Source organism: Sus scrofa, chromosome 3 (genome assembly GCF_054392235.1).
Source record: "Sus scrofa isolate SSC_HxYL_T2T_F1_AM1 chromosome 3, Sscrofa_HxYL_maternal_Yorkshire_Landrace_v2.0, whole genome shotgun sequence".
Classification (NCBI taxonomy): domain Eukaryota; kingdom Metazoa; phylum Chordata; class Mammalia; order Artiodactyla; family Suidae; genus Sus; species Sus scrofa.
In genome coordinates, this window is record NC_139385.1 from 29,592,956 (window position 1) to 30,557,404 (window position 964,449).

The window sequence follows — 964,449 nt, forward strand, 5'->3', positions numbered from 1 at the left end:
GGGGCTTTCTAGGTATTCACGTCATCTGCAGACAGTTATCGTTTTACTTCTTTCTTTCCAGTTTGGATTCCTTTTATTTATTTTTCTTCTGTGATTGCTGTGGCTAGGACTTCCAAAACCATGTTGAATACTAATGGGGAGAGTGGACGTCCTTGCCTTTGTCCTCATCTTAGCGTGAATTCTTTCAGTTTTTCACCATTGAGAATGGTGTTCTCTGTGGGTTTGTCACATATGGCCTGTATTACGCTGGGGTAATTTCCCTCTATGCCCACTTTCTGGAGAGTTTTTATCAGAAATGGGTGTTGGATTTTGTCAAAACCTTTTTCTACTGCGAGGATCATATGGTTTTTTCTTCTTCAGTGTGTTGATGTGGTGTATCACGCTGATTTGCTGATACTGAAACATCCTTGCTTGCCTGGGATAAATCCCACTTGATCATGGTGTACAATCCTTTTAATGTGTTGCTGAATTCAGTTTGCCAGTATTTTGTTGAGGATTTTTGCGTTTATGTTCATCAGTGATATTGGCCTATCATTTTCTTTTCTTGCGGTCTCTTTGCCTAGTTTTGGTATCAGGGCAATGGTGGCCTTATCGGCTAAGTTTGGGAGTGTTCCTTCCCCTGCAATTTTTGGGAATAGTTTCAGAAGGGTAGATGAACTCTTCTTTAAATTTTTGATAGAATTCGCCTGTGAAGCCTGGACCTGTGTTTGTTGGAAGTTTTTATATCACAGTTTTAATTTCAGTGCTTGTGATTGGTCCTTTCATCTTTTCTATTTCATCTGGGTTTAGTCTTGGAAGACCGTACTTTTCTAAGAATTTGTCCCTTTCTTCTAGGATCTCCATTTTACTGGCATATAGTTACTTGTGGTAGTCTCTTATGATCCCTTTGTATTGTGATGTCCATTGTAACTTCTCCTTTTCCACTTTTATTTTATTCATTTATTTTTTTTGTCTTTTTGCCATTTCTTGGGCCACTCCTGTGGCATATGGAGGTTCCCAGGCTAGGGGTCTAAGCAGAGCCTAGCAACACGGGATCTGAGCTGCATCTGCAACCCACACCACAGCTCACAGCAACACTGGATCCTTAACCCACTGAGCAAGGCCAGGGAGTGAACCTGCAAACTCATGGTTCCTAGTCAGATTCATTAACCACCAAGCCACAACGGGAACTCACGTGTTTTTGTTATTTTATTTTTTCAGTTTTTTTCTTGTTGATTTCCAGTCATATAGTGTTTTGGCTCGAAAAATTGTTTGATATGACTACAGTTTTCTTAAATTTGCCGAGGCTTGGTTTGTGGCCCAGAATGTGATCTATCCTAGAGAATGTTCATGTGCACTTGAGAATGTATATTCAGCTGCTTTGGGATGGAATGTTCTATAAATATCTCTTAGGTCCATCTGGTCTAATGCATCATTTAAGGCCTGACATTTCCCCTGTTAATTTTCTGTCTGGATGATCTGTCCATTGTTGTAAGTGGGGTGTTAAAGTCCCACACTATTATTGTGTTATTGTAAATTTCTCCTTTTAGGGTTGTTAGCATTACACACGATTTGATCCTATGTTGGATGCATATATGTTTACAATTGTTACATCTCCTTCTTGAATTGATCCTTTGATCATTATTTAATATTCTTCTTTCTCTTTTATATTCTTTAAGGTCTATTTTGTCTGATACAATGTTACTACTCCAGCTTTCTTTTGATTTCCATTTGCATGGAATGTTTTCTTCCATCCTCTCACCTTTAATTTGTTTGCGTCCCTGGAACTGTAGTGTGTCTCTTGAAGATAGAATATATTTGGGTCTTGGTTTTGTATGCACTCAGCCAGTCTATGTCTTTTGGTTGTGGCATTTAGTCCATTTACGTTTAAGGTAATTATTGATGTGTATGTTCTTACTGCCATTTTACTGTTTTGTATTTGTTTTTGTTGGTCTTTTTTCTTTCCTTCTTTTGTTCTTTTCTCTTTTGGTTTGATAACTACCTTTAGTGTTGTATTTGGATTGCTTTTTCTTATTTGTGTATCTATTGTAGATTTTTGGTTTGCAGTTATCCTGAAGTTTTGATATAGGAGTCTATATATATATACAAGATTGTTTTAAAGTTGTTGGTCTCTTAATTGCAAGTGCATCTCCAGTATCCTGCATTCGTACCCTCCTCTTCTCACAATTTCTGGTTTTGATAGCTTATTTGTGTGTAGATGATTTCCTAACTTTATTATATGTATGCCTTTACTGATGAGCCTTGTACTTTGCAATATTTTTGTTTCTAGTTGTGGCCTTTTCTTTTCCACCTAGGGAAGTTCCTTTAGTACTTGCTGTAAAGCTGGTTTAGTGGTGCTGAATTCTCTTATCTTTTGCTTGTCTATAAAGCTTTTGATTTCTCCTTCAAATCTGAATGAGAGCCTTGCTGGGTAATCTTGATTGGAGGTTTTTTCCTTTTATCACTTTAAGTATATCATGCCACTCCCTTCCGGCCTGCAGAATTTCTACTGAAAAATCTGCCCATAACCTTATCGGGGCTCCCTTGTGTGTTGTTTCTTTTCCCTAGCTGCTTTCAGTATTTCCTCTGTCTTTAATTTTGCTCAGTTTGATTAATAAGTGTCTCAGGGCGTTCCTTCTTTGGTTTATTTTATATGTTATTCATTGCACTTCTTGGATTTGAGTGAATGATTCACATGTTAGGGAGGTTTTCAGCTATTATTTCTTCAAGTATTTTCTCTGGCCCTTTCTCTCCCTCTTTTCTTTGGCAGCCCTATAATACAGATGTTGGCACATTTAACATTGTCCCAGAGCTCTCTTAGATTGTCTTTATTTCTTTTCAATCTTTTTTTCTTTTCTGTTCCACGTCAGTGATTTCCACTGTCTGTCTTCCATCTCACTTATTTGTTCTTCTGCCTCCTGTATTCTGCTGTTGGTTGCTTATGAATTTTTTATTTGTTATTGTATTTTGCATTTCTGCTTGCTTAAGTTTTTTTTTTTTTTTTTTGTCTTTTTGCTATTTCTTGGGCTGCTCCTGCGGCATATGGAGTTTCCCAGGCTAGGGGTCTAATCGGAGCTGTAGCTGCCAGCCTATGCCAGAGCCACAGCAACGCGGGATCCGAGCCGTGTCTGTGACCTACACCACAGCTCACGGCAACGCCGGATCGTCAACCCACTGAGCAAGGGCAGGGACCGAACCTGCAACCTCATGGTTCCTAGTCAGATTCGTTAACCACTGCGCCACGACGGGAACTCCTCTGCTTGCTTAAGTTTTAAATCTTGTATTTCTCTGTTCATTGTTTCCTATAAATTATCAACGTATGCCTCTACTTTATTTCCAAGATCTTGAATCACCTTTACTATCACTAATCTAGTCTTTTTCATGGAGATTGGTAATCTCCAAATCACTTAGATGTTTTTCTAGGTTTTTTTCTTTTTCCCTTGAGTCCTAATTCTCTGCCTTTTCATTTTGTATAGATTTTTGGTGTGGTCTCCTTTTTGCAGACAAGAGGGTTGGAGCCTCTCTCTTACTGCCCTTGTGGCTATGGTTGTTACGGGGGCTTGCTGCAGGCTTCCTGATGGAAGCGACTGATGCCTGCCCACTGGTAGCTAGAGCTGACTCTAATCCCTCTGGTGAGTGTCTCTGGATGTGATTAGAGGTGCTATAGGCCTGGGGGACCTTTAGGCAGCCTGTTTGCTGATGGGTGGGGTTGTGTTCCACCATTCGTTATTGTTCTGCCTGAGGCTTCTCAGTCCTGATGTGTAGGGCCAAATCTCGCCAAAACGGCCACCTCCAGAGGAACACACGCTGATGACTAATCCAGCAATCTTTGTCTCCAATGTCCTTCCCCCACGAGGAGCCACAGTCACCTTGTTTTCCCAGGCAATCCTCCAAGAACCACCTGGATTCCTATAGAGTCTGTTTGCCCTGGGTCCCAGTGCACATGAAAGCCTGTGTGTGCCTTTCAAGGGTGGAGCCTGTGTTTCCTCCAGTCCAATGGCGCGCCTGTGCACAAGCCCTGCTGGCCTTCAACACCAAATGCTCCCATGGCTCCTCTCAATGCCAGATCCCCAGGCATTGGAACCTGACAGAACTCTCATTCCTGTGGGTGAGCCTCTGAGATATCATTACTTTCCAGTCTTTGGGCTGCCCACCTGGTGGGTATGGAGGTATGGAGTTGCTTATATAATTGTTCCCTCCTATCATCTTGATGTGGCCTCCTCTTTGTCTTCTAGAGTAGGCTATTTTTTTTAATAGTTTGCAGTCTGGTTAAAGGTTGTTCAGTGGTTGGTTGTAATTTTGTCACTTTTATGAGAAAAGGTGCACTTCAGTCCTTCTAGTGCACCATCTTAATCCTGTCCCCACCCCCTCTTTTTTTCTTTTCTAGGGCTACACTAGCAGCATATGGAAGTTTCTAGGCTAGGGGTCAAATTGGAGCTGCAGCTGCCAGCCTACACCACAGTCACAGCAACACAGGATCCAAGCTGCATCTGCAACCTACACCACAACCCATGACAATGCCAGATCCTTAACCCACTGAGCAAGACCAGGGATTAAACCCGCATGCTTATGGATACTAGTTGGATTTGTTTCTGCTGCACCACAGTGGGAGCTCCCCTCTGCCCATTTTTGAATTGGGCTATCTTGTTGAGTTTTAGGAGTTTTCTACATAATCTGGGTATTAATCGCTCATGAGATGATACGATTTGCAAGTAATTTTTCCCGTCCTGTGAGTTGCATTTTTGCTCTGTTGAGTCTTCTGATGCATAAAAATTTTTAATTTTCATCAAGTCCAATGTGTCTCTTTTGTTAACTATGCTTTTGGTGTCATACCAAGAATGACTACCAAATCCAAAGTTGTAACACGTTAGTTCTGTTTTCTTCTTAGTTGTGTTTTAGGTCTTGCATTGAGTCCTTGATCCATTTTGAGTTTTTTTTATAATGTTAGGTGATCATTCCCCATTGAATGGTTTTGGAATGCTTGTCAAAAATCATTGAACAGTGCACATGAGGGTTTATTTCAGGGCTTTCTCTTCCATAGGTCTATTTGTCTTTATGATCATTGTAGCTTTGTAATTAAGTTTTGAAATCAGCAAGTGTGAATCTTCCAGTTTTGTTCTTTTTCAAGATTGTCTGGACTATTCAGAGTCCCTTCAGATTCCATATGAATTTTAGGATGGGTTTTTCTATTTCTGCAAAGGAATTGCATTGAATCTGTAGACAATTTGGGGGTAACATTAACATTTTAGCAATATACACTCATCCAACCCATGAACATGTGTCTCCATTTGTCTTTAATTTTCTCTAGTAATGTTTTGTACTTTTCATTATACAAATCTACCTTCTTACTAGATGATGCCATCATAAATGTGATTTTTTATTTTTTTCAGATTGTTCCTTGTTAGTGTGTAGAAATGCAACTGATTTTTGTGTTCACTTTGTATCCTGTTACTGCGCTGAACTCACTTATTCTAAGATTTTTTGTGCAGTCTTTAGTTTTCTTCATATAAGAGAGCATATAATCTGCAGAGATAATTTTTCTTCCTAATTTTTTTTTCTTGCCTAATTTCTCTAGCTGGAATTTCCAGTACTGTGTTAAACAGAAATAGTTAAGGTGACCATTGTTCCCTTGTTCCTAATCTTAGAGGAAATGCCCTGATACTACCCTGCATGTCTGTTATAGTAGTTATTCCTAGTATCAAGACATGTTACAATTATTTCTTTTACAAGCCATTGACAGTCACTAATTAGGATTTTTAGTCCTAACATGCTATAGTTGGCAGGTTTTTAAAATCAATGCTTCATTAAGAATTTGGAGGCCGTGAGTTCCCATCGTGGCCCAGTGGTTAACAAATCCGAGTAGGAACCATGAGGTTGTGGGTTTCATCCCTGCCCTTGCTCAGTGGGTTAACAGTCCGGCATTGCCATGAGCTGTGGTGTAGGTCGCAGATTTGGCTCCGGTCCAGCGTTGTTGTGGCTGTGGTGTAGGCCAGTGGCTACAGCTTGGATTAGACCCCCCTGGCCTGGGAACCTCCATACAGGAAGCAGCCCTAGAAAAGGCAAAGAGAAAAAAAAAAAGAATTTTGCAGCCTATTTCATGCTGGTCTACCTTTGCGTTGTCATAAAGATTTGACATATATAATTCAATTGTGATAATCCCTGGGCCTTTCATCTCTTTTTTTCCCATACCTGTGAAGTTGCCTGACCAGGTATCGAATTTGGACCACAGTAGTGACAACACTGGATCCTTAATCCACTGAGCCACCAGAAAACTCCCCCTCCTATATTCTTTATTATTTGCCTAGATGGTTCTCTTCCGGTAACCATAATTTTGTTTCCTATCTCTGTGGGTCTATTTGTGTTTTGTATGTAAATTCATTTGTATCATTTTTTTTTTTTAAGTTTCCAAATTTTCCTAGTGATTTGAATTCAATGTTTAATCCATCTCTCTTCCTGCCCACTCCACCCTCACTCCCCATCAGTTCTGGTCTGCTCTGTCTCTGCTGGACCACAAGGGGTCTCACCTCAGTAGCATCGCTATGTGATAGCTGGACACCAGAAAAATTTTGGAAATTTTTTACTCTTTTCAGACTCAGGTATGTTAACAATTAGAACCAAGAACGTAATATACAATCAATCTGTTAAACTCGTTACCAAATGTTAGTGTTTTTTCCTTCTTGAGGGGGTGGGGGGGTAACAGACACATACACCATCATCTAAACCTTCAGAGTAGTGGCTCTATTGCCCAAAATAAACCATGGCAAGTCACTGTAGCAAAATTTCACATCTTGCCCAACCCAGCTTATTCTCTTTTTTTCATAATCCTCTAAGGGCTGCACTGTCCAGGAGTCACCATGAGCCACATGGGGCAACTGAGTACTTAAATTACAGATAGCTAGGCCCAACTGCAGAGTGTTCTAAGTATAAGATACCAGATGTTGAAAAAAAAGTAAAGTATTTTTATTACATGTTGATGTTTTAGCCATATTGGGCTAAATGATATACATTAAAATTTTTAACCAGTTTCTTTTTTACCATCTTATTGTGTCTATTAGAAAACTTTACAGTTACCTATGTGACTCCACAGTTCTACTGGGCAGTGCTGCTGGCTCCCTTCCCTGACAGACATACAAGGCTTTGACAGCAAAGACAGCATTGCTTTCTTATAACCATTTGAAGACAGCAGCACCATGATGCCAGGTGAGTGTTAGCATTTATTTTAAAAATACACAAAATATAAATTTTTTACATCAAAGTGTGATGACTTCACTTATACACTGTTCCATACTTACCTGGTTTTGTTTGCATCCTTTTGCAAACATTAAGAATAAATGGATTTGATTTTGATTTTTTTTGCTATGGTTCATGTAAACAGTTGAGACTGCTACATAAAGTAGGTTGTTTTAAAAGGTAAAATGAGAGTTCCCTTGTGGCGCAGGTTAAGGATCTGACATTGTCACTGCAGCATCTCAGGTTACTGCTGTGGTGTGGGTTTGATCCCTGGACCGGGAACTTCCACATGCCATAGACACAGCCAAAAAAAAAAATTTTTTTAAATATAAGATAAAATGGGAGTTCCCATTGTGGCTAAGTGGTAACAAATCCAACTAGGATCCATGAGATGGCGGGTTCGACCCCTGGCCTCACTCAGTAGGTTAAGGATCTGGTGTTGCTGTGAGCTATGGTGTCGGTTGCAGACGCAGCTTGGATCTGGTGTTGCTGGGGCTGTGGTGTAGGCCGGCAGTGGCAGCTCTGATTCCACCCATAGCCTGAGAACTTCCATATGCTGCAAGTGCAGCCCTCAAAAGACAAAAAAAAGGGGGGGAGGGGGCCACAGAAACCCAATGATAAAAAATTTCAATTTGGTTTGCTTAATGACATTGGCAGAAGTCTTAGCAGATAGATAATTGAAGATTTAATATTGGCTTCTAGGCATTTTAAATATTAAAAACCTTGAGGTTTTCTTCATCTTGTAAACATAACTTAGACCTTGTTGGCATTAAGGTTGAAAGATGTTGAACCATGATTTTCATCATCCTGCCCATGTTCAGTATACACTCTCTTTATTATGAGAATGAAACCAAATAATAAGCAAAATACATCAGGAATTTCAAACTGTACTGCAAAGGAGGTCCCAGCTGGTCTCCTCTGGGAGTGATCTAACTTAAGCTGACCCTACCACTGGCTGAGCACGATCCCCTCTGTCCACAGTGCAACGCCACAGGCCATGAGATGCTCAGTCCCTCTTGCGCTGTGTCTTCTGAAGCAATCGAGACTCTACTTCCACCTCTGCCGGCTCTGCCGTCCTTCCTGGGCTTGGATTCACTGGGGTAGTGGTTTGCAACCATTGTCAAGACTGTACCGTCCCTTTAAGGTACCACATGCCACCATAGCTTACACAGCAGTCCTACGAACAGAGAAACATATGAAGGGCAGGCTTTGGCAGGAGAGGGAGCTACTATATTCTGTGTAGAATATCCAACCTTGATCGTGATTAGTGGAGAGAACACAAGACATCGAGATCCACCTGACCACAACGCTGTGGTCGCCACCCTGCCTCCTCCACATGTGGGCCTCGAGCCTCCTCTCCTCAGGGGTGAACTATAAATGAATGTGCTTTCTAATCGCAACATACAAAACTGAATAAGCTGACCAGAACAAAGGTGCTTCACAAAGAGCATCAGCATCTATGTATGGCCTTGGATGCTTAAGATAATTAAGAATATTCGAGGGAGTTCCCATCATAGCACAGCGGAAACGAATCCGACTAGGAACCACGAGGTTGCAGGTTCAATCCCTGGCCCTGCTCAGTGGGTTAAGGATCCGGTTTTGCCGTGAGCAGTGGTGTAGGTTGAAGACACAGCTTGGATCCCACATTGCTGTGGCTCTGGCATAGGCCAGTGGCTACAGCCCCAATTCGATCCCTAGTCTGGGAACCTCCATGTGCCACAGGAGCGGCCCTAGAAAAAGCAAAAAAAAAAAAAAAAAAAAAAAAAGGCAAATAGCACAAGAGTTAGTATTAGTATTACTATTTTTTCTGGGAAAAAATACGAAAGTGGTCCAACACCCAAAGAAGACGTGGGGTGAGAGCACTAATCTAGGCTGTGGGTGATGAGCCCCTAGACAACATTTTTTTGCTTTTTAGGGCCACACCTGTGCCAGAGGGAAGTTTCCAGGCTAAGGGTCAAATTGGAGCTATATCCACTGGCCCATGCCCCAGCCACAGCAACACCAGATCCGAGCTGCGTCTGCGACCTACACCACAGCTCACAGCAACGCCAGATCCTTAACCCACTGAGCAAGGCCGGGGGTCAAACCCACCCTCGTGGATTCTCATCGGATTTGTTTCCACTGCATCACTGTGGGAACTCCTACACTTTTATTTTTTCACGGCGCTTATGTCTTGTTCAATTTAGCCCTTTTGCACATCCCCATACCAATGCCAATTATCTGCTGCTGAAGATCTGACTGGCTGGGGAGGTGTCCAGAAGAAGCCTGAGTTATAAACACAGTAGCAGGAAAGGCACCAGACTAGATCCCTTTCCACACACTGTCGGCCTCCACCTAAGATGGGCCCCCTCGTTCTTCAGCTCGGTCAGAGCAGAAGCGCAGAAGACTCTGTGTATTATTACAAGAGAGAGATGTACCTTGAGCACTTTATCCACCTCCTGTTTACTCAGATCTTCTCCACACTCTTGAGTTAGCCGAGACTGGATCATGTTCCGGCGTACGCGGTAATTTTTGGAAAAAATTTCAAGCAAAACCTGTCGGTGCTGTAGCAGCAAAAACATGTTATTATAGGAAGGTGTCATCTAAAAGAGCAACATCCCCAAACAAGAAATCCAAAGCTATGGACCTAATTCCATACTGTGGTCTGTGATCAGAGTCCCGGTGCAAGACTTCACTGTTTTAAAAGACAAACACATTTGGCCAGTTTGTCGGACCCCAATAAAATGAAGAAATAAAGGAATATGCCCACAAGAACAAAAATGCCAGTACGCATCAGAGGATGAGTGGTTTAGACACACTTTTTCATGGTAAAAAAAAAAAAACAGGAGTGCTATGCAAAAGGGGCAGCCATGGTCTAAGCTGTGTAAGGACAGAGACGGGGGATGAAGAGTGGATTCAAGTCCTGACACCCAAACATGACAGGATGCTGTGAAAAGCATTACGTCCCAAAGGAAAACTAAACAGGAAGAAATTGGTCAAAATCCCCCCAAAAGTACAAAAGCTGTTAAGTGAAAAAGATTTGATCTAGTATGTCCAACATAGGACCTAAGAATTTCCAAAAAATAGAAAACAGGTAAAGGAATTACACATCTGTCCCAGAACTTCCCAAGGATGACTCGATTGTCCAGCACAGGAATGACCTGGCCAGGGTACCTCTGGAGTTGCTGCACTGATGTGCTACAAGCAAAGTAAGAAAAAGCCTTACGTTTGCCTTAATGGGAGGGATGTGGAGCAAACGGAAAGAACAAGAAGCAGAGTATCACCCCATCAGCAACTCTGAGAGCTTGAATATAAACGGAAGTCTATCTTAAATTCAGGGGAAAATGATTTCCCCTCCAAAAGCCTAGCCCCAGACAAACACAAATACTTGAGGACAAAAGAAAGCCATTTTAAGACACAGAAGAATGCAGACAACTCCTCTGTCCCCTCAGAAGCTAAAATTAAGCAACAAAGACAACACAAGATTCCAGGCCAGCAGCAGACACAGAGCTGGTCCCAATGGAAAGACGGTGGGACAGACGTCCAGGAGTCAGACTCAAGCATGGCACTGCTGTTGGTATCTTTGGTTCAAAAAACCATGCAAGTGAAAACAGAAAGTAGTACAAAAAAAGAAATATAATCACTACTGATATTTATTTAGTGCCTTTTGTGTATGCATGCATTTTTTTTTTCTTTCTAAAAATGGAGGAACTCTTAAAGGTATCTTGTGGTTAAAAAATGATTGCTGGAGTTTCTGTTCTGGCTCAGCAGTAATGAACCCAACTAAATATCCATGAGGACAGGGGTTCAATCCCTGGCCTCGCTCAGTGGGTTAAGGATCCAGTGTCGCCGTTAGCTGCAGTGTGGGTCACAGATGCGGCTCAGATCTGGTGTTGCCGTGGCTGTGGAAAAAGCCAGTGGCTACAGCTCCAATTTGACCCCTAGCCTGAGAACTTCCATACGCGGTGGGTGCAGCCTTAAACGACAAAAAAAAAAAAAAAAAAAAAAAAAAAAAAGACAAAAAAAAAAAAAAATTGCCTAAGGAGTGGGAATCCGGTAAGGTAGGGCAGGAGACAGTTTCTCTTACAGTTTTCAGTCCTATTTATCTATCTATCTATTTTTGGCCGCGCCCTCGGCATGTGGACGTTCCCTGGCCAGGGATCGAACCCACACTGCAGTTGCAACCTGCACCACAGCTGCAGCAACATCAGATTCTTAACCTGCTGTACCACAAGTGAACTTCCCAATCTTACTTATTTTTAAGAATATGCACTTACTACTTTTCTTTCCTTTTAATTATTATTTCAGGAGTAGGAAACCCAGATGCCACCTATTCTGGCCAAAGGCACCCAGGCTCGTTAGAGACCTGGTCCCGTCTGCTCTCCATCTATAGCAGCGCCACAGGCCCCCAGGGCACCAGAAGTCCCTGGCCCTTTGGTCTTAGCCTGCCAGTCAGTCCCCTTCTAAGAGGCCAAAGGGGACAGAGAACTCTGTGAGGGTTTTTTGCTCACTCCCTTCTCCCAGCACTTAAGGAAAAGAAGGACAGAAAACTGGAGTCTTAGCAAGTCCATCTTAATTCAGGCAAGTTCGTGATGTAAAGAAACAACTACTGGACCTCAGGTGCTACTGGTTGAAATCAGTCTGTCCACTGGATACCTGTGACCCATCTTGCCAAGGTGTGACTGGAGGCAAAACCACCAATTTCTCAAACTTGAGATCTGATCCAGCCCCAAGAGCTGAGGAGCAATCCTTCCGATTCCCAGCACCATCAGCCACCTGAGGAATGTGGTTCGTCACGGGTTCGTAGGCCTGGCCGGGTGTCTGAATCATCTAGAAAGCTCTGTAGAAACTTAAATACCTAGGACCCTATCCTGTTCGTACTGAACTGAACTGCGTTTCTGGGGTCAGTCCTGGCAAGATCAGTATTTTTTAAAAGGTGACTTTGATGCAGGGGGTCCAAACTGGCCTTTGGGAACCACTGGCTTCGGCTCAAACGACCGGCACATCCATCATGCTTCAAAGTGCATGAGACACGGAGCCAGAGTATGTATAATTGGGAGTGACTGGAAAAATCCAAGATGCACATGACTGCACTTCAGGTCACTCCAAAGGTCTAAGCCCCAAAGAAGACTCCCTGCTCCTGGGGAAGATGGCAGCAAAGGTCAGCTCACCTGGTCACTCATGTCTCCAGACTCCCAGAGGGCGAACACCTTCTGCTCATCCGGGGAAGCAGCAGTCTGTGGGGGAAACTAACCAAGGCCCAGGAGTGAGCTGCTGGTTGTCTTAACCACGTGGATCCACACCCTGGCCTACTGGCCCTAGGGCCCTCTTGGTCTGCACTGCCCAGTTCTGGGAACAGAGTTCCAGTCCCAGCTCCTGCCACTCGCTAGCTGTGGGCTATGGAGCAGCTGCAAACCTGCCTCCTCGCCCTCCGCGCTGGGGAGCCGGGGGAGGCCAGCCACCCCCTACCCGGGTGACAAGCGTGCGACATGCCCAGCCCGAGGCCCACAACGTCCTCAGGGCAGGGAGGCATCGGTGCTCCTCTTGGCTTTAAATCCAGCGCCCCCCACCCCGGACCCTCACCCCCAGTTGGGTATCAACCCTCAGATGTGTCCGAGAAGCACTCCGACCCCGTAACTCCTTGGGACTATCCTGAGGACCCCTTTCAGTCCCTCCTACAAGGGCCACATCGGTATGGGTCAGAGGCCCACCCAGCTCCAAGCAACCCTTGCCACTCCATGCAGTAGGGTCCGAGGTGGACCAAAGAAAGGGTGGCCCAGGTTTCTGGTCCCTGGAAAAAGGGGATGGAGGAAGGGGCGCCTGGCAGAATGGGTTCCAGTCTTGGCGCCACAACACAAGGAACAACCACGATTCCTACCAAGTAAAGTCCCCGGTGGGGCTTTAAATATACAGTCTCCTTTGCTACCAGGTCTACTCACTGTCCATGGTCACAGAGCTAATGAGGAGCAGAACCAGGAGTTCAACTCGGGTCTTTGTACATACATGTGCTCTCCCTGGGCCTCGGCTCGCTCAGGTAATAAAACGAGGCTGGACAGGTCTAAGGACTCTTCTGCCTTGGGCGTGACTGGAATCCGATCCCCACATCAGGATCACTGGGAGGGCAGTTGGTGAGAGAGCAGTAGGGAGGGCCAGGGTCTCCCGCGGAAGCCAGCCCCACCGAGAAACGGCAGCAGGAACAGGCCCACTCCATGTGCCTGTCCTCTGGCCACTCCGGCTGCCCAGGATGGCCTGGCTAACCTCAGGCACCCCTCCCTTGCCAGGCTCAGGCAGCCAAAGGCGAGTCTGCAGAGAACTGGACCTATTTGCTGGATGGACAAGGGTGGCTCCGAATAGAGCAGGGCCCCCAAACCCCAGTACCTTCTGTAGAGGCCTCACCAAGGAGGCTCCCTGCCGCAAGGGCCGGATCCCCTGGGACGGCCCGGCCAGCCTGGGACCCAGGGCCTCTCGTCCTAGTTCCTGCTCCTCACGTACACAGGGATGGACTTTGCCTCAGGTCACCCCAGGCCGCAGGTGCTTCTGACCTTGGACTGCAGACGTCCGTGCTCCCTTGTTAAGAGGCAGACACAGCCCCACCTCGCCCCACTTGTTGCCAGGTCTGGACAGAGCCTGGGAGGAGAGAATGACTGGCACAGCCTCTGCGACCGCAGCCTGGCACCCTTCGCCCTCAGCTCAGGGAGACAGTCTCCAACAGTCCCTCTGCTCCTGCATTTCCTCCCCTCTAGGGCCCCTCCCAAAGCCAGGACAAGACCACAAGAGCCTGGGGTGGGGGTGGCCCAACCTGCACCTGCAAGCCTAGCACCAGAAATGCCATCAGACAGGGAGGCCCACCCACCGCGGCCCAGCTGGGGGCTCCGGTGAGAGAGTCGGTTCATCTTAGTGAAGCAGAAGGGACTTAAGACCTAGAGCCACTATGCTGAGGTTCAAATTCCAGCTCTATCACTTCCTTTAAACAAGCTCATCTGACTTCTTTGAAACTCAGTTTCTTCCTCTGCAGCTGCAAAGAAGATCAAATGATCTTGGAAGTGAAATCGCCCTGAAAAAGGACAAAGCTTGACAGGAATGAGTGAGGTGCTGGCAGGGGAGGGGGAACCAGACCCCAGGACGGGGAGCCAGTGTGGCCAAGGCCTGCTGTGTGCCGAGCAGTAGGTTCCAGCCTTCAGACTCCCGTTCAGTCCTCACCGAAGTCCTGGGACACAAACACTAACATGTGCCCACTTCAGATGAGAGTGCAGAGCCCAGAGGCTGCCTGGCCCGAGGTCACACACGGCGACCACATGGGAGCTGAGAGTCACACCAAGGCCAACAGTCTCCCAGCACCCCCAACCCCATGCACCCTGCAAAGAGCTGTTCCCCCAAAGCCGGCAGGGCTCAGGCCACTCCAGTGACCAGACTTCTCTCCACAACCGATTTCCACCAGGAAAGGTGCTGCCTGCCCGAGACCCCTCCGGGGGGCCCGGGGACCCAGGGGCCTCGTCTGCAGCCTGTCCAGCAGGCGCGGGTGCTACTTACAGGCACCAGTATCTGCTTGCAGCCGGCGGCCAGCACCGTGTCCTGCAGCATGCGGTCCGAGATGCCGCTGAACAGCGTGTGGCCAGGGGGCAGGCTGGCCAAGTGCAGGTTGAAGAGGCGCTTGAGTTCGCTCAGTGTGAGCACAAACTGTTTCTGAAAGGTGGCCTGCACGAAGGCCCTCAGTTCCCGCGCCACGGGGGAGCCGGCAGAGCCCGGGGGCGGGTGCCCGTTGAAGCTGTCCCCGCCTGCTGCCCGACCGGCAGGCAGCCCGTTGGCCAGCCTGCTGTGGAGGCCGCCACCGCCGCCGGGAGAGGTGTCCATGGGCTCCTCGTCTTCCTCCGCCTCCCGCTCCTCCTCCTCCTCCTCCCCCTCCTCACTCATGGGCTCCTCCTTGATCCGCACGCTGGGCAGGACCATGGACGCCTGCAGCTGCTCCTTCCTCCGCTGCAGCTCCTGCTCCAGCGACGTGTGGTTCTGCTGGGCCTGTCTCCTGGCGACGTGGACCCGCTGGTCCCCAGAGACCAGCCCGGCAGGCCCTGTGGGGAGAGGCGGGGCTGCTCAGGACGGTAGGGACCGTGCAGGGAAGGGCCTGAGATGAAGGCCCATCGTCCCCCTGCCCCCCAGACATTCCCAGCCCATTGGGGGATGCCCTGCTGCCCAGAGGAAGGGGACGGGAAAATGCAGGCCAGCAGGCGCAGAAGCAGGGCATCCGCCCCGCTTTCCCCTCCCCTGTACCCGGCAGGAACGCGGCTACACCACCAATGAGAAGACAGAGAACTGGGAAAATCAGATTCCCACATTCCGAGACCCAAGGCAGGGTGGGTTACAGTTCAGTTCCTGCCACCAGCATCCCCGCCAACCCAGGAAGGTGAGATGTCTCAGGGACCTCGAACCCAGACTCGGCCCTGGACTCTAGAAGCCGCAGTCCCGAGGCCAAGGCTTTGCCAGCGGGCGAGCCTTCAGCTGAGGTCCGAGGGGAAGGGAGGAGGGCGCGGAAGGAAGGGCGGCCAGCAGGGAGCCACACCTTCTCAGCCCCTCTCCGCCCGAGCCCCAGCAAGCTTCAGGGAAGCAGACCTTCTGGGACCAGTGTCGGGGTGAGGGGCCCCCCCTCCACACCTGACTGTGCATCCGGCTTCTTTGGCATGGCTTCCTTCACAAGATTATAAACTTTCTCTAATCTGAAAGGAAGAACAAACCCTCTTAGCTTCAAACCATATCCCCGTCATCAGACTCCCGACAGAAACGTCCCCCCTTAAGCCCTGGACACCCTGGTCACGGCAGATGCCACTTGCTTGGAGTTTTGACGGTCTCAGCCAGCTGGGAACCCCAAGGCGGGGATGGGGCATGGCGGTCCCTGGCCAGCCTGCCTCGGGCCACATAAGCCGGGGCTCTTCCTCCGGAGGGCTTTCACCCACCTCCTCGACCCCGTAAAGTAGACATGCGTCAGCTCGGGTCAATAGGAGGAGCTGGGGGGCTTCTGGGATCAATCAGCAAAGTCCACCCGAGTGGAGGAGGGTGCCCACAGCCCCAAATGTGCATTCACCACCCCCGGTGCAGCCAGGCTGCCCTCCCCTCTGGTGTTCCTCTGTCTGGCTGCCCTCCGTCCTGCCCAGCAAGCGCTTACTTGGCCTGGATGCCCGTCCAGAGCATGTGCTGCCGCTGGACCACATCGGGATGCTTCTTGATGAACTCGCCGTCGTAGGGCAGTATGAACTCCCAGCCTTTGTTGATCCTCACCACAGCCATGTGCTCCAGAAAATCCTTCACGTCTTCCGCGCAGAGCTGGCGGGGAGGGGGCAAAGGTGAAGCCGCCCGCCCCGGATCCTCCCGCAGTGGGGCCGGGCCTTAGGTCAAGAAGAACGTCACTTACTTTGGTCACCGCTGCCACCTCTTTCCTTACCACCCACCGGCTCTGTGTGAACTTCCACATCTGAGGGAGAAAAAGAAGCTTGTTTCCAGGAGGCAGGGATGAATGCTCCTAAGAGTGTCCCCCCAAACCCTTGTCCCTGTCCTGGGATCCTGGGATGTGGGCAGACTGGCAGCTCCTAGCCTGGGCCTGGGCATCGGGCAGAATGGGTCTGGGTCCCGGCTGTGTAGCTGGGGGCAGTCATGTCCACTCCGAGCCTTCATCCCCTCCGCTGTAAAGGACCTCTAGGGCCACCTCCTCCAGGATGGCAGCTGCAGGCATCCACCCCATCCCACAAAAGCTCCCCAAGGTGGGGAATGCCTTGCCCATAGGTCACAACAACTCAGATGTGACTGGACTTCCTCCCAGACCCCCAGATGTGACAGCCATCTGCACAAGCAGAGAAGGGCTGATAAGCAGCTAAAGCTGAGCGACACATGATGTGTGTGGTGAGTGAGCCTGGGAGTCGGCTGATTCTGCCGCACCCTGACCCCCTGAGACGAAAATAAACTGCACAGGCACCTAGACACTGAGTGCCCAGAGGAGCTGGGCCATCCAGTGAAGAAAAGAGAGAACACAGACGCTCTTGTAAATAGCTTGAGAGCCTGGCGTGACTGGGCCGCGTGAGCTCACCAAGGTCACCACGGATAGACAGCTCCAAGGAGAGAGACTGCAGCCAACCCAAAGCGCACCGCCAAGGTCAAGGGCGGCAGTGCAGGTCCTAGCAGCTCCGGGTTCAAGCCGTTGGGAGGGATTCCTCAGCTGGGACTGAAGCTCTGGATAAGGGCTGGGGGGGGCAGGAAGGGGACGACGGGGCGGAGTTGCAAAAGCCCACAGCAACAGTGCAGGAAGACGCACGTGGAAAGCAGTCACGCCTGGACTGTAGTGAACTGGGGAGCATCAGCCCCATTCAAAGTGGGTACCGTTTGGGGGTGTGGGTCCAGTGGTACCAGGCTGTCCAATTATTCGTGACAAGACGGAAATCTGATTTGAATCATGGCTGTGATTTGTAAAAATCAACAACTAAGTCAACGTTTCACCTTTTTTTTTTTTTTTTTTTTTTTGCTTTTTAGGGCCCTAATCATGGCATACAGTTCCTGGGCTAGGCGTTGAATCGGAGCTGCAGCTGCCAGCCACAGCCACAGTCACAGCCCCGCAGGATCCGAGCCCCATCTACGACCTACACCACAGCTCACGGCAACGCTGGATCCTCCACCCACTGAGCAAGGGCAGGGACCGAACCCGCAACCTCATGGTTCCAAGTCAACATCTTAAAAGAACCATTCAGGTCAAAGGTCTCCTTGGCCGGAAACCATGTAATGGCCTCCAGTTTGTAACCACCAGGCCGTTGGAACTCAAAGGTTCTTATGAAGCCGGAGGCTCCAGGATCCAAGAGGAAGGAGGAGAAAGGCACAGAGTCCAGGGCCCTCCACCCACATACCTGCCCTTTGCCCAATGCCTGGGCCAAGGGTCCTGGACACTCTGCACTGCCCATCCTCCTCCCCCAACGCCCCCACCGGGCAGGCCAGGGAGCCGGGGCACTTACAACAAAGTCTCGGCCCCTGCAGAGGACCTCGGCAGGCACGCCGCTGTGCGGGCTGGAAGAGTCTTTCGGGTACAGGATGTCACTGCCAATGAGACGGGGGGCAGGTCAGTCCCTGTCCTGAGCCCCTCTGCCTCCCACTCCCTCAGACTTCAAGTGGAAGCCCAGGCCTCTTTCCACCATGGGCTAGTGCAGGCCTGGACCCCAAGAGCTCCCTTCAGACCCTCCCCTTTCCCCTGGGAGACTGGCTCCACGGACCTCTAGGTAGGAAAGCAGCACCCTCCCCATCCAGAGACTCCAAGAGTTCGTCCTCCTACCCCTTCTCAACCCCCACTCACACACTGGCCCAGCGCCACTGCACGGTCAGAGGGAACAGGGGCTCAGAGACAGACAAGGTGAGCCCAGGACTCTGGAAGATGGTGAGTCCCACACATAAGGTGGGTGTGGCGCCAAGAGTTGCTGGCAATGAAGCAACTCAATGGCTGAAAGGGAAGGGTGGGCAGTGTGAGCTGAAGCAGGCGGGGTCACAGGCTGGCGTGGATAGGCCCCGAGCATGGCAGAGGTTGGAGCCTCAGAGAGAATGGAGACGACACTCAAGGCTCAGGGACGTTTGGGGGCAAATGAGTAGGCGCCGAGGCTGAAAAGCATCTCCACCGCATAAGCCTGACCCCAAGTCCAGGTGCAGTCCCTGTTGCCCAGGAACACACGCCCCCCACCCCAGCCATCCACACCCAGGGCGCCTGTGGCCCGACTCCTCAATCTCACTGGCAACCAATTACTACTCTTCCTTCAAGGCCGAGCTCCGTGTCCGCCTCACCCACCCGCCCTTCCTGTATAAGCTCTGTGGGACAGGGCCCTGGCCGGAGCTGACTGCCACTGCCACACGGAGAGGAAACGCCCATTAGGTAGGTAGTGAGTGAATGTGGTCCATACACTGCAAAGGTGCCTGCCCCCCGATTTCCTGAGGACAGGGACAGTGTGTGAAGGAAAGCACAGAGCAGGCTGCAGAACGAGCAGTCCAGACACATGTACTCAGCAAGTGTGAGCATCGTGCATCACTTTCTCACAGGGACACAGAGGGACAGGATGGACCACTACCCATGGGCAATGAGTTGACCCCCAGCTCTGTGGCTGCCTGGCTCCCGGACATCAGGCACATCTCTGTGCCTCCTCTGGGCCAGGGCCCTAGGGGGCCTAATGGGATGGCCCCTCCTGGCTTTCATCCACCCGAAGCATAAATACACACGGGTGGTCCCATTTAACCAGTGACATGCCATCATAAAAGTCTCCTCTAAGTGATCACTTGTGTCCCACAGAACCACAGCTGCAGGAGTGAGCGTCGTTTCCCAGGAAAGGGTGTCACCGTGTGGCAGTAACGTGAATACACTTTCCAGTTTACTTGGCCAACCAACTGTGAAATGATGGACTTTTTGTAGTGAATGACTTTTTTGGGGGGGGGGCGCACCCGTGGCATGTGGATCGAACCCTCACCACAGCAGCCACACCACCGCCAGATCTTTAACCCTCTGAGCCACCGGGGGAACTCCAAGACTAAAGTACTTTTTAAAAAATTTCTAGCAATTTACACTTTTGACAGACTGTTCACTTTACATCACACTTTCTAACAAATGAGTATTCACGTATTTTATATCATACCATTTAGAATTAATCTAACTCAAGTGTGCATATGATGTAGCCACACTGTATTTACCAAGGGCTAACCACGCACCAGGCGTCATACTGCGAATCAGGGATCAAGGCAGAGTCAAAACAAATAGTTCCTGCCCCCTAGAAACTGACCGTCCAGGGAAGAGGCAGGGAGTCTAGAGGAAGAATCACAGAAGGGAAACCCTAACCCTAGGAACAGCAAGCACAAAATCAAGACCGGCAGGACACAGACAAGGAATTCACACTTAGGCATATCATCCTGAGCCATGACAGCCCAAACAAGAGAACAATCTTAAATGCAGTCAGAGGGAAACAAAGGAACATGAATTAGACCGTGGCACACATATCAGACAGACAACGGAAACAAGGGAAGTCAAATCATCAACCCGGAATTCTATACTCGGCAAAAATCATGCTGCAAGAACAAAGGTGACATGGCCATTTCCAGATAAAGAAAAACCAAAGGAATTCTTCACCTGCAGACCCTCACTGAAGGAACTATCGCAACATTTCTTAGCAGAAGGAAATGATCACAGATAGGAATACAGACACACGGAAAGGAATGATGAGCAAAATAAAAAGGCAAATATGTGAGTAGATCTAAAAGATTACTGACTGGATAATACAATGCCGTGTGTGGAGTTTAAAACAGAGAATTGAGGAGTTCCCGTCGTGGCGCAATGGTTAACGAATCCAACTAGGAACCATGAGGTTGCGGGTTCGATCCCTGCCCTTGCTCAGTGGGTTAACGATCCGGCGTTGCCGTGAGCTGCGGTGTAGGTTGCAGATGCGGCTCGGATCCCGCGTTGCTGTGGCTCTGGCGTAGGCTGGTGGCTGCAGCTCTGATTCAACCCCTAGCCTGGGAACCTCCATATGCCGCGGGAGCGGCCCAAGAAACAGCAAAAAAAACAAAAAAATAAATTAAATAAAATAAAACAGAGAATTGAAATATACAAATACACTGGCACATGAATTGTGAGGAAGATAAATATAAAATATTCGAAGGTCGCTGAAGTGTCATGGATGAGGGTAAAAAGCGGCAACTGACATTGAACCGTGATAATCACGCGTGTATGACGACATTTGTAGGGTAATCACCAAGAGTCAAGAAAGGACAGCTTCCAAATTAGTGAGGAAAATGGAGTCACAAGAAAAGAAGGTAAGAATGAATATAAAATATAACACAGGCAGGACCAACAGAAAGCACTAAGGTAGATTTCAACCCAAAACGTCAGTACTTATATTACATTTAAATGGATTAGGTGCTTCCTTTAAGGGACTAAAATGAATTTACCTCTTTACCACCCAGTTTCCTTGGACTAACATCGCCACCTTCTGGATGCCACGCAGAACAGCCACAGAGTCGACGGAAGGGCCCAGGAGGCTCATCAAGTTGGCAAAAGGCATGACCTTCACTGAGGAGGACATGGGGGGACATCAGACAATTCAGGTGGGGCCTGGGCCTTCCCTCCCTGCCACCTTGTCTATACAGCTGCAGGTTCACAGAACAACCCCAGCATGTGGGCAGTAAGATGACACTGGTAACAGTGCCTGCTGACATCCATGCAGCTTACTCTGGGCTGGCGCCCACCTCTCACAGAACCCTGGAGAAAACCCCCACAGGGAAGACTGAAGGGTGCCCACAAGGAAAACTCTTTTCTTTTTTTAGGGCCACACCCTTGGCATATGAAGGGTTCCCAGACTAGGGGTTGAACTGGAGCTGCAGCTGCCAGCCTGCACAACAGCCGCAGCAACACAGGATCCAAGCTGCGTCTGCGACCTACACCACAGCTCACGGCAAGGCCAGATCCTTAATCCACTGAGTGAAGCCAGGGATCAAACTCGCAACCTCATGGTTCCTAGTCAGATTCGGTTCCACTGCGCCACGATGGGAACTCCTCACAAGGAAGACCCGGAAGGTTTCAAAACTCACCCATGACCAATTGGCTAGTAAGCAGCTGAGCCAGGATTTGAACCCAGGCCATCTGAGTCCAGTGTTCATGCACTTAATCACTGCCCTGTTCTCCCCCAGCCCTAGTGAGCAGGGGAGACCCCAGGTCTCCTGCAGCAAGGCCAGCGGCCTGCCCCCCGGGTCCCCTTCTCCACCCAGGCCCCAGAGCCCCTCGTGCCAGCAGCTCAGAAGAGCCCAGGGCCTGGGACTCAGCTCTCAGGTTCACGGCTCATCCACTCTAAAGGTTCTGACACTCCAAGTCCCCACTACGCAGAGGAGGGTGCCACAAAACAGTGCAAGTGAACGCGCTTCACTGTGAAAATGAACGTGGCCTGTGCTCACAGGTGAGGCTCTGTGTGGGCCTTTCAGAAGCCTCACCTCTGCTCCTACTTACAGATAACAGTCAGGAAGCTCAATGACCTGCCCAGGCTCACACAGCAGGAAGCAGCAAGGGTGGCAGTGACCCGGAGCCCATCTGAGGCAGCCTGCCACCCGCCCTAGTGGCCACACCCACGGCATATGGATATTCCCAGGCTAGGGGTCTAATCGGAGCTCCGTCCTTGTCTGGGGCTTCCAGACAAGGACAGAGCTGTAAAGCTGGGCGCCTGGTCCCGCCCTCTTGTTCTTAAGATGGCCCCTACTCCGTTTCCCCAAGAGGTGGCATGGTTGTGGTTTCCTGGAGGGCAAAGCTGCCCACCCACCGTTCTTCATCAGGATCTTGATCTGATCGGCCAGGGGCAGGGTGCGCAGCTGGGCCATGGACAGGACGTTGCTGGGGGCCACAGGTTTGTCTCTGGTGAAAACAAAGGTGAAGGGTTACAAGGCCAGAGGCGTGGGGCGGCGGTGGGGAGGAGGGGAGGCACCCAGCCCGACTCTACTCACTTCTCCTCCTCCTGGCTGGGAGGCATCAGCATCATGAGGTACTCACTGTGGGGGGAGAAGTGGGGTCAGCAGCTCCCAGGACTCTGTCCTTGCCCCACCCCAGCCCCCGACCAGGCGGTATCCAGACCCCAAATCCCACACCCACTCCTGGCCCTCTCCAGAGGACAGCCCCTCCACGTCCCTCCCCCAAGCGACAGGAGGGGCCACAGGACTTTACCACCCTGGCCAGGCCGATCCCACCTGGGCGACTTGACGAGCTCGGTGTTCTCCACGCCGCTGGAGCCCTGGCACAGCAGGTACTGGCGCTCGTGCTCAGAGCGGCTGTCCTGAAGGGGGAGGAACACTTAGTGAAGGGACCCTCAGCTAACACTCTAGGCCTCCCTCCACCAACCACAGTCCTCAGTCCTGCATCACCAGCCACCCGATGACCTGCTCTGAGGCCCCACAGGGTCATGTCTACCTCCTGTGCGCAGCATTCAAGGCCTCTGCGACGAGGCCTCAACCAACCACCTCCCTGCCTTGACGACCCCAGCACCGTGCCTCGGTGCCCTGTCTGATTCGGGAACACTGACAGCAGTGATAAAAATAGGAGTTCCCAGAGTTTTCTTGTGGAGCAGTAGGTTAAGGATCCAGCGTTGTCACTGCAACGGCTCTGGTCACCTCTGTGGCACCAGTGTGATCCCTGGCCCAAGAACTTCCACATACCATGGGTATAGCCACAAAAGAAAAAAAAAAAGAAAAAGAAAAAAAAAAGAAAGAAAAAAGAAAAAACAAACAAAAAGGAGCTCCCTGGTAGCACAGTGGGCTAAGGATCTGGCATTGTCACTGCTGTGGTGTGGGTTCAATCCCTGGCCTGGGAACTTATAAGTAGCACAAGGGTAGGCAAAAATAAAAGGGTGGCCAAAGAAAAAAATAAAAAGATAAAAATAGGAATTCCCGCTTTGGTACAACAGGATCAGTGGCATCTTGGGAGCACTGGGACGCAGGTTCAAACCCTGGTTCCAGCACAGTGGGTTTAGGATCCAGCACTGCCCCAACTGCGGCTTAGGTTGCATTTGCAGCTTGGATCTGATGCCTGGCCCGAGAACTCCATACGCCTTGTGGCAGCCAAACTTGCCCCCCCACCACACACACACACAAACCTGATGAAAATAATAGGTAACATGCACTGAGCACCTACTATGTGCCAGTCTGCTCTAAGGGCTGTATACCTAGACCAACTCATCTCAGCCCCCAAATAACTACGAGGTTAGGTATTATTATTCTTCTTCCCATTGTACAGATAAGGAAATGAAGGCTCAGAGAGATTAAGTAACTTGCCTAAGGTCACACACTAGGAAACAGCAGAGCTTCTGCAAGTCTGACCCAAAGTCTAAGGCTCTGTCAACATAAATCTGTCTGGAAGTTTCCAGAGAAATCAGGAGCTGCTCTCTCCCAGTCGTTATAGCTAATATTCAGTTGCTTCCCTGACTCAATACACAATTCCGAGGACTGGGTTCTAAGTCAAAAATAGTAAAAATCACCCTTGGCAGGTATGCAGTGAACTTGGCCATGGGACAGATGGCCAATTCTCCATGGAGCGCCCAGTGAAGCATCTAGCTTTCATTCAGGAACCATGATGCAAAAAGGTACATAACCAAACACCAGGCCCACTCTGAGCCTAGCAAGATGCTCACCCTCAGGAGAGCCCAGGTGGCCACAACCCCCACCAGTGACACAGCAGGCGCAACTCGCTCAGAGCACACACCAGGTAGAAAGGCAAGAACGGAGGACAAACTGTCCACAGACGTAACCCCTCTCCCCGTGGCATTACCAAGTGGCTACAGCTGAGTCTCAAATAAGTTAGAGTCAGTCAGGCCACAGGGGACACTGCCTGGGCACCAGCTCACCCTCAGGCCGCAGTAGTGCAGGTGCACCCAGGGCTCCTCGGCATGCTTCTTCTGCAGGAACTCATAGGATTGCACGCGCCGCTGGCGGGCCTGCTCCGACTCCGGCCGGGAGAATCGCACCTGGGAAAGGGGGGCAGGGTCACAACCTGAGGCCTGGGACACTTCCTGGGTTGCCGCCTTAGCACCCACCAGGAGGCCAGGGAACCCTCCGTCTGGAAAACTTCCCACTCCCCCCAGCTCAGTCTGGGCAGAGGTTAGACTGTCCCCCCCAGGCAGTCCGGCAGGAAGGCACAAAGAGACGGGGCCTGTTTCTGCCGGCTTCACCCCCAGAGCCCAGCTCTGCGCTGACCCTCCCAACCCTGGCTGCCTCCAGGCGGCTGAACTACCAAGCCGGCCCTGCTGCCCCCGAGGCTGAGCTCTCTCTTGCGGCCTGAGCTCACCGTGATCTGCTTCACATCTTCTTCTGCCTCGTCCTGTGAAGAGTCTCCTGCTGCAAAGGGAAAAGCCGTGTTTGCAGCCTCTGGTGGTGGCTCTCCACTCCACCCACCAGGCAGGCCTCAGACCACAGTGTCCATGAATCCTCCTGCTAGACAGAGCATTAACCACTGCTTAAGTCGGTGGTTCTAAATTAGGGGTGACTCTGCCCCACCCCCCCACCCCAGCCCAGAGATATTTGGGAATTCAGAGACATTTCTCACTGTCAAAATCATGGGAGTGGGGGCCACTCACAGCCAGTGGGTAGAGGATGCTGTAACCCACCCCTTTAATACTTTTTCCCATGAGCAGCCCATCCAGACACACGGCAGGGCTGGGGGTCTAGAGCTCACCCTCATTAGCGGCCTCCCTCTCACGGTGCTTGGCGTCAGCCTTATCCAGGTAGGAGAAGCTGGGCCGCAGCTGCAGGATGCCATGTAAAGGTGTCAGGTGGAGCTCACCTGGCAGAGGAAGAAGGGCTTGGACCTGACTCTGGGAGCTGAGGCTGACCCACCCAGCTTGGCTCAAGGGAGTTACCAAGGGCCCCAGATTCCCTTAAAGGCCTCGGCCCACTACCAAGCCACCTCCCACCTCTGCTCTAGTCCCAAGTCTTAGGCTGATGGCCATTCCCAACCTGATGAGGCCCCTTTAGGCACAGCAAGCACACAAACTGGATGGAGACATGAACCCAGACCTCTGTTCAAAGCCACTTCCTTAAGGCTTGCCTACAAGCCCTCCTCTGCCAGCACTCAAGGGCCCTCCGACCCTGGTCCCCACTCCTCTCCCCACAACTGCTTATTGCAGCCATACTGGGTGACTTGTCCACACCAAACACGCCCTGCTCTTTCCCCCAGTCAGGCCTCTGCCAGACCACCCTCTCTGCCTCCCTAACCGCCCCCACACATCCTCACCCTCCCACCTCTTCCTGTCAAAATTCTGCCCATCCTGGGAGTTCCCATCGTGGCTCAGTGGTTAAAGAATCTGACTAGGAACCATGAGGTTGCGGGTTTGATCCCTGGCCTCGCTCAGTGGGTTAAGGATCTGGCCTTGCCGTGAGCTGTGGTGTAGGTCACAGACTAGCAGCTCGGATCCCGTGTTGCTGTGGCTCTGGTGTAGGCTGGCAGCTGCAGCTCCGATGAGACCCCTAGCCTGGGAACATCCATATGCCGTAGGAGTAGCCCTAGAAAAGGCAAAAAGACCAAAAAAAAAAAAAAAAAAATTCCACCCATCCTATTAAGAAACTGGCTAGTGAGAATGGGGCTGGAGAAGAGGTCTGGCGGAGCCAGGTGGAGGAGTGTCTACACCATGGCCTTTTCTTGTGAATCAAACCTGTGCACTGGGAGCCAGTGCAAAGATAACAGATTTCAATCGAGTCAATGTAAGCTTAAAAGAGAAGAAATCAGACAGAAGCTACAGCTCTGGGGAAGCTCTCTGGGCCTCCAGAGGGAGCAGAACTATATCCTTGAGACATGGGTTCGAAATAGAAGAGTGTAGGAGTTCCCGTCATGGCTCAGTGGTTAAGGAATCCGACTAGGAACCATGAGGTTTGATCCCTGGCCTCGATCAGTTGGTTAAGGATCTGGCATTGCCATGAGCTGTGATGTAGGTCACAGATGCGGCTCAGATCTGGTGTGGCTGTGGCTGTGGTGTAGGCCGGCAGCCGTAGCTCCAATGAGACCCCTAGCCTGGAAACCTCCATATGTGGCAGGTGCAGCCCTAGAAAAAGACCAAAAAAAAAAAAAGAAGAGTGTAGTTATTTGACATTACTTTTATCCTATCCTGGTTTATTTCCTTAGTGTTTTATCTTTTTTATTTTATTTATTTATTTATTTATTTTTCTTTCTGTCCTTTTTAGAACTGCACCCGAGGCATATGGAGGTTCCCAGGCTAGGGGTCTACTGAGATCTAATTCACACACCATACAATTCACCCATTTCAAGCATACAATTCAATGTATTTTAATGCATTCGTAGAGCTGTTCGACCAGCATCGCAATCAGCTTTAGAATATTTCCACCACCCCAAAGAGAAACCCTGCACCCATCAGCAGTCATGGCCCATTCCCCTTTCCTCCCAGCTCCGAGGAACCACGAATCTACTAACGCAATGGGTTTGCCTATTCTGGACATTTCCCGCGCATGGAATCATGTGACAGGTGGTCCTTTGTGCCTGGCTTCCTTCATTTAGCTTCAATTCCAAGGCTCACCCAGGATGGAGTGTATCAGTACTTCTCTCCTTATGACAGCTAAAGAATATTCTAATCCACGGCTATGCCATGTTTGGGTACCCATGCAACAGCCCAATAGACCTCTGGAGCGCTTCCACTTTTCTCTACCATGAAAAATGCCGCTACCGACAGGTTTTTATGTGGAGATATGCATTCACCTCTCTTGAGGGGATGCTGTCGAGGAAGGGAATTGCTGAGTCCTGAGTACCTTGTAATGAAGATAACATTCTACCCCTGTCCCCAGAGTTACACTGTGTGTGTCCGTGTCCCAGGAGGACGATGACCCTGGAGCCCCATCTCATCAGGTCCGGCAGTGTCTAGCCAGAAGTCCCTAGAGGGGGCCAAATCTGTTATTTCCACCACCAGTCTGGCCTCTGTGGGTATCTAGCATACAGGGGAGGAGGGGACTGGACGCCAGGCTAGGGTGTCTCCCCCCTGTCCCAGCTCCCATCCTGCTTCCTTCCCACCCCATCAGCCCTCACGAGCCACAGCAGCCCAGACGCCCAGCGCGGGTACCTTGCCTGTAGAGCGCAGCAGCGTAACGGGAGGTGTTGCTGGTGGTCTGCGAAGAGCAGAACGTCTGCTTGTCCATCAGCTTCCTGGAAGCACAGGGAGAACAGACGTCAAGGGGCAGGAAGCTCCAGGCCCCGGCCTGGCAGGCACAACACCCTCTACCCCAGACACCTGAAATCCAGCCGCCAGAGACCAAGGCCACAGGACAGGCCACGTGGGCTACAGGGGGGAGCTGGGAATGAGGAGCCTGTACTTGCGGCCCAAGAGATAAGCACTGGGTGGGAGGGAGCTCCCTCTCCCCCATCAAGGCGCCAGCTTTCCTCTGCCTGGAAGAACTTGTCAGAGGAGTCGCCTTAGGAATGAAGACGCTGCCCACAGGGACAGGCCTGCACCAGGCCCAGCGTGCAAAGGCCATGCTTGCAAAGGCGGGACGCTGGCAGGGAGCCCAGCCATGGGGCCAGGGCCCAGACATCTCGTGAGGGCCTCGAAAGGCTCCTATTTGAAGAAAGTGACACTCAGAGGCCTCGACGCCCAGGGAACTCACGAGGAGTAGGTGCTCGTCTCGTCAGCACAGGCGCCATCCACGTTCAGCGCGATCTGCTCCCCTTTGCTGCGGCAGTAGTTGGGATTCAGCGTGTCGATGGCCATCTCGAGCTCTACCTGGAGGCCCCAAGCACCCGTGACCCGCTGTGAGGACCCCGAGACACAGCCCCCAGGGGATCCCCCGACCCCACCATGACCACCTCCTAACCCCAGCCCCTGCCCAGAAACAGGACGGACCTCATCCCTCCCCGAGGGCCCCAGGCATCTGTCCACACAAAGCCCACAAACCCAAATTCCAACAGAAGGGCCAGAGTGCTTTTCTGCGGGAGGAGGGCTCATGTAGTTTTCTTTGTCCCCCTGATTCCACGCCCCAAAATCTAAAAATCTAAATTAGGTGCCAACATTTAAAAATCAAGAGCTTTCCCCATAAAAATGCGTATTTCCAACTTCTCTTGAAATGTCAGCAGAATTGGCAATACTGGAAGAGCTTTTTTTACACGGCAACGGGGCCTAACGCTGCAGCTGCACACGGACAGGTGCAGCTGTTCTCCTGGTCCCTGTCGCCCCAGCCCTGCGAGGCAGGAGACTCCTCCTGTGGGGACCTCTTCACACGGTCCCCGCCCTGTCTGTGCGCAGGAGTCCGCCCCATCCTGTCCTCCAGGTGAGCTGAGCCCCACTCCTCCCTGGCCTCTCTGGAGCTGCTCACCCCCTTTCTGAACTCGTTCCATCGGCATCTTTCAAGGCCCTGCAAGCTGCAGGTTTTCTTCCTAACTCGCCAGTCTCCCCTCTGGGCTTCCAGCCCCCCAAAAGGCCTGTCTCTGGTTTCTTCTCCCCTCCCCCCATCTCCATCCAAAGAGGGCAGCCCCACCTTCTGCTGCTTGGGCTTGATCTTGGCTGAGAGGTGCGGAATGTCATCGTAGGTCATCGAGGCTGGACGCACAGGGTACTAGGGACGGGAAAGGAGCCATCAGCCCACCCTACCCAGCCCCAACCAGAGCTAGGGGGCACTAGCCAAGAGTCAATAGTCACCCTCCACCCCAATCAGAGCCCGCACCCCGCCCACCTGCATCCCTGCATCCCATTCTCACTGGCTCCACCTAGCCTCCTGCCAAAGAGCAATTTCCAGATGTCTCCAGGGGACAGGCCTAAGCATCAAGAACCCAAACAGGCCCCAGCACACATGGCCCAGGGGCCCTAGGAAACTATAGCCCTGCCGCGGCAGTGAACAGTAAGAGTCTGAAGTCGAACTGCTAGTTTACAGGTCATCTAGGTCGAGAAGGACAAGTGAAACGAGGCCGCAGGAAGCAAAGAAGGAAAATAAAAACAGGCAAATGCTGCTCACTGCTGAAGCCCAAGGATGCATCTGTGGACAAAGAAATGTCACCTGCCACACAGAACAACCTTCAGGCCCCGCAGTCAGGCCCCCTAAGGGGATTCAGGATGGAGAAAACAGGGTACAGGGCCTAGATGGCTAAGGTGCACAGCAAAGGAGAGATTTCAATGAGCCAGGTTTCCTATACACAGAAAAGTGCTAACCTCTTTAACTTGCGGTATCTGGTTTTTCTTTAACTAACAGTGATCTTTTAATATTCTGACTATTTGGTAGGTTGTTATTCTTTGTGGGGTTTTTTGTTTGTTTTTGGTTTTCGTCTTTTTTTTTTTTTTTTTTTTTTTTTGGTGTAAAAACGCCTACGTGTCCTGGCTCCTTCCTTACCTCGGAGCTCTCTGAGAGGCTGTCTCCCGGGCTTAAGTCCTCAGGATGTCCCCTAACACAACATAATCCTCAACTTTGAGGCTGCGCATTTCTTTCAGTCGACAGATACATGGGAATCACTATTCTCTCTCCTTTTGCTGCTGTGTGGACTCTTCCATAATAAAAAGCTGCAGTCAGAGAAAGGAGCTGGTCTGCCACTGACCTGCTCAGAGGGCCCCCTCTGGGCCCCAGCGTCATCAGAAGTGAAATTATTTTCTGTTACACCTGAGTTCTGAAATCCCTTCTTTGCTCTAAACACACCGGGGACATCCTTCCTCGCAGATGCACTTTTCTTCTTTTCCCCGCACTGTACGGATGCTACTGAGTGGATGGATAAGTCGTGGTTGGGACCCACTCTCAAAAAGCTGTGGCCATTTCCGCCCCCCCAAAAAAAAAGAAAAGAAAAGAAAAGCAGGCTGTGGCCATCACAGTGGGAACCATGACAGCTTCCAGAGGCAGCCTGGTGGAGGCATGGTGGCGGATGAAGTAAACCCTCCTTTGGGGACATTTGTTATCAGCTGCTTTCTCACCCAAGGAAATGGCTGTTTCCTAAAAGCTCACTTAAATAGCAATACAGGAGTTCCCATTATGGCTCAGTGGTTAGGGAATCCGACTAGGAACCATAAGGTTGTGGGTTCAATCCCTGGCCTCGCTCAGGGGGTTAAGGATCCGGTGTTGCCATGAGCTGTGGTGTAGGTCGCAGACGCGGCTTGGATCCCCCATTGTTGTGGCTCTGGTGTAAGCCAGCAGCTATAGCTCTGATTAGATCCCTAGCCTGGGAACCTCCATATGCCATGGGTGCGGCCCTAAAAAGACAAAAAAAAAAAAAAAAAAAAAAGCAATACAGTGACTCCTCCCTGCTTCCTGGGCTGGAACTTAGGTCCAGGAATGGCCTGGAGCACAGCTGGCCTGAACTGGGCCCTGAGCTGGGACAAATGCACCCAAGACAGCCCGGGAGGCCCCTGGTCTGCCAAGGTCTGGGGCAGCTCTGTGATGTCCTGCTAACTGGGAAGAGTGGCGGGGAAGGGTGCAGGTTCTGGAATCAGACAGTCCTAGCTCTGTTAGGACTTGCTCCTTGGGCACTCAGGCAAGCTCCTCGCCTTCCAGGACCATCAGGAGCAGGAAAAAAGAGGCAAATGGAGCTGACAGCTGGCACAGAGCCTGGCACGCTGTGAACACACATGGGTCACTGTCACCACCATCCATCCTACCCATCACTCTGCAGTCAGTCAAGGAAGCAATCGCAGAAGGAAACAACAGCTCCAGCCTCCTGGCCTACAGAGGCAGACTCCAAGGGACAGACATGGGGCTTCTGCTGCCCTATCCAGACCCCCTGTGCAAGTTACTAGCCTCCCTAGGCCTCTTTTTCCTCATACGCAACATGGGAGGGAGCAAAGAGACTTCAGAACCCTCTTGCTGGGAATTGTAAAGTGCTGCAAAACAGTCTTGACAATTCCTCAGAATATTAAACTTCGTTTCCACAGGATCCAGCAATTCCACTCCCAGGTATATACCCAAGAGAGACGAAAACATCTCCCCACACACATTTGGACTGGAATGTTCATAGCTACATGATTCGTAACAGCCAAAACACGGCAACAACCCAAATCCCCATCAGCTGATGCACGGAGAAATAAAATGTGGTACATATACCCTTACAAAGGAGAATATTCATTCATAAAAAGACATGAGGTACTGACACATGCTATAACACGGGGGAACCTCGAAAACATCACAGTAAATAAAAGGCCACGTACTACACAACTCCAATGCTATGAAATGTCCAGAATAGGCAAATCCATAGAGAGAGAAAATAGGTTAATGGTTGCCTAGGACTTGGGGTGGGGGAGATAAGAGCAGCAGCAAACACTTCCTAAAATAGATTGTGGTTCTGGTTGCACGACCCTGTGAATAGACTTAAAATCCACGGCATTGACACTTAATGTGGGAATTGCATGGGTATGAATTAGATCTCAATAAAGCAGTTATAAAATTGCAATAATAATCACCACCATGGGGTTCCTCAGGGGTGAGAAAACATGAAAAGGGCTCTGAATGGTGCCTGCAGATAGTCTAGGGTTAACACCTGAGGGTGACCTGGACGAAACTGCTGGCCCGGCCAAGAGGGGAGGGGGTGGGGATAACCACTGGGGGAGACACACAGCTGGCAGGACCCAGGCACCACTGCTGCCCTGGAGCTGCCCCCAGAAAGGCCTTCCCTGAGTCTCAGGGATGCGGAGGCCCGCGTTCTCGGTCCTAACGCGGCCAGGTGGCGTTCTGCGCAGTTCATGTGGGCTCAGCGGATCCTGGGAGGACCTCTCAGGCAGCTACTATTACCACCACCGCTTTGCAAATGAAGAAACTGAGCTGCCTGCCCAAGGACTTGCAGCCAAGCAGTGACGGAGCTGGGTCTCAGTGCTGGCAGACTGTCCCAGAGCCCCAGCTTTAGCCACCACACCCTTCTGCCTTGGTTTTCCCAACTTCACAAGGAGAGACTATCACTGACCTGCCCCTAAAAGCAAAGAGCCTGTCCCGTCACGCCCTCTAGGCCAAGAATTCTCAGCCACGCGGAGGTTCCCCACTATTCCCTGGCCACCACTTCCCGCGTCTCCACTCCCACCATCACTTGCTTTTTTCCCGCTTTACCGTCATGTCCTATGATTACCTGAAACAGATAGAGCTTCTCTGCCAGACTTTTGGCCAAGTACACGTCGATCTGGGAACAGGAGAAGAAGACTTAGTCAGGAGACAGAACCCAGAGCCCAACCTGCCCCTGGCACACACCTGCTCCTCAACTTTCAAGTAAGGGGTAGGGGCTCCTAGGGGCAGTTTTGGGGGGGAAGAAATAGCTCAGCTGATGCTAAACACAAAGAGAATCAGGAGTTCCCGTCGTGGCACAGTGGTTAACGAATCCGACTAGGAACCATGAGGTTGCGGGTTCGATCCCTGCCCTTGCTCAGTGGGTTAACGATCCGGCGTTGCCGTGAGCTGTGGTGTAGGTTGCAGACACGGCTCGGATCCCGCCTTGCTGTGGCTGTGGTATAGGCTGGCGGCTACAGCTCCGATTGGACCCCTAGCCTGGGAACCTCCATATGCCGCGGGAGTGGCCCAAGAAATAGCAACAATAACAACAACAACAAAAAAGACAAAAGACAAAAAAAAACAAAAAACACAAAGAGAATCAGGCATTCTTGCAGTGGCTCAGTGGGTTGGGAACCCGACACTATCTCTACGAGGATGCGGGCTCCATCCCTGGCCTCACTCGGTGGGTTAAGGATCGGGCACTGCCTCAAGGTGTGGCGTAGGTCATGGGTGCAGCTCCAAATCAACCCCTGGCCCGGGAACGTCCATATGCTGTAGGTGTGGCCATAAAAAGGGAAAAAAACAAAGGGAACCAAATCTCCAACCTGACGTCCAGAGCCCCCTGGCCAGTTTCACCTCAGTCCAAAAAAAATGTATTCCCTGAGGCTGCCCCGACCAGAACGCATCCTAGAGAGCCGGAGGAAAGACTTTTCTGATGAGGATGGGGCAGAAGGCCCCTGCCTGTGCGCTCCATCACCTGTCCTGGACTAGTCTGTCTTAAGGTGGTCTGATCTGGCCCTACTTTCCCTTTCTTCTCAACCCTCACTGCCCCTGCCCCACTTTGACCTCCTGCTTCCAAGCTCTTCCTATGAACCATGTTCTCTCCTATCTCCAGCCCTTAAGGAGAGAGCTCATCAGGCACTGGGGAGGCATGTGTGAAGAAAATGCTCGGAGTTCCCATCATGGCTCAGTGGCTAACAAATCCGACTAGGAACCAGGGGTTGCGGGTTTGATCCCTGGTTTCACTCAGTGGGTTGACGATCTGGTGTTGCCATGAGCTGTGGTGTAGGCTGCAGACTCAGCTCGGATCTAGCGTTGCTGTGGCTGTGGCATAGGCCAGCAGCTACAGCTCCGATTAGACCCCTAGCCTGGGCACCTCCATATGCCACAGGTGTGGCCCTAAAAAAGACACCCCCCCCAAAAAAAAAAAGAAAGAAAGAAAAGAAAAAGAAAATGCTAGGTGGGGCTAACAGCACATGCAAAGGTCTGGAGGCTCGATGATGTGTCCTCGCCTGGGCCCAACTCTAGAACCTATCACCCTACCGTCTGCAGACCCCTTCCCTGTCAGTCTCCCCCCACAGATGCTAAGCTTCCGAAGGGCAGGAACACTGCCCGGGCTCACTGCTGTCACAGCCCCCAGCACCTAGTGGATCTAGGGAACAACTGCTCAATGACTGAATCTGGGAAAGCCCAGGATCCAAGGAACAACTGCTGGATGACTGAATCTGGGAAAGCCCAGGAAGATGACAGAGTTAATAAACCCATTCATTCATTCAACAAATAGTCACTGAGGCTCAATTAAGTGCCAGCCAGTGAACCTGGCTTTATAGACACAGTGGTGAACAGAACAAAATCCCTGTCCTCATGAAGCTTATAGTCTAATGCAAGGAGACGCATGTAGGGGCTGAGAAGAGCTGTGTCCAGTGCAAGGCACGGCCAAGGTAAGGGGCTGGGGAGGTGTGCAGAAGAACATGGCACGAGGCAGGATGGTCAGGGCATCCTTTCTGACAAGGTGATGCTGGCTCGGATACCTGAAGGAAGCGAGGGGTCAGCCAGGGAGGTATGTGGGAAAGAGGGTTCCTGGCACAGGGACGTCTACAGGTCCCGGGCTGGCCTGAGGATGGATGGGAGGGACCCTTCCCTGGCAGAGGGTGGGGAAGAGCAGTTACCTCCTGTACGACTGGGTCATCCTCTTCATTGGCCATACTAGGGGGGAGCCAGCCGCGCAGTCCCTGGACTCGATCTGCAATGAGAACAAGAGGCCTGGGCCATCAGTCAGTCATTCCACCAACACACCTAGGCACCTACTCTGCAACTGAAGAGGGAGAAGCCTGAGACAATCAGAAATTGATCTTATTTCTACATTTATCATGCAGTCAAAAGAGAACAGCCCATTATATACCCCACTGGCCAAAACAAAACAAAACAAAAAATCTGAAAAACAAAAAAACAAAACCGGGGAGAAACCACCAGGTGATGGATGCAAACAGGTGGACCCAAACATCCACGTGTCAGCTACACCCATGCAAAAGAATAGATAAATGACCCGTTTTAGGGGTTTTCGGGCCACTCACAAAGAATTCACTGCCAGGCAGGAGGATGGAGCTGGCTGGACCACAGCCATGATGAAAACACTCAAGAAGTCATCAGGGGCCATGGTGAACCTTTACAGAGAGTCTGATGTGCAACAGGAAGCGCCAACTGTCTGAAGTCCTGCTTTGCAGGGTGACTCCATCTCTGATATTTGATTCTCAAGCTGACTTTTAACCCAACCCTGAGTGAGATGACCTCCTTTTCTATGATTTTGCGTGTGTGTGTGTGTCTAAAAATGACCCTCGTCATATACTCTTCTCTTCATTGTCCCCATTTTACACCGAGGCGGCTGGAACGCCGACAGTTTTATGTGTCTTACCCAAAGCCAAACAGCAAGGAAGCTGTTCACATCAGTGCCAGGCTGTCCAACTTCAGGCCACAGTTATGAGGTAGGGGAGTTCAGAGGAAAGGGAAGGGCCTTCCTGCCGGGGGCAGGGGAAGGGGCATTTGGGCTGGGCCTTGAAAGACACAAAGATTGGGACAAGCCAGGAGAGCAGGGGGAAGAGGGATTCCAGGCAACAGGCAGCACATCAAGTACCTGGAGGAGGGAAGGCAGCAAGGGGCTCCAGGGCGGAGGGCAGGCACACGGTCCCTCCGTATCAGAGGGGAAGGCGGGGACTGGATCCAGGACCCAAAGGGACACCAATATCTGCAGATGCTCCAGCCCCTCACCCTGGTGTAGCATCTGCACATAACCTAAGCACAGCCTATACTTTAAATCATCTCTCGCTTTCTTATAATATCAAGTACAATGCAAATGGTATGTAAATAGTTGCCAGGCGCAGGGCAAATTTAGTTTCTGAGGTCAGTGGAATCCTTGAATGCAGGGAACTCCCTGTTCAGAGGGCTGACCCTTCCTATTCCCAAAGGGAGAGGATGGTCACAGTTAGACAGGCCGCTGGGCACCCTCAGATCTCAGCGGTTCCCATACCTCTACTTTTTGTTAAGACCAAAAAGACTTTTACCTTATCTGCTTCATATTTGAATGCTTTAATATTTAGAAGAACATAAAATCTTTCACCACGGGATGTAATGGCATCCAAGCCCCTGCCCTGGCCCCTTATTCCAGATACACATTCCAGACTCTGAGGTTGCTCAGGCCAAAACCCTGGCATCATCCTCAATGCTTCTCCTCCTCTCATCCCACACCGGCAAACCCCGAGGGTTCTACCTTCAAAGCATCAGGAATCTGCTCTCCCAGCCACTGCCTTAGAGCAGCAGGTTCCTAACTGGTCTCTCTTTCACCTTTGCTCCCTACCGTCTCTGCTCGACCCAAAGCAGCGACCCGCTTAAAAGCCAAGTCAGACCACGTCACTCCTCTGCCTTCGAAGTCTTCCCCTCTCACTCAGAAATAAAAGCCAAAGTCTTTTTCGTCCCACGTGTGACCCTAAACAAGCCCCTCCTGCCCCCTTTCCTCTCAGACCTCATTGCCCACCCCACCTCCAGGTCTTTGTAACAGCTCTGCCCACCCCCATAACCTCAGGGCTCCCTCCTCCTGCTCCTCTTTCAGGTTTTTTGCTCAGATGCTACCTCATCGCTAAGACGTCCCGGGTCCACTCGATTCGAAATTGCAATAGCCTTCCCAGCCCGCTCCTCGCCTGTTCTGGTTTTCTCCATAGCACGTGTCACCCGCCACCCGACCCTCTAGAGCTCTGGGTGTGTATCCATCCCCGCCCCCACTGCCACGAAGCCATAAGCTACATGAAGGCAGAGATTTTCGTCTATTTGGTCCCTTGCTGCACCCCCAGTGCCTAGCACATAGCAGCTGCTCAGTATGTACGTGTCATCTGCATAAATGAGCCACAGGAATGCCATTTACTAGGGAGCCACCACAGGACTGTGAGTGGAGGGAGACGGCAGAGGGAAGCAGGCTACTCAACAGCCAGGGATTAGGAGACTGGTTGAAAAGCACAAGCCCCCAGATCAGCAGTTTTTGGCAGCCTGCTACTAGCCGGACAGCCCAAGACCCTGAGGCACCTGCCCAGGCTGCCAAGGACCATAAATGTAGGAGAAGGACCTGCCTTCTTCACAGCTGGCTCTGTGGACAACTGAAAGACTGGGGACTCCCAGGTGAGCCAAGGACCAGCCCATAGGTACGAAGAGGGTGTGGCCTAGGAGGATCCTAAGACACAGTCTTTCCTGAGAGACTGGCTTTCTCAGCTCTCTCTCTACTGGCCTCTCCTCAGTCCAGGGGGAGCTCAGGGAGGAGGGTGCGCCTCCTCCTCCTGATAAAACATCTGAATAGGTGAACACAGCGGCCATCACCTCCCTTCACCCTCTCAGCCAACATCATCCAACTCAGGGGCTTGCAAACTTTTCAGCCTAAGACCCAGGTAAGGAAATCCATTTCAGGAGTTCCCGCTGTGGTGCAGTGGGTTAAGGTTCTGACTGTTGTCTCTATGACAGCGCAGGCTGGGTCCCTGGCCTGGCACAGTGGGTTAAGGATCAAGGTGAAATTCCATATGCCACAGGTGGGGCCAAAAAAAGGAAAAAGAAAAGATCCATTTCATATAAATGACCTAGAGCACAATTACCTAACTAAAACAAAATTTCAAATAGCCATCAATTATCGCTTTTGTACCTAATGCCATGATTTTTTTTTTCTTTTCTTTTTTTCAGGGCCACATCTGCAGCATATGGAAGTTCCTGGGCTAGGGGTCAAACCAGGGCCACAGCTGCCTGGCTTAGGCCATAGCCACAGCAATGCCAGAAATCGAGCCACATCTGTGACCTATCCCACAGCTGACGACAACACGGGATCCTTAACCCACTGAGCAAGGCCAGGAATCGAACCCACACCGTCATGGATCCTACGTCGGGTTCTTAATCCGCTGAGCCACAACAGGAACTCTGAAGCGATGGTTTTTACCCTCAGTCATTAAAATTAAAAATACCGGTTACAATCCCTCTAAGTTGATTTCACATGCCACTAATAAATCTGGAACTGCAATTTAAAAAGTACTGCTCCAACTAGTCTTTCCTGCCTCCAATCCTCCCAGAAACAGCCAGAGTCGTCTTGCAGAAAAAGCAATCACATCATTTCTCTACTCAAAGCCCTTCAACTATCACATAGAATAAAATCCAAATTCCTTTCCGTGGCCTCAAGGTCTCATGTGAGGCTAAGCCCAAGTCTGCCCCAGGACCTTTGCACCTCGTCTATTTTCCTCCTTTCAAGGCTGACCTCTTTTCATTAGATACCATCACCCAGCCCCTCCAGGAGCAGAGAGGTTCTCCGACTATCCACCTTAAACAGCACCTCCGCCCCGTAACTGTTTCCAGTCACGACCACATTCAGGTTCTTATCACCATCTGGAAAAACCTAGTCTATTTGCTTCTGAGTTGTCTATCTTCTGCATTAGAATGTAAGCTCCATGACAGCCTCTCAGGGCTTCAACCACAAAAGTTGAAGCTGAGTTGATAGAGGGATTACTATCTTTTTAAAAAAATTCATGCTGATCTCCCAATATGTAGAACAGGACCTGGCATAAAATTATCACTCAATACAGTACACAAAACGCATACGTCAGGCAGCTACAGACCCTGTACCCAGTGAGTCTAGCTCAGCCCCACTGAGAGACTAGTGGCCTCATGGCTTGGGTCTCCTGGACACATGAGGATAGGGGTGTAGCCTGTCCTCCCAGGCCACCACAAGCTAAGCTTCCCTAGCAGGAGTGAGTGAACCCTTGGGCCTCCACAGGGTGACTTGTGGCCACAAGGGGACACTGTGGCTGTGGCTCCATGGTGCTGGGCACAGAAAACAGACCCCATCAGGGGTTTTGCTCGACAAATGGAAAGGGGACAAGAATGCCAGGTGAGCTAAGGAGGTGTTCAGAGCAGAGGAGCAGCCTGAAGGCCCCAGCCAGCTGCATCCATCTATGCTGTCCACCAAACTGAAAAGCAGAGGGGACTGCAAATAATCTCCAGCTCCTAGAGGGAGTGAGATAGGGTGAGGACAAGATGCTTCGGAGTTAAGGGGAAAGGCCCCTGGGCAAATAGTCTCAAGGTCCGGGTTCTTATTGGCTGTGTGCCCCTCCACACGTTCCCCCCCTCTTTGGGTCATCCCTTTCCACTTCCATTCAAGGGAAGGATAGCCTAGGGGCTAGAAGAATTACCTCTTAAAACTAGAGTCAGACCCTCCCTTCTCCAAGAACTTAAAATACATATTCCCATTTCTCTGCTCAATAGCCCTTTAAATCAAGATTTACCATCTCCAATTAAGAAAGCAGAAAACAAAGTTCAGAGTGTTAACTTACCCCAGGGTCACAGTGCTGGAGAATGGCAGAGCTAGGACACAAACCTAGGTCTAGCTGATGGCAAAAGATCCTTATTCTGGTTCTTAACTACTATGCTGCAGGCATCTTTAACAAAAAGCAGGATGGTACGGTGGGTAAGAGCATGGACTCTGAGGCAGAACTCTGTAAGTTCAAATCCCAGGTCTGCTGCTCGCTACCCTTGTCCCACCTGGAGCTGTTTGATCTTAGGACTGCTCGTTATTTTCATCCCTAAAATGGGGATAACAAAAGTACCGACCTCAGAGGACTGTGGTGAGGGTTAAATAAGGTATAAATGTAAGCCAAGGACAGGTTTGTTACAACTTGGCACATTTTCTTCCAATATAAAAGGGTAGGAGATCTAGCCAGGAATCAAAATGCTGTAAGCTGGGGCTTCTCCCGCCTTACCCTACTTAGTCCTCACCACAACCCTATGAGGTGGGGAATTCTGTTATCCCCATTTCACAGATAAAGAAATTGTGAAGCTTGCTAAGAGCTCTTTCTGCCCCCAAGCCCCAACGATTCTAAAGCTAACACAACAGAGCGACCTTGTTTATTTATTTACTGGTTTACTTGACGTGCTTACTGACACCTCTTCCGACCAAATGGTCAGGGCTGTATCAGCCGCCCGTAGTTGGTTTTCAATTAGCCCTGAGTGGTGGCTGGAATAAATGAATGAAGAAATCCGGGCCTGGCCGCGCGGAGGCTGCTCTGGTTCAGCAGCCAGGAGAGGGCCTGGGTATCCTCCCCCTGCCCATCAGGGCGGGCCGCCGGCCCCGAGCCACACTGTCCAATGGGTTTCGCCTCCCTCGCGGGTGGTCAGGCCCCCTTCTCACGCCCACCACGCAGCCATCGCTACGAGCCGCCACGCCGGCAGGTCACCGGCTGCCTTCGGACAGGTGCTCCCATAAGGAGGCCCGCCTGAGCCGGGCGGGGCAAGGCGGCTGGCCCCTGAGTCACCGCCGGCAGCCTCGGCCGCGGCCTCACCAACCACCGGGCCCAGCCGAGGTCGAAGCCCGCGGCCGGCCCAGGTCGACTGAGGCAGGTTGCCCGTCCTTCCCCCACCGAGTCCCGAGCGGCCCCCGGCCTCTGGGCACCGCGCGGCGCGGGCCTCCCGGCCTACTCCGCAGCCCAGCCCAGGCCCACCTCCTGAGTGCGGCCCGGCTCCAGCCCGGGCAGGCGCAGCCCACTCGGCACTCACCTCTCCGCGGGGCCCGCAGGCGGGCGGCTGCAACGGCCCAGGTACCCGCGGGCTGCAGAGGCGGCGGCGGCCCGGCTCTTCTCTCAGGCAGCGGCCATGTTGCCGGTGGAGAAACTCGGGCGGACACGTGGGGGGAGCAGGGCCAGCCCTCGCGCTTCCTTTTACCCACAATGCCCCGCCCCGGCGCACGCGGACCCGCCCCCCTCCGCCGCTCCATTCATGAGGGGAGCCAGCCCTTCCCGGCAGCAGGGGGCGCTGATGCTGGCGCAAAACAGCTGCAAACCGTCAAAAGATTGACCTTGGCAGCGGTGGGATTCGAACCCACGCCCCCGAAGAGACTGGAGCCTTAATCCAGCGCCTTAGACCGCTCGGCCACGCTACCCGGTTACGCAAACTGCCTTCCAGAAAACTACTTCATACGTTTATGTGCATTTGCGTGTACGTTTCTTCTTCCGCTTAAGTGCTTTACTTCATCTTAATAGAACTATTTAGAATATACCAGGTACAGAAAATAAAATATTTCCTCTAATATTTAGACCAGTCTTGTTCCGAACCGATCTTAGAATGAAAAGCAGTTTAAGAATCTGTATTCTTAGTGGGCATTAAACCCGGAGACCCTAAATTAACCCACACGGAAGACATCATGGACTTCAGCAGTAACCTGCGCCAGGGGCTCCAAAAGCCAAACCAGGGGAACTTCGAGTGGGCCGTTTTCTCTAAAAGCTCAGGTGTTTTCATTTTTAGTTACACAAGTTTTATGTGGGTTATTGCAAAATATTAAAATTTTTCAGACGAAGTACCAATGTTCTTTTACCTTTGTCCCCCATTGAAGTCCCTCCACTTAGTACACTGTGTATCCTTCTGGATCTTTTGCTGTGAATTTATATGGATATATACGGATATATTCATATGGATAGATATATCCATGGAGAGTGTTTCGTTTTTATCATTGTGGATTTTTACATGAATATAAATATTATTATACTATGATTATCTGCAGCTGACTTTTTTCACCCCACTATGTTTCTTAAATATCTATCCAGGTTGATACATATATAGATATTTAAAAATACAGAAAAAGCGCAAAGAAAAAACAATTATCCATACACCCACCACCTAACGTTGTGGCATTTCACTTTCAATTTTTTTCCTATGTATACTTTTTTCCCTACCTATATGCTTTTGTTATTAAAAGTACGAATATGTTGTCCTTTAAAAAATCCATTAAAAATATTAGACCATTACAAATAAAAATGGACTATTACAAATAAAAATAAAAGCCTCTTCCCAAATGTCATGAATTTGATGCGTATCCTTCCAGTCCACTTCTCATACTTTTCTATCCACCTGTCCACCCCTGTGTACATATACCCAGGAACAATATATACTATGATTTTTTGCTTTTCATTTATGTAAACCTTACTATATTGTACTTATATCATTCTGCCACTTGCTTTTCTACTCTAGTTATGTTTTTTCTATTTATTTTTGACAGATGTAGATCTAATTTATTCCATGCTATGAATATGGAATTTACGTTGTTTATATTAAGTTGTTAAATTCAAGTTTCTGGTAAATATCCAGTTGGCACACACCCTAATATTTGGGCAGTTCATATTCCTCCTTCTCTTCAGTTCCTCTTCAACCCTTTTTTTCCTCCCTTCATGTTAAGTATTGATATGCAAAGATTTCATTGTCCTGGGAGAGTTTGTTAAAGGAATCTTTTAAAAAATACAGAAAAAGCCATCTATCTAGACCAGAGCAGGCACAAAGAGCAGAGCAGGGATCAAAGCTAAATGAGGAATAGTCCTTGAGATCAAGGAAAACATTGATCCAGGCAGAATGTTATAGTATCAGGAGAGACTGTATTTGTTTTTCACTTGTGCGCTGGGTTTTCCAAAAGGAGGACAATTGGGGGAATCTCTGCCTGATCCCTCTTTTCCAGGAATTGCCTGACCAGCCCAGAGTCTATCCAAAGTCGGTCCCCAGGCAGCCACCTTTGTGCTCTGGTCCCTTCTTCCACACCATGTCCCAGGGGCTCAATGGTAAATATTGGACGGGGGTTGGGTCATTCAGATTCTCAATCTGAACTGAGACAAGATGAGTTCCTGATTTATTTTGACTGTGTTAAGGGTTGGAGTTAGTCTCTGAGATTGACTGGAACTAGGGAGAAAGTGGGAGTTGGGGTGGCCGTATTCTGTGAGATGGACTAGAGAAACAGAGGAAGCCAGTGTACGTAAAAAGAATGATAAAAATGAGAAGAAGAGCAGAGGATCATAGAGGAATCCTGATGGTGTTGTGAATCCCATCTCAAGATTCTTCCCAGAGCCCAGGAGATTTCATGTTCTTCAGAGACATCCCTTTATCATGGTAATGAAGTCCTCTTTTCTGCTAAAGCTAAGGCTATTGGGTCAATTGGACCAAAGACCCTCAAAAAATAAAGTTTAAATTTAAAAAAAGAACATCAATTGCATGATAATGGCTCAAATACAGCTAAAGATATTTCTGCCAGAATATTCTGGAGCAATTCAGCTCTGTGCCTACCCAAACGTACTCAACCGAATGCTTAACAGAAGCCTGTGGGGATACAGGCTGATCCTAGAAGGCAGAGCACAGGGCCTCCTTTTGCACATTTCTTGCAGACCTGGAGCCCCATTACCCAGCTGTCTTGTGACAATCAGATGTGAAACTAGTAAGCAGGAGAAGCAGAATATTGCATCAGAACTCCTGGACCCACGGGGTCCCAGCAGCTTTATGTAGGGGGAGAATCCTTGACTGTCCCTTGGCGGGTCCAATCGGCTGCCCCTTGGTGTGGCTAATGGGGCAGGTGGAGGGGACTGGGCAAGCACCACAGATCAAACACTGTCCATTTGTCCCCCATCCCCATTCTAGAGGCCTGTTAGGCCGAAGGGCGTCCGCCTCCAGCTGTGGGCAGTGCGGATGGACATGGGGGTTCAGTCCTGGATCCCCTCCACTCTTCACTCCTTTGCTCCTGCAAAAGGAAAATCATCTCAAACTTGGTCTGAGACCACACCGTACCTGCATGAATCTCCCTCTGGAAAGAACTTAACATTCCTGAAAAAAAGGCTTAACCATTTTTCTTCGGAAATTTATTGGCATTGAGATTTGTACTGGGAAACTAATTTTCCGCCCACCCAGCTGACTGCCGGTTATCGGTCAAGGAGATAGTGAATGGTAATAGGACATTTTCTCTCCCTCTCTCTCTCTCTCAACAATGATTATTTAATCATTCTCTTGTCCTGTAAAATGTCTCTACCAAAATAAAAGTCAGAAGAGTATCGTCTGGGGGAGGTGGGGGCTGAGGGAGATTTCTGGGGTGCTGCAAATGCTGCAAATGTTCTCAAATCCAACAAGCTCTGCACTTGAGATTGTGCAGTTTACTCCTTGTAGGTGGATACGGTAATAAAAAGTACATTAAAGAACATGCCCCTAACCAAGTATGGACCCTAGAACTACCCTCCCTGAGGTTTTATTTACATTTGCAAAAAGATTGTAATACATTTTTGGCATAGGCTTGCAATAAAATAATCTGAAAACTTTTCTTTAATGCTTCCCTCTAATCTTCAGGGCCCGTTTTCTCTTCCTGGGAATCTGTTGCTTTTGCCTTTCCAGAATCCTTTCCCCCGCTTTTCTGCTTCCAATTCTTATTTTCCTCGAGGAAACACTCCTCCCTGGGGGGCTTGAAGGAGCTGTCAATTAAACACTAAGGGGGCGGGCATAAGATCCAAATTAGGCCAATCAGATGCTTTATCCTGGGAACTTGAATCTGGAGACCAGACACAATGATTTCTCTCGCGAGTGGGGCTGGCAGGGGAACGGTTACCTTCTGCTAGATCCCCACACGTGCCCTGGAACCTCCCTTATTTATTTATTTTTATTTATTTATTTTAAAATATGGAATGCTTCACGAATTTGCTTGTCATTCATATGCAAGGGCCATGCTAATCTCTTACTGTGGTCATCTTGTATATGTATGTGCTGCCCAAGAGAGCACTCCCTTTCTGGGGCCTGATTGTGTTTCCCTTTTCTCTTCCAATATAGAAGCTACTTCCTTCTCAAAACGAGTGCTTCTTTGGTAATAATGTTAGCCAGGGTCAATTTCTCTTACCTGCAACCAAGGAGGGAAAAAAAAAAAAAAAAAGCTACAGGTACGTAATCATAGGCTGTTTTGAGCTAATTCCTCCACAAAGCAAAAAATGGTAACAATTGTAACTGTTCCACTGTGGAACAACTCAGAGTGCCTGCTCCTCTGGCTCCTAGAATTTCCTCTCCTATTATTCAGGTTTTTTTCCTTTTGTTCCACTTCCTGGGAGATTTCTTTAACTTCATTCTCCCAGCCGTCTATTAAGTTACTCATTTTCCTAAGGGTGTATTCAATTTACAAGAGTTGTTTGCTTTGTGAGTTCTTGGAATCACATCTTGTTCTTTTTTTCATGGATGCGGTATTTTATCTAAGAATATTGTTTTTTATTACTTCTTTTTTTTCTCCAGGCATATTCTATTTCATCCAAATGCTGTCCTCTGTTGGTTCGATCTGTTATATGAAATGCTTTCCTTGCCTATGGCTCTTTGGGTAGCAGTTCAAGCTTAAGAAGGGGGCTCTAGGAATTCCCTTGGTGGCTCAGCAGTTAAGGAAACCGGCTAGGATCCATGAGGATAAGGGTTTGATCCTTGGCCTCACTCAGGGGGTTAAGGATCCTATGTTGTGGTGAGCTGTGGGGTAGGCTGGCAGCTGTAGCTCTGATTTGACCCCCTAGCCTGGGAACCTCCATATGCCTCAGGTACAGCCCTCAAAAACAAAACGTAACAAACAAAAAAGAATGGGGTTCTTCTGGTGGCTTAATGGGTTAGGGATCCTGAGTTGTCACTACTGTGACTCTGGTTATTGCTGTACTGCGGCTTCAATCCCTGACCTGGGAACTTTTATACGCTGGGACACAGCAACACTCCCACCCCCTACCCCCCTGGCAAAAAAAAAAAAAAGGCTCTAATACATTATCTGGGAATCTCTATGAGTGTGTGGGTGGAACTTGGCTGAGGTCTTTTTTGTGAGATGCTCTGGCCAGCCTGTTTCATTAGAGAAGTACCTTAATTCTTTTATCTTAGGACTGATCAGACTCCCTAGAGATTTCTGCCTTCCACCTGGAGGGACAAGGTCAGCTACCAGTGATTGGGAGCACAGCTTGGTAAAAAAGGCTGCTGGAGACTTTACAGCCAATACAAGAACTTCCCCTAACCCTCCCTTCAGCAGTGGTCTCACTCTACTTCTTGGTATCCTAGGCATCTGCAGGGTGATGGAGGGGCAGTTGGCTGGCTACACTGGGATGGTGAGTGAGTCTAGTGGTCTGATGCTTTAATAGTCTTTTTATTGAACTTACTTTTTTTTTTTTTTTTTTTTTGGTTTTTTTAGGGGCACAACCATGGCATGTGGCAGTTCCCAGGCTAGGGGTAAAATTGGAGCTACAGCTGCCAGCCTCTGCCACAGCCACAGCAACTCAGGATCTGAGCCGTGTCTGCAATCTACATCACAGCTCACAGCGATGCCGGATCCTTAACCCAGTGAGCGAGGCCAGGGATCGAACCTGTAACTTCATGGATACTAGTCAGATTCATTTCCACTGAGCCACAATGGGAAGTCCTGAACCTACATTTTTAGCCCCATTTCACTCCTCCTTCCAGAGGTTCCTGGTGCCAATTCCTCAGGCTTTTGGGGGTTCTTCAATGATGAAAACGGAGTTGTTTCTCAGATTTCCCTACTGCTGACTGAGGATCCACCCTCCTTGGGTCTACTAATTCAATCACAATCCATCTACTTTCCAGCATCCAAAATTTTGTTGCTGTTGACACCTCTTCCTTTCCATCCTCAGTGTCTTACGCCACTAAGAAAACCTCTTTCCTGGGAGTTCCCTTGCGGTTCGGCAGGTTAAGGATCTGGTGTTGTCACTGCATTGGCTTGGGTTGTTGCTATGGCATGGATTTGATTCCTGGACCAGGAATTTCCACATGCTGCAGGTGTGGCTGGGGGTGGGGGAACGGGGGAGAAAAAAAAAATCTCTTTCCTATCAATTTAGTGGGGACTTGGGACCAAATGGACCTGTGTGTGTTCAATATACCATGTATATTTATGCTAATGTCCAAATTTCTTAAAGCTCTTAAGATTTTAAAAGAAATTCTCCTTTGAATTTCTTAAAATTAAAAAACCAGAGTTCCTGCTGTGGCCCAGTTGGTTAAGAATCCGACCATAGCACTTTGGGTCACTGCAGGAGCACAGGTTCAGTCCTCCACCCTGCGCAGTGGGTTAAGGATCCAGTATCGCTGCCACCGCAGCCTAGGTGGCAGCTGTGGCTCGAATTCAGTCCCTGGCCTGGGAACTTCCATACGCCACAGATGCGGTAAAAACAAAAAAGCACATCATCATTAGCTTGAAACCAATGATCATATCAGGAACCAAGATTTTCTTAAGCATCAGATCACAAATCATCTCGAACAGACATTCTCTTCTTTGAAACTGATGACAACTCAGATGATTGTAAAGATTATTCTTCATGTTATAGATGAGAGAAAGCAAGAAAAAAGAGAGGTGCACATCCTTTAAAGCAAACAGACAACACATGGGCCAAATCTGGAAGGTATTTTATATGAATTTATTAGAATGCTAAAAATCAAGAAACCTTGCATAAAAATATCCAATTTGTTGCAGCTTGAAAAACTGGAAAATGGAGTGACGGTGGGCTCACACTCATGGCGACAACCATTCAGAGCTGAATCTGGGCTGCCTCTCAGGTGATGCTGAGCCCTCCAACTCACCCTGCCTCCATCCAGCTACCTCACTCATTTGTTACCAGGAGACATCTGACTTGAGACCAGAAAGAAACAATTTTATTTGGAAAGGCAAAATGGAACTTAATACATACATCTGTAATGCAAGCCACTTCTCTGGGTCCCACCCCATGTCCACCTTGTCTAGGTTAAGTGGTTACCTCAGAGATTAGAAAAGAGAGTAACAGAGAGTTCCCATCGTGGCAGAGGAGATACAAATCCGAATAGGAACCATGAGCTTTCGGGTTCGATCCCTGGCCTTGCTCAATGGGTTAAGGGTCTGGCATTGCCGTGAGCTGTGGTGTAGGTTGCAGACATGGCTCGGATCTGGCGTTACTGTGGCTCTGGTGTAGGCCAGCAGCAACAGCTCCGATTAGACCCCTAGCCTGGGAACTTCCATATGCCGCGGGTGCACCCTAAAAAGACAAAAAAAAAAAAAAAAAAAAGAGTAACAGGCACGAATTCAGAGAATATGCATATTTTGTCTTTCTCCCCACACAAGCTGCACATACGTGTGTAAACATTGGTTGATGCGTAAAACACATCTAGTACTGCAGACAAATGTGCCAGGACCAAAGGAAAGGAAGTCACGAAAAGCGCAACAGCAGTCATTTACCTGGCTTGGTTCATCAAAGTTGCATTTGATGATCAATCTCCACAAGGCCTCAGGTGAGGAGGAGGGGATAAGGACATGCAGATGCACTGGAGTTAGGGAAGTTTTTCCCACTTATGTTAAAGCTTTTTTCCTCTTAAGGCTATCGCAGAACTGAAAGACATTACAGTCCAGTTGAACTTTAATTTTTATTCCCAGGGTAAGAGCAGCGCTCAAACCCTAGCTCCAGCTTCGCTTCTAACCAGCAGGGTCCTTGGAAAGAGTCCACATTTCAGAACCTTGGATTCTCTGTGATGGCTAGTACCAGTTATATCTTGACTCTGTTTATCTCCTGGCTCTTCGCCTGTTTCTTGCACTTGAAAATAATCTCCAATGTCTTTTCAGTTCGTTGGGCTGGAATGTCCTGGGGGGTTTTTGTTTTTTTCATGCCCGGCATTTGTGGGAAAAGAAGATGCCCCATCCAGTTTTAGGAGGCACAGAACTAGTTTCGAAGGTGGAATAAATTCTGCTGGCTCAATGGTCCTTAAGGAAGCATTTGCAGGCCATCCCAGCCTCCTGCAGAAGGGGAATCACCTGCCGACATTCAGGCCATGCAGCTGAGCGATTTGCAGGGGTGATGGCTCAAGCCAATCTAGACAATGAAGGAACCAGAGCTACAAAGATTGAGTGCCGTGACTGGGGCTGTTCTCCATTGTTCATGAATTTATTGAGGGCCTACTCTGTGCCAACACAGTATGTTTTCAAGCACCGGAGGCTGAAAAATTGAGGTAACACTTTCCCCCAGTGATTCACATAGTAGCTCTTAGTCAGGATAAGAGTAGCGGTTGGCACACTATAGCCCAGGGAGCTTGTTTTATCAATAAAGTTGCACTCACTGGTTTAGGCATTGCCCATGGATAGACACACTCTACAACAGCAGGGCTGAGTAGCTGCAACCGAGATTATATGGCTCGCACAGCTTAAAGTATTTACTATCGGACCCTTTACATAAAAGCTGCCAATCCATATTAGAGGAAAGCACTGACGTATAATTCAGCAATGGGACAAGTGGTCAGGGAATATAAATGACTTGCATAATCAAATCTCAGAGAGAGAGAGAGAAGGCTGATTGAACTAACAGCCACAACCAAAGCATCAATTAGATGAGGCTTGATGCCTCCGAAGATGTAAGTCACAATGAAGTTACTTTTCACTCACATTTAACATGCAAATTTTCAAAAGCATTGGTTTAAGGCACACAAACAAAAAATTTAAGGCAAGCCAACAGCTGATCTAGTGCAAATGGAAAAAGGGGGATCCGTTCCAACTTCTAAAGGAAACTGGCTGGGATGAGTCCAAATACAGCAGGGATACTGTCATTTATAGATGCTCTAAAGGATTTTTCAGGGGTAATTTTGACTCCGCTTGATTTTTCCTTAAGGGCACACCCTGAATTTTGGAACTTAATGTGTGTACAGGGCCATGACTCCATAACACTTAACCTTAACAGGCTGAAGGACTTGTTTTGATGAGCAGATGAGAATGGTTTGTAGATTATGTTCTGCCTTTTTATGTTTTAATTTTTTCCGGACACGCCCATGGCGCATGGAAATTCCTGGGCGAGCGATCAAACCTGCGCCACAGCAGCCACCCAAGCTGCGGCAGTGACAAGGCCAGATCCTTAACCCGCTGTGTCATGAGAGAATTCTTATTTTGATTTTTCAACAAAGAAGGAGAGGCTGCTTCAGCACTTGGGGTTGATCAAAGCAGTCTGTTTTCTTTGCTATTTGAAACACCAAATGAAATCATACTGATATTAAATCTGAATTCCTTTGAAAGGGAATGCTCATTAAATACAGACAGCCATAGCGTGGCCCTGGGGAAACCACTGGAATTAATGAGTGTTTACAGTTCTTGCCCTCTCATTCTCCAACAGCTTAGACAAATCTCAAGGGGCTGCTGCTGAAAGCATCCCGCTGCAAATTACAAGAAAAATCCGCTGAGCTTCAGGCAGAAAATGCCAAGGACGGGGAGTTGAGGAGTAGCTTCTGCAAAAGAACAGCAAATGCTGAGAAAACATGGAGGAATACTGTACACGGGGTGCTTCAGCCTCGTTGTGGATGCTGCCTCTGAGATGCAGAGTACACAACTGCTTGGAGGAAAAGCTGCAACTTTCTAAGCCACCGTTCTTACACATAAAGGTTTTGCGGTGCACCCACTCTCACACCGGCTGATGGAGGAGTTCGAGGTAGTAAAAGTGTGCATATAAAAAAAATCAAATCTCGGAGTTCTCATCATGGCTCAGCGGTTAAGGAACCCGACTAGGAACCATGAGGACTCTGATTGGATCCCTGGCCTCGCTCAGGGGGTCAAGGATCTGGTGTTGCCATGAGCTGTGGTGTAGGTCACAGACGCGGCTGGGATCCTGCGCTGCTGCTGTGGCTATAGTGTAGGCTGGCAGCTGTAGCTCCAATTACACTCCTAGCCTGGGAACTTCCATATGCCTCGGGAGCAGCCCTAAAAAGAAAAAATATATATATATCAAATCTGTTTTGTAAGCCCGTTGTGGAAAACATGCTTACGAACGGAATTTGGCTGTATTCCAGAAAAGCAGTTGTGTTTCGGGAAGGAAATTAACCCAAAAGAAACAGTCCGCGTGAGTGCCCTCCTCCATGGCAGAAGGAGATCTGGGTATTATACAATCTCACATCCCTCAAAATGCCTCGCATGCTTCCAAGTGCTCTGAGGAAGAAGGCTTTGTGGGAAGTCATGACAATACGCACCCTGTGGAAAGTTAATAGGCAGCGCCCCATCCCAGCTGAGGAAACACAGGCTCTGGGGATCTGTGATACCAGCCCAGCCTGAAAAGGGTGAGGAGCAAAGCCATCCACGGCACAAAAGATATATTTTCTTACATCTCATAAAAACAAAACACAGAAGAACCTCAAAAAGATATGTTGGTTCATTAGGCTGCTTTTTTTTTTTTTTATCCTACGCCCCCAAAATGCGGCCCTAGGGGACAGCTGCAGTGTCTCCGCTGGTAGTAAAGATATTTTCAAGAGTCAAAAAATAAAATACAAAAGTTGATTTACAAGGTGCTAAAAATATGTGCCCCTTCCACCCCCACCCCCTACCTCCAAACGAGCAAAGAGGTCTTTTTCCCCCCTCCTAGCCCTCTGCTTGGGACTGGCTGGCAGTGATTTTCCCAGCGTTATTCCTCCATCTGGGCCCAGGCCTCCTCAGCCTTCTCATAGTACTGGTTGGCCAGCCGGCCTTTCATGGCTTCCATTGCTGCCTCCGCTGCCTGAGTATACAAGTCACCTGAAAGAAAGCAGAGCGGGGCACAAAGAGGTGAAGCACCTGCTATTTTTGCCAGCCCAGGGTCGTCCGTCCCGCCTCCCTGGAAAAAGAATCGTCAGATTACTCCTCATTCACATCACCTGGGTGGGGCTCTGGGTGTTCATGTGATCAAACCTGGCCAATCAAAGCACTTTCTCCCTCCCCACCAGGCAGCAGGGATTGGTCCCGACCCAGGCACAGCCAATCAAAGAAAGCCATCTCAATAAGGACAGTGATTGGTTCAGGTGATTCCAACTGAGCCAATGAGAATCAGGCCGAGGACTTTTACAGGATTAACTGGGTATTTATGAAAGTAGAAGAGATAAAGTACAAGAAATCAGGATTACAAACCACCTCCTGTCAGGTCTGCATAGGTTTTGCCACCAAATGAATTTGTGTAAAACAAGCATAAACGTGGCTTTCAGAGCTTTCGGATTTAGAAATTTCGAATAAAGGATTATAGGAGTTCCTGGCGTGGTACAATGGGATCAGCGGTGTCTCTCCAAGGTCGGGTTCGATCCCAGCCTGACACACTGTGTTAAAGGATCCCACGTGGCCGCACCTGCGGCATAGGGTGAAACTGCCTCTGGGATTTGATCCCTGGCCTTGGAACGCCATACACCACAGGGCGACCAAAAACCAAACCAAACCAAACCAAAACAAACTATTGTGAATATATGAAAAGCCATTGAGTTATACGCTTTAAAATGGTTAATTTGGAGTTCCCATCTTGGCGCAGCAGAAACGAATCTGACTAGGAACCATGTGGTTTCGGGTTTCATCCCTGGCTTCGCCCAGTGGGTTAAGGATCCGGCGTTGCCGTGAGCTGTGGTGTAGGTCAGGGATGCGGTTCAGATCCAGTATGGTTGTGGCTTTGGCATAGGCTGGCAGCTGTAGCTCAGATTTGACCCCTAGCCTGAGAACCTCCATATGCTGTGGGTGCCGCCCTGAAAAGACAATCAAATAAAACGGTGATTTTTGTGTTATTAAAGTATCAGCTCAATTTAATTTTTTTTTAACTGCACCCTCAGCATGTAGATGTTCCCAGGCCAGGGATCAAACCTGAGCCACAGCAGTGATTTGAGCCTCTGTGGGGACAACGCTAGGTCCATAATGCATTGTGCCACAAGGGAACTCCTCAGCTCAATTTTTTAAATTGCAAAAAAGCCTCCAAACTTCTAATATATGACCATTGAAATAAAAATATTAATTTGCACACCAGCTCCATACCCCCTTCTTCTTTTTTTTTTTTTTTTTCTTTTTAGGGCCGCACTAGTGGCATATGGAGGTTCCCAGGCTAGGGATCGAATCGGAGCTGCAGCCGCTGGCCTATGCCATAGCAACAGTAATGGCCAGATCCGAGCTGCATCTGCGACCACCACAGCTCACTGCACCGTCAGATCCTCAGCCCACTAAGTGAGGCCAGGGATCGAACCCACATCCTCATGGATAACAGTCCGGTTCGTTAACCACTGAGCCACGAAGGGAACTCTCTCCATACCCCCTTCTAAGCCAGCATCACATGTGTATCCAGTCTGACAAAATATAGTATGAATTTTTCTCCCAACCAGTATTGAGAAGAGACTCAGCCATGCATTTTGCTGTAATTCCCAGTGAGGCAGGAATTCTGTCCCTCATTGTCCAGCCCTATCACCTCCCCAGGGGTAGGTCTGCCAGGCCCTACCTGATCTCTGTGGGTCCTTCTCCAGCCCGTAGCCGCCTGTGAACAGCATCTCTGCCTCCCTGGCCAGTAGCGTGTACCGGGGCTCATCTTGCATCCCATCATACTCGCCGCCCTCATCACAGTCTGTTGTCTCCAGGGCAGTGTTGTACCAGTGCAGAGCCTCTGGCCAGTTTGGGGACCTTGCCAGAAGATACAGAGGAAAAGAGGGAGGTTACCATGGCAACAGAGCAGAAGGGAGGAGGCCCATCAGCAGGAAGGACAAGCCAGGGATCCCAGTGGGGCCAACCACCTATGATCCATGACCCATAGTACCCAATGCCGCCACATCTAAGGGATGTCATTCACACTGCAGAGTTTGTATTTTTATTAAGACAGGAGTCAAGTAGCTTTTCCTAAGAAAACTGCTATATTGCAATGGGTTTCCAAGAGATGAAAGTAAAGCATCTTGAGGAATGGGGGCATATTTCTAGTTTTCATGAAATAACCCAATGGGAGTTCCCGTCGTGGCTCAGTGGTTAACGAATCTGACTAGGAACCATGAGGTTGCGGGTTCAACCCCTGGCCTCGCTCAGTGGGTTAAGGATCCAGCGTTGCCGTTAGCTGTGGTGTAGGTTGCAGATGTGGCTCGGATCCCGCGTTGCTGTGGCTCTGGTGTAGGCTGGCGGCTACAGCTCCGATTTGACCCTTAGCCTGGGAACCTCTATATGCCAGGGGAGCGGCCCTAGAAAAGGCACACACACACAAAAAAAAACCAATGGGCTAGTATTAGCAGTGGCTGGCCTCCCAGCCAATTTGCCCCTTGACTCGTGTAGGAGAGGAGGTGGGTGGGGGACCCTTCGCCAAGGCCTCTTTTCCTTATGGTGTACTAATTGCATATGACCGGGTGAGTAATGGTTTAGCCTACCAGGAAAGAGCAAAGAGAGACGCAGATAAGAAGGTCTGTGGGCCTCATGACATGTTCCAGGAGCAACAGCGATAATGACCTGGCTCCACCCCTAGTCTTGGCTCCTATTAACCTTCTCCCATGCCAGACTCGCTGGGTCACTCTCTCCTCCCCAAACATGCCAGCTCCTGTCTGCTCCTTGGCTTTTGTACCTGCTGCTATCTCTACTTGGAACGTTCTTTTCAACTCTTCCCACACCTGGCTCCACATCCCACCACGCTCAGCTGATAGGTTACCTCTGCAAGAACGCCATCCCCACACACAATGACCTCCATCTGTAATTCTCCTGTTTACTTATTCACTTGTTAATTATGGTTTCCCCGACTAGAATGTAAGCCCCAAGAAGGCAGGGACCTTGTCTGTTTAATTCACGGCTGCATTCCCAGTATGAGAGCACAAATCTGACTTCATATTACATCTGTTTGGTTTTTTTTTTTAACTTTAACTTTTTTATTCTATAGTTTTTTTTTTGTTTTTTTTGTTTTTGTTTTTGTTTTTGTTTTTTGTCCTTTTAGGGCTGCACCAGCAGCATATGGAGGTTCCCAGGCTAGGGGTTGAATTGTAGCTATAGCTGCCAGCCTACACCAGAGCCACAGCAATGCCAGATCTGAGCCGCGTCTGAGACCTACACCACAGCTCATGGCAACACCAGATCCTTAACCCACTGACCGAGGCCAGGGATTGAACCCGCAACCTCATGGTTCCTAGTCAGATTCGTTTCCGCTGCGCCACTACGGGAACTCCTGTATTCTATAGCTTTAAGTTAAGAATGTTACTTATAGCCTGAAATATATAAGATGACCCATTCTCAAGGCTCTGACTTTCAAGGGCATAACATTTTTCTCTTCATATAGAGAAAAAGTCACAGAACAGAGAATAACATTCGTCTTGCCAGAGGTTTACAGGAACATCATGACCTGATCTAATGAAGAGTTGCAAGAACAAAGGCTTCCAAAACCAAGGAGTCTGCAACAACCAACCACATCTCTCCCTCACCTCGCCTTTATTATTTTTTCCATACTTTTTTTTTTTAAGTGCATCTGCAGCATATGGAAGTTTCCAGGCCAGAGGTCGAACCTGCACCTCTGCAGCAACCCAAGCCGCTGCAGTCAGATTCCTAACCCCCTGCACTGCAGCAGGAACGCTTATCTTGCCTTTAAAAATGCTTTGCTGAAACCCTTTGGGGAGTTTGGGTTTGGGGGGCTCAAGCCCATCCATCTCCTTGCATGGCCCTGCAATAAACCTTTCTCTGCTCCAAACTTCAATATTTCTGTTTGTCTGGGCTCACTATGGGTCGGGCACATGAACTTGCCTTCCATAACCCCAGGGCCGGGCAAAGAGCAAGCCTTACTCCAAATATCTATGTGTGTGTATGTGGGTGGGTGGGTGGGTGTGGGTGTGTGTGTGTTGTTTTGTTTTTCCCATGAGGTGCAGTGGCTTGAGGTGAGATCTCAGTTCCCAGACCAGGGACTGACCCTGGGCCTCAGTGGTACAGTGCCGAATCCTAACCACTAGGCCACCTGGGAGCTCCCCCAACATGTTTTTTTTTTTTTTTTTTTTTTTAGGGTCACACCTGTAGCATATGTAAGTTCCCAGGCTAGGGGTCGAATTGGAGCTGCAGCTGACATCTACACCACAGCCACAGCAATGCCAGATCCTTAACCCACTGAGTGAGGCCAGGGATCGAATCTGCATCCTCATGGTTACTAGCTAGGTTTGTTGCTGCTGCAACACAATGGGAACTCCCCCCAAGTGTCTGCTGAATGAATAAATGTAAACAAGTGGCTGGCTGGCTGGGATGGTGTCAGAAGATATTATTATTATTATTATTACTGTCTTTTTAGGGCTGCACCTGCAGCATATGGAGGTTCCCAGGCTAGGGGTCTAATTGGAGCTGTAGCTGCTGACCTATGCAACCTACACCACGGCTGATGGCAATGCCAGATCCTTAACCCACTGAGTGAGGCCAGGGATCGAACCTGTGTCCTCATGGATGCTAGTCAGGTTCATTTCCTCTGAGCCACAACGGGAACTCCCAGAAGATATTATTGACTCCATTTTATTTTATAAAAAAGGAAAGTCGTGGAGTTCCTGTCGTGGCGCAGTGGTTAACGAATCCGACTAGGAACCATGAGGTTACGGGTTCGGTCCCTGCCCTTGCTCAGTGGGTTAAGGATCCGGTGTTGCCATGAGCTGCGGTGTAGGTTGCAGACTCGGCTTGGATCTGGTGTTGCTGTGGCTCTGGCGTAGGCCCATTTGACCCCTAGCCTGGGAACCTCCATATGCCACGGGAGCGGCCCAAGAAATAGCAAAAAAAAAAAAAAAAAAAAAAAAAAAAAAAGGAAAAGTCGTTTGAAAATTACTCATGACACATCAACCAACTAGGGTTTTACCAGTGGGCTGGAATCCATTAAACGAGGTGATCTCACCCCTTTCAGCTGTGACCCTCCTCGGTCTTGAAGAGCCAGACAGAACTGCCCCCAAAACATGAAATGGAAAAGAAGGGAAAGAGCCTACTCTCTCCCCCAACCCCCACCCAACTCCACACCCAGGGGTGAGTGGGTCCTTCTCGCCTGGGAATTTACAGTGACTTTTCCTTCTCCATTAGATGGTAACTTCTGAGAGGGTCAAAACTCCTTAAATGCAAGTCTGAGTCTTACCCATAGCTGACCCTCAATTAAAAAAGCTGGAGCAGCTTGAAATGAGGAAGGCGAATAAGAAAATGACTACAGAAGTTTCTGATGTGGCACAATGAGATCGGCAGCGTTTTGCGAGCACTGGGATGCAGGTTCGATCCCCAGCCCGGCACAGTGGGTTAAGGACCCGGTGTTGTAGCAGCTGTGGCTTAGGTTGAAGCTTTGGCTTGGATCTGATCCCTAGTCTAGGAACTTCATATGCCGTGGGATGGAAGAAAGAAAGAAAGAACAGAAGGAAGAAAGAAAGGAAGGAAAAAAGATAGGAGGAAAGAAATAAAATGACTACAGAAGAAACTATAAAGGAAAATGTTGACACATAAATATTAGAAACCAGCATGTCTCCAAACCCAATAAACAATGGTCATCATATGATGTGTGGGCTATTCCCTGCCCCCCACACCTATGGTAGTCATTTCTGAAAAAAAAATTTAAAAATTTAAAGCCAACTCAGAAGCCAAAGAGTTAATAGCCTTAACACATTAAAAATTCTTACAAATCAGCAATGAAAACCTCACATCTCAAATGAAAACAAAAGGTTAGCGAAGCACATGAAGAGAACACACATATAGCAGAGATTTTTTTTCTCTAAGGCCGAACCTATGGCATGTGGGAGTTCGCCGGCTAGGGGTCGAATCGGAACTGCAGCTGCCAGCCTAGGCCACAGCCACAGCAACGCCAGATGCGAGCCACATCGGGGACCTCTGCTGCAGCTTGTGGCAATGCTAGATCCTTAACCCACTGAATGAGGGCAGGGATCAAACCCACATCCTCACAGACACTATGTCTGACTCTTAACCCATTGAGCCACAGGGGAACTCAATAGCAAAGATTTTTTTTTAAGGGCCTCAGATACACATATTCAATGCCCAGCTCCAGCTCCCCCTACAAGTATGGTGTTTCCCCACTGCACTCAACGGGCACCATTCATGCTGGCACTTAGTCGGACATAATGTTTGTTTTGTTCACCCTCCCCTCGTGCCAGTATAGTTCTGAGTCCCGTAAGATGCAGGTTAGTGTGTAGTCCAAGGAGAGGAGAGGTGAGCAGACCTAAGTTTTGGCTCTGCCACTTACTGGTTACCTGACTAGAGACAAACTCGCTCAGTTTTCAGTACAAGAGCAAACACGTCCATAAAACGAGTCCCTGAATACCTGACCTGTCTGTGTTAAAGAGAGGTGCAGATTCATTCATTCGAACAACTACTGAGCCAGGTCCTGTACTAATAAGCACTGGGACTAAAGAGATGCACGCGCCTCCGTTCTAGTCCTCAGTGAAATAAAACCACAGGTATGAAGGTGTCATCCACATACATCCAAATATAGGAGGGAGTTCTCTTTGTGGCTCAGAGGTTAATGAACACAACTAGGATCCATGAGGATTCGAGTTCAATCCCTGGCCTCGCTCCATGGGTGAAGGATCCAGCATTGCCGTGAGCTGTGGTATAGGCTGCAGATGCGGCTCAGATCCCACGTTGCTGTGACTGCGGCAGAGGCTGGTAACTGTAGCTCCTAGCCTGGGAACTTCTATGTGCCACATGCTGCCCTAAAAACAACAACAAAAAAAAAAAAAAAAAAAAAAAGAGAGACAGAGAGTTCCCGTTGTGGCACAGTGGGAATGAGTCCTAGTATCCATGAGGATTCGGGTTTGATCCCTGGCCTTGCTCGGTAGGTCAGTGATCCAGCGTTGCCGTGAGCTGTGGTATATAGATTGCAGACTTGCCTCAGATCCCGTGTTGTTGGGGCTGTGGTGTAGGCCGGCGGCTATAGCTCCGATTGGACCCCTAGACTGGGAACTTCCATATGCTATGAGTGCAGCCCTAAAACACACACACACACACACACACACACACACACACACGGGAGTGTTATTGTTACATAGTAGGTATCTGACAAATGTCTGCATGGTATGTAACACAGGCAGGATGTCCGTATTCACACCTTGGGAGCTTGATACGACAGGATCACGGTTCTGATTTTCCTTTTCAACCCAGTGAGAGGGAGATGCAACCCTGACCCACAGACGGAATCACCAGGCTGCCCTAACCCTGGGGGTTTAGACAACAAATGGCCCTACCATGCTCCCTTCCAGAAAGTCACAGGCGCTTGAGGACAACACAGGGGGAGCCCAGATCCACTGGGAACCACAGGAGGTGATCGATGGGTCCCGCTAATGGCTCAATTCCCCCAACCATCCTCTGCTCCTGAACCTCTGGGACTTCCCACTGGCCGAGTCCAAGGGGTGAGATGAAGTTGCCATCAGGAGAACTGAAAAGCTGTGGGCACCTGCAGTGGCAGCCGTCGGGAGTCTCAAACCCACTCTGGGAAACCCACTCCAGGCCTGAACTCCCCTGGAGCTTGCTTCATTCCCTCTCTTCCCTCTCAGAAGTGAAAGATAGTAAAAATTTAAAAAGTAGGAAGAGGCCATTAAAATCACCTCTAATTCTTTTTTTTTTTTCTTGTCTTTTTGCATTTTCTAGGGCCGCTCCCGTGGCATATGGGGGTTCCCAGGCTAGGGGTCTCATCAGAGTTATAGCCACCGGCCTACGCCAGAGCCACCGCAATGGGGGATCGGAGCCACGTCTGCGACCTACACCACAGCTCATGGCAATGCCGGATCCTTAACCCACTGAGAAAGGCCAGGGATCGAACCCGAAATCTCGTGGTTCCTCGTCAGATCTGTTAACCACTGAGTCACAACAGGAACTCCCAATCACCCCTAATTTTAACACTTAGGTACAACCTCTGTGGACGTGACACTGCATAACCCTTCAGACTCTTTCTCAACCAAATCTTCATATAAAACAGCTAAGATGCCATTTATCTCACACTTGATGTGCCAGGAGCAATGAGGACCACGTCAGTTAGCCCTCCTGTAATCCTCACACAACCACTCTAGGATGCAGGTTCTGCAATCATTCCCATTTTACACAGGGGAGAAACTGAGGCCAAGCGGGTAAAACTACCAGCCCAAGATCACTGGGGTAGTACTTGCAGGAGCCACAGGTCCGTCCTGACCCACCTGCAGCCCAGGTTCCCACCAGCTCCATGTGAGCCGTGGCCCCCGTACCTGTCTGGGCTGAGGTTCTGGCCGGTGTCAAAAGCTCGGGCCACCAGAATCATGGACTGTCTGTCGCCAGCTTCCGCTGCCTTCAGTAAGTAATCAAATCCTTTGGTTTTATTCTCTTCTGTCTCCTGTGAATATAAACCAAAGATGAGGAGAGAAAAGGAAATGAGGCTTACGAATGGGAGGGGTGCCAGAACCTTACTCCTCCACTTTAACCCCGTTTCTTTTTTGTCTTTTTAGGGCTGCACCTGCAGCCTATGGAAGTTCTCAGGCTAGGGGTCTCATCGGAGCTGTAGCTGCCAGCCTACACCCCTGCCACAGCAATGCGGGATCCAAGCGGAGTCTGGGACCTACAGCACAGCTCATGGCATCACTGGATCATTAAACCCACTGTGCAAGGCCAGGGATCGAATCCGAGTCCTTATGAATACTAGCAGTTAACTCCATTTCTTGAACCGTTTCGAGAGCTCTGGACTGGGGCTGCTATAGAACCACCCATGGTTGAGAGAGCAGGGCTTACCCCGTTGCAAAGAGCTCCTTGGGCTCTCATCAGGCGGGAAGAAACAGAAGCTCAGCTCACTCCTGCTCGCTCTCCCCTCTCTGCTCTGATTCCTCCAGAGACCACATCATCTCTTACCTCCAACAGGGCTCCCTGCTTCCAATGCTTTTAAAATCTTTTAGCAGATTCATTGAGATAAAATTCATATACCACACAATTCACTCGAAGATGCAGCTTGGATCTGGCCTTGCTGTTGCTGTGGTGTAGGCCAGCAGCTGCAGCTACGATTCAACCCCTAGCCTGGGAACTTCCACATGCTGTGGGTGTGGCCCTAAAAAAATAATAATAATAAAGTGTACAACTCTGAGTTATTTTGTGCTGCAGGGAGTGAAGTATTTGGTGTTGTCACTGCAGTGGCTTGGGTCACTGCTGTGGTGTGGGTTTAATCCCTGGCTCGGGGACTTCCATGTGCCGTGGGTGACGCCCCAAAAAATAATTTAAAAATAAATAAAAAGGAGTCCCCGTCGTGGCTCAGTGGAAATGAATCCACCTGGGAACCATGAGGTTTCTGGTTCGATCCCTGGCCTTGCTCAGTGGGTTAAGGATCCAGCATTGCTGTGACTGTGGTGTAGGCCGGCGGCTACAGCTCCCATTTGACCCCTAGCCTGGGAACCTCCATATACCGTGAGTGCAGCCCTAAGAAAAGTAAAAAAATAAATAAATAAAAATAAATTAAGAAATAAAGTGTACAACTCAAAAGCTTTTAGTATATTTACAGATCCACAGATTGTACAACTATCACCATAGGTGATTTCAGAATATTTTCATCAAGCCAAAAAGCAATCAAAACACCATGCCCCTTAACTATTATCTCCCAATTGGTCCATCCTAACCAGCCCTAGGCAACCACTGATATTTCTATTTCTAGAGATTTTCCTACTCTGGACAATTTATATAAATAGAATCATACACCACGTGGCCTGTTGTGACTGGCTTTTCTCACTTGGCATAAGGTTTTCAAGGTTTACTCATGTCACAGTTTCTACCAGTGTTCTGTTGTTTGTTTTTTTTTTTTTTTGGTCTTTTTGCCTTTTCTAGGGCCACTCCCGTGGCATATGGGGGTTCCCAGGCTAGGGGTCTCATCAGAGTCATAGCCACCGGCCTACACCAGAGCCACAGCAATGCGGGATCTGAGCCACACCTGCGACCTACACCACAGCTCACGGCAACACCGGATCGTTAACCCACTGAGCAAGGCCAGGGATCGAACCCGCAACCTCATGGTTCCTAGTCGGATTCGTTAACCGCTGAGCCACGACGGGAACTCCAAGTGTTCCATTCTTTTTATGGCCAAATAATGTTCCATTGTCTGATCATACCCCACCCCTTGCTTTTGGCTGCACCCATAGCGTATGGAAGTTCCTGGCCGGGGATTGAATCTGAGTTGCAGCTGAGGACCTACGCCACAGCCTGCAGCAATGCTAGATCCTTAACCCACTGTGCCGGGAATTGAACCTGCACCACTGCAGAGACAACACAGATCCTTAACCTGCAGTGCCACAGCAGGAACTCCACATTTTGTTTATCTGTCCATCAGACATCAGGGGATGGACATTTGGGTTGTTTCCACATTTTGGCTATTAAAAGAACACTGCCACCATGAACATGTGCATACAAGTTTCTGTGTGGATATACCTTTTTATCTGGGGGAGCATATATTCCTAGGAGCGCACTGCTGGGTCACATAAAACTCTCTGTTTAGCCTTTTTAGGGGCTGTTTCAGGGCTGCAACACTGTACATTCCCACATGTTTCCATTCTGTTTCCCCAAGATCCATCCAGAAAGATACCTTTTGAGCCCAAGAGTCAGGTCACATGACCCTTTCAAAGCTGCTCCAGGCCCTTCTGTCTCACTCAAGACACAAATCCAAAGCCCTTCTATCAGCAGATGAGGCCATTCTCAACCTTCAGGCTTCAGAAGTGTGGCAGGGATGATCAGCTGCTTCCCATGTCCATTCTCCCCCATTATATTTTTCCTGGCACATGGCTGACCAGCTAAAAACTACATTTCCCAGCCTCCCTTGCAGCTGGACTCAGTGTTCTAATAACAAGAGGCCTTTCCAGTCACTCTGGCTCACATTCCCCATCATATTCTCCACCCCTCAGCACTTAAGAACAATGCTTGGCACAGGAAGTGCTCAATAAAGGTTAGTTATTTTTCTTTCTTTTTTTTTTTTTTTTTTTTTTTTTGCCTTTTTCCTATTTCTTGGGCCGCTCCTGCAGCATATGGAGGTTCCCAGGCTAGGGGTTGAATCCGAGCTGCAGCCACCAGCCTACACCAGAGCCACAGCAACGCGGGATCCGAGCCGCGTCTGCAACCTACACCACAGCTCACAGCAACGCCGGATCGTTAACCCACTGATCAAGGGCAGGGACCGAACCCGCAACCTCATGGTTCTTAGTCAGATTCGTCAACCACTGCTATTTTTACTTCTTTTGGAAACTCCTATTTTTACTTCTTTTGGAAATGTTTCCATTTGTCATTTGTTATCTCTATGCCATCCTTCCCCATCTGAAAAGGTTGCTGGGTTTTTTCTTTTTTTTTTCCAGTCTTTTGTCTTTTTAGGGCTGTACCCATGGCGTATGGAGGTTCCCAGGCTAGGAGTCTAATTGGAGCTGTAGCCACTGGCCTATGCCACAGCCACAGCAGCGCCAGATCCGAGCTGCATCTGTGACCTACACCACAACTCACCGAAATGCCAGATCCTTAACCCACTGAGTGAGGCCAGGGATCGAACCCACGTCCTCATGGATACTAGTTGGGTTGGTTAACCACTGAGCCACCACGGGAACTCCAAAAGGTTACTGTTTTGAATAAGAATCTAGGATGGTGCCCCCAGAGCATGTGCCGGATGAATGAAAGTCTTTAGCAAGACAACAGGGAAAGGCGCAAAGAATGGGGACTTTCAGGAACATAGGAGAGGGGCCAGCAGCTTTTCAGGGCACTTGGCCATGGTTTTCCTTGCTGCCAGAGTCTGTCCTGGAGGGAAAGGTCTTTGGGACACCTGCAGATGAGAAAGCAGAAATAGCTTCTACCTCCCTTTAGACAGGTCCTCGGGTGTGGCTGGTGTAAACAGCCTGAGCTCATAAGGAGAGTTGCCAGGGAGTCTCAGAGAGAAGGGGTCTGCCCTGGTCCTGGCCCCTCAGCACTCATCCTGGACCCTGGCCCTCCTTTATCAGGCCTCAGTCCCTTCTGAGTGTCCGCTCTGAGCCAGGCTCTGTGGCAGATGTTGAGGGAACAAGCTGAATGTGGTGGGTACCCTAGAGGTGGCTCCACAGGCTTGTGAGAACTGATGTAAAAGCAAGCCAGTGGTAAATCACAGCCATTATTAAAAATTAAATTATTGGAGTGTCCCGTCCTGGCTCAGCGAAAATGAATCTGACTAGTATCCATGAGGACTCAGGTTCAATCCTTGGCCTTACTCAGTGGGTTAAGGATCCAACACTGCCGTGAGCTGTGGTGTAGGTCACAGACGCAGCTCGGATCCTGTGTTGCTGTGGCTGTGGTGTAGGCCGGCAGCTACAGCTCCAATTCAACCCCTAGTCTGGGAACCTCCATATGCTGCAGGTGCGGCCCTAAAAAGACAAAAAAAAATTAAATTATGTAAACTCACAATTAAATGAAAGGCTGAACAAATACCCAAAGCTCACTACCTCCCAATTATTTTACTATATTTTACTGCTATCCATGCTCTTGAGGCTATTTATATCCACTGCAGGGCTTCTCAACCTTGGCACTACTGACATTTTATGTCTTTTTTTTTTTTTTTTGCCTTTTTCTAGGCATACGGAGGTTCCCAGGCTAGGGGTCCAATCGGAGCTATAGCCAGAGCCACAGCAACTTGGGATCTGAGCCGAGTCTGCGACCTACACCACAGCTCACGGTAACACCAGATCCTTAACCCACTGATCGAGGCCAGGGATCGAACCCGCAACCTCATGGTTCCTAGTCAGATTCGTTAACCACTGAGCCATGACGGGAACTCCACTACTGACATTTTAGACCAGACAATTCTGTGTTGTGGGCACTGCCCTGTGCCTTGTAGGATGTCTGGCAGCATCCCTGGCCTCTATCCACTAGAGGCTAGTCACACTCCCAGAGTTGTGACAAACAAAAAGGTCTCCAGACACTGCCAAGTGTCCCCTGGAGAAGGAGGGGGCAAAATGACTGGCTGAGAACCACTGGTCTATGGAATCTGCACAATGGAAATGCTATAATTTTTATTTTCATGTTTTGCTTTTTAGGGCCACACTGAAGCATATGGAAGTTCCTAGGCTAAGGGAACCCCACAGCCACAGCAACGCAGGATCCGAGCCATGTCGGTGACCTACACCATAGCTCAAGGCAATGGGTGATCCTTAACCCACTGAGTGAGGCCAGGGATCAAACCTGCATCCTCATGGACATTAGTCGGGTTCATTAGCGCTAAGCCAGAATGGGAACTCCTGGAAATGCTATAAAATGGTGTGCTGCTGTGAGTTTCCTCCCAACGTCATGCTCAGTGATGTCATATTAGAGCCTGGAGCATTTATACCAGAGAAGATGAAAATATTAATAATGCAGATTAATTTCATGTGCCATGTCTGTAGCTATTACACTGTGACTAGCACAAGAAACTGGAGAAACATTTTTTGGTATTTAAAACTATCATCTGGGAGTTCCTGTTGTGTGACTCAGTGGTTAAGAACCCGACTAATATCCATGAGGATGGATCCCTGGCTCCACTCAGTAGGTTAAGGATCTGGCATTGGGTGTAGGTCAAACATACAGCTTGGATCTGGAATTACTGTGGCTGTGGCAGCTACAGCTCCAATTTGACCCCTTTTACAGTGCAGCCCTAAAAAGACCAAAAAACAGAAAACAAACAGGAGTTCCCGTGGTGGCTCAGCAGTTAGTGAACCCAACTAGCATCCATGAGGACACAGGTTCAATCCCTGGCCCCCCCTCCGTGGGATCCAGCATTGCCATAAGCTGTGGTGCAGGTCACAGACGCGGCTCAGATCCAGAGCTGCTGTGACTGTGGCGCAGGCCGCCAGCGGCTACAGCTCCAATTGGGCCACTGGCCTGGGAACCTCCATATGCTGCAGGTGTGGCCCTAAAAAGACAGAAGACAAACAAACAAAACTATCGTCTGGAGTTCCTTGGTGGCTCAGTAGGTTAAGGATCTAGCATTGTCCATACTGTGTCTCAGGTCGCAGCTATGGCGCAGGTTCAATCCCTGGCTCTGGAACTTCCGCATGCTGTGGGCACAGCCAAAAATAAATAAATAAAACTATCATCTGATTCAGCAAAGAAGCAGCTCACCTCAGCAGCAAATAAATGAGGCTGCAGCTCAGACAAAGGACTTGCTTATTTCACTTTCATTTTATTCACTAAAGTAAGTGAAAGGATCAATCAATATCTATATTTAGACCTTCACGCCTCCATCAATTGCAAGGAGAAGAGGGCTAAAGATAAGGAGTTCCACAAGAGTTAGCAAAAGAATTCTATGAGGATCAGCTGACTACAGAGAATTCACAACAGGGTATTTTTTGTTGTTGTTTCTCAACCGTATGCTCCACATTCACTGCATCAGTAAATGTATAATCAACTTACATAGGAGTATACATTCCCTCCCCACCCACAAGAGCCAGTTGCTAAGCATTTGCCAGCACACCCCAGGCGAAATGACATTTATTCCGTCCAGACCTCAAGGAGCGATGGAAGAAAGAGGCACAAATCATCCACCTGTCAAAATCTCCTCCTCCAACCAAGCCTGCCCCTTACCACCTAAAACATAGGAGATCCCCCTGTGGCACAGCAGGTTAAGGATCTGATGTCACTACAGTTGTGGCAGAGGTTCGATCCCTGGTCCAGGAATTTCCAGGGTGGATGTAGCCAAAAAAAAAAAAAAAAAAAAAAAAAAAAGGCTGTAAGTTGTCCCTGACCACATGGTAAAGGATGTATCAGACCCAACCATATGAAACTGCCGAGAGTCTACCTTCATGACCTATAAAAATAGTTCATCTTAACATGCATAAGTCTAATCACTGCAGCAATTTTTGAGATATCATAAGAAGGGAACCAACCCAAGTCTCCATCCACAGGGCACAGGATGGACAAACTATGTCCTATGTATACAGTGGAATGTTCTCAGCTGTGGACAAGAATGAAGACACGGTTTCTACAGAACAGAGGGAAAAAGCAGGGTCCCAGTGGGTGCGTGTGGCATGCTAACTTTGGAGGGGGGGAAGAGGGTGAAAATAAGAAAATATATTTTGCACTGTCATAAGAACTCTGCACTGGGTTGAAGAGTCCCCCCCCCCAATAGCGTATCTCAGAACTTCAAAATGTGACCTGATCTGGAAACAGAGTCCTTACAAACAGACAGAAGTAATTATTTAAGATAAGGAACCTCCATATGCCGCAGGAGCGGCCCAAGAAATGGCAAAAAGACAAAAACAAACAAAAAAAAAAAAAGATAAGGTCATACCGGAGTAGAGTAGGCCCTAAATTCCGTAGGACCGGGAGTTCCCATTGTGGTGCAGTGGTTAATGAGTCTGCCTAGGAATCATGAGGTTGCGGGTTCGATCCCTGGACTTGCTCAGAGGGTTAAGGACCCGGCATTGCCATGAGCTGTGGTGTAGGTCGAAGACGAGGCTTGGATCTGGCGTTGCTGTGGCTGTGGCGTAGACCAGTGGCTACAGCTCGGATTCAACCCCTAGCCTGGGAACCTCCATATGCGGCGGGAGCAGCCCTAGAAAAGGCAAAAAGACAATAAATAAATAAATAAATTCCTATTTATTTATTCCTGGTGTCTTTTTTTTTTTTTTGGTCTGGAGGTTCCCAGGCTAGGTGTCTAATCAGAGCTGTAGTGGACGGCCTACACCACAGCCACAGCCATACAGGATTCAAGCCTCATCTGTGACCTACGCCACAGCTTATGGCAATGCTGTATCCTTAACACACTAAGTGACACCAGGGATTGAACCTGCAACGTCATGTTTCTTAGTTGGATTTGTTTCCACTGCACCGCAATGGATGCTCCCAGACTGGTATCTTTATAAGAAAAGAGACACTTTAACAATTCTTTTTTTCTTTTTTGGCCACCCTGTGGCATATGGCATTCCCGAGCCAGAGATCAGACCCAAGCTGCAGTTGTGACTTACACCACAGCTTCGGTAACAGCAGATCATTAACCTAATGTGCTGGGCCAAGGGATCAAACCTGTGTCCCAGAGCTCCAGAGATGCCACTGATCCTGTTGCACCACAGCAGGAACTCCAACCATTATTAATAAATAAGAACTTTAAAAAAAAAAAAAAGAGAGAGAGAGAGAGATACAAGGAGTTCCCTGGTGACCTAGCAGTTAAGGATCCAGCATTGTCACTGCTGTGGCTTGGGTCGCTGCCGTGGCACAGGCTCAATCCCAAGCCAGGGAACTTCCATATACTGTGGGTGCAGCCAAAAAAAATTAAAGATAAAAAATACACAGAGACACAGAAACACAGAGATAAGCCATGTGGAGACAGAAACAGAGGTTTGGAGTTCCCGTCGTAGCACAACGGAAATGAATCCGACTAGGAACCATGAGGTTTCGGGTTTGATCCCTGGCCTCACTCAGTGGGTTAAGGATCCAGCATTGCCAAGACCTATGGTGTAGGTCGCAGACGTGGCTTGGATCTGGTGTGGCTGTGGCTGTGGTGTAGGCCGGCAGCTGTAGTTTCGATTTGACCCCTAGCCTGGGAACCTCCACATGCCTCGGGTGCAGCCCCAAAAAGCAAAAAAAAAAAAAGATGGAAACAGAGGTTGGAGTGATGTGCCTATGAACAAAGGAGCGCCTGAGACTGCTCATGACCATGAGAAGCTAGAAAACCATGGCCCGGCCCTGCCAACACCTTGACTTTGGACTTCTGGCCTCCAGAACTGTGAGAGAATGAATTTCTGTTGTTTTAAACCACCCGGTGTGCGGTTATTAGTTATGGCAGCCCTAGGGAATGAATGCCTTCTTGGAATCACATGTGAGAAACTAAGAATAGTTATGGGGAGAATGAGAAGGGGGATTTTTTTTTTTCACTGTAAACTTTATTACTTGTTTATTTATTTATTTAGGGGCTGCACCTGCAGCATATGGAGGTTCCCAGGCTAGGGGTCGAACTGGAGCTGCTGGCCTATGCCACAGCTCATGGCAACACCAGAGCCTTAACTGCTGAGCGGGGCCAGGGATCAAACCTGCGTCCTCATGGACACTAATTGGGTTCATTACCACTGAGCCACAACAGGAACCCCTGTAAACCTTTGTATATTAATGAATTTTTACACGTGAATATTGCCTATTTTATTTTTTATTTTTTCATTTTTTTTGCTTTTTAGGGCTACATCTGCAGCATATGGAAGGTCCCAGGCTAGGGGTCAAATCGGAGCTGCAGCTGCCAGCCTACACCACAGTCACAGCCACACCAGATCCTTAACCCACTGAGTGAGGCCAGGGATCAAACCTGAGCTCTCATGGATACTAATCAGGTTTGTTACTGCTGAGCCACAATGGGAATTCCTATTTTATTTATTTATTTATTTTTTGGTTTTTTTTGTCTTTTTTTTTTAGGGCTGCACCCAGGCTAGAAGTCCCATTAGAGCTGTAGCTGCTGTCCTACGCCACAGCCACAGCAACTCGGGATCCGAGCCACGTCTGCAACCTATACCACAGCTCACGGCAATGCCAGGTCCTTAACCCACTGCGTAAGGCCAGGGATCGAACCCACAACCTCATGGTTCCTAGTTGGACTGGGTTCCACTGTGCCACGATGGGAACTCCCCTATTTTATTTTTATTTCAAAAAAAGTTTTGGCTGTGCCATAGCATGTGGAAGTTCCCAGGCCAGGAACTGAACTCTCACCACAGCAATGATCGGAGTCACAGCAGTGAAAACACTGGATCCTTAACCCACTGGGCCACAAGAGAACTCTTGCCTTACCTTTTTTTTTAATTTTTTTTTTGGCTTTCTTTAGGGCTGCACTCATAGCGTACGGAAGCTCCCAGGCTAGGGGTCAAATCGGAGCTGCAGCTTCTGGCCTACGCCACAGCCTCAGCAACGCCAGATCCAAGCCACACCGGCGACCTACACCACAGCTCATGGCAACGCCAGATCCTTAACCTACTGAGCAGGGCTGGGATTGAACCTACATTCTCATGGATACTAGTCAGGTTTGTTACCTCTGAGCCACATGGGAACTCCTTGTATTACCTATTTTAAAAGTTAAATAAATAAAGGACTTTCGGGTGCCTTCCCACTCCCTCTTCCAGCCTGAGACCCCTGACCTGCTGGGCCATGGCCAGGCCCACATGGAGGCCTGGTGCCTGTGCCCACGTCAAGCCCAGGCTCATGGAGCCACCAGACTGGTCCATGGGATGGGGGGGATGGGACAGAGCCTCCTCCAAGGAAAGGATGGCACTCCCTAGGCCTTGTCAGGTCCCGCTCTCTGTGCCCACAGACCAGGGAAGTAAAGGGAGCAGACACCTTCACGGGTTCCCATCACACCCACGTCCTGCCCAGGCCACCCTGCAGCCTCCTTCTGTACCATCTCCTCATGCCCTCGATCCAGCTACACTGATAGCACCCTGTTCCCTGAGCCCCATCCTGTCTGTCTCCTCTGGATCTGGGCCTGAGAGCTCCCTCTGCCCGGCTGCCTCCGCTCCGCCTTCAGATTTACCTTAGAAACCACTTTATTCATTCTTTCTGCAAGTGAACGCTGAACATCTACCATGTGCCAGGTCTGTTTTAGCCACTAGGGATAGAGCTGGAACTGACAATCAGGAAACCCCAGCAAAGGCCCGTCCTCGTGTGTTAAGGCCTCCTGCTTCTCCCGTCACACCATGTCACAGCTGCTGGAAACGTGACTGTCCCCTTCTACTCACTCCCCAAGGACAGAGAGCAATTCTTTTTTTTTAGGGCCATACTCGTGGCATATGGAAGTTTCCCAGGCTAGGGGTCCAATCGGAGCTTCAGCTGCTGGCCCACACTGCAGCCACAGCAACGTGGCATCCAGGCCACATCTACAACCTACACCACAGCTCATGGCCATGCCGGACCCTTAACCCACTGAGTGGGGCCAGGGATGGAACCCACATCCTCATGGATACTAGTCGGGTTCCTTACCGCTGAGCCACAGTGGGAACTCCCACCAGAGACCAATTCTACCCGTTTCAACTCACTTGGAACTGTCTGGCCCCAAACTGATGCTTGGGAAATTTCTGGGGCATAAACCCAGGGAAGGGAGGGGGAAGGATAGACTGAGTCCCTGCCCCTCTCACCTCCAGAGAGACGTCGGCCAGGATGTGGTGAGGCAGCTGTGAGTACATGAGTCCCAGGCCCACGATGGCCTCCAGCTCGCCCAGGTTGGCCGCGTGCTCCAGGTGGAAGACGGCCGACTCCCGGTCCCACTCCTCGTCCTTCTCGCAGAAGCGCCCGCCCTCGTGGTAGCGCACCATGGCCAGGTGGACCTGCCACACAGACGGCGGGTGGGCCTGGCTGCCTGGATGCCACAGGGGCACCCCTCCCTGCTCCCCACTCCCAGGCCAGCCTGTGGGGGACGAGGCAGGGGCGGGGGGGGGGAGCGATTCGTGGAGGAGGCGCGGGGTGAGGGCAGAGAGGGCATCCCCATACCTTTCCCAAAATGGACTTCCCGATTTTCTTCTCAAAGTCCAGAGCGTTGAGCCTCTGCACTTCGAGGGCCACAGCCGAAGGCCTGGGCAGGTGGAGGCGGGAGGCGTTGAAGAGGTTCCACTTCTCCACGCAGACCTGCAGGGACGGGAGGACCAGGCATTTGCAGGCCAGAGAAGCGAGGGGCTGGGGATGGATGCACCCCCCCCAGCCGGCCTGGCATGTTAGGGGGTGCAACCCATGGGGCGTCAAGTTTTCTTGGACAAGCATGGTCCCATTTCTAGTCACGCATATTCTGCCAGCTCGTGGGCACTGAGGGAATGTGGCAGCCACCGGACACAGAGGCTAGCACCGCGCACTGCAGTGGTTCAAAGAATAGTCCCCTCGGTCATCAACCGGACCTGGGTCGGGGAGGCTGGGCCCTGAGCTGCTCCTTTGCCGGCTCCCCACACAAGGCACCAGAAGAGGCTGACTTCAGACCTGGAAGCAACTTCACTATGCTTTCCCTGTGTGTCTACGGGGTGTTTCAGGGGATGAGTTTAGTAAACACACCCTGTCTCCCAGCTAAACACACCCTTGTCCAAAGTCCTCTCAGGACAGAGCCAGGAGGCCCTGTGCGTACCTGTGTGCGAGCACACATGCACGCATGTTAAACATCCTGCAATGCACAGGGCAGTCCCCACGACAAAGTGGTGCTATGGTTGAATGACCCTGCTCCATGCCACACTGCAGCCTTGACCTGATTAAAAAAAATACTGCATGGTATGGAGTTCCCATCGTGGCTCCGTGGCTAATGAATCTGACTAGGAACCACAAGGTGGCCAGTTCGATCCCTGGCCTTGCTCAGTGGGTTAAGGATCTGGCATTGCCATGAGCTGAGGTGTAGGTTGCAGACATGGCTCGGATCCCACGTTGCTGTGGCCCTGGCGAAGGCCGGTGGCTACAGCTCCAATTAGACCCCTAGTCTGGGAACCTCCATATGCCATGGTGTGGCCCTAGCGGGGGTTAAAAAAAAAGGCAAAAAGAAAAGAAAAGAAAATACCACATGGTAAAAAAATTACCAGGTGGTAAATAATCTGTGTTCTGGAAGCAGTGAGAGTCAAGTCTCCCCTGGTGATGAGGGAAGGCTCCTGGAGGAGGTGCCACTGGAGTCCAGCCTGGAAGAGCAGACAGCTTTGCGGAGATACAACCAGGGGGGAAGAAAGATTTTGCAGTGGGGAGGTTCGCCTTAGCAAAGGCCAGAGGGTGGTTCAGAGTCAGCCAGAGAAGAGTGTTCTGGAAGCTGGTCTTCCCCCACCTGCCTAATGATAATGATCCTAATGTGGCCCTAAAAAGACCCAGATGGGCAGCATTTAACATGTGAGCTGTGGCCTCCAGGAGGGGCCATCCTGTTCTTCTCCAGTACACCCCCACCGCCCCCGCCCCATTCCTCCAGCACCCCGCCCAGGGCAGGAGCTCAAAAGTATTTGCAGGGAGTTCCTGTCGTGGCGCAGTGGTTAACGAATCCGACGAGGAACCATGAGGTTGCAGGTTCGATCCCTGGCCTTGCTCAGTGGGTTAAGGATCTGGCGTTGCCGTGAGCTGTGGTGTAGGTTGCAGACACCACTCGGATCCTGCACTGCTGTGACTCTGGTGTAGGCTGGCAGCTGTAGCTCCGATTGGACCCTTAGCCTGGGAACCTCCATATGCCACAGGTGTGGCCCTAAAAATACAAAAAAAAAAAAAAAGAAAAAGAAAAAAAGTATTTGCAGAGGGGATTGGCTCCTTTGCAAAAAATCTTCCATTAGGAGATGGGGAGGTGCCTGGGCAGGCAGTAGTGATGTGACATAGAGGAGGGGGAGAAACAGAGCCTGCAAAAAGCAAGAGTGTAGCAGCCAAGGCAAGGATTGCTGGGGGCGCATTACCCGTCCGACGCTGCCCAGGCTGTCTTCATCCGACTCGTACTTCCGGTTACCATTCGAGTGGCCCTGATGGAGGCAGAGATTAGAGTGATTCAAAGAGCAGTCCTTCTTCCCTCCGAGGGAACTAGTCCAGCCCTCCCAGGGGACCCTCCTCATAGAACCAAGGGAAGCTGGCACCTTTGTCTGCCAAGCAGAGAGGATGCTGGGTAACAGGCAGGACCAACAGGCTGGGATGGCCACAGCTGTCCTCCCATTCTCACCATGGGCTCAGATGGAACAGACTCAAAGGCACAGGATCCCGGCAGACAGGTGCCAAGAAAACTGAGCCACGTCTGTCCCTTAGCCAAAGTTCCCATCCCCATCACTGCAGCAACAAAGCTGAGAACAGAGGCTCCCAGCAAGACTGGCCTTGATGCTCTTGCTTCATTTCGGTACTTGGCGAAACCTCTAAATGGCCAACACTGCCTGAGACCCCCCCGCTCCTGGGGCCCTCCCGAGGGACTGCCAGAATCCTGTGCCTTTGAGCTGGGCCCTCCCGCCGACACCAGCACCATTTTGGCCCATTACCTAGCACCCTCTCTGCTTCACAACCAGCGGTCCCAGCTTCATCCTGAGACATACCTGCCATTTTCAACCTCGGGCCTGATCCCCAAGGCTTGTCCCCTTACTAAACTCCCTGGTCCAGAGTATGCTGTTTTATCTTCTGCCCTGCATTTATCTTTATCTGAAATGATTTCTTTTTTTTTTTTCTTATTTCCCCCATTTTTTTTTCCACTGTACAGCCTGGGGACCCAGTTACACACACCTGTATACATACTTTTTCCTCCCATTATCATGTTCCATCATAAGGAACTGGACATCGTTCTCAGTGCTATGAAATGAATTCTTTATTAATTGACTCTATGCTCTTACCACCCACTCACTGCATTCCCCCCCCCCCCAGCTCTCCATCCTTGTGGACAACTGGGCCACAGGGGACTCTTCTCACTTCCTGGGGGTGCCTTACATGTTCCTGGGGATATGGATCATCCAGTTCACCCCGCTTCTCACTGGGGTATCCGCTGTCCCCACTGTTCTCAGAGTCCTGTGGAGAAAAGATGGCCAGGGGTCTCAGGGGTCCTCTGCGTTTCTGGTGGTAGTTGTACCTGGAATCGCCACCTTTTGCTTTCTCTCCTTTGTCCCAAACCCTCACTTGGCATCCTCTTCCTCCTACCCCTGCTGGCTGGGGAACAAGGGAGTGGCGGAGGACCTGGGCTCTGGAGCCAGACCGCCAAGGCTCCAGTCCGAGCTTTGTGACTTGCCGGCCATGACCTTGGACAGTTGCTTAGCCTCTCTGAGCTTCCGCTTCCTTAGCTGCGGGGATTTATGACAGCACCTACTTCAGAGGACTCTGAGGATGAAATGAGCTGTCACACTCAGAGGATGGATTGTAGTAGGCGCTCTTATTAAGAGGGACTCACCCATTTCACAGGCAGAAAAACAAAGGCTGGTTCAAAGATATGACCCATGGATACAAATGTAGCACTGGGAACAATTATTGACTACAATTAAGCCCTCTACCCAAACTGCACACATCATTTGGGCATTTTTTCTTTTTTTTAGGGCTGCACTGGCGGCATATGGAGGTTCCCAGGCTACGGGTCCAATCAGAGCTACAGATGCCAGCCTATGCCACAGCCACAGCAACATGGGATCTGAGTCATGTCTGTGATCTACACCACAGCTCACGGCAACACCGGATCCTTAACCCATTGTGCGAGGCCAGGGATCAAATCCTCAACTTCATGGTTCCTGGTCAGGTTCGTTTCTGCTGCACCACGATGGGAACTCCCCATTTGGGCATATTTTTTATTCTTCTAGATCTGAGTTCTGTGTAAAAATGAATCTAGTATAATTTATTTACTTATTTGCTTTTTTTTTTTGGCTGCACCTGCGGCATGCAGAAGCTCCCTGGCCACAGATCAAACCAGAGCCACGGCAGTGACAATCCAATCCTTAACCACTAGGCCAACAGGGAACTCCAAATCTGGTATAATTTATCTCTAATACATCGTCATTTGTCTGCCAATGTTAAGTTCTGGCCATATCTGCTTGTCACTTGCAAAACTATTTAGCTAATGCTTTTCTTTTTTTTTTCTTTTACTAAGAAATATTTCAAACACACAAATGGGAACAGAGAAGCCTAAAATGAACTCCTGTGCACCTGTTAGTGGGCTCTGTCAACTCTTGTGGGGTTTTTTGGGCCACTCCATGGCATGCAGAAGTTCTGGGGCTAGGGACTGAACCTGTGCCGCAGCAGAAACGCAAGCCACAACAGGGACAACAACGCTGGATCCTTAACCCACTGGGTCACCAGGGAACTCCTGCCACATTTTAACATTGGGCCTTACTTACTTCAGATCTTTTATTTCTAGAAGGAATTAATAAAACATTGTTGTTAAAATTTAGATTTCTTATTTATTTATTTTTTATTTTTATTACTCAGTGACTTTTATTATATTTATAGTTGTACAATGAGCATCACAACCACATTTTATATTGGACTTTGGCATTTCCATCCCCAAATTTATTATTTTATTATTTTTTATTTAAAAAATTTTTTTAATCTTTTTTACTTTTATTTTTTCCAATCCCCAAATTTAGACTTATGAGTTCCTCCCTATCCCATTCACTTCCCTTACCAGATAAAACCCCTTTCATGGAGTTGCCTCACAGCTCAGCGGGTTAAGGATCCAGTGTCATCACTGCTGTGGCTCTGGTTACAGCTGTGGCTTGGGTTCAATCCCTGGCCTGGGAACTTCTGCCTGCTGCGGGTGTGGCAACCCCCCAAAAAAAGACCCTTTCATGAATTCATACCTCTCTTTTACTATTTTTTCTTTCAATAAACCATTTTATTTTACTTAAATCAACATATTGTTATAAGAAGCTTGGTATCACTACCTTAACTGTAAAACCTGGAATAGTCTCTAGACAGATGGGAGCCATGAAACACACATAGTGGAATCCTTGGCCTGTGGTCTGGCCAGGAATCTGTTCCACCCCAAGAAGCTACATTAACCTAAAGAGGCGCCAGGCCCTGGTTTCTAGAAGCATCACAGGCTTCCTACAGTCTTCCCCCAGGCCTCTGTGTGAGCCAAATGGCTGTTTCATTTTTTTTTTTTTTTTTTTTTACCATTTCAATTTTTAAATTGAGGTATAATCTACAGGTTATAATTTTACAACCAAACTGAAGTATGCAGTGTGCTGAGTGAAAGGCTGTTTCTGAAATCGGATCACAAGCCATACCCCAAAGCTCCGGGCAACCTCCTCCTCACACCCACTCTCTGCATGACCTTGGGTCCCAAGTCGGATCCCTGGGAACCACTCTCAAGCTGAGCAACAGAGAGCCTCACTCAGACCCCAGCTCTGGGCCCTGGGCCAGGCAGCCGATCTTTCCAGACCTCAGCGTCCTCATCTCAGAAATGGGGAGCAACACTCATCTGAGAAATGCTGGAAAATCAAAAGAAAGGACAGCAGGAGGTCCTGCTGTGGCGCAGTGGGATTGGTGGCAACCCTGGAGCCCTGGGATGCAGGTTCGATTCCCAGCCCCACACAGTGGGTTAAGGATTCGATGTTGCTGCGGCGTAGGCTGCAACTGCCGCTTGGATCTGATCCCTGACCCAGGAGCCAGGGAACTCCATATGCCATGAAGTGCCCCCCCCCAGAAAAAAGATAAAAGAAAAAAGAAGCAAAGGATAGCAACACAGAGGGTGGGTTTGAGGCCAGGATGGCCTGGGTTTTCTTCTTCTTTCTGTTTTCTTTTTTGGTGGTACCCAAGATATGTAGAAATTCCCAGGCCAGGGATTGGACCCATGCCACAGCAGTAACCAGAGCCACTGCAGTGACACCACCAGATCCTTAACCCCTGAGTCACAAGAGAACTCCCGTATGGCCTAGGTTTGAACCCTGGCTCCATCACTGGGTGACCATGAGCTTGCCTTTCTGTGCCTCAGTTTCCCCAACTCTAAATCAGGGATAAAGAGAGCACTACTGGGAGTTCTCATTGTGGCTCAGCAGAAACAAATCCAACTAGGAACCATGAGGTTGCGGGTTGGATCCCTGGCCTTGCTCAGTGGGTTAAGGATCCAGCATTGCCGTGAGCTGTGGTGTAGGTCGACGACGCGGCTTGGATCCCGTGTTGCTGTGGCTCTGGCGTAGGCCGGTGGGTACAGCTCCGAGTAGACCCCTAGCCTGGGAACCTCCGTATGCCACGGGAGCGGCCCTAGAAAAAGCAAAAAGACAAAAAAAAAAAAATCCAATCAGGAATTCCCATTGTTGCCTGGTGGGTTAAGGACCTGATGTTGTCTCCCTGACGGTTCAGGTTTGCTCCATGGCCTCACTTGGTGAGTTACGGATACGGTGTTGCTGCAAGCTGTGGCATGCGTCACAGATGTGGCTCGAATCCTGTATTGCTGTGGCTATGGCATAGGCCTGCAGCTGACCTCCAATTCGACCCCTGGCCTGGGAGCTTCCATGGGCTGCAAGTGCGACCGTAAAAAGAAAAAAAAAAAAATCCAATCAATTTTTAATTTGAGGAGTTCCCATTGTGGCTTAGTGGTAATGAACCTGACTAGTGTCCATGAGTACTCGGGCTCCATCTCTGGCCCCACTCGGTGGGTTAAGGATCTGGCCTGTAGGTTGAAAATGCAGCTCAGATCTGGTGTGGCTGTGGCTGTAGCATAGGTCAGCAACTGCAGCTCCGATTCGACCCCTAGCCTAGAAAGTTCCATGTGCTGTGTGTACAGCCCTAAAAAAAAAAAGAATTTTAATTTGACACTGTAATACATGTTTATCTGAATGCAAATATATCAGCTACAGCCTCTTACCACTGAGCAACGTAGAGGCTGCAGGAAACCTGTTCTGTGTATCTAACCTTCGAGCATCATAGCTGCCTGTGCTGTAACTTACCCATCGGAGACTCAGCATAGGCCCCTCTACCCCCATGACAGGTATCCCCATGCATGGGGCCAAACCAAACCTGGGGCCGGGCCCAGCATTTATCAGAAGGTCATGCTGTTGCTGCTTCAGAGTCCCTCTGCTCTAACCACCTCTGGGAACTGGAATGGACCCAGCTCTTCCCAGAGCAAACGCTGGCCTGGGCAGGAGGCTGGGATTCTCCTGCCTGTGCCTTCCTGCCCATGCCAGAGCAGACTGGGCTGCCCAGCTCCAAATCTGAGGACTCAGCCTCCATGCCCGGGGGGACGGAGTCCACCCCACTCACCCGGTGGTTGTCCAGATGGTCAGGGTCTCGAGGTGCCACGTTATCCAGGTCGCTGAACACAGGCCAATCTGGGCAGGGAGGAAACCGAGTAAGGTCCCAGCTCTGCCACTGGAATAGGTCACAAGACCCACCCACCGCCTCCCCAACTCCCAGCCTTCTTTATTTTAAATTTATAAAGAGGAGTTCCCATTGTGGCTCAGTGGGTTAAGAATCCAATGTTGTCTCTACGAGGATGCAGGTTCGATCCCTGGCCTCGCTCAGTGAGTTACGGATCCGGCATTGCCATGAACTGTGGTGTAGTTTGCAGATGCGGGCTGGATCCCGCGTTGCTGTGGCTGTGGTGTAGGCCTGCAGCTGTCGCTCCGATTCGACCCCTAGCCTGGGAATCTCCATATGCCACAGATGTGGCCGTACAAAGCAAAAAAAAAAAAAAAAAAAAAAAAGCTGACACTAAAATCCTTTCCTGCCCCCCCACCCAAGGCCTCCTCCAGCTAAATAATGGCCACAGTGTCCTGCTGGTTCTTCAGATCAAAATCCTGGAGTCGGCCTTGCCTCCCCTCTCCCCTCTCTCCTGCAGACCCCTGCTCATACCATGAGCAAACCTGGTCACTTTTACCTTCAGAAATAACGATTCCCCCCTTTCTCCTCTGACCCATTCATACGATGTTAATTGGTTTCTGAACACTGAACAACCTTCAGATTCCTGAAAAACCCTATTTGGCTGGGACAGCCTATTCTTCTAAGATACTAGTCTTTATTTGTTAATATTTTATTTAGAATTTTTGCCTTGTATATGTATAACTGAGGTAGGGATATGGTTTCCTTTTTTGCTGTTTTGTCAAATTTTGATATAAAAGTTTTTTGCTAATTTCAGAAGACACACTGAAAAAAATGTTACCCTATTTTCTACCACAGAGGTTGTTTCTGCAGCTTCTGGATGATGGAGTCTTGAAAGTTTATTAAAAGAACTCACCCGTAAAACCATCTAAACCATCAATCTTTTTGGTTGGCGCGTCTGATTTTCTTTTTCTTTTTGGTTTTTAGGGCTGCATCCTCAGCACATGTAGATTCCCAGGCTAGGGGTCTAATCGGAGCTACAGCTGCCCGCCTGCACCACAGGCACAGCAACATGGGATCTGAGCCATGTCTGTGAGCTACACCACAGCTCACGGCAATGCCGGATCCTTAACCCACTGAGCGAAGGCAGGGATTGAAGCCGCAACCTCATGGTTCCTAGTCGGATTCGTTTCCACTGCGCCACAATGGGAACCCTGCACGTGTCTGATTTTCTACCATCAGTTTAGTGCTGTTCTACCAGGCATTCATCCCCTCCAACCATAATGACCAGGGACCAAACCATCACTCACGGAGGTGGTCCAGTTTCTGGCTGTGCGGCGTGGCTGAAGATGGCGAGGAAGGGAGAGAGTCGAAGGTCACATCACTCATGTTCTCGTCTCCAGAGTTCTCTGAGAGGCGAAGGAGCAGGGGGGGCCGGCTCCCAGACAGGGTCCTCACCCGGGGGCTCCCACACTTCTCCTCTGTCCCCCTCAAGATGGTCTTGGCTGATTGCTGGAGAATTAACAGGGACAGGCATGTCACTCAGGTGCAGAACAAGGGGCTCTTCCAGTTGCCTTTTGTTTCCCCCAAACCCAAGGCCCTGGAGTTCCCATCGTGGCTCAGTGGTTAACAATCTCGACTAGTATCCATGAGGGTATGGGTTCGATCCCTGGCCTTGCTCAAGAGGTTAAGAATCTGGCGTTGCTGTGAACGTGGTGTAGGTCACAGATGCGGCTCAGATCCCGTGTTACTGTGGCTGTGGTGTAGGCCGGGAACTGTAGCTCCGATTGGACCCTTGGCCTGGGAACCTCCATATGCGGCAAGTATGGCCCTAAAAAGACAAAAAAAAAAAAAAACCTAAGGCCCTTTCAGCCACAGTACCCATCTGTGCCTATTTAGGGACTGGCAGAAAAATCTAAAAATAATCAATGAGGAATTATTGACTATTTTTAATTATTTTAATTAATTTTTAATTATTGTTAATTTTTAGTCAATAATCCAGATTAAATAGTGATTATCTTTAATCAATAATCCAGAAGCCCTCTAAGAAGGGGCATCTGGAGCAGGAGCTCAGAGGGCCAGCACTCCCCAAAGTCCTGGCCACACTTCACAGCCCTGAGCTGGAAGATTTATGCTGTTATACATCCAGAATCCCCGGGTGGTCTTCGTCAGCATTGCCTTCTATCTGGTCCATGCAGTGGGGGTGGGGAGGGGGGCACATCCTGACACAGCAAAGGTGCCCAGAGAGCCAGGTCCAAGTCTAGTCCAGCCATGTGACAACACACCACACAAACCACTCACTATCTCTATATACCTGGTCCCCTCACTCTGATCAGAAATGGGCCCCCATCAAGCAGATCCCAGCTCCTGTATTTGTGGGGACATTCAGGAGGACTGTGCACTGGATCGGGAGGGATACAGGACACAGATGGGACCAACATTCTTCAGGGAAGCATCGTAGGGCCTGGGCCACCTGCACACAGGAAGCGCAGGTGGCTGGTCCCAGCAGCAGAAGGGCCCTGCCAGCCCGAGCAGGCTCACACTGGGTACCCACCAGCAGCTTGGTGTTCTGATTCACTGCGTCCCTCTCTCTCGGGGAGAGGTCAAAGGGAGCGAGGCCCATACTCTTGCAAATCCGGTTGCAGGCATGAGAGTGGAAGAAGAGAGCCATCCCACGGACACCTGAGGACAGAACAGGGGGTCTGGAGATTGCTCGGCTTTGGGACAGGGGCAGGATGGTGTGAGCCCCCTAAACATGGCGGGGGTAGGTGTCAAACACGCTGATTTTTTTTTTTTTTTGGTCTTTTTTTTTTTTTGTCTTTTCTAGGGCCGCCCCTATGGCATATGGAGGTTCCCAGGCTAGGGGTCGAATCGGAGCTATAGCTACCGGCCTACACCACAGCCACAGCAACGTGGGATCCGAGCTGCATCTGCGACCTGCACCACAGCTCACGGCAATGCCGGATCCTTCACCCACTGAGCGAGGCCAGGGGTGGAACCCGCAACCTCATCGTTCCTAGTTGGATTCATTAACCACTGCACCATGACGGGAACTCCTCAAACACGCTGAATTGGCAGGGCCAAAGATCCTAGGCTCCCATCTCCACCATCTGGGGAACGCCCCTATATCACCTAGGCTGGCTGTCTTGAGGGAACACAGAGCTCGAAGATTTTTTGGGGGGTGGCGTGTGGTCTCCATGGACCGACCTGCTGGCTGTCCCGGCCTACCTAGGTTGCCATCTCCAAAGTCAGTGCCCCTCTCGGTGTGGATCTGCGGGTCGGTGTAGAGGTCGCCCACACCCTGGATGTCCACCACAATCAGCTGGTGGCCGGAACGCTCAAAGGTGAAGTGGCTGAAGGCCTGTGGGGTGACAGGAAGAAAAAGGTGACCACAAGAGGCCAGGCAGTGCAGATGCTGGCAGGCACCACTCTGAGGGGTTGTGACACCCCGGCTTTGCCCACACTGGGGGCCTTCCTCGGCAGGGAGGGGCTGTACAGAGGCGAAGACAAAGGAAGAAGCCCCGTTTTAACCGCGCAGGGCCCTGAAGTCTGCCGAGATGCAGCCTCACCTGCGGCGTCAGGCGCACGTTGTCATCACGGACGAAGCCCGAGTTGGAGTTGTATTTGATGTATTTGCCCTCAATATAATGCTCCAGGTGGAAGAGGGGCCGGCCTGGTCTCTCCTTCAGCTCTATGACACACATCTGCATGATGTCCACCTGGGCAGAGGGGCACGTGGTCAGGGGGAAGGGCAGGGCCCAAGGGGTACCTTCCTCTGATGAGCGGCTGGAGCAGAGGGGTTGAGGGGAGCTAGCCCGCCTAGGCTCCACTCCTGGCTCCACGACGAACCAGAAACTGCTGAGGGTCCCCCCCCACATCCATTCCCCTTTTCCTTTGAGAATGAAAACCCCAGCTACGGCCTGAATGTATCCTCCCAAATTTCCTATGTTGAAATCTCAACCCTCCAAGATGATGGTATTAAGAGGGAGGGCCTTTGGGAGGTGATCAGGTCACACGGGAGTGAGATTCGTGCTCTAACAAAAGAGGCCCCACAGGAGTTCCCCATTGGCCTAGTGGTTAAGGACTCCTCATCGTTGCTGCTGTGGCTCAGGTTCAGTCCCTGGCCCGGGAACGTTCACATACCGTGGGAACAGCCAAAAAAAAAAAAAAAGAGAGAGAGAGACCTCCCAGAGCCCCCTCATTCCATCCACCACATGAGAACACAGCAAGAAGGTTCTGGCTGTGAACATGGAAGAGGGCCATCTCCAGAACGCGACCATGCTGGCGCCTTTATCTCGGACTTGCCGGCCTCCAGCACTAGGAGCAATACATTTCTGCTATTTATGAGTTACCCAGGACGGTCTGGGGCACTTTGTTACAGCAGCCCAAAGGGACTAAGATAATCCCCATCCCTGAGAATTAACAGGATGCACAGCCATTCCAGGAGGAATGACATTGCTTGGCTTCCCTTGCAGCTTGGTGTGGCCACATGGTGAAACCCAGCCAATAGGAAAGGAGCAGCAGTGATGCTGCAACTTCAGCCTGCCCCCTCCTTGGCTTTCCTGAGGCCACAGGTCCAGGGCAGCTCCCAGGAGATGGAAGAGCAAAAGGCAGAAGGAACCAGGCCTCTGAGTGACCTAAGGAGGTGAAGCACCATTCCACCCTGAGCCCCCAAGCAGGACTGTTAAATGAGGGAGAAGGAAAGCATTCCGAGGTAACACACAACTATGGGTCAGTCTTGTAAGCAACGTAGCCTGTGCCTTATGCTAATACTGTGAATTTGGGCAAGTTATTTCACCAATCTATGCCTCAGTTTCCTGGAATAGGGATCTCAGATTTAGTATGAGAATGCAATCTGTTGGTGCAGGAGAGTCTGTCAGTGTTTGCTGTGGTCATTATTATCCGCCAACACAATTCTAAAGTGATAGATACCAGGAGTTCCTGTCGTGGTGCAGCAGAAACAAATCCGACTAGGAACCATCAGGTTGCAGGTTCAATCCCTGGCCTTGCTCCGGGGGTTAAGGATCTGGTGTTGCCGTGAGCTGTGGTGTAGGTGGCAGATGCGGCTCGGATCTGGCATTGTTGTGGCTGTGGTATAGGTCGGCAGCTACAGCTCTAATTAGACCCCTAGCCTGGGAACCTCCATATGCTGCAGTTGTGGCCTTAGAAAGACAAAAAGACAAAAAAATAAAAAAATGTGATAGATACCAAAACCTAACAGTGGTTCTCCCTCTGCAAAGAGGAAGTACAAGGGAATTCAGACACTCCTTGCTAAATTTTGTACCAAGTGTAAGTTTCATTTTGCACTCAGAAGAAAACAAATGATAAGTCCTGAGTATGTCTGTAGGTTGGGTAGAGAAGACCTAAACTCTAACTTGTGATCTGTGACACCCGGTCACACCCATGGCACCCTGTCCCCAACGATACCACCCACAACAGGAGACAGGTCTGGATTTCCCCAGGAAATGACTATCCAGGGAACTGCAAGGCTGAGTCACCAGACAGGCAGACAACAGATGCAGAGGCCAAAGGGGCCTGGAGCTGAGAACCTCCCCAAATGGGGCCTCAGTTCTGAGAACCAACCAGAGCGGAAGGAGCAGCTGGTTCCCAGAGGGTTCCTGCCCCCACAGCTGGCTCTATCCCTACAAGGAAGCCTGCTACAGGGCCACCTGCTTAACCAGAAGGCAAGCAGGTGAGGATCAGTGTCCGGGAAACAAAGAGACAGCCCGTTCCTTCTCAACCAACCACATGCCTCTCCCTTCATCGATTCAACCACGTTATTATTTATTAAGCACCCAGGCACTGGGATATAGTGAACAAGACAAGATAATATCCCCACCCTTAGGGGAGCGATGCAACTGAAATATTAACTACAAGAATAAGACCCTCCAGACAGTGCCAATAACTCTAAAATACAGAAACCAGAACAAACAGAATGATGTGCTAGAAGACGCAGCAGTGGAAGGGCTACTTCATTTGGGACGGTCTGGCTCAGTCTCATTGAAGAAGTGACATGAGCTGAGACCCGAACCCTGAGAAAGATGGAGGTGATCCAGCGATGCGAGGGCACAGCCAGTGCAAAGGCCCTGAGGCAGAAACAAGCTTAGGGAGGAAGGGAAAGGTGGCCTGGCTGGAGTGTAGTAAATTACTAAGGAGGTTACTAGCCCCGTGGGTGGGAATGTGGCTTCTTGTATCCATGCCAGGTGCACTTAATGAAGGGCCATGTAAACAGTAGGCACTCAATAAATTCTGTTGGTTGCCTGGAAGCATGGCTCTCCCCAGGCACTCAGGAGAAGGTGCTTATAGCTAGCAGGTACACAAACAGTTGCAAGAGCTGAGCTGTGAGTTTAGGCAGAGCAGACGCCTGGGGCATTACTTCCTTAAATAGCAACAGGAAATTCCTCTTGGCCTCAGGTGACCAACACTCTGGGCGCTAAAGTGAAGGAGCCAAGGGCAGGGGCTTGGGAAGCCTGGATTGGAGCCCTGGCTCCATCCCTGCCCATTCAGGCAAGACACTTAACCTCTTTGTGGCCTGGGTTCCCCAGAGGGCAGATAAGTTATCTGTTTCCCACTGCCTCTCCTGCTTTTTGGGGGAGCCACCAATCTCAGTCCCAGTGGTCTGGATGGAAGGACTCATACTTCTGGTTCTCCTGAGCACTGATGTTTAGCCTGGACCAATCTGCATATCCCCACCCCCTGGCCATCATGATTGGCTGAGGGTCTGCCCAATCTGCATATTCTCACTCCCTGGCCATCATGATTGGCTCAGTGGCCAGCATTTGCCCTAATCAGAGCTAATGAAACCCAGCTCTGAGACTGTCACTGGAACTTGTGGGAAAACAGAGGTCATTCCATCAATGTTGCTGAGAAACAGAAAGTGAGCCTGCAGCTACTGGGGCTGACATGTCACTGTCAATCAAAGAGCTGCCTGAGGAGTTCCCGTTGTGGCGAAGCGGATACAAATCCAACCAGTATCCATGAGGATGCAAGTTCAATCCCTGGCCTCGCTCAGTGGGTCGCAGACATAGCTCGGATCTGACATTGCTGTAACTCTGAGTAGACCCCTAGCCTGGGAACCTCCATGTGCAAGGGTGCGGCCCTAGAAAAGCAAAAACAAAAAACAAAAAACAAAAAAAAAAGTTGCCTGAGACTGATGCCAACACACATAAGAACACTGAAGGTAGAACCAGGGAAAGATTTCTAACAACCTGGGTTTGGTCCTAGATCTAGCCATGTCTGTAGCCAGTCTATCACTCTGTTACAGGAGACATTAAATTCCCTTTTGGGGGGATGAAACCTGTTTGAGTGGGTCTCTGTCCTTTGCAAACAAAAGTCTTGACAAATAACTGCCATTTGTAAATGGAAGAACAACATCCCAACCTCAAACAATCTCAGAGCTCTGCTTTTAGGAATAAACAAACTTGACCTATCAAGCTCAGTAACGACGGGTTTTTGTTTTTGTTTTTGTGTCTGGCGTACCCACGGCATGTGGAAGTCCTTGGGCCGGGGACTGAACCTGTGCCACAGCAGTGACCTGAGTCACTGCGGTGACAATGCTGGATCCTTAAGCTGCTGCATCACAAGGGAACTCCAAAGGATGGTTGTTATTAGCTGCTGCTAAGGCAGTGAAAAGGGAGCCTGTGACGGGCCCTGCCGTCGCCCTCATCTCCCGACACATCCCCAACTGCGCCTGTGTGGGAGGGGAGCAGGCAGAGGGGCCACGCACCTGCTTGGGAGGCTTGTGGCGATTATACTCCTCTCCCCAGAGCTTGGCCTCCATCTGTAGACGCACATCCTCAAAGTACACGTCCCTGTCCACGGACTCGATGTAGCGCTTTGCCACGTAGTTGGAAGCCCCCTTCCAGTGCTGGGTGTGCAGGAAGTTGGAGAGCTTCTTCCTGAGGGGAGAGGCATCAGGGGGAACTCTGGGGTTCACTGGGGACCGAGCCCTGGTCCTCAGGATGGGGAGACCCTTCCTGAGTTGGCTGGCTGGAGCCGGGAACGAAATGCAGGAGGTGGGAGAGGCTTCCCCACCCCAGGGCATCCTTCAAAGAGCTGGGAAGGGGGTTTAAGGGACAGACTCCCTGTTTGCCCCAAACCCATTCCCCACAGCCCAGCCTAATGTGTGGTCCAGGGGAAACCAGGGGGAGAGGAGCTGAGGCCACAAGAAGGGAAGTCACTACCTCTGTTTCTTGATCAGAAATGAGCCTTCCCACAGAAAAGAGACTCATGGACTTGGAGAACAGACTTGTGGTTGCCAAGGGGGAGGGGGAGGGAGTGGGATGGACTGGGAATCTGGGGTTCATAGAGGCAAACTATTGCCTTTGGAATGGATAAGCCATGAGATCCTGCTGTACAGCCCTGGGAACTATGTCTAGTCACTTATGATGAAGGCTGATGGAGGATAATGTGAAAAAAAAAGGGTATATATGTGTATGTGACTGGGTCTCTTTGCTGTTCAGCAGAAAACTGACAGAACACTATAAGCCAGCTATAATGGAAAAAATAAAACTCATTAATACAAAAAAAAAAAAGCAATGTCACAATGCCCCCCTTTGCAGGAGCCCGAGGGGATGTGGGCAGGACTCCGAGAGCCAGGCTGCATCACTTACGTTCTGAAGCACTCCCTCATTGCTCCCCGGCCGAAGGGCTGAAAGATATCACACAAGAGAGTTATCAGTCCCCACCCCCCACCCAGAAGCTACCCGGAGCCAGGAGAATTTTCCCCTGGGATGGCACCCACCGACATGGATGTCCTAGACCTCACGTCCACCTGAAATCCCTGGGCCCTCCCAGCTACAACCCAGCACCAAAACCTCATAGAACTTCCAGCCGGGAGGCTGCAGGATTGATGAAATCACCCTAAATCCCCAACCCAGCTGAGCGCAGATGAATCCTGGAGACGGGGGGAGACCTTGTGGGGGTGACAGGGTGGGGGTAGAACCAGGACATGTCAAAGGATGTTTTTTGCAGCCCCGTCTATAACAGAAAAAAAATGCAAAACCACCTCCATGTCCATCAACAGTAAAATGGGTGAATTAATTAGGTTAATTCAGTTGATGAACATGTGCAAACCTCACAGGCCAAATGAAGGCAAAAGAAGCCATACTTGGGACTTCCCGTTGTGGCTCAGTGGTTAACAAAGCCGACTAGCATCCATAAGGACGTGGGTTCGATCCCTGGCCTCACCCGTTCAGTGGGTTAAGCATCCAGCGTTGCCGTGAGCTATGGTGTAGGTCACAGACGTGGCTCAGATTTGGCATTGTGTGGCTGTGGTGTAGGCCAGCAGCTGTAGCTCTGGATTCAGCCCCTAGCCTGGGAAGCCCCATGTGCCCTGGGTATGGCCCTAAATTAAAAAGAAATTAATTAATTAGCTAAATTAAATGAACATACAATACTAAAAAGAACCCCCAAAGTTACAAACATAAAATAAAGTGGAAAATAAAGTGGGTGTGGAGGAGAGAGAGGGGGCACTGACGCTGGCTTGAGAGAAATACCCACTCAGCCCTGACCCCCTGGGCTCAATGCTCTGCTCACCTGAGATGCCATCTTGATCAGGACTTCATCCTCCAGCCACTCCCCTGTGACGGCGTTGTACCTGCAGAGACCAGAACCCACCCCAGGGCGCAGTGTTTGCACCCTGGTCTTGCCACTCACTGGCTAAAGGCAAAAGACCTTTCTGGGCTCCCCGCTGCCCTCGGGATCAAGTCCACTCTCCACCCACAGGCCCAGCGGATCTCCAGGGTTGGGTCTCTGGACACTCTCCCCACCTCCCTCCCTCCCTCGAAGCACACTGGCCTCCTTCCTTTTCCTCAAAGGCAGCTGTTCCCTCTCCACCACGTCCCCCAGTGCCCACTGCTGGGTGGTGGGTGGGCTTGCTCCCTATCTGGCTCCCCAGTGGACTGTAACTCCGCAAAGGCCCTCAGGCCTGTCTTGATGACTGCAGGCCTGGTTCTAGGGATGCTTGATAAATACATGTTGGAAGAACAATTGAATAAACATCCCTATTGTAACTGGTCAACTTAATGAATGGGGTGTCCCGGGACAGGAGGTGGCAGCGCCCCTGGTCTTGTGTCCCAGGATGGGAGGTGGCAGCACCCTTGGTCTTGCCAGCATGAGGCCCAGCCCAGGTAGCTGGGCATGTTTCCTAAAGACTGTCCCTAAAGGCAGCGGTGGAGGAGGGTCCTGCCTCTGAGTCCAGCCAGCGAAGGGGCTGCTGGATACACACCCAAGGCAGAGAAGGATGGAGATGGTTCCAGAACATCTCTCCGTTCCCAGGAATCCACTTTCTCAGAGCAAATCTGCCCCTAGGCCTGGCTGAGCCTAGAACAGGTTTACCTAGTAGCCAGCTCCTCAGCACAGTAAGTCCCTAAATTCTAAAACTGCCCCCAGGGCCAAGGTGTTCTTAGCTCTAGCAGGTGCCTCCCTGGCTCACCCTCAGTAGGGACAGAACCTCCCAGCTCGTGAGAACAGCCTTCTCAGAGCCTGAAACCTCTACCAGGAAAAACAAGCAGATGCCTGGGAGGTAACCTGCCTCAGGCCCCGGGGCGGGGGATGAGGAGGCTCGCCAGAGCCACACACCTGCTGGCAAGCAGCCCATGGCAAGTACTGTGCTCAATAAACAGTAGCAATCAGGAGTTCCCGTCGTAGCTCAGTGGTTAACGAATCTGACGAGGAACCATGAGGTTGCGGGTTTGATCCCCGCCCTTGCTCAGCGGGTTAAGGATCCGGCATTGCCATGAGCTGTGGTGTGTGGTCGCAGACGCGGCTCGGATCTGGCATTGCTGTGGCCCTGGAGCAGGCCAGAGGCTACAGCTCTGATTCAACCCCTAGCCTGGGAACCTCCATATGCCGCGGGTGCAGCCCTAGAAAAGGCAAAAATAATAATAACAATCATTATTATTATTACTACATAGAGGCCAAGGTAAAGGACAGTCTTCCTTCACTTCCAAAGAGCCAGAAAGCTGAGAGGCACCCAGAAGCTGGGGGAGGGTGGGCACATGTGACAGTGGAAGGATCTTAATTGTCCTTCACAACCACAAATGCCATAAAGGCCACAGTTGCTCCAAGTTCACTGAGCAGTCACTGTGTGCTGGGTGCTTACACAGAACTCTTCAATCAACCTTCCCTCAGCCCTATGAGATCCATACACATATTGTGCCCACTTTCCAGATGGGGAAGCTGAGGTTCCGAGACATGAAATAACCTTCTTGAGAGTCATGATTCAAACCTAGGTCAGTTTCAACCAGACCTTTGCTCTTCTTTTTTTTTTTTTGCTTTTTAGGGCTGTACCCCAGGCAAATGGAGGTTCCCAGGCTAGGAGTCGAATCGGAGCTGTAGTTGCCGGCCTGCACCACAGCCACAGTGATGCAGGATCTGAGCCGCATCTGTGACCTACACCACAGCTCATGGCAACGTCGGATCCTTCACCCACTGAGCAAGGCCAGGGATCGAACCTGCGTCCTCATGGATGTTAGGTTCACTTATGCTGAGCCACGATGGGAACTCCCAGACCTTTGCTCTTAACCAGCCTGGGTACAACCCACGTGAACAGGAAATCTGTCCCAGTAAAGAATGGATTTGCAGCAGAGCTGCAGGAATGGAGGAAAAAACCTCCAACTGAGAAATCCCTGGAGCTTCTGGCCATCAATGCCTGACCTCCTCCGCCAGCAGCCAGGGCAGGTGAGGTGAGCCACTTACGTTAGGAAATAAACACAGTCTGGCCGGGTCCCTGAGCCTTGTGGAATTCCAGAACACATCGGGCCAGCCCAACCTGTGGGTCCTGCTCTTCCAGAGGCCTCCCTGGAAGTCACATGTCACCAACCAGCCACCACGCTGCTCTTCTAGGCAGGAAGGGATCAGGGCCCACACCTGGGCCCCCCACAATGCTGACTTCAGCTGCCGGCACAGACCCCAGAGCCTCTGCAATGGGGAGGGGGGTCCACACCAGGCTCTAAGCCACCTCCTTACAGGGCGGGAGGATGGACACGATGCAGAACGAGGGAGAGGCCTCCACTGTTTCTGCCTGCTTAGCATCTGCTCCTTCTTTTTCTGGTAACAATGCCCCAATTTTCCTCTGGGGAAGCTCCATTCTCAGAACCTATGGATGGGGTGAAGTGGATCCCCCAGCACTTTCTGGCTGATGGTATGTGATCTAGACCTGGCCGATTAGGGCACAGTTTCTGGAACAATCAATGACTGCTTTAGGGATGGGCATAAAACCAAAACCAGGACAATGAGATTCTTTTTTTTTTTTTTTTTTTTTTGTCTTTTGTCTTTTTAGGGCTGCATCTGCGGCCTATGGAGGTTCCCAGGCTAGGGGTCCAATCAGAGCTGTAGCCGCCAGCCTACGCCACAGCCACAGCAATGCAGGATCCGAGCCACACCGGCCACCTACACCACAGCTACACCACAGCAACGCCACATTCACATTCTGTCCTGAGCGAGGACAGGGATCGAACCCGCAACCTCATGGTTCCTAGTTGAATTTGTTTCCACTGCGCCCCGACAGAAGGGATCTCCTGCCTTTTCAAATGAGAAATCTAGACCCTCCTAGCTCCATTTTGTGAAGCTTCTTGGGCCCAAGGTGTTGAAAAACTGGTCTGCTCTCTTTCTTCTTGATGACAATTGGGGAAGTCACGTGTTGAGATGATGGAGCCACAAGCTGAAAGTAGTTTGGATGCCCAAGTTGCCTTCAAGAGTTACTGAACTCTTACCCAACTTCACATGAGCAAGAAATACACCTCTGTGGCCTTCAGCCCCCTGGGTATTTGTTACTGCATCATAGTTTAGCCTCACCTGTCAAATCCACACCTTACAGGACCCCTCTAAGGAGTAAATGAGATAATGCACAGTACCTTAGTTTGCATGAATACTCAAATACTGGCTGTTATTATTAGTATTATTTTGTTCCTTTTTTCCTTGATCCCCAAGGGGACAGAAGCCTCACTGGTTATAAGCAGAAACAGGACCCCTTGAGAACTGGGATCATTACAGCGCCTGCAGGCAAGGAGCTGACCTGTGACGCGTGGCACATTCTGTGGCAATGTCTTCCAGGTGGAACTCGGCCCAGGGGTCAGGCATGTGCTTGGCCTTCTCGATGGCATGCTTCCAGGCTTCCTGCAGAAGCAAAGGGGAGGGTTAGGTCCAGACCAGGGGCTTTTGGGACAGTGCAGGCCAGCCCTGTGATTCCCCAGGCGTCTCCAGCCTCTGGGGAGGCAGAGAACATCCGTCATCCCTTTAGGAACACAGTTCTCACAAGACCTCCTATGGGAACAGCTCATATGAGCACAGCCTTCCCTTGTGCCAGGGATTGAACCCGCATCCTCATGGATACCAGTCAGGTTCATTACCACTGAGCCACAATGGGAACTCCTTAACAATGGCATAATTGACCATAACTGTTCCTCCGGTGCACTGAGACAGGGCAGTGAAAACAAGGGTTGTTATTAGTAGATGTGCACATGTTCACATACCCATGCGCACCCCAAACACTTTGCCAAGGAGACTTGCTTCCCTGTGTTTGGGTTCTCAGAGGACCATGGCACCAGTCAAAATCAGGAGAACTTATTTTTTTGGTGGTTGGGTGAAACCCATTTGAAGATACCAAAATGCTGAAGCTTAGCATGGAGAGAGTATAGGATTCTCTTAGGATGGGATTTTAAGGCAATGTAATAGTTTCTGAATCAGACCCATGGAAGGCTTGGCACAGGAGGTCAACAGGGCAGATCTGCAAAGTGTATCCTCCTCACCATGTCCTGGGTATAGAGTGTGTGCTCTGTGAAGACTTGTAAATGAAGACTTCAAAGCTGGAAAAAGTAGTCAAGGCTGCTCTCCCTCACCGCGAGGGCAGGATGAAAGTGGAACCAGGATGCTATTGTTTTTGGCCTTTGTTTTATTTTCTCTAAAATGGGGTTATTGCTCTAATCTTGAGGATTGCATGGAATAATAACTGTGAATTTTTTTCCTTTATTAAGAGGATTACAGATATTAAAAATAATTTTTATTAATAGTTAGATATGTATTTAAATGTTTCAAGTCACTAAGAGTAAGAGTGGAATGCTTTAAAAGGAGAAGTTTTCATTCCAGAGAGATATATATTTGTTTAAAATACAAGTGAACTAGCCTGGAAACATCCATATGCTGTAGGTGTGGCCCTAAAAAGCAAAAAAATCAAGAAAACTTAAAATAAAATAAAATACAAGTGACTCATAGCTCACCCAGGTCATTTAACTGTGGTTTAAAGAGGACAGAGGTGGGAGAGTTCTTAGGGTCACCGTCCAGGCGGGTTTGCCCAGGACTGAGAGGTTTCCCAGGAGGCAGGCAACCTCATGTTTTCCAGTCCGATTCGTTTCCGCTGCGCCATGACGGGAACTCTAAGAAAGTGCTCCAGTTCTAAACTCGGTTAGTTATGAGCAGATTCCCATGAAATGTTCTAAGGTCCCAGAGATGCAGGACAGTTGCTGGTGCAGATCTGCTCTAAGCACCCTTGCCCTCCACCCACTCGATGCCTGTGGTGCCCTCCATCGCTGTGGTGCCCACAACATCCCCCAAAATTCCAAACCCTACTGAAAACAAGGCTTCTGGGGTGCTAATCAGAAAGATGACCAAGGCCTGTTCGGAAGAGAACATGTTGATTCTCAACAGGATCATGGTATGAGCCCATTTTTTGCTTTAAAAAGCTTATTTTGGAGATCCTGCTGTGGCTCAGCAGTAACGAACATGACTGGTATCCATGAGGACGCAGGTTCGATCCCTGGCCTCGCTCAGTGGGTTAAGGATCTGGCTTTGTCATGAGCTGTGGTGTAGGTCGCAGACACGGCTCTGATCCCGAATTGCTGTGGCTGTGATGTAGGCCGGCAGCTGTGGCTCTGATTCGACCTCTAGCCTGGGAACTTACATATGCTGTGAGTGCTGCCCTAAAAAGCAAAAGAAAAAAAAAAAAAAGAAAAAAGAAAAGAAAATACTTGGGAAATACAGATGACAAAGAAAATTCAAATCCACCACACGCTCTCCACCCAATGTAACCATCGTCAATGCTTTGGACTAGTTCTTCTCCAGATCCTTTATGTGCCTTTTTAAATAAAATTGGAATCACACTGAAGATATAATTTACAGCCCTTCGGGAGAGTGGGTCAATGAGACTTGGTTCTTTACTTAGCCATCTTGATTTTTTTTTTCTCCTGATTCCAAAAGTCTGCTCTGTTTATTATTATTATTATTATTGTTTTTTAGGGCTGTAGCCATGGCATATGGAAGTTCCCAGGCTAGGGGTCAAAACAGAGCTGTAGCCGCCAGCCTACACCACAGCCACAGCAATGCAGGATCCAAGCCACATCTTCGACCTACACCACAGCTCACGGCAACACCAGATCCTTAACCCACTGAGCGAGGCCAGGGATCAAACCTGCGTCCTCATGGATGCTAGTCAGACTCATTAATCGCTGAGCCACAACCGGAACTCCTGGTCTGCTTATTATCATAACACAAGCAGGAGTTCTGTGGCACAGTGTGTTAAGATCCAACACTGTCACTGCAGTGGCTTGGGTCGCTGCTGTGGCAGGTTCAGTCTCTGGCCTGGGAACTTCCACATTTTGTGGGCGTGGCCAAAAAAAAAAAAAAGTACAAGTCCTACAGAATTTTTTCTTTTTTATCTTTTTGCCTTTTCTAGGGCCTCTCCCGCGGCATATGGAGGTTCCCAGGCTAGAGGTCTAATCAGAGCCACAACACAATCAGAGCCACAAAATTTGCAGAATACCTCTGTCAGCTGTCAGCTGTGGTTTGAGAAGAAAAGGGGTTAGAAAAGGACTTCTGCTTTCTAACTCAAAATTCTGGGAGTTCCTGTTGTGGCGCAGTGGTTAACGAACCCGACTAGCATCCATGAGGATGTGGGTTCGATCCCTGGCCTTGCTCAGTGGGTTAAGGATCCGGCGTTGCCATGAACTGTGGTGTAGGCAGCAGACACGGCTTGGATCTGGCGTGGCCGGGGCTGTGGTGTAGGCTGGCAGCTACAGCTCCAATTTGATCCCTAGCCTGAGAACCTCCATCTGCCTCTGTTGCGGCCCTAAAAAGGCAAAAATAAATAAATAAATAAATAAATGTAATTCTATATACCAGCAATAAAGTTAGAAAATGCATTTTAAAAGGACAGAAAGGAAAAAAAAGAAAGGAGTGTAACAATTAAAAAAAAGACTCTGAGCTTGCCACTGATTTTTTTCCCTGTTATAAATTACCTGAAGCAGACATGTTTACAACGAAAACTGTCTCTGGATTTCTGTACTTTACAATATTATATAACTATCGTCATCATTATTATTTGGCCACAGTGTGCAGCAGCTTGATCTAGGATCTTGGTTCCCAGACCAGGGACTGAATCTGAGCAGCAGTGGTGAATGTGCCTCGTCCGAACCACTAGAACCACCAGGGACCTCCCTGCACTTCTGTATTTCAAAAAAATGCCACAGTCCCATCCTGTATTCCAGCTGCCATGAATGGCAGGGACAGCCTTCTTGTCAAGGAGCTCACAGCGTCTGTACGCGTTCTCTGCTTTCTAAATGTACCTCTTTAACTGGTGACTAATTCACTCCCTGAGCCATCAAAGACAAGGCCCCCCATTCAAAGAAGATTAATCAACAGAAGTTAGCTCCTGGCTGGATGGTGGAGCACCAACCAAAAAAAAAAAAAAAAAAAGCAGTCAAGGAAAAAAGCATTTCAAAATTAGAAAGCATGTTGTTGTTTTCTTTTCTTTCTTTTTTTTTTTTTTTTGTCTTTTTGCCATTTCTTGGGCCGCTCCCGTGGCATATGGAGGTTCCCAGGCTAGGGGTCCAATCGGAGCTGTAGCCACTGGCCTACACCAGAGCAGGATCAGAGCCGCGTCTGCAACCTACACCACAGCTCACGGCAACGCCGGATCCTTAACCCACTGAGCAAGGCCAGGGATCGAACCCGCAACCTCATGGTTCTTAGTCGGATTTGTTAACCACTGAACCACGATGGGAACTCCCTCTTTTTTTTTTTTTAGGGCTGCCGCTGCAGCATATGGAGATTCCCAGGCTACAGGTCAAATCAGAGCTATAGCTACCCGCCTATACCACAGTCACAGCAACTTGGGATCTAAGCCGCATCTTCGACCTACACCACAGGTCATAGCATCGCCAGATCCTTAACCCACTGAGCAAGGCCAGAGATTGAACCTGCGTCCTCATGGATATTAGTCAGATTCGTTTCCGCTGAGCCACAACAGGAACTCCTAGAGGGCGTGTTATTTCACAGACTCCAATTTACCTTTTTTCCCCCGAACCCAGGGAAGAATCAAGTCTTATTGGCAACAGGGGGGGTTAATACAACAGACTTAAGGAAAAAAAAAAAAAAGTGATAGAGGAGTTCCTGTTATAGCTCTGCAGGTTAAAGAGCTGATGTTGTGGAGTTCCCGTCGTGGCGCAGTGGTTAACGAATCCGACTAGGAACCATGAGGTTGCGGGTTCGGTCCCTGCCCTTGCTCAGTGGGTTAACGATCCGGCGTTGCCGTGAGCTGTGGTGTAGGTTGCAGACGCGGCTCGGATCCCGCGTTGCTGTGGCTCTGGTGTAGGCCGGAGGCTACAGCTCCGATTAGACCCCTAGCCTGGGAACCTCCATATGCTGCAGGAGCGGCCCAAGAAATAGCAAAAAAAAAAAAAAAAAAAAAAAGAGCTGACGTTGTCTCTGGGAGGATGCAGGTTTGACCCCTGGCCTCGCTCAGTGGGGTAAGGATCCAATGTTGCCGCAGGCTGTGGTGTAGGTCACAGATGTGTCTCGGATCCAGTGCTGCCATGGCCGTGGTGTATTCTGGCAGCAGCACGATTCAACCCCTGGCCCAGGTGCAGGGTTAAAAAGAAAAAAAATACATAAATAATAAAAATTAAAAAATACATGGAGTTCCCAGCATGGCTCAGGGGTTAACAAATCTGACCAGCAACCATGACGACGCAGGTTCGATCCCTGGCCGTGCTCAATGGGTTAAGGATCTGGCATTGCCATGAGCTGTGGTGTAGGTCACAGACACGGCTCGGATCCCACGCTGCTGTGGCTCTGGCACAGGCCGGCGGCTGCAGCTCTGATTCAACTCTTAGCCTGGGAACCTCCCTATGCTGTAGGTGCAGCCCTAAAAAGCAAAAAAAAAAAAAAAAAAAAAAAAATTAAAAACCAGAATATGAAAAGTCCTGTACTCAGTTCCTTCAAGTCTAGTTCCGGCCCACTGCCAACCAACTGTGGGAACCTCTATGTCCTCGTTTGCAAAAGCCAGTGAAGAATGTTTTGACGACCAGGGGTCACCTGCTTTCCTGTCCCCATCCCTGGGGTAGACAGGCTCCCACTAGAACGAGTCACTGGGCCCGCCGTGTTCATTACAGGTGAGCATCCCTGGCTGAGCTGTTTAACTGGAACTCTTTTACGCATCAGGTTAGGAAAGCCGAGGGATTCTGGAGAGCTCTCAGACTCTCAGACTCTCAGACACTGTGAGGAGAGTGGAGGCAAGTACTGCCACCTTGGAAGACCCTGCTTATGAACCTTCTTTTCTTTTCTTTTTCCTGCAGCATATGGAAGTTCCCAGGCTAGGGGTTGAATTGGAGCTGTAGCTGCCGGCCTACACCACAGCCACAGCAACTGGGGATCTGAGTAGCATCTGCGACCTACACCACAGCTCCCGGCAATGCCTGATCCTTAACCCCGCTGAGTGAGGCCAGGGATGGAACCCGCATCCTCATGGATCCTAGCTGGGTTCGTTACTGCTTCTTCTCTTCACTGACTTCTGGCCCAGTCATTCCGATGACCTACCCAGGTGTGCCCAGGTGAGCCAGCCCAAAGACGGTCGGTATATGCTGTGTAACAGGCAAGCATTGAGAATGACCTGCCCATCAAAGGGGGATGATTATGTATACCAGGCATATTCATATGCAGCTGTTAGAGGAAGATGGTGGAGTTCCCTGGTGGCCTAGCAGGCAAGGATTGTCACGGCTATGCTGTGGGTTCAAACCCTGGCCTGGGAACTTCCACATGGTGTGGGCAGGGCCAAAAAAAAAAAAAGAGGAAGGTGCTAACTAATATGGGCACTCTCTAAGACTTATTGTCTGGGGGTGGGAAAGCCAGGTGCTGAATAATGCAAACAGTATGACACCATTTACCAATGGAGGAAACCCACAAATCAATACTATGGATTTCTTTCTTTTCTTTTTTTTTTTTTAAGGGGCATATCTGCGATATATGGAGGTTCCCAGGCTAGAAGTTGAATAGGAGCTATAGCTGCTGACCTGCAGCACAGCCACAATAATGCCACAACCGAGCCGTGTCTGCAACCTCCACCATAGCTCATGGCAACGCTGGATTTCGAACCCACTGAGTGAGGCCAGGAATCAAACCCACATCTTCATGGATATTAATGGATTTGTTAACTGCTGAGCCATGACAGGAACTCCAGTACTATGGATTTCTAAGACTATGTGTCTACAGATATATGCATAAATATATATTTGTATATAAATGCATTTTAAAAGGCTAAAAATTATACAGCACAGGAAATAATAGTATTTTTCTCACAACTTTAATGCAGTGTAATCTATAAAAATACTGAATTATTATGTTGTACACCTGAAACTAATATAATATTGTGAATCAAGTATACTTCAATAAAAATTTAAAAATAAAAATAACAGGAGTTCCCGTCGTGACTCAGTGGTTGACAAATCCGACTAGGAACCATGACGTTGCAGGTTTGATCCCTGGCCTTGCTCAGTGGGTTAAGGATCCGGTGTTGCTGTGAGCTGTGGTGTAGGTTGCAGACTCAACTCGGATCTCACATTGCTGTGGCTCTGGTGTAGGCCGGCAGCTACAGCTCCGATTGGACCCCTAGCCTGGGAACCTCCATATGCCTCGGGAGCGACCCAAGAAATGGCAGAAAGACAAAAAAAATAAATAAACAAAATTAAAAAAAAAAAAAAACAGTTCCCTTGTGGGGCAGTAAGTTAAGGGATCTGGAGTGGTCACTGCTGTGGCTTGGGTAGCTGCTGTGGTATGGGTTCTATCCCTGGCCCAGGAATTTCTGCCTGTTGCTCATGCGGCCAAATAAATAAGTAAATAAATAGGAGTTCTCGTTGTGGCTCAGTGGGTTATGAATCTGACTAATATCCATGAGGATGTGGGTTCAATCCCTGGCCTCCCTCAATGGGGTTAGGGATCTGGAGTTGCCATGAGCTGTGGTGTAGGTGGTAGACATGGCTTGGATCCAGAGTCACTGTGGCTGTGGTGTAGACCGGCAGCTGCAGCTCCGACTAGACCCCTAGCCTGGGAACTTCCATATGTTGCAGGTGCATCCCTAAAAAGCAAAAATACATACATACATACATAAGGTCTGAAAAGTAATTTACACCAAACTGACACAATGGTTATCTCTGGGAACAGAAGACAGGAGGGGTAGCAAGGTGACTTCAGCTCCATCTACACTGCGTGCATTTTTTTCACTCTGAGAATGTCTTCAGGCATTGAACACGTAAGTCAAAGGTAATAAACAAAGATCACTGGGTTAGATGGCCTTACAGCCTCACCAGCTCTAACATCCTCTAGTTCTAAAGATCCTAAAACTCAATTGCAAGCACTAATTACTCTTACATAAAACAGGGGGCTCAGGGGGCTTCATAAAGAGGAAAACCTAATCCTGAAATGGGAACAGAAAAGCTTTGGTTCCTCAAAGCCTGACAGTGGGAATAAAAATAAATAAATAAAAGGTTAATAATAAAAATAAATTTTCTGGGAAATGCCAAGAGCGAGACTGCATGTGTGGGTAATGAGTTTGCAATCTCTTTGGCCCATATCATGTTATCAGCTACTGCTGCCATTTTTAATGTCACTATTCTTTTTAAAAAAATTTTAGTGGCGGGTCTTCCCTTTGCGGCTTAGCAGTTAACAAACCCGACTAAGATCCATGAGGATGTGGGTTCGATCCCTGGCCTCGCTCAGTGGGTTAAGGATCTGGAGTTGCCGTGAGCTGTGGTGGAAGTCTCAGACAGGCTCGGATCCCACATTGCTGTGGCGGCGGCATAGGCTGGCAGCTATAGCTCCAATTCAACCCTTAGCTTGGGAACTTCCATACACTGCAGGTGCAGCTCTAAAAAAAAGCAAAAATAAAATAAGATAAAATAAAATGTATTGGAGTATAGTTGATTTATAATGTTGTATTAGTTTCAAGCGTACAGCAAAGTGAATCAGTTCTATTGAGACATATACCTACTCTTTTTTCCCTTATAGGTTAATTTATAGAACACGAGTAGATCTCCCTGTGCTATAGAGTAGGTCCTTGTTAGTTATCTATTTTATGTCTGGTAGTGTGTATCTGTTAATTCCATCCTTCCAACTTATCCCTTCCCACCACAGTGTCCCCTTTGGTTATCATAAGTTTGATTTTGGAATCTGTGTGTTTCTGTTTCACAAATAAGTTATTTTGCATCATTCTTTATTATATTCCACATATAAGTGATATTATATGATATTTGTCTTCCCTGATATGATTTCCTTCATTTAGCATGCTAATCTCTAGGTCCATCCACGTTGCTACAAATGGCATTATTTCATTCTTTTTTAAGGCTGAGTAATATTCCATTTTATATAAGTATCACATCTTCTTTACCCAGTCCTCTGTTGATGGACGTTTAGGCTGCTTCCACAGCTTGGCTATTGTAAATAGTGCTGCAATGAACACTGGGGTGCACATATCTTTCTGAATTAAGGTTTTCTCTGGACATATGCCCAGGAGTGGGATTGCTGGATCATATAGTAGTTCTACATGGAGATTTTTAAGAAACTTCCCTACTATTCTCCAAAGGGGTGACACCAATCTACATTCCCACCAAACGTGTAGGAGGGTTTCCTTTTCTCCACACCCTCTCCAGCATTTATTTATTTATTTGCTTTTTAGAGCCACACCCGTGGCCCATGGAGGTTCCCAGGCTAGGGGTCGAATCAGAGCTGCAGCTGCTGGCCTACGCCACAGCCACGGCAATGTGGGATCTGAGCACTATCTGCAACCTACACCACAGCTCATGGCAATGCCAGATCCTTAACCCACTGAGCGAGGCCAGGGATCAAACCTGCATCCTCATGGATGCCAGTCAGATTGGTTAACCACTGAGCCATGATGGGAACGCCCTCTCCAGCATTTACTGTTTGTAGACTTTTTGATGACGGCCATTCTGACTGGTGAGAGGTGATACCTCATTGTAGTTTTGATTTGTATTTCTCTAATAATTAGTGATGTTGAGCACATTTTCATGTGCTTTTTCGACATCTGTCTGTCTTCTGAAAAGACAAGAGTACAAATGCAGAACACTGAGAATGCATTTAAAATTAAGAGGTCAGCAACAGAAAACAATCCTTATGTATATAGACGGCTATATCAAAATGTAATGGGAATCACAAACCAAAAAACAACAATAGATACACACATAAAAAAGAAAAAGCAAACCAAATACTATACTAAAGATAGGCATCAAGTCATAAGAGAAGAGAACAGTAGAGGAAGGGAAGAAAAAAGAGCTAAAATAACAAACCCAAAACAATTAAGAAAAGGGCAATAAGTACATACATGTCAATACTGTACAAAAAGTACATACATATCAATACATGACATACTTATACTGTGTGCATTTACACTGAATGTAAATGGATTAAATGTTCTAACCAAAAGACACAGACTGGGAGTTCTCTTGTGGTGCCGTGGGTTAAGGATCTGGCACTGTCACTGCAGCAGCCTGGGTCACTGCTGTGGTGCAGGTTTGATCCCTGACTCAGGAACCTCCACCTGCCACAGCCAAAAAAATAATAGATTTTTAAAAAGAGTTTAAAACTTTTAAAATTCAGCTGAATGGATACAAAAGCAAGACTCTTATGTATACTGTCTGCAAGAAAAGCACTTCAGACCTAGGGACTCACAGTGACTGAAAGTTAAGGGATAGAAGAAGGTATTCCATGCAAATGGAAAGCAAAAGAAAGCTGGAGTTCCCGTTGTGGCTCAGTGGTTAACGAATCTGACTAGGAACATGGGGTTGCGGGTTTGATCCCTGGCCTTGCTCAGTGGGTTAAGGATCTGGCATTGCCATGAGCTGTAGTGTAGGTCGCAGACGCGGCTTGGATCCCATGTTGCTGTGGCTCTGGCATAGGCTGGTGGCTACAGCTCTGATTAGACCCCTTGCTTGGGAACCTCCATATGCCACGGGAGTGGCCTAAAAAATGGCAAACACACACACACACACACACACACACACACTCACACAAAGAAATCAAAAGAAAGCTGAAGTATCAATACTCACATCAGACAAAATGACTTTAAAATAAAGATGGTCACAAGGTACAAAGCAGAACCCTACATAATGATCAAAGGATCAGTCTAAGAAGAAGATATAACAGGAGTCCCCCGTTGTGGCTCAGGGGTAGCAAACCTGACTAGCATCCATGAGGATGTGGGTTCAATCCCTGGCCTCATTCAGTGGGTTAAAGGACCTGGAGTTGCTGTGAGATGTGGTGTAGGCCCGCAGCTACAGCTCTGATTCTACCCTTAGCCTGGGAACTTCCATATGCCACAGATGCAGCTCTAAAAAGAAAAAATAGATAAAACACATAAATAAATACATAAAAGAAGAAGATATAACAAATGTAAATATACATGCACTCAACTTAGGATCACCGCAAATAAGGCAAATGCTAACGGCCATAACCACAACAGTGACGCAGTAACAGTAGGGGATTTTAACACCTCACCTACACACAAGGACAGACCATCCAGACAGAAAATCAATAAGAAAACACAGGCCCTAAATGACACACTAGACCCAACAAATTTAATTGATATCTGTGGAAAATTCCATCTGAAAGCAGCAAAATATTCATACTTTTCAAGTGCACACGGAACCTTCTCCAAGACAGATCACATCTTGGGCCAAATCAAGCCTCGGTAAATTTAAGAAAACTGAAATTATATCTACCGTCTTTTCCAAACACAACATTATGAGAGTAGAAATCAACTACAAGAAAAAAACAGAAGGATTTCCCTGGTGGCTCAGCAGGTCAAGGACCTGGTGGTGTCACTACTGTAGCTCTGGTTACTGCTGTTCAATCCCTGGCTGGGAAATTTCTAAATGCTATGGGCATAGCCACAAACAAACAAACAAACAAATAAAAACCCCAAAGCAGCAAACACAAACCTGTGGAGGCTACATAATATGTTACTAAACAACCAATGGATCACTGAAGAAATTAAAGAGGAAACTGAAAAATACCTAGAGACAAATGACATTGAAAATACCATGATCCGAAACCTATGAGATGAAGCAAAAGCAGTTCTAAGAGGGAAGTTTATAGCAATACAACCTTATATCAGGAAATAAGAAAGTATACCATTATTCTTTTTTTTTTTTTTTTTTGTCTTTTGTCCTTTTAGGGCCACACCTGCAGCATATGGAGGTTCCCAGGCTAGAGGTCTAATTGGAGATATTGCTGTCGGCCTACACCACAGCCACAGCAGTGCCAGATCCAAGCCGCATCTGTGATCTACACCATAGCTCATAGCAACACCAGATCCCCAACCCACTGAGTGAGGCCAGGGATCAAACCTGCAACTTCATGATTCCTAGTCAGGTTTGTTACTGCTGCACCACAGTGGGAACTCCCCACTATTCTTATTCTCAAAAGGGCCTCCAGATCTTACATGAGGAAGCATCCAGTAGCTCCCTGAAGCTTCCTTCTTCTTCCTCCTCCTTTTTTTTTTTTTTTTTGCTTTTTAGGGCCAAACCCACGGAATATGGATGTTCCCAGGGTAGAGGTCGAATTGGAGCTGCAGCTGCTGGCCTACACCACAGCCACAGCAGCAAAGCAGGATCTGAGCCGTGACTTTGGCCTACACCACAGCTCATGGCAACATCGGATCCCTGACCCACTGAGTGAAGCCAGGGATTGAACCCACATCCTCATGGGTACTAGTAAGATTCATTTCCACGGCGCCATGACGGGAACTCCCTGAAGCTTCCTTCTTGAAACAGGAACTGTTACCTTCATTAAGCGGATGTTATAAAATACGTTTTTTTCCCATCATCACATCTATGGACTTTAAGAACTACAGCCCCAAGTCAGCTCTACTTGCTCCTCCTGACTGGCCATAAAGGGTTTAAACCAAGGACAAATAAGACAAGTGGGAAGAAGGGTGGATGCACAGTCACTCTCTGGAATGGGAAGAGGCTGACAGTGCTATACAGATGCCCCTCTCTGGGTCACAGGCATTTAGAGGTTCATGCAATTTCCCTGGAAACCAGCACCAAAAACCTGAAAGCTGCCTAAGGATCCCACAAGAGGAAATAACTTGAAGAAACAGCAGCATATCCATACAATGGGCTGCCATGGGGCCATTAACAGAATGACACATTAGAGCCGTATTTACTTATGGGCAAAGCTGTGCACCATTTCTCATTTGCCGAGGAAAAACGGCTTATTAGTGAGTAGATACAGCATAATCCTGTAATGACAAAGAAAAGGCCCCAGGTTCCCGTCGTAGCTCAGTGGTTGACGAATCTGACTGGGAACCATGAGATTGCGGGTTCGATCCCTGGCCTTGCTCAGTGGGTTAAGGATTTGGCATTGCCGTGAGCTGTGGTGTAGGTTGCAGACGCGGCTCGGATCCCACCCGTTGCTGTGGCTCTGGTGTAGGCGGTGACTACAGCTCTGATTCGACCCCTAGCCTGGGAACCTCCATATGCTTCGGGAGCAGCCCTAGAAAAGGCAAAAAGAGGAAAAAAAAAAAAAAAGAAAAAAAAAAGAAAAGCCTCAGTTTATTTAGTCGTGTCTGTATTTATACTGAAACACACCCTAAGACCTTAACAGCAGTTGTATCTGCACATTCATTGTTTTCTGCAAGGAGCATGGATCACTTTTCTAAGCAATAAAACAAATATTTGCCAAAGAAACAAAGCTAAAAATCCTCAAGAACTCTGTTGAAAACAGTAGCCACAGCTGATCTCCTCTGACCAATGGGATTCGGAGCCTGGGCTAGAGAGGACAGGCTGAGAAGGATGGGAACAAGAACCCGCAAAGCATCGCATTCCCTAGGAAGACATAATGCCCTCGTCTCCTGGAGGCCCTTCCTCAGGGGCATCCTTGCTAAGACAACCTTGCTAGGGAAGGGCTGGCAGGTAGGATAGGTCCCCTTTCCACTGACAAGTACCCAAGGCTCAGAGTGAAGACGTGACTTCCCCTATAGACCTGCTGCAACCGTGAAGTGGCAGACCCAGGACTCAAACCCAGCAAATTCACTGCCAAGTATTTACCTAACAGAAAGGAAAACATGTCTATGCAAAGACTTGTGTAGCATTATTCTTTTTTTGTCTTTTTTTTTTTTTAAGGGCCGCACCCTATGGAAGTTCCCAGGCTAGGGATTGAATCAGAGCTGTCGCTAACGGCCTATGCCACAGCCACAGCATCGCAGGAGCTGAGCCTCGTCTGTGACCTACACCACAGCTCATGGCAATGCCAGGATCCTTAACCCGCTGAGCGAGGCCAGAGATCAACCCCTCGTCCTCAGGGATACTAGTCAGGTTCATTACCGCTGAGCCACGGTGGGAACCCCTGTGTCGCATTATTCATAACAGCCAAAGGGACAACAACTCAAAAGTGCCTCAACTGATGAATGGGTAAATAAAATTGGTATATTTGATAGGGCTGGAGTAGGCACAGGTAGCTGGAGAAATCCCAATAAAGGATCATCGCGAGGGAAATCTAGGGAATATTGGACATCACTCAAAGTTAATAATTGCTCAAAAAAGCCATCAGAATGAGGCAGCCTTGCTTGACTAGTGGAGGTGCGAGAACTGCCTCAGGTTGTTGGTGGGGTTTGGGATGCGGCATGCATTCGGATTCAGGAGTTTGAGGACCGCCCTTCTACTGATTTGAATACACACCTTAGCAGATTCTAAGGAGGAGCTACTACTGGAAGAAAGAGGAAGAGGCTGTCTTTTCCAACCCCTATTCCCCCTGGATCATAAACACTGTAGCCCCCCCGGATCCTGTCGCCTGCCCACCTGCGTCTCCCACAAGCATCCTATCCGAATACATCTTATCTCTGGCCTGTCACTTTGTCTCTCGCTGAATTCCTTCTGTGGGGAGGCATGAATATCCTGGACCTCTGTGAGCACAGACACCAGGTGAGTGATTTTAATTTAAGCCCATGGGTTCAAGTCCCAATCTGGCTTTAGGCTGGGCTCCAGTCCCAGCTCGGGGGTTCAAGTCCCAATCTGGGTTCTGGCTGGGTTCAGGCCATTCGTGCGGTCAGGTTCACATTCATCCTGTGAGTAAGAGTTGTCAACAAAAGGGGATGAAGCACATGATTCCACATGGCTGAGCCTTGAAAACATGCTAAGTGAAAAAAGCCAGACACAAAAGGCCACATGTTGTATAATTCTATTGACAGGAAATGTCCAGAAAAGGCAAATCTATAGAGACTGAAAGTGGATTAGTGGATGGGGACGCTAGTGGGTGATGGGTGAGACATATAGGCTTTCTTTCAGGGTAATAAAAATGAGCTTAAGTTGATTGTGATGATAAAAACACATAATTTTTTTTTTGGCCGTAGTGTGTAGCAGCTTAATGTGGGATCTCAGTTCCCAGACTAGGGATTAAACCCAGGCCAAACCCTAATCACTAGACCACCAGGGAACTCCCAGAAGATGCATAATTTTATCAATATACTAAAAGCTATTGAGGAGTTCCCAGTGAGGTATGGTGGGTTAAGAACCTGACTGTGCAGCTTGAGTTGCTGCAGAGGTGCAGATTTGATCCCTGGCCTGGTGCAGTGGGTTAAAGGATCTGGCATTGCTGCAGCTTTGGCATATGCCACATCTGTGGCTTGGATTTGACCCTGGCCCGAGAACTTCCATATGCCACAGGTGCAGTTGAAAAAGGAAAAGCAAAACAAACAAAAATAAATAAAATAAAAAGCTATTAAAATATACTTTTTTTTTCTCTTTGTTTGGCTGCACCTCTCTTTGTTTGGCTGCACCCGTGGCATATGGAAGTTCCCGGCTCAGGGATGAGTCTGAGCCAGAGCTGTGACCTACAATGCAGGATCCCCCTTTTTTTTTTTTTTTTTTGCCATCCAGTGGCATTTGGAGTTCTGGGGCCAAGGATCAGATCCAAGCCACAGCTGAGCCATACCTAAGCTGCAGTCCGCAATACCAGATCCTTAACCCGCCCACCAGACCAGGGATTGAACTGTCCCCTCCACAGAGACAAGCGGGATCATTAACCCATTGTGCTAAGCGGGAACTCAATTGTACATTTTAAACGGGCAAGTTGTATAGCAGTGAACCGCATTTCAATAAAGCCGCTAAAAAACACAAAATAAAATTAAAGAAGGGAGGAGTTCCCGTCGTGGCGCAGTGGTTAACGAATCCGACTAGGAACCATGAGGTTGAGGGTTCGGTCCCTGCCCTTGCTCAGTGGGTTGACGATCCTGCATTGCCATGAGCTGTGGTGTAGGTTGCAGACGCGGCTCGGATCCCACGTTGCTGTGGCTCTGGCGTAAGCTGGTAGTTACAGCTCCGATTGGACCCCTAGCCTGGGAACCTCCATATGCCGCAGGAGCGGCCCAAGAAATAGCAAAAAGAAAAAAAAAATTAAAGAAGGGAGACCTGGGAGTTCCTGTTGCGACACAGAGGAAAGGAATCTGACTAGTATCCATGAGGAGGCGGATTCAATTCCTGTTGCAGGTGTGGCTCAGATCCCACATTGCTGTGTGGTTGCGGTGTAGGCTGGCAGCTGTGGCTCAGATGTGACCTCTAGACTGGGAACTTTCATATACTGTGAAAGCAGCCCTAAAAAGCAAAAATAAATAAATAAATAAATAACAAATAAATACTGGTCATTAATAAAAAGAATATACATTAAAAAAAAGGGAGATCCCTGTTAATGAGTATCCAGCGTATTTCCATAAACGATGCTATGCTTCGATAAGATCAGTCCCTTCAGCCAGCTCAACTCTCTCCAGCTTCCTCCTGTTTTCCAGACACCAAGTCACTTGGCAGCTTCCCCTAGTGCCAGAAGCAATCTTTTTCCTTCATTCTGCCCAGCAGGCCCTTATTTTGCTGGAAGTCCAAAGCTTTTTGAGACCCAGGACAACGAAGTTTCCCTTTCCGATTCTGCATTCCCAGAGCAGGGGGCAGAGTGCCAAAGTGACATCACCTCTGGGCACGCAAAGACCTTCCTGTGGTCAGCGGGCAGGGGCTTCTGAAGCCCAAAGCTGCTGGGTGGAGGGTCTCCCAGGGCTGGGTGGCCAGAGATGTTTCTCTTCCAGTGAGTCATCAGACGCTGGCTTCTCTGCCTCATTCTGGGGTGCTCGCTGTCCTCTGACCAAGCTGTTAGAGCCACCCTGGGGTGTTGAAAGTAAGAGCTGAAGCACTACATAGAGCCTGCCAAGAAGGGTGTGGGAAGCAGGCATGCCCATGCATCACAGGGGCACCAATGCCAGTGCAATCTCTTTGAAGGGCAATGGGCAACGCCCAGCCAAGTTTTAAACCGACAAACGTTTGCTCCAGCCAAAACCTCTGGAGATTTACCCAGCAGGCGTTCCACGACACATGCAGAGATGCTTACAGAAGCCCTGTTTGTGGTAGCAAAAAACTGGAAACGATTTTTTTTTTTTTGTCTTTTTAGGGTCACACCCATGGCATATGGAGGTTCCCAGGCTAGGGGTCCAGTCGGAGCTACAGCTGTCAGCCTACGCCAGAGCCACAGCAATGCAGGATCCGAGCCGTGTTTGCGATCTACATGACAGCTCATGGCAGCGCCGGATCCTTAACCCACTGAGCGAGGCCAGGGATCGAACCTGCGTCCTCACGGATGCTAGTCAGATTCATTTCCACTGAGCCACGACGGGAACTCCAGGTTTCAATAATTCAACGCATCTGACTCCCCACCTTCTTCTTCTCCCACTCCTGAAACGATCTTTATACCCACCTATGAGGAAGTGGCTAAAAATTTGATCGTGCTTCCCTAGAATGCCATGACAGCCAGCCATTAGAAAAACAAAACAGCAAAATGAGAAAGACAACATTCTGCCCTCACCAAGAGCGTTAAGCGATTGCGCTCTCCTACTCCCAAGTTTACGGTCTGTCAAAACACTTGTCTTCATAGGATTGCTGTGCAGATTTAAGGAGCTGCTTTGAGTAAAACATGCAGAGCGGGCCTGCCCAACCCCCAGCTATGTAAGTTGCAGCTGATGTCAGCGTGCATATGCCAGTAAGGGCAGATGGCCACAGGAGTTCCAAACAGGTGTGTGGCGAACTCACATTTCTGCAAAAAAGAAGAGTAAGAGAGACATACATAGGTATGCTTCTATTCATAAGAAACATTTCTGGAAGGACATCCCCCAGGGAGACAGGGATCAAAGGTGGAAGGCTTCCTTTTCACTGTTTACCATTTGTACAGGTTGAATTCTTTGTACCATGTACGGGTGGCATTTGCATATTATAAAATACATGTATTTTAATGTCTGGTTGGATGTATGTATAGATTTATCACAGCACTGTCTGCACTAGAAAGAGGAAAGCAGGAGTTCCCATCATGGCGCAGAGGAAACAAATCTGACTAGGAACCATGAGGTTGTGGGTTTGATCCCTGGCCTCACTCAGGGGTTAAGGATCTGGCGTTGCCGTGATCTGTGGTGTAGGTCGAATATGCGGCTGGGATCCTGCGTTGCTGTGGCTGTGGCGTAGGCCGGCAGCTGTAGCTCCAACTGGATCCCTAGCCTCGGGAACCTCCACATGCCATGGGTGTGCCCCTAAAAGGCAAAAAAAAAAAAAAAGAGAGAGAGAGAGAGAGAAAGAAAAGCAAACAATTCAAGTATCCCTCAAGAAAAGGGCAGGCTAAATAAATCCACAAACATCATGTGATAGAATACAATTTAATTCACTGACATAAAAACAAGTGATCTTTATATGTGCTGTGATGATCCCTAAGATATTTTCAGACCAAGAAAATAATCCTTCTAAATTAAATGTCCTACTTTATTAAAAAATTGAAAATATAGGAACTAGGAACCATGAGGTTGCGGGTTCGGTCCCTGCCCTTGCTCAGTGGGTTGACGATCTGGCGTTGCCGTGAGCTGTGGTGTAGGTTGCAGACGCGGCTCGGATCCCACGTTGCTGTGGCTCTGGCGTAGGCCGGCAGCTACAGCTCTGACTCGACCCCTAGCCTGGGAACCTCCATGTGCCGAGGGAGCGGCCCAAGAAATAGCAAAAAGACAAAAAAAAAAAAAATTGAAAATATATACATGCTGCATATGCTTATACTAGAAAGCGTAGAAATGAAAGAGAAGTAGAAAAGGAGTGATCTCTTTCCAGGATAAACTCTGTTGCCATGTTGATGCACTTCCTCCGGGCTTTTGGTGTGTGTGGGGGGGGGATGGGTGTGTGTTTTCAGAGCTATAATCATCCTCTATATTCTGCTCTTTAAACTTAACTCCAGAGTGGAAGCACTTTCCCACATTATGATAAACATCTTTTGCTTGGCTGCCTGATATTCTCTCCAGAGGGCGACCCCTTGAACGATTCTGCCACCATCCCCCTGGGAACTCAGGCCAGATGCCCTGGCCGTGTAACAAACTCAGCAGTTCACAATACCCGCCTGGTACCTGGCAGGGTGGTGCCGCCTTGGAGGAATGCCAGGTGGCTATTGTGGTTAATCAAGCCAGGTTGCCATGACGACAGTAAACATGTTGCGTGCCTGTTGCGTGCCAGGGAGAGGGGGTTTGGGAAACTGAGCTGGGTCCCCCTCTGGAGTCACCCCCGGCAACAGGAACCCCACAGGGCCTGCCTTCCATCACCTAGGTCAGTGGACAATCAAGAGCTTCATCTTGTCCTATTTCGAAGCCACTCCACCAACTACCGGGAACAGGAAGTGCCATCAGACCCAGCCCCTAGGCTGACTCACAAACAGGACAGTAGAGAATGACGGATACATGGAAAGTTCTGCTACGAGCCCCAGGGAATGCAGAGGAGATAACCAGGGCAGGGCGTCTAGGGAGCCCGAAGGATCATTTTAACAGACCCAGACAGAGGATCATTTTAACAGACCCAGATGTCAGCTGAAAGAGGTTCCAGGCAGAGGCGTGAAAAGTGAAGCCTGTTCCAGGAGCCGGGAGAGGTGCAGGGTCCCTGGGGACCATGAGCTCCAGGATTTTGAACTCAGCCTTGCGGAATCAATGAGTCTTTTTTTTTTTTTTTTTTTTTTTTGTCTTTTCTAGGGCCTCACCCGTGGTATATGGAGATTCCCAGGCTAGGGGCTGAATCAGAGCTGTAGCTGCCGGACTATGCCACAGCCACAGCCACGCCAGATCCATCACCCACCAAGTGAGGCCAGGGATTGAACCCTCAACCTCATGGTTCCTAGTTGGATTCATTAACCACTGAGCCATGATGGGAACTCCATCAATGAGTCTTAAGGACCAGCAATTATTGAGGTTTGTTGGGAGAGGGGTGGTTACCTGGCTCTGTTGCTTTATTTTCTTCTTCTAAAAACAGCTTTTTTTTTTTTTTTTGGTCTTGTAGAGCCATACCTGCACCATATGTAAATTCCAGGGCCAGGAGTCAAATCAGAGCTGCAGCTGCCAGCCTACACCACAGCCACCCCAGATCCAAGCCACATCTACGATCTATGCCACTGCTTGCAGCAACACCAGATCTTCAACCCATTGAGCGAGGCCAGGGATGGAACCCGCATCCTCATGGATACTAGTCAGGTTCTTAAAAACATCTTTTTTGTGCACACAAGTAATATATACATGTAGGTTTTTTTTGTTTTGTTTTTTTTGGTTTTTTCTTTTTGCCTTTTTCTAGGGCCGCTCCCACAGCATATGGAGGTTCCCAGGCTAGGGGTCTCATTGGAGCTGTTGCTGCTGGCCTACGCCAGAGCCAGAGCAATGCCAGATCCAAGCTGAGTCTGCGACCTACACCACAGCTCACAGCAACACCGGATCCTTAACCCACTGAGCAAGGCCAGGGATCGAACCCACAACCTCATGGTTCCTAGTTGGATTTGTTAACCACTGAGCCATGACAGAAACTCCCCATACATGTAGTTTTAAAAGTTCCAAATGTTTGGAAATATATACAATGGTAGATCATTCCCCTTAAGGGCATTCATCCCACCCCACCCCACCCCCAGAGAATCACCATTAACTGCTAGATGCAAATTCCTTCCTTTTCTCATGAGAAATTTTTATACTGGTTTTAACATTATATACGTGTTTGCTTTGCAAGTGCTAATACACGTGTACCTAAGTTTTCTGATACAAGTGGGATGATACTATATTTCAACTTGCTTTTTTACTTCACAGCATATAAAAATAAAAATAGATAACGGTTTGTTTGGTTTTTTTTTGCCCTGATTATGGACCAGCACTCTCCCAAGAGCTTTTCATGGACTTTGTTTTCTCTCCACAAAAAAGATATGTGTGTATCTTGGCACTGTTTTCAAGTCAAATCACATAGAAACATCTTTGTTTTAATAAATACTGCATTCTGTTAGGACCATGGTCTATAATTAAAGAGGCCCCTCTTGATGGACCATCTGAGCTGTTTCCATCTTTTCTTTATCACAAACAATACTGCAAAGCACATCTTTGAACATATAAATGTGAACACTCACACAAATATTTCTGCACTTATTCCAAACCAAGGTTGCAGCACTCTCTCCAAGCTTTTTTTTTTTTTTTTTTTTTTTTTGCCTTTTTTTTTTTTGTCTTTTTGCCTTTTCTAGGGCCACTCCCGAGGCATATGGAGGTTTCCAGGATAAGGGTCTTATCGGAACTGTAGCCGCCAGCCTACACCAGAGCCACAGCAATGCGGGATCCAAGCCGCGTCTGCAACCTACACCACAGCTTACAGCAACGCCAGATCCTGAACCCACTGAGCAAGGCCAGGGATCGAACCTGCAACCTCATGGTTCCTAGTCGGATTCGTTTACGGGAACTCCTCTCATGCAAGCTTTGCAAAAACATGGCAGGGAACATTGTGTGTTGTCATAATAAATGGGAGGAAATGAGGCATTTAGGGAGCAAGGGTCAGACATCTGAATGTCCTACAATGTAAGGGACAGTCCCACCCAATAAAGAACTGTTCTGGAGTTCCTGCTGTGGCACAGTAGGTTAAGAATCAAACTGTAGGGGCTTGGGGCACTGAAGAGGTGTGGGTTCAATCCCCGGCCCAATGCAGTGGGTTAAAGGATCTGTAGGGGGCCACAGCTGTGGCTCGGATTCAATCCCTGACCCGGGAACTTCCATATGCCACTGGTGCAGCCATTAAAAAATGTTTTTTGGGAGTTCCTATCATGGCTCAGTGGTTAACGAACCCAACTAGTATCCATAAGGATGCAGGTTCGATCCCTGGCCTCGCTCAGAGGGTTGAGGATCCAGGGTTCCCATGAGCTGTGGTGTAGGTAGAAGATGTGGGCTCGGATCCTTCGTTGCTGTGGCCGTGGTGTAGGCCGGCAGCTGCAGCTCCAATTCGACCCCTGGCCTAGGAACCTCCATATGCCGTGGACGTGGCCCTAAAAAACAGGCCAAAAAAAAATTGGAAAAAAAAAATAAAATGAAAAAAACTGCCCATCTTAAAAAAAAAAAAAAAAAAATTGCCTCCCCTGAAACTAATATAATAGTCTATGTGAGTTACAACTCTGAGGTATAAATTTGTTTTTACTTTATTTATTTATTTATTTTGTCTTTTGTCTTTTTAGGGCCACACCTGCAGCATATGGAGATTTCCAGGCCAGAGGTCTAATCAGAGCTACAGCTGCCAGCCTACACCACAGCCATAGCAATGTCAGATCCAAGCCACATCTGTGACCTACACCACAGCTCACGGCAACGCAGGATCCTTAACCCACTGAGCAAGGCCAGGGATCGAACCCGCAACCTCATGGTTCCTAGTCGGGTTCGTTAACCACTGCGCCACGACGGGAACTCCTGATTTATGTTTTTTGTAAATGCTATCTGACCTTTAGTAGGACAGCACCCACAGAGAAGTAAGTTCAGCATTCATCCACCTTCTTACCAATTCCAAATGAAGCACCTACTGTGTGCACGGCACTAGGATGGATGAGTGATGAGCAGGCCTAAGGGTCCTGCCCTCATAAAGCTCACATCCTAAGCCAGACCGACAGACAAACCTCCCTTTGCTGGATCGCTCTATCTGTGCTTCCTTTAAAGAATTCACTGTACTGCATATTGTGGTCAGAGACTGTGTCCATCCATCTGAGACCCTCCAGCTCTTGGGCCCACTTAATGTTTGCCAAAAAAACACAAATCCAGCTCCTGGTCCTCTGAACAGACAGCTGTGGGTGGAGCCCTTCTGAGGGGGTCTGCCCCACTAGGAGGCCACCTGGATCCTCCTCGGGAAGCCGCCCCTCTTCTGTGACCGCTGCTTCCTGCCCTGTGCTGGAGGTGACTAGACCAGAGCCAAGGATGTCTGACTCAGTTTGGACCAACCAGACTTTCTCCTCCCACAGTTGGGATGGAGAGGGTCAAATGTCAAACTTGTCTTTGCACATGGCTTCATCAGTAATGAGGGGACCCTGCTCCTCCGTGAGCATCCACGGAGGAGCAGAGAAGAATAAAAAATAGGCTAAGATGGAGTTCCCATTGTGGCTCAGCAGTAATGAACCTAACTAGTATCCATGAGGTTGCGGGTTCAATCTCCGGCCTCACTCAGTGGGTTAAGGATCCAGCATTGCCGTGAGCTGCAGTGTAGGTGGTAGACGTGGCTCAGATCCAGCACTGCTGTGCCTGCGGCATAGGCTGTCAGCTGCAGCTCCAATTTGACCCCTAGCCTGGGAATTTCCAAATGCTGCAGGTGCAGCCCTAAAAAGACACATACACACACAAAAAGAACAGGCTAAGGAACATTTAATGGATGAGACAAAGGGTGATCCTGCTGCCTTTTATGTGTCTGAATCTGTCCCCCCAAGACCCAGACACTGTTTCTGTCCCTGGGGCCCCAAAAGCACTTCTAGACTGTTAGAATTACTGTCCTTTTTTTTTTTTTTTTTTTGTCTTTTTGCCATTTCTTGGGCCGCTCCTGCAGCATATGGAGGTTCCCAGGCTAGGGGTCCAATCGGAGCTGTAGCAGCCAGCCTACACCAGGGCCACAGCAACATAGGATCCGAGCCGCATCTGCGACCTACACCACAGCTCACGGCAACGCCGGATCCTGAACCCACTGAGCAAGGGCAGAGATCGAACCCACAACCTCATGGTTCCTAGTCAGATTCGTTAACCACTGCGCCATGACGGGAACTCCTTAATGTCCTTTTTTTTTCCCCTTGAGCTAGCTAGCTGGTTTCTGTTTCACAAGCCCTGACCCCTCCAGCCTCCCTCTGGCACCTCAACCTCCTCACACACGGTGCAGAAGACTGCAGAGATCAGTGTCTCTGAGAACCTTCCTGACTTAATGTGAACTGATGGGAGTGACAGGCAGCTCTCCTGTCTTCCCACGCTGCCCTCCTACGGGCTGAGTGTGAGTTTCAGAAGCTGCCTTAGGAAAGGAAAGCAGGGACAGCCACAACCTGACACTTCAGGGGCCTCCCAGCCTCAAGGGGGTACTCACAGGCCTATTTCTGGAGCTGCCTGTCCCAAGGAGACTTAAGCGAGAACTCTGGCCTGAAAGGAAAAAATACCCAACTGTCCAAGAACTAGAATTATTAATTTTCTAAAAACCGATTCATTCTGCAGCTAGAGAAGAAAGCCTTCAATTTCAAAGTGGTAACAGGCATTTTGCTCATGGTACAAATTGATACTATAAGGATTAAATTAGATAAAGATAACAGTATTGCATTTAAAATTTTTTTCAGGAGTTCCTTTTGCGGCGGCGCAGCAGAAACACATCCGACTAAGAACCATGGGGTTGTGGGTTTGATCCCTGGCCTCCCTCAGTGGGTTAAGGATCTGGCATTGCTGTGAACTGTGGTGTAGGTCGCAGACGAGGCTCGGATCTGGCATTGCTGTGGCTGTGGCGTAGGCTGGTGGCCACAGCTCCGATTAGACCCCTAGCCTGGGAACCTCCATGTGCTGCGCGGGCGCGGCCCTAAAAAAGACAGAAAATAAATAAATAAAATTTTTTTCATAACATGGCAAATCAACTATAAAAAATTTTTAAAAATAAAAAATAATTTTTTTTCATCACTACTTACTATACAAAAGTCTAGGAGGTCCCTGGTGGCCCAGTGGTTCAAGACTGGGCACTGTCACTGCTGTGGCTCAGGTTCCATCCCTGGCCCAGGACCTTCCGCATGTGGCAAGTGTGGCAAAAAAACAAAAAAACAAAAAAAACCAATAATGTTTGCCTTTCTCCCTCTCCTCTATACCAGGTGTGCCATGGAATGAACACAAATCACGAACAAAATAAGTACCCTTGTCCTCAACCCAGAAAAAGGAGTCCTATCCCTAAGCTTTTTTGACACAACTAACATGAAAAACTTCATTTTACATCCTGTCCCTGAACCCACATACACACGTGCAGGGATGAAATAAAAACACTTAACACCAGGTATGTCATGAGAGCCTCCTCATCAGTCAATTTGGTCACCACGTGTCAGTGTGCAAACATGTGTACATGTCTCCAAAATAAGATCTTTGATCATTTTTCCCTCCCTTCCTCCCTCCCGCTCCAATATTTTCTAGACTCTCCTGTTCGCGTCTTAAAAATCGGCCAAGGTTTCTACAAGCCAGTCGTGGGTCCCCAGCAGCTATTTAACAAAACACCACTCCAAAGCGGTGACACGTGTATGAAACCAACAAAATCCTCCCTTAACCATCCTACCCTCAGATCCAGAATTTACAGCTTTGATCAGAGTTTGGAAACACAAGAAAGATCTCCACCAGCGACGCCAGCACCCACCCTTTATGCCAAGGGAAGGGGGTAAGGGCGGCGGAGGCGGGGAGGGGGGCGGCGCAGGTGGTCCACTCACCTTGAAGTGGAAGGAGCTCGCCGGGGACCCGCTGGAGCCGTAGCGCTCACTTTTTGTTAGGTTGCTGTAGTAGTTATGAACCTTGGAACTGACATTCTGGTGTGTCCCGGGGTCGTCGGTGATGGGGCAGATGAAGTAACCCTCTTCCTCGTCACTGTCGGCGTCTGAATCCCCAGCCCGGGAGGTCGGGTCGCCACCCACGCCTTCCAGGCGGAAGATGAGGTCTTCGTCTGCCATGTTCCCGGGGTGCCCGTCTCACCCAAGGGCTGGGCGGCACAGCCAGAGTTACTGGGCAAATGCAGCAAGGAGGGTCCTGCAAGAGAAGCAAGAGGATGGGTGCTGGGGCACCCTCAGGGTGAAAACTACACTACCTTTGGGGGAGACATCTTGCAGGCAGCATCTAGGAACATTTTATTTTTTAACTGTTGTATATTTTTTGGCCACACCCATGGCATGCAGAATTTCCTGGGCCAGGAATCGAACCTGTGGCACAGCAGTAACCTGAGCCTCTTCCGTGACAACTCGGGATCCTTAACCTGCTGAGCCACTCAGGAACTCTTGGGAACACTTTAAATGTGCAAACTCCTCCATTCAGTAATTCCATTTTAAGAACTCAGCGCTTGGGCAGAAGATCTAAACAGACAGTTCTCCAAAGAAGATATACAGATGGCCAAAAAACACGTGACAAGATGTTCAACATCACTCATTATTAGAGATATGCAAATCAAAACCACGATGAGGTACCACCTTATACCAGCCAGAATGGCCATCATCCAAAAGTCTACAAACAATAAGTGCTGGAGAGGGTGTGGAGAAAAAGGAACCCTACGACACTGTTGGTGGGATTGTAAATTGGTGCAACCACTGTGGAAAGCAGTATGGAGATTCCTCAGAAAACTAAAGATAGAACTGCCATTTGATCCAGCAATCCCACTCCTGGGCATCTATCCAGAGAAAACCACAACTCACAAAGACACATGTACTCCAATGTTCATTGCAGCACTATTTACAATAGCCAAGACATGGAAACAACCTAAATGTCCATCGACAGAGGAGTGGATCAAGAAGATGTGGTACATATACACAATGGAATATTACTCAGCCATTAAAATGAACGAAATACCGGCATTTTTAGCAACATGGATGGACCTAGAAATTATCATGCTGAGTGAAGTCAGCCATACATTGAGACACCAACATCCAATGCTTTCACTGACATGTGGAATCTGAAAAAAGGACAAACTGAACTTCTTTGCAGAATAGATACTGACTCACAGACATTGAAAAACTTATGGTCTCCGGAGGAGACAGTTTAGGGGGTGGGGGGATGTGCTTGGGCTGTGGGATGGAAATCCTGTGAAATTGGATTGTGATGATCATTTTACAACTACAGATGTGATAAGTTCATTTGAGTAATAAAAAAATAATAAATAAAATATACATAAACGAAAAAAAAAGGAACTCAGCGCTTGAAGCAGAAAATAAATGCTTCTTAAGCCACAGGCTGATTTTTTTAAGGACATAAATTAGATCAAATCATTTCTCTGCTTACACCCTCCAGCAGCTTCTACTTCCTCCCCCCAACCCCCAACTGCTCCTCTGGCCTTGGTAGCTCTCCAGCCCCAAGCTTTCTTTCTGTTCTGTGAACACAGGGAGCCAATTCCTATCTCAGGGCCTTTGCATTTGCTGTTCCCTGTGCCTGTAACGACCCGGCCAATCTCCAACAGTGGGTCTTATCATCTGGATGCCAGCTCAAGTTACCTCTTCCAGAGAAACCTTCTCTGACACAACCCAAAAAACCCCTCTCAAACGCACAACCAGTCACTCCCTAGGGCATTGCCCTGTTTTCTTTTCTTCACAGACATTTTTCCTAACCTGAAATTATCTCATTTACTTTTTTATTGTCTGTAGCCCCAGTGCCTTAAAGAGTGCAGAGTCAGGAGTTCCCGCTGTGGCTCAGCAATAATGAACCCGACTAGTATCCATGAGGTTGCGGGTTCAATCTCTGGCCTCACTCAGTGGGTTAAGGATCCAGCATTGCCATGAGCTGCAGTGTAGATGGTAGACGTGGCTCAGATCCAGCACTGCTGTGCCTGTGGCATAGGCTGTCAGCTGCAGCTCCAATTTGACCCCTAGCCTGGGAGTTTCCATTTAAAAAAAAAAAGTGCAGAGTGGGCACTGGACACACATCCCCAGAATGGATAAGTGGCCCAAAGAGCCCTGCAGAACAATCAGTACTGGTGAAAAGAGAGACGTGCCCACACTGTCCATCAATGGAGGCTTGCTATATAAACCACAGTTCCTCTACACCATGAAATACTATGTGACTCTTACAAAGAAAAGGAGAACTCTAGCTATACAAAGATATGCAAAGATAGTTGGGAAGAGGGCAGCAAAATTGTAGGATATAAAAATCAGTAGTATTCCTATACCCTAGCAATGAAAAGTCCAAAAATGAAATTAAGAAAACAATTTCATCTATGATAACATCAAAAAAGAATTTAAAAACTTGGTTAATGAAAGAAGTGCATGATCCGTACAGTGAAAAATGAAATATATCAGAAGAAATTAAAGAAGACCTAAATAAGTGAAAAGAGACCCTGTGTTTACAGATCAGAATATTTAACATACAGGGAGTTCCTGTCTTGGCGCAGTGGAAACGAATCCAACTAGGAACCATGAGGTTGAGGGTTCAATCCATGGCACCCATCAGTGGGTTAAGGATCCAGTGTTGCCATGAGCTGTGGTGTAGGTTGCAGACTTGGCTCGGATCCGGCATTGCTGTGACTGTGGCTGTGGCCGGCAGCAACAGCTCTGATTAGAGCCCTAGCCTGGGAACCTCTATATGCCGCGGGTGTAGCCCTAAAAAGACAAAAGACAGAAAAAAAAAAAAAAGAATATTTAACATAGTTAAGATGGCAGCACTCCCCTAACATGATCTACAAATTTAACCCAATCACTATCAAAAATCCCATTGGCTTCAATGAAGAAATTAACACACTGGTCCTAAAGTTCACATGGAAATACAAGGGTCCCAGAAGAGCCAAAAGAATCCTGCAAAAGTTGCAAGAATCACACTTCCTGAGTTCAAAACTGACTACAAAGCTACAGTAACCATGACAGTTGCTAATGGCACGAGGATACAGAGATCAATGGAAATCTACTGAGAGTCCAGAAATGAAGCCTCACATTTACAGCCAATTGAGTTCTGACGGGGTGCTAACACAATTCAATGGGAAAAGAAAAATCTTTTCAGCAAACAGTGCCAGGGCAAGTGAATATACCCATGCAAAAGAATGAAGTTGAACCCCTTCCTTAGAGTGGAATATTACCCAGCCATAAGAAAGAATGAAGTAATACCAATATCCTGTCATAACCTATGATGGAGAAGAATCTGAGAAAGAATATATATACATATATACATAATTGAATCACTTTGCCGTACACCAGAAACTAACACGAATTAGTAAACCAACTGTACTTCAATTTAAAAAAAGACTTTAAAAAGGAGCATGGCTTAAATATAACAGCTGTTTTCGCTAACAGCTACCACTCTCAGAAGAAAATATAAGAGAAACTTTCTGTGATGCTGAGTTAGGCAAAGCCTTAGACAGTACACCAAAAATAGAAGCAACAATAGAATAGCGATATTGGACATCATTGAAATTAAAAATTTTGTGCTTCAAAGGACACCACCAAGAAAGTGGAGAGACAGCTCACAGAATGGGAGAACACTTTTGCAAATCATTTGTCTGATAAGAGACTCTCTAAAGGGCTCATACTACTTAACAATAAAAAGACAACTCAAATAAAAAATGAGCAGAGGATTTTTCAATTTTTTTAAATTATAGTTGATTTACAATGTTCTGTCAATTTCTGCCGTACAGCAAAGTGACCCAGTCATACGTATGTATACATTCTTGTTCACATATTACCTTCCATCAGGACCTCACTGCTTTTCCATTCTTTTTTTTTTTTTTTTTTTTTTTTTTGTCTTTTTGCCATTTCTTGGGCCACTCCCGCGGAATATGGGAGGTTCCCAGGCTAGGGGTCTAATTGGAGCTGTAGCTGACAGCCTACGCCACAGCCACAGCAACGCGGGATCCAAGCCGCATCTGCAACCTACACAACAACTCACGGCAATGCCGGATCTTTAACCCACTGGTCAAGGGCAGGGATCGAACCCGCAACCTCACGGTTCCTAGTGGGATTTGTTAACCACTGCGCCACGACGGGAACTCCCTCCATTCTAAATGTAAGAGTTGGCCCCCAACTCCCCATCCACCCCACTTCCTCCCTCTCCCCCTTGATATGCACACGGCCGGATAAGCACATGAAAAGATGCTCAACATCATTAGCCATTGGGGGAATATAAATCAAAGCCACGCCACTAGGATGGATATAATTTTAAAAATGGAAAGTGACAAGTATTGGTGAGAATGGGGAGAAACGCTCATACGCTTTTGGCGGGAACGTACAAATGGTGCCATCACTTTGGAAAACAGCCTCAACACGTTAACCTGAAAATTATCATATGATCCCACAACTATACTCCTAGGTATAGACCCAAGAGAAATGAAAACATGTCCAGGACCAAAACTACTCACATATGTTCATAGGAGTCGTATTCATAATAGCCAAAGGAGGAAACAACTCAAATACCCATTAACTGATGAATACACAAGCAAAATATGGTGTATCCATCAGAGAAATGCGACTCAGCCATAAAAAGGAACGCAGATGCTAAGGGCCAGAAGTCACCAGGGACCGTATATGGAATGATTCTATTTACATAAACCATCCAGAGAGGATAAATCTATGAGAAAGTACATGAGTGGTTGCCTAGGGTAGAATTGAAGGAAATGGGGACCAATGGCTAAAAGCTTCCTTTTGAATTGATGAAACTGTTCTAAAACGTTGCATGACTCTCTGAATATATTAAAAACCACTGCATCGTCCACTTTAAATAGGTGGATTGGTCCATTTGTGAATTAAAAAAAAAAAAAAAGAAAGAAAGACAAGAAAAGCTTACATTTAAAAAGCAAGAGTTCCCTGATGGCTCAGCGAGTTGGGGATCCAGTGTTATCACTGTTGTGACACAGGGTTGATCCCTGGCCAGGAAACTTCGACATACCATGGGCATGGCCAAAAAATAAATTAAAAAAAATTTTTTGTTTGTTATTTTAGGGCCGCACCTGTGGCACATGGAGGTTCCCAGGCTAGGAGTCGAAGCAGAGCTGTAGCTGCCCGCCTACACCACAGCCACAGAAACGCCAGATCCACAGCAACGGCAGATCGGAGCCGCATCTGTGACCCACACCACAGCACATGGCAATGCCGGATCCTTAATCCCCTGAGAGGGCTCAGGGATCGAATCTGTATCCTCATGGGTACTAGTCAGATTCATTTCTGCTGGGCCATGATGAGGACTCCCCCAAATTTTTTTTAAATGAATAAAAATGTGGAGTTTTCTCTATGGTGAAATGGGATCGGCAGAATCTCTGTAGCACCAGGACCCCAGATTTGGACCCCGGCCTAGAACAGTGGATTAAAGAATCCGGCATTGCCACAGCTGCAGCATAGGTCGCAACTGTGGCACTGATCTGATCCCTGGCCTGGGAACTCCATATGCTGCCAGGTGGCCAAAAAAGAAAAAAAAGAGAGAGAGAATAAAAATAAAAATAAAAATAGGAGTTCCCATCGTGGCGCAGCAGAAACGAATCCGACTAGGAACAGTGAGGTTGCAGGTTCCATCCCTGGCCTCACTCAGTGGGTTTAGGATCCAGCATTGCTGTGAACTGTGGTATAGGTTGAAGATGGGGCTTGGATCCCGTGTTGCTGTGGCTCTGGTGTAGGCTGGCGGCTACAGCTCTGATTAGACCCCTAGCCTGGGAACCTCCCTCCATATGCCATGGGTGTGGCCCTAAAAAAAAAGGATAAAAGACAAAAAAATAAATAAATAAAAATAAAAAGCAGGTTGCAGGAGTCCAGGGACATTATGCTGATCCTATTTGTGTTAAAAGAAAAAGTACATTTGCAGATGCATTTAAACTTCCTTGAAGGGCCCAGAAGAGAGCTACCAGCCCTAGGATGGGCAGTGGGAATGGGAGCTGAGGGCAGAGGGAAGTTTTTAACATTTTGCACCCTCCTAAACTGTTTTAACTTTTTATAACGCTGGGTTGCTTCAATATAAAATAATAAATAGACTTTGAAAAACTTCTGGTTTCCAAATGAGACAGGTTGGGGGGTGGGGGATGTGCTGGGGGTTTGGGATGGAAATGCTGTATAATTGGGTTGTGATGATCATTGTACAACTATAAATGTAATAAAATTCATCAAGTAATAAAAAAAGAAAAGAAAAAAATAAAATAATAAATCGGTGACAAAAATTTAGATTAGGTCAGTAATTCTAATTATTTTTAGCAGCCCTTACCTTTATTTTTATTTTTTTGGCTTTTTAAGCCAGCACTCATGACATATGGAGGTTCCCAGGCTAGGGGTCAAATCAGAGCTGCAGCTGCCAGACTACACCACAGCCACAGCCACAGCCACAGCCAGAGCCACAGCAATGCCAGATCCGAGCCATGTCTGTGACCTACACCACACCTCACAGCAATGCTGGATCCTTAACCCACTGAGCCAGGCCAGGGATTGAACCTGTGTCCTCATGGATGCTAGTCAGATTCGTTTCCACCGAGCCACAAGGGGAACACCCTAGACCTGAGACTTTAGCTTTCAGACAATCATCACAGCAGGAAATATATCCTAACCTGGTACACTCCTATAAAGAGTAAGTTAAAATTTCAAGAAACTGTACTTAGCATTACTTGGTATAAGACATGCTGCTATTTTCCTTCTTTCTTCCTTTTTTTTTTTTTTTTTTTTTTGTCTTTTCTAGGGCCACTCCCATGGCACATGGAGATTCCCAGGCTAGGGGTCCAGTCGGAGCTGTAGCCGCCGGCCTACGCCAGAGCCACAGCAACACAGGATCCAAGCTGTGTCTGCGCCCTACACCACAGCTCACGGCAACACCGGATCCTTAACCCACCGAGCGAGGCCAGGGATCGAACCCTCAACTTCATGGTTCCTAGTCGGATTCATTAACCACTGAGCCACGACAGGAACTCCCACGCTGCTATTTTCGATTGCTTGTTTTTCTTTCCTTTTATTCTTTATCCTTCATGCACTACCCACTGAGATTTCTCATCTCAGTCTGAAAATCACTGCTCTGGTTTTGTTTTTGCTGAGTTTGTTTCTGACCCTCCTGGCAAGACAGTCACTGCCTGCATCTGATGTCTGAGCCACCTGATCCTGCTTGTTACCAAAATCTTCCCCAAGCCCTATCCCCACTTCTCCCCGCTCTGGGCAGCTCCCAGCCCCAACGCCTACTCTGCCCTGGTCAGCCCTTGGCCAGAATCCCTGCTGACCAAGAGATGTGGTTGCCTGGAGCTGCCAGCAGGCCAACCAGGTCACTGGCCTCTGGGGACTGGGCTGGTGCCAGGGGAGGGGCCAGGACCTCGGCAGGAGTTATGGACCACCAGGAAGTGTAGCCCAGCAGTTAAGAACCCGGACTCAGGAGCCAGGGGGCCAAGGGTGAAAATTCCAGCTGTGCTGCTAGTGACCTTGACTAAATTAATTCATCTCACCAGCGCAGTCGAGTGAGCAAGGGGCCTGAGGTTCCACAACTCGTTCACAGGGGAATTATGACCAGAACCCCAGCCCTTGGCCATGTCCCACCACAGACCTGACATTTTCCTTGGCCTCCGGGAAATAAAAAAAGCTGCAGACAAGCAGCAGCTGTGACCCTGGCTGGCACAGTGCCTTGTACTCGGCAGGCACTTGATCATGTATTCCAGAACTGAGTAAGCAGGCTCTGTCTTATGGCTTTTCAGCTGTCATAAATTTGTACTTAACGCAGCTGTGGCAATGCCTGCTAACTGACCTCCAACAGCTGTTCTCTCTCTCTCTCTCTTTTTTTTTTTCTTTAGGGTCCCATCGGAAGCATATGGAAGTTCCCAGGCTAGGGGCTGAACTGGAGCCGCAGCTGCCAGCCTATGTCAAAGCCGCAGAAACCCAGATCTGAAGAGTATCTGCGACCTACACCACAACTCATGGCAATGCCAGATTCTTAACCCACTGAGCAAGACCAGGGATCGAACTCTTGGCTTCATGAATACTAGTCGGGCTCATTGCCGCTGAGCCACAACGGGAACTCCTGTTGTCTCTTCTGAATAAGAGAACCACTGCTTTTTAGCTAAGCTTGGAGCCACTCAGAATAAAGTCTACACTTCACAGATTCCTTTGCAATTAGGTGTGACAATGTGACCAAATCCTGGCCAAGTGGATATGAGCAGAAACGCTGTATGTCACTTGAGGAAGGGTTTTGAAAGGGAGGGAGCATACCTGGGCATATACCCAGACAAAAAAATGATTCAAAGGGATATATGCGCCCCTATGTTCACAGCACCACTATTTGCAACAGCCAGGACTTGGAAACAACTTGGTCCATTGACAGATGAATGGATTAAGAAGAGACGGTACATATATACAATGGAACACTACTCGGCTACAAAAAAATGAAATAATGCTGTTTGCAGCAACATGGATGCAACTAAAGATTAGCATATTAAGTGAAGGAAGTCAGCAAGAGAAAGACAAATACCACATGATATCACTTATGTGGAATCTAAAACGTGGCACAAATGCACCTATCTACAAAACAGAAATAAACTCACAAACATAGATAACAGACTTGTGGTTGCCAAGGGGGAGGGGGGAGTAAGTGGGATGCACTGGGAGCTGGGGGTCAGCAGATGCAAACTATTACATTTATTTTATTTTATTTATTTATTTATTTTTTTTTTTGTCTTTTTAGCTATTTCTTGGGCCGCTCCCGCGGCATATGGAGTTCCCAGGCTAGGGGTTGAATCCGAGATGCAGCCACCGGCCTACGCCAGAGCCACAGCAATGCGGGATCCAAGCTGCGTCTGCAACCTACACCACAGCTCACGGCAACACCGGATCCTTAACCCACTGAGCAAGGCCAGGGATCAAACCTGCAACCTCATGGTTCCTAGTCGGATTTGTTAACCACTGCGCCACGACGGGAACTCCCGCAAACTATTACGTTTAGAATGGATAGACAACAAGGTCCTTCTGTACAGCAACAGGGAACTATATCCAATCTCTTGGGATAAACCATAATGGAAAGGAATATATAAAAAAAGAATGCATATATTGCATAACTAAGCCACTTTGCTATACAGCAGAAATTGACACAACATTGCAAATCAACTAAACTTTGATTTAAAATAATAATAAACTAAAAATTTATAAATAAATAAAGGGAGTTAGTGTACCTTTCTGCTTTCTCTCCTTCCTGCTAGCTGGAATGCAGGTGTGATCGCTGGAGCTCAAGCAGCTAAATTTATCCTTGAGGAAGATGCCAGGTGCTGGAGCAGCATAAATCTTACATCATGGGGCAGCATAACTGTCCTAGACTCATAATCCTCAGACTTTGCAATCTAAACTTACTGTAATTTTCTTTTTTTCCTTCTGCTTGCTAAATCTGTCTAGTCCAATAGCCACTTTCTCGCCCATATTATAAAAAGTCACATCACATCTCTTAGGACAAGTTGCTGCCTGGGCAGGGTCAGCCTGGGACAACTGTGGTCTCAGTCCAGAGTCCTAACTTGGTAGCTGCTTCCACATCTGCCTACGAAGACCAGCCCCTTCCCTTAGGTAAGGAGCCCTCATTGCTTCATAACTCAGTCCCACGAAGCCTGTTCCAACACCAGCCACATCATCCAGCCTCCTAGGATTCCCCACCAAATCTGGGCTTTGCTCAGCCCACAAAGGAGCCTGCTCCTGTGAGCAGAGAGCCTGAGGCCGGGATCAGAACTTCAGTTCCCAAGACATCAGGATTCTCTAGTGAGTTTTCCTCTGCCCTCACTCAGGCATCCACAACTTCCCCTTCCAGTTCCTGACATATCCTGGGAAAATATTTCTTTGGAGAGGCAGCTCAGGGGAGTTCTGAGTCAAGCAGACCCCAGTTCCAGCCCCAGCTCTACCACTTACGAGCAGTGTGACTTACTTCTTGGCCTCAGGCTCCTTGCTGTCATCTGGGAAGCAGAGTTATACTCCGTTAACTTGAAAATGTTAGGACAGAGCAAGCGCTAAGACTGCAGTTATCCTCATCATTTTATTACCATCAATAAAGGGCTGGGTCCTGGGTCCCAGCCAGGCTGGTGACCTGGAAGCCTGGTAAGCAGCCAAGCCAAGCTTCTTCAGGGGTCCTCAGGGAACAGGCTATCTTAGGCTCTGGTCACTGAACCACTGCTCTCACTGGGTCTTGCTATAAAGGGTTTCTCTGGCAGCAGCCCCTGGGGGAGGAAATGATGTTTGCAAATGCTTAGGTCAAGACCTGCAGGCCAAGTCACAGGGACCCCTGGTCCTCCTTGGGGCGCCCCTTACCCCCAGAAGCTGCCTTCCTGCTGTAGAAATAAGCTGGAATCTCCCAGCCTCCACGCCTCAGAGCTAGCACCCCAGAGTCAGTATAGGTTGCACTCAGCCGCTGGTGCACAAATACCAATGTACCAAGATCTGCCCAATGTACCCAAATCTCCCACCCTTCCACTGCAAGCACAGTGGGCAGGATGACTTACCGGCCATTAGTCATGGGCTAAATATAGGATATTATCTGCTTCTGTTTGGAAACCAGCCTCTGCCTCGCTCTCAGGTCATGTGGCTGGGGTTGGGGTTGGGGTTCTCCCCAGGCAATGGGGGCAAGGGAGGGCATGTCACGTGACCCTGTTGCATCAGTCACAGCATTTGGCCACCTGGCCATGGTGACTGGCTCAGAGATGGGCACATGACTCGAGTGGAACCACTGTTGCCCAATCCCAGATAAGCCTGGGGCTTTCACTTTAACAACCGGAAGAGAGGATCAATTCTTTCCTGCAGGATGTGACTCTGAAGCAGGGGCTGAGGCCACCAGAGAACAAAGCTGGTGGTTGGTCAAGAGCAGAACCAGAGATGACGAGAAAAAGAACGGTGATGACATCATTTCAGACCCCGAATCCAAACATGCCTAAAGCCAAACTACCTGCCTAGACTTCTGAATTTTATGACACAATAAACCCTTGCCTTTTGAGGGGATCGGGGGCTGTCTTGGTTAACTTACACATAGGTTTGTTTGGCGCCTGCAATATGAAACATCCAAAATCCAGCCAGGGCAGTTCCTATCATGGCACAGAGGAAGCAAATCTGACTAGGAACCATGAGGGTGTGGGTTCAATCCCTGGTCTTGCTCAGTGGGTTAAGGATCTGGTGTTGCCATAAGCTGTGGTGAGGTCCCAGACGCAGCTCAGATTTGATGTTGCTGTGGCTGTGGCGGGCAGCTGTAGCTCTGATTGGACCCCTAGCCTGGAAACCTCCATATGCCTCGGGTGCAGCCCTAAAAAGCAAAAAACAAACCAACAAACACACACAAACAAACAAAAAATCCCAAATCCAGCTAGGACTTAGGGCCACTGTTTATTATTTCTATATAATTAAAAAAGCACTTTTATTGAAGTTCAGGATTGAAAAATGACACCACTTTCTTATAAGGGCCACTGTGTACGACCATACAGGTTTCAACTCTAGTGAAAACCTTTGCAATAGTACGTGGACAGCCCAGCTTCCCACCTCCAGGGGCCACCACTCCAATTATCTAGATATTACTCGTGGTAGATATCGCCATATCTCTAAGTAATAAGCTTGCTCTGCCTTTCTTTCTTTCTTTTTTTTTTTGCTGCGCCCTTGGCATTTGTAAATTCCCAGGCCAGGGATGGAACTCGAGCCATAGCAATGACCTGAGCCACTGCAGTGACAGTCTGATCCTTAACATGCTGCACCACAAGAGAATTCCTCTCTTTTATTTATTTTTTATTTTTTATTTATTTTTTGTCTTTTCAGGGCCGCACTCTCGGCATATGGAGGTTCCCAGGCTAGGAGCTGAATCGGAGCTATACCTGCTGGCCTACACCGCAACCATAGCAACGCTGGATCCGAGCCACATCTGCAACCTACACCACGGCTCACGGCAACTCTGGGTCCTTAACTCCCTGAGTGAGGCCAGGGATCAACCCCATGTGCTCGTGGATCCTAGTTGGGTTCGTTAATCGCTGAGCTCCGATGCGAACCCCCCTCTCTGCGGTTTCTTAATTTATCTACTTTGGTTCTTATCTGTTGATTTCCTGGTGTGATAAATGAGACTGTAGCATCACTTCCCCTCAGCACGTCCCTTCCCCACTTCTCCACGCCAGATGGTAGGTCTTCTGGTTTCTTTAGATACCATGCCAAGAACTCTCTTTCATCATTTTTATTATTATTATGGAAGTTCAGCTGATTTACACTATTGTGTTAGTTTCAGGTGTAGAGCAAAGCAATTCAGTTACATGTACATATATACATACACATGCATATGTATATTCTTTTTCAGATTCTTTTCCATTATAGGTTTATTACAAGATATTGAACATAGCTCCCTGTGCTATACAGTAGGTCCTTGTTATTTATCTATTTTATATATAGTAGTGTGTACCTGTTAAACCTATATTCCTTTTTTTTTTTTTTTTTTGTCTTTTCTAGGGCCACACCCACGGCATAGGGAGGTTCCCAAGCTAGGGGTGTAATTGGAGCTGTAGCCGCTGGTCTACGCCACAAGCCACAGCAACCCGAGATCTGGGCCATGTCTGTGACCTACACTACAACTCATGGCAACACTGGATCCTTCACCCACGGAGCGAGGCCAGGGATCGAACCCTCAACCTCATGGTTCCTCGTCGGATTCGTTAACCACTGAGCCATGACGGGAACTCCTAAACCTATATTCCTAATTTATCCCTCCCCATCCGTTGCCCTCTGTAACCCTAAGTTCTATGTCCGTCTGTTTCTATTATGTAAATAAGTTCATTTGTATCATTTTTTCCCACACATAGGTGATTTCATATAATATTTATCTTTGTCTAACTTACTTCACTTAATACAATAATCTCTAGGTTCATCCATGTAGTCTCCCTCTTATTCCACCAACCAGAAGGAGCTACAGATTTGGCATAAATGCATCTCACCTGAGAGAGAAGAAGAGCTGTGGCTTTTGTGCTGCAAATGAGTGATAAGAAAGCAGAAAAGACCTTTGTTCCTATTGATTGCAAAAATGTGCAATTCTTACTGAACTAGGATTGACAAATAACACACATGGACAGCTTCCTGTTTCCCAGGCACCACGCTAAGCCCTCAGTGTGGACTCTCTCACCTGGCAATGATAGGAGCTGCTGGGCAGAGAAGTGACTGCCCACCTCTGAAGGGGCTACCCTGGGGGGCAAAACTTAGCAAAGCCAGGCTTCCCTGGGCTGCACCTGGCTTGTTCCAAGGATCTCTTGAGCTCTAGCTTGAGTCTTCAGTTTCCTTCCAACAAGAAACAAAAACCTGTCTTTTTTTTTTTTTTTTTTTTTTTAGGGCCAGAGTTGCGGCACATGGAAATTCCCAGGCTAGGGGTGGAATTGGAGCTGCAGCTGCTGGCCTACAGCACAGCCATAGCAACGCCAGATCTGAGCCATGTCTGTGACTTACACCACAGCTCAACACCAGATCCTTAACCCATTGAGCGAGGCCAGGGATCGAACCTGCATCCTCGTGGATACTAGTCGGATTCCTTTCCACTGTGCCACAACAGGTACCCCCAAAAACCTATCTCAAAGAGATATCTGCACACCCGTTTATTCTCAAAAGCCAAGGTATGAAATAACCTAAGTGTCTGGCAGATGAAATGATAAAGAAAATGTGGTATATGTATACAATGGAATATTATTTAATATTTGTTTTGGCGGGGGGCCCGCACCCGCGGCATATGGAGGTCCTCAGGCTAGGCGTCGAATCGGAGCTGTAGCCACCAGCCTACACCACAGCCACAGCAACACAGGATCCTTAACCCACTGAGCGAGGCCAGGGATCAAACCTGCAACCTCATGGTTCCTAGTTGGATTTGTTAACCACTGAGCCACGACGGGAATGCCTCAATCTTTAAAAAGAAGGAACTCTTATCATCTGCAATAACATGGATGAACCTGGGAGACATTATGTTAAGTGAAATAAGCCAGACACAGAAGAATACTATATGATCTCACATGTGGGATCTAAAAAAGTCAAACTTTTGAAGGAAACCGAGTTCCCACTGTGGCAAAACAAGATCAGCGGTGTCTTGGGAGGGCTGGGGTGCAAGTTCGATATGCAGCTCAGCGCAGTGGGTTAAGGCTCCAGTGTTTCCGCAGCTGCGGCTTACGGGGAAACTGAAGCTCAGATCTGATCCCTGGCTGGGGACCTCACATGCCGTGGGATGGCCAAAAAAGAAAACAAACCAATGAAGAAATAAAAATAAAAAAGGCAAACTCACAGAAGAGGAGAGTAGAAGAGTGGTTGCCAGGGGTTGGGGGTGTAGGGGGGGGAAATGGGGCGATAACTGTCAGAGGGTACCAAATTTCAGTTAAGTCAGATGACCAGGTCCTGGAGATCGAATGTGAGGGGATGGATGTGATAAGCCGGTTGATACATTTCACAAAGGATACGCAGAGCAATTCCTCACACTGTCTACCTTAAATAGACGCAATTTTTACTTAATGACAATAAAGCAGGTGAAAAAGCACATGGGCAGATGTGCACCATCACTCATCATCAGAGCGATGCAAATCAAAACCACAATGAGATACCACCTCCTAACTGTCAAGATGGCTATCGTCAAAAAGTCTACAAACAACAAATGTTGGCAAGGATGGGGAGAAAAGGGAACCCCTGTACACTACTGGTGGGAATGGAAATTGGCGCTGCCACTATGGAAAACAGTGGGGAGGTTCCTTAAGAAGCTAAAAATAGAGCTATCATACGATCCGGTAATTCCACTCCTGGGTATTTACCGAAAGAAAATGAAAACATTAATTCAAAAAGACACATGTGGAGTTCCCATCGTGGCACAGTGGAAACGAATCCGACTAGGAACCATTAGGTTGCGGATTTGATCCCAGGCCTCACTCAGTGGGTTAAGGATCCGGCGTTGCCGTGAGCTGTGGTGTAGGTCGCAGACGCGGCTCGGATCCCGCGTGTCTGTGACTGTGGTGTAGGCCGGTGGCTACAGCTCTGATTAGACACCTAGCCTGGGAACCTCCATATGCAGAGGGTGTGGCCCTAAAAAGACAAAAAAAAAAAAAAAAAAAGACGTGCACCTCATGTTCAAAGCTCACAGCAGCACTATTTATAATACCCAAGATATGGAAGCATCCTGTGTTCATCAAGAGATGATTAAATACGATGTGGTAATGTAATATCTCTATGTAATATGTAATATCTGCACGTAATACTCTAATATATATGTGTACATATATACTACATATATACACACACATATATAATAGAATATTACTCAGCCATAAAAAACTAATGAAATTCTGCCATTTGAAGCAATGTGAATGGACCTAGAGAATATTACGCTTAGTGAAATAGAGCAGAGACAAATATTATGCTTAGTGAAAATGACAGAGAAAGACAAATACTATATGATATTACTTATTTGTGGAATCTAAAAATATATGAGTTCCTGCTATGGCACAGTGGGTTAAGAATCCAAATGCAGGAGTTCCCGTGGTGGCGCAGTGGTTAACGAATCTGACTAGGAACCATGAGGTTGCGGGTTTGATCCCTGCCCTTGCTCAGTGGGTTAACGATCCGGCGTTGCCATGAGCTGTGGTGTAGGTCACAGACGCGGCTCGGATCCTGCGCTGCTGTGGCTCTGGCGTAGGCCAGCGGCTGTAGCTCCGATTGGACCCCTAGCCTGGGAACCTCCATATGCCGCGGCCCAAGAAAAGGCAAAAAGACAAAAAAAAAAAAAAAAAAAATTCCAAATGCAGTGGCCTGGGTCACTGCAGAGGATCAGGTTCAATCCCCGGCCCTGTGCAGTGGGTTAAAGGATCACAGCTATGGCTTGGATTCAATCCCTGGCCTGGGAACGTCCATATGCCATGGGTACAGCCATAAAGTTAAAAACGAGAACTATATATATATTCGAATATATACAGCAAAACAGAAACAGACTCACAGATATATAGAAAACAAACTAGTAGTTACCAGTATGGAGAGGAAAGGGCAAGTTAAGAGATACAAACTACTATGCATAAAATAGACAAGCACCAGGATATATTTATAGCACAGGGAATTACAGCCATTACCTTACAAAAACTTTTTTTTTGGCCATGCCCGTGGCATGTGGAAGTGCCCAGGCCAGGGATAGAATGTGCACCACAGCAGCAACCCAAGCCACTGCAGTGACAACGCCAGATCCTTAACCTGCTGCACCACAAGGGAACTCTGTAATAACTTTTAATAGCGTATAATCTCTAAAAACACTGAAGTCCCTATCTGTACACCTGATATAATATTGTAAATCAACTGTCCTTCAAATTTTTAAAACAGCTAGTGAAAAAACAAGAAAGACCAAAGCCTAAAATAGCGGCAGAGAACCTGCGCTCTGCAGCTGCAGGGCCCGGTTTGAACCCTGACTCCCCCATGAGGAGCCAAGACCCTGTTCTAAACAACAGACTCCACGGGACAGGCTGGGACCTCCTTGAGTCTGTACCCTCTCGGCGCCTGGCATTGGGCAGGGCTCAACAAGTGCTAATCAAATACCTTTCCAGGCTGTTTCTTTTATTTATGGGGGTGGGAGTGGGGACAATTGTGCCACATCATCAGATGTTACTAAGTCAAGCATCGATCTCAGAGTCCAGGTCAGGGTCTTATAACATCTGTACCCCTAGCATGTGGTAGGTGCTCATGAATACACATTTTTTTTTTGTCTTTTTGTCTTTTTTAGGGCCACACTGGAGGCATATGGAGGTTCCCAGGCTAGGGGTCGAATTGGAGCTGTAGCCACTGGCCTACACCACAGCCACAGCAATGCCAGATCCGAGCCACGTCTGCGACCTACACCACAGCTCACAGCAATGCTGGATCCTTCACCCACTGAGCGAGGCCAGGGATCGAACCCGCATCCTCATGGTTCCTAGTCAGATTCACTTCCGCTGCGCCACGACGAGAACTCCGAATAGACACTTATTAAAATTATTTCAAGAGATAACACAGTTCATGTCAGAATGTCAGAATAAAAGGACCGATTTACAGATGTCCCCACCAAAGAACCAGTCACCTGGTCATCACTAGTCGCCACACATGACCAAGCTCTCACTTCCCTGCCCTCTGTCTGGAATGCCTCTCCCACCTGCTGCCAAACGCCTTGGTTCCCTTCCAAATCCAGCTCAAATGTGTACCCACCTCCAGAAAGACTGCCCTGGGTGGTTTTCTGTCTGTAAAACAGGAGACAGCCAACAGCACCTGCCCAGGAGCTGTTCTGAGGAGCCAGTGAGACCAGGCATGTGGTTCCTGGGAGAACTGGCCCTCAAAGGGACCAGCTGCTATGATGCCCTGGCCACACCCCGCTTCCCAACTTGTAAGTCCCTTCCCTCCTCCCAGGCCCTCCATGAGCATTTCCATTGTACTCAGAGACCCCACTGACTATGTCGTGGGCAGAATAAGGACCCCCAAAAGATGTCTAGATTCTAATTTCCAACACCCGTGAATATCAAGTTCCCTTATGTGGCAGAAGTGACTCTGCAAATGTGATGAATTTAAGGATCTTGAGAAGGGAGATTATCCTGGATTATCCAGTGAGCCCAGTGTAATCACAAGTGCCCTTTTAAAAAGAAGGCAGGAGAGGAGCTCCCGTCATGGCTCAGTGGTTAACGAATCTGACTAAGAACCATGAGGTTGCGGGTTTGATCCCTGGCCCGTTAAGGATCTGGCATTGCCATGAGCCGTGGTGTAGGTTGCAGATGCGGCTCAGATCCCGCGTGGCTGTGACTATGGTGTAGGCCGGCGGCTACAGCTGTGATTTGACCCCTAGCCTGGGAACCTCCATATGCCACAGGAGCGGCCCTAGAAAAGGCAAAAAGACAAATAAATAAACCAAAAAAATAAAAAGAAGTCAGGAGGGTCAGAGTCAGAGGAAGAGATGAGACAATGGAAGCAGGGTCATGGAGAAAGATCTGATGATGCTATGCAGCTGATCTTGAAGATGTAGGAAGGGGCCACAAGCCCAGGGTGCAGCCCTAAAAAGCAAATAAATAAGAATAAAAAAATAAAAACACCTCAGCTCCATGCACACCAGAAAGAGGAGGAGAAATGAGCTTACTCACTGATGAGAACAGCAACCCACAGCTGCACCCAGGGAAACCAGTCAACATTCCCTCTGCCAGGGCTCAATAAAAATATCATTGCATATCACCACAGTGCTTCATTTATATAAAACCGTTCAAGTGCAAAGGCTACCTCACAGCTTTAAAAATCAGGAAAACGCATGTTATAAGACAAAGCACCATGTTGTCATTGGGGCTTCGACGAACAAAGTACACAAGAGGGCTTGAATTTTCATGTTTAATCATTTGCTGGGCGCCCGCCTCATGGACCCAGGACGCTCTGTACTCCTGGCGGGTCAGACCAGAGAGACACCACGTCTCACTCCCCAGGGGAACTCTGTGTTTACACAGCCACTCCATGTGGAGAGGCCAGACCATGTGAGCATCTGGAATAAAAGGGGAGGTGTCTTGGTTCTCTCCAGCTCCCAGCCCAGAGCATAATGCCTGGCACACACTAGGTTCCCTGAAAACGCAGGCTGCATCGAAGAATGAGTAACAGGAGCAAAGCTGGCAATTGCTGCAGATATAATGGGTACTGTGGGTGTGGAGGAATAGAGGGACCATTGGGTTATATTACAAGGCATCTGGGGGTTAGCAAGACGACCACAGCTGAGATCCTGAGTGGGAAAGTCTGGGTCATGGGTAGCCCCTCTAAAAGTAGCCAAGACCAGAGCTCCCATCGTGGCACAGCAGAAACGAATTCCACGAGGAACCATGAGGTTGTGGGTTTGATCCCTGGCCTTGCTCAGTGGGTTAAGGATCTGGCCTTGCTGGGAGCTGTGGTGTAGGTCGCAGATGCGGCTTGGATCTGGGGTTGCTGTGGCTGTGGCATAGGCCAGCAGCTGTGGCTTCAACTGGACCCCTAGCCTGGGAACCTCCGTATGCCGCGTGTGCAGCCCTAAAAAGCAGACACAAAAACAAAACAAAACAAAACAAAATCAAACAACCCAGCCAAGACCAGAATCTGGCCCAACAAAGCTTTGGGGATGAACACAGATCTGGGTCAGGTCTCAGCTCTGCCACTACTAGCTGAGCGATGTCAGGCAAATTACTTAACCTCTCTGAACTCAGCTTCCTCACCTACCAACAGAGAGCAGAGTGAGCAAGGTGGAAAGGAGGTAAGAGAGGTGGTGTGTGGCCCAGAAGTGGCTGTCCACTATGGATCTGCGCTGACCTGCCCAAATCCTTTCGAGTTTAGGTGGGGCCATGCGACTACATTTGAGCCAACAGAATGGGGACAGAAGTAACACGTGCTGCCACCAGGTCCATCCCATCCCCAAAGCCCATTTTCTAGGCCGTGGTCAACCTCTCCTCCACTGCAGTCCTGCCCTGAGGCACGCAGCCCAGAGCAGATTCCCAGCAACACTTACAAAGAAAGCTCTTGCTCCGTGACTCCTCTCAGCTCCCTGGAGGACAAGGTCCCCCTCCCTTGGCTCGCACATGCCATGTCCTGTTTGGCTCACACCCTAGCCTGCTCTCCCTGCCGGTCTGCTGCCCAACTCCGCTTATCGCTCGCATCTCTGCTTAGGTGCCACCTCCTCCAGGAAGCCTCCCTAGGACCCCAGTAGGTAGGCACCATTAGCTTCATCCTACAGAGGTTAAGAGTTCTTGGGAGTTCTGATCGTGGCTCAGTGGTAATGAGCCTGACTCGTGTCCATGAGGCCGTAGGTTCGATCCCTGGCCTCGCTCAGTGGGTGAAGGATCTGGTGTTGCCATGAGCAGCGATGTGGGTTGCAGATGCGGCTCAGATCTGGTGTTGCTGTGGCTGTGGTGTAGGCTGGCAGCTGCAGCTCCGATTCGACCCCTATCCTGGGAACATCCATATGCCGCAGGTGCCGCCCTGAAAAAAAGAGTTCTTGCCCCCAAATCACAGGGGCTAGAAGGCAGGGGGAGGTGGGTTTGAAGCCAGGGCAGGTCTAGCCAGGCTTACACCAGCTGAACCACTTCTGAAAGTGTGATCCTGGGACCACTGCCAGAAGCAGCAGCCTCATCTGAGAGCTTGTCACATGCAAATTCTGGGGCCCTGCTCCAGTCCTGCTCAAGTCAAGTCTGGGGTGGGCCCAGCAAGCCCACCAGATGGTACCAACTGCACAGAAGTTGGAGAACCCCTGGCTAAGAGAAACATTCTGCACTTGCACCACCTGCCTTCTGGCCACTCCCCGCGGGGGCCTTGCCAAGTCTCAGAAGTGTCCCAGCTGGGGGACCGAACACTGCCCACCCTCTGAATTGCCAGGCATCTGAAATGCTTCTCGGAATGTTCCACAGCCCTGGGACTTTGGGGACCCAGAGACGGTCACCTTCTGCTTTACCATCAGCCTGTTAGTAACTCACTTTTTAGGGCCACACCCATGGCATATGGAGGTTACCAGGCTAGGGGTCAAATCAGAGCTGTAGCCACCATCCTACACCCCAGCCACAGCAACACAGGATCTGAGCCGTGTCTGTGACCCATACCATAGCTCACAGCAATACCAGATCCTTAACCCACTGAGCGAGGCCAGGGATTGAACCCGCGTCCTCATAGATACTATTAACTGCTGAGCCACGACAGCGACTCCCCTTCCTTTGTTTGAAGCCTTCTTGCTTGTGCCCATCAGCCTGGGCTGCAAGAGTTTAATTCAGCAACATACTAAGGCCCAAGCTGCTTTTACCTCGTATCCATCACTATTCCCACTGTATTCTAGAACATTCTCAGTTCTTGGGCCACAGAACTGATTTCCCCAACACAAAACTTTTTACTTTTTCTTATATTTATTTACTTATTTGCTTTTTAGGGTCCCACCCACAGCATATGGAGGGCCCCAGGCTAGGGGTCAAATTGGAGCTACAGCTGCCAGCCTACACCACAGCCACAGCAACCCCAGATCCGGGGCGTGTCTGCGATGCCACGTCTGCACCACAGCTCACTGCAACACCGGATCCTTAACCCACGGAGCGAGGCCAGGGATCGAACCCGCGTCCTCATGGATCCTAGTCGGGTTCGTTAACCACTGAGCCACAACAGGAACTCCCCAAAGTTTTTATTTTTCCATCAGCCCAGCCAGCCACTATTCCTTTAAATATAGGCCTGATCATCAGCTTTTTCTGTATCAGCTTAAAGAATCGGACCAAGAAAGAGTAAATCCTAGAGAATGAGCTTGAACAAATCCAAGTTTCTGCTAGTGACCTTCAGCTGTCTTCCACACTGCTCTTAGTGTCTGCCCATCCCGCCAAAGACTGGACAAGACGTCTTTGGGAGATGTGACCAGTGGAATAAAAATGGTCTAAAGTCACCCTGCCACCCTGTGGAACAGCCCAGCCTGATCACCCCGAGGGGCAGGCCGGAGCCAACAAGCCCCTCTCACCCCGGACCTTCCAAACAGCTCCAGAGCCCCATTCTCATCAGGAGACAGCCACAGACCAGCGCAGAGGGGAAAGAGGAAGCTCTGCTCCAGTCATGCAGGGGCTCAGGCTCCTTCCAGCTTGGGGCTCTGTCCTTCTCCAGGCCCTAAGTCTTCTAATCTCTGTGGGTCAATGGGAAAAGAGGGGCAGGTTTTTAGGGTCTGGGCTTGAGAGGGGCACCCACCATGTCTGCTCACATTCCATCAGCCAAAACTCAGTTCAGGCCCACCCAACTGGAAGAGAGCCTGGGAATCCATCTGGGTGACACCCCAGGAGAAGAGGACACAGGTGTTGGTGACCAAGAGCCATCTCTGTCACATAATACTTTAAAAAATGTTTTATGGAGGTCCCATTGTGGTGCAGCGGAAACCAATCTGACTAGTATTCATGAGAATGGGGGTTTGATCCCTAGTCTCGCTCAGTGGGCTGAGGATCCGGCGCTGCCCTGCGCTGTGGGGTAGGTCAGAGACAAAGCTCAGAACCCAGGTTGCTGTGGCTGAGGTGTAGGCTGGCAGCTGTAACTCCAATTCGACCCCTAGCCTGGGAACTTCCATATGCCCCGAGTACAGCTCTAAAAAGCAAAGTAAAAAGTTTTAAAATCATTTCAATGACACATCCTTAATCAGCCTTAATCAAAAAAGCACACACACACAAAAACAAAACTTCCAAGCATAGAATGTACACAAAGCATCACATGCAAACTGAGACTATTTCAAGTGATCATCAGGCCCCTACTTCCTGCCTCCCCACACCCTGCAAAAGATAAGAACTTGGGACCCCAGCCTACACCCTGTCTTTAGGAAGAACACGAGGCGTTCCCATCGCGGTGCAGCGGAAACAAATCTGACTAGGAACCATGAGGTGGTAGGTTCAATCCCCGGCCTCACTCAGTGGGTTAAGGATCCGGTGTTGCTGTGAACTGTGGTGTAGACTGCAGACGCACCTGGGATCTGGCTTTGCTGTGGCTGTGGCTTTAGGCTGGCGGCTACAGCTCCGATTAGACTCCTAGCCTGGGAACCTCCATATGCCGGCTGGTGTGGCCCTAAAAAGACAAAAAAAAAAAAAAAAAAAACAAACCAACCAAACAAACAAACAAAAAAACGCAACATCAAAGAACTTGAGAGGAAAGGGAGGCGGCAATCCCAACCATGTTACACCTGAATTCCCGTCATCAAGCAATATATTTGTTGAATACACACGTGAGCCAAAAGAATGAATGTGAGATGTTGTGGAGCCCACAGAGGGAGAAGACACCTGCACAACTCCACCCCTATACCCTTCCTCCTCCCACTGGCATCCTTTCCAGCTCAGCTCAAGCATCACTTTCTTCAGGAAGTCTTGCCCAATAACCTTCCCCCCAACACACACACACACAGCGTTTGCTCTCCGCTCTCACCTGCTCGCTCTATATTCCCACAGTTCCGGGTATCTGCCCTTGGCTCATTCTGAGCCTCAAGTTCCTCCTCCGTAAAATCAGAGGGGGTGGACAATGTCCTGGCTGATGGGCCCCAAGGCAGGCAGCTTCCAGGGTGGAGGTCCCAGAAGTCAGGCTCTCACACCGCGTCCCCACGGGGCAGACGGAGCAGCCCCCCTCCCTCTCACTAGCCGGACAACCAGGCTGGTTCCCCGCGTTCCCCCAGGCCCGCGGAGCGGATCTAGGCCGGGACTCACCCGGGAGGCTCCCGCCCCCGCGTCGCCGCCCGCATATTAATGCCCAGTCTCTTGGCGCACACGTCCCCGGAGACTGCCAACACCCGAACTCCCGCAGCCAACAATGCAGCAAGGGCGCGTCTACACTGTCCTCGGGGTTCTGGGAATTAGGGCCTCTTGTTCGGGGGCCGGGGAAGGGGACGTGGCTCTGGGCCCTGCAGGGGAAGGAAGGCAGGGCTGTCCCCACCCTCTGCGGGCCCCGAGGCGCCCCGGCTGGCGGCCCCCAAGCTGCCTCTCCCACACCATCACGTGCCGAGGAGTTTTCCTATAGTCACTGCCGTGAATCTGCACGACGGCCCCATTTTACAGAAGCAAACACTGAGCCCCGAAGAGCCTAACCCTCACCCGTCCCTTCCGCCTGGGTCCTCACTTTTAAGCCCCAGCCCGTTTGCAGCGCCCGATCCCGGCTCTCAGGGCCAACCGCCACCCCACCTACCTGCTCCGGGCGGACAGGCGAGGCAGCCGCTGCTCACGGCCGCGAGGATCCAGAGGAGCTGGCAGAAGCTCGTGGCCCGGTGCTCCAGGGTGCAGGGCGGGCGGGCCCCCCGAGAGCGCCGGGGAGCGGAGAGCCGGGCGCGCAGGCGGGCGCTCCAAGGAGGCAGCTGCGGCCGCCGGACCGATCCCGGGGCGCAAGGGGGCACGCGGGGCTGCTGGAAGGATCCCGGGTGCTGGGGGCGCGTTCCAAGGGCGCGGGCGCAGACCACTGTCTGCGGAGCTGGGGCGGCTGCAGCGCTGGGTGTGAGGGCGGCGGATCCCCACTGGAGCCGAGGTGGAGCTGGGGCTTGGGTAGGAGGAGGCAGGCAGGGGCGGGGCCACGGCCGGGCGGGCACTCGGTGCGTCGCTCACGTGGCCGCCCTCCCGAGGCAGTCACCGCTTTTGCAGCCGCCGCGTGGACCTGCCGGCGCTGCGTCCCCAGCTCCCCAGCCTGCTGAGTATACGGCTTCAGGACCCATCGGGTGGGGAGGGCCTGGCACTGACCCGCCAAGGGACAGCCAACTCCTCCCTTGCGCACCGCACCTTACCATCCTCCATAGCTGGCTGCCTCGTTCTGTATTCAAGTCCTTTCCAAAGAGTGATCGCATGTCGTCGTTGGTACTTCTCTAAGCATAACCTTAAAATATTTTTATCAAGAATGGATCGCCCCCCCATCCCACCCCGGATTTCTGCTTCGTAAAAACTTAGGCGCTTATGACTACGGCAATCATGTGTGTAATTTTTCTATTCTTTATTTTTGTCTTTTTAGGGCCCCACCCACTGGCATATGGAGGTTCCCAGGCTAGGCCTCTGAGCCGAGCTAAGGCTGCTGGCCCACGCCACAGCCACAGCATCGCTGGATCTGAGCCACGTCTGCGACCTACACCACAGCTCACGGCAATGCCAGATCCTTAACCCACTGAGCGAGGCCAGGGATCAAACCTGCCACCTCATGGTTCCTAGTTGGATTTATTTCCGGGGCGCCACGTCAGGAACACTAACTTTTAAATGTTTTCAATTTATAATGTTGTGCCAATTTCTGCTGTACAGCAAAGCAACCCAGTCACACATGTACATACATTCTGTCTCTTATATCATCTTCCATGGTGTCTATCTCAAGAGACTGGATACAATTCTCTATGCTATACAGTAGGAATGTGTATAATTGTTTAATATCATCTCTAGAGGTCCCTGACCTGCCTAGTACATTGCTGTCTGTATTCCTGTTAGCACATGGCCTGGCACATAGTAAGTGCTTAATAAATGCCTGTGATATGAATGAATAGATATGAAAAGTTATAAAGAAGAAAAGGCAATAAAACGAATGATAACTACTGTGCACACATGGATATTCTTCCAGATAAACCTTCTAGGGAAATTTTAGAAATTTCACAACTCTTAGAAATAAAAGTAACAGTGATGTTTATCGAGTGATTTATCTCATTCCTCTTCACACCAACCCTAGAGGTAGGTCTCACTAGCTTTACTCTACAGATCATAAAAATGAGGCTTTAACAAATACCGTAGGATGTCGCTTATATCTGGAATCTAATATACGGCACAAATGAAGCTTGTCACAGAAAAGAAATGCATGGACTTGGAGAACAGACTTGTGGTTACCAAGGTGGGGGAGGGAGTGGGATGGACTGGGAGCTTGGGGTTCATAGATGCAAACTACTGCATTTGGAGGGGATAAGCAATGAGATCTTGCTGTGTAGCACAGAGAACTATATCTAGTCACTTGTGATGGACATGATGGAGGATAATGTAAGAAAAAGAATATACGTGTGTGTGTATGTGACTGGGTCGCTTTGCTGTACAGTAGAAAATTGACAGAACACTGTAAACCAACTACAATGGAAAAAATAAAAATGATTTTTAAAAATGAGGCTTTAGAGATACATTTGCCCAGCAGATGTCCAAGGTGGCTCTTCTTGGTAAAGGGCATCTTTATTTCAGGGCTCCTGCTGGTTTGGGGTTAAAAAAAGAGAGAGAGAGAGAAATTTGAAGGACCCCCCCTCTTCTCCTGCAGGTAGGATGGAGGGACGGCCCCATGCGGAAGCAGCCAGGTGATTTGAGAAGGATGGGGAAAAGCTCCCAGTTGGGTGATGGCTTGTGGGGGCTGTTTAAACAGTTTGTGGTGGGATGTGAGACATAGCCCCCTCCCTACACCCCAAAGAGTTCTTTGGTCAAAGCCTGGAATGGTGTGACCAAATTCTCCCATGGAACTGGAGGGAGTGCTGAGTGTTCAGGTGAGTCCCAGGCAGACACAGAGAAACAAGTGTGGGCAGGCCAGAGACAGAGCTGCTATCTAGGTATCCATGTAGGCTATTTACATTTTCCTAACAAGAGTAGACTCTTATCTACTGCTCCTTGCTTTCCCTGAACACTAGCTTGTAAACATGTTTCTGTTGTCAAGGGCCACCTGTCATTTGTAACGCCTGCTTTGATGCACCTTTTTGGGGTTGTCATAAGAGCTGATATTTACAGGCCATTCACTTTGTGTCAGGCACAGTGGTAACCACTTTACAGACCTTCTCTCTTTTAATTCTCATCACGACCCTCTTATTTTGCCCACTTTGTACACAAGGAGGCGGGAGACAGGGTGAGTGACCCTCCCAAGGTAACAGAGTTAGTAAGTGGCAGAACCAGGATTGGACCCAGGTCCAGGTATATACGGACCCCTCCAGCGTCCTGTCCCTAAGCCTTGCCTCTTCCGTTTTTGTGGACCCTAAAAATGCAGGTCCCACTGGGAGAGTGAAGTTCTTCAGTTTACCAGCAGCCAGGGCCTCTGCAGGGACTAGGTTCAAGTTTATGAGGCTTGGAGAACGGGTGACAGAGAGGTAGCATTTCACAAGGTGATGAGGGGAATGAAAAAAAAAAAAAAAAAAGAAGAAAGAAAGAAAGAAAAAAAAGGAATGGTCCTGAGACCCATGGCTGAGTGTTTTACCCTTTGGCGTCTATGCTACAAGTTTCTGAAAACACAAGACCTGAAAGACATATATCATTCTGGTTTGAACTGTTGGCTCCTTTACTTACCTTGAGAAAACTCCTCTGGCTTTTTGGCAAGAGTCAAAATTGCACCATACACCCACAGCATGTGGAGGCGCCCAGGCTAGGGGTGGAATTGGAGCTGTAACCATGCTGGATCTGAGCCATATCTGTAACCTACACCACATCCTTCATGTACTGAGGGAGGCCCAGGATCGAACCTGCACCTTCCTGGTTCCCAGTCGGATTCCTTAACCACTGCGCCATGACAAGAATTCCTATATTCTGTCTTTTAAGGAACCTCCATGGTGGTTGTACCAATTTACATTCCCACCAACAGTGTAGTTTTCTCTACCCCGTCTCCTGCATTTACTGTTTGGGGACTTTCTGTTGATGGCCACTCTGACTGGTGCGAGGTGATACTTCTTTGTGGTTTTGACTTGCATGTCTCTAATAATTAATGATGCAGAGCATCTTTTCATGTGTTTTTTTGGCCATCCGAAAAAGCACTTTCTTTGACCAAAGCATTGTCAGAGTTTCACTGGGTAGAGAAATGAAAGGTGGTTTTATTTTCTAATTTGTGCTTTGCTTTCTTAGCTTAGAGTCTCAGCAAAAACAGATATGACTTTAGCAAAAGTTATTTTTAACGCTCAGTTAAAAAAAAAAATAAAACCCAAACAGAGCCTAGTTGCCCTGGCTCCTGTGGTGTCCCCACCCTTGCCTGGCTGGGCCTGGCTTTTTCAAGGGAACTTCCCTTCCAGCCTCACCCGTACAGGCATACATTGCTGCAGAAGCTGGGTCAGGGCTAATGCAGAAGCCTGCAGGCAAACAAGCCTGCTGGCTGGAGCAATGCACTCCTGGTCTTGCTTCTACTGGATTTTGTTCTGTTGAAGCACCTCTGGCAGGAGGGTTCTGAGCAGCTGTGGAGAGCTGCTTTTTGCCTGATCTGGCCTAGTAGGTACTGGATAAATGTTCACTTGAATTAAATTATCGGGGATGGGGGAATGGGGGTGGGGGGGAGTAGAGTTCTGTTACCAAGTCCAAGCTCATATTTCTCATCACAGGACAGGCCAAGAAATTGAGAGATGAGGTGTTGGGGCAAGAAATGGTGACTTTATTTGAAAAGCAGCAAACTGAGAAGATGGTAGAACAGTGTCCCAAAGAACCATCTTACCCAAGTTAGAATTCAGGCTTCTTTTATACTAAAAGGGGAGCAGGGGTGGGGGTGGGTAGCTGGTTGCTGCAAACTTCTTGGTGGCAGAATCCTTTGTTCTTGCAGGCCACCTAGGTTTGGTCACAGTCAGTATTTCTTTAAACCTCTAACAAGCCAAAGGTTATCCTCTGTTCTACAACTTTTTTTTTTTTTTTTTTTTTGGCACCCTTAGCATGCAAGCCAGTGATGAAACTCACGCCACAGCTGTAACAAGAACCACAACAGTGACAATTTATCCTGCTAAGCCAGGAGGGAACTCAGTTTGTTCTGCAACTTTTTAGCTCTGTGTGAGTGGAAAAGTGCTCTACCTTTTAAGGTCAGAGCCTAGAGAAGGGCTCTCCTGTAGGTTTCATGCCATAGGCAACATTTCTTTACAAAAGGTGCAGAGCCAGCATAACAAAGCACAGGCAACAGAGCACAAAGGTTAGAGCTAAAGGAATAGATTCAATATGAGGTCAGATTTGTCTTCTCTGCTACAGTTGCTGCTAGCAAATAGTCCAACTAGGGGAGAATGCTTTGAGTCATTTGAGTCATTTGCTGGGGGATTTCCGCTTCCTTCTTGTGGCCACAGGGGGTGAACTTTCAGAAGAGCAGACTACTATTAATTCTGGGTGGCAGGAAAAGAAAGTTTGCTCTGTATACACTGATGTGTTCCGTATTTGCTCTAAATTTACTGCATTTTTAAAAACACACTGACATAGTCTAAAAAAGAGCACTTAGTCTTGGGAGTCTAGAGAATGCTGGTTCTGCCCAAGGCAGTTAAAACAAGTTACTCAGGCTCTCATATCCTCAGTTTCCCCCCCTCTGTAAAAAGTAGATAATAGTGATGATTGAGGGAGCCTACACAAGGCAATGATATGTAAAAACCTTCAATGATTTTCCTCCCTGGACCTGTGATCCTTACATCGTGATAGCAGGAACTAACCCATCCCAAGGCTGCAGAACTTCCCCGAAGTAGGGCTAGAGAGTCCACAAGATGCGGATCCAGCCGGTTCCCCTCAAACCCTGGTTCCCATCGGGACCGCCAGCCAGGCCAGGAGCAAGAGGCAGCGCGGCACTGCCCCCACCTGGCCACAGGCAGTATCCCACGCTCATGAAAAATCAATGGCAAACATGAGGAATAAATATTGATATTAACATTTTGGAACTCTTTTTTGCTTTTTAAAGCTGCGTCGCGACTGTAATCATTACTGTCGATCATGAGAGTACTTTGACTCCGAAGCCTAGAAGGAAGCCAGGAGTTAACAGGCGGTAACCCGCGCAGGGGACGCCAAACTAATATCGGGCATGCGTAAACCGATGAGGGCGGGGCTCGTAGAGCGTGAGACGCCGCGTCACTAGACTAATATAGTATCGGTGGAAGCCGCTCCAAGCGGTTGGTAGCGTGGCCGAGTGGTCTAAGGCGCTGGATTTAGGCTCCAGTCATTTCGATGGCGTGGGTTCGAATCCCACCGCTGCCACACCATAAACTCTACCTTTTCCCCATCCTCCTCTTTATGTCGTATTCTTCCAGTTACTCTTCTCTTTTTCTGCCTTCTGACGCTTTTTTTTTCTTGAAATGGAATGGGGAAGGGAGAGGAAAAGGAAGAAACTGCAGCACAAGCCGTCTCACTCCCTAATCTGGTACAAAATCCACCAATCCCGCTACTTAAAAGACAAAAACAACTCCCTATTTTCATGGGAAAGCACCGAGAAACCTTGAAAAGTTCTCAACGAGCTGTCTGCGTCCTTAGTGCTTCAAGGCCCGGCAAAAATCAGGTGGGGGTTATCTGAATCAAGACCTGAATTGGGAAGGGCCCCTATCTGGCCCATGTTATGTGTCCCGCAGAAGGTTCAGGCTGTCTCCATAAATCACTGTTGATAGAAACGGTGTCAGGTGACCTTATGGCTGGTCTGGGGTATCGGGAGGCCTGCCTTGAGGTCCTAGCTTCTTTGGTTCACCTCCTACTTGGTTTTTGGTCTTGTTTATTTACTTAACAACTATTTATGAAGGGCCGACTATATGCCAGAAACCAAGATCAACCTGAGGCTATAGAGCAAGGAGGCAGACGTGTCTTGGCAGGTAGAGTTAACAGCCATTGTAATTTCTTTAATTATACCTGTGAGAAGTGTCATATGGCAGGCAGCAAGCAGCTGAATGGGGGACAAGGAACAAGTGACTTTTTGCTTGGACTGGAAATTGAGAGATTAGCTAAGTGAAGGTGGGAGAAAGGAGTTCCAGAAACTGGGGACAACATGTGGAAAGTACTGGAGGCAAAGGAGACGCTGTTGAGTCGGAGAAGCTGTGAAGCTAATTTAGGGCAGCTGGACAGAGCAGCTGGATGAATAAAGACGAGAGCGAAGTGCTAGGCAAGGAGGGCCACCAATGTCAAGTTAAGGCTTTGAACTTGGTCCTGAGGGCATGGGAAACCATCGAAAGGTTTTTAAGCTGAAGGGTGGCACTTCCCAATTTTGGTTTAAAAATTTGCCTCTGGCAGGAGAAATAGGAGATTCCATTCAAAGCCCACTGTAGTTATCTTAGGAGAAAGCTTGTACCAAGGGGTAGCTCAAGGAGACATTCGGAGGTGGACCTGACAGGAGACAATGAAGACATGTCTTCGGCCATGTAGACAGGAAGAAGAACATGCCGATAAAGTGATGACCCAGTTTGGGGCTTGAGTCCCTGGATGGCTGCTGGTGCCTCTCCTCTCCCTAAGTGGAAACACAGGATGAAGAGGGAGTTTGCGGAAACGAGGATGTCCGTTTGATGCACACTGAGTTTGAGATGTGGGACGTGGCATTGAGAAGATTGGACGTAGAGGTCTGGAGGCCAAGAGGACACTCTCTGAGCAAATGACACAAAATGGGGAGGCATTGGAGACTGAGGTCATGGGAATGGATGAACTTGCCCAGGAAGAGAATGTAGAGGGACCAAGATGGAGCCCCAAGGATGTCTTTGACCCACACCACAGCTCACGGCAACACCGGCTCCCTAACCCACTGAGCAAGGTAAGGGATTGAACCCACAACCTCCTTGTTCCTAGTCGGATTCGTTAACCACTGCACCACGATGGGAACTCCCTAAGAAGGACGTTCTTTTAGGGGGAAGGCAATGGAAAGAGAAGCCAATGAAGGAGACAGAGAAGGATTGGCCAGAGACACAAGTGGAAAACAACTGTGTTGCCACATAAGCCAAGAAGATTATGGCAAGAAGGAGGGAGTGGCCAGTTATTTTGGAGTCTAGGCAAGACAAAGACTGAAAAGAATATCCTTTTGATTTATAATTCATGTACAAAGTCACTCTTTTTTTGGCCACACCCATGGCATGCAGAAGTTTCTCGGCCAGGGAATGAACCTGAGCTACAGCAGTAACCAGAGCCACAGCAGTGACAATGCTGGGTCCTGAACCACTAGGTCACCAGGAACTCTGTTTTGTTTGGTTTGGTTTTTCCTTTACAGCTGCACCTAAGGCATATGGAAGTTCTTGGCCTAGGGGTCGAATAGGAGCTGCAGCTGCCCACCTACACCATGGGCACAGCGACGCTGGGTCTGAGCCACATCTGAGATCTACACTGCACCTCACAGCAAGGTCAGATCCTTAACCCATTGAGCAGGGCCAGGGATGGAACCCAAATCCTTGCAGACACAGTGCTGGGTTCTTGACCCACTGAGCCATAATGGGAACTCTGGGAACTTCATTTTTCAATGTATCTCTCTCTCTCTCTTTTTCTTTTTTTTTTTTTGCCTCTGCCCTTGGCATGTGAAGTATCTGGGCCAGAGATCGAACCTGTGTCCCTAGCAGTGAAAACAATGGATCTTTAACCCACTGAGCCACAGAGAAACGCCCTGATGACCTTGATTAAAGCCATTTTGGTGTGAGGTAAAAGAAATCCGTAAATGTGGACATCTCATCATGATATCTGATTTGGAGGAGGGGAAGGGTGATGGTAGCAGTATTGGGAGGGGGAGTGGGGAGTCACAAGAAATACTTTTAGGAGGAGAGAGAGTCGAGGATGTCTTGGATACCTGGCTGTGCGTCTACAAAGGGGAAGCGCTTCAACACCCATAATGGAAAGTTTATGAATTTACCTTCCTGGTCCTTCTGATTGGCTATATCACCTTGAGCTGCCCACAGTGACAGCTCTGTTTTCTGCCTTCATAATGCTTCTGCTTAGTGTCTCCAAGAAAGCTGGGACCTCCTTCTTCTTGTCCTCTCAGAACCTCCCAGAGGGCAGGTTATCTGGGCAGCCTCCGAAACCCTCACCGGGACTTGGTTTCTCTGATGGGGGAGGTGCCACCTCCTTTCCCACTGGGTACAGACACTTGAGAGGAAGGAAGATTTCTTGGCATAGCTGACCCATGCTGCCCCCATGCCCAGGGTTTAGACAGTCTACTCTCAGAGCCTGGGGGGAAGAGATGACTTAAGAGAAATCCAGAAAACAAAGGAATTGATTTTGCTTTGGGGTTTCACAAGCTGATATCTGGCAGGAGACAAAAGATGTAGAAAATTATGTGAACAGAGAAAGCCTGTTTTCCCTGCCCTGAGAACAGATTTCTCAGGACTGGTAGAGAAAGTCAGAGGAGAAGGTGAGTTTCAATGCACGTGAGTCACTGAGAAGAAAGGGCTGTCAGCCCCAAATGGCCCAAGGTTTGTGGATCTGGGACTGGGGTAGATCCCAGAGTCAAACCAAGTCCTGGCACAGCCAAGGGGCAGATGAGCAGAAATAACCGTGCATCATGTTTAGGCCACTGGGCCTTGGGCAGCTCCTCTCAAATACCCCAGCCACAGAGCAGCAACACCCCCCTCCACTCTTTGAAGTTCGACAATCCCAGTCTCCTCATTTATAAAGTGAGAATAATAAGCCCTATGCGAGGACCCTGAAAGTAAGAGCATATAGATGAAAACACTTTCAAACAGTCAAGCTTTAAATACACATAAAGATTATTGAATTTAAAAAAATTATATACCCACATTCAATTCAACACAGCAAAGAGGCATACACATTTTTTGTGCCTCACCAAGTTTCTTTTCTTTTCTTTTTCTTTTTCTTTTTTTTTTTGCTTTTTAGGGCCACACTCGTGGCATATGGAGATTCCCAGGCTAAGGGTCCAACTGCCAGCCTACACCACAGCCAGAGCAATGCAGGATCCGAGCCACGTCTGCGACCTACACCACAGCTCATGGCAACGCTGGATCCTTAACCCACTGAGCAAGGCCAGGGATCAAATCTGCATCCTCGTGGATGCTAGTCAGATTCATTAACCACTGAGCCACGACGGGAACTCCCACAAAGTTTCTTTCTTTTTTTTTTTTTCTACCAAGTTTAATTGTTCAGCATAGAACACACCTGGCCATGGCCACCTTGGCCCTAATTAACACATTTGTTCCTATCACAGGTTTCTTTAAACCTGTGAGAGTTTCCTTCTCTGTTAGGATCCACGGTTTTATCAACCAGTTCCACGTGTTCACATGATGATATACACGCCGACGTAATTACACACTAGTATTTTAGTATCCACAGTTGATACCAAGACCATAGGAAGGCACTGTTTCTGTGGCAAGCAGGGCTGGATTAAGAAATTTTATGGTTTCAACATTAAAGATTATCTGCTGGCCCCCTCATTAACAAACAGAAGCAATACTAAACCATAAAATATCACCAAGAAATTTCTAATAACTCCGTTATAACTATATTGGTACTTTTTCTTTCAAGAGATCCAATTCTTTTCTAAAAAGGCTTTTTTTTTGAGATTTAATTGATATGCAACATTAGTTTCAGGTGTACAACACAATTTTTCCTCTATGTACATATTGTAAAATGATCACAATGTCTAGTTAACTTTCATCACCGCGCAAAGCTGCAATTATGTTTCTTGTGATAAAAACTCAAGATCTACTTTCAGCAACTTTCGTATATACAGTACAGTATTATTAGCTATAATGACCAGGCTGTACATTATACCCCCATGATTTATTTACTGAAGTGGAAGTTTGTATCTTTTGACCACCCTAAAAATTCCCCCCCTTTAAAATGATTTTTATTTTTTTCCATTATAGCTGATTTACAGTGTTCTGTCAATTGCACCCAGTCACACATACATATATACTCTTTTTTCTCACATTATCTTGCTTTTTTCCCTTTTTTCTGATGTCCCTTCTAGTACCGAAGTCTGTGCTTACTAATCCCCAGACTCATATACAGGAAGCCCAAAAAGGCCAAGTTGGGCTGGGCAGAAGCCTGGTTCTCAGGTATCCTTCCATCCCCGGTTATAAACGCATAAGGAGACTGCATGAGTGAGCGAACCCAAGACATAAGCATAGCAGTGGATCAAACGCAATGCTCCCAGAATGGGTCTAATCCAAGATCCCGAGACGATCTCAGGACAAGCCCAGAGAAACTCAGGCAGATCTCAGGACAAGCCCCAAGAGCTCGGGCAGTGAAGAAGCTCGGTGTTCCTAGAAAGAGAGCAGTGAGAGAAAACTTGCAAAGTTAGCCCAGCCTGCAGAAGCCGCGGCAGCCAGGACGCAAGAACTCACCCAGGAGGTGTGGCCGGAGGGGGTGGAGCCATAAGGGAGGGGCGTGGCTAGGGCCGAAACTCAAGTAGGCGAGCGGAAGGACCCAACCAAGAGGAAGGGGCTAAGCCAGTTTCCAAAGCAGAAGCCAAGGGACGGGGGGAGGGGGCTCAGATGTATTGGTAGAGCTAGAAAGAGGGCGGAGCCAGAGTGGGGGTGAACCCGGGGTCGGGGCACACCTGGGCAGGGACGCGGAGAAGGCCTGGAAGGCAGAGGAGGCTGTGAGGCTAGGAACTTCTCCTTGGCATCTCAACCAGGCCAGAGGGAAACCAAGACACGGGCCAGGGCAGACCGAGGCTCGGAGGTTAGGAGGGAAACCCAGACGCGGGGGGCGTGACCACGGCTCCAAAGGCGGGGCATGGGCCCGTCAAAGCCCAGTGGGCGTGACAGGGGCGGGGTCAGAACGCGGGAGGCGGGGACAATACCCAGGAAGTGGAGCCGGGGCAGAGGGCTGGGCGGGGACCAGTCCAGGACTCGGGGGCGGGCTCAAATCCCGGGGGCTGAGTAGGGCTGGATCCAGGTCGCCAAGATGAGGAAGGGGCAAGGACAGGCCGGCGACGTCGATCAGACAACGGACGGCTGCAGGGCCAGGAAGTGCAGGGCCAGGGCGAGCAGGCCGAGGAGCAGCAGCAGCCCAAGCAGCAGCCGCAGGAGCGTCCTCGCCGTAGAGCTGTGGGTCCGCCCGGACGTGGACTGCACGTATCGGTCCACCGCGTCGGCGAAGCTGAACTTGTCCGGGGCGTAGCCAAGCTGGGCGCGCGCCTTGGCGATCTGGAAGGTGTGGGTCACGGTCACGCTGCGCACCTGCGGGGAGAGGCGGGACAGCCGGGGGGCGGGACTAATGGGCCTCTGAAGCAAGCTCCACCTTGCTTCCCGAGAAGGCATGAAAGCCTTGAGATTTCCCTTAGTCTTACAGCGATTTAAAAGGACCCCGGAGCTGGATCTTGCGCCTGCGATGCCCTCATCAGGGAGGACCTCTTTTCTATCACCTGCATTTTCCTTGAGGGCGCTGCCTGCAAAATGCCTTTTCTGTATCTTCCCAGCCTACTGAACTCCTCGGTATCCCCAAAGGAAAGGCTCCACTCTGTACTCCCCTCCCCCTGCCTAGCAGGATGCTGGGGCTCTGGAGGCCCTCAAAGCATTCGGCCTGCGGTGCAGCCTTCCGGTAAAATGTCTCCAGGAAACGCCCTTGGCTTTTCAGCCCATAGCCTCAGACCAGTCTGGCCAGTCAGGCCCCAGGGTGCAACCTTTTCGCCCTCGCTGAGAAGAATTCAAAGAGCGGAAATGGTTACTCCGGAGGGTTTGAGCTGCGTTTTCCGCTGCCAGATGGCCTGAAGCCCACAGGCTTCAAAGGTAGTACTTGCGCCTGGAGTGGGCTACATCCTTTCTGGGCCGTATCTCATTTACTTTTGTGAAGTGGTACAGAGAGGTTAAGTGACTTGCCCAGGGTTGCACAGAAGAGTCAGATTCGAGTCCATGCCCATCCCTGCTATGTTGGAACTGGGAAGGATACCCTCCTACCAGTTTCATCAGTTTCATTTCTTCCCTTGTTCCTCAACCAGACACTGGGAAGGAGTCACTAGCTGCTAGATTCTCCCATGGCCCTGAAACAGCCCCTGGGGTTGGATGCTTGTATGGGAGAGAGAAGGAGTGGAAAGTTCTTGTTCCTTTTGGCCTCAGTAAGTTCAGAAATGCAGAGTCCTAGGACACAGTGTTTTCAGAGCTCAGGCTTAGATGTCACCTTCTTTGGGAAGCCTCCCTAATTACCTCCGAATTAGTTTCAGTGGCATATGGAGGTTCCCAGGCTAGGATAGGAATAGGAGCTGAGCTGTAGCTGCTGGCTTACACCACAACCACAGCAACACCAGATCTGAGCAGCATCTGTGACCTACACTACAGCTCACAGCAACGCTGGATCCTTAACTCACTAAGCAAGGCCAGGCATCGAACCTGCATCCTCATGGATACTAGTCAGATTTATTTCTGCTGAGCCATGATAGGAACTCCTCCCCTTCTGTATATTCTGAAGTTCTTCATAAATTCCCCCAGTACAGCCCAGAATGATAGTGTGTTGAATTTCCAAGTTACTGGACTGTCTTCCCCTTTGGACTGTGAGATCCTTGGGGTAAGGGCTGTCTTGCCTCCATTCCTCAGCACAATGCCTGGCACAGAGTAGATACATACATACACTGAGTGAAAAAAGGCTATGAAGACAAACTGGAAGTCTGGTTGCTATGTCAGAGGCTGACCAGCAGAGGGCTCCTGAGCCACAGTGCCCAGAAACTTCGCAGCTAGTTAGGGATTCTCTGATGGTGCATTGCACAAGAAAACTCCTAAGTAACAGGAGAGGGGTGCCGACCACAATTCAGCAGCACCTTGGCAGCTCTTTCTTATGTATGATTCCTGACATTTTACAAGCTACTAGTTAAGTTCGCAATCATTTAGGTCTGGGTTCAAATCTCAGTGCTGCTACATCAGTAAATGGTCATGGTCAGGTTATTTCAACCCACATGTGTTTCATTTCCTCCTCTGTATGTGGAGGTGATAAGAGAATGGACAGTGTATAGGAGTCATGAAGATTAAATGAAATAAACACAGTGCCTGGCATTTCCTCACCACTCAATAGATGAGTGTGAAGCCAATTCCAGAATGGTGGGACCTGGGACAAGTCACTGACTTCTCTAGTGCTCAGTTTCTCACCATTCAATGAGATCATAAGCTTTTTGCCCTTCCTAACTTAGCAGAGCATCAGGGAGAAGCCAATGAGAGAAGGGATTGGAAGGGTTTTGCAAATAACACCAAACACCACTTGTTTTCCTGTCTACAATCTGCATGGAAACATCCTCTCTTTGAAACTGTATTTGCAAATGGAAAACTGTCATTATTACTTGAGAACAGTGTTTGAACACACTAGGTACTTAATATAAACTTATTTACTTACTTTTTTTTTTGTCTTTTTTCAGGGTCACACCTGCGGCATATGGAGGTTCCCAGGCTAGGGGTCCAATCAGAGCTACAGCTGCTGACCTACACCAGAACCACAGCAACGCCGGATCTGAGCCGTGTCTGCAACCTACACCACAGCCCACGGCAACGCCGGATCCTCAACCCACTAAGCATGGCCAGGGATCGAACCTGCAACCTCGTGGTTCCTAGTCGGATTTGTTTCCGCTGTGCCACGATGGGAACTCCAATATAAAATTATTTAGTGAGCAGGATCTGTGAGCCTAGACCCAACAGGTTGTGTTGTGTGTGTGTGTGGTTGGGGAGTGGTGACATTCTAAAAAGTGAGTATCACTGAACTTGCCTTTGGGAGCTTCCCATCTGGCTGGGAAGACGAGCTGCTTATGAATGAAATGACAGTGATGAGCTTATACATGGAATCTAAAATAGGACACAGATGGGAGTTCCTATGTTGGCTCAGAGGAAAACGAATCTGACTAGCATCCTTGAGGATGCAGGTCCATCTCTGGCCTCGCTCAGGGGGGTTAAGGATCTAGCACTGCCATGAGTTGTGGTGTAGGCTGCAGAGGTGGCTCAGATCCCAAGTTGCTGAGGCTGTGGTGTAGGCCAGCAGCTATAGCTCTGATTCGACCCCTAGCCTGGGAACCTCTGTATGCTGGGGTTATGACCCTAAAAAGACAAAATAATAAGAATAAACTAAAATAGGACACAGATGAACCTATTTACAAAACAGAAGAAAACAGACAAAGAGAACAGATTTGTGGTTGCCAAGAGAGAGGGGAGGAGGAATGATGCAAACTATTTCCTATAGGATGGATATACAACAAGGTTGCACTGCGTAGCACAGGGAACTATAGTCAATGTCCTGCGATCAACCATAATGGAAAAGAATACGAAAAAGAATGTATAACTAAATCGCTATGCTGTGCAGCAGAAATGAACACATTCTAAATCAACTATACTTCAATAAAATTTTTTAAAAAAGGGACTTCCCATCGTGGCTCTGTGGGTTAAGGACCCAACACAGTGTCTGTGAAAATGCAGGCTCAATCTCTGACCTCGCTCAGGGAGTTAAAGATCCAGCGTTGCCGCCAGCTGCAGCCAAGGTTGCGGATGGGCTCAGATCCGGCACAGGAAGGCAAGTGAGGGGCACCAGGGCCCAGGGGCTCCCCTCACGGCAGCCCACTAACCTCGCTCCGGTGTTGCTGTGGCTGTGGCACAGGCTGGCAGCTGCAGCTCGGTTCGACCTTTAGCGAGGTAACTTCCATATGCTGCAGGTGTGGCCATAAAAAGGAAAAAAAAGGAGTTCCCGTCGTGGCACAGTGGTTAAGGAATCCGACTAGGAACCATGAGGTGGCAGGTTCGATCCCTGGCCTTGCTTGCTCAGTGGGTTAAGGATCTGGTGTTGCTGTGACCTCTGGTGTAGGTCACAGATGCAGCTCGGATCCTGAGTTGCTGTGGCTGTGGCGTAGGCCAGGGGGTACAGATCCGATTGGACCCCTAGCCTGGGAACCTCCATATGCCGCAGGAGCGGCCCTAGAAAAGGCAAAAAAAAAAAAAAAAAAAGAAAGAAAGAGATGACAGGGATGAGGGATGGGTTTGGAGCTGTCACCCTTCAGACCCAGAGAGCACAGCCTAAAGAAAAGACAAGAAGCTGAGAGATGTTATAAAGCATCTGGTATGAGTTCGGGGGTCCCCATGGGAGGTTCTGAAACCTCAGACAAGCATCCAGTTACTGTGTCAAAAGGTGAGGGGCTGTGACCATGGGGGAGTGGAGAAGGCGCAGGAAGGTAAGCGAGGGGCACCAGGGCCCAGGGGCTCCCCTCGCGGCAGCCCACTTACCTCGCTCCGGGTGAGCAGCGGTGGGAGGCTGCAGATGGGCCTCAGGGCCAGATGCAAATACTCCATCACTGTGGCTGTGTGGGGAGAGAGGGACAGTGACCAGGAGGTCTGCACTATGCAAACTCCAGGGACACTCTCAGGGACAAATCAGTTGGGGGCATCATTTGCTTTGCCAGGGGGACTCTCCACTTTGCAAACATTTCCTGTCCTTGGATTCCTTTAAATCAGCAGTTCTCAGCACACCCTGGGGTGTCCTGTCTGGCAGCCACATGCATCACAAAGAACTTGTTCTTTATATTAAAGGGCTGACATTTTATTTTATTTTATTTTTATTTATTTATTTATTTTTTTTTTTTTGTCTTTTTGCTATTTCTTGGGCCGCTCCTGCGGCATATGGAGGTTCCCAGGCTAGGGGTCCAATCGGAGCTGTAGCCACCGGCCTACACCAGAGCCACAGCAACGCAGGATCCGAGCCGCGTCTGCAACCTACACCACAGCTCACGGCAACGCCGGATCGTTAACCCACTGAGCAAGGGCAGGGACCGAACCCGCAACCTCATGGTTCCTAGTCGGATTCGTTAACCACTGCGCCACGACGGGAACTCCGGGCTGACATTTTAAAATAAATTCAGGAGTTCCCTTTGTGGCTCAGTGAAAACGAATCTGACTAGTATCCATGAGGATGCAGGTTTGATCCCCGGCCTTGCAGGGGCCTATCCTGTCCCTGGCTGGTTAAGGATCCCGCATTGCCCTGAGCTATGGTGTAGGTTGCAGACTTGGCTTGGATCTGGCGTTGCTGTGGCCGTGGTGTAGGCCGGCAGCTGCAGCTCCCATTGGACCCCTAGCCTGGGAACTTCCACATGCTGCACGTGCAGACCTAAAAAGACAAAAATAAATAAAATAAATTCATAGTCACTTATGATGGAGCAGGATAATGTGAGAAAAAAGAACGTACATGTATGTGTAACTGGGTCCCCTTGCTGTACAGTAGAAAATTGACAGAACACTGTAAACCAGCTATAGTGGAAGAAATAAAAATTATTTAAAAAATTAAAATCAATAAAATAAATTCAGATTCACAGTGATTTCTATAATCATGTCTCTCATTCACTTCTACTTGGAGATGCTCTCTTAAGTCAGAGAGAAAAGCCGCTGGGGCCGTGGAGCTGTACACTGGATCACTTTTTTTTTTTTTTTTTGCCTTGCCTGTGGCACGTGAAAGTTCCTAGATCAGGGATTAAACCCAAGCCACAGCAGTAACAATGCTGGATCTTTAACCTGCTGAGCCACCAGGAAATTCCTGGACAACAGGTTTCTTTTTCTTTTTCTTTTTTTTTCTTTTTTTTTGGCTGCCCTATGACATCTGGAGTTCCCTGGGCTAGGGAACAGATCCAAGCCATAGCTGGACCTATGGTACATCTGTGACAATGCTGGATCCTTTAACACACTGTGCTAAGCCAGGGATCAGACCTGCGTCCCGGCGTGCAGATCCCGCTGCACCACAGTGGGAACTTCTGGACCAGTTTTTTTGTTTGTTTGTTTGTTTTTTGTATTTTTTGTATTTTTAGGGCCTCACCTGCAGCATAGAGTTCAGGGCCAGGGGATGAATTGGAGCTGCAGCTGCCCACTGACACCACAGCCACAGCAACGCAGGATCCAAGCTGCATCTGCAACCTACACTGCCGCTCACGGCAACGCCGCTGGATTGTTAACCTACTGAGCAAGGCCAGGGACTGAACCGGCATCCTTATGGATACTAGTTGGGTTCGCTTCCGCTGAGCCACAATGGCAGCTCCTGGACCACTTTTTAAAATGCTCCTGCTTCTCCCATTTCCTTGCTTCCCCGGAAGCTGAAGCAGTTGACCTGGGGTGTGGCTGTATTTTTATATTTTAAAAGCTCCCAGGTGATCCCAATGAGCAGCCCAGGTTAAGCGGCACTGAGTTATAGTTTGCTCCCTGGGAACTGAGAATTTGTAGATAATCCTCCAAAGCTGCCAGAGCCTCTGGCTGATCTTTTCTCAGCTGGGGGTCAGGGAGTGTCAATCATGGTGGCCATGCTGTGCACCGGAAGTCATCCTGCATGGGCACCCTGAGGGACAAAAGTTTGCAACCCCTGCTTCCTTCCTTGTTTGCTTTTCAGGGCTGCACCCGAGGCATATGCACGTTCCCAGGCTAGGGGTCGAATTGGAACTGCACCTGCCAGACTATACCACAGCCACAGCAACACCAGATCCGAGCTGTGTCTGCGACCTACACCACAGCTGGTGGCAATGCCAGATCCCCCACCCACTGAGCACGGCCAGGGATCGAACCCGCATCCTCACGGATACTAGCTGGATTTGTTTCAGCTCAGCCACAATGAGAACTCCCTGAACTCCTGTTTTAACTGGCAGGGATCAATGCATTTAAAATGCATGATTCAGGAGCTCCCTGGTGGTTCAGCAGGTTAAGAACCTAGCTGTGGTGCCTGCTCGATCCCTGGTCCAGGACTTTCTGAGTGCCACAGGCACGCAGATATACCTTTATCAAGAGGTTTATCCTATCCAGCTAAGGTTTCCCAGGAACACAGCTATCTGTGACTTGGGACCACCTGTCCCTTCGGGCAGACTATCACTCCATGCCTGCAGGAGTCAGCCAAGCCCAGAGTAAATTCTGCCTCTTTCTCTCTGTCTCCTCTCTGTCTTTCTCACTGTGGCTCCATAGGTTTCAGAGGTTCAGTTGCCTCATCTTTACAATCACACCCACTTTGCAAACAAACAGGATACAGATTAAACAGGGCCAGAACTAGGTCAAGGAGAGTGAGGTACCTTGGGTGCAATTTTTTTTTTTTGTCTTTCGTCCTTTTAGGTTGCATCCACAGCATATGGATGTTCCCAGACTAGGTGTCTAATTGGAGCTGTAGCTGCCGGCCTAAACCAGAGCCACAGCAATGCCAGATTTGAGCTGTGTCTGCAACCTACACCACAGCTCACGGCAACACCGTATCCCTAATCCACTGAGCGAGACCAGGGATTGAACCTGTGTCCTCATAGATGCTAGTCAGATTCGTTTCTGCTGACCCATGACAGGAACTCCTTGGGTGCAAAATTTAAGGAGGCACTTGCTCTCAGGGCTGGGCAAGACTGGGCTTGGAGCATTGACTCCTAAGAGTGAGGAGTTCCTTCAATTTTGTGTCTGCAGTGCCTCACCTCAACCAGGTCCTGGCCCTGGGCTTACAACGAGACAGTGTATGTACACCTGGCACATAGAGGGTTTTCATGCACACCCTGCTTTCCTTACCTGACAGGTAAACCCAGGAAGTAGGCACCTGGATCCAGGGCTGGCTGTGACCCAGTTTCTCAAACTGCAAGGAAACATGGTTTGAGGTGAGGACAGGTCCTTCAGGGGCTGGTGTGGAAAAGCCACAGGCTGCCTTCATCCCGAGGCCAGCGGAGGCGCCTCTTGACTCCTCCTCACCTGCCCACCCAAGGGGGCAGACCCCACACCCAGCCCCAATTTAGGCCAGTCTGTAAATGAAATCCACACCATGACCTGGAAAACTCAAGTAGGAATTGACTACATAGGGTGGGTTTTAAACTTGGGATCATTCTCAGCCTTCAGTTATTTTATTTTTTTGATAGGCAAGAAGTAGATTTATTGGAGTTCCTGTGGTGGCTTAGTGGTTAACGAATCCAACTAGGAACCATGAGGTTGCAGGTTTGATCCCTGGCCTTGCTCAGTGGGTTAAGGATCGGGGTGTTGCCATGAGCTGTGGCATAGGCCGGCAGCTACAGCTCCAATTAGACCCCTAGCCTCGGGACTTCCATAAGCCAAGGGTGCAGACCTAAAAAAAAAAAAAAAAAAAGAAGAAGCAGATTTATTAAGATAGGACACTTGTGAGAGGTGCAAGCAGCAGGTAGGCATGGAAGCTCTGCCTAGCTATTTTTTTTTTAAGCAATTTTTTTCTGTCTTTTTATTTATTTATTTTGTCTTTTCTAGGGCCGCACCCGAGGCATATGGAGGTTCCCAGGCTAGGGGTCCATTCGGAGCTAAAGCCACCAGCCACAGCAACTTGGGATCTGAGGTGTGTCTGTGACCTACACCACAGCTCACGGCAACACCAGAGCCTTAACCCACTGAGTGAGGCCAGGGATCGAACCCGCAACCTCATGGTTCCTAGTTGGATTCATTAACCACCGCACCACGATGGGAACTCCTTTTTTCTGTCTTTTTAGGGCTGAACTTTTGGCGTATGGAGGTTCCCAGGCTATGGGTTGAGTCGGAGCTACAGCTGCTGGCCTACACCACAGCCACAGCAACACCAGATCTGAGCTTCGTCTGCAGCTTACACCACAGCTCATGGCAGTGCTGGATCCTTAACCCACTGAGCAAGGCCAGGGATTGAACCCACATCCTCATGGGTACTATTCAAAAAGACATGGAGTTCTCATTGAAGCTCAGCAGATTAAGGACCCGACTTGTCTCTGAAGATGCTATAAGGTTCAATCCCTGGCCTTGTTCAGTGGGTTCAAGATATGACATTGCCACAAGCTCATGGCGTAGGTTGCAGCTGCAGCTCTAATCCAATCCCTGGTGGTTGCAGCAGTAAAAAGGAAAAAAATAAATAAAACAAGTGCTGACAAGTATGTGGAGAAACTGGAAACTTCTTCCATTGCTGATGGGAGGGTAAAATAGTGCAGCTATTTTTTTTTTTTTTTTTTTTTTGTCTTTTTGCCATTTCTTGGGCCGCTTCCATGGCATATGGAGGTTTCCAGGCTAGGGGTCTAATTGGAACTGTAGCCTCCGGCCTACACCACAGCCACAGCAACTCGGGATCCGAGCTGCGTCTGCGACCTATACCACAGTTCATGGCAATGCCGGATCCTTCACCCGCTGAGCGAGGCCAGGGATCGAACCCACAACCTCATGGTTCCTACTTGGATTCCTTAACCACTGAGCCACAACAGGAACTCTGAAAAACCCTCATTTCTATCAACTGATGAATAGGTTAACAAAATGTCGTATATCCTTTTGGGGCAATAAAAAAAAAAAAATGAAGTACTGACATGCCACATGCCACAACATGGGTGAAACTTGCAAACATCAGGCTTAATGAAAGAACCTAACACAAAGGGCTCATGTTGTATTATTCTATTTTTAGGAAATGTCTAGAACAGGCAAATCTATAGAGGCAGGACGTAGATGAGTGGTTGGGGTTGGATGGGTGAGAGGTAAATAGAAGTGACAGCTAAAGGGTATAATTTGGGGGGTTCTTTTTTGGGTGGGTGATGAAATGTTCTACTATGTGTAATGGTGATGGTTGCAAAACTTTCTTTTTTTGGCCACATCCTCCCTCGGCATGCAGAAATTCCCAGGCCAGGGATGGAACCACACCACAGCACTGACAACGTGGGGTTCTTAACCTGCTGCGCCACAAGGGAACTCCACACAGCTCTTAATATACTAAACAAATCACTGACTTAAATTTCCCCTTGTGGAGCAGGGGAAACGAATCTGACTAGGAACCATGAGGTTTCGGGTTCAAACCCTGGCCTCACTCAGTGAGTTAAGAATCCCGAGTTGCCGTGAGCTGTGGTGTAGGTTGCAGATGTGGCTTGGAGCCAGCATTGCTGTGGCTGTGGTGTAGGCCGGCGGCTACAGCTCCAATTCGACCCCTGGCCTGGGAACCTCCATAGGCCTCAGGTGCGGCCCTAGAAAGCAAAACAAAAACAAACAAATAAAAATCATTGACTTGCATGTTTTCTTTTTTTTTTGTCTTTTTTGTCTTTTTTGCTATTTCTTGGGCCGCTGCCGCAGCATATGGAGGTTCCTAGGCTAGGGGTCGAATCGGAGCTGTAGCCACTGGCCTACGCCAGAGCCACAGCAACGCGGGATCGGAGTCTGTGACCTACACCACAATTCACGGCAACACCGGATCGTTAACCCACTGAGCAAGGGCAGGGACCAAACCCGCAACCTCATCGTTCCTAGTCGGATTCGTTAACCACTGCACCACGACGGGAACTCCCAACTTGCATGTTTTCAATAGGTGAGTAGTATGGTCTATAAAACACATCTCAATAAAACTGTAAAAAATTGACATGCAAGGGCCTGAATGCTCACGATGGATGCTCCAATGTGGGGCTTCTGGTCGACCCCTTCCAGGCAGGCCTGGCCTGAGACAGGGTCTGTAGGCTGTTGGGAGAGGCGGCCAGGGCTCTCGGAGGGGCTGCAGTGAAGACATCCAAGAGCCAACACTTCTCCATGGGCTTTGTCTACGTACTACTTACTTCGTTCTGGGCCACAAGCAAAACTCCAGAGAGTAAGAAGTCACATACATTGGGACACAGGCTGGGAGGGACTATGGCAAAGTGGGGGAGCTCATGGCCCCCCAAAGGGGCAGCCATGACCCAGCTCCAGCCAGTTCCAATGTCGCCTGGTGGACAGTGTTGCCACTGCAGGTCTTTAATGGGAAATCTGGTTTTTTCTGGAAACAGGAAAGGGGTGACAGGCAGAGAAGAAATGGGGATCCCCAAATTCTCACTTGTCGGGGGCGGTGTCTGGGCACCTACCAGTGGGGCCATCCACTCGAAGAGGTTGACGCTCTCCCCGTCATTGATGTAGTACGCCTGCCCACTCTGGGGGGAGACCCGGGGAGGGGAACGGTCAGGCACACACCCACTGTCCGACCCCCACTGGCTCAGATGGCTTCCAGGAGCCGCCCCGACTCCTTCGTTCTCCTGAGCAGCCCTGGGAACAGACCTGGACAAGCCTCTTTGACCTCTAGGTCTGCCACATGGGCCCGCTGTGTGCCCTTGATGGAGTCTGGGAAATGGGAGGATAATAATGGGGCCTCCCCTTGGGCTGCTGTACAGATGGAACGTGACAGTACAATGCTTAGCCTTTGGCGACGGTCATTGCGGAATCAACAACACCGACCTCACAGGGTCATTTCCAGGAGCTAATGATGCTCTGAAAGGACCACCGCCAACCCCCACCCCCCAGCTCCCCTGGGCCCACAGTCCCGCTAGGCAGCTTGGGGAGATACACTGCGTGTGTGTGTGTGTGTGTGTGTGTGTGTGTGTGTGTGTGTGTGTGTGTCTGCGCACGCGCACATGCACCAGGGGATGGGGGGCAGGCCTGCAGCCCCTGGGGAAGGTGGGGGGACTCACGGCCACGTAGCCCTTGGCAGCGGTGAGGGCCTCAGCGGCCAGCACATGGGCCTGCGCCAGATTGCGCACGTGGACCCAGTTCATCCGCGTCCTGCGGTCCCCGAATCGGAACATGAACAGCCTCTTCTTGATGTGGCCCTGGTCGGGGGTGGGGAGAAACACAGACCAAGCAGGGGGTGGGTGGGGGGCTTTATTTTATTTATTTTGGTCTTTTTGCTACAGCTGCTGGCCTACACCACAGCTACAGCAATGAGGGATCCAAGCCGAGTCTGCGATCTACACCATGCTCATGGCAATGCCGTATCCTTAACCCACTGAGCAAGACCAGGGATCGAACCTGCAACCTCAAAGTTCCTAGTCAGATTTGCTTCTGCTGCACCACAACAGGAACTCCATTTTTTTTTTTTTTGTCTTTTCAGGGCTGCACGGGGACTTATGGAGCTTCCTAGACTAGGGGGTCCAATCAGAGCTGTAGCCGCTGGCCTACACCAGAGCTACAGCAACACGGGATCCCAGCCATGTCTGCGACCTACACCACAGCTCACGGCAATTCCGGATCCTTAACCCACTAAGTGAGGCCAAGGATTGAACCCGTGTCTTCATGGATACTAGTCAGGTTGGCTAACTGCTGAGCCATGATGGGAACTCCTGGGAGTGGCTTTAAATTCCATGTAGCTCCAGGCCAGAGGCGTCTATCCCAGCCCCATGGATGGGATCGGATGCCTTCCCCACGTTCCCCCCTTGCTTGCCGAATAGACAAGGTAGATTGATCCTGTCCTCATTCCCATTTGGCCGCTTCTCCCTCCCTAAGCCCATAGCACCAGGGCTCAGGCCCAATCCTGCAGCCACCTTCGGCTCTCCCATCCCTCAAGCTGCACACCCAGCCCATCAGCAAACCCAGAGTTTCGGCTACTAATCTGTCCACACCTTACTACCCTGACCGCTGCCCGCCGCCCGCCTCTCTCACCTGGACACCAAAACAGCCTCCTAACTTGTCTCATTTCCACCCTTAGCTCAGAGGGCTGTTCCATGCAGCCAGGGGATCCTTTCAAATCCTTTCAAGTCAGAACACGAATCCCCTGTTCAGAACTTTCTGGGGCGCCCATCCCACCAGCTGGATGGTCAAGGAGGCCCTCTGCTCCCGACGCAGTTACCCTCTGCCTTGTGTCCCACCGATCCCTTTGCTCACTTAGCTCCAGCCACTCAGCCTCTTCCATAGAACGTGCCAGCAGGTTCCCACCTTGGAGCGCTGTTTTATTTATTTTTATTTTTTACTTTTTGAGGGCCGCGCCCACGGCATATGGAAGTTCCCAGGCTAGGGGTCAAATTGGAGCTACAGCTGCCGGCCTATGCCACAGCCATAGCCAGCGCCAGATCTGAGCCATGTCTGCGACCTACACCACAACTCATGATCCTTGACCCATTGAGCGAGGCAGGGAGCTCATGGAAATGCCAGCTCCTTGACCCGCTGAGTGAGGCCAGGGATCGAACCCACGTCCTCATGGATACTAGTCGGATTCATTTCCTCTAAGCCACAACGGGAACCCCCCACCTTAGGGCTTTGGACTAGCCGTTCCTCTGCCTGCAGGGCTCTCCCTCCAACTACGTGAGTGATGCACTGGGTGCCTCTTTCCAGGTGATGCTTGAAGTCCTTGCTTGAAGAGGCTCCCCTGACTGCCTGCACCCCCTGCTACCTCTCCCCATGCCACTTTTCCTCTTCCGCCACAGTCTCTGGGGCTTTTAAACACCCCTTGCCATGTACCATGTTTATCACCTCTCTCCTCCCATGCAAATATATACCCTGCAGGGGCAGGAATCATCTATTTTGTTCACGGAATCCTCCCCAAACCTGGAACGCTTTTTCATTTCCAGGTTTGTGCCCAAGCTGTCTGCTCTACTTGGACCCCCTTCTCACTATCACCCCATTTCCTTGGTTAGTTTCTTCTCTATCCAAACAGCACAGGCATCACTTCTTCCAGGAAGCCCTCCTGGACCTTCCCCTGCCAGGCCCTCTGTGCTGTGCTCCCATCTTCCCCCTTCTTCCCTCTACACAGCCCTTAGCATCCTGAATCTATGGCTATGGTGTCTGTCTCCCCGAACAGGCTGGGAGGAATTCGAAGACAGGATCTAGAATTCCCTGTAGTTAGATCCTGGCACGCGGTCTTCCCTGGGGAGAGGGTTTCTGGATGAAGACTCTGGCGCCGGCAGGATGAGATGAGATGGCCCATCCTTAGGGAGCCTACATCTGAGCAGGGCAATAGTTTCCTCTGCCTGTTTGGGGTCACAGCTCCATGTCTCCTCGACCAGTATCCAGGCCTGGCTGGCGCAGGCTGAGAGCCCTGTCCCTGCTGGGCCTGATGGGGGCATGAGTTCTCCCAGAACTGAGGGTCCCCAACTCGGGACACTGCCCCACGACTGACATGTCCCCATTCACACACATATCAGCCAGGCTCCTCCCGTGCCTCTGGCCTGGGACTGGGTCAACATACCGCCACGCGGGGCAGGTGCCTCTGTTCTTCGGGGCCATAGATGCCTGGGGGCCTGAGCACACAGGTCCGCAGAATGCCTCCTCCTATAACACAGCAGAGGGTGGTCAGGGGCCTCGGGAGGGGAGCAGGGAGAGGGACAGAAAGGCTGTCCACCTCTCCTGTTCCTCACCCGGACAGGTCCTAGACATTTCCTCATTCCATGAATGACTCTCTCAGGCAATCAGTTAGTCATTCAACAAGCACTATTCAGAATCATCTCCCCCACTCCCACCCTGCAGCACTGGGCCCTGGGATGGATGCTGTGAAGAATCAGAGTGATGAGGAAGTGGTCCCTGCCTTCAGGATGCTCACAGGCAAGACCTAGACGCAGCTCTCTGCATGGCCCGTGAGGGTTTAACCAGCACTTGATGGACATAATCTCCTTCGACTCCCATGAGAGTCCTGCGGTGCCCATTTTACAGATGCACACAGACACACAGGCCCTCGTGCCAATAGCTATAGTTCCTTCCTTTTCCTGGTTATCAGGTAAGGACCATGATGGCTTTCAGAGAGGTCCTACTATGTGCTTGGCACTCTGGTCAACCTGGAATTTTGCCTTCAAGGCAACCCTGAGAGGTGGGAGCTGTTATTATCCCTGCTTTATGGATAAAAGAACCAAGGCTCAGAGAAGGGCTATGATTGGCCTAAGGGCACACAGCTCAGCCTAGTGGAGCTGAGATGGGACCAAAGCCCAGGCTCTTTGCTTTGATGCCTTGGGTGACAGACTACTAACAAAAAGACCCTTAGCTCTCTCAGCCTTGGTCTCCTCACCTGGAAAATGGGTGCTCTGTAACTGGCAGGAGCAGCTATACTTTCCAGAAAGCAACGGGGAAAGGAAAGGATAAGAGTCATCAGTGTGAGAGCTGGGGGTCTGTTCCCCTGACTCTCCCTGCTCTGTGCCAGAGTCCCCAGACCAAGACAGAGCTTGCTCCGGGGCTTCCCAAATTCCCTGCTGAGGGGCCCCCACAAGTGGCAGTGGGAGCATGTCTCCCCCGGGGATCTGTGGTTACAACCTGGAAGGCTGCTCCAAATATATTCCTTTTAAGCCTGAAGAAAGCCTGCCAAAGTTTTTGGAGTTCCCATTGCGGCTCAATGGGTTAAGAACTGGACATACCATCTGTGAGGATGCAGGATCCATCTCTGGCCTCACTCATCTGGTGTTGCCACAAGCTATGGCAGAGGTGGAAGATGCAGTTTGGATCCTGAGTTGCTGTGGCTGCGGTGTGGGCTGGCAGCTGCAGCTCTGATTTGACTCCTAGTCTGGGAACTTCCATATGCTGTGGGGGAAGCCCTAAAAAGAAAGGAAAAAAAGAAAAAAAACGCCTACAAAATTTTCAATTTATTCTCATAATCCATTTGTGTTTAAGATTAAAAAAAAAATTTTAGGAGTTCCCGTCATGGCTGAGTGGTTAAGGAATCCAACTAGGAACCATGAGATTTTGGGTTCGATCCCTGGCCTTGCTCAGTGGGTTAAGGATCCGGCGTTGCCGTGAGCTGTCGTGTAGGTTGCAGACGTGGCTCGGATCCCGTGTTGCTGTGGCTCCGGTGTAGGCCGGTGGCTACAGCTTCGATTCGACGCCTAGCCTGGGAACCTCCATATGCTGCGGGAGTGGCCCAAGAAATGGCAAAAAAGACAAAAAAAAAAAAAAAAAAAATTAAATAGTAGGGGGTTTTTCATTTGTTTTTTTTTGTTTTGTTTTGTTTCCTGTTATGGGTTTTGTTTTTTTCTTCCGGCCTTGCACATGGCATGTGGCAGTTCCTGGGCGGGGTATTGAACCTATGCCACAGCAGGGACCCAAGCCATTTTAGTGACAATGCTGGATCCTTAACCTGCTGTGCCAAAAGGGAAAGCCAAGATTACATTTTTAAAAAGCTACTACGTGTAAATTATTTGACTCTCAACCCCAGCTCCTTAGCGGAGGTGGCGCCTCCTAGAAGACATTCCTCTCTCCTAAGGCTCAGGTCCGCCACGTGGCAATGCTCCCAGCTTGGGCTCCCCAGAGTGTGTGTCATCCTCTGAGCCCAGAAGCTCACCTTCCTTTGGGGACCCTCTTCCCGTCTCCACCTGGTCTGGGGAGGGGGGAGCTGTCAGTCTAGATGCACCCCTCTCCCTGAGGTGGCAGCCACGGGACCCAAGCTGGGCCAAGGCCATGTTCCCATGCAGGAATGTGACTCTGAGTGTCACTGAATCTAAAATCCTAGGAGGGGGACTCACCCCGAGGAACTGATCACGGCTCCTGCCTCCCAGGTCCCTGGAGCTGCCCCGCCTCTGTCCTTTTAAACCCTGATGGTCATTTTTCTGGAATCTATGTCTAGAAGCTATCCCACATCCTTCCAGCATAAATTCCTCTTTCTCCATAAATTAGGCAAGACTGGCATCTCTGGGCTTTAGCCAAATGCCCTCTTTCCTTTATGAGGACATCCAGGGCCAAGCCTAAGGGTGAAGGTGGCTTTGGTGGCCAAGGAGGAGGCTGAGGTGGCCAAGGTGGATTTGGTGGCAGAGGCCAGGGAGGCTTCGGAGGGCGGAGAGGCTTCCAAAGAAGCAGGGAAGGAGGAGGAGACCACAAGCCACAAGCCAAGAAGATGGGGGAGTTCCTGTTGTGGCTCAGTGGTAATGAACCCGACTAGGATCCATGAGGACATGAGGTTTGATCCCTGGCCTCACTTGGTGGGTTAAGGATCCAGCATTGCTCTGAGCTGTGGTGTGGGCTGGTGGCTACTGCTCTGCTTCAACCCCTAACTTTCATTTGAAAGAAAGGACTCTGGGGTTTTTACTCTGTTACCTGATTAATGACCGAGCCTTCTGAGGACATTCCAAAACAGTATAGAGCCCTGTGGCCTACTTGGAAATCTGTATAGATAACATTTCAAGGGAGATAATCCTGTTGGTTTTGACTAAATTTTGTTTGTTTGTTTGTTTTGCTTTTTAGGGCCGCACCGTGGCATATGGAGGTTCCCAGGCTAGGGGTCTCATCAGAGCTACAGCTATCGGCCTACACCACAGCCACAGCAACGAGGGATCCAAGCTGTGTCTGCGACCTACACCACAGCTCATGGCAATGCCAGATCCTTAACCCACTGAGCAAGGCCAGGGATCAAACCCGCAACCTCATGGTTCCTAGTCTGATTTGCTTCTGCTGCGCCACCATGGGAACTTTTTGACTGAATATTTATATAAACTTTTTTTAAGAGATGAGCAATACAGCTAACCCTTATCTGTAAGTTTTGAATGTATGCTGTTTCTTCCCGTGTACAAAACCATTTTCCTACGGAAACAAACAACGAGGCCCAGTGTAGTGGGTTGAACAGTGGCACCCTGAAAACATCCATCCACATCCTAGAACCTGGGGACACTACCGTCTTTGGAAAAGGGGTTTTTGTAGATGTAATTAAGGATCTAAAAATAAGATGAAAAAGGAGTAAATAAAAATAAAAATGAGGAGTTCCCATCATGGTGCAGCATAAATGAATCTGACTAGGAACCATGAGGTTGCAGGTTTGATCCCTGGCCTTGCTCAGTGGGTTAAGGATGCAGCGTCACTGTGAGCTGTGGCGTAGGTCGCAGACCTGGCTTGGATCCTGCGTTGCTGTGGCTCTGGTGTAGGCTGGCAGCTGTAGCTCCGATTCAACCCCTAGCCTGGGAATCTCCATATGCCGAGGGTGCGGTCCTAAAAAGCAAACTAAAATAAAATAAAATATAAAAATGAGATGAGCTTGGATTATCCAGACGAGCCCTAACGTCAGGTATCCGTATAAGAGGCCCACTGGGAAGAGACACCTGGAGAAGGAAAGGCCAGGTAAAGACAGAGTCAGAGACTAGAGCGATGCAACCACACACTGAGAAAAGACCCCAAGCTTCTGGGGCCGCCAGAAGCTGGAAGAGTCGAGGCAGGTCTTTCCCTCTCCCCTTGCGCTTTTGGAGGCAGCGCAACCCTAATGCCTCTCTGATTTCAGACATCTGTCTGTGAACTGCAGGAATTGCCGGAGAAGAAATTCCTGTTGTTTTAAGCCACCAGGTTTATGGTCATTGTCCGGGTGGCCTCAGGACACGAACACACCCAGAGACAGGAGGATACAAGGTGTTCACACTGAGTTGGGGTCTGCACATCTAAGGACTCTGTTCCAGGCACCAGGGTGCTCCAGGCCAGGTTAAAGGCAGAGTCTCAAGGACCAGCTAGATAGTAGGGACTGGAAGTCACCTAGGGTGACCGGGGCTCGACTCCTGGAAAGCAGGTATCAGGTGCACTTTCCTGTAAACAGCCTGCAGCTAATTGTAAACTCTGGGTCCCCTGGGCGGGTAGGCAGGGCTGGGGGTGGGGGAGGGAGGGTTGGTCGGGCTGCAGCTGACATTGGCCAGTGGGGCACTGGGCGGCCATGTCCCAGAGGGGCTGGGCCCAGGGTATCCATGACTCTCCTGACCAGGGAAAGCTGGGGATGCTTGTATAAATAATTCTCAGCCAGAGGATTAGGTGTCTGGCTTGTAGGCTGCTGGCCCAGCCAGGGGAGGCCATGGTAGAGAAGAGAATTCAACTGCGCGGGGTCAAGCTCCTGGGAAACACAGCTGGATGTTCCCATTGGGATGAGAGGTCCAGGTATAGACAGCCCCAGGGTGAGGGGCTGGGATGGGGAGGATTCTAGAGAAAAGAATTCACGCTCAGAGAACTACTCAGAGAACTATCGAGCCAGGGCTACAGGGCAGCACAATGGGTAAACCGGAGAGCTCCGGAGTTAGACTCCCCTGGGGGGTAGGGGGTTTTCAAATTCCACCACTGCTACCTCATAGCTATGTGACCTTGAGCTAAGTCAGTTACCCTCTTAGCTTCAGTTTTCTCTCCTGTAAATTTGGGATTTTCATTGCAAGCAAGCTTCACTCTCCTAATCTACTTGGCTCTGGAGTTTAGACAGTGAGAAATCAAGTTTTCTGATTCTTTTTAGTTTCTTTTTTTTTCTTTTTAGGGCCACACCTGCAGCATATGGAAATTCTCAGGCTAGAGTTGAATCAGAGCTGCAGCTGCCAGTCTACACCACAGCCACAGCAATGCCCAGCAACGCCAGATCCAAACTGCATCTGTGACCTACAACTGCAGGTCACAGCAACGCCAGATCCCTAACCCACTGAGCAGGGCCAGGGATCTAAACAGCATCCTCGTGGATACTAGCCAGGTTTGTAACCACTGAGCCACAGTGGGAACTCCTGATTCTTTTTAGTGTTTGAATTTCAGCAAATAGTGATAATTTGGATAGCAAGGAATTTATCTGAATCTATTTGATTCCTGAGTTTGGAAAGCAATGGTAGGTAAGGTTCTCACCTCATATGGACGCTGTGAAGAGTTATTGAGAGTTTTGCATGTAAAACTAGCACATAAAATAGGTCTTGCTATGTAAAAAGCACTTAATAAACACAATTTATTCGTGTGGTTTTTTTTGGGGATTGAACCCACACCACAGCAGTGACAACTCCAGTCTTTAACCTGTTAGGCCACCAGGGAACTCTCCCCATATTTTTTTTTGTTTTGTTTTTTTTAACAATACTCATCATTATTTTATTCTCACTCCAGCTCTTCGAGGTAAATTCCAATACCCACATTTTCTTTTTTCTAAATTAAAGTATAGTTGATTTACAATGTTGTGCCAATTTCTGCTGTACAGCATAGGGACCCAGTCATAGGGGTGTGTATGTGTGTGTGTATACACATTCCTTTTCTCATATTATCTTCCATCATGTTCTATCCCAAGAGACTGGATATAGTTCCCTGAGTTGTACAGCAGGACCTCATTGCTTATTCATTCAAAATGTAATAGTTGGCATCTACTAACCCCAAACTCCCAGTCCAACCCATTTCCTTCCCCCTCCCCTTTGGCAACCACAAGCCTGCTCTCTGTGTCTGTGAGTCTGTTTCTGTTTTGTAGATGGATCCTATTTTCATGGATGAAACATCTCAGACTAGGAGAGAATAAGGACACTGACCATGATCACATAGTTAAGAGGTGGTGGGGCCTGGATTTGAACTCAGTTCAGTCTGATGCCAGTACGTGGGTGCCTAGCCACTGTGCCATGCTGCCACTGTGCCATGCTGCCACCTGTCCCTAGTCTAGGATTATTTCTTTTTTTGGGGGGGGGAGCTTTTTGCCTTTTCTAGGGCTGCACCCACAGCATGTGGAGATTCCCAGGCTAGGGGTCTAATCGGAGCTACAGCTGCCACCCTATGCCACAGCCACAGCAACGCAGGATCCCTAACCCACTGAGCGAGGCCAGAGATCGAACCTGCAACCTCATGGTTCCTCGTGGGATTCGTTAACCACCGAGTCACGACGGGAACTCCTAATTATTTCTTCTTTTTTTTTTTTTTCCAAATGAGAGTTTCACTGTTCATTTCAGGTTCTCTCTCTCTCTCTTTTTAAATGAGAGTTTCAATGTTTATTTCAGGTTCTCTCTCTCTTTTTTTTCTTGTTGTATTTTTTTCTTTTTTGCCACAGAGGCAGTATGTGGGAACTCCTGGGCCAGGGATTGAACCTACCCCTCACAGCAGCAACCAGAGCCATAGCAGTGAGAACGCAGGAGTCTCAACCGGCGAGGCCATCAGAGAACTCCTTGATTATTTCTCTCTGTCAATACAGGAAGAAGAAGCAATCCAGGCCAATTTTTCTGGGAGTTCCTGAAGGGCCCCTTACTTGCATGGCCCCTCCAAAGCGCTATATACCTCACTGCATATTCATACATCTGTACTCTTATATAGAGAGGGTCCCCCAAACTGGAGCCCCTTCTATGTGGCAGAAAAGAGAGCCAGACTTGGGCTGACCCATGCAATGTGACGGCAGAGACGGGGCCTGATGCTTTCCAGGCTGTATCCCTGGCGGGGGTGGGGGTGCTCAGAAGTAGTGGGATGAAGAATGTCCAAGGCTGAGGGGAAATGTCCTTTGGAAGGAAGCTGGGCCTTAGCAACATATCAGCTCAAAGCTAGAATCACGCACATACCTCAGGGAGGCAGCAGGGGACATGCACACTGGCTGTGAGCCAGGCGCCCCAGTACCTACCTGGGAGAGGTGTCCCATTGGCCATGAGGGTCAACTGGTCGGCGATGGCTTTGGTTCGGGAGTAGTGGTCCATGTGCTGCAGACGACAGGGAGAACAGAGCCACCAGATGGGGGTCAGGGACATTGTCAGCAATGCCTGCCCAGCCCACCTGGCCTCAGGGCTGCACCTTTGTTTCAGACCACATGGGGGTTCACTGCTGGGATCCCCACTGAGAAATAGCCACGTCCTGAACCCCACTACCCCTCCTCTCCCTTTGGGTGGGAGCCACAGGGATAGAGAAGAGAGTTCAGAGCAGCAACAACAACCAGAGGCGCTTTGATTCACCAGCCGCAACGCCTGCTCCGGGATGTGGATGCTGGATGCACGTCCGGTAGGTTGTTTACATGTCATCCTTTAATGCTCATGTGGCATTTTCATATCCATCATCTCGCTTCCAGCTCTCCACGTCCCCATTGGGTGTGTCATCACACCCAGCCAAAAAAGGAGAGGCTCCAAGTGGATTTGCTCAGGGGGGCCCCCAGTATGAAGTGGCTTTGCCGGCTCAAGGCCAGGTCTGTGTGATTTCAAAGACCCTGCTGGCAAGACCGGCCAAAAGACAAGAGGCTTGTGCCACCCGGTTTTGGGGACTCTTTCTTCCCGGGTCTCACCATGAGTGGTGAGGTTGACCTTGGCTCCGCCCCGCCCTACCCTCTGGACTGTGGGTCCCAGGTCCATGGGCCCCGCCCACCTCTCCCGGGAGCCAGGTACCTTCTCCAGTGGGACATATGGCACAGAGTCCTCATCGCCCTGTTCTATGGGCTTCCCGCCAAACACGACATTGACGGAGCTGGTGTAGATGAGCCTTGGAACCCGCCGGCGAACACAAACTGCAGCGACAGGTCACAGGGCAACACACACACACACATACACACACACACACACACACACACACACGGAGCTGATGTGAGCAGGAGGCTGGCTGAGGAGGTGCCCAGAGGGACCTCCTTGGGTGAATCCTCCTCCCAGCCTCCAGCCACACATCCTGGGTCTGCAGGGAAGGGCATCCTTCCCTTAACTTGGGCAGGGGTCAGGTCCCTGCTCCGTGGACCCCTGGGGGCCCAGCTGGCTCCCTCTTCCTTCTCAGTGTGGCTGTGGCCCCTGGACTACTTTGCCAGGGCCAGGTCTGAAGAGGTCTCACTCAGTGGGGACAGAGAGAAAACACACTCTAGAATAGGAGAGACAGACGGGATGCAGGACAAGGCAGGACATGCCCAGAGAGCCCAGATGGGGGGTCTTCTATGGTGGCGCTTCGGCAGCTTTTCTTGCTCCCAACACCTAAGCCCTCTGTGCAAACTCCGCCACACGGGGAGGCCACATTGAGCCACCCATGCAGGGGCCTGGGCAGGCCTGCAGAATGGGAAGGATGTGCTGTCCCCAGGCCCTCTGCTGGGGAGGGCAGGAGCCTCCTGCCTCTGTCCCCCTGCCCTGTCCCCCAGAGCTGGGCCCAGGGCAGGAGTGGGAGAGGGACAGCAAGCACACGGCAGGTCACACTCCCGCTGAGCGCCTACCATCAATCACTAGTTTGGTGCCTCCGACATTTATAGACTCAATCTGCTCTTTTTGCAGCTAAAAGACAAGACGGGGATGGGAGAGTTGGGGTGCTGTCTCATGCCTTGGTGCTGAGGCTGTGAGCCTGGGCTTGGGTGGGGAAGGACGGGGGCTGCAGCTCAGAGCTGGGGACCCCAAAGGGCCCCTAGGCAGTGCAAGGTAGCCCTCGGCTCCTCTCTGCTACCATCTACCTGGGCCAGCAGGGGAGGTTCCATCCCCCATCTGGCTGTCTGCTCCCTCATCAGAAAGTGAGGGCAGACCCCTTGGTGGGCCGGCAGGATTGAATAAGCCCCATGGGAGGACCTGGGAAAGGGCTTGACCCAGAAAAGAGACTCATATGTGTTGGATTGTTTCGTTGCTTGGGAAGAAGTCTCAGCTGCCTCATCTGTAAGACGGACACAGTAATACTGTCTCTACCCAAGCCAGGGGCTGGGGTGTGAAAAATAAAAACAACTAGGTTACAGGGAGAGCTGCTTCTGCATCAGAGACAGGGCAAAGCCTTTACATCTCACTTAATTCCTACAACCACATGAGGAGGTGGGCTCCATATTATTTTTTTCTTTTCTTTTTCTTTTTTTTTTTTTTTTTTGTCTCTTTGTCTTTTTAGGGCCACACCCGCAGCATATGGAGGTTTCCAGGCTAGCGGGGCCTAATTGGAGCTGTAGCTGCTGGCCTACACCACAGCCACAGCAACACAGCATCTGAGCTGCGTCTGCGACCTATACAACAGCTCACGGCAACACCGGATCCTTAACACACTGAACAAGGCCAGGGATCGAACCTGCGACCTCATGGTTCCTAGTGGGATTCGTTTCCGCTGTGCCATGATGGGAACTCCTCTTTCTCTTTTTGTGGCCACACCCTGGACATATGGAAGTTCCTGGGTTAGAGGTCAAATTGGAGTTGCAGCTGCCAGCCTACTCCACAGCCACAGCAACACCAGATCCCAGCTGCATCTACGACCTACACTGAGACTTGAGGCAACACCAGATCCTTAAGCCACTGAGCAAAGCCAAGGATTGAACCTGCATCCTCATGGATACAATGTTAGGTTCTTCTTTTTTTTTTTTTTTTTTTTTTTTTGTCTTTTTGCCTTATCTAGGGCCACTCTCGTGGCACATGGAGATTCCCAGGCTAGGGGTCTAATTTGAGCTGTAGCCACCGGCCTACGCCAGAGCCACAGCAACACGATCCGAGCCGCGTCTGCAACCTACACTACAGCTCACAGCAACGCTGGATCCTTAACCCACTGAGCAAGGCCAGGGATCGAACCCGCAACCTCGTGGTTTCTAGTCAGATTCGTTAACCACTGCGCCACGATGGCAACTCCTACAATGTTAGGTTCTTAACCCACTGAGCCACAATGGGAACTCCCCTATCGATTTCTAAACTGTATTTGTTCTTGTTGTGGCTGTTTTTGTTTAACAGGTAATATAAGCACAAGATTAAAAATAACACAAAACCGTGAAATGGGTATTCGGTGAAGAGGAAAATTTCCTTCCCCTCCTGATTCCAAGTCCCTCTTTTTCCTGCCCAGACGTAACCACTGTTACCAGTCTCTGGATTTCTAGAGATAATCTGCACAACTTAACATCAGCACATACGATGTGTGACTGTATGGCTTTTTAAAAAGAAGCAAAACAGTGCCAAACACTGTTTTTACACATTGGAAACTGTTCTGTTCTGGGCACATACTGAGTTACCTCGGGCTTTGGAATGGCTGCATAGAATTTCACTGTTGAGCTATATCACAATTTATTTAAAGAGTTCCCAACTGATGGGCATTTAGGTTATTTCCTGTCTTGTTATTCAAAACACTGCTGCAAGAGTTCCTGCCATGCTTCAGCGGTTAACAAATCTGACCAGCATCCATGAGGACACAGGTTCGATCCCTGGCCTCGCTCAGTGGGTTAAGGATCCGGCGTTGCTGTGAGCTGTGGTGTAGGTTGCAGATGTGGCTCAGATCCCGCGTTGCTGTGGCTCTGGTGTAGGCTGGCAGCCGCAGCTCTGATTGGACCCCTAGCCTGGGAAGCTCTATAGGCTGCTGGTGTGGCCCTAAAAAGCAAAAACAAAAAAAAACAAAAAAAAAAAAACACCAAAACACTGCTGCATATATCTAAGTAAGTATAATTTCTGATTCAAAGGGTATTGTATGCTTTGATAGATACTGCTCCCTGTTCTCTGGAGAGGCTGTGACATAAGTACTAGTAGTGTCCTCAGGTTATAGATGAAGGAGAGGTTAAGTTAACTTGTCCTAGTCACACAGCTAGAAAACAGCAGAACTGGCATTTGGTCTCATGGATGCAAATCGCAGGTGGGGTGTAGCCCCAATCCTTCTGGAGTAGGTGAAGAGAAATAACGAACATGTGGGCATGAGGGGGGTGGGCAGAGCCGGGACCTGAACCCCACTCTAACTCCAGGCGCTGTGTGTGAGGGGCTCACCTTCTCAGCTCCCGACATTCCGTAGGAGGCCACGTGGAAGACACAGTCCACCCCTTCAAAGGCTTGGTGCAGGGCTTCTGCATCTCGGACATCAGCCTGAAACAGGGACGGAGGAGATGGCGGACACAGAGGTAGGAGGTCTGGGTCCAAGGCAATCCGGCGAATGGCACCTGGCCAGGTCCCTGAGCCCTACTGCTTCCCCTGGGCCCAGCATCCGCAGGGCCAGGACGGGCTATGGGGCAGGATTTACTACGAGTTCCCACTGGGCAGCATCATCAGCCCCATTTACTGAGCTAAGTCACAGAGGCTGTGCTCAGCCTTTTACATGCACTGACTCCTCAACTTCACACTGGACCCTTGCGTTTTTAAATTTTTTTTATTTATACCCATGGCATATGGAGAGTCCCAGGCTAGGGGTCAAATTGGAGCTACAGATGCTGGCCTACACCACAGCCACAGCAACATGGGATCGGAACCACGTCTGCGACCTACACCACAGCTCACGGCAACACCAGATCCTTAACCCACCGAGCAAGGGCAGGGATCGAACCCACAACCTCATGGGCCCTCATCGGATTCATTTCTGCTGTGCCACGATGGGAAGTCCCACACAGGACCCTTGTGAAAGAGATACTGTTAGTTCGGTGGCTGGAGACACGAGGCTCAGAGGGGTGGTGCCCTGCGGCCAAGGCTGCTCAGCTGGGAGCTGGAGTTGGAGCTTAAACAGTTTGACATCAGAGCCTGTGCTCTTCAGTACCAGCCACTGGTTGGTTACACACTAGACAATGTCCCCTGACTTCCACCACCAGCCTGTCCTCCCCCCAAGTCCCCCCAAGAGCTTTCTCACCGCACCTGGATGAACTCGGTGCCTGGGCACAGCTCCCACTGGGGTCTGCGGAGGTCGAGCAGGATGACAGAAATGCCGCTCTTAGCTAAGCTGGAACCCAGGGTAAAGCCCAGGTAGCCTCCTCCTCCAGTCACCAGAACCTTCTGCCTGGAGGCCAGCACAGGTGTCACCTGAGTCTTCTGCTGTGGTGCTGGTGTTGGGGCTGTTATTGGCTCACTGGGTTCGTGCCCAGTCCCTGATCCCCGTCTGGGCCCAGGTAAGGGTGCAGCTCCGGAAGCAGGTACTGACCCAGCTGCTGGCCCAGGCCCCACAGCCAGACTGGGTCCTGGAGCAGGACCAGGCCCTGGCCCCAGCCCAGGCCCTGACACTGCTCCAGGCCCTGGCCCAGGTCCTGAAGCAGCACCAGGTCTTGATCCAGGTTCTAGAACCACACTAGGCCCAGGCCCAGGCCCTAGAACAGTACCAGGCCCCGGAACAGCACCAGAACCTACGCCAGGGCCTGGAATAGTACCAGGCCCAGATCCAGGACCTGACACAGAACCAGGCCCCAGCCCAGGTCTGGACACAGCAATAGGCCCTGATCCAGGTTCTAGAACCACAGCAGGCCCCAGCGCAGGTCTGGACACAGCAACAGGTCCCAGCCCAGGCCCTGACTCAGGTCTGGGGGCCAAGACCCCGCCCCGGGCCTGGCAGACAGGGCAGCTCGGCTCCCCCTGCCCTGCAGCTTTGCAGGCCTCTGGGGAGGAGCCTGCTGGAGTGGGCTTCATCTTCTACTCAGCCATGGGGGCCCAGGATCTGTCCACCTGCAGGGAAAAATAAAAGAATGGATGTTGTAGAGTTGCTCAAGTCACGTGGATGATTAGCTCCCTGGGGTCTTGGGGGACCTTCTGGTGGGAATTAGAGACCCTCTGAGTTCCCACTGTCTCTCTCCCTTTCAGAGTCTTGAGAACTTCCAAGGTGGCTGCCGCCTTCCTCAGAGAAAGTCAGAGACAAGGCGGCCAGATTTTGGGTTTCACGGCTGGATAATCCAATGCTCAAAGTCACACTGCCCGACTGAGATTTACCCCAAGCATTCCTGACCGCTATACCAGCTCCTTAAAATCGAGGTTCCCATGCAGCACCAGAGGGCGACAGAACAAATCATGCCAAGGGGAACCCCAGTTGACTGGGGGTTGGGGGGTAGTGGTGACTGCTTTCTGACAGGGAAATGGGGAGGGCTTCCTGGAGGAGGAGGCGAGAAGGAGGAACAGGAGGAAGCAGAGGAGGAGAAGAATCCACAGGGCCCTGGAAACTTGTACAAGTGCCGTACCACCTCTGCCCTGGCCTCTGCCGCCTCCGGCTCACCCAGGTCTGCCAGCAGTGCAGGTGGCCACCCAAGTCCACTGTGGGCTTCAAGACCTGGGCCTTGGGGGCCAGCCCTGAGGATCCTGTCCTCCTCACTGCAGACTTAAAGCAGGCCAGGCTGGCAGCCACTGTCACCATCCTCTCACCTGCTACCTCCTGCTCTATCTGAGGATAAGGCTGGACCATTATCATCAGTAATAGCGGCATCTGTGTACAATGGGCCTACTGTGTGTCAGGCTGAATGGATGCAGAGGTAGGTAAACTCTGCCCTGTGTGACACATAGTGACTGTGAAAAAGAACAGGTGCAACTGAGAAACTGAATGACTGAGGGATGAGCCCCCAGAGGTGTTGCTGGTGGTGGTTACGGGGACAACTAGAGGGTATCTTCTAGTCTCCACTGTCACTGCCCTGCTCACCAAAGGTCTCAGTAGGGGATTCAGTCATGCCCTGTACAAGCACTAGCACTCAGGTTTACCCGGGAGGGGAGACACCCCAGATCTCAGTCAGCACAGGGGGCAAATCTATCTCCCCCATTGGGAGGGGCGATTGCAACCCCAGGGTGGAACCATCCATCCAAGCCCAGGGGACTCTGTCCAGGGGGAAGAGTCTGTGGCACCAGAGCTGTCTTTTTTTTTCCTTGTCTTTTAGGACTGCACCCACAGCTATGGAGGTTCCCAGGCTAGGGTGCTGAATCGGAGCTGTAGCTACTGTAGCCTACAGGATCCAAGCCATGTCAGCAACCTACATCACAGCTCACAACCAACATCCTTAATCCACTGAGCGGGGCCAGGGGTCAAACGCACGTCCGCAAGGATACTAGTCAGGTTCATTAATCACTGAACCACCACAGAACTCCCTAGAGCTGTCCTATCCTCATGAGGATACTTTCTGTGTCAAAGGCTGGGACCCTGCCTCAGGTCTCATTTGCTGGGTTTGCCCTTGGGCAAGGAGGTCTTTATGACCTCACCATCTCAGTATCCACTGCTGTCAAATGGACCCACAAAACCCTGGCTGCCCGGTCCAGCTCACAGGTGGGTCCTGACCCTTGGCATGCATGCTCCAGAAGGGCCTGGATCACTGTAGTATCCGTGGACCCAGACCTGAGCTTGGCACAAAGCAGGCTGTCAGCAAACCACTCAATGAATGAAACCACTCAGAGCGGATGGGCACTTGCACCCGTCTGAGCCCAGGCGGAGCCGCAGTTAATCCCCCTGCCAGTCCTGTGCAGCGAGGCTACAGTTCCCAACATCCGGGGAGGGAGACTGAGGCTCAGAGAATATTTACGAGTTCTGATGGCGTCTCAGTGAGTGGCTAGGCCTGGATCCAGGTCTCCGGGGACCCAAAGCGTGGTTCCGTGAAAGAGCGTCAGGAACTACCCCGGGCGTGACCTCCTCTCGCGGGCGGCAGGACCGGGCCCCCCACTCCGAGAGCGAAGGGCCAGGCAGCTCGAGGACCGGTCCCCCTGCTTCCTCCCGCCCCGCGCCCCGGCTGCACTCACCCGGCCCGGCTCCAGCGGCTCTACGTGCTCCCGGAGCGACGGTCTGTCTCCGCTCGGAGCCCAGCGCAGCCCGGCCGCCGCCTCGGGGCGGGGCCGCCGCCGCCTCGGGGCTCCGGGACCGCCCCACGCCCGCCCAACGCCGTTTTCCTCGGTCCCCGTCGCCCTTCAAGCGTCGTCTCTAACGTGAGGACCTGCAGGCTCTTACAGAGGGGAGACTGAGGCCGGTCCAAGGGTGACATGGGCCGCGATGCTGATGGGGAAAGGGTCCAAGTCCTAGCCCGCATAGACGGCCTAGAACCCCAAGGAACTGTCTTTCTTTCTACACCCACCTATCCATCCATGTCCTCTCTTTAAAAAAAAAAAAAAAAAAAAAAAAAAAAAAAAAAAATAATAATAATAATAATAATAATAATGTTCTGTCAATTTCTGCTGTACAGCAAAGTGACCCAGTCTCTCTCTCTCACACACATATTCTGTTTCTCACATTATCCCCCCTCATGTTCCACTTATATCTGGAATCTACCCCTTGGCACAAACGAAGCTATCTACAGAAACAAACTCATGGACATGGAGAACAGCCCTGTGGTTGGGATCCACGTCCTCTCTCACACTGTCCTGCCTGTTCAGCCTGCCTTCTGCCTTCTTTCCTCCTGCCTTCCTTTCCTCCCACTTTCCTCCCTTTGATCTATTCACTATCCCACCTATTTTTTCATCCATCTCTTTGTCTATTTATCTATCCTTCCACCAATTTTAAACTCTTTCTTGTCCATTCATCTGTTCATCCATCATTCGGTCTTTCCACCTATCCATTCAGCCTTTCATCCATCCAATTCGCTCCATATATTTCTCTCCTCCCTTCCACTACCCAGCCATCTACCTGGCTTTCTTGCATCCTTCCACCCACTTCTGGGTTATCCGTTATTCTCCAGGGCCATCATTCCACATTTAATCAGTGATTCTGCAGTACTGTCCTTTCCCTTACATAGGGGGCATCCACATGGATCACACCATCCCTGGAAAACTCATTCGAAAGTGGCAGTAGCAGAGGGGCTGGCATGCACCCAACAGCGGGCACCACTGCTGTAGCAGAGCTATGGGAGCTGTGCTCCCAGACTCAGAGCATCAAGGGCTGGTTACTTTGGCTTAAAGAAGGCTGCTAGAGGAGTTCCCATCATGGTGCAGCGGAAACAAATCCACCTAGGAACCAAGAGGTTGTGGGCTGAATCCCTGGCCTCGTTCAGTGGATTAATGATCTGGCGTTAACGTGAGCTGTGGTGTAGGTATCAGATGCGGCTGGATCCTGTGTGGCTGTGGCATAGGCTGGCAGCTGTAGCTCTGAATGGACCCCTAGCCTGGGAACTTTATATGCTGAGGGTGCAGCCCTAAAAAGCAAAAAAAAAAGAAAAAAGATGAAGGCTATTAGAAAGACTTCACCTGTATGAATCTTCTCTGTGGGCATAGGTGGGTGTGAGAAAGAGAAAAAACTTCAGCCAGCACATGCTATGTGCCAGGTGGTAAGGCATCTTGCTTAAGTCTGTTTTAGCCCAATTTTAGAGACAGTCAAACTGGTCCAGAGAGATGAAAAGGGGCTCAAGAGCATAGCAGGTGGCCATGGGGTCAGCCCTGTTTCCAAATCTTGGCCCTGCCACTTTCTTGTTGTGTATTTGAGCAGCTACAAGGCTCAGTTTTCTCCTCTGTAATCTGGAAGTGGTGGGTACCAGTTACACTGTTGTGAGGCTGGTGGCTAACAAGGTACCATATGCAGAATGCTGAGTACGACACCTGCCCACTTGGCATGCAACCAATGATAGCTGTTATCATTAGATAAGAGATAGGGATTCAAACCCAGGTCCTGTGCTTCGCTACTTTGCAAACCATGTCTCTGGGCTGTCCTAGTCACAAAGACCAGCCTCTTCCTCTCCCACCAGCAAGGCCAGAGGATCCACGGTCCCCAGGCCCAGCTGGCTGGTGTCGTCCTGCTAGGAGAAGCCTAGTTTACAACACAACTGTTGTAAACTGAATTGTGGCCTCCCCTGACCCCCCCACAAATTCATATGTTGACCTAACCCCAGGACCTCACCACGTGGCCCAAGTTGGAAACAGTGTCGTTACAGATGTAATTAAAGATAGAGGGACCAGGGGGAGTTCCCATCATGGCTCAGTGGTTTACAAACCCGATTAGCATCCATGAGGATGCGGGTTCGATCCCTGGTCTCGCTCAGTGGGGTGAGGATCTATCATTGCCATGAGCTGTGGTGTAGGTCTCATATGCGCCTCAGATCTGGCATTCCTGTAGCTGTGGTGTAGGCCAGAGGCTACAGCTCTGATTAGACCTGGAGCCTGGAAACCTCCATATGCCGCGGGTGTGGGCCTTAAAAAGACAAAAAAAAAAAAAAAAAAAAAAATTAGTTACCAGGGATTGAACCTGTGCCACAGCAGGAACCCCAGTTGCTGCAGTGACACCACCAGATCTTTAACCCACCACACACCTGGGAACTTTCTAAATGTTTTCGTTATGTCTCTTTTCTCAAATATGTGCACTCATTTCTTTTGGAGTGGAATAGCTGGCAAAGAGAAAGCATATTAGAGTAGGGCCCTTATAGAAAGGGGAAAGGTGGACCCAGACATCATGCCAAGACTGGACATATGATGCCACAAGCCAAGGAACTGCTAGATGCCAGGAGAGGCTGTGAACAGATCCCCACCAGTGCATTCAGAGGGAGCATGGCCCTGCTGGCTCCTTGATCTCAGACTTCCAGCCTCCAGAACTGGAGACGCTTCTGTTGTTTCAGCCACTCAGTCTCTTGCACTTTGTTATGACAGCCTGAGCAAAGTAAAGCAGCGACCACAGGCCATTTTCTCTGGGTGTAGAGACAGGATGCAGAGGGCAGCTGTCCAGAACAGGGACCAGACTGAGATCCACTGTGCTAAGGGCTGTGGTTCCTCTGTCTCCCTGGGCCAGTAGCCACAGCTTGTCAGGCCTTAGTAAACTGTGTGTGTGTGTGTAACAATCTGATGAATTTTTACTCATGTAGACATCGATGTAACCACCAACCAGATCAAGACTGGTTCAAGCATGCCCAGATGCCCCCAGTGTGGCCTCCACCCACGAAGTAACCACTCTTCTCTCATTGACAGCAACAATGATAGTTTTGCCTATTCTGGAACTTCATATACATGAGCTTACACGTATATGCTCTTTTGTGTCTGATTATTGTTCATAAGATTGATACATCTTGTTGAGTATAGTTGTAGTTCATTCTTTTTTTTTTTTTTTTTTTGGTCTTTTTAGGGCCACACCTGTAGCATATGGCGGTTCCCAGGCTAGGGGTCTAATTGGAGCTGTAGCTGCTGGCCTACACCACAGCCACAGCAACGTCAGATCCAAGCCACATCTGTGACCTACATCACAGCTCACAGCAATGCCGGAAATCCTTAACCCACTGAGTGAGGCCAGAGATCGAACCTGTGTCCTCATGGCTGCTGGTTAGATTCGTTTCTGCTGAGCCATGATGGGAGCTCCTGAAGTTCATTCTTTTTAAGTTGATGCATAGTAGTCCATGGCACAAATATGTCACAATTTATTTGTCCATTCTACCAAGTAGTTTCCAGTCTCTGGCTGTTACGAATAAAGCTGCTGTAAACATTTTTTTTTTTTCCCCATGCCCCCAGCATTCAGGAGTTCCAGGGCCAGGGATTGAACCTGTGTCACAGCAAAGACCCGAGCTGCTGCAGCGACAACACCAGATCTTTAACCCACCACACAGCTGGGAACTCCCTAAATGTTCTTGTAGGTGTCTTTTGTCAAACATGTGCACTCATTTCTTTTGGAGGGGAACTGCTGGCAGAGAGAAAGTATATGTTTTACGTTAGTAAAAACTGCCAGTTTTCCAAAGTGGTTGGACCAATTTATACTGTCCCCACCCCCACCCCAGCAATGTGTGAAAGTTCCAATTTCTCCCTACTTTGATATTGTCAGTCTTTATTTTTAGCCATTCTGATGGGCGTATAGTGGTATCTCATTGTGGTTTAATTTGCATTTCACTGATTGATAGTGTTGTTGAGCCATATACACCCACATTCATATACTTATTGTTCATTTCTTTTGTCCACTTAAGTTAGGATATTTTTCTTTTTCTGATTGATTTTGGAGTTCATCATATATCTAGATATGAGTCTTTTAATAAAGTTTTTTGGAGGGAATAGTTCTCTTGTGGTGCAGCAGGTTAAGGATCTGGCATTGTCACCGTAGCAGCTTGGGTCACTGCTCTGGCGCAGGTTCCACCACTGGCCCCAGAACTTCAGTATGCCTGGAGGGCTTCCATGACACAGGTCCTGGGGCCAGGGATCAAACCCATGCCACAGCAGTGCCCCAGGCCACAGCAGTGACAATGTTGGATCCTTGACCCACTGAGGCACCAGGCAACCTGATAAAGTTTTATCTCACCAAAAATGTACACATACACACACCAATGATCACAGCAGTTTAAAAATAACTTTGATTCTACTAATGAAATACAGTTGTTCTGGTTTTAGGAATGACTCCAGGTAACGTATTACATGATGCGTTCATTTCATATGTGCACAGTGGGGTGGCTCAACAGATCCAGCTCGACTTTCACACGCTTGAGCCAGAGCCGACTTCAGTTCAGTTTGGTTGAACGGGGGGTGGGGAGGGTGAGGCTCACTTGTTCCTCTTCTTCCTCCAAGATGGGATGACGGTGCATCTGCGTTGCCCCCGTGGACCGGGGTGGTGGGGAAATACACAGCAAGAGGACCAGAGCAGAAACAATGCCGCCTGGCTGGTCTCCAGAGCTGGAGTCTCAGAACGAAGCTTATGCCCACTGTTTACTACGTGTTTGCCACATGGCAGGCTCTGGGGACCTAGAGAGGGTCAGGACACCAGCCTCATCCCTCAGGGAGCTCACGCTCAAGGAGAAGAGTAAGACGAGGGAGCAAGGAAGCATGACACAGAGTGCTGAGTGCAGATAGTATCGCCTCTATAGAGAGGGATGTGAGGTCAGGATGCTGTGGGGTTAAAGCTGGAGGCCACCACTCTTGATGGGGCACAGGTGGAGCTGATGCCATCTGCACTGTGTCTCGATGGATGAGGAGGAGTTGCCAGGCAGAGGGTGGCAGAAGGACATTCCATGCAAAGGGGCTTGGTGCAGGACTTCTTGGCGAGTGACAGTCATGTGACTGGAATGTGGGGTGTGTTGGGGATGGGGTGGGAATGTTAGGGTGGACCCAGGGAGAGAGCCTTCTCTCCCTCAGCTCCCAGGGAGCCCTGGTGTCTGGGATTGTGCTGATCTGTGAGTTACTTTCCAGGGCACCCTGTCCTCAGGGCCAACATGTGCTCAGTGGGAGGTTCTCTGTAGGACAGCGCTTCAATTTATTTTAATTTTCTTTTTAAAGACAGCAACCCAGGCTAGGGGTCAAATCAGAGCTGCAGCTGCTGGCCTATGCCACAGCCACAGCAATGCCAGCTCTGAGCTGCATCTGCAACCTACACCACAGCTCATGGCAACACCAGATCCTTCACCCACTGAGCGGGGCCAGGGATTGAACCCGCAACTTCAGGGACACTGCTATGTTGTGCTCTTAACCCACTGAGGCAAAATGGGAACTCCGGTCTTTCTTTTTTTCTTTCTTTCTTCCTTTTTTTTTTTTTTTTCTACTTTAGGGCTGCACCCTCGGCATATGGAGGTTCCCAGGCTAGGGGTCGAATCAGAGCTGCAGCCGCTGGCCTACCCCACAGCCACAGCAACACAGGATCCAAGCCACATCTGCGACCTACACCACAGCTCAGAGCAACGCCAGATCCTTAAGCCACTGAGCGAGGCCAGGGATCACACCTGCATCCTCATGGATCCTCTTTGGGCTCGTTAACCAAGGCGCCACAACGGGAACTCCACCCTGGCTTCTCTATTCAGAGGAAGCATTGTTTCTGACCCCTCCCTGCAGTCACTACTGTCCACAAAACAGAGCGTGCTGCCTGGCCCTTGACAGGCACTCAGAAGGTGAATCCATCCCCTCCCCTTACCTGAAAGCACGTCTCTAAAAAGGAGCAACCTTTGGCTCGGTGTTGTTTTTCTTCTGGAGCTGGGACCTAGTGAACGGGAAATGCAGGAAGATGGTCACCTGCCTGGGCCCGGGTGGGGGAAAAGCAGGACAGGAACTCTTGGAGCCAGGGTGCTGTGAGGCCCAGAGCCTGGGTGGGCTGGAGCCACACAGCAGGTGGGAGAGGCTGCTTGAAGGGCGTACCTGAAGGACTGGGCCTGCCAGAGGAAGCTTCTGGCCTTGGTGATCTCCTGGGCCAATCTCCTTAAATCATCTCCTTCAAATAGTGGCAATGCGGGGTCCTTGAAAAGGGGAAATGAGTGTGAAGTGAGGTCCATGAAGTGACGGGATGGGACCTGAAAAATCCAAAATCTCAGGAAAAGAATGTTAGAATGCATTCAATGTAGCCTTCCACCCAGGGCAGGAAATCCATGGGCCTCAGGTTGCATGCTTCCAGGGACAGGGAGCTCACCACCTGTCAAGGCCAGGCGTTCCGCACATGGGACCCTCTACAATAAGGTGCCCCAGAATCAGTGTAGGGAAGGGGCAGTGTATACCAAGAGGGGCTCTAGACCTCACTGATGTCAACCCCTCTCTGTGCAGTAGAACAGAAGTGGTATATATATGCCCCTTACCTCGCTGGTAGTCAGTGGAACCTATCCAGCCGCTTCTCTATTTCTTCCAGGAAAACAGAGCTTCACAGACATGCTTTTTTCTTATGTTAACTAATGAAATTCCAGAGCTTCGCTCAAAAGTAACAAGTTCTGGAGTTCCTGTCATGGCGCAGTGGTTAACGAATCCGACTAGGAACCATGAGGTTTCGGGTTCGGTCCCTGCCCTTGCTCAGTGGGTTGACAATCTGGCGTTGCTGTGAGCTGTGGTGTAGGTTGCAGATGCAGCTCGGATCCTGCGTTGCTGTGGCTCTGGCATAGGCTGGTGGCTGCAGCTCCTATTCGACCCCTAGCCTGGGAACCTCCATATGCCGCTGGAGCGGTCCAAGAAGTAGCAAAAAAAGACCAAAAAAAAAAAAAAAAGAAAAAAAGTAACAAGTTCTTACCCAGAGAACTCTATCCAGTGGTCTGTAATAATATGTGTGGGAGGGAGTTCCCTTTGTGGTTCAGTGGTTAACGAACCCAACGAGGATCCATGAGGACAAGACCTTGCTCAGTGGGTTAAGGATCTGGCATTGCTGTGGCTGTGGTGTAGGCCGGCAGCTGCAGCTGCAACTCAACCCCCAGCCTAGGAACTTCCATATGCTGCAGGTACGGCCCCAAAAAGCAAATAATAATAATAATGATAATAATAATAATAATAATAATAAAAAATGTGGGCAGAGAACTTGAAAGAGAATGCACGTGTGTATGACTGAGTCATTTTGTTGTACAGCAGAAATGATCACAACCTCGTAAATCAACTATACTTCAATAAAGCATAAAAAAAAAACAAAAAAATAGGAGCTCTCATCATGGCTCAGTGGTAACAAACCCAGCTAGTTTCCATGATGATGCATGTCTGATCCCTGGCCTCGATCAGTGGTTAAGGATTTGGCATTGCCGTGAGCTGCGGTGTAGATAACAGATGATGCTGGGATCTGGTGTTTCTGTGGCTGCGGCTGGCAGCTGCAGCTCCATTTCCTGGCCTGGGAACTTCCATATGTCATGTGTGGGGCATAAAAAAAAAAAAAAGTACAACTAGCAAGAGAATCTAAGCAAGAGATGAGGCTGTTTCCTCTCCCCAAGAGTAGTAGTGGCAGGGGTACCACTCAGCACCTGGAAACTATGCCAAGAACCTGAGTTGATAAGATCTTACTTAGAACCTTCCCGTTATTGTCAAATTTGATTTCCTGTGTAATAAGGATATGGGTGGATATGCATTATTTTCACTTGTTCTGATAATATTTGCCCCAAAGCAGTTACTTGCATAAATTATTCAAAGCAATTGACTTCAAAAATTACGCCATGTCCTGTGACAGTAAACTTTAACGTCCAAAAAAAAAAAAAAATCTGAAACTCTGGTTCAGTTACCTTACTGGGTGATTTGCTGCCCTGGAAATGTCATACCTGACAGCAGCACATTTCTAGAAGGTATGAACGTGTACATAATTTTTCCATCAGATTGTAAGATCTTACCCCACATGCTTGATGGAACCTATGACTTTATTAAATTTCTTTCTGTCTTTCTTTTTTTTTTGCTTTTTAGGGTCATATCCATGGCATATGGAAATTCCCAGGCCAGGGGTCAAATTGGAGTGACAGCTGCCAACCTATGCCGCAGCCACAGCAATGTGGGGTCTAAGCCTTGTCTGCAACCTACACCACAGTTCATGGCAAGGCTGGATCCTTAACTCATAGAGCAGGGCCAGGGATGGAACCCTCATCCTCATGGATACTAGTCAGATTTATTTCTGCTGAGCCTCGACAGGAACTCCCAGATTTATTTCTTAACAGATCATCTGGATATCTGTGCATCAGTAACATTAAGGAGAGGAGACAGAAATATGCAGGAATTAAAGCATGGAACTTAGGAGCATGGGTGTCTGGGCTCCAGCTTTACCATTTACTCTGACTTTAAGTGTATTCCTGTTCATTCATCTGTTAAATGGGTATAATAACGACTGGCAGGATTAAAAGAGGGAATTTACATAAAGCAACACATAGCATGTAGTAAGTGCTCTGTGAATGTGAACCATCTTATTATTTTTTTAATTTTTATTTTATGGCTGCACCTGTGGCATATGGAGGTTCCCAGGCTAGGGGTCGAATTGGAGCTGCGGCTGCTGGGCCTACACCATAGCCACAGCAACACTGGATCCGAGCCGCATCTGCAACCTACACCTCAGCTCACAGCAATGCCAGATCCTTAAGCCACTGAGGGAGGCCAGGGATTGAACCTGCATCCTCACAGAGACAATGTCATTGGGTCCTTAACCTGCTGAGCCAATGTCATTGGGTCCTTAAAGGGAACTCCTGATGAATGTGAAGTGTTCTAAATTACACCCCTAACCCTGCTCCTTCCCCAACCTTGAGGAGAGGCAGCCTGAACCCTCTTTAGTCAATATTTTGTCTTACAAGAGAAGCAGAGTTCTTGTCAGTCTGGAGATATTTGTCGTGTGTCAGCCTGCTGACATTTATTGAGCAGACTTCACTCAGGAGCTCCACAACCTACCCTTTGGTGAATGAAGCCCCTGGTCAGCAGGCCGTGCATTTTGAAGAGCGCGTCCTCACCCGCGGGGCAGTGATAGCGCCCCCCAGTGAGGGAGGCCAGATCTCGCAAGAAGTTAACCGCCGCCCTGTGGGGAGGAGCACAGGACTGAGGCCAGGCCCACCGCGTTCGCTGGGCACCTCCAGCCCCTGCGGGGAGTCAGGTCAGTGGGGCAAGGGGCCTCGGACCCTGGGGATCTGTGCCATTGGGGTCACTTGGCATCAACAAGCCCATTCTCCCAGCTGGTTTTGGGTGGCGGTGGCTGCTGCTGGTGAGTAAGAGGGATGCCCCGTCTTAGGGTTGAGGTAGGAGCTGGATGGGCCCCTGGGCTGAGAACAGCTGGGACTTGTTGGGCCAAGTAACCTGGGCTTTGCTTCTCTCTGACACGTCAAGGAAAAAGTTAGTTGAAGGAGCTGAGCTCTGCTGGCGTAGAGGGATGAGATTGTGAGAATGGCGGGGGAGGAGGGAGAGGCTGGAGCAATGAGATTGCAAGTGGAGTTTGTTGTCCAGCAGAGTGGTGGGGAGCTCTGAGCAGGCGAGACACGGGCTCCGCCGCCACAGGCGGGTGCTAGGTTTTTTATAGACAGAGGTTGTTGTGTGGAGCCCTGTGGTCTGAGGCCTCGGGGCTGTCTTGTCTTTGGGAACACATCTGCTGCCCGGGCCTCTTGGACAAGAAGGAATCTGCGTGCTTTGAGGCCTTGTTTCATTTTCCACCTAAGAAAGATGACCACTTGCATCACTCCTGGGGGCAAGGAGACCTCCCCAATTACACATGTGCAGTAAGATTCCTAGGGGTCAGAAAGAAAGGGGGCGCCAGGCCGTAGCAAGTCCTGACACCGTCCCAGCATCCTTTGCTCTGGAAGCCACCTTTGTCAAAAGATGCACGTGCACACTGGGGAGGGTCCTATGTCCAGTCAGGTGTGAGAATTAAAACAAGATAATTGGCTAAAGAGGAACAGAGAACCCAGAAGAACAGGCCTGTATAAGTGACATAAATCACCTCTCTGGTGTGCTCCCCACTCGGGGGCGGCGGGGGGGGGGTGCCTGCACCCGCACTCCTCTTTAGGGTGTGTATTGCTGCTTTGCTTTTTTTTTTTTTTTTTTTTTTTTTTTGTCATTTTGCCTTTTCTGGGGCTGCTCCCGTGGCATATGGAGGTTCCCAGGCTAGGGGTCTAGGGGTCTAATCGGAGCTATAGCTACTGGCCTATGACAGAGCCACAGCAACGAGGGATCCGAGCTGCATCTGCAACCTACACCGCAGCTCACAGCAACGCCAGATCCTTAATCCACTGAACGAGGCCAGGCCTGAACCCACAACCTCATGGTTCCTAGTCGGGTTCATTAATGATGGGAACTCCTTACTGCTTTGCTTCTGATTTTAATAAATAAACCACCTCTCCAGTGCTCTCCTACATGTTGTACTGTGACTGTAACAGTAAACTTTCTATCTGTTTTTACAAGTCTTTGCCTCCTAGACACATGCTTGCTTTCAGCAGGAGGCAAGAAGCAGGGCCATTCTGCTTTTGGCCTCGAGCTGGTCTCGTGGCCAGGATTCCTGGTTTTCACCCAGGCTGCCCAGGTTCAATTCCTGAGCAGAGAATTAAGATCTCATTCCAAGCCATCCCTCACTGCTGTCTCTCCGAGGTCAGGGTCACCATTTAACCTGGACCCCTCAAAGCACGTGGCCCCCCTGTTTAACTGGACAGCTATCCCATGCCAACTATGTGTCTGGCCTGGCTGGGACATGGTGCAACCTTTAAGGAGCTCATGGTTTAGACAGAGAGATTAAACATGCATGCAAGTCATCCATCACGGTTGTGCCAACGAAATTTTTTTTTTTTTTTGAAGGAGCTGAATCTCTCGTCTAACACATGTTCTATGGTGATCGTTTATAAAAGTAACTCTACGTTAAACCTTTTCCCCCTAAATATTCACAAATATGCCCCCAAGAAAGATGAAGCCAGAGAACACAGTGCATGACAGTGAGAATCGGTGCAGATCTGTTTCCATGCTGGAGGAAGTCAGGCAGGCAGGGGTGCAGGAGTCGGCGGGGGGGCTCCCCAGAACACTGCCTGCCCGGGCCCTCCCACCTGCTGACCCAGGAGGCCTCAGGCCCAGGAGGGCTCAGCATCTAACATGAGTCCCTGGATTGGCTGAGGATCGGCCTCAGACACGTGGCCGTCGGGAAGGGATGTCACTCGGCCGCCCCACCTGTCGGAGCAGCTCAGGGAGATGGCGTGTACTTTCACATCGTTTTTCTCCTTGAGTCTTTGGACTTCCCTGAGAATAAGCCTGCGGCTTGTGTCTGGCTTGCCGTCGGTCAGGAGATACAGTGCTTCCACATCAGGAAAACTGAAAGCTTTCTGAAAGAGCACACAGATTGTCGGGCTCAGGGGAGGGACCATCCAGGACAGGCAGAAACCGCCGACCTGCTGTCCCCAAGGGCAAAGTCTGGGTGCCATTGACGTGCCATTAAGACTGAGAGCCTCCCCCTCTCAGCCTGTGACAGACCAGGACGCTGCTGAGGTTTGGGAGATGAGCACGGCACACTCCCCAGCTGGTTAACCCCAAGCAAGTCACTTAACCTCTCTGGGCCTCTGTATCCTCATCTATAAAGTGAGAACAGGAGTTCCTGTGGTGGCGCAGGGGAAACGAATCTGACTAGCATCCGTGAGGACATGGGTTCCATCCCTGTCCTTGCTAGGTGGGTTGGGGATCTAGCATTGCCGTGAGCTATGGTGTAGGTGGCAGATGTGGCTCAGATCTTGAGTTGCTGTGCCTGTGGCATAGGCTGGCAGCTGTGGCTCCGATCTGACCCTGAGCCTGGGAACTTCCATATGCTTCAGGTGTGGCCCTAAAAGGCAAAATAAATACATAAATATTTAAAAATTTTTTAAAAAGTGAGAACAGCAAGAATCTCCTTCTCACTGGGTTGGTGGAAAGATGAAATGATTTAATATTTAGTAAATTCTAAAGTGCACTTTGTTGGAGTTCCCATCGTGGCTCAGTGGTTAACGAATCCGACTAGGAACCATGAGGTTGTGGGTTCGATCCCTGGCCTCGCTCAGTGGGTTAAGGATCCAGCGTTGCCACGAGCTGTGGTGTAGGTCGCAGACTTGGCTCAGATCCTGCATTGCTATGGCTGTGGTGTAGGCCAGCGGGTACAGCTCCAATTCGACCCCTAGCCTGGGAACCTCCATATGCCGTGGGTGCAGACCTAGAAAAGACAATCAATCAATCAATCAAGTGCACTTTGTACACTCTGTTGTATCTCATCTGTATAATAGCAGGATAGGGGTGATGGTATTTCTGCTTTGCTGCTGGGTCAGGCGGGGTGGGGTGGGGAACTTACCAGTAATGCCTGCAAGACGGAGGTGCTCCCCTGGGCATGCAGGTGCGTCACCCACTGCATAGCCTCGTGACAGGCTGTGTCTGTGGTTTCCACCAGAGTGTCCTGCCATGCCTGCAGGCCTTCTGCAAAGCTGAGCAGGTTAAAACTGGGGAGAGGGAAGGAGTGGGCGGAAGAGCAGAGGAGAAAGAGATTGGTTAGAACACGTCAGTCTGTACTGACCTCAGGGGAAATAACCTACGCCCCCTGAAGATCCTACCGCAAGCTCCCCACCCCGCCCCCCGAACTCTGACCACCTGGGAATGAGAAAGCACACGGTGAAGATTCTGGATGCAGACAGAATTAGATTTAAATCCTACCCCAGGAGTTCCTGTTGTGGCTGAGTGCTAACAAACCCAACTGGTATCCATGAGTATATGGGTTCGATTCCTGGCCTTGCTCAGTGGGTTAAGGTTCTGGCATTCTGGCATTGCTGCAGTGTAGGTTGCAGATGTGGCTGGGACCCCACGTTGCTGTGGCTGTGGTGTAGGCTGGCAGCTACAGCTCCAATTGGACCCCTAGCCTGGGAACTTCCATATGGTGTGGGTGCAGCCCTAAAGAGGCAAAAAAATAAAAAAATAAATTCCACCCCAGCCACTTACTGGTTTTGGGATCTTGGGCAAATTATTTAACTTCTCTATAGCCCTTGTTTCCTTTTCTGAAGAATAGGAATAAGAATAGGATTGTGGGAGTTCCCGTAGTGGCGCAGTGGTTAACAAATCCGACTAGGAACCATGAGGTTGCGGGTTCGATCCCTGCCCTTGCTCAGTGGGTTAACGATCCGGCGTTGCCGTGAGCTGTGGTGTAGGTTACAGACGCGGCTCGGATCCCGCGTTGCTGTGGCTCTGGCGTAGGCCGGTGGCTACAGCTCCGATTCAACCCCTAGCCTGGGAATCTCCATATGCCGCAGGAGCGGCCCAAGAAATAGCAACAACAACAACAACAACAAAAAGACAAAAAAAAAAAAAAAAGAATAGGATTGTGGTGAGGACTGAATGACAGTATGCATGCAAAGTGCTTGGCACAAAGAAACTTCTTTATAAATGTCTGGTTTTTTGTTTGTTTGTTTGTTTGTTTTTTTAAATGGCTGCACCCACTGCATATGGATGTTCCCAGGCCAGGGATCAACTCTGAGCTGCAGGTGCAACCTAGGCAACAGCTGTAGCAACCCACTGCAGGATCCTTTAACCCACTGCGCTGGGCAGGGGATCAAACTCTTCCCTCTGTAGCAACCCAAGCTGCTGCAGTTGGATTCTCAACCCACTGTACCACTGTGGGAACTCCAATGTCTGCTCTTTTTAATATAAAGGCAAGAATGAGTCCCAGCCTAGGACCAGTCTCCTGCTGTTTCCTCAGGGTAAACCCTTCTGGGTAGAGAAAACAAACCACCCCAAAACTCTCTTAAAAAAAAAAAAAATCACAACCAATTTGGAGTTCCCGTCATGGCTCAGTGGTTAATGAACCCGACTAGGAACCATGAAGTTGCGGGTTCAATCCCTGGCCTCACTCAGTGAGTTAAGGATCCGGCATTGACGTGAGCTGTGGTGTAGGTCACAGACCCAGCTCAGATCCCTTGTTGGCTGTGGCTGTGGTGTAGGCCAGTAGCTGTAGCTCCGATTGGATTCCTAGCCTGGGAACCTCCATATGCTGCTGGTGCAGGCCTAAAAAGACAAAAGACAAAAAAAAAAAAAAAACCTGAAATCCACAATTCAAGGCCCCCAGGTGGTTCCTTGGATCTGCTTGCAGTTGTCCCTGGACCTGATGGATTTCTAAAAACCGCTTTACTTTGACTGCAGAAGGCAATGTTCTCTCCTGCTAGCCAGAAGCCTCCAGGCCTTTTGGAACTGGGGAGGGGGACGGGGTCCTGGCCAGGGAAGCCTCAGGGACTACCCCTTGGAGCTTCCTGACTCCCACCCTCCCTCACCCCTGCCTCATACCTGTCACAGTGCTTCCGCAGCTGTTCCCAGATGAGCAGAGTGAGCTCCGTCTTCACCTGCTGCAGGTAGGGGCCCATGGATCCCGACGTGTCCAGCAGGATGCACACTTTGCTCTCCAAAATGGCACCGAACAGCCGGCGGCTCCCTGCTCGGGGTGAGGGTGGGGGCAGAGGCAGGGGAGGCATGAGGGCACCTTTCCTCACTGAAGCCATCAAATACAAGGTCTGGCAATACCCATTTGCCTGCCTGATCACTGATCAGATGTGAATTCACCAAGAGATGCCTCTGTGGGGTTGCTAGAGGGGTCTGTCCAGGGGCAGAGCTGGTCGGTGGTCTGGGCTCTGGGAGGTCAAGGTTTCCGTGGGGGCTCTGCCTGTGATGACTTGTCCTAGTGATTAAACGGCCCTGGGCTTGAGTTTCCTCATCCCTAAAGTTAAGGGATTGGCTTTGGTGGTGTCTATATTGTCTGGGGCTGGAAACAAAGTCATAGAGCATATGGAATCCTGTTGACTGGCCAATAGAAATCGAGTGAGGGAGGTCCCGTTGTGGCGCAGTGGAAATGAATCCGACTAGGAACCATGAGGTTGCGAGTTCGATCCCTGGCTTTGCTTAGTGGGTTAAGGATCCTGCATTGCTGTGCCTGTGGCGTAGGCTGGGAGCTGTACCCTAATTAGACCCCTAATCTGGGAACCTCCATGTGCCATGGGTGCGGCCCCAGAAAGACAAAAAAAAAAAAAAAAAAAAAAAAAAAAAGGAGAACAGAGGCTGCTTCTCACCAGGAGCCCCTCCCATCGCTACCTTCATGGACCAGCTCCACAGGCCCCATCAACACTAAACTGAGGCTCCTGCGGAGCAGCCCCTGTCACACCTGGGAGGCGGGTGTGGGAGACGGCCTGGCAGAGCTGACCGGACAGGCCGGCTTCTCTCGGGTGCCTGGCCCATGCGCCACCTCCCCGTCACCTGTCCTCTGCCTGACCTCTGAACCCAGCAATCATGTTGCCTCCCATGGGTGACAGTTTGTGAGTGCCTGGCCTGGGAAGGTGGGTCTGGGGTCCCTGGGTTTCCCTTCCCCTTGCGCCCTCCGCCCCCCAGGACAGCAGGCAGGCTCACCGGACAGCAGCCACTGCAGCCTCTGGATGTAGCGTCGCATCACCCTCTCCAGGCATGTGATGTACACTTCGAGTTCCCTGGGCGTGCATTGAATGTGTCTCACCATGCCCTGGACCCAGTGAGCAAAGGCAAATTTCCCCCCATCAGCTATTTCTTTTTTTTTTTTTTTTTTTTTTTGTCTTTTTGCCATTTCTTGGGCCGCTCCCGTGGCATATGGAGGTTCCCAAGCTAGGGGTCGAATCAGAGCTACAGCTGCCGGCCTATGCCACAGCCACACCACATCCACATGCCAATGCCAGATCCCAGCCGAGTCTGGGACCTACTTCACAGCTCACAGCAACGGCTGGATCCTTAACCCACCAAGCGAGGCCAGGGATCAAACATGCATCCTCATGGGCAGTAGCCAGGTTCATTATCACTGAGCCAGGACAGGAACTCCCTGTTTTTTTTTTTTTTTGGCTGTCCCCATAGCATATGAAAATTCCTGGGCCAAGGACCAAACCTTTGCCACAGCAGTGACAGCACTGGATCCGTATCTGCTGCATCGCAAGGGTATTCCTCAAAACACTTTAAGGGTATCTTCGTTTGTTTAAAAGTTTTTTTTTTTTATTGAACTACCAAATGCATGATTCTGGGAAGGTGTGGGAGGATTGGGATGATGGTTTTGTGGCAAATGTGGTCACTGTAATGATACAAACACAGTATCTAAATTTTAAATAGAAAACCCTCAAGACTTTCCCGTTGTGGCTCAGTGGTTAACGAATCCGACTAGGAACCATGAGATTGTGTGTTCAATCCCTAGCCTTGCTCAGTGAGTTAAGGATCTGGTGTTGCTGTGAGCGGTGGTGTAGGTTAGAGACACAGCTTGAATCCTGCACTGCTGTGGCTCTGGCGTAGGCCGGTGGCTACGGCTCCAATTAGACCACTCGCCTGGGAACCTCCATATGCCGTGGGAGCAGCCCTAGAAAAGACAAAAAAAAAACAAAAACCCTTAATGGTAGGATGGGAGATTTATAAATTTCAAACGAAAGGATAACCTGGAAGTTCCCGTTGTGGCTCAGCAGTTAACCTGACTAGTATCCATGAGGATGTGGGTTTGATCCCTGGCCTCACTCAGTTGGGTTAAGGATCTGGCATTGCTGTGAGCTGTGGTGTAGGCCACAGACAAGGCTTGGTTATGGTGTTGCTGTGGCTGTGGAGTAGGCTGGCAGCTGCAGCTCTGTTTGATCCCTGACTGGTAACTTCCATATGCCATGGGTATGGCCCTAAAAAGCAAAAAAAAAAAAAAAAAGAATAGAATGGATAAAAAAAAAAAAAAAAAAAAAAGGATGGGAAGGGGGAGCAGCATGATTAAACTCCCATAAAATTTTTCTGGTAGATAATTTTAAATTTCTTGGCAATTTTTAGTTTTATTTTGTCCCCTAATGGTGATAATGTCACATCAAAGGGCAAGGAGAGAAAATGGGGTCTTTTTTGAAGCATGGTTAGATTTTTGTTTTATACTAAATTTACTTGTTCCAGTGTCAAAGCAATAAAAAAAAATTACCTCAAAACTAGAAAACAGAAAAGAAAAGCCCCTCACCTCCTGTCATAACCCCTTTTCCCAGCCATCTCAACAGAACCACCATCCGCACTGAGGGACAGTGTTCTTACTGGTAAATATTCCAGCCACTGCCCTATGTTCTCAACAACTGGTTCTAATCCTCACTCCAGGAGTTCCTGTTGTGGCTCAGAGGTTAAACCCAACTAGCATCCATGAGGATGTGGGTTCAATCCCTGGCCTCACTCAGTGGGTTAGGGATGCGGCGTTGCCATGAGCTGTGGGGTAGGTTGTAGACATGGCTGGGATCCTGCAATGCTGTGGCTGTGGCATAGGCTGGCGGCTACAGCGCCAATTTGATTCCTAGCCAGGGAACCTCCATGTGCTATGGGTGTAGCCCTGGAAAAAAAAAAAAAGACAAAAAAAAAAATTTCTCACTCCAATGAGCCCCTCTAACCATCAGGTACTCTGAGGGGCTGACTTTCTCCCAACAAGATTCTGCATCTCCTATTGCCTTAGGGCAGCCCCTCTTTGGAGGATGGGGTTCTGAGAAGCAGGAACAGAAGTGGGAGGGGTACATTTATATGTAGTTTTCCCCAACACACTTGCCCATTGGTGCCTGAGAAGAGGCAGGAGCTGGGAGAGAAAATATGATCTTACAAGACAAAAAAAAAAAAAAAAAAAAAAAAAAATTAACTGGAGTTCCCGTCGTGGCACAGTGGTTAACGAATCCGACTAGGAACCATGAGGTTTCGGGTTCAGTCCCTGCCCTTGCTTAGTGGGTTAAGGATCCGGCATTGCCGTGAGCTGGGTGGGGTGTAGGCTGCAGACGCGGCTCGGATCCCACGTTGCTGTGGCTCTGGCGTAGGCCGGTGGCTACAGCTCCGATTCAACCCCTAGCCTGGGAACCTCCATATGCCTCGGGAACGTCCCAAGAAATAGCAAAAAGCCAAAAAAAAAAAAAAGGAAAAAAAAAGAAAATATGATCTTGACTTACATTGACCTCTATGCTGGGGACCACACTGCAGTGTATGGCTGAGGCCGAGGCCGAGGCCGAGGCCGACGTCTGTATTGACTTTTGATGAGTGCATCTGGGACCCAAGTATCTGGAGATCTCCATCTTCAGTCTTTTTAGACCATAATTTGCTACCCACTTTGGAATAAAGGAAAAACTGTTATCTTAGGTTATTCAGGCTTAATTGAACAATTGAGTCATTTATTAAAATTTTTTTTTTTTTTTTGCTTTTTAGGACCACCTGCGGCATATGGAAGTTCCCAGGCTAGGGGTGCAATGGGAGCTGTAGCTGCAGGCCTACGCCACAGCCATACCAACCCAGCTAGCAGCAATGCCTGATCCTTAACCCACTGAGCAAGGCGAGGGATTGAACCCACATCCTCATGGATACTAGTTGGATTCTTAACCTGCTGAGCCATAATGGCTCATGTTTTAAGATTTAAGATTCTTTAATACAAGAATCTGTCTTGCATTTGAAATGTGGGGCTCCTAGGTCCTCACTGAGCCTCCGTCACATGCAAATTCCTGCCCTAATGCTGGGGAGAGATGCATGAGAAATACAGAGAATGGGGAGCAAAATTTATTAAGCACTTACTATTCTCTAGTCTGGGGGACACTGTTGCTTCCCCAATTTCCATTTCGACCCTCTCCCACGACATCTGCATGGAAACCCTGATTGGTCTAAAGTTTAGACTCTAAACAAATTAGGATAAGTCTCATTCTCCTTGTCACAATGAAAAGTACAAGAACGGGTGGGTTTAAAGCAATCAGAGCATAGCATCCAGGAGTGGGCCAATCAGAATCAAGCTCAGACTTCTTTGACTTGTTGTGGGAAGAAAAGATATTCTATCTTCTGGATCTGAACCAGAAAAGGGGTTTTTGCAGCATGTGTCCAAAAGGATCTGATACCACTTAAGTACTTGACACAAAATATACTTCAATTAATCAGCAATCCTATTAAGGTACAATTATCTTCATTTTGTAAACAAAGACTGAATGACTTACCCGAGGTCACCCAGCTAGGAAGTGGCAGAACAAGGTTCCCATGTGGTTCTATTTAATCCTTATCCTGACTCTTTTTTTTTTTCTCTCTCTCTCTTTTTTTCTTTTGGCCATGCATGTGGCATGAGGAAGTTCCTGGGCAGGGGATCAAACCGTCGCCATAGCAGTGACCCAAGCAGCTGCAGTGACAACGCTTGGTCCTTAACCCATTGCACCACACGGGAACTACATTATTTCTGATGCTTTAAACAGTCCTTTTAAGCAGGTTTGGCCTCAATTCCAAGTATGCCCACCTTCCTAGAAATACGGTGGGTGGAAGGAATTATTGCCTGGGGGCTTTTGCTGGTGACCACAGCGTAGTACCTCTTGGCTTGAGCAGACTCTGTCCTTCCTGGGCAATGCAATAGAAGAGCTAGTCCTTCTTAGGCCTCTCCCTTGAGGGTATTTCCTGTACACAAAACCTGGGAGAAAGAGAGAAGAGTTACCTGGGGCCATTTTCTTACTCCCACAGTTTTCTTACTCCCACAGTTTTCTTACTCCCACAGTTCCCTTTCTCATGTCAGTTTCTCTGTCAATCAAGTCAGCTGTAACATTCCTCAAGTGCAATTTGCTGAGAGACAGGAGGGAGGCTGCTGGATGGATCTGGGGAGGCACCCCGGGCCCTCCCTTCTCCACACGACAGGAAGCTGGCACTGGGACCTGTGCCACTTTGCAGCCATCGGGCTGGCCTGGGAGACTCATCTCCACTCCCTTCCTGGTGGGTCTGAGGACCACGCCACTCGTGGACAGAGTGGGAGTGCTGAGCCCGGGCACCTGGGGAGATCTCTAATACCAACCCTTGCCTGCGTCAAGACTTTGCAAGCTCATTTCCCTGGGCTGGGAGACCTGAGCGATTTGAGGACAGGCCTGCTGGGGGGTGGGAGTGGGGGCGGGGCATGGCTGCCCAGGACCCGTGACAGCTGGAGTGTCTCCTTCCCTCGGGGCCCAATGACCTTCCAGGTCCCACAGGACGAGGGGGCTGTCTGGACACTTGTGTAGCCTCCAACTTACCCACGTTATTCCCCGTCTCTGTATAAAACAGCGAGAGAGATGTCTCTGTGTCCCTTGATTTGGTCTTCCTCCTCAGCTCTGCAGTTCCTTCTTTCACTGGCTGGGCGGCAGCTAAAGGACATTTGGCCTGTTGGCTGGAGCAGCCTCAAGGGTTTATGTGGTAAAGTCATGCTGCTTGGCTTAGGGACGTATCAACTTCCACTATGTTCTGTCTGCCCCCCCACTTCTTTTAGGGCTCAGCCCTAAAAAAGCATATGAAATTTCCCAGGCTAGGGGTTGAATCGAAGCTATAGCCACCTGCCTATGCCACAGCCACAGCCACCCAGGATCCGAGCCGCATCTGCCACCTACACCGTAGCCCATGGCAACACTGGATTCTTAAACCACCGAGCGAGGCCAGAGATCGAACCCCCACCCTCCTGGATACTAGTCGGATTCATTTCCGCTGGGCCACAATGGGAACTCCTGCCCCTGAAATGGGGCTTCAAGGTGGCTTTGAGGTCCTTTGGGACCACCCAGGTCCTCTGGCCTCAGCTGGAGCTGTAAAGCTAGAGCAGCGAATATTTGCCAGGCTTGGTGTGAAGTGCTCCCTGAAAGCTGTCTTGTTTTATCCTCAGAGTCTCCTAGGTTACAGATGAGATAAATGGAACTCAGAGCCAGTAAGAAGCAGAGCAGATTCCACCCAGGTCTTGCTGAGTGGAACCCTTCCAGAACTCTGCTCTGAATCACTCTGCTATGTCTTTGACATTTGAAGTAAGAGACATGGTCTTAGGTTCTATGGGCTGAGTATTTTCATAAAAGTACTGGTGCCCTGTCATGATTGGCTGGCACCAGATAATCTCCTTAGCTCCTCTGAGCCAGAATTTCTTCATCAGTAAAATGGGGGAACTAATATACTCCCTACCCTATAGGACTTTTTTTTTTTTTTTTTGGTGTTTTTTTGTCTTTTTAGGGCCACACCCTTGGCATATGGAGGTTCCCAGGCTTGGGGTTGAATCAGAGCTGTAGCCACTGGCCTACACCACAGCCACAGCAATGCCAGATCCAAGCTGTGTCTGCAACCTACACCACAGTTCACGGCAACACCCGATCCTTAGGCCACTGATCAAGGCCAGGGATCAAACCTGCGTCCTCATGGATGCTAGTCAGATTCATTTCCACTGAGCTGTGACAGGAACTCCAGGGATTTTTAAGGTTTACTTTTTTGGCTGCTTCTGAAAGGGATCGAACCCATGGCACTGCAGCAACCAGAGTCACAGCAGTAACAACGCTGGATCCTTAACCCACTGAGCCATCACGGAACTCCATATAGGACTTTATTTTTTATGACACCTGCAGCATGTGGAAGTTTCCAAGCTAGTGGTTGACTCAGAGGTGCAGCTGCCAGCCTACACCATAGCCACAGCCACAGCAATGCCAAATCCGGGCTGCGTCTGTAACCTACATTGCAGCTCGCAGCAATGCTGGATCCTTAACCCACTGGGCAAGGCCAGAGATTGAACCCCCATCCTCATGGATACTAGTCAGGTTCCTAACCCACTAAGCCACAATGAGAACTTCCCCACATAGGACTTTAAACGGGACAATCGTAGCAGAAGGGCTAGCGCATGATTGAGATTCACGACCATTCGTCACTGTAGTTTTTACTGTCATCACTAATCCACGTCTCAGCCATGCTTGTCCACCCCTCCACCCACCATGGCCATGCCTTACCTGGGAGGATGCCTGCTTTGCCACTGAGTGGACGCCATAGTAGAGTTTTCAAGGGGGGACTCTTCTCTCTGTCAGAGGCATCCTTAATGCTCTGGAAAACAGGCAGTCTTTCCCATCAGAGGCCCGTTCTCTGCCGCAGGCAGTACCCCAGTCACCCCAACCTCAACCTGCCAAGTAGGGGCCTTTGCAGGGAGTAGCCTAAGGAAGCGGACTTCTCTCATACTTGTCCCATCTCCTGTAGCAGACACGGAGAGGATGCTGGGTTTTGAGGCGAAAAAATGTGTGTGTGTGTGGTGTGGTGTGTTACAAGAGGAGGCCTGCTAGGACAACTGTGGGGATTTGCCAGAACTTTCTTCACCAGTTATCCACTCCACTCCTCTTCCTAGTGGACTGGAATTTCTGGGCCTCCAGCGTGACAAGCAACCACTCAGGGAACTTCTGCACCCTGCCAGGCGCCTCAACTTTAAGGGAGGGATTCCTCCATTCCTGGAATGTGGTGACAGTTAAAGTTACCCAGAGCCCTGGACCAGCTGAGGAGACCTCTGGGTGATCGGCTGTGAAAACGCCAGGAGCTGGCACCCTCCTCCTGTGTCAGGAGGCCCCTCTGAGGCCCTGGTGCAGCCCAAGCCTCCTCGTGCTGAACCAGCTCAGGGACCACTGAAGGTCCAGGCGGCAGACCCCGAGATTCTGGGGTTTTCCCTCAGAATTTGGGAAGACAGGAGGGGGCCACAGCTCTGGGCCAGCTCCTGAAAGCTGGTGGATCTGCAAACGAGGGCAGTGCCTGTGTGGACAGAATCTTCTGGAAGTGCAGCCCCAGGGAAGGATGGATTTCTTCATTCTGAAAATGTGCTGTGTTCACCAGGGTCTGTCCATTGGTAAAACACGGAACAGCTCTCAGGTCTGACTGCCCCTTCTGCCCACAAGCAGTGTGAGTCTGGGGTCTTCCCCCAGATGCACTTCTAGAGGCCCCTTCTGATTGCTAAGGGGTGTTTTATGCAGCACAGATGTGACAGGCTGTGAATGGGGATCGCGCCCCCGCCCCCTGGCAGGCATGGGGCCACCCTCCAGCTCCTACTAGGTCCCTGAAAACCTCGGGCAGCAGCAGCAAGAGCCCATGAGATGCTCCAATGCCCTAATTCCTTTGCCCCTGAGAGCCCCTTCAGCATGAAGCTCCTGCCTTACAACCATGGTGGGTAGCAGTGGGTACCAACCCCATGGAATCCTTGGTATCACAAAGCTGGAACAGCCAGGCAGAGCCAAAGGGGTGGGGGGCGGCCACAAGGCCCCAGAACTGAGAAGCAACCACACCCCCACCCCGTTGCTTCTCCTTGGAGATCGGGGACACTGATCACCGAGGACCCCCCGCCCCGCCCCGCACCCCCGCCGGTCTGGGGTCTGGGGGCCTGGCCCAGGCCGCTTCAAGACCCAGGAAAGACAAGGAGACAAGGTGGAAACAAAATCCTCTGTGTGTTATTCGGGAGGGGAGTCAAACCATTCTGGCCACGGAAGGCGCTGTGGCTCTGGGGGGACAGAGCTTCCTGGGTGGACTTCTTGGCTTGAGCGCCTTCGGCTTTTCTCTCAGGAGGGCAGCGCTGTCCTGTTCTTTTCCAGACTGGTTCTTCAGGGAGGACACGAGCAGGGCGCACTGCAGCGAGGGTGGGGAGGGTTAGCAGCGTCCGGCAGCCGGTCTCCACCGCAGGGGGCGCTCGCGCATGCGCGCGCGCAAACACACATATGCCCGCAGCAGGTGCGACTAGGGCCCCTGGGCTCTTCCTTCTGTCCCTAGAGGGCTGCCTAGGGCTGCCTGCGGCTGACAGCCCTGTGGATCAAGCCTATGAATAGTAAGTACCAAGGCTGGAGGACCTGGGATGCATCAGATGCTGGGCTACTTAGTGCCTGGGAGTCTCACACCCCCTTGCCAACAAGACATGCAACTACACCGGCAGGGCAAGGGTTATCTCATCCCCATTTTATGAGTGAGGAAACAAAAGCTTACAAACTCAAAGGACTTTCCCAAGGCCACACTATGACCACGGAGAGTGACTTGATCCCAGGTGGGCCTTGTTCCAAAGCCAGTGCTCTCTCCATATGTGGACTCAGCATCTCTCCATATATGGCGGTCAGCTCACCATGTGCCCAAAGCTGACTCCGGATGCTGGCAGAATAGTGGTGTAATACTTGATTCCTGTGCCTACATGTTTCACAACTGCCTGACAGCTTCTCCAATAATCATGCTCAGTCAAAGCACTAGAAGACACCACTCGAATGAAAATAATATTATGCAAAGAATGGGTTGAACCATTATTGCCCATTAACACCTTGTAAATGAGTTTTACCAGATGAAGGAAGAGGACAAACATGTACCTGATAAGCAGTTTTAAAAAGCCCCAAAGGAGTTCCTGCCGTGGCTCAGTGGTAACAAAACCAACTAGTATCCATGAGGACTCGGGTTCAATCACTGGCCTCGCCTAGTGAGTTAAGGATCCAGTGTTGCTGTGAGCTGTGGTGTAGGTCGAAGACCCAGCCTGGATCCCAAGTTGCTGTGTCTGTGGTGCAGGCCGGCAGTTGCAGCTCTGATTGGACCCCTAGCCTGGGACCCTCCATATACTGCAGGTGCGGCCCTAAAAAGACTAAAATAAAATAATTAAAAGCACCGAAGAGAGGCCCTTTCTGGGAGGAAAATTAAGGCAGGGACCTGCCAATCTGTGGCCCTGCACCCCTCCCCCCCAGAAGCTCCCAATGTAGTCAGGGAGATGGCAGTCCTGACAGTGGTGGTGATTGAAATGTGTCAGCATAGTCTCCCCATCTTTTTTTTTCTTTTTTTTGACTCTGGTCCTTTTAGGGTCACACCAGCAGCATATGGAGGTTCCCAGGCTAGGGGTCAAGTTGGAGCTGTAACTGCTGGCCTACGCCAGAGCCACAGCAACGTGGGATCTGAGCCGTATCTGCAACCTACACCACAGCTCACGGCAATGCCAGATCCTTAACCCCACTGAGTGAGGACAGGGATCGAACCCGCAACCTCATGGTTCCTAGGCAGATTCGTTAACCACTGAGCCACGACGGGAACTCCATAGTCTCCCCATCTTGGCCCTGGTCACCTCTGTGCTCTTGGTCCATCCTCACGTCTTGAATGCCCTGCACCTCTATGTCCAGCCTTCCTCTTTATCCGCCTGCCTGAAGGATACTCCCACATATTATCTCACAGGCCCCCACAAACTCACCTTTGTTCTTGGCCCACCCTCCCTGAAGCCACTCCTGTTTTCTCTTCCCCAGCAAGGAACGTGGGAGTCACTCTGGGATTCTTCTTCTTCCTCAGCCCATACATTCAATCAGCCACAAGTGTGGTTAATTTATCTTAAAGACGTGTTCTCATGTCTGTTCCCTTACTTCCATTCTTATTGCTCCTCTCTCATCTTGCCTTGAACCGCTCGCCTCCCTTCTCTGAGGAGGTGACATTTTAACGAACGTTGAATAATAAGGAGCAATCCATTGATGACCTGGGAGGGGAATGGCTGGCCAAGGAAATAGCAGGTGCAAAGGCCCTGAGTTTAGCAAGGAGCATGATGTGTTCAAGGATGTACAGGCCAGGATGAAAAGCACATGGACCTGAAACCAAGGACTTACAGGAAACTCTCCCGTTTCATTGGAAGCCTTGGGTGTCTGTGGATCAGCACAGAAAGCAGGAAGCTGATGTGGGGTGAGTTGTGTCCCCCCAAAAGACATGCTGAAATCCAAGCCCCAGGTACCCCTGAACATGACCTTACTTGGAAACAGGGCCTTTGTGGATGTAATTAAGGTGTAAGTAAATGAGATCATACTGGAAATGTGGGGCCTTCATCAGTACAACGGGTGTCTTTATAAGAGGAGAAGGGACACAGGTGCACTTGCGGGAGGAGAGCCATGTGGAGATGGAGGCGGGACCTGGAATTGTGCTGCCACAAGCTGAGGAATGCCAAGGATTGCTGGGGGCCAGGACCCCCTCCTGGACCAAACTTAGTCATAGTTCTCTGACCCTCTTTCTGACGAGGCTTCCACTTTAGCCTTCGGAGCCCAGTTTTAGCAAAGAATCCTGTTAAGCCTGTTTAGCAAGAAACTTCCTACCCTTGACATCTAACCAGGTTCCTCTTAGTAACTTTCCACCCATTGACCCTCTCACTCTGCTCATTGGCAGTAAATCCCCAGCTATCTCTGCTATGTAATCAGAGCTGAGTTCAATCTCTCTCCCCATTGCAATTGTTTTCAATAATGTCCTCCTTTGCCTTTTTTTTTTTTTTTTTTTTTTTTGCTTTTTAGGGCCACACTTGTGGCATATAGAGGTTCCCAGGCCAGGGGCCGAATCAGAGCTGTAACTGCCAAGCCTACACCACAGCCACAGCAACACCAGATCCTTAACCCACTGAGCAAGGCCAGGGATCGAACCTGCATCCTCATGGATTCTAGTGGGGTTCGTTACCACTGAGCCACAACGGGAACTCCTTCTTTGTCATTTTTGATTCTTTCTTTCTTCGGCTGCACCTGCAGCATGTGGAAGTTTCTGGACCAGGGACTGAACCCGAGCCCCAGCAGTGATAATGCCGGATCTTTAACCCACTGAGCCAGCAGGGAACTCTTTCCTTGCCATTTTTAACAAGCACCCAATGCAATTTCACCACCAGAAAGAGGGATTCTCCTGAGAACTTGCGGGGGGGGGGGCCATGGCTCTTTTGACACTTTGATTTTAGACTTCTGGAACCATGAGAAAATCCGTGTCATTTTAAGGAACCCAGTTTGTGGTACTTTATAGGGCATCCCTAGGACCCTACTGGAGAAGGCGGTGTAATCATTTGCTCCACACGTAAGGCATACCTTTTGGGAATAGCTGAGGGCCTTTTCCATCTCAGACATGATGGCATTGATGTCATCGCTCTCATAAATACCTGGAAACAAAGCACAGCATGAGCGTGGAGAAGGGGTGAAATTCCTGGCAAGCATTCATATCTGTAAACACACAGGCCGTGTGGACATAACCTGCCCAAGGGACAGGATGGGGTGCTAAGGGGCTGAGCTGACCAGCCCCCTTGCTGGTAAAGGCAGGTACAGTGAGGATACCAAGAGTGGGGCTGGCCTTGGGACCTAGCACCCTGGTACCCAGCCAAGGGCTCTCACCCACAGGAAGAGCAGGTCAGGGAAAAGGGCCTGCTCCTCCAGTGAATAAAAAGATCCACCTTGGGGTTCTTTAAAGGGGCTAATGTCTGTAGGGAATATTGGTGACTCACTTGGGAGGGCCTAGAGTGTAATGACTAAGAAGACAGACTCTGTAGGTGGGGTGCCTGGTTCAACTCCTGGTTCCACCACTTACTACCTCTGTACTTTGGGCTTGTGTCTCAGCTTCCCCATCTGTAAAATGGGAATAATAATAACCCACATCATAGGCTTATTGTAGGAATGAATCACAATGTACATAAAATGCTTAGCAACTTGGCTGGCCCATAGTAGCTATTCTATATGTATTTGCTATTATGAATAATAATCACCAGAGTTCCTGTCATGGCTCAGTGGTTAATGAACCTGACTAGCATCCATGAGGACGTGAGTTCGATCCCTGGCCTCGCTCAGTGGGTTAAGGATCCGGCGTTGCCGTGAGCTGTGGTGCAAGTCGCAGGTGTGGCTTGGATCCTCCCTTGCTGTGGTGTAGGCCGGCAGTTGTAGCTCCAACTTGACCCCTAGCCTGGGAACCTCCATATGCCATAGGTGTGGCCCCAGAAAGAAAATTTATGACACTACTGACAACAAATACTAATATTTTTTAAATGAAGTATTAAAATAATCATATAACTATTTAGGGGAGAAAAATACATTCTCCTCTACCCTCCTAGATTCTTCAGCTGAGGGAGCCTTGGAAATTAAACTGAAAAAAGACAAATTTGCAAGAGAAAAACAGAGTTCACTCTATGTGCAGTGTGCATACACAGGGGAGAAACACAGTAATGAAAAACTCAGAGGGAGTGGTTAGAACTTGGGGCTTAAGTAGAACCTCTCTCTTTTTTTTTTTTTTTTTTTTTTTTTTTTTCGGCCTCGCCTGTGGCATGTGGAAGTTCCGAGGCCAGGGATCAAATCTGCGCCACAGCAGCAACCTGAGCCACTGCAGTGACAGCCCTGGATCCTGAACCCACTGTGCCATAAGATGCTTATATAGCATCTTAACAAAGAACAAGCATTTGTAGAGAAATGACAAGACAAAGGAAAGGGGGTTGGGCTTTTAGGCGAGGTGGGAAAGTAAATACATGAGGGGAACTAATGGAAGATACATATTTTAGTTAAGGGTTGTTATGTAGATTCCTCTTGGTGCCATTAAAAGCCCAGAGTTGTCTCCAGTAATTAAGTCTAAGAACCATCCTCCTCTTCCTGGCACAGGAGAGGGAGACACTTTTACAAACAGAAATTTATGCCCTGCTTTTAGGTAAACTGGGGGTGGGGAACAAAGATGTTTTTTGGCATCTGCTGTTTTACTTTTCTTTTTTCTTTCTTTTTCTTTCTTTTTTTTTTTTTTTTTTTTTTTGCTTTTCTTATTTATTTATTTTTGGGGCTGTGCCTATGGCCTATGGAAATTCCCAGGATAGGGGCGAATCAGAGCTGCAGCTGCAGGCCTACACCACAGCCACAGCAACACCAGATCTGAGCAGCCTCTGCAGCCTAGCCAAAGCTTGTGGCAATGCAAGATCTTTAACCTGCTGAGCCAGGCCAGGGATTGAACCCACATCCTCATGGAGACAGTGTCGGGTCCTTAATCCACTGAACCAGTACGGGAACTCCCCTAAAATATTTTTAAGTAGTTTTATTTATTTACTTTAAAACAACTGTGGCAAGATATAGATAACATAAACTGTACCATTTTAACCATTTTACATGTACTGTTCAATGGCATAGCCATCACCACCATTGAGCTCCAGAATAGCACTTTTACATTTCAAATGTGATTTTTTTTTTTTTTTTTTTTTTTTGGTCTTTGGTCCTTTTAGGGCTGCACCCGCAGCATATGGAGGTTCCCAGGCTAGGGGTCTAATCGGAGCTGTAGCCACCTGCCTCCGCCAGAGCCACAGTAACGCGGGATCCGAGCCACGTCTGCGACCTACACCACAGCTCATGGCAACACCAGATCCCTAACCCACTGAGCGAGGCCAGGGACTGAACCCAAAACCTCATGGATCCTAGTTGGATTCATTTCTGCTGCACCAGGACGGGAACTCCTCAAATGTGATTTTTCACGTCACTTTTCCAGAATGGTCCATGGCATGGGGACCTATGTCGGTACTGACACAACTGTCTGGAAAGAAAAAAGTGGAAGGACCAGCCAACACACACGCACCTGTGTCTCCAAACCAGTGGAAGCGGCCACCAGCAGCCCGGGTGACTTCCCGGTAGGCGGCGGCCGTTTCGCTGCGGCTGGCATAGCAGGCGGGCGGTGTGGTGTCCATCTGTGCCTCGCCCACGTAGAAGAGACACACGTTCAGCTGGAAGTCGCAGCCCCCGAAGGCCTCCGCCACGTAGGCGCTGAGCATGCGCTGTGGGGAGAGGGGGAGGAGGGCCCCACACCTGAGGATTCAGGGAGCCGCTGGTCTCCGCTCAGTTCAGCCTCATCGCTTACTTTCTTTCTTTCTTTTTTTCTTTTCCTTTATTTTTACGGCTGCACCGGCGGCATATGGAGGTTCCCCGCCTAGGGGTCCAATCAGAGCTGCAGCCGCCAGCCTACACCCCAGCCACAGCAACACAAGATCCGAGCCGCCTCTGCGACCTACACCCCAGCTCACGGCAACACCGGAGCCTTAACCCACTGAGCAAGGCCAGGAATCGAACCTGCATCCTCATGGATACTAGTTGGGTTCTTAACCCACTGAGCCACAAAAGGAGCTCCTCTTTTATTTTGTTGTTATTGTTTTGGCTGCACCTGCGGCATTCTGAAGATCCTAGGTCAGGAATTGAACTCATACCACAGCCGTGGCAACACTGGATCCTTAACAACTAGGCCACCAGGGAACTCCCCTAATCACTTTCCTGAGGACATACCGTGTACCCTGTCTGGTATGTGGCACTAGGATGGAAAGATGAAAAAGCCTCCGTCAATTTCTCTGGCTTCACAGGGTGTGGCGGGTGAGGTGGCCTGATAGTCCACTGACACCAAGTGTGGCCTGTAGACCAGCAGCCTCGACATCCCCTGGGAGCTTTTTAGAAATGCAGATTCTCAGGGCCCAGGTTTAGACCTTTGGATCCAGGTTTAATAACACCTGCATTTTTTTTTTTTTTTTTTTTTTGCTTTTAAGGGCCATACCCTCAGCACATGAAGGTTCCTGGGCTAGGGGTCCAATCAGAACTACAGCTGCTGGCCTATACCACAGCCACAGCAACGCCAGATCTGAGCCGCATCTGGGACCTATAGCACAGCTAACGGCAATGCCAGATCCTTAACCCACTGAATGAGTCCGGGGATTGAACCTGTATCCTCATGGATACTACTCAGATTCGTTTCCACTGCGCCACAGCAGGACCTCCCAACACCTGCATTTTAACATCCCCAGGTGATTCTTCTGCACAATAAAGTCTAGACTGGAAAAATCACGCTGGAGAAACCAGTTGCCCAGCACCCACCCGGGGGAAGATGTGGGATCAGGAAGGCTAAGAGGTGTCCAGGATGTGACCGACTCACCACGTCCTGGTCGGGGATGCCCCCCGTGAAGAGATAGATGCCCTGTGATTGCTGTTTGTCTTTGTCCTTGAAGTCCACTTCCACGGCCTTGCGCAGGGCACTGAGGACATTCCTGCTTCCCTGACACCGCAGGCTCAGGACCCATCTAGGAGGCAGGGAGGGCCAAGCTGAGGGTGCCATCCAGAGGTCCCAGAGCAGGGGGTCGGGGGCAGGCCTTGAAAGGTGACCGTTTTCCAATCCATGCCTGCCTCTATCGGAGGGCAAAGATTCCAGAAAGCACTCCTTCCTGGAGGAGAGAGGGCCAGAGCAAAGAGCTGCCCTCAGACACAGGGGGCCACCTACCGCCAGGCGCTTTGTAAGTTGTCATGGCTCGCAGCAACCATCTCGGGCCTCCAACTTTCAATTGTGCTTCCGAACCTTGGAGCAAAGGAAAAAGAGGACTTGTTCTTCGGGGGAAACATGCCCCATAAATGTGCCCCAGCCTTTTGGGCTCCCCAGGATTTTAGCAGGGGGCAAACTCCCAAAATGTTAGGATGACCCTGGCCCAGGCCAGCCTTGAGACTTCCCTGCTGGTCATGCCATGTCCCCCTATATTCACCGTGTGAACAGAACGGGGACCCTCAGCTGAGCACAGACCAGGACCAGTTGTGCCAGACTTCCCTCCTGATGGGCTGAGGGTTACCCCTCATCTCCCTTCTCTCAATGAACCTCCCCATCCTCCAGGGAAGGAGGCCGTCTCCCTTTTCAGCTCCCCCAGCCCTGATTCAGCCTCATGACACAGCTTTCACTCTGTACTCTGGCTCTTCTTTTGAATACGCGTCAGCTCATTTTCCGCATGAAACAGAATCTAAATCCTTGAGAAGAGGATTTATCCAGTTTATCAAAGAAAAGGCAGCTCCTCTCTGGTTCAAGAGCAGTTCCTCCACCTGGGCTCTTGACGTCCCCACCGCCAATCTCTTCTGAGACCTTGTCCTACAGTGACCTCCTCCCACACACGTGCCCAATGTCACTTCCCTCATCCCTGTTGCCTCTCGTCTACCAGGGCCCACTCCACTCTACTAGCTACTTCTTCTTCTTCTTCTTTGTTTTTTCTTTTTAGGGCCGCACCCGTGGCATATGGAAGTGCCCAGGCTAGGGGTCCAATCGGAGTTACAACTGCCGGCCTACACCACAGCCACTGCAACGCGGGATCCGAGCCACCTCTGCAACCTACACCACAGCTCAGGCAATGCCAAATCCTTAACCCACTGAGTGAGGCCAGGGATCAAACCCAACACCTCATGGTTCCTCGTCGGATTCATTTCCACTTTGCCACAATGGGAACTCCTCCCTCATTCTTTTGAATAGTTGCATAGAATTTTAATGCCAGCATTATTTTAACCAATTTCCTTTTTTTTTTTTGTCTTTTTCTAGGGCCACACCCACGGCATATGGAGGTTCCCGGGCTAGGGGTCTAATTGGAACTGTGGCCACAGGCCTGCACCAGAACCACAGCAACGCAGGATCCGAGCCGCATCTGCGACCTCCGCCACAGCTCACGGCAACGCTGGATCCTTAACCCACTGAGCGAGGCCAGGGACCGAACCCGCAACCTCATGGTTCCTAGTCAGATTTGTTAACCACTGCGCCACGACGGGACCTCCACCATCCCTAAACTCTTGAGAAGCTCACACTCTCTGTGTTTATCTTCCACTTCCCAGCTCTGTCCTACCTGGTACATCTTCTCACCATCCCTGCATCCCCTACAGCCACACAGTGACCACAGCCTGTGGATTCTACCTCCCAGCACTGCTCATAGGCATCCCTTTCTTTCATTCTGCTGCCTTGGCTCAAGCCCACTCTACTCCACAACATACTATACTATATACAATCTCTACTGCTATGTTCCTAGGGGAATGGGACTAGTGACTCTTCTGGTTGAGCAACGTGGGACAAGGCATACGAAGCATCGCTGACCAAGGACTGGCTACCCTGCCTGCTCACATCAATCCGTGCCCTTGGCAGGGCGGTTGCACCACTTATCTGGACAGGAGATGCCGAGAGGAGACACATACCCCTTGGCCCTCCCCGCACGTTGTTCCTGCCACGGTTCTCCCACCACCAGCCCTTTATAAGCAGAGTGCCTGCTCACAGTCGATGCTGATGCCCCCTGAGCTCAGCTCGTCCATTTCAGATGCCCTAATAAATCTCTCCAGCTTTAATGGCTTGGCCTTGTACATTCCTCCCTTGGCAAACCTAACATGACTATATATACACACACACACTATACTATTCTATATATACTCTATATTATACTATATACATTCTATACTCTATTCTATGTATACGCTATGCTCATCTAACCTGTCTCCTTCTCTCTATTACACCCCTTCAGCTCATCCTTCAGCTCGTGGCCTGAGTGTTTCAAGATAGTTACCTCACTTAAAATCCTTCCAGACTTATATGTCCTATAGTATAAAACCCCCCCAGCATGGCCTGTGTAAATCCTCCATCATCTGGTGTTTTATTTTGTCACGTTCCATCTCTCCCTCTCACCCCCTATTCACACTGATGGTCCCCCAAAGTCCTGTGGTATGTCACACCTCTGGGCCTCCGCGCGTGCTGTTCCCTGTACCTGGAACGCTCTTTCTTCCCTTTTCCCCATCACTCCCATGTGCTGGGCAAACACCTACGCATTTGTCAGGATTCAGGGAAAGGGTCACTTCCTCTGCGAAGATTTCCTGACCTCATTCTACCCAGTGGAAAGGACTGACCTTGCCTTTGACCCCTCACAGTCCCATATCCCGCCTTCTAATTACTTCCTCAGAAAACATTTAATAGCACTTATATATGAACATACTGGAGTTTGCATCATGGCGCAGTGGAAACGAATTCGACTAGGAACTATGAGGTTTCGGGTTCGATTCCTGGCCTCACTCAGTGGGTTAAGGATCCGGCGTTGCTGTGAGCTGTGGTGGAGGTCGCAGATGCGGCTCGGATCCCGTGTTGCTGTGGCTGTGGTGTAGGCAACTCCGATTCGACCCCTAGCCTGGGAACCTCCATATGCCGAGGGAGCAACCCTAGAGAAGGCGAAAAGACAAAAAAATAAAAATTAAAAAAAAAACCTGCCTCCCACTACTAGGCCATAAATTCCTTGAGGACAGGTATTGTTTTAATTTCTGTATCCCTAATGCCTAGAATATAAGGATGGTGCATGGCAGGCTTTTAATAAAATTTGTTGAATGAAATGAATTGATGGATGGATGAGTGAATAAAAATATTGTCCAAAATGCTTCTCTAAGCATTTTTTCTCTAATTTATTAGGGAATGATTAGGCTCTGGTGTAGTTTAATATAAAATTAGTAACTGCTGACTGTTTAGGTTTAGAACACTCCCTATTTGATGTGCATTTGGGTAAAAAAGGTTTAAATATATAATTATATATAATTATAAATAAATTATATATAATTATAGATTAAAATTGTATGTACCTATGTATATAGAACTATAACTTAAATATATATAGTATGATATATAGGTTTTATATAATAAATTTATAGTTAAATCACATTCCAAATTAAAATTTAAAGTTTATACTTAAAATTTACATATAAAATTATATATAATTTAAATACATATGGTTATGTAGTTGTAATTAATTAATTTTCCTTTTAGGGATGCACTTGTTGCATATGGAAGTTCTCAGGCTAGAGGTCGAATCAGAACTGCAGCTGGGACCTATGCCATGGCCACAGCAATGCTGAATCCAAGCCACAGCTTGTGGCACCACAGGATCCTTAACCCACTAATCAAGGCCAGGGATCAAATCCACATCCCCATGGAATGCCCAGTTTTAATTTACATGATATATAAATTATAATGATAATAAATAATGGGAACTCCTGGTTTGAGGTTGTATACACTTACAGATAATTTTTAAATACCTAGTTTTATATAATTAAATCATATCATGTCAAAGAACTATATAAATACATATAGCTATATATAATCTATAACTCTATATAGCTACACCTACATATATTAAAATTTATACCCGGAATTCTAAATGCTTGAAACACTGTGGCCTGCTAGAACTGAGCTGGAAACCAAGCCTGGGGGCGCTTCTTTTTCTCTTTTGTGTTTATTGGCTAGGAAGCCAAATGGGGCAATGGGCTGAGTTACTTGATCTTGGCTGATGGAGCAGTGTGTTTTGGGGCCGCTTATCACCTTGGCCCCTGCGGGACTGTCCTGCCACCCTTTAATTATTCAATGCCCCAAATAAGATCCTGCAAATCAGATAAGCTGAGGGCCACCCTCGGAGGCCAGGTTGCTCATACATCCGTGGTCCAGCCGGAAGCCTCAGCCCAGGGATGGCGTCCCGGGCCCCTGCCCTCCCCACCCCAGGAGGGGGGCGCATACGCAATGATGTTGAAGCTGTCCTTGTTGGACAGTTGCTCCTCCAGCAGAAGTCGCAGGGAGTGCTGGATATGAATAATGTACATGGAACTGGTTACCGAGATATCGAGCAGCACAACCACCCTAAAAAGAAACACAAGCTTTAAGAGGAGAACCGAATCGCTCAGCTAATGTGTATTTTGTTCCATTTTACTATTTAACGTTTTTTCCAGGAGCGTTTTGCCTGCCAGATTCACAGCTGGCCAGATCTTCTCCATGGTTTGAGGTCATCACAGGTGGAATGACAACAGTAGCCTTGGGCAGGGGTGGGGTCAGGAGGGTCTGTCATGGAATAAAGCCTCAGAGCAGAGAGGGCCTCAGGGCAGGGCTGCACCCCTTGATTATCATACATTTCCTTGGTTTAAATCCCATTAAATATCATTCAATATTATTATCAGTTGGGGTGTTTTAAATCACATTCAATATCATTCAATATTATTGTCAGCTGGGGTCTGTGAAGAGCGAACTGAAGCAAGCCCAGCAAGTGAGATGGGGGAATTAGGTGTAAATGGGCCTCTGGGGAAATATTTCTTTTTATTTTCTCTCTCCGTCTTACGACCTCTAGCACCACTCAGCCTTTTCCTACTTCAAATCTTATATTCCCATCTCCTTCCCCCCATTCTCATTTGAGGACAACTATGGGTAGCAAAAGAAAATCCACTGGATATAGAGTCAGGAGACCTGGGTTCAAGTCCCCCTTCCTGTGTGGCCTCAGGCAAGTCGCAATACCTCTCTGATCCTTGGCATAAATAACTATAAACCATTTATAATAAGACTCATCATAGGGTTGCTTTGAAAATTAAATGATATAATAGATGAGTAGTTTTACTAAATATAATACTTGGTAAGTGGTAATGCATCAAATTTACTATGGAATAATGATGGTTACAATGGATACCTATCGTTTCTCCCTACTGAGCATCCATGACTTCTCACGGCAGGCTCTTGATCTTTTGAGGGGTGGTGGGGGGGGGGGTCATCTCTGTCTCTAACAATCTTTTCTTTTTTTTTCTTTTTTGGCTGCCCCACAGCATTTGGAGTTCCCAGGCCAGAGATCAGATCTGAGTTACAGTTGTGATCTTCGCCGCTGCAGCAATGCCAGATCCTTTAACCCAGTGTGCCAGCCAAGGGGTCAAACCTGTGTCCTAGTGATACAGAGACGCCGCCAATCCTCTTGTGCCCCAGCAAGAACAGTCCGTTTGAGTTGGGTGGAGCTTTAAGCTTTAAGAGTGGCCATTTGGGAATTCCCGTCGTGGCGTAGTGGTTAACGAATCCGACTAGGAACCATGAGGTTGCGGGTTCGGTCCCTGCCCTTGCTCAGTGGGTTAACGATCCGGTGTTGCCGTGAGCTGTGGTGTAGGTCGCAGACGCGGCTCGGATCCCGTGTTGCTGTGGCTCTGGTGTAGGCCGGTGGCTACAGCTCCGATTCAACCCCTAGCCTGGGAACCTCCATATGCCGCGGGAGCGGCCCAAGAAATAGCAACAACAGCAACAACAACAACAAAAGACAAAAAAGACAAAAAAAAAAAAAAAAAAAGAGTGGCCATTTGAGCCCAGGCAATCAGAATATCAAACCCTCCTGGCCTAAGTGAGCTATTGCTCGTGCATGGGCCTGCTCCCCCAGCCCCAGGAGTGCTAACCTGGCAGAAAGTAAGTTAGGAGCTTTGGATGGCTGTCTTGTCACCTGGAAGGATAAGCTGGCCTGAAAACAAAGCCAACAGAGAGGAAAAACAGAGCTGAGGGAAGGAGAGAGTCCTGACATGCATGAACCTCTGGATCAAGCCATGCCTGAAGCCACCTATCGAATCGACTCTAGAATTTTCAGTTGCCTTAACCAGACTCCCCTGATTTGTGTAAGGCAGTTTGTACTTTGTTTCTGTTGCTTTTTAACAGTAAGAATCCTGAGTCACAGAGTGATGCTACTATTGATATTCAGGGTGATGGTGGCGACTTTTTCCTCCAGGGGTTCTGCTGAGTGATTACTGATCCTTAACCTAAATGATGGTTTCTCATGCTACCAACAAGGAACTCATGAACTGGATGACTGCCGTGTCACACACAAGACCCACGAAGGACAAGAACACTACTTGGGGGAAGGTACCTTTTTTCACAGACAGTGCCCCAGATTCTTCTGCTGGCCAGGGAGAGCCACTCAATCCGTCTCTCATACATCCGCATGGCTCTGCTGAGCTGTTTCTGCAAACTCATGGGCCCCACACAGTGAGTGACTGAGCAGAGGATGGCGGATTAAGGGGTGTATGGGGAGAGGGATGGATCCCACCTGGTCTCTTTTTTTTTTTTTTTCTTTTTAAGGCTGGGCCCCACCTGCAGCACATGGAAATTCCCAGGCTAGGGGTTGAACAGGAGCTGCAGTTGCTGGCCTATGCCACAGCCACAGCCATACCAGATCCGAGCTGCCTCTGTGACCTATGCCACAGCTTGCAGCATTGCCAGATCCCTAAACCGAGCGAGGCTGGGGATCGAACTCGAGTCCTCATGGACACGTATGTTGGGTTCTTAACCAGCTAAGCCCCATCAGGAACTCCGCAACTTGGCTTCTAAAAATGGTGTTTCAAGGCAGCGGGTACAAACATTCCACTAAAGCATGGATGCATCTGCCACAAGACCAGGAAGGGAAGAGTCAAAGTATGTCATTGCCTCGAATGGGGAGGAGGTGAACTTGACCCAAAAGATTAGAGGCTTGGGTTTGAGGCATCCAGGCCCCTGCTTGGGGAGGAGGTAGAGAAAGCTCCGGAGGGGCCTGTGGGTGGAGCACAGTCTCTGTGTACAAGCAGGAGTGCAGTCAGGGGCCTGGGGTCTCCACATTGCATGCTGCCTTCCCCCCCGTCCCCTCCCTGCAGCTGCCACTGACCTGATACTCGTACAGGAAAGGCAGGTCCACGTGGATATTCTTCACTGTCCCGTCATGCCATTCAAACTGCACCATTGCCTTCTGCCCTCAGGTGTGGCCAGAAGGGGAAAGGGTGAACAGAAGCTCAGGTGGGGAAGAATTTTAAGTTTAAGTTGAGCTGGGGACTATTCACAATAGCCAAGACATGGAAACAACCTAAATGTCCATGACAGAGGATTAGATTAGGAAGATGTGGTGCATGTAAACAATGGAATACTACTCAGCCATAAAAAAGAACAAAATAATGCCATTTGCAGCAACATGGATGGAACTAGAGGCTCTCATACTGAGTGAAGTACGTCAGAAAGAGAAAGACAGATACCATATGATATCACTCATATCTGGTATCTAATATCCAGCACAAATGAACCTTTTCACAGAAAAGAAAATCATGGACTTGGAGAACAGACTTGTGGTTGCCAAGGGGCAGGGGCAGGGGGAAGGAGTTGGATGGATTGGAAGCTTGGGGTTCATAGATGCAGACTATTGCCTTTGCAATGGATAAGCAATGAGATCCTGCTGTGTAGCACTGGGAACTACATCTAGTCACTTATGATGGAGACTGATAATGTGAGAAAAAAGAATGTATACGTGTATGTGTATCTGGGTCACCATGCTGAGCAGTAGAAAATTGAGGAGTTCCCATCGTGGTGCAGCGGAAATGAATCCAACTAGGAACGATGCATGAGGTTGGGGGTTCGATCCCTGGCCTCGCTCAGTGGGTTAAGGATCCAGTGTTGCCGTGAGCTGTGGTGTAGGTCACAGATGCAGCTAAAATCTGGCATTGCTGTGGCTCTGGCGTAGGCCAGTAGCTGTAGCTCCGATTAGACCCCTAGCCTGGGAACCTCCATGTGCCGCAGGTGCGGCCCTATAAAGACAAAAGACAAAAAATAAAAAAATAAAAAAAAAAAATTGACGGAATACTGTAAACCAGCTCTCACGGAAAAAAAATAAAAATCATTATATAAAAATAAGTAAATAAGTAAATTGAGCACTAGGCTCTCCAAATCAGAGGCAATAGAGGGAAATGGGCCCGTGGCACATCTGGGGGCAGGTCAGGCCCCTTCCCCACCTACCCAGCCAGGTCCTCGCCTTGTCCAGAGCTGGCAGGCAAGGGCCTTCAGGATACGGTCCCCTGAATAAAATGTGCCTGATGGCAAGGTAGCTCCCTTCTCAGGAGGCTCTTCCGAACATCAGAGTCTTTATTACAAGATATGGTTGGAGGTTTGGTAATAGCTGAGTCGGAGACCTTAAAAGTACTAGCCATGGGTTCTTAGGTTTGGGAACCCAGATAAGCCTTGGCGGACACTCTGAAAGTCAGGTCTGTTCATTTTGTTCTTTCGTCCTCCACCAAGCTGTCATATCTGTATCTCTAACGATCACGCCATCCACTTAGTCGGCCACCCCTGGGCTGCTGGAATAGACATCCCCACACTCGTCCTTTTCTTCCCTTCTTCCATCTTTCCACGGATCTTTCTTTTTTCTTTTGTATTTTCTAGGGCCGCACCCGCAGCATATGGAGGTTCCCAGGCTAGGGGTCTAATCAGAGCTGTAGCCTCCAGCCTATGCCAGAGCCACAGCAACGTGGGATCTGTGACGAGCACCACAGCTCACGGCCATACCAGATCCTTAACCCACTGAGGCCAGGGATCGAACCTGCAACCTCATGATTCCTAGTCGGATTTATTAACCACTGAGCCACGACGGGAACTCCACGGATCCTTCTATTCACCCCTTATTCCTTCCTTCCATTTCTCCATCCTATCCGGTCATCCATCCTTCTGTCTGTTCACATATCCATCCACTCATCTATCTTTTCACCTTCATCACCATGTCAAAGCATTTCCATTGGGGCTCAGTGGTAAGAAACCCAACTAGGATCCACAGAGGACGCAGGTTTGATCCCCAGGCAGTGCAGTGGGTTAAGGATACAGCATTGCCCGTTCCCAGATCAGGGACTGAATCTGAGCCGCAGCTGCAGCAACACCAGATCCTTTAACCCACGGCACCAGGCTGAGGAGCAACCCCTCGCCTTCACAGTGACCCAAGCCACTGCAGTTGGATTCTTAATCCACTGTGCCACACTGGGAACTCCAAGAGTTTTTTCTTTTAAAGGGCTCTCTCTGGTGGGGATTGGACAGGTAACAAATAAAAAAAATTAGCATGTCATGGGAGCACAGCAGAGGTCCATACGAGGTACGATGAGGCCACAGAGAGAGTGTGTTCTGAGTGGAATGGAAGAAAACCTTCATGGATGAGGTGCGGGGCCCAGCCTGCTCCCTCTTACCCCAGTTTCCCAAGTTTCATTCTCATGTCTTGGAAAAACAAAAGTTAGGAGTTCCTGTCGTGGCTCAGCAGAAACAAATCTGATGAGCATCCATGAGGATGCAGGTTTGATCTCTGGTCTTGCTCAGTGGGTTAAGGATCCCGAATTGCTATGGCTGTGGCGTAGGCCAGCAGCTGTAGCTCCGACTGGACCCCTAGCCTGGGAACCTCCATATGCCATAGATGTGGCCCTAAAAAAAGACAAACAGTAGTTAGAGTAGATGTGATGAGAGTTCTAGAGTCCTGCTTGGAAAGCCAGCATCCCACCCCAGGCCCTCAGGCCCCTGTGCCCTGGGCTCTGCCTTATGACTTTTATTTCCTGAACATTTCAGAAAGGAAATGCCCTGAAAGACTGGGCAGGATGCTGAGTCTAGGTTACCTCGTGGATAGTGGATGATACTGTTTTCTGAAGAATAGGCACGAATTCCTCCACTGGAGAGAACGCATTGGGTGCCAGAACCTGATAAAGGCTTAGCTTCTTGGCTGTAAACATAAGCAGTGGGTTTGAGGCCCTCCTCATGCGGCCCCCGAGGATTTGTGCCTTTTGGTCAGTCACCCAAGCTCGGGATTCTGCCTTCTTTGGGGATTTACCTTTTAGGCTATTGGTCTTTAGCCACTCTGCAGAAGTCTTGTCCAAGTCTGGGAACGCAATTGTCAGGGGGTCTTCATGCTTCGGGGGTTTAGGCAGAAGACTCATGAGAGGCCTTTTTGCAATCTCTGTGGAAATCTAAATTTTTTTTTTAATTTTCATTTTAATGTAGACAAAGTTACCATCTTTTCCTTTACATTTTGCACTTTTTATAGCTTTTTCTTCCTTTTTTTTTCTTTTCTAGGGCCACACCCACGGCATCTGGAGGTTCCCAGCTAGGGGTCTAATTGGAGCTACAGCTGCCGGCCTGCACCAGAGCCACAGCAAGGCAGGAACCGAGCCATGTCTGTACTGACACCACAGCTCATGGCAATGCCGGATCCTTAACCCACTGAGTGAGGCCAGGGATTGAACCCGCAACCTCGTGTTTCCTAGTCGGATTCGTTTCCACTACGCCACGATGGGAACTCCAACCCCTTCCCCCTCTTATCATTAAAAGCAACACCATGGACTCCAAGATATCAGGTGGCCCCTCTGTGACCCAAAACATAAGGCTCCTGGGAACTAAAAAGTAACTCCTACACCAAATCACTTAGAGAACCCTGAAGCAGCCCAGACTCCCTTGCCCACTTTTACAACTGAAAACTTCAGGTTCTGAGAAGTTAAATCACATAGATCAAGTATGAGGAAAACAGGAGTTCCCGTCATGGCACAGTGGTTAACGAATCCGACTAGGAACCATGAGGTTGCGGGTTCAATCCCTGGCCTTGCTCAGTGGTTTAAGGATCCAGCGTGGCCATGAGCTGTGGTGTAGGTTGCAGATGCGGCTTGGATCCCGCATTGCTGTGCCTGTGGTGTAGGCCGGTGACTGCAGCTCCGATTGGACCCTCAGCCTGGGAACCTCCATATGCTGCAGGAGCAGCCCAAAAAATGGCAAAAAGACAAAACGAAACAAAAAACAAAACAAAAAAAAGTCTGAGGAAAACAGAGAACAGTACTTCCCAAACTGTGGACATTTGAGCAACACCTTCATAAATTTGCTATACGTGAGTGTCACTTAAAAAAACACACACAAAAACAATAATCCAATTGAAAATGGACGGGGGAGTTCCCGTCGTGGCACAGCAGAAACGAATCTGACTAGGAACCATGAGGTTGCCGGTTCAATCCCTGGCCTTGCTCAGTGGGCTAAGGATCCGGTGTTGCCATGAGCTGTGGTATAGGTCGCTGACGTGGCTTGGATCTGGCATTGCTGTGGCTGTGGTATAGGCCGGTAACTGTAGCTCAGATTGGACCCCAGCCTGGGAACCTCCATATGCAGCCCTTAAAAAAAAAAGAAAGAAAGAAAAAAGGAAAACGGGCAGAAGACCTAAATAGACATTCCTCCAAAGAAGACATACAGATGACGAGTAGGCAAATGAAAAGATGCTCAACATCGTTAATTATTAGAGAAATTCAAATCAAAACTACAATGAGATACCACCTGACACTGGTCAGAATGGCCCATCGTGAACAAGTCAACAAATAACAAATGCTGGAGAGGGTGTGGAGAAAAGGGAACCCTCCTACACTGTTGGTGGGCATGTAAATTGGTATAATCACTATGAAAAACAGTATGGAGTATCCTCAGAAAACCAAATATAGAACTACCATATGATCCAGCAATCCAACTCCTGGCCATATATCTGGACAAAACTTTCATTCAAAAGGATAATGTACCCCTATGTTCATAGCAACACTGTTCACAAGAGCCAAGACATGGAAGCAACTAAATGCCCATTGACAGATGAATGGATTAAGAAGATGTGGTACATATACACAATGGAATACTACTCAGCTGTAAAAAAGAATGAAATAATGCCATTTGCAGCAACATGAATACAACTAGAGATTATCCTTCTAAGTGAAATAAATCAGAAAGAGAAAGACAAATACCATATGTTGTAATTTCTATGTAGAACCTAAATTATGGCACACGGAATTTCCATCATGGCACAGCAGAAATGAATCCGACTAGGAACCATGAGGATGCAGGTTCGATCCCTGGCCTCACTCAGTGGGTTAAGGATCCAGCGTTGCCATGAGCTGTGCTGTAGGTCAAAGACGCAGCTCGGATCTGGCATTGCTGTGACTGTGGTGTAGGCCGGCAGCAACAGCTCTGATTAGACCCCTAGCCTGGGAACCTCCATATGCCACAGGTGAGGCCCTAAAAGAAAGACAAAAGACAAAAAAAAAAAAAAAAAAAAAACCCATGTATATACATGTATGACTGAGTCATTTTGCTGTGCAGCAGAAATTGGCACAACATTGTAAATCAACTATACTTTAATTTAAAAAAAAAAAAAAGAAAAGAAAAGAAAGAAAGAAAATCCACCAGGATCTTTCTGGCACAGCAGGAGGCCAGGGCAACTCAGAGTTGTGGGGGCATCGGGGGATGGGGTGTCGCCTTCTTCCACTTTCCAAATAGGAGGGTGGGTGGTGTGGGGTGGGGCTGGGGTGGCCTGGCAGCTGTGCCCTTGAGTGAGAGGTGAGATAGGAGAGCACAGAGAGGCCAGCTGGGTGCCCCTAGAAGATCTGAGCCTGGGATTCTGACCACCTACCTCCTGCATTGCACCTGCGGGCTCCTCGCAGGAGGGGCTCTGGTGCAGGGCTTGGACGTGGCCCTGAAGGCTCTGGGCCTTCCGGATTTCTGCCAGGAGCGCATCCACCTCCTGGCTGCTGCAGACCTGTGTGTGAGGGGGTGCAATCAGTCATTCAGAAGTCACCTGGCTACCAGCAGTGGCCAAGGCGCGAAAGGACAGGCACACCCATCAATCCCTAAGGTGGAGTGGCAGACTTTTCAAAGCAGACCTTACAAACAGGGGTCTATGTGCAGGAGAGAGCCTGGGAACATCTTGTGTTACATTTCACGGTACTGGCCTGCAGTCTTTTATGTATTTATTTAGTCTTTTTAGGGCTTGCACCATATATGGAGGTTCCCAGGCTAGGGGTCCAATCGGAGCTACACCGGCCGGCCAACACCACGGCCACAGCAACACGGGATCCTTAACCCATTGAGTGAGGCCGGGGATCAAACGTATGTCCTCAAGGATGCTAGTCAGATTTGTTTCCGCTGAGCCTGATGGGAACTCCTGGCCTGCAGTCTTTGAAACAACCGAAGTGTGTCTAACCTTAAAAATATGAAGAAACAAACAAACAAGAGAGTTCTCATGTGGCTCAGTGGCTTAAGAACCCGACATGGTGTCCATGAGGATGCGGCTTCCATCTCTGGCCTTGCTCTGTGGGTTAAGGATCTGGCATTGTCGCAAGATGCTGCTGGATCCTGCGAGGCTGTGGCTGTGGCATAGGCCGGCAGCTGCAGCTCTGATTCGACCCCTAGCCCGGGGAACGTCCATAGGCCGCAGATGTGCCCCTGAAAATAAAAAAAGGAGAATAGATTGCTCTGGGTCTCCTGCAGTAGGACAGGTCCATCTGGGAGAGACAGAGCTTTGGTGGGTGCAGAGTGAGGTGGAGCAACTGGATGGAAACTCAGGGTTCTACTGGCCCGGCTTTAAAAGCTTTCTTCAGAGAGAGCTCGCTGTGTTTGGCTGTATCTTGCTTTATTTTTCACGTTCCATTTGGTTTTGTTTCTCAAACCTGAAATCTGGGCTTCAGATGAGGGGTACAAAATGTTTATTCATTTGTAAATCAAAGGAAGCTGGCGTGAAATCTGGTGCAGATAAAGACAGCCCTAAGTTTACAAGGGCCATCCCATTCTCCTGTGTTACTGTCTGCTCCTGTTTTTTTTTTTTTTTTTTTTTTTTTTTTTTTTTTGTCTTTTTGCCTTTTCTAGGGCCGCTCCCGCAGCATATGGAAGTTCCCAGGCTAGGGGTCCAATCAGAGCTTTAGCCGCCGGCCTACGCCAGAGCCACAGCAACTCGGGATCGGAGCCGCGTCTGCAACCTACACCACCGCTCACGACAACGCTGGATCCTTAACCCACTGAGCAAGGGCAGGGATTGAACCTGCAATCTCATGGTTCCTAGTCGGATTCGTTAATCACTGAGCCACGATGGGAACTCCCTCTTTTTTGGGGGGGAGGTCTTTTGCTCCTGTTTTGTTTCAACATTTCCTTCTGGAAGGGATCTTTTTTTTTTTTTTTTTTGTCTTTTTAGCTATTTCTTGGGCCGCTCCTGCGGCATATGGAGGTTCCCAGGCTAGGGGTCAAATCAGAGCTGTAGTCACCGGCCTAGGCCAGAGCCACAGCAACGCGGGATCCGAGCCGCGTCTACAACCGACACCACAGCTCACGGCAACGCCGGATCGTTAACCCACTGAGCAAGGGCAGGGACCGAACCCGCAACCTCATGGTTCCTAGTCGGATTCGTTAACCACTGCGCCACGACAGGAACTCCTGGAAGGGATCTTCTGCACACTAAATAGTTTCCTGGGATTTTCTTTAAAGACGCCTCATTAACACTGTACAAAATGAGCAAAGCTTATCTTTTTTTTTTTTTCTAATGGGGCCATAAATAAATCTGTTTCTTCAGTTCAGCCATTGAAATACTTGGAGAAAACATTTAAAGCGACAAACTGACAGTACGTATGTATGCTATACTTTAAGCTTTTACTCTGTGTTTTGTTTTGTTTTTGCTTTTTAGGACCACACCAGAGGCATGTGGAGGTTCCCAGGATAGGAGCTGAAATGGAGCTCCAGCTGCCAGCCTCCACCACAGCCACAGCAACACCAGATCCGAGCCACGTCTGCGACCTACACCACAGCTCACGACAACGCTGGATTCCCCCAACCCTGAGAGAGGCCAGGGATCAAACCCGCAACCTTATGGTTCCTAGTCGGATTCATTAACCACTGAGCCATGACGGGAACTCCTACTCCGTGTTGTTTAACTTGTTATAGTCTCACAATGGATCCCAATATTTTACAGATGAGGGAACAAGGCTCAGAGCAATTGGAAACCTGCCCACATGCTAAAAGGGAAGGCAAACAGATGTAACAAACACTAGGTAGACCCAGCTGGCAAATGGCAGATTAAAACCTTGCTCCCAGGTTTTTCTCTAGCTCTTTCTCTTATTCCATGTTGCCTAGAAACCAGACCAAAGTTCTGTCCTTCAAGAGCTTTTAATGTGGAGAAGCCCAAAGATATGCCTAAAACCATTGTACGTATTGAAAAGTGCCAAGAGTTGGCCAGATGGCAAGTTGTATAAGTTCACACAATGTTATGTGTCAATTGCATCTCAGTAAAGCCAGAAAAACTCAGATAAATAAAAAGCTTCTACCTGCTCACCGGTATGCAATCAACTCATCATACACAATAGGAGGCTCCCTTGAGACTCACGCTGTTCCTATTCTTCCCATATATTCCTTTTAACCTGATTTTACCTGGGTATGCTGGCCGCATTGGGGGTGCAGGCAGCAAGAATACACACAGCATAGTCTGTCTGGCCCAGATTCCCTGTGCACAACCCTGGAGGCAGGTAGGGACAGGAGGAGGGGGCATTGTGTTGGCCCAGGGGCTTACCTCTGTCTCTGGGCTATAGCAGTGGTAGCAGCCCCCAAGAGCTTCTGCGAGGTTCTTCAGAACAGCCTGCAGGGGTGGTGACAGGGTCAGCCCTCCCTAGGGCAGTGCCAGTCCTCTGCAAGCTTCTTCCCTGACTGAGCCTCCCAACAGTCCAAGCTTCCCGACTAACCAACGGGAGAACGGGGTACCAGGAGGGCTGTGTCCTGGTCTGCAGCCCGGGGGCCTCAAAGACCGGCCCGGCTCACTCCGGCCAATCCGAGGGGAGCCTTGGAGAATCTTGGCTACTTACAAGGGGCACCTGATCATCGCATTTGTAGGTGATGATGTGGGTGATGAGGTCCCTTCCCACGGTGGCCTGTTGGATGTAGTCGGACAGGATTTCGGAAGGCTGATCTGGGCTGGGCAGAAGAAGAGAAGCGGGTACCCCACCATGAGACCCATGCCCGGCAAAATGGTAACTCCCAAGGAATACCCACCAAATCTCACCAACCACCTGCATCCCAGGTCACCTGTGTAAGACACAGGGCGGAGTGGACTGAGGCCTGGCCGCCCTGGGCCAGCATCTGTGAACGGACGGGCTGTGAACACAGCCCTTCTCTCCAGTGTATGTGGAGAGTCAGGCTTGACCGTCTTTCCTCGAACAATGGTTTAGTTCCCCTTTCCTACGTCCCGGTTATCTGCTTAGGAAAAGGGACCTACCAGCTTCCCATTATGGTCACCAGAGAATTCAGTCCCTTCAGAGCAAAGATTTTCTTCAGGGCTTGTAGCAGGTTGCTGCCTCCATCAGGTTGTAGCTTCTTCACCCAGAGCTTGAGTTCCTGGAGGCTGGAGGGGATCACGGTACTCTTACGAGGTGCCAGGCCCAGGACAGATACAAGCTTGTTTCAGCTTGACAGTCATTCTCTGAGATGGAGAATTCCCACCGTGGGTTAATGATCCTGTGTGCCTCTGTGGCATGGCTGGTTTGATCCCCATCCTGGGAACTTCCATATGCTGTGGGTGTGGGGGAAAAAGAAAGAAAGGAAGGAAGGAAGATCAAACATGTTTAAAAAAAGAAAGACTCAGAGAAGTGTGTCTAGGGAGAGAGGCCTCCAGGTATAGGATATTCACAGTTGAGGTTAACCAACATTGGAGTTCCCATCGTGGCGCAGTGGTTAACGAATCCGACTAGGAACCATGAGGTTGCAGGTTCGATCCTTGGCCTTGTTCAGTGGGGTAAGGATCCAGCATTGCCGTGAGCTGTGGTATAGGTTGAAGACACTGCTTGGATCCCATGTTACTATGGCTGTGGCATAGGCCAGCAGCTGTAGCTCCAATTAGACCCCTAGCCTGGGAACCTCCATATGCTGTAGGTGCGGCCCTGGAAAAGGCAAAAAGACAAAAAAAAGTAAGAAAATTAATCAACCTTAAAAAACCTCCCTTCTTTGGAGTTCCCGTCGTGGCTCAGCAGTTAACAAACCCGACTAGCATCATGAGGATGTGGGTTTGATCCCTGACCTCACTCAGTGGGTTAAGGATCTGGCATTGCTGTGAGCTGTGGTGTAGGCTCAGATCTAGCATTGCTGTGGCTCTGGCACAGGCCAGGGGCTACAGCTCCGATTGGACCCCTAGCCTGGGAATCTCCATATGCCACGGGAACAGCCCTAAAAAAACAAAACAAAACAAAACAAAAAATTCTTTGAGGCGATACCTTTATTCCCATTTTACAGATGAGGAAACTGAAGCTCAGAGTTTGGACCTGCCCAAGGTGATGCTCTAAGCAACAGGCAACACTGAGACTGAAAACCAGGTGTAACTCTAGGACTTGAGCTTCTAGCGACTCTGCTATGTGGGGGTCTGGGGCTAAGCTCCTTTCCCTCTAGCTCTCTTGGGAGGTAGACTTCAGCCTGAATGAAGCATGGAGTTAATCCCATAACCCTCAGAGGCCTCCAAGAGAAGGCAGTGAGGCTGTGTGGCTACATCCCATGTGGACTGGGGTACACACCATTCACAACAGGAAGAACGAGTCAGCACAGAGTTTTCTTGGTTAAGTGTCTCATGTGTCACTGATGAGAGAGCTCTGCTCTATCCATTTCTCTTTCAGTCTGATGCTTCAAAAAAAAACTCAGTCCTTTACCAGTAAGTCTGTCTTCATTATTATGACTGTTGTCTTATTTATTTACGGCCATGCCCAGGGCATGCAGAAGCTCCTGGACCAGGGATCAAACCCGTGCCACAGCTGTAACCAGAGCCCACAGCAGTGACAATGCTGGATCCTTAACCCCCTGAGCCACCAGGGAACTCCTGTTGTATCTCCCTTTTAAACATAGAGAACAGGGAGTTCCCGTCGTGGCGCAGTGGTTAACGAATCCGACTAGGAACCATGAGGTTGCGAGTTCGGTCCCTGCCCTTGCTCAGTGGGTTAACGATCCGGCGTTGCCGTGAGCTGTGGTGTAGGTTGCAGACGCGGCTCGGATCCCGCGTTGCTGTGGCTCTGGTGTAGGCCGGTGGCTACAGCTCCGATTCAACCCCTAGCCTGGGAACCTCCATATGCCGTGGGAGCGGACCAAGAAATGGCAAAAAAGACAAAAAATAAAAAAATAAACAAAGAGAACAAATGCCATGCCTGGTGCCTTCTCTAGCCAATAGGTTTCAGCTGGGGTTAAATGTTTTTTTGTCTGCTTTCATTCTATTTATTTATTTATTTATTTTTCTTTCTTTTTAGGGCCGCACCTACGGCATATGGAAGTTCCCAGGCTGGGGGCTGAATCAGAGCTGCATCTGCTGGCCTGCCCCACAGCCACAGCAATGCCAGATCTGAGTCACATCTGTGACCTACACCACAGCTCACGGCGACACAGGATCCTTAACCCACTGAACGAGGCCAGGGATTGAACATTCATTCTCATGGATGCTAGTCGGTGTCATTACCTCTGAACCATGACACGAACTCCCATTCTATTTTTATGATGACTTTCTAATTACGGCAAATGACACAGGTTTCTCCGTTATGGTATTGATAGTTTCCTTCAAAATAAATATAGCGTTGGTATTTAAAAAATCAATAATCGTACAGGTGGCACAAAGTAAATAGAAGCCCAGGTGGCAGGAATATGAAAAAAAAGAAAATCACAAGGGAATCCAGGAATAACTGGTACTGAGGATTTCTTGGCTAGAGGTTTCAAGGAGACCTCCACTCTGACAGATCAGATGGAAATCACAGTAAAAAAATAAAAACAAAAACAAAAAACACTCTTAGCCGTTGAGTACCCGCCCCATGCCAAGCACTTATTTTTCAGTCATCTTCACCATAACTCCGTGAGAAGAAGGTATACTTGCCTCATTCTGCTAATGAGAGAGTTAACCTGTCAAAATCCCCCGTAACTGGCAGAGCCAGGATTCAAAGCCTGAGCTATCAGACTCTGTACCTATCTACAAAGAGGAGTTCCTTTTGGGAGTTCCCTTAGTGGCTCAGTGGTTAATGAATCTGACTAGGATCCATGAGGATGCGGGTTAAGGATCTGGCCTTGCTCAGTGGGTTAAGGATCTGGTGTTGCCATGAGCTGTGGTGTAGGTTGCAGACATGGCTTGGGTCTGGCATTGCTGTGGCTGAGGTGTAGGCCGGCAACTTCAGTTCCGATTGGACTCCTAGCCTAGGAACCTGCATATGCCTCGGGTGCGGCCCTAAAAGCCAAAAAGACCAAAAAAAAAAAAAAAAAAAAAAAGTACATGTGAAGTGCCAGGCATGGCATCTAACACATGGTAGCTATTCCCTTCCTAGAAAAGAGCTGTCTGCTTACCTAAGTAGAAATTCTTACCTACTTTCCCCCTTTTTCCATAACCCTCCCAAAAAAACCCCTCCAAGTTAGAAACTCCCCAATATAAGGGACTAGTTAAATAGATTACAGTATATCTATACAGTGGAATGTGATGCAGCTATTAAAAAGAATGAGGTAGATCTCTGTGTACGGAGAGAAAATAACATTCAAGATTAGTTGCATACTATTCACAATAGCTGAGACATGGAAGCAACCTACATGTCCATCTACAGATAAATAGATGAAGAAGCTGTGGATACAGCTGTGGATACAGCTTCTTCATACACTGGAATACTACTCAGTCATTAAAAAGAATGAAATAATGCCATTTGTAGCAACAGGGATACAAGTCAAGATTCTCATACTAAGTGAAGTAAGTCAGAAAGAGAAAGACAAATACCATATGATATCCCTTCTAGGTGGAATCTAAAATATGGCACAAACGAACCTATCTACAGAACAGAAACAGCCTCACAGACACAAACAGACTTACGGTTGCCAAGGGGGAGGGGGAGTGGAAGGGGGAGGGAGTGGGATGGACAGGGAGTTTGGGGTTAGTAAATGCAAACTACTACATTTAGAAAGAATAAGCAATGAGGTCCTGCTGTGTAGCACAGGGAACTATATCCAATCTCTTGGGATAGAACATAATGAAAGATTATATGAGAAAAAGAACATATATACATATGTATGACTGGGTCACTTTGCTATACAGCAGAAATTGGTACAACACTGTAAACCAATTATACTTTAAATAAAAAATTCTTTAATTTTTGGAGTTCCCATTGTGGCTCGGTGGTTAATGAATCTGACCAGGAACCACAAGGTTTCGGGTTCAATCCCTGGCCTTGCTCAGTGGGTTAAGGATCTGGCGTTGCCCTGAGCTGTGGTGTAGGTCGCAGACGAGGCTTGGATCCTATGTGGCTGTGGCTCTGGCATAGTCCGGCGGCTGCAGCTCCAATTGGACCCCTAGTCTGGGAACCTCCACGTGCCGTGGGAACGGCCCAAGAAATGGCAAAAAGACAAAAAAAAAAAAAAAAACTTTAACTTTTTAAATAAGAAGATGAGTAGCAAAGTCAAGATGCAGAACAGTGTAATATGCTCCTGATTATGTTTAAATAAAAGATGATAAACACACTGATGCAGGTCAGAAGTAGAAGAAACTGTTATTGGGAGCTGAGAGGGGAGCTAGGGGCAGAGGGAGACTCATGTGCTATTATTTATCCTTTCATGCTGCTTGAATTTTTGAAAATGAACAATTTCATAATAATAAAACTATCTGTACTAGTTTTCTGGGTAAAAAATGATGCCTGGAGTTCCCGTCATGGCTCAGTGGTTAATGAATCCGACTAGGAACCATGAGGTTGTGGGTTCGATCCCTGCCCTTGCTCAGTGGGTTAAGGATCCGGCGTTGCCATGAGCTGTGGTGTAGGTCGCAGACTCGGCTTGGATCCCACATTGCTGTGGCTGTGGCGTAGGCCAGTGGCTGCAGCTCCGATTCGACCCCTAGCCTGGGAAACTCCATATGCTGTGGGAGCAGCCCAAGAAATGGCAAAAAGACAAAAAAATAAATTAAAAAAAAAAAGATGCCTGGTCTTTACCTTTTGTGGTGTTTGTGAGGTTGACCACTTTTCCAAAAGTTACTGGCTCCCTGTGTTTCTGCTTTTTGTGAATCATCTCTTTGTACTCACTGATCTGTTGGGCCTTGGGTTTGCACTTTATTTATTTATTGCTTTTTAGGGCTGCACCCGGGGCACATGGAGGTTCCCAGGCTAGGGGTCAAATCAAAGCTACAGCTACCAGCCTGCCCCACAGCCACAGCAACGCCAGATCCCAGCCACCTCTGCAACCTACACCACAGCTCCTGGCAACGCCGGATCCTTCACCCACTGAGCGAGGCCAGGGATCGAACCTGCAACCTCATGGTTCCTAGTTGGATTCTTTTCTGCTGCGTCACGCCGGGAACTCCCTTGGGTTTGCACTTTAATCGTGCAATAAAGACCCTGGCAGGGAGGAAAATGACCAGATAAACACCCGGGCCAAGGCTGGGCAATCACTCACGTGGAGGCGCTGACGTCCACGGGGTCGGGCCAGAGGGCGCTGGTGGTGGTGCCGAAAGACAGGATATATAGCTTCTCCTTGTGGCTCAGCTGCTCGTCAATGAGGCTCTGGTGGACAAAAGGACATCACTGGCTCTCAGGGCCACAGACCTCTCACGCCGCAGCTGGCCCTCTGGGCTCGGGTGTGAGCTGTGCTGAAACACGGTCGCTTGAGGCTCAGCTTAGTGGCCCCAAGGGGGCAATTGCTTGCTGCCCATGTGGTCTCGGGGTGCAGGAGGCACAACCCAACTCTCATCCCAGCCTGTCCCTGGCTGTACCTGGTGAGGGCGGGCCCTAGGCCAGCCAAGGCGCGTGTGTGCCCTCACCATCCCTGACTGCAGACCCACGTCCCTCCTGAAGCAGCTCCTTAGGGGACCCTTGGGCCATGGGTGTGGGTGGGATGAGCAGCCACCTCCATGTGCTCTGGGGTTGGACCCTAGGCGCTGAACTGTGGCACCCAGGGAAGAAGAGGACGCGGGTTGGGACCGTGGTTTCTGTCCAGGATGTGTGAGCTGGGGATGGAGAGATGGATGGAGCACCAGCCTGTTGGATGCTCCCTGGCTCAGCCTGGTAAACATCCAACAGTAAGAGAATCCCTCCCCCTTCTCGGCCAGCTAGAAACTTCATTGCTGCGGCCAACACAAGTATTGCTCTGGCCAATACTGGAGCAGCCCACCTAGGGCCCTGGGGACCAGTCATGAGGGGGAGCCTGAATACCAGGAACAGGGGACAGGACTGGCCCATGTTGATCCCTCTAAAAGGTCCTTGTTTTGGCTGCTGAGGTTCTCTTCAAAGCGCTACAGTTTCCCCAAAGAAGCACTTCATGGAGGCCTTTTTCCATGCTCCACTCACCACTTCACTTGCGTGAACCCCTTTTGTCCCCTGGCAACCCCTTGGGGTGTCAACTGTTATCATCTCCACTTTATTTTTTTATTTTTTATTTTTTTGTCTTTTGTCTTTTCAGGGCCACACCTGCAGCATAGGGAGGTTCCCAGGCTAGGGGTCCAATTGGAGCTACAGCTGCCAGCCTACACCACAGCCACAGCAACGCAGGATCCGGGCCGCGTCTTCCACCTATACCACATCTCATGGCAACGCTGGATCCTTAACCCACTGAGCAAGGCCAGGGATTGAACCCACAACCTCATGGTTCCTAGTTGGGTTCGTTAACCCCTGAGCCAGTACGGGAACTCCTTCCCCACTTTAAAGATAAGGTGACACCTGGAGTTCCTGTCGTGGCGCAGTGGTTAACGAATCCGACTAGGAACCATGAGGTTGCGGGTTCGATCCCTGCCCCTGCTCAGTGGGTTAATGATCCGGCGTTGCCATGAGCTGTGGTGTAGGTTGCAGATGCGGCTCGGATCCCGCGTTGCTATGGCTCTGGCGTAGGCCAGTGGCTATAGCTCCGATTTGACCCCTAGCCTGGGAACCTCCATATGCCGCAGGAGCGGCCCAAAGAAATAGCAAAAAGACAAAAAAAAAAAAAAAAAGATAAGGTGACACCATCACACAGAAGTGGCAGAGGGGCCTGGGATTTGATCCTAGGAGTCTTAGCTTCTCGGTTAGTGACCTGCCAGAGCAACCAGAATGGTTCCTCTGTCTGGAAAAGGCCAGAAGCCTGGGCTGTGCTGGAGTCAGCCCAACTGATGGCCATCTCCAGGCTGTCTTTCCAGGGACCCCGAGCTCTGAAGCAAAGTCAAGCTCAGAGGAGCTGCTATTCTGTGAATACCAGAAGCTCACACTGCGACAGAGAATGACTCTGAGGCCGGGTTTCCCAGACCTCAACATAATTTTTTTTTTTTTAACTGTACGTGCTAATTAAGTGTGAATTGCGCTTTGCAAAACACTCTCTCGCCTCCGCTGTCAACAAAGCCGGTTAGCAAGCTTACAAGGGGAGGGTGTGCTGGTGGGGGTGGTTTCAGGGACTTTGTGCCAGAGACTTACCAGGAGGTCCTTTTGGAACTCCTCTTTCTGAGGGCCACGGCTGACAGCTGACACATCCACCAGGATGCCGACTCGGGCCCCCTTGATGAGGCCAAACGCCTAAAACCAAAGAGGGAAGGGTGGAGACAACCCACACAGCTCTGTGCCTCCCCAAACCTTTCGCTGAGCTGCTCTGAGGAGCAGAAGTTCAAGGAGTCCTTGATCCCAATGAGAAGCAGCAGAAGGAAGAACCATTTTATAGAGGAAAGAGCAAATTCCAGACTCCTGGCTTTCGCTCTGGGCATGATCTGCTCCTATTTCTGGCAGTTCTATGTAAAAGTTTCCCCCCTCCGGGGAGTTCCATTGTAGTTCAGTGGTTAATGAATCTGACTAGAAACCATGAGGTTGCGGGTTTGATCCCTGACCTCGATCAGCGGGTGAAGGATCCGGTGCTGCTGTGAGCTGTGGTATAGGTGGCAGATGTGGCTTGGATCCCGCTTTGCTCTGACTGTGGTGTAGGCCGGCAGCTACAGCTCTGATTCAACCCCTAGCCTGTGAACCTCCATATGCCGAGGAAGTGGCCCTAGAAAAGGCAAAAAGACAAAAATAATAAATAAAAATAAATAAAGTTTCCCCCTCTGATTGGACCCCTAGCCTGGGAACCTCCATATGCCGGGTGCGCGGCCCTAAAGAGACAAACAAAAAAAAGTTTCCCCCTTAATATTTACTATCCACTCCTATAAAGTCATACATGTTCATTAAAGAAAATTTGGAGGAGTTCCCGTCGTGGCGCAGTGGTTAACGAATCTGACTAGGAACCATGAGGTTGCGGGTTCGGTCCCTGCCCTTGCTCAGTGGGTTAACGATCCGGCGTTGCCATGAGCTGTGGTGTAGGTTGCAGACGCGGCTCGGATCCTGCGCTGCTGTGGCTCTGGCGTAGGCTGGCAGCTACAGCTCTGATTAGACCCCTAGTCTGGGAAACTCCATATGCCGCGGGAGCGGCCCAAAGAAATAGCGAAAAGACAAAAAAAAAAAAAAAAAGAAAAAAAGAAAATTTGGAGATTGTAGAAAAGCCTCCTTTGTAAGACATAAAGTCTGACGTCTAACTGCATGATTATTATTATTTCATTATTATTATTATTACTATTATTATCATTATTACTTCATTTCTCCCAATGAAAGGCAGAGGTGTTGAGTTCTGCAGTGGTATTTCTTTGCGTTTCTAATTATGTTTCTAGCAGCTATTTCTAGCTACGTGTCAATGCTGTTTGATTCAGCGCATAACATTCATCCTGCTAATAGCTGCACGGCAAATTGGAATTTTCATTCACATGAAATTGATAGTTCTCTAGGGCAGTAGGTTTCCATTGGATGCTTTTGGCCTTTAAATTATGCTTTATTGGGTACTTAAGTTATGGTTCCTCTTCGAACCTATTCCTTGCTCCATGTTCCCCACCTGGGTACGTGGCATTGAACATTCACCACCAGGCACTCTGGCCCACACCGACCCAACCCATTGGCAAATCCTGCCGGCTCTGCCTTCAAAGCTCAATCCGAATCCATCAGTTCTCATCCTATCCCCCAACCTAGCACTTAAATCTGAGCCACCATCCCTGCCTCCTAGTCTTTGTTCCCTACAGTCAGTTTATGAAGCATCTACATCGGTCTTTTTGCAACTTAAGGACTGACTCATGTCACTTCTCTGCTTAAAACTCTCACTTTCAAATACAGTCTGAGGGAGTTCCCGTCGTGGCGCAGTGGTTAACGAATCCAACTAGGAATCATGATTCCTAGGTTGCGGGTTCGGTCCCTGCCCTTGCTCAGTGGGTTAACGATCTGGCGTTGCTGTGAGCTGTGATGTAGGTTGCAGACGCGGCTCGGATTCCGAGTTGCTGTGGCTCTGGCGTAGGCCGGCGGCTACAGCTCTGATTAGACCCCTAGCCTGGGAGCCTCCATATGCCGCAGGAGCAGCCCAAGAAATAGCAAGAAAAAAAAAAAAAAGAAATCCACTCTCCACACTGCTCTGCTAGCTCCGGGCAGCTAGCCGGCCTGCTGGCTGCTTCCGGAACAGGTCAAGCTTGTTCCTGCCCCAGGGCCTTTGCATGTGCTGTTTCCTCTTCCCTTGATCTCTGCAGGGCTCCCTCCCTCCCTTCCTTTAGGTGTTCAATGTCTCCTCCTTAACCATTCTGTTTATTTTTTTTATTTTTTAGTCTTTTTAGAGCCGCACCTGCAGTATATGGAGGTTCCCAGACTGGGGGGAGGCAAATCAGAGCTGTAGCTGCTGGCCTACACCACAGCCACAGCAATGCCAGATCCTTAACCCACTGAGCGAGGCTAGGGATCGAACCTGTGTCCTCCTGGATGCTAGTCAGGTTTCTTAGCACTGAGCCACGACAGGAATTCCCAACCATTCTATTTAAATAGCGCCCCTTCAATCTCACTCTCAGTTCCCTCACTCTGCTTTACTTTTCTTTGTAGCACCATCACCAACTGACTTTGCATATGATTTGTTGATTTATTCATTAAACAATCCTGGGAAAGGGCTTGCTCTGTAATCACCTAATCAATGTGTATTGAATTCATCACCCAGATGAAGTAGGAAGCGTCCCAAAACATTGCCAATTTTCAGGGACCAGAGGAGTTCCAATTTGAGTCCAGTCCTGTCCTTTTAACATTCAAGAAATCTGACTTTAGAACCTTTGTCATTGAACATATGCATTCCTTGAAATCTAGCCGTTGAAATTCTAGAAATGTATCCCCTAGAAATAATAGGAAAAGTACATAAGAGGGAATTGGAGCCTAGTGGTGCCAGAGGGTCCAACTTTTCAAGAGAATATTGAAAGCAGACAGAAAAGTGAGATATCAGGATTTTAAAATCTTGGCAACTCAAGGGGGAAACGTGGGGAAAAGAGAGAAATGGGGAGTTTGGGACTGACATATACAATGACTATGTATAGACTAGATAACAAGGACCTACTGTATAGCACAGGGAACCCTGCTCAATATTCTGTAATAACTTCAATGGGAAAATATCCTGAAAAATGTGTTTATGTATATATATTTCTCCTTGCTATATACCTGAAACTAGCGCAATAGTATAAATCTCAAATATAATTCAAAAAAATAAAATCTTAGCTACTAATTCAACAACATTTTTCTTTTTTTATGGCTGCATCTGTGGCATTTGGAAGTTCCAGGCTAGGGGTCAAATTGGAGCTGTAGCCACCAGCCTACACCACAGCCACAGCAACATTAGATTAGAGTGGCGTCTGTGACCTACACCACAGCTCACAGCAATACAGGATCCTTAACCCACTGAGCAAGGCTGGGGATGGAACCCTCATCCTCACAGAGACTACACTGGGTCCTTAACCCACTGAGCCACAATGGGAACTCCTCAAGAAATATTTAAAACCATGGGGGCCAAGAAAAATATGGTTGTTGGGCCAGATTTGCCTGAGTGCCTCCATTTTATAACCCTCGCTTTTACCTTCTGCTTATATGGAAACAGACACCCAGAGGAGTGAGGCCACTTGGCCACGGCCTTGCTGACAGCAGCGTCGGGAATTGGGCCCAGTGACGGACTACGCATTACCCCAGGTGTCCCAGAATCCAGAGGATTCATGAGCTGAGTTACAGGTGATTGCCTCCCTGGAATCCAGTTGGGGTCTGTCAGAAAGGGGTAGTGGACAACCTAAATGTCCACTGACAGATGAATGGATTAAGAAGATGTGGTACATATACATAGTGGAATACTACTCAGCCATAAAAAAAGAACAAAATAGGAGTTCCCATCGTGGTGCAGTGGAAACGAATCTGACTAGAAACCATGAGGTTTCAGGTTCGATCCCTGGCCTTGCTTAGTGGGTTAAGGATCTGGCATTGCCGTGAGCTGTGGTGTAGGTCACAGATGCAGCTCAGATCCCACTTTGCTGTGGTCCTGGCATAGGCCAGCGGCTAAAGCTCCAATTGGACCCCTAGCCTAAGAACCTCCATATGCCACGAGTGCAGCCCTAGAAAAGACAAAAAGAACAAAAACAAACAAACAAAAAACCAAATACAGACAGAATGCATGAAAGGGGAAAATTATGAAATCTATGTCTGTTACCTTCTTGCTGTTTTCTGTGAGCCACTGAATTCTCCGTTGGTAGAGTTCAATAGCTCTGTCAAAACACCAGAAAGACTTGTCACCCGAGGTCAGCTTCATCGCTGAGCAACAGCCATTTACATACATGGAAGAAAAACGCAGGTGGGAATATTTTTTCTTTTCATGTGTCTAAGGCATTGGGAGAAATCTCCTTACATACAAAGGGAAAACGCCTCACATTATATTATTTTGGGAGAATATAAGGGGAAAACTCTCTCTTCTAGCAAAGAGAAAACTGAAGGCATGTGCTTGCTGGGGTAGCGGATAGAGAGGTTGTGACAGGGATCCAGCATGTGGATGGTGCCCTTGGGGATGGCGATGAGCGTTACAAGTGGCTGTGGTTTGGTGGAACTAGGAGTGGCCTTTAAAGGAGGGCTGGTCTCTGGAAGAAGGTGGAAGAACATTCTTGCCCTTCCTAAATCTGTGTCTTTTCAGACAAATTTTCTAGGCAACTGGACATGGTCATAAATGCACAGATGAGGAGACTCAGCCGCAGTTTCTCAGTGGATTGATGAACACACAGCTTAGTTTTTGAAAAGTAAGTGGCCAGGGAGTTCCTGTTGTGTCTCAGCGGAAACAAACCTGATGAGCATCCATGAGGACTCAGGTTCGATCCCTGGCCTCGCTCAGTGGGTTAAGGATCCAGCGTGGCCATGTTGCTGTGGTTGTGGCATAGGCTGGCAGCCACAGCTCGGATTAGACCCCTGGGAACTTCCATATGCTGTGGGTGCAGCCCTAAAAAAGACTGAAAAAAAAAAAAAGAAAAAAGAGAAAAAAAGAAAAGTGCCCAGAGGAGTTTCTTGAGCTTCCCCTTAATTGCAAACCAGTCCAGTGGCTGTTTGGAAACTAGCCTGTCACAGGTGCTCACGTTAAGGACCCACCCACCCCCTGGCCTCGCTCAGTGGGTTAAGGATCCGGCAATGCCGTGAGCTGTGGTGTAGGTCGCAGATGCGGCTCGGATCCTGTGTTGCTATGGCTCTGGTGTAGGTCAGTGGCTACAGCTCTGATTAGACCCCTAGCCTGGGAATCTCCATATGCCGTGGAAGTGGCCCTAGAAATGGCAAAAAGATAAAAAAAAAAAAAAAAAAAAACCCTGTATAAAGAGACTCGCTTGTCTCTGAGATCCAGCTCTGCCATTGACTAGCTGTGTGACCCTGGACAGGTGTGGTAAACTCTCTGAGCCCCAGTTTCATCACCTCCAGCATGAAGGTAATAATAAGACTCTGTCCAAGTCCATTTGCCAAGAGTCAGTTTATTGAAAGCTAATTCTCTGCAAATCAATGTGCCAAATGACCAATCAACTGAATAGACCTGAACTTCCTTAAAAGGCTGGATTCACAGCTAAAACCAATCTGCCAAAAGATGGCAGAATTGTTTAGAATCTGTGGAACCTTGCAACCCAAGAATCTTGACCATAAAAGTTCCAGTTAAAATGTTTTGATACATTTGGCAAATTGGCCATCGAGCAACTGACTCTTGGTTAACCAGCTTGAGAGTAACACTCTATTTTGAGTGGTTGTGAGAATTAAATAAGATAACGTGTGCAGCTCTTTGCACAATTCTTGACACATTCATAAATGTTGGCGATTAATTCTTATTCTCCCCTTTTAAGAAACCTCAGGCAAGCAGTAATCATGGCCTATTGATTGCTGCACGGGAATGGTGCTGTTAAAATCTGCTTTGGGGAGTTCCCATTATGACACAGCAGAAATGAATCTGACTAGGAACCATGAGGTTGCGGGTTTGATCCCTGGCCTCGCTCAGTGGGTTACAGATCCAGCATTGCCATAAGCTGTGGTGTAGGTCAAAGATGTGGCTCAGACCTGGTGTGGCTGTGGCTGTGGCATAGGCCGGCATCTGCAGCTCAGATTCGACCCCTAGCCTGGGAACCTTCATATGCCGCAGGTGCATCCCTACATAAAAAAGCAAAAAAAAAAAAAAAAAAAAAAATCAGGTTTAGAAGCGGGGAAGCCTGAATATTTTTGACACAACTTTTGCAAAAATATGAACTTAACCAATTTGTCATTGAAACCAGTCACTCTTAACCATTGCACATTAGATGAGATTGTGAGGTTTTATGTGTTCATCCAAAGGGACCATGGATTTTAATTTTTTTTTTTTCTTTTTGGCTGCACCCATGGCATGTGGAAGTTCCCAGGCCAGGGCATGAACCCATGCCACAGCAGGGACCTCAGCTTCTGCAGTGACAACACCAGGTCCTTAACCTGCTGTGCCACAAGGGAACTCCAAAGGGACCATGGATTTTAAAAGGCTGAGAAAAACTGGTCGGGTTGAGAAAAGAAGAAACGGCGGCTAGAAGTGGAACGAGTCCTACCCAAATTCCCACAGAGACTGTCCTTTGAACAAAGTCATTTTCCAGCTGCTGAGACAGCCTGAAACGAAGGTGATTCTAAGAGCTCTGGGATTATGGGAAGGATAATGAGAAACAGACTTACTTAGAAAGCTTGGATTCGAACCGGTGGATGGTCTCAGTGGAGACGTACATTTTCCTCGTGACCTGGCTGCCCTCCTCCCTGAAGAAGCAAAGTCATACAAAAGGGTCTCTTGGGCTCAGGGGCCTGAGTATGTCATTGCAGGCTTGGGGATGAGGGGCATGGCTTCAGACTTACAGCACGGCTGTGCCCTGGCTTAGCAGCTCAGCCAAGGTGAGTTTCTCGGACTTTAAGCTGTGCCTTAGAAGCCAATCTTCTGAGTCCTCCCAGGCTGAGGGCTGGGTCTCCTCCTCCTGCAGTCTCTGCGGGACAAGAAGCCGGAGTCAAACAGAAAACAGTGGAAAGAGAGAATGAGGCTGAAGATGACTTGTGTTCCTGCCACATGGACCCCCCCGCCCCCAGGGGTGTCAGCCCTGATGGATGCTCCCTGAGATAGGTCTGTCCAAGGGCTCACCTGGCTGAGGGAACAGACAAATGCAGACACCTGTGCTCCAGGCCAGCTGCCCCAGAAATGCCCATTCCCAACCCCCACCTCCTCTCTGAATGTGTCTGGATGATTCACCACTCACCACGTACTTTTTTGTGAGAGACTGAATACAAGACAGCAGCCAGACCTTGTGTGACCACAGAACTCTGACCCACAACCTCTGTGGCAACCATTCCTCGAAGCCAAACTATCACCTCTGCAGCAACAGGACCAGGAGGTTAGGACTGGCAGTGACTGCCAGCTTTCCTTTTTTTTTTTTTTTTTTTGGTCTTTTTTGTCTTTTCTAGGGCTGCACCCACTGCATATGGAGGTTCCCAGGCTAGGGGTCCAATCAGAGCTGTGGCTGCTGGCCTACCCCACAACCACAGCAATGCAGGATCCGAGTCGCATCTGCAACCGACACCACAGCTCACGGCAACGCCGGATCCTTAATCCCCTGAACAAGACCAGGGATCAAACTCGCATCCACATGAATGTTAGTCAGATTTGTTTCAGCTGAGCCACAATAGGAACGTCCCCATTTTTTTTTTTTTTTTTTAATCTCTTTCCAGGTCAGGACCCACCAGAGAAAGCCAAATATGCTCCCAAACCAATTACAGGAGATGCCTGGCTTCTAGTTGGCTGGCCTTTGGCTTCTGAGGGCCAATGCCCTTCTTCAGGGCTCACCTGGAAATTTTCTGATTTTTCCCTCTAAAGTGTTCCTAGTCCCCTGCCTGCCTCTGAGTCTCTGCCAAATGCACGTGATGGTAGTGGCCTCTGCTGCCGTAGCAAGATCAGAATAAGTGCCTCTGTTCTCATTTATGTCATCTTTTTTTTCCCTTCTTCTTTTCTTGGCCGCCTGGAGGCCTATTGAGCTCCCGGGCCAGGGATCAGATCCAAGCGGTTGTTGCAACCTATGCAGCAGCTGCAACAAGGTCGGATCCTTAACTCACTGTGCCGGGCTGGGGATTGAACCTGTGTCCCAGTGCTCCAGAGATGCTGCCGATCCCCTTGCACCACAGCACAAGCCCTCCTTCGTATCTTCTTTATTTCCATATTTGCATTCTCGGTATCTTTTCAGGTACATGAATTCTGCCTTCCTCTCAGTCTGAGGGATCCTCCACAAACATTTGTTGACTGATGAATGAGGGAGTGGGTTTTCCAGAAACAGGCACAGTGGGTAAACGTTTTAGAGGAAGAATTTCTGGAGTTCCCGTTGTGGTTCAGTGGTTAACAAATCCGACTAGGAACCATGAGGTTGCGGGTTCGATCCCTGCCCTTGCTCAGTGGGTTGAGAATCCGGCGTTGCCGTGAGCTGTGGTGTAGGTTGCAGACTCGGCTCGGATTCCGTGTTGCTGTGGCTCTGGTGTAGGCTGGTGGCTATGGCTCCGATTCAACCCCTAGCCTGGGAACCTCCATGTGCCACGGGAGTGGCCCAAGAAATGGCAAAAAGACAAAAAAAAAAAAAAAAAAAAAAAAAAAAAAAAGAAAGAAAAAAAATAGAAGAATGTCCTAGCCATCACAGCAGTGCTATAGCTGTGGACAAGCCCCCTTGACTGTGCCTACTGACCCCCCTGCTGTCCCTTACAGAGTGCTAAGCTCAAGACGTGGGTGGTGGCCCTGGTGGAGAAGCTGAAGTGGTTCATGGCAAACATTCAGCACTGATGGTACACATGGGAGCTGGCCTGAGGCTCTGTTCCAATCTTGCCTTGTCAGAGCCCTGCTTTGAACGAGGCACTGTCCCTGGTGCTTGGCCCCAGTGTGAACAAGATAGAAATATTCCCTGGGAGTTCCCGTTGTGGCTCAGCGGGTAACCATCTGACTAGCATCCATGAAGATGCAGGTTCGATCCCTGGCCTCGCTCAGTGGGTTAAGGTCCAGCATTGCCATGAGCTGTGGTGTAGGTCGCAGACGCGGCTCGGATCCTGCATTGCTGTAGCTGTGGTGTAGGCCAGTGGCTACAGCTCCGATTCGACCCCTAGCCTGGGAACCTCCATATGCCACGGGTGTGGCCCTAGAAAAACATAAAAAAAAAGAATCAGGGGTTCTGCAGGAGCTTTCAGATATGGATGGCTTCCTTGTGGCTGGGGTTGGCCATGACTCAAGGTGTAGAACAGCATCTTAGGCGGAGGCCAGTTCCGTCCCATAGCGAGAGAGACCTTCCTGCAGCATCAGATGGCTGTGGAAAGAGCCTGTTTAGCCTTGACCCCATCTAGACCCAAAGTTGGCCTTGCCCATCTCCTGTGCACCTGCCTGAAGCTTGAGTGGGTACCACTTGGGCTTGTATTTGACAGGTTCTCACTGTCGAGGGTGAGGTGGTGGACAAGGGGTTGAAGCTACCTGCTACGGCTGACTGAGCTGCAGTAGACAGGATGAGATCAGGTAGAGGCTTCAGAAGGAGAAAAGGACAGAGGAAGAAAGGGAGGGAAGAAGGGAGCACAGTCCCGGGCTCCCCACTCACTAGCTTTGTGATGCGAGACAAGTAAAGTGGGTTGCTCTTTCTTCATCTGTCAGATGGGTTCGTGACCCTGAGATCTAGCACATGGCCTTGCGTGCTACTCCATCAACCATTCTTTTTTTTTTTTTTTTTTTTTTTTTTTTTTTTTTTTGTCTTTTTGCCATTTCTTAGGCCACTTTGGTGGCATATGGAGGTCGAATCGGAGCTATAGCTGCCAGCCTATGCCAGAGCCACAGCAACTTGGGATCCAAGCCGTGTCTGTGACCTACACCACAGCTCACGACAACGCCGGATCGTTAAACCACTGAGCAAGGGCAGGGATCGAACCTGCAACCTCACGGTTCCTAGTCGGATTCATTAACCACTGCACCACGAGGGCAACTCCTGCATCAACCATTCTTAACAACAACCCTCACTTCTCCTTCAGGTTTGGTCACAAATCGAAGGTAACAAAGAAAGGCAATGAAAATAAATGCCTCTCTCACATCCAGCTAGAGCGTATGGGACACCTTACGTTCAGTGCCTGAGCTCTGCTCACCCTCGGTTTCCAAAGGGAATTCACAAGTGTGGAAGAAGTGTGAAAAACACTCATCATTAGAGCAAACGCTTAAGTAGCACTTATGATGTGTCAAGCACTTTCCATCTATTCACTCACTTACGTCCACAAAAGAGGTTTCGGTTTCGGCATCAACCTCATTTTACGGACAAGGAAACTGAAGTATTGAGAATGGAGTAATTTGTCTAAAGTGACGCGGCTAGTAAGTGGTGGAGCTGGGTTTCAAACCCAAGCAATATAGCTTGAGTCATGCTTGTAACTGCAAGGCTATTGTGCCTTTGTTTGTTTGTTTGTTTACTTATACAGCCAAACGGGCAGCATAGGGGAGTTTCCGGGCCAGAAACAGAGCTGCAGCTGTGGCCTACACCACAGCCACAGCGACACTGGATCTTGAGCCACGTGCAGCAATGCCGGATCCTTAATCCACTAAGCCATGCCAGGGATCCAACCCGCATCCTCACATGGTACTTAACCTGCTGAGTCACAACGGGGAACTGTTATATGGCCTTAAAACGCCACCAAACTATGACTACATGAAGGATTGCATGAGAACCGACCGAAAAGACAAATTCGTCATTCTGTGATTTTATGCTAATCAACGTCCTGTCCTTGGAACGGCTCCGCCGGGTAGTCTTAGCCCCAACCCCACACCTAGGAAAACACTGCTCTGCGTTATATGAACACTAGATGTCGCTCTTCTCATCTTTCAAGACAACCCCCTCCCCCCCCGTTGGGATCACTGAGATTGGCAGACTTGTAATTCACCTTTCTTCCATTTTACTTGCTTTTTAAATGATCCATCATGTTTTAGGATGTGGATTTTGTATTAGTAGTTGAAGAGCTATCATTAAATGCAGTATAGATTTTGACTGTAGGACGTACTGATTGGATACTGAAGGATGTAAGATCCTTGGGTGGGAACAATCCTTTTTCCTCTTTCCCACTGGTATTCGTTTGTGAGGTAAAGGAGGTCCTAGCTGGAGCTGGTAAATGTAGGAGTGGTCCCTGTACACCTGGAGAGTCATATATTTGCTAAGAAATTAGGTGAAATAAAGACGCATAGCATCAGCTTCTGAAGTCATGGAAAGAATCCTTCTGAATCTCCAGATTCTATTGACATTTGCTCATTTCCTTTCACTTAAACTTGCTCTTGCATAAGTGCCAGTATAAAAGACAACTGTTTTCCTGATTGTTTAATTGCCAGCATCAACATGATGTTGTTTTTAATGGATGGTCATTTTATTTATTTATTTTTTTTGTATTTTGTCCTTTTAGGGCTGCACCTGTGGCGTATGGAGGTTCCCAGGCTAGGGGTTGAATTGGAGCTGTAGCTGCCGGCCTACACCACAGCCACGGCAACCCGGGATCCGAGCCGCGTCTGTGACCTACACCACAGCTCACAGCAACGCCGGATCTTTAACCCACTGAGCAAGGCCAGGGATTGAACCTGTGTCGTCATAGATAACTAGTTAGGTTTGTGGACCACTGAGCCATGACGGGAACTCCCTGATGATCATTTTAAAGGATCATCTTTGACTCTAGTATAGAATAGACGGGTGGTAATGGGCCAGGCTCACACCAACAACCCCAATGACAACAGTTTCTACGGTTGAATGAATTTTGAATTCTGGACAGTCACTATGGGAAGACAGCTCACTGACACCCTGGGAGCCTAAAACCATGGTTCTGGCTTTTTTTCTAGCAGGTGATTCTCCTGCATACCTCTCTTGCTCCAATAGCACTGCATGATACTGATTTTTGGATCTAGGTTTTAAGGAATCCTAGAAGAAAGACACATCTCAGGAAGGGGAGTTTTGGGGTTAAACGAGCCTTCAAGCTTTGATAACATGGACAGAGTTTTCACATGCCCCTGTGTATTTAATGATATAGCCAAGAAGTCTATATAATTTCTATACACAGTGTAGAGATTCTTCAGTCATTTCTAAAGGCAGGGGATTACAGGTGAATTCTTATTAATCTTTTTCAGTCCTGAGATGCTCTGTGAGGAAAGAAGCATCCAGAGTTTTACACATTCTGCCTTCCCTAAGATTGGTAAGCACTGCCACTCCGTTAAAACACTATAGTTTTTACCAGTAGGTCCTGTGTCTGGTTAACATGTGTAACCAGTAGTCCGTTGTCTGGACTTTGGCCAAGTCCACTGATATTCCTCTGGTTCAATTGCTTCTTTGGTTCTCTGTCATTATTTCTCTTCATGCTACAAAAGAAAAAGTAATTTTTTTTCTTTTTTTTTAAATTATAGTTGATTTACAATGTTGTGCCAACTTCTGTTGCACAGCAAAGTGACCCAATCATACACATATATACACTCCTTTTCTTATAATATCTTCCATCAATACCTAGCCCAAGAGACTGGATATAATTCCCTGTGCTTTACAGCAGGACCTCCTTCTTATCCATTCTAGCTTTTTTTTTTTTTTTTTTTTTTTTGGTCTTTTTGCCTTTTCTAGTGCTGCTCTCGAAGCATATGGAGGATCCCAGGCTAGGGGCCGAATCGGAGCTATAGCCACCAGCCTATGCCAGAACCACAGCAACGCAGGATCCAAGCTGTGCCTGCGACCTACCCCACAGCTCACGGCAATGCCGGATCCTTAACCCACGGAGCAAGGCCAGGGACCGAACCCACAACCTCACGGTTCCTAGTCGGATTTGTTAACCACTGCGCCACGACGGGAACTCCATCCATTTTAAATGTAATAGTTTGCAGCTACTAACCCTCAAACTCCCAGTCCATCTGGTTCCCTCCTCCTCCCCCTTAGCAACCACAGGTCTGTTCTGCATGCCAGACAAAGTAATTGGATTCCTGCTCCAGCACCAGACAGTGACTCCACGCTCTCAGAAACATTTTGTAAAATTTCTGTGCAGCAATTGGGATCAATTCCTGTGTTGAACCTGATAAGATGTTGGATTCCGGTTCATAAGACATTTTTTCCTTTTGTCCTGGTAGTTAGATAACTGAAGCTCTCGGCTATAAGGTGACAGAATGACCATTTACCCAATTTCAATTCAAAGCAAGTATTTCCCGCTCAACTCCCATGAACAAAATATTATTGTTGTTGTTTTCATTTGAAAAATCAGAGAAGATGCTTACCAGTGCTTTTCCAGAAACGTATTTTCTTGACCATGGAAGACATGACTAGTTTGTGTGGCCATTATACAAATACCCAGTGCTTATCTTCCTAGGGAGGAGAAGCACACCAGAAAAGATAAGGATACGTCTGGCATATAGACAACAGTCTTGGAAGGTATCTATATTCAGCTCAATGCTTCTTTTTTCATTTTTATTTTACTTATTTATTTTTTAAGGCTGCACCCGTGGCATATGGAGGTTCCCAGGCTAGGGGTCGAATCAGAACTGCAGCTGCCGGCCTGCACCACAGCCACAGCAATGCGGGATCCAAGCCAGTCTGTGACCTACACCACAGCCCATGGCAACGCCGGATCCCTAACCTACTGAGTGAGTCCAGGGATCAAACCTGCATCCTCATGGATACCAGTCAGGTTCATTACTGCTCAGCCATGATGGGAACTCCCGAAGTGATCTTTCAAAGACTCAGATCCAGGGTCACACCCCCTCTTCTCCCTCCTGCTTAAAAATGTTCAAGGTCTTCCCTTTATTTCAAGCATAAAGACTAAGATCCTTACCATGGCATCTGAGGCTCGCATGCTCTGGCTGCTGTCCACCTGCCTCTCCAGCGTTCCCGTCCCTTACCGCTCACTGCTTCTGCGTTCCACAGCCCTCACCTTCTGTTCCAGAAAGGCCCTACCTTTCCTTTGATCACAGGGCCTTTCACCTGCTGGCTTTGCCCTCCCCTCCCCCAACCACTCATCCTTGACCTTTCAGCTCAAATGTCACTTCCTTGGGGAAGTCCTCCCCACCATCCCACCCTATTTCAGCTGTGTTTGTGTTATGTAAACCATCGTAATGCTCCTTTCTTTCAGAGTACTTAATTTAGAATAATACATTCATTTGCTTAAATTTTTCATGTGTGTGTGTGTGTATGTGTGTGTGTGTGTGTGTTCTTTTAGGGCCGCACTCGTGGTATATGGATGTTCCCAGGCTAGGGGTCTAATTGGAGCTGTAGCTGCTGGCCTACCCCACAGCAACGCCAGATCTGAGCCTACAGCACAGCTCACGGCAACACCGGATCTTTAACCCGCTGATCGAGGTCAGGGATCGAACCCACAACCTCATGGTTCCTAGTCAGATTTGTTTCCGCTGCGCCACGATGAGAACTCCCATTTGTGTGATTTTTAAAAATTGGCATCTATCTCCCATTGGATTGTAAGTGGCATGAGCGCAGGGACTGCCAGACAGTAACTACTTTGAGGAGGGAGGTAAAGGGAGAGGAGGAAGTTGAATTTACTGATCCCGTGAGAACCGATTTCATTTTCTGCTCTTGGGTTCCGTGTGAGAGTTGTGCCTTGTAATTCCCTCCCTTTCTACTTAAGCTACCTCACTGAGGTTTCTGTTACTTGCACACAAAAAAAACATCGGTGAAAACACCAGTGAGAAACTCCAAACTGGGTTGCAGCTTGGGCACTGGCGTGTGCGTTCTTATGAAACCATTAAAGCCAATAACCTAATGATGGTTCCGCAACATGCTTTTCTCTTTCGGGGTCTTTAAACTTTTATTTAGAGGAGCGTTCTTTTCTGGGAAGGGCCAAGATAATGTGGCAATATCTCAAAGAAACAAAGGGCTTAATTCAGTCTTCTATTGCTGGGAGACTCTCATGGCAGAGATTGTTGGACTAGAAACGCCTCAGGAACACTAAATGCCCCGTGATGGTTCAGGTTTTGCTTTTCAGCAAGTGATGAACAGCTTAATGAATTCAGAGACTTATACGACTGGACTCTAGGGTGACTTGTGTGGGCCAGAGGAGGGGGGTTGGGGCCACAGAAAACTAACAAAACTACGTGATGGGCTAGAAAGAGCGCTAGACCTTTGATTTCTCCCTCTGCAGAACGGCATGGGGATAATTATCACTGCCCTGCCTACTTCCATTCCGTTGTTAAGAGGATCGCATGACATTGAGAATGTACAATAGGGGGTTCCCGTCGTGGCTCAGTGATTAACGAACCCTACTAGGATCCGTGAGGCTGCAGGTTCGATCCCTGGCCTCCGTCAGAGGGTTAAGGATCCAGCGTTGCTGTGAGCTGTGGTGTAGGTCACAGACATGGCTTGGATCCCGCGTTGCTGTGGCTGTGGCGTAGGCTGGCAGCTGCAGCTCTGATTGGACCCCTAGCCTGGGAACCTCCACGTGGGGCAGGCGTGGCCCTAAAAAGACAAAAGGTTAAAAAAAAAAAAAGAGAGAGAGAGAGAATGTACAAGAGCTTTGTAAAATACAAGGTACTATAGGAATGCAGAAGATCATTAAAAAAATCTGCTGCATCTCTAAGCATGTTGACCTATGACGCTTAAGCCATCATTCATTTGATGTACATTTATAGGGTGCCTCCTGAGTGCCAGGGAGAGCTGGGGCTGGCAAGGCAGAACGGGACAGCCCACAGCCCTTACCCTCAGTCCTTTGCTAAATGAAACCTTATCGAGAGGTCTTCTTTGATCACCTCATCCCAGCCGGTACCCTTGCCGACCTGTTTTGTTTTCTGTCTTTCTTCTTCTTCCCTTTTTTTTTTTTTTTTTGCTTTTTAGGCCTGTACCCATGGTATAGGGAGGTTCCCAGGCCAGGGGTCGAATCGGAGGTACAGCTGCCAGCCACAGCCACAGCAATGCGGGATCCTTAACCCACTGAGTGAGGCCAGGGATCGAACCTGCAACCTCGTGGTTCCTAGTCGGATTCGCTTCCCCTGTGCCACAACGGGAACTCTCCGGTTTTGTTTTCTTTGTAGCAGGTTCCCTCATCGGATGATCTAGCTTCCCCCCCGCCCCCGGCCCATTCTGCCCCACTCATCAATCACAGAAGAAAGATCTATGAGGGCAGGGACTTAGGTTCACTGCTGGAATTGTTTTGTGGACTCATTGCCCATCACATAGTAGCTGCTCCAAAAACATTTGTTGAATAAATGTACTCAGGGCAGTTCCAGATTTTAGACAAAAAGGGGCCACATTACCTTGGGAGACTGGTCACAGGAGGGGAAGAGAATGTGCAGACTTGTCCTTAGGTGATGCCCTCTTGCCAAAGGGAGAAAGGTGGTCCTGATCAGTAGATGAAAGAAAACCTTCAGCTAACTTCCTAGTGTGCTGACAGCTGGATCTAAATACCCAGAAAAAAGCCACCCCCCAGGATTTGCATTTTTTTAAATGAATTTTTTACTGTTATTTCCCCCAAGGGTTTGCATTTTTAACTGCCTAATAACCTCTACTCTTGCCCCCATCCAATTCATTGTACAATCTGCTGCCAGAATGATTTTTCTCTTTCTTTTTTCTTTTTTGGCCGCCCCTCAGCATGTGGAGTTCCCGGGCCAGGGATCAGATCCGAGCCGCAGTTGCGATCTACCCTGCAGCAGCTGCAGCAAAGCCGGATCCTTTCACCCACCGCGCCAGGCTGGGGATCAAATCTGCATCCTGGCGCTGCAGAGACGCCGTGGATCCCATTGCGCCACGGTGGGAACTCCCTGGTTCATTTTACAATCTGCTGCCAGGATGATTTTTCTGATATGCAGAGTTGTTCATATTACTGCTTGTTTAGAACTCTGCCATGGCTCCTTCGTGCCGTGGGCCAGCAAGTCAAACCTTGAGAAGGCTTTTCATTCCTTCTAGATCTACTCTTTCTTACCTCCTCATCTTTCATTCACCCCCACACCCTGGTAACCTCTACTTACACACACCTGCTAATTCATACCCTTCTTTGGTCAAGTTGGACCTACTCTGCCCCTTTTGTTTGATAGGAAAACCCAGGAAGTCGTTCCTGAACCCCCATTTGTGGCTCTGCAAATTCCACGGAGGAAATCATTTCCCCCTCTGGCTGTCTCATATACCAAGTTGTCATGGTCCTTCTCCAGAGTAGCCCCCTCACTTCCTTGTCTACGGGTGTTACCCCCACCCTCAGAGCACCTAGCACAATGCCTGGCACGTAGGGAACAGGTGCTTAAGGCCCAGGCTCCCTAAGTCTTTCTCCCTCAGTCCGGAGCTTAGCATCTGGGCTTCCTCCACCCTCTCTCCTAGCACCCTCTTCACCCTTGTGACACTCAACCTCACCTGCATTTCTCCACTTATTTCTCCATCTTTAGGAGAAGGGCCCCTGGCCATCCCAGGACTCCGCTTTTCCTGCTTCCCACTTTTAGTTTCTCCAAGCTCCTCCAGGCAACTTAACAAAGAAACTTGCCCTGCGGGAAGTGTTAGCTGGTCTCCAAGGTAACAGACTGCACCACTGCAGCTTGAGGCAGGGACAGGGAAAAATCTTCCTTACCCCTGGGGAAGAAATTATCACTCTGTTGTTAATAACAACCTCTCCCTGGGCACCCTGCTTTTCTCCACCCCCACAAAAGCCTGGGAGTAGGATTTGGGCCTCTTCTGCATTTTTAGAACCTTTAGGTCTGCAGAAAACTGTGGTTTAGACCAGTAGAGCCCTGGTGCCTGCTGCTTCCTCGGGTAGGAAATTAAGAAAGAGAGCAGAGAACTTGTGACATGCGTAAAAGGTGGTAACCTCCTCTTCCTCTGCAAATTCCCTGGGGTTCCCCCAAACACCCTCCCTGGGAGAGGTCTGGCAGTCTTCACTGCTACCAGGTCCAGCCTCGCCTGGCTAATACAGCAGTAGGCTCGGTGACCTCTTAGCATCCGAGGAAATCTTCTACTGCAGTGGTTCCCAAACCCAGGTCCTTCGGCATCATCTGGGTTATTTGCTAAGAAAACATACATACCGTCCAACCTGGGAGACAGATATAGAACTGTAGCAAAGTGTGAGAAGATGAATCTTTAACAATGGGCCTGGGTGATTATGATGTAACCAGCCTTTATGCCACAGCTGGGGACCTTTCCAACTCTGTCTTCAATGGAAATCAGGAATGATGGAGTCACGTACTCAATGTCAACCAGCGTGTAGTGGCTAAAGGATCTGCACTTCGTTTGTTTTTGTTTTTATCCAGGTCATGTCTCAAATCACAATCTTCACTTTCTGAACTTTTCTTTTCTTTTCTTTTTTTTTTTTTTTTTTTTTTTTTTTTTGTCTTTTTGCCTTTTCTAGGGCTGCTCCCGTGGCATATGGAGGTTCCCAGGCTAGGGGGTCTAATCAGAGCTGTAGTCACCGGCCTACGCCACAGCCACAGTAACACGGGATCTGAGCCGCGTCTGCAACTAACACCACAGCTCACAGCAATGTCAGATCCTTAACCCACTGAGCGAGGCCAGGGATTGAACCCACAACCTCATGGTTCCTAGTCGGATTTGTTAACCACTGCGCCACAACGGGAACTCCTGAACTTTCCATTTTATAACTTAGAACATATGCTCCCCATGGTAGTGACGCTATGGTAAAGAACCCCTTCAGAGGCTGACCCTAGTAGTGGCTCCTAGAGGTCCGATCCGAATAGTCTTGGGTTGAGAGGAGCATATGTAAATCATGGCATTTTGTCAACACCCACAAGACAGGAGAGGAGGGAGATCAGAAAAAGGGAGGGAAGTCAGAAGAGGAAGGAGTCCCAGGAGGCTGAGAGCAACCCACTGAAGGCCACTCTGAACAAAGGGTGAAGGTCCTTGCGGCCACCTTACTGGAAATCCTGGGTGGAAGAGGTCAGCTAGCTTTGAGACACTATTTTTGGAGACAGAGGGGCCCCAGACAGATATCTTACCACCCCCACAATTTCCTTTGCTCTTGGATACACGCATTTTCAACGTTTTGCAAGAAGTAAAACCCAGAGTTGAAAAGTTCATTGTTACTTCTTTTTTCTCCTTGAGCTTCCATGGCACATATGCTGGATATATCTGTGTGCCAGACGGATAAAACAGAGTATGATTTTCAGGTGTATGATCATCCAAGAAGAAAGTTCTATGTGAGTACCATCTTTCTCAGCTCTCCTCAGACTGTTTGTAGCTCATGATTGGCCCCATGTAGGAGCTGGAGGTCAATAGAAGTTTCCCTTCCTCTTACCTCAGGTTCTCGGGACCTGAGCAGGGTCAAGTTACCTATGGTCTTTATTTAGGAGCTCTAGCCTGTTCTCATTACCCCACATATATTTGCTATGGTTTGAATGTTTGTGTCCCCCCAAATTCATGTTGAAAACCTAACCCCTAAGGTATTAGGAGTTGGGGGTCTTCGGGAGGTGATTAAGTCATGGGAGTATTTTGAATAGGATTAGTGCCTTTAAAAAAGAGGGCTGACAGAGGAACACCACCACCCCCCCTCCCCCCCGCCCAGCCTCCTTCCACCTTGTGAGGATGTAAGAAATATGCAACCTGGAAGGGGGCCCTTGCCTGGCAATGCTGGTACCCTGATCTTGAACTTCCAGCTCCAGAACTGATACTCTTTTAAAAAGTGATGTTGCAGAAAACACTGTTTTACATCTTAAGTTCACAGCAAGCTCATGTAGTGGCAAAACTTGAACTGGCACGAGGCTCTTTTCAGTCTTTATTCCATTTCATGTGAATATTTAGATGTTTTGTAATTTGGAAGGCTGCCTCGTTCTCTGATGGGGTGATGTTACATAATATGGAATCATTTCACTGATTTTTTTTTGTTGTTGTTCTTTTTGCTTTTTAGGGCCAAACCCGCGGCATATAGAGGTTCCCTGGCTGGGGGTCAAATCGGAGCTGTGGCTGGCAGCCTACACCACAGCCACAGCAGCAAGGGATCTGAGCCGTGTCTGCGACCTACACCACAGCTCACGGCAACGCCGGATCCTTAACCCACTGAGCGAGGCCAAGGATCAAACCTCTGTCCTCATGGTTGCTAGTCAGATTCGTTCACCACTGAGCCACGATGGGAACTCCTCATTGATATTTTACATCTGAAAAAAATTGAATTCCAAAGCTCTTTTAGTTTTTGGATAAATATTGTAGTGATGTGCCATACTTAGTCTCTATAATCCTCATGTGTTGAAATGAGCAGATAGTGGTGACTCTGATGGTTTTATTTTCAGCATCCCAAACTCTTTTTTTAAAAAAAATTGATGTGTAATTGACATATAACAGATTAGTTTCAGCTGTACAACATAGTATGTATAATGATCATCACAATAAATCTAAGTAGCATCTGGTTAAATGTTTTTTTAAGAAGCCTCCTAAGTCTGCGGTATTTTGCTACAGCAGTCCAAACAGACTAAGACAATATTATTATGTGATGTATTTCTTTAAATTAATTTTTTTGGTCTTTTTAGGGCCACACCCACAGCATATGGAGGTTCCCAGGCTAGGGGGCCAACTGGAGCTGTAGCCACTGGCCTACGCCACAGCCACAGCAACGTGGGATCTGAGCCGCATCTTCGACCTACACCGCGGCTCACAGCAACGCCAGATCCTTAACCCACTGAGGGAGGCCAGGGATCAAACCTGCATCCTCATGGATGCTAGTCAGATTTGTTTCCACTGAGCCACAACGGGAACTCCTCGATACTAATTTGTATTTTACTTTCCTTCCTCCATTTCAAGCCGTAGCAGGTGATTTTGTTGGGTTAAGCATTGTCCAGAAGTCAACAGTTTTTTTCTGTCTTTTGTAAAAGCCTGGGCTACCTGAAGATCAAAGGGACATATCCAAGCATGGGAGCTGAGTGAGTTGTTCAATTGTCAAGAGGAAAGGGGGAATGTATAAAGATTTTTTTTCAGTTAAAAGAGACAAAAACCTAATTCAAACTGGCTTGAAGATAAAAGGGAGTTTACTTGCTCTAATACCAAAAAAAAAAAAAAAAAAATCCAGCAATAGTTCTGGCCTCAGGCATGGCTTGACCCAAAGGCTAAAATGATACTAACAGGAGTTCCCGTCGTGGCGCAGTGGTTAGCGAATCTGACTAGGAACCATGAGGTTGCGGGTTCGGTCCCTGCCCTTGCTCAGTGGGTTAATGATCCGGCGATGCCGTGAGCTGTGGTGCAGGTCCCAGACGCGGCTCGGATCCCGCGTTGCTGTGGCTCTGGCGTAGGCCGGAGGCTACAGCTCCGATTCGACCCCTAGCCTGGGAACCTCCATATGCCGAGGGAGCGGCCCAAGAAATGGCAAAAAGACAAAAAAATAAAATAAAATAAAATAAAATGATGTTAACAGAGAATCTGCCTCCGTTTCTTAGCTTCTTTTCTTCTGTGATGACTTATTCTTAGGGAAGCTCTTCTTGAGTGGTTGGCAAACCTGGGACACTAAGTTCTCCCCTCCGTGGCTTTTTGCACCTTAGGGGCAGGAGAATGACTCTTTCCCAGGATTTCCAGCAAAGTCCCAGGCTTGGCTTGGTCACAGGAAATACGCTTTCCTGAACTCATGTCTCAGAACTATGACTCTGACTGGCCAGACCTGGCTTCCGTATCTAGTCCTGGAGCCAGGGCTGAAATCAGCCCCGTGAAAAGTCGTTTTTGTTGTTACTTTGTTTTGCTTTTTCAACAAAGAAAGGGACGCGGGTACTAGGCAAACGTGACTCTGAGGAAAGCCAGAGGGGAGAGAATCGTCCCCAGATAAACAGACAAGAAATCAGATCTGAAAATCAGAGGCTCAGCGGAAGGGGGGAACTGCCTAGTGTTTGGTAGAAACACTGGTGAGATGGCAAGACCTTAGAGGAGATGGGTCCTTGGTACATCCCTGGGGAGAAAGTCCAGAGCCAGAGGGATTCCCAGCTACGCCAAGGACAGGATTGGATACAGCAGAACTCCTGTACCATTCAGTCTGGAACAGGTGATGTTTCAGCAGCAATGACTATAGACAGGTGACCAATGACTGGAGGGAGCTTTCTTTTTTTTTTGTCTTTTTGCCTTTTCCAGGGCCGCTCCCGAGGCAATATGGGGGTTCCCGGGCTAGGGGGTCTAATTGGAGCTGTAGCTGCTTGCCTACACCAGAACCACAGCAATGTGGGATCCGAGCCGCGTCTGCAACCTACACCACAGCTCACAGCAACACCGGATCCTTAACCCACTGAGCGAGGCCAGGGATCGAACCTGCAACCTCACGGTTCCTAGTCGGATTCGTTAACCACTGCGCCACGACGGGAACTCCCAGGAGGGAGCTTTCTAAAGTTTGAGCTGTGGAGCCCAAGCCTAGGGTAGCCGCAATGGCCAACAGATTTCCTACCAATGAGGGAGAAGGGATCTAGTTGATTTTTACAAGTACTACAGGGAGGTTAGGGGATAGTGACTTTGGGAAAATTTCTCTGGTGCTCCATTCTCAAAAGGGTTCTGATGAAACCAATGGGTAACATGAGAAAACACACAAATCAAGGAAGGAAGCACTATAAAATACCACTTAGCTGTGGTTGCAGAAAGCTTGACGATGAGCAGGGAGTGATAGAAGATTAAACACAATAACTTACAGAATTTTCTTTCAACAAAATATGTGATGATCACAAGTTGTTCCCAAGTCGGGACTACCTTTTATAGTTATTTGCATTCCACATCCAGAAGAAGCAAACCATAGATTTAGCCGCTTATGTCTGAGCCAAAGAATCATGCAACTGGGACAAGCTATTTTTATTTCTTTTAGACTAGCCAAACTGGTAATGTGGGGCAGCAAAAGTAGTCCTAGATTTGAAGTCAGGGAAGTAAGTTTTTGAAACCCAGATTCACCAATGGAACTGTGGGTAAATTGTTGACTCTTCTGATTTTTAGTTTTGTCGTCTCTAGAGGGCTATCTCCTGCTTCACAGGAGTATTAATTAAGAGGACACGTGGAAAAACACAACATGAATTTAATGTTGCTTCCTCTGAACTCTCACCAATGCCACTACTTCTTAATCACAGTGCTTTAAAAAAAATATGAAATGCCATAATAGAGTAGTTGATAGACTTCAGTTAGAATGTCAGGTTATTGATATTTGGGAAGTTTCTATTCTCTAAGGACTTAAGTTCACAGCAGCATTATTTGTAATAGAAAAAACTGGAAACAAATGTACCACAGGGGAACAGAAAAACATACCTATATCTATACAGTGTGTGTATATACACACATAATAGAGATATCTATCTATACTATACAGTCATTAAAAATGAAGGATATTCATCATAAATTAAGAAAGTAGTGGGAGCAGTTATGTATAATATGATCTTGTGGGAGTTCCCATCGTGGCGCAGCCAAAACAAATCCGACTAGGAATCACGAGGTTGTGGGTTTGATCCCTGGCCTCGATCAGTGGGTTGGGGATCCGGCATTGCTATGAGCTGTCGGGTAGGTCGCAGATGCGGCTCGGATCCCGCTTTGCTGTGGCTGTGGTGCCGGCTGAAAGCTACAGCTCTGATTAGGCCCCTAGCCTGGGAATGTCCATATGCCATGGGTGCAGCCCTACAAAGACAAAAAGACAAAATATGTATATATATATGATCTTGCTTTTGTTAAATCAATTGAACAGGACACAATCATATGTGTGTAAACACATCATACACACACACACACTGTAATGATGGCAAAATGTCTGAAAGAATACCTAGTAAACTGTTAACAGTGGAAATCTCTGTGAAGGTGGATTATGGGGGAGGGAGCCTTTTAATTTCCTATACTCATTAAAGAATTTGCAGACACGTGGGAGTTCCCGTCGTGGCTCAGTGGTTGATGAATCCGACTAGGAACCATGAGGTTGAGGGTTCGACCCCTGGCCTTGCTCAGTGGGTTAAGGATCCCGTGTTGCTGTGGCTGTGGAGTAGGCCGGTGGCTACAGCTCCAATTGGGCCCCTAGCCTGGGAACCTCCATATGCCCTAGAAACAACAAAAAGAAAAAAAAAAAAATTTTACAGACACATGTTCCTGTTTAAAAAAATTATTTTGTCCCAGTTTAGGGTCAAGGTAATTTCCTTCTCCACAAGAGCACGGAGGGCAAAAAAAAAAAAAAAAAAAAAAAAAAAAAAGTTACTGATGACCCTGAATGCAGAAATGAGGTCAGGTATTTGAGTGGCGTGTGACTGTGGGAGGGACTGCACCACACAAGCCACCTTATCTAGACGTGTAGAAGATGAGGTCGTAAAAAACCTTCTTAGAAATGTGGGTCATTTTTCCCCCTCGAGTGACTTACCATGGCGAGTGGAAGAGGTTTTCTTTGATGGTTCTTCAACTGCATGTGTATTTTGCCATAGAGAACAAACCAGTGTCAAAGAATGAGTTTTAATTTTTATTTAAGGAAATACTCAAATCATCTTATACAATTAAATATTTAAACACAAGGAGTGCCAGAGTCATGACACAGTATCTACTTTCTGACTTGCCCTGACACATAGTAAACAGGGATTGATTTAATAGTGACCAAACACATTGGCAATTATCTACCAGTGCCAGAAGATGACCAGTCGGGGATAACCACATCTAAAATGAAACCAAATCCTTGAGTCTACTTCTTTTCCTTTTTTCTTTTTTTCTTTAAGGGCCACACTTGTGGCATATGGAGGTTCCCAGGCTATGGGTTGAATCAGTGCTGTAGCCACTAGCCTATACCACAGCCACAGCAACGCCAGATGCAAGCCGCATCTGGGACCGATACCACAGCACATGGCAATACCAGATCCTTAACCGACTGAACAAGGCCTGCATCCTCACGGATGCTAGTCAGATTTGTTTCTGCTGAGCCACGACGGGAACTCTGAGTCTACTTCTGTTAATAGAAATAATTAAAGTCATCTTGGCAGAACCAAGTTTTGCAAAACATACCAAATGTATGGACGGCTTCAGGAAAAGGGAGAACTCACCGGCTTGAAAAAGCTTCCAGAGAGTTCTCTCAGGATCAACAGGGTGCTTGCATCATCCTAGTCCTCTGTATAAGTATCAATATTAGAGCACCGGGAGTTCACCAATAAATGGGTTTGAGTCCAGAGAAATCCTAAGGAGATTGGTGAGACCGGCATATGATACAGTCAAATACTTAATGGTAAAATAACTACTCTTACTTATAAAGGCTGATCTAAGCAAGTCTCTGCTTTCAAGAAAAGTTTCACTGAAAACAATCCTGGCAGAGAAGTGACTGGGCCTTTCAAATCTCCAGGAAATAGTTTTATTGTTCCTTTATAACCTAGCCCCAAACTGAATCATGATGACCCATGTTTCAATCACTGTCAGATCTCTATGGCCTGTAAGAAAGCCACATTCCTTGAATTCAAGAGTTTATGATCTAGTTATAGAGAAGTATTTAATAACAGCAGCAAGTAATATATGCATGCCTACTATGTGCCATGAACTTTCCATGTTTTATCTCATTTAAACCAACAATAACCCTATGGGTAGGTACTATTAGGCCAAGCCTACAGATGAGAAAACCAAGATGCACAGAGGTGAAGTGATGTATTAAGCGATTTACTGTGGAACGGAGACTTGAATCCAGGCAGTCAATTCCCCGATAGTAAGTTCCGTTACAGAGGTACAAGCACAAGGGAAACAAAGCATCAAGAAATAGGTGCATTTCAAGTGCAGAAGGGATCTGGGAAGCTGCAGGGAGGAGTCATCCAGGCACAGCTACAAGAGAGCACCGTGTAGTGAAGGAATGGAGAATAGACTGGTTTGTCAGTAAAAAGTGAATGGAATGGCAAATAAGACTGGGAGATAGCCTGAAGCTAGATCAGGAAGCGTTTTCGTTGTGCTAAAGAAGTTTGGACTTCATTCTATAGACTACGGGCATGATGGGAACTCTCATAGAGAAATGAAAAGTTTTTTTTTTTTTTATGTTAAGGTTATTTTGGCAGAAATGATTTCAATGAAATCAAGCAGATGCAGATTCGTTGAAGAAAAACCGGTTCAAGTGGCTACAGAAGTGGAGCATCTGGCCTAGGTCAACACTTGTCCCAAGGCCTATTGGTCAACTCATTTTTTTCCCTACATTAAGTGTTCTGCCAAGGCCTAGATGTGTGACTTTGGAAAAGTTAATAAGCCTTTGAGTCTTTGATTTCTTCCTTTGGAAAATGGGAACACTGGGCATGCTCTTTTAGGTTTCCTCCAGCTCTGAAATCTTATTAAGAGTCTCATGAAAAATTTCTTCTTGAAATGTAATCTTAGGTGGTCTTAGTCTTTGGAATTGGGGCTGATTTGTAGAAACTTTGCTTGAAAATATCATCATGGTGGGTTTTTTTTCCTGCTTAGATTTAAAAAAAAAAATATATATATATATATATAGCACTATGCTTTCTATCTTTAATACCATTTATAAATAACTACTTTTATTTTGTTGCTGCAAAACTGTGACCCAGAAGAGTTAGTTGACTTGGCATAAAAGGAACGCAGTCCTCTAGTCTTGTTGTATTTCCTGTGATCTTCTCATACAGTGATTAGAATAGAGTGGATGGAAGACTAAGTCTAAATAAAGTATTTTTTTTAAACTCATTATTTTTAAAGCCAGTCTGTTGCCATTTCCTGCAGTGCTACCAAAGAGGAGGAAAAAGTGCTTTCCTCTTCTTAGAAGTTCAGTATTAAGTTTACCATTACAATTTCTAGTTGATCTATTCATTACTGTTTATAGAAAAGAACCCTTCAAATGCCTCTAATATGTTATAAAATCAGGGTAAGATTTGAACGGTGTAAAGGTAGTGGAAAATTAACTCATTACTATTTGCCTGGAACTTCCGCAATTACAGTGCTAAAAGTCTCATGCCCTAGGAAACCCTTCAGTTTCAGGCAAGCCAGGATGGTTGGTCACTTTAAGATACCCTTGAGGAGTTCCCACTGTGGCACAGTGAGTTAAGAATCCGACTACAGTGCCTCAGGTTTGATCCCTGGCGCAAGGGGTTAAAGGATTCGGTGTTGTTGCAGCTGAGGCTCGGATTCAATCCCTGGCCCGGGGAACTTCCATGCAACCACACACTCATACACACAAAGATGCCCTTAAGATGAAGAAGAACCACCAAATCCCATCTTGTCTTAACCTCCCAATTCCACATGAGGCTCCTAAGAGGTCACATAAAGAAGAAACAGCCACGAAGAGTAAACACAGTATTTTATTTGATTACTAGTTATTATTAGGCTGGGGTCATTCCTTTTTTTTTTTTTTCAAATATGGATTGTTTATTTGTGATATTTTCCACTTAATATATTGGGATCATGAACACGAGTGACTGAAACACCCGAAAGTGGGCTAGCTGCAACACTCCTAGAGACTTCTTTACAGTAAAGCTGCGATGGGGCATAGTTAGGTCGAGAGACCAAAGGCCTCTATTCTGCTCCTTCAACACAAATTTTAAAATCTTACAAGCTGAGAGCCTCTGGTCTTCAATAAATAGAAACAGAAGACTGAAGCAACGATGAAAGGGCTTAGGTCGATGTGCGAGGAAAGAAGAAAAGGAAGACAACTGGCTTTGGCAGCCTTGGCTCAGTAGCTCTCTCCTAGTCCAGGGAACTATGACACAAAAGAGTGCCACATCTGCATGCTGAGCGCCTCCTCTTATTGGTAAACACAGCCTAATCCATGCTTGGCAATCTCAATGGCATCTTTTCCCTAGTGGGCAGCCAGGAGTGAGGGCAGAGGAACAGGGGGGAGAACCACCCCCAGCACAATGCTAACCACAAAACCAAACCGAGGGGCTTGGAAGTGCCACTGTGTGAGTATGTGAGACCTCTGTGAGACGTCAAATTTTGAAATATATTTTAAAATTCAAAGCTGACTTCAAAGTAATGGAAGGCTTTTTAGTTTCTTTAGTAGACAATTTATTTTGATAAACTTGCTCAATAACAAAAATACAAGTGAAGAAAATTATGTTCATTTTATACAGTTTGTATTAACAATTTTGTTTTGAAACTATTAATTGAAAAATGTTATAACCAATTAGAAAACAATTCTTCATAAAGTTTGGGGTAATATACAGGCCTCGATCACAAGCTTTAAAATCTCTTGAGGTGATGTAACTAGTAAGTCCTGTGCAGGGAAGCCAACCTACACAGGCTGCTTTTTTTCCTTCATATATTTTTATCCTTCAAATATTAGTTCTGAAAGACAGCATACTGTTTTGAATCGCAAATGTAAATTTAATATTTTAAAGAAGATCAAAGTGGGATGATAAAACAGTTACTACAGTGAGTAACTTGTGGCTAGTAGTCTTTTAATAAAGACAAAATAAATGCAACATGTTCTTCCCATGAAGCCCACGATGCAAAGTAACAGCTACAAGTATTATATCCAAAGTTAGTTTCCAATACTTTTTCAGGGTCTTTCCTCTAAATCAACAGATTGTATGTCACCAGGACAATTCATTATTTTAACTTAAGAGATTAAACAAGTGAATTCACAGAACATCAAGGAGGGATATCAAAGATTTAGGCAAAAGGGTAAAAATCAATGAAGTGTTTTGGTCATCTAGAACATGAAAAAGAAAAAGAAAAAAAAAAAAGAGCTGTCCTGCAAAAACAAAACAAATGAAACAGAAAATAGATTTATAAGAAGGAGAAGAGGCAGAAAAATTACATACACACATTAACAACATAGAACATGGATTACCTTTGGAAAGAATCATACTGAAATGTTTGCTTTTAATGAACTGAAGATTTTTCATGTTTACAGATGTTTAGGCGTGTTCAATAGGAGCTTCCCAAAATTTCAAAACTAATTAAGTCTTGTGCAAATAAAACCTATAGTCTTCAGCAGATTTTACAGTGATGTTCTTAGGTATGAGAAGAATGCACACACTCTAAAAACAATGTAACAGACAAAAGTTTGACAAATGATTGCACCATTAAACAGTGTTTTATATACAGTTTACAAGATACGGTTTCCTGCTATAAATTAATACTGTACTATATAGTACTTATTATAGTGACCTTTTTAAAAGCAACTGCTGACAGTTGTCTATCTTTTCACTTACAGGATTTATAGAATTTCATATGAGTGAGTCCACTTCGATGTTTGGTCTGGAAGAGTACAAAGATCTGACTTCACATACTACTACTTGATGGGATGATTTTAATCCTGGGTTAGAGTGCTGACTGGTAGAGGGAGTTGTCCCCTATCAGCCCTTTGCGCACTGGACCTCCAAGACAGTGATGAAATTAAAGACAAGTTAATGGTTTGTGTAATAGATACAAATAAAACCTTAAATTCTGCAATCTTATCTGCAATACCACTGTAAGTGAAAGAGGCAAACAATGGGGAAATTCTTAGCAGCTGAGAAACTTTCTCTCCCCATGCTCGATCCAGTTAAAAATTATTCTGAGAAACTATGTACAATAAAATTCATCTTTTGGAAGAGAAAAGCTCTTGGTCATATCATAAATTAATTTGAACCATACTTTGCTAACACTTTGTTTCAGTGGTATAATGGTGACAACAAAAGCTTTCCTTCAAACTGATCCATTTGACCGAGGACCAATCAAATCACAATGGGAACTGCAATCCCAAATGTCCATAGCGCACGTCCAGTGGTATTCTGAGAACTGACTAGACACCGTAATACTTAAGGAAAATTAGTCTCCCTCAGGTATTTCCCACAAGTTTCTTGGACCCTGGGGAGGAAAGGTGTGACATTCCTTCGGCACACTCAAGGAACACCACAGGGGTGGTCTGCCCCTCACCCCGACTCCTGATTGAACTGAAACACTGGGGTTTTCTTCTACAATAAAATACTGCTGAATTAACAGTAAGATATATGAATGTCCAACAAGCCAGTGTGAAACACATCGGGCTCCTCCACTTCATACCTTGAATATCTGAGGAGGCAGCCCCATCTCTGAAGCCATCATTTTATAATTTATAATCTAGCTTTTTTAAAAACAAAAACAAACAAACAAAAAAAACCAAAAACAGTGCATTCATTTCAGTCTGTGTGAAGCATGGACTACAAGGGACCCTCACTCTACAGAAAGGGACATTTGGGTTGCGGTTTCCATGAAAGACTCCATTGCCATGAAAGACCCTCCTGCCCCATGTTTCAAACAGGAGATTATCTATAGTATTCACCTGGAAAAGCAACTAAGCACTGACATGAAGGCGTGGAAAGGTGGAGAAGAGAAATACTGTATCTCAAAGCCATCCATGGGTTCAAGGCTTAGCTGCAACGCTTCTTTTAGGAAAAAACGTAAAGCTGTGGGTTTAGTACAGCCCCTTAAAGCAAATGCAAAAACGTTAGCTTTCAGCAAACGAAGGCATAGAGCACAAAAAGAAAATATTGTATTGCTCAGGTTTTTGGTAAAGGAGCTTAGTAATAGTGCTTACAGATAAAAAGAATATTAATTTTTATAGCAGAGTGAAGTTAGTGTTATAAATAGCCAAAATACTGTAAGTTGATATTACTAGTGAATTTTGTATTTCTGCAAAGTTGTGTGCTTGAACATATAAAATGCATTATTAATGTAACAGACCAAGCCAGTAGAAAAAGAGAACCTCTGTACAACAGACAACAGTTGCCAATAATTTAAATAGTGTCAGATTCCCCAAATTATAAGGTTGACATGATCTTACCTTCTACTATCATATACAAATAAATTAACCCTACAAAGAATTTTAGCTTAACTTAAAATTGCACCTAGAAAGGTATGGGATTATTTGTACCTATTACAAAAACCTGTTAAAATCAAGGGCTGCTACAAAGAATGAGGTAAACTGAAGACTCTCTCCACTATGCAGCCTTCAGATAAATGGCTTTTGTCTATTGAGTTCTAGGTTTGCACACCACAGTGTTTTGCTAGCAAAGCATTCAGAGTTCTCTTCCAGGAACTGTTTGCATGTGTGTGTATATAAATTTACACACACATACACACACACACATATATATACACACTGTATACTGCATCAGCAAAATATATATATTATATATATATTTATATAAATATAAGGAACATTTCCCCCACCCACCTACCCCCCCAACAACATGTTTCTTAGTGTTTGATTTTTTTTTTTTTCTTTTGTACACAGAGAACAGGGAATTTCAGAATTTTTACATACATTTTAGCAAACAGGTTTTGATCTGTTGGCTTCTTGGTGCAGTAATGCAATGGCAATCCATTCTGGTGCCAAAGGCTCACACCATTACAAGGAAGCTGTGAACACTAATTTCTTAGGAGGTGAGGCCAGCCCCACATGAACTTCTCTTGCATCCCTCTGGTCCACCATGATTCATAAATACTTAGACCTCTTTTTTTTTTTTTTTTCTCCCTCAAATGAATCATTAGACGTTAAAAATGGAACAACAGAGTCACAAAGGGCCACATGCTTTTCAATATAAAGCATTCTCCTTCACTAGGTTGCTATCACAGTGCAGACCTGACTGCCTGAAATATGCTCAGGAGATTTAGTCACTATTGTCTGTATTTGGTTATGGAAAAGGCTCTCCTTATTTTTTGTTTTTAAATCCAAAGTGCATAGTGAGAACAAATCAAAGCATTTTTTTTTTTTCCTTTTCAGCATCGGTTTCATCTAAGCATCTTCCTATGAGAGGACTACTCAGATGCCTTGCCTTTGTCCTCCCCACCCTCTAAAAATAAAAAAATAAAATAAAAAATAATAAAAAGTCAAGCAATTTAGACATTCATCAGCCTGGTAAACAAACTTTGCCAGCAAATAGAAGTCCTACTATTGTAAAGAAAATTGATAAGACAAAAAGTACATATGATGACCCAACTACTGTGTTGTTGGGTAATTTATAAGGTTGACCTCCGACTTCATTGATGTAAAATCCTATTGGAAATATTAGGGCAGCCATACAGAAAAGGATCACTGTAAAACAAACCAAAACACAACATTAGTAACATGGTTTGGTGATTAAGAAAACAATGAAAATTTGGCGCAAAGGAGTTTCTAAGAACGGTTGTGGATTCATGACATGGTCAAACCTGTTATGACATGGTCCACACTTATCAAGATTTCTCTATACTACACATCATGATATCCCCAACGCCTAACAATTAAATACAGTAAAAGCTGGGTTAGCATTTTATATACAGTTTCGAACATCAACCTTAAAGAAGGCCTCCAAACTTATTAAGTACTCACACATACAATTCTTTGCTTTTTTGTCTTTTGTCCTTTTAGGGCCGCACCCACAGCATGTGGAGGTTCCCAGGCTAGGGGTCTAATCGGAGCTGTAGCTGCCAGCCTATGCCAGAGTCACAGCCATGCCAGATCCAAGTCATGTCTGCGACCTACACCACAGCTCACGGCAACGCCGGATCCTTCACCCACTGAGCAAGGCCAGGGATCGAACCCGCCACGTCATGGTTCCCAGTAGGATTCACTTCCGCTGAGCCACGACGGGAACTCCTACAATTCTTGACCATTTTGAAAGTAGTGACTAAGGGCAGTCTGGCTAATATCAGACAGGGGCTAAGTTCTGGCTCAACTTCTTACTAATGGTATAATCTTAGGTTTCTGAAATCCTGAAAATGGGTAAATAGTAGAAGGATAAACAAAACAATGTCGAGTCCTTTGCACAGTGTCCGGTTGACACTAAGTGCTGAATAAATGTTGCGTAATATTATCATCCTGGTTATTATTTTGCCAATTATCTGCTCCTCTCAGTTGGTATTAGCTAGAAAGAATTGAGAAAAGGTACATACAAATATTAGTACCATTTGCCTTACTCTGATTTGATATCAGCTAGTGGAAGGAACCAGAAACTTCTGGAATGAGGAGCAAATGTCAGAGTGGTTCTCTCTCATCATGGACAATATTCCAAAAACAAAACAAGACAAAACACAAACCTCTCCCGGGTTTCTGAATACAGAGCATGTAAAGTGGGGGAAGGGTGAGGAAAGCTTTGAGTTTTGTATAAAAACATAATGAAATATATATTATTTGAAATACAGAAAACGTTTCTAGAAATACGTCAGAAAACCCAGTGTCTGGGCAGAAGTAATTATAATTACACAGTCGACTGTTTTAGGAGATAGCATGCTTTCCTGTGCTACCAAAGAAACACTCTTCGTAGGGAACACAAATTACCTACAGACAGGTTGTCTTTTCCAATAAAGTATTTTCTGCTTTTTGAAAGTTGATCAAATGTTTAGTCTTTTGAATTTCTCTGAAGGTGGAAACATTTCTTCAGTGTAATGTGAAGACAAATTACCAGAGTCATTCCCATTATTAACAATGAGAAAACTTTTCTGGGTTAAACCCATCCCCAGCAGTACTGACAGAGTCCTGGATAAACATACCAGCTGACACTGGTCCTGAAGTATTTTTGTGTTACTCAATCAACAAAATTTAATAGGAGGGTCCTGAAAAAGCCAATTAAGAATATTTTATGGATGGAGATAGCTCCAGAAATGCATTTTAAAAAGGAACATTTTGGAGTTCCCTGGGGGCCTAGTGGTTGAGGATTTGGTGTTGTTACTGCCATGGCCAGGTTCGATCCCTAGCCTGGGAACTTCTGCATGCCATAAGCATGGCCAAAACAAAGTAGCCTTTTGTTAAGCAATACACTAGTTTAAGAAACACACCATAAAGAGATTAAACAAACAAACAAACAAACAAACAAACAAAGGAATTCCCATCCTGGCTCAGTGGTAACGAACCCAACTAGAATCCATGAGGATGCAGGTTGGATCCCTGGTCTCGCTCAGTGGGTTAAGGATCCAGGGTTGCCATGAGCTGTGGTATTGGTCACAAATGCAGCTCAGTTCTGGCTCTGTGGCTGTGGTATAGGTCGGCAGCTATAGCTCTGATTGGACCCCCAGCCTGGGAACTTCCATATGCCGCAGGTGTGGCCCTAAAAGGTGAAAGAAAGAAAGGAAAGAAAGAAAGACAGAAAGACAGACAGACAGACAGAAAGAAAGAAAGAAAGAAAGAAAGAAAGAAAGAAAGAAAGAAAGACAGACACCAGCACTCTTGTTTGCTTTGTACCATTTAGGTGGATTATTTTAGATTAAACAGACACAGATCCTGTTTCATTTTGGATAAACAATCACACCAAATAATGTTACATAAGCGAATTTAGATTCTTTTGGATACCTTTTACAGAACAAGTGAAAAATTCAGGTATTAAGTATTAGATCTTTGGGCCTTTCTGTTGTACAGTTAGCAATAAATAACTTTATTAAGGCTGTCAATGCCCCCTTATCAGTGTTATCTGTCAATCTCTAATGGTTCTTATGCCTTAATCTGGTTTGGTAAGTAAAAAGAAACTACAATCTAAATAGCTATACACAATCTAATAAAAACAATGGGACAACATTATTGCCTTAAAAACAATTTGTTCTTTAATGTTGATTAATCTAATCTCAAGAAATACTAAAACAATTAAGAATTGCTTAAGAGATATGCAGATATTACAGCTGTTCATTCTGTTAATTGATGTGCCAACTTCATTCCTATCCTATTTTCTATTTTCTACTGTAAAATAAAAACCTATCCTTTATGATGGAGTAACCATTTAACAACTATATTTAAAGTAGACTTTAATATTTTACAAGTGTCAAATGTTTTCCAAATTGGTTAGAAAATGCTTAATCAATTTTTAAGGAAGCAATGAACTAATTCAATCCAATATTGGGTTTTAGTCCAAGGAATTAGATTCTCTATACTGCCTGGAGAAATTTAATGTTAGTGGATGTTTTTTTTTGTTTGTTTGTTTTTGTTTTTGTTTTTTTTTTAAGCTCATATTGAGACCTGTAAAGTTAGTTTAGATCTTAAATTATTGTTAATGCCGAAGATACCTTTTTTTTTTTTTAGGGCGGCTCCTGCAGCATATGGAGGTTCCCAGGCTAGGGGTTGAATTGGAGCTGTGGCTGCTGGCCTACACCACAGCCATAGGAAAGCAGGATCCAAGCTGTGTCTGCGACCTTCACCACAGCTCACGGCAACACCAGATCCTCAACCCACTGAGCGAGGCCAGGGATCAAACCTGAATCCTCATGGATGCTGGTCAGATTCATAACTGCTGAGCCACGGTGGGAACTATGAAAATATCTACTTGTGATATATACGGGTCTTAAATAAGTCTGCAAAGACCTAACTTCACATCCTCAATGACACAGATTTCTCGGTGGCGAGAGTCAAGGAATCAGCTGTGCTGAGAGAAGAGTAAACTAGGGTGGCAGAGGCAAGGATGAGAGTCACTCTTGCCCCCATAGGTGAGACTCATCATGGGTGGCTCTCCTTTGAGAGGCTATTTCCCCACTGTGTAAATCCACCACAAAATGTTAGCTTCGTATTCTTACCAAAACTACAGCTTAACTAGAATAAAAATACATGTGATAGAGATGAAGTGCATTTTCAAAGGCTGAATGGAAACAGCAGGGGGCGCCCAATTCCTCTCTTGGCTGCCACCCCAAGCAGACTAGTTCTGATTACAGAAGCAATGTATTTAAGGAAGCCCGGAGGAATGCAGCTTTAGGCATACTTAGATAACATCAACTCCTCCAAGATACACTGCTGAACAAAAACCACCAAGGTATAGAATAAATATATATTTAAAGAACACTCACACATATACATATATGATTCTATGTATAGAACATCTCTGGTGGGAAACCCCACAAACTGGTAGGAATGGCTGCTTCTAGAAAAGGAGTGGATGACTGGGTGACAGGGCCACAGATGTGACCTACTTTTCACTTGGTGACCCTTTCATGGGCTTTAAATTATGTATCATGCACATACTATTTTAGAGCGTTGTTATTTACTTAAAAAAAGGAAATATTATATTTGGAGGTAGCTACATATTAAACAAGTACTTAAATATTCTGCAGAAGAATGAAAAATAAGAATCATAGTTCTTCCCCTTTATTGGGTCACAAGAACCAATGGCTCATGTGAACATCTTAATGCTTTCTCTGACTCATACTACTTTGGTGAATTATATTTTAGATTTCTGGTATTCAGAGCATACCCAAATTTCAACTAAATCCAGAAACTAAATCCTTCTTCTTTGATTTTATTTTACTCCTTAAAGAGTGAATTCTATTTGGATGGTAATTGTATCTGTGAGAAAAGGGTCTTTAAATTTCTCATCAATACCCTTTAATTTAGTAGCCATGTTTCTATAACTGCCTCCAGACCCTATTATTTAGAAAAGAACTGTCTCAGGAAGTCTGACCTTAAACTAGATCATCAACGTGTTTCACATTTCTTTTTTTTTGTCTTTTTGCTACTTCTTTGGGCCGCTCCCTCGGCATATGGAGGTTCCCAGGCTAGGGATCTAATCAGAGCTGTAGCCACCGGCCTACGCCAGAGCTACAGTAACACGGGATCTGAGCCGCATCTGCAACCTACACCACAGCTCACGGCAATGCCGGATCCTTAACCCACTGAGCAAGGGCAGGGACCGAACCCGCAACCTCATGGTTCCTAGTCGGATTCATTAACCACTGCGCCACGACGGGAACTCTTGTTTCACATTTCTTAACAAGGATGGAAAAGACTTATGTCAACGGCAACGTGATCTAAATTTTAAAATTGAGGGAGTTATAGAGACAAAAATAACACCACAGTTCCAGGACTCTCTTGAAAGAGTTTCACAGAGATAGGGAGAAACAGACTCAGGAACTAATATCTCTACCCTATGATGATCTTCAAGAATGCATTAAGTTTTTAACAATAATGCATGGGATTATGCCTTAGTCCTATCATACACTCTACATTACACTGTCAAGCAGTGTTATGATATTCATTATTAGAAAACTTATGAAAACCTGAGATGATTATAACATATTGAATTAGAAATTAAATCCCATAGCATCTGGCATAGGTATTCTGTTCTTTAGAGCAGGGTTTCTCAATGGGACTCTACTGCCATCTGGGGCCATTCTGCACATTTGTAGGATGTTTAGCAGCATCCCTGCACTCTGTTCACTAGATGCCAGTAGCATTCCCCTGGTTGTGACAATCAAAATGTTTCCAGGCATTGACAAACATTGTGCCGGGGGGGTTGGGGGGGGGCGCAAAACTGCTTTAGAAAGAAGAAAAAAGAATTACAGAAGTTTTCCTTTGTGCATTTTTGTTGCTTTCAGCTTGAGAAAAGCCCTCTGTTGTGTTTTGAAATTAAACCAGTTTTGTCAAGCACCAGAGAATGTGTAATATATAAATATATCATACCCTTGGGCATAGTTTAATGAAATAAAAAATGCTGATAAACCATTATTAAATAACAAAATGGGTTGATTTTTCAATGGTCACACAATAGCAGCAGAAACTAAAAGTCAATGATATTAAAAAGCAAATCACCACCTTAATCTAATTTATATTTCTGTGTATTTTCTTCTAGATTTTATCTTTATTTTCAGAGAAGATACCAATACCTTTAGGAAGAGGAAAAGACTCAGGTTAGTGGTTAGGTCTGAGTCACAGACCTGGAACACTGATGTCGCAATGTGAGTAAAAATAAAATGCGTTAAATACAATTTCATACAAAGCCACTAAGGTTTTGGATGTCCTGGTCTCGTGATGAGAATTCTGAAGAGTTGGTGGGACCGCGTAGAGTCTATCTGACGGCCGTACGGAAGTGGTGCTTTTTGATGATTAGAGAGTCCTTATTACTGATTCTTGATTATCTTCACAAATATACCAGTGTGAGTGCCTTCTAGACAAATTTAGTAAGCACAGGTTACTTACTTCCAGTGAATGCTATCCATCGAGCATATTTTGTAGCTTCTCTTCGCCAGTGGGAAGCCACCAGCAAACCACATGTGACAGTTAATGAAATGATTCCCATGATGATAAAAAACAGTGTGGTGACCCACTCTGGGGGAAGCCGAGGTGGGATGCATGTCCGGTCTCGTCCATGGATTGTTTGACACTGTCGCACAAGGCCCACAGTGAGTGCTCCTGGGAAGATGCAAAAGTGGGAATATTTTAGTGGGTTTGGCACACCCAGGGAACTGTCCCTACAAATACCCCTTTAGTCCTTAAATCTTATTTCTCCCTGGGGGGGTCATTCAAGCGCTTAAGTCTACTGAGTGCCACTCTTCAGCATTCTGCTACAGCATAATACTTGGCTTAACAGATAAAGCGAACTGAAACACACACACACAAACCCTCACAAGTCATAGAAAGCAATTTATTCAGTCATTCATCAAATACCTTTCTGAGTACCTGCATCAGGCACTGTTCTAGGCTCCAAGGAAATCACAGTGAACAAGAGTTTCTGCTCTTGCGAGTTTACCACTCAGGCAGAAAGAACTGAAACTTCTCTACTCTCAGATCTAAGACTCAAGTATGCTATTTTATTTTGGCTGAGGCGAACCCCCCCACCCCACCCTTTTTTTGGTCTTTTTGGGGCCGCACCTGTGGCATATGGAGGTTCCCAGGCTAGGGGTCAAATTAGGGCTGTAGCCGCCGGCCTACACCACAGACACAGCAACACAGCATCTGAGCCGTGTCTGTGACCTACACCACAGCTCATGGCTACACCGGATCTTTAATCCACTGAGCGGGGCCAGGGATGGAACATGCGTCCTCACGGATGCTAGTCAGATTCGTTTCCATCGAGCTACGACAGGCACTCCAAAACACACATTTTAAATAATTGAAAAGTGTCTAAGTGTAATGTATAAATAAAAGTAAGCAAATTAAATATTAGAACCACTATATTTTATTAAACTTAAAAGGTTTAAGAATATTACAATATAAGTACTTTTCCATTAAATTCAAGAAGATGCTGGAAAAACTAGGAGGTTCACCTCATTTCATGAGTTCAACAATTTTTGCACAATGTACAAGTGTTCGTGTTGCCAAATCATTACTAGCATGCTTCAGTAGAGGCGCATAAAAGCATTAGTGCTGATTTTTAAAGCGCCCCCTCTCCCATTTCCAATTTAAATAACATGAAAGTGGTTTCTGCTAAACATCAAGAGCTACTTTTACACAAACATGTTCTCATGTCAAACCCAAGGAAACCTTCTATCAAATTTGGAGTGAATTAATTTACAGAAACCCAGATAAGGAAAATGAAAGAGTATTTCATCCTGTTCCCCACTAGAAGAACAATTAGAATGTTACTTTTGAGTAAAAGTTGCTTGTTTCCCCCTTTAAGAGCAACCGCAAATGGGAAAACAGCTGCCTAAAGTATAAGAAAACAAATTTCTGGAGCCACTGAAAACATAATAGGTTTCTCCCATCTTTTGTGGTCTTATCTTCTCATCTGAACAACAACAACTACAACAAAAAGACATTAACCTCAAAATCACAGCACTTGCCATGCACAAGCGCCTGTTTTGAGGACAGTCAATAAAATTCCCAAGGCATTTCGGGAAGCTGCCTGTGGTGGGAGAAAACAGATGCGGGCTGGAGCTGACAGATGTATAGGTGGGTAGGCGGGGCTGTCGGAGGGAGGGGGGTTTCCTGCAAAATAATCAATGTGTTTAAAGAAAACAGAAAAATCAGTTATTTTCTCAAAACTGAGGTGTCTTTTTTTTTTTTTTTTTCTAATGCTAACTCTTAACACTTTCAAAAGAGCGAAAGACACTAAACCAGTTGTACCCTTTTCTCTCAAATCATCTAACAGGCCCTTCTCGTCATCTCCACCTGGGTGCAAATAGTATCACAATTATGAGATCACCTCCAGCAGGATGGAGGCAGATGAGGGGTGACAGAGGGAAAGTGGGCAAACCTTCACAGTAATACCACCCTGACCCTCCTCCTGGCTGCTGTTTGGAGTGGAGTGACTTTATAGGCCCAAGAGAAGTCAAGCAGTTCAAAGTTTCTGACAATCACTAATTTTTTGAAGTATTGTGTAACCGTTTGAAATCAGAAACGGGGAGGGGACAGGAGTAAGTAGGTACCAGGGAGCTGCATACTTGTTCTTCAAAGGAAACACTAAAAAGTTTGCTTGAAAGGAAAACTTGGGGGAGAGGGTGTGTCTTATTAGGATAAGACATTTTATTGTAATTTTAGAAATAAAGAAGACGTTTACAGTAGTGCTCAAGAACCCCTAACAGGAAACCACTCCTGATCACTCAGCAAAAAACCTCTAACAAATTACCCTCCGTAGAGATGGGATTAAGATGGCAGAAGAGAAGGACTGGAGCTCAACTTCTCTCCTAAAAACAACAAAATTTACAACCAAATGCTGAGCAATCTTCAACCAAATGGACCGGAAACTTTCAAAAACATATCCTACTCCAGAAGACAAAGAGGAGGCCACATCAAGAGGTAGGAGGGGTGACTACGTGATATAAGCAACCCCATACCTCCCGAGTGAGAAGCCCCACAGACTGGAAAGTAACTGGTTCACAGAGACTCCCCTACAGGAGTGAGAGTTCTGAGCCACACATCAAACTCCCATGTGTGGGGATCTGGCACTGGGAGAAAGAGCCCCAGAGCATAAGGCATTGAAGGCCAGTGGGGCTTGTGTGCAGGAGCTCCATGGGACTGGGGGAGACGGAACCCCATTCTTAAAAGGCGCACACAGACTTTCACGTGCACTGGGTCCCAGGGCAAAGCAAAGTCTCCATAGGAATCTGGGTCAAACCTGACTGCAGTTCTTGGAGGACCTTCTAGGAAAACAGGGGTGAGTGTGGTTTTGGGGGAAGGACATTGGAAGCAAAGCTCTGGGGAATATTCAGCAGCCTGCCTTCCTCTGGAGGTGGCCATTTGGGGGAAATCTGGCCCCGCCCATCAGCGCTGAACCTCCCCAGGGCAAACAACAATCCCGGTGGGATCACAGCCCCGCCCATCAGTAAACAGGCTGCCTTTAGACCCGTCCCCCTCTAATCTCACCAGAGACAAAGCCCTACCCACCAGAGGGATAGGAAACAGCCCCACCTGCCAGTGGACAGGCATCAGTCCCTCCCATCAGGAAGCTAAAGCAAGCCCCCAACCAACTTGAGCCACAAGGGGGGCTGCCCCCAGAAGTAAGAGAGGCTACAACTCTATTATCTGTAAAAAGGTCACCACACCAAAAACCTATAAAAATGAAAAGATGGAGAACTATAACCCAGATGGGGGAGAAAGGAAAAACCCCAGAAAATCAGCTAAGTGATCAGGAGATTCTCAGCCTCCAGGAAAAAGACTTTAGATTGTTGATGCTGAAGATGATGCAAGACATTGGAAATAAACTGGAGGCAAAGATGGATAACTTACAGGAAACACTGACCAAAGCGATACAAGATATAAAATTTAAACAAGAAAAGATGCAAAATACAATAACTGAAAGAAAAAAAATTCATTAGAAGCAAATTACCCTCTGCAGTCACTACCCATTTGTAAACGCTAAACTTACTGTAAGAATAGGCAATGAAAGACCCGCTAGCAAAGTTATGGATTCTGATGATAGCAACAACTTTCTTCACAACTTCATTTAAAATACAAAGAAAGTTCCAGGAGTTCCCATTGTGGCTCAGTGGAAACAAATGAGACTAGTAACCATGAGGATGCAGGTTCAATCCCTGGCCTCGCTCAGTGCGTTAAAGAGCCAGCACTGCTGTGAGCTGTGGTGTAAGTCGCAGATGTGGTTTGGCGGCTACAGCTCTGATTGGACCCCTGGCATGGGAACCTGAGGGTCCCTAAAAAAAAAAAAAAGAAAGAAAGTTTCATTGGTAATTCTATATAGTTGGTGGACTGAGATTAACATTTAACAACTATTTTATTTGCTGGCAAATATTTGAAGCTGTAGGTTCAGTAAGTCATAACTAAAACATCTCTCCTTCAAAATATTTGAGTATCCTTATGTTGCTTCTTTACTATCCATTTAAGGATATGGCAGGGAGCATTAGGGGTCAAATTTAACTTCCTGTGCCTGTCGGTTGTTAATCTTTCTGAACAGGATTATTTTTTCCTCCTCTCCTGACCGGCATACCACACCAAGTGAATACAAAGAGAACAAGTAAGAAAATGAAAATTATAGACATACTTTCTACAAACCAAATGGAAATAACCTGACAGATGTTCAGCTTTAAAAGAAGAGTTATGTTCCTGTATTTACTAAGGTCTATATCACCACAAGTCAAGACCAAGAGCTATGTTCTGGAAGAAAGGAAAGCTAATGCTAACAACAGTAAGCTGTACCATATATAAAACAATCAATTCACAAACATTTTATTGAGTGTCTCTTATGCGCTCACATTTTTGTAGTGGTCTGAGACTCCAAGACTGTCACACTTTCAGTGAAAATAGACTTTTCTTAAATAAATTATGCAAGGGCTGGTGCAAACAGTGGTTGGTCACACTGTTGCTAAAATTCACTTTCTTGAGTAAGGTTCTAGGGCAATATAATTTATATCAGAATCACATATTTCAAACCACAAGTTGTCCGAGTGTAAAGATCTGCAGGGGTAACTGTGCTGCTACTATTTTTTTTTTTTTTTTTCTTTTTGTAGTCACACCTGCAGCATATGGAAGTTCCCAGGCTAGGGGTCGAATTGGAGCTACATCTGCAACTTACACCACAGTGTGCGGCAACGCTAGATCCTTAACCCACTAAGAAAACCAGGGATTGAACCTAAATCTGTACAGAGACAATGTCAAGTCCTTAACCTGCTGAGCTACAATGGGAGCTCCTGTGCTGCTACTATTGAATCTTGTAAATTCAGCTAACTGTTACTAACCAAACTTTCACCAGGTCTTTAAATTTCATCTTTTGCCTCCGAGAATTAGCTCCTGCCTGTAGATTCAAATCCATCACTCACCAGCCAAGATCTTTTATGTTCTCCAAATTCTCTGAACACATTTAGACTGAATCACACAATCGTGCACTTGATTTTAAGGTAGCTCCTTTTAACTCCAAACAGAAAATGAGCTTTTCAGGAGGGAACTGCACTGTCTACTTCATTGGAAACCCCCAGACTGGCCTGCAGCAATGGGCACAAGGCAGGGATTAATAAACATTTGGTGAATTTAAATGAATTAAAAAAAGCTCAATTTAAAAACCACAATGCATTAACTAGGTTCTCCTATAGAACTGTCTCAGTGTGATTTCTTGAAGTATACTAAACTAAGCATAAACTCAGCCATTCATTAATTTTTGTTTTATCCAACAGGTCTTTTGCTTCTGGAAGGGGCCTGTAATTCCATTCCCCAAACAGCCAATCCATCTTTACCCTGCAGCTGTTTCCTAGGTAACCAATCCAGTCAAATAAAAGAGCTGCACACAAGGAGAAAAAGGAAACCAAACTAGGAACTACAGCGTCTCACATGCCTCTTAGTATCTCACCTGTGTATCATAACACACAAAAGGAAGTCATGATGAGTCTTTCACTGCCAAGTGGGGTATCTTAACTAAAGAGGCTTTTGACACCCATCATCTACAGATCCAGACACTGTTGAAATGATTTAACACAGCCCGCCTGAGCATGTCTGCTGCCACAATAAGAATGATTACGAGGCACGTCATCACCACATGTAAAAGCTGAAAATCTCAAACACAGGGATTGCAAATCAGAAAGGCATACATACCCACCAGTCTGTCAGTGCAAATCATGTGCAGGAACTGCTCGCTCAACGGGCCACAGAGAGGATTTTCCAATATAGGGTTGAACTGGAGCAAAATGGTGAAGTTCACATATGCTATTGCCTTCTCCCATCTCCCCCTCAAATTTTCTTTCTACTCATGTTCTCTTCTCATGTACTCATGGGGCACTTCTTGTCAGCTGCAGGGCCTGTGAACTGGCTCGCCCTGTCTCTACCACTGAGGTGGATCTCTTCTTACTCGCCTTTCTCCCTGGGGATTTAAAAATGTGATCTTGGCAGATGTGTATCTGCCATACCTTAATGGTATACAGACCAAACACTTTCCCACAAATGTTTTAATGGTTGATAAAGGCTTCACATGTTGCCCTTCCCAAGAGCATTTGTAGGTCCAAGATGTGGCTTGGATCTGGCGTTGCTGTGGCTGTGGCCAGAAGCTACAGCTCTGATTCAACCCCTAGCCTGGGAACTTCCATATGCTGCGGGGGCAGCTCTAAAAAGACCAAAAAAAGTGAACTGGCCAAAAATAGTAGACAAGTAAAACAAGGACCCTTAATAAACCATACTAGGCAGTGTCTGAAAATCTGAGTCACATAACAGGTTTATCAGGCCAGTCACTAGTGTCCGCTATAGTAACAGCACATCCCTTCCTGTTACTTCTACCTGTTCTTAAACTTCCCTGGCACTTCCTGTCACTAGACCCTCTTTTCTCCCCCTCTATCATTTTTCTAATGTCTTTACTTCTTTCCTTATCTGGCCTAAAGTCCTTGATCCATGATGGTACCACCTCACTTCTATCCTTTCACCGTAGCCACCTGGCAAAACCCCTAAACCTGATGCAACGTGTTTTGTCCTTCTGGCACTTACCTCTAGGGATGTTGAATGCGGATGAAGAAAATCCTATCTCGGAGCAGAGGGGTGCCACTACACATTCCTAGGGTTCTATCTCGGGACCATCACTACTATCCGGAAACTGGATTTCCCTAGTTCAGGGCTCCCCCATGCTCTGCCGTGGCCACTCCAGGTCTGCGGCTCTATCCTTCCATAGGAGAACCAACCACGGCCTCTATCACTTCAGTAGGTGCCCGTGTCTACTACGTTTCAGAAAAGATAAAGGCCATCGGAGAGCAACTCAACGGTTCACCACCAACACTTAGGAATTGATCTGCACATAATTTAGTCTTTCATCCTACGGATCGTTATCACTTTGTTTTGGATCCCATTCTCTCTCTTGCTTTGCGAGCTTGCCCAACTTATTTTCTTTCTCTCCTGGAATGCAGGATTATTTGGATGTGCTTAAGTCCCCTCTATCATAAAACGAGCCATCCTCTGCTATCGACTCGTGTTTCTGTCTGCCCTGCCTAGCAGCCTTTGTCCCCCAACCTTGTCTAGTTTCTGTCCCTGTCTCCACTTCCCAGGGTCTAATTCCCTCTTTAATCTACTGCAGTTTGGCTTCTGCCCCAGCCACCCCACTGACACAGCTCTTGCTGGGCTCATTCATCCCACGCTGCTGACTCCAAAGGATATTTCCAAGTCCCTTTCTTAACATTTTAGCAACATCTGATATAGCTGCTTCAAATACATTTCCTTTGGTTTTGGTGACTCTATGTTCTATTTATTTTCCTCATGCCTCTTTAGTTTTTCCTTCTCTGTTTTCTTTTCTCCACAGACACTTTTTTTTTTCTGCCATGCATTAAAATTTGGTATTCTTTAGGGATCTTTGTTGAATCTGGTTTTTCTTCTTTCACCCTCTCTCTGCTGTAAGTCCAAACAGCCTACAAAAGTCTAGATGATATTACTTTTTTTGTTTTCAGATTTGATGCTCAAATTGTTGTTTAAATTATAGTTGATTTACAATGTTGTACTAATTTCTGTTGTACAGCAAAGTGACTTGGTTATATACACATTCTTTTTTTTTTTTTGGCCCCACCCAGGACAAAGTTCCTAGACTAGGGATCAAACCTGCACCTCAGCAGTGACCTGAGCCACTGCAGAGATAACTGCAGAGAAAACCTTTAACCTGGCGCATCACAGCGGGAACTTCCATACATTCTTTTTTAAAGATATTTCATTCATTCTATTATGGTTTATCCCAGGAGATTGGATACAGTTCCCTGTGCTGCATAGTAGGACCTCATTGTCCATCCTTTCTAAATGTAATAGTTTGATGCTCAAATTCTTTTTTTTTTTTTTTTTTTTTTTTTTTTTTGTCTTTTTAGGGCTGCACTCACAGCATTTGGAAGTTTCCAAGCTAAGGGTCAAATCAGAGCTGTAGCTCCCGGCCTACACCATAGCCATAGCAACGCCAAATCTAAACTGCATCCATACGACCTACACCACAGCTCATGGCAACGCTGGATCCTTAAGCTGCTGAGCGAGGCCAGGGATCAAACCTGCATCCTTATAAATACTAGTCAGGTTTGTTACTGCTCAGCCAAGACGGAAACTCCTTAAATTAATTCTTAAATATCATCTCTAACATATATACACACAGTGCAGGCCTTCAAAAATACTGTTTTCTCTGCCTAAACTACTCTTCCAAACTTCTTTTCCTGGCTACTAACTACAACTCTAAAACTCCAGTTGCAGCTTATAAGTCAGTTCTGGGAAGTCTTCCTTGACAAGTTCATACATTCCTATTCTAGGCTGATTGTTCCTCTATGCTTCCACGGCTTCTATCAAAGCACCATAACTGTCTCTTTATTGAACCTTGAGGGGGTCGTCAGAAATCCCACATTTGTAGCCAGTAGGTCAGAATTGGCTCCCCACCCTGCCTCAAACTTAGGGTAGTGTCTGAATTGGCGGGAGTCCTGTAGAGCACAGAGCCCTTAACTTGTGGGATCTGTGCTACCTCTAGGTAGTTACTGTCAGAACTGAAGTGTACTCAGCGGGAATTAGAACACATGTTTACACCAAAACTTGTACGTGAATGTTCATAGCAGCATCACTCAACAATCCAAATGTACATCAACTGATAAACAAAATTCATACAACAGAATATTATTCAGGGAGTTTCTGTCATGGCTCAGTGGTTAACGATCCCGACTAGGAACCATGAGGTTGCAGGTTTGATCCCTGGCCTTGCTCAGTGGGTGAAGGATCCAGCATTGCTGGTGAGCTGTGGTGTAGGTCGCGGACACGGCTCGGATCCTGAGTTGCTGTGGCTCTGGTGTAGGCCGGCAGCTACAGCTCCAATTCGACCCCTAGCCTGGGAACCTTCAGATGCCGCACGTGCGGCCCTAGAGAAGACAAAAAAACAAAACAAAACAAAACAAAGAATATGATTCAGAACACTTTAAAAAAGAAGTACTGGAGTTCCCGTCGTGGCGCAGTGGTTAACGAATCCGACTAGGAACCATGAGGTTGCGGGTTCGGTCCCTGCTCTTGCTCACTGGGTTAATGATCCGGCGTTGCCGTGAACTGTGGTGTAGGTTGCAGATGCGGCTCGGATCCAGCGTTGCTGTAGCTCTGGCATAGGCCGGTGGCTGCAGCTCTGATTCAACCCCTAGCCTGGGAACCTCCATATGCCGCAGGAGCGGCCCAAGAAATAGCAAAAAGGCAAAAAAAAAAAAAAAAAAAAGAAGTACTGCTACAAACTACAACGTGGATGAACCCTACGTTAAGTGAAAGAAATCAGACATGAAAGGCAACCTACTGCATTATTCCATTTATATGAAATATAAAGAATAGGTAAATCCAAAGAGGCAGAAAGATTAGTGAATGCCAGGGGATGGGGAGGAGGAATGGGGAAGTCAGGTTTTTCCCAGGCTGACGCAAACACTCTAGAACTAGATATTGGTGATGGCTGTGCAACATTGTGAATATACTAAAAAGTAACTGAATTGTGCACTTTATTTATTTGCCTTTTTTTGGGGGGGGGGGCGCTCAGAGCCGCATCTGTGACCTACTCCACAGTTAACACCAATGCCATTGTTAACCCACTGAGTGAGGCCAGGGATTGAATCTGCAGCCTCATGGTTCCTAGTTGAATTTGTTTCTGCTGCGCCATGACAGGAACTCCAGAATTATGCACTTTAAAAGGGTGGATTTTATATTTTTTTAACTAAAAAAATTTTTTTATTGTTATTTCCCTCAATACATTTTTTCCCCCACTGTACAAAATGGGAACCCAGTTATACATACATGTATACATAATTTTTTCTCCCATTGTCGTGCTGCATTGTAAGTATCTAGTCATAATTTTCAGTGCTACCCAGCAGGATCTCATTGTAAATCCATTCCATGAGCAATAGTTTGCATCTGTTGATCCCAAGCTCCCGATCCTCCCCCCCCCCGCCCCCGCCGGGGCAACCATGAGTCTATTCTCCAAGTCCATGATTTTCTTTTCTGTGGAAAGGTTCATTTGTGCTGTATATTAGATACCAGATATAAGTGATGTAATATGGTATTTGTCTTTCTCTTTCTGACTTATTTCACACAGTATGAGAGTCTCTAGATCCAGCCATGTTGCTGCAAATGGCATTATTTCGTTCTTTTTTATGGCCGAGTAGTATTCCATTGTGTATATATATATATACCACATCCTCCTAATCCAATCATCTGTCAATGGAGTTTGGGTTGTTTCCAGTTCTTGGCTACTGTGAACAGAACTGCAATGAACATGTGGGTGCATGTGTCGTTTTTAAGGAAAGTTTTGTCCAGATATATGCCCAAGGTGGGATTGCTGGATCATATGGTAGTTCTACGTATAGATTTCTAAGGTACCTCCATACTGTTCTCCATAGTGGCTGTACCAGCTTACATTCCCACCAAGAGTGCAGGAGGGTTCCCTTTTCTCCACACATGCTCTAGCACTTGTTATTTGTGGACTTACTAATGAGGGCCATTCTGACTGGTGTGAGGTGGTATCTCATGGTAGTTCTGATTTGCATTTCTTCTTCTTCTTCTTTTTTTTTTTTTTTTTTTTTTTTTTTGTCTTTTTGCTATTTCTTGGGCCGCTCCTGCGGCATATGGAGGTTCCCAGGCTAGGGGTTGAATCGGAGCTGTAGTCTCCAGCCTACGCCAGAGCCACAGCAACGCTAGATCCGAGCCGCGTCTGCAACCTACACCACAGTTCACGGCAACGCCGGATCGTTAACCCAGTGAGCAAGAGCAGGGACCGAACCCGCAACCTCATGGTTCCTAGTCGGATTCATTAACCACTGTGCCACGACGGGAACTCCTGATTTGCATTTAATAATCAGGGATGTTGAGCATTTTTTCATGGCTTGTTGGCCATCTGTATCTCTTGGAGAAATGTCTATTCAGGTCCTTCACCCATTTTTCCATTGGGTTGTTGGCTTTTTTGCTGTTGAGTTGTATAAATTGCTTGTATATTCTACAGATTAAGCCCTTGTCAGTTGCATCATTTGAAACTATTTTCTCCCATTCTGTAAGTTGTCTTTTTTTCTTTTTGGTTTCTTTTGCTGTGCAAAAGCTTATCAGTTTGATTAGGTCCCACTGGTTTATATTTTTGCCTTTATTTCTGTTGCTTTGGGAGACTGAACTGAGAAAATATTCAAAAGGTTTATGTCAGAGAATGTTTTGCCTATGTTCTCTTCCAGGAGTTTGATGGTATCTTTCTTATATTTAAATCTTTAAGCCATTTTGAGTTTATTTTCGTGCATGGTGTGAGGGTGTGTTATAGTTTCACTGATTTGCACGCAGCTGTCCAGGTTTCCCAGCAATCTTGCTGAATAAACTATCTTTTTCCCATTTTATGTTCTTGCCTCCTTTGTCAAAGATTAATGGACCATAGGTGTCAGGGTTTATTTCTGCATTCTCTATTCTGTTCCATTGGTCTATTCTGGTACCAGTACCACACTGTCTTGATGACTGTGGCTTTGCAACATTGCTTGAAGTCTGGAGGAGTTATGCCTCCTGCTTGGTTTTTGTTTTTCAGGATTGCTTTGGTGACTCTGGTTTTTTTGTGGTTCCATATACATTTTTGGATTGTTTGTTTTACTTCTGTGAAAAATGTTATGGGTAATTTGCTAGGAATTGCATTGAATCTGTAGATTGCTTTGGGTAGTGTGGCCATTTTTACAATCTTAATTTTTCCAACCAAGGAACATGGAATATCTTTCCATTTCCTTACATCTTTAATTTCCTTGATTAATGTTTTATAGTTCTTGGCATATAAGTTCTTTACCTCCTTGGTCAGGTATATTCCTAGGTATTTGATTTTTTGGGGTACAATTTTAAAGGGTATTGTATTTCTGTATTCCTTTTCTAATATTTCATTGTTAGTATACAGAAATGTGACTGATTTCTGAATGTTAATGTTATATCCTGCTACTTGGCTGAATTTGCTGATCAGTTCAACTAGTTTCTGAGTTGAGTCCTTAGGGTTTTCTATGTATAGTATCATGTCGTCTGCATACAGTGACAGTTTTATCTCTTCTCCTCCTATCTGGATGCCTTTTATTTCTTTTGTTTGTCTAATTGCTGTGGCTACGACTTCCAATACCATGCTGAACAGCAGTGGTGAGAGTGGGCTCAAAGGGTGGATTTTATTTTAGAAGAAACCCAACAGCTTAGGTTTACCAACTTAGTTTCAACAGTAAACCAAAACTCTGCTCCAATATCCCTCAATTCCCTCCCTTTTTTTTGTACTACTACCATTCAAAAAATAAACAGTAATTATAAAACTGTGTTGACTGGCTTATAATATATAAAGTTACAGCAAAAAGCTATACTGAGACTTGTGGTTGCCATGGGGGGAGGAGGGGTGGGATGGGGTGCTTGGGGTTCATAGATGCAGACTATTGCCTTTGGAATGGATTAGGAATGAGATCTTGTTGTGTAGCACCGGGAACTATGTCTGGTCACTTATGATGGAGCCTGATAATGTGAGAAAAAAGAATGTATACATGTATGTGTAACTGCGCCACCATGCTGTACTGTAGAAAACTGACAGAATACTGTAAACCAGCTATACAAAAACACAAAACAAAACAGGAACAAATGTTAAGCACATTAAAAAAAAAAAAGGCTATACCGACTTTTATATTCACCTTTACAGTTAACTTTACTGCTGCTCTATTTCTTCATGTGGATTCAAAACACTGCCTACTGCCCTTTTAGTTCAGTTTGAAGACTCCTTTCAGTATTTCTTAGAGGACAGGTCTGCTAGTGATGGATTTTCTCAGTTTCTGTTTATTTCAGAATGTCTTATTTCTTCCTTTGTTTTTGAAGGACAATTTTGCAGAATTCTTAGTTGATGGTCTGTTTCTTGCAGCATTTTGAATATATCATCTCATGGATTTCTGGTCTCATGGTTTCTGAGGAGAAGTTGGTTGCTAATGGTATTGAGGATCCCTTGTGGGTGAGGATTCACTTTCTTCCTGCTGTTCTCAAGATTCTCTTAATGTCTGTTTTTTACTGACTAGGATGTGTCTTGGTGTAGATTGCTTTGAATCTATCCTATTTGGAATTGGTTGAGATTATTCAATGTGCAGATTAAAGGTTTTCATCAAATCTGGAGAGATTCTGGCTATTCTTCAAATATTTAAAAAAATTTATTCTAATCATGTAATTTACAACATGGTGTTAATTTCTGCCATACAGCAAAGTGACTCAGTTACATACACACACACAAACACATATACTTTTTCCTATTCTTTTCCATTATGGTCTATCACAGGATATTAAATATAGTCTGGCTTAGTACGATAATCTCTAGGTCTATCCACATTGCTGCAAATGGCAAGTATTCTTCATGTCCCTTTCTCTCTTCCTCTTCTTGGATAGAGCACAGCATTCCCCCTTTATCCACAGTTTTGCTTTCTGCAGTTTGTTACCCACAGTGAACGATGGTCCAAAAATATTAAATGGAAAATTCCAGAAATGAAATCTTGTGTCATCTGGCTCTGGCCTGCCTAGGACATGAATCACCCCATTGTCCAGTGAATCCACGCTGTAAGGGATACTGTCTGTTAGGCACTTACTGGTCATCTCAGTTATCCAATGGATTGTCTCAGTATTGCACTGCTTGGCTCAAGGAAACCTTATTTTACTTAGGGGTCATTATTAAGAGCAGTAATGCTGACAGTTCAGATATGCCAAAGAGAAACTGTAAAGTGCTTCCTTTAAATGAAAGGGGAAAATTTTCAACTTAGTAAGAAAAAAATCATATGCTGAGGTTGCTAAGATCTATGATAAGAATGAATCTTCTAACCATGAAACTGTGAACACGGAAAAAGAAACTAGTGCTAATTTTGCTGTTGTACCTCAAAGTGCAAAAGTTATGGCCAATGTGTGATAAGTATTTGGTTAATATAGAAAAGGCATTAAATTCATGAGTGGAAGACATGCTAATTGACAGCAATGTGTTACACTAGAAGGCACTGAGCCTATATGAAAACTTCAGCAAAGGATCTCCTGAAACAAATGATATCAAGCAATTTACTGCAAGTAAAGGATGATCACACACCTTTAGCAACAGGATTGGATAGAAAAATAGAGATCGAGTTCCCATTGTGGCTCAGTGGAAACGAACCCAACCAGTATCCAATGAAGTTGCGGGTTTGATCCCTGGCCTCACTCCGTGGGTTAAGGATCCAGCATTGCCGTGAGCTGTGGTGTAGGTTGCAGATGTGGCTCGAATCTGGCATTGCTGTGGCTGTGGCATAGGCTGGCAGCTGTAGCTCTGACTTGACCCCTAGCCTGGGAACTTCCACATGTCTGACCTGCAGTCCTAAAAAAATATAAAAATAAAAAAATAAAGAGGGAGAGATCACATTCCATTCACATAACTTTTATTCAATATATTGTTATAATTGTTCTCTTTATTTTAGCTATTGTTTTTTAATATCTCACTATGCCTAATTTACAAATTAAACCTTTTTATAGATATGTATGTATTATAGGTTTGTATGTATTATAGGGCTGGGTACTATCTGCAGTTTCAGGCACTCACTGGGGGTCTTGGAACATATCTCTCATGGGGGGAAAGGCAGGTGTAATAATACTGCATTTCCCTTACTGAAGTGTAAGAGCTTTCAAATATTAAACAAATTAGCTATTTGTCTGTCATTTGAGCTACAGATATTTTATCCCAGATATTTTGAGAACTCCTGCTCTAGACATATTTGCTTCTAGTCAGAGAGATGATCAGAACTAAAGAGCAACATTCAATTGCATTTGGCAAGAAAGGGTTTTTTGTTTGTTTGTTTCCCTTTTTTGTCTTTTTAGGGCCACACTTGCGGCATATGGAAATTCCCAGGCTAGGGGTGGAATCAAAGCTGTAGCTGCCAGCCTACACCACAGCCACAGCAAGGCCAGATTTAAGCCATGCCTGTGACACATGCCACGGTTCATGGCAATGTTGATCCTTAACCCACTGAGTAAGGCCAGGGATTGAACCCACATCCTCATGGATACTAGTCAGGTTCAAAACCCACTGAGCCACAGTGGGACCTCCAAGAAAGATGTGTCTGAAACACCCGAACTATTTTCTTTTGGAGCTTCACTTTTTTTTTTTTTTTTGTCTTTTTAGGGCTGTACCTGCGGCATATGGAGGTTCCCAGGCTATGGTGCCGGCCTACACCACAGCCACAGCAATGCCAGATCTGAGCCATATCTGCGACCTACACCACAGCTCACAGCAACACCGGATCCTTAACCCACTGAGCAAGGCCAGGGATCGAACCCACAACCTCATGGTTCCTAGTAGGATTCATTTCTGCTGCACCACAACAGGAACTCCTGGAGCTTTGTATTTTAATCCACCAAGTAAAGTTTCTGGTGCTAGAGAAACAGCTAATCAAGTATGCTGTTTAAAGACTAAGAGGTAGAATGCTGACAGAAGCAACCAAGCAGAATCCAAATCAATTCATTTCACTTACTGTAGCTTAAGAGGGGTTTTCCTTTTAACTTCCAAAATTAAAATGTTTGAATGTACTTCCACAGAGTGCTTTCTTGCCAAGGTAAACTCTCTAGCCACAAAATAATCAATCAAGAAAACAGAAGTAAACATACCTCAACAGGCCAAATATATATAGCATTAGAAACCAATGGAAATAATGAATTATTTAGTCAACTGTTTTAGACAATTGGTTTACCATCTAGAAAGGAATTAAGATAGATTCTTACTTAATACTATTCACCAAAATGATAGATTCTTACTTAATACTATTCACCAAAATAAGATAGCAGATGAATATAAAAATTAAAATCATAACAGGAAAATATTCTTCATGATAAAAGAAACCGTAAACAATATTAGAAAATAAATTTGAAAACCAATAGGAGGCTGGGAGAAAATATTTGCAACTAACAGATTAATATCTGGAATATAAGAGTAGGTACTAGAAATCAATGAGGAAAAACAAAAAACCTCAAGTATACAAACTGAAGATGAAGTTTAAGTGGCCAATAATATGAAAAGACGTTCGACTTAATAAAAAAGAAATACAAATTAAGACAAAATACTATGTTTTACTAGGTTCTGGTCCTTAAGTTGGCAAAAACTAAGAAGATTTTTACTATCCAGCAATTGAAAAGGAATGGAAAAATGAGTACTATTTTACACATTGTTGGGATAGTATAAAGGAAACTGGCACAGCCTTTTGGGAGAGCAAAATGAGGTACTAATATCAATGTCAGTTAATGCTTATGTAGTGCTAACATGTCCCAGATACTATTCTAAGTGCTTAAGATAAACCAGCTCATTTCATCTCTTTACAACACTATGAGGTAGGTACTATTATTTCTCCAGTTTATAGATGAAAAAACCAAGACACAGAGATGTTGAGTAAAATCACACACAAAGATGCTGAACCTACAAAGTCTGGCTCTAGACTCTGTTACTATCCATATGCTATACTATACTGTAGAGGTTGCTTTGGAAAGACACTGCTCAGATCTCCTCTGAAGACACCTTGCAGTTAAACTCAAACATGCAATTAGCCTACAGCTGTTCGCACCTTTGAGATTCACCTCATTTTTCAAGATAAGCCACTTTTTTTTTTTTTTTTTTTTTTTCCCTCAGACAGCCTCTGGTCAATAACTGAGCATGAAGGAGTTCTAGGACCTAGCCATGTCTACCAACACCAGACTATTCCTCTAGAGGCAATCTTTACTTCAGAGTGCTGAGACTCTGATAGATCTGTTATCTGACCATTTTTCCTCTCCTTTAGCTTCTGTCCCCTATCTTTCACAAGTACTAACCCTCGAATACCACCTGCAGTTCTAACTCCAACTCCGTGTCATCTTCCCAGTGACATAACTGCTTTTCTAACAACATTTAAACTGCATATATTCTTCTACCCAGTGATTTCATTTTTATGTATGTAATCCAGAAAAAAACCCTGCACATACAGATAAAGAAAGAGGCACAAAGATGTTCACTATAGTATTATTTACAATAGTGAAAAAAACCTACATGCATATCAATAGATGAATGGTTAAATAAATTATGGTGCATACACACCACAGGATACTGAAAAGACATGAGAATTCTGGGTATACTGATGTGGAAGGGTTTCTAAGACATCATGAGAAAAAAGCAAACTGCAAAACAGCATGTATCTTGAGATCTAGTGATTTAAAAATATGTATTTCTGTAGGCACACATATACGTAACTGTATAGGAAAGTGAGTGCTTACTTCTGGAAAGGAAAGATGCAGTAGGAGGGTAGGAAATTTAGAGATGGGGAAGAAAGTCCTATATTTTAACTTTTCATTTTAAAATGCAGAATGCATTCATATACAGTCAATCTTCATTATTTGCAGTTTTCATACTTGCAAATATGCCCACTCAATTAAAATTTATTTGTAGTCCTCAAATCAATAGCTGTGGTACTTGTGTGGTCATCTGAAGACATAAGGCATATGCTGGGTGGCAAAAAATCTGAGTCACCAGACACACATTTCCGGCTGAAGTCATACCAGGTTTGTTTCAGCTCTCATACAGAAAACAAGTGTCCTTCTGTGGCCTTTTTATGCCATGTGTTTTACATCTTTATGCTTTTTGTTGGTGATTTTGCTGTTTAAAATGGCCCAAGTGGGGGAGTTCCCACTGTGGCGCAGCAGAACAAATCTGATTAGTATTCACGAGGATGCGGGTTTGATCCCTGGCCTTGTTCAGTGGGTCAGGGATCCGGTGTTGAGCTGTGGTGTAGGCCGGCAACTACAGCTCTGATATGACCCCTAGCCTGGGAACTTCCATATGCCACATGATGGAGGATAATGTGAGGAAAAGAATATGTGTGTGTGTGTGTGTGTAAAAGACTGGGTCACTTTGCTGTACAGCAGAAGTTGACAGAACAATGTAAATCAAGTATAATAGAAAAAATAAAAACCTAAAAATAAATAAAATGTCCCAAGTGTAATGCTGAAGTTCTGTCTAGTGTTCCTAAGTGCAGGAAGGCTGTGCTGTGCGTTTCAGAGAAAATACATGTGTTAGATAAGCTTCATTCAGAAACCAGTTACAGGGCTGTTGGCACTATATTACTATATACTATTAGTAACATGCAATGTTAACATGTAACATTAATATATGCTGTTGATTCATTGACTCCTTAAGGTGTCTTTAAACAAACACACATAAAAACTAGGTTACGCATTGATTGGCTGATGAAACGTGACCACAAGCTCACAGGAACCTAAGCCCTGGGGATAACTATTTACTAATCCATGGTTCACAGTGACTTTACAGAACATAACTATCATATGATTATCAAGTGTATTATTAAAGTTAAATTTAAAAAAGCAAGAGCTGTATTTGCCAGTCCTTTAAAAATAGAGCAATAAAGTCATCAACAGGGGTCAAGTGTCCTTTTAGCTCTCCCGTGCGCTCAAATTCCACATCCTTCAGCTGCCTCTTTTTCACATAGTGATGATACAGCTGTTTGAACTTTTCTTAACTCAAATTGTTCTTTACAAAACCTCCCAAAAGAATTAAAGAAATCAGAACAAACTATTGATACGCTGGGTTCATTCAAAAAGACTTAAGATGTTACCAAATAAATAATCTGTTGGTCAGCTTAGGCCTGAACTAATATGATAGCCAGTAGCCACATACGGCTATTGAGTACCTGAAATATGTTCCTCATAAAACAATTATTTTACAACCCTAATTAAAATCCTTTTAAATTTAAGAAATGTGAAGAGTAGACAAATTTTTTATTTTCAGGCTCCAGAAACTACTTACTTTCATAAGTTTCCAAATATTTTACTACCCACCAATACCCACAGCCAACATTAGAAAACTCCATACATTTTATTTTCAAGGATCACAGAGATCTAGTCCAAATATTGCTCTTCTTTTGCCTTTTCCACTCGGTGAAGTGGCACAAGAACACATGTTGTATTTTTCTCACATATTTAAACTTCACACAGTGAATTAACTAGAGATGCTTAGACTCTTGACTGGTATTGGAGACTAGCGAAGAGCTGATTCTTTCCTTTCACTTAGTTATGTTATTGCTATTACACATGATGTCATCAGGTAATGCAGGAATAACTCGCCAAGCTGTTTGAAAAGGTATCTTCACTTTAACCCGAGGGCCAGTGAAAGGCACAAAACCATATTGCTTAAGAGCACAGTAAGCTATCGAGCAAGTCTGCCTTGGGCTCTATCACTAACTCGCTCTGTAACTTTCCTCAGGTTACTTATTCTTTCTGTGCCTCATTTGTAAAACGCAGATAACAAATAGTACTGACCTTGTAGGGCTATAGAAGATGAACTGAGTTTAATCTTGTGAGAAACTTAGAACAATGTTTGGCACACAGAAGTACTTAATAAATCAGTAATTATTATTATCGAGAAGGTGTTTCAACAATACAAAAAAACTCCACAAAAAAACAAAAACCACCCACCCCTGGCTATCTGCCTTGGGGAACAGGTAACTAAACAATCACGTATTCCTGCAATGGATTGTATTCTATATAACTACTTTCTACAGTATTTTTAGACAACTGACATTTCAGAATTTCTCAAACCTAGGCATCTAGGCATCTCAGCCTGTTTCTGATTTATAAATGGACACCTTCTATTACCTATCTCACACAGCTGTTCAAAGTATTTATTAAGATATGTATAGGGAGTTTCCATCATGGCTCAGCAATAAAGAACCCAACTAGTATCCATGAGGATGTGGATTCAAGCCCTAGCCTTGCTCAGTGTGTTACAGATCTGGCTTTGCCATGAGCTGTGGTGTAAGTCCCAGACGTGGCTTGGATCCTGCGTTGCCATGAGCTGTGGTGTAGGCCAGAAGCTACAGCTCCAATTAGACCCCTAGTCTGGGAACTTCCACATGCTGTGAACACAGGCCTAAAAAAACAAAAAACAAACAAACAAACCAAAAAAAAGCTATGTATAGGATAAATAGCAGCAGGCCTGGGTGTTCCTTCCTGCTTAGTTCCAAGTGACTCCTACTTATCCAAATCTAGAGAAAGCTAAGCAGGCTGGTTTCCTCTTCCCCGAGCCAGGGCCCTGCATTCACTTGAGTAAATTCTGGTGCTCAGGTGAAAATAAACACCCTCCATGGAGCTGGCCTTAGAAAGAGCAATCTGTAAAATGGTGGTGAGCATCATATGAGCTGTGATCAAAATCCATAAGACCTCGAAGAGTATGGAGAAAATGAATGTAAGTATATTCTAGCAAATCAAAGGAACTATCTTTTGAGCTGAAAGTCAGGTAAATTTCAAATACTTATAAAATACCCTGTATAGGAAATCTCTGAAGTTCATTATTCCATGAAGTGGGACATGCTAAAAGCATCAAAAAAGGTATAAGTCATCTACAGATGACAGAGTCCTGATGAAAAAAAATGTATTTTTAGGACTATTACTTACTTTGAAAACTGTCAGGAAAACTGCTGACTGGGTCCACCAGTCATGCCACCTGACTTAATAGAAGCCTAATGCTGCTGAGCGTGGCTTAAGTTCCTCTTTGGCGATTCTCCTGCATCTCCCACAGCAGCTGTTTTGGACCTTTCCACACTCCTCAGATTCTCCCATGCCTGCCCAGAGCAGATAACCATCCTTCCCACTTAAAGGAAAAAATCAAGGTCATGCAAATGAAGCAAGCTCACTTGCCCTCCTCTTGACCTGAAAACCTCTCTGAAGCTCAGTGTATTATTTCAAAATTACACTGTACTATATATACCTGTTTTTTTTTTTTTTAACTTTTGAAAGCTTGATGATAATAACTTTTACACTGTAATTTTTTTTTTGTTGGCTGTGCCTGAGGCATGTAGGAGTTCCAGGACCACGGATCAAACCTGTGCCTAGGCAGTGACCTGAACCATAGCAGTGACGATGCTGGATCCTTAATCTGCTGAGCCACCAGGGAACTAGCTTTTTTTTTTTTTTTTTTTTTTTCTTTTTTCTTCCTAGGGCTGCTCCCGAAGCATTCTGAAGCTGCCGGCCTGCACCATAGCAACAGAAACGCGGGATCCGAGCTGCGCCTGCAACCTACACCACAGCTCACGGCAACACCAGATCCTTAACCCCTGAGGGAGGCCAGGGATAGAACCCACAACCTCATGGTTCCTAGTCAGATTTGTTAACCACTGAGCCACAATGGGAACTCCAGGAACTACCTTTTTTTGAGAAACTGAAGTATAGTTGACAAAATTCCCAAAGAAGATGAACTCCTCCTTTTCAAAGCTTAGCCCTTATCTAATTTCCTTCTACACTTTTTTTTTTCCCTTTTTTTTTTGGTCTTTTTGACTTTTCTAGGGCTGCTCCCGTGGCATATGGAGGTTCCCAGGTGAGGGGTCTAATTGGAGCTGTAGCTACCGGCCTACGCCACAGCCACAGCAATGCCAGATCCGAGCCACATCTGCGACCTACACCACAGCTCAGGGCAACACAGGATCCTTAACCCACTGAGCAAGGCCAGGGATTGAACCCTCAACTTCATGGTTCCTAGTCGGATTTGTTAACCACTGCGCCACGACGGGAACTCCTTTTTTTTTTTTTTGCCATCCTGAGGAACATGGAGTACCTGGGCCAGGGATCAGATCTGAGTAGCAGCTGCAGCCCAAGGCACAGCTGTGGCAACTGTCAGATCCCCCATCCACTGCGCCAGGTCAGGGATCAAACCTGAGTCTCAGCATTCCCAAAACACTGCCGATTCCAACGCACCACATCAAGAACACCCCATCCTTTTGACTTCAATTACTTCCTGGACCACTGTTAAGTTGGAGTGTGGTCTTAGTATTTAACCACACTAGAATATCTCAAATGTGTGCATGTTCATGTGTTTGAGGGGGAGTCACTTGTTTTAAAATGCTGATATCTAGTTCCCAGACCTATTGAATCAAATACCCTATAAATGGTACCAACCGCCTGCATTTTAAACAAAATCCTCATTATTCTTGTGCACACTAAAATTTGACAATTGTCTCAGACTATGGATCTTTCTTCTCTCTCTACAAGATATGCTTATATCTTTGGAGTTCCCATTGTGGCCCAGTGGTTAACAAATCCGACTAGGAACCATGAAGTTACGGGTTCGATCCCTGGCCTTGCTCAGTGGGTTGGGGATCTGGCATTGCCATGAGCTGTGGTGTAGGTCGCAGACGCGGCTCGGATCCCGCATTGCTGTGGCTGTGGTGTAGGTCGGCAGCTACAGCTCTGATTAGACCCCTAGCCTGGGAACCTCCATATGCTGCAGGAAGTGGCCCTAGAAAAGGCAAAAAGACAAAAAAAAAAAAATATATATATATATATATATATATATATATATGCTTATATCTTTATACAAAAAAACAAAACAAACTATGCTTCTTTTAAATGACTAGCTCAGACTACCACAGTGCCTCGCTTCTTTTAGCTGTTGGAGAAATGCATCTCCTTATCCATTCATTCTTCACACCCTTTGTAATATGACTTTCACTTCATTGCTCAATGCAAGCTATTCTTTCCAAGACCATTCTTGTCCTCTCAGTCTCTAAATCCAAAGATCTTTTCCAGTCCTCATGTTCTTCAGCTTTTCTGAAGCATGTAACATTGGTAGCCATGCTCTGTCTTTGCTGTCTTGAAATCACACTCCTGTTGTTCTGTTATCTCTGGGGCTGCCTCTACTGTTTAGTTGATTCTTTCCCCCTTAAATATTGTAGACCCCAAGATCTTTTATTATTATTAATATTATTATTATTATTTTACTTTTTAGGGCTGCACCTGTGGCATAAGGAAGTTCCCAAGCTAGAGGTAGAATCGGAGCTGCAGCTACTGGCCTATGTCACAGCAACACTGGATCTGAGCCACGTCTGCAACCTACACCACAGCTCACAGCAACACTGGATCCTGGACCCACTGAGCAAGGCCAGGGATCAAACTCGCATCCTCATGGATACTAATCAGATTCATGGCTCCGGAGCCACAGTGGGAACTCCCCAGGCCGTTTATTCTCTACAGAATTTTAGCCTCATCTTCTGCCTGCCTGGGTGTCCTTTTACTTCTTCCAACACACAACGCACATAAAATGTAACCTTCTGATTTCCCCTGTTTTCTTTCCTTCATTCAAGTATTTACTGCTTGGCCCTACATGTGAGGCACTGTTCTAAGTATCAGACATAAAAAGTTGTAAAAGGAGATGCAGACAGACATTTTCAACAAGGACACTGCCAACGGCTTCAATCACCCAGTTTAGGAATCCTGGAATCGTCTTGTTGCCTTCCTCATTCTCCTCCCTTCTAATATATCAAAAATCACTCTTTCTTTGGTAATTTTTATCTGTTCTTTCCATTTCCACTGATATCATCCCTATCCAGAACTTCATATCCTAATGTTGAAATTATTCTAGTAATTTCTTAACTAGTCTCTCTTCTTCTAGCTCCTCCTTCTATTTCATTCACTCATTCAACATGTATTTACTAAGTGCCTTCTATGTGGCAGACGCTCTTCTGGGTACTGGGATACAGCAGTGAGACAAACGATGTAACAATATCCCTTTCCTCGTGAGGCACATATGCCTACACTACTAAGTTAATATTCCCAAAACATCACTTTTATGGTATCTCTCTGCTCATCAACTTTTAAAGGCTATCTACTAATTATAAAACACAAGCCAAAATTCCTACCTAACTTTTCAACTTAATTTTGTAAAAATCCCTTACTCATTCTGCTTCAACTCAAAACTACTGGGTAGTGAAAAGGTTATGTCTGTGACAGTTTTCGGCTTTTTTTTTTTTCCCTGCAAGATATCCAACAGAATAAACATTCCCAACAAGTATTATAATATCCTCTTTACAAATAACAAGGAAAAAAAGTTGCCTGAGATCATTTAGCTAATAAGTGACAGAACTGGGCCTATTTATTAACATTTATTATGTGCCAAACTATGTGTTAAGGGACTTAAATTTGTTTAACTCATTTATCCCTCATTATTGAAAGAGACAGTATTAGGATTAGGAAACTGATATGATTAGGTTGATTTAATTATCAGGAAACCCGAAGCTTGGAGAAAGTTAAGTAATCTACCTAAATCACTAAATGCTCAAAATAGGATTAAAACTGAGACCTGTCTGACTTCAAAGTCTATTAGACAACTGTGCTTAACTCATTCAATGTCATGTGGAACAAACTCCGACCCTGGATCCACACAATGGTCTCCTTTGCCCACATCTCTGCTGGGTCTGCTGAACTCTCCTGGAAAAAAATAAACAGCTCTAAGACTGGGATCATTAGAATAAATTATGCCCCATAGCCCAGCTAGGCCCTCATTATGATCTAGAGATCTTTCCGTTTTTCTAGTCAACTCTCTCTCTACTCTTCGCTACAGCAGCTCTCTCAACCTTTTCCATTCTCCTTAAATGTCGTACCTATCATCCTCTTTTCCCTCTTAACAAATGACCCCTTCGTTATACCACAGAAAATTTCTAAGCCATCGGAAGTAAACTCCCTCAACTTACTACCACTGGATCTAGAAGCTGACTTTAAGATCTGCTTGATCTAAGAATCCTTTCTCCCCAATCACAAAGGAAAATATACCTTATCTCCCTGAAGTCTATTCTTCTGCTATGCTCTGTCTAGCACTCTGCCTTGTAGCATGGGGATCCTTGCTCAATCAAGAATTCCTTCTCTTTGGTGCATTATCAACCCCTTTCTTCCTACTGCCTCCTTATCATCATCAAGACAGTCCAACTCTTCTCTATCTAGAACAGACTCACCTTGGGTCCACATTCTTTTCTATTTAACTAACCTCCCTTTTCCCTCCACTGGCAAAATTCCACCTCCACTGCTATCTTATTGCACCTACTAGTCTTGTCTCAACCCACTGTGAATGAGGCTCCTACTCTACCACCTCACTAAAACTTCTCTCACCGAGGTTATTAACCATCCCTCCCCCCCCCTTTTTTTTTTTGATCTTCTTGCCTTTTCTAGTGCTGTACCCGCGGCATATGGAGGTTCCCAGGCTAGGGGTCGAATCGGAGCTGTAGCCACAGCCACAGGATCCGAGCCTCGTCTGCAACCTACACCACAGCTCACGGCAACGCCAGATCCTTAACCCACTGAGCAAGGCCAGGGATCCAACCTGCAACCTCATGGTTCCTAGTCGGATTCATTAACCACTGCGCCACGACAGGAACTCCTAACCATCTCTTTAAAGTCAATTTCATTTCACTCTGGTAACACTGCTGACCATTCCTTTCCTCCAGAAAACAATTTCTCCCCTAGGCATCCACAATATCAAATTTTCTTTTTAAGTAGGTCTAGCTCTTTGTCAGCCTCCTGAAAATGTTGGTAATTTTCAGAGCTGTATATGAGGTTCTGCTCTTTTTTTCCTCCCTCACTCCTTGCACTCTTCCTGGGAAATATCATTCTTATCCAGAGCTAGTGGACACTAGTCAGGTTCCTTACTGCTGAGCCACAACGGGAACTTCTGAACATTATTTTTTATCTTCAGTCCAAGTCTGCTTTATGAGTAATCTACCCGATAGGCATATTCTCCAGTTTGACAAGTTCTTAAAACTTAAAATATTAAAATTGGGATTAATATTAAAATGGTCCCCTAATGCTCCCACAATCACGTCCAGGTTGTTCACATTGCTTAAAAGGTCCTTCAGAAAACATGCAACTACTATATGACTCAGCACTTGCACTGCCTCAGAGAAATGAAAACTCAGGTTCTTACCAAAATATGTACATGAATGTTCATGACAACTTTATTTGTAATAGCCCCAAACTGGAATTAGCCTAGATGCACTTCAGCAGGTAAATGGTTAAGCTCTGGTGTATTTCTACCACAGAATGTCAATCAGCAATAAAAAGAAATTAACTATTGATACACACACTCAACCTGAATATCTGTTCCTGATTGTGGTGGTGGAGACATGAACATACATAGGTAATAAGACTGTGTAGAACTTACTAATACATAAATGTAAGTGAGTACAAGTAAAAGTAAGGAAATCTGAATAAGATCTGTGGAATATTACCAATATTAATATCCTAGTTGTGATATTATACTATAGTTTTGCAAAAATGTAGGAATAGAATAGCAATAGGCTAGGAATAAATAAATATTACATTATATATATATATAATTACATATAACCATTAACATGCTTAATGAAGGAAGACTGAATGCCCTCCCCCCAAGATTAGGAATAAGACAAGGATATCTGTTATTTCTGCTTCTACTCATCAATGTTCTAAAAGTTCTAGCTAAGGCAACAGGGGAAGAAAAAGAAATTCACTGAAACACTATTAGACTAAATGACGTTTAAAAGTGTAGGATATAAATCAATACATAAAAGTAAGTGTATTTCCATATACCAGGAAGGAACAATCTGCAACTTAAGAAGGTCATTAAAGCATTTACAATAAGAAGCAAAAAGAATAAAATATCCAGAAATAAATTTAACAAAATAAGTGGTAACTTCTGATTTCCGGACCAGTACTTAGGAGCTTGGAAGGTGTCATTCTCACTAACAGAACAAGAAAAGTGACAAACAATCTTAACATCAAAAACTCTTCTTAGATCCATCAGAGAACTAAGGACTCAGGTCAAATCACTACCTCCAAAACTGGAGAAACAAAGAGGCAGATACAAACAATTACAACTTACTGGAGCAGAAACCTCAAAACCTCCATGGAAACTGGTACCAAGGTAGGAAAATCTAAACTGTAACTGATGAACTCTTGGAAGCTCACTGTGATCAAGTCTGAGTTAAAACTTCCAAGAGGATCTTGTCTTAGGGAGCCTCCCGCACTTTTGTGAATGTTACCTCTGGGAGCTCTACCAGGTTCGCACAGGGTAGATAAGAAAAAAATTCCCCTTTGCTTCTGATATGGGAAAGGGGAAAGCAGCTATTCTGAAATAAACCCAGAGCATTCTGTTTTTAATGAGGCTTGACCTCAAAAGAAACTGTTTCACCAGAGCCTGACTGACTGGGGTTTTACCAGAACCTAGAGGAGATGGAGGAAGACAAACAGCGAACTCCAGCCCTCTTTAGCCTTCATGTCTCTACAGAGGGTAAGGGGAGGAGAAACACTTGTGAAGGTCACAGCCCAGGGGCACAAGCTCACCCAAAGACTCAGACCTGTAAAATGCTCTCCCTCCTACAAAACTTACCATCCCCTAAACAAGGATCCTGTGTAACAGCAGAGGAATACAACTCAAAGAACTGCATGTATCAGATCTTATTTAAGAAGTCTCCTGAGAACACCAAAAACAACACCGGAGAATAAAAAAAAAAAAAAAAAAAAAAAAAAAAAAAAAAAAAAAAAAGAAAGGAAAAGGAAAGAAAGAAAGAAAGAAAAAGAAAAAGACCAGATACTAATGGAAATTTTAGCCACCAACTCTATAACTATAGCAAAGAGTAAATACAGCTTAGCCCCTAGCCAGATAAACACAAAACGTCACACTAAAGGCCTATTTGTCTTAATTTCTTTTTACCCAGTGCATCATGTCCAGCTTTTGACAAAAAATTACAAGATACACTCACAAGATAAACACAGTCTGAAGGGGAAGATTGAGCCAGCATCAGAAGCATACTCAGATTTGGCAGAGACACTGGAACTATCAGACTGGAAATTTAAATAAGACAACTCTGATTAATATGCCAAAGGAATATCTAGAGAGTGCCAAGAAGGTCTAGAGGTTAGGATTTGGTGCTTTCACTGCTGCAGCCAGGTTCAATCCCTTGTCTGGGAAGTGGGATCCCACACCAAGCCACTGTACACCACAGCTATTAAAGGTAGATCTAATGGAAAAAGTGGACCCTATGCAGAAACACAAAGGCAATGTAAGCAGTCAGACAGAAATTCTAAGAATCAAACAAAATTCTAGAAATCAAAAACCCTATAACAGGAATTCCCTGGTGGCACGGCAAATTGAGGATCTGGTGTCACCACTGTGGTTTGGGTCACTGCTGTCGGACACGTTCGATCCCTGGCCTAGGAAATTCTGAACGCCACAGGCACGGCCAAAAAAAAGAGAGAACACACACACACACACACAGACCTCTGTAACAGAAATGAAGACTGTCTTTGATGTGCTCATCAATACACTGCACACAACTGAAAAAAGAATCAGCAAGCTTGAAGAAACATCAATAGAAACTTCTGAAACTAAAACACAAAGAGAAAAAAGCATGAAAAAGACAGAACAGAATCTCTAAGAACTGTGTGACAATTACAAAAGGTGTAACAGGGATTCTCATCATGGCTCAGCAGTAACGCACCCAACTAGTATCCATGAGGATGTGGGTTCAATCCCTGGCCTTGCTCAATGGGTTAAGAATCCAGTGTTGCCGTCAGCTGTGGGGTAGGTCACAGACGTGGCTGGAATCCCGCATTGTGGTGGCTGTGGCATAGGCCAGCAGCTGCAGTTCCAATTTGACCTGAGTCTGCAAACTTCCATATGCTGCAGGTGTGGCCCTAAAAAGCATTAAAAACAAAAACAAAAACAAAAACTGTAAGATAGTGTGGTGGGAACATGAGGAGAAGAGAAAGAGGAACAAAAGAAGTATCTTAAGCAATGACTGAGAATTTTTCAAAATTAGTGACAGCTACCAACCACAGACCTAGGAAACTCAGAACACCAAGCAGGATAAATATCAAAAAACATACATGTATATATATTATATTCAAACTTTAAAAAATAAAAGATAAAATTTTGAAAGAAGCCATAGCAAAAACCACCTTATCTGTAGAAAAGCAAGGGTAAGAATTACATCAGGTACCATGCAAGAAAAGAGTGGGGTGAAATATTGAGAGTGTTGAAAGAAAAACCCCCATCAATCTAGAATTCTCTATTGAGTAAAATTATCCTTCGAAAGTGAAGGAGAGGAGTTCCCATCATGGCTCAGTGGTTAACGAATCTGACTAGGAACCATGAAGTTGCAGGTTCGATCCCTGGCCTTGCACAGTGGGTTGGGGATTCGGTGTTGCTGTGAGCTGTGGTGTAGGTTGCAGATGCGGCTCGGATCCCGCGTTGATGTGGCTGTGGTGTAGGCTGGTGGCTACAGCTCCAATTCGACCCCGAGCCTGGGAAACTCCATATGCCACAGGAGCGGCCCTAGAAAAAGGCAAAAAAGACACATGCACAAAAAAAGTGAAGGAGAAATAAAGACTTTCTCAAACAAAATTGAAAGAATTTTAAACCAGCAGACCTGCCTTGCTAGAAATATTAAAAGGAATTCTTCAGGAAGAAGGAAAATCACATAGGTCAGAAATCTGAGTCTGAAATAAAGAAAGGAAGGGCATGAAGGAATAAATGGAGGTAAAATAAATTTTTTTTTTGTTTTTCTTACTCATGATTGCTCTAACAGAAACAGTTGGTTCAAAATAACAATAACAATGAGGTGGATAACAGTAATGTTACAAGGAGGAAATGGAAATTGAGTAACACTCTATTATAAGCTAAATACACCTCCTCTGAAGTGGTATAGCATTACTTGAACGAAGATTTAGATTAGCTGTAAATATATACTGCAAACTTAAGGTCAGCCACTAAAAACTATTTTTCAAAAAGTGCAATTCTTTTCTACTGAACACTAAAAATGTTGCTGAAATTAATGAAGTTTTAAATAGATGGTAAGGGAGTTCCAGTTGCAGCTCAGCAGGTTAAGAACCTGCATAGTGTCCACGAGGATGTGGGTTGGATCCCTAGTCTTGCTCAGTGGGTTAAGGATCCATCACTGCCACAAGCTGTGGCACAGCCCGAAGATACAGTTTGGATCCGGCATTGCCGTGGCTGTGGTGTAGGCTGGCAGCTGCAGCTCTTAGTCAACCCCTAGCTTGAGAACTTCCAGAAGCCACAAGTACAGCTGTAAAAAGAAAAATAAATAAACAGATAGGTAGTAGGTAGACAGATGGTAAGATATCCCATACCCATGGATTAGAAGGTTCCCCAAACTGACTTAGAGATTCATTGGGATCCTTCTCAAAATCCTTGCTGGCTTTTGGTTTTGTTTTGGGTGTTTTGGGTTACTGTTGCAGTAACTGACAAGACAACCATAAAATTTATGCAAATATGCAAGGGATTCAGGAGACTGCCACAAAAATCTTGAAAAAGAAGAATAAAGCTGGAAGATGCACTTCTAGCCTTCAAAATCTACTATAAAGCTACTATAATCAAAATGGTATAACAATGGCATAAGGACAGATGTACAGATCAATGGAACAGAGTTGAGAGTCCCAAAATAAACCCTCGCATTTATGGTCAGTTGATTTTTAACAAGGGTGCCAAGATTATTCAAATTGGGAAAGCATAGTCTTTTCAACAAGCAGTGATGGGATACTTGTGAAAGAATAAATGAAGACCCTTGCTTCACATCAAAACCAAAAATTAGCTCAAAATGGAAAAGAAATGTAAATGTAAGAGCTACAAGAAAACTTATGGAAGATCTTCACGATAATGGATTAGGCAATGGTTTCTTAGATATGACACCAAAAGCACAAGTAATAAAAGAAACAACAGATAAAATGGACTTCAAATTTAAAAATGTCTGTTCAGCAAAGGACACCGTAAAGAAAGTGAAAAGATAACCACGGGGATGGGAGAAAATATTTGCAAGTCATCTGTCTGACAATGACTTATCTCTTACAACTCAATAATAAAAAGACAATTCAATATAAAAATGGGCAGAGGATCAAACAGACATTATTCCAAAGAAGATAAAGAAATGGCCAAAAGCATAGGGTAGGATGCTTTACCTTTATCAGCCATCAGGAAAAGGCAAATCAAAATGACAATGAGAAACTACTTCATAGTCATTAGGATGGCTATAATCAAAAGCATAAATAACAAGTGTTGGTGAGATGTGGAGAAACTGGAATCCTCATACACTGCTGGTGGGAATGTAAAACGGTGCAGCCACTTTGGGAAACAGTCTGTCAGTTCCACATAAAGATGTAAGCCACCAATTTCACTCCCAGAAAAGCAAGAGAAGTGAAAACATATGCCCACTTAAAAATATGTACATCATGTTCATAGCACTACTCATGATAGCTACAAAAGGTAGAAACAAGCCAAATGCTCAACAATTGATGAACAAAGTGAAGTTTATTCAGGATGGAATGTTATTTGGCTATAAAAAGAAATGAAGTATTGACATGTGCTACAACATGGATAAGCCCTGAAAACCTTATGCGAAGTGAAAGAAGCCAGTCACAAAAAAACTACATAGGATTCCATTTATATCAAATCTGCAGAATATCTAAATACATAGCGATAGAAGGAAGGTTAGTAGCTTCAGGCTTGGATAGTTGGGGGTGGTGGTGACAGCTGAAGGAGAAAGGGTTTCTTTTTGAGGCGACACAAAAATGTTCTAAAACTGACTGTGGTGATTGAATACACTAAACTCTGTACACTTTAAAGGGATGCACTATGTGGCATATGAATTATTTATCTCAATAAATCTGTTTTTAAAAAAGAAGGAAGAGAGATGGAAAAATAAGCTCTTTATGATCTAGTCCCTGATTCCCCAGCATCATCTGATACCACTCCTCCCTTCAAACGACTGTTCTCAGGCACAATGAGCTTTCAGGTTCCTTTTACGTACATTTTGTTTTGTTTTGTTTTTTAAACCTCTGAGGCTTTGTTTCCTTTTACCTGGAATATTTTTACATCTTTCCCTTCTTCGGCCAATTTATTCTTTATTCCTTTTTTTAATAATGATTTTTATTTTTTCCATTATAGCTGATTTAGTGTTCCGTCAATTTTCTACTGTACAGCAAGGTGACCCACATACCTGTATACATTCTTTTTTCTCGCATTATCATGCTCCATCATAAGTGACTAGATATAGTTCTCAGTGCTATACAGTAGGATCTCATTGCTTATTATTCTTTATTCTTTAGATCTCAGGTTGGAGGTCATTCCTTCATGTAGCTAAACCATTTCAAACCTTCCCAGCCTGAATTAGAGGCACTCCAATGTGCTCCCACAGCAACATGCATTTACTACTATTTTAGCACTCTTCTTATTGAGTTCCAATTAAATGTTTGTTTGTAGCTCTCACTAAAACTGGGTCTTGTTTATTGCATCTTGCCCTGAGTAGGTAAAAAATACTTTTCAGACAATGGAATAAACTAACCATAAGTCAGGAGTTCCCATCACGGCTCAGTGGTTAACAAACTCAACTAGTAGCCATGAGGTTGCGGTTTGATCCCTGGCCTTGCTCAGTGGGTTGAGGATCCGGTGTTGCAGTGTCTGCGGTGTAGGTCGCAGATGTAGCTCGGATCCTGCGTGGCTGTGGCTGTGGCTGGCAGCTATAGCTCCAATTGGACCGCTAGCCTGGGAACTTCCGCATGCCGTGGGTGTGGCCCTGGAAAAGACCAACCCCCCCCCAAACAAACAAACAAAAACAAACAAACGAAAAACTAACTTAAGTCAGAGTAACTTTTGTGATCATTTGTCAGCTCAAGGGAATAGTTTAAAAAAAGGTCTTGAACTACTGGAAACACTTAATTGTAAAGAGAAAAGGACTGATGCACAATTTACCTAGAAATATGGATGAAACAATGTTTTGATACTCTAAGCATATTTTCAAGTGGTAAAGTAGCGACGTGCCTTAGCTGGTTAAGCTTTGTACAGACATACATATGTCTAACCTGTTTGGAAAAATATGCTTTTGATTTTCACATACTTTGACTGTATTTGAATCTTTTCCTGCAGTGATTCACGACACGTTTTGAATCCCAGAGAATCCCTATCTACATGAAAGTCTGCAAAACAAAAAAACCTAAGAAAGATCATACACCATGACCAAGTGAGATTTATCCCAGGTTCACAAGGATGGTTCGGCATATACAAATCAAATTATCACATCGACAAAAGAAAAGACATAAACCACATGATCATCTCAAGAGATGCAGAAAAGGCATTTGATAAAATTCAACACCCATTCAGGATAAAAAAAAAAAAAAAAAACTCTTACGAAAGTAGATATAGAGGGAACATAACTCAACAAAATAAAAGCTTTCTATGACAAACCCACAGCCAATATAATACTCAATGGTATTTAGCCTTCCTGCTAAAATCCAGAACAAGCCAAGGATGCCCGTTCTTACCTCTTCTATTCAACATAGTATTAGAAGTCCTAGTCACAGCAATCAGACAAGAAAAAGAAATAAAAGGTATCCAAGTTGGAAAGGAAGAGGTAAAACTGTCATTAATATGGAGATGACATGACACTATATATAGAAACCCTAAAGACTCCACACACAAATTACTAGAACTGATTAATGAATTCAGCAAGGTATCGGGACACAAGATTAACATACAGAAGTTGGTTGCATTTCTTCACAAAAACAATGAAATATCAGAAAGGGACTATAAAAAAAAAAATTCTTTTAGTTTGTTTTGTTGGCTGCAGCTGTGGCATGGAGAAGTCCCTGGGCCAGGGATTGAACTCTCACCACTGCAGTAATAACAGTGGTTAAATGGATCCTTAACCTGTAGCACCACAAGAGAACTCCAAACACAATACCTTTTAAAAATCACACCTCCAGGGAGTTCCCATTGTGGCTCAGTGGTAACGAACCCGACTAGCATTCATGAGGATGTAGGTTTGATCCCTGGCCTTGCTCAGTGGGTTAAGGATCTGGCATTGCCATGAGCTGTGGTGCAGGTCATAGATGAAGCTCAGATCCTGTGTTGCTGTGGCTGTGGTGAAAGCCAGCAGCTACAGCTCTGACTGGACCCCTAGCCTGGGAACCTCCATATGTTGTGGATGTGGCCTTAAAAAGCAAAGAAACAAAAAACAAAAACCAAAAAAAGCCTTAGGAATAAACCTGACCAAGGAGGTGAAATACTATATGCTGAGAACTATGAAACATTAATAAAGGAAACTGAAGGTGATTTAAATAAATGGAAAGATATCCCATGCTCTTGGGTTGGAAGAATTAATATTAAAATGGCCATACCGCCCAAAGCAATAATACAGATTTAGTGTGACCCCTATCAAATTACCCATGACATTTTTCACAGAACTACAATAATCCTAAAATTTATATGGAACCATCTAAAACCATATAAGAACCAGAATTGCCCAAGCGATCCTGAAGAAAAAGAACAAAGCTGTAGGCATAACCCCCCCAGACTTCAGAGAGTACTACAAAGCTACAGCAGTTTAAAAGGCGGGGGGGGGGGGCAGAAGAACCAAATAGACATTTCTCCAAAGAAGAAATAAAAATGGCCAACAGGCACATGAAAATATGCTTAACATCACTAATTATTAGAGAAATAATACAAAACTACAGTGAGGTACCACCTCACACTGGTCAGAATGACCATTATTAAAATGTCTATAAACAACAAAGGCTGGAGAGGATGTGGAGAAAAAACCCTCCTACACTGTTGGTGGGAATGTAAGGTGGTACAGCCACGCTGGAAAACAGTATGGCGGTTCCTCAGAAAACTAAAAATATAGTGGTCATATGATCCAGTGATCCCACTCCTGGGCATATACCCAGACAAAACTATCATTCAAAAAGATACATCACCCCTATGTTCACAGCACTACCACTCACAATAGTGAAGACATGGAAACAACCTAAATGTTCTTCAACAGATGAATGGATGAAGAAAATGCGCATGCACGCACACATACACAATGGAATACCACTCAGCTATATAAAGAACAAAATAACACCATTCCAAGCAACATGGATAGAACTAGAGATTATTATAATGAGTGAAGTAAATCAGAAAGGGAAAGACGAATACCATATGATAACACTTATACTTGGAATCTAAAAATCCATACAAAAGAACCTATCTACAAAACAGAAACAGATTTAAAGACTTAGGGAACAAACTCTGTGGGTGCCAAGGAGCAGGGGAGGGAGGGAGCAGGAGGTTGGGGTCAGCAGCTGTAACCTACCACATACATGAAGGGGTAATCAAAGAGATCTTGCTCCATAGCAGAGAACTATATCCAATGTTCTACAATAAACCATAGTGGAAAATTACATGTGTAACTAAATCACTTCGTTGTACAGCAGAAATTAACTCAACATTGTAAATCAACTACACTTCCATGTAAAATAAAAAATACCAAAAGCTTAAGAGTACTCAGGCTCAGAACACTCCTATCAATTCTGAAATCAGGGTGTTCTCTTATTGGGCAGCAGGTTAAGGATTTGGCATTATCACTGCAGTGGCTTGGGTTGCTGCTATGGCAAGGCTTTGATCCCTAGCCTGGAACTTCCACATGCTATGGGCGCAGTGGGAAGAAAAAAAAAAAAGAAAAAAAAATTGAATCAGGGTAAAGGTAGAATAGATTCCATCTAGAGTCTAAAACAACATGGTGGAGTTCCCGTCGTGGCGCAGTGGTTAACAAATCCGACTAGGAACCATGAGGGTGTGGGTTTGGTCCCTGCCCTTGCTCAGTGGGTTGACGATCCGGCATTGCCGTGAGCTGTGGTGTAGGTTGCAGACACGGCTGGGATCCTGCGTTGCTGTGGCTCTGGCATGGGCTGGTGGCTGCAGCTCCGATTAGACCCCTAGCCTGAGAACCTTCATATGCCGTGGGAGCGGCCCAAAGAAGTAGCAAAAAGATATAAAAAATAAAATAAAATAAATAGAAAAAAATAAAACAACATGGTGACACCCTTTGCATAGATTTCTTTCTTCCAACTTAAGAATGGACTTCATAAGCAATTTTGCTAGGCAATTTTCAGAATCTGGGGATTGGATAGAGAAACAATGGATTTATGAGGAAGGAAACTGAGAAAATGATCTTTTTAGCCTAACAGTACTATTTGTATGAAGTTGGTGAGCAATCCAGTATTTTAGAAATTTCTAGGAGAGATCCAAATAATTCTTAAAAGCCTTTAAGAATGCAACAGCATTTTCTGTCCAGAAAATTTAAGGGTCTAAAGTTCCAAGTCAACTGACTGCCAAACTGCATTTTGGGGACACAATAAAAGTGGAGGCAAAAGCTTTAAAACTGGAAGGGAGAATGAAGAATTTTCTCCAATCATAACATCTATGATAAATTACATGACTTTAAAATGTTAGATATTTTTCCCCTAGACAGACCATGAGGCTAGAAGACTATAAATGTCAACTCAATTAAGAAAGAACAACAGGCCACCCTGTTTCATGTTATGAATCACACATGGATCTGACAGTTTTGAGAAAGAGTACTTTTGAATTAGGAAATATGTGAAATGACGGGAATGTACATTAAACAATCTGTCTTTTATAGCTTTTAGAAATACGAACGCTGCAGAAAGTGTAATGGAAACAATGCTCGGTTCATATGTACTTGTTTACATACGTAGTAGTGAGCGAATGCCGGGTGTAAATGCAGAACATTAAACATTATAATTTATCACCTTCGGAAAAATAAGATTTTAGAAAAAGAAAAATTAAAGGAAATATGACTGAGTAGATTATATACAACAATTTCTTAAAGAAAAAGTTTCAGAATGTAAAAGGTTAAGTTAAAAAAGGAGATAGTCACAGATACAGAAAACAAGCTGGTGGTCACCTTATTGGAGAGGAAAGAGGGGAGGGACAAATGAGGGGCATGGGATTAAACTGCTAGGTATAAAACAGACAAGCCACAAGGATAGATATACTGTATAGCACTGGGAATCATAGCCATTATCTTGCAATAACTTTTTATGAAGCATAATCTGTAAAAATACTCAATCACTATGCCATACACCTGAAAAAAAGAGCTTCAGCTTAAAAAAAACAGCTGTTTTGGAAATAAGTTTAAAATGCCCTTCTGGAGTTCCCGTCATGGCTCAGTGGTTGATGAATCCGACTAGGGACCATGAAGTTTCGGGTTCGATCCCTGGCCTTGCTCAGTAGGTTGGGGATCCGGCGTTGCCATGAGCTGCGCTGTAGGTCACAGACGCAGCTCAGATGGGTGTTGCTGTGGCTGTGGTGTAGGCTGGCGGCTACAGCTCCGAATTGGACCCCTAGCCTGGGATCCTCCATATGCCATGGGAGTGGCCCTAGAAAAGGCAAAAAGACCAAAATAAATAAATAAATAAATAAATAAAATGTCCTTCTGATATTTATAGAGAATGAATTATGTGCGTAAGATGTTTGGATTCTCTCTTTAAAGTCCAGGGTCCAGCAGCTTATCCGTGATATTGCCAAAATAATTACATCTAACCAGTATCATAATTTCTACTATTTAAAGCGACTTAGTCACAATAAAGGAAAATTACACCTGTATGTATGTGCATGTACGTGTTTGATGCAATGATTACATTCAGAAAACTTGAGATAAGGGAAAATTCTGGTAGCTTAATTGATAATAATTCTTACTGACAGTCAACTACATATTTTATATTTGCTGCACAAAAAATATACAGTTCTGAGAAATAGACAGGCACAACCTAGGAAAAGTGAAATCAGCAATTTAGAAGTATAGAAATTTAATGACATAAAATATGATAGACTTTAAAAACAAACTACATCCAGATGATCTTCCAGAAAGTTATGATTAGCTAGCCATACTAAAATTCCTGGAGATTTTTCTCTGTAGTTTCAGTCAGGCAAGAATCTCCAAAGGAGTACAGAAATTCTCATATTGAGACAGAGGAAGTGAAGGCAAGGGCTTGGGGCAGGAAACAAATTAGAAATTCAACTTTCTTGCTACCACATGAGTAGAGTAGATATTTGGCAGCTTTATTTCTCACTTCCCAAATAGAATCTCAAGTTTTGAGGTTCAGAAAAATCTAGTTTTGTCCTAACCTCTACTTGGAATCCTTGACATTAGAATAAAGGGTGCTCATAATAAATTTTGTTTCCCTATCACTCATAAATCTGGAAAAGATGAAAAGATAAATAATAGCTGCCACCATATTCTGGACATTTACTGAATTCTAGTTACGATATCAGTAAGTGCTTTACATACGCTCATTTAATCCTCAAAACAATATAAATGAGAGAGCTGAATAATGACTAGGTGCCAGCCAGAAAAAGCTGGAGTTAGGATATGAACCAGGTCTGATTCGAGACTATGCTCAGTTTACTATTTAGGAATGTTTGGTAGAACAATTTAATTTTTCTTGCATGTTTTTTCCAGCCAGTTAAAGCCACAGGAACAAGAAGGAGGTCCCATAAACCCAGCTTCCACAATGGACATCCTCTACACACAACTGTGAACAGGAAATACTAAAACAATTTTCTCCAAGTGTTTAGAGACTCCATTAATCTAATAAAAGACTGTAACACTATATTACATTCTTAATCCTGATAAAAAGCAATTAAAAAAATTTAATCTGATTGCCAACCTTACTTCTTTTTAAACTTATACTGGATTGAAATTCTGGGCCTAGATCTTCCAGACAGTTTCTCTAGTATATTATATAAAATAACATCTTAAAGCCATGCACTTTAAAGATAATTCAGACGCAACATGCAGAAAACTGGCAGAGAAATATAAAGAAAGAAATAAAAGAAACTAAAATATAAAGAAATGTAAAATAAAAATGACTTATAATCCTGCTACCCAGAGATAAACTGCTGTTAAGATTTAATATATTTTATTTTATTCTGTTTGCTATATGTTTATGTATATATTCTTCTTTCCTTTTTTTAAAAAAAATAAGTTTGGAATCATCTTATATCATGCATGTCCTGTGTTTCTTCACTTTTTATATCATTAGCATTTCTGTATCAATAAACTCTTGGTAAACGTGAAAAAAAGATAATTTAGGAAAGATGAAAAAAATAGAACAAATTACGTTTTGATTCTGCTAATTCAAGAAGAGGTTCTAACAGCTAACTTCAGAAAAAAAAAAAAAAAAAAAAAAAGAGGTTCTTTAGAAGCTCCCCAGTGTTGCTACGGGATCAGCGGTGTCTTTGTAGCACCAAGGAGGCAGGCTTGATTCCTGGCCCGGCAGTGGGTTAAAGAATCCAGCATGGGAGTTCCCGTCGTGGCGCAGTGGTTAACGAATCCGACTGGGAACCATGAGGTTGCGGGTTCGGTCTCTGCCCTTGCTCAGTGGGTTAACGATCCCGCTTTCCGTGAGCTGTGGTGTAGGTTGCAGACGCGGCTCGGATCCCGCGTTGCTGTGGCTCTGGCGTAGGCCGGTGGCTACAGCTCCGATTCAACCCCTAGCCTGGGAACCTCCATATGCCGCGGGAGCGGCCCAAGAAATAGCAACAACAACAACAACAACAACCAAAAAGACAAAAGACAAAAAAAAAAAGAAAAAAAGAAAAAAAGAAAAAAAGAATCCAGCATTGCCACTGCTGTGGCATAGATCGCAACTGTGGCTCAAATCTGATCTCTGACCCAGGAACTCCACATGCTGAGGGATGGCCAAAAAAAAAAAAAAAAAAAAGGTTCCTTTAATGCTGTAATTTAAAAAATAAGTTTGGAGATTTATGATGCAAAGTACTTTAAGCAAGATCCAACTAAATTCTTGTACGGTTTGATTCTTCCCACCATTTTTATTCTGCAAAACTGCAAATAGTTAGCTTGTGTTTTCAAGATATTTACATATTTTCTCCCTTAATCATCCCCTTTCCAAAGGACATAGAGTTCATTTAACAACTAGTTATTATGTCTTTGTTTCACTGCTATTTTTATTTGCCTTCTTTAATGAATGAATCACTTAAATCACCATTTATAAAGCAATACTTGTTTTTACTATCTCTCATGGAAAAAAAATGCTGGTCCAACAACTGCATTCTTTATCACTTTCCCCCTACATGTCTCACTACAAAATCCCCATAAGATACCTTAAATTACAAACAGATGAATGTCTTTTAAGAATGCAGCTTTCAATTACAACTTCTAGGTTAGGAAGCTCTTGAAAATAGGGTTCTGACTAATATTACAGATCATGCCAAGAAAAGGAGGTAGGACTTCTCTGATGGCTCAGTGAGTTAAGGATCCAGCATTGTCAGTACTATGGCTCAGGTCACTGCTGTGGCTCCGGTATGGCTGTGGTGCAGGTTCTATTCCTAGCCTGGGACCTCTGCACACCCAGGATGTGGCCAAAAAAGGAAAAAAAAAAAAAAAAAGAAAAGAAAACAGAAAAAATACATATATACTAAAGAAACCAGGAACTTATCTGAAGAGCACGCTACAAAAAATACAAAAACAGTGTGGTATATAATGAGCAGAGCAACAGCTCTGTCATCTAATTAAACAATGCCAGGCAAATCATTCCTCTCTCTAAACATGCTTCTCCATCAGCAAGATGGGAATAACATTTCTTGTCAAGAGCTACAATAGGGGGTTTGCTACCTTCTAGGTTCAATATTTCTTTGTTGTTCTTTTTGTCCTTAGGCTGTATTTCATTAACAGAGCACAGTCAGAGCACTGTGTGCAAAAGGTAATTGTTTTTTTTCTTGATAGTTACATTATCAATTTGATAGACAATTAGGCTTTCATTTGTATTCAATGTAAGAATTTACTTTTTTAGGAGTTCCCATCATGGCGCAGTGGTTAACGAATCCAATAGGAACCATGAGGTTGCGGGTTCGGTCCCTGCCCTTGCTCAGTGGGTTAACGATCCGGCGTTGCCGTGAGCTGTGGTGTAGGTTGCAGACGCGGCTCGGATCCCCCGTTGCTGTGGCTCTGGCGTAGGCTGGCAGCTACAGCTCCGATTGGACCCCTAGCCTGGGAACCTCCATATGCCACAGGAGCGGCCCAATAAATAGCACAAAGACGAAAAAAAAAAAATTTACTTTTTTAACTTTTAAAATTCTTTTTTTTATTTCATTTTTTAATTTTATTTTATGGTTGCACCTGCAGCATATGGAAGTTCCCCAGCCAGGGACTGAATCCAAGCCGCAGCTGCAACCTATGCTATAGCCCACTGTGTGGGGCTAGGAATAGAACCTGTGCCTTGCCGGTGACTTGAGTGGCTGAAGATGGATTTTTTTTTTTTTTTTTTTGTCTTTTTGCTATTTCTTTGGGCCGCTCCCGCGGCATATGGAGGTTCCCAGGCTAGGGGTCCAATCGGAGCTGAGCCACTGGCCTACACCAGAGACACAGCAACGTGGGATCCGAGCCACGTCTGCAACCTACACCACAGCTCCCGGCAACGCCAGATCGTTAACCCACTGAGCAAGGGCAGGGACCGAACCCGCAACCTCATGGTTCCCAGTCGGATTCGTTAACCACTGCGCCACGACGGGAACTCCTGAAGATGGATTTTTAACTCACTGCACCACAGTGGAAACTCCAGGATTTACTTTTTTAAAATTGAGTATAGTTCATTTACAATTTTGTGTTATTTCAGTTTCAGGTATATAACAAAGTTTTGTTATACAAACATATACATTTTTTTAAGATTCTCTCCCCTTATAGGTTATTATAAAATGTTCAGTAAAGTTCCCTGTGCTATACAGTAGGTCTTGTTGGTTATCTATTTTATATATAGTAGTGTGTATATGCTAATTCCAACTCCCAATTTATCTCTCTCCTCCTCTTTCCCCTTTGATAACCGTAAGTTTGTTTTCTATGTCTGTGGTCTATTTCTGTTTTGTATATTAGCTCCTTTGTATCTTTTTTTTTTTTTTTTTTAGATTCCACACATAAGTGATATCATACACTATTTGGGGATCTGCTTTCCTGCCATCATTTCCAACTTATTTCCTTGAATATGTGAAACAAAATATTCAAAATATTCATGCTTCAAGCAAAGCCTACTCTTCCCACTTCTTTACAGTGGTACTATTCTTTATATAAGGTAACAATTTTGGCCATTTGTCCATGGAACCTGTGTTCCAAAATGGTGACAGTACATCTACAACCTAAAACCACACAGCATTTATGATCAATTTTAAGATAACTGCTTATGGCTACTGAAGAGATTATAGCAAGGAATCTTCAAAAGTTAGGCCCGTTAATTTTAGCTGACACTTCACAGTGCTATGTGCCAAGCACTTTAAGTGTTTTATATATATGTATGCTTTAATCTTCAAACGGACCTCTGAAGTATGTTGGCCAAGATTATGCTGTAAGCAAGTGAATTCTTTCTTTCTTTTTTCTTTTCGGTCTTTTTAGGGCCGCACCTGTGGCCGATGGAGGGGTCAAATCAGAGCTGTAGCCACCAGCCTACACCAGAGCCACAGCAACACAGGATCCAAGCGGCGTCTGCGACCTATACCACAGCTCACGGCAACGCTGGATCCTTAACCCACTGAGCAAGGCCAGGGATTGAACCTGCGTCCCCATGGATACTAGTCAGATTCCTTTCTGCTGAGCCATGATGGGAACTCCGACGTAGGTAGAATTTAAATCCAGACTCCAGAGTCTGTGTTATTAGCCACTTATCTACAGTCTCTCCTGCATTCCAACCAAACACATGTTCTTGCCATATGGGGACAAAATTTAAACCATTTCTGGCTTACCTAGAAAAAAATTGTGACTAAGTAAAATTACTGTAGCATAACTTTTCTGTTATTTTTTCACTGTTTTTTATATTACAGTTGATTTACAATGTCTCTTCAATTTCTATTGTATAGCAAAGCGACCCAGTCACACACAGTTCACTGTGAATTGTCCCAGTACTAATAAAAATTGAAAAGATAATCAGCAAATAGGGACTAACTCTTGATTTCTCTCATTGAATTAATGTTTACTAAACACTTTTGGGAGATGAGTCAATTTGCTCTCCTTCTTTCTCCAAATCCCACTGAAATGACCTAAGCAATATATATTTTTAAAAATTCTATAAGAGCATGGGAAAATGTCAACAACAACGCAAAATCACTAAAGAATTTCTGGAATGTATAAAAGGACAAGTTCACAGAAAGGAATTAAGTGCCTATGTAGCCTCTAATAATATAGTCGAAAGACCTCTTTCTCATTAGAGAAATGGATGGATTCTCCTTAAAAAAAAACTCAGTAAAACTCCAAGCTCAGAGATACAGCAGACCTCAACCACAGGAGAGGGCTATGGGTGTATCCAAGGGGACACAAGAAAAGTCAGTGGGAACTGCAACAATGCCCTGACCACTTAGGATGGCGGAAGACATTGGCAACCCAGACTTTTTCACCTGGGTGTGATCTGCTTAAAGGGTCAAGTTGGGGATTTGTCACAATAGGCTCCTAAAGAGGCAGGACAGAAGGCAGTAGGAGGTGATGTATAAAGAGATACAATCTTTTAGTTAACTCTAGGCTAATGCACTGGCCAGCAACTCATAGAGGCAAAAACAACAAGAAACTAAGAAATAGAAACCTCCCTGAACACTGTGAAGACTTTCACAATAACATTAATCAAATCTTAAATACAGGGTGATTCACTTAAAGCAGACATCTTACCAGCTACTGGTATGATTCCAAAATGGTTAGTGGATGATAGCTACCTACTGGATGGTTAGTAAGCAGATACTAGAAAGAGTCCTCTAAAGCTATGGGGATTAAGTCTGCATCAGCTACACTTTAATACACTAGAGCTTGGATGATCCTAACCCACTAAATCTTACTTCAAATGGGAGTCCTAAAAGTGATCTAACATGATTGTCGTCTTTTTTTTTTTTTTTTTTTTTGTAAACCTTGGCCATGGTGTGCAGCGGCCTGATGTAGGATCTCAATTCCCAGACCAGGGGTTGAACCTGGGCTGCAGTGGCGAAAGCAATGAATCCTAACCACTAGACCACCAGGGACCTCCCTAACATAACTGTCTTTATTTGTTTTAAATAAGATTCATTCTACAGTTCTTTAAGTGATTAATGATTTTAAAAATTTTAACTCCTCATGAGGTTGCGGGTTCAATCCCTGGCCTTGTTCAGTGGGTTAAGGATTTGGCGTTGCCATGAGCTGTGGTGTAGGTCGCAGACGCAGCATGGATCCCCGCATTGCTGTGGCTCTGGTGTAGGACGGTGGCTACAGCTTGGATTTGACCCCTAGCCTGGGAACCTCCATATGTCACGAGAGCGGCCCAAGAAATGGCAAAAAAGAAAAAAAAATTTTTTTTTAACTCCTAATTATTTTATCTACAGCATAACAAAGATTTCTCATTTTATGTCTCAAAATAAGCAAAGGAATAAGACTACAACAAACTACCTCATAGGCTAACTGTGATCATTAATCACCCTTACTTTCAGAAGGCTTTACACTTGGTTACTGACATCAACCAACGAGATCAGGATCATGGTTTACGTATTTACCCAGTTGCAGGAAATGCACTCTAGGGCCACTGACTACATCCATAACCTACAGAGCCAACGTGAGCTACAGTAAGAAGGTTGGCAGAATGTTAGTGGTTTAGAATCACCTGTCATCGTTACTAGAAAATCCCCCAATACACGTTAACCTCTGATATGCAGAACAGAACTTGAATATATAACATTTGAATAGGCTGCCTGGTACTTTTTTCTCTTAGTGCACTAAGGTAGAACGAAGAAGGCAGTAATCCAGGTTAAGTATCAGAGGCTTGGCGCAGTGTGTCTGTGAAAAATGATACAGGCAACCAGGTTCAACAGAGTGATATTATTCTAGTTTTAAAAAAAAAATCGGATTGCTTTTGGTGACTATATGATGGATCATCAATTGCAGTGTTATATTTTATATATCCCAGTGTGATAAGAGATCAATCTATTTAGTTGTTTAACAACAAGAACTAACTAGCATAGGCAGCTGTTCTGTGGCAGGTGTTTCAGGTATATTAACTCTGATTCTTACAGTTACCATGAAGGTAAGAGGTATCATCCTCATTTAGAGATGAGGAAACAAAAGTTCAGAAGCCAAGCAACACTTCAAAGCCACAGAGCTGGTAAATGGCAGAGCCAAAATCTGAACTGAGCTCTGGGCCTTCACCCCCACGCTCCTTTCACTCTAACTTTCCTAATAAAACAATTTTCTAGGATTTCAACATATCATATATACCCACTTTTATTTTAAACCAAGAGATGAGACGCATGAGGGTGAAGGAGGAACACAGAACTATTTTTCAGCTGGGGGAAGTAAAGAATAAACATTTAGGTGATTTTTCAAGCACAAACGAAATACCTACAGCAAAGCCTGAATTGGAAGCTAAGTTTCAATAAAGGTACTCTTCAAGTTAAAAATACTTAATTTGTACCATTTCATACCCCAACTGGCATATAAAACAGTTTTCCTCTTTGCTCCAGCCAGCCAAAGGGCCCCTCAACAAAGAGGAACCCTACGAGCCAGGACTGATGGCCCCTCCCATGGGGGTTGAATGAGGAACACGGGATCCAGCCAATTCCCTATCACCTTGCTTCCTCGGGAAGAGATCATTTATGCACCCCAAGTTCCTCATCTCCCCCACGTCCGCTCCTCACCATCACACACCACACACACTCAGGCACATTCCTGCCCTCATATACCCTTTCCTCACCTCCACTGCGTTAAACTCTATCTCACGTTATTCCACCTCAGGAAATCTTTTTTTTTTTTTTTTTTTGGTCTTTTTAGAGCTGCACCCACAGCATATGGAAGGTCCCAGGCTTAGGGGTCCAATCAGAGCTGTAGCTGCTGCTTACACCACAGCCACAGCAACTCGGGATCCAAGCCACATCTCTGCCATCTATACCACAGCTCACAGCAGCGCCAGATCCTGAACCCACTGAGCGAGGCCAGCGATTGAACCCGTGTCCTCATGGATGCTAGTCAGATTTGTTAAACACTGAGCCATGACGGGAACTCCGCCTCAGGAAATCTTTTAAACACGCATTTTCTGCAAATCCTCTTTTTCTTCCCCTGACAGGGCAATCTGTAAATAAAAAAGTGACCCAAAGTACTGTTGAAAAGTTTAAGAAGAATCTCAGTGAAGCACCCAGAAGAAGCGTCATATGCTTTAAAGTCAAATTGACAAATTAAAGGCTCAAAGAAATAAGCCACCATTCTTATTAAACTTTTAAAAAACAACTTATTAGTAATGCAATTGCATTACTTTATACTATTTTTTAGATGCATAATTAAAGGTTTTAGTTACAACATGGTCTTACAGGCTAGCCGAGGAATCTAATTTCTGTATTGACCCAGAAAATCAACCGGTCAACCTAGAAATTAACTTTCATCTAATAATATTTTTTCAAAGTTGGGAATAACTAGATGGAAGCTGAACCTTACTTTTCAAAATAAAAACCATCTGATAACCTGTCCAAAAAATTAAGAATGAATTCTATGGATATGCAACTACTGAACAATAATTTGATATATATAACAATATAACTATCACACTTGTGAACGTGAGATACGATGACTGGGAATGCCAAAGCATCCTCTCTTCTCAGCTCTCGTCCCTTTCTGCTTGGATATTCTACTCTCACTTCAAACATAACATCTAAACCAGACTCATCACTTTTGCCCACAAGTCAGCTCTCTCCCCATAGTTGCCAATTCTATTCCCTACTCCAGGTTCAAAATCTTAGTATTACTTCCTCTTTCCTGCCATGTGCAAGCTTGGAGTGAGTGCTATCTAAGGTATGGAGGTCAATAAACTTTATGCCCAGATCTTAAGGAACTTTAAAAATCTGCATTAGGAAAGAAGGCAAGTAACACAAAAACTATGATACGGATATGCTACCGATAAAAACAGGCAAAGTATTACCAAGGAGGGAACACTCATGGAAGGTAGGGGATTAATAGAGGTTTTCATGGAGTTCCTGTCGTGACTCAGCAGGAACAAATCTGACTAGTACCCATGAGGACACAGGTTCGATCCCTGGCCTCGCTCAGTAGGTTAAGGATCCGGTGTTACTGTGAGCTGTGGTGTAAGTCGAAGATGCAGCTCAGATCTGGCGTTGCTGTGGCTGTGGTGTAGGCCAGCAGTTGCAGCTCCAATTCGACCCCTAGCCTGGGACCTTCCACATGCTGCAGGTGCGGCCCTAAGAAATAAATAAATAAAGATTTTCACGAAGAGAGCTGTTGAAATACACTCGGAAGACGGGGAGGACACTGATGAGACAGGAACTGCAAAGAGTTGAGAGGGCATTTCAGGCTGAGAATAAACATAAGGAAAGATTTAAAGATGAGAATATGATTTTGTATTTAGGAAACAGAAAGTAACACAGAGGGGATGGAGCTTAGATTCACTGAAGGAAAGTAGGATCTGAGGGTGGACAGGTGAGCAAGAGCCATATTGCGAAGATCCTTGAGTGCCTTTTGTGCTACGGAAGATGAAGAGGAGTCACTGAAGGTTCCTGGTTCAAGTACATGCAGTGGTTAAGAGCCAGGACTCTGGAGCTAGAGATCCTGGATTCAAATCTCAGCTTTTCCACTTACCAGCTGTGTGACCTTGGGCAAGTTACTTGATTTCTCCATATCTTTGTGGGGCTAAGAATAGCAATTAGACAGGGATGTTGTGAGGTTTAAATCACATGTAAAGTGATACATGTTCATGCATGTAAAGTGCCTAGAAAAGTATCTATCATAAAGTACATGCTATGTAAGTATTTGCTATTATTACTATACTTATCCTTTAGAAAGATAAATTTAGCGGCGATGTGTAGAAATGGACTGAAATGGAAATTTCCCTGCCTTCCCTATATTTACTCACGCCATTCCATTTTCAAACACTGCCCGTCTCCATAATTATATAAAAACTCATCATTAAGTGCATTATGTGTTAAGCTCAAATTCCATCTCCTCCTTAACCACCTGGGCAGAAAGTCATTTGATCACATATATGACACTTATTTCAAACACAGTATAGATTCCTCATTTGCTTAAATGCAATTCCTCAGAATAGTTAGTATAGTTCCTTATAAATCACAAATACCCAATAAGCACTTGTTGTGAGACTATCTAGAATAAAGTACAGTGGTATAAAAAACACCTATGGAAAGATATAAGGACTACTCAGAATAAATTAATCACTTATTTTATTAAAATGGATGGCACTTTATAAATGAAATGGCCTGTGAAGATCTTTGCCTTAACATGAATATTTCCTATCTACTTTTGAAAAAAATCTCTATTATTACAGCTGAAAGCAGACCCAATAATGTCCCACGACTTGCTGTGAATACACCACAAATGGGGAGGCCTAGTGAAATTCTTCTCTCCAACTTTTTCACTTGACCCAACCAACTACATTGTCTTTACTCTTTAAAAATCTCTAACGATAGCAGTATATGGTCACTGGTTGAAAAGATCTATATTAAAAGTCAACAGCTGCCTGTTTGCTCAATATACACAATAGCAAGTGTCAAAATGCCAAATGTGACCTTTTATTTATAGCAAGGCTGATATAAAGAGACACACTAAAAAGTGTAGTCTTTTCCTATTTAAACAAACAAACAAAAAAATAGCCATTCAAAGAAATGTCAATTTGCTTTCAAAGCTGAATTCAATCATACACTGAAACTTCATGTAAGCAAACTTTATGTGCTGGTTAGTATATACTCATAAATACATGTAAATATCATTGACAGCAACACCCAATTCCATATGCTTTTTTATTTTTTAATTTTTTTGGTCTTTTTGCTATTTCTTGGGCCGCTCCCGCAGCATATGGAGGCTCCCAGGCTAGGGGTCGAATCGGAGCTGTAGCCACTAGCCTACGCCAGAGCCACAGCAACGTGGGATCCAAGCCGCGTCTGCAACCTACACCACAGCTCATGGCAACGCCGAATGGTTAACCCACTGAGCAAGGGCAGGGACCGAACCCGCAACCTCATGGTTCCTAGTGGGATTCGTTAACCACTGCGCCACAACGGGAACTCCCTGCTTTTTTATTTTGTCAATGCTAAAGCAATAAATCCCAAAGGACTATAGGGTTCTACTTGGCATATTTGGTAAGGATTTTCCTCTCTCTCTAATTAACAGCAAACGAGAGATTATATAGCAAAGTTTCAGAGCTATATTATTGAAAAGTGATTTGATCCACATATTTACTTTACGTACACTGATTTTCAAAGATCCTTAGACTTCCTCATGGCTTTTATCTAACCTCTCTAGTATTTCAACTATATCTTTGCTGAATATTACTCTTCATCAGTCTATAGTCAATAAAGAATAAAATAATGTAACCACTACACCCAATCTTTTGTTATCAATGGACCAGTTTTTGTAAGAATTACACTTTTTAGCAGGTATCTGCTATTTGGGCAAAGAATTCTAAAAAATACTTGGGAAAAAATGTGTAACTTCAGCGCTAGAAAATAAAACATTTTAATAACCAAAAAAACAGAATGCAATGTTTGCATAAATCGTCATAAATAAAGCTATAAATATGAAATGTATACCTATAATATGTCATTGCTGTCACTGTAAAACTTAATTTCTTGGGTTATTTAAAGGATATAAAACGAGGTTATGACATAAACCATTATCCATTCAAGTTGCATGATTAAGCTCTTATTTATAATTCAATAATAACACTTTCGTCAACAGCAATACTTTAGTACATATCTAAATTTCTCCTATAAAATTATGTAATATGGCCCACTGCTTAAGTATACGTTGTAATGGGATATGGAAAACAAAAACAAAAACTCACAGTTGCACTGCTAGAAGCTAATGACAGCTTGAAGAAATTTCATTCTATAAACAAAATCTAAATTTTCAGTTATACTCTTTGCCAGGTTTCTATTAAGAACCAACTATCTCATGCAATTCAAAGTTATTTTCAGTCTTTGAGGTGAGACTAGCTGACTCTCCATACTCTATCTTTAAGGATTTATAGCCCACTATATTCTTTTAAAAATAACTTCTGATCTAAGTGATTCTCACAATTCACTGCAAATTATTACTCTTTAACCTAGAGGAGAAGAGAAATGTGGGGTCTGAATCTGCATACCAACTGGAAGGGCTGCAAGAGGTTATCAACCAAGACTGAACGATACAATTTTTACCAATTAAAAAAGCCTCAGCTACAACTTGTCTCAGATCAATTACATGGCCAGCAAATAGTGGGACTGGGATCTGACTCTATGTTGGTTTGACTCCAAAACCTGTGTGCCCTTTCCACCATGCTGGGTTGCTTTTCACTTAGAAAGACCTGTTCAGTCTGTTCCAGAAACATAAACCCAATGCATTCCTTAGTTTTGGTACTTACATGTATGCCATCAAGTTTATTATCATCACTACAACGGACTTCACAGTCTTCCCAGAGACCCCAAACTGCGTTTCAGAAACATTCAATGCAGACACACCATGTTGCCTTAAATCTTTTTAGAACAAGGCAAGATACAAACAAAACAGAATACGTAAGGGAAATATTTTTATTGATATTTTTTTCTCTTTTGGGGGAAGCCGCACCTGCGGCATATGGAGGTTCCCAGGCTAGGGGTCTAATCAGAGCTGTTGCTGCCGGCCTACGCCTGAGCCACAGCAACTCGAGATCCGAGCCGCATCTGTGACCTACACCACAGCTCACAGCAACGCTGGATCTTTAAGCCACTGAGCGAGGCCAGGGATCGAACCCCAAACCTCATGGTTCCTAGTGGGATTCGTTTCTGCTGCACCACGACAGGAACTCCCGAAAGGGAAATATTTTTAAATTCAGATGTTTTGATCTTTCAGATAATAATAACTAACATTTGAGCATTTGCTAGGTATTAGACCATGTGCCATATTTTATTTCCTCACAACCATCCTTTGAGATGAATATATCATCCCCATTTTACAGCTGAGAAATCAAATTACATGCCCCAAAATCATAAAGCTCACAAAAAGGGAATTCAAGAATCAAATCTAGATGTCTACCTCAAATCCTACAGGACCATTTTACGACACTGCAACTCCAATACAAACTCAATATTTACCAGGAAGGGTTTAACAAGCATACTAGGCGGAACAGTGGAGGACTAATATGTGCGACTGTTACTATGCCAGCTTTGAAAAGGGCTCAGGTAGCCAAGCTATGAAGAATTTGACAAGGCCGGTCAGTCTACTACATGCAATGGCAGTCATCACTCTGTAATACCTTTTTCAAAATTTCCTTCCTTTCAGCTATTTCCATTCTCTCACGGCTTCTGTCATGTTCTTGGTCCTCAATTCCCCTTCTCCAAAACTTTTAGGCCAACTAGCTCACACTCCTCATCCTGAAGTGGCTACATCTCTGCTGATAATGGTAAAAAGAGAGGCCTTTCGGAACTAAGGTTGTAAAGGAAATAAATGCTTTGTTAAGCAAATCTAATCTCATGTTGGAAAACCTGACCTATGCTGGGAAATCCACAATATCATAAATTATTTCCAACTTCAAGTATGACCTGGGAACACTATAAAAAGACTGGTCTTTGAATTTTTATTCGAATTTCTTATTTGATATGATGAAACAAATAATACTGATAATATTACTCTTTTAAAAAACAAGGAAAAAAAATTTTGTATCACTGCATTGTACATTTTAAATGGGTGAACTTTATGGGTATGTGAATTCTATCTCAATAAAGCTGTTTTAAAAAGAAATTTACTGGAAAAAGACTCAAAAAGCCATTTAAGACATTTCATTACTACTTTTTAAAGGAGAGCACAATCTCAAGATTTTTGCCCTCTTAGGTAACCCAGTTCTGTCCTTCTCTACAAGTCATGTCCAAAATGATCAATAAAGTTTTAGATTAAGTCTGTTTAACAACTGATGTCAGAGAGCTCCTTCACGCCAAGCCAATTGTGTGATTACTGACGTCACAGTTCCAGAGAAAGGGCTTATTATTTAATAATTTTATAGTACTTCATAAACAGGTCTGGGAAGCTTGTTATTTTTAATTGAAATACAGTTGATTTACAATGTTAATTTCTGTATAGCAAAATGACTTATGTACATATATACACATACACACACACACACGAATTCTTTTTTATATTCTTTTCGCTTATGGTTTATCACAGGAAAATCATTATAGTTCCCTTTGCTGCACACGAGGACCTTGTTCGCTGGAAGCTTCTAATTTTAATGTTTTAAACCAAAGACTCCTGACTTGTAGGCCAGGATCTGCCTAAAGACCTTGAACTCTTCTGTGACGGATGTCAAACCCACAGTCCCCTATCTGAGGCTTACCAGGATTTCCTGTGGCGAGGGTAGTGGGTAACAGGATGGGAAATGAACCTCACTCCCCACTCAGGTCTTTCATTTCCCCAAGCATCTGCCTGCCAGTCTTTGTTGCTGAGGAAAAAGAAAACTCTCCCTCACAAAATGTCAGCCATCTCCTGGGTTTCAACCAGGTAAGGCTTTCTCCCCATTTCTGGTGTTTTTACTGGGGGGGGGGGTGTTCAGCTGTTAGAATATCTTAGTTTATCTCTGTCTCCCTCACTGGTAAATTTATAAATTATTTGACTGGTAATTTAGGACACAAACCTGGGCATAAGTGATCCAACATTTTGCCCTTGGGAGCAAGCTGCTTAAAGGGAGCACTCATTTCTTCTGCTCTTTCATGCAGTTAAGTCTTATAGGGCAGGTCCTGCCTGGAACTGGACAGTTAGGTCTGCTCAATTTTGAGGCCCAGTGTGAGGAAGATGCTTGTCCAAGCACAGAAGGCACCTTCTCCAATATCTTCTCTCTCAGTAATAAGTAATATTTTGGCTCCTAATTATCTTATTCTTTTTCTCAATTAGTTCAAAGTTGGGAGGCAGCTGTTATTGAGACTCCTTAAACACGCTTAACATCCAATCTAAACAATTTTCAAAAGAAGAATGAAAATATTTTCAGGAATAAATACACTATGACAGACTACAATGTGAATGTAACAACTAATTTTAGAGAGAAAAATTTTGATTAGACATAAGGAAAAAGTTTAAGTTCCTTCACGTGCTAGAAGAGATTTCTGGGGAAACATTTAGAAATCTTCATAAAGAACGTTAAGTCAATCCATCTAGGATGATTTAGGATGGTATAATCCCAAATAGTCGCTGAAATCCTTGCTGTAAAGGGGATGATGCCTCAATAAAGGGATCCAGGGAGCTCCCACTGTGGTTCAGCGGTATAGAACCCAACGGTATCCATGAAGACGCTGCATCTGAGACCTACTCCAAAGCTCACAGCAACACCTGATCTGTAACCCACTGAGCCAGGCCAGGAGTTGAACCTGCATCCTCGCATAGACAATGTCTAGTCCTTAACCTGCTAAGCCACAATAGGAACCCCAATAAGAGTTTTCTTGTAGGGAGACTCTTCAACACTGAAATTCAGATCTCATGTACAGGAGTTCCCTTTGTGCCTCAGCAATAATGAACCCGACCAGTAATCATGAGGATGGGGGTTCGATCCCTGGCCTCACTCAGTGGGTTAAGGAACTAGTGTTGCAGTGAGCTGCGGTGTAGGTCTCAGATGTGCCTTGGATCTGGTGTTGCTGCGGCCGGCAGCTGCAGCAACTAGCTTGGGAACTTCCATATGCTGCAGGTGGGGCCCTTAAAAAAAAAAACCCAAAACAGACAAATCTCATGTACAAAGCACTGACATGTGGGGGGAAATGTAGAAATGACCATTTTGCATTGGCCAAATATAAAAAGGCTAAGGAATCAAATCAAGTCACAGATGCCAAGTGCTTGCACTACATCAAATGAAAGATACTGTTTGGGGGTTGAGTTCCAATAACCAGCAGAAATTTGACACCAGCATAGCATAATTAATGTAATTTTGCCATTATATTCATTTACCATTAAAAGAATGTTAATACCACTAACAGAAACAGTAAGGGCCTTACTACCGTAACTATTCTTCATATAGTTTCCCCAAACATATGTTATCTATTTCTGTTTCATTGTATCTTTAGAAGTCTATGCATAATCCACGAGCTATTAGAACAAACTCAGGAAAAGCTATCATACATAGTTGAAAATGAAAGGAGCATACATTCTCTGTATTTGGGCCACTACTATAAAAAACAAAGAACTGCCAGTATGAAGCATGGTCCATAATCTTACAGTAATACAGTTTATTATTTAAGATTTTAGGAAGTTATTCTACTCAGTCATTTGTTTGTGGATATTTCATTGCCTTTTGTGGCAGATCAAGTTGAAGGTGAGTAGAGAGACTAGAATATGCAGATGAGAGCCTGAAAGAGGAGGGACAATGATAGAGAAGTCCAAAGCCAAGAGGGAAGACAAATTTATTTGACTTGTGCTAAGCCTGACTATATTATTCTTGATGTTTCCTTATTTCTAAGAACATCTAATAAAGAAAACAGGTCAGTTCTCACAGTAATAGGTTCTGAGCTTTGAAAACTGGGATGCTGAGACCTGTTGTAAACCAGAAGAGCAATACAATGATATCTAATGTTTATTGAGCACTTACTACGTATCAGGAGCTATTCTAAATGTTTTACATGGATTAACTCAATCATCACAATAGCCACTCAGGAACTTGCCCAAAGTCACAGAGTTGGTTAAGTGATAAAGTTTAGATTTGAAACCTTAAACTTTCCCTTACTAGTTTACTGCAGTGGTTTTCAAACGACATTCTGCAGAACCTTTCAGCTTCAGGAGTTCTACTTTCAAAATATATTTTGTCCATTTAAAAAACTGCAGTGAAAACATCACAATCAAGATTCTTATGTATAAAGCACCAAAGGGAACCAACACATTGACTTTTTGCTGCCAGGTTAAGTCTTTTTTTTTTTTTTTTTTTTTAAGGGCTGCACTGTGGCATATGGAGGTTACCAGGCTACGGGTCCAGTCGGAACTGTAGCTGCTGGCCTACACCACAGCCATACCACACAGGATCCGAGCGGCATCTGCAACATACACCACAGCTCACAGCAACACTAGATACTTAACCCACTGAGCAAGGCCAGGAATCAAACCCGCACAGGTTAAGTCACTTTTATGCAAATCTTAGCATAAAGCTAGTCCTGTCACCTCTGAGATCTTCCTGTAAACGTTTCTCTGATTTAGAAGCTGAAACTGCACTGATTTTTTTTTTTTTTTAAACTCAAGACCAGATCTGCATGATCAGGTAAAAGTGTACAGTTAGCATACAACCTCTAACACTAGGCAAAATTCAGGTGCATCTTATCACAGTGCAAAAAAGCACAAGAGTGAACAAAAATGCATACTATCTCACTCATTTTAAGTTTTGGGGGCTTAATGTCTGACATTTAACCATAAGAAATATAGGTTAGATATGATTTTGAAAAATGTCCTACTGTTCTTACTATCACACACACTCTTTTTCTGTTTTTGACCGCACCTGTGGCACATGGAAGTTCCTAGGCTAGGGAGTGAATCCGAGCTGCAGCTGCAACCTGTACCACAGCTGTGGCAACACCAGATCCTTAACCTGCTGTGCCACAGAGGGAACTCCCTTACTATCTCTTCTTATTCCTCTTTTGAGACGGCAAAGGAAACTGTTAGGGAAAAAAAAATATCACTTCTATCCCACTTCTGCCACACATCACCACTGTCACCCTCTGGACTTTGTGCCCATAATCCCTTGTCCTTCCAGTTTGCTGAATCAATCACTCCCAGTCAAGTCTTCAACTCTATTGGGTCCAGGTTCGCTATTCCATTGACCATATACCATCTACTATTCAATGACCAATAATACATCAGCTCCTTTCTTTTTCACTTTTACCCCTTACCCAGCTGAGATTTCATAAGCCATCATTACAACGTTTTGACCAACGCCCCAAACACCTTTGTTCCTCTATCATTTTGCTGCACGTATCTAGCAAATCCCAACTCTGAATAAAGCCTTCTATCGGCTTTCACCACACACTGGTGCCAAAGTAGCTGAGCCACTACCAGACAAGGTCACCAAAACAGACGGGTTATTACACTGTATGTTGACAGCCGACTTCAAAGAGGTTTCCATGCTGCTAGCTAATCCTATGTCTCTGGTTGGCATGCTTTCTCTTGCAACTATTTATTTATTTCAAACAGTTTCTACTTCTTTCAAACCCTGAGCTTCTGTCCCTCTCATCACTGAGGCAACTCAGGGCTGATGACTTTGCCAAATTTGAAGGAGCCGTATTCATCCTCTGTGTGCTTTCTTTCAAATACATATCTTCCCAAGAATGTTATGCTATTCCTTAACTCTCTCTTCCCTCTCCCAACTGTATCTTTCCCATGGGCATTTCGTCTAGTTCGTTAAGTTGGGATTCCACTTGAAACTTCCTTACAGAAAGGATCTGCTCGAACAGTGAAATCTCTTTGTCCCTAAGTATGTAAAGTCCCAGAGAAAGTTATAAAAGGAGCCCCTGCACATATAATCAGGATGAAAACAACAGGTCAAGAACTGCACATCACACTTATTAACTGCAAACCAGTAGCAACAGTGACATCACGTATTTTATGTTTTACAGTTTAAAAAAGTTGAGATAGAATTGACATATAACATATAACACTGTGTATGTTTAGGGTGTACAAAGTGTCTATTTGATACATTTATATATTGCAATATTACCACTCTAGCATCAGCTAACACCTCCATAGGGCTATATAATAGTCATATATGCCTTGCAATTAAGAGCTCTTGCTAAGACTACATCGGCAAGGAAAGGAGAATTTTTTAGAGTGTTATTTTAATAACCAGTAAATCTGACAGTATGATTTTGTGTTACTAGGTCTAGATGGGGGAGAGACGGAGGAGGAAGCAACAAATGTCCCAGCCACAGCTTTTTTTCAGGAGCTAAAAATATTGCAGGATAAATACAGACCCACAAGTAATACTTAAGAAGTTTGACAGCAGAGTGATACACATTCTTACAACAAATTATTCACGGAGGGAGCCTGACATTCCCCACCCCCATTATTCCCTTCACCTGCACCGAACAAGCAGTTAGAAAACAGGCTCGTGCCTGTATTCCCATCAGCTCTCCTGGCAGCTGTTACATTAATTAAAGGTTTGGTCTCATAGGTCTGAGTGTGAGTGAGCGAGTGATTTTGCGTGTGTGTGTGGTAGGGGTGGTGGCCCAAGCTGAGAAAAATCCTGCAAGGGCATTCACCTGGGATACCCTTCAGAAAGATGTCTACCCTTTCCGGAGGGTGCTGCTGCCGACAGAGCTCTGTGGTGTCACAGCAGGCACTGCTGCTGGGTAGCCAGCAACTCGAATGTGTTATTTAATTCTGTAACTACTATTAGGAGCTCTAAAGCGTTTTGTGATGCGCTGGAATGAAAGAGGCCCCATAAAATGAAGTTTATTATTAGGATTATTACAGCTCGCGGGCCTAAAATAAAGCAAAATTCTAACCGCACAGGCTTCAAAGGGAAAATCGGAAGCCACATGCGTCTCAAACACTGCCTGTGGGCAGGGGCTGGGTGGGGGCGCGGGTAAGGACCCCCCATCCCCCGCAACGCCCCCGGCTCTCCCCGCACCATTAACTCCGCACGGCCAGGACCTCTCAGCCGGCCGCCGCTTCCTGGGAGGTTGCAGGAGGGTGGTGTTCGGGGTCGGACCCGACACCTCCTGGCCTCCCACACCCCCCAGGCTGCCCGCCTGGTTTCTGATTCCTTCACGATCGCCTCAGTTTCCCTCCATATCGGCTTCCTCTCATCGTGACTTTTTTTTAAAAATCCAAGACTAAGCTTGTTCCTCCGCGATCCCTCAGGTCGGCGCCTATTTCCCCTCACCCCTATTCCCGGGGCCGCCAGCCCAGCCCAGGGCTCCCCGCCACTCCGCCACTTTGCACTCAGCCCGGGGCGCCGATCCCCTCCGCCCGGCGGTTCGGCTCCCGACCGGCGCGTCTCTTCTCCATCCCCTCTGCCCCCCGGCCGCCCGGCCCGGCAGTCCCGGTCGCCTCCGCCCTCCTCTCCTCAGGCCGGCCCCCGCCTCGCACCCTCCAGCTCCGTCTTCTTCTCAGCCGGGTCTCCCCTCCCCTCCCTCCGCCCTCAGCCAATCCCCCGCCCGGCCCCGCGCGCCCGCCGCTCACCCGCGGACTCCCCGGTGTTGATCCAGTCCGGGTTGGCGATGCTGGCGATGGCGAAGATATCGGCGGCCAGAAAGAGACATCCTGAGATGATGGTCAGTTTATCCATCTCCCCGCCCCGCTCCCCCCACCCCCCGAGCCCCGGGCAGGCTGCGGCCTCACGCCTCCCGCCCCATGGGCCGCCGCCGGGGCCCGGAGACCCCGCGCCGCCGCCTCGCGCCCCCTCGGCCCCCGTGCGCTGCTCGCGCCCTCCGCGCGCCCGGGACCAGCAGCCGCGGCGCGGCCCGCACAGCCGGAACCGCCGTCCGCCCCGGAACTGCTCCGCCCGCCCGCCCCTCACCCGGAAGCGAAGTCGCGGCGCTGGCGAGACCGGCTCCGGCTCCCGGCCTGTGGCGACCCCGCTCTGTACGCTCTGTCGGCTCTGTCTTGCTGCCCCGGCCCGCAGCCCCGACCCTCCCGCCTGCCCCGGACCCTGTGCCGTCGGCCTCTGCTCCGCCGCCCGTCTCGCTGCCCTGGACGCGGCCCCGACCCAGGCCCCTGCCCCGCTCCCGCCCTTTCCGTCAGGCCACGCTCTTGCTAGTGATAGTAATATTGTTGTCGTTGACAATGGCTGTGTGGTCACAAAAAGGCTTTTGAGCCTTAGCTTTTTAAAAGGCAGACAGGAATGGGGGTCAGGGGGAGCCGCCGGTCTTAACAGCAGGCGGCGGCCCTGACTCCGCCGGCCCCGGAGTGAGTCGGTGACAAACCCATGTCACCTTGGGTGATCATTGCCTCTTCCGTGACTGTCAGACCTGGGACTGCCCCATTTAGGAAGTAACTATGGACAGCGCTGTAGGTGCCGGGCGTGCTGGAGTGGAGAGAACCTGAGAGACAAGGTTCCTGCTCTCAGGAAGCCAGGAAGGAGCCTCCTGGTGGGGAAGAGAAAGAAACTAATACCCTGATCTTTAAAATAAAGGTAATGTCAGGTGTTGATCTAGAATTACATTGGGGATTCATCTGATGGGGGACTTGAGGGGCTGCAGTGCTGCGTGAGGATGGTCCGGGAAGATTTTAACACTGAGAACATCAAGTTCATAAAGACCTGATGTAAGAAGATCTAGGCAAGAGTATTCCAGACAGAGGGGAAAAAAAGTGCCAAGAACGTTAGAGAAGTGGGCAAGGAAGAGGTTGGCCTGTTCAAGGAACCGCAAAATTGGTCTCTGTGACTGGTGAGTGGTATGAGAAGACAGAGGTAGGCAGAGATCAGATACAGGACTTTGAGAGACAGGATAAAAGAGTTCGGATTTTGTTCTAAAGGCAACCGGGAGGCACTGGAGAATTTAAAGCTGGAGCGTGACAAGGTCTTATTTAATTTGTAAAGAGTGTAGATTGTAGGGGGGAGGGGCAAGAATGAAAGCAGGGATACCAGTTAAGAGGCACAGGGGTCCAGGAGAGAAATAAAGCTTTAACTAGGATGAGCATAGTGACGATTGGGGGAAATTGGCAGTCTTGGATATTTTGTAGGCAGAGGGATGGATTTGCTGATGAGTTAGGGGAAGGGTTAAAAGAAAGAGAGGACTTAGGGATGACTCCTAAATTCTTGGCCTGAGTAACTAGGTGTTGGACGATACTATTTAGGGAGGTATGGGAAGGGGCTTCGGTTGGAGAGAGAGAAAAAACCCAAGATGTTGGTGTAATTTATTAGCAATACAGATTGTCTACCACATCCAATTTTGCTATCCAGTAGAGGTTTCTTTCCTTTTCTCTCATGGCTCATAGACTAAATCACCATTAACCCTGACTTTGAATCCAGCTCTGTCTTTCCCAAATAATTCCCCATGTACCAGACAGGAAATGAGACACTCATTTTCTCCATAAATGCCACCTAGGTCATCTCTTGAAGACCTAGAAGAGTGACATCTGTCTCTATTTTTGGAACGCTTACATGTCCACAAAACTCAGCAAGTTTCAAATTCCACCGATCCAACAGCCCTGCAGAAATGCAGAGTTATCAGTGTCACCACCTAGATGGGGTAAGGAGAAATTGATGGCTAGCCTACAGACTTTCCTGTCCAAACATTGGTCTCTTGGGGTGGGGGGGGGGATTTTTTTTATTATTATTATTAAACCATTTATTTCTCCTCTGCCCCAGAAAGTGACACCATCTGATTTATACATTCCAAGGGTTCAGACATAATGCATTACTGCAGGAGGTCTTCACTGTTCGTTGTTGTTTAAGCATTGGAGTTGCCAAGTAATCGAAGAAACTCCAACTATTCAGTTCTGAATTCTCAAATAATGTTCACTACTGGGTAGCTGATGAGAATCTGGGGTGAGATGTTGGAACATTTGCCTATTCTAACTCCACCTGAGTGGGGTGATGACTCGATTCTTCTTTTTTTAAAAATTTTAAATATTACCATTCCTTTATTGGTCTTTCTTTTTTTTTTGTCTTTTTCTAGGGCTGCATCTGCGGCATATGGAGATTTCCAGGCTAGGGGTCTAATCAGAGCTGTTGCTGCCAGCCTACACCAGAGCCACGGCCAACGCAGGATCCGAACCGCATCTGCGATCTACACTGTAGCTCATGGCAACGCTAGATCCTTAACCCACGGAGTGAGGCCAGGGATGGAACCCGCAACCTCATGGTTCCTAATGGGATTGGCTTCTGATGTGCCACGGTGGGAACTCCTCTTTATTGGGTTTTAGTGGTTGTCTCTGCGGGTCTGGCAATCCAGTGACTGTGATGCGTTCTGCTCGCCCGCCTGCTGGTTGTTGTCTGACTTGATTCTTGCATTTAAAAAATACTAGCATAAATTCCTCCTTTTCCCCGGATATCACTTCCCAGGCCCTCCAGAACGAAAGGTTCTGGATCTAAGATTAAAGCATAAAAACAACAAGTACAGAGTTAAAAGAATTTCAAACTTTTTTTTTTTTTTTTTTTTACCAGATGAATAACTGCATATCACAACAGACAATAATCACCCATCCCATCCTTTACCAACCAGGATGTGGGGTGGCAGGAACCAAATATGCTACAGATTTCCCATTAATCCCTGTTTTTGGCCCTACCTGCCTCGTGTTTCAAAGTCCCAAGACTTTCAGGACAGGACAGATCAGTTCCCTTCTCTATATCTCAGTCTAGACTTGAGCAGAGGCAAACCCTAGGGGTTAGGGAGAGGTTGTGTGATGGAGCAAAAAAGGACACAGAACCATATTTCAGCCCCACCCCTGCTGCTGACTTGAATTTGGGAAAGTCATGTCACCTCTCTGGACCTCTTTCTTCCATCTGAACAACAGACTCTCAGAGTCAGGTTCCGTGATAGAACCCCTCATCCTCTCACCCCCTAAGCAAAGCAGCTAGAACTTTTCTATTCAGAGAGAGGATGAGCCATGAGGCTCCTTAAGACAGAAAGTCCTTAGGGACCCAGAAGAACATAGAAGGCCCCCAAGAAGGAGCTATTCCAGCAGCCGAAGTCATAAGTAGCCATTCTGCGGTTGTTCAAGGGCTGTGAACACAGCCTGCTTTATTGTGATGGATGGTAGGCCTTGGCCCAGCAGGGGCTGAATGCATACAGGACCTCAGGGAACACTGTGCAGGGGACTTTGCAATCACTCTTCTCTTTAAGGATGCTCTTTGGCCTGACAGGATAAAGAACACACTGCCTCCCTGGAGGTCAAGTTTACCATGCAGACTAAGAGTGTGATGGATGCAGGCTAAGAGTGTGGCGTTTCTGGGATTAGATAAGACAAAAGAGCTCAATCCAGAGGTTAATAGTTTGTGCCTTGGGCTGGATTCTCATTTTTTTTTTTTTTTGTCTTTTTTTTTTGCTATTTCTTTGGGCCGCTCCTGCGGCATATGGAGGTACCCAGGCTAGGGGTCCAATCGGAGCTGTAGCCACCGGCCTACGCCAGAGCCACAGCAACGCGGGATCCGAGCCGCGTCTGCAACCTACACCACAGCTCATGGCAACACCGGATCGTTAACCCACTGAGCAAGGGCAGGGAACGAACCCGCAACCTCATGGTTCCTAGTCGGATTCGTTAACCACTGCGCCACGACGGGAACTCCTGGATTCTCATTTAGTCGCATGGATTGGGCTGTGTCGGAGCTGACTTGGAGACGAGATTTTTGATGACTGTGCAGGAAGTTTATCAGGGAGTGTTCTTAGGTTCAACTCCTGGGGGGTAAGGAAGGAAGCAGGATTGGGCAGAGGGGGCAGTTGGGCTGTGGTGCCATCACAGGAGCCTTTGGCAGACCCATCAGGGAGGTCCGAAGCTGGGATGGCTGTTCTGAGTTGTTCTGAGTTGGGGTAAAGGGACTGAGCCTTTGTGTCCCTGCAGGGACCAGTCACTGGAGACCAGCTACCCCAGGAATGGTGCATGCCCTTGCATAGGTGGCTTTTCAGCTAAGGACAGCTGAGAGCTCCCCAGCAATTGGGGCATTAAGTCCTCCCGCCCTGAAGGGGGTCGAGGAAGGACTAGGTGCAGGCTTTGCAACAGTGCACCCATTGGGCTGCACAGACCCACTGGCTTCTTTGCAGTTTTGAGAGCCAGACCTTCAGGACCCTGGTGGGCATCTTTTTCTGTGGGAAACTTAAGGGAGTTAGTGGGACAAAGTACAGCTCTTGCTGCTGCCGTCGCTCACCTTGGGGTACAACTGACACACGCATTTCCCTCCTATCCATCCTGATTCCACTCACCCTCTGCTAGCACCTCTAGGTGCTTACATGGTACGGGGGGCCCAGAGCTCCATCCCTGAGGGGGCTGAGCTCCTGGTTGCCATTCTCAGGCTGTGGCAGCTGTCCCTGTCCATTTACTGTAAAACAGGGCACGGGAGAACTAAGAGACACCCGGGTGAATCATGCGAGTGCCCAACCATTTCATTTTACTGCCAGTGAAAACTTGAACAATTGTAGTGCTTCCCTGTGCCCAAGGCGACAGAGGCTCCTCCACTGCTGGGGGTGGGGCCCTGCTCATTATCTGGGCAGAGCGGGTCAGCCAGCTCCCCAAACCCCTTCTTAGCATCTCCCCATTCACGCTGTCCCTGGCACAAGGTGTTGCACGTTGGGTTCTCTAGGAAATCATCTTAATTGCAGCAAGTTTATTGGGGTGTACTCCTGGGACCTACATCCGTGGAGGGAGAGAAGGAAGCAGGACTTCTTAGAGGGAGAAGTTGGGTTGCAGTGCAGCCATAGGAAGACCTCAGCAGACCCCTTAGGGAGCTCTGAAGCTGGGATGGTCCTCCAGAGTTGCTCAAGTTGGGGTGAGGGAGCCAGGTTTTTTTTTTTTTTACTTTGCAATGATCAGTCACTGGAGGCTACGAGGTGTCATCTTGGGCGAGGGACTCTCTCCAGCTAGTGGCAGGGTTGGTGGCAGGGTTGGGGGAGGAGGAGGAATAGGTTCTTTAGTCCCAAAGGGGGATCTGGGCAGCACGGCACAGCATCCCTGAAACCGTTTGTATCCTTCAGTTCCACCCGTCAGTGTGATCTTGCCATTCACAATGACGAGGTTTCTGCTTGGCACAAACGACCTTATCTATAAAACAGTAACAGACTCAGAGACTTGTGGTTACCAAGGGGGTGGGGGGAGGGAGTGGGATGGACTGGGAGTTGAGGGTTGGTAGATGCAAACTATTACACTTAGAATGGATGAGCAGTGAGGTCCTACTCTACAGCACCAGGGAACTCTATCCAATCTCTTGGGATAGAGTGTGATGGAAGGTAATATGGGAAAAAGAATGTGTGTGCGTATATATGTATATGGCTGGGTTTCTATGCTGTACAGCAGAAATCAACACAGCAGTGTAAGTCAGCTATGCTTTAAGAAGAAAAAAAAAAAGCATTTTCTGCCTGGGATGGAGGAAAGGCGGATGGATCCTGTGTGCCAGGCAGTGATGGGCTCCCCTCACAGGACCTTGAATGCCGATGTTCTTTATTCCTGCAAACTCTCACCCTCCTTTCCTGATAGGAAGATGGAGGAAAAGGATGCATTGTATGATAGAATTCGTTTGGTGTCTAGACAGATGCCTTTCCAGACTTGTTGGAGGAGGACAGAGGCACTCTGTCACAAGGAGCCACCTGTAGGAGATGCCTTGTTGTGAGTAACAGGGAACAGGATGACTCTTTTCATTTCATTTCATTCTGTATCAGCCACTACAACACGAGATTTATCCAACAGGAAATCTTCCCTGCTTTATTGTCTGGGTAGAGCCCCAGAAACCGCTGAGTAAGCTGGAACCTGCCGAGTTTACCATGGAAATCTTTGCACAGTGCCTGACACCTGATAGGTGCTTGATTACTCTTTGTTGAAGGCATAAACATGAGAGGCCTAGCCTTTCAGTTTTGTCAGAGTGGGGGTGACAATAGGACCCACCTCAGTACACTGTTTTCAGTTTCTTCTAGAATTTATTTTTGATAATTTATACCTTCCTAAAATTGTTCACTTCGTCTGATTTTTTTGGCCTTCCTGTCGTGGCTCAGTAGTTAACGAACCTGACTGGTATCCATGAGGACTTAGGTTCGATCCCTGGCCTCAGTAGGTAAAGGATCTGGTGTTGCTGCGAGCTGTGGTGTAGGTCACTGATGCAGCTTGGATCTTGTGTGGCTGTGGCTGTGGTGTAGGCCGGCAGCTACAGCTCCTATTTGACCCCTAGCCTGGGAACCTCCATGTGCCTCGGGTGTGGCCCTAAAAAAAAATGACAAAAGACATCTGATTTTTTGGGGGGTGGGGGGGCATTCCATGGCACTCCGAAGTTCCCTGGGCAAGGGATCAAACCCAAGTCAGATGAAAACGCCAGATCCTTAACTGCTAGGCCATCAGGGAACTCCCTGTGTTTTTTTAAATCTAAGTTCCAAGAGGCTAGAGCCCTTGTTTATTTTGTCTGCTGTTGTATCCCCAGCATCAGCACAAACCACAGAGCAGGCTTCCAGTAAATACTTGCTGTATGAGTGAATGTGTGTGGGGGAGGAAGGATTATTTTGGAAAAAAGGAGGAAGAATTAATTCCTCTCCTAATCGTGACTCATTTTTTTCAGGCCACTCTTGGCCTTTTCTCATTCAAAACATCCATGAAAAGCGTGCCGTTCCAAAGCAGTTGGCGCAGTTGATGTAACAATATTTAAAAATACCATTATTGGAGAGCAGCAGGGGATTCTGTGCTCTTTTAAGAGCTAGCTAGGATCTTCCTCTGCCGACAACCTCACCTCTTTGAGAGACTCTCTCATGGGCTTCCTCCACCCTCTCCATTTTTCAGCAGTTTCCCAAGAATGGGTGACGAACCCCACGGTGGGCCAAGCACTGTGCGACTCCCCGCAGAAGTATTGTTTTTCTCCACCAAAGTTTTCCTGCACTGCATTTTCCAGGGTCCTCGGAGGCGGAGCGCCGCACTTCTGGACAGCGTGGTCGCAGCGCCCCCTGGGGGCCGGCCCGAGATCTCGCCGCCCGTAGTCGGGCCCGCCGCGCCCCGGCTCCGGCAAGGTTCGAAAGCAGTTGGGAGTTGGACCGGCTCCAGCTTTGGCTCCGGGAGGCCCTCCTGAGCGGCCTGCCCTCCCGGGGCTATGAAGAAGCCTGTTCAGAAAAGCGCTAAAGGTAACTCCCCCCCCCTCTGTAAAACGGGACCATCACACTCAGCCTGGCACACAGCCTCTCACCAACATTTGTTTACCAGACTGTAATTTACATACAGTAAGAGCCTCCCCTTTTCAGCGGACAGCTCTGTGAGTTTTAACAATCATATACCCGTGTTTAACCACTGCCACAAACAAGATGTAATTTCCACCACCCTCCAAATTACCTCGCGATGCCCATTCGCTGCCCACGCCTCTCGCCACCCCAGCTCCTGATCTGTTTTCTACGGTTTCGCCCCTGCCACGGAGAATGTTACAAAACCGGAATCATGTCATATGGAGTCTTTTGAGTCTGGCTTCTTTAACTTCACCCCGCTGTCTTTGGAGACTGGGCTTCATCGTAGATTATATCATAAGCACCTTTAATTTGCAAACTGAGGTTGGGACTCAGACCCTGGCTGTGATGCCAGTTCTCTGATTGCTCAGGAAAACCAGAGACTCAAGGAGAGGATAACTGGTTCCAAATCGCTCCTATAATCCTGCAAAGGCTCTGAAGATGGTACCTTCTCATTCTGGGTTACCTTGTTTTCTGGACAGAAAGCATCCGTGGTCTCCAGGAGGGGGAGGTTGGAGATAAGCAAGGACCCTTGCTTGGAGTTGAAAGGGCCATGAAGCCAGCCAGCTCCCCGCAGCTGGAGGTGTGGGGACAGGGGGAGCCCCTCCTTCACCGGTGAGGAGGACACCTGAGCCCCCAAATACCACAGGCACATAGATTTGGCAAAGGCTTGGCAAGTAGTAACTTGTCACTTCTCCTTAAGTGTGTGTGTATGAGATGCTGAAAGAGTGTGCTGAAAGTTGCCCCAGAAGCCTCCTGTGAACTGAAAATGAGTCTTTTCAGAAGCTTCCTCTTGGGAAAATAACTTGCTGTTTGAAATTACTCCTCAGGCTTTGAAACTTTGCTTGTGTGATTCAGTTCTGTAAAAAACATATTTCACCCCCTCCCTACCCATGGCCCTGGATTTTTCTCCCAAATGCTTTTTTCCCCTACTGCTTATCTCCACTGACATTGTCATGACATGCTTGGGTAAATGCAGTAACCCTTTCTTTCTTCCTCTTTCTTTCTTTCTTTCTTTCCTTCTTTCTTTCTTTTTGTGGCATATGGAGGTTCCCAGGCTAAGGGTCTAATCGGAGCTGTAGCCGCCAGCCTACACCACAGCCACAGCAACGCAGGATCCGAGCCGTGTCTGCGACCCATACCACAGCTCATGGCAATGCCAGATCCTTAACCCACTGAGCAAGGCCAGAGATCGAACCCGCATCCTCATTGATGCGAGTCAGCTTCGCTAACTGCTGAGCCACAATGGCAACTCCAGTAACCCTTTCATTTTTCATTTCCCCCTCCAGACCCCATAGTCCATACAGCCGCCAAAAGGTTTTTGTTTGAGTGCAGCTCTTAGCTTATCTTGCTGAAATGGCTTCTAAGCTTTTCCAGTGACGTAAACGTGGGAAACAGCCTGTCTGCTCCGCCTTTGCTCCTCCTGCCTGCCTCCTACTGGTCTTTATGTTCTTTCCTGTCCCAGAATCTCGATCCAGTTTGCTCCCATCCATCCTACTTTGCTTAAAGCTTTCCTATTGGTCCTTTAGACCTCAATTCAAATTTTACCTCCTCTGTGAAGCCTTGACCTGCTCTCTGACCAGGAGGCAGTGGCCCCCTGTTGGTCCCCATCAGAGCGCGCTCTCCTGTTTCCTTCCCAGCATGCATTACAGTTTGTCGTTCAGCACCTGTTCACATCACTCCTTGATATTTATCTCCTCCACTAGGCTGGAAGATTCACGAGGGCAAGAAACACTTCTGTTTCCCAACACACTGCCTGCATCAATCAATAGTTGTGAAGTGAACAGATAGTAATAACTAACATTAATTAAGTATTCAGGGAGTTCTCTTCATGGCTCAGTGGTTAACGAACCCACCTAGGAACCATAGGATGCGAGTTCGATCCCTGGCCTGGCTCAGTGGGTTGGGGATCTGGTGTTGCCATGAGCTGTGGTGTAGGTCGCAGACGAGGCTCACATCATCCCCCACTGCTGTGGCTGTGGCATAGGCCTGCAGCTGTAGCTCCGATTTGACACCTCGCCTGGGAACCTCCACATGCCTGAGGTGCAGCCCTAAAAAAAAGGCAAAAAAAAAAAAAATTAGGTATTCAAAATGTGCTGGGTACTGTGTAAAAGCTGTTTAACTATTTCCTTTAATTCTCTCTCTCTCTTTTTTTATCTTTTTAGGGCTGCACTCGTGGCATATGGAAGTTCCCAGGCTAGGGGTCTAATTGGAGCTGCAGCTGCCACTGGCCTACACCACAGCCACAGCAACGCCAGATCCATGCCGCATCTGCAACCTACACCACAGCTCATGGCAACCCCAGATCCTCAACCCACTGAGCGAGGCCAGGGATTGAACCCACAACCTCATGGTTGCTAGTCGGATTTGTTTCCGCTGCGCCACGACGGGAACCCTTCTCCTTTAATGCTCATAATAACCCTCTGAGGAGGCATTTTTATCATGCTCATTTTACTGACGAGGAAACTAAGGAAGAGAGAGGTTAAGTAACTGCCCTAAGGGCCTGGCTTTAGAACCCTGGTAAGGACTGTCATGCCGAAGTCTAGGTGAATGACTAAAACGAATTTCTCCTTTTTTAGAAAAAGGAAACAAGCCGTCTGTACATAACCTGAGCAAAACTCAGCAGACCAAACTCACCGTGGGCAGCCTGGGATTGGGCCTGATCATCATTCAGCATGGGCCCTACCTTCAGATCACCCACCTCATTAAGAAGGGGGCTGCAGCCAGGGATGGAAAACTCCAGCCAGGTAACTGGGTTTCCCCACCCTCCCAGCCCCTCAGCCTTGGCCTCCCTCCCACCTGACTTCAGGGTGATGAGGTTTCAGTGTAAGGACAATGATGACGACGTCGTTTGAAAGTTTTCACTGGGCAAGCCAGTTCCTCACGGTTGTGCCTATTTATTCATTGAATTCATACAATAACCCTCTAGGTGGGAACTATTATTATCATTGCCCTTTTACAGGTAAGGAAACAGAGGCTCAGTGAGACTGAATTCCTTGTCCAGGTTCACCCCCATGTAGTAGGTGGGATTCATACACAGGCACAGTGTCACTCCAGTATTTAAGGCTCTCTGTGGATAAAGATTTCTTCTTTTATTTTTATTCTATTTTTTTTTAATTTTTTGTATTTTTAGGGCCGTGCCCACGGCATGTGGAGTTTCCCAGCCTAGGGCGTGATTCCAGCCTACCCCATGGCCACAGCGAGGCCGGATCAGAGAGCTGTGTCTGTGACCTACCGCACAGTTCACGGCAACGCTGGATCCTTTAACCCGCTGAGCAAGGCCAGAGATCGAACCTGTGTCCTGTGGATGCACGTCAGATTCATTTCCACTGAGCTACAACGGGATCGTCAATATTTTTTCTTTATTAGGCAGTGGGTTTTTTTTGCCTGGCTGCTTGGGGTCATGTGAAGTTCCTAGACCAGGGATCAGACCTGAGCTGCAGCTGTGACCTATGCTGCAGCTTCGGCAACTCCAGATCCTTAACCCACTGTGCTGGGCCAGGGATCGAACCTGCATCCCAGTGCTGCAGAGACAGTGCTGATCCCCCTATAGGCAGTATTAACAGGTAGATGCATGATCTCGTTTCATACTCCTAACAATCCCTGTGGTAGATTCTATACTAATGCACCTTACAGATAAGGAATCAGATATTTAGACACCAAGGAGTGGGGATCTGAACCCTCTCTCTTACGCTCTTTGTCCAGACTGCCCTGCCTCTCTGTCTTTGGATGCATGAATTTTCCCTCCATATTTAAGCCGTGTTTTCCCAGTGCCTGCTCTGGGCCCAGTGCTGTGCTCAGGAGTCAGGGCCGCCCAGTGGGATGGTAAACAGCGAGAAGGGAAGACCCTTCAGTGTGAGCTGGTCTGAAGTCAGGCCCAGGCTCTGCCACATTCTAGTTCCGTGACCTTGGACAAAGTCATGTAACTTTCCTGGCCTCAGTCACCTCACCTCTGCATTGGGATGATAACACCTTTATCAGAAGTCGCTAGGATTTGGCAATTTTTATGAAAGGGAGAACAACAGTGTGATAGGAATACTGGCAATCATTTCTCTTAGGCCATTCTTACCTAGAGATCCTCTAGACATAGGATTTTTATTTTATTTTTTATTAACTGGAAATGACTGTGATACAGGAGCCCCCAGTGGATTAAACCAGTGGTTTTGCCTCTCTGGTACTTATTAGAATTACCTGGAGACCTTTTCAAACAACGATCCAAGGCCCCATCTCCCCGGAGGTTCTGATTCAATTCTTTGGATGTGGGGACAGGGCAGAGCATGGTTTAAAAACTTCTCAGGTGATTCTCACTGCAGCTAGGGTTAGGAACAGTGGTTTACAGAAATAAGTAGATAAACGATGCTATTCTGAAAGTTTACCTCACCTTAAAATCCAAAGCACTTTCTCCACATTATCATTATTTGGTGCTGGGGAGCAAACTGCCAGAGAGCTCTGGACTTTCCAGACCAAAAGAACTCCAGCCAGGCCCCACGGCCTTTTTCTGCTTTTTTGGGGTCAGGGGTCAGATGCTTGGTGATAACCAGAGGGCGAACTCGCTGGAGTGGGCAGGAGTATGCTTTCGTGCACCTGAAACAGAATCTTATGGGGGCAGGGGCTACAGCTACGGGGCTCCTGGAGGTCAGAGACAGTATTGAATTCATCTTTTAAATCCATTTATTATATCTATGCTTGATAAATGAATAGGAAATGAGTATTTGTCCCAGGCATTGTGCAGGTGTCTCCGTATTTATTAACTCATTTAATCTTTGCAGCACTTTTGGAAGGCAGATGACAAAATATAGAGGCTTAGAGAGATGAATTGTTTAATACAGAGCTATGGGTGGTTAGAGCTGAGACTTGAGCCCATGTCTGCTAAGAAAGCCCATAATGTCATGGTCTGTGCATGTGGGGCAGAAAAACAATTTTCCAGTATAGCAAGGTGAAAAGAAAGAAGAGTTTGGAGTTCCTGTTGTGGCTCAGTGGTTAATGAATCTGACTGGGAACCATGAGGTTGTGGGTTTGATCCCTGGCCTCACTCAGTGGGTTAAGGATCTGGCATTGCTGTGAGCTGTGGTATAGGTTGCAGACGTGGCTTGGATCTGGCGTTGCTGTGGCGAAGGCTGACAGCTACAGCTCCAATTTGACCCCTAGCCTGGGAACCTCCATATGCCATGGGAGCAGCCCTAGAAAAGACAAAAAAAAAAAAAAAGAAAGAAAGAAAAAGAAAGGAAGAAAAGTTTATTGAGGTAAGGGATGCTGCTAGTGCAGCGGGATGACTTCCTGATGATTAGGAGGAGCCAACCCCTGAGAGAAAGAAGAGTTGGAGATGAGAGACACTGCTCGCACCACAGAAGGACTTCCTGACCATCAGGGAGAGCCGACCTCTGGGGTGTGGTTGTGTCTGTTTTTATAGCTCAGGGAGAGGCGAGGTCTCGCGATACACCTGCTGACTGCTGATTGGTTGGGTAAAGAGGGGTCTTACGCTACACTTGCTGGTTGGTTGGGGACATATTAGGGGCAAGGTGAGGAGTGGGCTACAAGCCTTTCTAGTCAGGGGCGTGAAGGAGTAGGCCAGTTTGCTCAAGGGGAGGGAGGGCTCATTGCAGTGGGTGATAAGGGTCTGGTATGTCTTCTCTTGGCCAGAGGCTTTGTGTTCTATCTCCTTGAAGAGGCCTTTTAGTCCAACACATAATTTTCACTAGAAAAGAGATTTTAATATAGAGTAAGTCTAGGTCCCCAAAACTTTTCACCCAAGTCAGCCATCTCTCTAAGGTCTAAGTTTCAAAGATTCTGTACTGTAACTCAGTTGTTTTGACAATGATTATGAGAGTTTTCAGAGGGGATGGTCTTAGAAACCTGGTATTGAAAAAAATTGTTTGTCTTTTTAGGGCCACAGCCGCAGCATATGGAGGTTTCTAGGCTAGGGGTCGAAATGGAGTTGTAGACGCCTGTCTACACCACAGACACTCCAGATCTGAGCCATGTCTCTGACCTACAGCACAGCTCAGGGCAATGCTGGATCCTTAACCTGCTGAGCGAGGCCAGGGATCCAACCGGCAACCTCATGGTTCCTGGTTGGATTTGTTTCTGCTGCGCCACGATGGGAACTCCAGAAACCTGCTATTTTTTTGACCCTATTACCTCTAAGCTTCAGTATTTCTTGCTCATGGGCTTCAAATTTCTCTCCTTTGGTATTTCATAATGGGGCTTCCTCTTGATTTCCTAATTTAGTGTTAGTTTGTTCTGGCTACACTTTAAATTCCTTTTAGCCAGTATGCCTCTAGCAAACTCTGATATCCAGATCTTAAGAAATTAATAGCGCTTTGAAGGTAAATACAGGTACTGACCACCACCACTACTCGGCTGCATTCATTCAATGAGCACTTTCTGTCTGTTTTTTTTCTTTGTCTTTTTGCTATTTGTTAGGCCGCTCCTGCGGCATATGGAAATTCCCAGGCTAGGGGTCTAATTGGAGCCGTAGCCACCAGCCTACGCCAGAGCCACAGCAACACGAGATCCGAGCCGCGTCTGCAACCTACACCACAGCTCTCGGCAACGCCAGATCGTTAACCCACTGAGCAAGGCCAGGGACCGAACCCGCAACCTCATGGTTCCTAGTCGGATTCGTTAACCACTGTGCCACAACGGGAACTCCCAATGAGCACTTTCTGAATGCCTGCATCTTGCGAGGCACTGGGGTATGGACCAAGCACGTGTGACCTCTACCCACAGAGAGCCTCGGGAATTTAAGCCTAGTTGGGAGAGATGGGAGAAAAGTAGAATCTACTTTTTAGGAGTGGCTTGGCTGCTGCAAGGTTGAATAAACATAGGTAATCAAAATAGGTTATGTAATATGGTTCCTACAGCCCATTAAAACAGAAAAAAAAATGTGAAATGGGGTTGATATTCATAAACATCAAATGGGTGTTTCTTTCTGAAGGGCAGTGTTAACGTCTGTTGCCAGAATAATTACATGCATACAATGACATGTTTGGTTTGCAGCCAGGATGGTCAGGGAATTAAGCTGTTTTTATTTTCTGCCCTCTTGATAACAAAGTCGCCCTTTAGCAACATAATTAAGCATGATGCCAAGCCAGAGCTTTCAGCTAGAAACACTCCTTTTAACACTGGGCAAGTAAGCTCATCTGGTGAGGCGTTTAAATAACCTCCATAGGGCGAACAGCTGTTCGGGCCACATAATCTGCAGGTAGTTGGGAGGAAGCTCTTTCATTCTGAAGTTAGCCCGAGCTATTTTTTTTTTTTTTTTTAAGACCAAAGTAGGCTTTCTCCACCCTTCTAAGTGTTCATGTTCTTTAATACTGTGAACTTTAGTTTCTGATAGGATCTAGCAGTACGGAAATCTGTCTTTGGAGGCTTCCTCTGGGGTTGGCATAATCCCCACTTATAGCACAGTGGGGAGTAGTATCGGAAGAGGTATTTCATCTTGACTCCTTTCTCCTCTGAGGTTAGACTTTCGCTGCCTTGGAATGAGGATGATTGAGGGGTCCCTAGCTTCCCATGCACGGAGAGGTGAACCTATCGTTTGGGACTCGTTGGGGTCACTTTATCACTGTCAGCTGTAGACTCCGAAACTATTCTGCGAGATGTTGGAACTAGTAAAAGCCAATGCCAAATATTTTACCCAATGTCAATCAGTCCTTGAAAAGCAACATCTCTGTATTCCTTCCTCTCTTGCTGAATGCCCTTGTAGCAGTCAGGGGTCTTCACTGCAAGCCACAGAACAGTTCTGTTGAGGCACTGGATTTAGAACATGGAGTCCGATAGAATTGCCAGAAAGGCTGGAGAATCAGGTTTGGAAAATGGTGAGAGAACAAAGGGCCACGGACACCAGGTGCTCCTGTGACTTCTCTGCATCTCCTGCTCCAGGCTCAGAGACCCAGGGGATTGGCCACTAGCTGGACCTAGTTTACATGTCCATGCCTTAGCGGCTGGGTACAAGTGAATACCTGGTCTTTTAAACATCCAGGTTGGAGGTCCAGGGGCTTGCTCTTAAGATGTGGTTCTCTTCCCATCTGTTTTGGGCTCAGAATCTTCCTAATTGGCCATCTCCCTTCCCTCCATTTTCAGCCCTGTCCCACTAGTAGGGGACCTACCTGTCAGATCCCTTTGAACCAACATACTCTCTGTATACACATCTTGAACTTAATTAAACCATGCTGACTGTCTAGTGTTTCATGTAGAATAACTTGCTCAATGACCACTGTGTGAGGGCAGAACATTAAAAAGGAAGGCTTGATGTTTAATATGATGTGCTCACTGTATGGAAGGCGTTGGAAATGGCTAGGGAGGTATGAGAGAAAGTAGTCACTGGAGTTCCCGTCATGGCTCAGTGGGAATGAATCTGACTAGCATCCATGAGGACACAGGTTCGATCCCTGGCCTCGCTCAGTGGGTTAAGGATCCGGCGTTGCTGTGAGCTGTGGTGTAGGTCACAGTCAGGGCTCAGATCTGGCGTTGCTGTGGCTGCAGCGTAGGCTGGTGGCTACAGCTCCGATTGGACCCCAAGCCTGGGAATCTCCACCATATGCCGCAAGTGCAGCCCTAAGAAGACAAAAAGGCAAAAAAAAAAAAAAAAAAAGTTCATTTATTCACTTAGTGTGTTTTTTTTCTTTAATAGTATTAGCCATTCACGTTAATTAAAAAATTTTTTTTTTAATTTTTAGGGCCGCACCTGCAGCATATGGAGATTCCCAGGCTAGGGGTCGAATCAGAGCTATAGCTGCCGGCCTACACCACAGCCACAGCAACGCAGGATCCAAGCCACGTCTGGAACCTACACCACAGTTCACAACAACGCCAGATCCTTAATCTACTGAGTGAGGCCAGAGATCGAACCTTCAACCTCATGGATCCTAGTCAGATTCGTTTCCACTGCACCACGATGGGAACTCCCTTTTTTTATTTTTTAGGGCGCCATTCATGTTATTTGAAACAAACACATTTTTAGAATCCTAAAGGATGGTTCAGATTAGAAATGGTTTTTAGCCTCTGTCTCACCAAGGACTTCAGAAATGTTATAAAAACATGATACAGTATTACCATTACACTGGCTATTAAGAAACATCTTGCATGTATTCTTCATCGTGCAAAGGACCCTCATGTCACTGAGATGGTCATTTTTATTAAATAAAGGCTGAAGCCTAACTTTGACTCAAAGTAAACCAACAGTATGAACCCATAAAAACGACACTTCACGCACACACACAAAGAAACATTGCACAATAAAGCCAGAAGTGGTATGTCTCTTTTAAACCATTCTCTTAATTTTACTTTTTTTTTTTTCCTTTTTCAGGTGATGTTCTGATTACTGTTGGTCATGCCAATGTGTTAGGATATACTCTTCGAGAATTTCTAAAGCTTTTGCAAAATATCACCATAGGAACAGTGCTGCAAATCAAGGTTTATCGAGATTTCATTGACATACCCAAAGAATGGCAAGACATATACGATTTAATCCCTGAGACCAAATTCCCAATAACACGGTAAGTAGTTAAGTTTAGGAAATCTTTGTTATACTACAGAATCCCCCCGGGGCCTATGAAGCACAGGGTAATTTTAGTTTAATGTGAAAATGATCAATTGGGCCATGTTGGAATGATTATGACATTGCCACGATTTTTTTTTCTGTTTTTGCTTTTTAGGGGCGCACCTGCAGCACATGGAGGTTCCCAGGCTAGGGGTTGAATCGGAGCTACAGCTGCCGGCCTATGCCACAGCCAGAGCAACGCAGGATCCACACCACGTCTGCATATCTACACCACAGCTCATGACAACACCAGATCCTTAACCCATTGAGCGGGGCCAGGGATCGAACCCGCAACCTCATGGTTCCTAGTTGGATTTGTTTCCCCTGCGCCACGATGGGAACTCCAACATTGCCACAATTTAGTGGGTTCCTAAGTCCTTTTGGACAATACAATCTAGGACCTAATATGAGGCAGAATGAAGGCAAGAGCCTTGGACATGGGAGTTTAAAAAAAGACCAAACTATCCAATGGGAACTCTGCTTCCAAACCTAGGGAGAGCGTGACTCCCCCCTTTTCCAAAGTTAGCTCTTAAACATGTGCTGTGAATCCCATTTCCTCATTTGTCTCTGGCATAGTCAACTCTCTCTGGATCCTTCCCAAGAACATTTAAGCCTTTTTAAAACCTCTACCATGTTAGCAAACCCCACTCTCTTCTTTTCCTTCCAGCCACTGTTCCAAACCTGTTGAATTGTATTAGGAGACACCACTTCCCACCTCAGTGTAGGCCTTGCTTTTATCTCTTGGGTGAGAGTCCTTTTCCCCAGGGTCTCCTACAACCTCCATACTGCTGATTCCAATGGACTCTCTTCAGTCTTTGTTTTCCTTGACTTTTGAGCATTAGACATTTAATAAGCTCCCACCTCAACTCTTGTCAAAATATCATTTTCCCCAGGCTTTTGTGATACCACACTCTCATGATTTTCATTTCCTCTTGATATCCTTTTACCCAGTCTTGGGGAGTTCCTTAAGGTTTAATCTTTGGTATTTTTCTCTCTGTTTTGTTTGTTTTTTGCTTTTTCGGGCCGCACCCACAGCATATGGAGGTTCTCAGGCTACAGGTACAGTTGGAGCTACAGCTGCTGGCCTACACCACAGCCACAGCAATGCCAGATCTTTAACCCACTGAACGAGGCCAAGGATCGAACCCACAACCTCAGAGTTCCTAGTTAGATTCGTTTCTGCTGCGCCAGGATGGGAACTCCCCCGGTTTTTTAAATTTATCCTCATTTACAGATAAGAAAACTGAAACCAATAGAGGAGTGTATAAACTTGCCAGAGGCCACAGGGCTCAGTGGTATTGGTGTTTCTAGAGCAGCAGCATCTAACAGTAGTGGGAATATTCTGTATCTGTGTTATCCCGTGTGGTGGCCACTAGCCACAGGTGGCTGCTAAGCCCCTGAAATATGAGGACTTGTAACTAAGGAATTTTAAATTCTGTTCAGGTTTAATCAGTTTAAAATTAGCAGCCACCCGTAGCTGGTGGACCCTGTATTGGAAAGTGCAGCTCTCAAGCCTGAGCTCTTAACTATTTACTTACAGAACAATCTTCTAAGCACAGACTTTGAGATTCAGAATATTAAAAATGGCAGGTTGGGAGTTCCTGTCGTGGCTCAGCGGTAACGAACCTGACTAGTATCATGAGACATGGGTTCAATACCTGACTTCACTCAGTGGGTTAAGGATCCAGTATTGCCATGAGCTGCTGTGTGGGTCACAGATGCAGCTCAGATCTGACGTTGGGCTGTGGTATAGGCTGGCAGCTGCAGCTCTGATTCGACCCCTAGCCTGGGAACTTTCATATACTGCAGGTGTGGCCCTAAAAGGAAAAGAAAAAAAAAAAAAAAAAAAAAAGCAGATTGACTCTTCAAAAGCAAACACGGAACTTAAGTATGAGGCTAAAATCCAAATTTAGGAACAATACCAATTACATTCTGAGTCCTTTTCTTTGTTTTTTTTGTTTGTTTGTTTGTTTGTTTTGTCTTTTCTAGGGCTGTACCTGTGGCATATGGAGGTTCCCAGGCTGGGGTCTGATTGGAGCTGTAGCCGCTGGCCTACACCCCAGCTCACGGCAACAACAGACCCTTAACCCACTGAGTGAGGTCAGGGATCAAACCTGCATCCTCATGGTTCCTAGTTGGATTCGTTAACCACTGAGCCACGATGGGAACCCATGAGTCCTTTTCTTAATTAAGCAAAATGCTTATACCTAAGACATTTTAGCAACTTGTGGACGGGAAGGGACAGAGGAAGGAAGGGACAGAGGGGAAGGAAAAGGTTTATGTCACAAAGTTGGAATGACGACTTTTAGGAGCAGATACACTGTATGTACACTGGAGAGAAATATAAACTCTCGTGGGTATAAAAAACTGTTTCCAGCTAAGCCTGACCTCTCCTGGCTTGTGGCATTATTACCTAATGCCAGTTTAACAAGAACCTGGCTCTACCACCTTCATGGTTGTCTAACACAGAGTTGCAAACGATATCCTTTGCAGTTAGAAGACAAACTGTTCTAGTCGTGCGATCTTCTGAATGTCCTCGCACAGCACTAAATCAAGGGTCAAAGACAATCGTGCAGTTTGAGACTAGTGGCTCTCAGTAAAAATGACTCAGTACCAGAGATGAACTTTAGGAAAAGCTGTTCAAATCCTTAGGAGCAAATAAGACAGGCAGGCCTTGAAGGACGCTAGCGATAACACCAGTAAGTCTTGATAGGTTCAGGGGATTGGGATGGGGAGGGTAACCAATTTCCTTTTAGCAGGACAGAAAATAACAGAGGTTCATAATTTCAAAGATCTAGTTTGGGATCTGCTGGGCAACAGCACCATAACGAGGGGGAGCATTTGTTCAGGAAAATAAGGGCAGGCACAGAAGCTGCAGGCATTAGAAAAGTTTTAAGAAGCCTGTTGTTGCCAGCAGTCTCAAAAATCAAGAAAGCCAATAGCTGGGGCAAGTTACAAAAAAATCTTTACATGTCTGGGTAGAAGGGTGTTCGATAAATCCACATTTGAGAAGTAATGAATGATGCTCAGGGGAAAAGAAAAAAAGAAAACTCCAAAGATTGAGCAATGATTAGTATGTTGTAGGTCTTTTTTTCTTTTTACTGTTGCAGCTGCAGCATATGGAAGTTGCCTGGCTAGGGATCCAATTGGAGCTGCAGCTGCCAGCTTACACCACAGCCACAGCCACACGGGATCCAAGCCAGATCTGTGACTTATGCAGTAGCTTGTGGCAACAATGAATCCTTAACCCAAAGAGTGAGGCCAGGGATCGAACCTGTGTCCTCATGGACATCATGTTGGGCTCTTAACCCACTGAGCCACAACGGGAACTCTTTGAGGCCGATTTCTAGATGCCCCCTTCAAAATCAGGAATAGTCTGTTATTGCTGACCTCCTGTGACCCATGAAAACCGTTCTGTGGAGGAGATGGCCGTGTTGACCTGTCATTGTTCGTGAAATGAAATGAAGACACCTAATGCAAAGCTTTTTAAAGTAATGTGAACTAATATAGGGCAGAATTTGATCTCCATTTAGGAATGGAGACACATTTAAAGGTAATTTTAAAAAGAGAAAAATTTTGACAACACAGAAGGGTAATGCTGTGTCCTTTTATGACCGAAAGCAGGTTCTAAGACGTCTCGTTTGGTAATAATGCATCTTCAGACATTGAGAATCCATTTCATGTATTATTCCTTACATTTCAGCACCACAAAGAAAACTGAACAGGCAAAAGATGACACTTCCATGAGCAGTGGTGACGATGAAGATGGAGTTTTAGATAAAAGACTCAAGTACTTTAAGTATCCACGGACCACTGGACATTACCCTGCGAGGAGACCACTGTCTATCTCCCGAGAATGGCATGGATACAAAAAGAAGAACCAAACTATTAGTGTAGGAAAAGACATTAACTGCGACGTGATGATTCACAGAGATCACAAGAAAGAAGTGCGCGCCCCTTCTCCCTACTGGACGATGGTGAAGCAGGACAACGAGAGCTCCTCCTCCTCCGTCTCCACTACCTCCGATGCATTTTGGCTGGAAGACTATGCTCATGTCGAAGAGGGCAAAAGCCAAACTGTGCCAAACACTGGTTAGGCAGCAGCTTGCCAATCTGTGATCACGGGAACACCCATCTGGAAATCACCCAGTTTTTGTGCACTGCCATGTGCAGCTTTGCTATACTTAAAGGAATATGTGCCGACTTATCATTTCCCTTTCACGACTGTGTTGTAAAGCCTTAAAAAGACCTTGTTGGACGCGATCTCCAAAGACCTCCCTGGGGTCCCACGGGCCTCATAAACCTTATTCAGGTCATTACAACCCTTAAGACCCTCCTGTCTCAGAAGAATGGCTCATCTTTTAGAAACTGCAGCAGAGGAACCCAATATCAGAGCGTGTGAACATAGTAGAGAATTTTACTTTTTAAGGTAAGTACCGCATTTTAATGTAGATATTTAGTTTCCCTCATTTTGTAAGCTTCAAGTATCCTATTTAAAAGAAATAAGAGATTTTTTTGGCTAGTTGTTCACATTAGAACTCCTCCCCCCTTTTAGCCCTACTTTTGATAGTTAATTACTTGAAAGAGACAAGAAAGAAACAGATGAAAGAAAAAATTCTGACACAGTTAAGGTAAATCAAACGTACCCAGACCATTTAATTGTTCTTACCCAAGAGTACAGTTTTTAACTGCTTTTATCGTTTTAAATTAATACTAATACTATATAGAACACATGTACTATTATAATAATACATCATCATCATAAACTGGAAATAGTTACTCTGAGAGCCGATTAGCCTTCATTTTTTTTTTTTTTTTTTTTGTCTTTTTGCCTTTTCTAGGGCTGCACCCATGGCATATGGAGGTTCCCAGGCTAGGGGTCAAATTGGAGCTGTAGCCACCAGCCTACGCCAGAGCCACAGCAATGCAGGATCTGAGCCGCGTCTGCGACCTACACCACAGCTCACGGCAATGCCGGATCCTTAACCCACTGAGCAAGGGCAGAGATCGAACCCGAAACCTCATGGTTCCTAGTCGGATTTGTTAACCACTGTGCCATGATGGGAACTCCATTATTTTTTATTTTTTATTTTTTTTGGCCATGCCTGCAGTATGCGGAAGTTCCCAGGCCAGGGACTGAATCTATAGTGACAGAGCAGTGACTCCAGCTACTGCAGTGACACTGGATCCTTAACCCACTGCACCACAAGGGAACTCCATTTAGCCTTAATTGTAATAGTTTCTCACACTTCTGTACTTTATTATTATATTCTTGTTCTCCTCTAAAGCAACTAAAACAAAAACTTGTTGAGTAACTGGTTAGGAAAAATGTAAGAAAATTTTATTTATTTATTTATTTATTTATTTATTTGGGCTATGCCTGCAGCACATGGAAGTTCCCGGGCCATGGATCGAACCCCTGCCACAGTGGTAACCAGAGCCACACCAGTGACAGGGAACTCTAAGAAAAACATTTAAATATAATGTTTTATTGACTTTAGGTCATCTGGGAACAGTTACTTGCATTTATGCTTTACGATATTTAATCTCATTGGAAAAAAAGATAAATGTTACATTAGAGGCTTTTCACCTTCACGTATTTGCTGCTCAGGGTTGAGAAAATGTTCAGCTCTTTCCTGCAACATGTTTCAATATTACAACTCATCAACGAAAGGTGTATGACCCAAATTTCCGCTTGCTGCCATTGACTTCCGGCCAGAAACAAACTTCTTTGCAGCCTTTAAGTAAACAAACAAAGACAGAAAGTTAATAGAAATAAGCAAGTAGATAAACTTCTGTTCCTTTGACTATTTCATCATATGAAATACTCATATTTCTGAGTAAATATTTTATATTCATTATGAAAATATTTATATAAAAATATGAAAATACTCATTATTTCTGAACTGAGCAGTGTGGTGCCCTAGACATGAGGGAAAAGGAAAACCTTTCTGACACTGCAAAATGGGGCAGTGCCTCCTTGGGCAGGGCTGTCCTTTCCTGTTTCTATAGACAATGGCAAAGTCTGAGTCAATAAAAATACAGATTGTTGACTTAAAAAGCTACACTTTAATATCCTACTATTCTTTATGACACTACTTTGAGTTCAAAGGCTGGCTGTTTAGATTAAATGTAATACAACGAGGAACATTCCCCACAGTATCTCCAGCCAGCTTTTTATTTTTTTTTAACTTTTTTATTTTTTGTCTTTTGAGGGCCACACCCGCTGCATATGGAGGTTCCCAGGCTAGGGCTCAAATGGGAGCTGCAGCTGCCAGCCTATGTCACAGCCACAGCAACGCCAGGTCCGAGATGTGTCTGCGACCTACATCACCGCTCACGGCAACACCGGATCCTTAACCCACTGAGCGGAGCTAGGGATCGAACCTGTGTCCTCCATGGATGCCAGTCAGATTCATTTCTGCTGAGCCACGACAGGAACTCCCAAGGCCGGCTTTTTAAATAAGAAGATGGTGTCAGAGGCAGCTGGGCTGGCCTCTCACGATGGTACACTCTACAAGATGACGACAGCCATCTGGAAGAGCGTGTGATGATGAACTTAGGGGCCAAGTGAAATCAAGTCAGGGTTCCTATCTTAAAATAGCCTTCTTCCTTTTTCTGTCCCCAAGGGTAGACCCCTTGGTGAGAAGACAGCTGAGACGTCTATCATAGAAGGGGAGTTGGCGTTTGTTAATACAGAAGGACTGGCTTTGGGTTCACTCTGTAGTTCATTACTTGTTAGGCACAGAAGGGACTGCAAAGAAGTATAAGACATAGTCCTTGCACTCAAAGCAACTCACTTTTGTAGGAAACAATATATGTCAAAAAAAAAAACCATAGCACGGGCAGGAGTAATAAATGTCTTGGGCTGAGAAAACGAAAGACCATCTTGAGATGGTGGACTGTGAAGGACTGGCAGGGAGAGAGTTTGGAGGAGGGAAAATACCACACTTGACAATCAGGTTGAATCTTATGAAACTGCCAATATTTGATCCTTCTGGACATTTAAGAATTTAAAATGGTTTAACCTAATGGTAATTGAGAGGAATGAGGAAGAAACATCTACCCCCGAGTTGACAAGGAAGCCGTCTGTAGATCTGATGGGAATGAGCCCTTCTGCCTCTACACCAGGTAGATCGGCACCAAACACCATGAAAACAGCCTGTGTAGCCCAAGGAAGCTTATACGTTCCTTCTGAAATTGGATCATAAGGACAAGTTATTTGATGTTAAATAAATTTTCATTTGCTTACGTTTATAACATCAGCGTCAGCTACTGAATCAATCTGCTGAAGGACCGTGGATGGCTGCACGTACGAACCAGCAACTAGAGCCTGGGACCCAACTTCATCCAGGAAACCCTCAGAAGACTCCACTGACATTAGGTACCCGGCTTTCAGCTTGTTCCTGTCCAATAAAAGGCGTGTAACTAAGGCAGAACCCAGTTTTACAGAGCAAGGCAATTTAAAAGTACTCTCCCAAACCCTTAAACATGTTTGGGTAAATACAAAAATTAACAGCTTTACAGTGCCAAAAGTCTCCATTCTATTTCTTCAGTTCATGAACTATTTTAATATTGATATCATTTTAAAAGCTGTCATTATAAGATTATACTGAAAACCCAACAGATGGCCTTTTGATTTTAGACTAGAACTTAAGATCGAGTTAAAACTATTGCAGTGTGAAGTTTTTGGGGTTTTTTTTAGGGCTGTACCCATGGCACATGGAAGTTCCCAGGCCAGGGGTCAAACTGGAGCTGCAGCCACTGGCCCACACCAGACCAACAGCATCGCAGGATCCAAGCCGCATTTGCAACGTACACCACAGCTCATGGCAACACTGGATCCTTAACCCACTGAGCAAGGCCAGGGATCGAACCTGCATCCTCATGGATACTGGTCAGGTTTGTTAACCGCTGAGCCATGAAGGGAACTCCTGTAATGTGATTTTTTTAAAAATTTAATTTATTTTTTATGGCTGCACCAGCAACATGTGGAGGATGCCACAGCCACAGCATCATGAGATCCAGGCTGCATCTGTGACCTACACCACAGCTCACGGCAACACCAGATCCTTAACCCACTGAGCGGAGCCAGGGAATGAACCCACAACTTTATGGATACTAGTCGGGTTTGTTAACTGCTGAGCCACGAAGGGAAACTCCTGTAATGTGAAGTTTTGATGACTGAAGTAACTTACTGCTTCCTGATACTTTTTCGGTCATAATTTTAGGCATCTCTGTTAAAAATACCTATGTGGGCTCTTCTCACTGCCCACTTAGCAGAATGTTGTGTGCCGATAATCTAACTTCCCTACTCCCAGCCCATTTCTGTGCTGGGATTTGTCTCACTGAGGGGAGGGAGGTGGGGAAGGACAGATAGGTCCCATTAAGTCCCCGTAGCTTAAATATTGGCACCAAAGCACCGATTTGAAATAAAACACAATTCAATTTACAATTATCCCAGAAAGAAACCGGTGTGCAGTAAGGCATCTGAGTTATTTAACTCTCAAAGAAACCCATCTTCTTGGTACTCTATAGCAAGACTTCCATTTAAGCATAATTATAATCTGATGTAGCAATTTTACCATACTGCCAGCTTAACTGAAAAAAGACTTTACCTGCAATAAACTTTACGAAAAGATTATATTAGTTTGTCCCTTCAGCAATGACTGCTCACTTTCTCTTTCACTACAGGAAGACTAATAAGAACCTTACAAAAAAGCATCAACTCCATCAAAATGGCAGGAAATAAACATATCTTGACATTAATAACCAAAATTCCACTTTCTGAACATTGAGGTACTTGCCAACAACTGTGCTACAGTTATTAAGAAAATACATTTGCCCTAAGCATAGCCGGTGTCTCAATTATGTTTGTTTCGGATGCAATCATGTAGAGCTGCATCCTTATCAATCCTTGGTTTCACGTATATGGTATTTAATAAACTGTATTGTACTCATTCACAGACACAATTTTTTTTAGTGTGTTTGGCATTATAAAAGTAATGAGACTAAAGAGAACAGAAATGGCAACAGGTTGTTCCCTCCTGGGTTGTAATTCACCCTGTCGTACTTTCCTTGTGGGCATGAAGACTGCCAGTTTCAGGATTCACTTTTTGAACTGAAATGGATGGAGTCAAATTTAAATGGTCTAACTCCTGTATGAAAATGCAAGCTGATTTCCAACTCTATCCAGAGTCTGTCTCTTTTAGAGAAACTCCCAGAACTACCGAGGTGTTCTTACCACTTTCAGTGAAGACAACGGGAATTTGAAAATCACCCAGCAGGAGATGGAAATTGCAACCTTTTAATCAGCTATCTATGATCTACCAAATCAGTGAAGAGATAAAAAACAGCCGCCAATGGTTATGGCGGAATAGGCACTCTCCTACACTGATGGTATGATTTTTAAGCTAGTACAACCCTGTAACATGGTGACTCCAAAATATACCAATATCGTACAAACACACATACATATTTTAATGCAGAACCTTTCGTTACAGTATTTGTAACTCTTGGCCCAGTTGTGAATCTATACCAAGAAAAGTAACAAGAAATGAAAAAATGTTTTAAGCCCGAAGATATCATTAATTGTTTAGAATCCCCAATTGCCATCTTGTTGAAAAATGTCCAACAAGTATATTTGGACACACTCATTAAAACTGTTTATGACATAATTTTTAGTGATCTGAATAAATGGAAACATTATCATGTTAAAGAGAAGAATCACTGGTAGGGAATGAAAGATAATTTTTATCTTTCTTTGTGTTTGTAATTTTCAAATTTCTACAATAAACACAGTAATAAATATTATTTATTAATAAGTATATATGCAATATTAACTATGTTTAAAATGTATAAAAATGGTCAAGATAATAATCAAAATGTTAATAATGATATATCTAGGTGGGAGGAATCTATTTCCCTTTTCTTTTAAATACTTTTCTGTACCTTTCAATCCTTTTGTGCATTTATTACAATAGTGTTGTAACTAGAAAAAACAACTTTCAAATAATTGAAAGATGAAACACAGTTAATATTGAAACTTACTTGGCAGCTTGGACATCTGTATTAGAAAGGTTTCCTTGAGCAATTGTTTTTACTTGGTCATAGGCAGACTTGATAACCTAGGATAAATAAGTAAAAGCTGGTCATCTCTGCTCAGTGCCAGGGTCACTTGCAGCATTCAGCTGCTCCTCTACTAGGGCAAAAACCTAAGATTGAAGGTTCGTTCCAGAGACACAGTATAGAGTCCGTGTGGAATTCTTAGGTCACTATGTGCTGCTCACTCTTCCAGGGATCTATAAAGCAGCTGTTTGTACAATATCTAAGTAGCCAAGCTTCTTACAAATGTTTAGTGGTAGAGGGCAGAGGGTGGAGGCAGGGTTTACAAAAAGAAAACACAGGGACTTATAAGTGACTATGAAGAATAAACATCTCTAAAATTTCCTCAGACTCTTAATTAAAGTGTCAGGTAATCAATCCTGCCCTCTCTTACAATTCACTAAAAAGAAAGAAGTATGCCAGTCAGAATGGCCATCATTAGAAGACTACAAATAACAAATGCTGGAGAGGGTGTGGAGAAAAAGGAACCCTCCTGCAATGTTAGTGGGAATGTAAGTTGGTACAACCACTGTGGAAAACAGTACGGAGGTAACTCAGAAAACTAAATACAGAACTACCATATGGTCCAGCAATCCCACTCCTGGGCATACATCCAGACAAAATTTTCATTCAAGGAGATGCAGGCACCCCTATGTTCACTGCAGCAGTATTCATGATAGCCAAGGCATAGCAATAACCTAAATGTCCATCAATAGATGAATGAAGAAGATGTGGTACATATACACAACGGAATACTACTCAGCCATAAAAAAGAACAAAATAATGCCACTTGCAGCAACATGGATCTCATACTAAGTAAAGTAAGTCAGAAAGAGAAAGACAAATACCATATGATATCATTTATAGCTGGAATCTAATATATGGCACAAACGAACCTATCTAGAGAAAACAAACTCATGGACATGGAGAACAGACTTGCGGTTGCCAAGGGGGAGTGGGAGGGAGTAGAATGGACTGGGAGTTTGGGGTTAGTAGATGCAAATTATTGCTTTTGGAGTGGATAAGCAATGAGATCCTGCTGTATAGCACAGGGAACTATATCCAGTCACTTGTGATGGAACATGATGGAGGATAACGTAAGAAAAAAAGTATATATATGTATAGCTGGGTCACTTTGCTGTACAGCAGAAATTGAACATTTGAAATAAATTATAACTAAAAAAAAAGAAAGGAATAATTCATACACAGCCAATTTGTTTTTTTTGTTTTGTTTTGTTTTTTTTTTTTGCTTTTTAGGGCCACACCCACAGCTTATGGAGGATCCCAGGCTGGGGGGTCTAATCAGAGGTACAGCTGCCAGCCTACACCACAGCCACAGCAACGCCAGATCAGAGCTGCATCTGTGACCTACACCACAGGTCATGGCAACACCAGATCCTTAACCCACTGAGCAAGGCCAGGGATTGAACCTGCAACCTCATGGTTCCTGGTCAGATTCGTTTCCGCTGCGCCACGATGGGAACTCTCCTACACAGGCAATTTGTAAAGCTTGTCCATACCTGGAATGCTGGCATCAAGAGGAATCACCTTCCAGTGATGTGGCTGGGTACTTGGTAAATATTTGTTGAATAAATAAAAACAAACCTGGCCCGTGCTACTTATTGTTTTCCCTACTCACCTAAATTCTAGGACCCTCATTTTCCGTCCATGTGAGCTACCCATTTCCAAAGCCATACCCCAGATGTGGATATAACTTTCATCTGTCCTACCTCAGAAACCCTCACTTCCAAGACCTCTGGCCTAAGTCTTTAATCATGCTGTCCTTCTCTAGCATTTTATCAACACCTCTAGTTCCTTGATTTGTCCACTTTCAATCTATCAGGTCCCTCTGGCGTCACTTTTTTTCCATCTTAGGGCTGCACCTGCAGCATACAGAAGTTCCCCGGATGGGGTGGAACTGGAGCTGCAGCTGCCGGCTTACACCACAGCCTCAGCAACACTAGATCCGAGCCGCATCTGTGATTTATGCTGCAGCTTGTGGCAATGCCCAATCCTTAACCCAATGAGTGAGGCCAGGGATCAAACCTGCATCCTCACAGAGACTATGATGGGTCCTTAACCTGTTGAGCCATTATGGGAACCCCTGGATCACTTTTTTTATCTTGCCTAGATCCATGAATCATCCCTTCAATCATTCTTGCCAGTGTTTCCAACTTCTAGTTGTCTCCTCATACTTCTGACCTGTCTACGTTGCAGGACTACAGCTTGGGATCAACCCTCCTGCCTGCCTCCATTTCTCCCTTAGGCTAGACCGCTAACTGACTGTACTATGAATTTGTGGCCACTGATCTCAAGGAGACATTTATACTGCTGTTACGCTCCTGTGTGCCTCAGCCACTCATCTGTCCCAAGCCTCATTACTTTTTCACAACTCTCCTTCCTTCTCTTACTCTCAAAACATGACTTAGCCTCTTACGTCACCAGGGATGTAGGTCCGCATCTTCCTGACAACCTCTTCTCCCACGTCAGCCTGTGGATCCTGTTTGTACTTGATTTCCCAGATCTGATCCACCTATAATTTCCTCTCTCCTCTGCCTGCTCCAATTTTCTTTCCTTTCACCATGAATGCCTCTTCCTTCGTAATCTCTGAGGAAACTCTACCATACCTCCCTGAAGTCTCAGCTCCACCTGCCTGCACCAACTCTGCATTTCTTTCTTCTCATTCATTCCTTAATAATACAAATTTTAGATCACTTCCAACACTCTGGTAAAAATCAATTAACATCACCAATATCGTCCTAGTTTGTTAAAACTAGCAGACCTCTCTGTGGTTAAAAGGATATTAATCCAGAATAGATCAAAATGGGGTTAACCATTCTCTTCCCTGGCCTCCAAATGCAACAGTTTTTCTTTTTCTTTCCGTTTTCTTGGCCATTTTCCTCAGCTGGACCTTCAGTTTCTCCTCCTACAACCTTTCACACATAACCCTGACTTACACACACACACTTTATGTTGAGGGCTCCCAGGGTACATCTTGGCCTTGACCTCATATCCCAGAGACAACTCGATAGCCCATGTCCATACAGAACCAACATACCAAGGAGGTATTTCCTTGCTCATTCCTAGAGGCATTCGTATATATGTTCTTCATTTTTAAGTTTTCTTCACAGCAGATAACACTTGAATGATATCACACTATACAGAGCTCTGATAAATCATGGCATTCAAAATTCAAAATATATTTTCTTTTTAGGGCCCCGCCCGAGGCACATGGAAGTTCCCAGGCTAGAGGCTGAATTGGAGTTGCAGCTTCTGGCCTGTACCTCAACCAGAACCACACCAGATCTAAGCCGCGTCTGTGACTACACCACAGCTCACGGCAACACAGGATCCTTAACCCATTGAGCAAGGCTAGGGATCGAACCTGAATCCTCACAGATACTAGTCGGGTTTATTACTGCTGAGCCACAATGGGAACTCCCATATTTTTACTAAAAACATGTTAATGGGGGAAAAACAATCTTTTGAGAATTGATGAGTTCGCAACTTACATCTCCAGCAGATGCAGCCTGAGAGATAGTATAAATCCCAAAGAGTCCAGAATCTGAGTAACTGGCGTTAAAAGCAGAAACCTGAAATATAATGAAACTTTACTCATTCTACTGGGTAAAACAGGGCACCACAATTCCCTAAGGTTGTCTAGACAAAAATGTGTACCTTCACAGCATAAGCAAAGGAAATGAATTAGTATTCCACTTAACTGGCTCTGTGAGGGACTGAAGTTACACAGGTTACCTCTTTCAGAACTGTCACAGTTTTAACTTTTCTCATTCATCTCTTTCTAAAATGGATTGCTCACTTTCCTTTTTTTTCTCCTAACGCCTTGATGATTAAAGGTTAACATTAACTTGTGAACGTTATTACTATAGACTCAGTATGGCCGAGGTGGTACAGATCATGGGCTTTGGCATTGGACAAACCTTTCTTCCTTCTGCTGTTGGTGATGACTTCCTTCTTATTAATTTGCTTTTACATCTCTGGTATACTAGTCAGAGTTGGGCGGGACATTTCTGCTTAATGGCCATTATGCAGATGTTCACGGGAGCAAGAAGTTTAGCCTCTGAAAATACAGGGATTGCTGTCTGTGGTCTGAGCAGAGGGTTGAGCTCCTTACGGTGAATATGACAGCCTAGGAAAATGTTTTCCAGTGTTTATGTGGACCATTCACATAAGGATCACCAGAGTTGTTATTAGACCTACTCACGCAGATCACTACAGATGCAATGACTGGGAGCCCGCATTTTTTAAAATTTATTTTCTTGTTTGTTTTTGTTTTTTAAATTTTTAAGAAATGTTCATTTTTTCCATTATAGTTGGTTTCCGCATTTCAAACCCATGTTCGGTGATGCTCATGCACGCCGAAGTTTGAAAACCACTGCTTTGGCCAGTACAAAGCACACAAAGATACGTATTTCAATCACTTGAGGTTTAATTACAATTCTGAGGGTATCCTATTTGTTCTCCAAGTTTCTGGCCAAATTCTTAAATAGGAACTTCTACTTTTTTTTTTCTTTTCTTTTTATAGCCGTACCTATGGCACATGAAAGTGTCCGGGGGCCAGGGGCTGATTCGCAGCTGCAGGCCTACGCCACAGCCACAGTGACACTGGATCTGAGATGCATGTGTGACCTACTCTGCAGCTTGTGGCAATGCTGCATCCTTAACCCTATGAGCGAGGTCAGGGATGCGACCTGGCCTCACAGAGACAAGGTCGGGTCCTTAACTTGCTGAGGCAAGACAGGAACTCCCAAATTTCTATTATGTTATGTCACTGGATTAGATTAAACTCTAACTACTCAAAACATCCTTACCATTCAATGGTGAAGAGTAAAGCATGAAGAAAAGAAAACAGAGTAGCGACGAACCAGGAGAAAGAAAATTTGGTGGAAATCAAATTTAGGACTAATTTAAGATAATGGTTTTCAAACTGTGCTCCAGGGAACCCTAAGGCAACGTACAGAAGATCCAAGGGTTTCAATGCCAAGTGAGCCTGCTAAGCATTTTTTTTTTTTTTTTTTAAATGAGTGTTGCAACGTTTATTTGAGGTTCTCTCTTGGTTTTTTGGGTTTTTTTTTTCTTTTCTTTTTTGCCACACAGGCAAGTATGTGGGAATTCCTGGGCCAGGGATTGAGTCTACACTGCCACACAGCAGCAACCAGAGCCACAGCGGTGAGAACGCAGGAGCCTCAACCCGCTAGGCCATCAGAGAACTCCCCTAAACTTTAAAAGCAAAAACTGTGTTTGGGCACTGCAGTTGAGAAATAGTATTGGATAAAAAAAGCTCCTCTGCTAAAGAAAAGTTTGACAGTGCCACTCGAGTAGGGGGAATAAGAGGAGAAGATGACTGAATTTAATTTCCACCAAGTGTCAAATGGCCGAAGATCTATTGCAGCATAAATCTACCTGTGCCATGTACTGTTGCTGAAATTATGAACAATACTCAATCCTACAATTTAGAACATTTGCTACTTTTTAAAGAAGGTTGTGTACTTAGGGTATTACATTGGACCAACTATCATCACTCATAATATAATACCTTGCTGGTTGACATTTTATATTCTCTTGATTTGAGTATCACTATTTTGAGAGCTTTAGCACTTGGCTCACTGTCATAAGAAGGTGTCTTCTAAGGAAACATGGGCTTTCGGTTACGACTAAATGCCATTTTCCTCTTTTCACTTAATCTCAAGCTGGAGGAGTAGGTTTGTAAGCAACTTCTTGGTGTTTACCTTGTACACTTATTGGAAAACATGAAGAGCAGTGAAATTAGGAAGAAGCCACAAGAATGGAAGGGGACAGAGGAAATAAAAAAGACTCATGAGAATTTAGGAGAATGTTTAATATCTAAAACTTTATTCTAATGGGAATTGAAGTATGACTTTCTGATTATGTAAAGCATTCAATTCTTTTTATATTAGAGTAGCTAAAAAGACAGTTAAGTTTTTGGTAGACCCACTAAGGTACTAAAATTATGTCTGGTTGTCTCCTCAATTGTACAAAGATTTTCTGTGTGTTCATCCTATATTTTATTTTTTATTAAAAAAGTTTTTTTTTTTTAGTTTTTTTTTTTCTTTTTACAGCCACACCATAGCATATGGAAGTTCCCAGGCCAGGGGTTGAACCAGAGCTGCAGCTGCAGGCCTACAGCACAGCCACTGCAACACTGGATCCTTAATCCCCTGAGTGAGGCCAGGGATCAAACCTGCACCCTCAAGGACACTATGCTGAGTTCCCACAATATGGGAACTCCTCATCTTAAATTTTATTTTTTATTTTTTTGTCTTTTTTGTCTTTTAGGGCTGCACCCGTGGCACATGGAGGTTCCCAGGCTAGGCATCAAATTAGAGCTGTAGCCGACAGCTTCACGCCAGAGCCACAGCAACTCAGGATCTGAGCTGCAGCTGCAACTTACACCACAGCTCACAGCAACGCCAAATCCTTAATTCACTAAGCAAGGCCAGGGATCGAACCCACATCCTCATGGATGCTAGTTGGGTTCATTAATCACTGAGCCACGACGGGAACTCCCTCATCTTAAATTTTAAAATTGGATTAATGTTAAGCCTTTGAAAACAAAAGGAGGGACATCGGACTGTGTAAACTCACATCAAATGGCTGGTGAACTCCCTTGGCGACAGCCTGGTATAGAGAGCTGGTGGCATTGCTGCCCCTCTTAACATGTGGTCCAGCACCAAGGACATGCTGCAGAACACTAAATGCATTTGCTTCTGCACTTCCCGTGGCAGCACTTTCTGCTACAAGAGCAGCATGGACGAGACTGTCTCCATTCTGGTCTCGAATTTCACCTGGGGCCACGGAAAAAAAAAAAAAAAAGAGCAAAGACAAAAGGGCTTTTGGTTTTACTTTTCAGTATTCTCTACGACACAGTATCAACCTATTTGGATTAAGCTTTTCTCTGGCCTGATGCTGTCCTCATGCCATCCCACGCTTCCCCTTACACAAACGTGGTCAACACATAACACCCGAGCAATCTAATTCTTTCTCTCCACATTGACACCACCAGGGGAGGGGGGCATCCTGATAAATGAACCCTAATGGAACAGAATGCTTACCTCCACGGTACTTGGCCTTTGCGCCAGATAAACCAAGCCCCCCCCTCATGTTGAGAAACCGTTCGGCCACTTGCTTTAGAACAGGATGACTCACACCTATTTCAACAGAAAGAAAAACAAGCTAGAACCCTAATTTCTGAAAGACAACTGTAAAAATCTACCGTTTTAAAAATACATGATTATACAATTCAAGTATCATAGAAATAAAAAGAGCTTCCCCATTATACCACTTCTCCAGATATCCATTTACAGCTTTACTATATATTCATCTAGAACTCTTTTCTATGCAAATATTTTTTATTTTAAAAATGGTATTATTGTTTCTAACTTGTCTTTTGTAATTTACATCAAAGTGACTGTCACCAAACATTTAATGGTTATAGACTATTATGAAGATGTACCATCATTTATTTAATCAACCCCCCCTTTTTTACTTTTTAGGGCCACACCCATGGCACATGGAAGTTCCCAGGCTAGGGGTCAAATCGGAGCTGCAGCTGCCAGCCTATGCCATAGCCACAACAACTCAGGATCCGAGCTGCATCTGTGACCTACACCACAGCTCATGGCAATGCTGGATCCTTAACCCACTGAGCAAGGCCAGGGATTGAACCTGCACCCTCATGGATACTAGTTGGGTTCGTTACTGCTGAGCCAGGATGGGAACTCCTAATCAATCCCTTCTTGATGGACATTAGTATGTTTCTAATAGTTGGCTATTAAAACAATATTGCAATGTGCACTAAAGGACATTTTCAAAAGAATGAAAAGATAATCCACGAAATAGGAAAAAACATTTGCAAACCATGTGTCTGGTAAGGAGTAGTGTCCAGAATATATAAAGAACTCTTACAACTCAACAGTAAAACAAACAACCCAATTCAAAATGGGCAATAGGAGTTCCTGCTGTGTTGCAGCAGAAATGAATCTGACCAGGAACCATGAAGCTGCAAGGTTTGATCCCTCGCCTCACTCAGTGGGTTGAGGATCTGGCGTTGCTGTGAGCTGTGGTATAGGTCACAGATGCAGCTCAGATCCTATGTGGCTGTGGCCGGCAGCTCTAGCTCCAATACGACCCCTAGCCTGGAAACATCCACAGAGCGGGGAAAAAAAAACAAAAACAAAAACACCAAAATGGGCGATAGACTTGAACAGATATTTCTCCAAAGAAGATAATACAAGTGGCCAAAAAGCACGAAAAACGATGTCCCGTGTCATCAATCATTATAGGAATGCAAATCCAAACCACAATGAGACACTACTTCACACCTATCAGGATGGCCATTATCAAAGAGATCATCACTAAGAGCTGGGGAGGATGTTGAGAAATTGAACCCTTGTGCACTGTTGATGGGAATGTAACATGGTTCACCTGCTTCGGGAAACAGCCTGGCTCTTCTTCAGATGGTTAAATATCCTGGCAATTCTACTAGGTACATACCCAAGAATCAAAAACATGTTTTATTAAAAAATTTATACATGCACCCCAATGTTCGCTGCAGCACTAAAAAAAAGAGCTTATATATAAATGTTTATATTTGTAACAGCCAAAACATTTAGGAACAACTCAAAGGTCCAAGGGATGAATGGATAAACAAAATGGTGGCAATGAAATGTTATTGGGCCAGTAAAGGGAATGGAATATTGGTACCTGCTATAGCATGGCCGGACTTCGAAAGCACTACGCTAAGTGACTAAGTGAAAGAAGCCAGTTACAAAGGCTATTATTATATAATTCCTTTTATATGAAATGTCCAGAAGAGTCAGTTCTACGCAGACAGAAAGCCGGTTAGTGGTCACCAGAGGCCAGGAAGAGGTGGAATAAGGAGTAACTGCTAATGAGTATGGGGTTTCTTCCCAGGATGGTGAAAATGTTCTGGCAATAGTTACACCCTCAATAAACTAAAACCCACAAACTATACACTTTAAAAGCATGAATTTTGTGGCATATGAACTATACCTCAATTAAACTGTTACTTATAAAAACAAATGATCAATAAAGCCCAATACTACTAATAACATTCTCATGCAACTATTTTGTAAACTTGACCAAACTTGCTGGGTTTAAGAGAACAAACATTCAAAATTTTAAGGAGTTGCCTTCGTCGCTCAGTGGTTAACGAATAGGACTAGGATTCATGAGGAAGTGGGTTTGATCCGTGGCCTCACTCAGTGGGTTAAGGATCTGGTGTTGCCGTGAGCTGTGCTGTAGGTCACAGATACGGCTCAGATCCTGCATTGCTGTGGCTGTGGTGTAGGACAGCAGCCACAGCTCTGATTGGACCCCTAGCCTGGGAACCTCCACATGCCGTAGGTACGGCCCTAAAAAGACAAAAAAAAAAAAAAAAAAAAAAAAAAAGAGAGAGAGAATAAACATTCAAAATTTTAATATATTCAGACTTCTAAAAATGTTATATCAGTTTACACTCCCACTAATAATTTTTGAGAGTGCCAATTTCATCATACCTTGGTTAATACTGAGCAGCATCAATCTTTTAATTTTTGCCAGTTTCACAGACTAAAAACTACTTGGTTATGACACATTTTACAGTAACTGGCATAGACAGTTTCCCCACAAGTTGTTTCATGCCCTTTGTCTACTTTTCTATTAAAGTGTACCTAAAACAAGAACAAAAGCTCTTTGCTTAGAGAAATTTGCCCTTTGTCATAGGTTTTGCAAATACTATCCTAAATTTAAAAGCCATGTTTTAAAAGGTTAAATGAGGGAGTTCCCGTCATGGCACAGTAGTTAACGAATCCGACTAGGAACCATGAGGTTGCGGGTTCGATCCCTGCCCTTGCTCAGTGGGTTAAGGATCCAGCGTTGCCGTGAGCTGTGGTGTAGGTCGCAGACACGGCTCGGATCCCGAGTTGCTGTGGCTCTGGCGTAGGCCAGCAGCTACAGCTCCGATTCGATCCCTAGCCTGGGAACCTCCATATGCCGCGGGTACGCCCCTAGAAATGGCATAAAGACAAAAAATAAATAAAATAAAATAAAATCCTATCACATACCTACTTTCTGACATAAAAGATGAGTTTGAAAATTTTGTTCGGTCCTATGTTCACATAACTATAGCTTAAAGGACTACTTTTTTCTTTTTGACTCATATCAGTGAAACAATATTTTTATTCATAGCTCTGAGTGCAACATTTACCAGCAGAACATCTTAGAGTTTCTTTTTTTCAATTAACCACTTTCTAGAATGAGACAGGACATCATGAAGGGTAACTCTGTGATTAGAATTTACGAAAATATCCAAATGAGTATATGATACATTGAGGCTGGTAACCTATATAGTGAATGAGTTACAATGTGCTGGAAAGGTGTCCACTCTTCCACCCCACCAGTTTATAAAAGTCAGCCACCTCAGTGAATTTTCTATCACCTTTTCTGAGAGTCAAGAACACTGAAACTGTAAATGATCCAGCTATCTAGTCATCCATCTGTACATAACTGTGAAAGATGTATATATACACAGTTACATATGATCATGCGAGTTTACAGTGTTTCAGGGATAATGTTGTCTTTTCATTAAGTTATTCACATGTTTCACTATCTGGCAAGTCATACTACTTTTTTTTTTTTACTGAAGTAGAGTTGATTTGCAAGGTTGTATTAGTTTCTCATGTACAGCAAAGTGATTCAGATATACATATATTCTTTCTCATATTCTTTTTGGTTTATTACAGGACACTTGAATATAGTGCCCTGTGCAATACAATAGGATCTTGTGGTTTGTTAATTCCATATAGTTTCCATCTGCTAGTCCCAAACTTCCCACCCAACTCTCCTCTACCTTTCTTCCCTCTGGGCAACAGCAAGTATGTTCTCTATGTCTGTGAGTTAAAAAGGACTACTCTTAAAGAAACAAACTGACATGCAGGCAATCCCCAACTTACCAAGTCCAATCAAAGCCATTCTTGCACTTGTGAAATGGTTCTGTACATAGTAATGTAACTGAGGAAGTTAAAAACATTTATTAGGTTATATTTATATAAATATAGGAAGCTGTAAAAAATGTAAAATTGCTTTTCAGCAGAAAATAAATACTCAGGCTTAAAAGCTGATATAATAAACTATGAAGGACTATCCAGTGCTGAACTACACTGAAATTTTAAAGACCGCTGCTTAAAAGAACTAGAATTTGGAGCTCCCATTGTGGTTCAGTGGGTTAAGAACCCAACTAGTAACCATGAGGATATGGGTTCCATCCTTGAGCTCGCTCAGTGGGTTAAGTATCTGGCATTGCCACAAGTTAGGGCTTGGATCCTGCATTGCAGTGGCTGTGGTTAGAGGCTGGCAGCTGTAGCTATAGCTCCAATCTGACCCCTAGCCTGGGAACTTCCATATGCCACCAGTGTGGCCCTAAGAAGAGAAAAGAAAGAAAGAAAAAAAAAAAAAAAAAAAAAAAAAAAAAAAAAAAAAAAAAGAACAGAACTTAATGTCTTAATGTGATGGTTATATAACTGAATATAATAAAAACCACTGAATTGCATATTTTAAATGTGTGAAGTGTATGGTATGCGAATATATCTCAGTGAAGCTGCTAATAAAAAAAAGGAATTAAAAATTAGAGCACACGCTAGCTTGAACTTGAAAAAATGGGATCTTAATCATTAAGATCATTAATCTTAATGATTAAGAAGTATAGCAGGTTTCTTTTGCCTTTATACAGGTAGTAATAAAGCACTATTATTTATATTCTATAGTAGGGCTAATAGAGTTATATCACCATACACCTCTCGCCTATCTTTAAAGGTTTTCCTGCTATGAAGTTATGGTCTACACCGGGCTTTCCAGCCTGGATGATTATACAATTATCTGGGGGGCTTAAAAAATAAAAACAAACTCTGTCAATCTCTCCGCACCCTATCCCATTACTGGGCCCATTATACGGACTGATACAGTTAGGTTCAATGTGAAATCTTGGATCTTTATTTTTTCATTTTTTTGGCCACACATGTGGCACAGAGAAGTTCCTGGGCCAGGGACTGAACCCATGCCACAGCAATGACCTGAGCTGCTGCAGTGACAATGCCAGACCTTTAACCCAAGGAGTTTCCACGAGGGAACTCCTTGGAATCTTTATTTAAAATAAACTGCCCACCTATCTCATCAACCACCTAGCTGATCTGAGAATCAGTGAGAATTGACAGTCACCGGTTTACATCACCACTTTAGACCTAATATACAAAAGGAGGGCGAAAACACGCATTCTCAACAGGCGCACTACTGCTCCCAAGGGAATGAAAATTACTTCTTGGGGGGTAAGAAAAAAAAAAACAAACTTATTCCTTTACATATAAAGTACTAATACATGTAAAGTACATAAAGAGATCTACAGTATATCCATGGTATTAAAAATTCACTGTGGGAGTTCCCGTCGTGGCGCAGTGGTTAACGAATCTGACTAGGAACAATGAGGTTGCGGGTTCGGTCCCTGCCCTTGCTCAGTGGGTTAACGATCCGGCGTTGCCGTGAGCTGTGGTGTAGGTTGCAGACGCGGCTTGGATCCCGCGTTGCTGTGGCTCTGGCGTAGGCCGGTGGCTACAGCTCCGATTCGACCCCTAGCCAGGAAACCTCCATATGCCGCAAGAGAGGCCCTAGAAAAGGTAAAAAGACAAAAAAAAAAAAAAAAAAAAAAAAAAAAAAAAAATCACTGTGCAGTTCCCATTGTGGCTAATGGATAATGAAACTGACTAGTATCCATGAGGATGCAGATTTGATTCCTGGCTGCCCACTCAGTGGGTTGAAGGATCCGGCATTTGTGTGAGCTGTGGCGTGGGTTGCAGATGCAGCTCAGAACTGGCACTGCTGTGGCTGTGGTGTAGGACTGCAGCTGCAGCTACAATTTGAACCCTAGCCTGGGAACTTGCATATGCTGCAGGCACTAAAAAAAAAAAAATCATTATTTGGGTATGAGTGGAGGAAAAATTGGCTAAAAAGGCTCCTTGGTAGAGTTCTCTTGTGGTACAGTAGGAAAGGATCTAGCATTGTCACTGTAGTGGCTTGGGTCATTGCTGAGGGTGCAGCCAAAAAAAAAGGGTTCCTTGACTAATGTTGGTTGAGACTGTTAAACTAAACTAAGGTAACTATAAACAATCTATGAGAATTTGTGCCCTAAAATAAATGGTGTCTCCACCTTGGAAAGCCATATTTTCTTTTATTTTTTTTAAACTGATGTTTTTCTAATGAATGCTGCCTCTGCTCAAAGTATTCTAGCATCAATTTCCTTAGAATTTCCTTTAGCCTAGGGATACATTTAAAAAAATGCTAATTACTGTAGTTAACATGTTGGTATTTCTCCATGATACATACACACAACTTATTTTTTAAAAAATGGGATTCCCTTGGTATATCTTATCATAAATTACCTTTTCTTTACTTGACAATATGCTATGAAAATTTTCATTATCAGTACCTATTTTTGAATGGTTGAATAGTATTCCATTCTACATTTAATACATCATCTAACTAGTTCTCTTATGTTGGATATTTAATTTGTTTCTAATTATTTTTTAATTATACCCAATGCCACAATAGACACCCTTTTAGGTAAATGATTTGCTATGCTATGTTTTCTTTTTTTTTTTTTTTTTTGGTCTTTTTAGGGCCACACCTGAGGCATATGAAGGTTCCCAGGCTAGGGGAGTCAAATTGGAGCTACAGCTGCCAGCCTACGCCATAGCCACAGCAACGTGGGATCTGAGCCCTGTCTTTGACTTACACCACAGCACATGGCAACACCAGATCCTTAACCCACTGAGCGAGGCCAGGGATTGAACCTGTGTCCTCATGGATACTAGTCAGATTTGTTTCTGTTGAGCCATGATGGGAACTCCTGATATGTTCATTCTTTCAGCTACCTCAAACGACATACATATCTTTAATCATCTATCTTTACAAGAGTGAATCTGATTATTGAAAAACGTTAAAAACCCACTAGAGGCCAGTCTTATGAAAAAATATTGGTGATTCCAAGTTGGATGATATCACCTATAATTTTTTTTTTTTAAAGCGCCGTGCCCTATTTGTTTTTTTTTTTTTTTTTTTTTTGGTCTTTTTGCTATTTCTTTGGGCCGCTCCCGCGGCATATGGAGGTTCCCAGGCTAGGGGTCGAATTGGAGCTGTAGCCCCCAGCCTACGCCAGAGCCACAGCAACGCAGGATCCTAGCCGCGACTGCGACCTACACCACAGCTCGCGGCAACGCCAGATCGTTAACCCACTGAGCAAGGGCAGGGACCGAACCCGCAACCTCATGGTTCCTAGTCGGATTCGTTAACCACTGCGCCACGACGGGAACTCCGCCGTGCCCTATTTGGAGTTCCCAATGTGACACGCTAATTAAAGGATCCAGCATTGCCACAGTTGTGGCATAGGTTGCAGCTGTGGCTTAGATTCGGTCCCTGGCCTCGGAATGTCCATATGCCATAGGGATGACCATAAAATTTAAAAAATTAAAAAGTGCTCTATGAGGGAAGATACTAAATTGATATTTGGATAGTTTTCTTAACAAGGAGGTAAGTCAAAAGAGAAAAGGGATACAAAATTCAGTTTTCTGTCGTGGATAACCAGAAATGAGAATAAGCATCTTTTTTTTTTTTTTTGGTCTTTTTGTCTTTTTCCAGGGCTGCACCTACGGCATACGGTGGTTCCCAGGCTAGGGGTCCAATCGGAGTTGTAGCCACCAGCCTATACCACAGCCACAGCAACGCAGGATCTGAGTCCCATCTGCGACCTAACCACAGCTCATGGCAACGCCAGATCCTTAACCCACTAAGCCAGGCCAGGGATCGAACCTGCAACCTTATGGTTCCTAGTAGGATTCGTTAACCACTGGCCACGACGGGAACTCCGAAAATAAGTATCTTAATTTCTGAGTCATGTATACTTTGAAAGTGTTGATAATTCCCAGTTTCGCTCTTTCTCTCTCTTTTTTGGTTTAGTGCTGAAGATGTGGCATATAGCATATAGAAGTTCCCAGGGTGGGGGTCGAATCAGAGCTACAGCTGCCAGCCTACACCAGAGTAACGCCAGATCTGAGCTGTGTCTTCGACCTATACCACAGCTTGAGGCAACGCTGGATCCCCAACTCAGTGAGTGGGGCCAGAGATCAAAGCTACATCCTCATGGATACCAGCTGGATTTGTTTCCATTGAGCTAAAATGGGAAGTCCTCCCAGTTTTTCTCTTAATGTCTTTTGATAAAAAATTTAGGGGAAATGGGTGGTGGTAGGAGTAGGTAATTAAGACTGTATATACATATCTACACTTGCAGATTTAATGCTCAATGTTTCATGTTTTGGAAACAAAGTTCTCTCTCTGATATACATATGGCTATGACAAGTGACAAATCTGTACTGCCAGCAGAGTGAGGCAGGTGTGCTGGAGAAGGTAAATGAGCTGGTGAGCAAGCTGATGATGGCATGGGAGGTATGGAAGTGGTGTTCATTCCCATCTGGGTATTCAGAGTGGTTAAAGGAAGACTTTTCGTCACAAGATTACGGTAGTTAAACATTCATACACTGTTTAAAAGACACATGCACACAGAAAGAGTCTAGAAGAAAAATATATTTAGGTGTTAACAATGAGTGCCTCTGAGAGTTTGGGATGGAAATGCTGTAAAATTTGGTTGTGATGATTGTTGTACACCTATAAATGTAGGGAAATTCATTAATTAAAAAAAAACAAAAAAACAAAACAATGAGTGCCTTTAGGTGTGTGAGATATTTTAATATTTTATATTTTTTCCCCCTTAATTTTGCCTTTTTTTTTTTTTTTTTTTTTTGCATTTTAGGGCTGTACCCCTGGCATATGGAAATTCCCAGAATAGGGGTTGAATGGCAGCTATAGCTGCCGCCACAGCAATGCTGGATCCTTAAGCCACTGAGCCAGGGCAGGGATTGAACCCAAGTCCTCATGGATACTAGTCGGGTTCGTTACCTCTGAGCTACGACGGGAACTCCCTTTATTTTGCCTGTCTTTGTTTTCTGAATTTTCTGTGATGAATATGTCACTTTTGTAATAAAAACTTTTTTTTAGTTGAAAGATACACAAAAATTGTTCAGGTCAAATTTTAGGTAAAAAGCAAGCTGATGGAAAAATAAGCAAGAGAATTTCTTAAATTAGAAGATAAGAAGCAAAATTAGCAAACAAAACTGAAACGGCAGGTCCATGTTCAATTTAATGTGAAAACAGACACATTTTAAAATATAATGTGTTTTATCAGTACCTGATCTGGTGTCACTTTTCCAATCCTATAATCAGGACAGTACAAGGAATTAGCCAAGGCATTTCGGTAAGCTGCAGCATGCAAATTTTCAAGGACCTCTGTAAAGTAAGTAAAGAAGCAGTTAAGGAAATGTGATTTAAATAAAGACAATAAAATGTTTAGAGCCTAGAGAGCAACTAGACTATACAACTTTGGTCATCTTACAGCATTCAAGTATTCAGAGGACTTGAAATTTAGTATCATTTAACCTCTAGCAACTTTTAAAATTCTGCCAGTTGAATGTGCTGAGAAAAATAAGAGATTCTAGGATAGCAGCTTCTAAATGTCAGAAGCCACTGAAACACATCTCTAACTTCAGTCTACCTGGTGTCACCTGGAAAGTAGACAATGACCTGGATTTCAGATGCAGAAACTCAATCTAGTTAGTTCTGCCAGCACCTTGCCCTGTGACCTTAAGTCATCTAATCTGAATTTCACTTACTTCCAAGGTTCCCTCTCTAGGTAATGAGGGAGTTGTCAGGATGAGAGGAATAGGAAAGTATCAGTTTGAGGTCATATTATTAGCTTACAGGGGTCAAATGCCACTGCCAAACGGCACTCCTCATTGGTACCCTGGCACTGTCCCTACTTTCCGGGTTCAGTGCCTCTGCCTGAGCTATGTGTCTTTTATTTATCATTTGGGCAGTCCCTCTATGCCAGGTACTGTGTCAGGTGCAGGAAATACAGCTGAGTAAGACACAGTGCCTGCCCTCAAAGTGTTGAGGGGAAAAGCTATAACATAAAGTATTATGGATGTGAAGTTAGCAGTATATCAAAAATGCAGCGAGGGCACGAGGGACGGGTGGTGGGAATCTGAAAGGAGTAACAGAAGTAAAATATGGGATGAGTCTGCCAGAATGAGTAGGTGTTTCCCAGGTGAATGATCTGGGAACAGCATTTCAGGCAAAGGAAACAGAAAACAGTTTGATGCAAAGGGGAATGGCAGCTGGGAAGGGAAGAGGGTAGAGCGAGAAACAAGGGAGGGTGGCAGGGGCCAGATCACTAGCATTAACGAAGATGCTCATTTAAATGGTTGGGACTTTACCTCATTGATAATAAGACACCTTTACAGGATTTTCATGTCGGAAGGATCACTGTAGGAGTTCCTGTTGTGGCACAGCAGAAACGAATCTGACTAGGAACCATGAGGTTGTGGGTTCGATCCCTGGCCTCCCTCAGTGGGTTGAGGATCTGGCGTTGCCATGACCTGTGGTGTAGGCTCGGATCCCTCCTTGCTGTAGCTGTGGTGTAGGCTGGCAGCTGTGGCTCCAATTGGACCCATAGCCTAGGAACCTCCATATGCCATGGGTGTGCCCTAAAAAAACAACAACAACAAAAAAAATCACTGTAATAGTGATAGGTAACAGCAATGGACTGAAGAGGTATGCCTGGAGGCAGACACTGGCCAGGAGACGACAGTAACTAACTGTTCAGGCAGAAAGGATGAGGGCTGGGGCCTCAGCGCTATCAATGGGGAAGAAAGCTACTCTGAACACAGAAGTCTTTTTTTTTTTTTTTTTTTGCTTGTTTGTTTGTAGGGCCACACTTGTGGCATATGGAGGTTCCCAGGCAAGGGGTCTAAATGGAGCTGCAGCCGCTGGCCTACACCACAGCCACAGCAACACCAGATCCGAGCCACATCTGCAACCTACACCACAGCTCATGGCAATGCCGGATCCTTAACCCACTGAGCGAGGCCAGGGATCGAACCCACAACCTCATGGATGCTAGTCTAGTTCGTTAACCGATAAGCCACAACAGGAACTCCTCAAGCCATCTTTTCCACAACTTTAACATTCTATCTAATTCTTTGGTAGAGGTCTGGAGTAACAAATATCGTTCTCCTATGTGACACAGTATCACTATGAAATATCATTAGCTAACAGAAAGCAAGCACTTACTGTTTTTCAAATACCTGACAGGAGACCCATTCTTTCATTTATTTATTTATTTTTCTCCTTTTTGGGAGATCCACCCTTGACAGGCCTGCATCTGAGTGAAGTCCATCCCACCCTGAGCCCCTGCAGCTGATCACCTGCATTTATCTCAGTGGTCTATCTGCACACTTTTGCTCCTACCAGAAGATGTATGACTTCTGAGAGTCAAGAGTGCTTTTTAATAGATTTGTTTTGTCAGATGTACTTGTCAAGATCATTTAACTAAATATTATATAAACACAAATATGAATACAAAAAAGTTCTTACTTTTAAAAACTTAGTTGGTTGGAAAGACCCAATAAAAGTGAGTTGGCTAAACAGTAATAGCAATACATAACAATAAACAATAAAAGCAGCAGCAACTATAAACTGCTGCCGGATTTGGTCTAAGCAAAACAACCATTAAAAAAATACCAAGTAGGGAGTTCCCGCTGTGGCACAGCAGGTTAATGATCAGGCTTGTCTCTGTGGAGGTGCTGATTTGATCCCTGGGCCAGCATGGTGGGTTAAGGATCTGGCGTTGGATCTGGTTCGGGTTCAATTCCTGGCCTGGGAACTTCCATACAAAAAAGGTGCAGCTGAAAAAGAAAAGAAAAAAGGAAAACAACCACAAAAACACCAGGTTGGGGGAATGACACACAGGAAAAAGGCCCAGGATTCTACAATCAATTTACATACCATTAAAGGTGAAAAATAGTCAACAACACAAATGTTTAGAAACAAACAACAGTATGTTTTAAAAGTGGGCAAATTTTTGGAAAGCACATTTTCAAACCCAAGGAGAAAAAAATTTCAACTGCAGTTTTATTCCTCTACAAATTGATCTTTTTAAAAAATGCAGTTATCTTAGAAACGACGGAACATAATTTGAAAAGTGCACTTACGAGCCTGTGGATTCTGAAAAGCCACAGCTTTATCAATCCTTAGCTGAGACTGCAGGGCAGCTACCTCCCAGCGACGAAATTCTGGTGCTGCGGTGACATTGAGCAGGAACTCCATCAGGATCTCACTACAGAAGGCACAAAGATAAGAGTTACCGTCAAAAAATTTAAAACCAGCATCCACTCCTCAGAACTGCTATGCTCTCGATATTCCACTTCAGGCACCTTGTGAATAATAATACAAAACCAACACAGGAGGCCACGATGCCCCATTAAAAAAAGACTAGAATTGAGCAGCTCGGTATTTCTTTAAAAAAACAAAAAACAAAAAAAACCCTACAAGTACTTACATATCATCTCGCAGACATTCCACTGTGTAAGCCATGCTTTCCCTTGTGGAAGTCACACTAAGTCAAAAATAAATCACAGTGAATTATAGATCAATATTAGCTTTCCCTTATAGCTTTGTTAAATCAACCAACTCTTTTGGAAAAAAATTACTGTGAGGTAGAAACAAGTATAAATAATAGTATAACAAAAGTATATACACTCAACTAAAATTGTAAAATATTTTTTAAAATCTTCAAAAAGGAAATGGCAGATATTTCAACTTTTAAAAGGAAGGAAATCTTGACAAGTTACACATAGATAAACCTTGAGACCTTTTTGCTAAACGAAATAAAGGAGTCATGAAAGGACAACAAATACTGTATGATTCCACTGATAGGAGGTGCCTAGAGCAGTCAAAATCACAGACACGGAACACAGAGTGGTGGCTGCCCGGGGCTGGGGGAAAGGGAGAATGGGGGAGTCAGTGCTACAGTTTCAGCTGGGGAAGATGAAAACATTCTGGAGGGAGTTCCTGTCCTAGTGCAAATCCGACTAGTATCTGAGGATGTAGCTTTGATCCCTGGCCTTGCTCAGTGGGTCAGCGATCCGGCATTGCTGTGAGCTGTGGTGTATGCTGCAGATGCAGCTCGGATTTCCCCCTTGTGGCTGTGGTGTAGGCCCGCAGCTGGAGCTGTGATTTGACCCCTAGCCTGGGAACCTCCCTCTGCCATTGGTGCGGCCCTAAAAGGCAAAAAACAAAAACAACACATTCTGGAGATGGTGCTTAATGCCACTTATCGCCATAGGACTATACACCTGAAGGTGGGAAATGACAACACTGGATCCTTACTTTACTTAGAGAACTCTAGCGTGGTACATTTTTTTTTTTATATTTTAAAAATTGTGTAGTAGAGAATGGTTGATTTACGATGTTCTGTCAATTTCTGCTGTACAGCACAGTGGCCCAGTCATACATATAAGGGGGAGCCGGAGGGAGTGAGATGGATTGGGAGTTTGGGGTTAGTGGATGCAGAGTGGTAAATTTAATGTTATGTGTATTTTACCACAACTTAAAAAAAAAAACTTTAAAGTTGAAGATCTCTTTGCACCCTTCCCAGGCTAACTCCCTCACTTCCTCCCACACTAGAGACAAGTATAATCATAAGCACGACATGTTATTATTTTGTTAAAAACCTTATACCTTTAAAAACTGTGAAGCTGTAGTTCCCGTCGTGGCGCAGTGGTTAACGAATCCGACTAGGAACCATGAGGTTGCGGGTTCGGTCCCTGCCCTTGCTTAGTGGGTTAACGATCCGGCGTTGCCGTGAGCTGTGGTGTAGGTTGCAGACGCGGCTCGGATCCCGCGTTGCTGTGGCTCTGGCGTAGGCCGGTGGCTACAGCTCCGATTCAACCCCTAGCCTGGGAACCTCCATATGCCGCAGGAGCGGCCCAAGAAATAGCAAAAAGGCAAAAAAATAAATAAATAAATAAAAACTGTGAAGCTTATTTTCCCACAAAACATTTTGTTTTGAAGTCTGCTATGTGGATACAGATCGAGTTCTTCCTTAACTGCTGTGTAGCAGGCCCAGCATGTTACTGTATCATATTCTTTCTCTCTCTCTAAAGACAGGCATTTAAATTGCTTCCAGTCTCGATAACGATAAAGAATTCCTTTGTGCATATGGATGAAAAATTGTTAGCTTGTAAAATATGCTCATTTTCAGTATGAACAGATATTACCTGGTTCTTTTCTAAGTAGCTGTATTAATTTATACTTCCACCAGAAGCATAAAATGCTTGTCATCGCTGTTGATTACAAGTAAAGATCCTTGCTTCTGGCTTCCTCTTCTGGGAACAGCCTCTCCCTATCCATTTTCTCTTTGGTTGTTTTTTCCTCATTTGTAGTTCATTTTTGCAAATAATTCTCTCCAGGTTACATATGTTGCAAATATCTACTCCCAGATAATGTAATTTTTACTTTAAGGCCTAAGGATATTTTACATTTTTTGCAGTCAAATTTATCAGTGTTCTCCTTCTTGTGCCTTAAGAAATTGTTAACCACCCCGGTAATAGAAAAGTTCCTTTACAACTGACTACCCTCTGGTGTTTTCACTATTTCTGATTAGTCATCGTAACAAACCTTAATTTACCACCAACTGCTTCGATTCCACGGGTTATCTTGAAAGATGAAGCTCCTTTTGTAGTCTTGGAAAAGAAAGAACAATTTTTTTTAGTATTTTTTTAATGCTATGCTTGCCAAACATCACTCTACATCAAAATCTAGTGTTTGTCATTAAATTCAAAAAGAACATTACCTAAATAGGGAATCCTTTCTAGTTTAAGAATAATGAAACAAAGTTCCCCAAAAAGCACAAGTACAGATTTTTATATAAAGTATAGTTAGGTTAAAATTCCATTATCAAATACAAGCTTACTGGATTCATCATTCTATTCTGCAGGAGATCTGCATATGGGAAAGAATAATTTTCTTTCAATTTCTGGCATTTAATAATTCCTTTAAAAATTGATTTCTATTTCCTAGCACTAATATTCAGATGGACACTAATTTAATGCTTCTCTGTGGTAAAAAGTATCCTGTGGTTTTTTGGGACCTGTACTGAGTTGAATAATGTCCCTCCAAAACTCATGTTCATCCAGGACCTGCAAATGTGACCTGTTTTGGAAATAGTCTTTGCAGATGCAAATACTTGAAACAAGGTCATGGACCCTAAATCTAATATGACTGAAAAACTTAAATAAGAAGGATATTTGGACACAGAAGCCATGTGATAAGAGCAGAGATTGGAATGACGCAGGTGCAAGTGAAGGAATGCCAAGGATTGCTGGCAATCACCAGAAGCTAGAAAGAGACAAGGCAAGACTCTTTTTAGAGCTTTTAGAGGGAGCAGAGCTCTACTGACACCCTGCCTGACTCCCAGCGTCCAGACTGTGAGAAGATGAATTCCTGTTGTCTAAGCCACACTGTTTGCAGTAATTCGCTATGGCAGCTCTGGGAAACTAACATAGGGATGTTGCTTTGTTGTTCTTTTCTGTAGAACTAAGATACCACAGATTACTTTCTTTTTTGGGGCAGCACTCGAAGCATGCAGAAGTTCCCGGACCAGGGATCAAACCTGCCCCATAGCAGTGACCCTTAACCTGCTGAGCCACCAGGGAACTCTGTAGATTTCTAAACACACTGCAGTAGTAAAGATGCTTACCAAACTGGATGCAAGACGAAGCAGATGAGAGGTTCCTAAATTGTTGGAGTCCTCATATCTACTGCCTGCTTTAATGAACAAACCAATTCTTGATGCAGGAGCATAGTTTTCGAGAGATGCGATCACCAAACCATTTGGTAATCTGGTAAACTGTATTTAAAGATAAAGTAGGGATGTGATTAATGTCTTTATATTACCAAGGACAGTAAGGCACAGGTGGGCCAGTGAGCAACTCAGTGGGACTAACCTCAAGGTCCTGAGGCTGTAGAGGCACTCCTGCAGGGGCAGCGCTGGCCAAAGCTTTGGGGGCAACTTTGAGAGAATAAAATCTCTAAACACAAAAAAAGACAGGTTACCACATTTCTCAAAAGAACAGTGCATTGAATCAGAGTGGGCCCAAGCAACAGAGGGTATTCAATGGTAAAAGAACTCCACGAGGGGACTTAGCCGATTAACTTGTTATGGATTGACTCATCCACCAGTTTCCCCATGCCATTCTAAAATATTTCTTTGTGATTTGTGGAAGCTGAAGGAATACTGAGTTCTCCATGTTTACTTCTTACTATGTAAAGAATCATTACTATTTTTTTGGTCTTTTTTTAGGGCTGCACCCACGGCATATGGAGGTTCCCAGGCTAGGGGTCGAATTGGAGCTACAGCTGCCAGCCTACACCACAGCCACATCCTGAACCCACTGATCAAGATTGGGGATTGAACCTGGGTTCTCAAGGATCATAGTCAGATTCGTTTCTGCTGTGCCATGACGGGAACTCCTGTTTTTGTTTTTGTTTTTTAAAAAAACCTTTTAACTATCTTATTAAGGCTTCAAGTGGTTCTTTCTAGCTCTAATACTTTGGAATTTTTTGGAAAAGTGTGGAATAGCACATTCATACCCTTTTAGACAGATTTTACCATGACTGCTTCTCTTATCTGCCCAAAGAGTTTCATCTTTTCGGCCTATTTTCCAATACGATTTCATTCCTTAATCATTTTAGGTAACCTTTAAAAAGGATAAAGTCTATAAAAGAAATTTTGTCTAAGCCCCCAATTTTTCCCATAGAATCTTCACTCTCTTCTGCGTTACACTAATACTATACAACCAAGGGTTTTATCTTCTTTGACTAATATACCATGAGATGAACAATAGCTTCATCCATAGCAGATTCTCAATATACTATATGTACCCACTACAGTGGTATGTATAGTATTAAGGGTAAAAGGGTCCTCTTATATGTCAGATAATGGATCCAAAATGCTGAACTGCAATCAGGTTTTTTTGGCAAATGATACAAAATGCCACATTTTGATGATGTGGAAGGGTCATAAGGTGACTACTAGAGATGCTGAGAGTTAATCCTCAGTACTCCCAGGATCAAACAAACATGCTACTAGATTTTTCTAAGGACCGCCCCCCCCTCAGAGGCTGCAATGCCCCTCGGTGTTGTCCAGGGGGTGGAGGCTGTTGGTTGTGCATTCAGCATCAGTGCTGTACTAAGCTGGTTCCTAGTTTCATATAGTTAACCCTCCTAGTGATTTTACTGTTTTATTTTTAAAAAATTTTTTAATTTTAATTTTTTTTTTCTTTGCTTTTTTAGGGCTGCACTTGTGGCATATCATATGGAGGTTCCCAGGCTAGGGAATCGGAGCTATAGCTGCTGGCTTACGCTACAGCCACAGCAAGCTCAGTTCTGAGCTGTGTCTACTACCTACACCACAGCTCACGGCAACGCCAGATCCTTAAGCCACTGAGCGAGGCCAGGGATTGAACCTGTGTCCTCATGGATTCTAGACAGATTCGTTTCCACTGAGCCACAATGGGAACTCTGAGTATTTTCTTCCTACTGGAAGGTGGAGATGGATGGAATGGAGGAGGAGCTTCGGAGATCTTTGCCCAGTCTAACTGGGTTTTCCTCTAATCACTGGTTTGTCTAGGGGTGCTAGGAAGGGTAAGACAATTGTAGACTAAATTACGGCTATTTGTACAATTCATAGTTTATCTACTTAAACATTAAGTGCAGAGAAACTCCATTCCCTGGTCTTTTGCACCTCCTTCTATCAGGTTCCTAGGTTACCTTGCAAACCCAGGTAATTTTGGCATTTGGGACTGGACAATTCTTTGCCGTGGATTGCTTTAGGCACTGTAGGATGTTCAGCTGCAGAACTCCCCCACAGGTTGTTACAACCAAAAATGTCTCTAGATATTGCCAACTGTCTCCTAGGAACAAAGGTGGCTTTGCTGAGATTTTTTTAATCTGAGAACAAGACCCCCCCCCCCCATAACTACCGTTCCACACATATAACACTGACACTTAGAGGAGATTTCCCCAGACGACAGCTATGCTTCACTCCGGCTTGGCTTGAATGAGCTTAAGCTCTTGAGGGCAGGCCAAGAACCCCTCCTGGATAAACTCTTACAAGAGATCAAGAAAAGCAGGAGACCACAGTAACAACTTCCAGGCACTGCGAAAAACGCTACAAAGACATTAGCTCATTTCTTCCTTAGGATCATACTCATAAGCCCATTGGAAAAGCTGATGCTCCGTGATACGCCAAGAAGCATACGCCGAGGCTGACAGGGTAGGGACGGGGGGCCGAGGCTGACAGGTAGGTCTACGCCGGCCTCCTGCGTCCGAGGTCTGGCGGTCGCCTTCTCCAGCAAAGTGCACTAATGACCTTCAAAGGTCTCCCACGCCCAGTCGCTACACCTCGGCTCTCAAGCCCTCTCCCTCTCTTTCGGTTTTCCGGCATTGGGTCTCCGGTACTCAGACCACGAGCTGTCCTTCGGACGCCCGACCCACCCAGCCTGCAGACCACTTGGCCGGCAGGGTTCAGCTGAAGGGCAGAACAGAGCCCAAGGCACCGGGACCCCAAACCAGGCACCTCCTGTCCGTATGACCTTGCTAACAAACTGCTCTCCCAACCCTGCCCTAAGCCCGCCGACTGTGCTCACCGAGAAGGATCCGGCTCTGGTTATAAGCTTCATGGCTTAAGATTGCTCGGACCCGCGGTCACAACCGCCTTACAGGAGAGTAAGATGGTGGCGGAGGGCGAGAATGGCCCAGCTCTCCCCGCGACACTCTTTCCCACGCCTACTGAGGGGCCTCTCTACACGACCCGCCTGCGCTCTACTGCTCCCCGGAGGAGGTTGGACCAGTCCAATTCCTCCAAGACGCAGGCTAGGGAGAAACATAATTTCGTAAGGAAATATTCAGAAGGCAATTTAAATGACCACTTTTAGGTTTCTCTTCCTGGCGCGGATATCCACTCTGTAGTCCTTTTCTACGTCTAGGATAGCCCATCCAGCACCCCCGCCACTTTGGATTCTCCCGATCTGGACTGTCCAATGAAAGAGCCCCTGCCCGGGGCTTTTCCCCCCCGCGGCGACTGAGTTCCAGGACTTCCCACTGCCTGGTGGCGGGTGGCCTTGGGAGGGGGTCTCCGTGGCTGCCCTGCAGCAAAGGCTTGGACGTAGAAACCTGGTGTGATCGCCTCTCGCTTGAAGTCCTCGCTAGATCATTAGCTCCATGAGAGCAGAGGCCTTACTCAGAGAATTCGCTGTTCTTACTTCCAGATCAGGTCCGGGGAGATTGAAATTTAGGAAATCCTCACAACTAAGGTCTCTACTCTCATGGAATTTATATTCTAGACTGGGATTACGTAGAAAATAAAAACTGAGCTATAGTTTTATCTTAGATTAAAATTTTTGAATAGTAGTGGTGCGCTCGCGCGAGAGACTGGAACTGAAGGTTGCTTATTGGGAGTCGTGTGACTGGGGGGAAGCGAATTCAGTGCTTTCTTCAACGAGTAGTAACTTAGCCGTTGCCTGTGCCAGACACTATTCTAAAAAATAAGGCATGATCCCTGCCCTTCAGGGACTTAACAGTCTGGTACCCTGCCACTTTGCGTGGTTGGGAAACCAACATCAATATCATTTAGGAGTTTGTTTGAAATGCAGAATCTAGGTTCCATATAGAATCAAAATCTGCACCTTTACAAGATCCCAAGTTGATTCATATGCGCATTAAAATTTCATAAGGGCTGGTACTGTAGATGTTACAAAGCATACACAAACTTAGGTCTTCTTTGGCTTGTGGGTGAATTGCTCCGCACTTATCTAACAGGAGATACCAGGCGACTTCTAATACCCGGTGGTGAAAATGTGATACACTTACACAGTGATGCATGTGATGATTTTAAGTTGGTACATAAATGAACATTGTTCTATTTTAATAGTTGTATATTTATTTTGAATATTATGGCAAGTAGTGCTGGTAATGAGTTTCTTCTTTTATGACATCAGTGAGTCTTAGAAACAATGCTAAATGTAAAAGCATTAAGTAACTATATTCAGTGTGATGCCTATTTTCTAGAGTTCACAAACAACAAAAACTAACCAGTACAGTAGGTGAACATGTAAATGAAATAAGACTAGAAAAAGGAAAAAAGTCTTAATGATTAGTTGAAAAATAACTGGGTAACAAAACACGAACTGTTTGTTCTGAAAATGCTGAAAACTAAAACAATTTAAAAAAAAAACATAGGAGTTCCCGTTGTGGTGCAGTGGTTAACGAATCTGACTAGGAACCATGACGTTGTGGGTTCGATCCCTGCCCTTGCTCAGTGGGTTAACGATCCGGCGTTGCCGGGAGCTGTGGTGTAGGTTGCAGATGCGGCTCGGATCCCGAGTTGCTGTGGCTCTGGCGTAGGCCGGTGGCTACAGCTCCGACTCGACCTCTAGCCTGAGAACCTCCATATGCCGCGGGAGAGGCCCAAGAAATAGCAAAAAGACAAAAAAAAAAAAAAAAAAATCACAGACGACCTAAATTAATAGAGACATATCATGTACAAGGATTAGAAGACTCAACATAGTAAATACGTCAGTTATCCCCAATTTGATACACAGATTTGATGCAAACTAATCAAACCTGAACTCTAAAAGTAATATGAAAAAAGTTTTAAAAAGAATTACAGTAATATATAAAGATGTAATCTGTTCCATCAAAAACATAAGATAGAGATACAGAGAGCTGTACGAGTGGAGCTTTTGTATGCTATGGAAATTATGCTGGTTTCAAAACAGGTTATTATAATGTTAGTATGTTATATGTAATCCCTTTTGTAACAAGAAAATACTTACAGAAAAAATGCAAAAAGAAATGAGAAGAAAATCAAAACATGTCAACATAAAAGAAAAAAATCAACTAAACTCAAAGGAAGATAGTAATAGATGACCTGAGGGACCAAAAATGTGTAAGACATACAGAAAAATAAAAAATTCCAAAAGTAAGTTATTCCCATCACTAATTATTTTAAAAGTAACTGGATTAAAATTCTCAATCAAAGTTCCCATTGTGGCTCAGTGGATTAAGAATCTGACTAATACCCATGATGATGTGGGTTCAATCCTTGGCCTCGCTCAATGGGTCAAGGATCCCACATTGCTGTGAGCTGTGTTGTAGGTCGCAGACCCAGCTCGGATCTGGCATTGCTGTGGCTGTGGCATAGGCTAGCAGCTACAACTCCGATTCGACCCCTAGCCTGGGAACATCCATATGCCACAAGTGTGGGCCTAAAATAAATAAATAAATAAAATTATCAATCCAAAGGTTGGCAGAATGGGTTGAAAACTGTGATGGAACTATATACTGTCTATGAGGAACTCATTTTAGATCTCAAGAAACACATAGGTTGAAAGTGATATTCAATCTTGAAAAAGATATTCAACACAAGAAGTAACCAAAAGAGATGTGGGATGACTATAATAATATGAAACAAAATAGATTTTAAGTCAAACACTGCTGCAAGAATCAAAGAAGGATAGCATATATTGATAAAAGGTCAATTCACCAAGAAGATGTAACAGTTATAAACATACATCAGAGCTCCAATACATAAAAACCAAAGATTGATGGACTTGGAGAAATACACCTATAACTAAAAGGAGATTGAATCAGTAATAAAAATCTCCTGATAAAGAAGAGGCCTGGATCTGCTGGCTTCACTGGTGAATTCTACCAAATATTTAATGAATATCCAGCTTTCTTAAACTTTACAAAAAAAAATTTAATATCTCTTTTTTGGGGGTCTTTTCTAGGGCCGTGCCCGCAGCATATGGAGGTTCCCAGGCTAGGAGTCCAATGGGAGCTGTAGCCACTGTCCCACACCACAGCCACAGCAGTGCCAGATTTGAGCTGCATCTTCGACCTACACCACAGCTCACAGCTTAACCCACTGAGTGAGGCCAGATATTGAACCTGCAACCTCATGGTTCCTAGTCGGATTCGTTTACACTATGCCACAATGGGAACTCCAAAATTTGAATTTCTAATCCATTCTTTTTGTTTGGTTTTTCAGGTTTTTTTTTTTTTTTTTTTTTTAATTATCATTGTTTTGTTTTGTTTTGGCTGTGCCCACAGCATGTGGAAGTTCCCAGGCCAGGGACAGAACCTGTGCTACAGCAGTAACCCAAGCATTAGCAGTGTTTGTTTTGTTTTTATAAGCCTCAGCAGTATCTGGCATAGAGTATGTGCTCAATATTTCTTTTTTTCTTTTTTTTTGGCCTTTTTAGGGCTGCACCCACGGCGTATGGATGTTCCCAGGCTAGGGGTCCACTCGGAGCTGTAGCCCCCGGCCTACACCACAGCCACAGCACCACCAGATCCTTAACCCACTGAGCAAGGCCAGCAAACCTGCAACCTCATGGTTCCTCGTGGGATTGGTTTCCGCTGCGCCATGACGGGAACTCCTCAATATTTTTTGAGAGAATAAGTGAATGAATCTCTCCTGACACACACTCTTATATTATTTTTCTGCAACTTTGGTATCTTTTGTATCTAGTGCGCTTTTTCTAAGATGTAGGCAGTAGCCTCTCACCCCCTAGGCAGGAAGGATCTCTTTTTTTTTTATTTTCTTATTTCTAACATCAAGCACAATTGCTGAAGAGAAAGCACACTCAATAAAATCTTGATAGGTTGATTAGGATAAAGATTTTCATATACCTACTATTTAACTTGGCACTGAGGAGGCAATGGGGAGAGGGTAGAACTTTTTATAGATATAATGACCATTGCATGCTGGATTTCCCAGGATAGCCCTCATCTGCAGTTCTTGCCCTAACACTTAACCATGTCAGTTTGAGTGACATTAAGAGGCCTAATAACAGATTCTTGGCCAAGAACAAGGTGTTAGACACAAGCTAGTTTAGACAAATGTTGACAAAATCTTTCCAAATTCCCTTCCTCAACTTCCTCAATTCTGTTAATGGTTCCCCAACTTCATATTCATGTGGCTTTTTTTTTTTTTTTTTGCTTTTTAGGGCCACACCCACAGCCCTAGGGGTCACATTGAAGCTATGGTCACTGGCCTATGCCAGAGCCACAGCAACGCAGGATCCGAATCCTGTCTGTGATCTACACCACAGCTCACGGCAATGCCGGATCCTTAGCCCACTGAGAGAGGCCAGGGATGGAAACCACATGCTCGTGGAGGCTAGTCAGGTTCATTAACCGCTGAGCCACAATGGGAACTCCTAATACGGTCTTTAAAAATTTTTCCTAGGGAGTTCCCGTTGTGGCTCAGTGGGTTAAGAACCTGACTAGCCTCCATGAGGATACAGGTTCGATCCCTAGCCTTGTTCAGTGGGTTAAGGATCCGGTTTTGCCACAAAGCTGTGCCGTAGGTCACAGATGCAGCTTGGGTCCAGCATTGCTGTGGCTGTGATGTAGGCCGGCAGCTGCAGCTCCGATTGGAACCCTGGCCAGAGAACTCCCATATATTGCGTGTGTGGACCTGGAAAAAAAAAAATGTTTCTTATGTTACTTTTGTCATTACTGCTACTTCACCTTAATACATGCTAATAATATCCTGAAAAAATTATGCCTACAATTATGGCACCAGTTACATAATAGGCTACGCCAGATATATTCTTCCAAAATATATTTTATTCTTGCCAGTTTCATATTTTTTCCCTGGGAAAATTTTTCAAATACGTGGGGATATTTTGATACCGCAGCACCATTTTGTACATTTCTCTTAAGGGCTTTCTTTTTTTTTTTCTTTTTAGTGCCACACCTGCAGCATATGGAAGTTCCCATGATAGGGCTTGAATGAGAGCTACAGCTGCTGGCCTACCCCACAGCTCACAGAAACACCAGATCCTTGACCTACTGAGCGAGGCTAGGGATCAACCCCACGTCCTCATGGATACTAGTTGGGTTTATTTACGTTTCCGTTGTGCCGCAACAGGAAACTCGTTTTTGTTTTTTTTTCCCCTCTGTCTCTCTCTCTCTCTCTTTTTTTTTTTGAGTGAAAGGCTTAATTTTAAACTGCAGACTGTGTAAAATCCTATTCTTTCATTACCCTTCTTGGCTCTTCGACCAGGCATGTTTTACTCCCTCCACACTTTTTAATGTTCTACTGCTGACTACAAAAACAAACGACAAAACCTCAGCAAGCTTCTACCCTGACAAAGGAGTTAATCTCCATTTAAGTGTTGGGATAACAGTAATCTGACTGAGTTATGAATGGCCTAACCCCTTCCAAATTTGTGTTTCCCAAAAAAGAGATGCTTGCAATCTAAATGAATATCTAGCAAAGTAAAAACACCCCTCCAAAAAGAAAAACAAAATTACAAAAAGCCCTAAGAAACTAACCAAAAGCTTGGTTCTTCAACTTTGGTCCTATATCCTTGAGATCTCAGTTACTTTGACGTAAATCCCTGATTTTGGCTGTGCATAAGAATCACCTGTCTGATTAACATTCAAATTCTGGGCTCCCACTGCAGATCTCATGAAAGAGAAGCTCTTGGGGTGGGATTTAGATGTATTTAAAGATAACTCTCCAGGCAAGCTTGACTACTTAAGGTCCTGAAGATGTCATTCATCCTGAAGATGATGTAGCTTTTCTTTTTCTTTTTACAGCCACATCTACAGCATATGGAAGTTCCCCAGCTAGGGGTAGAATGGGAACTGCAACTGGCAGCCTCGGCCACGGCCACGCTGGACCAGAGCCACATCTGCAACCTATACCTCAGCTTGTGGCAAAGAAGGATCCTTAACCCCCTGAGTGAGGCCAAGGGTTGAATCTGTATCCTCACGAACACTATGTTGGGTTCTTAACCTGCTGAGCATACATCTGAAGATGTAGTTTAAATGGAGTTCCTTAACAGGTTTGTCCACTTGAAAATAGCATTCCCCCATTCTGAAAATATCTGTTAAATGTTTACAGCATGCCAGGCAAAATGCTAGGTCCTAGAGGAGCAAAGACAGTAAGGGCTCTCCAACCGATGTTTTATTCTCTTTGCAACGTTTATGGAGATGATGAATTCAGAAACTATTAAAAATATATGCCCTTGAAGTTCCATGGCCCTAGCTGTTAAGGATTCGGCAGTTGTCACTTTTGCGGCTCAGGTTCAATCCCTGGCCTGGGGAAGTTCTGCATGTCCCGCAAAAGTGTGTTCTTTAATATTGCTTTTCAAAAAGTGTCTAACAAATTGGAAAAAACTTAAAGGGTGACAGATTCCTTTAAGTGTTAAAAGCATTTTAAAATTCCACTTTAAACAAGTTGTTTAAAATAAAACGACAGATTTTGTAGTTACTGCATGCACAAACTGTATTTTAACACTGAGACAACACACACGATAATTTTACGTAGAAAGCAAACTATATGGGTTAAGACCCTCCATTGGTCCCACAGCCACGACCACTTAGTAACTGAGCGCTGCACTCCCTGCCCACAGCGCCTTAGCCCACCAGAGACACCTGCCCAAGGATTCCAGGCGCAGGTGTCCCTCATAATCCACCCCGCCCCACCCCGCCCCACCCCGCCCCACCCCGCCCCGCCCCGCCCCACCCCGCCCCGCCCCACCCCGCCCCACCCTGCCCCACCCTGCCCCACCCTGCCCCAAGCCGCTGGCGCCTAAGCTCCGCCTCCTCGGGCCTCGGGGCGCGTGCGCCCTCGCGTTTCCGCCCTTGGCGCGTGCGCCCTCTCCACCGCCCCCGCCTCATATTGCGGTGCAAATGCTCTACATCTTCAGCAGCGTAGCAGACCTACCCCTGCGCCTCTCCTGTTGCACTCCGGACTTCTCTGCTGTTATTCCTGTAACTACCACCTCTTGCTTCCCCACCTCTGGCCACATCCCCACAGGTGTGCCCACACCCCCCCAGTCTCCCACCGTTTGTCCACCTCCTCTGCTCCATGTCCTTACACAGGTTACTCCCGCGCCAGCTGCAGTGCCCACTTCATCCCTCTACACCGGTTGACACTACTCACCCCTCTTTGATTACTAGATGCTCTTAGTTTTTGTTTTTTATATCCTTATAATTTGAGATTAAGTTTTGTTGTTGTTTTCTTCTTTGGCTTTAATCTGTAGACTTTGGATACAGGAGGACATAGTGTTTTTTTGCCTAAAATGAATAGAGTGTTATAAACGAATAACAAGGGAGTTCCTAGTGTGGCTCAGTGGGTTAAGAACCCAGCGTTGTCGGTGAGGATGCGGGTTTGATTCCTGGCGTCGCTCTGTAGGTTAAGGATCCCGCTTTGCTGCAAGCCGGGGTAGCAGATGCTGCTGGGATCCGGGGTTGCCGTGGATGTGGGGTGGATTGGCAGCCTATTTGACCCCTAGCCTGGGAACTTCCTTAGGTTTCGGGTGTTGGTAGTAAAAAGAAAAAACAAAACAAAAACAAAAACACAGGAGGAAAAAGGCCAGGGTCATCAGTGGATGAGAGCTGTGAAAGATTGAGGTTGGAAGGCAGGTGGAAGTGTGTTGATAAATGAAAACAAGACAGATTGTCTGCCTAACAGGCAAATAAGAGGGGATACAATAGAGCTGGGCATGGATTTTCTCAGTGGAATCCTGGGAAGGCCGAGGGCTTGGAGTTGCATTGAGATTTGGAGATAATAAAAATGTAGGGAAATTTTATTTGTTTTAATTGAGGTATGGTTTGTTCGCTCTTTATTATTTTTCAGGGACACACCTGCAGCATATGGAAATTACCAGGCTGCGGGGGTCGAATTGGAGCTGCACCTGCTGGCCTTTGCCGCAGCCATAGCAACGTGGGATCTGAGCGGCACCCGAGACCTATGCCACAGCTTGTGGCAATTCGGGATTATTAACTCACCCAGCAACGCCAAGGATGGAACCTGCATCCTCATGGATACTACTTGGGTTTTTAAGCCCCTCAGCCACAACAGGAACTCTGAGGTATAATTTATTTACAGTATTATATTTGAGTTTTACAACTTATTGATTCGAAATTTTATAGATAATACTTCATTTAAAATTATTGTAAAATATCGGCTGTGTTCCCTGAGCTGTATAAAACATCCTTATAGCTTTTTTTGTTTTTTTTTTTTGTTTTTTTGCCATTTTTTGGGCCGCTCCCGCGGCATATGGAGGTTCCCAGGCTAGGGGTCGAATTGGAGCTGTAGCCACCGGCCTACGCCAGAGCCACAGCAACGCGGGATCCGAGCCGCGTCTGCAGCCTACACCACAGCTCACAGCAACGCCGGATCCTTAACCCACTGAGCAAGGCCAGGAATCGAACCCGCAACCTCATGGTTCCTAGTCGGATTCGTTAACCACTGCGCCACAACGGGAACTCCCCTTGTAGCTTATTTATTTTATACGTAGTAGTTTGTGTATCTTAATAACCACCCCTGTCTTGCCTGTTCCCCTTCCCTCTCCCAGTGGTAACTACTAGTTTGAGCTCTATATTGGTGAGTCTGTTTCTGTTTTGTTATATTCACTCATTTATTTTTTAGATTCCACATATAAGTGATAACATATTTGCCTTCCTTTGTATGACTTAAGCATAGTGCCTTCTAGGCCCATCCATGTTGTTGCAAGTAGCAAAATTTTTTTCTTTTTTATGGTTGAGCAGTATTTCATTTTATAAATTTAAATATCTATATCACATGTTTTCTACTGTTCGTCTGGGGGTGGGCACATATATTGCTTCCATTCTTGGCTGTTGTGAATAATGCTGCTATGAACATTGGTGTGCATGTATCTTTTCAAATTAGTGTTTGTGCTTTCTTTGGATATCTACCCAGGAGTGGAATTGCTGGGTCATATGGTACTTCTATTTTTAATTTTTTGAGAATATGCCCTACTGTTACAGTGGCTGTACCAATTTACCTTCTTACCAACATAAAAGATTCTCTTTAGCTACATCCTTGCCAAAATTTGTTATTTGTAGTCTTTTAGATAGTAGCCATTCTGATAGGTGTGAGGTGACATTTTACGGTGGTTTCGATTTGCATTTATTTCTCTGATGATTGAGCATCTTTTCATGTGCCTGTTAGCCATCTATATATCTTCACTGTAATGTCTATTCAAGTCTTCTGACCATTTTTAAAGTTTTTTTCTTTTTCAAGGGCTGCATGTGCAGCACATGGACATTCCATCTGAGCTGCCTCTGTGACTTGTACCATAGCTCACAGCAATGCCAGATCCTCAACCCACTGAGCAAGGCCAGGGATTGAACCCACATCCTCATGGATACTAGTTGGGTTCGTTACTGCTGAGCCACAATGGGAACTCATCTTCATTTTTTTTTTTTTTTTTTGTATTGAGTTGTATGAGTTGTTGATATATTTTGGGTATTAACTCCTTATCAGTTAGATTCCTTGCAAATATTTTCTCCCATTTAGTAGAATTTTTTAAAAATTTTGTTGGTGGTTTCCTTTGTTACGCAAAGCTTTTAAGTCTGATTTGGTCTTTTTTTTTTTTTTTCTTTTGTTCACTTTGCCTTAGGCATTCAATCCAAAAAAATATTGCTACAACATATGTCAAAGAATATGCTGCCTATATTTTCTTCTGGGAGTTTTAAACATTTCCGGTCTTAAACATTTAGATCTTTAATCCGTTCTGAGTTTCTTTTTGTATATGGTTCTAATTTAATTCTTTTTTTTTTTTTTTTTTTCCTTTGGCTGCACTTACGGTACGTGAAAGTTCCCAGGCCGGGGATTGAATCTGCACCACAGCAGTGACCTGAACCACTGAAGTGACAACTCTGGATCCTTAACTTGCTGCACCACGAGGTGAGTCCTTAATTTCATTCTTGTAGCTTTCCAGTTTTCTAGCACTGCTTATTGAAGAGGCTGTTTTTATCCCCACTATATATTTTTGGCTCCTTTGTTGTAGATTAATTGACTGTCTGTAAATCAGTTTATTTTGGGTCTATATTCTGTTCGATTGATCTACGTCTGTTATTGTGCCAGTACAGTACTGTTTTGATTATTGTACCTTGGTAGTATAGCCTGAGGTCGAGGAATGTAATACCTCCAGCTCTGTTCTTTCTCAAGATCGTTTTGACTATTTGGGGTCTTCTGTGAGTCCAATCAAATTTAAACATTATTTGTTCTTGTTCTGTGAAAAATGCCATCAGTATTTTGATAGGAATTGCATCAAATCTATAGATTTGCCTTAGGAAATGGTTATTTTAACAATATTAGTTCTTCCAATTCATGAACATGGTATATCTTTCCATCTGTTTTTGTTGTCATCAACTTTGTTCTTCAGTGACTTAGAGTTTTCTGAGTATAAGTTTTTTCCTAGATATTCTTTTTAAAATGTGATTGTACATGGGGTTATTTTCTTAATTTCTCTTTCTGATGGTTTATTGTTAGTGTATAAATATGCAGCAGATTTCCGTATTTTAATTTGATATCTGACAACTTTACTGAATTCGTTGATGAGCTCTAGTAGTTTTTTCGGAGGTATCTTTAGGACTTCTGCATATAGCATCATGTAATCTGCAAATGGTGACAGTTTTACTTCTTTCTTTCCAATGTGGTTTCCTTTTATTCTTTTTATTGTCTGATTGCTGGATAGGATTTCCTATGCTATGTTGAGTGAAAGTGGTGAGAGTGTGCATCATTGTTTTGTTCGTGATCTTGGAGGAAATGCTTTCAGCTTTTCATTGTTGAGTATGATTTTAGTTGTGGGGTTCTCTCTTTATCTTTAATTTTTGCCATTTTAATTACAGTGTTATCTTGGTGTGGTTCTTTTTTGGGTTGATCCATTTGGGATGATCTATATTTTCTGGATCTGGATTTCTATTTCCTTTCCCAAGTCAGGGAATTTTTCAGCTTTCACATCTTCAAATATGTTCTCTGCCCCTTCCTCTTTCTCTTCTCAATATGGAATCACTATGTTGGAAATGGTAGTATGCTTGCTGTTGTCCAGAGGTCTCTTAAACTGTCCTCATTTGTTTTTATTTTTCTTTATCTGTGAAGCTTCACTAATTGCACTACTCCATCTTCCAGAGTAATCTATTCCTCTGCATCATTTACTCTGCTGTTGATTCTTTCTAGTGTATTTTTCACTTCAATTATTATATTCTTCAGCTCTGTTTGATTCTTCTTTGTATCTTCTAGTTCTTTGTTAAACTTTTCATTTCGTTTATACATTGTTATCCTGAGTTCTTTGATCATCTTTACAATTATTACCTTGAACTCTTCATTGGGTGGATTGCCTGTCTCTACTTAGTTCTGGGATTTTTTTTTAATCATTATTACTCAATGAATTTATCATATCTGTGGTTGTATAATGATCATCACAATCCAATTTCACAGGATTTCCATCCCACAACCCAAGCACATCCCCCCACCCCCCAAACACTCTCCTCTGGAGACCATAAGTTTTTCAAAGTCTGTGAGTCAGTATCTGTTCTGCAAAGAAGTTCAGTCTGTCCTTTTTTCAGATTGGGATTTTATCTTGTTTCTTCATTTGAAACATGTTCCCCTTTTGCCTCATTTTGCCTAATTTGACGTTTTTATTTCCATATATCTGGTAGGTTGGTTTTGTTTCTTGACCCTGGAGAAGCAGCCTTTTATAGGATACATCCTATGTATCCCAGCAGTATACTCCCCTCTGGCCAATAGATGTACTTGTCCTGGCCAATAGATGTACCTGTCCTGGGGTGCTCCCAATGTGGGCTGTGTGGGTACTTCTCTTAGGGTGAGCTGACAGCTGTGGGCATTTTGGTAGGTGTGGCTGGCTCCTGGTACAATTGGTTGCCAGGCCCTTCCTTGTGTGGAGGCTGCTGGCCACTGAGTGGCAGGGCCGGGTCGTAAGGCAGCTGGCTGCAAAACCCCGAGAGATCCCAGAGCTAATGCTGGTTCACTGGTGGACAGAGCTGGGTTCTGGTGTGGGTGGTGGTGGGGATAGGGTTCCTGGATCTAGTGTTGGCTTGCTGGTGTTGGGGCTAGTTCCTGGGGCTGCTGGCTGAGGAGCTCAAGGTGTTCCAGAATTAGTGTTGGCCTGCTGGTGGGACCTAGGGAGCCCTGAGGCTTGTGCTGGCTTGCTAGTGTGTTAGCCGGTTCCTGGCAATGGAGGCTGCAGGGCTGCCATGGTCCCTGGGCATGTGTTGTTGGCCTGTTGGTGGGTGGAATTGGGGCCCAGAGTCTGTGACAGTAGGTCCTGGGGCTAGTATCTGCTCACTGGTTGGCAGAGCTGGCTTTTGGGGTCCTGGCTGCAGGACCCAGGGGTGCTGAGCTGGTGTTGAACTGCTGGTGAGCACGGGGACTAGTGCTGGCTCACTGGCAGATGGAATTGAGTCTCAATATCACTGGGTATAGAGCCTTGGGAGTCCTGGGCCTGGTATTATCCCAGTGGTGGATGAAGCTGTTTCCTGACACAGCTGGTTGTGGGTTCAAGGGTGTCTTGAAGCTTGTGCTGGTCCACTGGTGGGTAAGGCTGGGGCTCAGGGATTCCTGGGACTTGTAGGCTTGTCGATTCTTGTCCTCTGGTGGGTGAGGCTGGTCTGGAGGCTAGAGCCAGCTCCCTGGTGGGCAGGGCCAGGCCATAGCGTGTCTATAGGGAAGATTTAAATTGGTGTATTAACGTTGCACCAGTCAGGTAGGGTTAGCACCCAGGTAGTTTCCAGTGCAGAATTCTCAGACATAGAAAAGACCACAACATGTAAAACCACAGGATGTTTTTTTCAGAAGGGTCCCATTAGGGGAGCAAGAACTCTTTGGAGTGAAAAATGCCATTGCTTAAAATCAAGATAAGGGCTGGAAGATCAAAAAATGGATGTACTCTCTAAGACTGGAGAAAGTATGGGGAGAAAACATAAGGGACTTAAATTCCTGATGTAGGGGATCTCACACTTGAAGGATAGTAAGTATAGGAGAGAATAAGGGAAGATAGAGCGGAGCAATTATTAAATAAAGGAAGACATTTCCCCAAAGCCCAAGAAAGACTTGCGATGGAAGGAATCTGTTGGGTGACAGGATGAATGAAACAAGACTTACACCAAGACTCATGTTTATAGAATGTATGAACCCCAAGGATAAAGAGAGAGAGAAAGAAAAAAAAAAAAGCCCAAAAGACTTCTTGTAGGGAGGAGAGTTCATGTTTCAGGTGAAACCCATTTAACCTACGAAAGCATGTTGGTCAGCAGCCCTGATGGCCTGGAGACAGCAGAACAGTGTCCTCAAGGCTCTGAGAAAATACAATCTTCAAAGTAGAATTTTATACCTGGACATCCCTCCTCTCCGGGGTGAAGGAACACATTTTCAGTCAGGCAAGTTTCCCCCCTCTTGCCTAGAAAGTTAGGCCAGCAAAAGGAGGACAAAAACCAAGAAGTGGGAAGATTGAGTATAACAGAAAAAGTGTGTCACCAGCCCTGGAGGGCAGTAAAATCAAATACCAGGCTGTTACTGCATAGAAGGCTTGGAAAGCTCTCTTTTCAGATTTATGGTTATAAGGGAAGTAGAATGAAAATTGTTTCTCTTGGTATCAAGGTTTCATGCTTTTCTAAAATGAGTTTGGCAAGTTTTACAGTTTTTATATTTGCTGGAACAGTTTTTTGATAGAAATTCTTTGCAAGTGGTTAAAACGTATCAGGGCCTTTCTTGGGGGTGGGGTGGGGTGAGTTTTAATGAACATTTCCATTTAAAAAATAATCATTCATCCTTTCAGGTTTTGTGTTTTTTTTCCTTGGGGCTATTGATGATAGTTTTTTTTTTTTTGGAAGTTTTTATTTTATTTTTTAATTCTAATTCTGATCATTCCTTGACTTTTTTTTTTTTATTTCATTAAGGTTGATTTACATGGTATGTCAATTTCTGCTATACAGCAAAGTGACCCAGGTATACGTTTATATACATTGCTTTCTTTCACATTATCCTCCATCAGGTGATTAGATATAGTTCCCTGTGCTGTACTGCTGCAGGATCTTATTGCTTATCCATGCCAAATGCAGCAGTTTGCATCTACTGACCCCAAACTCCAGTCTGTCCCACCCCCTCCCCCTCCCTTGGCAACAAGTCTGTTCTCCATGCTCATGAGTTTCTTTCTTTTCTGTAGATAGGTTCATTTGTGCCATATATTAGATTCCAGATGTAAGCGATATCTGGAGGGGTACATAGAACAAAAAATGGAGATAGGGAATATTCATCAATAAGCTCACCATTCTTTTTTTTTTTTTGTCTTTTGTCTTTTGTTGTTGTTGCTATTTCTTGGGCCGCTCCCGCGGCATATGGAGGTTCCCAGGCTAGGGGTCTAATCGGAGCTGTAGCCACCGGCCTACACCAGAGCCACAGCAACGCGGGATCTGAGCCGCGTCTGCAACCTACACCACAGCTCACGGCAACGCCGGATCATTAACCCACTGAGCAAGGCCAGGGACCGAACCTGCAACCTCATGGTTCCTAGTCAGATTCGTTAACCACTGCGCCACGACGGGAACTCCAGCTCACCATTCTTAATTAACATTCTTTTGGTCTCTTTCCTTCCAGGAGTTTTTCTCAGAATTGTTATAATTTTCTGTGTGTTTGTAGTATTTTGTATTTAAAATAATAATAAATAATAGGGGAAAAATGATGTAGTACATAGATACAATGGAACTCAACCATAAAAACAATACATAGATACAATACTCAATCATAAAAACGAAATAATGCCATTTGCAGAAACATGGATGGAATGATGATATATATCTATATATCTATATATCTATATATTTGTCTTTCTCTTTCTAACTCAACTTCACTCAGTATGATAGTCTCTCTTTCCATCCATGTTGCTGCAAGTGGTATTGTTTTGTTCTTTTTTATGGCTGAGTAGTATTCCATAGTAGCCTTAACAATTGTATGCGGCAAATTAAATAAATTTGGTCCCAATCTCAGATTCATCAGGGTGGCTGTGGGGTGGCATACTCATGGGAAAATTTGCCAGAAACCAAGATGATGTGGAAACAAGAGGTGGATATTATGAGGAGATAATTCTTCATGGATCTTCTGCATTTCTCTATGACTTGGCAAGAGATGCTGTTTATAGAGGAAAAGGCCTTCGATGAGAGACAGTGTCTCCCTCTGGACCAGACGAAAGATTCGCTTAATGTTCGGTGTGATAAGAACTTGCAAAGATTGGTCTGGTTTACTTATAAAAATTTGAGGTCCAGGAGTTCCCGTCATGGCTCAGTGGTTAACGAATCCAGCTAGGAACCATGAGGTTGAGGGTTTGATCCCTGGCCTGGCTCAGTGGGTTAGGGTCCGGCATTGCCATGAGCTGTGGTGTAGGTTGCAGATGTGGCTCGGATCCTCGCATTGCTGTGGCTGTGGCGTAGGTTGGCGGCTACAGCTCCGATTTGACCCCTAACCTGGGAACCTGCATGTGCTGCGAGTGTGGCCCAAGAAATGGCAAAAAGACAAAAAAAATTTTTTAAGGTCCGGAAGCTCAGGGTTCCTCTCCTGTAACACCACCCACTGAATGAGTAGACGCTGCCTGGCTCTCTTTGTGTTGCCTTGGGAGACTTAGGGATAGGGGAACTGGTGCACCTATGATCTCTGACTATTGCTACTGCTGTAAAAAAGTCCTGTGTCTGGGGCCCAGGATTTCAGTGTCTTCTGGGAGTATTCATGGACCTGCAGTAAGCCTCCTTGGTAATTTACAAGGAGGGTAAAATCTCAGACCCTTCATGGTTTAGTTCTTGACAACAGGTCACTGACCTTGATCCCCAAAGATTACAGACTTTATTCTTTGGGGGTTCAGTTTGTGTGTACACACAGGTTGAGAAAGAGAGAAAAAAGAGAAAGCAGGGAGAAAGAGAGAAGAACGAGGAGGAGGAGGATAAGGAGAAGAGATGAATAGAGAGAAGAGGAGAGGGGGCAGAGAGGTACCTCTGTGCATCTAGTTGCAGACAGCAGTCTAAGAAGGACAACGGTGGTCACTGATTGGAACGGAATCTCATAGCAGTTTTATTTCTTGATCATTTCCCATTTTATCAATATTAGCAAAAGTCAAGAAGATTTGTTCCAGTGTTATCTGACTGATGGAATAGTCTACTAGATTGAACAGTGCCTTAGCCTCCTCCATAATATGAAACACCTTTAATAGAAAAAAAAATGACGGTGTTACTCTTGCAATATTCCCAGATGAACCTTTTGCCCACCTAATTGCTTCCCAATTCCTGCCAGGTGTATGCTTAAGGACAGAAAGACACAGGAGGGAAGAAGTTAGAAAGGAGAAGGAAAGCAAAGAGGAAGTAGTTCTCCATTCCTATGCTCTTGGTAGGTATGGAATGTTAGAATTTAGAGTCAGAAGTCTCAAACTACAGGGACCTTTGGGAAGTAACTTTAAAGGCTCTCTTCCTCTGCCAAGGTCACGCTTCCATCCCACATGTTTGAATCTCTGTGCTTCCTAGCAGTCCTCTCTGAACACATGTTAGAAAGGAAGGATTTCAACAATCACCTTTCCCCAGCAAATTCCCTTGCTGGGAATGTAGTAGCCGATGATCCCTTGATGGTCCTGGTTTAGGATGTTACCTAAGAAAGGAAAGATTTGACAGGTAAGTAACAGGCCCCATGTTTGACAGAGCCTTACAGAGTTCCCAAATCATTCCCATTTCAGTTTTTCACACCAAAAGAGAAATAATATATGCAGTTAATAAAGAAGATGGCAAAATTCCATTCTTTTTAGTATATTTGACTTTGTTAAGTATTTCAACAGATCTACTGCCATGCAAAATATGGTCTTACTGTTCATAGTTTGTAAAAACTCTAGAGGATAGGATTTACTCCCTTTTAGGCATGGAGAAAAACCTGGTAACTCACATTCTCACTTGGCCAAACTGGACTTATGTGAATTCTGATGTTCTATAGGACTCTGTTTTCTTTTCTAACAGTTTTTTTTACATTTTTTTAATAAAAATTAAAAAAAAAATTTTAAAGTTGGAGTGTAGTTGATTTACAATGTTGTGTTCGTTTCAGGTGTACAGCAAATATATATGTATATATATGCTTTTTCAGATTCTTTTCCCATATAGATTATTACAAAATATTGAGTAGAGTTCTCCTGTGCTAGACAGTGGGTCCTTGTTGGTAACCTATTTTATACATAATAGTGTGCAGATGTTACTCTCAAATTCCTAATTTATCCCTCCCTTCTACCTTTACCCTTTGGTAACTATAAGTTTGGTTTTTTCTTTTTAGGGCTGCACCTGAGCATATGGAAGGTCCCAGGCTAGGGGTTGAATCCGAGCTGCAGTTGCCAGCCTGTGCCACAGCCACACCAGATCCAAGCTGCATCTGTGACCAACGCCACAGCTTGCGGCAATGCTGGATTGTTAACCCACCTGCATCCTCATGAATACTAGCTAGGTTCTCAACCCACTAAGTCACAATGGGAACTCCCATAAGTTGTTTTCTATGTGAGTCTGTTTCTGTTTTGCAAATAAGTTTGTATCATTTTTAAGGTTCCATATGTAAGTGGTATCACATTTCTCTTTCTTAATGTGATAATCTCTAGATCCTTTATAGGACTCTGTTTCTACACATTGTTCTGAAACTATGTTCATAAAATTTGGGCACGTTTTCTTTTTCCAGTTGTGTGTGTGTTTTTTTTTGTGTGTGTAGGGTAGGATCTCTGTACTATGCTCATGACTAGGCAACCTTCATCCTAAAGGAAAGAGTAAATTCATGGCTATATAATACAAATGCGAAGGCATTTATTGCAGAAAGGAAATTGTGGTAGTGATAGTATAGCCATTCCTAACTGATAGGACACAGTTAGATTTATTATCATACAGTTGGCGATTATTGCAAATGGAATTAAGATATTTAAAATAACTGTCAATTATAGAAAGTGATTTTCTTTTGTAATGTATACATAGCCTCCATAAGTAAGCAAACATTTAAAAAACTTTAAAAATTGTGAAATGTATCCAACATATAAAAAGTATATGGGGGAGTTCCCATCGTGGCGCAGTGGTTAACGAATCCGACTAGGAACCATGAGGTTGCGGGTTCGGTCCCTGCCCTTGCTCAGTGGGTTAATGATCCGGCGTTGCCGTGAGCTGTGGTGTAGGTTGCAGATGCGGCTCGGATCCCGAGTTGCTGTGGCTCTGGCGTAGGCCGGTGGCTACAGCTCCGTTTTGACCCCTAGCCTGGGAACCTCCATATGCCGCGGGAGCGGCCCAAGAAATAGCAACAACAACAAAAGACAAAAGACAAAAAGTATATGGAAATATAGGTAGATCTTAGTGAATTACAATAAAGTTAAACATGTAACCAGCAGTCAACACTCCAGAAATTACCTGTGCCACTGACATGGCTTACTTCCTCCCCCGCTAAAGATAACTACTATCTTGTTTTTTATGGTAAGCAATTTCTTTGTTATTCTTCATAGGTTTATTACCTAAGATGTAATCCTAAATATTACAGCTTGCTTTTGCTTCTTTGTACTTCATCTGAATGCAGTCATACAGTATGTATGACTTTTATCTGGCTTCTTTTACTGTATATTTAAAAGATTCATCCATGTTATATATAACTATACCTCCTTTATTTTCATTACTTTAAAGTTTCCAGTGTATGACTATACCACTGCTGTTGGGCATATGGTGTACTTTGCAGCCTTCTAGATAGCCCCAAATGATCCCTGCCTCATCGTAGTCACAAATTGTCTCGTCTCCTCCCACAGTGAATAGGATTAACTTGTGAATTAATAGGTTATTGCAGAAATAACAGTGTGACTTCAGAGACTAGTTTATAAAAGACATTGTGGCTTCTTTTTCTCTCTAGAATCATTCGATGCAAGGGAATCCAGCCATTACATTGTGAAGACTCCCAGGCAGTCCCATAGAGAGGTCTATGTATTAAGGAATTGTCAGCAGCCATGTGAGTGAATCTGGAAGCAGATCATCGAGCCTCAGTGAGCTTTCAGATGATGGAAGCCCTAGCCAATAGCTATACTCCAATGTGATGACAGACCCTGAGCCAAAATAATCTACCTAAGCCTCTCCTAAATTTTTAACCCGTAGCAACTGTGATGTGAATATTGTTGCTGTTAAAATTTTTTTTATATTATTTTTATTTTTTCCGTTAAATCTGGTTTAGTGTATTGTCAATTTTCATCTGTACAGCAAGGTGACCCAGTCCCACATAGGTTCTTTTTTCTCACATTATCATGCTCCATCATAAGTGACTAGGTAGAGTTCCCAGTGCTACATAGCAGGATCTCATTGCTTATCCATTCCAAAGGCAATCGTTTGCCTCTGCTAACCCCAAATTCCCAGTCCACCCCACTCCCTCCCCGCTTCCCCTTGCCAACCACAAGTCTGTTTTCCATGTCCATGATTTTTTTTTCCTGTGGAAAGGTTCATTTGTACCATACATTTGATTCCAGATATGTGATATCATATGGTATTTGTCTTTCTCTTTCTGACTTCACTCAGTATGAGATTCTCTAGTTCCATCCATGTTGCTGCAAGTGGCATTATTTTGTTCTTTGTTATGGCTGAGTAGTATTCCATTGTGTATATATACCATATCTTCTTAACCTAGTCATCTCTTAATGGACATTTGGATTGTTTCCATGTCTTGGCTATTGTGAATAGTGCTGCAATGAACATGCGGGTGCATGTGTCTTTTTCAAGGAAAATTTTGTCTGGATATATGCCCAGGAGTGGCATTGTTGGGTCATATGATAGTTCTATGTATATTTTTCTAAGGTGCCTCCATACTGTTTTCCATAGTGGTCGTACCAATTTACATTCCCACCAACAGTGTAGGAAGGTTGCCTTTCTCCACACCTTCTCCGGCATTTGTTGTTTGTGGATATATTAATGATGGCCATTCCCACAGGTGTGAGGTGGTACCTCATATTAGTTTTTATTTGCATTTCTCTAATAATGAGAGATGTTGAGCATTTTTTCATGTGCTTGTTGGCCATCTGTATATCTTCTTTGGGGAAATGTCTATTCAGGTCTTCCATTTTGTAATTGGGTTGTTGGCTTTTTTGCTGTTGAGTTGTATAAGTTGTTTGTACGTTTTAGAGATTAAGCCCTTGTCAGCTGCATCGTTTGAAACTATTTTCTCCCATTCTGTAAGTTGTCTTTTTTTTTTTTTGGTTTCCTTTGCTGTGCAAAACTTGTCAGTTTGATTAGGTCCCATTGGTTTATTTTTGCTTTTATTTCTGTTGCTTTGGGGGACTGGCCTGAGAAAGCATTTGTAAGGTTAATAGCAGAGAATGTTTTGCCTATGTTCTCTTCCAGGAGTTTGATGGTGTCTTGTCTTACATTTAAGCCTTTAAGCCATTTTGATTTTATTTTTGTGCATGGTGTGAGGGTGTGTTCCAGTTTCATTGATTTACATGTGGCTGTCCAGGTTTCCCAGCAATATTTGCTGAAAAGACTGTCTTTTTCCCATTTTATATTCTCGGCTCCTTTGTCGAAGATTAATTGACTGTAGGTGTCTGCGTTTATTTCTGGGTTCTATATTCCGTTTCATTGGTCTTTATGTCTGTTTTGGTACCAGTACCACACTGTCTTGATGACTGTGGCTTTGTGATATTGTCTGAAGTCTTGGAGAGTTATGCCTCCGCTTGGTTTTTGTTCCTCAAGATTGTTTTAGCAATTCTGGGTCTTTCGTGGTTCCATATAAATTTTTGGATTGTTTATTGTACTTCTGTGAAAAATGTCCTGGGTAATTTGCTAGGGATTGCATTGAATCTGTAGATTGCTTTGGGTAGTATGGCCATGTTTACAATCTTAATTTTTCCAACCCAGGAGCATGGAATATCTTTCCATTTCTTTGAATCCTCCTTAATTTCCCTGATGAGTGTTTTATAGTTCTCAGCATATAAGTCTTTCACCTCCTTGGTCAGGTTTATTCCCAGGTATTTGATTTTTTTGGGGTGCAATTTTAAAAGGTATTGTATTTTTGTATTCTTTTTCTAGTATTTCATTGTTAGTACACAGAAATGTGACTAATTTCTGAATGTTAATATTATATCCTGCTACTTTGCTGCATTTGTTGATCAGTTCAAGTAGTTTTTCGGTTGAGTCCTTAGGGCTTTCTATGTATCATATTATGTCATCTGCATACAGTGACAATTTTACCGCTTCTCTTCCAATTTGTATACTTTTTATTTCTTTTGTTTGTCTGATTGCTGTGGCTAGGACTTCCAGTAGTCTGTTGAAAAGCAGTGGTGAGAGTGGGCATCTTGTCTTGTTCAAAATTTTATTGGGAATGCTTTCAGCTTTTCTCCAGTGAGTATTCTGTTTGCTGTGGGTTTGCTGTAAATGGCTTTGGTTATGTTAAGGTATGTCCCCTCTATACCCATTTTGGTAAGAGTTTTTATCATGAATGGATGTTGGACTTTGTCAAAGGCTTTTTCTGCATCTATTGAGATGATCATGTGGATTTTTACTTTTCTTTTGTTAATGTGATGTATGACATTGATTGATTTGCATATGTTGAACCAGCCTTATGAACCTGGGATGAATCCCCTTTCATCATGGTGTACGATCTTTTTTATTTGTTGTTGGATTCAGTTGGCTAAAATTTTGTTGAGAATTTTTGCATCTATATTGATCAAAGATGCTCACCTATGGTTTTCTTTTCTTTTTTTTTTTTTTTTTTTTTTTTGGTCTTTTTGCCATTTCTTGGACCGCTCCCGCAGCATATGGGAGGTTCCCAGGCTAGGGGTCTAATCGGAGCTGTAGCCGCCAGCCTACGCCAGAGCCACTGCAACGCGGGATCCAAGCCGTGTGTGCGACCTACACCACAGCTCATGGCAATGCCGGATCGTTAACCCACTGAGCAAGGGCAGGGATCAAACCTGCAACCTCATGGTTCATAGTCGGATTCATTAACCACTGCGCCACGACGGGAACTCCCTGGTTTTCTTTTTTGGTGGTATCTTTGTCCAGTTTTGGTATCAGGGTGATGGTGGCATCAGAGAATGTCTTTGGGAGTGTTTCTTCTTTTTCAGCCTTTTGGAAAAGTTTAAGGAGGATGGGTATAAGTTCCTCTTTGTATGTTTGGTAGAATTCGCCTGTGAAGCCATCTGGTCCTGGACTTTTATTTGTAGAGAGTGTTTTTATTACATATTCAATTTCATTTCTAGTGATGGGTCTATTCAGTTGATCTATTTCTTTGGTCTTTTTTTTCGTCCTTTTATGGCCGCACCCGCGGCATATGGAAGTTCCCAGGCTAGGGGTCTAATCAGAGCTGTTGCTGCCAGCCTATACCACAGCCACAGCAATGCCAGATTTGAGCCACATCTGTGACCTACACCACAGCTCACAGCAGTGCCGGATCCTTAACACACTGAGTGAAGCCAGGGATCGAACCTGCAACCTCATCATTCCTAGTCGGATTCATTTCTGCTGTGCCATGATGATAATTCCCTGGTTGATCTGTTTCTTTTTGATTCAGTTTTGGCAGGCTGTAAGTCTCTAGAAAGTTGTCCATTTCTTCTAGGTTGTCATTTGTTGGCATACAATTGTTCATAATATTCTTTTATGCTTTTTGTATTTCTGTAGTATCCATTGTGATTTCTCCTTTTTCATTATTTTATATTTTATTTGTTTTTTTCTCTCTTCTTGGTGAGTCTGGCCAGAGGTTTGTCAATTTTGTTTAACTTTTCAAAGAACTAGCTCTTGGTTTTATTGATTTTTTTTTCTCTTGTTTTTTGAACCTCTATTTTATTGATTTTTCTCTCTGATCCTTTTGATTTCCTTCCTTCTGCTGATTTCAGGTTTTATTTGTTCTTTTTTTTCTATTTCACTTAGGTGGTGGGTTAAGTTGTCCATTTGAGATTTTTCTTCTTTTCTGAGGAAGGCCTGTATTGCGTCTGGGGCAGTGGTGCAGATGATCTGTGAGGCTCGAACTCTGCTTTGCCCTCCTCAGTCCAGCTGCTGTACTTTTGTTGGCATCTTTGAGGTCCCTCCATTTCAGCTGATCTCCCCGTTGGGTAGGTGACCTCCCAGGACCTGGGTTCCTTTTCTTTTTCACAGCTCCCTCTCAGGAATGCTAGTCTCGTCCTGATTCCTTTTCTGTCTGTCTCTGTTTTTTTCCTTTTGTTCTACCCAGTTATGTCAAGAGTTTCTTGCACGTTTTGGAGGTTTAAGTTGTTCTGCCAGCATTCAGTAGATGTTGTTTTACATGTGGATGTGTTTTTTTTGATGCGTTTGTGGGAGAAGGTGAGTGCGATGTCTTAACTCCTCTGCTGTCGTGATCTGCTTCTGTTGTTGATATTTTTACTGGAGTATAGTTGACTTACAATGTTGTGTTTGTTTCAGGTTACAGCAGAGTGTTACACATACACATATATACGTTCTTTTTCAGAGGAGTTATGTACACACATGTATCTATTTTTCAGATCATTTTCCCATGTAGGTTATTATAGAGGTTTGAGTCGATTTCCCTGTGTCCTTCAGTAGGTCCTGATTACGTATTTGTTGTATATATAGTAGTGTGTATATGTTAATTACAACCTCCTAATTTATCCCTCCCCCCAGTGTTTCCTCTTAGATAACCGTAAGTTTCAATTTCAAAATCTTTGGAGTCTGTTTCCTGAAGAGGTTCTTTTGTATCTTTTTTTTTTTTTTTTTTTTTTTTTTTTTTTTGCTTTTTAGTGCCACACCCACGGCATGTGGAGATTCCCAGTCTAGGGGTCAAATTGGAGCTGTAGCTTCTGGCCTATGCCATAGCCATGGCACTGCAGGATCTGAGCCGCATCTGTGATCTACAACACAGCTCACAGCAATGCCAGATCCTTAACCCACTGAGTGAGCTCGGGGATTGAACCTGCAACCTCATGGTTCCTAGTTGGATTTGTTTCCACTGTGTCATGATGGGAACTCCTTTTGTATAATTTTTTTTTTTTTGGTGGTCTTTTTGCCATTTCTTGGACCACTCCTGCAGCATATGGAGGTTCCCAGGCTAGGGGTCGAATCGGAGCTTTAACCACCAGCCTACGCCAGAGCCACAGCAATGCGGGATCTGAGCTGCATCTGCAACCTACACCAGAGCTCACGGCAACGCCAGATCCTTAACCCACTGAGCAAGGGCAGGGATCGAACCCGCAACCTCATGGTTCCTAGTTGGATTTGCTAACCACTGAGCCACGATGGGAACTCCTCCTTTTGTATAATTTTTAAGTTTTATTGAATTATAGTTGGTTTACAGTGTTGTGACAATTTCTGCTGTACAATAAAGTGATTCAGCTATATATGTATACACATATCTTTTTTTTTTTCAAATTCTTATATAGGTTATTACAAAATATTGGATAGAGTTCCCTGTGCTATACAGAAGGTCCCTGTTCACCATTCATTCCATATACAATAGTGTACATAAGCCAATCCCATATCCCCAGTCTACATCCCCCAACTTGTCCCCTTTATTTACTGTAAGTTTGTTTTTGAAGTCTGTTTTGTAAATAAGTTCATTTGTATCATTTTTTTTTAGATTCCGCATATGTGATATCAATAATATTTCTCTGACTTCACTTAGTATGATAATTTCTAGTTCCATCCATGTTACATTATTTTCTTCTTCTTTACGGCTTTGTAGTATTCCATTGTATATATGTACTGCTACTTTATGCATTTATCTCTCAGTGGACATTTAGGTTGCTTCCACATCTTGGCTGTTGTAAATGGTGCTGCAGTGAAGAATGGGGCACATGTATTTTTTTGAAATATGATTATTTCTGGATATATACCCAGGAGTGAGATTGCTGGATCATATGGTAGTTCTACTTTTAGTTTTTTAAGAAATGTCCATACTGTTTTCCATAGTGGTTATACCAACGTACATTCTCACTAACCATGTGGAAGGATTCCCTTTTCTCCATAGCCTCTCCAGTGTTTATTGTTTGTAGTTTTTTTGATGACTTTTGGCATTTCTCTCATGGTTAGTGATGTTAAGCAGATTTTCATGTGACTTTTGGCTGTCTGTATGTCTTCTTTGGATAGGTGTCTATTTAGATCTTCTGCCCATTTTTGATTTTTTTTTTTTTTTGACATTGAGCTGTATGAACTGCTTGTATATTTTGGAGATTAATCCTTTGTTATTTATTTCACTTGCAAAGATTTTCTCCCATTCTCTGGATTGTCTTTTAGTTTATGGTTTCCTTTACTGTGCAAAAGCTTTTAAGTTTAATTAGGTCCTTTTTTTAAATTTGTTTTTTATTTTCATTACTCTAGGAGGTGGATCTGAGAAGATATTGCTGTGGTTTATGTCAAAGTGTGTTATGATCCTGTTTTCCTCTAAGAGTTTTATAGTATATGGTCTTAACTTTTAGGTCTTTAATCCATTTTCAGTTTATTTTTGTGTATGGTGTTACAGAGTGTTCTAATTTCATTCTTTTACATGTACCTGTCCAGTTTTCTCAGCACCACTTATTGAAGAGACTGTCTTTTCTCCTCTGTACACGCTAGCCTCCTCTGTCATAGATTAATTGTCCATAGGTGTATGGGTTTATTTCTGGGCTTTCTATCCTATTCCATTGATCTATATTTCTGTTTCTATCCCAGTACCATACTGTTTTGATTGTAGCTTTGCAGTATAGTCTAAATCCAGGGAGCTTGATTCCTCCAGCTCTTCTTTTCTTTCAGAGGATTGCTTTGGCTTTTTTATATATTGTTGGATTCAGTTTGCTAGTATTTTGTTGAGAATTTTGCCTCTGTGTCCATCTGTGATATTGGCCTGTAATTTTCTTTTTTTGTAGTGTCTTCATATGGTTTAGGTATCAGGGTATGGTGGCTCATAGAATGAACTTTGAAATGTTCCTTCCTCTGCAATTTTCTGGAAGAGTTTCAGAAGGATAGCTGTTAATTCTTGTTTGAATGTTTGATGGAATTAGCCTGTGAAGTCATCTGTTCTGGATTTTGATTTCTTGGAAAATTTTATTTTTTTATTTTTATTTTTATTTTATTTTTTTTTGTCTTTTGGCTATTTCTTGGGCTGCTCCCATGGCATATGGAGGTTCCCAGGCTAGGGGTCGAATCGGAGCTGTAGCCACCGGCCTACGCCAGAGCCACAGCAACGCGGGATCCGAGCCGCGTCTGCAACCTACACCACAGCTCACGGCAACGCTGGATGGTTAACCCACTGAGCAAGGGCAGGGACCGAACCCGCAACCTCATGGTTCCTAGTCGGATTCGTTAACCACTGCACCACGACGGGAACTCCCGATTTCTTGGAAAATTTTAAATCACAGTTTCAGTTTTAGTACTTGTGATTAATGTATTCATATTTTCTATTTCTTCCTGGTTCAGTCTTGGTTGTACCTGTGTAGGAATCTGTCCATTTCTTCTAGGTTGTCAATTTTATTTGCATATATTTGCTTGTAGTAGTCTCTTATGATCCTTTGTATTTCTGTGGTGTCAGTTTTAATTTCTTTTCTAATTTTATTGATTCAAGCCCCCTGTTTTTCTTTCTTTCATTTTAAAAATAGAATATATTTCTGTAGTAAAGAATTAAAATAGAGCTGTGAAAGTAGAAAATTATATAGAAAATATTTAAAATGTGCAGCAGTAATATAGAGTAAAGGTCATTAAGCACTAAAATTTATGCTCAACCTCTGTTTGAAAGGCTAATCAGTATTTTATGTATTAACTACACCAGAAAAAAACATATCCATTTGTAATTTTAATCATTTTAATTTGAAATCGGATTTATATACCTGGTCAGGCCCATCTGAAAATTTAAGTAAAAATTTTGGGAATATGTTTTTGAAGTTGGCTTTATTTCATAAACTAATAAACCTATTGTCCCCAAATTACAAGGTTGTTTTTACCAATTCATCCAGTTAATGTGGAGGAATATGTACTTTTTGGATGAAACCAAATGTTTTGGTAAAAATGGGACAGAAGTGTCATCTTTCATTATGTTGGTATAAAAGCTGGTAAACTCAGGTATCCCCAAAACTTGGTTTCTACCAGGTGGGTCTCAAATTCAAATGCAGATGAAGAAGTATCTAGTGAATTCTATCTACCCCTTCCCCAAACATTTATTTACAATTAAGATATAGGTATTATTTGTAGGAGGAACGTACAAAAAGAATTGGAAAACTTTTGGCTGGCGGGAAGGCAGTTATTTAGGGTCTATTGTTTGCAGTTTGCAGAATAGGATAATATTCTCTAGGAAGAGCAGTGTCCACATAGCCACATTATATTGACCAGGGATCCCACAGCCAGTGGATTTATTCAATGGCAGGCAGCCACACTTTATGGCTGCCTACAACATCACTTAGCTTCCCTTTAATCCTCAGGAAGTATCTCTTGAATTCCAAATCATCACCCTTAGAAAGCTGGCTCTTGATGAGCTATGGCTAAAGGTTTATCAATTTTTTAAATATTATTCAGTGAACTTTATTACATTTATAGTTGTACAGTGATCATCACAACCCACTTTTATAGCATTTCCATCCCAAACTCCCAGCGCATAATTTTTTTTTATCTTTTAAAAGAACCAGCTTTGGAGTTCCCGTCGTGGCGCAGTGGTTAACGAATCCGACTAGGAACCATGAGGTTGCGGGTTTGGTCCCTGCCCTTGCTCAGTGGGTTAATGATCCGGCGTTGCCGTGAGCTGTGGTGTAGGTTGCAGACGCGGCTCGGATCCCGCGTTGCTGTGGCTCTGGCGTAGGCCGGTGGCTACAGCTCCGATTTGACCCCTAGCCTGGGAAGCTCCATATGCCGCGGGAGCGGCCCAAGAAATAGCAACAACAACAACAACAACGAAAAAGACAAAAGACAAAAAAAAAAAAAAAAAAGAACCAGCTTTTAGTTTTATTGATTTTTTTTCTATTGTTTTCCTCTTTCCTATCGCATTTATTTTTGCTCTGATCTTTATGATTTCTTGCCTTCTACTAACTTTGTTTTTTGTTTGTTCTTTTTCTAGTTGCTTTAGGAGTAAGTTTAGGTTATTTATCTGGGATGTTTCTTGTTTCCTGAGGTGAGATTGTATTGCTATAAATTTCCCTTTCAGAACTGCTTTTGCTGTGTCCCATAGGTTTTGGATCATCATACCTTCATTGTCATTTTTCTGTAGGTATTTTTCATTTCCTCTTTACTTTCTTCAGCAATCCATTGGTTGTATAGTAGTATATTGTTTAGCCTCCACATGTTTGTGTTTCTTGCAGTTTTTTCCCCCAGGTTCTAGTTTCATAATGTTGTGGTCAGAAAAAATGCTTGATATAATTTCATTTTTTAAAAAAAATGTACTGAGGCTTGATTTGTGGACCAGCAAGTGATCTATCCTAGAGAAGTTTCCATGTGCACTTCAGAAAATGTGTATTGTGCTGCCTTTTTTTTTTTTTTTTTTTTTTGTCTTTTTGCTATTTCTTTGGGCTGCTCCCGCGGCATATGGAGGTTCCCAGGCTAGGGGTCTAATTGGAGCTGCAGCCACTGGCCTATGCCAGAGCCACAGCAACGCAGGATCCGAGCCGTGTCTGCAACCTACACCTCAGCTCACGGCGCCGGATCGTTAACCCACTGAGCAAGGGCAGGAACCTAACCTCTTGGTTCCTAGTTGGATTCGTTAACCACTGCGCCACGATGGGAACTCCTTGTGCTGCTTTTTGATGAAATATTCTATTAATACCAATTAAGTCTATTTGACCTAGTGTGTCATTTAAGGCCCGTGTTTACTGATTTTGTGTTTGGATAATCTGTTGATGTAAGCTAGGTGCATTTTTGTAAAGCTGTTTGATGGTGTTGAATTCTTTTAGCTTTTGCTTGTTTGCAGAGCTTCTGATTTCTCTGTTGAATCTGAATGAGGACCTTTCTGGGTAGAGTATTCTTGGTTGTAGATTTTTCCCTTTTGTCACTTTAAAGACATTGTGCCACTCCCTTCATCAGAGTGCCTGCTGAAAATCAGCTAGTAACCTCTTGAGGGTTTCCTTGTATGTTATTTGTTGCTTTTCCCTGTTGCTTTTGATTTTTTTCTTTGTATAAATTTTTGTCAGTTTGATCAATATGTGTCTCTTCATGTTCCCCCTTGCATTTATCCTGCATGGGACTCTCCTCAGTTCCTGGACTTGAATGAGGGTTTCCTTTCCCATATGAGGGAAGTTTTTGGCTATAATCTCTTTGGCTATTTTCTCAGGCCTTTTGTCTCACTCTTTCCTCTTTCTGGGTCCCCTATGATGCAAATGTTGATAGGTTTAATGTTGTCCCAGAGATATCTTAGACTGTCCTCATTTCTTTTCATTCTTTTTTATTTTTTGGTATAGAAGTGAATTCCCCACTCTGCCATCCAGCTCACTTATTCATTTTTCTGCCTCAGTTTTTCTAATGATTCCTTATAGTGTACTTTTAATTTCAGTTACTGCATTGTTCATCTTTTTTTGTTCTATAAGTCTTGTAGCTCTTTGTTAAAACATTTTTGAAACTTCTCAATCTATGCCTCCATTCTTTTTCCAAGACCTTTCATAATCCTTACTATCATCACTGTGATTTCTTTTTTAGGTTGATTGCCTGTCTCCTATTCATTTAGTTGTTTTTGTGGGTTTTTATCTTGTTCTTTCTTCCTAAACATATCTCCCTGTCATTTCACTTTGTCTTTCTATATTTGTGGTCGCCTTTCTGTAGGCTGCAGAGTTGTAACTCTTCTTGCTTCTGGTGTCTGCCCCCTGTTGGGTGAAGTTGATTGAGGGGCTTCCACAGGCTTCCTGGTGGGAGGGTATGTGGATCTGGGTCTTATCTCTCTGGTGGGCAGGGCTGTGTCAAGGGGTGTGTTTAGAAGTGGCTGTGAATTCAGTATGGCTCTAGGAAGCCTGTATGGGTGTGTGTGTGTGTGTGTATTTGGTGCACGGGCTGCTTTTATTTATTTATTTTTTGTCTTTTGTCTTTTTAGGGCCACACCTGCAGCATATGGGGGTTCCCAGGCTAGAAGATGAATTGGAGCTACAGCTGCCAGCCTACGCCACAGCCACAGCAACGTGGGATCTGAGCCGAGTCTGCAACCCACACCACAGCTCACGCCAACACCAGATCCTTAACCCACTGAATGAGGCCAGGGATCGAACCTGCAACCTCATGGTTCCTAGTCAGATTTGTTTCTGCTGCGCTACGATGGGAACTCTTTTTTTTTTTTTTTTTTTTTTTTTTTGCTTTTTAGCACCACACCTGCAGCACATAGAGGTTCCCAGGCTAGGGGTCAAATCAGAGCTGTAGCTGCCGGCCTGCACCACAGCCGCAGCAATGCGGGATCCCAAGCTGCGTCAGCAACCTACACCATAGCTCACTGCAATGCTAGATCCCTAATCCACTGAGTGAGGCCAGGGATTGAACCCGCAATGTCTTGGTTCCTAGTTGGATTTGTTTCTGCTGTGCCATGACGGGAACTCCTGGGCTGCTTTTAGGTTGGTTGTCTCCCACCTCTTTTCTCAGTGTATGCTGGCCATTATCCCCTTTATAGGGGTGTGACTGATGTTGTGGTCCAAGAGCCTACTGTGGATATTTAATGGGGGCTCCTCTTCACTCTGTGGTTGTTAAATCCCGGTAAGAGGCAGGGTCTGCTTCCTGGTTGTTGGAGTAGAAGCCACCAGATCTGTTTCTGAGCTGTGTTTCTGATCTGTGGTGTGAGATAGGCAGGATTGCAGCACTACCCCCGGGAGAAGAGCCACTGAGTATTCCTTTGCTTGAGCTGTTCACCTCCCTGCGTCTTAGCTGTGGTTTCAGCACCATCTCTGCTTGTGTGGAATCCACTGACAACTACTTCCAAGGCAGCAGGCACACAGGAACCTATTCAGGTGGGATGGCATGGGGTGGGTAATTGGGGTGTGTGTGTGTGGGCCAGCCCAGGTGGGAGCCTCCCCCAGAATCCAGAGCCAGCGGCCTGTGTGGGGAAGGAGGCTGCAATGGCAGCCCCACCCCTCAACATGCCACCTAACAATGGCACTTAGGTTCCATGGCATCCCAGGCCCAACCCCGCCCCAGTACTTCCACTTGTGGTGCTCTGCCCTCACCCTCCTCCAGGCAGTCTCACATAGCCAATAGCAGTCCTATCCTTAGGTCTGGTTTCTCCAAGCCCCATGCTCCAGCATCTGGCCCCCACCCATATGAGTGGATGCATATCTCAGGCTAGGGAGTGCAGGATGGTTGCTTGGACCATCTGTGTATGTCAAATTCTGTCCTGCCTGCCACAGACTCGCTGTGGCCCTTTCTCTGAGCCTCCAAAGCTCCTTTTCTGTCCCAGCTAATGTCCCCATTGGGGAAGGGACTTCCCTGGGTACAGCAGCCTCTCCTCTTCTTCATCTCCCTTCCAGGGGCACAAGTCCCAACCCGCTTTTGCCACTTTTCTCCCCCTTTCTTCCTACCCGGTTATGTGAAGATCCCCCTTGGCCTTTCAGGTGTTGGAGTTCTCCTGTCAGTGTTCAGTAGGTGTCCTGTGAGGACTGTTGCATTTGTAGATGTGTTTTTGATATATTCACAGGAAAAGATAAACTCCATGGCCGCCTACTCTGCCGTCTTCATCTCTCTCTATTGTTGTTTTAAGGCACTCAGGTTTTTGTGAATTTGATAGGCAGCAAGAAATAATACAGTTTCCACTTTGGGGATATTACATTTTTGTTTTGAACATTCTCTACCTACTTCCTGGTACTTAAACGAAATCACTTTCCTGGGAGTGTAATTGATGGGGCAGAGGTTTTAGGATCATGAACATGAGTAGATAGATACTGCTGAAAAGTTGCAAACATTTTATATTCCGTCTGGCCACGTATGAGAGTCCCTTTCCTCACACGTGTACCGACTCTTTGGTCAGTTAAAAAATTTATCCATTTTGATGTTTGCGTAGTGGTATCTCATTGCCAGTTTTACTTTGTATTTCCTGGACGACTGATGATTTTGAACATCCTTTTATATGTTTCCTGCTTGTTTTGGTTACTTTTCCCAATATAGAAAATTTCTCTCTCAAAAATGTTCCAATTCCTGGTCTCCTTAGCTGTGAGGAATAGCAAAACTAACTCTTTCCCCTTGGCTCTGTGCAGCATAACTGCTGATTGCACGTACACCTTGTTATCATTAGTGATTCCGGCAACTGCTTGTATTCTAGGGTTCTCAGGGAATACTGTGCCACCGAGCTTTTGTTATAAATGTTTTTTTTTTCCATGAGTTTTCATTTATATCATTCTATTCCATTTTGGTTTGAAATTTGGGAAAATTCAAAACTAGACTGCCATACCCTAATCATTTGGTTTTAATTTCAGTAATTAGTTTTTATCTCTGAGGGTTTTGCTTTTTTTTTTTCAAATCTCCTTTATTTTTAAAGAAAATTCTGAAGTATCACATAGAGCAAAGTAAACAAATCATAATTATATTGCTCAATGAATTTTCAGAAAGTGAAATTGTATTTGTGCATCATACAACTACAATTATACAGTTAGTATTCTTTTATGTTTGAGTTTTTTCTCCTTTAGTATTGTTTGGGGTATATGCTGTGTGGGTGAAGTTTGCATTCTCGTTGATGAACACTATTCCATTGTATGTGTACAGTATTCCACTTCAATAGATTTAATCATCTTCCATTCCATTTTGAATATGCCTTAATTTAGGTATCCATTCTGTTGATGGACAGTCTGACTCCCATAGATTTTGGCCTTTATGATCAGTGCATTAATATTCTTGTACTTATTTTTTAGTGAACATATGAACTCATTCCTACTGTGCATCTCAGGAGTAGAAAAAGAGTGTATATTTCACAATTCATTTTATTAGACAGTATAACCTTGATCCTAAAGTTAGATACCACAAGTTACAAGAAAGGGTTACAACATACCTTCTAAGCATAGGTGAATATATACTTATCAAATGCTAGCAAATTGAATAACAATGTATAAAAAATACATTACAACAAAGTGAGATTTATTACAAGAATACAAGATTGGCTTACATTAAAAACTCAACCAATTGGTACAAGCACTATGGAAAATAGTATGGACGTAACTCAGAAAACTAAATATAGATCCAGCAGTTACACTCTTGGGCATATATCTGGACGAAACTTTGCACCCGTATGTTCATTGCACCACTATTCACAATAGCCAAGACATGGAAAGAACCCAGATGTCCACTGATAGATGAATGGTTTAAGAAGATGTGGTACATATACACGATGGAATACTACTCGGCCATAAAAAATAAAATAATGCCATATGTAGCAACATGGATGGAACTAGAGGCTCTCATACTAAGTGAAGTTAGTCAGAAAAAGACAGATACCATATGATATCACTTATATCTGGGATCTAATATATGGCACAAATGAACCTATCTACAGAAAAACTCATGGACATGGAGAACAGACTTGTGGTTGCTAAGGGGGAGGAGAGTGGAGGGAGTGGGATGGACTGGGAGTTTGGAGTTAGTAGATGCAAACTATTCCATTTGAATGAATAAGTAATGAGATCCTGCTGTATAGCACACGGAACTATATCTAATCACTTGGGAAGGAATATGATGGAGGATAATGTGAAAAAAAGAATGCATATACATGTATACCTGGGTCTCTTTGCTGTACAATAGAAATTGACAGAACATCATAAATCAACTAACAAAAAAACCTTCAACCAATGTAATTCACCACATTAACAGAAGGCAAAGATTATGAAATCATTTTGACAGATGTATAAAATTCCAACACCCATAAATAAGATTAATAGTAAACTTGAAAAGAAAGGAATTTCCTTGATCTACTTTATACATTTTTGATAGTCTCTAATTTCTAGGTCTTTTATCTTTGTAGTAAAATATGCATGATGTTTATCATTTAAATTGTGTAAATTTTATAATGTAGTGGCATTAATTACATTCACAGTACTGTGCACTCATCATCATTATCTACACCCAAAACTTTCCCAGCATCCCCAGCATAATCTCTGTACCCATTAAATAAGAGTTCCCCTTACCCCTCCCTCCAGCCCCAGGTAACCTCTATTCTGCTTTCTGTCTATGAATTTGCTTATTCTAGGTACTTCATATAAGTGGAACTATACACTGTTTATCTATCTGTACATGGCTTATTTAACTAGGCATAATATTTTCAAAGGACATCCATTTGTAGCATTTATCAAAATTTCATTCCTTTATATGGCTGAATAGTCTTATATTGTGTGTAATATATCACATTTTGTTTATCTATTTGATTTATATATATATTTATATTTACATATATCTATATATTTTTCTACCTTTTGGCTATAGTGAATAATGCTGCTATGAACATCGGTATACAAATATCTGTTCAAACCCTTGATTTCAGTTAGATATATACCTAAAGTAGAATTATTAGATCCTAAAGTATATTTATATTCTATGTTTAAATTTTTTTTTTTTTGTCTTTTTGCCTTTTTTTGGGCCGCTCCTGCAGCATATGGAAGTTCCCAGGCTAGGGGTCGAATCAGAGCTGTAGCCACCAGCCTACGCCAGAGCCACAGCAACACGGGATCCGAGCCGCGTCTGCAACCTACTCCACAGCTCACGGCAACGCCGGATCGTTAACCCACTGAGCAAGGGCAGGGACCGAACCCGCAACCTCATGGTTCCTAGTCGGATTCGTTAACCACTGCGCCACGACGGGAACTCCCTATGTTTAAATTTTTGAGGAAATCCCAAACTGTTTTCCACAGTGGTTGTGCCATTTTTATACTTCCACCAGTATGCACAAGAATTCCATTTTTTCTTTTTTTGGTCTTTTGTCTTTTCAGGGCCACACTTGTGGCATATGGGGGTTCCCAGGCTAGGGGTCTAATTGGAGCTACAGCTGTCGGCCTACACCACAGTCACCACAATGCTGGATCCAAGCCGCATCTGTGACCTACACCACAGCTCACAGCAATGCCAGATCCCTAACCTGCTGAGCTAGGCCAGGGAGCAAACCCACAACCTCATGGTTCCGAGTCAGATTCGTTTCCGCTGTGCCATGACAGAAACTCCGGAATTCCAATTTTTTCACATTCTCAGCAACACGGGTAATTTTCTTTCTTTGATTATAGCCGTCCTAGTAGGTGTGAAATGGTGTCTGTTTTTGTTCTTTCTAGGGCCGCATGTGTGGCATATGGAAGTTCCCAGGCTAGGGGTTGAATTGGAGCTGCAGCTGCTGGCCTTTGCCACAGACAGAGCAATGCCACATCTGAGCCACATTTGCAACCTATACTGCAGCTTGTGGCAATGCAGTATCCTTAAACTACTGAGCAAGGCCAGGGATCGAACCCTCATCCTCATGGATTCTAGTCAGATTTTTAACTTGCTGAGCCACAATGGGAACTCCAGAAATGGTTATCTTATTGTGGTTTTGATTTACATTTCCATAATGACTATTGAGTGATATTGAACATCCTTCCATGCGATAATTGGTCATTTGTATATCTTTTTTTTGAGAAATGTCTATTCCAGTCCTTTGTCTGTTTTGAATTGGGTAGTTTGTTTTTTGAGTTATAGGAGATCTTTAATAATCCGGATATTAATCTTTTATCAGATATATTGTTGAAAATATTTAATCCCATTCTACAGTGTCTTTTCACTTTTTTCTTCTTTTATATTTTATAATGATTTTTATTTTTTTCCATTACAGTTGGTTTACAGTGTTCTGTCAATTTCTACTATATAGCAAAGTGACTGATCACAGGAGTTCCCATCATGGCTCTGCAAAAACAAATCTGACTAGCCTCCGTGAGGACACAGGTTCTATCCCTGGCCTCGCTCAGTGGGTTAAGGATCTGGCATTGCTGTGAGCTGTGGCGAAGGTTGAAGATGCGGCTTGGATCTGGCATGGCTATGGTGTAGGCCGGCAGCTACAGCTCCAATTCGACCCCTAGCTTGGGAACCTCCATATGCCTCAGGTGTGGCCCTAAAAAGACAAAAAAAAAAAAAAGTGACCTAGTCATGCATATATGTACTTTTTTTTTTTCTCACATTGTCCTCTGTCATGTTCCATCATAAGTGACTAGGTGTAGTTCACTGGGCTATACAGCAGGATCTCATTGCTCATCCACTCCAAATGCAATAGTTTACATCTGTCAACCCCAGACTCCTACTCCCTCCCACACCCTCCCCTTTGGCAACCACAAGTCTCTTCACAAGTCCATGAGCTTCTTTTCTGTGGAAAATTTCATTTGTACTATGTATTAGATTCCAGATATAAGTGATATCATATTTGGTTTTCTCTTTTCTGACGTACTTCACTTAGCATGAGAGCCTCTAATTCCATCCATGTTGCTGCAAATGGCGTTATTCTGTTCTTTTTATGTCTGTTCTTTTTATGTATTCCATTGTGTACATATATCACATCATCTTAATCCAGTCATCTGTCAGTGGACATTTAAGTGGCTTCCATGTCTTGGCTATTGTGAATAGTGCTGCAGTGAACACAGGGGTGCATGTATCTTTTTCAAGGAAAGTTTTATCTGGATATATGCCCAGGAGTGGGATTGCTGGGTCATGTGGTAGTTCTATGTATAGTTTTCTAAGGTACCTCCATATTCTTCTCCATAGTGGTTGTACCAGTTTACATTCCCACCAACAGTGCAGGAGGGTTCCCTTTTCTCCACACCCTCTCCAGCATTTGTTTGTTCACTTGTTAATGAAAGCCATTCTGACTACTATGAGGTGGTACCTCATAGTAGTTTTGATTTGCGTTTCTCTCAGTGATGTTGAGCATTTTTTTCATGTGCCTGTTGGCCATCTATATATCTTCTTTGGGGAAATGTCTATTCAGGCCTTTTGCCCATTTTTCAATTGGGTTATTTATTTTTTATTTTTTTATTTTTATTTTTTGCTGTTGAGTTGTATAAGTTGTTTGTATATTTTAGAGATTAAGCCCTTGTTAGTGATAGCAGTCCGTTTCTGAGTGGCATCCCTGCTTTTAGGAGCTGGGAAGAAGCTGCTATCTTGTATTCTCAGGTCCTGCTGATGCTGCAGAAGCTTTAACTTGCTAATGAGTCAGGTCATGGGTGACTGAGCCTTAGTATTCTCAGCACAGATCAGTCAAGATAGAGTTTGTATCCCATAAAGGCGCACTGCCTTGAAATAGGGCATCCTGATTTCTTGGCTGTAAGTGCCTGGAAATTAGCCTCTGCTGCAAGCAGATTAGACGGCAAGATGAGAAGTGTTGACATCCCACTTTTCCCAGGAACATAATACAGTGGTCATTTTGAAGCTGGTGGGAGAGGGAACCCTGTGTTCTTGGCTGCACCTACTTGGAGTGGAGTTTTCATTGCACCGGGTTGGGAAAGGTTGGGAAGAAACAGGTTGTATTTCAGTATCAAAGAATCCTGCTGTTCTTACGAAGTTTTAATAGGTTTTCTTGAATGAATGTTTATTCAGTTCCTGTATGTCCTTAGGATCATTCCCAGAGACTTAGTGTTGTTTTAAAAATAAATTTCACTTGTTACACTGAGCAGCGGGTCTGCAGCGACTTTACATTGCCATTCTGGAAGTGAAACTCCCACATTTATTTTATACGACATATCATTACCTTAAAATCTTGATGTTCTTTGAAGCCTGAAATTATTATTTGTGTTTCTGCTTAATTTCAATTTATCAAGGCATCTCTTTATGTGACTTTAGGCTTTTTTCTTTGATATTACAGAGTGATTTTGATCTGTGAGACTATTTAAATAGGGATACTTTTAAATTGGGATACTTTTTGGGGGGATACAAGGGGAATTATGTTACCTTCTGTAAGTGCTAATAGATACTCAGCCTGAGCCTTTTCAGTCTGAGGCTGAAAAGATTTGTTCATTAAGAAAATTTAATAGACATGTTTAGGAGTTCCCATCATGGCTCAGCAGAGATGGATCTGACTAGTATCCATGAGGACACAGGTTGTATCCCTGGCCTTGCTCAGTGGGTTCAGGGTATGGTGTTGCCATGAGCTCTGGTGTAGGTTGCAGATGCAGCTCGGATCCCATGTTGCTGTGGCTCTGGTGTAGGCCAGCAGCTATAGTTCTGATTCAACCCCTAGCCTGGGAACCTCCATATGCTCTGGGTGTGGCCCTAAAAAGACAAAAAAAAAATTTAATAGACTTTTTAAAAGCAGTTTGAGGTTTACTGCAAAATGGAGTGGAAGAAACATTTTTCACATATCCCTTTCCCGACAGCATCTCTCCCATTACCCACATCTGGATACATTTGTTACAGTTGATGAACCTACAACAGCATGTCATTATTACTTAGAGTCTGTAGCTTACAATATAGTTTACTCTTGGTGTATTTTCTATGGGTTTAGATAAATTAATAGTAATATGCATCTATCATTATAGTATCATAAACAGTAATTTCACTATCCTAAAAATCCTCTTTGCTCTGCTTGTGCATCCCTCCTGACTCCCAGAGCATGACAGCCCCTGATGTTTTTACTGTATCTAAAGTTACGCCTTATCCAGTATGTCATTATAAGTTGGAACTGTGTTGTATATAGCTTTTTCAGATTGGTTTCTTTCACTTAGTAACAAGCATTTGTTTCCTCCATGTCTTCATAGCTTGATAGCTTATTTATTTTTAGCAACAGTAATATTTCATTGTCTGGGTAAACTACAGTTTATCCATTTTGCCTATTGAAACACACCTCGGTTGCCTCCAAGTTTTATCAAGCATGAATAACACAGCTATAAACATCTATGTGCAGGTTTTTGTGTGGATGTTAATTTTCAGCTCCTTTGGATAAATACCAAGAAGCATAATTAACCAAGAAATGAAACAACCTAAATGTTCTTTGACAGATGAGTGGATAAAGAATATATGTTGTGTGTGTGTGTGTGTGTGTATATATATATATATACACACACACACACACATATATATACAACGGAATACTACTCAGTCATTAAGAATGAAAAACGCTATTCGCAGCAATATAAGTGGAGCTAGGGATTATCATAATAAATGAAGTAAGTCAGATAAAGACAAATACCATGTGATATCACTTACATGTGGAATCTAACATATGACACAAATGAGCTTATTAGCAAAAATGCAGTTTCACAGACATAGAGAACAGACTTGTGGTTGCCAAGAGTTATTGAGGGTGAGGGAGGGATGGTTTGGGAGTTTGAGATCAGCAGATGCAAAGTATTATTTATACAATGGATAAACAACAAAGTCATACTGTAAAGCGCAGGGAACTATATTCAGTATCCTATAATAAAACATAATGGGAAAGAATATGATGAAGAGTATCTGTATCTATACATTTGAATCATTTTGTTGTACAGCAGAAATTAACATTGTAAATCAACTATACTTCAGTAAAATACATTTTAAAAAAAGAATGACTGCTAGATAGTATGGTAAGAGCATGCTTGCTTTTGTAAGAAACCACAGATCTGTCTTCCAAAATGGTTGTACCATTTTGCACCCACACCAGCAATGGATGAGTATTCCTATTGTTCAAATCCTCACCAGCATTTGGTGTTATCAGGGTTCTGGATTTCAATCACTTTAATAGGTGTGCAGTGGTGTCATAGCTTTAATTTGCTGATGACATATATGGTGGAACATCTTTTCATGTTCTTATTTTCTACTTGTATTATCATTTTTTAGTGATGTGCCTGATAATGTCTTCAGATATTTTAAAATCAGGTTGCTTATTTTCTTATTGTGAGAGTTCTTTGTATGTTTTTGATAACAGTCCTTTATCAGATAAATCTTTTACAAATATTTTCTCACAGCCTATGTCTTTTCTTTTGTTTTTAATCAACTTGACAGTGTCCTTAACAGAGCAGAACATTAAATTTTTTTTTTTTTTTTGTCTTTTTAGGGCCGCACCCTCAGCATGCGGAAGTTCCCAGGTTAGGGGTTGAATCAGAGCTGCAGCCACCAGCCAATGCTACGCCAGGTGCGAGCCATGTCTGCAACCTACACCACAGCTCATGGAAATGCCAGATCCTTAACCCACGAGTTGGATTCATTATCACTGCACTGCTATGTGAACTCCATGGAGCATTTTAATTTTAATGAAGTCCAGCTTATACTTTTTTCATGGATCATGCCTTTGGTGTTGTATCTAAAAAGTCATACCCAAGGCAACCAATATTCTCTAGTATTTGGTGGGGGTTTTATAGTTTTGGGTTTTATGTTTAGGTCTGTATTCCATTTTAAATTTTTGTTGAGCATTAAGTATGTGTTTAGATCTTTTTTTTTTTTTTGCATGTGGATGTTCAGTTGTTCTAATACCATATGTTGAAAAGCCTATCTTTGCTTCATTGTATTGCTTTTATTCCTTTGTACTGTCTATTCTTTTGACAGTATCACATTGTTTTGATTATAGTAGGTTTATAATGTCTTGAAGTTGGGTATCATCAGTCCTCCAATTTTGTTCTGCTCCTTTAATAGCATGTTGTTTATTCTGACACTCTTGCCTTTCTATATAAACATTATAATAGGTTTATCAATGTCCACAAAGAAACTGGGGTTTGATTAGGATGCATTATATTAATCAAAATGGGAAGAAATGGCATTTTGACAGTACCACGTCTTAGTCCATGACCATGAAATACCTCTCCATTTATTTAGTTCTTTTTTCTTCATCAAAATTTTTAACATTTTCCTCATATACCTCTTGTATATACTTTGTTAGATTTATAACTGTATATCATTTTTGGGAGTGCTAATGTAAATGGTATTGCATTTTCAACTTCAAATTCCACTTGTTCATTGCTGGTATCTAAGAAAGTAATTGACTTTTGTATATTACCCTTGTACTGTGCAACTTTGCCTTAACCACTTATTAATTCTCAAAGTTTTTGGTATATTCTTTCAGATTTTCTAATGAGTCAATCATGTCATCCTTGAAAAAACACACTTCTTCCTTCCCAATCTATATGTCTTTTATTTCCTTTTCTTGTCTTACTGTATTAGCTAGGATTTCAAGTGTGATGTTTAAAAGCAGTGGTTAGATGGGACATCCTCACATTGTACCTGATCTTAGTATGAAAGCTTCAAGTTTCTTGTATTTAAGTGATATTAATTGTAGTTTTTGGTAGATACTCTTTTCACATTGAGGACATTCCTCTTTATCCCCAGTTCCTAAGGTGTAAAAATCATAAATGAGTGTTGCATGTTGACAAATGCTTTTTGATATAATCATGTGATTTGCCTGTTGATGTGTTGTATTACATTAATTGATCTTTTTTCTTTTTAGGGCTGCATCAACAGCATATTGAAGTTTGCATTCTAGGGGTTAAGTTAGAGCTGCAGCTGCCAGCCTATGCCACAGCCACAGCAATGCCAGATTGGAGCCACATCTGTGACCTACACCACAACTCATGGCAATGCAAAATTCTTAACCCACTGAGCGAGGCCAGTGATTGAACCCACATCCTCATGGATACTAGTCGGGTTTGTTACTGCCAGGCCACAATGGGAACTCCTACATTAATTGATCTTTGAATGTTGAACCAGCCTTGCATCTGTGGGATAAATCCCACTTCGTTGTTTGTATACAATTCTTCTCATAAACAGTTGTATTCAATTTGCTATCGTTTTTTGAGGAATTTTGCATTCATGTTCCATATGCCTTAACCACTTATTAATTCTCAAAGTTTTTGGTATATTCTTTCAGATTTTCTAATGAGTCAATCATGTCATCCTTGAAAAAACACACTTCTTCCTTCCCAATCTATATGTCTGTTTAGGAGATCCATATGTCTGTTTTTTTTTTCCCCTCAGAAAATCTTTGTTTTTTTAATTAGGGTAATGGCCGACTTCATGGAATGAATTAGGAAGTGTTTCCTTTGCTTCTATTCACTGAGAGAGATTGTGGAGGATTGGCCTAATTTCTTCCTTAAATGTTTGGTAGAATTCACCAGGGAACCCATCTGGGCTTAATGCTTTATGTTTGGGAATGTTTATGCATTTTCTTTTATAGATACAGTCCTATTCAGATTATTTCTTTTTGTGTATATTTTAGCAGATTGTATCTTTCAAGGAATTGATCCATTTCATCTAGTTTATCAAATTTGTGGACATAGTTGTTAATGGTATTAATTTACTATCCTTTTAACATCCATGAATTCTGTAGTGATACTCTCTTTCATTTCTGATATTAATAATTTCTGTCTTCTACTTCTTATATATTGTAAGGATTTATCAATATTTTCAAAGAATCATCTTTTGGTTTCACTGATTTTTCTCTACTGATTTCCTGTTTTTTGGTTTCTTTGATTTCGTCCCTATTCCCTCATTCTTTTTTTTTTTTTCTTTTTGTCTTTTTAGAGCCATGTCCATGGCATATGGAGATTCCCAGGCTAGGGGTTTAATCGGAGCTGCAGCCCCTGGCCTACGCCAGAGCCACAGCAACGCTGGATCCAAGCTGTGTCTGCGACCTACACCACAGCTCACGGCAACGCCGGATCATTAACCCACTGAGCAAGGGCAGGGACCGAACCCGCAACCTCATGGTTCCTAGTTGGATTTGGGAACCACTGTGCCATGACGGGAACTCCTCTTCTTATTAGTTTTAACTTGCTATGCTTTTTCTAGATCCCTAAGATGGAAATTTGGGTTATTTATTTGAGATCTTTCCTCTTTTCTAATATATGTATTGACTGCTATAAATTTTCCTCTAAGGGCTTTCATTGCATTCCATGAATTTTTGATAAATTGCATTCTCCTTTTTACTTCAAATTATTTTTTCATTTCTCTTCAGTTTTCTTTTCCTTGCTTTTTAGGGCTGCATCCGTGGCATATGGAATATGGATGTTCCCAGGCTATGGGGTCCAATCGGAGCTCAGTTTGCCAGCCTACACCATAGCCACAGCAACGTGGCATCTGAGCTGCGCCTGTGGCCTACACCACAGCTCATGGCAACGCCAGATCCTTAACCTCCTGAGCGAGGTCAGGGGTTGAACCCTCAACCTCATGGTTCTTTGTTAGATTAATTTCTGCCGTGCCATGACGGGACCTCCTCTTGAGTTTTCTTTTTTGACTCTTGTAGTATTTAGAAGTATGTTTATTTGTTGTTGTTGTTTTTTGTTTTTTTGTCTTTTGCCTTTTCTGGGGCTGCTCCCACAGCATATGTAGGTTTCCAGGCTGAAGGTCTAATTGGAGATGTAGCCGCCAGTCTATGCCACAGCCACAGCAATGCCAGATCTGAGCTGGGTCTGCGATCTACACCACAGCTCACAGCAACACCGGATCCTAAACCCACTGAGCAAGGCCAGGGATCAGACCCGCATCTTCATGGATACTAGGAAGATTCATTTCCACTGAGCCACAATGGGAACTCCTAATCTTTTGATAACATGTAGTCGAGTCTTGTTTTTTCATCCAGTCTGATAATATCTGTCTTTTAATTGGTGTATTAAGATTATTGGCATTCATGCTTTTTTATATAGTATCATATTCTTGTTTTTTATGCATTGCCATGTCTTTTCCCCCTCATTTTTCTGTTTTTCTTTTTTTGCCTTTTGTAGTTTAAATTCAGCATTTTATGATTCTATTTTATCTTCCTTTTAGTATATTATACTTTATCTTCCTTTTAGTGTATTATACTTCTTTATTTTAAACTTTTTAAAGTGGTTGCTCTTGAGTTCACGATATATATTTACAATAAATCCAAGTCAAATTTCACATAACGCTTTACAACTTTAGAAGGAATGCAGATATCTCGTAATTACAGAATAATCCTAATTTTTTCCTTCCGGGTACCTGTATCATTGCTGTCATTGATTTCACTTATACATAAACACATACACACATATATATTTATATATGTGCTTATATAATAGAATACATTTTTGCTATCTTTTCACCAAATGAATTTTTTTTTTTTTGCCTTTTAGCCTTTTCTTGAGCCGCTCCCATGGCATATGCAGGTTCCCAGGCTAGGGGTCTAATCGGAGCTGTAGCCACCAGCCTCATGGCAATGCTGGATCCTTAACCCACTGAACAATGCCAGGGATTGAACCCGCAACCTCATCATTCCTAGTCGGATTTGTTAACCACTGCCCCATGACAGGAACTCCATGAATTTCTTTTAATTATTTTAGTTGATTAAAATTTTTCATGTAAATACTCCCCCTGATTTTATTGAGATAAAATTGACATATTACATAAGTTGAAGTAATTTGATACATGTATGTATTGTGGCGTGATTACTACCATAATATTAATAAACATAACAATTATGTCACATAATTACTTTTTTATGTGTGATGAAAACATTTAAAATCTATTCTCTTGGTGACTTAAACATATGTAGCACAGTATTGCAACCACAGACACCATGCTGTATACATTGGATCTTCAGAATGTATTTATCTTGTACCTGAAAGTTTACACCCTTTGATCAACATCTCCCCATTTCTTCTACCCACCCCCCAACCCCAGCCCCTGGAAATAACCATTCTTAACTCTACTTCTATGAGTTCAGCTTTTATAGATTCCACATGTAACTCAGATTATGTATTGGTCTTTTTAATCTGTTTTACTTACTTACATTACTATCATAATGCCCTGAAGTTACATCTATGTTGTTGCAAGTGGCAGGATTTCATTCATTCTTTTTGTTATGTTTCATTGTGTAGAGAGGTAGAAAGAATTAGATATTACATTTTCTTTATGCAGTATATTTATGTCCTGCATCTTGGCTCTTGTGAATAATGCTGCAGTGAATATGGGGGGTGCAGCTATCTCTTTGAGACAGTGATTTCATTTCCTTCAGATATAAACCCAGAAATAAGATTGCTGGATCATATGGTAGTTCTATTTTTATTTTACTTTTTTTTTGTCTTTTTAGGGCTGCACCCTTGGCATATGGAAGTTCCCAGGCTAGGGGTCAAATTAGAGCTGTAGACAGAGGCCTACACTGCAGTCACAGCAATGCTGGATCTGAGCTGTGACTGTGACAGCTCACGGCTCATGTCAGTGCTGGATCTTTAATCCACTTAGCAAGGTCAGGGATAGAACCCACATCCTCATGGATACCAGTTGGGTTCATTACCAATGAGCCATGATGGGAACTCCCTGGTAGTTCTATTTTTCATCTTTGAGGATCTTCATATTGTTTTCCTTAGTGGATATATTCATTTACATGTTCACAAACAATAGACAAGAGTTCCCTTTTCTCCACATACTTACTAAATACTTGTTTTGTCTTTTTGGTAATATTCATTCTAACAGATGTGAGGTGATGTCTCATTGTGGCTTTAATTTTCATTTCCTTATGAATAATGTTGAAGATCTTTTTTTTTTGTCTTTTGCCATTTCTTGGGCCACTCCTGCGGCATATGGAGGTTCCCAGGCTAGGGGTCCAATCGGAGCTGTAGCCGCCAGCCTACACCACAGCCACAGCAACTCGGGATCCGAACTGCATCTGCAACCTACACCACAGCTCATGGCAATGCCGGATCCTTAACCCACTGAGCAAGGCCAGGGATCAAACCTGCAACCTCATGGTTCATAGTCGGATTCGTTAACCACTGACCCATGACAGGAACTCCTGAGCATCTTTTTATTTACCCATTGGCCATTTGTATGTCTTCTTTGGAAAAATTTAAGTTCTTTGCCCATTTTTTAACTCAGATTTTATTTTGCTATTGAGGTGTATGACTTCCTTACAACACTTTTGCTTTTGTTTTTTTTTTATGATTTTTAATGATTTTTTAATTATAGTTTATTTAGTGTTGTATATTATAATTTTATTCAGATATATAGTTTACAAATATTTTCTCTCATCCTATAGGTTGGCTTTTTATTGAGTATTTCTTTTACTGTGAAGAAGCTTTTATTGGATGTAGTTCAACTTGTTTATCTTTGCTTTTCTTGCGTGTGCTCCTTGTATGATAGCAAAAATTTTTTGCCAAAACCGATGTAAAGGAGATTTTCTCATCTTTTCTTCTTGAAGTTTTATGCCTTCAGGTCTTAGTATTTGTCATGAATCCTTTTTGAGTTAATTTTTGTGTGTGGTAAGATAGGGGTCCAATTTCATTCTTTTATATGTGAATATCCAGTTTCCGAACACCATTCATTGAAGAGACTGTCTTTTCTATAGTGTATTCTTGGCTCCTTTGTCACATATTAGTTGATTATATGTGTATGGATTTATTGTGGGCTCTTAATTTATGTTCCATAAGTTTGTGTGTCTGTATTTTTACCAATGCCATACTTTTTGATTGCTATAGCTTTGTAATGTAGTTGAAATAAGAATGTATGATGCTCCTAGCATTGTTCTTTTTCCTCCTCAGGATTTCTTTAGTTTGGGGGAATATTTTGTTGGTCAATTTGAATTCTGAGATTTTTTTCTATTTATGTGAAAAATACCATTGGAATTTTAATAAAGTTTGAATCAAATATAGATTGCTTTTGGTAGTATAAAAACTGTAATATTACTTCTTCCATATGTGAACATGGGATATTTTTCCATATATTTTTAGCTTCCTTAGTTTCTTTAATCCATATTTTATGGTTTTCCCTGTACATATCTTTAACCTCCTTGGTTAAATTTAATCCTAAGTATTTTATTGTTTTTAATACCATTGTGAATGGAGTTGTTTTCTATGTTTCTTTGTTTTACAGACAGTTCATTGTTAGATTATGCAGATTAGCTGATTTCCTATATTGATTTTTGTATGGTGTAACTTAATTATACTAGTTTATTAGTTTAAGGTTTTTTTTTTTTTTTTTGGTCTTTTTGCCTTTTCTAGGGCTGCTCCCACAGCATATGGAGGTTCCCAGGCTAGGGGTCCAGTCGGAGCTACAGCTGCCAGCCTACGCCAGAGCCACAGCAATGTGGGATCTGAGCTGCATCTGCGACCCACACCACAGCTCATGGCAATGCTGGATCCTTAACCCACTGAGCAAGGCCAGGGATCAAACTTGCAACCTCTTGGTTCTTAATCGGATTTGTTAACCACTGCACCACGATGGGAACTCCAGTTTAAGGTTTTTTTTGATGAGTCTTTTATGTTTTTTTTTTTAAATATATAAGATCATATCTACAAAGAAGATCTTATTTCCTTTCTGATTTGTAATTCTTTACTTTTTAAAAAAAATCAAATTTATTTTTTATTAGGGTATAGTTGATTTACAGTGTTAAGTCAATTTCTGCTGTATAGCAAAGTGTCCCAGTCATACATACATACATATATATACACATTCTTTTTCTCCTATTATCTTCCATTCTGTTCTTTTGCAAGAGATGGATATAGTTCCCTGTGCTATACAGTAGGAATTCATTGCTTATCCATTCTTTTTTAAATTTCTTTTTATTTTTAGGGCCACACCTGCAGCATATGAAAATTTCCAGGCTAGAGGTCACATTAGAGCTACAGCTGCCAGCCTATGTCACAGCTATAGTAACACGGTATCTGAGCTGGGTCTGGAAGCTACACTGCAGTTCATGGCAATACTGGATCCTTAACCCACTGAGCAAGGCCAAGGATCGAACCTCCATCCTCATGGTTACTAGTCAGATTTGTTAAACTCTGAGTCATGACAGGAACTCCCAGTTTTTGTTGTTGTTGTGAGTTATATGAGCTGTTAGTATGTTTTGGAGATTAGACTCTTGTTAGTGGCATTGTTTGCAAAGATTTTATCCCATTCTATGGATTGTCTTTTTGTTTTTTAATTGTTTCCTTTGCTGTCAAAACCTTTCGAGTTTAATTAGGTCCCATTGTTTTATTGTTGTTTTTATTGTCATTCTAGGATGTGGATCAAACAAGATGTTACTGTGGTTTATGTCAAAGAGCATTCCACTTATGTTTTCCTCTAGGAGTTTTATAGTATCTGGTCTTGTATTTAAGTTTTCAGTCTATTTAAACTCAAATCCATTTGAGTTTTTTTGTTTTGTTTTTTGGGTGTGTGTATGGTGTTAGAGAATGTTTTAGTTTCATTCTTTTACATGTAGCTGTCCAGTTTCCCTAGCATCACTTATTAAATAGCCTGTCTTTCTTCCACCCTGTGTTCTTGTTGTAGATGGTGCTTAGCTTTATTTCTGGGCTTTCTTCTTGTTCTGTTGATCTGTATGTCTGTTTTTTTTTTTTTTTTTTTTGGTGCTAGTACCATACTGTTTGGATAACTGTAGCTTTGTAGCATTGTCTGAAGTCAGGAAGCTTGATCCCTCCATTTCTGTTTTTCTTTTTCTATACTGCTTTGGCTATTTGGGGTCTCTTGTAAACATTTCCATACAAATTCTAAAATACTCTCTTTTAGTTCTGTGAAGAATGTCCTTGGTAATTTGATAGTGATTGCAGTGAATCTGTAGATTGCCTTAGGTGTTATAGTCATTTTGACAATATTGATTTTTTCCAGTCCAAGAGAGTGGTACATCTTTCCATCTGTTTATGTCATCTTTGATTTCTTTCATCAGCATCTTAGAGTTTTCATAGTACAGGTCTTTTGTCTCTTTGGGGAGGCTTATTTCTAGGTTTTTTTTTTTTTTAATGTGATGGTAAATGGGAGCATTTCCCTAATTTCTCTTTCCCTAATTTCATTGTTAGTATATAGAAATGCAATAGATTTCTATGTATTAGTTTTGTATCCTGCTACTTTACCAAATTCATTGGTGAGCTCTAACATTTTTCTGGTAGTGTCTTTAGGATTTTCTAGGTATAGTATCATGTTAGCTGTAAACAGTGATAATTTTACTACTTCTTTTCCAATTTGGATTACTTTTATTTCCTTTTGCTCTCTGATTGTCATAGCTAGGACTTCCAAAACTATGTTGAATAACAGTAGTGAAAGTGGACATCCTTGTCTAGTTCCTGATCTTAGCAGAAATGCTTTTGTTTTCTCACTACTGAGATGATGATAACTGTGGGTTTGTCATAGATGGCTTTTAGTATGTTGAGCTAAGTCCCTCTTTTCCCTCTTTTTGGGGAGCCTTTATCAGAAATGGGTATTGAATTTTGTCAAAAGTTTTTTATGCAACTATTGAGATGATCATATGGTGTTTATTTTTTTTTTCAGTTTGTGTGATGTATCACACTGATTGATTTGCAGATATTGAATTCTTGTATCCTGTGCATAAATCTCACTTGATCATGGTGTATGATCCTTGTAATAAATAGTTGGATTCAATTTACTAATATTTTGTTGAGGATTTTTGCATCTGTGTTCATCAATGATACTGGCTTGTAACTTTTGTGGTATCTTTGTCAGGTTTAAGTATCAGGGTGATGGTGGTCTTATAGAATGAGCTTACGAGTGTTCCTTCCACTGCAGTTTTTTGGAAGAGTTTCAGAAGAAGTGGTATTAACTCTTCTCTGAATATTTGATGAATTCACCTATGAAGATATCAGGTCCTAGACTTGTTTTCTGAAAGTTTTAAAATCGCATTTTCAATTTCAGTACTTATGATTGGTCTATTCATATTTTCTATTTCTTTCTCTTTCAGTCTTCGTAGGTTGTACATATGTAAGAATCTGTCCGTTTCGTCTAGGTTGTCCATTTGATTGGCATATAGTTGCTCATAGTGTTCTCTTATGATCCTTTCTATTTCCGTGGTATCAATGGAAATTTCTTTTTCATTTTTCATTTTAATAATTTGAACCCTCTTCTTTTTCTCTTGATGAGTCCCTCCCTCTTCCTTTTTTCTTGATGAGTCTGGCTGAAGGTTTTAGCAGTTTGGGTATTTTCAAAGAACCAACTTTTGGTTTCATTGATCTTCTCTATTGTTTTCTTTGTCTCTATGTCATTAATTTCTAATCTGATCTTTATGATTTCTTTCCTTCTACCAGTTTTGGGCTTTGTCTATTTTTCCTTCTCCTCATGTTTTAGGTGTAAAGTAGGTTGTTTATTTGAGTTCTTTCTTGTTTCCTGAGATACAGTTGTATTGCTATAGACTTCCCTCTCAGAACTGCTTTATTGTGTTTTGTTTTGTTGGATTATTATATCTTTGTTGTCATTTTTCTCTAAGTGTCTTTTGATTTTCTCTTTGATTTCCTCAGTGATTCATTGGTTGTTTAGTAGCATATTGTTAGCTTCAGGGAGTTTGTGTTTTTTGCTGGTTTTTTTTTTTTTTTCTTGTAGGTAATTTCTAGTTTAAATAGCATTGTAGTCAAAGAAATTGCTAGATATAATTTCAATTTTTAAAAATTTACCAAGGCTTGATCTGTGGCACAGGATGTGATCTATCCTGGAGAATATTCCATATGTCCTTGAGAAGAATGTATATCCTGCTGCTTTGGGGTGGAATGTTCCATAGATATCAGATAAGTCAATTTGGTCTAGGGTGTCATTTAAGGCCTGTATTTCCTTGGTGATTTTCTGTCTGAATAATCTGTCCATTGATGTAAGTAGGGGTATTAAAAGTCCCCCAGTATTATTGTGTTGCTGTCAGTTTTTCCTTTTATGGCTATTAGCCGTTGCCTTATGTGGTGCTCCTATGTTGGGTGCATATATATTTACAATTGTTAGATCTTCTTGGATTGATCCTTTGATTATTATGTAGTATCCTTCTTTGTCTCTTTTGACCTTTATTTTAAAGTCTTTTTGTCTGATATGAATATTTCTACCCCTGCTTTCGTATGATTTCTACTTCCATGTAATACCTTCTTCAATCCCCTCACTTTAAGTCTGTATGTGCCCTTAGGTCTGAAGTGGGTCTCTTGTAAACAACATATATATGAGTTTTGTTTTTTTATCCATTCGGCCAGTGTCTGTATCATCATCATCATTATTATTACTATTACTATTATTATTGTGTTTTTTAGGGCTGCACCTGTGGCATATGGAGTTTCCCAGGCTAGAGCTGCAGCTCCTGGCCTATGCCACAGCTACAGCACTATGGGATCTGAGCTGTACCTGTGACTTACACTGCAGCTTGTGGCATCACTGGACTTTTTAACCCACTAAATGAGGTCAGGTATCAAATTTACACTAGTCACATTCTTAACCCACTGCACCACAACAGGAAACCCCAAGCTGTGTCTTTTATTTGAAGTATTGAATCCCTTCATATTTAATGTAATTGTGGATAAGTATGTAATTATTTCCATTTTCTTAATTGTTTGGGATTATTATTTTGGGTCTTTTTTCTTCCCTTCCTCTTTTTATTGTCTCTTTTTATTGTCTCTTTTTTTGATTTGCTGACTATCTTTAGTGTTATGTTTGAATTGCTTTTTCTTTTTTCTCTTTCTGTCCATTACAGTTTTTGGTTTGTGGTTCCCATTAGATTTTGATATAACTAACTATACATGTATAGAATTGCTTTTGGTTCCTGGTCTCTTAATTTTAAATGCATTTTCAGTGGTCTGCATTTGTCCTCTCTTCTTCTCCTGCTTGCTAGTCTTCATATCATATTTGTCAAAGAGTGATTTTCTACTTTTATATTATCTTTGCCTTTACCAGTGAACTTTCTCATTTGTAATTTCATTCTCTGATTGCGGCCTTTTCTTTTCTGCCTAGAGGATTTCCTGTAGTAGTAGTTGTAAAGCTAGTTGGGAGGTGCTGAATTCTCATAGATTTGCTTGTCTGAAATACTTAAGACTTCTTCATCAGATCTGAATGAGAGCCTTCCTGGGTAGACTACTCTTGGTTCTAGGTTATTCCCCTTTCTAATCTTAAATATATCTTGCCAGTCCCTACTAGTTTTCAGAGTTTCTGCCGAAAAGTCAGCTGTTATCTTTGTGGCAGTTCCCTTGTATATGTTGCTTTCCTTTTGTGGCTTTTGATATTGTATTTAATTTTTGTCAGTTTGATTAGTATGTGTCTTGCTGTGTTTCTCCTTGGGTTTATCCTGAATGGGATTCTCTGTGTTTCCTCAATTTGAGTGAGTGTTTTCCTTCTTGTTATTAGGGAAGTTTTCAGCTATAATCTCTTACAGTATTTTCTCTGGCTCTCTCTCTCTCTCTTCTCCTTCTAGAACCCCTATGATGTGAATGTTGGTATGTTTAGTGTTGTCCCAGAGGTCTCTTAGACTCTCCTCAGTTCTTTTTTTTTTTTTTTTTTGTCTTTTTGCCATTTCTTGGGCCACTCCCATGGCATATGGAGGTTCCCAGGCTAGGTGTCTAATTGGAGCTGTAGCTGCCGGCCTACACCAGAGCCACAGCAATGCGGGATCCGAGCCGCGTCTGAGACCCACACCACAGCTCACGGCAATGCCAGATCGTTAACCCACTGAGCAAGGCCAGGGATCAAACCCGCAACCTCATGGTTCCTAGTCGGATTTGTTAACCACTGTTGCACGATGGGAACTCCTCTCCTCAGTTCTTTACTCTCTGTTTTCTTTATTCTTTTCTGTGGCAGTGATTTCCACCACTCTTTCACCTCACTTATTTGTTCTTCTACCTCCGTTATCCTGCTATTGATTCCTGTAGTGTATTTTTCATTGCAGGTATTGTGCTGTTCATCTTAGTTTGATTGATTTTTAAATCCTCTAGCTCTTTGTGAAACATTGCTTGTAACTTCTCTATCCGTGTCTCCATTCTTTTTTCCAATATCTTGGATCATCTTTACTATCATCACTCTGAATTGTTTTTCAGGTACATTGCCTGTCTCTTCTTCATTTAGTTGTTTTTGTCTCAGCTCGTTCTTTTGTCTGAAAGCTACTTCTCTGTTGTCTCATATTGTCTAACTTTCTATGGTTATGGTTCCCTTGACAGCAGGTATGAAGATGGCCGCATTAGGTGCCCAATCCTGGAATTCTCAGGGGTGGTAATGCAGCATTCATACCCAGAGTACATGATGGAAGCAGTGGTACCTCTCCTGGAGTTGGTGGCTGCTAGGGATGAGGTCTGTGAGGGAGGTGGCAGTGACTCACAGTTCATGGGATTGCTTTTGTAGCAGGGGGAGCAGCAGTGGCTCCTTGGACCCCTCCCATTACCAGGCAGCTCTCAGAACCATTTCCTGTGACTGGCAATAAGAGAAGCTATTCCTACATTCTCTCCCTTTGCTGAGGAGGTTCTCAGGACTGCGCTGTGTAGCTGTAGAGGCAGTGCCGTCCTGCTTGTCAAACTCCCCTTGACTGGCTGCTCTAGAGAGCTCTCTCTGTAGCTCTAGAGTGGGAGCTGTTCCCTAACTGTGGCTAAAAGGCTCTCTCTGTAGCTGCAGGATATGTGCTTCTGGTGGCTCCTCCCCCTGCTGGGACATGGGCAGGAGTGCTCTCTGTAGCTACTTGTATTAGCACACATGTTGGGGACCATCTCTGTGGCTGCTTTGATCAGCTGAGCAACCTATGCTGCTCCTGTCATCCCTTACTGGCTGCTGGCAAGAGCCAAAGAGATTGTGCTTTTCTTGTGGCCATTCTGACCACCCACCAGGCATTTTGTGGCTCCTATGCAGAACGTGTGCCAGTGGGCCTCTGGTGGCTGGCTCCCTTGGTATGGAATGTTTGCTGTTGGCTCTGGCCCCTGCAGGGCCACTGGCAGTAGCTGAGGAGCTTGTGCTATTTCCCCAGGTGGTTACTCTGCCTGCCCTACGTTCTCTGTAGCCCCAAGTGTGGGGCTGCTTCCCAGCAGTTGCTAGGCAGCAGCTGCTGCAGGATGGCTTCCAGAGCTAAAGCAGTTGGTGTCCTGTAGCCTGAGAACCCTCAGAGGGAACAAGGCTGTGGTGATGGATTCTGTACCTTCTCTCCAGAACCTAAACAATGGCATCTAAGCCTGTCTGGGTTTCTTCAGCTTACACCCATATATGTGGTTGCCCTATGTGTTGTTTAGGGCAGTCAACCCCAGTTTTTTTCATTTTTTCCCCACATAGCCAGCCCAGCTCTCTCTGAGTCTGATCTTAAAGCCAGTGTGTCTGTTCCTGATCCCTGCCTACACTAGCATCTGGTTGGGAAGTGCAGGGTAGTTGCACCGACCATTTGTGGAGGATTCTTTCTGTTTTAACTGCTTTACACTGATTGCTGTGTGCACCTCCAATACTCAAAAGTTCCTCCTCTGTCCTGCTGGTGGCACGGGGGACTTCCCAGGGTGCAGGAGATTTTCCTCTTTCCAAATCTCTCCTAGGGGTGCAGATCCCCTCCTGCATCTTTCTTCATTTTCTCTCTCTTCTTTCTTTTGTCCTACCCGGTTCCGTGAAGTTTTTCTTGCTCTATCAGAATCCTGAGGTCTGTTGAGTAACAGTGTGAGAGTGGGCATCCTCCTCTTGTTCTAGATTTTAGCAGGAAGGCTTTCAGCTTTTCTCCATTGAGTATTATATTTGTTGTAGGTTTGTCATAAATGGCTTTGATTATGTTAAGGTATGTTCCCTCTATATCCACTTTGGCAAGAGTTTTTATCATGAATGGATGTTGGACTTTGTCAAATGCTTTTTTCTACATCCATTGAGATGATCAGGTACTTTTTGAATTTTCTTTTGTTAATGTGGTGTATGATGTTGATTGATTTGCATATATTGAACCAACCGTGTGAACCTGGGATGAATCACACTTGGTCATGGCATATGATCTTTTTTTATATGTTGTTGGATTCGGTTAGCTAAAATTTTGTTAAAAATTTGTTGCGTCTATATTCATCAAAGATTCTGGCCTGTAATTTTCTTTTTCGGTGGGATCTTTGGTTTTGGTATTAGGGTGATGGTGGAGTCATAGAAAGTCTTTAGCAGTGTTGATTCTTCAACCTTTTAGAAAAGTTAAGGAGAATGGGTGTAAGTTGATCTTTGTATGTTTGGTAGAATTCGCCTGTGAAGCCATCTGGTCCTAGGCTTTTATTTGTAGGGAGTGTTTTTATTACATATTCAATTTCACTTCTAGTGATTGGTCTGTTCAGTTGATCTATTTGTGCTTGATTCAGTTTTGGTGGGCTTTAAGTCTCTAGAAAGTTGTCTATTCTATGTTGTCAAATTTGTTGGCATACAATTGTTCATAGGATTTTCCTTTTTTTTTTTTTTTTTGGTATTTCTGCAGTATCTGTTGTGATTTCTCCTTTTTCATTTATTATCTATTTTGTTTATTTGGGTTTTTTTCTTCCTCTTCTTGGTGAGTCTGGCCAGAGGCTTATCAATTTTGTTTACCTTTTGGTTTTATTGATTTTTTTTCTTTTCCTTTTTCTTTCTTTCTTTTTTTTTTTTTTTTTTTGTCTTTTTGCTATTTCTTTGGGCTGCTCCCACAGCATATGGAGGTTCCCAGGCTAGGGGTCCAATCGGAGCTGTAGCCACTGGCCTACGCCAGAGCCACAGCAACGTGGGATCCGAGCCGCGTCTGCAACCTGCACACAGCTCATGGCAACGCCGGATCGTTAACCCACTGAGCAAGGGCAGGGACCAAACCCGTAACCTCATGGTTCCTAGTCGGATTCGTTAACCACTGCGCCACGACGGGAACTCCTGATTTTTTGAATCTATTTAATTGGTTTCCTCTCTGATCTTTTTGATTTCCTTCCTCCTGCTGACTTTAGGTTTTGTTTGTTTTTCTAATTCATTTAGGTGGTGGGTTAAGTTACCCACTTGAGATTTGTCTTCTTTTTGGAGGAAGGCCTGTATTGCTATGAATTTCCCTGAGCACTGCTTTTGTGGCATCCCATAGGTTTTGAGTGATTGTGTCTCCATTAGCATTTGTCTTGAGGTATTTTTAAATTTCCTTCTTGATTTCCTCATTGACCCATTGGTTTTTTAGTAGCATGTTGTTTAGTCTCTCATTTCTTTTCCTGTGGTTGATTTTAGTTTCATGCCATTGTAGTCAGAGAAGATTCTTAAAACAATTTCTATATCTTAAATTTGTTGAGGTGAGCTTTGTGCCCCAGTATGTGATTGATCTTTGAGAATGTTCCAAGTGCACTTGAGAAAAATGTATATACTGATTTGTTTTGGATGAAATGTCCTGAAAATGTCGATTAAGTCTAATTTTTTCTACTATGTCTTAAAGGATTTCTGTTGCTTTATTGATTTTCTGTCTAGAGGATCTGTCTGTTGATGTGAGTGGGGTGTTAAACTCTCTTACTATGATTGTATTCCCATCAATTTCTCCTTTTATGTCTGTTAGTATTTGTTGTAGGTATCTGGGTGCTCCTATGTGAGAGGCATATACATTGACCATTGTAATATCCTCATCTTGAATGGATCCTTTTACCAGTAAATAGTGTCCTTCTTTGTCTTTCTTTATGGCCTTCATTTTAAAGTCTATTTTGTCTGAAATGAGTATTGCCAACTCCTGCTTTCCTGTCTTGTCCAGTGGCATGAAGTATCTTTGCCCATCCCCTCACTTTCAGTCTGTATGTGTCCTTTGCCCTAAGGTGAGTCTCTTGTAGACAGCAGATGGTAAGTTTTTGCTTTTTTATCAGTCTGTCACTCTTTGTCTTTAGATTGGAGCATTCAGTCCATTAAATTTAAAGTAATTGATAGATATGTATTTATTGCCATTTTAAACCTTGTTTTCCAGTTAATTCATTTTTCCTTTCTTCCTTTTTTTGGTCAGATGATTTCCATTTATTTCATGCTCGTGTACTTTTTAGTTTTTGTGATGTAATGTTCGGTTTTGATTTGTGGTTGCCCTGTTTTTTAAGTATGTTAACCCTTTCCTGTATCTTTTGCTTTACCCTGATAGTCATATAGGCTCAAACACATTATTTTTTTTAAAAAAAGGAGTATAGATGTTCTCACTTTCCTTCCCCACATTCTATGATTTTGAAGTCTTTTTTTAACATCTTCGTGTGTATCCTTTTGCTGTTCCTTGTGTTTATCATCGCTTTTACAGTAGTTTTTTTTTTTTTTTTCCCCCCTTGTTTTAGATCTGTATGCTGGCTTATTTAAGTGATTGCTTTCCAATTGTGGTTTCTCCATCCTATTTCTTCTTAGTTATTTTTTTTATTTAGAGAAGCCCTTTCAGTAGTATTTCTTTTAGAATGGGTTTAGTATTGCTGTAGTCTCTTAGCTTTTGTTTATTGGAGAAATTCTTTATTTCCCCTTCTCTTTTAAATGATGTTCTTGCTGGATAGAGTATTCTAGGCTGCAGATTTTTTCTTTTCACAATTTTGAATATATTTTGCCACTCCCTTGTGGCCTGTAGTGTTTCTGTAGAGAAATCAGCTGATAGCCTTATGGGTGTTCCCTTATAATTATTAACACTTTGTATTTCTCTTTCTGCCCTTAGAATCCTCTCTTTAACTTTTGCCGTTTTTATTATAATATGTCTTGGTGTGTTCAACTTTTTTGGGGTCATCTATGCCTCCTTAATATCTTAATATCAGTTTCCTTTAGATTTGGAAAGTTTTCAGACATAATTTCTTTCTTTTTTTTTTTTTTTTTTTTTTTTTTGGCTTTTTGCTATTTCTTGGGCCGCTCCCGTGGCATATGGAGGTTCCCAGGCTAAGGGTCCAATCGGAGCTGTAGCCACCGGCCTACACCACAGCCACAGCAACTCGGGATCCGAGCCGAGTCTGCAACCTACACCACAGCTCACGGCCACGCCGGATCGTTAACCCACTGAGCAAGGGCAGGGACTGAACCCGCAACCTCATGGTTCCTAGTCGGATTCGTTAACCACTGCGCCACGACGGGAACTCCCTTTTTTTTTCTTTCTTTTTTTTTTTTTTTTTTGTTACAATATATTTTCAATCCCCTTTTCTTCTCCTTCTGGAATTCCTATTATGTGTAGATTGGCCCACTTTATATTACCCTATAGATCTCTCATTTTGCTTTCGTGTTTTTTCACTTGGTTTTCTGTCTGCTGTCCTGATTGGGTGATTTCCATTACTCTACCTTCCAAGTCACTAATTCGTTTCTCTGCATTATTCATTCTGCTCACCAATTCGTTCCTCTGAATTATTCATTCATCATCTCTGCAAATGAATTTTCTAATTTTTCTATGTTCCTTATGTTTTCTAGTTCCTTTCTAAAATAAACTGTATTGCTGTTGATATCCACTCTTAATTCCTTGATATTCAGCCTTAATTCCTTCCGTATTTTCACTGTCTCCCTTTTGAAACTTGGTGTCTGTCAGACTGCAGAGGTCTGTTTCATTGTTTGCTGCTTCATGCGAATTCCGTCCCTTTAACCTCGAATGGTTCCTAAGCTTCTTCACTTTGCTTATGTTTTCTTTTTTCTCTGAGTTTAGGGAAGCCAAATGTAGTCTTGTAGGGCTACCTCTATGCAAGAGCACCCCTTTGTATTTTGTGGGGGCTATTTATTTTTGGCATGGCAGTTTGGATATTTGAGTCTCTTTCTTTGTTGCGAGCAGGCTGTTATCCCCAGGGTGCTGAGTGTTTCCAGGGAGAAGGAGGCAGTAGGTAGGGCTAGTAGTCTGTGCGCAGTTGCTGGGCTCTTAACAGCAGCAAGGACCTGCAGGAAGGTGGCGCAGGCTACTCCTAGTTGTAGTGCCCTGGGAAGTGATGATGAGCCTTAGGCAGATTTACGAGGTGCCTGAAGCATTTGGCAGTGGCAGCAGCAGGGTGTGTGAGTTCCCAGGGGAGTGAGAGCAACAACAGGTAGTGTTAGATTGCAGTGTCCTCCTCGGAGGTGATGGGAGCCACAAGTTGTGCCTGTTCACAGACCCTCAGTGGTAGGGGGCCATACCCACCTCTGGAGTCAGTGATAAATGTGGTGGTTTGCCCCCACCACCTGTATACCACGTAAGAAGCACCCCATCCCATGTAGCCGACGCAGGAGGTGCTGCACAGGCTGCTCTTAGTTGCAAGATCCTGGGAAGTGACAGTGATCAAGTGTCTGGGCCCTGCTCATAGCATTTGTCAGTGAGTTGCAGGGCAGGTGTGTTCCCAGGGGAGTGAGAGCAACAACGTGTGGTGCTCGGTTGCAGTGCCCTCTTTTTTTGCCCACCCCTGAGGTGACTGGGGCTGCAGGTGGAGCCCACTCATAGCCCTCCAATGGAGGCAGGCCATGCCTCCTTCTGGCCTCCATGGTTCCTCCCTGCTGCCTGTAGATCCCACAAGAGGCACCACATCGCATTTAGCCCCCTGCTGCCCTTAGCCCACACAAGAGGGGCCTGGCCACCCGTAGCCTGCACAAGAAGTGCCCGGTCTCCCTTAGCCCAAGCAAGTGGCTCCTTGCCACCCATAGCCTGCACTGGAGGCGTCCTGCCCTCTAAGAGCCTGAGCACACATGCATGGGGAGACGCCTATGGCGTTCCGCCCCGCCTCCTCTCGCCTTCCCCAACAACAGCGCCTTGCTTCTCCTCCAGGCCCAGACGTCCTCCCAGCTTCCCCCTGCCATGGCATTCTACCCTGCTTCCCCGCCTGGGGCATACTCCTCCTTAGCCTCTCAGGCTTTCCCCACACAGCCAGCCCTAGTCATCTCCCCAGAACTCACCTCCAGGGCCTGAGGCTCGGCAGCCAGCCCCCGCCTGGGCGTCTCAGGCAGTGGTGCAGATGGTCTGTGTGGCTCTCACTCTACATCGCCCGCCTCAGTCCAGCTGCTGTGCTTTTCTCAGTGACTCTGAGGTCCCCCCATATTGGCTGATCTCCGGGTCGGTCAGGTGACTTCCCTGGGTGTAGGTTCCTTTCCTCCTTCATGGGAATGCTCCCTCTCAGGAATGTGCGTCCCTTCCTGATTCCTTTTCTCTTTCTCTTTTTGTCTTTTGTTCTACGGAGGTATGTCAAGAGGCTTGCCCTTTTTTGAGGTTTAAGTTCTTTTCCAGCATTCAGTAGATATTTTGTGCAAGTCGTTTTACATGTAGATGTTTTTTTTTTTTTTTTTTGATGTGCTTGTGGGAGAAGACAAGCGTGACGTCCTGCTCCTCCACCGTCTTCATCTTCTCCCTACTCATTTATTTTTGGCTGCTGTCTAGTTGATTAGTTATAGCCCTTGGTATATCAGTCATAGCTGTTTTCAGTTACTGGACTGATAATTCCAACATCCTTGCCATGTCTGGTTCTGATATTGCTTTAAGCCTTCGAATTGTGCTTCTTGCCTTTTGGTGTTCTTGGTAGTTTTTTGGATACTTAGACTTCCTGGGGAAAAAGGAACTGCTGTAGACAGGCCTTTAGTAATCTGCTGGTGAGGCGTGGGAGGCTGGGAAGGGTTCTGTAGCCTGTAGGTACATCTCAGTTACTCAGTGAGCCTATACCTCTGAACTCTGAACTTTACAAGATCATCTTCTTCTTTTTTTTTTTTTTCTTCTTCCCTCTTTTGTGGAACAAGATGGCTAAGAGTTGGCTGGAATTTCTCTGAGGTCATTTAGGCTCTGACAGTGCCGTAGGCAGTTAGCCTCTAGTTAACTGGTTTCCTCTGTGGGTAGGCCTTCCAAAGGCCTTTTCCTGATATTTACTTTGGTAACCCGGTCAGTGTCCTAAAAGGTAAATGTCACAATATGTGGGAAACCCCTATGACCAGGTGCCCTAGAGTTGTTCCCTCTTGTAGTTGTCCACACAGTGTTGTCTCCAGCAATGCAATTACAATTCAGGTTTTTCTACCCTGGCACTGGTTCCCCTCGAGGTATCGGCTAGTCATTTTCTTCTCTGGTTAAGGCACAATCCTCTGTATGTACCTATCTCTCCATTATTGTCTGCATTGGCTTCTCTGTTATCTCTTTTTCACATCCTAGAAGATTTGTTGATTTTTCAGTTTTGTTAGGCTTTTTACTTCTTACTCGGACAGAGTGTCACTTCCCTACCTTATTATTACATGATGGATTGGAAACCAGAGCATCTGTTCATTTTTGAAGGTCCTTGCTTACTGTGACGATCTTAGGTTAAGCTTTTCTTATGTTGCATAAGGTCCAAAGTTTTACCTCTTTTCTCCATACTGGTATTGGAATTTGCTTCAAGACAAACCAACTTTTTCATTTTTATTATTGTCACTATCAGGTTTCAGCTTGACAATTTTTTTCTGGTCTGTTTTAGTTCTTTGAATTTTTTTTATCACTTTTTTCTCCTGAGCCTAGGCAAATAATTAAAAGCAATTTTACTTTGTTTTCCAGTAAGTATTTTTATTTTAGCACTGTTACCTTTCTGAGAGTATTTCTGCCATACTGTAGAAAGAGGAACTATTTTCCTTGTGGTCTTTTAAAAATAATCTGTGGTCTCTTAAATTCTTTTTCACTACAGAGAAGCATTCAATTAAAATAATATTGCAATTATTATGAATAATTTTAGACTGAACTGTGTATTTGTGTCCCTTCGCATCTTATATTTCTTTGTTTTCTCCTTTCTTGGATAATCTTTTGTTCCTTTCTATTCTGCTTTCTCTAACTGGGGAAGTTTTACTTGAAACAGCTAATTTGCTCAAGGATAATATGAGATAGGATTGCCAAATCAGTGACCTTCCATATGTAGTTTCATATTCAAGCTATGGTATTCACTTCTTTTTTTTTTTTAATTTTCCTTGTGACTGTACCCACGGCATATAGAAATTCCTGAACCAGGGATTGAATCCCAGCTGTAGCTGTGACCTATGCCACAGCTGCAGCAATGCCAGATCCTTAACCCACTGAACCAGACTGGGGATCAAACCTGTGCTGCCACAAGAGACGATGTTGAATTATTAACCCACTGCACCACAGTGGGAACTCCATTTTCTTGTTTTGACTTAGAAGATTTTTTTTTCTATTATAGTTGATTTACAATGCTCTGTCAGTTTCTGCTGTACAGCAAAATGACCCAGTCATTCAGACACACAGACATACACACACACAGACATACACACACAAACACATATATATGCTTTCTTTTTCTCACATGGAACTTTATTTTAAACTCCTTTAAGACAAGTTTGTCCTCAGTTTTTTGTGTCCTCTCTCATCCTCAGGTTGAGTAGGTCGTTGGAGTGGCTCACTGTATGAGTCTGTGAGGTTAATACAGTATCTTCAACACTGCATACAGTAAGTACTCCTTAAGTTTTATTATATGAATGGATAATTAAATATTCAATTGTCTAATGGACATCTTTATCTGAATATCTAGGTGTAATTAATACTGAATTATCTTTTCTACATAGCGATTCCTCCTCTTGGGTTGCCCATTCCAATATATATATATATAGCATTGGAATATATTCCAATACACACACACACACACACACACACACACACACACACATATTTCCTATCATTTGTTCCTCTCCATTCTTTTTTTGGGGGGAGCTGAAAGTGTGGCATATGGAAGTTCCCAGGCTAGGGGTCGAATCAGAGCTACAGCTGCTGGCCTGGCCCGTAGCCACAGCAACACCAGATCCAAGCCACGTTTGTGACTTACACCACAGCTTGCAGCAATGCTGGGTCCTTAACCCACTTAGTGGGGCCAGGGATTGAACCTGCATCCTCATGGATACTAGTTGGGTTTGTTTCTGCTAAGTCACAATGGGAACTCCCTCTTCCTCTCCCTTCCTTATGTCACTTCCTTAGTACAGGCCAGTGTCATTTATTGCTTTATCATTGTTATAGCCTCCATGCTTTTAATCTTGCATTCTGGTCATCTGGCCACCACACTGTTGATAAAATAATCATTCAAGTTAGAGACGATGCCAGTCAAAATTATTAAAAGACTTACCATGTCTTTGCTTAATTATTAGAATAATGTAGTGGAGTAGAAATAAATAGAAGCTGGCTGTAAATTTGTTTAGTATAGGCACAGAGGGGCACTTACTGAAGTTAGTATACAAAAGTAGAATAGTTAATTTCTATGTCACATATCTAGACTATTTCCTTGAAAGCAGAAAAGGGGGTTTGCCTTTCATAAACATTGCCTGGTCAGAAATCAGGGCAAGGGCAGAGGCTACATGTTCAAAAAGAAGGAGAAACCGTAAAAACGATCAAGGATTAAAAAAAGAGAGATTTAACCTCAGTAATTTAACCCTAGATGAATAAACCTGAACAGGTTTATCTTACTGGATGATTCCTACAGGAGACTAGTGAGAACCCCCTGCTATTTTTTTTTTTTTAAAGAGTAATGACTTTATTTATTTATTTTTTTAATTTTTTTTTTATTTTCCCACTGTACAGCAAGGGGGTCAGGTCATCCTTAGATGTATACATTGCAGTTACAGTTTTTTCCCCCACCCTTTCTTCTGTTACCCCCTGCTATTTTGAGGAAGCATTTTAGCATATTTAGGGATAAATTCACAGAAAATTATTTTCAAAAAGGAGCCTAATGCAAATGCTCAATAAACATCAGTAACCCTTGGGAAAAACTTATTGAGTACATGCAGCGAAACAACACATGTGACTTTAATACCATTTTCATAAGTCAGCCCTACCTATATTACCTGGGAAAGTTGTCGCAATGAAGTCTTTGAACTCTTTTTGTTTATCTTCATTATTGTCAATCTTAATCTTTGCTGTCAGATTATATATATTACCAAACTTGTGCTTGAGGTGCTGAGGGCTGCCTAGGCACTTGAACTTCCCTTGTACCATGATGGCCAGCCTGGTGCAAATGACCTCACATTCTTCCATGCTAGGGGCACAAAGGAATATATGGCTGAAGAAACTCGCTTTCAGAGGGCGAATTCTGTATTTTGAAACACAGCTATGATCACAAGGTAACACTCATCAGAGGAGGAGAGCTTGGTATTGCCGATGATCATTAGTAAGACAATATTTGTGAAGAGCAGGTTTTAACATTCAAAGCAGTTGATTGCTAAATTCACAATGAGAACAGTTCCCTAACTTCCTATCTTCTGTTGAGCCTGGATTCCAGAACTCCACTGAGGATGCTTGGTTTTAGATAGGAATCAGTATCTGCTCACAATTCCTCTTGCGTATTTCACATACTTAGACAAGTTCACTGACCCGTATTCCTGGCTCCAACTAATTTCCTCTTAGACTCTTGTAACTCTCAACCAAGTCTCCTAGTAGGTCATACCTGTGGGAAGTTATGATGATAGTTTTGCCAGTTTTACATATCCATGTAACTGTGTCCCAGAGCCGGTGCCTGGCTACTGGGTCCATGCCAGTAGATGGCTCGTCCAGGAAGATAACTGAGGACTTTCCCATTAGGGCAATGGCAGTATTCAGTTTACGTTTGTTTCCTCCACTTTATTTTACAAAAAGGAGAAAGAAGAAATAAGGGTATAGACATTATTAATTCATAGGATAGAATTAGTTCCTATATCCACAATGCTGATGTTACACGAATCACAAAGCGGTAGACCCAAGTCCAAGTGTTACGTATCAACTCATTGTCATTGAAATGACTTTCTTTCGATAATTAATTTTTTTTAGCAATTATTTGTGAAATATTTTTATTTTGAGATAAAGAACCATAGGGATGTAGGGATGAAAGTGCTCTTCCTTGAAATGCAAAGTTTACAACTCATGTCTGTAAAGGTTGACTTCATACAAATGTAATCTACCTTATTCCTGACATATGAACCCTGACAGGACATAAGTATATTCCATAGTTATTGCCTCTGTGTGACAGAGTTGTCAGGTTAAATTTACAGGTATTCATTGGAAACAGGAGAAACCCAGGTGGGCAGTAGGCAGCTTAATCAACACAGCAGCATAATGTCTCACCTGTATGTGTGGACCAGCTTGTCAGCATGGTCTTCGATGTGCATTGAATGCAAAAATGCTTCCACATACATGGAAATGTCTGGCTCAGGGACCCCCCACAGCCTGGCATACATGATCAGCAATTCCCGACCGGTCATGTGGTTCAGCATGGTGTCAACTTGAGGACAATAGCCAATTCTTGACCTAACCTGAATTAAGAGGGTAATTCATAAGCAATAGGCCCAAGTCAACGATTCCATTGAATATACAGTTATATGGATTAGACAGAAAACCTGAAGTTTTTAGCCCAGGCTGGCAAGAAGATATGATACCCATAGAGCTCCCAGCAAGGATTCTTTCTTTTTCTCAGTCTAAAGAATCTTTACAGCTGGAACCCCATTATAATAAAATGGTATACTAACACCCCTTACAGGAATTTTCAACACATTATCTATCGTGCACTACCATGTACCCAAGATAGTTTTTTGTTAGATGAAGTTGCCTATTCAGATACCATTGGGAAAGAGCCATTTTATTAAATCAATGAAAAACATGTATAGGATTTCACTTCCAATAATGGCAAGTAACTTCTATCAGGCCAACTCTCCCACAGATAAAAATGATAATATATTCATATGTATAGATATATAAATCCAAAAATAAACACGTTAGACTAAACTAAAGAGCTTTGGACCAGCAAAGGAAACTATCAATAAAATAAAAGGGCAACTTACCAAATGGGAGAAAATATGTGCAATTATATATCTGATAGAGTTAATATCCATCATATATGAAGAACTCATAAAACTCAACAACAAAAAGACAAACATTCTGATTTTAGAAACGGGCAGAGGGGGAGTTCTCCTTGTGGCTCAGTGGTTAATGAATCCGACTAGGAACCATGGGGTTGCGGGTTTGATCCCTGGCCTTGCTCAGTGGGTTGAGGATCCGGCGTTGCCGTGAGCTGTGGTGTAGGTTGCAGACGTGGCTCGGATCCCGCGTTGCTGTGGCTGTGGCTACAGCTCCGATTGGACCCCTAGCCTGGGAACCTCCATATGCCGCAGGAGTGGCCCAAGAAATGGCAAAAAGACAAACAACAACAACAAAAAAAACAGGCAGAGGTCTTGAATAGAAAATTTTCCAAAGAGGACATAAAAATGGCCAACAGGTACCTGAAAAGTATTCAACATCACGAATGATCAGGGAAATACACGTCAAACCACATCTCATACCTGTCAGAATGGCTGGTATAAAAAAGGTAAGAGAGAACAGATCCTGGTAAGGATATGGAGAAGAGGGAACCCTTGTGCCCTACTGGTGAAGATGTCAATTTGTGTAGCCCCTATTGGAAAACAGTATGAAGGTTCCTCAATAGATAAAAATAGAACTATCATATGATTCAGCAATTCAGTTTCTGGGTATTTATCCAAAGGAAATGAAAATACTAGCCCAAAAAGATATCTGCACACCTATGTTCATTGCAGCATTATTTACAGTAGCCAAAGGCATGGAAACAACCTAAGCATCTGTTGACAGATGAATGGATAAAGATGAATGCATAAAGAAGATGTAGTATATCAAAACACCAAAATATTGCTCAGCCATAAAATATAATCTTATTTTACTTCATTAAAGGGTAAATCTTTGACAATTTTTTCTGTCTTCTATAGGAATTGTGATTGTTTCAGTTTTGTTTTTCTGAGGTAAGGTTTTTGTTTTGTTTTGTGTGTGTGTGTGTGTGTGTGTGTGTGTGTGTGTGTGTGTGTGTGTGTGTCTTTGCCTTTTCTTGGGCTGCACCCGTGGCATATGGAGGTTCCCAGGCCAGGGTTTGAAACAGAGCTGTAGCCACCGGCCTACGCCAGAGCCACAGCAACACGGGATTGAGCCGAGTGTGGGACCTACACAACAGCTCACGGCAACGCCGGATCCTCAACCCACTGAGCGAGGCCAGGGATCGAACCTGCAACCTCATGGTTCCTAGCCGATTCATTAACCACTCAGCTATGATGGGAACTCCTGAGGTCAGTTTTAATTGTTTGCTAGAAAATGTAGCTAGAAAATTAGTTTTATTAAATATTTAAGTTTTATTTGCACAGAATTGAATCAAGTACTTTGTGTTTCTTATAATTTATTTTCAATGTATTTGTGTTCCCTCCCTCTTTTTTACTTTTTACTTTTTTTTCTTTTTAGGGCCGCACCCTTGGCTCATGGAAGTTCCCAGGCTAGGGGTCGAATTAGAGCTGCAGTTGTTAGCCCACACCACAGCCACAGCAACGCAGGATCCAAGCCACCTCTGCAGTCTACACAACAGCTCATTTAGAATGCCAGATTCTAAATGTACTGAGCAAGGCCACGGATCGAACCTGCATCCTCACGGATACTAATCAGGTTCATAACCTGCTGAGTCACAATGGAAACTCCCTTTTTTACTTTTTAAAAGTTATAGTTGACAATATTGTGCCCTTTTCTGCTGTAGAGCAAAATAACCCAGTCACATATGTATTCTTTTTCTCATATTATCTTCCATTGTGTTCTGTCAAAAAGAGATTGAATTCCCTGTGTTCTGCAGTAAGACCTGGTTGCTGATCCATTCTTTTTTTTTTTTTTTTGTCTTTTTTTTGCCATTTCTTGGGCTGCTCTTGCGGCATATGGAGGTTCCCAGGCCAGGGCTTGAAACAGAGCTGTAGCCACCGGCCTACGCCAGAGCCACAGCAACGCGGGATCCGAGCCGTGTCTGCAACCTACACCACAGCTCACGGCAACGCCGGATCGTTACCCCACTGAGCAAGGGCAGGGACCGAACCAGCAACCTCATGGTTCCTAGTCGGATTCGTTAACCACTGCGCCACGACAGGAACTCCCTGCTGATCCATTCTAAATGTGATTGCTTACATCTACAAATCCTAAACTCCCAGTCCCTCCCACTCCTTCATCCCTCACCCATGGCAACAACCAGTCTGTTCTCCATGTCTGTGAGTCTGTTTCTCTTTTGTAGATAGGTTCATTTGTGCCATATTTTAGATTCTACATATAAATGATATCACATATTTGTCTTCAATATCATATGAGAATCTCTAGTTGCATTTATGTTGCTGCAAATGGCATTATTTCATTGGTTTTTTTAAATGGCATATTAGTATTCCGTTGTGTATATGTGCCACATCTTTTTTTTATATATATACTGATTTTTATTTTTTTCCATTATAGCTGGTTTACAGTGTTCTGTCAGTTTTCTGCTGTATAGCGTGGTGACCCAGTTACACATACATGTGTACATTCTTTTTTCTCACATTATCCTGTCACATCTTAATCCATTCATCTGTTGATGGACATTTAGGTTGTTTCTGTCTTGGCTATTGTGAATAGTACTGCAGTGAACAAAAGGGTGTATGTACCTTTTTGAATTACAGTTTTGCCTGGATATGTGCCCAGGAATGGGACTGCTGGATATGATATTTCTGTATTTAATTTTCTAGGAAACTCCGTACTGTTTTCCATAGTGTTTCTACCATTTTACATTCCCCCCCAAGCAGATAAGGAGGGTTCCTTTTTCTGCACACACTCTCCAGAATTTTTTATTTGTAGGCTTATTAATGTTAGCCATTCTGACCTGTGTGAGGTGGTATCTCATTGTAGTTTTGATTTGCATTTCTCTGATAATTAGTGATGTCGAGCATCTTTTCACGCGTATACTGGCCCTCTGTATGTCTTCAATGGAGCAATGTCTATTTAGGTCTTCTGACCATTTTTTCAAGTGGTTGTTTGTTTCTCCCATTCTGTGGGTTGTCTTTCATTTTTGTTAATGGTTTCCTTTGCTGTGCAAAAGCTTGTCAGTTTGATTAGGTCTCATTGGGTTATTTTTGTTTTTATTTCTGTTGGCTTAAAACATTTGTACATTTGATGTCAGAAAATGTTTCACCTATGTTTCCTTCTACGATTTGTATGGTATCATGTCTTATGTCTAAGTCTTTAAGCCATTTTGAGTTTATTTTTGGGTATGGTGTGAAGGTGTGTTCTAGTTTCATTGATTTACAGGCAGCTGTCCAGTTTTTCCAGCACCACTTGCTGAAGAGACTTGTACCCATTTTATATCCTTGCCTCCTTTGTCGAAGAACAATTGACTGTAGGTGTCTGGGTTTATTTCTGGGTTCTACATTCTGTTCCACCAATCCATATGTCTGTTTTGGTATCAGTACCACACTATCTTTTTTTATTTTATTTTATTTTATTTTCCCACTGTACAGCAAGGGGGTCAGGTTATCCTTACATGTATACATTACAATTACAGTTTTCCCCCCACCATTTCTTCTGTTGCAACATGAGTATCTAGACATAGTTCTCAATGCTATTCAGCGGGATCTCCTTGTAAATCTATTCTAGGTTGTGTCTGATAAGCCCAAGCTCCCGATCCCTCCCACTCCCTCCCCCTCCCATCAGGCAACCACAAGTCTCTTCTCCAAGTCCATGATTTTCTCTTCTGAGGAGATGTTCATTTGTGCTGGATATTAGATTCCAGTTATAAGTGATATAATATGGTATTTGTCTTTGTCTTTCTGGCTCATTTCACTCAGTATGAGATTCTCTAGTTCCATCCATGTTGCTGCAAATGGCATTATGTCATCCTTTTTTATGGCTGAGTAGTATTCCATTGTGTATATATACCACTTCTTCCGAATCCAATCATCTGTCGATGGACATTTGGATTGTTTCCATGTCCTGGCTATTGTGAATAGTGCTGCAATGAACATGCGGGTGCATGTGTCTCTTTTAAGTAGAGTTTTGTCCGGATAGATGCCCAAGAGTGGGATTGTGGGGTCATATGGAAGTTCTATGTATAGATTTCTAAGGTATCTCCAAACTGTTCTCCATAGTGGCTGTACCAGTTTACATTCCCACCAGCAGTGCAGGAGGGTTCCCTTTTCTCCACAGCCCCTCCAGCACTTGTTATTTGTGGATTTATTAATGATAGCCATTCTGACTGGTGTGAGGTGGTATCTCATGGTAGTTTTGATTTGCATTTCTCTTATAATCAGTGATGTTGAGCATTTTTTCATGTGTTTGCTGGCCATCTGTGTATCTTCCTTGGAGAATAGTCTATTCAGGTCTTTTGCCCATTTTTCCATTGATTGATTGGTTTTTTGGCTGTTGAGTTGTATAAGTTGCTTATATATTCTAGAGATTAAGCCCTTGTCGGTTGCATCATTTGACACTATTTTCTCCCATTCTGTAAGTTGTCTTTTTGTTTTCTTTTTGGTTTCCTTTGCTGTGCAAAAGCTTTTCAGTTTGATGAGGTCCCATGGGTTTATTTTTGCTCTAATTTCTAATGCTTTGGGAGACTGACCTGAGAAAATATTCATGATGTTGATGTCAGAGAGTGTTTTGCCTATGTTTTCTTCTAGGAGTTTGATGGTGTCCTGTCGTATATTTAAGTCTTTCAGCCATTTGGAGTTTATTTTTGTGCATGGTGTGAGGGTGTGTTCTAGTTTCATTGCTTTGCATGCAGCTGTCCAGGTTTCCCAGCAATGCTTGCTGAATAGACTTTCCTTTTCCCATTTTATGTTCTTGCCTCCCTTGTCAAAGATTAATTGACCCACACTATCTTGATTACTGTGGCTTTGTAATATTTTCTGAAGTCTGGAAGAGTTATACCTCCTGGTTTTTTCCCCTCAGGGTTTCTTTTGCCATTCTCTGTATTTTATGGTTCTACATAAATTTTTGGATTGTTTGTTCTCTGTGCAAAATGTGATGGGTAATTTGATAGGGGCCACATTAAATATGTATATTGCTTTGAGTAATATGGTCATTTTAACAATATTCTTCCAATTTAGGAGAATGAGGTATCTTTCCATTTCTTTGAATCATTTTTAATTTCCTTGACTACTGTTTTATAGTCCTCAATGTATAAGTCTTGCACCTCCTCAGTCAGGTTTATTCCTAGGTATTTATTATTTTTTGATTATAAAAGGGATTGTTTTTAATACTCCTTTTCTAATATTTCATTGCTAGTATACAGAAATGCAACCAATTTCTGAATATTAATCTCATATCTTGATACTTTGCTGAATTCATTGATCAAATAGTTTTTGTGTGGAGTCCGTAAGGTTTTTTTAAATATAATATCATGTCATCTGCATATACTGATAACTTTACTCTTTCCAGTTTGGATAACTGAATTCTTTTGTCTGATTGCTGTGGCTATGACTTTAATACTATTTGAATAAAAGTGGTGAGAGTGGGCATCTTGGTCTTGTTCCAGATTTTAGTGGGAAGGCTTTCAGCTGTGGGTTTGTCATAAATGGCTTTATTTTATTTTATTTTATTTTTTGTCTTTTGGTTGTTGTTGTTGCTATTTCTTGGGCCACTCCCGTGGCATATGGAGGTTCCCAGGCTAGGGGTTGAATCGGAGCTGTAGCCACCAGCCTACACCAGAGCCACAGCAACGCGGGATCCGGGACGCGTCTGCAACCTACACCACAGCTCACGGCAACGCCGGATCGTTAACCCACTGAGCAAGGGCAGGGACCGAACCCACAACCTCATGGTTCCTAGTTGGATTCGTTAACCACTGCGCCACGACGGGAACTCCATAAATGGCTTTATTTTAAGATACTTTTCTTCTATACCCACTTTGGTAAGATTGTTTATCATAAATGGATATTGAATTTTGTCAAATGCTTTTTCTGAATCTGTTGAGATGATCAGTGGTTTTTAACTTTTCATTTGTTAATGTGGTATATGACATTGACTGATTTACACGCTTAACCATCCTTGTGAACCTTGGATGACTCCCACTTGGTGGTGTATGATCTTTTCTATGTGTTGTTGGATTCAGCTGGCTATAATTCTGTTGAGAATTTTTGCATCTATATTCATTGAAGATATGGACTGTAATTTTCTTTTCGATAGTATATTTTTTTTCCTTTTTTTTTTTTTTTTTTTTTAAGGGCCGCACCCATGGCATATGGACGTTCCCAGGCTAGGGGTCCGACTAGAGCTACAGCTGCTGGCCTGCACCACAGCCACAGCAACACCAGATCCAAACTGTGTCTGTGGCCTATACCACAGCTCACGGTAATGCTGGATCCTTAACCCACTGAGCAAGGCCAGGGATCGAACCCGAAACCTCATGGTTCCTAGTCGGATTCATTTCTGCTGTGCCATGCTGGGAACTCCTTTGGTAGTATTTTTGTATGGTTTTGGCATTAGGGTGATGGTGGCTTCATAGAGTGTCTTTGGAGTGTTCCTTCTTCAATCTTTTGGAAGATTTTAAGAAGAATGGTTATAAGTTCTTTGCACATTTGGTAGAATTCACCTGTGAAGCCATATGGTCCTGGACTTTTGTTTTCAGGGAATTTTTTTTTTGTATTATTACATATTCAATTTCATTTCTGGTGATCTGTCTGTCCAAATTATCTACATTCAGTTTTGGTGGGCTGTGTATCTCTAGAAAGTTGTCCATTTCTTCTAGATTTTCAAATTTGTTGGCATATAATTGTTTATAGTATTTTCTTAGGTTTTCTTGTATTTCTGCAGTATCTATTGAGATCTCTCCTTTTTCATTTATTTTGTTTATTTGGGTTCTCTCTCTTGGTGAGTCTGGCCAGAGGTTTGTCAGTTTTGTTTACCCTTTCAAAGAACTAGCTCTTGGCTTTACTGATTTTTTTCTATTGTTTTTTAATCTCTATTTTATTGATTTCCTCTCTGATGTTTATGATTTCCTTCCTTCTGCTGACTTTTGGCTTTGTTTGATCTTCTTTTTCTAATTCATTTAGGTGGTAGGTTAAGGTCCTTGATTTGAGATTTTTACTTTTTTGAGGAAAGCCTGTATCACTATGAACTTCCTTTTAATAACTGCTTTTGCAGTGTCCCATAGATTTTGAATAGTTGTGTTTTCATTGTTTGTCTTGAGGTATTTTTTGGTTTGTTCTGGCTTTTTGGGGGGGCCACACTTGTGGCATATGGAGGTTCCCAGGCTAAGGGTCAAATCGGAGCTGTAGCTGCCGGCCTATGCCAGAGCCACTGCAATGCCAGATCCAAGCTGTGTCTGCGACCAACACCACAGCTCATGGCAATGCCAGATCCTTAACCCACTGAATGAGGCCAGGGATCGAACCTATACATGGTTCCTAGTTGGATTCGTTTCCACAGCACCAGGACGGGAAATCCTCTTCAGGTATTTTTTAATTTCCTTTTTGATTTCCTCATTGACCCACTGGTTTTTTAGTAGCACGTTGTTTAGTCTCCATGTAGTCAGGTTTTTCACATTTTTCCCTTGTGGTTCATATCTTGTTTCATGCCATTCTGGTCAGAGCAGATGCTTGAAATAATTTCTGTACGCTTATTTGTGTCCAATATGTGGTCAATCTTAGAGAATCTTCCATGTGCACTTGAAAATAATGTATATTTTGAGTTTTTTGGATGTAACATCCTGAAAATATCAATTAAGTCTAACTCTTCTATTGCATCATTTTGTATCTCTGTTGCCTGGTTGATTTTCTGTCTAGAGGATCTAAACATTGATGTTAAAGTCTCCTACTATTATTGCCTTTCCATCAACTTCTCCTTTTATGTTTGTTACTTCTGTTGTATATATTTGGGTGCTCCTATGTTAGGGGTAGATATATTGATGAGTATAAATTTCTCTTCTTCAATTGAGCCTTTCATCATTAAATAGTCTTCTTTATCATCTGTGACCTTTATTTTAAAGTATATTTTGTCTCATATGAGTATAGCAACCCCCCACTCCCGTCATTTCCATTCACATGAAATGTCTTTTTCCATCCTCTCACTTTCAATTTCTGTGTGTCCTTTGCCCTAAGGTGTCTCTTGTAGGCAGCATATTGTAGGCTCTTGTTTTTTTTCAGTTCAGCCTGCTACTCCATGTCTTTTGATTGGAGCATTCAGTCCTTTGACATTTAAGGTTATTATTGAAAAATATATATATTTTCATTGCCATTTAAATGTTGTTTTCTAGTTGATTCTATGATTCTCCTTTGTTCATTTCTCAGTTTTGTTGAGTGATTTCCTATTTTATGCTTGCATCCTCTTCTTTTTAGTTTTTGTGAATGTAATACTTGGTTTTGATTTGTGGTTGCCCCGTTTTTCTTTTTTTAAAAAAGTTTTTATATATGACTATAGTTAAGTTACAAGGTTGTAATAATTCCTGCAGTACAATAAAGTGACCCAGTCATACATATACACATACCCATTTTCTCTCAGATTCTTTTTCCACATAGGTTATCACAGAATATTGGGAAGATTTATCTATGCAATACAGCAGGTCCCTGTTTGCTAAACATTCCATATACCTCAGTGTGCATATGCCAATCCCAAACCCCCAGTCCCCCACCTGCAAGTTTTTCATCCCTCCCAGTCTCCCACCTGTAAGTTTTTCAAAGTCTGTAAGTCTGTTTCTGGTCTACAAATAAGTTCATTTGCATCCTTTTTTTTTTTTAGATTCTGCATATAGGTGATATATGATGTGTGTCTTTCACTGACTGGCTAACTTCACTTAGTGTGATGGTTTCTAGGTCCATCCATGTTGCTGCAAATGGCATTATTTTATTCCTTTCATGAGTGAGTAACATTCCATTAAATATATGTACCACATCTTTAGCCATTTCTCTGTTGATGGGCATTTAGGTTGCTTCCATGTCTTGGCTATTGTAAATAGTGCTACAATAAACATTTTCAAATTATGGTTTTATCTGTATAGATGCTCAGGAGTGTGACTGCTGGATTGTATGGTAGTTCTACTTTTAATTTTTTGAGGAACCTTTATACTGTTTTCCGTAGTGGTCGTACCAATGTAGATTCCCACCAACTGTGTAAGAGGGTTCCCTTTTCTCTACATCTTCTCCAACATTTATTTTTTTATAGACTTTTTGATGATGGCCATTCTCTTACAGAAGATGTGGTACCTCATAGTAGTTTTGATTTGCCTTTCTCTAATAATTAGTAATATTGAGCATCTTTTCATGTATCTTTTGGCCATCTGAATTTCTTCTTTGGAGAAATGTCTGTTTGGGTCTTCTGCACATTTGTTTTATTGGGCTGTTTGTTTTTTTGATATTGAGCTGCAGGAGGTGTTTGAGATTTTGGAGATTAATCCCTTGTCAGTTGCTTCATTTACACATACTTTCTCCCATTCTGTGGGTTATCTTTTGTTTATGGTTTCCTTTGCTATGCAAAACTTTTAAGCATAATTAGGTCCCATTTGTTTTTTTTTTTCTTTGTTTTTTGTCTTTTGACCTTTTTTAGGGCCGCACCCATGGCATATGGAGGTTCCCAGGCTAGGGCTCTAATCAGAGCTGTTGCTGCCAGCCTATGTCAGAGCCACAGCAATGCCAGATCTGAGCCGCTTCTGTGACCTACACCACAGCTCACGGCATCGCTGGATCCTTAACCCACTATATTTATGTTTTTGTGCCAGTACCATACTGTTTTGATGACTATAACTTTGTAGTATCTTGTGAGGTGAGGGAGCATGATCCCTCCAGATCCATTTTTCTTAGCAGGTTTGGTTTGGCTATTCAGGGTCTTTGGTTTTTCCAAACAAATTTTAAAATATTTTGTTCTAGTTCTTTGAAAAATGCTATTGGTAATTTCATGGTGGTTGCATTGCATCTGTAGATTGCCTTGAGTAATATACTCATTTTGACCATATTGATTCTTTTAATCCAAGAGCATGGTATATCTTTCCATCTATTTGTGTCACCTATGATTACTTTCATCTGCATCTTATAGTTTCCAGAGTGCAGGTATTTTGTCTCTTAAGGTAGGTTTACTCCTAGGAATTAAAAAAATTTTTTTTGATGTAATGGTAAATGTTACTGTTCCTCTGATTTCTCCTTCTGATCTTTCACTGTTAGTATCTAGAAATGCAATCAATTTTTGTGTACTAATTTTGTATCCTGCAACTTTACCAAATTCACTGATGAGCTCTAACAGTTTTCTGGTAGTGTCTTCAGCATTTTCATGTCATCTGCAGACAGTGAGTTTTACTTTTTCCTTTCCAATTTGAATTCCTTTTATTTCTCTTCTCTGATTGCCTTGGCTAGGACTTCCAAAACTATGTTAAGTAGAAGTGGCGAGAGTGAACATTCTTGTATTGATCCTGATCTTAGTGGGAATTCTTTCAGCTTTTCACCATTGAGAATGATGTTAGCTATGGGTTTGTAGATTTTTTTTCTTCCTTCTTTCCTATTTTTTTTTTTTTTTTTGCTTTTTAGGGCTGCACCCACAGCATATGAAAGTTCCCAGGCTAGGGGGTAGAGGTCAAATGAGAGCTTCAGCTGCCAGCGTACACAACAGCCACAGCAACACAGATCTGAGCTCAGGGCAACACCAGATCCTCAGCTCACTTAGCCCAGTCATGAATTAAACCTTCAACCTCATGGGTATGAGTTGGATTTAACACTGAGCCACAGTGGGAAATCCAGTTTGTAGATTTTTTATTTTCCTGCCATGCATCTTATAATTTTCACTCCTTTTATCTTCCTGTTTAGCTTTTTGCTGTTCTTTGTGTTTATTTATCACTTTCACAAATAGAATTTTTTTTTCCTTTTATATTTGTATACTGGTTTTTTGAAATGATTACTCTAATTGTGATTTCCTTCATCCTATATCTTTTTACTCCTTCCCTATTTAGAGGAGATCTTTCAGTATTTTTTTTAGAATGGGTGTAGTATTACTGTACTCTTTTAGTTTTTGTTTCCTGGAGAAATTCTTCATTTCCCCTTCTATATTAAATGATAATCTTGCTGGGTAGAGTATTCTGTGCTGCAGAATTTTCCCTTTTAGAACTTTGAATGTATCTTACCCCTCTCTTCCGGCCTGCAGTGTTCCTGCAGAGAAATCAGCTGATAGACTTGAGAGAGTTTTCTTATAATTATTTGTTTTTCTCTTGCTGTCTTTAGAATCGTCTTGTTATCTTTAACATTTGCCATTTTTATTATGTCTCAGTGTAGGTCTGTCTGGGTTCAACTTGTTTGGGGCCCTCGGTTCCTGTGTCTTAATATTTGTTTCTTTTTGATTTGGAAAGTTTTCAGCCATGATTTATTCAAATATATTTTCAATCCCCTTTTCTTTTTCTTCTCCTTTTGGAATCCTTATTATGTGTAGGTTGATCTGTTTTATGTTATCCCATAGCTCTCTTATTGCTTCCATTTTTTTTTTTTTTTTTTTTTTTTGTCTTTTGTTGTTGTTGTTGTTGCTGTTGCTATTTCTTGGGCCGCTCCCGCGGCATATGGAGGTTCCCAGGCTAGGGGTTGAATCGGAGCTGTAGCCACCGGCCTACACCAGAGCCACAGCAACGCGGGATCCGAGCCGCGTCTGCAACCTACACCACAGCTCACGGCAACGCCGGATCGTTAACCCACTGAGCAAGGGCAGGGACCGAACCCGCAACCTCATGGTTCCTAGTCGGATTCGTTAACCACTGCGCCACAACGGGAACTCCTCCATTTTTATTTTATTTAATTTTTTTGTCTTTTTGCCTTTTCCAGGGCTGCTTCCCTTGGCATATGGAGGTTTCCAGGCTAGGGGTCTAATTGGAGCTGTAGTTGCCGGCCTACACCAGAGCCACAGCAATGCAGGATCTGAGCCACATCTGTAACCTACACCCCAGCTCATGGCAACGCCGGATCATTAACCCACTGAGCAAGGGCAGGGATCAAACCCGCAACCTCATGGTTCCTAGTCAGATGCGTTTCTGCTGCGCCACAATGGGAACTCCAGTCACACAGTTTAATATCCGCACATTAGATGTGGATTTCTGGACCATGGACAGTGGATCTAACACAGCAGAAAATGTAAATCATGAACTTGGGGGAGAATATATTTGCTCAGAATGAAGTTTTCTTGAACAGCCTCCATCATTCTGCTTTTCAATGCATTTAACTGAGCTTTTGTCTTTGAAGATGAATTTCTAATTTTTCTTATTTCCTCTGTAGGTTTCTAATTCTTTTGTTTATTTTTTTTAACAGAATAAAATACATATATTTAAACACAGTTACATTCATACAGATTATTATATCATGGATCTTAAGAAACAGATTAAGTGACTCCCTCTGGAGAAGTGGAATAGAAAATATGCTGAGACAAATAGGAAATCTATACTTTATCCCATTTTGTATGGCTTTCATCTTTACTATTTAGTGTTATCTATTACATTCAATTTTTCCTTAAAAATTAGCATTATATTAAAATGTGTATATTATGCAACTAAAATTTATAAAGAAAGCCTTATATACCATTAAATATGTTATATAGCATAATAAAAAATAACTGGTAAGAATAACAAATAATATACCCTCTGAAAATAAGTAAAATATAAAATGCATAAATTGGTCAAAAAACAGTGTAACTATATAAATATGTCCTCACAATTTGTTACATCTTATTGATTCTTCAATATAGGCATTACACAATTCTAGGTGATGTGATAAATAAGACATTATAGACCTTACATTGTACCATGGAGAGGAATGGTTATTAATAATACAATTGTAGAACTGTATTATTTAATTGTACAGTTGCATTAATTATAATTATCATAAATTCTTTGATGGAGAGGAAATCAGCATAAGATATAAGAAGACTTCAGCATTTCAAGAATGATGTCAAATGACCCCCTTCATGGTGGATTATGCACTTACTTACTATGAGATATATTTCTTCTCCAGAGATTCCTTGTTTGTGTATCAATTGTAGATTTTTGGTTTGCAGTTATTCTGAAGTTTTGATATGAGTCTATATGTATACGAGATTGTTTTAAGTTGTTGTTCTCTTAATTGCAAGTTCATCTCCAGTGTCCTGCATTTGTACCCACCTCTTCTCATGATTCCTGATTTTGGTGGTGTAATTGTGCATGGATGATTTCGTATCTTTACTGTATATATACCTTTACTGGTGAGCCTTATCATTTGTGGAATTTTTGTTTCCTGTTGCTGTCTTGCCTTTTCTTCCTAGAGAAGTTCCTTTAGTATTTGTCGTAAGGCTGGTTTAGTGTTTGGGAATTCTTTCAGCTTTTACTTATCTGTGAAGGTTTTGATATCTCTTTCAAATCTAAATGAGAGCCTTGCTGGGTAGATTAATCTTGGAGGTTTTTTCCTTTCATCACGTGAAGTATATCATGCCACTCCCTTCTGGCTTGCAGAGTTTCTGCTGAAAAATCTGCTGATAACCTTATTGGGGTTCCCTTGTATGTTGTTTCTTTTCCCTAGCTACTTTCAAGATTTTGTCTTTAATTTTGGTCAGTTTGAGTAATATGTGTCTTGGTATATTCCTCCTTGGGTTTATTTTATATGGTACTCATTGTGCTTCCTGGATTTGAGTGAGTGGTTCCTTCCCCATGTTAGGGAAGTTTTCGGCTATTATCTCTTGGAATATTTTTTCTGTCCCCTTCTCTCTCTCTTCTTCTGGTACCCCTATAATATGGATGTTGTTGCGTTTCATGTTGTCCCAGAGTTCTCTGAGATTCTTATTTGTTTTCAGTCTTTTTTCTCATTTCTGTTCTGCATGCGTAATTTCCACTAATCTGTCCTCCACCTCACTTATTTGTTCTTCTGCCTCCTGTATTCTGCCGTCAGCTGCCTGTAGTGAATTTTTTTTAATTTTATTCTAGTGAATTTTTTATTTGTTATTGCATTTTGCATCCCTTCTTGTTTAAGTTTTATATCTTGTATCTCTTTGGTTAGTGTTTCCTGTAAGTTATCCGTCTTTGTCTCCAGTTTATTTCCAATGTCTTGCATCATCTTCAGCATCAACAATCTAAAGTCTTTTTCTTGGAGGCTGAGAATCTCCTGATCACTTAGCTGTTTTTCTGGGGTTTTTCCTTTCTCTCTCACCTGAGTTACAGTTCTCTGTCTTTTCATTTTTATAGGTTTTTGGTGTGATGACCTTTTTACAGATAATAGGGTCGTAGCCTCTCTTCTGGTGTCTACCCTCTTTGTGGCTGAAGTCAGTATGGGGGGCTTGCTGTAGGCTTCCTGATGGGAGGGACTGATGCCTGCCCACTGGTAGGTGGAGCTGATTCTAATCCTTCTGGTAGGTGGGGCTTAGTCTCTGGATGGGACTAGAGGCTGCTATGTGCCTGAGGGGTCTTTGGGTAGCCTGTTTACTGAGGGGCGGGGCTGTGATCCCACCTGGGTTGCTGTTTGCCCTGGGGCTTCTCAGCACTGACTGACAGTTGGGGCCAGATTTTCCCAAAATGGCCACCTCCAGAGAAAGGCACGCTGCTAAATATTCCCGACAGCTTTGCCTTCAATGTCCCTCCCTCACAACAAGTACCATTTACCCCTGTTTTCCCAAGATGTCCTCCAAGAACCGCAGTCAGGTTTGACCCAGATTCCCTTGGAGACCTCGCTCTGCCCTGGGATCCAGTGCACGAGAAAGTCCGTGTGCACCTTTTAAGAATGGGGTCTCTGTTTCCCCCAGTCCTGTGGAGCTCCTGCGCCCAAGCCCCACTGGCCTTCAATGCCAGATGCTCCAAGGGCTCTTTCTCCCAGTGCTGGATCCCCACACGTGAGGGTTTGATGTGGGGCTCAGAACTCTCACTCCTGTAGGTGAGTCTCTGTGAACCAGTTAGTTTCAGTCTGTGGAGCTTCCCACCTGGGAGGTATGGGGTTATTTATATCGTGAAATAGCCTCTCCTACCTCTCGATGTGGCCTCTTCTTTTTCTTCTGGAGTAGGGTATCTTTTTGAAGGTTTCCGGTCCATTTGGGTGGAGGTTGCTCAGTCTTTAGTTGTTAGTTTTGTTGTTTTTAGGAGAGAAGTTGAGTTCCAGTCCTTCTATTCTGCCATCTTAATCCTGTCTCCTCTAATTCCTTTCTAAAGTAATGTGCACCACTGTACATATCAGTTCTTAATTCCTTCAGTATTTTCATTATCTCCCTTTTGAACTCAGTGTCTGTTAGACTGCAGAGGTCTGTTTCATTGCTCCTTCACAGAAATTTTCCTTTTCTTTTAAATAGGAATGGTTCTTGTGCCTCTTCATTTTGCTTATATTCTTCTTTTTGTTGGTTTAGGGGAAACAATTATCTTCAGTAGTCTTGGAGGACTGTTGATATGTGGGAGCATCTCTGGGTAGCTTGTGAAGGCCATATCTGTATGTGTATATATATATATATGTGTGTGTGTGTGTGTGTGTTTTCTTTTGATGGGAGGGCTTCTTTTGGTTTCCATAATTTTTTTTCTCTTTCCTCAGTGTGTACAGGCTGTTATCCCCTTGATGGGGGTGTGCAGGTGTATAGCCTATGCATGCTTTCAAGGAGATGGGGGCAATGGGCAGGGCCTATAGCCAGTGTCCTGTTGCCAGGCCCCTGGCAGTGGGAAGGACCCGTGGGAAGGTGGGGGCACAGGCTACTCCTGGGTTCAGGGCCCTGGGCAGTGGCAGTGATCCTCAGGGAGGTGGGCAGCAACAACAGTGGGGTGTGTGCATGCGCAGGGGGTCAGGGCAATGACTGGTGCTCAGTTGCAGGGCCTTCCTCAGTGGCGACCCCTGAGGTGACTGGGGCCACAGGTGGTGCCTGATCATGGGAACTTTAGTGGTGGCAGGCTGTGCCCCAGATCAGGAGTCTGAAATGGCTGCAGGGGTTTGCACCCACCCCTATAGCCCACTCAAAAGGCGCCTGACAGCCTGAGCATGCACAGAGAAAGATATTCCTGTGGCAGTCCTGTCCTTCTCTCGCCCTTCCCAACAATTTACCTTGCTTCTCATGTGGGCCAGGCCTCTTCCCACACTTTTCCCCTGTTGTGCACAGCTCCCTGGTCCCCTCTGGCTGTCTTCATATAGCCAACCCTAGTCCTCTCCCCAGAACTGACCTCTGAAGTCTGAGTCTCAACTCCCAGCCACCCAAGTGTCTCACGTAGTGATGAAGCTTGTGGCTGTCTCTCTGCTTTGCCCTCCTCTGACCTGCTGCTTCACTTTTCTCCAAGGCGTTGAGGCTCCCCTCTATCCCAGCTAATCTCCTTGTCAATTAGGAGGCCTCCCGGGGTGAAGATTCTTTCCCTCTTTCACAGCTTCCTCAGGAATGCTGGTCTCTCCTGATTCTTTTCTTTCTCTTCTTTTTCATTTGTTATACCCAGATATGTGGAGGGTTTCTTGCTGTTTTTGGAGGTCTTAGGTTCTGCCAGCATTCAGTAGATGTTCTGTGCAAATCATTCTACATGTGAAATTTTTTTTTTTTTGATGTGTTTGTGGGAGAAGGCAAGTACCATATGTTAACTCCTCTGTCATCTTGATCCCCACCCCTGCCTAGTTTTAATAGGTTTATCTTTTGTTTTTTGCAAAGTTCTAGTGATCTGACTTATTCATTGTTTAGATGACTTTATATTTTTACATACCAATTATATACTTGTTTTATACATTTATACTTTTATATGCTTTCCTTCCATTCATTTTTTTTTTTTCTGAGCCAGGTGTTTATAAGTTTATTTTATTCTTTTAAAATTGAAATGAGTATATATAAAATTACACATTATTCTGAGTAGAGGTTTATTACATCATAATCTGTGACATATACTGTTTTATTATTTTGTAGAAATTTTATAATACTTCATTAAATGCAAGAATTACCTAATGATGAATTTTTAAATTTCAAAATGGGAGAGCCTTTTCATATTCTAACTTTGTTATGCTTTATTTTATTCAATTACAATCATATACTATATACTTTAGATTTGGATATATTGTTTTTTAATATATAGCATTAAAATGGTCATACAAGTGAATTATTTTTGAGAGATGTAGAATTTGATATATATTAATTATATTACCATATTGAATATGTTGCTTACATATTCTTTGTCCATGTTTATTTTCTATTGACATGATCTGTCTTGGACTAAAAAGAGTTAAGCATTTCATGTATTACATGTTTTTTTTCTCATATCTACTATAATGTCTGCCTTAGGGAGGTTGCTTCTGTGTCGTTTGGTGCAAAAACTATTCATAACCTTTCCATCTCCATTATAAATGTCACCTTTAATCTTAGTGCCCCTTTTGTCATCTTTGATGCTTTTAGGCTAGAATTCCACCTTGTTTTATATTAAGGTCGTTTTATAATAAGGTCTTTTTATTTTGTTCTGATATTTACAAAGTATTGTATTGTTCTAATGGCATCTTTTATAAATACATATTCATGTATTTTTTTTTTTTTTTGTCTTTTTGCCATTTCTTGGGCCACTCCCATGGCATATGGAGGTTCCCAGGCTAGGGGTTGAATCGGAACTGTAGCCACTGGCCTACACCAGAGCCACAGCAACGCGGGATCCGAGCCACGTCTTCGACCTACACCACAGCTCACTGCAACGCCGGATGGTTAACCCACTGAGCAAGGCCAGGGATCGAACCCACAACCTCGTGGTTCCTAGTCGGATTCGTTAACCACTGAGCCACAATGGCAACTCCCTATAAATACATATTCATATATCTTTGAAATTAAACCTTGCTTTCCTCCAGCATATGATCAGTTCTTATAAATATTCCTTATATGAAAAAACAGCATCATTAGAATTAGCTGCTACAATCATAAGTATCTGTTTCTCCTTCGATGCCCCCCTTTTTTATTCTTAAATTTTGAGACTATATTCTCAGACACCTATTTTTTTTTTTTTTTTTTTTTTTTAGGGCCATACCCATGCCATAGGTTTTGCAGCTGCCAGCCTATGCTCAAGCCATAGCAACGCAGGATCTGAGCTGCATCTGCAACCTACACGAGAGCTCATGGCAATGCCAGATCCTTAACCCACTAACTGAGGCCAGGGATTGAATCTTCATCCTCATGGATACTAGTCAGGTTTGTTACCACTGAGCCACGATAGGAACGACACCTAAAATTTTAAACTATGTTTTTCTGATGGAAATTATAATAATCTTTGCCTTAAAGTTTTGTCTAATGTTATAGCTAGCCCTATTCTTTGGAATAATATATTCACAGTATATCTTTTTCTCTTCATTTTCTCTTCATTTACTTACTTTTTTTTTTTTTTTTTTTTTTTAGGGCCACACCTGTGGCATTTGGAAGTTCCCAGGCTAGGGGCTGAATTGGAGCTGTAGCTGCCAGGCTACACCACAGCCACAGCAACATGGGATCCATGCTGCATCTGCAGCCTATACCACAGCTCATGGCAACACTCGATCCTTAACCAACTGAGAGGAGCCAGGGCTCAAACCTGCATCTTCATGGATACTAGTCAGCTTCATTACTGCTAAGCCACAATAGGAATTCCCTCTTCATTTACTTTCAAATTTTCCTTCTATTTAAAATATGCCTGCAGTTCCCATCGTGGCTCAGCAGAAACAATCTGACTAGTATCTATGAGGACGCAGGTTTGATCCTTGGCCTCTCTCAGTGGGTTAAGGATCCAGTGTTGCTGTGCACTATGGTCTAGGTCACAGATGTGGCTCGGATCCTGCATTGCTATGGCTGAGTTGTAGGCCAGTGGCTACAGTTCCAATTTGACCCCTAGCCTGGGAACCACCTATGTCACAGGTGTGGCCCTAAAAGACAAAAAACAAAACAAAACAAAAAAAAACCTAACTTTAAAATATGCCCCTTGTAGAGAATGTAGTTTAATTTTTTTCTTTGTTTACTTTTATCCAAACTTTGATCTTGGTCCTTTAATGTTGAGTTCACTTATACTACTCATATATGTGAATTTATTTCTGTCAACTAAATTTATGTATTCTATTTGTCCCATGTATTGGTTACTCTATTTTTCTTGGCTTATTTTGGATTGATTGAGTGCTTTTTAATCATTACATCCCTTCTTTTGAAATTTATATATACTGCTTCTATCTACTAGTGATTACTCTAAAACATAAAATAGGTTAACTCTTAACAAAATAAAAAATGAATTTTTCTACTGTACCCCTGGCCTATGCAAATAAGAACACCTTAATTTCATTTACTATCTTTGGAACTTATATCGGGAAATTGTCATGTATTTCAGTACTATTTTATAATTCTCATTAATACTTTAAAAATCAATGTAAATTGACATAGACTCAAGTTTTATCACTTTGCATTTTCATTCCTTCTTTCATTGCAAACCTTTTGTCATGGATCAGTTTTCTTTTTTTCTGAACAAGACTTTTTTTTTTAGTTATTCTTGAAGTATAAATCCTTTAGTATTTCCCTTAGCAAGATTATTCTGGTAGTAATAAATCTCATATTTTTTATCTGAAAATGTTTTTATTTTACTACCAGTCACCACCATATGCTGATAATAGCTTTGTTAAGGTATAACTGACATACAGCAGACTGTATTTAAATTATATGATAAATTTGATATATACATACAACTGTGAAACTCGCCATAATTAGGACAGTGTATCTAACAGCCTCAATAGTTTTTATTGTCTCTTTGTAATCCCTGCTCTCATTCCTCCTACACTTATATCAATGATTGATGTAATTTCTGCCACTGTGAATTAATTTAACTTATTATAATAGAACTTTGTATAAAAGATATATAACATACATTTTTAATACATATTCTTTCATCAAGCATTAAATGTTTTGAGATCCATCCACATTGTGGCATCCGTCAGGAGTCAGCCCATTGTATTTCTGTGTGGTATTCCATTGGGTATCCCATAATTTGTTTACCCAGTCTGCTGTGAATTTGGATTGTTTCCACTTTGGAGGCTATTACAAAAAAACTGTCTTCACTTTTATGTTTTGCTTTTTTTTTTTTTTTTTTTAAGGGCTGTACCTGTGGCACATGGAGGTACCTAGGCTAGGGGTCGAACCAGAGCTACAGTTTCTGGCCTACACCACAGCCATAGCAAGGCAGGATCCAAGCTGTGTCTGTGACCTACACCACAGCTCATGGCAACACCAGATCTTTAATCCACTGAGCGAGGCCGGGGATCAAACCTGCAGCCTCATGTTTTCCTAGTCAGATTTGTTTCTGCTGCACCACAACAGGAACTCCAGAGATGTTTTAACACAAAGAGCCAAGGAAAATGAAGAACATTTTTATAAATAAAAGAACAATATTTAGAAAACTGACCCTAATAAAATGGAGAGTAAATGGTTTACATGGCAAAGAAATTAAAATAGTTGTCATAGGAGTTCCCGTCATGGTGCAGTGGAAACAAATCTGACTAGGAAGCATGAGGTCGCGGGTTCAATCCCTGGACTCTCTCAGTGGGTTAAGGATCTGGCGTTGCCATGCGCTGTGGTGTAGGTCACAGATGCAGCTTGGATCCCGCACTGTTGTGGTGTAGGGCAGCAGCATAGCTCCGACTGGACCCCTAGCCTCGGAACCTCCATATGCCATGGTTGTGGCCCTAAAGAAAAAAAAAGAGAAAGAAAATGTCTGAGAACATAATAAACTTAGGGAATGAAGGACATCTAGATCAAGGAAGCTGAAAGATAGCCAAAAAAGATAAAGAGATCCAGACCAAGACACATTATAATCAAACTGTCAAAAAGAATTTTGAAAAAAGCAAGAGAAAAAGCTGCCAACCAAGAATACTAAATCCGGAAAACTTATGCTTTAAAAACGAGAGAGAAATATTTCCCCAGACAAACAAAAATCTTCTCACCTTATCATTACTAGAAATATTAAAGGGAGTTAAGTTGAAATAAAAGTACACTAAAAAATTCAAGACTTTGGACCTGAACACTGCAGGAATTTTGGAGAGGAATTATAGCTTAGAGTTTAAAAAATTTCCAGGCCATGGGCAGAAATAAAATCCAGTGGAAATAGAGGATAAGCTGGGTTTGCACGTGGGGTCCAAATTTTTACCACTCACAAAGTACAGAATCTCTAACACAGAAACTGAGAAAGTTGAGAAACTGTGAACCCTTAAGATGTAGGTAGAGAGAGATCAAGATAGCAGAATAGGAGATGGAGCTTACCTCCTTCTCCAAATCCATGAAAAATCCATGTGGAGTTTCCTGGTGGCTCAGAGGGTTAAGGATCTGCTGTTGTCACTGCTGTGGCAAGGGTCATGGCTGTGATGCAGGTTCACTTCCTGGCCCGGGAACTTCCACATGCTGTGAGCACAGTGGAAAAAAAATACGTGTGGAAAAATTCTCACAGAACATCTACTGAATGCTAGAAGATCTCATACAACCAAAGCTGCAAAACAGATGACCACATAACCAGGTCGGACAAATGGGAGATAAGAAGGAATTGGGATGGAACTTGCACTCCTGGGAGGGCACTGTGAAGAGGAAAGGTTCTCTTAACTCTGAGAACTTCCTTTGCTGGCTGGGAGATCAGCTGGGAGAGAAAGGGAGCTTCAGAGGCTCAGAGGAGAGTGCAGAAGTCAGACTGCAGCAGGCAGAACAGAGACCAGCACCGATGGTTCTGGCCACCACGCTGTAGCCTATCACATCTGGTGGTGCACATCGGGGCTGGGTTCTGAAACTCAGGCTTTGACAGACTGACCTTAGGAGAGGCCTAGGGTTGGCTGCATGGGACAGCCTGAAGGGCCTGAAGTGTGCCTGTGCAACTGGGAGTACGCACGGAAAGGTTCACCATAGAAGCCCCATTATTGATGCACATGAAGGGAGGGGCAGGACCTGCCTCAGCAGCCTCATTCTCAGCATGACCACAGTGGGGGCAGCTCTGCTTCTACAAGTGCTGGTGAATTACTCACATGTGGAGGTGGGGCTGAAATCTGAGCTGATCCCCAAGGGCCATGTGACTTTGGAAGGAGGGCTGAAATACAAGCAGTTGTCCCAGTGGTAGTGGAACTTCAGTTTTCTTCCACAGCCCATGGCTCTGTAAACTCAGGGTCTGCAAGACATTTGAGCATATTAGTGGTATTCTGGTGGCTGGGGCAGGTCCAGCCTTAGCAGTTTCAGGCTTTATGAGCATGCACAAGTGGAGGTGGGGCCAAGGTTCAGGTTAATTCGTAGCTCCTAAAGTGTGTCAAGGTGTGTGACTATAGCAGCCCCCATGCCTGACTTTGGGGGATCTGCACGGGCAGATCTGCACTGGTGGCTTGGTGAGCACAGTGTTTGAGGACCCCTCCATGTCTATGGTTGAGGTGGGGGCTGGGGGCAATAAAGACAACACTGTACCTTTGAGCCCACACAACAGGTGACAGGTGACACCACACAGTGCACTTCCCAGTGCACAGCTCCTCCAGAGTACTAGTCAGTGGCTCCTCTGGGGAGCACTCCAGTCCTACCTACCTCATGCTGTGGCTCAGAAATGGATCTGGGAGCTTCTACTCCAACAACTGGGGAGAAGATCCTGCCTCTGACAGGCCTAGGACAACCACAAAGCAAAGAGAAGCCCCCACTCAATATCCAGCGCAGGCTCTGGTCACCACAACACCAATCACACCCTTATCAAGGGGGATGATGGCCAGCCCACACTGAGGAAGGATGTGGCAGGCATCCATACTCAAAACAGCCCTTGCACCAAAAATATTAGACTCACACGTGCTATGCAGAGATGATCCCACACAAAAACAGCCCTTTGAGACCACAGTATGTAACTGTATCTTCAAAATTCATACAGAGAAATAGAAATAAAATGAAGAATAAGAGGAACCATTACCAATTAAAAGAACAAGATAATTCCCCTGAAAGAGCACATAATGAAACTTACCTCTCCAGTCTATTACTAGAGTCCAAGTTCAAAAAGAGGGTAATAAAAATGCTAAGGGAATTAAGAAAGGCTAGTGATAGAAATGCAGAGCACTGTGAAAAGGAACTAGAAAGTATAAAGAGCCAATCAAAATCAGAAAACTTACTTGCTGAGACAAAAGTCAAGTGGAAGATAATAAATAGCAAACTAAGTAATTCAGAAGAATGAATACATTCTGGAAGACAGAATAATGGAAATCACCTAAACAAAGGCAGACAGAAAGACAAATGAAAAAAAAAGTGAAAGCAATATATGAGAGCTATGGGATAATGTCAACCATGCCATTTATGCACAATAGGGATCCCTGAAGGAGGAGAAAGAGAAAAGGGAATTGAAAATATATTTGAAGAAATTATGGCTGAAAACTGCCCCAACCTGAAGAAGGAAAGAGATATCCAGGTACAGGAAGCACAGATAACAAGATAACCCAAATGGACCTATATCAAGATACATTATGATTAAAATGACAAAAGTTAAAGAGAGGGTTCAAAAGACAGCAAGAGAAAAAGTTAATTTTGAGGGAACTCTTATAAGGCTATCAGCAGATTTCTCTACAGAAACACTGCAGCTAGGAGGAAGTTGGCATGATACATTTATAGTCCTTAGGCTATTTACCCAGAAAGATTATCATTTAGAATAGGAGAGATAAAGAACTCAGACAAGCTAAAAGAATACAGCCATACTAAACTTATCCTAAGAGAAATATCGAAAGTTCTTAAGGAGTTCCTGTCACGGCGCAGTGGAAAGAATCCAACTAGGAACCATGAGGTTGTGGGTTCAATCCCTGTCCTTGCTCAGTGGGCTAAGGATCTGGCGTTGCTGTGAGCTGTGGTGTAGTTTGCAGACTTGGCTTGGATCTGGCATGACTCTGGCTGTGGCTTAAGCCAGAAGCTGTAGCTCTGATTAGACCCCTAGCCTGGGAACCTCCATATGCCATGGGTATGGCCCTAAAAAAAAAAAAAAAAAAAAAAAAAAGCAAGATCTATAGGAAAGAGAAAAATCACAAGTGGAAAGTAAATCACTTAAATAAGCCAGTACACAAATTAAAAAAAAAATGTCAAAGTGATGATACCTAAAATGAACTGCAAAGGGATAAAGATGAAGATGTAAAAGAGGACATCAGAATCATAAAATGTCAGGGAAGAGAGTAAGAAAACGTAGAATTTTTTTTTTGTTTTTAGAATGTGTTTGAGCCTATATGACTACCAGTCTAAAGCAAGTAGATATAGGAAGGTTAACACACTTGAAAAACAGGGTAATCACAAATGAAAAATATAGATTCATAAGAACACAAGCATAACAGAAAAGAAAACCATGAGATCACAGAAGAAAAAACGGAAAGGAAAAGAAAGGAACAAAAGACATTCAAAATCAACTAGAAAACAACGTTCAAAATGGCAATCTCAGCAGACTAAATGCTCCAATCAAAAGACATAGAATGTAAAAAAAGAAAAAAAAAATTTTTTTTTTTTTTTTGGTTGCACCCATGGCATGCAGGAGTTCCTAGGCCAGGGATCAAACCTGTGCCACAGCAGTGACAATGCAGGATCCTTAACTGCTAGGCCACCAGGGAACTCTAGTTAGTCTCTCCTTATCTGTCAACATAGAATAGTTGTTGTTGATAGTCCTCAAGATTCAACTCAAATCTTTCTTCTCATTATTATACACACTCCCTAGAGATTATCTCATTTACTTCCACAGTTTCATTTCACTTGTACTTTGATGCATCCCAAGAGATTTCTATTGCATTATCAATTCACCATCATAAATTCCAACCGTCCAGGATATTTCCCATTTAAATGTGTCACAGACATCTAACTTTCAACATATCCTCCTCCGAATATACTCATCTCCTGTGTTTACTCTCTGGGTGAACGACACTCATTCACTGGCTCTAAGTAGATTCCTTAGGTTACCTTCTTTTCCCATCTAACTCACATCCAAACTCATATCAGCCTAAATGCTAATAATTCTACTTTCTCAATATCTTTCACAACTGCTTTTTCTAATCATTGTTTTCTACCAAATTCCAATTATGTCACAGCAGGTTAAGTGAAATAACTGCTCTTTTGTTTCTTGTTTGATCTGTTTACAGGTACTCAGATTTTGTTTCCGCCTCAAAGAGTATTTGCCTTTTCCCAAAGCTGGGATGTTATCATGACTATCGCTGTCCCTGGAGTCTGCTGCTTTGATCAAAGAATACATATATGTATGCATATGCTTCCAGCTTTTCTTCCCCCCACACCCGCTTGTCTGGGTACCTCCTCCCTTATGGTACCGACTCCGTGATTAGATCCAGAAATACCTTTCGGATATTTTCCGTGATGTTATTGTCTTTAATTAACACAACGCCAGAAGTTAAGGTCTCCTCTCCGGTCAGCATTTTGAATATAGTGGTTTTTCCAGCTCCATTTAATCCAAGTAATCCAAAGCACTCATACTTTTGGACTAAAAGGGAGACGTTTCTTACAGCCATTACAACTGGACACTTGAAATAAATCTGAGAAAATGAAAAAAGCACCACAGTGTACTGAAGCACTGATTATGGATCAGCCACAGCCATAAGCTCAGACCCCTGTGGACTGCTGCCCGGGGACAGTTTCACAAGAGCTCTTCCTCTGTCAGCCCTCTGGTTTACCATAGAGCACTTAGAACCCGCACAACTTCAATGAATTAGTAATACTACCAACAGAACCCCGGCAGTTCCCTGGTAGATGGTAGGACAAGGTTGGACGTTGAATCACTTTACCTTTGTAAGTTCACTAAGAAGCACGGGTGCAGCCTTCAACTTAGGTAACAGTGCCAGGACTCTCTTCCTTTCATTTTCTACATCTTTATCCACATACTCGTTGATCACTTGGGTGGACACGGTGGCCTGTATTTTCAAGACAAGGATCACAGGTGTGGATAAACATTAGACATCTTGGTTTAAAGCGGGGGGCTTTAAGAAAGCTGACCGGAAGGAGTGATGGCAAAGATGTCAGAATATGTTCGAATAATGTCAAAGAACCTTATCAATTTCTTGGACTCTTAGGCGCAGATTTATTCTTGAGTTTTAGAAACTACAGTCATGAACAAGATTCTCTACAACGGTTCTGGGTCAGCAGTATGTCCTTGCCAGGAACATGGACACTTTGTGGAGAACAAAAGCCCTATCAATAACATTAATTCTTATTTCCTGTGGTTTGCTACAATTAAAATATGTTCAAGAGACCATGAGATCCAAGAGAGGAGAAAAATGAACTCCTTTTTTTTTTTGAGAGACGGCCCCTTAAAGTGAAGTCTGAGATGAATTTGAAGAATAAACAGAAGATACATTGAGAGAATGAAGGTAGGGTGGGGATGGAAGAACATCTGTCATCAGCAGTGGGAGCTCAGCGAAAGATGTGTAGGAATGAAACAGCATGGGGTGTGTTGTGACTAGTAATTTGTACTGCTTGAGAAAAATTTTATTGTGTTGAATTGCTTATGTTCGCTTCAAGTACTGATTTAATGGTAATGGTTAAATTAAGGAGGAAATGGAGCAGCAGAATATATTCAGCTCAGGAAACATGCTCATCAAGAGTGAGAAGAGAGCTGCTTTAATTGCTTCCCCCCCCCCCCCCATCTCAAAATTAGTTGATGGAAGTGTTAAGAGTGAACATCCCTGCGTCACTTTCAATCTTAAAGGGAAAACATTTAGTCTTTCACCATTAGGTTTACTGTAAGCTTTACATATAAATAGATGCCACTTATCAGGTTAAGACAGTTTCTTTCCCTAGTTTGCAGACAGCTTCTTTTGAAACAAATCATAAATAGATGTTAAATGTTGACAAATGAAGAATAATGGCCAAAAATTTCTTAAATTTGATGAAAATGTGAGTTTGTATGTCTAGGAATTTAAAATTCTCCTAAGTAGTTTAAACACAAAGAGATACATAATAAGCCACATTATAAACTATTGAAAGTTAATGACAAATATAAAACTTGAAAATGGATAGAGAGAAATTACTCATTAGATGCAAGGGGACAAAAAAGGACTAATAGCTGACTTTTCATGAAATCAGTACCCTATACTATGAACGCAATGGGAGCTAAAAGGCAGTGCTGTGATATAGGCAAAGTGTTAAAAATCTGTCAACAAAGAATTCTATATTTAATATCTTTCGCTTTTTATGATTCATGAACAATCTTTTACTTTTCATTGATACTCATGACTATTTCTCACTTTGAAATGTTAAGAAAACTAAGATTGAACATTTTGGCTTGAAACAGGGGATTCAGTTTATTTATGTTTAAGGATACTAAGGCTAAGCAGAATAGATCATGAGATTACTACATAAATTTTGAGGCCTTGGCCAATTCCAAGTATTATTCTTTTGCTTGGTATTGCCCTTTCTCTCTACTCAGGAGGCAGTGACAAATAGAGCATACGAGCTGAGTATTCTCATTATCACAAAATCTCCCTCCATACTCATTATACTTCTTGTTTCATACCTGACGTGTGACATGGTTCAGGGGCTATTGCCTCAGCCTAAGAAAGTCAGGGCAGGAAAAAAGTCTCAACATAACATTCCTCTTTTTAATTCTAGGCACTAAGAAGAAAATCATGTCTATTACATGCTGCTCAAATTTTCTAAATTTATTTTTGTTGGTCATGTGGGACCAGACATCTTCTGATTCGAGTAATAACATCTCTATGGGTTTTAGCATAAAAGTAGATAGAACAGGACTTTTTTCTAATTATGTAGTTCTATGCATAAATTTGCAACATAAAGCAGGCAACTAAAACTCTAGGTAAATGCTCTTCATGCTAGTCAGAATTCCAGATGGAAGCAAAGGCCATTATAGTCTTGAGCTATCCTTCCTTCTGAAATATTAGAGTTATGCAGGCTCAGAGAAATTTATGGTCAAGATCTAGAGACACCCTGGAGCAGGACCTGGAGACAGGATTAGGATGAATGAAAGAAAGTCAGAAAGAGACAAATGTAGGTTTTCTGCCTCGAGAGAGGTTCAAGAATAGATCAGTGATAACTCAGTTACTGAATGAATGGACCATTAAAATCAAAAATCCTCGGCAAAACTCAGAGATTATGTGGAATTATGAGAGCTATGTAAACCAATAGGTAATAATCTGATAGGTCAAGGCCATGAAACCCTGGAATTCTACACACTTTTAAAGAAGTCAGTCCTATAATCATAACCAAATACATCTCAGAGACTGAACGTGAACAAGGCAGAACTTTCTATAATAAAAATTGCTTAAATGTATTATTTTCTTCCTGGCAGAGCATTCAAAGTTTAGAACCTGAAATCCAAACTAAAATGAAAGACCTGTGGTTCAGATTGGTCCCAGGTAGATCTTGGTATAGTTGAATGATCTTTTCTTTATCAAATACAGAGATATGAATAAGTAACTTAATGTGTTCTGGCCTAACACTGAACTTTCTTTGAGTTGTATCTAAAGGTATGTTACTCACCTTCTTGCGTTTCCTGAATATTTTGTAGACAGCAAATACAATTTTATGAAAAAAAAAGTTTTTCAGGCTCCAGAATGTACTTTCCAGACAAAACAGCAAGAGCAGAAAAATTAAGCCCAGGGCAGCCAGTGAAATCAAAAACTTTGCAATCCCGTGTTCTCCAAAACTATACACACTGTTCTCAGTAACTGAGGGTGGTAAAAGAGAAAGCATTACTTTAAAAACTGATACAAAGGCTAAAATGACACTAAATATTAAGAAATATAGGATAAAAATTAATTTTAAGGTAGATTTAGTGACATACAGATTATAAAAACTAAGTAATTGGCTTAATATTTTATCTCTTATTTGATTTTCCCTGATATTTATGGTTATTATAACACTGTTCTCCTGTCAATAATTTTTTTCTCTAGGTTTCTTTTTTTCCTCTTCCTTCCTCCCTCCCTCCCTTTCTCTCTTCCTTTCCTTCCTTCCTTCCTTACGTGGTGCTGGGAAAACTGGAAGGTATGTGTGAAACAATCAAATTAGAACACTCTTCATTCACCTGTTGATAGGCATTTGAGTTGTTTACAAATATTGAGAATAATGCTGTAATAAATGTGAGTGCATATAACTTGTCAAAATCCCATTTCATTTCCTTTACATATATACCCAGCAGTGGAAGTGGTGGATGGTATACTAGGTATTATTTTTAACTTTTTGAGGAACCTCCATATTATTTTCCACAGTAGTTGTACCAGTTTACATTCCTACCAACAATATATGTATGTTCCCTTTTTTTTTTTTTTTTTTTGTCTTTTTTTTGTCTTTTGTTGTTGTTGTTGTTGCTATTTCTTGGGCCGCTCCCGCGGCATATGGAGGTTCCCAGGCTAGGGGTCCAATCGGAGCTGTAGCCACCAGCCTACACCAGAGCCACAGCAACGCAGGATCCAAGCCGCATCTGCGACCTACAGCACAGCTCACGGCAACGCCGGATCCTTAACCCACTGAGCAAGGGCAGGGACCGAACCCGCAACCTCATGGTTCCTAGTCGGATTCATTAACCACTGCACCACGACGGGAACTCCCCTGTGTTCCCTTTTTACCACACCCTTCCCGGCACCTATTGCCCCTTGTCTTTATGGTGATAACCATTCTAACAGGCTAACAGGTGTAAAATGATGTATCATTTTAGGTTTGATGTGCATTTCTCTGAAAATGAGTGATATTGAGTACCTTTTCATGTATTTGCTGGCTGTTTTGAATGTCCTCTTTGGAAAAATGTCTGCTTAGTTCTTGCTATTTTTTCTGTGTCTAATATTCTCTTTTCTTTTTAAAATTGAAGTATAGTTAGCAAACTTGGAGGGAACCACACAGGAACTTCAAGGACAGTGCACATCCCGTGGCTATAGAGAGCACCTTTTAGCAACTGCCAGGGAGCAAGCCACATCCTTGGGGCTACAGAGAGGGACTTCAGAGTGGTCAAAAGAAAAAACTGACCATGGGAATGGCGCCAGCCACCCTGGTTACAGGGAGCAGTCCTCAGAGTCTTACTGGCAAAGGGAGGGACTGCAGGAGCAGCTGATGACCTCCCAGAATAGTAAACGGTCCTGAGAGCTGCCTGGTAGTGGGAGGGGTTGCAGGAGCTGATGCAACACCCCCCCCCCATGCTATAATAACAGTCCTGTGAACCATGAACCACTGCCACCTCCTTCATGGACTTTATCCCTAGCAACCACTTGGCTTAAGGAGAGGTAGCATGATACCACTGCCATCATGTTCTCTGAGTATATATGAGCCACCTCCGCCCAAGAACTCCAGTATGGGGCACCAGCTACTCTTATCTACACACCTGTTCTCAAGGGGACCATTAACTTAGACATTTAGACATTATGAAACAAAGAAGAAATAGCTTTCAGAGAAAGGAACAAGGGAAAGAAACCTCCAAAACAACTAAATGAAGAAGAGATAGGCAATCTACCTAAAAAAGAATTCAGGATGATGATAGGAAAGATCCAAGATATAAAAAGAATGAAGATGCCAACAGAGAAATTACAAGAAATGTTTAACAAAGAGAGTACTTGAAGAATGAAATAAGATGAATAATACAGTATCTGAAGTGAAAAATACACTAGAAGGAAGTCAACAGCAGGATAATGGAGGCACAAGAACAAATAAGTGAGGTGGAAGACAGAGTGGTGGAAATCACTGCCACAGAAATGAATGAAAATGAAAAGAGGAGTTCCTTTGCGGTGCACCGTTTTAAGGATCCAGTGTTGTCATAGCTCTGGCACAAGTTACAGGTTAGATCCCTGGCCTGGGCACTTCCACATACTGCAGGCATGGCCAAAAAAAAAAAAAAAAAAAAAAACTGAGGAAAGTCTGAGAGACTTTTGGGACAACATTAAACATACCACATTTATATCATGGGGTTCTAGAGGAGAAATGAGAGAGAAAGGACCATAGAAAGTATCTCAAGTGATTACAGACAAAAGCTTCCCTAATACTGGAAAGGAAATAGTCACTCCAGTTGAAGAAGCACAGAAAATTCCACACAGGATAAACCCAAGAGGAAATGCAGTGGACACATACTAATCAAACTGACAAAAATCAAATACAAAATATTAAAAGCTACATGAAAAGAGAAAATAAAAAGCCACAGAAAGAGAAAGACAAATACTATATGATAACCTTTATATGTGGAATCTAAAATATGGCACAAATGAACCTGTCTACAAACAGAAACAGACTCACAGATAACAGACTCGTGGTTTCCAACAGGCTGGGGGAAGGAATGGGATGGATGGCAAGTTTGGGGTTGGTAGATGCAAAGTATTACGTTTAGAATGGATAAGCAATGAGGTCCTACTGTACAGCACAGGGAACTATATCCAGTCTCTTGGGGTAGAACATGATGGAAGATAGCATGAGAAAAATGTGTGTGTGTGTGTATATGACTGGGTCACTGTGCTAGACAGCAGGAATTGACACAACACTGCGAATCAACTATAAAAAAAAAAAAGGCAAAAGGGAAAAGCAACACTTAACATACACAGGAACTCCTATAAGGATAATGCTGATTTTTCAGCAGGAACAGTGCAAGCTATAAGGGAGTGTCAAGGTATATCTAAGGTGGTGAATGGGAGGGACATAGAAACAAGACTATTCTACCCAGCAAGGCTCTTATTCTGATTTGGCGGAGAGATCAAAAGCTTTTCAGACAAGCTCACATGAAAAAGAAAAAGCAAACCAAATACAACACTAAAGATAGCAAATCATAAGAGGAGAAAAAAAAGAGGAAGAAAAAAAATCAAAAAATCCAAAACAAAATGGCAATAAGCACATATTTATAATTATACTGAATGTAATGGATTAAATGTTCCAACAAAAAGACACAGACTGGATGAATGGATAGAAAAACAGAACACATATAAATGCTGTTTACAAAAGACCCACTTCAGACCTAAGGGCACATACAGACTTAAAGCGAGGGGATTAAAGAAGGTATGACATGGAAATGGAAACCGTAGAAATACTCATATCAGACAAAAAGACTTTAAAATAAAGAAGGTCAAAGAGACAAGGACGCTACATAATGTTCAAAGGATCAATCCAAGAAGATCTAACAATTGTAAATATATATGCACCCAACATAGGAGTACCACATAAGGCAACGGCTAACAGCCATAAAAGGAAAGACTGACAGCAACACAATAATAGTGGGGGACTTTTAATACCCCTACTTACATCAATGGACAGATTATTCAGACAGAAAGTCACCAAGGAAACACAGGCCTTAAATGACACCCTAGACCAGATAGACTTATCTGATATCTATGGAACATTCCACACCAAAGCAGCAGGATATACATTCTTTTCAAGGGCATATGGAATATTCTCCAGGATAGATCACATCCTGTGCCACAGATCAAGCCTTGGTAAATTTTTTAAAAATTGAAGTTATATCTAGCATTTTCTTTGACTACAATGCTATTGAGACTAGAAATTACCTACAAGAAAAAAAACAAAAAACAAAAAAAAAAACCCCAAAAAAACCACTAACTCCTGGAAGCTAAACAATATGCTGCTAAACCAATGGCTACTGGCCCTGCCTCCATCTCCCTGGAAGCATACAAAGCCTGTACACCAGCAACCCCCCTATCAATGGGATAACAGCCTCCACACACTGAGGAAAGGGACAGCAAGCATCCAACCCCAAAGCAGCCCTCACGCCAAATAAAAATAGTAAACCCTCACAAGCTACCCAAGAGTGCTCCCATATATAAACAGCCCTCCAAGACTATGTTGATAATTGTTTTCCCTAAACTTATAGAACAAACTTACAGAAGCAAAATGAAGAAGTACAGGAACCAACCCCAGATAAAAGAACAGAAAAATTCAAGGAGCAAAAATGAAGTGGACCTCTGCAGTCTAAAAGTTCAAAAAGGAGGTAATGAAAACACTGAAGGAATTAAGAGTGGATATCCACAGTAATGCAAATTATTTAAAAAAGGAACTAGAAACTCTAAGGAATGAAGAAAAATTGGAAAGTTTATCTGCAGAGACAAAAGCTGAGTAAAAGGCATTGAAAAGAAGAATGAATAATGCAGAGGAACCAATAAGTGGCTTGAAAGAATAATGGAAATCACCCAATCAGGACAGAAAACCAAATGAAAAAAACATGAAAGCTATATAAGAGATCTCTGGTATAATATAAAGCATGCCAATCTATGCATAATAGGGATTCCAGAAGGAGGATAAAAAGAAAAGCAGATTGAAAATATATTTGAAGAAATTATGGCTGAAAAATTGTCTAAATCTAAAAGAAACAGATTTTAAGATACAGGAAGCACAGAGGGACCCAAACAAGTTGAACCCAAACAGACCTACACTAAGACATATTATAATAAAAACAGCAAAAGTTAAGGGGAGGATTAGAAAGGCAGCAAGAGAAAAACAGAGTTAACTACTTGAAATGATCAACAAATTCAGAAAAGCAGAAGGATACAGCATTAACACTCAGAAATCAGTTGCATTTCTGTGCACAAACAATGAAATATTTAAAAAGAACATAAGTCCTTTTTAAAATCACATCCCCAAAATTTAAATACCTAGGAATAAACCTGATCAAGGAGGTAAAAGATTTATATGCTGATAACTATAAAACATTAAGCAAGAAAATTAAAGAGGATTCAAAGAAATGGAAAGATATCCCATGCTCCTGGATGGAAAAATTAATATTGTTAGAATGGCCATACTACCTAAAACAATCCACATATTTAATGCAATCCTATCAAATTACCCATGACATAATTTGTCCAAAAACTTATATGGAACCATAAAAGACCAAGAACTACCAAAGCAATCCTGAGTTAAAAAAAAAAAAAAACCAAAAACAACAAATAAGCAGGATGTCTGACTCCTAGACCTCAGGCAATACTACAAAGCTACAGTAATTAAGACAATGTGGTACTGGTACAAAAACAGACATATGGACAAATGGAACAGAATCATAGACACCTGTGGTCAATTAATCTTCAACAAAGGAGGCAAGAATATCAAATGGGAAAAAGACAGTCTCTTCAGCAGGTGGTGCTGGGAAACCTGGACTGTTGCATGTATGTAAATCAATGAAACTAGGATATGCATTCATAGTACACACAAAAATAGACTCAAAATGCCTTAAAGAATTTAAGACAAGACACCATCAAACTCCTAGAAAAGAACATAGGCAAAACATTCTCTGACATCAACGTACAAATGTTTTCTTAGGTCAGTCTCCCAAGCTGATAAGAATAAAAACAAAAATAAACCAGTGGGACCTAATCAAACTGACAAGCTTTTGCACAGCAAAGGAAACCATAAAAAAAAAAAAAAATGAAAAGGGAGCCTAGAAACTGGGAGAAAGTAGTTGCAAATGATGCAACCGACAAGGACTTAATCTCCCAAATATACAAACATCTACAGCTCAACAGCAAAAAACCAAGCAACCCAATTGAAAAATGGGCAGAACACCTAAATAGACATTTCTCCAGAGAAGACATATGGATGGCCAGCAGGCCCATGAAAAAAATCGCTCAACATCACTAATTATTAGAGAAATGCAAATCAAAACTACAGTGAGATACCTCACACTGTCAGAACGGCTATCATTAATAAGTCTACAAGTAACAAATGCTAGAGAGAGTATGGAGAAAAGGGTACCTTCATTCACTGTTGGTGGGAATGTACACTGGTGCAACTGCTATGGAAAACAGTACGAAGGTTCCTCAGAAAAGTAATTATAGAACTACAATATGATCCAGTAGTCCCTCTCCTTGGCATATATCTGGACAAAACTTTCTTTCTAAAGATACATGCACCCCTATGTTCATTGAATCACTATTCACAATAGCCAAGACATGGGAACAACCTAAATGTCAGTTGACAGATGAATGTAATTAAGAGGAAGTGTTATATATACACAATGGAAGACTACTCAGCTGTAAAAAAGAACAAAATAATGCCATTTGCATCAACATGGATGCAATTAGAGATTCTCATACTAAGTGAAGTGAGTAAGAAAGAGAAAGACAAATACCATATGATACCACTTATATGTGGAATCAAAAATATGGCACAAATGAACCTGTCTATAGAATGGAAACAGACATGGAGAACAGATATGTGGTTGTCAAAGGGGAGTGGGAGTGAGTGGAATAGACTGGGAATTTGGGGTTGGTAGATGCAAACTATTACATTTAGAATGGATAAGCAATGAAGTCCTGCTGTATTGCACAGGTAACTATATCCAATCACTTATGACAGAACATGATAGAAGATAATATGAGAAAAAGAATGTATATATGTAAATATATTTAGGTCAATTTACTGTACAGCAGAAAGTGACAAAACACTGTAAATCAACTATAAATTTTTTAAAAGGTTAAAAAAACCACAACCATTCAAAATCTATATGATACTGCATAAACAGTTCTTAGAGGGAAGTTCATAGTGATACAGGCCTTCCTCAACCAGACCAACCACTTAAAAATCAGAAAAAAACATAAACAAAACCTAAAGTCAGGGAGTCCCATTGTGGCTCAGTGAGTTATGAACCTGACTAGTATCCATGAGGATGTAGGTTCAATCCCTGGCCTTGCTCTATGAGTTAAGGATCAGACTTTGCCATGAGCTGTGGTATTGGTCGCCTATGAGGCTAGGATCCTGCACTGTAGGTGGCTGTAGCATAGGCTGGAAGCTGCAGTTACGATTTGACCCCTATCCTGGGAACTTCCATATGCTGCAGGTATGGCCCCAAAGAGAAACAAAAGAAAAGAAAAAAAAAAAAAGCCCTAAAGTCAGCAGAAAGAAGGAAATCATAAAGATCATAGAGAAAAATCAATAAAATAGAGATTCAATAAACAACAGAAAAAAGTCAATAAAACCAAGAACTGGTTAGTAGAAAGGGTAAACAAAATTGACAAACCTCTGGCCAGACACCGTGAGAGAGAGAACCCAAATACACAATATAAGAAATGTAAAAGGAGGGATCTCAACAGCTACTGCGAAAATCCAAAAAACCATAAGAGCATACTATAAACAATTATATGCCAACAAACTGGATAACCCAGAAGAAATGTCCAACTTTCTAGAGACATTCAACCCACCAAAACTAAATGAGGAAGAAAAAGATCATGTGAACAGACAGGTCACTAGGAATTGAATAAATATTAAAAATACTCCCTACAGGAGTTCCCGTCGTGGCGCAGTGGTTAACGAGTCCGACTAGGAACCATGAGGTTGCGGGTTCGGTCCCTGCCCTTGCTCAGTGGATTAACGATCCGGCGTTGCCGTGAGCTGTGGTGTAGGTTGCAGACGCGGCTCGGATCCTGCGTTGCTGTGGCTCTGGCATAGGCCGGTGGCTACAGCTCCGATTCAACCCCTAGCCTGGGAACCTTCATATGCCGCGGGAGCGGCCCAAGAAATAGCAACAACAACAACAAAAAGACAAAAGACAAAAAAAAAAAAAAAAAAAAAAAACTCCCTACAAACAAAAGTCCAAGACCAGATAGCTTCACAGGCGAATTCTACCAAACATACAAATGTGAATTTATACTCATTCTTCTTAAACTTTTCTAAAACATTCAAGAAGAAGGAACACTCCCAAAGACAGTCTATGGAGCCACCATCAGCTTAATATCAAAACTGGACAAAGATAGTACCAAAAAAAGAAAATTACAGGCCAGTATCTTTGATGAATACAGAGGCAAAAATTCTCAACAAAATTTTAGCCAACCAAATCCAACAACACATAAAAAAGATCATATACCGTGACCAAGTGGGATTTATCTCAAGTTCACAAGGATGGTTCAATATATGCAAATCAATAAACATCATACACTGTATCAACAAAAGAAAAGTCAAAAAACCACATGATCGTCTCAGTAGATGCAGAAAAAGCATTTGCCAAAATCCAATATCCATCCATGATAAAAAAATCTTACCAAAGCGAGTATAGAGGGAACATATCTTTAACACAATAAAAGCCATTTATGACAAACCCACACTCAATATATTCAACAGAGAAAAGCTGAAAGACTTCCTACTAAAACCTGGAACAAGACAAGGGTGCCCACTCTCACCACTTTTAGTCAACATATTGTTGGAAGTCCTAGTCACGCCAATCAGACAAACAAAAGATATAAAAGGTATCCAAATTGGAAGAGAAGGGGTAAAAATGTCACTATATGCATATGACATGATAATATATATAAAAAACCCTAAGTACTCCACACAAAAACTATGTGAACTGATCAACAAATTCAGCAAAGTAGGATACAAGTTAACATTCAGAAATCAGTTGCATTTCTATATATTAAAAATGAAATATTAAGGAATATAAAAAAAATCCCTTTTAAAATTGTACTCCCCCAAATTAAATACCTAGGAATAAATCTAACCAAGGATGTGAAAGGCCCATATGCTGAGAACTATAAAACATTAATCAAAGAAATTAAAGAGAATCAAAGAAATGCAAAGATATCCCATGCTCCTGGATTGGAAGCATTAATACAGTTAAAATGGCCATAGTACCCAAAGCAATTTACAGATTTAATGCAATCCCTATCAAAATACCTATGACATTTTTCATAGAGCTAGACAAACAATCCAAAAATTTATATGGAACCATAAAAGACCCAGAATTGGCAAAGCAATTTTGAGGAAAGTAAACCAAGCAGGAGGCATAACTGTTACTCCCAGACTTCAGGCAATACTGCAAAGCTACAGTAATCAAGATAGTGTGGTACTAGGACAAAAACAGACATATGGATCAGCAGAACAGAACAGAGAACCCAGAAATAAACCAAGAACACCGACAGTCCATTAAACTTCGAAAAGGAGGCAAGAATATAAAATGGGAAAAAGACAGTCTCTTCAAGTGGTGCTGGCAAAACTGGACACCTGCATGTAAATCAGTGAAACTGGAACACACCCACACATCATGCACAAAAAAAAGACAAAATGCCTTAAAGACTTAAGAAACCATAAAACTCCTAGAAAAGAACATAGGCAAAACATTGTCTGACATCAACTATATAAATGTTTTTTTTTTTTCAGGTCAGTCTCCAAAGCCAATAGAAATTAAAAAAAAAAAAAGATAAACCAATGGGACCTAATCAAACCACAAGCTTTTGCACAGCGAAGGAAACCATGAAAAAAAAAAAAAAAGAAGAAGAAAATGCAACCTATGGGATGAGAGAAAATAGCTGCAAATGATGCAACCAACAAGGTCTTTTTTTTTTAATGATTTTAATTTTTTCCATTATAGTTGGTTTACAGTGTTCTGTCAATTTTCTACTGTAGAGCAAAGTGACCCAGTCATATATATATGGGTCTTTTTCTCACATTATTCTCCATCATGTTTCATCACAGGTGACTAGATAGATATAGTTCCCTGTGCTATACAGCAGGATCTCATTGCTTATCCACTCCAAATGCAATAGTTCGCATCTATTAACCCCAGACTCCCAGTCCATCCCACTCCCTCCCCCTTGGCAATCACAAGTCTGTTCTCCCTGTCCATGAGTTTCTCTTCTGTGGAAAGGTTCATTTGTGCTGTATATTGGATTCCAAATATAATGGAATCATATGATAGGAAAGAGTAATGAATAAAATGCAATTAAATTAAAACTGATGATATGGCATGTAAACAATAACTCATCAGAGCTGTTTTTAAAAAAGAGTTTATGGTGCACATATGATGAGAACTAAAATGTGACATAATTTTTGTTTTTCAGGAATCATTCAAAAATATAATTAACTTGACCCTAATAATTATATTTCATCCTGCACTGATTTAGTGAAATACCATTACATTTACAATTTGGTGGCTGGCTATATATAAATTATTTGGTTCCAGGACAAACTGCACACACACATACACATATAGCAAATATACTCATTATTTCTCAATTTTTAGAATCAATCTGAAATGTGGAATCAGCCTCAAATATGGAACATTTAGTATAATGCTATTATTTTTTTCCCTGATTGTGATCTGGCTGTGATTTTACCTTTCTATAATCTGTGTGATACCATAAACTTAGTGTCCTAGGGAACTTATTTAATCTTCAGTTTAAGTGAAGCACTCAGTTCCATCATTTATAAAACTGGGATAATAAGAACTTAGGGTGCTGTCAAGAGTCAAGATAATATATGTTAAGCTACTTTTCACATTGTAGGTGAGTAACTAGCAGTAAAGCATACTAAATTTGGTGGTGGCTTCATGAAATTTATCTTGGATTTTATTTTGAGGCTTTTTTTCTGCTCGTCTGTGATAGTAACTCTGGTATAGAAAAGCACTCAAAAGAGCAAGCCTTACTATCTCAATTGAAGGAATGATAGGTTTCTCTTGTTTTCCACAATATAAGTGTAAATACTGAAGTCTAGAAAGGAATATGTAATTTTTAAGGAGCTGGGGAACTCCAGATACTTACATATTTTGTTGCAGTTCACATAGATGCTTTGAAATTGCTTGTGTGTGGTACACAGTTTTTTCATCATGTAGTCATCAAAGAATTTGCTGATACTCATTGCAAAGTTGTAATTAGGCAGCATCATTAATGCATTACCCAGGAAGGTTCTTGCGGATTCATGCATGTCAATTGCTATAATTAAAAAAGATGATAGATTAGTTTCAATTAAGAAAGTAATGAACCTCCCATAAAAAACAAAGTTCCCTAAGATGATCAAACCATTCTCAAAGAATTACCAATCTAGTAGATCATATTTGAGGAAAAAGTAGTTATTAAGTCACTAAGCTTGTTTAACTTCATGGCCTGTAGCATGGATTTGACAATGACAGACTTCAAGAGAAGACTTTTGCTAACAGTATTTCCCTAGGATCTGTCTTCCACCTTCCTTATGGGTGGGTCAGCTATTAAAATCCCTACCTGGGCATGGCCTTAGGTTTTCCTCTGTTCCCTATGCAGCCTACAAAATGGAAAATCCTGGGATTGTGAATTTCATTTTTTTGCTGGCCTCTCCAACCTGAAATTTCTTGCAAGACCAATGATGCATTTAAAAAGTTTAGGAGTTCCTGTTGTGGCGCAGTGGTTAGCGAATCCGACTAGCGACCAGGAGGTTGTGGGTTTGACCCCTGGCCTTGCTCAGTGGGTTAAAGATCCGGTGTTGCTGTGACTGTGGTATAGGCCAGTGGCTACGGCTCCGATTAGACCCCTAGCCTAGGAACCTCCATATGCCACAGGAGTGGCCCTAGAAAAGGCAAAAAGACAAAAAAAAAAAAAAGTTTATACAATGTTTTATCCAACATATATTATTGTTTTAAGTGGGAGGGCTATTCACTTTATTCAGACCTCCATCCTTCTGGGCAGGGAAGTCTCCACTGAATTTGTCATTGTCACATCCAACAGTCTCTTTGTCATATTTCTTTTATTTGTCCCTTTGAATCATTACTCTACCCTTCTCCCTGCCCTGGGAGGATTATGTATATAGACTAAATCAAAGGACTCTGTTCTCTAACTCTTGGTTGGTCTAGGCCCATGGGAAGTCCTGGTTGGAGAGAGGAAGATTTCACTAGCATGTTTACTTGTGTGTATTAAGCTGTTCATTTATGGTCTCTGAACTTTTCTTAATGCAAGTAATACTTTAATAAAAATAAAAAAGAAATACATTCTCGAAGAGCTTTGTGTTTGCTGTCTTCTGTAGGGTGAAGATGACAGCAGAGTATGTTGCAATAGAATTTGGTTCCCTGACAAACTATAATGGGATCCTAGACAGTAGAAGCCAGGTGGCAGAACTTAACTATTAGAAAAAAGATGGGATCCATTACTACAATAAGCGAAAGGGACAGAAGTGTACTTTGATTTTTTTCAACCACAGAAATGGAATTAACTTTCTAAACTATCTCTTGCAGACAAAAATTATATTATAATGCAATAAAGTGAACAGGTTTGGAAGTCCATAAAGCCACACCCCAGGAGACAGTCTTCATTAATAGAAGTGGGAATTCAGAAAACCCATATTATCTGGGTTTTAGAGCAAAATCAATGTTGTTACTTTAATGTGCCCCAAAGCCCTTTCCTCTGAATTAAGACAATACGCTATGGCCAGACAGTAAACTCTCAGAAATGAGACAATAAGAAAGATTAGAATTATTAGACCATCTTTACCTTCTGTTAGGAGAATCTGAGGACTTTATAGACTGGCTGCCCATAGGGAAGAAGACTCTGTAAGGGAGGCATGATGGACAAGCTGCTATGCGAATACGACCTTCAGTTCTACCTGAGGTCAGGAGGCAATATGGGGACCTTGGTGCAAGAGTCCACAGGTTTTAGTTACTAACAGAAAATTTAGAAAGAAAATACACATAGGATAGAATTGGAAACATGATCAATTAATAGGGGAGATCACTGGTGGAATCTATAGATGGTGTAAAAGTGACTGCCAACAATGTCATTAATTCAGGGAATGAGAATGAATGCATAATTCCTACTTGGCTTTTTCAGCCTACTGTGCAGGGGCTCAAGTTTTACTCACATGGCAAAATACTTGGAGAAGTGTGAAAAAAGAAAAATCTATGCCTGGTTCATACACTGCATTTCATTTTGTGTGAGGCCAAGGCCTAAAGTCAGGGAATGAATCTGGAGGCCTCTTCTGATGGGTTCCGGTCATGTGAGGGAGGGCTGAGTTCCTAACATAACCATGTATGTTAATACATAGTTCAAAATTCAGGTTTATAGAGAAATGCCCTAGAAACAAACAAATCTTATTTGTGATCACTGGCAAAGGTAGCCTCTCTTTAAATTCCATAATCAGAAAAAGAAGATGGGGAAAATCAGGCCTGAAAGGAAGAGAAATTGGTCTAATGAGGCCCATGTTTCTCACATATTTAGTTGCTTTCTTCTGAAAGGTACTCAGTGGCAGGTTCAAGATTATGTGCTTCATTAAATCAGGAAGGAGATACACGCTAGAACCTCTGCTCTCCAGGCTCCTCAGCTTGCTCCACTGTGCTGTCAAGATGTTAGAACTGAAGGAGCAAGTCAAGGGTGAGGCAGGGGGATCTTTCAAAGGACGTAAGAGTTTGGCACATTTGTACTGTAATTTCTTCTCCTTTTTGTTTCATGAGGCTAAAATGACACTGAGTCCAGCTCCTTTCAAGAGCTTAGTTTCTCTCTCTCTCTTCCCCATTTCCCCTTCCGTTTCCTCTCTCCCTCAACCTCTTTCTCACATACCTATTCAATAAATATTTGCTGATTTTCAAAACTCACAGGTCTGCAGATACCCAATGTATCTGAAGATACAGATACCTGGAAAATATTAGAGCTTAGCAATGAATATTTTCATCCTCAAGTTCTTTCATTTTCATTTATTTAATGTAGTCTTTGGAGAAGGGGAAAACTGTGTGAAGTCCTTACCAGTGTGCTGCACCATGATGTGAAAGACGACACTGAAAACCGTTGAGAAGTAGTTGAAGAGGGTGAGCTTGATGTAGGCAATGGGACTACTAGAAAACAGGAGGCTTCCAAGGTACATGAGGGGAACAACAGACCAACCGTACAGCAGAAAGATCATCATTGTGTCCAGAAAGTGGTAATTCACGAAAAATGCATCCACTCTGCAGTATATGAACACTCCCTGGGACAGAAGGCACCAGTAAAGAGCAAGGTGAAGCACACCGAAATAACAAGAAGTTGAGCCAGAACACTGAGAAAGCAGCAAGCATTGCCTTCATTGCGGCATGGAACTATTCATTACTTAAATCATCCTACCCATTAAAAATGAACCGTAAGGGAACTACCTCTTCCTCAGTAGAGGAATTTCATGAACAGATGTCTATACTTTTTTTTTTTTCCTGTTTGGAACAACATTAATTTTAATTTTTCCTCCTACCATTAAAGTAAAAGTAATTATCTCTGCATTAAGGCCAACTCTGAATCCGCCCCGCCCCCCCCGCCCGCCGCCAAATGACCTAGGAAATAGACTATATCTCTAAAGATTTTCCCTGTGGGTGTTGAAATATTATGTAACCTTCCTTGTGTCACTCTTCATATTTAGCCCACCCTCTGGCTCTACTCTCTCCCTGAACTACACTTATATCTATCTCAGCAACTCAGAAGCCTCTTTATTCAATTATTCCTCATGCCACCTGAATCAGTAGGGAAGCAGACATTTAGAATGGCTGGATTAGGAAGAAGGGAACCTCTAGAATTATTAAAGAATTAATAATCTATATGGCAAAGTTGGTAACTACAGTTTCTCCAAAGACAGAAAGTTTGCCCCTTTTAAGCCATTACAAAATTATTTAGTAGGGCCACCAATAAACAGAAGAGTTAACCAAGAATAACCCCATTACAACCCTATGATGTAGTTGGAAGTAGTTTATATTTAAGCAATAGTGTTTAAAGAAAGTATACGAAGAGAATCAACAATCTTAGGTGAAAGAACTTGACCGGTTATAAGTACAGCTGGTTCCCACCACTCCAATTAAGAGGATGAAATAAAATAAATACAAGTCAGAAAGAAACTGCAGGTAACCTAAGAGCAGCTTTGTCCCAAGGCTTATAATGTTTAGGGATAACTTTTTTTTTTTTTTGTCTTTTGTCTTTTTAGGGCCACATCTGTGGCATATGGAGGTTCCCAGGTTAGGGGTTGAATTGGAGTGCAGCTGCCAGCCTATGCCAAAGCCACAGCAATGCTGGACCTGAGCCACATCTGCGACCTATACCACAGCTCACAGCAATGCTGGATCCTTAACCCACTGAGCAATGCCAGGGATTGAACCTGCATCCTTGTGGCTACAAGTCAGGTTTGTCACCACTGAGGCACGATGGGAACTCCACTTAAATTGGAATCTATTTCAAAGAAAATTTAAATTTCTACTTGGATACATGAGCCCACATACCCTGTTTTTTAGATAGGGTCTGACTCAACATGGTAAAAATGTGAATTCTCCCCCAAATTACTCTAAATAAAAATAGCAATGGAATTTATTCTTTTGAAATTAGATAAGCTGAGTCTAAAAATTACATGTAAGCAAACAAAACATCAAGATAGCCGGAAATTCTGCAGAAGATGATTAATGGGGGAAGCAAGGGAAGTCAATCCATCAAAAGTAATTAAATATATTATGAAACCACCATAATTAAAACTGATTGGTAGTGGCACATTATAGACACATCAATGAAATAAAGAATACAAAATATACTTAATATTGTTAAATGACAAGATCCTTTTTTTTTTAAATGGTAAGATCTTGCCTCCTCTTGATGGGTCCAAGAACAAGTCCAGCTGGTGGCATTTAACCGACTAGCAAAGATTAAGGGAGTGTATCATTTAAAACAAAGGGATAGCCAGATCAGATAAATAAGCAAAGCTAAGAATCCACAGAGAACTCCAGTCTGAGAACCATGAAAGGGAATTCTGGGGGTGATGGGAGACAGAGAACGCTCCCAGACCAAAAGGGTACGAGAAGATAAGATCAGAGAAAAGTAAGATGCTAAGACAGAGGGAACTGGGAATATGAGAGCAGAAGTAAGTTTAAAGTGCATTATCCAGGATGATTTTGAGTGTATAAATGAGAATGCATTTTGGAATAACACCAATCAGGGTTCTGAAATTGTACTAGCTGGGTGCATTTGGCTAAGTAACTTCCATCTTGAGTCTTCATTTCTTTGCCTATAAAATATGATAAACTGAAGTCACTTCAGATAATTGTGGTTTTGAATGACATAACACATAAAACACATACGACAAGTAACTTTTCTTGTGAGCACAAAATGGCAATGTTGGTACAAGTATTAACAAAGGATGGGCTTATTTACAGATTAACCAGGAAATGACAACTGGGTGTGCCAGCCAAATTGAAAGAGCCAGGGAAAGAATGGTTCCTTGGTATGGGGAGGAAAAGATTCAGGTATTTTCTCATTGATTCCAATACTGCTTTATATGGAGGGGACATGTAAAGAGACCATACCTAGATCAGCTCTCCCAGTTTCTGTGGCAAAAGATGACAACTGGGAATTCCGTCATGGCTCAGTGGTTAATGAACCTGACGAGTATTCCTGAGGACGTGGGTTTGATCCCTGGCCTTTGTTCAGTGGATTAAGGATCTAGTGTTGCTGTGAGCTGTGGTGTAGGCTGTGGACATGGCTCGGATCTGCACTGCTGTGGCTGTGGCATAGGCTGGCAGCTGTAGCTCCGAATGGAACCCCCATATGCTGCGAGTGCGGCCCTAAAGACAAAAGATAAAAAAAATGATGAGAATTGTGGCCCTCAAAGGCTGGTGGTCTTCCTCTATTATGCTGGTTGTCTGCTGTGCCGTGAGCAGGAGGCTGGCATTGCTGAGCAGCTGTTATAGCTGCAAGGATCCTGGTTCTCTTTCAGAACCAATACTAGAGCTTACTGTATGAGCTTTTCTTATGGCTATAGGAGCCAAACTGACTAAAATGGTCTCCTTTTCCCTCCAACAACTAGTTTTTATCATTTCATGATATAGTCTGAATGGGAATTAATAGTTCATCCTTTTATAGTAGCATGAGTTTATAATTTATAATGATCTATTTTCATTTCTGTGTCCATTGCTGAACAGTGAACATTTGAAGGCTGAGACACAGTCCTATTCATATTTAAGTCCCCAGTCCCTTTTCTACACAAAGAAACCTTACCCCTCCTTTACTCATGGGTTTATCCCTTGGATAACTATATAGGTTCCCATCTTCCTCACCCTCAAATATGCACACAAAATAAAATAATTTGCCAAGTTCACTATGGAGCAAAATCATTAAAGAATGCTGTACCATTCTTACATGCTCATTCTTTTTTTTTTTTTTTTGTCTTTTTGCTATTTCTTTGGGCCGCTCCCGTGGCATATGGAGGTACCCAGGCTAGGGGTCAAATTGGAGCTGTAGCCACTGGCCTACGCCAGAGCCACAGCAACTCGGGATCCGAGCCGCGTCTGCAGCCTACACCACAGCTCACGGCAACGCCGGATCGTTAACCCACTGAGCAAGGGCAGGGACCGAACCCGAAACCTCTTGGTTCCTAGTTGGATTCGTTAACCACTGCGCCACGATGGTAACTCCACATGCTCATTCTTTATTCCACCTCCTCACTATCTAAAACTGGGTGTGTGGGTCAGATTCAGTTCTGTTTGGCAGACCCAGCCATCTGGGATTTTGGGGTATGCATAGGAGTATAGGGGAATAGTAACAAAAAGCCTTAAGTCATGATTTTATGTCATGTGCTGTGGTCCATTTTTATCAGAGAGCCCAGCATTGGGAATTGGTGGCTGTGGCTTATCTACTTGATTAGCAAGGGACGAGTAACATGTAATAATAGCCCTTTTCCTTTCAAGTAGGTTTTGGGCCTGGGCATAATGCTGAGCAATTCCATAGGAAACCAGTTCAAGAGAGACTTTTAAAAGTAAAATATTTTCTCCAATGGAAAGAACATGAGGGACTACATTTCCATAATGAGGTTTTCACAATATATTCTCTGGCATCATAAACCAAAGTCGTTTCAAATTTCTTTTTTTTTTTTTTAATTTTAGGATACAATTCATTGGATAGAGATTTCCTGAGGGTGACATAGGAAAACGAACATTCATGCCATTTCAGCTGACACTCACCAGTATGAAGCAGCAGATAATGGAGAAGTAGATGAGATCCCACAGCAAAGCAGCGAGCCAGTAAGTAAGTAAGTAGACGCCACTCACAAACTGGATGTGCTTTGCCTTAGTGGTTCTCTCGGTCACTGTCTGCAGGCAAAAGCTACTGACCACAAGGGCCATGCCAAAAGCCAAAGATAATGCTACTTGTACTCCATTTGTGGGCCTACAGAAAATGAGATAAAAGATAAATAGTGAAATAAAAGTGGAAGTGCTGATTTTAGTATCTCTTTTCAAATATATATGCTCAGATAACAAGATATATACATATTAAGGCTCAATTCCAGTAAAAAGAAAATCATACATACCCTACATTAGAACCATAAAGAGGGAGAGGTTGAGGTTTGTTGGAGACTCTAATGGAAGCATTGAGGCCAGAAAGTGACATAAAAAGAATGTTGTCTAACACTGCCAGGGATGTTGCAGCTGAATGGTATGCCTCATTATTGAACAAAATAGTAACTATCGTTTTGTTTTTCTCAACCTTAATGGAAAATGCAGTAATGGAGAAGTCACGATATTCTTTACTTTCCAATATGTAATTCTTTACATTACCTAGAAGAAAGAAATTGGTCAGTGAATTAACATGTAATAAATCACCTACTACTTATGTTTGAGAGGAAAGATCAAGACACCTTATCCTGTGATGTCTTTCTTTTCTTCTTTTTCTTTGTACAGCCCCACTGCAGCGTATGGAAGTTCCTGGGCTAGGAACTGAATCAGAGCTGCAGCTGCAGCCCTGTGCTACAACCATGGCAACAATGGATCCAAGCTGCATCTGTGACCTATGCTGCAGCTTTCAGCAACCCAGATCCCTAACCCACTGAGTGAGGCCAGGGATCAAACCTGCATCCTCAAGGACATTATGTCGGGTTCTCAACCCACTGAGCCACAATGAGAACTCTGTCCTTTCCTTTCTAATTTTCAGAGTGTGGCTATCTCAAATCTTTACTTTCTCCTCAAGAATTCTATCCCATCCATAATCCCTACAGTGATCTCACCATATAGTCTACAACTTAAGAAAACAGTAAATTACTCAGAAATTCTTGCTCTATTCTCCTCTAAAACAAATGCAGTGTTTTGTTTTTTTTTTTTTCAAAGTTGCTTTGGTTCTTCTAAGTCATCTGAATTTCCATATACCTTTTAGGATTGGCTTGTCTATTTCTGCAAAAAAAAAAAATCTAGAATTTTGATAGGAATTGTATTGAATCTATAGGTCAATTTGAGGATAACTGCTATCTTAACAATATTCAGCATTCTAATCCATGACATGGATTATCTCTTCATGTATCAAGAATTTTTTTTTCAGCAGTATTTTATAATGTTTAGTATACAAGTCTTGCACACCTCTTTTTATTCCTATATAGTTTGTATTTTATTCTTTTTGATGCTGTTCTGAGTTTTGGTATACTGTGTCCCACTCTCTCTGCCCCAGAATCATTTAATCTAATTTAGATTGTAAAATTTCCAGTCTGAAAGACCTCTGCCTTTTGATTGGATTGTTTATCCCATTTATATTTATTGTAATTACTGACATGCTAGGATTTATACCTGACAATTTGCTTTTTGTTTTATATGTCTTCTTTTTTATCTTTTTATGTTTAAAGTTTTATTGAAGTATAACTGATTTGCAATGTTGTGAGAATTTTTGATGTACAACAGTGATTCAGTTATACATATACACATAACCATTCTTTTTGATATTTTTTTCATATATAAATTATTACAGAATATTGAGTAGAGTTCCTTGTGCTATACAGCAGGTCCCATTGGCCAGTCGTTCCATGTAACACAGTGTGCATATGCCAATCCCAAACACCCAGTCCATCCCCAGATCCAGCCTGTCCCCTTTGGTAACCATAAGTTTGTTTTCAAAGTCTGGGTCTGTTTCTGTTCTGCAAATTATCCTTTTTTATGCTATTAAAATTTTTTTTATTATAGTTAATTTACAATTTTCTGTCAACTTCTGTTGCAAAACAAAGTGACCCAGTCTTTTTGGATCAATCTTTTTCTTCCATTATTCTCCAACATGTTTCATCACAAGTGATTAGATATAGTTCTGTGCTATATAGCAGGATTTCATTGGTTATCCACTCCAAATGCAGTAGTGTGCATCTACTAACCCCCAACACGTCATACATCCCACTCCCTTCCACTCTGCCTTGGAAACCACAAGTCTATTCTCCATGTCCATGAGTTTGTTTCTTGTCTGTAGATAGATTCATTTGTGCCATATATTAGCTTCCAGATATCACATGGTGTTTGTGACTTTCTGACTTCGCTTAGTATGAGAGTCTCTAGTTCCCTCCATGTTGCTGCAAATACCATTATTTTGTTCTTTTTTTATGGCTGAGTAGTAACACATTGTTTATATGTACCATATCTTCTTAATCCAGTCATCTGCTGATGGACATTTAGGCTGTTTCCACGTCTTGGCTATTGTGAATGGTGCTGCAAGGAACATAGGGGTGCATGTATCTTTTTGAATAAAATTTTGTCTGGATATATGCCCAGGAGTGGGATTTCTAGATCATATGGTAGCTCTTTATGTAGCTTTCTGAGGTACCTCCGTACTTTTTTCCATAGTGGTTGTGTGAGTTTACATTCCCATCAACAGTGTAGGAGGGTTCCCCTTTCTACACACCTTCTCCAGCATTTGTTACTTGTAGGCTTACTAAAGATGGCCATTCTGACTGGTGTGTTGTGGTACTTTTAGTTTTGATTTGCATTTCTCTATTAGTAATGTTGAACATTTTTTCATATACCTGTTGGCCATCTGTATGTCTTTTTAGGAGAAATGTCTGTTCAGGTCTTCTGTCCATTTTTTCAGTTGGGCTGTTTTTGTTGTTGAGCTGTATGAGTTGTTCGTATATTCTGGAGATTAAGCCCTTGTCAGTTGCATCATTTGCAAGTATTTTTTCCTATTCCATAGGTTGTGTTTTTTTATGGTTTCCTTTATGTGCAAAGGCTTTTGAATTTAATCAGGTCCCATTGGTTTATTTTGTTTTTACTTCTATTGGCTTGGGAGACTGACCTCAGAAAACATTTGTATGATGTCATAGAATGTTTTGCCTATGGTCTTTTCTAACAGTTTTATCGTGTCTCATCTTATGTTTAATTAGGCCATTTTGAGTTTATTTTTGTGCACAGTGTGAGGCTGTGTTCTAGTTTCATTGATTTACTTGCAGCTGTCCGGTTCTTCCAGCATCACTTACTGAAGAGACTGTCTTTTTTTCCTGTTTTATATTCTCGCTTCCTTTGTTGAAGTTTAATTAACCGTAGGTGTCTGGGTTTATTTCTGGGTTCTATATTCTGTTCCATTGGTCTGTATGTCTGGTTTGGTAAAAGTACCACACTGTCTTGATTACTGCAGCTTTGTAATATTGCCTGAAGTCTGGGAGAGTTATGCCTCCTGCTTGGTTTTTGTTCCTCAGTATTGCTTTGGCAATTCTGGGTCTTTTATGGTTCCATATACATTTTTGGATTGTTTGTTCTAGTTCTGCGAAAAATATTATGGGTAGTTGGATATGGATTGCACTGAATCTGTAGATTGCTTTGGGTAGTATGGCCATTCCAACAATATTAATTTTTCATTCCAAGGGAATGGTATATCTTTCCATTTCTTGAATCCTCTTTAATTTCCTTGATTGACATTTTATAGTTCTCAGCATATAAGTCTTTCAACTCCTTAGTCAGATTTATTACTAGATATTTAACTTTTTGGGGTGCAATTTTAAAAAGGATTGTTTTTTATAGTCCTTTTCTAATACTTCATTGTTAGAATTAGAAATTCAACCAACTTCTGAATATTGGTCTTTTATCCAGCTACTTTGCTGAATTCATTGATCAATTTGAGTAGTTTTTGGGTGGCGTTCTTAGGATTTTCTATATATAGTATCATGTCATCTGCATACAGTGACAGTTTTACCTCTTCTCTTCCTATTTGGATGACTTTTCTTTCTTTTGTTTGTCTGACTGCTGTGGCTAGGACTTCCAATAGTCTGTTGAATAACAGTGGTGAGAGTGGGCACCCTCGTCTTGTTTCAGATTTTAGTGCTTTCACATTTTCTCCACTGAGTATTATATTGGCTGTGGGTTTTTCATATATGGATTTTATTATTTTAAAGTAGGTTCCCTCTATACCCACTTGGTAATTTTTTTTTTTTTAGTCATGAATGGATGTTGGATTTTATCAAATATTTCTTCTGTATCTATTGAGATGGTCATGTCATTTTTGACTTTTCATTTTTAATGTGGTGTATGATACTGATTGATTTGCATATATTGAACTTCGCATGATTCCCACTTGGTCCTGGTATATGATAGTTTTTATGTGTTGTTGGATTTGGTTGGCCAAAATTTTGTGGAGAACCTTTGCATCTATATTCATCAAAGATAATGGCCTGTAAGTTTGTTTTCATAGTTAGGATGATGGTGGCTTCATAGAATGTCTTTGGGAGTGTACCTTCTTCTTCAACTGTTTTGAAAAGTTTAAGGAGGATGGGTCTAAGTTCATCTTTGTATGTTTGGCAGAATTCCCCTGTGAAGCCATCTGGTCCTGGAATTTTTTTTGTAAGAAGTATTTTTATTTCATATTCAATTTCATGTCTAGAGATCAGTTTTTTCCATTGATCTGTTTCTTCTTGATTCAGTTTTGGCAAGCTGTAAGTCTCTAGAAAGTTTTCCATTTCTTCTAGGTTGTCAAATTTGTTGGCATTTTATTGTTCATAAGTATTCTCTTATGCTTTTTTGTGTTTCTGCAGTATCCATAATGATTTCTCCTTTTTCCTTTCTTATTTTGTTCATTTGAGTTATTCTCTCCTCTTCTTGGTGAGTCTGGCCAGAGGTTTGTCAATTTTGTTTACCTTTTCAAAGAAGCAGCTCTTGGTTTTATTGATTTTTTTCTACTGTTTTTTGAATGTATTTTATTGATTTCCTGAGTTTTATGATTTCCTTCCTTCTGCTGACTTTAGGTTTTGTTTGTTAATCTCTTTCTAATTCTTTTAGGTGGTAGGTTAAGTTGTTGTATTGAAATTTTTCTTTTTTTTGAGGAAGGCCTGTACTGCTATGAATTTCTAAGAAGTGCTTTTGTGGCATCCCATGGATTTTGAATAGCTGTGTATTCATTATATTTGTGTCGAGGTATTTTAAAATTTCTCTCTTGATTTCCTTGCTGACTCATTGATTTTTTAGTTACATGTTTAGTCTCCATGTAGTCAGTTTTTTTCTCATTTCTTTTTCTGTGTTTGATTTCTAGTTTCATGCCACTGTGATCAGAGGAAATATCTGAAATAACTTCTGTACCCTTAAACTTGTTGAGGTTAGTTTTGTGTCCCAGTATGTGATCAATCTTGAGAATGTTCCATGTGCACTTGAAAAAAAATGTATATTCTTATTTTTGTGGATATACTGTCCTGAAAATATCAATTAAATCTAACTTTTCTATTCTGTCTCTTAGGATCTCTGTTGCCTTATTGACTTTATATCTAGAGAATATAGATTTTTCTGTCTATTGATGTGAGTGGGGTGTTAAAAGTCTACTACTATTGTATTACCACCAGTTTCTCCTTTTATATCTGTTAGCATTGGTTGTATGCATTTGGGCCATCCTATATTAGGGGCATATACATTGATGAATATAATCTCCTTTTCTTGAGTGGATCTTTTTATCATTAAATAGCACCTTTTGTCTTCATGGCCTCTGTTTTAAAGTCTATTTTGTCTGATACGTGCATTGCAACTCCTGTTTTTCTGTCTTTTCCATTCACACGAAATATCTTCTTCCATCTCCTCACTTTGCATTTATACGTGTCCTTTGCCCTAAGGTGAGTCTCTTGTATGCAGCATGTTGTAGGATCTTGTTGTTTTCATCCAGTCTGCCTATCTCTTATCTTTTGATTGGAGCATTTAGTTTATTGACACTTAAGGTAATTATTGATAAATGTGTATTTAGTGCCATTTTGAACACTGTTTTCTAGTTGATTCTATGTTTCTCCTTTGTTTTTATTTTTTTTTTTGGTTGGATGATTTATTTTATGCTTGTGTCCTTTTTAGTTTCTATGAGTGTATTGTTTGGTTGAGATTTTGGTTGCTTTGTTTTTCAAGTATGTTAACCCCTTTCTATATCTGCTTGCTTTACCCCAGTAGTCATATATGCTCAAAAATATTGTAAAAAAAAAAAAAGTCAAGATTTTCTTACTTCCCTTCCCCACATTTTATGGTTTTGATGGCATTTTTAAACATCTTCATGTTCATCCTTTGCTGTTCATTGTGTTTACTGTCACTTTGAGAATGTTTTTTCCCCCTCTTTTAAATCTGTATACTGGCTTATTTAAGTGATTACTTTCCATTTCTGATGCCCTCCATCCTATATCTTCTTACTTCTTTTTTATTTAGAGAAGCCCTTTCAGTATTTCTGTTAGAATGGGTTTAGTATTGCTATACTCTTTTAATTCCTGTTTGTTGGAGAAATTCTTTATTTCTCCTTTTATTTTAAATGAAATGCTTGCTGGGTAGACTATCCTAGGCTGCAAAATTTCCACTTTTAGAAGTCTGAATATATGTTGCCACTCTCTTCTGGCCTGTAGTATTGCTGCAGAGAAATCAGCTGACAGCCTTATGGGGGTTCCCTTATCATTAACTCTTGTTTTTCTCTTGATGCCCTTAGAATCCTCTCCTTATCTTTAACTTTTGCCATGTTTTCTATAATGTATCTTGGAGTTGCCCTGAAGAAAAACTTTTAATACTTCTTTATAGGGAAGTTCTACTGGTGATGAATTTCTGTTTTTGCTTATCTGGAAATGTTTTTTATTTCTTCATTTTTGAAGGAGAAATTTATTGGATATAATATTTTGGGGTTGGCCATTTTTTTCTTTAGCACTTTAAGCCATCCCACTGTTTTCTGTCTCCTTCTGATAAAGAGTCAGCAGCTGTTTTTTCTTTTCCTTTTATGACATGTGTATTCATTCCTTAATTATATGTGGTTTAGGATGTTTGGTTTGAGCCCTATGAAAACGGTATCATAATTTTAAGTAGTCTCTGTTATTTTTTTCCCCAATTCAACACTGTATTTCTAAGATTCATCCATGTTGTTCTGGATCAATTTTATTCAATTGCTTTTTATTACTATATGATATGTCATTATGTGATTATATCCCAATTTCTTTATTCTTTTTGATGACCTTTTAAAAAGTTACTATTATTGATAATCCCTGTATGTGATATAAGTCATTTTCCTCTTCTGCTTTCAAGATTTCTCTTTTTGACTTTCACCAGTTCAGTTGTATCTAGGTTGTATCTAGGTGTGGATATTTTTGAGTTTACCACACCTAGAATTCTTTGAGCTTCTTTGAGGCAAAGATTAACGTTTCCCATCTTATTGGGGATGTTTTTGGCCATTATTTCTTCAAATATTTTTCTGTTTCTTTATTACTCTCTTTGCTCTCTGGTAAGTCTCATCATGCATATTTTGGTTTGCTTGATGTTATCCCCTCATGTCTCAGAAGCTGTTTTCTCTCTCCTCCTTCTCTCTTTCTGTTCCACAGACTGGATAATCTCTATTGACCTACCATCAACTTGGCTAATTCATTTTTCTGCTAATTCTAATCTGTCATTGAGCCCCTCTGGTGAAATTTTCATCTCAGCTATGCTTTTCAACTAAAAAATTTCCATTTAAATTTTAAATTTGTATTTATTTATTAAAATTCTCTTCTTGGAAAGATGAAGTTGCCATACTTTCCTTTTTTGTTCTTTAAATGTATTTCCCTTAGTACTTTGAAAATACTTGTAATAGCTGATTTATAGTTTAAGTTCAACATCCGGCCTCCCTCAAGTACATTTTCTATTGGCCTTCTTCCCCCACTGTGTATGGGTCACACTCTTCTGTTTCTTTCTGTATTAGTTTTCTGGGACTGTCAAAACAAAGTACTGCAAGCTGGGTGGCTTAGGAATTTATTTTCTTACAGTACTGGAGGCTAGAAGTCCAAGATAAAAGTGTTGGCAGAGTAGGTGTCCTCTGAGACCTCTCTCCTGGGCTGATAGATGGCTTCCTTGTCCCTATGTCTTTCCTTTGTGTATGCATATTTGTGTCCTAATTTCACTCTCTTTTAAGGACACTGATCATATTGGATGAAGGTCCTCTCTAATGATCTCATTTTAAATGAATTACTTCTTTAATGATCCAATGTCCAAACACAGTCACATTCGGAGACACTAGGGGCTAGGACTTCAGCATATCAATTCTGGAGGGACACAATTCAGCTCACCTCTTTCCCTTTTCTTTCTGTTGTTGAAAATTGGACATATAAGATAGTGTAACAAATCTGGTATCTGAATCCCCCTCCTTAACCCTTGTTTATTGTTACTGTTCTTTTTAAAAAATTGTTGCTGCTCATTTGGTTAATGATTTCTGTAGACTAATTGCGTAGGTTCTGTATTCTCTACAGTGTGCAGCCACTAACTTCTTTGATGGACTTAAAAAAATTGGGGCTTAAAAAAAAAGCCTAGCTTATAGGGATCAGACCTGAATCGGTATAATTTAGTCATCAGCTAAAAGATTCATTTAAATGTCTAAAGCCAATTAAGTCTTCCACTCTTTGTCAAGGGGATCTGTGCATGAAGACACACCTTCAAATTTCAGGCAGTTTACAAGTCAGCTGCAACTTTCATTTCTTGCCTATATAGGGCCTCAATATCAGCTAGAAGCGAGTTACTGGAACCTTCTCATTCCCTAGGTCATCTCTGGCCATGTACACTACCACTTTGAATTTTCTAGATCTGTAGGCATGTCAGAGCTTTTCAAAGTTCACTGTGGTTATCTAGCTCTCCAGGTATTCCTTTAAAATTACTTTTTGGCCAAACTCTTGTTGGGCTTAACTTAAATCATGGCCTCAGCCAACTGTGGTGATGTTACCACCAGATTGCTATTCTTTTTAATACTTCTCTGGGGAAAGGCCTTTTTTCAGAGTTGAGCCCTGATTTATATCCAATAGCAACAATGCCTTGAGAATGGAGTTTTTCAGGGAGTTGCTATTTCAAAGTACTGACAATGCCCTCAGGATGGGGTTTTCAACAGGGCTCTGAAGAGACTGGTTCTTTCCATTAACTGTGAGGCTCCTGGTTTCATGGATATCAAAACACTAAGGGAAGGGAGAGTGACAGGAATAGTCCTAAGTTAAAATGCCACAGACCTTATTTTTTATAGAGGTGCAATAGTTTTTTTTGTGTGTGTGTTTGTGTGTCTTTTTGCCTTTTCGTGAGCCGCTCCCGCAGTATATGGAGGTTCCCAGGCTAGGGGTCTAATCAGAGCTGTAGCCACTGGCCTATGCCAGAGCCACAGCAATGCAGGATCCAAGCTGTGTCTGTGACCTACACCATAGCTCACGGCAACGCTGGATCCTTAACCCACTGAGCAAGGCCAGGGCTCATACCTGCAACCTCATGGTTCCTAGCTGGATTCGTTAACCACTGCGCCATGACGGGAACTCCAATAGTTTTTTTTTTTTTTTTTTTTTTTTTTTTTGTCTTTTTGCCATTTCTAGGGCTGCTCCCATGGCATATGGAGGTTCCCAGGCTAGAGGTCTAACTGGAGCTGGAGCTGCCGGCCTACACCAGAGCCACAGCAACACGGGATCTGAGCTGTGTCTGCAACCTACACCACAGCTCATGGCAACACTGGATCTTTAACCCACTGAGCAAGGCCAGAGATCGAACTCGCAACCTCATGGTTCCTAGTAGGATTTGTTAACCACTGAGCCATGACGGGAACTTCTCCAATAGTTCTTTTTTAAATAGACATTTTTTAAAGTTTGTTCTCTGCTTTTGCTTAATTTCTAATATTCTAATTGATTTTTTAATAATTGTTTTTGAAATATTTTTGCTGCTTTTGTGGAAAATTAGTTCATCCCAACGTAACAAGAATTCAAAATTCTCCATTATTATTATTTTTTGCTTCTTAGGGTATTACTCATGGCATGTGGAGGTTCCCAAGCTAGGGGTCAAATCGGAGATACAGCTGCCAGCCTATGCCATGACCACAGCAACACAGGATCCGAGCCACATCTGTGACCTACATCACAGCTCATGGCAATGCTGGATCCTTAACCCACTCAGTGATGCCAGAGATCGAACCTGCAACCTCCTAGTTCCGTTGCACGGTGGGAGCTCCAGGTTTTGGCATTATTTGTTACATAGCAGTGGATAAAAAATAAACTACGTAAAGTATTAAGAAAGATAACGCAGAGAAAGTGTTTAGTATGGTTTTTACCAAAGGTAAACACTAAAAAATAACTGTAGTTATTTACACTATCTTCAAAAAAGTAGTTCTGAGAAGTCAATCTATTGTCTTCAGCCACCTGTTTTTAGGATGGTCTATACTGTAGACTGAAGGACAATCTTCAGCTCTTAGAAATAATTTTCCACCCTGTGAGGGCTTACAGAATCATTTTGTATTCTGGTCAGGATAGAAATTCTGTGCCATATTTCACAACAAAACAGTATTTTGACTGTTTTACTCATCCTCTGAAAGATGATACAGTTAGCTAAAGACCATCTACTGATAAAATGCTTCTATTACTTATTAACTTTTGTGGCCAGTTGTCTTGAAGTGTACATTTTTAGCCTCTGATTTAGCTGCCTCTAAGATACTGGTAATTAGTAGAAAGGAAAGAAATGGGTAGCTAAGTAGCATAGTTAAGTTCCTTCTTTGCAAGTGGTACATATAGGTCTTCATAGAGCAGCAGCCTCTTTTTTACTATGGGTCTTACCTTGTACTCTTCGAAGTTCTTGATTCTTAAGTTTTAGAAAAATTTTAAGGTTTTTTATGAGATTCAGAGCCAAATCAGAATTCCCAGAAATTGAGTAGGGCACAATTGTTCGACCATACTGACTCAAGTCCAATTCTCTGGCAGGTAAATCAAAATCTAAGCTTAGAGTTGTTAAGAGATAAGTAGTGACAAACAAAATTACTGATATCTGCAGCAATGTCAACCTCCAATTTCGCCAGTTGAACAGTGCTCTCTTTATAAACATGGAGTGAAACTGCTGGCGGTAAAGTGGAAACTAAAAAGAGGAGAGGAGTATAGAATTAGAATTGCTGGTGATCCAAGGAGGACATACATGTTAAAATCCAATGCTTCAAATTTTTATGGCAGAAGATATACACATATTATACAAATAGATCCTTGAATTTAACCCAGAAAAACAAGATGGTATGAAAAGTTTTACTTGTGTAAGGTATTAAGGCAAAAGATTAACATCTGGTTTCTTACCTTACTACATTTGAAAATATTATCAAAATGATTTTATTCGTTAATAAACTTGTAGTATTTATGATCAGAAAAAATTACATGTATTTTAAAACTTAATATTAAAAATCTTTTCATTTCACCATTTTAAGGGAAATATCCCTGTAAAACTTGTGTATAACAATTATCTTTTGCAAAGTTTTAGTACATTAACTATGGTTCATAGTGAGAAAATGCCCCTGATCTGATCAACCAATATCTCTAACAATCATAACTCTCGGGTCGTGTCTTAAAACTGAACAAAGAGGAAATTTATTAGAAAACAAATCAGAACTTTTCAGAGTGATTCTGAGAGAGGACAAGGGTGAGAGTAGTATAGTGTGATCTTTATCTAGAACCCATATCTCCTGCATCATGAAATTAATGGGGTTGCAGTCTGGACGATTCTCTCGCTATCTGGCTGTCCTATAGCCAAACTCTAAGCAGCTTTTAAGTTCAGATAGTAAATAAAGTGTACAATTTATACTCGAGCCAAACATACTAGGTTTACATTTTTAGTGAATATGCTCACCCCAGTATTGAATTTAATGTTAGCAGTTTCATTCAGTGATGGAAAAACGGGTCTCTCATGACTTCTGGACACACTCACATTCTGCTCCATGTCTTGTCTTCTTTTTTGGTGGGACTGGCTCGGCCGGACATCCGTTTGAGAATCTGCCAGCTTATTGACCCTACATACATACAGGCACACACAAAAAGCACAAAACAATTTATCTTGACTATAGCCTCAATGTATTTTATTAAGAAATGTCCAACAATCTTCCAAATTTGGGAGACTCCTTGACCTTTCTCACGGACTGTGAAGTGTGCTAACTATACAGCAGCAGCATGATAGTAGTGGCTTTCAATAAACCAGTCGGAGGATAATCCATGACAAAGTCTCTACCATTCTGGGGTAATATGAGAAAAAGAATTATAACATATTATATGTTTTATGAAGCTGAGCTCACTCAAGTTAAAGCACTTACCTTAAATCAAAGCTAAAGCTAGTAACTGTCCTGTGGGTATTAAAACAGTCTTTGTGTTATGAAAAATAGAGACATTGGATAGTAGTTTTTTTTAAGTCCTCGCATTTCTCATTCGTGCCTATGTCTGAAGCTGGGTCTTTTGGTGTGGATACTTAAGAAGAATAAAGAGATATACACAAGTAATTATAATTTAAGAAGAAAAATGCTACACAGAATAATGGAGGAAAAATATATCACAGTATCTTAAGAGATAGGAATAATGAATTACAAAAAATTTTTGATAGAAAATACATGATTTGAAAGGTGTATTTTTCCCCCAAGCCACAGAACTATCAAAGTCTTTTTTAATACCTTCCTGTTAGCATTTTTATAGAACATTAATAAATTCTGAACTATGACATTCACACATAATGGGTATAGATCACAAATCAGCAACTTCTATACTCTTTTAAAAACCTTATATGGATTACTATTAAAATTTGATTTAAAAAATCCCTGTAGGAGTTCCCGTTGTGGCTCAGTGTTAACAAACCCGACTAGTAACCATGACGTTGTGTGTTCGATCCCTGACCTTGCTTAGAGGGTTAAGGATCTGGCGTTGCTGTGAGCTGTGGTGTAGGTCGAAGATGCGGCTCAGATCCTGCATTGCTTTGGCTGTGGTATAGGCCCGCAGCAGTAACTCCAATTAGACCCCTAGCCTGGGAACCTCCATATGCCACGGGTGTGGCCGTAAAAAGACAAAAAAGACAAAAAAAAAAAAAATCCCTGTAGCAGGTTTGAGGACTATTGTGCTTTTAAAATATAATCATTGGATATTTTTCTCTTTCATCTTTCTTAGGTTTTTATTCTTTACATTTTATTTATTGGTGAAAAATTTCCATTAGAAAATATAACTAAGTAAAAGGAGAAATATTCCTAATATCTAGAGATGACCCTGATGAGATATTTTTCCATACATACGTATACACAAACACAAATATATACATATTCTTTTAAAAGGGGCACATGAATTGTTCTTAGTACATTTATAAGCAGTCTAATCACTGATATATTTGCATTTATACCTAACATCTTGCCATTTGTCTTTTATTTATTTTCTTTTTATTTTCCAGGTTTATTTAAGTATGATTGACAAAAATTATAAATATTTAAGGTAGCGAATATGATGTTTTTCTATGTGTATACATTGTGAAACAGTTACCACAATCAAGCGAATTAATATATCCATCACCTCATATAGTTACCATTTTTGTTTTTGGTGATGGAGAACACTTGAGGTCTACTCTTTTATTGTTTTATTTTGATGTTTTGCTTTTTAGGGCCACACCCACAGCATATGGAAGTTCCCAGGCTAGGGGTCAAGTCAGAGCTGTAGCTGCCGGCCTACACCACAGCCACAGCAATGCGGGATCCGAGCTGCATCTGCGACCTACATCACAGCTCAAGGCAACGCTGGATCGCTGGATCCTATATGACACGGAGCAAGGCCAGGGATCAAACCCGCATGCCCCATGGATAGTAGCCGGGTTCGTTACCATTGAGCCATGATGGGAATTCCCGAGATCTACTCTTTTAGCACATTTCAAATTCATAATACATTATTAACTATAGTCACTGTGTCATACTTGTGGAGACCCGGAGAATTTATGCATCTTACAACTGAAAGTTTGTACCCCCTGACCAGTATTTCTCATTTTCCTCACCTATGGTCCCTGGTAATCAACATGTTTCTTTCCATTATTGTGAGTTCAACTTTTTAAGATTCCACATGTAACAGAGATGATGCCGTATTTGTCCTTCTGTGTCTGGCTTATTTCACCGAGCGTAATGTCCTCCAGATTCATCCCTGCTGTCACAAAGGATGGATCATGTTCCATTATGTGTACATCCTCTGTTACAAAAACTTGAAACATTTATACGAGTGGATTTCAAGGTGAATTAGTCAAACTAATGGCCTGTCAGTGGATGCAGTTCTTCAATGCATTTGGAAATCTGCTTTCTCAGATGCCCTCCCCGTATTATAGGTCTGGAGGTCTTGCCTTGTGTTGTAGTCCCTGCAGTTTTCCCTCATAATGAGGTCTGCATTTTAGTGAGTATTGTCAACAGTCTGAAGACTGAGGTTCCCCCAGGAGCCTCTGATCTTCCTGTATCTCCACTGGTCGCACCACAAACTGCTTCCGAGAGCCCATTCCCAGTCACTTCCTGCTCCCAGATCGACCAGAAGAGCCTTCCACTCTGGGAAGGGATTTCCTCTTTTCGTCTCCCTTCTAGTGCTCCCACACAGCTGCTATTTCTGTGAAGCTCTTGCTGCTGTGCTTTGAACACATTCATTCACTCTCAGATGTGTAGGACTCTTGACTCAGTTTTGTTGCTATCTGTGGGTTTTTTTTTTTTTTTTTCCTATTCTAGTTCTGTGCTGTTTTTGTGAGACTGGTACAGTGCGCCAGCATGACAACAGCAAAATAGTGGAATAGGAGGTTCCCTACTGATTCCCTGGTGAGCAACAATAATTTAGCAGCCGTCCAGGGACAAAAGCATTTTTGTGGGACTTTGGGAATCCAGCTGCTGGCCAGGAGCAGTACTGCTTTCCTGGTGATCCACCAGGGAGTCATACCCATCTGTGCCCTAAGGCTGGCCTACAATAGATCTTGGAATATTATACTAAGTGAAATAAGACAGATTCAGAAAGATAAAATCTGTATGTCTCACTCATATATGGAATCTAAAAATATTCAACTCATAAAACCAGAGTAGAACAGTGGTTTCCAGGTGCTGCAGGTGGGGGAAGTAGGGAGATACTGGGGAATGGGCACAAACTTAGTTACAGGATTAATAAATTTTGGATATCTAATGTATAGCAGGTGACTATAATTAACAATACTGTATTATATATTTGGAAAGTTTTTAAGAGCATAAGTCTTATGTGTTCTACCACATACAAAAACAGGGTGCGTATTGGAGGTAATGGACATGATAGTTAACTGGACTATCATAATCATTTCACAATGTATACATATATTAAATTGTCACGTTTTATAATGTCAAAGTTTTTCTCCACTATTTTCTTCTATAAGCCTTACAGTTCAGGCCTTATGTTTAAAACATTTTTATTTTTTTCTGTATGGTTTAAGATAAGGGTGCAATTTAATTCTTTTGCATGAGGATATCCACTTTCCCAACACCATTTATTAAGGAGGCTATCCTTTTTTTGGCTGTGTGTTCTTGCCACCATTATTAAATATCAGCTTAATATAAAAGTGTGGCTTTATTTCTGGGCTCTCTACTTTGTTCCATTGGTCTGTGTATCTGTTTTAATGCCAGTGCCTCACTGTTTTTATTACTGTACCTTTGTAATATAGTTTGAAATCAGGAAGTGTGAAGCTTCTGGTTTTGTTTTTTCTCAGCATTAATCTGGCTATTCAAGGTCTTTTGTGGCTCCGTACAGAGTTTATAGTTGGCTTTCTATTTCTGTGGAAAATGCCATTGGAATTTGATAGGGATTGCACTGAATTTACAGATGGCTTTGGGCAAAATGAACATTTTAATAATGCTGATTTTTCTAATCCATGAATACATGATATCGTTCCATTAGTTTGTGTCTTCAATTTCTTTCATCAAAGTCTTGGAAGCAAGAGAGAAGTGATTCATCACATATTAGGGATCCTCAATAAAATTATGAATTTATTCATCAGAAACTTTGAGGGCCAGAAGACAGTGCCCTGATATATTCAAACGGCTAAAAGAAAAAGGATGTCAACCCTGAATACTATACTAGTAAAGCTGTCATTCAAAAGAAAAGAGAAATTTAATGCAGCTCAAGATAAATGAAAGCTGAGGGAGCTCACAACCACTAGAATTCCCTAATAAGAAACACTCAAGTGAGTCCTTCAAGGTGAAAAAAAAAAAGGACACTAGAGGAGGGAGGTCAAGAGAGCACAATAGAAGGATGTAGAACTCACCTCCTCCTACACATACATCAAAAACACATCTACATGTGCAACAGTTCTCACAGAATACCTACTGAATGCTGGCAGAAAATCTCATACAACCAAGCTGCAAGAAAAATGACCACATAACCATATAGGATGAAAGAAAAAAAAAAAAAAGGAATTGAGATTGGACTCATACCTGAGAGGGAGCTCTGAAAGAGGAAAGGTTTGCTCATCTTGGGTACCCCTTTCACTGGCCTGGAGATCAGCTGGGAAGAAAGGCAAGCTTCAGAGGCTCAGAGGAGAGAGCAGCAGTTAGCATGTAGCAGGCAGAAGAGAAAGAGACCAGCACAGATGGTTCTGCCCACCTCGTTGCCTTCCCCAACCTGACATGCATCTGCTGGTGCATGTAGGGGCTGGGTGCTGAAACTTGGGCTTCAGCAGTCAGACCTGGGGAGAGGACTGGGGTTGGCTGTGTAGCGGCAGTCCAATGGGGCTTGAGTATGTTTGGCTTGCAACCAGGGGTGTGCAAAGGATGGAACCCAAGTGCACCATAGAGGTCCCACTGTTAACACATGGGAAGGAAAGGGTGGGACCCCTCCATAGCAGCCTCATTCTCACCATGCTAACAGCAGGTGTGGCTCCACCTCTCTGAGCTCTGGCAGTGCGTAAGTGCTGGTGGGTTGTCCGCATGCAGAGGCAGAGCTGAAATTAAAAAGAAGGATCAGAGGAACAACTACCAATTAAAGGAATGAAAGAATTCCCCTGAAACAATGAAAGAGCCCTCTCCTGTCTACTACAGTCTGAGTTCAAAAAGGTGGTAATAAAAATACTAAAGGAATTAAGAAAGGCTTTTGATAGAAGAACAAAACTGAGAGAGTCATATGTCCTGATTTCAAAACATCCTACCAAGCTATGGTAATCAAAATCATGTGGTATTAGCATAAAGACAGGCAAAGAGACCAAGGGAATAGAATAGAGAGCTCAGAAATGATTTTGACAAGTAGAAAGGACAGTCTTTTCAACAAATGCTGTCAGAAAACTGGATATGCATATGTGAAATAATGAAATTGGATTCTTAACTAACACCATATACAAAAATTGATTAGAAAATGCAACAAAGATCTAAATGTAAGAGCTAAAACTATAAAACCCTTAGAAGAAAACATAGGACAAAATCTTCACAACATTGGATTTGGCAGTGATTTCTTGGGTATGATTCCAATGGCATAGGTATAACAAAAGACAGAATAGGCAAACAGTACTTCACAAAAACTAAAAACTTTCATATATCAAAGGATGATATCAACACAGTAAAAAAATAACCCACAAAAAAGAGAAAATATTTGCCAATCATACGTCTGATAAGGAATTAATGTCAAGAATATATAGATAAATTCTAAAACTCAGCAATAAAAACCAGTCTTATTCAAAAAGAGGCAACATGATTTGAATAGACATTTCTCTAAAGAAGATGTATGAATAACCAATAAGCATGAAAAGATGCTTACTATCACTATGAAAAGATGCTCAATATCACTCATCATTGGTGAGATGCAAATCAAAACCATCATAAAATACCACTTTACACCCATTACATGGCCACCATCAAATAAACAGAAAATAAGAAGTGTGGGTGAGAATGGGAAGAGATGAACTCCTGTGCACTATTGGTGAGAATGTAAACTGGTAGAGCCACTATAGAAACCCTATGTTATTCTTAAATATTAAAAATTAGAATTACTATATGATCCAGAAATTCCACCTCTGGGTATATTCCAAAAAGAACTGGAAGCAGGATCTCAAAGAGATATTTGTATATGACATTCATAGCAGCATTATTCATAATACCTAAAAATGTGTCCAGTGACCAATAAATGGTTGAGCAAAATGTGCTATATAGTAAAATGTAATATTCAATTTTAAAAAGAAAGGAACTTCTGTAATATGCTACAACATGTTGAACCTTGAGGATGTTAGGTGAGCGAAATAAACCAGCGACAAGAGGACAAATACGGTATGATTCCATTTATGTGAAGTACTTACCGAAGTCAAACAGAAAGTATAATAGTGGTTGCCAGGGTAAGAGTAGGGGAGAATGGGGAGTTATTGTTTAATGGGTATAGATTTTCAGTTTTACAAGATGAAAAAGAGTTATGGGGATGTATACTGGCGATGACTGCACACCAATGTAGAAATATTTAATACCACTGAACTGTATATTCAAAAATGTTCGAGACGTTAAATTTAACTTATGCATATTTTACCACAATAAAAATGAGAATAAAAAAGGTGTGAAAGGAGACTCTGTGGCAAACACTGACAGTATCCCCAGAGAGGCAACCTTTGTGTTATGGCCTAAGGTTTCAACCTATAATTCCCAGTAGCAGGCAGAGCATCTACTGTGGAGATAACGGCTTTAAATAACATTAGTTAATTCATTTATTCATCCAAGAAACTTCTGAGTATCAACTTACTCAGCAGGTATTGTTTGAGGCTCCAAGTATAGTTTGTGAACAAAAGTGACATGGTCTCTGCCTTTACAAAGCTTGTTCTAACTGGGCTTACAAAATAACCTCTCATTATTATTTTGTTTCCTAGGTAACTTGCCCAGGGACAGACAAGAGGACATCTGACTGAATGGCCATAACTATGATACATCATTCTTATTACAGTTTATTCAGTACTATAAATTACTGAAGTAGCCTTGAGTTGATATATAGCAGTCTTCTGTGAACTTATTCACCCGGTCAACTTTGAGACACTGAAACGATTACATCCCTGGCGTTTTTGGAGGCAGAATGTTACATTTGGAATGGACGGGCAGTGGGGCACTACTGTACAGCACAGGGAACTGTGAGTGATGGGGTCATTGTGCTTTATAATAGAAATTGAAGAAACATTGTAAATCAACTATACTTTAATTAAAAAAAAAAAAATCCCTGGATCTGAGAGAGGATATTTTGTAAAACTCTCAACAGGTAACCATCTGACTTTGTTAACTGACAGTTTGAAAACTCTGGGCATTTCCATTTTGAATTTCTTCATAGTGCAAGAAACAAACCATGTACAAATGAAGTAAATTGTGGAAATGTAGGGGAGCAAAATTTGCCACCCCAAAACGTCTCTTTGGCGTGTGAATTATTTCTGGCGAAACATAATCAAGGCCGCCCCAAAGACTCAGGACGTCTTTTTACTTCTGCCTTAGCTGCTTAAAATATTTTGATAAAGGGCCTATTCCCAGGACTGGAGTTATAATGAGAGGTATCTGCAGAGAATATAGGTTAGGTGTGGTGGGGGATACTCAGGCAGGGACTAGCGATCAGAGTCCGTTCTGTGTCCTTTAGTCTCTGCAAGGCCTAGCAAACATATTTTTACCAAACATTTGCTTCTCCATATGAAGGCAATTCACCATATGAATTGCCTTCCTCCCCAGTGAAGTCCCAGAACCATTACCCCCAACATTCTCTTTGTCTTTAGCTGAAGACAGTAGGGTTTCAGCCCTTTCGGCAAATTACCCAGTTCTCCTGGGTCTCACCCATGTATGCATTTTATTAAACTTTTGTTTGATTTTTCTCCTGCTAATTGCTCACATCAACTTAATTCTTAGAGCAGCCAGAAACATTTAGAAGTGTAGAGGAAAATTTCTCCCTTCCCAACAGAAACATGCTTAGGTCAAAATTTTAAAGTCATTTCTAATACAGACTCCAAGTTAAAACCAGAACTTTTCCTATGATGACTTAGATATTAATTCTTTTTTTCTTGACTCTTAATTAAATCTTTTGTCATGAAAAGACACATGTAACAAGACCCAAGCTCAAAATCTTTTCATAGTCTCAGCTGAATATGCAGAAATATGTTAGCATAAAAGATATGTTTTTCAAAATTCTTAAGTTCAGTTACTTTATTCCAGTGCAAACTGGGTGGGGTTTGCTCTCAAACTGATTTTAGGGGTGGAAGTTTTGTGTTTTTTTAAGGACATTTAAGGATGACTCACTTAAGGAAGACTTCTTCCATGGTAGTAATTGAAGCACCAAAGCTGGCAATGCCCAGCTCTTTCTGCTTCTCTTCCAGTTCATTAAACAGAGCTTCAAACCTGGAAAGAGAAGGGAGAGGCAAGGAAAATAGCAGCACTTGTCTGGATACATTTTCTTTCTTTTTTTTTTTTTCTAGTATTTTCTATTAAATGGAATTAAGAAAAACAATGTATAAGCACTTGCTTTTTTTCCCCACTTAATATTTAATTTTATTCCCAATTTTATTCTTCCCTTTTGTTTTCTTAAAAATTTTTTAGTGCGGTAAAATATATGAAACTTTAAATTTACCATTTCATCATCTTAAGCGTTAAATTCATTTAAGTTTAAATTCAAGCAGCATTAAGCACATTCATAATGTTCTGCAAATTTTCATCACCAGCCATTTCTGGGACTATTTTACAATCTCAAACTATAACTCCGTACCCATTAAAGAATAATTCTCTGTCTCTCCTTTCCCTCGACGTCATTGTACTTTGTCCTTATTAATGTGCCCATTCCCTGTGCCTTATGTAAGTTGGAATCATGTACGCTTTGTCGTGTCTGGCTTATTTCAGTTAGCATAAGTTTTTTGAGGTTCATCCACAGTGTAGCAGGTATCAGAGTTTCATTCCCTTTTAAGGCTGAATAATAGTTACTGTAAGGACATACAACATGTTTCTTACTCATCCATTTGTCACTGGGCACTTGGGTTGTTTCTACCTTTTGGATTCTGTGAATATGTTGCTGTGAACACTGGCACACAAGTGTGTGAATTCCTGCTTTCAATTATTTTGGGCGTATACCTAGCAGTGGAATTGCTGGATCACATGGATCGCTTTTTGAGGAACTATCATACCATTTTCCATAGCAGATGCACCATTTTACATTCCCAACGGCAATGCACACACTTCCAGTTTCTCCACATCCTTAACGAATATTGGTTATTTTTTTGTTTTTGATTTACATTTCCCTAATGAGTTGAACTTATTGGCAATCTGTACATTGTCTTTGGAGAATGTATATCCAAGTCGTTTGTCCATTTAATACAGGGTGTTAGGTCTTTTGGCTAGATGAATTTTCAATATTGTTTTGTTCAATAATAATTTCTGGTTAGCCCTGGGAAAAATATTTAGTAGAGCATTATTCTTTAATGCTTATTGTGAAAGAAATGGAAGTAATGAAGATATATTTACCTTACCAAGTTTCTCCCACTGTAATGTGATCTTTGATATAATTCTTTTGTCCTTATAAAAATTATCAATTTATTTTGTCAGTGTCAAGGATTAAAGCTAGTTGCTAAAAGTTTATTTATTCCTATATGCTTCCTACATCAAATGGAAAAGAGTTCTCAAGTTATAGGAGTTATATATCACTAAATGACAGAAAATGGAGTTAGTGAAGTACTTTTTTTTTCATTTTTAAAAGTTTATTGAAGTATAGTTGATTTACAGTGTTATCATTTCTACTGTACAATAAAGTGATTCAGTTATAAATGTACACACATCCACTCCTTTCCAGATTCTCTTCCCATATAGATGATCACAGAATCTTGGGTAGAGTTCCCTGTGCAGTTTCCTGTTGGCCAAACACTCTCATTCCCAGTGAGGGACTATCAGAAACATGTATGACTACGCTCTGAGATGGTGGACTAAAAACTCTCCTCCATCCTCTAAATCTCCTTCACATTTTGGTTGAATTCCACCCATTTCCATCTAATTTTACCCCTCAGTTTAATCTGACCCTGCTTCCTACGAGAACTCCTCACATAATTCCTTGTCATTGTATTCTTTTCCTACTATAGTGACCTATTCCATGAATTACATTGGCCATGGACATTTTATTCTGATTGGTTTCTCTCTTTCCATAGTTAGTTTAGAATTAGCTTGTTCAAGAAAACTTCATTCTGAGCAAACATATTCTCCCCCTACTTCATGATTTACATTTTCTGCTGTGTTAGATCCACTGTCCATGGTCCAGAAATCACATCTAATGTGCGGATATTAAACTGTGTGACTTCCTCATCTCTCAGAGTTTTTTCCTCTATCTCTCTTCCATGTCCAAAATATTTAGTACAGAGACATGAAGAAAATATTACCTGTTTATAAATTCTTACGTTTCTTCTTTTAGTCTTCATAGTAATGACATATTCATTATTTGTGGTTTCTTATGATAACTTAATTTGTATGTATATTACAGGGCAGATATCCTGTTAAGTTTAGGCAGCTCCTCTGCCATGTTTCTTTCAGAGACGCTCTGCACTTCCAGATGTATAGTTAACATGTTAAACTAAAAATACCCAACAAAACATCTTCTGAATGAATGTTCATATGACGAATGTCCAGTTGCTGTTTCCTTTATGTCCCTTACTCGTCCTCATGACTAGGGCTGTGGGTCACCCTAATTGTCTTAATGCTGTTCCATGCTCCTGTGTCTCAAAAAGGTTCAGGTTTATTCTCTGAATAAATACAGCTCCATCGAGTATTTGCTCTTCCTTTTATTCCTCTTCTAGATTAAAAATGTTTATTTTCCTACCTGTTCACTTATCGGAAACTTTGTTGCCTAACCCCTGTGTGTTATTTCCTTCATTCTGCCCAGGAGCTCTAATCAGAGGGATATGTAGAGCCATATCCTTCAAGTCCTTCATCTCTTCTTGTGTATGGCAGCCAACCTGCACCTATGGGGTATCTGGGTGGTAATAACTTCAGATAAGAAGATGAAAATGGCACACTACATGAAGGCTAGTGATGAACACTTTTAATTTCTGTTTCTCTTAGCTGGGATGGGAATCCCAGGTAGAATTATCATCCCTGTGTCTCCACTCTATAATTACTTTGGCTAACTACTGCGATCAAACTTCTGGGTTTCTCTGTGCCCTTGTTACCCTTACTCCAAGAGCTGCCATTTAAGCTACTTTGTTCTCTGATCATCTTAATATTTCCCCAGACCTTACTCACCACCCATAAAACTTATACATCATCAACATCTTACCATTAGTTATCCCTCATTACCAGGAAGATATAAGGACTAGATTGCAAACCTGCTTCCCACTGTGCTTCCCTTCCCCCCCCCAAAAAAAACCCCAGAAAGATAAATATCAGATAAGCTTTGAATGAACTTGAACTTATGAGGCAATCTTCTGTACACGTAAAGAAATCTTTAGCTCTGAACTTGTCAACTCTAGTTGGGAAGTGACAGCTGTAACTGGAGACCTGGCTTATTAGCAAAATATGACTAAGCTTACTAGACCTGGAAAATTAAAAATGATTTTTGGTCATCAGGGACTCTTTGCATCTATACCTGTGTGTATGTTCTTTAGGTAGGATAAATGATAATTCAGTTCCAATAGAGTTCTCCAAAATGGCATCTGGTATACGAGAGTAAATCACTGCAGAGATCTTTTCAGCATCACACCGTGGTTCCCTCTCTATGACTATATGATATCCAGCACCTGAGAGAAAGCATTTAGAAGAACAAATGAAGCAGTTTCGTACTTTTTCATCTCTGCGTAAGACCAAATTTTGCTCTCCCCGATTCAGGTACCTGGGTCCACAAGGAGGAAGACCTGATATGTCACAGGTCATAACATTTTGTTATGACTCTAAGGAGTCTCACAGCTAAAACTTCCAAATGTTGCTCAAAGAGCCAAGGCAATGAATAAATAGCAGCTTACTCCATAATTTTAAAGATTTTCTTAGTGAATGATAATAATTTAGTGTATATAACCACATACAGTAGATATATGAAGAAAGGCCCCTCTTATCTGGCTACTTATTTTTGAAATTCTTATTTTGATAAATATTCATGTATTATTATTGGTTGTCCACTATATATTAAGTATTAATTTAGGCCTTGGGGATAGACCAGTGAACAGGCAAATAAAAATTCCTGCCTTGTTCAGAAGAGCTACTTTCTAGTCAAAGAAGACACATAATAATGAAGAGGAATAAGTTAGAATATATATTGTGTTCACAAAATTAAAGCAGAGAGGGGAGATATGAAATGCTGAAGGAATGTTAAATTTTAGAGATTTATGGAAAGCCTAAGACTATGATTTTTTTTTGTCTTTTTAGGGCCTCACCCACAGCATATGGAGGTTCCCAGGCTATGGGTCTAATCGGAGCTACAGTTACACCACAGCCACAGCCACGCCAGATCCCAGCTGTGTCTGCGACCTACGCCACAGCACATGGCAACGCCAGATCCCTAACTCACTGAGTGAGGTCAAGGATCGAACCCACAGCCTCCTGGTTCCTAGTCGGATTCATTTCTGCTGCACCATGATGGGAACTCCAACTATGATTTTTGATTAATGATCTTAAAGAAATCAGAGAACTATTATACTTAATTCGTGCTTTTCCTATATAGAGAAATTATTTTCTGGAATTGGAGGAAAACATTCTTCCTTTTAAACATGTGCATTTTTTTTTTTTTTTTGTCTTTTGTCTTTTTTTTTTTTTTTTTTTTTTTGTTGTTGTTGTTGCTATTTCTTGGGCCGCTCCTGCGGCACATGGAGGTTCCCAGGCTAGGGGTTGAATCGGAGCTGTAGTCACCGGCCTACGCCAGAGCCACAGCAACGCAGGATCCGAGCCGCGTCTGCAACCTACACCACAGCTCACGGCAACGCCGGATCATTAACCCACTGAGCAAGGGCAGGGACCGAACCCGCAACCTCATGGTTCCTAGTCGGATTCGTTAACCACTGTGCCACGACGGGAACTCCTAAACATGTGCATTTTAAAAATGGTCATTGTATTTGCATTTATGTTAAGATTTTTGAAAAGACTAATAGGTTTTAAGCACAGATCTCTTATCTGATAATCTGGTTTATTGACCTGGTGTATAGTAGGGAAGACACTACTATGCCATTTTTCAAATGAGGCAACTGACATCCAGAGAATGAAGTACCTTATCCATTAGTTCCTAGCTACGGGGACTAAAGCTATTACCAAAATAAATTATTTTTCACTTCTCAGGAACCAGGACACGATAAACTTCTCAATTGTCTTGTCCTCTTAGGTCTCTAATCAATAGACAATGCTTTCTTCTGTAGACAGACAAGGTAGTTAGTGAAAGCTGAATGCTGATACCAACATGGGATTTCCTATGCTACTAAGGAAAGGAACACAAATTCTAGGCTTCTGAGCCAAATGTAAGAAGTTCAATTCAAGCATATTTAAAGTTTAGCATCTATGAGGGGCTTGCATGTCCCAAAGTCTTATACTTTTAAAACATGTGGTTACAACTAGGTATTATTTTAGCAATAATTAGTACCATTAGTGGAGGCTATTAGAAATTATTATGAATGATTTATTCATCAAAAGCATAGCTCTTTCAGTCATGTGCCTCGGAATCAGGTATGCCCAATTCAAGTGGAATAAACCTAATTTTGGATAAAGAACACTTTACAAGTCAATTGTAAAACTTAATTCTATAAGGTGATCCTAAACTCTGAATTAAATGGATCTATAAATATGACTTTGATACACTTTTGATATATCTGGGCCACAGTTTTGTATTCTATAAAATGGGGCTGTTGTCTTGAATGTTAAATATGCTGTGTAAAGTGGATGCCACAGTAACCAACATCGAGGAGATAAGGTGAGTTGCATGAACTCAAATACTGAAGAGACGAAGAAGGAATTCATCCTTAATTATCTCCTTTACATTCACGCCCTCTGATTTTGGATTCTTATTACTATAATTTTAGTCCTCAATGGTTCACTGTTTGATGTACCAGTTTTATCTCCTAAAAAGGCTTTATCAAAGTCAAGGACTGTATTACTATACTTATATAACTCTTTCATCCTGCACTACATCCTTCGGTCAATTGCCACATTTTATTTTTTTTCAGTTTATGTTTATTAACAGTTTGTTTTGAACACCAAATGAGGGTTTATCTTAAGACTGTTGTCTCTGCCATAAACTAAGGACTGAACTGATGTTTACAATTAATTTCTGGAAATGTAAAACTTTTTAGTGGTATGGCTGTCTCGGAATCAAGTTAAGTCATTCTAGACTGAATGTAATGATTAAATTAAAAAAGCAAAGTTTCCCCTCCTGTTCTTACCTTTAAAACACACCAAAAAAGTTTTCACCTGGAAAGAGCACTTACTTTAAGCAAAAATGAAATTTTTAACCAGTCTCATTAAAACCAGCATTTTCTAAAAGAGGGGAAAACAAGGCTTCCCAGAGGAACTATGATGATACTCGAAAAGACGATAAAATTCCCTGGGAGAGTCTGTTTTCACCATCTTGCAAAGAAGGAAAGTCTCCCCTCTGCCTGCTGTGTCAGGCCACCCTCTGGAAGGGCTGTGAGCTCTCAAGGGCATGGGTACTTTACAGTTGCTCAGCTGGCTGTTGTTCCCGGGGTGTCAGCAGCTTTCATTTTGTGGCATCACATAGCAAGTTTTTTTTTTTTTTTTTTTTTTTTTTCCAGCTGAAAACTAAGCAAATGTTTTGAAGAAGCACAGCCAACACGGTACTCACACACGGGGGCTAAGTGTGTGCACTCTGGGGCCCACACGTATGCTTTCTACGCCCTGCAGATCTGACAGCACAGCTGTGCAAGCTTCAGCATGTGGACATCAAGGCAGAGGTCAAGTCGGGCTGGACTGGAGAGACGGAGAGGGGCCACAGCCCTTCCCCCGTGGAGCAAGGGGGAGAGAAGAGCCCTGTCCGCCTCAGCCTCCCCCTGGTGTCACCCATCACCCAAAGCAGCGAGAAGCTACTGCTCCTGCACCAGCCGCCTTCGTGAGGGGCTGTGTACAAACACACTCGAGGGCATCTCTCTTTCATGGAAAGAACAAATGGCATTTATACCAAATGGCAATGGATTTTCAGCACAAACAATACTTTCATATGCTATAGTAATAGTAATCATCTACTTTCAGCAAGAGGGACTCCTTTAAATAAGGAAAAAGAGTAGTTCCCGTTGGCTCAGTGGTTAACAAATCTGACTAGGAACCATGAGGTTGTGGGTTTGATCCCTGGCCTCGCTCAGTGGGTGAAGGATCCGGTGTTGCCATGAGCTGTGGTGCAGGTTGCAGACGTGGCTCGGATCCTGCGTTGCTGTGGCTGTGGTGTAGGCCGGTGGCTATAGCTCCGATTCGACTCCTAGCCTGGGAACGTCCACATGCCGCTGGAGCGGCCCAAGAAATGGCAAAAAAAGAGACCAAAAAAAAAAAAAAAAAAAAGAAGGAAAAAGGACTCATATTAATTAGCATATATACCCACTGGTGCAATCTGCAGTGACAAAATGACAAAGCTGAGTGCAGACTGACACCAGGCAGAGGGCGGCATGGGGCCAGAGACCTGGGTTCGTTCCCAAGTTCGACCCTCTAAGATGCTCCTGAGTCCGGAAAGAAGAGCTTATCAAGCAAAAGAAACTGTCTAGTCAGAAACTCCTTAAAGGACAACCTACAAAGGGCTACATGTGTGTGAAGATTTCTGTACCGCACACACGCAAAGAAGCCCCATGAAGCTCAGGGTAAGTGCCTAAACCAGACGTGGCGGGGGACACGCTGACTGCTTCTGTGAGATGAAATAACTGCAGGGCCACTGCACTAGGAACTTATTTCACTAACTAGGCAGAACTTCGTATAAACATAACCTCGTTTCCCTGCCCTACTGTACATAAATAAATGCTGTAAAACATGAGTCCTTGTACTCAAGGTGGGAAGGTTTGCACCAGAGGAAGGTGTGCGGTTCCTCTGGACGCGTTGCCTCCAGGCTCTGCCACTGGGAACTGTGTTCAGGGGACTTTGCCACTGTCGCTGCATCCAATGGCACCAGGAAACACAGCTGAACTGAGTCAAAGACGTTCAACTCTCCAATCTGGAAAATATCCACCCCCAACATGCCGTCCCTCGATCAGGATTATTTGGGTGGAACTAACCAGACTGAGGGGTGCCCCCGGTATGGCACAGGGAAAGCAGAGGCAGGGACAGAAACCGCACGGGCCCGTGCTACACTGCTCTGCAGGGTTTCCACCCTGTCCCCCTCTCCACTCGGGGAAGTCAGCTCACTGCTTTCTCACCCAGCACAGGGCTGTGTGTAGTCATCTTTGGTCCCGAGAACCTCCTCTCTGAGTCCCCTGGATCAACTGCCACATTCTAGAGTTATCTCATCAGACTGGGGATTTGACATTGGCTTGACAAGTGAGAAACTAGGATCAGAAACAATTATTTCTCTAGTTTCTCTCCTCATCAATCAGTTACTCAATAAAATAAATCTATTGAAGGCACAAATGGATTCCAGAGACAAAGAAAACTGCCAGTAGGTGAAAAATGGGAGAGATAACGATGGCCTTTGTAGGATGATAAAGGAATTTCCTGAGTCTAAAGCTGTGCAGTGGAGAGGAATTGAGTATATATAAGGAATATCCAAATGGCACAGGGCCTTAAAAACCAATTAAAATAGTTACCACCTAATTTAGAGGAAGTCAGTGAAGTTTTCAGTATATACACAACTATAATTAAAATCTTGTTAGAAGAATATTGTTAAGGCACCATTATCCTAAGAATGATCAAAGGGAGAGAGACCATATATTTTTTTCAGGAAGATTGAAGAGCCACAGCACTGCAGGGTCCCTTTGACCATGATAGCAATTCGGTCACCCAGGATGTCAGCTTCATCCATGTAATGAGAGGTCAGTAAGATGGTACGCTTGTGTTTAAACTGCTGAAGGACATCCCAGGTGGCTCTCCTGGAGACTGGGTCCATGCCAGATGATGGTTCATCAAGTATCACTACCTAAAAACCAGAAGAACAATTCCATAACCATTGATAATTGATGCTGTGCTACTTGTGGGATAATTTACTATTTGAGTGGAAAATATTTAAAGGAAGATAAAGAGTTGAGGCTAAAAATAATGGTTAGAAACTATACTTTAATAAAAAAATTAAAACAAAGACTAGACACAGAAAGTACTACTTGATATAAAAACAAGTCTATAGTTTTAAAAAAATCTAGGAAAAAAATCCCAAATATAACAGTCAAGCCAGTTCCTCCTAATAATTGTTGGCAATTTTCCTTAAGAGTCATATCAACTCTTGGGTTTTTGCCAGCTGAGTTTTCTAGACCAGCTGGAAGAAATCCATTTTTAGTGCCCCTCTCTCTGCCCACCTCTCACTCTCTCTTCTGTAATACCTTGGGGCTTCCTAAAAGTGCTATGATGATGGAGAGTTTGCGCTTCATTCCTCCAGTCAGTGACTCTGAAAACGTGTCACGTTTTTCTAGCAGGTTAAAAGTAGACAGCATATTGTCAACTTCCAGAGGAGGTATCTTTTGCTGTATACGTTTTACCTAGAAAGAAGAGCCAGAATTTACATGGTGCATCCAATGCTACCTTCAGAAAGTTCTTAGATCTTACGTTTTCTTATGTATCTATATAGATGAATGAAGATTCTTGTAACTATGTCCTTAAAACACATCAGCTAGATAGTGTCTTCTCCCATTGCCTTCCTTTAGGTCTAAAGGAGAGTTCCTAAAATTATTTTCAGAATTTATAAAGACACTTGAAGCTCATGAATACAGGGAGAAAAGAAATCCATTTCTAGCTCCCAGGTATGATGAAGTAAATTCACAGAACTTTTTTCTTTCTTTTTTTTTTTTTTTGCTTTTTAGGGCTGCATCTGCAGCATATGGAAGTTCCCAGGTTAGGGGTCGAATTGGAGCTATAGCTGCCAGCCTACACCACAGTCACAGCAACATGGGATCTGAGCTGCAGCTGCGACCTACACCATAGCTTACAGTGACATTGGATCCTTAACCCACTGAGTGAGAACAGGGATCAAACCCACATCCTCATGGATCCTAGTCGGGTTCATTAACCGCTGAGCCACGAAGGGAACTCCCTAAACTCAATTGTTAAACCTAGAGAACTATAAAAAATAAGCATCCACAGTTGAATCAAGATGAACACCATAATTTGAAGTACCACTGAACCACTGCTGAGTTTAACCATTTTCACTTTGTGTATCCCCTAGCCTGAACCGAAAGCAACCCAAAGCCTAAAAGTGAGCACTGTAGTGCAGTGCAGACAGAATGAGATTAAGGAGAAACCCTCTAGTTCTGGCTTGAAGAGTGGAAAGGGGAAAACTCCTAAAGCTCTGAGATGGCATGGAAAGGTTACTCTTTATCCCATTTTTCCCTCTGAGGGAAGGGAAACTTCTTCCCAGTTCAGTGGAGCCACGGCTCAAAAAAGACATAACCAAGCCCAGTTGCTCTTTACCACTCTCTCTGTCTTCCTGACACTTGCATGTGGCACAATCATGACAGTGGGTGACTTCTAGCTGGAGGACTGAAAAAGGAATCCTGGGGAACCAGAAACAGCAGCAGAAATGAGCAGGCAAGTGATTCCATAAAGTTGTTTATGAACTCACACATTTACCCCATCACGCTTTGCATATATGGATCTAATCCTAGCTAATGTACCAAAATTTAAAAATTATGCTGAGTAAACTCCTAACCAGATGTGAGCTGACCAATGGATCCATACATGGGAGAGACTGGAATAGCACTGCAAAGTCTTTGAAACTGACATTGGAACCATAGCTCACAGATAATATAGAAATAAGATATAGAATCTCATGAGGTATTGTTGAAAACATCCAGGATAAAAACAAAAATTACTTGGCACACAAAGAATTATAAAAGTCTCAACTCACATAGGAAAAGACAATTAACAGACATTGATGACTGGATGGCACACATGTTGGAATTAACAGAGAAAATATCAGGGACAGCAACCAGGAGACAACTTTCCTGACTGCATGTTTTGACAGCTTCCTGGCTTTCCTTTCCTTGCTGAAGTCCCTGCTGCTGGGCTCCAGCCCCAGAGTTAACCTAGAGATGGACAAGATGGCAAAGCAGAAGGGCCCTAAGCTTACCTACTCTCAAAAGCACACAAATATCACACAAATCTGCAGAACAACCATCACTGAATAAGTCTGAAACCTACCAGAAAAGATCTACAACTAAAAGATCTTTCCACAACTAAAGACATAAACAAGGAACCACATGAGACTGGGAGGAAGGGTGGACTTACAATATAATTAAACCCCATTCCTACCAGAATCAGACAAAGATGCCACAGATAAAGAGAAAATTACAGGCCAACATCACTGATGAACACAGATGCAAAAATATGCAACAAAATATTAGTGAACCAAAAGAATCCAATTGTGCATCAAAAGTGGGATTTATCCCAGAGATGCAAGGATTTTCCAGTATCTGCAAATCAATCAATATGATGCATAACATGAACAAATTGGAGAATAAAATCCATATGATCAACTCAATAGGTATAGAAAAGCTTTTGATATAATTCAACACCTATTTATGATTAAAAATCTCCTCAGAATGTGGGCGTAGTGAGAAATTCTCTCAACATAATAAAAGCCATATATGAAAAATTCACAGCTAACATCATACTCAACGGTGAAAAGCTGAAAACTTTTTCTCTAAGATCAGGAGAGAGACAAGGATGACCACTCTCATTACTTTTATTCAACATAGAGTTGGAAGTCCCAGCCATGGCAATCAATGAAGAAAAAGAAATAAAAAGAATCCAAATTGGAAGAGAAGTAAAATTGTCACTGTTTGCAGATGATAGATATGACAGAAAATCCTGAAGATGCTACCAGAAAACTACTAGAGCTCATTGATGAATTTGGTAAAGTTGCAGGATACAAAATTAATACAGAGTAATCTGTTGCATTTCTATACACTAACAATGAATGATGAGAAAGAGAAATTAAGGAAACAACTGCATTTATCATCACATAAAAACATACCTAGGAATAAACGTACCAAAGGATATAAAAGACCTGTACTCTGAAAACTCTAAGATGCTGGTGAAAGAAATTGAAGATAACACAAACATATGGAAAGATATACCGTGTTCCTGAATTGTTAAAACGACTGTACTACTCAAGGTAGTCTACAGATTCAATGCAACTGCTATCCCATTACCAATAGCATTTTGCATAGAATTAGGAAAAAAAATTAAATTTGTAGGGAAAAACAAAAGAACTTGAGATGCTAAAACATTTGAGAAAGAAGAATGGGGCTGGGGGAATCATGGTCTCTGACTTCAGACTATACTACAAAGCTACAGTAATCAAAACAGTATGGTATTGTAATAAAAACAGACCTATAGATCAATGGACCAGAATACAAAGCCCAGAAATCCATGCACTTATTATTGATTAATCTGCAACAAAGGTGGGAAGAATGTATATTGGACAAAAGACAGTCTCTCCAGTAAGCGGTGGTGGGAAAACTGGACAGCTATATGTAAAGAATGAAATTTGAACATTTTCTAACATCATTCACAGAATAAACTCAAAATGGATTAAAGACCTAAATACAATACTAGATACTACAAAATCTCCAGAGGATACAGGTAGAACACTCTTTGACATAAATCACAGCAATATTTTTTTGGATTTTTCTTCTAGAGTAATAGAAACAAAAAAAAAGGTAAAAAAATGGGACCTAATTAAACTTAAAGGCTTTTTCATAGCAAAGGAACCATAAACAAATTGAAAAGACAACCTATGGAACAGGAGAAAATATTTGTAAATGATGTTACTGACAAGGAATCAATTTCCAAATTGTACAAACAGTTCATACAACTTAGTATAAAAAAGGAAACAACTGAATCAAAAAAATGGACAGAGGAATTTCACCCTGTGGCACAGTGGGTTGAGAATATGATTGCAGTGGCTCAGGTTGCTGTGGACGACTGGGTTTGATTCCTGACCTGGCATACTGGGTTAAAGGATATCTGGTGTTGCCATAGCTGTGGCATAGGTCTGCAGATGCAGCTCAGATTCAATCTCTGGTCTGGGAAATCCCATGTGCTGTGAGTGTGGCCATTAAAAAAAATGGACAGAAGACCTAAACAGACATTTCTCCAAAGGAGATATACAGATGGCCAACAGACATATTAAAAATTCACAAACTCACTAATTATTAGCGAGATGCAAATTAAACATACCACCTCACACTGGTCAGAATGGCCAGCATGGCCAGCATAAAAAAGTATACAATTATGAGTTCCCGTTGTGGTACAGAAGAAATGAATCTGACTAAACCATGATGTTGTGGGTTCAATCCCTGGGTTAAGGATCTGGCGTTGCCATGAGCAGTGGTATAGGTTGCAGACATGGCTTGGATCCCATATTGCTGTGGCTGTAGTATAGGCCAGCAGCTTCCCCTCCAATTTGCCCCATATGCTGTGGGTGCGGCCTAAAAAGCAAAGCAAAAAAAAAAAAAGTGTACAAGTAATAAATGCTGGAGTGTGTATGGAGAAAAAGGAACCCTCCAGCACTGTTAGTGGAAATATAAACTGGTACAGCCACTATGTAGAAAAGCATGGATCTTCCTTAAAAAACTAAGTATAGAGTAAGTATAGGATCCAGAAGTCCCACTTCTGGGCATATATCCAGAGAAAACTCTTATTTGAAAGATACATGTACCCCAATGTTCACAGTAGCACTGTTTTCAATAGTCAAGACATGGCAACAACCAGTGTCAACTGACAGATGAACGGATAAAGATGTTGTATATATGTGTGTGTGTGTATACATATAATGAAATATTACTCAGCCACATAAAGAATAAAATAATGCCATTTTATAGAGATTATCATATTAAGTGAAGTCAGAGAAACAAATACTTGATATCATATATATGTGGAATATTAAAATGATGTAAATGAACTTGTTTACAAAGTAGAAACAGACTCACAGACATAAAAAACAAACTTATGGTTACCAAGGAGGATGGTGGAGGTGAAAGGAGATAAATCTGGAGTTTGGGACTGACATATACATACTACTATGTCAAGAAAAACAACAAGGACCCATTGTATAGCACAGTGAACTATATTCAGTATCTTGTAATAAAGAATACTGGGGAGTTCCCATCGTGGCGCAGTGGTTAACGAATCTGACTAGGAACCATGAGGTTGCGGGTTCGGTCCCTGCCCTTGCTCAGTGGGTTAACAATCCGGCGTTGCTGTGAGCTGTGGTGTAGGTTGCAGACGTGGCTTGGATCCCGCGTTGCTGTGGCTCTGGCATAGGCTGGCAACTGCAGCTCCAATTAGACCCCTAGCCTGGGAACCTCCATATGCCGTGGGAGCAGCCCAAGAAATAGCAAAAAGACAAAAATAAAAAATAAAGAATACTGGAAAAACATCTGAAAAATAAAATGTATTTATCTGATACACTCTACTGTACAACTGAAACTAATACAACACTGTAAATGAACCATACCTCAATTTAAAAAACGGGTTAACGCAATCCCACTCTTGGGCATATATCCAGACAAAACTCTACTTAAAAGAGACACATGCACCCGCATGTTCATTGCAGCACTATTCACAATAGCCAGGACATGGAAACAACCCAAATGTCCATCAACAGATGATTGGATTTGGAAGATGTGGTATATATACACAATGGAATACTACAAAGCCATAGAAAAGAACAAAATAATGCCATTTGCAGCAACATGGATGGAACTAGAGACTCTCATACTGAGTGAAATAAGTCAGAAAGACAAAGACAAATACCAAAGGATATCACTTATAACTGGAATCTAATATACAGCACAAATGAACATCTCCACAGAAAAGAAAATCATGGACTTGGAGAACAGACTTGTGGCTGCCCGATGGGAGAGGGAGGGAGTGGGAGGAATTGGGAGCTTGGGGTTATCAGATGTTTTTCTTAGAATAGATTTACAAGAAGATTCTGCTGAGTAGCATTGAGAACTATGTCTAGATACTCATATTGCAACAGAACAAAGGGTGGGGGAAAAATGTATACATGTAATAGTAACTTGATCCCCATGCTGTACAGTAGGAAAATAAATAAATAAATAAATAAAATAAAAAAGGGTTAAAAAAGCTTTAGCCTAGGAGTTCCTGCTGTTCCACAGTGTGTTAAGAATCTGATGGCAGTGGTTCAGGTCGCTGCAGAGCAGCAGGTTTGATCCCCAGCACAGAGCTGCGGGTTAAAGGATCTGGCATTGCCACAGCTCTGGCACAGGTTGCAGCTGCAGCTTGTATTCAATCCCTGGCCTGGGAACTTCCAGATGGTTGCAAGTGTAACCATAAGAAAAAAAAAAAAAGATTAGCCTAGATTTTACTTTCTTTAGGATACCTTTCCTAATTGCTGCTAAACAGTATTGGGCACCAGGCCTGAATTCCCTTCATCCTGTTCATATATCTCAATTACTGTTCCATAGTACTCCTAGGTGTTTTACTGTCTTTCACCTACTTGACTTTCATTCCTTGAGGGAACAGACTCTTATAGTCATCTCTGTATCCTTGGGTTTGGCATGTAGTAGACCTCAATAAAATGTCTGAAAAAAAGTATCATCAAAATATCGAAGGTGTACTCAGTAGTAGAATAGGTGTAACAGAGGAAAGGGCCAATGAACGTGGAATACAAATCAATAGATATTATCCAATCTGAACAACAGTAAGAAAAATGATTGAAGAAAAATAAAACAAAGCTCAAGGGACTTTTAGACAACAAAATGTTTAACATTCAAGCCATAGAATTTTGAGAAGAAGAGAAAAAAAAATTGCACATGGCTGAAATAATATTTGAAGAAATAATGACTAAAAATTTCCCAACTGGCAAAGGACATGTGCCTATAGGTTGAAGAAACTGATTGAACCCCATCCAGATAGACAAAAAAATTTAAACAAGCTAAATCATCAAAAACTTGCTAAAATGTGAAAACAGTAGAAAAATATTGAGAATACCTAGGAAAAAAAATAACTAATTATCAGTAGGCAAACAATTTGGGTGATTTTGGATTTCTTATTTTTTATTTTTAATTTTTTTTGTCTTTTTGCCTTTTCTAGGGCTGCACCCACGGCATATGGAGGTTCCCAGGCTAGGGGTCTAATTGGAGCTGTAGCTGCCAAGCCTACGCCAGAGCCATAGCAACGTGGGATCTGAGCCGCGTCTGCAACCCACACCACAGCTCACTGCAACACTGGATCCTTAACCTACTGAGCAAGGCCAGGGATCGAACCTACAACCTCATGGTTCTTAGATTCATTAACCCCTGAGCCATGACAGGAACTCCAGGATGATTTTGGATTTCTAACCAGAAACCATGGTGTCCAAAAGCAGTGGTACTTTTTAAAAAAAATTATAGTTGGTTTACAATGTTGTGCCATTTCCTGATGTGCAGCAAGGTGACCCAGTCATATACCTACACACATTCCTTTTCTCTCATCATCTCCCATCACGTTCTGTGTCAAGAGACTGGACATAGTTCCTTGTGCTGTACAGCGGGACCTCATTGCCCATTCATTCTAAATGTAATAGTTTGCATCTACTAACCCCAAACTCCCAGTCCCTCCCCCTCCCGCTCCCCCTTGGCAACCACAAGTTTGTTCTCCATGTCTGTCAGTCAGTTTCTGTTCTGCGGATAGGTTTATTAGTATCATGTTTTATATTCCATGTATAAGTGATGTCATATGATATTTATCTTTTTCTGAGTGACTTTATTAATTAATTAATTTATTTTTTGGGTATTTCCTAGGGGCTGCACCCATGGCATATGGGAACCTCTATATGTCGCAGGAGAGGCCCAAGAAATGGCAAAAAGACAAAAAAAAAAAAGGTGTTAAAACAGCATCCATATTCAAGAAAAAAGAACACAGCCCTAAAGTTTAAATCTTTATACAAAGAATAACTCAAATGATGCAATGGACAAGGGGTTAATCTCTAAAATATACAAACAACTTATACAACTCAACAACAACAAAAAAACAACCCAATTGAAAACTGGGCAGAAGACTTGAATAGACATTTCTCCAAAGAAGATATACAGATGGCCAAAGGCACATGAAAAAAAACTCAACATCACTAATTATTAGCGAAATGTAAATCAAAACTACTATGAAGTACCTACCACCTGGCAGAATGGCCATCATTAGTAAGTCCACAAATAACAAATGCTAGGGAAAGTGTGGATCAAAGACAACCCTCCTGTTGCACTCGGTTGGTCAGAATGTAAATTGGTACAACCACTATGGAAAACAGTATGGAAGTACCTCTGAAAACTTAATATAGAACACTGTATGACCCAGCAATCCCACTCTTGAGCATATACCCAGACAAAACTTTCACTGAAAAAGATTCATGCACCCCTATGTCCACTGCAGCACTATTCACAATAGGCAAGACATGAAAACAACCTTAATGTCCAATGACAGATGAATGGATTAAGAAGTGGTATATATATGCAATGGAATACTACTCAGCAATAAAAAATAACAAAATAACACCATTTGCAGCAACCTGGATGGAACTAGAGACTCTCATACTAAGTGATGTAATCCAGAAAGAGAAAGACAAATACCATGATATCACTTATATCTGGAATCTAATATATGACACAAATGAACCTTTCCACAGAAAAGAAACTCATGGACTTGGAGAACAGACTTGTGGTTGCCGAGAGGGAGGGGGAGGGAGTGGGACTGACTGGGAATTTCGGGTTAATAGATGCAAACGATTGCATTTGGAATGAATAAGCAACGAGATCCTGCTATATAGCATTGGGAACAATATCTAGTCGCTTGTGATGGAGCATGAAGGAGGAGAATGTGAGAAAAAGAATGTATATATGTATGTATGACTGGGTCACTTTGCTGCACAGTAGAAAACGGACAGAACGCTGTAAACCAACTATAATGGTAAAAATAAAAATCATCAAAAAACCAAAAAAAAAAAAGTATTCATTTCTAAAAAAAGTAGATTTCAAAACTAATCTGTGGCTACCGTATGTGAGTGGGAAGAATTTGGAGGGTGAGAATAACATATACACACTACTGTATAAAACAGATAATTAACAAGAATCTACTGTGTAATACAAGAAAACTTACTCAATAGTTTGTAATAACCTATACTGGAAAAAAGAATGGATATATTTATATGTATGACTGAATCACTTTGCTATACACATGAAACTAACACATTATAAACCAACCATACTCTGGTAAAAACTAAATTAAAAAAAAAAAAGAAAATGAAACGACAAGCTTCAGTTTGGAGAAAATATTTGCAAAGTGCATATCCAACAAAGGACATATATACAGAATATATAAAAATTCTCAAAAATTCAATAATAAGGAAACAACTCATTTTTAAAAAAGGAAAAAGATCTCCACAAATACGTCAAAAAGAACACCATGAACTGTTCACATGAAGATGAACAATATCCTTTAAAGTGATTAATTTTTTTTTTTTTTTGGTCTTTTTGTCTTTGTTGTTGTTGTTGTTGTTGCTATTTCTTGGGCCGCTCTGGCGGCATATGGAGGTTCCCAGGCTAGGGGTTGAATGGGAGCTGTAGCCACCGGCCTATGCCAGAGCCACAGCAACGCGGGATCCGAGCCGCGTCTGCAACCTACACCACAGCTCACGGCAACGCCAGATCGTTAACCCACTGAGCAAGGGCAGGGACCGAACCCGCAACCTCATGGTTCCTAGTCGGATTCGTTAACCACTGTGCCACAACAGGAACTCCTAAAGTGATTAATTTTTAAAAGCATAGTAACAAATCATGGCAAGTATGTGGAGCACTTGGAATTCTCACAAATGGTTGGTGGGAGTGCAAAATGGTACCGCCAGTCTTGAATGCAGTTTGGCAGTTATAAACAAACACTTATAATCTAGTATTCCTACTCTGAGAGAAGTTAAAACTTATACATGAAACTCAGAACAGATTTATTCATACTCCTCAAGCCTAGAATAAACAAAAATGTCCTTCACTTGGTATATACTGTGTCACATTTAAACATGAAATAGTATTTGGCAATTAAAAGAAACATACTGCTGATCATGCAATGGCACAGATGAATCTTAAAGGCCTTTGTCTAAGTAGACAATCTCTACATATTACATATTATTTGATTCCATTTACATGATATTCTCAACAGTGATAAAGGACAGACTGGGGTTACTGGGGTCTTGGGGCGGGGGAGAGGGTTGACTATAGAGCAACAGCAAGAGAGAGTGCTTTGGGGTAGTGAAACTGCTCAGCATCCCAATTGTGCTGTTGGTTAAATGAGTTAAAATTCATAGATAAAAAAGAAGGAAAAAAGTTACATTTACTATATAATTTTATTAAAGATTTTTATTTTTTCAATCTACATAATTTCCATCTAAAAAACTTCACTCACCACAGAGTAGAAAAAAATGTGTTCTGAGAGTGTCAAGTCATTAAACAACAAGTCATGCTGTGGGCAGAAGCCCATATTTTCTCGAATTTCCCTTATGTTTTTTGAGATGTCATATCCATAAATACAGACCTCTCCTCTGGTAGGACGGTAACAACCTACAAATATGCCAAAGACAAGACAGAAGCTGAACTTTGATAAGAGAACATAAAAAGGTGCAAGTTAGCAACTCAAATCCAGTCTGTTTGTGAATTATTCCAAAGAATTAGTACTACCTCCTGCAGAAGAATAGTTACAGGATAATATTAACAGTTACACCTAGGTAGTGAGACTAGCTATCTTAATTTTCTTTTTCTTTTCTTTTTTGCTATATATATTCATTTTCTACAATGGGAATGGATTATATTAGTAGTAAAAACATTTAAATAATTTGCTGTATTTCAATTATTTGCATTGCAATCAGCTAGTTACTATATTTGTGAACCATATATAGTTACCATATTTGTGAACCCTACTGTGCGTGGTGCTATAAAAAACATAAAATTATGGAATATATAATTTTGTCGAGAAATTTAAGTATCAATAACTAGTCCAAGTTTTGTGGGGAATTATCTGGTAATATGTAGAAAAGAAACTGTAAGACCATTTAAACCCCACTAATCATTTACCTTATTGAAAAATACATTCTTTTTATTGAGATGTCATTGAGATAATATTATATTAGTATTGGGTGTACAATATGATCTGACATTTGTATATATTGTGAAAAGTTCAAGAAAACAAGTCTAGTTAACATCCAGCACCTGACACAGTCACAGTTGTTTTCTAATGATAAGAACATTTAAGATTTATTCTCTTTGCAATTTTCAAATTTGCAAAATAGTATTATTAACTAGAGTCACCACGCTGTACGTTACAATCCCATGAATTGTTTCTTTTATAACTGGACGCTAGTACCTTTGGACTACATCCATTCAGCCCAGCCCCCATCCCCTGCCTCTGACAATTCATCAGTCTGTTCTCTGTATTTATGAGTGGCAGAAATAATAAAATAGAGATCAATAAAATAATAGAAAAGATCTACTGACCTTTCGGAGCCTGCAATGGGTATTGAGTGGGACCTCTTATTTGCTCTGTGGTTGTCCCACCCTGTCAGGGGCAGGGTCTACTCCCTAGTTGTTGGAGTAGGAGCTGTGGTATGAAGTAGGTGGCACTTGAGCACTCCCAGTAGGAAAGGAGCCCCTGAATATTCCTCACTAGAGTTATTCACCTATGAGTGTTCTCTGTTGAGTCACCGTTCACCCATTATACGGTTTCACAATGTACCCTGTTGTTGGCATTGCTCTCAGCCCCACCTTAACTGTAGTAATGCCGGGCATTGGCCGTGGTTTCTTTCAGGTGTTGTTTTACACCAGGCCACCGGTGCAGATCCACTGAGGTCAGGTTCCAGGACTGCAGGAGTCATGCACCTGGGCCCACTGTGGGAGTCATGGAGGTAGCTCAGACTCTGGCCTGGTCCAATCCCCGTACATGTCTAAAACCCGTAGCTCCTAAAGCTGTCTTAGCTGTGGGAGTACATGTCTTGTTTGCATATTCCACAGGCACTGGATTTACAAGGCTGGCAGTGGTGGTGTAAATCTGAGGTTCTCATAGCCAGGAGGAGAGATTTCAGCTCTTTGTTCTTAGTCAAGGGACTCTGGGGCTTAGCTGTGATTTCAGCTCTATCTCTGCATGTGGGAAGCCCAACCACAGACTGCTCCCAAGGCAGGAGAAGCACAGGAGCCAATCCAGGCAGAAGGTGGCTGGGCAGTGTTTGGGGCTCAGGGCAGGCTGCTGTGAGAGGAGGGCACAGTGGAATTGGGGTGCACAAGTCCACCCAGATGGGAGGTGGGCCGGTGGTGATCAGGTACATGGGCTTGGGCTCACTCTGGTGAGAGTGGGTTGGCCAGAGATCAGGGTGAATGAGCCTGATAGACCAGAGGGGGCTGGGTGGTGATGAGGCATGCAGGCTCACTCCGGTGGGAAGGGATCCAGAAAATTTCAGATTATCAACAGGGCCTAATCCAAAAATTAATATCTTGAATGGACTATCAACAGAATCTTTGCCTGATCTGGGAATGAGCCTTCCTAGCACCATGGGACAAAAATGGCCATGAAATGCCTCCCAAACATTGGTTGAATTTATGACTAAGCAAAGGCAAAAAAGGTCATCTACTCTAAACACAGAAGGTTATGGCCACCAAGCCATCAGCCACTCCCAACTGCACACCCTGAAGGGATTCAGGACGGAGAAAAATAGGATGCTAACTCTAGAGCGTTAACGTGTATATCAAAGGAAAGATTTCAGTGAGTCCAGACTCTTAGAAAAGTGCTGCAGACTACAAAGAAAAGTGCTAAATTCATTAACGTGAGATGTCGGCTTTTTCTTTAATTAACAGTAATATGTTGATGTTCTGACTGCTCGTTTTTTGCTGCTTAAACTCCTATGTATCCTGGCTTCTCCCTTACCTCTTTGGAGCAATTCCTCTGAGCTATCTGAGAGGGTGCCCCCGGGCTTAAGTCCTCACAAAGGCCAATGAATAAAACATAATTCTCAACTTTTAGGTTGTGGAGTTTTTCAGTCAACAACTGCAACCAAACACATAATCAAGAAAAAGCTGATTGAAACATGGTAACAATGTTATTGGCATTTTAATTTTCTTGTTCCACATCCCTCTCTGGCTTGGTGGAATTCTTTAAGAGCCTTCAAGAGCACTGCCTAGGAGTTCCCATTATGGTGCAGTGGAAACAAATCCGACTGGGAACCATGAGGTGGCAGGTTCGATCCCTGGCCTCCTCAGTGGGTTAAGGATCTGGCACTGCCGTAAGTTGTGGCATAGGTCGTGGACACGGCTCAGATCCCAAGTTGCTGTTCTGGCTGTGCCACAGGCCAGAAGCTGTAGCTCTGATTAGACCTGTAGCCTGGGAACCTCCATATGCTGCGGGTGCAGTCCTGTAAAAGCCAAAAAAAAAAAAAAAAGAAAGAGTGCTGCCTGTATTCCTAGTCCCAGCCACAGCAATCAGACAAACAAAAGAAATAAATGATATCCAAATTGGAAGAGAAGGGGTAAAGTTGTCACTTTTGCAGATGACAGGATGCTATATGTAGAAAATCCTCAGAACTCCACACAACAGTTGCTCAAACCAAATCAACAAATTCAGCAAAAGTAGCCAGATACAGCATTAACATTCAGAAATTGGTTGCATTTCAGTATACTGACAATAAAATATTAGAAAAGGAAGATAAAAATACAATCCCTTTTAAAATCATGCCCCCCCAAAATTAAATACCTAGAAGTAAACCTGACCAAGAAAGTGAAAGACTTATACGCTGAGAACTATAAAACAATAATCAAGGAAATTAGAGGATTCTAAAAATAGAAAGGTATTCCATGCTCTTGGGTTGGAAGAATAAAATAGCCATACTACCCAAGGCATCTACAGATTCAATACAATCCCTATCAAATTACCCATGATATTTTTCACAGAACTTAGATCAAATAATCCAAAAATTTATATGGAACCATAAAAGACACAGAATTGCCAAAGCAAAATTGAGGAACATAGAACAAGCAGGAGGCATAACTCTCCCAGACTTCAGGCAATGTTACAAAGTGACAGTAATTAAGATAGTGTGGTACTTGTACATACAGACCAATGCAACAGCATAACAATTGTAAGACTGAAATCATACTAAGTATCTTCTCAAACCACAATAGAGTGAAACGAGAAAGCAACAGGATGAGGAAAATATGAAAATATGTAAATGTGAAAATTAAATCACATTTCTGAAAACTAATAGGTCAAAGAAGAAATAAAAAGGGAAATTAGAAAATACTGAGACATGAAAGTGAAAACACAACATACCAAAACCTATGGGGTGTGGGAAAAGCAATACTAAGAAGGAAGTTTATTTATTTATTTAATTTTTTTATATTTTTTTGTCTTTTACCCTTTTCTAGGGCCACTCCTGCAGCATATGGAGGTTCCCAGGCTAGGGGTCGAATTGGAGCTCTGGCGGCCAGCCTATGCTAGAGACACAGCAATGTGGGATCCGAGCCACGTCTGCGATCTACACCACAGCTCACGGCAATGTCAGATCCTTAACCCACTGAGCGAGGCCAGGGATTGAACCTGCAACCTCATGGTTCCTAGTCTGATTCGTTAACCACTACACCATGACGGGAACTTCTAAGAGAGAAGTTTATACTAAAGATCTAAAAAAGAAAGAAAGAAAGAAAAGAAAAAAAAAAAAACAACCTAAAGAAACATTTTAAGGAACTAGAAAAAGAACAAATCCCAAAGTTAGTGGAAGGAAATAAAGATTAGAGAAGAAATAACCTGAAGAGAGACTAGGAACATTAAAAAACATTTAAAGTTAAGATTGTTTTTTTTTCTGAAAAGACAAATATAGTTGACAAATTTTAATTAGACTAAAAAAAAATGAGAAAACTCAAAATCAGAAATGAAAGAGGAGGGAGTTCCCGTCGTGGCGCAGTGGTTAACGAATCCGACTAGGAACCATGAGATTGCAGGTTCGGTCCCTGCCCTTGCTCAGTGGGTTGACGATCCGGCGTTGCCGTGAGCTGTGGTGTAGGTTGCAGACGCGGCTCGGATCCTGCGTTGCTGTGGCTCTGGCGTAGGCCGGTGGCTACAGCTCTGATTCGACCCCTAGCCTGGGAACCTCCATGTGCCGCGGGAGTGGCCCAAGAAATAGCAACAACAACAACAAAAAGACAAAAAAGACAAAAGACGAAAGACAAAAAAAAAAAAAAAAAAAAAAAAAGACAAAAAAAAAGACAAAAAAAAAAAAGAAATGAAAGAGGAAACATTATAACTGATGTCACATAAATAAACACAGATCATATGACACTACAGCTGACCCTTGAACAACATGGGTTTTAACTGAGTGGGTCTACTTACATGCAGATATTTTTCAATAGTAAATATTATTGTACTACACAGTCCCTTGTTGGCTGAATCCAAGGATGTGGAGGAACCACGAATATGGAGGACTGACTACAAGTTACAGGCAGATTAACCTCTAGGGTTGTTCAAGGGTCAACTGTACTATGAAAAATTACATGCCAACAAGTTGGTTAATCTAGAAGAAATAAGTTCTTAGAGATATAACTTTGTAAGTCAACTATATTATAATCAATTTTTTAAAAAAAGATATGATTATATATATCACATTATATTCCTCAGATGTAAGAAACAATAAAATCTTATCTCTTGGGATAGAACATGATGGAAGACAGTATGAGAAAAAGTGTGTGTGTGTGTGTGTGTGTGTGTATGAATGACTGGGTCAACTATGCTATTCAGCAGAAATTGACACAACATTGTAGAGCAACTATAATAAAAAATGTAAAGGGTTGTTAAAAAATCAATCGAATTTAACAAAAATTACTGTCAATAAAAGTAAGCTGATACGCAAACTACAATAAAAAAAAAGAAATCTTGCTATTTGTGACAACACGTGTCCATCTAGAGGATATTAAGCTAAAGTTAAATAAGTCATAGAGAAAGGCCAATACCATATGATTTCACTTTCATGTGGAATCTAAAAAACAAAATAAACGAACGGAATAGAACAAAAAGAGAATCATAGATACAGAGGAAAAAACTGCTCATTTGCAGAGGGGAGGGAGTGTGGGGGATGGACAAAATAGTTGAAGGAGTTTAATAGGTACAAATTTTCAGTTATAAAATAAATAAGTCATGGGAATGTAATACATGCATAAAAAATATAGTCAAAAATATTGTTTGTCTAGTGACAGATAATTGCCAGACTTACTGGAGTGACCATTTCATAATGTATAAAATATCAAATCACTAGATTGTACACCTAATTAAAATAATATTTTAAGTCAATTACAGTACATAAGTAAATAAATGTTCTTCCTATAAAAGAGAAAAAAATAAGAGTGTTCCAAGATAACTTATGTAAAGCATATCAACTATATATATCATGCATACATTACCATGAAGGTAATTAAAAGTTGACTCATAACCTTATGTTGTTATGCATGTTAGGCAGTCATTCTTTGAAGGAGTTTTAACTGAGATTTAGAGGGACTCAGTTTAAACACATAAAACAGCAGAGAGTATGAGCAGTGTGTGCCCCTTCTGTCTCAGTTCTGAATCACCCTTATATCAAAAGAGAGGCTGTTTTATCTTAACTGTGAGGCTCAACTCTGCTCCAGCCTCTAGGACTTACTTTAACCTCGCACGCAACAGGGGATTCACTGCTACACTGGTCCCTAGTATTCCTCATCTGTTCCATATCCATTTCTAGTGAATGCCGTATTTCTAAATTATAAACTTTTAGAAAATATTCTTTCATGGCTTTTCCTTTCCGAATAAATTCTAAACTTTATAGCATGGCTTCCCCCAAAACTTTCATGATTTGATCTTTTGATTATTTATCTGCCTTCATCTTTTGCTATTATTGAAATTCCTTCTCTGGTCTATTCATATGTCCCCTGCTTTTAAGTTTCCTTCGTCTTTGCTTATATATATAATATTCCTCTTTTCTTCCCTTCATAGCACTTTATACTTCCTATTTGCCTCATATTTGAGGTCACTTCCCTATTCTTCATGCTCAAAGCAGGTTAGGTGTCATTCTTTTGGGTGAAGAGCACCCTATGCCTCCCTTCTTATTTGTGGTATGTTGTATGTTTCAAGTTTGTCCGTATCTCTGCCAGAGTATAAAACTGAGTGTAGCAACTATGAAATCACCACTGTATTATCTAATCCTATAAAAATAACCAGCATATAATTTTAATTGATTAAATGGATGAATTCATTATATCACATGAACATCTTGGTTTTAAATAATCGAAACTGTAATAATTAATGATGACACTGAAATGACAATATACTCAACACAAGTTGTTGACTGGTTTACAGTCTTAGAAGGAACCTGACTTCTCCTCTGGACAGAGCCAAATACATACCTGTGAGAATGGACAAGACTGTTGTTTTTCCTGCCCCATTTTGTCCTAGAAGAATAGTGATCTGCCCCTTATATAAATTCAAAGACATGTTGTTTATTGCTACCTTGTCACCAAATTTCTGTGGAATAAAGAAAAAAAACACTTGATATCTGTTACTACCACTTATAAAAGACACGTATCTCCTATATTCCTAGAAGAAACATGTCATCAAACTCACAGTGTATAAAGAAGATGATGTGAACAAGGAACAGCACTGGTAGGTGCAATGAGTTTGTGTGAAGTCTCAGTGGTATGTACGTCTATCTATATTTGGTTAAGCAAGTGGAGACTTTTCTTTCTATGTATGAAGAGTATCCTATCATAATTATGAGCTTTCTCAACTGTAGCAAGAGCTAGGGAAGCTTGCAGAATCTGCCATAAATGACCAGAAAGATAGATGTCCTGATTTCAGCCAGAAATTTAGTGACTGAGAAAAAACCTTGTCCAGAAATTCTTGCGACTCTCAAGCAGGAGTCTGCAAACTGAAACATCGCCCATCTTTTTAATATGGCCAATGAACTAAGAACAGCTTTTTATACTTGTCAAAGCTTGGTAAGAAAAACCAAAATAGAATATGTGACAGACACTGTATGTGGCCTATGGGAGCCTAAAGTATTTATTTTGTTCTTTACAAAACATGTTTAAAAATCCTTCTGAAGGGTCTCCTGGAAACTCCTACTGTAGATGGCCCCTGAGCCACGTGGAAGGTTAGTCTGTACATAATTCATACTTGGCCTTTCATATCTGCTGATTCAACCAACCACAGACCGTGTAGTACTATGGTATTTACTATTGAAAAATATCCATATGGAAGTGGACCCCTGCAGTTCAAACCCACGTGTTTTGAGGGTTAACTGTATTTCAGTCTAAAATGAGAAAGCCTGTGGTTCCCAATAACTCATCTAGGTGAACCTAAAATCTGCCTATGTGTTTGTTTGCAAATTTCTCTCATTGGCAAATTCTAACTAGGAAGCAAACCGAGAAGGGCGCCTTGGAGGATGCAGTTTATGAATTCTCTTTTAGAATGTAGGAGAAATATTAAGAAGAGGGAGTAATATGGGCAAATTCACGAGAGAAAACCTAAGATGGTATGTTCACAAACTCTCCCTAGGCTTGGGCTTCTTACCACTAGCACTACTGAATTCTGGATTAAATAATTCATTGTTTTGGAGGGCTCTCCTGTGCTTTGTAAGAGGTTTAGCAGCTTCCCGGTCTCCACATTCTAAATGTCAGTAGCACTCCTCACCTCACCTCTCCTTCTCTTGGTTGTGACAGCCAAAAATATCTCCAGATTATTGTCAGTTGTTCCTTGAGTGGAATGACACACTCATCCCCACTTGAAAATGACGGCTCTAGGGAATCTAATTTTCTGTCATGAATTCAATCACTTTATAGATGCTGATAATAAAGTGTTTGTCACTATCGCTCCCCCAAAGCTATAGCTCTGTATCTCCAAAAACATACCAGAAACATAAATTTAAATATTTAGAAATATCTCAAGCTCAATATGCCTAAAACTCTGCTTATTATCACACCCTGAAAATATACTCTTTAATTGTATTCCCTAAATCTGTGAATGGTCCCCTAATTTACAAATATACAAACCAGAAACCTGAGTATAATTCAACACTTTTTGCCTTTTTTTTTTTTTTTTTTTTTTTTGGTCTTTTCTAGGGCCACACCCGAGGGATATGGAAGTTCTCAGGCTAGGGGTCTAATTGGAGCTGTAGCTGCCGGCCTACACTACAGCCACAGCAACGTGGGATCTGAGCCATGTCTGCAACTTACACCACAGCTCACGGCAATGCTGGCTCCTTAACCCACTGAGCGAGGCCAGGGATCGAACCTGCAACCTCATCGTTCCTAGTCGGATTCGTTAACCACTGAGCCACGACAGGAACTCCAACTTTTTGCCATTTCTATTAACTATTGTATGCAATAAGTCACCAAGTCTAATTAATTAATTTAAGCCATGGGTGACCATAAGTCATTCAACAAGTATTTACTGAAGGCCCACTATGTATTAGGCATTGTGCTATGTGCTTGGGTTACATCTAGGAAGAAGTCACACATAGTCCCTGGTTTATTTGTTCTGTGAAAAATGTCATGGGTAATTTGATGTGGATTTCATTGAATCTGTAGATTGCCTTGGGTAGTATTGCCATTTTAACAATATTGATTGTTCCAATCCAGGAGCATGGAATATCTTTCCATTTCTTTGAATCCTAATTTCCTTGATTAATGCTTTATAGTTCTCAACATATAAGTCTTTCACCTCCTCAGTCAGGATTATTCCTAGGTATTTAATTTTTGGGGGTGTGATATTAAAAGTGATTGTTTTTTAAATTCCTTTTCTATTACTTCATTGTTAATATACAGAAATTCAACTGACTTATGAATGTTAGTCTTGTATCTGGCTACTTTGCTGAATTTGTTGATCAGTTCGAGCATCTGTTCTCTGGAGTTCTTAGGGTTTTCTACATATAATGTCACGTCATCTGCGTAAAGTGACAATTTTACCTCTTCTCTTCCAATCTGGATACCTTTTATTTCTTTTGTTTGTATGACTGCTGTGGCTTGGACTTTCAATCGTATGTTGAATAAAAGTGGTGAGAGTGGGCATCCTTGCCTTGTTCCAGATTTTAGTGGGAAGGCTTTCAGTTTTTCTCCATTGAGTATTACATTTGCTGTGGGTTTGTCATAAATGGCTTTGGTTATGTTAAGGTATGTTCCCTCTTGCCCACTTTGATAAGAGTTTTTATCAAGAATGGATGTTGGATTTTGTCTAATGCTGTTTCTGCATCTATTGAGATGATCAGGTAGTTTTTTACTTTTGTTAATGTGGTGTATGACATTGATTGTTTTGTGTAAGGTGAACCATCCTTGTGAACCTGTGATGAATCCCACTTGCTCGTGATGTATGATCTTTTTTATATGTTGCTGCATTCACTGGGCTAAAATTTTGTTGAGAATTTTTTGTGTCTATATTCATCAAAGATATTGGTCTATAATTTTCTTTTTTGGTAGTTTCTTTGTCTGGTTTAGTACTAGGGTGATGGTGGCTTCATAGAATATCTTTGGGAATGTTCCTTCTCCTTCAAGCATTTGCAAAATATTAAGTATGGGTATAAGTTCTTTCTATGTTTGTTTGGAAGAATTTGCCTCTCTTGGAGTTTTGTTTGTAGGGAGTGTTTTTATTACCTATTCAATTTCATTTCTAATGATTGGCATGTTCAATTGATCTGTTTCTTCTTGATTAAGTTTTGGTGGGCCATATGTCTCTAGAAAGTTGTCCATGTTTTTTTAGGTTGTCAAATTTGTTGGCACAGAATTGTTCATAGTATTCTGGGTTTTTTTTTTTGTTGTTGTTGTTGTTGTTTGTTTTATACTTCTGCAGTATCGAGGTTTCTCTTTTTTCATTTATTTTGCTCACTTGAGTTCTTTCTCTCTTCTTGGTGAGTCTGGCCAGAGGTTTGTCAATTTTGTTTATCCTTTCAAAGAACCAGACCTTGGTTTTATTGATTTTTTTTCTATTTTTTTTGAAACTCTATTTTATCAATTTCCTCTCTGATCTTTATGACTGATTTCTGCTAAACTTAGGTTTTGTTTGTTCTTTTTCTAATTCTTTTAGTTGCAGTGTTATCAGTTTGAGATTCTTCTTCTCTTTTGAAGAAGGCCTGTATTGCTATGAACTTCAGTTTAAGCACTGCTTTTGCAGCATCCCATAGATTTTGAATAGATGTGTACGAATGTCATTTGTCTTGAGGTATTTTTTTAATTTCCTTCTTGATTTCCTCACTGACCCATTGGTTTTTTAGTAGCATGTTGTTATAGTCTCCATGTAGTCAGTTTTTTCTCATTTCTTTCCCTGTGGTTGATTTATAGTTTCATGCCACTGTAATCAGAGAAGATACCTGAAATAATTTCCATACTCTTAAATTTGTTTAGGTTAGTTTTGTGCTCCAATATGTGGTCAATCCATGAGAATGTTCCATGTGCACTTGAATACATATTGTTTTTTTGGGGATGCAGTGTCCTGAAAATATCAATGAAGTCTAACTTTTCATCATTTAGGATCTGTTGCCTTACTGATTTTCTCTCTAGAGGATCTGTCCATTGATGTCAGTGGGGTGTTAAAAGTCTCCTACTATTATTGTAGTCCCATCAATTTCTCCTTTTATATCTGTTAGTATTTGTTGTATTTATCTGAGTGCTCTTATATTAGGGACATATACGTTGGCTATTGTAATATCCTCTTCTTGAACAGATCTTTTTATCATTAAACATTGTCCTTCTTTGTCTTTCTTTATGGTCTTGTTTTATCTTTTTTTTGGTCTCTTTTAGGGCCACACCTGTGGCATAAGGAGGTTCCCAGGCTAGGGACTGAATCAGAGCTGTAGCCTCTGGCCTACACCAGAGCCACAGCAACATGGGATCTGAGCTGCAGCTGCAATCTACACACAGCTCACAGCAAGACCAGATCCTTAACCCACTGAGCAAGGCCAGGGATCAAACCTGCAACCTCATGGTTCCTAGTCGGATTCATTAACCACTGAGCTACGATGGGAACTCCCAATCTATGTCTTTTAACTAGAGCATTCAGTCCATAGACAGTTAAGGTAGTTATTGATAAATACGTATTCATTGCCATTTTTTAAACCTTGTTATCTAGTTGATTCTATGTTTTTCCTTGTTCCTTTCTTTTTTTGTTTGGATGATTTCCTTTCATTTTAGGCTTGTGTCCTCTTCTTTTTAGTTTCCATAAGTTTATTGTTTTGTTGAGATTGTGGTTACCCTGTTTTTCAAGTATATTAACCTCTTCCTATATCTGCTTGCTTCAGCTTGATAGTCGTGTAGGCTCAAAAACATTCTAGAAAAAAAAGTTTTTTTTTTTAACTTTCCCACATTTTATGAGTTTGAAGTCTATTTTTTAACATCTTCATGTTTGTCCTTTTGCTGTTCCTTGAGTTTGTTATCACTTTTATAATAGGTTTTTTTAAAATTCCTTTTAGATCTGTATACTGGATTATTTAAGTGATTACTTTTCAACTGTGATTTCCTCCATCATACTTCTTCTCACTTCTTTTTTATTTAGAGGACCCCTTTTGGTATTTCTTTTAGAATGGGTTTAGTATTGCTGTCCTCTTTCAGTTTTTGTTTTGTTGGAGAAATTCTTTATTTATTTTATTTTAAATGATATTCTTGCTGGGTAGAGTATTCTAGCTGCAAATTTTTCATTTTTAGAACTTCAATTGTATCTGGCCACTCTTCTGGCCTGCAGTGTTTCTGCAGAAAAATCAGCTGATAGCCTTATGGGAGTTCCCTTGAATTAATGCTTTGTGTTTGTCTTGCTGTCTTTGCAATCTTCTCTTTATCTTAATTTTGCCATTCTTATTATAATACATCTTGGTGTAGGCCTGTTTGGGTTCAACTTGTTTGGGGCCCTCTGGGCTTCCCGTATCTTGATATGTTTCCTTTAGATTTGGAAAGTTTTCAGACAATATCTTCAAATATATTTCCAATCCCCTTTTTTCTTCTTCTGAAATCCCTGTTATGCATAGGTTGGCCTGCTTTATCTTATCCCTGGGATCTCTTATACTGCTTTCATGTTTTTTATATATTTTTTCTGTCTGCTGTCCTAATTGGGTGATTTCCATTATTCTATCTTCCAAGTCACTAATTTGTTCCACTGCATTATTCATTCTGCTCTTCAATGCCTTTAACTTGGCTTGCATCTCTGCAAATAAATTTTCTCATTTTCCTTGGCTCCTCCTTATATTTTCTAGTTCCATTCTAAAGTAATCTGCATTATTCTTTATATCTGCTCTTAATTCCCTCAGTACTTTCACTATCTCCTTTTGGAACTTGATGTCTATTAGATTGCAGAGGTCTGTTTCATTTTTGCTCCTTCAGGTGAATTCTACTGTTCTTTTAACTGGGAATGGTTCTTGAGCTTCCTTTTGCTGATATATATTTTTTAATTCTGTGAGTTTAGGGAAACCAGCTCCTGTAGTCTTGGATGGCTATTTATATGCAGGAGCACCCTTTTGTATTTTGCAGGGGCTTACTTTTTATTTTTAGGGTGCTGCGCATGCTTCCATGGAGATGGAGGCCATGGGCTGGGATAGTCACCAGTGCCTGGCTGCTGGGCCCTTGACAGTGGAAAGGACCCATGGGAAGGTGGTGCATGCTGCTCCTAGTTGCAGGGCCCTGGGACATGACAGTGAGCAGGCATGTGTAGGAAGCACCCAGAGTATTTGGCAGTGGCGGCAGCAGGGTGGGTGTGTTCACAGGGGAGTGAGAGCATAATGGGTGGTACTCAGTCGCAGTGCCCTCTTTTTTTGCCAACCTCTGAGGTGACTTGGGTCACAGGTGGTGCCTGTTCATAGACTCCAAGTGGTGGCAGGCCACATCCCCTCTGGAGATGACTGCTGTGGTTTGTCCCTGCTGCCTATAGATTACACAAGAGGTGCCGAATTGCACTTAGCCCCCCGTTGCCCTGTTGCCACACAAGAGTTGCCTGGACACCTGTAGCCTGCACAATAGGCTCACAGTCACCTGTAGCACAAGAAAGTGGTGCTTTGTCAACCATAGCCTACGCAGGAGGTGCCCAACCCTCTGAGAGTCTGTGCGTATACAGGGAAAGATAGTCCTATGGAGGTCCACCCCTCCTCCTGTCGCCCTCCCCAACAATGGTGCCTTGCTTCTCCTGTGGGCCCAGACCTCCTCCTGGATTCCCTTATCTGTTGCACTTTATGCCCCAGTCAATGGTGCACTGCTCCATAGCCCCTCAGGTTGTCTCCAAACAGCCAACCCTAGTCCTCTCCCTGGAACTAACTTCTGGAGCCTGAGTCTCAATGTCCAGCCTCTAACTGAGCATCTCAGGCTGTGGTGTCTGGGGATGGTGGTGCAGATGGTCTGTGTGGCTCTCACTCTGCTTTTCCCTTCTCAACCCAGCGGCTATGCTTTTCTTGGCGACTTTGAGGTCCCTCTGTCTCAGCTGATCTCCCCATCAGTTAGATGGCTTCCCAGGATGTGGGTTCCTTTTCTCTTTAACAGCTCCCTCTCAGGAGTGTTGCTCCCGTCCTGATTCCTTTTCTACTTCTCTCTCTTTTCCTTTGTTCTCCTAGTTATGTGGAGGGTTTCTTGCCCTTTTTGGAGGTTAAAGGTCTTCTGTCAGTGTTCAGTAGATGCTCTACATGAATCGCTCTACATGTAGATTTTTTTTTATGTCTTGTAGGTGAAGGTGAGTGCTACATTTTACTCCTCTACAATCTTGATCCTTCTCAAGCATTAAAATTTTGATTTCTGAGGCATCCATTTCAAAGACACCCATCTCAACTAAACATATTGCCAGTTGCACAGCTAGGTTAAGAGCCAGACCAACTCACACAAGAAGTCTTACTATTAGAAAGCCCTGGGTGACTTAGATAACTGCCCATTTGATTGAATCCGTGCTTATCTTCCTACACTTTAATTTTTGCTGTGATGTTTTGAATTCATCAGTAAAGAGCAAACCCACAAAACCCCAGGCATCCTCTCCTCAACCCCAATAAAGGAAGAACCCTTGGTTCACGTTCTCTCCTTCTCTACTCACAATCACTTTTTGTCCCCAGGTGTGCCATGTAATCTCCAGGACTGTGAATAATAAACCTTGTTATTTCAAAATCTCCTGATGCTTGTTGCAGAGATGTGTCTTATGATGATTTAAAAAAAATGAAATTAGAACATTCTCTAACACCATACATAAAAATAAAATCAAAACGAATTAAATACCTAAACGTAAGGCTAGATACTATAAAACTCCTAGAGGAAAACATAGGCAGAGTTCTCACTGACATAAATCACAGCAACATCTTGTCTGATCCACCTCCTAGAATAAGGACAATAAAAACAGAAATAAACCAATGGGATGTAAGTAAACCGAAAAGCTTTTGAACAGCAAAGGAAACCATTAAAAAAGACAACCAGAGAATGGGAGAAAATCTTTGCAAATGATGCAAAAGACAAGGGCCTAATCTCCAAAACATACAAATAGCTCCTTCAACTCAACAACAAAAAAACAAACAACCCAATTGAAAAATGGGCAGAAGACCTGAATAGACATTTATGCGAAGAAGACATATACATGGTCAGTAGGCACCTGAAAAAATGCTCAGCATCCCTACTTATTAGAGAAATGCAAATCAAAACTACAATGAGGTACTACCTCACATCAGTCAGAATGGCCATCATTAACAAGTCAACGAATAACAAATGCTGAAGAGGGTTTGGAGAAAAGGGTACCCTCTTTTACTGTTGGTGGGAATTTAAACTAGTACAACCAGTATGGAGGTACCTCAGAAAACTTAATATAGAATTACCATATGATCCAGCAATCCCCCTCTTGGGCATATACCTGGACAAATCATTCATTTAAAAGATACATGCATCCTGTATTCACTGCAGCACTATTCACAATAGCCAAGATGTGGAAACAACCTAAATGTCCATCGACAGATGAATGGATTACAAAGAGGTGGTACATGAATACAATAGAAAACTACTCGGCCATAAAAAAGAACAAAGTAATGCCATTTGCAGCAACATGGGTGAAAATAGAGATTTTCAACTAAGTGAAGTAAGTCAGAAATAGAAAGACAAATGCCATATGATATCACATATGTGAATCTAAAATATGGCACATATGATCCTATCTACAAAACAGAAACGGATCATGGACATAGAGAGCAGATTTGTGGTTACTGGGAGGAGGGAGGAAGGAGTGGGATGGACAGCGAGTTTGCGGTTGGTAGATGCAAACTATTACATTTAGAATGGAAAAGCAATGGGGTCCTACTGCACAGCACAGAGAACTGTGTCCAATCTCTTGGGTTAGAATTGAGAGAAGAGAGTACGATAAATAAAGAACACATGTATATGTATGGCTGGGTCACTTTACTATAAAGCAGAAACTTAAGGAAAATTGTAAATCAACTATACTTTAATAAAAAATTTCAAAAATATAAAGAACCACAAGGGAATGTCCAGCCATAGCAATGACTCCATTTGGGGAAATGCGTGTTAGGGCTCACCACATGCAATATGGGCCAAAGGGGTGCCCCTCCCCCAGACAGTCCTACCTGACAGTATGACTAGTAATACATTGAGACTAACACAAAACAAGGGAACACTTCCAAACTCAATGAATGAGGTCAGCATTACTTTACTACCAAAGTCAGACACCTCAAGAAAAGTGTACAGGCCAATATCCTGATGAACACAGATGCAAAAATTCTCAACAAAAAATAGATAACTGAATTGTAACAGCACACTAAAAGGATCATATACAATGCCTAATATTATTTATCCCTGCGATTCAAGGATGGGTAAATTTAAGGAAATCACTCAATGTGATACATCTCATTAACGGATTAAAGAAAAAAATCACATGGTCATCTCAGTAGTTATAAAAAAGTATTTACCTCAAAATAATAAAGGGTGTATGTAAAGTGGCCACAGTTATCATACTCAATGGTGAAAAACTGAAAGCTTTTCCTCTAAGATCTGTGACAAGTTAAGAGCGTTCACTTTTGTCCCTTCTCTTCTACATAGTACTAGGCATTCTAACTACAGTAGTATCTAAGAACAAGAATTAAATAGCATCAAATCAGAAAGGAAGAAGAAAAGCTATTTTTATCTGCAGATGAAATAATATTTTGAAAGTCCTAAAGACTACATACACACACACACACACAAACCTATTAGAAATAACATGTGAATTCATCAAAGTTATAGAACACAAAAGCAAAAGACAAAAATCTTTATCTTTCAATATACACAAAGATGATCTGAAAAGGAAATTAAGACAGCAATCCCATTTACCATCACATCAAAACCAATAAAGTAACTGGTAATAAACCTTAATCAAGGAGTTAAAAAACCTGTATATTGGAAACTAGGAAAAGGCAGACACAAAAATTAGAATGATAACCTATGTTAATGGATTGGAGGAAGTGATATAGTTTAAATATTCATACTACCCAAATGGCCTATGGATCCAATGTAATAATCCCACTGGCGTTTTTTTTTTTTTTTTTTACAGAAATAGAAAAAGCAATTCTAAAATGTATATGGTACAAAGACTCTGAATAGCCAAAGCAATGGTGAACTAGAAGAATAAAGGTAGAAGCATCACATGACTACAAATGAATTACACAACTACATAAATCCGTTCAAAATGCATTACATACTATAATAATCAAAACAATATGGTACTGGTATAAAAACAGAGAGTAGGTCACAGCTATGGCTCAAATTTGATCCCTAGCCTGGGAACTTTCATATGTTGTGGGTGTGATCAGAAATAACGTAAAAACAGACATATACCAATGGAACGGAAAAGAAAGCCTAGTAATAAACTCATACATATATGGTCAACATACCTTCAGCAATGATGCCAAGAATACACAATGGAGAATGGACAGTCTTTTGAACAAATGGTATGGGAATACGGCACATCTACTTTTAAAACAATGAATTTGAACCCTCACCTTACACTATACACAAAAATTAATTCAACATGGATTGTAGACTTAAATGTAAAATCAGAAACTAGAAAACTCCTAGAGGGAACTCTTGCCCTTGGTCTTGGCAATGATTTCATAATTATGGCAACAAAATCATAGGGAACAGAAGGAAAAATAGAGAAGTGGAATGACATCAAACCATAAAGCTTCTGCACATCAAAGGAAACAATCAACCAAAAGAAGAGGCATTGTACAGAAAAGGAGAAAATATTTGTAAACTATATACCTGATTGAGTTAATACCCAAAATATATAAGGATTCCTGCTATTTAACAGCAAAAACAAAACAAAAAAAAAAACAAAATTTTAAAAATGGAACTAAATAGATATTTCTCTGAAGAAGACATATGAATAAATGAAAAAAATGCTCAAAAATCACTAGATCATCAGAGAAATGAAAATAAAAACAAGACTACCTCATGGAGTTCCCGTCGTGGCGCAGTGGTTGACGAATCCAACTAGGAACCATGAGGTTACAGGTTCGGTCCCTGCCCTTGCTCTGTGGGTTGACGATCCGGCATTGCCGTGGGCTGTGGTGTAGGTCACAGACGAGGCTCGGATTCCGCGTTGCTGTGGCTCTGGCGTAGGCCAGTGGCTGCGGCTCCGATTGGACCCCTAGCCTGGGAACCTCCATATGCCACGGGAGCAGCCCAAGAAATAGCAAAAAGACCAAAAAAAAAAAAAAAAAAAAGACTACCTCACATGTTATATGACTATTACTATCATGAAAAATTTTTAATAGTGACAATAAAAATAAGTATTGGAAAAGGTATGTAAAAAAGGGAACCCTGCTGGAGGGACTATAAATTGGTACAGTCATTACAGATAACAGTATGAAGATTTCTTAAAAAATTAAAAATATAACTCCCATATGATCCAGTAATCCCACTTCTGACAATATACATTCTTTTGCTTATACAATCTTATTTCATGTTCTATTCCAAGAGATTGGATATAGTTCCCTGTGCTATACAGTAGGCTATCACTGCTTACTCATTCTAAATGTATTAGCATCTGGAAGAATTAGGCTCCCTGACTTCAGACTATAGTACAAATCTACAGTCATCAAAACAGTATGGTACTGGCACAAAAACAGATATGTGGAACAGGATAGAAAGCCAATAAATAAACCCACACACCTATGTTCAATTAATCTACAACAAAAGAAGCAAGAATATACAATGGAGAAAAGACAGCTTCTTTAATAACTGGTGCTGGGAAAACTGGACAGCCACATGTAAAAGGATGAAATTGGAATATTGTCTAACACCGTATAAAAAAATAAAAAAATGGGTTACAAACCTAAATGTTAGATCAGATACTATAAACTCTTAGAGGAAAACATAGGCACAAATCACAGCTATATCTTTTTGGATCCCCCTCCTAGAGTAATAAAAATAAAAACAAAAATAAACCAATGGCTTTTGCATAGCAAAGGAAACCATAAACAAATCAAAAAGACAACCCACATAATGGGCAAAAATATTTGTAAATGAAGCAACCAACAAGGTATTAATCTCCAAAACATACAAACACCTCATACAGCTTTCTATCAAAAAACCAAGCACCCAATTAAAAAATGGTCAAAAGATCTAAGCACACATTTCTCCAAAGGAGACAGAAAGATGGCCAAAAAGAACAGGGAAAGATGCTCAATATCACTAATTATTAGAGAAATACAAATCAAAACTATGGATGAGGTATCACCTCGCACCAGTCAGAATGGGTATCATCAAAAAGTCTACAAACAAATTCTGGAGAGGGTGTGGTAAAAAGGGAACTCTCCTACATTGTTGGTGGGAATGTAAGCTGATGCAACTGTGATGGAGAAGAGTATGGAGGTACCTCAAAAAACTAAATACAGGACTACCAGGCACCCTGCTCCTGGGCATTTACCTGAAGAAAGCCATAATTTGAAAAGACACATGCACCCCAATGTTCCTTGCAGCACTATTTATAATAGCCAAGACATGGAATCAACCTGAATGCCCATCAACAGAGGACTGGATAAAGAAGATGTGGTATATATATATGCAATGGAATATTACTCAGCCATAAAAAGCATGAAATAATGCCATTTGTAGCAACATGGGTGGGCCTAGAAATTATTATACTAATGAGGTAAATCAGACAGAAATTCGTCAGAGAAAGACAAATATATGAGGTAATAACATGTAGAATATAATAGAAATGATACAAAAGAACTTACAAAACAGAAGCAGACTCAAAGATTTCAAATCCAAACTTATGTGTACCAAAGGGAAAACATGGGGGAGGAAACTAGGGGATTGGGATTGATATATACATGCTACTATACATAGAATGGACAGGTTATGGGGACATAGTATACAGCACAGGGAAATTTATTCAGTACTGTGTGGTAATCTATATAGGAAAAGAATCTGAAAAGGAAGGGACACATGTATATGATTTGCTTTGGTGTATGCCTGGAATTAACACAACTTTGTAAGACAACTATATTCCAACAAAATTTTAAAAACATTATCATGTCCCTCCAGTGTTTTGAACCCATCAATGCCTTCCCAATGAAGCCATCTACTATCATTCTTTGCCTCCAAATATATTGGTCTTATTTCTGTTCCTCAAACACGTGAAAGTCTTTCTCACCTGAATGTTTTCAAATTTGCTATTTTCCTATCATGAGTCTTCTTCCCTTAGCTTTCCAAATAATTGGCTCGTCTCATTCTTTAGGTCTTAGTTCAAAGGTCATCCCTTCAGAGAAGTTTTCCTTTAACTACACTGAGTGTTACCCTCCCCAACCACACACCCAAATGTTACTAACGCATCAAGTTTATTTTCTTCAGAAAACTTCATCACAAAATTCAAATATCACTTATTTCTAAGACTATCAGAGAAGTTTAAAAGATTAATATATTTGTAAAGGTATATCCATATTTATACATTTAATGAGTGCCTCAAATGAGAACTATATTTGCTATGATTCTTTATTAAGCATTTCATTTGTTTTCTTGGAACAGCTGTTACAAACAATTCTAATACCAGCATATAGCTTTCAGTCCTTGTAGGAAAAAGAGACCTTTTAAACAATACCTTGTATAAATGTTTGATCCGGATACCTGCCACCAAACTTGTAGGTTCAGCCTCAAAATACTTGGTTAGAGTTATCCTACAGTCTTTCATTTCTTTTCTTTTAATTCTTGCTTGGCCAAACCAGTATGAGCGCTAGAAAGAAAACCAAAATGTAATTACCAAATGAGGATTAAGAAATGAAGAACTCTATAGGAATAGAGCTGTAATAAGTAACACAACCAAATCAGTGATGAAAATCTCCCTACAAATAAAAGTCCAGAACCAAAATACTTCACTAACGAATTCTACCAAATCTTTAAATAAGAATTAAGAGTGATTCTTCTTCAAACCTTTCAAAAAGTATAAGAGGCAACATTTCCTGATTCATTCTATGAGCTCAGTATTTTTTTTTTTTTTGGCTTTTTGCCTTTTCTAGGGCTGCTCCCATGGCATATGGAGGTTCCCAGGCTAGGGGTCTAATTGGAGCTGTAGCCGCCGGCCTAACGCCACAGTCACAGCAATGCGGGATCTGAGACTCAGTATTACCCTGACACCAAGCCAGACAATGAGATCACAAAGAAGAAACTACAGACCAGTATCTCTTATGAATATAGATGCAAAAATCTTTAACCAAATACTAGTAAATGGAATCCAATAGCATAATCGAAAGAATTATACATCATGATAAAGTGTAACTTATCCCAGGAATGCACAGGTTTTTCAACACATGAAAGGTAATCAATGCAGTAAATCACATTGACAAACAAATAGAAGAAAACACATGATCATTTCAATTGATGCAAATAAAGCCTTTGACAGTGTTTCAAGGTCAAGAAAACTTCATCAAAATGCCAAAGGGCATTTATGAAAAAGACCACAGCTAACATCATACGCAATGCTGAAACAATGAAATCTTTTCCTCTAATATCAGGAATAAGCCAAGGATGCCTGCTTTCATCCTTGCTACTTACCACTGTAATGGGAGTTTCAGCTAGAAGGAAGAGGCAGAAAAAATAAATAAAAGACATCCAAATTGGAAAGGAAGAAGTAAAACTATCTATACTTGAATATGACATGATGCTACTCATTAAGAAAAGCCCAAAGAATAAGCCCCCCATACTAATAGAGATAATAAACAAATTCACCTAAGACATAAGGTATAATAACAACATGCAACAATCAGTTGTGTTTTTATACACTAGCAACAAACACTCCAAAAAGAAAACTAACAATTCCATTTACAGTGGCATCCAAAAGAGTTAAATACTTGAGAATAAAGTTGAAAGAAGTAAAAACACGTGTACACTGAAAACTATGAAACTTCGCTGAAAGAATTCAAATGAGACCTATATAAATAGAAAATCCAAAGACTGGAAGACAGTATTTCAAATATGGCAATACTACTTAAAACAATCAATAGATTCAACGTAAATCTTATAAGAATTAAAATGGACATTTCTGCAGAAATAGAAAAACTGATCCTCAAGTTCATATGGAACTGCAAGAGGCCCCTATACGGCAAAACAATCTGGAAAAAGAAGAACAAAATTGTAGCACTCATACTTTCAGATTTCGAAATTCACTATAAAACTATAATAATCAAAACAGTATGGGGAGTTCCCATTGTGGCTTAGTGGAAATGAACCCAACTAGTATCCATGAGGATGAAGGTTCGATCCCTGGCCTTGCTCAGTGGGTTGAGGATCTGGCATTGCTGTGACTTTGGTGTAGGCTGGCAGCTGCAGTTCTAATTTGACCCCTAGCCTGGGAACTTCCATATGCTACACATGCGTCCCTAAAAAAAAAGCAAAAAAAAAAAAACCAAAAAACAAAAAAAAAAACCCCAAAAAACAAACAAAAAAAACAAATAAAAAAATAAAAACAGTGTAGCATTGCTATAATGACAGACATATAGGCCAATGGAATAAAATTAAAGGTCCAGAAATAAACTCATACATCTACAGCCATCTTTTTTTCATCAAGTGTGCTAAGACCATTAAAAGAAGAATACTCTTTTCAAAGGGTGTTGATGGGAAAACAGGTTATCCACATGCAAAAAACTATAAAATTTTTAATATAAAAATTAAATAAAATTGGTCAATGATAGAAATATAAGAGATAAAAACACCAAATTCTTAGAAGAAAAGATAGGGGTTAATATTTATGACATTATATTTGACAATGGCTATTTATATATGACACCAAATTCACAGGCAACAACAAAAAAATGATAAAATTGAATTTAATCAGAATGTAAAACTTTTGTACATGAAAGGACACTATTAAGAGAGTGAAAACACAACCCACAGAATGGAAGAATATATTTACAAGTCATATACAGTCCCTGATAAGGTTCTAGTGTCCTTATGAAAAGGCCTAATTTAAAAATAGGCATAGGACTTGTATAGACATTTCTCTAAATAATATATACAAATGGCTAACAAGCACATGAAAACATCTTGACATGATTAGTATTAAGGGGATGAGAATAAAAAAGCAAGACAATACCACCTTATATCACAAGGGTAAAAGAAAAGCAGCTCAGTGGTTCCTGAAAACATGACACATAGAATCAGCACTCTTAGGTAAAGTCCCAAATTCCACTCCTAGGTATAGTTCCAAAAGAATTGAAACAAACAGGTATTAAGTGAACACTTGCACCCAAATATTCATAGCAGCACTACTCAATAGCCAAAGGTATTCTATATGTCCAACTATGAATTAATAAAGGAAATTATTCTACATACTGTATATACTCTATATACATATAATGGAATATCATTCAGCAATCAAAGAGAATGAAGTACCGATACATACTACAACATGAATAAACCTCAAAAACACTATGGTAAGTGAATGAAACCAGACACAAATGGTCACATATTATATGATTTTGTTTCTATGAAATATCCAGAATATATAATTCCATAGAAAAAGAAAGCTGATTAGTGGTTGCTGGGACTTGGGATGGGGGAAATGGGATGTGACGTCTTAGTGAGTATAGAATTTTATTTTTGGGTGGTGAAAATATTTTGGAACTAGATATGTGTATGTATTTTGTAAATGTACAAAATGCCACCAATTTGTTCACTTTAAAATGGTTGATTTTAAGTTATATGAATTTCATCTAAATCAAAAATTTAAATGTAAAAAAATGAGGCACCATAAGAAATTGAAAGCATTTTGACTTGGTCTACTTTCTGGGATAGAGAAAACTGTTACATGCTTTTAGGGGTTAAGTTTTGCAGCAAAATTATGTATGATTTGAATCTCCAGTGTTTAGAAGCAAAAACGTTTTAAAAATGCTAGTGTTCAAGAGGTAGGGACAAAATGGTTTTACTCAAAAATGAGGTAATACAGCCAATACATTTCATCGCATTTGGTCGGAACATCTTCTTTGTACCATATATTATCTAGTAATGCTAAGGGAACATGGATGGCAAAATGCAGAGGCTCTAACTACTGAAAGGAAGCAGGTGGTGAGAACACAGATATGAGGAAAACCTCATCCTCCATTTACCAGGATCCACATATTAATTTAGCTGGGAACATATTTTGCAGAGTTTTTTACATTTCTTTTTCTCTACTCTAATCCACTGTGTACTGCTTGGCTGAAGAAGGATTATATTGCTCACAATTTTAAATGTATGGGGTTTCAGGGTCTTATCCATAAACATTGTGTGTTGGCATATGTGGAAGGCTTTTTAAAGTGCATCAAGAAATAGCCAGCATTTCAATATGGACGGTATGCCAACTAAAATGCTTTGGCACATTCCCTTTTGATTTGATTATAAACACTGTGAAATAGGCTCATAAGGTCTTCCACAAAAACAGTAGTATTAGAACTCACCATAAGAAAAAAGTACCATGGTTGGGGCATGCCATACTGCCCTGGAAAGACATTTTCTACATACCAGGTCACAAGACCATAAAAGAAAGCATCAAATAAAAGCATTCCCAACATATATTTAAAGATGAGCTTATCCTCAAGGTTGGCTGGTGTCCAAAGGTGTTTCCACTTAACACCAACTTCTGAAATAAAAAGGAGATAGATACCAGAGATGACAGGTTTGTGATTGTAAGGGCAAAAAAAGGTTGATACTCTAAAATTGTGCCACTGTGAATTATCTCTATGTTGATACCCATAACATTTAGGTCCTCCAATAAAATGATGGAATATGTAACAACACTAATTTCTTCCCTTCTCCCTTTAAAATCTAAAAAAAAGGAATCCCATTAATGACTAAAACAAAAATAAACAGTAACAAAAGACTAAGAAAAAAAGATGACCTATTAGAAACCAACCCTCCACTTTTCCCCCTCATGCTAAATTCCCATCGATATAACCATTAGATTAACAGCACTAGGGAAGGATGCTGACTACAAAGTGGAAGAGAAAAAGAAGTTTTGCTCAGAGTACTAATGGAAAGGGGAAAAAAGTTACCAAAAGAAAACAAGTAATCATATGTTATTCTACTTCCTCTATTTCTGGGCAGAGTGTAGCACTACTGAAAAAACAAAACAAAACAAAAACAAAACAAAACAAAACAAAACAAACATGAGGGCTTGCAATGAACTCCTAATTCAAAGAGGAAAAATATGAAGACCACAATAGCCCATGAACCTTATCCTTCCTTCAATTTTAGCCCTTCCTCTCCAATAGATCAGTACCATGAGAAGAATATTCATGGGCCTTGTATCTTTGAGAAAGATATAAGGTAACAGAGCCTGAGAAAAAAAGATTTAATGGGATTAAAGATGATTATCAAAATGAGGCCGTTAGATGGGCTGGAAGTGATGCTACCAATTCCTCATAACTTAGAAGTCATATTCAGAGCTTGCATAACTTTCCAAGTGTTTGCAAAGGCCAAAAAGTCTCAGAGAGTGCCAGAAGAAGGCAAAGAACTTGATGAGAACTTTAAGCCTACAGAAAGTAGCCAGAACCAAGTTTCTAACAGAGGAAGTACCAGCATATTCTTCCACATGGGCCATACTGAGTCATACATCAGTTTGTAAAGCAGGTCAGGGTAGGTACTCTACTACAGACATAAAAGGTCCAGAGACTATCACATAGATTTGAGATCCCCATTTCCCTCCGCCATAAGAGATCTCATAAATTTCCATCCCCACCCATGTCATCTTGAAGAATACAAGAAGGAAAGAGGTGTATGAAAGACTTAATCAGAAGAACCAGAATAAATCACTGGATTGAGCTTATATTACATCTGTTTCTTTAGCCTAGTAGTGTAGAGTTTGGAGGAAAATCAGGTAAGGAAACAAATTATATCTGCTTTTCACATGAGTAGTATAATGTATTATTGAAAGAATTCAGAAAAATTCACATCTTATTTGTGGGAGGATAAGCTGATCTACCCTTTTTGAACATTATTATAATAGCAATGAAAATTAAGCTACAAATACCTTATTAGATACCATTTTTATGCCTAGGAATTCATTTATATTAGTATGCACATCATATGAGCAAATATATGTGCACTATTGTGGGTAATGGCAAAAAATTCGAAACCCCTTAAATGTGCATTCATTGAAAACTGGTTAATTATAGTACTTCTTTGCAATGGGATATTAAAGAACTTTGTAAAAGAAAGGAGCATATCTTTGTGTGGGAAGAGAGCTAATAAATATTAGGTGAATAAAGTTATAGAATATAAAGTTTAAAATTATTTTATCTGAGAATATAATTGGGTTAATGTAAAGAGTTGGGCAACTTTTTTTCTCACTTCTGATTTTCTTACAGTTCACATTATTACCTTTATAATAAACAAGTCTAAAGATAAATAGTTTTTATAATACTTTACTTCTTCACCCTCTGTCCCACCCATACTGCCTCTTTCCACATTTCCGGGAATCAAAGAGCAAAGGCAAAATTAGCAAGGCAAACTCTTACGTTTTAATTCCAACTTGACCAGAAGCTTAATCCCCAGTGCCAACGCAATATTTGGGCTGAGACAGGCAGCCACCTTCCTGGTGAGGGTTATCTGTCCATAGTTCTCAGTAATGGTGTTAAATGGAAAGAAACTGGCAAAATATAGGAAGCTCCCAGCAGAAGCAACCAAACTGGCTGCAAATAAGAAATGAAATTATAAGGTCAGTTTAAAGCAATATATAAAATAATAAGTCATAAATAACTTATAATCCACTAAAGGAAAAGAATGTAAGCTCTATAAGAGAAAATAATTTATTTTTCTTTTTCACCCTTCCATCATCAATGTTTGGAACACAGTGTGTGCTAAGTATGTGTGAATGAACAAATTAATGTACAGAGTGACAATGTATAGGATATTTACCACATATGATAAATATTTATAGTCGTTTAAACAAAGAATGACCCATACATAGGTTATGGAAAATTCCTTTATCCTTTCTAAAACTTATTCATGATCACTTGGTTTGAGAAATTATAAACGCACACCATTGGTATTAACATGAATATATCAGTGTTTTCAGAGAGTTTGAAGTTATGGGTGGAATAAAAAGCCCTAGATGAAGTTTTCAATACATGCTTCCAATCTAAATCATGATACTCAAAAGAAAGAATAGTTGAAGAGTTAATTATTGAGAGTTGCCTGCATTTAATAGTTAATTATTAAGAGTTAGGTCCATAAATATGGACTCCTATAAATTAGAAAAAGAATTTTTTCCAAGATTATCACTGAGACAGGATATCTAGATGGCAGAGTATGCGATGTAGAACTCATCTCTCCTGTCATCAACATATCAAAAATACACCTACATGTGCAATAATTCTTGCTAAAAATCTAACTGCAAAGTGGCAGAAAGGCTACTATAAAATCAAGGCTGTAAGTGAGATACACATATAATAGGAAAAGATAGAAGAAAAACAATTGTTGGAACCTGTGCCTTTAGGAGGTCACTCAGAGGAAAAGGAAGATTCCACTGGTGGACATTCATCCTGGGGACTTAGCATGTTGAGCCACAGGCTGGGCATCCCAGTCCTAGGATCCTATGTGGAGGAGACAAGCCCCTTGGCTGGTTGGAGAACCACTGGGCTAGAAAAGACTGGAGAATGCTGGATTCCACTTGTGAGGAGTTCAGAGGTGCTGGCCTGCCCTAGACAAGGTGGAGAAAAGTTTGCCTTAGCAGGTGATGAGTTTCTCATGACTACATCCCCACACTACCCATCCAAGCAAAGCAAATGCACCAGCACCACTCTCTGCACACCACAGTGTGGCACTCGATCTATGGTGGTCAGGACTCAAAGACTTGACCTTGGGATAAAGAGGTGATCTGGTCAGGGCAGAGCCCAGGATGGGCACTGGCCATTGTTGGCACTTACTCAATGATGCCCCAGAAGCAGCCCAGACCTCTGAAAACACTGGCATGGCTGCCAGGTTTCCTACAACTGCCTCATTGTGCCCTAGCCTAACTTATGACCTAAAAGAATCAGAAACAGGAGAATACACAAAGTCCGTAGTCAGCAGAAGTAAGGAAATAATTATAAGAGAGGAAATAAATGAGATAAAAATAGAAAAAACAGGTGAAAACAAGAGATTTTTTTTAAAAAAAGATACACAAAATTGATATACCTTAACCAGGCTCACCAAGAAAAAAAGAGAAGGACCCAAATAAACAAAATAAGAAATGAAAGAGAAGAAATTACAACAAATACCAGAGATATAAGAATCATAAGAGGATACTACAAACAGTTATATGCTAACAAATTGGACTATATAGAAGAAACAGACAAATTTCTAGAAACATACAACTTATTAAGACAAAGTTTTCTAGAGGAAACTGAAAATTTGAACAGACTGACCATTAGAAATGAAACAGAATTTGTAATAAAAGAAAAACTCCAAATAAACAAAAGCCCAGGAACAAATAGTTTCATAGGGGAAGTCTATTGAACATACAAAGAACTAATATCTATCCTTCTCAAACTATTCCAAAAAATGAAAGATTGAGGAATACTGTCAGATTCATCCTACAAGGCCACTATAATCATGATACCAAAATAAGACAAAGAAGCCACAAAAAAATTACAGGCCAGTATCTTTTTTTTTTTTTTTTTTGCTATTTCTTGGGCCACTCCTGCGGCATATGGAGGTTCCTAGGCTAGGGGTCGAATCGGAGCTGTAGCCACCGGCCTACGCCAGAGCCACAGCAACGCGGGATCCGAGCTGTGTCTGCAACCTACACCACAGCTCATGGCAACGCCAGATCGTTAACCCACTGAGCAAGGGCAGGGACCGAACCCACAACCTCATGGTTCCTAGTCGGATTCGTTAACCACTGCGCCACGACTGGAACTTCCAGGCCAGTATCTCTGATGAGAATAGATGCAAAAATCCTCTATAAAATATTAGCAAACTGAGTCCAGCAATATATAAAAAGGATCATACACCATGATCATGTAGGATTTATTCCAGGGATGCAAGGATGGTTCAATAATTGCAAATCAAACAACATGATATAACACATTAACAAAAGGAATGATAAAATTACATAATCACTCCAATAGTGGTAGAAAAAGCACTTGCCAAAATTCAACATTCACTCATGACAAAAACTCTCATCAAAATGGGTATAGGGGAATCATATCTCAACATAATAAGGCCATTTATGACAAACCCAAGCCAACATCACACTTAACTCAGTGAAAAACTGAGAGTTTTCCCACTAAATTCAGGAACAAGACAGGAAGGTCCACTCTCACTGCTTTTATGCAACATAGTAGTCAAAGTCCTAGCCACAGCAGTCAGACAAGAAAAAGAAATAAAATTCATCCAAATTGAAAGGGAAGAGTTAAAACTGTTAGTATGTATAGATGACATGATATAAATAGAAAACCCTAAAGTCTCCATGCAGAAACTATTAGAACTAATAAATGAATTCAGTAAGGTTGCAGGATACAAGATTTATATATAGAATTCTGTTGTGTTTCTATACACTAATAATGAAATATCAGAAAGAGAAAGTAAAAAATGATCCTGTTTAAAATCACATTGAAGAGAATAGTATCCTTAGAAATAAACTAAACAAAGTAGGTAAAAGACCCATACTCTGAAAACCATAAAACACTGATGAAGGAAACTGAAGACGACACAAAGAGATGGAAAGCTATCCCATGTTCACATATAAGAAGAGCTAATATTCTCAAAATGCCCATACTACCAAAAGTAATCTACTGATTTCATGCAAGGTCTACCAAAATATCCATGACATTTTTTTCACAGAACTAGAACAAATAATCTTAAAATTTATATGGAACCACACACACACAAAAAAAATCCCAATTTGCCAAAGCAATCATGAGAAAAAGCTATAATGCTGGAGGCATCAGCCTTCCAGACTTCAGACCACAAAGATACACAACAAAAACGGCATGGTACTGGCATAAAAACAGACACGTAGATCTCTGGAACAGACAGAAAGCCTGGATATAAACCCACATGCTTATGGTCAATTAATCTACTACCAAGGAAATGAACATATAAAAGGAGAACAGACAGTCCCTTCTATAAGTGGTGCTGGGAAAACTAGACAGCTACATGTAAAAGAATGAGATGAAAACATTCCCCCATACTATATGCAAAAATAAACTCAAATTGGATTAAAAATCTGAATTTAATTCCTGCAACTATAAAACTCCTAAAATATAGGTAGGACACCCTCTGATACAAATCATGGGAATATTTTTTGATGTCTCCTAAAGCAAAAGAAATAAAAGCAAAAATAAAATAAATGGGACCTAATTAAACTTAAAATCTTTGGCACAGCAAAGGAAACCACTGACAAAACAAAAATACAACTTACAGAATGGAGGAAAATATTTGAAAATGATATGACTGATAATGAGTTAATATCCAATACATTAGAAAAAGCTAATACAATTTAATATAAAAAACCCCAAACAACCCAAGTGAAAAATAGGCAGAACACTTGAATAGACATTTTTCCAAAGAAGACATATGGATGGCCAACAGGCATATGAAAAGATGCTCAACCTTGCTATTCATCAGAGAAATGCAAATCAAACAATGAGTTATGACCTCACACCTGTCAGAAGGGCTATCATGAAAAAGACCACAAATAACAAATGTTGTTGAGGATATGGAGAAGAGAGAACCCTTTTACACTGTTGGTGGGAATGTAAATTGGTCCAGCCACTATGGAAAATAGTATATTTCCTAAAAAACCTAAAAATAGAACCACCATATGACCCAGCAATTCCAGTCCTGGGTATATATCCAGAAAAAATGAAAACATTCATTTTGAAAATATAATGCTCTGCAATATTCATAGCAGCACTATGTCCACTGACAGACAAATGCATGAAGGAGGTGTATGTGTGTGTGTGTGTGTGTGTGTGTGTGTGTGTGTGTATAAAATTCTGTCATTTATAGAAACTGTGATACACCAAGAGGCTTAGTGAAATAGGTCGGACAGAGAAAGACAAATATTATATGATATTCCTTACAACTGGGATCTAATAATAAAAATAAATGTACATAAGTTCACTTGGGCAAAATTTTAATTTTTTTTTTCTTTTTAGGGCCAAATCTGTGGCATATGGAAGTTCCCAGGCTAGGGGCTGAATTCGAGCTGCAGCTGCTGGCCTACACCACAGTCACAGCAATGACAGATTCCAGCCACTTCTGTGGCCTGCATCATAGCTTGTGGAAACACTGTATCCTTAACCCATTGAGCCAGGCCAGGGATCAAACCCACATCCTCAAGAACACTGTGTCAGGTTCTTAAGCCACTGAGCCACAATGGGAATTCCAACACCATATTTTAGATTCCACATATAAGTGTTATCATTTGGTATTTGTTTTTCCTCTTTCTGACTTACTTCACTTAGTATGAGAATCTCTAGTTGCATCCAAGTTGTTGAAAACGGCATTATTTTGTTCTTTTTTATGGCTGAATAGTATTCCATTGTATATACGTACCACATCTTCTTAACCCATTTATCTGTCAATGGACATTTGGGTTGTTTCCATGTCTTGGCTATTTTGAGTAGCACTCTTGGGACAGACCATTATGGATGATGATAAGAGAAAAAGAATGTATATATATATGTATGACTGGGTCATTATGCTGTACAGCAGAAATTGACATATCAGTGTAAATCAACTATATTCTAAATAAAAAATTAATGTACATATAAAACAGAAACATACTCACAGATAAAGAAAAGAGACTAGTGGTTAAAGGGGAGAGGCTAGAGGGGAGGGACAAATTAGGAGTATAGGATTAAGAGATACAAATTACTATGTATGAAATAAGCACTAAGGATACAATATATATCATAGAAGGTTATAGCCATTATCTTGATACCTTATAATGGGGTATAATCTGCAAAAATACTGAATTACTATACTCTACACCTGAAACTAATATAATACTGTAAATCAACTAAACTTCAATAGAAAAAAAATTTTAAAGATTATAACTGAGATGGTATTAAGTCAACACTGATGAAGGAAACCAAATTACATTATAATGTCATGAGTTACCTTTTTTTCCCTTAGGTCACCTTATTGAGATATTATTGATATACAAAAGCTACATGTTTGATATAAACTACTTGATGAATTTGGAGATAAGTGTACGCACATGAAAACATCACAACAATCTGTGCTATAAACATATGTCATCTCCCAATGTTTACTTCTGCCCTCTTAATTTATTATTATTACTTTTTTGTGATAAGAACACAACATAAAATATACTTTGTTGGCAAATTTTCAAGTGCACAATATTGACAAGCACTATGTTGTACAGTAAATCTCTAAAATTTATTTTACCTTGCATAATGAAATTCTGTGCTCTTTGACTAATACTTCCCTATTTCCTTTATGCCCATTAGTCTCATGGCAACTATAATTTTACAGTTTTACTCTTCTTCTCTAAGTTTGGTTATTTTAGATTTCTTATATAAGTAGTGTTTTTCTGGGTTAGTTTACTTATCAAAATGTCCTCTATGTTCATACATATTGTTACAAATGGCAGAATTTCCTCCTTTTATAAGACAGAATAATGTTCCATTATATGTATAAACCATTTTACACATCCATCTATTGAAATACATTAAGGTTGCTCCCATGTCTTGGCAATTGTGAATACTTCTGTAAGAAATGTGGGGGTGCAGATATCTCTTTGAGAAATGATTTTAATTCCTTCAGGGGAGTTCCCATTGTGGCTCACTGTGTTATGAATCTGACTAGTACCATGAGGATGCAGGTTTGATCCCTGGCCTTGCTTAGTGGATTAAGGATCTGGTATTGTCATTAGCTGTGGTGTAGGCTGCAGATGTGGCTCGGATCCCATGTTGCTATGTCTGTGGTGTAGGCTGGCGGATGCAGCTCTGATTTGACCTCTAGCCTGGGAACTCCCATATACCACAGGTGCAGTCCTAAAAAAAAAGATAAGAAAGAAAAATAATTCCTTTGGGTATATTCTCAGAAGAGGGGTAGTTGCAACTTATGGTATTTCTATTTTTAATTTTTTGAGAAACCATGAAATTTTTCTTCATAGTGGCTACAACAATGAATATTCCCACCAACAGTATACAAAGGTTCTCTTTTCTCCATATTCTGACACTTGCTATATTTTTCATTTTTGTCAATAGTCAACCTAACAGTTGTGAGGTGATAACTGAATTTGAGCTCCAGAGTTACCACTTGAAATTTAAATTTAAATGTCAAGTTTTGAAAAAAATCACAAGGCATACAAAGAAACAAGAAAGAAAAAAGTAAGTTAATAGCAATTATCCCTAAGAAAGACCAGATGGTGAAGTTACTAGATCAGTACTTTAAGACAAACATTCTAAAGATGCTCGCTGAGCTAAAGGAAGATGAGGATAAACTCAAGAACATGATGTATGAACAAAATAAAATATCAAGAGGTGGAAAACATAAAAAGGAAACAAGAAAATTCTGGAGCTGTATAATACAATAAAAGCAATGAAAAATTTACTTACAGGGTTTAAAAATCAAATATTCCCAGGAATAAGAACAATTCAATCAACTTGAAGACAATACAATTAAAATGTTCGATTCTGAGAAATATAAAGTAATCTGAGGAAAAGTAAACCACCTAGGGAATATGTGGGACACCACCAAGTAGACAAACATACGCATTGTGGGAGTCCAAGAAAGAGAAGACAGAATAAAGTAAAAATTATTTGAAGAAATAGTGGCTGAAAATTTCCCAAATTTATGAAAGACATGAATATAAACATACAAGAAGCTCAACAAACTCCAAGTAGCATGACCTCAAGAAGCCTTGTCACTGGGACACATTATAATCAAACTGCTGAAATCTAAAGTCAAAGAATCTGGGAGTCCCCATTGTGGCTCAGTGGGTTAAGAACCCAACACAGTGTCTGTGAGGATGCAGGTTTTATCCCTGGCCTGGCTCAGTGGGTTAAGGATGTGGCATTGCCACAGGCTGCCACGGAGGTCACAGATGTGGCTCGGAACCCTCATTGCTGTGGCTGTTGCATAGGCTGCATGTGCAGCTCTGATTCGACCCCTAGCCTAAGAACATCAATATGCCACAGGTGCACCCCTAAAAAGAAAAAAAAAAGTCAGAGTCTGGAAAGTAGCAAGAGAGGAGACAGCTGTCACATGCAAAGGACCCTTACGAGATTATCGGCAGATTTATAATCAGAAACTTGAAGAGCGGCATACACTGAGTTGATATATTTGAACTGCTCAAGAAAAAAGGTGAAAACTAAGAATTCTTAATGCACAAACTGTTCTTTAAAAATGAGGGAGAAATGAATAACAAACAAAAAAGACCTGTCTTGGAAGAGAACTAAAGAGAGTCTTTCGGGTTGAAATAGAGGGACACTATATAGCAACTTGAGACTGTACGAATAAGTAAAGATCTCCAGTAAAAAGTAAATCCATGGACAATTAGCACAGCTAGTATTATTGTAACAACTATATCTCAATAAAAAAGAGGAAGGCAGGAGATTTAGGGTCAGACAAGACAATGTGATGACCAAAGTAGAAGCCAGAGTGATGCAATTGCTAGAAGGGGGTCATGGCCAAGATATGTGGGAGGTCTTTAAAAGGTGGAAAAGGCAAGAAATGGATTCTTCCCTATAGCCTCTGAAGGAATGCAGTCCTGCCAACAACTTCTTTTAGTCAAGTGCACATAGGACAGTCTTCAGGATAGCCTGTATGTTAGACCACAAATCAAATCACATCACAAAATTTTAAGTTAAGATGAATATCATAAAAGCTATCTTCTCCAACTACAACAGGGTATAGTTAGAATAAAGAGAAAGTTGGAAGAACTCACAAGTTTGTGGAAACTAAATGATACAATCCTGAACAACCAATGAATCAGAAATGAAGTCCCAAGAGAAATTAGAAGGTACAAATAGATGAATGAAAATGAAAATAAAATATTATAAAACATGAAATTAACTGAAAGCAGTAATAAGTGAAACATTTATAATTCTTCACTTTGAAAAAGACAAGAGATCTTCAATCAACAACCCAACTTTACAACTTAGGGAAGTAGAAAGAGAAGAATAAGCAATGCTGAATGCTAGTAAGAGGAAGGAAAGAAAACTAGTACATGGGAAGATATTAAAGCAGAAATGAATAAAGAATAGAAAAATAGAGAAAAATAAACAAAAGAAAAAGTTGGTTCAACAAAAAGATTTCAAAAATCTATAGCTGGATTGACTAAGATAAAGAGAAAACTCAAAATCAGACATAAAAGTACAGACATAAATATTGATTATATGGCAATAAGAATTTTAAGATAATATTATAAATAATTATATACCAATAAATTGGATGAAACTACATGAAATGGACAAATTCCTAGAAACACATAACCTACCATGACTGGATCACAAAAAAACAGAAAATCTAAATAGATATGCAACTAGTAAGGTGATTGAATCAGTAACCAAAAACTTCCTAATAAATAAAAGCCCTGGGTCTGATGGCTTTACTCTTGAACTCTACATTCAAAGAAGACTTAACTCCAATCCTTCTTAAACTCTTTCAAAAATTTGGAGAGGGCAGTTTCTAACTCATTTTATGAAGCTGGCATTGCCCTGAAACCAAAATCAGATATATGTGACAAGAAAACTACAGACCACTATTCCCTTATGAATATAGATGTGGAAATACCTGTAGTCATATTATATTTAGAAAACCCTAAAAGTTCCACAAAAAACCTATCTGAACTAAACAATACATTCAGCAAAGTAGCAGGACAAAAAAAAATATCAACACTCAAAAATTAGTTTGTTTCTATGCACTAATAATGAATAATCTGAAAAGGAGATTAACAATTCTAATAGCAGCAAACTAACAATCTTTTGTTAGATTAACAAGGAGGTGAAAGATTTGTACAATAAAGACACAAAATATTGCTGGAAAGATATTAAAGAAGTAAACTGAAAGGCATCACAGGTTCATGAATTGGAGGATTTAATACTGCTAATATGTCAATACTGCCCAAAGCAATCCACATTTTCAATGTAATCCTTATTAATACCCCAATGACATACTTTGCAAAAATGAAAAATCCACCCTAAATTCATGTGGAATCTCAAGGGACCCCAAACAGCCAAAACAATCTTGGAAAACTGGAGGACTCACACTTTCTGATTTCAAAATTTACTATAAATTTACAATAATCAGTGTGGTACAGACACAAAGACAGGTTTAGAGAGTAAAGATATAGGCTTCTAATAAAAAACTGGCTCTGTGCTATATATTATTACATAGTTACATAGTAGGCTCTCCTATAAATAAAGACTCATAATCTCAGGAGTCAGACTCTCCTAAGATTGTGATTGCCCTACTCAGCAGCCCAGTGTGCTTTAGGTCATGGAGGAAGCACCCCAAAAGTCTTGTCACATTTGCTGAGGCCTCCATTATAAAGAAACAAATCTGGGCCCTCTGGCATATCCCAGTTGCCAAGGGGGTGGCCTCCTCTGACGTCAGTCCTTTTCCGGATGTCATTTTGCTAAAGGAAGTTGTCCTTTCTCCAGACCCCATGGCTACCTGGGGAACCACTTGGGGCTGAGTAAACGCAATGAGAGTTCACAGACTGTACAAATGGAACTGCCATAACCGTAAATAATGGAGCTCAGTAGAATTTCTGCTTTCCATCCATGATGGACGCCCCTGATAAAGCCAAGTTCCACCAAGGGTCAATGAGGCAGTCATCTTAGCACTGGTGTCCTGATTAACAAACGGCCTCATATTCACTTTTATTACAAACTGTGGAGCCACTGCCTACGAATTGATAATCCAAATATAAGTCAAAATTCCATGTGTCTCTATATAAATGAAGACCATGATTACAAGGCTTGCTGGGATATTGCTTATCCCCTTCAGAGTTACAGATATTACTGACAGTAACCAAGGCACACGTTTCACTTCTCAATGGTGGGCTCTTTAAAAAGGCATTCAACAGAACTTTTATGAACCTGATAGGTCCCTGATAGCTGGTTTAATGGAGGGACACAGTGGTCTCTGCAAACAACTTCTTTTCAATTCTAGGCCTGCACATGAACAGATAATAACCTCTCTTAATTCAAGGCCCCTTGCTCAGATCACAACTCACAACCTTCAAAAACTTTTCATTGCACTTTTCGGTATTTAAAGGGAGATTATGACTAGTCTCCAAATATACAGACCCATTATATATGAATTCGTTATAATAACAGCTTTTCCTAGCTTTGTAAATACCTCATCTCATCAGGGCTGAAGACCAGATGGAGGGCACATATTTCCTGGCATACATTAATGTAGATTTTCCCACAGGCCAGGCAACTGGCCATCTGATATGTGACCTAGTTGATATTAAAATTATAACATCAAAAAACCTTCCTGAATGTACCAGAATTATAAGTCATAGATAACTAATCTGGGCTCTCCCTGTGATCCCCTGTAGGAAATTATTATTTAGCATTGTACGACAATTTCCAAACCAAAGGATTACCAAAAAAGGAGAAAACTACTTAGAAAAGAAAAACCATATTTGGAGATATAATAAATCAACACCATATCTTGTAATGATGACACCAGACAATCTGTCCTTATCATCAAAGAAAGAAAATCAGTATCAGACAACAAAAGCCTCTTAGGTGCAATTGCATACCATTCTGTAGGTTGTTTGTCTTGTTACTATTGGTCCAGGTATTTTCATCAGTTTGCAATTAGGAGGCCCAAACCCTCCAAATAAGCCATTGTTTCTAATGAACTTGGCAAATGCTGAAGCCCACATGCCATCAAGTTTGGCTGACAAGGCCTATAATTCAAAAACCTTGTCAGCTTTCCTGTCATCAACCAAATCAACAATTAAGGCAAAGAGCTCACAGTAATTGACCCAATCAGAGGGTCTGTCCACAGGCTGACCTAAGAAATACACCAAGATATTATTGTAAAAAGATAATATACACATTTAACAAACAACTCCTCTAAGACACTGCTGTAGACCCCAGAAATTTCAGATGTTTTCTTTTTTTCTTTTATAGCTGTACTTATGGCATATGGAAGTTCCTGAGCTAGGGGCTGAATTGGAGCTGCAGCTGCAGGCCTCCACCACAGCCACAACCACGCCAGATCCAAGGTGCATCTGCGGCCAATGCCACAACTTGCAGCAATGCCAGATCCTTAACACAATGAGAGAGGCCAGGGATCGAACTTGCATCCTCATGGATACTATGTCAGGTTCTTAACCTACTGAGCCACAATGGGAACTCCTAAATATGTTTTCCTGACTAATATCATCTAAATGAAAACCTGGCTTGGAGCCAGCCTAAAATGACTCCTTGCAATTTGTGTTAGTATGCTTGGACTATCATAACAAAATACCATAGACCAGGTGGATAAATAATAGAGATTTATTTCTCATAGTTTTAGAGGATGGCAAGTCCAAGTTCAAGGTGCTGGCTGACTTGGTTCCTGGTGAGAATTTTCTTCCAGGCAAGTGGATGGCTGCCTCCTTCCTGTGTCCTCACATGGGAGAGAAAGAGAGAGAACAAACTCTCTAGTATCTCTTTTAATAAAGACACTAATCCTTATAAGACATGTGGAATTATGGCTTCAACATACAAATGAGGGGAAAAAAATTCAGTCCATATCATATTTCAACTTGTGTTTCTCCTTTTCATTCTTATGATAAAATGTTTTCAACTCCCTTTAGGATAACCTATACCCTGTTCTTTAAAAGTCTATCATCATTCCCAAAGATTTAATTTTCCAAAACACCTCTTTACTGAGGCATTGTTAATGTGTAAAAAATGGTACAAATTTAATGTATACAACTCCACAAGTTCAAGGGTGAGTTATACATCCACGAAACCATCGTCACCATCAAGGCCATAGATACATCCAGCATCTCTCGGTTTCTACCTACCTCCTTTAGTATTATTTTTTTCTTGTGGTAACAACACTTAACGAAAAGTGTATCCTCTCAGATTTTCAGGACACATTACAGTACTGTTAGCTATAGGCACTGGTGGATCTTCAGAACTTATTTCCCTTGCATAACTACATTTTTGTACATTTTGTCCATCATCTCCCCAGCTACACTCCATCCCCTAGCATCCACCACTGTAGTCTCTGCTTCTACGTTTGACTACTCTGGCTCCCGCACATAAAAGAGATCATGTGGTATTTGTCTTTCTGTTTCAGGCTTACATTACTTAGCATAATGCCCTCCAGGTCCATCTATGTTTTCATAAATGGTAGAATTTTCATCTTTTTTTTTTTAGGCTGAATCACAGGCCATTGTATGCATACACCCCATATTTTCTTTATCCATTTATCCACCTATGAATGTTTGGGTCATTACCATATCTTGGCTGTTGAGAATGATGCTGTAGCGAACATGGAAGTGCAAGTATATCTAAGTGATTCTGGTTTTAATTCCTTGGGGCAAGACCCAGAAGAGGAATTGCTGGAACACATGGTAGCTATTTTTTAAATTTGTGAGGAATGTGCATACTGTTTTAGAAGGAGGCTGCACCACTTCACACTCCCACCAAGAACGTATAAGGGTTCAAATTTCTCCACATTCTTGTACACTTGTAAAGCTGTATTTTGTATGATTTTTCATAGTAGCCATTCCGACAGGTGTGAGGTAATAACATTGTGCTTCTGATTTGCCTTTGATAGTAATTTTGAGCACCTTTTCTTATACACATCATCCATTCATATGTGTTCTTCAGAGAAATGTCTATTCAGTTCCCTGGCCCATTTAAAATTGTTATTTGTCTCGTTCCTATTAAGTTATAGAAGTCCTTATATATTTTGGATATTAAGCTTTTATCAGATATGAGCTTTGTAAATATTTTCTTTTATTCTATAGGCTGCCTCTAAATAACTTCCTTGGTTGTGCAAAAAAAAAAAAAAAGTTTAAATTGACGTAGTTCCATGTTACTGCCTTTGCTCCTGATACTTATGGTTTTGGTGTCATATCTATGAAAACATAGCCAACAGCAAGGTTAAGAAGCTTTTCTCTGCATTTCCCTCCAGAAGTTTTACAATCACAGGTCTGATGTTTAAGACCCTAGTACATTTTGACTTAATTTTTTGTGTATGGTGTAAGATTGGGGCCCAATTTCATTAAACTGCATGTGGATATCCACTTTTCCCAATACCACTTGTCAAAGAGAACTTTTCCCTATCCGGTATTGTTGGTACTCCTTCTGAAGATCAGCTGACTATACACATGGTTTTATTTCTGGGCTCTCTATTCTGTTACATTGTTTTTATGCCAGTACCATAGTGTTTTAATTACTGTAGCATTGCAATATATTTTGAAATCATCAAGTGTGATGCCCTCAGTTTTATTCTTCCTTCTCAAGACTGCTTTGGCTATTTAGAGTCTTTAGTTTTATGCAAATTCTAGTTTTTTTCCCTATTTCTATAAAATATGCCATTTGGATGTTGCCAGGGATTGCTTTAACTTGATCACTTTGGGTAGTATGGACATTTTTAATAATACGAAATCTTCTGATCCATAAACACAGGGTGTTTTTTCCTTTATGTGTGTCTGCTTTAATTTCTGGTCTTGATTGATTTGTAGTTTTAAGTATAAAAGTCTTTCACCTCTTTGCTTAATTTTATTCCTAAGTATTATTTTCAATAACATTGCAAGATGGAAGGCTTTCTTAATTTCCTTTTTGGATAGCTCATTGTTAATATATAGCAACACAGTTGATTTTTATATGCTGATTTTGTGTTAGACTTCTTACTGAATTTATTCTAACATTTTTGGTAAGACTGTTGTGATTTTCTACATATAAAATTATGTCATTAGAAAACAGAGGTATTTTTCCTTCTTCCTTTCTTATCTGGATGCCTTTTACTTCTTTTTTCTTGCCTAATTGTCCTGGCGAGAACTTCTACTACTATGTGTAAAATTAGATTATTTGAGCTTTTTTCTTTTGAAATGATGATGTTTTTACTGTAAACTTCCTGTTCATGCTACTTCTGCTGCATCCTGTAAGTTTTGGTATACTGACCTTTTTGTTTTCATTTCTCTCAAGATAATGTTCTAATTTTCCCAATTAAAATTTTTAAAAATTATTTTTTCAGATTTTCCTTTGATTCCTTCTATGACCAATAGCTGTTCAAGACTGTGTTTATTTTTTATTTTGTGATTTTTATTTTCTCCATTATGGATGATTGACAGTGTTCTCAATTTCTATTGCACAGCAGCCAAGTGACCCATACACACACACACATATATTATATATATTTATATATATATCCTTTTTCTCAAATTATCCTCCATCATGTTCCATCACAAGTAACTAGAAATAGTTTCCCTGTGCTAAACAGCAGGTTCTCATTGCTTATACACTCCAAATGCAATAGTCTGAATCTATTAACCTCAGACTCCCAGTTCATCCCACTCCCTCTCCCTCCACATTGGCAACCAACCATAAGTCTGTTTTCCAAGTCCATGAGTTTCCTTTTTGTGGAAACGTTCATTTGTGCTGTATATGAGATTTCAGATTTAAGTGGTATCATATGGTATTTGGCTTTCTCTTCCTGACTGACTTCACTTAGTATGAGAGTCTCTACTTCTATCCATGTTGCTGCAAATGGCATTATTTACTTATTTATTTTTTATGGTTTCCTTTGCTGTGCAAAAGCTTGTAAGTTTGATTAGGTCCCATTGGTTTATTTCTGCTTTTATTTGTTGCCTTGGGAGACTTACCTAAGAAAACATTTGCAAGGTTAATGTCAGAGAATGCTTTGCCTATGTTCTCTTCTAGGAGTTTGATGGTGTCTTGTTTCATGTTTAAGTCTTTTAGCCATTTTGAGTTTATTTTTGTGCATGGTGTGAGGGTGTGTTCTAGTTTCATTGATTTATATGCAGCTGTCCAGTTTTCCCAGCACTACTTGCTGAAAAGACTTTTTTTTCCCCATTTTATATTCTTGCCTCCTTTGTCAAAGATGAATTGACCATAGGTGTCTGGGTTTATCTCTGGGTTCTCTATTCTGTTTCATTGGTCTGTATGTCTCTTTTTGTACCAGTAGCACACTGTCTTGATGACTGTGGCTTTGTGATATTTCTTGAAGTCTTGGAGAGTCATGGCTCCTGCTTGGTTGTTGTTTCTCACAATTGCTTTGGAAATTCTGGGTCTTTTATGGTTCCATATACATTTTTGGACTGTTTGTTGTAGTTCTGTGAAAAATGTCATGGGTAATTTGATAGGGATTGCATTGAATCTGTAGACTGCTTTGGGCAGTATGGCGATTTTTACAATATTAATTCTTCCAACCCAGGAGCATGGAATATCTTTCTATTTCTTTGGATCCTTTTTAATTTCCTTGATTAATATTTTATAGTTCTCAACATATAAGTCTTTCACCTCCTTGGGCAGGTTTATTTAACTTTTGGGGTGTGATTTTAAAAGGCATTGTATTTTTATATTCCTTTTCTAATATTTCATTGTTAGTATAGAGAAATGCAACCAATTTCTGAATATTGGTCTTTTATCTGGCTACTTTGCTGAATTCGTTGATCAGTTCGAGTCGTTTTTGTGCAGAATCCTTAGGGTTTTCTCTATATAGCATCATGTTATCTGCACAAAGTGACAATTTTACCTCTTCTCTTCCAATTTGGATACCTATCATTTCTTTTGTTTGTCTGATTGCTGTGGCTAGGACTTCCAATAGAATGTTGAATAACAGTGGTGAGAGAGGGCATTCTTGTTTTGTTCCAGATTTTAGTGGGAAGGCTTTCAGCTTTTCTCCATTGAGTATTTGCTGTGGGTTTGTCATAAATGGCTTTGATTATGTTTTGTTCCCTCCATAGCCACTTTGGTAAGGGTTTTTATCATGAATGGATGTTGGATTTTGTCAAATGCTTTTTCTGCATCTATTGAGATGATCTTGTGGTTTTTGACTTTTCTTTTGTTGATGCTGTGTATGATGTTGATTGATTCTCATATATTGAACCATCCTTGTGGACCTGGGATGAATCCCACCTGGTCGTGGTGTATGTTCTTTTTTATATGTTGTTGGACTTAGTAGGCTAAATTTTGTTGAGAATTTTTGTGACTATATTCATCAAAGATATTGGCCTATAATTTTCTTTTTTTGGTAGTGTCTTTGTCTGGTTTTGGTATTACAGTGAAGGTGGCTTCATAAATGTCTTTGAGAGTATTCCTTCTTCTTCAACCTTTTAGAAAAGTTTAAGAATGATGGGTATATATTTCTCTCTGTAAGTTTGGTAAAATTTGCCTGTGAAGCCGTCTGGTCCTGGAATTTTGTTTGTAGGGAGTGTTTTTATTACATATTCAATTTCATTTCTAGTGATTGGTCTGCTCAATTGATCTGTCTCTTCTTGATTCAGTTTTGGTGGTCTGTATGTCCTTAGAAAGTTATCCATTTCTTCTAGGTTGTCAAATTTGTTGACATGTAATTGTTCATAGTATCCTCTTATTTTTTTTTTTTTTTTGTATTTCTGCAGTATCTATTGAGATTTCTCCTTTTTCATTTCTTATTTTGTTTATTTGAGTTCTTTCTCTCTTCTTCTTGGTGAGTCTGGCCAGAGGTTTGTCAATTTTGTCTACCTTTTCAAAGAATCAGCTCTTGGTTTTATTGATTTTTCTCTCTGTTTTTTGAATCTCTATTTTATTGATTTCCTCTCTGATCTTTAGGATTTCCTTCTTTCTGCTGACTTTAGGTTTTGTTTGTTCTTCTTTTTCTAATTATTTTAGTTGGTAAGTTAAGTTCTTGATTTGAGATTTTCCTTCTTTTCTGAGGAATGTCTGTATCACTATGAACTTCCCTCCAAGCACTGCTTCTGCAGCATCCCACAGATTTTGAATGGTTGTGTTTTCATGATCATTTGTGTTAAGGTATTTTTAAATTTCCCTCTTGAATTCCCTGTTGACCCACTGGTTTTTAAGCAGCATGTTATTTAGTACCCATGCAGTCAGTTTTTTTTTCTCATTTCTTTTCCTGTGGTTGATTTCTAGTTTCATGCCATTATGGTCAGAGAAGATACTTGAAATAATTTCTATACTCTTTGTGGTACTGGACAAAAACAGATATACAGACCAATGGAACAGAAGAGAGAACCAAGAAATAAACCCAGACACTATACTCAATTAATCTACAGCAAAGGAAACAAGAATATAAAATGGGAAAATGTCTCTTCAGCAAGTGGTGCTGGGAAAACTGGACAGCTACATGTAAATCAATGAAACTGGAACAAGCCCTCATACCATGCACAAAAATAACTGAAAATGGCCTAAAGACTAAACATAAGACAAGACACCATAAAACTTCTAGAAGAGAATGTAGGCAAAACAAAACATTCTCTGACATCAACCATATGAATGTTTTCTTAGGTAAGTCTCCCAAGGAAACAAAAATAAAAACAAAATAAACCAATGTGATCTAATCAAACTTACAAGCTTTTGCACAGCAAAGAAAACAATAAGAAAAAAAAAACAAAAAGACAACCTATGGAATGGGAGAAAATAGTTTCAAATGATGCAAATGACTAGAACTAATCTCTAAAATATACAAACAACTAATATAACTCAATAGCAAAAAACCCAAAAACCAAACTGCAAAATGGGCAAAAGACCTGAATAGACATTTCTCCAAAGATATACGGATGGACAACAGGCATAGGCACAAATGCTCAACACCACTGATTATTAGAGAAATGTAAATCAAAACTACTATGAGGTACCACCTCACACTAGTCAGAATTACCACTGTTAACAGGTCAACAAATAACAAATGTTGGTGAGGGTGTGGAGAAAAGTGTACCTTCCTTCACTGCTGGTGGGAATGTAAATTGGTACAACCAGTATGGAAAACAGTATGGAGGTACCTCAGAAAACTAAATACAGAACTACCACATCACCCAGCAATCCCACTCCTGGGCATATATCTAGACAAAACTTTCCTTAAAAAATACACATGCACCTGCGTGTTCACTGCAGCACTATTCACAATAGCCAAGACATGGAAACAACCTAAATGTCCATCAACAGATGAACGGATTAAGAAGATGTGGTAAATACACACAATGGAATATTATTCAGCCATAAAAAGAACGAAATAACGCCATTTGCAGCAACATGGATGGAACTAGAGACTCTCATACTAAATGAAGTGAAAGAGAAAGTGAAAGAGAAAGACAAATACCATATGATATCACTTATGGTATCATGTATGCGGAATCTAAAATATGGCACAAGTGAATCTATCTACAGGAAAGAAACAAACACATGGACATGGAGACCTGACTTGTGTTTGCCAAGGTGGATGGGGAGGGAGTAGGATGGAGTGGGAGTAGATGCAAAGTATTGCATTTGGAGTGGATAAATAACGAGATCATGATGTACTAGTCACTTGTGATAGAACATGATGGAGGGTAATGTGAGAAAAAGAACGTACATATATATGTATGACTGGGTCACTTTGCTGTACAGTAGAAATTGACACAACATTGTAAATCAACTACAATAAAAAAATTAAAAAATGTCCCTTTAAGTTTTTATAAATACAGTAACTCCTATTTATCTGGCAGTCTTATTTTAATTTTCAACATATCCCTTCTGCTTTAGCTCAACACAGTATTCTTCCACAAATTTTCTTGTGTTATTTTGTTGGTGTCCTCAAGACCGCGACTACATTCAATGACCTACTAGGACATCTCAGAGGATTTAGCATATAATCATACTCGGAGCCATGATGAATAAATAATGTTATACTAACTATGGAAGGATACAAAGCATAATCAGCAAAGGGAAAAGGAACATGAGGCAAAGCTCAGAGGAAACCAGGCGTGATATTACAAGAGTTCTCTCTCAGTGAAATCACATAGGTTGTGCTTCACTCCTCTAGCAATGAATTGTGACAACATGTATGAAATATTGTTGGCTAGACTCAGATTCAGTGACAAAGGTTTTTATTGGGAGCTGGTCATATAGGCATTCCTGGCCTAACATACACCAAGATTTAAGACTCTTAGAAGGAAAGCTCACATTCCCTATAAATATTGTTTGCACAAGCATTTTAGGTACAGTAAGCCACAAAGTACCTAAGAGAATGGGGGGAATCCTCCAAAAATTTAAGTTCTTATACTCTAGCCTTTCTAGAAGGACTTTTTTTTTTCCTTTTTTTTTTTGTCTTTCGAGGGCCACACCCATGGCATATGGAGGTTCCCAGGCTAGGGGTCTAAGTGGAGCTGTGGCTTTCGGCCTATGCCACAGCCACAGCAACACCAGATCCAAGCTGTGTCTGCGACCTGTACCACAGCTCATGGCAATGCTGGATCCTCTAGAACTTTCTTGAAGGACTTTCTAAGGGTAAGAGTCTCATGCCTGGTTTGTTAATTCTTTTTGTGCACAATGGTGAATACCAACTTTGAACTATGAAAACAAATCAGCTGATCATATACTATATTAAAAGTTAAATTACCTATGATGCTTAAAAGTCTTACTTTAAAACTACATTTATACTCTAAAATTATCTAATGGGGTAATATTCAGACAATAGTTCAGTAGAGAAGAAAGATAATAGAGGAATAATAGTTAACACTTATGGTCTAAAAAAGAAATAAAAACTGTTAATAGAGAATTATTTATGTAAAATCATTGATAGACCAATTTGGGGTTATCTGGTTACACATATGTTTCTTTTGTGGGCATACACAGAGAATCAATTTTCCTTTGTCTATGTATATGATACAGAGTCTTGCTATATGGTAAGTGCACAAAGACATGCCAAATAAATGAATGAATGAATACCTTCTTTTCTTGATTTGTTTTCAGAAGTGATTTGAAACCAACTTCTGCAGGAAGCCTTATTTAATTTTCCTAAGTTCTAACTGGTAACTATCTCTTTTATATGCACTGGGCCATATTAAATTTCAATACACCTTCTACCTTCTGTCAAATTATTTCATGAGCAATTCATCTTCTATATCAGAATGTAAGCCAAGACTACATATGAGATGACTAAAAGGAGTTCACAAATATGAAACTATTTTGGTCAATTAAAACAATAATTCTGTTATACAAGTCTTAGACTCACCTCTGTTGAAGAATGTGCTAACCAGAAAGCAAAAGAATGTTGAAGCGATGGCATAACACACAAGAAAAACAAAGATGAAACTATAGTCACTGTAGAGGAAGACTTGCTCATTGAAAATCTACAACAAAACAATTGTGACATCATGTAAAGTACACGATAGTGGCATACAAACACAAGGGAAGAGGGAGAAAATAATGGCCCTAATGAAATGATCATACTGCTCCGTGACCAAAACTCAACTGAGATAGAAAATTAACTAAGTAACTTACATCTTACAGAAGGATTTAGGTTTTTCTCAGAGATTTGGCAGCATCTTAGTTTCATACTGAAGAAAAAGTTTCATACTGAAAAAGCCGTTTTTCATCCTCTTGGCAACATGAAACCAGTCACACTAAAATTATCTTTTCCTTTTTCAAATGATAGCCATACGGGTTATCAACTAGAACTAAGATGTCAGAAATAAGAGCCATTTACCTAGATACAGCCATGAAACAGTTGAAATGTAGTTACTAGTGTGACTGAGAGGCTGAACTTTTAGTTTCACTCAATTTTAGTTATTTTTGTTTTTGTTTTGTCTTGTTTTTGGCTGCACCCACAGCATGAGGAAGTTCCTGGGCCAGGGATCAAATCTGCACCACAGTTATGACCTGTGCCACAGCGGCAGCAACACCGGATCCTTAACCTGCTGCACCACAAGGGAACTTCCTGAATTTTAGTTATTTTTAGTTTAAATTAGAAAACTGAAGCTGTGTCAACTACAGATCGACTATTTCTAATGAAAATATAGCATACGAATTGAGATGTGCTGTAAATATAAAACACACACTGGAACTTGAAATACTTAGTACAGAAAAGAATGTAAAATATCTCAATTTTTAAACTGGTTAGTTGCATAATGAAATGATATTTTGTACATACTTGGCTAAATTAAATATATATTAAAATAATTTCACTTGTTCTTTTTACTTAAAATTTCTATTAGCTAATAAAAATTTAATATTATGTATGTAACTTACTACATTTCTATAGCATAAAACTGAACACTTGCCTTGGCAAAGAATAACACACATATGGAACAGATAATGAAGATATAAAAAAGGAGGAATGTGAATAAATAGGCAGTCCAAATCATCCAGTTTTTAAGTCCAATTGTGAGCTGGTACTCCTGTAGGAAATTCAATACAAATCAAATATTACACATAACAGCAATTCATAATATTTTCACATATATTTTAATTCAACTCCTATAAAGCTTATTTAAGTGGGTACTATCTCAATTTATGAACGAAAAAAAAATCAAGGCTCAGAAAGTTACATGTGTTGATCAAAAGTATGCAGTTAGTAAGGGCATCTCTGGCATTAAAATATTTTTCTCTTGAGTTAAGAGATTTTTTTTTTCAATACTACACCTAGTATTGGACCAAAATGGAAAACATTTCAAATTATACTTTGAAATACTGAGATTAAGATCCCTTTTCCATTATACTCTTCTTTGAGGGATATTAGAGAAATGTATCTATGTTATTTTTAAAATTCACCTGTAAGTTAGAAGTCAGCTGTACTTCTTACACTTCTTCCTTGTAGGCAATGTGTCTTCTTCCTCCATCTAGTTGCTTTTAAGATTTTTTTTGTCCCTGATTTTCAGTGGTTTGAATATATATCTAGGGGTGTGTGTGTGTCGGCGGGGGGACTTACCCTGCTTTGTAGTTCCTGAGCTTTCTGGATATGTGTTTTGATGTCTCTCAATTCTGGAAAATTCTCTGCCATTATCTCTTAGCTCATCTTGCCTTTGGGATTCCAATTATATACACGTTATATCATTTGATACTGTACTGTCTTTTTTGGATGCTTTCTTCTAGATCTCTACATTTTTTCTTTTTGCATTTCAGTTTGTATAATTTCAACTGTCTTATTCAAATCTTTGATTCATTCCTCATCAGGGTCAAGCCTACTGGACCTCTTTACTCTTGTCAAGTAACTTCACAAGAGGTCAAATTACTTGAGAAAGCCCACAGGTTAGTTCCTACAGGCTTTGCCTGTGTCATTTCCTCTTATGATCTAGCTACATACACCTCCTGTATAACATTATAATAATTCCTAGCTGTCATCATATCTCTATTCTGAATCCCATGAAGCCTTCTAGTGATTTTAGAAAGTAGTGGTGGTCTTAAGCATCCTGGACACATTTCCTTCCTCTCAGAGCCTTAAATTATTAATCAGAATAATTTGAAATTCCTTACCTTATATTTCTAACACTGGTGCTTTATCTGAGCCTAATTATTCATTTGCCTCTTTGGACTATGTCTTTTCTTAATTTTTGGTGTTCCTTACAATTTTTTGTTGAAACACCAACATGTTATCTAGGGCAGCAGATATCAAGGTAAATAGGATTTATTTTAATTTAGCCAGGAAGTGAGTTGTGGTTGAAATCCACTGTTACTCTAGGTACCAGAAACAGCAAATTCTACTAGTGACCTTGCGTTGTCTCCCTCCCTGCCCTCAGTTTTACCTTTCCTGCTGCTGCCCACAGAGAGCTTGCTTCTGAAAATCTTCCAGCTTGGAAAAGTCATGCTTCCAGCTCTGTATTTGTTGTTACTGGGATGTAATGTGCTGCTATGGGGTATAACCAGCTACCCAATAATGCTGAATATGCAGAGATAATCCAACTCTCCAGACAACAGAGCTCTATGGGCTTAAAAATATCTTTACAGAAACTTTATCAGAAGATAAATGGAATTACCTTCAATCTACTTTCCTTTTCCCAGACAATGAATCGCATGATGGAAAGTACAGTTGGAGCAAACATGAGTATGAACATCAAAGGTAAGAAATCACCAGTGAGCAAAAATAATCTGTCTTGAGGATGAGCTGGGTATGGATATCTCTGTACAAAGATGCTGATGCCATCAAATAGCGTCTCTTTAGCACTGCTATCATGATAGAGCATGATGGCCTTATCTAAGGCATGCTGTACAGCCAGGAACCCTTCTCTAATGTACCCTATGAGATAAAACAAACATTGCGAAGTAAAGCGGGCTAAGTAAAGCGGGCTAAGGAACAGCTCAGACATACAAAGAACAAGACAACGGCGGTCAGCCATCGCTTGTAACATTCAGAAACTAACTTTACTGTTGTATCAAGGCCAACTGAACATAATTACTCTGAGAACCTAGCACAGATGTGACATACAAATAAGGGCTAGTTTGTCAGATCAATCTGATTCGTATCTTCCCCAAATTAAATTACATTTAATGAAAGTGATAAGCTTCCTAAATGCAATCCATATTTACAAAAAGTATGCAGATTTAATCAAATATTGGAGAGAGAAAGACTTGGATATGTAAAATAAGAAATGAAGCTCACAAGGACGGAGCCATTACAATGAGAAATAGAGTACGGTCTCCAAGAAAAATTGTTTTACTGAAACAAAGTAATCCATAAAACTAAAAGGCACCTTAGGATTTATTTTTTTCATTCATTTGTTCATTCGTTTATATTGAAGTGTAGTTGATTTAGAATGTTACGTCAATTTCCGCTGTAAAGCAAAGTGACCCGGTCATACATATATATTCCTTCTTTTTCTCATACGATCTTCCACCATGTTCTATCCCAAGACACTGGATATAGTTCCCTATGCTCTAGTGTGGGACCTCATTGGTTATCTATTCTAAATGTAACAGCTTGCTAACCCTCAAATCCCCATTCATCCCCCTCCCCCTCCCCTTCCTAGGTAACCACAAATCAGTTCTCTATGTCTGTTTGTTTCTGTTTCTATAGATAGGTTCATTTGTGCCATGTTTTAAATTCCGGATATAAGTAATATCATATGGTATATGTCTTTCTCTTTCTGACTTCACATAGTATGAGAATCTTTAGTTCCATCAATGTTGCTACAAATACAATTATTTCATTCTTTTTTACGGCTGAGTGGTATTCCGTTGTACAAAAGTACTGCATCTTCTTAATCCATTCATCTGTTAATGGATATTTGGGTTGTTTCCACGTCTTCGCCACTGTGAATTGCATTGCAATGAACACAGGGGTGCATGTAACTTTTTGAATATAGCTTTGTCCAAATATATGTCCTGGAGTGGAGCTGCTGGATCATATGCTAGTTTTATATTTAGTTTTCTGAGAAAGCTCCATACTGTTTTCATTGTAGCTGTACCAATTTACATTCCCACCAAGAGCAAATTCCCACCTTTTCTCCACATTTTCTCCAGTATTTGTTATTTGTAGACTTGTTAACAGTGGCCATTTTGACTACAGTGACCACTGTAGTTTTTATTTGCATTTCTCTAGTAATTAGTGATGCTGAGCATCTTTTCATATGCCTGTCTCCTTTGGAGAGATGTCTTTTTAGGTTTTCTACCCATTTTTTGATTGGGTTTTTGTTTTGTTTTATTTTGTTTGTTTTTTGTCTTCTAGGGCCACACTCACAGCACATGGAGGTTCCCAGGTTAGGGGTCCAATTGGAGCTAAAACTTCCGGCCTATGCCACAGCCACAGCAGTGCCAGATCCAAGCACTGGACCTACACCATAGCTTACGGCAATGCCAGATCCTCAACCCACTAAGCAAGGCCAGGGATCGAACCTGCAACCTCATGGTTCCTAGTCGGATTCGTTTCCACTGCACCATGATGGGAACTCCAGGTTGTTTGTTTTTTTATTGTTGAGTTTTGGGGTTGTTTGTATATTCTGGCGATGAAGCCTTTGTCATTTGCATCATTTGCAAATGTTTTCTCCCATTTTGTGGGCTGTCTCTTCATTTATTCCTAGGTATTTTATTCTTTATGATATGATGTTAAATGGGATTTTGTTTGTTTTTTGCCTTCTAGGGCCACACTCACAGCACATGGAGGTTCCCAGGTTAGGGGTCCAATTGGAGCTAAAACTGCCGGCCTAATTTCCTAATTTTCCTAATTTCTCTAATATTTCATTGTATATAAAATGCAAAATATTTCTGTTTATTAAAATTTTGTATCCTGCAGTAATACCAAATTCATTGATGAGGTCTAACAGTTTTCTTATAGTGTCTTTAGGATTTTATATGTATAGTATCATGTCATCTGCAAATAGTGACAGTTTTACTTCTTCTCTTCCAATTTAAATTCCTTCTGTCTCTTTCTCTTCTCTGATTGCCATGGCTAGGTCTTCCAAAATTAAATTGAATAAAAGTGCCGAGAGTGGACATACTTGTCATGTTCCTAGTATTAGCAGAAAGGCTTTCAGCTTCTTACTGTTCAGTATGATATTAGCTATGGGTATGTCATATATGGCCTTGTTTATGTTGAGGTGGGTTCCCTCTATGCCCCTCTTATGGAGAGTTTTTTTTTTTTTAATCAAAACTGGATGTTGGACTTTGTCGAAAGTATTTTCTGCATCTATTGAGATCATCATATGGTTTGTATACTTCCCTGTGTTGATGTGCTTATCTGATTGATCTGTGGACACTGAAGAATCCTTGTATCCCTGGGATAAATCTCACTTGATCATGGTGTATGATCCTGAATATAATTGGATTCAGTTTGCTAATTTTTTTTGAGGATTTTTGTAACTATGTTCAACACTGATCTTGGCCTGTAAATTTTCCTTTTTGTGTGATATCTTTGGTTTTGGTACCAGGGTGATGGAGGCTTCATAGAATGTAATTGGGCATGTTCCTTCCTCTGCATTTTTTGGAAGAGTCTGAGAATAACAGGTGTTAACTCTTCTCTGAATGTCTGACAGAATTCATCTGTGAAGCCATCGGGTGCTAGGCCTTTTTTTTTGGAGGTTTCTGAATCACATTTTCAATTTTAGTACTTGTGATTGGTCTATTTATATTTTCTTTTTATTCGTGGTTCAGTCTTAGCAGATTGTACCTTTGTAAGAAACTGTCCATTTTTTCCTAATTTGTTCATTTATTTGCCATACAGCTGCTTACAGTAACCTTTCATGATCCTTTGTATTTATGTGGTGTCAATTAACTTGTTCTTTTTCATTTCTAATTTTACTGATTTGAGCCCCCCCAAGGGGTTTTTTCCCATGATGAGTTTGGCTGAAAATTTATCAGTGCTATAGCTCTAGGGTGGGGCTCTGCAGCCCTAGGGTAGGAGCTGCTCCCCAGCTTGTTCCTAGGCAGCATCTGCTCCTGCCCTAGCTCCTGGAGCTGCAGCAGGTGGGGTCCTGCAGCCAGAGCACATGCAGGGAACAAGGCTGTCATGTAGTGGATCCCACCCCTTCCTTCAGCATCCCCAAACGTGGTGCCTGGTCTCCAAGATTATCGGTGTTTCCTCGGCTTACACCTTCAGATATGATCACCCCAGACTCTAGTCACTCCAGGCTCTTTCTGCATGGCCAATCCTAGTTTTTTCTGGTGTAGCCAGCCCCAGATCTCTCTATGGGTCTGATCTCCAAAGTCCAAATTTTAGTTCCCAACTCCTGCTTGTATCAGCATATGGTTGGGATGGTAGCATATCCAGGGCAAGTAACACTGGGTTTTTTTGGGAAGACGTTCCATTTTAACTGCTTCACACCAATTGCAGTGTTATCCTGCAATCCTCTAAAGTTCCTCCTCTGTCCTGGCTCATCTCGCTACTGGTGGGGAAACTTCCCAGGGTGCAGGAGCTTTTCTTTCCTGATCTCCTAGGGGAGCAGGTCCAATTCTGCTTCTTTTTTCATTTTCTCTCTTTTTTCTTCTTTCTTTGTCTTACCCCATTTTGAGAAGGTTTTCTTGCTCTAACAGAATCCTGAGGTCTCTTGCCAACATTCAAAAAAATTTTCTGTGCGAATCATTCCATAGGTAGAGGTAGATGCATTATTGATGTATCTGTGCAAGCAGGTGAACCTCACATCCTACTACTCCCCATTTTCTCGCTTCCAGCTTAGGATGTAATTTACTTTTCTTTTACTAAATTTTTTTCTACTTGAAAAGTACTTTTACATATCTGGAGTCTTGAGGATTGGTACAATAAGTAAGAACTAAAGAATAACAATTATTTCACAGATTTAGGTCAGGGAGGCTGTTGCACTAAATGAAGTATAGCTGATTTACAATAATGTGTTCAGTGTACTGATTCAGTTACCTTTTCTCAGATTATATTCCAGTATAGGTTATTATAACATATTGGATATAATCTCCTGAGCTATACAGTAAATCTTTGTTGCTTATTTATTTTATGTATAGTAGTTACTCAATTTTTAAGGTTGGAATTCAGATAATTAATTTTACATTTTTCTATTTTCTCATATGAACACATAAAATTATAGTTCTTCCTAGGCCACTGCTTTGCTTTAGCTGTATCAACGGAATTTTCCTCCCAAATCTTAATATGTCATGTTTTCTTCATTATTAAAGTTAAAGCATTTTAAAATTTCTTTTTTTTTTTTTCGTCTTTTTAGGGCCACACCCGTGGCATATGGAGGTTCCCAGGCTAGGGGTCTAATCAGAGCTGTAGCCACCAGCCTATGCCACAGACACAGCAATGCCAGATCCGAGCCACATCTGCAACCTACACCACAGCTCACGGCAACACCGGATCATTAACCCACTGAGTGAGGCCACGGATTGAACCCACAATCTCATGGTTCCTAGTCGGATTCCTTTCTGCTGTGCCATGACGGGAATTCTAAGCATTTTAAAATTTCTTTGTGACTTCTTTTTTGACTCAAGGATTATTTAGAAAGGTGTTGTTTAATGTCCAAATATTTGCATTTTTTCTAATTACCTTATTGTTATTGATCTCTAATTTAATTCCATGGTCATTGGAAAGCAAACTCTGTATGATTTTGGTCTTTTTAGTTTTAATGGGATTTGTTTCATAACCCACTGTAAGAATTATCCTGGTGAAAATACCATGTGCTCTTTAAAAAAAAATATGTATTCTTCCACTGTTAAGTATTTGTTTTACAAATGTTAATCAGTTTAGGGAAACTTAAAATATTATTCGTATCACCTACTTTTAATATTTTTTCTGTTTAGTAGTTGTAACAGTTGCTGAAAGAAGGATATGGATACTACCCAAAGCAATCTACAGATTCAATGCAATCCCTATCAAATTACCCATGACATTTTTCACAGAACTAGAACAAACAATCCAAACATTTATATGGAACCACAAAAGACCTAGAATCGCCAAAGAAATCCTGAGAAACAAAAACCAAGCAGGAGGCATAACTCTCCCAGATTTCAAGCAATACTACAAAGCCACAGTCATCAAAACAGTGTGGTACTGGTACCAAAACAGACAGACAGACCAATGGAACAGAATAGAGAATCCAGAAATAAACCCTGACACCTATGGTCAATTCACCTTTGACAAGGGAGGCAAGAACATAAAATGGGAAAAAGAAAGTCTATTCAGCAAGCATTGCTGGGAAACCTGGACAGCTGCATGCAAAGCAAAGAAACTAGAACACACCCTCACACCATGCACAAAAATAAACTCCAAATGGCTGAAAGACTTAAATATACGACAGGACACCATCAAACTCCTAGAAGAAAACATAGGCAAAACACTCTCTGACATCAACATCATGAATATTTTCTCAGGTCAGTCTCCCAAAGCAATAGAAATTAGAGCAAAAATAAACCCATGGGACCTCATCAAACTGAAAAGCTTTTGCACAGCAAAGGAAACCAAAAAGAAAACAAAAAGACAACTTTCAGAATGGGAGAAAATAGTTTCAAATGATACAACTGACAAGGGCTTAATCTCTAGAATATACAAGCAACTTATACAACTCAACAGCAAAAAAACCAATCAATCAATGGAAAAATGGGCAAAAGACCTGAATAGACATTTCTCCAAGGAAGATATACAGATGGCCAACAAACACATGAAAAAATGCTCCACATCGCTGATTATAAGAGAAATGCAAATCAAAACTACCATGAGATACCACCTCACACCAGTCAGAATGGCCATCATTAATAAATCCACAAATAACAAGTGCTGGAGGGGCTGTGGAGAAAAGGGAACCCTCCTGCACTGCTGGTGGGAATGTAAACTGGTACAGCCACTATGGAGAACAGTTTGGAGATACCTTAGAAATCTATACATAGAACTTCCATATGACCCTGCAATCCCACTCTTGGGCATCTATCCGGACAAAACTCTACTTAAAAGAGACACGTGTACCCGCATGTTCATTGCAGCCCTATTCACAATAGCCAGGACATGGAAACAACCCAAATGTCCATCGACAGATGATTGGATTCGGAAGAAGTGGTATATATACACAATGGAATACTACTCAGCCATAAAAAGGATGACATCATGCCATTTGCAGCAACATGGATGGAACTAGAGAATCTCATACTGAGTGAAATGAGCCAGAAAGACAAAGACAAATACCATATGATATCACTCATAACTGGAATCTAATATCCAGCACAAATGAACATCTCCTCAGAAGAGAAAATCATGGACTTGGAGAAGAGACTTGTGGCTGCCTGATGGGAGGGGGAGGGGGAGGGAGTGGGAGGGATTGGGAGCTTGGGCTTATCAGACACAACCTAGAATAGATTTATAAGGAGATCCTGCTGAGTAGCATTGAGAACTTTGTCTAGATACTCATGTTGCAACAGAAGAAAGGGTGGGGGAAAAATGTAATTGTAATGTATACATGTAAGGATAACCTGACCCCCTTGCTGTACAGTGGGAAAATAAGAAAAAAATTATAAAAATAAAAAACAAACAAGAAAACAAACAAAAAAAAGAAGGATATGGATATCTCTATGATTGTGGGTTTGCCCAATTCTCACTTTAATTCTGCCAGTTTTTGTTTCATATATTTTGAAGCTCTGCTATGATGCATACACGTTTATATCCTCTTGAACAACTGACCCTTTGTCTTGAAATTTATTTTATCTGATGCATATAATTAGTTCCAGACACTATATGGGTACTGTCTTTAATCAAATTTTGGACTCTTTCAGCCATTTTTCTACATATTATTTTTTCCTACCCTTTTCTTTCTTATTCTTCAAGGACTCTAGTTATACATATTATTAATATATAATTAAACATTTAGTATTTCCCTACATTTCACTGAAACTCCATTTTAAATTTTTTGTTTTTCAGATTGAGTATATTTTATAGTTTCAAGTTCACTTATTCTTCTGTCATTTTCATTTGGCTATTAAATCTGTCTTGTAGTTTCCAATTTAAGGCTTTATGCTTCATTCTTTTTTATCTTTTCTATCATTGTGCACTTAATTTCTTTTATTTCATTGACAATAGTTATAGAGCCACCTTAAACATCATGTCTGCTAGTTCCATAATGGGTCTTCTTGGAGTCTGTCTCAGTTAATATTAAGACATGGTACACAAAACTACTGTAATAGTAATATAATATTGCACTGATAGTGTAATGTAATTGATGTATACAATATAGAGCCTAATAGTGAAAAAAAAGAATTTCAGGACAGATTATTTTAAATAGTTTTCAGAAAACTGCCTTATTCTATATGGAGAAAAATGATACTGACTGCCTAAATAAGACATATACAACTTTTTTTTTTTTTTTTTACTTTTGGTATTTTTCCATTACACATGCTGCCCTTTTGCCATGAAGGGGTTACTCCCTGTGCTAAAGTGAGCCCTGAATCCTGAAAGCATTCAGTGGGATTTTCTTACTTGGGTATACACATTCTATCTGTTGATTATCATTATTATTATTATTTTTTGTCTTTTTAGGGCTGCACCTGGCGCATATGGAGGTTCCTAGGCTAGGGGTCTAATCGGAGCTGTTGCTGCCTGCCTACGCCACAGCCACAGCAACGTGGGATCTGAGCCACTTCTGCAACCTACACCACAGCTCACAGCAATGCCAGATCCTTAACCCACTGAGCGAGGCCAGGGATTGAACCTGCAACCTCATGGTTCCTAGTCGGATTTGCTTCTGCTGTGCCACGACAGGAACTCCATATATAAATTTGAAATCCTCATGGATTAACATTCAAATTGTAGACAGAAAAAAAGAAGAAACAGTAGGAAAATATTTCTGAACTTCTAAGTAGGGACAGACTTCTTAAACAATGCCAGAAGAGCCACATGGCAAAAATGATAAATTATATATCAGAGTAATGATTTCTATTCAATAAAGGGCAGTATAATAAAATAAAAAATTGGAACATACAATCTTAACATTTGGAACCAACAATATATCTAGAATATACATAGACTCATCAACAACTGCAAGTTTTAAAATACATACGTAAATAAAGTTTGTGTTACTTATTTGAAACTCTTTTATGGAGGAACTGCTGTTTCTAACCTTCTTTTTCTATTGAAGTATAGTTGATTTACAGTATTATATTACTTTCAGGTGTACAATATAGTGATTTTAGTGATTGCACTCCGGTATTTTTAGAGATTTTTACTCCATTATAATTTATTATAAAATAATGGCTAGAACTCCTCACTTGTACGATATATCCTTGTTGCTTATATGCTATATATATAGTAGTTTGTATGTCTTAATTCCATACCCCTATCTTAGTGCCCTCTCCCCTTTGGTAACCACTAGTTTTCTTCATCAGTCAGTTTTTGTTTTGGCATATATATTCATTTATTTTTTACATTCCACATATAAATGATACCACACAGTATTTATCTTTCTCCCCCTGACTTATTTCACGAAGCATGATATACTCTAAGTTCATCCATGCTGCTAATGGTAGAATAGCACTTTTTACGGTTGAGTAATATTTCATTATGTTTATGTGTGAGTGTGTGTGTGTGTATTTATGACATCTTTCTTTTTTTTTTTTTCACTTTCCATCTACCTTTCCCCATGTTAACACATTTCTTTTTTTTTATTATTATTATTTTCCCACTGTACAGCAAGGGGGTCAGGTCATCCTTAGATGTATACATTGCAGTTACAGTTTTTTTCCCCCACCCTTTCTTCTGTTGCGACATGAGTATCTAGACATAGTTCTCAATGCTATTCAGCAGGATCTCCTTATAAATCTATTCTAGGTTGTGTCTGATAAGCCCAAGCTCCCGATCCCTCCCACTCCCTCCCCCTCCCATAAGGCAACCACAAGTCTCTTCTCCAAGTCCATGATTTTCTTTTCTGAGGAGATGTTCATTTGTGCTGGATATTAGATTCCAGTTATGAGTGATATCATATGGTATTTGTCTTTGTCTTTCTGGCTCATTTCACTCAGTATGAGATTCTCTAGTTCCATCCATGTTGCTGCAAATGGCATTATGTCATCCTTTTTTATGGCTGAGTAGTATTCCATTGTGTATATATACCACTTCTTCCGAATCCAATCATCTGTCGATGGACATTTGGATTTTTTCCATGTCCTGGCTATTGTGAATAGGGCTGCAATGAACATGCAGGTGCATGTGTCTCTTTTAAGTAGAGCTTTGTCCGGATAGATGCCCAAGAGTGGGATTGCAGGGTCATATGGAAGTTCTATGTATAGATTTCTAAGGTATCTCCAAACTGTTCTCCATAGTGGCTGTACCAGTTTACATTCCCACCAGCAGTGCAGGAGGGTTCCCTTTTCTCCACAGCCCCTCCAGCACTTGTTATTTGTGGATTTATTAATGATGGCCATTCTGACTGGTGTGAGGTGGTATCTCATGGTAGTTTTGATTTGCATTTCTCTTATAATCAGCGATGTGGAGCATTTTTTCATGTGTTTGTTGGCCATCTGTATATCTTCCTTGGAGAAATGTCTATTCAGGTCTTTTGCCCATTTTTCCATTGATTGATTGGTTTTTTTGCTGTTGAGTTGTATAAGTTGCTTGTATATTCTAGAGATTAAGCCCTTGTCAGTTGCATCATTTGAAACTATTTTCTCCCATTCTGTAAGTTGTCTTTTTGTTTTCTTTTTGGTTTCCTTTGCTGTGCAAAAGCTTTTCAGTTTGATGAGGTCCCATGGGTTTATTTTTGCTCTAATTTCTATTGCTTTGGGAGACTGACCTGAGAAAATATTCATGATGTTGATATGACATCTTTCTTATCCATCGTCTACTGATGGACACTTGGGTTGCTTCCATATTTTGGCTCTCATAAACAGTGCTGCTAGGAACACTGCAGTGCACATGTATTTCTGTATTATAGTTTTCATTTTTTTCAGATATACCCAGGAGTGGGACGGTTGGATCCTATGATAATTCTATTTTTAGCTTTTTGAGGAATAATACTGTGGCTGCATTAATTTACATTCCCACCAAAAGTGTACGGGGTTCTATTTTATCCACATTCTTGTCTGAATTTGTTACTTATAGACTTTTGATCATAGTCTTTCTGAGAGATATGAGGTGATAGCTCATTGTTGTTTTGATTTACATTTACCCAATAATTAGTGAGGTTGAACAATCTTTTCATGTGCGTGTTGGCCATCTGTTCTTCTTTGAAAAACATGTCTATTCAGATCTTCTACCCATTTTTTTTGATTTGGTTGGGAGTTTTTTGATACTAAGTTATATGATATCTTTGTATATTTTGGATATTAACCCTTTGTATGTCACATCATTTGCAAACTTTTTTTTTTCCTTTCCCTATGTTGTCCATGCATTTTGATGTTTTCCTTTGCAGTTCAAAAGCTTTTAAGCTTCATTATGTCCCATCTGTTTATTTTTGCTTTTATTTATTTTGCCTTAGGAGACAGATCCAAAAACATTTGCTACACTTTACGAGAAAGAGTGTCCTGTGTATGTTCTCTTCTAGGAGTTTTACGGTTTCAGGTCTTACATTTAGGTCTTTAATCTGTTTTGAGTTTATTTCTGTACATGCTGTGAGGAAATGTTCCAATCTCATTTCTTTTTTACAAGAAGCTGTTTGTTTTCTCAGCACCACTCACTGAAGAGGATGTCTTTTCTCCAATGTATATTCTCGCCTACATAAACTGACCATAGCTGCATGAGTTTATTTCTAGGCTCCCTACTCTGTCCCACTGATCTGTCTGTTTTTGTACCAGTTCAATTCTATTCTGATTACTTTATCTTTGTCGCATAGTCTGACACCGAGCGCATGATACTTCCAGCTTTACTCTTTTTTCTCAAGACTGTTTTAGCAATTTGAGGTCTTTTGCGGTTCTATATAAATTTTAGGATTATTTGTCCTACTTCTGTGAAAAATGTCATGGGACTTTTGATAGAGATTGTATTAAATATGTACATATTAAAAGCTACATATTTAATCTTTGGAGAGTATGGCCATCCTAACAGTATTGATTCTTCTCATCTGAGAGCATGGGACATCTTTTCTTTTCTCTGTATCATCTTTAATTTCCTTCATCAAGGCTTTATAGTTTTTACAGTGTTTTTATAAAGCTCTTTTCTGGGATGGGATTACTGTTTTTAATTTTTAAAATATGAAAAAGCTTCTTTTGTGGTGATAAAACTGAAGCATCAAGTATAGTTGCTTATTCCTACTTTGATTCATGTAGTAGATACTTTTCTACTCACTTCCCTGTCAATACTGCTTAATCCTTGTACCCTTATTTTATTTGTTCACTCCTCCTTAATTTGAATGTTACTAAGCATGCAATCCTTCATCCTCCCTACTCTTTATAACATTTCCCCACCAACAGTATGGTATTAAGGACACCTAAGGGTATACTCAAGAAACATGCCACCCCAAATCAAGATGTGAAATGACAAAATAAAATGCAGACATCTAAAGCAAAAAATGCATTCTCTGAAATATCCTGATCAATTACATAACTTGTGAAATACAGGCCACAGTCTTCTTTGTTCAGCAATAGTATAAAACAAAAATTTTGTGTTCGATATAAACAGACACCAAAAATAAACTATGAGTGTCACCACCTGGAGATATGTATCTACTACCATATTATTTCTTTTATTCATGCTAAATATTCCCATGTGTCTGTCTCTCATAAAGAGCTCACAGGAGAAATTTCATACTCTTCCACTTTACGTGCTAGGCATTTAACGACCTGTTGGCCTCCTAGTTTCACCTCTACTAGCCTCTTGCATAAACCTCTACGTGAGCTATAATAAAAGGCAGACAAACAAAAGGCCATGTAGTTTCCTGAATGCGGCATCCTCTCTTGCATATAGCCTCACTTCCACTGTGTGGACTAATAATGCTCACCCACCTCCATCTAGCCATTTCATATAGGTACCTGTAGATTCAGTGTAAATTCTTTTTCAACAGACTTCGTAAAGACTATTTTTAGTCATCGTGTAATAGGTTCATCTATTGTCTTACTGGTTATGCTATTTCCATTTTTTGTTGCTAATGCTAGAATGCGCATAGATTTTTTTTTCTCCTACTGAATATCTGCTAAAGATAGAAATCTCAAGATCGTTGGTAAACCCAAATTCCACATGAAGGGCTTTTCAAGACAATATGCAAAATAAAAATTTCGGTTAAAAATTACCATCACAATTTAAAAACTTTTAGATCAAATCAATAGAATTATAGATACACAAAGGCAAACAATGCCAACAAATTAAAATGTATGTGTTTGGAAAGCAGAACACTAAATCACAACTACATAAAGATAAATATATTGATATAAGAATGGAAAGCATGCTATCCATCTATACACACAGAGATGTTCGGTTTACCAAATATATGTGATTAAAAAGTAGTTTGGGTATAATATAAATTTAATTTAAAAATTAACACAAAGCACTGGGAACTATGTCTATTCACTTATGATGGAGCATGATAATGTGAGAATGTGTACATGTATGTGTAACTGGGTTACCATGCTGTACAGAGAAAAAAAAATTGCATTGGAAATAACAATTAAAAAAAATTAACACAAGTTAAAAATAAACTGATTTTCTATATAGGTATGTATCCACATGTATACATATATACACATGTATATACATTTATATGTGTATTATATGCACACACACATATTAGTATGCAACTGCAATAACACAGTAAGTATGCATAAGGATCTGCTCACCAGGACTTCCTCCATCCTGATAACTTGGGTTCCGGGGTCCTCCAGAGGGAAAATTAGGAAAAAGTAAGGATGTTTTCCAGCCTTGCCTGTCTGGCCAAAGGACAGTCCTCTCTATCCCAGAAAAACGCAGACGATATTTTACCTAGAAGTAGCAATAGGAAACAAACTATGTTTAAAATGGAAAAAAAAATGAAAAGCAAATATTAGAAATAAAGGAAACTAAGTCCAGGTGGGAAACCAGGTGACTTGAAAGATGAGACTCATCTGATGTCAAAGTGATTCTGAATGTCTGGAAATGACAGTGAGTCCAAGCACAACAACATATGTCCAATAGCATCTACATTTGAGGTTCTCTCAAAATGCATACGGTTCATAAAAACAAGATATACGTATGTCCCACAAAGATATACAAAGCTTCTCGTTGTCACACAATGAAATACATGCAAATTAGAGCTACAGAAATATCTTTTTAAACTTTCACACTGGAAAATTCAAAAATTTAACAACATATTCTGCAAGTCAGTAGACAAACACACTTTAATATAGTGTTTGTGGGATGAAAAATGGCACAACTATAATGGAGAATCTGGCAATGTTTTACAAAACTGCTTGTGCATTTGTTTGATTCAGCAGCCCTACTTTTCAGGAACAGACCTGGAATACATATAAACAGTGTGAAAAAATGCACAAGTTTGTTGTAACATTACTTGGGGTGGAAGTAGAGTGTACTGGAATTAATCTAACTGTTCATACATAAGGGACTGTATAAATTATGGTACCTCTACACAATACAGAGTTTTACATCTGCTCAAGGTATCATCAAAAAATAGAAAGCATACTAGGTAACTCAAAGGATAAGACAACTCTAAGGTATCAGCTACTGAGAGAAGGAAGCAGCCACTGGTCATACGACTAAGGGAACAAAAGAGTTTGGAATTATTAAACATTATAGGCTTGGATGAGAGATTCTGTGGGCTGAAAAATCAAACCTCTGAGGAATAGGGCACAAGTCGGCTAGTACTCTGTCTCAGAGCTTGAAAGAAGGAATTTTGGAACGAAGACCCAGACTTCTGAAAGGGAGCCCCAGGTGCCTAGGGCTGGTTATCTTTTAGAGGCTGTGCTGAGTCTGATTTTGAAAAGTATTAGGCAAGGTGCAAACTGTATTTGGCTGCCATGGGAAGAAACTGCCACTGCTAAAAAAAGAGGTGGTACTCAGATGTCATTCACAGCAACCATAAGCAGATAGGAAGCTAACAGAAAAGTCTACGTTCCCTCCCCTTTCCTCAGTCTTGCCTCTAGTCTGCATCTAGAGCCCTTTATAAGCAGAATCCAACATAGAGCTGGCTGAAAAAAGCAGAAATGTGCTACAGCATCAAAAAGCAGAGTACAGAGGAATGGATTTATGGTTCAAAAAGAAATAAACTTAATGAATGACCAGTGTGTTCTGTACATAAAAAAGGCAAAATGAGGTATGCATATATAATTTATACTATGCATACATTTAAGTTTGAATGCATATATCTATATACATTTGCATACATTTAATATCATATACTTTATATTTATCTAACAATATATTTAATTTTTGGATATACTGCAAAGTAAGTTAGAGACTTCAGTACACATCTACCAGATAGTTCAGAATTTAGTAGAATTCCATATTTATTTATACTTATTTGAGGAGTTCAGAATTTACTAGAATTCCATATTTATTTATACTTATTTGAGGAGTTCAGAATTTACTAGAATTCCACATTTATTTATACTTCTTATTTGAGGTAACACATCAATAAAATGCACAAATCTCAACTGTCCATTTCCTTCACTGTACATTAGTTTTGAAAAATGCATAGCTATTGTAACCCAAACTACTGTCAAGATAACCATTACCCTCATTCCAGAAAGTTCTCTCCTGCACGTTCCCAGTTGATCCTGATCAAAATCAGAGATACAATTTTTCTGATTTCACCACAGATTAATTTTGCCTGTTGTAAAATTTTATATAAATGGAATCAAGTCATATGGTACCTATTTGCATAAGGTTTCTTTTATTAAACATCAGGATGCTTCTGAAACTCACAATTTTTATTTTTAGTAGTTAATTACTTTTTGTCACTGAGCGATATTCCATGGTATGAATACAACGGAACTCACTAATTCTCTCACTGATGGTTAGCTGACCATTTCCAATTTTTCGATACTATGAGTAAAGCTGCTATTTTCTGCAAAGCACTTTTTGGTGAAAATGTTTTTCTTCTTAAAGGTAAATTTGTTAAGGTGCAACTGATGGACCATAGGGTAGGTGTGTGTTTAGTTTTATTTGAACAAACAAATTGGCAGACATTTTTCTAACCCCATCACCACATTTTACGTTCCCACCAACAGTACCTTCACATCCTGACCAATATTTGATACTGTCAGACTGTAATTTTAGCCTTTCTGCTGGGCAAGTAGTAACATCTCACTGCAAACTTTTTTGCACCTTTATGGTCATTTGCATATATCCTTTGGAAAACTGTCTAAATATTTGAAATTTAGCTGCTTGGTTTTTTTTTAGTATTTTTGTTTTATTTTTCCTTTAAAAACAGGTGTAGAGTTTATCGTTGGAAACATAGTACAGCATGTGGGAGAGCACACAGAGAATTGGTCTATTTTTTCTGAGCAGTAGGTCTCAACAACGGGCTTAAATATTCAGTTAGGCACACTACACGGATCCGGTGTCATCTGGACTTTGTTGTTCCATTTATAGAATGCAAGGGCAGTAGATTTCTCATACTTCTTAAGGGCTCTAGGATTTGTGGAATGCTAAATAGGCCCTGGCTTCAACCTAAAGTCACCATGTACATTAGCCCCTATCAAGAGTCAGCCTGTCCTTTGAAGCTTTGAAGCCAGGCACTGATTTCTCCTCTCTAGCTATGAAAGTCCTACATGGCATTTCTTTCCAATAAAGGATTTTCATCTACATGGAAAAATCTGTTAAGTGTAGCATACCCGCATTAATGATCACAGCTAGATCTTCTGGGCAACTTTCTGCAGCTTCTACATCAGTACTTGCAGCTTCATCTTGTGCTTTTATGTTATAGAGATAGTTTCTTTCCTTAAACCTCATTAACTAACCTCTATTAGTCTCAACCTTTGCTTTTGCAGCTTCCTTACCTCTCTCAGCTTTCACAGGGTTGGAGAGATTTAGGGCTTTGCTCCAGATTAGGCTTTGGCTTAGAGGAATGTTGTGGCTGAGTTGACCTATCCAGACCATTCAAACATTCTTTTTTTTTTTTTTTTTGTCCTTTTGTCTTTTCTAGGGCTGCACCCGCAGCATATGGAGGTTCTCAGGCTAGGGGTTGAATCAGAGCTGTAGCCACCAGCCTACACCAGAGCCACAGCAACGCGGGATCCAAGCCGCGTCTGTGACCTACACCACAGCTCACGGCAACGCCGGATCCTTAATCCACTGTGCGAGGCCAGGGATCAAACCCGCAACCTCATGGTTCCTAGTTGGATTTGGTTACCATTGAGCCACGAAAGGAATTCCTCAAACATTCTTCACATCAGCAATAAGCTGATTTGTGAGTTCACTGGAGTAGCACTTCCAATTTCCTTCAAAGACTTTTCCGATGCATCCATGACTTGGTTAACTGTTTGGTGTTAAGAGGCCTAGTTTTGGCTTATCTTGGCTTTCAACATGACACACTCACTAAATTAATAATTTCTAGGTTTTGATTCAAAGTGAGAAATGTGTACATCTTTCTTCACTTGAAAGAACACTATAAGGTTATTAACTGGCCTAATTCTGACATTGTTGTGTGTCAAGGAACAGGAATCCTGAGAGGGAGAGAAATGGGGTAATAGCTGGTTGATGGAGCCCAATTATTAAGTTCACCATCACAGATGGCTCGCAAACAGGGTGGCAGAGTAGAAGGACTCAAGTGCACCTCCTCTCGAGAAAACACCAAAAATCACAAAAACTGCTAAATAACCAACAATAAAATAGACCGGAGGCTACCAAAAAAGATATACTACACCCAAAGACAAAGAAGAGGCACAATTAGGAGTTCCCATCATGGCTCAGCAGAAACGAATCTGACTAACATCCATAAGGATGCAGGTCTGATCCCTGACCTTGCTCAGTGGGTTAAGGATCCAGCATTTCCATGAGCTGTGGTGTAGGTCACAGATGTGGCTCAGACCTTATATTGCTGTGGCTGTGGAGTAGGCGTAGGCCACCAGGTATAGCACCGATTTGACCCCTCGCCTGTGTGGCCCTAAAAAGAAAAAAAAAAAAAGCCACAATGAGATGGAAGGAGGGGTGCTTTGGGGACATAAGCAATCCCATACCAGCTGGGCGGGGCAACCCACAGACTGGAAAATAATTATAGCACAGAGGTTCTCCCACAGAAGTGAGAGTTCTGAACCTCATGTCAGGTTCCCCAGCTTGGGGGGTCTGGTGTTGAAGGCCAGCAGGGATTGAGTGCAAGAGCTCCACAGGTCTGGGGGAAACAGAGACTCCACTCTAGTAGGGAACACACAAGTTACCATGTGCGCTGGATCCCAGGGCAAGCAGGGACCACATAAGAACATGGGCTAATCCTACCTTCAATTCTTGGAGGGTCTCCTGGGAAAGCAGGGGTCAGCTGTGGCTCAATGTGGGGCAGGACACAGGAAGTGGTGGTCCCAGGAAATAATCACTGGCATGACTACCCTGGAGGCCACCACTTTGGGAAAACCTGACCTCACACACCAGTGTTGAGAAGCCCCAGGCCAAAAAACAAATATGTGGGAACACAGCACCACCATCAGCAGACAGCCCGTCTAAAGTCCTAACACACAGCCATCTCTAATTACATTCAGCAACACAGCCCTGACATCCAGAGGGACAAAAACCAGCTCCATCCACCGTGAACAGACAACAGTCCCTCCAATCAGGAAGGCAGCCACAAGTCCCTGATCAAATTCATCCACCAAAGGGCAGAAACCAGAGTCAAGAGAGGCTAAAACCCTACAGCCTGCAGAAAGGACACCACAAACACAAAAGGCTGGATAATGTGAAAAGGCAGATAAATACGCTCCAGATGAAGGAAGAAGACAAAAACCCAGAAAAACAGCTAAGTGAACTGGAGATAAGCAGACTACCTGTAAAAGACCTTAGAGTAATGCTAGTAAGGACAATCAGACATCTGGGAAAAAGAACCTGAAGCAAAGACTGAGAAAGTATGAGAAATGTTTAACAAAGAAATAGAAAATTTAAAGAACAATCAAGCAGAGGTGAACAATGGAATAACCAAAATGCAAAATACACTAGAAGGGAGTAACCATTGAGTCTCAGGGGATTAAGAACCCGACATTGTCTCTGTGAAGATGCAGGTTCAATCCCTGACCTTGCTCAGTGGGTTAAGAATTCAGTGTTGCTGCAAGTGTGGCATGGTTCCCAGATGGAGCTCAGACCTGGTGTTGCTGTGGCTGATGCACAGGCCATACTGCAGCTCCAATTATACCCCTGGCCCAGGAACGTCCATATGCTGTTAGTCCAGCCTTAAAAAGGAAAAAAAGAAAGAAAAATACTATGCTATAAGAAATCAATAGAGGAATCCATGAGGCAGTGGAACAAATAAGTGAGATGGAAGACAGACTGGTAAAAATCTCTGACATGGAACAGAATAAAGAAAAAATTGAAAAGAAATGAGTCTAAGAGACCTCTGGGACAGCACTAAATGCTCCAACACTTCCATTATAGAGGTGCCAGAAGAGAGAAAGAAAGGGCCAGACAGAGAGAATATCTGAAAAGATAACAGCTGAAAACTTCCCTCTCATGAGAAAGGAATCACTCCCTAAAGTCCAGGAAGCACAAGTCCCATATAGAATCAACACAAGGAGAAACAACCCAAGGCACGTATTCATCAAAGTGACCAAAATTAAAGACAAAGAGGAAATATTGAAAGAAGCAAGGGAAAAAGAACAAATAAAATACAAAGGAGCCCCAATAAGGGTAGGAGCTAATTTTTCAGTAGAAACACTGCAGGCCAGAATGGAGTGGCGTGATATACTTAAAGTGATAAAAGGAAAAAACCAAGAGCCAAAAATACTCTACCCGGCAAAGCTCTGTCAGATTTGATGGAGAAATCAAAAGCTTTATAGATAAGCAAAAGCTAAGAGAATTCAGCACCACCAAACTATATTTTTAAAAAATATATGCTGAAGGAACTCTAAGTGGAAAAGAAACAAGAAACAAGAAAAGAAAGAAACAAGAAAATTGCAAATGAGAAGGCTCACCAGGAAAGGCAAATACGGTAAAAATGGAGGAAATCATCCACACAAAAAATATATCAAAACCAGCAATCAGAATTCCCCTTGTGGCACAGTGGAAACGAATCTGACTAGGAACCATGAGGTTGAGGGTTCGATCCCTGGCCTTATTCAGTGGGTTAAGGATCTGGCATTGCCATGAGCTGTGGTGTAGGTCGCAGGTGTGGCTCAGATCCTGCATTGCTGTGGCTGTGGCCTAGGCCAGCAGCTATAGCTCTGATTAGAACCCTAGCCTGGGAACCTCTATATGACACGGGTGCGGCCCTAAAAAGCAACTTATAACAATCTTGTGCATGTGTGTGTGTATGTATATGTGTGTGTGTGTGTGTGTGTGTGTGTGTGTGTGTGTGTGTCTATATGTACACACACATCGAGAGAGAGAGGGAGACTACTATATAAAACCTCATGGTAACTGCAAACCAAAAATCTACAAAAGATACACAAAAAATAGAAAGCAATCCAGGAGTTCCCGTCGTGGCGCAGTGGTTAACGAATCCGACTAGGAACCATGAGGTTGTGGGTTCGGTCCCTGCCCTTGCTCAGCGTGTTAACGATCCGGCGTTGCTGTGAGCTGTGGTGTAGGTTGCAGACGCGGCTCGGATCCCGCGTGGCTGTGGCTCTGGCGTAGGCCGGTGGCTACAGCTCCGATTTGACCCCTAGCCTGGGAACCTCCATATGCCGCGGGAGCGGCCCAAGAAATAGCAACAACAACAACAAAAAAGACAAAAGACAAAAAAAAAAAAAAAAAAAAAAAAGCAATCCAAACATAACACTAAAGATACTCATCAAATTACAAGAGAACACAAGAGGAAGAGAAGGAAAGAGACCAACAAAACAATTCAAATAACAAAATGGCAATAAGAACATACTTTAGGAGTTCCCGTCATGGCGCAGTGGTTAATGAATCCGACTAGGAACCATGAGGTTGAGGGTTCGGTCCCTGCCCTTGCTCAGTGGGTTAACGATCCGGCGTTGCCATGAGCTGTGGTGTAGGTTGCAGACGCGGCTCGGATCCCGCGTTGCTGTGGCTCTGGCGTAGGCCGGTGGCTACAGCTCTGATTCGACCCCTAGCCTGGGAACCTCCATATGCCGCAGAAGTGGCCCAAAGAAATAGCAAAAACAAAACAAAACAAAAACCAAAAAAAAAAAAAACCCAAAAAACAAAAAAACAAAACAAAACAAAAAAAGAACATACTTTAATTACCATGGAGATTACATAAAATATCTTATGGTTATAACAACTTAACTTCATACTTCTTTGTATATTCCATATGTTAAACCCTCTGCTGATATATGAGTTGCAAATATTTTCCCCCATTCTGTGGGTTGTCATAGAAGTCTCCTGATAGTGTTCTTATAGTTTGCATATAGTTTTTTTTTTTCTTTTTTCTTTTCAGGGCCACACCTGTGGCATATGGAAGTTCCCAGGCTAGGGGTCAAATGAGAGCAGCAGCTGCCGGCCTCTGCCACAGCTATGGTAATGCCAGATCCAAGCCGTGTCTGTGACCTACACCACAGCTCATGACAATGCCAGATCCTTTAACCTACTGAGCAAGGCCAGGGATTGAACCCACAACCTCATGGATACTAGTTGGGTTCTTAACCCACTGAGCCACAATGGGAACTCCCTGCACATGATTTTTAAATTTTATAAAGTCCAATTTATCTAAGTTTTTTAAGGTCATGCCTAAGAATCCACTGCCACATCAAAGTCATAAAGATTTACTCATATGTTTTCTTCCAAGAGTTTTATGTTTTTAACTTTTTGTTTAGATTATTAGTTCACTTGAGTTAAATTTTTGTGTATGGTATGAGGCATGTAGAAACCTAGGTGTCCTATCATCATTTGTGGAAGAAACTGCCTTTTCCCACTACGGAGACTACAACAGTACTATTTACAAAAATCAATTGGCCAAATATATATGACTTTATTTCCAGACCCTCAATTTATCCCAACAATCTATCCTTATTTTTATGCCAGTACCACACTGCTTTGATTACTGTAGCAGTGCTGCAGGTTTACAATCTAGAAATTGTCTTTATTTCAAGATTGTGTTTTGACTATTTAGACCTCTTGAAATTCTACATTAATTTGGAGATTGGTTTTTCTCTTTCTCATAAAATGGCTGTTGGGGTTTCAGGCCAAGATGGCAGGCTAGGAAGATCACAGGCTTACCTCCTCTCACAGGTACACCAAAATTATATCCATTTACAGAGCAACTATTGATAAGAAAACCTAGAATCTAGCAGAAGAAAATCCTCTATCACTGAAGTTAAAGAAGGAACTATAACAAGACAGGTAGGAGGAGTGGAGTTGTCTACAGTCAAGATCCATACCCACAGGTGGGTGACCCACAAATGGGAATATAATTGTACCTGCAGAAGTTCTCCCCAAGGAGCAATGGGTCTGAGTCTCACACTGGGTTCCCCAACTCAGGGGTCCTGCATTAGGAAGAACATTTGGCTTTAAACACCAGCAACGCTAAATTTTGGGAGACCCTAAGGGCTATGGGAAATATTAGACTCCACTCTTAATTTAAAAGAGTTCACGCAAAATCTCACATGTTACAGGACCCACGGCAGAAGTAATTGAAAGGGGGCTAGGTCAAACCCACATGCTGATCTTGGAGTCTCCTGAAGAGTCAGGTGGCAAATGAAGTTCATCCTGGGGACACAGATACTTGTAGCAGCCACTTATAGGAGCTCATTCATTCTACCATGTGGATACTGATGCTGCCAAGTGCAATTTCTGAATCCTCCCTCTAGTTGATTACTCCTGGGACCTGTCCCTGTCCACCAGCCCGATGGCACCCGTATGGGACACCTCAGCCTAAGCAAATAGCCAGGCAGGATCAAAGCCGTGCTCACCAGGAAGAATCTGTCTTAAGACATTCTGAGCCCACAGCTGCCTCAAAACACGGTCTTATCACCCAGAGGGACCAGAATCTGGTCCCACACACCAGTGCATAGGCACTAGCTCCAGGAACCCCAGGGCCTTGCAGCCAGAGACCTTGAGACCCAGCTGTGCCCAACAGCAAGCAGGTTCCAGCCTGAGGAACTCCTGAGCCCTGATCCAAACAACCTCACGACAGCAAACCTAAAATCTCTAATGGATATACATAAAAAAGAGAAAGGAATTCAAATAAAACAAATGTATGATCCTCACCTAGTAATGAGAGGGAGCAACTGCTGTTACATCATGAAAGCAGAGTGAGGAACACAGGGGCACCTCTTGGTGCTTACCTGCCCCCTGAAAACAGTGAAGACACATCTGTAGCAACTACAACCTGCAAACTAAAGGCTCAAGGGTATGGTTCACCTGAACAGGTTAAGTGTTGCTCCTAAACAGGTTAAATGTGACTAAAATCTAGAATGTGATAGGTACATATTTCCTTATTTTGAAACCTTTTTGTTGAAATACTACAGTAGCGTCTGTGCTCTCATATGAATTTTGACTTATAAGAATATGCACAAGTTATGACGGAAAGACAGAAAAGTCAGGGATGGGGGTGGAAGGTGAATGGCAGTTCACAGTGGCATTCCTACAACAAAGAAAATGTGACCAAAGGCCCAGAAGCAAAAAGTAACACCGTGCCTCTGCAGACTTTCTGCCAGGTGAGGGCTGCTAAAACAAAGTGTGGGGAGGAGTAGCAGAGATATCCAAGTACTAGGATACTGAAAGCCAGATATCTTCTGCAAGGGACTCCAGACATGAGCCCGAATCGACAGGAAGTCATTCAAGTCTTTTTATCAGGACAGTGATGTGATCATATCCGAGGTTTAGGTGGATCCTTGTGGCACGGGAAGATGAACAAAAGAAAGTCATCTAAGCTGTGAGAAAGCTGGTAGATACCAGGTCTATGATATACTTGAACTCATCAACAGAGATGAGAAGATCTATTTTAAAAACCATCAAAACGGACCAAAGCAGCATGCTGTACATTAGATGCCCAGAACTGATTCATCTTAAATAGTCTCACCACACACAAAAGATGGCAATTCTGTGAGGTGAAGATTATGTTAACTGACCTTGTTGAGGTAATCACTTCACCATATATGCACCTTTCAAATCATCGCATTGTACATTCTAAACTTACACAGTGACATACTTCAGCTCAATAAAGCTGAGAAAAAAACCAGACCAAGCTCCTGGGCACATAATTTGGGGGAATTTCTGATGTCATAAATCTAGTTCAAATATTTGGTGACACAAGTGTTGTCAATCAGCAATGAAAAAGAAAAAAAAAAAACCAGCAATGAGAATAAAACTTGCAATAGCATCAAAGATACTTTGAGCCAATGCAAATTCGTATCAGCAGGTGGATAATTTTGACTTAGTTAATGGAAACTGGCACAGAAGAATAGCCATGGAAGGATGGGACACAGAGAAAGCAGATTATCCTAAGAGTGGTTTTATTAATCCTGCCTTTACTGACATTATAAGCATAGTCAGGATTATAAACACAGAATTTGGTTCCATGTCTAGCTGTTATAGATTGCCCATGTATTTCCATCATCACCAGGATAAAAACACCTATAAGATCTGCTAAGAAGACACTTAATTCAAAGCACTCTTTTTCTTTCCTTCTCATGAACTAGGCTATAATCAGATTCTTTCTCAATGCCTACGGATGTCTTAATGTGAATCAATGTGACTAAGCCCTAAAGTTTTCTCTAGAGACTTATGAAAGGGCTTAAATTCTGTGTTTCATTCAAAAAAAAAAAAAAAAGGATCTTTTCATCTTTAGCGGTCTGTTAAGGAAGATGCATCTGCTTTCAGGCTTATTTGTTTTCATTTATAAAACTAGAAGGTCCTGTGTGTGAAAAATACAGTTCCTCTCTTATCAGCATAATGCAGTAGTTAAGAACAGAAGCATTAAAGTTACTCAGATCTGGATTCAGATTCTTGCTCTACTGTATACTAGTAGTTTGCTCCTTGGAAAATTAGCTCCCTTATCTTATAAAATAGGATTAATAATATGAAATTCATTAAAATCCTAGAAATGGGAACTGCAGCTACTAGAAAATTATTTAGAAAACTCTACATACAACTTTCTCACCTGAAGTGGCAGAGGATCACTGCTGTTTTTGAAGTCATAGTCAAAAACAATGGCAGCCAACACTTTCTCAGAGTCAAAGTCATGCTTAATGTGCTTCTCAAATTCAGTTTCTGAAGAAAAGCCCTGAACTGCAGAAAAGCAAAATGGTTCACTTAAATAAAAACATCTCATCATCCCTTCTAAGAGAGGAAAGATTACTGTACATGGACAGAAGCCTCCTCAAATACTGTAAATTTAAAAACACTTTCTCTGGAGTTCCTGTCGTGGCGCAGTGGTTAACGAATCCGACTAGGAACCATGAGGTTGCGGGTTCGGGCCCTGCCCTTGCTCAGTGGGTTAAAGATCCGGCGTTGCTGTGAGCTGTGGTGTAGGTCAAAGACACAGCTCAGATCTGGCACAGCCCTGGTGTAGGCCAGTGGCTACAGCTCCGATTAGACCCCTAGCCTGGGAACCTCCATATGCCGCGGGAGCGGCCCAAAGAAATAGCAAAAAGACAAAAAAAAAAAAAAAAAAACACTTTCTCAAATACTGGTTATCACAACTACTTAATGGATATTTGGGGTTCAAAAAGATTTCGGTACTTTACAAAATTTTAATTAATAATAATTTTAAAAACGAATAAGAATAAAGCACATATAAAGATGGGTTAGGAGTTCCCATTAGCCCTGTTCCCACGGTCTGTTCCCAAGATTCCAGTCGTGGCTCGGTGGTAACATATCCGACTAGTATCCATGAGGATGTAGGTTCAATCCCTGGCCTCGTTCAGTGTGTTAAGGATCTGGCATTGCTGTGAACTGTGGTGTAGGTTGCAGATGCCGTTCGGATATGGAATTGCTGTGGCTGTGGCGTAGGCCAACAGTCGCAAGCTTCGATTAGACCCTTACCCTGGGAACTTCCATGTGCGGTGGATGTGGCCTTAAAGAGCCAAATAAATAAATAACTAAAGATGAGTCATTAGTGATCAGAGACATACAAATCAAAATCACAATAAGACAGCATTGCACATCCACTGAGATGACTATAATCAAAAAGACAGACAGTAACAAGTGCTGGTGAAGACGTGGAAACACTGGAAGCTTCATTCACGGCTGACTAGAATGTAACATGGTACAACAACTTTACATAACAGTCTGGCAGTCCCTCCAAAAGTTAAAAATAGAGTTACCATATGATCTATTTATTCCACGCCTAGGTATATACCCAAATGAAAACATATGTCTATATAAAACCTGGAGATGAATGTTCACAGTAGTATTCTAGCCAAAAGGTGGAAACAACCTAAATGTCCAACAACCGATGAAGAATGCAGCAACTGAGTACAGTGTATCCACAATATGGGATATTATTGGACAATAAAAAATTACTGATACGTGCAGCAACATGGGTGACCCCTGACAACATTATGCTACGTAAAAGAAGCCAGTCACAAAAGACCAAGTATTGCATTTATGTAAAATTGATATAAAATGTTTATACATAAACTATTTCTAGTAAAGGCTTATATGTAAACTATTTATATTAAACGTTTACAAAAAAAAAAAAAAAAAAGGAAACCTGTAGAGACCAAAAGATGAGAGTTTTCCTAATCCTGATGGGGATGGGGAATTGTGAGGTCAGGACTAAAGATTACAGGACTGATTTTGGGTGATGAAAATGCTTTAAAATTGATGGTGGTAAGTAAGGGTTGCACAACTTTGTGAATATACTAAAAGCCACTGAATTGCCCACTTTCAATGGCTGAATGTATGGGATGTGTATTACATCTCAAAAACATTGTTTTTGAAAAAAACAAGATAAATCAGGAGGGGCTAACTTTAAACTGTGCTTTAAAAAAAAAAAAACCTCACTTGATGACTCAATAGCTGTATAGGTATAACAGAGGAAGGAATCATTCAAGGTTGATCAGCAGAAATTACCTAATTTGAATGAGATAAAAAAGAATGGAAAAAAAAAAAAGTTGGGGAGTTCCCGTCGTGGCACAGTGGTTAACGAATCTGACTAGGAACCATGAGGTTGCGGGTTCGATCCCTGCCCTTGCTCAGTGGGTTAAGGATCCGGCATTGCCATGAGCTATGGTGTAGGTTGGATCCCACATTGCTGTGGCTCTGGCGTAGGCTGGTGGCTGCAGCTCCGAATGGACCCCTAGCCTGGGAACCTCCATATGCTGCGGGAGTGGCCCAAGAAAAGACAAAAAAAGAATGGGAAAAAAAAGTTGAATAGAGCCTTAGCAACAATGACCTCAAATACTACACATTTTGTGTTGTCAACAGTGAGACAACATAAAATGTATAGTATTTGTGTCACCATAGTCCTAGAAGGGGGAAAGAAGGCTGTTTTTCATGAAACTTAACAGATTTAAAAGGTTTAGTGAACCTCAAACAGAGTAAGTTAAAAAAAAAAAAAACAAACCCACAGACACATCACAATCAAAGTTTTCACAAATAAAGATTGAAAACCTATGAAAGCAGCCAGAGAGAAACGACACGCTACCTATAGGAAAACAAAGATTCAACTGACTACAGATTCTTTGCAGAAAGCAAGGAGGCCAGAACAAAGTGGCAAATATTTTTTAAATGTTGAAAGACTGTCAACCCAGAATTTTGTACCAAATGAAAATTTGGAATTCAAGAATAATGTTAAAGATGTCCTCAGATGAAGGGAAACAAAGAGAATCCACTGCTGGTAGACCTTATCTAAAAAAACTGTTAAAGGAAGATCTTCAGGAAGAAGGAAAAACAGAAGAAAACTTGAACTTCAGAAAGAAAAACTTAGAACTTTGAAAAATGAAGAGCAACAACTATGGCAAGTGTCTAGATAGTCTTAAGTTATTTAAAAATATCTGTGTGAATTATATCATTTTCTAGTAAAATTTTCAACTCACTGGATATAATGATAAAAGAAAGATAAAATATGAAGTAGGAAATACAATGGGACCTACAAAGTGGTAAACATTCAACATGATGATAAAGTAGTAAAATTAAAGTTCTAGGTAACCTGTGAAAAATTAAGTGTATGTATTTTCTTTATAAGAGCAATCACAAATATTATACATCAGAAGTCCAGGTTATCATTTTTTTCCTTTTATGGATGATGATTTTGGTACTTTGTCTAAGAATTCTTCAACTAGCTCTAAATTACAGACTTTCTGATATGTTCTCTCCTCAACAGTTTATCATTTTACTTTCCAGATTTTGTGGTCCATTTTGACATAATCTTTGTATAACATGTGAGATTTCACTGTTTTGACTATGGATGGTCAATCACTCAGCACCATTTGTTGAAAAGATTATCCTTCCACTGAATGCTTTTGCATCAGTGTAAAAAACATTTTTTTTTTGCATATTTGTATCTACCTCTGGGTTTCTCTATTCTGCTTCTTTGCTCTGTGTGTTTATCCCTCCACCAATTCCACACTGTTTATAAAAACTACAGTTACACTGTTAAGTCGTAAAACTGGGACGTGTAATCCCTCCAACTTTATTCTTTTTTGCTACATCATTTTATCTCCTTCAAAAAGCCCTTAATAATGAGTTTTACAAAAAAAAAAACACCTTAATTTCTAACCTTGTATGCTGATGTTTAGATTCCTCTTCACATTCTCAGTGATGTCTTTTAGCACATCAACATTAGAAGGCACATAAACCAGTTTCCACTCTTCGGCATTTTTGAGAAAAGAAGGCAGAGTACTGATGGGTTGAGAAGTAAAGTTGTAAGGCCCAATAGCAGTTATGGTAACAACTGAACGGAACAGCAAAAGCATCACGGGAAACACCAATGCTGCTAGGATTTCCAACATTAAATTAAAGAACTGCCTCCTCTAGAAGAGGAACAAAAAGATGGTGTTAATTAGCTTGAGCACACATTTAATGCAAATGGTAGTTGCTATCATATTAAGTTTCTATCAGTTTCGCTCCGGAACAACCAATGTTTCCTGGACTGTCTTGTATCATTCCTCCACCTCTCCTACCAACTTTCTTACAGGTCATACTGTACTACTGATTAACCCAGTTTTATAGATTTGAAACAGCTCTTTGGAATTTTCAAAAGTGTGCACCATCTGTGTGTCCCCACCAACAACCACACACAAAATCCAAACTGCAACAAATGGGCATTTATGGACATCATCCATGGATTACAAGTACATACCTTTAAGGTAAAATTTTTCCAGAGGAGCACTGCAAATTGGTTGAATGTCAACAAATCCATTCTTCTACGAAAAGTGCATGTTCAACTCCAGGGATGGAAAGAAAGGTTTTTTTTTAATGTTAAGTTACCTAATAATGTGAACATCAAGCAAAGAACAGTATTACTTCTCTCTCCTAATTTTCTCCTTAATCAGCCTCAAAGATTGATAGCAAGAATGATTACGTATTTCAAATAAAATTAAACTGTTTCTACTTTTCTGTCCCTTATTAATTCCCTTAATATCTAATAAAGTTCTAGGATGTTTTAAAAAATAAATAAATAGATGAACCAATATCATTCCATTTCTCCAGATGGCATAAGCTAACAGGATCTGATATTCTATTTCCAGGGCCCAAGAACAGATGGCTTTACAGGTGATTTCCAGCAATCATTTAAAGAAAAATTATATCAATTCTTCTCAAACTTTTTCAAAAAATAGAAGGCAACATGTCCAAATTCATTTTAGGAGGCCAATATTACCCTAACACCAGAAAAGGACACTATAAGAAAATAGAACTATAGGCCAATATCCCTGATACATAAAGATGTACATCCCTCAAAATATTCTCAAAAACCAAATTCAACAGTACATTTAAAGGGTCACACATCATGATCAAGGGAATTTATCCTTGAAATGCAAGAATGGTTCAGTATATGCAAACCAATAAATATGATACACTGCATGAACAGAATGAAAGAAAAAGCATATAATTATACATAACTAAACACAGAAAGAGCATGTGACAAAATTCAACCCCCATCCTGGAGTTCCCTTGTGGCACAGCAGGTTAAGGACCTTGTGTTGTCATTGCAGAAGCTTGGGTCACTGCTGTGGCATGGGTTCAATCCCTAGCCTGCGAACTTCCACATGCTCTGAGTGTGGCCAAAAAAATTCAATGCCCTTCCATAACTAAAAAAAAATTGAACAAATTAGGTACATAAGGAATATAATAAAGGCCATATATGAGAAGTCCACAGCTGACATCACACTCAACAGACCTAGATTGAGGGTAGGCTTAGAAAATCCCTTGCTTTGGGCTGCCGAGAGTTAAAGTAAATCAGAGATAGATCAGACATTGCAGATATTGAAAAGGATCTCCAAATCATCTCCATCTTTGAGATTTAACTAAGGTGCCAGATAGAAACAAACAAATTTCTGGAGTTCCCGTCGTGGCGCAGTGGTTAACGAATCCAACTAGGAACCATGAGGTTGCGGGTTCGATCCCTGCCCTTGCTCAGTGGGTTAACGATCCGGCGTTGCCATGAGCTGTGGTGTAGGTTGCAGACGCGGCTCGGATCCCGTGTTGCTGTGGCTCTGGCAGTGGCTATAGCTCCGATTCAACCCCTAGCCTGGGAACCTCGATATGCCGCGGGAGCGGCCCAAGAAATAGCAACAATAACAACAACAACAACAACAACAACAACAAAAGACAAAAGACAAAAAAAAAAAAAAAAAAAGAAACAAACAAATTTCTCTGGAAGAATTAGAAAACATTAGTTCCCACTGTGGTGCAGTGGGTTAATGATCAGGCTTGTCTTTACAGAGGTGCCAGTTCAATCCCTAGTCCAGCACAGTGGGTAAAGGATCCAGTTCCAGCTTGGATTCCATCCCTGGGGTGGGGAACTTCCATATGCCACAGGTGCAGCTGTAAAAAGGAAAGAAAGGAAGAAAGGAAGGAAGGAAGGAAGGAAGGAAGGAAGGAAGGAAGGAAGGAAGAAAGGAAGAAAGAAAGAAAGAAAGAAAGAAAGAAAGAAAACAACTTAGATCAAATTATTTCTGAAACCAAATTTCCAAATATAATTACTCTCACATAATATAAATAATCACAGATGGGATCTGGGATCAAGTGGCAGAGGAATAGAATGTGGAGCTCACCTCCCACAAACGCTTAAAAAAACCCAACAACAAAAACTACATGTAGAACGATTTGCAGAACATCTACCAAACACTGGCAGAGGACCTCAGGCTTCCACAAGGGGCAAGAAAACCTCTGCATAACTAAGGAGAACAAAAGAAAACAGAGAGAGAGAGAGAGGAGAAAAAAAGGCATCAGGATGGGACCAGCACTCCCGAGAGGGAGTTGTGAAAGAGGAAAGGAATCCATACCTTGAGAGGCCACCCAACGAATGGGAAGGTCAGCTGGGATGAAGAAGGACCCTCAAAGCCTCAGAGAAAAATGCAGGAGCCGATCTGAGGAGAGCAAAGCAGAGAGAGCATGGCACAGAAGACTGGCACTGTCTGGGACACCACAGCCTAAGAAACTCAGGCAGAGGCTGGGCACTGAAGCTCAGGCCTCAGAAGTCAGTCCTGAGGAGAGGACTAGGGTTGGCTGTGTGCAAAAACCCTGAGGGGGTTAAGGGGCAGTGAACCATGGCCGAGGGAGCGTGGGAGTGTAAGGGAAGCAAGGTGACTTCGCTGAAGAGAGCACTGGCTGGTGCTCTCTTCAGCGAAGTCACATACTGATGGCCAGTTGGCATTTATCCAAAGAAGACATACTGATGGCCAGTTGGCACAGGAAAAGATGCTCAACTTCGCCGATTATTAGAGAAATGCAAATCAAAACTACAATGACGTACCACCTCACACCAGTCAGAATGGCCATCATTAAGAAGTCAACGGGACTTCCTGCTGTGGTACAATGAGATCAGTAGCATCTCTCCAGCACCAGGATGCAAGTCTGATCCCAAGCCCAGCGGGTTAAAGGATCTGGCATTGCTACAGTGTGACATAGGTAAAGACTGCGGCTCCAATCTGATGCCTGGCCAGGGCACTCCATATATCACAGGGTGGAATAACTAATTAACTAAGTCTACAAATAACAAATGCTGGAGAGGGTGTGAAGAAAAGGGAATTCTCCTACAAACTTTTGGTGGGAATGTAAATTGGTACAAACACTATGGAAAACAGTATGGAAGTTCCTCAGAAAACTAAATATAGAATTAGTATATGACCCAGCAACCCCACTCCTGGGCATATAACCCATCAAAAATTAATGTAAAAAGATATATACATTGCAGCACTATTCACAATGGCCAAGACATGGAAACAACCTAAATGTCTATCGACAGATGAACGAAGAAGATGTGGTACATACACACAATGGAATACTAATCAGCCACAAAAAAGAACAAAATAATGCTGTTTGCAGCAACATGTATGCAACTGGAGATTTTCATAGAAAGTGAAGTCAGAAAGAGAAAGACAAATATCATATGATATCACTTAGATGTGGAATCTAAAATATGACACAAAAGAACCTATCTATAAAATAGGAAAGGACTCAGAGACATGGAGTACAGACTTATGGTTGCCAAGGGGCAGGGGGGAAGGAATGGGATGGACTGGGAATTTGGGGTTAATAGATGTAAACTATTACATTTAGAATGGACAGTAAGATCCTGCTATATAGCACAGGGAGCTATATACAATCTCCTGGGATAGACAATGACGGAAAACAATATATTAAAAAAAGAATGTATTTGTGTGTATGACTGAGCCGCTTTGCGATAGAGCAGAAATAGGCACATTGTAAATCGACTATACTTTAGTAAAAACAAAAAATAACCATAGACAGAGGAAGATAAGATTACATAAATCAGAAACTAAGAAACAGATAGAAATGCTGTAAAAGGTTCCATATATTAAAATTATCAGCCAAAAGACTCAAATAACTATAACTTTATGTTCAAAAGAAAAAATGATAGGATTGAGGGTTTGAAAAGAGAACTGGAACTATAACAGCATGACAAATTTGAAAAACAGCCAAATAACTCTAAAACAGAAAAATACAGCAACTGAGTTTAACCTCAATGGATGGTATAATTGCAGATTTGACACAGCTGAAGAGAAATTAGTCGTCTGGAAATGTTTTCAGAAGAAAGTACTAAAAATAAAGCATAGAGAGACAAAAAGAAAAATAATACAGTGACACCATAAAATTTAATAAACATATATTTGTAGTACCAATATGGGTAGAAATTGACAGAGGTAACAAATGAAAACAGGTAAAAATTTTCTGAAATTGATGAAAGACATAAAATCACAGACTCAAAATGAATACCAAACAAGACAAAAGAAAAGCTTTTCCCTCTTGAATTTTTATCTGGAAAAATCTGTGGTACTGGAATATGAATTTTAAATAAATTGAACAATTATTAAAATAAGCTACACATAACTCCCTGTGTGGAATAGATTAATAAAACTATAACTAAAAGTATGTATGTATAATTTATTTACTTCTATGAGCATGTTTGTACACATAGAATTATGTATGTATCACTGCATTTCCTATATGGCAAAGATGTAACCTGTATCTTAAAAACAAGATTGTTCCCAGGCGGCTCTCAGGGCACCAGGCTCCTACAGGGCTCCCACAAACTGAGGCTCCCAGTCCAACTTGACACCAACCAGCTGCAGTGGCACCACGCTTCCAGCTCCCGTGAACTTAGGCTCCCCAGCTCTCCCAAGTGTTGGCTAGCTCCTATGACCCTGGGTGGCTCTTGTGACTCCAGGCTCCTAGCCCACTTTAGTCCCAGGTTAGCCCCCATGGACCTAGACTCTAGATTGGTTCCCACAAATCCAGTTTCCAGGCCCCTACCCCTCACATCAAACCAGACTCAGCATTGAGGCCAGGTCCCATGAACCCAGGCTCCTGGCTTCAGGGACAGAGTGGCCTCCAGGGACTCAACATCCAAATTGGATCCTGAGGTTAAAGACCAACTGCTGTGGCCCCAGGCTCACCTTAGAGTCAGGCTAGCACCCATGTCTCCGGTCTCCAGGCTGTCTCTTGTGAAACCAGGTTTCACGAACTGTCCTAGTACCAAAAGAGACCCCCTAGACCTGTTCCTGGTCCCAACTCAGTGGTGCAGGGTGCTGGTTGGCCCCTGCAGACCCGGATCTTTGTATGCCCACACAGATCCATACTCCAGGCCACCCCAGTGAACCTAGGCTCCATGCCTTCTCCCACAGAACCAAGTGCAGGGTGGCCCCCATGCAACCAAGCACCAGGTCTGCCCACATCCTGACCTAGGGAGTAAACCAGCCTGCCCAAGGTTACCAGCAGCAAGCCCACCTGTGGACACCACCAGAGAGCCCATCTAAAATCTCTGGACTGGCTGACTTAAGGGGTGCCTGCCAAAGCTAGTTTGTAAACACTGGAAAAACTCCCTACCTCCTGAAGTGCAGACACAAATACATGGCCATAAGGATTATGAATAATCAAGGAAACAGTACACCTTCAAAGGAAACTAAGAAAATTCCAATGACTGACCCTAAAGAAGTGGACATCTATGAACTGACAAAGAATTCAAAATATCCTTTTTTTAAAAACATCAGTAAACTACAAGAAACACACACAGACAACTAAATAAAATTAGGAAAATCATTCATGAACAAAAAATGAGAAATTAAACAAAGACAGCCATTAAAGCCATTAGAAACCATTAAAACCCACCAAAGGAAAACAGAAATCCTAGAGCTGAAGAATACATCAACCAAACTGAAGAATTCAATACAAAGCTTCAACAGTAGACTTGAAGCAGAAAATAGTGAACATAAAGGGAGGTAATTTGAATGAGAATGTATGGAAATATAAAACATACCGGAAAATTAGAGAGACAAATTAAGAACACTCGGAAAATTAGAGAGACAAATTAAGAACACTCATACTATAATACGGTGGTCTATTAATCATTTAACTCTATTATAAAGGTTTATAGGTCAAAAGTATTGAAATAATTATAACAGTTTGTTAATAGATACACAATATAAAACAAGGTAAATTCTGACATACATCAAAAACAAAATATGGAGGGGGTAAAATTAAAAGAAGAGAGTTACGTATGTGATCAAAGTTATCAGCTTAAAATACACTGTCACACAGCATAATGGATGTTCCCAGAAATTGTCATACAAACTGAAGTCAGACAAACATAAACATCATATGATATCAACCTATAGGTGTACTTTTAAAAATTATACAAATTAACTTATTTGCAAAACAGAAAGACTCACAGGCAGAGAAAATAAACTTGTGGTTACAAAAGGGGAAAGGGAGGGATAAATTAGGAGTTTGGGATTAAGAGATACACACTATTACGCATAAAATAGATAAATAAGGACCTACCATATAGCCAGGGAACTATATCTAATATCTTACAATTATCTATAATGGAAAAGAATGTGAAAAAAAAATATATATATACAGAAAATCATCAATACCCATAAACCAAAAACAAAAAACAAAAAAAACCAAAAAAGGAATAAAGGAGCAGGGAACAAAAAATCAAAAACCAACTAGTAATATGGCCTTCATAAATCCTTACCTATCAATAATTACTTTCAATGTAAATGAATTAATTCCTCCCAATTAAAAGGCATGTGGTTACTTGATAAAAAAAAAGCATGACCCACGTAATATGGTGATGACAAGATTCACTTCTGGGGAGTTCCCACTGTGGCTTAGTGGGTGATGAATTTGACTAGAATCCATGAGGATGCAAGTTTGATCTCTGGTCTCACTCAGTGGGTTAAGGATCTGGAATTGCTGTAGGTCACAGACAGGGCTTGGATTCCACATTGCTGCAGCTGTGGTGTCAGCCAGCAGCTGCAACTCCAATTCAGCCCCTAGCCCAGGAACTTCCATATGCTGCAGGTGTGGCCCCAAAAAGCATAAAGCAAAAACAAACAAACAAACAAAACAAATAAGCAAACAAAAAAAACCCTTCAGCTTTAAGGACATACATAGGCTCAAAGTGAAGGGATAGAAAGATATTCCATCCAAATAAAAACCAAAAGAAAGCAGGGATTGCTATACTTATACCAGACCAAAGAGACATTAAGTCAAAAACTATAATGAGACAAATAAAGTCACTATATAATACTTCATCAGAATATAACAATAAAAACATACGCACCTAATGTTGGAACACCTTATTAAGCAAATACCAACAGATCTGAAGGGAGAAATAAAAAACAATGTAGTAATAGTAGGAGACCTCAATACTCAACTTTCAAAAATGGATAGATCATCCAGACAGAAAAATAATACGGAAACATTAGAACTGAACCATACCTTTTACTAAACAGAACAGAAACATGAAGAACATTCCATCCAATGGCAGCATACTCTCAAGCACACATGGAACATTCTCCAGGACAGATCACACATTAGGTCACAAAACAAGACTTAGAAAAATGTAAGAAGAGTGAAATCTCACTAAGTATCTTTTCTGACTACAATGGTAAGAAATAGAAATCAGTATTTAGAGGAAAGTGGAAAATGTCAAATGTGTGGAAATAAACATGCTCCTAAACATCCAATGAGTCAAAGAAGAAAGCAACAGGGAAATCAACATATATACTTATCCTGAAACAAAGGAAAAAGGAAACAACATACCAAAACTTAAGGGATACAGCATAAGCAGTTCTAAAAAGGAAGCTTATAATAGTAAATGTTTATAATAGTAAATTGTTGCTACTTTGAGAAAAAAGAAAGAACTCAAAACAACCTAACTTTGTATATTCCTGGAGGAATTGAGGGGGGGAGGAAACTAAGCCCAAAAATTAGCAGAAAGAAGGAAATAACAAAATCTAAAGCAGAAACAAATGAAATAGGGCCCACAAAAACAATAGCAAAAAATAAGAGCTGTTTTTTTTGAAAAGATAAAATTAACAAAGCTTTACCTAGACCAACAAAATGAAAGCAAAGACTCAAAACTAAAATTAGAAATGGACAAGGAGACAGGATAATTGATACCACAGTAACACAAAGGATTATAGCGGACTACCATGAACCCGGAAGAAACTGAAAAAATTTATAGAGACATACAACCTACCAAGATGGAATTATGAAGAAATAGAAAATGTGTACAGATCAATAATGAATAAGGAGATTAGTAACCAAAAATCTCCCAAAGAAAAGTCCAGGATCAGGAGGTGTCACTGGTGAATTCTACCAAACTTTACTTTTCCCCTACCAAACACTCAAAGAATTTAACACCAGTCTTTCTCAAAGACTTCCAAAAACCTGAAGAGGAAGGAACACTCCCAAACTCCCATTTCACAAGGCCATGACTACCCTAACACCAAAGACTGGTAAATATACTATAAGCACTTCTGAAGATCTAAATGAATTTAATCTTGACCAAGAAGGACATGGCAGATGTTTTCTGCACACTGGGCAATGATAAAAATGAAACAAAACATACAAATCAAGCAAACTAACAAAAAACAGTTTAGGCTATTGCCAGAGACTTCTAAAATGAAGTGATTTTCCATGAATATTTAACCAGAGGGATGGTGAAGAGCTTACATGATTTCAGATTTTCTGCATACAGTGATACTAGTTACTATTTGAGCTGGTGTCCTTCAAATTAACAATACAGATTTTGTAGTACAAAATTTGACCTCGCTGTAACCGGTATTAAGCATTTAGTATACATCTGCAAAATAAATAACACAGAAGCGATTCTTCATCCAAAAGGCTCAAAGTTTAAAACAGCAAATACCACTGAAGCGAAGTTCCAGGATCCAAAAAAATCTAGCAAAAATACCTTAGGATGACTCTGGGGATTGGAAGAAAATAGTTTTAAATTTCACCTTACTTTCTTTCATCTCATGCCCTAATCCACTTCCAATCTTTACTTTCTTCAGAAAAGCGATAATAGCTAAAAGAGCAAGAAGACAGTGTGCCCCTTCTCAGTCAAAACAACAAATCTGGGATAATCCATAATGAGGAAAAGCAAACCTTATTTTGCTGTTGTTCCCCCCCCCCCCCCGTTGTCTCCTGGAGAGTTCTGTGAGATCTTAGGGTAGAAGAGACACGACCCTTCCTTCCAGGGTAAACTCCTAAGCAACAGCAATACATCATAGTAGAAGGCACGACAGGACGCAAGGAGGTCATGTGACCTTACTGCGGTGTAAGTAAGATTACGATTCATATGAGGTTGGTGGGGGTCGTTTTTTGGTTTCGGTTTGTTTTGGAGGGGGGAGGAGGGAGGGTTGTGGACGGTTTGCGTGTTTGGTTTGGCTCCCAGAAAGTCAGCCTCTGTGGGGGCGCGGGGAGCATCCGCTTGGCCAGGGGAACTTGGGGAGAAGGACCAAGGGCTGGGAGGTTCTGACACTCACCGGCTCAAGCCTCTCAAACACCACCACCTTTCCCCTTGATTCTGAAGCTGAGAAACGCGCGCCGATTCTGCCCAGTGCCTCCTCCCAACGTCCTATTCTCAACCGGCCCCCTCCCACTGCCCCCGGTAGGTGTGTGGCCTCCGCCACGCTCGCGCACATCCAGCAAAGATGCGCCTCCTCCGCCCCTTCCCCGCGCAAGCGCCCACGCATCCCGGTCCGCAGCACGATTCTATCCCGCAGGCGCAGAGCGTCCTCGTTATCAGCCTGTCTGCCCAGCACCCTCCCGCCCTCCCCTGCTTCCCTTCAGCACGACCGCCCCCCAGCTCGACTCTTTGGCGCGTGCCCCCCCCTCCTCCCGCCATCCCCCGCACCGCCCAGACCCCAAGGAACCTATCTAGCATCTTCACGCTCGGTCTCCAAGTTCTTCGCCTCTGGACCCTAAAGGACGACCCGCACAGTTCTCCACATCTCGTGGGTTCCCCTCTCCCTCCTGTGTCAAGGTCACCTTTAGCGGGGCCAGGTGGCAGGACGTTTAAGGGGAGCAAGTGGCTGCCCTGCCTCTAAAGCCTGTGGGAGTTAAACAGGGAACTTCGGGAGGCCGGGCGCAGGCGCAGAGTCTAGCAAATCCCACCTGCAGGCCACTTAAAAGCATCCGCCCCTGTCGTGGGACGTAAGGCTCGTGGCCTAAGGCGCGCCTTCCTCGCGGCTCTTTCCCCAGGCTGCCCCGCCCTTCCCTGATCCCAGCTTTCCATCTGTGGGTAGAGGCTACCTCTGGCCTTGACCACAACAGCGCATAAAATCCCTAGCGCAGGTCTGCTCTGACCCGCCAGCCTTTCGGCTGAGCTCACTTCCAACCTTTCTCCTCTCGGCTGACCCCACCTGAAAACCCAGCTCTAGTGTAATTTAAGGAATCACAGAGGGAATCCTTTTCCCCTGCTGTGCCCGCTATCAATTTACTGTCTCTCAGCGCCAAATAGAACTAGGTTCTTGATCTGATAGCGTAACCCTTGTCAGGAGAGGGTGCTGGAGGAACACTGCAGGACAAGGGGCTTCTACTCTTGACTAAGGGTGTTTTAGAGTCTTCCTGCTCTTACCTTACCAGCAGCAGTTGGGGAGGACAATTTGTGGCTCTCGGTCCCCCGCCCCCCATTAAGTGCGGATTCCCAGTGACTGAAGGAGGTGACCCTTCTTAGCACCAGCCCTGCCAACAACCTCTGGGAAGGAACCATGGTTCCTTGTTGGCCAGGATAAGGCAAGAGGTAATTCCTGCTTGCTCAGCAGGTGTGGAACAGCCCTGGGCCAGGAACTTCCCCACCATCAAGTGAGCCATAAGTAAACCTTCTCAAGAAGATCTGAATCCCACTCTTGGGGAGATGTCTTTCAAGTTTTTTTCCTTGGGTATTTTCTGGAGTTTACTTCCGTATGCATAATCCCCTGTTAAAGGTGAAAGAGCTTGCTGGAAGATGAAGAGATGGGTCGAGGGAAGGAAGGGCAGGGGAAGAGACTACAGAGTAAAGGGCTTTTTAAAAGGGTCATGAATGGAGACAATTGGGAGACCGGATGCAAGTTGAGAGCTTAATAAAATGAAATGTCTCCTTTTTCAAGATGGTCCACCTGGGAGACAAATTTTGCCATTACTAGAAAATATACCATTACAATATCTAATTGAGGACCTAAAAACCTAGAACAAACCACCCCGAAATAGTGCAGCTTCATGGATGCTTTACCTCTTGCAATTCGCCAGGGCTTAACTAATTTGCATGCGCATGAATCTGGAGGTGATTAGATTTCTCAGGCCGCTTCTGTTAGCACGAGTCTATGTGCCTGATGGACAAGGAGGCCAAACAAACAGAAACACTGCAGTTTGGACCAGAGACAGGTTTATTGCAGAGCCATGCAAGGAGATGGGTGGATCATGTGCCCCAAATATCCCAAACTCCCCGAACCAAAGTTGTAAAGCATTTTAAAGTTTGTTGATTGGTATAAACGTCTTGGTCCAGAAATCCTTTATTCTTGTAGCTGTCCACAGCTTAGTTTACCATGTCAGTTTACCATGTTCCTTTAAAACTTCAAGACACATATTATACTTCAGAGAGGAGCTAAAGCAGAGGATATGCGGCCAGGGCCTGCCCCAGGAGGCCCCACACGGGCCTCCATCTGCCCAAACAGGAATGAGAAGAAGACTTCTCTCGCTCCCTCTCCACTTCATTTCTCCTTCATTCCTTCTTAATGAGAGGTGGGGCAAGAATAGGAAGGCATATTTAAGGCCTTGTTTTTGCTTTCTTTCTTGGATTTTAAATGCTCCTGGGGTGAAGATTCTCTTACAAATATGGAATCTGAGTTTAAGCTTTGGAAATAATAACCCAATTTACCCCTTAAACGCTGATATTGACTTTAATTTCATTCTTTTTGTTAAAAATTCCCTATGTGTGTTTAGGTACGTGTGTATCTATGTCTCAGTGGTGTATTTATGGGAAAGATGATTTGCCCCAGGCTTTGCATTCCTCTTGATCTTGGAGAGACAGCACTGAGTGATGGTTTGCAGTGAGATCTTAATGGCTAGCTCAAGAATTGAACTTGGCCAGCCTGAATGACAACCATAAATCCTGGCCACTAGATCAGCTAGAAACTAGAAGCAGAATTGCGCAATTCTTGCCCCTATTACAAAACAAGAATGTTTCAAGGAGGCAATGAGTGTAAAAATGGGTTCATGTTTGTTGTTATAAACCAAGTACAACATGTAGGCGAAAACACAGAGAAGGATTGTATTTAAGACAGCAGCAAGACAGGAATCCACACCCAAAAGAGGAGTTAGGGGTTCAGCCATCCTCATGAGTGAGAAACACACCAGAGAGGTGATTTAAACCACTTACGTAGGACAGCTCTTCCAGGTCTTTGTTTTCCTTTGGCCAATTATCTTGTTTCACTTCTCACGCCGGACTGGACCCAAGATGGATTCCAGAGCAAAGTGTAATGGGATGGTTATAAGGACTCATTATGGCCTGGCGAACCCTCCCTTTTTGACCCCAAGGAGTCTTTCTGCGCATGTGTGTTTGGGGAGGTCTTCTTGACCCCAGGAATGATTGATGTGTGGTCCTCCTATCTTTTTTTTAACCCATCAGAGCTCAGCTCCTGCCGTTAACTTTCTCCTTGACACGTCAAAGAGAATCAAGCCCAATTTACTCAGCCTAAAAAGTCCCAGCTGTTCTCAGCCCAGGGGCCCATCTATCGCCTACCTCACTCTTATCCCTAACTCAGTATTGTTCTATGTGTTAGTAAAAACATAAACTCCCACTCTGCAAAATGTCCCATCTAACAGTGCCATCATTTCTGGATGTTTCTGCTCAAATATTCAGAATACTCAGGAATGGGTCCTTGTCCCCACACTGATAAATGCTGCTCTTTCACATTTCTAGGAGAGAAAACAGAAATTTCACCAAAATGTCTTTAGATTTGCACATGCTGGACACACAGGCTGCCCATTAAATCTACAAAGAAGAGATGTATGTACTCTTTGGGGGACTCTTTATTACATAAACATATTTACACTAAAATATACACAGACATGCCCCTCCATGTATCCAGGTGTAGCACAGAGTAGGCTAAGGAAGGGTCTCTGGTCGTTGGAAGTGAATCTCATGGCACCCTTTTTCTTGGTTCTGTAGGGTTAGCAAAGGTCAGGAAGACTTGTTCCAGTGTTATCTGACTGATGGAATAGTCTTCTAAATTGTATTGCTCTTTAGCTTCCTCCAAAATACCAAACACCTTCAACAACAACAAAAAAAGTGCAGTTACCATTGCGGTCCTCCCTTCCCGCCTCCAACCCAGATGAGTCTCTCCTCCACTTTCTACAACTGCTGCCAAGTTAATGGTGGAGGACAAAAAGCACAGAAGGGAGAGATGAGAAAATGGACAAATAGATCATTGAGAATTAAAACAAGGCAGTTTTCTGTCCTCATTTTCTTGATGGACATGGACTAACAATGGGATTTGGGGAGCAGAAATTAAGCCATGAAACACTGGGGTTGTTTGGAAAGTAACCCCTCTGCTCCTCCTACAGTGCCAGAATTCCATTTCACATGTCTGCATATCAAATACTGCTCCCATCATTAGTGGTTTCTTAACATGTAATATCAGAAGGACATGATTTCTACAATCACCTTTCCCCAGGTATTGTCCTTGCTCGGAATGTAGTAGTGAAGGATACCCTGGTTCTCATGCTTTAATACACTACCTAAGAAAGGAAAGATAGGATGGGTGAATAATCTTACAGATTTCTTTTTAAATTTCCAAAATATTGTTATAGCTACTTAATTATATATAACAGAAAAGTGAATGGATAGGACTAATACAAAAGGGGGGAATGATTGAATATCCCATTCTCTTTAGTATGCATGAAATGGCTAATTCTTTTCAGCAGATTTGTTCCTGATGAAATTAGTCTTACTCTTACGGAGTTCATACTATTACTGAGGGCAGAATTTTGGGCACAGAATTATCAATTCATATGCGAAGCAGAACTACTCTTGAGAGAAATGTTTAGTGGTTCTTCTTTGCATTTAAATACTATATCATGGCTGAGACATCAACAGAACAGAGTAGGAAGAAAAATTCCTTAAAACTTTACATGGTAATATGTGAAAATAATTGTAAATTGACCTAAATATATGACTTTAGAGATATAACTTGTATGCATGGCATAAATTCAAGACTCTCTTATCAAAATGATATGAAAGAGCTAAGTTAGAACCTTTTTTGATAAAAATTTCTTAGCATAATGAGCACTAGAAACTGTAGAAACAAGAATCCCCAAAGGAATTCAGTATGGAAAATCATTAAACATTAATAACCCACAGAAAAATGTTATCGACACCATAAAACATATGGATGGCGAGACAAAAATACATGATTTAATGCATCTCTAACAAAGTTAACCTAACCTAATTTACCTGGAAATGTCATTGTGATGAAAAATTTTAAATCATCTAATTTATCCTCATGTGTATAAATCTTGGCCTTGATGTTCAGGATGTAAATATTGCCAAACTTGCTCTTGAGGTGCTGAGGGTTACCCAAACACATGAACTTCCCCTGCACCATGATGGCCAGCCTGGTACAGAAGGCATCACATTCCTCCATTCTAGTAAAACAAAATACCAGAAAAATGTAAAGCTAAACATTTCTTTTGGAGGACATTCTATAGTTCAAACAGAACAAGGATTTTGTGACTCTGCTTTCAATGTGAAGTGGAATTTGCCAAAGGCTCATAATTGTGAAGTGGAAATTTTTCAAACGATGAAAAAGAGAGTAAAAAAAATCCTCAAAATGATAATCTCCTGAACTTCTTGTTCTCTCCCTACTTTTGATTATTTACTCAATGAGGATTCTTGACTGTTTCATTCAGTAAGGTTAATGAATATCTCACAGTACTCAAGCAAGTTCACAGTTCAATATACTTAGCCCCAAATAACTCTTACAGTCACTACAATGCTTGCCAACCCTCAACCCATGCTTCCAAATGAGCCACACCTGTGGGAGCTTATAACGATGGCTTTTCCACTTTCACGTGCCCATGTCACAGCATCCCAGAGCAGGCGTTGGGCTACTGGGTCCATGCCAGTTGTTGGTTCATCCAGCAAAATCACTGAGGGTTTTCCCATCAGAGCAATAGCAGTACTCAGCTGACGTTTGTTTCCTCCACTTCATGGTCATAGAAGAAGAGAGAATATGGGGAGGATATATGCATCAGTTATTTATAGGACACAGCATTAACATCTCAAATGCTGAGAATCTCAGCAAGCACTTAATGTGGACATCCACTATGCTGACTAGATGCATCTTAGATAAGGTAGTAGACCCAAGTACAGGATATATACAACAATTAAATTTCCTTTGAAATGTAGAGGATAGCCCTTTACATAACTGATTTTAGCCACATTATCAGTGGTATTTATTTACTTATTTTTAGGGTTTCGTGATTTTCCAGATATATAAGTCCCACCATAATTCAAAGGGCCAACATTCCTCTTTTTTGGGGGGATAAAGACCCCATAGGAAAAATACGAAGATCCATTTTGAGATTTAGGGCTACAATTCAAGTACAGCTAGGATTTTGAGTTTCATCCCTGCAAAGGAAAGACAATGAACTACATTGATCTGTCTTATTACTGGTATCTGAAACCTACAAATTCATGAGCTAGTTCCACAATTGTCCGCACAATTGTGTGACAGAAGGATTTAGGCGAAGCTGTGGACATGGACTTCAAACATCAAAAACATAGGGAGGCACCTCAACATTAGCAGCCACAACAAAAAAATCAGCATAATTACTCACCTGTAAGTGCTGATAAGCTTGTCAGCATGGGGTTCCAGTTGTAGTGAATTCAACCATTTGTCCACATACTGCTGAATCTGGGGCTCAGAGATTCCCCATAATCTGGCATACATGATCATTATTTCCCGACCAGTCATGTATTCCAGCAAGGCATCAGATTGAGGACAATAGCCAATTCTTGACTTCACCTGATTACAAGAATTGCCTTAATAAGGACCCAAGTCATCTAGGCCACTGAGCATTCCTAGATGAGATAGAAGACCCACAGACCTACAGGCCATGCCTCTAAGAGTCCTACCAAGAATTTTTTTTTCTAAAGATAATCTATTGTAATAAATTGGAGTAATAGGTTCCCCAGTTCAGTTTTAATAATCTTTTTTTTTTCTTTTTTCTATTTAGGGCTGCACCCATGGCATATGGAGGTTCCCACTCTAGGAGTCAAATCAGAGCTACAGCTGCTGGCCTACACTGCAGCCACAGCAATGCAGGATCTGAGCCGCATCTGTGACCTACACCACAGCTCATGGCAATGCCGGATCCTTAACCCACTGAGCAAGGCCAGGGATCGAACCCACAAACTCGTGGTTCCTAGGCAGATTCGCTTTTGCTGCACCTCGATGGGAGCTCCTTAATAATCTTGAGGATAAAGTATTTAGGAAAAGAATTGCAGAGCCCACTGAATTTGGAGGAGTATTAGCAGATGAGATGTTTCCCTTATTAATGAGGAACTCCAAGGGACATGGCCACCATATAAGTTTTTGCCCTTCAAAATTTGCATAGTCATTTGTAAGACCTTGTTTCATATTAAGGCTGAGCCAGAAACAAAGCCTTTGCTACTTCCACAAACAGGAGAATACACTGAGTGTTGCTTTACAAATTAACCAACAACTTTGTGGATTTGTGTTCATATGTACATAGACTATATATTCAGAGAGATAGGTATGACTTTTAGCTTATTAAAATTCATTAAATTAAACCATAATTAATTAAAATTTATTTTAAATAATTAATATTTATGCCATTTTCTGGCATTTTATTAATTACCTTAAAGGCTACTTATGCTCCTATGTTCTTGGCAGAAAACAACTGAAATTTCTTCTTTATTCTAGGTATAAAATTATTCTCTCATATAATTTTTGAAAGTAGGTAAGCTATGTACAAATATAACTCAGTGAACAAGGAAAAAAAGACACTATGAATGCCATTAGCAGAAACAATACTTACCTAAACTATGTTAGTAATGACTTCAAATATTCAGTTTAGTAGATAAGATGAGAAAATATTTATTTTTTAAAATAAATTTTAAAAGCTTTAAATTTTCTTCATGAAAGAGAAAACTATAAATTCACCTAGATATTTTGGAAATGAACCATATATACCAACTAAAAAGTCTTGTTACAAGCTCTGTGAATGGGTCTGACTGAAATTTAGTCACAATGGAAGAAATTAACCTAACCTGGATATAGGTCATAAGAAAGTACTTAAATTCAGCCCCCAAATAAAAAGTGGATAACTATGAAAATTGAGATGAGGATGAAAAACTAAAAATCTAATATCTGGACAACTGGAGTTACAGAAAGAGAGAAAGAAAAGAATAAAAGAAGAGCTTTAAGAAAAAAAATAAGTGGAAATTATCCAGAACCAATGAAAGAACTAATTGATAAACTCGGTAATGTCAACAATTTCCAAGCAGGATAACAGGTTCATATCTAATTAGAGTTGATCCTTGGACAACATGTGAGTTAGGGGCGCTGACCCTCTAGCTTGTCAAAAATCCACTTACAACTTTAGAGTCAGCCCTCTGTATCCATGGTTCTGCATCTATCAATTCAACTGTGGATTGTGTAGTACTATAGTATATATTTATTGAGGAAAATGTGTGTATCTGCATATTTCAAATCCATGTTCAAGGGACAACTGTACTTCACATTTAAGTTTACTTTTATTTTTTTTAATTAATTATTTTTTTTTGTCTTTTTGCTTTTTCTAGGGCTGCTCCTGTGGCACATGGAGATTCCCAGGCTAGGGGTCAAATCAGAGCTGTAGCCACCGGTCTACGCCAGAGCCACAGCAACTCGGGATCCGAGCCATGTCTGCAACCTACACCATAGCTCATGGCAATGCCAGATCCTTAACCCACTGAGCGAGGCCAGGGATCAAACCCGCAACCTCATTGTTCCTAGTCAGATTCATTAACCACTGCACCACGATGGGAACTCCTTAAGTTTATTTTTAAAAAGAGAAAAAATTTAAAGCAATAATAAAGAAAAGAAAGATTATCTATAAAGGAACATCAGATTGACAGTTGATTTCTCAAAAGTAGAGATGGGAGTAAAATGATAGTGAAACAACATATTACTTTGATACAGGAAAATAGTTTCAAATCTCGAATTCTATATATAGCGAAAATATTTTTTTTTGCCAATGAGGGTAAATTAAGCCATTTGCAGGGGAAAAAAAAGTAATGTGAATAAAATTTTTGATCCTGAGATTGAGATGGAGAAAATATCTGCAATTGCCTCTATGCAATTCTGAGTAGAGGCTCTAGCCATTGCAATAAGGCAGGGGAAAAAAAAAAAAAAACCACAGGATTGAAAAGAAAAACAAACCGTCATTATCAGTAACAGTCATGATTGTAGAAGTGAAAATTACAGCATAATTTATAGAAAAATATTAGAATTAAGATAATTTAATAATTTGTTGAATATAAGTTCAATATTTAAAAATTAATGTAATTCTATGGACTATCAATAAGTAATAAATTAAAATTATTTAAATTTGTATCAGAACATAAAATATACAGAAATAAATTGTGTACAATATTGTTTTTCCGGAGTTCCCGTCGTGGCGCAGTGGTTAACGAATCCGACTAGGAACCATGAGGTTGCGGGTTCGATCCCTGCCCTTGCTCAGTGGGTTAACGATCCGGCGTTGCCGTGAGCTGTGGTGTAGGTTGCAGATGCGGCTCGGATCCTGCGTTGCTGTGGCTCTGGCGTAGGCTGGTGGCTGCAGCTCCGATTAGACCCCTAGCCTGGGAATCTCCATATGCCGCGGGAGCGGCCCAAAGAAATAGCAAAAAGACAAAAAAATATATATATATATATATATTGTTTTTCCTTAAGAAAATCATGGACTTGGAGAATAGCCTTATGGTTGCCAAGGGGGAGGGGGAGGGAGTGGGATGGATTGGGAATTTGGAGTTAATAAACGCAAACAATTGCCTTTGGAATGGATTAGCAATGAGATCCTGCTGTGTAGCACTGGGAACTATGTCTAGTCACTTATGATGGAGCATGATAATGTCAGAAAAAAGAATGTATACATGCATGTGTAACTGGGTCACCATGCTGTACAGTAGAAAGGAAAATCATTTGGGAAATAACAATTGATAGCAATTAAAAAATTAAAAATAAATAAATATTTGAAGTCAAAACAAACAAAAAATATTGTTTTTTCTTGGTCTTAATCTAGACAACTAGTTGAATTTTCTTATTAGTGTAATATCCCTGCACAACCAAAAAATTATTATTCTGAGATATTTAATGAGACCCAAATACATGAAGATCTGTATTATGTTCACAATAAATATGTCGACCTCCTGAATACTACTTAAAATCCTAGCATTTTTATTCAAAGGTATGCTAATTTATTAATTCAGCTATAGTTTTAAAAGGATGCGAACCACCAAAGTAATATTGAAGAACAAAGTTTTTACTTTTGGATATTGTGACTTTTTAAAAAGACTTCCATAATTAACAAAGTACGTTACTGGTGCAAAGATAAACAAATCAACCAATGGAAGAGAGCAGTCCAGAATCTGACTCATATTTATATAACACTTTATAGCTGACAAAATTGATGTTGCAGATAAAGAAGAATAATTTTTCAACAAAAGGAGCTAGGTAAATTGGTTATTTTTTAGTAAAACACAGGAAAAGGAAAAGAGAGTTCCAGTTGTGGCCCAGTAGGTTAAGGATCTGACTCGTATCCATGAGGATGCAGGTTCATTCCCTGGCCTTGCTCAGTGGGTTAACGATCTGGTGTTGCCACAAGCTGCAGTGCAGGTTGCAGATGTGGCTCAGATATGGCCTTGCTGTTGTTGTGCCATAGGTCAGCAGCTGCAACTCCAATATGACCGCTAGCCTTCCATATGTTGCAGATGTGGCCCCCAAAAGGAAGAAAACAAACAAACCAACAAATGATATAAAGGAATCTTGACCCTTATGTAATAGTATATAGATGGGTCATAAATCTAATTGTGGAAGATAATGCAATGAAACTTCAGATACCAAAGGAAATTCAATACCTAATATAAATATGGGGGAATTTTCTTCTAGTGCAGCAGGTTAAGGATTTGGCATTATCACTGCAGTGTCTTGGGTGTGGCATGTGTTCATTACCTGGCCTAGGAGCTTCCATGTACTGTGAGTGCAGCCAAACAACAACAACAACAAAGCAAAAAAACTAATGAACACAGAGAAAAAATAGGCATCATTAAAATTTTAAAAAAACTTTTAGTCCAAAGAAAAATATGCCAAGAATGTCTTCAAATAATTGCCAAAACAGAGGCAACCCAATAGAAAAGATTACCAAGACTTGAACAGCCACTTCACAAAAGAGGATATCTAAATTTTCAATAACTATTTGAAGATATATTCAACTTCATACATTATCAGGGAAAAAAAAGGAAGGGAGTTACTAAACACAATATAATGTCTAAAATCAGTCTAAAAGACTGTCAGTGTTTAATGTTGACAAGGATATAGAATGATGGAAACTTCATACACTGCTGGCAGGAGAGAAAATTGGTATAATCACTTTGAAAAGCCATTTGGCCATATCAACTAAAGGTGAAGACTTACCTACTTTATTATGATCCAGTAATTTTATTTGTAAGTATATATCTAACAGAGATGTGTACATTTATGCACCAAATGACATGTTAAGTAGCAATCGTGGCCATATTAATAACAAAGCTTAGAAACAATATAAATATCTGCCAGACTTGCAATAGATAAACATATCATTTTATATTCATAAAATTAAATATTATACAGCAATGAAAATGAACAAACTACCACTATATGTGATAATGTGTATGAAGCTTACAAGCATAAAATTGAATTAAAGAAGCCAGAAAGAAGTACACAGAACAATTATTTTTATATAATGTTCAAAAATAAGTGAAATTAATGTGTGGTAGGAAAAGTCATCATGATAAAAATTCAAAAAGGAATAGATTAGTAATTTGAAATGAATATTTAGCTTAATTGTAAACATCAAGGAATTAAAAAAGAAAAACTCTAATATTTTCACATGATACAAAGTACATAAGAAAGTCACTAAAATACTAAAAGTATACTAAAATATACTAAAAGTATACTAAAAGTATACTAAAATACTAAAAGGGCATAGCAGACTAGACAAAAAATCATGACACATCGGTTCACATTTATTAGAATGGCTATTGTCAATAAAACAGAAAATAGCAAGTATTGGTGAGGATGTGCAGAAATTGGAAATCTTGTGAATTCCTGGTGGGAACATAAAATGGTGCAGCCCTTATGGGATATAGTATGGCAGTTCTTCCAAAAATTAAACATGGAATTCCTGTGATCTTTGGGAATGTACACAGAATAATTAAAAGCAGGTTTCTTAGATACTTGTAAACCAATCAATGTTCACAGCAGCATTATTCACACCAACCAGTCAGAAGGTGGAAACAACCTCAATGTCCATCAAAGAATAAGCAAATAAATAAAATGTGATATACACCTAGAATGGAATACTACTCAGCCTTAAAACAGTATAAAATTCTGATACATAGGTGATCCTTGAAGGCATTAGAATAGGTGACTAAAGTCAGATACAAAAGTGCAAATATTATTTGATTCTACTGACATGAGGTACTAGAATAGTCATATTCATAGAGATGGATAGTAGTATAGTGGGTACCAGGGATGGAGGAGAGATGGGGAGTTATGTTTGAATGGGGTACAGATTTTCAGTTTGTTATAATAAAAAAGTTCTGGAGATGGACAGTGGTGAAGATTGCCAATAATGTGAATGTTCTAAATGCAAATGAATTGCACATTCAAAAATGGTACATTTTGTTTATTTAAACCACATTCAAAGCCACAACGTTAAAGAACATTTTTAAGCATGAGGGGATGAAAAGATCACCATATGTCATATGTTTCAGAAGAGCCAACTGGATAGATATATTCCCTGATGCTTGAAAAATCTTCCTCAGATGTACTGAATTAGTCATTGCAAAAGGCTCATATTTGCCTGTATGTCTGGTCCCTCTAGAATGTTGACATTTTTTATAGATCATAGCTTTGGTGCCCAATTTAGCTTTTTCTCTTTGGCGCTATATTGATCTAACCTTTCCCCCATTCTCCACAATCAGGGGACTCTTTATACAACTCAGTGTCCCTCCAAGGGGGTTTGATAAGTGGTATAGATAAGATATTTAGGGGAGACCGCTTCAATACTTGAATCCTCCCCCCCCCCCCCCGCCCCGTACTTAGCTTCTTCCCAAGGTTATGCTCCCTCTTACGGGTGGCAGTGTACAGCCCCCTGGCTGATGCAGGGATACAAAATCCAGCTACATTGCCTCAATTTAGGATCACTTTGAAAGGCAATCCTTTTCCAAAGCTCTAAGATGGATCAAGACCTCAGTTACAAGTAAATTTCAGGTCATTTTCTCTTTCTTCCCAGTCTTTATTTCCTCATGGCACCTTCTCTGGCACATGTTAGATGCACTGTTGAGAGAACCTGCCTTTACCAGTTTCAAAGAACACAAAAGATGCTCTTGTCTTCGATTCTGTTCTTGTTGCCTCACTGTTGCTCCTCAAAAACAATTATTGTTCTCTCTGGAATCTACTGACTGAGTCAACAGTATTAATATCAATACCTATCATGATTCCCAGCTAATATCTCCAGCCATCTGCCTATTTCCTGCATTCCCAAGTCATCATGCTTCTCACACCTTGGACTGTGATAGTGTCGTACCTTTTGGGTATTTTCAGTGATGCTGAAGCCATCAATGAACACTTTCCCAGAGGTAACAATCTCATCTCCTGTCAAAAGTTTGAAGGTAGTAGTTTTTCCGGCTCCATTGAATCCAAGCAATCCAAAGCACTCTCCTTTTTGGATTGCCAGGGATATATTTTTGACAGCAAAAATGACTGGGTACTTAAAATATACCTAAAAAATTCAGAAAACACAATATAGCAAAAGAATATTTGTTGGCTAAATACAATAAGTACCTAACACCCCTATGGATCACTACTTCAAGTGATTTCACAAGAAGTCTTCTATCCCACTGAGAGAACAAACATGGATCCTGAAGAACCACAGCAAATCTGGACACGAATGACACGCTCTGAAGTAAAATGAAGCCACCATATTTTGGCCGGTGAATAATGTTACCTTTGTGAGTTCCTTAATGAGCACTGCCGAATTCAGCAACTCTCGAGGGTGCCCCAGGATTCTCCTTCTTTCGTTTTGAACATCTTCATCTTCAGATTCTCCAGATAATTCCTTGGATACTTTCCCCTATATTTTCAAGACAATAATCACAGAGGTGGATACTCTTTAGGGGTCTGATCTCATCTAAGTGGCTTCATGAAAGCGGAACTGGGGGATGATTTCAAATATGTCAAAAGAGAATGTTTTAGTATTTAAAGAAGCCTCTGAATATCACCTCAACATCTCGTGTGCAAACTAAGTTTCAATTAATGAATAGTTAATCAGAAGAATGCAGGTGGAGACTAGAGGAGAAGAAAAAGTTATTCCAAATCACAGAAAGAGTATAAATTAACATGCTAAGGTGTGTACTTTAGGTCTTTAAAAGTATTTAAAGCATTGAGAGAAATAGTTTTTATCCCTTGGGTCCTTAAGAAGAAAGTCATTTAAAGAAGGTAGGGAAATTCTAAAAAAAAACGGTCATGAATTTTTAATAATAATAACTTTTCCCAAACTAAATAGGAATGGGAGTTAAGAAGATCAGCAAGGACTTTTTTTTTTTTTTTTGTCTTTTTGCCTTTTCTAGGGCCACACCTGTGGCATATGGGAGGTTCCCAGGCTAGGAGTCTAATCAGAGCTATAGCCGCCAGCCTACGCCACAGCCACAGCAATGCAGGATCCGAACTGCGTCTGCAACCTACACCACAGCTCACAGCAATGCCGGATCGTTAACCCACTGAGCAAGGGCAGGGATCGAACCCGCAACCTCATGGTTCCTAGTTGGATTCGTTAACCACTGAGCCACGAACGGGAACTCCAAGATCAGCAAGGATAAACTAGACTTTTCCTAAGAAACTCACTGGACCTTATGGTTCAAAATAAATATTAAAAGATACTATTGCTCTTTAGTAATCTTGACTAGACCAAGAAGCTTCAGGAAACTGATCTCAAGATATTAGGACAGAAATTTGTCATAATTTTAAGGCCATTTTGTCCACTTATTTCAGAATAGTTTTTTGTTTTTTTTTTTTTTTTTTTTTGCACAGATGAAGAAAATAGCCTTACCCTCCCTCTGGAATTGCACACCAAAAACTGAGCTCGATCAAGTGTGATTTATTTATTTATTTATATATTTTTTTGTCTTTTGTTGTTGTTGCTGTTGTTGTTGTTGTTGTTGCTATTTCTTGGGCCGCTCTCGCGGCATATGGAGGTTCCCAGGCTAGGGGTCGAATCGGAGCTGTAGCCACCAGCCTACGCCAGAGCCACAGCAACGCAGGATCCGAGCCACATCTGCAACCTACACCACAGCTCACGGCAACGCCGGATCGTTAACCCACTGAGCAAGGGCAGGGACCGAACCCACAACCTCATGGTTCCTAGTCGGATTCGTTAACCACTGCGCCACGACGGGAACTCCAAGTGTGATTTATTAAGTCGCAATATGTATAACACTGAAAGGCTAAAGAAGAGTTGACTTTCATGAGGGAGGAAGAAAAAAAATCAGACAAATTTTTAAGACAAATAGAATGTCAATGTGAGGAGGTCTGTGGACCTGTGAAACTGGTAAAAGAAATACTGAAAAATACCTATTTAAAGCCTTTGAAAATGAGCCTAAGGATGTTCATCAAATGAACAAAGATTTAGGAGTTCCTGCTCTGGTTCAGCTGGTTAGGGTGGGGGTTTCATTTAGGATCCAGCACTGGTGCAGCTGTGGCTCAGATTCAATCAGATTCAATCAACGACTAAGGCATCTTTCTGGGAGAGGAATAATGTCAGCATTTCTCAGAACATTCCCCATCTACTTATTGCAGAGGCTATGTTCTGAGTGAGTTTAATTGGGAGTTTGAAGATTCTTTCTTCTATCCAGCCCCACACATGAAGTGGGGGACTTTACTTTGGGTGTGATGTGGTATACTGAGCCCTAGATCATTGTTAAGGCAAAGGCTCCAAGGGCTGGGGGTGGGAGCAACCAAGAAGACCAGAGATTACTGTCTCCCACTAAGCACTCGTCCTGGAGCAGGGATATCCCTCAAGTGAGAAGCATATCACCATCCTTGATTCTTGGCTCAGAGCTTTTCCTGAGGGGTAGCATTAGGCTATAAAACAGAGAGCCAGTTGGAGATCCCATTATGGCTCCATGGTTAACGAATCCAACTAGGAACCATGAGGTTGAAGGTTCTATCCCTGGCTTCTCTCAGTGGGTTATGGATCCAGCGTTGCTGTGAGCTGTGGTGTAGGTTGCAGATGTGGCTCGAATCCCCTGTTGCTGTGGCTCTGGCTTCGGCTGGCAGCAGCTTCCATTCGACCCCTAGCCTGGGAACCTCTGTATGCCATGAGTGCGGCCCTAAAAAGACAAAAAAAAAAAAAAAAAAAAAAAAAGGGAGAGCCAGTAATTTCTCCCCCATAGAATTGTCTTTATTTGAAATAGTAGGGGTGAAGTCAAGCATAAGGATGCTCTCAAAAAAAGGAGGGTTTTATGTAAAGCAATTAATAAATGACTGGTGGTTCCACTATAGATATAAATTAACCATAGGCTAGCTGGTTTACTGGAGAGAACCAGAGAAAGAAATGGCTATGAAGAACCCTTCTGGGATGAAGAACAAATCCTGAAAAATGCCCTTTATCTGCTACAACGAAGACCAAATTTAAATGGATTGGTCTATGGAGCAATTTATAACTTAAGGCATTGTTGGGAACAGTACAGAAATCCACCAGCACTTAGTGGAGCCTAACAGCTGGGTGTGGTCAGGGAGAGGGAGAGTCAGAGTCAGGGAAAGGGCACTGTTAGTCCAGAATGACTGTGCCCGCGCCCGGTTCTGTGTCCTCTGAGAAAAATATCAGGGGCTTCACACTACAAGGAAAATAGACTTCATTAAAACAGCCCAGACACTTAGTAAACAGACCAGCAAATAATAAAAAGTCCCTGTAGGAGGGCAGTACCCACAGAGGCAATGCTTACTTTAAATATTCAGAGTTTGGAATAAAATTATGAAATGAAAACAGAAACTGGTCCCATACATAGGAAAAAAGCAGGAAATAGAAACTGCCTTAAAAATAATCAGATGTCAGATTTAATGGACAAAGATGTCAAAAACAAGTTTTATATTTTTGAATTATATTTTTGTCCAGACATAGGCCCAGGAATAGGATTACTGGATCGTATGGTAGTTCTATATTTAGCTTTCTGAGGCACCTCCAGACTCTTTTCATTGTGGTTGTACCAATTTACATTCTCACCAACAGTGAAGGAGGGTTCCCTTTTCTCCATATCCTCTCCAGCATTTGTTACTTATAGACTTGTTAACAGTGGCCATTCTGACCAGTGTGAGGTGGTATCTCAATGTAATTTTGGTTGGCATTTCTCTCATAATTGGTGATGCTGAGCATTTTTTTTTCATGTGCCTACTGGCCATCAATATGTCATCTTTGGAGAAATGTCTTTAGGTCTTGTGCCCACTTTTTTAATTGGGTTTTTTGTGTTGTTGATGAGTTGTACGAGTTGTTTGTATGTTTTCGCCATTAGGCCCTTGTCAGTTGCTTTGTTTACAAAGATTTCTCCCATTCTGTGTGTTGTCTCTTTATTTTCTAATAGTTTCCTTTGCTATGCAAAATTAAGAGACCAGCAACTATAAATAATTCTGCACACATATAGATGGTTATATAAAAATGTAACAGGAACTACAAATCCAATAACTATAATGATCACACAGATATAAAAGAAAAAGCAAGCCAAACACAGCACTAAAGATGGTCAGCAAATTACAAGAGAAGACAGGAAAAAGAAGAAGGAAGAAAAAAGGACCCCCCCCAAAAGAATGTGATAATAAGTACATACTTATCCATAATTACATTAAATGTAATTGGATTAAATGCTCCAACTAAAAGACTGGCTGAGTGGATACAAAAACAAGTTCCATATGTATGCTGCTTACAAGAGACTCACATCAGTCTTAAAGACACATACAGGCTGAAAGTGAGGGGGAGGAAGAAGATATTACATGCAAATGGAAATTAGAGAAAAGCAGGAGTAGCAATACTCAGATAAAATAGATTTCATAATAGTGAAGGTCACAAGAGAAAAGAAGGACATTACATATATGATTAAAGGATTGATACTTGAGGAAGAAATAACAATTGTAAATATATATGTCCCCAACATAGGAGCTCCACAATCTATAATGCAACTATTAGCAGTCATAAAAGGAGAAATAAATAGCAACAAGATAATAGTGGGGAACTTTAACATTCCACTTACAGCAATTAACAGGTCATCCAGACAGAAAACCACCAAGGAAACACAGGCCTTAAATGATACACTAGACCAAACAGACTTAACTGATATCTACAGAACTTTTCACCCCAAAGCAGCAGAATATACCCTCTTCCCAAATGCACATGGACTATTCTCCAGGATAGATCACATCTTGGGTCACAGATAAAGCCTTGGTAAATTTTTAAAAATTGAAATTATTTCAGGCATTTTCTATGACCACAATGCTATGAGACTAGGAATCAACTGACAGAAACAAACAAACAAACAAACAAACAAACAAACAAACAAACAAACAAACAAACCAAAAAACCAGCAAACCCCACAAACTCCTGGAAGGTAAGCAGTATGCTACTAAACAACCAATGGATCACTGAAGAAATCAAAGAGGAAATGAAAAGACACATAGAGACAAACAACAATGAAGATACAACAATCCCAACACCTATGGGACACAGCAAAAGCAGTTCTGAGAGGGAATTTTATAGCAGTACAATCATCTCAGGAAAAAGAAGAAAAACGCAAATAAACACCCTAACCTAGCTTAAACATATAGAGAAGAAAGAACAGACAAAGCCCAAAATTAGTAGAAGAAAAGAAATCACAAAGACTAGAGCAGAAATTGGTAACATAGAGACAAAGAAAACAATTGAGAAGATCAATGAAACCAAAAGTTGCTGCTTTGAAAAGATCAACAAACTTGATAAACCCTTAGCCAGACACATGAAGGAAAAAAGGGAGAGGGTTCAAATCAATAAAATTAGAAATGAAAAAGGGGAAGTTACAACTGACACTGCAGAAATACAAAGGATCATGAGAGACTACTGTGAGTATTTGTATGCCAATAAAATGGACAACCCAGAAGAAATGGACAGATTCTTACAAAGGTATAACCTACCCAGACTGAACCAGGAATAAATAGAAAATGCAAACAGACCAATTACAAATGCTGAAATTGAGAACGTGATTCAAAAACTAAAAGTCCAGGATCCAATGGCTTCACAGCTGAAGTCTATCAAACATTCAGATAAGAGCTAACACCTCTTATTTTGAAACTTTTCCAAAAATTGCAGAGGAAGGAACACTCCCATGCTCATTCTATGGAGCCGCCATCACACTGACACTGAAATCAGAAAAAAGATACCACAAAAAAAGAAAATTACAGATCAGTATCACTGATGAACATAGATTAAAAAAAATCCTCAACAAAATATTACCAAACCCCATTCAAATATATGTTAAAAAGATCATACCCAACGATCAAGTGGGATTTATACCAGCGATGCAAGGATTCTGCAATATCTGCAAATCTATTGATGTGATACACCACATAAACAAACAGAAAAATAAAAACCATATGATCATCTCAAAAGATGCAGAAAAAGCTTTTGACAAAATTCAACACTCAAGAGAGTGGGCACAGAGGGGGACTTCCTCAACAAAATAAAAGCCATTTATAACAAACTCATAGCTAAAATCACAGCTCAATGGCCAAAAACTGAAAGCATTCCCACTAGGATCAGGAACAAGACAAGGATATCCACTCTCATCACTTTTATTCAACATAGGTTTGGAAGTCCTAGCATAGCAATCAGAGAGAGAGAGAGAGAGAAAAAAAAAGAAATTACATGATTCCAAACTAGAAAAGAATAAGTAAAACTATCACTGTTTGCAGATTCTATGATACTACCTAGAAAACCCTGAGGACACTACCAGAAAAGTCTTAGAGTTCATCAATGAATTTGGTAAATTTGCGAGATACAAAATCAAGACAGAGAAATCTATTGCATTTCTCCATGCTAACAATGAAAGATCAGAAAGAGAAATATGGGGAATGATACCATTTACCATTGCATCAAAAAGAATAAAATACCTAGGAATAAACCTATCTAAAGAGGCAAAAGACCTGCACTCTGAAAACTCTAAGATTCTGATGAAAGAAATGAGTTGACACAAATAGACAGAAAGTTATATCATGCTCTTGCATTGAAAGAATCAATATAGTCAAATGCTGGAGAGGGTGTGGAGAAATGGGAACCTCCTATAATGTACACAGGACCCAGTGCCTGGGTTACTATACTGTACAGCAGAAACTGACACAACACTGTAAATCAACTATACTTAAATAAAAATAAGACAAAATTTAAAAAAAATGACCTTTACCGATATATTAAAAATAATGGGTACCATGCATGAAGGTATAGAGGGAGTTATGATGGCAATGTTTATCAAAGAGAAAATAATATTGGTGTGAATGTGAATTGGGATAGCCATTATGAAAAACAATATGGAGGTTCCTCAAAAAAACTAAAAATAAAGTTGCCCTGTGACATAGCAATCCCACTCCTGGATAAATATCTATTAAAAACTTTTACTAATTCAAAAAGATACATACAACCCAAAGTTCATATGCAGCACTATGCATAATAGCCAAGACACGGAGGTGATCTAAATGTCCATCAATGGAGGAATGGGTAAAGCACAGGGAAATATGTTAAATCTCTTGGAGTAGAGCATGATGGGAGATAGTGTGAGAAAAAAATGTATATATATATTTTATATATATATATGTATGACTGGGTCACATATAGTACAGCAGAAATTGACAGAACATTGTAAATCAATACACTTTAATAAAAAAGATGTGGTATATACAGTGGAACATTAGCCTTAAAAAAGAATGAAATAATGCCATTTGCAGCAACATGGATGGACACAGAGATTATCATACTAACTGAAATAATTCAGAAAGAAAAAGGCAAGTGTTACATATCACTCATATGCAATCTAAAAAATGACACAAGTGAACTTATTAACAAAACAGAAACAGAATCACAGATTTTGAAAACAAATTTACGGTTACCAAAGGAAAAACGTAAGAGGAGGGGATAAATTAGGAATTTGGGATTAACATACACACTGTACTACATAAAAAAGAGATAACCAACAATGACTTAATGTGTAGCATAGGGAACACCACTCAATATTCTGTAATAACCAATATGAGAATAAAATCTGAAGAAGAATAGGCATACCTATATGTATAACCGAATCACTTTCAGTACCCCTGAAACTGACACAATATTGTTAATCAGTTATACTCCAATAAAATTTTAAAGAAATGTATTTCAGAGGACACATTCTTTTTCTTTTTTCCAGTTATTGAGACTTTCAAATGTAGATAAATGCTTTTTAGGATAATTGGTCCATTATCTTATAGTCATTCTTAAGGTCCATGCTTAATTACTCACCTTCTTGAATGCCTTATAGATAACAAAGTAAATGTATTGATGGAAAAATGTTCTTAATCTCCACAAAGTAGTCTCCAAAAAGAAAATGATGAGAAGGAAAACAAAGCCTGTGATACTCATCATAATCATATACTTTCCAATGGTTTCCTCTTCCAAAGAATAAACATTCTTTGTATTATCTGAGAATGGAAAAAAAAAAGACATTTTTTTCTGCAGAAAATTGACACCATGAATAAGACCTAAGAAAACAATCAATAGGAAGAAATATAAGATAAAATGAAACATAAGTTTAAACGGAGGCAGGTAAAGTATTTAGAGTGTAAGAAGTCATTATCCTGCTACAAAAAAATGCCATTTGAACAGCAAATTCTGAAGGCTGATCTTCATGAGTATAATATATGCTAATCGAGTAAGCATATGAATATTAACATATTTATTCATATATTCAATAATGATTGCGTGTCATGAAACTATGCCCAAAATTATTTCAGAAGTGTGAAGTGTTAAACTGATAGTTAAAATATTAATATGCAACAGTGCTGGCAAAAGATAATGCGCTGTTTATAAAAGGTAAAAATGACCATTAGCTGACACATTTTGAACTTTCTTGAGAAAAAAGTTAATGCATAAGAAGCACAGAATTTCTATTATAGGAAAATCATACACTTCCTAGTTTTAAAAAGTGATTTTAGATTTATAGAATAGTTGTGAAGCAAGTATGGAGTATTCCATATGTTGTGCACCTAGTTGCCCTAATTATTAACAATGTACATCAGTATGGTACTTGTTATGATGAACAAAAAAATTGACATTACTATTAACAAAAGTTCCTGATTTAATGAGATTTCCTAGATTTTAAAATATAATGTATACTTTTTTTTTGGTTCCATGATCCAGTCCAGAATCTACAATTAGTGGTCATGTACCTTTAAGGTTCCTCTTGACAGTGAGTTTCTCAGATTTTCCTTATTTTTTTTGTTGACTTTGATAGCTTTTGGTCAGATATTTTGTAGGATGTCCTCAATTAAAATTTGTCTGATTTTTTCATTATTAGACCGGTATTATTGGGAGGTTTTAGAGAAGATTACAGAGATAAAGTGCAATTTTTATCTCATTGAAAAAAGATACACATAGTTTCTGGTCTTATACTTAGGTTTTTAATCCATTTAGAGTTTATTTTTTATAGAGTGTGAGAAATGTTCTAATTTCATTTTTTACATGTAGCTGTCCAGTTTTTACATTACTTTTTGAAGAAATTTTCTTAATTTTATATTGCCTCCTTTGTTATAGATTAATTGACCATATGTGCATGGGTTTATTTCAGGATTTTCTACCACGTTCCATTGATCTATATGTCTGTTTGTGTGCCAGTACCATAATGTTTTGATTATTGTTGGTGGGAATGTAAATTGGTACAGCTTGTATGGAAACAGTATGGAGGTTCCTTAAAAAACTAAAAGTAGAACTACCATATGACTGAGCAAGTCCACTTGGGCACACATCCGAAGAAAATGAGAACACTAATTTGAAAACTTACATGCACCCCAATGTTTGTAGCAGCATTATTGACAACACCTAAGATATGGAAGCAACCTAAATGTTGAGAAAGAGATGAACGGATAAAGAAGATGAGGTACGTGTATACAATAGAATATTACTTAGCCATAAACAAGAATGAAAATTTACCATTTGCAGCAACATGGCTAGAATTGGAGGGTATTATGCTTAGTGAAATAAGGCAGACAGAGAAAGACAAAAATTGTATGTTATCACTTACATGTGGAATCTAAAAAATAAAATGAATGAATATAACAAAATAGAAAGGCTACTATGTACAGAGAACAAACTAGTGGTTTCTGGTGGGGAGGGAGATGGGGACAGGGGCAAGACAGCATTAGGGGATTAAGATGTACAAACTACTAGGTATAAAATTAATAAGATACAAGAATGTAATGTATATCACAAGGAGTATAACCAATATTTTATAACTTTATGTGGAGTATAATCTGTAAAAATATAGACAAATATAGATATATTGTACACCTAAAACTAATATATCATTGTAAATCAACTACACTTCAATTTAAAAAAAAAGATGTGGGCAAAAGAAAGGATACATATACTCAGTGTGACCCATCTTTGTTGATGTTTACCTAGGTTCTTGGTTGAGATAGTGTTTGTCAGATTTCTCTGCTGTCAAGTTACTCCTTTCCCTCCCTTTTCTACCCTATGTTATTTGGAAAGAAGTCATTGTGTACATCACATATAATGGGGAACAAGTTATGATCTACTTCCTCAAGCTTGGAGATCTACATAAATTGGAATTCTGTGGAATACTTTTTTCTTTTTCACCATTTATTTATCAAAATATAATTCAATACTACTTGTTGTTCAAAGTGTTCCAGCATTGGCTGTTGAGCTGTCTTTTTTAAGAATCATATTTTATAGGATTTTGCAGTTGATGTATAGAAATGCAATTGAATTTTGTGTTTAAATTTATTTTGCATTAATCAACCACCTTAAATTCTTATAAAATCTAATAATTTATCAAATAATTCTTTTATTTTTAAATTTTTGTTCATAGGACTCTCTGAAATTATTCCACAATATTATTTTTTTATTGTTATTTCCCCAATACAATTTTTTTCTACTGTACAGCATGGTGACCCAGTTACACATACATATATACATTCTTTTTTCTCACATTATCAGGTCTCTGTCATAAGTGACTAGACATAGTTCTCAGTGCTACACAGCAAGACCACATTGCCAATCCATTCCAAAAGCAATAGTTTGCATCCATTACCCCCAAGCTCCAAATCCACCCTACTCTCCCCGCCCCAGGTAACCACAAGTGTATTCTCCAAGTCCATGATTTTCTTTTCTGTGGAAAGGTTCATTTGTGCAATATATTAGATTCCAGACATAAGTGATATCATATGGTATTTGTCTTTCTCTTTCTGACTTACTTCACTCAAGATGAGAGTCTCTAGTTCCATCCATGTTGCTGCAAATAGCATTATTTTGTGTTTTTTTTATGGCTGAGTAGTATTCCATTGTGTATATATACAACATCTTCCTAATCCCATCATCTGTCAATGGACATTTGGGTTGTTTTCATGTCTTGGCTATTGTGAATAGTGCTGCAATGAACATGTGGGTGCATGTGGCTTTTTTAAGGATAGTTTTGTCTGGATATACGCCCAAGAATGGGATTGCTGGGTCATATGGTATTTCTGTGTATAGTTTTCTAAGGTACCTCCATACTGATCTCCATAGTGGTTGTACCAGCTTACATTCCCACCAACAGTGCAGGAGGGTTTCCCTTTTCCCCACACCCCCTCCAGCAATTGTCTTATTGTTTTTAGAGTACCTGTTTTTGTCTCTTTAGGTAGATTAATTCCTAGGTGCTTTATTCCTTTTGACAGCATGGTAAACAGGATGGTTTCCCTAATTTCTCTTTCTGATCTTTCATTCTTAGCATATATAAATGCAATCAATTTCTGTGTATTAATTTTGTATCCTGCAACTTTACTGAATTCATTGATGAGCTCTACTAGTTTTCTGATAGCATCTTTAGGATTTTCTTTTCTTTTTTTTTTTTTTTTTTTGTCTTTTTTTTTGCCTTTTCTTGGGCCGCTCCTGTGGCATATGGAGGTTCCCAGGCTAGGGGTCTAGTCAGAGCTGTAGCCACCGGCCTACACCACAGCCACAGCAACGCGGGATCCCAGCCACGTCTGCAGCCTACACCATAGCTCACAGCAACGCCAGCTCCTTAACCCACTGAGCAAGGCCAGGGATCGAACCCCAAACCTCATGGTTCCTAGTCGGATTCGTTAACCACTGCACCATGACGGGAACTTCCTAGGATTTTCTGGGTATAGTATCATGTCATCTGCAAACAGTGACAGCTTTGCTTATTCTTTTCCACTTTGGATTCTTTTTTTTTCCTTCTCTCATTGTCATAGCTAGGACTTCCACAACTATGTTGAATAAAAGTGGTGAGAGTGGACATTCTTATATTTTTCCTGATCTTGGATGAAATTCTTTCAGCTTTTCACCATTGAGAATGATGTTAGCTGTGGGTTTGTCATATATGGCCTTTATTGTGTTGTACACTTTCTTGAGAGTTTAATCATAAATAGTTGAATTTTGCCAAAAGCTAAGAAAAGCTGATTCTTAAATGTATATGGATTTGCAAAGTACCAAAACTTACTGCAAAGCTAAAGTAATGAAAATGAACATGATCCTGGCATAAAGATAGACACATAAATCAAATAAATAAAATTGAAAATCCAGAAATGAACCCATACTTTTAACATCAATTGATTTCATCAAGACGGCCAAGTCACTCAGTGGGGAAATGAATAGTGTTTCTGTTTTTTTTTTTTTTTTTTTTGTCTTTTCTAGGGCCGCTCCTGCAGCATATGGAGGTTCCAAGGCTAGGGGTCTAATTGGAGCTATAGCCCCTGGCGTATGCCAGAGCCACAGCAATGCCAGACCTGAGCCACATCTGCGACCTACACCACGGCCCACGGCAATGCTGGATCCTTAACCCGCTGAGCAAGGCCAGGGATCGAACCCACAACCTCATGGTTCCTAGTCAGATTTGTTAACCACTGAACCATGACGGGAACTCCATGAATAGTGTTTTTAACAATGGGTACTGGAACAACTGGATATACAGAAGACTCAAGCTGAACATGTGACCTGACTTTCTTTTTTGAAATAAGGGCCAATTATCCATGTGTTTTGTGGGCTGCACCTGGGACTAATTTCCTACAGACTTAGGAAGCCTGAAGATACTTACTTGCTTTACTACAATTTAAGTAGGCAGGAGGTTTTTCTCTGGAGCATTGTTTCTTCATCTGGTAGAAAGTAAAATAGTCAGCAATACATTTCCCCAGGTTGTAGTTGGGAAAAAGCAGTAATACATTAAGTACGATGTTTCTGGTGGCATTTGACATGCTATGTTGAACTTCTAAAAAAGATCAGATTAGTTTTCATTATAGTAAATATCCCCCAAACAACACATTTCCCAGTGGTGACCAAACAAAATTCAGGGGATTAAAAAATATGATTAATATTAATATATTAATTGCTTCCCAGGAAGTTTTTGCCAGCTGATATCTGATGACACAGTTTGTGCTGATAATTGCAGAGTTCAGGAAAAATTTTTTGGTGAGGTAGTTGTCTAAAACATATAAAGAATTCTTTTTATTTATTTAATCTTTTTGTCTTTTCTAGGGCCGTACCCGTGGCATATGGATGTTCCCAGGCTAGGGGGTCGAATCAGAGCTGCAGCTGCCAAGCTACACCACTACCATGGCAACGCGGGATCTGAGCCGCATCTGCAACCTATACCACAGATCATGGCATTGACAGATCTTTAACCCACTGAGTGAGGCCAGGGATTGAAGACGCATTCTCGTGGATACTAGTTGGGTTTGTTTCCACTGAGCCACAATGGGAAGTCCTGAAATAGTCACTCTTGAAGTAGTTTCCAGGGAACTGGTTTATGACAGGTAAAGGGCTAAGGGAATGAGGCAGGAAGCCTGTACTTTGGAGCTCTGCCACAACAGGGAAGGATTACATGATGAAATGCTTGATCCAGTTCAAATTCATTTTATAGGGTAATTCAACAAAGGAGTAACTATGGTCTCTTTAGGAACTTGGAGTAACTATGGTCTCTTTAGGAACTCTATCTATAATAATGGTCAGTTTACCATCTCCCCAAATCTCAAAATCAGAGAAGGAAAATGGGGAGACACATCTTTAAGCATACTGCCGAAACCAGGACTGGAAAGGAAGGATAAATGTCTTTGTTGTAAGTATGTCAGGCACATATAGCGTTTTGCTTCTTTCTGAAAAGAACCTTGTTCAGTTACTCGGGATTCATTAAATGGGAGAAGGGCCCCACCATACAACCTTTCCTCAACAAAACTGTTGGCTTCTCCTAAGAACTCAAGATTCCCCTTGACTCTTCATTCTTTTCACCTCACTACAAACCACCACAATATCAAGGGATAACACTCTTAAAACATAATAATGATTGAATATATTTGAAATATAATTTAGTCTAACTTTCTGAGGTCTACTCTTCCAAGAAGAAAGCTGCTCTTTTGTGTTCTCTCTCTATTGTTCACTCTCTTTCTCTCTTTGACAAATGAGGGACAAATGCTCAAGGATAAATGCTCCTAAAATTTTCAAATGACAGTGCAAAACAGATTCCTTAAATTATGGATTGGAGCTCTGGGATGTAGGGTTTGAGAGGAGGAATCTTGCCAAAGAGCCCCATCATGTTGAGTCCCATCACTTCAATATTAGGACCCCAGCTCTAACAAAATGTCTAGGGTATCACAGGCGCTGGAAATAATTTTGCCGACTTACATCAAATTCAGAATATCCCCAAAATCTAGAACTTAATTGTCTACTCATGTCCTTAGGCGATTACGACTTATTTATTCACGGCTGCCTTCTGGGGAATGAGAAACTTTGTGAAACCCTTACCTAATTGAAATGAGTCATCTATGAGGAGAGTGAAAATGCCGGAGAGGTAGTTGAATAGGACGAGTATGATGTAGGCAGAAGTACTTCTGGTAAACAGAAAGCTCAGCAGGTACATGAGGGGAATGGCAGACCAGCCATACAGCAAGAAGATCAACATAGTGTCCAGAAAACGGTAATCTGTGATGTAGATATCCAATCGGCCGTATTTGAACACTCCCTGAAACATAGAAAATGCAGATATAAAGGCAAGGGGAAGTGCAAAAATAATTCAAACCATGACACTTAGAGAAGGAGATAGCCAGTTCTATCCTTAGTTAGTACAGACGTATTCATTAATTAAACCAAAATACTTCTTTTAAAAAAGGCCTTAGCTATGAGCATGATGTAAGATACGTTTTTTCATCAGAGGATAATCCAGTGAACAGAACCACTATAATTCCTCCCCATTTTTAAACACAGGACAGTTTTTTTTTTAAAATCCATAAGCAAAGTCATTATACTTTCCCTTAATAATCCTAATAATCCCAATTCTCAATTTTCCCAGCCAGGAGGTTATTTCTCTAAAGATTTTCCCTCTGACTACATCTTCTCACTGCTACCTACTTTCAAACTGGGTTGCCTGGTCCTATTCTATGTCCCCACTCCCATTACACTCACCGAAGCAACTCTGGGGATTCTTTTTAAAATTTTTCTAATAGAAATTGAAAACTAGACAGTGAAGCACAAAATTCGAGGGGTCTAAATTGATTGGATGGTGGTGGTGGAGAGGAAAGTGTAGTTGTTAAAGGAAATAAATTTCTGGAAATCCCTGTCTCAGTAATTGCAGTTTTCCCACAAATGTCAAAAGTTGTCCCTGTGTTCAATTTCACAATGCTGTAGCAGGACAATCAAGAAGTAAACAGTAAGGTAAGCTGAGAAAACTCACAATGTAATTAAAGACTGGTGTCCTTGATGGTGGCAGCAGTTGCAATGGAAAGGAACATATAATTATGCTTATTTCATTTCTGAAAGAATATAATGTAAACACCATGGGTAATCAAAGTTTGGATTATCTGGAAATCCCTGTTTTGAAGGCTTATAACTCTTCAATGTCACAAATCATAACCTATTTCAAAGAAAAGTCAAATGCCGAGTTGGATAAATAAGCAGTATACTCTCTTCTTGAACAAGAAGGCCATGCATTATGAATGTAGATTCTACCCAAATTAACCTATAAATGAACATGCAAACGAGGTGTTTAAGTACTATGGTAGCCACTTTACTATGAAATGTACATATGCCTAGCATAAAAATTAATATTGTAAAAATGGCCATACTACCCAAAGCAATCTACAGATTCAATGAAATCCCTGTTAAATTACCCATGACATTTTTCACCGAACTACAACAAACAATCCAAAATTTATATGGAACTACAAAAGACCCAGAATTGCCAAAGCAATCCTGAGGAACAAAAACCAAGCAGGAGGCATAACTCTCCCAGACTTCAGACAATATTACAAAGCCACAGTCATCAAGACAGTGTGGTACTGGTACAAAACAGACATTCAGACCAATGGAACAGAATGGAGAACTCTGAAATAAATAAATAAACCCAGACACCTATGGCCAATTAATCTTTGACAAAGATCACTTTGGGTGGTATGGCCATTTGTACAATATTAATTTTTCCAATACAGGAGCATGGAATATATTTCCATTTCTTTACATCTTCTTTAATTTCCTTGATTAATGTTTTATAGTTCTCAGCATATAAGTCTTTCACCTCCTTGGTCAGGTGTATACCCAGGTATTTGATTTTTGGGGGTGCAATTTTAAAGGGTATTATATTTTTGTGTTCCTTTTCTAATATCTCATTGTTAGTATACAGAAATGGGACTGATTTCTGAATGTTAATCTTATATCCTGCTACTTTGCTGAATTTGTTGATCAGTACAAGTAGTTTTTGGGTTGAATCCTTAGGGTTTTCTATACACAGTATCATGTCATCTGCATACCATGATAGTTTTACCTCTTCTCTTCTTATTTGGATGCCTTTTATTTTTTTTTGTTTGTCTGATTGCTGTGGCTAGGACTTCCAATAGAATGTTGAATAAAAGTGGTGAGGGTGGGCATCCTTGCCTTGTTCCAGATTTTAGTGGGAAGGCTTTCAGCTTTTCTCCATTGACTATTATATTTGCTGTGTTTGTCATAAATGGCTTTGATTATGTTAAGGAATGTTCCCTCTATACCCACATTGGTGAGAGTTTTTATCATGAATGGGTGTTGGACTTTGTCAAATGCTTTTTCTGCATCTATTGAGTTGATCAGCGGTTTTTGACTTTTCTTTTGTTAATGTGGTGTATGATGTTGATTGATTTGCAATATATTGAACTTTGTAGTATATTCTGATGTCCGGTAACATGATTCTTCATGCTTTGTACTTTTTACTCACTTTGCTTTGGCTCTTTGAGGTCTTTTGTGGCTCCAAATAAATTTTACTATTATTTCAAATTTAATACTAAATTTTAGTATTAAAAATGTCATGTGAAAAAGTGTGAAAAATGTCGTGAATATTTTGATAGGAATTGCATTAAATATGTAAATTTCTTTGCATAGTAATAATTAAAAATAATAATTCTTCCAATCCATAAACGTGGAATATCTTTCTACTTATTTCTGTAATCTTTAATTTCATTCATCAGTATCTTGGAGAACATCCATGGGCACTTGAAGAGAATGTGTATTTTATTGTTTTGGGGTGTAATGTCCTGAAGATAATAGATATCTAAGTCCAACTGGTCTTATGTTTCATTTAAGCCTCCTCTTTCCTTATTGTTTCCTTATTGATGAGGATGGATGATCTATCCACTGATGGAAATGGGGTGATATTGTCCCCTACTTTTGTATTATTGTCAATTTCTTCCTTTATGTTTGTTAATATTACTTATATATGCAGGTGCGCCTATATTAGGTGCAAACATGTTAACAAGTGGTATATCCTCTTCTTTTTTTTTTTTTTTTGGTATATCCTCTTCTTGTATTGATTCCTTTGTCCACTTAGGTGGGTCTGGTTTTGATCCATCAGCCATGTTTTGCCTTTTTATTTGTTAAGCATTTTAGAAATTGAAGTTTAGTTAATTTAAAATATTGTTTTATTGTCAGGTGTACAAAGTGATTCAGTTATACATAAATCTATATTCTTTTTCAGATTCTTTTCCATTATAAGGCATTATAAGATATTGAATATAGGTCCCTGTTTTACACAGGAGACCCTTGTTATTTATCTATTTTATATATAATGGTGTGTATATGTTAATTTAAAAATTATAATTTATCCACCCTCCTGCTATGCCCTTTGGTAAATGTAAGTTTGTTTTCTATATCTGTGAGTCTATTTCTGTTTTGTAAATAAGTTCATTTGTGTCATTTTTTAGATTTCTATGTAAGTGATATCATATGATTTGTTTTTGTCTGATGTGCTTCACCTTAGTATGATAATCTCTAGGCCCACACATATTGCTACAAATGGCATTATTTCATTCTTTTTTGTAGATGAATAGTATTCCATTTTATAGCTGAATAATATTCCAGTGTGTGTGTGTGTGTGTAAAACATCTTTATCAATTCATCTATCAATGGAAATTGGATATTTAGGTTACTTTTCATGCCTTGGCTATTGTAAATAGTGCTGCTATGAACACTGAGGTGTACGATGGGAATTCGAACTATCTTAATCTTGAAGGCATGTCCTTGCATAGGAGTGTCCCTATACACAGTACATATGCCCACTGTCTTTGGTAGGAGAGCTGGATCTGAAGTGACCATGGGTTGCATCTTACCCTGGAGTGTGCTGGCAGCCACTGCCTTGTTGTGAGGTAGGCCTTGAGCTGGAGGGGCTAGAGCCAGAGCCAAGTGCAAGATGGGTTCTCCTATGCTGTTGTGGCTTGGGCCATGGCCTCAGGGGCTGGAATAGGAGCCCTGAGAGAGAGGGTTTCTCCTGGATATGAAGGAAGTCTCCACTTTGTTTTGGGATGTGTCTTGGGGCTACACTTTTCTGCTAGTTTCACTTCTTCCTTGCTTTGTGCACTTTGGTTAGAAATTGGGTCCATATAGGAGGTATGGCTACTGAGTTGGCCCTACCACCTCCCAAGTGTGTTCCCTGCTAGGGAAGTGGGTCCTGAGCAGATGTTTTTCCTTCCTTCCTTCCAGACTCAGTGTGGATGTTTCTTTTTAGTCTGGATTGTAGAAGAGCTGTTCTTTTAGTCTCTAGGTTGATTTAGTTAGTTGCTTTATATATAGTTGTAATTTTGATGCATTTAAGAGGGTAGGCGAACCTAGTACCCACCTAGTCCACCATCTTGATCCAGGCATCATTACTGTTATACTTATCTCTTCATGTGTATGTTGGTTTGTCTGGTGTAGTTTAATTTAATATTGAAGGATTTCTTTCAGGATTTCTTACAGAGAAGGTCTGGTAACAGATTTAGTGAGTTTTCCTTTATTTGGGAATGCCTTATTTTATTTATTTTATTATTTTATTTTACTTTATTTTATTGTAGAAGTAACATGACACCATATCTATACTGTTAATTTTTTTGACTTACATACTCTTATAATGTATGTCTTTTTTATTATTATTAAAGTATAATTGATTTACAATGTTTTGTCAAGTTCTGTTGTACAACAAAGTGACCCAATCACACATACTTCCCTGTGCTGTACGGTAGCATCTCATTGCCTATCCATTCCAAATATAACAATTTGTATCCAAAAATACCCCCAAATGCCCATCCATCCCAATCCCTCCCTTTCTCATTTGGGAACCCCTAGTCTGCTCTTCTAGTCCATGATCTGTTTCTGTTTTTTGTTATTTTTAGATAGGATCATCTGCTCCATATTTTAGATTCCACAAATGAGTGGAATCATATGGTATTTGTCTTTTTCTTTCTATCTTACTTCGCTTAGTATGAAAGTCTCTAGATCAATCCTTGTTGCTGCAAATGGCATTAGTTTGTCTTTTTATGGCTGAGTAATATTCCATTGTATATATGTACTACATCTTAATCCATTCATCTATTGATGGACATTTAGGTTGTTTGCATGTCTTGGCTATTGTGAATGTATCTTTTTCAATGAAAGTTTTGTCCGAATATATGCCCAGCAATGGACTTGCTGGATCATATGGTAGTTCTGTATACAGTTTCCTGAGGTACTTCCATACTGTTTTCCATAGTGGTTGTGCCAATTTGCATTCACCAACAGTGGAGGAGGGTACCTTTTTCTCCACACCCTTGCCAGCATTTGTTATTTGTTGGCTTGTTAATGATGGCCATTCTGACCAGTGTCAGGTGGTACCTCATTGCAGTTTTGATTTGCATTTCTCCAAAAATTAGTGATATTTTGCATTTTTTCATAGGCCTGTTGGCCATCCATATGTCCTCTTTAGAGAAATATCTATTTAGATCTTCTGCCCATTTTTCAATTGGGTTATTTTTTCTTTGTTTTTAATTTGCCTGGGTTGTTTGTATATTTTGGAGATTAGGCCCTTGTCTGTTACATTGTTGTCAAGGAATTTCTCCCATTCTATGGGTTATCTTTTCATTTTTTAATGGTTGCCTTTGCTGTACAAAAGCTTTTGAGTTTGATTAGGTCACATTGGTTTATTTGTGTCTTTATCATCATTATTCTAGGAGGTGAATCAAACAAGATGTTGCTGTGATTTATGTCAAATAGCATTATGCCAATGTTTCCTCTAGGAGTTTTATAGTATCCGGCTTAATATTTAGGTCTTTAACCCATTCTGAGTTTATTTTTGTATATGATATTAGATAGTGTTCTGCTTTCATTCTTTTACCTTTAGCTTTCCAGTTTTCCTAGCACCATTTATTGAAGAGGCTTTTTTCCACTCTATGTTCTGTCCTTCTTTGTCATAGATTAGTTGGTTTACATCTACATGGATTTTTGGTTTTATATCTGGGCTTCCCATCCTATTCCGTTGGTCTATATTTCTCTTTTTGTGCCAGTACCATATTGTTTTGATGACTGTAGCTTGATCCCTCCCTTTTCATTTTTCTTTTTCAGTATTGCTTTGGCTATTTGTGGTCTCTTGTGGTTCCATACAAATTTTAAAATATTTGTTCTAGTTCTGTGAAGAATGTCCTTGGTAATTTGATAGGGATTGCATTGAATCGGTAGATTGCCTTGGGTAGTATAGTCATTTCGACAATATTGATTCTTCAAACCCAAGAGCATGGTATATCATTCCATCTGTTTGTGTCATCTTTGATTTCTTTCATCAGTGTCTTATGTTTTTCAGAGTAAACTTCTTTTGTCTCTTTAGGTAGGTTTATCCCTAGGTATTTTATTATTTTTGATGTGATTTTAAATGGGACGGTTTCTCTGATTTCTCTTTCTGATCTTTCACTATTAGTATATGGAAATGCAATTAATTTCTGTGTATTAATTTTGTAGCCTGCAATTTTGCCAAATTCATTAAAGAATTCTGTTTTTTGGTGCTTTCTTTAGGGTTTTCTAGTTATAGCATCATGTCACCTGAAAACCATGATAGTATGACTTTTTCCAATTTGGATTCCTTTTATTTCTTTTTCTTATCTGATTGCTGTGGATAGGACTTCCAAAACTATGTTGAATAATAGTGGTGAAAATGGACATCCTTGTCTTGTTCCTAATCTTAGTGGGAATGTTTTCAGTTTTTCACCATTGAGAATGAAGTTAGCTGTGGGTTTTTCATATATGTTTTTTATTATGTTGAAGTAGGATCCTTCTATCCCCACTGTCTGGAGAGGTTTTATCAGAAGTGGGTGTTGAATTTTGTCAGAGGAATTTTATGCATATATTGACATGATCATATGGTTTTTATTCTTCAGCTTATTGGTGTGGTCTATCACATTAGCAGATTTGCAGATATTGAAGAATCCTTGCATCCCTGGGATAAGTCCTACTTGATCATGATGTTTGATCATTTAATATATATTTGAATTTGGTTTGCTAGTATTTTGTTGAGGATTTTTGTTAATCAGTGTTATTGGCCTATAATTTTCTTTTGCTGTGGTATTTTTGTCTGGTTTTGGTATCAGATTGGTGGTGGCCTCATAGAATGAGCTTGGGAGTATTCCTTCCTCCATTATTTTTTGAAAGAGTTTCAGAAGAATAGGTGTTAACTCTTCTCTGAATGTTTGATAGAATTCACCTTGTAGCCATCAGGTCCTAGAGTTTTGTTTTTTGGAAGGTTTTTAATAATATTTTCAATTTTGTTACTTTTGATTGGTCTGTTCATATTTTCAATTTATTCCTTTTTCAGTCTTCATAGGTTTTACCTTTGTATCAATCTGTCTATTTCTTCTAGATTATAGTAGTCTCTTATGATCCTTTGTATTTCTGTGGAGTCAGTTGTAAAATCCCTTTTTAATTTCTAATTTCATTGATTTGAGCCCTCTCTCTTTTTTTTCCTGATGAGTATTCTAAAAGTTTATCAATTTTGTTGGTCTTTTTAAAGAAACAACTTTTGGTTTCATTGATCTTCTCTATTGTTTTCTTTGACTCTATTTCATTTATTTCTGCTCTGACCTTTATAATTTATTTCCTTCTGCTAATTTTGGCTTTGTCTGGTCTTCCTTCTCTAATTGTTTTAGGTACAAGTTTAGGTTGTTTATTTGAGCCTTTTCTTCTTTCTTGAGGTAAGACTGTATTGCTTAAAATTTCCTCTCAGAACTGCTTTTTCTGTGTCCCACAGGTTTTGGGTTGTTGTATCTTCATTGTCATTTTTCTCTAAATATTTTTTGATTTCCTCTTTGATTTATTTAATGATCCACTGGTTGTTCAGGAGCATATTGTTTAGCTTCCAAGAGTTTGTGGTTTTTGCTGTTTTTTTTTTCTTTCTTGTAGTTGATTTCTAGTTTCATGGCATTGAGGTTGGAGAAAATGCATGGGTTAATTTTGACTTAAAAATTTATCAAGGCTTGATCTGTGGCCCGAAATGTGATCTACCATGGAGAATAATCCATGTGCACTTGAGAAGAATGTATATTCTGTTGCTTCGGGATGGAATCTTTTGTAAATATTAATTAAATCTATCTGGTGTAGAGTATTGTTTAAGGCCTGTGTTTCCTTTTTGATCTGTTGATTCCATCTGTCTGGATGATCTGTCTCTTGGTATAAGTGGGGTGTTAAAGTCCCCCACTGTTATTGTGTGGCTGTTGATTTCTCCTTTTATGTCTGTCAGCAGTTGCTTTATATATTGAGGTGGTCCTATGTTAGGTGCATATATATTTACAATTGTCATATCTTCTTGGATTGATCCTTTGATCATTAGAAATGTCCTTTGTGTCTTGCGATTTTCTTTATTTTAAAATCTATTTTGTCTGATATGAGTATTGCTACTTCATTTTCCTTTGATTTCCATTTGCATGTAATACTTCTTCCATTCCCTCACTTTCAGTCTGTATGTGTCCTTGGATCTGAAGTTGGTCTCTCGTAAATAGCGTATATATTGGTCTTGTTTTTGTATCCACTCGGCCATTCCATATCTTTTGGTTGAAACATTTAACCCATTTACATTCAGTGTAGTTATGGATAACTATGTACTTATTGCTAATTTGTTATTTGCTTTGTTACTTTGAGTCTTTTTTTTCTTCCTTTCTTTTGTTGGATCAGAGATGCTCAATGGTATCCTTGATTGTTGAACAGAGCAATAAATATTGCATTTGTCTTCACCTCAATGGAAACTGCAACAATGCATAATCATATACAATCTTTGTCTTTTTTATTGAATTATATTTGATTTACAATATTGTATATTGTGTTAGTGTCCATTGTACAGTGTTAGTGTCCATATATATATGTCTGTATATATATATAGTTATTGTCCATATTCATATATATATATATACACATATATGAATCACATGTATAATATATATCTATGGCTGGATCTGCCTTCACTGTGTACACACTGGCAATAGCCTCTGTGGTTTGGCTTAGAACAAATTCCAGACACCCCCTGGTATGTCTCTGAAAAGCTAGACTGAACTTCTGACCTGATCTCAAGCCAGGCGGCATTGCAGAGTGATTGAGTATGGGGCATACACCCTTTTGATCGGGAAGTGCAGCAAGGTGCCCTGATTATTATTAGTAAGCCAGCACACATGCACTCCTCACAAGAAGAATCAAGCTTTCTTCAGCCCCTCTGTCTGTCCCAGTGGATTTCCCAGGAGCTTCCTCAAAGAGAAGGTTTGCCTGTGTGGACCTTCTCTCCTTTACAGATCCATCTCAAGTCATGTCCTGACACCTCCCTTTTTTTCATCCTGCTCAGTTACATGGAGATTTTTCTTGCATCTTTAGTCATACAGGTGATCTGCCTGTTTTCTATGAGAATTGTTTCACATATAGATGTATTGTTGATATATTTGTGGGGGGAGGTAAATTCCATTTCCTCCTATACCACCATCTTGATTCCCCTCTTGATGGTCACTTCTTCAACTTGCTACTGAGAATTTTTGTACTTATGTCCATCTGTGTTTTTTTCTTCTTGTGTCTTTGTCTGATTTTGGTATCATGATATGCTGGCCTCATAAAATGAGTTTTGAAGTGAGACTATATATTATCCTTAAGTATTCTTAGCATATTTATCAAAATTGGCCAAGTCATGGATCCTAAATTATTTCAAGTTTTTGAAATAATTTTTATTATTTAAACTTAAAGCCATGTATTATAAAGATGATTACAAAACCCAATCTGCTCAATAATTAAACATTATCCTTATAAAAAATCTTATTTACAAATCATGAAATATTTTTAATATGACTAATCAAACCTTTAGAAATATTGCTATAATAATACACATCACTGTAAGATTCAGAAATTATCTTGATTCCAACATTCTCACCATACATACATATTACATGAGTTGTTTGAGAGTGGTGAGGTAAGATAATGCTGCCATAAGAAATGCCCATTTACTCTGTCAGTTCCTGTAGTGTCAGATATAAATGGATATCCCTTTAAAGGGATACTGATGTGCTCTTGCCATGATGTCTGCTAATTTTTGAGGAGAAGATGATAGCATTGAAACCCTTGGCCAAACCAATACAAGTAGCAGGATGGAGGATGTTCAGAGAGAAAGATTTGCATAGTTTATTCTAACTTGGACATCTTTGTACTGATGAGTTTATCTATATTTTACCTCTTCTTACCACTTCTAGTTTGGAGGTCCTTGGACATCATACTGTATGGTGCAGAAAGAAAACTTCCTGATGGCTCTCAACCTTGGAATAAGAATATGTACCTATTTTCTTCATCCCAAAAACTATGCACACTTATGTTCATATATGTTGCATACAGGCCACCATGTTAACATATAATTTGTCCCCCTCACGATTTCACCTCTATGTACACAATATCTTTTGTGTTCATTATGTTCTAGCTCCTCCAAAACACACATACATACACTCCAAAATAAGTAAGTTGTTAACACGGTTGGGCATGCATGTGGAACCTACATTGGGCCACATTCCAACATTGGGACTAGATGATGATATGTATTCACACATATTTACTCATTGTTTTAATTCTTCATTGATATAAATTGGGTGGGTGTGAAATTTGTGGTAAAAACAGAAAACCTCATTTAGCTCTCCAATCTGTGGTGTGGTCTCCAATGAACTTCCTTCCATAAAGTTCAGGACTGGGGTTTACTGAGCACTGCCTTAGCTTCAAAATAGTAATCTTGCATACAACTCTTTTGGTTAGGAACTTCAATAGGAGGAGGACTGGGAGATAGGGTTTAGATTTAGACATGGAAAAAACACACTTTGAATCCCAGGCTAATGTCTGGATAATAGTAGGTGTTCAATAACATTGTTAACATACATTCAAAGAGACAAAGAAAAGCTGGCGGTAGTATAGCCGGAAGGTCCAGTAGAGGACAAAACTGGACAAGACTGGGTAGTATGTACACTACCATGCAGATACATAGTAAGAGTATAAGGCTCTTATTATAAGTAAGAGCCTTTCCACTTTTAGAGAGGATTTTGGGGTCAATATAAATTGAAGAGAACATAAATGGGGAGCTAGCCATGAGGTCGTTGTGCTTTTGCAAAGAAAAGTCATTTTCTTCTAATGAACATGAGAAATTTTCTATTATGGAACTTTCACAGTGTGTTTTTTAGAAGAATGAGAAAAGATAGTTTATCATGAGAGTTATAGGTTTATGACATAATTAGATAATAGGAATTTTCTGTGAGGTACAGAAGGAAAATGAGCCTTCAAAAAACTTTTATCTAATACTCACTAGTAGTAAGCAGCAGGTAATGAAGAAGATGGTAAAATCCCACAGCAGAGCAGAAAGCCAGTACACAAGGACATAGACCCCACTCACAAACTGGATGTGCTTTGCCTTAGAGACTCTCTCAGTCACTGTCTGGAGACAAAAGCTACTGATCAAAAGTGCCATGCCAAAATGTACATTTAAGGCCATCTGGTGTCCACTTATCCTACAGAAGAAGGAACAAAATTAGATATATCAGAAAATCAACATAGCACAAAACACAAATTTCTATCAACAGCTTTTATTTAATTATATTAGTGTAAGCCTATCTGTGAGAGAAATCCATGTAAAGTGTATTATTCAGTTCTAATGAAAGAATAACCTACGTTCACCTGGGTTCATTATAAGCAGGGCTTGGCTGAGGTTTATTGGAGACGGTTAAGGAAGCATTAGGGCCAGAAACGGACTTGAAAAGAATGTTGTCTAACATTGCCAGGGTCAGAGATGGTGAATGGTATGCTTGATTGTTGAACAGAGCAGTAAATATTGTTGTATTTGTCTTCACCACAATGGAAAATGCAACAATGCATGACTGAATACAATCTTTATTTTCCATTAAGTATTTCAGTAGGTCACCTAGGATGAGGAAAAAATATTGGTTAGTTTACCCACAATACAGATCATCTATAATATATGTTGGGGAAAAAAGAGTAAGCCATTTTATTTGGTTTTTCTTCCCTTTCAATATTCTAATAATAAGTACTTAAACTGCCATTCTCCCCAAGTTCTCTATTCCATCATTAAATTCTAAGTTGCCTAACTTCATATTTTATAACCTCATCTCCTACTTCACTGAAAACCACAGACAACATAGTATAGACTTTCTTGACTTACTTATCTGTCACAATCTGTAAGTACTTCCATTTACAGCTTTTTTTTTTTTTTTTTTTTTTTTTTTGTCTTTTTGCTATTTCTTGGGCCGCTCCTGCGGCATATGGAGGTTCCCAGGCTAGGGGTCCAATCGGAGCTGTAGCCACCAGCCTACGCCAGAGCCACAGCAACGCAGGATCCGAGCCGCATCTGCAACCTACACCACAGCTCACGGCAACGCCGGATCGTTAACCCACTGAGCAAGGGCAGGGACCGAACCCGCAACCTCATGGTTCCTAGTCGGATTCGTTAACCACTGCGCCACGACGGGAACTCCCATTTACAGCTTTTATTGCTAGTTTTACAGTAGTGACATCCTCTGAGAAAGAAAAACCAGATAAAAAATAACGAATAACCTGTTTGAAAGTACTGGATATAAGGAAGGCAATCAATATTTGGGGGCCAAGACCAATGTTCCAAAATACATTAAAATGAGCCAAATATCCTATATCTCTTTTTTCTTTTGAGGCATTTTAGACTTATAAACGGTGGAGGTGACTTGGTAAATCCTCAGGCTCTCAGTAAGGTTCAGGAAGGGCTATACCCGAGGAGTAAGACGGAGTAAGATAGAGACCAATTCTTACAAAAAGGTCCACCCAACCTCAAATCGCTTATATGTCTGAGTGGATTTAGATGTTTTCCTTATCTCACCACCTTCTAGAAGTTAAATTAAACTTTCTCTAACAAGATTATCTCATTCAGAACACTTATAATTTTATACAAATTATCTAGCATTAAATTAAAAATTACTAGGTATACCAAAACACAGAACCAAGAAAAAGCACACCTAATAGAAACAGATGCACAGGCAAAGTGGGTATTAGAGAAAGAGAATTTACCAGAGAACTGGAGTCCATAGAAAGAATCAAACGTTGATGTTAGAATTAAAAAAATATATAATTAAGAACTCAATATATAACTTATACCGGTTTGGACACAAAGAGTAGAGAGAAAACTGGAAGACAGGTTGATTAGAAGATACCCTGCCAAAATTACAGTGAGAGAAAGGATTGGAAACAAGAGAGAAGACATAAATGACCAATATTAGAGATGACACAGGGGAAATCATTACAGAATCTGCAGCCATCAAAAGGGTAATAAACTGACACTATGAATAACTTTATACACATAAATATGACAACTTAGATGAAGTGGACCATATCACCAAAACACACAAACTACAAACGCCCAACATGATATAGATCACTTGAATAATTATAATGATTAACAAAATTTAATTTATAAATTAAAAATTCCACCTGAAATACATGTCTAATGTTTCACTAGAGAATTCTACAAAATGTCTAAGGAAGAATCAATGCTGATTGTGATTAATATCTCACATAAAGTAGAAGAGGGAACTTTTCTTAATTTATTTTATGAAGTTAGTATTACCATGGTAGAAAAACCACGTAAGGACAGTACGAAAAAGAGAACAGTTATATACCAATATAATGAGATCGTCTTCTAAGAACAGTCTTCTCTTAATGAGCCTTACCTTGCACTTCCTTCAGTGTTTGTTTTTCAGGCTCCAGCATACTTTTAAGATGTTGCAAGAAAGCCAGAGTCAAATTAGAATCTCCAGAAATAGATACGGGCACAATAGTTGGACCATATTGACCCAAATCCATTTGTCTGGCCTTCTCATTATCATTATTATTTGAAAAAATAGCACCCTCTGAGAGAAGAAATATAAGGGAACCTAGAAAGGCCAATATCAGTATCAAAATTAGCTTCCAGTTGCGCCAACTGAATATTGCTTTCTTTATGAACATGGCACAGAACTGCTGTTGGTAGAGGGAATACTAAAGAAAGAAGAGAGAAACATAAGATTACAATATTCATATACCTAAACAAATCCATAAAGTTTATATAAATAATACTTGGAATGGAACTTTATGACAGTATACTACAGTGTGATCAGTCTTTATTTTTGCAAGTCAGGGGTCAACAAACTGTGGTCCGTTTTTGTAAACAGAGTTTTATTGGAACATAGATATACCCATTCATTTTCTGTGTTGTCTGTGGTTGCTTTTGTGCTACAATGGCAGGGTTGAGTGATTTTGACAGAGATATTAGCCCACAAAGATTTACATATTTATTATCCCTTTAGATAATGTGTGTGACCTCTGATATAAAATATTAAATTACATGTTTAAGGTCTGGCTTTTGATATAACATACTTAAAATCTCAACAAGATGATTTTCCTCAGACTCCTGATTGTCAATAAAACCAGGGTGCTTTATTGGAAGTACCTATAATTAGAAGAATAAAATAAATGTTGGGCTATTCAAGGAGACTTCCTATGCTTAGGATCACACTGATTAGGGAATGGTTTTTATGTAATATCAATTCCCATTGCAAAATCTTAAAATATTGAGCACGTTTGATTATTAAAATTCATGTTCCCTCCAGATTCAACGCACTAATGAATTTAGGGGTTATGAATTTGAAAAAAATTAAAACAGTAAAAAAAAAAAACCAACACTGAGGAATAACAGTGGTGAGAATAACAGCTGAGATTTTTTTTTTTTTGTCTTTTTAGGGCTGCACTCACGGCATATGGAAATTCCCAGGCTAGGGGTCTAATCGGAGCTGTTGCTGCCAGCCTACGCCAGAACCACAGCAATACCAGATCCAAGCCACATCTGCGACCTACACCACAGCTCACGGCAACACCGGATCCTTAACCCGCTGAGCGAGGCCAGGGATCGAACCCACAACCTCATGGTTCCTAGTTGGATTTGTTTCCACTGAGCCAGGACCGGAACTCCACAGCTGAGATCTTTATCTAGAACTTATCACTTCCGCATTAGGAAATAAATTAGGTTGTGGTACAAATTGCTCTATCTGGTTGGGTCTGCAATGGCTGACAACTCCACACTCCTTCTGTTCAAGTATCAAAAGAAAACATACTTCTTGTGCCCCAAACAAATGTACATCATGTTTCTTAGCAAAGGTGCTTACTCCAGTATTAAACATAACAGCAGGGCTTTCATTCATGGCAGAAGAATCTGCTCTCTCATTTCTTGACATGTTCCTATTCTGATTCTTGATTGAGACTGTAGAGGGAGGATGAGGTTGGGTAGCTTGGATATCTGTTGGTGAATCCTCCATATTACTGACTCTACATCCAAAAAAAAAAAAAAAGTGCAAAACATTTTATTTCAACTGTATCACAACATATCCTGTTTGGAGAGTGTGAATCACAACACCTGACTCAAAAGACAACTGGATTTGCTTATAGCCTGGCAGGAGCATCATGTGGAGGCATCATGGTAATTACGGTAAAGCAATTTTTTCCCAAGCACCTGTAATAGGACTGCTGTCAGAACATAGTAAAGTGAGGAAAATAAGGGCAATGTATTCAGAGTTTCATTAAGTTGACATCATTCAGTTTAAAGATTAGCAACAAATTCACTTTGGGTGAGTTAAAATATCTATTCTTAGATATTTTAAAATGATGGTGGTAGTATTTTCTTCATTGCTCTTAATGTAAAAAAACTCCCAGAAAACTGTATCAGCTCCCTCCCCCCATTCCTCTTAAATTTCTAATATATAATGTATCTGAAAGTTCGATGAGCTTGCCAAGGTGACTGAGGTGTGAGCCTATCCCCACAATGTTTTCATTTTGTCTGTGCATTGTTGCTCACCTAAGGAAGACTTCTTCCATGGTAGTGATAGAGGCACCAAAGCTAGCTATGCCCAGCTCTTTCCGTCTCTTTTCCAGATCAGTAAACAGAGTTTCAAACCTAGAATAAAATAAGAATAAAAGATGAGTTCCTATCATGGCTCAGCAGAAATGATTCTGACTAGCACCCATGAGGATGCAGGTTTGATCTCTGGCCTCTCTCAGTGAGTTAAGGATCTGGTGTTGCTGTGAGCTGTGGTGGAGGTTGCAGATGTGGCTCCGATCCCACATGGCTGTGGCTGTGGTACAGGCCAGCAGCTAAAGCTCCGATTTTACCCCTAGCCTGGGAACCTCCATATGCTGTGGGTGCTGCCCTAAAAGACAAAAAAAAAAAAAAAAAAAAAGAATGAAAGAAAAAAAAAAAGAAGAGGAGCCGGTGAAGGGCTGAGAGGAATGAAGAACAGGAGGAGGAGGGTAGGAGAAAATGCTAGCATCATATCAGAAGATGTTCATATATATAATATATATGAAAAAAGTATATAAAATTCTAAACTTATTTCCCTTAAACAGTGGAGAAAATGTAGATCATTCATTCAATGTTTATAGCAATTTTATTCCTCTAGTAAATCAGAAACATGGGACAAATGAAAAGAAAGGAACTAGTAAATTGCTTCCCACTCTATTTAGTTCTTGTATACACACAATTTTGGTCTTCTAATAGACTATTAAAAAGACTCTTTATATGCTAATAATTCTAGCTAGTGCATATGAGTCGCCTTTTCACACATATATCTGCTACAGATTCTCTTATTCAGTAAATCAAAAAATAAACTCTTACTCAAATTGATGGGGAAAAAAATCATCCAAAAATAGAAAATGGGGTAGGTACAGTAGAAGTTGAGGATTTAGAGAGAAGGATGTGATTCAATAGCTGAGAAAATCTATGGAAATTGACCCACATGCAATGTAGAAATATCAAAGTTTTTAAAGAATATTTTCCTGGGAATATTTTATAGTGTTTCACATTCAAAAGATTATTTTTTTTCCAAAAAACTCCAGACCTCAAAACCATCTATTATATTCCCACTAAGGAGCAAGTGAACTTCTCTCACCCACTTCAGTGTTAGGGAAATTCAGAATTCTCCCTTGGAGAATGTCTGCCTTGGAAAGTCTATCAAAATTCCTCCAAATTGAATGTCTTCCATTCAGTTCTATGTAGTTATGGACATTGGTTCTAATCTCATACAAGAAGTTCTGTATAAAGCTACAATCTATCAACACAACAGCCTTTCACATGTTGTAAGTCAATTTCCTCCATGTGCCTTTATTTCCAAGGTATGGCCTTTCAACTAGGATTAGTTTCATTTTTTTGTGTAATTAGTCTTTACTTTAGTTACAAAATTAATGTGTGCATTATACCAAGTTAAAATGAATGTATCAAAAATAAAAATCATCAAAATGCCATCCCCCATAACCACTGTTAATACACCAAAATTTTGGCATATTTATTTATTTTTAAAATTTTTCCTTTAGTCAATATATGATGAAATTAGAATTAAACTCTGTGCTGCCTTAAAAAGCATTAATATAGCACAAAGCGGAGATAAATATCCATCAACAGTTTAATCAATAAATAATTGTATGAAGGTATGGTAGAGTAAGATCTAAGGAAAATATAGTCGTCTTAAAAATGAAGTTATAAAAGCCCTATCATAAAAACTGACTGAAAAATGCTAGTAAGTGAACAAAATGAGATTCAGAACATTATTATGAGATCTCATTTCTATGAAACTAATTATTATTATTGAACAGATGCAAGAGATGCATGTAGTGATCCTAAAAAAAAATACACCAAAATTTCTGAGTGATTATTACTGTGGGGAATAAATATGGGAGAAATTTGCTTTTGAATTCATATAATTAAGAAATAAGCTTTTTGATTTTGTCATCATGATATCATATATAGATCTGTAAACCCTAGGCTGTTTGGTGATTAAAATAAAAGCAAAACAAAATAGCTAAATTAATAAAAATAAAACAAGTTACTGTATAAGCCAATCATGTTTTGAAGGGTATATATCCTTTTCTTATTATATAAATTTTATTATGTATAATATATAAATATATAATAAAATGTACTTAGAAAATATAAATATGACTTATATCACATATATTTTGGGGGAATACAAAAAATCATATTCATCTGTTTCGCTGCTGAAGGACATTTCAGTTGTTTTTGTTTGGAGCTATTAGGAATAAATTATACACAAATATATTCTTTTACAAATATTTTGATAGCAGTTTTCTTTCAGATAAATACTAGGAATAATTGGTGAGTTGTAGGATAAGCACATATTTAGCTTAGTAGAAATAACAAAAATTTCCAAAGTTGTTTTACCATTGTACACTTCTATCAGCAATGAAATCCAGTTGGTATATTTACATGATAAAAATCTGTCTTTTTAATTTTAACCATTCCAATGAGTGGGCAATGGTAAAGGATTTGTCTCTTTTTATTCTTTGCAAATTTGTTCATAGTTGTAGGAAGAATTCTTGACATAGTTTCGCTTTAATTATTTCTCTTTTCTGCTACCATTATTGGTCAGATTTTTATTAGCCAATTAGGAAATTTAGTTCATCTTGTTTTCTCTCTTGGTCTATATTCAGTGTCCTCTTTCATTTGATTGAAACTATAAAGCACGGTTTCTAAAGTTTTCTATTTTGCAGTACATTTGTTTTTAAAGTATGCATTTTTTGGTGATTTCTTAGAATAGTCCTTTTATTTCAAAATTCAGTGTCCTTTCTATTTATCCAGAATGACTTGAAATCACATAGAACTTCAAGAGGAAATTCTGTCCAAGACTAAGGTGAGATTCTGCCCGATTCAATGATTTCTAAGTTCTCATTCTATTTTTTTGGCCCAGACTCAACGATGAGATCATTAGTGTCAATTTGTAAAGTTTAAAATTAGAATGAGATTTGTACATCTCCAGTTTTCTAACACCATGGTGTAGATGGAAGAGCATAAGTTTTGGAGATAAATGATTTTGTATTTGAATCCAGTCTGTATCACATTACTACTTGATTTAATATTTCCATTTGATTTACTTTTGATTTAATCCTACTATTTGGTTTAATCTTTACAACCTTAAGACTCATCATATGTTCTGTAAAAAGGTAAAATGAGTACATTTAAATATTCTCATTTTTTTGTTGCAATGGTATTTCACTTTAATATTTATTCCTCTAAAATCACTTCATAATGACTTGAAGATCTCATATGTAACTTCTTCCAAGCTTGGATATTTAAAATTATTTATGATTGTGAGAGGCACCCAGAAAAGTTCTCCCTCTTTTTTGTTTATTATTGTGTTTTAAATTAAAAGATCGTTCTCTTTGATCAAAAAGATTGAAAAAATAGGAGCTGAAATTTTTTTTAAATTAAATTGAATATTTATTTAGTACACTAATTTAAAATATCAAGATTTAAGTATGTTATTTCCATGTATGTAGAGAACTTCTATTGTCATTTGAATAGTGCTTGCTTTCCTGTCATATAACTTATAATATGGAGTGAACATCTTTTTATGTCATGATAAATTATCAAACTCCTTTTTAATTTTGGATCAGCTTTCAACATTTTATGCTTTTGCTGCTTCCATGTTGTAAAATACCTCTTAGAGTATCTTTAATGTAAAGGTTTTTTTTTTTTTTTGTATTTATTTTTTTAACAATGTCGCTTCCTCTGGAACATCTTCCTTTTTTTTGCCATAACTACCTTTCTTATTTATATTGACAAGATTTTCTTCATGAAATTCCTCTGACTGTAGATCTGGAGTCTCTTGAATGGTGGCAGTGTTGAAAATTCCTACAGTGAACTAGTCCATAACTTTCATTTATTTTGTATTAGAATTTCACTTCCAACATTACCACTTTTTGTTTCTTTGCTTCACTTTCATCTTAGTTGGTTAGTACCTTTTTTGTCAATTAAAAAAAATGTCTTATGAATCTATCACTGCAAAACAAGGAGACGACACAACTGCGTGGTTTGTTGTCTGTGCAGAGTGATTCATCAGTGACAGACTTTGAAGGAAATGGGATGATTGGTCACTGATCATGATGAGCATCTGATGTTTATGTAGTTTACATAGTGATCTTTGATGATCTGGTAGCAAAGTTTATACTTTTATGCAATTACTCACAGTTACAGTGCCATGGTAGCTGAAAAGTGAACCAGGTTGTTGGTGATTGGCATTATTTAAGTTTTGGTAACTGAAATTTGTAGCAAAACTAGGCAAAGTGAGGGCTGTGTTTGTAAAAAAGAACCTGAACTTTTTATCCTGTGACGTTTCCTTCAATCTGAGTTTTGGTGTTCACATATTCATTGTGAAGTTCAGCATGCTCCTTTGACCTTTGTAATTCCTACACATTGGCATTCACATTCTCCCATGTCCATGGACATTTGTGGCTAGAATATTTATCAATAATTCTTGTGGTATATAGGATAACATTTACAAATTTTCTGTTCTAGTTCTGTGAAAAATGCCATTGACAATTTAATAAGGATTTCACTGAATCTGTAGATTGCCTTGCATACTGTAGTCATTTTGATAATATTGATTATTCCAATCCAAGAACATGGTATATCTTTCTATTTATTTGTGTCATTTTCAGTTTCTTTCAACGGTGTCATATAGTTTTCAGAGTACAGGTCTTTGGCCTCCTTAGGTAGGTTTATCCCTAAGTATTTTATTCTTTTTGATGCAGTGGTAAAAAGGATTGTTTCCTTTTTGTTGTTAGGGTATAGGTATGCAAGATATTTCTGTGTATTAATTTTTTATCCTTCAACTTTACTGAATTCATTGAAAAACCTAGTAGTTTTCTGGTAGCTTCTTTAGGGTTTTATATGTATAGTATCATGTCATCTGCAAACAGTGACAACTTAATTTCTTCTTTTCCAATTTGGATTCCTTTTATTTTTCTTCTTTGATTGCTGTAGCTAGGATTTCCAAAACTATATTGAATAAAAGTGGTGAGAGGGTACATGTTAAAGTTCTTCATATTCTCCTTGAATAGGACAACTGGATTGACTCTATGGAATATCAAAGCAATTATTACATATTATTAGAGATGTATTATATATTACATATTTTAAACATACATATATGTGATATACACATCTGTTATATATTACATATACAAAAAATAAAAATATTCTCTAGGAGTTCCATGGTGGCTCAATAGGTTAAAGATTCAGGGTCTGCCACTGCTGCGGCTTGGATCACCACTGTAGCAGATTTGATTCTTGGCCTGGGAAGTTCCGCATGCCATGGACACAGCAAGAGAATAATAATAATAATACTCTAAAAGTCACCCATGAATATTTGGCTTTCATAACTATATTTTAGGATGTTTACTTCAGGAGGAGTTATTTTTTTGTGACTCCCTTTGATGAATCACTTGGCTAACTACTGTAATAAAAGTGCCTTTTTCCTCTGGGTTCTTGTCCCCCTGGTTTGAAAGCCACCATAAAAGATATTTTTTTCCTCTCATTGTCTTATTATTTTTATTATTCTACTCACCATGCAATTTTTACTCTGCCAACAACCTCCCCTCAGTTACCAATTAAAAACAGGCAGCTCTAGGAGTTCCCACTGTGGCACAGTGGATTAAGCATCTAATTGCTCTGGCTTTGGTCACTGCATAGGTATGGGTTTGAGCTCTGGCCTAGTGTAGTGGGTTAAAGGATCCCGAGTTGCTGCAGCTGCAGCATATGTCACAGCTGTGGCTTGGATTCAATCCCTGGTCTGGAAACTTTCTTATGCTGAAAATACAGCTATAAAATAAAAAGTTAAAAAAACAAACAGGTAGTTATAACCACTAGGTGGCATCTCTCTCTAAAGAGCAAGCGATTGGAGTTTTGACATGTTAAACTCTACTTGTTAAGATTGAAGAAAGTAAGAAAAGCAGTGATTTCAGGTTATCTAAACATCAACCATTTAGCACTCTCTGAATCCATACCTGTGTGTGTAATCTTTGGGTAGTATAAAAGATAATTCATTTCTAGCATTCTTCTCCAAAGTAGCTGTTGGTATATGATAATAAATGATTTTGGCGATTTCTTCAACATCACAGTGAGGTTCCTTCACAATGTCTATGTGGTATCCCACACCTGAGAAAATCCATTTAGAAAAACAAAACAGTTTGTACTTTCTACATTCTTGTGAGACTGTACTTGACTTTCCATTGTTTGAGTGAGCTATAAGGTAGGGCGTGTCACAAATTATTTGATAACAAGTCTAAGAAGCCTAAAAAAATACTTTTTTGTAATTTCATTAAGTTTCTTAAGAACTTATAGAATAGAGATAGGATAAGAAACCTCAATTATCTGGCCACTTGTCTTACTGGCACTGAAATATGAACGGATAAGATTAGTATGCATTAAAAAGATATTTATTATAAATCAGATAAAAATACCTTCCTTCAGAGATCTGAAAAATCTTTCCAAAGCACTCTGTACATTCCCTAGGTGCACTATAGTAACCTTTTAGGATCTGGGGGACAAGGGTAGGGGTAGTGAAGAAAAATTCCCCCAAGACACTTCAGGACTTTGTAAAAACATTGCAGTGGCAGTATAATTACTCAGGCAAGGAAAACAGAACTAAGAGAAATACCTCTGGGGGTACATTAGTTCTTCACTGCAATGGCCTTTCAAAGGCTTCAGAGAGAGCAGCAGAGTGGAAAGAAAAAGGTGAGCAAACAGAGCTGAGATCAAGAACAAGGAGGATTTGTTAGATCCAAAAAAGCTGGAAATTGGACCATCACTTAAAGCATCCCCATAATCTCATCCATGCACAGACAGCAACCTCTGCTGAGGGAAAAATCTTGATCTCATTCCTAAAACATTTTTTAAAAAAATGATGAACAGAATCTGGAGTTCCCGTCATGGTGCAGTGGAAACAAATCTGACTAGGAACCATGAGGTTGAGGGTTCGATCCCTGGCCTTGCTCAATGGGTTAAGGATCTGGTGTTGCCATGAGCTGTGGTGTAGGTCACAGACATGGCTTGGATCTGGCGTCACTGTGGCTATGGCGTGGACCAGCGGCAATAAGCTACTAGTAGACCCCTAGCCTTGGAATCTCCATAAGCCACGGGTGAGGGCCTACAAAGACAATAAGTAAATAAGTAAATAAATAGAAAATGAAAAAAAAGTGATGAACAGAATCCAAATAAAGCTGTAACACAACCCAAATTTCATCAAATATATATTATATTGCCTTAGTCTTCCAAAATAATGACTTGAGACCAGCGCATACCATTTTCTGAGAATAAATACCTATTATTTTAGTTTTTACTATTATTTCATTGACAATACCAGTTATAAAAATTATAAAACATGCAAGGAATAAAATATAATCCTAAATATGATGTAAAAATCAATAGAAATAGACAGATATTTTCCAAACAAAGGAAAATATATCTCCAGAATCTGACTCTATGAAATGGAGACATATGATTTACATGATAGAGAATTCAAAATACCATCATAAATTGCTCACTAAAGTCAGGATATTAATGCATGAACAAGGTGAGAATTTCAAAAAAGAAATAGAGACCTATATCAGCACCAAAAGAAGTCATAAAGCTGAGGAATTCCATAACTCAATTGAAAAAATGCATTAGAAACAGACTATATAAAGTAGTATAAATGATGAGTAACCTCTAAGTCATGTCATTAGATATTATTCACTCAGACGAACAGAAAGAAAAAAGAATGAAAAAAAAACCCACAAAGTCTTAGAAACTAATGGGATACCATCAAGTAGAACAGTATATGGAATACTGGAGCCCCATAAAGAGAGTGAGTGAGTGAGTGAGTGAGATAGAGAGAGGAAATGAAAAAGTTTATTCAAAGAATGGTTGAAAATTTCCCAACCTAGGAAAGAAATAGACATTAGATTCAGGAAGCCCATAATATCTATAGAAGATTAATCCAAAGCAAACCATATGTGACACATAATCAAATAGTTAAAACTCAAATGCAAAGAGATTATTTTTGAAAGAAATAAGAGTAAAGAAAATTGTCACACACAGGAGAACATCCCTATATTATTAGCAGATTTTTCAGCAGAAAACTTGAGGGCCAGAAGTGAATGAAATTATATATTGAAAGTGCTGAAAAAAAACCCCTGCCAGCCTAAAATACTATACCTGGCAAAACCATCCTTCGAGAATGAAGGATTAAGACTACTAGACAAACAAAAACTAATAGAGTTCATTACCATTAGACTTGTATTACAAGAAATGTTAAATAGAGGTCTTCAAATTGAAAAGACAGGATGATAAAAAGTAATGTGAAAGTTTATGAAAATATAAAACTCACAGATCATGGTAACTACACAGACAAATACAGAATAATGTATTATTATAATGGTGGTGGGTAAACTTTACTTTTAATTCTACTATAAAATTTAAAAGGCAAATGTTAAAAATACCTGTAACTAAATGTTAAATTTTTATTAAAAATTATAATAATACATAAGACACATAATAAAAATAGATATATATTGTGCCATCAATACTAAAGTGTTGGAGAGGGGTTTGTAAAAAGAACAATTTTTATATGTGATAGAGGTTAAGTTGTTATTAGCCTATAATAGACTGTTATAAGTTTAAGACACTTTATGTAAGACACTTGATAACCACAAAGAAAATATCTACATAAGCTACACAAAAGAAAAGAAAATTTTTGTTTTCTTTTGGTATCAAACATATCAATACAAAAATTCAACAATGACAAAAAATAAAAACAGCAGAAGAGGGAAAAAGAGACAAAACCCCTCAAGAAAACAAATAATAATGAACAAGAAAATAGTAATAATTAATCCCTATCAAAAATTACTTTAAATGTAAACAGATCAAATTCTTTAATCAAAAATGTAGAGTGACTGAATAGCTAAAAGCAAGAGCCAACTATATGCTGTCTATAAGAAACTTACTTTAGATTTAAGGACATATATAGGCTAAAAATAAGAGATTAAAAAGATATTCCTTGAAAATATAACCAAAATAAATTTGGGTTAACCATGTTTTTATTGGAAAAGTAGACTTTAAGGTCAAAACACTCAGAAGAGACAAAGAAAGACACTAGATAATAACAAAAGGATCAACTCAAAAGAAAATATATGCACACCACATCGGAATCCTAAAATACACAAAGTAAACATTGATATAACTATAATATGAAATAGCCAGAAATACAATAAAAGGAGGTGGGTTTAAAACTCCACTTTCAATAGTGGACAGCTTAACCAGACACAAAAATCCATAAGTAAACAGTGGACTTTAACAACGCAATAAATCAAATGAATCTTACAAATATATATAGAACACTCCAGCAAATAGAAGCCAAATCTACATTTTTCTCAAGTGCACTTGGAACATTCTCTGAGGTAGATCACATATTATATCACAAAATACATTTTCACAAATTTATGAAGATTGGATTCATACCAAGTATATTTTCTGACCACAGTGGATTGAAACTGGAAAGCAATAGCAAAAGGAAAACAGGAAAATTAAAAATTGCCTTTGGAATGGATTAGCAATGAGATCCCGCTGTGTAGCACTGGGAACAATGTCTAGTCACTTATGATGGAGCCTGATAATGTGAGAAAAAAGAATGTATACATGTATATGTAACTGGGTCACCATGCTGTACAGTAGAAAATTGACAGAACACTGTAAACCAGCTATAATGGAAAAAATTAAAAATCATTATATTAAAAAATCTGTGGAAATAAAACAATATACTTTTGAAAAACTTACGGGTCAAAGAAGATATCAAAGGAGAAATTAGAAAATATCTTAAAACAGATGAAAATTAAAATACAACATGCCAAAATTTATGGGATTCAACAAAAGCATTACAGAGAGGCAAGTTAAAAAATTATGAAAAATCTCTAATAAGCAACATAAGTTTACAATTCAAAGGACTAGGAAAAGAAGAACAAACTCCAAAGTTTTCAAAGGAAGGAAATAATGAAGAATACAGGAGGAATTAATGAAATAGAGAATATAAAACAATAGAAAAAAGTCTGCAAAACTAAGAATTGATTGTTTAAAAACAAACAGAACTTACAAATTTTAGCTAGGCTAAGACAAAGAAGACTCAAAATATAAAATCAGAAATGATAGAAGATGTTACATTACAACTGATGTCACATAAATTAAAAATATCATAGTAGAGTACAATTACATGTGAACAAATTGGATACATAGGGAGTTCCTGTCATGGCGCAGTGGTTAACGAATCTGACTAGGAACCATGAGGTTGCGGGTTCGGTCCCTGCCCTTGCTCAGTGGGTTAACGATCCGGCATTGCCGTGAACTGTGGTGTAGGTTGCAGACGCGGCTGGGATCCTGCATTGCTGTGGCCGCTGGCGTAGGCCAGCGGCTACAGCTCCGATTCGACCCCTAGCCTGGGAACCTCCATATGCCGTGGGAGCAGCCCAAAGAAATAGCAAAAAGACAAAAAAAAAAAAAAAAAAAGTGGATACATAGTAATCCCCAGAAACAAAATTACCAAGGTTTAACCATGAAGAAATAAAGTCTGAACGGATCTACTACTAGTAAGGAGACTGAATCACTAAGGAAAAATCTCTCAACAAAGAAAATTCCAGAAGCAGATGGCTTCACTGAGGAATTTTCCAAAACATTTTAAAGAGAATTAATGACAACTCTTGATAAATTTTAAAAAAAATTGAAGAGGAATATACACTTTCATATACATTTTATGAGGCCAGAATTACCCTGGTACCAAAACAGTAAAAGACTGTATAAGAAACAAACACCACTGGCCAATCACTCTGATGAATATAGATATAAAAATCCCCAAGACAGAACCCATCATGGCCCAGTGGAAATGAATCCGACTAGGAACCATGAAGTTGAGGGTTCAATCCCTGGCCTCGCTCAGTGGGTTCAGGATCTGACATTGCTGTGAGCTGTGGTGTCAGTTCTAGTTGCAGCTCAGATCTCACATTGCTGTGGCTCTGGTATAGGCTGGTAGCTGTAGCTCGGATTTAACCCTAGCCTGGAAACCTCCATATGCTGCGAGTACAGCCCTAAAAAGCAATAAAACAGAAACAAAAACAAAAACAAAAAACAAAAAACAAACAAAAAACCCCCAACAAAATATTAGAAGCCAAATTCAACAATATATAAAAATGATCATACACCACAATCAAGTTGTATTTATTCTGGGATGCAAGAAAGATTTAATATGTACAAATAAATTAATATGATTCACTGTATTAACAAAAGAAAGGATAAAAATCAAACGATCAATCAATAGATGCAGAAAAAGTGACCAACAAAATTCAACACCCATTCATGATAATATCTCATCAAAGTGGGTATAGAGAGAACATATCCAACATAATTAAGGCTATTTATGACAAACCTACAGCTAATATTATACTCGATAGTGAAAAGTTAAATTTTCCTCTAAAATCAGGAACAAGACAAAGATACCAATTATTGACAATTCTATTTAATTATTACTGGAAGTCCTAAAGGCAGAAATGAGAAAATGAAATAAAAGTCATCTAAACTGGAAGGGAAGAGGTAAAAAAATTCACTATTTGCAGACACACAATACTCTGAAAATTCTAAAGTCACCACCAAAAAAGTATTAGAACTAATAAATGAATTAAGTTTCTGAAAATAAAATTAATATGCAGAAATATATTGACTTTACATGCTAATAATAGACTATCAGGAAGAGAAATAAAAAAACAATCCTGTTTAAAATTGTATCAATAAAATATCTATGAAAAGATAAATCCATTTTAAGTTGATTTTTGCATATAGCATAGTATCGTGTTCCAATTTTGTTCTTTTTCATATAGCTTTCCCAGACTTTACCACATTTCCAACACCACTTATTGAATTGACAGTTTTTTCCCATTGTGTATTTTTGAATCCTCTGTTGTAAATTAATTGACCATATATGTGTAAGTTTATTTATGGGTTCTCTACTCTGGTCCATTGATCTATGTGTCTATTTTTAAGTCACTAAAACCTTCCTGATATAGCAGTGACAGGATTTTGTTTAGAAACTATAAAAATATCATTGGACATAATATATGAATAAAATTACAGGCCAATGAAACTGATGAACATAGATGCAAAAGTCCTCAACAAAATACTAGCCAACTGAATCCTATATATTAAAAAGATCATAGACCATGATCAAGTGGGATTTATCCAGGGATGCAAGGATTCTTTGATATTTGAAAATCAATAAGTGCTATACACCATATCAAAAAACTGAAGAACAAAAACCATATGATCATCTCAGTAGATGCAGAAAAAACTTTTCAGAAAATCCAATAGCCATTTCTGATAAAAACTCTCTAGAGAGTGGGTATAGAGGGAACCTACCTCAATATAATAAAAGCCATATATAACATCATTCTCAATGGTGAAAAACTGAAAGCATTTCCACTAAGATCAGGAACAGAAACAGGATGTCCATTTTTACTACTATTATTCAACATAGTTTTGGAAGTCCTAGCCACGGCAAATAGAGGGAAAAAATAAATAAATAAAAGGATTCCAAACTGGAAAAGAAGAAATAAAATTATCACTGTTTGCAGATACATGATAATATACTGAGAAAAATCCTAAAGATATTACCAGAAAACTGTTAGAACTCATCAATCAATTTAGTAAAGTTGCAGGTTTATACAAAATTAATAGGCAGAAATCTCTTGCATTCCTATATGCTAACAATGAAAGATCAGAAAGAGAACTTAAGGAGAGAATCTCATTTATCATCTCATCAGAAATAATAAAATACTTAGGAATATTCCTACCTAAAGAGACAAAAGAACTGTACACTGAAAACTGTAAGATGCTGATGAAAGAAATCAAAGATGACACAAACACATGGAAAGATATAACATTTTCTTGGATTGGAAGAATCAATATTGTCAAAATGACTATATTATCCAAGGCAATGTACTGATTCAATTTATTCCCTATCAAATTACCAATGACATTCTTCACAGAACTTGACAAAATATTTAAAAATTTGGGTGGAAACAGGCTCCTTGACTTCAGATTATACTACAAAGATAAAATAATGAAAACAGAATACTACTGGCATAAAAACAAAAATACAGGTCAATGGAACAAGATAGAAAGCCTAGAAATAAACCCAATGACCTCTGGTCAACTAATCTATGACAAAGGAAGCAAAAACATAGAGTGGAGGAAAGAGAGTCTCTTCAATAAGTGGTACTGTGAAAATTGGACAGCTACATGTTAAAGAATGAAATTAGAACATTCTCTAACACCAACACAAAAATAAACTCAAAATGGATTAAAGACCTAAATGTAAGGCCAGAAACTGTGAAACTCCTAGAGGAAAACAGAGGCAGAATGCTCTTTGACATAATCACAGCAACATCTTGTTTGATCCACCTCCTAGAACAATGACAATATAAACAAAAATAAACCAATGGGACCTAATTAAAATCAAAAGCTTTTGCACAGCAGGTGAAACCATAAAAAAATGAAAAGACAATCCACAGGATGGGAGAAAATATTTTCAAACAATGCAATAGACAAGGGCCTAGTCTCCAAAATATACAAACAACTCAACAACTAAAAAACCAAACAACCCAATTAAAAAATGGGCAGAAGACCTAAATAGACATTTCTCCAAAGAAGGCATATGAATATGTATTAGGCACATGAAAAGATGCTCAACATCATTAATTATTAGAGAAATGCAAATCAAAACTACAATGAGGTGCAACCTCATACAGTCAGAATGGCCACCATTAACAAGCCTACAAATAACAAATGCTTCAGAGGGTGTGGAGAAAAAGGGTAACCTCCTTCACTGTTTGTGGGACTGTAAAATTGTACAACTACTATGGAAAACAGTATGGCGGTACCTCAGAAAAAGAAATATATAAATAACATACGATCCAGCAATCACTCACTTAGGCATTTATCTGGACAAAACTTACATTTAAAAAAATATATGTACCTATATATTTAATTCCCCAGTACTCACATTAGCCCAGACATGGAAACATCCCGATGTCCATCAACAGATAACTGGATTAAGATGTGGTACATGTATACAGTGGAATACTACTCAGCCATAGAAATAATAAAATAATGCCATTTGTAGCAACATGGATGCAACTAGAGATTCTCATAAGTGAAGAATGTCAGAAAGAGAAAGACAAATACCATATCACTTATGTGTGGAATCTAAAATATGGCAGAAACGAACCTACCTACAAAACAGAAACAGACTAACAGACATAGAGCATAGACTTGTGGTTGCCAAGGGGGAAGAGGGAGGGAATGGGATGGAGGGAGAGTTTAGGTTTGGTAGACACAAACTATTACATTTAGAATGGATAAGCAATGAGGTTCTTCTGTACAGAACAAGGAATTATATGTAATCTCTTGTTAAAAAATGCGATGGATGATAGTATGAGAAAAAGAATGTGTATATATATATATATATATGTATATATATATATATGTATGACTGGGTCACTGTGCTATACAGAGGAAATTGACACAACACTGTAAATAAACTATACTTAAAAAATTATAAATGAATAAACAAATTAATGGGACACAGATCAATATAAAAGTCATTGCGTGGTGTCCAAAAAAGATGGTCAAGTATAAAGACATGGAGCTCAACTTCCTTGACAATCACAACAAAAATATATCTACATGTGAGACAACTCTCATGGAAAACGAAATAGAAACTGACAGAAGAACTCCTCTACAACCAGGGCAGCAAGAAAGACTTCCTCAGAAACAGGTAGGATGGAGAAATGGCATAGGGTTGGGATCTCCATCCTTGGGAGGGATTTGAAAAGAAGAGAAGGTCTGTGTGGAGAATCATTGCTTTGGGGAGTAAATGGATCCCATTTCTGAGGTACTACACAGTGGAAACAAAAATCCTTAGCTGTGGGAGAACTGCTGGGACAGATAGAAAGGTTGGAGAAACCTAGATTATACTTACAGAGAGTGCATGAATGCTGACTTGCCAAACAAACAAACAAACAAACAAACAAAAAAACCCACCAAAAGCCAAAAACCAAAAGCAAAAAAAAAACCAAACAAAAAACCCACAAAAAACAAAACAACCCCCCCCCCCAAAAAAAAAACCAGGGCTCACAGAGCTCTGCATGAGTGGCTGCTCCCTAGGTGAACTCCCCATTATGAATTGGGAAAACACTTGGCTCTACTCATTCCACCCCCCAGTTTGGTGCTGGCTCTGGGGAAGATAGGTCCTGGTGGAAGAGTGCCACAGAGGCAGAAATATGACCTTTTCAATTTCTGCAGCCAAGATTTTACAAAGTGTTGCTAGCTTCAGTCTAGCAAATGCTCCAGCCCAGTCCACTCTAATCCACAGCCTTGAACTAGATCTGGGATGACCACAACCTGGTAAGTGATGTGAACTTGCTTGCATATGAGAGTGGCTTTGGTTGACTACACAGGTGATGCATTAGGACTCTGAGAATGTACAAGCCTCACTTGCTTCTACTCCCCTTCTTTGAGGTCGAGCAATCAATCAGGGAAAAGAGCCTGATTTGAGCCTGAACCTCTAGGCTTCTACTCCAACAACAGGAGAGCAGATTCTATTACTTACAGGGCAGCAACACCCATGGAGCAGAGAGGAATTCCTGCTCCATACCCTGGACAGGCTTTAGATCCTCCAACACCAACCACATCCCCTATCAGGGTGATAGTGGCCAGCACACCCCAAGGAAACACTGGTGTTCATATCAAATCCAGCCTTTACATCAGAGACATTGGACACACACAAGACAACTATAGATAAATTTTCTCCAAAATTTCTCCTGTTTCTCCTAAATTCACAGGGACAGAGAAAGTTGAGTAAAATGAAAAGACCCATTTCTACACATGTTTTTAAAAAAAACCCAAATTTGGAACTTTAGGTGAAATTTCCTGACATGGAAATGTAAGCTATGGATTCAAATATTTAAAAATCATATTGCAGGACGAATAAAACTTGACCAGATGTAAAAAAAAATTCTTCTCTGTGAAACACAATGTCAAGAAAATAAAAAACAAGCCAAAGACTGGGAGAGCATTTTTACAAAAGATATATCTGATAAAAGACTGTTATCCAGACTATACCAGCCATTCTTGGTGATTGATGGCAGGTACAACAGTACAAGAATCCTCTTTATGGAGTATTGTCACATCATCCCAAATGAACTTTTCATGCATGATGAAGTCAGTACCTAAAACAAGAGAACCTGAACTCCAATGAGCTGCTTAAACAGGTTACAGGAAGTGTTTTGTCCATATTTCTCAATAACTGTTTGTTTAATATATGTGTCTATATGTGGAACTGAAAAAAATATTATTCCTTATCTTTGCCTTTCTGAGACATATTGGAGCATAATTTTCCCAAAGACTGTGCGATCATCCAGCCTCCAAATATTTATTCTAACTGCTGTAATGTTAAAGTTTCTTTAAAGATCTTTTTCTCAACCACTGATACACATAAAATCAGGGAAAAGCAGACAAAGATTAAATCAATGGCAGATTTTTTTTTAAATCAAGTATTCATCATACAATATTCTTCCAAAAATTCCACTGGATTTTAAAATCCTTAAAACCCATTGTAAATGAAAAACATGTTGAATAATAAAATCATGTTGGTATTTTACAGAACAGATATAAATAAATATAAAAAGTTGTGAATGATCTTGCTAGCAACTGTTTTGCAATTTCAGTCTCTATACATCAGTCAAAATAAGTTCACTAAAGTTTTAATTTTTAAAAAACTAATGTTTTAATTCTAGGGGATATAAAAAAATCTTTCTTTTCAGTCCTTTTAAATATTTCACTTATTTAATGAAACCCTATGGAGCAGATAAGATCTATTTTATAGAAGAAGTTAATGACTTATGACTTTCCAGTAATAAAATAAAGCATAATGAAGAGTAGGAAAAATAAAATAGAGTAACTACTCTCAATTAGAAGGGCAAGTGAGATCCCCTGAAACAATAAAAAAGCAAACAGAGATCACCAGTCTATCAGACCTTATTTCAAAAAGGTCATTATAAAAATGCTGACTGTGTTAAGAAAGATTATGAATATAAGTGTAAATTCCTGTAAAAGGGAATGAGAAACTATCACGATGAAACAATCAAAAAGAGATAATTCAATTTCTGAGATAAAAGACATTGCAGAATCAATGAATAGAAAACTAAATGACACAGAAGAAAGAAAAACTGATCTGGAGGATAAAATACTGGAAATCAGCCAACTGGCATATCAGACAGAAAAATAAATAAAAAACAGGAAAACAACATATGAGATCTATGAGATAATATAAAACATGCCAACTTATGCACAATAGGGTTCCAGTTATGAAAAAGAGAGGCAAAAGGACTGAAATGTGTTAGAAGAAATTATGGCTGAAAATTTCCCAGACATAAAGAAGGAACATATCCAAGTATAGGAAGTTCAGAAGGTCCCAAACAAGATGAATCCAGACAGACTCACACCAAGGTATATCAAATTAAAATGGAAAGAATCTTAAAAAGATATACATATCTGACTCTCCTAAACACCTGAAACTAACACAATATTGTAAATCAACTATACATCGAAAAATATCCAGAATGGCAAAAGTTAGGGACAAAGAATGCTAAAGGCAGCAAGAAGGAAATAAAGAGTAACTTAAAAGGGAACACCCATTAGATTATCAGCTTAGTGAGTTTTCTTAAGAAACTTTGCAAGCTAGAAGGGAGTGGCATGATATACTGAAAAAACTGCAATCCAGGATACTCTAGTGGCTCAGTAGGTTAAGGACCCAAAGTCTCCACAGGGGTGTGGGTTTGATCCTTGGCCTGACTCAGTGGGTTAAAGGGTCAGCATTTCCACAAGCTGCCATGTAGGAAGCAGATGCAGCTTGGATATGGTGTTGCTGTGGCTGTGGCATAGGCTGCAGCTGCAGCTGCACTCTGATTTGATCCTTAGCCCAAAAAAATTCCATATGCCACAGGTGAGCTGTAAGCAGAAAAAAAACTTTCTCAGACAAGCAAAACTAAAAGAATTAAGCAATACTAAACCTATCCTAGAAGAAATTATGAAGAGTCTTTCATGGGTGGAAAAGAAGCAGGAATCTATGGGAAAGGGAAAATCCCAAGACAAAAGGAAAATACAAAGTCAGGATCGAAGACCACTTAGGTAAGCCTGTAAAAAATAAGCATAAAGGGTAAAATAGGTCATCAAAATCACAAAATCACAAATTGTAGGTGAGGGGAATAAAGATGTAGATCTTTTAGATGTACTTGAACTTAAATGACTATCAGTTTAAAGTATATAGATATAATTATGGGTCAACATACATGAACATCATGGTAACCAAAAATCAAAAACTTACAGAAGACTCACAAAAGCCTTACAGAAAGGAACTCAAGCATACTACAAAAGAAAATCTTTGATCTACAAAAGAGAAAACAAAAAGAATAAATGAAGAGAGACAAAAACAATGGAAGGAAATAAAATAGCAGTAAAGTACATACCTATAAATAATTACCTTAAATTTTAATGGACTAAGTGCTCCAATCAAAAGAAAAAATGTTCCTGGTTGGATTTAAAAAGCATGACCAATCTATATCATTTACAAGAGACTGAATTCAGAGCTAAAGACACATACTGACCAAAAGTAAGAGAAAGAAAAAGATATTTCATTCAAATGAAAATGACAAAAAAGCAAGGGTAACAATACTATTCTGAGATAAAACAGACTTTAAAACAAAGCTTATGGCAAAGGACAAAAAAGGGCATTATATAGTGATGAAGAGATCAATACAAGACAAGGATATTATTCTTGGTAACATATACCTACCCAATACAGGAACACCTAAATATATAAAACAAATACTAACAGACATAAAGAGAAAAGCTGACAATAATACAATAATAGGAGGAGACTTTAATTCCCCACTGATATCAATGTACATATCATCTAGACAGAAAATCAACTAGACAAGAGAAGTCCTAAATGATACAATAGACCAGCTGGACTTAATTGATGTCTCCAGGACCCTGCATGTTAGGAAAGCAGAATGCATATTCTTTTCCAGTGCTCATGGAACATTCTCTAGGATAGAGCACATACTAGGTCACTAGGTCACAAAAATGCTTCAACAAATTTAAAAGGATAGAAATTATACCTTTTCCAAACACAAAGGTATAAAACTAGAGATAAAATATAGAAATAAAAATGGGAAAAGAATGGAATTAACAACATGCTACTAAAAACGATTGGATGACTATGAGTCAAAGAATCAGAAAATTCTTTTAGACAAAAGAAAATGAAAACATGGCTTTGCAAAATCTATGAGATGCAGCAAAAACAGTTCTAAGAGGGAAGTTCATAGTGATACAAGCCTTCCTCAAAAACAAACAAACAAAACAAAAACAAAAAACAAACAAGAAGTCTCAAATAAACAACTTGATCTACCACTTAAGAGAATTAGAAAAAGAACAAACAAAACCAAAGGAGAAAAAAAGTTGGTGACATACAACACCTGATTTCATGACTTTCTATAAAGATACAGTATGCATGACTGCTATTTGCAAAAGGATATGCTTATAGACCAGTAAAACAGAATAGAAAATAATTCAAACACCTATTTACATATAAATAACCAGTTTATTTTCATCAACGTGCCAAAGGTATTAAATTGTGTTTCCTAAAAATGATTCTAGACACTCATATGGAAAAAAATCAGAATCAAAACTTCCCTATCACCATTCATAAAAAAATCAACCTGAAATATGTCATAAAACTTTAGAAGCTAGAACTATAAAGCATCCAGAAGAAAATATAGGCAATAGTTTCCTAAAAAACACTGACCAAGAAAAGAAATCAGTTATAAACAGGACTTTTCAAAATTAAAAATTTATGCTCATCAAAAGATACCATAGAATTAAATAAGCAAGCAAAACATTTGGGGAAATATCCACAATACCTATATCTGACAAAGGACTCATATCCAGAATATGTGAACTCATGCAAATTTACCATAAAAATGTTAAATAACTAACTTTGAATAATGGTCAAAAAATTTGAGCAGAGGCTTCACAAAAATTTATATAAAGTATCATTTTATATGAAAATGTATGCAATATAGTTAATTTTCAGGGAAATAAAAATTAAAACCATAAGAGATAATTTTTCACATTCACTGGAACAGCTAAAATACGAAGACACCAAAAATGTTCTTGTGAGTATGGAGTATATTGAATTCTCAAACACGTTGACAGGTATAAAATAATAGAAGTAGTTTGGAGAATCTTTTGGCAGAACATAGACTCAATCTTTGACCAGGTAACTTGACATCCACGTATTTTTGCCCAAGATAAATTTTTATCCAAGCAAATTTATGGCACTCTTGGTCATGAAATTTGAAAAGATAAATTACCCCAAATGGCCTAAAAGTCCATGAAGAGTAGAGTGTGTGCACTATTTGATATAGGCAGCAACAGAGATGAATCTCAAAAATATTGAGCTGAAAGTAAAGAAACCAGAAAACAAAAAATACTGCATGTAATTCATTTATATGACATTCAAGAAAAAGCAAGATAAGCACACGATAACAAAAATAAGAAAGTGGCTGCCTCTGGAGGAAGGCAATTAATGGAAAGAGTTTCAAGGGGAATTTTTCCAGCCATGGAAATGCTTTGTATGTTGTTTTTCCTTGGTATCAGACGGGTATATATAATTGTAAAAACTCACCAAACTGAACGTTCTACATACATTATACTTCAATTAAAAAATTCTCCCCTGGTAAGAGCATTTATTCTAAAGGAGGTATGCAGATAATGAATAAGGTGAATGAAGAAACTTTGTTGAAAACTACTGCTTAAGGGGAAAAATGAAAAGGAGTATAAAATATTGGAAATAAGGTACTGAAATTTTATGTAGGGGGCAACAAAATACTGTCAGATTCATAAGTAGTTTTGAACAATGGCCTAAAAGAGATAAAGAGGGTCTTAGAACATGGAAATGTTTAGAAAAATTCTTCTCCAGATTTGAACACAATATTTTGTTCATACAGAAGCAATTTAATACTGGTTTGAAAAACAAGAAACAATGAACAAAGATACCTGATTCTGTATATTTCCCTTAGATCCTTTAAATTATCTACTTGTCTATTCATCACCCATCTGCTATTATCTATGTATCTATCTATGTATCTATGTATCTATCTATCTATCCATCTATCCATATTTCTATCAATTTCATTGAAGTCACAGCAGAAGTATAACAAATTAAAATTTAAGCAGAAGTTACATGGAAGATAAGAACATGAAATTTGGACAAAGCAATAAAAAAAGAGTGGTAGTTTTGAAGAACTAAAATATGCCCATTATTTCAAAGGGATCATAGTTGAGCTCCAGTTAGTATGACAGAGGGAATCATTGAAGTTTGGGGTAGATAGTAAAAAATATAGGTAGAAATTATATTAAAAGAATATTAAGATGTCAATATCAATGGCAATTATATTAGAAGAATATTAAGACATCAATATACAAAGAATGGTCAAAGGGAGAGAGACCATATATTTTTTTCAGGAAAATTGAAGAGCCACAGCACCGCAGGGATCCATTAACCATGATGGCTATGCGGTCACCCAGGAGGTCAGCTTCATCCACATCATGGGTAGTCAATAATATGGTACGATCCTGTTTGTAATGCTGAAGCAGATTCCAGGTGGCTCTCCTTGAGGCTGGGTCCATGCCAGATGTTGGTTCATCAAGAATCACTACCTAAAGACCAGAAGAACAGTTCCATGACCATTGCTAAACATTATATATGAGGTCAGGTCTTAACCAGTCATGGGGCTTACTCTGATTTTGTTTTTACAATCACTTGTCCAACTGAAGCTAAGATAATAAGTTTAGACTAAAACTGAATTAGAAATGGTGGAATAATTCCAAATCTGTGATAATTTCATATCAACTAGGTTGGAAATAGAAATCCCATTTGGCATTTCATTTGGAAGTTTCCTTTTAGAATGTTAGATCCATATCACCTTTTGGATTTATGCTAGCTGACTTTTTTTTTTTTTTTTTTAGATGGCCTTCAGTGGAAATCCACTGTTTTTATTTTATTTTATTTTTTTACCTTGGAGCCCCCTATAAGTGCTATAATGATGGAGAGTTTGCGCTTCATTCCTCCACTCAGTGATACTGAAAATGCATTATGCTTTTCTAGGAGGTTGAAAGTAGACAGCATGTTGTTTATTTCAATAAGACGCATCTTTTGAGGAATTCCTTTTATCTGGAAAGAGGAGCCATATCTCACATGGTGCTTTCAACTTTATCCTTAGAAACATTTTACACTAGTTACTTTCTTACGTCATCTCTATAGTGTCTTCTTACCTTTTCTTGACTTTATGTTTAAAGGAGAATTTATAAAAAATAAAATTTTAAACTTTCCAAGATGAAAGATTTACCTTAAGTACATGAACAAAGTGGGGGAAAGGAACATATCCTTGGCTCACCACAGAATAGAAATAAAGATGTTCTGATACTGTCAAGTAATTAAACAATAAGTCCTGCTGGGGACACAAGCCCAAGCTTTTCCTGATCTGGCCCATCTGCTTTGAGACGTCATATCCATTAACATAGGCCTCTCCACTGGTAAGAAGATAGAGACCTAGAAACAAGCAGAAGACATATCAGAATGTTTGCTTTTATGAGGGAACATGACTAAACACTATTCATTAGCATCTAAATTTGAAATCTACTTGTGGGTTATGCATTAGAATTAGCGATTTCTTTCACACAGAAAATTTTAGAAAATATCAATTGTTACCTTTGGAGTAATAAAATTAGAGGTAATTTATTTCATATTTTTTGTTTGGTTAACTGTATATTTTAATCTTCAATGGATATGAATGAGTACAAATCACTCAGGTAATAAGAACACTGAAAAGTTTATTCTTAAAACATTCTAGCATTGCCACTAGCCACTTGAGAGTATTTAAGATTATATTATTTGAACTGTGCACTGAGATTGGAATAGACCCTTTTATTTTTTAAAAAAATTTTTTGATAGTAGACCCTTTTAAACCTTAAAAATCCAGATAATAAAAGACAAGACACCATCAAACTCCTGGAAGAGAGCATAGGCAAAACATTCTCTGACATCAACCTTATGAATATTTTCTCAGGTCAGTTTCCCAAAGCAACAGAAATAAAAGAAAAAATAAACCAATGGGAACTAATCAAACTGACAAGTTTTTTTGCACAGCAAAGGAAACCACTAAAAGACAAAACCAAAAAGACAACTTACAGAATGGGAGAAAACAGTTTCAAATGATGCAACTGACAAGGGCTTAATCTCTAGAATATACAAGTAACTTATATAACCCAACAGCAAAAAAGCCAAAAACCCAATGGGAAAATGGGCAAAAGACCTGAATAGCCATTTCTCCAGGGAAGATGTAGATGGTCAAGAAGCACAAGAAAAAATACTCAACATCACTGATTATTAGAGAAATCCAAATCAAAACTACCATGAGATACCACCTCACACCAGTCAGAATGGCCGTCATTAAAAGTCTGCAAATAACAAATGCTGGAGGGGGTGTGGAGAAAAGGGAACCCTCTTGCACTGTTGGTGGGAATGTAAGCTTGTGCAACCACTGTGGAGAACAGTATGGAGGTACCTTAGAAAACTATACATAGAGCTGCCATATGACTCAGCAATCCCACTCTTGGGCATATATCCGGACAAAACTCTCCTTAAAAAAGACACATGCACCCACATGTTCATTGCAGTGCTATTCAAAATAGCCAAGACATGGAAACAACCCAAATGTTTATTGACAGATGACTGGATTAGGAAGATGTGGTATATATACACAATGGAATACTACTCAGCCATAACAAAGAAGAAAATAATGCCACTTGCAGTAACATGGATGGAACTTGAGACTTTCATACTGAGTGAAGTCAATCAGACTTCATATAGGCTTAGTTGATTTCAACCTGAGTAACTTCTTGTAAGAAAGGTCTGCTAGCAATGAATTATCCAAAGTTTTGTTTATCTGGGAATGTATTATTTCACATTTATTTCTGAAACAGAGGTGAGACTCTCAGTTGACAGTTTATTCTTTCAGTACTTTTTATATATCATCCTATTGCCTTCTGGCTTCCATTGTTTATAATTTGTCTTACTGTTCTTTGCCTTCTTGGTGTGACATGATATGTGATGAATCACTTTTCTGCTTCTAATATTTTATCTTTGTCTTTCAGAATTTTTACTATGATATGTTTGGGTGTGGATCTCTACATATATTCCATTTGGAGTTTGATGAGGTTCTTGGATATGTAGATGAATGCTTTCAGAAAATTTGGGAAAATTTCAAACATTATTTCTTACAATGTTTTTCTGGCTTTGTTCTTTTCTCCTCTCCTTCTAGAACAATTATACATATGTTGGTGCACTTTAAAAGTGCTCCAAATTTCTCTGAGCATTTATTAATTTTTTAAAATTCTTTTTTCCCTATTATTATCAATCTGTCTTCAAAATCCGATTCCTTCTGACAATGCACCTCTATTGCTGAGCCCCTTCAATTAATTATTCACTTTGGTTTTTGTTTTTCAACTCCAGGATTCCAATTTTGTTCTTTTAAAATGATTTCTATCTTTGGTTTGATATTTTTATTCAAGGAGATACTGTTTTCATACATTCCCTCATCTCTCTAATCATGGTTTCCTTTAGTTCTTTGAACGTATTTATAGTGGTTGCTTTTATGTCTCTGTAAAATCTGATATCTGGTATCTCTCACAGGAAGTTATTTATACCTTAAAAAAAGTGGATTATTAAGCGACTTTGTGTATCACTGAAATGACTGAACTGTAAACATCAAGGGGTATACAAAAGTCTCATAGACTTTTATCTACAGCCTCTATGTGAGGACACACTTAAAGCAGAGCTAAACACATACCTGAGAGAATGGATAGAGTAGTGGATTTTCCTGCTCCATTATGTCCTACAAGAACAGTGATTTGCCCCTCAAACAAATTCAAAGACAAGTCTTTTACAGCTGTTTTGATAGTGTTCTTCACTCGGAATTCCTGTGGGGGGAAAAACGCACAAATATTTACCTGTCACTAAGATTTTGGAAGAAAAAGAACTCACATCAACTATATTTAGAAGAAACAACACCACATAATGAACCTCATGAAGAAAAAAATAAAAATGTAAACAGAATGAAATTCTGAAAAGGGGAAAAAATTAGAAGGTATGAGTTTCAGCATTTCACAATAGATCTACTAATATATCCCTGAACAATCTGATGCATTCCTGCTTTTTTTCAATTACTGTCTTGAAGCTGATAATGCCGAAATTTCTTCTGTCAATACCTTTGTCAATTTGGAGAACTTCCAATTGAAAACTTCTTATGTGTAGACTACAAGTGCTTCTGCTTATGATGCAAAACTTGGAAAGTGCATCTCTCTTACCCTAGCAAACAAGAAACTAAGTAACCCACAAAATTATAACTTTTTTCTGACTTATCAGAGAAGTGAGATTTCCAGGCAAACCAACTACCTTTAAATTAAATAAAAGACAGGCACCTTCAAGGAGAAATTATATATAAATATTTGTTTACCTGGAGCAGATAAAACACTATAAAAATAGTGATAAGATTTGGCTATTTTTTAAAAATGAAAATAGCCTAAGAAACACAATATTTAAGCAGAAGATTTGGGATTCAAGCCCATTTCATTCAGATGTAAAACATATATTCTTGAATTCTACCAAACATACAAAGAGGAAATTATACCCATCCTCCTTAAACTTTTCCAAAAGGTTGAAGAAGAAGGAACACTCCAAAAGATATTCTAAGAAGCCACCATCACCCTAATAGCAAAACCAGGCAAGGATACCACCAAAAAAGGAAATTATAGACCAATATATTTGATGAATATAGACGTAAAAATTCTCAACAAAATTTTAGCCAACTGAATCCAACAACATATAAAAAAGTTCACATACCATGACCAAGTGGGATTCATCCCAGGTTCACAAGGATGGTTCAACGTATACAAATCAATAAACATCATACACCACATTAACAAAAGAAAAGTCAAAAACCACATGATCATCTCAATAGATGCAGAAAAAGCATTTGACAAAGTCCAACATCCATTCATGATAAAAACTCTTACCAAAGTGGGTTAGAGGGAACATACCTTAACATAATCAAAGCCGTTTATGACAAACACAGCAAATATGATACTCAATGGAGAAAAGCTGAAAGCCTTCCCACTAAAATCTGGAACAAGACAAGGATGCCCACTCTCACCACTGCTATTTAACATAGTATTGGAAGTCCTAGCCACAGCAATCAGACAAAAAAAAAAAAAAGAAATAAAAGGTATCCAAATTAGAAAAGATGTAAAATTGTCACTCTATACAGATGACATGATACTATATCTAGAAAACCCTAAGGACTCAACCCAAAAACTAGTTGAACTGATCAACAAATTCAGCAAAGTAGCAGGATATAAGATTAACATTCAGAAATCAGTTGGACTGCTGTATACTAACAATGAAACATTAGAAAAGAAATAAAAAAATACAATAACATTAAAAATTTTTCTTATCATTTATTTATATATATACATATATATTTTTCTACTATACAGCATGGTGACTCAGTTACATTTACATGTATACATTCTTTTTTCTCACATTACATGTTCCATCATAAGTGACTAGACAGAGTTCCCAGTGATACACAGCAGGATCCCATTGCTAATCCACCCCAAAGGCAACATTCTGCATCTATTTATCTGAAGCTCCCAGTCCCTCCCACTCCCTCCCCTTCCCCCTTGGCAATCACAAGTCTATTCTCCAAGTCCATGATTTTCTTTTCTGTGGAAAGGTTCAACTGTGCTGTATATTATATTCCAGATATAAGTAATATCATATGGTATTTGTCTTTCTCTTTCTGACTTACTTCACTTAGGATGAGAGTCTTTAGTTCCATCCATGTTGCTGCACAGAACTAGAATAAACAATCCAAAAATTTACATGGAACCACAAAAGACCAGAATTACCAAAGAAATTCTGAAGAACAAAAACCAAGCAGGAGGCATCACTCTCCCAGACTTCAGGCAATATTACAAAGCCACAGTAATAAAGACAGTGTGGTACTAGTACCGAAACAGACAGACCAATGGAACAGAATGGAGAACACAGAAATAAACCCAGACACCTTTGGTCAATTAATCTTTGACAAAGGAGGCAAGAATATAAAATGGGAAAAAGACAGTCTTTATAATACCTTTTAAAATTGGACCCCAAAAAATCAAATACCTTGGAATAAACCTGACCAAGGAGGTGAAAGGCTTATGTGCCAAGAACTATAAAACATTAATCAAGGAAATTAAAAAGGATCCGAAGAAATAGAAAGATATTCCATGATTCCATGATCCATGGACTGGAAGCAGTACTACCCAAAGCAATCTATAGATTCAATGCAATCCCTATCAGACACCTACAGTTAATTAATCTTTGACAAAGGAGGCAAGAACAAAAAATGGGAAAAAGATGGTCTTTTCTTCAAGTAGTGCTGGGAAACATGGACAGCTGTATGTAAATCAATGAAACTGGAACACACCCCCCTCACCAGGCACAAAAGTAAACTCAAAATGGCTCAAAGACTTAAATGTAAGACAAGACACCATCAAACTCCCAGAAGAGAACATAGGCAAAAAACATTCTCTGACATCGACCTTACAAATGTTTTCTCAGGTCAGTCTCCCAAGGCAACAGAAAATGAAGGCAAAAATAAACCAATGGGACCCAATCAAAGTGACAAGTTTTGCACAGCAAAGGAAACCATTAAAAAAAAAAACAACCAAAAAGACAACTTACAGAATGGGAGAAAATAGGTTCAAATGATGCAACTGACAAGGGCTTAATCTGTAAAATATACAAACAACTTTATACAATTCCACAGTAAAAAAACCCAAAAACCCAATTGAAAATGGGCAAAATACATGAATAGACATTTCTCCAAAGACGATATACATATGGCCAACAAGCACATGAAAAAATGCTTAAAATCCTTGATTATTAGAGAAATGCTAATCAAAACTACCATGAGGGACCACATCACACCAGTCAGAATGGCCATCATTAATAAGTCCGCAAATAACAAATGCTGGAGGGGGTGTGGAGAAAAGGGAACCCTCTTGCACTGTTGGAGGGAATGTAAGTTGGTACAGCCACTACGGAGAACAATATGGAGGAACCTTAGAAAACTATACATAGAACTGCCATATGACTCAGCAATCCCACTCTTGGGCATATATCCAGACAAAACTTTCCTCAAAAAAGACACATGCACCTGCACATTCACTGCAGCTCTATTCACAATAGCCAAGACCTGGAAACAACCCAAATGAAGTGAAGCAAGTCAGAAAGAGAAAGACAAATACCATATGATACCACTTATATCTGGAAGCTAATATATGACACAAATGAACATTTCCACAGAAAAGAAAGTCATGGACTTGGAGAACAGACTTGTGTTTGCCAAGGGGGAGGGGGAGGGGCTGTGGTGGACTGGGAATCTGAGGTTAATAGATCCAAACTATTGCCTTTGGAATGGATAAGCAATGAGATCCTGCTGTATAGCACTGGGAACTATATCTAGTCATTTATGATGGAGCCTGGTGGAGGACAATGTGAGAAAAAGAATGTGTATATGTATATGTGACTGGGTCACTTTGCTGTACAGTAAAAAATTGACAGGACACTGTAAACCAGCTATAATGGGAAAAATAAAAATCATTATAAAAATAAAAATATAAACATCAAAAAAGATATCATTAGCATTTATAGAAAATCAGATCCTTTTCTGGAGGAAGACAAGACATGATTTTATTATATACTGTATAAACTTAATTTTGAACTATCTCAAAGGAAGTAAACACGATGGTCATGACCTTTTATTTGCATGTGATCTTTTCCCTGGTATCTCTTGTAACAAACATTTACAATGAACTGTAAACTGAGTATGAATCCTACCAAGTAAAATATATCTATAAAACAATACCTTGCACATATGTTTGATCTGGATACCTGCCACCAAATCAGGAGGTTCAGCCTCAAAATATTTGCTTTTGGTTGTCTCATAAAATTGTCTTGTCTCATTCGTTTTCTCAATTGCTTCTCCACACCAGTGGGAGTGCTAAGAAGGGAATAAAAATGCCATTACTGCAATAATATTGAAAAACGAAACATGAGAAAATACTTTAGCCTGTTACTCTGTATGGAGATGGATTGCTGAAAATTTCTTGGGATTAAAGTTTGGAGGTAATTGGTTATCATTTTAACCCCCAAAGCATAAAAACAGACATCTCTACTGAAACATAACTGTCAAAGAGAGACAAAACAAATGGGTTCATCACTCTAAATCATTCCAAAATGAAGTTACAGCTAAGAGTATTAGATCGCTCTCTGTCATATATTCTTCTCTTAGTAATACATTAGCTAATGATAATAAGGGGAAAGGTTGAGAAGGGAGGCAAGTGTACCCACCCCAGTATGATATGGTTCTGACTCTAAAAATTCTAGGATAACCAAAGAAATAAATCAGGTAGCGAGTGTCTAGATATTGGATATAACTAAACCTTTTCTTGTTAGCATCCAGAGACTCATTATATATTATTTTCTTTATGCTGGAGTTCTTTTCTTTATGAAATATTTGCCTGCAAGAGTGATGGATTAGAATTTGTAAAGTTTGGGGCTGCAGCTCATGATCTACAGATTGTCTATATATCGTCTACAAAATGGAGGCTTTAAAATGCTTTAGGAAAGGGCTAGTGAATTAGTTTGTCTAGAGTAATGAGAATGATTTTTACCTAACATTGATTCAATTATAGAAAGTACAAAATTAAATCATAATGGATTTTATAGAAATTATAAAACAGATTAATAATGACTGTGGCTCCTCGCAAAAATAAAAGCATTACAGGGAGTTCCCGTCATGGCACAGTGGAAATGAATCTGACTAGGAACCATGAGGTTGTGGGTTTGATCTTTGGCCTTGCTCAGTGGGTTAAGGATCCGGTATTGCCATGAGCTGTGGTGTAGGTCGCAGATGCAGATTGGATCTGGTGTTGCTGTTGCAGTGGCTGTGGCATAGGCTGGTGGCTACAGCTCCAATTAGACCCCTAGCCTGGGAACCTCTGTATGCCATGGGTATGGCCCTAAAAGGACAAAAGACAAAAAATAAATAAATAAATAAATAAATAAAAAAGTATTATAACTTACAAGCAGGAAAAAATTCCATGGTTTGGATACACCATACTCTCCTGGAAAAACAGCTTCTATGTACCAGGCCACAAGGCCATACAAGAAAGCATCAAATAAAAACATTCCCAGAATATAGGCAAAGACAAAGTTATCCAGTTTGGTTGGTGAGAAGATGTTACTCCATTTAATTCCAATTTCTAAGAGATAACAGGAGACATTTAGTTGGGGTGTCAACTGAAGCCAAAATGGAGTTCCCCATCTGCACCATAATTTAAGAATAAAGAAAACAATGTATTAATATTCTCTAAAGATTCCTACTATAATCAGGTACTTTCTTATACCATTAGAATTTAGGGTAGCTGAGCAAGAAATCATGTAAAATCCTTCCTACTTGCCACAAATAATCAGTAATCAGTGAAACAAAAATAAAATATATTAAAAAGTCAGGAAAATAAGCTTAAAAATTAAGCATATGTATGGGTTAAACAGTGGCTCCTATCTCTTCGCCTCTCCTCATGCTAAATGTTCCCTGGAACATACAATTTTAGAAAAACATAACCATTGAAAAGTAGGGATGGATGCTAACTACAGAACAGAAAACTAGAAGAATTTTTACATAGATATTGCACTGTTGGAAAAAGGAAGTTACTATAGGCAGACCCATGTCATTCGCTTCCCTACCACTAAATAGCACGTTGCAACTCAAAAAGGGGTAGGGAGAGACCCTAACAGACTTAATTTATGGAAGAGAATATAGAAGCACTTATGACTACACATGGTGGTATGAAGTAGCATAAAATCTGGAGGACAGTTTAGCAATATCAATTGATATTAAAACTTGAATATCATATGAGAACATGGCAAAATTTGCAAGGTAAATACCCACTGTCCATTTCTGCCTTGACCAGGAACTTAGTACCCAGTGACATCGCAATATTTGAGCTGAAACAGGATGCCAACTTCTGGGTGAGTGTCATCTGTGCATAGTTTGAAAAGAAGCTGGTAGCTGGAAAGTAGGTAGCAAGATAAATGAAACCACCAACGGAAACAGAAAAATATACTGCAAATAAGAAGAAAATTATGAAGTCAATTCAAGCAATATGCAAAAGTCTGAAATACAAATATCTTTGATTTATTACGAGAGTGATCTAAAACAAGCACATCTTAGGAACCAGTTCTGGAATTTATCATTCTATGTGCACTAACTATGAATATTACAGCTTTTAATGGAAATTTTACATATTTATTACTGCTATTATTGGCATAATCAGAAAATTCCTAGATCGTGTTTTCAGATGCTGTGAGATTCAGTCAATGTCATGATGCTGGGGGAAAAGGATATCTGAATAGATTGAGAAATACAAAGTTGGTATCAAGGAGTCAGCTATGGTTTAGAGTATGAAGTGTCCCAGAAATATGGCTCTGATAACACAATGCAAAGAAAATTCTTAAGAGCCCAATTTACTTCATCAGATGTTAAAATTCAGCATTCAAATGAAATTAGGGTATTATGAAGTACAAAATATTATCCCACAATTAAGAATGATTCTTGCAGAGTTCCCTTTGTGGTGCAGTGGAAACGAATTCGACTAGGAACCATGAGGTTGCAGGTTCGATCCCTGGCCTTGCTCAGTGGGTTAAGGATCCAGCGTTGCCATGAGCTGTGGTGTAGGTTGCAGACTCAGCTTGGATCTGGCATTGCTGTGGCTGTGGCGCAGGCTGGCAGCAACAACTCTGGTTGGACCCCTATAGCCTGGGAACCTCCATGTGCCACGGGTGTGGCCCTAAAAAGACAAAAAAAAAAAAAAAGTGATTCTTGCTTTTTCTATTTACATGACTCCACATACCTTACAACGAACCATGTTTTATTCACTAACCAATGTGTGCTATTTTTTTATAACTAAAAAATGTAAGGGTGAAAGGATAAAAATGAGAGAAAACAAGGCAATATGTAAGATGCACCTGATAATATAGAATCAAAATATATAAAGCAAAAATAGCAGAACACAAATCTACAATCATAATGGGAAGTGTAAACATATATCTCTCAGCAGTTGGTGGAACAACTACCAAGAAAATTAAGGATGTAGAAAAGTAAACAATGACTAAAAAACTTGGCTTAATGAAAGTACATTGTTAATTACCCCAAACAACCTCATATTATAATTTTTTTTCAAACATATGTGGAACATTTCTTTTTTTAAAAAAAACCTGACATTTACTATATCATTAAGTAAATCCCAACAAAGGAATGAAATTAAATTGTAGACAATAGGTGAAAGATGTCTATAGAAACCCAGTATATAGGAAAATTAAGACCACACAATCTTGAATAATTATGAACTGGAAGAACTCATAAATTATAAAATATTTTAATGGAAAACAGAAAAAGCTTCTGTATCAGATTTTTGTCAAGCAGTCAAATCAGTACTAAGAAGGAGATGTCTAGTTTTAAATTCACTTACTAAAAGAAATATACCAGGAGTTCCCACTATGGCACAGTGGGTTTAAGATCTGGTGTTATTGCTGCAGCAGCTCAGGTTGCTGCTGAGGCATGGGTTTGAGCCCCAGCCAGAGAATTTCCATATGCTGCAGGTGTTGTCAAAAAAAAAAAAAAAAAAGAAATATGTCAAAAATTTATCACGAGAAGTTAGAAAAATGGCAATCAACAAAAATAAAATTTATGGAACAGAATAAAGATAAAAACAGATATTAATGAGGTATAAAATAAACATATAGATCAACAACCTCCAAAGTGATTCTTGAAAAGACAACTATTATGAAACTGATTACAATACATAGTGAACATAGAATTGCATTGGACCCTAAACAGCCAAAACAAAGGGCAACATTGGAAGTCTTACACCTTTAATATTAAAATTCATTCGTGATTAGGGAGATGCAAATCAAAATCACAATGAGGAATTACGTTATACCCATTTGGCTATATGGTAATTTTATGTTAGCCTTTTTGAGGAAACACTACTGTTTTCCACAGTTACTGCAACATTTTAACTTCCCACCAGCAATGAAAGTAACAATTTCTCTGTGTCCTTGCCATTCCTTGACACATACTGTTTTTTATTATAGCTGTGGTGTAGGTTGCAGGTGCAGCTCAGACCCCACGTTGCTGTGGTTGTGGTGTAGGCTGACAGCTGCAGCTCCGACTCGACCCCTAGCCTCAGAACCTCCATATGCCGCGGGAGCAGCTCAAGAAATGGCAAAAAGACAAAAAGACAAAAAAAAAAAAAGAAATAATTTGATAGTTTAATAAATTGATGAAAGCCAACATTTAAAGTCAATTTGAATATTCCAAGAGCACATTAAAATGTAACCTTAAAAAATACAAAGATCCAGGAAATACAAAATTACAAACATCCAGGAAAACTCTGTCAAACTTCCATGGAAAAAATATAATACTTTAGGGAAAAGCATTTAAAGAGCCCTAACCAAAAGGAGATATATGTTATGTTATTTAATAGGATGATTCAAAATTATAAAGTCAATTCTCCCCAAAATGATCTATAGATTTAGTATCTTCAAATGATAACCCAAACAAGATTTTTCATGAATTATACCTTTATCCTAAAATGTATACAGAGAAGCAAAGAGCCAATAATAAACAAAGACGTACTTGAAGATAAAGAATAAATTGTCTTGCCCTACCAGGTGAGATTTATTATGAAATTATATTAATTAGATCCTTGAAAATGTACTTAAAACATAAATAAGTAGAACACTGAGTGGGATGGATAAGGACTTTAGAATGGATAAGCAATGAGGTCCTACTGTGTGGCACAGGGAACTACATTCAGTCTCTTGGGATAGAACATGAATCACTATGCTATACAGCAGAAGTTGACACAGCACTGCAAATCAACTATAATAAAAAATTTGCAAAAACAGAGCAGCACACATGAATGGAAATGCACACATGAATGGAAACTTGACTTGTAGCAGAGTATGTCCTGAAGAGTAGTGAGGAGAAAGTGAGCTGTTTATCAAATGTTGCTGGCACAACTGCCTATGCATCTAGGGGGAAAATAAATTTGCGATATTATACCACACACACACAATCAATCTGCACATAGAAAACAGGAAAATAACTTTATGACCTTGGAGCAAGAAATATTTTTGTTTAATTTTTAAACAAAAATATTTTTAGGAGTTCCCGTCGTGGCGCAGCAGAAACGAATCCGACTAGGAACCATGAGGTTGTAGGTTCCATCCCTGGCCTCCCTCAGTGGGTTAAGGATCTGGCATTGCCATGAGTTGTGGTGTAGGTTGCAGATGCGGCATGGATCTGGCGTTGCTATGGCTCTGGCATAGGCCAGCAGTAACAGCTCTGATTCGACCCTTAGCCTGGTAACCTCCATATGCCATGGGTGTGGCCCTAAAAAGACAAAATTTTTTTAAATTGTATTTTTTATTTTTTGGCTGTCTTGGCAAGTGGAAGTCCCCAGGCCAGGGATAGAAATCCTGCCACAGCAGCAACCTGAACTTCTGCAGTGACAATGCTGGATCCTTTAACCTGCTTTGCCTAAGGAAACTCCAGAAATAATTTTTAATTGAAATACTTTGTATAATAAACTATGAAAGAAAATATTGATAAATTTTAGTACACTAAAATCAGTAACTATTAAAAGATACCATAAAAGAACTAAAAGCTCTAAACTGGAATACGTTTTGCAGCATAATTGCAACTAACAAAAGGTATGTAGCAGTATTATGTGAAGAACTCCTGCAAATCAATAATTATAAAAGAATCATTAATATGTTTTATAGAAAAGGAAATGCATGACTCAAATTAATGACACATACTCAGCTTCATTTCTAATTAGGAAAATTTGGATTTAAATTGCTGTTACATTTTTTATCTCCAAAGTGGCGCAATTTGAGTTTGGCAATAGTACATTTTGGCAAAGATATGGAACAAAAAGAATTTTCATCTTCTTCCAGTGGGACTGTAAATTCATAGAACCATACTGGAAATGTTTAACACAAGTTGGAAATTCACAAATGCTATGACATTTCTAAGTATGTACCATAGTGAAAGACTCATCCATATGTATCAGAAGATATATACACAAATGTTCAGAATGTTTAGTTGCTAGAATGCCAGAGATAGAAAACATTGGTATTTGTTTTCTACCTCATATTTCCTCTTTGGTATATCTCATTCTGCCTCACATCAACACACTACTTTCCTCTACCTTGTGGACTTTTTCTTTTCTTTCTTTTTTCAATTGCGTATGTGTTGTACTTATGATATTCTTGCTTATGAGGAGGAACAATCAATTAATAATACCCATGATAATGAACTGAGAAAAAAAATAAAATAAAATAAAAGTAAAGTAAAATAAAATGAAGTAAAGTAAAATAAAATAAAATAAAATAAAGTAAAATAGTTAGTTGGTCTTGCCTGCTATTCACATGTGAGTCCTCAAAGGGTAAGGAAGACTTTTTTATTTGCCTTTATATATTAGGTACTATACCAACACAAGATACTGTGCCAGGAAATAGATTTGAGTGAATGAATGGATACTTGTGTACATTGATTTGATTTTCTATTCAGACTTCCAGTTTTGCAAAAATCCTAAAAACTAACCTCTACAGGAAACATTCTTAGGTTTTTCTCAATTTCAATCTGAAGTTGGATTATTTTAATTCTTTTTTTCTGAAGTTGGATTATTTTAATCCTTTTTTCATGTGTACACCATGTTCCATTATTTTTCATTGCTCTCTGCATGTTCTCTCAAATCATTTTTTTGCAGATATAGTATGTCAGCTCTCTGGGGGAAGAGACTATATTTCAAATAGAAGCGCATAATATGGATTTACTAATTAAGGACACTTTCAGTCAAGCAATTTTTTGTTTTCTTTCTCTTCACAAACTCTAGTATTATCATCAGCCTGGCAGACTTTATTCCCTCCAACAGAATATACAGAAGTTATCTCATTCTCAGTCCTTCCTGGTAGATAAACAAATACCATGCATGAGTTAGCAATAAAAGGTTAGAAAGAACACCCAAATATAATCTTATTTTAGTTTTTCACATGTATGCTATGCTATATTAATCTTCACTGCTCTCTTAATTCCCTTTCGAATAATTTCGTGTGCATATATTTATCCTTTCAGATAGAAAGTAAACAGAGGATATAGTGCAGGTGGCAACTCAAGTTCAGAAGGAGCTTTCAAATACAATCTTCCCAGAGAGGAGTTTTAGACTCACCTTTATTAAAGAATGTGCTAACCATAAAGCTGAAGCATATTGTGGCAATGGCGTAACACAGCAAAAAGACAAAGACGAGAGATGGGTCACTGTGTTGGATGACTGGCACAGGTTCAATCTAGCAAAGCAATCATGAAGACAGTTTAGTCATACTCTAAGTAATGTCACAACAAAAGATAAATGAAACATAAAATATTTTTAATAATTGAAGGATTTTTATTATATTTATAGTTGTACAACTATCAGCACAGTTTTGGAACATTTCCATCCCAAACTCCAAGTCACCCCTACCTCCCCATCACCTGTCCCCTTTGGTAATGATAAGTTTTTGAAAATCTGTGAGTCTGTTTCTGTTGTGCAAGTAAGTTCATTTGTATCCCCCCTTTTTTTTTTAGATTCCAAAAGTAATTGATAGCTTATGATGTTTGTCTTGCATGGTCTAACTTCACTTGGCATGATAATTTCTAGGTCTGTCCATGTTGCTGCAAACTCCATTATTTCATTTCTTTTCTTGGATAAGTAATATTCCACTGTGTATATATACCACGTTTTCTTTATCCACTCCTCTGGTGATGGACATTTAAGTTGCTTCCATGTCTTGGCTATTGTATATAGTGCTGCAGTGAACACTGTGGTACATGTATACTTTAAAGTCATGATTTTCTCAGGACAGATACCCAGGAGCAGGACTGATGGAGCATACGGTAGTCCTATTTCAGTTTTTTGAGGAACATCCCTGCTGTTTTCCATAGCGGTTGCACAAATTTACATTCCAACCAACAGTGTAAGACTTGGATTCCCTTTTCTCCACATCCTCTCCAGCATTTATTGTTTGTAGACTTTTTGATGATAGTCATGCTGGCTAGTGTAAGATGGTATTTCATAGTACTTTTGATTTACATTTCTTTAATAATTAGTGATGCTGAACATCTTCTTATGTATTTTTTGGGCAGCATGTCTTCTTTGAAGAATTGTTTAGATCTGCTATTTTTGATGAGGTTTATATTGAGCTGAAAGAGGTGTTTGCATATTTTGAAGATTAATTCCTTGTCAGATTAATTCCATAATCCAGGATTAAATTGCAAATCTTTTAAATATTTTGTACATTCTGCAGGTTGTCTTTTGTTTCAGTTAATATTTCCTTTGCTGTGCAGAAACTTTTAAGTTTAATTAGGTCCCATTTGTTTATTTTTGCTTTTATTGTCACTATCCCAGGAGGTGGATCTGAGATGATACTGCTGCAGTTTATGTCAGAGAGTGTTTGGCCTGTTTTCCTCTAAGAGTTTTATAGTATCTGGTCTTATATTTATGTCTTTAATATATATTTAGTTTATTTTTTTAGTATGGCGTTAGAGCGTATTCTAATTTCATTCTTTTACAGATACCTATCCAGTTTTCCCAGCACCACTTATTGAAGAGACTGTCTTTTCTCCAATGTATATTCTTGACTCTTTGTCATAGACTAGTTGACCATAAGTGTGTGGGTTTTTTTTCTGTGCTTTCTATCCTGCTTCATTGATCTTTATTTCTGTTTTTGTGCCAGTATCATACTGTTTTGAAGACTGTAGCTCTGAAGTATACTCTGAAGTCAGGGAGCTTGATTCCTCCAGCTCCATTTTTCTTCCTTGATTTCTTTGGCTATTTGGGGTCTTTTATATTTCCATACAAATTGTAAGATATTTTGTTACAGTTCTGTGTAAAATACCATTGATAATTTGATAGGGATTGCACTGAATCTGCAGGTTGCCTTGGGTAGTATAGTCATTTTGAAAATATTGATTTTTCCAATCCAAGAGCATGGTATATCTTTCCATCTGTTTGTGTCATCTTCAATTTCTTTCATCAGCATCTTATAATTTTTAGAGTATAAACCTTTTGTCTATTTAGGTAGGTTTATTCCTAGGTATTTTATTCTTTTTGATGCAATGGTAAATGGGATTGTTTCCCAAATTTCTTTATGATCTTTCATTGTTAGTATATAGAAACACAATTGATTTCTGAGTAGTAATCTTGTATCCTGAAACTTTACCAAATTCATTGATGAGCTCTAACAGTTTTCTGGTAGTGTCTTTAGGATTTCCTAGGTATAGTATCATAACATCTGCAAACAGTGATAGTTTTATTTCTTCAATTTCAATTTGGATTCCTTTTAATCTTCTCTTCTCTGCCATGGCTAGGACTTCCAAAATTATGCTGAATTAAAGTGGCAAGAGTGGACATCCTTGTTTTGTTCCTGATATTACTGGGAATTGCTTCAGATTTTCACCAGTGAGAATGATGTTTGCTGTGGGTTTGTCATATATGGCCTTTACTATATTGAGGTAGGTTCCCTCTATGCCCACTTTCTAAAGGGTTTTTATCAGAAGCGGGAGTTGGATTTTGCAAAAAAAATTTTCTGCATCTATTGAAAAGATCACATGGTTTTCATTCTTCTGTTTGTTAATGTGGTGTATTATAGCGATTGTTTTGCAGATATTGAAAAATCCTTGCATCCCTAGGATAAATCCAACTTGATCATGGTGTATGATCCTCTTAGTGTATTGCTGGACTCAGTTTGCTAGCATTGTGTTGAGGATTTTTGCATCTATGTTCTTCAGTGATATTGGCTTGTAATTTGTGTGTGTGTGTGTGTGATCTTTGTCTGTTTTTTCTATCAAGGTGATGATGGTCTTATAGAATGAGTTTAGGAATGTTCCCTCTGCAGTATTTTGGAATAGTTTCAGAAGGTCTTAACGCTTCTCTACATTTTTGATAGAATTCACCTGTGAAGACATCTCATCTTGTTTGTTGGAAGTGTTTAAGTCACAGTTTCTATTTCAGTACTTGTGACTGGTCCATTCATCTTTTCTATTTATTCCTGGTTTAGTGTGGGAAGATTGTACCTTTCTAAGAATTTGTCCATTTTTTCTAGGTTGTCCATTTTATTGGCATATAGTAGCTTGTAGTAATCTCTTATGACCCTTTGTATTTTTTTGATGTCCATTGTAACTTCTCCTTTTTAATTTCTAATTTTATTGATTTGAGTCTTCTCTTTCTTTTTAGATGAATCTGGATAAGGATTTATTAATTTTGTTGATCCTTTCGAAGAACCAGCTTTTAGTTTCATTGATCTATTGTTTTCTTTTTTAAAATTTTATTTTATTTTATTTTATTTGTCTTTTCTGGGGCTGCACCCACAGCATATGGAGGTTCGCATGCTAGGGGTTTAATCAGAGCTGTAGCTTCCAGCCTACGCCAGAGCCAAAGCAATGCCAGATCCAGGTCGCATCTGTGACCTACACCACAGCTCATGGCAATGCCGGATCCTTAACCCACTGAGCAAGGCCAGGGAATGAACCCACAATCTCACGGTTTCTAGTCAGACTCATTAACCACTGAGCCATGACGGGAACTCCTGATCTATTGTTTTCTTTGTCTTTATCTCATTTATTTCTGCTCTGATCTTTATGCTGTCTTTCCTTCTGCTAACTTTGGGTTTTGATGTTTTTCTCTAGTTGCTTTAGGTGTAAAGTTGGGTTGTTTGTTTGAGATTTCTCTTGTTTCCTGAGATAGGCTTTATTGCTATAAACTTCTTAGAACTGCTTTTTCTGCCTCCATAGGTTTTGTATAGTTGTGTATTTGTTTTTACTTGCTTCTAGGTATTTTTATACTCCCTCTTTGATTTCTTCACTGAGCCATTGGTTGTTTACTAGCATGCTGTCTAGTCTCCATTTGTATTTGTTTTTTGCATTTTGGGGGTTGTTGTTGTTGTTGTTGATTTCCAATCTTATAGCACTGTGGTTGGAAAAGATGCTTGATTTGATTTCAATTTTCTTAAGCTTACTGAGGCTTGATTTGTGGCCCAGAATGTAATCTACCCTAGAGAATGTTCCATGTGCACTGGAGAAAATGTGTATTCTGCTGCTTTTGGATGTAATATTCTATATTTATCTATTAAGTCCATCTGGTCTAATGCATCATTTAAGTCCTTTGTTTCCTTATTGATTTTCTGTCTGGATGATCTGTCCTTTGTTGAAAGTAGGGTGTTAAGTTTTCCCACTATTAGTGTTATTGTTGATTCCTCCTTTTAAGGCTGTTAGCAGTTGCTTTATACACCGAGGTGCTCTTATGTTGGGTACATTTATGTTTACGATTGTTATATTTTCTTCTTGGATTAACCTTTGATCATTATGTAATGTCCTTCTTTATCTCTTGTAACCTTTATTTTAAGGTCTATTTTGTCTGATATGAGTATTGCTGCTCCATCTTACTTTTGATTTGTTTGTATAACCTATATTCCATCTTCTCACTGTCAGTTTTTATTTATCCCTACAACTGAAATGGATCCCTTGAAAAGAGTATATAATTGCGTCTTGTTTTTGTATCCATTCAGCCAGTCCATGACTTTTATTTGGGGCATTTAGTCAATTTATATTTATGTTCTTATGGCCGTTTGGTTCATTATTTTGTTGGTCTTTCTTCTTCTTTTCTTGTTCTTGTCTCTTGTGGTTTGATGACTATCTTTAGTGTTGTGTTGGATTGCTAATTTCTTATTTGCGTGTGTACCTATTGCAGATTTTTGTTTTGCAGTTATCATGAGGTTTTGATATAGGAGTCTATGTATATATATAAACATTGTTTTAAGTTGCTGGTCTCTTAATTGCAAGTGCAAATCCAGTATCCTGCTTTTGTACACTCCTCACAACATCTGGTTTTGGTATCATACTTGTGTCTAGATTATTTCCTACATTTACTATATATTTGCTTTTACTGGTGAGCCTTCTAATTTATAATTTTCTTGTTTCTAGTTTTGGCCTTTACTTTTCCATAGAGATGTTCCTTCAGTATTTGCTGTAAATCTGGTTTAGTGGTGTCGAATTATCTTAGCTTTTGCTTGTCTGTAAAGCTTTTCATTTTTCCTTCAAATCTTAAGGAGAGCATTTTTGGTTGGAAGTGTTTTTCCTTTCATCACTCTAAGTATATCATGCCTCCCTTCTGGTGAAAATTTAGCTGTTATCCTTATGGGGATTCCCTTATATGTTATTTGTTGTTTTTCCCTAGCCGGTTTCAAAATTTTCAATCTTTAATTTTCATCAGTTTGATATGTGTCTTGGCTGTTCCTCGAGTTTCACTGTGCTTCCTGGATTTGAGTGAATGATTCCTTTCACATGTTAAGGAAGTTTTCAGCTATTATCTCTTCAAATATTTCCCCTGGTCCTTTCTCTCTCTCTTCTCCTTCTGACACCATTATAATGTGTATGTTGGTGCATTTAAAGTTGTCCTAGAATTCTCTTAGACTGTCTTTGTTTCTTTTCATTCTTCTTTATTCTGTTCCACATCTATGATTTTCACCATTCTGTCTTCCACCTCACTTATTTGTTCTTCTACCTCCTGTATTCTGCTATTGGTTCCTTCTAGTGAATTTTTAATTTCAGTTATTGCATTTTGCATCTCCACTTTCTTAATCTTTATGTCTTCTATTTCTTTGTTCAAAATTTTTGCGATTTATTGATCTTTGTGTCCAGTTTTTTCCAAGATCTTTAAGCATCTTTACTATCATTATTCTAAAATCTTTTTCATGGTGGTTGCTAATCTCCAGATCACTTATCTGTTTTTTTCTTGTGTTTTTTCTTATTCCTTCATCTGGGTCATATTTCTCTGCCTTTTCGTATTGTATAGATTTTCAGGAGTCTCCTTTTTCCAGCTATAGGGCTGTAGCTTCTCTTGCCTCTGGTGCCTGCCCTCTTTGGGTGAAGTTGGTACAGGGGCTTGTTGCAGACTTCCTGTTGGGACTGAATACTGGTAGGTGGAGCTTATTCTTGTCCCTACAATGGGTGGGGCTTTGTCTTCTAGTGTGACTAGATGCAGCTGTGTGCCTAGCAGGACTTTAGGCAGTCTGTTTGCTGATGGTAGGACTGTATTCCTACCCAGTTTATTGTTTGGTTTGGGGCTTCTCAGAACTGATGGGTAGGGCCAGATCTTTCAAAAGTACCAACTCCAGGGAATTCATGCCAATGATTATTCCTGAGACCTCTGCCTCCAATGTCTTTCCCCCTCCTCCCAAGCAAGCCACTGCCACCTGCTGTTTTTCCAGGAGACCCTCCAAGACTTGCAAGCAGGCCTGGCCCAGATTCTTATGGAATCTCTGCTTTGCCCTGACCCAGTGCAGATGAAAGCCTGTGTGCACCCTCCTCTTTCCCCCCAGCCCTGTGTAGCTCCTTCATCCAATCCCTGCTGGCCTTAATGGCAAATGCTCTGGGAACTCCTCCAACCAATGCCAGTACCACAGGTATGGGAACCTGATGTGGGCTGTGTGATAGTTATTTTCCAGTCTGTGGGATGCCCATCTGGTTGGTATGGGATTGCTTATATCATGAAAGTGCTCCTCCACCATCTCAATGTGGCTTCTTTTTTGTTTGGGGATATCTTTTTTTTTGATAGTTTATAGTCTATTTTGTTGATGGTTGTTCAGCAGTTGGTTGTAAATTTGGTGTTTTTGTGAGAGAAGGTAAGCTTAAATCCTTCTACTCCATTATCCTAATGAAAGTGAGGGAAATGGTGAGTAGACAATTTATAAACTACAGAAAGTCCACATATCTAGGTTTAAAGTTTAATTTGGTGATAAAAGCAGCCTCTGAGTTTCCATGGTGGAGTCAACAAAAGGAACATTTTTATCCCCTGGAAACTTGAATCTAATAGGCCCACACCACCTTTCTGTTTTCCCTCTCAAAGTTTAACTGTAGCATGCTGCAGTCAAATAGACACTTTCCTTTGCAAAGAAAATAAGGCACATCAAAAAGATGATAACTGAATACAAAAAAAGGAATGTGAAGAAATAGGCAGCCCAGAGCATCCAATTACTGAGTCCTACCATGAGCTGATACTCCTGTGGGAGAGTTAACACAAACAAAATATCAGGTAAAACAATATAATTATACAAAATGCATTCACAAATATCTAATTTAACTTATACCACAACAAAAATGGGTTAAATAATAAGTGTTATCACTTATCAAGGCCAATGTATAGAGGAGGAAGTTGAGGCTCAGACTATTAAGTGCCTTGATTAAAAAGTATGCAGCTGCTGAGTGGCAGAGCTGTGATGCTTGTAAGCGCAGAGATAATTTCACCAATAATTTACCTGATATTGTTCATATATGAGTAACCCTGAAAACTATGAACAACTAAGATTAATATGCCCTTTATTTTTATTACATCCTCTTCAATTACAAAGGTTAGAAGCAAACACTAGGATAAAATGCAAGACAAAGAAAAACTTTAGCATTTTAGAGTAATCTCTATAAATTCTTTATAGATATAGGTGATATTTTAAGTTTCAACAAAAGAATATCAAAATATTTTAGCTAAAATTATAATGTAGAAAACCAATAAAATGATTAAAATAAGTGGCACTGTCTTCAAGAGTTTTTTAAAATATTGAATTTTACCAACATATTAAGTTCTGTGAAAACTACGTAACATTGTTGAAATAATTTAAAAGAAGCCTTTTAAAGATATGAAAGATAGCCCATATTCATGGATTACATACTTAGTATTCTTTTTTTTTTATTTACCTTTTTCAGCTCTACCAATGGCATATGGAAGTTCCTGGCCCAGGGATAAAATTCAAGCCATAGCTGCAACCTACACCACAGCTGCAGCAACCTTAACAAGCGGTGGATCCTTAACCCACTGTGCTCGGCTGGGAATAGAACCTGAACCACCTCAGACACAATGCTGGATCCTTAACCTACGGTGCCAGAGTGGAAACTCCCAAGACTTAATATTCTTACAAGCCCTAACCCTGAGGAACATAGATGCAAAAATCCTCAACAAATAGCAAACCAAATTCATCAATACATTGTCAGAATTATATACCATGATCAAGTAGGATTTAATCCAGGGATGCGAGATGGTTCAACATCCACAAATCAAACAATGTTATACACCACATTAGCAACATGAAGGATACAAGTCATATGATCATCTCAACAGATGCAGAAAAAGCATTTGACAAAATTCAACACCCATTGATAATAAAAGTCTCAATGAAGCGGGTATAGAGGAAATACCACAACAGAATATAGGTTATATATAAGAAGACCACAGTTTAACATTATACTCAATTGTGAAAAGCTGAAAGCTTTTCCCCTAAGATCAGAAATAAGACAAAGATGCTGACTCTTGCCATGTTTATTCAACATAGTGTTTGAAGGCCTAGTCAGAGCAAATAGGCAAAAAAAAAAGGGAAATAAAATAATTTCAGACTGGAAAAGAAATCACTATTTGTGGATGACAAGGCATTAACTATTAAAACCCCTCAAAATCATCAAAAACTGTTAGAACTAATAAATTAATTCAGGAAAGTAGCATTATAAAAATCAATATATAGAAACCTCGTGCATTTCTATACACTAATAGCAAACTATCAGAAACAGAAATTAAGAAAACAACACAATTTACAACTTCATTGAAAAGAATAAAATACCAGTAATAAATTTAACCAAGGAGGTGAAAGACCTATACACTGAAAACTATAAGACACTGATAAAAATCTTATAGATATAAACAAAGGGAAAGACACTCTGTACTAAAGAATTGGAAGAATTAATGTCATTAAAATGTTCATATGACCCAAAGCAATCTACAGATTCAATGAACTTTCTGTCAGTTTTTTTTTTTTCTTTTTGAGATCACATCCACAGCATATGGAAGTTCCTAGGCTAGGGGTTGAATTAGAGCTACAGCTGCCAGCCTATGCCACAGTCACAGCAATGTGGGATCTGAGCCATGTCTCCAATGCCAGATCCTTAACCCACTGTGCAAGGGCAGGGATAGAACCTGCGTCTTCCTGCATAATAGTCAGATTCATTTCTACTGAACCATGATGGGAACTCCCTCAGTCAAATTTTAAAGCCAGTTTGAGCAACCTGGATGCAACTAGAGATTCTCATATTACTTCTCATACTACTTCACTTACTAAGTGGAGTAAGTCAGAAAGGGAAAAACAAATACCATATGATATCACTTATATGTAGAGTCTAAAATGTGGCATAAATGAACCTATCTACAAAACAGAAGCAGATGCACAGACATAGAGAACTGTGTTGTGGCTGCCAAGGGGGAGGGGGAGGGAGTGGGATGGACTGAGGGTTCGTAGAGGTTAGTAGAGGCAAACTATTATATTTAGAGTGGATAATCAATGGCATTGTACTGTAAAGCATGGGGAATTATATCCAGTCTCTTAGATAAAACATAATGGAGGATATATGAGAAAAATAATGTATATACATGTAGTATTCCTGTGAAGTAGTCTTATAGAAATAAAACCGAAAATTAAACCACGAATTCAAAAAAAATTATAAAAATCATCAAGAGATGTAAGGGTTCACTTCGTGGATGCTACTGAAATATGACCACCCACTAGTGCTAAGTGGGTAGCAGTAATCCAGCCCTCCACCAAAATTTGCCCTAGAGATCTAACATTTTCTACAGAAGCTCTCTCTACCACCAGGAAAGTGGAGTTACCTTCAATCGGTTTTCCTTTTCCCACACAATAGATTGAACGAGGATAAGATGATTCATAGCAAAGATAAATAAGATTACCAAAGGGGTGAAAATATCCAACATTTCAAGGAAGAAATCATGATAATATTCTGGGTATGGAAATCTCTGAACAAAAACAGTGACATTGGTGAATAGATTTTGTACGGCAACACGTGCATGATATGCCATGATGGCCTTGTCCAAGGCATGTTGCATAACCAGGAACCCTTCAGTGATGTAACCTAAAGGAGAAAAACAAGGATCAGTAAATACAATAGAACAACTTACGTCCTAACGATTTTGAGTCCTATTAAGATATTGCATCATTTGCTTAGGTGTTTAAAAATATTCTCTTAAAAGTGTTTTCTTGTTTTTGGTACAAATTTATTTATTTTTTAAAATTTTTTTATTTTTTGCTTTTTAGGGCCACAGCCATGGCATATGGAGGTTCCCAGGCTAGGGGTCCAATCAGAGCTATAGCTGCTGGCCTATACCACAGCCACAGCAATGCAGGATCCAAGCCGAGTCTGCGACCTACACCGCAGCTAACGGCAACGCTGGATCCTTAACCCACTGAGCAAGGCCAGGGATTGAACCTGCGTCCTCATGGATGCTGGTCAGATTTGTTAACCGCTGAGCCACGATGGGAACTCCTATAATTTATTTTTGTATTTTGTTTTTGAATCTTGGGATTTTACTTACATTAACACATTATTTACAGTACTTTTGGTGGATTTCCTCAGAATTGTCTGTATACATCTGTCAACTGCAAATAAAGATAATCTCACTTCTCCCTTTCCAAAGTTTACTCATTTTATTTCATCTTCTTTTTCTGGCTCAGGCTAAGATTTCCAGTAATATGCTGTACAGAACTGATGACAGCAAACATCTTTGCTTTATTCCTGATATTAGGGGCATGTTAAATACTTCACCAGTAAGCACACATTTCTCATACATGTGCTTTATAAGCTTGAGAAAATTTGCTTTTATTGCCACTTCAGTTTGAAGAATTTAAAAAACATATATACATATTTTTTGTCCTTTTGCCTTTTCCAGGGCTGCTCCCGTGGCATATGGAGGTTCCCAGGCTAGGGGTCGAATTGGAGCTGTAGCCGCCGGCCTATGCCAGAGCCACAGCAACACGGGATCCGGGCCGCCTCTGCAACCTACACCACAACTCATGGCAACGCTGGATCCTTAACCCACTGAGCAAGGCCAGGGATCTAACCTGAAACCTCATGGTTCTTAGTTGGATTCCTTAACCATTGAGCCACGATGGGAACTCCTAAAATATAATTTTTATTTTGGAAAAATAATCTTAAAGAAGAGGTACAAAAGTAATACAGATTTATCATGCTGGGTTTGTCTTTCCCTGACTTATTTCACTTAGCATAATGCTTTTAAGCTTCATCTAAATTTGTCTTTGTTCAACCCTGAAGACGCAAATACGAAATCTTGTGTTATACTCCCACAGGTCCCTGAGACTCTGTTCCTTTTTTTTTCAGTCTACTTTTACTTTGTCATTCAGACTGGGGTAATTTTATTAGTTATCTTCTAAAAAGTGGTTCTTTTCTGTGTCCCCCCCATCATGTTTTTGACCCCACCCATTGAGCTTTTTATTTCAGTTATGATATTTTTCAGTTCTAATATTTCAATTTGCTTCTTCTTTATGTCTTCTATTTATTTGTTAAGACTTTCTATTTTTTTTTTTTTTGCTGAGGCTTTCCATTTTTTTCCCAAACATGTTCATAATTGTTCATTGAAGTGTTTTTTTTTTTTTATCATGGCTGTTTTAAAATCTTTATCAGATAATTATAACATCTCAGTTATCCTGGTGTTAACATCAGTGTTGGGTTGAGTACATATCCAAAAGATGTCCTAACCCTCAGAATCTGTTAATATGAATTTATTTGGAAAAAGGGTCTTTGCAGACATACTTAAGGATCTCAAAATAAGATGAGGCAGAATGATCTGGATAGGCCCTAAATACAGTGACAATTATCCTTAAAAGAGACAAAGAGGAAAAGACCATATCATGACAGAGGTAAAGAGTGGAGTCATGCAGTCACAAGCTGAGGGATTCCTGGAGTCACCAGAAACTGTAAGAGGCCAGAAAAGATTCTCCTTATGCCCTTCATGGTGCTAAACCTGATTCCAAAACCATGAGACAATAAATTTTTGCTTAAGGCCACTCAGTTTATGGTAATTTGTTATGACAGCCATATGTAACGAATACAGCATCTATTTATTGTCTTTTCATTTCATTTAAAATTCTCCTGGTTCTGTGAATTCCTGTGATGACAGAGTGGAATCAAATCCAACGATTATCCATGAGCATGTGGGTTCAATCCCTGCCTCGCTCAGTGGGTTGGGGCATTATCGTGAGCTGTGGTATAGGTTGCAGATGCAGCTTGGATCCCACATTGCTGTGGCTGTGGTGTAGGCTTGCAGCTACCTTTGATTAGACCCCTAGCCTGGGAACTTCCATATGCCATGGGTGCATCCTTAAAAAAAATAAAATAAAATAAAATAAAATAAATAAATAAATTTTTTTCCTGGTTCTTGTTATGAGTAATTTTCTACCCAAATCTGGACATTTCAATATTATGTTATGAAAACCTGGACCTATCTTAAACCTTCTGTTTTAGCTAACTTTCTCTGACACTGTTCCAGCAGGGCATGGGGGTTGCTCCCCCATCACTGCCAGATAGAAGTAGAAGTCAAGGTTCCCCCACTTGGCCTCTAAGGATATGGAATGGGGAGGTTTCCTTACTACTGTGGGTTAGAGGGGGGATCCCTAGATTAATACATGCTTGCATTATCACTGACACCACAGTTGGAGTGGTTTCATTACTTCTGTAATGGGGAGGTTTCCTTATTACTGTGGGTTAGAGGGGGGATCCCTAGATAAATACATGCTTGTATTATCACTGACACCATGGTTGGAGTGGTTTCATTACTTCTGGACAATGGTGAATGTCCTGACTTTCAACCAGGCCTCCACAGACTCCACCGAGAGGAAATGGAGAAGAGCACATCATTACTACCAGGTAGGAGTGGAAATCTTGACTCACCACCTGGCCTCCACTGACACGGAGGTGTGGGGAGGCAATGAGAAGCCAGTCGAGACGAATGACCCACCTCCCTCACTGGCATTCTTTAACTGGTGGAGGTTTTGGGGTACACTGTTATACATTAACATAAATAGAAGTCTGGGATCCCCACTTTTGCTGCCATAGGTAGGGACAGGTCATATTTTGTTTGTTTGTTTTACTTTTACTTTTTTTTTTTTTGGCCATACCCAGGCCAGGGATCAAATCCAAGCTACAGCGGCAACCTACACCAAATGCCACTGGTGCCTTTTGAATTTTCTCTTTATCTTTGATTTCTTTGCACTTTTAATGTATGAACAGGTTTTCTCTGTATTTATCCTGATAGGGATTTGCTGAGCTTCTTAATGTATACATTTATAATTTTCATCGAATTTGAAATGTAAGTATATTTTGTGCTCCTTCTCTTTCTCCTTTTTATATGGTACCTCCAGGTCATTATTGACTCACAGGTCACTAGGTTTCGTTCATTTTTTTAATTAGGTAAAATGCTGCTAACATAAAATTAAGTTTAAAGCATACAATTCTGTGTTACATATTTGGTGTACAATTACCATCTCTACCTAGTTCTAAAAAATTAACATCACCCCCAAAGGAAAACCCATACCCATTAAACAGTATGGGTTTTCCCGCCTCCCCTTAATCCCTAGCAACCACAAATATTCTTTCTGTGTCTATTGATTTATTGGTTCTGAATGCTTCATATAAATGGAATCATATGTGACCATTTGCATTTGGCTTCTTTCACTTGGAATAAAGTTATCAAGGTTCATACATGTTGGGGCATTTTTTTTTTTTTTTGTCTTTTTGCCCTTTCTAGGGCCACTCCCACGGCATATGGAGGTCCCCAGGCTAGGGGTCGAATCGAAGCTGTAGCCACCGGCCTACACCACAGCCATAACAATGCCAGATCCGAGCTGCATCAGCAACCTACACCACAGCTCACAGCAATGCCGGATCCTTAACCCACTGAGCGAGGCCAGGGATCGAACCCGCAACCTCATGGTTCCTAGTCGGATTCGTTAACCACTGCACCACGACGGGAACTCCTTGGGGCATGTATTGATATTTCATTTCTTTATATGACTGAATAAAATTGACTTTTTTTTTTTTACTTTGCTTTATTCTGGGTAAGTATACTGTGTGTGCTCAAATTTATTCACTATCTTGTCTTGTTCTCCATGTAACTAATCTCATCCAATAAATTTATTTCGGATACTACATGTTTTCTCTACAACATTTTATTTTATTTTATTGTGAAATTATGTTATAAATTTTATTCACCTAGTTCTGTGTCTTTAGATGCTGCTATGTATACATCTAGTCCAGTCTTTCTCATTAGCTGTCCTGATTGCTTCCTGTTCCTTGCCACCACAAACACTACCAGGAACATTCTCATGGATCCATAAAAGAGTTTTGTAGGATTTATATCTATCAAAATATTCTTAATTTGGCAATTGCTATGGTTTTAATATTTGTATCTATCCAAAATACATATAGTTGTCCCTTGGTATCTGTGGGGAAGTGGTTCCAGGAATCCCTACAGACACTGAAATTGATGAATGTTCAAGTGCCTCAAATAAAAAGGCATAACACAAAAAATACAGTTTGCCTTCTATATTCTGGGTGAATTCATGGGTGTAAAACCTGCAGATACAGAGGTATGTTGAAATCCTGATGTCTGAGGTAATGGTATCAGTGGGTGAAGCCTTTGGGAATAACTTAAGTCATGAGAGGGGAGCCTTCATAAATAAAATAAATAAATAAATAAATAAAAGCCCTTATACATGGGGCTTCAGAAAGATCCCTAGATACTCTGATAAGGCACATGCTTTGAATCATAAAGAGGACTCTCATTAGAACATGACCTTGCCTTTGGAGTTCCCGTCATGGCGCAGTAGAAATGACTCTGACTAGGAACCATGAGGTTGCGGGTTCGATCCCTGCCCTTGCTCAGTGGGCTAAGGATCCGGTGTTGCCGTGAGCTGTGGTGTAGGTCACAGATGTGGCTCGCATCTGGCATTGCTGTGGCTGTGGCATAGGCCAGTGGCAGCTACAGCTCCGATTTGACCCCTAGCCTGGGAACCTCCATATGCTGCAGGTGTGGCCCTAAAAAAAAAAAAAAAAAAAAAAAAAAAAAAAAAAAAAAAACAAAAAACAACATGACCATGCCAGTACCTCGATGTTGGACTTTCCAGGCTCCAGAACAATGGGAACTATATCTCTGTTATTTACAAGCTACTCAGTCTGTGGTGTTTTGTTACAGTATCTCACATTGGTTAAGATAGCCACCAGTACCAGACTGCCCCCTCCAGAATGGTTGGCTGAGCTTAGGCAACCTACCTCTGGCAGTGTAGTTTGGTTTCTATGTACTCACATCTTTGACAACTTTTAGCATCATCCAGCTTTCTTAGTTTTTCACAGTCTAACCTTTATAAAACAATGCCCTAGGCATAAGTTCATTATGCAGTAACATAAGCCGGAAAAGACACAAGATTCTCTTTTAAATTTTATGACTATAAAAATAATGCTTAAAATATTTCCAAATAAAATAACAATAACATCCAACACAATCCCACCACTCTCACACAGCAAATATTTTCATAGTTGGGTATTTATCCCAATTTTGTGTTGATGAGTATGCAGCTAACATACCTACAATCTCATATGATAGTTCTGAGCTTTCCTTTTGAGAAGATTTAATAATGTCTATTTTTCATGACTATCCAATGTTCTGTTAAACTACATTTTATACCTTTGTTATTCATTTATCCTATTTAAGATGTAGGTTGTTTGAAATTTTAAAGAATTATGCAAAGTTGGTCAGAACTTGTTTCTCTTGTTGAGTTATTTCCTCAAAGAAAATCTGCATTATGGTAAAAGCATATGCTCCATGTTAAAGACTTTTATTTATTTATTTTTAACTAATAATTTTTATTTTTTTCCATTATAGCTGGTTTACGGTGTTCTGTCAATTTTCTACTGTACAGCATGTGGTACATATGCACAATGGAATACTACTCAGCCACGAAATAGCACAAAATAATGCCATTTGCAGCAACATGGATAGAACTAGAGACTCCATGTTAAAGACTTTTAAATGGCAGTTTACATAATAAATTTTAAATTACTATATTAAAAACTAGTCATCAACCCCAAAGAATAACATATTTGTAACTAATCACGGTCAGTAACTGGATGTGTACACTGAGTCATTAAAGCCAAAATTTCACAAGTAAATCTACATGAAAAGACGAGGGTAAGAAATGGTAATAACGAGGAAAGGATAAAATACACTGTTTCAATGTCGAGAATGTTTCATATGGGTTTTTGGACACTGAAAAATGCAAAGGAACAAATCAGCACAGTAAGTGAAAAATAACTTTTATCACAAGGTTGAAGTAATATACCTGTAAATATGTGATGGCAGTTACTAAACTACTATGATATTAAAATAAATGTGTTTAAAGATGTGCTCACCGGGACTTCCCCCATTTTCAAAATCCTCATTTCTGGGGCCCACAGAAGGAAAAGCTGGAAAGAGAGCACCTGTTTCCCAGCCTCTGTTTCGATCAAACCTCACATCCTTGTTCCTCTGGAAACTGCTAAAACGCAGGTGATATTTTACCTACAAGGAGCCATAAGAAACAAACAATGTCTATAAACAAAGACTATAATTAAGTTAGAATGAGACATGAAAAGAGGTTAAGGTGCAATTGAAAATATGCGATTTTGAGGCAAACTGATTTGGAGGCATCACCACAGATTCTGAACATTAGGAAGGGAGAGCAAACCTGCTGTAGGGTTACTGTAGGTTGCAAACAAAGCGGCAACTGACACACTATTGTGAATGTATTTCCCCAAATAAATAGATGGCACACCTACGGCAATTAAATATAAGGAAAACACACTATAATTTCTTGCCTGATTATGTCAGCCAAGTATTCTGGAAGGAAAATCTCAACCTCTCTGAAAAGTGATTTTAACGTCCTTCATGTGGATAAAAGAAGAATGCGATACAGTGTAAACGTGGAGTGTTGCATAACTTAATTATTAAATCAAAATACTTATTCTGAAGAACCCTTAAACATCAAGGTAGATTACACTGGACCTAAGCAGCTTTATAAGTCAGCAAATGGTCCAACCATTGCCAAAAGTTGGAAGGGTCAGACCAGAAAAACTGGCAAGGGGGCCAAGTAAGGGAGCGTATATAAGGCAGAAAGGGTGAAGTTTGAACCTGCCCCCAAAACATTTTGACCAGGCTCTAGCCACATGGTAGAGCCTATGTCAGCATCAGCTTACCTTGAGCCAGTAACTTGAGGGAAGCTGATGTGTATGAAAGGATGTGACAGAATGAAAAGATACCTACAACCCTGCTTATGTTTTTATTCCACTGACAACCATCTGCATCTTAAATGCAGAATTTTGCTTCCATATATTAATGATACCTTACTTTGCTATTTCCCTCAACATCAGAGACACCAGGTTCGAAGCATGTTCTTGCCTCTCCCTGGGAGTTATTATCAGAATCGTTCTCAGTATCTACATATGTCTTCATGCTGATTCAGCATGGATAAGCCTTCACATTATTCTCTTAATTCAGGTTTAGAAAAGGTTATAAAGTTCTTTCAAAAGAAATAGGAAAGTTTTTGTGTTGTGTTCCATGCTAGTGAAGATGCATTTTTTTTTTTTCTTTTTAGGACCGCACCCACAGCCTACGGAAGTTCTCAGGCCAGGGGCTGAATGGGAGCTACAGCTGCTAGCCTACACCACAGCCACAGCCACATGGGATCCAAGTCGGATATGCAACCTACACCACAGCTCACAGCAATGCCGGATCCTTAACCCACTGAACAAGGCCAGGGATCGAACCTGCATTCTCATGGATTCTAGTCAGGTTTGTTAACCACTGAGCCACAAAGAGAAGCCCCCCCCCCTCCTTTTTGCTGCATTTGCTTTAACACATCTTATCTTTTGATCTATGAAATATATATTTCCTTCATCATCATGTGCAGCTGGAGACAGCTGGAACATCAGATACAGTAGCAGAGGTAATATCCTTAGGTGTCAATATTTCCTATGATTGATTTATAAATAGAAATCTTGGAAAGATGATGAATCCACTTCTTTTCCCACAAGCAAAAAGCATTGGCGAAATAAATGCAAGGACACAGAAGTTTTTTAGATTTGGTCTGGTACATTAAAGCAGCATGATCTTGGATAACTTACAGTATCCCACGTATAAAATGGAATAGTGATACCTCTACTTCATTAAATCTCTGGAAATTGGAAGTACAATTTTGAAGTCTCTACATAACATTGTCTTACCTTAAGTGGCAGGGGATCATGGCTATTTTGGAACTCATGGTCAAAAACAAAAGCAGCCATCACTTTTTTAGAATTAACCTTTTTTTTAACGTAGTTTTCAAAATCTCTTTCTGAAGAAAAACCTTGAACTGTAGAAAGAGAAGAATCTAATGTGTGAGTTGACCACAAAAGGGCAAAATGTCTGACAGCCCTTCCTCTCTATAAGATGGGAAACCATTTTACATGGATGAAAGACTATCAACATATAAAATATTTTATAAGACTGTTGCTCAAATGCTGGCATAAGGAAATAATGGATATTTGGAATGCATAATTTTTTGGAGTGTTAAAATTTTACCACAAGCTTAAAATATAATGAATAAAATAACTATATACTGAAATAACCTAACAATGAGCAATGCTTTGAACTGTATTTTGAAATTTCCATCTCAAAGAGAAATATGAACAAATTTGAACTATCCATTCTATTCAAAGTCCTATATCATGGGAATTTTAAATATCTAATCAAAAATAATTAGAAGCTGAGGAATGAAACCACTTTATAACTTTAATATTTGAGGTGATTATGTTTCAGTATTTGAGATGATTCATCAATGGACTCAGCCTAAATTAAATTTAACATAACTGAAAAATTTTAAATGTGGCATCATTTGTACCCTCCTAAGACAAAATATTTAGTCATTTAAATATCTATATGTACATTTATATACATTAAAGATTTCCTTACTTCTATTATGCATTAAACATATTTTTAATGTAAATGTATTTTTATTGTAAACAGGATACCAAAGACTTCAATAGCCCACTGGTGCAAGTGAAATTCCATGAATTTTTATGACCAAGATTTTAAGGGGCTTGATTGCACAATTCTGTCTAGCAAACCCCCAATGCTTTGATTCTCAAAAGCTTCCATGTGAAGCCTCATTATTGAAATTGTTGATGGTATAATTTTTGAGAACACATCTCATCCTCCAAAGTTTACAGTCTCAAGTTACAGTCTCCTCAACACTGCCACACTTGACACCTAGACTTTAAGATATTACTGTTTCCAGTCCTGTAAAGAGTATATCATAAGGCCCGAGTTTACTGTTAGCATCATTTTCCTGAAGCCTGTCATGGAAATGCAGAATGCTATAGTTTATAGTCTGAAATATTCCAGAAATTCACTGCCAGACATTGCTTCATTTGGCCTCGCCTCAACAACTGCACGGTTCTGCTGCACTGACCCAGGTAAAGCAGGAAGTATTAGTTATTGTTGCACAAACTCTGCTTTGTTCTGCCAGAAGGGCTTGATCAGGAGGACAGCAGAGTAGAAGGACTAATGCTTACCTTCTGTCACAAAAACACCAAAATCCCAATTAACCGCTGAATAAATATTGACAAAAAAGACTGGAAACTACCAAAAAAGATATTCTACACCCCCAAACATGGACGAAGCCACAGTAATATGATAATAGGTGTGTCTATGTGATATAAGCAAGTCCCATACCCACCAAGAGGAAAATAACTATATTGCAGAGGTTCTGAGCTCGAAGTCATGGTTCCAAGCCTGGGAGTCTGACATTGTGATGAGGAGACTCCAGAACATTTGGCTTTGAAGGTTAAGGGGCTCGAGAGCCAGAAAACATGAAAACAGCCAACAGACAGTTTAAAAATTCTCATACATTGAGTTCCCACTGTGGTACAGTGGGTTAAGAATACAACTGCAGCCAAGGAACCTGGGAGTTGCAGGTTCCCTCCCTGGCACAGTGGGTTAAAGGATTCATCATAGTTATAGCTACAGAGTAGGTCACAGCTACAACACAGATTCAATTCCTGGGCAGGGAACTTCCAAAAGCTACATGTGTGGCCATAAAAAATTATACAGGGACTTCTAGTTTTAGTTATGTGGAATAGCTAATATTAGACTGAACACTTCTATTACATGACAGTTGGATGAAACCTATAAAACTGTTTGAGAGCAATAAGCATGAGCAAAACCTATGGAGTTACAAGTCTTGAAAAAGGGAATTGCCTTAGGTGAGTATCATGTTCACCCTGGTATTTTACCCGAAATCACTTGATAAGTGTTGCAGACTTCCAAAGTTGAAGAGCAGAAGGTGAGAGTTCAGCTGGCCAAAATAGCTGGGACTTGGAAAGCACAATTCCGAAGAGAGAAGAGAAGAGAAGGGAAGAGAAGAGAAGAGAAGAGAAGAGAAGAGAAAATTAAGCATGTAAATTCCATTGACCAACTCCTAAACAAAGCACAGGATAAGACCCAAGAAACTAAGATGACATCAGGTGGCAGACCAAGATGCTGAGCAGTGAGGAGAGACAGAAAATGAAGGTCAAACCCTACAACATTAGTGGGCCCTTCAAAAATCCTCCAGACTAGAAGGGCCATGCCATAGGAGGAGCAACCAGGCCCTAGGACAAAGGGTATGCCTCAGGAATAAAGAGCAAACTGAAATGGAACAGTCCTTACTGAAACCTTAAACCAACCCTGGATGGAATCAAGATGGCCCATCAATACACTGACCACCATCCAGAAGAAAACCTAACGCTCTTTGGGTAAAGAAGTGCCCTCAAGAGCATCTAATATTTTTCATCCACAATATCTGTCATTTAATATGGACACGCAAGATATGCTATGAAACAGAACTCGATGACTTGGAAAAATACATATAAGTAAACCAGATTCCACAACTTTGTGGAAGAAACTTTAAAGTAACCATGGTTAATAAATTTAAAAAACAGAACATTTCTTTAGAGGCCTAGACGCTATTAAAAACAGAGGTAAAAATTCCAGATCTGAGAAATATTTTAAAGCAATTCAACAGACAGCTCGCATGACCTAATAATGTAATTTCAAAATATATACACAAAAAGGAAATTTTAATATTATTTTAATATATACAAAGCCTATTTAATACTAATAACACCTAGTTGGAAATTGAATACCTCTCTCAACAACTGAGGATAAACAGACAAATAATAGTAAGAATACAGAAAAGTTGAAAAGCAGGATGATTAACCAACTTGATAACCTGACCTGAGTGCCATTTACAGAATACTACAAGCAAAACATACGAAATACATAGTCTTTACAAAGGCACATGGAACACTTATCACAATACACCATAAACTCGTCAGAAATAATTCTCAAATTTTCAAGGAATTGCAGCCATGGAGTATACTCTCTGATTCAAGGGAAACTGAAATAGAATCAATGACAGAAGATAATGACACACCCCTGGGGGCTAAGTAATAAAGGCCTAAAAATTCCATGCATCAAAAAAGAAATCAGAGTGGAAATTATAAATAAACTATTTGAGGGTAACCCAGAGTAATCTGTAAAATACTAAATTATTAGGATATATACTATAAAAACTACTGGGGAGTTTGCTTTTTTTTTTCCTGCCTCAGTGTTTTATAAAAGTGGGAGATGTTCTGAGATGGCATCTAGGCTCAGGATTCTCAAAACCCTTGAGAGAGAAACAAGACTGAAAACAAATCCGCGATTGAATAAATACATATGTGTAAAGGGAAGGGGCAGTAGAAGGATGCTCACCAAACTTCTGACAACATTTATCTCTGGGAGAAAAAAGCGATGAACTGAGTTGAGAATGGGAGGGTGAGTGAAGAATTGGGAACTTTTAAAACAATTCTATGCAGCTTCACATATGACTTGTGCAACATTTTTATATAAAAGATGTTTGAAGCAACTGACCTCTGAATATACATCCAGAAGGAGGGCTTCAGCTTATACTGTGGCTTTGTGCACTTCTGGCACACTATAATGTACGCCTGGCTAAGACTCACCCAGTTTAAGAAGGATAACCAGAAACAAGGCAGAATTGGTATCACAGAATTGGATGATAACCAGGAATGATGTAAATTTATTACTTATTTTAAAATATTATTAAATTATCTATCAGAATATTACCTTATCTAAAATATATAGATCTAATAGATAATTATTACCTATATGTCTATATACATCTATATAGATATATAGGTTAGACAATATATAATAATGATGATTATATATTAAAAATATTTTAGGTTCTAGGAGAAAATATTTTGTAGGAATTTAACTCTCAAGTTTACAAAGTCCATTTTATACTTAGAAGGTTACTGTTTGTTTATGAGCCTCTCCTAAAATGTTTCACTTGGGATTAATGCCAAGACAAAAGGTTGTAAGTGTATCTTTGCCAAAATAATGGAATGGTACTTTTTAAAAAGAAAACCTTGATTTCTAACCTTTAAAGTTGTAGTGTAAATCTCTTTTCACAGTTTCAACAATATTCTTTACCACGACACTTTTGGAAGGCACAAAAGCCAATTCCCATAGACCAGGAAAAGGGATGTTTCCAAGGAATGCAGGCAACTCATCCACAGGCTGAAGAGAGTAATTGAAAGGTCCATAATTCCTTATAACCACAAAGTTGCGGGTTAACAAAAGTGTACCAATAAATAGTAATGTGAGGATAATTTCCATAATTAAAGCAATGAATCGCCGCCTCTAGTACATGAAAGAAAAAAAAAGGATTAATAGTTAATAGTGCTAAGAGTACATTAACTGCAAATGGATAACTATTTTATTTTAATAGATATTTCATAAAAGAGATACAGATGACCAAAAGCAACAGCTTGACTGTCTAACAGCAAAGGTTTCCTGGACTGTCTTTTTTCTCCTTTCTATGTGTCATGCTGCTATCATTTTACTCTGTGAGAACTCTTCAGACTTTGAAGAGATACCCCCAGCCCTAAACCTAAGAAAAATGCAACAGTATAAACTGAAATGTAGTGATTGCGCTATCAATATTTTCCCAATGTGGTCTCTTAGCTTTTGCAAAACTTCAATAGGTAGCTCAACTTACCTTTAAAACAAAATTCTTCCACAGAAGAACCATAAATTTGTAGAACCATGAAAAATCCATTCTTCAACTCTATTAAGGGAGCAAAGAATTTTTAAAGAGAAGTTTAGATTATCTAACAAAATGTAAATTTTTAATGAGTAAATCACGAATTTGAATTACTTAATTTCTAACCAAGCTTAAAGTGTGACAAGAAACCATAAGCATTAAAATATTTGAGAAGTAGGATTTCCTGTCATGGCACAGCAGAAATGAATCTGACTAGGAACCATGAGGTTGTGGGTTCCATCCCTGGCCTTGCTCAGGGGGTTAAGGATCAGTTAGACCTAATTGATATCCATAGGACACCACATCCAAAAAAAGCCAGAATACACATGCTTTTCAAGCACACATAAAGATTCTCTAGGAGAGATGACCACTCTATGTCAGAAAACAAGCTTCAACAAATTTAAGAGGATAGAAATTATTTCAAGCATATTTTCTGGCCATGACAGAATGTGACTAAAAATCAACCAAAAAGAATAAAAGAAAAATAATGAACACATGGAGACTAAATAACATTACTTAAAAGCCAATAAGTCAAAGATAAAATAAAAAAAAGAAATCAGAAATTATCTCGAGATAGGCAAAAATGGAAACACAGCCTTACCAAGTATATAGGATGCAGTTAAGTTCTAAGAGGGAAGTTAAGTTAATGGTGATACATGCCTTTGACCAAAAAAAAAAAAAAAAAAAAAAAGAGAGAGAGAGAAAATGGACAGATTCTTACAAAGAACCACCAAGAAATAGAAAATTTGAACAGACCAATCACAAGTACGAAATTGAAAATGTGATTAAAATCTTTTAAAAAACAAAAGTCCAGGACCAGGTGGCTTCACAAGTGAGTTCTACCAAACATTGAGAGAAGAGTTAATGCCTCTTCTCCTGAACCTTTTCCAGAAAACTGCAGAGGAAGGAACACTCCCAAGCTAATTCTATGAGGCAACGATTACCCTGATACCAATACCAGACAAAAACACCACAAAAAAAGAGTTACAGGCCAATACCACTAATAAACATAGATGCCAAAATCCTCAACAAAGTATTAGCAAAATGAATACAAATATACATTAAAAAAATCAGACACCATGATCAAGTAGGATTTATCCCAGGGATGCTAGAATTGTGCAATATCCACAAATCTATCAATGTGATACACCACATCAACAAACTGAAAAATAAAAACTTGATCATCTCAATGGATTCAGAAAAAGATTTTGACAAAATTCAACACACATTCCTCAAAAAATTCTCCAGAGAGTGGGCAAAGAAGGGAAATACCTCAATATAATAAAAGCCATTTATGAAAAACCCACAGGACACATCATTCTCAATGGTGAAAACTGAAAGCATTTCCACTAAGATCAGGAACAAGACAGGGATGTCCTCTTCCACCATTATTCTTCAACATAGTCTTGGAAGTCCTAGCCATGCAAATCAGAGAAGAAAAATAAATAAAAGGAATCCAAACTGTAAAAGAAGAAATTAAATTGTCACTGTTTGCAGATGACATGATTCTATACCTAGAAAATCCTAAAGACACTACCAGGAAACTATTAGAGCTCATCAATGAATTTGGTAAAGTCTCGGAATACAAAATTAATATACAGAAATAAATTGCATTTCTATATACTAACAATGAAAGGTCATAAAGAGAAATTAAGGAAACAATCCCATTTACCATTGCATCAAAAAGAATAAAATACCTAGGAATAAACCTACCTAAAGAGACAAAAGACCTATACTCTGAAAACTATAAGACACTGATGAAAGAAACTGAAGAAGACATAAATATCTGGAAAAATATACCATGCTCTTGGATTGGAAACATCTATATAATCAAAATGACAATACTACCTAAGGCAATCTACAGATTCAATGCACTCCTTATTAAATTACCAATGACATTCTTTACAGAATTAGAACAAAATATTTTAAAATTTGTATGGAAGAACAAAAGACCTCAAATAGACAAAGAAATATTGAAAAGAAAAAATGGAACTGAAGGAACCAGGCTCCCTGACTTCAGACTCTATTATAAAGGTACAGTCATCAAAACAGTATGGTACTGGCACAAAAACAGAAATAGAGATCAATGGAACAGGATAGAAAGCCCAGAAATAAACCCAAACACCTAGGGTCAATTAATCTATGACAAAGGAGGCAAGAACATACATTGGAGGAAAAAGAGTCTCTTCAATAAATGATGCTGGGAAAATTGGACAACTGCATTTAAGAGAATGAAATTAGGACATTGTCTAACACCATACACAAAAATAAACTCAAAATGTACCTAAAAATAAGGCCAGAGCCTATAAAATCCTAGAGCAAAACATAGGCAGAATGCTCTTTGATATAAATCACAGCAACATCTTGTTTGATCCACCTCCTCAAATAATGACAATAAAGACACAAATAAACAAATGGGACCTAATTAAACTCAAAACCTTGTGGACATCAAAGAAGCCATTAAAAAAATGAAAAGACAACCCACAGAATGGGAGAAAATTTTTGCAAATGACTCAACCAACAAAGGTTTAATCCCATAATATACAAAAAACTCATATAACTCAACAACAAAAAAACAAACAACCCAAGTGAAAAATGGGCAGAAGACCTAAATAGACATTTCACCAAAGAAGACATACAAATGGCCAACAGGCACATGAAAAAATGCTCAATATCAACAATTATTAGAAAAATGTAAATCAAAACTACAATGAGGTATCACCTCACACCAGTGGCCATCATTAACAAGTCAACAAATAATAAAAGCTGGAGAAGACGTGGAGAAAAGGGAATCCTCCTGCACTGTTGGTGGGAATGTGACTTGGTACAACCACTATGGAAAACAGTATGGAGGTACCTCAGAAAACTAAATACAGAGCTAACATATGACCTAGCAATCACACTCCTGGGCATCTATCCAGACAAAACTTTCATTGAAAAAGATACATGCACCCGTATATTCATTGTGGCAGTATTCATAATAGCCAAGACATGGAAACAACTTAAATGCCCATCGACCAATGAATGGATTAGGAAGATGTGGTGCGTATATACAATGGAATACTACTCAGCCATTAAAAAGGACAAAATAATGCCATTTGCAGCAACATGAATGGAACTAGACTCTTATCCTGAGTGAAGTAAGTCAGAAAGAGAAAGACAGCCACCATATGATATCACTATATGTAAAGTCTAAAATATGGCAAAAATGATCTATCTACAAAACAGAAAATACCATGGACATGTAGGACAGACTTGTTTTTGACAGTGGGGAAGGGGAGGGAGTGAGATGGATTGGGAATCTGGGGTTAGTAGAGGAAAACTCTTCCATTTGGAGTGAATGGGCAATGAGATGCTGCTGTACAGGACCAGGAACTATATATCTAATCACTTGTGATGGAACATGATGGAGGATAATGTGGGACAAAGAATATATATATATATATATATATATATATATATATATATATATATATATATATATATGACTGGGTGACTTTGCTGTACAACAGAAATTCACAGAACACTGTAAATCATAATATTATTCTTTAAAAAGGAGGAAAAAAGAAAAATAAATAAATCTATATATTCCATAAATAGACTATCCAATGTTATAGATGGAGCAGCTCCCTCACTGAAACTACACAAACTATAAAGAGGGAACCGACTTGTCACGAGACATCTCTGGCTTGGCTGTGCAGAGAGGGCCAAGAAATAGGTACCAAGACTTCTATTGCACTGAGCTTTTTAGGGGAAATTAAAATATTGGGGAATGTCTTCCTTGTACTCTGTCTGGCATGGCCTGGCTTGCTCAGACATAGTCTATCTCAAGTTTTCCAGGGTTAATTAATTTAATAAGTAATAATAATAAAAAAACACCCCAAGGTGATTATTGTTAATTAACTCAGTCCAAGTGGCCTGAGTACATACACATAGACATCATTGTACCCATGTTCATAGTGCCCTCTACAGTTGATGCAAGGTGAATTTACCAGCCTTTTTTGTTTGTTTGGTGAATTAGTGTGGTTTTTTCTTTTTCTTTTTCTTTTTGAGAGTTTCAGCTCAGGCATAAGGCAGGTACCATCACAGTTTCTTCTGTACAGAGGAGCTCAGTAATAAAAGTTAAGTAGCAACACCAGTCTGGTTAAATAAATTGAGCATAAAGTAGTGATAACAATTCCTGTTTTCTAGAATGCCTTCCCATGTTCTAGAACAGCTTTGTAAGACTTCCTGGCACAGAATTACTGACAGGGAAAGGTTGTATTTAAAAGTCTAACATGATCAGTTTTTCCACTTTTAAGGAGTACTCTGTTACTGCTTGGAGAATGGAGGGCAAAAAGGCAAAAGTAGACACATGGAGCTGTGTTAGAATGCTGATACCACACTGTTGGTGGGAATGTAAACTGGTACAGCCACTATGGAGAACAGTTTGGAGATACCTTAGAAATCCATACATAGAACTTCCATATGACCCCACAGTCCCACTCTTGGGCATATATCCAGACTAAACTCTACTTAAAAGAGACACATGCACCCGCATGTTCATTGCAGCCCTATTCGCAATAGCCAGGACATGGAAGCAACCCAAATGTCCATCGACAGATGACTGGATTCGGAAGATGTGGTATATATACACAATGGAATACTACTCAGCCATAAAAAAGAATGACATCATGCCATTTGCAGCAACATGGATGGAACTAGAGACTCTCATACTGAGTGAAATGAGCCAGAAAGACAAAGACAAATACCATATGATATCACTTGTAACTGGAATCTGATATCCAGCACAAATGAACATCTCCACAGAAAAGAAACTCATGGACTTGGAGAAGAGACTTGTGGCTGCCTGATGGGAGAGGGAGGGAGTGGGAGGGATCGGGAGCTTGGGGTTATCAGATACAACTCAAAATAGATTTACAAGGAGATCCTGCTGAGTAGCATTGAGAACTTTGTCTAGATACTCATGTTGCAACAGAACAAAGGGTGGGAAAAAAAAAAAAGAATGCTGGTACCTAAGTCCAAAAAAGAAAGGATGATGATATGCTCTTAATAGATGACAGTAAAGACAGAAGAGAGAATGATATGAGCCGTATTGTAGAACCCAAAGCTTCCCACTGATGAATTAGATGTGAGGGGTAAAAAGAGATGTAACACTGAAATAGACCAGACCCAAAAACCTATGTGCTTGAACATTAACTAAGCCATTTACAGGGATGAAAATATTTTGAGATGCTAGACAAAGGTTATCACGCACACACAAATAATTTTTTAGAAGCATCCCACAAAACACTTTGATTTGAAATGTCCCAGCACAATTGGTAATAAATCATTTTGACCTATGGAAAAAAATAAAAAAATAACAAACCTAAACAATAAATATTTTTTTTTTGTCTTTTTGTCTTTTCTAGGGCTGCTCCTGTGGCATATGGAGGTTCCCAGGCTAGGGGTCAAATCAGAGCTGCAGCCACTGGCCTACACCACAGCCACAGCAACGTGGGATCCGAGTCACACCTTCGACCTACACCACAGCTCATGGCAATGCTGGATCCTTAACCCACTGAGCAAGGTCAGGGATCAAACCCGCAACCTCATGGTTCCTAGTCGAATTCGTTAACCACTGAGCCACAGTGGGAAACCCAATAAATTAAAGAAATAAAAACTAAAAAATTGAGCTATCATATGATCCACTAATCCCACATCCGGTTATACACCTATAAAAAATCAAAAGCTTCGTTCAAAAAGTTAGGTGCACCCCTGTGTTCACAATAAGACCGTTTACAATACCCTAAATGGGAAACAACCCTAGTTCCCGTCAGCAGCTGCTTGACTTAAAAAGAAGACATATGTGATATATATGAAATATTATTATTTGCAGGACCATGGATGGACCTAGAGAATATTATACTTAGTGAAGTCAGACAGAAAGACAAATACTATGTGATAAATACTATGTGATAATCACTTGCATGTGGAATTTAAATACAAATGAATCTATATACAAAAAGAAGAAGACTTTCACAAACTACAAAACAAACTTATGATGACCAAATGGGAGAAGGAGGGCGAGAAGGACAAATTACGAGTATAGGATTAACAGATACAAACTACTATATATCAAATGGGTAAGCAACAAGCATTTAAGGTATAGCATAAGGAATTCTATTCAATATCTAGTCATAACTGATCATGGAATATAATTTGAAAAAAATCACGTTTCTGTACATCTGAAGCATGCTATTGTAAATCAACTATACTTCAATTAAAAAAAATTCATCACGAGGCTAAGAAGAAAAGCCACAGAAGGGGGAGATATTTCCAACTTATATATCTAATGGAAGACTTCTATTCAAAGTATGCAAAGCAGTGCAAAAAGCCCATAATAAAATATAACCACCCACATTTTTAACTGGGATAGAAACGTACAGACACTTGATTTTGAAAGATATCTAGGAGAATGACGTCATCAAGATGGCCCCATGGGTTGTTCCAGACATCCTTCCCCTTCGCAAGAAGCCCAGCTGGCAACTGTCCATAGACCAACATCACTATGAAAACTCCAGAATCAGGCTAAGCGGAGAGCATGGCCCCAACGGTCCAGGGAGCTCAGGGGGCAGTTCTGCCTGATTCGCATCCAAAACCAAGAAGCCCTATCGGCCACAGAGTCTGTTCTTATAGAAGTAAAGGAAGCAAATGGGTTCCTGGGTACCAGGAAATAAGGTATTGACATTCTTCAAAAAATTAAAAATAGATCTACCGTCTCATGTAGCACTTCCATTTCTGGGTATATACATATGAATGAATTGAAATCACCATCTCAGAAAGATATCAACACTGCCGTGGTCTCTGGGAAAGGATGTAGAAAAATAGCATAGGTGTAGAATTACAACTCTGGCAGAAGACCACTTATAGATTAAGAATAGATTTGGAGCTTGGCACCATGCCCTCAAGCCTCTTGCAGAGATTGATTGTACTTGGGAAAAAAAAAAACAAAACTGGAAACTGACCCTGCTCTGGTTGTTTAGAAAAAAGACCTTTGATCAGAAGGACTTGCATATGAGGGTCTGATGACTGCTACAAATCCTGCAGTTTATCATCTGTAGCTATTTGTGTTTGATCATATCTGTTTAACCTTTAACTGGGTGCAGGACTACGGGAATGCAAAGGCACTTGTAAGCTTCTCAATAAAAGAACAGCCTCAAAGCCTACGCGGAGCTTGGGCTTCTGAGCACAGAACTCAAATCTCTTCTCTTTTTTCTTTCAGTTGAGGCCAATTCCACACCTCAACGTGGAATAATAACATTGTCGGGGACTCATTTCCCGACAAGTGGTGATCCCGACGTGACCATGGTTCCAGTCGACACACCGGAGCAACACCCGCAGAAGGAGAAAGAACTGAGAGCGCCAGATGACTTGATTGGTGCGGAAACCGCAAAAATCGTGGCAGCAGAAGGAGACAAACGGCACTTGGAGATATGGAAAAGCAAGGTTTATTCAGCACCGGTGCGGGCTCAGAGGCGTCACCTCCAGGGTCTTAGCACCAGATCTTTGTTCTCAACAACTTTTATACATTACAAGATCTTGATTTTCCCATGTAGGCATCCCGGACCTCCCCCCTCCCCAAGCAGACAGTGTTCCTCCCTAAGAAACTGAGCAAGCAAGGTTACAGAAGCGGAACTGATAAGCAATGTTGGGTACACGATTAGCAGGGCTGCTGGCGTGGACATAGGGCACACAGTTGCTACATTATTACAAGAAGGGTGGTATGAGGCGCGGATAGCTGGAAAGGCTTGCAGCTGCCTTTTTAGCCAAGGGGTGGGGGGTTGTTCTTTAGTTAAAACTCATTTCATGATGATCCCACCGGAACGGTAAGGGGCAGTGGAACTATACTGGAATCCACTGCTGCGGGACATACTTTACAAGAGAGGACATGCGGAATACTCACCAACCAGAGCAGAAACAGTATATTTGAGTGTTATAGACTCTAGGTCAGGCGATAGGAATACAGCTTTCTAGAAAGGCTTTACTAAAATTGAAATGGAGTTTTAACTAAAGGACAACCTCCCCTTGGCTAAGAAGGCAGCTGCAAGCCTTTCCAGCTATCCGCGCCTCATACCACCCTTCTTGTAATAATGTAGCAACTGTGTGCCCTATGTCCACACCAGCAGCCCTGCTAATCGTGTACCCAACATTGCTTATCAGTTCCGCTTCTGTAACCTTGCTTGCTCAGTTTCTTAGGGAGGAACACTGTCTGCTTGGGGAGGGGGGAGGTCCGGGATGCTTACATGGGAAAATCAAGACCTTGTAATGTAGAAAAGTTACTGAGAACAAAGACCTGGTGCTCAGACTCTGGAGGTGATTCCTCTGAGCCCGCACTGGTGCTGAATAAACCTTGCTTTTCCATATCTCCGAGTGCTGTTTGTCTCCTTCTGCTGCCACGGTTTTTGCAGTTTCTGCAACAAAATTACTGACTGCCCATGGTTTCCACCACATGGGTCCTTTAATATAGAAATTTGGGAAGGAGTAGGAAGGAAACATAAAGAAAGAAAGACATACAGAGATAGGGACGCTCAGCCCTGAAGTTATTTTGACTTGGTCTCCAGTTAGAGCAGCTCTAAGGTCTGTTACATCAAGTTGCTATATATGAAAGTGTTGGAGAAACGGAATGGGAAGATGAGCCCGATGATAAAGAAGGTGCTTCTGTCCCTGAGACCTGCTTGGAAAGGCCTCCCCCTGCTGCACCTAACTCTGTGCCTCTGAATAACCCTCCACCTGCTACCGCCACTGCTGCTTCTTTAAAAACAGCTCTGCCACAATCGCCTTCTGCAGCCCTGCCAGCATCACTCCCTACATGAGAACTAACCAGTCTCTAAGTTGGAAACACCTATGCAAAAATGCATGAAGGAGGCTTTCCAAGCAGGAGAATTACAATTTTTTCTAGTCATGCCACGAAATGGCCACCCTATTTCTGATGGTATTCCTTTCTCCACAGTAAAAGAGCTCCAAACGTCAGTACACGCGTATGGGCTTAACGGCCGTTATGCTTTGTGGGTTGTAGAAGCAATAGCAGGAAGCCCCTCCATGTGCCCTTGGGATTGAAATGCTCTTATCAAGGCAGTCTTATCTCCTGCTCAATATGCAGTGTATAGACAGGACCTTAAGGACGCCTGTGTTACACAGGCTATGAGAATCTTGGGCAATAATATACCTATTTCCTTGAAACAGCTGATCGGAGTTGGTCCTTATGCCCATCCTCAACAACAAGCTGCAGTTCCCATGCTGGGGAGACAACAATTAACTGAAATCATAAAGACTATGGAGCATAAAATTCCCATTTCAGGCTGAGGGACGGGTTCCTTTGGGAATGTCAGACAGGGGCCTCCTCAGCCATATATGGAATTTATAAATCCATTACAAGAGGCTATTAGTAGACAGATAGATGATTTAGAGGCCGCAGAGACACTACTGTTATCTTTGGCAGTAGAAAGTGCCAATGAAGACTCTACGAGCGTTTTAAGAGGCATCAAGGTAGACAAAGACCAGCCCTCCCTCCACGACAGCACAGGTTATAAAAGCGCCAAAATGCGGGGACAGAATCACATAAAGCACAGCTGTTGGCCTTTGCCCTTAAAGGAAAGCCCGATAACTCCACGATTAAGTGCTTTTCGTATGGAACAAAGGGCCATCTGAAAAAGGATTGTAAGACAGGTCAAACTGCTCCTCCTGGCGTTTGCCCTAGATGCAAAAACGGAAAACACTGGGCAAACCAATGTAAATCCAAATATGACAAAGAAGAAAATCCCTTAGACTCCGGAAACTCCTGATTGGGCCAAATTCCCCAGGCCCAGAGCAAAGGCCCAGAGCAAAAAGGGGACTCGCCTCACCAAACCACAGCCAAGGCAAATCTGGGTGAACTCACCTCAGTGGGACCACTTTGGGCTGCCACAAGAGGGAGCACAGGACTAGACCTTCCCCTTCAAAGCACTGAATTATTAAATGAAGCAGGAAAAATGTATGTGCTACCTACTTCTGCTGAAGGCCCCGTCCCTTCTGGTATGGTGGGTCTTATAATAGGGAGATCTAGTGCCACAAAAAAAAAGGGGGGGGGGAGTCATTGACTCAGACTATTTAAGAGTAATTCAAATTATGGTGTCTGTAGACAGATTCATAACCTTACAAAAAGGACAAGCCATTGCATAGCTGCTCCCATTACCTTATTTTGTACCTGGTGCCAACCCTTCGAAAAGAGAAAAAGGAAACTTTGGGAGTACAAATACCCCCATAGAAAATTACTGGGGGACTCAAATACAACAGGGATGGCCTTTGTTAGAGATAAAAATTAAAGAAGATGCATTCCAAGGGCTGACACTGGGGCAGATGCTTCAGCACTGTCAGATAAAGAATGGCCCAAGCACTGGCTACTTGCACAGAACAAAGGGTGTGGGCAGACGGTCCCCAGGCTTTCGTAGCACCCATGTACTTTGTGTTTAAGACCAGATGATAGGGAGGCACGTTTTCGACCCTACATTCTACCCATTCCCATTAACTTACAGGGTAGAGATATATGGGCCCAATGGAATGTCAAGATAGAGACTTTTTTTTTCCCCACTGTACAGCAAGGGGATCAAGATATCCTTACATGTATACGTTACATTTTTTCCCCCACCCTTTGTTCTGTTGCAACATGAGTATCTAGATATAGTTCTCAATGCTACTCAGCAGGATCTCCTTGTAAATCTATTTTGAGTTGTATCTGATAACCCCAAGCTCCTGATCCCTCCCACTCCCTCCCTCTCCCATCCGGCAGCCACAAGTCTGTTTTCCAAGTCCTTGATTTTCTTTTCTGTGGAAAGGTTCATTTGTGCTGGATATCAGATTCCAGTTACAAGTGATATCATATGGTATTTGTCTTTGTCTTTCTGGCTCATTTCACTCAGTATGAGAGTCTCTAGTTCCATCCATGTTGTTGCAAATGGCATGATGTCATTCTTTTTTATGGCTGAGTAGTATTCCATTGTGTATATATACCACATCTTCCGAATCCAGTCATCTGTCGATGGACATTTGGGTTGCTTCCATGTCCTGGCTATTGCAAATAGGGCTGCAATGAACATGCGGGTGCATGTGTCTCTTTTAAGTAGAGTTTAGTCCGGATATATGCCCAAGAGTGGGACTGTGGGGTCATATGGAAGTTCTATGTATAGATTTCTAAGGTGCCTCCATACCATTCTCCATAGTGGCTGTACCAGTTTACATTCCCACCCACAGTGCAGGAGGGTTCCCTTTTCTCCACAACCCCTCCAGCACTTGTTATTTGTGGACTTATTAATGATGGCCATTCTGACTGGTGTTGAGGTGGTATCTCATGGTAGTTTTGATTTGCATTTCTCTTATAATCAACGACGTTGAGCATTTTTTCATGTGTTTGCTGGCCATCTGTACATCTTCCTTGGAGAACAGTCTATTCAGGTCTTTTGCCCATTTTTCCATTGATTGATTGGCTTTTTTGCTGTTGGGTTGTATAAGTTGCTTATATATTCTAGAAATATTAGAAAAGGAATACAAAAATACGATACCTTTTAAAATTGCATCTCACAAAATCAAATACCTCGGAATACACCTGACCAAGGAGGTAAAGGACTTATATGCTGAGAACTATAAAACTTTAATCAAAGAAATCAAAGAAGATGTAAAGAAATGGAAAGATATTCCATGCTCCTGGATTGGAAAAATCAATATTGTAAAAATGGCCATACTACCCAAAGCAATCTACAGATTCAATGCAATCCCTATCAAATTACCCATGACATTTTTCACAGAACTAGAACAAACAATCCAAACATTTATATGGAACAGCAAAAGACCCCAAATCGCCAAAGAAATCCTGAGAAACAAAAACCAAGCAGGAGGCATAACTCTCCCAGACCTCAAGAAATATTACAAAGCCACAGTCATCAAACCAGTGTGGTACTGGTATCAAAACAGATAGACAGACCAATGGAACAGAATAGAGAATCCAGGAATAAACCCTGACACCTATGGTCAATTCACCTTTGACAAGGGAGGCAAGAACATAAAATGGGAAAAAGAAAGTCTATTCAGCAAGCATTGCTGGAAAACCTGGACAGCTGCATGCAAAGCAAAGAAACTAGAACACACCCTCACACCATGCACAAAAATAAACTCCAAATGGCTGAAAGACTTAAATATATGACAGGACACCATCAAACTCCTAGAAGAAAACATAGGCAAAACACTCTCTGACATCAACATCATGAGTATTTTCTCAGGTTAGTCTCCCAAAGCAATAGAAATAAGAGCAAAAATAAACCCATGGGACCTAATCAAACTGAAAAGTTTTGCACAGCAAAGGAAACCAAAAAGAAAACAAAAAGACAACTTTCAGAATGGGAGAAAATAGTTTCAAATGATACAACCGACAAGAGACTTGTTTTTAACAGCCACTGTTCCAATTCCCCCCTAGCTCTCAGATGGAAAACATCAAAACCAGTATGGGTGGACCAGTGGCCATTAACAGGGGAAAAACTTGTTACTTTTTTGTCTTTTCTAGGGCCACACCCATGGCACATGGAGGTTCCCAGGCTAGGGGTCCAATCCGAGCTGTAGCTGCCAGCCTAGGCCACAGCCACAGCCACAGCAACGCAGGGTCCGTCTGTGACCTACACCATAGTTCACGGTAACGCTGGATCCTTGACCCCCTGAGCAAGGCCAGGGATCGAACCCGCAACCTCATGGTTCCTCGTCAGATTCGTTAACCACTGAGCCACAACAGGAACTCCAAAAGGGGGAAAACGTAAACAGCTGAAGAAGTTAGTCTTGGAACAATTGGAAACAGCCCAGTAACAGCCCCAGGAATTCTCCTGTTTTCTGTATATCTAAAAAATCAGGAAAATGGAGACTGTTTATATGATCATAGAATGATTAACGCTGTAATTGAGCCTGTGGGACCTGTCCATGATCCCATCAGACTGAAATGTCACGATTATAGACCTCAAAGACTGTTTCTTCACTGTCCCACTAACAGAATCAGATAAAGAAAAATTTGCTTTTACTGTCCCTGCTAGAAACTTTGCACAGCCTGAGGCTCGATATTACTGAAACGTACGAACAAAGGACTGTTAAACAGCCCCACCATTTGCCAGTGTTTTGTACACCAGGCTTTACAGCCCATTAGAGATCCTTTTCCCTCTACTCAAATCTGTCATTATATGGACGATATTGTATTTGCTGATCCTGCTTCTAAAGAATTGGATGATATAATGACTATTTTGCCAACTATACTTTGTGATTATGGCTGCTACATCGCCCCAGAAAAAATCCAAAAAGTTGCCCCGCGGAAATACTTGGGACAGACTATGTTAGCTCAAACTATTAAACCACAGATACTTCAAATAGAAGCCAAAGGAAAAACCTTAAATGATGTACAATGAACGTTTACTAGGTGCAATCAATTGGGTGTGTCCAATGCTAGGTATTACCAATAATCAAATTCAATACCTAGCTACCCTCTTAAAGGGAAATAAGACCTCAATGCGCCCAGAAGATTAGATGATAAATCACTATTCGAATTACAACAAATTAATCAGAAGTTACGAGAATGCTCATATGATAGGAGAGTTGCACAGATGCCCCTTCAGCTTTTGATTTTACCCACAGCCCAATGGTCAACAGCTTTAATTGCACAAATTATGCCTGCTCGAATCCTAAAAATTGAATGGTTGTTTTTGCCTTTGACAAAAAGTCGTGCTCTTACGCCCATTGTTACAAATATTTCAGAACTTATTTTAAAAGGGCAAAAAAGACTTTTAGAGTTAAGCGGGGAAGATTTTGAAATCATTTATTTACCAGTATGTCCAAAGTGGTTTGAAGAAATGTCACAACAGTCTCTGGAAATACAAACAGGCTTAGCTGACTATATAGGTCAAGTTTCTTATCATTTGCCCAAAGACCCTATGTTAAAACTACATAGTGAGATTGAGATGATGCATCCTCCAGTTCTACAAAAAACCCCAACCAAAAAAGATCAATATGGAGTTCCTGTTGTGGCTCAGTGGTTAACAAATCCAACTAGAAACCATGAGGTTGCAGGTTCGATCCCTGCCCTTGCTCAGTAGGTTAAGGATCCGGCATTGCTGTGAGCTGTGGTGTAGATTGCAGATGCCGCTCGGATCTCGCATTGCTGTGGCTCTGGCGTAGGCCGGGAGCTATAGCTCCGATTAGACCCCTAGCCTGGGAACCTCCATATGCCTCGGGAGAGCCCTAGAAAAGGCAAAAAGACAAAAAAAAAAAAAAAAAAAAAATAGGGGTCAATATGTCTTCACTGACGATCTGAAAAAATACTATACCTGGTATTTTAACAATGAATGGCACTCAGAGGGCGGGATGTGGGCTCTGCACAGCACTTGGAATGAATAGCCATCATTAAAGCTTTACAAATGTTTCCTGAGCCACTTAATATTATCAGTGACTCTCAGTATACTGTAAACCTTATTCAACAAATTCCTACAGCAGTATTAAAGTGACCTAGTGATGAGAGATTTACCTTCCTACTTTCTACTGTTTATACTTTAGTTAATACACGGACACAGCCTTTGTATTTGACTCATATTTGCTCACACACCCTCCTGCTGGGATGGTTTTATGAAGGAAACGAAAGTGCTGATACCCTTGCCTCTTGTTTCCCTGTAGGAGAGGCTGAACGATCACATTCCTTCTTCCATGAAAACTGGAGATCTCTTGAACAAAGGTTTACCATTTCATCACAACTAGCTAAACAAGTTGCCCGGGCATGTCCTGACTGTCAGTTTCGGTCTCCTGTTTCTCACAGCACGACACCAGTCCTAGGGGATTACAACCTAATGCCCTCTGACAAACAGATATAACCCATGTTCCAAAGTTGGTAACAAGCGATTCTTACGTGTCTCCATTGATACCTGTTCTAAGGTTATCTTTGCTTTTGTACTTTCTGAAGAAACATCCAAAGCTGCTATACAGCATTTATTGGCGTCCTTTACAACTTGGGGTAAGCTCAAAAATGAAAAACTGACCATGGTCCAGCTTATACCAGTCATACATTTAAAAAATTCTGCCACACTTGGGGAATTCAACATAAAACCGGATTCCCATAAAATCCTACTAGTCAAGCTATTATTAAACATGCCTGTCTCGCACTCAAAACTCTCATTAAAACACAAAAAAGGGGAGTCAGATATGGTAGGCTATTCCGCCCCCAGAAGTACAAGTCAATATAGCTCTCTCTACCAATAACTTTTTAAATTTTGATGATCATTATTCATCCCCAGCTAGTAGACTTGCTTCTGTTAATTCTTTTAAGGTCAATGCAAAAGTACTATATAAAAATCCAGAAGGCAGCCCTTGGGAAGGGCCTGGGACCTCCTTATTTGGGGCAGAGGGTATCCCTGCATTCTTACTCCTTCAGGTCCTCTGCGGTGCCCAGCCAAAGCTGCAAAACCTTACCACCGATTGGTGGAAGCAGCCAGGATCTCTGGTCTCCCTGGATCAGATGACGATGCAAATGGCTGACTTGCATAAGGAACCATCACTTGTTGATCCATCTATGAGTATCCAAGGCACCGTGTCCACCACCCACTTGGCCCTGATATCACCTGGGGAAGCACGAAGCACCTAACTCAACAGGCAGGTTTGAGGCTGGAGAGCTGCCGCTGCCCATTAACTTGGGGAAATAGGTGGCTGGCGATGATTGCCATTATTAACACAGAGGTAATCAAAAAATTACAGTGGGCCCTTCTTCCCTTTACACTTGATGCCCAATACACATATTGGGTGTTCGTAATTAACGCTCCTATATTTGACCCTATTACTTGGAATGATCTGGATATCCCATTAATAATGCCTCCCACTTTGTGGGAGGACAAAATATTAACCCACCTTGTATCAAACATAATGAACACTGGATCACAGTCAATGATGGATCCTCTCTTTTAGAATGGGAATCCCATGACCCACCAATATGTTTAACAAATCAAACTTCTACAAATAGCGATTGGTGTAGTGACGTGCTTTCCACTTCAAGGAAAGAGAAAAAAGACAACGTGCTAGCACGACCTTTATCAGAGTCACAGCTTTTCATATCGTTAATAAAGAAAATATCTCTATGTCCCCTCATAAATACCTACCTTGTGCCTCAAAGAAAGAGCTTCTCAAACCAATGGAATAAAATACCTTGGGTCCCCTGTACAGTGGATTGACAATTTTATCGTAAAAATAAAGATCATGTGTTTATAGACCGAGGGTCTCATGGCCGCTTAGAAGGCAATGTGAGCCACTCTCAGATAGACTTCGTTCAAGCTAAAAATGAAACCGTTTTTTGGAGACACAATGGTCTATCCGGTCCTATAATAACTTACGTGACTAATAAACCCAGATTGTTTGGCATGAAAAATTATGGAGGATGGGGGGTTTGATTTGGAACCCTTTACTTGCTTCTGATGGGGTTTATAAAAGAACAGATTCCACAGCAAAAAAGCCAATCAACCAATGGAAAAATGGGCAAAAGATCTGAATAGACATTTCTCCAAAGAAGATATACAGATGGCCAGCAAACACATGAAAAAATGCTGAACACTGCTGATTATAAGAGGAATGCAAATCAAAACTACTACCAGATACTACCTCACACCAGTCAGAATGGCCATCATTAATAAGTCCACAAATAACAAGTGCTGGAGGGGTTGTGGAGAAAAGGGAACCCTCCCGCACTGTGGGTGGGAATGTAAACTGGTACAGCCACTATGGAGAATGATATGGAGGCACCTTAGAAATCTATACATAGAACTTCCATATGACCCCACAGTCCCACTCTTGGGCATATATCCAGACTAAACTCTACTTAAAAGAGACACATGCACCCGCATGTTCATTGCAGCCCTATTTGCAATAGCCAGAACATGGAAACAACCCAAATGTCCATCGACAGATGACTGGATTCGGAAGATGTGGTATATATACACAATGGAATACTACTCAGCCATAAAAAAGAATGACATCATGCCATTTGTAGCAACATGGATGGAACTAGAGACTCTCATACTGAGTGAAATGAGCCAGAAAGACAAAGACAAATACCATATGATATCACTTGTAACTGGAATCTGATATCCAGCACAAATGAACCTTTCCACAGAAAAGAAAATCAAGGACTTGGAAAACAGACTTGTGGCTGCCAGATGGGAGAGGGAGGGTGTGGGAGGGATCAGGAGCTTGGGGTTATCAGATACAACTCAAAATAGATTTACAAGGAGATCCTGCTGAGTAGCATTGAGAACTATATCTAGATACTCATGTTGCAACAGAACAAAGGGTGGGAAAAATACGTATACAGTATCTTGATCCCCATGCTGTACAGTGGGGGGGGGGAACAGGTTCCCTTGATCAGATGCAATTGGTTAATAATATAACGTCAGCCATCACAGTATGTACCCCTTTTCCTTGTGTATTTTTTTGTAACCACTTCTCCTATTCTGTTGTTCAACTATACCACAGGTAAGTATAAAGTCAAAGCCTCTGGGGGACATTTTTTTTTTCTTCCTGTATTGGGTATAAGAATATTTCTTCTGAGTCTTATTGTTTGTCCTCTGCTAGAGACCTTACTCATGGTTACCTGTAAATAGCTCTGAACCTTATGTACCTCCCTCTGGCATTGGACTTACGCAACAAATTATAAATGGTTGGATAACAACAAATAAACGCATTGGGTGTTTTATAGGAATGCTAATTTTAAGTATTTTGGCTGCTGTGACTCTTATAGCCTCAGCAGTCTCCGCAGGAATTAATCTACATCACTCAGTCACTGGCATACACCATTCAGACCAATTCATGGTTAATGTGACCAAGGAACTTACCACTCAAACTAACATTGACCGACAAGTATTAGGTAGGTTGGATGCATTAGAAAATGCTGTCGAGTTCCTTGGTCAGAGACAACAAGCTTATTATACATCAGATAAAACTTCAGTGTGGTCCCTGTTTCTTTCACGTCTGTATGCCGACTCTTGAATATAATCATAGTTTTTCATCGGAACAAGTCCAAGCCCATCTTAGGGGCAATTTCTGCCCCAGTTTATCTGCAGACATAGAATCCTTAGATATTCTTCTTCATAAACAAGTGTTAATTGCCCAAAGTCAGGCCAAAAAAATTGGGATCAATCCTGGATGGATTGGATATTATCCAGCTCCTTTGGATCTCTATAAACACTCCACTTAAAATTCTGGATATTAATTGGAGGATGTATATTATTGTTTTTTTTCTATTCCTTTTATTTTTTCTGTACAAGGCTTGCATGAATCCCCCGCCAGATCAATCAAGATCAAAAGGACCTCCTGTTTTTCATGTCATCCTCTGCAGCCACAAAAAAGGAGAACATCTCCAAAAAAAAACAGAAAAAGGAGACATGTGGGAAAGGATGTAGGAAAAATAGCATAGATTTAGAATCATACAAACTCTGACAGAAGGCCGCCTATAGATGAAGAATAGACTTGGGGCTTGGCGCCATGCCCTCAAGCAGAGAGTGATTGTCCTTGGGAAAAAAAAAACAAACAAACCAGGAAACGGACCCTGCTCTGGTGGTTTAGAAAAAAAGACCTTTGATCAGAACGTCTTGCATATGAGGCTCTGGTGACTGTTACAAATCTGCAGTTTAGAATCTGTAGCTATTTCTGTTTGATCGTATCTGTTTAACCTTTAACTGGGTGCGGGACTACAGGAATGCAAAGGCACTTGTAAGCGTCTCAATAAAAGAACAGCCTCAAAGCCTACGTGGCGCTTGGGCTTCTGAACACAGAACTCAAGTCAGCTCTCTTTTTTTCTTCAGCTGCGGCCAGTACCATGCTGGATGTGGAATGATAACATTGTGGGGGATGCATTCCCTGACAATGGTCACTGCAGCATTATTCACAATAGCCAAGTGATGGAAACAATCTGTGTCCCTTAACAAAACAACAACAACAAAAGGATAAACAAAAATGTGGTCTGCAAACACAATGATATTATTCCACCATAAAAAAAAAGGGAATCCTATCATATATGACGACATGGATAAACCTTGAGGGAACTGTGCTAAGTAAAATGAGTCAACTAGAGAAAGACAAATACTGTATGATCTCACATATACGTGGAATAAAAAACAATAAATAATAAAAAGGAAACAATACAGATCTGTTATCAGTGGCAGGGGAGGGGGAAATGGGTGAAAGTGGTTAAAAAGTCCAAACTTCTAGTTATCAGGTGAATAAAATAAACAATAATGTACACCATGGTGACTATATTTAAGAATTCTCTATTGGACATTGCCCCAAGGACGACATATGGGTGGCCAGGAAGCACATGAAAAAATGCTCAACATCACTAATTATCAGAAAAGGGCAAATCAAAACTACAATGAGGTACCACATCACACCAGTCAGAACAGCCATCATTAAAAAGTATACACATAACAAATGCTGGAGAGGTTGTAGAGAAAAGGGAACCCTTCTATACTGTTGGTGGGAATGTAAATTGGTACAACCAATATAGGAAATAGTATAGATGTTCCTAAGAAAACTAAATATAGAACCGCAATATGAGCCAGCAATCCCCATCCTGGGCATATATCCAGACAAAACTACAATACAAAATGTACATGCACCTGTATGTTCATTATAGCACTATTCACAATAGGAAAGCCATGAAAACAACCTAAATATCCATTGACAGATGAGTGGATAAGATGTGGTACATGTATACAATGGAATACTACTCAGCCATAAAAAAGAATGAAATAATGCCATTTGCAGCAACATGGATGTAACCAGAGATTTTCATCCTAAGTGAAGTCAGAAAGAGAAAAACAAATACCTATTTGAAAAGTGATCAAAGTCCTTAAGAGAGTCCTTACCATAGAAGGTACACAGATTACAAATTAAGCATATAAAAATTCTCTAAATCATATATTATCAAGGAAATGAAAATTAAAACAATGAGATAGGCACTATACATCTATCAGAATGGTCAAAATCCAAAACACTGCCATGTTTCCTGATTTGGTAACCATAAATTTGGTTTCAAAATCTTTGAGTCTGTTTCTCTAAGTCCTTCTGTATCATTTTTATTAGATTCCACATAATAGTGATCATATATGATATTTCTCTTGCTTTGCCTGACTTACCTCACTTAGTATGATCATTTCTAAATCCATTCATGTTGTTGTACATGGCATTATTTCATTCTTTTTTATGGCCACATAATATTCCATTGTCTATATGTATCACATTTTCTTTATCCAATCCTCTGTTGATGGACATTTTGGTTGCCTCCATGCTTTAGCTCTTGTAAACAGTGTGGCAATGAACATTGTGTTGCATGCATCTTTTCAAATTATGGCTTTTTTCCAGATGTATGCCTAAGAGTGGGATTTCTGGATCATATGTGTGGTAATCTAGTTTTATAAGGAACCTCCATATGGTTCTCCATAGTGGCTGCACCAATTTATGTTCTCACCAATAGTGTAGGAGGGCTCCCCTTTCTCCACACCCTCTCCAGTATTTATTGCCTGTAGACTTTGATACCTCACTGTAGTTCCAGATTTTCATTTTTCTAATAATTAGTGATGTTGAGCATCTTTTTTTTTAGGGCTGCACCCGCAGCATATGGAAGTTCCCAGGCTAGGGGTCCACACCACAGCCCACACCACAGCCACAGCAATGCCGGATCCTTAACCTACTGAGAGAGGACAGGAGCTGAACCCACAACCTCATAGTTCCTAGTCAAATTTGTTTCCATTGTGCCACAAAGGGAATGCCTGTCATTTTTTTAAGGGCAAGACCTTCAGTATATGTAAATTCTTAGGCAGGGGTCGATTGGAGCTGCAGTTGCTGTCCTATATCACAGCCACAGCAAAGCCAGGTCCTTAACACACTGAGCGAGGCCAGGGATCAAACTTGCATCCTCATGGATACTAGTCAGTGTCATTACCACTGAGTCATGTCTTTTGGTGGGACTATTAAATCCATTTACATTTAAGGTAATTATCAATATGCATGTGCTTATTGCCATTTTCTTAATTGTTCTGGATTTTTTATTGTTTGACTTTTTTTTCCCTCCCTCTTTTGTTCTCTTATGATTCGATGACTATATTTAATATTACATTTGAATTCCTTTCTCTTTTTTATGTGTGTGTTCATTGTAGTTTTTTGGTTTGTGGTTCCCATGAGGTTTAGATGTAGCTCTCTCTATATACACAAAACAGTTTTAAGTTACTGTCTTTGAGTTTCAAATCATTTTCCACATTTTGCATTAGTGCTTTCCTCATGATTGCTGGTTTTGACATCATATTTGTCTGTGGGTGATTTACTACTTTTATTTGATGATTGCCTCTACTGGTGAGCTTTCCTCTTTGTAATCTTCCTGTTTCTAGTTATGGCCTTTTCTTTTCCATTTATTTAAGTTCCTTTACATTTGTTGTAGATCTGGTTTGATGGTGCTGAATTCGATTAGTTTATGCTTATCTGTAAAGCTTTTGATTTCTCCACTGTATCTGAATGAAAACCTTGCTGGGTAGAGCATTTTTAGTTGTAGGTTCTTCCCTTTCTTGACTTTAAATATATTATGCCAGTCTCTCCCGGTCAGCAGAGTTTCTGCTAGAAATTCAGCTGATAATCTTACGGTGGTTCACTGGTATATTACTTGTTGCTTTTTCCTTTGTTGACTTGAATATTTTTCTTTTAAATTTTTATCACTTTAATTAATATATATATCTCAGCATGTTCCTCGAAAAAGGACTTTCTGACCTCCCTCTTTATATCTAAAATCAGGTCATAAATTTCCCATGAGAAAAGCAACCCTCTGTACCAGGAAGAACATTCTTATGACCATAGACTTGGAGTTGGCTCTAAAGTGGACTTGTACAAACAATTCTCCTAAAACAAACTTTATCTTCCATTAGTTTCCTTTATTTATATCCTATTCACTTTCTCATTATTCACTGTTCCTAGCCAATCCTTTCATCTTGTCACTTTCCCACAAATGTATTATTTCTTTGTTTTTTAAGCTCTAGGTTCTACCTGCTTCTTTGGGTCTTAATTTTTCTTATAAAGACTGATATATACATTAAAATAGTAAATACAATTAATATGCTTTGCTCTTGCTAATCTGTCTTCTGTCAACTTAATTTTCAGGCTTAGCCACAGAACTTAAGAGTGTAGAAGAAAGTTTTTCATTCCCACATCCTTCCTAAAGTCTGGAATTTTGGGAAATATGCTAGAAAGAGTGCCTACATAATTGTCCTGCAATAAAAAACAATTAGGCTCCCTTGGGCAGAAATATCACATTGTTGCTTAAGGAAGAATGTGCTCCATGTGATCCCTCAAGGGAAGTTAGTGAACATAAAGAAAACTGCACATGGATTCTCCCAGACTCTACCTGTGTCTTCTTCCTTATGAGCCAGCTGTATACTCTTACTATATCACTGTAATAAATGTTAGCCATGAATAACTATATGATGAGTCATGTGAGTTCTTTTAGCAAATATTTTAATGTAGGTGTGGTTCTGGGGACTCTGCAAACTGAAGCATGACAGAATTTTAAGTAGTGATGGTAATGTACTGTGTCTTGATATACAGTTGTTAAAAATAGATTGAACAGTACACTTAATAACTGAGCATGTCACTAAATATATAGTTCGATAAAATCAAAATGATTGTTTGTAACACCAAGTTATAATAGGCAAATATAAGCAATAAAGAGGAAGCACACAAGAATTGAGGCCCAAAGGCAAAGAAGACTATACGGCTAAAGTCCATACTGATCCTAGTAATACATAAAGCACAATCATATGAGACATCAAGAATTTATAAACACAAGTACACTAATGATGATAAATTAATAAAACAGTCCAATGAAAGTCAAGAAGACAAAAAAAGTAAGTAGGAGTAAATAAGACTTAAGTAAATAAATTGAAAACTATGGGATACAGTTAAGCAGTTATGTCTGAAGGATATATAGACATAGACACTCATATTAACAAAAAATACTCTATATAATATAAAAAATAAGAAAGTTAAACTGAAAAAGAATAGAAGAAAAAAAATTTAAAAGTAATAAAATATAAAAATATAAAAAGAGGCAAGAAGATAATTTAAAAAAATCATTAGAGATTACTTGTATAACATTATGCAAATATATTTTAAAATCCACATTGAATGGGAGTTCCTGTTGTGGCTCAGTGGATTAAGAACCTGACATTGTCTCTGTGAGGATACGGGTTTGATCCCTGGCCTCACTCAGTAGATTAAGGATTTAGCACTGTCACAAGCTGTGGCATAGGTTGCAGAGGCAGCTTGATCCATTGTTGCCGTGGCTAGAGCCTAGGCCACAGCTTCAGCTCTGATTCAACCCTGGCCCAGAAACTTCCATCTACCATAGGTGTGGCAGTAAAAAAAAGAAAAAAATTAAAAAATTAAATTAAATTAAAAAAATTTTAAAAATCTACATTGAATGGAAAATTTCCTACAACACTGCAACAAATCAAAATTTATCCTCTTGAGATATAAACAGCCCAATTTTCACTTAAGAATAGAGATAATATCAAAGAAATGCTCCATCAAAGAACAGGAAATTCTATCAAATCTTTAAATATCAGATAATTCAAATGCTGTTAAAACTTTCACGAACATAGAAGGAAATGATTCAATTATTTTTGGGAAGCAAAGACTACCCTCAAAAAGAAATAACATGAATTCCACTTACATCAGTGCAAAACTTCTGAATAGAATATTATCAACGATAAACCAACCGCCTATTTTTAAAAATGCACTATTTATTCCAGGTGGCATTTATTCCAGGAATAGAGGGATGGTTTAATACTTTAAAAAAATGTATCATGTAACATGCAATATTAATAAATCTCAGGGGGAAATAAAACTTAAAATCATCTCCATAGACAGCAAATTTTAACTTCTGTTTCTGATTAAAACTACTAAAAAACTAAAAGAAATTCATGAATATATTGTAACACAATAAAATGTATACACTTCATTTTAGGAAAAGTAACAATGATGACCACTATGCCCACTACAGTTTATTGGCAGTATTAGTTAATAGAATCAGACAAGAGAAAAGAAGAATAAACTAATTTCTAATTGCATACAAATACTTAACACAAGAGACTCAATGCAGAACCCAACACAAACAATTAAAAACTCTCATCGTAGCACAGCAGAAACAAATCCAAGTAGGAAGCAAGAGGTTGCGGGTTTGATCCCTGGCCTTGCTCAGTGGGTTAAGGATCCAGCATTGCCATGAGCTGTGGTGTAGGTTGCAGATGTGGCTTGGATCCTGCATTGCTGTGGCTGTGGCATAGGCTGGAAGCTGTAGCTCCAATTAGACCCCAAGCCTGGGAACCTCCATATGCTGTGTGTGTGGCCCTAAAAAGACCCCCCCCCAAAAAAATCCAAGAAGTTAGCAGGATAGAAAATTAACATAAAAACTAACTTTTATACACATAACTCATATAAACAGTGACTTGTTAGAAGACCTAAAGGAAGAGAATACTCCGTTTACAAGAGCAACAAAAACCAAAACAATTAGGAATAAATCTTAGAAGAAATGTACAAAATTTATATGAGGAAAACATTAAAGCCCCATTGTAAAATCCCAAAAGAGATTTAAATGGGAAAAACATTCCTTTCCTTGAATAGGATGACCTAATATCATATAGATGTTATTCTTCTCTTCCTGATTTAGCATATTTCAATTTTATTCCAATAAAAATAATAAGAAATATATTTCTTTTTGAACCCAAAGTTTATTTATGAAGATAAATATTAAAAATAGCTAGGAAAACATCAAAAATTAAGATTAATGAGGTGAATCTAGCTGTACCAAATATTTTTATTTTTATATTTTTGTCTTTTGAGGGCTGCACCCATGGCATATGGAAGATCCCAGGCTAGGGGTGGAATTGGAGCTGCAGCTGCTGGCCTATGCCACAGCCACAGCAACGCTGGATCTGAGCCACATCTACAACCTATAGTACAGCTCACAGCAACGCCAGATCCTTAACCCACTGAGCAAGGCCATGGATTAAGCCTGGGTTCCCATGCACTCTAGTCAGGTTCATTACTGCTGAACCACAGCAGAAATTCCAATTTTTCATTTTTAAAATTTTGTTAAATTTTTGTAGCTGTAGCAAATATTAAAACATAAAGTTTCTACTTTAAAAAAATATATGGTAGCAGGACACAAAATGAAAGCTAGACAAGTGGAACAGAATAGAAAGCTGAGAAATAAACCAGTGGACATAGGATGTGGGTGTTATCCCACATCATTGAGCAGAATAGACACTCATCTGGCAAAAGATGAGAGAGTGGAAAAAGTCTCCATGAATCAAAATCCACTATCAAAGAAGTTTAATAATATAATGCATACAGAAAAAATGTTAACATGTGCAAAGTCAAAAGGCAAATGACAAACAGAGGGAAAGTTAGTAATTTATATTACAGACAAGGGGATAATTTCCCTAATATATGAAGAGTTCTACAAACTGAAGGCAAGGAAATAACCTCTAGATAAGTGAAAAAATAAAAAAAAAACAGTTGAAGAAAAAGAGAACTTAAACAAAAGATCTTCAAATTCATTCATATTAAAGGGAAATGCCAATTAAGCCTGAGACGTAGTTACTACATTTCAGATTGGAAAAAATTCAAAAGCTTTCCAACACACTGTTGGTGATGTTTTGAGGAAATAAGTACTATCCCAATTGAAATTCCAGCATGCCATTTTGTAGAAATGCTAGGTCCTAAAAGATTTAAGGCAGTTTTAGAAAAGAACAAAGTTAGAGATTCTAATATGCTCTGATTTCAAGACTTACTACAAAAAGTTCTGGTAATGAACACACTGTGATATTGATAAAGAGACAGACACAGAGATCAGTGAAACAGAATAGGGCCCAGAAGTAGATCCACACAATATGGTCAATTATTTTCCACAAAATATCAAGGAAATTCAATAAGTAAAGCAAAGTGTTCTCAAAAAGTGGTGCTGGCCACAGAAATGCAAAGGGTTATAAGAAACCACTACCAACAACTACATGCCAGTAAAGTGGATAACATGGAAGAAATGGACACATTCTCAGAAAGGTACAATCTTCCAAGACTGAACCAGGAAGAAATGGAGAACCTACCCAGGAGACCTATCACAAGCAGTGAAATTGAAACTGTGATTTAAAAACTTCAAACACACCAAAGCCCAGGACCAGTGGTTTCACAGGTAAATTCTAGCAAATATTTAGAGAAAAGTTAACAACTATACTCCTGAAACTTGTCAAAAACTTGCAGAGAAAGATTCAAAAAAAACTTTTGAAATCATTCTATGAGGCTACTATCACCCTGACACCAAAATCAGACAAGATACCACAAAAAGAAAAAAAAAAATACAGGTCAATATCACGGATGAATGTAGATGCAAAATTCCTCAACAAAACACCAGCAAACCAAATCCAACAACACATTAAGAGGATCATACATCACTTTAAAGTGGAATTTTTCCCAGGGATGCAAAGACTTTTTAATTCACAAATCAACCCATGTGATACACCACATTAACAAACTGAAGAATAAACACCATATGATCATCTCAATACATTCAGAGAGAGCCTTAGACAAAATCCGATGCTCATTTTCAACTGAAAAGTCTCCAGAAAGTGGACAGAGCCAGAACTTCCCACAACATAATAAAGGCTATATAGGACAAACCCATAGCTAACATCATTCTCAACAGTGAAAAGTTGAAAGCATTTCCTCTAAAATCAGGAACAAGTAAAGGATGCCCATTCACTCTTGCCACTTTTATCCATCCTAGTTTTGGAAGTTCTACCCTCTAAAAACACAGGCAGAACACTTTTTTTTTTTTTTTTAAAGCTCTGTCTCCTAGAGTAAAGGAAATAAAAGTAAAAATAAACAAACAAATGGGACGTAATTAAACTTAAAAACTTTTGCACAGGAAAGGAAACAATAAACAAAAGGAAAACACAACCTACGGAATGGGAAAAAATATTTGTAAAGGATGTAACTGAGAAGGGCTTAATTTCCAAAATATGCAAACGGCACATACAGCTCAATATCAAAAAATAAACAACCCAATCAACAAATGGGCAGAAGACCTGAATAGATAATTCTTTGAAGAAAACATACAGATGGCCAAAAAAAAAAAAACAAAAAAAAAACACATGAAAAGATGCTCAGTATCACTAATTTTTAGAGACATATGAATCAAAACTATAGTGATGTTATCACCTCATATAGTTCAGAATGGCCATGATCAAAAAAGCTACAAATAATAAATGCTGGAGATGGTGTGGAGAAAGGGGAACCCTCCTACGCTGCTCGTGGGAATGTAAACTGGTGCAGCCACTATGCAGGTTACTTTAAAAACTAAAACTAGAGTTACTATGTGATCTAGCAATCCCACTTCTGGGCATATACCAGAAAAGATGAAAACTCTAATTTGAAAAGGTACATGAAAACCCAAATGCTCACTGCAGAACTACTTATAATAGCCAAGACCTGGATGCAACCTAAATTTGACCATCAACAGAATAAAGGAGATGTGGTGTGTACACAACACACACACACACACACACACACACACACACACATGCGCAGGAATATTACCTAGCCAAAAAAGAATGAAATAATGCCATTTGTAGCAACATGGGTGGATCCAGAGATTACCACACTAAGTGAAGTAGGTGAGACTGAGAGAGACAAATAGCTTATGATTTTACTTATATATGGAATATATAAAAAAGATACATACGATTTATTTACAAGACAGAAAGAGACTCACAGAAAACAAACTTATCGTTACCAAAAGGGAATGAGGGGATAGAGAGCGAAAAATTAGGAGTTTGAGATTAACATATATGCACTATTATATATAAATTAGGTAAACAACAAGGACCTACTGTCTAGCACAGGGAACTATATTCAGTATCTTGTAATAATCTATAATGGAAAAGAATCTGAAAATTAATATATATATATGCTTATACATACATATGTCACACAGACACAAACACACACACATCATCTGAATCACTTTGCTGTAACCTAAAACCATCACAACACTGTAAATCAACTATACTTCAATCAGCACCTTTTTAAATGGTGCTGGGACAGCTCAATTATCTTTATGGAAAAAAGCGAGACCGGACTTTACCTTACACCATATGCAAAAATTAACCCAAAACAGATCACGGATACATTTTGCCATTAAATTCACCTTCACATTTCAAACCTAAATCTAAATGGCTAAAATTATAGAACTTTTGAAAAAACAGAAAATCTCTGTGTAACTTTTGTATAGGTGAAGACTTGTTACGTAGAATGCCCAAAGTATATACCATAAAGGAAAAATTAAAAAATTAGACTTCAATAATATAAAAACTGGAAGCTCCTGTTACGGCTCAGTGGAAACAAACCCGACTAGTATCCATGAGGATGTGGGTTTGATTCCTGGTCCCGCTCAGTGGGTTCAGGATCCGGCATTGCCATGAGCTGTGGTGTAGGCCACAGACGTGGCTTGGATCCTGCATTGCTGTGGATGTGGTGTAGGCTGGCAGCTGCAGCTCTGATTCCACCCCTAGCCCGGGAACCTCCATATGTTGTGGACGTGACCCTAAAAAGCAAAAAAAAAAAAAAAAAACCCTTTTTCTCTTTGAAAGACACTGCTAAGAAAACAGGCAAGCCAGAGAAAGAAAATACATGCATTGATAAAGATTTTCTGCACAGAATACACAAGAAGTTCATGTAAAATTATAGGAAACAGAAAACAGATCAAAAGTCTAGTAACAGCGGGGGGAAGTGTACAAAGGGGTGTAAGGGGAAAAAACCAGACACAAGACAGTACATTCTGCATCATTCCATTCATAAGAGTTCACAGAAAAGGCACTATCATATTTGTGGTTGAGGGAGCAGGGAGAGAGACATAGCTGACAGCAAAGGGGCAAGGATAAACTTTCTAGTGTGACCGAAACTATCTGTGTCTTGATAGGGCTGTACTTGTTTCAAAACTGACCAGATCATTGATCAAAATCTGAGCTTTTCATATAAATTATGCTTCAGGAGAAAAACACCTTTATTATGGGAGAGATCAAAAATTACTGTGTTACGATTCATCTGAAATTTCTAGAAGTGTAGACCATGTGGATCTTAACACAATTCGCGAGGGCCATAGAAAGAAGAAAGAAAAAATGGTATATTTTAAGAAGGAAAACGTCTTTAAAATCATGACAACTCCTTTATACTGGACACAGATAGAAAACTATAAATTCTGGCTTTAAGAAAGTGATACCAGACCTTAAACAGCCCAGGGGTGGTGATGGTATCTTATTTTCCTGTGTCTCAAACAACATGGAGCTTAGTCACTGTGCATTATTTATATAAAAGATGCATTCCCAAAAACCTCAATATAAGACTAACCACAATCAGAATGGCACGGCAGGCATTGTGTTCATGTGGCGATGGCATGATAGCAATTTACAATTCATGCAGCTTCCAACTCTGCAACTATGCCATTCTTGAATTTTTCACTGGAAGGTGGGTGTGCCTCAGCAGGAACAAATATTATGACTAGCTGCAAAAGACACTCAGTACATGTCTGTTACATCAACAACAAAGGAATTTGTGTTGTAGATCAAACGCTTAAAGAGGAAAAAACACATAGAAACAGAGTTCATAAACAAAATCACAGCAAAACAATGATTTATGCAGAAAGATGTTCACTAGAACACTTGTTTTAGTACAAGAAAGTGGAAACAGATGGAATCCTGAAATAGTGGCAATCCCTTCAATTAAATCATAGTCATCTGTTTCAGAGAAGAAGATAAATACTGTACTTTCATAGCAGGATAATACATCATTAAAGGAAAAAAGTTGCAAGATATTACATGTGATATAAAGCTTCTTTGTAAAAATACATACATAGAGAAAAGAAAAATGGCAGAATAGACAGCACTTTGTTGATAGTGCTTGTCAAAATCAAAAACAAACAGAGGCCAGTCTTGAAAATTCCCTGAGTAGACAAAACCTGTTTAATCAGACAAAGTTTGATTTAGTTTATTTTATACTACTACCTTGATGTGGGTCAATTCTTGCTTATGCCTTTGGCATGAGTTAAGCAAAACTTAAACTCCTTCCCCACGTTGATATGATCTAAGCATTAACCAATTCCCTATCTTTAAAAAGATTCTTCTAACCAATCACTGATAAGAATAAACAGTCGCTGCCTTCTCACTCTATAATCTGCTTTATAACAATATACCCAAGTCACTCTGGGTTTTGGATTGAGTGCTCCTGGCACATGAAGGGTCTTTCTGGCATGTGTACAACCAACTTTTAGGAATTCAGTGATGGCTACTACGTCAATGATTCAATGGTTTTACTTCTGTTATTCTTGGACTTTTGACGTCCTAAATACCAAATGCACTCTTGCCCCTGTTCCCCCAAACTTGGATGCAACCCTGGGGTGTTGGGGGAATGGCAGAAGAGGTAGAAGGCGCATGAACCTAAAGTGTCTGAAAAATTTTAGGACAACCTACTGAAGTGTGGGCTCAAAAGAACAATGAAAAGGAATCATTGGATTACAGGCTTGAATGACTAGAATGAGATTTATTCACTGCGTTACTTCATTTCCTGTTCTGAATGGAACACAGGGTCTTAATTCTATAAAATATAGATATCTTAAAAAAAAAAAAGTCTTCCACCTACTCTGCATAAAATGAGGTGACCAAGACAGCCTTAAAGTTCTCATGAGCTTGACTAACTTTCCGTCGGGATCTGGCTCTAGGTCCTGACTTCTCTTTTGTTAAACCATTTTCTTTAGAAAACTTGTAATTATAAATTATTTCTCTGTGTCTTTGAAATACATGTCAGTCTTTTTTTTAAAAAAAAGTCTTTCCTGTTTCACCATGCAAACAATGTCTTAAGGAACGAGGAGTCATCCTTTGAAATGCAGTCAAGAAAGATAGCACTCGGCTCAGTGGTTAATGAATCTGACTAGGAACCATGAGGTTGAGGGTTCGATCCATGGCCTTGCTCAGTGGGTTCAAGATCCAGCGTTGCTGTGAGCTGTGGTATATGTTGCAGACACGGCTTGGATCCCGAGTTGCTGTGGATCTAGTGTGGGCTGGTGGCTACAGCTCCAACTTGACCCCTAGCCTGGGAACCTCCATGTGCCACGGGTGCAGCCCAAGAAAATGGCAAAAAGACAAAAAAAAAAAAAAAAAAGAAAGAAAGATAGCGCTTCTGTTCCTAGGGAAGGTGGGAGCTACCTTCAGTGGGTACCACCGGCCTAATCACAGAGAAAACTTTTGCAAACTCAGGAAATAACTCGACACCTTCTATTGAAACCCTCTTCCCTAAAGTCCTCTAGTACGTTCCCCACTATCTCATCCCAGCCTGAAAAACCTTCCTGAACTTTTTGTTTCAGCAGAGTTGAGCTCAGATCGAATTCTGCTTTGCCTTCCCTATTCCAATAGATTTGCACGGAGTCTTCCTTGCCTGGTTTAACTTTGGTGCAATTTTTGCTTTGACAGAGGGAAACTAAGACAAATGGAGTACTTAACTCCCACACCCTTTTCTATTTACTGAACTATGTTCTCGTAATTTGAATATTGCAATCATCCTCTGAGATAGGTACCCGTTGTGTCCTTTTTCTACAGATGAGGAAACGGAGGCCTAGTGAAATCAAATAATTTTCCTTAGGTCATTGCTATAAACTGACTGTGTGTGTACCCTCAAAATTCATATACTGATAGCCTAACCCTAGTGTGACTGCATCAGGAGGTGGGAGATTTGGTAGGGGATTAGGTCATGAGACTAGAACCCTGAAGAACAGGATCAGTGACCTTATCAAACAGGCCTCAGAGAGCCCCTTGCCCCTTCTGCCACGTAGACACAGTAAGAAGCCCAGTCTAGGAACCAGGAATTGGGCTCCCACCAGGCAGGGATCTGCAGGGAGCCTTGAGTCTCCATAACTGTGAGAAACAAACGCATGTAGTTTTGAAAGTCCCCCAGCCTATGGGATTCTATTATAGCAGCCCCAGCTGAGGAAGCCAGACAGCACATCAATTGTGGACTCGTCTGGATTTGTACCAAAACGTGTGCTTCCAAAACCCTCGCGTTCAAATACTTAGCACAGCCCAAATAAAATTTCCAAGAGTGCATGTGTTGAATTTGTCCTGGTGAGCGCCTGTGTGTGTTTGGGGACTACGAATAAGTCTCTTTGGGAGCCTGTCTGCTGTGATTTGTCGGGATGGGGAGGGAGGGAGCAAGGGGGCGGGGAGTGGGGGAGACCTGAGCACCTCTTCGCAAGCCATGGGAAAGGAAGCGAGGGAGGTCCCGGGGACTCACCACTCACAACTGCCTCTGCTACAGCCAGGAGCCCCTTGAACCTGCTGGGCGCTTCCTCCTAACGTCCCTCTCAACCGTCCCTGGAACAGGTTTGTTGCCTTGGCTTCGCGCGAGTACCGCAACGAAGTATCGAGGCCGGGTTGCATGTCAAGTGGGTGGGAGGAACCTGCGCGCGCTGCCTCCAGCCCCACCGCCACCCCCGATCCGGCCCAGCATAAGCGCCCACGTGCCTCGTCCCCAGCACGTCCCCACCCCGCAGCCACAGAACGCCTTCCTGCTCAGCCCATCATCCCTTACATCTCGTGGTCTCCCCTCTCCTTCACGTGTCAAGGTCACCCTCAGCCGGACGGGTGGCTGGCGGCGGGCCATTTAAGGAGAGCCAGGGGCTGCCCCCGCCCCAGGGTTTGTGCGGCTTAAAGGAGACTTTCCAGAGGCTCAGGCACAGTGATCTGCAAACCCCCACCAGCCGGGCACCCCAAGGCTGCTAATCGTCGGGCATAAGCCTCATCTCTGGTCTTTCCCCTGCTCCCACCCTGAACCTGTCAGCGGGTGCCGCCCCTGCCCTAGACGGTGCAGCTCAAGAAATACCCTGCAGCACAGTCAGCTCTCTCTGCCCTGACCCGCCAGCCTCCCATCTGACCCCACCTGCAGACCTTTCACTGATGCTTGCTTCTCTTGGCTGACCCCAAAGAAATACTCAGCTCCAGTATAACTTAAGGAATCACAGGTTTTGAATTCTTTTCCCCTGCTTTGCCAAGAGAGGGGCGCTGGAGGAACACTGCAGGACAAAGGGCTTCTATTCGTGGTTAAGGGTGTTTTCTTAGATTCTTCTTGCTCTTACTGCTGCAGCCCGCAGCAGATGGGGACATTTTGTGGTTCGCCCTTCCTGCCACTTCCCTCTCCCCACCCGCCAATAATGTGGATTCCAGGGATTGACAGAGGTAACCCTTCTTAGCACTGCCAACAACCCCAGAGAAGGGTTGTTTCTTTCCCTTCCTCTTTTCGACCTCATTAAGCTTTAGGTCTGTACTTGATTAATACCTACAGGAAGCGGAGCAAAGAGGTAATAGGAAGGTGAATGTATTTTAAGAACAGACCTGGGAACGACAACCCCAGAGAAGGGTTTTCTACTTGCCTGACCCAGCCCGTGGTTCCCCGTTAGCCAGCCTAGGCAGCCTGTACCCTGAGGTATGGAACCGTCCTGGCCCAAGGTCAATGAACTTCCCCACATTCAAGTGAGCCACAGCTAAACCTTCTGCTAGAAGATCTGAATCCCAGCCTTGGGGAGGAGCCCTTTCTTCCTTGGGCATTTTCCCTCATCCATAGGGTATTCTCTTGAGTTCTCTTGACCTTCTAAGAGCAAATCCCTGTTATAATGATTCCTTTTGCTTTCCCTGTTCAAATTGCCCTGTGGTTCCCTGGCTCTTGATGGGACACTGATATTCATGCTTGCTTATTGGGTGAATCTCTTAACCCTTCGGAGCATCCCATATACAATGAGGACAGTGGCAGCATTACCTACCTCAGAAGGTTGTCATGGGATTAAATGATGCAAGGCGTGGAAAGTGCTTAGTAGAGGAACTGACACATAATGTTTGTTTCTTGCTGGAAGATGAAGAGGCAGGATAGGTGATAGGGAGGGAGAGTGAAAGAGAGACGAAGAATTTTTTTAAAGGGTCATTAATGACGCCAACTGGGAGACAAGATGCAAGGAAAAAGTTAATGAGTTCCCTCTCCCCTTTTCAAGATGGCCAGCCTGGGAAACAAATTTTGTAATTACCGAAATTACTTGTCAGAGATCTATGGCAGGTATTGGAATGGAACCTACAGAAAGTTACATTACAGAAAACAAACAAACAAACAAATAAAAACAAAACAGAACAGAGAATAGCTTCTAGACATCTATTACTCACAATATCCAGTTAAGGATATAAAAATCTCCACCCCCAAACTACCCAAAATAGAACAGCTTCACTGACTTTTCCCACTTTATAATTTGAGAAAGATTGTCCCACTTGTCTACTAATCTGCTCACGATCTTGCAGACATGATTAGATTTTTCATGTTGCTTGTGGGGGAACTCCATCTGCCCAAACAAGAAGTAGGAAAATTCTCTGTCTCCCTCTCTATATGCCTTGTTTCTCCCTCTTTCCCTTCTTAATCAGAGGTACATCAAGAATAAGGAAGAAAACATACTGTTTTTAAAGAATGATTTTGTTTCCTTTCTTGGACTCTAAATGTTCTTAGTGCAAAGATTCTCTACAATGTAGAATCTTGGTTTGAGTTTTGGAAATAGCCCACTTATCTCCATTAACTTTGATATCAATCTTAGACTCCTTTTGCTAGAAGACTGGTGTGTGTGTGTGTGTGTGTGTGTGTGTGTGTGTGTGTGTGTGATTTTTGCTCCAGGCTTTATGGTCCTCTTCTCTATAACTCAGCTGCTGAAACACAAAGCACTTTCTCTTCAGAATGTCCTATCTGACAGCTTCATCATTTCTGAATGTTTTCAGATATACAGAATACTTGGGAAAAGGTCCTTGTCCTCACCCTAATAATTGCTACGCTTTCATATTTCTAGGATCGAAAACAGAAATTTCACCAAATGTCTTTAGATTCGTACATGCTGAGTATACAGTCCACTCATGTAAGTCCAGAAAGAAGGGACATAAGGTCTCCTTTGGGGGACTCTTTATTAAGTAAATATATTTACACCAAGATATATACCCTTAGGAATGCCTCTCTCTGTATCCGGGGATAGTAGAGAGTAGTCTAAAGAAGACACAGGGTCAAGAGTTGCAAGTCAGTGTCAAGGCACCTTTTTTTTTTTTTCAACCATGAGCTTCTGTGTTCTCTGGGTTAGCAAAGGTCAGGAAAACTTGTTCCAGCGTTATTTGACTGATGGAATAGTCTTCTAAATGAAATTCTTCTTTAGCTTCCTCCAAAATACCAAACATCTTTAATGGCAACAACAAAAAGTACAGTTACCATGCAGTCTTCCCCTCCACTCCCCACCCCCCAACCCCGATGAGCCTCTCCTCCACTTCCTCCAACTGCTGCCAAGTTACTGTTAGAGGACAAATGGTACTTCAGAAGGAGGAGATAAAATGACAGATAAAATAGATCCTTGAGAGAAAGCAGGTCTCTGTCCCCATTCTCTTGATGGAAGTATAGACAAAAATGGGATTTGGAGGTAAAAATCGGAAGCAATGAACTCCTAGGACCATTAAAAAGTAACCTAAAGTCTCTGGTGCTTCTATGCCTGCAGGCACCCAGTCCTCACGACTAAATGCCAAATACTTTCCCCATCATTAGTGCCCTCTTAGCAGGTAATATTAGAAGGCCATGGCTTCTGCAGTCACCTTTCCCCAGCTGTTGTCCTTGCTGGGAACATAGTAGTCAAGGATCCCTTGATTCTCATGTTTTAATTCACTACCTAAGAAAGGAAAGATAGGACAGATGCAGAATCTAAAATATTACATTTAAAATGCCAAAATATGGATTTATCAAGGTAATGTGTAACAGAGGGGTGATGAGATGTGGCTAATAAAAAAGGGACATAATCGCCAAACCTACCTCTTTCATATACATGACGTAGTTAACTCTTTCAGCAGATTGATTCCTGCTGTAGTAGGTTATACTTGAGGGAGTTCATAGTAATTACAGAGGAAGGGGTTTCACACACAGAAATGTTGTGAACTCATATGCCCAAAGGGTGAAACCTGAGCCTTCTAAACGTCTGTTACTATAAGACTTTATTCCCAAACATAGGGCTGAGAATATAAATGGGTAGAATTTTTATTCTAGTTGTGTGAGCAAGTGTGCGTGTTTAGTGTGTTTTCTGGGGAGGAGGGCCGGACAAAGCCTCTTTGCTATTCACATGATCATATGCCAAGTGAAAGAAGAAATCATACATGTAAACCCCAAGGTCAGGCCATGTTCCGTTACAGATGAATAAGAATTTCTGGGGTAATTGAGGTGGGAGAGGTAGAATCCATTTCAAATGTGGAACAAACAGATACACTTATCATTGTATATTTGCAAATCCTTAAAAATTAAATTAAATGGGATTTTAAATATTTTAAAATTTATGATAGTATAATCAAACTAGAAGCCATTAGACTTGAGGTGGCTTGAATTCGTCGGTAGCCTATGTAAATAAATCAAAACCAAAGCTAGAGCAAATGTACTTGAATCTGAAAAAATGAAACCTAATAACAACCAACCACACAGAGCCGACTAGATTTTCCCAAATAAGGCAACGGTGCCAATTGAGCTTTTTGGTTGGATAAGGCCAAAGTGCAGCTGTGGGATGGGCTCCATGGCTTTTTGAATTCTCTGACCAGGCTTCCTGACTGGAGGGGACTGGAGGTTAGACCCAGCAGATGCCTTTGACTTGGCTTCTCTGGTCAGCAGGGAATGGGCTCCACACCCAGTACAGGTCACGGGTTGGAGATGCAAATCAGGCAGAAGTCCCCTCTGAGCTCCCATGCCAGACATGGCCACAAGCTCAGCTCTGCAGATAGGCAGAGCCACTGGAAACTAGCTCTATTGCTGCTGCAAGGAGGAAAGGGATTTGCCAAGGTCTGAGGGCCGGTTGTTTTAAGCACCAGCTCTCTTCTCTGTCTTTATTGCATTCTCCTTTGGTAAAGCCCCAGAGATTCACCCAGTGATCCCTGTGAGGTTAGACCCAAGAGGGCTTCCCAGGAAGCATACTGAACACGGGGGACCTGAGGTCCATCTTTGGCTCTCTTTTTTCCCACTGGAGAAACTGTATAGATGCTAGGAAAGAAAATCTTAAATTATAACTGTAAGGGTAAGAAATCAGATTTCGGGATAATAAGGAGATATGAAAAGACAATGGATAGCACTGGAGAGGATTTTTTTTTTTTTTAAGAAAACATTTCAGAAATACTTAACTATTGAGAGCAAATGGTACAGAAAGTACAGGGGAAATTGAAACTGGAAAGGAGGAAAATAGGAAAACACTGAACAGAAATACAGGTAAGCATTTGAGAGAAAGTAAGAGAGAAGGCAGGTAATTAATTTAAATACAATTATAAAAGTGCTGACAATGGCATTTAATCCCAGGATTTGTATTTTTGTCCTGCTCAGTGTTTCAGCTCACCATTTCTTTAATTTTTACTCTTCCTTTTATTTAGTATGTTGGTTAATAAAGAATTTTCTTATTTTTTTTCCTGAGAGAAATAATTACATTTAGTCACCCTAATTCCAAAACCAGACAAAGATACCACCAAAAAAAGAAAACTTTAGGCCAATATATTTGATGAATATAGACACAAAAATTCTCAACAAAATTTTAGCCAACTGGGAGTTCCCGTCATGGAGCAGCAGAAATGAATCCGACTAGGAATTATGAGGATGTGGGTTTGATCCCTGGCCTTGCTCAGTGGGTTAAGGATCTGGCATTGCCGTGAGCTGTGGTGTAGGCTGCAAACATGGCTTGGATCTGAGGTTGCTGTGGCTCTGGCATTGGCCAGCAGTATAGCTCCAATTAGACCCTTAGCCTGGGAACCTCCACCTGCTGGAGGTGTGGCTCTAAAAACACAAAAAGACAAAAAAAAAATTTTAGCCAACCAAATCCAACAACATATAAAAAAGATCATACACCATGGCCATGTGGGATTCATCCCAGGTTCACAAGGATGGTTCAACATATGCAAATCAATAAATATCATACACCACATTAACAAGAGAAAAGTCAAAAACCACATGATCATCTCAATAGATGCAGAAAAAGCATTTGACAAAGTCCAACATCCTGACTAAGGAGTTGAAAGACTTATTTGCTGAGAACTGTAAAACATTAATTAAGGCAATTAGAGAGGATTCAAAGGAATGGAAACATATTCCATTCTCCTGGGTTGGAAGAATTAATATTGTAAAAATGGCCATACTACCCAAAGCAATCTATAGATTCAATGCAATGCCTATCAAATTAATCATGACATTTTTCACAGAGCTAGAGCAAACAATCCAAAAATTTATGTGGAACCACAAAAGACCCAGAATTGCCAAAGCAATCCTGAGAAGCAAAAACCAAGCAGGAGGCATAACTCTCCCAGACTTCAGGCAATATTACAAAAGCCACAGTCATCAAGACAGTGTGCTACCTGTACCAAAGCAGACATAGAGACCAATGGAACAGAATAGAGAACCCAGAAATAAATCCAGACATCTATGGTCCATTAATCTTTGACAAAGGAGGCAAGAACATAAAATGGGAAAAAGACAGTTTTTTCAGCAAGTATGGCTGGGAAACCTGGACAGCTGCATGCAAATCAATGAAACTAGAACACACCCTCAAAGCATACACAAAAATAAACTAAAAATGGATTAAAATATTTTTGTTTTCATTTTACATAGTGTTATTTGATCAGGCGTACTTTTCAGATATACTCTTCCAAAGGGAAGAAACTGAATCATATCATCATATTTGCAGTTTTTACAAAAAGAATGCATAGTGACTTAAATTTCCTTGAGATTGTGTGGAATCCTTTATCTTAAATAGTCCTCATTTCTGTAGTAAGTTTTTAGAAATGAATATTTTAGCTGCCCTTTGCTTATAGTATTTTCTTTTTAAAAAAATCAATGATTATGTATAGTTACATATCAGTTCCTTTTTGATTTGTCATATTTGAATAGCTACATTCTCAAGATAATGTGAGGAAAGACTGAGAAATCACCACCCCCAGTTGAAAATATGCCTCAAACACACATTTCCATGAACACTCTTGTATCCACATCCTTGAGGATAAGTTTCTGGTTGGTGTTGTGTCCTTGCTTCAAGTAGAACAAGTTGCTAGGACAGCACATAGTAAATGAAGTTTTCTGGTCATAATTTTTCTTTGTAGTGATTTATGGACTATATCTCAAAAATATTTGCTGGATGAAAGCATAAGTGAATGTTGAACTTAATAGACCATTAACACTGAGGTAATTCTTTTTCCCTCACATCTGTTCCTCACATCTGCCCTACCATCCAATCCTTTTTAATTTTCTGCTCTCCATTCTTACTATGCAATCAATCAAGCTATTTTCCACTGCCTAGAAGATAAACTTTCAATTCCTCAGCCTGACACACCATGGGAACTTCTATGATATTTTGCTCAGCCTGGCAGAGTGGAAACTCAGATGCAAAACCAGAATTATTAAGTCTTACCACGTTCCTGCTTTATGTTTAGGAAAGAAAGGTAAAGACAGAAACGGTTGTTGTTTCTAGCATTTACCATATAGGCAGAGAAAACTTATTGAATATAGCGTGAAGAAGCAGCTACTCTTGAAAGGAGAGAAAAGCTTAGCAGTTCTGGTTTGATTTTCAACTCCTTATCCTGACTGGGACAGCAAAAGACCAGAGTTATGTTTTAGTGCGAGGGGGAAAAAAACTTAAGGCTTTTCATGAGTGATGTTATGGAATGAATTGTACCCCTTCCTGCCAAATTCATATGCCTAAGTCCTAACCCCAGTTGACTGTGTTTGGACATGGACCCTTTAAGGAAGTAATTCGAAATAAATGTGGTCATAGTGGATTAGAATCCACTATGACCAATATCTTGATAAGAAGAGCAAGAGACACCAGGGATGTACACATCCAGGAAAAAGCTGAGGCTACAGTGAAAAGAGGGCCATCTGCAAGGCAAGTAGGGAGAGTTCAGGAATCACCAGACCTCCTGAAACCTTGATCTTGAATGTCTAACCTCAGAACTGTGAGAAAAAAAATTCTGCCATTTAAGTCACATAGTCTGTGGTATTTTATTATAGCAGCCCTAGCAGACTTATACAGATTATGTGATAACAATTGAGCATTGTGATCAAACATATGGCTTTAGCTATATAAATTGTATCAAGAGTTCTAATCTACAACTGCCTTACTAGTTAATACTCAAGAGATTGGTGAACATACCTATTCTTTGTATAAACTTCCTAGCACAACCATACCTAAAAGGTTTAAAATAGCAAGCATTGGAAATGCAATTAACATCTATAATTCACAAGAAATAGTTATTGGAGATAAACAGCATGTGGATGATGAGAACAAAAAATATGATCTAACACATTTATAATGATGTTAACCCAATGATGTTCTTTTTACCTGGGAAGGTTGTTGCCATAAAATCTTTAAAATCCTTTAATTTGTTCTCATCCTTATCAATCTTGATCTTGGCTTTTAGGATGTAAACATTGCCAAATTTGTTCTTGAGATGCTGAGGGCTGCCCAGGCACACAAACTTTCCCTTTACCATGATGGCCAGCCTAGTACAAAGAGCGTCACATTCTTCCATACTAGCAAAACAAAATACCAGAATGATGTAAAGCTTAAAAAAAGAAGTCTCTATTGGAAGAAATTCTGTAGTTCAAACATCCAGTATTTTGTGACTCTCTTTGAAAACCCTTTTCTGCCATCATCAACATCATGGCAAATGGAGATATTTTCAAATTGAAATTAGTAAAATAAATAAGCTATAGGGTATATCTTACAGCAAATGGAATATAGCCAATATTTTATAACAACTTTAAGTGGAGCATAATCTATAAAAAATATTGATTCACTAGGTTGCAAGCCTGAAATGAATATAACATTGTAAAGCAACTATAATTTTTTAATAAGTCATAAGGGACCAAATATTCAAATGGAACAGCTCTTAAACTTCCTGCTCTTGCCTCTCAATGAGGATGCTTGGCCATTCCATTCATTAGGATTCACGAGAAGCTCACATGCTCGGGCAAGTTTACTCTCCAATATTAGCACCCCCAAATAATGCTCTACCATAACCACTACGGCTCTTCTAATCCTTAACCAAGCCTCTCAGTGAACCACACCTGTGAGATGTTATGATGATGACTTTGCCACTTTCACGGGTCTGTGTCACTGTGTTCCAGAGCAGGCGCCGGGCTACTGGGTCCATACCAGTTGATGGCTCGTCCAGGAAGATGACGGAGGGCTTTCCCATTAGGGCAATAGCAGTACTCAGTCTACGTTTGTTTCCTCCACTTCACAGTCAAAGAAGGAGACAGAAAGCAGAAACAGAGATGCAACAGTAATTTAAAACATCTGTTTAATACATATCCATTATTTACAGGAAACAATTTGCTTAGTTCCAAAATACTGAATCACAGGGAATAGCAGACTTACTAAAAATGCTTTATTGCATGTGACTTAAACAAACCATCAAACTCAAATCCATATATATAAATCAAATCATTTTCATTCTAAAGGTAGAAAGGTGACTTTTGTTTACAAAAGTTCCTCGAGCCTCCCAGATATATAAACTACATAATGACCGGGCCAATACAAAGAATTTCACATTGTCCTTACTTGAGAAACAAAGAACAATGGACAAAGATGCTCTCTTTTGTAATTCAATGGCTATATTGCAATAGAACCAGGATTGTGAGTTTCACCTCTGCAAGGGAAAAATGTGATACGAATTAGGTCTACTTGGTTGCTGGCATCTAAATACTGACAGGGCATTAGATTACTTCCCAGTCATTGTTTCTGTTTGTCAGTGGCACTTCTGTTTGTAAGTGGCGCTTCCAAAAATCAGAAACAGAGGAGGGCGCCTCAATTTTATCTGTAACGAGAGCATTGGTATATCTTACCTGTAAGTATAGATAAACTTGTCAGCATATGGCTCCAGATTCAGTGATTGTATTGACTTATTTACATAATGGTTAATCTGCTTCTCAGGAATCCCCCATAACCTGGCATACATAGTCATTATTTCCCGAGCAGTCATGTAATCCAGCAAGGCGTCAAATTGTGGGCAATAGCCAATTTTTGATCTGACCTAAAAGAAAAGAATAATGATGAACACAAGTCAACTATATTTCACTGGTCATACAGTAAATATGAGTAGCATAGAAGACCTGAAGTTTTCCAGCCCATGCTTCTAAAGTTAAAACCCACAGAGTTTTTGCAAATAACTTATTTCTCAGCGATTAGAGAATCACTACTACTGGAGGCTACTGTCATAATTTAAATTAAAAGTGTGCAAAGGTGTGCGTCCAGATAGATTTTTTTCTTTTCTTTTTAGGGCCGCATCTGAGGAATATATAAGTTCCATGGCTAGGGATAGAATCGAGCTGTAGCTCCTGGCTGTGCCACAGCCACAGCAATGCTAGATCTGAGTCATGTCTGCAACCTGCATCACAGCTCCCAGCCATGCTGCATCTTTAACCCACTGAGCGAGGCCAGGGATTGAATCCACATCCTCATGGACACCAGTTGGGTTCATAACCCACTGAGCCACACCGGGAACTCCCAAGATGGATTTTTATTAACATAAGCTTATCTCCCTAAAAAGGCCATATTCAATTTATGAAATAAATAAAAATTAATTCAAAAATAAATAGCAGTGAACCTCTTAGAGAAGCATATTCACCTGAAGAATAGGAATGAGATATAAAGAAGTTAGTCTACTATTGGCTCAACCTTTACTTATTGTAAGCCTAAAGAAAACTCTGGTGACTCTAAAAAGTAAAAGAGACACAGAAATCAGTACTGTGGAGTCCAGTGTTAATAACTAAATGGATATTTTTGAAATTTAGTATCTATTTTCTCTAATAAGTCTTCATTTGTTTAGTCCCATGAGATTCTAGGATTTCATAATCAAAGGCTATCATAGAAGGAGGGGCTGGACATTGATTTCTGGTATAGGCTCAGGTGACCTTCTACTTTTTGGTAGTGGCGGTAAATGGATGGACTATAAGTGGGGTTCTCCAGCTCTCTATTTTATGCAGTATGGCTTTGTGAGAATCATCTACATGGCAGGTGAGCAAAATTGGGATTCTAGCTCTTACTTCAGTCATTTATCAGTCAAAAAAGAAGCCTTAACATATTATAAAAATTATATAATAGTCATCTATAAAAATATAATTAAAAATCAACAATAAAATCAAAAATATTTTAGAAACCTCCATATTTTGCAAATTTCAAAATAAATTTCTACGACTACATTCTTAATTCACTCTCGGTTCCTCTTGGACAATATTTTGAACCTTGTGGGATGTAGTGAAAAGGCCACTTTAAACAAGAGAGTAATAGATGAATTTAAATCAATAATTAAGGTATTAACATATTGCATCACTGTAAAAGAGATTCAGGGTATTCTGGGAAGATGGCAGAGTAGGAAGCATGAAGAAATCTACTCACCTGGACAAAAATTACACTAGCAAATTTTGTCTAATAAATTATTTTGGAATTTTGTAGTCTATTGAAATCTTGCGAATTCCAGGAGAATACTTGGACTATAAATTGCGGTTAATTTCAATTTCTGCTCTTAATATACTAGCATCTACCATCCTGCATCCCCAGCACCATGGTGACATGTGTGTACATGTTCCTGGAGCAGTTTGCACATAGCTAGGGGAAGCCAGGGTGAGCAAAAAGATCTTATCCTCCAAATGTAGGGCATTTGTGCTCTAATAACTTATTGCTGCTTCTGATTACAGAGATGCAGACCAACAGGAAAATATGACTCATTGAAAATAAATAGACACTATCCCTAAAAAATAATGCTGATGGTAAACCTACTAGACAAATACTTTTAAAAAGTATTCAAAGAACTAAAGAAAGATATGGAGAAAGTTAAGAAAACTGTGTATGAATAAAATGGAAATATCAATAAAGAGATAGAAAACCTAAAGAGAAAAAACATTTTGGAGCTGTTAAGTACAATAACTAACTGAAATGAAAACTTCACTAGAAGGATTCAAAGACAGATTTGAGTAGGCAGAAGAAAGAATCAGTCAACAAAAGATAGGACAATGTAAATTATTGCGCCCATGAAAAAGAAAGCAAAAGAGATGAAATAAAAGTAGATGGAGCCTATAAGACCATAGAAACCATCAAATGGATGAGCGCATGCACTGTAGGAGTTTTTCAGAAAGAGAACAGAGCAAGAATATTTGAATAAATGATACTAAAATGTCCCACATTTGATGAACTATATGAATACAAACATCCAATTATGATCAATGATGTCCATGTGACTGGGTCACTTCGATGTACAACAGAACTTGACAAAATGTTGTAATAAATCAACTATATGTTAATAATAATAAAAAAATGTCAATGATGTCCAAAGAAGATGAACACAATACACACAAAAATCAAGCTTTCCAAAACCAAACGCAAAGAATCTTGAAACCTGTAAAGGAAAAGAGACTCATCATATACAAGGGATCCTCAATAAGATCATGAGCAGATTTCTCATCAGAAATTGTAGAGTTCAGGGGAGTTCCCATCGTGGCTCAGTGGTCAGTGAACATGACTAGGATCCATAGGGTTTGATCCCTGGCCTTGCTCACTGGGTTAAGGATCGGGCATTGTCAAGAGCTGTGGTGTAGTTTGGAGACACGGCTTGGATCTGGTGTCGCTGTGGCTGTGAAGTAGGCCGACAGTTACAGCTCCAATTCAACCCCTACCCTGGGAATCTCCATATGTCGTGGGTATGGCCCTAAAAAAAAAAAAAAAAAAAAAAAAAAAAAAAGACAAAGAATCATTTGTGCTGCTTCTGAGATAACTTTCTCTACTCCCTAGGCAGATTATGGCTCTCTGCCCACCCAGGAGACCCCCTGCAGAATCCCAGACTGTCTGCTATGATTCTCAAATTACCCTCTGTTCCCTAGGCAAATTGCAGTGCTATGTTCACCCAGAAGGCCCCTTGCAGACTCCCAGGATTTTTCCTTGTTTCCAAGGTAACTTTCTCCACTTGGTAGGGAGATCATGGCAACACCAGATCCTTAACCCAGTGAGCAGGGCCAAAGATCAAACCCACATCCTCATGGATACTAGTTGGGTTTGTTTCCACTGAGCCATAATAGGAACTCCTGGTTTCCCATTTTCATGCTATTATTGACTTCTAGTTTCATTCCATTTCCATCAGAAGAAAATACTATAATATTTTGAAGTTTTAAAAAAATCACTATGACTTGTTTTGTGATCTAACATATCATCCAAACTGGAAAATGTTCCATGTGTGCTTGGGAAGAATGTGTATCCTTCTGCTGTTTGGTTAAAAGTTCTCCGTATGTCTGATAAGTCAGTTCAGTCTCTAGTGTTCAAATTCACTCTTTCTTTATTGATTTTTTATCTGGATGTTCAATCCATTTTTCTGAGTCTCCTACTATTATTGTATAAGTTTCTTTTTCCAGATCTGTCAATATTTATTTATATACTTAGGTACTTTGATGTTGGGTGCATATGTATTTACAATTGTTATATGATCCTATTGAATTGACCCCCTTTATTATTATGTAATTTTTCTATCTAAAGACAGTTTTTTAACTTAATATATACTTTTTCTGAAACAAATGTAGCCATTCCTGCTTTCTTTTTCTTATAATTTTCATAGAATAACTTTTTCTATCTCTTCTCTTTCAGCCAATTTATACCCTTGAATCTAAAGTGAGTTTCCTGTAAAGAGCATATAGTTGGACCTTGGTTATTCATCCATTCAGTCCCTCTCTTTCTTTGTTTTTTTTTTTTTTTCTGGGAGTAGGGAAAGTTTTGTCCATTTAGATTTATTGATAGTGAAGGATTTACTATTGCCATTTTGTTAACTTTTCTGTGTGTCTTATAGTTCTTTTGTCCCTCTTTTTCTCTCTTGCTGTCTTCTTTTGTGTTTCTGTGTTTCTGTATTGATAGGGTTTGATTCCTTTCTCTTTTTTGGTGAAATGTCCATAGATTTTTTTTTTTTTGTAGTTACCAAGAGGCTTTTAAAAGCTAATGTCAACTTAAGTTTATTAGCATACAATAATTCTCTGCTTTTATCTCTTCTCTCTCCACATTATATGCTACTGATGTCATAATTTACGCCTCTTAGAGTTCCCATCACAAACCCGACTAGTAACCATGAGGTTTTACCATTTCAATCCCTGGCCTCGCTCAGTGGGTTAAGGATCTGGCATTGCTGTGAGCTGTGGTGTAGGTTGCAGATGTGGTTTGGATCCTGAGTTGCTGTGGCTGTGGTGTAGGCTGGCAGCTGTAGCTCCAACTCAACCCCTAGCCTGGGAAACTCCATGTGCCTCGCCTTTTTTAAGGTGTGGCCCTTAAAAAAAAAAAAGAAAAAAGAAAAAAGAAAAAAAAGAAAAATTGACACCCCTTTATATTATCTACCCATTAACATAATTACAGTAGTTTAAATACTTTTGTCTTTTAACTTTTATAGCAGAATTAAAAGAAATTTACCTATCACTGATATAGTAATCCAATTTGTTTTTGTAATGAGCTTTACACATTGTTATGCTTTTATGTTGCTGTTTAGTGTCCTTTCATTTAACTTGAAGAGCTCCCTTTAGCATTTCTTGTAAAATAGATCTGGTGGTGATAAACTACCTTATTTTTGTTTGAGAAAGTCTTTTTATTTTTATTTTATTTTTTTATTTTTATGGCTGTACCTGCAGCCTATGGAAGTTCCTAGGCTAGGGGTCTAATAGGATCTGCAGCTTCTGGCCTTTGCCACAGCCACAGCAACACTGGATCTGATCTGCATTTGCACCTACGCTGCAGCTTGTAGCAATGCCAGATCCTTAACCGACTGAGCGAGGCCAGGGATCAAACCCACATCTTCACAGAATTATGTCAAGTTCTTAACACACTGAGCCGCAAAGGGAACTCCAGAAAGCCTTTTTCTCTCCTTTATTTATTCTTGAAGTAAAGATTTGCTGGATGTAGTATTCTAATTGGTAGTTTTTATCTTTCAGAACTTTGAATATATATCATCCCACTCATTCTGACCGGCAAAGTTTCTGCTGAATATCCACTAATAGTTTATGGGTGTTATCATAGACGTAACACATCAATTTTCTGTTACTGATTTCAAATTTGCTCTTTGTATTTAATTTCTTATAATTTGATTATAGTGTGTCTCAGTGTGTGTGTGTGTCTTTAGATTCATCTTGTTCATTTCTTAGGTCATCCTAGATCGGATTTATATTTCCTTCCCCAATTTTGTGAACTTTTCATTGATTATTTCTCTGAGTATTTGCTCCTTTCTTTTTCTCTCTCCTCTTTCTCAGACTTACATAATTCATGTCATTGCTCCTCCTAACAGTGTCTCCATAAGTTCCTTATGCTACTGTCACTCTTTTCCATTCTTTTTCCCTTTTTTTCCTTTGATCAAATGATTTCCATTGATCTGTCTTTGAGATTGCTTCTCATGTATTCTGTTTGAATAGTTCACTGTTGGGCCCCTCCATTGAATTTTTGGTTCAGTTATTATTAGATTCTTCAAATCTATTATTTGTTTGGTATTTATATGTATTGTATATCTTGTTAAAGTTCTCATTTTTTTTCTTGCATTGCTCTCATGAAATTGGTTAGCATATTTTCATTGTTGCTTTGAATTCTCTGTCAGCTAAATCACTTGTCTCCATTTATTAAGCTCCTTTTATAGAGATTAATCTTGCTTTTTTGGTTTGGAATATATTTCCCTTTCTATTTTTTCTGTCTCTCCATATTGGTTTATGAATATCGGAAACTACAATCAATTAGAAACATCAGGAAAACTTTAGAACATTAGAAAAACAATCAGTTCTCCTAGTATAGACAGATGGGCCTCATTTAGGAGATGATGTCGCCAAGCATCCTGGCCAAAGGCTCTCGGATCCTCCTAAACCGTTGTGCTTGTCTAAACCGTTGTCTGTGTTAGTGGTCCTAGGAGGCTATGGTGTGACAAGCCCTGTCATTGCTCCGAAGGCTGAGAAAGTGTTCGCATATCCATTCAGGCACGCAGAGAACTACCAATTGCCATCCTCACCAGCTCCTAGATGCATGTTAATTTGAAATCCAACATTGGAGAAGCAGATAGGAATGTTCAGATGCCAAAACCCTTCCAGTAAAAAACTGGGAGCTGAGTGTATTTTCCTACTTGCTCCATGCTTAGCCATAGGAAATAGACATTAGGGGTGCTTATTGAAATTGCCTTTTTTTTTTTCTCTGCCTTCCTAAGGAATTCATGAATGTCACATCCCATCTGCCCTCAGACCTAGGTGGTTTTGGAACCAGACTCTTGGGTGGTAGCCAAAATGTTAAGGAGGTAGATGTGGGATCCAAACTCTTTACTCCTCAGGGATCAGCGGGGAGTTGATGCTTCCATCCTGGTTGAAAGGCACCGTTTTGTGGATGGAGCTAATGGTGTGATTATGTCTCAGCTTATCCTACCCATTTTGATCTGGATATTTTCTTAGATGCATGATGTGTAAGAGTCTTTCAACTAGTTTCTTGATTTATCTCTCAGTGAATTGATTCCTGTGTAGCTGTTTATTTGGTGTATCCACAGAAAGAGGGAAAGTCAAGAGCCTCTATTTCTACCATTGTTCTCTTCAATCATTTTAAAGAAAACTAAAGAAACTATGGTCTGACATTCTCATGGTAAGACTGCTCTATTTGCCTCATGATCCCCCTCAAAATTTTATATCTCTCTCTAGAATCTACTGGCTGAGTCGACAGTCAAAATATCATTTCCTTCCATGATTCATTTCTATCTTCTCCCACTGCTTGCCTCTTACCTTCACCCACAAATAATGCTTCTCATACCTCAGATGGTAATAGTGTCTTACCTTTAGGACATTTTTCGTGATGCTCAAGTGCTCAATGAACACATCCCCAGAGGTAGCAACCTCCTCTCCAGTCAAAATTTGGAAGGAAGTAGTTTTCCCAGCTCCATTTAATCCAAGCAACCCAAAGCATTCCTCTTTTTTGATTGCAACAGAGATATTTCTCACAGCAAAAACGGCTGGCATTGCAAAATATATCTTAAAAATACAGAAAACACAATACGGCAAAGAATACTTATAAGTCACATACAAACATTACCCCTATGGGCTACCCCAGTTTCACAAGAATTCTTCTGTTCTATTGAGAGAATACACACAGATGCCAAAAACCACAGTGAGTCCTTGACACTAATGACATACACTTTAATAGAAATGAAACCATCCTAAGTTTTTCATTGAACAATGTTACCTTTGCAAGTTCCTTAATAAGCACTGTAGAATTCAGTGACTCCTGAGGATACTCCAGGATTCTATTTCGTTCATTTTGTACGTCTTCATCTTCAGATTCTACAGATAATTCCATGGACACTCTTTCCTGTATTTTCAAAATAAGACTCATTGATATAGCTGTCCTTTACACTCTTTGGCTTCAGGGAAGCTAAGGTGGGGTATAATATCAACGGACATCAAAATAGGTTTTGAGTCATCCCCAAATGACTTACCATGTATGGCTCAGCTCTCATGTATAACTTTATTCTCTACTTCCAAACTTTAAAAACCACACTCCTAACCATGAGCAAGTAGCATGCTCTTATCAAAATGGGAATTTTACCAAAAACCACAACACACAACCACAACAAAACTATTAATTATAACCCCAAATTATTTTTAAATATAATGTATATTTTATAAGATATGAAAGAGTTGAGAGAAGGTAAAGATTAACACTTTGTTTTATTAGAGGAAGAGTGGAATCCAAGGACAGACTCAAATAAGAAATGTATAAGATGGATTTAAATGAAATAGGAGTTCATCAGGTGACTTACACTGGGGAAGAAAGAAGAGGGGTAGGGCATCCCATATAAAGGAAAGAGAGTGAAAATAGTATAAGATTTGCATATCATTCTTTTTAAAAAATGTATTGAAGCATAATTGACTTACAATGTCATGTTAGTTTTTTATGTACAGCAAAGTGAGGCAATTATACATATACATACATCCATTCACTTTCAGATTCTTTTCCCTTATAAGTTATTACACAGTAGTGAGTAGATATCCTTGTGCTATACAGTATGTCCTTGGTTATCTATTGTGTATATAGTAGCTATACATGTTAATCCCAACTTCCTAATTTATCCCTCTCCCCAATATTTCCCCTTTGGTAACCATAAGCTTGTTTTCCAAGTCTGTGAGGCTGTTCCTGTTTTGTAAGTTCGTTTGTATTATTTTTATTAGATTCCACACATTAAAGATCTCATGATATTTGTCTTTGGCCGACTTATTTCACTTAGTGTTATAACGTCTAGGTCCATCCATGTTGGCTGCAAATGGCATTATTTCATTCTTTTTTATGGCTGAATATTCCACTGTATATATGTACAAATTCTTCTTTATCCATTCCTCTGTTGATGGACATTTAGGTTGTTTCCATGACTTGGCTTTTGTAAATAGTGCTGCAATGAACATTGGGATGCATATATCCTTTCAAATTAAGGTTTTCTCTGGATAGATACCCAGAAGTGGTATTGCTGGATCATATAGTAACTCTATATTTAGATTTTTGAGGACTGTTCATACTTTTCTCCTCAGTGGTTGCATCAATTTACATTTCCCCCAACAGTGTAAGAGCGTTCCCTTTTCTCCACACCACCTCCAGCATTTATTGTTTGTAAGCTTTTTGATGTGCCTTCTGACCAGTGTGTGGTGATACCTCACTGTAGTTTTGATTTGTGTTTCTCTAATAATTAATGATGTTAAGCATTTTTAATATGTTTTTTGGCCATCTGTCTTAAGACATGTCTGTTTAGATCTTCTGAACATTTTTAATTAATGTATTTCCCCAATACATTATTTTTTTTTCTACTGTACAGCATGGTGACCCAGTTACACATATATGTATACATTCTTTTTTTCTCACATTATCATGCTCCATGGAATACTACTCAGCCATAAAAAAGAACAAAATAATGCCTTCTGAACATTTTTAATTGGGTTGCCTTTTTTTCAATTTAAGCTTTTTGTTTTGAAAGAAATTTGATTTATATAAGAGTTATAAAGACTTCTCCTAATGACACCCTATAATTATGATACATTGATCAAAACAGAAGTTAACACTGGTTCAATACTATTAACTATAGATCTTACTGAAGCTTAATGCAAAATATTTTGAATACTTCTAATACTATTTTTAGTGTAAACTATTTAAGTGTAACATATTATCTAGACACATACATAAATCATAAATCAACATCTTGATAATTTTTTGGTGTAACCATCTCTAATAAAGAAAACAGAATATTAACCTACAATAACTAGAATTATAACTCTGTGTAATTATATATTAGTTTTTCTTGTTTTGAACTTTATATACATGAAATTCTCCTTTTTATGTCTGACTTCTGGGGACAATTTATATTTTTGAGGTTATTCCATGGTGTTTCATGAGTTATAGGCTATTCCTTCTGATTTCTGTATTCTATTGTGAGAATAGTCATTTTAAAATCCACTATACTACTGATAGGCATGTAGTTTGCTTACTTCTTTTTAAAAATTTTTGTCTTATATGAATAATGTTGATGAATATTTTTTCAAGTGTCTTTTGGTGAACACAACTGTGTATTTCTGTTGGATTTATACTTAGAAGGGGAGCTTCTAGGTCTTACTGTATGCACATTTTCATATGAATATAAATATGATGCTTTATTTTTATTAAAGTTGACTTACTATATTAGTTTCATGTGTATAAAATAGTCATTTCACATTTATATGCATTACAGTTTATTGCCATAATCAGTGTAGCAACCCATTTGTAATCATACAAAGTATTTGCAATATTATTAACTGTATTCCCTACATTGTATATTACATATTGTAACTTGTTTAGACTGGAATTTTGTACCTCTTAATCCCCTTCATCTTTTCTTCCAATCTCCACTCCCACTACTCTTCCATCTATGGCCACAAGTTTGTTCTCTGCACCTATGAATCTGTTTCTGGTTTGTTTGTTCATTTGTTTGGTTTTTAGATTCCACATACAAATGAGATCATATAATAATTTCCTTCTCTATCTGACTTATTTCACTTAGCATAATAACCTCCAGGACTATCTATGTTGTACAAGTAGGGAGATTTCTTTTTTTCTTTTGTATAATGATTTTTATTTTTTTTCCATTATAGCTGGTTTACAGTGTTCTGTCAATTTCCTACTGTACAGAATGGTGACCCAATTACACAGAAATGTACACATTCTTTTTTATCACATTATCAGGCTCCATCGTAAGTGACTATACATAGTTCCCAGTGCTACACAGAAGGATCTGATTGCTAATCCATTCCAAAGTCAATGGTCTGCATCTATTAACCCCAAGCTCCCAATCCATCCCTCTCTCTCCTTCTCCCCCTTGGCAACCACAAGTCTATTCTCCAAGTCCGTGATTTTCTTTTCTGTGGAAAGGTTCATTTGTGCCATATATTAGATTCCAAATATAAGTGATATAATATGGTATTTGTCTTTCTCTTTCTGACTTACTTCACTCAGTATGAGAGTCTCTAGTTCCATCCATGTTGCTGCAAATGGCATTATTTCTCATTTCTTTTTATGGCTGATTGATGTTCCATTGTATATATACACACATACTTGTATGTATACTTATATGTATCCTTTTATCCATTTATCTATTGATGGGCACTTAAATAGCTTCTATATCTTGGCTATTGTAAATAATGCAGCAATGAACATAGGAGTGCATGTATCCTTCAGAATTAATGTTTCCATTTTCTTCAAATAAATACTCAGAAGTGGAATGGTTGGATCTTATGGTAGTTCTATTTTTTTTTTTTAAATTTTTGGGGCTGTGGCTTCCAAGGAAATCAGCACTTAATGAAGTTCAAGGGATAGGCAGGGGTCCTGCAGGTCAGTGTAGAGTTTGGATTTCATTTGAGCTGTGAGAGGAAACCAAAGAGTTCCAAGTAGGGGAATAACAAGATCAGATCTATATTTAAAAACCAAAACAGAAATCTGTCCTATATAGACTAGACTGAGGGGGGAAAGAACAATAGCAAAATAGGAGGCCTTAAAAATGGTAAAGTTTCATAGATGGCTTCCAGGGTAAACAAATAACATACATAGGAATACAGAAGTGGTCTCTCTGAAATTGAGATCTTGATGACAAGGGGAAACAGGTCACATAAAATGAAAATGAGATTTAATTTTGAAGCAGAAAGAGGGAGCAAGGTACTACATCACATCCTCGAACAGACAAGTGATCCAGTTCAGTAGTAGTTTAGAGAGATTTGGTGGCAGCAATAAACAGGATGAAAAGACACTGAAGAGGGAGAAAAACAGGAAGCAGGGAGATAACAACTAGGCGCTTTTATAGAAAGGGACATTTCATAGGAAGAAAAATAAAGCAAAGGTGACAGATTACAAAGTATGAGCACACATACCACTCTTAACTGCCTCTGCTGACTCTCTGCAAGGCTCATTTCATGAATAAAGCGGAAAGAAAAAACCAGTTAAAAGGTCTTTGAGATTTCCATGGGCAAAGGTTTACAACAGATACAAAGCACCCAGACCCTAACCTCTGCTGAAAGGCTGGATTCCTTGAGGCAAAAGGAGCTAGGAGTAGAGTTGAGAGGATTGCCTTTCCACGCGGTGACCTTTCACAAATGATGGGAACGAGCACAGAGATCAGGGCTGCACACATAGCATCAGTGTGTTTCTAGTCTTGCTTGGTCTTCTGAAGCCAAATGAAAAATGTCTATGCTACATTAGGACACATTCCAAACTCTCATTCTGGGAGAAATAATCAGGCGATATGAAAGAAAAGATGGGGAGTTCCCATGGTGGCACAGTGGTTGATGAACCTGACTAGCATCTATGAAGACATGGGTTCGATCCTTGGCCTCGCTCAATGGGTTAAGGATCTGGGGCTGCCCTGAGCTGTGGTGTAGGTTGCAGACATGGCTCAGATCTGTCATTGCTGTGAGGTAGGCCAGCAGCTACAGCTCCGATTGGACCCCTAGTCCAGGAACCTCCCCATGTCACAAGTGTGGCCCTAAAAAGACAAAAGACAAAGAAAAGATGGTGGATGACTCTGAGCCAACTCAACCAATGTGAGGAAAGCCATTACCAAAACGCTTCCTACAAAAGCCCTGGGGTAGAAACAACACAGTCAGTGAGGAAACCCAAATATCCTCTCCTCATCAACATCATTCCATAACGTTGTTGCCAGGCTCCTCAGTGGCAGCAACATGCTCCTGGCAAAAAGTCCAGCTACATTTGGATTTACAGGGAGAAAGAGCCTCACATGGGAAGGAGCTGGCTTGTAGTCTGTACAAAAGCAGGGATGATGGGCCTGTGGAACAAGCCTAGAGGATTCCCAATCCCTGAAGGAGAGGAACAGAAACAGTGCATCCTGAAGAGGAGAACCTCTATCACACCTCCTGTTGTCCAGTGGCCTCCATGGAGCATGAGTGATGAGGAAGTGGCATCAGGCGGCATCACGTGGGAAGATGTTCTGGGAAGAGACAGAGGTGGCAAAGTGCTACAGTACTCGAACGTCTCCTTGCATCGGTGGAACTCCATGCCAATTGTGTAGCCTTCTCGCTCCCTGATGAGCACATTTGCCTTCACCATCCTGTCAGTCACAGGCATGTCACAGGCCCTCTCAGAGAACACCTGAATGAGGACCTGGATGTACCAAGAGCCCCCCATGATGCTGCACATGGCAGCAGTACCTTTAAGGTAGGTATAGTCAAAAGTCATGTCCAAGCCAGTGGGCAGCTACATCTTCAGCAGCTCCTCTTTACCAGCATTGTTTTCCTCACACTGGGGGGAGAGTTCACGGTTCTTTCCATCTTACTGGACAACCCGGGGATCTGTTTCACCTCCACAGCAGGTCTGGAGGAAGACAGATTTGGGGATTGTTCTGTAGGCTTTGGCAATTGGCATCGTCAAAGATCCAGAAAACCTCTTGTAACTGAAAGAGTTTGCCATCCACACTATAGAGGCTGCCCTTCACGATATGCCACCATCTGCCACATAGTGAGTGGAATTAGACACTTTCTCTTGCATCTCCTGTGCAGTCTGGTCAAGTAGAACATGAACTTTGTAGTCCAAGAGCTTAAGAGGGCGACTGGAGTGCAATGGTCCACAACCCCTCCAGAGCGGAATTTCAGGTCTTTCTCTCCAGCGAAGTGCACTTTGCTCAACACCAGTGCCAGCCACAGGGCCAAGATTTCAGCCTAGAGGCCAGCTGGTAATGGGTTTGATAAAACTCAGGAGGGTAGGGCTTCACCTGCAGGCAGAGAGGATTATTTCTCTTGTCTGGGGAGGGTTCCATTATATCTGCGGAGAGACAGGGCTGCTTGTGGGAAGAACCTGACTCAAGTCTCAATCGTAGGCGTATACGCTGAAGATCAGACACGGTCATGAGCATCACATCCCCCAGGCGACCCTGCTTGGTCTCCCTAAGGATCACACAGATGGCATCAAACGCCTGGGGCTCCCTCTCGGGAAGCAAGTTGAGGAAACTGAAACTGCCCACTTTGACCTGAATGTGCTCCCTCATTTCTGAGGTAATAAAGTCCTTCTCCAGGAGGTGTTCTGTTTGCTTAGCAATTGCTGTTTGGCCAGCGCCACTTGGTTCTTTTTTAGAGCTTCCCGATGGTCAGGATGCCTGCCACACACTCCTGCTCCTGATCCCACCTCCCTCCATCAGCAGCCATCAGCCCCTTTTGCTGGAGAGTGGACTTGGAGCCAGCTCTCTGGCACCTTCCCCATTTCCTGCTTTTTCCTGGCCATGGCTGTGAGTGAACTGCCCACAACTCAAACACCTGTCCAGCCTTCATTTCCACCGCTCCATCCCCCTTTCACTGTGTGTATTCTTTTTTGTAGAGTCAGTATCCCAGTCTTTTGCTTATTCAAAAATTGGATGGCTTGTGCTATTCCCTGTGATGTTCAATTCAAAAATCTTTTTTTTTCTCTTTCTGCAACTCACCTTTTGACTCATTTAATGATGTCTTTTGATGATGATGCCTTTACTATTGTGGTGGTATTTACTATGTTTTTAATTCTGTAAGCGTTACTGTTATACCTTTTACATTTAGTTCCATAGAAAAGTTGTAAACTAAAAACCATCTGTAGGAACTAAGAGAGAGGTTAAAGTTCATTATTTGTCCCATGGACTTCCAACTGAATAAACACCATGAATTAGGCTGAACATCCATTCCCCAATACATTTTGTTTCAAACTTGCCATATATCACATTTGTGCATCTATTTTTAGATATCATATTCTATTTGTCCTCAAAGTTTAAGCATGCACCAGAAATACTTGGATGGCTTTTAAAACAAGGATATTGGGTCCCAACCCCAAAACTTCTGATCAGTAGGCCTGGGATGGGGCTGTTATAAAAAGTTGCATTTCTAAAAAAACTGAACTTATGCAGATAACCATACTTTCAGAAAAATTATTATTATTTTTGATACAGTGTTTTTCTGCCTTATAGTCAAATTTAAAAATACTTATATATGGTAGCATAAATCCACTGCATTTGTTGTTTCTCAAGATTTCCTTGGAAATTGTCGATACTTTGCATTTCAAAGTAAATTTTAGAATCACTTTGCATTTCCATGTAAAATTTAGAATTATCCCATCAGCTGATCATTCTACACACACACACACACACACACACACACACACACACAGGATTTAGACTGGGATTGTGTTGATTGGGTTATCTCAAAAGAATGTGGTATATTTATTTATATAGGTTTTCATTAAACTCTCAATTGTTTTTGTAATATTCCATGTAAAGGTCTTGTATAATTTCTATTTATTTATATTTTGTTTTAAATGGTTAAAACCATCATTTAGAGTTCCCACTATGGTGCAGTGGTTTAAGGATCTAGCATTGTTGGAGCTGCGGCAAAGGTGACAGCCCCAGCTCAGATTCGATCTCTGGCCTGGGAATTTCCATATGCTGAGGGTGTGGCTAAAAAAATATTATTTGAATGTTTTTATACTATTAAAATGACAGTTTTAAATTTCACTTTATATTTAATTTCAGTTTTAATTTTCACTTTGTATGTTTTTTTGGTGGTTTGTATATAGATATATAAATATTTTTTGGCCAATTATGGCTTTTTTTTTTTTTTGTCTTTTTTTTTTTGCCTTTTCGAGGGCCACATTCGCAGCATACGGAGGTTTCCAGCCCAGGGGTCCAATCAGAGCTGTAGCCTCCTGGCCTACGCCAGAGCCACAGCTCACAGCAACACCGGATCCCCAAACAACTGAGCAAGGCCAGGGATTGAACCCGCAACCTCATGGTTCCTAGTTGGATTTGTTGACCACTGAGCCACGACAGGAACTCCCATGGCTTTTTTGTATTGAAGTATAGTTGATTTACAGTGTTGTGTTAGTTTCAGGTGTATAGCAAAGTGATTCAGTTATATACATACATATATCCATTCTTTTTCAGATTCTTTTCCCATATAGAGAATATTGAGTACAATTCCCTGTGCTATACAGTAGGTCCTTATTGGTTATCTATTGTATATATAGGAGTTTGTATGTTTTTTGGGGGGTGGCTGAACCCACAGCATATGGAAGTTCCCCTAGCCACGTACTGAACCTGTGTCACAGTAGCAAAAGGTGCCACAGCTGTGTTAACACTGAATTCTTAACTCACTGTACTACAGTGGAACTTCCTAGTAGTGTGTATATGTTAATCTCCACATCCTAATTAACCCTCCCCCACTTCCTATTTGGTAACCATAAGTTTGTTTTCTATGTCTATTTCTGTTTTGTAAATAAGTTATTTTATATCTTTTTTTAAAATTCTACATGCAAGTGATGCCATATTTATCTTCCTCTATCTGACTGACTTAATATGATAATCTCTAAAACCATCCATGTTGCTGCACATGGCATTATTTCATTCTTTTCAATGCCTGAGTAATATTCCATTGTATGTATGTACCACATCTTCTTTATCCCAGTGTTAATCATCTTACATTGCTTGTTCTTTAAATCTTCTACCTCTTTGTTCGACATTTCTTGCATCTTCTTCTTCTGCGCCTCTTTTCTTTTTTCAAAATCTTGGATCATCTTTAATATCATTACTCTGAAATTTTTCAGGTAGATGGCCTGTCTTTATTTCACTTAGTTATTGTCCTGGAGTTTTATCTTTTTCCTTTGTCTGGAACATATTTTTCTGCTGTCTCATTTTCTCTAACTTTGTTTGTGGTATCCTTCCTGCAGACTAAAGGAATGTAGTTTCTCTTGCTTTTTCTGCATGCCCCCTTATGGGTAAATTTGGCCCAGGAACTTCTGTAGTCCTTCCTGGTGTGAGGGACTGGTGACTGCCCTTTTGTGAGTGTAGCTACGTCTTGTCCCTCTGCTGGGTAGGGCCATTTCAAGTGGTGTGTTTATAGAGGTGGCTGTGAGCTCACTATGACTTTAGCCATCCTGTCCATTGATAGGTAGGGCTGTGTTCCTATCATACTAGTTGATTGATTGGCCTGAGGTTTTCTAGCACTAGAGCCTGAAGGCTTTCATGTAGGGCCAGGCCTTGATGCCAAAATGGGAACCTCCAGGAAATCTCACATCAATCAGCATTCCCTGGGGCTTCTATTGCCAATGCCCTTCCCTCCACAGTGAGCCACAGATAACATCTGTCTCCACAAGACACCTTCCAACAGGTATGTCTACCACAGGCTCCTATGTAGTAACTGCTTTGTTCTTGATCTTAGTGCACAGTAAATATTTTGTGCACCCTCAAAATATGTAGTCTCTGTTTCCCCTAACTCCTGCACTCAAGCCCCACTGGTCTTCAAAGCCAAATGTTCTGGGGGCTCCTCTTCCTGATGCCAGATCCTCAGGCTGGGGAGCCTGATGTGGGACTCAGAACTCTTACTCCTGTGGGAGAATCTTGGCAATATGATTCTTTTCTAGACTGTGGGTTGCCCACAATGCAGGTATGAAATTTGATTATATTGTGAAAACACCCCTCCTACCTTCTCATGGCTTAGGCTTTGTCTCTGGACATCTTCTGCAAACTGGTTGCGTCACTCTCCTCCTAGGCTCCAAGAATCATCCTCCCCACCCCCATGATGTCCCCATCATTGAGGGGACTGCCCAGAGTGTAGCGATGTTTCCTCCTTTACACTTTCCTCGCTGGGTCCCAAGGCTCATCCCAATTCCTTCCTCTTTCTCTCTCTTTTCTTTTCCCTTTTATACTCCCAAAGTTGTGCGAAGGTTTTCTTGCCCTTTTGGAAGTCTGAGGTATTCCACAGGCATTCAGTAGATGTTCTGTGTGAGTCATTCTACTTGCAGATGTATTCGTGGGAGGCGGAGCATTCTACATCCTACTCTTCTGCCATCTTGATTTCTCTCCCTAGAACTGAGTTTTCTATACAGATTTTTATTTAGCAGTAGGAAAGAGACAGGAAATTTGGATCTTAAGAAAGCATTCTGGAGATTCTGACAAATGCCAAAAACTGAAAACAACTGCTAATAGAGACTAACTATTAAATATAAATCCTACATGTCGACAAAATCAATATCACCTGGGAGTTTATTAGAATTATCCAGGGATCGAATTATGGTGAATGAGAAGTTTTAGGTGGGAATGGTTCTCTGACACTGAAGATGTTCAAGTGAAATCTATTATAAGAAAAGTATTTAAATATCTTCTCAGAATATCTGATATCTGACTGGTAGAGGCCATAATGTTTAGAAACCACAAAACTCAAATTATGGTGGAGATCTCTGAGTCACACAGTTCCCAGGAAACAGGGATTAGTTTACATTGCTGCAACCCGGTCATGGAGTTAGGCATGTATAGAGATATGCTTTTGATCTTATCAATGTCATAACCAGCGACTTACTTTATTAAATTTCTTGTAGATACCAAAGAAAATAGAGCGAAACACAAACGTTCTCACGGTCCATGAGGTGGTCTCCAGAAGGAAAATCAAGAGGAAGAAAATAAGTCCTGTGACAGCCATTGCAATTAAAAATCTTCCAATTGCATCTGCTTCCAAACCATATACACTGCGCTTCATTGCTGGTGACAACAACAACAACAAAAATAGATAAGGGCTTACTTTGAAATATTAACCCAGTGAACAGATCCTACAAAGTCAACAAACAGGAAGGACTATAGATTTAAATGGAATGTTTATCAAACATTAATATATTCAAAGTTATGATTAATGAGTTCATATTATGCAAAGTATCTTAAGAATCTATTAAGGAGGGAAAACTTTTAATTCCATGAGTTTTATCTTGCTATATAGTTCTAGGAATTTATTACCAGCATATACTAGACACTCAGAAGCATTGGGTGAATGCCTATTCACACTAATCAGAATATTAGGTAGTAGCTAAGGCTCTCCTTGTCCCTAAATATTTTTCCTCAGAAAATACTTTAGAGTGTGGTTCTGAAAGGGTGGAACAGAAGCAGAAGAATCAACTGTCACTGTGTTACATATGCAACCACTTTTAATTATTAGGGAACCCTCTTTTTTTTTTTTTGTCTTTTTGCCTTTTTCTAGAGCTGCATCCATGGTATATGGAGGCTCCCAGGCTAGGGGTCCAATCAGAGCTACAGCTGCTGGCCTACGCCAGAGCCAAGGCAACACAGGATCCCCAACCCACTGAGAGAGGCCAGGGATCGAACCCACTGAGAGAGGCCAGGGATCGAACCCACAACCTCATGGTTCCTAGTCAGATTCATTAAACACTGAGCCACGACAGGAATGCCGAGAACACTAATATTTAAACTAAGTTGTAAGTGCGTGAAAGCTGGTACTTTTCCAGTTACTTATGATGATAAGTTAGTAATTACAAGACTTTGGATTCATGATAGAGAAAATAGTAAGCTCATCAAGGAGGTGAAGATAAACAAATTTCCTTTTTGTATTTAAAAAAAACTTTGTATTAAAATATATATATACACACACACACACACACACACACACACACACCCCAAGTGTAGGACTCAATGAATTTTTACAAATTGAAAATATCTACATAGACAGCAATATTTTTCATTCAGTTTTATATATAGTGAACTTTAAATATATATATATATATATATATACACACACACACACACATAATTCTTTCTTTTTCTTTATCTCTTTCAAGTGTATACTGTATGTACTTTTATAGTGATGGCTCTAGGAATTAGACTTGGCACACATAACTTATCATATATTGTGTTTATCATTTCGAGTGAAGTATAAAAACTTTTCCATGGTTTGTATCACTTTAACCTCCCTGTTTGTTACTCTACTAAATATCCCCACTATGTAAACTGAGAACATTAGCAGACAATGCTATTATTTTGCTTTAACCACCAAACTAAAAAAACTTGAGAAGAAAGTATATAGTATTCACCCACGATTTTATTCTTTACATTGTTCTTTTTTTTTTCTTGTCTTTTTGTCTTTTTAGGGCCGTACCCGTGGCATATGGAGGTTCCCAGGCCAGGGGTCTATCAGAGCTAAGGCTGCCGGCCTACACCATAGCAACAGCAACGCCAGATCCGAGCCGCATCTGCAACCTACACCAGAGCTCACAGTAATGCCAGATCCTTAACCCACTGATGCAGGCCAGGGATTTAACCTGCAACCTCATGGTTCCTAGTTGGATTCGTTTCCACTGTGCCACAATGGGAACTCCTGTCCTTTTTTTCTTGATATTCTAAAATTACTTCTTCAATCATTTATATTTCTAGAATCTTTATAGCCATTCTTTTAGGATTTCTACACATCACAACTTCCTGTAGATACTCTTAATCTTAAAACAACTTATTTTCCCTTTATTTTTAAAAGATATTTCCTATGTATATAGAATTTTGAGGTGACAGGTTTTTCATTTCAGCAGTTGATAATAATGTATCAGTTCCTCGAGTCTTCATGGTTTCTGATGAGAAATCTATAAATTAGAGGAAATTTTTTGCCCTATGGTTAAGGTGTAATTTTTTTGTAGCTACTTTTCTCATCTTTCGTTTTCAAAGCTAGATTATGATGTATTTCGACATGAATTTCATTGGTTTTAACATATATGAAGTTTACTCAGTTTCTTGAATTTCTAGGTTTATAATTTTTATGCTTATTTTTTATTATATGTTTTTAAAATTGAGACATAATTCACATATAACATTAGCTTCAGTTATACAGCATAACAATTTAATTTTTGTATATACTGAGAAACAATCACAATAAGCCAACATTCATCACCATACAGTTATGTTTTTTCTTGTGATGAGAACTTTTAATACATACTCTCTTAGGAACTTTCAAATACACAACACATTATTATTACCTATAGTTACCTTAGTTATAGTAATATTACTAATAATGGTAATACTAATATTAGTTACCTGTAATTATATCCCCATAATTAATTTATTTTTTAACTGGAAGTTTAAACTTTTGGGTCTCTTCACCTGTTTCACTCAATCTCATACTTCCCGCTTCTTGCAACCATCAATCTATTGTATATGAGTTCTTTTTTTTTTAAGATTCCACGTTTCTTAAGTTCCAGATTCCACATTGTAAGAGAGGTAATATTGAATTTGACTTTGACTTATTTTACTATACATAATACTCTCAAAGTATATTCATGTTCCCATAAGTGACAAGATTTTCTCCTCTTTTATGGAGATATATATATCCGAGATTTATACCACATTTTCTTTTTTCATTCATTTTTGGAGGTTATTTCTCATGAGAAAATACACTATGCATATAAGCTTTGAATCTTAGCTCTAACTCATATAAGATATTTCATCAATCTGTAAAAGCTTTAGTTTCCTCAAAGTGAAAATAATAACACATAACTTGAATAATTATGAAGATTCAGAATAATGTAGGGAGAGCTACTCACATGCAGTAAGTTGTTGACTAGTGGTAACTCTGATGAGCCTTGGGAAGCCCTGTATACTTACCTTCTTCACTACAATTCATGAAGATAGGAACGTTTTTCTTTGAGGCGCATGTTGCTTTTGTCTGCTGGAAATCATAATATCTGCTGATGCTCATCCCCAAATTATGTATGGGTAACAACATCATTGAATTAAGCATGTGGCTTTTGGAAGCAGACTCCTTGTCTATGATTAAAAAGATGATAACATTAGCATGCTTTATATGAAATGAACTGCCCCATGAAAACAAAAGCTCCCCAAGTTGCTCAAAATAAACTGAGAAAATTACAAAGCCATCATATTATTCTCGTAAACTCTTGTCACTAAGTATACAATTTCTAATGTCTTGTAGCATATTGTATGTTGATAATTACAGAATTTGAAAGTCCTTTTGGGAAAGTTGATGTCTATATAATCTGTCTCCCTCTCACCTGATGTGAATAGTAAACCCATACTGATTATTTCTCATATTTCATATCCTATATGATCAATAAAAAGGAAAACAAAGTAGGAAACACAGCCTAGGACTCAACAGTGAGAAAGAGATAAAGAATATTTCATCAGTTGAAAGGAGGCACATCTCCAGAGGACAAAACTTAAAGCTAACTGAGGTTTCTCTAAATAGTAAACTAATGTGTATAATATATGATGAATATATAGGAGAAAATATAAAGATGGTTATGGGTCAACATATTAAGAATTCAAGATTGAATTCAGATAATTGGGAATAAAGACAAAATATATCTGAAAAAAAATTTGTAAGATACCAACACAAGTGAGGTTCCAAATATATAATTTTCTAAGTGGTTATGTCATACCAAGTGTGTCCCAAAGGGAATAGCAACTGGTTTAGATACGCATAAGGTGGTAACCAGAAAGAATAATTCTGGACATTTATTGGCCACTTGAGTACATGCTAAAAGTAACAAATGGTGTTTCACCCCCTTGTGAAATTTATTCCTAGGTATATACTTGATGTGACTTTAAACAGGATGCTTAGAAAACTATAAAACATTGATGAAGGAATTTTAAGATGATTCCAAAAAAAAAAAAAAAACCAGAAAGATATCCCATGCTCCTGGATTGGATGAATTAATATTGTTAAAATGGCCATACTACCCAAAATAATCTACAGATTTAAGGTGATCCCTATCAAATTACCCATGACATTTTTCACAGACCTAGAACAAATAATCCAAAAATTTATTTGGAACCATTAAAGACCCAGAATTGCCAAAGCTACCCTGATGAAAAAAGAACAAAGCAGGAGGCATAACTCTTCCAGACTTCAGACAATATTACAAAGCTACAGAAATCAAGATAATGTGGCACTGGTACAACAACAGACATAAGATCAATGGAAAAGAATAAAGGGCCCAGAAATAAACTCAGACACCTATGGTCAATTAATTTTTGACAAAGGAGGCAAGAATATAAAATGGGAAAAGGTCTCATTAGTAACTGGTGCTGGTAAAACTCAACAGTTGCATGTAAATCAATGAAACTAGAACATATCCTCACACCATGCAGAAAAATAAGCTCAAAATGGCTTAAGACATAAAACTTAAGACTTAAAACCATAATACTCCTAGAATAGAACATAAGAAAAGCATTCTCTGACATAAACCATACAAATGTTTTACTATGTCAGCCTTCCAAGGCAATAGAAATAAAAACGAAAATAAACAAATGGGACCTAATCAAACTTACAAGATTTTGCACAGCAACGGAAACCATCAAAAAATAAAAAGACATCCACTGGAATGAAAGAAAATAGTTGCAAAGTAGGCAAGTAGCAAGGGTGTAATCTTTAAAATATACAGAAAACTCATACAACTAATTAACAAAAAACCTAAACTGAAAAATGGACAGAACTAAATATATATTTCTCAAAAAGGACCTACAGATGGCCAGTAAGCACATGTAAAAATGCACAGAAAACATCACTATTAGAGAAAGTCAAATCAAATCTACAATGAGTTACCACCTCACACCAGTTGTAAGAGTCATCATAAATAAGTCTACAAATAAATTCTGGTGAGGGTGTGGAGAAAAGGGAACCATCATACAATTTGGTGGGAATGTAAATTGGTACAACCAATATGGACAACAGTATGGAGGTTCCTCAGAAAACTAAATATAGAATTACCATATGATCTAGCAATCCCACCCCCGGGCATATATCTGGACACAACTATCATTCAAAAAGATACATGTATCCCTATGTTCATAGCAAGACTATTCATGATAGTTAAGACATGAATACAACGTATATGGAAGCAACCTAAATTCCCATTGATAGATGAATGCATTCAGAATATTTAGTACATATATACCACAGAATACTACTCAGCCATTAAAAAGAAAGAAATAATGCCATTTGCAGCAACATGTATACAACTAGAGATTATCATATTAAGTGAAGTAAGTCAGAAAGAGAAAGACAAATACCATATGATATCACATATATGGAAACTAAATTTTGGCAAAAATGAACATATTTACATAACAGAAACCTAGTCACAGACATAGAGAACAGACTTGTGGTTGCAGAAGGAGAAGGGGGAGGAAGTGGGATAAACTGGAAGTTTGTGGTTAGTATATCCAAACTATTACATTTAGAATGGATAAACAAAAAGGTTCTACTTTATAACTGGGAACTATATCCAGTCTTTTGGGAAAGACCATGATGGAAGATAATATAGGAAAGGGAATTTATATATATGTATGACTGGGGCACTTTGCTGTATAGCAGAAATTGGCACAAGACTGTACATAAATTATACCTTAATAAAAAAAACTATGTGAAATATAATTTTAAAAATGAAAATAAAAAATTTAATATAGAATCAAAAAAGAGCTTGAATTGCCAAAGCAATTTTGAGATAAAAGAACAAACCTGGGGATATAACCATTTTAGTCTTCAGAGTATACTACAAAGCTACAGTAATCAAAACAGCATGGTATTGTCACAAAAGTAGACACATAGAAAAATTGAACAGACTAGGGAGCTCATAAATAAGTCCATGCACCCAGTAGTCTATGACAAAAAAGGTTAGAATGTACAATGGAAAAAAGTCTCATCAACAAGTAGTGCTGAGAAAACTGGTCACCACATATTAAACAATAAGATTAGAACATTCCCTCACACAGAATACAAAAATAAACCTAAATGTCAGACCTAAAACCATAAAACTCTTTGAAGAAAACATAGGCAGAACACCCTGACATAAATAGCATCAATATTTTTTTGGATCAATCTCCTAAGGCAAAAGAAATAAAAGCAAAAATAAACAAATGGAATCTAGTGAAACTTAAAAAGGAAACCTTCAACAAAATGAAAAGAATACCTATGGGATGGAACAAAATATTTGAAAATTATGCAACTGACAAGGGATTGGTTAAAATCCAATATATACAAATAGCACCCTCAACTCAATGTCAAAAAAAACAACTCAATCAAAAAAACAGACAGAAGGCCTGAATAAACTTTTTTAAAGAAGACATTCAGATGGTAACAGGCACATAAAAAGATGCTCAACATCACTAATTATTAGATACATTCAAACCAAAATAACAATGAGGTATCAAGTCATACCTGTCAGAATGCCTATCATCACAAATTCTAGGAGTTCCCACTGTGGTTCAGTGGGTTAAGAATTGGACTGGAGCAGCTTGAGTTGCTGTGGAAGTGTGGGTTTACCCTCTGGCCTGACACAGTGTGTTAAAGGATCCAGTATCACTGCAGCTGTGCTGTAGGTTGAAGTTATGGCTTGGATTCAGTCCCTGGCCCAGGAACTTCCATATGCTGTGGGTGTGGCTGTAAAAAGAAAATTCTACAAATAACAATTGCTGGTTAGAATATGGAGAAAGGTGGGAGTTCCCGTTGTGGCGCAGTGGTTAACAAATCCGACTAGGAACCATGGGGTTGCAGGTTTGATCCCTGGCCTTGCTCAGTGGGTTAAGGATCTAGTGTTGCTGTGAGCTGTAGTGTAGGTTGCAGATGCAGCTCGGATCCCACGTTGCTGTGGCTCTGGTGTAGGCTGGCGGCTACAGCTCTGATTCGACCCCAGCCTGGGAACCTCCATATGCCATGGGGAGCAGCTCTAGAATAGGTAAAAAGGAAAAAAAAAAAAAAGAATATGGAGGAAGGTAACATTTGTACACTGTTGGTGGGAATGTAAATTGGTGCAGCCACTGTGGAAAATGGTATGAATATTCTCAGGAAACTACAAATAGAACTACTACATCATCCAACAATTCCACTCCTGGGTATATACCCAGAAAAGTTGGAAACACTAATTCAAATGGATACATGCACCACAACATTTCAAACTGAACTAATTATAATAGTCAACATATGAAGAAACCCAAATGCCCACTGTGTGTGTGTGTGTGTGTGTGTGTGTGTGTGTGTGTGTGTGTACTGCCATAAAAGGAATGCAATTTTACAATTTGCAGCAACATGAAAGGATCTTGAGAATAATATGCTTAGTGAAATGTCAGACAGAAAAAGATAAATAGTACATATCTCTTTTATGTTGAATCTAAATAATAATACAAATGAATTTATATGGACAACAGAAACAGATACAGAAAACAAACTTGTAGTTACAAAAGGACAAAAGGAAACTGGGAGGGACAAGAATGGTGTATAGGATTAACAAATATCAAACTACTGTATATAAAACAGATAAGCAACAGGAATATAACATATAGCACATGAAATTACACGCATTATCTTGTAATAACTTGTAATGGCATTTAATCTGCAAAAATATTGAGTCACTATGCTGTTCACCTGAAACTAACATAATATGGTGAATATTGTAATATATTGTAAATATTTTAATAAGGAAAATGGCTAATGTTGTAAGTATTTAGTCTTTCTGTGGAATACATATGTATCTTCTCACCTCTAAAGAGTAGAAGAAAATCTTCCTAGATAAAGGAGAAATATGATTACTTACCTGAAAAATTATTGAAGGATACCATAAGGGTAGGGTGGGGAGAAAGATAAAAGTTGAGAAAAACATGTTGTAATGTATGTTACAAAATATTTATCTTCCAATTCAGCATGTGTACTAATCAATAAGTGTAGAATGTCAACAAACCAGACTAGATACAAATCAGAAACAATCAGTGTAAGCATCTGTGCATAATGGCTGAACACTATAAGATCTAGAGAAAAGCAGAATTGCTATCTGCAGTTTTGGTTTGCCTCCTTATATATTTCCCATGTCTCTGATAATATCCTAATTTTCATGTCATCTCTGAATAATGCTAGTTTAATTTCTTCCTTTCTATTCTCATATTCTTTACTTTTATCTATTACTGTACTGATCAGGACCCTAGATATCATGTTGAATTTGAAGGGAATATTTTAAATGATTTATCAGAGAATATGATATCTTTGTATACTTTTTGCAAATATGAATTTATTGAAATTTTTACCTAGTTATAATGAATCAGATTTTAAAGTTTCAAAAACTCAAAGTAATATGTTTACATATATGATTTTCTACTATTGATTTATTAATATTGTGAATTACATTAAAAGACTTTCCAAGTCTATCATAGATCCATTAAATCTAACCTGCATTACTGGGAAAAATCTAGTTTGGTCATAATGAGTTATCTTTTCTGTACTTGGCTGAATTCAGTTTGCAGTATTCTGCTCAGAATTTTACATCTATATTTATGAGTGATTTCATCTTGTAATGTTTCTTTTATTCTTTTCTATTTATGATGTCAAAGTTATGATAACTTCACATAATGAGCAGAGAAGCTGTTTCCCCCTTGCTCTCTAGAAGGGTTTTATTAAATTAGAATTCTAATTTTTACTTATTTCATAAAACTTCAATATGAGCCTAATGCTTACTTTATAGAAAGGGTTTTAATTAATAATATTTGGGGGTATTTTTAATTTTTTATTGAAGTACAGTTGATTTACAGGGCTGTGATAATTTCTGATGTACAACAAAGTCATACCTATATACATATTCATTCTCTTTCAGATTCTTTTCCCACATAAGATTATCACAGGATATTGGGATAATATTTGACATCATATGTCCCTACTCATCAATCATTCCATATACCTCAGTGTGCATACGCCAGTTCCAAACCCCTGTCTATCCTTCCACCCCCCCAACCTGTCCATTTTTATAACCATAAGGAGAGAGGATCTCCACATAAATAGGTAGGACTTAAGATTTTTTTTTAAAGGTGGAAGAGGGTTGGTTTCTGCAACCCATGGAGGGAGCTGTAAGAGAAAAGAATTGTCACACCTGGGGGTGTCCCCTCACCAGTGGGGGCTCAAGCTGGGTCAGGAAAGGAGATTTGGATGCTCAGAGGAATTCTTAACAGCTGGTCTGTGGCAAGAAGGACAGAATGAGACATATACAGGGGGTCCGTGCAACCCCTTGTGCCATCAAGTCTGAGACACAAGTCAACAGATACAGGCAGAGGTTGAGTACTGAAGCATGGAGTTTAGAGAACAAGCCCAGAAATAAGATGGTTGTTGGCTGTGTGAGATGGCCTAGAAGAGTGGGAGGGCAGAGTACTGAAAATGAGAATGTTCAAAGAAGTGGCCCAGGCCACCATGGAGGTAACCTCCCTCAACATAATAAAAACCATATATGAAAAGCCCACAGCTAAGATCATTCTCAGTGGTGAAAAACTGAAAGATCAGGAATAAGACAAGGATGTCCTCTTTCAGCAATGTTCTTCAACATAGTCTTGAAAGTCCTAGTCATACAAATAAGAGAAGAAAAAGAAATAAAAGGAATCTAGATTGAAAAAGAAGAATTAAAATATCACTGTTTGCAGATGACATGATTCTATACCTAGAAAATCCTAAAGACACTACCAGGAAACCTAGGGCTCATCGATGAATTTGGTAAAGTCTCAGGATACAAAATTAATACACAGAAATAAATTGCATTTCTATATACTAACAATGAAAGATCAGAAAGAGAAATTAAGGAAACAATCCCATTTACCATTGCATCAAAAAGAGTAAAATACCTAGGAATAAACCTACCTAAAGAAACAGAAGTTCTGTACTCTGAAAACTATAAGACACTGATGAAAGAAATCAAAGACATAAATATCTGGGAAAATATACCATGCTCTTGGATTGGAAACATCTATATAATCAAAATATAATACTACCTAAGGCAATCTACAGGTTCAATGCATTCCTTATTAAATTACCAATGGCATTCTTTACAGAATTAGAACAAAATATTTTAAAGTTTGTATGGAAGAACAAAAGACCTCAAATAGACAAAGAAATATTGAAAAGAAAAAATGGAACTGAAGGAACCAGGCTCCCTGACTTCAGACTCTATTACAAAACTACTGTCATCAAAACAGTATGGTGCTGGCACAAAAAACAGAAATATAGATCAATGGAACAAGATGGAAAGCCCAGAAATAAACCCCAACACCTAGGGTCAATTAACCTATGACAAAGGAGGCAAGAACATACAGTGGAGGAAAACAGTCTCTTCAATAAATGGTGCTGGGAAAACTGGACAACTGCATTTAAGAGAATGAAATTAGAACATTGTCTAACACCATACACAAAAATAAACTCAAAATGTACCCAAATATAAGGCCAGACACTATTAAACTCCTAGAGGAAAACATAGGCAGAACACTCTTTGATATAAATCACAGCAACATCTTGTTTGACTCACCTCCTTGAATAAAGACAATAAAGACACAAATAAACAAGTGGGACCTAATTAAACTCAAAACCTTCTGCACATCAGAGAAACCATTAAAAAATGAAAAGACATTTTTCCCATTGGGTTGTTGGATTTTTTGCTGTTGAGTTGTATAAGTTTCTTGTATATTCTAGAGATTAAGCCCTTGTCAGTTGCATCATTTGAAAATATTTTCTCCCATTCTGTAAATTGTCTTTTTGTTTTCTTTTTGGTTTCTTTTGCTATGCTAAAGCTTGTCAGTTTGGTTAGGTCCCACTGGTTTATTTTTGCTTTTATTTCTGTTGATTTGGGAGACTGACATGAGAAAATATTCATAAGGCTGATATCAGAGAATGTTTTACCTATGATCTCTTCCAGGAGTTTGATGGTATCTTGTCTGAAGGTTAAATCTCAGGGTTGGAGGGATTGGGGGCTTGGGTTAATGAATGCAAACTATTGCTCTTGGAATGGATTTACAATGAGATCCTGCTGAGTAGCACTGAGAACTATGTCTAGATACTTACATCACAGCACTACAATGGGAGAAAAAAATTATGTATAAATGTATGTGTAATTGGGTCCCCATGCTGTACAGTGGAAAAAAATGAAAAGACACCCCACAGAATGGGAGAAAATTTTTTCAAATGACTCAACTGACAAAGGTTTAATATCCCTAATATACAAAAAACTCATACAACTCAACAACAAAAAACCAGCAACCCAAATGAAAAATGGGCAGAAGACCTAAATAGACATTTCACCAAAGAAGACATACAGATGGCCAACAGGCACATGAAGAAATGCTCATCACTAATTATTAGAGAAATGTGAATCAAAAGTACAATGAAGTACACCTCACACCAGTTAGAGTGGCCATTATTACAAGTCAACAAATAAATCCTGGAGAGGGTGTGGAGAAAAGGGAATGCTCCTATACCATTGGTGAGAATATAACTTGGTACAATCACTACGGAAAATAGGATGGAAATATCTCAAAAAACTAAATATAGAACTACCATATTACCCAGCAATTTCACTCCTTGCATATATCCAGACAAAAATTTCATTGAAAAAGATACATGCACTCCTATGTTCATCACAGCACTATTCACAATAGCCAAGACATGGAAACAACATAAATGCCCATTGATAGATGAATGTATTAGGAAGATATGGTACATATATACAATGGAATACTACTCAGCCACAAAAAAGACAATATAATGCCATTTGCAGCAAAATGGATGGAACTAGAAACTCTCATACTGAGTGAATTAAGCCAGAAAGAGAAAGACAGACACCATGTGATATTACTTATATGTAGAGTCTAAAATGTGGCACAAATGGTCTATCTACAAAACAGAAAAGATCATGGACCTTTTGTGTTTGCTAGGGGGGAGGGGGAAGGAGTGGGATGAATTGGGAGTCTGGGGTCAGTAGATGAAAACTCTTGCTTTTGGAGTGGATGGGCAATGCAATCCTGATGTATAACACAGGGAACTCTATATCTAATCACTGTGATGGAACATGATGGAGGATAATGTGAGAAAAAGAATGTATATATAAGTATGACTGGGTCGGTTTGCTGTATAGCAGAAATTGACAGAACATTATAAATCAGTCATAATAAAAATTTTTAAATAAAATGTAATTCTTGATTGTCAAACAAAAAAATTCTGTTTTCTTGTCTCCAAGACTTTTAATGTGGAACCCACTATGAACCATATTGATAACTCTTTGTGTTTGATGAGTTGATTCTCTGATGGTTGCAAGATCCTCCCTTTTGTCTTTCTAGAGTTTGATTTCCACGTGTCTTCATAAGGATCTCTGAATTTATCCTATTTGTGGTTTGCCAAGCTTCCTGGATTTGTAGATTCACACATTTCATCAAATTTTGGAAGTCTTTGACTACTATTTCTTGAAATATTCTTTCTCCCTCTCTCTTTTCTCCTTCTGGGACTCCTATTATGTATATACCAGTCTTCTTGATTGTGTCCCAAAGTCCCTTAGGCTTTGTTCACTTTTCTTCACTATTTTTCTGTCTGAATTTAAGATTCAAAACTTTCAATTGTCCTGTCTCCTAGTTCACTGAATCTGTATTTTGCCTGCTTAAATCTTTCCGTAACACCTCCAGTGAATTTTTCATTTCCTACTTTTAATTTCTGTTCAGTCTTTTTTTTAAAAAAAAAACTTTGGACTTTTTATTGTTAATCTCCATTTTATGGGACATTATTCTTATGGTTACTTTTATGTCTTTTTTAAATTATTTCCCTTAGTTATTCAAGTATATTTAAGACAGAAATTTTAAAGTCTTTTTCTAGGCTTTCTCAGAGAGAGTTTCTGTTGACTTTGTTTCTTTTAGTGGGTCATTTTTTTCTGTTTATTTGTATACCTTGTGAACTTTTTTGGAAACTGGATATTTGAATATTATAACGTGCTAACTCTGGAAATCAGGTTCTCATTCTCTATGGTATTCTGTTTTGGTTGATTTTTCTTTTTTAATCATTGAAGGCTTCAGCAGTTATTGCATCTAATAACTTTCCCAAATACTTTTGCTGAGACTTTATTCTTTGTCATGAATGGTCTCTGTTCCTTAGCTTGTTTCCAAGATTTTCTTGAATGTCTTAAAAAAAAAAACCCACAACACGACCAATCTTTGAAGACTTCTCCAAGCCTAGGAATCAACCAAAGTGTATGCTTATGATCTTCACGTGTCCTTCCTGAGCAACCATCTTGTCCTTGGCATGAGTGAGACTGTCTAAAAACCCCCCATATACCATGGTTCTTCTGAATGCCCTAATTTCCCAAAGTAATTATCCTTGGACTTTCATCTCTAGCCTTAAGCAATATTATGCATGAACTGTAATATTTTTTTCTCAGACTTCTTGGAATTGTTTATTCATCTTACAGCATTTTTAGCAAATGCTCATTCCTTTTCATGCCTACTGAGTTCTGAGTTATGTGAAACAGTTGTCCAGGCAAATCCCAGATATGATAGAATAGATCTACACCCAAATTTGTGAAGATCTTCTCAGTTTCTTATGGAGCAAAAGATCCCACTTAGGAGCAATGACTGTATCTTCAAGACTGCTGCCAAGCTAAAGAAGTGGTCATACAAATGTATGTAAAAATGTTACAAATATATCCTGCTTTAAGATTTTTTTTGATTCAGCACTTGCTTGGTTTTTGTAAAACTTTGATCATTTTCCAGAGTTCCAACAGAGTTGATTCTGAAAGTCTGTAATTTTTTTTTAATGTTTCTGTAGATGGATAATTTCCTAGAGCTGCCTACTCAGCTATTTTGCTGAGGACACTATGTTTTTTTAAATTTTTTTTCTACTTTTAAAGCTCTTTCATATATCTAAATATTTAATATTATATTGAAATAAAAATTACATACATATTTAAGATGTACAACACGAAATTTGATATACAGTGAAATAATTACTACAGTCAAGCTAATTCAGTTATCTTTTATTTACATGGTTACCATTTTTGTATGATTGAACACCTAAAATCTACTTTCTTAGCAAATTTCCAGTATTCAATAGGGAATTAACTGTAGTCGTCATTCTGTATATTAGCTCTATAGACTTATTCCCTCCTATACAACTGCAACTTTATTCCCTATGATGAACATTGCCTCATTTCCCCCACCTCTACGCCACTGCCAACATGTTCTACTCTCTGGTTCTGCATATTTGACTTTTTTAGATTCCAAATATAAGTATGATTGTATATCTTCATTATTTAATATTCAAAATTTTGTCAACTGTGTCATATTAGTACTGTGTTATAGATGAAGATACTCTAATCAGGAAATGAGAAGTTATGTCCAGGATGTAAGAACCAGGAGAGGCTGAGCCAAGGTAAGCCTTCTGAAGGTCTCTGGCCTCTTCAAACACTCCTAATGCAAACAAAAATTTTGAAAAGCAACAATGAACTCAGAAGATGTGGTACATATACACAATGGAATATTACTCATCAAAAAGAATGAAATACCAGCATTTTTTGCAACATGGATGGACCTAGAAACTGTCATGCTAAGTGAAGTCAGCCATACAATGAGACACCAACATCAAATGCTTTCACTGACATGTGGAATATGAAAAAAGGACAGACGGAACTTCTTTGCAGAACAGATGCTGACTCACAGACATTGAAAAACTTATGGTCTCTGGAGGAGACAGTTTAGGGGGTGGGGGGATGTGCTTGGGCTGTGGGATGGAAATCCTGTGAAATCAGATTGTTATGATCATTATACAACTACAGATGTGATAAATTCATTTGAATAATAAAAAAAATGAAAAAATAAATAAATTAATTAATTAAAAAAAACCCAATGAACTCAACAGAGGCATCTTGGCAAAATAGTCTCAGTGCTTCTCTGTACATACAAATTGTTTCTGCAGAGAATGTAAAGTAGAAAAAAAACACAGCCTCTACCCTATTCTTCCATCAGGCCTCTAGATTTCCGAGTGGCTTTTCTAGTCTAATCTGACATTTATGGAAAGGCTTATTAAGTTTTATGGGATAAAATATTCTTACTTTTCTCAAAAACCACCTCTTAATCTCCTCTCATGTTACATAAATATATAGTAGGGCTCTGAGCATCAGAATGCTGAATTTATAATGACTGAAGATTAATTTTTCATTTTTGGAGTTCTTTAAATTGTGCATAACTCTTCAGAGAATATTAATAAACAAGTTTTTATCTCTGAAAAATGAATAACATTACTACTATTATTCTTACAATGAAAGTGAGTAGAAATCTTCCCAAACCAACCATCCTAAAATTACTTCGTGGAGAATACTTAATCCCTAGAAGAGGTCAGATTTAGTATTTATTTCATACTTATTTGGTGTAACATATGCTATGTAGGCATGCTGATTAAGAGTTCTTAGATATTCCATGAGAACATTCTAATCAAAATTTAATATTTTAGGAGGTTTTAGAACCTAGCACTGCTTTGAATGGGACAGGAACATTTTCTTACTTCAGACCAGTGGTGATTAAGCAGTTAAGATGTCCTGTAGGATAATCATGCCCAGGATGTAAGAACCAGGAGAGGCTTAGCCAAGGTAGGCCTAAATATAAACTTAGATTAACTTTTGGTAAAACATAAATATAAATAATCACAGGAGTCTAGACAGACATGAAACATTTGGTAAACAATGCAGGAGTCAAAGAAATTGCAAAAGAAATTAGAAAATATTTCTAACACAATGATAGCGAAAACACATCATACCTGAATTTGTGGGATGCAACTAAAAGAACATTTAAAAGGAACTTTATAGCTTTAAATGCTTCTATAGTCCAAAGAAAAAAGGTTTAAAATCATGTAACATTTGAACTTGAAAAAAATAGAATAAGCATAGCAAACTTAATCCCAGGTAAATAGAAGTTCGAAAAAATAAATATAAAAACAGAAATCCATAAAACAGGACACAAAAAATAGGCAATAATGAACAAAACCAAAAAGCAGCTCTTCAGAAAATGGTAAATATTGATCTGACAGATCGGTTAGGGGAGTGTGAAGGAATATAAGGAGCAGATATCAATATTTATAAACAGACCTTAAAAGAGCATAAAGAAATGTTATGAACAACTGTATGCCAATAGTTTTGAAGACTTGGATGAAATGCAAAATTTCTTTGAAAAGGATAGAAATTTCTTTGAAAAGAAAAAGTCTCACAAGAAGGTATAAGAAAGAAAAATACCATTTTAGAAAAAAATCTGATATCAGGTCAATAATTTCAAGGAACTGAATTTCTGCCAACTCAAATAAGCAAGGGAGTGAATTCCCTCCTAAGATATCCAGAAGTGGATGCAGACTTTCAGGTAGCTTAATTTTGGCCCAGTGAGATTCATGTCAGGTGTCTGACCTACAAAGCTGTAAGGTAATAGATCTGTGTACTTTATCAAGTTTGTGGTAATTTTTTACAGTAGCAATAGAAAATTAAAACAGAGACTAATTAAAAGCAATGTGATTAATTCATTAATTCAGAGAATGAACAACATGTCCTACATGTTTCTTAGTCTGCTATTCAGAGATCAATTATTTCTCATATGGCTTCACATTCTCTCCTGAATAAATATGCAAGGAGTATTATAATAGGTCTTCAGCTAATTCAGGGAATTTTTTCACTGGCGGGCAAGACCTAAGTTCAATAAATGTATTGGAAGCCTATATCTCTCAGTCTCTGCAGGCCCAGGGATATCTAGAGTACTTAAAACAGATTATATTAATGTTTCTAGAGTGATTTAATAAAGCAGTGGTAGCAGTCTGTCTCCTAAGAAACTCCTATTGTGATCTTTGTAAATCCAATCTCTCTTAAATCTCAAATTCAAAGGAGGAAAATATATATATATATACATATATTCTGCAAATTCTGGGCAAAAAGTCTTGAAGGGGATTGGGTTAGAAGAAATTTCAGTGTCATAATTTATATTAGATTTTATACAATGTGATATCTATAATATTAATCATACTTACCGCTAGCATAATTTTTCCCCAGAAACCCAGAACCAAAAAATTTTGTAATGTTCTTTTTTTTTTTTTGGTCTTTTGTCCTTTTAGGGCCACACCTATGGCATATGGAGGTTCCCAGGCTAGGGGTCTAATCAGAGCTACAGCTGCTGGCCTATGCCAGAGCCACAGCAAAGCTAGATCTGAGCCATGTCTGGATCCTTAACCCATTGAAGCAAGACCAGGGATTGAACCCGCAATCTCATGGTTCCTAGTTGGATTCGTTTCCACTGTGCCACGATGGGAACTCCAACTTTGTAATGTTCTTATATTTATTTTTAATCAAGTTCCCAGGCTAGGGGTTGAATTGGAGCTGCAGCTACCAGTTTACACCACAGCCACAACAATGCAGGATCCGAGCCACATCTGTGACCTATGCTGCAGCTTGCAGCAATGCTGGATCCTTAACTCACTGAACTAGGCCAGGGATTGAACCCACATCTTCATGGATACTAGTTGGGTTCTTTGCCTGCTGAGCCACAAAGGGAACTCATGTAATGTTCTTATCTTCACGCCAATTCATCTTCATTTATTCCCCCAGAAATGGTGAAATTTTGTCCACTCCTTACCCTGTAGTAGTCCAGTTATTAGGAAATCTGCTACTATACCAAAAACCCCTGCACAGTAGTTAAATATGACGAGCTTGATGTAGGCACTGGTATGACTAGAAAACAGGAAACTTATCAGGTACATGAAGGGAATGACAGACCAGCCAAACAGCATGAGGATGAACAATGTGTCCAGAAAGTGGTAATCCGTGACCAGTACTTCCGATCCAGAGTACAGAAACACCACCTGAAACAGAATACAGAAGTAACGCCAAAGTGAAGAAAGCTGTAAAATATCCAAGAATGTAAGTCTAAAAACTCAGGGAAGGAAAAATCTTCCTTTGTTAGAACACAAAGCTGTTTATGAGTCATATAATTTTATCTGTGAGCATGACTGTGAGGGATTTCCACTTTTATCAGTGAGCAGAATCCCCTTACTTGCCTTTCTACTTGTTTTTACCTACTTTTTTTTTTGTCTTTTCTAGGGCTGCACCCACAGCATATGGAGGTTCCCAGGCTAGGGGTCTAATCAGAGCTGTAGTTGCTGGCCTATGCCAGAGCCACAGTCACGCAGGATCTGAGCCACATCTGCGACCCACACCACAGTTTACAGCAATGCCGGATCCTTAATCCACTGAGTGAGGCCAGGGATCAAACCCACAACCTCATGGTTCTAGTCAGATTGGTCAACCAATGAGCCACGACGGGAACTCCGTTTTTATCTACTTGTAATGATTTCATTTTGTTCTCCTTGAACAAGATCAAAATATATTTTCTTCCTCTTCTCCCATCCTCAGTATTTCTAGGAATTATATCATCTAGTAAGAAATTTTTTTTCTGAACATTATCATTCGGGCAACTGTAAGCTGTAATATTAGGGAACCTACTATTTTTATACTTGGTCCTTGGCTCTACTCTGTTTTCCTATGCCTCCTCTCCCTATCTCAGCCACTTAGCTGAAAACCACACAGGGAAGCCTAAATGATAGTGGATCTAAGTAAGGAAACAGAGATAGTGGATCTAAGTAAGCCCAAATGATAGTGGATCTAAGTAAGGAAACAGAGAACCTACAGAATCATTAAGGCATAAGGTCTGTATCTTGTAAGCTATTAATTGTGGTTTCTCCAAATTCTATTTGGAGAAACTATTTTGAACTATTAAATGATTATGTGGAAGAATCCTTGAGAATCAGACAGTAGGGTGAAGCTGAGGATAGCCACTATATGATTAATAACAAATTCTCAATGGTAGAAAAAGCAGCAAAAGGTGAATATATTTGAAAATATTTGGGTATAACAGAGATCACTATTTTTTTCTGTCACAGCAGACTTTTCAGTCTCAAGAGAAATGAAATGAATTCAATCACTTACTATGTTGTAGCATATGTGAAAATTTCTTTACTTTCTAAGATTGAATAATATTCCGCTGTATGTATATACCACATTTAATTATTTATTTATCCATCAAAGAACATTGGGTATTTGTCTTTCTCTTTCTGACTTACTTCACTCAGTATGAGAGTCTCTAGTCCCATCCATATTGCTACAAATGGCATTATATTGTTCTTATATGATATCGCTTGTATCTGGAATCTAATATACAGCACAAATGAACCTTTCCACAGAAAAGAAAATCATGGACTTGGAGAATAGATCTGTGGTTGCCAAGGGGGAGGGGGAGGGAGTGGGAAAGATTGGGAGCTTGGGTTAATAGATAGACTATTGCCTTTGGAATGGATTAGCAATGAGATCCTGCTGTGTAGCACTGGAAACTATGTCTAGTCACTTATGATGGAGCATGATAATGTGAGAAAAAAAGAATGTCTACATGTATTTGTAACTGGGTCACCATGTTGTACAGTAGAAAAAAAAATATTGTACTGGGGAAATTTAAAAAATGGGTTGGTTCTACTAGTTGGCTATTGTGAATAATGTTGCTATAAACCCTGATGTACAAATATTTGTTCAACTCCTTGCTTTCAGTGCTTTTGGAATTCCACTATTAATGGAAATTCTAAATCATATGGTAATTCTATGTTTAACTTTTTGAGGAAGTGCCATACTCTTTTCCATATCAGTTCCACCATCTTAGATACACAAAATCAATGAAAAGGGCTCCAGTTTCTCCACATCCTTCCCAACACTTGTCATTTTCTCTTTTTGATAGTAGCTATCTGAATTATACATTTGATTTGCATTTCCCAAATGATTACCAATGTCAAGCATCTTTACAAGCACTTATTTGCCTTTTTTGAAGAAATATCTACTCGAGCTTTGTACATTTTTTACCTGAATTTGATGTTATAGCTAAATTTTAAGAGTTCCTTATATATTTTGGATATTAATTCTTTATCTGGTATAAAATTTTAATTATTTTTCCCATGTCGTGAATTGCCTTTTTACCTGTTGACAATGCCTTTTGATTTATATATTTTCTCAATTTTCATCAAGTCCAATTTATATTTTTCTTTCCTCTGCTTTTGCCTTTGACGTCACTTCCAAGAAACCATTGCCAAATTCAATGTCATGAAGATTTTTCTCTTTGTTTTCTTTTAAGAGCCTTACAGTATTAGTTCTTACATTTAGAACTTTGATCCATTTTGACTTAATTTTTGTATATTTTTGTATATGTGTCCAACTTCATTTTTTAATATATTATGTGGATATCCAGTTTTCCCATCATCTGTACCGACTGAATAGTCTTGGTGCTTATAAAAAAAATCATTTGACCATATATGAAATAATTTATTTCTGGACTTTTTATTCTATCCCATCAGTTTCTATGTATGTCTTTATGCTAATACCACATTTTTTTGATTACTGTATCTTTGTAGTAAGTTCTGAAATTAGGAAATGTATTACAGGTTTGTTCTTTTTCAAAACTGTTTTGGCTAATTAATGATTTTTTCTTTTCATTGCTAGATATCCTTTTAGTAAAAAGAATATGATATTATAACATTTTTGAACATAAAGTTTCGAGGTAGCTACCTCAGCTCCCTTTTGGTTATAATTTGCATGGAATGTCTTTTTTCCATCCTTTCACTTTCAACTTATCTATTTCTTTCGATCTGAATCTCCTGTAGACAGCATATAGTTAAATCATTTATATTAATCTTTGTTTCAATATATGCCTTTTGATTGGAGAGTTTAATTCATTTACATTTAAAGTAATTACTGATAAGGATTTACTTTTGCCATTTTCTTTTTAAGTAACTCATTTTTTGTCCCCAATTTATCTATTACTGCCTTCTTTTGTTTTCAGTTTGCTTGTAGTGAGTGACATGTTTTGAATCCTTTGTTTTTTCTTCTTTTTTTTTTTTTTTTGCATTCTGAAGGTATTTCCTCTTTGGTATCATGAGTTACATATAACATCCTAAAAGTAAAATAACCAATTTGAATTGATATCAACCTAACTTTAATAACATACAAAGACAGTACTACTATACTGTTCCTTCCACCTCTTTATATTATTTATGTCACAAATTAATTTTATACATTTTTTTACCCACTAGCATAGATTTGGATTATTTTTATACATTTGTCTTTTAAAAGCTGTAGAAAAGTGGAGTTTCAAACAAAAATTTCATTCAGTGTTATGCACTGAATGTTGCATCCTTCCTCCATTCATATCCTGAAGCTCTACCTCCCAATGTGATGGTATTTGAAGGTGTGACCTTTGTGATGCAATTAGACTTATATGAGGTCACGGGGGTTGAGCTCCTATGATGGGATAATGTCATTAGAAGAAGAAAGATGAGTTGTGTGTGTGTGTGTGTGTGTGTGTGTGTGTGTGTGTGTGTGTATGCATCTCTCGCCTCCTCCTTTCCCTCTCTCCCCCGTACAGAAACATAGAGAAGGCGACCATTTTCAAGCCATAAAGAACCCTCACTGGGAAACCAAATTGACTAGTACCTTGAACTTGGAGTTCCCAGCCTTCAAAACTATGAGGAAATTAACTTCTTTCATTTAAGCCACCAAGTCTATGGTATTTTTTAATAGTAATCAGAGCTAAGACAACTGGCTTTTATATTTCCTTGTGTATTTACCTTTAGTGGAGTTTTTTTTTGTTTTTGTTTTGCTTTTTAGGGCTGCACCCTCAGCATATGGAAGTTCCCAGTCTAGGGGTCCAATGGAGTTGTAGCCACCAGCCTACACCACAGCCATAGCAACACAGGATCCAAGCCACATCTTGAACCTACAACACAGCTCATGGCAACACCAGATCCTTAACCCACTGAGTGGGTCTGGGGATTGAACTTGCATCCTCAGGGATCCTAGTCGGGTTCATTACTGCTGAGCCATGATAGGAACTCCCTACAGGAGATCTTTATGTCATCATATGGCTTTGAGTTATCCATTTTTTCATTTATCTGAAAATGTCTTGATTTTGTCATTTTTGAAGAACAGTTTTGATGGATATAATATACTCCAGTGATATATTTCTCTCAATATTTTAAATATATTATCCCACTATTTTCTGGCCTCTAAGATTTCTATTAAGAGTTTGATTAATAATATTACTGATTAATATTGTTGAGGATTCCTTGTGCTCAAGGAGTCACTTTTCACTTGCAATATCCTCTTCTTGTCTTTGACTTTCAACAATTTAACTATCATGTTTCTCAGTATGTGTCTTTTTGGTTATTTCTAACATGGAGTTTGTTGAATTTTTAGATTAATGTCCTTTATCAAATTTGATGAGTTTTTAAATATGTTTCCCTTTTCTTTCTCTTTTCTCCCAAGACTCCCATAATGTGTATTTGTCCACTTGATGGTACTCCACAATTCTCTTAGTCCATGTTTATCTTTTTCTTTTGCTCCTCAGACATGATAATTTCAATTGTCCTATATTCAAGCTTGCTGATTATTCTGCCTGCACAATCTTCTGTTGAATTTCTCTAGCTTGATAATCAGTTATAATATTTTTAACTCCAGAATTTCTGTTTGGTTTATTTTTTACAAATTTTACCTCTTTGTTGATATTCTCATTTTGTTCATATATCATTTTCCTGAGTTTCTTTAGTTCTTTGCCTATGTTTTTCCTTTAGCTCTTCAAGAATACTTAAGACAATTGTTTTAAAGTCTTTGTCTAGTAGATCCAATTTCTGTTTCCTCAGGGATGGTTGCTGCTATTTTATTTTGTGTCTTTAAATAGATCATATGTTCCTTTTTATTTTTATGCCTTGTTGTTTTTATTGTTGCTATTGTTAAAACTGAGTGTTTAAGAAATCATCCACCTCCTCCAATCTTTGCACATTGCCTCTGTGTCAGGGCAGTTCATAATCAATTATCTGGGTTTTCTCTGAGACTAGGAACTGTTCTTAGTCTATCAATATCAAAGTCTTCTCATGTCTCTATGAGCATATGTATTGTCTTGGTCTGTATATTGCAATCTCAATTCCTCTACATATGGACTTTGGAATGACTTGATTTCCTAGTGTCTTAAACCAGCTTCTTCCTGGAGCCTTATATAATCTATTACATGTTTCAAACCCATAATTCCTCCCTCTAGGCTTTAATAGGCCTGTGATGCTCCTGGTATCACAGTCACTGGTCACCACTGATATTCCCCATCTGAGACCCAAGTTAGGCAAGACAGATACCAGTTCCTTTTTCATCCTTAATACAGTTCAGGATGTTGCAAATAAAGTATGCTCTACTCCCTTCACATCAAGGGAAATAACTGGCAATTGGGCTGCCATATCTTCCAGACCAAGGTGGTTCTACACCAAGAAGGGTCTGTGTCAAGTTCTAGGTAAAATGCAATAAAATTTCATAAAAATTTGAATGTGGCTTTTCCTTGATTGGGCATTCTTCTAATTGCTATATATCTAATACTATTTCCTGGAAGTTCTGTTAGGTTATTTTAATCAGTTTGTACTTTTTTCCCATGGGGGAGTAAGACTAGATAATTCTGAGCATGCTATAGTGCTGACATCACTTATCATGCTTTTAATTTTTATTTTTCTGATAATTAATGCAATTTAATGCTTTTATATGTTTATAGACCATGGATATTTTCTTTTTTTTTAATTTTCCCACTGTACAGCAAGGGGGTCAGGTTATCCTTACATGTATACATTACAATTACAGTTTTTCCCCCACCCTTTCTTCTGTTGCAACATGAGTATCTAGACATAGTTCTCAATGCTATTCAGCAGGATCTCCTTGTAAATCTATTCTAAGTTGATATTTTCTTTTATGATATGCCATGTCTAACCTCTTTACCTTTTTTTCTATTTTCTTTTCTATCTTTTGACTGATAGAGAAGAACACAGTGAATATAATCTAGATATAAAGTTACTCATAAGAATGTTAAAATAACTATGTCAAATATGTTAAAGAAAATAGATGGAGAGCATAGGTTTACAAATGAATAATTTCACAAGATAGTTGAAATTTGGGGAACATAGCTGGAAATTTTACATCTGAGGAATATAAATAAGAAATAAGAACTTGTTGGATGGGTTTTACAGCAGAATAGGCACAGCAGAAGACAGGATTGATATATTGTAAAGAGATCAATAGACAATACACAAAGAAATGCTTAAAAAAAGAAAATCATGTTTGAGACGTGTGACACAGTGAAAAGAAAAAAATACATATGTGAATGGAATTATATAACAATAATAGAAGGAAGATGAGGCAAATGAAAGTAAGAGAATAGCCAAGCAATTTATAAAATTGGTAATAGCCACCAACCTTCAGGTTTAGGAAGCTCTGAGTATACCAAGCTGGGTAAATGTAAAGAAACCTAGGCACAATATAGTAAGAATGGTGAATACTCAAAGTAAGAATGAAATAGTTTTTAAAAACAGTGAGAAAAGATATGTATTACTTTCCAAAGAGTAGTAAAAATACTGAAACTGACTTAAAAAATCATGGAAGCAAGCTATAAGACAATGGAATGATATTATTAAATTGCTGGGGGGTGGTAACTAAACAAAATATTCTTTAAAAACTAAATAAAATGAAATAATTTCCATTCAAACAAAATCTGGAAATTTTTTTTGCCATAAAAACTTTCCAAAGAAGCTGTCATAGGAAGTTCCTTAGAAAGAGAAAAATGACCCCAGATAAAATAGCAGGCTAAAAGTGAAGAAAATTGAAAAAAACTCTATGTGAATAAATGTAAGTGAATATTTAATGTAAAAACAATAATAATATCTTTTAATAATAGATATGTAAAATTAAAATGTCATCACAATAATGCAAAAAGTCAAATGAAGGTGTTGAAATGATAATGCTGTAATATCTTAGAATTGTCAGGGAAGTGGTAAAAGCAGTAATTGTGCTGACAATAATTAATCAAATGTATATGTTCAATTTTAGGACAGTTACCTTAAAGACTCAACACATCATAATAGCAGGAAAAAGGAGAAAGAGTAAATAATACAGAATATTCAAATACAGAAATAATAAGAAGATATAAGATAGCATTATAAACCCAAATATATCAGTACTTCTTTGAATATAACCATTACAAGCATAGATTGTCACTTTGGAAATAACTAACATACACGATATACTATTTGCAAGAAAAATTTTAAATATGAAGTCCCAGAAAATATGAGTGTAAAAAGGTGGAAAAAATATAACAAGACAACAATAATCAAAGAAGCTATCTATTACCAGAAAACAAGTATATTTTAAGGCTTGTAATATTAGTAGTGATAAAAGGGAGAAAGATCATAGTGATAAAGGAGTCAACCCATCAGGAAAATACAACTCTACACATGTATGCACACATCAATATACAAATTCTATAAAGCAAATTATACAAACTAAAATTTCAAACTATATCAAAATGATAAAAAAAGCAAGTAGGTACAATATTAATATCAATATTCAGATGAGCAGCTCAATGAGCAAAGCTGAAAAAATAGAGCCACAAGTGGCCTGCTGGACAGTTGGAGTGAATGCAGGAACAACACAAGCACCCAAAATTACAGAGCAACAATTAGGAAACAGACCCTTCACTTGGGGCTAAAAAGAGCACTTTGTATGACTAGAGTAGTCATACAAAGGGAGTAGGAATAGTGCCTGAACCTTTGGCTAGAGAGAGCAGTCCTAATACTTTCCCTGATAAAGGGAGAGACTGCAGGAGCACCTGCTGACGTGGCCAACTACAGGCAATGGTCCTGAGAGCTACTGGTAGCAGGAGGGGTTTCAGTAGCTGCTGCTGTGCCCCCTGCTACAAGAGCAGTCCCATGAACTGTGAACTACTGCCACTTCCCTCAAGGACACCATTCTTAGCAGACACCCAGCTCCAGAACAGGTAGAGTGATATCACTGCTCCCATCACATGCTCTGGGTACACATGAGCTGCCACCACACCTAAGAATTCCGGGACTGGACACCAACTGCTGTATCTACATACCTGCTCTCAAGGAGACAATAAACCTAGAAAGTAAGAAAACATGAGATGATAATGTCTTTTTCAGACAAAGGAACAAGACAAAACCCACAAAAACAACTAAATGAAGAGGAGATAGACAATCTACCTGAAGAGAATTCAGAGTGATGATAGTAAAGATGATTCAAGATATCAGAAAAAGAATGGAGACAGAAAAGATGCATATTTAACAAAGAGCTAGAAAATTTAAAGAACAGTCAAACTAAGATAAATGGCCCAACATCTGATATCAAAAATACACTAGACACAATCAATAACAGAAAAGTGGAAGCAGAAGAACAAATAAGTGATGTGGAAGAAAGACTGGTGGTAATCACTGCCATAGTAAATAATAAAAGAAAAAATAATGAACTGAGGAGAGTTAAGACACTTCTAGGACAACATGAAACATACCAACATTTGCATCATAGTTTATCCAGAATGAGAAGAGAGAGACAAAGGGCCAGAGAAACTATCTGAAGGATTATAGCCAAACATTTCCCAAATATGGGAAAGGAAACACTAACCCAAGTTGAGGAAGCACAGAGAATTCCTTATAGGATAAATGCAAGGAGAAACATACACACATAATAATCAAAGTGACAAAAATTAAATAAAATAAAAAATGCCATAAAAGCTATTGGTGGGTTTATTCCTTTTTTTTTTTTTTTTTTTTTTTTTTGTCTGTCTGGCATATGGAGTTCTCTGGCTAAGGATCAGATCCAAGCTGCAGTTGCAACTTACTCCACAGTTGTGGCAACGCCATTTTTACATCTTTTTTTTTTTTTGGAGAAATTAAAAAAACTACTCAAGTCCTTTACCCAATTTTGAATTGAGTTGTTTGTACTTTTGTTGTTATTGTTGAGTTTTAAAAGTTTTTTTATCTATTCTAATAACATTGTAAATCAAATATACTTCAATAAAAATTAATAAATAAAAAATTTAAAAAAAACACAAGGGAAAAGCAACACACAACATACAAGGCAACCACCATAAGGATAATAGCTGATTTTTCATCAGAAACTCTGAAATATAGAAGGGAGTGGCAAGATGTACTTAAGTTGATGAAGGGGAGGAACCTATAACTAAGAATACTCTATCCAGTAAAGCTCTTATTCAGATTTGCATCATAGGTTATACAGAAGGAAGAGAGGGAGAGAGAAAGAAAGGGATGATGAAGAGAGCAAAAGCTTTTCAGACAAGCAAAAGCTAAGAGTATTCAGTACCTCCAAATCAGATCTACAACAACTATTAGAGGAACTTCTCTAGGCAGAAAAGAAAAAGCAACAATTATAAACAAATTACAAGTGAGAAAATTCACTGGAAAAGGCAAAAATAATATAAATGTAGGACAAATTGACAAATATCATATAAAGAATAGCAAGCATGAGAAGAGGGGAGGACAAATGCAGAACGTTTAAAATGCATTTGGAATTAAGAGACCAGCAGCTAAAAATAATTCTGTACATATATGGATGGTTATATCAAAATTTAATGGGAACTACAAATCAAAAAACTATGATGGACACACACATTAAAAAAAATACAAGACTAAAAAATGGTCAGCAAATCACAAAAAGCGAGCATAAGAAGGGAAGACCTAAAATGAAAATCCAAAACAGTTCAGAAAATGGCAAAAGTACATACTTATCCACAATTATGTTAAATGCAAATGGATTAAATGCTCCAACAAAGAAGACACAGACTGGCTGAATGGATACAAAACCAAGAACCATATATATGCAGCAACAAGAGACCCATTTCAAATCCAAGGACACATACAGGTGAAAGTGAGGGAATGGAAGAAGGAATTACATGCAAATAGAAATCAAAGGAAAGTGGGAGTATCACTACTCAAATCAGAAAAAAAGACTTTAAAATAAAGAAGGACAGTATATAATGATCAAAGGATCAATCCAAGAAGAAAATATAACAATTGTAAATATATATGCACCCAACATAGGAGCACCACCACAATATATAAGGCAACTGCTAATAGCCATAAAGGGAGAAATTGACAGCAACATAATAACAGCAGAGGGCTTTAACATCCCACTTCTATTAATGGACAGATCATCCAGACAGAAAGTCAACAAGGAAATGCAGGCATAAATGACATCATAGAGCAGATAGATCTAACTGATATTTATAGAACATTCCATCCCAAATCAATCAATATACATTCTTCTCAAGTGAACATGGAACATTCTACAGGTTAAATCAGAATGCTATGAGACTAAAAATCAACTATAGGAAAAAAAAACAGAAAAAGATACAAACTCATGTCAGCTACACAATGTGTTACTTAACCACAAATTGATCATTGAATAAATAAAAGAGGAAATCAAACTATATTTAGAGATAAATGACAAGAACGATATGACAATACAAGACCTACAGGACACAGCAAAAGCAGTTCAGAGAGGGAAGTTGATAGAGTAAAGTATTATCTCAGGAAACAAAAAAATCTCAAATAAACAACCTAAATTTACACCTAAATTATCTAGACTAGGGAGAACAGACAAAGCTCAAAACTGGTAGAAGGAAAGAAATCATAAAGACCAGAGCAAAAACCCCAATGGATCAATGAAACCAAAAGTTGTTTCTTTGAAAAGATCAAGAAAATTGATAAAATTTTAGCTAGACTCATCAAGAAAAAAAGAGAGTGGGTTCAAATGAATAAATTATAAATAAAAAGGAGAAGTAACAACTCACACCACAGAAATATGAAGATAATAAGAGGCTACTATAAGCAAACATAAGCTGATAAAATGGACAATCTAGAAGAAATTGGCAGAGTCTTAAAAAAAAGGTACAACCTATGAGGACTTAACAGGAAGGAACAGAAAACATGAATGGACCAATCACAAATTCTGAAATTGAAAACATAATTTTAAAGCTTCCAAAAAACGAAACTCCAGGATCTGATGGCTTCACAGGTGAATTCTACCAATCATTCAGAGAAGAATTAATACCTGTTCTACTGAAACTCTTCCAAAAAAATTTCAGGGGAAGGAACACTCCTAAGCTCATTCAATGAGGCCACCATCACCCTGATACCAAACCCAGACAAAGATACAACAAAACAAAATTAAAGGCCAATATCACTGATCAACATAGATGAAAAAATCCTCAACAAAATATTAGCAAATGGCATCCAAGTATATATTAAAATAATAATACACCATGATCAAGTGGGATTTATCCCAGGGATGCAGGAATTCTTGACTCTCCACAAATCAAACAGTGTGATACACCACATCAATAAACTGAAAAATAAGAAAAATATATGATCATCTCAAATAGATACAGAAAAAACTTTTGACAAAATTCAACACCCATTTTTGATTAAAAAAAAAACTCTCTAGAGAGTGGGCAAGGAGGGAGGGAACCTATCTCAATATAATAAAAGCCATATATGAAAAACTCACAGCTAATATTATTCTCAATAGTGAAAAACAAACAATTCCCAGTAAATATACAAGCAACTCATACAACTCAACAATAACAACAGAAACTCAAAACAAAACAATAAAAAAATAGGAGATGATCTAAATAGACATTTCTCCAAAGAAGACATATGGATAGCCAATAAGCAAATAAAAAGATGCTCAACAACAATAATTATTAGCAAAGCACAAATCTACCATGAGGTACCACATTGTACTGGTCAGAATGGCCACTGGTAACATGTTTATGAATAAATGCTAGAGAGAGTGTGGAGAAAATGGAACCCTCCTTCACTCTTGACAGTATTGCAAATTGGTACAACCACCATGGAAAACAGTATGGAGGTTTATCAGAAATCTAAATATAGAACTGGCATATGATACAGAATTCCCACTCCTGGGCATATATCTGAAAAAACTTTCATTCAAAAAGATACATTCACCCTTCAAAATGACTACAGACTTAAACATAAGACAAGACACCATAAAACTCCTAGAAGAGAACATAAACAAAACTTCTCTGACATTTACTATATAAATGTTTTCTTAGGTCAATCTCCCAGGGCAATAGAAATAAAAACGAAAACAAACCAATGAGACCTAATCAAATTTATAAGCTTTTGCACAGCAAAGGAAACCATCAAAAAAAACAGAAAACCTACAGAATGGGAGAAAATAGTTGCAAATGATGCAACTGACAAGGGCTTAATCTCTAAAATATGCATACAACTCATACAGCTCAACAGCAAGAAAAAAAAACCCAATCCAGCTGAAAAATGAGCAGAAGATCAAAATAGACATTTATGCAAGGTAGACATACGGATGGCCAACAGGCACATGAATAAATGCTCAACATACTATTAGAGAAATGAAAATCAAAACTACAATGATGTACCACCTCATGCTGGTCAGACCAGTCAGAACAGCTGTCCTTAACAGGTCTACAGGTAACAAATTCTGGAGAGGGTATGGAGAAAAGGGAACCCTCCTTCACTGTTGGTGGAAACGTAAATTGGTACAACCACTATGTGAAACAGTGCGGAGGTTTCTCAGAAAACCAAATATAGAACTACTATATGATCCAGCAATCCCACTCCTGGGCACATACGCAGACAAAACTTTCACTGAAAAAGATACATGAACCCCTATGTTCATTGCAGCATTATTCACAATAGCCAAGACATGGAAAGAACCTAAATGCCCATTGACACATGAATGGATTAAGAAGATGTGGTACATATACACAATGGCATACTACTACTCAGCCATAAAAAAGAACAAAATAATGCCATTTGCAGCAACATGGATGGAGCTAGAGAGTCTTATACTAAGTGAAGTAAGTCAGAAAGCGAAAGACAAATACCATATGAATCCACTTAGATGTGGAATGGAAAATATGACACAGATGAACCTATCTACAGAACAGAAACAAACTCATGGACATAGAGAAGAGACTTGTGGTTGCCAAGGGAGAGGAGGAAGGAGTGGTATGGACTGGGAGTTTGGGGTTAGTAGATTCAAACTATTGCATTTGGAGTGGATAAGCAATGAGGTCCTGCTTTATCACACAGGGAACTATATGCAACCACTTGTGATGGAACATGATGAAAGATATTACGAGAAAATGAATATCACTGTATACATATTTTTTATAATGTTCTGTCAATTTCTACTGTACAGCAAAGTTACCCAGTTATATAAATATATTCATTATAGATATATAAACCCATCTACAAGGAGGAGGGAGGAGAGAATATGAAGGACAGGGAGGTAGATGCAAACTACTACATTTAGAATGGATAAGTAAAGAGGGCCTTCTGTAGAGCACAGGAAACTATATCCAATCTCTTGGGATAGAACTTTATGGAAGCTAGTATGAGAAAAGAATATATATATATATATATACACACACACACATACACACACACACACACACACACACACACACACACACACACACATATATATAAAACTGGGTCACTATGCTGTACAGAAGATATTGGCACAACACAGTTAATCAACTATAATTTAAAAAAAACTGACTTAATTACCTACTTATAATAATGTCCAATAACAGCAGGAGACACATTCTTTTTATTGAAGTATAATTTTTTTACAATATTGTATTAGTTTCAGATGTACACCATAGGGATTCAGTAGCTTTGCAGATTTTACTCCATTATAGGTTATTACAAGATAATGGTTAAAATTCCCTGTGTTATAGGTATAATCTTTCTGTTTATCCCTTTTATGCATAGTAGCTTTGTCTATTAATCCCATAACCCAATTTTTCCCTCTCCCTGACCTCTCCGTTTGCTAAACATAAGTTGATTTTCTAATCAAATACACCTAAAACATTTGCCAAAATTTACCACATGCTTGGTCATAAAATTGATTGAAATCATTCATATGATCTGAGAAAAGTGGTATTAAGCTAGGAATACATTTTCAAACTCCTTAGAAATCAAACCACATATTTTTAGAAAACTTCATTATTCAGTATATTTTAAAAATTAGAAAATGTCTGGAAATTAATGACCTAGAAAACAATACATCCCACAGTGGCACGCAGTTAAACAGCAATGTAATTTTAAAAACAAATAGGAGTTCCTGCTGTGGTGCAAGTGGATTTGTGGTGCCTTTGCAGTGCCAGGATGTAGCTTCAATCCTTGGCCTGATACAGTGGGTTAAAGGCTCTGGTATTGCCTTAACTATTTCAGGGTTTTCATAATGTATGCATAAGGGGGAAGGAAGTGTTGGTAGAGAATGGAGGAGGGAGATCATGTAGCATGAGACAATATCTGCATTAGCTCTCCTGGTTATTTCCTGTGGTGACAGAAATGATTAGCATCCTCAGAAAATTAGTAGCTTCACCTTACCTTGCTAAATGGCTGTCTGCTAAGCTGTGAGAGGAAAGAACCATTGAACTCCTTGGCAGTGTGCAAATGGCAACAGAGAAAGAATATCACGTTTCCCTCTCTACCCTGGCGCTCTATATCACTTTAGCCTCTAATCCCTTTCATCTTTCTAGCTCTTCCTCAGAATCCACAGTTACAACATTCCGATTACAGCCCCAGGGACAATTATGTATGTCTTGTAATAGCCAAAAGAGGCACTGAAACTGGCCTCCCAGCCCTACGTCTCAATTAAAACATACAAAGAGGTTTGCTTGAAATTTTACAGCAGCGTATCAGTCACCTTCCCATTGGACAGGAGTGTGACTGTGGAGAAGACACAAGGTATAAAAAATGATGAGGAAAGAAACAAACATAAACAGACCAAAAATTGTCCTGACTTTACTTTCAAGAATAAAAACTTTAATAACTCTACTTCATCTATTCAACATTCAAATATTCAGAACCTCACACAAACACAAAATATGAATAGTTCATGACTTTAAAAAAAATCTCTTGAGTGAAACTGCAAAATTTGAGCATGAAGTCTCTTATAAAATAAAGAATCAATAATAGATGACAAGATGGGAAAACACCAGGAAAAAACACTTTATATTTGTAGAGTATTTGTCTTAGTTTAAGTGGGGACTGGTCTTCTAGTGTTACATGTTATACCCTTCTCTATCTGTAGAAGCTTTGGTATATTGTGGATATTGAAGAGCAAGCATATCAGAAGCCAGATCAAGAGGCGCATTTTTCTTTCAACATACAACAACATTTTATTTAAAAAAAAAAAAAAGAAAGGAGTTCCCGTTGTGGCACAGTGGTTAACGAATCTGACTAGGAACCGCGAGGTTGCGGGTTCGGTCCCTGCCCTTGCTCAGTGGGTTGACGATCCGGCATTGCTGTGAGCTGCGGTGTAGATTGCAGATGCGGCTCGGATCCTGTGTTGTTGTGGCTCTGGCATAGGCCAGAGGCTACAGCTCCGATTAGACCCCTAGCCTGGGAACCTCCATATGCTGTGGGAGCGGCCCAAGAAATAGCAAAAAGACAAAAAAAAAAAAAAAAAGAGAAAATTTCACTATAAGACACATCCCATGAAGTACACTCTGATATAATGAGCCAAAGAAATTTTTATCTCTCTTGACTTAGATTTAAGTTACTATCGGCCAAATAGAAATTTCCTGGGGTTTACCAGGGAATGAACTCTTACAATACTTTGTCAAATACTCACCAGCAGTAAGCAGCAGGAAATGAAGAAGATGAAGAAGTCCCACACTAGAGCGGAGAGCCAGAAATTAATGGCATAAACCCCACTCAAAAACTGAATGTGCTTTGCCTTAGTGACTCTCTCAGTCACTGTCAGGAGACAAAAGCCACTGATGAAAATACTCATACCAAAAAACAAATTTAAGGCTACATTTAGTCCTGACATTTGTCTACAAAAGAAAGAATAAAGAGGACATATTGGTAAAACATTAAAGTGGGAAATACTAATTTCTAACAATAGGTCAACTTTTTATTATGATTATTTATTTTATTATTTTTAATAAATGATAAACCAAAGATTAACTTTTAATTAATAATATAGAAAAGGAATAGGGAAGAAAGATTAAAACTCAAGTCCAATAGAAAAGCATACATACATTTTATCAGATTTACCAGAAGTACCATATTTAGGCTGAGGTTTGTTGGTGACTGTAATGGAAGCATCAGGGCCAGAAAGTGACATAAACATAATATTGTCTAATATAGCCAGTGATAACGATGATGAATGGTATGCCTCATTGTTGAACCAGAAGGTAACTCTCTTTTGGTTTCCATTAACCTCAATGGAAAATGCAATAATGCATGAATAAATACATTCTGAATTATTGGCCAAATATGCATCCATACGACCTGGAATGAGAAAACAATACTGACCAATGGCTTAGCATGCAATATAGATCCCTTACTCTGTATTTTAGAGAAGGAAAACCCAATGATTTTACTTGCCTGACATTTTTCCTCTTCTAGCATCTCATAACAGCTCTGACACAACTCGACCACTTAATTCAAAACTGTATCCATCAAAAAGATTACAAGTAATAAATAGTGGTAGAGAAAATGGAACTCTTCTACACTTTTAGTGGGAATGTAAGTTGGTACAGCCACTGTGGAAGACACCTGAACCCCAATATTCAGAACAATACTATTTACAATAGTCAAGGCATAGAAAGAGCACAAATGCCCATCAACAGACAAGGGAATATTACCTAGCCAAACAAAAAATAAAATATTGCCATTTGCGGCCACATGGATGGACCTAGAGAATATTAAGACTCTGTGAACACAAACATTATATAACATTACTTATATGTGGAATCTAAAAAAAAATACAAACTAATCTATATACAAAATAGAAACAGTGTTGTTAGAAAGCATTCAAACTTGAGATCATCAACTTAGAATAATCATATATATAAATAATCTTATATATATTTATATAAGAATTTCATGCTAACTACAAACTAAAAATATATACTAGATACAAACAAAGATAAAGTAATCCATAATTAACACTAAAGAGAGTCATTAAATCAGAAGGAGAATCAGCAAAATATGGTCAAAATAACAAAACTGAACTATAAAAGCAACCAAAAAACAATTAACAAAATGGCAATAAGACCATAACTAACAATAATTAATTTAAATGTAAATGGAATAAATACTCCAATTAAAAGTTGGAGATTGGCTGAATGAATAAGAAATAATGGCTCATATATATTCTGCCTCAAGTGGCTCCTTTACAATTAAAAACACACAGAGAATGAAAGTGAAGGGATGGAAAATGTAATTCTATGAAAATGGAAATGAAAAAAAACTGAGGTAGCAATACTTGTATTAGAAAAAAATAGATTTTAAAACAAAGATTGTAATGAGACAAAGAAGAACTTCACATAATAATTTGGAGTTCCTGTTGTGGATCAATGGATTAAGAACCTGACATAAGGTCCATGAGTATGCAGCTTTGATCCCTGGCCTCACTCAGTAGGTTAAAGATTTGGCATTGCCACAAGCTGTAGCTTATGTCACAGATGAGGCTCAGATCCAGTGTTGCTGTGGCTGTGGATTAGGCTGGGGGCTGCAGCTCCAATTTGACCTCTAGCCTGGGAAATTCCATATGTCACAGATGTGGCCATAAAAAGAAAAAAAAATTATATGGGGGTCTATCCAGTAAAAAGATATAATAATTGTAAATATTGAGGTACCAAAATATGTAAAACAAATATTAATAAAGGGAGAAATTGACAATAGCTCAATAATAGTAGGGAAATTTAACACTCACACATTCATCATTGGACAGATCATCCAGTCCAAAAATCAATAAGGAATCACTGGTCATAAATGACATGTTAGACCAGATGGACTTAATAGACATATATAGAACATTCCATTCTAAATAAAGAAAATACACATTCTTTTCAAGTGCAATGTAACATTAACCAGGAGAGATCACATAGTAGACCACAAAAAAAACTCACCAAATTTATAGATTAAAATTTTATCAAGCTTTTTTCTGACCACATTAGACTATAAATCAACTATAAAAAAATGCAAAAAAAACCCCACCCTCAAGCACATAAAGGATAATCAATATGCTATTAAACAACCAATGGGGCACTTAAGAATTCAAAGAAGAAATAAATACCTGGAGACAAAAAAAAAATGTAAACAGCAATCCAAAATCTATAGGATGCAGCAAAACAGTTCTAAAGGGAAGTAATTAAATTACACCAACCTCAGGACACAAGAAAAATCTTAAATATAGAACCAAATCTCAGAGCTAAAGGAACAAGAAAAAGAAATACAAACAAAATCCAAAGCGAGTAGAAGGAAAGAAATAATAAATATCAGAACAGAAATATGAAATAGAATGGTTATCATATAAAAGACAGGAGATAACAAGTGCTGGCAAACATGTAGAAAAAAGAGAAACTTGTACACCACTGGTGGGAATATAAAGTAGTATAGTTGTTTTTCGAAGTACTACTATGAAAAACAGTATGGAGTCCTCAAGCAGTTAAAAAGAGAACTACCGTATGGTCTAATAGATCCACTTCTGAGTATATATCCAAAGGAAATTATATTAGTATCTTGAAGAAATATTTGCACCTCCATGTTCGCTGCAGCATTATTTACAACAGCCAAGACATGAAAACATCCTAACTGTGTACTGACATGATAGATAGATAGATAGATAGATAGATAGATAGATAGATAGATAGATATATGATCTGAGCTGCATTGGTGACATAATATATATGTAGATTACATTATATATGTAAATATACACACACATACACACACATATATATATAGGGAAAGAGAGAGAGAGAAAGAGAGAGGGAGAGAGAGGAAGAGTGGTAATTTCCTGGTCCTGGAGCTGGGAGGTGGGGGAAATGAGATGTTAGTCAAAGGGTACAAAGAGGGTGCAAAATTCCAGTTATAAGTTCTTGGCTCTAATTAACAGCATGGTGACCATAATTGACACTATAACAATAGTGTGTTGCATATTTGAAAGATATTTAAATTTCTCACCATGCAATAAAAAATTGTAACTCTAAGTTTATAGATGTGTTTACAATTTTTGTGGCAGTCATTTTGCAATATGTAAGAATATAAAATTATCACATTGTATATACTTTTTTTTTTTGTCTTTTCTAGGGCCTCACCTGCAGCATATGGAGGTTCCCAGGATAGGGGTCTAATTGGAGCTGTAGCCACAGGCCTATGCCACAGCCACAGCGACGCCTGATCCGAGCCGCGTCTGCGACCTACACCACAGCTCATGGCAACACTGGACCCTTAACCCACTGAGCAAGGCCAGGGATCAAGCCCACAACCTCATGGTTCCTAGCTGGATTTGTTAACCACTGAGCCACCATGGAAACTCATTATTATTATTATTATTATTATTATTGGTATATACTTTAAACTTACAAAATGTCATTTGTCAATTATATCTTAATAAAGCTGGGAGAAAAAGATTTTCTGTTCATGTCTCTTGAGATTTGATACAAATTTTAGGATGGATTTTTCTATTCCTCCTCTTCCTCCAAATAACTGGCATTCTGATAGGGACTGCACAGAATCTGTAGATTTAGTCGAGGAGTATTTATGTCTTAACAATATTAAGTCTGCTGATGTATAAATATAGAATATCTTTTCACTTATTTGTATCTTTAATTTCTTTCAGCAACATTGTCATTTTCATTATACGTTTTAGTTTATTTTTAAGTATTTTATTCTTTTGATGCTATTATAAATTAAATTGTTTTCTTTTTTTTAATGGCCTCATCTGCAGTATATGGAAGTTCCCAGGCCAGGGACTGAAACCTAGCCACAGCTGAGATCTTCACTTTAGCCATGGTAACACCGGATCCTTTAACTCACTGTGCTGGGCCATGGATTGAACTTGTACTTCCACACTGACCTGAGCCACTGCAGTTGGATTCTTAACCCACTGCACCACAGTAGGAACTCTGTGAAAATGTTGTCTTATTTTTGTTTTTGGATTTTTCATTGTTATGTATAGAAATACATATACTTATAGATTGATTTTGAATCTGGCAACTTTTAGGAATTTACAACTTTAATAGTTTTTTGCTGAAATTTTTTGGTATTTTATATATATAATTGTGTTTTCTGAGAACAGAAGTGATTTGAACTTCTTGCTTTCCAATTTGGATTCTTTTTTTTTTCTTTTTCCTGCCTAAATTCTGTACCTAGGACATCCAGAATTATGGTGAATAAAAGTGTGAAAGCAAGCACATTTAACTGTTCATGTTCTTAGAGGAAAAGCTTTCAGGGCTTCAATATTGAGTATAATCTTAGCTGTGGCCTTTCTATATAAATTATTTATTATGTTGAAGTTGTTTCTTTCTGGTTTGTTGAGTATTCTATCATAAAAATAATTATCATTTTGTGAAAAAATTTTCTACATCAATTGAAGTTATCATGTGCATTTTTTCCCATCATTCTGTTAACGGGGTGTATTACATGGACTGACTTTCCTGTGTTCAACCATCCTTCCATCCTAGGATCCTAGGAATAAATCACACTTGGTCATTGCGTATAATCCTTTTAATGTGCTGTTGCATTGTCTGATAATACCTTATTAATCATTGATGCATCTATATTCTTTAGGGGTGTTGTTTGTAGTTTTCTTATAATGTCTTTGTCTGGCTTTAGTGTCAGGCCAATATTGGCCTTATTGAATGAATTTGGGAGTGTTTTCTCCTTTACAATATTTTAGAAGAGGTTGAGAAAGTTTAGTATTAATTTTACTTTAAACGTTTGGTAGAATTCATCTGTGAAGTCATCTGGTCCCGAATGCCTTTTGTTGAGAGTTATTATTATTATTATTTGTCTTTTGTCTTTTTAGGGTTGCACCCATGGTGTATGGAGGTTCCCAGGCTAGGGGTCCAATCAGAGCTGCAGCTGCTGGCCTATGCTACAGCCACAGCAACTCTGGATCTGAGCCATGTCTGCAACCTACACCATAGCTCATGGCTGGATCTCTTGTCCATGGTGCCTACATATCTGACATCTTCCCTGCAGTTTTCACAGTTTGGCATTTATCACTGCTTTCAGCAACCTCTAAGATAATGTTTAAACTATGCCACTGTCTTAACTTGAACTCTGAATGAAGTAAAACCAAACTCAGTCCTTCACAGGGCTCCCGTATAAGTCTGAATGTTGAAAAATTCTACACTTTTATTTTTACCCTGAGGGAGGTACAATGAACTGGGTAGCTTTCTACTAACTCTCTGCACTGCCCCAGAGAAGGTGATGGGGTAAAAACAAGAAAAACACCATAAAATTTCCTACTGGTTTGAGTGTGGCTTTTTCTTGACTAAGCTTTCATTTGACTGTTCAGACCCTTAGTCAGTTTCTATGTGAAGCTATTTTTGCTAGTCTATTGGTTTTTTTACTAGCTATTTCTATAGGGGAAGAACAAGGTTTGAAGCTTCTTACTTAGTCCACCGTCTTTCTCAAAGAGCTATTTGAATTTTTAATTAAGACAAATCCAGGAGTTCCCATCATGGCTCAGTGGTTAACGAACCCAACTAGTATCTATGAAGACATGGGTTCAATCTCTGGTCTTGCTCAGTGGGTTAAGGATGGGTGGGCCTTGCCATGAGCTGTGGTGTAGATTGCAGATGCAGATGAAATCCTGCGCATTGCTGTGGCTGCAGTGTAGGCCAGCAGATACAGCTCTGATTCGACCTCTAGCCTGGGAACCTCCATATGCCATAGGTGAGGTCCTAAGCAAAGACAAAAGCCAAAAAAAAAAAAAAAGAGAGAGAGAGAGAGATAAATCCAAGGTGCTAAAAGAATTTACAAAAAGGAGGATTTAATTTGAATATCTTATTATTAATATATCTGTGAAATATAGTCCATTTTTATATAAATAACATAATGTAGTGAAAAGGAACACATTTAAAATTGGGAAATTCATTTCTCTCCTCTCTTCCCTCTTCTAAAAATTGTGTGATTTTTTTTTATTATTCAGTGTTAATCTAGTGATCCTTAGTGAAGGAGGAGAAGAAATGTATGATGTACAAATAACTTTTATGCCACCAAGCTTATTATGCATTTCAACATAAGATCAGGATAATGGTAGAAATAATTGACCAATATCTCCAAGTACATTTTCAGCTCTTACACTGGAACCTAAAGGATAAACTTGACAAACTACACAGGTTATGTGCTAACCGAAAATAACACTGTTGAACAGACAGTAGCTGAAGGAAATACAAACCAAGTACCTAGAAGGAAATGATCGGTCTTGTAATAAGACAGACTTATTACACTAATAACCAGGGGTGATTAAGTGTACTGTGAGTTAATATTGCAAACTCCCATCAAGCAATCTTAAAATATAATCTCTGTTCTAGGTGCATGAATTGGGACAACTAACTTAACATCTCCAAACCTCAGTTTCCCCAACTTTAGTAAATTTGGTTGTTACAGAAATTGAGACCATTCAAGTATTTAGAAAAGTTATTGCCAAAAGTGTGTGTTCATTACATGTAATCAGTTATTACTACCACCTTGCAAATAAATAAGTTCTGAGTAATCTGCTCATAAAGGCTTCATCCTAAACTGTTAATATGTTTTTAGATAGTGCCAAGTTGAACCATGTCTTGTGGGAAGTGTTTCGAGATTTAGGACCATCATACCACACTGTAAACATAGCTTTCTGTAAAATTCTCTGCTAAATTTCATAAAAGAAAACATTTTGGTACTCCCATCCATTCTCTATAAGGTGTAGCAAATGGCGTGTACTCAAAGTAGCATATTCAAGATATCTCCATTAATAATTAACTTTTGTGGCCAGTAATCTTGAAGAATGATTCTTGTCTCTGCTCTAGCTGCCTTTACGAGGTTGACTATCAAGGAAAAAAAGAGCAAGTAGTTAGATACTCCACTTAAGACCTTTATTTGAAAATGACAGAAGGACTAGGAACCATGAGGTTGCAGGTTCGATCCCTGCCCTTGCTCAGTGGGTTAAGGATCCGGTGTTGCCATGAGCTGTGGTCACAGATGCAGCTCGGATCCGGCATTGCTGTGGCTCTGGCACAAGCTGGCAGCTGCAGCTCTGATTAGACCCCTAGCCTGGGAACCTCCACATGCTGCGGGAGCGGCCCTAGAAAAGGAAAAAGACAAAAAGACAAAAAAAGAAAAAAAAAAGAAAAAAAAAAAGAAAAAAAGAAAAGAAAATGACAGAAGCAAGACTATCTACTAGCAGTTATTTCTTGAGAAAAAGAATGTATATATGTATGTGTGACTGGGTGTCACTTTGCTGTACAGTAGGAAACTGACAGAACACTATAATGTTCCATCCAACTATGATGGAAAAAATAAAAATCATTTAAAAAATAAAAAAAGAGAGACTTACCTTTTACTTTATGAAGTTTTTGTTTCTTAGCCCTTAGCAAGATCTCAAGATTTTTTGTTAAATTCTGAGTAAAATCATTATTTCCAGAAGTTGAGAAGGGCACAATTGTCTGACCATATTGGTCCAAATCCATTTCTCTGCCAGGTTCTGCACCTTTTATTATAATCTGCACACCTTTCATCAACAAATAAACAATACCCAGAAGTCCTAGTATTTGCAGCAACATTATTTTCCAGTTGCGCCAATAGAACATTGCTCTCTTTATGAACATGGCAGAGAACTGCTGACAGTGAAGAGTCCACTGACAAGAGGAGAGAAAGACATTACAATGATTATAAAATTTAATGAAATTCATTAACGTTAATGCTTTGAATCTTATGGTAGAAGATGTACACAATTTCACATATATATATCCTTGAACAGAACGGAGCCATAGTTTGCAGTCTAGGTGACAAGCAAGACCTCCTATTTGTACAATGTGTTAAATGGAAGGATTAAAATTTGGCTTCTCATCTAATTATGCTGAAAAGCTCAAAGCATCGGTAACACAGCCATAGCATCTCTGACCAGAACAACATTACATTTATTCTTCTCAGCTAAGATTAAGTCATGATCTTTCAGTACTCTATTTTATAAACGAAACATTTAAGAAACACACAAAATGTACATATGTAACAAGTCTCCTCTTTCTAAATTTTAATCCATGTTTTCTACAGGGTTGTGGATAGTTAGGAAGCAGAAGATGAATTTATTTTTAAACTGTAATGTGCTCAATATTTTTTCTTAAACTTCTAAATTTAAGAAGTGTGTCCAACTGTTAATTTTTAAATGTACCTAAATATACGATTTTCTCTACTTTTCATGACTTTTTTGCCCATCTATAGTGAATTTAGTATACATGTTTTTTTCAGATTAACAATGGAACCTGCTGTTGTACAGACTTCACATGAAAATATGTCTATAATGTTGAAGTAGAGTATATAGATCACATTACTTAAAATATGTTCAGCCCATTTTTCATAATTCACCATATGGAAATATCCCTAATCCATCAACCAGTATTTTCCGAGTGAAACAAAAAGCATTTGGATGTTGTCACATGCTAGAAATAGTGTAAAGTTTAGAAAGAGAATTGTTTCTCATATTTCTCTGGCTTTTAAAAGATGGGTTATATTCAGAATATATTAGTGAAATAATCAATTTTTTCTAGACCATCTACAAATAATCAATTTTTTCTAGACCATCTACAAATCTTTTATAATCTGTGCATTTATAAGGAGGAGGAAATAAGGAAGAGTGATACAGCAGAAATGTGCAAGCAAGGAGAGGAAGAAAATTACATTTTTAGATATCTGATTCATGCCAAACATTCCACAATTTATATTTTACTAGTGTTAACTCATTAAAACAGTCTCACAGAAAATGCAGTTGAAGTACAGATATGTGAAATGATTTGATCAATGTCAAATAGTAAATGAAGCAGGAATTCCAGTTCTATTCAGCTCAGTATTCTAGTTGTACAATACTGAGTCTGCTTCACAACTGGCATATCAGCCCCTCAGGGAAGTCATGTGTATGGACAACTCTGAGAAATGTATCCGCCACCTCAGAATCCCTAGTCTTTATCAGGGGAAACTGTCTGATTGATAATTAGGAGAAAATGAAAGAAATGCTTGGCAAGCCAGTGAAATTCCCCATGCCAGTGAAGGGACATAGTGACTTTGGAAGGGTTCAACAGGAAATACTAAGGCATTTCAATTCGCAAATTTAAATGCTTTTACGTGTGTGAGTAGTGATAACTTTTGAAGGACCCTTTTTCAATTCTGAACTTACACTTTCAAAAACTGTGATAAATAACTCTGAGGAGTAACAAATTGTGAAAGTAAAATCTAATTTTTACTATTATATTTCACTTTTGAATTATAAAATTAATTGGACAGTTTCACTGAAAACTTTTTACCTGGTCTTCTCTGGCTAAAAACACCAAACTCTGCTTTGAATTCAAATATTAAAGTGAAATGTTATCTTTTTAAGCCCTCCAAATATCCAAATATCCAAATATACACCAGCACTATATTCTTAGTGATGATGCTCACCCCAGTATTAAATTTAATATTAGAGCGTTCACTCGAGAGTGAGGAAGAATATGATCTCTCAAAATTTCTGGGTGCGTTCATATTCTTGTTCATGTCTTCTCTTTCATCTTTGGCTTTTAGGGTCTGGGAAGCTAGATTTTCTTCTCTACTGACCCTACACACAAACCAAAAAAAAAAAAAAGCATTTTAACTAAGGCTTCTAAATTCCTAGATCATCATAAGATTTTCACAAATTGAGGTAAATTTTTTTTTTGTCTTTTTGCTACTTCTTTGGGCCACTCCCATGGCATGTGGAGGTTCCCAGGCTAGGGGTCCAATTCGGAGCTGTAGCCCCCAGCCTACACCAGAGCCACAGCAACGCTGGATCCGAGCTGCATCTGCAACCTACACCACAGCTCACGGCAATGCCGGATTGTTAACCCACTGAGCAAGGGCAGGGACCAAACCTGCAACCTCATGGTTCCTAGTCGGATTCGTTAACCACTGCACCACGACGGGAACTCCCAAGGTAAAATTTTTTAAATTTTCTTTTTGGGGGGGCTACACCAGCAAATTCCTGGCAATACATTTTATTTTTTTAATATTTTTATTATAATTGATTTACAATGTTCTGTCAATTTCTGCTGTACAGCAAACTGACCCAGTCATATATATATATATATTCTTTTTCTCACATTATTCTCCATCATGTTCCATCACAAGTGATTAGATATATAGTTCCCTGGGCCACAGTGCAGGATCCCATTGTCCATCTACTCCAAATGCAATAGTTTGCATCTACAAACCCCAGACTCCCAATCCATCCCACTCCTTCTGACTCATCCTGGCAAACACAAGTCTGTCCACCAGGTCCATGATCTTTTCTATTTTGTCAACAGATCATCTGTGCCATGTTTCAGACTCTACATATAAGTGATATCATGTGGTGTCTCTCTTTCTCTTTCTGACTTACTTCACTTAGTATGAGAATTTCTAGTTCCATTCATGTTGCTGCAAATGTCATTATTTTGTCTTTTTAACGGCCTAATCCAGTCATCTGTGAAGGGGCATTTATGTTGTTTCCATGTCTTGGATATTGTGAGTAGTGCTGTGATGAATATATGGGTGCATATGTATGTTTTCAATGAAAGTTTTGTCTGGATATATGCCCAGGAGTGTGACTGCTAGGTCATATGGTAGTTCTATATTTAGTTTTATGAGGTATTTCCAAGTTACATTCCCACCAACAGTATAAGAGGGTTCCCTTTTCTCCAGTTCCTCTCCAGCATTTGTTTTTGCTGACATGTTAATGATGGCCATTCTAACTGGTGTGAAGAGATACCTCGTTGTTTCAATTTGCATTTTTCTAATAATTAGTGATGTTGAGCTTTTTTTTTTTTTTTTTTTTTTTTTGCACATCTATGCTGGCCATCTGTATGTCTTCTTTGGAAAAATGTCTACTTAGGTCTTCTGCCCATTTTTCAATTGAGTTGTTTGGTTTTTTATTGTTGAGTTATATGTGTTGTTTGTATATTTTGGAGATTAAACCTTTGTCGGTTGAGTCATTTGCAAAAATTTTCTCCCATCTTGCGGGTTGTCTTTTCAGTTTTTTAATGGTTTCCTTTGCTGTGTAGAAGTTTTTGAGTTTAATAAGTCCCACTGGTTTATTTGTGTCTTTATTGTCTTTATTCTAGGAGGTGGATCAAACAAGATGTTGCTGTGATTTATATCAAAGAGCATTCTGCCTATGTTTTCCTCTAGGGAGGAACACTCCCAAGCTCATTCAATGAAGCCACCATTACTCTGATACCAAAACCAAAGATACCACAAAAAAAAAAATCACAGGCCAATATCACTGATGAACAATAGATGCAAAAATCCTCAACAAAATATTAGCAAACTGCATATAAATCATACATCATGATTGAGTAGGATTTATCTCAGGGATGCTAGGATTCTTCATTATCCACAAATCCATCAATGTGACACACCACATCAACAAACTGAGAAGTAAAAACCATATGATCATCTCAATAGATGCAGAAAAACTTTTGACGAAATTCAATACCCATTCCTCATAAAAAAAACTTCAGAGTGTGGGCACAGAGGGGAACAACCTCAATATATAAAAGACTTTTTTTTACTGACATATATTTGACTTTCAATATTATATTAGTTCCAGGTAGTGTCAGGGCCATGTTTGGTCATGGCAATTGTACATTAATTGATACCACTGAAGACAAAAACGGATTTTTTCCTTAACTTTTTTCTCTAACTTATTTTTTTTAATTTCATACACTTATAAGACATATTCAATGGGAAAAGTTTTAAAAATACAATAAACCAAAAAAAAAAAAAAATACTCAGGAGTTCCTGTCGTGGCTCAGCATAAACAAATCTGACTAGTATCCATGAGGAAGCATGTGTCATCCCTGGCCTTGCTCAGTGGGCTAAGGATTCAGCATTGCTGTGAGCTCTGGTATAGGTTACAGATGTGGCCAGGATCCAGTGTTGCTGTGGCTGTGGTATAGGCCAGCACTATGGCTCCAATTCGACTCCAAGCCTGGGAACCTCCATATGCAGGTGCGGCCATAAAAAGAGAGAGAGAAAAAGAAAGAAAGAAAGAAAAGAAAGAAAAGAAAGAAAGAAAGAAAGAAAGAAAGAAAGAAAGAAAGAAAGAAAGAAAGAAAGAAAGAAAGAAAGAAAGGAAGGAAGGAAGGAAGGAAGGAAGGAAGGAAGAAAGGAAGAAAGAAAGAGAAAGTGATTTCATTACTCAGGTGTACCCAAATGATTTTTCTCTATCTATACATGCACAAGCACGAATATACACATACACACATACAGTGCAAAATGAGGATGATACAATACTGCAAACATTGTTTTGCAAATTGATTTTTAAATTACTGAAATATATTCATTTTACTATCTATCTACCTAACATCACTTATAATGACTGAATTCTATTTTTCTGTACTGATGCACCATGGTTTATTGACTAATTACCTAGATTGCTTTAAAATTTTTTTTAATTTAACAGCTACTGCTGCAGCATATGGAAGGCCCCAGGCTAGGGGTCTAATTGGAGCTACAAGTGAATCCTTACCCCACTGAGTGAGGCCAGGGGTTGAATCCACATCCTCACAGAGATAAGGTTGGGTCCTTAACCTGCTGAGTCACAACAAGAACTCCTGCTTTAACTTTTTATAACTATTCCACAGATATCATATCCACAAAAAAACACAATTTCAAATATAGAACATACACATTTTAAAGCTTCTTATGTATCTTGCCAAAATTAGTATATGTACTTTCATATATCTTCAAAAATAACCCACTAATTTCATATCCATGTTACAATTCACCACATATTCACCAAGACTAGGTATTTTTTAAAAATCATTTGGTGTATTTGTCTTTTTAATTCTTTTGATTAATTTGTCATCAGAAATACATCTCTAAAGGGAGCAGTCTGCACAGGACATCTACTGAACTCTGACAGAAGAACTCAAACACTGGAAGGGACAGAGGGATCTCCATGTAACCAGGTAGGACTTACAAGAAAAAGCAAAGGTAGAAGTGGCTTGGGACTTGCCCTCTAGGGAGCAGAAGGAGAGGAGAGTTGTAACACTTTGGGGGAGTCCCCTCACCAGTTGAGAGACAAGCTGGGACAGGAAAGTAACTTCTGCTGCTTAGAGGAAAGCACAAGAGTTGGTCTGTGGCATCCAGGACAGAATGAGACATACACAGAGGGTCCATACAAACACCCTGCACCAAGCCTGAGACACAAGTCCACAGATATGGGCAGGGACTGAGTGCTGGAGCATGGGGTTTGGAGAGCAGACCTGGAGATAGGAGAGTTGTTGGCTATGTGAGACAGCTTGGCAGAGTGGGAGGGCAGAGTGCTGGAACTGGGAATATTCAGAGAGGTGACCTGGGCCACCACAGAGGCTAAGTGCCATACTTAAGTCATATGCAAGTGGTGGGGCCACAATTACAGCCTTATTCCTTACACAGGCCCCAGTCTCTGAAAGCTCTGGGGAGGGCTCCCTTCTAGCTGAACTGAACACCCTGTCATAGCTTCAACCCCTCTTGCATGGAGCAGGCCATTGTGCACCTGGACTGCAGGCCTGCCTCACCTACCTGCATACATCAATTGCCACCACTGTCCCTGCACACATGCTACTTCCAAAGCAATCATTGGTGACTGACCCCTTGTGTACCTGCTGCCTCAAAAGCAGATACCAGCCATTCCAGTACCCTGTACACATGCTGCCTTGGGAGCAGCCACTGATGGGATGCTCACACATAGAGGTGGAGGTGAAACTACAGCTGAGCCACAGCGGCCTTGTGACTAAGGAGGAAGAGCTGAAACCCCTTCTCCCAGCTGAATGAACCATGGATTGAAATCTCCACTGTTGACCTTATAAAGTCAGTGCTGGTGGAACATCCAAATGGGTGAGTGTTCTCACAGCTGAAAAAGGTCTGGATTTAGTAGTTAAGGGCTTTGTGCTTGCATAAATATGGGAGACAGACCAGGCCAGAGTCTGATCTGACCCCACAGCTCCCATAGCAGGCCTAGAAGCACAAATACTGCAGCCCTGGGTCCTAATCTCAGTGGATCAGCAATAGTAGCTAGGTGAAAACCATACCCAAGAGATATTAGGGCCAATAGCTGACATACACATAGTTAAGGTAAGGTCAAAAGTAGTGCCAACAACAGTGTACTTTATGACCTTGCATAAAGGTGTACTATATGACCTTGGGTGAGAGGTGACACAAAAGAGTATGCTCATAGGTGAACAGCTTTAGTGGAGAAATACTCAGGGGCTCCTCTCCTGGGGGGGGGGGGTGCTCCAATCCTGCCTAGCTTAAACCACAGGTTAGAAACACAAGTCATAAACAAACCTGAGGGCTTCTACCCCAACGACCAGGGAGAAGACCCTATCTCTTACAAGGTTCTGACAACCAGAGAGCAAACAGGAAGCCCTGCTCAATATCCAGGGCAGGTTCTTGTCACATATACTAACCAAGATGATAATGGTCAGTACAGAATGAGGAAAGAAGTGTCAGGCAAACAAACTAAAAATAGCCCTCACAACAAAATAATATTAAACACAGACAGGCTTACTACAATCTTACTGAGCTGATATTCACCTCTAAAGTCACCACTTGGAAAGGCCCTGATCACCAGAGGGACAAGTCCAAGATCCACCGACCAGTAGAAATACAGTAGTCCCTTCAACCAGAAACCCTCACAAACCCCTGGACCAAAGTTACTCACTAGAGGGTAGAAAACAGAAGCAAGAAGAACTAAACCCTGCAGATGTGGAAAATAGATCAAAATAAACAGACAAAATGAGATGAAAGAGAAGTTTTAGACAAAGGAACAAGGTAAAAACCCACCAAACGACTAAATGTAGAAGAGATAGGCAATCTGCCTGAAAAAGAATTCAGAATAATGATGGCAAGGATGAGCCAAGATCTCAGAAAAAGAATGGATGAACACATTATGTTACGAGAAATGTTTAACAAAGAGGTGGAAGATTTAAAGAGCAATAAAACAAAGGTAAACCACACAATATTTGAAATGAAAAATACGCTAGAAGTAATCAACAGAAGAATAACTGAGGCAGAATAATGAATTGTTGATGTGGAAGATAGAGCAGTGGCAATCACTGCCACAGAACAGAGTAAAGAAAAAGGAATGAAAAAAAAAATGAGGACAGCCTGAGACTTCTGGGACATCAAACATACCAATATTCGCATTATAGAGGTCGAAGAAGAAGATGGTGTTCAGTCATGGTGCCCTCCTCAAAAAAAAAAAAAAAAAAAAAAGAGAGAGAGAGAGAGAAAAGGGCTGAGAATATATTTGAAGAGATTATAAATTAAAACTTCTCTAATATGGGCAAAGAAACAATCAAGTAAAGTAAGCACAGAGAGTCCCATACAGGATAAACCCTATGTATCGATAATTACCTTGAATGTAATGGATTAAATGCTCCAACCAAAAGACAGACACTAGCTGAATGGAAACAAAAACAAGACCTGTATATATGCTGCCTACAAGATACCCTCTTCAGATCTGGGGATGCACACAGACTCAAAGTGAAGGGATGAAAGAAGATAGCCCATGAAAATTAAAATAAAAAGAAAGCTGGATAAGCAATACTCATAAAAGAAAAAAAATAGACTTTAAAATAAAAAAAAGTTACAAGAGACAAGGAAGGACACTACATCATGAACAAGGGGATAATCCAATAAAAAGATATAATAATTGTACCTATATGTGCACCCAACATAGGAGCATCTCAATATATAAGGCAACTGCTAACAGCCTTAAGGAGAAATTAGCATTAACACTCTAATAAGGAGGGAATTTAACACCCCACTTACATCAATGGGCTGATCATACAGACAGACAATAAGGAAATATAGGCCTTAAATGACATATTAGTACAGTTAGACTTAATTGATATATATAGAACTTTTCATCTAAAAGAGGCAGAATGCCAATCATTCCAAAGTGCACATGGGTCATTCTCCAAGACAGATTGAATCTTGGGGAAATGCCTCAGTAAATTTAAGAAAATTGAAATTATATCAAACATCTTTTCTGATTACAATGCTATGAAATGGTATCAAAAACAGGAAAAAAAACACAAAAAATACAAACATGTGGAAGCTAAACAATATGCTACTAATTGATCAGTGAAGAAATCAAAGAGGAAATAAAAAATATGATAATCCAAAACCTATGGGACATAGCAAAAGCTGTTGTAAGAGTGAATATTACAGCAGTAAAATATCACCTCAGGAAACAAGGAAAATATCAGGTGAAAAACCTAATCTTACACCTAAAGCAACTACAAAAAGAAGAACAAACAAAACTCCAAGTTAATAGAAGAAAAAAAATGATAAATATGAGAGCAGAAATAAGTGAGATTGAGATAAAGAAAAAAATAAAGACAATCAATGAAACTAAAATATGTTTCTCTCAAAAAAATCAACAAAATTGATAAACCTTTAGCCAGACCCATGAAGAAAAAAGGAAAGAGACCTCAAATCAAGAAAAATAGAAGTGAAAAAGGTGAAGAAATATGAACAATCATAAGAGACTACTACAAGCAACTATATGCCAATAAAAGGAACAACCTAGAAGAAATGGACAAAATATTACAAAGGTTCAGCCAAGACTGAACCAAGAAGACATAGAAAATATAAACAGATCAACCACAAGTGCTGAAATGAAGCTGTGATTTGAAAACTTCCAACAAACAAAAGTCCAGGAACAGACGGCTTCATAGTCTAATTCTATCAAACATTTAGGGAAGAGTTAACACCTATTCTTCTGAAACTCTTCCAAAAAAACTGCAGCGTAAGGAACACACCCAAACTCATCCTGTCAGGCCACTATTACCATAATACCAAAACCAGACAAAAAAATACCACAAAAAGTAAAATTATAGGCCAATGTCACTGATGAACGTAGATGCAAAAAATCTTCAACAAAATACTAGTAAACCGATTACAACAAAACATTAAGTTTCATACATCATGATCAAATGGGATTTATCCCAGAGATGCAAGAATTTTTCAAAATTCACAAATCAGTGTGAAACACCACATAGACAGACTGAAGAACAAAATCATATTGCAGAAAGAACCCTTGACAAAATTTAACACCTATTTATGATAAAAATTATCCAGAAGATGGGCATAGAGGTAACCTACCTCAACACAATAAAGGCCATATATGAGAAACCTACAGCTAACATCATTCTCAATGGTAAAAAGCTGAAAGAATTCCTGCTAAGATCAGAGACAAGCACTTTGCCCACTCTCACCATTTTTATTCAACATAGTTTTGAAAATCATAGCCATGGCAATGAAAGAAGAAAAAGAAATAAAAGGAATCCAAATTGAAAAATAAGAAGTAAAAGTGTAACTGTTTGCAGAAGCCATGACACTATACCTAGAAAATCCTAAAGATGCTACCAGTAAACTAACACAGCTCATCAATTAATTCAGTAAAATTTCAGGATACAAAATTAATACACAAAAATCTCTTGCATTTCTATACACTAGCAAAGACAGATCAGAAAGAGAAATTAAGGAAACAATCCCATTGGCCCTTGGACCTAAAAGAATAAAATGCCTAGGAATAAAAATGCCTAAAGAGATGAAACACCTATATTCTGAAAACCATAAGATACTGATGAAAGAAATTGAAGATGACACAAACAAATGGAAAGATATAATGTGGTCTTGGATTGGATGAATTCAATTCAAACTACAGATACAATTCAATCCTTGTTAAGTTACCAATGACATTTTTCACGGAACTAGAATGAAAAAAAATCTTTAATTTGTATGGAAGCACAAAATAGCCAAAGCAATCCTGAGAAAGAAAAACAGAGCTGGAGGAATCAAGCTCCATGAATTCAGACTTCACTACAAAGCTACAGTAATTAGAGCAGCATGGTACTATCATAAAAACAGGAATATAGATCAGTGGGAAAAGTTAGAAAGTCCAGAACTAAACCCATGCATCTATGGTAAAATAATCTATGACAAAAGAGGCAAGAATATACAATGGAAAAAGACGGTCTCTTTAATAAATGGTGCTGAGAAAACTGGACAGCTACATGTAAAAGAATGAAATTAGAACAGTCTCTAACACCATACACAAAAATAAACTCTAAATCATTTAAAGACCTGAATTTTAAACTGGATACTATAACATTCTTAGAGGAAAACACAGGTATAACATTCTTTGACATAAACTACAAAATACCTTTTCAGATCCACCTCCTTAAGTAATAAAAAATAAAACCAAAAGTAAATAAATGGGACCTAATTAAACTTAAAAACTTTTGCACAGCAGAGGAAACCATAAAAAAAATGAAAAGATAACCTACAAAATGGGAAAAAATATTTGCAAATGATGCAATTGACAAAATTAATTTCCAAAAATACAAACAGCTCATACAACTCAATATAAAAAACAAACTCAGAGTTCCCACTGTGGCACAGCAGAAATGAATCTAACTAGTAACCATGAGGTTGCAGGTTCAATCCCTGGCCTCTCTCAGAGGGTTAAGGATTTCACATTGCCATGAGCTGTGGTGTAGGTCGCAGATGCAGCTTGGATCCTGTGTTGCTGTGGCTGTGGTATAAGCTGGCACTTGTAGTTCTGATTCAACCCTGAGTCTGGAAAACTCCATATGCTGTGGATGCAGCCCAAGAAAATACCAAAAAAAAAGACAAAAAAAATTAAAAATAGACATTTCTCCAGAAAATATGGATGGTCCACAGACACTTGAAAAATTATTCAGTATTGCTAATTATTAGAGAAAGGCAGATCAAAACTATAATGAGGTACCATGTCATGCCAGTAAGAATAACCAAACAAATGGTAGAGAGGGTGTGAAGAAAAGGGAACCCTCCTACACTGTTGGTGGGGATGTATGTTAGTGCAATCACTGTAGAGAACAGTGTGGAGGTTCCTTAAATAACTAAAAATAAAACTACTATATGATTCAGCAATCCCACCTCTGGGCATATATTCAAAGAAAACCCTAATTCAAAAAGATATGTGCTCCCCAATGTTCATTGGAGCACTATGTACAATAGCCAAGACATGGAAGAAACCTAAATGTCCATTGAAAGAGGAATGGATAAGAAGATGTGGTACATATATACAATGGAATATTATTCAGCCATAAAAATGAAATAATGCCATTTGTAGCAACATGGATGGACCTAGAAATTTTCATACTGAGTGAAGTAAATCAGAGAAATACAAATATCATATAACCTCACTTACATGTGAAATCTAATTTTTGAACATGATATAAATGGACTTTTCACAAAACAGAAATAGACTCATAGATTTTGAAATCAAATTTATAGTTACCAAAGGTGAAAGATGGAGGGGGAGGGATAAATTAGGAGGTTGGGATTAACATATTCACACTCCTACATGTAAAATAGATAATCGGCAAGGACCTACTGTATAGCACTGGGAATTCTACTGAATATTCCCTAATAATCTACATGAGAAAAGAATCTAAAAATGAATGGATACGTATGTATGTATGTATATGTGTTAATCTATTTGTACATTTATTGACATATCTGTTATCACTCTGCTGAACACCTGAAACTAAACACAACATTGTAATTTAGCTATATACCAATATAAGATAAAAAAATTATGTTAAATGGAGAGAATAAAGTATTACTTGTCAAAAAATTTTAAATGAGTAAAATAAATAATCCTCAAAGAAAATATAAATATTTATCTAATTTGAGTATTGGCATAATTTTCCTACACATAAACTAGAAAACAGAGTCAATATGATGCTTTTTAATATATAATAATTCTAGACTTCTGAAATAGGAAATACCATACACATGAAAGACAATGACACAAACCTTTTTTTTAAATAAAAAACTAATGCCTTTCACTGGGAAATGTTTTTAATATGTACAGAATACTCAAAAACATAAGGATAGTCCTATCAGTTTTGTTTGAAACTGTCATATTAGCATTGTGGGACTTTAGGGAATTTTTCATTTCTGTTTCCTCATCTGAAAAATGGACTTTGTAATGATTAAAGATCAACACAGAAAGTATTTAGAATAAATAAATAAATGTTAACTTTTAGCCAGTTCTATAATAGTCTTTGTAACTCAATTTCACTATTATAATTATGGTATCTGTTATTGTGTACCTTCTATGACCCAGGCAGAGTACTTTGTAACTGCATTTGTAATATATCTGTTACAAATTGACATAGCACTGCTCACATTAGCCCCTTTAAACGAGGTTAAAGTGAACCTTGAAGAGGTCAAAAATTGCACAAAATCAAGTTAGAGCCATGACAGCAACTGAAATTATTTGATGGTACCAATGCTGTTTTCAGAAAGCTGTGAATATTTAATCATTAATTACATCTGCAGTGTAGAGCCAGTACATGAAGGTAATGAGAACATGCTAAGGAAAATAAAAATGTCATTTGTGTCTTAAAAATAAAATAACATCTAAATTTTTTAATTTTTAATTTTAGTTGATTTACAACGTTCTGTCAATTTCCACTGTACAGCAAAGTGACCCAGTTATACATATATACATTCTTTCTCTCATAATATCTTCTATCGTGCTCCATTGCAAGTGATCGGATATAGTTCCCTGTTCTATACAGCAGGACTTCATTGCTTATCCACTCCAAATGCAATAGTTTGCATCTACTAACCCCAAACTCCCAGTCCATTCCACTCCCTCCCCCTCTCCCTGTTCTCTATGTCCATGAGTTTGTTTCTGTTCTGTAGATACATTCATTTGTGCCATATTTCAGATTTCACATATAAGTGATATCACATGGTATTTTTAAATGGATTAGAGAAGAGACATAGAGCTGGCAAGTTCCCCTCGGAACTTCTATTTCTTAGGCGAAGTTACCAAGTGATGTTCTGAATACATACATAATCTTTGATACACTTCATTCCTACGAGAGCCACTACTCTATGTAATCCCTGGGTCTAACAAAATTGTTTCTAAGCCTGAGAGAAGGAAGTCTAGACCTCAGAAAAATAAGGTATTCTGACAGCTAACCAGTGGGCCTTCACTTCATAGGATACTGAACTCCCTCGGCACTTTCTCTTTGAATTTTTACACAGCACAAGGTAATCTCAGAATATAAACTATGCACACAATTAAGTAGTTTACAGAGAACGACTAGATTAAGATTTTAAAGTCATCCTGAGTAAAACCTCTAATTTATATCCAGGACTTTTTCTATGACCATGTCATTTCTCTTTGCTCTAAGCCAATACTAACTATTCTACACAAGAAAGGCACAGACACCCAACCCTAACCCCAAAGCTTCATATAGTCCTCTTGCCCAATATTCCTCTACCCCGGGTAATTAGCACCTGGGTGTCATTGCTTTATGAAGTTTCATAGTTCCATGATTTGCACTGAGTCTCCTTCCCGGATCTCTGAACTAATGTTCTCACACCAGGTCCATGACTCAACATAGCCTCAGCCCACAGGGGAGCAAAGTCCATAAATTTATGTGCCTAGGATTCATAGAAGATAACCACATATAACAATCCATGACTACTTCAATTTCTCCAGCCCCATATAGGATAGGACTTGCTTTCAAAATGATCTTATTTTAAAGAAAGATTTTTTTTCCCCTCTCTCCTGCCTCCCATGGATCATTACTTACCTAAAGAAAACTTCTTCCAAGGTAGTGATAGATATACCAAAACTAGCAATGCCCAGCTCTTCCCGTCTGTCTTCCAGATCAGCAAATAGATCTTTAAACCTAGAAGAAGGAGAAAAAAAGTAGCATCAAGCACATGATATTCATATTTATATTTTGTGTTACCTTCAGCAGTGGGGAAAAAATCTACCTTATTATTTACTGCAATGTTTATTACAGTTTCCATGATTCTGATAAACCAGAAATGTGAAACATATAAAGAGAAACAAACAGCAGATTGCTATCACAAACCGTTACTTGGTTTTCTGATAAAATTATTAATTGACTTTATATATTAACATTCATCACTAGTTGAGATTTAATTTATTTAATATATGCTATAGTTCTTATAAACCACTAAATTAAAGAGGAAAATGTTTTCAAATTAATAAGAAACAGAGGACACTGAAAGCAGAAATTGACATAAGGATAATAAAAGCAAGAAACTGGGAGAGAACCGTTCACTCAAATAACCTGGGAAATACTGTGCCATTTCAGGCACATGTGATGTGTTGCCATCAAAGCTTCTGAAGAACAGTTTTTCTGAGATTTCTCACTTTATCCAGTTTAGAAGATTATCTATTCCAGAAACCCATTCAGTTCTCAACATATCTCTACTATATTCTGAGAAGTAAATATGACCACAATAAATATGATTTAAAAATTACCATTTAGGAAAGTTCTATTAAATTTTTCTCTGGTTTTTTTTTTTTTTTTGAGCCAAAATTGGATTCAATTGACACAATCTTAGAGAGAAAATCAAGTTTCAGAATATTATTCTGAAGTGCTTTTCAGAATAATAAAAAATATGCACTCACATATATCATCATGTGCATGGCAAAACTTTTTATTTTTTTTTTAAGGCCCACATCTGTGGCATATGGAAGTTCCCAGAACAGAGGTCAAATCAGAGATGCAGCTGCCAGCTGACACCGCAGCCACAGCAATGCAGGATCTGAGCCACACCATAGCTCATGGACAATGCTGGATCTTTAACCCACTGAACAAGGCCAGGGATTGAACCTGCCCCCTCATGGATACCAGTCAGATTTGTTTCCACTGAGCCTTGATGGGAACTCCCCTGCATAACCTTTTAAAATTACAAAAAAGTTAAACCACTTACTGAAGTGTGACAAATAGCTTTAATGTTTAATACATACATCTTAATGAAGTTGAGGATAATATATACATATGAAACCATCACCATCAAAGCCATAGACATACCCATCATCTTCCATCATTTCCTCCCATCCCCTTTGTTATTTTTTACTTTTGTGGTAAGGAGAACTTAACATGAGATTCACAATCTTAGCAAATAGTAAGTATACAATACTGTTATATACATGCACTATGCTGCACAGTAGATCTCCAGAATGTATTTATCTTGCATAAACTGAAACTTTGGACCAATTGAATGTCACATCCCTGTTTTCCCACCCTCCTTCTACCAGTCCCTGGCAACCATAATTCAACTCTCTGCTTTACATGAGTTTGGTGATTTTAGATTCCATAATGTAAGTAAGGTCAAATAGTTTTTGTCATTCCGTGATTTATATTACTTAGCATAACTCTCTCCGGGGCCATCTATCCATGTTGTCACAAAAGACAGGATTTCCTTCTTTTTAAGGCCAAATATTATTCCATTGTATCTACATATTTTTCCTTTATCTGTTCATTTGAGATGGACATTTATATTGTTTCCATATCTTGGTCACTGTGAATAAGGTTGCAATGAACATTATGGCACAGGCGCTTTTTTGAGATCCTAATTTTAATTCCTTTAAATGAACACACAGAAACGGGATTGCTGAACCATGTATTGTGCTATATTGCTCATTTTTTGAGAAATCGCCCTGCTTTTTTCTAAGTGGCAAAATTATAAGCAATATAAAATAAATGTAACTCTTTTTTACGTTCTTTTTAAAAATATTATTTTCCATCATTGTCTGTGGCAGGAGATTTGATATAGTTCCCAGTGCCATGTAGCAGAACCTTGGTGTTTATTCATTCTATTTTTAAATTTATCTTTAATTAAAGTATAGTTTAGTGTTGTGCTAATTTCTTTTTTATAGCAAAGTGACGCAGCCATGCATATATACTACTATATACACACATACATTCCCTTTCTTATATTATCTCCCGTCATGGTCTGAACAGATTCCCTGTGCTGTAGGATAGGACCTCATTGCCTACCCATTCTAAATGTAAGAGTTTGCATCTACTAACCCCAAACTCCCAGTCCATGCCACTCCCCTGCCTCCTTGGCAACTACAAGTCTGTTCTCTATGTCTATGAATCTGTTTCTGTTGTATAGATAGGCTCATTTGTGTCATATTTTAGATTTAACATATAAGTGATACCACATGGTTATTTGCCCTTTTTTGCTGTATTTCAATTAGTATGATAATCTCTAATTGCATCCATGTTGCCGCAAATGGCATTATTTCATTCTTCTTTGTGGCTTAGTAGAATTCCATTGTATATATGTACCACATCTTCTTTTTTTTTCTTTTTATGGTCACATCTGTGGTGTATGGAAGTACTCGGACTAGAGTTTGGATTGGAGCTGCAGTCACAGCCCTAAAGCACAGCCACACCAGACCTGAGCCACATCTATGACCTACACTGCAGCCTGTAGCAATGCTGGATCCTTAACCCACTGAGCAAGGACATGAATTGAACACACATCTTCACACAACGATGTCAGGTTCTTAACCTGCTGAACCACAATGTAAACGCTTGTACCACAATTTTTTAAACCGTACATCCATCGATGAACTTGTATGTTGTTTTTGTCTTGGCTTTTATTAATAGTGCTGCACTGAACATAGGGGTACATGGATCTTTTTGAATTAGAGTTTTATCTGGATATATGCCCATGACTGGGATTGCTGGATCATAAGGTAGTTCTATATGTTTTTTGAGGAACCTCCATTCTGTTTTCCATAATGGTTGTACCAATTTACATTCCTACCAACAGTGCAAGAGGGTTCCCTTTTCTCCACACCCTCTCCAGCATTTGTTATTTGTAGACTTATTAATGGTGGCCATTCTGACAGGTGTGAGGTGGTACCTCACTGTAGTTTTGATTTGCATTTCTCTAATAATTAGTGATGTTGAGCATTTTTTCATGTGCCTATTAGCCACCTGTATATCTTTTTTTTTTTTTTGGAGAAATATATATTTAGTTTTTCTTCCCATTTTTTGATTTGGTTTTTTGTTTTGTTGAGTTTTATAAGTTGTTTGGATATTTTGGAGATTAAGCCCTTGTTGGTTGCATCATTTGCAACTATTTTCTCCCATTTCATTGGTTGCCTCTTCATTATTTTTTTATGCTTTCTTTTGCAGTTATCATATCTTTCCTAACTGTCTTATTCTTTGTGATAGTATTATGATTTTTTTTCTTAATTTCATTTTTGGGTTGCTCATTATTAGTGTATAGAAAATATAGTTATCTTTTATATTACATTTATATTTTGAAAAATTTATTAGTTCCGATAGTTTAAGTTGGTTCTTCATGATTTTCTACACCCAAGAAGACAACATCTATAAATACAGATAATTTTAATCCTTTCTTTCCAATTTGGATGTCTTTTGTTTATTTTTCTTCCCTAATTGCTTTTGGATTCAAATGGCAAAAACAGATGTCCTTAGCTTGTTTCTCATCTTAAGGGGAAAATTTTAGTCTTTCACTATTAAATATGACATTAGCCCTGGGTTTTTCATAGATCCTTTTATCAGCTGGAAAAACATCCTTTCTACTCTTATTTTATTTAATGTTTTTATTATGAAAGTGTGTGGATTCTGTCAAGTGTGTTTTCTGCATCCATTGAGATGATCATGTGGTTTTTAATTTTTATAATATTAATACGGTGTTTAAATTGATGACTTTTTTCTTGTTGAACCAATCATGAATTTCTGGAATGAATATGACTAGGTCATAGTGTATAATGTGTTTTATGTGCTCATGGATTGGATTTACTAGTATTTTATTTGCCTCTATATTCAAAAGTTATATTGGCCTGTAGTTTTCTTGTCTTTATTTATGGTTTTATTATAAGGTTATGCCACATAAAATGGATTGGGTTCCCTTTACTATTTTGGAATGGTTTGTGGAAAGTTATCATTAATTTTTATTTAAACATTTGGTAGAACTCAACACATAAGCCAGTTGAACCTGGTCTTTTCATTGCAAAATCTTCATTATTCCTAATTCAATGATTTTACTTACTAGAGGTCTAATCAGATTTTTTAATTTTTTCTTGAGTTTCTTTATATTCTATTTTTTGAAAGCAATTTTAGGTTTACAATGAAGTTGAAAGGAAGGTACAGAGATTTCCTGTATACCCTATGTTCCTATATACACTGACACATCATAATCACCTAAAGTCCATTGTTTGGCTAAGGGTTCACTCTTGGACAAATTTATAATGATATATGTCTATCATTATATCACAGAGTATTTACACTACCTTAAAAATATTCTATACCTACTCATATCACCTTTCCTACACCTTTGACTACCATTGATCTTTTTATGTCTCCATAGTTTCTCCTTATCCAGAATGTCATATTTGAGTTCCCATTGTGGTGCAGCAGAAACAAATCCGACTAGGAACCATGAGGTTGAGGGTTCGATCCCTGGCCTCGCTCAATGGGTTAAGGACCTGGTGTTGCCGTGAGCTGTGGTGTAGGTCACAGACATGGCTCAAATCTGGCATTGCTGTGGCTGTGGTGTAGGCTGGCAGCTGCAGCTCAAATTATACCCCTAGCCTGGGAACCTCCATATGCCATGGGTGCAGCTCTAAAAGGACAAGAGATAAAAGACAAAAAAAAAAAAAAAAAAAAAAAGAATGTCATGTAGTTGAAATCATACAATATGTAGTCTTTTCAAGCTGGTTTCTTTCACTTAATATATGCATTTGAGGTTCCTGCACATCTTTTCATGGCTTGATAGCTCATTCATGTTAATGTTAAACAATATTCATTGTCTGGATACAATGTTTATTTATCCCACTTACACAGTTTATTTATCCATTTACCTGCATTTTAACAACATCCAAGTTTGGGCTATTAAGAATAAATCTACTATAAGCATTTATGTTTAGGTTTTTATGTGGACATGTTTTCAAGTACTTCATATAAATATCACAGAGCTTAATTGCCGAATCACATGGTAAGTGTATGTTTACTTTTATAAGAAACTATCAAATTGTCTTCCAAGGTGTCTGTACCATTTTTCATTCCCAAAAGCAGTGAAAGAGAGTTCATGTTGCTCCACATCTTTGTCAGCATTTGGTATTATTAGTGTTTGAGATTTTGTCTTTTTTTTTTTTTTTTTTTTTTTTTTTTTTGCTTTTCAGGGCCATATTCACAGCATACGGAAGTTCCCAGGCTAGGGGTAAAATCAGAGCTACAGATGCCAGCCTATCCCACAGCCACAACTAGGTGGGATCTGAGCCACAACTGTGACCTACACCACAGCTCATGACACTGCCAGATCCCTGATCTGGGCAAGGCCAGAGATCAAACTGACATCCTTATAGATACTAGTCAGATTTGTTTCCACTGCACCACAATGAGAACCCCCAATTTTGGCCATTCTAATCAGTGTATAGTGGTATCTCACTGTCGTTTTAATTTAAAATTTCCTGATGCAATAAGCATTTTAAGATGCTTATCTTTCATCCATATATTCTCTTTGCTGAGGTATCTTGTAAAGCCGTTAATCCATATATACATTAGGTTGAGTGTTTCATATTGTGTTTTAAGTGTTCTTTGTACATGTTGGATAACTTTTTAAATTAAATATGTATTTTTAAATTATATTCTTCCAGTCTATGTATTGCCTTCTAATTCTCTTGATACTGCCTTAACAGAGAGCAAAATTTTTAATTTCAATGAGGTCTACTTTTTCAATTATTTCTTTCATGGATCATGCTGTTGATGTCATATCTAAAAAGTTATTGCAATACTTAAGGTTATCTAATTTTCCTTCTATATTATTTTCTAGGAGTTTTATTCTAGGAGTTTTACAGGTTTTCATTTGACATCTAGGCTTATGACTCACTTTAAGCTAATTCTTGTGAATGTTTTAAGGCACGCAATTTTATTAATTTTTTTAATGTAAAGAGTATTTTCTCTATTGCCTTTGCTCTACTATCAAAGATCAGTTGACTGTATATGTCTAGTTCTCAATTCTCTATTCTGTTCTGTTTATCAATTTTTCTATTCTTCTACTAATTCTACACTGTATTCATTATAGTAGTTTTATAGTAAGTCTTGAAGATCTACTGTGTCAGTCCTCTAACTTCATTCTTTTCCTTAAATACTGTGCTGGCTATTTTGGGTAACTTTGTATAAACTTTAGAATCAGTTTCTTGACGTCCACAAAATTACTTACAGGGATTTTGACTAGAATTACCTTTAATCTATAGATCAAGTTGGGAAGAACTGACATCTTGACACTATTGAGTCTTTCTATCCATAAACATGGAAATTCTCCTCATTTATTAATTTCCTTCATTTTAGACACAGGAATTTTGGGATTTATCTCACATAGAACTTGTATCTATTTTACTAGCTTTATACATAAGTATTTCACTTTCAGAGGTAATAATATAAATACTATTTGTTCATTATTTTGAATTATATTTTTAAACTGGTGATATATAGGAAAGTCATTGACTCATATATCAAACTTGTATCCTGCAACCTTACTAGTTTCAGGAGGATGTTTTTTTCTGGTCAACTTTTTCAGACCAAAAAAAAATTATTCTAGACTTTATAGAGTAGGACATCATTTTTATCCATTCTAAATGTAATAGTTTGCATCTTCCAACCCCAAAATCCCCATCCATCCCACTTCTTCCACCCTCTTCCTTGACAACTATAAGTCTGTTCTCTATGTCTGTGAGTCTGTTTCTGTTTTGTAGATATGTTCATGTGTGCCATATTTTTGATTTCACATAGAGATGATGTCATATGGTATTTATCTTTTTCTTACAGACTTACTTCAGTTAGTATGAGTATCTCTAGTTTCATCCATGTTGCTGCAAATTGCATTATTTTGTTCTTTTTATGGCAGAGTACTAGTCTGTTGTATACATGTGCCACATCTTCTTAATCCATTCATCTCTTGTTGGACATTTAGGTTCTTTCCATATCTTGGCTATTGTGAATAGTGCTGCAATGAATAAAGGTTTGTCCAAATGTTTGCCCAAGAATGGGATTGCTGGATCATATGATAGTTCTACATTTAGTTTTCTGAGGAACCTCCATGCTGTTTTCAACAGTGGTTGTACCAATTTACATTCCCAACAAAAATGAATGAGGGTTCCCACTTTCTCCACACCCTCTCCAGCGTTTGTTATTTGTAGACTTGTTAATGATGGCCATTCTAACTGGTGTGAGGTGGTACCTCATTGCAATCTGGACTTGCATTTCTCTAATAACTAGTGATACTGAACATTTTTTCATGAGCCTGCTTGCCATCTGTGTGTCTTCTTTGGAGAAATGTCTGTTTAGGTTTTCTGCTCATTTTTAGATTGGGTGGTATGTTGTTGGTTGTTTAGTTTTATGAGTTGTTTGCATATTTTGGAGATTAGGCCCTTGTCAGATGCATTGTCTGCAAAGATTTTCTCCCATTCTGTGGATTGTCTTTTCAGTTTTTTAAATGATTTCTTTTGCTGTGTCACTGGGTCCCATTGGTTTATTTTTGTTTTTATTGTAATTATTCTAAGAGGTGGATATTGCTGTGATTTATGTCAAAAAGCATTCTGCCTATGTATTCCTCTAGTTGTATAGCATCTGGCCTTATGTTTAGGTTTTTTAATCCATTTTGAGATTATTTTTGTGTATGGTGTTCCAGAATGTTTTAATTTCATTATTTTACATGTAGCTGTCTAATTTTCCCAGCACCATTAACTCAAGAGACTGTCATTCCTCAACTATATGTTCTTGCCTTTGTTTATATATTAGTTAACTGTAAGTGCTTGGGTTTATTTCTGGGCTTTCTATCCTGTTCCTTTATCTGTATTTCTGTTTGGTGCCAGTAACACACTCTTTTGATGACTCTAACTTTGTTGTATAGTCTGAAGTCAAGGAGCCTGATTCTTCTAGTTACATTTTTCTTTTTTAACATTGCTTAGGCTATTTGGGGTCTTATGTGTTTCCATACACATTTTTAAAATATTCTGTTCTAGTTCTGTGAAAAAATGTCATTGGTAATTTGATAGGGAATGCATTTAATCTGTAGATCACCTTGAGTAGTATAATTAGTCATTTTGACAATATTGATTTTTCCAATCCAAGAACAAGGTATATCTTTCCATCTGCTGCTGTTATTTTGATTTCCTTCATCAGTGTCTTATAGTCTTCAGAGTACAGATCTTTTATCTCTTTAGGTAGTTTTACTCTTAGGTATTTTATTCTTTTTGATGTGATGGTAAATGGAATGGTTTCCGTAATCTTTCTTTCTCATTTTTCATTGTTGTTATATAGGAATGCAATCAATTTCTGTGTATTAATTTTGAATATCCTGAAACTTTACCAAATTCATTGATGAGCTCTAACAGCTTTCTGGTAGCATCTTTGGAATTTTCTAGGTATAGTATCATGTCATCTACAAACAGTATAATTTAACTTCTCTTTTCCAATTTGGATTCCTTTTATTTCTTTTTCTTCTTGGATTGATGTGGCTATGGCTGGGACTTTCAAAACTATGTTGATTAACAGTGGTAAAAGTGGACATCCTTGTCTTGTTTGTGATCTTAGCAGAAAGACTTTCAGTTTTTTACCATTGAGAATGATGTTAGCTTTGGATTTGTCATAAATGGCTTTTATTATGTTGAGGTAAGTTCCCTCTATGCCCACTTTCTGGAAAGTTTTATCAGAAATGGGTGTTGAATTTTGTCAAAAGCTTTCTCCACATCTATTGAAATGATCATATGGTTTTTATTTTTCAGTTTGTAGATGTGGTGTATCACACTGATTGATTTGCAGATAGTGAAGAATCCTTGCATCCCTGGGATAAATCCCACTTGAACATGGTGCATAACACTTTTAATGCATAGTTGGCTTCTGTTTGCTAATATTTTGTTGATGAGTTTTGCATCTATATTCTTCAGTGATATTGGCCTGTAATTCTCTTTTTTGTGATATCTTTGGTTTAGGTATCAGGTTGATGACGGCTTCACAGAATGAGCTTGGAAATGTTCATACCTCTACAATTTTTTGGAAGAGTTTCAGAAGAAAAGGTGTTAACTCTTCTCTGAGTGATTAATAGAATTCATCTGTTAAGCCATCAGGCCCTGGACTTTTCAATTTTAGTACTTGTGATTGGTCTATTCATATTTTCTGTTTCTTCCTGGCTCAGTCTTTGTAGGTTGTACCTTTGTAAGAATCTGTTTCTTCTAGTTTGTCCATTTTATTGGCATGTATTTTCTCATAGTAGTTTATTATGACCCTTTGTATTTCAGTTTTAACTTCTTTTTCCTTTCTAATTTTTTGGTTTGAACACTCTCCCTTTTTTCTTGACCAGTCTGGCTAAAGATTTATCAAATTTGTTGATTTTTTCAAAGAACAAACTTTTAGTTTCATTGATCTTCTCTATTATTTTGTCTCTATCAAATCTGAATGAGAGCCTTGCTGTGCAGAGTATTTTTGCTTCTAGTTTCCTCCTTTTTATGTACTTAAATATATCTTGCCACTCCCTTCTAGCTTTCAGATTCTCTGCTGAAAAATCAACTGTTAGCTTTATGGGGGTTTGTTGCTTTTCCCTCGTGGTTTTAAATATTTTTTCATTGTATTTAATTTTTGTTCATTTGGTTAGTATGTGTCTCGCTGCATTTCTCCTCAAAACATTTATAGGATTCTCTGTGCTTCCTCAACTTGAGTGATTTTATCATGTATAGGATTTATCATGTATAGGATTCTCTGTGCTTCCTCAACTTGAGTGATTTTTTTTCCTTTCCCATATTAAGGAAGTTTTTAGCTATAATTTCTTCAAATATTTTCTCTGGCCCTTTCTCTCCCTCTCTTCTCCTGGAACCCCTAGGATGCAAATGTTGGTACATTTAACGTTCTCCCAGAGTTTGTAGAATTTCCTCAGTTCTTTTCATTCTATTTTAATTCTTTTCTGGAGCAGTGAATTATACCACTCTGTTTTTCACCTTACTTATTCATACTTCAGTCTCCATTATCCTGCTATTGATTCCTCTTTTTTTTTTTCATTTCAGATATTGTTCTATTCTTCTTACTTTTCTTGCTCTTTAAACCCTCTAGTTCTTTGTTAAACATTTATTATAACTTCTCGTTTCCATTCTTTTTTAATATCTTAGATCATCTTTACTATGATCACTCTGAATTCTTTCCTAGATAGATTGCCTATCTCCTCTTCATTTAGTTGTTTTTGTCTTGTTCCTTTGCCTGAAAGTTATTTGTCATCTCATAATTTTTAACTTTCTATGTTTATTGTCCCTTATAATTTTTAACTTTCTGTGTTTATTGTATGTAGATGCAGCAGCAGGTGCCCAGTCCTGGAGTTCTCAGGGGTGGTAGTGGCTCACTGTAACAGAGCACGTGATATGAGCAGTGGCATCATACTACCTCTCCTGAAGCTGGCTGGCTGATAGGGATTGGGTTCATGAGGGAGGTGGCAATGATTAACAGTTCACAGGATTGCTTTTGTTGCAGGGGGCACAGCAGTGGTTCCTGTGACCCCTCCTGCTACCCAGCAGCTCTCAGGACCTTTTCCTAGATCTGTCAACATCAGCAGCTGCTCCTGCAATTCCTCCCTTTTCCTGGGAGGCTTTCAGGAATGCTCTCTGTAGTTGTGGAGACAGGCACTGATCCACAGTTATTCCTCTTGTTTGGCCACCCTAAGGAGCCCTCTCTGTAGCCCTAAGGGTAGAACTTCTCCCCAGCTATTACTAGGCAGCATCTGCTGCTGGGTGCTGCTGGAGCTGAAGATGTTGGTGTCCTGCAGCCTAAGAATGCACACAGAGAACAATGCTGCAATGGTGGATCATGCTCCTTCCATCCAGCACCCCCAAATAATGATGCCTGGCCTCCAAGCCTGACTGAGTTTCCTCACCTTACACCCTTAAACGTGGTTGCTGTATACTCTAGTCCCTCCAGGCTGTTTCCTCACAGCCAACCCATTTTTTCCCATGTAGCCAGCCCTAGCTCTCTCTTTCTGAGACTGATATCTAAATCTGGAGTTTCAGTTCCAGATCTCTGCCTGTACCAGCATAAGGTTGGGAAGTACAGGGTGATAGTGCTTTTGTGAATGACTGTTTCCATTTTAGCTACTTCACATCAATTGCTTTGTTCGCTTTCCATTCTCTAAAGTTCCTCCTCTGTCCTAGCTGATCTCTTCGCTGGTGGGTGGGCTTCCCAGGGTGCAGGAGCTTTTCCTCTTTCCAACTACTTCATAGGGGTGTAGGTCACATCCCACTTCTTTTCTCATTTTCTCTGTCTTCTTGCTTCCTTCTTTTGTCCTACCTGGTTTTGTGAAGTTTTTTCTTGATCTATCAGAATTTTGAGGTCTTTTCCAGCTTTCAGTAAATTTTCTGTGTGATTAATTCCACATGTAGATGCTTTCTAAATGTATTTGTGGGAGTAGATGAACCTCACATCCTATTACTCTGCTATTTTCATTATCTCCTCCATAAGTACTCTTATTTTCCTCTTCTCTTAGTCAAGATAAACATCCCAGGTCCAATAATATTCCTCCTTTCTCCTCTTGATAACTAAGTTGGTTAACTGTTGCAGTCAAACTGCCTATGTCCTGTCATTTCTAGGGCTCCTAGTTCTAGGAGCTTCCATATGGGCCACTTTTTCTCTTATTATCTTAGCAATTCACTTGATTTGACTCACAAAGAGCAAAATTTGTGCCAATAGCCTATTATTTCTTATCACTACTTAACACCAGGCTGTAAGAAAGAGAAATAAATATATCAAGACAAACCTAAAGGAAATAAAAGTTATGTGAATTCCCTCTGTGCAAATAGTGAAACCTTCAGGATACAAGAAATAACCTGTTTTCCACACCTGAAGAGACCTAGAAAAGTAGTAGTGATTTCTGGTTACCCCAAACCATTTATCTAACATTATCTGGATCCATACCTGTGTGTATACTCTTTGGGTAGGATAAATGATAATTCGGCTGCAACATTGTTCTCCAGTACGGCTTCTGGTACATGATGATGAATCAGTTGGGTAATTTCCTTAACATGGCAATGAGGTTCCTTGACCATAATTATGTGGTATCCAACACCTGAAAACATCCATTTAAAAAATCAACATTTTGCAAATGCAATCTGCTCAAGTTAAACACATAATATACTTAACACTAAGAAGCATAGGATCTTGCTTTTTTAAAATTTCACTTTTAAGGGCCATCAATAATGTACTTGAGAGAATATGGTCTTCAAATTACCTTCAACTCATTCCTCTTAGTCAGTTTCTGATTCTTTAATCTTTGACTTCAGAATATTACCAAAATTTAAGAGACTTGTGGCTGCCTGCTGGGAGGGGGAGGGAGTGGGAGGGATCGGGAGCTTGGGCTTATCAGACACAACTTAGAATAGATTTACAAGGAGATCCTGCTGAATAGCATTGAGAACTTTGTCTAGATACTCATGTTGCAACAGAACAAAGGGTGGGGGAAAAATGTAATTGTAAGGATAACCTGACCCCCTTGCTGTACAGTGGGAAAATTAAAAAAAAAAGAATATTACCAAAATTTAAACTTGTTAAAATCTTACTGTTTTATGTCTTTTTTGAATTTCCTTCATTCCATCATTCTTTACACATTTAATGTTCACTTGCCACACTTCAGGGACATGTAATTAAAGTGGAAATTTTACTTCACTATACTGAATGATGAAAACTTCAAAATTTCACCTCACTGTACTAGGAAGTCTTCCCTTCATCATGTGACAATAGGCTACATGGACTTCCATAACTTCTGTCTTGTCCTTTGTCTAGTGTTTCTGATTCCTTCAGGATCTTACACACACAAACACACACACACACATATGTATGTATGTATGTATGTATAGACACACATGTTTATTTTTCCTGTCTTGCTGCCCTAATTCTTATTTTAGCATTCATCACTTTAGGCTGACTTTACGTTGTTATATTCTTTTTTTATTTCCCCAATGCATTATTTTTTTTTCTACGTACAGCATGGTGACCCAGTCACACATACACATGTACATTCTTTTTTCTCACATTATCATGCTCCATCATAAGTGACTAGACACGGTTCCCACTGCTACACAGCAGGACCTCATTGCTTATCCATTCCAAAGGCAAGAGTCTGCATCTATTAACCCCGAACGGGTCTTCCGAATTCCATATTTCTAAATATATCATACATATATGCATTTGTACATCAAATTAAAACCACTCTTGTGGTTTTCAGTGCCTTTCTATTTTCTATCCTGTCCATCAAATTTAATTTCTCATTGATCTTTCCCAACAGCTTTCTGATCCAGGCTGACTTCCTTATTGTACCAAGGGCAAAAATGCTCATTTTTATTCTCATTCCTTTATTACTTACTTACTTATATCATCTCCTAAAAAAAGAGGTGTTCCTTCCTCCACTGCCTTTTTAAGGTCTGTAACTAAGAGCACTCTATAAATACTAATATATTTAGGTAATGATTATGTGCCTTCAACTAAACTACTGTAGGCATATCAACATCTATGTCCTCATCTATAAGTGAAAACAGTGTAAGTCCTTCTACTCTGATATTCATCAAATTTACTATTTAAAGCTCAACATTCTCTTTGAGATAAAGAGTAGAGGGAAAGTGATAGCATATTAAAGTGCAAAGAATGGGCTTTGGTGTCAGCAGAACCCAGGTACAAAACTCTGCCACTTACTGCATAGTTTGCACATACTTCTGTATATGCTGCAGTTTTCTGCTCCATAAAGTGGTGAGGTTATGAAGAAGAGGTGAGCTAAATGTGTGTAAAAATGATATATGAGCTGAATGGATGAATTCAAACAGAAAATTAATGATTAATGGAATGATATCAACCTTAACTATTTTCATTGATTTATACCCTCCAATTCTGAATCCCTGATATACTTACTGGTTTAAAACATGTAATTTCAGAACTCAATTATATATCATATATATATATATCAATTATATATCCTATCTATATATAATATATAGATATAGATAGATAATTTTTGATGTACTAGTCTTACTGACTAACCAGACTATATACCCATTAAAGTCAAGATTTTTATTTCACTGTTTATTAATAGTGAATACATTCTTGTTGATCAACTGTGACATTTCAGGATTATTTCATGAAAATAAACTAGAAACCATTTAACTAATACATTAAAGGGTGATTGATACTTATTTGGAAATAGGGAAAAAAGGGTCAGAGATATCTAGACATAAGCCATCAGTCTATGTATCAAATTCCTTGGAAGAATTACTTCGTTCCTACAAAACATAACCACTTAGGTAGAAACCACATGAAAAAATAAACACAACTTTTTTTGAGCTCAATAAAAGTATTTTCTAAATTGGAATATACTTTTTGGATCATAGTGAAAAATAACTGTATAGGAGATGTAGAAATTACAAATAGCCAATTTAAATAGTTTAGACTTAATGTACTAGGACGCAAGATATTTGGAAGAGATGTGCAGAGGAACAAAAATAAAAAAATCATGTTAGAGAATATTATTAAGATACTAGCATCTAAACAACGATCAAGGAGTTCCTGCTGTGGCTCAGTGGAAATGAATTTGATTAGCATCCAAGAGGACGCAGGTTCAATTCCTGGCCTTGCTCAGTGGGTTAAGGATCTGGCATTGCCATGGCCTGTTCTGTAAGCTGCAGATGCGGTTCAGATCCAGCATTGCTGTGGCTGTGGCATAGGCCAGAAGCTACAGCTCCAATTTGCCCCTAGCCTGGGGACCTCCATATGCCATGGGTATGGCCCTAAAAAGACAAAAAAAAAAAAATGATCAAAGGGAGAGAGACCATAAGTTTTTTTCAGGAAAATTGAAGAGCCACAGCATTTCAGGTATCCCTTTGCCATGATAGCTATACGGTCGCCCAGGAAGTCAGCTTCATCCATGTGGTGGGTTGTCAGCAAGATGGTACGATTTTGTTTATGCTGCTGAAGGACATCCCAGGTGAATCTCCTTGAGACTGGGTCCATGCCAGATGTTGGCTCATCAAGTATCACCACCTAAACATCAAAAGAAAAATTACATGATCATATTTAACTCATTTATGCCTCTCATGGAATAACTTACTATTCATGGAGGACATATTTCAATTAAAATACATAATCTAGAGTGCATTGAGAACTCTTAGAAATTAATAGTAAGTTAAAACCCCATAATCACTTTTATATCAGCTGGGAATTGATAATGGGAAATCCCTCGAATTATCATTTGGGAAATTTATTTTAGAGAAATAGGTTTGTTACAGCTCATAGGTTTAGGTCAGCTCAGTTTTATATGTCAGCTGCAGCAAGGATCATGTTAATTGTTTTTTACCTTGGAGCCTCCTATGAGTGCTATGATGATGGAGAGTTTGCGTTTCATTCCTCCACTTAGTGACTTTGAAAGAGCATCACGCTTTTCTAGCAGGCCAAAAGAAGTCAGCATCGTGTTAACTTCTTTGAGGCGTATCTCTGGAGGTACTCCTTTTATCTAGAAAAGAAGACGGCGTTTACATAGTGCTTCCAATTTTATTCGTAGAAAATTCTTAATTCCATTTGCAGCAACATGGATGGAACTAGAGAATCTCATACTGAGTGAAATGAGCCAGAAAGACAAAGACAAACACCATATGATATCACTTATGACTGGAATCTAAGATCCAGCACAAATGAACATCTCCTCAGAAAAGAAAATCATGGACTTGGAGAAAAGACCTGTGGCTGCCTGATGGGAGGGGGAGGGAGTGGGAGGGATTGGGAGCTTGGGCTTATCAGACACAATTTAGAATAGATTTACAAGGAGATCCTGCTGAGTAGCATTGAGAACTTTGTCTAGATACTCATGCTGCAACAGAACAAAGGGTGGGGGAAAAATGTAATTGTAATGTATACATGTAAGGATAACTTGATCCCCTTGCTGTACAGTGGGAAAATTAAAAAGAAAAAAAAAAGAAAATTCTTCATCAGGATTTTTCTTACAGAGTTATTTAGATATAAGACCTTTTTCCCCTTCTCCTTGCCCTCCTTTATGGTAAAATAGCAATGCCTCCAAAAAATGAACTTCCACTCAACAGGGATGAAGATGTTGATCCTAGGTCATACAGTTTGAAGCATATGAAAACAGTTGGGGAAAATAATATATCTCTGACTCACCACACAGTAGAAATAGAGATGTTCTGATACTGTCAAGTCTGAAAACAATATGTCATCCTGGGGGCACAAGCCCAAGCTTTTCCTGACTTGAAGCATGTCTTTGGAAATATCATAGCCATTAATATATACCTTTCCACTTGTAGGACGATAGAAACCTAGAATTAAGCAGAAACATGACAGAAGGTTAGTTTAAGTGAGGGAATCTGACAATACATTTAATAGTCTTAAGAGTATACTTATGGATTACTCAAAAAGTCAGTATGTCCTACAGCAAATAGGACATGGTTAAATATCAATGGTAACTTCTGGTGATGGGAAAAATTGTTTTTCCTTTTTTAAAAATCCATATATTCTAGTTTCCAATGAGTATAAAAATATTAATTACTTGAGTAATAAAAATATTTTGAAGAATTTTCTATTCCAACATTCTAGCCCTGCTGTCTGCCATTTGACAACATATATGAAGTATATTATGATTTTAGCACTGTATTATAAGCATTTTAGTAGATTTCTTTTTCTTTTCAGGGCCACACCTGCAGCATGGAAGTTCCCCGTCTAGCGGTTGAATCAGCACTGCAGCTGCTGGCCCATGACACAGCCACAGCAACATGGGATCCAAGCCATGTCTGTGACCTACACCATAGCTCGCAGCAATGCCTGATCCTTAATCCACTGAGTGAGGCCAGGGATCCAATCCACATGCTCATAGATACTAGTCAGTTTCTTAACCCACTGAGCTGCTGAATTCCTGGTAGATGTTTTTTTTTTAAATTAAAAATTTAGAACACAGGATTCTTATCCTCAAGAAATTAAAGACCTATTTGGAAGACATAATCATATAAAATAGTCTAAATATATTTACATAAATTTTATGTATAGATGGAAAATAGAACAGTTCTATGGTGAAATATCTGACATACTAAATATAGCTACAGAAATCCTTAAATTTCACAACTCTTAATTCTACTTTACAAAATACACTTTGAAGGGGGAAAATGTATTCAAGATTTTCCACTACATTTGAGGTGATTAAATGTCCCCATTAATCCTATTGTCTAAACTTTCTACCCATTTTAACATTTGTTCCAGATTCATTTTTTTTAACAAGGTGTCATTATTAATGTTAATAGCAAAGTAATGTTTGCTCATTTGTTTCTTTCTCCTTTTTTATTATTATTAAAGTACCATTGATTTACAATGTTTTGTCTATTATGTTGTACAACGAAGTGACCCAGTTGCACACATTTCCCTGTGCTGGCTTTGAGAACAGATTGTGTATACACAGAAGTGGGGATGAAATCACAGCTGAAATCCAGAGGCTATGCAAGTTAGAAAGGAGAGTTAAATCTCTCCTGGTAGCTGTGCAAAGCAAGGATTCTGGATAATGAGTGGTCCCACAACTGTGATGGGCCTGGCTTTAGCAGCTGTGGGCTCATACACATGTGGGCTGGGCCAGGTTAGGGTCTGAGCTGCCTCCGCACTGTTGACCTGGTGAAAACAATGCCTGAGAGACACCAGGGCCAATATCTGGCATGCCAGTAGTTAAAGTGGGGCCAAGATCAGTGCCAACAACAGTGTACTTAGTGAGCCCACAGAACAAGCGAAAGGTGACACAACAGACCACACTCACAAGTGAACAGTTTCAGTGGAGGAATACTCACTGTCTCCTCATCCAGTGACAGCATGCTAATCCCATCTACCTTGCAAAACAGACCAGAAACACAGCTTAGAAACAGATATGGGGGCCTCTATTCCAACAACTAAGGAGCAGACCCTACACCTGACTGGGCAATTTTAACCACAGAGCAAAGAGGAAGTCATACTTAATAACCAGTGCAGGCTCTTGGTCACCACACCATCCCACTTCCTACCAAGAGGATAGCAACCAACATACACTGAGGACATGGCTCTGCCAGCAGAGGGACAAGACCAAGCTCCACCAACCAGTGGGCAGGTACCAGTCCCTCCTACAGGATGCCTACACAACTCCTGGACCAAAGTCAACCACTAGAAGACAGAAAACAGAAGCAAGAGGAACTATGATCCTACAGCCTGCAGAAAGGAGACCACAAACATATAAAGTTAGACAAAATTAGATGACAAAGAAATGTTTCAGAAGAATGAACAAGGTAAAAACCCACAAAAACAACTAAATGAAGAGGATATAAGCAAATTACATTTAAACAGAATTCCTAGCAATGATAGAGGACCCAAGGTCACAGAAAAAGAATGGAAGCACAGACTGAGAAGCTATGGGAAATGTTTAACAAAGAGCTAGAAGATTTGAAGAACAAAGATGAACAACAGAATAACAAAAATAAAAAATATACTAGAAGAAATCAATAGCAGGATAACTGTGGCCGAACAATGAATAAGTGAGGTGGAAGACAGAGTGGTGGAAATCACTGCCATGAAACAAAATGAAGAAAAAAGAATGAAAGAAATGGGACAGTCTAAGAGTTCTGGGACAATATTAAACATAGCAACATTAACAAATAGGGGCCCCAGAAGGAGAAGACAGGAAGAAGGGGCCTGATAAAATATTTCAAAAGATTATAGCCAAAAAGTCCCTAACAGAGAAAGACACACTTATTCAAATCCAGGGTGCACAAAGTACCATACAGGATAAACCCAAATGGGAACATGTCAAAACACACATTAATCAAACAAATAAAAATTTAAAAACAAAAGGAAAATATTAAAAGCAACAAGGAAAAACAACAAACAACAAATAAGGGAATTCCTTAAGGTTATCAGCTGATTTTGCAGAAGAAACTCTGGAGGCCAGGAGGGAGTAGCAGAATACATTTAAAGTGACGAAAGAGAAAAAGCTACCGAAAAAAAAAAAAAAAAACACCTCTATATATGAAAGTTCTTTTTCATATTTGACAGAGAAATAAAAAGCTTTACAAACAGGCAAAAGCTGTAAAATTCAGTATCTCTAAACCAGTTTTAGAACAAATGCTAAATGAACTTCTCTAGGCAAGAAAAAAAATGCCTTAACTAGCAATTAAAAAATTACAAGAGGGAAATAGCGGTAAGGGCAAACATCCAGTAAAGGTAAAAAAAATTCACAGACAAATATGATATCAAAACCAGCAATCATGAGAGAGTAAAAAGATATGATATTGGAAAGGTATTTGAAATTAAGAGACCAACAATTTAAAACAATCTTCTATACATATAGACTCCCATATGAAAATCTCATGGTAACCACAAACAAAAAAATCTACAGTAGATACACACACAAATAAAAAAGCAATCCAACACAGCACTAAAGATAGTCATCGAACCATAAGAGAAGAGAACAAAAATGAAGGTAAGAAAAAAGACCTAGACATAATCCAAAGCAATTAAGAAAATGGCAATAAGGACATACATATAGATAATTACCTTGAATGTAAGTGGATTAAATGCTCCAACTGAAAGATATACACTGGCTGCATGAATTCAAAACCAAGATCGTTATATATGCTATCTACAAGAGACCTAGTTCATATCTAGAGACACATACACATACAGGCACATTCCATTCTAGAGGGAATGGAACAAGATATTAAATGCAAATGGAAATAAAAAGAAAACTGGAGTAGCACTATTCTTAATAGAAAAAAAGATGGTAAAGACTTACTAGAAACAAAAATCCTCAATAAAATATTAGCAAGCCATATCCAAAAACACATTAAAAGGATCACACACCATAAGCAAGTGGGATTAATCCAAGGAGGCAAGGATTTTTCAGTATTTGAAAATCAGTGAATGTGATACACCATATTAGCAAACTGAAGAATAAAATAAAATTCACCTCAATAAATGCAGAAGATTTTGACATTTATGATTAAAAACTCTCTAGCAAATGGGTATAAGAGGGAAACTACATTAACATAATTAAAGCCATATATGACAAACACACAGTTAACATCATTCCCAATGGTGAAAAGCTGAAAGTGTTTCCATTAAAATAAAAAAAAACAAGACCCTCCACTTTCACCACTATTACTCAATAATTTGTGGAAGTCCAGCCATTGCAATCAGAGGGGGAAATAAATAAAAGGAATCCAGGAGTTCCCATCGTGGCACAGTGGTTAATGAATCCGACTAGGAACCATGAGGTTGCGGGTTGTAGCCAGTGGCTACAGCTCCGATTCGACCCCTAGCCTGGGAACCTCCATATGCCGTGGGAGCGGCCCAAAGAAATAGCCAAAAGACAAAAAAAATAAATAAATAATAAAAGGAATCCAAATTGGGAAAAAAGAAGTAAAACTGTCTCTGCTGGAGTTCCCGTCGTGGCACAGTGGTTAACGAATCCAACTAGGAACCATGAGGTTGCAGGTTCGGTCCTTACCCTTTCTCAGTGGGTTAACGATCTACTGTTGCCATGAGCTGTGGTGTAGGTTGCAGACGCAGCTCGGATCCTGCATTGCTGTGGCTCTAGCATAGGCCAGTGGCTACAGCTCCAATTGGACCCCTAGCCTGGGAACCTCCTATACCGCAGGAGTGGCCCAAGAAATAGCAAAAAGACAAAAAAAAAAAAAAAAAAAAAAAAAAAACTGTCTCTGCTTGCAGATGATATGATACTATACATAGAAAATCTTAAACATGCTAAGAATAAGAGCGCTCATCAATGAATTTGGTGAAGTTTCAGGATACAAAATTAATACACTGAAATCTCTTGCATTCCTATACACTAACAGCAAAAGATCAGGAAGGGAAATTTAAGAAAACCATCCCATTTGCCAATGCATTGAAGAGAATAAAATATCTTGTCCAAGGTACTCTACAGATTCCATGCAATCCCCATCAAATTAACAATGGTATTTTTTTCACAGAAAAACACAAAAGACTCCAAATATCCAAAGCAATATTGAAAAAGAAAACCAGAACTAGATGAATTAGGTTCCCTGACTTCAGACTATACTACAAAACTACACTCATCAAAATAGTATGGTATTTGAGGGAGTTCCCTGGTTATCTAGTGGTTAGGACTCATCATATTCACTGCTGCAGATGGGTTCAATCCCTGGTCTGGGAACTGAGATCTCATATCAAGCTGCTGCATGCTGCACACTTCATGGTATGTGAAACAGGGATCACTGGAACAGAATAGAAAGCCCAGAAAGAAACAAATGTACCTATGTTCAATTAATCTATGACAAAGGAGGCGAGAATATACAATGGAGAAAAAGGCAGTCTCTTCATTTGGTGGTGCTGTGAAAACTGGACAGCTACATGTAAAAGAATGAAATTAGCACATTCTCTAACACTATGTAAAAAATAAAGTCAAAAGAGATTAAAGATCCAAATGTAGGCTGGATAGTATAAAACTCTTAGAGGAGGACATTGACATAAATTGCACCAATATCTTTTTTGACATGTCTTCTAGAGTAATGTAAATCAAAACCAAAAAAAAGGGACATAATTAAATTTAAAAGCTTTTGAACAGAAAAGGAAACCATTAAAAAAAAGGCAACCCACAGAATGGAAGAAAATATTTGCAAAGTGACTGACAAGGGATCAATCTCCAAAACACACAGACATATCATTCAGCTCTCTCTATATATAAAAATACAAACAACCAAATAAAAAAAATGGTCAGAAGATATAGACATTTCTCCAAAGAAGCCATACAGATGGCAAAAAAAAAATGAAAAAATGCTCAATTCATTAATTATTACATAAATGCAAATCAGAAATACAGCAAGGTATCACTTCACACAGTCAGAAATGTCATCACCAGAAAGTTTACAAAGAGCCTGGAGAGGGTATGGAGAAAAGAGTAAACCTCCTACACTGTTGGTGGGAATATAAGCAGGTGCGGCCACTATGGAGAAAAGTATGAAGGTTCCTTAAAAAAGTAAATATATAACAACCATGTGATCCAGCAATCCCACTCTTGGGTATATATACCCAGAGAAAAAACATAATTCAAGAAAAGCTATGCACCAAAATGTTCATAGCAGCACTATTTACAATAGTCAAGACAGGAGACAACCTAAATACCCACCGCCATAGGAAGATGTGGTACATATATACAATGGAATATTATTCAGTCATAAAGAAGAATGAAATATGGCCATTTGCAGCAATATGGATGGACCTAGAGGTTACCATACTAAGTGAAGTATGTCGGACAAAGACAAATATTGTATGATATCATTTATATGTGGAATCTAATAAAGAATAAGACAAGTGAATTTATTTACAAGACATAAACAGACTTATACATTTTATTTTTATACTTAAAAAAATTTATTATAGTTGATTCACAACATTCTGTCAATTTCTGCTGCACAACAAAGTGACCCAGCCATACAGCCACACTTTTTTTTTCTAATTTTATTTTATTTTTTTTTTTATTTTCCCACTGTACAGCAAGGGGGTCAGGTTATCCTTACATGTATACATTACAATTACATTTTTTCCCCCACCCTTTGTTCTGTTGCAACATGAGTATCTAGACAAAGTTCTCAATGCTACTCAGCAGGATCTCCTTGTAAATCTATTCTAAATTGTGTCTGATAAGCCCAAGCTCCTGATCTCTCCCACTCCCTCCCCCTCCCATCAGGCAGCCACAAGTCTTTTCTCTAAGTCCATGACTTTAAAAACAAACTTGGGGGAGTTCCCATTGTAGCTCTGTGGTAACAAATCTAACTGTATCCATGAGGATGTGGGTTAGATCCCTGGCCTCAATCAGTGGGTCAAGTATCCAGCATTGCTGTGAGCTGTGGTGTAGGTTGCAGACGTGGCTCGGATGCTGTATTGCTGTGGCTGTGATGTTTACTGGCAGCTGCAGCCAGTTTGACCCCTAATCTGGGAACCTCCACATGCCACATGTGTGGCCATTTAAAAAAGCAGAAAAAAAAAACGTAGGTTATCAAAGGAGGGGGAGGGATAAACTAGGAATTTGGGATTAACATATATCCACTACTATATATAAAAGAAGTAACTAACAAGAGCCTACTGTATAGCATAATACAAAAGGAAAACAACAAGAAATTCTGGAGACAAAAAAAATAAAATAACTGCCATGAAACATTCACTCTATTAACTTAGAAACAAATTAGAATAGGCAGAAGAGGCAGTGAACTTTAAAAGTGGTTCAGTTTGAGAAATACAGAGAAAAAAATTGAAGGAAAATTAATATAACCTGAGAGACCTATGGAAAATCATCAGGTATATCAACATACACATAATGGGAACCCCATAAGGAGAGGAAAGAGAGAAAGGAACAGAAGGGATATTTTAAAAAATGACCAAAACATCCTAAATTTGATGAAATGTACAAATCTACACATCAGAGAACATCAAAAAGCTCCAAACAGGAGTTCCCATCGTGGTGCAGTGGTTAACGAATCCGACTAGGAACCATGAGGTTGCGGGTTCCATCCCTGCCCTTGCTCAGTGGGTTAATGATCTGGCGTTGCCGTGAGCTGTGGTGTAGGTTGCAGACGTGGCTCGGATCCCATGTTGCTGTGGCTCTGGCGTAGGCTACAGCTCTGATTAGACCCCTATCCTGGGAACCTCCATATGCCACGGGAGAAGCCCAAGAAATGGCAAAAAGACAAAAAAAAAAAAAAAAGAAACAAGAAGGTAATTAATATAATTGGAAAAATCACAAAAATAAAGAAGCAGTGCAGCAATGAAGAAACATTTTAGTTCGGAGACACAAATGAAAAGATAAAAGATGTAGAACAATTTCAAAATGGCAAAAGAAATTCCTTCTTTTTCAGTTTGTTTGTTTGTTTATGGCTGCATCTGCAACATATGTAATTTCTTGGCTTGGGGTCAAATTGAAGCTGCAGCTATCGGCTTATGCCACAATCCCAGCAACATGGGTTCTGAGCTGTGTCTGCAAGCTACACCAGAGCTCACAGCAATCATAATCCTTAACCCACTGAATGAAGTCAGGAATTGAACAACCTACATCCTCACAGATACTAGTTGGTTCTGTTTCTGCTGAGCCACAACAGGAACTCCTTTAGAGTTTACTGTAAATGGAAATGTACTTCTCAAATAAAAGTTAGATTTAGAAAAAAATAGGAAAAATTTATCCATCTGTATTATAAAAAAAGAGACTCATTTTCATTCCGAGACACAAATGGGTTTCTAGTGGCAGGAGAGAACATGACATTCCACGCAAATAGGATACAAAATAGAGCTGAGCGGCTATAATAATATCAGGCAAAATATATTTTAAAGACAAAAATTATTACAGAATACAAAGACCATATATATTGATAAAAGGTTCAACCCATCAAGAAATTACAACAATGCGGGAGTTCTGTCATGGCTCAGTGGTTAACGAATGTGACTAGGAGCCATGAGGTTGCAGGTTCGATCCCTGGCCTTGCTCAGTGGATTAAGGATCTGTGGTGTAGGTCACAGACATGGCTCGGATCTGGTGTTGCTATGTCTGTGGTGTAGGCCAGCGGCTACAGCTCCAATAAGACCCCTAGCCTGGGAATCTCCATATGCCATGGGAGGGGCCCTAGAAAAGACAAAAAGACAAAAGAAAAAAAAAAAGAAAAGAAACTACAATGGTAAGTGTATATGTACCTAACGACAAACTAGCAAATACATGAAACCAAAGAAATGAAATTAAAGATATAAATATACATATATACAATAATAGCTGTTGACTTAACCCATTTATAACAATAGAAAACTAGACAGATGATATTTAGGAAATATAGGACTTGAATGGGTTGATTACTCACAGGTAAACAGCTTTAGTGGAGGAATACTCAGGTACTTGTCCCATAGTGGGGGTTCTCCGATCCTGCCTACCTTGCACCACAGAGCAGAGACACAGATTAAAAACTGATAGGGTGGCCCTACCCCAACAAATAGAGAGGAGAGACAACTACAAAGAAAACAGGAATCCCCATCCAATACCCAGTGCAGGCTCTGGTCAACACAACATCAGCCACATCTCCTATCAAAGGGATAATGACCATTATATACTGAAGAAAGAGGTGGCAGGATTCCATATTAAAAACAGCTCTTGTACCAAAAAATATTACATCACATAGACAGTCTAAAGTCATCCTGAACTCACAGCCACCTCTAAACACACTCCTGGGCATCAGAAAGACAAGGCCCAGTTCGACCACTGGTAGACAGACACCAGTCCCCCCACTACAAAGCCTAGACAAGTGATGGTATCTGCTTTACCCACCAGAGTTAGACACCAGAAGCAAGAACTACAATCCTGCAGCCTGTAGAAGAGAGACCACGAACAGAAACTTAGACAAAATGAGACAAGCAAAAAATATGCTTCAGACAAAGGAATAAGATAAAAACCCACACAACTAAATGAAGAGGAGATAACAATCTACCTGAAAAATAATTTAAGGTAATGACAGTAAGGATGATCCAAGATGTCAGAAAAAGAATGGAGACATAATGAACAGGTTATAAGAAATGTTTAAGAAAGAGCTAGAAGATTTAAAGAACAAGCAGACTAAGATGACTAACACAGTATCTAAAATGAGAAATACACTAGAAGGAATCAATATCAGGAAACTAAAGGAGAACGAATAAGTGAGGTAGAAAACAGAGTGGTAGAAATCACTGCCACAGAAAAGAATGAAGAAATAGGAATTAAAAGACTTGAGGGCAGTCTAAGCTCTCTTGGACAACACTAAATGCACCAACGTTCACATCAGAGGGGTCCTAGCAGGAGAAGTGAGAGAGAGAGAAAGGGCCAGAGAAAATACTTGAAGAGATTATAGCTGAAAAATTCCCTAATATGGAATGGAAACCCTCACTCAACGTGAGGAAGCAGAGAGAATCCCGTACAAGGTAAACTCAAGGACGAACATGCTGAGACACATGCTAATTAAACTGACAAAAAATTAAATCCAAAGAAAAAATATTAAGAACACCAAGGGAAAAGAAAAAATAACATAGAAGGAAACCCCTGTAAGGATATAGGCTGATTTTTCAGCAGAAACTCTGGAAGTCAGAAGGGAGTGGCAAGATATATTTAAGGTGATGAAGGTAGTAACTTAGGTAGGAACAGTAATATTCTACTCACCAAGGCTCTCATTCAGATTTAATGGAGAGATCAAAAGCTTTCCAGATAAGCAAAAGCTAAAAGAATTCAGCACCATAAAACCAGCTTCACAACAAATGCTAAAGGAGCTTATCTAGCTTGAAAAGAAAAGGCTACAACTAGAAACAAGAAAATTACAAATGGGAAAGCTCACTAGTAGGGGTGAAAAGAAAATAGGAAATCATCCACTGATAAATATGACATCAAAACTAGCAAGCATGAGAAGAGGAGAGAACAAATGCAAAACATTGAAAATGCATTTGAAATTAAGTGACCATCAAAAAAAAATACTGTACATAAACAGACTGCTGTATCAAAATCTAATGGGAACTGCAAACCAAAAAACTATAGTAGACACACAACATAAAAAAAGAACAGTCAACCAAATACAACAGTAAAGACAGCAAATCACAGTAGAAGACAACAAAAGAGGGAGGGGAAAAAAGACCTAAAATACCAAATCTGAAACAATTAAGAAACATCCCATAGAGCTTTATATCAAAAACAAAACTAAAAACACAAACCCAAACCCAATCAAAAAAAGGGCAAAGAATCTAAATAGATATTTCTCCAAAGAAGAACGACAGATGGTCAATAAACACATGAAAAAATGCTCAACATCACTCATTATAGAGAAATATAAGTAAAAACTTCAGTGAGGTACCACCTATACCAGCAAGAATGGCCATTGTCAAATGTCTACAAAAATAAATTCTGGAGAGATTGTGGAGAAAAGGGAACCCTCCTACAATATTGGTGGAAATGTGAATTGGTACAACCACTATGGAAAACAGTATGGAGGTTCTTCCAAAAACTAAATATAGAACTACTAGCAATCTCTTTCCTGGGCATATATCCAGAGAAAAGCATAATTTGAAAAGATCTATGCACCCCAATGTTCACTGCAGCAGTATTTACAATAGCCAAGACATGGAAACAACCTAAATGTCCATCAACAAAGGAATGGATAATGAAGCTGTGGTACATATATACAATGGAATATTACTCAGCCATAAAAAGAAAATGAAATAAGGCCATTTGCAGCAACATGGATAGACCTAGAGGTTATCATATCAAGTGAAGTTAGACTGTGAAAGACACATATCACATGATATTGCTTATATGTGGAATCTAATATAAATGATACAAAGGAAGATATTTATAAGATATAAACCCATAGATTTCATAACCAATCTTATGGTTACCATAGATGATACCACTGGGGGAAGTAAGGAATTTTGGAAGGTGGTAATAACATATACACACACTTTATAAAAGAAGTGATTAACAAGAACCCACTGTATAGCATAGGAAAATCTACTCAAGGCTTTGTAATAACCTATATGGAAAAAGAATGGATATATCTATATGTATAACTGATTCACATTTCTGTACACCTGAAACAAATATAACATTGTAAGTAATGTATACTTCAAGAAAAAACAATTCAAATCAAAGGCAAAATGAAAAACTACCTTTAACTCTTTTAGGATGGCTACCTTTAGAAAATAATAACTGTTGCTGAGGGGAATAGAAATCCTTGTACATGCTTGTACTGATAGTAATACATTCACTGTGGAAAACAGTTTCACAAAGAGTAAACATAGAATTACCATATGACCCAGCCATTATACTCCTATGTATATACCCAGAAGAATTAAAAACTAGTGTTCCAATGAATTTGTATATGAACAATTACACCAGCACAATAAGCCAAAGGAAAAACAATCAAAATATCCATTTATCATTATTTATAAATGAATAAACAGAATGTGGTTTATGCAGGCAGTAGAATATTACTCAAACATATAAAGGAACAAAATATTGACATATGCTACACCACTGGTCAAACTTGAAAACATGCTAAGAATCCAGATACAAAAGTTCATATGCTGTATGACTCCATTTATATGAAATATCCAGTTTATTCAAATCCATAGAAACTGAAATTAGGTTTCAGCTGTGGACTGGGAGGATAGAAAATTGAGAAAGTTATGGCTAAAGCATATAGCATTTCTTTTGGGGGGGGGAGAAAAACTTTCTGGATGTAGACAGAGATAGTAGTTGGACAATATTGTGAAAGTAGCACATGCTACTAACTGCAAACTTTAAAATGGTGACTTACATATTATATGAATTTTATCTCATTTTAAAAATTACCCTTTAAAAAATGGTAACCATACATGACCCTTGCCTCAAACAACTTAAATCTAATGGAGGAAACAGGTAACTCAACAATTATGACACATGATGAAATTCACTCAGTCTGCAAGTATTTATTGAGCATTTACTGTCTGGAAAGTACTAGTCTAATCACTTGAGACATATCAATTATCAAACAGAAGCAAGAGTGATTAATTATGGTTGAGGGGATAAGAAGTAAGAGGGGTTAATTACGGTTGAGGGGATCAGGATCCTGGATCTTCACAGATAAATAGAATATTTCAAAAGGGTAAGTGGTGGTTTAGGCATTTCCAGTAAGGGAAAATGGCATGAGCACATGCACAGAAGAAACTACATAATGTATGTTCTGAGGTTATAAACACATTGGTTTCCAATGGCCGCTGTAACAAAGTACCATGAACTTAAGTCTTAAAACAACAGAAATTTATTCTAGCATAGTTCTGGAGACCAGAAGTGTGAAATTAGTATCACTGGGCTTAAATTGAAGTGTCGAGAGGACCAAACTCCCAGGAGAGACTCTAAGGGAAAATCCACGCCTTGCCCCTTCCAGATTCTGGTGGCTGCGGATATCTCTTACCCTGAGGGACACCAATGTGGTTATCTGGGACCATTGCTACATTGCCTTCTCCCTTCTGTGTCCTCTACTCTTCTGCCTATCTATAACTGCCCTCTGTCTTTCACTTATAAGGACACTACAGATTTCATTTAGGATTCAACCAGAAAATCCAGGATTATCTCATTACATATAATGTGATGATATATGTATATGCATATATGTATATATATATATCAACATGAGATGATATATATATATATAAACATTCACATCTCATTATGAGATGATATATATGTGTGTGTGTGTGTATATATATATATATAAACATTAAAAAATCCCTGGAATAACATGAATATATCTTTGGAGACCGTTATCTTTAGGTACCACTGACACAAAGCTTAAAGCATGGATATATCCCAAGATAAAATATATAGAAAACATTTAATAAATGGTAGCTGATATTACATTGATAACAACAGTAACAATACTTCATTAATAATTATGTGGCATTAATTAGAGACTAATGCCTAAAATAAGCGCTTTAAGTCTTTGAGGTTCAGAGGGAGTTCAAAGACAGAAACTGACAAAGAATTGTTGTTTTGCATAACCCCTTGCCTCTAAAGTAAGTCTGCTTCTAGTTGACCTACAATGTGAAACTCAACTTTGCTCCAGCCCTTTACTTGACATTCTGCTATCATTTTTGTCATTTCTTATTCCCTTTCTTTTCTCTAGCCATACAACATTCTCTCTCCTCTTCATCCTTGGCCATGAATATCCTTGGAATATGCATCTCCTCTTCTTTTCATGATTAATCACAACTCATACCAAATTCAAACTAGATTTCATTTCCTCTTTGCGCACATACCCTGCCCACAGGATTGTATCAAGGTTACAGGATGGCACACAACACTCAAGCATTCTTTTCTTTTTTTGGGGGGGGGGAGGGGGGACTCTGTCTAGTCACTTATGATGGAGCATGTTAATGTGAGAAAAAAGAATGTATACATGTATGTGTAACTTGGTCACCATGCTGCGCAGTAGAAAAAAAATAAAAGGTTAAAAAAAAAAGCTTTATTTTCTTACTTTTCATGTTGCGTCATAAAATTCCTATTTACCATCAGTAGCCCCCTCAACTGTAAGATCCTTAAAGGGAGGACTTTGTTCACCACTGCATTCTTTGTTTGCACCCAAATACCTGACATATTTATATACATTAATGATATGAATAGAGCTTTGCTTCATCTGAAATGTACTGGCTGCTATGAATTACAAGTGGATCACTTGAGTAATGAGAACATTTTCTGGGATAATAGTGAAGTTATCTATCTTAATAGGCAGTTCAATTACACAGGTGTATGTATATGCCAAAATTCAGCAAATGAATACTTAAAACTTCAGCATTTCATCATAATGAAAATTTACTCCCAGAGAAAAAAATTTTAGTTAGTGATATGCATACTAAATTATTTGTTAGGAAGCATTTTAATGTCTAAAATTAATTTTCAGTTGCCTAAAAAATAGGATCAATAGCTATACGACAAGTATCATAAAATATTAAAATGGTATAATCACTGTGGGCATAAGGGTGATAACTAAAAGTCTTTCAACTTGAATGTATGTTGAAAATTTTATAACAAAAATATAGTCATAAGAATATATAATATACATTTTACAATAAAAAAATACATCAAACAAATTAGAATGTTTTCCTATTAAGAGAACAGGGGAATAGAAGAAATAGTAAAATAAAAGGAAAGTTAAATTAATGAATAAATGAAAATAAAACATTCTTTGTATTGACCAGTGAGGGTAATACTTTACAAAGTGAGAAGTTTGGTGCACCTGAAAAACAAACCTGATTTTTAAACTTAATAATAAATAATTTGCCCTTTAAAAAAAGAGTGGATTGAGAAACAACTATATGCATCATTTAAATGCAAGCAATGACAATGTCAAGAAGAGTATACAAAAACTTCAAAGCTTGATCAGCAGCATCTGTGTGCAAAGTGACCCTGAATATATACCTGTGAGAATAGATAAGGTAGTAGTCTTTCCTGCCCCATTGTGTCCTAGAAGAACGGTGATTTGTCCCTCATACATATTCAAAGTCAAGTCTTGAACTGCTAGTACAGTCGTATTTTGTAATGTGAATTCCTGTGAAAAGAAAACAAAAACAAAAACAAAACAAGCTTTATATCTACTACTATTATAAAGGACAGGTGTTTATATCGATTATCCAGAGAAGAAAAAACAGCCCATTACTCTCAAAAGGAAAAATAAAAGCATAAAAAAGATAAAGGTGTGAAAAATAAACAATATGTGAAGGCAATACATGTACAGAAGCTCAAAGTAGGGCCACAAAACTTTATTATCTTGAAGCTGATAATGTCACGGTCTGCTCCAGTCCATATCTTTCTAAGTTCCAAAACTTTATGCTAGAAACCCATTATACTTGGTTGTCCTATAAGCCCTTCGAACTCATTAACACATTTGAAAATGTACTCTTCCTGTTATATTCTTATCTTAGTGAGTCATACCATCACCTACCTAGATGTACAAGCCAGAAACTTGGAACTTACTTTTAACACCTCCCTCTGCCTCATCCACTAAGTCATCAGGCACCTACCACTGCTAATCAATATATTTATTCAACAAATATTTAGTCTACATACAATGTGGCATCTATTTATAAGATACTGTGAATACCTTTATGAAGAAGACCGGCATGGTTACTTAGTCTCAGGGAGTTTTTTCACATCCTTACTATGACAAAAAAAAAAAAGAAAAGAAAAGAAAAAAAAAAAACTCTGGACAAATTGAAAGGCAATATTTCTTAGATGCATTAGAGAGTTGAAGTCACAAGGTAAAACAATGTCTCAAAAACTGGAGATATCTCAACAGGGATGTTTGTTTATATGGCATTTCAAACTTATATCCAAAGGAGATCTGTTAAGTTCCTCAAGTCTCCACTTTTAAACAAAAAAACTAATCCGTCTCCAGTCTTTCCCACATCAGTAATGCCACCACCACCCACTGAACTGTTCAAGTCAGAAATCTGAGTCATATGTGTTTCCTCCTTTTCCCTCAACCTTTACAGATATAATTACAGAAAATTACCTTAAGCTGCTCACTTTTCTCCATATTCACCCACGCTACCGTAATCCAAGCTATCATTATCTAATGCTTAGAAACCTCCTTATTGGTCTTCCTCTCACTAATTCTCCACACCACAGTCAAAGAATCTTTCCAAAACATACACCAATTTACATCCTTAATGGAATTATCTCCCTTCAATGACTTCTAAATACTCTTCAAATATAAACTTTACCAAACTTTATCATGACCTACTGTGGTTTCTGTCCACCTCTTCAAACTTGTGTTCTACCAGTTCTTCTGTACTTGCTTCCTCAAATACATGATAACATTTTTCACCTCAGAGTTTTGGATTTAATGTTCTGCTTTTGTTTTTCATGTCTCAGTTTTTTTTGTTTTTTTGCCATTTCTTGGGCTGCTCTCACGGCATATGGAGGTTCCCAGGCTAAGGGTCTAATTGGAGCTGTAGCCACCAGCCTACACCGGAGCCACAACAACACGGGATTCGAGCCGCGTCTGCGACCTACACCACAGCTCACGGCAATGCCGGATCGTTAACCCACTGAACAAGGGCAGGGATCGAGCCCGCAACCTCATGGTTCCTAGTCGGATTCGTTAACCACTGCACCAAGACAGGAACTCCCCCATGTCTCAGTTTTTCAACTCCTTGATTCATTCACATCTTTGAGGGCTCAACTCAAGGATCAGCTTCACAAAGAGGCCTTACTTCAGGAATCTATCAAAATTATTTCCATTTCTTGTTGTATGCCCAAGTTACTGTCCCATCATTTTGTTTCCCTCATGGCACACGGCATTCTGTAATTATCTTCTTAGGAGTCTCGCCATTATTTCCAGTCAGACCTCAGCATTACCCCACTGGTGGCTTCCAAGAAAGTTCAACCAGCACCTCAGTGGGCAACTTCCCAGCAAGTCTCATCGTCACCACATCCAGTGGCTCCTCAGTAAGTCTTTCCAGGACCCAAGCAAGTAGCTTCCTGGCATGTTTCTCTGTTATGCATTAGGAGGTTTTCTAGATGCCAGACATAGCCGTATGGCACCTCAGCAAATTTCTTACCATTCACTAAACCACAGTTACACACCCTCCACTAGAGCTTGAATCTTATCCTTGGTGGAAAGGAAGAAAAATTTTCAAGTTTGTTCTTCTATTGAGTATTCCCTGCTCAGCACAAGAGGTATTGGATATTCTCTAACCTGATATTCTGGTATAGTTTAAGCGATGATTTATCCATATCAGCATTTAACCCATTGTTATTACTCAGTTCTCTGTACTAAATTTTCAGTATTCAAATTACTGGTTTCTGTTTCCTGGCACAACTTTGAATGATACACTGCCAAATATGTTTCCAAAGTTGTTATATTGATTTGAATTACTTGCTAGTAATATACCTTTTCCATGTCCTTGCTACAAATGCTATTGTCAAATGTTCTTTATTTTAACTATTCAGATAAGAATAACTATTTTTAATATGTTCTTTAATTTAGTAATCACGGTGATTTTTAAATCTCTCTCTGTTAACCCAATATGCAGAAAATCTGTGTGTTTGCTTCCATTGCATGTTCTTATTCTTAGTCACTGGTAACTCTTTTGTGCCTCTTCACATGTCTAGCAATTTTTTTATTTGAGCTACACATTTGTGTAAAATAACAATGGAGGTGGCAGCTATGTTCCACAAAAGAGTAATCCCTTTTCTTGTTTAAATAGGTAAGGGAACGAGATCATCACTTCCATTTAATATGAGACTCAGTGGGGTGAAAGATAGAATGGAAGTTTAGAAAGACTTGAGCCATCCCAGTTCATTTTTGTTCTGCAAGCATGGTTCTCGTCAGTATCTGATGGAGTATCTTCAGTCTGCATATCCTCAGTCCAGTAAGACTAAAGGAGATTTATGTCCTGTCTTTTGGAGGTTTAGATATAGTTCATTAGCCTCTTAATACACTGGGTGTCTGAGGGGAGGACAATTGTATGTTTTCTTCAAGTGTGACTGTGTCTTCTGAGCTTCACAGGTTTACATATTTTATGTTGCCTTTCAGAATCCTTGGTCTAGTTTTCCAGCATACCAGCTATAGCTCTATACATCAGTTTAGATATACCAAAGGAACACTTGAGAGTTTGGACCCCCTCAAACTTTCAAAATGTCATGCCAGCCAACTATGAGCACCAAAAGCTTCAAGTTTCAAGCATCACATCTCTTTCTTCTAGTAAAGTCCTTGTATGGGGTGGGGATGGGGGGTTGAGGCTGATCCTCAGTCCATGGTTAGAAACAGCAAATGACTAAAAGGAAGAAAACGGCCAGCATTTCTAAGGTCAGTTTAGAAAGACTGTCTATTCTTTAGAATTGAAATTAATCTGGTCATTATTGTGTCTGTAGAACAACTGTAGTTGTCTGATAAATGTAATTTATCTGGATTCTTCTACATTTTGCAGTTTGAGGATACCAAGGGATACCAAGAACTTCTCCATCTTACTTGGAGGCAGGAGAACTCCTAAATAATTTTTGCTTACATTTCCTTTAAAACAGGGATTTTATCCGCATATTTCACAACTGTCTTCCCAATACCAATCAGTTTCTGGAACATAATAGTTGCTTAGAAACCACTTGCTGAACATCTTGAATAAATAAATAAATGTTACAGAAAAGGTCCTTGGTTCTGCTGAACACTGATGTGTCTGGATGTGCAAGTCTAGGAGAAGGACCTGGGAAAATGTGAACTGCTCCACACATTAGAGGAAGGGCTCTCAGGGACAGTCTTGGAGAAGAAGCAAAAACAGAGATTAAAAAAGACAGAGTGAGTAAAGCTGGTAAAATGGCTCATATGTCCCTTGAGATAACCCTAACTAAGCTCCAAATTATATTAAAGGTAAAAAATACTTAGAAAATTGTGATGTGAGTGGTCCTTCTGAGGGAAAAAAAAAGGCAAGGATGAGTTTTACATCTAAATTGATGAGATTAAACCAGAATCATAATGTGTTATGCTGGAGGCAGAAAAAAACACAAGAGCATAAAAAGTCCTCCCCCCTTCACAACACACACAGATAATTAGTAGAACCTATGAAGAGATACAGGAGTTTCCACAAGTTGTGAGATTAGAGGTTCAACTTAAGCTGAAGTATCTCCTTGAGGCACAAGGGAATGCCAGCAGACATATAGGTTGCTGGAATAATACGTACCTACTGTTATCCAAATTAGTTGACAGATGTAAATACACCTCCTTACAAAACACTTGGAAAGAGGAGAACGTAGCAGGACAGCCTAATGTGTAACTTGTAGAAAAGTAAAACCACAACGATGAATATAAATTTATATTTACATAATAAACTATCATGGCTACAACTAGAAATTAGCTCTTAAAATGGGAGACTTGCAGAAGACACCATTATCATCTATACAAAGCTGAATTCTATTCTGAAGTAGAAGAAAACATGGATTTCTATTTTATGTGCATAAATTTCACTTTATCTCTTTAAATAATAAATGTACTGACTACAATATTTATTAACATTATATGGGGGTAGGGTTATGGCCAGTGACAAACGTTTGCTATGCACGCCCTGTAAATTAATTTTCAGTAACATAGGGGAAAAGAGATCTGTAAATAATACCTTATACAAATGTTGGATCATGATACCAGCCACCAAATCAACAGGTTCGTCTTCAAAATAAGCATTGTGAGTTATATTAGTAACTTGACTCTCTTCTTTTTTCCGAATGCTTGTAGCTTTTCCCAGCCAGTAGGCTTTCTAAGAAAAAAGCAAAGACGTAATCATTACGATGCCACGAAAAAAAAAAATGTTTTTAAGACTTGGAAAAAAGTGGCTCATTTCACTTCAGTTTTGAGATGGGTTGTAGCAGATAACGTGAGATGAAATGTGGAAGCAAATACCGATAATTTCAATTCCAATAGAATAAGCACAGAACATGCCATTTAAAATGTCTCTGTCCAAAAAAAAGGTGGGGGGAGGCTCAGCAGGTTATGAACAAGACTAGTATCCATGAGGGTGTGGGTTGTATCCTGGCCTCACTCAGAGTTAAAGATCCAGCCTTGCTGTGAGCCGTCGTGTGGGTCCCAGACATAGTTCAGATCCTGTGTTGCTGTGGCTGCTGCAGCTCTGATTCAGTCCCCAGCCTGGGAACTTCCATATGCTGCAGGTGTGGCCCTAAAAAGCCAAAATAAATAAATAAATAAATAAAATAAAATTTCACTGTCTAAGAAGAAGGACAAAATAAAATCACATTAAAATGGCTCAGCAAAAAAGCATTCTGTCAACCTGGGTTGGTCTCTTTATTTGGACATGACTACAAATCCCTAAAGATTCCTAAGACCCTTTCAGTGAGTCTGTTAGTTTAAAATTATTTTCATAAAAACACTTTTAAAATGCATTATTTTGGGGGAGGTGGCCAAGATGATGAAGTAGAAAGACCCTGAGCTTACCTCCTCTCAGGCACACCAACATTACAACTATTTTTTGAACAGTCATAAATTTTTAAAAAGCCAGAGCCCACCAGAAAAGAGATTCTCTAACCATATAAAAAAGGAAGCATAACAAGATGTAGAAGAAGATTGCAATAGAGTCAAGTCCCAGAGTGCTGGGTGGGTGACCCACAAGTGGGAGAATGACCACATTTGCAGAGGTTCTCCCCAAGGAATGAGGGGTCTGAGACCCACATCAGGCTCTAGGGGTCCTCTAGGAAGATGAGCTCCAGAATATTTGATTTTGAAGGCCATCGGGGCTTATTTTCAGAGGTCTCAGATGGCTGGAGAAAATGGAGACTCCATTATTAAAGGGCACACACAAAACATCACATTCTCCAGGACCCAGGGCAGAAGCAGTAATTTGAAAGGAGCCTGGATCAGACCTCCCTGCTGATTTTGGAGAGACCCCTGGAAAGGTATGAGGCAACTGCAGCCCACCTTGGGGATACAGACACTGGTGGCAGCCAGTTTGGGAAGCTCATTGTACCAGGTGGACATTGTTGTTGGCAAGCACCCTTTTGGAATATTCCATCTAGGTTCCTATCCTCAGGACCCAGCCCTGCCCTTGCCCAACAGCCTGTACTCATCAGTACTGGTATACGGCAAGCCAAGCAACTACCTGGGCAGGGACACAGCACTACTCACCAGCAGAAAGTCTGCCTTAAGACCCTCTAAGCCCAACGCACCACTAGTATGGCACTGCCCACAGGAGGCCAGGACTTAGTCCCACACACCAGTGTGCAGGCACTAGAACTGGGACACCCAAGACCATTCAACTGAAAATCCCAGGACCCAGCTCCACACACCAAAAGGAATACATCAAATGAAGAATCCCTGGCTCTGCCCATCAGCAATTGTACTCTAGTCTCATGAATAGTATCCCCTGGTGAGCAGACACCAACCACAGGACAACAGCCCCACAGCCTACAGGCCTAGCTCACCCACCAACAAGCTAACAGATACCCTGGAACTGCCTGGGCCCTGGCACTACCCACTAGCAGGCCAAAAAAAAAAAGTTTTGGGTATTATATGTCAGATTTCACAGCCAGCTGTGTCAGGAATTGGCCCCACTCACCAGTAGTCCAATACCAACTCTGGGACAACTGGGCCCTGTGTTCAGGTCATAGGACCTGACTCTGCCTTCCAGTGAGTATGAATTACCCTAGGTCCTGACTTAATCCACCAGCACTAGGGATCTGCAAGGTTCAGCAGCCAGCCACCTCATGAACTAGCCCCAGTGACCAGCAGGTCCCACACAAAGAAGGGCCTGGCAACCAACCAGACCAGGAGCAACCACTCAGGGAACAAGAGGTGAGTGTGCTACTGTGATGCACAAAGTGTCTCCTATAAAATATCACTTCTCCAACTAACCTACCAGATACACAGAAAGAAAAACTGCATGTTAGGAAAAATTAGATGACAGAGGAACATAATCCAAAAGAAGAAACAAGATAAAACAGATAAAACTCCAGAAAAACAAAGTGAAGCGGTGAGAGGTAACAGACCCGGGAAAAAGTTCAGACTAATGATCATAAAGATGATCAAAGAACTTGAAAGAAGAATGGATACACAGAGCAAGAAATTAGAAGTTTTTAACAAAGAGAAAAATAGAGAATAACCAAACAGAGATGAAGAATACAATAACTGAAGTAAACAACAATAGACTAAATGATATGGAGGATCAGATCAACTAAATGGCAGACAGCAGTAGAAAGAACTGATCCTGAACAGAAAAAAAAAAAATAAATGAGGACAGTTAAAGAGACCTCTAGGATAATATCGAACACATGAATATTCACATTATAAGTGTCCAAGAAGGATAATAGAGAGGGAAAGGGGCTGAGGAAATATGTGGAAACATAATAGCTAAAAATTTCCCTAACCTGGGGACATTCATCCAAAACCAGGGAGTGCAGAGAGTCCCAAAGAGGATAGATCCAAAGAGGAACACACTTAGACACACTGTAATCAAAATGTCAAAAATTAAAGATAGAGAGTATTAAAAGCAGCATGGGAAAACAACAAATAGGATTCAAGTGAACTCCTATAAGTCTTCTAGCTGATTTTTCAGCAGAAATTTGCTGTCCAGAAGGAAGTGGCATAATATATTTAAAGTCATGAAAGGGAAAAACCTACAACCATAAATTCTCTACATAGCAAGGCTCTCACTCAGATTTGAAGGAGAATTAAAAAGTTTTACAAACAAACAAAAGATAAAAGACTTAAAGAACACCAAACCAAATTTACAACAAATATTAAAGAAACTTCTCTAGGCAAAAAAGAAAAGGACACAACTAGAAACAAGAAAATTATGAAATAAAAAATCTCACTGGTAAAAGCAAACATACAGTACAGGTAGGAAATCATCCACACACAAAGCTAGCAGTGGTTAAAAGTCAAAAGCATTAAAATCATTGTACCTACAATAAGCAGATAAGGGATACAGAAAACAAATAGATATAAAATATGATATCAAAAACAGTAATCATGAGGGGAGAAGAATACAAATGTGGGGGGGTTTCCTACTTATTTTTACTTAGTTTTATTTTTTAATTGAAGTATAGTTGATTTACAATCTTATGCCAATTTCTGCTGTACAGCAAAGTGATCCAGACATACATATATACATTATTTTTCTCATATTATCTTCCATCATATTCTATCCTAAGAGATTGGATATAGTTCCCTGTGCTATACAGTAGGACCTCATTGCTTATCCACTCTAAATGCAATAGTTTGCATCTGCTTACCCCAAACTACTAGTCCATCCCACTCCCTCCTCCCTCCACTTTGGCATCCACAAGTCTGTTCTCTATGTCTGAGTTTGTTTCTTTTATTATTATTATTATTATAGTTGGTTTACAGTGTTGTGCCAATTTCTGCTCTACAGCATAGTGACCCAGTCATACATACGGGCATTCTTTTTCTCATACTATCTTCCATCATGTTCTATCCCAAGAGACTGGATATAATTCCCTGTGCTACACAGTAGGGTCTCAATATTTATCCATTCTAAATGCAAGAGTTTGCATCAAACTCCCAGTCCATCCCACCCCCTACCCCCTCTGTCTTGGCATCCACAAGTCCGTTCTCTATGTGAGTCTGTTTCTGTTTTATAGATGGGTTCATTTGTGCCATATTTTCGGTTCCACATATAAATGATATAATATGGTATTTGTCTTTCTCTTTCTCAATTACTTGTGGATAGGTTGTTTGGTTCCATATTTCAAATGCAAGATTTTTATTTATTTTATTTTTGCTTTTTAGGGCTGTACCTATAGCATATGGAAATTCCTAGGCTAGGGGTCGAATGAGAGCTGCAGCCTATGCCACAACCACAGCAAGAAGGGATCTGAACCACACCTGCTACCTACACCACAGCTCACAGCAGTGCCAGATCCTTAACCCACTGAGTGCAGCCAGGGATCAAACCTGCATCCTCATGGTACAAGTCAGGTTCATTTCTGCTGAACCACAATGGGAACTCCATAAATGTAGGATTTTAAAAATGCAAATTCTATAATTTATATAAACACAAAGAAGAAAAAATCCAAATATAACACTGAAGACAGTCATCGAAGTACAAGAGAACAAAAGAAGAAAGGGGAAAAAGGCCTACAAAAACAAACCCCAAACATTTAAGAAAATAGAAATAAGAGCATACATGTCAATAACTATTTTAAATGTAAATGGACTAAATGCTCCAACCAAAAAACACAAAGTGACTTATTGGTGACCAAAAAAAGGCCCATGTGCATGTTGTCTAGAAAGAGACTCACGTCTGCTCTAGAAATATACACAGACTGAAAAGGAGAGTGATGGGAAAAAAAGGTATTCCATGCAAATGGAAATCAAAAGAAATCCAGAGCAGCAATACTTTGAGCATGAAAAAATGACTTTAAAATAAAGACTCTTACAAGAGACAAAGAAGGACACTACATTAGATCATGGGATCAATCCAAGAAGATATAACAATTGTAAATACCTGTACACCTAACATAGGATCATCTAAACTTGTTAGGCAAATATTAACAGACAGAAAATGAGAAAATGACAGTAACACAATAATATTATGGGACTTTAATACCCCTACTTACATCAATGTATAGATCAGACAGAAAATCAATAAGGAAACACTGCATTAAATGACTTGTTAGACCATATAAACTTAATAGACATATATAGAACATTCCATTCAAAATGAAGAGAATATACATTCTTCTCAAGTGCACATGAAACATTCTAGATCACATGCTTGGCCATAAAACAAACCTCAGTAAATTTAAGAAAATTGAAAATATATCAAGCATCTTTTCTGATAATCATGCTAATGAAACGAATTTTTAAAAAACTACAGAAAAACAGATATGTGGAGGCCAAACAATATGCTACTAAACAAATAATGGATACTGAAGAAATCAAAGAGGAATAAAAAAATACCCAGAGAAAAATGAAAAAGGAAACACAAAAATCCAAAATCTTCAAGATGCAACAAAAGCAGCTCTACGAGGGTAGTGTACAGTACTATAAGCTTACCTCAGGAAAAAAGAAAAATATCAAAAAAACCCAACTCTTTTCATAGAGCTGTTTCTATGAAAAGGTAATCAAAATTGATAAACCTTTAGACAGACTCATCAAAAAGAAAGAGGGCCCAGATTAATAATATCAGGAACAAAAAATGAGAGGTTACAACCAACACCACAGAATTATAAAGGATTTTTAAAAAAATACCATGAACAACTATATGCCCATAAAATGGTCAACCATGAATAAATGAATAATTTATTAGAAAGGTACTATCTCCCAAGACTGAACAAGAAAGAAGTAGAAAATATGAAAAAACAATTACCTATAATGAAATTGGATCAGTAATTAAAGAAAAAATTCCAGCAAACATCCAGGACTATGTGCCTTCACAGCTGAATTATACCAGCCTTTAGAGAGGAGTTAACACCTATCCTTCTCAAATTATTCCAATATATTGCAGAGGGAGAAACATAAACTCATTCCATTAGATCAGCACCGCCCTGATATCAAAACATGAAAAACACCACACACACACACACACACAAGAAAATTAAAGTTCTATATCACTGATAACCACAGATGCAAAAATCCTCAACAAAACATCAGCAAATCAAATCCTACAATACATTAAAAGGATCATACATCATGATCAAGTAGGTTTTATCCCAGGGATGTAAGGATATTTCAATATGCACAAGTCAATCAATGTGATACATCACATTAACTTATTTAAGAATAAAAATGATATGATCATCTCAACAGATGCAGAAAAACTTTTGACAAAATTCCACACTCATTTGTGATAAAAGCTTTCCAGAAAGTGGGCATAGAGGGAACCTAACCCTATATGTAGAAAATATTCAGGATATTACAAGAAAACTATTAGAACTCATCAAAAATTCTGTAAAGTTGCAGGATACAATATTAATATATGGAAATCTGTTTCATTTCTACATATTATCAATGAAATATCAAAAAGAAAAATTAAGAAAGGAATTCCATTTACCATTCATTAAATAAAAACACCTAGGACTTAAACCTACAAGGCTGTAAAAGACCTCGTCCTCACAAGGCTATAAGACACCTATGAAAGAAATTAAAGACATCACAAACAGATGGAAAAATATCTTGTGTCCATGGGTTGGGAGAATTAATAATTTTAAATGACTCTTTTCCCCAGGGCCATCTACAGATTCAATGGCATCTCTAACCAAATAACAATGGGATTTTTCACAGAGCTAGAACAAATATTATTAAAATTTGTATGAGACACAAATGACCTCAAATAGCCAATATAATTTGAGAGCTAGAGGTATCATGTCTCTGGCTTAAGACTATGCTACAAAGCTACAGTAACTGAAAGAGCATGGTACTTATACAAAACATACACATAGATCAATCAAACAGAATAGAGAGTTCATAAATAAACCCACACATTTATGGTGAATTAATCTATGACGAAGGAAGCAAGAATATACCAGGGAAAAAGGACAGCCTCTTCAATAAGTCACACCAGGAAATTTGGACATCTACATGTAAGAGAATGAAATTAGAGAGTGTTCTACTCTCTAACACCATATGCAAAAATAAATTCAAAATGGATTAAAGACCTAAATCTAAGGCCAGATACTATAAAACTCCTAGAGGAAAATATAGGCAGAATGCTTTTTGACATAAATCACAGCAATATCTTTTTTTATCCACCTCCTAAAATAATGACAACAAAAACAAAAATAAACCATGTAAAAGAATGAGAGTAGAACGTTTTCTAACACCATATACAAAAATAAATTCAAAATGGATTAAAGACCTATATGTAATTTTGAAAACCATAAAATTCCTAGATGAAAACATAGGCAGAAAACTCTTTGACATAAATTGTAGCAATATTTTTTGGATGTGTTTCCTGAGGCAGAAGAAACAAAAGCAATAAAAAACAAGCGGTACCTAATCAAATTTAAAAGGTTTACACAGCAAAAGAAACCACAGACAAAACAAAAAGACAACCAACTGAATGGGCAAAAACATTTGTAAATGATATGACTAATCAAGGGTTGATATCTAAAATGTAAAAACAGCTCATACAACTCAACATCACAAAAACAAATAACCCAATTTAAAAATGGGCAGAATATCTGAATACACCTTATTCTCAAGAAGATGGACAGATGGCAAACAGACATATGAAAAAAGGCTCAACATCATTAATCATTAGAGAAATGCAAGTCAAGACAAAAATGAGATATCATCTCACCTCTTTCAGAACGGCTATCATCAAAAAGACCCCAAGTAAAAATTGTTGGTGATGATGTGTAGAAAATGGAACCATAGCACAACACTGGTGGGAAGGTAAATTGGTACAGCCACTATAGAAAAAAATCTAAAAATAGAATTACCGTATGATCCAGCAATTCTACTCCTGGTATATATCCATGGATAAAGAAAGTGGTAATTCAAAAATATATATGCATCCCCAATGTCTATAGCAGCATTATCTGCAATAGCCAAGATATAGAGGCAGCCTAAGTGTCCATCAACAGATTACTGGATAAAGAAGATGTTTATAGGAGTTCTTGCTGTGCCACATCAGGTTAAGGAACCAGCGTTTTCTCTGAGGTGGCAGAGGTTTGATCCCTGGGCCTAGCAAAGTAGGTTTAGGATCCAGTGTTGCTGCAGCTGTGGCAGAGGCCATAGATGTGGCTTGGATTCAACCCTTGCCAGTGAACTTCTCTGTGCCATGGTGTTCCATAAAAGAAAAAAAAAAGATATATATCTACACACACACACACACACACACACACACACACACACTGGACTATTACTTAGCCATTAAAAAGAATAAAATTTTGCCATTTGCAGCTACACTGAAGGACCTGGAAGGCATTATGTTAAGTGAAGTAAGACAGAGAAAGACAAATCCTGTATGTTATCACCTATATATGCAATATGAAAAATATAACAAACTAGTTAACATACCATAAAACATATAACATAAAAGAAGCAGACGCATAAAAACAGAGAACAAGCTAGTTGTTACCAACGCGGTGAGGGAAGTGGTAAGGAGCAAAATAGGGGTAGAGAAGTAAGAAGTATAAATTATCAGATATAAAGCTTAGCTTTATATGTAAAGGATATACTGTATAGCACAAAAAATACAGCCAATATTTTATAATGTCTATAAAGGGCATATCACCTTTAAAAATTGTGAATCACTTTGTTGCACACCTGAAATTTGTACAATAGTGTATATTAATTATACCAGTAAAAAGTAGTAAAATAAAGTAAAATAGAATAAAACATATTATTTGCCCTTTTACTATGTTGATATTTTCATTGATGGTATAAAAGCAATATTAGGTAAAACTGCTGATGCCTTAACACAAATCAAAACAGTAGTATAAAATTGTATTAAGCTGTCATTTCTTCACTATTAGATACTCACAGTAAAATAAAATCTGTTTCATTTAATTATCTCTTTGAGGAAGGAGTAAAAATAATTTACAAAGTCTCATTCCTTGAATGCACATTTTTTTATTATTCTGCGTGATGAAAAATACCCATAAGACATTTCTGTAGCAGATTAAAATATAACGGGAGCACTAAGGAAAGACATTTGTGTCATTGCGTTGTGAGGTGAACTGGCCACTTTTTCATAGAATAATATTTCTACCTGAAAGGATGACAATCTGGCAGACATTTTCTTACAAATTAATAAAGTGATGTCATTTCAAGGAAAAGAACTATTTGTTGTCAATGACAAAATTTGAGGCTTCTGGTGAAAAGTAGAAAATTTTAAAAGCTTGTATCCACTGTTTTATGACATATTTCCAATTCTCATAAACTATTCTGATGATATCATGTTGATGTTTTTAAATGCAAAACCCTGATAATATATGATAAATGCATCATAACTTGGAAGGTATGTATCAATGAACTGATCTTCTCTAAATATTCAAAATATAATGTGACAAATTTGTGTATGGTTAAATCTCCATTCAATTGGAAAGATACACCAATGGATATTATTTTAACAGATTAAGAAATGTTCACTAACATGCTTTCAGTTTCCAAAATTCAACTAATTGTTGGTAAATAATCACTAGTTGAGTTTTAGTGAAGAACAAAAAGGAAAAGCTAAATTTGTTTAAAAGGGTAGCAAAAAATGTCACCTTTTTTCAACTCTATGTCTGTGTGAGGCCACATTTTTTTCAGATATGATGAGCCAAGCAACATAATATAAAAGAGTGAATGCAGAGTCAGATACACAGTCTCTAAAGAGAATACTTAATTGTTTCAATTAAGCAATTTTTCAACATGTAAAACAAGCCACCCTTCTATTTTTTTATTTTGAAAATAGGGTTTTTTCCTCCACCAAAATATCACATATCTCAACATGTAATCATCTCATTGACATATTTAAATAATTTGATAAATATCTTCTAAATCTCTGTTTTAATTTCTAAATATGGTAAATATTAATAGATATAACTGACTATTAACTAAAGTTTGTTGGGGTATTCAATAATTTTTAAGAATGTAAAGAAATTCTAAGACCAGCATTTTGGGAAACACTTGCTTTGAACCACAGAATAATAAGGAAGAGGATAGGAAATGCTTCCATTTTTTTATGGCTTTGATTCTAAGTAATTTGGGCTAAGATTATAAAAAGGGCAGAGAGTGGTAAACCTGCTATCAGACATAATTTGTCCCCTCTTCACTAAGATCTAAAGACCCTACCACATATTCATTCAAATGTCCATTTTTTTGGAGAAAACCATTTAATTCCATTATGCATGTTACAATGTATAATAATGGCTTTAGTTGAGAAGGAATAAAAATTGTATCAATACCATCAGATCATAGGGAAGGTATTAAAGATAATAATGCTCACATTTTGACAAATAAGGTAAATAACAAGAGGTTTCTCTCAATAACAGAAACATTAGAACTTACCTGCATAAAGAAATACCATGGCTTGGGCACACCATACTTTCCTGGAAAGACAGCATCTATATACCAGGCCAGAAGGCCATACAAGAAAGCATCAAATAAAAGCATTCCCATAATATGAGCAAAAACGAAGTTATCATCTGGGTTCACTGGTGACAGTATGTTATTCCACCTAACACCACGACCTGAAATATAATAGCAGATAGTTACGTCATGTGCCCAGCTACGACTAGAACAAAGTTACCCATCTCCTTTAAAATTGAATATTAAAGAAAAATGCATTGGTATTCTCTGGAGATGGATACTATCTATTTACTATTTTCTGATATTTTAAAATTTAGGTTGTTCATAAGGATAATGAAATAATGCAAAGTGCCTCTACCTAGATCCAAATCCAACTAAAGGTTAGTAGATGACTGAAACAAAAAATAAGCCATCACCAGAGGTCCATAAAATAAGCCTTTAAGGCTTTAAGCAGTAAGCAGACCTATTGTTGAGATGGTGGCCTTATCTCTCCATTTTCTCTTGTGATAATTTCCGCTGAAATAACCAATAAGAAATATAAATTTGGAAATTATTCATCAATATAAAAAATAAGTTCAACTTCCAGTTCCTGGTCTGAAATGTAAGCAATTTAGAATTCACCACTCAGTCCTAACAACAAGCAGGAAGCTGAACTGAAAAATCAATTCAGATCCACCAGATAAGTAAGATCACAGGGCAACCCACTGCCCCCTCAAACTGGAGAGGCCAGATATGCAAATACAAAGAATTGCAATTTAATGGAACAGAAACCCTGAGTGGAAACCTCTAAGCAATCCTGGGGTGTAAAAGCCTAAACAGCAATTGACAAATCACTGGGGCCCAGTGTGGACAAGTCTGAAGAGTTAAAAACTTCAGGAGGATCAAGTCACAGGGAACTTGTGAGTTCATGTTTTTGAGTTTACCTCACAAAATATCCCCATCAGTTTCTCACAGTAAATATGAGAGAAAAATCCCTCCATGCTTCCAGGAGGGAAAGGAGAAAAGGAACCATTTTGAAATATGCCAAAGCATTTTGTTCTTAATCAGCCTGCCTCATAATAAACTATTTTTCCAGAGCCTTATTTTCCTAAGGGAAGGGAATACCCATGTCCAGGTCCCTCTAGTCATCCTGTCCCTCTAAGAGGAAAAACTGAGAAGCACTGATGAGTTCCTGTTTCAGGGACATAAGCTCATCAAAAGACTGAGACCTAATCATAGAAATATAGAATGCTGCCTCTCTCCTGTACACTTTACATCTATATTACTAACAGCTTATTAATTGTACTTTCTTTTGCCTAGAACCTTATGTCCACATTTTAACAAAAACTTGTAAGGCATACTAAAAGGGAATAGTTTGAAGAAATTGAAGAAATAACAGAATCAGATTCTGATATGGCAAAGATATGGGAAATATCAGACCAGGAATTTTAAAAAACTATGATTAACATGATAGGGGGTTTCATGGAAATAGAACACAACATTCAAGAACAGATGGATAATGTATCAGAGAGATAGTTTTTAAGAAGAATCATTACAATGAGATCCTGCTGAGTAGCACTGAGAACTACGTCTAGATACTTACATTGCAACAGAACAAAGGGTGGGGGAAAAAATGCATACATGTAAGTGTACCTTGGCCCCTGTGCTGTACAGCGGAAAAAATTAAAAAATTAATTTAAAAAAATTAAAAAATAAATGCTAGAGTCACTGGCATGGCTGCATAGGAGACTGGTGGGGCAAATGATGGACAGGAAGGTAAGAGAAAAGCCTAAGAAGCCACAGCTAGCTAAAGCCTCTGGAGCGATAGGACAAAGTACCAGCTGCAAGGCTGAGAAGTGATCGGCTCAAAGAGAAACTGCAGACTTCTCAATAAAGCCTATAAAAAATCTCCAAGTTTGGGTTTTGTAGTCAGGCAACAGCGAAAGAAAGCATCAACTTATTTACCAAATTTATTTCGAGTATGCCTGAACTAACAAAACTGTTCCAACTCTTGCTCCAAAAATCCTTTCAGTGGCAGCAGCTTTTAATGAAGATGAAGATAGCAAATCTGAAGAAATGCCTCCTGAAACAAAGACAGGGATGAAAAATACCAACGTCAGCAGGACCAACTCTTTCAACAAAGGAAAGCATGGGTTTTCTGATAGTAAGAAACTCTGGTAGTGAAATATAAAATCTTATCTTGGAAATGTCTATGACGAAGACCTGTGAAATGACCTATTTTGAAATCAAGGTGTGAGATAGATGAAAAGTTAAAATGAGTGGTTTGTTTTTTAAAAAATTGCATTCAACTATCTTTGGAGACACTCTTTTTTTTTTTTTTAAGTTGTATTAACACTAACACAGGAGAGCTTGAAATTAGAGGTAATTTGTGTTTTATATACATAAAGACATTTGCTAATTTTGTGGTTTCATGTGATTAGTTCCCAAAGGTTACAGATAATAAATAAATCAGAAATGGTACCTTTTTAAGAATTGCATATTTTTTAGACACAACTGATTTGCACACTAAGTAGGAGCAAAAAGCTATTGTCCATTTAAAACTATAAGCAATTACTTTTTACCTTAACTCTCTCATTACCTAAACTATCTGACTTCTAGGAACTGCCTTATAGGGAAGGAGTAGCATATTGAGAGGAAAATGCTACCAGACTATTGACTAAAAATAAATTTAGATAAAAATAAAATAAATTTAGGTAAAATTTAAATTAAAATGCTTTTTATAAGCATTTTTTGTGTGTGTGTTTCAAAGTCACCATAAAGCAGGTACTGCATTGCTATCAGTGGATACAAATGCTTAGCTCTTTTAAAAATACATTTTAAAATTTTATGTAAACTATTGTGTATGTGAAATAGTTCACTTCACCATAATGAGTCATGTCTACTTGCATTAGTCTTCAAAGAACAATCACTTCCTACCAAGAAAATCAGCATTTTGAATGTGCTTCCCTTTATACTGTTATTAGAACTTGAGGCAAATCATAAGGGAGCTGTTTCTTTTAAAATACAAGCTACTACCAAAATTTTCAATATACATATTGTCTAACATTTGGCTGCTTTTAATTTTTAAAAGGTACAAACACCCCAAAAATTACATCGTATGAAAATGGAAAATAAGAAGATACATTTTCTGTAACATCGCCAAAGTATTTGCTAAAGCATTTACTAACTTGTGAAATACAAATGAATTGATCTTAATATAGAATTTCTTATTAATACTATGATATGGTGTGTCTTAAGTGGATACATTGAAAAATAGCCTCTCAAAACAATGAACTCTCAAAACATTTTCTACATTTTGCACAGGAGGAAAGCAAATACAACTTCAAATATTTAAATTTGTTTCATTTCCTTGATTAATGTTTTATAGTTCTCAGCATATAAGTCTTTCACCTCCTTGGTCAGGTGTATACCCAGGTATTTGATTTTTTGGGGTGCAATTTTAAAAGGTATTGGATTTTTGTATTCCTTTTCTAATATTTCATTGTTAGTATACAGAAATGTAACTGACTTCTGAATGTTAATCTTATATCCTGCTGCTTTGCCGAATTTGTTGATCAGTTCAAGTAGTTTTTGGGTTGAGTCCTTAGGGTTTTCTATGTATAGTATCATGTTGTCTGCGTACAGTGACAGTTTTACCTCTTCTCTTCCTATCTGGATGCCTTTTATTTCTTTTGCTTGTCTGATTGCTGTGGCTAGGACTTCCAGTACTATGTTAAATAACAGTGGTGAGAGTGGGCATCCCTGTCTTGTTCCAGATTTTAGTGGGAAGGCTTTCCAGCTTTCCTCCGTTGAATATTACATTTTCATAAATGGCTTTGATTATGTTAAGGAATATTCCCTCTATACCCACTTTGGTAAGAGTTTGTCATAAATGGCTTTGATTATGTTAAGGAATGTTCCCTCTATACCCACTTTGGTAAGAGTTTTTATCATGAAGGGATGTTGGACCTTGTCAAATGCTTTTTCTGCATCTATTGAGATAATCATGTGGTTTTTGACTTTTCTTTTTTTAATGTGGTGTATGACGTTGATTGATTTGCATATGTTGAACCATCCTTGTGAACCTGGGATGAATCCCACCTGGTCGTGCTGTATGATCTTTTTGATATGTTGTTGGATTCGGTTGGCTAAAACTTTGTTGAGAATTTTTGCATCCATATTCATCAAAGATATTGGCCGATAGGTTTCTTTTTTGGTGGTATCTTTGTCTGGTTTTGGAATTAGAGTGATGGTGGCAGAACAGAATGTCTTTGGGAGTGTTCCTTCTTCAACCTTTTGAGAAAGTTTAAGGAGGATGGGTATAAGTTCTTCTTTGTATGTTTGGTAGAATTCCCCTGTGATGCCATCTGGTCCTGGACTTCTATTTGTAGGGAGTGTTTTTATGACATACTCAATTTCATTTCTAGTGATCAGTGTGTTCAGTTGATATATTTCTTCTTTATTCAGTTTTGGTAGGCTGTAAGTCTCTAGAAAGTTGTCCATTTCTTCTAGGTTGTCAAATTTGTTGGCAATAATTGTTGATAGTATTCTCTCATGGTTTTTTGTATTTCTGTGGTATCCATTGTGATTTATCCTTTTTCATTATTTTATTTGGTTTTTTCTCTCTTCTTCTTGGTGAGTCTAGCCAGAGGTTTGTCGATTTTGTTTACATTTTCAAAGAACCACTTCTTGGTTTTATTGATTTTTCTATCATTTTTTGAATCTCTATTTTATTGATTTCCTCTTTGATCTTTATGATTTCCTTCCTCCTGCTGACTTTAGGTTTTGTTTGTTCTTCTTTTTCTAATTCATTTAGGTGGTGGGTTGTCAACATTAATCAAGGAAATTAAAGAAGATGTAAAGAAATGGAAAGATATTCCATGTTCCTGGGTTGGAAAAATTAATATCATAAAAATGGCCATACTACCCAAAGCAATCTATAGATTCAATGCAATCCCTATCACATTATCCATGACATTTTTCACAGAACTAGAACAAACATCCCAAAAATTTATATGGAACCACAAAAGACCCAGAATTTCCAAAGCAATCCTGAGGAACAAAAGCCATACAGGAGACATAACTCTCCCAGACTTCAGGCAATATTACAAAGCCACAGTAATCAAGACAGTGTGGTACTGGTACAAAAACAGACATACAGCCCAATGGAACAGAATAGAGAACCCAGAAATAAACCCAGACACCTATGGTCAATTAATCTTTGACAAAGTTGGCAAGAATATAAAATAGGAAAAAGACAATCTTTTCAGCAGTTGGTGCTGGGAAAACTGGACGGCCACATGTAAATCAATAAAACTGGAACAAACACTCATGTCATGCACAAAAATAAACTCAAAATGGCTGAAAGAAAAATGTAAGACAAGACACCATCAAACTCCCAGAAGAGAACATAGGCCAAATATTCTCTGACATCAACCTTATGAATATTTTCTCAGGTCAGTCCCCCAAGGCAACAGAAATAAAAGAAAAAATAAACCAATGGGAACTAATCAAACTGACAAGGTTTTGCACAGCAGAGGAAACTGTAAAAAAAAGACAGCTTACAGAATGGGAGAAAATAGTTTCAAATGATGCAACTGACAAGGGCTTAATCGCTATAATATACAACTTATACAACTCAACAGCAAAAAAAGCCAACAACCCAATTGAAAAATGGGCAAAAGCCCTGAATAGACATTTCTCCAGGGAAGATATACAGAGCGCCAACAAGCACATGAAAAAATGCTCAACATCACTGATTATTAGAGAAATCCAAATCAAAACTACGAGGTACCACCTCACACCAGTCAGAATGGTCATCATTAATAAGTCCACAAACAGAAAATGCTGGAGAGGGTTTGGAGAAAAGAGAGCCCTTCTGCACTGTTGGTGGGAATGTAAGCTGGTACAACCACTGTGGAAAACACTATGGAGGTACCTTTGAAAACCAAACATAGAACTACCATATGACCCAGCAATCCCACTCTTAGGCATATATCTGGACACAACTCTCCTTGAAAAAAACACATGCACCTGCATGTTCATTGCAGCACTATTCACAATAGCCAAGACATAGAATCAACCCAAATGTCCATTGACAGATGACTGGATTAGGAACATGTGGTATATATTCACAATGGAATACTACTCAGCCATAAAAAAGAACAAAATAATGCCATTGGCAGCAACATGGATGGAACTAGAGACTCTCATACTGAGTGAAGTATGTCAGAAAGAGAAAGACAAACACCATATGATATCACTTATATCTGGAATCTAACATATGGCACAAATAAACCTTTCTGTAGAAGAGAAAATCATGGACAGGGAGAACAGACTTGTGGTTGCCAAGGGGGAGGGTAAGGGAGTAGGATGCACTGGGAATTTGCAGTTAATAGATGCAAACTATTGCCTTTGGAATGGATAAGCCATGAGATCCTGCTGTATAGTCACTTATGATGGAACATGATAATGTGAGGAAAAAAATGTATACATGAATGTATGACTGGGTCACCTTGCTGTACAGTAGAAAATCAACATAACACTGTCAACCAGCCATAATGGAAAAAATAAAAATCATTATTAAAAAAAAAGAAACAAATGCACCTACCCATATTTCAAAGGAATACCATAACTACACTGAATGAAGTAAGAAATGCTAATCCAAGTGATTTCTGAACACAGTATTTTGACTACCCAGCTCAAACTAAATGTAAAAAGAAGTACAAACAATTACCACAGTTAATATGTAAATTGTTTACAGTGGGATGGATTAGCAGGTCCATAACCATTTTGGGAATTGTAAAACTGAGCAACTGAATGATTATATTGACAATGGTGGGGGCCAGGTTTCTCAATGTTGGAAAGGTAAAAAAATATATATATGGAATGGGAGAAAGCTAGGAAAAATTTACCAACAGGTGTGACAATTAAGAACCAGAAATATCCCCAGGCACTGCCACCATCCCCTAGGTGACAAAATTGTCTCCAGATGAGACCGCTGATATAAAGACATGAAAATAAATAAATATTTACATGTATATAGTATACATATATAATGCACAGATATCTTATGATAAAAATACTACAAGCCAGGAAAAATATTTAAGAAACACTAAGGTCATCTCTCACTTACTATCACACTTACTTCATTGCCAAACTAGACCACCTGTCTTTTTTCCCTGGTAATCAAATCATCAAAGTAAGTTTTACAAAGAAAAGACTCACGCTTCATTTCCATCTTGCTTATAAAATCAATTCCCAAAGCTACGGCAATATTTGAACTGAGACAGGACACCAGCTTCTCTGTGAGGTTCAACTGTTCATACATGATGGAAACTACTGAAAATGGAAAGAAGGTGAAAAAATAGAGGAAACCTCCAACAGAAACAGCCAATGCAGCTGAAAAGTAAGAAGAAAATACAGTCAGTTTACATAAGCTACAAAAGCTTAAAGTATAAATACTCTCATTTTACTACGTAATAATTCCAAAATGTAAACTCTGAAAAAGAAGAGAAATTGTCTTTTTCATCATTGTATCACTATCATCTAAGCAGTGCTTAATAGAGAATAGATGTTTAATAAATATTTTGCAGAATAGAAAATAGATGTTTAATAAGTATTTTTGCAGAACCAGCTATAATGGAAAAAATAAAAAGCATTCTTAAAATAAATAAATAAACATTTTTGCTTGCTTAAATAAATGAATGAATAGTATTAGGAAGAAACTTTTCTGGAATTTACTCTTTCTTATGCAATGGTTGTGGATATTTACTCATTTAAAGATTGATTATCCCTACATTTATAAAAACTTGCTTTTTCATTTTCATTTATGACCAGTTAGCTTAACAACTTCTAGCTGTAAAATACCAGTAATCACATCATATGAACATACTTATATTGTTACCACTTATTTGGAATTTTGATAGGTGAGAACTGAAATAATTAACAATGGGTTTATAAATACTTCCAGACATTTATGTTTCATTTATTTATGATACTTCCTAAAGGTAAACATTAAAATAAGGCAATAAGTCATCATCATAGATAAGCATCTGGATTAGAGTGCTATATATCATAGGAACTACATTATTTGAGATCAGCTCTCTCAATGACAACAGAAAAAAAAAATAGCTAAGTTACTTTTGTTTTGAAGCATGAGAGAGCTACCATGCAAGAATAACCCGTCAGGCCAATATCAAGATAAGAAGAGAAGTGAAGAAAGACAAATCTAGAATTTGGGAGTAATTTTCATTCTGAAGCATTTACAAAATCTAATCTGTAGTTTAGAGGTTTGAGATACTGAGTAGAGATTTTGGCAGTGTCAAAGGCTTAGAGAAACAAAAAAATTTGAGATGCACTAAAGGAAAGAAGTAGACCTGTATCATTAATACCTCAACCTTTTACTTAAAGGCCCTGAAAGGCTACATCTAGAATACAGGTAAGTTGACTGAAAGAGGTATCTTTTCATCACCTCCAACCATAGGATTAAAATGACCTAACCCCTAATCTGGGGATGCTAGTGCCTCTAACCTAGACGTCTGACAGAATTAAATGTAAATCTTCTCTACCAGAAAAAAATAGCCATTCAAAGACCAAAATCATTTTATATGCAATGTTTTGCATTAAATAAAAATTACTAGGAATGCTAGGTATTATGGGCTGAATTGTGTTGAAGCCCTAACCCAATGACTGTATTTGGAGAGAGAGTCTTTAGAAGGGTGACTAAGTGAAATGAGACTGGATCACCATTCCGGAAAGAACTCTGTGACTGTTTTTTAAAAGCCACATAAAACACTCCTCAGAAGGACTGTGAAAATGTAGACTTGTTCTAGGTGATCTGCTGGTTTAGAGGGAGAAAATCAAGGGTGTACATTTAATGAACCATCACCCTATGCTCTCATTTTTCTCTCACATTTCAGAGGAGAAGCTAAACTATATCAGAAGCTCCTTCGCAGGGTTCTTTTGTGTCTGCCCCCTAGTGTTTTTATTTTGGGGGGATGGGGTAAAAATTGTGATCACAGAAAGGAAGACAAAATGACTGGCAAGAAGGATAAGGAAATGGGCATTTTTTAACAGGTTAAATGAGGCCTTTAGGGTGGGTACAAATTGAATATGACAATGCCATGATCTTGGACTTCTGGTCTCAGATCTGTTGCTTAAGCCACCTAGTCTGTGGTATTTTGTTATGGCAACCCTAGAAAACTAATACACCTGGTGACAAAACACACAACCCAATACCAAGAACGAAAGACAGGCACTAGAAAGACAACAACGGTTTTTAATGCTATCAGATACAGATGCTAAAATCACTATGATTCACACGAGAATAAAACTACATGGCAATATGGAGGATTTCAAGAAAACGTGAAAGTGTAAAAAAGAAATACAATATCAAACACAAAATAAATATAGTAACTGGAATTCATAATTAAAAGTTGGATTTAATAGAAGATTAGACAAGATGAATACAGTATTAGAGCCTGGAAAGAGAAATATACACAAAGAGAAGCGTAAAAAGAAAAACCTTGGAAAATACAGGTGCATCTGAAAGAGGTATCCTTTTAGATAAAGGTATCCTTTATCCTTTAGAGGTGAAAAAGCCCATCATCCATGTAACTAAATTGGCAGAGTAAAAGAAAATAGAAAATGGGAAAGAACAAATTACATGAAAACTTAATGTTTGAGAATTTTTCAAAACTGAATGGAAATGCAAGCTACAGAATAAAGAGGCACTAAAAATTTGAAACAGAACAGACATAAAAGTATTCCTAAATTTATTCTAGTACAACTGGTGAAATGCAAGACAAAAAGAAAATTGTAAAAGCAGCAGGAAAACTAGGAAAATATAGTTTAAAGCCACTGAAGATCTATAGAGACCAAGAAATCTAAATATATGATAATTTTGATGGGGATAAACCCTTCTAGCCCCTTTCATTTCCTGGGAGTAGTTTCATAATATGACATACAGATTAACCAACCAGTCATAGACGGGAGATTTTGTTCAGACAAGGAAAAATTAACCAAACATTCAGCAATAAATGCACTGACGAAAAAGAATGAAATCTGGAAGAGCCTCAGGGACAAAATTAATCTTATCCTTCTATGAATCCTCAATTTTTTATTTTGCCTTTCATATGTAAGCCTGTGATGTATCTTGGTTAAATTTTTGAGTGAGTTGACATTTATAGCTCAAGTGATTCTATAATAGATAACCAATTGGCCCAGTACTATATATTAGCCTTTCTTCACTGCATTAAAGTGACATATTTGTTATAAACACGTGACCACACATATGTGAGTTCGTTTCTAGATTCCCTGCTCCATTCTATTAACTTATCTGTCCTTATACAAAAACCATATTGTCTCTATCTCCATTGCTTCATAGTAAGTTTTGATATCTGGTAGCAAAATTCCACCAAATTTTTATTTAAAAAATATTCTTGGCTACTTACATTTCCATAAAATTTTGGAATTTGAATTTTCACACACACACACACACACACACAGATACGCACATCAGGGAATTCAACTGTTATTGTATGGGAAGAACAGTGAATACTGAATATTTTAATGTCTTCAGGGTAAGGGCTTTCACATTGTTAATATAAATTCTTAGATGTTTCTTTTTTTTCTGCCATGGTTAATAATATCTTTAAAATTTCCTTTTGTAATGGTAGTTAATATGTAGAAAAAAATTGCTTTTATCTATTAATCACATATTTTGTGAACTTAATTTAACTTAAGTCTAACAGTTTATCTATAGATTCTTTGGGATTTCTACAAAGAAAATTGTTACAGATGTATTGTCATCTCAACATTCTTTCCAATATTTACACATTACATGAGTTTTCCTTGCATTAGTGCTGGCTAGTACCCTTATATGACATTGAATAGGAAGAATAATAATAGATGTCCTTTTCTTTCTCTGAACTTAGGAAGATATTGTTAAATATTTCAGCATTAACTGTGATTTTTCCTTTGGAATTTTTATGGACATCCTAAGTCTTCTGTACTTATCCACAGATTCACCATTTCCTGTGCCTTTCATTCTTTCCCACTACATTTCTATGCTTCATTTCTAAATCAAAAGGTTTTATTTTTCTATCTGAAGAGCTACTATTCTATTAGAGAAAATTAGCTGAAGACAAATTAGGACTTTTGGGGCCTTTATTCCACTTCATATTTAAAAAATATTTTTGATGGGCATTTGATACCAAGTTGACAGATTCTGTTCAATCTATTAGCATTTAAAAAATGCCATTCCCTACGAACAACTATATGGCAACAAATTTGACAATCTGGAAGAAATGGACAACTTTCTAGAATCTTACAGCCTGCCAAAACTGAATCAAGAAGAAGCAGACCAGCTGAACAGACCCATCACTAGAAATGAAATTGAAGATGTCATAAAAACACTCCCTACAAATGAAAGTCCAGGATCAGATGGCTTCACAGGCGAATTCTACCAAACATATAAAGAGGAACTGGTGCCCATCCTCCTTAACTCTTTCAAAAGGTTGAAGAAGAAGGAATACTCCCAAAGACATTCTATGATGCCACCATCACCCTCATTCCAAAACCAGACAGAGACACCACCAAAAAAGAAAACTATCAGCCAATATCTTTAATGAATATAGATGCAAAAATTCTCAACAAAATCTTAGCCAACCAAATCCAACAACATATCAAAAAAATCATACACCATGACCAGGTAGGGTTCATCCCAGGTTCACAAGGATGGTTCAACATACGCAAATCAATCAACGTCATACACCACATTAACAAAAGAAAAGTCAAAAATCATATGATCATCTCAACAGACGCAGAAAAAGCATTTGACAAAGTCTAACAGCCATTCATGATCAAGACCCTCGCCAAAGTGGGTATAGAGGGAACATTTCTGAACATAATCGAAGCCATTTATGATAAATCCACAGCAAATATAATACTCAATGGGGAAAAACTGAAAGCCTTCCCACTAAAATCTGGAACAAGACAGGGATGCCCACTCTCACCACTGCTCTTCGACATAGTTTTGGAAGTCCTAGCCACAGCAATTAGACAAACAAAAGAAATAAAAGGCATCCATACAGGAAGAGAAGAGATAAAACTGTCACTGTATGCAGATGACATGATACTATACATAGAAAACCCTAAGGACTCAACACAAAAAAATACTTGAACTGATTAATAAATTCAGCAAAGTAGCAGGATATAAGATTAACATTCAGAAGTCAGTCGCATTTCTGTATGCCAGCAATGAAATATTAGAAAAGGAATACGAAAACACAATACCTTTTAAAATTGTACCTCACAAAATCAAATACCTCGGAATACACCTGACCAAGGAGGTAAAGGACTTATATGCTGAGAACTATAAAACTATAATCAAAGAAATCAAAGAAGATGTAAAGAAATGGAAAGATATTCCATATTCATGGATTGGAAAAGTCAATATTGTAAAAATGGCCATACTACCCAAAGCAATCTACAGATTCAATGCAATCCCTAGCAAATTACCCATGACATTTTTCACAGAACTAGAACAAACAATCCAAACATTTATATGGAACAACAAAAGACCCAGAATCGCCAAAGCAATCCTGAGAAACAAAAACCAAGCAGGAGGCATCACTCTCCCAGACTTCAAGAAATACTACAAAGCCACAGTATCAAAACAGACAGACAGACCAATGGAACAGAATAGAGAACCCGGAAATAAACCCTGACACCTATGGTCAATTAATCTTTGACAAGGGAGGCAAGAACATAAAATGGGAAAAAGAAAGTCTATTCAGCAAGCATTGCTGGGAAACCTGGACAGCTGCATGCAAAGCAATGAAACTAGAACATACCCTCACACCATGCACAAAAATAAACTCCAAATGGCTGAAAGACTTAAATATATGACAGGACACCATCAAACTCCTAGAAGAAAACATAGGCAAAACACTCTCTGACATCAACATCATGAATATTTTCTCAGGTCAGTCTCCCAAAGCAATAGAAACTAGAGCAAAAATAAACCCATGGGACCTAATCAAACTGAAAAGCTTTTGCACAGCAAAGGAAACCAAAAAGAAAACAAAAAGACAACTTACAGAATGGGAGAAAATAGTGTCAAATGATGCAACCGACAAGGGCTTAATCTCTAGAATATATAAACAACTTATACAACTCAACAGCAAAAAAGCCAATCAACCAATGGAAAAATGGGCAAAAGACCTGAATAGACTGTTCTCCAAGGAAGATATACAGATGGCCGGCAAACACATGAAAAAACGCTCCACATCGCTGATTATAAGAGAAATGCAAATCAAAACTACCATGAGATATCACCTCACACCAGTCAGAATGGCCATCATTAATAAGTCCACAAATAACAAGTGCTAGAGGGGTTGTGGAGAAAAGGGAACCCTCCTGCACTGTTGGTGGGAATGTAAACTGGTACAGCCACTATGGAGAACAGTTTGGAGATACCTTAGAAATCTATACATAGAACTTCCATATGACCCCGCAATCCCACTCTTTGGCATCTATCTGGACAAAACTCTACTTAAAAGAGACACATGCACCTGCATGTTCATTGCAGCACTATTCACAATAGCCAGGACATGGAAACAACCCAAATGTCCATCGACAGATGATTGGATTCGGAAGAAGTGGTATATATACACAATGGAATACTACTCAGCCATAAAAAAGAATGACATAATGCCATTTGCAGCAACATGGATGGAACTAGAGAATCTCATACTGAGTGAAATGAGTCGGAAAGACAAATACCATATGATATCACTTATAACCGGAAGCTAATATCCAGCACAAATGAAACTTTCCACAGAAAAGAAAATCATGGACTTGGAGAAGAGACTTGTGGCTGCCTGATGGGAGGGGGAGAGAGTGGGAGGGATCGGGAGCTTGGGGTTATCAGACACAACTTAGAATAGATTTACAAGGAGATCCTGCTGAGCAGCATTGAGAACTATGTCTATATACTCATGTTGCAACAGAACAAAGGGTGGGGGAAAAATGTATACATGTAAGGATATCTTGATCCCCTTGCTGTACAGTGGGAAAAAAATAAATTAATAATAAAAAATTTTAAAAAATAAAAAATGCCATTCCATTGGACTTGGGTCAAAATGGTGGGAAAGGAGATTGCAGAACTCATCTTCCCCAAGGAACACAAAAAATACATATATGTGGAATACAGTTCACTTAAAACTGACTAGAAACTGGCAGAATGACACCTATTTGACCAAAGCTGTAAGAAATATCTACATGATATCAAATAGGAGAGGAAGAGAGTGATTATGTTGGGACCCATGCCCCTGCAAGATGCCTCAGAAGAAAAGGGAGATACATGAGCAGGGATCCTTCCAGGAGAGTCAGTAGTTTGGTACATATACTGGGAGTTCCTGCCATGGGCTCTGACACAGGGAAGATGAACCACCTTAGCTAGATGGAGGGCTGCTGGGACTAATGGAGGGTGGTGAGAAGCCAGGATTCTGCTCATGAGAGTATGAATGTGCTTGCTTGCTCCAGAAGCAGAGCAGAGGGAGAAAACTAAGAATTCATAGATAGCTTGCTTGTTTCCCATATCTACCCTGGCACATGCCATAGCCTGAATACAGGGATCACTCCAGCACCATCTGCCTTGTGTCACAGCTTCACACTGAAGTGATCACTGGGATGACCAAGGAAAGAGCTCAATGGGAGACTTAGGTTCAAACTCATAAGACGTCTGAGCAGGGCATGGGCAGCCATTACTGGCATTTACAAGGTACATCAGAAGTAGTCTTGATCTCTGACAGTGGCCAGAACACCAAAAACCCCACTCTGACCCACACCAAGAGCTCATATCAACCCCACTCGCTCTAGCACTGCTCCCTTCTGGGGCAAGGGTGATACTGCTGGAGGTGGGAGCACATCCTTGAAAGAAATTGAGCCAACTTGGACCTGACCCTAAGGGCTTCCACTCCAGCAATTCAGAACCTGCCCTCACCCGTAATGGGGTGGTGATGGCCACTGAAGGGTGGGGAAGACCTGCCTCACACCTGACTCTGGCCGTAGCCCTTCCATTTTCAGTTCCACCTTGTACCAAGGTGATAGCTGTCTACAAACCATGAGGGAAGATGTAATTTGTCTTCACATCAATTCCAGCTCTATTATCAAAGTCAAAGGGCGCATAAATACTATAAAGGGATACTCCCACAGAAGGACACTCCTTTAAGACCACCATAGATAATGGTTACGCCTGATTTTCATAGATATGGAGAACATTAAGTAAGCAAAATGAAGAAATAGAAGAATTTGTCTCAATTGAAAGAGCAAGAGAAAAATACATTAAAGACTAATGAAACAGAAATAAACAATTTACAAGACAAAAAATTCAAAGCATTGGTAATAAGAAAGGTAATGAGAAAAAGAAACACAAGAATAACTCTAAAGAAAATCATCAAACCACAAGGAAAGAAATTAAAGAAGGAAACAAGGAAGAATTACAAAAACTGCAAGAAAACAAGTAATAAAATGGAAGTAAGTACATACCTATTGATAATTACCTTAAATGTCAATGGATTAACTATCCCAGTCAAAAGAACCAGGGTGGTTGAATTAAATAGCAACTTACAAGATAATAACTTTAGACCCAAATATACACAGAGACTGGATGTCTGGGGATTGAAAAAAATATTTCAGGCAAATTGAAATGATAAGAATGTGGAGATTATAGTCTTATCAGAAAAAAAAACAGCCTTTAAAACAAAGTCTACAAAAAATACAAAAAGGCATTATAAAATGATAAAGGGATAAATACAAGGAGAGGATATTACATTTGTGAACATGTGCACCAAATACAAGTGCATATAAATATATAAAACAAATATCAACAAAAATAAAGAGAGAAATTGACAATAACACAATAATAGTAGGGTATTTTACACAACTTGTGGAAATGAGCAGATAATCCAGACAGAAAATCAATAGGGTAACAGTAGTTTTAGTGACATTTAGTGATCATTTTGACTTAATCTACAGAGCATTTCATCCAAAAACGGCAGAATACACATTCTTTTCTATTGCACAAAGTGTGTTCTCTAGTACAGATCACATGATAGGCCACAGAATAAGCTTCAACACATTAAGAGGGTAGAAATTACATCAAGCATTTTTTCTGACAACAATTAGAGAAAAAAAAACGGCAAAAGCTAAAACACGTGGAAACATGTTAAACAACATACAAATAAAAAGTCAGTGAGTCAATGGAGAAATCAAGGAAGAAAACAAAAAATACCTCAGACAACTAAAAATGGAAACAGAACTTTCCAAAATGCATGGGATGCAAGAAAAACAGCTCCAAGTGGGAAATCTGTAACAATACAAGCATACTTCAAGAAATAACAAAATCATCAAATAAACAAGCTAGCTTTGGAGTTCCCACTGTGGCTCAGTGTTTAATGAATCTGACCAACTAAGAACCATGAGGTTGAGGTTTCGTTCCCTGGCGTTGCTCAATGGGTTAAGGATCTGGCATTGTTGTGAGCTGTGGTGTAGGTCATAGACACAGCTCGGATCCTGCGTTGCTGTGGCTCTGGCATAGGCTTGGCAGCTACAGCTCCAATTAGAACCCTAGCCTGGGAACCTCCATATGCCGCAGGTGTGGCCCTAGAAAAGGCAAAAAGACAAAACAAACAAACAAACAAACAAACAAACAAGCTAGCCCTCTTCTAAAGGAATTAGAAATTTTAAAAAATATCAAAGTCAGCAGAGGAAGAAAATAATGAAATCAGAAAGGAAATAAATAAAATAGAGACAAAGTATAAAATAAAGAAGATCAATAAAACCAGGGGAGTGATAAATATGGTGGAGGAGTAAGACATGGCACTCACCATCTCCCACCCACAAACACATAAAAAAAAATCCATCTACATGTATAATGATTCAGACAGAACACCAACTGAACACTTGCAAAAGACCTTAAACCTCCAAAAAGGGCAAGAAACCTTACATATAACTGGGTAGAACCAAAGGGGAAAAAAAGGTGAGAAGGAATCAGATGGGACTAGAACTCCTGAGAGGGAGCTGTGAAAGAGTAAAGGAACCCATACCCTGGGAAGCCATCTAACCAATGGGGAGATAAGCTGAGAGGAAGGGACCTCAAAATCTTGGATGAAAGTGCAGCAGCTGGACTGAAGGGGGCAAAGCAGAGTGAGAGACCCACAGATCATCAGTACCACCACCCTAGGAAACCACATCCTGAGATGCTCAATCAGGGGCTGGGTGCTAAGACTCAGGCTCCAGAGGTCAGTTCCAGGGAGAGCACTACTATTGGCAGTGTGGAGAGAGCCTGAGGGGCCATAGGAATATTGTTGAGGTTATTTTTGTGCCATAGGCACCACCTGTGGCCTCAGTCACCTCAGACATCAGCACACAGTAGGGAACTGCAACAGAGCACTATCTGTTGTTGCTCTCACTCCCCAAGGAAATGCACACACCCTGTGGCTGCCACTGTCAAAGACTCAGCACTGCCTACACCTGCCTGAAGATCACTCTCATTTCCCAGAGCCCAGCAACTAGGAGCAGCCTGTACCACTTTCTTGCGGGTCCTTGCCACTGACAAGGCACTAGATACTACCAGCAACAAGGCACTGGATACTAGCCCTGCCCATTGCCTCCATCTCTCTGGAAGCACACTCAGCACCACAAAAATAAATAATAAGCCCTCACAAAATACCCAGGGGCACTTGTACATAAAAATAACTTTCCAAGACAACAGTAGTTTTTCTCCCTAAACTCTCAGAATAAGAAAAATATAAGCAAAATGAAAAGCTCTGGAACAATTCCAAGTTAATAGAACAGATTTCACTCAACGTAGCAAACAATGAAACTGACTTCTGCAGTCTAAAAAAACACTGAGTTCAAAAAGGAGATATTAAAATTACTAAAGGAATTAAGAGTGAATATGAAGGAATTAAGAGTGGATATGAGCAGTAATGCAGTTAAGTTTAGAAAGGAACTAGAAAATACAAGGAGGAGACAAGAAAAATGAGAAAATCTATTTGCACACATGCAAACTGAGTTAAAGGCTTTGAAGAACAGGATGAATAAAACAGAAGAACAAATTAGTGACTTGGAAGAGAGAATAACAGAAATCACCCAATCAGGATAGCAGATAGAAAACCAAATCAAAAAAACACAAAAGCAATACATGAGATTTAGGGGATATAGAAAGCAGCAGCTGCTCCTATATCTACATGGAGCAATCCATAGAGCCTACCCAGCAAAGAGGTATACCTGAACCACTACCACCACCAAGAACTCCAGGACTGGGCACCTGTTTCAACATCTACACAACAACTGTGAAGAGGATGATAAAGAGAAAGGTATAGACACTATGAGATGACAAATAAGCAGCTTTCAGACAAAGAAATAAGACAAAAACACAAAACCACTAAATGATGAGGAGATAGGCAATGTACCTGAAAAAGAATTCAGAATGATGACAGTAAAGATGATCCAAGATCTTGGAAAAAGAATGGAGACACAGATCAAGAACTTAAATGTTTCACAAAGAGCTAGAGAACTTGAAGACCAAAAAAATAGTGCAATAGCTGAAATGAAAAATGATCTAGAAGGAAGCAATAGCATGTTCATGGAAATTTGTATGAACCCCAACAAGAATACTCCACCCAGCAAAGCTCTCTTTCAGATCTGATGGAGAGAGAAAAAGCTACACATACAAGCAAAAGCTAAGAAAATTAAGCACCTCTAAACCAGCTCTACATAAACTACTAAAGGAACTTCTCTAAGCAGAAAAGGAGAAGCCACAATTAGAAATTAGAATATTAAAAATTAATATTAAAAAGCTCACTGGTAAAGGTAAAGATAATTTAAAGGTAGGAAATCACCCACTGACAAATATAATATCTAAAATAGCAAGCATGAGAAAAGGAGAGGACAAATACAGAACACTGAAAATGCATTCTTCAATTAAGGAGAACAGAAAGACAAAACAATTCTGCACACATACAGATGGATATACCAAAATATGAGGGGAACTACTAGTCAACATAACACTAAACATGGTCAGAAAATTGCAAGAAAAGACAACAAAAGAGGAAGGGAAGAAAAAGGACCTAAAATAGCAACCTACCCCCCCCCAAATTTAAGTAAATGACAAAAATACATACTTATCCATAACTACATTGAATTTAAACGGATGAAATGCTCCAAAAAAAAGAAAAGAAAATGACTAGCTGAATGGATTCAAAAGCAAGACCCATATATATGCTATCTATGGAAGATCCATTTCAGATCCAAGGACATATACAGACTTAAACTGAGGGGATGGAAGAAGGTATTACATGCAAATGGAAATTATAGAAAAGCAGGAGTAGCAATACTCATATTAGACTAAATAGATTTTAAAATAAAGAAGGCAAAAAAAGACAAAAAAATAAAATAAAATAAAATAAAGAAGGATATTATATAATGATCAAAGGATCAATACAAAAAGAAGGAATAACAATTTTAAATATATATATATATATATATATATATATATATTTACACTCAACATAGAAGCAGCACAATATACAAGGCAACTACTAACAGTTTCAAAATGGGAAATCAACAGCAACACAAAAATAGTGGGGGACTTTAACACCCCACTTATAGCAGTGGACAGATCATCCAGACAGAAAATCAGCAAGGAAACACAGACCTTAAATGATACACTAGACCAAATAGGCTTAACTGATGTCTATAGAATTTTCCACTCCAAAGTAGCAGAATATACTTTCTTCTCAAGTGCATGTGCAACATTCTCGAGGACAGATCACATCTTGGGCCAAAGATCAAATCTTGGTAAATTTTTAAAAATTAAAAATATTTCAAGTATTTTCTCCAATCACAATGCTATGAAACTAGAAATAAACTACAAGGAAAAAAAAAAGAGCAAAAACCAGAAATTCTTGGAAGCTAAAAAATATGCTTCTAAGCAACCAATGGCTCACTGAAAAAATCAAAGAGAAAATTAATAGATACACAGGAATAAATGGCAATGAAGAAACAACAACACAAAACCCATGGGACACAGCATAAGCAGTTCTGAGAGGGAAGTTTATAGCGATAGATTGTTATCTCAGGAAAGAAGAAAAATGCAAATAAACAACCTAACCTTACACCTTAAACATCTAGAGAAGGAAGAACAGACAAAGCCCAAAAGTAGTAGAATGAAAGAAAACATAAAGATTAGAGCAGAAATTAATAACATAGAGACAAAGAAAACAATGGAGAAGATAAATGAAACCAAAAGTTCATTTTCTGAAAAGGCCAACAAAATTGATAAACTGCCAACAAGAGTAATCAAGAGAAAAAGGGAGGGTTCAAATCAATAAAATTAGAAATGAAAAAGGACAAATCACAACTGACACTGCAGAAATACAAAAGATCACAGGAGACTACTGTGAGCAACTGTATGCCAATAAAATGGTCAACTTAAAAGAAATGGACAGATTCTTACAAAGGTACAACCTACCAAGACTGAACCAGGAAGAAACTGAAAATATGGATAGACCAATCACAAGTGCTGAAATTGAAAATGTGCTTTAAAAACTTCCAAAAAACAAAAGTCCAGGACCTCATGGTTAACACTTCTTCTGAAAATTTTCTTCTGAAAATTTTCTTCTGAAAAAGAGTTAACACTTCTTCTGAAAATTTTCCAGAAAATTGCAGAAGAAACATCCCCAAGCTCATTTATGAAGCCACCATTACAGTGATACCAAAACCAGACACAGATACCAGAAAAAAAGAAAATTACAGGCCAGTATCACAGAAGAACAGAGATGCAAAAATCCTCAACAAAATATTAGCAAACTGCATATTAATATACATTAAAAAGATCATACACCATGATGAAGTAGGATTTATCCCAGGGATGCTAGGATTCTTCAATATCTGCAAATCTATCAATGTGATACACCACATCAGCAAACTGAAAAATAAAATCCATACGATCATCTCAATAGATGCAGAAAAAGCTTTTAACAAAATTCAACATACATTCCTTACAAAAACTCTCCAGAGACTGGGAATATAAGGGAACTACCTCAATGTAATAACAGCCATTTACGACAAACCCACAGCTAACATCAATCTCAATGGTGAAAAAATGAAAGCATTTTCACTAAGATCAGGTACAAGACAAGCATGTCCTCTTTCACCAATATTCTTCAATATAGTCTTGAAGTCCTAGCCATGAACTCAGAAAAGAAAAATAAAAGGAATCCAAATTGGAAAAGAATATATAAAACTATCACTGTTTGCAGTTGACATGATTCTATGCATAGAAAATCATACTACCAGAAAACTATTAGAGTTCATCAATGAATTGGGTAAAATTGCAGGATAAAAAATTTATACACACAAATTAATTGCATTTCTATATATTAATAATGCAATATCAGAAAGAGAAATTAGGGAAACAACCCCATTCACCACTGGATCAAAAAGAATAAAATTCCTAAGAATAAACATACCTAAAGAGACAAAACAACTCTACTCTGAAAACTATAGGACACTGATGAAAGAAATCAAAGACACAAATATAAGGAAAAATATACCATGCTCTAGGAATGGAAGAATCAATGTAATCAAAATGACAATACTACCTAAGGCGATGAACAGATTCAATGCACTCCTTATTAAATTACCAATGACATTCTTTACAGAATTAGAACAAAATATTTTAAAATCTGTATGGAAACACAAAAGACCTCGAATAGCCAAAGCAAAATTGAAAAGAAAAACAGAACTGGAGGAATCAGTCTCCCTGACTTCAGACTCTACTACAAAGCTACAGCCATCAAAACAGTATGGTACTGGCACAAAAACAGAAATACAGATCAATGGAACAGGATAGAAAGCCAAGAAAGAAACCCAAACACCTATGGTCAATTAATCTATGACAAATGGGGTAAGAACTTACAGTGGAAGAAAGATAATCTCAATAAACAGTGCAGGGAAAACTGGACAACTGCATGTAAGAGAATGAAATGAGAACATTAACTAACACTGTACACAAAAATAAACTCAAAATAGATTAAAGACCTAAATGTAAGGTCAGACAATATAAAACTCCCAGAGGAAAACATAGGCAGTAGCTATTTGACATAAATCAAAGAACAACATCTTGTTTGATCCACCTCTTAGAATAAAGACAATAAAGACACATAAACCAATGGGACTTATTAAACTCAAAAGCTTCTGCACAGGAAAGGAAACAATTTAAAAAATGAAAAGGCAACCCACAGAATGGAAGAAAGTTTTTGGAAATGACTCAACAGACAAAGGTTTAACCTCCAAAATATACAAATAACACATACAACTCAACAACAAATAACAAAATACCTAATTGAAAAATGGGCAGAAGACCTAAAAAACATTTCACCAAAGAAGACATACAGATAGCCAGCAGGCATATGAAAAAAGTTCAACATCACTAATTATTAGATAAATTCAAATTAAATATGCAAATCAATCAATGTCATATACCACATTAAAGAAAGAAAAGTTAAAAATCACATGATTATCACAATAGATGCAGAAAAAGCATTTGACAAAATCCAACATCCATTCATGATAAAAACTCTTACCAAAGTGGTACAGAGGGAACATAACATAATCAAAGCCATTTATGACAAACCCACAGCCAATATAATACTCAATGGAGGAAAGCTGAAAGCCTTCCCATGAAAATCTGGAACAAGACAAGGATGACCACTCTTACTGCTTTTATTCAACATAATATTGGAAGTCCTAGCCACAGCAATCAAACAAAGAAGTAAAAAGTATCCAAATTGGAAGAGAAGTGGTAAAATTATCAGTATATGCAGATAATAGAATATTATGTATAGGATTTCCTAAGGAGTCCACATAAAACCTACTAGAACTGATTAATGAATTCAGCAAAGTAGCAGGATACAAGATTAACATTCAGAAATCAGTTGCATTTCTGTATACTAACAATGAAATATTAGAAAATGAATATAAAAATACAATACTTCTTAAAATTGTACCCCCCCCAAAATTAAATACCTAGAAATAAACCCGACTAAGGACTTGAAAGACTTGTTTGCTGAGAACTATGAAGCATTAATTAAGGCAATTAGAGAGGATTCAAATGAATGGAAAGATATTCCATGCCCTTGGATTAGAAGAAGTAATATTGTTAAAATGGCTATACTACCCAAATAAATGTACACATTCAATGTGATCCCTAGCAAATTAACCATTACCTTTTTCACAAAACTAGAACAAACAACCCAAAATTCATATGGAGTCATAAAAGACCCAGAATTGCCAAAGAAATCATGAGGGAAATAAAAACAAAAAGGAGTCATAACTCTCCTAGACTAGAGACAATATTACAAAGCCATAGTAATCAAGACAGTGTGTACTGGTACCAAAATAGAGCTACAGACCAATGGAATAGAACAGAGAACCCAGAAATAAACCCAGACACCTATGGTCAATTAATCTTTGACAAAGGAGGCAAGAATATAAAACAGGAAAAAAGTCTTTCTAGCAAGTGGTGCTGGGAAAACTGGACAGCCACATGTAAATCAATGAAAACGGAACATACTCTCACACCATGGACAAAAATAAACTCAAGATGGCTTAAAGACAAATATAAGACAGGAAACCATAACTCCTAGAAAAGAACATAGGCAAAACATTCTCTGACATCAACCGTACAAATGTTTTCTTAGGTCTATCTCCCAAAGTAATAAAATAAATATAAAAATAAACCAATGGGACCTAATCAAACTTAAAAGCTCTTGCACAGCAAAGGAACCATAAAAAAATACAATCTATGGAATGGGACAAAATAATTTCAACAATACAACTGAAAAGGGCTTAATCTCTAAAATATACAATCAACTCATACAACTCAACAGCAAAAAGACAAACAACCCAACTGAAAAATGGGCAGAAGCCTAAATAGACATTTCGCCAAAGAAGACATATAATGGCCAACAGGCACATGGAAAAAATGTTCAACATCACTAATTATCAGAGAAATGCAAATCAAAACTATAATTAGGTACCACCTCACACCAGTCAGAATGGGCATCATTAGTAAGTCTACAAATAACAAATGCTGGAAAGGTTGTGGAGAAAAGGGTACCCTCCCACACAGTTGATGGGAATGTAAATTGATACAAACTATGGAAAACAGTATGGAGGTACCTCAGAAAACCAAATATAGAACTACCAATATGACCTAGCAATCCCACTCCTGGGAAGTTTTAACCCAGGCAAAGCTTTCATTGAAAAAGTTACATGCACCCCAATGTTCACAGCAGCACTACTCACAATAGCCAAGACATGGAAAAAACTTAAATGTCCATCAACAGATGAATGGATTAACAAGATGTGGTATATATATATACAATGGAATACTACTCATGCATAAAACAACAAAATCATGCCTTTCTGCAGCAATATGGATGGAATTAGAAACTCTCATAGTAAGTGAGATAAGATAAAGATAAATACCATATGATATCACTTATGTCTGCAATCTAATATATGGCACAAATGAACCTATCTACAGAAAAGAAATGAACTGATGGACATGAGAACAGACTTGTGGAGAACAGACTTATGGTTGCCAATGGGAAGGGAGTGGGATGGACTGGGAGTTTGGGGTTAGTAGATTCAAACTATTGCATTTAGAATGGGTAAACAATGAGATCCTGCTGTATAGCACAGGAACTATATCTTGTCATTTGTGATGGAACATGATGGAAGATAATGTGAAAAAAATACACACATATATATATATATATATATGTCACTTTGCTGTATAGCAGAAATTAACAAAACATTGTAAATCAACTATAACAAAAAAGTAAACCAATAAAGCAAAAGATGACTTTTTTAAAATATAAAAAATACTGATCAAAATTAGCCAGGCTCACCAAGAAATACAGAGAGAGGATGAAATAAAGAAATAAGAGAGAAGAAATAGCAAGTGAAATCACAGAGAGACAAAAATCATGGGCGATTTATAAAGTTATATGCTAACAAACTGGACAACCTACAAGAAATGGACAAATTTTTAGAACCATACAACCTCCAAGCTGAACAAGGAATAAAGAGACAATCTAAGCAAACTGATCACTAATAATGAAATTGAAGGCATAAAGTCCAGAATCAGATTCTTTAAAGGAGAACACTACCAAACATATAAAAAAGAACTAATACCTATCCTTCTCAACCAATTCCAAAACACTGAAGAGGATGGAACACTCCCAAATTCATTCTATGATGCCCCCATTACCCTGATCCCCAAATCAGACAGACACTACAAAAAATAACAGACCAATACCTCTGATGAATATAGATGCAAAACTCCTCAAGAAAATATTAGCAAATATAGTTCAACAGTATAAAAAATAACAGTTATACACCATGGTCAAGTAGGATTTATTCCAATGATGGAAGTATGGTTCAATATCCACAAGCCAGTCAATGTGACACACCACAGTAACTTAAGGAAAGACAAAAACCATATGATCATCTTAATAGATGCAGAAACAGCATTTGACAAAATTCAACATCAATTCCTGATAAAAACTCTTATCAAAGTAGGTACAGAAGGACCATATCTCAACATAATAAAACCCATATACGTTAAATGCACAGTTAATATCACAGCTGAAAGCATTTCCTCTGCAATTAGGGACAAGAAAAGGATGTCCCTTTACGACTTTTACTTTTATTGGAAGTCCTAGCCACAACAATCAGATGAGAAAAAGAAAGAAAATATATCCAAGTTGGAAGGGGTAAAACTTTCACTATTTGCAGATTACATGATACTATATACAGAACCCTAAAGTCTCCACCCAAAAACTATTAGAATTAATAAATGAATTCAGTAAAGTTGTAGGATATAAGATTAATATACAGAAGTCATTTCTATATATTAGGATACAATATTAATATACAGAAGTCTTTTGCTTTTCTATACATGATTTATCATAAGGAGAATTAAGGAAACAATCTCTTTTACAATCACATCAAAAAAATAAAATAAAATTCCTAGGAATAAAATTAACCAAAGAGGTAAAAGGCCTATTAACTGAAATCTATGAAACACTGATGAAGAAATTTTAAAATGATACAAAGAAATTGAAAGCTATCCTATGTTTTTAGATTCAAAGAATATCATTTAAATATCCATACTACTCAATGCAATCTTAGATTAACACAATTCTTATCAAAATAGCCACATTTTTCACAGAACTAGAACAAATAATCATAAAATTTATATGTAACAACAAAAGACCCTGAGTTGTCAAAGAAATTGTGGGGAAAAAAGAATAAAGCTGAAAGTATCACACAGTCCTTGACTTCAGACTATACTACAAAGCTGTAGTAATCAAAACAGAGTGGTATTGGCACATACACACAGAGATCAATGGAACAAAATAGAGAGCCAAGAAATAAGCCCATACACCTACAGTGAATTAATCTACAACACAAAAGGAAAGAATATACAGTCTTTTCTCCTTTTTTTTTTTTTTTTTGCCTTTTTCTTTTTTCTAGGGCCGCACCTGCAGCATATGGAGGTTCCCAGGCTAGGGGTCCAAACCGAGCTGTAGCTGCCAGCCTATGCCAGAGCCACAGCAATGCCAGATCCAAGCCGCATCTGCAACCTACACCACAGCTCATGGCAAGGCCAGATCCTTAATCCACTGAGCAAGGCCAGGGATCGAACCCACAACCTCATGGTTCCTATTCAGATTCGTTAACCACTGAGCCATGATGGGAACTCCAAGAATATACAGTCTTCAACAAGTGGTGCTGGGAAAGCTGGATAGCTACATGAGATGAGAACCTTCCTTCACACCACATAAAAAATAAACTCAGTATGTTTTAAAGACCTATAAATGTAGACGAAACACCATAAAACCTAGAAGAGAACATGGGCAAAACATTCTCTGATGTAAATCATGGCAATATTTATTTTCTTATATCACTCTCCTGAGACAAAAGAAAAAAAGTAAAAATAAACAAATGGGATGTAGCAAACTTAAAAGAGTTTGCACAGTGAGAGGAACCATCGACAATACAAAAAGACAATCTGCAGAACAGGATGAAACATTTGCAACTAATGTGACTTACAAGGAGTTAATATCCAAAATAAACAAAAGACTCATAAAACGCAATACTGAAAAAGCACACAACCCAATCAAAAACTGGGCAGAAGTCTTAAATATGCATTTTTCAAAGATATACATATGGTCACTAGGCACATGAAAAGATGCTCAACATCATTAATTATTATAGAGGAATGCAAATCAAAACCACAATGAGGTATCACCTCACACACTTGTCAGAATTGCTATCATCAAAGTCTACAAACAACACATAATGCCATTTGCAGCAACATGGATGGAACTAGAGAATCTCATACTGAGTGAAATGAGTCGGAAAGACAAAGACAAATACCATATGATATCACTTATAACTGGAATCTAATATCCAGCACAAATGAACATCTCCACAGAAAAGAAAATCATGGACTTGGAAAATAGACTTGTAGCTGCCGGGATGGGAGAGGGAGGGAGTGGGAGGGATAGGGAGCTTGGGCTTATCAGACACAACTTAGAATAGATTTACAAAGAGATCCTGCTGAGCAGCATTGAGAACTATGTCTAGATACTCACAGTGCAACAGAACAAAGGGTGGGGGCAAAAAAAATGTATACATGTAAGGATAACTTGATCCCCTTGCTGTACAGTGGGAAAAAATAAATTTAAAAAAAAAAGTCTACAAACAACAGACGTTGGTTAGGATGTGAAGAAAAGGGAACTCTAGTAGAATGTTGGTAGAATTGTAAATTGGTGCAGCCACTATGGAAAAAATTATGGAAGGTCCTTTGAAAAGTGAAAATAGAACTAACATAGGATCCAGCCCTTCTACTACTAGGTACATATCCCAAATATGCACTAATTTGAAAATGCACTCCAATGCTCTTAACAGCACTATTTATAATAGGCAAGATATGGAAACAACCCAAGTACCCATTAACAAATAACTGAATTTTAAAAATACACACATATACATACACACACAATGGAAAATTACTCAGCCATCAACTGAATTAAGATATAGCTAGATATATGTAGATATACCTATATTATATAGAGCTAGATATATGTAGATATATATCTACATATATATCTATATTATATGTAGATATAGCTAGATATCTATATATAGCTACATCTATCTAATATATATATTACATAAATAATAATATATATACTATACTATACATATTTATGTGTGTGTTGTGTGTATGTATACACACACACATATATATATGGAGAGAGAGAGAGAATATTAGCCATAAAAAAAGAGTGAAATATTGTCATATGCAGCAAAATGGATGGACATAGACAATATTGTACATAGTGAAATGTCAGACAGAAGGACAATACTATATGGTACCACTTATATGTAGATAAATATAAATAAATAAAGAGACATTCCATGCTCATGGAAAGCCAATAATATTCAAGATGGCAGTTCTCCCTAAATTGGTCTGTAGATTTAATCCAACCCCTGTCAAAATCTTCTGTAGAAATTAACAAGCTGGTCCCAATGTATATGGAAATGCAAGAATAGTAAAACAATCCTGGACACCTCAGACATAACTGACATTCATACCAATATATATACATGACCCATTGAAAAATGAGACATCACTACATATTCACTATAATAGATATAATTTTTAAAAGGCTAGGATGTAGAAAAACCATAACTCTTATTCTTGCCAGTAGGAATAAATATAAAATTATATAGCCACTTCAAAAAACATTTTTGGAAGTTCTTTAAAAGTTACATATAAATTTACCTTACAACCTAGTGATTCTACTTCTAGAGAAGTAAAAACATATGCCAACCTGAAGACTTATACATAACATAATCATAGCAGCATTATTTCATAATGGGCAAAAAGACTGGAAGCAATCTAAATGTCCATCAGTTGTTGTGTGATATGTAATATATCCACATGAGGAAATATTATTCAGCAAATAACTGGAAGGAACATTGATACAGGCTGGACATAAATGGATTTCAAAATCATTACGTAGGAGTTCCTGTCGTGGCGCAGTGGTTAACAAATCCGAATAGGAACCATGAAGTTGCGGGTTCGGTCCCTGCCCTTGCTCAGTGGGTTAACGATCCGGCGTTGCCATGAACTGTGGTGTAGGTTACAGACGCAGCTCGGATCCAGTGTTGCTGTTGCTCTGGCGTAGGCCGGTGGCTGCAGCTCCGATTCAACCCCTAGCCTGGGAACCTCCATACGCCGCGGGAGCGGCCCAAGAAAAGGCAAAAAGACAAAGAAAAAAAAAAATCATTATGTAAAGTGAAAGAAGCCAGACTAGATATTTTAGAAAAAGGAAATACATATTTTATGGTTCCATTTACATTAAATGTCTAGAAAAAACAGATTTATGTAGAGAGACAGTAGATAAGTTGTTACCTTGTACTAGAGAGGTTAAAGGTAGGAACTGATCAAAGATGGGATCAAAAAAAATTGAGGGGAATGATGGAAATTTTCTAAAGTAAAATTTTATTATGATTACATAACTTGATAAATTTACTAGTGAGTGAACTTACTCCTGTAAAAAAGGTGGTCAAAAGATACTAACGGGCATTTTATGGAGAAAAACACACAGGTTCATATTAACCTAAAAATATGATCAGCATCAATAGTTACCAGGGATTACAAACAAAAAATACCGTGAGAAACTTTTCACATTTCAAATGGTACAAAGTTTGAAAGTATTAAACAATAGGAATGTTTTTCTACTGCTAAGTGGACTGTAAAATTGTGCAATCACTTTGGAAACAGTTTGACATAACCCAGTAAGATAGCATGCTTACATACTCTACCTGAATAAGAAATTCTTCTCCTAATTATGTGCTCCAGAAGAAAATCTTGCACATCTGCACCAGCTAACATATACAAGAGTGTTCACATAGGAGTTCCCGTTGTGGCGCAGTGGTTAACAAATCCAACTAGGAACTGTGAGGTTGCAGGTTCGGTCCCTGGCCTTGCTCAGTGGGTTAAGGATCCAGCATTGCCATGAGCTGTGGTGTAGGTTGCAGACGCAGCTTGGATCCCGCGTTGCTGTGGCCCTGGTGTAGGCCGGTGGCTACAGCTCCCATTAGACCCCTAGCCTGGGAACCTGCATATGCCACGGAAGCGGCTCTAGAAAAGGCAAAAAAATAAAAAAATAAAAAAAAAATAAAGAATGTTCACATCAATACTACTCATCATAGTAACTAACTAGAAACAACCCAAATATCCATCAAGTGTAAAATTGGTAATTGTGCAACAGAATAATACACAAGGGTAAAACTGAAGTCAGTTATCTGCCATTATATAGACAAAGCTTAAACCATAATGCTAAATTGTATACAATTCATACAGTATAATTTCACTGATAAAACTAAGCAACACACTATTTAGTGATATATAAATGGTGAAGGTGCAAAGAAAAGTAAGTCAGAAAAGTAGTTACTGTTATTAGGGATACCTAAAGTATTCACAGGAACCAGCATATTTCTGTTTTCTTAGGTATTATGTGAGCACCTAGGCGTTCATTTTATTATATTTTATTTACATTGTGTATACACTCTTGCACTTGTGATATTTCATACCATAAAAAAATACTTAAAGGACTTATAATCAAGAAAATAGACACGGAAAGGCAACTATGGAAAAATAATAGAATGATACCAAATCATATACAGATTATTGCCTTAAGACTGCATGTAGTTTTATGACTTATGAAAAAAGGAAACCAAAATAAAAATTACAGAAAACAAAGAAAAAACTTCAGATACATTGGTAGATGGCTAGAGGGATAAAGAATTATTTATATATATATGGAACATAAAATTTTACATAATTCACCAGTCTTCTGCTATAAAACTTAAAATTTCTATCTTCTCATTGAATATTTTGGTGCATTTAAATAAGATTGCTGTTCCTTCTGTGTGGCAACTTTCTCATCCTCCCTTACAATTAAGGGATTAATTAATTAAGGGATACAATTAACCATCTCTAAGGTCCTACCTTTATTTGTGGTATCCTCTAAAATAGCACACATTTGGCAGGCTCTAGGCTTATTTTAGCTCCCTGAATTACTGTCAGAAAAACCCTCAAATCTCTGATGTTCAACAAGAAGTCCCAAGACAAAAGCTAACTTTGACTTTCAATCACCTCCCACTTTCTTTTTGATCTTTGTACCATATCAGCTGTGTTTATAAACAGAAGGAATTCTTTTAAAAAAATCTAATCGGTATCATAGTTGTTTTTACGGAGTGAGTCATTCATCAGTATTTGCCCACTTTACATTAGTCCTCAGCACACCACGTTCAGCCTGACTTTAGCATAATTCTCTCTACACATGGTTTTACTGTGCTTTATGGGAGGAACCAACCGATGGCAGTGCTATTATTGAAAACAGAAAAAAAAAAAAAAAAAAAAAAAAAAAAAAAACCTATGAAATGTAAATTTCTTTACCATAGAACACTTGTTGGATGGCACCTGTGCCTTAAATGACTGAAAGAAGGTAACATTCTAATTGTTCAGCATCTAAGAATATAAAAGCAAAAAAAATGATGAAGATTTCTTGTCTGAAAACTAAAATGTACTTATCTTTAAAATAAATGATAACAGAAAAAAATGACCACTGGAGAAGTAATTCTACAAATTCCCTAACTAGGCCAGTTTGAATTTATTCAGTCACACATTCCTCTTGTAAATGAGAACAGGGTGGGACATTCTCATTTCTTTTTGTTCTATTTAACATTGTTCCAGGTATGTGATAAATGATCCCTCAAGTGAGTGAATAAATAAATAAATATTTTCATATGACCCTATTTTTGATTATATCCTCTTGTCACATGTGATGTTATGTTTTTATCCTCTTTCCACATACATCCTATGTATTAATTTTCACTAATCTCTGTCCTTTCTCTCAAATCATTTCATATGTACATGATACATATCTTTTTAGACAAATTTAAAATGGAAGCAGAGGCTCTATATGAAATCGCAACCAAACTTTAGGAGGTGCTCCCAAATAAAATTCTCTTTTAGTCAATTGAAACACCGAAAATCTTTTAATTTTTTTTTAATTTTCAAAAAAATCTTTCAAAGAAACACTGAAAATATTTCATGGAATATCTTTCATGGAAGGACTCACTTTTACTGAAGAATGTGGTAATCAGAAAGCCAAAGGTTATTGAGGCAGTGATGAAACACAGGAAAAAGACAAAGATGAGAGATGGGTCACTGTATTGGAGGACTGTCTCAGGTACAATCTAACAAAACAATTGTGAAACCGGTTTAGTCATCCTGGAAGTGCTGTCGCAGAAAACATCCTTAAAACATTTGAGTAGCACTAGTAAAACAGTGAGATGGCACAAAAACTAAATAGCACATTTGTCTGCTGATAGACTGAGCAGCTTCTGAATTTCCAAGTAGAATAAATTAAAGACATATTTGCTTTTCTGCAACCTAACACCCACACAGCCAACAACCACAATTATGTTATCCCTCTTAAAGTGTAACTGCGGCATGCTACATTCAAATAGATACTTGCCTTTACAAATAAAACCACGCACATTAAACAAACGATAATTAAAAACATCAAGAAGAATGTGACAAAATAGGAAGCCCATAGCATAGCATTATTAAGTCCTATCATGAGCTGGTACTCCTGTGGGAGAATGAACACAAAACAAGTATCATGAAAACAATTCACAGTTTTCAAAATGCATTTAAAAACAGTATCTGATTTAATTCCCACAAAACTTATATAGGTTAAATATTATCATTTCCATTTTATAAAGAAGTCAAGTCTCAGAATGGTCAAGTGAACTGATCAAAATCATTTACCTAGTAAGTGGCAACAGAACTCACTAAGAGTGATTCCAACTAAGAATTCTAAGTTCAGGGATCTTTTCCCAAATAACTTACCAGTTATGGCTCTAACTCAAGAAACACGTTAATAAAAAGTTATAAGACAAAAAATAGGACAACTTTACTTTTTTATTATGTTCTACCTCAGGAAATATTATAAGAAAGAAATCACATTTACATTCAACCATAGATTACAGAGTTCCCATTCTGGCCAAGTGGTAATGAACCTGACTAGTATCCATGAGGATGCAGGTTCTATCCCTGGCCTTGATCAGTGGGTTAAAGATCTGGTACTGCCATGAGCTGTGGTGTAGATCACAGACACAGCTTGGATCTGGTGTGGCTGTGGCTTTGGCTGTGGTGTAGGCCGGCAGCTGCAGATCCGATTTGACTCCTAGCGTGGGAACTTCCACATGCCACAGCTGCAGCCCTAAAAAGACAAAAAAATAAAATAAAATAAAAATAAAAATTAGAGCACAACAGGTAAAATACAGACCATAGGCCAAATCCAGCCTGACTCATATTTGTGTAAATAAAGCTTTACTGGCACAGAGTCATGCTCATTCCTATGTATTATCTGTAGTTGCTTTCTTCCTAAAAGAGTCGATAGTTGTGAAATGGTCTGCAAAGCCTAAAATATATACCATATGGCCTTAAACAGGAAAAATTTGCCAATCCCCAATTTAAATGAAAACCCTCTAATTTTATAGATCGGAAAACCAGACCCAGAGAAGGAGAGCTGCTTCTACAAAGTTCTGCCGTGGCAGAACTCCCTGCTTTGTGCTCTGTCATGCTGCTGCCTCTCCTTGTTTCTGAGACCACTTTTCTTGGTATAAACACAGACTGGAAATAGCATTTGAATCCTGGCTCTGCCGCCTATAAGTGGAATAACCTTAAGCCAACTCCTTGACCTCTCTGTGCCTCAGTGTTCTCATCTGTGAACACTAAAATCTGAATAAAAATAATTGGCAAGAAAGAGTTCACAGAGTTTTAGCAGTAAGTTTCATAAACTATAATACAAAAGTTACTTGGTTACAGACACTTGATATTTCAAGTTTTAAAAAAGGCAAAACAAAGTTTAAAGTTACAAGATGATTATTTTAATTTAAAAGGCTAGTAAAAAAAAAAAAGTCAAATTAGTGGTACTGGTTTCCAGAGGCTATTCAAAACAGATGGTTCTGACTATGCTGTTAAAGCAACACATTTTAATTATTATATTTCAATACTAAAGTTCTATTTTTAGTCTGTCTAATGCATAGAAAGTGCTTGAAAGTGTATGTTGAATAAACAAATAAATGTGAAGGTATTTGATTGCTTTCCAATATCCTTACCAGTGAATTAAGTCAGAGACACCAACATCAAATGCTATCACTTACATGTGGAATTTTAAAAAAGGACACAATGAACTTCTTTGCAGAACAGATACTGACTCACAGACTTTGAAAAACTTATGGTTTCCAAATGAGTCAGGTTGTGGGGTGGGGGGAATGCGCTGGGGTTTGGGTTGGAAATGCTATAAAATTGGGTTGTGATGATCTTTGTACAACTATAAATGTAACTGAGTAATAAAAAATGCTATGAAAAATAAAACAAAAGCAAAAGAGAGAAAGTCTTCTTCAGAGAGATAAAAACTAAACCTACCTTACCACAAATGCATAAGGAAGTAATTCAAATTGAAACAAATGCTACACAGCAATGTGAAAGAATATGAAAGCATAAATCTCACTAGTAAAAGTAAATATACAGACAAATACAGAGTAATTTAACACTGTAATGGTGCTGCAATAAACATTGGGATGCATGTATCTTTTCAAATTAGAGGAATGGATAAAGAAGTTGTGGTACATATATGCAATGGAATATTATTCAGCCATAAAAAAGAGATAAAGCCATTTGCAACAACATGGATGGACCTAGAGATTACCATATTAAGTGAAGTAAGTCAGGCAGAGAAAGACAAATATCATATGATATCACATATATAGAATCTAATAAAAATGATACAAAGGAACTTATTTAAAAAACAGAAACAAACACAGATTTCAAAACCAATCTTACGGTTGATATAGATGAAACCATTGTGGGGAGGGGATAATAACACATACACACTACTGTATAAAAAAGATGATTAACAAGAATCTAATCTAAAGCAAGGATTATCTACTCGATTGTTTTTAATAACCTATACAGTAAAAAAGAATAGATATATTTATAGGTATGACTGATTCACTTTGCTGTACTCCTGAAACTAATACTTCATTGTAAATCAACTGTACTCCTACACAATTAAATTTTAAAAAGTAAGAATTGTCAAATTTTTACCAAATCAAAATGTGCTATTACAACATATTTTATGCAAGCCTCAAGCTAACCACAAAGAAAAAAATTACAATAGATAAATAAAATATAAAGAAGAAAAAAAACAAAGCATATTACTGTTAAAAAATCATCAAATAACATAAATAGACAAGAGAGGACAAGAGGGACAAAACAACTACAAAATAGGTTGAAGCAATTAACAAAATGGCAATAGTAAATCATCACCTATCAATAATTATAAAGTGTATCAATAAGTGTAAACAGATGAAACTCCCCAAAACTATAGAATGGATGAAAGTTTAAAAAAAAAAAAAAGATCCAGCAATATGCTGTCTATAAGAGGTTCATGTTAGATATAAAGACACACATAAGCTGAAAGCAAAGGGATGACTGCAGATATTCCACGCAAATGGCAACCAAAAGAAAGCAGAGGTAGCTATACTTATGCTGGACAAAATAGACTTTAAGTCTAAAACTGTCCTTAGAGACAAAAGAGGTCATTACATGTAATGGTAAAGGGTCAATTCAACAGGAAGATATAAATTTTAAGTATATAAAGCATCCAACATCAGAGCACCTAATATACAAAGCAAACATTGATAGATCTGTAGACATAAATTGACAGCAATACAATAATAGTAGGGGACTTCAATGAAATAATAAAAAAAAAAAACAGAAAAAGGAACAATTATTATTTTTTTTTGAGGCCAGCATCACCTAATACCAAAATAATATGAAGGCAGAAGACTTTTTTCCAGAAGAAAAAAAATCTACAGACAAATAAACCTGATGAACATAGATGTAAAAATACTCACTAAAAAACAAACCAAATTCAACAACATATAAAAAGGATCACACACCATGATTAAGTGGAACCCCCCTGGAATTCAAGGATGGTTAAACATATGCATATCAATCAGTGTGATACAACATATTAACAAAACGAAGGGGAAAAAGCACACGATCATCTCAATAAATGCAGAAAAAGCACTTGACAAAGTTCAACATCCATTCATGATTCAAACTCTCAACAAAATAAGTATAGAAGAAACTTACCTCATCACAATAAAGGTCACAGAAAAAAGCACACAGGTATCATATAATCAATCATATAAAATGGAAAGCTTTCCTTCTAAAATTTGGTATAAGGCAAAGACTCCCACTCTCACCACTTCTATTCAATAGCATATTGGAGGTTTTAGAGCAGAGAGATAAGAAAAATAGTTAAATAAAAGTCATCCAAATTGGATAGGAAAAAGTAAAATTGTCACCGTTTTCAGATGACATGCACATATGCACAAAACCCTAAATATTCAACAAAAAACATATTTTGTGGCTGCACCTGTGGCATGCTGAAGTCCCTGGGCCAGGGGTTGAACCATGCCACAGAAGTGACTTAAGCCACAGCAATGACAACACCAGATCCTACCAGGGAACTCTGAAAAAAAAAAAAAAAAGCATATTAAAACTAATAAATAAGTTTGGTAAAATTGCAGGATATAAAATCAAGAGTTAACAAGAAAGAAGAATCAGAGTTTGGGTGCGTGTTAACACTGTGTGTGAAAGAGTGAATTTATATTTTCTCTATAATTATATTTTCTGCATGTGCTTGTATTTTAAATAGTCTGTGATTTATTCTTTATATTTCTCTTTGAGATAATTAAATGACAGCAATCTGTCAGAGTTTAAGAAGGAAAATGTTCTGTTGTTGCTGACATGTACTATGTAAGCAGGCCTACGATGGTTGCGTCTGTACCAAACATGTACATTTTTCTTGTCATTATTCCCCCAGCAGCATAGTATGATAACTATTCACATAGCATTTGCATGTTAGAGTTCCCATTGTGGCACGGTGGATTAATAATCCAATTGCAGCAGCTCGGGTCGCTGCAGAGGCACAGGTTTGATCCCTGGCCCAAGGAAGCAGGTTAAAGGATCCGGCATTGCCACAGTTACAGCCATTGCAGATGTGACTCAGATTCAGTCATGGCCCACGAACTTCCATATGCCATGAGCATGGATGAAAAAGAAAAGGAAAAAATGTACACTGATTCCATTTGGCCATTTCTGATGTGGATGGGCCTAGAGGGTATTACGTTAAGTGAAACAGAAAAAGACAAATATCATTTGATTTCACCTATAGGCAGGCTCTAAAAAAATAAAACAAATAAACAGATATAACAAAACAGAAGGAGTCATAGATACAGAGAACAACTGGCTGCCAGACAGAAGGGGAGTTAGGGGGTAAGTAAAATAGATGAGGGAGATTAAGAGGTACAAATTTCAAGTTACAAAATAAATAGGTCATGGGGATGAAATGTATAGCATGGGGAATAGTCAAAATTATGTACTATCTTTTATGGACACAGCTAACTATACAAGAAACTAGACTTATGGTGATGAAGTTGTAACATATAGAAATCTGAATCATTTTGTTGTACACTTGGAACTAACACAGTGTTGTTGCAGGTCAGTTATACTTCAAAACATGAACACGTGGAGTTCCCGTTGTGGTGCAGTGGTTAACGAATCCGACTAGGAACCGTGAGGTTGCGGGTTCGGGTTCGGTCCCTGCCCTTGCTCAGTGGGTTAACGATCTGGCGTTGCCGTGAGCTGTGGTGTAGGTTGCAGATGCGGCTTGGATCCCGCATTGCTGTGGCTCTGAGCAGGCCGGTGGCTACAGCTCCAATTTGACCCTAGCCTGGGAACCTCCACATGCTGCAGGAGCGGCCCAAGAAATAGCAAAAAGACAAAAAAATAAAAAAATTAAAAAGAAGACAAAACATGAACATGTAAACAAACTCACAGAAGATCAGATTTGTGGTTACTGAAAGTGGAGAGTGCGGAGGGAGAAGTGAATCAAGGCACAAACATCCAGGTATAAGATAAATAGATACAAGGTGTTTAATGTAAAACGTGATTAATATAATTAACACTGCTGTATGTTATGTAAACTTTGCTAAGAGAGTAAATCCTCGGTGTTCTCCTCAAGAGGAAAAAAATTTTTTTCTTTTTCTTTTGTTTTCTATCTATATGAGATGATGAATGTTCATGAAACTTAAGAGTAATCATTTCATGATGAAGCATTATGATCAGGAAAACCAGTATGCTGTACACCTTAAACTTATACAGTGCTTCATGTCATTTATTATCTCAATAAAACTGGAAGAAAAAATAATTTTGAAATAAAAATTAAATTTATGAAGATTTGAAATAGTGAAAATAAAAAATCAGAAGAAGGGTAGGTTATAGAAAAGGGAAACAATATATCGTGATATGAAATCAGAAAAGTGATTGCCTCCAAGGGGGGACCAATAAATAGCATGGGAACTGGAACTTTCCAGACTCTATTCTGTACCTTGATTAGTTTGATGGCTAATACATATGACTATACATATACTGAAACTTTTTGACCTCTACATGCAAAATCGATGCAATTTACTATGTAAAATTAGTCCTTCAATTTAAAAAAGAATAAAGGTAAACTGGGAGAGTTTTTCAAAAAACAGAATGAAAAAATTCAACACCAAATGTATACTGAATACTAAAGATTAAGGCAAAAGGCAAAATCATCACTCATGGGAAGATACCAGAAATAAGAACAATGGATAAAGACATAAATATATAAATAAGTAACTGTATCAGGTATTGCAGTAACATTTTGTGGGATTTAAAATGACAGCAATGGAGTTTCCATCATGGCTCAGAGGTAACAAACTGGACTAGTATCCACGAGGACGCCGGCTCGATCCCAGGCCTCGCTCGGTGGGTTAAGGTGGGGCCTTGACATGAGATGTGGTGTAGGTCGCAGACGTGGCTTGGATCCTGCATTGTGTGGCTGTGGTGTAGACCAGCAGCTACAGCTCCAATTCGACCCCTGGCCTGGGAACTTCCATATGCCACAGGTGCGGCCCTAAAAAGTCAAAATAAAATACAATAGATAAAAAATAAAATGGGGGAGTTCCCATCGTGGCGCAGTGGTTAACGAATCCAACTAGGAACCATGAGGTTGCGGGTTCAATCCCTGGCCTTGCTCAGTGGGTTAACGATCCGGCGTTGCTGTGAGCTAGGGTGTAGGTTGCAGACGCGGCTCGGATCCTGCGCTGCTGTGGCTCTGGCATAGGCTGGCAGCTACAGCTCCGATTAGACACCTAGCCTGGGAATCTCCATATGCCGCGAGAGCGGCCCAAGAAATGGCAAAAATAAATAAATAAATAAATAAAATAAAATAAAATAAAATAGGAGCAATGTTTGAGAAGCATTCATAAAAGTGCTTTTTAATATAGTTTTTAATTTGCTTTTTGATGCACTTTGATGCTAGATTGATGAATTTTGATAATCCAAGAAAGCATGTTGGGGAGTTCCTGTAGTGGCACCGTGGAAACAAATCCAACTAGGAACCATAAGGTTGCAGGTTCAATCCCTGGCCTCGCTCAGTGGGTTAAGGATCCAGTGTTGCCATGAGCTGTGGTGTAGGTCGCAGACATGGCTTGGATCTGGTGTTGCTGTGGCTGTGGCATAGGCCAACAGCTGTACCTCTGATCAGACCCCCAGCCTGGGAACCTCCATATGCCACAGATGTGGCCCTAAAAAGAAAAAAAGAAAGAAAGAAGGAAAGAATGTTGGGATCTCTAAGCTTTCATGAAAAAAAATAATAAAATAATGCATAACAAGAAACTAATTAAAAATAAAATTAGTGATAAAATCCAAAAGGAGGCAAGAAAAAGTAGCAAAGTAAAATGGCATAAATGGAAAACAAATGACAAGATGATATGTTTAAATACAAACATGTCTAATTATATTACTTATAAATGCTTCAGTAGACTCAGGATCATTAATGCATATATAATAATTACTTACAAGAGATACATTCAAAAATAAAGATAAATATTATAAATAAAATGATTAGAAAAGATACATTAAGCAGATATAACCAAAAGAAGACCAGTACAGCTATATTAATATGAAAGACAGAAGTATCACTGGCAATTAAAGATGGACATTTCATGATCTGAGACAATTTCATAATGACAAAAATTCCAATCCATTAGGAAGAGATTTCTAAGTTCATACACACCTAATAACAAAGTTCCTTGGCCTGTAAGGACTAAAAAATAAAAGCCTAAGCAAAGCTTACGTGCTAGGACTTTATCAGGCGGTACATTCAGAGATTGAAAAGAAAATGAATAAAAAGAATAGAAGAAAATGGGATGTGAAGGAGAGAAAATGTAAGGTAACATATTTACCACACTAGCCACAGAGTCATAAAAAGAGGTCCATTCAAATGCTATCATTCAAGTAGGCCAAATGGAAGCATCAGGTCTTAAGGTGGTCAGCTGGAGAGAGAAAGGGAAAGAGATGCATATATGTGTCAAAGGTTTACCACCTCTTAACTCTATGGTCAAAGTTCACTAGGCTGGGTAATAACGTCACTGAGTTTCTGAGTTTGGTGACCACAAGTTTTTGTGAAACCATTGTGGATGAAAGATTCCTCACCCCATGCCAAAAGCTCTTCCTTTGAGTCCAGAAATGAAAAGAGCTAGCTCCTAATGCAGGCATAATGGATCTCCTCCCAAACCCTGATCCTTGCCCACAAGGGAGTTTAAAACAACCAGCAATGTGAGAAGACACGGCGATGGCAGTGATGGGCAGACTGCACTGAGCAGCCAAGTCCTGCAAAACAGGTGAGAATAAGTAAATCCCATAAACCGGGGCTCCTAAATGAAACATCAATATGTATAAAGTTAAAACTGACATCTAAAAGGAAAAAATAGACAACTCAATAGATGTAGATTTTGAACATACATCTCACAATAACAGATAGCAACTAATGAATAAAACACGTTAAATATATGAACAATACATCGGACAAGGTTGATGTACCATGTGCACCCTTTGAATGCTCAACATACATTGTTTTTCAGTGCACATCTGCACTTGGAACATTTGCTAAAATTGGCTTCATTCTAGCCTATCAAGGGCATGTCATCAAAATTTCAAAAGATAAATAAAATACTTCACCTAGTATGTTGTGGTGGTGATTTTGTAAAACATATTAAAACCATTCTGTTTTGTTAAAAGTTTACAATAGTCTCAATAAAACTTTTCAAAATCCACTGTGTGATCCCTAATCAAATGACAAATTAGATGCATTCAAGAAACATTTTTATTCTTCTAATACAATCATCTGAGAATTGTGCTTTCTCTGGTTTTCAACATGGAGCTTAATTATTTAGTAAACATGGACCTACATTAATTGCATGGCCTTTTAGGGAACGATTACCTATACTCTTCTTTGCTGTCAGTGAAGATTTCTTTATTCCAACCCTATCAAATAATACTAATGCCTTCTATGGCTATTAGGAAGATACATCAGGATTTCAATAAACTGCCAGCTTTTTATCCTTAAAAAATCGGTAAAATGATTTAAAATTTAGAATGATCCTTGAAATTTTCTAATTGTCCTATGGGTCAAAGAAGAAATGAACAAGGATGATTAGAAATTACTTTGAACTATAGGATAAAGAAATTACTATACTTCAACTTGTAGGTTGCAACTAAAGTTATGATTAGATGTAAATTCAGAGGCTTACGTGCAAAGATTAGACAAAGAAAAAAAAAAGAAAGTTTAAAGAACAACGAGGAAAGCAAAACGGAGAAACTCAGCCAGCATAGGCTGGCCACAGAAAGCACTAATCATAAAGAAAAGGTTTTCATTACATTAAAATTAAGAATTTTTATAAGTCCAAAGATATCATTAAGGCAAGTAAGTTAAAAATTGGGAGAAAGTATTTGCAATACATATATCACACAAAGGACTTGTACCCACAATATATAAAGAATGCTTGCAAGTCAATGCAACCCAGTAGAAAAGTGGAGCAAAGACTTCTGAACAGACACTTCAAGAAAGAGAATTTCGGGAGTTCCCATCGTGGCGCAGTGGTTAACGAATCTGACTAGGAACCATGAGGTTGCGGGTTCGATTCCTGCCCTTGCTCAGTGGGTTAACGATCCAGCATTACCGTGAGCTGTGGTGTGGGTCGAAGACGCGGCTCGGATCCCGCGTTGCTGTGGCTCTGGCGTAGGCTGGCAGCTACAGCTCCAATTAGACCCCTAGCCTGGGAACCTCCATAGGCTGCAGGAGCGGCCCAAGAAATGGCAAAAAGACCAAAAAAAAAAAAAAAAAAAGAAAGAAAAAGAAAAAGAAAGAGAATTTCCATGTGGCCAATAAACATGTTCACCATCATTAGTTAATAAGGAAAATCAAATGAAAACCACGACGAAATACCACTATACTCTTCCAGAATGGTTGAAATTTTAGAAAGGCTTATAGCACTGATTGCTGGCATACTTATGGAGCAAGAGTAATTCTCTTAAATTACGGATAAGAGAATAAAGAAAAACACTTGGCTTTATTTAACAGGGTTGAAAATATGTACATCCACAAATCTCAATCCTAAGTATATACCCAACTGAAAAATGTACACATGTACACCAAAATAGTCACAGTGGCTTATAATACATGAACAACGAAATGTCCATCAACAGTGACATGACTGTGAAGTTGTGATATACTCATAAAATGAAACAATGCACAGCAAAAAAAAATGGCCAAAATACACTCCACAGAGGAACATCAATAATGCCCACTGACAGAGGAGGATAGCTATCATATGATCCTATTTAAATAAAGTTTTAAAACCAGGCAACACTAATATAGATTTAAAATTTAAATAGTAACTCTTTTTGCAGACAAGAGATATAGTGATTTAGATGGGATGCGAGAGGGAGTTCCCACTGTGGCTCAGCAATAATGAACCTGACTAGTATCCATGAAGATGTGGGTTTGATCCCCAGCCTTGTTCAGTGGGTTAAGGATCTGGCATTGCCATAAGCTGTGGTGTAGGTCGCAGACACAGCTCAGTTATAGCGTTGCTGTGGCTGTGGTATAGGCTGGCAGCTACAGCTCAGACTCACCCCCAGCCTAGGAACTTCTATATGCCACGGATGCAGCCCTAAAAAGACAAAAAAAAAAAAAAAAAAGATGGAATTCGAGGGGTGTCGGGATTGCTGGCAGCATTCTATGTCTTGACTGGCATAGTAGTTATGTACCTGTGTTCATGCTTCAATGCTCTGTACACATAGGTATATACATATATATTTTTAATATATTTTTTAATAATGATTTTTATTTTTTCCATTATATATGATTTACAGTGTTCTTTCAATTTTCTACTGTTCAGCAAGGTGACCCAGTTACACACACATATATACATTCTTTTTTCTCATAATAACATGCTCCATCATAAGTGACTAGATGTAGTTTCCAGTGCTATACTGCAGGATCTCATGGCTTATCCATTCCAAAGGCAACAGTTTGCATCTATTAATCCCATATTCTCAGTCCTTCCCAGTCTCTCGCCCTCCCCCTTGGCAACCACAAGTCTGTTCTCCCTGTCCATGATTTTCTCTTCTGTAGAAAGTTTCATTTGTGCTGTATATTGGATTCCAGTTATAAGCAATATCATATAGTATTTGTCTTTTTCTGACATTTCACTTAGTATGAGAGTCTCTAGTTCCATCCATGTGGCTGTAAATGGCATTATTTTGTTCTTTTTTATGGCTGAGTAGTATTCCACTGTGTATATGTACCACATCTTCTTAATCCAATCATCTGTCAATGGACATTTAGGTTGTTTCCACGTCTTGGTGATTGTGAATAGTGCTGCAATGAACATGCAGGTGCAAGGAAAGTTTTGTCCAGATATATGCCCAAGAGTGGGATTGCTTGGGTCATACACTAGTTCTGTGTATAGCCTTCTAAAGTACCTCCATACTGTTTTCCATAGTGGCTGTACCAATTTACAGGTATATATTTTTATATGTATTTACTTTATATTTCAATTTAAATGTTCAAAATGAAAAATTACATCGCAAGAGGACAATGGGAGGAAAAAAATGTATACATGCATGTGTAACTTGGTCCCCATTCTGTACAGAGGAAAAAATAAATAAATAAATAAATAATTTTAACAACATGATTGAAGTTTGTGTAACAGGATCAGAAGACACAATGAAAAAAACTAGTTATTGAAGTTGAAAGTTGAAAATAGATTTCAAAGAGATTATTCACTTGTTAGGGGAAAAAAAGAGAAAGAGATGTGCTAGTCAGAGAAAATAAAATGAAGAATGGTACCACATGAACCATTTGGAGATCAAGGGAAAAAGAGTTCAGTGTGAAGCAAGATCAAGGGGAGACAGTGGCTGGGGAAACCAATGAAAAGAATTCTGAGCTAGCCAGATGATGAAAAATTCATAAGAGCTTGAACTAGAAAATCACATTTCCACAAATGAAAACAAAGAAGTAGAATGTATGCTCGTTGACATACCATACACAGGCGACAAAGGGAATGGAGAGAGAATTCATGTTGGTAGCTACATATTTCCTATGCGCAAACAGCTACTACCTCTAAATGTCACAATCACTCTATGTAGTAGGGGTGTTTTTATCTCCATTTTACAGATGAGGCACAGAGACGTCAAGAAACTAACCCAAAACTTATAAGGCGGGCAGTGGCAGCACTCATATACTTTCTACACTATACTATACAGATAAGACTTGGTTTTCAGGGCTGGGTGATTTGGGGGGGGTGGAAATTTAATTAACATAACCAGGACACCTGGAAAGAAGAACAATCCTTTGCCCAGAAAAATGACGTTTCTTTCTTTCCCATTCTGACCTCATTAAACCCAAGCATCACTATCCCTTTAGGAAACATGGCAAAATTCCAGTGTGCAAAATTCCAGAATTTGAAGTTAACTCTTTGAAGTTATTTCCACTGATTTCTACCTCCCCCACATTGTCATTTACCATTTGACAAATGACAAAGTACATACTTATAGCCAATCTGTATTTGTACATTCCTACTATAATGCAACAATTCACCAGTGCCAAATGTATAGAAATAGTCCAACCCTGCACACAAAACTGTCCCGCAGGCCAAAATGTTACAAAGAGAGTGAAGTTACCTTTAATCTGTTTTCCTTTTCCATAACAATGGTCCTGAGAAGGGTAAGTTCAGTAAGAGAAAATATAAGTATAACTGCCAAAGGGAAGATAGCTGCAAAAGTCCTCATAAACATATCACTATAATGAGCAGGGTATGGAAATCTCCTAACAAAAATGGTGAGATTTTCAAACAGCATTTCTGCAGCTCTGTCATTATGATATATCATGATGGCCTTATCTACGGCATGCTGCACAAGCAGGAATCCTCCTTTATAATACCCTAAATGAGAAAACAAAAATTGTCAAGTTCAGTGTGTTAGGAAACAGCCAGCCAAAGAAGGCAATTAAGGTAATTCAAATCTTTTAACTCACAAAACAAAACAAGGTCACAAAAACCTATTTGGAACACAAAAAGATAATATAACGTGGAATTATATTACTAGTTTCTCCAAAATAAATTATTGCATGAAAATGGTACGAGTGCTTTATGTAATTTTATCAGCTAAAAGAAATTAGAATTCAAGAAAATGCCCGATATATGCCTATACAATGGAAATACGCAAAGAAATGAAGCTCAGAGTAAGAAGTGGTATGATCCCACTTATAATAGCATCAAAAAGGGAACTATATCCAATCTCTTGGGATAGACCATGATGGAAGATAGTATGAGAAAAAGAATGTGTATATATATAATGTGTACATGCACACACACATATATATACACACCTACACACATATATATATATACACACATATATATGATTGGGTCATATATGTATATATGGGTCATATGTATGTGTATACATATATGGGTCATATGTGTGTATATATATATATGACTGGGTTATTTTATATATTATACACACACACAAATGACTAGGTCACTATGCTGTCCAGTGGAAATTGACACAACACTGTAAATCAACTATATTCTAAGAAAAATAAACTATATATATATACATACATATAGAAGTATCAAGATGGTGGAGGAGTAAAACATGGCACTCACCTTCTCCCACAAACACTCAAGAAAAAATAACCATTTACAGGTAGAACAACTCACACAGAACATGTACTGAAAGCTGGCAGAAGACCTTAAGCCTTCAAAAAGGGGAAGAAACCCTCCACATAACTGGGAATCAAGAAAGGGGGAAAAAAGAGAGAGAGAGAAGGAATCAGGACAGGACAAGCACTCCTGAGAAGCAGCTGTTAAAAAGGAAAGGAACCCACACCCTGGGAAGCCACCTAACAGACACGGAGATCAGCCGAGACAGAGGGACCTCAAAGTTGGAGAGGAAAGCATAGCAGCTGGACTGGGGAGGGCAAAGCCAAGTCAGAGCCACACAGACCATTTGTACCACAGCCTCGGGACAGCACAAACTGACTCAGGCAGGGGCTGGGCACTGAGACTCAGGTTCTGGAGGTCAATTCAAGGGAGAGGGATGGGATTCATTGTGTGGCGACAGCCTGAGGGGCTAGGGAATGGCGGCACCACGGACTGGAAAACCAAGTGCTGTAGCCAGGGAAACCTGGGAGGAGGTCTGGGCCCACAGGAGAAGCAAGGTTCCATTGTTGGGGAGGGTGAAAGGAGGAGGGACAGACTGCCACAGGAATATCTTTCCCTGCACACGAGCAGACTCTCAGAGGGTGGGGCACCTCTGGTGCTGGCTACCCATGGCAAGGTGCCACTTGTGGGAGCTACAGGCAACCGGGCACCTCTTATGCAGGCTATGGGTGGCCAGGCACCTCTTGTGTGGGCTAAGGACAGTGGGGGGCTAAGTGCAAGGCAGCATCTCTTGCATGATCTACAGGCAGTGGGGGCAAACCACAGTAGTCATCTCAGACACCAGAGGTGGGCATGGCCTGTCACCACAAGGGGTCTGTGAACAGGCACCACCATCAGCTCCAGGCACTTCAGAGGTCAGCAAAGAAGAAGGCACAGCAACCAAGCACCAACCATTGTTGCTGTCACTCCACTGGGAACGCACCTGCTCTACTGCTGCCACTGACAAACATGCCAGGCCCCACATACACCTGCCTGATCACTTTCACTTCCCAGGGTCCCGCAACTAGGAGCAGCCTGCACCACCTTCCTGTGGGTCCTTGTCACTGCCAAGGACCCAGCAACCAGGCACTAGCTACCGGCCATCTCTCTGGAAGAATGCACAGCACCCTAGAAAGAAAAAGTAAGCTCTCACAAAATACCCAGAGTAGCTCATGCATATAAATAGCCCTTCAAAACTACAGTAGTGCTTTTTCCTAAACTCACAGAATCAGAAAATTTATAAGTAAAATAAAGAAGCTCAGGAATTACTCACAGTTAAAAGAACAGAATTCACCTGAAGCAGCAAACAGTGAAATAGACCTCTGTAGTCTAACAGACATGGAGTTCAAAAAGGAAATAGTGAAAATACTGAAGGAATTAAGAGCGAATACAAAGGAATTAAGAGCGGTTATGAACAGTAATGCAGGTTACCTTAGACAGGAACTAGAAAATATAAGGACGAGTCAAGAAAAATTAGGAAACTCATTTGCAGAGACACAAGCTGAGTTAAAGTCACTGAGAGCCAGAATGGATAATGCAGAGGAATGAATCAGTGACTTGGAAGATAGAATAATGGAAATCACACAATTAGGACAGCAGACAGACAATCAAGTGAAAAAAAAAAACATGAAAGCAATATAAGAGATCTATGGGATAATATTAAGCAGGTCCATTCAATGCATAATAGAGATTCCAGAAGGAAAAGAAAAGGGGATTGAACATAAATTTGAGGAAAATATGGCTGAAAACTTTCCAAATCAAAAGGAAGTGGATATCAAGATACAGGAAACACAGAGGGCCCCAAACAAGTTGAACTCAAACAGGGCCACACCAAGACATATTATAATAAACACGGCAAAAGTTAAAGATAGGATTCTAAAGGCAGCAAGAGGAAAAAAAAGAGTTAATAATAAGGGAACCCCAATAAGGCTATCAGCTGATTTCTCTACAGAAAAACTACAGGCCAGAAGAGAAGGGAAAGATATACCCAAAGTTCTAAAAGGAAAAAATTGCAGCCTAGAATACTCTACCCAGCAGGAAGATCATTTAAAATAGAAGGAGAAATAAAGAATTTCTCCAACAAACAAAAACTAAAAAAGTATAGCAATACTAAGGCCATTCTAAAAGAAATGCTGAAAGGGCTCCTCTAAGTAAAAAAGAAGTAAGAAAAAATAGGATGGAGGAAATTACAATTGGAAAGCAATCACTTAAATAAGCCATTATACAGATCTAAAAGAAAAAAAAAATGTTGTAAAAGCAACAATAAACCCAAGGAACAGCAAAAGGACAGCATGAAGATGTTAAAAAAGGACTTCAAAATTATAAAATGTGGGGAAGGAAAGTAAATAAACCTAGACACTCTTTTTAGAATGTGTTTGAATTTATATGATGATCAGGCTAAAGAAAACAGATATAGGAAGGGGTTAACATACTTGAAAAACAGGGCAACCACAAATTAAAACCAAAAAATTCATCCACAAAATCTAAAAAGAAGGGGACAGGAGCATAAAATAAATAATCCAGCCAAAAAAAGAAAAGAAAGGAACAAAAGAGAAACATAGAATCAACTGGAATACAAGGTTTATAATGGCAATAGATACATACTTATCAATAATTACCTTAAATGTCAGTGGGCCGAATGCTCCAATCAAAAGACACAGAGTGGCAGGTTGGATAAAAAAGCAAGAGTCTACAATATGCTGTCTACAAGAGACTCACCTTAGGGCAAAGGACACAAATTAACTGAAAGTGAGGGGATGGAGAAAACTACTTCATGCCTATGGACCTGACAGGAAAGCAGGAGTTGCAATACTCATATCAGACAAAATAGACTTTAAAATGAAGGCCATAAAGAAAGACAAAGAAGGATACTATTTAATGATAAAAGGATCCATTCAAGAAGAGGATTATTACAATCATCAATATATATGCCCCTAATAGGAGCACCCAGATACATACAACAAATACTAACAGGCATAAAAGGAGAAATGGATGGAAATACAATAATAGTAGGGGACTTTAACACCCCACTCACATCAATGGACACATCTTCTAGACAGAAAATCAATAAGGCAACAGAGATCCGAAATGACACAATAGAAAACTTAGACTTAATTGGTATTTTCAGGACATTAAATCCAAAAGATCAGAATAATATATTCAAGTGCACAAGGAATATTCTCAAGGAGTGGCCACATACTGGGGCGCAAAAATAAACTCAACAAATTTAAGAGTACAGAAATTATTTCAAGTATCTCCTCTGACCACAATAGCATGAAATTAGAAATCAACCACAGGAAAAGAAATGAGAAAAAACTGACTACATGGAGACTAAACAACACGCTACTAAAAAACCAATGGGTCAATGAGGAAATCAAGAAGGAAATTAAAAAATACCTCAAGACAAATGATAATGAAGGCACAACCTCTCAGAAATCTATGGGATGCCACAAAAACAGTGCTTAGAGGCAACAGAGGCCTTCCTCAAAAAAGAAGAAAAATCTCACTGACAATTTAACCTACCACCTAAAAGAATTAGCAAAGGAAGAACAAACAAAACCTAAAGTCAGCAGAAGGAAGGGAATCATAAAGATCAGAGAGGAAATCAATAAAATAGAGGTTCAAAAAACAATAGAAAAAAATCAATAAAACAAAGACCTGGTTATTTGAAAGGGTAAACAATACGGACAAACCTCTGGCCAGACTCACAGAGGACAGAAAGAAATCAAATAATCAAAATAAGAAACGAAAAAGGAGAAATCTGAACAGATACTGCAGAAATACAAAAAAAAATAATAAGAGAATACTATGAATAATTATATGCTAACAAATTTGACAACCTAGAAGAAATGGACAACTTTCTAGAGACTTACAGCCTGCCAAAACTGAATCAAGAAGAAATAGATCAACTGAACAGACCTATCACCAGAAATGAAATTGAATATGTAATAAATACACTCCCTAAAAAAAAAAAGGTCCAGGACCAGATGGCTTCACAGTCGAATTCTACCAAACATACAAAGGGAAATTTATACCCATCCTTCTTAAATTTTTCCAAAAGATTAAAAAAGAAGGAATAATCCCAAAGACATTCTGTGAAGCCACCATCACCCTAATAGCAAAACCAGGCAAGGATACCACCAAAAAGGAAAATTATCGGCCAATATCTTTGATGAATATAGATGCAAAAATTCTCAACAAAATCTTAGCCAACTGAATCCAACAACATATAGAAAAGATCATTCACCACAACCAACTGGGATTCATCCCAGGTTCACAAGGATGGTTCAACATATGCAAATCAATCAATCATACACCACATTAACAAAAGAAAAGTTAAAAACCACATGATCATCTCAATAGATGCAGAAAAAGCATTTGACAAAGTTCAGCATCCACTCATGATCAAAACTCTTACCAAAGTGGGTATAAAGGGAACATACCTTAACATAATCAAAGCCATTTATGACTAACCCACAGGCAATATAATATACAATGGAGAAAATCTGAAAGCCTTCCCACTAAAATCTGGAACAAGACAAGGATGCCCACTCTCACCAGTTTTATTCAACATAGTATTGGAATTCCTAGCCAGAGCAGCCAGACAAACAAAAGAAATAAAAGGTATCCAAATTAGAAGAGAAGAGGTAAAATTATCACTGTATGCAGATGACATGATACTATATATAGAAAACCCTAAGGAGTCCACATAAAACCTACTAGAACTGATTAATGCATTGAGTAAAGTAGCAGAATATAAGATTAACATTCAGAAATCAGTTGCATTTCTGTATACTAACAATTAAATATTAGAAAAGGAATATAAAAACACAATACCTTTTAAAATCGCACCCCAGAGTTCCTGTCATGGCTCAGAGGTTAACAAATCTGACTAGCATCCATGAGGATGCAGGTTCAATCCCTGGCCTTGCTCAGTGGGTTAAGGACCTGGCAATGCTGTGAGCTGTGGTGTAGAATGCAGATGTGGCTCAGATCCTGCATTGCTGTGGCTTTGGCATAGGCCAGCAGGATCTACAGAGTCAATGTAATCTTTATAAAAATTCCAATGGCATTTTTTGTAGGAATAGAAAAAATATCCTAAAATTCATATGAAATTTCAAAAACCGTTAATTAGCCAAAATAATCTTGAGCAAGAAGAGTGCTTGCTCCTATGAGCTGGAGGACTCAGTTCTTGATTTTAAAATATATTGCAAAGTTACAGTAATCAAAAAGTATGGTACTTGCATAAAGACAGACTAATGGGAAAGAACTTACAACTCAGAAATAAACTCTCATACATGGTCAAATCATCTTCACCAAGGGCACCAGGGGAAAAGATATTCAAAAAATTACTCTGGATAAATTGGATATCCACAGGCAAAAGAATGAAGTTGGATCCTGACCTTATCCCATAATCAAAATTAAATCAAAATGTATTAAACACCAAAAGAAACAGTAAAACTCTTAGAAGAAAACAGAGGGCAAAATATTCATGACATTGTATTTGGCAATGATTCCTCAGATATGATACCAAAGGCACAGGGAACAAAAGCAAAGATAGACAAAGGAGACCACATTAAACTTAAAATTTTCTGCAGAGCAAAGGAAAAAATCAACAGAGTGAAAAGATAACCTGTGGAATGGGAGAAAATATTCCCAAACCATGAAGCTGGTAAAGAGTTAATATCCAGAATATATAAAAACTTCTAAAACTCAACAACAACAAAAACAACCATATTGAAATGGACAAATGACTTGAACAGATATTTCTCCAAAGAAAATATACAAGCAGCCAAAAGGCACATGAAAAAATGCTCAAATACAATAGTCATCAGGAAAATGCATATCAAAACCACAATGAGATATCACCTCACACATTCCAGGTTGGCCACTACAAAAAAAAACAAAAACAAAACAACTACAACAACAACCAAAAAACAGAAAATAAGTTTTAGTGTGAATGTAAGGAAATTGGGATAATTGTGAATGGCTAGTGGAAAGATAAAATGATGCACCTGCAATGGAAAGCTGTATGGAGGTTTCTCAAAATATTAAAAATAATTACACTATGATCAGCAATCTCACCTTTTGGTATATATCCAAAAGAATTTTAGATGGGATCTCAAAGAGATATTTACACACCGATGTGCACTGCAGCATTATTCACAATAGCCAAGAGGTGAAAGCTACCTAAACGTCCTTTGATGAATGAATAGATAAACAAAATGTGATGTATACAATGGAATATCACCCTTAAAAAAGAAGGAAATTCTGTCATATGCTACAATATGGATGAACATTGAGGCCATGATGCCCAAAAAAAACAAACCATGCATGATTCCACTTAAATTAGATACCTAGAGAAGTCAAGTTCATAGAAAGAGAAAGTAGAATGGTGGTTTCCAAGGGCTAGAGGGACGTGAAAATGAGGAGCTGTTAATGGGTATAAGGTTTGAGTTTTGCAAGATTAAAAAGTTCTAGGGATCTGTCATACAACCACATGCCTATGTCATGCACTTGAAAATTTAAAAAGATGGATCTCATGCTAAGTATTCTTTCTACAATTTTTTAAAGTCTCACTTTCAAATTTCATGAAACTAATTCTGATCTTCTCTCCCACAACGTAGTTTATTTAACTGGTCCAAGTCCTAATCATAGCATAGAATTTTAGTGCTGAAAGAGACCCAAAGGGCCACTTAGTCTAAACACTCATTTTTCATATGAAAAAACTTGGTCCAAAGTTTTTAAGATTATAAAGCTACTGATTGACAGAGTCTGAGCAGAAAAAAAAAAAAGTCATCTACTCCTAGTCTCTACCCTATACTACCATTTACAAAAGTGATTGCTTCTTCCTACCAATTTTTAATACTATTTGACTATGCAGTGTCTTTGACAGTTGGAAAATTGCCTATTTTCTTTCTTGTTTTATGGAGGATTTTTTAAGGAAAACCTACCTCTAAGAATAACATTCCATGCATGTGTTTTTGTACAATAAAATCTTCTTTTTGGTTGTAAACTATCCATTTTCCACCAAGATCACACTATTTTCAATGAACTTGGTCTCACAAACCACACTTAGCATGCAGCACATTAATTTTAAAAGAGGCCAGACTCCTTTTTAACTTTTGATTAGAGAAATACTCAAAATGTTATTGACAAAATGACAATACACTACACAATCCCACCACTGTTTTTATTTTCAGACAGTTATTCCAATCTATGTAGACCCCTACATATTTTCATAATTCTATACATCTGGCTCCATATTTATCAGTCCTGATAATAACTATTTTTAATCACTACACAATAGTCTGTCAAACAGATATACCATCATATTCCTAACCATGCACTTATTACAGACTCTTTTTACTGTTTCTAATTTTTATTGGTAATGGTAAAATCACAGAGCTTTTGTCTTCTGATGAATAATTTACTAAAGACAAGTTTTCGGACTTGTTAGTTCATTCAAATCCTCTATTTTTTTCCCCTCAACTTAATCTATACAATTCAAAAAGAATAAGATTATCATCGAATAATCAAAAGTCAATCAGCCCCTGAAAATAATTCAGAACTACAAGTATGCAGACAATGTTAGTATATGAAGATGTGTCTGTTCGTCAGCAGAGCCAACATTTACCAACTATGATTATATAAATTCAAGGATATACATTAGTAAAGTTCAGGAAATGATCTAAGGTTAAAGAAAGATTTTTTTTTCAAACATATAACATTTTCTAAATGCTCATTTTTATAATAAAAAATACATTTAAAAAATTCACTGTCACAATTAATGAATAAACAACTCTCACATGTTGGGAAAAAAAAATGAGTCACACATGTTGATATGACTGCCAGCTTACAACCAAAATAACAAGGATGCTTAAGGATCAGCTCACCAGGATATCCTCCATCTGTTTGAGCTAGGTTCCTGGGTCCTTGAGAAGGTACTACCGGAAAGAGAAGACCTGTATTCCAGCCCCTGTTTCCATTTAACTTATCTGAAGGACTACTGAACCTACTAAAACGCAGATGATATTTTACCTAGAATGAATCATAAGTACAAAACAAATATTTTAAACCAACATACACTAAAAAGCAAATATTAGCATTGAAAGGAAAATAAAATTCAAAGTTAACAATTGTGTGTTGGGGACAGAGAAATTCAGAATTTTAAATGATGAGAAATGACAGTATTACTGTCACAAGGGACAAGTAAAAAGACTCAGGTGCTATAATCAGTCATAATTTGAAATTGACTAAATTTGTATGGATCCCTCTTTCACCTTCATGGCCTTTTGCCTTTGAGTCTTAAAGACACAATAGTGGTATCTTCTTTGATCGTTATGATTGTATTTCCCTCACACACAATTGGCCTGCTTACTGAGGGAAAATTCAGAAAGTTCTATTAGTTTTCTCTCCCATTAAGTTAGCCAATTACGGTAGAGCAAAGATAGCTCCCCCTTCAAAAAGTGAATGACACATAAAGAAAAAACCCAGGTATCGTACAAGGAGGGATGATAACATTTAAGTGTGGAAGGTCACATTTTTAAAGTATTAAATGAACAGATAATGATATACTACATCTGGAGAGTTAAATAAACTTCAGAGTAAGTTACAGTAGAACCTGAGTAGCTTAACAAGAGACTACTATTGCCAATGATCAGTGGAAGTACACCAAAGAAATCCGTAAGGTAAGAAGGAGAGGCAAGTGTACTAAATTGAGCTAAATATTCACATAATTCAGTTATTTAAAAGCGGAGTTTTAAATACTTACAGCATGCTTAAATCTTTTTTTTTTTTTTTTTGGCTTTTTTAGGGCCACATCTGAGGCATATGGAGGATCCCAGGCTAGGGGTCAAATGGGAGCTGTAGCTGCCAGCCTACACCACAGCCACTGCAACACCAAATCCTTAACCCACAGAGCGAGGCCAGGGATCAAACCTGCATTCTTGTGGATGCTAGTCAGATTCGTTTCCACTGAGCCATGATGGGAACTCTAAAATATTCTTAATACACAATCCTTGTCCTCAGAGAATTCACAGAAGTGTGAAAGGAGCACAAAAGAGGGAAGAGGAGACTGAATAGTCAAGAGTCAGCATTTTCTAGAATTATGAAGAACGACTCAAGAAATGAGGAACGGAGGAAAAAACTAGAATAAGGGGGGTCAAAGCCAGAGAAGCAAGAGATAACAGTACATGCAAAGAACTACTAGTTCAATATTGCTAGAGCATACAGTTCAAAAGATGAGACACAATGAGGCTGGGGGCGTATTCAGAAAACAAGTTGCTGATGGCCTTGTACCCCATGCAGAGGAACTTTTGTAGTTAATGAATGGAGTGTTCCTGACGTATTTTACATAGCACAGAGACACCATCTTGTCTGTGTTCTTAATGGGTCATTGTGGTACCACATAAATCTTGCCCAAGAAAATCAGCTAAACTACAGGAGAACCACCGTCTGGGGGAGGGAGGAGAGGATAGTAGGTCTCATTAGCCATGAAGTCACAAAGCAGAGAGAAAGAAATTGTGTTTGGTAAAGTGTGGGAAAACAGAAGCACCTGGGCAAAAAGTTTGTCAGGACTCCATTCCAAATGCTAGACACCTAGGAATCAACAACAAAAATGAAACTGCACCAAAGCTATTTGACATTCGGGCTAGGGTCTCTCTGTGTACCAACGAGCCTATATCAGCATCAGCATATATTTTTAAGGCAGTAATTAGCATAAAGTAGGCACATGTGAAAGGAATGAAGCAATGGCAGGACAGAAAGAAAGAATGCCTGCTGTCCTGCCAGTGATTCTTCTTTATCCTTCCTTCCTTCCACTGGAAAACACTTGCATCCTAAATGCTGGATCTAGCTTTATGCATAGATATTATAGTTTGATTGTTTCCATCAACCCTGGGCAGAGCTTGTCTATAATAGCTGGTAGAAAGGCACATCAAGTTACCAAGTTCAAAACATTGTTCATTCTTTTCCTCTTCGGGAAATGTTATCAGTCTTTCCTCAGTGGCTGTAAGACATTCTAATTCTGATGCAACCTGGCTGAGCCCAAGAGCTGCTACTAGAGATTTAGAAGAGAAATCAACTTATTCAAAAGAAAGAAGCCTTTCATGTCAGAATCTCTGCTGGTGTATAGATGTATCTCTTTTAAAGGTCAAACTTGAATATTTCAAGGGCATCCAAATGAGTAATTAAGTGGCATTACAGAAGCTTCCAGTCACACCACCCTAGTGAGAATCAAGAATTCTCAAAGTGAAGGCAATTACCTCTTTGGATACATAAAAACAATGTATTAAAGCATGACACATAGTGCAAAACAAGGACGCATTCAGCAGAGCAAAATGAAGCAGCAAACAAACTGTCCTAACAAGAGGACAGAGACACTCCTTTTAGAGTTCACAGTCTAGAGCCAAAGAGACATCCAGACTTTTTTTTTAACTTTCATACAGTAACAGCTTTATTATAAATTTGACTTCATATGCAAAGTTGGAAAGGCAATTACACTTATAATCAATTCTTTAAAAAGTTTAAATATCACATGATAGATACACACTATTTGAAATTCCATAATAAGGTATTTAAATAAGTAACACATTGCTTCCCATTTTATCTAGCTATACTCTTATTTTCTTACTTTCTTACCCACACTTTGCAGGACTAGAAATATCTCCCTGGCCAGGCAGATGGGTGAAGTGAATATTCTCACTAAGGTTCATATTACTTCATTTTCTGATATAAGACCTTAAGGTACAGTGTTCTCATCAGTAATGTAATCATTAAAAGTACAGGTATTAAGTAAGTTGGAGCTGGATTCAAACCCCTGTTCTTATATACCAGCACTTATGATCGTGGGCAAGTTATACTTTTTTCCCATTTATAAAATAAGGATGTATATTTCATTAAATCCCCGAAACTTTAAAATACAATTATATGATCTTTAGCTAAAACCTTCTTACCTTAAGTGGCAATCTCTCATTGCTATTTTGGAAGTCATGATCAAATATAATAGCAGCCAGCACACGAGTGGTCTTATTTACAAACATAATGTACCTCTCAAAATCTTCTTCCGAAGAAAAACCTCGAACTGCGGACAGAAAAATCTAAATCAGTCATCATATAAATGTAAAATGTCTAATGGTTATTCCTACTTCCCTATACGTACCATGAATACCCTAATCCTGTCCTAATAATGTAAATTTTAGAACATTACTACTCAAATATTAATATCACAGATGTCTTAATGAATATTCAGGGTACATAAAAATTCTTGGGTATCATCAAAGCTGTGTGGCATTATGAACAGTATTAAATTATTACAATATATATTAAGGCAAACTGGGATGGAAGAACTTTCAATTGTGTTTTGAAATCTAGCAATTTAAAGAAAAATGTGGAGAGAGGATCAAGATGGCAGAGGAGTAAGTTCACCTTCTCCCACAAACACATCAAAAAAAAAACACATCCACATGTAGCACAATTCACACAGAACATCTACCAAACGCTGGCAGAGGAACTTAAAACCTCCAAAAAGGGCAAGAAACCTTTGGCATACCTGGGTAGAACAAAAGAAAAGAGAGAGAGGAGAAGGAGTCAGGATGGGACTAGCATTCAGAAGAGGAAGCTCTGAAAGAGAAGAGGAATCCACACCCTGGGAAGCCACCTAACTGATGGAGAGATCAGCCTAGACGGAGGGACCTCAAAGTCGCTGAGAAAAGTGCAGCAGCTGGACTGAGGAGGGCAAAGCAGAGAGCCGCACAGACCGTGGGCACCACCGCCTGGGACCCCACAGCCTGAGATGCTCCAGTGGGCTGGGCGCTGAGACTCAGGCTCCCAAGGTCAGTTCGGGGGAGAGGACTAGGGTTGGCTGTGTGGAGACAGACTAAGGGACTAGGGAGGGGTGTGCCCTGGGCTGGGGAGCAGAACTCCACAGCCAAGGGAAGCCTGGAGGCGCTCTGGGCCTGCAGGAGAAGCGAGGCGCCCTTGTTGGGTAGGGTGGGAGGAGGAGGGGCGGGCTGCGTAGGGATCTCCTGCGCATGCCTGCGGGCTCTCAGGGGGCAGGGCGCTTCTGGCCCAGGCGATGGGTGGTGAGAGGCCACTTGTCCTGGCTATGGGAGACCAGGCGATTCTTGCGTGGCCTGTGGGTGGTGGGGCACCTCTTGTGTGGGCTAAGGGCTGCGGGGGGCTAACTGCAATGCGGTGCCTCTTGTGTGATCTACAGGCACTGGAGACAAACCGCAGCAGTCATCTCAGAAAGCAGAGGGAGGTGTGGTCTGCCACCACTAGGGGTCTGTGAATAGGCTCCACCTGTGGCCCCAGTCACCTCAGAGGTCGGCAAAAAAGAGGGCACTGCAACGGAGTATCACCTGTTGTTGCTCTCACTCCCCTGGGAGCACACCCGCCCTGCTGCTGCCGCCACTGCCAAACGCTCAGGACAGCGCCCACAGGCTTGATCACGGTCACTTCTCAGGACCCCGCAACTAGGAACAGCCTGTGCAGCACCTCCTGCATGGGCTAAGTGGGACAGGGTGCTTTCTTGCGTGGTCTGCAGGTGGTGGGGGCAAACCACCACAGTTATCTCTGACTCCAGAGGTGGGCGTGGCCCACCACCACTTGGGATCCTTGAACAGGTAACACTTGCAGCCCCAATCATCTCCGAGGGCACCACAGAGGAGGGCATTGCTACTGAACACCACCTGTTGTTCCTCTCACTCCCCTGGGATCTTACACACCCTGCAACTGCAAATGCTCTGGGCACTTTTTAAATCTGCCCAAGATTCATTACCACTTACCAGGACCCTCAAACTAGGAGTAGCTTGCGCCACCTTGCTGCAGGTCCTTGCTGCTGTCAAGAGCCCAGCAACCAGGCACTGACTACTAGCCCCACCTACTGCCTCCTTCTCCCCAGGAACACACTCAGTGCCCTGGGGATAACAACCTGCTCACGACGAAGAAAGAGACAGCAAATATCCAAACCACCATGCCAAAAGTAAATAGTAACCCACCACAAAATACAAAGGGGAGCTCTTGCATAGAAATAGCCCTCAAAGACTACAGTTTGATTTCCCTTAAACTCACAGGAAAAAAAAAAATTATATATGTATATATGCAAGATGAAGAAGCTCAGGACCCATTCCCAGTTAGAAGGACAGGAGAATTCACAGCAAACAATGAAACAGACCTCTGCAGTCTAACAGACACTGAGTTCAAAGGGAGACAATGAAAATAAGGAACAAAATAAGGAATTAAGGGTGAAAATGAAGGAATTAAGAGAACATATAAACAGTAACAGAGATTACTTTAGAAAGGAACTAGAAAATATGAGGAGGAACCAAGAAAAATTTAAAAATTACTTTGCAGAGATGCAAACTGAAAAGCAGAATGAATAATGCAGAGGAACAAATTAATGACTTGGAAGATAGAATAATGGAAATCACCCAATCAGGACAGCAGACAGAAAACCAAATTAAAAAAAAAAATACAAAATCAATATAAGAGATTTACGGGATAATATAGAGCAGGCCAATGCACACGTAATAGGAATTCCAGAAGAAGAAAGATAAAGGGGGATCAAAAATATATTTGAAGAAATTACGTCTGAAAACTTTCCAAATCTAAAGAAAACAGATATCCCGGTACAGGAAACACAGAAGGCCCCAAAGAAGTTGAACTCAAACAGGACCACACCAAGATATATTATAATAAAAATGGCAAAAGTTAAAGATAAAGAGAGGAATCTAATATAAAGCACACTGAACCTATCTACAGAAAAGAAATAAACTCATGGACATGGAGAAGAGACTTGTGGTTGCTTCCGGAGAGGGGGAGGGGGATGGACTGGGAGTTTAGGGTTAGTAGATGCAAATTATTGCACTTAAAGTGGATAAGCAATGAGTTCCTGTTGTATAGCAATCACTTGTGATGGAACATGACGGAGCATAACATGAGAAAAAAGAATGCATATATATTTATAATTGGGTCAATTTGCTGTATAGCAGAAGCTGAAAGAACATTGCAAATCAACTCTAATACATTTTTTAAAGCCTTAAAAAATACACACATGAAATAAAACTGGCAAAGCCAAGAAAGAAAGAAAGAAAGAGAGAAAGAAAAGAAAACCAAAGAGAAGCAATTCTGCGTTCAGCTAGTTAAGTGTTTCAGGCTCATTGAGGTGGCTCAGAACAGGGGTGAGTAATATGCCTTAGCCTAGGGCAAAGCAAATATAAAAATTGGGACAGAAAATTTTTTCTTACTTAAGCTACATGATTTTGTTATGGGAACAACCAAACAGGTCCTGAATGAGAAAGTAACAGCAACAGCAACAAGCATTTTTTTAGCCAGTGAGAACTGGAAACTGGAAACCTATTCCACTGCAAAAAAGTTTCATCTGATCTCTAAATATTTCCTAACTGAAAATGTTGTATAAAGTTTTGGATTACTGTAGATTACTGACAGTTACCTCATTCAGAAACTCACTACACATCCTCCAAGAGGAAAAAAAAAAATCAAAGAAATAAGGGGGGGAAACACTCATAACATAACACACACCTGCTACATGACTAGGAAACAGAATACCACAAACTTCAAATTAAGTGTTAAGTAGGAAACGATAGAGCCATTTTCCAGCAGAACCAACCACTGAGCCGATACCAGTGAAGAGTCAGACACAGGCTTATCAGAGAAGATGAGAGTGGAGTACGGGTTGAGGGATGCCAGAAGACAGATACAATTACCCCCATGCTAAGAAAGTGCCACCAAACAGCAGAAAATACAAAGAAATAGCTCTGGACAGAACATATGTCAAAACTCTGGCTACTGGGGAAATTAATAAGAGAATAAGACTGCACAGTGTGTGGCCTGAGAGACTGGTGTTTGGAAAATACAATTACTGGCAGAGATGAAATGGGAATATAGAAAGCTACGCTTCGAGATTTGATGGCAAAGGGAGGAAAACGGAAGAAAGAGTTGGAAATCGAATATTCCCTACAAAGAAAAGAAAATCACAAAAATCAGAAACTCCAGAGAAAAGACTTGTGGCTGCTGGGATGGGAGAGGGAGGGAGTGGGAGGGATCGGGAGCTTGGGCTTATCAGACACAACTTAGAATAGATTTACAAGGATATCCTGCTGAATAGCATTGAGAACTTTGTCTAGATACTCATGTTGCAACAGAACAAAGGGTGGGGAAAAAATGTAATTGTAATGTATACATGTAAGGACAACTTGATCCCCTTGCTGTACAGTGGGAAAATTAAAAAAAAATTTTTTAAATGAAATGCATTCTAAATACCACTACTACATTGACTTTAGTGATACATTCACTCACATCACCACTGCCCTAAAATATATTTAAACAATCCTCATGTTGTAAAAAAAAAAAAGAAAGAAAGAAAATCCACCAACTTCACCACCAAAAGAGCCCCATTGACTTTAAAAACTGATATGCAAAGAGGAGAAGGTATTCTAGAAATAGAATCAGGAATATAAGCTGTTTATGTTCAAGGTTGAGAGTAGCCCATCAAAACTCTCAACCTTGAGCATATACAATTTATATTCCTGATTCTGATAATATAAGACATTTAAAAATTGACAGAATCCTGAATAACCAAAGCAATCCTGAGAAGGAAGGATAAACTGGAAGCATCACACTTGCCAATTTCAAACTTTATTGCAAAGCTATAGTAATCAAAATAGTATAGTAGTGGTGTTAAAAAGACACATAGACCAATGGAATAGTCAGTAGCTCAGAAATAAACTGTGTTTATATGTTTAACTAATATTTGACAAAGGATATAAGAAAACCCAATGAGGAAAACATAGTTTTTTTCAATAACTGGTGTTGAAAAAAAATTGGAATATTCACATGCAAAAGAATGAAGTTGGACCCTTATCTTACGTGACTCACAAAAATTAACTCAAAATAGACTAAAAAATTAAATCTAAGATGTAAAATCTTAAAACTCTTAGAAGATAACAAAGGATGGTAATGATTTTTTTGGACATGACACCTAAAGCACAATGAACAAAATAAAAAATAAACAATATGGAGTTCCTGTCCTGGCTCAGTGGAAACGAATCTGACTAGTATCCATGAGGATGCAGGTTTGATCTCTGACCTTGCTCAGGGGGTTAAAGATCCAGCATTGCCGTGAGCTGTGGTGTGGGTCACAGAGGTGGCTTGGATCTGATGTTGCTGTGGCTGTGACATAGGCCAGTGGTTACAGCTCCAATTGGACCCCTAGCCTGGGAAACTCCATATGCCATGGGTGAGGCCTTAAAAAAAGATAAATAAATAAACAAGAGACATTAAACTAAAAATCGTCTGTATAGCAAAAGAAATGATCAGCAAAATAAAAAGGCAATCTATGGAATGGGAGAAAATATTTGTAAACCATATATCTGATAGAGTTAATATTCAAAATATGTAAGAAACATGCAAACCAATAGCAAAAAAAAACAAAAACTATACTAATCTAATTTTAAAATGGGCAAAGGGGAGTTCCCGTCGTGGCTCAGTGGAAACGAATCTGACCAGCATCAATGATGAGGATGCAGGTTTGATCCTTGGCCTCGCTTAGTGGGTTAAGGATCTGGCCTTACCATGAACTGTGGTGGTAGGTCACAGGCGTGCCTTGGATCCTGCATTGCTGTGGCTGTGGCATAGGTGGCTGCTACAGCTCTGATTCAACCCCTAGCCTGGGAACCTCCATGGCATGTTCAGTCCTAAAAAGCAAAAATAAATAAATAAATAAATAAATAAATAAATAAAACGAGCAAAGGAATTGAATAAACATTTTCCCAAGGAAGATATTCAAATGGCCAAGTACATGAAAAGATGTTCATCAATAAACATCAAGAACTGCAAATCAAAACCACAATAAGATAGCTCTGTCCGCTATCTCTATCATCCAAAAGACAAGAGATAACAAATGCTAGTGAGGATGTAAAGAAAAGAGAAATCTCGTACACTGTTGGTAGTAACAAACACTGGTATAGCAACTATGGAAAACAACATGCAGAATCTTCAAAATAATTCAAAAAGATTCATGCATTCCAGTGTTCACTGTAGCACTATTTACAATAGTCAAGACATGGAAGCAACCTAAATTCCCATCAACAGAGGAAGGGATAAAGATATGGTACATGTATACAGTGGAATATTATTCAGCAATGAAAAGTAAAATAATGCCATTTGAAGTAACAGGGATGGACCTAGAGATTAGCATACTAAGTGAAGTAAGTCAGAGAAAGACAAATGCCATATGATACCACTTATAGGTGGAATTTTTAAAGGGGTAAAAGAATTTATTTATAAAACAGAAATGGGTGAAAGTGATCAAAAGTTATAAACTTCCAGTTACAAATTCTGATCATGTAATGTACAACATGGTGACCATAGTTGCGAATACTGTACTGTACTTTTTTTTTTTCGTCTCTCTGTATTCTTTTTTTTTTTTTTTTTTTTTTTTTTAGGGCTGCAACCTACAGCATATGGAAGATCCCAGGCTAGGGGTCAAACTGGAGCTACAGCTGCTGGCCTATGCCACAGCCACAGCAACGCCAGATCCGAGCCACATCTGCGACCCACACCATAGCTCATGGCAATGCCGGATCCCTAACCCATTGAGCAAGTCCAGGGATTGAACATGTGTCCTCATGGATGCCAGTCAGATTCGTTTCCACTGATCCACGATGGGAACTCCTATATCGTACATTTAAAGTTGCTAAAATCACAACTATCACTATTTGCAGATGACATGATACTATACCTAGGAAATCCTAAAGATGCTACCAGAAAACTGTCAGAGCTCATCATTGAATTTCGCAAAGTCACAGGATACAAAATTAATACACAGAAATTGACTGCATTTCTATATACAGACAATGAGAGACCAGAAAGGGAAATTAGGGAATCAATCCAATTTACATCATATCAAAAAGAATAAAATACTTAGGAATAAACCTATACTCTGAAAACTGTAAGATGCTGATGAAAGAAATCAAAGATGACATAAACAGATGGGAAGACGTACCATGCTCTTGGACTGGAAAAATCAGTATTGTCAAAATGACTATACGACCCAAGGCAATCTGCAGATTCAATGCTATCCCTATCAAATTATCAAGGACGATTTGCAACAACATGGATGGAACTAGAGACTCTCATACTGAGTGAAGTAAGTCAGAAAGAGAAAGACAAATACCATATGATATCACTTATATCTGGAATCTAATATATGGCACAAATGAACCTTTCCACAGAAAAGAAAACCATGGACTTGGAGAATAAACTTGTGGTTGCCAAGGGGGAAGGGGAGGGAGTGGGGTGGATTGGGAGCTTGGGGTTAATAGATGCAGACTATTGCCTTTAGAATGGATTAGCAATGAGATCCTGCTGTGTAGCACTGGGAACTTTGTCTAGACACTTATGATGGAGCCTGATAATGTGAGAAAAAAGAATGTCTACATGTATGTGTAACTGGGTCACCATGCTGTACAGTAGAAAAAACATTGTATTGGGGAAATAACAATTTAAAATACATAAATAAATAAATAGATGAAGGGAAAAATAATTACCAAGGACATTTTTCACAGAACTCGAACAAAATATTTTAAAGTTTGTTTGGAAGCACAAAAGACCCAGAATAACCAAAGCCATCCTGAGAAAGAAAAATAGAGCTGGAGGAATCAGGCTCCCTGACTTCACACTATACTACAAAGCTACAGTCATCAAAACCATATGGTACTGGCACAAAGACAGAAATATAGGTCAGTGGAACAGAATAGAAAGCCCCGAATTAAACCCACGCACCTAAAGCCAACTAACCTATGACAAAGGAGGTAAGGATATACAGTGGAGAAAAGACAGCCCCTTCCTCTTAGAGGAAAACATAGGCTGAACACTCTGACATAAACCACAGCAACATCTTCTCAGATCCACCTCCTGGAGTCATGACAATAAAAACAAAAATAAACAAATGGAACTTAATTAAACTTAAAAGTTTCTGCACAGCAAAGGAAACCCTAAACAAAACAAAAGACAACCTAGAGAATAGGAGAAAATATATGCAAATGAAGCGACTGACAAGGGATTGATCTACAAAATTTGTAAACACCTCCTATCGCTCAATACCAAAAAAGCCCAAACAACCCCTCAGAAAATGGGCAAAAGATCTAAACAGACATTTCTCCACAGAAGAATATGGATGGTCAAAAAACACATGAAAAGATGTTCAACTCATTGTTCGAGAAATGCAAATCAAAACTACCATGAGGTGCTACCTTACACCAGCCAGAATGGCCATCATCCAGAAGTCTACAAACAGTAAATGCTGGAGAGGGTGTGGACAAAAGGGAACTCTCTTACACTGTTGGTGGGAATGTAAATTGGTGCAACCACTGTGGAAGACAGTAAACAGTTCTAAAAATAGAACTACCATTTGACACAGCCATCCCACTCCTGAGCATCTATCCCGAGAAAACCATGACTCGCCAAGACACATGTACTCCAACGTTCATTGCAGCACTATTTGCAATAGCCAAGACATGGAAACAACCTAAGTGTCCATCGACAGAGGAGTGGATAAAGATGATGTGGTATATATACACAATGGAATATTACTCATCCATTAAAAGGAAGGAAATAATGGCATTTGCAGCAACATGGATGGACCTAGAAATTATCATGCCAAGCGAAGTCAGTCAGACAGTGAGATACCAACATCATATGCCATCACTTTCATGTGGAATCTGCAAAAAGGATACAATGAACTTCTTTGCAGAACAGATACTGACTCACAGACTTTGAAAAACTTCTGGTTTCCAAATGAGACAGGTTGGAGGGTGAGGGGATGTGCTGGGGGTTTGGGATGGAAATGCTATAAAATTGAGTTGTGATGATCGTTGTACAACTATAAATGTAATAAAATTCATTGAGTAATTTTAAAAAATAAAATACATCATGAAAGACAAATGTTAAAAAAAAAAAGTTGCTAAGAGAGTAGATCTCAAGTTTTCACCATAAGTAAAAATAATTGTAACTGCGAGGTAATGGATGTTAATTTATTGTGGTAATCACTTTGCAACATATACCGATATCAATCATTACTTTGTATACCTTAAACTTATTCAATGTTATATGTCAATCATATTTTAACAAAACTGGAAAAAAAATTTAATTAGAAAAGAACAAAAGCAGTATATGACATCCATAGAAAGCTAGTATAAAAAAACAGAAAATGAAAATCAAAGCATTTCAGCCACTAAAAAAATCTCTCCCATTCTTTCTTGAAAATATTTCACAGAGCAGGAAAAACTGTCCCAACCTGAACTAAAAATCCTTAAACAAGCATTTGCAGATATGATATAACACTTCAAGAACCCAAAAACTGTGAGTTCCCATAGTGGCTCAGTGAATGGTAACAAACCAGACTACTGTCCATGAAGACATGGGTTCAATCCCTGGCCTTGCTCAGTGGGTTAAGGATCCCAAATTGCCATGAACTGTGGTATAGGTCGCAGAAGAGGCTCAGATCCTGCATTGCTATGGCTGTGGTGTAGGCTGGCAGCTGCAGCTCCAATTTGAGCCCTTGACTTGGAAATTCCATAGTTTCCATAAGAAAAACTCCAGGAGTTCCCGCCTTGGCACAGTGGAAATGAATCTGACCAGAAACCGTGAGGTTGTGGGTTCAATTCCTGGCCTTGCTCAGTGGGTTAAGGATCTGGCACGTGGCTCAGATCCTGTGTTTCTGTGTTATAGGGCGGCAGCTGTAGCTCTGATTCGACCCCTAGCCTGGGAACCTCCATATGCCCCAGTTGCAGCCCTAAAAAGCAAAATAAATAAATAAATAAATAAGTAAAATTTTAAACGTAAATAAAAAGAAAAACCCCAATTGCATGGAAATTAGGTATTCACTTTCAATAATTCATAGAATAAAGATTTTGAAACTGACTAATCTCGTAAACACATGTTAAAATTTCTTAACAAAATAATAGCAAATAAAATTCATTGATAAACCCAGCTAAGTGGACTTTATTCCAGTATGCAAGTATGAAAAAGCATTATGTTAACCAAAATGAGAAAAATGAAATGACAATCTTAATAGATATAAACAAAAGGCATTTGACAAAATTTAACATTAATAAGTGATTTTTTTAAAAAAAAAATCTCTCAGCAAATCAGGAATAGAAAGAAGCTATCTAAATTTTATAAAGAGGAGTTCCCGTCATGGCACAGTGGTTAACGAATCCGACTAGGAACCATGAGGTGGCCGGTTTGATCCCTTGCCTTGCTCAGTGGGTTAACGATCCGGCGTTGCCGTGAGCTGTGGTGTAGGCTGCAGGCGCGGCTTGGATCCCACGTTGCTGTGGCTCTGGCATAGGCCAGTGACTCCAGCTCCAATTCAACCCCTAGCCTGGGAACTCCATATGCCGCGAGAGCGGCCCAATAAATGGCAAAAAGACAAAAAAATAAATAAATAAAATAAAAAAATAAAATGAGAAATTAACTTGCTTTTAAAAATAAATAAATAAATTTTATAAAGAACATCTACAAGCAATATACAACAATCGTGGTGCTCAGTGGTGAAATATCAAGATGTTTTCTCCAGAGACAGGGAGCAAGACAATGATAATTTTATGTTACTTCCTGTGAAAAGACAGAACAAACATGCCAAGTGTGGCTGAAGATGTAGAACAACTGAAACTCATACATTTCTGGTAGAAAGGTAAATATCTTTACACAATTATTTTATAGTATCTACTAAACGTAAACAGATACATCCTCCAAGACGCAATAATTTCATTTCATATACCAAACAGAAAGGTAGATATGTGCTCATCAAAATGTGCATATAAAAATGTTCATAACAGCACCACCCATAATAACCCAACTCTGGAATCTACTCAGATGTCCATCAATAACAGGGAGAAAAATAAATTATAGAATATTAGCATAATGTAATACTGTAATGAAAAGGAATGATTTATAATCTGACCTAACAATTTGAGTGTATCTTGCAAATACAATGCTAAGTGAAAGCAGACACAAGCAAACTATGTAGTATATACTCTATGCTATGTACACAGTATATGTTATATATGATGGTACAGTGAGTGTTTCCATTTATATAACGTGAAAAACAGGCAAAACTAGTCTATGGTCTTAGATGTCAGAAATAGTGTCTCAACTTGGAAGAGCAGTAATGCAAGTTGGCACAAAAGGAAGTTCTAAGGTGCTGGAAAGGCTCTAACCTAGAACTAGAGATTCCTTATTCGCTACAAAGAGAGAAAAACAATGCCATTCCAATGGAATGTCTGGTGGAGATGGATCTTAATGAAATGAGCAAATATGACATCACCGATTATGGAACAAAATGGCAATGGGCTTCCTCGTGTGGAATCACTAGGAAAGACCCTATTAAGAAAGATGTGATATGTTTGACGCAAATGTTCAAGCTGAAACTAAACTTGAGAAAACAATCAGGCAAATATGAATTAGAAATTTCTGTGAAATAATCAGCCTAGTCTCTTAAAAAATTTTAATGTCATTAAAGAAAAAACAACAGAAGGAAGTAATTCTAAGGCAGGGGTCAACAAATTCACTCTGTACAGGTCAAATCTACCTCACAGTCTGTTTTGCTATGGGCTTGTGAGCTGTGAATGATTTTTACATTTCTAATGAGTTCTTAAAAAACGGAATATTTGATGGAATATAGACAGCCCATAAAACTTAAAATATGTACTGTCTGGCCCTTTATAGAAGTTTGCCACTCACAATACAGATTCATATATCTCCAGCTGAATCCTGGATTACTAAAAGAGAAAATAAATTCTCAAGAAGCTTATTAGTAGAATGAGAGAAATATAAATATTGACTGTATATTAGATAACATTTTCATGTCGATTTAAAAATTCTTAGGTGTGATCACTGTAAAGATTTTGTTGGAGAATATCCTAATTCTTAGGAAACGCATAAAGTGTTTGAAGGTGAAGTGTCGTGAATACAATTTATTCTCAATGGTTCAGAAAAAATCCAATAATGTTATATACATTCCTACAAGTGTTACATATACATTAAATATAGTATATCAAAAATACTAAATATAATGCATTTTATATAGATAGAAGGAGAAGGAAGGATAAAGCAAATGGGACAGATGTTACTGGTAAATTGCAGCAATTTTGCATTTTCTCTATAGGTTTGAAATTGTTCAAAATCAAATGTGTGTGGATGTGGCACCTTCTGGATCAGCATGCTAAAAATAAAGTCTATATAGTTCTCAGGAATTCTTTGCCAAAGGGTTTAACAGAAATCATGACTCTGTGTTGATTAAACAAGTCATCAAATACCAACATCAGAGTCTTAACCCAACACCAGGTTTCTTATGACAAATGATCCTACTACTGGTAATCTATACCATGTTATACTGTTCAGATGCTATAACATCTGACCTTGAATTAGTAGATTAAAAGCTCCCAGGGAATAGGTTTTTTAAAAAAAAAATTTAGAATAGCACTATAAACTGAAGGTGGGAGGTTTCCAAATAAAGACTTTTACACATTATCTTTTTATATCCACCAGGCTATTTTGCTAAGGAGTTGGTTCAACAGAAACTAAGAGAGAGGATCAGGCCTCATCAGCAAAGTTTCTCAGCTTCCTTCCTTTGAAGTTAGCACTTGGTAATGAGACATTTATTAATCTATGTCACCATGGACCTTCAACCAGGCAGATCTCTCTACTCCAGTCTTTAGGCACCCTCTCTCTTGATGGCCTCGACATGACAGAATGACAGTGCTTCTTATGAGTCTTTTCCACTGATACACCCACAAGAGCAAAGGGTAAGAACAGCAGCCTGTTCTCTATCTCCCACGTCTACATACTGGAGTACCTGAAATGGAACCTAAATCACTAAAGTTCTTTGGACATTCATGGTTTATATGTTAAAAGTGCACAGGAATTTTGTCGTGGCTCAGTGGTTAACGAATCCGACTAGGAATCATGAGGTTGCAGGTTCGATCCCTGGCCTTGTTCAGTGGGTTAAGGATCCGGTGTTGCCGTGAGCTGTGGTGTAGGTTGCAGACGCGGCTCGGATCCTGCGTTACTGTGGCTGTGGTGTAGGCCAGTGGCTGCAGCTCCGATTCCAGCCCTAGCCTGGGAACCTCCATATGCCGCGGGAGCAGCCCTAGAAAAGGCTAAAAGACAAAAAAAAAATAATAATAATAATAATTAAAAATAAATAAAAATAAATAAATAAAAGTGCATGGGAATTTTACAGTAAGTTACATAAATATAATATTTTCACTTTTAAAAAGTGAAAATATTATAGAGTGTATCTATCCTCCCCTCCTATCTAAAAACCCTTAAAATGAGAAAAATCAATATATAATTTTTTAAAAATGTAGCAGGATAAAGCCACACACACACACATACATAAAAGCATGAGACAAGAATGGAAGGATTCTTATCAAATTTCTGACAGTGTTTTTCACAGTGGGAGACAAAGCAGAAAAACTGAGAGCAAAGAGAGGGTAAGGAGATAAAGATTTTTAAAAATAATCTACATGGTTTTAATCATCCTTTCAAATGCATTCATATATCATGCTTAAGTAATATTTTTATAAAATGTAAAATTAGTAAAGTTTATGCATCCAGGAAAAAACTGCCAAATTCACCGTGAGGCTTTGGGTCCGTTTGGCACACTCTCAGGTACTTACCCTAGTTTAAGAAGCATAACCAGAGACAAAGAAGATTTAGAATTACATAACTCCATCATCTAATTTTAAATGTCATATTTTGTTTATACTTACATGAAGCTATGTTTGATGTTATTTGACAAAGCTCATAATGTTATGTTTAAGAGATGAATATACAAGTTACCAAAGTCAATGAAGCGGGCCTCTTCTGAAGCAAAGGATCAATTACTATATAAAAAACATTTTAGACGTCATAATTTCTAACCTTTAAGACGGGCATTTAAGTCATTCTTCACCATCTCAGTAATATTTTTTGCCACATCACTTTCAGAAGGCACATAAACCAGTATATATTCATGCTTCCTATCAGTGAGGAAACCGGGCAGTTCCTTCAAAGGAAGAGGATTGAAAAGAGTGGCATTTCGATAATCCTTTGCCAAGTCTCTGCGATGAAGCAAAATCAGTGCCGAGAACAGAAACGTCAAGGAAATTTCCACAGTTAAAGAAACTACTTTCCGCTTCTGCAAGAGAAACAACATTGAGCTAATTAACCTTAAGAGTAGCATATGTGAGGCGTTCCCATCGTGGCGCAGTGGTTAACGAATCCGACTAGGAACCATGAGGTGGCGGGTTCGGTCCCTGCCCTTGCTCAGTGGGTTAACGATCCGGCGTTGCCGTGAGCTGTGGTGTAGGTTGCAGACGCGGCTCGGATCCTGCGTTGCTGTGGCTCTGGCGTAGGCCGGTGGCTATGGCTGTGATTGGACCCCTAGCCTGGGAACCTCCATATGCCGCAGGGGCGGCCCAAGAAATAGCGAAAAAGACCAAAAAAGAAAAAAGAGTAGCATATGTGTATACGCGTGTGTTATAATATGTTTGTATATTATTCAGCTCCATTCTACAACATGAATGCGTCTCTGGATTGTCTTTTTCACCTTTTTCACATTTCATTATTCATTCTATTCGTATACCTTATTGGTACTCTTCAGATTTAGAAAGCTACCTTAAGCCATGGAAAAAAGGGGAAAAAAAATACCTGGAAACTGAAATGAAATGAAGGAGCTGTTAAAATAGGAGGTGCTGTGTCTTGTATTAATATTAAAATGTTTTCCTTTCAATTTCATGAGTCTTTACAACTGTTACTCGTACATAATTCCACCCACCTTTAGTATGAAATTTTTCCAGAGGAGGACTGCAAACTGGTTGAGCCACGACAAATCCATTTTACCACAAAGAATGGGAGTTCAACTCTAAAAAGGAAGTAGAGATTTTCAAATTTAAGGTACCTGCCAAAATGTTATGTTTAGTCAAGTAAAAGGATGGCCTCCTTCTTTTTTTTTCCATCAATCTTGATGAAACTACAAAAAAAAATAATTTGAAAGAAATATTTGGCCGCTCCTGTTTTTATAGTAATTCATTAAATTCACATGTGATGATTTTCTAAAATGTACAAAAATATTAGTCAATAGAGATGCAAAGATCAATAAGCTGCAGCTCCATCCATTTTCACAGAGAGAGATGTAAACTGTAAGTGCAAAATACCAGTTATTATTTTGATAGGTTCTGAGAGAGTCTCACAAATTATAACACTGAATACTTACTATTTATGTAATATGTGCTCTGTGTCACATTCTATGCTAAGCATTAGGTAGGTTCCAAACTGTCATGATTTTTTTCACATGGTCTAGATATTAGGGCATAGTACGTAAAAATCTGGTATCTAAAGTTAGGCTTCCTTGGAGTTCCCATCATGGCACAGCGGAAGCGCATCCAGCTAGGAACCATGAGGTTGCAGGGTCGATTCCTGGCCTTGATCATTGGGTTAAGGATCCAGAGTTGATGTGAGCTGTGCTGTAGGTCGTAGACATGGCTCGGATCCAGTGTTGCTGTGGCTGTGGCTGTGGCGCAGGCCGGCAGCTGTAGCTGGACCCCTAGCCTGGCAATCTCCATATGCCATGGGTGTGGCCCTTAAAAGCAAAAATAAAAATAAAAAATAAAGTTAGGCTTCCTGATGTCAAATCCCATCTCTCTCACAAGCTGTATAATTGTGAGCAAAATAAGTAACCTATGGCTGTTTATCATTCATAAAATCAGAAAAATTATAATACTCAGCCAACATAATTTTTCCCCAGGGTCATTTGCTACTATGGAGAAGTTGGCTGAAAGGCCATGCACTTTTAATTGTGATAAAATATACATGACATAAAATTTACCACTTTAACCATTTTTAAGTGTGCAATCCAGTGACAGCAATCACATTCACATTGCTGGGCAAACACCATCGCTATCCGTCTGTAGAACAGGTGCCTCATCCCAAACTAAAATTCTGTAGCCATTAAACAACAACTCACAGAGTTCCTGTTGTGGCACAGAGGAAATGACTCCAACTAGAACTGTGAGGTTTTGGGTTCCATCTCTGGCCTTGCTCAGTGGGTTAAGGATTCAGCGTTGCCGTGAGCTGTGGTGTAGGTCCCAGACTCGGCTCAGATCTGGTATTGCTGTGGCTGTGTCGCAGGCCAGCAGCTGTAGCTCTGATTTGACCCCTGGTGTGGGAACATCCATATGCATCAGAGGTGGCCCTAAAAAGCAAAAAACAAACAAACAAACAAACAAAACCAAAAAGCCCACAACTCACTATTCCCTCCTCCGTTTAGTTGCTGGTAATCTCCATCCTACTTTCCATAACTGCAAATTTGACTACTCCAGGTACTTCATATAAGTGGAAACCCTTGTTTAACATTTCATAATTGGCTTATTTCACTTAGCATAAAATGTCTTCAAGATGCAGCCACATTGCGGTATGTGTCAGAATTTCCTTAGCACTCTTAACAGCCTCATTGGGCTATCAAAGTCAGAAATGACTAAGAAAATCAAGGAGGGAAAAGGAGGTGCTACATCTTGTATTAATACTAAAAAAATTACATCTTTTTGTTTGTTTGTTTTTAGTGCTGCACCAGTGGCATATGGAGGTTCCCAGGCTAGGGGTCAAATCGCAGCTAGAGCCAGCAGCCTACATCACAGCCACAGGCATGCAGGATCCAAGCTGTGTCTACAACCTACACCACACTTCACAGCAACGCTGGATCCTTACTTAACCGAGAGAGGCCAAGGATGGAACCCACAACCTCATAGTTCCTAGTCGGATTCGTTAACCACTGAGCCACACACGATGGGAACTCAAGTATAACCATTTTTTAAAAGGATGGAGGGAATGGCCTTGAGCAAGCAGACTTCACAGGCCCATTAAAACAAAATGCCTAAAGCCTTTGAGACAATACCCGGAGACCCACAGGAATACAAATAAACTCTCTGTTCCAGGGAAATATGTACATAGTTTCCAAAAGACGAAAATAGGACTGTAAATTTGCCACCTAGCAAAAGTACTGAATTCCCAGTTCCCTGAAAGATAAAGATAAAATCCTGACAGACATCCTCAAGCTATTTTTGCAGGAAGCAGACCCCTCACTAGATGAAAACTGCTGAGGGCAAGCATGTAAACCCTACACCCACGCTGGTTGAAAACAGAAGGTTAATTAATGATCCTTGAAACTTCACCTTGATGCCGACCAATCCAAGAACCAAGCACGAGCTGATCAGAAAAGTTTGGCTCTTCCTCAAAAAGTTAGACATAGAGTTGCCATATGACCTTGCAATTCCACTCCTAGGTTGTAAGGAATAGAAAACATTTGTTAACACAAAAACATGGACAGAAAGGTTCATGGTAGCATTATTCATAATAGCCAAAAGGCGGAACCAACCCAAAAGTCCATGAGAATGAATAAACAAAATTTTGGTATTATCCAAAATGTAATCCATGACACAACACCCAGGAATCTTGAACATACGCTAAGCAGAAGAAGCCCAATACAAAAGATCACGTATTATATGATTCTATTTATACAATGGAAGAAATTTTCACATACTGAGTTATGAAGAAGTCATTCTCGCTTAAACATGATTTAACTTGAATTTGATGGTAACTAAATCACCCTGTTTGTATCATATCAAATACACATCATACATCTGCTTTAATCATTAAAGAAAAGGGTGTACTGACTTGAAGCAAAGAATGTGCTAATTAAAAATAAAGATTAAATGCCTCCCTTCCTGAGATGTCAATGCTAGTACTTTGATGATAAGACTCCCTTCCCAGGTTCCAAGGTCATACTGACTCACTGTATACAAGTTAATTTAGTTTTGGGGTTTTTTGAAATCTTCAAAGACTGTATCCCTGACTTGTTTGGTGTTCTTTGTTCTGATAAGATACAAAACTATGAGGAAAACCATGCTTCTCTGGAGCAGTTCCTCAGAGCTATCTGAGAGCCCATCTCCTGGAATATAGTCCTCAATTTGGCTCAAACAAAACTGTTTTTTCTACTATAAACTCGTTTATTGATTACTTCCATCCACGCAAGAAATGCCCAGAATTGGCAAATCACACAGACAGAAAGCCTATTTGTGGTTGCCAGGGGCTGGAAATAAGGGGAATGATGAGTGACTTCTCTTGAGTACAGGGTTTATTTTAAGGCAGATTAAAATGTTCCAGATTAGATAGTGGTGACAGTTTCACAACACTGTGAATATAATAAAAGCCACTGAATTCTGATACTTTACAATGGTAAAAATGGTGAATTCTACCTCTGTCTCACTCCCTCTCTGCCTCTCTCTCTTTTAGGGGGCAGGGAGGGGCAGCTGCTGCAATGCCACATCCTTTAACCCACTGTTCCAGGCTGGGGATCGAACCCGTGTCCCACCAATGACCCGGCTACACCACAGAGGGAACGCCTCAATTTAAAAAAAAAAAAAAGAAAAGAAAAATCTTTCGGTATGGGTAAAATGATATTCCCCTACATGATAGCTGAGATTCAGACGTCAACTCATGTGCCTTAAAGGTAAATTAAAACATAGTTGACAGATTCTCCCCAAACTGTCCTTCCAATCACAAGGTCACAAGGTTACAATCAAAAAAAAAAAAAAAAAAAAAAGTTAAAAGTCACCCTAAGGCCCTAGGGAGGTTTGCGTGATTGCATGGGGTTGGAGGAATGGATGAGGGAAGAGGGAGAGCAAGCCTTAAAGCTTGAAATTTTGAAGTCCCGCGATCAGCGAGTCCACCTCCGCGGGGTTAGGCGGGGCATCAGGAGGAGGAGGGATTAGGGAGGAGGAGGAGGAGGAGGGGCGAGAAAATCCAGATACTCACGGCTCTGGCCTCGGCAACTGCCTCCGCACCGCCGCTGAGGGGCGCCCTTCCACCTAGCATGGCGCCTCCTTCCAACGCTTTCCCCAACCGTCCAGCCACCCGCGGAACCCGGGGCGGGGGGACCGGTTTGCAGCCTCTGCGCCACGCGGACCCCTTAAAGGCACCGCCCACCCCTTAAAGGCGCCGCCCCGTGAACCGGTACCCACACCCACGGGCGAAAGGACCCAACGCGTGCCGCCTCCGCCCCTCTCCGCACGTGCCCCAGCGCCCCACTCCCCAGCTTGTCCCTTATAGGCCACTTGCCAGCTTCTGGGGCGCCCAGTCCCAAAAGCCTTTCTCAGGCTTCCCAAATATTTCACCCCTGGCTCCTCCCGGCCCACCACTCAGTCCCCCACTTTCCAAGACAGAGACTGGGAGTGAGAGGAGTGGACCTCTTACATCCATTGGCTGTAACATTTAAGGGGAAGCCAACTCAATAATCAAGGTAAATACTTTAATATGACGTTTTTTAATTTTCAAAATAGAAAACTTAAAAGAGCCATGAAGTGCTGTAGGAGAGGCTAAAACAAAAGGAAAAATCAGTAATCCTGATCCCACCATCCTGGTTACTGCTCCCTACATTACTAATAAGTTTACTAATTTTCTATGAAGTCATTACTACTGATCATAGTTTCATTGCTTTAATAATAAACTAAAAAGCCTCAATTAATACTTATTAATAATCTTTTTTTTTCTTTAAGGTCACACCCATGCATATGGAGGTTCCCAGGCTAATCAGAGCTACAGCTGCCAACCTATACCACAGCCACAACAACGCCAGATCCACCCCAAGTCTGAAACCTACTCCACAG

General features: G+C 41.0%; 10 protein-coding genes, 3 long non-coding RNA genes, 3 other non-coding genes and 1 pseudogene across 75 annotated transcripts; 5 read left to right on the forward strand and 12 right to left on the reverse strand.

The window, feature by feature from the left end:
• Window positions 1–3,453: 3,453 nt before the first annotated feature.
• LOC146404503 (uncharacterized) lies at window positions 3,454–13,246 on the forward strand. 2 transcript variants are annotated; one of them, XR_014840605.1, is made up of 4 exons: window positions 3,454–3,611; window positions 6,462–6,575; window positions 7,035–7,179; window positions 11,497–13,246. It is a non-coding gene; the product is annotated as an uncharacterized LOC146404503 (long non-coding RNA). The 2 variants fall into 2 exon arrangements; XR_014840604.1 differs by lacking the exon at window positions 3,454–3,611 and having other exon boundaries at window positions 4,269–6,575.
• POLR3E (RNA polymerase III subunit E) lies at window positions 6,542–40,830 on the reverse strand. Of its 7 annotated transcripts, none has more exons than XM_085017354.1 (22): window positions 40,714–40,830; window positions 34,818–34,891; window positions 32,732–32,782; window positions 30,028–30,194; window positions 29,182–29,259; window positions 28,315–28,430; window positions 27,774–27,856; window positions 25,385–25,454; window positions 24,998–25,047; window positions 24,558–24,677; window positions 22,909–22,994; window positions 22,669–22,713; window positions 22,488–22,579; window positions 21,130–21,250; window positions 18,171–18,252; window positions 16,589–16,648; window positions 16,343–16,500; window positions 15,835–15,896; window positions 14,719–15,254; window positions 12,360–12,437; window positions 9,627–9,752; window positions 6,542–8,386 (listed from the first exon to the last, which is right to left on the reverse strand). In XM_085017354.1, exons 12-22 carry the CDS (start codon window positions 22,701–22,703, stop codon window positions 8,330–8,332), a joined length of 1,407 nt encoding a protein of 468 aa, XP_084873480.1. In that variant the 5' UTR covers window positions 22,704–22,713; window positions 22,909–22,994; window positions 24,558–24,677; window positions 24,998–25,047; window positions 25,385–25,454; window positions 27,774–27,856; window positions 28,315–28,430; window positions 29,182–29,259; window positions 30,028–30,194; window positions 32,732–32,782; window positions 34,818–34,891; window positions 40,714–40,830; the 3' UTR covers window positions 6,542–8,329. The 7 variants fall into 7 exon arrangements, 5 of the variants coding, with proteins under 5 accessions (XP_084873480.1, XP_084873478.1, XP_084873479.1 ...); XM_085017352.1 differs by having other exon boundaries at window positions 25,385–25,492; XR_014840591.1 differs by lacking the exon at window positions 30,028–30,194 and having other exon boundaries at window positions 6,542–8,785; window positions 9,301–9,752; window positions 25,385–25,492.
• Window positions 40,831–41,013: 183 nt separating this feature from the next.
• On the reverse strand, window positions 41,014–41,095 carry TRNAL-AAG (transfer RNA leucine (anticodon AAG)). Its single transcript has one exon. It is a non-coding gene; the product is annotated as a tRNA-Leu (tRNA).
• Window positions 41,096–44,622: 3,527 nt separating this feature from the next.
• LOC146404504 (U6 spliceosomal RNA) lies at window positions 44,623–44,728 on the reverse strand. Its single transcript, XR_014842624.1, has one exon. It is a non-coding gene; the product is annotated as a U6 spliceosomal RNA (small nuclear RNA).
• Window positions 44,729–47,357: 2,629 nt separating this feature from the next.
• On the reverse strand, window positions 47,358–140,431 carry EEF2K (eukaryotic elongation factor 2 kinase). 8 transcript variants are annotated; one of them, XR_014840593.1, is made up of 19 exons: window positions 140,108–140,431; window positions 116,303–116,615; window positions 91,302–91,402; window positions 87,821–87,881; window positions 86,896–86,933; window positions 86,010–86,181; window positions 81,853–82,002; window positions 81,512–81,644; window positions 80,838–80,965; window positions 79,594–79,795; window positions 78,227–78,294; window positions 73,973–74,050; window positions 72,970–73,032; window positions 71,069–71,203; window positions 70,717–70,905; window positions 59,872–59,996; window positions 53,169–53,347; window positions 50,625–51,466; window positions 47,358–47,934 (listed from the first exon to the last, which is right to left on the reverse strand). XR_014840593.1 is itself a non-coding variant. In XM_003124551.7 (18 exons), exons 2-18 carry the CDS (start codon window positions 116,537–116,539, stop codon window positions 51,357–51,359), a joined length of 2,169 nt encoding a protein of 722 aa, XP_003124599.5. In that variant the 5' UTR covers window positions 116,540–116,615; window positions 140,108–140,431; the 3' UTR covers window positions 47,358–51,356. The 8 variants fall into 8 exon arrangements, 3 of the variants coding, with proteins under 3 accessions (XP_003124599.5, XP_084873482.1, XP_084873481.1); XR_014840594.1 differs by lacking the exon at window positions 140,108–140,431 and adding an exon at window positions 126,967–127,082; XM_003124551.7 differs by having other exon boundaries at window positions 47,358–51,466.
• A 5,296-nt stretch (window positions 140,432–145,727) lies between these two features.
• Window positions 145,728–145,809, forward strand: TRNAL-UAG (transfer RNA leucine (anticodon UAG)). The gene has a single exon. It is a non-coding gene; the product is annotated as a tRNA-Leu (tRNA).
• Window positions 145,810–150,285: 4,476 nt separating this feature from the next.
• Window positions 150,286–180,221, reverse strand: SDR42E2 (short chain dehydrogenase/reductase family 42E, member 2). Of its 5 annotated transcripts, XM_021086483.2 has the most exons (12): window positions 180,143–180,221; window positions 177,305–178,102; window positions 176,453–176,548; window positions 173,971–174,028; window positions 173,171–173,289; window positions 172,423–172,498; window positions 165,349–165,431; window positions 162,860–162,997; window positions 162,260–162,325; window positions 158,988–159,051; window positions 155,709–155,782; window positions 150,286–151,706 (listed from the first exon to the last, which is right to left on the reverse strand). In XM_021086483.2, the coding sequence occupies exons 2-12, from the start codon at window positions 178,064–178,066 to the stop codon at window positions 151,467–151,469; spliced, it is 1,776 nt and encodes a 591-aa protein (XP_020942142.2). In that variant the 5' UTR covers window positions 178,067–178,102; window positions 180,143–180,221; the 3' UTR covers window positions 150,286–151,466. The 5 variants fall into 5 exon arrangements, 2 of the variants coding, with proteins under 2 accessions (XP_020942142.2, XP_084873485.1); XR_014840598.1 differs by lacking the exon at window positions 173,971–174,028; XR_014840600.1 differs by lacking the exons at window positions 173,971–174,028; window positions 177,305–178,102; window positions 180,143–180,221 and having other exon boundaries at window positions 150,286–150,785; window positions 151,082–151,706; window positions 176,453–176,474.
• A 4,402-nt stretch (window positions 180,222–184,623) lies between these two features.
• Window positions 184,624–251,811, reverse strand: VWA3A (von Willebrand factor A domain containing 3A). 5 transcript variants are annotated; one of them, XM_021086487.2, is made up of 35 exons: window positions 251,697–251,811; window positions 250,610–250,694; window positions 247,628–247,715; window positions 246,610–246,733; window positions 241,216–241,340; window positions 241,042–241,119; window positions 238,547–238,601; window positions 234,460–234,558; window positions 232,478–232,584; window positions 227,319–227,444; window positions 226,909–227,017; window positions 226,620–226,685; window positions 223,701–223,826; window positions 221,103–221,238; window positions 220,891–220,994; window positions 218,148–218,228; window positions 217,377–217,471; window positions 215,240–215,359; window positions 211,184–211,258; window positions 210,842–210,986; window positions 209,507–209,702; window positions 207,007–207,077; window positions 203,651–203,803; window positions 202,159–202,249; window positions 200,446–200,556; window positions 199,759–199,856; window positions 198,376–198,531; window positions 195,839–195,947; window positions 194,729–194,873; window positions 192,756–192,900; window positions 191,615–191,766; window positions 189,368–189,491; window positions 186,407–186,504; window positions 186,186–186,251; window positions 184,624–184,869 (listed from the first exon to the last, which is right to left on the reverse strand). In XM_021086487.2, the coding sequence occupies exons 3-34, from the start codon at window positions 247,687–247,689 to the stop codon at window positions 186,200–186,202; spliced, it is 3,534 nt and encodes a 1,177-aa protein (XP_020942146.2). In that variant the 5' UTR covers window positions 247,690–247,715; window positions 250,610–250,694; window positions 251,697–251,811; the 3' UTR covers window positions 184,624–184,869; window positions 186,186–186,199. The 5 variants fall into 5 exon arrangements, 4 of the variants coding, with proteins under 4 accessions (XP_020942146.2, XP_020942145.2, XP_020942143.2 ...); XM_021086486.2 differs by having other exon boundaries at window positions 184,624–185,026; XM_021086484.2 differs by having other exon boundaries at window positions 184,624–185,341.
• Window positions 251,812–262,202: 10,391 nt separating this feature from the next.
• On the reverse strand, window positions 262,203–330,269 carry MOSMO (modulator of smoothened). The gene is made up of 3 exons (XM_021086492.2): window positions 329,970–330,269; window positions 272,056–272,268; window positions 262,203–266,223 (listed from the first exon to the last, which is right to left on the reverse strand). The coding sequence occupies exons 1-3, from the start codon at window positions 330,073–330,075 to the stop codon at window positions 266,039–266,041; spliced, it is 504 nt and encodes a 167-aa protein (XP_020942151.1). The 5' UTR covers window positions 330,076–330,269; the 3' UTR covers window positions 262,203–266,038.
• Window positions 330,270–330,314: 45 nt separating this feature from the next.
• Window positions 330,315–356,132, forward strand: PDZD9 (PDZ domain containing 9). 4 transcript variants are annotated; one of them, XM_085017361.1, is made up of 7 exons: window positions 330,315–330,921; window positions 331,835–331,978; window positions 337,309–337,534; window positions 340,207–340,374; window positions 346,938–347,127; window positions 350,875–351,600; window positions 354,438–356,132. In XM_085017361.1, exons 3-6 carry the CDS (start codon window positions 337,504–337,506, stop codon window positions 351,266–351,268), a joined length of 783 nt encoding a protein of 260 aa, XP_084873487.1. In that variant the 5' UTR covers window positions 330,315–330,921; window positions 331,835–331,978; window positions 337,309–337,503; the 3' UTR covers window positions 351,269–351,600; window positions 354,438–356,132. The 4 variants fall into 4 exon arrangements, with proteins under 4 accessions (XP_084873487.1, XP_084873486.1, XP_084873488.1 ...); XM_085017362.1 differs by having other exon boundaries at window positions 330,601–331,174; XM_085017360.1 differs by lacking the exon at window positions 331,835–331,978.
• On the reverse strand, window positions 351,798–383,059 carry UQCRC2 (ubiquinol-cytochrome c reductase core protein 2). Of its 2 annotated transcripts, none has more exons than XM_003124555.6 (14): window positions 382,961–383,059; window positions 380,258–380,341; window positions 380,011–380,160; window positions 378,930–378,994; window positions 376,810–376,866; window positions 376,463–376,587; window positions 373,603–373,700; window positions 368,270–368,327; window positions 364,370–364,465; window positions 363,903–364,102; window positions 360,788–360,868; window positions 357,222–357,298; window positions 354,424–354,577; window positions 351,798–352,909 (listed from the first exon to the last, which is right to left on the reverse strand). In XM_003124555.6, the coding sequence occupies exons 1-14, from the start codon at window positions 382,991–382,993 to the stop codon at window positions 352,826–352,828; spliced, it is 1,362 nt and encodes a 453-aa protein (XP_003124603.3). In that variant the 5' UTR covers window positions 382,994–383,059; the 3' UTR covers window positions 351,798–352,825. The 2 variants fall into 2 exon arrangements, with proteins under 2 accessions (XP_003124603.3, XP_084873484.1); XM_085017358.1 differs by having other exon boundaries at window positions 376,810–377,999; window positions 378,285–378,994.
• Window positions 373,130–378,215, forward strand: LOC146404505 (uncharacterized). Its single transcript, XR_014840606.1, has 2 exons — window positions 373,130–374,797; window positions 375,378–378,215. It is a non-coding gene; the product is annotated as an uncharacterized LOC146404505 (long non-coding RNA).
• A 6,939-nt stretch (window positions 383,060–389,998) lies between the features above and the next one.
• LOC102163149 (uncharacterized) lies at window positions 389,999–517,441 on the forward strand. 18 transcript variants are annotated; one of them, XR_014840612.1, is made up of 8 exons: window positions 389,999–390,107; window positions 390,976–391,210; window positions 392,963–393,051; window positions 444,831–444,903; window positions 449,187–449,219; window positions 466,149–466,317; window positions 494,630–494,771; window positions 513,548–516,457. It is a non-coding gene; the product is annotated as an uncharacterized LOC102163149 (long non-coding RNA). The 18 variants fall into 18 exon arrangements; XR_002342383.2 differs by lacking the exon at window positions 390,976–391,210 and adding an exon at window positions 473,235–474,470; XR_014840615.1 differs by lacking the exons at window positions 390,976–391,210; window positions 449,187–449,219 and adding exons at window positions 396,380–396,542; window positions 473,235–474,470 and having other exon boundaries at window positions 494,630–494,775; window positions 513,548–515,151.
• Window positions 399,196–622,564, reverse strand: ABCA16 (ATP binding cassette subfamily A member 16). 13 transcript variants are annotated; one of them, XM_085017369.1, is made up of 33 exons: window positions 622,363–622,564; window positions 619,761–619,799; window positions 614,953–615,036; window positions 612,807–612,934; window positions 612,225–612,477; window positions 608,661–608,788; window positions 597,301–597,442; window positions 584,136–584,395; window positions 582,444–582,560; window positions 581,396–581,513; window positions 560,746–560,919; window positions 558,688–558,869; window positions 554,859–554,990; window positions 541,181–541,298; window positions 534,183–534,337; window positions 524,111–524,266; window positions 523,503–523,713; window positions 518,260–518,410; window positions 514,944–515,042; window positions 506,561–506,720; window positions 505,510–505,804; window positions 495,055–495,301; window positions 494,708–494,912; window positions 490,497–490,716; window positions 487,557–487,727; window positions 476,599–476,786; window positions 473,889–474,014; window positions 473,445–473,639; window positions 447,538–447,725; window positions 446,885–447,055; window positions 446,286–446,476; window positions 399,713–399,786; window positions 399,196–399,349 (listed from the first exon to the last, which is right to left on the reverse strand). In XM_085017369.1, the coding sequence occupies exons 4-33, from the start codon at window positions 612,864–612,866 to the stop codon at window positions 399,209–399,211; spliced, it is 5,028 nt and encodes a 1,675-aa protein (XP_084873495.1). In that variant the 5' UTR covers window positions 612,867–612,934; window positions 614,953–615,036; window positions 619,761–619,799; window positions 622,363–622,564; the 3' UTR covers window positions 399,196–399,208. The 13 variants fall into 13 exon arrangements, with proteins under 13 accessions (XP_084873495.1, XP_084873494.1, XP_084873493.1 ...); XM_085017368.1 differs by lacking the exon at window positions 614,953–615,036 and adding an exon at window positions 621,158–621,287; XM_085017367.1 differs by lacking the exon at window positions 622,363–622,564 and adding an exon at window positions 621,973–622,168.
• A 2,916-nt stretch (window positions 622,565–625,480) lies between these two features.
• Window positions 625,481–788,441, reverse strand: ABCA15 (ATP binding cassette subfamily A member 15). Of its 3 annotated transcripts, XM_085017386.1 has the most exons (37): window positions 788,280–788,441; window positions 785,209–785,387; window positions 774,566–774,691; window positions 774,160–774,354; window positions 767,197–767,384; window positions 766,417–766,587; window positions 765,689–765,879; window positions 725,089–725,157; window positions 724,469–724,730; window positions 720,227–720,354; window positions 718,379–718,526; window positions 711,771–712,030; window positions 709,006–709,128; window positions 702,264–702,381; window positions 696,917–697,090; window positions 696,049–696,227; window positions 694,829–694,963; window positions 690,704–690,833; window positions 688,250–688,404; window positions 687,871–688,026; window positions 687,302–687,512; window positions 671,660–671,810; window positions 665,661–665,759; window positions 664,975–665,134; window positions 663,505–663,811; window positions 661,469–661,712; window positions 661,101–661,302; window positions 649,811–650,027; window positions 648,111–648,281; window positions 643,301–643,479; window positions 635,744–635,869; window positions 635,324–635,518; window positions 628,307–628,494; window positions 627,502–627,672; window positions 626,922–627,112; window positions 626,133–626,206; window positions 625,486–625,737 (listed from the first exon to the last, which is right to left on the reverse strand). In XM_085017386.1, the coding sequence occupies exons 8-37, from the start codon at window positions 725,146–725,148 to the stop codon at window positions 625,609–625,611; spliced, it is 5,043 nt and encodes a 1,680-aa protein (XP_084873512.1). In that variant the 5' UTR covers window positions 725,149–725,157; window positions 765,689–765,879; window positions 766,417–766,587; window positions 767,197–767,384; window positions 774,160–774,354; window positions 774,566–774,691; window positions 785,209–785,387; window positions 788,280–788,441; the 3' UTR covers window positions 625,486–625,608. The 3 variants fall into 3 exon arrangements, with proteins under 3 accessions (XP_084873509.1, XP_084873510.1, XP_084873512.1); XM_085017383.1 differs by lacking the exons at window positions 711,771–712,030; window positions 718,379–718,526; window positions 720,227–720,354; ... (7 more) ...; window positions 785,209–785,387; window positions 788,280–788,441 and having other exon boundaries at window positions 625,481–625,737; window positions 709,008–709,128; XM_085017384.1 differs by lacking the exons at window positions 687,871–688,026; window positions 711,771–712,030; window positions 718,379–718,526; ... (8 more) ...; window positions 785,209–785,387; window positions 788,280–788,441 and having other exon boundaries at window positions 625,481–625,737; window positions 709,008–709,128.
• Window positions 760,250–963,691, reverse strand: ABCA14 (ATP binding cassette subfamily A member 14). Of its 3 annotated transcripts, XM_085017380.1 has the most exons (32): window positions 963,599–963,691; window positions 961,957–962,062; window positions 959,565–959,651; window positions 958,670–958,925; window positions 944,671–944,798; window positions 941,611–941,755; window positions 932,691–932,950; window positions 920,023–920,139; window positions 919,624–919,741; window positions 894,539–894,712; window positions 887,312–887,493; window positions 876,960–877,097; window positions 872,269–872,398; window positions 857,448–857,602; window positions 856,630–856,785; window positions 856,106–856,316; window positions 853,209–853,359; window positions 841,044–841,142; window positions 828,829–828,982; window positions 826,733–827,033; window positions 819,432–819,684; window positions 819,020–819,224; window positions 803,070–803,295; window positions 788,280–788,441; window positions 785,209–785,387; window positions 774,566–774,691; window positions 774,160–774,354; window positions 767,197–767,384; window positions 766,417–766,587; window positions 765,689–765,879; window positions 760,938–761,011; window positions 760,250–760,532 (listed from the first exon to the last, which is right to left on the reverse strand). In XM_085017380.1, the coding sequence occupies exons 3-32, from the start codon at window positions 959,622–959,624 to the stop codon at window positions 760,407–760,409; spliced, it is 5,031 nt and encodes a 1,676-aa protein (XP_084873506.1). In that variant the 5' UTR covers window positions 959,625–959,651; window positions 961,957–962,062; window positions 963,599–963,691; the 3' UTR covers window positions 760,250–760,406. The 3 variants fall into 3 exon arrangements, with proteins under 3 accessions (XP_084873506.1, XP_084873507.1, XP_084873508.1); XM_085017381.1 differs by lacking the exon at window positions 961,957–962,062; XM_085017382.1 differs by lacking the exon at window positions 760,938–761,011.
• LOC102167398 (caspase-2 pseudogene) lies at window positions 779,818–781,074 on the reverse strand (annotated as a pseudogene).
• Window positions 963,692–964,449: the final 758 nt, after the last annotated feature.

Coding starts and splice junctions, on each gene's coding strand:
- POLR3E (XM_021086481.2), bottom strand. CDS start 34,853: ATGGCCAATGAAGAGGATGACCCAGTCGTACAGGAG. Junction 32,783..34,817: donor ATGACCCAGTCGTACAGGAG/GTAACTGCTCTT, acceptor TCCTGTTCCCAG/ATCGACGTGTACTTGGCCAA. Junction 24,678..24,997: donor AAGATGTGAAGCAGATCACG/GTGAGCTCAGGC, acceptor CCCCTTTCCCAG/GTGCGATTCTCCCGGCCGGA.
- EEF2K (XM_003124551.7), bottom strand. CDS start 116,539: ATGGCAGACGAAGACCTCATCTTCCGCCTGGAAGGCGTGGGTGGCGAC. Junction 59,997..70,716: donor TGGCCGACGTCTCTCTGGAG/GTGAGAGGGGCA, acceptor TTATATTCACAG/GAGACAGAAGAGAATAAAAC. Junction 53,348..59,871: donor CAGAACCTCAGCCCAGACAG/GTACGGGGGCCA, acceptor TCTTCTGGCAAG/GTCCCCAAACTGGCCAGAGG.
- SDR42E2 (XM_021086483.2), bottom strand. CDS start 178,066: ATGAAGCCCACTCCAGCAGGCTCCTCCCCAGAGGCCTGCAAAGCTGCA. Junction 172,499..173,170: donor CATATGTCCCACTGGAGAAG/GTACCTGGCTCC, acceptor TGTCGTCTGCAG/CACATGGACCACTACTCCCG. Junction 162,326..162,859: donor CTGCCAAGGGCTACGTGGCC/GTGAGTCCCCCC, acceptor GTCTCCCCCCAG/AGTGGGCAGGCGTACTACAT.
- VWA3A (XM_021086487.2), bottom strand. CDS start 247,689: ATGGCCACACAAACTAGTCATGTCTTCCATGGTCAAGAAAATACGTTT. Junction 241,120..241,215: donor AGCCAGGGCACAGCCGTGCT/GTAAGTCTGAAG, acceptor TTGCTTCTTCAG/GGAGGAGGGCAGCCAGGTCA. Junction 238,602..241,041: donor TTCGAATCCAAGCTTTCTAA/GTAAGTCTGTTT, acceptor GTGTTTTGACAG/AGCTATTGAACTCTACCAAC.
- MOSMO (XM_021086492.2), bottom strand. CDS start 330,075: ATGGATAAACTGACCATCATCTCAGGATGTCTCTTTCTGGCCGCCGAT. Junction 272,269..329,969: donor CAACACCGGGGAGTCCGCGG/GTGAGCGGCGGG, acceptor GCATCTTCCCAG/GAGCACTCACTGTGGGCCTT. Junction 266,224..272,055: donor ATGGATAGCATTCACTGGAA/GTAAGTAACCTG, acceptor TTTGTTTTACAG/TGATCCTTTTCTGTATGGCT.
- PDZD9 (XM_085017361.1), top strand. CDS start 337,504: ATGAAGAAGCCTGTTCAGAAAAGCGCTAAAG. Junction 337,535..340,206: donor TGTTCAGAAAAGCGCTAAAG/GTAACTCCCCCC, acceptor CTCCTTTTTTAG/AAAAAGGAAACAAGCCGTCT. Junction 347,128..350,874: donor ACCAAATTCCCAATAACACG/GTAAGTAGTTAA, acceptor CTTACATTTCAG/CACCACAAAGAAAACTGAAC.
- UQCRC2 (XM_003124555.6), bottom strand. CDS start 382,993: ATGAAGCTTATAACCAGAGCCGGATCCTTCTCG. Junction 378,995..380,010: donor TTCGTCTTGCATCCAGTTTG/GTAAGCATCTTT, acceptor TTCTTTTCCAAG/ACTACAAAAGGAGCTTCATC. Junction 352,910..354,423: donor CTGACGCTGATGTTATAAAC/GTAAGCAAATGA, acceptor GTTTACTTAAAG/GCTGCAAAGAAGTTTGTTTC.
- ABCA16 (XM_085017369.1), bottom strand. CDS start 612,866: ATGGATTTGTTGACATTCAACCAATTTGCAGTGCTCCTCTGGAAAAAT. Junction 612,478..612,806: donor GGAAAAATTTTACCTTAAAG/GTATGTACTTGT, acceptor TTCCTCTTCTAG/AGGAGGCAGTTCTTTAATTT. Junction 554,991..558,687: donor CATGGTACTTTTTTCTTATG/GTGAGTTCTAAT, acceptor TTTTCTTTCTAG/CGCTCATACTGGTTTGGCCA.
- ABCA15 (XM_085017386.1), bottom strand. CDS start 725,148: ATGGATTTTTCATGGTTCTACAAATTTATGGTTCTTCTGTGGAAGAAT. Junction 697,091..702,263: donor TAGCACATTCTTTAATAAAG/GTGAGTCTAAAA, acceptor TCTTATTTGCAG/TATATTTTTCTGTTTCCGTT. Junction 696,228..696,916: donor GGTCAAGGCAGAAATGGACA/GTGGGTATTTAC, acceptor GTTATCTCTTAG/AAATTGGAATTAAATGGAGT.
- ABCA14 (XM_085017381.1), bottom strand. CDS start 959,624: ATGGATTTGTCGTGGCTCAACCAGTTTGCAGTCCTCCTCTGGAAAAAT. Junction 932,951..941,610: donor AACAGATGGAGGATATCCTG/GTGAGCTGATCC, acceptor TTTCTCATTTAG/GGTATTATAAAGGAGGATTC. Junction 766,588..767,196: donor AAGTTTATCTATACTTACAG/GTAAGATATACC, acceptor TTGACTGTGAAG/TGGAGGAAACAAACGTAGAC.